Here is a 1,119,980-nt window from a genome sequence, read left to right on the forward strand (position 1 = left end):
TCGTTCCCTCGACACTCATAAGTCGAGTGGGCCCGATGGAATCCCTGCCATTGTGCTAAAAACTTGTGCTCCTGAGTTGGCTCCGGTCTTAACGCGTCTCTTTCGGCTCTCTTACTCTTCCGGCGTAGTCCCGGCTTCTTGGAAGTCAGCTTTGGTGCACCCGATCCCTAAAAAAGGCGACCGCTCAAATCCGTCCAACTATAGGCCAATAGCTATAACTTCCTCTTCTCGAAGATAATGGAATCCATCATCAACTGCCAGCTCTTACGGTACCTAGAGGATCACCAGCTGCTTAGTGACCAACAATATGGTTTCCGTAGAGGCCGCTCGGCTGGTGATCTTCTAGTTAACCTGACACATCGTTGGGCACAGGCAATCGAGATGAAGGGTGAGGCATTGGCCGTTAGTTTGGACATCGCGAAAGCGTTTGATCGCGTTTGGCATAAAGCACTTCTTTCGAAGTTACCATCCTACGGGCTTCCCGAGAGATTATGTGTTTGGGTGGGTAGCTTCCTGGCAGACAGAAGCATAAAGGTCTTAGTTGACGGTAAATGCTCTGACTCCATGCCTGTGAATGCTGGTGTTCCCCAAGGCTGTGTGCTATCACCTACGCTATTCCTCTTGCATATCAATGACATGCTGCAAACCAGCGGCATTCATTGTTATGCGGATGATAGTACGGTTGATGCTACTTACACCGGCCGCACCAATATCTCTCGGGAAAACGTCATCGAGAGCCGGAACAAACTTGTGTCTGAAATTGAGACTTCCTTGAAAGAAGTCTCTGAATGGGGTCGACTTAACTTAGTCCGATTTAACCCTACCAAGACACAGGTTTGCGCGTTTACCGCAAAAAAGTTAGAGTTTGTCGCATCACCCTTTTTTGAGAGCACTCCCCTCACTGCCACAGCCAGTATAGGAATTCTAGGCGTTGACATTTCGAGTGCAGTCCAGTTTCGCGGTCATTTAGAAGGTAAGGCCAAACTGGCCTCAAAAAAGCTGGGTGTGCTCAATAGATCGAGACAGTATTTCACTCCAGCCCACCGCCTTCAGCTCTATAAGGCGCAGGTTCGCCCACACATGGAGTACTGTTCTCATCTATGGGCAGGGGCACCTCAGTACCAGCTTCTCCCTCTGGACCGCATCCAACGACGAGCGACTCGAATTGTCAACTGCCAGCATATCTCCGATCGGCTTGACCCCTTGGCGCTGCGTAGAGATGTGGCCTCGCTCTGCATTTTCTATCGCATGTATAACGGGGAGTGCTCCGAGGAATTGTTCGGATTAATCCCTACCGCTTCTTTCCGCCATCGCCCTACGCGACAACATTTCCATCGTCATCATCTAGATGGCTGGCAGTCCTCAACTGTGCGTTTCTCCAGAAACTTCCTGCCCCGCACAGCTAAACTGTGGAATGAATTGTCGCCTGCGGTATTTCCGGACCGATACGACCTTCAAATCTTCAAGAAAAGAGCGTACACCCATCTTAAAGGCCGGCAACGCACCTCCAACACCTCTGGTGTTTCGGGTGTCCATGGGCGGCGGTGATCGCTTACCATCAGGCGACCTGTCTGCTCGTTTGCCTCCTATCCCATAAAAAAAAATCTCAGATTTGAGGCGACGGTTAAAAAGTGACACATGAGCAGTTCCAATGCACCAAATGTCACTGTTCTGGACGTAAGTGCATGCTGTTCTTATAAAAATACTAGCTTTTACCCGCGGCTTCGCCCGCGTAATAAAAGTATTCTTATTGAAACGTTTACAAAAAATAAGATTTTCATTTGGATCCGTAGGTACGAGTACTTTCAATCTCTCACTGGGAGACAAAAAGTGTCCCAGAACCTTACACTGCTTTTTGGCTGACTGTACCTTACACATATTACTATTGTTTTAAAAGAGATTCTTGCAATGATTGTAGAATTGTTACACAGCGACCACAGCATAGGTAGTAGTGTACGAATATGTATGTATTTTACCTATATAAATATTTATACTGGGCAAACTTCATACAACCCACATAGCCAGTATGTCGACGCTATGGTCGGTAGGCTAAAAAGTACTTCCTTGCATTATCGCTTACAATTTTTTCCATTTTGCTTATACTTATTGCAAACGTAAACATATGAAAGGCAAGCAAACAACGATCTTCTTACAGCACATTGAATTTAATAGTTATTACGGATGCAGGATACTCGCCGATGCCTACCAGGGACCGGCCCGCTATCCCTTATACGGGGTTTTGTATGGGTATTTCGTTAGGCTTAACTTACCCTACCCTTTTGACGCGATACCCTTTCATTTTGCTTATAAAGCCCTAACGAAAGCGCTTACCTAAAATAGCCCAATACCCTTTCAAAACCCTTATCATCGGCTCAGCCTAACGCCATAAGGGTAAGCCTTATACTGGGTTTTATTTGCTTTCCCTTATAGCATATCGTGCGAGTTTAAATCCTGTACCTCGCTCATAAAGCACACATTACTCCGAACGAAATAACATACGATCGTTACCTACGGTGGCACTGTGTGTGATATTTGCGCGTTTCTGTTTGATGGAAACGGCTGTAGATAAAATAAGGTTCAATTTTCAATACCAAATACTTATAGTTATGATAGGCTCCTTCTTTGCTCAGGTGTAACACAGGCAAACGCTGCTTTTTAGGGTTCCGTAGTCAACTGTCTGTGTGTCCGTCCGTCCGTCCGTCCGCGGATAATCTCAGTAACCGTTAGAACTAGAAAGCTGAAATTTGGTCCCAATATGTATATCAATCACGCCAACAGAGTGCAAATTTGGGTACCCCCCCCTACATGTAAAGTGGGGGCTTATAATATTTTTCATTCCAACCCCAACGTGTGATATATTGTTGGATAGGTATTTAAGAATGAATAAAGGGTTTACTAAGATTGCTTTTTGATAATATTAATATTTTCGGAAATAATCGCTCCTAAAGGAAAAAAAGTGCGTCCCCCCCCCTCTAACTTTTGAACCACAAGTTTAAAAAATATGAAAAAAAATCACAAAAATAGAACTTTGTAAAGACTTTCTAGGAAAATTGTTTTGAACTTGATAGGTTCAGTAGTTTTTGAGAAACATATGGAAAACTTCGGAACCCTACACTGAGCGTGGCCCGACACGCTCTTGGCCGGTTTTTTTATCGGACTTGTCTTGATGAGTACCCGATGTCTAGCTGATGCTGAACCCTGGCTGCACCTAGGGGAACTCGGGTTTAGTGTAATACAGGCAAACGCTGATTTCGTCATCGGACTTGTCTTGATGAGTACTCGAGTGAGCAGTACCCGAAGTCCAGCTGATGCTGAACCCTGGCTGTACCTAGGGGAACTCGGGTTTAGTGTAACACAGGCAAACGCTGGTTTCGACATCGGACTTGTCTTGATGAGTACTCGAGTGAGCAGTACCCGAAGTCCAGCTGATGCTGAACCCTGGCTGCACCTAGGGGAACTCGGGTTTAGTGTAACACAGGCAAACGCTGTTTTCGTCATCGGACTTGTCTTGATGAGTACTCGAGTGAGCAGTACCCGAAGTCCAGCTGATGCTGAACCTTGGCTGCACCTAGGGGAACTCAGGTTTAGTGAAACACAGGCAAACGCTGTTTTCGTCATCGGACTTGTCTTGATGAGTACTCGAGTGAGCAGTACCCGAAGTCCAGCTGATGCTGAACCCTGGCTGCATCTAGGGGAACTCGGGTTTAGTGTAACACAGGCAAACGCTGTTTTCGTCATTGGACTTGTCTTGATGAGTACTCGAGGGAGCAGTACCCGAAGTCCAGCTGATGCTGAACCCTGGCTGCATCTAGGGGAACTCGGGTTTAGTGTAACACAGGCAAACGCTGTTTTCGTCATCGGACTTGTCTTGATGAGTACTCGAGTGAGCAGTACCCAAAGTCCAGCTGATGCTGAACCCTGGCTGCACCTATGGGAACTCGGGTTTAGTGTAACGCAGGCAAACGCTGTTTTCGTCATCGGACTTGTCTTGATGAGTACTCGAGTGAGCAGTACCCGAAGTCCAGTTGATGCTGAACCCTGGCTGCACCTAGGGGAAATCGGGTTTAGTGTAACACAGGCAAACGCTGTTTTCGTCATCGGACTTGTCTTGATCAGTACTCGAGTGAGCAATTCCCAAAGTCCAGCTGATGCAGAACCCTGGCTGCACCTAGGGGAACTCGGGTTTAGTGTAACACAGGCAAACGCTGTTTTCGTCATCGGACTTGTCTTGATGACTACTCGAGTGAGCAATACCCAAAGTCTAGCTGATGCTGAACCCTGGCTGCACCTAGGGGAACTCGTGTTTAGTGTAACACAGGCTAACGCTGTTTTCGTCATCGGACTTGTCTTGATGAGTACTTGAGTGAGCAGTACCCGAAGTGTAGCTGATGCTGAACTCTGTTTGCACCTAGGGGAACTCGGGTTTAGTGTAACACAGGCAAACGCTGTTTTCGTCATTGGACTTGTCTTAATGAGTATTTGGGTGAGCTGTACCCGAGATAGAGCTGATGCTGAAACCTGGCTGTACCTAGGGGAACTCGGGTTTGGTGTAACATAGGAGTGCCCGAGTTCCCCTAGGAATAGCCAGGGTTCAGCATCAGCTCTACCCTGGTTACTGCTCACTCAAGTACTCATCAAAACAAGTCCGATGACGAAAACAGCGCTTGCCTATGTTACACCAAACCCGCGTTCCCCTGGGAAAAGCCAGGGTTCAGCATCAGCTACAGGGTACTCATCAAGACAAGTCCGATGACGAAAACAGCGCTTGCCTATGTTACTCCAAACCCGCGTTCCCCTAGGAATAGCCAGGGTTCAGCATCAGCTCTACCTTGATTAATGCTCACACAAGCACTCACCAAGACAAGTCCGGTGAAGAAAACAGCGCTTGCCTATGTTACTCCAAACCCGCGTTCCCCTGGGAAAAGCCAGGGTTCAGCATCAGCTCTACCATGGTTACTGCTCACTCAAGTACTCACCAAGACAAGTCCGGTGAAGAAAACAGCGCTTGCCTATGTTACTCCAAACCCGCGTTCCCCTGGGAAAAGCCAGGGTTCAGCATCAGCTCTACCTTGGTTACTGCTCACTCAAGTACTCATCAATACAAGTCCGATGAAGAAAACAGCGTTTGCCTATGTTGCACGAAACCCGAGTTCCCTTCGGAGTAGCCAGGGTTCAGCATCAGCTCTACCTTGGTTACTGCTCACACAAGTACTCATCAAGACAAGTCCGATGACGAAAACAGCGCTTGCCTATGTTACTCCAAACCCGCGTTCCCCTAGGAATAGCCAGGGTTCAGCATCAGCTCTACCTTGGTTACTGCTCACTCAAGTACTCATCAAGACAAATCCGATGACGAAAACAGCGTTTGCCTATGTTGCACGAAACCCGAGTTCCCCTAGGAATAGCCAGGGTTCAGCATCAGCTCTACCCTGGTTACTGCTCACTCAAGTACTCATCAAAACAAGTCCGATGACGAAAACAGCGCTTGCCTATGTTACACCAAACCCGCGTTCCCCTGGGAAAAGCCAGGATTCAGCATCAGCTCTACCTTGGTTACTGCTCACTCAAGTACTCATCAAGACCAGTCCGATGACGAAAACAGCGTTTGCCTATGTTGCACGAAACCCGAGTTCCCTTAGGAATAGCCAGGGTTCAGCATCAGCTCTACCTTGGTTACTGCTCACTCAAGTACTCATCAAGACAAGTTCGATGACGAAAACAGCGCTTGCCTATGTTACTCCAAACCCGCGTTCCCCTAGGAATAGCCAGGGTTCAGCATCAGCTCTACCATGGTTACTGCTCACTCAAGTACTCATCAAGACAAGTCCGGTGAAGAAAACAGCGCTTGCCTATGTTACTCCAAACCCGCGTTCCCCTGGGAAAAGCCAGGGTTCAGCATCAGCTCTACCTTGGTTACTGCTCACTCAAGTACTCATCAATACAAGTCCGATGAAGAAAACAGCGTTTGCCTATGTTGCACGAAACCCGAGTTCCCTTAGGAGTAGCCAGGGTTCAGCATCAGCTCTACCTTGGTTACTGCTCACACAAGTAATCATCAAGACAAGTCCGATGACGAAAACAGCGCTTGCCTATGTTACTCCAAACCCGCGTTCCCCTAGGAATAGCCAGGGTTCAGCATCAGCTCTACCTTGGCTACTGCTCACTCAAGTACTCATCAAAACAAGTCCGATGTCGAAAACAGCGCTTGCCTATGTTAAACCAAACCCGCGTTCCCCTGGGAAAAGCCAGGGATCAGCATCAGCTCTATCTTAGGAACTGCTCACCCAATTAACTCATCAAGGCGAGTTGGATGACGAAAACGGCTTGTTTTTATGTTGGCAATTAACGTTTTCAATGTGTAATGTTAATGGTTAATTGTATTGATTTTCGCCCAACACTGTATATTTACATGCATACATACATATTTACATAATTATATTCATACATACATACCTACATACATTCATACATACCTACATACATTCATACGTACGAACGTACATACTGATCTATGGGCGACGATGATCATTTACCATCAGGCGATCCATCACTTCCTTGTCTCCCAGTTCATTAAAAATAATTTCTAGCCGTGTTCTACTTTTATCCAACGAAAACATGTTTCGTTGCAAAATAAAAAATGGGGCGCATAGTGCGGAGTGGCAACAGCGCATTTTCCTTCCTGTTCTTACAATAGCTTAGATTCATAATCCTGTCTCTTTTACGCAAGGCTCGACTACGCTTTAACAAAAGGGAAAGCCTTATAAATAGCGCTTAAAATAAGGGTAACCCTTATTAAAGGCTTGCAAGCCGTATCGGATAGCGCTAAGCCAATGCACAGGGCTAGCTTTATTGTTTTGCTTAGTCTTTTGTAAGGGCTAGTCAAATGAATGGGCTTGCAGTTCGAAAGGGAGAGTCTCTCGATTGGGTCGTCCTTACGTTAGGGATTCCCAATGAAAGGCTTGTAGCGCGGAAGGGGTTGTCCGGTCCCTGATGCCTACTTTTTACTAATCCCTTCCCACTGAGCCACCTGCATTTTACACTGCCTAGATATCGATTGCCGACCGATTATTCCGACCCCAATCCCTATTTTTATCCCCGTCCCTATCTCTATCCTTGTCCCCGACCCCATCCCGTCCCTGTCCCCGTCCCTCCCCTATCCCTATCCCTATCCCTATCCCTATCCCTATCCCTATCCCTATCCCTATCCCCTCACCAAGTCTACCAAAACTACTTATGTAATAGGTCCAAAAATTTATAATTGCATTCCAAATGACATTCAAAATTTAGAAAATGATAATTGTTTTTATAAAGAATTGAAGAAATGGTTAATCAAAAATGCATTCTACGATGTAAAAGAATTTTGTGACATTTAAACATTTATGTAATGTATCCAATTATTATTCTAATTACTTTTAATATTGTATTATGATCTCTTAAATTCAATTCAAAAATTTAAAGTTTAATTATTATTCTAAATTTTAATATATGAACTGTAACTGTTGACGTGTAATGTATCTGTGCATTTACGAAATAAATGAATATGAATATGAATATGAATATCCCTATCCCTATCCCTATCCCTATCCCGTTCCTGTCCCTTTACCTGTCAAATTATCATGATAGGAGGTGAAGAAAAATCCTTTCTTAGTGGTCCTCTAAGGAACTTCCGTGTCAATTTGAAATCTCTTGAACCAGAAGTAAAGATAAAAACTAAACCTATACTTATGGCTATTTTGGATATTTTAACCCCATTGCACAACAACAGGGGAAAAAAATTCTTTTCCAAATCATTAAATTTTAAAATCGTTGTATTTATCGTGTTCAGCGACCCGATAAACCATAAAAACGATACCCGTATTGTGTTTTTGACTTTACCCCCTTTTCACCCCTTTAGGGGTCAAATTTTCAAAAAACCTGAAACATGTACTTAGTCATATGTCTTTAGGAATCCTCCTATGAAGTTTCGAATAAAATAGTCAAACTTATCTTGTTTCCCCATACAAACTTTGAACCCCCATTTCACCCTTTTCAGAGGAGAATTTTGAAAAATCCTTTCTTAGTGACTCCTCTACGCCATATAAGGAACCTATGTGCCAAATTTGAAATCTCTAGGACCAGCGGTTTCGGCTGTGTGTTGATATATTATGTCAGTTAGTCAGTCAGTCAGTTTCTTCTTTTATATATTTTTTGATATTTAAACCCCATTGCACTACAACAGGGGAGAAGGTATTTCACTTCCGCTTCGTTAGATTTTAAAAACGTTGTATTTATCGTGACCAGCGACCCAATAAACCGTAAAAACGATACCCATATTAGTTTTTTGACTTATTACCCCCTTTTCACCCTTTTAGGGGTTAGATTTTCAAAAAACCTGAAACACGTCTTTAGTCATATGTTTATAGGATCCCTCCTGTGAAGTTTCGAATAAAACAGTGAAACTAACATTGTTTCCCCATACAAACTTTGAACCCCCATTTGACCCCCTTAGGAAGTGAATTTTAGAAAATCCTTTCTTAGTGCTCCTCTACACTATATAAGGAACCTACGTGCCAAATTTGAAATCTCTAGGACCAGCGGTTTCGGCTGTGCGTTGATATGTCAGTCAGTCAGTCAGTCAGTCAGTCAGTCAGTCAGTCAGCTTCTTCTTTTATATATTTAGAAGATGAAAGTCACTATAACTGTGATAATTTCCGAAAATATTAATATTATCAAAAAACGATTGGATTGGAAGGTCAGTTGGCGGTCGCTTTCGTAAAACTAGTGCCCACGCCAAATCTTTGGATTAGTTGTCAAAGCGGACCCCAGACTCCCATGAGCCGTGGCAAATGCCGGGATAACGCAAGGAGGATGATGATGATGATCTTAGTAAACCCTTAGACTTATATTGACCGGGATATAGACCGTGAATACCGTGATTACCTTTTTGATTTTTGTCGAGCTCCCGATATTTCGACGCAGTTGCATGCATCATGATCACGGAAAACTGACGAAGGCGGGTGGATGTTAAAGTTGTATAGACAGCGCGCGATCTACCCTCCTTCGCGCGTAGAGATGGGTAGGGGTGAGTAAATACTGAGTATTTACCCGTAATTTACTCAAAGCACCGAGTAAATACTCGTATTTACTCATTTGGGTGAGTAGAAACTGTTACCTAAAAATAATTTAAAAAATGAGATTTAAGTACTTAGTCGTGTTTATTTTAACTGTGTGGACATGTTTAAATGAGATTTATATTATTAGAAGCTTATGGGAGTCTTAGTTTGTCGAAAAAGAGGTAATCATTGTGAGAAAAAAATAGTGATAATGTTTAGTTAGCAGTTTTGTTTTAAAAAAGCAGGTATTTACAGTAAAAGTATGAGACTTAAATAAAATTGATGTTCTAGATAACGGCATGACGTTCGGAAGTGATTGTTAATGTGGCACTTACGACCTTTTATTAAGGGTTTTCTAAAGAAAACTCAAAAATGGCTCAGCTGGTGACGTTTAAAGTACTAGTTTTGTGTTTTGTATTATCCCTTTCCGACCGGTTTGATATAATCCTGCAAATTATTTAAAAAAAATCTGGACAGAAAGTAAATTGTATTTTCGGGCTCAAACCTATACCGATCGAATCTGCAGACACTAGCAACACGTAATAATAGTAAATACCTTAGGTTGGCCGGGTCAGTCGGTCGCAAGACATGTTTGAAGATGGCGCGGTATTTTGGTGAGAGTAGTGACCCACGTAAGTTCATAATTTCGTATATTTTTGGTGACAAACCTTTTATTTAATGCATGATTTTTACTGTTAAAGAGCTAGTGGTTTTATTAATTATGAATTAAGACTAAAATTAAGTGATTTCGTGTTATTAATAAGATCGTAAAAAAGAAGTGCACGAATTTGTAGGTTCGGTCGTAGCCCGTAATCCGTTTGCCATAAATATCTGCACGTTTATGTGTATTCGGCCTTTGGGCGTAAAATGAATTTCGAACAAATAATCAAATATTTTCGCGGTTTATTACAAATTTCGGTTTGTAATTCAATATTTATATTCTATAGGGCGTCCATTAAGTGATGAACAAATCCTTGAAATTTTGTGCAATGGTGAAATATCAGATACTGAAAATTTTGACGAGGGCCTTGAAGAATCAACTTATTACCTTTTTGAATGGCGTGACAACGAAAGTTTGGAGGTTGACCAGCTGTTTTTTGAACCTTCGTCTTCAAATACTTTAACTGATTTAAAAATACACGATCTGTCAATTGTTTCTGAGACGCAATGATAATGATTTAGCTTTGGTGAATGCATGGAGGGCATACGTACAAAATTGTTTGCGACGCCATGGGCCTCCCTAGACGCAAAGTACTTATACTAGATTTCCGCTTGGAAATCTTTGCAATGCTCATTAAAGCACCAAGAAAACGGCGTAATGAATAGAGAAGCATGTTCGAATGACGTTTCACATGGTAAAACACCTGTGAGGCCCAGAAAGAGTCAGAGCTCGCCAGCCCCTTGCATCTATCATATTTGATAGTTATTAATCATTTGCCTAAATTTGACGATATGAAATCCCCCAAAACCTGCATTCCCCATTCGAATCCTGATCCAGTCGAACTAATACACGTTGCATCAACGTTGCAACAACGTGTACCTTTGCATTACACGCAAAAATAAATGCTTGAAAGATTTACATACGAAGTAAGTGATAGTTGGAATGAGATTTTTTTCGTCAATTGTTTTTTATAGTTTTTTAATCCTTGTATTATGTAAAAACGAATAATAGATGATTATAAAAAAAAGTTTTATTATCTAAAATAAGATATTTAGTCACTTTTTACGTGTCCTTCCGAATTTGCACTTTTGTGCATTTACATATAGGTCCTGAACGTCACTTTCCTGCATGCGATTTTTTTATTGATTAAAGGCAATAAAATTTTTTATATTATTTTTTACGAGTATTTGACGACCATTGAAAACTGTTCACATGCATTTTTTATGAGATTTTAGAAAATAATTTTCTCGGTCGTAAAGGGTTATATGGCCAATAATTTAACGGTTTCTGGATATTTTTCCAACAACGAATTCGAAAGTTATAAAGGTATAAACATTATTTCGGCCTTAATTATCGTTTTATTCCAAAACTGTTCATATTATTAAAAAACTTTTTTAGAAACATTCAATTAATTTTTAAAGACCTATCAGATGATGTATAACACACTGGTAATTTCTGAATTTTATTTTTGTGAAAAATAGTTACATGTATGGAGAGCACGTCTTTAAAATAAAGTTCATATAAATTTGATTACTTAACTTAGTAGCCGATAACAAAATACACCAATATTTCTAATTTGTATTTCCATTTCAGCACGCGAAATAGTTTATACCCACCAATTTGAGTAAAAACGAGTAAATACGGGTATTTTGAGTAAATACTGAGTATTTACTCGATATTTACTCTTGAGTATTTACTCACTACCCATCTCTATTCGCGCGCGTTTGCTGCGTTCACTTTCAGCGTTACCACTGGTCGCGTTCACACTCGATGGTCTGTCCAAACACACTACACTCACAGTGTCACTACGTTTGTTCAATTCTGACTTCACCGGCCAAAGAAGCCATTCAGAGAAGCCATTGAGATTCACAAATATAAAAATTTCAATCGTGAGGATGGCTTCAAACTATCTAATGTATGGAATCCAGTGATTTGTTTGTGTAAAAAACCGGTGAAGTCAGAATTGAACAAACGTAGTGACACTGTGAGTGTAGTGTGTTTGGACAGACCATCGAGTGTGAACGCGACCAGTGGTAACGCTGAAAGTGAACGCAGCCGACGCGCGCGAAGGAGGGTAGATCGCGCGCTGTCTATACAACTTTAACATCCACCCGCCTTCGTCAGTTTTCCGTGATCATGATGCATGCAACTGCGTCGAAATATCGGGAGCTCGACAAAAATCAAAAAGGTAATCACGGTCTATATCCCGGTCAATATAAGTCTAATGAAAATAACCGTGAATCATTCAAAACTCTTAGTAAACCCTTATTCATTTTTAAATACCTATCCAAAAATATATCACACGTTGGGGTTGGAATGAAAAAAAAATCAGCCCCCACTTTACATGTAGGGGGGGGGGGTACCCTAATAAAACATTTTTTTCCATTTTTTATTTTTGCACTTTGTTGACGTGATTGATATACATATTGTTACTAAATTTCAGCTTTCTAGTGCTTACGGCTACTGAGATTATCTGCGGACGGACGGACGGACGGACAGACGGACGGACGGATGGACAGACAGACATGGCGAAACTATAAGAGTTCCTAGTTGACTACGGAACCCTAAAAAACAGAAATCACTATTAAACTATTCTCTAATTTCAAGTTCCTAACTAAAATTTTCCTAATAAAAAAAAACAAATTGATCCCGCTACAAACTTTCACCCCCTTTTTCCCTCTACTAGGGGTGTAAATTTTCATAATCGATTCTTATCTCTTCGAAATTTTGTTAATGCAATCTATACAAATTTCGACTTTCTAGCTTTCGTAGTTTCGACTCAGCGGTGTTGGTTGTTGAATCAAGCAATTAGGAAACCTGAATTTATATATGTACATGTAGACTAATACTATACTTTTACTACATTCATATACCTTATTTACTACTACCATACCATGAATATGAAATTAAATAAAGAGTCCCCATATAAAATTGAAAATTATGTTATTAGCAATTTAATTCAAAACTATCAAGATTATTCGTGTCTGCGTTGAAACGCGCGTTGAGTTGCCGGTGCTCGCGTACCGAGCGCCAACGCCATCTATCGATGGCCGTTTCGTGAAATTGATGAGCGCTCTAAGGAATAAGGCGTCTTAAGGAGGGGGGGACGGGTTGAGAAAAAGGGGGAGAAAGATGGCGGCCGACCATCATAGATATTTATTCACATCTCGAGTCCTATGGCACCAATCTGTTTGTGCAAGGTGTCGTTTGAAAGCTTATTAAACCTACTTTAATTGTTTATAAATAACTATACTCATAAAAGTAACCGTTTACGAAATATTTGAAAATATGTGTTTTTTTATCGCGCATGAATTGCACAAGTACTAGAAAAAATGCGTCTTACTCAATAAACAATAACTTTACCGCAATTGATGTTATTATAAAATTTTCGCGTCTATTCATGCTCTTTCTAAAAATATAAGTTTCATTGGTATATGATAATATATAACCATGTAATTACAAATTTGGTTTAGCAGAAGTCACTCTGCCCGGTCGCAGAAATGGGCGCTGACCGTAGTAAAGTATTCGATATTTTTGAGGTCCTATTTTACGGATCCATATGCGAGAGGTATCGTTTCAAAGCTAATTAAACCTACTATATTTTTTTATAAATAACTATAATCATAAAGGTAGCTGTTTAGAAAATATTTGAAAATATGTGTTTTATAGACCATAAGTCGCACAAGTACCTACTGGTAAAAAATGCTTCTTAATCAATAAACAACAACTTTTCCGGAATTGATGTTAGTATAAGATTTACGCGGAATTTCGTGCGCTTTCGAATAACATAAGTTTTATTGGTGTATAATATTATATAACCAAGTAATTACAAATATGGTTAAGTAGGGGCCACAGCGCCCGGCCACGTATGGATGCTGACCGTCGCCAAATTTTCTATATTTTTCGGATCCTATTTCATTTTACAGGAATCTTTTGAAAGCATATTATGCGTATTATCATTAGTTCTCAATAATTTTATTTGTAACTGTAGTAGCTAACAAAATATTTGAAAATATGCATTGGAACCGATGTGAGTAAAACATGCCTCTAGCTCAATGAATTATATTTATTCCGCAATTGATATAATAACAAAATAAACGGCGAAATGTATGACCTTTTCAGTATTGCATGAACAATTAATGTTAATTTATCCATCATACTCACTGCGCACCGTCATATACATGGATGACCATTTTCGTTGCCGTTTTCATAATTTTTAAGATTGTATCTTGGTGCATGACCAATAAACAATAACTTTACCGCAAATAATGTTATGATAAGATTTACAGGACATTTCATATGCTTTCTAAAAATATAAGTTTTATTGATGTATGATATTATACAACCAAGTAATTACGAATTTAGTTTAGCAGGTGTCACTGCACCCCCGTGACGTAAATAGGTGCTAACCGTCGCCTAATTTTATGTATTTCTCAGATCCTATTTTAGCGATTAATTTGTGAGAGGTATCATTTGAAAGCATATTATGCGTACTATCGTTACTTTTTAATAATTTTAGTCGTAATTGTAGAAGTTTACAAAATATTTGACAATATGTGTATTTTTACTGTATATGAATAGCATTCGCACTGATACGAGTGAAACATGCTTCTATCTCAATAAATTATATTTTTCCGCAATTGATATAATAACGAAATGAACCGCAAAATGTATGGCCTTTACAAAAAATGAGTTTTGTTAGTTTTGCTTAAACAATTAATGTTAATTTGTCCACCATACCCACTGCGCACGGTCAATCGTCATATAAACGGATGTCCACCGCCGTTGCCTTAATTTTTTCATCATTTTACAGATTTTATTTTACTGATCAATTAAGTATATAAGTAAATTCGATACGTGATAGATTATATTTATTATGAATATACGACTAGTGAAATAAAATCTGAAAAATCATGAAAAAAGGCAACGACCGTGGACATCCATTTATATGATGGTGCGCAGTAGGTGAGCTGAACAAATTCAAATTAATAAAATTGTTTATGCAATACAAACCAAACTTATTTTTTGTGTAAGTCATACATTTTCCGTTTATTTTGTTATTATTTCAATTGCGGAAAACTATAATTTATTGAGCTAGAAGCGTGTCTTATCAATGCCAATGCTATTCATGCACAATAAAATACACATATTACTAATCAAATATTTTATAAACTTCTACAGTTTCGACTTGAAATATTAGAAATAAAGATAGTACACATAATATGCTTTCAAATGATACCTCTCACAAATGTATCAGTAAAATAGGATCTGAGTAACGTAGAAAATTTGGCGACGGTCAGTCAGCACCCAATATCGTGACAGGGCGCAGTGACCCCTACTAAACCAAATTCGTAATTACTTGGTCATATATTATCATACACCAATAAAACTTATATTTTTAGAAAGCGCGTGAAATTTCGCGTAAATTTTATAATAACATTAATTGCGGTAAAGTTATGGTTTATGAAGTTAGAAGCATTTTTTATCTGTATATGTGCAACTCGTGCTCGAAAAAAAACTCATGTTTTCAAATATTTTGTAAACAGCTACCTTTATAACTATAGTTATTCAAAAATAATTATAGTAGGTTTAATTTGCTTTCAAATGATACCTCTTACATATGGATCCGTAAAATAAGAACTTAAAAATATTGAATACTTTACTACGGTCAGCGCTCATTTTTATGCGACCGGCGGAGTGACCACTACGAAACAAAATTCGTAATTTAATGGTTATATTATCACTTACCAATAAAACTTATATTTTTAGGAAGCTCATGAATAGTCGCGTAAATTTTATAATAACATCAATTGCGGTAACGTTATTGTTTATTGACTTAGAAGCATTTTTTACTAGTACTTGTGCGATTCATGCTCGATAAAAAACACATATTTTCAAATATTATGTAAACAGCTACCTTTAATACAATAGTTATGTATAAACAATTATAGTAGGTTTAATTATCTTTCAAACGATACCTCTCACATATGGATCCGTAAAATAAGACCTCAAAAATATTGAATACTTTACTACGGTCAGCGCCCGTTTATGCGACCTGGAGGATAACCCCTGCCAAACAAAATTCTTAATTACATGGTTATATATTATCATATACCAATGAAACTTATATTTTTAGAAAGAGCATGAATAGACGCAAAAATTTTATAATAACATCAATTGCGGTAAAGTTATTGTTTATTGAGTTAGACGCATTTTTTACTAGTACTTGTGCAATTCATGCGCGATAAAAAAACACATATTTTCAAATATTTCCTAAATGGTTAATTTTATGAGCATAGTTATTTGAAAACAATTAAAATAGGTTTAATAAGCTTTCAAATGACACCTCGCACGAACAGATTGGTGCCATAGTATTCGAGATGTGAATAAATATCTATGATGGTCGGTCGCCATCGTTCCCCCCCTTTTTCTCGACCCGTCCCCCCCTCCTTAAACTAAAACAGGTCAATTCGTAATCTGGAGAGAACGAGGAACATATCCATACCTGTTTTAGGTATTTAGAAGAGATGTCGACGAAAATCGTGAAGGAGACGATGTGGCCAAATTGGCTCTAGACTACAGGAACGACAGAGAACATTTGGATAATTTTATGTTTTTATTGTTATTAGTTATTAGGTATTGTTTTAGGTTCATATACAATTTGTTAGGTTATTTTAGTGTGGTAAAGGTGTGTTAGCTTTGTATTCTGACTGTATGAAAGTCATTTGAACTGGAATGCGCTGTTTCATATGAAAATACATCAAGAAAGGAATTTTACGTGAAAGCAAAATTCGCTATTTATTTTCTACTTCCAATAATTATTCCTTCGTACCCCAAATACTTAACTGAAACAGAAATATATCAACTTCAATTCTGCGGCTCCATTTTTCCATCAAATTACCTTTAGGTGCTACCTTCACCATTCTAAAAAACTCTGTATGTTTTTATACTCTAAGTTGAGTTTTCTTTAGTAAAGAAAAGTAAATAAATCAACTTAGGAACGCTGGTGGTTACAATTTAGCAATTTACTTGTCACCATGATCTAGCCCTATTAACGCGTGGGTATAATTTATAAGCAGTAGCGGCATAGCGTGTACTCTTGATTTATTTCATGATTTATAAATGATTGTATGATTCTTAGGAAGTGACAGATATAGGACGTATAAATCAGATGCATGTGGTAGGAATGTATATATATAGTTTACGAATTACGATAGTTATTATAGTAAGTAGAAGTTATAGAATGTATAGGGTCTCATACATTCTACGATTCATACTAGTTCGTGTAGGTACAAGTTTCTAATGGGTCGGCAACGCGCATGTGACACCCCTTGAGTTGCAAGCGTCCATAGATTACGGTGACCGCTTTCCATCAGGCGGACAGTATACCTGTTTGCCACCGACGTGGTATAAAAAAAAAGTTCAGTAAGTATCAATACCTAACAGCGGAAGTACCATTGTATCAAAGGTAAGATACTCTGGAAACCTTTTATGAATCTGCGTAATTCACGAAAATTTGTAAATTTCAGTGCAGATCATGACGACACGAGTCAAAGCACGAGTCTTCGTGAATATAATAATACTCTAAATAAACATATAGGTGCCTATGTTTCGATTAATTTTAATTAAAAAATATTGTATAATAATTGTGTAATAAATGTAATTATTCTACAATGAGACGGTTAAGACTTTTGACGCGTAGAATGACCGCTTTTGATGATAATGTTGTCCACCGGATAATAATAGTATCCATCATCGACAATAGAAAGAAAATGTACAATAAAATAACATTCAAAACGATATTGTAACTCTTACAGCTCGTCACTTAAACCGTTAACAAAATATCGTTTATTTACTAGAGTATAGTAAGTAATTACATATAAAAAGTTTACAATTTACCTTCAGAGTTAAAGAAGACTAGTTAATTGTGCAGCTAAGTGCTAGGTGTTAGTAATGCCTATGTATGGTAAGTAAATGACATGAAGCCATTATTTCTATTTACATTCCTAATTGATTTGTGTCTTTATTTCATTAAGAAAATTAACTTCTTTTAGACGGTTTAAATTCTAAAACACAGTCAATGAAGACATGTTAATGATGGCAATCGAAAAGACTAGAGAACTAAGGTTTCATAGGGAAACGTGCAAACGGGCGGTGCAGATTCTGCCTAGAATCTGATAAAACGCCCCTGCATATCCTGGCAGAGTGCCCCTCTCTAATGCGTACACGTAACATGATTCTGGGCAGCTACTAAATACACCCAGAGGATGTGAGGTATCTCGATCTCAAAAAGATACTACATATCTTCGAATTTGTAGGACTTGGTCGAGAGTTGTAGTAGGTGGCGATCACAATAGATCAGAAATGGTCGCAGTGATACATAAGGCACTCTGAAGCCTCACATAGCCCCTAACCAAGAAGAAGAAGAAGAAGAAGAAGAAGAAGAAGAAGAAGAAGAAGAAGGTTTCATAGACTGGGTTTACATTAATCTATGGGGTACTAGCTTTTGCCCGCGACTTCACTCGATATAAATTCAAAAAATTGCGGAATGCTCCATACAAACTACCAACCCCTATTTTAGGGAAGTGGGAGGTTAGAAAGAGACAAAAAGTAGCCTATATCACTCTCCGTCTCTTTAACTATCTCCATTTGAAAATTCACGTCAAGTCGTCACTCCCTTTTGCCGTGAAACAAACAGATACACACAATTTCCCTTTTATAATATTAGTATGGATTCATTGAGTTTAACACTATAAGTTGCTGGACACTTTTAATGTAGCCAAAATTTTAAACCAATAATTGAGTTAGATAACAAACTGATTTGGAGTCTGCAAAGTTTCATAACTTAAAAATCGTTCATCAATGAACTTTCAGTAACGACGGAAAAAGAACTGCGAACCATTTTATGAATAAACCATAAGTGTGTCCTTAATAGAGGAGGAGGATAAGGACCCCATATTCTGTAGAAACGTACCTATAAACTATAAACCGAACTAAATATAAACCGAATAGGTAAATCTATATTTTGACAGCCGGTCTGGCTCAGTCGGTAGTGACCCTGCCTGTTGAGCCGCGGTCCTGGGTTCGAATCCCGGTAAGGGCATTTATTTGTGTGATGAGCACAGATGTTTGTTCCTGAGTCATGGACGTTTTCTATGTATATAAGTATTTGTATATTATGTTTATATTATAGTTGTCTGAATACCCACAAATACAAGCCTTCTTGAGCTTACCGTTTGGCTCAGTCAATCTGTGTAAGAATGTCCTATAATTTTATTATTATTATTTATTTACCATACATCTAAATATAAACCGAATACGAAGGTAGGTACATCTATCTATCAACCAAACTTCATGGAAATCTGACGAAAATAAATATTTAACAAAAAAGGAACCGTCCCAGTAAGTATAAATTCTGCGACTAGGTATATAGTACAGAGTCCAACACATAGCGCTTTTCTCACTAGAAAGTTAACCCTTCCATCCTTAGCACATAATGAGAAAAACCGTATATTTTTACAATTAAACACCAACACCACGACTGCTATAAATTTCATCTCACCACGACACCACGTGGTTTATCCAGTAAAATAAAAAAGGACTTTTACCTTTAGAACTAAGGTCTAGAATGACTTGGGTAGTCTAAGAGTAGTACTAGTAAATTACCTTAAATCTATCGCAGACCAATTAATAACCCTTCTGTAGACAGTAGCCCCTTAACGCGCACACTTAACGATCAATTGAATTAATTTCTTGTACATTTCATTGAATTCAATAGACTGTTCACACTATTTGATGCGAATGGGAAAGGAAAAACTGCAAATGGACAAATTTAGATAAAAATTACGCTTCGTCAGTTAGAGATGGCGGCGCAGGCCAATATTTTATGGTAATTTTGTTGACTCGCTCTTGGCTGTGATTTTAAGGCGATGTGCATACAGTTCTCTATAGGGTATGTATTTAAAGATTACAATAGTACATGATTGAATATTTTATAAGTTCATTCATTACTAAATAACATACTCGTAATAATGATGTTGCTCTTGACGACATAATTCATAATAACTATATTATGTTAAGAAAAGACAATACAAAATAGTACCTACGTTACGATAATAATAACATGCATAACGTGTCAAAACGTCCTTTTTTATGCGACTGAATGTGCACAAGTATACATAGTGTGTTGTTTGTCAGTAAATCTATGTATAACGGATTAATTTACAGGCGAAGATATCTTTTTAAAAAAAAATCACATGTATTCGTATGTTCTATGCAAATGACAGTCTTTCTCAAACAATTCTCGAGGATTTCTTGATCATATCGATTTACTTTTTAAATATTACTTTTTACAAAATGTTGAATTATCAGGTTGTAAGGTAATGTAGGTAAGGTACAGCGGGACAAATCTCGACTGGGGGGCAAATTATAACTAATCCATTTTTTCCCTTATTACACTATGATGTTGAGCTCTACATGTATCCACTGAACACGCCTACCGTATATAATCGTTGGACACTCTATTTAATAATGCAAACATTGTAAAACATGGAAAAAATGGACCAGTGACATTTGCCCCCCAGTCGAGATTTGCCCCGCTGTACCTTATACAAGAATGAATACTTTGATTTAGTATAACAGCAATATTTTAATTTTAATTCTATTTAGTCGTCCTCGGTCGAAGAGCTTTACCGCCAGCACATGTGTGAATATGTAAAATACTTCTTAAACTAGTGCACGAGTAGTAAATTGTAGCTTATCTCTAATAGAATAACAAAAGGTACCAAGTGTCTTTACAATACATAGGCGCTTAGGACTTTATTGAAATTTTGTGGTCTGTATGCGTTTCTAGCGAAGATCAGTCCAGCCCATTCAGTGGTCACTCAACAAACGTCGTTGCTTATAGTAGTTTAGATATAGCCTTGCAGGCATTGGTATAAAGAAATTACTTTGAATCGTTATAAACGGCGTGATTTGAACTTAAAGATGATTTTTGATATTTCAAATATTAGTTCCAGATAAATAATTATGGTTCGGATAGTGTCTAAAATTAAATATAATTATTATTCTATTATTGTGAAATGACATAAAGACCAATAGGTAGGCACTTAATTAACGCGCACGGTTAAATTTTTAGTTAGCTCTAGTTTAGTACCTATCTTATCTAACGTTTTAGTTTGCAGAAACGTCATCGAGTTAGGCCTGATTTAGCCGGCATGCGAACTCGCATGCGATTTTAGTTACATTGCGGGCTGTTGAGGTTACATACAATTTTGCACAGCCTCGTACCGCCCTTATTATAGAATTTGCAAATACCATAACCACTCAATTGCTCAAGATTCAAATAGCAAACATAAATTGTCGATAAGGAAAAATCTCTCGCAATTCTTGATTTAGGTCATTCAAATAAATCTGTTAACCAGCAGTTTAACAACTCTTTATCGCCTTCCCCCGCGACACCAAAATTCCGCAGACAATACATCGTTGGCAACTTAATCAATCGGTTAAAATTAACGAGCGAACAATTACTTACGAGACAATTAAGAAATTCAACAAATTACGCATCAGGTCAGCAATAAAGCAAGGAGGCACGCGGAGCATCCTCGTGTCTCGGGGGCTATGCCGGTGTGATAGCTATCTTCAATGGGAGATGTCTTAAGGAAACGTCCACTGAGTAAAGATCGGTATGCCGCCATTCGAACGCAGCGCCGTATTCGGATGTGGCGATGTGAAGGTGATATCTTTTCATCTTGTGGAGCTATTCTATTCTGCAGTTAGAACAAAGGGCAGTGAGGAGGGGTTTCTAGCTAAGTTTCGTGGTGATTTATTCAAAAAGTATTCAGAAAGTGGTGAGGGGCAGTATGGGGTTAGAACTACAGGGATTGGAATTATGAAGGTGCTTCTGCTACTCGGAAATGAGCAACATCAGGTGAAGACAGTACGTCGCCGGTGTTCCTTGTTATAATGACTGTAGTCTTGCTACATTACACGACCGACGTCATCACGTCACCAAACATGTTACAGGGTGCATAAATTGGAATAAACTTAGTGTGTTCTATAGTGCAAGGACAACACGCCACGGTGCTGGATTTCAGTATCCCACTTTCGTTATCGTACCGCAAGCGGTTGTCAACTGATGCCATCCCCAAAAAGATTGCATAAGACTGCCCCTAGTGAATAGCGCAACCCGATGCAGCCCCCATAGCGCCTTGCGCGGAAGAGGCCACCCTAGCAGCGGTGTCGAACAATCCACCCAGCGATTGTTATCTTAGGCAAGAAGGCTACACGGTCTTGAAACTTAAACCCAACGTCGCTGGCATCTTGGAACATCGCCTACTATCTCTGGTCTGCTTCAGAATACTGGCGCGGCCGAGTGATATGTCGGTGCGTCAGCGCGGGATTTAAGGGACGTGTAGGGATGCTATCGGCTGCGGACGGTATTTAGCGGGGAAGATCCGGGTTCGATTGCCGGACTTGTCTCGGTATGGGCATGGCCTTTGGAAACCTTTGGCCTGAAGCCTACAATGTAGCCCTAGTTACTTCTTCTCCATAAACCGTTACCTACTGAAAGTTTTTACCAATTCAAAAAATAATTAATTAATCTCTATATTTTGTAATTTTTGTAAGTGGCGTGCTCTCGTTTTGGAGGCCAAGATCCTCTTTAGATCACAGTACCATACTAGTTATTTTGTAAATTTCTTGGATAAGCGACATTACCTCAGCTATCTTTTATTGTGATGGTACACCATCTTTTTTGCTATGAGTCTAACCGGAACTCCAAAAAGATTACATTTAGGACCACTTGCACCACCCGGTTAACTTGAGGTTAATGGTCTTTCAACTGTCAAATTCCATATCAAATGGCGGGTTACCCTCGGGTTTACCCTCCATTTTCGGTGGTGCAAGTGACCCTTAGGTATCAAGTGAATACAACAAAACAGTGTCAAGAGTTAAGTTTCTGGTTGAAGACATCGCTTTTGATACTGTCAGGTAACTCATTTTAATACAAAGTTCGTAAATTTTGCCCTAAAATATATCAAGATACTAAATAAAAAAACAATCTGTCTAGTAGTCAGCTTTTAAGAAATCGTAAAACAGAATTGGCTTATATGTTTAACTAAACTTATTTGTACGTAACGACCCAACCGTTCATAAACATGTTATTCATGATCACAGAACCGATTTCATTAATCTAATGGCACGATATTGACATAATTTTCGTAAATAATGGCTAATTGAATGTCCATCCGAAAGGTGAAATCATTAAACAGCTATATGGAAATTACTTAAACAAACTAATATCATTAAATATAGGGTCAAAACATTCAGGCTGGTGGATTAAACTTGAGCTCAGAGACATCAGTTAATTATAAAAACATTGATTTCCTTTCAAATTACTTGATAAGAAATGTCACGTCATAACTTCCTTACAGTATTATAATCTTATTTTTTCTTTCAATAGTTCTCACATTAGCAACGCCTCCTGAGAATGGACAAGCTTAACTTGGAAATGTATTACCAGGCCTACGTCACCCGCTCCCGGTCGCGCGTTAAGTACCTATACGCCAGTAGGCCTAGCACATGATGGCCGCGGGAGTATGTCGCCGCGAGATAGACTACCCGTCCTTATGTCATTAATACAGTTAGAAGAAGACGTGTCATCTATCTCGCGGCGACATACTCCCGCGGCCATCATGTGCTAGGCCTACAGGCGTTCATTCGAATGAACAAGTGGCCGAGGGACGCCACGCGCCCGCCTGTAGAGGTATAGTCGTATGGCACGTACCTACTACTGTTCTGAGTTTTACGTAATAACTTATTAGTATTAGTTAAATAAACCGTAGGTATTTGTCATTTTACTGGCAAATGAAGGATCTGTTACGTTAGTGACTTATTAATAATCTGTGCTTTTATTTTAAACGTCAAATGATTATGATATCGGGTGTGACCTAGCCTGTAGATATCCTATCTGTATAGTCGATGATCCTAGTTCTTTTTCGTGTGGTGATATGAACTAAATATTATTTAATAAGGTATGGCGGTTTTAATAAGTACAGAACCATACTGAATGCAAACTAAGGTACAAAGTACGGAAACGTTTGTTCATCTTCGAGGAGGCTTATAGGTAATTGCTGATGGACCCTTGCAAAATAACATACTAGAAAAAGAAACAAAAAATAATATTTTAAAAACTGTATCAAACTTATGAAATAGTTTAATGATATCTTATTTAAAATTTTTGATTGAAACATCTACTTTATTCTGCATGTAGTAGAAAAAAGTCTTTTAATATAAATTTACTATGTTTTGACGTACATATCTGTAATCCTGTTAAGCATTTTTTTTATAATAAAAACCGGAAAGATATATGTTTACACAATGCTTTTACAAAAACATCATAACTGTTCTTAAACGTCATAATCCCCACTTTAAATGCATTAACTTTTAAATAAACATCGAAATCTCATTATACCCATACAATGAAGATTTTTCTTTATGTGAAACGACATTTCCACAATTGCCAAGTACTAAATATCGTTATTGATTGCTTATTTTAAAGCAATAATTTATAATTATTGTAAAATGATTCTTCAACTGCAATAATATCGATTTATTTTTATGATATTTGCTGGTGAGAATTCAATTCTGCTGCTGTCATGTTTAACACATTAAATATGTCATTAAATTTGCGAAGTAATTGCGCTTTCCGCATATTGTTATATCCTTTTGAAGAATTATGTTATTAATACCTATAATAATAGTGTTTCATTTTAAGTACCAGAAGCTCTACTATTCGTTTTTGACCTATGAATATTAGGTACGTTAGGCTTTGCCCAAACCTATCGACGCGGTATCGGCTATATTTTTACGGCGATTTTTGGTCAGCGGCTTTCGCAATTCTACGTCGATATTAGGTATGGGGAGACCCTTACTCGTCACGGATAATGTCCGTTATTTTTACTAAGTGCCAACTGTTACTGTTAATTTATTCATTTTGGTAAATAAATATTTTTACTTTTTTTTTTACTAAGTAACCGTGTAGGGCGCTGGCGCTGCTATACACTTTCTCCATACAATGAATGTCGGAGTGACATATTCTAAAAAGTGAAAATCTGTGGTAAAGGCTTTGTTCTCAACTTATGGTTATGAAGGTGTGATTTTCAATCTGGGGTAGCGTGGGTTTAATTTCTGCTATACCAACCTTAAAGTAAAATAAACGTCGTAACTTTACTATGTACTTTAGTAGTTATCATATAAAATTGATGAAGTTTGGGTGGATTTTGATAGTTTAGCGCAAATCACACTTCAGCGGTTATGACATAACTTATAAGTATTAACAAATAATTGTTTTTAAACTCGTTCAATTACCGTGACGACTTGCAAATCAGTGTTTACAACTAATCAAATTATTTTATTGAATATTTTCTGATTTGTTCTTTTTCAAGTAGGTAGTCACGCTAGTCACGCTGGCATTTCTCCGATGTATAAATCAGTGTTTCTACTAACGCTTCGTTTCGTGACAGTAATGACCCAGTGTTTCTTAACTTACAGTAATGAGCCACTTAACTTATTTAGCGATCGATGAATGAAGATAGGGTTGATGGACTCACTTTTTTAGGGTTCCGTAGTCAACTAGGAACCCTTATAGTTTCGCCATGTCTGTCTGTCCGTCCGTCCGTCCGTCCGTCCGTCCGCGGATAATCTCAGTGACCGTTAGCACTAGAAAGCTGAAATTTGGTACCAATATGTATATCCATCACGCCAACAAAGTGCAAAAATAAAAAAATGGAAAAAAATGTTTTCTTAGGGTACCCCCCCTACATGTAAAGTGGAGGCTGATATTTTTTTTCATTCCAACCCTAACGTGTGATATATTGTTGGATAGGTATTTAAAAATGAATAAGGGTTTACTAAGATCGTTTTCTGATAATATTAATATTTTCGGAAATAATCGCTCCTAAAGGAAAAAAAGTGCGCCCCCCCTACCCTCTAACTATTGAACCATATGTTTAAAAAATATGAAAAAAATCACAAAAGTAGAACTTTATAAATACTTTCTAGGAAAGTTATTTTGAACTTGATAGGTTCAGTAGTTTTTGAGAAAAATACGGAAAACTACGGAACCCTACACTGAGCGTGACCCGACACGCTCTTGGCCGGTTTTTATCTGATTAGAATTATTTTAGCAAGAAACCACAAACTCAGAACTAGTGATTCCAATACCTAGTTCATTTTCAACAGCTAGTTCATTTTCAACAGCTAGTTCATTTTCAACAGCTAGTTCATTTTCAATGGGTAGTTACTCTCATAATTTCATAGTCTTAAGTTGTTCTATATATTATGTTACTAACAAAAATGATCCAAGTTGGTCCTAAATAAATTAATATTATTATTATTATTTCCTTTATTTATTTTGCTTCTTAGGCTAAGCTTTTTATAATATGAATATAAAAGTAAAATACAAAAACACATACAAAACAATATAAAAAACATATAAACACATTATAAAAAACCTAACCTAGGGTGCCGCCAGCAGCGGGGCAGGGCCCAAGCTGCCGGTGGTTAGGGCTGCAGAGAGAGGAACCGTCGGACTATCCGCGCCGTGTCCAAGATCACCGCCTTCTGCATCTGGCCCTTGATCCAGCCACCTAGCGAGAGTCTCTTAAGATGTTGGTCGAGACTCTTCGCTATGAGACCGTTCGCTGAAACAACTATCGGAACAATGATCGTTGAATCAACATCCCACATGGCGGTTATCTCGTGAGCCAAGTCTAGGTACTTACTGGACTTGTCCTTCTCGGCTTTCACGAGATTCTCATCATGGGGGATGGTGATGTCAACGAGCACTGCCCGGCGTTGCAGTCGATCTATTATTACAATGTCAGGCTTATTGGCTACAATAGTCCTGTCAGTGATAATAGATCGATCCCAATAGAGCGTGGCACGACCATTTTCAAGAACTGGTGCAGGTAAGTACTTGTAGTACGGTACTTCGCGGTCCACAAGGCCGTATTGAAGAGCAAGTTGCTGGTGAATAATCCTGGCTACGAGATTATGTCTGTGCAAGTACTCGCCGTTAGCAAGATGAGAACAACCGGAAATGATATGCCTGAGTGACTCTCCGGGACGGCGGCATGCCCGACAAATGTCGACCGTACCGTCCTTCAGGATATATTTCCGGTAGTTGTTCGTCATCATAACTTCGTCCGCAATTGCACAGGCAAAACCCTCGGTTTCTCCGAAGAGGTCCCCGAATCGTAACCAGTTCACCGATGCGAGCAGGTCTACATCGGGTCCCGTGAGGGCCTTGTAGAACCGCCCGTGTAGCTGCTTGCTCTCCCATACCGCCTTGCGGTCCGCAGTACTTAGTACCACAGGTTTGCGCCAGTTCTCTTTCGCCAAGGAGAGCGGCGTGAGGTTTCCGTCAACTGCCACCACATCACGATGCACCCCACACTCGTTGTTAAGGAAGTAATTCCTGAGATTGTACACCTCACGGTTGTGGAGATCTTTGGCGTTTAGGAAGCCTCGACCTCCGCACTTCCGTGGGATGTACAATCTCATAACAGACGAGCGCGGGTGTAACATACGATGTGTGGTAAGCAGTGAACGGACCCTCCGATCCAGGGCGTCCAGCTCAGTCTGGGTCCACCGTAGTATGCCAAAGGAGTATGTGAGTAGAGGCATTACCCAGGCGTTAAAGGCGCGCACTTTGTTGCCTCCTGACAAAAGACTGTTAAGGACTTTTGTGAGCCGACTGAAAAAGCGCTCCTTCACCGACCGTCTAATGCCAACATCCTCAATACCCAACGACTGTGACATACCAAGGTACTTATAGGTTTCTGATTCAGAGATAGATCTGAACGACATCGTCTCAGAAAGTTGTAAATTTTCTGAATTTACAACCTCCCCCCGCTGTACATGCATAACCGCACACTTATCGACACCAAACTCCATTCTGATGGCGGTACTGAAAACTTCTGTGGTTTTCAATAGCACCATCAGGTCTTGGGTGTTCGGTGCAAATAGTTTGAGATCGTCCATGTACAGAAGGTGAGAGATGACTTCACCCTCTCTCCGAAGCCGGCAACCTAGCCCAGAATCCTTCAGCAGCGTGCTGAGGGGATTCAGAGCTAGGCAGAACCATAATGGACTCAAACTGTCACCCTGGAATATTCCTCGCTCAATCCTTATGAAGTCCTGCGGGCCAGGGGGGCCATCCCTGCCTCCTGGTTGACGAAGGACTGTGGTCCACTGCCTCATACATGCAGCCAGGAAGGATATTAAAGCTGCATCAAGTTTATACAGCTCCAATATCCTTCTCAGCCATGAATGAGGCACCGAATCATAGGCCTTCTTATAGTCAATCCAAGCGGCCGAGATGGCTCCCCTGTTCCGCCGAACTTGTTGGCAGATGGTCATGTCTATGAGGAGGAGCTCTTTAGTACCACGGGACCCAACCCTACATCCATTTTGAGCGGGAGCCAGAATGTTGTTAGCGACAATATGCGCGTTAATTTTTGCTCTCAAAATGGATGTAAGGAGCTTGTAAAGTGTAGGCAAGCACGTAATGGGTCTGTAGTTTTTTGCTTCCGTGGTACTACCGGACTTATAGAGCAGGAAAGTAACACCAGTTGTTAGGGAAGGTGGGAGAGAACCAAGATCGAGGGCTTGTTGAAATTGCGTTGCCAAACGCGAGTGCGAGCATCGAAACCATTTTAGCCAGAAGTTGTGCAATCCGTCCGGTCCAGGACTTTTCCAGTTCTGGGCCGTACGGGTAGCACAACTTACGTCGTCGGGGCTGATGGTGATAGCCCCCATAGGCTCGATGTTCTCACACCCGCGTTCGACAACGGTCATCCACTCGCCCTCCGTGTGCTCAACGGGCACCGACCAGATGCTACGCCAGAAATCAGACATGGCAGTAGCATCCGGTAGCCGCACGTCGGACACACGAGGGTCGGTTTCCTCCCACCTTCGGTATACTTTCCTTTGGTCGCTTTGAAAAAGACGATTCTGCTGGAATCGGTCCACACGCTTTCTGTAGCGGCGAATACGGCTTGCCCATGCATAGACTTTCTGCTTCAGGAAGTCGATGCGCTCTGTGACATTGGCCAAATAGTCGCGGGGCCTGATGCCCGTCCCCGCGAACGCCTGGTTCACAAAGCGCATTACTCGGGGGCGATTATTACCCCCTCTGAAGCAGATCAGCTTTGCAATGAGAGTCCTAAACGAGTTGATACGACGCTCGATCCGTACTTGCCATGCAGGGACACCTCCGGCGGTCCTAGTTGCACGGTCAGCGTCCGGAAACTTGACTCGAGCAACACGGCACGCCGCGATGGCGTTATTATTATTATTATTATAACATACACATTAAACACAAACAATCCCCCAATAATAAAATATCGCTAGAATTAGACACTTAAAGCCCCCATACCAGTTCAGCATTCTTAAAGAAAGCCGACAAAGGCGCTCATTATACAAAACCGAAAGATCAACTAAAACAAATCATTGCAGCATTATCTCCATTCACCGCATTAAAGGAATCGAAAACAATGTTCATTAAACGAATACCAAAGCGAGCCACCAATAATTGCTAGGTCCATTTAGACATAGCATAAACCTTTGAATGGGAACAATTTGTCGCTACTCCTAAAGGGGTTCTGCGGAGAAGTAGACATTTCCAAGGGCCCGCTTAGACCGTTCTGATACCTCGTTAGTTATCTTGCGTTGCTACTAAATAATTGTAGCAAAATAACTGAGACCACCACCCGAGCGAAAATGAACTTAGAATCCTATAATTCAAAATCGAAATAAGAGTACCGAATGTGATGCTTGGAGAGAGCACTGTTGAAAAGATTTCTAGCTTAGCAGTTGGAAATAGAATCGAATATGAATCGTGGGAGTCGATTTTTGATTCGAAATAAGACTCACATAAATACAAACTCAATACAAAAGTAAATACGGCTGGGAATGAAATGTAAGTTTATGAAGAAGCACCTACTGATGATATTCTGCGTGGTACGGAAGCGAGAGCAATTTAGCTGTCCGTGCACTTTATTTACTAGTGTTGAGTGATATATTTACAGATAAATGTGATGTTTGGAACAGCAATTCAGCTGTGTCGGACGATTTTCACGATCGATACACTGACAGGGCATAAGTGCAGAGAGAACTCTGGAAGAGGGAAATAAATGTTAGTAATTTAGTGGTATGTGAGTAATAGTTCACAGTGGTCTTAAAGTCATAGAGTTTAATGTCTGTGGAAGTTTTTAATTAGAGAAGCTGGTTAAACTTGCAAGATGCTTTCACCACACTAACAAATTTCGAAAAATAATACTCTATTTATTTTTCGAAAACTGTTAAGAAACTTTCATTTCTTTACTGGTTTGGGAGATATTGGCATTAGTGCTTAAAGAATAATATGCCATCTTGTAAGAGTAGTAATCATAATTTTTTTTATGTCTTCATATCAACATCCATACTAATATTATAAATGGGAGAGTGTGTGTCTGTTTGTTTGTCCGTCTTTCACGGCAAAACGTAGCGACGAATTGACGTGATTTTTTAAGTGGAGATAATTGAAGGGATGGAGAGTGACATAGGCTACTTTTTGTCTCTTTCTAACGCGAGCGAAGCCGCGGGAAAAAGCTAGTTACTAATAAAATAAAAATAAGATTATGCAATACGCATAAATGTATGTATTGAAATGATAAACAAGATTAAAATCAAACAGCCTACTTTCAATATTTACTCAAATTGATATTTTGAATAATTCGAATATCTCTATACAAATCTAGAGTGGTATCCAAACGAAAGGAATGAAGGTAACTTATACAACGCAATTTACTATGTCGCGCGCGACATATTTATCGCGCTCTATAAATAAAACATATTTGTCCCTTGATATGTTGAAACGGTAGATAAATGACGAACCCGGGCTCTTAATACTATGTCGGATTACGGACGAATTATGAGATCATGTATTTACATTAATACATATTGATGTGTGAATACTTTTGAGAAAAGTGCCCTTATAAAGTAATATACATCTGGGTTTACGAAAGCTGGGTGAGCTTGAGTATTAAGACGATACAGGAGCGAAAATGCTGAAATGGAAAGGGGGGGCTCCTTTCAATTTGGGAATTTTAGTTAAATATACTAGTGTTATTAACTAGACTTATCGAAAAAAATTGTCCATTAAGAACGACTCAGTTAAAAGATCAAGAAATCGAGGTTCCGCTCTCGATTGTTTCCTCCTTCAAAACTTAATCATTCGGAACAAAATTTGAGAATCTGAATAACAGTGAAATAGTTTGTGTTGGACCGTTTAGTTTTTTTGGCTAATTGTTACCAATCTTGAGTATCACACCTTTTTTTGCGCCATAATGAAAAAAGCCGTTTTTGGAAATTTTTCGTTGGCACTAGCGTCTTTAAAAATAAAAATATCAAAAAATTAAAACGGTCCGACACATCAAAATAATAATAATCTGTGTTGAAAAAATCATTGCTCTATCTTCAAAAACCAGGAAGGAAATAGTCATGAGCGTTTGTATGGAGAATTGACACCTCCTGTATCGTCTTAATAGGCAGTCGAGTTTTCGACACTTCTCATTACCTACTATTGGTGACTAGAATATACATATTTTCTTTAAAGTTGAATAAATAAGGCTAACTTCAGGTCTATATTTTGTAATAAATATGTACATTTATGAATACATAAATCTATGTTGACTTGAGTTTTCATCATCTTAGGGGACTAAGTTTAACATGTATCGTAATTCCAGATTAAAAGTGCACCTAACCTAACCGCTTAACGAACCTGCAAAGTGTCAACAATATTAAAAAGAAGCAACACGAGAACCGTAAGATGTACTTATTCGTACAATGTAGCAAAAAAGCCGTAATGTGTGGTCTTAAAACAATATTTACGCCCGGCGTTCTGAATTGAAAAAGCGCCACTAACAAATTGCAATTTCTACCTTACCTTGTCACACCGTATACAACTCAGGTGAGAAGAACGAGACAGAAAATAAAACATTGGTAAATCAATAGCCTGGTTTATACGTGAGATATGAATTAAATGATAAAAGATAAAGCAAAAGATCTAGTAATGGGACAGTATATCTTTTTAATTGGATGGGTTTTTGCGGGTGAGCGGTTTCTACGCGTGATGTGAGAAAAAGGCATTCCTAAATGTCTGTCGCCCATTGCAGCTCATAAATTGAATTCTAATTTATAGGAGGTAGCGGTAAAGAGGTGGTTAAGCCACTACAATTATACTTAGTATTTTTTTTATGAAATAAGCAGCAAACGAGCAGGCGAGCCGCCTGATGGGAAGCAGTCATCGCCGCACATGGGTATAAGCAACATCAGAACCACTTATGCGTTGCCGACCTTTGAGAACCGTAAATACCCTAATTATTGAAAATACACTATAGGCAACTATGGGATATGGGTTAAATTGTGGCGTAGGCGAGAGGCTGGCAACCTGTCAGTCAATGTCACAGTTTCGTTTTCTTTCAACCCCTTATTAGCCAAGAGTGGCACTGAAGCTTTAGTAGTTTCATGTGTTCTGCCTACCTCTTTATGGGATACAGGCGTGATTGTATGTATTGAAAATACAGATTGTTGACCGCAGTGAGCACACCAGCCTTTAGAGCTCCACCTAATCATCATCCAAAAATCAGAAACTGTATCGATAACTATAATACTTACTCAATCTTAGTAAGTAAGTAACAAGTACGTTAGAAATCATTAAAATGCGGCCTTCAGACATGAATAGGAATACCCGGACATACTAATTAATATTTGCGCAAATTGAAACGGAGACCTCAGCTTCCATTATTATCAATTCCATGACAGGATCATAAATGCAGGAAATCACAGTTTGGGTCGATTGTCGATAAGACTGTTGAATGAGGATTGAGTACTTCTTCGACGACCGGTCTGGCTCAGTCGGTAGTGACCCTGCCTGCTAAGCTGCGGTCCTGGGTTCGAATCCCAGTAAGGGCATTTATTTGTGTGATGAGCACAGATATTTGTTCCTGAGTCATGGATGTTTTCTATGTATATAAGTATGTATTTATCTATTTAAGTATTTATATCGTCGCTGGGCACTATAGTACAAGCTTTGCTTAGTTTGGGGCTAAGTTGATCTGTGTAAGGTGCCCCCAATATTTATTATTTTATTTTATTATTTGTACTGAAACGCTATTCGCTTTTATCACACTCCATACCTCCAAGACTGTAGTAAATTAGTACATCCGATAGGACAATGTTTCCGCTGATACAAAGCGGTGTGAAACGCCTTGCCATGATCTTACGCAGAAATTAGCCACTGCCTTCTTTGGATGCCAGAAAACTTTCCCGTCCAGAAGCAAAATGACGAATGTGTCTACGATAATCATAGACACATACCGTTTTTTTTAATCGAGTGGCAAAAAAGTCACTTAAAACGCTACAGGAGCGAAAATGCTAAAATGGAAAGGAGCCCTCCTTTCAATTTAGGAATTTTAGTGAAATAATAGTGTTATTAATTAGATTTATCGAAAAAAATTGTCCATTCAGAACAACTCAGTTGAAAGATATTGAGAAAAACTTTTTAAAATCGAGGTTCCGCTCTCGACTGTTTCCTCCTTCGCAACTTAATCAATTGTAACGAAATTTGAGAATCTGCATAACAATGAAATAATCTGTGTCGAACCGTTTAGGTTTTTTTTGGCTAATTGTCATCAATTTTGAATACCACACCTTTTTTTTGCTCCATAATCAATAAGGCCGTTTTTAGAATTTTTTGATGGGATCGTCTTTAAAAATAAGAATATAAAAAATCTAAACGGTCCGACACAGATAAAAATAATAATAATCTGGGTTGAATCATTGCTCTATCTTCAAAAACCAGGAGGAAATAATCGAGAGCGTTTGTATGGAGAATTGACCCCTCTGTATCGTCTTAAGATTGTATAGATTCACCGAAGATGGAAAAAATGGAAAGACAGTAAACACAATTTAAAAACGAAAATGAAATATTTATTTTTCAAGTAGGCATATTACAATAATGCGCATATGCACGTCCAATAAAGCTACTCCGGCTCTACACAAATGACATTTTTTAACTGTTTGTGCCACGTGCTTCAATAGCTAATTATTACATACTTTGGCTTTAGTACTTACATAATTATTGAAATCATGAATTAACTTCTGTATATTGTATACATGACACCCTATGACAGCCTATTATTAGACACATATACTTCTACGAATTAATAAAATAATATAAAAAATTGCAACTCCTTTCTCCTAGACGAATAGGTACAATATTTACTCTTTGATGCTTTAATTCACCAAAAATATGCTGATTTATTTCAAATTAAAGTTCTAAAACCTTCAACTGTGAAATATTTAAGTATGGGGTTATAACTTTTTTTAATTCTAGTTCATAAACTCAACAGGATTATACTTCTTTTTACATATTTTCCTCAAGTCATTCCAGTCCTAAAACAGTTTTTTATTTAATTCATTAAAACATCCGTAACATCATTTAGCTGTACGTTTCATACAAATTGCCCTTCCACACTTACAAATTACCCCCACAAATGGTTTTTGTGCTGACATCCGCCTGGGAGGTGCCAATTTATTCCCCTCTAATTGGCCCTATAACCGCGGGAGTTCGCGTTCGATTCCCGGCCTCGGTAATTAGGAACTAGGGGATGTGTTCGGAAATATATATTTAATACCAATGTAATTGGCAAAAGCTACTGACTGGAGCGATAGCGTAGGAGCAGACCTACCGTATCTTTTTTTCAGAGTGGTAAAATGCATTATGCATTCCCCCCAGCCTGGGAAACCATTGAGGGGGATATGTGGGACTCCCTCCTACTTACCACCGTCTCCAGGGAGAGGAGGAATACCCACTAAAACCACTCCTACGTCGCCCTTCTAGCTGTTATGTAAGATCCATGGGATGCTTACCGTACATAGGTGTAGACCGAAGGGTTTAGCTTGATTTTCTTTTTATATTTCCGGATGTACTCCTCTAAAGGTCGTAATTTCCAAACCATTCACATGAAATTTAGTGACCGGATTCTAAGATTCAATTTTTTTTAATAGCGTGTATGGCGCTTAAGCCATCGTGATTTGACGGTGATAACTTGTTTTGACGGTGATAATAACTTTTGGGACTACGTATTTTTATTTTTTACTTCTACAAGTTCCTTGTATGGAAACTGCATGCCACTGCTGCGTGCTAACACGCGTCAAAATATTATCTCATCGAAATGTGGCAAGATTGAAAAAATTGAGTTCACCTTATTGACGCATGAATTGGAATTATATTTCATATTTCCGAATACAGCTACAGACCTTGGGTTATTTATGCCCTAGGACGTAAGGGTCTAAAATTCCCTATTAAAATACAGTCATTGGTAAATAAGCAGGGTTATTATGATTATAAATTGAACGTCTCATTCGAAAATCCTATGGTCGATTGTAAAACGAGCATTTCTGGTAATAAAATCACTGGTAGCTTTTGTTCACTGCATTCGCTTCTAGAGTAAGAGCCCGGAGCTGCCAGGCCTTCCCAATTTTCTTAAGGATGAAACGAATGGGATAAAGATACGTATTCATTATAAACATTTCTGTTTCTAAGCAATATTTCTAGTTTAGAAGAAACAATATTCATGACATAGATATAATACACTTTATTTAATATCACATTACAATACAACTAGATTATTGAATATTTTTTGATTTGTTATTTTTTCAAGTAGTCACACTTTACTATATACAAACGAAACGAAAGAAAAAACGACAAGGCCCATTGGTGGCCGAGCCGAGAATCGAACCCGGGTCTTCGTGTTTTAGCAAACTGAAGACCCGGGTTTTTAATGTGTTAGAAAATACTGTTAAGAATTGATAATCATCATTTTCCTGGCCGTTCCGTTTTAAAGAACATAATATTTACATATTTAATTATTTAATTAAAAAATATTATTTTTATTTTTTCAAACAAAACTATTCACTAATGTCTTCAGTCATAATGTATCGTTGGTTTTCCTCAAAAACGCGAAACTTCACGACCAGGATTGTCATAAAACAAACCTAACCTATCTATCTACAGAAGGCCTTAATGAAAATCTTGAAAAGTTAACCGTTTCAGAATTATGAGTAATGATAATCTGGCAATCATATTAGATTATGACTTTCAATCATTATGTCAAACAAACTTAAACGTATCCGATCCATATGGGTAAATTATCTAGGCGAAATACCTTATTAGACATTTACATTATAATTAACATACATACTTAAAGTTTTATATAGAAAATTATTATCGAAGTTATATTATTAGATATTGTAAATGTTTCAGAGTCTTCAGGTCGATAAATCCTCCTAATAGACCAATAAAAATAGCTTGACCTGGACATAATTCAATAACCCGTCCTTTTTTATATTTTATCGGGTATTATTATTGAGCATCAAATAGTAATTATGTACAGAGATAAAAAAAAATACGATCGTATTCAACAGCATAATAATACATATAATCCAATCCTACTAATATTATAAATGGGAAAGTGTGTATGTCTGTTTGTTTGTCCGTCTTTCGCGACAAAACGGAGCGACGATTTGACGTAATTAATTAAGTGGAGATAGTTGAAGGGATGGAGAGTGACGTAGGCTACTTTTCGTATCTTTTTAACTCCCCACTTCCCTAAAATGAGGGGTGGAAGTTTGTATGGACTATACTGTGGGGTATTACGCAACTTTCGAATTTAACGCGAGCGAACCCGCGGGCAAAAGCTTGTAACTACATATACAGGGTGGGCCAGTGATAAATTCACTTTTGTCTCGACCTCCTTTGTCAAAATTACAAAACATTGGCATATAATAATGGTGTCATTTAAAAGAAAAAAAAGTAAATTTTTATTCAAAATGGTGTCTTACACGGGAGAACAGCGAGCGTTTTGCATTCAAGCTTTTTATGAAAACAATCGATCTTATGTGTCTGTTCGTCGGCGTTTTCGACTTGAGTTCGGATTCGGGGTGATATTGCTTGGCCTCCCAGGAGCCCTGACTTAACTCCAGCTGACTTTTTTTTATGGGGTTACTTGAAAAGTAAAGTGTACTCAAATAATCCGGCAACCACAGCAGAATTAAAGGAGAACATTCGCCAAGAAATCCAAGCAATATCTCCGCAACTTCTGACGAAAGTCTTTCAAAATTTACAAGCAAGGCTGGAAGAGTGCAAAACCGCCACGGACGACATCTTGATGATTTAATTTTAAAACGTAAAATTTATTTATTTGACATACTTTCTAAATATACTTTTTCATTTCAAAACCACAAAAAAATCCTATTATATCAATTTTCAAAAATGCATTTATCATTGGCCCACCCTGTATTTAGATGCAACTTGCTCTGAAGCTACTCATTTAGCAAATCATATCAAGCTTAGATGCCTCGATAGCAACCAGTAGCGCAAAAAATGAGCCACGAACACGCGCACTCCATAAATTGAAATCGGATATTCATAATAAATATGGAGGGTCCATACGTGTCGACATGCGATGTCGTATGCGATATCGTGAAATGTCGCCCGGTTTGTAGTAGGGGTTTATGTGCGCGCTGCTTTGAGATATGGGATGGTTTTTGTGGAGTTCCGTAGGCTAAGGATGTGAGAACCACAGATTCTACGTATGTACCATGTTTTGTTGTTTTTTTTTTATTATTATACATACATACATACATACAATCACGTTGTTTTTTCAGTGCCATTAAAATAAGGGGTTGATATTGCAGTGACAATACGCCACAATTTAACCCAAATCCCATAGGCCGTAAATTCTTAACCCGTCACTCAATATGTAATGTGTTTGCAAACAAAATGATGGAGATCTATCCATCCAAGTCGAAACAGTCAAAGTATGAAAATAGACATTTTACATGGTTATGTTTCGCAACATTCTTGATATAAGAGATTATAAAAAAATAAAAAATAAAAAAATAAATATTGGAGGACACCTTACACAGATCAACTTAGCCCCAAACTAAGCAAAGCTTGTACTATGGGTGCTAAGTGACGATATACATACTTAAATAGATAAATACATACTTATATACATAGAAAACATCCATGACTCGGGAACAAAAATCTGTGCTCATCACACAAATAAATGCCCTTACCGGGATTCGAACCCAGGACCGCGGCTCAGCAGGCAGGGTCACTACCGACAATAAATGCTCTTCAAGTGAAAAAAAAATAACAAACCTTTATAAAACAGGCAGATATTAGGAGTATGGTTCGGGTTTCGGGTGTCAATCGACCACTGTAATATTAACAATGATGCCTGGCTCTCTCATCTTCGCTGCTCTACTAAATAAATAAATAACTAATTATTTAGACAAGGATGAACAATTTATAAGGATAACAGATAGGGTTCCCTCTATTTGGCATACTTTTAATTGTCCGAAACGATTTTCGCATAACAGACTTCGCATAATCGGTTTTCGGCGAATGTTAATTTGGCAGAAAACTTATTTGTCATAATCTAAAATAATACGAATAATAATTCGTCCGAATATAAATTCGCATAATACTGTTTACGCCGATTGTTTTTATGAATAAAATTAACTCGCATAATTGTATTTGGCATATTTCTTAAAATCAGAATAACCACCTATATAAATGCTGTCAGGAGAGTCGGTTAGGTTAGGTTAGAACTGCGACCTCAACAAATACAACTTTGTGTCAAGAATATCGGTTAGGTTAGAACTGCAACATCAATATAGTAGTATTACCTATGATAAAAATTCGACATTTCGACTATACAATGTTATACACAAATAATTTATGCATAAAACCATTCGGCGAATAACATTTATTCACGAAATATATTCGGACAAATAAAAATATGCCTAGACAAATTATGCGTAGCGTAACTATACTATGCAATAATAGATTATGCGAAGGGTGAATTATGCCAATACACATTATGCCAAAAAGAATTCTTGATTGTAAAATTATGCCAAAACAAGGGGAACCTAACAGATAACATAGTGATCAAAGCAGTGTTCTTCTAACTCTTATTCTTCTCTGCTCAGTCCAGAATAAATTATTTATTTAATATTTATGTTCAACAGTTTAATATTATTGTATAGAACGCTCAGTCCGACTCGCACTTGATCCAACTTATTATGCAGTCTCAAGGTGTTTGATCAAAGTAAAGACAGCCAAGATTGTATTTATTAGGTTCGTTATACATATTATTTTTGCGTTTCACTGCTCTGTTGAGATAAAAAAGTATGATACTTTATAAGTGTTTTATGTATTTCATCCTGAGCCCAAAGAAAATTATTATAAAACCACTAAAGAAATATTTACATACATATCAAGCTCATTAGGAAAATAAATAAATAAATCTGTGTAAAAATTACAAACATTTACGGGAAAGTTTTTGGTGTCAAGTAATGTATGTCATTTTAAACTTACGGTAGGTGCATACCTCAATTCTAACGCAATTCTAAAGACTCAATTAGGTTGACACCTACTATTTACACTGGCATCAAAATTGTGTCTCAATGTGATTCTTACTTAGATACGTAAGAATCGCCCTGAATAGATATAACCTGAACTATATACAATGATAAAAAGAAAATCGTTTAAAATCTTCAATAATTACTTACGCGCTCGTTATGCAATAAATATTCGAAACGTGTCGTATGTCCATCAATAAAGCAGTATTTAAATCATTAGAATGACTTACCTGATTTATGAACCAGTTAGGAAGACCAGGACTGGTTGCTCGGCCCGTGGTTTACCGAGCTGCTGACTGTGATAAACCAAAATAGGTAGACATGAAACTCATCATGTATTTTACTTATTTGTTCTTTCCACTTAGAGTCCCCGGCCTTTCGGAGATGTATTCGGAGTTCGAAGGTGCTGCCCTCTCTCCCGTATCACGCGGGACGCACGCAGAGGCATGCACCTGTCAGGGTGAGACTTTGAGTTTTCTAGATTCCATCATCACCCAAATAGCCCTAATATTAAAAGTTCATATAGAGGGTATTATTATTGAGAGTTTGTACTATCCCACTGTTGGATGCCTTCCACTGCTAATTCCTGTTCACTTAGTGTAGGTAGTAATCAATATTTATTATAAAAAAAAATATACGAGACGTATCATAGTCTCATTTTAAAAAAGAGTGCTGAACTAAAATTGTATTTTGTATTAAATATTGACACATTGTATTCATATATTACCCGATTTCACAACACTCGTTGACATTTACTGAATATATAAAAAAAAAACCGGCCAAGTGCGAGTCGGGCTCGCGCACAAAGGGTTCCGTAGCAGCAAATATAATAAACTTATTATGTCAATTTATACACCTGCCAAAATTACAGTTAAATCAACCTATCTCAAAAACTATAAGAGATACTTTGATCAAACCAAAAATCGTTGAAAGAGTTAATTAGCATGCATCACCTCTATTTTTTTTAGAATTTTATACCCCGTAGTTATAAAAATAGAGGGGGGACATACTTTTTACGACTTTGAGAGCTGATATCTCAAAAACCGTTCACTTTAAGAAAAATGTTTTTTAGAAAACTTTATATCATTTTAAAAGACCTTTCCATTGATACCCCACACGGGTATGTACATCGAAAAAAAAATTTTCATCCCTCAGTTACATGTATGGGGGCCCCACCCCCAATTCTTTTTTTTAAAATAAATACTACTATTTAGTGTCATAATTTTGTAGCGGTTCATACAACACATATTCCCATCAAATTTCATCACTGTAGTACTTATAGTTTCCGAGTAAATCGGCTGTGACAGACGGACAGACGGACAGACGGACAGACGGACAGACGGACATGACGAAACTATAAGGGTTCCGTTTTTGCCATTTTGGCTACGGAACCCTAAAAATAGGTATTAGCCGCGTTAATCAATAAAAAACTTAAGTTGCAGCTCAAAATGAGAAATATATGAAAACACTCTAAAAATGACCCATTTTATATTTATACATTTACCTGAGTTTATTATATATTATATTGGTTTACTATAGGCAATATTTATCATGCTATAAGAATAACAGCGACTATACCATGTTCGAACATGGAGGAGCAGCTTTGCATGTAGTCAACTTTTTGCAAAGACAAATTACGCATCCTTTGACAGCAATATTAGTCTTGTCAACTACTTGGTTACAAAACAGAACTGTGGTAGATTAAATAGGCGAATAAAGGCATATTCTGATTGCATTAACAGGTTATGAAAATAGAATATCGTACTTATATAAATGACGGAAGTGGAAGAAACTGCTTCGTATGATTTTTGGGTGGGTATGTTTATAGAAAGCAAGGCAAAAAAATACAACAAATTATTTAAATTGCCAACTTATTTATAGATAAAACTGGCATTAAAATAGATTAGATTTATTTTATGATTTAACCGAGTAAGCTAAGAAGAAGAAGAAAAAATCTTCGTAGAAAACAGCAACAATAATGGTTTTCTTTGAGGAAAAAAAATCCCATTTCAAAACCGGGTAAGCCAAGAAGAAAAATTCTTCATAGAAAACTGCAAAAAATAATGGTTCTCTACTCTACTAAGAAAAAAAACCCATTTCATAACCGGGTAAGCAAAAAAGACTCTCCGGGACGGCGGCATGCCCGACAAATGTCGACCGTAGGTACCGTCCTTCAAAATATATTTCCGGTAGTTGTTCGTCAAAACCCTCGGTTTCTCCGAAGAGGTCCCCGAATCGTAACCAGTTCACCGATGCGAGCAGGTCTACATCGGATCCCGTGAGGGCCTTGTAGAACCGCCCGTGTAGCTGCTTGCTCTCCCATACCGCCTTGCGGTCCGCAGTACTTAGTACCACAGGTTTGCGCCAGTTTTCTTTCGCCAAGGAGAGCGGCGTGAGGTTTCCGTCTACTGCCACCACATCACGATGCATCCCACACTCGTTGTTAAGGAAGTAATTCCTGAGATTGTACACCTCACGGTTGACATATTATAATGTAAGTTATCGATGAACTAAATGTCGGATGGAAGTGACTAGTGTCACTTCGTTCGTGCCAGAAAAATATCTAGGTATAATAATTATATTTGTGTGTGGAGATCAAAAATGTAAATTCAAATCCCGGTCGGTGGTTCTGTTAAGAGGAAAGTAAAGCACTAGAAATAATTGCTAAACTAAGAAAACTAAAACCTGACAAAAGGTTTTATTTAAAAAGTTGAAAATATTTTAAGGCTTTTCAAGTTAATATTAGGCTTTGCACATAAACCTTATTCAGTAACAAAGCGCACTGTCCCCGTTAAGTTGCTGATTGGCTCACATTACCATTTGTCACTCGCCTCAACAATGACCAGTTAACTTAACTGGTTAACTGTTTGCACGTAAACTAAGTTTAAGGTACGGTTCTCACTAAAGAGCGAAGACATTGCAAGCTTGTGGGACAGTAATGAGTATCTTCTTAACTTCACTATTCGTTATAGCTTCTATTGCTGCCGTAGCACTTTATAGTTACCTACCTACTAAATTGTGTTATAAACTTTTCTTAATCATGTTTATACTTAGATCCTATATTGTGACGTGAAGTTTCATATGATATCCCTACCCCATTTGAAAATACAGGCGATCGTGTATTTATGTATATATGTACATACATACATACAATCACGCCTGTATCCCATAAAGGGGTAGGCAGAACACATGAAACTACTAAAGCTTCAGTGCCACTCTTGGCAAATAAGGGGTTGAAAGAAAACGAAACTGTGACATTGCAGTGACAGGTTGCCAGCCTCTCGCCTACGCCACAATTTAACCCATATCCCATAGTCGCCTTCTACGACACCCACGGGAAGAAAAGGGGTGGTGAAATTCTTAACCCGTCACCACACAGGTAATATATATGTATATATGTGTGTATGTAATATCCTAGCTTTCTAAGCGCACAAAGCGACATCTCTCTGTTGTGCGGTCGCACGGTCGTCTCGGCGGTCGGTTTTGATTCATGCCCAATTGCACACGAACACTGTGCTAATATTGTCTTTTCCATGATATTTGGGACAAAAAAATATCATGAAGCCATTAGACTAGAGGTGGAAGTATTTGGTGTGTTTAGTTTAGCGAAGTGCTACATCTAATACATAATACAGTACAATCTCGATAATCCGGCACTGTTGCTGACATGGAGGTGCCGGATTAGTAGAAAATTCGGATTACTGGAAGTTAGAGCCATTCTCCATATATTTTCATATTATGTTTTATGTATGTCGAATAAAAAAATTATGCTAAAATAATACATACATACAATCACGCCTGTATCCTATGAAGAGGTAGGCAGAGCACATGAAACTACTCAAGTTTTAGTGCCACGTTACTCTTGGCAAATAAGGGGTTGATAGAAAACGAACCTGTGACATTGCAGTGACAGGTTGCCAGCCTCTCGCCTACGCCACTATTTAACCCATATCCCACAGTCGCCTTCTATGACACCCACGGGAAGAAAGGGGGTGGTGAAATTCTTAACCCGTCAACACACGGGCAACCTAAAATAATAATTTTAAAAAACACTCGAAAATTATATGGTTCTAGCAATTTTTAATTAAAAATTAGATAATTACCTACGGCATACCTTACTACACGATCAGGATTTAATTATATAATCCTTCGCTTCGTTCGGGATTCAAATTGTTAACGCCCGAGGTGGAAATAATTTTGGTACCACGTGACACATACAATTTTTCACATCACCTAAAATTAATGTATTATTTAAACCAAAAAAATGTAGCAAAAACGAATAATAAATGTAAAATAATGTGTCCTTGAAGAGAAAAGGATCATTTTGCTCCCTCATAGGAAGGAGGAAAAGGCCTCTTTCGGAAATGGTGATGTGAAAAGTAAGTTACTTGATAATATATTATCCGAGCTCATATAACCCGGCAACCTTCAAATCAATAGTGAACAGGCATCTTCTGGGCGAGCTCACTCAATCGTAGGCCACGTCTTTGCCTTTGGCTAGTCTGTGGCCAAGAGTAAGCCCATTCATAATAAAAAAAATATATGGAAACGTTCCTCCCTAGTATAACGCTTGCAAAATGAGCTGGGTATTCCAAACTTGTTCGCCTAGTTATTTGTCCTCAAAATTAATAACCGATAAATAATGCATTCGATCGAGCACGCGCAGTCAAAGATGCGCGCGCGGTGCCTTATGTGGGTAATTGTAGGCAAATGCGGAGGTGCCGCCGGAAGGCCGTTTTTTACTGCTGACTACTCAGGACTGCCTGTCACACCGAACTGTTGTGATCTATGGACATTTTTTTATCAGTGTCAAATATCGAAAGTCAGACCAAGAGGGCGATTTTTGAATCTCGGCCATTCGATTCCGTGAAATTCATTCAATAATATCTCCACTACTAGCGATTTAAATTCTATTTACAGAATAGAAAACGAGTAGTCATTTCCACTAGTTTTAAAATTACTAGCCGTGCTTTTTCAAAAATAGCATTACGTCGTTTTCCACAGAATTTCAAACGGCGAATTCGTGCGCTCAAAATTCAAAAATCGATCTCCAACACTAGCACAATTTCAAGTGTCAACTCCCAAGTATTCAATTCTGATTCAGAAATTATGTATAAAAACATGAATAATTTGCTTTTCTTATTGTTTAATCGAGACGAAAATTTCCCACTGTAACTATCTCTAAACACAAGTTTTTGTACTTAAAAGTCCGATTAATCAGTTAAACTTAAATTGAGTAGGTCGCTAACGGCCGCTGTCGAGCTCAAAAATGGTCACACCAAACAAAACACAATGAATCTTGATAACACGATTTGCAAAGCAAAATACGTCTGTTATAATGAAATGCAGTTTTTTTGAAAAAGTTGGGAATGCATTTGGAAATTTCTGGAAAAATATACTACCTAATCGAAACTCATGGGGCATCCAAAAAGACGATCAATTACTAGGCGGGCCAGGTTTCTTTATCTATTTATTCTCTGAAGATGGTCTAACCTAATAAGTCTCTCATCTGTACGTAATTTTCTTTTTAGACACGGCCCCCTTCTTGAGACACGGTTTTCATCGATTTTGGCAAGTTTTGAGTTGAAACTCCTAAATTTGCACTACAGATAGAATTATATCGGTTCTTCAATCTTTTATCGCTATTCGTAAGAGCCATATTTTGAAAAAAAAAAAAAATAGGTAGTTGTTTTTTTATGAATCTCTTAAACATGGTCTAAAAAAACACTTTTATCGAAATTTTATTTTAGTGAAGGGTATTATTACATGCATGAAATCGACATGTTTGGATTTAATCTTGACTTCTGGGAACGCCCTTAAATAATAATAAATTGAATCATAAAACTGTAAAATCAAATTACGAATAAAATTCACATTCGGTGTGACAGCCATCCATTTTAAATTAAACTTTTGCATTTTCCGAAGTGTAAAATATTTAAAATATGTCCATCCTCGTTATTGCGTTAAATGTGCTTATTAACTTGAGTTCTATATAATTATGTGTGATGTGTTCGATTGCAAAATAGCCATTTATTTAAAAATGGCAGCCAACATCGGCCCAGGAGCTAAGATTAATTGTGATCGATTAACGATTAATTCGATAAGTAGGCATTGATTTTTATAATTGATTATTTAATAACTACCTATGTGACTCAGTCATTCGGCGCATGGGGTGTTTCATTATGTAGGCGTTTATAGACTTGTAATTTGATGAATTAATGGGAAAGATCCTTATAGATGCCAACAGGTAAATCTTTAACAACTGCCGATTTAACAAGAAAATAGGAGCAAGAAGTAAAAAGTAAACTTAATTTGTACTAAAAAAACCGGCCAAGAGCGTGTCGGGCCACGCTCAGTATAGGGTTCCGTAGTTTCCCGTATTTTTCTGAAAAACTACTGAACCTATCAAGTTCAAAATAATTTTCCTAGAAATTATTTATAAAGTTCTACTTTTGTGATTTTTTTCATATTTTTTAAACATACGGTTCAAAAGTTAGAGGGGGGGGACGCACTTTTTTTTTCTTTAGGAGCGATTATTTCCGAAAATACTAATATTATCAAAAAACGATCTTAGTAAACCCTTATTCATTTTTAAATACCTATCCAACAATATATCACACGTTGGGGTTAGAATGAAAAAAAATATCAGCCCCCACTTTACATGTAGGGGGGGTACCCTAATCAAACATTTTTTTCCATTTTTTATTTTTGCACTTTGTTGGCGTGATTGATATACATATTGGTACCAAATTTCAGCTTTCTAGTGCTTACGGTTACTGAGATTATCCGCGGACGGACGGACGGACGGACGGACAGACAGACATGGCGAAACTATAAGGGTTCCTAGTTGACTACGGAACCCTAAAAAGGCAATTAAGCTAAAGCTACTTTAAAACCTTTAGGGATCTTTACGACATACCTTTTCACTTTTTATACGTTGAAATGAAAATTATATAAAGTACTAGCTTTTGCCAATTTTGGAATGCTCCATACAAACTCCCACACCCCCATTTAGGGAAGTGGCGGGGTTAGAAAGAGACATGTCACTCTCCATCTCTTCAACTATCTCCACTGAAAAAATCACGTCAATTTGTCGCTCCGTTTTGCTGTGAAAGACGGACAAACAAACAGACACACACACTTTCCCATTTATAATATAATAAAGTAAGTATTATATTATAGTAAGTAAAGTATGGATAACAAATGTTATAAATGGGTGGAAAAATAGTTTTATTCGATTATTTGACAGCTGTCTGCCATTCTGAAAGATTTCATCAAGTTTATAGAACCAATTCGCCAATTCAAATGTATATTGATACAGAAATAATGTTTTCACAGTTGTGTTTGTGTTGTCACATGTCACAGTTTCGTTTTCTTTTAACCCCTTATTTGCCAAGAGTGGCACTGAAGCTTTAGTAGTTTCATGTGTTCTGCCTACCTCTTTATAGGATACAGGCGTGATTGTATGTATGTATAATGTTTTAAATGTCATATTGCACTGACAAGTACAAGACAGTGTAATGCACGCCAACTGAATGATATCAGCTAAGATATCATAAGAGGCCCAATTCTCAAAACTGAAAGATACAAGTTACAAGCGGAAATCTCTTTCCAACTTGTTATATTAGACATTGACTACCAGCTTGTAGCTTCGAGAAATGGGCCCCGTGCTCCACAGTGTACCAGTAAATGAAAAGTGGAAGATTCTTCTAAGAGCCCTATGTGCCTAGTGAGGGATAACAGGATCATCATCCTCATGAATCTTTCTCACTTGATGCTCTCATCGGAAGATCAGCGCTAGAAGTCACCAGAAACACGCTGAGATGAGGCCATTTCGTGGCACTTCATTCCTTTCTGTCTCGTTGTTATTATTATATATGTATTTTGTCTTGCGTGTGTTCACGAATAAATGTCTATTCTATTCTATTCTATCATCATCATCAATCGCTTATCAGTAACTAACCTCCAACTTTTCGGGGACAGCGTTGTGCCGTGGTTTCGGAGTTTGGGTGTTTCCCGTCCCAATTTAAAAGTTATTATGTGTAATAATCGTGAAAGTTTGATCTGAGGAGCTTCCAATACAAGTAAGAAAGACAAACACACAACTCATAACTCAGGTGCCCTGACATTTACCAACTTGAAAAAAACACAGGATTTCACACTACGAAACCAAGGCTTGTTACAACCAAATCACTCGAATTATCATTCGAAATTTCATCAAGCCCGTACTTAGCGTAATGAACGGCCACGCATGATGCGGCGTAAATTTCCAGAAATCGTCCGCCTTTATTATGACACTTAATTGAAATTCGGTTATCGAGATTCTTTTAAGTACTTTCGTAGAAAAGTGCGGCGCAGGGCTGCCGCTTGGGAGAAAAAGATTGAGCAGGTTATTTCAATAAAAATATACAGAAATTTGGGTACCTATACATAAATACTTATTTATGTATGTGTAAGAAGTATGATTGCTGGAAGAGTCATGTAAAATAAATAAATTAATTAAATAGCAAAAAATACGTCTACTTAAAGTTGTCCTTATACTTCACGATACAGTCTTTATCTCGACAAATTGCTCGAAAAGTTGAATAAAAAAATCCTAAGCTATTCTTGTACTGTACTTACCAGTGTAAGTACAGTACAAGAATAGCTTTTTTCAGGAAGCCTAGCCAAAGTACGTGTAACAACACCAAATGACACGAAAATATGTCTTAGATTTCTAGAAATTATGCAAAGCGGCGTGTTTTTTTTTCTAAAGATTATTCAATTTAAGTTTAATCGTACGTTTTATGCGTCTTATATTTTTGATAACGATATATTTTTTTTTAATCTACCAATTTTATAAACAAAACGGCGTCTGTCTTGATTTAAAATTATATTTTTATGGCAACCCTAACCTCTTGGTCTAAGTAATGGGTGCCAAATACCAGCTTTTAGTGGTCAGTGTAAACATGAAAATTGATTCTGAAGGAATAAGTTATGGGGCAAAGATTGTACGCTCGTAAGTTCATGGAAATGTATTACCGAGCACTTTAAACCAACGGTTAAAAAATATGGCGGGAGCAATCGGAAAGGTAAGTGCGTTTTCACATTATCCGATCCGATATCGTCTGTAGGACCGATATCCCATACATTACAGGCGCCATATTGGATTTTTTCCATAGAAATCTTTCTGACATCCGATATTGGATCGGATTATGTGAAAACGGACTTATATACCTACTATTTTAGATATCAGCTAGCTTTTAAGTTTAGTCTTAGTTTCTCATATAATTCTGTAAATATGTTCATGTAAATGAAGATTTTTACCCTACTATCTAAATAATAAAATTGAGATCGATAATGAAAGTTTGGAACAAGTGAAAGAGTTTGTGTATTTGGGAACGTTGTTTACAAGGGACGGTAAACATGGAAAAGATATTGAAAGGAGAGTGAATGCTGGGAATAGAGTGAATGGAGCACTAAACGCTTTTATGGGCAGCCAGAAAGTGTCGCAAAAAGCACGTCTGGCGGTGCATAGAGGAGTTTTGGTGCCTACACTTATGTATGGTAGTGAAAGTTGGGTGTGGGAGAAAAGACTTCAAAGTCAAGTGAATGCCGTAGAAATGAGAGCGTTAAGAAGCATGGCTGGTGTAAAGTTGAGTGATAGGATCAGAAATAGCGTGATAAGAGAGAAGTGTGGAGTGGATGTAGATGTGGTGACAAAGATTGAGATGGGTATGTTAAGGTGGTTTGGGCATGTAGAGAGGATGGATGAGAGGAGATTAACGAAGAAAGTATATGAAAAAGGAGTGGAAGGGTCAGTTGGTAGTGGAAGACCTAGGCGAACTTTTCTTGATCAAATCGGGGAAATATTGCAAAGAGGCCAGGTCAGAAGTACTCGAAACCGACGAGCGTGTATGAGAAATGTTATGAAAGTGTGTGAAGCGAAAGTGGTTTGTCAGGATCGTAGTAAATGGAAATCCGTGATCTCTGCCTACCCCTCTGGGAAACAGGCGTGATTGTATGTATGTATGTATGTATGTATCTAAATAATAGTAGTTCAGATAGGGACAGGTGTTTTATCATTTATCGCGCGACCATACTTGTCTGATAAGACTTAGACTTAAGTCCACAATGTGTTTACATAATACATATATATGTGTATTAATTTTTCAACCATTAGCCAGAATATTTTTCTTTAGAATTTCGTTATTTATAAATAGAGTAAAAAGTACTCATTTTATTTTGTAGATAAAGAGAGCAAAGTTGGAAGTTTTATTTCAGTGGATTTAAAGCTTGGAAAGGTAATGTTAACTTTTAAAGAAATGCAGAAAATTTATGAAGGGAACTACTTATTTCCTGCTTTACTTTTAAGTTATATGGAAGTATATCTAACAATAATGTACTTCGTGTGTGTAGAAACATACAGCTTACTGTGTAATATAATAATACCTAAAAAACACGTGTTGTTCTACGGTACTGCTTTGAAATGTAATTAACATGTATTTACTAGGTATACAATCAAACTTATTATAGGCACTAATTACCCTTTTATAATCTAATAAATACTTTTAAATTTTTTAAAGTTTTAATTTCCCAAGTCAAAAACTGAGCGAGTGGGAAGCTCGATAGGTAGAAACATTTACGTTGCCATGGATATCTACCCAAAATACATCAAGTTATATTTACAGTGCGCGGTCGATATAAGTTTATCGCAATTGCAGGGTAGCTAGCATGGCATTACTCAGGGTGTAATTATAAAAAACAACCGAAACTTATTAGGCAAGTGAAATCGACCGGCTTGACAGTTATTGCTGCTAATATTGATTGATTTTGTGGATGAAATATTTCAGTGTGGCAACATACATATACAGCGTCGAACCAAGAAAATCCTGCATGGCATTGGTAATTTGGTATTGTCGCAATATCATATCTAAAGTCAAATTTCTACTAAAATTATAGATTTTGTAATTAATGAGACTAAGAAAGTTAAAAAAAAAATTTGAGGGAATCGTTGCAATTTTAGCGTAGACGAAATTGCAAAGCAAAAATTTGTATAAATTTAGTAAATTGTTAATGGTAATGTATAACCAAATTCAGCGAGCCAATTTTGTTTAAAGAAACATCACCAATCACCATTGACACTGATACATAATTTTTAGAACATATTGTTCGAATGAGGCTGTAAATGGTAGCTGTACCATATTTTTACAACGACCATATAATAATATGCTTGTTAACTCAAACACATATGTTTAAAAACAAATGCCGATCAAACAAAACATAACCTCAATTTCACACCGCTAACAAATGACCGCATCGGATTCGTAATTCAAAATCGGAATTACGTAACGTTGCAGCCAGTGAGTCGATTATTCGAATCGATTATTCATTCGATATTTGTTGGCCACCGCGGTGGTCCCCGCGTGAATATGGGGAGGGCTCGATCGGTATCGATCGGTAATTTTGAGGTACGAAAATTTTCTATATTAATCGGTTATCGGTGATAGTACCGATTGGGGTACTTTGTCGGTCGCATTAGCTTCAAAGAAGGAGACTGTTTCTCTCTTTGAATTATTTTTCTGCGTATATTTCAGTTCGTTGTAAATATACAAATAGAAATAAAAATAAGTAATTTATATTTATTTATTTTTAACATAAAGACGTATTACGTGTCATCTTACCATCAGATTTCAAACTAGGCTGAACCTGTTTCTTGGACGCCTGTAAAAGATTGAGAGCTACATAATTTCAGATCAGAAGCATTTGCATTGCTAAAACTGAAGGTAAAAAAAACAATACAATTCGTTCAAAATATGGACAGCGTATTTTACCATTTCCATGTATTAGACAATAGAGCTCAGTATAACTTCAGTGCCAAAGAGCTAACATTTAAACATTTCCCTACTATTGGCCCTTATAAACTCAAGTCCCTTAATCTGAACACGCTCAACAAGCCAGCCCACATTTTAAAATAGGCTCATTTATAAAATCGCCCGCCGAGTCTCACCGAATAAAAATGATATCGATTTGCGTTATTGATACCAGATTGTATGGAGTGACCCAATATTGATGCCGGTTATGAATATAGAGCGAAAGAAAAAAGTTAACTGGACATTATTAAAAAACTTTTACATTTATTTTTATTTTAAATGTTCTTTGGGGTACCTATCCACTCCCTATCTCTAGTAGTTGTGTTGTGTGACAGAGCCAGACTGCAATTTGATTGCGAATTAACGTCAATAATTGTCACTTTGGCTAGTCCGGCTGCATAAAACAACCGCGGTCTTTATACAAAAACATCAGGTAATATGAAAACAAGTTGAATTTGCCTTCAGGTAACATTGTAACGATTGAAAAACCGAAACCTCCATTTACCGATTATACGTTAAATGCCTTAATATGGCATTTATATGTTTCACAGCTTGAAAGATATTCGATAAGATGGTAAGGTCGCATAATATCATCATTTCCACGCATGTGGCACTTAATAGTTATTGGTCGAAGTGATTGCATCTAGGAAGAGATTTAAGAGATACAAAAAAGCTTTAAGATAGTGTAAAACTGTAAAGTGCACTTGTTTATGGTTGGGTGGTCAAAAAATGCATTGATTTTATGGTTATGATCGCATTTGTAGGTCATTAGATAAGCCATGAAGAGTAAACCGTAGGACTGGCTCGTTGTAGCGAGATATATATAACTATAGTTTTAGTTACATATAGATAGATCTGATTCGGTGTGCAAATAATTTGTATAGACATTAGTTTTAGGAAAGCGACTGCCATCTGACTTATTGGTAACTTATTGGTATTAGTCCGGTTTCCTCGCTATGTTTTCCTTCACCGAAAAGCTACTGGCAAATATCAAACGACATTTTGCACATAAGTTCCTAAAAACTCATTGGTATGAGCCGGGGTTCGAACCCGTGACCTCCGGATTGAAAGTCGCACGCTCTTACCTCTAGGCCACCAGCGCTCTTTGTCAGACCTAAACCGATTGTCATAATTACCTCAAAACCGTTCGCTCATTAAAACCGATTCGAATGGCAACAATCGCTCGTGACCGCTCGCGATCGATTTCTCGCAGTCTATGAATAAATCCGCAGTTTGGCCCTCGTCCGTCATCGCCCGGCTCGATAATATCTGGGAGCGTATTTAGGAGTTCCACGTTTCGCGATTTTCTCACGACTGGTGTGGTTGAGTTTAAATTGTGTTTGATTTTGAGTCCGTGATCAAGCCCTTTTTGAACAATTCTTCTAAGATCTCACAGCGAATATAGAACCTAACTATCTGTTAGTATCAAAATTACTCCCAAATCTTTGACTCTCGCCCGTGTGGTGACGGGTTAAGAATTTCACCACCCCCTTTCTTCCCGTGGGTATCGTAGAAGGCGACTGTGGGATATGGGGTAAACTAAATTGTGGCGTAGGCGAGAGGCTGGCAACCTGTCACTGCAATGTCACAGTTTCGTTATCTTTCAAACCCTTATTTGCCAAGAGTGGCACTGTAACTTTAGCAGTTTGAGGTGCTCTGCCTACTCCTTGATGGGAAACAGGCGTGATTGTATGTATGTATGTATGTATCTTTGATCAAATACTTCGATTTGCTAAAGATCGGTATCGTACCGCAGTGAGCTCTTAAGGCTTCCGCCCACATCAACGCGACGAGAGCAGTGAGTCGAATCAAAGTAAAGTATTTTCTACAACTAGCATTACACTATAAAGATCCGAATGGTGGCCGCTATCGGATATACGTTGGGTGGACGACATTCGAAAAACAGCCGGGCACTTCTGGATGAGATTAGCCCAGGACCAGGATAAGTGGCGTACACGAAGGGAGGCCTATGCTCAGCAGTGGGCGATTAATGGCTGAAATGATGATGATGATGATAAAAATCTGACGCAACGCCATGCTCTTATAAACTGCAACGTGTTAACACGTTGCGTTGCGTCGCATTCTAATAATGTGTCGTGCCTTTGTGATGTTTATAAACATTGTTCTCGTTGTGAATTAATTTGATTCCTTAGTTAATTTAAAACCATAATAATATATGTCTTATCATACTCATCTCACCAAACACATCCTGGTGACTAGACTAGACTAGTGACTGTTAACTTCTAAAACAAAAAAATAGTGCGTGGAGTCCCTCCGCGTGGAATAAGTAAAACTTCGGACATAACCTTAAGAACATTCTGTCAAGTAACTGTCACGATTTTGCGTTTAGTTACTTCCATAATTTTACAGTTTTAAATATTTTACAGTGCTCATTGCTCAAGTTATAATAAAAACAAACATAAACTCATGAAATACGGACAACATCAAGTTTCACTTCAAAATTTGGAATATTAACATATTTTTCAAAATTCAAGTTGGCAACACTGGGCGTTAAACGTTTAACGATGTCAGTTGGAAGTGGCAATACTGAGCTATGGCAGTTGGAAGTCGCATAGAAGTTTCACTTCAAAAAAAAAAACGAAGGAATACTCGCTCATCGGTTTTGATTGTTCTTTTGATATTTGCCTTCTAAGCCAAAAACCTACAAAGTAAAATAGGTCTATAAATCGGCATGCGTGTCGACATGTGGTGCGCCCGCGCAGTCGGCCTATCAGTCTAAATCTGCCGACGCACAATGCATAATTGTACATTAATCAACCTACTCAGAGAAGAAGGATGGCTCTTATTAACTAAATTTATTCAGGAATCTGATTTAGAAGTACAAAGAGTATAAACATTGGAAAATATTTAAACTAAAGAAATGTGTAAAAAAAACTCATACTTAAGTCATATTATAAATTGCTTACAAAGGAAATAAATGAACGTGGATTTCTATAGAGCTTGACAAGTAAATTAAATATATTATCTTTAATTGGTATATTTTTAAATAAATATTTATTTCTTTCTTGTTATTATGTTATTAATCTGAAAATTGTATTGACAAATATTAGAACTCGTTTACAACAAACTAGTATATATCTATTGTAATTTATTGTAATATTTGCGTAAAGTCAAACAAGTATCTGAAACTATGTCTGTATTGCGTCTAATTCATTCGTATTTGTATGGAAATATATTTTTTGAGAGCGACGTGTCTGATTCTTCATATTTTTTGAGAGCGACGTGTCCGATTCTTCATATTTTTTTGCTATTTATTGCCATTATAGAATGTCACAAAATAAATAGGCACTTATAAAATTACACTGGAGTTGCAATCAAAAATAATTTTAATTTTTAAATTGTATAGTTATTTTATTGCGTATTTTGTCACTAATGTACGAGCCATGTTGCTTGATTTAAATAAATAAATTAAAATGAAATGAAATCTGAGTTCCATAGGTTGCGGCTTATTCTCATTAAATAATTGTTTTTACAAAAATATACATACTACTAAAAATACTTTTAGTAGCAGTAGATGGCATAAAGACCACAGATTATGTAATAGTTCCACTAAAGAATTATAGTTTTATTATGCTCGCTATGTCTTCTGTGTCATAGCTTCCTTCTTGTCATAATCTTCCTTCTTATCATAGCAAAGCAATTATCTACCACCGTATTCAATGCACCCCTCCCATCACCATCCTCCTACTTGCGTTATCCCGGCATTTGCTACTGCTCATGGGAGCCTGGGGTCCGCTGTGACAGCTAATCCCAAGATTTGGCGTAGGCAACTAGTTTTACGAAAGCGACTGCCATCTGACCTTCCAAACCAAAGGGTAGGCCTTATTGGAATTAGTCCCCGTTAGGAATACAACCCTCCTATACCCATCTAATTACTCCCCGTTACACAAATCAGTGGCTTAGCTCCATAATTCCAATGGACTTATGACGGTACCCACCACAGACTACACACACAGACACTGTATTATGAAGAATTTACATATAGTGCGTGGTCACCAAACGCATATACAATTTAATTGATAAAATACCACGTAATATTGTCTTCGGTTACCGCGATAGTTACTCATGAAATAAAATTATGGAAACAGATTAAATCGCGTATAATGAATTTACAATTCATACCGACGTTTCGAACACTTTACAGGATTCGTGGTCAACGGGTGACTGAGGAAAAATTACAATGTGCAAAAGCTACCCACATACCAGAAATATTAACGAACCATGACCACAAATAATATAGATTTTTAAGGCAGGTTCACACACTATTAATAAAGCTAGTTATACAATATTCAAAAATTTACCATTACTATGTTAAAAAATAATTAATCAATTAATCTACACAAAATTGACAAAAACAAACTGCAAATGAATGATGATGATGATGATGATGATGAATTATAAATTCATTATACGCGATTTAATCCGTTTCCATAGTTTTATTTCATGAAAATACCACGTATTGAGCAGCGCTACTGAGTAGCATCTTACAGCATTACATAATATAACAGACCTAGGTTCAACCCTAAACGTATTTTTTTTATAAATATGCCAAAATTACACGAGTGCTGGTTGTAATCATTGATACAACTGGAGCAAGCAGTTGCCCATACTAAATTTACCCATATATGCCCATAGGGTCGTTTTCGGCCCACTTCTGAAAACACGCTACTACTCATCAAAATAAGTAGTAAAAAATATGTGTTGGGCAAACAAAAATAAAACAAATCGACATGAAATAAAAGGAATATAATATCAGTAATTTAAATTATAACGGTATAAGTATAAAAACAATGTCAGAAAGGGAAAAACTGAGCACTTGCCGTATAACAGGCTGGGATTTACAGCGCTGGTTTTCAGTTTTCCCCTTTTTTAACCCCCGACGCAAAAATGACGGAGTGTTATAAGTTTGACGTGTCTGTCTGTGTGTGTGTCTGCCTGTGGCATCGTAGCTCCCGAACGGATGAATCGATTTAGATTTAGTTTTTTTTTGTTTGAAAGCTGAGTTAGTCCGGAGTGTTCTTAGCCATGCTTCATGAAAGTCGGTCCACTATGTCGCGGTCGAGGGGTTATTCAAAATTTGAATTTTGTGGTTCGGTTATCATTTGTGATGACTTTGATTTGACTGCTTCATCTAGTAGTTAAGGTAATCTGTGGTGCCCACCAATTATATCCAACAATCATACCATTAAGAAGACGTGTCGTAAACTAAGCAACAATGGTACCGCGATCAGATTTGTTTAAGGAACATAGGTTGTTTATGTCGGGATCAATCAAAAGATCAAAGGGACAATCTCGATTTGGTGGCAAGTTGACAAGGTATAGATGGTCTAGGATTGAGTGATGGAGGTAAGCCAGTTGCTAATTATCGGGGTAAAAGGATCAGATTATTTTGTTTACTTGTTGATCCTGCCACTACTTTTTCAATGTGGTGGACCAGTTTTTCTTAGGCATCAAAGTAGCATTTTTTGAAATCCAGTGTAGATAAACAAGAAGGTAGATTGATGATTGTAAATTATTATACACGTGGGCAGGTCATAATATTTGACCCTAATATTTGGCCTCAATTAAATAGACCTAGGTCTACTGAGTACTACAACAACTCATATTCCTGTTTGTATTGATAATAGCCAAAAATGGCTACTGAGCTAAGACAAAAAAGACTATTTTTAACGAAGTAGTAATTTTTAACTTAAATTAATTTATTTCATCTATGAAACTTAAAAAAAAACGAATAAAAACATTAAGTCAGGGCTTCACTCATGAAACAACATAATCGCTCCCTGAAAAACATAGTGACACTATCCAAAAAAATAGGTTTTTTAGTTAACAACGCCATCTAGGTCGCGCGTTCATAACGAACGCAATGCAAAGACACCTATAGATTTAGCTCGCTTAGAGGCGACAGGGGGCGCTAATGTCACTATGGCGAATAGTGGGGATAGACGCGTGGGGGACGGGAATAATGTCATGTTTGCATTAATGACCTGGACCCCGATCAAAATGTAGTGAGCTCTGTGACGAAAGTTGTCACTTTGTGTTTAGTGACGGTGTTCCGCGGGATTGAATGGTAAGTATGACAATTTTCTTATGGAACATTGTATCAATCCTTAAAGTGTCACTTTGAACTTGTAATAACTATTCAATATTGAGTTTAATTTTAAAGTAACAGTGTCATTTTTAAAAATGACACTAGTACTTTAGCAATTCTAAACGTTTTGAGATAAGTAAAGTGACACTTTGCACGTAATGACGGTTTGGCTTTAAACTATTAGGCTTAATGCAGGCTAAAAATAAAGTTGTACTGTACTTTTACTTAAAATGACGTTATGGTCTTAACTCTCTAAAAAGAATTTGCATGAATGAATCGTCGTTATCTGTTTAGTGTCATTTTTGCTTGTATGAATTACCATAACTACGCTTGAAAAGAAATGGAATACCGCTGTTATGAGTTTAAAGCCACTTTAACTGGTAATGGTACCTTTAATCGCGTTGACTGATTATTGTCAGATTGTCACCCTAAGTTTTATGTCATGCTTTGCGGTAATTAAAATTACAAAACAGTTAATGATTACCTTCTAGAAATATTACGTTTAATACCATTGTTCCATTTAAGTTTAGCACATAAACTTAGACAATTTTGATGAAATCCTATGAAAGACATTTTACTCTATTTTTTGTAAAATACCTATAAACAGCGCTAATAAAAATGAAAGTTATTTTTTGTATAATTATTTTTTACGAAGTACTTGCTATTTTTGTGATGTACAAAACACAATTATTAATTTAAGATACAATATAAAAAATATGATTACTAGTGGATAAATTTCTTGTGCATTAATATAACTATATCATTAGCCATAAATAAGTATATTTTGTTTGTTACAGTAAAAAATGGCTCAACGATATTCAAAGCAATCATCAGTAGTATAAACACACCAGCATCTACAGATGACCTATTTGCTACATGCACATTTCAAGCGGCCGACTAAACTTCGCATAAGTTAGGGTATACCACGTCGTCAAAAAACAATCGCACCTCGCGCAAAAATCGTTTCAAGCAATAATTTTTAAGAAAAAAAAACCGCCTTCCTTTGGGGTTCTGGTGATAAATACTTTCATATGTTGGATTATGTTATCAATTCGTCTGTATATTTTTTAATGTTTGTTATTCGATATCTCCGTCATTTCTGAACCAATTTTGAAATCTGGCTGATTCTGAAGTACTTACAGATGAGAATGATTATCAGAACGGAACTCTAACCAGGGGCGGCTCACTCTTCATCAGCAGTTCCACTGCACCAAATGTCACTGTTCTGGACGTAAGTGCATGCTGTTCTTATAAAAATACCAAAGTCAATATAAGTGTGCCGTTCAGATTTGAGGAGTTCCATTCTGACCATCATCAGGAGTTCCACTGCACCAAATGTCACTGTTCCGTACGTAAATGCATGCTGTTCCTTTAAAAACTTTTTAACAAAAAATAAAACCGCCTTCAAAAATAAGCGCGTTACAAAACACGGAGAAACTAAAAAGCCAAAAATAATAAACCTTTCAATTCAGATTTCTTATCGTATTGCAATAAGCTAAACATCCAAATTATAAACAAATCAATTATTTTTGTAGTCGGTACCAGACCTGTTCGTCGCCTTGCTATTGCCTGTTTGACCCACCCAACCATACACAGGCTGGTACCGACTCCAAAAATAATTGAATTGTTTATAATTTGGATGTTTAGCTTATTGCAATACGATAAGAAATCTGAATTGAAAGGTTTATTATTTTTGGCTTTTTAGTTTCTCCGTGTTTTGTAACGCGCTTATTTTTGAAGGCGGTTTTATTTTTTGTTAAAAAGTTTATTTATTTGTTGATTTTTAGTGGTTCCTAGTGATATTATATGTATCAGTCCGAATACATGTACAGTAGTGAAAGAATTATCCTTTAACTCCTAACCATTGAGGAGTTGACCTTCCATCATCAGCTCAGTTGATTTTTAGTGGTTCCTAGTGATATTATATGTATCAGTCCGAATACATGTACAGTAGTGAAATAATTATCCTTAAACTCCTAACCATTGAGGAGTTGACCTTCCATCATCAGCTCAGCCACATAAAATTATTACCATCAGACGTAAATACTGGTGTACCTTTGAAAAATATACTAAAAACATTACATGTGCCTATAACATTTGAAGAGTTCCCTCGATTTCTCCAGGATCCCATCATCAGACCCTGACTTGGTGCCAATGGGACCATCTCGGGGTTATACCGGTTCGATCAAAAAAAAAATTTTGAAAATCGGTCCACGATTCTCGGAGATATCGAGTAACATACATACAAAAAAATAATAAAAAAAAAAAACATTCAGTCGAATTGAGAACCTCCTCCTTTTTTGAAGTCGGTTAAAAACACAAAAATCACCATATGTATGCCTTTCAGATTTGAGGAGTTCCTTCGATTTCTCCAGGATCCCATCATCAGAACTGGGTTCTGAGAAAAATGGGGGACCAATCTGTATGCATATACTGAATGTATATGCATACAGATATCAAAAAAAAATTTTCAAAATCGGTCCAGTAACGACGGAGACATTGAGGAACAAACATTAAAAAAAAATACAGACGAATTGAAAACCCCTTCCTTTGAGATTTGGAAGGCGGTTAAAAATATCTCTAATCTTATTGACTGTAATCTATCAATATTGGTATCATTTCAAAGTACAATTAAAGCCCTTTAAGAGAAAAGGTGTACAACTTTCTTAAAAACAATAATCGACAATCTGCGGTGGTATAAAAAAAAGGGTATTGATCCGACTTTAATGGCTCTAGGTGTGCTACCCCAGACGGTTTTAAAAGGAGCTGTAAAGGATGTCATGTGGATCTTTTGCACTTCAAAGGTCACCGAGGACGATCGCCTGCAGAAAGAATAAGCCTTGAAGGCAATAGTGGTAAAACACCAGAAAAAGCAGCTCAAGTGGTGGTACTGCTTCTAAACGGACTACGGCAGTAGCAAGTTGCTGAACGCCTAAGCATAATCCGTTTCCGGGTGCGACGAGTCTTGTTGCGGTTTCTGGAGACCAGTAGCTACATCAGGAGGCCTGGATCTGGGAGAAGACGCTGCACCACCGCTAGAGACGACCGGTACATTGTATCGGCCTCTTTGCGGAACCGCTTTCTTATCGCTCCTGAGCTGCAGATACTGCTTAGAACAACTCGAAGAACTGTAGTGAGTGTCTCCATGATCAGAAGAAGATTGAGGGAGAAGAAAATGTTACACCGAAGAGCTGGCAGGGGCCACCAATTGAAGCCAGAGCCAATCCCCCAATCGAATTGCCATAAGGCAATTTTTCCAATTGCATGAGGATTAGACGTTGCAGCAATAGAGGAAAGTTGTGTTCCCCAACGAGACGAGGGGGATCATTTACACCAACTATAGACGCAAGAGGGTGTACAGGAGTCATGGAGTCTTCACCGAAGAAACAGTCAGTGACGGGAGCGGCTCTTGCATGTTCTGGGGCGGCACTTCCATCGACGACACAACAGATCTCGTCTGCGTTTCCCGCACTGGCTGTGGTCGTTTTGAGGGGTACTTAACTGCAGACACTTACATTATGGAGATCTTAGAAGAACATAATTATGGTCTCGTATGCAAAGTTTTTTGGACCTGATTTCCAATTTATGCACGTCTCCGTTGCCATACTGTCTTGATAGTGAGGGACTCCCTGCATGAGGTCAGAATGCACCGTAATGGAGTGGCCAGCAACGAGCCCCGACCTAAACCCCATCGAACATCTCTGGGATGAGTTAAAACGGCTTGTTTGGTCACTGAATCCTGCTCCAGCCACCCTCAACGAGCAGGAAGCCGCAGCGCGCAGTTATTGAGGAATGGGAAAATATTTCTCAAAAACGGATCGTAGTACTGATCAAGTCTATAACTGATCGCATGGAAGCTACACGAAGGGCCAGAGGGAGGAAACACTGGGTTTTAAGGTTAGTTTTATGTTATTGTTTTTCGATATTTGTTGATTTTATTGTGTTTGATTTTTTTTAATTTTAACCTGAATGCACGTTGGTTACGTTTTCCTGACAATATTATTTTTTTGTATAGAATGTCATGAATTTTATTAATATTAAAATAAATTTAATATTGTATTGGATGACCTGGACTCCTTTCTCAACAACTGGACGGGTGCTGCACTTAATCGGGAGGATTGGAAATCTAGGGGGGAGGCCTTTGCCAAGCAGTGGGACACTCTATAGGCTATAAAAAAAATTGTATTACTAACGCGAATGTCAAGATTGATTTTTGTTCCTAATATTTTGAGTTATATTTTATTGTTTAGAGGGTGTTTACTCTAGTTTTTAAGAGCAGTAATGCTAAACAGATACAGGTTTTGAGACCGAATGTCATTTAATTCAATAAATGTTAATTAATATATATAAAAGGTTGTTTGATTGCTAATTATTCATTGAGATAAAAGGTAAATTTTATAAAAAAAATGGCTATAGTGTCATTTTTCCACAAAGTAAAACGAAGAAATCAAATCGTCATGTGTCCTTAAACAAAAATAAATGGAAAAGTGACACTACCATTTTGTTTAAGCTTAATTATCTTAGAAACAAAATAAAAAAAATACAATTTACTATTATATCTATCAGGTTGAGTCACAAAACTAACAAGAACTGCCAAAAAAATTACAAGTTTATTGTAATAATGGCAGTTTTCGACAATTCAAAAATTTCAAAATTTTAAACCATTGTACCCAAAAAAGACGTTTTTCATTTAATGACACTATGTTTTTCAAGGAGCGAATTATTGTGTCATGATAAAAATCAAATATATAGTTTGATCTGAGTATAATTCTAAATGCATAAAAAATCAAGCACCCAATTGAAAATAACACATTCAAAACTGTTCAAAAACACTTCATTCTTCCTTTACTTCCCTAAAAGTCTCGCCGAAGCTCAATAATTAAGCTCAGGCACAAAGCTCACTTCCACAGCTTTAATAGCCCCATTAACTCTGGAAAAGGCAATTATTGCCTCAGAAACAATTAGTTGGGCTCTCGTCGGTCACACGGAGTGGACATGCGGGGAAAATACCTATAGTTTAAGGCGAAGGCGGCAAAAAGTGGAATAAATTTGTTCGGAGTGCAAAATGGGGATTTCTTACCATAGAACCTAGTGCATTCTGTGGAATGGCTATTTGTGGGGATTGTGTTTGTTTTATTAATTTTCTTTTATACTGCATTAAAGACTCACTGACCTAGCTTCTGCCGTGGGATTGAAATTTTGATTTAATTTTAAAACAACATTGATTTGATATCGACTATACTTTTACAAGCTTTATCTTCACTCTATATTTACCTTAGCCAAAATATGTGTTTACTAACATAATATGGTTGCGAGGTGGAAAAATTTCATCAGTTTATTAACAACAGTTCTTGTAGTATTGAAACGGCCAAGCCACATACCTATTATAGGTAAGGTGTAAAATTTGTAAAGGCAGAGGTTTTAAATCAGATCTAATTTTGTTTTGGAGTACGAACCTTGTCTTTGCAATTTTTTACATGAAACTGTTTTAGTGTGTCATTTCCTGCAGTAAAAATTTGTGACTATTTCTGTAACAGACAGTTACTTTGTCTGTGGTACGATATTAAGGCCTGATTTCGATGGCATTCGCATGCGATTTTAGTTACATTGCGGGCTGTTGAGGTCACATACAAGTTTGCACAGCCACCAAATACCGTAATGTAATAAAACTCATATGACAGTTCTCGTAAATCCCGTAAGTCTAAATAGGCCCTTAAGTAGGCAAGTTCAAACTCTTAACACTTCCATATTATTCTAAATCTCTGTGTGATATCCATACACTTTAAAATCGGCCTGTAATTTTTTTAGCTACTTCTGTATCTAATTGGCCACGTATTTAAAAATGTAAACAATCCGAACCTTATCTCCACAATTTACACCATTTCTCCTTAACCATAGACCGTGGAATCCTATTCAACGACCGATACCATCTCTTTCACCCCCGATATCCAACCAGATTGACATGAAAGTACCCTACCGACGGCATGCAGTAACAGACCAACATAATCCACTACCCGAGAAAAAGGATTTTAATCCTTTTACTATAGTAGTAAAGACTTATAAAAGTACTCGATAAGTTGGTTTATTGTTAAGTGATTGACACAGCGTGTTAATAGTGTTGGATTGTTCTGATCCGCATATAGGTATAATAGGACATTGCGTTACGGTTTAGTAGTTTATGGCTGAGATTTGGATCTGCTGTCTCATTTGTTTGTTTTGGGTGTGAAAGAGGCGAAATGCTTGTAGGGTTAGTAAACGGAGCAATAATTTGCTTAATATTTGTTTCTGATGAAAATATCACGGGATTCAAAGTGAATGTTTCTTGAAGCAAATTATGCAATTTGCAAATAGACGAAAAGAAAATGTAGTGAAAAAAATATTGCCAAGGTCCTTATAGACATTAATAAGTAGTCCGATGTAGGTACATCTCAGGTTATGCTTCTTAAAACAGTGAACGAAATTGTTAAACTGCGAGGAAGTTTGGATAGAATGATTTCTGACATTTAAAATAGGTACATAATAGGGATTAGTTGTCAAAGCGGACCCCAGACTCCCATGAGCCGTGGCAAATACCGGGATAACGCAAGGAGGATGATGAAGATAGGTAGATACATAATAACATTTCCTGTTTAAAAATATTATACTTTTATGTATTAGAACACTACGATACTAAATACTTACGAGTAAAAAATATCATCTATCTTGTCAGATGATTAATATAATAAAATAATATATGAAGTAGTTTTTCAACAGTTCTTTTTAACGACATCTCAAGTCATCGGCAAAAGTACAATCCAATGACATATCACAGGATATCCTCATATTTTTGAAAAAAGAACTTGATATTCAGTCGCACGCAATATACTGCAATCTTTTTTTAAATGCCGTGAAAAAGGTCACGTCTACGGTGTCCTCAAAATCGAAAGATCTCGAATCTCCAAATAAATTTCGATACGTAACGGATCGTTCCGCCATATTTTTGGTCACTCAACAAAGAAAAGCAGACCTTTTGAAAAAACAAATATATCCTTACCACTGGTCTTTAACAGGTAAGCTCTAAAGTTTTTAGTGACAAGGTTAAAATTTGAATGGTTTTTAGTTTGGTGGGTTTAAGTTTACTTGGTTATATTGTATTTTATAGGCTTTTATGCCCGTATTGAGTGCCCGATAATACTCATTGGGTGTAAGTTATTTTGTACGGGTTGAAAAAATATCATATGAATAATGCCTTTGTTTCATTAAGCTTATATGGCATGCTTGGTGATTTAAAGTATCGTGGTTTCTTTTGGTGGGCGTAGATAATTCGTTAATTGACAAGTTTTCAAAATACTTGCTTATAAATATCTGGATTATGGTTCGGATAGTTTCAACATGTGTGAAGTTTATGGTGATTCATATTACTTATTTTGAAATAAATGTCAACATGGTTCCAGACTTCACATATTTAAGAGTTTTTCAATGATTCACGGTTATTTTCATTAGACTTATATTGACCGGGATAAAAAAAGATTCACACGTTTAATTTCTTCGGTTAATTGGTATTTGTAGTTTATTGTATTTCGGGCGGTTATACCGCAAGTCGCAACTTGACGTCATGCGCCTATTTTGCGTGATGTGGTGAGGTTGGCTAGACATGCCAGCCCTATTCCTAATAGTTAGGTAAATATTAATTATGTAGAGTATAATTATGTAATGAAGAGTGAACAGGCATCTTCTGGGCGTCTTTTATTTTTTGCACTTTGTTGGCGTGATTGACATACATATTGGTACCAAATTTCAGCTTTCTAGTGCAAACGGTTACTGAGATTATTCGCGGACGGACGGACGGACGGACGGACAGACAGACATGGCGAAACTATAAGGGTTCCTAGTTGACGTTGAGTTTATTCCAACCCTAACGTGTGATATATTGTTGGATAGGTATTTAAAAATGAATAAGAGTTTGCTAAGATCGTTTTTTGATAATATTTATATTTTCGGAAATAATCGCTCATAAAGGAAAAAAAAGTGCGTCCCCCCCCCTCTAACTTTTGAACCATATGTTTAAAAAATATGAAAAAAATCACAAAAGTAGAACTTTATAAAGACTTTCTAGGAAAATTGTTTTGAACTTGATAGGTTCAGTAGTTTTTGAGAAAAATACGGAAAACTACGGAACCCTACACTGAGCGTGGCCCGACACGCTCTTGGCCGGTTTTTTTTAATACTACGTCGGTGGCAAACAAGCATACGGTCCGCCTGATGGAAAGCGGTCACCGTAACCTATGGACGCCTGCAACTCAAGGAGTGTCACATGCGCGTTGCCAACCCATTAGAAACGTGTACACTCCCTTTTGATGTGTTAAGTAGGTACACAGCAAAAATGAGTGTACAAGTTCCAAGGAGGGGAGAGAGGGTGTTTATGCAGTTTTAACATTAAAGATCTGTCGTTAAAAAAAAAATCATATTTAAATTCATTTTCGTAAGCCCGGTTTTTTTATAAATATATTGGAGTTGAATATGTATCTACCTCGTAAATTTCTCTGTAATTTTAATTTTATAGAAATATACCCCCTCAAGTTATCCTTAAAATAGATAAATAAATAAATATAAATAAGTAATATGTACACAATTGAGAAATTTCCATATACTGCTGATAAGCTCCCTTACATGTTGGCTAGATTGGGCCGATGCTGCAAAAAAATTGTAATTCCAAATAATTATTAAATGTTTAATTAAAATTAAATAACGAAACAATGACAGTACATCATTGAATTTTAAGCATAATGACCAGGGCCCGTAACTTTCATGCCGATGACATCAATTTGACGTCACGCTACATATAGGATGATTCAAATAGTTCTATTGTAATAATTAATCATTATTCATTAATCAATTTAATCGTTTACAAATGACTTCAAAAGTAAGCTATTCATACGTGGAATAATTAATACCTACCTACACGATACGTAAACCAAAAAGGAGACAATTTGTTTTGTTTTTATAATTTATTGAAATATAGTAATAAAACTATTTAATAAAACGTACGTATAAAAAATAAACAAATAATTTAATTTACTTTTCAAGTATCAAGTAGGTATTAATTATTTCACATATGAATAAATTCGTTTAGAAGTCATGATTAAAATGATTTATGAATAATGATTAAATATTAAATAAAACTTGAATCACCTATATGCAGCGTGACGTCAAATTTATGTCATCGGCATGAAAGTTACGGGCCCTGATAATGACTGTTCCTATCTGGAAAGCCACATATTGAAAAAATAATCATGATAAGTATGGTAGGTTGTCTTTCCGTGAGTGCTTATACTGCTGCTTACAGCAGACGCTACTTGTAACTAATAAGGTATTTCTAACAACCGACATTTTGAATATACCGCACGCACAACGCACCTCCAACACCTCTGGTGTTTCGGGTGTCCATGGGCGGCGGTGATCGCTTACCATCAGGCGACCTGTCTGCTCGTTTGCCTCCTATCCCATAAAAAAATAAATAATAATAATAATAATATATATGGCGTAGGGATGTGACGACCCCATCGCCCATTGGTTTTACCAGTGCAATCAGTCAACGCAGGGCAGCTTGTGGCGAGCTGTTGGGGAACAGCGACCCCACGTACCCGAGTGCTCCCGGGGAGTTCTTTACCCGTAAGGCGGGTGGGTGGGACAGGACTGTCTACCTCTGGCTTGCCTTGGCTGGCCGTCCAGAGTGGAGTCGTTAGGGCTACATGCCCCAGGGGTGGAAGTGAAAATTTGCATAAGACGCGAGTTGGTACAGTGGCTTAACAGCCACTGGGCAGAAAGCGGTGTACACCTCTCGACACCCTTGAGTTCTCACACCGGTGTTGCCCTTGAGCCATCTTGGATGTCGCTTTTTGTGGGGGCCCATCTTGTGGGGACGTGTCACCGTCTGCCGGAAATAAAATTGGATACCGTTTTATTAGGTAGGCGTCCGGTTTTTTATCCATAGCCCAGTATTTAGTCCATCACTTTCATCAAAATAGACCAGTTCATTTTAGATTCCATTAACTCTCAAATAGTCCTTACCTTACACCCTGGCGGGTGTTGCCTCTGCGTGTGTCCCATGATACGGGCAAGGGCAACATCCGCTCGATGTACCCCTTACATTTCATTAAAGTGTCGAAAGGGCCTCTACGTGTTGGCTTCGGCCCCGCGCACGCCTCCCAAAGGTCCGGAATACTTACCATTGTTCCGTGATGGGAAAGACATACAAATAATAATATATTCATCACACCCGCACTTTAAATGTGCTATTGCACGCAGGCGGAGCGTGAGTTATAGAAAAATCGTTCTCCCAAGGGAATAATGAAATTTCTTGTACCGTACTTAACTTTTTTTACATCTATTTACATATTTTTTTAACATTGCGAGTGTGATGAAACATTGTGTGTAACTCGGGGAGTATGAATATTACTAACTCGAGTCTTTAAATCGCGACGGCTTGTAATATTCAATTTCCTCCCCTTGTTGCACAATGTACTATTATGTTATTTATTTCAAATGAAGTAAAATTATGCACCCTTTAAGTGATATATGAATCTCTTTAGGAAAACTAACTCCAACTAAGACTAGACTAATTCCAATAAGGTCTAGTTTACCCTTCGGGTTGGAAGGTCAGATGGCAGTCGCTTTCGTAAGAATTAGTGCCTACGCGAAATCTTGGGATTAGTTGTCAAAGCGAACCCAAGGCTCCCATGAGCCGTGGCAAATGCCGGGATAACGCAAGGAGGATGATGATGATATGACTCTCTTTAGAAGTAAACCGCGGGTTCTAGAGTCTGGCTAATGAAAGTTGATCCCGAAAAAACGTGGTAATTTCAAAAAAATTGGAACTGGCAACACATTGATAACATGTTTTTTTTTTATTATTTCTAATTTATTTACAGCACTTACTTTACTAATTTTTATGGTGTTATTCATTATTATTTATAGATTTCGCTGTTAACTTTTACCGAAATTCGTTAAAGTGACAGTCACACTGACAGATGACAATCGATGATATGACACCCAGAGTTGCTGTTTTAAAAAATACTGGGTTCGACTTTTATTAGCCAGACTTCTAAATCTCATTATCTAACCATGGGTTGTAATCCCATGGCGCCTGCGATGAAGTAACATGCAACATTGTATGGCTGACGTTCATTTGTTTTTGTTCGGCACCATTGTCCAACGTTGAGTTATGAGTGAAAGAGAAGGAGATCGTTTCTTTAATTGGCTTTACTTTTTGTGTTTCAACAGTTAGGTATCGAATTCTTACTACTCTTTAAGAATGTGTTCCTTTTCTGGTTAGCCAATAAGCTATATTGTAAAATTCGGACCTTGCCAAAATATGGTGTCGGTAAAAAATAATTTTTGTATCTTCATTTTGCAAAACGGCATCGTGCGATGCAGTCATTTTCTAAAATCATTACCCAATGATTATTAGGCTGGGCACAAATTTATTCACCCCGTAGAGAGGATAAAGAGTCGATAATAAATGGTTGATTTGTCGATAATATTTTATGTGTTTGAGTTTGTGTGTTGTAAGTGGTATAAGTTATTAGGCGCTTTATATTTTTTTGTAATCTTTATCCATAGATTTTTTGATAAATCTTAAATAAACGTTTCGTATACTTACCTATTTAGTTTTTTTTAGTGAAATATATTCTCAAAGTGGCTTCTAAGTGCAGTAAAATTGAAAATAATCACAGTCACCATCCAAATCAGTATATAGCATATGAGTGGAATCTAAAACAGTTATATTTATGCTTATTTGCTAAACAAACATGTATTTACAGTCTTATTGAATGGTTAGAACCAACATGAATGATACGAGTAACGAGCATGGAGTAATACCAAGAAGCAAATACCTAATTTGGTTCATAATTCCACATTAATTCTCATAGAGACAAATAAACACAGAATACCATCATTATCCTTTTACTAGTGACTACCGTTTTCGATTAAGGAAATCTTTATTCGCTTACTTCGGTATCAATTATTACGAAAGGTTAAATAACATATCCCCTAGTAAGACATACACGGTTAACCGTTAGAGAAAGTTAATAAAATTATTCTTGATACAATCATAGGTTGCTTATAGATCTACTAAATAGAATCATTGACAAAAATTATACGAAGACCATGTTTGCTTTCCTGATGATAATGAGTCACTGTAGGCTACATAACAAACCCCTTTTTTTTGTCGGAGTGGGGAATGCATTACGCACCGTCCCCCCAGCCGCGGGAAGGCCTTGATGGGGGGGTGTGTGGGACTCCCTCCTTCGGCCCAACCCCTGGAATTCCAAGTGTAATAAAGTAATTGCCATCCTTAACACACCGCACGTGCCTACGCGTGAGTTTTGACAACCTTAATTTTTTTTTTTATGAATGTGCTTACCCTTGACCACAGACTAGCCAACGGCAAAGACGTGGCCTACGATGGAGTGAGCTCGCCCAGAAGATGTCTGTTTACCAATGATTTGAAGGTTGCCGGGACTGATTGGGACTAAGGGTCTAGTTTTATTGATTGTTAATACATATGACAACTGCAAAACATATGCAACTGGCAACATATGGCATACATATGGCAACTGTAAAAATCTGGAAATCGTTTGCATATATAAGTAGCCCCATCACACCTTGGCTTCGTCTTAAGTTATGTTCTAGTGTTTGGTTTAATCTATCCAAGACAAGAAAAACCGAAAAATAGAAGAATTTGACACGATTATTGGGATTTTTAGCGCCACCTGGAAAGTATTTCGATCAGCCAACCACTATGTTGACTGTCAGTTCGATTTGTTTGCGAACCTATCGACAATTTTCCCATCACTACCGAGCTCGTAAATTTCCCATCGCGCAACCGATGACAGCTGTCATTAGCGGCGGCCATTACGCCCGGATCGCGGCGAATTCACTTAACTCCTTTATAATTTTCATGCGATTCTGGAACGTGACTCCGACACCCGGGTCAGGCGCATTTTGGGGCACTGATACATCGTGATAGTAAACTATGGGTGTACGATTTTGCATTAATTTTAGATATTCAAAAACGCATTTGGGGATAGTATCTTCTTAAGATTGTATAACGTACGGACCTAAATAAAACCTACTTAATGCAAAGTAGTCCAAACTAGTAGATAAGTAATAGTAGTAATCTTAAGTCTTGTATGCTATGCACCTACTCAATGACAAACAAGATAATACAGTGCTGTATTCCTCCTCGTCTGCCAACAAACTATAGAGGTACTCTGGTTTGGCAGATTAGAAGTTATAATTTAGTTTTAAGTTTTACGAGCAAATAAACATTTATTTCAAACATTATGTCTAATAGGTTTGAATGATTCACGGTTATTTTCATTAGACTTATATTGACCGGGATATAGACAGTCAATTTTTGAAAAGGTAATCACGTCTTTATCCACAATATAAGTCTTAGGTCTGTTGTGGTTTTCCTTAGCTGGGACAGAGTCAACTTGTCTGCCACAAAACCTTAGGTCTGGCCCATTTCATTCATGTTACAAAACGCTCATCGTATTTTAAATTTGTTTGAAAATTGACAGGCATTGATATTGTTTGATTTGATTAAACTAACCTCAAGTGAACTTTTATTACAAACACTAAAATGTCATCAATGGACTTCGATTTAAAGTTCGATTTAACAATGAAATCCAATGGACTGCGACATTATGCTGAGTCGTGCCCCTTTTAATATCACTCTGTTTGCTCTATTTGCTATAAATGGTTGTATGATTTACCCAACACTAGAAACTTCTGAAATGATAAAATATGCATTTTTTATCAATTTACATCCGCCTGTATAACCCCCTCAAATTCCGAAACGAGAGTACCTAATTGAAATTAAACAGGGCCTGTACCCAGCAATATCGTAATGGGGCAATACAAAGGCATTCAATATTTCAGTTAAAATATCACGTCGTAATGATATCGCTGTCGACTTGTATCGATTCGCTGTGACGAATATCGAGTGAATCGGTTAACTCAAAAATGCATTCCACTTGGGTCCTCACTATTCAATTAATTTCCTCGAAGAGTAAATGCTCATCTCGTATAAATTTCATGGTATTAAGCAAGGATCTGAACCATGCGACCATGACAGCTAGAAAAATAATAATGTCTGAACGGTGGCCGTTCAGTATGAAGATTAAATTAAAAATTAAATAAAAAAAGGGTGAAAAAAACTAAAAGTGCGAGCTTTCAAAAAGTAATAAAATAACGAAATAAGTAGCTCTAGGAATACCTACCTTCCTTCTTACGAAATACCTACCTTCTTCTTCTTAGGAATATCTACCTACCTTCTACCTTCTTACGAAATACGTAAGATGAAAACCTAACTACGAAATTCTTGAACGTAAAAATTTTGGTACTTAAACATAAAATTACTTGAATTCTTAAACACAAGAAATATGACAAAATAAATTATTAATTATTATTCTCTTTATTGATTTCCATTATTAATTAATGGTAAAGTGTTGTCGCGTCGGGGGACCGCTCTCAATATTAGCGTAAGGGCAGACGTCGTTGACGGTTGTGTTTCCGATGCAGTCTTTAGAGTCTTATTTTAAGATTGGGTGTTGAAATTTTTGCTCAGCACTTATCTAGTTTGTTTGGTTGTAAACATATACGTTACTTGTAATTCTAATACTTCCTTTGACATTTTGGTTGTATAGTTACATTGTTCATGTTCAGGTAGTTAGTTTAATGGATGTACCTAGTGAATTTTTTGTTAAACATTTATTAAGTTAGTTTAGCTGTGTAAATATTTAGTTTTTAAGTTTCAAGTTAGACAGGCAAAGAGCGGTCCCCCGACGCGACAACACTTTACCATTAATTAATAATGGAAATCAATAAAGAGAATAATAATTAATAATTTATTTTGTCATATTTCTTGTGTTTAAGAATTCAAGTAATTTTATGTTTAAGTACCAAAATTTTTACGTTCAAGAATTTCGTAGTTAGGTTTTCATCTTACGTATTTCGTAAGAAGGTAGAAGGTAGGTAGATATTCCTAAGAAGAAGAAGGTAGGTATTTCGTAAGAAGGAAGGTAGGTATTCCTAGAGCTACTTATTTCGTTATTTTATTACTTTTTGAAAGCTCGCACTTTTAGTTTTTTTCACCCTTTTTTTATTTAATTTTTAATTTAATTCACCTTTTTTTTGTGTCGGGGGTTTTTTAAATTTATAATTTAAGGTTTTTATTTCTTTCTTTTTGTAGGGGGCTCTTTCTTTTGTCATATTTCTTGTGTTTTGGAATTCAAGTACCGAATTGTATGTTAAGTACCTACGTACCGTACCTACATTTTTTACGTTCAAGATGTTCTAGAGGTAAGTGCATGCTGTTTTTATAAAAACACTAAAGTCACTATAAGCGTGCCGTTCAGATCTGAGGAGTTCCGTTCTGACCAACATCAGGAGTTCCACTGCACCAAATGTCACTGTTCTGGACGTAAGTGCATGCTGTTCTTATAAAAATACCAAAGTCACTATAAGCGTGCCGTTCAAATTTGAGGAGTTCCGTTCTGACCATCATCAGAAGTTCCAGTGCACCAAATGTCACTGTTCTGGACGTAAGGGCATGCTGATCTTATAAAAATACCAAAGTCACTATAAGCGTGCCGTTCAGATTTGAGGAGTTCCGTTCTGACCATCATCAGCAGTTCCACTGCACCAAATGTCACTGTTCCGTAAGTAAATGCATGCCATTCCTTTAAAAACACAAAAATCACCATATGTATGCCTTTCAGATTTGAGGAGTTCTCTCGATTTCTCCAGGATCCCATCATCAGAACTGGGTTCTGAGAAAAATGGGACCAATCTGTATTCATATACTATCAAAAAAAAAATTCAAAATCGGTCCAGTAGCGACGGAGATATCGAGGAACAAACATAAAAAATAAAATACAGACGAATTGAGAACCCCTTCCTTTGAGATTTGAGGCGGCGGTTAAAAATCAGCACCGATAGCATGGTCGCGCCAGGCCATCCTTTTCGCACTTACTAATAGTACGAATATCACAGAATATAATAGTACAAATACTGAAGGCTCACTCCTTTGATGTTCATAAAATGCCGCCATTCTAAATTCTTACCTACATTAACAAACAGACCGCACGCGAGCAGCCGACATAGAATTCTATTGCGCCGCGTGAAGGTCGTCACCAGTGAACGGGCCGCGAAACTCGCGGCCGCCGCCATGTACATGTAGCGCGGCGATAGAATCGCGGAATGAGCCGCCCCTTTAGGCCTAGCACATGATTGCCGCGAGAGTATGTCGCCGCGAGATAGATGAGATGACACGTCTTTGTCGTAATTTTATTAATGACATAAGAACCGGTAGTCTATCTCGCGGTGACATACTCTCGCGGCAATCATGTGCTAACCCTGCTGGTTTTATCATTTGTCGCGCGATCAGGCTTGCCTCTGTAATCCATAATAAATAAATATTTTTTTTGTGGCGGCGACCATCTTGGACCAGCGGCCATCACCTACAGCTACATATACATACAATCACGCCTGTGTCCCATGAAGGGGTAGGCAGAGCACATGAAACTACTCAGGTTTCAGTGCCACTATTGGCAAATAAGGGGTTGAAAGAAAACGAAACTGTGACATTGCAGTGACAGGTTGCCAGCCTCTCGCCTACGCCACAATTCTGCCGTCCTATCACTAGAACCCCTCTAAGCTGCATATTACCAGTTTTCATTTGGATAAATATTCTTAAATAGGAAAGAATTCCCCATCGACTGGTCTTGGAATCATATTTTTATCATTTTTAGTTACCGAGATACAGAGTCGACATACCTCGCTAAGTGCACTATTTTATAACCCTTTTCAATAGTATAAAACCGCAAACCCACATTTGTCTTCTATAACTTATATTAAAGCGCTTAGCAGTTGTTTATCTTCATAGTTTTATCACACGATACATAACTATAACAACGTTACTTGACATAAGCTTCATAAATTCCCATTAAAGCCGTTTAATTGCGTTATTACATTTTATAACATTCACTTTTTTAAATAAAATACTACGCTTAAACACGGCTAAAGTCCTTTAACCGTGTATTTAAAGACTTTCATTGTAATTTCGGTTACAAATACATCACTAAAACCTAGTTACTGCGCTTTACGGTGAATTTATTACTAAAAAATATTCATAATGCCACACTGAAACAGGACAAACCAGCAAAGCTACGCTAAAACCCCGCTAGTTGTAAAAGTATACCTTCCAAAGTTATTGCGCCAGTCCGACAGTCGGCCGAGTGGCTCGCGCGCAGAAGGTTGTGCGAAGGCTGTAGTGACCGGTGAATGAACATTTTCTCCTTAAAATGTTAAGAAACCGAAGACCAGGTAAGTGTTGAATATCTTTTTTTTAAGGTTTTTTTCAAGCACAACTTGCGTTTTGCTAACGTATTATCACACGTTTGCCGCGACAAGTAAATACCTAACTCGTAAGTTATTCTATCAAAATATTCGATCAAGAGCCCAGTTAAAACTATTGTGTACAAATAAAGCGTAAACAAAAAAGTCAAGAAATTACATTGTACCATCCTATTGCTATGTAGGCATTGCCATAGCCACAACATACATTTTGTAAGCATTTATTTACCTTACAATGTTTTAGTACCTATGTAGGTATGGATTACTTGCGCAACATTATATTACCGTCAAGCTGATTTAATAATGCAGTCAAAAATCAAATTAATTAATTTTATTTCTTTTAGGCTTGTTACGAACTTCAGGATACAAACGATAACAGAGATCTGCGAATAAAATGAATACCGAAAAACCGACCACAAGTCATCACACCAGCAGTAAGTTTAATAAATATAGAACAGAAGGGGATTGCTCAACTCGATCTTTACCAAGGAACATTCTATCGTTGTGTATTGTTTCAAGAATTTTTGAGATTGATACCTCAGAATTCTTTGCCTAACTTAGCCACGTCGAACGTTTCTGCTTTAATTTTCAATGCTGACGAAAATACATCAATTTTAAAACTCCCTTTTACTGGTCCAAGCTAAAACCGTTGCTGACGATCATCGAATTTTGGTTTATCCTTCGTTGTAACAAAATCGAACAACGTTTACTTCTTTAATCATTCGTAAAATGCTTCTCATCTTGATATAAGGAAAGAAGGTTTTTGACTATTCCGTCGCAGACGCATTGAAACTACAAGTAATGACTCGAAAGAAGAAGAACTCTATACCTAGCATGTAAAAATTGTAAAATGACAACATATGTATCATCCAAAATGAAGCTTTATCTTGATTTATCCGCTCCAATTCATACAAACAACAGAGAAACAGACTTAAATTTAACCTAGTTAATACAATTTTAAGCAATGGTGCACCTGATTTTACCAGAAATTGTTAACAAAGATCTCTAAATTGATTCTAGTTTAAAGAAAAAAAAAAGATGTATGATATATAAGTATTCTGCTGTACCAATTCATTCAGACCCTTCAAATCCAGAAGTTTTACATACAGAAAAGGAGGACTGACCTACACATAAGTACATATAACCATTTATCGATGTAGAACCACCGTCGATATAGAGCACTACACTCGTAATATTAATATTAATAATACAACTGTCGAAAACCAAACGCACAAAAAAAGAAAAATAAATTTTAAGAAGAACGGAATCAAGCGGAAAGAGAGAAAATTATTATCTCAAACAATCCTAAATGTATTTTTAATTTTTGAAGTCTATAAAATAAATAAAGATTGCTATTTTCACTTGCTTGGCGAATAATAAATGAAATCCGTGTTTCTTTTTGTAAGAACTGCCAATGTCAACCGTTTTTAACCTTATATAACTCGGTAATAAAAACATTATTTTAATAGTATATTATAGTAATAATACGAATAACTTTGGATATCCAAGAGCGACACCTTTCGCCGTGTCGTTATAGCAAATTGATTTGTTGCAATGTTAAAAGCGAATTTTATTGTTTCATATTAATGTTATGTTAGTTTTCACTAATGTTAGAATATTATATTAAGTTTAAATATGTTAATTTGTAACATAACTTATAACGAGGTTTTTTATGCATGCAAATAAATGGTTACAATATCATACAGTTGTCTTTTATTCATTTAACAAATTGAATTGCTCTTGAAACTTAGTGCAGGTACTGCAGATAAACGGGACATTGCTAAAATGATAAACTCCTTTTAAAAAGAATGACAATGCTAAAACCTAGTAATCGTCGCTGGTTTGTCATATAGCGGGCTTTTAGATTAGGAATGCATACAAATTATTTCGATGTTAGTAGTCATTGCATAGCTTAAAAACGGTTACAGCATTTTTTTAGAGCATATACGATAGTATAAAATTGTTTAGTGTCTTTGCGGTTATTAAGCTATGTTTTTAGATTATTATGCAATGCTCAGTTACGATTACTATAAACACGTAAATTTACTTTGCCGTTATTAAGCCATGTTTTATGTATTATTCAATCCTAAAAAACGGCTAAAGTATACTTAACCGTGTTTTAACAGTAAAATCATACATATTTTAGGAATTATTTGCATAACTTAAACACAAAATGGCGAATTTCTAATAAATTAAACAATATTTAATTAAATTGATTTTAAATAATGTTAGCGTGAATTTAGTTTTAATTTAAGAATAAAAGAAATCTGGACTAAATCGACACATTTCCTAGAGATATGGGTTTTTATGTTTTTTGCCCATATCTCAAAACTATCATTTGTGGGTTAGATGGGTTTTAGTGATAGGACGGCAGAATTTAACCCACATCCCACAGTCGCCTTCTCCCACGGGAAGAAAGGCCCTCACCTACAGCTAATATAAATAAAAAACACTCGACTAATTCACCTTTTATAAACAAAAAAATAAATCAAAATCGGTAGATCCGTTCAGGAGCTACGACACGATGCGATGCCACAGACAGACACACACATACACACACACACACACACACACACACACACACACACACACACACACACACACACACACACACACACACACACACAGAGACAGATAGACACGTCAAACTTATAACACCTCATCGTTTTACGTCGAAACACAACTTTCTACGATAATTGGTCAAGTGCGAGTCGGATTTCGACTCTTCCATACAATTTAGTCATGAGCGCCTGATGGAATGTGATAGCAACGATTTCACAAACAAATAGTAGAAGTTTAGTACATTTCGTACTTTCAAGACGTTATATCTCGGAAACCATAAGAGATAGATCAAAATGGACTTCAGATTTGGGCTTTCGGTGGCACAATAGTGCCACACGAATTTTATATTTTCGTATATATAGACATTTTTTTGGACCGATTTGGATAATTTTTTTTTTCAAAAAAATCTAACCCGGGTGTAAAATCTTTATTTTTTGAGCTAGAAGGCTGAAAAAAATATTATTTAGGTGTTTTTGTAATACATTTCGGGCCGCTAAGAATCAGCCACATACCATTGTAATTTTTTTTTATTAAAAAAAAAACTAATTAAAATTTTGAATAACCTCCGACATAGTGGACCGATTACCATCAAACATGGCTAAGAACACTCCCGACTAATTCAGCTTTCAAACAAAAAAAAACTAAATCAAAATCGGTTCATCCGTTCGAGAGCTACGATGCCACAGACAGACACACACACAGACAAACAGACAGACAGACAGACAGACAGACAGACAGACAGACAGACAGACAGACAGACAGACAGACAGACAGACAAAAATAGTTTTAATGAAATTTCGCAACATGGCGCGTAGTCATTATTGGATCTGGCTGGGTTGCATCAGGCTTTACATAAGAAGTTCAAATTCAGTTTTAACACATCGTTAACTCGGCGTCAAAGTGACAACGTTTGTGTTTGACATGGCGTCGAAAAGTCAAAAAAAACGTATTTATATACACCAAGTGAAGTACTTACCTTGAGACGATGGTGGCCTTGCGGTAAGAGCGTGCGACTTTCAATCCAGAGGTCGCGGGTTCGAACCCCGGTTCGTACCAATGAGTTTTTCGGAACTTATGTGCGAAATGTCATTTGATATTTGCTAGTCGCTTTTCGGTGAAGGAAAACATCGCGAGGAAACCGGACTAATTCCAATAAGGCCTAGTTACCCTTCAGGTAGGAAGGTCAGATGGCAGTCGCTTTCGTAAAACTAGTGTCTACGCCAAATCTTGGGATTAGTTGCCACAGCGGACCCCAGGCTCCCATAGCCGCGGCAAATGCCGGGACAACGCAAGGAGGATGATGAAGTGGAGCACTTACCTTAGGTCACTTTAACAAAATCTGATGTCACAAGCATGAAGTCCCCAGTGGCACAAATCAAATCTGGCACCGCGGCCGGTCATCAAGGCACATTAAGGTTAATTCTGAGTTTGGGGCGCGAACCGATTTAAATGGATCGATGAAAGTTCCTTAGTCGATTACATCGCCGGCTCCGGGCGAATACTTTTGAGTTTCTTTTTTCAAATTTAATGGATGATAGCAAATTAATTATAATATTTTGTCTCATTAGGCTTTTAAATTGACAATCTTTTTTTTATATTTTTTTCATTAGCATTGTATTTTATTTATAGTTTGACAGCAAGAGCTTCGCATTCTAGAATTAAATACTAAATTCAAAATTTTTCCCTTCTGGCCACGTGGTCCTACCGCCTTTGTCCTACCGGTCGGAGTTCCAAAACATTTTTTCTGACTCTTAATCTCGTCCATCACGTCATCTAGTTCAAAATATGTATTTAATAACTAAATGTAATGAACATTTGAAGAGCAGATTATTTTTTAAATAAACAGCTTAAAACTAGATTTTTTGTTCAGTGTTTATAAAATTCGTTTTAATAGCAACTTATTGCTACTCCGCTAGGGAAAGAATGTATATTTCTATCTTCCAATAGAATTTAATTAGACCTAAATAGACGAAAGCAAAGACTGTAGCTAGAATTTTGCAAAAACCAATTCCACTTAGAACTACAAAACATTAAACTAAAGAATTGATTATATTTAATAACTGCAAAAAAGCAGAATGATGATTAACAGAAATCACGAAATTTCACTGTTTTATAGTAACTTTTTCGTCATCTACGTGGAACTCATCACAAACCAGATCATATTTTTAAACCCAACTCTCTCCTACAAACCACAACCCGTTACCCTTATCTCACGAGATCTAAAGCGCGCTGACCTATCGTCTACAAGAAATATCGCGCGATGAAAGATAACTCCATTCATGACGGTTTCATTCATAAAACTACAGCCGGCCTATTGAGGCACTGGTCCCACCAAAAGCTAGTAAACTATGAGATATCGGCTATAAAAACGAACAAAAGATAATCGCTCCCATGTAAATATAACCTAACCACAAAATTAAAATTTTGAAAAAACCCCCGACCGCGACCTAGGGACCAATTTTCATGAAACATGGCTAAGAACACTCCCGACTAACTCAGCTTTCAGACAAAAACAAACTAAATCTAAATCGGTTCATGCGTTCGGGAGCTACGGTGCCACAGACAGACACACACACAGACAAACAGACAGACAGACAGACAGACACACAGATAGACAGACAGACAGACAGACACGTCAAACTTATAACACTCCCGACTAACTCAGCTTTCAGACAAAAAAACTAAATCTAAATCGGTTCATCCGTTCAGGAGCTACGATGCCACAGACAGACACACACACAGACAGACAGACAAACAGACAGACAGACAGACAGACAGACAGACAGACACGTCAAACTTTTTTTTTTTTTTTTTTTATCTGTTTTTTAATTTATATGGAGCCTTGGTCCATGGGACTATGCCGGCTCCGTTAGGCCACTTCATATTGTTAACAATAACTATACAAACTCATTATAAAAAACAGGTCAAAACAAAAGTAGAAAAAAAAAAAAAAACCAACCGAATTTGTATATTTATCTATAAAAGAAACTATACACAAATTCAGCAGCCTTTGACAGGGGTTCCGCGAGAATTGATTGGAACACCCCTATGTCAGTCATCGTATATCCGTGGACCTCAAAGAGCTGAATTCTCTTCGCTCGAGTCCGGACACACTCCATGAGGAAGTGATGCACATCCTCCACAGTTCCACAAACTTCGCAGTTGGGCGAATCGATTTTCCTCATCAGATGTGCAAACTTATTTAATGGAATGTGTCCGGACCGAAGTCTGTGTGCCCGAACAATATCAAGTCGCTTCAATAAGCCAACTTCCCACCAGGGGATTCGAGGAGGCTCACACTGTATGGTTCTGTACCAGATGCCCTTCTCTTGGGACTTTACATTAAAATATTCCTTCCAGTAATCATACAGTTTTCCCCTGTAACGAGCGACCACCTCTGAGGCGTCAGGGAGAATATCAAACATAATTCCCTCAGAAGCAGCCGTCGCAGCCAAGCGGTCAGCCTCCTCGTTCCCCTTCAACCCGATGTGCGATGGGATCCATTGTATTTTCAAACATATTCGAGAATTTTGTAATATTATAATTTGTTCCAAAATTTTGTATGCTAGCGGGAGACCCTGATAGTCGCCAGAGGCACACCGAGATAAATGTTGGATGGAACTTTTGCTGTCTGTGAGGACAACTACTCTAGGATAATTTAGATTTTCGATATGTACTAAGGCTTGATAAATCGCACCAAGTTCCGCGGTCATTATAGACACTCCAGCCGAGATTTTGAATTGCATCTTTGTGGTACACAGTGGGTCGAAAATAGCGGCGCCGATTTTATCGTTGCACTTCGATGCATCGGTGAATATTCTATTATAATGAGGGAATTTTTCATTCAATTCTCGAGTCACTTCAATACAGAGAGCATTTGTAAAATATGTGCGCTTTGCATCAACAACAGATTCTAGAGTGCTGTACAACACTTCGTCTAACTTAATCTTCGACACCCAAACATCTAGTTGAAACAACGGCGGAAGAACTGACGAGTGGATACGCTCCTCAGAAATCTCCCCAATCACTTCAGCAAACAATGGCTTTTTTCTTGTCTTGGTCCAGTAACCCCGTTGACACGAGGCTCCCAGCTCTTCAATTATATCAACAGTGGCGTTGTTTGACCATGACAGTGATTTCAGGCAGAATCTATTGGCAAGGAACCATCTACGGAGATTCAACGGTACAATGCAGAGTTCACATTCCATGACGTGGATAGGTGTGGACCTAATAAAACCTCCAACTATCCTCATAGCTTGATTTTGAACCGTTTGTAGTTTATATGTGTGTTTCTTGGCGCTATTATGGAAGAGGGCACTGGCATAATCCAACCTGCTCCTAATCAAGGCGATGTACAATCTCCGCAGGTGCTTAGGGTGTACTCCCCAAGCCGCACCAGCTAAAGTTTTTAGAATACTGAGGAATCGTTGGGTTTTTTCGACTATATAATTAATGTGTTTTGCCCATAACAGGTTCCGGTCCAACCATATACCTAAATACTTAAGAGTCTTATCAAAGCATAGCTCATGACCTCGAACTGATAGACTTATTGAAAACTTTTTATCGCCTTTGCTAAAAATGCAAAGTTTTGACTTGCTAGCTGAGACTTCTAAACCTAAACTGTCCAAAACATTTAGCATTTTGTTCAAGCTGTCTTGCATCAAACAAACACCATCATTTAGATTTTTTTGTCTGACATATAGCACAAAGTCGTCTGCATATTGAGATATTGAAACGTTGACTATGTCTTTACAAATTTGATGAGTAGCAATGTTAAATAAAAGAGGTGATAGTGGATCCCCTTGTGCCAAGCCCTTGTCGGTCCACCGCACCATAGAAAGGCCGGTATCAGGGTCTTGTAAAATGAGATGTCTCTCGCTCAAAAAAGCCCATAAATATCTACAAAACTTGGCCCCGACTCTTAGACTATCTAGGATTTTGACCACTTTTGCAACCAACACATTGTTATATGCGCCTTCAATATCTAAAAAGCAAGCTATAGTGCAGATGTTTTTTGCAAATCCGACTTGTATGTAAGATACCAAACGTGCCAAACAGTCCATGCAAGATTGGCCCTTCCTAAAGCCCACGGTATTACGTGATAGAATCTGGTTTTTCTCTATAAACCATTCCAGGCGCCTCGCTAACATTGAATGAAATATCTTACACACACAAGATATGAGCGAAACAGGTCTTAGCTTTGAGATATTCTCATCATTGGTGTGACCTTGCTTGGGGATAGGTACTACTTGAATGTCTCGCCACTGGCTGGGCACCTCACCTGAGGTGAAAATTAAATTATAGATTTTTAATAAGAATAGTACGGCATTAGATGGCAAATTGTGTAACACCTCATAAGTTATTCCATCTAAACCTGGTGCAGACTTCCTATTTTTTAGGCATCTTTCTAACTCTTCCAGCGAGAATTCCCCCTCTAGATGTAGGTTCACAGAGGTAAGTGGCGGTGTCTCGGGTCGAACGAAGTCTGGCGTAAGAGAGCGCAATAGTTCGATCTTTCTCTCTTCAGGTGCAACGACTCTGGACCTATTTTGGCCTTTCATCCACTTCATACGATGCCACATGTCCGATGCGGAAGTAGTTTCGTCTATGCTTCCACAAAACTCCTGCCAACACAAAAACTTAGCGTTACGAATTAGGCGCTGGGCTTCTGCAACTTTTTTTTGCAATATAGATAGATTAGCGGGAGTCGGATTTCGTCTAAATTTAACTAATGCGAGTCGCCTTTGGGCTACAGCTAGGGATAGGGAGGGATTCCAGTAATTCTTGGGTTTGAAATTACGCGTAGGGTCAGTACATATTTTGACTATCGGAACATTAAGCGCCAACGACTTTCTGATACCAGTATCAAAAACGTCATAAATACATTGAACATCGTTTTGTGTGGAAATTGTCTCTGTAGCGAAATATTCGATTAGATACTCACGATAGCCGGGCCAATCAGCATTCTTGAAATTCAGCCTTTGTTCAAAATGTTTTTTATCTCTATAATCCAAACTACATTTCACAATGAGATGATCGCTGCCTAAATTTTCGTTCGTAACCTGCCAAGTAAAATCAACTGCAACATCAGACGAACTAAATGTGATATCGGGAGAACTTTCTTGGAGCGACCCATTTACCAATTTAACCCTTGTCGCGTTTCCATCGTTAAGAGACACAAAACCATATTCTAGTGATGAATCAAACAACTGATTTCCTCTCGAGTCACATTTGTAAGACCACTGGGTGTGATGTGCATTGAAGTCGCCTGCTATTAAACATTTTCTTGCGAAGGGTGTAAAGATAGAATCCCAGTCATGTTGAGTCGTCCGCACTGATGATGGACAGTACAAAGATACAATATAATTTAAGGTGGCACAATTGAAAATTTTAACACATACGATTTCAATATCAGGATTATTCAATTCAACCTGAAACAATTGGGCTTTAATGGAGTTATGAATAATGATCGCGACACCTCCATACGACGAGTATGATCTGTCTTTACGAAAAATAGTATACGAATTTATCTTAAGTATAGAACTACTGTCCAACCATGTTTCACTAACCAACGCGATATGAACCTTTTCTATGTTCATAAAAGCTTCAAATTCAGTAAGCTTTGGCCTTATGCTTTGCGAGTTCCATTGTATGATATTCAATGTTTTTTTAAGTTGCCTAGCCATTTACATTAGCAAAAAGTAGTTTAAAGAAATTTGCTGTCTTAAAAAACCTCTTAAATACCGTGATACATTCCTCCATTAGAATTTTGAAGATAAAGGTTAGCTTATCTGACCAGTTAACGCTAGAAAGAACAATGTTCTTAACTTCATCAATAACTCGAACAAAATCCGCTCGGCTCCGTTTGTTTTCCGTCAAGGTTCGTTCTTCGGAATCAGAGGTACTATGTTGTTCATATTCTTTCTTGTCCTTTGTCTTTGTCCTCTTTCGAGTATCTTGTTTAAAATTATTGAGATTACTGGACTCCTGGAGCTTACATTGGTTCACACCACCCTCGGATCCTTCGTTCTTTCTGGTGTTTTCGGTCGGGATTCGTTCTTCAGAAACAGGAATGCTGATGTACGCTTTACTTGGTCGTTCATATTCTTTGTCGTCCTTTGCCTGTGTTCTCTCTCGAGTAAAGTTTGAATTATTGTGGTTGCTGGACTCCTGAGGCTCGCTCACGACTCCCTCATTGTTTACTGTTGGGGAGATGACAGCGTCTCTGTAAGACTTTTTGAGACGGGCTGGTTCGGGAATGGGTAGCACTTCCTGGATCCAGGTTTCAGCGATCGGTTTCTTCTTTTTCTGTGTATAGAGCCACAATGCCCTTTTATAAATACAGTTTTCGGCAGCCATTATGCTTCGAATTTCCTTCTCTTTTAAAAAGATCGGACATGATCTGTTTAAGGCCATGTGAGTTCCTTTGCAGTTGATACACTTATATTCAGTTTTTTCGCAATTGGCGTGTTCTCCTCCACATTTCGGACAGACAATTTTGCCGGACTTACATGATTTGCTCAGATGGCCGTAGTTCCAGCATCGGGTACACTGACTAACTGGGAAATGATATGGCATCACCTTAAAACGGCAACCGTAAGCATAGATATAGGGTGGTAAGGAAGCTCCTTTGAAGCACAGACGGAGAGCTTCAGACTTGATCCACTTACCTCCGTCGTCCAGACGGTTCAGCCTATGGACTGACAAAATGTCTTGCGGACATTCAATGCATTTAAGGAATTCCTCCTCTTCGATTTCTAACTCCACGTGTTTCACAACTCCATATGAGAAGCATGCCACGTTCGACCAATAAGTACGTTTGTCCTCATTATTAAAGTCTTTCAAAGCCATAAGCTTTTCAGCCTCCTCTCTCGTATTTAGCTGAATACGTACTTTATAGGAACCCACATATTTAATCTTCATAACACCTTTAATACTATGACGTTGCAGCATTTTGGCTAGCGAAAATTGTTTCGGAAGCCCCGTTTTTGAAGCGACGAATACCTCGAACATCTGGTCAGATACCGAGTTTTCTTTGGAATCTACTATAACACTTGCCGCTACGCGGGCCTGTGCCCTCGGCTTCTTCCCGACGGTAATAAAACTAGCATCTGAAGTATAACTTTCATCACTAAGGCCGCCATCCGCCAATGAGTTTTCCAGATATCGTCGTACGTCCGACATAGTATCATCACCCGCTTGGCTTAGGTCACTTAAATCCATGAACCCAGCTCTACGATGGGATCTCGTTGACACCCATGACGGCATCTCGTTGTCCCGCTGGCCACAGTCAATGTTAATGGAATCAGGGGATTGACTCCCTTGACTTTTTTCACTCATTCGTCACGAAAATAATCAAAATTCACAATAAAAGGAAATTAAATCACAATTTGTAAATATTTTCCTCCCGTCACACTTGACAGCCGTCAGATTAGGTAACGTCAAACTTATAACACCCCTTCGTTTTTGCGTCGGGGGTTAAAAAGAGAGAGAGAGCGATTTGTAGCTAATAACTCAGCAGTTCTCAAAAAGTGAAATTTTAAGCGATGACCCCCTGTCTGTGTGTATGTCTGTCTGTCTGTCTGTCTGTCTGTCTGTTTGTCTGTCTGTCTGTCTGTGTGTGTGTGTGTTTGTGGCATCGTAGCTCTCGAACGGATGAACCGATTTTGATTTTTTTTTTTTTCTGAAAGCTGAGTTAGTCGGGAGTGTTCTTAGCCTTGTTTCATGAAAATCGGTTCACTAGGTCGCGGTCGGGGGTTTTTTCAAAATTTTAATTTTGTGGTTAGGTTATTTATTACGTATTAGAGAAATATACTATTTTACCTTTATAATGATGCCACAACCAACACATACAGTTCTCATGAAGGTATCCAAAAAAAATTAAACAAATTCAAAATCAAACACAAACACGCGGAGTTTGACAAGGCACTGCCGAATATATTTTTTCATTGACTAAGTAACGAGCGTACATTGCCATCTATACTTTTTGTAGCAAACTATGTAGTTAGGCTACGTTATTGTATCAAGAGAATAAGTAAATAATGCCGCAATATTTCGCTAGATGTCACTTTAATCAACTGTTTCTCCATCCCCTCCTTTGGATAGTAAGGTATCCGGGACTGTCTGCTGCATATTTTTTTTGGATACTATGCTATCGTGGGACTGTCAAGTGGATAAAAAATAAGGAAAAATTTAAATTAGTTTTTATTATTCCTAATGTTGTTACCAAGATTTTTTTGATGAATTTAATTTTTGTATATTCCGTCATTAAGGTTCTTTCGTACCTATATTTTCTTAATTATAACAATTATCCTGTATATATCTTACGAAAGTCGACTTATATTACTAAATGTTGGTGACAAAATAGGATCAATTACAATTTGCTGACGTGGCTATGTACAAACTTTTTGAGAAATGCGCAGCTCGGCTTAGAACTATAAATTCGCCCGTGCTATCATCGCGTCTCCTTTATTTACACGAGAGCGACTATCTTTTGTCCGTTTTTATAGCCGATTGAGCAGATAGCTCATAGCTCGCTCTTGGTGGGAGCAGTGCTTCAAGTAATACTCTGACGCTAAATACGTCGCCATCAAAACGCAACTGGCTCTGTCGCCTGGATTTTGACGTATATTATGGTTCTGGCTCTGTCGCCTGGATTTTGACGTATATTATGGTTATAATGTGACGTATATATTAAAGTTCTAATCAGGTTGAACACTGGAACTGAAGATGTGAACATTCATATTTAATTAAATTTTAAAGTAACTTACACAGTAACATGCAGAGAACTGAGTGCTAATAATTTCTTAACATGAAAATAACATTTTTATCTATTAAGAAAACATTTGTATTCTAGTAAGAAAATATTTTGTACAATTACAGGTATAAAGTGTACGTACAATTATATGATCTAGTTTTCTTTTTTAGTTGCTTAAAAACAGCGCTGTAGTAAAAAGGTCGCTGTTCTAGGTTGAACGATTATTAAATAATCAGTATATTCATGAGGTTTTCCTAATAAGACAAGTATATTTGTTTGTCGCAATCTATCACAACCGTGATAAAAAACTGACTAGCGAATACAATGTAACAGGGCGATTCAAAGATGTACTTACATCAGAACTATACATTAATGATATTATTTAACAACAGCGCTGCGCTCTAAGACTCAAATAATAAATGTAGCTCGAAAAACGGCTAAGCTAAAATGGGATTGGGCTGGCCAGACATGGCACAGGAATGACGGACGACTTGTGGGCCAAGATAACCACGGGGTGGGAGCCCCACGAGTCAAACCGGAGATCCGGCAGACCACGTCGGCGATGGCGGGATAACTTGGACTCCTTTTTGAAAGATTGGCCAGATGTTGCTCCAAACAGGGACGAGTGGAAAAAGAGGGGGATGCCTTTTCCCAGCAGTGGGACAGAATAATAAGAAAATAATAAGTAATGTCGAGCAAATTTTGGCACCAAAAAAAGGCGCGAAATTCAAATTTCCTATAGGATTTACACCTTCGCCATTTTTAAGTGTTATGGCTCGTTGATGATTCCACGAAATTTAACTTTAGAAAAAATAAAAGGCACGAGTATCTCCTCTGAAAATCTGTCCATCAAGATTTTTCAAGTTTTCGCACAGACAAATCGTCATCCGGGTTTAAACTTATGTTATATATTTTTTTGCCATAACCTCACAAAAACCCTATTAACCCATTCCGAACCGGATGATAGTAGCTTTCATTAAAATAATTATTTCAAATTCAATTAAAAACAAGACTTGTGATGGATTGAGTCGAGTTTCATATCATTACGGCTCCCGTGCTGCGCCGTTCGTGATTGATGATTGCCGAATGCTCGAATTGATAAATGATTGAAATGAAACTAATTATCATCACGTAGAGTGTTTAGATTAGAGTACTTGGTCAAGTAGTCTTCGATTCGTACAATTTGTGCATTACATACATACACACATATAATCAAGCCATAAAGGGGTAGGCAGGCCACATGAAAATACTCAAGTTTCAAGTGCCACTCTTGGCAATTAACGGGTTGAAAGAAAATCAAATTGTGCCATAGCAGTGACAGGTTGCCATATCCCACAGTCGCCTTCTACGACAGCCACGGGAAGAAACGGGGTGGAGAAACGACTCTCCTCGTGCGGTGACGGGTTAAGTGGGCCATTTTTTTTCAAAGATGTCCCGCCACTTTTTTTTTATTTGGAGAATTTTATGTGATGTCCACTCAGAATCACGAGCTCTTCCAATTCTAATAGGAGAAAAAAAATGTCTCAAGGTTGTTTCCCATTCCGTTACCGTGCTTTCATGCATTTTGTATGGCGGTAATGGAATGGAAGTTTTTAAAAATGTATGGAAATCTTGGGACTTTTTTTCTTCCATCAAAATCGAAAAACCTCGCGATTATGGGGCATTTTCTTTTCAAAGTTGTCCACCCCACTTTTTTGTAACATGGGTATTTTTTACGCGATTCATACTCAGAATTGCAAGGTCTTTCGATCCTGATAGGAGAAAAAAAATATCCCAAGAATTCCATACATTTTTTCGAAACTTCCATTCCGTTACCGCCATACAAAATGTATGAAAAAATGGTATCGGATTGGGAAAAAACCTTGGGACACTTTTTTCTCTTATTAGAATTGAAAGAGCTCGCGATTCTGAGTAGAAACCACATAAAAAAATGCAAATCCAAAAAAAAGTGGGGTGGACAACTTTGAAAAAAAATGGCCCTATGAATCGATAGTATGAATCGCGTAAAAAATACCCATGTTACGAAAAAAGTGTAAACTGTCTTTAATTTCACTTCATTGTTATTTATAAATATTTTTAGTACCTAAAAACTAACAGTAAAACATTTGATTTAAATTATGCATTCATTTATGTATTCTACTTATTCACCAGTAGCCAAGTGTGAACACGCTAGGCAATCTTTTTAATTTCTTACTTAGCATCCGAGCTACCGTCTAATCTCACGGTCAATTTGAACCTTCAACTCCGGGTTAAAATTAGTTCAGTTTATCATCTTGTCATTAAATGCAGTCTAAAAACAAAACAGATTATACAGGTAAGACACATAAAAATCGTATTTAATACCTAATCGTGTATTTTTATTATTTAAGTATATGTGACACAAATATGAAATAGTCCTATATTGCTGAAGTGCTGGGCAAAGGCTTCTCTATATTTGTCATGTATCCACATTCCACCATTCCTACCAATCAATACAGAATATGCAATAAGAAGTGGTAATGTTTTTATTTTTTTAACAAAATATTGTACTGTACTCACATACTCCTTTGGTATTTGACATAGATAATTACATAATGTACCTACAGACAGTTCGCTTGACCTTAAAGTTGTCCTGAATAATCCATTAAGAATACAATCTAAATGCATTTCATTTTGTATTCATACAGGATCCTGCATTTTAATTCAAACGTTTACTATTCTAACTTTTAGGCACTATCCTTTTGGTCGTTCTAATGGTGACATATAATTTTAAATTCTTTCTTAACTTGGGGACTTGGGTTAAGGAAAACTCGAGTCTCAGTACCCTTATAATATACGTACTTTTTCATATATAGAGCTGTATATAATATACTGAGTGAAAATACATCAGAAAATCAGGTCTTTAACATTAAGAAACTGCAAAAGTGAAGACGCAACATTGACGAACTTTTGTAAAGAGACCTTTAAAATTTTGATCCACATGAGAAATTCAAAATATTTGTTAAGAACTTCTTACTAAATTACGTCACTTATTTTTCCGGCATTTCAAGAAAAATGTGTCTTGAAACGTATGGTGCAAATTGACAATTTAAAACAAATGTTTGTCCAGGTGTTTCTTAATAGTGTATAAAAGTATCAGCTAGTTAAGAAGTGTATTAATTCATCCCGAGAGTGATGAAGTAGAGGTAAAGATGGCGTCTATAAAAATATTGTGCATAGTGTTTGTTCTGGCATTGGTTGGAGGAATACGTAAGTTGTTTTCTATCTAAAATAATAAACGACACCTGTGTGATAAAATTGGCTATCCGTTTAGTCACAGAACTCGTTTAGTTTTAGTACCTACAAATAGTACATTACGATACAAGTGCGTAAAAAAGGAAGCTAGAAACGAGTGGCGATAAATTAAAACACGACCGAAGGGAGTGTTTTAAATCGACACGAGTTACGATTACGAATTTCCTTTTCGCACGTGTATCGTACGACGTTTTTCAGTACAGATGAGCCTCCGAAGTTTCGACCTGGCATAATTATAATGAACCACTTCTCGCACTAGTGCGTAAAAAAAAATACCATCTGTACTGAAATTCGGTCGTGTTTTAATTTATCGCCACTCGTTTCGAACTTCCTTTTTTACGTACTTGTATCGTAATGTACTATTTTTTGTTAAATATTTGTATTTGTGTGTAATTAAGAAATTAAAAAGTTAATAATGTTACACTGCGTAAGTTCTGTATAAACAGAAGTTCCTTTCTATTAATTACACAAATATGTGATGATGATGATGATGGTATGATCCTGTTATCTCTCATTAGGGACATAGGGCTCTTAGACGAATATGTATACTAGGTCAATGTGCACGATGCGATTTATGTAATAATAATAATTATGTATTTTACTAATATTTAATTTAATGGAAAGCAATTGACATTTACTAAAGTTTTCATCTATCCTTAAATATTTGTCATTGGCCTTTCATAAACAGGGCTGACTATCCAAGTAAATAAATGTTAATGAAAAAAATAGACTTGGACAGTCTATATTATTATTCTGACTTTATTCAACTAGTTATTCATTTCAGGCGCAAATATTGACTCAGACGTAGCGGCAAAGAAGCTGTTAGCAAGTAAGCAAACATCTTTTACAAGTAGATTGTTATCGCAACCTTTGCAGTATCTGATTAATTTTATTTCGTTATTGTAGCTCACGAAATATTGCCGCCTTCACTTCTATTCCTGCTTCATTCACAACCGATTGGTCGCTCGCGGCTACCAACGCCAAGCCTTCCGGTACCACCAACACCACCAGTTGCTCCAAGTCTACCTGTACCACCAACGGCACCAGTGGCACCAAGTGCTCCTTTATCACCATCACCACCAGTGGCACCAAGCTTACCAGTACCTCCAACGCCGCCCCTTGCCCCAAGTTTGCCAGTACCGCCAACACCACCCGTTGCCCCAATAGCCCCAGTGCCGCCAACCCCACCGATCGCTCCCGTTCCACCAACACTACCAACTGCATCAAGTTCAGGTACACTCACCAGATTATTATAATGCCGCATGTGTATTTTCTTATTTGAATTATTAGAAATTATTTTATCAGTGATTAAGTAAGTATTTTTGACAAGCATCACAGATATATTATCTAAATACGTCTATCGCTGCAGCATTACTAAAGTGTGTATCTTTTTTTCAGCGAATCAATTGCCGCTTTCTCTTTTATACTTACTAAGTCAACCAATCAGACACCCAGATTCTCAACCAGTTAGTGCAGGAAACCAAGGAAATTCAAAACTTCCATGTAGTGATTTATATCCCTCCTCCGGATCAGCTTCAATAACTCCACCAGCATCTACACAGGAAAAGCCACACAAACCGTTATATCCCGGGCAACTTTCGTACGATGATCCTTCAAACGGTAATCGAAAAATTTTGAATATTGTACATGTCCCATTAAGACCAACAGTCCCAAGTTCTCTGCCAGTGCCTACAAGCATAAGTGGAAGTAAACCTGACAATACTCCTGTAGGCCCAGCGCCATTGCCATCTGAAGTTTCAACTACTTCAAAACAAGAAGATTTATCACCAGTTCCGAATAACCTGATAGGAGCATCGTCAATACCTGCTAAACCAGATTCATCCAACAATGATAATACCATTACATTCAATCCTAAAGACTTACCATATGAACCAGTCGGTAATATAGAAGCATCGCCAATCCCAGTGAGGCCAAATGATAAAACTACTGAACAGACTAAAAACAGTGAATCTAAGAATGCTATCAAAACAGAAGACCTGTCACCAACACCAAGTGAAACGAAAAATGAATCTCAAATACCAACTAAACCAAATGATAAAAAAGAAAATTCACCAGATAATAAAATAAATTCCACCGATTCTCAAGATAATAACAGCAACAACAAGCCTAGTCAAGAAGAAACAAACTCTGGTGTATCAGGTGAAAATATCTCGCAAAATGCAAACACTGATAACTCAGCGAAAGAAAATCCACAAAACCACAAAATCCATTTGCTGATTTAATTTTGAACGGTAAATAATGTTTAAGTATAACATTTTGTTATATACAGTTAGTTTTATTAAAAAAAGTATTACATGTAATTTGTGCAATATTTTTTTTAGGTGATTCATCGCAGCCAAAGTCAACGGATGAACAAACAGGTAGTCTATTTATTATTTGAATAGTGTTCTTTTATTTCTATTTCAATAATTTGTTGTAAGGAATTTGATAAAAAAAATACCTAGAGATTATGTCTAATGGATAATAATAAAGTTTAATTCAAAAACACAATTAAAGAGTCATTACATTAAAAACTCAGTAGAACTCATGATGGAATCCAATTATTATTAACTATTTCGTATTTCAGGTACGTCATCTAAGCCGAAATCGAAGAATGACAAAACTGAACAACCCAGCAATCCAAATGCTAACGTTATATTAAATGGTATACTTTGTCATAAATCATTACATTTAATTACATTTCAGGTACCTCGTCTAATGACGAAAAACCAAAGGAAGTCAAAGAAAATCCGATGAAAGATTTCATTCTCAATGGTAGGTTTAAAAACTTACGTAAAGTTTTAATAGTTATTTGTTATACAAGGGGGCAAAGTTATATTTTAACGCCGAGTGTGAAATTGAAAAACGAGCAAGTGAAAGGATTCTATAGTTGAACCTCGAGTGAAGCGAGTGGTTCGAGAATAGAATCCTGAACTTGCGAGTTTTTTAACACACGAGAAGTAAAATACATTTGCACCCGAGTGTAACACAAAACTTTTTTGCCCCTTCGAAATCACTATAGCGAGGAAACTACAACGCAAAAAATGCGTTTATCACTGCTTCCAGTAGTTCCACAGGTGGTAAATCATCAGTCGGAATATTTGTATATAATGTATGTAACGTAGTCATTTAATAACCGTTCTTTCTGACTAGTACTATTAATCTACTCAAAACGCGTTCAATTTCTTGATGTTCTGAAATTTATTACTAGATTCACCTACTTTTATCAATTTTAAAGCAGTTAATTTGACTTTATTCAAGGTCAAATTACTTTACCTCACTAGTGGATAAAATGCGTTTTTACCCGCTGGTATTAAAGGACAAAACACGTGTTTCCGAGCTAGTGAGGGGAAAAATGATTTAAGTTCCTTTCTTTTATTCTAGTTCAGCAGAAAAGGAGAACATTTATCATATTAAAAAAAACGGTTGACATGAATGAAGACGGAAATAAAGAAAAAGAAATTATTTCAAGTAAATTGTTTTTTTAGGTCCATCGGAGTTAAATCCAACGAATAATAATGAACAACCAACGAATCCAATGGCTAACGTCATATTAAATGGTAATGTATTTTTATTGTCATACATTATTTGCATTGACCCTGAAAACAAATTATATATTATTGTAATCGTTACATAACAGGTACTGCACCCGATGACACTGGCAACAAAAAACCCGTGGAAGTTAAAGAAAACCTGATGAAAGACGTTATTCTTAATGGTAAGTATACAAGTAAAGTACAGTTAGAAAAAAAAGTGGTTTACCACTTTTTGACCTTATGTGTTTAAAAAAATTAGATAATATCATAATAATTAAACTAGATCTAAATAACCTAACAAATTTTATATAAACCTAAAACAATAACAACTATGTAATAACAATAAAAACATAAAATTAAACGGTTCCCTGTTGTTCCCGGTGCGAAAGTGCCCATGACGCTCGCAGCATTTCCGCGTTGTATTACTATGGACAGCTATTGCACCAGGAACGACTCGGAGCGGGGTCTTTCTCCTTTTTGAAATAGAGTCGAAAAGTAGTAAACCACTTTCTTGGCTGACCGTACAGCTAAAGTTACAATTAATTTATGTAAAACCTTTGATTATTTCAATGCAAAAAAAAACATTTTTTTTTCACTGTAGCGAAATATATAAACTACTTATTGTATGGAAGAAAATTTCACATAAATAAACGATTTAATTGGAATCAAAAATTATTTGTTCATAAATTTTATCTGTATAGGTACTCCATCGGAGCCAAAACCAACGAATGAAAAGGAAAAAGATAAACAACCAACTAATCCAATGGTGAACGTCATTTTGAATGGTAATTTATAATTACATTTATGTAACTAATATTATCCTGGTAATTTTTAAATTAGAAAGACAACATTTGATAACGAATTTAATAATATTTCAGGTACTTCATCACGTGCTAAAGGTAACAATAAACCCGAGGAAACAAAAGACAACCCGATGAAAGATGTCATTCTCAATGGTAGGCAAATGAAAACCTTCTTTTACTTAACTAACATTATTCGATGGTCAGTTCAACGAAAGTAATAAAGTATTATGTACAACCCTCTGTCTTGGCTTTGCTAGCAGAGTAAAAATAAGCATAATTTATAAATTAAAAGTTTTTGCAAAGATGAAACCTAATAAATTTAAGTCAATGGGAACTAGTTGTGTTTTGTCGTTATAGGTAATCCATCGGAGTCAAAATCAAAGGATAACAATGGACAACCGACAAATCTAATGGCTAATGTTTTATTAAACGGTAAAATAATTGAAACATTACAACATAAATCCTCTTGTGTATTTTGTCGTTGAATAGAAACCGTTTCACAATGTCATCATTATGTTACAGGCACATCGTCTTCGGATAATGAAAAAGGTGACGATAACCCCAAGGAAGTAAAAGAAAACCCGATGAAAGATGTTATTCTCAATGGTAAGTTTAAATTATTACTTACTCGTACTCTATTTTAATATTCGTAGCCCATCAAAACCAGTTAGTAACATAAAACACATAATGTTATAATATATTCTACATATTTAAAAACTTGACTCCTTTTCTGGAGTTCGTTAAAATGACCATAATAACCGGATGTACTGTAACATGAGAAAACCGAAATATTTTAACAACGGTATAAAAAAAAGGTAATTTTTAGTGGCATTTAAAATAAAATTTTACAATTTTTTTCTAAAAAAATACGTTTTTGTTTCGAATCACTAGTTACTTTTTGATGTCTATCAACGAGGATAGTTAGATTATGTTCGATAACGGCATCATCGCCAACAAAACAGCATTTTGTTCTGAGACATTGTTGAAGCTGGCCATCAGGTGCATGCTCTTTGTATGGAACTGTTCTATTTATTCAAATGTATTTTGAATGTTTTGACAGACTTCAAAAAATATTGTCCAAGAGGAATATTTGTTTTATTACAAATAATAATCTGCTGATGAGGAATACGCTATTAAAATTATTCGGTTTCCTTATGTTACACCGTGTATAATGACAAAGATGAGTAAAAAAATAAGTTTAGATAAAGTAATGAAACCTAGGTTAAATTAAAAACAAGTACATTTCGTTGTTGTTGTAGATACTCCAGCTGAGGAAAAATCGACGGAAAACAAAACTGGACAACCCAGTAATCCACTGGGTAACCTTATTTTAAATGGTAATTCCTTCAAAATATATTTATGATAAATATTTTTCTGATATAATTAGAAGTAGTAACTAGAACTATTAAGAAAAATATAAAACAATTTCTTAACTTTTTTCAGGTACTTCGACCAATGGCAGTAATAACCAAAAACCTGAGGAAGCCAAAGATGGTAAGTAAAACCCAGCACGTTTTTTTTTGTGTATTTTAAGTTTTTTTTTGTATTTTCAAATTATCTGATGACCAAAATGAAAAAAATAATAAATTTAATTTTATAACTAGTATTAGCATTGATCATTATTTAATTTCAGGTTCAAAATCCAAGTCTGACAATGAAAACTGTAACGATGAAAAACCTAAAGATAATCCACTAAAAGATGACATTCTTAATGGTAAGTCTCAAAGAGAATTAAAGAAAACATTTTTTTACTAGCCTATTCTAGTGTTAGTGTCCCACTGCTGGGCAAAGGCCTCCCCTCGCTTCTTCCACTCAACCCTGTCACGTGCGTAATCCTGCCAGCGTGGATATTAGTCAAAAATATAGAAAGATGTGTAATTTTTGTTATATTTTATAAATAAGATCTAGCTTACTACTAAAGTACCTAATGTACAAACTGTCATTACATGTAACATAAAAAAGTATAAAATCCTTAGCTACAGTAAAACTATTTGTAACTTACTAATTTATTGCCAGATACTAACAAAACTCAAGAAGATCGGACAAGCTCTGGTGCCAAAGAAGAATCTAATCAACATCAGTCAGAGTCATCACTAGAAAATAGGGATGAAGCAAATTCAGCAACAAACGAAGGTTCATCACAGGAGTCAAACTCTTCAAATAAAAAAGAAAAAGTTTCTTCAGAACAGTCGAGCTCTTCAGAAGATCACGATTCTTCTCAAAAATCGGAAGACTGCTAGGCATCTAAAAGCTCTGATCTCTAACAACTTTTTTTGTTTATGAATTTGGATAGGTACAGACTAAGTAGATAATGTGTGCTGTGACCCCGGCATTTTTCCCATTTAAAGCAATAAAAATTAAATAACCTTTGCTTCTTACTTTCTATTTCGCTACCAACATTTTGTAGGTTTCTCTACCTACCTACCTAATGTACAAACTGTCATTACATGTAACACAAAAAAGTATAAGATCCTTAGCTACAGTAAAACTATTTGTAACTTACTAATTTATTGCCAGATACTAACAAAACTCAAGAAGATCGGACAAGCTCTGGTGCCAAAGAAGAATCTAATCAACATCAGTCAGAGTCATCACTAGAAAATAGGGATGAAGCAAATTCAGCATCAAACGAAGGTTCATCACAGGAGTCTTCAAATAAAAAAGAGGATGTTTCTTTAGAACAGTCAAGCTCTTCAGAAGATCACGATTCTTCTAAAAAATTAGAAGACTGTTAGACGTCTAAAAGCTCTGATCTCTAACAACTTTTTTTTTACGAATTTGGATAGGTACAGACTAAGTAGATAATGTGTGCTGTGACCCAAGCATTTTTCCCATTTAAAGCAATAAAAATTAAATAACCTTTGCTTCTTAATTTCTATTTCGCTACCAACATTTTGTAGGTTTCTCCTCTCCTCTACTGTGCTTACCCAGTTAAGTTACTCCGGTCCTTTATCCTCCTTCCTCGACTTTGTATACCTACATTACTTATTCAGTTATTTTACTTACATATAATAAAATAAATAAGTAAATTCATATTATAGGACATTCTTACAGAGGTTGACGAAGTCTGACAAAAAGTAGTGACTATTGATTAGTCATTAAATTTTCCGAGTATTCGTCAGGTCTAGCTTTTGTTAAAAACTATTGCATTATGGTGTGTTCGATGACTAACTTTTCGTGGAACAATTAGAACAACAAGCATTTACAATATTAAACTACCCCTATTAATAAATTTCAAATGTGTTGTTTCCAAGCAAAAAGTCTCACTTGACAGAAAAACTCTTTGACAGGGTATTATTGTAAATAATAGAAATATACAAGCTGTTCTTGCCCTTATGGTATGCGACAAAATGAACCCTTTGTCTATACTATAAAACAAAACAAAATATTTACACACAACGTATTTAATGCGTGATATTTACTCAGGTATATACAGGGTGTAAACCTAATACGAGGCGAACCTCTTAAACGGTGGTGAGTATAGGACGTATAAAATGTAATTAGATAACTTTTACTTAAAATTGAAATATTTTTTATCCATACAAATTAATTCGGCCCGCAACGTAATGCAAACACACTCCCGTTAAACGCTCGTTGACAGTTGTCATTGATTGTCATCGCAATCACGTTTACAGTACATTGCTGCTGAGATTTTTTTCAAAAAAGTATTATGGGGTGAAAATTAAGAGTAAATCAAAAACACCTCTTAATTAATGATAACAATATTGAATTATACACCTGGTTTCATTTATCGCCCTTATTACGTTTACGCGCTGTATAATAATAATATAGATGGTACTCAGTCTTGTGCATTTTAGCACCTAATGTTATTAAGTACACAACCTGCAAGTTTTTGGAAAGATAATGTTAGTTGTTTTCAAATCACCAAAAAGTAATCAATAATGTAATCAATATGTTACAATAACCCACACCTAATCGCGTACGTCTGTTAGCACAGTCTTACCTGGTAGCCCCTGTAGGTACGTCATGTACCGCGCCAGTGCGCAACACGTGCGCAGACGTCATGCCGCGCACGAGTTGACGTCGCCAAAGCGGGAGTTAAGGGCGGCAGTCACAAAGGACAAAACATACACGTAACCTTATTTATCTGTTTATTTTAATATTAAACAGTTTTGAATAAAAAATATTGAAATAACTACGTAAATATGACTGAACAATGATTTTACATAACAATCTATTTTAAATAAATGTTTCGTGGCTACTTCAAATAAGAAACTACGGAGAGACAAAATTAAATATTTAGTTTCGTTTAATATCATGGATTGGATCTCAAAAATACTGGTCCGTTAATACCAGAACATGTTTTAACTGATTTCAAAATTATAAAAAAAGACGGATCCCTCTTTGTTTATGAATATTTATATCGTAGTTCATAATATGCTAAAATATTAAGATAGGTACGCGTACCTAATTTAAATGCAGTTATTTATTTAGCTAATATAGTTTAATCAATAAATAAATCTTCATACTGATCGCACCTTTACAAATACCAGTGATTTATTGCTATTTTATGACACGCGTGATCAATACGAACAGTTTACCACGTACCCAGCACCCCGTTCTCCCTATAAAGTCGCACCACTTTTTGCGCATACCATTTGGTCTAAGCAATGCTCCAGCATAATCTAGTATTCCACAAGGCACCATTTTCGGTCTCACTTTATTACATTATTACAAGTAAGAAACTTGTAAGGGGATGAAAATCCGTAGAGGGGTGGGGCGTGCGCGTAGGCGAAGATAGAAACGACGTGTAGTAGTCTCAGGCGTTTATTCAGCCAACACTATGCTAAAATTGCTAAATACCTATTCTAACGAGGTTCCAAAGGCCGTACAGCGTCCTTGAGGACAACCGACGAGCGCAAAGGGGAGCGTGGTAGACGTAATCAAATGGCTTTACAAAGGTCCCAAACGGTACACTATGTGTGCGCAATTGACTCCTAGCTAATTCTCAAATAAAACGTTCAGTACATGAGGTCGTTATCCCAGGAAAAATCTTAATAGCGACAACTAACTTTGAAATGCGCCACAGCACAGCGACATCTATTGAGTTTTGTGTGTAACAGATAAGTTGATCTTAGTACTAACATTGTTGTTTGTTTTTTACATGTTTGACTACTTATTTACAATCTTTACATTTACTAGTTACTTCAGTAAAATATACAAGTTACGGGAACCGTGTCCCATGATTTAAATATTTAAACACCGAAGTTCAATATCACAATATTGATACCCGTGGCGCCATCTGTTGACGGACGGCCAAACTAACAATTTGACGAATTTTATCTAAGAGTTACGTATTGACTTGATTACTATAAAATTCTAGGCACCCGTTAACATATGTTGCACTAGGTTTTAGAATTTTAAGTCTACGGGAACACTTAAATATTTGCTAAGTTCACTCGGAAAACCAGTACCGGTGGCGCCATCTAGTAGCGGCCGGTTAAACTAAGCTTGTTTGCACTGAGTTTATACGTTTTTGGTAAATGTTCGCGTTACAGTCTCCCCCTCTGGAACTGCAGTCGACCCGGCGCAGTGACAGGAAAGTCGACGTTGAGTTGTAGTCAGTGTGGGAGCACGTCCGCGTTCATTTCCGGTTGCTGGTACAGGGGTAGTCTCTGGGTCTCCCCCTCTTCCATAAGACTGTAGGTGCGTTCCGTAGTGTTTAGCTACTGCACACTTCGGGCAACTGCTCCTAACAACGCCTGGCGTACCGCACCCATAACACGTGTAGACGGGCGGTGGCGGAGACGGCGCTGGCGCTGCTGTCGCAGTACAGGTAGTGGTTGTGGCTGGTGGCAGCACTTCAACATTCACCGCTTCTCGAGCGGTCGCTTGTAGAGGCAAAGTACGTATTGCGTCATTGGGACGTTTGAAACACGTAGCCGCTGTCAGGAACGTTTGCACGCAGGCAGAATCTCGCTCGCCGTTGCAGGAAAACGTAGTTTTCGCAAACAAACCAAACTTGGGTGGAGTTGGGGCAGGTCCGACAGCAGACGCTATGGCTCCCAGTAGCTGCTGGAATTGGCCTTCTGTCATGCTCACAGCCATGGCTTCCTCCAAAAGTACGTCACGGCACGGCCCCACGTTGGGCGCCAGATGTAAGGGGATGAAAATCCGTAGAGGGGTGGGGCGTGCGCGTAGGCGAAGACAGAAACGACGTGTAGTAGTCTCAGGCGTTTATTCAGCCAACACTATGCTAAAATTGCTAAATACCTATTCTAACGAGGTTCCAAAGGCCGTACAGCGTCCTTGAGGACAACCGACGAGCGCAAAGGGGAGCGTGGTAGACGTAATCAAATGGCTTTACAAAGGTCCCAAACGGTACACTATGTGTGCGCAATTGACTCCTAGCTAATTCTCAAATAAAACATTGTTCAGTACATGAGGTCGTTATCCCAGGAAAAATCTTAATAGCGACAACTAACTTTGAAATGCGCCACAGCACAGCGACATCTATTGAGTTTTGTGTGTAACAGATAAGTTGATCTTAGTACTAACATTGTTGTTTGTTTTTTACATGTTTGACTACTTATTTACAATCTTTACATTTACTAGTTACTTCAGTAAAATATACAAGTTACGGGAACCGTGTCCCATGATTTAAATATTTAAACACCGAAGTTCAATATCACAATATTGATACCCGTGGCGCCATCTGTTGACGGACGGCCAAACTAACAATTTGACGAATTTTATCTAAGAGTTACGTATTGACTTGATTACTATAAAATTCTAGGCACCCGTTAACATATGTTGCACTAGGTTTTAGAATTTTAAGTCTACGGGAACACTTAAATATTTGCTAAGTTCACTCGGAAAACCAGTACCGGTGGCGCCATCTAGTAGCGGCCGGTTAAACTAAGCTTGTTTGCACTGAGTTTATACGTTTTTGGTAAATGTTCGCGTTACAAATAAATAATTACAGCCTGAACTGTTTGGAGATGATACATTCAAACAAAAACCATCCTATGGTACCATACGGAACTGCTAGTCTACATATGTTTAAAAATCTAAATGAGGTGCAGATGGATTAAATCATATTACAGTTAATTTTGTCACGCAGCAGATTTTGTCAAATATGTTGTTTTTTACCTCATGTACCTAATATTACTCCACAGTCCACAATATGGTACCCGTAACTGTACAAATTTGTCTATGTGTGCCAAAATAGCTTGTCAAAATACTAATTTAATTCCAAATCATTTAGCAGCCTATCAATAAAGCCATCGATATAGATCTCATCAATCTCCCACGGGGGTCATCATCCCAATTCGGTTACAATGGGGGCATTATCGGCCTGGTTCAACAAGTGGCCTTTGGCCCTGCGGCAATTTAATATAGATCTCTTTGCTGTCACGCCAAAGAAGCGGGTGGTAGAGGATGAGGCATATTGCGAAAGAAGACTATACTAAGCTGTGTTAGTTTAAACGTCAGACAGTAAACGTCCATAAAGAATTCACATCGGTCTTTGGGAAGAGACAATTAACGACACATAAGCAAGAAAAAGACAACGTTTCACGATTAAGAAAAACCAATGTACATTCTTTATGACAGTTTACTGTACTTCTATGATATTTGACGTTGACTTAACGCTTAGACGCAGTCCCAAACCCCGGTTGCACAAATTGCACAATTATGTTTTCGGAAGGGGTATCTAGAATCTCATTTGATAGTTGCCGGTATGCCAGTCGATTTTTGGTAAAAGATAACATTGTTAGAAAACGGGTACCTAATCTATGAGTTCTCATAAAAAATGAGCAAAAAAGTTGCGGCATAAATCATAAAACGGTTTCCCTTAGACCAAAGAAACTAGTAGTGCCAGTACTTATAATAGTGATCGATATTACACTTAAATTATAGACTGATAAAGTAGCGGACTATTAGTCACACCTGATGGAAAGTAAAGACAGTCTAAGCTGGAGCTCACCGATTCAGTAATAGCCTATTCACTCTTGCTTTAAAGAGACCGTGGTCGAATTTTTCAGAGAACACCGATGGTGCGAGCGCGTAAGATTAAACGAAAGATTATTGCACTACTGCAGTCCAAATGAAGATAAATCCACAGCATAGCTCTCAAGTTTCAAAGATCCATAAGGATGCATTTTTATTTATTGTTTACAAATCGCGAACATTTACAAAGACCGATAGTTTTCTAAGTTTCTCACCTCCCTGAGTCCGTGGGAACTCCTCTTTTCCTGTTTAGGCAATATCGCTCGGGATCGAGCTATGATTGTCCGCCTGGCTGATTTATTCGCGCACCTTAAAGTTTGTCACGACGCCTGACATAAAAGGAATCGGTTATAGTCTGACTTCGACCTCCTTTGAGTGATTGAAGAAGTAAAGTTCGTAATCATCAATTTGTTTTATAACTGAAGAATTAGTATTTATTTCTCATAATGGAAGAAATAGTAGGTAATTCATTTTAAAAGCTATCTATGTTAGGAAATATATCTTACGTGATCCACATATTAAACTTTTGATTTTGTCAAGAAAAGGAAAATTAATTGATGGACGTTTTTTTACGAATAAGATATTTATTATGGAAAATATTTTCCCATGTCTGTTTGAAATGTGCTATAGGTCAACGTGATTTGGTTTAAACGTAATCAGGTTTTTTTGAGAGTTTTGAATGATTCACGGTTAATTTTATTAGACTTATATTGTCCGGGATATAGACCGTGATTACCTTTCTGATTTTTGTCAAGCTCCTGATATATTTTTTTTTTTAGTGAACGCAACCGACGCGCGCGAAGGAGGGTAGATCGCGCGCTGTCTACGCAACTTTGAGATCCATCCGCCTCCTTCAGTTTTCCGTGAAGATTATGCACGCAACTGCGTCGAAATATCGGGAGCTCGACAAAAATCAAAAAAGTAAACACGGTCTATATCCCGGTCAATATAAGTCCAATGGTAATCAGGTTTTGCAATTTTTCTCAATCTACCTTATACCAGTTAAATACTCCATTGAACATCAAAAATAAATTAAAAGAGCTTTTCATTTTATTTCAAAACTTTTAACCCACATTTTACAATAAGTCATTTAACCAAAATTGCCAAGTGTCCCATCATGTATTATTATGTCCCAGCCCATCAACAATTCCATCATCATAACACGATACAAAGTCCCATTTCGTCCAATTTTATCAATGTCCTTATCACTTCCGATTACAAAATTTTACAAAACCTATAACTGGAAACTTTTTATCTTGAAAAGGTCTTAATTGTGGTCGAATTTTGACCGCACTTTAGTCGTTTTTGGGCAGTTTTGAGTATAATGTGAACGTTAAACGTTACGAGGGGTGTTAACATTTATGACACTTAATTTGGTTGGAGCAGATCTCCGGTAGCGTCGTGATAAAGGCGAGCAACTATATGCACTTTGGGCTTTGAGCGGGCGGTGCAAGCTACAAGCGGTTGAATTTTAAAAACATTCCACCAACAGTTTAACTAAGAAGAGTACTAAAAGTAAAGATAAAAAAATCGCAACATCGAAATATCAGCCCGTTTTCTCACACATTGATTTTGAAGGAATAATACTACAATATTGCCACTTTCTCATTTGTACTATTTTAGTCAGACTGATAACAACAACAGGTTTCTGAACCGTATTAGTCTATTTAGTTCATGACGCATTGTGAATTATTTTCAAATATTAAGCATTATAATTGGCATGTTTAGCTTGTTTTAATTTTTCATGGGACTAAGTTTGTTTTTTATCATGCAGAAACGTCGTCAGAATTGAGGAAAGGCATGGATAAATTCGCACACATCCAGCAGGCCTCCGTGGCGCAGTTGGGAGCGTGGCTGGCTCCGGCAAAGCCAGAGGTCGCAGGTTCGAGTCCTGCCGTATGTGTGAATTTTTCCATCTTTCCTTTACCTTAAATATTACCTAACTTCGAAAAGAGTGATTTTTTATCAAATGCGATGTACGTCATATTCATCTTCAGACTACAACTGAATTCTACGCAACGTTTAGGATAATCCATACTAATATTATAGATGGGAAAGTGTGTGTATGTTTGTTTGTCCGTCTTTCACGGCAAAACGGAGCGACGAATTGACGTGATTTTTTAAGTGGAGATATTTGAAGGAATGGAGAGTGATATAGGATACTTTTTGTTTTTTTCTAACCCCTCCCCCCTCTCTAAAATGGGGGGGGGGTGGAAGTTTGTATGGAGCATTCCGCAATTTTCGAATTTAACGCGAACGAAGCCGCGGGCAAAAGCTAGTTGGTATATAAATGTATTATGCTACAATATGAGCTAGTTTTTAATGTTCCATATCTTTGGTTCCTATATTTGCACATTAATTTTGCAGAAACGCTCTACTGCCATAACCTGCACCACCTCACTGAAAATATAAAATTTTATGCGTTTCATCGAGACCGAAACGGCCTTTTATGTAACAGTTAGTGTTATAGCTTAATTTCAACTTAAAAGTACCCATGCTCATCTGACCCCATACTTATTTAGTATCGAGATGAATACTTATATAAAGTGGAGCAGCCCATTTTCGTGAATAAACAATGATATTATGTTTGAACCTTGCGGTATGTGATTATGTGTACTAAAATTATGTTAGTTTCTATTAAACATACAGTGGCTGAATTATATAAGAAATTGGTTTGACACCACACTTTTATAAATTAGTCACGATTATGAAAAGAATTTGAGGATTTTAATTAAAATTTACTTTGCGGAAAATGTACAAATAATATAGAAAAAAAATTGAAGAGAAGAAAAAAATTATGGTCTACTTTGAAAATATTTTTGTTTATAGGCTTAGAATCAATTTAAAAGTGGGAAATGTCTGCATTGGGTGAGACTTGAACTCACGGCCTCTGGATCGATATTCCAGCGCTCTGCCAACTGAGCCACCAAGACTTCAACCAAGCCAGCGAAATTTTCCACCACTAAGTTCAATGGGACCCGTAGCGTCATCTACTGTAAGAGTGTCAAACTTCTCAAACGGCAACCGGAGTTCCAAGTCATATTGGAAATTCGCCAGTTACGATGCGCTAACCATGCTAAATTTTACCTTCTGATTAGCAGCAACGTCTGCAATCGATGCCACTAGGCTTAGAATAAATTTAAAATGGAAAATGTCTGCCTTGGGTGAGACGACCTCTGGATCGATACTCCAGCGCTCTGCCAACTGAGCTACCAAGACTTCAACCAAGCCAGTGAAATTTTTCTCACCCAAGGCGGACATTTTCCACTTTTAAATTTATTCTAAGCCTAGTGGCACCGATTGCAGACGTTTCTGCTAATCAGAAGGTATTTTCTTTGTTTTTCTTCCAAAAAATGCGTAAATAACGTATGCGGAATGAAATCTGGACAAAATTCAATGTCTTATAAAATTAATATAACATAGTTTATTTTTGATATCTTTCGTGATTTTAATTATGTATTGAATATCGATAAATAAGAGAGTTAGTTTTCGCCAATGTGAGGCTTCTAACAGAACTTGTGATACTTTATGTCCATCGGTGTCGACAAAACCAATGTTAGCATTTTTAAAGGTCCAAATTTATCTTCCATGTGATAACTTTTTAAAGAAGCTTCGTATGCTCGACATTTTTCACATTCTTGTCCGTAGGATCATTAGTGTTCTCAAAATAATAGTTTTCTTGTCGTGAAATTCCATTTACTCGACATATTATTAGTCATTCATAAACCCAGAAATGCAAAAACAGCTGTTTTTTAAATTTTTTGACTTAACGGCGTAGCAGCATTTTCAAAGTTGTTTATTTTATTTTTGAAGACTATAGGCCTAACTTTTTTTGAATGTGTATCGATACTCATGTCTTCAAGATAATTTTTATCACTTTCGCTGCCCCATTCGAATGCTGTCTCGAGCTCTCTGTGAGATTTTGTGCCTTGGGGGGCCGACATTTCTTTTAATCAAATCTCTCCCAGAAAACTTGCCAATGCTGTAATGTTTTCTTGGACCACGCTTTGTTGCGGTAGTTTTTGTAAAGAAAAAGGACGCAAAAATATTATAAATTGACTGTTAGCTTCTAACCCTTCCTACAAAACTTTCCTCGGGCTTTGCATTCGGTCACAGAAAATTGGTATGTAGAAATTACAAACAGTTTCGCTAGGTCGTCCTTCTCGATTGACCATCATTTCGAGAAAAGGAATCCAATACTCATGAAACTTACCAGTTTAAATGACAGATATGTAAACTTTAATCTGGCATTTATACATTATTTTAGTTTATTTATTTACTTACTCTGTACGATATCAAAACTTTGTCCAGATTTCATTCCGCATACGTTAATGATGTATATTTCCTGCAGTAAAAAATGACAGTATTTTTTGTACCAGTGCCAAACACAAGCAAGCTCATAAAAATAATAAGTTTTAATTACCACCAATAAATAAAGAACTATAATGTTACCGGGATTTCACTCAAAATCATTAAATTAAAAATTCTGTTACGCATAATAATTAATCAACCGATTTCGGTAGATAAATCGGTCTGTGACCAATCGATGGACGGTGCTGTCATCTGTTGATAAAAAGTCGCAACAACCAAAGCTGCTATTATAATCGCAGGCTGAGCAAAGGCGAAGTTGCGTTGTCTAACCTATTTAGAAACACTGATTGTTTATGATATGGAAGGAAAAAATACTTCCGACAAATCCGACAAGACACTAACATCAAACAAGAGGCTTTTTGAGTATAACACGTCATTATGAGTTGGTATTTAATCAATCTGAGTCCTTTTTGGTCACCAGTTCAATCAGAGCTGCTACTAATAAATCTTCTATAGTTTCCATAAATCTCATTCTTTCACTCGTTATCATCGTCGTCTTCATAATAATATCAGCCATTTATCGCCGACTACTGAGCATAGGCCTATTTTCCAAAACGTCTGTCTCGGTCCTGGCACAGTATAATAAAGTGTACTATCGTACAGTATGGCCACTCCCGCTCCCCGCTGAAAGTGCTGCCCACCCCCTCTGGGTTACCTCACAGTTACCGCCTGTCAAAAACGTGAACAGTCGACCTGTCATATTTAGAATAGAATAGAATATAGAATAGAATATTTTTTATTTAACATCAGTTTGGACAAATATAACAAAGATAAATACAACACAATCTAGATGTTAAATTGGGAGCCCACTCAGCATATTACCACGGCATGCCATTTCACTCATACAAGCATAGTACGACTTCACCTACATGAGGAAACTGACTAGACTGTATGCTACGAACGTGCCTCTCTCATAATATATTTCATCGCCAGTGTCCGAGGTGTGGTCCTGGGCTAGTCCCATCCAGCTCATTCTCTCAATGTAGCATGCTTTGGAGGTCACATGCTCGTTACATGGCTCGCATCTCTGCTTGATAAAAGCTAGTCAAATTGTTAGGGGTCTCGGAGGTCGCAATTTTAATAGTGTCTTACAGATATTCTCTGCTCGATAAAAAGTAAAAACTGACTAGTTTTCGGACTCGACTGTGAGGGATCTCGAAACCCAGTTAATCTGGTTAGCCAAAATTCTCATTGCCGTATACAACCATAATTATACCCCGGGGTTTTACTATAAAGATACGCCCTTACGGGTAAGCATGGTAACGAGCGGATGCCAAAAACGAATCGATCGGCCTGATTGTAAAATGTTATTGTTCCAACACATTATTTTTCATGATACGCTTTCACTGTGCGTATCTTTTAGGGTTCCTTGGGAACGATTTTTAAATTTCGAACGCACGAATTCGCCGTTCGAAAGTCTGTGGAAAACGATGTTATGCTATTTCTGAAAAAGGATGGCTAGCAATTTTAAAACTAGTTGTAATGGCCACTCGTTTTCGATTCTGTTAGTAGAATTCAAATCGCTAGTAGTGTAGATATTATAGAACGAATTTCGCGAAATCGAATGGCCGAGATTCAAAAATCGGCTCCCTTGTATGAAATTTATAAGTAAGTTTTTTTTTATGGGATAGGAGGCAAACGAGCAGACAGGTCGCCTGATGGTAAGCGATCACCGCCGCCCATGGACCCCTGAAACACCAGAGGAGTTGAGTACTTTTGGAGAATGGCAACAATTTTTTTTTATATTTGAAATTTTTTATCATGTGTGCGTGTATCAAAAATAAAACAAACCTTTGCAAGTAGTATTTGAATGTACTCGTGGAAATATTCGCCATGTAAACAATTAAAAAACAAGACAATCTAGTTGAGAAATTTTGCCTGATCTACACAGAGAACCTATTATGTACAAAAATAAACTATTAAATTTTTTATTTATATAGATAATAAAAATTTGGCGTTTATTGCAATAAAAAAGACAAGATGAGCTGTAGATACAGTACGACATAAAATTTAAAAATAAATGAGACCGCCATTTTCTACAAAACCATGAAACTTTGAAGAAAAATGTTTTTAAAATGGCAAGAGTTCTATAGAAATTGTTTAGTTGCTATTTATTTTTTTGTAAAATTCCACGTTTTTCTGGACTTTGGGTAAAATAAAAGTAAGCATGTGAAACTGAAATTAAAATAAAACATTAAACATTGTCAAATTCCGTCCCACTCTTGACCAATTTTTTCACTTTCAAAATTAAAACACATAAAACATGCATGCAATGCAATGTTGTAATTGATTCTTATTGCATTTTTATGCTGAGATATCGTCCATATCGGAACGATATATTCCGATCATAAAAATCGTGTTTCATTTAATGTAAATATTATTAATGGCAGTTTAAAGGATCGTTCCTTTTAAAGTTGTGTAATTTGACTTTCAGTGTTATTCAGTAGTTTTGAAACGAACTTACTGAAAAAAGTACGAAATAGATAGACGACTTATTAATTAAAGTAAAGAAAAATAAATTAATGAAAATAAAGGAAATCTAAATAAGATATACACACATATGTTAAAGAAAAAATGACTAGCACCACCAGTGGTGAAGGCCGGATTCGTTTTTTTTTTATATATTAAAATTAATTAATTAAATATTTTTTTAATTTATTATTTTTTAGTAGTGTGACTACTTAAAAACACAAATCAAAATATTTGTTAAAAATAATTTGATTCGTTCCCATAGTTGCGTGAAAATTAAGAAAGTTAAAATATATACTACTTATAACAATTATATTGTACCTAAGCCTAATATAGTGCCAATTTTCAAAATTGCTGAGTGTTAGCAATTAAAAGCCCCAATTTTAAAGTTTTTCCTCGTTTACTTATCCGCAACTTTAAAGAACAATTCAACATGTCAGTATCAAAAATTATGTATCTCCAAAAAAACGACTTTACGTTGAAATATAAATTCAATCCAAATCATACCTAGAGATAATTTTTACGACCTAAAAGTTCGAATCCGGCTGATAGTCACAGTGAGCGATAAGCGATAACTTCGTTAATACCATAATCCAAACATCACGTAGGTAACAATAGGGATGACGACTACATTAAAAAAATGGCATTCTGTTCAGTCCGCCAGTTAGATCGTCCAAAACTACTGAATACATATTTTTTACTTTTTCTAATTAACGAAAAAATACAAAGATATAATGCATCAAAGTTCCGGAGTGGGGGCTTGTGACATCACTTCTAAGTAAATATTGTACCTAGGCGTGACGTCACGCGAAACTTTAACGCAATGTACCGTCGTCATTTTTCGTTTACGAGAAAAAAGAAAAAATACGTGTCTAAAATTCTTTGATAATGTAACTGACTGACTAATAATTCGTTTTTTTTAGTCGTCTCGCCAATTCTGATGTCAGTACATAGGTATATTACGTTCGTTACGTTTCGTTACGTTATTAGGCTTTATTACGCTCGAAGTAAGGCACTGATCCCACCACGAGCTAGTAAACTATGAGCTAGCGGCTATAAAAACGAACAGATAATCATTCCCGTGTAAATAAACGAGACACGGCGATGTTCATAGTTACTCGCCTAGCGGTGAGCTATCAATATCGCCTTGTCTCTTTTATTTGCACGGGAGTGCTTATCTTTTATTCGTTTTTATATCCAATAGCTCATAGCTTACTAGCTCGCGGTGGGACCAATGCCTAAATATGTTCGTTTCACCTTAATATTCTGTCTAAAGCCAATTTTTTTTTTAATTAAACGCTCAATTACACTCAAAGGACATCCTAAGCCCCTAACTCACCTGTTATTACAGAAAATTAGTTCTAATTCGCCTTTACTCCCGTTGCCGACATTCTGAGAAATACTTGGCCCGTTTTTACATGAGCATTCCTGTATAAAATGTGAGCGAGGTGAGAAATTGCCTTTAAACTAATGAGAGTGAGTTTTTCTCGGTAATTACACTAATGTAGCCTTAAATAGAGCTGGTGTTAGAAGTGGGGTGGCAATTGTGAAGCAATATTAAGGGGAAGTTGGCAAGGCGCATCGTTTATTGTCATTATTTGTTTGTATGAACTTCCAGCCTTGTCTAAGACTGTATCGTTAAGTATGAGGACAACTTTGAGTAGCCGTATTTATTTGCTATCATATTTTTTTCTTAAAACAAGACATAGGCTTAATAAGGCACATAATAAGGTTCACATTTTGTCCTAGAAACTCTACGTAAAGCAAGTGGTTTAGACAGTATTGACTTAATCCTCCCGAGTAACAATTACGATTCCGGACAAATGCTACTAGAAAATTCACAAAGTGCGTAAAAAACGATACGATTGCGAAAAAAAATTGTACTGTGTGAACCTCAACGACATAATTATGATCCACAAAGCAGAATATCTGGACATAGTCTAGCCATAGTTATTTTTAAGAAATAAAGTTCAGGATCTGTGTATGGCGGCCATTTAGAGAATGTGGCATGGTGCTTCCTCTAACTCCGACTTTGATGTCGAATTTAACTATCATACACTGTTTATATCGATTTGGTTTAGGCACTGTTCAAACAGCGTGAATGTCAATTAGACTTTGGCCTATGGCTAATTTTTTTATCTGTTTCTCTCATCCTGCTTGCATCAAAAATTTACGACAATCCGGAACGTTGCTCAAAATAGCGTTTTTTTTAATTATATAAATTCACCGCATTTATTCTGCAAGTACCCAATTGAAAAACCATGAAGAGGACTCTTAAAGAATATATTTTGGCAGCATATTAACCTTTGTTTGTTGAAATCGTGCAAACAGTCATTGAAATATTCTCAAATTAAGCCAGATAGGGGTTGTCCGAAATTTATTTGCTAGACCTTAATGAAAGTACCATAAAGTCTCTAAAATAAAATAAAAATTAGACTTTCTTATATCAAATAGTGCTTACCAATACCTTCAGATCATACTCTCGGAACATAATAATATAAAATTATGCACATGTCAACATTTAGACGAGGTTTGTTTTGTCCTTATACTTATCGATACAGTCCTTATGGCACGCTATGTCATATTCATATTCGCTAGAATATTAACGCCAAATTTATTGCTTTTTATAATATACTAGCTTTTACCCGCGGCTTCGCCCGCGTAATAAAAGTATTCATTAAGATTTTCATTTGGATCCGTAGGGACCGTAGGTTTCTCTGTAGGTATATTTATCTGCGATTATTTCGATTGCACATAATACTTTTGCTTGCAATGATTGTAGAAATATTACACATCGACCACAGCGTAGGTAATTCTATATACGCTGGGGAAACCTTTATAAACATCCCACATAGCCCGTATTTCGACACTATGATCGGTGGGTAAAAAGTACTTTTTTCTATTATCCCTTACAATTTTTTACATTTTGCTAATAGGTACTTATCGCAAACGTAATCTTCAAGCAAGCAAACAACGATCGTCTTAGAGCACATTGATTGTAAGAGACCGCCGACCGATTATCCGTATCCCGCTAACGATACCCATATTATCCGTATCCGTATCCGTATTCGTATCTGTATCCGTATCGCTATCGCTATCGCTATCCCTATCGCTATCCCTATCGCTATCCCTATCGCTATCCCTATCGCTTTCCCTATCGCTATCCCTATCGCTATCCCTATCCCTATCCCTATCCCTATCCCTTATCAAGATGTTTAATGATATAACACTTTAAGTTCTCGCGCTTTGTACACATATTTAAAGTCACATACAGGTCGAACGCGATTAATTAACATTATTTTTACCTTTTTTCCCAACGTTTCGGCCAGGTTGCACTGGCCGTGGTCGCGGAAGACTGACGTCCCAGCAAAATGTCACCGGAGATGTAAACAACACAAAACTACCCGATATTAATTTATATAAATGTTCGGGGTAGACAAATAAATATAATCTACCCGCTTTTAGTTAATGTTTATTTCCCACCATGTTTATTTTAAAGGTAAAAATAATGTTAATTAATCGCGTTCGACCTGTATGTGACTTTAAATATATGTTTAATGATTTCTTATCAAGTGCTAAAATATAAAGTTTCATGGTTTTATCATTTAAAATTAAGAAATCCCATACAAACTTTCAACCTCTTTTTCAACACCTTCATCCCTTTTTTTCGAAATAAAAAGTAGCCTATGTTCTGTCTCAGGGTCTAAAGATTGTCTGTTCTAAATTTCATCAAAATCGGTTGCGTGGTTTAAGCGGGAAAGCGTAACAGACAGACAGACAGACAGACAGACAGACAGACAGAGTTACTTTCGCATTTATAATATTAGTATGGAATGGATGGATAGTATGGATGGATAGTATGGATTAGTATGGATGATAATGTGCACCGGGACAATTCGGCTGGGCAACAACTTTAACTAATCGAAATATTTTCAATAGTTTTCAGTTTTAACTAGATTATAATATCATGGTCACATATGGCACACTTGTTATTTATAAAACACGACTTACGATGATACAGTACAGTGTACGTATTTTAAAATACCACTGTCACATTATGACACACGTTTTATGTGGATACATATAAAATAAAAATAAATAAAATAAATATTGGGGACACCTTAATAACATAAATGTAAAGAAGAAAATAAAAGTTTTCATAAAAAAATAAGAGAAAGATAAGTAAACGACAAGTATGTTCGTCATTACCAAACTAAAATGGAGCTGGGCGCGATATATTGCTAGGCAGAGTGATGGCAGATGGACTAAAATGTTAACAGAATGGTGACCGCTCACAGATGTAAGAAGCGCTTGGCATCCGTTAGCTCGTTGGGTGGACGACATCCGGAAAATTGCGGGTCACAACTGGATGAGACTAGCTCAGGACCGGGACAAGTGGCGTACTAGAAGAGAGGCCTATTTATGCTCAGCAGTTGGCGATAAAGGGCTGATATGATGATAATGATGATGATGTTAAATGGTCACGATCTTTCGTAGCTTTAACTTCTTGATATACATTGTCTAAGAGAGCCTTTCACTTGATCGTTATTTTTAACAACTTAAATATTTTTGAAAAGTCCTAAAGTCTTCCTCCTCACAATGACTATTGCGTGATAATTAAATATTTTATAAATCCTAAGAGCTTCCCCTTAAGAAAATGCTTAAAAACGCATAAATGTGACTAAACGCATATTGCCCATTAGAAGCCACGCCGCTAGTACTTGCGTACGTGATTCTGAGTAAATTAACGCCAGCCTCACTTGCCGCACTAAGTGATAGAGACAGAGGCCCTTAGATGTGACACAAAGTTATTAGTAGAGAGCGGATTTCAGGACGGTAGCGATTTAAATATTTATATGGATATGACTAGTGCCACTTTTTAAATACATGTCATAAGGTCTTACAATTTATTTCCTTTATTTATCTTTCCTATTAAGTTAGGCTGTTTATAATATGAATATTAAAGTAAAATACAAAAACACATACAAAACAATATAAAAAACATATAAACACATTATAAAAAACCTAACCTAGGGTGCCGCCAGCAGCGGGGCAGGGCCCAAGCTGCCGGTGGTTAGGGCTGCAGAGAGAGGAACCGTCGGACTATCCGCGCTGTGTCCAAGATCACCGCCTTCTGCATCTGGCCCTTGATCCAGCCACCTAGCGAGAGTCTCTTAAGATGTTGGTCGAGACTCTTCGCTATGAGACCGTTCGCTGAAACGACTATCGGAACAATGATCGTTGATTCAACATCCCACATGGCGGTTATCTCGTGAGCCAAGTCTAGGTACTTACCTGGACTTGTCCTTCTCGGCTTTCACGAGATTACAATTTATTATTATTACACCGAACACCGTAAACGTCGCTGAATAATTAGATTAAATTATTGTACATTACTATAAAGTGCGTAAAAGAGGAAGTTCGAAACGAGTGGCGATAAATTAAAACACGACCGAAGGGAGTGTTTTAAATCTACACGAGTTACGAATTTCCTTTTCGCACGTGCATCGTACGACGTTTTTCAGTACAGATGAGCCTCCGAAGTTTCGACCTGGCATATAATGAACCACTTCTCACACTAGTGCGTAAAAAAAATATCATCTGTAATGAAAATGTTATTTTTGCAACCAAGAAGAAGAGTCAGTGATTGTGACGTTGGCAACATACCTTGACCAAAAAACGAATGTCGATCGTTCACCACTAACAATGCGTATTAAAACCAGTTCATCGTTACAGATACTAAATTGGTATCAAATTGTAAGGATATCACAATGTGCCTAATTAAATGTGTTAAGGAGCATGACGCGGCCATTTTGACAATAAGATCTTTGTTTTTTGTCTCGCAGACCTTTCTTGAAGATGATATGTCGATCGTTAAGAGATCAATGTTTTAGGGTTCATTTAATACTCTCTTACTGTATGATGGTTTCCAAACTTGCAATATTTGATCGTTTGTTTTCATGCTTCCCTTATATCCTCTGAAATATCCAAATTTTTTACCAACCTTTTGATAATATTCCGCGACATATTATAAGATGTTAATTGTATGAGTAGGTGAACGAAAACAAAATGAAGGAACAAAATACCTACAACGCAATTTTTTGCAGTTGTTTAATTGCTTTAAGAAAAACCTATTATTATAGATAAAGAATGACACGAAACTACGGTATCGTATAAAAACGATATTTTGAAATACAAAAGAATACGAGTAAAGTTACACATGGTAAAACTACAGGGACTCATTTCTCAAAACTGAAAGTTACAAGTTACAAGCGAAAGTCTCTTTCCAACTTGTCATATTAGATATTTACTACTGCTTCTTTTTAACATAGGACAATGCGAAAGTTAGGATTCAAGAAAAAATTTAATAAAATAATTTACTCCTTTAAAGAAAATAATATAGAGGTAGATTTGAAATGAAACAGTAAGTCAAATAATTTATTATTTTGACGCACCAAAGAACCCAAATAAATCCACAGCTCTCATACCCAAGATACACATAATCTATCAATACAAATAATAGATCCATACAAAGGCTCTACACAAGGTGTGGGAACTAGAACTGTTAAACATAACGTACCTACATAGGCTGATACAATTATCCCGGTACTTGCAAACTTGTAGCACAGAGATACGGCGCACCTTAGATTTCATGAGAGATATCTTTGGAATCAAACTAAATTCTCAGCTAATTCCTCAGCTTTCAGACAAAAAAAAACTAAATCCAAATCGGTTTATCGTTCGGGAGCTACGATGCCACAGACAGACACACACAGAGACAGACAGACAAACAGACAGACAAACTAACAGACAGACAGACAGACACACACACAGACAGACACGTCAAACTTATAACACCCCGTCGTTTTTGCGTCGGGGGTTCAAAAGACCAAAGAGAAAGAAGAATCACTGTTCATGTTGCAGGTATGAAAAAAGGCCTTTTTCATAATCGTACATTTTTGACTGCGAAATGTTCTATCGACTTTTTTTTATCGATTTCGTGCTTGCCTTCATTGTACAAGTTGTTCAGTAGGAATTTTAAATAATTAGTAAATTATGGAAGGTGACTGAATTAACAAACAGTCCCTATACAAGCAACATAACATAATAGTAAAAAAAAATAACCACAAAATTAAAAAAAAACCCTCGATCGCGACATAGTGGACTGGTTTTCATGAAACATGACTAAGAACACTCCCGACTAACACAGCTTTCAAACAAAAAAAAACTAAATCGAAATCGGTTCTCATCGGATCGGTGCTCATCACACAAATAAATGCCCTTACCGGGATTCGAACCCAGGGCCGCGGTTCAGCAGGCAGGGTCACTACCGACTGAGCCAGATAGGTCGTCAAATAATCCCAAACATTACATAAATAATGTCACCTTCTTTCGAATATCAGCAATATCAATATCATGCCAGTAACTAGGCTTTTATTACTAAGCTACTCACTTTTCACGCCACCGGTAATATCGGTATTAAATAATGCACGACAATGATTCAACCTTCCAAAGTAACTTCAATCTCGACTACTAAGCCTTATGGTCTCTTTTAGCTTTATATTGAACATTTAAATGCACTTCAGGCTAATACGGAAGCGACAATATAAATGTTTTATTGTATAGCCTCATTAGTCCCAGCGTACTTTTACAAGTACATGTCAAATTCGAGCTTTGAACTCTTATAGAATCAAAATAAAGATCAAAATTCTAAATCTGGAAAATCGACCTGGGTAATACTAGGATAGAGAGATGGAAATTAAATTATTGTATTGGTATCGCAGCGTGACTGAACTTGTTAGGCGCATGCGCCTTAAGGGGACGGTCGCGTTTCAGAATACCATTATAATGAGTTTGCTGATAGATCAAGACAGGTTTATAGCCGTGTCATACAATAATGGTAAGAGGGATATAACAATTTGTAAGAACGGTATGTTTACCTAGTCTTTACGAAATGAAGAATAATTACGTAATACTTATCATCAGCAGGTATCAGAGTAATATGATGGACTGACTGTAGTTGACATACGGAAAACTGTGAAACTAGTCTGATACAATCTATACATTTTTTGGGAAGGTTAGGGTCTCGATTTTTCTGGTCAAATAAAAGATTTAAAGATCAATCGTACCAAACTATCTGACCCTTTTTAGGGTTCCGTAGTCAACTAGGAACCCTTATAGTTTCGCCATGTCTGTCTGTCCGTCCGTCCGTCCGTCCGCGGATAATCTCAGTAACCGTAAGCACTAGAAAGCTGAAATTTGGTACCAATATGTATATCAATCACGCCAACAAAGTGCAAAAATAAAAAATGGAAAAAAATATTTTATTAGGGTATTCCCTACATGTAAAGTGGGGGCTGATATTTTTTTTCATTTCAACCCCAACGTGTGATATATTGTTGGATAGGTATTTAAAAATGAATAAGGGTTTACTAAGATCGTTTTTTGATAATATTCATATTTTCGGAAATAATCGCTCCTAAAGGAAAAAAAAAGTGCGTCCCCCCTCTAACTTTTGAACCATATGTTTAAAAAATATGAAAAAAATCACAAAAGTAGTACTTTATAAAGACTTTCTAGGAAAATTATTTTGAACTTGATAGGTTCAGTAGTTTTTGAGAAAAATACGAAAAACTACGGAACCCTACACTGAGCGTGGCCCGACACGCTCTTGGCCGGTTTTTAAAACTTTCGCATTTCTTCAGTTTCATATTTCACTGCAGTGTCGTTGAACAATTGCGTCAAGCGGTGGTTCATGCGACCAAGGATGATTTATATAGAATTGAAAATCTTCATACTAAGAATCGTGCCTTAATTTTTTAGCGCCACTTATTAAATACTATCACATAACTACATTGATGATGCCTATAAATTTCTTTTTTTTAATTCAAATTTTGTATTGACGTGATATCATGATAAATAAAGAAATTTGTCATTTGTTCTTATAATAAAAATACGGAAAAAAATAAACATAAAAAGTGTAAAATGTGTAAATGTGTTGTTATTTGTGTGGCAAAATATGATTTTTGTTTGTAAGTGGCCCATACATTTCAGGGGTACACTTTTTTGTATGGGGATAATATACTTATTTGTCCTTGATGCAACCTAGGGTGAAATGAAGAGTCGAAGGGACCAAATACATTCAGCTTTTTGCCAATATAGTTCACAGAATACTTCTCCTGAAATATTTAACAGTTCTCTTTCCCCCAAGGCTTCTACCATACATTCACTCACCTTTTCCTAACCCTAAATGAGCCGCACCTTCTATGGCATAACCCAGTTCCCAAGGCCGAAAATCAGGTATTATCAAGGAATGCAATAATGACTCCCTTAATGCGCCATGCATCATCGAGCCTCGCTAATATTTCACAGGCTCGTTACGACGACCGTTATGCATTTCGTATTGCGACGATAATAAGTAAGGTGGAGATGAATCTGTTTATTTGTTGGACTCAGGTTTTAAATATAGGTAATAGGAGAGAAAAGTTTGCTGAAAAGTATAAATAACAGAAGAGGGAAAATGCTTTGGCAGGTGACATAGTGTGTTACGACACGACGAATGTATTTAAAACATGTAAAAAGGGAAAATTTAAGCAAAAAGGTAAAAGGGGAGACCTGGGGGGTTACCATGAAGTGCTAAAGCCGTTCAGTTTAGGTTGATAGAAAGGGACGAAGCTATAGCAGTTCCATAGCTCCGTCCCTCTCTCTCAACCTAAACTGAACGGCGTTAGCACTTCATGGTAGCCCCCCAGATATGCTATTTTACAAAAATAATTTAAATATTTTCTTAGTAAAGTCTTTTTTTTTTGACGACCGGATTGGCCTAGTCGGTAGTGACCCTGCCTGCTACGCCGCGGTCCCGGGTTCGAATCCCGGTAAGGGCATTTATTTGTGTGATGAGCACAGATATTTGCTCCTGTGTCATGGATGTTTTCCATGTATTTAAGTACTTGTATATTATCAAATATTATATATCGTTGTCTGAGTACCTGCAACACAAACCTTCTTGGGCTTACCGTGAGACTCAGTCAATTTGTGTAAGAATGTCCTATAATATTTATTTAGTAGTTTAGTAAGCTTTAGTAGTTTTATGTGCTCTGCCTACCCCTTTATGGGATACAGGCGTGATTGTATGTATGTATGTATTTAATATTATTGCAGCTTTACTAGATCGCATGACCGCGCCCTCTAGAAATAAACATGACAATAGACCCTATCAATTATTTACATATCAATAGCTACTGTTCTGGCGATTCACTATTCCACCATGTACTTTTTGAAGTGAAACTTCTGATGCGACATCCATGAAAAATAATACATTACGAAGTTTCACTTCTTCCGCGCGGAGGGACTCTACGCACTATTAATGTGACATTACACACAAAAGGGTCCATAAAGTATACCTTAAACTGCAATATGTTAGGTACATAAATCGTTTCCATCAAATAACCCAAATAGAATCTTGTAATATAATCTCATCAACACGAGAATGTGACAATGAGAATCTCTTATATAAAGCCATGGTTTTTTAAAGTATAACCGTACTTGAAAATTTGAATATTCAGTATGAATTTAAATAAATAAATAATTAATAAATATTGGGGACACCTTACACAGACCAACTTAGCTCTAAACTAAGCAAAGCTTTTACTATGGGCAGGGGCGGCTCACTCCGCGATTCCATCGCCGCGCTACAAGTACATGCGGGCGGCCGCGAGTTCGCGGCCTAATCAGGGCTGGCTCGCATTCACACAGAACGCACGTTCGCACTTTCTATTGTTACTATACGTCGCGAGTTTTTTTTAAGGTTCATATGCGATATCCGCGTGTGGAATGGCTAACATTGCTTAGTTAAATAAACATCATAAATAACTAGGACAATCTTACACAGATCTACGAGTACTATTGATTATGTCATTTTAGTCATTTATGCCCCACGAAAACGTTCAATAAGGCTTGTGACGTTGGAACTTAAACAAAAATATATAAATACTGTATATACCTAGAAAGTACCCAAGATTTGAATATAACATTTTCTCTGAGTATTAATTTTTTTTAGTCCATAGGCAACCCTAGCGTCCGACGCTGTGCACGTGCGGTTCGTTTCTTTGTAATCATTTAAAAAGGCGGCATTTCGTGAACATCAAAGCAGTGGGCCTTCTGTACTTGTACTATTATATATTCTGTGCTATGGGTAATAAGCGATGATATACATACTTAAATAGATAAATACATACTTACATACATAGAAAACATCCATGACTCTGGAACAAATATCTGTGCTCTACACACAAATAAATGCCCATATCGGGATTCGAACCCAGGACCGCGGCTTAGCAGGCAGGTTCACTACCGACTGAGTTAGACCAGTCGTCAAATTTAAAGATCAATTTATACTGGTTAATTGTTTTGTGAATAGACTGCGCGGGAGTTGATTTATTTATGAACGTTCGCATTCCTCGCGTGTATGGAAATCTATGGTGGGGCAGATGTTGAATTGTAAGGCTAAATTTTTCATTACAGATTAAAATATAATGAATAATTTATTGTTCGTATAAAAATTGCTAGACGATAGACCGCAGACAGGTCCAAAAAACTTTTCTCTATGTGTAAATTCATTGGTAAGGTAAGGTGCCAAAATATAGAAGATAGTCTGGGGGCAAGGCGCGATTACACCAAGTCTACCAAAAGAAAGGCGAGGGAGTTTATTTTATTAGTTAGTCATTTTCAGGCGTTTTATTTTATTTACGTTAGCGTTATTTTTACGTGGCTTTAGACCTCCCAGTAGTTTTATTTTTACAATAGCTGAGCCATTAATCTACAAAATTGTATAAGTACAAGATATGTGCATTCATCACGAATGTCCAATAGTATATACATATATACTTCTCCTGGCCGATTTTGGCTACAGCGACTGTATGCCTTGGGCTATTATTTTGATTTGCTCTCTGCTACGCCGCAGAATAACTTTGAGCCATGTAGATCACAGGAAACCTACATACCTACAAATTATTCTCATAAAACAACAAACAGTACAACGCAAGAAACATAGAACCAGTATTCCATTAAAAATATAGAAATAGAAGTACCGTATGAAGAAGCCACACGCCAGTTTGAAATATACCCTCATTGGCATGCGAGCCGAGAGTTATGCCTTTGACCCGGCGACCGTTGCACGCTCACACTGCATTTCAATACGGGCCAGCTGTTTAAAAGAATACTAGAACGTTTGTAAAAGTTAAGGAATTTGGGTAGGTACCTCTATAATTTCATTTTGATCCTGAAATTTCATAATTTCTGGGAAACCAAGTTATTTACGGAGTATAAAGAAGTGAGCCATGCGTTGGATACCTATACCTTCAACTAAATATTTATTTTATTACCATAAAAAGAGGTTTCAAAATTAAAGCGCTGGTGGCCCAACGGTAAGAGCGTGCGACTTTCAATCCGAAGTCGCGGGTTCGAATTCGAACCCCGGCGCTTACCAATGAGTTTTTCGGCGCTTATGTCCGACATGTCATTTGATATTTGCCAGTCGCTTTTCTGTGAAGAAAAACATCGTCAGGAAACAGCACTAATCCCAATAAGGCCTAGGTACCCTTCGGGTTGGAAGGCCAGATGGCAGTCGCTTTCGTAAAACTTGTGCCTACGCCAAATCATGGGATTAGTTGTCAATGCGGACCCCAGGCCCTCATGAGCCGTGGTGAACGCCGGGATAACGCAACCTAGGAGAAGGATGAAATAGGTTTCTAAATTAAAGACACTAATTACAATAACGTAAGTCAACTACCGATCGATCACGCTTATCATAAAACAGAAAAATAACGATTGACATAATTTCTTCTTGGGCAATATTGTCGATCGGCAAGCTCACCCTGAAAATCTGTCACATAATATAATTATGTTTTATGTTTACGGCTTTTGTGAAAAAGCTTGTTGACATATCACGTAAACAATTGAGATAATAACAATTAACTTTTATTTTTTAATATGTAGAGAAATTTTAAAAGGTCGCCCAAGATGACTATGCTATGGCAGATCAATAATGGTGGAAACCAGACGCGTTTTTAATGGAAATATAATATATAAACAAACTTCATAATTTCATAATCAAATGGAAAGAATGATGAACGAATATGTTACAAGCATTCTAATTTTGAAATGTGTAAATAAGTATACCCAATGAAGAAAAAAAAAATAAGATTGTTTGCTTTATAAATCGTAGTACCTAAGTATTAAATTTTGCACTGATTTGAATAAACGAATAAAACGAAGGAAGAAATGTGCTAGCTTGCTCAGCGTTCGCATTTCTTCTACTGAGCCTGACTGAAATAGCGCTAGCGTGACACGTTCATGACTTTCCGCGAAAATACGAAAGAAATCACATTTCGCACTACCCATCAAGGGAATATTTTTTTCAACCATACGGGTCTTTACTAAATTATGAACTTTATACCCGGAAGGGCACCAACAAATATTATGACACTTAAACCTTTAGATAATGAACGTTTAAACAAGTGTCATAAACTTTATTCAATATGAATTGGATCATAAAATAATATGAGCATACGTTCACGTCAATTATAATGATTGTTCAATAATTATTGCTTTATATTTTAACGATTCCTTTGTCATTAACTTTACGGTGCAGTTAAATTTTAGTGTCGCTTTTGACACCGGTTAACGATATTGTTTGTTTATGGTTGCATAAATAATATTTTGTGTAATTTGACACTAATTGTTTGTGTGAAAGGGCTTTTATCTGTCAGGTGTTTGTCCGTATTGTCTTTAATTTATTTTTGTAATGAAATCAGACATTATTCTGTAATTGAATCAGAACATAAAATAATGTATTCCCTTATCGTACATTTAAAATCTGCATGTCAGTGTTACGTACCAAGGCATATTCTGCTAAACTAAACTAGGAAAATGTATTACTTATTTCAAGATTGCCCTAAATAAAATGAAAATAATAATAGTTACATTAGTTACCTGTATTCTACAAGATATAAAAAATATAAGTGATTGTGAAAATAATGTTTTATAATTATGTCAGTGTCTCACGGAAGTTTTGTTATAAAAATCTGAAAATAATTATTAAAATTAAAAGTTATTTAAGTAGTATTTTCAGTTGAAAGATTGTTAAAATTATCTGCAAATATGTAAAAGGCCTAATAATAACGACGAGGAGCTTTACAAAAACATGGGTGCAATATTATTCGCAAGTGGCTAGGTGTATGTTCTGCGTACTCACATCACCCTCCTACCAACATACACCCCATTTACACACTGCGAAAATTCTTCTACGAGATTCATTACAATGCCGTGTTAGAATAGTCTGGTGAAATTGTATGTAACCGACAGTCAGCAATGTAACTAAAATCGCATGCGAGTTCGCGCGCACCTAAATCAGCCTTTAGATGACTATCGCCGCTCATGGCAGGTGGCACGCCTACCGCTACGCCTAATAATTTTCCTCACACGCATTCGATTCCGAATAGAATCGACTGTGCATCCGATGAATCGATTCCGCGTGACATAAATTTTATTAGCTGTGACGGGACGTGAGAATCCACGCGATAATTTAACCGCGAGTATTTGTGTTAGGTTGAGTTGCCGTTTGTGCTTATTTGAATATTTTGAAATGGCTGTGTCTCGTACCGTCTGACGTATTTATTTTGCGAAACTATTCGCCAAACTTAAAAATATGTTGTGAATAGTTATCGACTACTAACAGAATATAATAGAATATAAATATAATTTATTCAGGCAACACATCAATAGGTACAAATAACACATAGGGTTAAAGTTGCACAAAGTAAAAAGTAGTAATAACGGGTGATCACAGATCAAATGAATGTGTACTTATTTGTTCTAGAAAGGATTTCAAAAGCGGGCGATTGTTTTATGTACGAAAAATGTCAAAGCGATTACCACAGCGCAATTTTCCTTACATTCCGTTCTTCGCATGAGAATCATCGTTTCAAATAACAGTGCGCTCGTTGCCCACGCTTGTCCACATTTGTCATATGAATAACGCAATTCTAATCCGACTGTACCGATTACATTAAAGCCCAAAGCCTGACGTCTGCCGACAAATGACGGACAACCGGGTGCGTCTATCTCATGATGGATATCTGCAGATATCGATCGCTGATCTCTCTCACATGCATTAGAATATTTAATGCTTATTGTGCTTGCAAAATGTTTGCAGTTTTGCGTTTGCCATCTGTTTGAATTCATTTTCATCACATTTGCATGATGGTTTGGGAGGATATCAAATAGATTGCAGGCCCGTTTTGAGAAGAGGAACAGAGATGAAGGCTGCTTGGAAAAAAGTTGGATTGGCTTTATGCCCAAAAATGGCCGCATCCTTGATCATAAAGGAGAAAGCGTGTGATCAAACTTGAGACGTTTTAATTAGATCAGACTAGCTTGGTGCACGTATATGTATATGAAATAAAGTTTCTTGCATCCTATGATAAAAATATGGACGAACAATATTAACTAAATATACTGCCTTCTGAAACATTTTAAACAAGTAGTTATCGAATCAAAAAATCGAATTTTACTTTTCAATCTGTTTTCAACATGGAATTGATACTTTCAATGACAAAAATAGATAACATTTATTTAACTCTCTTTAGATCAATCCACACTAATATTATAAATGGGAAAGTGTGTGTGTCTGTTTGTCCGTTTTTCACTGCAAAACGGAGCGAAGAATTGACGTGATTTTTAAAGTGGAGATAGTTGAAGGACTAGAGAGTGACATAGGCTACTTTTTGTCTCTTTCTAATTCCCCACTTCCCTAAAATGAGAGGTGGAAGTTTGTAGGGAGCATTCAGCAACTTTCGAATATAACGCGAGCGGAGCCGCGGACAAAAGCTAGTAATATCTAAATCAGATAATGCTGTCTTTACATGTCTCTTTTCAAGTATCCTTTCATTTCCTACTAGGGCGTTGTAAAGTTCGTCTCTATTGAGAAACTTCTAAGCAGTTGCTTAAAATGACTAGAATGTCAATATCATACTTAGTACAGTCAACCAATTGGAACCCTAGGCCACTGTAGAACTATGTCATAGTGACGTTATAAATCAGATTGTAAGAAATCTGTTACTGCTTGTCATTTTGACATGGTTGTAGAGTGGCCTAGGGTTCCAATTGGTTGACTGTACATGCTCATACATAAATATCGCCATTAATAAACATGTTCAGAACTATCTGTAATGCCATTGCACATAACAATAAATGTTACTTTTTGTCACGCCGGTCGGTATATGGATGAAATAAAACCGCCTATACCTAATAGACCACTTTATATTGACAACGTGTCGTACATTACACTTATAGGGCTAGCGGTCAAAAACAAATATGTTCCAATCGGACATCATTAGGAACAAAACTGTATCGGCATATTGTCACGCACGGCACAATAATGGCGATACGTGATGCGCGCGCAACTAATGAGCACTGCCTATGAGAACGTTCGGATACATGTACCAACTGTATGTGTGAAAAAAAAAGAGTCATAAAGTGATGTAGGGAACAAATCAAATTATTTTATTAAATTAATTTATACACAGTAGTGTTACTACTTAAAAAAAAAATGATTTGTTCCCTACATCGATAGCTAGCTATATCGTAATCCTGCAAAAGGATTCATATAGGAGGTGCAAGCACAAATTGCTCGCCCTTAGAGTTGGTTAAAGGTGCATAGCCTTCAGAGATAAAATACACTAAAGAAATTTCGACGGGTACCTCGGCGGTCGAGGTGCTGTAGCGGTTTATCACGTCAGCCGCGTTAGCTGAAGACCCGGGTTCGTTTCGCGGCTTCGCCACCAGTGGGCTTGATCGCTTGTTCTTTAGTGTATGGTACCTATTTCAGTTAATAAGTAGCAGTAATAAATAGGCGGAGTATTCATCATCATTATGCTTAAGAACTTGGCACTGACTTGTCGGTGAAGTAATCGCCATTCCGTACTTCACTAATAACGCAATAGGTACTCTAGCCGTATATCTAGATTAATTACTTTCAGTTCTGATGAACTGTATTTGATACCGTAACTTTATGTCGAAGGTTACGATAGTGATGCTGTTATCTGCAAACCTAATGAAACAAAACATCTTCCCTACCTACTTATGTCCGAATAGATTTGCATTTAAAAAATCCCTGATTAAGTACTTTGCTGGTAGAATGACAAATCCTTAGTATTTCATTTTTGTAAGTTTCATCTGATGTCATATGTATGTATGTATTTTTTTTTATGTATTTAAATATATTGTATGTATGTATATTATTATCTGTGTGTAAGTATGTTTATTCTTTTATATATTACATATAGGTTAGCTTAATAATATTGTGCAAATAACTTAACTATTTTGTTCTTAATATAATTTAATGTTGCACCGCCTACAATTTCTCTGTTTTGCCCGAAGGTTGACTGGTAGAGAATGCCTTATAGCATTAAGTCCGCCTTGTGTACAATTGTATTTTCTTTGTGCAATAAAGATTAAATAAATAAATAAATAAATATATATCAACAGTCTCTCTAAAAGTTTCAATGGCGACAGTGGTCAACCCTGACGCACACCTTTACTTTCGCTTACATTACAACATAATGATGATCTATAATAATTAATAATTAATTAACTGTTTTGAATGATTCACGGTTATTTTCATTAGACTTATATTGACCGGGATATAGACCGTGATTACCTTTTTGATTTTCTTCTTCCTTTTTTCTTTTTGATTTTGGGGAGCTCGACAAAAATCAAAAAGGTAATCACGGTCTATATCCCGGTCAATATAAGTCTAATTAATTAACTGGATAATATACTCCGTCATACATTATCTACTTCAACTAATTACCTATTTTCTTCTGTTAAACGCTCTCTTTCCCTTTTTACACGTATCCGAACGCATAACTCCATGATTTATAACGAGACCAACTAGATCTATGGCGATTATAGCCAACTATGCGACATGATCTACCATCGGCCTGCAAGTTATTGCTGTAATTATGTCTTTTATCAAATACTAAGGAGGCCGGGTATAAAGAACGACCGATTGAGAGAAACTGGCGAAAAGACATCGAGGTAGTTTCGAATTCTTACTTGAATCTGCCAACGGTGGAAATTATTTTGAATGGTTTTCTGCTTATAGTATATTGTGCAACAAGGGAGGTAAGGGGGATTTTGTCGACGAGTGTTAATAAATCGCGACAGCCGCAGGCTGGAGAGAGGTTATAGACACGAGTTTACATAATCCTTACCTCCTGAGTTACACACAATATTTTTTATCACATTAGATAGGAAAACACAGAAAAAAAATCATAAGGCAAAACCTTTGAATTGCGGTGTTGTACTGCCCGTTGCTATGGCAACGCGATCAAGCGCAAATCGAGATGGCCGTTACAATTTCTTGCCAGATTGCAATTTACAAAATAAATGTAAAATACACTGAAATAATTGTGAAACATAAATAAAATACATTTTTCATACCGTATAATATTTTTTTATAGCTTAATAGTCAAATTTTAGTTGTGCAAAAAAAAATCCTTGGCTGAATAAAAAACATCATTTGCGTAAAAGTATTGTACGGAATGTATTAATTTTTAAAACTATCCATTACTCCCTTGGGAATAAAATAGTACATTATTATTCAGTACACGTAGACGCAATGAGACCTTTAAACAGCAAATGTGATGAAAAAATATTTCCGTGTAGGTAAGTTTTGGCGACATCGCAACTTTAATTCAAATAAATTACTCAATTAACTGGATGCTTGATGGATGAAATGAAATGAAATATTTTATTTGCACGAAATGTGGTACAATAGATTAGATGGTAGTTAACATAAATGATAATGATATCATTTTGTACCGTGTGTAAATTTTATGTTAGGAATGTCTCAATGTCTCTTCAAATCGACTGTTATTCTAGAAATAGGTGATTTATTAGTGTTAATATACCGTATCTTTCTTCTATAAGGGTATTTGGCTAGTGATAGTTGTGATAAAGTCAATTTTTATTGTCCTAAACTCGATAACAAAAGACTATGGAACCAAATTCAGCAGTTCGTACTTGCTTTCATTGCACGCCATCTACAGACCATACACAATATCCCTGGAAAGTTAATAGGTACTGAGAATACCAGCATGAAAACGAGGATGTACTGAGCACATGTATTCCATTCCAATCCCCTACATAAGCTCCTCGCACTGAATCTGCTCTTGTTCCCAGGAAATCTTTTATGACAATTTGCGCAAGGCAATCACTGTCTGACAGTTATAGTGTGACCAAATAAAATTATAATTTCCTTCTAGACCAGGAGAAGTGAATTTTTCACGAGTTCAAAACAGGATTTTTCGGATTTAGCTCTGGCCAACGGTTCCCAAGTGTCTTTGGTTCCTAAGTGTGTCCTAAGGGACTTTATTGTCGATGGCGCTTATGGCATTATGAGCGATGTTCGTGTACAATAACGACGGACGTAAGCGCCATCGACAATAAGGTCGCTTTGCCCAGATAACGTCACATACTAGTACGTATATATCTGGCTGAACCAACAGTCGTAAGAACGAGTTAAGACATGTCAAGTAATGATTTTGTATACGAGGCAAACAAGTGGTTGAATCGTAATGCATGCGATCAACCATCAACACATTCATTCTTATGGATTCAAGATAATTATGTTGCAGCTTTTTTGAAAATCACAGAGAAGAAGGCAACGGCAAGCCAGGCTAAAAGAAGAAGGGGCGAGGGAAGAATAATTCTGGCTCAGTCGGTAGTGACCCTGCCTGCTGAGCCGCGGTCCTGGATTCGAATCCCGGTAAGGGCATTTATTTGTGTGATGAGCACAGATATTTGTTCCTGAGTCATGGATGTTTTCTATGTATATAAGTATGTATTTATCTATTTAAGTATCGTCGCTTAGCACCCCATAGTACAAGCTTTGCTTAGTTTGGGGCTAAGTTGATCTGTGTAAGGTGTCCCCAATATTTATTATTTATTTATTATTAATTATTGTACTCCATTTGATGTCAAAAATCTGTCACCATCTCCCGCGCACTCCTACCGCGTTTATCGCCACTAATTGCGCGTTAAGTATAAACGGCGATTAAGCGCTAAACGGCTGGTTAACGGCTTCATCGTAAAAAAGCGGACAAGAGTGAGCCGGCGTGAAACTTAACACGACCTGCAGCTATTAAGACAATAATACTGCTCTCTATTCCTGGGGCCTTATTTGACAGGTACTTCTGGGCCATTTTTTTTTTAAAGTTGTCCACCCCACTTTTTTGTAGCATGGGTATTTTTGCGTGATTCATATTTAGAATCGTGAGGTCTTTCGATCCTGATAGGAGAAAAAAATGTCCAAGATTTCCATACATTTTTCAAACCTTCCATTCCGTTACCGCCATACAAAATGTATGAAAAAATGGTAACGGAATAGGAAAAAAACCTTGGGACACTATTTTTCTCCTATTAGGATTGAAAGAACTTCTGATTCTGAGTGAAAACCACATAAAAATTTTCAAATCAAAAAAAAGTGGGGTGAACCAACTTTACTTTGAAAAAAAAAATGGCCCTTCCGCCGCATGGTTTTGGTGATACTATCAAGAGCTCCCTATTCGGAGTTCAAGATTCGCTTTGGATCAGTTACCCAAAATGTTAGTGAAGATTTTGTCAAGTCTTGATTTGATCAACTCGAACAGCCTAAACGTATGAATTGAATACATTTAATGCAACTAAAATCAACTTTGTTTCTTTACTACTTAGCAGGGGGAAATTAGCTGAAATTACGGCATAATTAATGGAAGGTTTTCTTAAATTGAAATATGTACGTTATAGACCGAAGTTATTTTTCATCAACTCTCCCCACTCCTCCCTCCTCTGCGTCACCCCTCTACCCTCCCTTAAAGTGCCGAAAATGCGGTTTTTCTCGATTTCTGACAAAACTGTTGAAGATACAGAAAAAGCGCGTAGGAACGAAGTAATCCTTAATAAATTTACTACAAATCATTCATTAACACTTTGGTTCTAGCACTTATAGTTTACGCGTGATCCGTCACGAAAGTTGGTCCTTTGCTGCAATCTTCTTTAGTGAATGTTAAGTTTTCGCCCAAAATGCATACGAAATCGTCGAAATTTGTTTGATATAACTAAAATATTGTAACTTATGACTAAAATAAAATTAAGGGGGAAAAATCACTACCATGGGTGGAATTTCCAATATGTCTTGGAATTCCAGTATTTATTTAAGACGTAATATTTTCACGGTAGTAGTCGCTAGGAGTACCATTGATCTATATAGTGTATCTATGACTGGGGATGAGCTTTTGGTAGCTGTTGGTAGAGCCCTGGAGTATCAATCCAGCAGCCGTGAGTTCAAGTCCCACCCATGGTAGTGATTTTTCCCCCTGAAATTCATTTTCAGTTTATAATATTTTAGTAATATCAAACAGATTTCGTAAGCAATTTGGGAGAAAACTTAACATTCACTAAAGAAAATTGCAGTAAAGGACCAACTTTCGTGATGGATCACGCGAAACCTATAAGTGCTAGAACCAAAGTGTCAATAAACGATTTGTAGTAAATTTATCAAGGATTACTTTTTTCCTACACGCTTTTTCTGTATCTACAACGGTTTTGTCAGAAATCGCGAAAAACCGCATTTTCGGCTATTTAAGGGGGGGAAGAGGGGTGACGCAGAGGGGGGAGGGACGGGGAGGGTTGATGAAAAATAACTTCGGCCTGTAATGTACATATCCCAATCAAAAAAAATCTTCCATTAATTATGCCAACATTTTCATACATAACTTTCCAGAAGCAACGGACTAACTATACAGTTTATAATAGTTTGCTTTGGGTGTCACGTGACTGTGGATTATTAGTGTATCATTTTGACGAATGATTTTACTTATTCGACAAATTGCGATAATATTTGATCATCAGCGTAAAAATTAGGGTCGATCGATGTGCACGTCCGCAGGAGCTACCCGCTGCTACTCTACACAAATAACCCCTGGGTGGTGCTAAAACCTGGCAATCGTACCATCTTCTGACCTCATGGTACTAAAGCCATACGATAAATGGGCCATTTTTTTCAAAGTTGTCCACCCCACTTCTTTTGTCACATGGGTATTTTCTATTACGCGATTCATACTGAAAATCACGAGTTCTTTCGATTCTGATAGGAGAAAAAAAATGTCCCAAGACCTCCATATATTTTCCGAACCTTCCATTCCGTTACAAAATGTATGAAAAAAAAAAATCGGGACACTTTTTTTTTCTCCTATTAAGATTGATCTTTTCGCTATTCTGAGTGGAAAAAACATAAAAAATTCCAAATCCAAAAAAAAAGTGGAGGGGAGAACTTTGAAAAATAATGGTCCAAGTAAATAAATAAACACAGAACCAACACGAAACGACAGTTTTCGCGTGTCGAATTAAGCTTTTGGATAACGTGCTTGTTAATTATTGTAGATCGTTATACTTATGCGCTGGCGCATTTTTTTTCATGCGGTTAATTGTTTCATCCTCCCGTAATAATGCGCATAACGAGCATATCGCATCGGACCTACTAGATTTACATCACGGAGTAGAAAAGCAATGTTATATATTTTTTTACTTATATGTAGTCAATTTGCAGGGCTAAGATGGTAGGCTGCTATCATTTGTCACCATGTCTGTCACGTTCTAACAAGTATGTAAGTGCGAAAGTGACGCATGATATGGCAATCGACAAAAACTCGACTATTATACGGCCACTGCACTGGGTTCGAAGAGATTTTCACAGCACCGCCGGTGCAATTGTTATTTTCAAAGTCAAACTTCTATTAAAATTATGACAATTACTTAACCCTTGCGGCAGTATAATAAAGAGTACTATTGTACAGTATGGCCACTCCTGCTCCCCGCTGAAAGTGCCGCCCACACCCTCTCGGTTACCTCACAGTTACCTCCTGTCAAAAACGAGAACAGTCGACCTGTCATATTTCACTAATACAAGCATAGTACTCGTTCACCTACACGAGTTTAGACTGTGTGCTAGGAACACGCCTCTTTCATATATTTGATCGCCAGTGTCCGAGGTGTGCCCTTGCACACAGGGCTATCGAAACCTTTAATTAAAAACATTTTATTATCGCTCTTAGACTGATTGAAATCATAATAATTATTCAGAATCTCGAAAAATAGTTTTTTGACAACTGAACCCTAAAAACGCACCTAGAGGAGTGAAAATCGAAGTGTCACCAAATGCCGGCGTGATTGCCGCTCAACAAAATTGCATCTCTGAACAATTAGTTCGAACGTATTGCAATCACTCCACACTTACTATAAGAGCCCTTGCACACTGTACACATTTTGAACTGCTTTTGTTAACGATCATTTCGTTACTTGTAAATAGTGTTGGTAATGCTTTGAGCTCTTAGTAACGGATCGACAAAATATCTATGCCCATATTTTGCAAATCGTGTTAATATTCATACCATGCCAATCAAATACCAAGATCTTATCCATTAGTATTAATGGGAAAGTGTGTCTGTTTGTTTGTCCATCTTTCACCGACAAAACGGAGCGACAAATTGACATGATTTTGGATTTTCAAGTGGAGATAGTTGAAGGGATGTAGAGTGACATAGGCTACTTTTATCTCTTTCTAACCCCCCACTTCTAAATGGGGAGTAGAAGTTTGTATGGAGAATTCCGCAATTTTCTAATTTAACGCGAGCGAAGCCGCGGTCAGAAGCTAGTTCTGAATATTATCAAGAGTATGGTAGATCTGTTTTTCGTTCATAAAATTAAGACTGCAAAATAAATTAGTACGTACACCTACTCGTGATCAGTTGGGCCTGCAGTGAGCAAGCCACATTAAGAAAACAGTTTTTTCGGATTAATTTTTCAGATTTGCAACTCAACTTTCTTTTTACAAAAATGGATTTATATTTATCGTTCATATTTTGATTTAAGAATGTTTTAATGAAATAACGTTTCGTTCAGCGCATTGATTTTTTTCGTAAGATAGAATGTACGGGATTAATCATAAGGTACGGTCTCATCAATTTTAATGAGAGTCTTTATGGGGCCGTGTATAATATTAATAATAACATATTGGTTGAAACACATGTATTATAAGTTACTTTCGACTGTCGATACGTCGGATATAATGTTTGGTTAACTGCTACACTGCTAATTATGAAGGGATTTAAGTTTGATGGCCGTTTATAAATTTGTCGGTCATAATTGCGGAACAGTTATTGAATTTAATGGATATACGTTCTCAGACGGACAGACCATACGATACCTACACACATACATATGACAGACCATATAACACCTGGCGTCATAAACAAAAATCACGACTGTGGGAAACAAGAATTTGGCCTGTCCAATGGTAAGCAGTCACCGTACTTAGCCTTCGGACTAGTGAAAGTTCTAAACATTGCAGAAGGCCCAAAAAATCCGCACCAACAGGAACACTTTTTACTGTGGTTTTCTGTAAGCGGATGTATTTACATATATACGTAAGATAAAAATACCAGTGATCGACAGTTTACCAAAAGATGCAAATTTAAATCTTAAGTCATAAAAAAAATTATCGGACGTCAGTTGGAGATTTACCATGTCGAGCATAGAATTTAGTACAGAAAAGAATCATTTAAAAGATTTTTAAAGGTATTGGATTAATTTGTTACACGAGATCGGCTACGCATACAACACAACAAATATCAAAACAATTCAATGGCTTACGCATTACGCATCTGTAACAGCCTTGAATCGTGCAAGTTGTAATCTTAAGTTTTGCATATTAAAGTCCAAATTTTCGATGAACTGTTTGACAAATTATGGCTCTTTGTCATGATGATACATTGAAATATAAGTTGAAGAATGTGGTAAGCGACAAATCAAAATAATTTATTTTCAAGTCTCTCTATAAGGCAATAAACTCAATTTTGAAAACAATAAATCGCTCGCTCTCTCTTTTACTTAGGCCGATAGTCAACTATCATTTACGTTAATCGTAGAAATATGATGTGTGCCATCCTTTTTATCCAACGTGAAGAAAAAGGACGGCATGATCATATTTCTATGATAAACATATGATAGTGGACTTTCGGCCATACACGGGAGCGACTATCATTCGTTCGTTTCTATCGCTTACTCGCTTTTGGTGAGACGTGCCTGAGTTTGCCTGAGCTTCTGTATTACTTTAGTAGTGCTTTAATAGGATTATGACAGATCAATTTATTAAAAACCAGTATAGTTTTTTCCAATTCATGACAGCCGATCTCTATTCTAACTAAGGTAAAGTCTAAATTTGTTCATTCTTCCCTTTGAATGAAATATTTGTGTTTATAAGCATGTCAGAGTTTTATTTCCTGTTGATAAAGATCTAGAATACGGATTTTATTTTAGGTAATTTATTATCATTTGCCAAGGTTCTTAAAGTACTTACATAAATACTATATATTAGAGAATTTGAATGTATTAGAAATCTACCTAACTTGGATAACAAGGTAGCAAGAATAAAAACATTTTACGCAAATAGGTACACATAACAAATAGGGTTAGGCTGCATTCTCGAGATGATATTTAAAATAACGTGTAAAAATTCGTTGATATTGTTCTGCTGCTCAAAAGTGTCGAATTGAATCCTCCTGAATTATCCCCGCATTTGCCACCTCTCATGGGAGCCTGGAGTCGCGCTAGGCTTGTGTAGTACATGTACTAATAGTACAAAAGACATGATTCTTTGCACTGTACTAGACCGAACTACTCCCAGATTCTGCTCTCTAGTACATTTAGTACACTCACACACGCGCAACAGGATTGGATCGAAAGGAGCGAAGAGCCGAGAAGTGACAATGAGAGCAAAGCGATCCGTGTGATCCGACCGAGAGCGCGCGAAAACGGCCGATCTGCTCTCGGCTAGTACGAGCGAGCGTTACTGTACGCCATATGCACAATTTATCTCTCGCTCTCACGGTGTACTACTATACTAAATGTCCTAAAAGAACGAACTAGTACACTTCGGAGATCGTACTAGTTGGGAGCGATCTTTTCAGTGAACGAGCAGGCACAACTCTAGTCCGCGCTTTGACAACTTTTACGAAAGCGACTGCCATATGACCTTCCAACCCGATGGGTAACTAGGCCTTATTGGAATTAGTCCGGTTTTCTCACGATGTTTTCAGCGTATAGCGCAACAGTGTCGACATAATTATATTATATTCTGACAAAAACTGTGTCCGGATTAGACTGCTACATTATTTATAAATATAGGTAAGTATATGTATCAAAAAATATTTGTTATGACTAGGAACAAATTTCAAATTAAAATAACATACTAAAACATATTACTGATTTTACATAATTATAAATTCATTCATTTGAAATAGCTCATGTGCCTAAAAATAATACTATGAAAATTACATTTAATCACTCAATTATGGCATTTATATTATTACCAACCAAACGTAACCTTTTCTTAACAACATGAAGCCACAAAGTTTCAAAATCCCAAAAGCGGCGGGCGCGAGCACCCTCGTAAATAAGATGAACATCGGAACGGGATCAGCTCCAATAAGCCGATTTTAAAGCCTTTTTTAAGTTGGAGGCGTCTGAGACAGGGGACACAAACCGTGGTTTTTAAAAGTTTTTTTTTTCTCTTGTTTATATTATACATGATTTCCTGACTAACTTGCCAAAAACGATTACTTGTCGTCTGCCTCCAACATCGCTCTTGCTTATAAAAATTATAATAATAATAATAATAAATAAACGGGGCCACAGAGGGGGGAACCCGGCTATCCGCGTACCGTTCGAGAATGCTGCCTCTGTTTCAGGCACTCGAGCCATCCACCACCGTATCGGAGCAGCGGCTATCGGATCAGGTGCGCGTCATTCAGCGGTCAAAGCGGTTGGATGACGCCACACTTGATCGGCTCCGCCAGGAGGCTCTCGCTACTCGCGCGGACCCTGCCTCGGGGCGGGATTTGCCCGCCATGTCGCCGGACCCGGTGCCCGAACCCGACCTGGCACCGGAGGCGCCGCGGGTTGATTCCGGTAACGACGGCGGGGACTTCGCGAGTCAGAGCGAGAGTGAGCCTGCCAATGAGCAACTGAGGAGGTCTTTGGAAGAGGCGATTACGCAGTATCGCTCCACAAGCAATCCTAGGCCACGATTACCACGTCTGCCCATGAATAGACGCAATCTAGCGCTAATAGGAGCCTTAAATGCTTTACTAGATCCATATATGCGGACTAGTAAAGATCTAGATGATACACACTCGATCATGTACTGCGGGGCCATCGCGGCGTGCCGTGTTGCTCGAGTCAAGTTTCCGGACGCTGACCGTGCAACTAGGACCGCCGAAGGTGTCCCTGCATGGCAAGTACGGATCGAACGTCGTATCAACTCGTTTAGGACTCTCATTGCAAAGCTGATCTGCTTCAGAGGGGTAATAATCGCCCCCGAGTAATGCGCTTTGTGAACCAGGCGTTCGCGGGGACGGACATCAGGCCCCGCGACTATTTGGCCAATGTCACAGAGCGCATCGACTTCCTGAAGCAGAAAGTCTATGCATGGGCAAGCCGTATTCGCCGCTACAGAAAGCGTGTGGACCGATTCCAGCAGAATCGTCTTTTTCAAAGCGACCAAAGGAAAGTATACCGAAGGTGGGAGGAAACCGACCCTCGTGTGTCTGACGTGCGGCTGCCGGATGCTACTGCCATGTCTGATTTCTGGCGTAGCATCTGGTCGGTGCCCGTCGAACACACGGAGGGTGAGTGGATGACCGTTGTCGAACGCGAGTGCGAGAGCATCGAGCCTATGGGGGCTATCACCATCAGCCCCGACGACGTAAGTTGTGCTACCCGTACGGCCCAGAACTGGAAAAGTCCTGGACCGGACGGATTGCACAACTTCTGGCTAAAATGGTTTCGATGCTCGCACTCGCGTTTGGCAACGCAATTTCAACAAGCCCTCGATCTTGGTTCTCTCCCACCTTCCCTAACAACTGGTGTTACTTTCCTGCTCTATAAGTCCGGTAGTACCACGGAAGCAAAAAACTACAGACCCATCACGTGCTTGCCTACACTTTACAAGCTCCTTACATCCATTTTGAGAGCAAAAATTAACGCGCATATTGTCGCTAACAACATTCTGGCTCCCGCTCAAAATGGATGTAGGGTTGGGTCCCGTGGTACTAAAGAGCTCCTCCTCATAGACATGACCATCTGCCAACAAGTTCGGCGGAACAAGGGGGCCATTTCGGCCGCTTGGATTGACTATAAGAAGGCCTATGATTCGGTGCCTCATTCATGGCTGAGAAGGGTATTGGAGCTGTATAAACTTGATGCAGCTTTAATATCCTTCCTGGCTGCATGTATGAGGCAGTGGACCACAGTCCTTCGTCAACCAGGAGGCAGGGATGGCCCCCTGGCCTGCAGGACTTCATAAGGATTGAGCGAGGAATATTCCAGGGTGACAGTTTGAGTCCATTATGGTTCTGCCTAGCTCTGAATCCCCTCAGCACGCTGCTGAAGGATTCTGGGCTAGGTTGCCGGCTTCGGAGAGAGGGTGAAGTCATCTCTCACCTTCTGTACATGGACGATCTCAAACTATTTGCACCGAACACCCAAGACCTGATGGTGCTATTGAAAACGACAGAAGTTTTCAGTACCGCCATCAGAATGGAGTTTGGTGTCGATAAGTGTGCGGTTATGCATGTACAGCGGGGGGAGGTTGTAAATTCAGAAAATTTACAACTTTCTGAGACGATGTCGTTCAGATCTATCTCTGAATCAGAAACCTATAAGTACCTTGGTATGTCACAGTCGTTGGGTATTGAGGATGTTGGCATTAGACGGTCGGTGATGGAGCGCTTTTTCAGTCGGCTGACAAAAGTCCTTAACAGTCTTTTATCAGGAGGCAACAAAGTGCGCGCCTTTAACGCCTGGGTAATGCCTCTACTCACATACTCCTTTGGCATACTACGGTGGACCCAGACTGAGCTGGACGCCCTGGATCGGAGGGTCCGCTCACTGCTTACCACACACCGTATGTTACACCCGCGCTCGTCTGTTATGAGATTGTACATCCCACGGAAGTGCGGAGGTCGAGGCTTCCTAAACGCCAAAGATCTCCACAACCGTGAGGTGTACAATCTCAGGAATTACTTCCTTAACAACGAGTGCGGGATGCATCGTGATGTGGTGGCAGTGGACGGAAACCTCACGCCGCTCTCCTTGGCGAAAGAGAACTGGCGCAAACCTGTGGTACTAAATACTGCGGACCGCAAGGCGGTATGGGAAAGCAAGCAGCTACACGGGCGGTTCTACAAGGCCCTCACGGGACCCGATGTAGATCTGCTCGCATCGGTGAACTGGTTACGATTCGGGGACCTCTTCGGAGAAACCGAGGGTTTTACCTGTGCAATTGCGGACGAAGTTATGATGACGAACAACTACCGGAAATATATCCTGAAGGACGGTACGGTCGACATTTGTCGGGCATGCCGCCGTCCCGGAGAGTCACTCAGGCATATTATTTCCGGTTGTTCTCATCTTGCTAACGGCAGAGTACTTGCACAGACATAATCTCGTAGCCAGGATTATTCACCAGCAACTTGCTCTTCAATACGGCCTTGTGGACCGCGAAGTACCGTACTACAAGTACTTACCTGCGCCAGTTCTCGAAAATGGTCGTGCCACGCTCTATTGGGATCGATCTATTATCACTGACAGGACTATTGTAGCCAATAAGCCTGACATTGTGATAATAGATCGACTGCAACGCCGGGCAGTGCTCGTTGACATCACCATCCCCCATGATGAGAATCTCGTGAAAGCCGAGAAGGACAAGTCCAGTAAGTACCTAGACTTGGCTCACGAGATAACCGCCATGTGGGATGTTGAATCAACGATCATTGTTCCGATAGTCGTTTCAGCGAACGGTCTCATAGCGAAGAGTCTCGACCAACATCTTAAGAGACTCTCGCTAGGTGGCTGGATCAAGGGCCAGATGCAGAAGGCGGTGATCTTGGACACAGCGCGGATAGTTCGACGGTTCCTCTCTCTGCAGCCCTAACCACCGGCAGCTTGGGCCCTGCCCCGCTGCTGGCGGCACCCTAGGTTAGGTTTTTTATAATGTGTTTATATGTGTTTTATATTGTTTTGTAAGTGGTTTTGTATTTTACTTTTATATTCATATTATAAACAGCCTAGCCTAAGATTTGAAAGAAATAAAGAGAATAATAATAATAATATTCTTTATTGTGCACCATACAGAAAAAAAAAATACACAAGATGGATCACGCTTAATAACACGCTTAATTATATATATATATATATATATTAATTATAGTATATATACTATAATTTATATAATTTGTCTTACTTGTGTATTGTTGGTTGGGCGTCAAAGTGAGTGATCGATTGGAATCGCAAGGCGCAGTCAAGTCATCTAGTAAACGCACTAGATATGTATATCTCTGGAACTACAATTTGAATCAAAAGAAATATTAATTTTATTACCATTAACATTTCACGCTATCCAAAATGTGTGTTTATAATAGTACTCATATTTTCATTATAGTCCATATGGTAAAAAATAAGAAGAAACAATAGCAAAAGGTAAACCACCTTAAAAAAATGTGTTAAAAGAAGAATCTTTTGACTTGTACAAAATATTTCATTCTGACATTTTTATGAATGTAAAATTCGCAGCAGGCACTCATAAAAATAATCCAAAACCACCAACTGTTCCGAACACCTGAAGTTACACATACGGAACTCAGAACCATATTTCAGTAAGGGAAACAAGAAAAAGTTCTTACTTTATTACTGAATGAACTAATAAATTCGCTTTACCAAAGAGCGCTGCAGATAATAACCTATTTTATTTTAAAAAGCGGTTAAAAATGTACTTTCGTATCAATATCTTGCGAGAACAATTGCTTGTTTGGAGGAAAACGATTACTTTGGCAGATTTAATGTGGAGTTTATAATGATTTGAGATAATCAGACTGTTTTGTACAAATAGCTGAGTTATTACGGCACTTATTATATGAAAGCGTGAATTTTGTAGGTTAAAAGTATGAATAAACTCAAAATTACCGTTGTTTTAACGCGGACAATATATACTGAATTAGGGAACTGTGCTGCTGACATGGTATCTTGTCTTTACAATAGATATAATTATTTGATTTGAGAGACAGGCTTTGGCTGTCTCCAGACTCTCCAGTCAAACAATTCCGAGGCCGGCATTTATTTAACGAGAGGTTTGTATAATTCGGGCACAATATTAGGGCCAGAGTTGCATCAACCACATTTGACGACACATCATCGTCACGCAGCAGATGTCTATGGAACTTCCCATACAAAAAAAATAACGAACTATTTAACGGTAAAAGACGGTTTGATGCAACCGGCCCTTAGTGTACCTATATAACCTATATTATATCTAATGCGTGTTTTCCCTATGGGTGCCTGTTATCGTAAGCGGTTGTGCATTTGGCTATGTACCCAGACATATTATCTTTGATCTTCAACTTTGTAAGCTCTTCCGTAAACCATAGAGACTCACTTAGAGATAAGTTTAAGTTTAAGGACATTAATATAATGACAGTGCATTGTCAATATATTTATGAGAATATTATGTATGTACATAAAAACATTTGTAAATTTAAGAAAAACTGTGATGTACATAATATAAACACTAGAAATAAGCATAAGCTTGCAGTGCCCTTCACTCGGCTCCATAAAATTAAAAAATCATTCATGGGTAATTGTGTAAGATTTTATAACAAACTTCCTAATGCCATCACTGAACTGTCTTTTAATCGATTTAAACATTATGTAAAGCGTATACTGATCTCTAAAGCCTACTACAGCACACAAGACTACATGAATGATGAAACACCGTGGGATACAAGTATTGTTGAAAACCATTAATTATATAGCTTATTAATGATGATAATTATTGATAATTCAATGTATTTTTATACAATTTTTTTGACATTTAGAATTTATTCTAGAAGTTTTTATACTAGTATTTTTTTATACAATTTAGATTGATATCATTTTATTAAATCAATGTAGTTTTAAAACAATATTGTTTATTGCACCAATAAATTGCTCTGATATTTAGAATAAGATGAATATTGTACACTGTTGACAATTTAAAAGTGCTTATTGTAAGCCTATTTGAATAAAGAATATTTTGATTGATTGATTGATTGATTGATTGAAATTACCTGATAATCTTTAATTACACAACTGAATGCGACATCAAAATTAAAGCTTACTTTACAATTTTAATAACACTTTCGTATAAAATCAGAGCATTTTTTGCAAATTTATGGCCAATTGAGCCCAAATGTCACTTCACTCATTACTGTTTCAACCGAAGATCAATTCTGGGACATTGTACTAAGGTGTATTTTCGGTACGTGAGAGTTAAGTGAATCGCTTATAGCATCAAATATCGTCACTACTTCTGAAAAACTCGTATCTTCCTCTGTGAACGAAAAGAAAAATGTAGTAACTATGTCTGTTGTGCAATATGAGTTACTGCGTTTTAACTTTGAATAGCTGTGTGAGATACGAGGTTTTTTCAAAGGATTGTATGTGTACGATATATCGGTTTGAGGCATGTTATTTGGGTTTATTTAGTGGCCCGCGTTCGCGTGTTAATTTGTAATAATTGCACAGGCGTCTGTTACAAATCAAAGGTAAACGCGGACTTTTAAACTGTGGAGTTGCGTAGTTTTGCAAAATGGTCTTTGGTGAAAATTATTTCGTTGGCTGACATTTCGGAAACATAATTTAACGATGTAGGGAACAAATAAAATTTTATTAAATATTTTTTGATTTGTTTTTTTTATGTACTAACACTACTACATATGAATTAGATACCATACACTAAAGAAAAAGCGATCAGGCCCACTGGTTCATCGCCACCGGTGGGCTTGATTGCTTTTTCTTTAGTGTATGGTATGGTATCTATTTCAGTTTATAACATAATTTAATTGTTGTCTTTTTCATCACGGAAATTGTTCCGTTTACGGAACAACGGCGACATCTTGACAAGCTTTATTATTATTTATTCGTGTTAGGTATGTTGTTTACTACGTACCAACAATAATTAGGATTCGAAAATCAAAAATAATTCGACTAGAACACTGCAGACTGTTAGACCCTTAGTTACCAAGACCTAATAAGAGCGACATGTTCAGATTGAATTTAACATTACTGTCTTGTATTTATTTTTTTACATCCATCCTTCTTAATAACACAGTATGATTATTTCAACCCTTCAAGTGTTAATATCTAGTTTTATAAAAAAAAAATTAAGGATACATTTTGTATTAATTTTTCCGTTTGAGAGTTACGAGTACGAGTAACCACGACTTTCGATGAAACTTGAAGGTTGAGCTGTCTCAAGTTCAAACAGTACGTGCTCATCGGATAAAAAGACGTCTTTATCTTATAAGCCACTTCTCGAAATTTCCTTTAAATCTTGTCAAATAGATTACAGAACTGTTTCTGGTTAAAACATCTTTATTTAGTGCTTTATTTTGCCGGTGATAAACGGAATGTATGGCTGTATGGTGCCGTATGAAGTTTATGGAGCGCTAATTCATGCCTGGTAATTTTAACCTCTGAGGTGAGAATATATCAGGCTGGTCGTGAGAATAATGCTAAAGTCCGGTATGCATAAGACATAAAATATCAGATACCTGATTTCCCGTCTCTTTCATTCTGTATTCGACAAAAAAAGGACGAAGAATCATTTATAAAGAAACCAATGACCCCATAGTTGATATACATATCTACCGATGGAGGTTTTACATCAAATGTGTAAAAACATGTCGTTACAAACAAGCAGATGGACCGTCTGATAGTAAGTAAGCAGTTACCAATGACCATGGATGCTACTCAGTAACACACTGCTCTCTTGTTGAGCTATCTGGTAATCTTACTCATCTTGTAACACTAAAAGTAGAAAGTCAATTTTTTCTAATGTTAATCTTGGTTGTTGCCTACTTATAAAGCTCGGATTGTTCGTCATTTCAATAAATATCAAATACTAGATATGGATCGGATCTACATCAAAGTTTGGGCGTATACTAATAGCGCTATTTTTGGCGCTGGTTTACATATGCATCATCATTTAGAATAAGTCCTCATGAACTGATGATAAAATGAAATCAACCCATAGAAAATATGTCAAAATACCGAAATGCCAGCGAAATCCCAAAATGCCAAGTTTCAGAGTAAACTACCATGCAGTTTTCATAATAGAAGGTCGGCCGAATAAATTCACGTAAATTGAATATTCGAACGATATTAATTACAGAAAACCGTCGATCCGCTCAGGACCTATAGCCAATAATACAAACGTTGACCCTCCGTGACGAACTATACGCCACTGGCTCTGTCGCACCAATATGGGAGAGCAATAGAGAGCGATAGCTACGGTACGATACAGATTCGATTGTACTGTTGGCTTGAGGCCCCGGCGGACTTGATTAAATCTGGTTCAATGAAAACGCATAAATTTGCCACGGGCGGTCACCCGTCATTTTTGGCAGCCTTATTCTGCCAAAGGTCTCTAAAGTCTCAGTTTAAGGAGGATGCCTGCCAAGATGATCTAGCTCCTTTATCATCGTTCATTCACCACTGACAAATTGAGAATTGTCACGTCAGACAGACAATTCATAGTAAAATACACCCTGTTTTTATTGAATGCCGTTAACTTCAAGGGATGGTTCTTTAGATCAAATACAATTAATCTCTGTAAGAAACTAGCGTCTTAACTCTTACGGTTGTCGATTTATTAAAAAATAAAAATAATTACTGAACACGTGTTTGACAGACTTTACCTTTTCCCAGTGTTATTTGTTTTGACATTATGTGCCGTCAATCACTTGACATTAACTTGAATATTCTAAAGGGTCTCTCACACTAATTAATTCATTTATTATGTATGAAAACGATGAAAAAATTTTTTTTGCGAATTTAACTAAAAGTGATATACCTACAGGGTGGTTACTGATAACGAACCTCACGACAAGTCGAATTTAACGGAAAACAATAAAAACACGGTGTATAATTCATTGACTCGGAAATCTGTGAAAAACCGTCAGTGTCAAGTGAAATAGGTGGATGACCAAAGCTGATTCTATGGAGCTGACGGAAACCTCCATACCAATATTATAAATGGTAGTGTGTATCTGTTTATATGTCAGTCTTTCCCGGCAAAACGGAGCGTCAAATTGACAAATGACAATTCGACAATTTTTGAATTAAACGCGAACGAAGCCGCGGGCAAATGCTAGTTTATTCACAAAGTTATGGTAGAATCAAGAAAACAAGTTCACCAATTATAAATAAGTATCTGATAAATAGCACACAAATAGATTCCAAATTTGATTAACACGAGACAATATTTAATCAGGATTTGTTGTCTGACTGAAACTTCGAAATGTATGTATTGATTGATACTCACTCACTTGCACTCAATAGTTATATTTGAATGACGCAGTTTTTTCAGTGTGAGAGACGTAGTCACAGCCTACAGTTTAATGTTTGCTTCTGTTACACGCCACACTTCCTTTGAACAAGACAACATGGATACACAGCAGTCGATTGTATTGTAAGTATGTATTTGATAAAAAAACACGCAAATAGAGTCCAAATTTGATTAACACGACACAATATTTCGGGGTTTGTACTCACTCACTTGCACTCAATAGGTAGTTATATTTGAATGACGCAGTTTTTTGTTAGTCAGTGTGAGAGACGTACATCCTACAGTTTAATGTTTGCTTCTGTTACACGCCACACTTCCTTTGAACAAGACAACATGGATAAATTTCCAGAGCAGTCGATCAGAATAAGAATACTATCTCACAAACGGTAAAAAATTGGTTCAACCAATAAATACCGAGCGGGCTTCCGTGAAACAATTAGCAGTCATTATTAACGCACAATACAAAGATATCGTACGTGGTAGCACAGTAAAGATACAGTATGTAGGTAGTACAGTGCCACTAGAAAATTAACCTAACCACAAAATTAAAATTTTGAAAAACCGCCGAAATAGTCCACCGATTTTCATAAAACATGGCTAAGAACATTCTCGACTAATTCAGCTTTAAAACAAAAAAAAACTAAATCTAAATCGGTTCATCCGTTCGGGAGCTACGATGCTACAGACTGCCACACACATAGACGGACAGACAGGCACGTCAAAATTATAACACCCCGTCGTTTTTGCGTCGGAGTTGGGGGTAAAAAAGGTCAAAATAAGATGGTTTCCTAAAGTGTATAGTAGTGTGTACTTTCGGAGTGGTTAATTTTGTCTTAATTTTCGATTTTCATAGCCTGATGATTGCTGCATACCTATATGCAATAAGGTCGAGCGGGGCGATTTCGAGCCAGTATTCCAAAAACGCATAAAGTTTGCGTAACTTTTTGAGGTTTTTTTATATTCCGGCTACAAACTTTAAATTCTGGCAATGGTCTGTACAAGTTTATAATGGTTCGGCAACGAGCATGTGACACCCCTTTAGTTGCAGGCGTCCATAGGTTACGGTGGCCGCTTTCCATCAGGCGGGCTTGATTGCCACCGACGTGGTATAAAAAATGGCCCACTTATGAACAAATTATTAAAGTGTCAAGAATAAAATCTTTTTTGTTTGCTTTCGAATTCTACCACACTCCACCATGGTTGGGCTGCGTATTCTGCGAAACGTTTAAAAGTCATTATGGATGTATCGCTCTTAATAGTATGCGGTATTTATCGATATTGATTTTTTGCACGAAAAAATGTCGTTCGAAATTGAGGCTACCTGTTTTCAAAACACTGGACACTTTTATTAAATTTAAAGTAAAGTATAAATTAAAAGTTTCACAAAAAGCCCTCAGAATGATTATTGTAGGACTATTTGAATACAGTTATCGGAGCCTAGTACGAACTCATTCATAAACATATCGTTACGTCTACTTACTGCATTTCAGTTTTCGGATCTCATGAGCCTTAATTTTGTTAAGTATAAAGGAGGACCGGCAAAAATGTATGGAGGCTGGTCCAAGAACCAATGGCGACGTGACATATATCATTAGAAAGGTATTTCAATATACTACTATAGTTACTATGGGAGCTCATTTAAAATCACTGTGTGAAAAAAGTTACGGCGATATAAAAAACTTATTTCCATAGACGATTTGAAGTAATAAAAATGAATTGTTTCGTATTCCATGACATTGCAGTGCTAGTTAACGTGTTTGTGCGTAGGTCTGGGGGGTGCAGAGGGTGAGGGCCACTCTCTACCAGAATGTAGAATAAAAAAGTTATGATAGTTTATTGTTCTATTTTACACATTGTCGTCTATAATCACATCAAAAAGATTGCCTGCAGGTGCCCTGAAGGGCTGATGACGACCAAAACCTAAATACCATACTACAGATGTTATGTGTGCACAAGTGCCAACTGTGCGTCGCCATAAACAACTGCAATAATATTCACATATTTTTTCTATGGCTTCTTCTCGATCCCTGTCGACTAAAATATAACTGTAATAAGTTCTTGCTCTTACATTGCATGTCTCGACTGGATGCGTACTCTTGCGTACACCTACAGGCAATCTGCACCCCCCAGAACTACTCATAAACACGTTTTAACTAGCACTGTAACGTCATGGAATACGAAATAATTCATTTTTATTGCTTAAAATCGTCTATGAAAATAAGTTTTTTATATCGCCATAACTTTTTTCACACAGTGATTTGAAATGAGCTCCCATAGTAAATATTGTAGTATATTGAAACACCTTTCTAATGACATATGTCACGTCGCTATTGGTTCTTGGACCATTTTGTCCGGTTCTCCTTTAAAATTAAATATATTATTAATGTCCGGTTCTCCTTTAAAATTAAATATATTATTAATCCTTTAAAATTTAATATATTAAAATCAAAGGAACAGGCATTTGCCTAGCAGTAAGGTACTTTAAATAATAGCCGAGGAAAGATAGATACAGGAAAGACTCATATTAGTATACCAACACGCGACTGGTGACAAATACAAGTAATCAAAAACATGTCAAATATGAATTGTAACGACGCCCGTTTTGATGAGGGTCAGCATATTCGGTAGTATACCTAGCGAATACCTAATTCGAATTGTAATCTTCAAAAGTAGTACCTAAATTCTATTCGAAATCCAATTATCATTTCTTCATTCGTCCTGCACATACCTGTATGGTATGCAACAATATCCCACACAGCGCGAGTTATAACTCCACTAGCGCCGGAAACGGCACAATGCCGTGAAATATCGCGGCCCGGGAGATTAATCGACTCATATATTATTTAGCGTAATAATAGATTAAGAGTAAGTGGTGTAGATGGTACAACAGCACAGTATAATAAGGAGTACTATACAGCATGGCCACTCCTAGCTTCCCGCTGAAAGTGTCGCCCACACGCTCACAGTTACCGCCTGTCAAGAACGCGACCAGTCGACCTGTCATATCTCACTCATGCATGGTACGCATTCGCCTACACGAGCTTAGACTGTGTACTTAGAAACACGCTTCTTTCATATGTTTGATCCACAAATGATATTGATACTGTAACTTGCTTGAAACGAGGAAAAACAAAAATTAAGCTCTTACGGTAGAAAAAAAGAAAGACTTTTTAAAGTATATTTCAAATACTTACGATTGCGTTATTGCAGCGTCGGATAGGAGTTAAATTTCATCAAGCACTAATACACATACACACAAAATATCACAACACAATAACAAAATACATCACTGAAAATATTCGCGTACACTTTTCACAATCTTTGACAGTCAACTGAACTGACAGGTTCTTTGGTTGCTAAGGTAACTTCATTCCGAATCCAAGAGATCCAAGAGAGAGAGCTGTATGGGAACAAAATCATTATGGTTCTGAAGGATCAGAAAAATGATTCAGTTTAGTACTTACCTAAAACAAAAAATGTAGGGAACTTACTGAATGTAAATCATAGGTAAAACGATAAGATTTGGGGAGAGAAGTAGATATGGGAGGGCCGCCGGGACAGTAACCTAGGCACAATCAAAGATTATGACTGATGGCGCTACCTTAATAGTCCATTGCACATATAAAGGATAAAAATAATGTCAGTGTGCCTCCTCATTAACGCACCATATCATCGACAGTCCGCTTAACTTGTAACAGGCTTACGAAGGCCCATAAGGGTTGTCACTAGATGCAGGTACAATACTCAAAGTAGCGCTTCTCAGCTAGTAATCTTTGAGAGCTATCGTGGTCCGCGGTAAAGGACAGTAGTGCGCTTAGTGTTTAGCTACTGCACTGCCCACTTATATCACAATGCTTTAGTTATTAAATCATTGCTGGCTTGTGCTTCTTGGTAGCTTTTGTCAAGAGTAAAATTAAAATGAAAGCATTTCGGGGGATAATGTTTTGTACTGTGTGAATTTTGTACTCTGATTTTGTATTGTTTGTGTGTGTGTGTGTTTTTTAAGAATGATAATCAAAAGGTACAGATTCCATTCCTTTATGATGGAATCTTGAATATGTTTACAGAAGGTACATTAGTGTTCGGGTTAAACTAAAAGAAAAAAGAAACAAAATCGCTTTTAGCCCCGGAAAATATAGGACACTTATTGAAACAATCGACTTTTTAAAATTAAATTATCATCGATTAAACAATGGCCTAAATTGTCCAAAATACACCTTTCTCTGTCTAAGTAAAAGTCGTGTTGCGAAACGAAACAGAGGACAAAAAAAACTATTTCCACCAAGAGAAGAAAGGCAAAAATCTTGCCTAAGTACGTACTTACCTTTAAGATGTTGACGTGAATGTAAATCAACAAATTATGCAGTGCACATCAAAACCATCAGCCTTTTTACAAAAACAATAACGCAATCATAATTATTACCATTTCATTAATTTATTACGTAGCCATATCCGTTAAGAATCCAATAAATCACATTTAAGCAAACAAGCCCCAACATTAATATAAACCAAGCCAATAATTACTGGGCACTAATTAATAATCTCGGTCTACAATCAGAATCAATGTGAATGTTCTCACGTTAAATACCTAATGGTAATAATTAATCTATATTTTGACAGATCTAGTTGGGTTAAAATATGTTCTTACAATAACTGTGCAACTATTTTTTTTTTCACGAGAAACAAACTTATAGCTTGAGGGTAAGCAATCACCGCCGCTCATGGATACCCGAAACTTCAGAATGGCTGTCGATACGTTACCGGCTTTTAAAAGAAGAGCACGCACATATTTGTATTTAATAGGTTATTTCGCAGTTTTCTATGTTCATAAAAGAATTTAAATACAACATGGCTAAAGATACTATATTACATTGAAATTTTAAATGTGTAAAAAAGTACCAAACGCCTGACATTTTTTAAGAGCAAAAATGATTAACAGCTTCCACGTGCTAACAGGTTCTGCATACTACTAGGCGCTCTGGTTGAACACACAAATTACAAATCAAAATTGCCTATCAATTTTAGGCTCACTTGTACAGCCGAAAATGGACGGTTAACCCTAGGTTAACCCACCATTTTATATGGAATTTGACAGTCAACAGCTCACTAACCTTGAGTTAAGCGGATGGTGCAAGTGGCCCTTAGCTCGATAGGACTCCTGTCACAACTATGTAATACGGTTTTCGTATATTTAGGTCATTACTTTCACAAAAACTCAGCAATTTATATAATCATGAGTATTTAAACACGCTCCACTAACCTCTTTTCTATTAATTTTGGGCGTACTACATATGCAAGAAATAAATTCTTAGCTATACTCTGTCAAACAAGTCTGTCAGTAAATAAGAACAAAGAAAACTATAATTATGCATCCTTTTATTTACGGTGCTAGAGAAAAGGATATCTATAGTTTTCTTTGTTCTTATTTACTGACAGACTTGTTTGACAGAGTATAGAACTTGTAGTAGATACTTATAATGAGAAATTTTCAGATATTGATATTTTCCACTTATCATTACCACAGTTTGTTTTTGCAATAAAACGTAAAGTTAAAAATTAAAATTATGTCTTTAGTAAGTAAGGTGGATTAGGGTAATTCCGAAAGTCGTCTAATAACGAAAATTGCATAAAAATCACCATTATTTCCATCATAATTATCAGGATTCCCCTTTCGGAATTTCCAGAGCTTTTCTGTCATTCGGAATTACCCATAGATTTAGAATTATTAAACTAGATTGTTTAGTTAGGTCAAAAAGTGTGTCCACATGAGAGGTAATTGTTTGGGCTGGTGTCCCTCTCGCACTTGCTGACAATGTCAACATTATTCAGTGACGTCATCACTGTCATAAATTGGGGATACCAGTCAATTTTCAAAGTTACTACTAAATCTACTAACACCCAATTGAAAGTATTTTTTAATTATACAAATCTTTGATTTACTGCCATCAAAATAATTACATTGTAATTCATGAAATAAAACTATGGAAACGGATTAAATCGCGTATAATGAATTTAAAATACATCCCGACGTTTCGAACTCTTTACAGCGTTCGTGGTCAACGGGTGACTGAGGAAAAATTAAAATGTGCAAAAGCTACCCACTTACAAGAAATATTAACGAACCATGACCACAAATAATATAGATTTCTAAGGCAGGTTCACACACTATTAATAAAGCTAGTTATACAATATTCAAAAAATTTACCATTACTCTGTTAAAAAATAATTAACCAATTAATCTACACAAAATTGACAAAGAAACAAACTGCAAATGTCCAACACCATACAACACAAATGCCTCACAGCCTTCGTCGTGCTTGTTCCATTATCAGATGTACTACTGGATCCCAAGCCGGTGGTAAAGTAAAGCCATCCTCTCTATTAAAGTTTGGATATTATGGGTATGGTTATTATGGGTTCCGTTTCCATAGTTTTATTTCATGAGTAACTATCGCGGTAACCGAAGACAATATTATGTACATTATAATTATTTTAAATTTTTTTGAAATATATCGAAACCCTAGTTTGAATATAACATTAAAATAAAATAAGAAGTTATAAAGTCAGGTAATATACAGATAAAAATACTACTAATATGGGAACCTCATTAACACTGGCAACACGTGCGAGAGGGACACCAGCCCAAACAATGCCCTCTCATGTGGACCGTTTTCGCTAGTCTGATACGATCGACTTTCTGTTTCAGTAATAAGGTTTAATTTCGTATGGCAAAAAATGTGATTGAGCTGTCCCCTGTAAAGGTCTTTGGAATTACCCTAATTCATCTTGCTTATTTCCTAAACAATATATACTCTGTCAAACAAGTCTGTCAGTAAATAAGAACTAAGAAAACTATAGGTATCCTTTTCTCTAGCACCCTAAAGAAAAGGATGCATATTACAGTTTTCTTTGTTCTTATTTACTGACAGACTTGTTTGACAGAGTATAGTTTTCTATAATTTTATTGTAGATACTTGAGTTTTGCATGTGCTAAATTTAAATTGTTACAATGTCAACTTCTGAGCAACATAACTGTTATTATTCATTAGTGGAAACTGTGCAGCATGTGAATGTGTAATTTGATTTTACTATATCGTCACTACTTTGAAAAAATCTCGTATCTCACACTACTCCTCAAAGTTAAAACGCGGTAAGTCTATATGCATTCCATACATACTTAGTACAATTTTCTTTTCATTAACAGAAGAAGATACAAGTTTTTTTCAAAGTAGTGACGATATTATGTATTGTTTTGCCAGTTTGTTTCGCAAAGGTTTAAATAAATATCTAAATAAACTGGAAAAAATTACAATGAAATCAAAAACCACTAAGTACAACAACTCTCACTACAATTTAGTACTCAAACTATACAGATAAAATAAACCGCAATAAAACACAAACAATAGTCCACAAGGCGGATCTACTGAAATAAATCACGCATGCGTAGGTGGGCGCAACCACCAATTACCAATTAGTCTCGCCGAGAACGTTCCGAATTCAAAATTCAAATTCATTCGGACGCCGCCCGCTGCCACGGACGTGCGTCTAAAATGGTAACGTGAAATTGTGGGCGGAAATATGGTGGTTATATTTAAAACTCTTAGGGCCACTTTCACCAACGAAAATAAAGGGTTAACCCATGAACCCATGAACCTATAATTCTATGGAAATAAGAAAATATGCCTACATGCGTTGTCAAATTGTATAAAAATGACAACAATCGAAAAAAAAATACGGAGCAACTTTTCATGCGTAAATTAATACTTTATCACGTTATTATGTGTAAAATCACAATATTAATTAATGTTCATAATCGTAAACCAACAAACTGCAAAACAAAAGTGTGACCAGTATTTTTTTTTAATAGTACCTATTTGCACACGGCGCACTGAGTCATTATTATTTGTTAAAAACAAGATAATTCTAAATTTCAAGTAAAATAATTAATTTTTGATAAATTAAGTGAAGAATTGATTTTCTTTTGACCTGAATTATAATTATTTTGATTTTAAATCGTGTTTGCACATCGCAAACCGTCTGCCATTGCTGGCTTGAAAGGTCGCCACCAAGCCATAAAATAAAATTAAAAAAAAAACGTCCGCCATTGTTGGGTCACAGCCGGTCTTCAGTGAGACTCACTCTGTTCTATTACTAGTCTGTGGGTTAACCCACCGTTTTATATGGAATTTGACAGATGACAGCCCGCTAACCCTGAGTCACAGTATAATAAAGAGTACTATCGTACAGTATGGCCACTCCCGCTCCCCGCTGAAAGTGCCGCCCACCCCCTCTCGGTTACCTCACAGTTACCGCCTGTCAAAAACGCGAACAGTCGACCTGTCATATTTCACTCTTACAAGCATAGTACGCGTTCACCTACACGAGCTTAGACTGTGTGCTAAGAACGCGCCTCTTTCATATATTTGATCGCCAGTGTCCGAGGTGTGCCCGAGTTAAGTGATTGGTGCAAATGGGCCTTAACCCTTTAGGGCCACTTGCACCTACAAAAATGGAGGGTTACCCCACCATTTTACATGGAATTTGACAGATGACAGCCCGCTAACCCTGAGTTATGTGGTTGGTGCAAGTGGGCCTTATTACAATATTTTTGAAGTTCTTGTTTGACTTTCAAAGAATGCTCCTATGTCTGGGTCAAATCTTGTGAGCTAAATTATATCATCGACTTATTGAGCTGAAACTTGACATTTCTACGCTACTACGCATTTCGAACTTAAACTAACCGACAATACTATAGTATGTAAGGTGCATTAGGGTAATTCCGAAAGTCGTCTAATTTCTAAAACTCACCATTATTTCCATCATATCAAGATTCCCCTTTCGGAATTACCCGAGCATTTCTGTCATTCGGAATTACCCTAATGCACCTTACCATGTAATTCTGTTCTGATCTAAAAATTAGAAATAAAACAAAATGATTATCGAACATCATTTTTATTAAATTCATAAAATTTCCAAAATAATCTCTCGGAAATAGCATTACGTTACTTATTAAAACTATACATGATTACATTGATACTGTAAGAAATGACACATTTTAAGACCTATTATGTTTTTTTTTTTTTTTTTAACTTCTGATTAGCAGAAACGTCTACAAAAAAAAATCGTCTGTAAATCTATTATGTTTTATTTATATGTTCTTTTATTAATTTTACACTTAAAACTGAATGAGACTCGTTCCCTCTTTCATTAGGGCCACATAATGGTGTTCGTAATCAATTTCAAATATTCGCATTAAAAATAATATACCTAGTCTTAGCAAAATAATACAAAAACAAAACATATTAAGGTACAGCAGGGCAATTTCGACTGGGGGACAAATGCATCTAATTCATTTTTTCCATGTTTTACAATGTTTGTATTATTAATTAGAGTGTCCACTGGTTATAATTATATGGCACGCGTGTTACTCATACTCATACTCATAATTTATTGATAATATATAATTACAGGTCACCCTCTCTCTCTACTATACAAATAATTGTTATTACAATTGGGATTATATATAATTAATATTTCCTAGTCAGGAATTCATCGAGCATTAGAACGACTGCTCAACAAGCCAAGTTTTGAGTTTGTTTTTAAAAATTGTCATAGTAGGTGCATCTGTTATTACCGATGGTAAGTTGTTATACACAGCGGGACCCATAACGTGTATAGTTTTAGACTTTTAGCCGTCTTTGCTAAGTTACATATGGAACTTAACTTTATAGTGTAATAATGGAAAAAATGGATCAGTTACAATAGCCCCCCAGTCGGGATTTGCCCCGCTGTACCTTACATTCTTCATACTAAACATTTTATGCATTAAAATTAGGCTACTTAACAATTTAGCACCATACTAATGAGTATTCTAAATAAATTAAAAAGAACGCCTAAAATATTTAAAAACTTTTCACTATTAAATGCAAAGTAATTGTAATCTCTAATTTAGCCATTTAATTTACTAACGTATTTATTTATAAATAATATTGTCATATTCAAAATAACTCTTTATTACACCTTTATTTACAGAACTATATAAAATTTATGGAATAATTATAACTTACCAAAGACATAAATATAATTATAATTCCGTATAGACAGATAAAGTCTAAGAAAAAAAACGTATCTCAGTACCACACAGAAAATGGCCTAGATGGCATTACACCTCTGGGGTACGCTCCTAGATGGCGCAAATATTAATATTTGTCATTTTAACACATATCAAGCTAAGAATACGGGCCAAATTATCAAAACTGAGGTTCAAAAGTTTTAAGCTTGTGACAAGAGATGGCAGTATGTACTGTGATTACACATTTTATTTTGACGGTAACTCTCTATAATACTCGACCCTCTTTGTAAATTACTAAGGTATAATCGGGAGCAATCAAAATGGAATGAAAAAGGAACTTTCATACAAAGTAACCAGATCCATTGGTTAGAGGTGTATCCACGTAAAAGTAACGTGAGTCACTTCATTGAGTGTTCATTTGAACTACAGCTGCAAATGAAAGGATAAATCGGGAAAGTAACACTTATTTAGAGATAGATTGTCACTTTAACTTGCATCGTGAATAAATGGAACATGCAATAAAATCGTGACCCATGTTACTCTTGCCGCGGATTAACCCAGAGATGAATTGCTATATTTATTTTATTCGTCACGTTCCTATAACAACCAGTTTTCACCAACAAGGTTTTTGGTTAAAATAGCGCCTCGACACATTTGTCATTTGAATCGTTTTTGAATCGTCACGTTCCGTAAATTTGTCCGATTCTGCTTTCTCTCAGTGTAAATTTGTCCGTCAGCCATTCTTTATTCGTCACGATCATCGATGGTCTTTCTCAACTACGGTCAATTTCGTTGTTCATCTTTATCTTAATTCGTTTCGTTCTGTACTCGTCATAATCTTCTTTCGGCATGTTCGCTGTTAAATCTATGTTTTTCGTGTTTTTTCGTATTCTTAGGTCGGTACCAACTTAGAATATGACCAAATACGAAATGACGAAAAACGATTGAGTCGGAATAAGAAAAAGCCAACAACTCATTATGGTCAAAGACGATAATGATTGCAGACTAAGTTGACGAATGAAGAATGGCTGACGAAAGCAGAATCGGACAAATTTAGGAACGTGACGAAAAACGAACGAGTCGACCCAAGCCAAGTATACCTTTATTTTCAATGTGGCATCAATAACTAAATGATCCTTATTAAGGATATTTCTTTCAGAATTTCTGTAAGAATTTCAGATACAAAGATAGCATTGCACTTGACTTAAAGCATAATATGTAGGGACCTTTCTATCATAGAAAACCAGAATTATAATAATGTAATAACTAACGTGAGAGAAGTATTCACACATTACATTAATTAGTACCGATACATCACGATCTCATTTCTGCAGTATCTACTTTAGTATAGCCAAAATCTAACCATAAATTATTGAAAAAAACTACATACTTATAAAAAGTTACGGAGTCTTATGAGTGTAGTGTGATGTGATCGTCTATCCATACTAATATTATAAATGGGAAAGTGTGTATCTGTTTGTTTGTCCGTCTTTCACGGCAAAACGGAACGACGAATTGACGTGATTTTTTAACTGGAGATAGTTGAAGGGATGGAGAGTGACATAGGCTACTTTTTGTCTCTTTATAACCCCCCACTTCTCTAAAATGGAAGGTGGAAGTTTGTATGGAGCACTCCGCAATTTTCGAATTTAGCGCGATCGAAGCCGCGAGAAAAAGCTATTTTTTTTATTAAATCGACTGACTAGGCTTTCGAAACTGTAGGTAATCGTACCTATCTATTCATAGAACGAGCACTACTACAGTCATTTAAAATGATAATTAATGCCTGACCAGAAATATATGACTACTAGCTTTTACCCGCGGCTTCGCGCACGTTAGAAAGAGACAAAAAGTAGCCTATGTCACTCTCCGTCCCTTCAACTATCTCCACTTAAAAAATCACGACAATTCGTCGCTCCGTTTTGCCGTGAAAGACGGACAAACAAACAGACACACACACTTTCACATTTATATTATTAGTATGGATAAATTGTCAGGGGGCGCTGTTATTCTGCTATATCGAGGGTTTACTGGTGAAACCCGATTAATCGAGATAATTTGTTTAACAACATTCCACATAGTTGGAATTTCAAAAACCAGTTTGCTCAACCCAGTTGAGGTTATCAGCTCAGCTAGCGTCTTGGGAACCTTTGCACCTGGAATGACTCGTGGGGGGTTGTTTGACTGAATGATGTTGTGGATGTTTTCTGTTTTTTTTTTTGTTGTATATGGTAGTTTGCTCAACTTATCGGGTTTCACCATTAAACCCTCGATATGCGGTGACAGTTCAGTATCTATTATAGTGTGAAAATAGTTCTAATGAAATTCCGCAACATGGCGCGTAGTCATATATTTCTGGTCAGGGGGGTTACCATGACGTACTAAAGCCGAGACAGTTGAGAGAGAGGGACGGAGCTATGTAACTGCTATAGCAAGCTGTGTCGCTTTCTCTCAACCTAAACTGAACGTCTTTAGTACGTCATGGTAACCCCCCAGGCTTTAATAAATTATAAACTGAAATATACATAATTGAAAAAGCGATCAAGCCCACTGTTGGCGAAGCCGGAAATCGAACCCGGGTCTCCAGCTAACGCGGCTGACGTGATAAACCGCTACACCACCCCGACCGCCAACCCACCAGTGGGCTTGATCGCTTTTTCTTTAGTGTATGGTATCTATTTCAGTTTATAATTGATATATAGTAGTGTTACTACTTAAAAAAAAATAATAATAAAATAATTTGATTTGTTCCTTACATCGAGGCTTTAATAAGTTGTACTTATTGAAAACGCATTTAAAAATTTATTTTAAGTTATAAATAATAAATTGGCAATTGTGAAAAAGAGGTCTTGGACCATGTACTTAAAAATAGAGGGACAGTTTAAAAACGTTATCAAAATAAATTACTAAATAGGCTTACTTTTAGTAACTCTTAAAATATCTAATATCTATAGTTACAATACTTATTTAATAACAATTAATCTATTATATAGTTTTTTCAATATGTGTTTATAATTTTGTAAACTTTAAGATATGTATTAGAATTCTGAAATATATTATTGTAAAAATATATTTGTAAACTAATTTTGTGTTCCAAAAATTTTGATAATTATTTTCATCAAAGTGTCAAAATTCTAAAGTCATAAATTATAATTTAGTTTATGTGCGTATAGAAAATTCTAATCGAACTCAAAAAAACGTTTTACCTAGGTACACATACCTACATACCAGTCAAAATAAATCTTTGATACATTTTAGGACAAAACACTCTAAATTTTCTTGTCAAATAATAATATAAACATTCATATTTACATGACATTTATCTCTTTTCCTTTGTTGTAAAATATCACACACAACTTCAAAAACTTCGAAGTAGGTACTTTCCTTTAATAAATGAGGTTAAACCTTCATACACTATTAGCGGACCAACCTCTTTGCCACTCGTTGACTATGTACAAATGTAGTGCGGAAAGGTTTCCATCGTATTTTTCCGGAAACGTTCGTATTTGTCATGCTAGTTGAGTCAATGTCAGTACATCTTGTACTGAAATAGCATGAGACGTTCGTAAGTTTCCGTAACAATACGAAGGCAAATCTTTTCGCACTACATTGCTAATGATTAAAATAAGTAAACTAATTAAATCAACATTTATTCCAAGACATTATGGCACACTTAGAAGAAATGTTGACTTGGCTATCTTGTCAGTGACCTTGTATTTCACCACGGTGACATTTGTCACGCGACAGTGACTTTCAACCCCTGACTTCGGTGAAATTGTGGAATGAACTGCCCCGGTCTCTCAAACAGTCTCAGTCTGTGGCATCACTCAAGACTAATTTGAAGAAGCTTTGGCTTTCCAACCAAGCGTGATCTGGTTGTGTATTCCATCTGAACCTACTCCTATTTGAGAAGTACATATTTCTTGCGATATTCATATTTATGTATATATATATTTATATATCGTATTTTATTTGTGTATTCGTGTATGTAGTTTATTTCATAATATTATTTAGTGTTTATGTAGTTTATTTACTTGTGGACATTATTTTGGTTTATTTCTGACCTTTATTGTACTTCTGTAAGTTTGTCTATCTTGCCTACTTTAATGTTCCTCTCATCTAATCTAAGGTTAGCTGGAAGAGATCCCTTATAGGGATAAGTTCGCCTTTGTACCTCTGTTCCTGTAAACTGTATATGAATCTGTTGTACACAATAAAGTGATTACTACTACTACTACTACTTCACAGCTCAGCCTGTCCAAGAAGTAAATATTATCGCTGAGTAACATTGTTACTTACTGACCCAGAAATGGGCACCAAAATTATGAAAGTGCAATGGCACTTTGACCGTGGTGAAAACGGCTACAGGTTATTTTAGACCTTTACCAACGTATTTTAGAATATCCGATTTACATCCCTCCAATGGATGTGGGTGGTTTGACGTAATATGTGGTTAGTGTTCCTTTCCCCTTCACAAATGTGGGTCCTCGACATTCACACGTGTAGCCTGCGTTCATGAGAACCCTGAAACAAACGTCAGCGCCTTAGGAACATTGCCTAGCAAAGTTTCTTTTAGGATAAGTCCGCATAGGCAGGCGGCTTCCTAAGCGCCTAAACCCTAGCTGTTTGTACAGTAGTCTGTGTAACAGACTTGTTTGGTTACATCGATACTAAATGTCTAGCTAGGCTCCAAATGCGTAATATTATGGCCTATCGCAAAATTCTAGAACTTACCTCTGATACGCTATTTGGTATGTATGTGACTCGCCAGGCTCTAGACGCTAAGCAAGCGACCTGCCTGTTCGTACAATGCCTTAAGGGAAGATTCAACTTGTTTCAGGCGTTTGTAAAACAATTCTAAGTATTCTATATCAAATCTTACTACAAACCAAAACACCGTAATATTTTAGTTAACTCTTGGCAGAATTGTCGTGATTTTTCAAATTAAATCAAATCAATAGTTATTTGTTTTACAAGGGGGCAAAGTAGTTGTTTAACCGCACGTGCCTATATTGATACCCGAGCAAGCGAAAGGTTCCAATATTGAACCGCAAGCGTAGCGAGTGGTTCAAAAAGTGGAATCTTGAGTATTGCGAGGGTTTCAAGGCTCGAAGGTTAAACAAACTTTGCCACCGAGTGAAACCCAAAATTTTTCACCACACCAACACGAACAAAATACTGACTATAAAACATCAAACTAAATCAAATCCATCGATTTATTCAATATTTATGATCCAAAATCAACATTTATAGATAAATTCTATCAGCTAGCTTAAGGCATCAAGTTAAAATTTGTATGAAATTACGTTGCACTTTTGTGGATAAAATGCAATTTTGCTATCTGTTTTCGAATAGCAAAGTAAGCCTTTACCCGTTGGTGTGGTGAAAAAATCTTTATTGCTGTAATACTACACGTTACATTTTTAAGTAGGTAATACTAACCCTTTAAGGGCATAGCAATGACTTATAATTAATTTTGGCTACTCATAACAGCGATTTTTCATATTTTCCAATACGTTCCAATACGGAGTTGCGAGAGTAATTCGTCGACAACAGTATCACCAATTTAATGGGTGATTATAGGTACTATTGATAACTACTTGTTTTACTTTGTTAAGCGGCTGATACTTACTTAGCAGTGTCCTCTGTGACCTGTATCCGTCCCATGACACCCGTGGAGTCCATTCTTGAAGCCACATTGACGGTGTTGCCCCAAATGTCGTACTGAGGCTTCTGAGCGCCAACAACTCCGGCTATCACTGGCCCGTGGTTTAAACCTGGAAAACAATAGATAAAAATTATGTGGGCAATCAATACCCTTATGGAAAGGCCGGCAACGCACCTCCAACACCTCTGGTGTTTCGGGTGTCCATGGGCGGCGGTGATCGCTTACCATCAGGCGACCTGTCTGCTATTATCACATTAAAAAAAAAAGTATCGAAGACTAGATATGAAACACTCGGCACTATTTTTCATTTAATTGAATAATAGTGGGTACCTATAGGTTTCCATCACTTAAGTACGGTTACGAAAATGAAAATTAATAGGTACAGTCGACTACAAAGAGATGTATCCACTTTTTCACCTTACCGCCTTCACCTTAGTCTACTATACTGGGTCCTCGAAGTAGTATCCTCTCGCGATAAGTTTTGACGACCGGTTTGGCCTAGTCGGTAGTGACCCTGCCTGTTACGCCGCGGTCCCGGGTTCAAATCCCGGTAAGGGCATTTATTTGTGTGATGAGCACAGATATTTGTTCCTGAGTCATGGATGTTTTCTATGTATATAAGTATTTGTGTATTATATATATCGTTGTCTGAGTACCCATAACACAAGCCTACTTGAGCTTACCGTGGGACTCAGTCAATCTGTGTAAGAATGTCCTATAATATTTATTTTATTTTTATTTATTTATAAGTAAACTTAACAAGGTTTTGTTTCAACTCATTTCAATCGATATTAATTTTCGTTTACAAGATTCAAGCCATAATAAATCACGCAACTCTGAATTCGTGATTCCACCGCGCCGGTCAATTTTTAATAAGAAATCTTGTTTTTATACGATCTAGGTTCCAACAACTTTACAATGATTATTTGAATATGTTCCTACTAAAATTGGACTCACCTATCCTAAGTTTGAACCTCTGAAACGATTCTCGGTTAATCTGGTCCAGGATTGTCATCAGAGCAAACGCAAACTCCACTAGGATCGCCACTGTATGCTCTTCCTTTCCTTTCGCATCCTGAAAAAGGGACAAAAAGAGATTTTAGTCGTATTGTGCAGTTTTTGCTAGGCTAAAAGAATCTGCTTGCAGCTGGAATAACATACCACCACCACACTAGGGAGTAAATAAGGATTAGGCGGAAATAGCATAGCTAAAGTAATTGTTATTGCTAAAAGGGTTTGTAACTGTCATACTCAGAAAACTTGGGTAAAGTGGCTTAAAATGACAAATAGTTTTGTTTATGTAACGCCTATATTTTTATTTATTTATACGTCATTCTTATTATAGGCCCAAGCGTATAAATACTAAGATGCTTAGAAATCCTAATCTGCTAAGTTTAGATCGATTAGGGAAACTTGCACCAACGATTTGTGCAAGTTTATATGGGATTTAACATATGACAGCCCACTAACCCTGAGTTAAGTCACAGTATAATAAAGAGTACTATCGTACAGTATGGCCACTCCCGCTCCCCGCTGAAAGTCCCGCCCACCCCCTCTCGGTTACCTTACAGTTACCGCCTGTCAAAAACACGAACAGTCGACCTGTCATATTTCACTCATACAAGCATAGTATGCGTTCACCTACACGAGCTAAGACTGTGTGCTAGGATTGCGCCTCTTTCAATATATTTGATCGCCAGTGTCCGAGTAGTGGTTAAGTGTTTGGTGCTAGGCCTTAGAGATCTAGTGCAAAAAGGCTTTCCTTCATATTTTTCCGGAAATATTCATATTTGTCATGCTAGTTCAGACACTGTCAGTACGTTTTGTACTGACACTGATTGAAAGAAAACTTTTCGCACTACATTTGTAGATGTGTAATATTATAATTATGTCTTAATGGTTTTTCTTACCGTTTGATCCTCTTTTCCTGGCCTTAATCCTGAAGCAATCATGTAAGTGCTTCCAATGGTTTTGATCTTTTCTATTCCGCTGAACTTCGGCTTCAATAATAACTGTAAAAATATTAGTGAACTTCATTCAAACATAGGCCATTATAAAGTTTATAATATACTAAGTTATCAAAGTAGTATAATAGATATGGATGTTACCGTAAAAGCCCGAATTACCGAACTGGAACTAGGTTTTACCGGTTCGGAAGTTTTGGCAATGAAAAACTTGTGATAGGTTCTATGATAATGTATCTACTTATGTGGTTTTGCAAATTTCACCTTATCAAAGTCGCAGATAATCTCATTGAGTAACCGCAGGCACTCTAGCCCCTGCTTGTTGACGTCAGTCTCATCGTAGAACTCCTTGTAGTTGGGAATGGACGCAAACATGACCGCGATGCTTGAGTAGCGCTTCGTGGTAGAGGTCCTCCTGAAAATTATGAATATAAAATTAGAATGTATTAAAAGCATCTGACAGGCAATTGGTGCGCGATAAATGATAAAATCAGGCCGTTCTTCAAAAGTTCGATAGAACGGCCTCAGATGTTTTATCATTTATCGCGAGATATCACCTGCTAATTTTTTTAGAGCGTGTAGGAAAATGGTGTTGATGCGTATATAAGTAGTTGCACCTAATGTCACTACACGCAGCAAGCATGGAATTGATAAGACGCCAGCTCTCGGAAGACACTAGGGTGAGGTTAAGACATCCCTGACAGACTTTAGATTAAAGACTAGGCTTCCAGTTAACAAGCCCTTCCTTGCGGCTTGAGCCTGAAAAAACCTCTAAATCCTTCCAGAATTCGGTTTATGATGTGAACTCGTTTTGACAGTCTTGATTGTGGAGTAAAGCGACTACGAATATAGCATCAGTCCGGCTTTGGTAACGTATGGGAGCATGAAAAATCTGGGTTTCTACTAAAGTGGTAATAGGTGAAAGCTCAATATCTCACCTCCGAAGCCACAGACGTCAAGAAATGCTGCGCAACATGAGCAGGCAGAATATTCTCCAGCAGAATCTTATTGATTCCCCTCATCGTCTCCACCTCCTCCTGTTCAAACTTGAGTTTGTCCTTCCAGAGGAAGTCGGTTCTCGATGTGAACTCGATCTGGCGGTCCAGATGTGAAGGAGGGCGGCTACGAAGACTAGCACTAGGCCGGCTTTGGTTGCGTATGAGAGCATGGAAAATCTGGAAAAAGCGGTTAAGATTTGTTTAGCCATTTTTCTGATACGTATAAATGGAATTTAAACACATCCTCATTCCTATCTTCCATCGACGGAATATAACAATGACTTTATCAGACTGACTGATGACTTTATTAAGCAAATTATAGCCAAGATAAATACACCGAAAACAATTTGGTGACTGATTCAAAAATTACTTTGGTTTAGTCCCAGAATTATATCGGTTGTGAACTGGGTTTATATTTTATTAACGTATTCATCAAACTCAAGACATCAGCGGGTTGTGATGGAAGAGTTTTGAAGGCGCAAGCAACGCGATATGAGTGGTGTGTGCGCAGCACATCATCACTAACTTCAGGACAAATTCTAAACAAAGGAACACTTCCTGGGGCCAATGTTAGGGTGTTAGAAGGATTCAGATGGAGTAAAACTTACTCATCAGGCTCAGACACCAGCTGCTTGTGATAGAAGAGTTCTGAAAATACAAATAGAGCGATGTGTGCAGTTAGCACGTAGCCCATCACCACTAACTTCAGGAAGAAACCTACGCGAAGGAACACCGATATTGAGTTAGGTGTTACAGGGAGAGAGATGCACATCTGCAGTGACACTTACTCTCCTTCATCAGAGGATTGTGGTAGAACAGCCCTGAAGACGCGAACAGCACAATATACGTGGTCAGCACGCAGCACATGACGTCTAGCTTCAGGACGAAGCCTACTCGAAGGAACACCTGTATTGGGTGTTCGTGGGAGATGCAGTGACACTTACTCGTCAGGCTCAGACGTTAGCGGGTTGTTATAGAACAGCTCTGAAGATGCAAACAGCGCGATATGTGTAGTTAGTACGCAGCCCATCACCACTAACTTCAGGACGAATCCTACGCGAAGGAACACGGAGATTGAGGCCAAGGTGAGCACTGAGCTGTAGAGGTAGCTCTGGAATGAGATAGAATGTTCATCAGACTTATATGTATGGACCGGAATGTAGACCGTAATTACCTTTTTTGATTTTTGACAGTTTTCTAGAACTATCGGTTCCTATAATTCTTTTACGCCTCCAACAGATTGCGCAAACTCAATTAAACGTAAATATTTAGAATCGAAGGATTTTTTTCATACAAAATATCTCTCATTTACTCTGCCTTCATCTCATACCATTCTTATCTTCTGTTCTTAATTTCTTTTCCTGTTTCTTCCCTCAAAATGCATCCGTACCTCATAGGTACGTTTCTCATCTTATAAATTTTCGTCCTCTCTTTTTAATTCACATCGGTATAACATTTTTAACTTACCGGCGCTTCTTCCAGTTCAAAATGCCGTACTCTGTCGGCCTTCACTTCATTGGTATAGTTGGTGTCGTTCTGTAGTCTCTGCCACCTCAGTATCTCAGGCTGGTCGTCGGAGTCTGACGGCTGAAACTGTAAGCAAATAAATGACAATCAATCATTTTTTGGGAAGACCGTTATAGGTTGAATTGTGATTAGATCTGTTAATTTCTAGGCTAAAAGCTCTAAGTGTTTCTTATATGTATACTCTGTCAAACAAGTTTGTCAGTAAATAAGAACAAAAAAAACTATAGGTATCCTTTCCTCTAGTACCCTAAAGAAAAGGATGCATATAGTTTTCTTTGTTCTTATTTACTGACAGACTTGTTTGACAGAATTTAGGTACTTACTAAGTTTATGACAGCACAAGCGCCGATCAGAAAAACTGACACCAGGAACATCGTGATTCTGATGTATCTATTGTTTGTCACCACCTGAAACGTACAATAATTTTCTTTTATTTTAAAACTTACACAAAACAGCAGTGGGCAGTTTTATAGGATTGATTAGCCGGTGAAGGAGAAAGAGTAGTTCTTGAATAGTGATCTCGAACTGAAAGACCGATAAAAAAATGGTCTTCTTGAAGGTCAGAAAGTATCAATGGAAGAGAGTTGAGCATGGCTAGTTGTTGTGGAGATCCCTAGAAGATCAAGCCCAACAGTAGTATTAGGTTTATAAGGTGATGATACTGATGATAAATCACTCACCAGTAGGCCTAGCACATTTTTCTCATTTTCATTTAATTTCATGATTGCCGCGAGAGTAAGTCGCCGCGAGATAGATGACACGTCTTCTTCTAACTGTATCATGACATAAGAACGGGTAGTCTAGCTATCTCGCGGCGACATACTCTCGCGGCAATCATGTGCTAACCCTGCTGTCTCAGTTTAGTAACATAACAGTTGTCAGCATACAAATCGTCAGCAGCGGGGATGTCGGACAGCGCTCTTCTTAAAGACCAGCCGGCATATTATGCTTCCAATTTTATTATTTATCGACGTGGATAAGACATCTGTCACTCTCGCACTGACATACTTGCCAAAGCGTGACGGATTCTTTATCCGCATAGATAAGTGATAAAATTGGAAGCATGACACGCCTACAGAGACAACGTAAGTAAGAAGCTTAGCTTGCTGACATGGTCAGAGAGTTGACAGACTCAAGTGACAGGGGGCAAGATAAGATAGCGGCTCGAACCGAAAGAGAAGATAGATTGTTGAAGATAACTAGTAAAGATCCAATTGAAGAGATTTGAGAACAGCCAGTCCTAGTGGAAATCCAAACACAATGAGATTTAGCTGACATGATAGAAACGAAACACCCACCTGTCCCGGTTTAGTACAGGTGTCAGCATACAAGTCGTCAGCAGCGGGGATGTCGGACAGTGGCCGTCGCGGAAACGTGCCGTCGTGCCACGACAAATACACGAACACCATCAGCATGAAAAACGTCGGCCCGAACGATGCGTAGAGGACGATACCCCTGGAATGCACACAATTCTGTATAATATAAGTATGTATTTATCTATATAAGTATGTATATCGTCGCCTAGCACCCATAGTACAAGCTTTGCTTAGTTTGGGGCTAGGTAGATCTGTGTAAGGTGTCCCCCAATATTTATTTATTTATTTATTTAATTTTCTAGTTCACAGTTTTTTCCTGGTTTGTTTTTCAATATTTACCTACACATTAGTTACTCGTCAAAAATTTCATCTGGATTTTATATGGAGTCATTTGGAGACTCATATCCAATCAATCCAACAAACCAATATCTATTGCTTCAACCAAAAACTTCACTTTCGATACTTACAGTTCTGATCAAGATCTAGTTCAGAATATCTTTTATACACCTGTGTGCTCAAACAACATGCTTAAGAATATTTTCTTCAACACAAACTAGTGCAAATTGTAGCCGCAAGAAATTAAATAAGGCTAATTTATACACCGTGTTTTTATTTAATTAGGTCAACTTCGGCAAATAGTTAGGTACATTATAAGGAACATAATGGCATAGTTCGTTAACTTTCTTAAATTTGTATTTTTTTTATTTCTAAAAAAACCATACACCTGCGATAGATGTTAACTTCAATTGCTGTTGAGAAACGGGCTTTACAATTAACTCACACTAAGTGTCAAAACTATGACATGTCAATCGCATATCGAACACGCAAAACCCGTTTCTAAACAGCAATTGATGTAACATCTTTATTGCAGGCGTATGGGATTTTTCAGAAAAAAGTTAACTATGCTATGCTAACTACTACGCTATGCTATACTATGCTATGTTAACTATGCTATTCTGTTTCCTATAATTGACCAACTATATGCCGAAGTTAACGAAATTCAATAAAATCACGGTGCATAATTAAATATTGACAGTTTTGACATCATCAGTCATCAAATTTGACATCATTTTACATCAATCATTTTTTGATAAAGAAGGGTAACACAACAGATACAAAAATAAGGCACTGTCATCAACATCATTAAACAAACGGTTTGCAAGGCTATTATTTAAAAATATTTCCATCATCACCTCCATAATCCATCAGATATCTTAATCACTATAAATGAGGCTTCCAAACAGCTTTAAACGAAGAGTAAATAAATCGCATTAAAGCTGAGTGTTGCTGCAGTTAATTTCTGTCGCTGTTAATTTGCTGCTAATTTAGACTTACCGCCGCTCCGTGGTTTGTTCGAGCTTGTGAAAATCAACTTGAGCTATGAGAAAATTGCAAGTTTAAATTGCACTGTTTTGAAATGTATACTAGTTAGCTTGTAGATTTTGTAAGGACTGTTTAAAAATAAGGCTTTACCAATGGGGAGAACTATTGGAAGCAAATAAACACAGATAAGTACGTAGATGCACATGTATGACATGGGTGCCCTCTATTTCGCCTATCATTAATTCGCATAATTGGAATTCGCATAACAGATTTGGCATAACATAATTGTTCATAACATTGAATAAGCATAATATTAAAAATGCATAATTCTTATTTCGCATAACAATGAATCTGCATAATTGAAATTTGCATACTATTATTTCGTATAACTTTAATTATCCTAAAATGAATTGCCATACTTACTAACTGTATGGAGCAAGCGATTGGATCAATCAGGGGCTGATTTTCCAATTTCGAGCGCTCGATTTTGAGTCTTTAATTTTATACTGTCTCACTTATTAAGCATGAAAAAAATAGGGGTAATTAAGGTACAGCGGGGCAACCTCGAGTAGGGGGCAAATGTAACTGGTCAATTTCTTCCATGTTTTATAATGTTTGCATTATTAAAAAAAAACTGTTTATTTTTAAGAAACATACATGCATTTATGAACTTAACTGCTAATCTTAAATTAAAAAGATTATTTGAGTTAAGGAGTCTTTATTTTATTTATACATTACTTATTAAGTTTTTTCGTTTTTCATAAGTGTTTTTCAGAAAATAAAGTGTCTACCAGTTATGTAATAGGCGTGTTCAGTGGATACATGTAATAATGGAATAATGGAAATAGTGTAATAATGGAAAAAATGGATTAGTTACAATTGCTTTTTAGTCTATATTCTTACTAAAGAAATTGAAAATGGATAGTATTTAAATAATATTATTACATCGTTCAGATTTTCGCAGACCGCACGTGCCAATACTGATACCCGAGCAAGCGGAAGATTCCAATATTGAACCGCGAGCGTAACGAGTGGTTCAAAAAGTGGAATCTTGAGCGTTGCGAGGGTGTCAAGGCACATTAACCTTCGTACGGCACGTTAAACATTGCCACCGAGTTTGAAACACAAAATTTTTCACCACCCCAACACGAACAAAATACTGGCTGTAAAACATCAAACTAAATCAAATCCATCGATTTCATCAATATTTATGATTCAAAATCATCATTTATAGGTAAAATTCTATCAGCTAGCTTAAGACATCAAGTTAAAATTTGTATGAAATTACTTTTCACTCTTGTGGATAAAATGCAATTTTGCTATCGGTTTTCGAACAGAAAAGTAAGCCGTTACCCGTTAGTGTGATGAAAATATAATTTTCTTGTATGCCATTTAAACATTCTACGAAACAAAGTTATGCTTATTATACTTATACCAATTCATCGTTATAACAATTTACATTATGCGCATTAGCATTATACGAAATCTGTTATGCGAAATAATGATATGCGTATTAAACGTTATGCGTAATAAACGGTATACCAATTCATATTAGGAGTATTCAGTTATGCGAATTAATATAGACCCGTATGACATGTATGTTGTTAATCCTCTGAATTGTTTTGTTAGGTAAATAACAAAAAAAAAAGACAAGAGCTTGACAAATTTATTTAATGGTGTCTTAAAGACACACAAGTGATATAAACAAGCAATATGATGTTGTTATAAATAGTCAGTAATGTAACTCAAAGATGCGGTGTACGTTCCACTGTGATGACAGATCACAAAAAATATATTCTACAGAATATGCACATAAAAAACCGAGCGCATGCAAAAGGTATAACTTAGATAACAAAATTTATAATAATGTGTGTAGTAACAGGCCATCAGAAGGGCAGACTACGGATCAAGCCAATCGAATAAACTTTTGACTCAAATGAACTGAAAAGTCTGTGACTAATCAGTCAGAAAAGGACATTCAGCATCCAAAGATCTTTTAAATTCAGTGAAGCGTTAATTTCGTGGAACAAGATTCACCCCTTATCACCAACTTTTACTTTCAGACTTAAAACATTCAGCCTTTTATAATCCTTATATTTTAATAGAAACCAAAGATAATCTTTGAAGATAACACTCCTCTTAAAATGAATATGAAGAACTTGACTTTGTAACTTTACTATCAGCTCCATAAATTTTCTAATAAAATCAAAGATGGCTTCCAATTTGTTAAGATAAATCTAGAATTGGAAGTTTGAGTTGAATATACGGTGCATTGCAGCCTGGCCAAGGCAACAATCGCTATCGTTTCGACAACGAAACGCTTCGTGTCTTTATCAGTTTTATCACACTTGTATATTAGCGCAACAGTGACAGTTACGTTTCGATCGCTGCGGAGCGTAAGCGATTCTGATCTTTTCTGGGCATCCTGCAGGGCGATTATGCTTGCAATTTTATCAATTATCGACATGGATAAAGCATCCGTCACGTTCTGGCAAGTATGTCAGTGGGAGAGTAACAGGTGTCTTAAGACCGATTTGCATGCGAACTCGCATGCGATTTAAGGTACATTACGGGCTGTTGAGGTTACATACAATTGCACAGCCATCTGATACCGCAATGTAATAAAACTCGTATGCGAGTTATCGAACCGTCTAAATGAGCGCTGATCCACGTTGATAAGTGATAAAATTGGGAGCATGATAGGCCGGCTGCAGGGCTAAGATGGACGGCTCTCTATCATTTGTCACCATGTCTGTCACGTCCTAACAAGTTAGTAGGAACGTAAGCGCGAAAGTGATGCATGATATGACAATTGACAAAAACACGACCATGATACGGCCACTGCAGAACAATGAAAGTTAATTAAACCTGGCAACATAAAATTGAAGCTGCTGTAGGTAATTTATGCATATTTGCGCACACAAATTTAACCGTATATTGTGCACTGTGCACGACACATATTGAACCAACTTTAGCAATTAAAACTTAAATCGCTTTAACGCAACATTAATTTAACATACTTTAGTATTAAGACTTTAACCTTGATTTTAGCATTTAAAGAGTTGCACAAGAATTTTTAAATGGCAGTAATACGTAATACGTTATTTAACGTTTTTCCTATCCCTGTTTTGGCAGCAGTACAAGAGGTTAAGTACGTTATTGGATTTTCTTTCTGCTCAAAGATTTAGACTGCTGTGTATAGTAAAATAGTCTTATTTTTCATCAGTAATCGCTGGCCCGATATATTGTTAAATCAATCAATCAACTGGCTGGAAAACATTTTTTCTAGAAAATAATGCTACCACTCCTATCGGATCATTGCCGTCTTCGAAGTTCTGCAAATAGCAATGGTTCATCTGGTTGGCTGCGGTACCCTAACGGTGGCCTATTTTACCTACTGCCTAACCTGTGGTCCGCAGACATGAGTGTTTTATCTCCGACAATAGGTACTATTAAAATGCTAGAAATGTCTCTCACCTTGGCACTGTGAGTATTTGTATCACAGCTAACAGCAGGAACAGTAGGGCAGCGCAAGCCACGTTAAATTTGAACTGTTCGTCCGGTTGGTTCCGGTACTGCCGCTCCTGGCTGCCGCGTGTGAACCATAATGTGACCCGGTTCATGTCTTCTGATGTGTTGCTATAATGGAAAAATATTGTCATTAACTGATGGTATTATTACTCCAAATTACTCAAAAGAATCAGGCATCATACTGACCTGCAATCGCAACACGTTGTCCTTTGGGGCAACAAATTATGTTCAATCATGGCAAGGCTCTGAAAGAAAAGAAAACAATTAAATATACTCAACTCAATTTCAAAAATTTAATATTCTATTTGAAGTGTCTTGATATACTTACAGATATCCCAATGTTCTTAGCAAGAGTAGAATCGGTGATGTTGGCAAAGGTTTGTCGGCGCCCCAGCATTCGACGTACTTCGTCATTTTACTAGAAGGTCTAGATCTACTAGGAACACCAGGAATAGCTGGAAATAAACATGTAAACCAATATTAGTGAATGCACTAGAAAGTTTACAAATAAGAAAACGGGTAAGACATATAAAGAGAGTGATATTTAAAACAGTAATGCATTGACACAGTCATATCAAACGATTGGTCGTCACTGAACACCAACCTTGAAAAGGAAAAGACGCATCGTGCTTTTAAATCCAAATGAAAAAGGAATGGATAAATTCGGTCTAACCTATAAATGGTAATCTGAATATTAATAATGATAAAGAGAATTGAGTAAAAACAACAGATACAAATCAAGGGATGGAAGTGTCCCAAGACTAACATTGAGATGATGATTCCGTCGATATAGTTGTTGAAGTACTTAACATTCTAGAGAATACACATGGCGGTAGAGAGTCCAATTCAATATCGAAAGTCAGTTCTAATCCAGTGGTATTCTCTAAAGAAAAATAAAACAAAGTTACAATACATGCCAACTGTAGATTATTCATTATCAGATATATTACTACAGCTATGATTATTTTTGCTCACCATGACTCTAATGTTTACAAATCTATGGTTTTAAGGTTTATACTTTTTAAAATTATTTCCTGAAATCGCTCTATTTTGAACTAAATCACCATCTACACCATTTAACCTTATCCTGTTATTAATAATTTCGAAATAAACTAAAAATAAAATTATTTTTTTCTTTACCTGTTCCCATAATAGGACTGATTGCTCCAATGATAGACCCGCTCCGACTTTTAGGCTTAGTGCTGGCTGGTACTACTCCATTCCCTAAACCTTCTCCTGGACTCGTGGCTTGGTTTTCGAAAGCTACTGTTTTGGGTTCCACTTTCACTGATGCTCGTCTACTGAGATCTGTAATTTCAAAAGCAAAGATATTTAGTAAAAATATACCAAGTACATTGCACAGCTTGCACAGCTGCAAAAGTGCATGGCAAATTAATCAATGAATCCATAATTTTTCCATGCTATTGATGTAGGTAACTATTTAAATATGTAATTTGTCAGATATTGACATCCAAATCAAGAAATCAACTGATGTTTTCATTTGTACATATCTTGGTCGGTTAAAAGTCGTTAATTAATCGCCTTTAAAAGCTCTTCATTTTGATAACCCACTCGATAGGTTTGCAAAAAATTGTTTTCTAAAGTTTGCGCATTATGACGTAATACGTCCGCCATATTGAATTTTAAGTGACGTCACATATCCTATGTTCATTGGGGTGACGTAAGGATTCCAATGATACATCATTCATTTAAATCGGTTAAGGCATTCAGAAGTTATGGTGGAACAAATAAACTCACATACATACATACTTACAAACATGAACAATGAAAACAATACACTCTTTTTTTGGGGCAGTCGTGTAATAAAAAAATTGACAATATTCTAGCTACTAACAAAGTTGTGAGTTAAAAGAGTATGAATATCATTGACATATTAGAGATAATATTACCGCTAGGTACACCCACAGTCGTCCTCATGGTCTACGTCCTAAGCACTTTAGAAACAACATCTTCAAAACTATTTGTTGATGGCACAGGAGTGATATTGTCAAGTGGCTAGGCTGGTAAGATATTATTGTACTTTTTGCGGTCCACTGTGCCTGAATATAATAATGATATCTTACCTCCCGGTACTCCTACAGTAGTCCTCATAGACTCTGTCCTGAGAACTTTAGGGGCGACATCTTCAAAACTATTCGTCGACGGTACAGGACTGATGTTGTCACGCGGTTTCGTCGGTGAAATATCGTTGTAGATAGATGATACTATGCTAGCCTTTCGGTCAACTGTGCATACTGATAGACGACCATTTTCGGATATGCCAGATGGTTTCTGAAATAAAAATTGAAGGTATTTTAGAAGAGGTATTTATTTTAGAACTGTTATGTTATTTACTCCACAAATTTTGATTTTTAGCTTGGTCCAGGGCTTTCCACTCTTGATGACCAATGAAAAGCAACACGCTTGAAACAAACTGCATAATTGAATTGTTGTAGACTAAAGCCCACCGAACGTTGCCGCTTTTAAAATAAAGACTACTTCACGGGCGCTGTTGAACGCGATACGATGCGACGGAATGCCTTTGTTCCACGACAAACAGGCGAAAAATGTTTTGCCATACGTGTCATAATATTAACTGTATAAAAGTGATCGATCAATACAAATTTAATCAAAAATATTTTTAGGGATTTTTTTTTATTTGTGTAAAGAGAGTTCGGGGATTTAGGCGATATGATACATAAAACTAACTGTTTTATTTGGAGTTAAAATATATTTTTTAATAATCTTTGCTAGTCAGAACACAATACCGAATATGCTCTTAAACGGATCCCCACGATTTTTATTACTTACACATTATTATAATATAATACCTATATGTATAATTATAAGCCCTCACATCTGTGCATACTCTAAATAGTTTAATTAATATCCTAGAAAACATGCGCTGCTTGATTTTCATCATTATTTTCAATAAATCTAACGTAACATATATGTATTAACCGCTATCTAAATTAATTGAACAACATCGGAAAACTGTAACACATTATCAGCAATTCAATTAACAAAATGTCGCCAGCAGCGATCTCAGCGCTCGCAATAACACGAATAATAATCGCTCACAATAATAAGATTAAAAAGCTTTCCAGTGATTCTGTTATTTTATATTAACAGTATAGATATAGATAAACATTACAATAATACTCTTGCATTTATATGCAGCTAAGCACCGGTGTACTATAAGTTTTCCAGAAATTCGGTAAGAGCGAAATGTCATTTGATATTAGCCAGTCGATTTTCGGTGAAGGAACACCTTATCGAAACGGGACTAATCCCAATATGGAATATTAGTGTGCTTCTCTGGGTTAGAAGGTCAGATGACGGTCGCTTTCGTACAACTAGTGTCTAGTCTGAGATTAGTCGGCAATGCGGACCCAAGCTCTCATGACATGACCCTCATGAGTAAGTTACCTAGTATCAAAATTTAGTTATGCACGTAAAACTACTTACATAGGTTATGACTGTAATAAATCAAATTATTTTATCAAAATTATCAAATATTTTTTGATTTGTTTTTTTTTTTAATTAGTAGGACTACTATATTAAATAAATTATAAACTGAAATAGGTACCATACACTAAAGAAAAAGCGATCAAGCCCACTAGTGGCGAAGCCGGGAATCGAACCCGGGTCTCCAGCTATCGCGGCTGACGTGCTAAACCGTTACACCACCTCGACCGCCGAGGTACCCGTCGAAATTTCTCAAGTGTATGTTATCTCTGAAGGCTAGCCATCAGTGGGCTTGATCGCTTTTTGTATCTATTTCAGTTTATTACTTACATATAATATCTATTTAATCATATCCTAGCAAATCAGTGTAAACTAAACACATGTAACGATAGTGAACCTATCTAAATTCTCCGATCAAAATCACGAGCCAAACGGACTACTTCCAAATTAGAGATGGGCCGAATACGGACTTTGCCGAATACGAATATTCAGCCGAACATTTGGTTCAGCTGTTACCGAACCGATCATTCGGCCGAATATTCGGTTCGGCTATATTTTAAATCCTGGTTTAGAGTTAAAAACTTTTCAATGATTGGTAAGTAATGGGTACTAAGGCATGTTCCTATAATTTATTGCATAAGAAAAATTTGGTCTTTGTATCTTAAGTTACTTTATTTTACTTTTTTTCATAATTAATTAATTATTGTAGATACTTATATTATTTTGACGCATTTTTAACTCCCTTTGGTGGTGGCGGTCCCTTAGAATCCTAAAATAGGATGTCATTATCCGCTGAATTACGAAACAACTTACGCTATTTATTTACTTTGTTTATTCGGTAAATATTCGGCAATATAACCGAACTATTCGACCGAACACGAACATTGAAAAACTTGCTGAATATGCCGAATACTGAATATTTACTCTATTTCAAACTCTAATAAACCCTTCCAAACTAGACACAATTAAGAGGAACCACTATCAAGGCTTTGATCTCGAATTAGGACCGGCTTGTCTCAAGCAATTCTGGGACGATAAGTTGATCATCCAGTCAAAGACATATGTAACTCCGTATAGACAGCTACAGTCTAAGAAATAAAGTACACATAATAAAGAAAAACCGGTCAAGTGCGAGTTGGACTCGCCCACCGAGGGTTCCGTACAAACTTTCAAACTCCCCAGTTAAAATAATCTCATGTTTTCACATAACTCTAACGACTTGACTAGAAGACAAAAGTATAGGTACTAATGAGCATTATTGTGTATAGCGCCATCTCTCGGTGAATTCGCTAACTAATTTGCGCGACCATAGTATGTTGGTTTTTCAGGGATTATTCTTTATAATGTTAACCGATTTAAACAATTTTTACTTTATTGGAAAGAAGATGATTTACGTAACATCTCGTATTAATTTGAAGTACTATATACATCCGCAAAGGTGGGTAAATTAAAAGTAAAAATGTGAAAAGTTTATTGTGAATTAAAAAAAAAGTTTTCAAGATACAAACACGATTATATTTTTCCTGTAATATTTAGCATAAAACCAATGTTTCCTAAAATTTTCATAATTTTTCGTTGGTAAACTTCGGAGATAAGGGGGGGGGGAACGGTATTTTTTTTTACATTTTCCTTCAAAATTCTTTTTTTTTCCACAACAAAAAAATTATAAAAAATAGTTTATTTACGTTCAATTTAAGCTCTTTCTAACGATACCCCACTTGACCTAGTAACTTGAAATTTACAGTTTGCCCCCCTTTCATTTTGGCCATTTTCTACAATTAAAATTAATAAATTTAAAAAAATTATACCTTCTATTTGTAGAGGTTCACAATGTTCATAACTATTCCAAATTTCAAGTTGATAGCATTAGTAGTTCTCGAGATATTTAGGAATGTGACAGACGGACAGACAGACGGACAGAGTCGCACCATAAGGGTTCCTGTTGTACCTTTTTGGTACGGAACCCTAAAAAACGTACCTCAGGACAGGATATAGGAAAAGGTACGGAGGCCTAGATGGTGTTACACCTTTGGGGGACGCTCGGCTAGATGGCGCTAATATTAATATGTATTTGACATTTTAACACATATCAAGCTAAGAATATGGGCCAAATTGACAAAACTGAGGTTCAAAAGTTTTAAGTCTGTGTCGAGAGATGGCAGTTTATGCACTGTGATTACACATTTTACTCTGACAGTAACTCTCTATAATACTTGATCCTCTTTGATCCAGTCAACCTAGCCGAATAACAATCGTTGACGCTATAGACGCCGGTCGAAACGCAGTCTGGTTCTGTCGCACCAATAGAAGAGCGATAAAGATAGCTACGATAACGATGTTATAGTAAGCCTTTGTAAATTTGGTGACGTACCCTAGATAAGTTGATCATCCTGATACGGTGCCGTGTAAAATAAGGTTTATTGGGGCTTAGGGTTTATACTGCTGAAGAGTTTCACCGAATGACTTAGATTAGTCAAACTATGTACATACATACATACAATCACGCCTGTATACCATAAAGGGGTAGGCAGAGCACATGAACTACTCAAGTTTCAGTGCCGATTTCGGGATTCGAGCCCGCGGCTTTGCAGGCAGGGTAACTACCGACTGAGCCAGACCGGTCGTCAAAGAAAAAAAGATTCAAATCGTTGACGTTTTGAAGCAAAACATACGTGTGTCTAATTCACATATTTACATGGTGAAAGCCCGAAGCTCAGAAAACAATCCAATATTCATCTCATCAATACGACGTACAAAGTAACCACTTTACGTCCACCTACTCCAATATCCCGCGGTCGATCTCCATCTAAATCGAGCGACCGAACACTCAATACCTAGCTAACCTCACAATCCCATATGCTTCGTTAGCTTATCGTATCTCTCTTTCCCTATCGCTCTTCTTTAGTGGCGCGACAGACCAAGACTGCGTTTCGATCGCGATATAGCGTCAACTATTGCCACTTCGGCTAGGGCAAGTGGACAGGTAAACATATTCGGAGGACAATAGTGTCGGAAATTGGCAATATTCGTGACCACTGGCGGTCCTCTGGCTTCTAGTGAAATGAGGACCATTTTAAAAGAATTTTTTCCCTCACTAGCTTGGAAACACGTGTTTTAGCCTTTAATACCAGCGGGTAAAAACGCATTTTATTCACTAGTGGGTAAAGTAATTTGACCTTGAATAAAGTCAAATTAAATTCTTTAAAATTGATAAAAGTGGAACTACTGGAAGCAGTGATAAACGCATTTTTTGCGTTGTAGTTTCCTCGCTATAGTAAGGGGAAAATAAAATAACTATTCTGTTAAAAGTTTCCGGTGGAAAAGACATCATAATAATTATATATGTTAATGGTTCCTACTTAACATACATACATAAACGCCCTTATCCCCGACAGAGGTACGCAGGGCACATTAAACTGCTCAAGTCTCAGTGCCATTATTCTTAGCAGTTAAAGGGTTTAAAGATAAAGAAATCTTAATATTGCAGTGACATGTTGCTGGTCCAGAGCCTCAGTCGATTTCTACAACAATCACGATAGGAAAGGGGGGGGAGGGGTAAATTTCTAATAACCTATCGCCACACGAAACTAATTAAATATTAATTTATTATCAATATTGCAATATATACCTCTTATACCTGCGCGTATTTCATTAAGGTGTCCTTAATTAAATTTTACCTGATTAAGTGCAGTTTATAACTGTAGTACAATAAATATTACGTATTACGTTTTAATAAAGCTGCGAAACAGGCACCGTAGCCGAATGACAATTCTTCAAAATGTAGTCTGGCTCTGTCGCGCCAATACGCAAGAGCGATAGAGATAGATAGCTACGAAAGAGATATTATCGTGAGCGTTTTTGCATTCGGCTACGCACATAGGGCAGAATTGTAATAAAAGCTAACTCCATTATTAATTGGCGTAAACCATCTTCAATACTTGGTATTATTTCAAGGAGTTTACAAATACTGAAACATACAAGATTATCAAATAATCCATACTAATATTATAAATGGGAAAGTGTGTGTGTCTGTTTGTTTGTCCGGCTTCCACGGCAAAACGGAGCGACGAATAACCGTGATTTTTTAAGTGGAGATAGTTGAAGGGATGGAGAGTGACATAGGCTACTTTTTGTCTCTTTCTATCGCGAGCGAAGCCGCGGGCAAAAGCTAGTATTGTATATTTATCCATTAATGCAATTAATCCAATTGTAGACGTGTATTGTAATTCAAGGAAAAGTAATTTTATTATTTACACAAACTTTAACAATCGATTAAAAGAATAAAATAAATTACTAAAACTACTAAAATACAACCTAAATTAAACTAAATCTTAAAACTAGCAAAATGAAAAGATATAACTAAAATAAATAAAAACTATCTAAGGTCCCCCAAGTCCGTCCCCTGTGGAAGTGTGCCCATGAGGCTGGCTACATTCCCTCGCTGAATAGCAATGCCAATTCTTTGGCCAAGGAATTAGCCAGCCCTAGGGTCACCTGAGGTCTCCCGGAGTTTTTTTTTTAATACGCGGAAAAGGTTAAGGGCATCGCCGCTCCATGGCCCTAGGGTTTCCACCGCAAACGCCGCAAAGACGTGTATGATTACCGCGTTTATTCAATCTATTTATAAACTGAACGATGTCTCAAGCACGGAGGCAGCCACCGTAAATACAAATTACTTATACTCTGATGACACAGCGTTGCAGCAAAACAGTAGGTGATCCACATTTAAAATTATTGATGGTTAAACTTATTGACTGAAAATTTAAAATTTTGAAAAAACCCCCGACCACGACATAGTGGACCGATTTTCATGAAACATGGCTAAGAACACTCCCGACTAACTCAGCTTTCAGACAAAAAAAAAAAAAAAACTAAATAAAAATCGGTTCATCCGTTCGGGAACTACGATGCCACAGACAGACACACACACAGACAGACAAACAGACAGACAGACAGACAGACGGACACGTCAAACTTATAACACCCCTCCGTTTTTGCGTCGGGGGTTAAAAATGACGTAAGTCACTAAGGATGTCGCAAATCTGTCCGATCTCTGCTGATGACACAGCGTTGCAGCAAAACAGTAGGTGATCCATATTTAAAAGTATTGATGGTTAAACTTATAGACTGAAAAGAACAGGCTCAGAATAAACTTAAAAGTAGAATCTGTCTTGGGTAAGATTGACCTCACGTCCTATAGATACTCCAGCGCTCTGCCTTCTCAGGCATCAAACCTCAATCAGAGTCAGCGAAGCTTTCCACCAGTTTGCAGTCTTGGTGGCTCAGTTGTCGCTGAAGTATCGACCCAGAGACCGTGAGTTCAAGTCTCACACAAGGCAGACAGTCTCTGTTCATGTTTTTTTTATACCACGTCGGTGGCAAACAGGTATACGGCCCGCCTGGTGGAAAGCGGTCACCGTAACCTATGGACGCCTGTAACTCAAGGGGTATCACATGCGCGTTGCCGACCCATTAGAAACTTGTACACTCCTTTTTTGAAGAACCCCATACTGTACCTAGTTCATCGGGTATACATCGGCAGGGAGCTCATTTCACAGCCGGACCGTTAGTGGGGAAAATTCCTCTGAAACCGCACGGTGCGCGACCATTCATGTTGCAAGGTGTGTGGATGAGCGCCCTGTCGATGGCGAGCGGTGCGATGATGAAGTGTAGAGAAACTACTATTTTTTACTCTGAATTAAATTAAGTATCCACTGATATTGCGATGCAGCTGCGCACTTAAAGCAGGCAGGTGTGACGGAGCCTTAATACGGTTACGACGCCCGTCTTAGGCGCCGTACATAACGCCTCATTGCTTTCATCATTATCTACTTGATGGTACTGGCTTTATTTATTTATTTAAACTGTATTGCACAAATTAACAATACAAAGGACAAATGGCGGACTTAACGCCTTAAGGCATTCTCTACCAGTTAACCGGTTGGGCAAAACAGACTATAAAATCAGTATGAGATTAGACTGATTGCTTTACCATGCATAATACAAGATTTTTAATATAAAACCTATCGTGCGTGCGTGCTGAATAAATTCACTGCTACACTGGCTACCGTTTCGAGCAATTCCCGAAAAGTTTGTACATTTGGATCACGTCTCCGATTTTGATAAAAATTGGTAGGCTGATATAGTCCATGATGCTGAGCAAGATCCACTAGGTTTCCCAAAATGTCCTAGGTTGTTTGTATGAAACCTTCCTTTTTTGTTACCAGATTTCGGTAACAAAAAAGGAAAGTTTCATACAAACTTTTTATCAAAATCGGAGACGTGATCCAAATGTCAATGCATTTGATTCAGTCAATGCATTTGTGTTCTCTACGTGTATCTTTGTCAGTATGTCTGTCACTGCGAACATATTATGACATGGATAATAGAGGATAGGTAAGACATTAGACGTTCTTTTCTCTAGGCTGATTTCGTCGAACTGAGCGAGTCAAGGTCATGACGTAGTCCGTGGTAGTGCGTTGGCTTCGTATGCAGATGTTCTCAGGTTCGATCCTGACCGCGGTCTTTTTGTCTTTTTTTATATTTTAATTTTTGTGTATTTTAATTGTGTTTAGTTATTGTTTTATTTATACAAATTTAACTTAAGCCTTTTACATTGTTTGCCCCATAATCTTAGTCATGCGAATGAAATTGGGTGAATCAACTTTTCTTTGCCAGCAAAATTTCGCATACTTCGACTACATGTGGTCAGAAAATTTAATTGGAATTTAGTCTAATTAATATTTACTTATTATATTAAAGACAAATATACTAGCTACGCAATACAACATGTAATTATAGGATTTCCTATTTTATAACGTTGTTTCGAGCAGTGACCCAGTGGACAAGGCTGTCCCTCACTTTTGTATGAAAAAAGTGTCTCTTCCACTGGGTCACATATTGTTTTAATTAAAAATTAATCGTTTTTAAATTTTTCCCTAATTGGTATACGTGAAATAAGGATCTTTATTCACGATGGTAAGGTTAAAAATCACAAAAGTAGACCTAATAATAAGTAAGGGTAATTCTTGCAAAAAGCAAGAAAAAGTTGATTCACCCAATTTCGAAAAGTTGTAACAAAACAAAATATTTTTGGATTAAAAAAAATTTAATAATTCAGGAAAACATATCTGTAGCAAAAAATAAAAAAGCACTTATCAGGATTTTAACCCGGGACCTCTTGCTCCGTAGGCGGGGTCACTACCGAGAACGCTAAGAGATTGTCAAACCCATGTACCTGCGATTACTGCGCCACCTATCTTTTCTTTTGTATGTGCGCTTCTGACACTTAAAGCTTTCGCTCCTTACCTCTAATTTCCATAATGTCTAGATTTAATATTTGTCGAATTTTAAAGTTCGGATCTGGCCGCGGTTTACTTTTCGTAGGCGCCTTTGCTACAAATATGAGAAATGCCTCGAGGCTACGCTCGTAGCTTGCTCGTAGCACGTCTCTCTCTGGCAGCAAATGTTTTATGCATTGACGAGAGCGAGATGAACGAAAATGGTGAATGATAATCGTAAATGGAAAATTGTGTGTGTCTGTTTGTTTCTCCGTCTTTCACGGCAAAACGGAGCGAGGAATTGACGTGATTTTTTTAAGTGGAGATAGTTGAAGGGACGGAGAATGACACAAGATAGGCCACCCACTTCCCTAATGGGGGGTGGAAGTTGGATCATTCTGCAATTATCGAATTTAACGCGAGCAATAAAATAACTATAATGACATCGTTGAAATAGTAATGACTTCAAAATATACTCCAAATGTTTCTATGGTTTAGAGTTCAATCACACCTCGGACACTGGCGATTAAATATATGAAAGAGGCGCGTTCCTAGCACACAGTCTAAGCTCGTGTAGGTGAACGCGTACTATGCTTGTATGAGTGACATATGACAGGTCGACTGTTCGCGTTTTTGACAGACGGTAACTGTGAGGTAACCGAGAGGGGGTGGGCGGCACATTCAGCGGGGAGCAGGAGTGGCCATACTGTATAATAATACTCTTTATTATACTGTGGTTCAATGCTAATATTCTATTGTACGAATTTGTCCTTCGTAAAAAATAATTAATTTTCCCAACTGCTATCCCTATAGAATTAATTACTGCCCGTTTTTCACGTTTGTTTTTACCAGTACGGAAATTGCCTCTCAAATTACTCTTTTATTAAGCCTCATATACCCTCTGCATTATTACCAAGATTTTAAATAACGCACTGCGCTTATCTAAACAAAGGGGAGACCGGCGTAAATTGAAACAACATAATTATATCTTAAATTAACAATTGAAACAACATAATTATATCTTAAATTAATGTCGTGTCTAAATGTTATATTAAATTTCGTTGACAGATGTATTTCATATAGCAATGATATTTTACACAAAGCGATCGAATACGGCAGACATTGCCAGCTAGCCCTCTAAATGCGTCATTATCTCAAGACGATTATAAATACCTCAAAATGGACGTTCTTTCAGCTTAGATGTCCTATCCATGTTTATGTTCATTTGTCTCCCATTCTGTGTATAAGAGCCTGCCGTATCCAAACACTAAATACATTAATCTCCTTTTTGAAAGAGATGGTCTAATTCATTGGCGAGAAGCTCTTGAGAGCTTTATTGTTCATACGCATTTGGTTCTTTGGAACTTTAAAAAAATTCAGTTACTGGCAATCTATTTTACCAGCGCGCCTAAAAGGCCTACAAAAATTTGAGCTCGCTTTATCACGGGTTTTTGGAGACTAGCTTAGCTTTAACATGTTTTTTCTGCATACATGGAAACATTCTCATGGATTTTGCAGCTGTAGGAGCTTTATCAATTAGTTAATTAAAGTAGGTACCGACAATCTTTTCATCAGTATTTGGACGCTTTATGGCATAAACACAAGCATCTCTCAAACCCCAAATCTTTGAGCTCAAGCGAGCTAATATAACTCTGTCAAAGTTATAAAGTGTGCCTGTGTGGTGACGGGTTAAGAATTTCACGACCCCCTTTCTTCCCGTGGGTGTAGTAGAAGGCGACTATGGGATATGGGTTAAATTGTGGCGTAGGCGAGACGCTGGCAACCTGTCACTGCAATGTCACAGTTTCGTTTACTTTCAACCCCTTATTTGCCAAGAGTGGCACTGAAGCTTTAGTAGTTTCATGTGCTCTGCCTACCCCTTTATGGGATACAGGCGTGATTGTATGTATGTATGTATGTAGTAATAATACTTTGACAGCATCCGCCTTGACACCTTTAGGTGTCCTTAGTGTCAGGCACAACAGCTGCCGGCCTAGCCAAAATGATAATCGTTAACGCCGATGGACACGCAGTCTGGCTCTGTCGCGCCAATACGAAAGAGTGATAGATACAGCATTTGTGCATTTGGCTACGTACCCTTCAAAAGGTTACATCATAATCTTGAATTAAAAAACTGAGATTCCATTTTGAGTATTCTAAAATCTATGTGTATAAATCCAGAGACGGTAAAACATTAAGCCCTCCAGTAGAATACAATAGTAAGTACCTAAAACTCATTTAAGTTGTGAACAAATAAATCCATCTTCACAACACCCAAATTACCCAAGCAACAGAGTAGATGAACGAAATACCTCAAGCTCTACGAAATTTGATTAAAATGCACTGTTTTGTGGCTAAATAAATGATCTAGATTTGGGGTTTCTATTCTATGTCAGACTGTCTTTTGTTCATGTATTAAAGATAAATGAAGATACTTCACATACAAACAACGTGAAAGTTATTCATATATTTTCATCCTTATTCGGAGGACGTACGGTGAAAAAGTAAAAGAGATCGTTGATTTTGTTCAACGTTTTGGCTCAGTTCAGATTCAAACCTAGATGTCAATAGAAGTAACAGAATCACGAAATAAATAATAAATAAATAAATAAAATAAAATATCTTTATTTCAGACCAAAGTCTATACGAGTACATTGAGCAAAGACATTTTAAAAAAAACTTATTCTAATTAAATTAATTAATTAATAGTTAACATTTATGTACTGGAGAAAAAGCTGAGTGCCTTGGTAACAGCCACATACACACTCAGTTATATGTGTAGGTGGCCAAATATATAACGGGATAAATAAAACGGGATTGTGAAATCATAGTTGTCGTTGGCGTTAAGGCGTTAGGGATTACTAGCGTTTTTCACTTCAGATTAAATCCAATCAAATCTGGAATCTAGGGAAAACCAAGGTTCGTTGAAACACTTTCTAAACAATGGCTATTTAGCGGTATTTAAAACAGTTTTAACGCAAAGACGCATATGATAGACCAGAGGTTGCGAACGCAACGATGAGACACAGAAAACACATCGTTTATTCGTCATTTTAAACTACTCATCTCTATGCCAACTCACCTTAATCTCCCCAACTATAGGTACTTTATATAAACAGCTCTTAAGAGGATACGGTAGCGAAAATGCTAAAATGGAAAGGAGCCCCCCCTTTCAACTTGAGAATTTTAGTTAAATATACAAGTATTATTAACTAGATTAATCGAAAAAAAAAATTGCCCATTAAGAACTCAGTCAAAAGATATTCCAAAAAAATCTTTAAAATCGAGGTTCCGCTCTCGACTCTTTCCTCCTTCAAAACTTAATCAATCGGAACGAAATTTGAGAATCTGAATAACAATGAAATAATCTATGTCGGACCGTTTAGCGTTTTTGGTTAATTGTTACCAATCTTGAGTATCACACCTTTTCTTGCGCAACAATCAAAGGCAACAATGAAAAAGGCCGTTTTTGGAAATTTTTGATTGGCTCTAGAGTCTTTAAAAGGCAGAATATCAAAAAAATCAAAACGGTCCGACACAGATAAAAATAATATCAATCTGTGTTGCAAAATCATTGCTCTATCTTCAAAAACCAGGGAGGAAACAGTCGAGAGCGTTTGTATGGAAAATTGACCCCTACCGTATCGTCTTAAAAATGAAATTTTTATGCTGTCATATTTCTTGAAATACCTAACCAAAGTTTTTGAAACCGAATATTTTTGTAACAAACTTGATACAATGTTTGTAAACAACTTTAATCTTGTTGTTTTCTTTAGTATTGTTTCAAAGTAATCTTTTACCAAATCATAATGTAAACATTAGCCACGTGTATCGTATCATCATGAATTTATAATTTTCCTCATTCCTATTTTACTAATTTCTAAGACAAAACTCATTTGACCAGTTTTCAAAAAGTTGGTATAAAAATAAAGGAAAAAGTTGAATTTTTTTTTATTCCTATTTTGTTACTAAGATTTTTTTGATGAATTATGATTTTAGTACGTTTTATTTCGTCATTAAGGTTCTTTAGTATCTATATTTTCTTAATTATAACAATTATCCCGTATATATCTTACGAAAGTCGACTTATATTACTAAATGTTGGTAACAAAATAGGATCAATTAAAATTTTTGACGTGGCTATGTACAAACTTTTTGAGAACTGCTGATTTGTAGGTATCTGATTTCACTTTACTTTTATTATTTAATATAAAAATAAATTCGTAAACCTTAAACCCCCAGCTCAAGTTATACACAGTCAAGGTCTTCTTCTTTACATCCTGTTACCCTCTGCTGGGGTGTAGGGCTCGAATCATATTTCTCCATTTACTCCGGTCTTGGGCAGTTTGACACAGTCAAGGTACTTTTTCTTAATTGTAATAAGGAAAACTATAACATTAGCTGGACCTTATAGTCCGATAGCAGAAAAAACACCCCAAAACCTAATCTTTTCCATGGGAACATTGGGCACCCTTACATTTTATTTTGTTGTTATTTTTTGTTGTTATGGCGGCTATTAGTAACACTGGGTCACAGAATTAGGGACAACGTGCAGCAAATGTAGGTATGCCGAATATTTTCTTTCATCGTACTTTTCTATGTATGCAATCATAAATAGACAATTGAAAGATGTAGACTCAAAGTCAATTTTTTTCAAAATTACTTAGCAGTAAAGACGATCATATATAGAAAACTAGCTTTTACCCGCGGCTTCGACCGCGTAATAAAAGTATTCATTAAGATTTTCATTTGGATCCGTAGGGACCGTAGGTTTCTCTGTAGGTATATTTATCTGCGATTATTTCGATTGCACATAATACTTTTGCTTGCAATGATTGTAGAAATATTACACATCGACCACAGCGTAGGTAATTCTATATACGCTGGGGAAACCTTTATAAACATCCCACATAGCCCGTATTTCGACACTATGATCGGTGGGTAAAAAGTACTTTTTTCTATTATCCCTTACAATTTTTTACATTTTGCTTATACTTATCGCAAACGTAATCTTCAAGCAAGCAAACAACGATCGTCTTAGAGCACATTTATTGTAAGATACCGCCGACCGATTAGCCGTATCCCGCTAACGATACCCATATTATCCGTATCCGTATCCGTATCCGTATCGCTATCGCTATCGCTATCGCTATCCCTATCGCTATCCCTATCGCTATCCCTATCGCTTTCCTATCGCTATCCCTATCGCTATCCCTATCCCTATCCCTATCCCTTATCAAGATGTTTAATGATATAACACTTTAAGTTCTCGCGCTTTGTACACATACAGGTCGAACGCGATTAATTAACATTATTTTTACCTTTTTTCCCAACGTTTCGGCCAGGTTGCACTGGCTGTGGTCGCGGAAGACTGACGTCCCAGCAAAATGTCACCGGAGATGTAAACAACACAAAACTACCCGATATTAATTTATATAAATGTTCGGGGTAGACAAATAAATATAATCTACCCGCTTTTAGTTAATGTTTATTTCCAACCATGTTTATTTTAAAGGTAAAAATAATGTTAATTAATCGCGTTCGACCTGTATGTGACTTTAAATATATGTTTAATGATTTCTTATCAAGTGCTAAAATATAAAGTTTCATGGTTTTATCATTTAAAATTAAGAAATCCCATACAAACTTTCAACCTCTTTTTCAACCCCTTCATCCCTTTTTTTTCGAAATAAAAAGTAGCCTATGTTCTGTCTCAGGGTCTAAAGATTGTCTGTTCCAAATTTCATCAAAATCGGTTGCGTGGTTTAAGCGGGAAAGCGTAACAGACAGACAGACAGACAGACAGACAGAGTTACTTTCGCATTTATAATATTAAGTATAAAGTATGGATTACTGTCAAAGTCCTTAAAATTGCTTATCACTCAGAACCAGCTGCGAACAATGTCTGGGCTTGACGACTGTGTGGACTGGGCCCATTTTCAAAAGATATTAGCCTAATAATATTAGAATGTTGCCATGGTAACCCATATGATTTTCGACAGTTTTTGGGCTAATAATATTAGTCTAATATCCTTCGAGAAATGCGCCCCTGAATGGCTGCAATCTGGCACCCTAGCGACATCTACTGCAACTTGTTAAACGGCTACTGGAGTTCCAAGTTATATTGTAAATACTGCTTAAATAAAGTCTATGTATGACCAGCCGATGTATAGAACTAAAGTGAACTCAGAACCAGCTGCGAATAATGTCTGGGCTTGACGACTGTGTGGCCTGAATGGCTGCAATCTGGGAAAGGAAGCGGATTGTTCGGGCGGACGTAACTGCAAGGCAATTTCGCAGTACAAGGGGTGCTTTGACACGTTTAAGTGCATTAAGAATCTGTTCTATTGTGTAGGTAAATTGGATTATTGTATTGGATATTTACATACCTATGTAAAGTAAAGTAGATTTTTTAATGAGATGATATGTATACTGTACGAGTCATTTTGATCAAATTAGGCAAGTTCGTTAGTTCCGCTATGTTGGCTTTGAACTTAGTAACATAAATATTTATTAAATGTTGTATTTGTTTGATTTTGTATCTATTTTATTTTATATGTTTCGTGTCTCGTGTCTTGTTTTAAATATGCTATTTTCTTATTCTGTTTATTAATATGTGTGTTACCATAATTATAAGTGTTTTGGTTGTATTAAGTAAGCAATTGTAAGCATATTGTGAAATAAATGATATTGAAATTGAAATCGAAATTGAATCATTTTACCTACTTTGAAAATATAATCATTAATTAGGGCATTTCTCAGGAGGCGCGTTTTTACGTGTCCTGGGCAAAAAACGTCAGAACGGACTGGTCTAAAAATCTGAATTAATTCAGGCACAATCATTAGCCTCTGTTCTACTTGGTACACTATAAAATTATTTATATATTATCTGTATAATATAAGTAATAAAATATTAAACGCGAAAAATGACCTTCGGTGGGCGTGTCCCGCACCCAGAATTTGCAAAACAAAAAATCATAACTCAAGATGGAGTTGTTGATCGCAGTTGATATAGATATTCACGTATAAGGTGTTAGTTAAGCTATCATATTTTCTATATAAATATAATATGTTAGCTAAACTCATCGAGTAAAGACAAATTTACGATGTGTCCCGGGCTAGTGACTGATTTCGGTGTAATTTGTTAAACATGACAGTACTCTTACAAATTAATAGATCAGGGACGTAGTAGCACAAATATAGTTAGTTTTAGCTATGTTTTAACCATTCAGTGTAGAGGAGATGAAGTACCGTTTCATAAAGGGGACTTTTTGAAAGTTTCTCAGTCGTTCGCTGGGTTTGGTCCCATGTTTTTTAAGATTCGGTGGATAAATTTACTCCCACAGTTTAGGTCAATTTGTCGTTATGTAAGGTACTAATAAATCCTTGAAAGTATGTTATTACGTCATTATGACATCTCCTCTGTATCATGCATGCTATTGCAGTTATCTCCAAAAAAGCTATAAAATTTCATATCAGTGGAGTTGATTTCCGTGGTTTCGGTGGATTTTTTGACCACCGATATCAAAAAAAGTGACCACCGACTTCGATTGCCACGTTGTAAACTGATTAAATGTCCATTATTTTCTAATATTTCATACTTAAATAGTAGGATATACCTTGTAAAAACATAGAACTATGTTTCTAAGCAAATTAAGCCACTCTATGGGTACAAAATTCTCTACTGGATAATGACTAGCATATTACCATATTAAATTTAGTAAAATTGCGCGATTTACATGACCTGTCATCGAATTAAAATGAAACATATCAATAAATTTAATAATAAGTTACATATTAAGTTGAAATGTGGAATAATGTGTAAAAAATTGAATTCGGTGGCGCAAATTGATTACAGTGCCCATACATAATTTCGGTGATTTTAAAATGTCAGATTTCTTACAAACTATAAGGTTCTAATGGAGGCCTTCACCACCAATATTTTTTATATTTAGGCTAGATTTTAGTAAATTGACTGACATATCAATAAAGTAGTAAATAAAAATCAGCACCGAAATCAGGCACCGAACGTCATCCCTGAGAACCGCCCATTAGTACCCAATGTTTTTTCGGTAGTTAGTAACACCTAGCCGGGTCACAGAATTAGAGACAACGTGCAGTAAATGGACTCCAAATTAGTTTTTCTGCGAATATTAGGTACCATACGTAACAAAACGACCAACGCTTGTTCTGTAAGAGTTAATAAATATTTCAGCATTTCAAAATTGCTAAATTTTCAACATGGGATAAATCTTGAAAGTTGTATGGTAATTTACACATTTCATTTCATAAATTTTACAAGGTATTTATTGTAAAGCTTTCATGAAATTTCCATGAACTTCAATTTTTAAAGTTCCGTGTCTTAAAACGAAAAAAAAATGGAATCCTTACAGGATCATTTTATGCGTCTGTCTAACCGTCTGTCTGTCACATTAGTTCGGCTTCATATCATTTAATTCATTAATAAACTCAGTTGGTATAGTCTTGGTATAGCGAAAAAGCGCTGGTAGCCTAGCGGTAAGTATATACGTGCGACTTTCGTTCCGGAGGTCGCGGGTTCGAACCCCGGCTCGCACCAATGAGTTTTTCGGAATTTATTTGCGAAATGTCATTTGATATTTGCCAGTCGCTTTTCGGTGAAGGAAAACATCGTGAGGAAACCGGACTTCCAATAAGGTCTAGTTCACCCTTCGGGTTGGAAGGTCAGATGGCAGTCGCTTTCGTAAAAACTAGTGCCTACGCCAAATCTTGGGATTAGTTGTCAAAGCGGACTCCCAGGCTCCATGAGCAGTGGCTAATGCCGGGATAACGCAAGGAGGATGATGGTGGTATAGTCTTACCTTTGGGGGTATAATCAGGAAGGTCTCAACTTTATGGTCGGCAAGGTACCCTTCCCTTGAGGCACCGTCACCTGGCTCCACTTCAAACCGACCGCCCAACTGGAGCTGTGTTGCTTTCGTTATGTGGACTCGGCTGAAAAGAAAATAACCAAATTATTATTAAACACCTCCTTTTTCCCGCGGCTTAACTCGCGTCGTTAAATTCGGAAATTGGTCTAGAAAGAGATCAAGAGTAGCCTATGTCACGCTCCATCCCTTTAACTATCTCCACTTAATAAATCACGCCAATTCATCGCTCCGTTATGCCGTGAAAGACGGACAAACAGACTCACATCATTTAAATATAAAAGACACAAGTTTATCAAAGTATTCATATAAAAAAAAGGCAAAGGAAGTGTTGTTGTCTGCACTACAGGATTGATTTTGAACGGAAATGTTAGTCGGATCGGACACCTACCTAAACTATTTATTTTACGTAATAAACCTGTTATAGCTTTTAAATAGGCTTAGTTATATGAGAGCATGTCTCCGCCAACAAACTGTTTTTACAGTTTGGCGGGCACGTTGATAAATGTAGCCAGGTTATTCTTTCTGAATAAATGATTTATTTTATTTATTTATTTTTTATTTATTTACACACTTTCCCATTTGTAATATTAATAATGGGTTTGCTGTAGGGTCATACAGTTCAAGGGCGAAGTATTTGTAGTCAAAAATGCTAGAAGCTGGCAGAAGAAAATAAGAGAAGATGGAGAAAATCTCAGGCAGGTAGACCTCCGTGGTTCAGTTGGCAGAAGGGAATGAACCGGGATTTCAATGGTCGCAGGTTCAAGTTGGTCAAGACGTTAAAACTATAAACTTTTTAATTTGTCCTATCATTGAAATAATTTTTTTATTGGCAGTAAATACTGTCAGCATCCTCGTGGAAATGTAACTGGTATAAGCTTAATAAAATAACTAAAATTTATTATTATATTTACTAGTTTTTAATCAATTTAACATAATATTATTGTAGTAAATAACAATACCTGAAAAAATACAGCGTACTTTTTTTTTAAATAACAAAATATTTCAAAACTAAAGTCTCATTTCTACTGTCGCAAAACTGGATTGTTACTTAAATTAAAGAAAGTTTTCCAATATGCTCACGCGTTAATAAAGTTGTAGCCAGTAGGTACCTAACTTTGCAGCTTACTACGAGTAACATACTGCTGAAATGGATTTATCTTAACTTTATTATACATCTACTTTTCTATATCATTAATTAAGTATTAGATTTTTAGCTTAAAAAGTAAAACACGGACAAAAACATGACAAAACAGCTACTGACCTAATAAATAGTTATTTGTTATACAAGGGGGCAAAGTTGTATTTTAACACCGAGTGTGGAATTGAAAAACGAGCAAGTGAAAGGATTCTATAGTTGAACCACGAGCAAAGCGAGTGGTTCGAGAATAGAATCCTGAACTTGCGAGTTTTTTAACACACGAGAAGTAAAATACATTTGCACCCGAGTGTAACACAAAACTTTTCTCCTCACTATAGCGAGGAAAGTACAACGCAAAAAACGCGTTTATCACTGCTTCCGTAGTTCCACAGGTTAAATCATCTTCATCACTAGATTCACACACTTTTTTCATAATTTTAAAGCAGAAAATTTGACTATATTCAAGGTCAAATCACTTTATCCACTAGTGGATAAAATGCGTTTTTACCCGCTGGTATTGAAGGATAAAACACGTGTTTCCGAGCTAGTGAGGTGTCAATATTATGATTCTATTGAAAGTCTATTTGTAACTGTCTGTCTGTCTGTCTGTTATAAGTCTGTCTGTCTGTGGCATCGTAGCTTCCGAACGGATGAACCGATTTAGATTTAGTTTTTTTGTCTGAAAGCTGAGTTAGTCGGGAGTGTTCTTAGCCATGTTTCATGAAAATCGGTCTACTACTCGTATGTCGCGGTCGGGGGTTTTTTCAAAATTTTAATTTTGTGGTTAGGTTATTATTTTTATAATGGTAAAATTAATAAATTGACCCTAATTTTGTCAGAGAACAGAGAGGTTTTTACAGGAAAGCCACAAACCGTACACAAAAATAATCTCAATTCAATACCTATTGCCAAAACCACATAATAATAGGGATTGTCCCTCGCAGTTTCATTTTCCTCGGGACATCTTCATTATTTCCACAGCTACAGCCGGCCTAGCCAATGACAATCGTTGACGCTACGTGGCGAAACGCAGTCTGGCTCTCTCGCGCCATTACAGAACAACGGTATAGGTAGCTAGAGGTGAAATAAAAAACCGGCCAAGAGCGTGTCGGGCCACGCTCAGTGTAGGGTTCCGTAGTTTTCCGTATTTTTCTCAAAAACTACTGAACCTATCAAGTTCAAAATAATTTTCCTAGAAAGTCTTTATAAATTTCTACTTTTGTGATTTTTTTCATAATTATTTTTTAAACATATGGTTCAAAAGTTAGATGGGGGGGACGCACTTTTTTTTCCTTTAGGAGCGATTATTTCCGAAAATACTCATATTATCCAAAAACGATCTTAGTAAACCCTTATTCATTTTTAAATACCTATCCAACAATATATCACACATTGGGGTTGGAATGAAAAAAAATATCAGCCCCCACTTTACATGTAGGGGGGGTACCCTAGTAAAATATTTTTTCCATTTTTTATTTTTTCACTTTGTTGGCGTGATTGATATACATATTGCTACCAAATTTCAGCTTTCTAGTGGTTCACGGTTATTTTCATTAGACTTATAGTAGACTTGACCGGGATATAGACCGTGATTACCTTTTTGATTTTTGTCGAGCTCCCGATATTATATGAATCGATGTGTGAATGCGACCAGTGGTAACGCTGAAAGTGAACGCAGCCGACGCGCGCGAAGGAGGGTAGATCGCGCGCTGTCTACGCAACTTTGACATCCACCCGCCTTCTTCAGTTTTCCGTGATCATGATGCATGCAACTTCTTCGAAATATCGGGATCTCGATAAAAATCAGAAAGGTAATCCCGGTCAATATAACTCATAATGAACAACTTTTACAATGGGACCAATGCTGAAAATATTATAATACCCAGTATGGAGCAGCAATTTTTTAGAATATAGAAGTTGTTCATTATGACCTCAAAAGTCACTATGCAAAGTATGGCTAGTCCTTTTTTGTAGAGAGTAACTACAACGATACTGTCAACTTGTCATCTGTTGACAGCGCCATCTATGATTACTTTTACGGATCGCATGTTCCCAGTCGATATAGGTCATTAAGAGAGTTATGTAAGTTCCCAATACCGCCGATAGATGGCGGTATTATCAATAGTAATAACGTCATGCTAATCCCTTAAAACTGTATAACTAGAATAAGTACGTTCACTTTTAATATAGACCTGAACCAAGCAGCATCGTTTTCTCTCCGATACCTGCCCAAGACCCTCGACCCCCAGACACGTGGCAACAGATTCGCTTGCGAAGCGTAAGCGACTGTGAGTACTGTGACGTTGGCTAGGCACGAGGAAGAAAAGTTATTCTTATTAAAATCTTCGAGTCACTGAGAAAGGATCGATTCTCATCAATTTAAATTAGTAAAGAAATCATTGTCTTGGAACGATTCTCCTTTGAAAGGAGTCTTTAGATGGCGTGATTTGAAATATCAAATGTAAAAGGAGATAATTATTTTGTTCTGAAAGTAACAAAATATTATTTGAAAGAAATTAATAAATAATAAAATAAATATTGGGGGATACCTTACACAGATCAACCTAGCCCCAAACTAAGCAAAGCTTGTCTATGGGTGCTAGGCGACGATATACATAGTTATATAGATAAATACATAAAATAAATAAATATTATAGGACATGTCTTACACAGATTGACTGAGGCCCACGGTAAGCTCAAGAAGGCTTGTGTTGTGGGTACTCAGACAACGATATATATAATATGTAAATACTTATACACATAACAGAAAACATCCATGACTCAGGAACAAATATCTGTGCTCATAACACAAATATTTGCCCTTACCGGGATTCGAATCCGGGACCGCGGCTTAGCAGGCAGAGTCACTATCAACTACGCCAGACCGGTCGCCAATTGTACTTAAAGTTTCTATATGAAACATGCTAATGTAATCAATCATATTTATCTTTGTCAAAAGTTCCCTAACTTGTCATTAGAAAATGTGTGCAGAGTTAATTTAGTCATACTAATAATTCAATAGTTATTTGTTATACAAGGGGGCAAAGTTGTATTTTAACGCCGAGTGTGGAATTGAAAAACGAGCAAGTGAAAGGACTCTATAGTTGAACCACGAGCGAAGCGAGTGGTTCGAGAATAGAATCCTGAACTTGCGAGTTTTTTAACACACGAGAAGTAAAATACATTTGCACCCGAGTGTAACACAAAACTTTTTCCCTCACTGTAGCGAGGAAACTACAACGCAAAAAATGCGTTTATCACTGCTTCCAGGTCCACAGGTGGTAAATCATCTTTATTACTAGATTCACCTACTTTTATCAGTTTTAAAGCAGTTAATTTGACTTTATTCAAGGTCAAATTACTTTACCCACTAGTGGATAAAATGCGTTTTTACCCGCTGGTATTAAAGGACAAAACACGTGTTTCCGAGATAGTGAGGGGAAAATTATATTAATACGATACATTTGAATAGTACTGAAAAAGTCAACATAATTATGTCTTTTTTGACCCCCGACGCAAAAACAACGGGGTGTTATAAGTTTGACGTGTCTGTCTGTCTGTCTGTCTACCTGTTTGTCTGTCTGTCTGTGTGTGTGTCTGTCTGTGGCATCGTAGTTCCCGAACGGATGAACCGATTTAGATTTTGTTTTTTTTTCTGAAAGCTGAGTTAGTCTGGAGTATTTTTAGCCATGCATGTTTCATGAAAATCGGTCTACTATGTTGCGGTCGGGGGTTTTTCAAAATTTGAATTTTGTGGTTAGGTTATTTAAATTTTATAATCTTATATTCAACCCACTTATTCAATGGTGTACTTTGCCCAAGTGTAAAAACGATTAAGCGCTTAAAACATTTTAACAACCCATAAAAGGTACTCGCAGAAAAACCTCGAATAACAAAGCTTTTATTCATAACTGCATTTTCCATCATAAAGCGAAAAGCAAACTTTTCCGAGTGCATTACCCGTAAAAGCTTTCCTCTGAACGCGTCCAGCCGGTAAAAAACTAATTACAGGACAGCTTGTGAAAAGTGTTTCAGTTTTATGGCATACAGGGTGGTAAATTACTCACTTGCAATAGTTTACGATTACGAGGTTTTATGAAAATAGCGTGCGGCGAGGATGCCAAACAACTGAAGCTCATACAAGTATCCTGAGACGACACTGCATAGGGAGGACACAGGGTTACCCTCATCTGGCAGAATAATTTTGGTCAGAAACACACTTCGCATAACATGTCTCGCAGAAACACTTTGGTCAAATGGTCATTTTGCAGAAAACTTAGTTGGCATTATTACTACCACGCACACGACACATTTGGCAGAATGTTGTTTTATAATAATCGTATGTAAGAGCAGAATTATGACACGCTATCGAAAAGGAAATACAGCTCCAGAGGTCCCGTTAGGTACGACGACGAGCGAAGCGAGGAGGAGTGTTAGGTATCTTGCATCCTCAAAAGATCCGACTCACTATCAAAAAGCAAATCGCAACTTTTTGCCACCTAAATATTATGCACAAATATTATCTGCGAAAGTAGGTACTATTCGAATTCAAGACTATTGCTCATCAACATCATGCCAAAGTACGATTGGGTATTATAAAAATTATGCCACGTCATGCTCGCGAGCATGTGCCATATCCCGCCGTAGTCCGTTTTCACATTATCCGATCCGATATCGGATGTCGGAAGGATTTCAATAGAAAAAATCCAAGATGGCGCCTGTAATGTATGAGATATCGTGCTACATCCGATATCGGATCGGATAATGTGAAAACGCACGTACGCTCAGCTCCGAGTGACCACAGGCCTTACACTGAAGCATTTAGAATTTCAGCATATAAGCTCACCTAGCAATCCCGCCGGACTCCATATGGTTAGCGAGCGTGACGTCATCACTCCATACGTCGAACTGCCACTTGCGAAGGCCTTAGTACGCTGCATTGAACGTTGCCAGTATGTACATACTTACACCAATACACACAATCCATGCTGTAGTATATCCCTAATTAACACTTTAACAGTAATTTAACGTTACTGTCTGCAACATACTTGTGACGCACGTGTGTGAATAAAATAGCATGTAAGCAATAATTTACTATATAAGGTATGTTTAGTTTCACTTGGCTCCCTCTTCTGTATTGATTATCGACAATACAACACACATCATCTATAATGACCAGTTTTACTTAACCTCCATTCAACCCTCCAACTTCATCATATCTCATGGCGACCCTGCCAGGATATATCGTCGTACTCTAAACTCTCTAAAGCGTTTATACTATCAGCTCACCCCGCAATCCCTCCGGACTCCATATGGTTGGCGAGCGTGACGTCATCACTCCATACGTCAAACTGCCATTTGCGGAGCCCAGCACGCCGCATAGAACGTTGCCGGTGTGGATGCCAATGCGCATGTCTACATTGAAGCCGGTGGCTTCGCGGACGAATCTGCCAAAAAAAGGTATTTAAGAAGCAAGGTTACATTATTTATATTACGGGTGCAACGTCTTGGAGAGCAGTAGATAACTATTGAAAAAAAAGGTACAGTCAGCGATAAAAACTTGTGCCAAAAATGATTGTTTTGCAAAAAAACTTACTGAATCCTTACTGCAAAATCAAGAACGAAATTGGACAGAAAATTTTCTGGCATGCATCAGGGTGCCCTCAATTAACCAATTCGCCAAAGGGAAAAAATGGCGAAAAACTTACAAGCTGACTTCATACAAAAGACTGGTAAATCTGTGGGTTTCCTGTAGTCCTTCCAGTTTATTTGCAGTATGAGTTTCCATTTCCACCTTGCGTCAAATTCTGACTGAATAATGTTCAGCCATTGAAAACTTCCGTCACTTTCTTCTCCCGTGAACTTGTTGACTTTTTTTTTTTTTATGAAATAGACAGCAAACGAGCAGACGAGCCGCCTGATGGTAAGCAGTCATCGCCGCCCATGGACATAGGCAACATCATGGGAGCCACTTATGCGTTGCCGACCTTTAAAATTATTAGAAACTTGTACACTCACTTTGACTTCCTTGTCATATCGTCAAAAGAACACTAGATTTCATAACGCTTAAAAACCGAATAGGGTAAACTCGCCTCATTTGATGACACGCCTATTTCGGTAGTTTATTACAAACTTTGAAGCACTATTCCAAAAGACGATTTTTGGTTGTTTCACAGAATTAGGCATGTCACTGAATGAGGCGAGTTTACCCTAAATGGAGACACCATACCTAATAGCGTCAATCATTTGTAGGCCCATGTTGACACAGTTATAAGCGTGGTTCGGACGGGACACGGGCAGACCAGACACGCAGTAGTAACAGTCTCCCAGGATCTTAATGCGCATGCACTGGTTTTCCTGTGGACAAAGACAACATTTTGAAAATTAGAAATGTAAAAAACATAGCATGGTTCTTGTTTTGTTTGAAATTTGTAGCAAGTGTTCACTCGCGTGTATTGCATAGATATTTTGTTATGATAATTTTCATTTATTTTATTATGATGTAGCAAAAAATCAATTCATCAATTTGCTCTGTACCCGACTATTATAGCCGGCGATAGCGAACTTCTTAATATTTGCAGCCATAACCTTATCTGGGATAGAGTGAGAAGTGACATCAAAGTCAATTTAAACAGCACGTGGGTAAACGGGTCATGCTGAGACATCACAATCGCAAAAAAGATTGCAGGTGGAAAAATCAACAAATCTTATGAAGTAATTAATTAATATTCTAAAATGAGACTCCATTAACACCTTTGACCTTAAGCTGTGACAGATATATCCACCAGCAGCACCGTATTAAACAGATAGTGTACTGAAATCGTAATGCACAGCACACTAGCCAAGTAATGGAGAGCTAAAGAGGCAGTCAATTAAAACTGATGGCAGTGGCCGACTAATGGAGCTCAAAGGAAGATGAAAGGCTTTGAACGTCGTTAATAGATGAAGTGATAAAGACTGATTGAGTTATTAATGGAAATCTGTCTTTGAAAAGATTTTTGGTATTTTTAACCCCGACGCAAAAACGGCGGGATGTAATAATTTTGACGTGTCTATCTGCCTGTCTGTCTGTTTGTCTGTCTGTCTGTCTGTCTGTCTGTGTGTCTATCTGTGGCATCGTAGCTCCCGAACGGATAAACCGATTTCGATTTATTTCGTATACAGCTTGGAGTTTACTTTACAATATATACTTAATTAAGCCCCGATTTCACAAAAGACATAAGGTGTCATAAAACTATTTCAATATGGTTGTTGATAATATACTTATTGTTGATGGACTTATTATTGTTCCCCGTTTACCTAGATTTTTATACTTAGGTTTTTTTCTTTACCTTAAGCTTAAGTATATTACATAAAAAGTACATAAAAATTATCTTCTCCTCTCGCATTTTGTTTGTTACACTTATATGCATTTTAACACCTTAATTTTTACATAAACAAACCCACTAAGCTAAAATGCAGACAATGTTCCGAATACTACATACATTGCCAATTTTCCCCGTCCAAGATTGCATGTCATACAGAGCTTCCATATTTTATACCCCAGAGAAGCGAGATCTTAGAATACTGAGGGTACCCAGGTCAAAGTCCTCATGATGACGCTTATAAGAAACTCATAGATACAATGGACTATATACGTGTTTTTTTTTGTTTTCCGTTAAATTCGACACGTCGTTAGGTTCGTTATTAGGAACCACCCTGTATATCACTTTTAGTTCAATTCGCCATTTTCATAAATAATAAATGAATTAATTAGTGTGAGAGACCCTTAAGGATAATTAAATATTCAAGTTAGTGTCAAGTGATTGACGGCACATGTCAAAACAAATAACATTAGGAAGTGGAAAAGGCTGTCACACACGTGTTCAGTAATTATTTTTAATTAATAACTCAATAACCGTAAGAGTTAAGAGGCTAGTTTCTTGGAGAAATTTATTGTATTTGATCTAAAGAACCTTCCCTTAAAGTTAACGGAATTCATTAAAAACGGGGATGTAGAAGTAAAACATTCGTGTGACATTATTTTAAATATTGAAAAAAAGGTCTACTCACTTTTATTGCCGACATTTTTCTCTATTCACGGCCGCGAGCATTTAAACGTGATTAGACCAGTGTTTCACAATTTCAAATCGTGCTGTTTATTCACTGAAATACCGCAGAAGAGCAACACAAACATATAGGTACAAAGTACCCAAATCTACTCTCCAAAAAGTTCATTTTCAGTTCATTGTTAACCTATCGAAGCCCTCGTTTGTACAGCGCAATTTGCAATTGCAATGAAAATTCACTGGCTAAATAAACTAAAGGGTTAAACGTCAGTTATTTTTCGAATCACTCCAATTGATGCTTTGTTGTATGCACAATAGGGTATTAATTAAATTGAAATCCAATAAACCAATATCGTTCTTTTGTTTTCAGTGCAAAATGGCATCCGATCGTAACGTACTTTACAATGGCTCCTATATATTGGCGCGATTCAATTAAAATTAATTAGTTATACAGGGCAGTAAAAGTTGTTGTTTAGATCCTAGAAATAAAAATACTCGAAATATGAACTAGGTACGCGCGTAGTGAACCACAAAATGTCACCACGGTAATTAGGTACAGTCAAGTGCAAAAATACGTAACGATTTTATCCGCTCAAAAATATGTACCGAGACCTTATTCCGCCGACATAAAGTGCTATATGGAGAGTAAAAAGAAAAGGAGGAACATCTTAATGTATGATAATTGCACTTATAAAACTATAAATTTAATAGGTGGCGCTGCAAACTCTCCGTGAGCAAATTTCAAATCGCTGACAGTGTATCTGACTCCGTCAATAATGCCTAATTTCATGATACTGATTTGTTTGTCCTCTAGCGCTATCGGGAAGACCTGTGTGCGTAGAATGCACAAACGCTCACGATAATATAATAATTATGTTTCGTAGCTGTCTATCTCTAGCTCATAGTTTACTAGCTCGCGGTGGTACCAGTGCCTATAGGCGGAGAGCTGACCCCAAAAGCGGTTGACGATTTTAAGGACAATTAATAATGAGCTTAAATTAACAAAATATAGAAATTTCCCAATAGCAGGCCTCTCTTCCACTCTAGAGATTCTTCGATAGAGAGACGAAAAACCAAATTTTCGATTTTCGCAAAAGCTATTTGTGTCTGTCTTTTATTGTCATTATTTGATTGCCAATTGATACCATTTCTGTTGTAGCCTTTTGGCCACTGTATACACTATACATTAAAGGGTTAAACAGTGACGTTATACCACAGATTGATATAGCCTCAAAATTAACGCAAAGTATAAATAACCCTTCAATAAATGTGGGTAAATTAAACCTGCCGCTGTACGATTTATAAAAGGGGTCCATATTGCCAAATCAAGTGGAAATTGGCAATAAATAAAGTTATTTATTGGATCACATCGCTTTGGAGCGATAACGGTGATTTGTGGTCGTACTGTGGTTGAAAATACCAATAAATGATGATGGAGTATACTCGTAGTATATTTCATGTACAGGCATAGGGGAGCCTGTACATGAAACCTGTGTGGTGACGGGTTAAGAATTTCACCACCCCCTTTCTTCCCGTGGGTGTCGTAAAGGTCGGCTGTGGGATATGGGTTAAATTGTGGCATCGGCGAGAGGCTGGCAACCTGTCACTGCAATGTCCCAATTTCGTTTTCTCTCAACCCCTTATTTGCCAAGAGTGGCACTGAAACTTGAGTGATTTCATTTGCCCTGCCTACCTTTATGGGATACAATCCATAAGTACTAATATTATAAATGGGAAAGTGTGTGTGTCTGTTTGTTTGTCCGTCTTTCACGGCAAAACGGAGCGACAAATTGACGTGATTTTTTAGGTGGAGATAGTTAAAGAGTCGGAGAGTGACGTAGGCTACTTTTTGTCTCTTTCTAACCCCCCACTTCCCTAAAATGGGCGGTAGAAGTTTGTATGGAGCATTCCGCAATTTTCGAATTTATCGCGGGCAAAGCTAGTATATTATAGTATAAATTTCGTGATCCGTTATGGAACGCTCTAATACAGGTTATGCACGCTGAATTAATACAAAAAGCTATTATTGACAAATACCCTGACAAGATTATTATAGAAGATTTTGACGACCGGTCTGGCGCAGTCGGTAGTGACCCTGCTGCGCTGCGGTCCCGGGTTAGAATCCCGGTAAGGGCATTTATTTGTGTGATGAGCACAGATATTTGTTCCTGAGTCATGGATGTTTTCTATGTATATAAGTATTTATATATAATATAATTATATCGTTGTCTGAGTACCCACAATACAAGCCCTCTTGAGCTTACCATGGGTCTCAGTCAATCTGTGTAAGACATGTCCTATAATATCCTATAATAATATTTATTATCCATTGAAGCATTAACTAGTAATTTATTTAAAATGTCCTCGATCGACCGCACTATCAACGTCAACTGTGGCAGTGATGGATGGATGACCGTGGAAGAACTAAAGCGAATCACTTTTCAAAAGCTTCAGTTCATGTTTTAAAATCGTGTACCTAGTATAATATGTACATTTTCCCTATTGCTATGTTTTGTTTTTAACCCCCGACGCAAAAAAGACGGGGTGTTATAACTTTGACGTGCCTGTCTGTCTGTTTGTCTGTCTGTCTGTGTCTGTCTGTCTGTGTGTGTGTGTCTGTCTGTGGCATCGTAGCTCCCGAACGTATGAAACGATTTAGATTTTTTTTTTGTTTGAAAGCTGAGTTAATCCGGAGTGTTCTTAGCAATATTTCATGCAAATCGGTCTACTATGTCACGGTCGGGGTTTTTTTCAAAAATTTCGTTTTTAATTAATAAGTATATATAACATATTTTAAAATAATCACCAAAGTCGATAAAGTGATTATTTATGGACTTACAGCCAAGATGTGTTTGATAAATGATAAGAGAACTATGCCATTTAAAGCAATAAATTGTCCTAGCTACAAAATAAGAACAAAGTTTGTGAAAGGGAAACACTTTAAAGTTTGTCCTAGTTAAGAACAAAGTTTGTGAAAGTCACTCAATGTTTGACATTGAGTGACTTTTAAAGTCAAAACTTAGTCAATGTCGTTGCCGATACTCGTAAAGTTTTTGATTGATGGATCACACACTGAAGACACTTTGTCTGGACTCTTGTCTCCTAAAACTTTAAAACTGGAGACAGTGTGCACGTATCACAGCAAAAACTTTTGCTTAAAGCACTATCTACATTTATTGGACAGGGTTTTAGCCTTGAGTCAGCTAAATAGTCATGGTACCAATACCAAGCAATATGTTGGCAACATTAAATCAAAGACATATGTAACTCTGTCTGTATAGACAGATAAAGACTAAGAAAAAAAACCGGCCAAGAGCGTGTCGGGCCACGCTCAGTGTAGGGTTCCGTAGTTTTCCGTGTTTTTCTCAAAAACTACTGAACCTATCAAGTTCAAAACAATTTTCCTAGAAAGTATTTATAAAGTTCTACTTTTGTGATTTTTTTCATATTTTTAAACATATGGTTCAAAAGTTAGAGGGGGGGACGCACTTTTTTTTCCTTTAGGAGCGATTATTTCCGAGAATATTAATATTATCAAAAAACGATCTTAGTAAACCCTTATTCATTTTTTATTACCTATCCAACAATATATCACACGTTGGGGTTGGAAAAAAAAAATATCAGCCCCCACTTTACATGTAGGGGTGGTACCCTAATAAAACGTTTTTTTCCATTTTTTATTTTTGCACTTTGTTGGCGTGATTAATATACATATTGGTACCAAATTTCAGCTTTCTAGTGCTAACGGTTACTGAGATTATCCGCGGACGGACGGACGGACGGACGGACAGACAGACATGGCGAAACTATAAGGGTTCCTAGTTGACTACGGAACCCTAAAAACCTACCTCAAAACCATACAGAGAAAGGTACGGTGCCTTAGATGGCGATACACCTTTAAGGGACGCTCGGCTAGATGGCGCTAATATTAATATTTGACATTTTAACACATATCAAGCTATGAATATGGGCCAAATTGTCAAAACTGAGGTTCAAAAGTTTTAAGATTGTATCGAAAGATGGCAGTCTATGCACTGTGATTACACATTTTACTTTGACAGTAACTCTCTATAATACTCGATCCTCTTAGCATTAAATTAATAAGGGCCTGTTGCATCAACTACAGTTAACAGACACATCAACGTCACGCATCAGTAGCCATCTACTGACCATCATCATCATCTACTGATCATGGGACCATTCCCATGTACGATATCGTAAACGATCCGATTGCCTCGTCTGTGGTGGCGCTTTCTATGCGACCGATATATCGATACCTTTGGGTTCAATTGGCGTAAAGGACAAAATGCAGGTTTTCAGGAGAAGCAAAAAAGAACTTTTTTTTTAGAAAAATGTTTATATCTTTTTTGTTTTTTGACCTATATTTGTGACGTATATAGAAAAATATGTAGATTTTTAGTATCCTTAACCTAGTGTAGCAACCGTAGTGATAAACTAAAGGGTTTAGAAGTTAGATGGTTGTAAAGGACACGTCAAAATGCTATGGACGTCCTTTACACCCACGACTTTTTTGAACAATTAGAGTTGATAGGGTCGTAAATGACGGTCTTAGATTATTTTTATACAAATTCGGGGCGTAAATGTAACCGGAATGGTACAAATGGCAACTGTTTTTAGCTTAGTTTCCAATTGAGAAACTTGAAAAATGTATCAAAACGTAGTTAATATGGCATAGAATAGCCACATTAGTGTTACAGTGTATATTTATCTAAATATTTAGCAAAGACAAAGAATAAGACTATTTTATATCCAGTTTTGCAATAAAGAAACAACATTTGCTTAAAAACTATCTAATATTTTGGAAAGTTATTATTTTAGTACTCGCCGCTGTCTCAATAAGTTACGTATTCAGTATTTAATTCTAGCAGGGAAACGCTTTCGTAGTTTAAGTAAATATAAAAGCACTAATGGTAATCACATAAACTTTAATCAGCAACTGTGAATAGTAGACTATGTTAATACGACAGTAATTTTAAGTCTAAAGTAGAAAGAAGTTCTAAGAATAACTAAGAGTTAAGTCCTTATTAAATAAGGACTTAACTCTTAGTTATTCTTAGAACTTCTTTCTAATTATCAAAAATATGAATCAACATAGTAGGTAGTCTTGACTACAGTTTGTATACGCGTCCTAACTTGCGTTTATAAAATTTATAAACGCAAGTTAGGACGCGTATAGTAAATATAAAAGCACTAATGGTAATCACATAAACTTTAATCAGCAACTGTGAATAGTAGACTATGTTAATACGACAGTAATTTTAAGTCTAAATATAAATTTTATAAACGCAAGTTAGGACGCGTATAGTAAATATAAAAGCACTAATGGTAATCACATAAACTTTAATCAGCAACTGTGAATAGTAGACTATGTTAATACGACAGTAATTTTAAGTCTAAAGTAGAAAGAAGTTCTAAGAATAACTAAGAGTTAAGTCCTTATTTATAAACGCAAGTTAGGACGCGTATACAAACTGTAGTCAAGACTACCTACTATGTTGATTCATATTTTTGATAATTTTAAAACAGAAGATTGTTATTTAGTCTTAAACCTGTTAAATAAGAATAATCTTAATTATGAGTTCAATCCTAGAAATATTATAGTCAATGCTTTAAGTACCTGTATTTAATATTTAATTAGTATTTAATTTTATAATCGTTCATTTACTTTCCAAGCTATTCGACTGTGGAACTCTCTCCCTGTTGAGTTAAGACGTTCTCAATCTATTGCCTCGTTTAAATCAAACCTTAAAGAATACTATCTTTCCCTTCCTTAGATTTTATGAATGACACTGTTTGTTTCTCTATGAATATAAACCTTTTTATATATATACTAGCTTTTACCCGCGGCTTCGCCCGCGTAATAAAAGTATTCTTATTGAAACGTTTACAAAAAATAAGATTTTCATTTGGATCCGTAGGTTTCTTTGTAGGTACATCTGTCCGCGATTATTTCGATTAAGGTAAAGCGGGGCAATTCTCGACTGGAGGGCCATTGTAACTGATCTATTTGCTGTACGGTCCGGTTTTGGCTGACTGTATCTTACACATATTAATATTGTTTTAAAAGAAATTCTTGCAATGATTGTAGAATTGTTACACAGCGACCACAGCGTAGGTGCGAATATGTATGTATTTTACCTATATAAATATTTATACTGGGGAAACTTCATACAACCTACATAGCCAGTATCTCGACGCTATGGTCGGTAGGGTAAAAAGTACTTCCTTGCATTATCGCTTACAATTTTTTCCATTTTGCTTATACTTATTGCAAACGTAAACATATAAAAGGCAAGCAAACAACGATCTTCTTACAGCACATTGAATGTAATAGTTTACGGATGCAGGATACTCGCCGATGCCTACTTACTAATACCTTCCCACTGGGCCACCTGCATTTTACACTGCCTAAATATCGATTGCCGACCGATTATTCCGACCCCAATCCCTATTCTTATCCCCGTCCCTATCTCTATCTTTGTCCCCGTCCCCGTTCCGTCCCTGTCCCCGTCCCTCCCCTATCCCTATCCCCGTCCCCGTCCCCTATTTTTATCCCTATTTCTATCCCTATCCCGATCCCGATCCCGATCCCGATCCCGATCCCGATCCCGATCCCGATCCCGATCCCGATCCCGATCCCGATCCCTATCCCCACCCCTACCCCTACCCCTACCCCTACCCCTACCCCTACCCCTACCTCTACCCCTATCCTTATCCCAATCCCAATCCCAATCCCTATCCCTATCCCTATCCATATCCCTATCCCTATCCCTATCCCTATCCCTATCCCTATCCCTATCCCTATCCATATCCCTATCCCTATCCCTATCCCTATCCCTATCCCTATCCATATCCCTATCCCTATCCCTATCCCTATCCCTATCCCTATCCCAATCCCAATCCCTATCCCTATCCCTATCCCTATCCCTATCCCTATCCCAATCCCAATCCCAATGGAATCCCTATCCCAATCCCAATTCCAATCCCTATCCCTATCCCTATCCCTATCCCTATCCCTATCCCTATCCCTATCCCTAACCCTATCTAAAAACCGGCCAAGTGCGAGTCGGACTCGCCCACCGAGGGTTCCGTACAAACTTTCTTTCAAACTACCTAGTAAAAATAATCTCATATTTTCATATAACTCTAATGACTTGACTAGAAGACAAAAGTATAGGCACTAATGAGTATTATAGTGTATAGCGCCATCTCCCGGTCAATTTGCTAACTAATTTGCGCGACCTGGTTTTTCAGGGCTAATTCTTTATAATGTTAACCGATTTAAACAGTTTTTACTTTATTGGACAGAAGATGGTTTACGTAACATCTCGTATTAATTTGAAGTACGATATACATCCGCAAGGGTGGGTAAATTGAAAGTAAAAATCTGAAAAGTTTTTTGTGAATTAAAAAAAAAGTATTCAAAATACAAACACGATTATATTTTTCCTGTAATATATAGCATAAAACCAATGTTTACTAAAATTTTCATAATTTTTCGTTGGTAAACTTCGGAGATAAGGGGGGGAACGGTATTTTTTTTTACATTTTCCTTCAAAATTCTTTTTTTTCCACAACAAAAAAATTATAAAAAATAGCTTATTTACGTTCAATTTGAGCTCTTTCCAACGATACCCCACTTGACCTAGTAACTTGAAATTTACAGTTTGCCCCCTTTCATTTTGGCCATTTTCTACAATTAAAATTAATATATTTAAAAAAATTATACTTTCTATTTGTAGAGGTTTACAATGTTCACAACTATTCCAAATTTCAAGTTGATAGCATTAGTAGTTCTCGAGATATTTAGGAATGTGACAGACGGACAGACAGACGGACAGAGTCGCACCATAAGGGTTCCTGTTGTACCTTTTTGGTACGGAACCCTAAAAACATACATATAAGACATACCTTTGTGTCGATAGATATTTTTCAGTACAGATGGTGTTTTTTTTACGCACTAGTGCGAGAAGTGGTTCATTATATGCCAGGTCGAAACTTCGGAGGCTCATCTGTACTGAAAAACGTCGTACGATACACGTGCGAAAAGGAAATTCGTAACTCGTGTCGATTTAAAACACTCCCTTCGGTCGTGTTTTAATTTATCGCCACTCGTTTCGAACTTCCTTTTTTACGTACTTGTATCGTAATGTACTATTATTTTAAAGCACATAAAATTCGAATAAAATACACTGCTGACACGGGCCCGCTCACTGCTCAGTTCAGTCTGCGCCCAGCGCTCATAGACAGTGGACCTACGTTCGATAGTCCGGCGCACCGTGCTCTCGTAAGCGTAAGCAGCTAGATAGTTCTGAGAAGTGCTGTATAGGTACTGCGACTAAACAAATTTTGATCCTGTTGGTGGCAAACAGGCATACGGTCCGCCTGATTTTTACACATGCAATTTTATCCAAGAAATTTTACTTGAAATCTGATGAGAGTTTGAATTATTATTATATTTCGGGACCAGGGGAGGGGACCGATTTTTGAGTCTCACGCGTTCGAATTCAGAAAATTGTCACTGAAAATACTAAGCAATTCACTGTTTTCAACCGGTATTTTAGTGACAAATCCCATATGTGAGATTCAAAAACCGGCCCCCAGGATGAGGTTCTGGTTTTCATGGTGGAGTCAGGATATGGTCAACAAAACTGCTATTTTACTCATTATAACTCCACTATGTTTGGGCTTATTACATTTGGACTGATGAGCAGCGTCGATCTCGATGATGTCCAAGGTCACATGATCGAGTCAGGAAATGAATAACAGAACTGCTATTCTACTTATCGTAACTCGACCATGTTTGATCTCATTAGCCGGGCCAATAACACATGTAATTTTTTGCACACAGCTCAGCTCTTTGAAACTGTTTATTTTAAGTTACTTACAATTAGTAGGTACCATATAATAATAATATATTCTTATCTCTTGTAAACTTTACAAAAAAGTTAACACATGAAACCAAAAGAATTGTTACTAGCAATTAAATTCAAAACTATCAAGATCATTCTTGCCTGTGTGTTGCGTTACCGGTGGCTCGCGTACCGAGCGCCAACGCCATCTATCAATGGCTATTTCACGAAATTGATGAACGCTCTAAGGAATAAGGGCTCTTAGTGTAGTGGTTATGCCAGTCGACACTAGATGGCAGCATTAAAAAACACTGGGTTACACTGTATGACATTTTTTCATTTCATCATTAAGTAAATAGCATTCGTTATAAGTAAATAGTATACGTTAATTCGTCGCTCAGTTTTGCCGTGAAGGACGGACAAATAAATAGACACACACACACTTTCCCGTTTATAATATTAGTATGGATTAAAATAAACATTAAGTTAATAAAAACAAAATGCAGTATTATTGTGTGCTACTTAAAACTTTCCTTGTTAGTATAAAACCCGGAGTTCTTAAAAAAAAATAAGAAAGTAGAATCTTAGAGAAAGAAATAAGCAGGTAAATAAAATCAAATAATCCATACTGATTAAACTGGAAAGTGTGTGTGTGTCTGTTTGTTTGTCCGTCTTTCAAGAGAAGCCGCGGGCAAAAGCTAGTAGAACATAAAAGAAAAAAAGTAAATAAAAATGCAAAAAGATTGCGTGAGCCGAGATTCGAACTCACGACACTCATGGCGCAAACGGTTCCACCTAGAAGTCAAACCCGCTAGACCATTTGCACATTGTGAAAGACGGCGAATCTTCTGATTCTAATCACCAAATGCTAGTGCCGAAGTTTCGCGCGATGGATACGCGATGACCTTGAGCCATCGCCGTCGCATCGCGTCGCGTCGCCCGTCGCTCACGCAAGACAGAGCGTAAACTCATTGTTTCTGCCGGTGAGTAAGGCAGCCAGAGCTCAACGAGGGAGGACCTACGGAACTAATTAGGAGAATAGATTGTCCTTTGAGTCGTCGGCACCCAGGCCCCTTCTAAGTACCTACAGGTTTGTACAAGTTTCTAATGAGTCGGCAACGCACATGTGCCACTCCTTGAGTGGCAGGCGTCCATAGGTTACAGTGACCGCTTTCCATCAGGCAGACCGTATGCCTGTTTCCCACCTACGTGGTACAAAAAAAACTGTCGTCGAATTCACCTTAAACATTAAAAACTAAGTCAAAATCGATTGATTCGTTCGGGAGCTATGATGCCACAGACAGACATGTCAAGCGTCAAACCTTAAATTATTATAAAACACTCCGTCGTTTTTGCGTTGGTGGTTAAAAACAAGAAACTTCCTTCAAAACTATAATAAAACACAACTTTCTATGAAAATTGGTCAAGTGCGAGTCGGATTTCGACATTTCCATACAAACAGGTCATGAGCGCCTGACGAAATGTAATGGCAACGTACATTAAATTTCGTACTTAGATTTCGCGTATATTTCGGAAACGATAAGAGATAGAGCAAAATGGACTTCTGATTTTGGTTGTCGATGGCACAATTTTTTTGTTTTCGTATATATACACCTTTTTTGGACCTATGTGGGCAATATTATGGTCAGTGAAGTTCTAAACGGTCTTAAGCGCCTCTTTTTTAGTAGGAACTTAAGTCATTTTGGAAAATGATTTTTTCTTTTTAACAATTTCTATAACAAACGAAACCGAAATTAATTTCTTTATACCTGTCCAACGCGATTACAACATTTTAAGACGTTTAGTAACTACTTGCAGCGGCAGTGAGTGAAATTCGTAATCTGAGTTTTTTCTCTTAAGTCCGACTTACGCTTGACTGTAGATTTCTAATAGGTTTTCCTGTAATCTACAGGTAGAGGGCTATCCTGTGTATTTTTTTGAAAATTTTACGCTAAGTAATTTCGGAGATAAGGGGGGGGAATGGTCATTTTTTGCGTATTTTCTTAAATTACTTCTAAATTACCAAAATAAAAAAAATAAAAAAAATATACTTCAAATGCTTATAAAATGCTCTTTCATTTGATATGTAACACAATATAGTTTTAATAACTTTGATTTTTAATTTTCAATGTTACCCCCAAAAGTGGCCCCTGTGATTAAATTTCATTTAATTAAATTACATGTCCGTCTTTGGGCCACAGGTTTACATATGTGTGCCAAATTTCAAGTAAATCGGTCCAGTACTTTCGGAGAAATCGGCTGTGACAGAGGGACAGACAGACACGCGAGTGATCCTATAAGGGTTCCGTTTTTCCTCTTTGAGGTACGGAACCCTAAAAAGGCTGTGCGTTGATATGTCAGTCAGTCAGTCAGTCAGTCAGTCAGCTTTTTCTTTTATATATTTAGATTTATGTGTGTATGTTTATGTATGTTTATGGTTATACTTATTTATGTATGTCTATTTGAATGAGTGTTTTGTGTTGTTTGGTTGTATTTAAATTCTACTTCTCATATTTTTAGAGCCACCTACCATATATTCTGATTATATTAACTCCAGTACCCAAAGGTTGTCTGGAAGAGATCGCTCTTCAGCGATAAGACCGCCTGTTGTTACCTCTGTTTAATTTGTTTTGTTTCTTGTGTATTACTTGTAAACTATGTGAGGTGTGCAATAAAGAGTATTGTATTGTATTGTATTGTATTGTACCTGGGTACATATTAGCCAAGTCACCAAACGCTAACGCTCATTCGCTAGCGAAACGCACCTGTTATTGTCGCACTAAATGTTAGTATAGTCTACTGTTAAAGTTTATTGCCAGACGCCGACAAAAATGCAGTCCGGTGAATTATGCTTCCAATTTTATCACTTATCCACGTGGATAAAGTATCCGTCACGCTTTGGCAAGTATGTCAGTGTGAGAGTGACAGATGTCTTATCCACGTGGATAAGTGATAAAATTGGAAGCATGATACGCCGGCTGGTGCAATACGCAAGAGCGATAAAGATATATAGCGACGAAATAGATATTATCGTGAGCGTTTGTGCGTACCCTGATTACCATAGTGTTTTTTTTTTAATTACCTACATCTCGCCGCAGTATAATAATACTATATACGAAAGCGTTTCCCTGCTAGAATTAAAGACTGAATGCGTAACCTACTGACTATTCAGATAGCGGCGAATACTAAAAAAATAAGTTTAAATTTGTTGCCAAAGTATTAGATAGTTTTTAAGCAAATATTGTTTCTTTATTACAAAACTGGATATGAAATATTAGTCTTGTTCTTTTTTGTTGCTAAGATAGCTTAGATAAATAATACACTGCATTAGACTAATGTAGCTATTCTATGCCATATTAAGTACCTACGTTTTGATACATTTTTCCAGTTTTTAATTGTAAACTTAGCACAACATTTGTACGATTTCGGTTACAATTACGCCCCGACTTTGTATAAAAATCATCTAAGACCGTCATTTACGACCCTATCAAATCATGGGTGTAAAGGACGTTAATAGCATTTTGACCTGTCCTTTACAACCATCTATCTTCTCAATCGTTTAGTTTATCACTACGGTTGTTACACTAGGTTAAAGATACTCGTAATCTGCATATTTTTCTTATACACGTCACAAATATAGGTCAAAAAAACAAAAAAGTGGGTTTATCTTTCTCTTGGAAACCTGCATTATATGTCCTTTACGACAATTGAACCCAAAGATATCGATTACAGTTGCGGATAAAATATTTTTAGTGCTGGTCGTAAAGGACGAAGAACAAAAAAACTTGTCCTTTACGCCCAACTTTATCACACTACTATAGAAAGTGATCCTTAGAAAGTAAGGGCTTAAAGGGCAACAATATAATATATATCAAGGTGACTTACGACTATATTTTTATTTGTAGATTTCCTTTATGACACAAATAATAATTTATAATTAATGACTTGATATTTACGCCCCTTCAGAAAAGCTATTTTTGCAAGTCTATAGTAGAAAATCTTGGTCGTAAAGGCAACTTTTTAAGAGATATCGAAATTTTAACTACACAGATCGATAGCGCTTGAAATTCTGAACAAAACTGTATATATAACTATTTTCGCCAAAATGTCCTTTACGCCAATTGAACCCAGAGGTATCGATATATCTGTCCGATTGATCGAAGCAACGGATCGCACCGTTAATGTGACACTTCTTAGCTGACATAATATTTTCGTCAAAAAAGATTGCCCATGTCATATTTCCAAAGAAATTTCGCACTTTTTGCCACATATTTTAATAACAAATGCGGTGAATGTGAGCAACCCGATAAATTACTGAAATAATCAAATCCTTGCAAATCCAAGATCATTCATTATACTTGATTATACTAAGTTAGTTTAAGTTCTTCAATAGGAGCAATTTGAAAGCTTTCAACCCGTTTTCTTTCATCCACTGTTTGTTCCGTTCGTTACAATCTTAACGCTTGACTCGCCAGTTGTTTCAAGACTTTCAAGTTTGTTATTTGATATTTTATCAACTGCTTAAGACCTGAGACAGTTAAAGAATGCAGACGGTTAAGAAATAAAGCGAGATTCCGTCTCCGATAATTTTTGCATCACGTGCCTCTTAAAATGAAGTTTGAACGGTTACACACAAATACTAGTCAGCGACCATAATCGATGAACTAAATTTGTGATTATTTTATGTAACTTAATCGTAATAATACTAAAGAAGATTCTCAATACATACACAGAAATAATATTATTATACGGTTTACGAGAGCCAGACCAAGTTAATACAGCATGGAAAGAGTTTACAGTGGCAACGTGGGGGCCAAGGGGTGTCAATTTTCGGTAGTTCCGAGGCCGGTTCTTTGACAGAATGGGTTTTTTTGGATTAAGTAAGTACAGCTATAATTAGATTTTTTTTATTTATATACATTTTCATGTTTGCAAAGAGATACAATCACGACTGTATCCCATATGAACCTACTCAAGTTTCAGTGCCACTCTTGACAAATAAGGGGTTGAAAGGAAACGAAACTGTGACAGTGCAGTGACAGGTTGATAGTTGCCAGCTTCTCGCCTACGCCACAATTTAATCCATATCACACGGTCGCCTTTTACCACACCCACGGGAAGAAGGAGGGTGGTGAAATTCTTAACCCATCACCACACGGGCATAAGAGATACTGTCTGTATTATTGTGTAGTCTTTGGTCCGCCGTAATACCTATTATGTTTCGAGTCTTAGACGGGGGTTATTCAATTTGGCAGTGTTCAACGGAGCTTGGATAACAGCGTTACGTTACGGGTTTATTATACAGTGCATGGAAGGAGAAACGTAACTCAGTATTTTATTTAAAAATAACAGTAACATTTTGAATAATTTTCTTAATATAGACGGTTGTTTCAATATGATATTTACTTATATCTCTAGTCGTATGAATGTGTAATAACTGAGTCTGATATTGCTACAGCGAGGTAATTTCATTATATATATATGAAATAGCAACGGGCTTGTAAATATCAATTTAATATGAAATTCTTGTATATTTGTGGTACAAATTTAAAATATTACCTGTTAAATTAAACGTTAAAGATCTGTATACCTAGACAAACTTTTATGTACATATTTTTCAATTTCAATGGTGTTGAATGTAGATGTAGGTGTGTTCGTCGTTTTAGCGTTTCACCAAAATTAAGTTATAATTTTTTTGGCACTGCAGGGGAAGATACTGCATAAACATATTCACAGGGCTTTCAAAGTATATTGTTATAAAACTAAAATATAACAAGTTAACAAAGATTGATCATGCAAAAATATTTCAAAATGTTTTCGACACGATTGAAATTTCACTTTAAAAAACATATTCGGGCTATTCAATACCTCAATGCAATTATTTTCCAGTCAACCAATCTAGACACATTGTTGAATTATTTTCGAGTATGTTTTTGATATCTCCTAAACATTCGGAAATATCCTTCACATAATTATGTACTTACTTTAGAATAGAATATACCTTATTTAACATCAAATTCGACAAATACAAGGTAGAGGTAACATACAACACAAACTAAGTAGATGCTAAATGGGATCCCACTCAGCATGTTGCCACGGCAAGTCGAGGCGCTGATTTTCAGTGGGACCCTGACTTAATAAATTAAGCTAAGAACTAAACTAAAACTAAAACAAGTGATAGCACAAACATCAGGGAACAGTTATGACTTTACTTTCTTATGCGAGATGCAACTACAGCGTGTGTCCAAGTGTGGTCCCAGTCGAGAATGCCTTCAATAATTCAACGAAGTGTTTTGCAATAATTCAAAATAGTATATCGATTTGGTTCATCCGTTCGAAAGCTACGATGCCACAGTCAGACAGTCACGTGAAACTTAGAACACCCCGTCGTTTTTGCGTCGGGGATTAAAAATACATAATTCGAAATCTAAGCTACAGTCTTTGGCCCTTCGACAGAAAGTCGCTAGTTTGTCGGTGTTTTACAGGTTGCACTTCGGGGAGTGTGCTCAATAGCTACACGAGCTTATTCCACCGTCGCCATTCTACCATCGGACTCTTAGACGCACGGCCGGTCTCCATCCTTACTTGGTGCATATTCCACGAATCCGCACGAAGCGCTTTGCTTCTTCTTTTCTTATGCGCACTGCCAAGGAGTGGAATTCCTTGCCGGCGGCTATATTTTCGAGCTCATATAACCCGGCAACCTTCAAATCAAGACTGAACAGGCATCTTCTGGGCGAGCTCACTCCATCGTAGGCCACGTATTTGCCTTTGGCTAGTCTGTGGTCAAGAGTAAGCCCATTTATAATAATAAAAAAAAATCGTATGACATTTACAAAAACTTAGTATAATCAAAACACCGCAAAACATGTCTCAGCGTGAAATGTCGCCGTCTGCGTGAGAAATCACTTGAACGTGCTTGTTGGCGTTAGTTCTGAAACTGCTTGTTAATGTTATGGATCGCTGTGGCTTCGATCCTTTCGCTAAACTTGCAAACGGGATGTTCAGTTAGAAAAGTGTGGTTTAAGTTTGATAGTTGTTCTGACGGCTGTTAGTTCTGTTTTATAGAGTTACTTTGACAAACGAAATATTTTGAAATGTTTCACAACAATGAGACATCGAAATGACTAAATTAAGTGCCATTGACTTTCTTTCTAAGTTCTTCCTTCATTACAAATACGTACCTAAGTCAAATACCTAAGTATGAATATGACCGTTTTTTTATAAAATAACGCTACATATAATTATCACAATTTGCGCTTTATCATTCCGTTGCTTTTCATCTAACTCGCGCACACTCTGCTAACAGCCTAACAAGGAATAGCTTCATAATAATTATGCTACTAACATACATATGCCGTACAAAGGAGCCGCAGGCATTTTCTCATTATTAACACACGGCAAGGCGAATTTTAATGACGTTTCCGTGACAAACGCACTAATTACAACTATTACATATTCTCAACTCCACAGTCTGCGCTCGACACAAAAGCACATAATTTACGCCTAACGTTTATACATTCCCAATATTTAGCGTTCCCTCGACAGACGTTATTGCTATTCAATTATATTCAGGCGCTTATATTTTTTCTAGGCCACGAAATCCTAGAAGCAACTGTTTCTGTAATCACTAAAGTACATTTTCGCAAATGCTAGAAAGCGTTATAATACGACGCTCAAATACTTCGTTCGTGTTTCCCGACACATTCAAGCCTGAATCGCTTGCTTTTCAAGTGTTAAACTAACATACATTAAATTCGCGATTGAATTTCCAATTCACGTTGACTTGCGGACATTTTGAAATTCAAACTGTGAAACTACAACTATTATGCATTTTAAACTAAGGTGAAGTTGAATTGATATTCAGGAATAACATATTTAGATCGTAAGTTATGATTCATAACATGTAACTATGCTGTACAATAAATGTCAGCTATAATTTTGTGCATCTCTTTGTCTTAGTCAGTGAAGGAAGATGGGCACCACGGCCTTAGTTGTCAGAGGTGTGCTGGCCGATTCCCGAGGCTTCACTCTATTAATGAGATCGTGCGCCGAGTCTTAGTGTCGGCTAATGTGCCGTGCGTCTTGGAACCGCCAGGGTTGAGTTGCACCGATGGTAAAAGGCCTGACGGGCTGACCTTGGTCCCGTGGCGTAGGGGGCGCTGCCTTATATGGGATGCAACTTACGCTGCATCCCATTTGAGGCAGACTACAGGTTGTGCTGGCTCGGCAGCGGAGTCCGCGGCAAAGGCTAAGCACGCAAAGTACTCCGCGTTGGAATCGGCTTACGACTTTGTGCCGGTGGCGATTGAGACGGCGGGGCCTTGGGGCTCAGAGGCTCGCTCCTTTTTCAAGGAGTTAGGGCGTCGTTTGCGGGAGAGGGGCTGCAATCCTCGTTCTGGGTCGTATCTGGTCCAACAGGTCTCCATTGCCGTCCAGCGGGGTAATGCAGCGGGAGTAATGGGGACTTTTGAGCCAGGTACGATCCAGGGAGGAATATTTTAGTTTTAGTGTATGACATGATTTGTATTGACTTAATTTAATTTTACATTTTAATTGTAATTTTGTAAATATGATTGTATTGTAACCTTCGTTGTGAATAAATTAAATAAATGTATTTCATATTTTCATATGACATTTTTGGAAATGTGATTACCCCCGTGTGGTGACGGGTTAAAAATGTCACACCTTTTCCTCCTTTCCTGCAGATTTTGACTGATAGTAGATAGTAGTTTTTTTTGCCAACTTACTCACATGAGAGTGTCTCAAAAGCAAGAGTTTTCTTATCGGCGACCAAGTCACAAGTATTTCTTGTACTAACCTGAGCAATCTGGTCGAACCGCCCGAACAGTTCGTTGAGCGTCTTGACCAGATCGGACGCGCTCAGCCGCTCGCTCAGCGGCGTAAAGTTGACGATGTCCGCGTACAGGATGCTCACGTTGTTATGTCTCTGGACGTGCATCTCGTGGAAGCGGGTCTGTTTGGACGCGTCGGCGCACGCGTCCGCCATTTTGAGCATTATTGAGCGTTTCACCTGAAACAAGAGATTTATATTTTAACTAGCTTTTTCCTGCAGCTTCGCTCGCGTTAAAGAGGGACAAAAAGAAGCCTATGTCACTCTCCATCCTTCAACTATCTCTACTTAAAAAATCGCGTCAATTCGTCGCTCCGTTTTGCCGTGAAAGACGGACAAACAAACAGACGCACACTTTCCCATTTATAATATTAGTATGGATTCAGTCTTCATTTACATGAACATATTTAGGTACATAATTAATTATATAAGAAATTAAGACTAAACTTAAAAGCTAGCTAATGTCTAAAATAGGCCCTTGAGGCATTGCTCCAAGGATACTGACGACATTTCCTCGCTACATCGAAATGCTGATACGTTGTGCGAGGAAGTCGCCAGATCTTCGGTCACCAGGGTGGCTAGCCGAATGGCGCAATCGCTCACGAAACGCTCACGAAACGAAGCGCTAGTAGATATCTATCTCTATCGCGCTTGCGTATTGGCGCGACAGAGCCAGCGGCGTATCGCTTTCGTTTGGCGTCGGAGAAATGCCATTCGGCTACGGGGCCTGTTACCTCAACCAGACGCTTCGCGATTTCTGTGAAAAACTTGTTCGCGCTAGGACCCCATGGACCTAGACTTTCTACGCCAAAAGGTACAAAAAGGTATTCTTTGTATTTTTGTATTTATTATGATAGCACTTTCTGCCGCTGCGCCCGCTTTTATCTTGGTCCGTTGGAAGCGAGACGGTGCCAATGTGTCTACGTAGTACTCCCATTGACGAGTGACGACCCATCATTCTCTAATCTTTAGAAGTGAATAGTCTTGCTAAATACTATCTTGGATCGTAACGTACCTGTGCTACTAAAGCGTACTTAATGCGGCGAATTGTAGGCAACAATTAATTATGTATGCTATGATTGCTATGTAAAATAGGTAAAGAGGCATATTACATTTTTCTATTTACTTAGGTACGGTGTTCAGCCGTCACATAGAAGATTAATAATACCAGTCACATCGCCACCAAATAAATGCAGGTTCCATAAAAAAATTAAGTGCCGTAAAGCGCCAATCTGTTATGCCCATAGCGTCAAGAAAACCTTTAGGAGAAGTTCACATGATATTCTTTGTGTTATTATTTTTGGATATGGGCATTTTCAGAATTTGAGACCCCCAATTAGCGTAAGTCGTTAACAAAAATTAACTCACTGTCAGTTTTGTGACGATAATTAAGCATAAAATTACAATAAAAATACGTTCAGCGATAATCTACATTCAGAATGTGAAAAAAGTAAATTTTTAGACAGATTTGATGCTTAATTGTCGTCACAAAACTAACAACCAGTTAATTTTTGTTAACAACTTACGCTAATTGGGGAGACCCAAATCAAATTCTGAAAATGCCCATATACATGTAAATAGGTACAACAACATTCGCTAACGAGTTATCAACCCCAAATTTTAGAGATCTCTAATAAAAAATCACAAAAAACTCTAATTTAAATCCCAACTTTTAATTGGAGTTTCCCCCTCAACAGTAATGGAAAGCCACTGTCCATGTCCATCGCAATCTCATTCTAATTTATAAGACAAACTTTTTGCATTGAATACCATAATCAAATCGTTTGATCGTCTGGACTCTCAAGCTTTTTCTCGAAATGAAACCTTAATCCGCTTGGAAAGCTCAGATCGAAGATTAATCTCTTTAGACTCCGCCTTACGCCGTGGCTTGCGTGGGCGACGGTCGCGCGATGGTCGCGCGACGGCGATGCGACCAGAGATGTTAGAAAAGAGGTAGTGCAATGTATTTAAATACAAAATGCAAATACTTTGGTTTTTTACCTATTTCAAATAAAAATACAAAATAGTTTTACAAAAAGGTATTTGAAATACAAAATGCAAAATAGGTATATTCAAAATACCTTTATTCAAATAAAATACTTTTTTGACATAAGGTAAAACTTTTATTTTAAAGATGTGTTAAAAACCACTGACCACCCTGGTTTAAAACACAGAATCACCAGAGAGCCCAGAAATCTGGCTCTATAACATTAGCACGTTAAAAAGTGAAGCCAAAAATGGACTGTCTCCATGTCTTTTACCTAATATTAGAAAAATCGAATGTAATAGTTATATTGCAATATGTATGAAATATGAAAAAAAAATCCTAAAATAATAGTAATATTAATTAAGCATAATGCATTACAGCTGTACTAAATAGAAATGCCTACAGTCATTAGGTATACGAATCATAAATGGATTTTCCCTGATTTTTCGATGTCCACGGTCAGGGTGCTTAGGGATCTTGCAACAAATCGCTTACTATTTATTGAACCTTAATTATTATAGGAACCACTATGTTGATAGCACTGAAAATAAGTGTGTTTTTGTAAAACATTAAATTAAGCGCTTCCGAACGTGTTGTCCCGGTCAGTACATAACTTAGGCAGACAAAGAAAAAATGAAATACGCGCTCGGTACCATGTATCTTACGTCAAAAAGTGCCAAAAAGCATTTTGTATTTTGAAATGGTAGAATATGCAAAATACTTGTACTAAAAAGTATTTCAAATAAAATACAAAATAGTTTTCCACAAAAGTATTTAAAATACCAAATACAAAATAGGTATTTTGTATTTCCATTTGAAATGCTTTTATTTCAAATAGTTAACATCTCTGGATGCGACGCATACGAAATCAAACCTTATCGATATGGAAGTATGAGTAATTTTTAATTTCCTCGTGTAATTTTTAATTCGAAAAATTTGCATGCCAATGATTGTATTTCGCGGACATCAATCAGCGTGAGAGATAGCCCATGTCATATCGAAACAAACCAAAACCTTAGTTTGTTAAACTAAGAAATAAGATTCGTCGACCGATGTCTCCGACTAATGAGTCCGATTTGTAAAAAATATAAGTGAGGATCCAATGTAGGGAAAATTCGGCAATTGTATTCGGATTAGGAGATGTAGACAGGAATATTTTATGGTTGACTGGTAGAGAATGCCTTAAGGCATTAAGTTCGCCATTTGTACTTTATGTTGTGCAATATAGGTTAAATAAATAAATATTTTTGTCTGTCATCCGGCTGGAATACGTCAAATTTCAGGCCGCTGCGCTAAACGAAGTTACCGCTTTCCAGCTCCAGTCGAACAGTAAAGTAAGTCGTTAGATTGTGACAAATGCGTTTTAATATATTTTTTAATATGTTTCTCATTAAGATACTTTAGTCTTACATCCTCTGGCATCTCATCACATCTCATTCTCATCTCATTCTCATTACATTACGTGTTACATTAGCACAGTTATAATTGCATGCTCTTACAGTTGGATCTCCACCATTTTTTTATTAAACTTGACATGATACATCTATCTATTAGGTAAGTAATCTGTTAGCCTGGCTATAAAGTTGGGCTTTCCGTGATGAGACTTTTTCAAACTTCTGTTTGCTGTTGACAGTTTGATGTCGGCAGATAATTAAAAATAAAACTCTGGATTGTTGGCGGTTAGTTTTATCTCTTTGTTTCAACTAGGGCTTACTATGTCCATAGGATAAAAAGCAATAGTCTTGTTTTTTTGCATAGTAAATTTATCATGGGGTACAAAAAAAAGTATAGAGATCTGTATAAAAGCATTCTACTGACTTCAATATCTACAGTTTAATTTAAATTAATGAGCAATATATTTAAGCTATGAAGGTTTTGCTATAATATTATTTTAGGCGCAAATGTAAAGGAAAGGAACTGCATAGTATATAAAATAGTATAATGGGAAAGTGTGTGTGTCCATTTGTTTGTCCGACTTTCACGGCAAAACGGAGTGACGAATTGACGTGATTTAGTTGAAGGGATGGAGATTGACATAGGCTTATTTTTGTCTCTTTCTAACACGAGCGAAGCCGAGGACAAAAGAAGTAGAAATATAATTTTAGGCTATTAAAAAAATGCGATTAAGTTAGGTAGGTCATTTAATACCTAGAGTAATATGGTGACTCTTGTGACATGAATCATTAAATATGTCTAGACTAGACTTTAACATCAGTCATGTTCCTAGAAATGTTTGTAACAATTTGGCGCAAAAATCAGCTGATATATAGTTTAAAAACAATGCAAAACTGATTTGCGTGCACATGAAGATAACCTTAAGCAGACTAATTAATTAGGTACCTAAACGCGAGGCACTGACACGAAATTGGTAATTAGTTTATGAACCTTGATTTATTTTACTGAAAAATGTAATATGTAATAGAAGGAAAATCTTGTAAAAATGTCAATTAAATACACCGTGTTTTTTTTTTGTTTTTCGTTAAATTTGACACGCAGTTAGGTCAATCATCGGGAACCACCCTGGATAACGCTTCTTGTTAAATTCCAAAAAAAAAAAATATTTTTTTTTCGTTTCCTTGCATAATAAATTGATTAATTAGTGTGAGAGGACCTTAATCATAACATTAAATTAATTGTCAAGTGTTTGACGGCACACGGCGTTCAGTTTTTTTTTTTTTTTATAATTAGATAACCGTAAAAGTTAAGAGCCTAGTTTCTTAGAGAAATTGATTCTATCTGATCTAAAGAATGTTCCCTTAAAATTAACTAAATTCAATAAAAACAGGGTGTATAAGTAACTAATTGGTACTGTAGGGAAGCAATTAGTACAGGAATGAGTCCGGCGAATAATAAAGACGACCGGTCTGGCCTAGCGGGTAGTGACTAGTGACCCTGCCTAGCCGCGATCCTGGGTTCGAATCCCGGTATGGGCATTTATTATTGTGGTGAACACAGATATTTGTTCCTGAGTCATGGATGTTTTCTATGTAGGTACCTATGTAGGTTTTGTATTTAGGTAAGGTCGGCGGCTATATTTCCGAGCTCATATAACCCGGTAACCTTCAAATCAAGAGTGAACAGGCATCTTCTGAGCGACCTCACTCTGTACTGCACAATATCTGTCAAATCCACAGACCAATACAACAAGACGGCCCTTACAGGGCGACTCGCGGTCACCAAGCATACGACAAATCAGGTGTATAAAAGTTTGAACGCGTGCGACACCGATCAGTAGCGCCCAAGTATACGACCCGCTAACAGTGTTCGTGTCCGCTCGGGAAAAAATCTTAAATAATTAAATTTGGTTGCAAACAATGGTCTCTTGCAGCATAAAGTGGTGTGGCAAGTCTTCTAACACTTCCACATATAAAAAAGATGGAATAACATTCCACAGTTAAGTCAAATTAATTATTTTTTTTGAATATTGTTTATTATCCGCGGAGTTCATTTATTCTGGTCAATATGGTTGTACTGAGCGGCGCCGAGGCGCGTCCATCCCTTTTTGTCTAGTTAACAATGCGATATGCTATCCCTTTCACGTAAACGACTAGGGATGGGGCCATGTTAGTTTATGTCTGTTGCGGGAACTTCGTACTGCCGTTCGTACCATGTGCTACCATTTTATGAAATATAAAAGAAAGCAGATTTGTAATTGTGAATAATTATCTAGAATCTGTAGAGTCTGTAGTGTTATTTAGTTGATTGATTAGTTTAGAATATTTAGTTGGTAATTTAACTTAATAAACGTAAGTAAAAATGCACAGTTTAGTTATTAGTTACTAGAATGATTTTTATTGAGGTGCTATAACAATCATCATCATCATTCGCCACGGCTCATGGGAGCCTGGGGTCCGCTTTGGAAACTAATCCCAAGATTTGGCGTAGGCATTAGTTTTATGAAAGCGACTGCCATCTGACCTTCCAACCCGAAGGGTAACTAGGCCTTATTGGAATGAAGTCAACATCATAATCAGATATGAAATTTAATCTAGGGCCACGTTTCTGGTCCATCAGCAGATCAGCTCCATGATACCATAATATTGCATCGTACATGATTTACACAATTATGTGTGCGAAATTTCGGCTCAATCGGTTAAAAATATCTGCTTTAAAAGTAGCATGATTTCACTCGAATATACTAACATTGCAAGTTAAATAAAAGCTTGTAAAACGCCTAACTTGCGCATTTCTTACCATTACTTGTAGAAATAATACTTTATAACTAAAGAAATATAAATAAGTTAGAAAAACTGCTATAATATTATAATTTGTTGCAAAACAAATTCACCACAGTACTGGTACCGGTACCATTGTCTATAATAGACATGTCCCATTCCCATCCCTACGGCTAAGCGTAAAGGCGCGCTATTATTTGAAACGACCAATGGCAGCACCGTGCGCTCCCGCCTCACCCCGCAAGAATTGGTGATTTGCGTCTCGACAGGGGCGGCTCACTCCGCGATTCTATCGCCGCGCTACAAGTACATGCTAGCGGCCGCGAGTTCGCGGCCTAATGAGGGGTGGCGCGTGTTCTCACGGAACGCACGTTCGCACTTTCTATTGTTACTTTACGTCGCGAGTTTTTTTAAGGTTCATATGCGATGTCCACGTGTGAAATGCCTAATAATGCTTAGTTAAATAGACATCATGAATAAAATAGGACAATCTTACACATATCTTATTGATTAAGTCCCACGTAAATGTTCAATAAGGCTTGTGATACTGAAGGCTTAAACAAAGATATATAAATACAGATATATACCTAGAAAGTAGTCAAGACTTGAATAAACAGTATAACATTTTATCTGAAAATTAATTCGTTTTAATCCATAGGCAACCCTATCATCCGACGCTGCGCACGTGCGGCTCGTTTCTTTGTTAGAATTTTGTAGGCATTTAAAAAGGCGGCATTTCGTGAACATCAAAGCAGTGGGCCTTCTGTACTTGTACTATTATACTTGTACTATTATATATTCTGTGGTCTCGAACAATATCGCTTGCATTAGGCTTCTAGTGGGGTGTTCTGTGGTCAAATCTTATTTCTAAGAGTAATAAGAGCGTGTCAGATATTTATGCAGCCTTCATTTTGTGCAATGGTATTGTCTGTGACTGTACCGTGTACATGAGGGGGTGTGTAATGATTGGTATAACTTTTTTGGTATTTGACGACCGGTCTGGCGCAGTCGGTAGTGACCCTGCCTGCTGCGCCGCGGTCCCGGGTTCGAATCCCGGTAAGGGCATTTATTTGTGTGATGAGCACAGATATTTGTTCCTGAGTCATAGCTGTTTTCTATGTATATAAGTATTTATATATTATATATATCGTTGTCTGAGTACCCACAACACAAGACTTCTTGAGCTTACCGTGGGCCTCAGTCAATCTGTGTAAGAATGTCCTATAATATTTATTTATTTATAGTAACATACTCGTCTGTAGTCGTATGTATGCAGTACATATGTTTAAGGATCACAGTTCTAACCTAACTTAACCTACTTTTCTGGTAAATGATGGATCTAATTAATTGTACAAAAGAATGTTATTCTAAATGTGCTTTAGAAGAAATTAGTGTTATAAATTTAATCAGAAATAAGCATTATACTCAAAGTATGTTATAATAATTGTTATTCGAAAAAATGATCATTATATTGAATAAGAATTATACAATTTGTGAGTATGTATATTATTTGTTGTCATATGATTCAATAATCATATCAAATTATCGTTAATACGACTAAAATGTATACTTATCAAAAAAAGTTACATCGACCGTTACGCACTCCACATGAGGATACAGAGATGAAAGCCTTAATTCCAATGATCCTACCATAAATTAAATATAACAATATCATACCATCCCATACATTAAAATGCGACCGCCTACGAACGCGCTTACACTCCACCACACATAGATGGCGCCACAAAAAATGCCTTGTTGCCACCGATTATTTGTAGATTGGCATTAAGTGTCAATTCCGAGCCGTAAATCTATGTCAAAAGTGACACTTAACGCCATCTACAAGTATAATCGAAAGCTACAAGACCTTTTTTTTGTGGCGCCATCTATGTGTGGTGGAGTGTAAGCGCGGTCTTAGGCGGTCGCATTTTAATGTATGGGATGGTATGATCTTGTTATATTTAATTTATGATCCTACCAAGAATTTTGTTCAGCTTGGCCCGTCAAATGTCATACGTCACAAGGATGTCTACAATGTGTCACTCGCCCCACTTATGGGTCGTGACTCGTCACTTCGCCGACTAACGGTGCCGTTTTCCACTTTCAAAAATGTGACGCCTTTGTTTTGACGAGTTTTCCATGAAACTGGAACACCGAAACAAGGACGGTTTCAAGTTACGAATTATTTTGTTCCGAATTCAGAAACATTTTCAAGTGAATGTACTTTTTATATTTTTTTACTGAACTGGGAAATGTAATACTATAAAATAATATAAAGAAAAACAGTAATTTATCTTAGAGTTCATCTTTTCAATTATTTTTATTTAAACATACTTGACTTGATGACGTCAATATTGCGTCCATGTTTTTAGCGTAGTTTTTATCATTAAGCAATATAGATTTATCAGGTCATTATCTATTATTATTGCGTTGCTGACATCTTTCCAAAGTTATTTATAGATAATTAAACCGATAATATTGCAAGTGATTATAAAAATACTAAAAATAGGTAGGTATCTTGAAACTCTTGAAAGATATACCTTGAAATATTAAGAAATTTTGTTGTATTTACTAAATAGATAATTAAATATTATTTTATTTTCTGGTTTATATTTAATTCAGTATAAAATACGCATTAATTAACTTATACATATTCCCTCGATATGACTGTAAAAGTATATATATGACTGTAAAGTTCGGGATTTTTTGAACTATTCATAAAAATATAGTGATGTAATAATCAAATGACATACAAAATAATACAATAAACAGTAAAGTTCGAAATTTTTTGAACTATTCATAAAAATATAGTGATGTAATAATCAAATTACATACAAAATAATACAATAAACACTTACCTACATTAAAACTTATAAATAGAAAATTTGGCCCAGGTCTGGCCCATTGGGTAACGCAACGCAACATTTGCAGAAGGCTGGCCGCGTTGCCCTGCTGGGTAGCAATGCTGGGTGCGTAGCCGAATGGCACAAACGCTCACGAAACGCTCACAAAATGAAACGCTAGTAGATATCTATCTCTATCGCTCGTGCGTATTGGCGCGACAGAGCCCGACTAACTGGCGCGGCGTTTCGTTTTCGTTTGGCGTCGGAGAAATTCCATTCGGCTACGCACGCTGATCCGCTGAGTAAAGTATTGGCCAGCCCTCTGGCACCAGAAGAGTCTATAAGGCGCTTAGAGAGCTCCAATGATAAAACATAGGAACAATTTAGCAAATTTTATATAATGGGACAGGCAAATATATTATGCCTGCTATCTAATCGATATTTTATCAACTTCACTAGCACTAAACTTATCTAAATCTCTTGATAAAATTAGAACAATTGTTGGCCTAAATAAAACAAATCGGGCTATTAACATATCGGATAAGATAAGATAAGGTAATGTGACCGGGTTAGCATTGTTTTTCCTGTTTTGTGTCGCGATGATTGATTTTTCTGCATGCGAATTCTTAGAAGATTTTTGTTTAATTTCCTCGTTTCGTTTTGCGAAAATTGTAATCAAGAGTAGCTTGAGTAGGATATAAAAAGTTGAAATTGTATGTAATTTCCAGCTAGCTTTTAAGTTTAGTCTTAGTTTCTTATATAATTTTGTACTTAAATATGTTTATGTAAATAAAGGTTTTTGAAAGATTAAATAAATCCATATAAGGTGGATGTACCACTGCTCGACAGGTTAAGGGAAAATATTTATGTGTTTCGTGATATTACGATAATTTACCCATCTATACAAAACATATCCATCTTTTTTGGGAGATGTGACCTTTAACTTTATTAAATGCAATTAGTTTCATACAGTGATAATATAAAAAAATCTCAAAATTAAATAAAACGTAAGTCAATACGCTTGTCCGAATAACTGACAGGTGCTTTTGCTGGCAGTCCTAATAGATGACATCTAAGTATGATTCAGGAAAAACAGTAAAAAAACAAGTGTTTTGGGTTAAAATTTACTACAAAATTAAATAATTTAATAAAAAAAAAACGTATTCTGTTGATAACATTTACTTTTTACGTGTTACATTTATGTAATAAAATAGAATAAGTCGGCTCTGCATTTTGAGCAAAATAAATTATGTAATGAACTAAAATAGGGATTCCCCCAAAATAAAAATTGTATTCCACAGGTTCTGCAATACTTTGCCGGCTCCACTTCTTCGTCGTTTAAATCCACCTCTGTATCTGGAAGCATCACGAAGAACAGATCCAGGAAAATGTTTTGTGAAAAATGACATGTCAAGCACTACCCAAAGAAATTATACAGATTTCACTACATTTAACGAGAAAACATATCAATAAAACCGTAAAAGATATACAAAAAACTGTCTATGTGCATGTAATTTGTTTTTTTTCAGTAAAGTTAATGTGACTTACAGAAAAATATGCTGATAATATGAAACTGTAAACGATTCGTTTTGGCTACTTTAATCGTGATATCCTGAAAAAACGGCTCGACAAACATTGGGACTTGGAAAATAACGTAACAGTCCCAATAAATGCCAGCCGTGTCGAGTTTTAGACTTGCGACGGTTTTCAGTCCTAATAAATGACACGCTTGTTTATCACAGTAACAATGAACGAAATCGACATTTAATTACTTAAATATCTTCCCGCACATTCTAGCACCAACACAATTATAGAATATGTTCACAACTTACCGTGAAAGTATTTTAAATAAGTCAGCAAATACGAGCAAAGCTTAACCAAATCGCTAACAAAATTGAGAGATTGATTGCTCATGACAATGTCATCACATATATTATTCATTAATTGAAAAAAGTTTCTATATTTTATAATATGGCGTATGAAATGTGAAGGCTACAAACATTTCTCATCTAATAAATCTAATTGCGATGAATGTAACGGTAATCTTATCTTATTAATCGCTATTTAAACCATGGGTGACGAGTACTAGTACCGCGTCGAGCACTAGTACATCCACCTTAACTTAATAAAAAAACTCATTTAACCAATACGACTAAAGTGATCCCTACGATCACTTATATACGGACCTCCGAAAAACTATGAATACAATATTATCCATAAAAAGAGGTATTTTTAACATGAATAATTGATCAATATAAAATGTTTAATTATGAAATATACTCGTACAATCTTTATAACCTGTCACTTACATTCTGTAATGTAAAATTGAAACTGCTCTCGTCTCATTGAATAGACGGTATCAAACGACAGTTTTCACCATCATTATCTTATTTGTTTTCACAAATTGTTAATTTACTAGCTTTTGCCCGCGGCTTCGCTCGCGTTAGAAAGAGACAAAAAGTAGCCTATGTCACTCTAGCTCCATCCATTCAACTACCTCCACTTAAAAAATCACAACAATTCGTCGCTCCGTTTTGCCGTGAAGGACGGACAAACAAACAAACAGACACACACTTTCCCATTTATAATATTAGTACTCGTATTGATTTCATTATACCATAAGATGAGCTCTGCTTATTGAATAAAAGGACTTGCAAGGACAATGACCAACCTAGTCGGATAACTCGACTATTCCTTCCGACATTACAAGAACTTATTGTATATAGCTACTCTGATTACTAATTACAAATCAGTTAATATTACGATTTGTAAACTATGCTAATCGGGCGTCATAATATAAATTCAAGGTAAATTGTTGAGGAAAATAACTTCTTCTCGTAAGGTACCTATGTAAAGTAGCTATATCGTTTTCGCAAGGTATCGCCAGACGGTACTGCAAGCAGAGGGGCTGTACTACAAACTTTCAAGAAAAAGCATACACTCATCTTAAAGGCCGGACGCATCTTCAACCCTTCTGGTGTTTTGAATAACTATGGGTGGCAGTGATCGCTTACCATCAGGCGACTTATCCGCTCCTTATCACAAATAAATAAAAAAATGCCACCGGCGGAACCAACTGTAGGATGGGATATTCTTTTCCTGATTGGGTTTTTCCTTTTATACGTAAGTTTATTTTTAAGTAAGTTTTGTACAGGTTTAGTAGGTCACATACTCGTACCAACACTTAGGGTCAGTTGTACCAAACCGTCTGTCACCGTTAAAGCGTTCGTAAAATTTTATTGTATGGGAAGTTCCATAGACGTCTGCTGCGTGACGATGATGTGTTTGCACTGAGAGAAAATACAATACAACCAGTTTTCATGTTCGTTCAACAAGTTTCTTGGTTAAAATAACGCCTACGTGCTCTTTGGTTCAAACAACAAGCTACTTGTCATTTGAATCGGCAATATATTTGAATCAACAAGTCGATTTTATAAAAACAACCTGACACATATTGTTTTAAACATACGTTTGGCTGATTCAAACGGATAAACCACAACAAGTCGAACTTGTTAAATTCACAATGCAAATTTCTCTCAGTGTGTGAAATGTGGTTGATGCAACTGGCCCTTAGGGTCGGTTGTACCAAACATTCCGTTACTGAATTTATAGGAATTTCCATAGACTTCGTGACGTTGATGGTTGATGCAACTGGTTCTTATAACATCATCAACTGCCGCTTGGCTTACTTATTGTGCATTGCTATAGCACATAAAACTATTTACTTAATGCCCGTATGGAAAAGGTGACCGATAAAAAATTTCAATTTCTATGGGTGTCGTAAAAGTCGAGTGTGAGATATGTGATATGTACCTATGGCTTCAATTGTGGTACAATGGGCTAACAACCTGTCACTATAATATTACGATTTCGCTTTCCCTCAACCTCTAATTGCTAAAAGGGGCATTGAAACTCGAGCAGTTTCTTGGGCTCTACCAAATCTATTCGGGAATATAGGCATGATTTTGTGTAGTAGGTATGTAAAACATTAGGTAGGTGCCTATATTATTTAATCTATATTACTTAACTCAAGTAGGTACCTACAGTTCTGAGACAATGAAATTGTGTTCATCCACTTATCGTGTAATCTCGACTGGATAAGATTGCGCAACGAGACTGCGGAGCAAAACGGTGTGCGTCCTAGATGCATTATCTATAAGGTGGATGTACCACTGCTCGACAGGTTAAGGGAAAATATTTATGTGTTTCGTGATATTACGATAATTTACCCATCTATACAAAACATATCCATCTTTTTTGGGAGATGTGACCTTTAACTTTATTAAATGCAATTAGTTTCATACAGTGATAATATAAAAAAATCTCAAAATTAAATAAAACGTAAGTCAATACGCTTGTCCGAATAACTGACAGGTGCTTTTGCTGGCAGTCCTAATAGATGACATCTAAGTATGATTCAGGAAAAACAGTAAAAAAACAAGTGTTTTGGGTTAAAATTTACTACAAAATTAAATAATTTAATAAAAAAAAACGTATTCTGTTGATAACATTTACTTTTTACGTGTTACATTTATGTAATAAAATAGAATAAGTCGGCTCTGCATTTTGAGCAAAATAAATTATGTAATGAACTAAAATAGGGATTCCCCCAAAATAAAAATTGTATTCCACAGGTTCTGCAATACTTTGCCGGCTCCACTTCTTCGTCGTTTAAATCCACCTCTGTATCTGGAAGCATCACGAAGAACAGATCCAGGAAAATGTTTTGTGAAAAATGACATGTCAAGCACTACCCAAAGAAATTATACAGATTTCACTACATTTAACGAGAAAACATATCAATAAAACCGTAAAAGATATACAAAAAACTGTCTATGTGCATGTAATTTGTTTTTTTTCAGTAAAGTTAATGTGACTTACAGAAAAATATGCTGATAATATGAAACTGTAAACGATTCGTTTTGGCTACTTTAATCGTGATATCCTGAAAAAACGGCTCGACAAACATTGGGACTTGGAAAATAACGTAACAGTCCCAATAAATGCCAGCCGTGTCGAGTTTTAGACTTGCGACGGTTTTCAGTCCTAATAAATGACACGCTTGTTTATCACAGTAACAATGAACGAAATCGACATTTAATTACTTAAATATCTTCCCGCACATTCTAGCACCAACACAATTATAGAATATGTTCACAACTTACCGTGAAAGTATTTTAAATAAGTCAGCAAATACGAGCAAAGCTTAACCAAATCGCTAACAAAATTGAGAGATTGATTGCTCATGACAATGTCATCACATATATTATTCATTAATTGAAAAAAGTTTCTATATTTTATAATATGGCGTATGAAATGTGAAGGCTACAAACATTTCTCATCTAATAAATCTAATTGCGATGAATGTAACGGTAATCTTATCTTATTAATCGCTATTTAAACCATGGGTGACGAGTACTAGTACCGCGTCGAGCACTAGTACATCCACCTTATCGATTTATTTTGAAATTTAGATTAAATCTTATAAATGTTTCAAAGAATCTGCGGCCGGCAGCATAGATAATACATAAGTAGGAGAAAAACGGTGTTTTACAGTATCAAGAAATCAAGGTTATCTTTTTATTTTTAAAGCACAGAAAACCCCCTGTGTAACAATCCGTTGCAGTGATTTCTCTGTTTAGGAACGACTGTATCGATAATGAAATGAAGTAACATTTTCAAATTGTTTTTAACGTTTTTACTGCGGCTTTTATGTACCCATTCTCTATGTAGGTACTACTATATAGTTTACTACTATGTATTAGGTACTCAAGACGATATTTTTATTCAAAACAACCAGTACCAGTATTACGAGTGACTTTACTTATAATACAAGTGTCGCTCCACTCTATCAACTAAATACCTATACAAATATCAGTATAATCCATATTAGATTAATATACTACTTCAGTAAGTATACAATCATGATAGACAACGACCGATATTAAGATAATTATCAAAGGATCATGCACAAGAAATTATGAAAACAAGGCAAATGATTAATGACTAATCCACCATTCAATCATTCTTTACTAATCGGTTGCAACGAGGAAACCGAGCAATCAAACTTCAAAACGAGGAAAACTAGAAAAACGGTACTTCACAGTTTATAAAAGTACCTACTGATTATTTGGAATTTGCATACTTTCAGTTATTATATTTTGCATTATGCCCTTACCGGTATTCGAACACGGGACCGCGGCTAAGCAGACAGAGGGTCACTAGTGTAATACCCGGTCGTCAAAATACAATATGAACCTACTTAAATATACATACTTAAATATGAATGCACTTTATTGCAAGCGTCACTTCAGGTCATTAGGTATTTTTATTATAATGCTTGTGCTTAGTGCCTACTGCATTTGTCACAGTACTGCATTGTAATTTGTTATTTCCTTTCACTCAGATGATTAGGTATTTTATTAAAAAATCTATAATAATGCCCGTTACTTTTATTTTAACTGTTAAAAATGCTGTTTGCTTTGGTTCCATGTACGTACCTACGCCTCTCAAATGTTGGCAATCAAAACACATGGAAATGTCGCCAGTATCCTTGGTACAATGCCTCAAGGGCCTATTTTAGACATTAGCTAGCTTTTAAGTTTAGTCTTAGTTTCTTATATAATAATGTAAACACATTAATTTTATTATCATAAATATTACCAGAGATTGCTACAAATACTAATACAACTTTAAAACGTGGTAATTATTTATTTTATTCAAAATTAGTGTTAATTTTATCTAAGTAAAAACCATTAACTAATGCCCATTTAAATCCTTTGTCCATATTCCCAACTTTCGTTATTAACCGTTATTTACAAAACCCTTTCAAAATCGTAATTAAAAATAATTTGCAGGTAATTTACTTTCAAATTATGGTGATAAGGAGTTGGTTTACTTTTGGAAGTAATTTCCCGGAGTAATATTATTTTAATTACAGGTTCAAGTAACTTGATCGTTGTTATCTAAGACAATGAGTCATATTAAATAATTAATAAGAACAGATAATCATAAATATCAGAATTGTGTGAACAGATAATCATAAATATGCGAACTTGTTAAATTCACAATGCAAATTTCTCTCAGTGTACGTTTCGATGGCCACGTAGCGTCGCCAGCCACTTCGGCTACGCTGGCAGGAGTGAAAACTTGTAAATTTGAAAGTGAAAATATCTATTACCATATTATGTTTTCGTACGTTGTTTTGCATCCTTTTTAGGGCATTGGGTCGCATCACTAACGGTGGAAGCGTCATGTCAGACAACCCGGTCGCAAACTCGCGAACTGTCACAAATAACATGTGTAAATATAACTTTTACTTATGTTATTATTATTTGTATTAGTCATTCTAAACTTGTTGAGCCTTGTCTCATTGAAAAGTAATATAACTAAGGTAATAGGTAGGTACAATACATAATTACTTATTATGGAGAGAGGCCTTTTTGTCGGAATTTGATAATTGGTCGCTTTTAAAGAATTTTAATTCAAATTCGAAACACCATATGGTACGGCGGGGCAAATCTTGACTGGGAGGCAAATGTCAGTCGTCCATTTTTTCCATGTTCTATAATGTTTGCATTATTAAATAAAAAGTCCACTGGTTATATATGGTAGGCGTGTTCAGTGGATACATATAGGACTCAACATCATAGGGTAATAATGTTAAAAATAGATCAGTTACAATTCTCCCCCAGTCGAGATTTGCCCCGCTGTACCTTACACTTTTGTAAAATTCTGTAAGCAATAAGGAGCGATTTCGAAGGTACAGATTAGAGAACTCCACCAAATTCTATTTCAAATTTACGAAAATATCAAAACACTGACAGCATTCTTCCTACACCTACAAACCTACATACATTCAAATCACCTCGAATTTCAGCTTAAATCGATATAAAACTTAAAAGAAAAATATTTTTAATAACGCGGAGAAGTCAATAAATGGCATATGAATTTATCTAATCAAGTAATCATTATGACATGGCTTTAAATAATTCCAGCTAATAATACTCATAACCAATTACCTCCACGTCGAACAAAGTTTTATCATTTCTATAATTAGTAAGTAGGTATGCATTAATTAATACATTCCAAAAATAACACGATTGAAAAATATTCGCAAAACAAAGTTCGTTCAAAAACAACACACTTCAATATAACACGTTATTATCAGAACAAAAAAATTATAGAATATGTAGGTACCTATTTGTAATTAATTGTAAATTATAACCCAAAGGACCAAATATTTTTTTTTTGTTTTCTGTCTTGTCACGTTTTAGTAAAAATTGACGTAATCTGATTTTTTTTGTATTTAATACACAAAGGCCATGATTATTTTTCTATTTATTGCTTGATTCTCTATCATGGAAAAAGAGGTCCATCTTCTTTGTCAGGTATAAGTTTAAGTATGTATGTTATGAACAACGATAGGCAATTTTCTTGGAATGCCCAATATTTAGTTTGGTTTGTGTATGATAGTCGAATCATATTAAATAATAATTAATGTCAGACATGATTGAGGTTAAATGATAACGAATACTTGAAATAAGTGTATTTATAAATTCCAGATATTTCTTATTCCAAGTAAATAGGAAATAAACAATGAATACATATTACTCGGCCAAACTCGTATGTAATTCTATTATAAATAAATATAAATGAGTGTGGAATAAATGTAAACCTTGTGATGTGTATATTTTGATTTTTTTATTACAAATATTCGCTTATATTAGAAAGAACTACATTAGATTTTTTGAATTGTTCTGTAGTGATATATAATAATCAAAATGTTATTGTTATCAAGCCAATGATAAAAATAAAAATGTTTGGAATGAGTATGTAACTGTATATGAAAAAAAAATAGGTAATATAAAAGTATGTATCTACTATTTTACCAAATACCTATTAATGTTTTTTTAATAAGAAAATTAATTAAATTATTACTATTCGGCTAAATGACGAATGTTAAAAAAATCTGGCCAAGGGCGAATAGTTGCCGAATTATGGCATCTCTAATAAATATTCCACGCGACACAATTCGCTGGTAGAATTCCAAATGACTTTAAAGTTGAATCACACTAGTTAGTGTGTTATTATACGTACGTTACTAGACTTCGTTCTATTATACTTCCATTAAAATTTTTGATTAAAATTGTATTAACATAAATATATTTTAACTACATATATGTAATACCTCTGCTTAGCAGTGTAAGTATAATTAATGTAAATTTGAAACCTTCTTTACTGAGAAAAACAAATTTTATTTTACCCATTTTTTTTGTCAAAATTATAATACTCTACATACATACATAGAGTTCACCATTTTGCTAGTACATGATAAATGTAAATAAATAGGTCACGCTCACAAAATCCGCGGAATCGTATTTACTTAAATACTTTGAACTATTATAAACTTAAGTGCTAACTGATTTCATTGATCTAAAACACAATGAAAGATATCTTTTAGAGAAAATACTTTCTAAATAAGAGCAGTAATTTTTTCACTATAAAAAAATACACTGAAAACAACATATTCACCCTTTATCTACACTCATTTATTTTCAGTCTCATCAACAGGATTAACCCTACTGCGCTGCACGTCTAGAAAAAAAAACAAAAGATAAAGGGCACCCCGCCATGATTCACTCATGCGCCCGCGCACTCGCGTCTCACGCGCCGGACCGCGCGCACGTTGTGTTGTGTTGTGTTAAAAGTGACAGTTGTGTTCGTGCAGTGTGTACAGGCCTTTATTTGGAGTCGTTGATTTTTGTGCACGATGTTTCCTAGGATACAGGGGCTGGTGAGTTTTTTGTTTTGTTTTTTTATTTATTTTAGTTGTGGTGTTTTTAATTGCAGTTACTGGACGCTCAAACGCATAATTTAACTTCATCATATGCGTGTTATTTTTTAACTTGAATTACTAACTATTATTATTCAAAATATTTATATTACATTTGTATACAATGTAAAAATGAATTAACAAGTTTACTATTGTAAACTCTAGGTACATGTACTTATTTGCATGCAAATGCATTTATTTTAATCTATTGTCTAAACGTGTGATTTTCTTTATAAGAAAAATGTCCTTGAATAAACATATAACGTTTTTAATATACCTACTATTTTATGTCGTTTAATTTTCCATACTTTCCAAGATGCATGTATATTTGTATAATAAAATTAATACCACTCACTCTTCCATGAAACATTAAAGTACGGAAGGAGTAAATGAATTCTATTATAACATTTATTATTTATTACTCATAAATTACTCATTATTCATATGTATTTGATGTCCACATTTACACATAGAAGACCTTATTTAATAAGTTAACGGTACATATCTTACCTTATGTGTCTTTATGATAAGTCGAAAACAATAGATTTCAAACGAATAAAAAGTTCTTCATTAACTAATTTTGATTTAGAACAATCCATTTATTTATAAAAAATCAATCCAATTCATAGAACCTCGTATGTATTACAACCATATAATATATATACCCCATCAAAACATATTTTGGCACTTATATCCAAGGATTAAGGTATGAAACAATGTCAAAGTAACCTATTCAAATTTCACTACACAGTCACGTATGAGATAGAGATCCGTACTGCCGTCCTATCACTAGAACCCCTCTAAGCTGCATATTACCAGTTTTCATTTGGATAAATATTCTTAAATAGGAAAGAATTCCCCATCGACTGGTCTTGGAATCATATTTTTATCATTTTTAGTTACCGAGATACAGAGTCGACATACCTCGCTAAGTGCACTATTTTATAACCCTTTTCAATAGTATAAAACCGCAAACCCACATTTGTCTTCTATAACTTATATTAAAGCGCTTAGCAGTTGTTTATCTTCATAGTTTTATCACACGATACATAACTATAACAACGTTACTTGACATAAGCTTCATAAATTCCCATTAAAGCCGTTTAATTGCGTTATTACATTTTATAACATTCACTTTTTTAAATAAAATACTACGCTTAAACACGGCTAAAGTCCTTTAACCGTGTATTTAAAGACTTTCATTGTAATTTCGGTTACAAATACATCACCAAAACCTAGTTACTGCGCTTTACGGTGAATTTATTACTAAAAAATATTCATAATGCCACACTGAAACAGGACAAACCAGCAAAGCTACGCTAAAACCCCGCTAGTTGTAAAAGTATACCTTCCAAAGTTATTGCGCCAGTCCGACAGTCGGCCGAGCGGCTCGCGCGCAGAAGGTTGTGCGAAGGCTGTAGTGACCGGTGAATAAACATTTTCTCCTTAAAATGTTAAGAAACCGAAGACCAGGTAAGTGTTAAATATCTTTTTTTTAAGGTTTATTTCAAGCACTACTTGCGTTTTGCTAACGTATTATCACACGTTTGCCGCGACAAGTAAATACCTAACTCATAAGTTATTCGATCAAGAGCCCAGTTAAAACTATTGTGTACAAATAAAGCGTAAACAAAAAAGTCAAGAAATTACATTGTACCATCCTATTGCTATGTAGGCATTGCCATATCCACATACATTTTGTAAGCATTTATTTACCTTACAATGTTTTAGTACCTATGTAGGTATGGATTACTTGCGCAACATTATATTACCGTCAAGCTGATTTAATAATGCAGTCAAAAATCAAATTAATTAATGTTATTTCTTTTAGGCTTGTTACGAACTTCAGGATACAAACGATAACAGAGATCTGCGAATAAAATGAATACCGAAAAACCGACCACAAGTCATCACACCAGCAGTAAGTTTAATAAATGTAGAACAGAAGGGGATTGCTCAACTCGATCTTTACCTAGGAACATTCTATCGTTGTGTATTGTTTCAAGAATTTTTGAGATTGATACCTCAGAATTCTTTGCCTAACTTAGCCACGTCGAACGTTTCTGCTTTAATTTTCAATGCTGACGAAAATACATCAATTTTAAAACTCCCTTTTACTGGTCCAAGCTAAAACCGTTGCTGACGATCATCGAATTTGGGTTTATCCTTCGTTGTAACAAAATCGAACAACGTTTACTTCTTTAATCATTCGTAAAATGCTTCTCATCTTGATATAAGGAAAGAAGGTTTTTGACTATTCCGTCGCAGACGCATTGAAACTACAAGTGATGACTCGAAAGAAGAAGAACTCTATACCTAGCATGTAAAAATTGTAAAATGACAACATATGTATCATCCAAAATGAAGCTTTATCTTGATTTATCCGCTCCAATTCATACAAACAACAGAGAAACAGACTTAAATTTAACCTAGTTAATACAATTTTAAGCAATGATGCACCTGATTTTACCAGAAATTGTTAACAAAGATCTCTATATTGATTCTAGTTTAAAGAAAAAAAAAAAAGATGTATGATATATAAGTATTCTGCTGTACCAATTCATTCAGACCCTTCAAATCCAGAAGTTTTACATACAGAAAAGGAGGACTGACCTACACATAAGTACATATAACCATTTATCGATGTAGAACCACCGTCGATATAGAGCACTACACTCGTAATATTAATATTAATAATACAACTGTCGAAAACCAAACGCACAAAAAAAGAAAAATACATTTTAAGAAGAACGGAATCAAGCGGAAAGAGAGAAAATTATTATGTCAAACAATCCTAAATGTATTTTGAATTGCTATTTTCACTTGCTTGGCGAATAATAAATGAAATCCGTGTTTCTTTTTGTAAGAACTGCCAATGTCAACCGTTTTTAACCTTATATAACTCGGTAATAAAAACATTATTTTAATAGTGTATTATAGTAATAATACGAATAACTTTGGATATCCAAGAGCGAACCTTTCGCCGTGTCGGTATAGCAAATTGATTTGTTGCAATGTAAAAAGCGAATTTTATTGTTTCATATTAATCGTGAGGAAACCGGACTAATTCCAGTAAGGTCTAGTTTACCCTTCGGGTTGGAAGGTCAGATGGCAGTCGCTTTCGTAAAAACTAGTGCCTACGCCAAATCTTGGGATTAGTTGTCAAAGCGGACCCCAGGCTCCCACGAGCAAGTGGCAAATGCCGGGATAACGCAAGGAGGATGATGATGATGATTAATGTTATGTTAGTTTTCACTAATGTTAGAATATTATATTAAGTTTAAATATGTTAATTTGTAACATAACTTATAACGAGGTTTTTTATGCATGCAAATAAATGGTTACAATATCATACAGTTGTCTTTTATTCATTTAACAAATTGAATTGCTCTTGAAACTTAGTGCAGGTACTGCAGGTAAACGGGACATTGCTAAAATGATAAACTCCTTTTAAAAAGAATGACAATGCTAAAACCTAGTAATCGTCGCTGGTTTGTCATATAGCGGGCTTTTAGATTAGGAATGCATACAAATTATTTCGATGTTAGTAGTCATTGCATAGCTTAAAAACGGTTACAGCATTTTTTTAGAGCATATACGATAGTATAAAATTGTTTAGTGTCTTTGCGGTTATTAAGCTATGTTTTTAGATTATTATGCAATGCTCAGTTACGATTACTATAAACACGTAAATTTACTTTGCCGTTATTAAGCCATGTTTTATGTATTATTCAATCCTAAAAAACGGCTAAAGTATACTTAACCGTGTTTTAACAGTAAAATCATACATATTTTAGGAATTATTTGCATAACTTAAACACAAAATGGCGAATTTCTAATAAATTAAACAATATTTAATTAAATTGATTTTAAATAATGTTAGCGTGAATTTAGTTTTAATTTAAGAATAAAAGAAATCTGGACTAAATCGACACATTTCCTAGAGATATGGGTTTTTATGTTTTTTGCCCATATCTCAAAACTATCATTTGTGGGTTAGATGGGTTTTAGTGATAGGACGGCAGCGTACCTCCGGGAATGGTAGCCGACAATATTGGAACGAACAGTATAACTGGGTTATACGTGATTGGATCATTAGGTGTGAAGAAAGTGTAATTGTTCAGGATAATACGTGATCTACATGTTTGTGGAGCCGTATTCGAACTTTGATGTATATTAAAATATAGGATACGATAAGTCAAAAGCTAAAGGGTGAACAATTTTTTGACGCTGATATTTTGATCGATCTAAAAAGCTAGTTTTGGCGTATTTTAAATTTTAATTCAAATCAAGCAGTGAACCATGTTAAGTTGATAATGATCAACGTTAAAATTAAAGGACTGTCCAATGTCTAAGTCTTGTAATGTCTTGAGTAGATATATAGTTAGCAGCTGATAGGTTATACACGACAACGATATTTATTTAGGCAAAGTCCTTAGTACGACGTAGTAAAATAATAAGTATAATAACAATACAGAACGTATTTAAAGTCACACACAGGTCGAACGCGATTAATTAACATTATTTTTACCTTTTTCTGGCCGAAACGTTGGGAAAAAAGGTAAAAATAATGTTAATTAATCGCGTTCGACCTTGTGTGTGACTTTAAATATGTGTACAAAGCGCGAGAACTTAAAGTGTTATAATACACAACGTGACATCATAATAAATAAAAGAAAGGCGAGTAAAAATATAGTCTGACCAAAAACAGTATAGAAATTAAAAAGTGGCAGCATTGTAGTGTCAACCCTTTCAAATCAATGTGTGTGAGAAAACGGGACGACAATAGGATGTTGCCACTTTTTAATTTCTACTCTTTTTGGTAAGACTAGTTTTTCAGTAAATGATCAAAAAAACTTTTTTTTTAACTACATACATTATTCTCTAAACAAAGACCACGTGTAACAATGCTCTTTAAAAGTCTACAGAAAGCAAGTTTTATATCGAAACAGAGAGAACAATGCAGGGACTGACAGGGACTATCAGGTAAATACGTGGAGCCGGTTCTGCATCTATTGGATAACCGGTAGATTGAGTACGGATAACACGTTCGATATTTAGATTAGGTGTATAATACGACTAAATATTAGCTGTGACTTGGTACTGTTGCGTAGTAAAATAGTTGTTGATATAATATATTCCATCCGAATTTAAATACGGTATAACCTAACCACAAAATTAAAATTTTGAAAAAACCCCCGACGGCGACATAGTGGACCGATTTTCATGAAACATGGCTAAGAACACTCCCGACTAACTCAGCTTTCAAACAAAAAAAGCTAAATCGAAATCGGTTCATCCGTTCGGGAGCTACGATGCCACAGACAGACACACACACAGACAGACAAACAGACAGACAGACATACAGACAGACAGACAGACATACACACAGACAGACACGTCAAACTTATAACACCCCGTCGTTTTTGCGTCGGGGGTTAAAAATACACATGTACTCGTAAAATACTTCAAAAATCACTATACGAGTATGTATAATACAAAATAAAGCTTATACTTTTTGTTATACTTTTTGAAATCGAACACTTTATATCGGCAATTACTGTTACAAAATAATGATATCTTTCATTTAATTTCTTGTACAAAAATGCATTGTTATAAATATTATATTTAAATCATTTATTAAATAACATTTTTAACATTTACATACATACATATAACATATAATCACGCCTGTATCCCATAAAGGGGTAGGCAGAGCACATGAACTACTAAGTTTCAGTGCCACTCTTGTAACATTTAAACATTTAAATTATAATAATTATGTACCTACATTGAAAAATATTTTGTCAACCAGACTTTTGCTTAATTTTACTTTTGCAAGTTATTATAAAACATTGGTTCATATTTGCGTTATTATAGCAGGTTAGTGAATCAGTTAACAAGGGAACGGTTATAACGAACAAGAATAACATGATTCACGTTAAACCCAAGATGATGGTGACACCGTTACTGTTAACAAAGATGAGACAACAAAGAATTAAGATCATGAGTCATTCTAAACTTCCTGTCAACGGTTAATGAAACGTTGCAAATGAGTTACAGGACGATTCAAACTTACACCATCATCAGAACGATATTTGACATGAAAAGTCATTCAGTCATTGTGCGTCTCACCTCGCCAATATGTATTCCTATGAGTAAGCACGAGTGAAATACAAGATATCATAATGACTTCCATCCTTAATGATAATCTTGTAAATTTTAATAGGCCTGTTAGGTTTTGCAAGAAGGCTCATTAGATTAAACGGTTGTATTACAAAACTGCAATACGTACCTACTTATTATAATACATAGTAAGTAGTAAATGAACAAGTACAAAGTTAGAAAAAAGTACACAAAGACGATTCAGGAATGTTTCCCAACTATCCTTAAAGCAATGGAGACGCGGAAAGACTCGAGGAAGTTGCTAAAAACCAAAAGCTTAAATGAATGTAGTAAATGGGTGCATACTTGCAAAGGCGTAGTATAGCGAAACAGTTTAATTTAGAACACTAACTGGTACGGGACTGCGAACACTCTTAACCTTAACCCTTCAGAGATATTTTCTAGTTAACCTTTAAGCAACTAAGCGACGACAAGACTTTAAATAGCTGCTTAAAAACTTAACTATAAGTGTATTTAGGTAAATATTCAATTATGCCTATAAATATTATCTATAAAAGGAAAGAAAGACAAAGAAAAACATCGGTATGATTATAGGATAAACTTAATACTGACTTACGGATACATTGCGTGTTGTATTTCTTGCTGCACTGTTCTTGCCTTCATTACGTTCATAAATTATAATCATTAATGCATCAACTGGTTAATAAAGCCGGCTTCTAATCACTTGTGAATTATTTATTGGTAATCCAATGTTTTAAATTACATTTCAGATTCTTTTTGAATATTTAAATTGTAATAACTTCTAAATGTGTGTTCACTAATATTTTTTTCTGTACATGACTTAGGATCACATACGCGAAGATATCACGTGTTCGCGATCCTCAGCTATAAGGAAAAAAATCAAGAAGAAGAAAAACTTGTTAATTATTTATTCAAGTAGATAAACGTGTATATTAGTCAACATTAAAAATACAAGTAATGAATGACCTTGCTCTCAAAATTGCTAATCCTTACTAAAAGCGACATTACACCCTTAATCTTTACTATATTTACATTTATGTTTATTCCATCTAGAATGATATGAACATAATAAACAATTTAAGAACGTAAACTTATAAAAATAAGCTAAAAAATCGAAAATCCAAATTACATTAAGTCTGAGTTCAGTCAGATATTTTTGCCAAGGTAAACTACGCTGAAAATAAAATTATAACAGTATCGATTTTAAACGCAAGCATTAAGTGCAATGTTAATATTGTTAATGCACTACGCTTGCCGAGACAAACTTCAAATTATATCGTCGTATTGTCAGAATTATGTATATTACATTTATTTTTAGTTGCCATTACCCTATGTAACATAGCAGTTATTTATGTATACTCGTATATAAATGTTACATATGTAACTAGTCGACACAAACCCGATAGCGTTTCACAGCACTCTTTTATTAACATAATAGGTTTTAATATAGAAAAAAAAGAGTAAGGTAGCATTTTTATTTTTTATTGAACATGTATTTGTAATATAGTTATCAATTAGTCAATAGTCTACTATCGTAGAGTAGAGTGTAATTAACATAGTAACTAAAGCATTTTTATATTAAAGGAAAAAATGGAAAAATTTACGCTTCCCGCGGGACTTGAACCCGCATCATTTGCAATCCGTGCAAGGCTCTTAACCAATTGAGACATAATTGATTGATTGACATAAAGATTGATTGATTGTACATAAGGAAAGGCATGGAAGGATTTGCGATGTCCGGCGTGGCTTCCGGAGCTCAATTGGTTAAGAGCCTTGCACGGATTGCAAATGATGCGGGTTCAAGTCCCGCCGGAAGCGTAAATTTTTCCATTTTTTCCTTTAAAATAAAAATGTTTAGAATCGTTAGCAGACGTTTCTGCTTGTTAAAAATAAATATAGTAACTAAAGGTCCAATTACACTGGCCTCTACATAATATTTATACACTAAAATCGTGCAATGTTTTGCGAACATTAGGAAGGTTAGCAATACGTGACTGTCAACACGTCGGCAATCTCAAAACAAGGTTTCCTACATAGGTCCTGTGAATGGTGTGACGTCAGTTCGGTTTGGAAGCCACCCAATATTTATTGTTTTGTATCATTCGTTCACTCTGCTGTTTGTGTTATGTCTCTAAACATGGTCACTGAGTCATGTGATTTTAAATATTTACATTCCAAAAATCTTCTGTGTTAATTATGCATAAATATCTCTTGGATTTTCTCACTTAGAATGTGATATTATTCGAGGGTATTTTCAGGGGACGGTGGTCTAGCGGTAAGAATGTGTGACTTTGAATCCGGAGGTCGGGGGTAAAAACCCCGGATTTTATCATTCCGGAACTCGTATACAAAATGTTTTTGATATTTGACAGTCGTTTATTTTAAAGGAAAATATCACGAGGAGACGGGACAAATACCAATATAGCCTAGTTTGCTCTCTTGGTTGGAAAGTCAGACGGCAGTCGCTTTCGTAAAACTAGTAGCCTAACCCAAAATGGCATCGGTTGCCAAAATCGCGAAGCGATCCCTAAGTTCTCATGAGTTGAAACAAAATACCAGAATAACGCAAGGAAGAACTAGATTCTCAAGGGACTAAAGATTCTACAGAATGAGGCTTCTCAAGGAAAGACCTCGTTTTTACAACATATCCTTTTCAATTACATTACATGTACGGTGGAAGACTTTAAAGCCGGTTACAACACGACGGTGGGAAAAATGTGAACTATCTTGACGCTAACATTTTCATATCAGCTGAGTTATGACTGTTATGAGGGGTATATATTTACTTTTTTTATGTATTCATATACTTGTATGCAGAAAATGTTCGTTCAGCTGAAAATTTTCCTACATTAAATATGAAAAAAGCTTAATAAAGAAATCATCATATACAAGATAGTTAAAAATTATAAGCGCAGTTTAAGAGAATCTACTCGAAAGAAATATATCGAGCCTCAAGCCACTAATTATTATGGCCGAAGAACAAAGCAATATTTAATACCGCGTATATTGAACGGCTTACTCTCTGAAGAGGATTGCATGACAAAAAATATTTTTAAGAAAAAAATAAAAAAATCAATTGTTGAAAGCATATCATTAGTTATATACCTACTTCGTATGCACTCGGGGGCAGTGTTGATGGGTTACATTGTAAGGAATATTCGTGCAAGGTGACCCGTTATCATGGTGCCTGTGTATAGCAATTAAGTTAGATAAGCTAGTAATAAGTAGGTACTTACAAAATTGCAGTACTTACAAATTGTACTTACAGTTTGGCGAAGTTATTGTAAGAGTTAAGTGTTTTGTTTTTAGTTAACAATAAATTAAAAAAAAAAATCTTTATTTAACTTTGTAATCTTAATGGTCATCTTCTCATCTTTATTAAGGGTATCATAATTATTTCAACGAAAATTAGAATCATGAGCATTGATCTTGATCCGATATTCTTGATCTCTTATGCTGATTAATATTTAATCTCAATATTTATTTAACGAAACACTAGGTGTTGACTTCTTGAGTTTTCCATATTTTTCCTTATCATAGCTTGTTGCGAAATCGTGTTAATTTACATATAAAGGATGCAATATTTCTTGATAACTAGTTTTTTTCTGAAAATTGTGCTTGCCCTTGCGTTTGTTAAATGTCCTTGTCCACTAACTGTCGATTTGTTTTATTAGTTTATACTGTATTGCAGAAAAGAAATATTATAGTATAAAATTCATTTAATTTCATTTCGGAGCCTGCGTAGCCGAATGGCATTTCGGTGACGCCAAACGCCGCAGTAGTCTGGCTCTGTCGCGCCAATACGCAAGAGCGATAGAGATAGATTGCATTCCATTCGGCTACGGGGCCAGTCAACCTTCAGTCAAAGCAAAGAAACTGTAGGTTTTTTTTATGTGTGTCTGTAGGCCTAGCACGTGATTGCCGAGAGAGTATGTCGCCGCGAGATAGATCACATGTCTTCTTCTAACTGTATCAATGACATAAGGATGGATAGTCTATCTCGCGGCGACATACTCTCACGGCAATCCTGTGCTAACCCTGCTGATACTCGTGATAGTTTTAAGCGACCCACTGACATCCTATTAGTACGAATTGCCGGCCGTTGCCAACCGGCAAGCAATGACATTTGTTGCACGGAGAAAGAAAACAGAACCTCCGAAAGGTTACTAACTAGAAACAAAAATTACATCATGCATTTTCTGTGACGTACGTACCTCGACTACAAAGAGGTGTATCCATTTTTTCACCGCATTACAATGCAATAAGGTGAAAAAGTGGATACATCTCTTTGTAGTCGACTGTACCCAACGATATCGAGTAACGTAAAATCTTCTAACTCCAAAAATTCATGGTAGCTTTCATCGTCAGTGAGCAAAAAGATTAGTTACCCGATATTAAATGGTCACTAGTATTAGTCATAGGACTCATAGGTTCAGCTCATAATACAACAAGGGTTATTTCTCTAGGAAGATATAGATAAAAATAACCTCTGTTGACTTACCGAAATAAGTCCTTTTGAAAAGACGCTCTTTAATGGCCCCCCAGAGATTTGCCCCGCTGTACTTTATAGCATACTGGATTTACCCGGGTTTGAAGTTAAGCGACACATACAACGCTGTATATTGTACCTATGACTTGTTTATATAAGTAGGTACTTATAGTGCACTCGGCTACGGTATTAATGAAGGAGGAAGTGGTAGAACGCATCCGCTCATTATCGATTACTAGTAACGCGATAACGGAGGGAAAGGAAGGGAATTTAAATATAAAGGATGTGACAATTTAAACTGAATGAATTGAGTATTAGGTACTAGAAACGGGGATGAAGGTTTTGCTGAGGATTAATAACCTAACCACAAAATTAAAATTTTGAAATAACCCCCGACCGCGACATAGTAGATAGATTTTCATGTAACATGGCTAAGAACACTCCCGACTAAGTCAGATTTCAGACAAAAAAAAATCTAAATCGGTTTATCCGTTCGGGAGCTACGATGCCACAGACACACACACAGACAGATGTTTATCTGTCAGACAGATAAACAGACAGACAGACAGACGTCAAACTTATAACACCCCGTCGTTTTTGCGTCGAGGGTTAAAAAGAGTTTACTACGTTTACACTTTCTTTTTTTGGTAGAAGCGAGAGCTGCGTCATCATCATCATCCTCCTCGCGTTATCCCGGCATTAGCCGCGGCTCACGGGAGCCTGAGGTCCGCTTCGACAACTAATCCCAAGATTTGGCGTAGGCACTAGTTTTACAAAAGCGACTGCCATATGACCTTCCAACCCGAAGTGAAATATAATTTAGATTTTTCCTTATCCACATCTATACAGGAAAATGTAACTTACCACCCTGTGGCTTGCAGGTGGTCAGTGATATCCTTTATCTGATGTGAGATATCAATAACTATAAGTAAAATTGTAACAAGAATCTCTGTACAACATGTAGTCCACGATATGTATGTATAGAGACACATGTTAAATTCTTAGTAATTTTACAAGGTTGATAATTAATAGGTAGGTAATTAATTCGTTGAATTACTGTTAATTAAAGTCTACTTATTTTATAATTTAATTTAATTACTATTACGGTAATTATCAGTTATGGTTAATTGCGCCACGCATACTTCTCAAGTACCTAATAATGAATTACGGAGCATATTGGTGAAATCATATTAATTATAAAATGTAACTCTTGTCTAATCTTAAGTATTTTTTCATTTACAGCATGAACCATTGATAGGAGTAAAACCAGATAATTATTTTATTATACTTAAAAAAACCAGAGAATTATTTTATTATACTTAGAAAGTATATATTTATAGACCCACTTGATAAAGAAGCCAACTAACCACCAAAGCGCATAGTCAAGAGGTCAATCATCCTCCGTAGCGTATCGTAGCTATTTCTCTCTGTCGCGCTAGTAAAGAAGAGTGGTAGAGAGGGATATCTACATCAAAAACATCTTGGTAACAAAATAGGAATTAAAAAAAAATTAACTTCTTCCTTAATTTTTGTACAATCTTTTTTAGAACTGCTGACGATCGGCCACTTGTCTACACGGTTGCATACCCGGGAACCACCTGTCAATACTCCCACAGGATGTCAGCCTCAACAATAAAATTAACCACTCCACTGCGCTCCGCCACTTTTTCATACCGCACGCGGTTCCAGGCTCTTTTAATAATTTGTGACTTTCCGGGCCTAAAGTGTCCTATCACTTCAAATATACTTAGGTCCTTTTCAACTGAAATTATAGACGGACAAAAAAGTGTGTCATAAGAGAAATGCGTGTATTTTCAAATTTTCTATGGGACTATAAAAAAATATGCATATATTTTATCAGCAACTTTTAAAAAGCGACTGAAATTGCTTGACAATGTTTCTAACATTCCAGACATTAAACTTAATCCATTGGGCATTTTGAAGCGGGTTCGAATCCCAGTAAGAGCATTTATTTGTGTGATAAACACAGATATTTGTTCCTGAGTCATGGATGTTTTCTATGTACTATTATAGTATCGTATAGTATTTGTATATTATATATATCGTTGTCTGTGTACCTGAAACACAAGCCTTCTTGAGCTTACCGTGGGACTCAGTCAATCTGTGTAAGAATGTCCTATAATGTTTTTTTTTTTATTTATTTCAAGGGCTGTCCCGTATAAACGCATTATTATTTTGAGCGCTGCGATTTTATTTCCGCGTTTAAACCAGGCGATTATTTTTCTACATAATTTTGCACATTTCATTATATAAAGGTTCTCTTAAACCAGACAATTTGCAGACAGGTAGTGACCCTGCCTGCTAAGCCGCGGTCCTGGGTTCGAATCCCAGTAAGGGCATTTATTTGTGTGATGAGCACAGATATTTGTTCCTGAGTCATGGATGTTTTCTATGTATATAAGTATGAATTTATATATATTTAAGTATGTATATCGTCGCTTAGCACCCATAGTACAAGCTTTGCTTAGTTTGGGGCTAAGTTGATCTGTGTAAGGTGTCCCGAATATATTTTTTTTTTTATAATTCGCATTTGTAGACTTTTCATGAAATGATCCAATTTCTATTCATTTGAAACTGTCGCCAATATCGATATAAGAAACGTGTGTAATAGAACCATGCTTTTCAATACTTAACAGAATCCTGATGGTCTTTTTTGCACATTAACAAACAGGACTCTTTAGACGTGGAATGTCACATATTACAATCTCGTTATGGCGTGGACGAGATAATTAATTCACAGGTGCTCTTGTAATTATACAAAGTTTAGTCTTAATTGTCAGCCCGGGATTCTATCTTGTTTAAAAAATAGTAATGGAAGTACTAAAAAAAGCAGAAATGTAGGTATTTTAAGTATGTTAGTCTTAAGGGCTAAGTACGTTTTTGTGAACAATACAATTAGTACCTTAAAAAAAGTTACATTGTTAAACCTATTTTAGTTTGTACTTGGAATCTTGAGACCTTGTCAAGGTTGCAACAGGTAGATTTTTTTCTAGCAGTTTAAGGTGCATTGACTCTCAAGGTTGGTTACTGGTTTAAAAAAAAACTAAGGACAATGCTGAAATATATAAAAACCAATACTACAAAATTACCTAATTATTTACAATAAATGTCCATAGGCCACCGCCAATCACTTATGTTAAAAAAAATCTATTACATTTTTATTTAACACAATGGAATTTTTAAAACTCTCATTTAACCTTCTCAGTCCTGTTTACAATTTTTTTTATATATGACAAAATTTATTGAACTTTTACTTAATTTTAACTTCTGATTATATGAAACGTCTGCATAACTGGTCAATTTCGGTTGCCGTTTAAGAAGTTTAACACTCTTACGGTAGATGTCGCTACGGGTCCCATTGACCTTAGTAGTGGAAAATTTCGCTGGCTTGGTTGAAGTCTTGGTGGCTCAGTTGGCAGAGCGCTGGAGTATCGATCCAGAGGCCGTGAGTTTAAGTCTCACCCAAGGCAGATATTTTCCACTTTTAAATTTATTCTAAACTTTTACTTAGTTGTAAAAGGTTACAAATTCAAAAACAAGACAAATGCTTCTAGAACTCAGGAGGTTAAGATTTAAAAATAAACACTAACTTCTTTCAACGGTCCGTAAACCGTTACATATTTTTCAGGCAACGAGCACAAATTTCGTGAAGCGTTGACATCTAACCTCGATTTTCCTCAATATTAATAACCACATTGTTTGAATACTTACAAAGGATCCCAGATTCACATAACATCTTATTCAAGTACATGTGACATATTTGTTCAACAAGGCCACAACTGAGTTAAGCCGCACAGATATTGAATGCTAAGCGAGCTGAGATATTAATTTTGAGACAAAGAACTTAAGATTCACGAACGTATACAGAATACATAATATTCGGTGAGAACTTTGTGAAGAGGTTGAAAATTGGCGGCGTATTTCAGATGTAATTTATGAAATTAACACCAAAACTTAGTTTCTGTAGAAATTTGATGCGAATTCTCGTCGCAAAAGTGACATTACTTTTTTAACCCCCGACGCAAAAACGACGACGTGTGGGTTTAATTTATTTTAAAATGTTTTGAACCTTTATAGGGTAAATCACGTCCACGTCAGCAAATTATAATGGATCCTATTTTGTTACCAACATTTAGTAATATAACCTCCTGAGTCCCCGCGTACTTGTACAAGTACAAATTAAATTCGAGTTTTGAACTAATAAACAAATAAAAGAAAGTTCCAAATTCAAAATCGGAAAAATTGGCCCGGGACTCAGGAGGATAAGTCGACTTTCGTAAGATATACACAGGATAATTGTTATAATTAAGAAAATATAGATAAAAATCTCAATTCATCAAAAAAGTCTTGGTAACAAAAAATTAATAAAAATAAACAAATTTAACTTTTTCCTTAATTTTTGTTCAAACTTTTTGAGAACTGCTCAAATGAGAGTTTTCTATTGCTTTGGGTGCCGAAGAATTTCATCAATCATTATCGTCGATTAAAAAGATAACAAGATGAACTGAAATATAAGTCGACTTTCGTAAGATATACACAGGATAATTGTTATAATTAAGAAAATATAGATACTAGAGAACCTTAATGACGAAATAAAATAAAATGTAAAATTCTCAATTCATCAAAAAAGTCTTGGTAAAAAAAAAGCAAATTTAACTTTTTACTTAATTTTTGTACAAACTTTTTGAGATCTGCTCAAATGAGAGTTCTCTATTGCTTTAGGTGCCCAAGAGTTTCATTAATCATTATCAGAGGGCGGAAATACTCATGGCAAAAATCAAACGTCAATAGAGTTGGAACGTAAAATTTTATCGACTATCGATTAAACTGAAATTATCAGTATATATTGTTGAGTTGTTTTCGACGTAAGTAAGACGAGGATACTTCTTTATCCATTTGTTGACTGTTTTTCGTCTTGGATTAACCATTTTTTTCAAACGTGAATTAGTTGCAAAAGGATTAGTGACAGAAATGGTAATTAAATGTCATTCAATTTACTTTTAATCTAATCAAAGAGGTCAAAATCAAATGGTCGACTAGCTAATCAAAGAGGTTAATGTTAAAGTCAGAAATATAAAAGGTGACTGAATTTATCGATAGCTGAATATGTCGATAAAATTTAACATTCCAACTCTATTGACGTTTGATTTTTGCCATGAGCAATTCCGCCCTCTGATCATTATCGTCGATTAAAAAGATAACAAGATGAACTGAAATATAGTCACAAGTAATGATCCATTCATTATCTGAGTTGCAGTTGCATAGTAATTTGTTTATATTATGTTGTGTTTGTTGACAACAGACACACAGTAGTCACATTCCGAACATTCCTGTTCACGCTTGGCATAATTAATAGGTACATATTATAGGTGAAGCATTATAAAACACAGCTATGCAAACATTATAAGATTTATGTCGTTTTAACAACAATTGCAATAAAGTTACCATGTGTTGAATATAAAATACAAAATATCTATTTAATCATATGTAATAATAATTTTAAGGTAAATATCGCGAAAAAAGCCGTTGGACCCGTATTATTTTTTGCTAAATAAATAATAGAATTTGTTAATTAATTGCTTGTAATTAGATAATTAGAAGCTAATTTACCTGTAACTGATATCACTGTGCAAACAATCACTTTTATCCATATACTAATATTATAAATGGGAAAGTGTGTGTGTCTGTTTGTTTGTCCTTCTTTCACGGCAAAACGGAGCGACGAATTGGCATGATTTTTTAAGTGGAGATAGTTGAAGGGACGGAGAGTGACTTAGGTTACTTTTTGGCACGTATTTAACCGGGCGACTAAATAACCATAGAAATGGGTATCAAATATAATAGTTTGGCGACTAAAATGGGGCCTCAAATTATTTCAATATGAGGTAGCATTTTAATGTCATTACGGCTACGGTTTATTCAGATGCGAGTACCAACTATTTATTTGGCAACTGAATTATTATATTGGAAACAATTTAAGAGAGACAGTTTAATAGGAAAACGGCTATCTATTAATATAAAATATACAGTTCTTTTAAAATATTTATATAGCAAATTAACATAAAAAGTACATTTAAAATTTTTACATCGGCACTCATCACCTGAGCTGTCATTTTAATTAAAAAAAAGGATTCTTATAAAATATAATGGTCGACAAAATATTGTACTTATGGGTATGAAATTAGGTGTTTGGGAGTGCTGGCAACTTCGTCTCTATACAATGAATTTAACTTTTCATGACGTTTACTCTATCGAATCTAAGGCCGGTCTTACGTAGTCTTAACGTCACTCTGACAGATTCATTTTTTTGGCAGGAAAACCTTACTCAGAATATGCCTTGGCATAAATCGTTCCGCAGATTTTATAATATCCAATCTTATGCTGGCATAATGTTAATGAGCAAAATAATCTTCTAAATTAAGAGTACTTCCGTAGATTTTTGTTTGCATAATATTTAGGCAGTAAAAAGTTGCCCATCTTCTTCCTATTTCTGTTTTGATAGCGAGTCTTGTGTGTTGGCGATGCAAGATACCTAACACTCCTCCTCGCTTCGCTCGTCGTCGTACCTAACGGTGCCTCTGGGACTGTATTTTCCTTTTTGCTATCGTTGTTTTGTTCATACAAAGTACCTAAAAATTATGCCATAGCAAATTTGGTAGGACTTATATTCTACTAAAAAACTAACCTAACATTAACCCACTTTTCTGCTAGCAGAAAATAATTCTGCTTCTATACCTCTAATATTATACTATACGATTAACACGGTACTTTTTTTAAATGCCATGTCGGTGGTAAACAAGCATACGATCGGCCTGATGGAAAGTGGTCACCGTAACCTATGGACGCCTGCTACTCAAGGGGTATCATATGCGCGTTACCGACCCATTAGAAGCTTATACACTCCTTTTTGCTGTGTATTTATTATAAAATGATTTGGTACGAGTTCCCTTATAGAGATATTTAAATACTACTCGTGGTTTACGGGTTGCAAATATACGATGTTTGAATAGAATAAGTAGAATAGAATAGAATAAACATTTATTCGTGAACACAGGCAAGACAAAATACACATAATAACAACAAGACGGAAAGGAATGAAGTGCCACGAAATGGCCTCATCTCAGCGTGTTGCTGGTGACTTCCAGCGCTGATTTTCCGATGGGACCATCGTTTCCATAAAGAAACGATTTTATATGTTTTTTTAAAAAAACCTACTTCCCAGTAATTTTTTTAGTTGCCTCCGCAATTTAAATACTACTTTAAACGATGAGCTAAGTATAATTATTTAGGTGCTAACATCTATATGACTACAAAATATTAAAAATCTTACGCTTTACAATACTAGGTGCCAATTATTATTTTAGTCGCCAAAGTATTGTTTAATGTTCCTCGGCAATATTTTTGTCGCTTGAAATTTGCTGCCGTTTTTTCAATAATAATGATGCTTAATATTTGAGGCTCATATATTTTTTTTGGCGCCACAATATTAAAACACAGCCAAATTATATTATTGTATGCAAGACTTAACTTCCCGTTTAATATTTTAGTTGCCCGGTTAATTATATGCCTTACTTTTTGTCTCATTCTAACGTGAGCAAAGCCGCGGGCAAAAGCTAGTTTGAAATAAACAAAACTGCGTACTGCCAATACGAAATTATCATTTCAAAAAGAGATTACAGCCATTGCAATCCTTTAATTTCACCGAGTTCGTTCCAAATTCAATTTTCCAAGTGCCAAGACTGGCCAGTTTATATCAGCTGTTTGCATTTTTAATTCGAAATTGGAACTCACACTGGCAGTTGGCTAAATTAGTCGACGGTTTTGTTAGACTGTTTAACGTCGAATTTTCAAATTTAGATTGGCTCTTTGCTACATTTTATGTGGAAAGTATACAGAATAACAATATTATAGACAATATTATAAACGACATGTGTAAAATTTTCTCCTTATTTTCTCATAAAATAAACTACATAATTTGGGGCAATAAAATGTAAAAAATATACAAAATATATATATATATATATATATATATATATATATATATATATATATATATATATATATATATATATATATATATATATATATATGGCTAGTTGTAGAGACTTCGTTCTGTAATATTATTGGTTCTACTATGTCGTTTTCTATAGTGGCTGATATGACAAGTGTCACGTAGTGTTTTCCATATAAAAACCGACAAATACGTGTCAGTAATCCTTTATTTTAATGATTGATCATCAATTTGACACATTACGAAAAATAATAAAATAAATTTTCAAATCGAATTCTCAATGCAAAATATTGAGAATAACAATACATACCTACTTAGATAATTTTCATTCCTTTATGCTATATCTAAACAATGAAACCTATTACTGCGACAAGCCATGTTTAGCACAACCACTGATATGGCTAGTCCTTCGCAATATTTGCTTTACCCGAAGTCACTGCACCGCGATAACAAAAACCGCGGAAACCGAACGGCGACCGGCCTTGTCGGAGAGGTGAAGGTTTCGCCTTGAAACTGTAACCCAGAACGTGAAATGCGGAGAAAAAAGATTATTTGATTACGGGTAGATAATTACGTTTTAAAGTGGAGTTTTGTATTGTTGGTGACTTATAAATACCTATCTATTGTGATTTCTGATGGTTTTAGTATCATGAAAATACGTTGTTAGTAAAGGTACCTGTGTCCTTGGTTACTTTGGATACTTATGTATTTTTGGTATTTTTCTGATATTAGGAAAGATTCACTTTTTCGATCTTTTTTGTTCTTTTCTTAACATAGATAAGTATAAATTATGTTAGAAATAACAGTTACGCCATACAATACTAATTAATTATTTAAACAATCATATATGCCTGGAAGTATCGTATGTATACTTATGTTATATGAAAGCGTGAGAATCACGATAATTAATATATTTACGTAGAATATATATTACCGAGAATCTCAAAACCTCGTAACAGCTGTGCTATTTCTCAGGAAAAAATAAACATACATTTATGACAGTAAGACGCGCCTCTTTATTTGTACACAATAGATAATAATAAAATGCAAAAAACATTGTCATCGTAAGTTTCTTAAGTGGCCTTTGTTATATTTTTTTTCATATACTTTTTGACGTTTATTTCACTATATTTTATACTTGAACATTTTTATTTCACGTAGCAACCACATATTTTTACAAAAAAAAATCGCCTATCTTATTGGAAGGCACGTACATAATACCTACACATAAATTTTTAGATATTAAAATTAATTTTAACATCAAAATACTATGAGTGTGTATTTTGCTGGACCAACCTGGTAATAAAATAATTGCGAAAACCAAGTCATATTAATAATATAAAATAATAAATAAATAAATAAATAAATATTACAGGACATTCTTACACAGATTGATTGAGGCCCACGGTAAGCTCAAGAAGGCTTGTGTTGTGGGTACTCAGACAACGATATATATAATATTTAAATACTTATATACATAGAAAACATCCATGACTCAGGAACAAATATCATATTAATTAAACGTCTTCTTTTAATAGCTAACTAATGAAATGACTAATTATTATTCATTATAAATTATTCTATGGAAATCGTTTATAATGTAATATTTAACACCAAAATACTATGAGTTAAATTTTGCTGGACCAACCTAGTAATAAAATAATTGCAAAAACCAAGTCATATTAATTTAACCTCTTATTTTAATAGCTAATGAAATTACTAATTATTGTTCAATATAAATTATTCTATGGTTCGAAAACTATGAACATATGTGACGCACTGGCTTACCCTTATGGTGTTAATAAATAAAAAACATTACGCACTTACTTTTTAATACAGTTGTTGGTGTTGGTGGCTCAGCTGCACGTTAAAAGTGTACGTACAAACATCCGAATTTTAATCAAACATAGACAATTTTACGGTTAAACCTCATAATATTAAAGATATATTAACATTAAAATTTATTTATTTAGATATCGTTGTGACTGGGCGGACTCTCCTGCCTGTCACTGTGGTGCCAAAGAACAGAGTATACCCTGGAAGACCTGATTGAACTAAAAGACGAAGCTATAATGTGGATTAATTCTCTGGAGTTAGATTCATGAATTCTCTGTATTGTATATATATTGCCATACAATAAAATAAAATAAATAACATTAAAATAAAGATCACGTACACCAACGACTTTTTTGCTAAAGTCCTTAGACCTCTTTGCAAAAGGACATGGCCCTACTCAAGCAGAATAAATTCTACTCCTTACCACAAAGTAATAAGATGCTTATTGTATTTCAGCAATGCGGAGGATGTTGACGACCTTAATGCCATCATTCGTTGAGTCAGAGTTTCGCAACATTACTTTAAAAGGGATTTGTTTAAATAATTATAAAGATTTTAACTCATCGGGAACATGCAACGACAGACTAACAATATTACCTTAAGATACCCATAACTGTAAAATTATAGCTATCAAGTACAAATATACACAAGTCACATAATATTTTAAAATAACTGTCATGAGCAAAAAGGAGATGGTGGGATGACCTGGACGCATTCTACCCAAAATGACGGGAAAAAGCACGGATCGAATGGAAAAAGCGAAGGGAGGCCTTTGCCCTGCAGTGCATGGGACATTACAGTTGGCTAAAAAGACCTGTCATGACACTCAATTTAGATTTTACTGTACAGTAACTATGTTTATTTTAGGTGTCGGGAATTGTCAAACTTATGTACACCCAAAGCCTGTTATATTATAAAAGCAGACTGGTTTGGTTTCTATTCGACTACTACTTTAAATAAATACCTAATATTTATTCAGAGCATACCACTTAGGAATCGCTTGCTCGTGACAGGACATTCACATGCCAAACACCAACTTGTTGGGCGCGGAAAATCTTTTTAGTTGTACAAATATGAAAATATTCCAATAACATCAAAATATACATTCAAATATTGAATCTCTGCCATTAACAAACAAACATTTAGATTGTGATACTTAGCAAAAAAAAGGAAGAAATTTATGAAAAACTAATCAATGTTGATTTACGTAAGTGAAGGAAACAAAAAAGATACATGACTTCTTAATATTTTTTTATTTTTAACCCCCGACGCAAAAACGACGGGGTGTTATAGGTTTGACGTGTCTGTCTGTCTGTCTTTGTGTGTGTCTATCTGTGGCATCGTAGCTCCCGACCGGATGAACCGATTTACTTAAGGAACTGTATTAGTACAATCCCGTATCATAGTGCTATCTAAATAGCCAGAACGTAAACATATTGAGGTCCAAAACGTGCGATTGACATTTTTAGCTCGAACGAGGTAACGAGGGATGGCGACCCTTTACCTTACTACTAACTCTTAGGAAAGTAAGTTATAAATGAGTAGGTATAATTCATTTAAGTAATGCAAAGAACGAATATCCTTTTTTGACAATTGTTTATTTAAAATCATTTAGTTAAGACGCAACAGGAGGGGTCAATCCTATTTCCTCCCTGGTTTGAAGCTAGAGCAATGATTTTTTCAACACAGATTATTATTACTTTTATCTGTGTCGGACCGTTTTGATATTTTGATATTTTTATTTTTAAAAACGCTAGAGCCCATCAAAATTTTCCAAAAACAGCCTTATTGATGGCGAAAAAAAGGGGTGATATTCAAAATTTTGTAATAATTAGCCAAAAAATCCAAATTTTGTGTGTTGTAAGTGGATGGCTCCTAATTTGATTTGAACCTATTCTTTTACATTTTATTGAATTAAATCTTCCCACAATGGGGGATGTCTGAAAATTTTAAAATCGCCTGATATTTTTTCTGGTGATAGGAATAAGCATTTCTATTTACAGAAAAAAGTTACAGATTTTTTGGTAGCACCATACATTTTATAAAAATAAAAACGTGTTGCTCGACTGCGCGTACGACACACTTCGGCAGTTATGAGATTTGTCTTAGTCTTTAAAAAAATTCCATTTTGAATCTGTGCTGGCCACAGACACTGACAGTTGATTGTCAGCTTGACATTTTTCTCGGAGAATTCATAAGTTTCATAACCATATCTGGTGAACTATTTATTACTGTTTTCGACTCATTTTCTCTCCCTGGCCTCTGATTTTGCCTCCTTCTACGACTACCTTCGCTCTCGAACCCCGGACGTTGATTTTACTGGCTTAAAACGACGACCTTTGATATTAACCTCTGGACCTGATTCTGCTTGCATTAACGAAGACGTTTGCTTTTAAACACTGGACCTGATCCTGCTGAACTGTTTACGATCCGTTTTGCCTCCCTGACTTCTGATTTTGCTTGATATAAGGACGATCATCGCTTTTAAGTTCCGGACACTATTTGTTATAATGAATACAAGTACATAAACACGATATAAGGATCCCAAAACATGCTTTATACCAACTTGTTCTAAAACCAACCAGAAAAACCCAGATTTAAAATTGTTCATATTAAGAAAGGAGCTGAAGGAAAGTTGGTCTCAATAGGTTGGCAGGAACTGCCCAACCAGAGTGTGATTTTGCTGTGAAGACCACCTGAGTGTAAGATACCGTGTCTTGTTTACCAACCTTAAAATGCAGTTACACGCTGGCAATAATATCATAAAAAAGAAAGCCATAAATATCTGACACGGTGGCATTTTATAAAATGTGTATTTTGTTGGATAGACCAATAGGAAAAATATGGTAAAATACATTTTTTTTTATAATTTGCAATGTCCTATAATAAAATACAATTGATTTATTTTATTGTGTTGTTTTATTTTACTTCTGAGTTGTAGGTGTGTCATGTGTGTCGAGTTACTGTCAAGTTACTATCAAATTCAGTCGGCTATGGCTTTCCATATTCTTCTATGGCCCTCCATACTGTTAAAGCATGATTAACAGCACTATAGTAGATTGTGTTACGAGGGAGCAAAATTGCATATTTATAGCGAGGATATAAATGGAATTGTGAACAAAGTGAAGTATTCTATATGTAATTGAATACTGTGTAGTGACTGGGATTCGAAAAGAAAGGGTTATTTTCTTCCCTGCACTGCGAGGAGGGTGCAAAGAGGCACTTTTCCTCTTTGCTATTAGGGACCAAAGTGATACTTTTCCCTTCAAGGACACATTTTTTTTACATGGTTACATAACATACCATTTTTTATGTTCATATAACATATCATTATATATAAATTTCCTAAAAGTTGATGTTAATATGTGTAGCAAATTTAATTCCACCTTGTGTCTTAACACTTGAATCCCTCACTACGCTCAGGATTAAATTTAAGAATACCTTGCTACACTCAAGATATATATCTCATTTTTCTCCCTTGTTGCACAATCTACTATTGCTACCATTTGACACTTTTTTTTTCATATCATATAAGCAAAATACTAAAATATGAATCAGGTCTGTTGTAAAAATATTATGCACTTAATCGACACAATTTTTTTATACATAATATTAAAATATGTTGCAACATAAAAATGTTCTCATAGCAATATAGGTATTAAGATTTATAAGATTATAAGTATTAAGATTTTTAGTTATTAAGAACTATATTTGCAGTGCCCTTACAGGGTTCATAGCTGTGCTATACCTACTGAAATGTAACAACTTATGTACCTATGATAGCAATAAAGAATTACTGATTACTGATTATTACTTATGTGCAAACACTTTCCGTGGCGTTAATATTTTATACAGGCCAGACAAAGTTATTGAACAGAAAAGTGTCACTTAATTCCCTCCTAACAGGGCCGAAAAGTACCCTTTCTGAATGGGTGATGTGAAAAGCAGTAGGCGTCACATCGCAAACTCATTTCCTTTTTGAGCACTAACTACTTAAAGCAGACAATAAACCAACAATCTAAAGTTATTTGTTTAGGGCACAGGTCCTTCTCTAGTTCTCATCTGTAGGCAGGTGCGCTTATGAATCACTACTAGGAGTTAGCCTGTTTTCACATTACCTGATCCAATATCGGATGTCGGAAGGATTTCAATGGAAAAAATCCAAGACGACGCCTGTAATGTATGGGATATCGGTCCAACATCCGGTATTGGATCGAATAATGTGAAAACGTACTTATGGGTGCTAAAATGAGTAATAATGTTAATATAGATCAAGACAAATTTATGTTTATTACACTCTAATAACATGTAGTTGCACTTTTCAAAATTAATGGGATACACATTCTCTGTCCAAAATATCTCTGCATCTTTCATCAATTTCTTCTTCACAGGCATTGTGTTTGTCGCTGTTCCACATTTTGGCAAATTAGATGAACTAGCTCTTACAAAATCGCTAGTACCTATCCACGTTTTCCCAACTCAATGGGCTTAAAAATTGTAATCAGGTCCGGGGTTCAACGCAAAGGCCGTCGGCAGCAAGCAGGGCAAGCACACGTCTTCGTTAATGCAAGTAGAATCAGGTCCAGGGTTTAAAATCAAAGGTCGTCGTTTTAAGCCAGTAAAATCACGGTCCGGGGTTCGAGAGCGAAGGTAGTCGTAGAAGGAGGCAAAATCAGAGGCCAGGGAGAGAAAATGAGTCGAAAACAGTAATAAATAGTTCACCAGATATGGTTATGAAACTTATGAATTCTCCGAGAAAAATGTCAAGCTGACAATCAACTGTCAGTGTCTGTGGCCAGCACAGATTCAAAATGGAATTTTTTTAAAGACTAAGACAAATCTCATAACTGCCGAAGTGGGTCGTACGCGCAGTCGAGCAACACGTTTTTATTTTTATAAAATGTATGGTGCTACCAAAAAATCTGTAACTTTTTTCTGTAAATAGAAATGCTTATTCCTATCACCAGAAAAAATATCAGGCGATTTTAAAATTTTCAGACATCCCCCATTATAACAGAGTACCCCATGTTATTAGATATTTATAAAGACACTAGCTTTTGCCGCTCGCTCGCGTTAGAAAGAGACAAAAACCGGCCAAGAGCGTGTCGGGCCACGCTCAGTGTAGGGTTCCGTAGTTTTTCGTATTTTTCTCAAAAACTACTGAACCTATCAAGTTCAAAACAATTTTCCTAGAAAGTCTTTATAAAGTTCTACTTTTGTGATTTTTTTCATATTTTTAAAACATATGGTTCAAAAGTTAGAGGGGGGGGACACACTTTTTTTTCCTTCAGGAGCGATTATTTCCGAAAATATTAATATTATCAAAAAACGATCTTAGTAAACCCTTATTAATTTTTAAATACCTATCCAACAATATATCACACGTTGGGGTTGGAATGAAAAAAAATATCAGCCCCCACTTTACATGTAGGGGGGGTACCCTAACAAAACATTTTTTTCCATTTTTTATTTTTGCACTTTGTTCGCGTGATTGATATACATATTGGTACCAAATTTCAGCTTTCTAGTGCTTACGGTTACTGAGATTATCCGCGGACGGACGGACGGACGGACGGAAAAAAGTAGCCTATGTCACTTTCCATTCCCTTATCTATCTCCACTTAAGAAATCACATCAATTCGTCGCTCCGTTTTGCCGTGAAAGACGGACAAACAAACAGACACACACACTTTCCCATTTATAATATTAGTATGGATATGTAACTCCGTATAGACAGCTACAGTCTAAGAAAGAAACGTACCTCAGAACCATATAGAAAAAGGTACGGTGGCCTAGATGGCGTTACACCTTTGGGGGACGCTCGGCTAGATGGCGTTAATATTAATATGTATATGAAATTTTAAGACATATCAAGCTAAGAATATGGTCCAAATTGTCGAAATTGTTGTTAAAAGTTTTAAGCGTGTCGAGAGATGTTTATGAACTGTGATTACACATTTTACTTTGACAGTAACTCTCTATAATCTTGTTATTTTTATTAACTGGTGTAATGTTGGCGAATGGCCCTTATAATTCATATAATACTAATTTCTAGTACATTTATGTAGTATTTAATTAGTAAGACAACTTTATTTCAATTCCAATTCTGCAGCACATTTCAAACAAACAAATTAATATTGTCTTCGGTTACCGCGATAGTTACTCATGAAATAAAACTATGGAAACGGATTAAATCGCGTATAATGAATTTAAAATACATCCCGACGTTTCGAACTCTTTACAGCGTTCGTGGTCAACGGGTGACACAAATTAAATTAAAATGTAAAGTTAAATTAAATCAATACAAATCAGGTAGGTCATACTCACATACATATACATACATACATACATACATACCTACATACATACATACATACATACATACTACATACATACATTACATACATACATACATACATACATACATACATACATACATACATACATACATACATACATACATACATACATACATACACTCTATAATACTCGATCCTTTTTGATATTATTAATAACCTCACATGCTCCCCACAGACATACAATAACTTCCAGTCTGGATGACACATCCGGAATGAGTCAGTGTTCCCGAAATATCCGCCCGTCTGTCTGTATCTCCCGAACTATTTGCGGGTGCGAGGAAACGCTTACTTACGCTATTATTATACAATACGTTGCGTGATAGTTTATCTGTTGACTAATTTGTCTATTTGTACAAAATAATGTATTCTTCTTGATCAACACAGTCAATTAGGATAAATTATTTGAGTGCGAAGGCAAAACCTATTTGAAAAACTAAAGTATCTTCTTCATTTTATCTGTCATTCATTTTAAATAAATAAACTGGTGTTTTTATCTAGTCACATTACATTTACGTTAAGGCATACATTCAATAATTTAATTCTTGCCGCCGTTCAAATCGTTATACTATCACTACTCGTAGTAATAACATATCTTTCACGTAAGGTTTAATTGTTTTAGATGTTAAAAAGTAAAGAGAAATCGTGAAATGAATGAGGTCCAATGTATCCACGACTCTTCTTTCTCCGAACAGACTATCGATTGTTTGTTTGATAAACTGGTAATTTAAAACACAGTCTTTGTGGGTAATGCCGCTGTGTAGAAATCCCGTATAGAAGTATTATTATCTACTCATAATATGCGATAAATATCCTTATGGAAACTAGTCAGTCACCTATGTTTAATGGGTAAATCCAAACCTGGGTAAGTTCCCATTAATCCCATTTCAATAGTATGATACAATTAGGCCTCTTGTAGGTACTTATTAACAATAGGTAATCTGTATCAGTTAAACTAGGGTTTTGACGGTCGCACATATTACCTATAATTATGGTCAGAGTATGACACATTCATTATTTGAAATGGGAACTCAATTTTACAACGTTTTCCTGTTGTAGGGGTTTTGAGTAGTTAAGGTAAAAATCAAATCACATCTGTCGGATGCCTCCAGACAGATGGGCCAAAATAGCGACCGAATGGGCACCACAAATTACCCGAGGCCGAGGTAGGCCAAAAATGAGATGGCGGAAAGACCTGGACTCATTTTGTAGCGATTGGCGGGAGCATGTAAAGAGCCGTGACGAGTGGCGAAAAACAGGGGAGGCCTTTGCCCAGCAGTGGGAAACAATATAGGCTATTAAAAAAAAATAAAAAAAAATAGTACCTTGCGTTTTGACGCTCAGCTAAAGCTTAGGTACGTCACATCTCGGACACTGGCGATCAAATATATGAAAGAGGCGCGTTCCTAGCACACATTCTAAGCTCGTGTAGGTGAACGCGTACTATGCTTGTATGAGTGTAATATGACAGGTCGACTGTTCGCGTTTTTGACAGGCGGTAACTGTGAGGTAACCGAGAGGGGGTGGGTGGCACTTTCAGCGGGGAGCGGGAGTGGCCATACTGTACGATAGTACTCTTTATTATACTGTGGGTACGTAGTAGGGCTTGCATTCCGGAATTCCGGAATCTCGAAATTCCGGAATTTCGGACAATTTTTCCGATATTGCAGTTCCGGAATTGAAACACATAATCTCGAAAATTCCGGAATTGAAAAAAGATATATTTTTGGACGAAAACGTGTAATATCAGCCTGGTTATTTTACAAAACTACCACCGCGTCTATAAAAGATATGTAAATTCATTAAGTTAGACACTCCTCGGATTCAGGTAGTGCCTATTTTATGACCAAAGGGTTGCATCCAAGGCTAGTTAGAGCGAGATAGTGTAGTTTTAACCCGCTAATATTATACCATTGTCACTTTCTGGTTTTGCTCTCAATTGTTTTAGCTAATAAGTGAAATATATAATCATTTTAATGTAAATATTTGTTTTAGAAAGTTTGGTTTTGTGATAATTTAAAATTACTAGCCGGGAGTTGAGTGTTATGCTCGAATACTGAAGGTCAATTAAACATAAATAAATAACATTAGGTACATTAATATTATTATTTTATTGGCGTTATTTATGCTCAATTTATTAGATCGAACTTAAATTTCAGTAATAATTTAAAGTAATCAGTATTAAAGCGGCATAAACTCAAAATTTTGCTTCTTTTCTCATAGCACTGAATATTTTAGGCATAAAGTTTTAAATTCAGAAGCAAATCGTAGTATTTGGTATTACATTCATTCACAAGCATAACGTCGTAGTTACTTTATACACTTTTCACAAAGACGTGTGCATATTTTACTAAATTCTACCTAAGTCTGTTACCACACAAAACAAATCAAAAGAATGATTTATTTTTTTACAAAAAATTAAGGTGTAGGTACAAGGATCCGTCAGCCCTACAATTGACGCTTGAAAGATGGAGATCGGCCTTGGAAAAGGCAGGACTCCGGATAAATAGGCAAAAAACGGAACACATGCACTGCAACTTTTCCGGGAATAACATCCAGCACACGCTCTATGTTCAACACACTACCTTAAGAACTGTGCCTACCTTTAAGTATTTAGAAAGCGTACTGGCAAACTTCTTTTATTATTACTTTTATATTATTTCAATGCTCAATGGATAAAAAAATAACTTTAACGTTGACCACTATCAGAAAACTGGCACTAAAACCTCGTTTGTATCGTTAACTGTACTTCGAAATACCTTGCAAGGGATCATCCACATATTACGTCACACCAAATTTCAGGTTTTTGGACCCCTCCCCCCCCCTATGTCACGCTTTTTTGTATCCCTTTAACAGGGCTTGTCACATTTAGTATGACCCCCCCCTCCCCCTTACACTGTGACGTAATATATGGATGACGCCCAAGACCGATTTTGACGCAAAATGGGCTTTCCTGTAAAATTACTAAAATGAAAATTTCAGTGTTATATGCCTTTCAGGTACGGATTTATTGTCTTAAACGTCGATTTATAACAAATTTCAGTTTAAAATTGTATTATTTCCTCTAAAATCCACCAGAAAACCAAACCAAAAAAAATTGTTCAATTCCGGAACTAGTTCCGGAATTCCGGAATTGAAGTCCAATCTCGAAAACCAGTTCCGGAATTAAAAACTGTCCGATATTGCAAGCCCTAGTACGTAGCCAAATGCTTACGATAATATGTTAGAGTAATTATTTATTAATGCCTTATTTTGATTTATCTTACTGTCATTTATGATGAAAGTATTAAAGAATATCAATTGACTAATAGTAGTCACTGGGTTTCCGCCATGTTGGAATGTTATAAAAATGGCGGACAAGCAGTGACGGGGGCCAGTTCGAGTACAGACGAGTAGTAGTGAAGAAGTCTTGAATTATTTATTGTAAATTGGTTGTTAATATGTTTGTTATAAGTGAATAAAGTAAATGTGATGGTACAAGTAATAGTTTTCATCATCAACCTGGTAATATCCTCAACAGTTCAGAAGTTGGACGAAACAAAAATCGATAAGATTTTTGCCACGCCGCACAAGTGTAAGGTTTTTTTTTTTAGTCAAAATAATGTAACGGATTTATTTAACGAAACGTGCATTTAAATTGCTTTGGTAAGTGAGACATGTATTATATTTATTTCTTAAAATTAAACTTCATGTTCTGAAACTGGTTTGATAATCTACCCTCATGGCAGTATAAATTGATGAACTCTCATTATTGTTTTATTTAAAAGATGACTTACTTTTGTACCTAAAAATCTTTTTACAAAAGGTGTGTAACATTACATTGCCCATTAGTTATTGAAACACATAAATCTGATAACTATATGACTAGTATATTCTGGATACACAATAAGCGCCGTCATATGATACGTCATTCAGTTTGTGACAGTAAAATTTCATAAATTAATTGGCATAAGGAAATCGTGGAATTATGAGTAAAGTAAATTTGTATCTTATCAATAGAAATAAAGTTCTGATTAAACGACTGCTTTATTTAACGATGCCTCGAGTTGTTAAACACAAGCCATTTTATGTTGTTTCCGAAAAGTGGTGTAATTTATTCCAACGAGGCAATTGTCCTGCTGTTGTATTCTGTTATTATAATATAATTATACATATTCGAGCTTATCAAGTTATACAGATCAGATAAACAATTAAACATTCATGCTGAATGAAATACGCTGTGTAAAATATGTTCTCATAAAGTACTTCAATAATTTAATCCCTCGTGTCCGGTAACACAAGATTGGTAAAAATTATGTATACTTATGAAAAGTTGATCTCAATTCAAACTGAGAATTATAATGCAGTTCTTAATTTTGATATTTAATGCTTTAAGTACGATTTTGAACAAAAACGATTCCTGTTCATTTGCAAATACATATTTAATAGTGAATTTAACATATTATATTAACCGTTAAAATTGAAGTTGTGCAATTGTGGGTAGTTTAATTCTGTTAAGTACTGAATTTAAATAAACAACTTTGATAATAAGGTTGCCAATCCCTGGTATGAATAATGGAGAGTAAGTTGTATCTCTAATCATCTTCAGATATTTTATGATAACTCGTTATAAAAATGTTTAGCGTTTTAAAGTTTTAAAACTCAACGAATTGTAATGTGTTGTTTTTCAACGTTTTATTTCACGAATTGGACTGATTGATCTCATTTTGATTGTTGACGGTATGCTACCACATTTATGAATACTATTTTATAATGGCCAGTGATGGCAGAATTATTTAATCAAAGTAACGTATAAAACAAAATTCTTCGCATTTTACCATGGTGATCATGAGTGATAATTCGATGGGAAATCGAAAAATTACATCTATGGTGTGAATAAATATCATTAAGACATGTTTCAGACTATTAGTAAATAAAGTAATATCTGTTTGCTTCTTAAGAATAACGATTCAATCTTGATAATTATGCTTATATATTATGGTGCATGTGACATGACATGGGTGATGGTCACATGTAGTCATATGTAGAGTCATATGTAGAGTCATATGTAGAGTCATATGTAGAGTCATATGTAGAGTCATATGTAGAGTCATATGTAGAGTCATATGTAGAGTCATATGTAGAGTCATATGTAGAGTCATATGTAGTCATATGTAGAGTCATATGTAGAGTCAGTCATATGTAGAGTCAGTCATATGTAGAGTCAGTCATATGTAGAGTCAGTCATATGTAGAGTCAGTCATATGTAGAGTCAGTCATATGTAGAGTCAGTCATATGTAGAGTCAGTCATATGTAGAGTCAGTCATATGTAGAGTCAGTCATATGTAGAGTCAGTCATATGTAGAGTCAGTCATATGTAGAGTCAGTCATATGTAGAGTCAGTCATATGTAGAGTCAGTCATATGTAGGTCATAGAGTCATATGTACGCGTAAACTCGAGTATTTTGGCCCCAGTATAAAATAATGACTTGAGCCAGGGTATTGCACAATGAATCGTATCTTGTGGAATAATGGTTGACGCACGCGGATGGACGTGCGGGATTTAGAGCGCGTGGATGAACGTGCGAGATTTAAAGCGCGTGGATGAACGTGCGAGATTCAAAGCGCGTGGATATACGTGCATAACATTTAAGCACGTTGATGAACGTGAAAGACTTTCATTTCAACCTTTATAAATACATGAAACATGAATATAAAAGTACAACATAAATGACTGTGCCTTAATATCAGAATGTATATTATTTGCGACTTTTGATTGGATAAAGCAGTACAGCAATAATTACATATTTATCTTTTGGCTACGTGTAATACGTGTATCCAGTTCTTTACATGTTTTATAGTCTTAGGTGATCAAGAATAAAGTAACAAAAAAAGAGACTTTATTGATAACATATAAAACTTATTACCTAGCAGGTTTAGCTCGTAAAATATTAAAAGTGAAGTACTTAAACTTTGTATCGGTTATGAAGAGACCTATTAGATTTAAAATAAAATCGTTACTAACGACTAGTTTCCCTTTCATAGATAAAAGAAATAAATTGAAAATGTGCAATTTGAAATCTAGAGAGCAAACATTAATAATCTTTTGTCTTTAAATTCGCGATAGCTCTTCATGAAAAGAAAATATATACTTGCTTTATGTGTGAATAGATCTTTTGATAATTAAATGAATTGCTTACCACTTGCGGCTTGTAATCAGCGCGAATAAAGATACGTCGGATATCGTATTTGGTTTTTCATACGACACGGTATTTATAAAAAAAGAGATTATGTATATAATGTCTGACGGGTGTCGCTATTGTTGACCTGTAACCTAAATAGTATATGTACAAAGAGTTTTTCTATTTCGGCATACTATTGCATCAATCTTAGCTAGTACCTAAAATAATAATAATAATAACAGGATAAAAAAAATAATAATAAGGACCTACACCGTAGTCGTGTACTTGCGATTAGTCTTAAATGGTTGCGTAATATAATATGTTTACGTTACAAATGGTAAATATTAACTAGGCGCGATATTTTATTGACAGGTCATTTGAGTATTTAAAGATTCTGTAAATGTGTATGATATATACATCTGAAAAATCTTGAATATAATTACTCAGTATATATAAACAGTAGATATATTAATAGGCGATGACAATAATTTAATTAATCATAACGACTATCGATACATTATGACTTATTGAATTGATTACCGAACCATAATCGTTTTACCATAATTTCGAAGACAGTCGAAATTATGTTCCTAAAGAAAGTGTTGCAAGTTTCAGATCAAGGACCGAGGAGCGTCCAGGTGAAAGGGCCAGGGTCTGGTATTCGTTTACCACCCAGGAGTGCCCAGGTGAGAGGGTCGGGGTGTAGATTCACTTCCGACCCAGGAGTGCCCAGGTGAGAGGGTCAGGGTAAAGATACCTCTGTTTCGATCGTCCACCGTGGGTCCTCATACGCTGGCATGGTATGCGAGCTTGCGTCTGGCGGCGCAATGTCCGGCGTCCGTGATGAGCAGCATCGGCAGCACTATCCAGGCTGACAGAGCTTGGGTGGCCCATGATGCTGTTGCAGCGGACGGGTACATCATGTTGCCAAAGCCCGTGGCGGCACGGGAATTTCATTCAATCGTGTGATGAGGTGGTGATGTCATAAAACCGTGTAAATGTGTTCTTTTTGCTTGTTTCGCGAGTGAAGTGTGAAGTGAAGTGTTGCATTGTTTACTTAAATATGTTTATAACTTGTGAAATTAATTTAATTATCATAATTTAATTAGATGTAATGAATTCAATTGGATGTAATGAATTTAATTAGATGTAATTAATTTAATTGTATCGAAGTTAATGTTATTCATATATTTATTTTTCACGGGCCTATATTTCTTGATAAGATTTATGGAAATATTTAAAAATCCATTTTATAGGATATCGTAATTATGGGGTAAAGGTATCGGTATGAAGTGAAGTGATGTTTTGTGTTTCTATTGTTTAAGAATTATTTCAAATGCATATTATACTACACTTTTATAATCTTTTTCTTGTATAAACTGATATTGTCTTTCTTTTGAATTATTTCACATTAAGTTTTGGCGAAGGGTCTCGCCTCGAACAGGATGGCCGAGCTGTTAGAGTAATTATTTATTAATGCCTTATTTTGATTTATCTTACTGTCATTTATGATGAAAGTATTAAAGAATATCAATTGACTAATAGTAGTCACTGGGTTTCCGCCATGTTGGAATGTTATAAAAATGGCGGACAAGCAGTGACGGGGGCCAGTTCGAGTACAGACGAGTAGTAGTGAAGAAGTCTTGAATTATTTATTGTAAATTGGTTGTTAATATGTTTGTTATAAGTGAATAAAGTAAATGTGATGGTACAAGTAATAGTTTTCATCATCAACCTGGTAATATCCTCAACAAATAGCTATCTCTATCGCTCTTCCATATTTGTGCGACAGAGCCAGACTGCATTTCAATCGGCGTCTAGTGTCAATGATTGTTTTTCTGCTAGGCCGGCTGACCAGGCCCCGTAGCCGAATGGCATTTCTGCGAAACGAAACGCCGCAGAAATGTAGTCTGGCTCTGTCGCGCCAATACGCAAGAGCGATAGAGATATATAGCTACGAAAGATATATTATCGTGAGCGTTTCGTGAGCGTTTGTGCATTCCGCTACGCACACTAAAGTAATATATGACTACGCGCCATATTATGGAATTTCATTAGAACTATTTTCATCATACTATACTGAACTGTCACTCCATACATCAGAATAACAGCACTCTCTTTATATTAGTCATATATTTCTGTTATCAGCTTTTGTACAATACCGATGAAAATCTAGCACAAAATGCAATATTCTCAAGTCGAAAAACTCTTGACATATCACGCGATGTAACATAATCTAGACTAACTTTCCCATTTATCTGTCAGGCAAAGGAAAGCTATCACTTACCTGTCCTGATTATAGATAAAGCTCAATATTATCGATACACCGTGGGAGTTCCTATTGTTGACGTGTCAGCAATGCTCTAGTTTTTAAGTATGATTATAGTATTAAAACTGCTTTCGGAATGAGGAATCCATATACTAATATTATAAACGGGAAAGTGTGTGTGTCTGTTTGTTTGTCCGTCTTTTACGGGAAAACGGAGCGACGAATTGACGTGATTTTTTAAGTGGATATAGTTGCAGGGATGGAAAGTGACATAGGCTGCTTTTTGTCTCTTTCTAACGCGAGCGAAGCCGCGGGCAAAAGCTAGTGTTTTTAACCCCCGACGCAAAAACGGAGGGCTGTTATAAGTTTGTCGTGTCTGTCTGTCTGTCTGTCCGTCTGTCTGTCTGTCCGATTTAGATTTAGTTTTTTTTGTCTGAAAGCTGAGTTAGTCGGAAGTGTTCTTAGTCATGTTTCATGAAAATCGGTCTACTATGTCGCAGTCGGGGGCTTTTTCAAAATTTTAATTTTTATATTTCTAAATCATTGACGATTTCTTTAGAGTACATTTCTTTGACAGAATAACTTTGAAAAGAATTTAAAGGTGACAAGAGATTTGAGGTTGAATGATGACTATGTCACACATTCAGTCAAACAGGTGCATGCAGTATTAATTAATAATATGTAACTTAAAAAAAAGATGCTACTATCCCACTATTATTATGTATAACTCTTTATTTATCTTTCTTCTTAAGTGTATAACTAATTATTAGAGGCCGAGGTAGACCAAAGATGAAATGGCACAAAGACCTGGACCCATTTTGTGTCGGCTGGCGAGAGCATGCACAGAGCCCTGTTTTCCGCCACTCGTCACTGGCGGAAAACAGGGTAGGCCTTTGCCCAGCAGTGGGACACATTATAGACTATTAAAAAAAAACTAATTATTATGTAATGAATATGTATCCAATACATCAGTAGAAAACTGAGTTCTATAAGCACAATTCGGACTTAGACGCACGGCCGGTTCTTGGTAGATATTCCGCTTTGCTTCCGCACTGCCAAGGAGTGGAATTCCTTGCCGGCGGCTATATTTCCGAGCTCATATGACTCGGCAACCTTCAAATCGAGAGTGAACAGGCGTCTTCTGGGCGAGCTCACTCCATCATAGGCCACGTCTTTGCGTTTGACTATAGTCTGTGGTCAAAAGTAAGCCCATTCATAATATAAAAAAAAAAACAATTTTATGATTATGACCTTGCTCCTATTTGCACACTTACTACAGTCACTCTTTGACTAATCAAAGTAATCTAATGCAGTAATAAAAGTCTATAGATGAAATGTATCTAGTACCTAAAACAAAGAAACTATCCATCAACAAATAAAAACATTACTTCTACACACTATAATAAAGATGATTTTTCCATTATTACTTTTGGACTTAGCAATTGTTGCAGTACAGTCAACAACACAGGTGTGAAGACAGACAAACTGCCAAAAACATGTATACACACCTTAATGCACAGGCAATTAAGTTCTGTATACATACATATTTTTGACACTTTGTGTTCACAGCTGTGTTGTTGACTGTACTTTACAAGTGATGACTTAACGAATTCCTCAGACAATGTGTTTAGTAAGATGTATGTAAACATTATTTATAGTAGTGGCATTAAATAAATACGATAACAATAGGATTTGCTGTTCGAAGACATGCTGATAAGCGATAAGAAAACGCTCTATTTTTATTTTGCGACGTAGTAAAAAATAGCTAATAAATACAAAATAATAAAACAAAGTAAAATTTTGCTTTTGTTTTTTAAAAGGTACATATATAATATAGCCATATAGGCTAGGCTAGGAATGGTCGTTTTCAAACGACTGCTCCGCTGCAAGCTTCTTCTGGCAGAAGAATTCAAATAATGTTCACCATCATATATATGTAATTATATATATTAGTCTATCTTTATATAAATTTATATAAGTATTAGGTAGTATTCAACCTGAGTTTAGTAAATTTATGTTTGATGTCACGATTATATTTGTCTCTGTTAGCTATTATTTCTCCTGCGCCAACATATATGTCTCTGTTTAACCCAATGGTTGACTGGTAGAGAATGCCTTTTGGCATTAAGTCCGCCATTTGTACATGTTTCTTTAGTTGTGCAATAAAGTTTAAATAAATAAAATAAATAAATAAATGGTGGAGGAAATCGGTATAAGTACACTATTGTCGTCGGCGAAATAGTACTTTTAACACTAAGTGCGTTTTCACATTATCCGATCCGATATCGGATGTCGGAAAGACTTCAAAGGAAAACATCCATGATGGCAGCTTCAATGTACAGAATATCGGTCCTAGATCCGATATCGGACCGGATAATGTGAAAACGCACTAACGGCAGTATCACAATGGTTTCTTAGGAGAATTATATGAATTGTGTAAGGCCTAAAACGTTCTGTGACGCCTCTCAATAATGCTTGTTACCTTGAAGCTGCAACTACTCATTACATTTAAATAATTAAGGCTAAATCATAAAAAAGGGCAAATAAAAAGTTGAGAACTTTATAATCTTCCGGGGTTTATAAATATCTTTTTCTATGCCATTGAAACGTCTAGAAAAACCTCTATTTCACCGTTTTTCTTATACACGTGTAGATAAACTCAAGAAACCAAATACACAGAGATGTACTAAAACATACATAAGCCACGAATACGTTAGCAAACAATATAGTAAATGCACTTCTCATATATTAAATAAAACAAACATTTACTCATGTGTGTATAAAGAACAATAAATGTTTTGATTTGACGACCTGTCTGTTCTATGCCTACTAAGCCGATTCTCATGATAGTATCGAATCTTAGTAAAGGCATTTATTTGTGTGATGAACGCAGATAATTTGATCTTCAGTCGCGAATGTTTTCTATGTAGGTATTTATTTCTACAATATGTACGAGTGACTGGCCGAAGACCGACCCACGAGGCGTGTTGTCCATGACGGTCAATCCAAGCACGACAATGCCTGGTTCTCCTCCTTAAATGATAAACGCATGAGGCGTAACGAGCAGGTCTCTAACCCCCGCCCATCTGGGAAAGCATACACCTGCCATGTGTGCGGACGAGGGATCCTCTCTCCAATCGGACTGTACAGCCACGAACGTAAGTGTCGCAAGGATGCTGCTTGAATCATCTGTTATAAATGCAAAGGCCTGTTATTATGTACGAGTATAATATTTGTATAATATGTCTGAGTATGTACAACACAAGCTTCCTTGAGCGTCGATACTTAGTTAATCTGTGTAAGAATCTTCTTTTTTATTTATTCGTGTTGTATAACTAACCCCGAAGTCGCGAAAGAAGTTTAGGTGTCTATTAACCCCTCGTGTCCGAGTGTATTAAGAATCGTTCCAACCTCGGCTATGCCATGTAGAACAAAAAAAATCGTTCCGGAAAAAGATGACCTAAGTAATTTTACGCCGTGCCTGAGCATACGATGGGTTTAGGAATATAAAAAGATAATCCTTGGGGATCTTATAAGTAGGTACTTATCCTAATTTAGTATGTTATAACCATCTCTGCGTGCGTAGCTGAATGGCACAAACGGTCATGAAACGCTCACGAAACGAAATGCTCGTAGATATCTATCTCTATCGCTCTTGCGTATTGGCGCGACAGAGCCATACTAGCTTTCGCGGCGTTTCGTTTTCGTTTCGCGTCGTAGAAATGCCATTCGGCTACAGGAGGGCGATTTTTGAATCTCGCATACGGGATTTTGTCACTAAAATACCGGTTGAAAACGGTGACTTGCTTATTATTTTCAGTGACAATTTTCTGAATTCGAACGCGTGAGACTCCAAAACCGGCCCGCAGGGCCTGTTATTTAGTAATTCTGTAATGATTATTATGTCTTAGTTGTAATGTTTAGCCAGAAATTGTCTGAGTAAATGTTGTATTAAGTCGTTAAAAATACCTTGTGGCCCGCTTGAAGCACATTTTCTTATTCCATTTAAGGTAACGAACAAGTGAAATACTTACCTTTTTCAGTACAGATGGTGCTTTTTTCCCGCACTAGTGCGCAATGTGGTTCATTTTTTATTTGGTCGAAAGTTCAGAGCGCCATCTGTACTGAAAAACGTCGTATGATACACGTGTGAAAAGGAAATTCGTAACTCGGGTCGATTTAAAACCACTCGCTTCGCTCGTTTTTTAGTTTATCGCCACTTGTTTCGAACTTCCTTTTTACCGCACTTGTATCGTTATATACTACTATACCTCTCAACTTACTCGTGACGAAGTGGAAAGATGTTCGTAACCGTAACACATTATTTTGCTAGACTGATATAGATTCGAGTATGTCATCCGATAGTGTCACGATGTGGGTCAAAATACTCCGATAAGTGAGTACGCGATAAATACGTAATAGGGCGTGTTACTGGCTTATTGACCTTATATTCTAGTCTTAGAGTACATGCGTAGTCTAAGAGCCATCTCACACTATCCTCTCAAGCTTCGGCGTCTAGGCAACTATTTGACTGCTCGACACGTTCATGGGCATTTTCAGAATTTGGGACCGCCTAATTAGCAAAAGTTGTTAACAAAAATTACCTCGCTGTCAGTTTTGTGACGACAATTAAGCATAAAGTCTGTCTAAAAATTTCCTTTTTTTCACATTCTGAATGTAGATTTTCGCTTAAAGTTCATGTAATTAACACAAAAACATTTTTTTTATTGAAATTTCATTCTTAATTATCGTCACAAAACTGACAGTGAGTTAATTTTTGTTAATAACTGACGCTAATTGAGGGGTTCCAAATTCTGAAAATGCCCTCATATCTATCATATCTACATTTACAAATTCTGCAATAAGTAAAGTTTCTGTTTGATCCAATTGTTAACTGTTATAGAATTATTAAAGTGCAATATAAATTAAAATACTGGTAATTCCAAAATGCACTTGTAATGGCCCAATTGTTTGTTACGTGTTGAATAAAGACTGATAACGTGATAACAACATGTATGTCATTTCGGAAGGTGGTTGACCTAAGAGCTACTTTGTACCAACCAAGTATATTAAGTATAAGAACGTAAATTATTCTACGCAATAGTTTGTTTAGGTGGTGCAAATTATGTCAATAGGACGATTCATATACACAATAAACCAAATGAATTGTATTCATCGGTTAGTATAAAACTGTTGTAAATATTTATAATCGTGACTTGCTTAGGCATTAATTAGTTATTATTTACTTGAGTACTTCAACCTGGGACGCGCTTCTGGGCATGAGGAGCGCCACCGCCAGAAAGGCAATCTTCGGCTCCTCGAACACGCTTCTGTCCGCGGTCAGAGAATGGGACCCCAGCCCACTGCACGAGCGCTGGAGGGCCTACCACAGGCCTGTGAGATCAGGGTGACCCGAAACCGCGGGTCCTAGATTAATTTAGTTTTAGTTTTATTAATTGCATTTTAATTTAATTATTATGTTAATGTTAGTAATAATCTATGGAATATATTTCCGGCAATAAATCAAAAAAATAACCTAACCACAAAATTAAATTTTTTTAAAAATTCCCCGACATGATACGAGTGGACCGACCAATTCAGCTTTCTACCAATTCTGACAAAAAAAAAACTGAATCTAAATCGGTTCATCCGTTTGGGAGCTAGACAGACTCACACAGAGACAAACAGACACGTCAAATTTATAATACCCCGTCGTTTTTGCTTCTGGGGTTAAAAATATGAATGAATGAAACCTAAGTAGGCTATTCAAAGCATAAACACAGATTTCGTGTTTCCCAGTAGCCGGCAATCGTACCCAAAACAAAAGTGTCGTCCGCTCTGTTTACGCATGCGCGGAAGGTATAACACTTCATTCGTACGAGGAAGTCGCGCCGATCACGTTTCCTTTGACGTACGCACTTCCTTTTGTAACGGATCAGACTGCAGTTCGAAGACCCAGATTGCAGAGATATTGGCCGTTTCATTGATAAAACGTAAAGAAAAAAAGTGGCAATACCTCGAAAACCATGACGAATTTGCTTTACAGCTAATATCGCTGGTTAGCTTTACAACTAACCAACGATAGGACATATCCTGGTGTTAGGGATAGGGACACTCGATATATACCTCTGTTTCCAGGTTTAAACATATTATTATGATAGTGCCAAAATTTCGATGCACAGAGATCGGAAATTCTCTGAGGATGATATAGGTATATTTTTATTCTAAACATGCCAACCATAACGCGATTGTCCGTCCGTTGCATATTATTTATATTATTTTTGCAGCAATAAAACAAATGAAACATTTCTAAATATACGAATCTTAAGTCTAAAATATTCTTCTTTAATAGTACATTGTGCAACAAGGGGAGTAAGTTTAATATTACTAACGAGAGTAAGTTAAACGCAACGGCTTGCCGGAGCGATTTAAAGACTCGAGTTAGTAATATTCATACTTCCCGAGTTACACACAATGTTTTTCATCACACTTGCATTATAAAAAATATGCAAATAGGAAAAAAGAGTTCAATACAGTACTAGAAATTTCATAACTCCCTAGAGAGAACGATTTTTCTATAACTCACGCTCCGCCTGCGTGCAATAGCACAATTAGTGTGCGAGTGTGATGAAAAAAATCTTAAAAACCTTACATAATACCTACACACAATCTAAAAGTTGTCATAAGACGATCACTAGACGCGAAAGCTAGCGACTAAACTTTCGTAACACCACAAAAACTAATAATTTATTGTCAGAAATAGATAAGTTTGGTATTGGCAACGTTCAATTTTGTCACCAGAAGACAAAATAAGCAGTATCAGTAAAAACTATCCATTGTTGTTTGCACAAAGGCTTGCGTACTCATTCTGGGCTATTGTCGGTTGCGGAACTTTTTCTGATCAACCGTTACGCTCAGTATTCAGCATTCTTGGAGCCCAAACGGTCGTGATTCGAATTATTCAAAATTTGATTAAATTTGAACGTTTGACATTTTAAGGAAAATGTTTGAAAATTTTACCAGTGTTTAAAAATCAATTTTTAAATGGAATATTTCTGATAAAAATATAGTTACAACTGTAAATATACAAATTGTATAACAAACAAAACCTTCGCAAAATAAAATTCTATTCATCAGCACTGCGATTGACATGACTGACAAAAAATACAACATTTAAAAAAATATAGCCGTCAAAACACAAACCAGTGTTTTACAACGCACTACTAAAAATCGTAACGACCGAACTGTTCTAAAAACAAAAGACGTTCGTTCCACATTCGAATCAGAGAATGTGAATGTGTCTCGTGCAAAAAGTGTCTTTGTTTCGGAAATGAGACGTCGCGCGTATTATCAGGTGCCCTCGGACGAAGACGAATGTTATTGCAGCAACTATTCGTATCAGAGCGTGCGGCGGGAGAGCAAGATGGTTCTTTTTCGGAGATCCGTAAGTTCGATCAACTTAATGCAAAAGATGAAAATAGTTATTTGTTATACAAGGGGGCAAAGTTATATTTTAACGCCGAGTGTGGAATTGAAAAACGAGCAAGTGAAAGGATTCTATAGTTGAACCACGAGCGAAGCGAGTGAGTTCCCGAGAATAGAATCCTGAACTCCGTTTTCACGCGAGTTTTTTTTCTCAAACATACAATGAAATAAAAAAAAATGCTCTAAGGAAATCCAGGTCACACAAAAATTAAAAAAAGTGACATTGCACTTACTTAAAAAAGTTACTTTGCAGAGTGTAACACAAAACTTTTCCCCGAGTCACTATATAGCGAGGAAACTACAACGCAAAAAATGCGTTTATCACTGCTTCCAAGTAGTGCCACAGGTGGTAAATCATCTTTATTACTAGATTCACCTAATTTTATCAATTTTAAAGCAGTTAATTTGACTATATCGAAGATCAAATGACTTTACCCACTAGTGGATAAAATGTGTTTTTACCCGCTGGTATTAAAGGACAAAACACGTGTTTCCGAGCTAGTGAGGGGAAAATATTATTATAGAAATGCGTACAAATGGCCTATTGACTATCAATTTGCCGGACGGCAACGTCCACAATCACAAACACACACTGTATTGCACTGTAGGGTACGACTTTATTGTTATATTTTCTTCTTAGCAATAAATTCGTGTCACCTTCTTCTTTCTCCCCTTATCCCACATTATGTGGGGTCGGTACAACTCGTCTTCCTCTTCCATTCCTCTCTATCTTCCGTTATCTCAGCACTCACATCTTTTTTTCTCATATATCCTCTTTCGTGTCGTGATATAATATTTTAACTCGCCCGCTTAACAACGTGCTTAGTTTAGTTATACTAATTTCTATTATTTTTTCTTTTTTAAATTCTTCTGTCTTGTCTATTTTCACTTCACAACCTCATGTTTCTATATTTACTTATTTATCCAATTCTCATAACTATTGTAAACCATTTCGCAAATATCGGCGATCATTCTTCTACCACGCGGTAACCGCATGGCATATAAACCAGACATATCTAGTGGAAAATTATATGGAGCATGTTAAGTTTACTTATATATTGTATATGTTAACACTATATTGTGGATACATCAAACTTGATTATCGATTTGAATTATTATGTTTGATTTATATTTTATGTATGAAATTATCGGTGCAGTGGTAATTGTTCGCATCACGAAGTAAAGAGTGGAACGAAACGTTCAACTATAATTATATAGTCAAGGCAGAATAAGCTCATGAAGATCATGGTTCAGTATAATGTGAATATACATCATTATATTTAGATTGAGTATACATATTACATAATTATACCCACTACCCAATACTAGAAAAACATTTAAAAAATGATGGGCTTATAAAAGAAAATGCTAAGAGTCCGAGCAACTTGAAAAAAAAGTGAACGCTTAGGCACTAAGTTATGAGTAAGTATATAAGAGCAACTGACTACGTAGGACAAACGCTAATAAACTGTGAGAAAAAGACAAGTTTGTAGCAAACGGATGCGAAGATGACAAAAGAGAGCAAGACAGCGAAGAAAGATGTGGTGTCACATATTGAGACCGCATTAGTTGCAACGTCTGCAAGTCAGATGTCAATCGGTCTATGCTTCCTCACCATAATATCATTGGGCACAGTATGCCTAACTAATTGAATACCTAATGTTAACTAAAGGTTAAGGTTAACTGAAGAGATCAAAGGGATAAGTTCGCCTTTGTACTTCACATCTCAATGTATTTTATTTTAACATTAAAACAAATATTTATAATGAATATAATGATACTCATTAAATCCTTAAGAAAACTAGTAGATTAAATTCAAAAGTATGAAAAATACTGTTTTTATTGAGAATTAAACGTACGGCTTCAAAATTCTATCTTTGTTATTTCTTGTTAAAATAAGACTAACAATAACGCATACAGAATTACTTAAATGGTAGTCATGTCTTGAATTGCCTAGGTTGTTTTGAAATGGTTTTGGAAAATTTCCGGCAATCTTATACTTTATATATGTTTAAAGAAAAAAGTTAACACTTCATTACTATGTTAAACATTTTGTCACATGTTGGACATACTTGTAACTGCGGGAATATAATCACATATCATGGTCAGTATAAAGATTTCATATCATCTCGTTTAGTCGATAAGACCGGTCTGGCGTAGTCGGTAGCGACCCTGCCTGCTAAATCGCGGTCTGGGGTTCGAATCCCGGTAAGGGCATTTATTTGTGTGATGAACACAGATATTTGTTCCTGAGTCATGGATGTTTCTATGTATATAAGTATGTATTTATCTATATAAGTATGTATATCATCGCCTAGCACCCATAATACAAGCTTTGCTTAGTTTGGGGCTAGGTTCTTATCAGGTAAGGTGTCCCCAATATTTATTTATATTTATAAGTCATCAACAAACTTTGACTTTTTATCTTAATACCTCTACTTAGTTACACTCCAAGTTTTATTTTTAGTCGACTTTAAAAAAGGAGGGGGCTCTCAATTCGTCGGGACCTTTTTTTGTCGTAAAAGAGCTTTGAGTTTTATAGTCTATGACAGGCTTATTGCATATCATTGATCAGTTTTCTTAAATCAACACTTTATTTACTTCTCCTCAAAACCTGCTTCAAATAAACGCTATCTAACAAATAGTTTTTGTCAGTAAGTAGGTACTTGTTTTTTGTCATGAATTTATTTATGACAAAAAACTTTCCGGTTCATTCTATTTGTTCAACTTTTCTTTCTTTTTAGGGTTCCGTAGTCAACTAGGAACCCTTATAGTTTCGCCATGTCTGTCTGTCCGTCCGTCCGTCCGTCCGTCCGTCCGTCCGTCCGTCCGCGGATAATCTCAGTAACCGTTAGCACTAGAAAGCTGAAATTTGGTACCAATATGTATATCAATCACGCCAACAAAGTGCAAAAATAAAAACTGGAAAAAAATGTTTCGTTAGGGCACCCCCCCTACATGTAAAGTGGGGGCTGATATTTTTTTTCATTCCAACCCCAACGTGTGATATATCGTTGGATAGGTATTAAAAAATGAATAAGGGTTTACTAATATCGTTTTTTGATAATATTAATAGTTTCGGAAATAATCGCTCCTAAAGGAAAAAAAAGTGCGTCCCCCCCCCTCTAACTTTTGAACCATATGTTTAAAAAATATGAAAAAAATCACAAAAGTAGAACTTTATGAATACTTTCTAGGAAAATTGTTTTGAACTTGATAGGTTCAGTAGTTTTTGAGAAAAATACGGAAAACTACGGAACCCTACACTGAGCGTGGCCCGACACGCTCTTGGCCGGTTTTTTTATTTGTTTTTGTTCAGAATACTAAATATACTTTTTACCTGACTCACAAGTCAGGCTAAAATAATTCGAATACTATTTTGCGCCATAGCATAGCAAACGTCATAATTTCATCGAAGTTTGACGTATGAAACAAACATTTGGATTTTTGACCAGTGATTTTGTCAAAATCATTGCCAACTTATTTTTTTATTATCTTTAAAGACTTAACACAATGTAATTTCATTTCATATCGCAATGGTTTATTGCCCCATGGGTTACAAATATACGTTCAATCGCTCTCATTTGTTTCTTCGTTTCTAAACTGTGTATTACAATTTTATCAGCGCTGGCGCAACTATTGAGTTTCATTATTGTTATTGAGTTTTATTTAAAATCGCTTTATTGCAGGAAAAATATAGCAAAGTTTTTTTGTCTCAGTTAAGGTAATCAAGTTAGTAGGAGGTAGGGCATAGCGAATGATATTCCGCTTTGTGTGGTAGGGCACAGCACAGCGGATATCGTCTCGCTCGAATCTAGAGCAGAGCCCAACTGGGGAAGTACCTCCGCCTTACAGAAGACCGCAGCCAAATAGCACTAGACCCTACTCATAGTGTTGTGTTCCTGCCGGTGAGTAAGGCTGCCAGAGCTCAACGAGGGTGCGGTGTGCTGATGACGGGAGGACTTACGGAACTAACTCTGTTCCGTCTATTGTCCTTTGAGTCGTCGGCAACCCGAACCCTCCTTGGAACTTGTACACTCCTTTTTGCTGTGTACTTAACACAACACACATTGTACTTAACACAGCAAAAGGGAGCGTACAAGTTTCTAATGGGGTGGCAACGCGCATGTGACACTGTTTGAGTTGCAGGCGTCCATAGGTTACGGTGACCGCTTTACATCAGGCGGACCGTATACTTGTTTGCCACCGACGTTGTATAAAAAAAAAATCAAGCAATGAAAAAGAAACATATTTAACCCTTAAATGCATATAGTGCTGTATTTTTAATGCATTATGTATTTTGAGTTTGACTCTATTTACAACATGTCAAAATTAAAATTTGAACAAATCATTGTCAAGGTCATGCAATTAAGGGTTAGTAACAGCTGGTACACCTGAGTTCTCTCTAATAGGCTACTTGCCTCCTAGTCAAATCAGTCGCTAAACGATAAAACCTACATTATTTACAAATAATGCACCTACTTCGACGTACAGGCAAAATACAGATACTTGGGACCTTGGGAGTACTTAACAAATGGGACCGAGAGGGAAGACATCGAGCATAGTTCTCGGTAGAGCCTTCATAATAACCCGTGAAAATGATAGAATAATCAAAATCTAAGGCACGTCCTATCCCTCCCACATACAAAACAAAAAGTCGTACGAGCGTGATCCTGTCTGTACAACGACCTCAAATTCACTAGCATAATGATTTTAGTCCGCTTTTGTTACACCAACGTGGATTAGTCGCATAGAAAAAAAGTTTTATTAGGTAGTATGCTAGGCCTCCGTTGATAACTTGTCTTACTTGACTGCATGTAGACAATGGCTTTTATTATAGCTTGCATTGATTGTGCTAGGTCAACCGAAACAACGTATACTTATATTATGTGAATTTACCTCCTTGGAAAATCGTATAGGCATATACTTTATGGCATAGTTAATGCTAGAGGGTTACTTATTTTAATTTTTAGGATAGTACAGTTGGGCCATTTTTTCAAAGTTGTCCACCCCACTTTTTTTTAACATGGGTATTTTTTACGCGATTCATACTCAGAATCGAGAGCTCTTTCGATCCTGATGGGAGAAAAAAAATGTCCCAAAATTTCCATACATTTTTTCGAACCTTCTATTCCGTTACCGCCATACAAAATGTATGAAAAAATGGTAACGGAATGGGAAAAAACCTTGGGACACTTTTTTTCTCCTATTAGGATTGAAAGAGCTCGCCATTCTGAGTGGAAAACACATAAAAATTTCCAAATCCAAAAAAAAGTGGGGTGGACAACTTTGAAAAAAATGGCCCAGTTACCCTCATCTATATCAGAGCTGCCGTGATCCGTAAAAAAAATGCTGGCCCCGACTTCTCACGCCATGGCATGAGATGAGTGCCTTGCTTGCTTCTGTACAGTCAGGAAGGCTATTTTTATATGCTAAATAAATAACCATGATCTCATTGAAAGTGTCAAGTCTCAAAAAACATAAGAGAAAAAAAAAAATCCTTACGTCTGCTTTACTCTCCAAAAAAGTGTATACACGTAAGTAAAATACCACGTCGAAACTTTTTTCGAAACAAAAACGCCATCCTATATCACCGTGGAATATCCTTTCCCAGCGTCAACTGTAATGGAACACACTTATCGCCAGTCTAAAAAAACGACTACCTACCTGACTTACTATTTACAAAACATTTAAACAATTGCGACCAAAATCCAGTATAACCAAACCTAAGGATACGTAGAAGCTACTCATATAGAGAGGTCAGTCCATACTGGTCAATTTGTGGTAAAGTGGTAAGGGGTTTCTTAATTCTGACATCCGGGGGTAACCTGTTGCTCTGTCCAGGAATTATCATTGCTTACAGAGCGCAGGTGAATCGGCTGATACATACTAGTACTACTACTTCTTTAGCAAATTAAATGTGCGTATATAAAAGCGCAGTTGTCGTCTAGGCGATTAGAATGTCACTGGAAGATTTTTTTCCAGCAATTTTTTTAGACCTGGACCCGGTGTCTACCCAACTTGCCAACCATTCACGTATCCAATATACACTGAGAGAAAATACAACCAGTTTTCATGTTCGTTCAACAAGTTTTTTGGTTAAAATAGCGCCTACGTGCTCTTTGGTTCAAACAACAAGCTACTTGTCATTTGAATCGGCAATATATTTGAATCAACAAGTCGATTTTATAAAAACAACCTGACACATATTGTTTTAAACGTACGTTTGGATGATTTAAACGGATAAACCGCAACAAGTCGAACTTGTTAAATTCACAATGCAAATTTCTCTCAGTGTAGTCATCTTCTCTGTTTATCACTCTTCCATATTTTTGTAACAGTGACAATTGGATTTCTTCGGCTACGGAGCGTACACGATTGTTACGGTTACTTTTGGTTTTTATTTTCTGAATGCAATTAGCCATCTATATGGTATTGTTTTATACATTTAACCAATTAAAATCCTTATATTACGTACTTTTTTATTTCCTGCTCCTTTAATGAGCATATCACTGGCATTTCTATTCGGCCTTTAATTTACAATTTCCTTATTTGTGACGTTATCTGGGTAAAACTTATTGTCGATGGCGCTTACGGCGTTATGAGCGATGTTCGTGTACAAATACGACGCCGCGGGACGTAAGCGCCGTCGACAATAAGGTCCCTTTACCCAGATAACGGCACATTTTATTGACATTATGTATAATTAAAACGATATTGACGTTATACAGGATAAACTCTAAATAATGTACGTCAGTAGGTACGGTTGTAAGTACAAAAACGCCATGTCTGATGTGGCAATACAAGGAAAAACAAATTAGGTGTAATAAATGATTTATTATACTTCCATTGTAGTGCCTAGACAGCTGTTATGTCATGCAATTGTGCGATTTACAGCGATAAATTAAATTACAGAATCACTCTCATTATGTTTTTATGTCTTCTTTGTAAAAAGATAACATAATTTCTGTTTGTAGCAAAATCGTAAACCGAATTTCACCACCCCTTTGCTCTCGTGGGTATCGTGGAAGTTGACTGTGGGTTGTGGGTTCAATTGTGGTATAGGCGATTGGGTTGGAAACCGGTCACTGCAACATCACAATTTCGTTAATTTTCTATCCTTTTGACACGGGAACTTGAGCAGTTACGTTTGCTCTGCTAAGCTTTTTTGAAAATACAGGCGTCTGTTTATATATGTCGCAGTAAGATAGATAAAGCCGTTATATAGTTATAACCCTAGGAATATAATTATACGTCGTAACATAGTTAAACGAAAGCGATTAATTGCTATCTTACTAGGAATATAACTATAATACTAAACTAGTTTAGTCATATAGTTATATGACTGGATTCAGTTTAGTGAAATGATTGTAGGCAGGAGTGCAGCGGTGCGGCGGAGGTATAGTTATAACCCTAGGGATATAAGGGAGCGATTCAGAACCATCTTACTAGGAATATAATTATAATATGGTATTTAAAATTGCAAACGGGACTTAATCGCGTATTAGGTACTATGTATTAAGTCCCGTTTGCAATTTTAAATATGTGTAAAAGTCGTGAAAGTTTAAATCAGTGTTTTATAATACGTATAGCGGGACGATTTGGAATAACAACACCGTCACTGACGTTAGAACAAAGTTTATTTTGTATCGATCCGAACATAGTACACAAGGTTTGGTTACTAAACAAACGAATCCAAGCTATATTAGTTAAAACGTAACAGTTAGGGCATGCTCCCGGTATTTCCCGGTTCTTGATTTCCCGGGAAATCCCGGTAATTTAATCGCGGTAAGCAAATTTAAACCCAACATTCAAAATGACAAGGTTGTAATTAGGTACGAGTTCAATTTGTTATGACTTATGATAAACATTAAGATTAAACTGACAAACAACGTCAAACTCGTAACGGAAAAAGTATCTTCCAAGTAACCAGCCAGTATTAATACCCCTAAATACTGAAAAAGGTAAGCAACCTCTAGCAATGCGATATACACAATGTCGCATTACGAATACAATAGAATGGGCACGTAAAAAATAACTAATAATACAAATTAAACAAAAAATATTATCCCCTTCAAGATATAGATTCTTTTTCTGTATCTCTTGCTGAGGTGTGCCAATAAAGAGTATTCTATCTATCTATCTATATAGCTCAATCGATTCTACTCTCGATTCTGAACAAACTGATTTCAGGTTTTTAGTGTTAAGTGAAACACGGTGTATAACTATATTACTTAACTAGAGACGTATTATAATTATATCCCTAGACTAAGTTTAATCCAGTGATATAATTATATAACTAAACTAGTAACGTATTATAATTATATTCCTAGTAAGATGGTAAGGAATCGCTTTCGTTTAGCTATGTTACGGCATATAATTATATCCCTAGGGTTATAACTATACCTCCGCCGCACCGCCGCACTCCTGCCTACAATCATTTCACTAAACTGGATCCAGTCATATAACTATATGACTAAACTAGTTTAGTATTATAGTTACATTCCTAGTAAGATAGCAATTAATCGCTTTCGTTTAACTATGTTACGACGTATAATTATATTCCTAGGGTTATAACTATATAACGGCTTTATCTATCTTACTGCGACATATACATATGTATGTGTAGGTATGAATATTATGACAATAATTCCTAAAATCATTAGGTATAATTAAAACATATTTGGGGCATTGCTCGTTAGGTCAGACCTAAATGTGACACTCATTTCAGACCTAAATGTGACATTCATTTTTGCTTATCTATTGGCGTTGTTCGATATTAAACAGGTTCATCTATTAGAGATATTATTTTGTTTGCGTTTTATCTACGTATAAGATCAATTCACGGCAAAGACACAGTAGTACATGCAGTATTACGTCAAGTAATCGCAGTTGCAAAAGCCTAGATCTGCAGTGTGTTGCGCAAACGGCATTCATAACTGATGCAGCTGAGAGGAAAACCGTTAACATGACTATGTTGCACTTAGAATTAGGGCCAATCGTATCAACGTCACGCAGCAGAAGCCTATGGAAATTCCTATAAAAAAAATAGCGAATGCTAAATTCGGTAACGGAATGGAAATGGTCTGGTACAATCGACCCTTCATGTAATTCGATCATATCTTATTTTACATATATACATACAACCACCCCTGTATCCCATAAAGCACATGAAACTACTAATTAAAGTCTCAGTGCCACTCTTGGCAATTAAGGGGTTAAAAAAAACGAAAATTGTGACATTGCAGTGACAGGTTGCCAGCCTCTCGCCTACGCCACAATTTTACCCAAACCCCACAGTCGACTTCTACGACACCCACGGGAAGAAAGGAAGTGGTGAAATTCTTAACCCATCACCAGATCACCACACGGGCACGGGCGGGTCTTATTTTATAATATTCGAATTACATCGTATCTCTTTTGGCAAGGGAATATTTGAGAAATGCTAGTATAAAATCTTAAGTTACCTACATGTATAGTATGAATTTTCTGAGATGAACTTTTCGGTTTTGCCCTAATCTGTTAAACAAAGGCCTTTGTTTCTTTTATTCGCGGTGGTTAGCTCCCGTTTCCACAGCACGTGCTAAAGTCTCAGTGTAGTTAAAAAGCAACTATCATGATAGCAATAAGGTTCAAATTTATTAAACAGTCTGCAGTGTACAGGTAACTTTTTTTGAAGATGACAAAACGTGTTATCTCCGAAAGGGCTTTTTATGGATTTGAACCTTATTATTAACTATAATTTTTAACTACACTGAGACTATAGCACGTGCCGTTTAAACGGGAGCTAACCGCAGCGAATAATAGAAACAAAGGCCTTTTTTTAACAGATTAGGGCAAAAGCGAAAAGTGCATCTCAGAAAATTCATACTATACTTTACTCATACAGCGCGTAAACCTAATAAGGGCGATAAATGAAACCAGGCATATAATTCAATATTGTTATCATTAATTAAGAGGTGTTTTTGAGCTACTCTTAATTTTCACCCCATAATGAATTTTTGAAAAAATTCCCAGCAGCAATGTACTGTAAACGTGGTTGCGATGACAATCAATGACAACTGTCAACGAGCGTTTAACGCGAGTGTGTTTGCATTACGTTGCGGGCCGAATTAATTTGTATGGATAAAAAAAATATTTCAATTTTAAGTAAAAGTTATCTAATTCCATTTTTTATGTACGCGCGTATTAGGTTTACACCCTGTATATTATGTTTATAAACATTTTAATCTGTCATGAATAACAATAAAAGTTAGTTTTTGTAAAATCTATTTAATGTAGACAATACGTCCAAAACTGAAAACAATGCAACAATAGTATGATGTAGTTACTAAACTTTGTCAAAATAAAACATTCATATACTCGTAATATTAAACTATTTACTCGCAATTGTATTCTTAATATATTCCCTCAGTGTATATTCTCTATGAGCTAATGAGTAAATGTTTTGCATTTAATAAAAAGAATATTGAAAACAGAATATTGAATATTGAATATTCCCGTGGGTGTCGTAGAAGTGGACTGAGGGGTGTCGTAGAGTGACATGGGTTAAATTGTGGCGTAGGCGAGAGGCTGGCAACCTGTCACTGCAATGTCACAATTTCGTTTTCTTTTAACCCCTTTTTGCCAAGAGTAGCACTGGAACTTGAGTAGTTCATGTGCTCTGCCTGCCCCTTTATGGGATACAGGCGTGATTTTGTATGTATGTATGTAAAAATAATATTGCACAATATTAGACACATTAGACATAAGTAGGTAACTAGGTTCAACAAATTAATTTAAATAATTTTTAGATCAAAATATTCTTAATTGTTTTATGATGGTAGATCAACACATTCTGTTGCAGAATATACTAGAAGACAATTTAACATTTTATAAATACCCACGGAAAACAAATTCATTTGATTCGTGGGTTGACTTTAGTTACCTTAGGGTGCGTTTCAAAAATAAATTATAGATTTAGATATAATTTTTAACTTCTGATTAGCAGAAACGTCTGCAATCGATGCCACTATTAGGCTTAGAATAAATTTAAAAGTGGAAAATGTCTGCCTTGGGTGAGACTTGAACTCACGGCCTCTGGATCGATACTCCAGCGCTCTGCCAACTGAGCCACCAAGACTTCAACCAAGCCAGCGAAATTTTCCACTACTAAGGTCAATGGGACCCGTAGCGACATCTACCGTAAGAGTGTTAAACTTCTTAAACTTCTTCTTTCTTAGATATAATTATTTATATTTTATTTTTTTATTTATATTTACTTAGGTACCAACTGCGCCAACATTGTTTAAAAGTAATCTTATACGTTTTTTACGCATTATTTTTTATGAAGGATCTGTAACTTTTTACATTACTTTCCAATGTAATTTTGTTATTTACTTGTCCACAGTTCCATTCGGTGACCGAAAAGAGACAGCACAATGACTGTGGAGAAAACAGTGTGACGATAGTCACGGAGAAGAAGATGGAAGATGATTCCTCAGACTCTTCTAGTGGAGAACATGTCGAAATTGAAGGTAAAGAAAAGTCGCAAATTATATTTTTAACAGTTTATCCTTACTAATACATATTATAAATGGGAAAGTGTGTGTGTCTGTTTGTCTGTCTCTGTCAGAACTCGAACTTGCGACTTTCTGGAAGACCAGTCCAGTAGCTCTGACAAACTGGGTCACGAAGGCCTACCAGATGAGTGCGAATTATGATAAAAAGAGTATTATTGAGAAAAAATATTACAGACAGTTTTAATCTTAGCTAAAGTAAAATGTAAACCCTAAATAATAATATTGTTACCTACGAGTATAATTTATAAACAGAAAGAAAATCCATTTAGATACTCCTTAGAGACCTAATTTCCGGGCGCCTAAATATTCTCCATCGTCCATGAATACCTAAGTATTACAGTAATTTAAAACCTACCTTGTTTCTCTCACGCGAAAATATTAAACTTTGACTAAATATATTGATGAACTAATATTATAAATGGGATAGTGTGTGTGTCTGTTTGTTTGTCCGTCTTTGACGGCAAAACGGAGCGACGAATTGACGTGGTTTTTTAAGTGGAGATAGTTGAAGGGATGGAGAGTGACATAGGCTACTTTTTGTCTCTGTCTACCGCGAGCGAAGCCGCGGGAAAAAGCTAGTGATATCTTGACAAAGCCACAAATTGTCTGTGTATCGAGTCGTTCACAAAATAAACTGTTCATTTGAATACCACAGTAGGTAGTATACCTACATTACAGTAGTCATTAATTTAATTAATTACAACCGAATTTAACACCCAAATCGAGAATCGGACTTCGGTTTTAATTCGGCTTACCAAATCGAATAGAATCGGTGAAATTTAATCTATTGCGATATTATTTCCAATGCCGTGTCCAGTGGTACGTAAAAATTGAATTAGCTGCAATATAAAATTTGCAGCGAGAAGCGTTGATAAATTATTGATTTGCTATTTTCGGCGATCTCTGATATGTAATGTAATGAAATATGTAAAATAGACAAATGACATGATAGATGTATAATATACTCTTAGCAATAGATTTTTTCTCACCATTAAGTGAATGAATAAGTACTTAGACTAAACGAGAAATATTTCACGTTTTATGTGTTGTCTTATCAATTTCTGGCTTTATCATACTACATATTTGTTGCTGAATGAAGTAATGCATGTTTACCGCATACTATAGAATCAAATGCCTCTGCTGCACTATGCTCCTCGCGCTGCCGCTGCCGCGATGGTGCCCTCTCCGGCCTCACACTGCCCTACTCGTACGATAATCGCTAGAGATGCACCGAATATTCGGTTACTATTCGGTATCCGGCCTATTCGGCCCTTATTTTAATATTCGGCCGGATACCGGATAGTGACGTACTATCCGGCCGGATACCGGATGTGCTATTTTTGATTGAATGATTTTGGAGTAAACAAATTAAATGTAAAAAAAAAACAATTATGGTTATAATACTATATCCCTTTATTATTAAAAAAAAAAATATTTAAACAAAAACGGACTCCGCGCGAAGTTCACTACGAAACAAGTCAAAACCTGCCCGACGCGCCTGCTCCCTGCTTAAATTGTAGGTTTTGTAGGTAAAATTCTGCTGGCCGAATATTCGGCGGCCGGATACCGAATATCCGGCCAAACAACTATTCGTTGCATCTCTAATAATCGCACTAGGTTGTTGCCGGCCCTTTGACTCGCGCCAAAAACCCGACAAAATAGGGAGCGGTGGGCATGACGAGTAGCGCGGCCACACTATGCCTCTGCCTACTTCCCTCGCTACTTTCCACACCGCTCGTCGAGTGTGTGGCACTGGCAGCGGTAAAAGATTACCGTATACTAGAAAGAGATTTGCTTATCTTAATCCAAATTACTTGGATTCGGCACAGCATGTCTTTTTCTTACATAATATACCGGACGTTATTCTCATCAGTCACTTGCATTCGTTTCAGAGGTTTCATATGATGTCACACAATCCATCCACCTTTTCTTCGGTTTTCCTCCATCCACATTTATTCGTAACGCTTTTCTCGTAACTTGATTTTCATCCCTCCGCATCACGTTTCCCGGGACATATGACGAGATTTTCACCCCCGAAAACCCCCACATTACAAAATTCATCGAAATCGTTAGAGCTGTTTCCCAGATCCGTACATTGATATATAAAATAATTGCTCGTTTAAAGATATTAATATCTGGGCGACCGAGCTTCGCTCGGTTCTATTTTAATATATCACGTCTTTAGATAAAAAAAAACTCTTATAAATACAAAAACAAAAAAAAAGACAAAAACAAAAACTTAATTTCTGGCCGGGATTCGAAACCCTGACACCTACGATCTATCTGCGTACATTAGACCGACCTCGTACGACTGAGCTAAGCGGAATCGATACGCGCGCGGCAAAATTAACGACCATATTTTACGTTTACTAACGCGAAAGAAAAACTCATGAAAACTCGATAATTCACGTTTTCCGGGATCTAAGGCTACGCTAGATTGATTTTTCACCCCCGAAAACCCCCACATAACAAATTTCAGCGAAATCGTTAGAGCGGTTTCCGAGATCGTCGGTATATATAAATAAGAACGTCGGTATATACAAGATTTTCTCGTTTAAAAGTATAAGATATACACCGTGTTTCCGGTATCACTCAAAACCTCAGACACCCCAACTGATTTATTTTTTTAAACGTATCTACAATGTTCATTTTTTAATCTAATGATTATTATTTTTTTTAATTGAATTTTTAATATTCTGTGCAGCTCTACTCGGCTTTTAACTCTACACTCAATAAAATAATTGCTAGCTACCATCATAAACCTTCAAACTGTTTAATTGTGTATGTTACTGCAACGACATAAGGTTTACCAATAGACAGCTATGTCACTGTAAAGCACTTTAACCTGTGTCACAGTAAACTTCAAATTGGACAGGTGACGCAGTAAGCAAATTTAAACCTAACATTCAAAATAACAAGGTACGAGTTCAATTTGTTATGACTTATGATAAACTTTAAAATTAAACTGACGCACAACATCTATCTCGTAGCGGAAAAAATAATCGTCCAAGTAACCAGCCAGTATATACCCTTAAATACTGAAAAAGGTATACAACCTCTAACAATATGATATGCACAATGTTGTATTACGAATTTGTAGAATGGGCACGTAAACAATAACTAATAATACAAATTAAAACAAAAAATATTACCCCCATCAAGATATAGCTCAATCGATTCTACTCTCGATTCTGAACAAACAGTTTTCAGGTTTTTAGTGTTAAGTGAAACACGGTGTAGATAGATAGATGTCATTCATATCTGAGATTCTTCACATTTGTATACGAAATAATTCTAATTATTTAGAATCATCGCTTACGATAGCCATACAAGCAAATTTGTCAACAGTGTAACTTTTTACGCCTTGAACAATGGCTATTGTGTGAAGAATTCTCTCAGGCACGTGTGTTCCATTGTGTGCATGATAATTTGTCTTGAAATTGATAATAATGTTGCTGACAAAATTAATTTAACTTGTTTGATGAATATTGACAATTAAAAAAAAGTTTTTTCACCTCAAACAGTAAATGGCAGAAATCGAATAAAAATGTAATATTCTTATTAATTTTTTTCTATCTATTAAGTCACACCAAATGAAATGAAATGAAACGCAAATGACAGTACTGACTTCCTGACTCGGTCGTCCCATAAATACACAATCAGAAAAACACAAAGCATAATTAATCACGTTGTCCAAAAAAAAAATCAATTGCTTCAAATCATTGACATAAACCTTATCAGAGGATAATAAATTCCTCCACATTTTATCTCTTGTGCAATGTGTATACTACACTTTAGAAATGCATTAATAACTTGTGAAATTCAATGACGAATACTAGAGGTACAATGACATGCATCTTTGAGTACAGATTCTTTTGCGCATTACAGGAAAACATAGTTTATTACTAAAGTGTGTCATTGTTACAAACTATGCATGACATTGATGACTTGTCAAACTGGTAATAGGGTGTCATAGGAACTTTGTTGCTTGCATTCATGTTTTGACCATTATTGTGTGTTACCACAGAATATATAATATGTAGTACAAGTACAGAAGGCTCACTCCTTTGATGTTCACAAAACACCGCCATTAAATTCTTACCTACATTAACAAACGGACCGCACGCGTGCAGACGACATTGAATTCTATTGCGCCGCGCGAAGGTCGTCGCCAGTGAATGGGCCGCGAACTCGCGGCCGCCGGCATGTACTTGTAGCGCGGCGAAAGGATCGCGGAGTGAGCCGCCGCTGGTGTTACTTAATTTTAAGTAATTAAAAAATAAATAGGACATTCTTACACAGATTGACTGAGGCCACGGTAAGCTCAAGAAGGCTTGTGTTGTGGGTACTCAGACAACGATATATATAATATATAAATACTTATATACATAGAAAACATCCATGACTCGGGAACAAATATCTGTGCTCATCACACAAATAAATGGCGGCGTAGCAGATTAAATGATTTGCTACACAAATAAAATTGATAAAAGTAAGAAAGTATAAAAAACCAAACAACAATTTTTTTAAACATAATTATTAGGGATGTACCGACTAGTCGCCGACTAGTCGGGAAAGCCGACTATCCGGCCACATTTGTAGTCGGCGATTAGTCGGCGACTAGTCGGCAAAAAAGGCCGATTAGTCGGCACTTCATTAGTGATAGAAAAACTGAGAGCTACAGCTTAAATTTATGGTTGTATCATGTACCTATTCGTAATTCCTTTCTTTGTAAGAACAACAAATATTTGTTATCATCACAGAAATAAATTTCCTACCTAGGATTATCGATTTCATAAGCAAGATCACTACCCACTAAGCCAAGCCGGTTGTCAAAAATGGAAAATGTATATAAATATTGTCATGAACCTCTGAACTTGTAAAAAATCATGAAAAGCGCGAACGAAGGACCAAATATAACATTCAAAATGTGAATTTAGTCGACATTTATGTTTCGGCCGACTAGCCGACTAGTCGGCCGACTAATCGGCCACCCAAGCGCCGACTAGTCGGTAGTCGGCCTAGTCGGCCAAATCAATAGTCGGTACATCTCTAATAATTATTCATACACATTAGGCCTCGCACATGATCGCCGCGAGATAGACTACTCGTCCTTATGTCATTATTGCCATTAATACAGTTGTTGTTGGAAGAAGACGTATGATCTATCTCGCGGCAATCATGTGCTAGGCCTACAGGTGGAGCGGAAGTTATAAAAAAATGGTTACCCAAGGGAGTTACGATTTCAAGTACTATTAAGTATTAACTTTTTTCATCGGGGCGTCATAATATTGCAAACTCTAATCAATAAATCGCTTCAGCAAGCCATCGCGATTTAATTTACCCTCGTTTGCAATATTACACTTCCACCCCTCGTTTCACAATGTAACTATCAACATACCGGTAAACATGTAGGTATTTAATTACAATGAAACACTTATCAAAACTTTCACAAACAACACAAATCCACGAGACAAAAGTAAATAATGAGCAAATTCTGATTAGTCACATAAATTGCCTACATCTTTGCCTATCGAATCATGCTTGTGTCAACGCCTCGTCACATCACTCTCAGGAAATGCCTCATCTGATATTCTTTTATCTTTATTTACTTGTGTGACTTAATTTGGCGCCACCTAGCCAACGTCACAATCGCTTACGTGTCGTAGTTGAGCATTTCTTTTTTTTTCGCCACTTTTATGAAGATGTGATATTTAAAAAAAAAATGCTATTTCTACTCATAATTACTAGCCTTTTCAATCCTAGTAGTTAAAAAAATTGTCCCATACGATTTTTTTTTATTTTGTTACCATTTTCCGTACATTTTATATGGGGTAACAAAAGAGGAAAGTAACAAAAATGTATGGAAATTCTGGGACACTTTTTGTCTCCCAGTGAGATTGAAAGTACTCGTGATTCTAAGTACAATTGACCTAAAATTCCCTTAAACAATTTAAAAAAATATATTGGCAAAAAAATAAAGAAATGCTCAGTTAGCTCTCCCTATCGCTCTTCTATAGTGGCGCGACAGAGCTAGACTGCGTTTCGATCGCAACGTAGCATCAACGATTGACACTTCGGCTAGGCAGGTATGTATCTCTTGTAACGTCACGTGTGACGTCACTGGTGGGTGTTTCTCGAGAAATGTGACCGTTAGCAGTACTGTGAGTAAGACGTGGATTCCAATGCAATATCCTTCGTGACTCGGCTATTAATTGAGTTTTATTGAACGATATCCTTTGGAAAATAACTGTTTTAATTTATAGACCAGCACGATGCTGAATAAAATAAATAAATAAAATAAATATTGGGGACACCTTACACAGATCAACCTAGCCCCAAACTAAGCAAAGCTTGTATTATGGGTGCTAAGTGACGATATACATACTTAAATAGATAAATACATACTTATATATATAGAAAACATCCATGACTCAGGAAAAAATATCTGTGCTCATCACACAAATAAATGCCCTTACCGGGATTCGAACCCAGGACGCCAGGACCGCAGCTTAGCAGGCAGGGTCACTACCGACTGAGCCAGACCGGTCGTCAATGCGTGAATGCAGCTTGATTTATTACTATGACTAGTTTTTGCCCGCCACTTCGCCCGCGGTAATTTCGAAAATTGCGGAATGCTCCATGCAAACTTTCACCCTCCATTTTAGGGAAGTGGGGGTTAAAAAAGAGACAAAAAGTAGCCTATGTCACTCTCCATCCCTTTAACTATCTGCACTTCAAAAACCACGACAATTCGTCGCTCCGTTTTGCCGTGAAAGACGGACAAACAAACAGACTCACACACTTTCCCATTATTACATACATACATACAATCACGCCTGTATCCCATAAAGGGGTAGACAGAGCACATGAACTACTCAAGTTTCAGTGCCACTCTTGGCAAAAAGGGGTTGAAAGAAAACGAAATTGTGACATTGTAGTGACAGGTTGCCAGCCTCTCGCCTACGCCACAATTTAACCCATATCCCACAGCCGACTTCTACGACACCCAGGTAGTGAAATTCTTAACCCGTCACCACACGGGCAATCTCCCATATTAGTATGAATTTTAGTAAAAAAATAAAATTTATTAACCGCTATTACCTCTAAAAGTACATAATTTTGCTTTTACGTAGATACGGAAAATAACAACAGTATCCTGACAACTATAGATACCTGTACAAGTAATTTTATTTTCTTTTATGTTTTGCTCTAGAGTAATAAACAAGAACACCTGGCGCCGTATCCGCAAGGACTCAAGGTTATTAAATTATACGAAGCTTAATGTTGATTATAACTGTTGTCCACTCTACGACAAACAATCCGCGTGTGAACGTGTTACCACAAGGCATTTTTAGAAGCTTTTTTATTCTTTCTCCACTCACTTGGATGGGTTCCACAGATGTCATATATACCGTAGATCAAGCAAACGTATCTACTTAGCGTGTTAAATGAACTCAGTAAACTCCACTGCACTCCAATAGATGAACTTGTTTCTTCTATGTAAATCTTCAAATTCCATCATCCCAACAATTTTATTGCCCAAAATAATGTCAATTCTAGTGTCATTAGTTCATTTACATAAACATTTTACTCGAATACTGTTACTGAAACAAGATATTAAAAGTAAAATTTACTTATTTAAAGTCACATACAAGTCGAACGCGATTAATTAACATTATTTTTCCTTTTTTCCAACGTCACCGCAACGTCTTCCGCGACCACGGCCGAGACGTTGGAAAAAAGGTAAAATAATGTTAATTAATCGCGTTCGACCTGTATGTGACTTTAAATATGTGTACAATACAAAGCGCGAGAACTAAGTGTTATAATTATAAAATTTACTTTGCTTAATTGCCATCTTTCCTCTATTCATATCCCTACACTATGACAACAAATTCACCATTATTTATGAATTTGCACCGTGATATATTATATCCTATCCTAAGTTCTAAAGATTACAGATGTTTTCCATTGTAAAAGTATCTTTCATGATAATCCTACGAGTATCTATTAAAACCTATCAATACCTATACAAAGTCTCACCACATCCGCTCGTTCGCTTTCGCTTGATTGAGTAACAAACATATGTTGATTATTAGGATACCTTTAGCCGTCCATTACATTAATTCATTGCGACATCAAAGCGGCACTACCGTTTACGCCTATGCAAAGTAAATATCAAATTACTGGCTAGCCTATGTCCCAACCTGTTGCAATCTACGGACCTCGTTGTATAGATAGGTATTGTGACCTACATGTAACGTAACCACATCATGTAGTCAAAGCTTAGACGTTCAAAATGTATCTAATGCATGTTTGACAAATGGGTCTAATCTCCAATAATGGGGTAATGCATGTCTGGGGTCCTCCAGGGCATGAAGCTGAGTGGAGACCTTTTCAGTTACGCTAATATTTATGCCAGTGTTATTAGTTAAGTTTAAATTAAGCGTTCTTGAATAATGTTCTTCTATTCTATTCTTCTATAAATGCACGTAGGCCACGTCTTTGCATTTGGCTGCAGTATGTGGCCAAGAGTAAGCGCATTTATAATAACGGAAAAAATAAATATTTAATAAAAGGCCACCACCACCCAAAACACTAGTGCCACATTTTAAAATTTTAATTAAATAAATGTACGATATACGTAATTAGAGTATTGGAAGATCTATACAGATTTTTTAATATTATGTGCTCCAAAGAAAAGTTGATTATAACCATCGTTGCCTGTTACCTATTTTAAACCGAGCTTAAACATTCATAGTTTTTAGTAGACCGAGACTACTATTGAATAAAGAATCTGTAGATATTTAAAATATGTCGTAGATTTATATTTAAAATACATAAATGGCGTTCAAACAAAAGAGGAGAGACCGTGCAATGAGGGGGCACACTCAAAGGTTATGACAGATCGCGCCACCCTATTAGTCCATTGCACAGATAAAGAATTTAATACGTGAGAGCGAGAAGATGATATGTTTTTTCTCTCTCTCACATATGAATGACAGTGACGTGGCACTTGCACAGGCGCCGCCTGGCGGGATAAAATGTCAGTGTGCCTCCTCATTTAAGTGAAATCATAATAAACAGAGGGCGGAATTGCTCATGGCAAAAATCAAACGTCAATAGAGTTGGAACGTTGAATTCTATCGACTATCGATTACAAAAAAAAGATTAAAATTTACAGTATATTGTTGAGTTGTTTTCGACGTAAGTACGACAAAGATACCTTTTTATCCATTTGTTGACTCTTTTTCGTTTTGGATTAACCATTTTTTTCAAACGTGAATTAGTTTAAAAAGGACTAGTGACAGAAATGGTAATTATATGTTATGACATATAATTACCATGACATATAATTGTATGCAATGATTAATCACTTAATCATTGTTTTATGGCTATTTTAGTGATTTAATCAAAATAATAAAAAAATACAAAATTTTTAAAAAATATTAAAAATGTGATTTTTTTTTAACATTATCCTATTTTGTTCTTTCTACACAATATATATCTAAAAGCAATAAATATCAATAAAAAGCCACATTTATACAGTTTATAAAAATATATAGTTTGTTATATAAATATATTACGAAACGCGAGATAAAAAATAATGAAAATGAAAATTTTAATGTACATCTTACGTTGCATTATTCGATGAGGTGAGGTAAATGTACTACCCGCTATGCAGTGGAGTTCGTCTAGTAATACAGAAATATACTTATTCTAATAACGTTTACACATGTAGGTATATCACGACCCAGTACAGAAAATTGTAAAAGTCCTATAATATAGTTTATTTTGATTGTAAAATAAAATTGCATGTGACTTATATTGCAAAAAAAAAATGTCTTAATCACGTTCTCCTCTCCTAAAGCAGTTCTGCATTTAGTTACTTCCTTTGGGCCCCCTTAAATCGGTTTTACCCATCCATAAAAGATAAAATAAAAATCGTCATATTCTTCCTTTCAGTATCAATGATAGTTAGTTATTGCGCAATAGTGCCATAAAAAATAAACTAGATTCGTATTAGCATTAAACATTAATGATTTTTGAACTAAGACATTGCTTTTGTACAAAGGAGAACCTCAAAAAATGGTCTGACTAGACGAAAACATGTGTATCGGGGCTAGTACTCAAGGCTCTCAAAAAGTGTAGCTATTTTGAGTTATTCAAATAAAACAACATGAATAGTCTGAATTTAATTATGTATATATCACAACATCCACTGCATAAGCACATCAGCTCCGAACATTTAATTTAAAAAGTCTTTTTTTACGGTTGCACCTTACGCGGCACTGTTTTTTATTACACCTGCATCCGACAATTTCGAGGCATGTTTCTGCAGCAACAGGCAACGTTGCGGGCAAGTAGGCTCCCAAATCCCAATTGTTACAGACTTTCGTCCAGCCACAAGTAGAAAATAATAAATAAAATAAAAATAGCCTTTATTATTGAAGTTTCATTTAACTACATTTTTTTTACTCATTTACATCGGCAACTCCAACTCGTCCTTTGACGAAGGCCTCCTCCAAAGTCCTCCACTGGTTCCTGTCTCTTGCCACAGTCATCCAAGCCCTTCCACCCGTCCCTCTCAGGTCCCCGGACCATCTACATTTTTGAGGCCCGCTTTTTCTTGTGCTGTACCTAGGGCACCACTCTACAAGCTCTCGAGTCCACTTGTCTCTGCCCTCTCTCATTATGTGGCCAGCCCATCTCCATTTCTGTTGCTTAATCACTTCTGTTAGGGCCTTGGTCTTGGCTTTTGCTCTTATGGTACTTATTTTCACCCTATCTCTTAGCTTTATGTCTAAAATTGATCTTTCCATGTTGTTCTGGCAAACATTTAGTTTTTGTCCCTGTTGTTTGGTAGAAAATAATGGCAAATTTTGAATTGGGTTTAGTTGACCCCATACATGGACACCTTGATATACCTATAACCCTTACAAAAATGGTGCAAGGCAGCTTTTGTCGGTGAAATGCTTTTAATTTGGCGGTCTTTTTTGGTTAATAACTATTTTCGGCACTCGTTAACCAAAGTACAGGACGCAGATCTGGAATAATAAATATGTCAAGTAAGAATTATCCATAAATTATGCAAATCATATAGATAACTACTATTTCACAAGATGTATGTATTAGGATCAGATGTATATATCTGACCTATCATATCAATCGATCATTTCATGTAATATAAATAGTTAAATTCAGACTATATAGGAGTATGTTGTTTAATTTGAAGTACTCTAAATAACTACACTTTTTGAGAGCTTTGAGTACCTTTACCTCACCTCATCGAATCATACAAGCTGACCCGTACCGTACATTAAGATCGCCCTGCCACGTCACTTTCATTATTTTTTATCTCGCGTTTCGTAATATATTTATATAACAAACTATATATTTTTATAAACTGTATAAATGTGGCTTTTTATTGATATTTATTGCTTTTAGATATATATTGTGTAGAAAGAACAAAATAGGATAATGTTAAAAAAATTATCACATTTTTAATATTTTTTAAAATTTTTGTATTTTTTTTTATTTTAAGTACATTAATCACTAAAATAGCCATAAACTACAATGATTACGGCTTTCGTGTGTTAAAAATAGTGATTATACCTGAAATCATTGACAAAACTTATTGAAATGAGCATTCAAATCACCCTATCGGGCGATGTAAATTATTTTTTATCACTCATCCTATAATATATTTCTATAACAAATTATACATTTTCTAAAACTAGATAAATGTAGCTATTAAATAATATTTTTTATTTAGAAAAAACCATTACAGTTTTCATAAAATGTGCAATAATATGTATAAAAAAAAATCTCGTTTTCAGATTTTCCCATTTTATTTTGTATTTTTGTTCTAAAATACATTTTTTTTGTTCCAAAAATGAATTCCTCGTCCTTCATTTATCCGAAAATGATATATCGCATGCCCTATTTTGTATAGTTTTAGAGAAATATGGTTTCAAAGGAAGCGCGGTGGCGCCAGCCTTCCCCCCCTCCTCACTCCTAAATTAAGGGGGGCTCTCGATGCCTCCCGATCTTTATCTACTCAGGGCCACCCAATGAACAACTGTGCCAAGTCTCAGTGCTTAATCATAAAATGCAGGGTTCCCATACAAGACATAGCAATAGCGTCCCCAGTACTTTCATCAATTTTAAAGCAGTTAATTTGACTTTATTCAAGGTCAAATTACTTTACCCACTAGTGGATAAAATGCGTTTTTACCCGCTGGTATTAAAGGACAAAACACGTGTTTCCGAGCTAGTGAGGGGAAAATATATTTTCGTCTTGATCCAATTCGCCGTGCTCTGATTTGTAGTGTTCTATCGTATTTTATTGTATTTTGTTTGTAGCATAACATGCCCCATATAACTGACCGCACCTATTACGTTTCATCCTAATAAATCTGTAACTCAAAACCGGTTCTTTTCTAGGTCACTTTGGCTGAAACGGACAGCGACGAAAAATTATATCACGTTTTTAACACAAAATTCTATTAGATTTCTGCCACGAACATTTTGACGTTTTTAACATTTTGACTCAGTCGGCTTTTCCCGCTTTTCTATAAAATATTTGAAAGGAAATTGGCATCTTCATTGCAAAATATTGCTGACGCCTGTTATTGCAACAGTCAAGTTTGTTTACATCTACAGACAAGAAAATAAAAAAAAACGCTGGGACTTCTGGTGCGAACGCCATCTTAGCGGAATCGTGTTGTGAATAATTTCTTTTTCTTTTGCTCATTAATGTTGTTTAAAGTGTAATATTGATAGCTTATAAATAGTAAACTAATGTTCTAGTGAGAAGCTGAAGAAGAATTAATCTCGAAAAGCATATAGTCACTTTTTTGTCGTCAACGGCCGGTAGTCCACGTGCTCTTGTAAAATCTAGCTATCAATTTACAAGTGCTAATTCACCGTACACTGTCGTACTTACCATACAAAAATTATTAATAATTAGCTCATATCACCTTGACACTGGCGAAATAGTCCCAATGAACTGAAGCAATTTAATTTTAAAAACTGAACTGAACTGACTTATGAAAACAACTTTGTGTGAAGACGCTTCTACACTTATAATATTGGAGTTGTTCAATGTTCATATATGTTTTGAACGCGTGTAGATGTAAAGTAAACTGATAGTATTCTCGCTCTGCTTATTTTGTGTCTATTATGTCTTTATTATAAAAAAGAAACGAATTTATTGTGATTGTGAACGTAGAACAAGACTGCTCTTGTACAAGTCGCAAGTTAGACCCCACATGGAGTACTGCTGTCACCTTTGGGCAGGAGCACCTGGATACCAGCTTGGACCCTTTGACTCGATCCAGAGACGCGCTGTACGAATTGTCGACGATCCCAAACTCACAGGCGGTATTGAACCCTTAAGTCTAAGGAGGGACTTCGCCTCCTTATGTGTGTTCTATCGCCTGTACAATGGGTTGTGTTCTGAAGAACTGTTTGACATGATGCTAACGGCCACTTTTCATCATCGCACCGCTCGCCATCGACAGGGCGCTCATCCACACACCTTGCAACCTAAATGGTCGCGCACCGTGCGGTTTCAGAGGAATTTCCTCCCACGAACGCTCCGGCTGTGGAATGAGCTCCCTGTCGAGGTATTCCCGATGAACTACAGTATGGGGTTCTTCAAAAAAGGAGTGTACAAGTTTCTAATGGGTCGGCAACGCGCACGTGACACCCCTTGAGTTGCGGGCGTCCATAGGGAACGAAAACAAAACAGCCTTAATTTCGCGTGTTAAAACCTTGACCTTCGATTAATCTTCACACTGCATTATTTTACAACACCGTTCGCGATTCGTTACAGTTTCTACCAACATCAATTCCATTTTTAAAAGTCATATCAATTTTTACAAATTTATATTTGCATCTCTGAGGAGTCGCCACCGATGAAGTTGTAATGATAAATTTGTAGGCGGAGACTTAGTTCGTCAAGTATACCACCGGAACTTATATGTTGGTAAATGATGGCGTCAAGCAGATTGGTGCAAATAATTATGATGTAATGGACAACCTTGAGAGACACGTGGTGTAGACTAGACCTCTTTGTATTAGAAGGGAACAAAAAGAAAGTACGACGTACATAAATGGCATTTAAAATAAGATGTAACAATATTGCTTGCCGATGCTTCATAAGTAATAATAGTATGTACATAGTAAAGAGAGATCTGCCTCCCACTATAACCAGCAAGTTCAAAACTTCGCACCTACTTGGCAAGCGAAATATAAAAGTATAAATGTTTAATTTATCCTAATACTAGCGACCCGCCCCAACTTCGCACGGGTACTATACCTACATGTAAACCTTCCTCTAGAATCATTATATCTATTAAAAAAACGCATCAAAATCCGTTGCGTAGTTTTAAAGATTTAAGCATTTACATAGGGACATAGGGACAGAGAAAGCGACTTTGTTTTATACTATGTAGTGATAGTGATGTAAGTGTGTTTAGTATAATTATAAAACGTCCCAATTTGTCGGTTACCATTAAGGCGAGATTTATTGTATCTTCATATTGAATAAACTGACAAAGCGGCTTTATAGCAATCGACAAAGTGGGACGGTTTTCCGTGCACACTCACATGTGAGTAGCAGTTCTCGAAAAGTTTGTACAGAAATTAAGGAAAAAGTTAAATTTGTTTTTTTTTATTCCTTTTTTGTTACCATGATTTATTTCATGAATTGAGATTTTAGTAAGTTTTATTTGGTGATTAAGGTTCTCTAGTATCTATATTTTCTTAATTATAACAATTATCCTGTAAATATCTTACGAAAGTCGACTTATATCACTAAACGTTGGTAACAAAATAGAATCAATTAAAATCTGCTGACGTGGCTTTGTACAAACTTTTTGAGAACTGCAGTTTTTACTCCTCACTTTTAGGACTTAGCTTATAATAATATGACTGTACCACAACATTACTCGTATTTTCCAATATACAGATTTATCGTACCAGAGAACACACTATTTTAAATTACTATCAATACTGGTCAGGAACATTAATCTCATAAAAAAATACACGTGAAGAGTTGACGTAAAGTATAACTTTATGTTAATATTTTTGCACCTCATTATACTGTTAGCAAAGCAAGAAAAAAAACGAACTCACGTGCTCGATACGCATAAGATCCGGTCAAACTGGATATTCTAATGGGATTATTGGAATTATTAATCGAGTACGGTACTGACTTAGATAATGGTTCTAGTTTTGCTGTCCTACGCAGAGGTTAAGTACATGGATATTTTTATGTACCTACTAGCTTTTTCCCGCGGCATCGCCCGCGTACGTACTCGTAATCTTTTTTTCCATACAAACTTTGGACCCCATTTCACCCCCTTAGGAGGTGAATTTTGAGAAATCCTTTCTTAGTGCTCCTCTACACCTTATAACGAACCTACGTGCCAAGTTTGCGATTTCTAGGACCAGCGGTTTCGGCTGTGCGTTGATATATCAGTCAGTCAGTCAGTTTATTCTTTTATATATTTAGATTTTATGCACTGGGAACGTGCATGACAGAGTAGTGCTGATTGTCATAAATACACGCCATCTTATGGGCATCTTATGTCCATTGTCCAAGTCCAACACTAATTTCTTCACTATACAATTTAATATGAAAAAGCCGACAATAATAGGGCAGCACCAATCATGCACGTAGTGAATACTGATCTAGAAAAAAAATCTTTTAACATATGTGTGTATATCTTAGAAGGTAACACTTTTTAAAAATCCCCATGGCAGACAAACTCAGGTTCAAAAGTGTGTGGTCACTTTATTTTATAGGTACCTATGAAAAATTCCGTTCATAATTGTCCATGCAATTTTGAACCTCATAATACACACACTGTATTTGGTAAACTTTTATGAAAATATAAGGCATATTATGGGCTTTTGCTTAGCAGACGATATGTCTATGCCATATTAGATGATTGAACACGATATTTAAAATAAACAAGAAGCAAGAAACATGTTGGAGATACATATCGGATACTTATATGTAAAAGTCACGAGTAAACTCCAATATATGACACTCATACCCATGTAGCTTTATTGTACCTGTAGCTTTAAGGTATGACTAGGTATCAAAGTTGAATCAAAGTATTGAATCAAAGTTGTACCTACATTATATATATCATCGCCATGTCAATTCTACCACAGTCACTTAAAATTTTGCAACATCCAAAATACTATAATTATCATTTGCACTGCGAACAGGTTACACCAACGAAACCGTTGACTATCCCTAGCTCACACTACAGCACTAACTTCCAAAGGCCAGAGAAACAGGTTATACGACCTTATACAAAAACGGCATTAAACGTACGAAACTTCAGCAGACTTGTGACCTTCTGATTTTGGGTGGATATCTGCGAATACACCAACGCAAATGCGCTTTGATATTTTGCTGTGTTGAACCAGTTGTATGTGATCTCCGGTAGTGCGTAAGGTAATCTGATGACAGGTGTGGCTCAGTCGGTAGTGACCCTCCCTGCTAAGCCGCGGTCCTAGGTTCGAATCCCGGTAAGGGCATTTATTTGAGTGATGAGCATAGATATTTTTTCCTGAGTCATGGATGTTTTCTATGTATATATTAAGTATGTATTTATCTATTTAAGTATGTATATCGTTGTCCCCAATTTTTATTTTTATTTTTATCTAATAAGTAAAGCCCATCGTTACCTATGACTACCGTGACTGGATGTGTTGACACTGTTGACAACCTCATCTTCAAGGCGGAAATTAAAAAACTTATTTTTACTACGACGGTGTTGAGGTAAGAAAAAGCGAAAGAAGGAGTACTTCCAGTCGACCTTCATATGCAAAACACGGTTCTCTAAAATAATTCAGTTCTCTAAAACTACCTTGGAAGTTCTTGGATGGTCTAAATTCTAAAAAATGACGTCCCAATACTCTTAGCTAATCTAAAAATCTGTATTCTGAAGATTCCACTGTCCAAGATTTAAAACCACTATATTGATGATTATATGCCTATCTCTGGGTCAATAAACAAAATTGCTACTCATCGTACATAATTCGACAATAGGGCGACAATTTGTCACTGTGTTGAAACATGCCACTGATATTTTGCGTGTTCATAGGTATTTGGCGGTGATCGTTTACCATCAGCATCTGGCCCCGTAGCCGAATGGCATTTCTCCGACGCCAAACGAAAGCGATACGCCGCTGGCTCTGTCGCGCCAATACGCAAGCGCGATAGAGATAGATATCTACTAGCGCTTCGTTTCGTGAGCGTTTCGTGAGCGATTGTGCCATTCGGCTAGCCACCCTGATATTTTATCGTCTATCGCGCGACCATGTTCCCGTGCAGGACTCATTTACTAGGAGTAGTTCATAAAAAATCTACTATAATCTCACTAATACATTATTCAGGTTCATTCTAGAGGTCACTTTATTTTTTATTCCAAGAAGGGATCTCTGCAAGCAACATTAACGTCAGCCCTGAACTGCAGACCGTTAGCTTAGCCTTAAAACCTTTCTCTCAGAATTGCGTCAGGTGTTTTATAACTTATAACGATACGGTATCGTTATTAATTGTGATAGTTGCGTTAGATGACGTAATATTATGTTTGTGTATCACGTGTCTTTGCGCAAAGTAGAAAAATGACTAGTATTTAATTTTTTATTGTTCAATTTGCTCTAGTTTTGAATTAATTTTGCTTGACCTTTGGAATTATGATACGTATTCGAAAAATAGAAGTAAAATACAATACAATAGCTGTATATGCATATAACTCTTGAATTAATAGCTCTAAAAACAAGGTAATGACTAATTTATTAATAATGGTATTTCCACAGAAATAGTAGGTAGTTTATAATACATAATAGATATATATTGCATTTTATACGTATTTTTCCATCACGGAACAATGATATTCCTGACCTTTGACAGGCGTGCGCGATCACGGAACAATGATATTCTGACCTTTGAAGGCGTGCGCGAATATTTAATAATATTTAAGGGGCACTATATGTGTAATATTATCATTTTCCTACGAAAAGCTGTAGAAGTCGACTGTGGGACAGGGGTTCAATTGTGGTGTTGGTCATGGGCTCGCAACCTGTCACTGCAAATCACAATTTCGTTTCTTTCAATTCAACACTTCATTGTCAAGCTAAAAGTGGCACTGAAACTTGAGAGGTCTCATGTGCTCTGCCTATCCCGTTTGGGAACACAAACGTCTTTAAGTCTGTTACGCCACGTCGGCGCGGCGTCGACGCGGCGTCTTTTTCCATACAGTTGGCCTGACGCTCGCTCGCGAGACGCTAGATGGCTCTTTGGCCCTAAATGGGGCGACACATTCGTCAATAGAAAAAGCCATAATAAAGATAAAAAAGATTAAGTTTATGTGTGCGTGTTCATAATGCATTCTTGGTACAGTCGACTACAAAGAGATGTATCGACTTTTTTTGCACTGTAATAAAATGAAAAAATGGATACATCTCTTTGTAGTCGACTGTACAAAACACAAGTAGGTAATGTTTTCTTTATCCAACAGCTTCCGTCGACATAGGAAGGTCGTATAACCATCTTCGTATAGGCGTCGGAAATATAAAAACATTATATTACCGGAAATACCTACAAAGATTGTGCTACACAATGTAATAATCTCTACCTCCTCTATAAATAACATAATCGTACTTACTATAATTATTGAGAACTATCTTTTTCCCGTGGCTTAGCTCGCGTTAAATTCGAAAATTGCGGATTGCTCTTTAAATAAGTGGGGGTCCGAAAGAGACAAAAAGTAGCCTATGTCACTCTCCATCCCTTCATTTACCTCCACTTAAAAAATCACATCAACTCGTCGCACCGTTTTGACGTGAAAGACGGACAAACAAACAAGACACACACACTTTCCCAATTATAATATTAGTATGGATAAAAGGGCAAAAAAGTCACAACGAGTAGACTGAAGAAAGATCTCAGCAACACAATCTCTGCAGGGCAATCATGGTCGCGCGATAAACGATAAAACATCGGGCCGTCCTTATCGCACTATTTGTAAGTGCGATAGGTTCGGCCATATGTTTTATCATTTATCGCTCGACCATACTTGCCTGCCTGCCTGTTAGCGACATACACATTCTAATATTTTAGTTATTCGCCTGATGGTATATGCATATAGATGGTATGTAAATGAACGGTTATATCTCCATAGGTGCTATTATATGCATTAGAAACCCCAACACTCCGTTCACTCGTTGAGTTCTGGCGACCTTACTCCCTGGGAGAAATACAACACTACGATTAGAGTTTATTGTTTTTGGCAGCGGTTGAGGTGGAGTAGAGGCTGGTTGGCTGGAGGTAGGAAATGCTAAACAAATAAATGCTATAATATCATACTAAACATGTACCTACTATTAAATATATATATTATAACATCTTGTACTTATATCTCTTTGACGTGCCCCTAGAACAATTATGAAATCGGAATAGAAAAACGTGACATAAACTTCATATATCTCCTACGTCAGTGCACTTGTAAAAGCATTTCAAAGTACTGATAACCAACTAGATAATTATACATAACAATCTATATAGATCGCAAACATTAGATCATAGCGTACATACAACGAAAACACATTATTATGTATAATATAAATAAAAATAATAATATCAGAGTTGCTATAAAAAGAACTGATATCAGTGAGTTTCAGTCATTCGTACATCAAACGTTGAGATATGCGTGACATATTATTATTCTTATCCAAATATATCATTATTTAGATAACTTTAGTGAGTCAGTGCTAATTTATTTTCAGTTCAAAGTTAGTTTGACTCAGGACCTCAAAGGAGATACACCACTGGTCGATTTTAGTCATAGATTATTGTGTATAAATTATTAAAAATATCAAAATGAAGTGCGTTGAGTTTGACCCGGCTGATTATTTACCGGAAAACAAAGGTATGTAAATATATAGGGTTATATCGCGTTCTGAAGTAACATAATACTTGATATATGTAATTATGTATGCATAAATCATTTGATTTCCATATAAAACTAGTAATAATGTTAGTTTATTGCTAATTGAACCAAATTGACTGCATTTCTGCCTTAACGTTAAACTAGCACACACATAAGTAATTCAAATGTGATGAGTTGATGATTAAATTTAATATACTATATATGAATAAATATACATAAATAAATATAGCCCTTTAATCGCCCACTGCTGAGAATACCTTTCTTCATATAAAAAATGGAAAAAATAGGGTTTTCATAGAAAATACTCACACGGCATGTATGTTATGTACTTAATCAATTAGGTAACTATTGAATATATCACAACGTATTTAAAAATATACAAATATACATGATATTAAATAAGGTACAGCGGGTCAAATCTCGACTGGGGGTCAATTGTAACTGATCCATTTTTTCCATTATTACACTATGATGTTGAGTTTTACACGTATCCACTGAACACGCCTACCATAATATATTAACCAGCGGACACTCTATTGAATAATGCAAACATTGTAAAACATGGAAAAAATGGACCAGTTACATTTGCCCCGCTGTACCTTACTCGTATTATTTAGAACTTGTACATACCGCGCATTTAAATTAACGACACTGGCAACTTGCACATACTTGTAAATGTTTTCGATTTTAGTTTCAAAACCTTAAGACGATACAGGAGGGGTCAATTCTCCATACAAACGCTCTCGACTATTTCCTCCCTGGTTTTTGAAGATAGAGCAATGATTTTTTCAACACAGATTATTATAATTTTTATCTGTGTCGGACCGTTTTGATTTTTTTGATATTCGTATTTTTAAAGACGCTAGAGCCCATCAAAAATTTCCACATACGACTTTATTGATTATGGCGCAAAAAAAGGTGGGTATTCAAAATCGGTAACTATTAGCCAAAAAAACTAAACGGTCCGACACAGATTATTTCATTGTTATTCAGATTCTTAAATTTCGTTACGATTGATTAAGTTTTGAAGGAGGAAACAGTCGAGAGCGGAACCTCGATTTTAAAGATTTTTTTGCAATATCTGTTAACTGAGTTGTTCTGTAGGGACAATTTTTTTTCGATAAATCTAGTTAATAACACTAGTATATTTAACTAAAATTCCCAAATTGAAAGAGGGGCTCCTTTCCATTTTAGCATTTTCGCTCCTATAGCCTCTTAAGCCAAATTACATAAATTCTGAACAAAGCAAATGAAGCTAGCAATTTGTGTGGCCGGTTAAACTAAAGCGAGTCCAGGGATGAAAATTAAGTATAATTAGAGTAAATTAGGTTAATTTGCGTAATTTAGAAAATCCACAGGACACGGTGTTTTAACAAAATCAGGGAGGTTTATTCAGTACCTATTTTTAATCTCATTTTTGTAAACTTTGCGGAAATCCATGATAATCAAAACATAAAAGATTACTTTGCTAATTCGTGGATTTAACAATGTCATCTTCAAGATTGTTGTTATCATTTTTGTTAGACTGAACGAAGTTTTATGTACCGATGTTAATTGTATTTTTTAGGACAATTAGTATAGGACATTCTTACACAGATCGACTGAGTCGAACGGTAAGCTCAAGAAGGCTTGTGTTGTGGGTACTCAGACAACGATATATTTAATATACAAATACTACTTATATACATAGAAAACATCCATGACTCAGGAACAAATATCTGTGCAAATAAACTTAACCGGGATTCGAATCCGGGGCCGCCGCTTAGCAGGCAGGGTCACTACCCGTTAGGCCAGACGGTCGTCAAACGACAAAACGATATTTCATATTACTAACATCCGTGTTAAACTTGAACTTTGGTACAAATATAATTATGTTAACACTGTTATTATATACTTTATCATATACTTTATAAATACAGTCGCCATCAAACATATCGCAGCGGTAAAAGTGTTAACTGATATTTGTACTGAACTCATTCTACTATAGACTGCTATCCTTTTAGTGAAATCGTTATATGTTAATCTGTTATTTTCAGATAAGCCCCTCCCCATTGTCGAGCCGGCTGCGCTGGAGTCTTCAGAGGAGGGCCACGCGGCGCAGTGCGCATGCCCCAACTGTGACGAGGTGCTCACACGCTTCTCCGAGTGTAGCATATGCTTGGAACCGTTGCAGGTATGATAAGATCAGATAAGGTAAAAATCAGTTAACATAAACATTCAAACAGTACGAAGTCTCACTTTTACCTCGATTGGTGAATACTATTTTCTAATTTTACCAGAACCGACGATAAGGACAATGCTTTTTGTAAAAAAAAATCGTTACAATAAATTAGGAAACAATAAGAATGGAAAACTTCGCATAGGATTGAATAAGTGCCCCAGCCGTAAATATATCATTTTAATCCCTTATAACACAATCTACAAAATCATCTAAAACCACGTCAGACTGTTAAACATTAATTTTCACGCTTTCCCACAAGCAATCTTGTCGATGAATATACATTTAGATACTTGCAATAAAAAAAAGTGACAAACTTCGATGTTTTAAAATATTATTTCCAAACAACCTAACATAAAACAAAGTTCTTCCCATTTATCTTTATCTCCGATCGCTTATTAAAAATGATTTCTAGATCACCTGGAAAATTCTATTCAACGTAATTGCGATACATCCGCCAACATTTAATCTTAGTTTTTTATTTATAAATAGGTCTAAATAATAAAAACAGGTACAAAAGTTAATCATAGGGCCACGTAGGCTATCATATCAACTGTGACCCTTAGGGCCACTTGCACTAACGAAAATAGAGAGTAGATTAACCCACCATTTTATATGGAATTTGACAGATGACAGCCCGCTAACCCTGAGTTAAGTGGTTGGTGCAAGTGGGCCTTAGTAATGTAAAATCCTAGTGATTAGTTTTAACCCCCGACCACAGATTATATAATAGTACAAGTACAGAAGGCCCACTGCTTTGATGTTCACGAAATGCCGCCTTTTTAAATACCTACAAAATTCTTACAAAGAAACGAGCCGCACGTGCGCGGCGCCCGGCGATAGGGTTACCTATGATTCAAACGAATTAATACTCACATAAAATGTTATACTATTATATTCAAGTCTTGGTTACTTTATAGGTATATATACTGTATTTATATATTTTTGTTCAAGTTCCAACATCACAAGCCTCATTGAACTTTTTTGTGGGACTTAATCAGTAGTAGATCTGTGTAAGAATGTCCTATGGTATTTATTTTATTCCATATGTCCATTTAACTAAGTATTATTAGCCATTCCACACGCGGACATCGCTTAAAAAAACCTCGCGACGTAAAGTAACAATAGAAAGTGCGAACGTGCATTCCGTGAGAACGCGCGCCACCCCTGAGTAGGCCGCGAACTCGCGGCCGCCAGGATGTACTTGTAGCGCGGCGATAGAATCGCGGAGTGAGCCGCCCCTGCCCCGACGCAAAAACGACGGGGTGTTATAAGTATAACGTGTCTGTCTGTGTGCGTGTCTGTCTGTCTGTCTGTCTATTTGTCTGTCTGTCTGTGTGTGTGTCTGTCTGTGGCATCGTAGCTCCCGAACGGATGAACCGATTTCGATTTAGTTTTTTTTTGTTTGAAAGCTGAGTTAGTCGAGAGTGTTTTTAGCCATGTTTTATGAAAATCGGTCCACTATGTCGCGGTCGGGAGTTTTTTAATTTTTTTTTTTTTATTACATAGATACCTACTAAATTCTGATTCTACGAAATATAGATATAACTTTTGGCGCATTCAATGCCCACATTATCGATTGCAGTAATGCGGAAAGTCCATCACCAGACGGCGATATCGTGGTTGCGTGCAAGATATGCGTTTTTGCATTTGCTTTTAACTCGAGATTAATGAAAAACTGAATGAAAACATCATCTTTTAACATGCACTGGTTATTCACTGTTAGAAGAAAGAATATGTTTGTGTACATTAACATATTATTGTCATTTTCCGGAAAATTAAACAGCAATCAAGAATTTTCTCTTGCTACATTTAAATACATATTCTAATGATACCGTTAGTTTACTTTTAATAGTAAGTAATAAAATGGTCTCCAGTTTTTGATCACATAATAAATAACCTAATCATTAAAAAGATAAGTTTAAATCGAAATCACCCAGAAAAAATCCTTGTAAAATTAACTTATGTAACCATTGGACAGATATATCACGTTACTTCAAATAAATAGTAAACAATTTTCTACACAATAAAATGAAATAACACCTCACAATAGACGTAGAACATCTAAATTACTAGAGACATATTTCTCTTAACGACGTAGTTACGTAAAGTGGCACTTTGCGCCCGAACAGACAGCTCTTTGTGCGGTGTATCTAGGTATTATATTATTGTCACTTAAGTATCCATACACTTGAAGATAATATGTTGGATATTCTTCATAGTGTTTGGTTATTGATTATGATATGAATATTGTAATAATATTGTTGAACGATTTGGCCGGGTATTCGCTAATAATCATTATAGCCTGCCTGCTAAACCGTCGGTCCTGGGTTCGAATCCTGGTAAGCAATAATTTGTGTGATGAGCTGATGAGCACAGATATTCGTTCCTGAGTCTGATGGATGTTTTCTGAGTATTTAAGTATTCATTGGTATATTATACATCTACATATCGTTGTCTGAGTACCCACAACACAAGCCTTTGGATAACCGTGGTGTTTAGTCAATACGAGTAAAAATTAGACTAATATTAACTGGAATATAGACCGTGATTACCTTTTGTCCGTCCGTCCGTCCGTCCGTCCGTCCGCGGATAATCTCAGTAACCGTAAGCACTAGAAAGCTGAAATTTGGTACCAATATGAATATCAATCACGCCAACAAAGTGCAAAAATAAAAAATGGAAAAAAATGTTTTATTAGGGTACCCCCCCCCCCCCCCTACATGTAAAATGGGGGCTGATATTTTTTTTCATTCCAACCCCAACGTGTGATATATTGTTGGATAGGTATTTAAAAATGAAAAAGGGTTTACTAAGATCATTTTCTGATAATATTAATAGTTTCGGAAATAATCGCTTCTAAAGGAAAAAAAAGTGCGCCCCCCCCCCTCTAACTTTTGAACCCTACGTTCAAAAAATATGAAAAAAATCACAATAGTAGAACTTTATAAAAACTTTCTAGGAAAATTGTTTTGAACTTGATAGGTTCAGTAGTTTTTGAGAAAAATACGGAAAACTACGGAACCCTACACTGAGCGTGGCCCGACACGCTCTTGGCCGGTTTTGATTTTTGTCGAGCTATATCCCGGTCGAAGCGAGTCTATATCCCGGTCAATATAAGGAGTGGAATGCCCTGCCTGAGTCTGTGTTTACGCATGAATACAATCCAGGTCTCTTTAAAGCGAGAGTAAATAGGTATATCATAGGTAAGCGTGCTCCACCGTAGACCGCATCGTCACTTACCATCAGGTGTGATCGTGGTCAAACGTCTACCTATTCATACTAAAAAAAAAACCGGCCAAGAGCGTGTCGGGCCACGCTCAGTGTAGGGTTCCGTAGTTTTTCGTATCTTTCTCAAAAACTACTGAACCTATCAAGTTCAAAACAATTTTCCTAGAAAGTTTTTATAAAGTTCTACTATTGTGATTTTTTTCATATTTTTTGAACATAGGGTTCAAAAGTTAGAGGGGGGGGACGCACTTTTTTTTCCTTTAGAAGCGATTATTTCCGAAACTATTAATATTATCAAAAAACGATCTTAGTAAACCCTTCTTCATTTTTAAATACCTATTCAACAATATATCACACGTTGGGGTTGGAATGAAAAAAAATATCAGCCCCCACTTTACATGTAGGGGGGGTACCCTAATAAAACACATTTTTCCATTTTTTATTTTTGCACTTTGTTGGCGTGATTGATATACATATTGGTACCAAATTTCAGCTTTCTAGTGCTTACGGTTACTGAGATTATCCGCGGACGGACGGACGGACGGACGGACAGACAGACATGGCGAAACTATAAGGGTTCCTAGTTGACTACGGAACCCTAAAAACAAGTCTAATGAAAATAACCGTGAATCATTCAAAACTCTTATGAGTAAGAATGTCCTATAATATAGAATTTGTACCTACTTTGTAGCTTTTCTGTAGCTACAGGAAAAAATAAAACAAGATTAAAACTGTTTTATCTCTCGGGTGAAAGAGTCAAGGAAGGAATTTAATTATTTATATTTGCGTCTTTTAATTAATTGTATATATTTAAGGATATCTAAACGAAGATAACATTTCCTTCCATTTACTTTCCAAATACCTAAAAGTTATGTTAAGTATTTGAACAGTCGGTCTCTGATATATATCGGAGCGGTCCAAATGCTCACAAATATCTAAACACGCCTCTATTGTCAAGGAGATAAAGGTGAAGAGAAAAGTGTAGGGTGCATTGGGGTCATTTCGAAAGTCGTCTAATAATGAAAGTCACATAAATATATTTCCATCATACCAAGATTCCCCTTTCGAGATTACCCAACATGTCTATGATTCGAAATTACCCCAAGGCCTATTTAGATATTTTTGCACATTTCAGCTGCACAGATATATCTGATGGTGACTGTACTTGAGACGCGAATATGACAGTGAAACATTTTAGCAATGAGCGGAAAGTGCAGCTAAATTTAATATCTCCCAATAATATCCATAAATTCATAAAGTTATCAATAAATTCAAAATAAATACGAAGTAACATATATTATCATACGCGTATAGTTGTTACAAAATTGTCTATTTACTGAGCGACGACTAAAGCGGGTAATACACTAACCAATGTATAAACAAAACAATATTTTTTAAGTTTCAATACCAAAAATTACCAAAGGGAACCCTTAATTGAAATTGTTTTTAATTGAAACCATGCAAAAACACAGTAACGTTTGAACTTTACGCAAACAAATAAAATACCTCTAGGTCGCGTCTTTTCAAACATCAATCCTGTATTAATATCAATATCCTGCCCAATTTCATTAATTTAATATCAACTAGCTTTTTCCCGCGGCTTCGATCGCGTTAAATTCGAAAATCGCAGAATGTTCCATACAAACATAAACCCCCCATTTTAGGGATGTGGAGGGTTATAAAGAGACAAAAAGTAGCCTATGTGCCTGTCCATCTCTTCAACTATCTCCACTTAAAAAAAAATGACGTCAATTTGTCGCTCCGTTTTGCCGTGAAAGACAGACAAACTAAACAGACACAGACACTTTCCCATTTATAATATTAAGCACAGATGTCATTAGATATCATACAGGATGATTCATGAGTCGTGAGCAGGAGTGAACAGGGTACTGGGGAGGGTCACGCTGAGCAACTTTCATAATGGGGCAACACTGAATTGTGATTATTTTTCTTAACTATGATAAGTACTTAATTGATAGCTAATTATCAATTACGTTCCTGATGATTAACTATCAATTAAGTCATAGTTAAGAAAAAAATATCAATTAACACCCTGTATATATCATTGATCAAGCAAACGTATCTATGTACTTAGCGTGTCAAATGAACTAGTAAAATCCACTCAGCTGTCCGTCTTTAATCGCAGTTTGCAGCTTTCGGGCGTAAAATTTTGTAAGTTGAAGTCAACAAAAACATTAAAAATGCCTCGTTACGTGATATTTAATTGCAATAACACAGAAATTATGAACACTGAAGGGCCAGAGACATATTTAAAATCACAGACAAGTAACAACTTCAGTACCTACTCACGTTCTGAAAAAAAAATCGTGCGAGCGTGTCAAGATCTGACACGCTCGGCCGCCATACAAATAGATGAACTTGTTTCTTCTATCTAAATCTAATTCTGTGACAAAAAGTAGCCTACGCCACTCTCCATCCCTTCAACTATCTCCACTTAAAAAATCACGTCAATTCGTCGCTCTGTTTTGCCGTGAAAGACGGACAAACAAAAAGACGCACACACTTTCCAATTTATAATATTACTAGCGACCCGCCCCGGCTTCGCACGGGTACTATACCTACATGTAAACCTTCCTCTACAATCACTCTATCTATTTAAAAAAACCGCATCAAAATCCGTTGCGTAGTTTTAAAGATTTAAGCATACATAGGGACATAGGGACAGAGAAAGCGACTTTGTTTTATACTATGTAGTGAAGTATGGAAGTATAGATTTCGTTCTTTTGAACTTGAAAACGTACTTGTCGTACGTACGATATTCGCAAATGTATTACGCGATACCTCATAACTTGGCGCCTTGGCCCGAATTCATCTTCAAGTGTTACCCAACTGTAAATCTTGTTTATATGAATCGAGAGTCGATTTCGCAACATAACCTTCCTCTTGAACTCGCATGGACGAATATTTATGAAGCGGTTTTACTTGAAATTGATAGCCTTTGGACATTTTTGCGCACAATTTTGCGAGTTGACTATTGGCGGAATAGTAACATAATGAAATTATGAGAATTTCGATCGCAACATTCATTCATTCATTCATTCATTTATTCCTTTATAAAACATAGTTTTACATGTCAACAAAATTACATATAAATACAATTATTCTTCTTTGTTATTTTTTGTTATTAAGTGTCTACAGTCGGCACTTATAACTTACATAGTTATTGCAAACATGCTGTCGAAGATACATTTCAATTTTATAATTCAAAATGGTTGGTATAGTGAACCAGTTCAAGAGTGCACGTCGTTGAAAAATTCGTCAACAGTGTAATACGCTTCAAGCATAAGTTTATTTTTAAGTTCATTTACGAAAGATTTGTTATTACTCACATTTTTTATTTTTAGTTACTTCAAGCCAGTAGGAATTTATCAATTATTCAGCCTCTATTATTTTTTACTACAATTTAAAACGAAAACATCAACCTAGCTTTGATGCCTTAACAGTTACAAAACTAAAATAAAACGTCTTCAAGTGCCAATTCTGGGTTGATAAAGATTAGTAACATTATTTCCTCAGTGTCAATTTTTTCTTGCTGCAATCAACGGGGATGTGTCACTGGCCCCAGAAAATGTTCAGAAATTCATACTCTAGCAGAAACTCCTAATTAATCGACTACTGTAACTGCCAGTTTTTTCCGGTTTTATCCAGTTGCTTCAAGTTTAGGCACTACCTAGCACTCAATAGTATGTACCTATACCTACACGTTATCGATATTACAAAGCCTCTTGCATTTTTATTTCAACATATATGTACTAATATAAATACAAGATTGACCTTTTATGGATTCCTTGTTCAGTTTGGGTCACCCATTTGAGTATTCCCAAGATCACCAGTAGCCAATCTTGACCCGGAATGGCTACAGTGCATGCGCTCACTCAATGTAAAACAAGTTTTGTAACCAATCCATTGCTTGTTTTCCAGTGTTGCGGCCCCTGCGTGTGCCCGTGGTGCGGCGGTGTATGGTGCGCGCGGTGTTCTAGAAGAATCTCGCGCTGCGCGTGGTGCCGAGGCGCGTTGCGAGCGCCGGCGGCGCCCTGCTTGGCTCTACAGAGGCTTGTCAATGATCTCATGCTACCGTGTAGGAATTACAGGTAAATATCATTACTTTTCGGAGAAATATTTATTCATTAATACATCATAGTCATAGAATCATGAATCATCAGTATCATCACCGTCCTGGAAGGCAATTGATCAGATATGCCAGCCCGTCATACGTATCCTCTAACAAATATGACCTCAGTCCCCAGTGAGCTTCATTTTAGGCACTGTTCATTTCTATTAGGAGTGACACTCCCAGAATAGTTCATCAAAAAAAATATAATTATCATTTTCATTAGAGTAGGCGTTTTTTATAAAATTTTCCTTGTGGGTTGGTGATTTGTGGAGACAGAAATACTTACAAGTAATCCGATAAAGCATTATTACTTTCCATTATTATTGGAGACAAGATCTGTATAGTACGCGTGACTAAAAACAGTAGGTACGACTAGCTTTTTAGAAATCAATAATAGAATTTACATTTTCAATCCTAAAAGCTTTGAGAAATCAGTGCGAAAGTAATTCTACATTTCGCCCATTTTATTTAATTTTGTACCAGGTCACATCACAGTCAATCTTTGATTAGAAGTAGGAATTTTAAATCAAAGGTCTGAATAAAAAAAACTCTGATCTTTTGTGTTATTTAGCTTAGAATGATTGATGATGCATGAAATAATTCGACTTTAATGTTTATTTGAAACTAGATTTTGCCCGCGGCTTCGCTCGCGTTAGAAAGAGACAAAAAATAGCCTATGTCACTCTCCATCCCTTCAATTAAAAAATCACGTCAATTCGTCGCTCCGTTTTGCCGTGAAAGACGTACACACAAACAGACACACACACTTTCCAATTTATAATATTAGTATGGATTAAAATGCTAAACTGTTTGTAATAGCTCAATAAATAAATAATATTAAAAACGAAACTGTTGTCAAGCAACTACGATCCAATAAACTCACACATACGAAGATATACATGGGCGTAGAGAGATGGGTCAAACTTAAAATCAAACATGGGCCTACTCTTTCATAAGGACAAAGACATATACCTACATGTATAAGGCCGTTTTCACATTATCCGATCCGATATCGGGTGTCGGACCGACATCCTACACCCGATAAACGCTTCCGATAATGTCGGATGTCGGTCCGATAAAACGCATTGTTCCAAATCAATGAAGTATGATTTTGGATCAAAAAATATTTAAAAATTTTTTTATATTTAATATTATATTAAATTTTATATTATAAGCACTATATTTCAAATACTTTATTGTAAAATTAAAATAACGAGCATAAAAATACTCAAGAGTGGCAAGTAAAATAAATAATTTTACATTTAACTATATCTACTAAAAGATGAAAAAATTAGTATCCGCAATTCGGACCGATGAATTACAATCTTTTTTTTTTTCAACAGAAATTCATCATTAACAGCTGTTATTTCATTAATAGACGCCATTTTTGTCACGCACACTACTACAAACGTATACCTACATTATATACGCACACATACAAATATTATCGGCCGACAGCTGGCGGGGGTCCGGCATGCCAAAAATGTCGGAAGCGTCCTGCCGATATCGGCAGTTCGATGGTGCCTCGAACAAAAACTGTTGTAGGAAAGTGCCATCTGCATTAAATCCGCAATTTTTGCGTTTTATATCGTTTTTTAGTAATAATGATCTATCAAATACATAAATAAAGACCTGGAAGCGCATAAATCTTACATTTTACATCCTTCCTACACCCGATATCGGATCGGATAATGTGAAAACGGCCTAATTCCGTATAGACAGATAAAGTAGACAGATAAACCTACTTCGGAACCAATCAACAAATAGTTTATACCTTTGATTATTCTCAGCTAGATGGCGCTAAAATTGATATTTGACACATATCATAATCAAGTTAAGAATATGGGCTAAATTGTCAAAACTGAGGTTCAAAAATTTTAATTCTGTGTTGTGAGATGCAGTCTATGCACTGTGACTACTTATTAACCCCCCTACCAAACGATGGGGTGTTATACGTTTGACGTGTCTGTCTGTTTGTCTGTCTGACTGACTGTATGTGTCTGTCTGTGGCATCGTAGGTCCGGAACGGGTGAACTGATTTAGATTTTTTTTTTGTTTGAAAGCCGAGTTAGTCGGGAGTGTTCTTAGCCATGTTTCATGAAAATCGGTCCACTATGTCGCAGTCGAGGGTTTTTCAAAATTTTAATTTTGTGGTTATTTTAACAGTAATTATCTAATAATCGATCTTCTTGATCGAAGTGGCGTTCTAGAAGAGAGGCCTATGCTCAGCAGTGGGCGATAAAGGGCTGATATGATGATGATGATGACTCGATCCACTTTGTATGAATAAGGGCCTCATAGGAAAATTGACCTTTATTAGCTTTACATACGGGTGTGTCATACGAACATTGTTTTGAGTTTGACCCACTTAAGTTTTGAGTTTGACCCACTTAAGTTTTGAGTTTGACCCACTTAACTCAAATGCAACACTTCAACTTTTAAAACAGGATAAATAAAGATTTATCGTCCACAAGGACCCTTAATTTTGCCGCGAATCTAATAAACCTAGTCCCACTCATAAATTGGGTACTTTTAATCTGTTTTACGATTTATTTTACCTCTCCGGATCATTGCAGCGTCAAATTTGGCTTGAAAACTTTTTTTATGAGGGTACTTTAGGCAGCTGTAAAGGTTCGATCTTATTTATTCTGTTTGGGGTGTTTGATGGCGATTTTATGGATAGTTGGAAGGTTACTATTTATTGACTGGACATACTTATTTCGCGCGACATTCATTGAGCTATTCGTATATTAGGTATTTAATTAATTTACTCCTCGTATTTGGGTCATACATAAAAACCTGAATAATACAGAAAAGATCCGACCAGAGGTAGAAACTAGATAGAGTTTAAAAACTTAGCTTATAGTAACCTAACCACAAAATTAAAATTAAAAAAAAAACCCCCGACCGCGACATAGTGGATCGATTTTCATGAAACATGGCTAAGAACACTCTCGACTAACTCAGATTTAAATCGGTAATCGGAAGCTACGATGCCACAGACAGACACACACAGAGACAGAGACGAACAGACAGACAGACACGTCAAACTTATAACACCCGTCGTTTTTGCGTCGGGGGTTAAAAATTACGAACTATTATAAGCTTTATTTTGAGTCCCAATACCAGTCCCACAAAAGTCCAAACTGACTGACTGACCCACAATATCAAAACTACACCGAATGATTTGTTAACCACCATAATAGAACGCGAAGCAATCATAGTAATGCTACCATTATATCCCCATTCACATAATAACCGTTATATATGTAATAAAATTACTGTCAAATGGACAAACCCATTAAAGTGATTAAATTTTAGCTCGAATTCTCCTTCCGGTTGGATGTCTGGGGGCATAGCTAATTATGTATAGTTTTATAATATTATAGTAGACGATTAGTCTATCCATACTAATATTATAAATGGGAAAATATGTGTGTCTGTTTGTTTGTCCGTCTTTCACGGCAAAACGGAGCGACGAATTGACGTGATTTTTTAAGTCGGGATAGTTGAAGGGATGGAGAGTGACATATGCTACTTTTTGTCTCTTTCTAACCCCCCACTTCCCTAAAATGGGGGGTGGAAGTATGTATAGAGACTGCAATCTTAGAATTTAACGCGAGCGAAGCCGCGGGTAGAAGCTAGTGTAGTATATATAGCGAACATACATAAACAATTAGACTATAATTATTGACCGTTACATAGACCCGTGATTACGTTTCGTTTTCGAGCTCCCTATGTTTCGATGCAGTTACATGCATCATGCATAAATATAAGTCTTAGGAAATTAGCCGTGAATCATTCAAAACTCTTCATACACTTAGAGGATTATTTTCCAAGTTAAATTTTTAGACACAGACTGAGGATTATTAAAACTTTTAAAACCTCAGTTTAGACTACTTGACCTATATCCTTTATCTTGTTAACCAGTGTTGCCATCTAACCGAGTTAATATTGGTGGTGATGGTGAAATCTAAATGAGCATATTTTTTTCTTAAAGAGTCAGCGGTATTCCATAGTTAGTGAAATACAGAGAAAATGTGATATTTACATCTTAAGTAGATCGTTCTCAAGTCAAATGTGATTGCGGTCAGACTCAAATCACATGTATTACGTATGATAAGAAGGAGGTTGATCGCTTATTAGAATAAACATACATACATATAATCACGCCTGTATCCCATAAAGGGGTAGGCAGATCACATGAAATACTAAGTTTCAGTGCCACTCTTGGCAAAAAGGGGTTGAAAGAAATCCAAATTGTGACATTGCAGTGACAGGTGGCCAGCCTCTCGCCTACGCCACAATTTAACCCATATCCCATAGTATTAGAATATATTTTTTATAAATTTTATAACTAAAATACATACTAGTTTTGTTTTAAAGTACTTGATCCAACCTTTACTTTTAAATAACATTTGCAAAGGTTACCCACCCGAATTAGGTAAAGCTAACTGCGACTACGACTGCCCCATAATTAAATACTGGGTGGAAGTTGCCATCGGCAAGGCTAAGTAAGAGTGTGTGTGTGTGTGTGTGTAATGTGTGTGGGTTTTCTTGTGAGTGTGTATGATAATTATTATGAATCTACTAACATAGTTTGTAAGTTAAAATTGTTACTAAATATATTCTATGGATCAGTGGTCTGCAATAAATGTTTTTTTTTTTTTTTAACCCATTCCCGAGAGACATAAAATGGTGAATTTATATAAAACCCGTAAATAAACAAATACAATCTCATTTCGTGTTAATTAAATCCTGTTTACTTAACGGCTTAAATATACATTACTAATTTACTATTTGCCCGCGGCTTCGCTCGCGTTAAATTCGAAAATTGCTGAATGCTCCATACAAACTTCCACCCCCTCCACCCATTTTAGGGAAGTGGGGGGTTAGAAAGAGAAAAAAGTAGCCTATGTAACTCTCCATCCCTACAACTATCTCCATTCAAAATCACGTCCACTCGTCGCTCCGTTTTGCCGTGAAAGTCAGACAAACAAACAGATACACTTTCCCAATTATAATATTAGTTTGGATTTTGTTTCGGTAAATTGAAACCGATATTTGTTCCCTTTTATATTGACAAATAAATTGGGTACGCTTAGATACGTTCATGTTTCATATGAAAATACTGGGTCAATTAAAACCTTTTACTAATTAAATAGATATTAATTAGACGACTGGTCTGTCGTAGTCGTTAGTGACCCTGCTAATCGTGATTCTGGGTTCGCATTCCGGTGACGGAATTTATTTGTTAGGTTCATATGTGTGAAATGTCTTATAGGTATTATTATTTAATTATTTCTTTGACAAGAAGCAAAGTTGTTGTTTTTATGATAGAATCAGACCGAAAGTTAGGTACAATAAAATCTTATTTAGTAGGGACCGGTCAGCATTTCCAAGGTGCAGTGTTTACAATGCTTTAATGTAAAACTAGGTACTGTAGTAAACATTGTTAAGGCTGCTTTCAAAAAAAACGTCATAATAATGTAAAAATGATAGTTTTAGTCGGTGAAATACTACACTTTCCGTTATTCAATAGATTTGTTTAATTCAAATTTCAGTTAGAGCATCTTATTATCTTAATTTTTATAAGACTGGATTTTTGAAAACCAAGTCACTAAATTAATTATGAATTTTTCTCTAATGCACGTTTAGAAAAACTCACGTATAGAGCTGAATTAGTCGATCTTATTTGTAAAATTTGGACAATTTTGATTACTAAAACAGGTAAATTTATGATTCGTATACCCTGTACTACAAACTTCTCAGACTACATTTTTATTATAAGCTTTTAAAAAAGAGTAAACGAGGCTAAGACGAATTCAATTTTTTTCAGAAATTACCTAAAATTAAGTGACAATTTCTTTGAAAATCTACATCACATCGAAATAATTTTTGTACTTAATTAATCTGCAACGTTTACTTAAATTGCTGTTATGCCTTAGTGGTTATAAATTGCTATTATTTATTTTTGGCAATTTTTTGAAAACGAGCCTTCACCGGCACAATTATTACCACTTTTGGACATTTTCTCATATTTTGTTAGACCAAGTAGAAAAAGTCCTATAATGTGATATATATTTGTAAACTACTCGCAAAGCCCTTTAATTTGATACTACACACGGTATGATCAAGTGCTCGGTTGCGATTTCACTGTTTTTCACACGAAAGCCCTCTTAACAAAATACACCTGTTTTAATTTTACTTTGTTTACCAACTTCGCAATTAATTTTATGATTTATCGTTTTAATATTCAACTCTTTCATTAGTTTTGTTATGTACAATGACACTGCGCGGGCGGTCGTTCATTCATTACATAATGTGCGCTTAGGGGCGAAAATTTAAGGTTTACTTAATTAAAAACTATTTTAGGTTACTATTAATAATAGAGCATCTTGGTATTAATTAGAGCTCATCTAATCACAGTATATTCATTTAATAAATATGTACAACTTAGATGATAAAAGGGTTAAAGTAAAAGGTTTATCGAAATGCAAACAACTCTAAAAGTATCTAAATATGAAATATTTTTTAAACTACTTAAACAAAAAGTCAAATAAAAGCTTGTAAAAAGACCCTTACAGTGCTCATGATTGCACTTTTTTATGGTTGCATACCTCAAAATGGAATCCTTATAGGATCACGTGCGTGCGTTTGGCCGTCTTTTAATGTATTGCTTGTAGACCTATTTTGCAATCATTCCCGTTATTAATATTATACGTCAAAATTGACTCTGGATACGATGTAGATCGGATATGTCAGCGTGACAAGTGACAATTCTTCAGACAAAAACCATCTAATAATTATAGTTTCGGACTTCCGGTTGGGACGCCATCATAGCGGTTTCGTGTCGTGAATAATTTATTTTTCTTTTACTCATTAATGTTGTTTAAAGTGTAATATTGATAGCGTATTATGCAGTAAACTAATGGTGTAGTGAGAAGCTGATGAAGAATTGTTCTCGAAACGCGTTTAGCCTCTTTTTTGTCGTAAACGGCCGGTAGTCCACGTGCTCTTGTAAAATCTAGCTATCTAAGTCACCGTACAATGTCGTACTTACCGTACAAAAATTACTAATATTAGCTCATATCACCTTGACACTGGCGAAATAGTCCCAATGGACTGAAGCCATTTAATTTTAAAAACTGAACTGAATTATAGTTTCTCCCTTCGCCCATTTCTCGTATATTAATAGTCTGATAAGTGATAATATTATCATCATAATATCAATATAGCATCACTCACGTATTTAAATATAGACGAATTCATTAATTATATGTAACGAAGTTTTATCTTTTCCTATAAATAACCAACAATGTCACTCGCAAAACTTTGACACGTAACTCGCAGGTAATATAATAATATATTTTTCCCCTCACTAGCTCGGAAACACGTGTTATATCCTTTAATACTAGCGGGTAAAAACGCATTTTATCCACTAGTGGGTAAAGTAATTTGACCTTGAATAAAGTCAAATTAACTGCTTTAAAATTGATAAAAGTAGGTGAATCTAGTAATAAAGATGATTTACCACCTGTGGAACTACTGGAAGCAGTGATAAACGCATTTTCTGCGTTGTAGTTTCCTCGCTATAGTGAGGGGAAAAGTTTTGTGTTACACTCGGGTGCAAATGTATTTTACTTCTCGTATGTTAAAAAACAACTTTGCCCCCTTGTATAACAAATAACTAAACCAACTTTCAAAATTGAGCGTGCCAGCAATCTTTCTAATGACATGTTCTTGTTCTAGACTAAGTTAATTTCAAACGATGGAAAAGTTCTACCATGGGTTTTAAAATATGTTACTCGATATCGTAACCGTCTAGGAAAACAGAAATTCAACTTATTGAGAAAATTAGCAGCGCCGCGGACTACCAGAAACTAAGACATATCTAACTCCGTATAGATAGAACAGTAACTTGCACGGTCCTCTAGATGGCGCTACAACTTTAGTTGATTCTCGTCTAGATGGCGCTATTATTAATATTTGATAACATTGACTCAATAGTCAAGAATAGGGCCCAAATTGTAAAATCTGAGGTTCATGACTTTTAATCATGTGCCAAAAATGGCATTCTGTGTCTATGCACTGTGACGACATACTAAAGATATAATTTTCTAAATATGTATATACTCAATCCTCTTTGCTAGAACCTAAAATTACATATTATTATTTTTCGCTACCGTGGAACGTACCTATTTTAAAACGTCAAAATCTCATGGTAGGAGTTCTTCCATTAAATTATTAAAGTATAACGTCTTCAGAATACCCAATGACGTGCTTTTTAACTTCGATTTTATTAGCATAATTGAAAAAAATACGCGCCTTTTGCCCTGATGTATTTTTGATAAGAGGGGCCAAAAGAGCAAGGCTTGATTTGTTTTGGCGACAAAATAATTACGTAATTACGTACTTTTAAATGAAATGACGTACGTACATATTTTCTGTCACTTCACTTGACTGTTTTTAACGAAGTAAGACAAATAACAAAGTACGAGTATGTCGCTTCCATATACGTATTAACTAATCGATAATAATTTTATAAATGCTTTTATAAGTGTCTGACTATCAAAAGATAAACATAGAGGATATACATGAAATAGAAATAACATATTCAGGCACAAACCGCTGAAATAATTCACTGCTGCTGAAACTCCCGAGGATGTACATAGGATAGTTTTTATGACGAAAGTCATCCCTAACGAGGGTTAAAAGGGGGTGAAATTGAATTGCCTGTTTGTTGATGTAATCATATGATCGAAATGATTTTCATTTATTATGGTCCGTTTAGACGGTAGGTACAAGAACTCGCATACGAGTTTTATTACATTGCGGTATTTGATGGCTGTGCAAAACTGTATGTAACCTCAACAGCCCGCAATGTAACTAAAATCGCATGCGAGTTCACACGCCGCCGTCTAAATCAGGCCTTAGACTACATATCTATTCCATGCGTTATAGTTATATTCTCACTGCCGATACTAATTCCATGCAGACAAAGTGTTATAATAATTATGTAGAATAAGCAGTAAATATGATGTCCATCTATAAATAGACTTAATAACCGAGTCTTTGACACGTACATTATATTAGCATAACTAGAGCTAAGACGTAGATATAATAAGTACAGCTAGAAATGAAATAACCCGGTGTTACTCAACCTGTAAGCCTACGTGACTCTTGCCTCTATACGGCGCATAATTGATGTGGTTCTTACATTGAATGAGAATGAATCTATGTAGTGAACTTGGAAGAATTACTTTTAAGAAAATATGGATAACACGTGAAATCAATCGTGATATCAAGTCTGCGTTCTAGTGCGAATTTTTGTCTTGCCATTCCCCCTCACAAATCTCGTAGATACCATAAGTCTTTTGCTGTCCGTGCAGTGAAGCTATGGAATGAGCTGCCCGTCTCGCTTAGACAGGCACAATCGGTTGCGTCGCTCAAGGAGAGGTTAAAGAAGCTGTGGTTATCTGACTAAATTGCCTTTGTTACTTTATATGTAAATGTATTTTATGTTTCTTTCTAACAGTGTATTTTTCTCATTCCTTTATGTGTGATATAAGTTGTTTATCCTATAACTATATATAGATTTTTATCCATTGTCTTTATGGTACCTTTTTGTACAAATTGCTAGATTTCGTTACCCTCTTTAACTCTTTCCTCTCATTTACTCAAAGGTTAACTGGAAGAAATCCCTCTATGGGATAAGTTCGTTTTGTACTTCGCATCTCAATATATGATATTTTTAATGTGTTTTTGTACAATAAAGAGTTACTAATACTACTACTACTACTACTCAATTTCATATTTAGTATTCATACTATAAAACAAAACATAGTTATTACTTTCTAGCCCTATAATAAGAGGCCTTTGCATCCATCACAGATTATTCATTTTAATGTCTCTGAGTAATAAGTAGGCACGCCTATTATTTTCGTAGTCACAAGAACAAACAATTTAGTAGTGTGGTCTTACTAGTAAAATATTTTTAATTAATTCGTCATCTTAATTTTACAGAAGCAAAAGTATTCATAGCTGACTGAATTGAATATAGGTCACACTACCAAAGATCATTTTCGTGAAAATCCATCATCATCAGTCTTAGGCATCTGCAACCTATTAATTTCAATGATTTAAAACTAACCAAACATTTTCGTTGTCAACAGACGCGGCTGCACAGAGCTCCTCACAGCGGCCACGCGACCCAAGCACGAGGAAGACTGCAAGTTCGACACCATGACCTGCCCCATCACCGCCAACTGCTGCTCCATACCCTTCGAGAACTCGCCGCCCATCTCCAGGGCACCCATAACATCATCGCCGTCTACTCACAAAAAATCAAAATCCTTATAGAAAACTTCCAAACTAAGTTAAAGAAGACCGCCTGCTGCAGAACCAAATACAAAATCATTCTCCTTCACCAAAAAAGCGCTTTCATCATCAAAGTTTGTATCTACAACTACCATGTTAGAGTAGAAGTAATGAGAAGGAAACTTGGATACCTCGCGGATGCAAAATCTGAATCTAGAAAGAGCGACTACTGCGCTTTAGTCGAATTCCAATCTAAAGCGCTAAGTACAAAGTCAGCCATCCTTATCGAGAATGAGAATTATAGCAAGAAAGCCGAAATTCAGTGGAATGATGTCATAATGAAATCGGAAAACGATGAGGCGATTACGATTCATGTTAATATTGGTAAATCTGATGCTGAAAGGAAGGATTATGCAGAGTCATAATCGAAACGCTGAATAATTTTAGGCTTGTAAAAAAGTTATGAGAAGTCTTATGACTTGATTGTGATATAAGGGAAATTACTGTTCGAGCATTGGTGCTAGTGGCTGACCAATCAAAGGTCAACGTTTTCGACCAATCGGAGCGTTGTTTGATGTTCTATACTGGTGCCATCTGTCAGCTTGATGTGTGATTCCTTAAATAGACACTTTGCTCAACTATTCTCAGTGAGTGAGTCTTTATTTTAATGCTGGAACTTTTAACGAAGGTTAATCGGTTTGGCGATAATACGCGGTTAATTATTTCGGCCTTAAGAGATCTGTGAGCTTAAACTGTACCATTTCTTATTAAAAGGTTAAAGGTTTTGTAAATTCGATAAAACGAGTGACGTCTTTTAGTTATCAGTCTGGTTACGTAACAATATGAACACATGGTTTAGTTAATGTAAACTATTTGTTAATTATTTCAAGTATATAACAGTTACATTCCAAAATAAATAACAAATACATTTTAAAAGCATTTTTGGACGTCGATAACATAACTATTATTCTACTATTTATGAACAAGAAAGCCAAGTTCCGGATTTATTTTAATATAAACGACCAATTGTGACTGATCTAGTTGTTAATTTAATTGTATTGTAGGACTAAGTTTGGTATAGTAAAATTATTAATAAATATGTACTTATAATTTTTTACACATCGCATTTTTATTTTTATCTAATTAATCCCTGACTATTTGAGGTTTTCCATCCTTCCTTATGTGCAATAAGATCCAGACCATATTAGATCCTTCTAACACAGTATAATAAAGAGTATTATCGTACAGTATGACCACTTCCGCTCCCCGCTGAAAGTGTCGCCCACCCGCTCTCGGTTACCTTACAGATACCGCTTGCCAAAAACACGAACAGTCGACCTGTCATATCTCACTCATACAAGCATGGTACTGTGTGCTAGGAACGCGCCTCTTTCATATATTTGATCGCCAGTGTCCGAGGTGTGCTTCTAGCATAAAAAGCCGTGCTAAGCAATACCTACTGACTCTACTGAGGTAAGATTCAGTCGAAAACCATCAAAAAATTAAAAAATAATACAGATTTTTATAGACCACACGTACCTTTTTTATTAAAGAAAATATTTTGTCCGTGGCATTGACCAAAAAGATAATTCCACTATTAGAATTTATGAATATTTCAGAGCTTTAAGAGAACTTGAACAACTTCCCAATAATTTAATCCATGAATAATAAGTCCCAGAAAATATATCATACAACCTTTCATGTCGCCCACTCTTGGGACCCCTAATATTTTATTCAGCCTGGTACAATTTAGATAGATGCCTCTCTTAGTTGTCTTTCTATGATATATTAGGCAAACGAGCAGACGGATCACCTTTTTTTTTATATATATTTATTAATTTTGAATACTGTATTTGATGAAGCAATTGTTTTTTGTATTAGCACTTCAATATCGTTTGCATAAATTTCTGGTTGTTTAGTATTTTGTTAAGCATGAATTATATCTTGTAATTACGCATGATTAATATAAGAAAATAGTCGTACGCCAGCAGGCAAAACTGACATATTTATTTATAAGACCAAATTTTTGTACTACCTATGTTTAACGAATAAAAAATATTCTGATTCTGATTCTGATGATAATGATCATTACCCCGGACTCCGGACCATTATGGACGTCTGGGCTCGTAGATAAGAATACACTCTTTAACGCTCCATGGCACGGTGGGCTGGATGGCTCGAAAAGAGGACATTCGCACTTTTTTCATAAAATCATTTTTTTAAAAATGCTATCCGATAGAGAATTATATAAGGAACCATGTGAAATAAAGTCAGTTTTTTTTTGTATGGGACCCAAAAATAGGTATCTAAAAGGTAAAGACATAAACGAAAAAATCTAAATTGTGTGGTCTTTTCACTGGACTAAAAAAAACAGCACCTGTATAAAAAATCTGCTTATCGTTTCCTACTCTATACAAGTAGAAAAACAAAGTCTTGAAAGGTAGAAGACGGGACCTCTAATAATAGTTTCTGAGAAACAAGATACCTATTTTTGGGTTCCATACAAAAAAAAACAGACTTTATTTTTTTCTGCTGTCAATATGCCTTATTTCGAAAAAATGTATTCCACATTTATCGTTCCTTATATAATTCTCTATCGGATAGCATTTTTCAAAAAATGATTTTCTGAAAAAAGTGCGTATGCCCTCTTTTCGAGCCATACAGCCCACCGTACGTGGCGAACGATAAGCAGAAATGAAATACCTATCTACGATTACGCGACGAAGCGTAAACTATTGTACTAATGGCAACCGACCCTGCTTTTTTTTCATCAGATCTTGAAGATCATATCAGTCCGGAAACTCCCCAGGCAACAATTCATTTTATAATTAGGTTTTTCCTGAAATATTGGCTCTGCAAGTAATCTCTGCTGCGAAATTATATTAAGTTCAGTATACTAAGACGCTTCCAGCAGAAATCCTGTACAACCAATTAGGGGTAAGAAGAATTTTCTTCTTTGCCTCAATGTAAAATTATATTATTTCGAAAAGAAGCTTTTTCTTTCCCGCTAGGAGGGAGTAAAGTGGCAATTCTCGTCCCCAGTAGGAGGTATCAAAAATACACTTTTCTATTGTATTTTTTTACATTTTTTTGTCACAACGGATCATAAATGGCATAAAATTGACTTTACGGGCATGTTTTGAATGCTGAACAAAGGATTATATAATTAAAACCAGAGCGTAGCGAAGGATTCTAAAATATAAGTTAATTATATAAATACTAATTTCTATTTCTTTTAATTATAAATGGGCTTACTCTTGACCAAAGACTAGCCAAAGGCAAACACGTGGCCTATGATGGAGTGACCTCGCCCAGAAGATGCCTGTTTGCCCTTGTTCTATTCAGTAATTTGTCACATTTCTCTTTATCAGTATCGAACACCTCAATATAATTTCTTGAATTCATTCAAGCAACCTTTTTCCATAAAAATATCTTAACATAAATAAATGTCATATACAAAGAAAAAGTGACCAAAGCCTCCAGTGCTCCGAGCTGGAATCGAACCAGCGTACTCCGCTTACCGGGCGAATGCCAGAACCACTCGGCTATCGGTCCACGAAAGCAAGGGTCGAAATTTCTAAGTATATGACATTTCCGAAGGCTCGTGGCGCCCTCTGGCCATCCCTGAGGTAGAACAGTATGGTTCGACCTCCTAGCCATTTTAACTTGTTTTTTAGGGTTCCGTACCTCAAAGAGGAAAAACGGAACCCTTATAGGATCACTCGCGTGTCTGTCTGTCCCTCTGTCACAGCCAATTTCTCCGAAACTACTGGACCGATTTACTTGAAATTTGGCACACGTATGTAAACCTGTGGCCCGAAGACTGATGTGTATTATAATTAAATGAAATTAAATGAAATTTAATGATAGGGGGCACTTTTGGGGGGTAAAATTGAAAATTAAAAATCAAAGTTATTAGAACTATATTGTGTTACATATCAAATGAAAAAGCATTTTATAAGCATCTCAAATATATTTTTTTTTTGTTTTTATTTTGTTAATTTAAAAGTTATTTAAGAAAATAAGCAAAAAATTACCATTCCCCCCCCCTTATCTCCGAAACTACTTAGCGTAAAATTTTCAAAAAAATACACGAGATAGCCCTCTACCTGTAGATTACAGGAAAACCTATTAGAAATCTACAGTCAAGCGTAAGTCGGACTTAAGAGAAAAAAGCTCAAATTGAGATTATCGCTCACTGCCGCTGCAAGTACTTACTAAATGTTTTGAAATTTTGTGAGCGCCATGGACAGGTAGAAAGAAATTCGTTTCTGTTTAGAAATTGTTAAAAATTTTAATCATTTGCCAAAATGACTTAAGTTCCTACTAAAAAAGAGGCGCTTAAGACTGTTTAGAACTGCACTGACCATAATATTGCCCTAATAGGTCCAAAAAATGGTGTATATATACGAAAACAAAAAAATTGTGCCACCGACAACCAAAATCTGAAGTCTATTTGCTCTATCTCTTATAGTTTCCAAAATATACGCAAAATCTTTAAAGTACAAATCTAGTGTACGTTGCTATCACATGTCGTCAGGCGCTCCTTTTTGTATGGAAATGTCGAAATCCGACTCGCACTTTACCGATTTTCATAGAAAGTTGTGTTTTATTATAGTTTTGAAGGAGGTTTCTTGTTTTTAACCACCAACGCAAAAACGACGGAGTGTTATAATAATAATAGGTTTGACGCTTGACATGTCTGTCTGGCATCATAACTCCCAAACGAATCAATCGATGTTTAAGGTGAATTCGTCAAGATTTTTTTTTATATCACGTAGGTGGTAAACATGCATACGGTCCGCCTGATGGAAAGCGGTCACTGTTACATATGGACGCCTGCCACTCAAGGAGTGGCACATGTGCGTTGCCGACTCGACTCATTAGAAACTTGTACAAACCTGTACTTAGAAGGGGCCTGGGTGCCGACGACTCAAAGGACCGAAGGAAGGAGGAGGAAGGAAGGAAGGAGTACCGCACCCTCGTTGAGCTCTGGCTGCCTTACTCACCGGCAGGAACACAACAATGAGTAAAGTCTAGTGCTACTTGATTGCGGTCTTTTGTAAAGCGGAGGTAATTCCCCAGTTAGACTTTGCTCTACCTAAGAGTATATTCAATTTAGTATTAGAGTTATCAGTCAAGAAATTCAAATGCAGCGCCATCTATTATTAGTTTCGACAACTTTTCATGTGACTTTCCATGCCTAAAGGTTCGCACAAGTCTCAAGTCGCGTAAATTACTTAGTAAATTTTGCCGAGAGACTGCGCTAAATACAATAATACTCATTAGAGTACCTATACTTCTAGTCAAAGACATAAATAACTCCGTATAGACAGATAAAGTCTAAGAATAAAACGTACTTACCTCAGTACCAGACAGAAGAAGGGCTCAGCTAGATGGCGCTAATATTAATATTTGAAATTTTAAAACATATTAAGCTAAGAATATGGGACAAATTGTCAAAACTGAGGTTCAAAAGTCTTAAGCCTACGTCGAGAGATGGCAGTCTATGCACTGTGATTACACATTTTACTTTTAATCTAACTCTAAATATAATACTCGATCTTCTTTGCTTCTTAGCACACCTCGGACACTGGGGTTCAAATATTTGAAAGAGGCGCATTCCTAGCACACAGTCTTAGATCGTGTAGGTGAACGTACTATGCTTGTATGAGTGAAATTTAATATGACAGGTCGACTGTTCGTTTTATTGACAGGCGGTAACTGTGAGGTAACCGAGAGGGGGTTGGCGGCACTTTCAGCGGGGAGTGGGGGTGGCCAAACTGTACGATAGTACTCTTTATTATACTGTGCTTCTAGACAAGTCTTATATGAGTACCAATTGTGGTAGGGGTTAGTGAAAAAATAAGATCAGATCCCTCAGAGGCAACTAAATAATATGGGCGTAGCGCAAGAATCGTCGGTATCTAACATACATTTTTCACTTCTCCTCAACGACCTACCGGTTGCGATACAGGCTGCCAACATTTTAATGTACGCCGATGATGTTGCTGCCATAGTTACTGCACCAACGTCTGAAAGTCTTCAGCGAGCCTTGAATGAAACGACAACTCAGCTGTCTCAATGGTTCGCATGGAATGGCTTAGCTTTAAATCTCAAAAAGACTCACTTTGTGCATTTTAATCTTTCGGGCCGCATGACCACGCCGTTGATAGTTCATAATTAATGGGAAAATACTTGAACAGGCATCCACGACTACTTTCCTAGGTTTAAAAATTGATCAGGGCTTAAAATGGGACCAGCAAGTAGATAAACCGTGTGGTAGTCGGGGCAGTGCGTGCTTTGCCTTAGGTCGAGTTGCAAAGTCTGTGGCTCCAGAAGTAGCCCGGACATGCTATTTCGCCACTGTCCATTCATTAATACAGTACGGTGCGGAGCTCTGGGGACGTTGTGCTGAATGGGAGAGGGTCTTTCGCTTTCAGAAACGAGCTGTCAGGATCGTTGCTCAGGTACCTGTAGACAGTAGACACTCCAGCCAAAGAACTCTTTAAAAAATAAGAATCCTTACACTCATTACACTGCCTGCAATAGTTATCATGCAGGTAGCCATTTATGTAAGAGAGAACTTGGCAGCATACAAAACCAGGGGCGGCTCACTCCGCGATTCTATGATCTATCGCCGCGCTACAAGTACATATATGTCAGCGGCCGCGAGTTCGCGGCCCATTCATTGGCGACGACCTTCGCGCGGTGCAATAATAGTTATTTGTATAATAGTTATTTATAGAATCATGAACTTGCGAGTTATTTATAGAATCCCGAACTTGCGAATTTTTTAACACACGAGAAGTAAAATACATTTGCACCCAAGTGTAACACAAAACTTTTCCCCTCACTGTAGCGAGGAAACTACAACGCAAAAAATGCGTTTATCACTGCTTCCAGTAGTTCCACAGATAGGTAAATCATCTATATTACAGATTCACCTATTTTTATCAATTTTAAAGCAGTTAATTTGACTTTATTCAAGGTCAAATTACTTTACCCACTAGTGGATAAAATGCGTTTTTACCCGCTGGTATTAAAGGACAAAACACGTGTTTCCGGGCTAGTGAGGGGAAAATGATCTTTATTACTAAATTCACCTACTTTTATCAATTTTAAAGCACTAGTGGATAAAATGCGTTTTTACCTGCTGGTATTAAAGGACAAAACACGTGTTTCCGAGCTAGTGAGGGGAAAAATTCAATGTTGGCTGCTCGCGTGCGGTCCGTTTGTTAATGTAGGTAAGAATTTTTAATGGCCTCATTTTGTGAACATCAAAGGAGTGAGCCTTCTGTACTTGTACTATTATACATATATTCTGTGACAAAACTAACAACATGTGTTCCAAGTACAACATTCGAAATGCCGGAAAGTAAGTAGGTATCGACCGTAAATTGGCGAAATCCAATTTACGGTCAAATTTATCACACATGTGATGGACCCTGCCGTCTATAATAAATTGCCGCAATATGTGGTTGAAGCGCCTAGTGTGTCGAACTTTAAGTACCTATCGCTTAAAAAATTGGCTGGTCGAGCACCCGTTCTACACTTATGACAATTTTTTTATTACCTAATTAGAAAAATATTTTTGTGCATTTTTTATGTGAATATTGCCTAACTTTTTGTAATTTCAATCTTCTGTCCATTTATTCTGTAAGTATTATTGTTGTATTAATATTATTTTTTTAAATCAAATCTTGACGTGTAAAATGGCGTTGAATGAATAAATGAATATGAGTATGAGTAACTAGTATGATTATTTTAACCATTGAAAGTTTGTACGGAACCCTCGGTGGGCGAGTCCGACTCGCACTTGGCCGGTTTTTAAGTAGTAACACTACTATTATGTTCTAAACATTAAATATCATAAAAATATCATAATATATAAAAATATCTTATTTCTATTTTACTCCTTATTTTAGATTTTCAATGTGACTTTCCAAACGGCATTTATAATTTATTGCCACTGAATTTACGTCATTCCATCATGCATGTTATTTCATTTGGCAATATTACTCAGAATTGGGAATGTAAGCCTCAATAATCCCTACGCCACCACACAATTTCAATGGTTTCGTTTACAAATTTACATTTATTGGTGTTTCAAGTATATTAAATTTGAAGTAATATTGTATCTGTAGGCGTGATACTCTGCAGCCGGACCACCTCGCTTTATTGGGCTCAGATCACAGTGGTAGAATTTACCCCTGATGTACCTTTTGTACCTCGTCGGAAATTACATGTACCTCTGTATTTTGCCAGAAATATGTGTTTAAAAGGGCTCCAGGTGGCGTGGCGGCGGCGGGGCGCGCGCCGCGCCGCTTGGTGGCGCGCCTTACGTCCTTCCTATACAAAATGTACTGAGGAGACGCTTTTTGAATTACACTCAGGTGGCGTGGCGCGGACGCCCGTTGCGCGCCCCGAGACACGCGACGGTCTGGTGTGGCCGGTGCCTTAGACGATACGGTAGGGGTCAATTCTCCATACAAACGTTCTCGACTATTTCCTCCCTGGTTTTTGAAGATAGAGCAATGATTTTTTCAACACAGATTGTTATTATTTTTATCTGTGTCGGACCGTTTTGATTTTTTTGATATTCTGCTTTTTAAAGACTCTAGAGCCAATAAAAAAATTCCAAAAACGGCCTTTTTCACTGTGGCGCAAAAAAAGGTGTGATACACAAGATTGGTAACAATTAACCAAAAAAGCTAAACGGTCCGACATAGATTATTTCATTGTTATTCAAATTCTCAAATTTCGTTCTGATTGATTGAGTTTTGAAGGAGGAAAGAGTCAAGAGCGGAACCTCGATTTTAAAGATTTTTTTGAAATATCTTTTGACTGAGTTATTCTTAATGGACAATTTTTTTTCGATACATCTAGTTAATAACACTTGTATATTTAACTAAAATTCCCAAGTTGAAAGGGGGGCTCCTTTCCATTTTAGCATTTTCGCTACCGTGTCCTCTTAAGAATTTAAAAGTGAGCGTGACTAAGTAGATAATGCCTACTGGCATTAAGCCCGCCATTTGTGCAGTAAAGTTTAAATAAAATAAACAAATAAATTCACAACTTATATAACTATTACTTATAATATTTAGTTTTTTTATTATTTGCTATGGATAATTATGACTATTGGAGAAGGCAACTAGCATGTTTTTTTATAAAATAGTATTTATTTACCTGCATTAATAATGTAGCGTAGGTGAGAAACGCATTTCAGTAAAAGCAAAGACATATATAACTCCATTTAGACAGATAAAGTCTAAGAAAAAAACGTACCTCAGTACCTTACAGAAAAAGGTACGGTGGCCAAGATAGCGTACGCGTGGCGTACCTTTGGGGTACGCTCAGCTAGATGTCGCTAATATTAATATTTGACATTTTAAAACATATATCAAGCTAAGAATATGAGTCAAATTGTCAAATCTCAGGTTCAAAAGTTTTAAGCTTGTGTCGAGAGATGGCATTGGCAGTCTGTGCACTGTGTGATTACACATTTTACTTCGACAGTAACTCTCTATAATACTCGATCCTCTTTGGTAAAAGGTAGTAAGATTATGATCCATGACTTAAATCAGATTACATAAAATATTGGAATCAATTCTATAATTTTAATGTTTGTGAACCAATTCTCACTTAACAGCAGTTTTTTTTTTAATAAGGTACTTATTTATAATGCTATATTCATTTTTACCGTGTGACAACGGAAACCGTCAAGATTTTTTCCCCTCACTAGCTCGGAAACACGTGTTTTGTCCTTTAATACCAGCGGGTAAAAAACGCATTTTATCCACTAGTGGGTAAAGTAATTTGACCTTGAATAAAGTCAAATTAACTGCTTTAAAATTGACAAAAGTAGGTGAATTTAGTAATGAAGATGATTTACCACCTGTGGAACTACTGGAAGCAGTGATAAACGCATTTTTTGCGTTGTAGTTTCCTCGCTATAGTGAGGGGAAAAGTTTTGTGTTACACTCGGGTGCAAATGTATTTTACTTCTCGTGTGTTAAAAAACTCGCAAGTTCAGGATTCTATTCTCGAACCACTCGCTTCGCTCGTGGTTCAACTATAGAATCCTTTCACTTGCTCGTTTTTCAATTCCACACTCGGCGTTAAAATACAACTTTGCCCCCTTGTATAACAAATAACTATTGTCATTCACAAAGCAAAAAGTCGCCCATTATAATTCATTATCTCGGGGTAATGTTGTTTTGAAAACACGGGAGGTAATGCTCTTATTTTTTTCAGTCCTTTTAAATTGCTTTTGTTAGGTTTTAAACGTTCTTTTCACTTTTCATGCTGTGAAACGAACCAACATCAAAAAGTGGCTCTTTTACCATACTGTGTTGGTTTTCCTTGTCAAATCAAATTAGATTATGAAATACTGAAAAATATTAATGATGTATGATTATTTTCCTCATTAAAGAAGTTCACAAAGGCTCTGGTACACAATTAATGAATGTGTCAAGACTCTCTTTGTCTACCCTACCCTACTCGTTTACCCTACTATTAGTAAAACGTTTTTGATTATGGGACACATTTTTGATCAAACCTTCGTGCCGACTTCGTATTGGAGAGCTGCAATTATACATAAGGTACAGCGGGGCAAATCACGACTAGGGGGCAATTTTAACTAATTCATTTTTTTTCATTAAGTATTACACTATGATGTTGAGTTCTACATGTATCCACTGAACGGTACCATACATAACCGGTGGACACTCTACTTAATAATGCAAACATTGTAAAACATGGAAAAAATGGATCAGTTACATTAGCCCCCCAGTCGGGATTTGCCCCACTGTACCTTACCAACTGTGTTTATAAATTCCATAATATTCATAGATTGAACGCACCGTATTAACTACCAAAAAGCGACCAACTGCTTCTGTCTAGAAATGCTGCTCAAAGCTGGAAACAGTAGTGTTTCATAGCCCTCCTGAACGCTTGTTACTTTGCGATGTATTTGTATGTACGAGTATGACAGAGAGAAGCAGCATCTTCTGTTTCTCTCGCTCACAGTCCAGCTTGACGCGAAGTTTCAGACCACAGACGACCAGACGTCGGACCAATCACAATGGCCTTTCAAGAGTTTCAAGAAGCAAACACGGTGCGGTAGGTATTCAGTTGTCATGACGATAGTAACGCCATCGGACGTCGCTCGATAGCTCTGCAAACTGCGAGCCTTGGCATCACATCGGGATTCCAATTTCTAGAGTTTTCGTTGAGAGCCGGGAAAATTGTGAAATGAGAGTCCTGGGTACCAGCGAAGGTGTTCAATCAGTCAACACTCCTTTAACCACAGATGTAGGATGGAAGGAGACCGGACCGGATATGCCGGGCGATTTGTATTGAAGACGGCTGTCGCAATTTCTTGAACACACACACACTCGCTCCTATTTGTCTATTGCGCAATACTCGCGCATCATCTCCATGTCTATGTACATGCGAACGCCCAGCGAGACGTGTCATCACTAGAGAGCGGATTCCAAGTAGCGATTTAAATATTAATATTAATTTGGATATGACTGACATAATTTATAATTTTTTCTACACAAAACAACTATACCGGAACATAAAAATGAAACCCTTTTTGGATACTTTTGTGAATATTGGGTAAAAAATACGATGTTATCACTACATAGTATAAAACAAAGTCACTTTTTCTGTCCCTATGTCCCTATGTCCCTTTGTATGCTTAAATCTTTGAAACTACGCAACGGATTTTGATGCGGTTTTTTTTAATAGATAGAGTGATTCAAGAGGAAGGTTTATATCATCACAACATAGTATAAAACAAAGTCACTTTTTCTGTCCCTATGTCCCTATGTCCCTTTGTATGCTTAAATCTTTGAAACTACGCAACGGATTTTGATGCGGTTTTTTTTAATAGATAGAGTGATTCAAGAGGAAGGTTTATATGTATAATAACATCCATAAAATAGTGGAGAAGTACTGTTATTTTTGAGGCTTCTTATGTGATGACGTAAATAATTACATGCGGGTAGATTATATTTATTTGTCTACCCCGAACATTTATATAAATTAATATCGGGTAGTTTTGTGTTGTTTACATCTCCGGTGACATTTTGCTGGGACGTCAGTCTTCCGCGACTACGGCCAGTGCAACCTGGCCGAAACGTTGGGAAAAAAGGTAAAAATAATGTTATAACTTAGTAACTTTAATTCTAATTTTTATTAAATTAGGACACTTTGTTCGGTTGTCGTTTGTTTCCTTTCTTTTAGTGAATATTTTAAATATATGATTTTGACTCATGGAGACCATATACATCTCTAAGGAGAATTAGATTAAGTAGATATACATTTTATTTTTAGTTGTGACATTTAGAGTCATTTGCACCTCTAAAGTAATTTTAGACTTTTTTTTTTTTTTGTATTTGTACTTTTTATATTAAAATTTAGTGTAGTTCTTGGTTGTAATTCGACATTTAGAGACCTTCTACATCTCTAATTAATTGTATAGAGTTAACTTTAGTTAGAACTTAGAATTAGTATATAATAGTATCAATTGTAATTTCAACTCAATTTTAAATATTTTTTTAAATACCTATGTACATGTGACGTGTAAAAGTGCCCCTGTGGCCTATTTGCTGAATAAATTATTTTGATTTTGATTTTTTGATGTTAATTAATCGCATTCGACCTGTATGTGACTTTAAATATGTGTACAAAGCGCGAGAACTTAGTGTTATCTTGATAAGGGATAGGGATAGCGATATCACTACATAGTATAAAACAAAGTCGCTTTCTCTGTCCCTATGTCCCTTTGTATGCTTAAATCTTTGAAACTACGCAACGGATTTTGATGCGGTTTTTTTTTTTTAATAGATAGAGTGATTCAAGAGGAAGGTTTATATGTATAATAACATCCATTAAATAGTGGAGAAGTACTGTTATTTCTGAGGTTTCTAATGTGATGTCGTAAATAATTACATGCGGGTAGATTATATTTATTTGTCTACCCCGAACATTTATATAAATTAATATCGGGTAGTTTTGTGTTGTTTACATCTCCGGTGACATTTTGCTGGGACGTCAGTCTTCCGCGACCACGGCCAGTGCAACCTTGCCGAAACGTTGGGAAAAAAGGTAAAAATAATGTTAATTAATCGCTTTCGACCTGTATGTGACTTTAAATATGTGTACAAAGCGCGAGAACTTAGTGTTATCTTGATAAGGGATAGGGATAGCGATAGGGATAGCGATAGGGATAGCGATAGCCATAGCGTTAGCGATAGCGATAGGGATAGAGATAGGGATACGGATACGGATACGGAAACGGATACGGATACGGATACGGATACGGATAATATGGGTATCGTTAGAGGAATACGGATAATCGGTCGGCGGTCTCTTACAATCAAAGTGCTCTAAGACGATCGTTGTTTGCTTGCTTGAAGATTACGTTTGCGATAAGTATAAGCAAAATGTAAAAAATTGTAAGGGATAATAGAAAAAAGTACTTTTTACCCACCGATCATATAGTGTCGAAATACGGGCTATGTGGGATGTTTATAAAGGTTTCCCCAGCGTATATAGAATTACCTACGCTGTGGTCGATGTGTAATATTTCTACAATCATTGCAAGCAAAAGTATTATGTGCAATCGAAATAATCGCAGATAAATATACCAGAGAAACCTAAGGATCCAAATGAAAATCTTAATGAATACTTTTATTACGCGGGCGAAGCCGCGGGTAAAAGCTAGTTATTAAATATAAAAATGTTTGCTAATTTTTTTTAATTAGTTAATTTATTAAATATTTAAAGAAGCATCCAAAAAGGGTTTTTTTTATGTTCCGATACATTTTTTATTGTGTGTAGAAAAAATAATATATTATGTTAGTCATATCCATATTAATATTTAAATCGCTACTTGGAATCCGCTCTCTAGTCATTACGCACGCACACAACGAAAACTGAATCCTCAATGCGTTAACAACTGAGACACGTCTGACAGCGACTCGTCCACTTTCTTCTATTATATTATGCTCTGAATCTATAACCTACAGTTAGTCTTACCTCAGCCGCGATGTACGCAGGTATGACAGAGAGCAACAGCCTCTCCTGTTGCTCTCGCTCACACTCCAGCTTGACCCTTTGCTCCAGGCAAGTTCTGGTACCAGCGAATGTGTTCCGATGAGCTCTCTCGGTTAACGCTCGGTAGTATAGCCCGATGCCGCTGGCTGAGATGAGCAGGGCCAGTTCACAGCATAGCTGGGAAAAAATAAAATGAATACAGTTATTGGAACATTACAAGGGCCGGTTGCATCAAACCGCCTGTCACCGTTAAAGCGTTCGTTAAATTATATTGTATGTGAAGTTCCATAGACGTCTGCTGTGTGACGATGATGTGTCTGTCAAATGTGGTTGATGCAACTGGCCCTAAGTCAGGAAACGGGATAAAACTAAAGGAGGAGATATGGAAATCTGTCGCAGTGTTTCGTTATTATACTATTATATTATATCCCTCTCAAGAAGAACCATTGAAGCCTATCCCTTGTTCCCTTATATCTAATGATAATAACTCATAGCCAGATCATAAGATGAATAAATTAGCCAAGTACTTTGGTAGTTTTTATACGATTTACTTTGTATAAACCAATCCTTTTATTCTTGAATACGAGGGCTGCTACTTCAGTATCCAAAGTACAGATAGTTGTAAATGCTTTTATTACCTTCATATTTGTTAGACGAGACGTATGATGCACTTTTCTATACTTATTGTTGCACTTTTCATAGCACTTTTCCATTCTGATTGTTGTATACAAAACGTGCATTTTGTATCTACGCAAAAACTGGTATTTTGCGAACTTATTGTTTTACACAACTAAGGAACAAATCAAATTATTTTATTGAATATTTTTTGATTTGTTCTTTTTTCAAGTAGTCACACTACTAAATTATAAATTGAAATAGATATCATACACGAAAGAAAAATCGACAAGGCCCACTGGTGGCCGAGCCGGGAATCGAACCCGAGTCTTCAGCTTACGCGGCTAACGTCTTTACCACTAGATCACCCGCCCTGGATTGTTTTACAGTCAAATTTTCATGTAATATCTTACAAATGCACGTCAAACTGTCTCTAAGAGACTTCTCTATTATGACATTTATGACGATCTTGCATTATGAGGTCGCACACAGCATTTATACTTTGTGGGATAACAGCTGATTTTGAGCTTTTTTTTAATTGATCCGTATACTAATAATAATAGCACTAGACCCTACTCATAGTGTTGTGTTCCTGTCGTTGAGTAAGGCTGCCAGAGCTCAACGAGGGTGCGGTGTGCTGATGACGGGAGGACTTACGGAACTAACTTGTTCCGTCTATTGTCCTTTGAGTCGTCGGCAACCCGAACCCTCCTTAGAACTTGTACATTCCTTTTTGCTGTGTACTTAACACAGCAAAAGGTAGTGTACAAGTTTCTAATAGGGTGGCAACGCGCTTGTGACACTGTTTGAGTTGCAGGCGTCCATAGGTTACGGTGACCGCTTTACATCAGGCGGGCCGTATGCTTGTTTGCCACCGACGTAGTATAAAAAAAATACATACGATGACCACGTTCAAACTTATTAAACCGTCGATACATATTGATATTCGATGGGACTTCCTCCCCTAAAGTCGAAAAAATCCGATCCATGCGATATTTATGAGTAAACCCGAGGCGAAAATCGTAAAAAACATCATACGAAAAATTTCACAAGCAAATCCGTTGAAGATGAAACAAACATTTTGAAAAATGAAGCTACAATGTGAAACCGACTGATAGATATATGAAACAAACTGTATTCCACTTGCAAAGAGTTCTATTTTTTATTTTTTGTATAAACATATTCAATAAGTGGTCCATTCTGGAAACATAAGTAGCAGCCCTCGTATAAGTATCTAGGCACTCATCATCCATCTCTAGTCAAATCCTAACGAAAAATATCGAACAGGCAGATGATTTCAACTTAAACAAATTACAGGTTTGATATTAGTCTACGAAATATTTCACCAGTTATTTATAAAATAAAGTTATTTAACACTCAAACTTTTAACTAGTAACGCAATCATAGCTATTAAAATCTCGTAAAGAAATAAAATAAGTCTAGATTAATGTGCCTTATTTACAAAGAAAACTTTGTTATTTGATGTTTAATTTTCATTTATCACTGTCATAAGGTAATGGCGCCTATTAACGTGGTACTTAAGGAAGATTTCAAAAGATACCAAAAAATTAAGGGTATCAATGCTCATTAACGACCACAAATATTTTTTTATGGAAGAGTATTTATTGAACTATTAGTTTTGAAGAGTTTTAGGATCATTTTAGTTTATTATATGTCATAAAATGATTATTGAAGCCAACATACCTAAATTTTCTATTACCGTGGTAATGAACAGGCTGCAGTTCTATTAACGCGAATTGAGATTTCATTACCGAGGGTATGAATGACAGTGTTTTTCTGCCATCGGTAAATAGAAACCCATCTCAAAATTCGGAGCTTAATACCGACGGTTGAATATACAAATTATGACAAATACCTATACTATCCTCCTTTATGAATACCCACAGAAGACTCAGTTTCACCTAAGAAATCTGTACTTACGGTACACTAAATGTCATATTTTGATACAAGACTAATATGTCACTCGGTAATAGATACTTGTATAGGAGCCCATTACCGACCCAAACAAATATTGCATAGATCGGTAATAGATTCTTATATATTCTATTACCGAGGGTTATCTGATCGTACCATCGGTAATAGGCATAAATTGGAGTATTATAAAATCTAATTCCGACCCATAAAAACAAAGTCATACAGATGTATTTTCATTACAAATGAAAATAAAATATTGCAACCTTATATTAAAACCAAGTTTACATAACTGGTAAGTAAGCATCAGACTTTATGTCAATGTTTAAAAAAATTGACAAATTAACGGTTTTCATAGAAACTACGAAATCAGTCATGAAGTTTTTGCTAAAAATTAAGGTTTTGTTGAATAATTTTCATACCGCGTAAATAGTTCTTTGATAGCGTGAATAGATCAAGATTGAAACAACTGTAAGACATTATATAACTGATCACATATACTTAAAATAAAGCAAAAAGAACTAATATCACTACTTTAACTATTACTGTGGTATACCACAGTAATAGAATCTACTCACGAAATGGCGCCTATCACCGCTTTTAATTTCCACTTTAAACACATTTCCAGGCTAAACAATACGTAAAAAGTACTCAGAAGTCATGTAGAAAACTATGAACAATAATTTGAAATGCATAACTTTCACCTGTTTGCCATAATTATTACGTAAACTACTAAATGAGATTGGAGTTCACTTAGGTTTAGCGTCACACGTCAGTATGACACAACCTCTTCTCGCGGCCCCGTGGCAAAAACTGTCAAATAGCGAGCGTCTTCTTTCATTCACACTCTCTATCGCCTATATGTGCGTTAGTCAACTAAACAGGCTTCCTTTGTGTGAGTAACTTTTTTTAAGAAATTGGTCGGTTTGCCTATAAAATGCGTATTTGCAAATGCGGCGGTAATGGACGTCGATTTCGATACCCGCGTTGATAGCCGCCGTTACCTTATTTAATGACACCTTTTTCATAACAAGTCATAAAGCTGATTGAGCACACATTTTGAGTAAATATGTAGATCTTTAATGTTATTTTTTAACTTAAAATATACAGGGTGTTTCAATGAACGTAATACAAAACATGTTATTCAAACTCGTCTACCTATTGCTAAAACACTACATTAGGTTGCATGTTGTTAAACGAATTAATAATCATTGGTATCATTAAATAAATAAATAAATAAATAAATAATAAATATTATAGGACATTCTTACACAGATTGACTGAGGCCCACGGTAAGCTCAAGAAGGCTTGTGTTGTGGGTACTCAGACAACGATATATATAATATATAAATACTTATATACATAGAAAACATCCATGACTCAGGAACAAATATCTGTGTTCATCACACAAATAAATGCCCTTACCGGGATTCGAACCCGGGACCGCGGCGCAGCAGGCAGGGTCGCTACCGACTGCGCCAGACCGGTTGTCAGATCATTGTTTTTCTAAATCCTGTTATTTTGTCCACAACATGGTTACCCTACCTAGGTTGTTAAGAGAAAATAGTTCGAACCTAGTTTTGTAGTATAAACTCACCTTTTTGGTTATCTAGACTGACATTTTATGAATAAAATGCATTCTGACATGTTAAGTATATCTGTCACAATAATCAACACCTTGGTAACTGATAACATACCTACAACTGACACAGAAAGACATGCCATGACGTCACAATTAATGGGTGACCACATTTCCAGAATTGGATTTATTTATTTTGTTAGAAAATTAGCAAAATTTAATTACGTAGAATTTTAAGATCTGAATAAGTGCAATATATTCTTCATCGGTAAAACGTATTGTATTACGTTCTTTGAAACAGCCTGTATACGTAGTACATACGTCCGGTGTGTATACCTACTTATATGTATGTGATCTTCTCCATAATATTCAAAAATAAAATTATATTTTCGGGTACCTTAACTTAAGCGTTTATAATATATTTTTTTTACAAATGAAACTATTTTTGCTTATTTAACATATCTAATGCAACAAATTACTTCAATATCATTATATTGGTACACGTATAAGTACCTAAGCCATGACATTTTATTCGAACTCAATATAGGATGAGTAAAACAGGAAAATGTTAACATAAGTCAACTCTGATTCAAAGTGACGTAGACACGCAAGCAGGCACTCTTGAGTCATGGCTGGTTAATTCTAATGGACCGTCTGACTCGTTTCGTATTTTATTCCTTTACTCTCGGAAAATTTACTAGGCAGTCTATTCAAATGTGGTTCATTAGGATTATTAGAGACAATAGACAAAATGGCGCCTTCAGCAAGAACGCGTTCAACTTACGGTAGGGCCGTACCGCGCGGCTGCGTTCGTGTCTCGCAAATGGTCTCGTCGGAAGATCAGCGCTGACCTCCGGGTCTGCATTATGCTGAGACGGGACCATTTCGTGATAAACTTACCCATCCCTTGTAACATTTGTAGTTTTTAGTCATACTTTATGCATAATGTGTAGTTTTTAATTTTATTACGAATAAATATTTTGATTATGATTATGATTAGGATGTTTGTTTTTTTTGCAAACGCAACCGGAATCAATTCTTAGTCCTTACAGTTCCTTGTCTAGTTGGTCTTTTACTTATTTTTAGGTCGCTTGCTGCTCACCTACGTAAGGTTATAGATAGCATTTTTACACTGCGAAATTGGTTAAATATGACCAAATTTAGTAAACAATATTCGTGGTAGATAATAACAAAACGAGCAAAAACTTTTTCATATCTTAGAATTAGATCTACATGTATATTCTAGGAAAAAAACTATCCTTTTTTTTTTCTTGTTCTATGTTGCATTTGTAATTGTGTGTTATTGCAGCATTCAAATAAAGCTTTTATCTATCTATCTATCTATCTATCAGTTATTGACTCCCTACTTTTTTGGCTTACACGTGTTTCACGATAATTTGAGCATTTACTCATATAACCCTACTACATTATCGGTTGTTCCTGTCACTTGTCACTCACTTATAACGACCCCATAATGTTCTACTTCCCCCCACGTTCGAAGGTCACAGTGCCAAGGTTCAGCACGAGGAAACAATGATAACCTTTTTGATTTAAGCCACGCTATCTTTTCTCTTTTAATTTCTTCATTCACAGATTTTTTGGGACGTGAAAAAAGTAAAAGTAAAGTTTATTAGTAATTTACTTAAGTAATAATGATGGCTTTAAATATAAAAGGGTCATACTCGTATGTGTACAATTTCTTGGAAGATTCCGCATGTAGCGATACTTTTGTTTTATTCTAAATGAACTTTTAAGGCATATAATTTATTTCATTTTCTCGTACCTATTTTTAAGGTAATTCCACCGGGAGAGCGTGAATGGGCAGAGCGGAGAGGGAATTGAAATTTGTATAGCGAATTTTAAATTCTCGCCCAGCGCATGTTTGGTGGAAATAGTAAAGATTGCTTTAGACTTTCAGTTAGTCACTATAATTATTAACCCTAAAAAGCACTAAATTTATCAATGAAATCAATCAAATCACCTCAATAAGTTACCTACCTAACCCTCCCTTTGTTGCAACTTACAAGATTCTACATTGTCCACAACTTTAGATAACATAATTTAACCCTCGCATGCCTGCGTGGTACGTCCTGAATACTGAGTGATGAAGGTTATCAATGTAAGGAGTAGGTACGTGCCCTTTTTGATCCTCAGGTAAATTTATAATCCCGTCTTTGGACAAAAATAACCTTTTCAGTACAGATGGTCGTTTTTTTACGCACTAGTTCGAGAAGTGGTTCATTATATGCCAGGGGCCCGTTTCTCGAAAGGTACAAGCCTTGTATTACAAGTGTGTTTCCATGACAACCCATACGATTTGACAGTTCCCGCACTTGTAATACAAGGCTTGTACCTTTCGAGAAACGGGCCCCTGGTCGAAACTTCGGAGGCTCATCTGTACTGAAAAACGTCGTACAAAACACGTGCGAAAAGGATATACGCCGTCATAGCAAACATGTTTCCTTAGTAAAATCAGTAGCTACTGTTATTTTCATATTTTTGCCAAATTTCTATAGTACGTAGGTATTTAATTAGTTGGGTTAGGTAGAGTTTACTTTTCTGTCGGATCGAAATGTCAATCATTGTCGTTACTTGGCGATTGAAACGCAACTGGCCCTGGCCCCGCAGCCAAATGTCATTTCTGCGATGCGAAACGCCGCAGAAATGTAGTCTGGCTCTGTCGCGCCAATACGCTTGAGCGATAGGGATAGATAGCTACGAATGAGATATTATCGTGAGCGTTTCATGAGCGTTTGTGCACTTGGTTACGCACAGTCGTTACGCTGGTTTCGCTACGAAGCGTTTGTAACGTTGACTGTTGGATGGCAGATTGCCAGGAAAAAAATCAGACCACACAGGCTTTCAAATGCTTTTTGGAACTCGATAACTTGCTTTGACGAAGCCTGCGTTGTGGGATTTGCCTGTCGCGAGATTGTTCTTTTTTTTATAAATCTGACCCATATACTTTTCCGTAGTTGGGTAAAAAAAGCCTCACAAAACAATGCTATAATAATGTATACTACCGGTAGTTGTAACGCAAACACCTCTAAGTCTTATCACTCGTAGTTACAGCCTTTTACTATGTTGCTGCACTTAGTGAGCTCACTGTTTGCCGGATCGATGCCGCAAATATTGGCGAAGAAGTTCCTGCCACGTGCAGTGGTGCACATGTCTTAGCGTTGACATTAAGGCTGATATAGTGTAGCTTCACGCGAAGCAAGTACCATTCTAAGGCACGTGTTAGTACTACTTTAACTAAAATCAAAGAGGATCGAGTATTATAGAGAGTTACTGTCAAAGTAAAATGTGTAATCACAGTGCACAGACTGCCATCTCTCGACACAGGCTTAAAACTTTTGAACCTCAGTTTTGACAATTTGGCTCAATTATTCATAGCTTGATATGTATTAAAATGTCAAATATTAATATTAGCGCCATCTAGCCGAGCGTCCCCAAAGGTGTAGGTATATCTAGGTCACCGTACCTTTATCTGTATGGTTTTGAGGTACGTTCTTTTCTTAGACTGTATCTGTCTATACGGAGTTACGTATGTCTTTGGAATTAGTCAGCAAATTGTATTTTTTTCCACAGGAACGATTGCAACCTCTACTTTCTACAGTAGGTGCGCAGCGTGAGTAACATGGGACATATCGTCACTACTTTTAAAAAAACTTGTATCTTCGTCTGTCAATGAAAAGAAAATTGTAGTAAGTATGTATGGAATGCATATAGACTTACTGCGTTTTAACTTTGAGGAACAGCGTGAGATACGAGATTTTTTAAAGTAGTGACGATATTGCCAGGCCAATAATAGCAGGTATATGTTGAGGGATTAGTAGTACAAATTGGTAAGTATACTGGCTATACATATTTAAATAAGAACACACGATATGTTTCTAATTCTCTAGTCTCTCTAGAACACATTTACTGTTATCGATAAAACTACTACATTTTACTAGTGTACCTATTATGTAAATGAACCAGGTGCCGTAGCCGAATGGCATTTCTGCGACGCTCACGAGACGAAACGCTCGTAGATATCTATCTCTATCGCTCGTGCGTATTGGCGTGACAGAGCCAGACTACCTTTCGCGGCGTTTCCTTTTCGTTTCGCGTCGCAGAAATACCATTCGGCTACGGCACTTGGACAGTCAGGACAATAAATCAAGTTTAGAGGTAAAGTTGTAACGGCCGAAGTGAGAGCTAAATTTGTAGGACCGTATCTGGGCTTGAATACAAAGTGTAACATTTCATGCAAATTGAGGAAACTGTCGGGATTGCAGCGTAGTAAATGTCATTTATCATTTTACTAGTGTTATCCGGTTTTAGGCGCGTAGGTATAAGGTATAAAAACGACGTATATGCTTAATTAAGTATACACGTACAGTCAACCAATTGGAACCCTAGGCCACTATACCCATGTACACAGTATGATTTATAAAGTCACTATGACATAGGTTTACTTGTACCATTTTAGTGTATTTATGAATAAAGCATTTATTCATTCATTAACATAAGAAAGTAGCAAAGGTTGTGCTTTGAGAATCTTAAATACATAATACATTCTGCTTCTTGAAGGACTGAGTCACCGTAAGTCCGTTTTCACATTATCCGATCCGACATCGGATGTCGGAAGGATTTCAATGGAAAAAATTCAAGATGGCGCCTGTAATGTATGGGATATCGGTCCTACATCCGATATCGGATCGGATAATGTGAAAACGCACTAAGGGAAACACCTCAGTATGTCGCTCCACAACTTAAATTTTCCGGGCATATATATACATTATAATATATATATATATATATATATATATATATATATATATATATATATATATATATATATATATATATATATATATATATATATATATATATATATTTCATTAGGAAACCGGGAAGTAAGTAAAATGTAACTTGCAATATCTTTTTATTACAGTGTATGGAACAAGTTTTCACTTCTTTTTATTTATTTATTTATTTAATCTTTCTTGCACAATAATAAAAAGAAGTATAAATGGCGGAATTAATGCCTTAAGGCATTCTCTACCAGTCAACCATAAGGCAAAACAGAAATTCGCGAATATGGGTGCAGTAAGAAATAGTTATTTGTTATATATACAAAGGCAAAGTTGTATTTTAACACCGAGTGTGAAATTGAAAAACGAGCAAGTGAAAGGATTCTATACTTTAACCAAGAGCGAAGGGAGTGGTTCGAGAATAGAATCCTGAACTTGCGAGTTTTTTAAACACGAGAAGTATAATACATTTGCACCCGAGTGTAACACAAAACTTTTCCCCTCACTATAGCGAGGAAACTACAACGCAAAAAATGCGTTTATCACTGCTTCCCAGTAGTTCCACAGTTGGTAAATCATCTTTATTACTAGATTCACCTACTTTTATCAATTTTAAAGCAGTTAATATGACTTTATTCAAGGTCAAATTAATTTACCCACTAGTGGATAAAATGCGTTTTTACCCGCTGGTATTAAAGGACAAAACACGTGTTTCCGAGCTAGTGAGGGGAAAAATAATTCAGAGAGCATGACAACTAGGTATAGGCAGTTTACGACAATTATTAACACTATTATTTACAATCCAATCAATATAAGTAATATATATAATATAATACATAGCATATCATATCAATACATATGTACTTCTACACAAATATATAATACAAATATACATACATATAATATTTCATAGATATTATGCATATGCGCGAAGGAGACCTAATTTACTTGAAATAATGTATTTTTTTCCAAACAATAGTTACAAAATAGTCACCAGCTTGAAGCAAATAAATAAAGGTGCACTAAGCAATCTAAATCTCCTTTTCATACTACATAAGCAAACGAATACATTGTAAACACGGCACAGACATATTGTCTATAAAACTAAAGTTCCTTGCCCCTGGTAATCCCATCACGTGAATATATATAATAAAAACTATTTTCCGACTCACAAAGTTGAATAAACAAAGCTAAAATCTGCCGTAAGCCTTGAAGTTATCAAAAGAAAATATTAATTTCGGTAAGAATAAAAATATTTGATAACTTAGTTAGTTTAGTACATGTTATCGTCTAAAATTCTAAATAGTAGTATAGACAAGTAATAATGAAGTATTTTTTAGATTAGTTAAAACTAAAACCTGCAAAATTTTAAAGATTTGTGAAGATGAAGACAGCTGCTGGCAGTACTTAAGCCAGTAACAATAACGTAATATGTAGTACGTTACGATACAAGTGCGGAAAAGAATAAGTTTGAAACGAGTGGCGATATATCGAAACACGTCCAGAGGGAGTGTTTTAAATCAACACAAGTTACGAATTTCCTTTTCGCACTTACGACATTTTTCATTACTTACATTTATATGGCTGTTGAAATATCAACATCATAAGAAATGTAGTACTTTGCGAACTAGTGCGGAACTAAAGCACCAATATCTGGGCGACCGAGCCTTGTTCGGTTCTATTTTATTATATCACGTCTGATAAGAAAACTCATATTAAATACAAATAATTCTTTTTTGTTTCAGGCCGGGATTCGAAACCCTGACATGATCGTCATATAAATAAATATACAGAGTGGGGCCTGTAACAAAGGCGAAGAATTGAACTGTAGGCTATTCTCCTTATACTGATCAACATTTGTTCAGTGACTTTTAAAAATTATGAAGTCTTTTTAATTTTTCATACAAAATAAATATTAGCTTCAATGTACGCCATTATTGTTGTCATTGACGGTGTCTGTCACACTTTAGACTTAACAGAATTCGCAATACATTACCTCTTAGAAAAAACTTTCAAGGGTGATAAAAATCAAAATACAAGTTATTTTTAAAAGTCGCCGAACAAATGTTGATCAGTATAAGGAGAATAGCCTAGAGTTCAATTCTTCGCCTTTGTTACAGGCCCCACTCGTATACACATAAATAAATAAATATTCAAGAATTGCTCGTTTATTGGTATTAGATACGTATTGTTAACGCTATATCCTTACAGAATAATGAAAAACAGAAAAGTAATACAATTCTATAGTACTTATACCTACTTACGTAATTACCAGCTCCCAAAGTTTTATCTCATAATAAACTTAAATGACTTAACTTTACAAATTCTCTTATTCAGATGTTATTTGTAAGAAGAAGCCGTAAAAGTTTTAGTAGGTACTCTTAGTAACCTGAACGCGAAATTCTTAACTTTATGTCCAAGGTTTCGAACTTCAACTGAATTAGTATTTTCGTAGAGAATATTAGATGTAGAATAACTTCGAACCTCTCTGATACTATCGATTCTACTATCATTTTATAAAGACTATAAAATCAGATTTAAGCAAACATAAGAAACACTGATGCAGGTAGGTAGGTAAACATAATATTATATTTTTTGACTATACATTTATTATTTAATGCCTACTGTTGACATGTTCATTAATTTTCAATTATTTTATTTTCCACTTAATGGTTATCAATAATATGTTTATTTTCTGGCGACATTGTTTCTATGGAAAATATTTTAATAGAATTTTGTTTTGTGTCATCATCATTGTCTTGATAATGATGATGTGATGTGCATAAGTAGGTACCTATCTTTTATTACAGTGTTTTATTTTTATCAAGTAGGTAGTATAAGTCGATGTTTTAACAGTATATGTCGTGGTGATTCAATCCAGGAAATAGGAAAAAATTACGAAAGTCTGTACTGTTATTCAAAAATCTCAACTGCGCTTCATATTGATGACGTTCCATGCTTAAAGGGCTCCGGGCCCAAAGGGTATGCTTTATGCGCAACTATTGGAACTTCGGATGGAAATAATCGTATTTATCTTGACGCACAAGGAAACTTTACGCATAGAAATCCACCTTGAAGCTCTATCTTTACAATCTTTCATATTAATATTAAGCTCGTCCTTTAACCCTTAAATTGCCACTCTATGACCGCGCAGGATTTTTATAATGAAAATTGGTGTTTTGGGTTCAGTTAGGGTAGATTAAGGGGAAAATGTGTGAAAAAAAACATGAAAAAATTGGAAATGGTTTTTTTGAAGCGTCACTTATAAATGACATTGCCAACTACTGCTTAACATAAAGACGTCACTTTGGACGGACATTGCCAACTACACATACACATTGCTAACATAGAAAAATAAAACGTAAACTTAATAAGTTACACTCAACATTGTCCGAAACTACACGTGCTACCTCTTTTTGTCCGGCGCAATATCCCTAACGTATCCCTTCATGACGTAGATCATGAAAAATGCTCAAAACTATGTTGACTGTCCGGATCTGCTGTCAAGCTTGAAGTTTCCACTTCATAGTCCCCTCACGCCTTGTGTCTCGCACTAAACGAATATTCCATATCCTCGCCACTAATACTAACTTCAGAAAAAAATCCTTTATTATAAGAGCCACTAAATATTTCAATCAAATTTGATTTGATCATGACCCCATCGATCTGATCTCTGACAGTTTTACATCAGTACGCAAACTACTGACCCAAGACTTCACCCACTGTTAACTCTCAAATAACACTATAAACAAGTTACTGCTTTTTTTCTTCCTTTTATTGTTTGCTCTCAATCATTGTTTGAACTCATATATAGATGTATTGTATGTATTACATAATCTTTAAATAAATTACACAATTTTCTGTAATTTTGCACGCATGTACTTTGCCCAGTTTCTATCTGTGGAAACTTGTTATTGGCTGGTTGATTCTATGTTATAAGCCTAATAGTAACTTTATCTGTGAGTTTTCCTAATAAATAAAATAAAAATATAGTCCAGGCAAAAATAAACAGGTACCTACACTTCTAGGAGAAGAAGGTTTACTGCTGCAGTCGTCTCTAAAAAACTTTCTAGCTAAGATTCTCATTTTTTCTTCGTTGTCTGATTCTTAATCGGAGTCTTTAGAAGCTGGAGGTGGTAGAAGAGCTATTATCCTCTTTGACCTCAAACGTTGCCCAGCCATATTGTTGTAAAAATGCAACTAATGTTAACAATACACAAAAAAATATTCGTTTAGAAAAGTTGGCAATGTCCGTTACAAGTGACAAATGGAAAAAACACAATATTTAGTACTAACTGGCAGTGTCACTTTAAAGTGACATATATTATAACTTCAAAAATAATAATGAAATGTTTGTCATTTATTCACAATAATGACACTAAATAGTAACTTAATTACTATTTCAATAAAATTCAGTGAAAAATACGCACAAATTACTAAAATATTTACATAACAACGACATTTGTCACAAGCGCAAAAAGACCTCACGGTTGTAATTTTTAAACTAAGTATTTTTTTCAAATTTTGATAAGATAAAGCGATGCGAAAGTGCGTAAAAATAAAAGGGATAGACGCTAGACCGTATGGATCACGCCACCTGCGCCAGAGTGCCTAGGAATCTGAGTTAGCCTAGACTTTATAGGACGTCATTTAAAACGGACAAAAACAATTTAAGGGTAACATCCTTTTACGCTGCACATGCAAGCGCCTGCACAAAACAGATGAGCAAAGATTTCCCATTACGACACGCAGCTGTAGCTTATCACGCGCTGGCAGGCGCTTCGCAATGAACTAAAAAGAGTAAAAAGGTTCGCCTCGCACGTCTTGGTATTATACAGAGTGTAACAAAAATGGTGGTGATCCGTTTAAGGGCGTACTCAGTATCGTATTCTTATCAGTAGGCCTAGCACATGATGGCCGCGGGAGTATGTCGCCGCGAGATAGATGACACGTCTTTGTCTAATTGTATTAATGACATAAGGACAGGTAGTCTATCTCGCGGCGACATACTCCCGCGGCCATCATGTGCTAGGCCTGCAGGAAAAGGTAGAAGAAATTTTTTTTTTCGCTAAAAAAATTTTCACTTTTGTATGAGCCGGGCCGCGCGAATCGGTCGAATCTCCATACAAAGATAAAAAAAATTTTTGCAAAAAAAAATTTTTATCTTACTTTTTCCTGATGAGAATACGATACTGAATACGCCCTTAAACGGATCACCACCATTTTTGTTACACCCTGTATGAAATATGCTGGCTGGTTATGTAGTATTTATAACTAGAGTTTGACTGCTACTTAGAATAAAAGATCTTCAGAAAATATTTTAATTTGTATTTTTTAGTAGTCACAACCACCATTATTTTATACGGACAAAAATATTTACGATGTTGAGCACAAAATGAATTATGTATTTTAGCGCCCTTATTTTGTGCTTGCACTATTTTATTTTTTGTAATGCCTAGAATAGTCTACAAATCTTGATTATTTAACCTCCTGGTTATAAAATTGACTAGCTTAAAATTTTACTCCGAAAGTCAGAGTCCAAATCTCAAAATTTAATTTGTCTTGGACGGTATACAAATAGAGGTATATAGAATAAATGTACATATACTTCCATAGAAACTTCATGCAACGGTCTGCGATTAATGAAATCTAGTTAACCTATTTCCCTAAAGAGTCAAGAGAACAAAGCACAATTTAAAGGTCTTGCTTTTGACAATTTGAAGAGCTTTAAACCAGTTTCCCCAGAGATATGTATTCCCAAATGCTTTTACTCTTAACCGTCTCTGATACAACCGAGCTGCAAACCTATTGTTTTCCATGCTAGCGAACATGAGCGTTATTCTGATGGTCTACCAAGAAGAAGCGAACTGGTGAAAGAATGAAGTTTCTACTTAAGCAGGACATATCGTCAATTTTATTTCAGGCACGCAATCATATGTCGTCATCCTCCTTGCGTTATCCCGGCATTTGCCGCGGCTCATGGGAGCCTGGGGTCCGCTGTGACAACTAATCCCAAGATTTGGCGTAGGCACTAGTTTTACGAAAGCGACTGCCATCTAACCTTCCAACCCAAAGGGTAACTAGGCCTTATTGGAATAAGTCCGGTTTCCTCACGATGTTTTGCTTCACCGAAAAGCGACTGGCAGATATCAAATGACATTTCGCACATATGTTTTGAAAAACTCATTGGTACGAGCCGGGGGTTCGAACCTGCGACGTGCGGATCGTAAGTCGCACGCTCTTACCGCTAGGCCAATCAGCGCTTCTGCACGCAATCATATGTATCGGATGAAATTGATTCTACATACACCGTGTTTGTTTTGTTTTCCGTTAAATTCGGAACGTCGTTAGACTCATATTATTAAATTAATAATTAATAATTAATTATTTTTAATTTAATAATATGAGTGAAGATCGTGTTAGTTTAAATCAATATGTCGTTAGACTCACTAACGGCAACCTCTTGGTACTAACAGCAACACGCTTAACCTAACAATCGTTATACTTTATGCCTTTGTAAAAAGGATTACAACACAAGGATGTACGTACAGCTATAACAGGTTGTCGATTGTATTTAAGTATCGCTTTTTGTTCAATTATACAAAAATAGGTATTCCGTTTATTATTATTTGTTAACACAGGCAGCTTAAAGCTGATGTTACGTGCACGTCAATGTCCTGATGCACTTGTGTTTTGTCCATTCAATAAATATTTGTCGAGTATGTTTTTAAAAGAGTTCACTGATTACGGTTTCGGGCAAATGAAAATGAAAATGAAATATTTATTTTTCAAGTAGGCATATTACAATGCGCATATGAACGTCAAATAAAACTACGCCTCCTCTAAACCCTACGCCTCATCCTCGAGAAGATTTCAGTCCCCCCTCAGTTGGGAGGGGGGTATCCACTATGGGACCGGCAAGAAACATACTCTCCACACTCTCACTCACTCTCACTACGCGGTTAGATAAGAAGTGACCTCTAGGGTTGCTACTACTCTGTGTCCGTGTCAACTTCAGGGAATGTCCTCTCAATCTGTCACACACACTCCGAGTGAAAATGTCACTTAATGAAGTACATTATAATGTCCTGAGATTATTTTGTGCGTTTCTATCAAGTCGCCGCGTTGTCTTCGTTGCTCCAAGGTTGTTAGACCCAATTCTTTTAACCTGTCTTCGTAAGGTTGGTTGGGAAGAGATGGTACCAGTTTTGTTGCCCATCTTTGGATTTTTTCAATCAGGCTAATATCTTTTCGAAAATATGGATTCCAAATTTGGAACGCATACCTATTCCAGCAATGGTCTTACGTATGTCTTATAGATTGTAATAAAGAGCTTCTTGTTCTTATAGCGAAAGGCTTTTCTAATCATGAATAACATAGAGTTGGCCTTTTCGGTAAGCTGTAAAATGTGTTCTTCCCATTTTAAGTTAAGAGTACATTCCCTAAATATGGACTACCATAAGGATTTAATGAAATAAAACGCAGAACTTTGAAGTTAGACAAGCGTAATTAAAGTCAATCAGTCGAGAAACTATCTAGTGATTATATCTTATGCTAAAATTGCATCCAAAAAGCAAATCCTCTAAGAATATTTTTGTTTTTATAAAATGTGTCAAAATTGAGTGCTACAAAAGAAGAGCTTAATATGGACTACTGGGTATTTAATTCGGACTGGGGGTACAAAATATGGACCACGATACTTTTAGTGTGATATAAGCACAACTTTGCAAAAATATGTGAGGAACTTGTTAATGTAAATAGTCTTAAATGAGAAATAAATATGTTTTTTTAACCCCTCATAATATGGACCACTAGACCATATTTGAAACCTCACCACTGGTCCATAATAAGAACCAGTGGCATTTGAACGTTAAACATTTTTCAAAGATTATAGGTATGACGTGCAGTTACACATTAAATCAAGAACATTTACTAACAAATCTACGTTTCTAAAATATTGAGATTCAAGAATAAGCGACCGTAAATAAAGCAGTAATAATCTTACAAAACTCACCCAAAAATTACATCAAATGTGCTTATAATTTCAAAATGGCGATCACTGACACGAGCGGACATGTAGCTTCGCTGCAATCGACTGGCGGAGCGGGGCGACGCCAGGGCATCGAATGCTACTAACTTCACTACGATAACAGCGACATCTAGCGAATAATTGCCATAGTCCATATTATGTGACTAGTCCATATTTAGGGAATTTACTCTATTAGTTATAGTGACTACAAGATCTCGCTGAGAAGCAACTCTCTCCAAACTTTTAGAGTCAATAAGAGTTTCATACATAACTAATAATTATTAAATAACTTAAGAATTAATAACCTTAACAATACTTCAAGCGAAACCAAATGTAATTCCAAGGCCGTGTTCTATGAAAAACTGGATTCGCGTGGCCTCGCGCCACCAACATGAACAACAAATACAAGATTTGCTCTGAACTCCAGGAGATAAGAGCGAACAAGCACAATAACTTGCTTTCCCGCCCTCCATTTGTTTTCTTTCCACAGCTTCAGAGGGATAAGGAGCACACAGTTATCTTACCGATTTTTAACCGACTTAAAAAAAGGAGGAGGTTCTCAATTCGACTGAACGATTTTTTTTTGTATGTATGTTACTCGATATCTCCGACAATCGTGGACCGATTTTCAAAATTTTTTTTTTGATCGATCAGGTATAACCCCGAGATGGTCCCATTGGCACCAAGTCGGGGTCTGATGATGGGATCTTGGAGAAATCGAGGTAACTCTTCAAATGTTATAGGCACATGTAATGTTTTTAGTGTATTTTTCAAAGGTACACCAGTATTTACGCCTGATCGTAATAATTTTATGTGGCTGAGCTGATGATGGAAGGTCAACTCAACAATAATTGATTTGGCTTTTTAGTTTCTCTGTGTTGTAACACGCTTATTTTTGAAGGCGATTTTATTTTATTTTTAAAAGTTTATATTGTGGAAAAATCAGGTTAGATACCTTTCGTAAGCTTTTGTAGCTATCACTCTTCTATAGTGGTGCGACAGAGATAGACTGCGTTTCGATCGTTAAGTACTTAGCGTCAACGATTGTCAGTTCGGCTAGGCCGACTATACCTAATGTTATTTTCTTTCAGGATTGTTTTTCTTGTAAATAATGATGCGGAAAGTAGCAGTGTCTTCGTACTCTTAAAAGGTCGGCCACGTAGAATTCAGTCCATACCCGTCAGGCGAGTGTCGTCAAGTTATTTCTCATTATATAAAACCGACCAAGAGCGTCTCGGGCCACGCTCAGTGTAGGATTCCGTAGTTTCCCGTATTTTTCTCAAAAACTACTAAACCTATCAAGTTCAAAACAATTTTCCTAGAAAGTCTTTATAAAGTTCTACTTTTGTGATTTTTTCATATTTTTTAACATAATTATGGTTCAATAGTTAGAGGGGGGACACTTTTTTTCCTTTAGGAGCGATTATTTCCGAAAATATTAATATTATCAAAAAACTAATTTTTGAAACCCTATTCATTTTTAAATACCTATCTAACAATATATCACACGTTGGGGTGGGAATGAAAAACAAATCTGTCCCCACTTTACATGTAGGGGGGGGGGTTACCCTAATAAAACATTTTTTTCCATTTTTTATTTTTGCACTTTGTCGGCGTGATTGATATACATATTGGTACCAAATTTCAGCTTTCTAGTGCTAACGGTCACTGAGATTATCCGCGGACGGACGGACGGCCAGACATGGCGAAACTATAAGGGTTCCTAGATGACTACGGAACCTAAAAAGGTTGATTTCATGTGTCTACTTTTGTGTCTATACTATATTTATAGACGCATCAATAAGCATCACTAATATTGAACGAATTATCTAGGGTGCATAGGTGTATTTTCGAAAGTCGTCTAATTTCGAAAGTCACTTAAAAATCACCATTATTTCCATCGATCAATATTCCCCTCTCGAGATTACCAAAGCATTTCTGTCATTCGGAATTACGCCGTGTCTTGCGTGGGCGACGGTCGCGCGACCGTCGCCGTCGCGTCTCATACTTCCATATCGATAAGGTTTGATTTCGTATGCGTCGCATCGCCGTCGCGCGACCATCGCGCGACCGTCGCCCACGCTAGCCACGGCGTTACTCCAATGCACCTTACCTTTTTATTTTCATTTCGAAATGTACCTACACAGCTGAGTTTTGCAGAGGCTAACAAAAATGTAGTAAATGCATGAATATTCAACAGCAGTCGTTGCATGTTACAACCTCACACGCGATTAAACAATATGGTTATAGCCATAGCAGCGAGGTCGATGAATGAGCTGTGTCATAACAATGATCATTTGGATCTGCACCTAATGAAACCCGCATTAGTAAAGAACCTTTTAGTATCTAGTTTCTTTGCTCCCCCGCCAGCAACTTTTTTAATAAGTTTAATATGTATCAAACCAATACCTCATTATTTTTCCGTGGCATGTCCTGACGCTGCTATCTCATTAATCTCTGATTGTTTTGTGCTAGCCTGTAAATTACCTTCGCATCCTATCTGTGGAAACCTATAATTGACTTTTCAGATACACATTTTTGCTAACTTAGTTTTAGATATTTAAGCTGTTGGTTTTCCGAATAAAATAAAATAAATATGTGGGATATGGGTTAAATTGTGGTGTAGGCGAGAGGCTGGCAACCTGTCACTGCAATGCCACAGTTTCGTTTTCTTTTAACCTCTTATTTGCCAAGAGTGGCCCTGAAGCTTTAGTAGTTTCGTGTGCTCTGCCTACCCCTTTATGGGATACAGGCGTGATTGTATGTATGTATGTATGTAATAAAATAAAATAATAATATAACAGCAAAAATGTGTACGTACCTACCTCTCGACTACCGTTTATTTTTTAAAACTAAAAAAACACACTTTAATGGCAATCGAACTAAAAAGGCAATCGAAAAAAAGAGTAAGTAAAAAATATTTTTAGAGTATAAGGGCCACTTGCACTAACGAAAATGGAAGGTTAACCTGAGGGTTAACTCACCATTTTATATGGAATTTGACAAGCACTCTAACCCTGAGTTAAGTGGTTGGCGTAAGTGGGCCTAAAGGAGTTTGTATTACTGAAATATGAAATACAACAATCAATTATACAGGGTGGGGCCTGTAACAAAAGCGAAAAATTAAACTGTAGGCTAAACTCCTTAAATGACCAACATTTCTTCAGCGACTTTTAAAAATTATGAAGTCTTTAATTTTTAATACAAAATAAGTATTAGCTATTATTGTTGGCATTGACGTTGTCTTTTTTTATACTACGTCGATGGCAAACAAGCATACGGTCCGCCTGACGGAAAGCGGTCACCGTAACCTATGAACGCCTGCAACTCAAGGAGTGTCACATGCGCGTTGCCAACCCAACCTAAGTGTTAAGTACACAGCAAAAAAGAGTGTACAAGTTCCAAGGAGGGTTCGAGTTGCCGACGACTCAAAAACAATAAACGGAACAAATTAATTCCGTAGATCCTTCCGTCACCAGCACACCGCACCCTCGTTGAGCTCTGGCAGCCTTATTTCAATTTCAATTTCAATTTCAATGATTTATTTGCAGAAAAAGGATTACTTACTCACCGGCAGGAACACAACACTATGAGTAGGGTCTAGTGCTATTTGGCTGCGGTCTTGTAAGGCGGAGGTACTTCCCCAGTAGGGCTCTGCTCTAGATTCAAGCGAGATGATATCCGCTGTGCTGTGCCCTACCACACAAAGCGGAATATCTATATATCTATCATTCGCTATGCCCTACCTCCTACTAAACTGTCTGTCACACTTTAGACTTCACAGAATTCGCAATACCTACATTATCTCTTAGGAAAAACTTTCAAGGCTGATAAAAATCAAATTACAAGTTCTTTTTAAAAGTTGCTGAACAAATGTATAAGGAGAATAGTCTACAGTAAATTTTTTGCTTTTGTTACAGGGCCCGGTGAGTCAGGGACAGTCAAAACGACGAGGTCACTCCGAGAAGCCTGTGGAGACACCAGGAGGATCCTGCGCTTCTGGGCGGAGTTAGGCTGGCTAGACCCCTAGCTGGCAAATACAGCACGCACAATGGCCTCTATCTTTGAGGCTAAGTGCGGAAATCGGAGCCCATAACCATAACCATAACCAGGGCCCGGTGAGACATTAACATAAAGTCAAAGAAAATGAAATAGCGGCTGGTCAGTACGTACGTTATCTATTCTCGGATTAGCAAAGGAATGTTCTGGTTTTGATTATGTTCTTAAGTTAACAAACCTGCAAATGGAACTTGTTCTCCACATCATGAGGCCCAAGGCCGAGAGCCAAGCCCATGTAAGCTACCGTGAGCGCCGCAGACATAGCCAGTGCTATGGAGCGGGCTATGGGCATCATTGTGTGCACCATCTGTAACAAAATTAATATAATATTGTTAGTATTTTTAGGGTACCGTACCTCAAAAAGGAAAAACGGAACCCTTATAGGATCATTCGTCCGCTGTCACAGCCAATTTTCTCCGAAACTACTGAACCGATTAACTTGAAATTTGGCACGCATATGCAAACCTGTGACCCAAAGACGGACATGTAATTTAAATTAAGAAAATTTAATTATAGGGGCCACTTTTGGGGTGTAAAAGTGAAAATTAAAAATAAAAGTTAAATATATAAAAATAGTTTTCAATCTATAGATTACAGGAAAACCTATTACACAAACAGAGTATTTAAGCTCGTGTAGGCGAACGCGTAACATGCTTGTATGAGTGAGATAAGAAAAGTTGACTGCACGGGTATCATGGTCGCGCGATAGACGATAAAATATCAGGCCGTCCCTATCGCACTATTAGTAAGTGCGATAGGGACGGCCAGATGTTTTATCTCCAAGAAAAACTTTTCTGGAATTGGCAAATCTAATAGTTATCAATCAATGACCTTAGTCTATGAGGCCTTTGTGCAAATTTTCAGCTTTTTATGAATCAACATCTTCAGCCCGCGCATTAGGTTTGAAGTTTTGAAAATCTCATACAGACCTGAAAATTCAACTTTCTGGTAAAGAAACATTTCGGCAGTACTATATATGTTTATTATATATTATATGTTATTGATACTTACATATCATTATAAGAAAATACCAAAAATTGTGAAAGTAGCGTTAAAAATCGCCAATTTCAGTATTTTAGAGGCTATTTTGGCCAATGTACTGAAACTAGGCGAACTTAGGCGATTGTTGACGCTATTTTCGCAACTGTTTATGAGTGGTTTTCTCGTGGTTTTCCACTCTTTTTTCCTGGGGCAGCCATTTTGTTACGATTTTTGACCAGCATCGAGCGATTGTGATTGTGACGTTTGCTTTACCCTGATATCCACACTTCAGTCAGACACAAGGCTCTCAAACACATAAAGGTTAACCGTTCGTTTGTTGCAACGGGAAATAGGTTATACTAAATTCATGTTGCAAAGCCAGAGGGAGACTGGTTTTCTCTGCGAATTATCCATACTGTCGCTGTCAGATACATCTACAGACTTAAGAAAACAATAGTACATTACGAAACTAGTGCGAAAAAAAGGAAGTTTGAAACGAGTGGTGATAAATTAAAACACGACCTAAGGGAGTGTTTTAAATCGTCACGAGTTACGAATTTTCTTTTCGCACGTGTATCTTACGACGTTTTTCAGTACAGATGACCCTCCGAAGTTTCGACTTGGCATATAATGAACCACTTCTCGCACTAGTGCGTAAAATAAGGATCATCAGCACGGGAAGCATGGTCGCGCGATAGACGATAAAATAGCAGGCCGTCCCTATCGCACTATTTGTAAGTGCGATAGAGACGGCCTGATATTTTATCGTCTATCGCGCAACCATGCTTCCCGTGCTGTACTGAAAATATATTTTTTCAGTATAGATGGTGTTTTTTTTACGCACTAGTGCGAGAAGTTGTTCATTATATGCCAGGTCGAAACTTCAGAGTGCCATCTGTACTGAAAAACGTCGTACGATACACGTGCGAAAAGGAAATTCGTAACTCGTGTCGATTTAAAACACTCCCTTCGGTCGTGTTTTAATTTATCGCCACTCGTTTCGAACTTCCTTTTTTACGCACTTGTATCGTAATGTACTAATCTGTACAGTCTTCTTCTCATACTCGTAGCAGAATCGTATTTCGGAAATTTTTGTTCACATGTGTCAATACAACTGAACACTTACATTACCTACAAAGTAAGAGTATCAGGAGATCGGCTACTTTTCACAATGAAATCCTACTAATATTATAAATGGGAAAGTGTGTGTGTCTGTTTGTTTGTCCGTCTTTCACGGCAAAACGGAGCGACGAATTGACGTGATTTTTTAAGTGGATATAGTTGAAGGGATGGAAAGTGACATAGGCTACTTTTTGTCTCTTTCTAACGCGAGCGAAGCCGCGGGCAAAAGCTAGTAATTATATATTACTACTAAAATACTCCCAAATTGACCGCTTGCTCTGTACCCATTAAAGATGCGAGAAAACGTAGTTAACTAATATACTTGAAACAACATACATATGTATATTATAAGATACTAAATTACTAACTACCTTTTTCCCGCGGCTTCGTCCGCGTACTAAAATTAATCTTATTCAAACGTTGAACTTTTGGGCCCTCATTTTACCCCCTTAGGATGTGAATTTTGAAAAATCCTTTCTTAGTGCTCCTTTACACCTTATAATGAACCTACGTGCCAAATTTGGAATCTCTAGGACCAGCTGTTCCGGCTGTGCGTTTATATGTCAGTCAGTCAGTCAGTCAACAGTCAGTTCCTTCTTTTATATATTGAGATCATTCATTCATTAATCAAGTTTCAAAAGTTTTAATGTCGTCACCCTATCTTAAAGAATGAAAATCTCAAATACGTTTTACAATAATATCATTGTTCTCTCTTGAGACTTTAAAAACCTATTATCATACGCATGATAACGCGTAATTAGGCCATTAGCATACTTCTAAAGCCTCATTTGTAATCTCAACCAAAAAAATACGTGGTGTAACTCATTATTTGCTCTTTGTTTTAAAGCTAGGGATCGCAAACCGCGATGCGAGACCGTTTCTTTTATTTTTCCATTAATATTTTAGTTAGTTTCTAGAATGCTGTGTTTTAGCGTTTTTATTTTACACTTTATTAACGAACATGTTGGTGTTGAAATAGCGTTTTTTTTAACACGATCACAATACAAATAATTATTAAGTACCATCCTTCGTAATAAACATGATCGCCATAAATTTTATGAATGTTATTCATATCTTGCACAGTAGATAACAAACAGTAAATTATGTGTGTAAAGACTATCCCCCTTATTCAGAAACGTGCTCTAAAGTTTTCAAGCCGATAAAGTTCGTTTGTCCCTTTCCGACGTATCGGTGTGATAAAAACTTTTTAACAAAAAATAAAACCGCCTTCAAAAATAAGCGCGTTACAAAACACGGAGAAACTAAAAAGCCAAAAATAATAAACCTTTCAATTCAGATTTCTTATCGTATTGCAATAAGCTAAACATCCAAATTATAAAGAAATCAATTATTTTTTTGGTCGGTACCAGACCTGTTCGTCGCCTTGCTATTGCCTGTTTGCCCCACCCAACCATATACAGGCTGGTACCGACTCCAAAAATAATTGATTTGTTTATAATTTGGATGTTTAGCTTATTGCAATACGATAAGAAATCTGAATTGAAAGGTTTATTATTTTTGGCTTTTTAGTTTCTCCGTGTTTTGTAACGCGCTTATTTTTGAAGGCGGTTTTATTTTTTGTTAAAAAGTTTATTTATTTGTTGATTTTTAGTGGTTCCTAGTGATATTATATGTATCAGTCCGAATACATGTACAGTAGTGAAAGAATTATCCTTAAACTCCTAACCATTGAGGAGTTGACCTACCATCATCAGCTCAGCCACATAAAATTATTACCATCAGACGTAAATACTGGTGTACCTTTGAAAAATAGACTAAAAACATTACATGTGCCTATAACATTTGAAGAGTTCCCTCGATTTCTCCAGGATCCCATCATCAGACCCTGACTTGGTGCCAATGGGACCATCTCGGGGTTATACCGGTTCGATCAAAAAAAAAATTTTGAAAATCGGTCCACGATTCTCGGAGATATCGAATAACATACATACAAAAAAAAAATAAAAAAAAAAATAAAAAAAAAACATTCAGTCGAATTGAGAACCTCCTCCTTTTTTGAAGTCGGTTAAAAAAGGACAAACGAACTTTATCGGCTTGATAACTATAGAGCAAGTACGTTTATGAATAAGGGGGTATACATATATAATAGTAGAGAATAAACGCCAACCATTGTATTCTATTACTCTCTCTCAGCACAGACTCTACAAGATTATGCTGGAAAAAATCCCAGCCACCCACGACGCAGAAGATTGAAAATAATTACATTCTAACAACGCGGTCGAATAAAAACAGCTGAATATCCAACCTTTCGAACGTTGTTCCTACAATCGCTTACCAAATGAAGACGAAGCAAATGTTGCAACTGGCCAGTATAAGACAGCTTTGTAGTTACATACAAAATCTATAGAGTTTAAAGATAAAGTTACACTGGTTTTAGCAAATTGTCGCAAGCAAAGGGAAACATGCCAATTTGTATCCAGCCAGTGAAAATAAAAACAGTCGTTGAAAAAGAAATGCATTCCAAATTCAATTTGCAACGTTCGCTTGTGCATACGTTAGAAACGTGGCTAGCCGCAGAACTAGAATGAACCTTGTTAAAAAAACCGGCAAAGTGAGAGTTGGACTCGCCCACCGAGGATTTTTACAAACTTTATTTCGAAATAGTTAACATGCGTAGCGGGTCACAACTGGATGAGACTAGCCCAGGGGGCCGATTTTTGAGTCTCACGCGTTCGAATTCAGAAAATTGTCACTGAAAATAATAAGTAAGTCACCGTTTTCAATCGGTATTTTAGTGACAAAATCCCATAATATGCGAGATTCAAAAATCGCCCCCAGGACCGGGAAAAGTGGCGTACTAGAAGAGAGGCCAATGCTCAGCAGTGGGCGATATGATTATGATGATGATGATGCGTAGCAAATAGATAGTGTGGTAATGCAGTCAGTATTTTTGGGACTTTTGCACCGGGCACATGTCGTCTTAGGGATTAATGGAAGCGTGTAGGTATTGCTAGGATTTTGGACAAAGCTTGTTGCGGATTTTATTATGTACACTTTTGACGAAGTTTGGACGAAGTTTATTGCGGATGCTTCTTGTACCTATGCTGATGCTTTTGACGAAGCCTGCGCTGTGGATTTGGATGATGTTTTGTATGTTTTGGATATGAAATTAATGCTTATTTACATTATCTCATGTTAATCGATATCCGAATAAAACCTTTCAATGTTTTTAACAAACATAATAAGTACATATACCTATGTAGTTTGACCTTATTGCGATTTCCGTTAATCGTTAACCGTTAATTTAGTGAAACTATGGAAAAGCGTGTAAATGAGACCCATGAGTAAAAAATAGATAGCGTTTTTACCAAACATAGCTAAAACTTATTGCAATTTCTAAATTAAATTCCGAACACAAACCAATTAATAAAGAATAGCGTCGGCAAAGAAAATTGAAACAAGTATCGTTTGCGACACCACTGTCTTTAATCTAAAACAGACGTCAGTTAGTACGACGCTTGTATGGAGTTACGTTCTTTTTGTTATACGTGGAAATAAAGTGTAAAGTAGTTGTGGAAGTTGCAGTTGACAAGGAGGTTATTGTAACCGCTCGAGGAGTCAAACGTCAAACAGTAACCAATAAAATAAGAGAACTTCCATACATATATTACATTCAGTAATTGGGCGACCGAGCTTCGCTCGGTTCTATTTTATTATACTACGTCTTTAGATTAAATAAAAACTCATATAAATACAAAAAAAAAATCTGGTCTGGATTCGAAACTCTGACATGACACCTGCGATATGCCTGCGAATATCAGACCGACCGACCCTCTTACGGCGGAGCTACGCGACGCCGATGCGCGGATGACGAAATTAGCGACCATATTTTGCGTTTACTACTAAAAAGCGCATGAAAACTCGAAAATTCGTCAAAAATAAATAAATAATGACTGATTTCGAGGTCACGATATACTGGCTCTCGACAAACTCCGAAGTTTCGAGTCCTTCGTGTTGTTCTTAAAGAATAGCTACAACACAAGGACGGGAAATTATTTCAAGTATGAAATTGCTTCAAGAGGTGTGTTTGTGAAGTTACTTATGAAATGAAGTTTAAGTATTTTTTATTATTGAGTTAAGTTTTTTTTTACAAGACAAATAGTTAAACAGAATTAGAATAGTTAACAGAGTTAGTGTTACGCCGTGGCTTGCGTGGGCGACGCCGCGCGATGGTCGCGCGACGGCGATGCGACGCGTACGGAATCAAACCTTATCGATATGGAAGTATGAGACGCGACGGCGACGGTCGCGACCGTCGCCCACGCAAGACACGGCGTTAGAGTGAACAGGCATCTTCTGGGCGAGCTCTCACTCTATCGTAGGCCACGTCTTTGCCTTTGACTAGTCTGTGGCCAAGAGTAAGCCCATTTCTAATAATAAAAAAAAGTATGCAATGTCACAGTTTCGTTTTCTTTCAACCCCTTATTTGCCAAGAGTGGCACTAAAGCTTTAGTAGTTTCATGTGTTCTGCCTACCTCTTTATGGGATACAGGCGTGATTGTATGTATGTATGTAAAAAAAAGTATGCGGCAGTTTTATCAGTTTATTTGGTCTGAAGCATGAAGTAACCCGATATGGGATGGTCAGAATGAGTTGCACCATAAGGCTTGCTTTTGCACGTCATTTTTTGATACCGGAACCCTAATAATACGTCTTGTAAAATTATAAAAAATGCAAATGGATGTCACACTGTTGTGATAGATACATATATACACGTTCGAAACACCTAATTCTTGTAAAGCGTGTATACAGCTTCCTCGTAGTAACGGGCGTTCTCGATCATCGTTAAAAATTCAGCGGATTTTCCCGGCCTATCTCGTGGGGAACATCAATAATATAAGATAAGCATAATCAGTTGGGGAAATACTATCTTAGCTATCATTTTACTTATTACTTGTGGATATACACCGGAAACTTTGACTGTATCAATTTATTATTGAAACGAATCATTCGTTTCTGCGTGAATAAGGCAAATCTTCAATTAACGATTTACAAATGAACACACATGAACATGCTGGAAAGTGCACTTTCCGCTCGTACGTCGAAGGTCTAACTTTTTATATTTTGCTCTTATTTACTGCTCAATATTGTAAAATACTCATACACGTACGAATAACTTATTCACAACTTTATCGACACTTGTTGCCAATAAAATTAGCAATTTTTGCTATTTTTCGCACATGCGTAGATTTTATTAGTTAAATTTCAATTTCACCTTGTTTTTGCAAAACAATATTTAGGCATTCTTCATAGAGCCTGTTACATGAAGTTGAAAGGGGTAACAAATGGACCGCGCCGGCAAACTCAAGGGCGGAAAATTGAAAAATAAATCCCGCCAATCGTACTACACCAGCCGGCCTAGCCAAAGTGATAACTCCTCGACGCTACGTGACGTGGCGATCGAAACTCAATCTGCAGGCCTATGATGCTTGCAATTTTATCACTAATCTACGTGGATAAAGCAACCGTTACGTTTTGGAAAGTAGGTATGTCAGTGTGAGAGTGATATATGTCTTAATCCACGTTGATCAATGATAAAATTGCAAGCATGATAGCCCCGCTGGCCAAAGTATAATAAATAGTACTATCTCTCGGTTACCTCATAGTAACCGCCTGTCAAACACGCGACCAGTCGACCTGGTACGTGTTCGCATACATGAGCTTAGACTGTGTGCGTAGGAACGCGCCTCTTTCATATATTTGATCACCAGTGTCTGAGGTGTAATCTGGCTCTGTCTCGCCACCATAGAAGAGCGATAGAGAGAACTAGCTACAATACACTTACAAAGCGTATACAATTGTGATATTGGCTAGGTTCCCAGGGTTGTTAGTGAGTTATTATGGGCAACTTACTTAGATATTTTTGGGTACGAAAAGGTTTTGTTTTTTTTTTTTTTTTTTACTACAATTTGCCTAGTGCTCATTTTTCTTACGAGCCTACAATATTTTTCCGAGATACAATCCAATTTTTACTACTCTAGGAATTGAATCATGAAAATCTTTTCTGTTTCATTTCAATAATCTGTTACGAATCTAAAGGTTTATGTTGTGCATGTGTTCATTTACTATAAATTTGTATTTAAAAAATAAAAATATACAAAGTTTTAATTGTTATTTGAAATGCCATTCCATGAGAATAAACAACTCCATCATTTGAAAATTGAAACAGTTACGAAATAATGATTTTATTGAAAAATAAATTCAAATTAAAACACGATTCTACGAAAAAAGCTTTATTGCATAAATGTTTTGATGTCGTTTGGTTAATTGAAAATGCGCGGTGGATTATTTTTTATGAAATATTACCTGAATTCGGTAACCAGAATTAATAAAAAAACTTTAATAGTAGAATATTTGGTAATGAAAAGAGAAATATTGTGAAGAAAGAGATATGTATTGCGAGAGCCTTTTTTTAGGGTTCCGTAGTCAACTAGGAACCCTTATAGTTTCGTCATGTCTGTCTGTCCGTCCGTCCGTCCGTCCGCGGATAATCTCAGTAACCGTTAGCACTAGAAAGCTGAAATTTGGTACCAATATGTATATCAATCACGCCAACAAAGTGCAAAAATAAAAAATGGAAAAAAATGTTTCATTAGGGTACCCCCCCTACATGTAAAGTGGGGGCTGATATTTTTTTCATTCCAACCCCAACGTGTGATATATTGTTGGATAGGTATTTAAAAATGAATAAGGGTTTACACAGATCGTTTTTTGATAATATTAATATTTTCGGAAATAATCGCTCCTAAAGCAAAAAAAGTGCGTCCCCCCCCCCTCAAACTTTTGAACCATATGTTTAAAAAATATGAAAAAATCACATAAGTAGAACTTTATAAAGACTTTCTAGGAAAATTGTTTTGAACTTGATAAATTCAGTAGTTTTTGAGAAAAATACGGAAAACTACGGAACCCTACACTGAGCGTGACCCGACACGCTCTTGGCCGGTTTTAATTTAAACATTATATCAAAATGCATTCCATATTACTACACAGATTTCCTTCTAATCGACACTTCCTGCCTCGCACAGCTAAACTGTGGAATTATGGAATACCTCATAAAAAAATATTAAGTAGGTATTCAATATTTTAGTGCAATAAAATTAAAAAATAAACTTATCGAGTCAGCACAGCCACTCCGAGCATAGCCCTAGTTTTATTGCTTTATTTGCATTATAATTCCACATTTAGTTGAAGTTAAATTATAAACAAAAACAAATATCAACACACACAAACTTTGATGCCAAGAAAAGCAATATTAAATTAGCAGCGTTCGTGTTAATCCATTTATCCCACTTGGGACCATTCTCTGATGAAAAATAAGAATTGTTCTATCCCGCAAGGTGCGATCTCTCACTGCTAGTGTAGGTCATAGTCAAACCTGTTATTATTTTATTCATACTAATTTTCATTTGATTTCATCAAATCAGGGTTGCCGAAAGTACATCTACCGTATTGTCTAAGTGGTGTTATCCTAGCATAGTATCAACATACATTATATACCTACGTATAGGCTAGAAGCAACATAATTGGCGCCCAACGTGGATCATTACAATGAGCAGAAGATGAAAAATTATATTTTATTTTCTAAATTAATTAAATTATTCGAAGGAAATTGAGTAAAAGCAACTTATTTAGCGATTTTCGCCGCTCGCCTTCTAATACGCCTTATTTTTCTTGTTTATGTTTTCTCGAATTATATTGAATGTTTTCAATGAATAGCTAAGATTTATAAGCAATACTGCTTGAACTACCTCGAAATGTGAATATATAATTAAATTCTAGTTAGTCCTTTATTTAAGGCACCTCATTTCCTTCAAAAGGGCTCAAGCCAGTTCTGCTTGTAATTATACTCAGTACGCTTAGCGGCCGGAATATTTTAATTAAAAGGCCTATTTTCTATAGACAAACTCACTATATAGTGTAAGCATGATAGGTATTCCTTGGATCAGTGGTAGACATTCTATTGTTAGGATTCAATCTACACTGGATTTGGATTATACATTTTAGTTATAATAAGTAGTATCGACGATCAAAGTATCGTTGGGTTCATGCTGTTTAAGCCATAGAAGTAGAATGACAAAGAAGAATTATCAAAATATCAAAAGTGAGACCAAAACCAGGAGTACTAAATTCAGATTTTCAAAACAAGTTCGACAAAAAAAATCTTCGTCCATTATTATTTAACCAGTTTCACTTTTTTATTTCAATTCTAAAGTCTCGTCTTACAAATATTTTCTACTTCGTCACACAAATGAAATGTTCATATTAATAATATGTGCTGACTTAATTCCTTTTGGTGTAAGTCATACTCGTTTAGTTAAGTAATACCTATTACCGCTAAGTAAGCCACTAGGAGTAAAATGGTATTTTCATTCGCTATCTGAACTTATCTTTATGTAGGAAACGTCTTTCTGCACTTTACTTAGCTACTTACAGCTAAGTCTTTACACACACAAGCATAAGCCTTAACACACAAGCACCACAGAGCTTACAAATATACTTATAAGTTAGTTTACCGGAACGGCAGCGTAGGTCTACGTTAATGTGAATACATACGGTATTCAAGTTAATGTTTATGTTAAAATACTTACTTTATTATATTATATTATATTACGTGAGAAATACTTACTTGTTGTTTACTTCAGACTTTTACCGACATTGATTTGTATGACCACGGCGGTCGGTAAATGGTCTATCAGGCAGAAGTTGTAGAGAAGTTCTAGGAAAAACTTATACCCTAACTTGCTTAACCTAGGTTTTAAAGTAGGTACTTCGGGGTTTACAGTGACATATGTGACCAGTGGATACTCCATGTAATAATACAAACATGGGAAAATATCGATTAGTTAAATTTCCGCAAGTCGAAATTGCCCCCTTGTACCTTTGACTTTTACGTGATTTAACAACTTATATATTAGGTATATATTATAAACTGGCCAGTGATTGACCTTAGTCGCACCTGATGGAAAGTGACGACAAGGCCGAAGTTGTAGCTCACTGGTTCAATAACTTGAATACACCCAGATTGTATTCGGCCGGGAATACAGACGAGGGAATATTTTCGAGTATTTTAAGTACCGAGGCAAATCGTTCAAAAATAAATTCATGCTTATACGATTTGAATTAAGTATATCAAATTAAATACTTTTCTCAAACATGGTATGAAATATTGATGTTATGTGCCTTATAATTGGCAGCGAAGTATGACCTTGCAGGTGCGGCTAGGACGATTGATAGATAATGGAATTTCATACAAACCTTGCAGGCCAAGGCCGGCAAAGTCCTCTTTTTTAATTTCCAAACACAGATAATTGTGACATAACATCCAGGTATTTAGCCAATTAAAAAAAAACGTACCGACTGCAACTGGTACGGGCCCTAGACAATATTTGATTTTGGGTGCGTTTTCATACAAAAAAAATTTTTTCGTTTTTTTTTTAATTTTTTTTTAACTTTTTGTTTTTTTATAAGGACTGTATCGTTAATTATAGGGACACAACAAACCTCGTCTAAATGTTGACATGTGCATAATTTTGTATTATTATGGTCCGAGAGTATGATCTGAAGGTATTGGTAAGTACTATTTGATATAAGAAGGTCTGATATTTTTTTTATTTTAGGGACTTTATGGTACTTTCATTAAGGTCTAGCAAATACATTTCGGACAACCCCTAATCTGGCTTAATTTGAGAATATCTCAAAGACTTTTTGTACGATTTCGACAAACAAAGGTTAATATGCTGCCAAAATATATTTTTTAAGGGTCCTCTTCATGGTTGTTCAATTGGGTACTTGCAGAATAAATGCGGTGAATTTATATAATTAAAAAAAACGCATTTTTGAGCAACGTTCCGGTTTGCCGTAAATTTTTGATACAAGCAGGATGAGAGAAATAGATAAAAAAATTAGGCATAGGCCAATGTCTAATAGACATTCATGGTATTTGAACAGTGCCTAAACCAGATCGATATAAACAGTGTATGATAGTTAAATTCGACATCAAAGTCGGAGTTAACGTAAGCACCATGCCACATTCTCTAAATGGCCGCCATACACAGATCATGAACTTTATTTTTTTAAATAACAGTGGCTAGACTATGTCTAGATATTCTGCTTTGTGGATCATGTGTCGTTGAGGTTCGCACTGTACAATTTTTTTTCGCAATTGTGTCGTCTTGTACGCTCTTTGTGAATTTTCTAGTAGCATTTGTCCGAAATCGTAATTGGTACTCGGGAGGATTAAGTCAATGCTGTCTAAACCACATGCTTTACGTCGAGTTTCTAGGACAAAATGCGTATCTTATTATGTGCCTTATTAAAGCCCATGTCTTGTTATAAGAAAAAAATATAACAGCAAATAAATACGGCTACTCAAAGTTGTCCCCATATTTAACGATACAGTCCTTAAGCGTATACGGGGAATCAAAGGGGAACGAAAATTCGATTATTTTTGCGCTACGACGCACCGTTTAGGAGATACAGCCATCCAAAGTTACTATTTTCAGTAGACTTTATACAATACAATACAATACAAATCCACTTTATTGCACAACCTCAGAAATTTACATAGGAACACACACATTACAATAAATTTTATTACAGAGGTAAACAACAGGCGGCCTTATCGCTAAAGAGCGATCTCTTCCAGGCAAACTTTATTTATTTCATACCATGTTTGAGAAAAGCACTATACATACCTCGGCGGGAAATGGGGTTGCCCGCCTCAGACCTATCCGGCCTCGCTTCGCTCGGCCGTCTATATGTCTTCGGCCGGCAACCCCCTTTGTCCCGGCCTCTGTAGTAATGTACTATACCGTAATTACAATGAAACGAAACTCGCACGCGTGTTTTTGAACCATGCAAATGGACTGCGAAGAATTCAAACTTCAATAAAAAAAAAACAATGGGAAAACAATCGTTCATTTTCTTCTTTATTAGATACATTGGCCATCACAATGTCTGTCGGACCAGAAAACGCTCGGTTCGTGTTCAGCTATTAATGTGACAGGCTGTCAGGTAGGTAAACATTCACGCATTCTGAACAGGGTACGTAGACGAATGGCACAAATGCTCACGAAACGCTCAGGAAACGAAACGCTCGTAGATATCTATCCTATTGCGTATTGGAGCGACAGAGAGAGATTACCTTTCGCGGCGTTTCGATTTCGTTTCACGTCGCAGAAGAGCATTTCTTTTTTTTGCCACTTTTATGAAGTGTGATATTTTTGAAAAAAAAATATGCTATTTCTACTCAGAATTACTAGCCTTTTCAATCCTAGTAGTTAAAAAAATTGTCCCATACGATTTTTTTTTATTTTGTTACCGTTCTCCGTACATTTTGTATGGGGTAACAAAAGGGGAAAGTAACAAAAATGTATGGAAATTCTGGGACACTTTTTGTCTCCCAGTGAGATTGAAAGTACTCGTGATTCTGAGTACAATTGACGTAAAATTCCCTAAAACAATAAAAAAAAATTGATGGCAAAAAAAAAATGTTCAGAAATGCCATTCGGCTACAGCACTAGGAACGTGAATTTCTGTAGGCCTTGAATAAGTAACAATCCTTGACGATACGTAGCGATCGAAACGATGTCTGTCTCTGTCACGCAACAGGCCCCGTAGCCGAATGGCATTTCTGCGACGCGAAACGCCACGCCACCGAAACGCCGCAGAAATGTAGTCTGGCACTTTCGCGCCAATACGCAAAAGCGATCGGGATAGATAGCTACGAAAGAGATATTAACGCGCGCGTTTCGTGAGCGTTTGTGCATTCGGCTACGCACACAGAAAAGCTATCTACGATACACTGACGAAGCGTTGTGACGTTGGCTAGGGTACCCTGATTACTGTTTGGCATTGAATAATAAATATTATTTGAAATACATACATACATACAATCACGCCTGTGTCCCATGAAGGGGTAGACAGAGCACATGAAACTACTCAGGTTTCAGTGCCACTCTTGGCAAATAAGGGGTTGAAAGAAAACGAAACTGAAATTGCAGTGACAGGTTGCCAGCCTCTCGCCTACGCCACAATTTAACCCCTATCCCACAGTCGCCTTCTACGACACCCACGGGAAGAAAGGGGGTGGTAAAATTCTTAAACCGTCAGCACACGGGCAAATAATTGTGTGTTAATCCAAGAAATTTATTATTTATCAACACAAATAAACCTTACTTGCCTTATTAATTGTCCCAGATGTTTTTATGAGTTCATACTTTTGCTACTTACTACTCACGATTAGTGGTAAACCTATGAACTTTCAATAAACATTGATCTTTTTTTTTTAAATTATAAATCGGCTTACTCTTGGCCACGTTATGGCTTAAACAGACCAGATGTGAGGGCCAGACACACTTCTCCGTATGACACACTTGCCCGTATTGACCTTATACCTAACAATATTTTGACGACCGGTCTGGCGCAGTCGGTAGTGACCCTGCCTGCTGCGCCGCAGTCCCGGGTTCGAATCCCGGTAAGGGCATTTATTAGTGTGATGAGCACAGATGGATGTTTTCTATGTATATAAGTATTTATATATTATATATATCGTTGTCTGAGTACCCACAACACAAGCTTTCTGAGCTTACCGTGGGCCTCACTCAGTCAATCTGTGTAAGAATGTCCAATAATATTTATGTATTAAAAAAAAAAATATATATATATATATATATTTTTATTCAGCCTTCGGATGACTAGATGAGAGTTGCCAATTTTTTCCCAGCGAATCAGCATTTAGAGGGGCGATACGGCCTTCCTTAACAATCATAACCTAGTTTTCTCAAATTAGTTTACGTCAAATTTACAATTAGTCTCAATTTAGATTGGACTGGTAAAGTAACTCTTTTATAGCTGACTGTTCTTTTTCTCCACGGGCAACTAATACTCATCGAGAAAGTTCTAAAAAACCTAAACAATGTTAGTTAGCATTGTTTCATCACCCTTCTTCGCCCTCGCTGAGCATAGGCCTCTCTTCTAGTACGCCACTTGTCCCGGTCCTGAGCTAGTCTCATCCAGTTTTAACCCGCAATTTTCTGGATTTGACACATTACAGATCGGTATAATATCTCAGTTAGATCTTACTCACATCTTAGAAACATAATTCGAATACGACAGCTAATCAACCGCAACACATCCGTAAACAGTAAACCCATAACTCAGATTTCCTAATTCTTAACGCCAAACCGCACCCAATATGTTCTTATTCCAGCCTAATCCGGATAATAACCGGATGAATGTCGCCGTCGCCGAGCCGTCCGGAATTCCCGGATAACAGGCGCCAGGCTCTCAAGGGATTTGGCTCTTAAAGTTCATTTACACGGTGCGAGCGTATGCGAGTTTCATCACATTGCGGTTTGATTGGCGTGTTGAATAGGGATGACGACTACATAAAAAAATTACATTCTGTTTAGTCCGTCAGTTAGATCGTCCAATAATACTGAACACATATTTTTCGCTTTTTCTAATTAATGAAAAAATACTAAGATATAGAGCATCAAAGTTCCGGAGTGGAGGCTTGTGACGTCACTTCTAAGTAAAAATTGTACCTTAGGCGTGACGTCACGCGAAACTTTAACGCACTGTGCCGTCGTCATTTTTCGTTTACGAGAAAAAAGAAAAAATACGCGTCTAATATTCTTTGATAATCTGATTAACGGACTAATTAGTTTTTTTTAGTCGTCCCGCCTATTGTATGTAGCCTTAACGGCCCAGCCACGACATTGGTCTAAGCGCGACTCACAGTGGTGAGCGGCAGCCATACGTGCGAATGAAAAGTCCCATCGCTGAGTCTCGCTCCAATGTATGGCCGCCGCTCACCGCTATAGCGCTTAGATCAATGTCGTGGCTGAGGCGTAACAGTCCGCAATGTAACAAAAATCGGATGAGAGTTCGCGGATCATCTGCATAAATGAGCTTTAGGGCCCATAATACAAGGCGCGCAAACTCGCGTACGATTTTATAGCCGGTCAAGCAAACCTTATTTATAAAGTTCTACATTTTTTTCATAAAACATAAAAAGTTAGAGGGGGGGACGCACTTTTTTTCCTTTCGGTGTGAAATTCAAATTCTCTATGGGACGATAAACATTCGCTTCGCCCATACATTTTTCAAATTTAGCGCCTTTTTCAGTCACATTATTTTCTTAACTTTCTATAGTTACATTGTGGATAATGGCGGTGTTATTTCTAATTCATCTGGCCTATCAAATGCCTCAATGCAATAAAACTCGAATGCTAAATCCCGCACCGTGTAAACCAGCCCTTAGGCTCTTAAGGGATTCGTGAGTATTTGCGATTTATTTATTGGTTGTTTGGGTTTACCTGAAAAGTTAAGCCTTGGAGATTTACACAATTATAGTTCGCGGCTCTTGAGGTAATGGTGAAGTGGAGATGTAAAGTAGGGTTTTGATGGTAAGGAAATATAAAATATAAAGCATAAATTATACCTTTACCCTTTCCCGCTTTTGGACTTGACGTAGTTTTATTCGAATATTCCGCATAAGATCATCGTGTTCAATGCAAGGGGTTAAGGATTTCTATTGGTAAAAACTTTATTGCACAAAAGAACAACTTAATGTACAAAAGGCGAACTTAATGCCATGAGGCATTCTCTACCAGTCAACCTTTGGGCAAAGCAGAAAAGATTGTAGGCGGTGCATTAAGAGACCAATTTTGAAATATCAATCAAAACCATATAGACATATAATATATTAACGTATATAGGTACAATTACATACTATTTATATTCGTAATCATTTCATTTTGAAATACAGCTACTTAAGAAGATTGAATCAACAACCTATATTGCTAGGGTATCCCATTCTGGTGCAGCTGGCAACAACGCTAGTACTCACCATTATGAGCGCGAAGAGCGGCAATAGGCTTAAATTTAAAGCTGCCTTCGTTGAAATTCACCGTTGTGCATACAGTACTAAAAGCTTCAGGTTGGAGTGCATACAGTACTAAAAGATGTGTGCAGCTGGGGTGCATACAGTACTAAAAGATGTTATAGGTACAAATATACTGTTTTTAGTTTATTTTAGCAATTGTACAATTAGAATAATAGTTTTGAACATGATAGTATGTAGATATTCGAGAGTACTAGGATAAAATTTGTTTAGATACCATATTGTGCAACACACCTCAATGATAAATAAAAATTAAGTATTTAAGTGTACTAGGTATATGACTATGACTAACATGTGTCGAGACTGTCAAGATAGAACCATTAACCTTTTGACCGCCACGGACGGCCACGGTGGTCACCGGAAATTCTTGCCAAGGACGCCAACGATACGGACATACGGACGGATAATTTCGCTCATATATTCGCGAATTCGCAATGCAATTCTGTTGCGATTGTGCCTGGGAGACGGAATACTCCGTCATCATCTTGCGTTTAAGGGTTAAGATCGTATTCCGGATTGAAAATCGTTCTGCATTCAAGGACTCTCAGGTATGAAAAAAAAAAAAACTTACGCACGAGCGGGTTAGTGAAGAGCACCCCCAGAATTCGGGCAAACTTTGTAAATGTTCTTTAGTACAGCATTCCTCACCTATATTTCATTCAGCAGCATTCATTCCTTACCTATATTTTACCGATTACTAAACAACGAAGCCGTGAAATAACGGATGGACAAACTTTGAGACATTTATCACCGCTTAAAGTAGAGCCAAATATTATTAACATGACTGTACTGTTGGTCATTACCGAACGAAAAACGTTAGAAGACGTTAATAACAGACGTTTTAATTACCCACGTGAGTTGAATTTTCATAAAAGGTGTACCAAAATGCGAATGTTTCTATGCAACCTGCTATTGAATCAGAAGAAAAGTTAGCACCCGTATCGACGAATCTTAATTAGTAGAGAGGAACTCCGGGGTTATGCAATCTGGCCAAGTTTTTAAACAGTAAGGCATTTATTAAAAGCCTCAATAGGGATGATAGATGTATGAATGTATGCCTCAATTATCTTCGATATGCGGATAACATCGTCATCTTCAAAGAAGCACATGTTTCCCGTCAGATGCTGGAGGAACTGTATGCCGTCGGTGAGTGTTGGGTTAAAGTAGTTAAACATATATGTACAAATTGAAAGTTACGGCAAGGACAGGCTTATCCAAAGCTCCATATTTCAGCCTTTATAATAAGTAACAGAGGACAAGTTATCCGGAACAACAAATAAAGCTTGGGTTAAGGAATGCCATAAACGACTAACGGAGGTAAGTCATAATAACAAAATCATCCAATGGACCAAAGGACACAGTGGATCTCGAGATGATGATGCGGCCTACGAGCTGGCCAGGCAGCTGGGGTCGACTGCCGATTCTCCCGATGCCCTTCAGCAAGGTATGCTTAATAGGAAACTATACACAACATACTGGCAAAACCAGATCAAATGCTGCAGTCAAACAAGCCGAGCCTAGCATCAATGGAAAACTCACACAGACGCTCCTTCAACTAGGGAAAGTTATTTAACAAACATATTTTCATAACAGATGCTATGAACATTCCCCTGTGACGAGGGTGCCTCTCACCTGGTGATGGAGTGAGCAGAGTGGCTCCATACAGGAAAAAAACATCTCGGATCCCCGAGAGACCTCTCCAAAGTTCTCCTACTCAGCATTAAAGGTCTAATAGGATTTCTCGAGGAGATAAGCTGGCAGGACTAGCTAAATCCCCCACATCACGCAAAATAGGCACAAAACGTCGGGTTGTGGCGAACCATAACACAATACAGAGACTTGGGTCGGCCTCGCTGCCGGCGGAGATCACACGGAGGACTTGGATGCTTTTTGTAGGCTAAAGGACGTATTAAGGGCAAGGATACCAGTCACTGAAGATCAACATGGTTGATCAGTGTGTAACTATAGAATTGTAGGTATTCGAGAGACTAAAATGTGTAACTGGGTACTTCCCACCGTGGCATAAGCTTGCGAGACGTGGACACTAACAATGTACTAAATGAAGAGGATAAAAGTTGCATATAGAGCACAACACGTTCGGTATGTCTTTCTACGATGGAAGCGAAATGAGATGATGCTGATGCGGCGACGGGCCAGAGTTATAGAGATCGCATTGCTTCTCTAAAATGGGCTTGGGCCGGGCCAGGGCACGTAAGTCGTTATTGAAGGTGGAATATGCGTGTATTGTTTTGGAAACATCGCTCAGAAACAAGACCTGTTATAAAAGTTAGGAAAATTAGAAGAAAATTAATCTGTTACCTGTGATTGTCTTGAAGGCTTGATATTGGTGGTATTGGCTCTACAATCTACATTAGCGGTAATAAGTAATATATTTATATGCTTAAATTAAGGTTTATTCGGTAGGTACCTATATCACGTTGTTTAGTAGTCGGATACTTCATAGATATGCCTTATTAATGCATTATAGTGCATTTCTCAAGACTATTTTTCTTTTGGGGTGTGTTCTTCACCTTTTGTATGCAAGGATTATTTTAACTAAATATAAGTTTTCTCGAATACGGATCAGAGTTTCTGCATTCGAGGCTTAACTTTTAAACGCCAAATAGTGAAAAAGAATATGACGTTCCCCGGACACCAGACAGACGTGGATCGCGATTATTTGAGCAAAATTAGGCGTTAAGAAGGCCCGCACGGGTCCCCAATGTAATTGGCAAAACTGATGGCCGTGGTTGGCGTCCTTAGGAAGCATTTCCAGCGACGGCCATATCCGCCCATGGTGGTCAAAAGGTTAATGTGATGAGATAGGACCTCAACTATGTCTAGTTTATTTATTTTGTATTATCTCGGTTGGTTGGCGCTGCATCACTAAAGAAATTTTATACAAATAATCAAATATCTAAAACTGTACTTTACCTATGACATATTTTATTATATTCTTAAAGCTAATGGATTTCGGATACTATAATGTTCAGTTCTTTTCTTAATTTGTAAGTACAATTGCAGAAATATACTAAAAACAGCATATTAGTAATCTACAACTTCGACCTGAAGCTTTTAGTACTGTATGCACAACGGTGAATTTCAACGAAGACAGAATTAAAATTAAGCCTCTATGTGTTTGTGTAAATTAAGTCTGTATCTTTTATACATCAAATTAAAGGTGATTAATGGCACTATTTTTCTGCATTTAAATAATAATTAGAATATGCAAGGTATTTTGTAGAAATATGATTTTTGACAAAAAGTCTTAGAAAAAAAGATATTTTTTTTATATTTTTCGTTAATTACTAACTAATGGTTGAATTTATCGAAACAATGAATATGACAAGTATTTGAGTACACAAAAAGACCCTTCGTTTAAAAAAAACAAAAATGAAATCGGACCAATGCTTCTGGAGTTATGGTCGATTTTTTAAAACTCAATATCCGCCATCTTGGATTGGCGGCCATTTTGTTTAGCTACCATTTTGAGATGGCAATCATGGTTTTTTAACATCCTTATAAGCCTACCTAACTGCTGTAAAAAGGAAACTTAGTACCCCCAAATTATACCGACTTCTTCACTGGCCCATGGACTAAATGGCGCATGTGATGCGTGGCCATTCGCGTGCATGCATCCAGACAACCCGTCACTAGCACAGACCCGGAGAGAGCCAATGCCTTCCATTCTGCAGGGTTAGCACATGATTGCCGCGAGAGTATGTCGCCGCGAGATAGACTACCCGTCCTTATGTCATTAATACAGAAAGACGGTTGATCTATCTCGCGGCGAAATACTCTCGCGGCAATCATGAGCTAGGCCTACTGATGCAGCTGGCAACAACGCTGGTACTCACCAGTATGAGGGCGAAGAGCGGCAACGGCGCATGGTGTGTGGCCATTAACGTGCCTGCACCCAGACACGCTGTTACCAGCACAGACCCGGAGAGAGCCAGCGCCTCCCACTCTGGTGCAGCTGGCAACAACGCCATAGCCAGCACGATGGATAGCACGAAGAGGATGACGGAGAGGGTCGCCAGGGAATGAACTTGTTGAGGAAGTTCCTGGAACAAGTAGTTGTTTGTTTAATAAATATGACCTTGAAAATTAACATCCTAAGAAAGAACGCGCGCATTGATCGCACGTCTCATAGGTACCTAAATATTTACTTTAATTTTTAGGGTTCCGTAGTCAACTAGGAACCCTTATAGTTTCGCCATGTCTGTCTGTCCGTCCGTCCGTCCGTCCGTCCGTCCGTCCGTCCGTCCGTCCGTCCGTCCGCGGATAATCTCAGTAACCGTAAGCACTAGAAAGCTGAAATTTGGTACAAATATGTATATCAATCACGCCAACAAAGTGCAAAAATAAAAAATGGAAAAAAATGTTTTATTAGGGTACCCCCCTACACGTAAAGTGGGGGCTGATATTTTTTTTCATTCCAACCCCAACGTGTGATATATTGTTGGATAGGTATTTAAAAATGAACAAGGGTTTACTAAGATGGTTTTTTGATAATATTAATATTTTTGGAAATAATCGCTCCTAAAGGAAAAAAAAAGTGCGTCCCCCCCCTCTAACTTTTGAACCATATGTTTAAAAAATATGAAAAAAATCACAAAAGTAGAACTTTATAAAGACTTTCTAGGAAAATTGTTTTGAACTTGATGGGTTTAGTAGTGTTTGAGAAAAATACGAAAAACTACGGAACCCTACACTGAGCGTGGCCCGACACGCTCTTGGCCGGTTTTTTTATAATGAGGCGAATACGTAGCCTACGATGGAGCCAGCTTGCCTGAAAGGTGCCGGTTCACCTTTTATGTGACCGTTGCTTGCAGATTCGAATATTGCAATAGGATAAAGCTCGATTCCAACAATGTATAGAATTATTGCGAAAAGATTTGCCTTCATATTGTTCGGAAACGTACGAACGTGTCATGCTATTTCAGTGAGTCTCAGTACAGGATGTACAGATGTAGTGAGAAAAGGGTTTCCTTCGGAAACGTTCGTATTTGTCATGCTAGTACAGTCAATGTCAGTACATCTTGTATTGACACTGACTGAAATAGCATGACACGTTCGTACGTTTCCGTAACAATACGAAGGCAAATCTTTTGGCACTACATCTGCACTCTAAAAAATGAAGACCAACTAAGAGCAGTTTTCTCTTAGTTGACGTTAAGTTAATCACTACAATTACGATCTTATATAATTTAAATAAAGCTGATTACTAAAAACAACAAGGGAATGTATGATTGAACTAATAACTTAGGTGTTTTGTTATTCCTAACCATTGTACACCTTGAATCAATTATTAACTTGTTAGGCATGACTATGTAACATAGGTTGATTCAATCCTTAGTTGAACTTACTAAGGTAATTTAGTTAGCATAATTATTTTTCATGGAATTATTGAACAAAATCTTAATCGATTCAGTTACGTTGCAAAAGTAAGAGCAATCAAAATTACTTTATTTGATTTGTCTAAGATCTTATCAGGCTCGTATGGAATCAAGATGCTTGACTACGACTATCAAAATATTGATAGGAGCAACCAAATTTTTTTTAGAGTGTGTACTGACATTAAGGCCCACTTGCACCAACCACTTAACTCAGGGTTAGTGGGCTGTCATCTGTCAAATTCCATATAAAATGGTATTCCATATTGTCGTTGGTGCAAGTGGTCCTAACTGAACTAGCATAACAAATACGAACGTTTCCGGAAAAATACGAAAAACCCTTTTCGCACTAAATCTGTAACAATGCTTATCTTATAAGATATTACACCAGTTAGTGATATTTCTTTATTTAGAAGCGTCACTTTTGACCCAGAACACTTTCGGTCTGACATATTAGCACCATTCGAATCAGACCGAACGTTTTTTACTATAAAACCTAAGTCCAGATAAAGATGAAACATTTTAAATTAAATTTTCCATAAACTAACCTTTTAATTACACAAAAATCCTTTAAGATAACGAAAAACAAGTTTGTAAAATATTGTAGCCTGCTTTTTCCTCTCCGCAATTAATTAAATAAGCAATTAATTTTTAATCCTAGATCTAGGTTTTATTTAATCCGCACTGTTGCTATGCTCAGTCCCGAGGCAGCGCTTTAAGAAATCATTAACTAATTAATGGTTTACCTCCCTTGGGCAGAAAAATATCGTAGTTAAACTCTTTCTTTGCCAAGTTACAGCTGCAGCTCTGCGTCATAATAATCCGTGTAAACTAAGGGTAAGATTAAATGAATTGAAAATATATATTTATGTGTCCCGCCGAGATTCTTACCTGGGCACGTAGCCATATGTACAAACGCTCACGATAATATCTGTTTCGTAGCTATCTCTATCGCTTATTGCGTCATGGCGCGACAGAGTTCACCTTAGTTAAAAAGGGCGTAAGGAAAAGAGAATCTTTAAGAAGATACGATTTTCTTTTACTGAAGATGTCTCACTAAAGGTCAAAGCTTGATTGCTAACCTTTTGAAACCTTACATAATTGATAGTGATTGTGAGGAGATGAGTGTAGAAAGGTTGAGGTAACAAACACTTTTTTTTAATACTTAATTATAAAACAATTATATCATCTGATTATTGAGATTACACATTAGAACATTACGATACAATACGATTACGATGAAATAGTATATTAAAATACACGTGCGGAAAAGAGAAAGATACTTTCATGCTCTCCAGTAAGATTTCTTTTTAACCCCCGACGCAAAAACGACGGGGTGTTATAAGTTTGACGTGTCTGTCTGAGCGTGTGTCTGTCTGTCTGTCTGTCTGTCTGTCTGTCTATCTGTCTATCTGTCTATCTGTCTATCTATCTATTCGACGTGTCTGTCTGTGTGTGTGTCTGTCTGTGACATCGTGGCTCCCGAACGGATAACCCGATTTGGATTTAGTTTTTTGTCCGAATGCTGAGTACGTCGAGAGTGTTCTTAGCCATGTTTCATGAAAATGGGTCTACTATGTCGCGGTCCGTTTTTTCAAAATTTTAATTTTTTACATTTCCATTTCAGTTCTTTACATATAGTGCTCTTCGCAAATACTATTTTAATAAAATCTATTTACGATCGACCACTTCGAGGTCTTCGACAGATCCTTCTCCATCTGACTGTGTCTTAACACACCTCGGACACTGGCGATCAAATATATGAAAGAGGCGCGTTCCTAGCACACATTCTAAACTCGTGTAGGTGAACGCGTACCATGCTTGTATGAGTGAGATATGACAGGTAGACTGTTCGCGTTCTTGACAGGTGGTAACTGTGAGGTAACCGAGAGCGGTTGGGCCGAACTTTCAGTGGGGAGCAGGAGTAGCCGTACTGTACGATAGTACTCTTTATTATACTGTGGTCTTGGTCTAATGTCTTGGTATAAATTAGGAAACTTTGTCAATAACAAGAATTATATTCATAAAAGAGGCCTTTTTGCAGAAAATATGGGAAAACTTTTGCATTGAAATGTTTTAGTTGTCATAAAATCTTTCACGATTTCTAAGTCAGATATGTTTTACAAGGGGGAAAAGTTCGTTTTTAACTGCTCGTAGCGATATTGATACCCGAGTAAGCGAACAATTATTTAACCACAAGGGTTATAAGGCACACCGAAGGTTAATAGTTATTTGTTATACAAGGGGGCAAAGTTGTATTTTAACGCCGAGTGTAGAATTGAAAGACGAGCAAGTGGAAGGATTCTATAGTTGAACCACGAGCGAAGCGAGTGGTTCGAGAATAGAATCCTGAACTTGCGAGTTTTTTAATACACGAGAAGTAAAATACATTTGCACCCGAGTGTAACACAAAACTTTTCCCCTCACTATAGCGAGGAAACTACAACGCAAAAAATACGTTTATCACTGCTTTCAGTAGTTCCACAGGTGGTAAATCGTCTTAATTACTAGATTCACCCACTTTTATCAATTTTAAAGCTGTTAATTTGACTTTATTCAAGGTCAAATTACTTTACCCACTAGTGGATAAAATGCGTTTTTACCCGCTGGTATTAAAGGACAAAACACGTGTTTCCGAGCTAGTGAGGGGAAAACTAATTTTGCCCCCTAGCTTTCACCACGCCAACACGCAGAAAATACCTATTCGAAATATCAAACTAAATAATAGTACATTACGATACAAGTGCGAAAAAAGGAAGTTCGAAACGAGTGGCGATAAATTAAAACACGACCGAAGGGAGGAAGGCCATTTGTATTGAAAATCGTACGATACACGTGCGAAAAGGAAATTCGTAACTCGTGTCGATTTAAAAGACTCCCTTTGGTCGTGTTTTAATTTATCGCCACTCATTTCGTACTTCCTTTTTACGCACTTGTATCGTAATGTATTAATTCGAAAAATCAAACTAAATAAAATATTTTTTTAATACAGTCGCTCAAAAAGTGCCCGTTTTTTGTTGTATTTTACGCACTAGTGCAGTATCCGTAAGTATGCGTTCCATTTTACGACTACTTACCGAGCTGTTTTAATATTAGTATATTTTACTGAGACGGAATAAAACTATAAAAATACTATTAAGTGATTAATGTTTAAAACATTGATATTTCATATATGTAAATTTTATTTTTAGTCATACTAAACATAATTTATAATAGTACATTACGATACGAATTTCCTTTTCGCACGCGTATCGTACGACGTTTTTCAGTACAGATGAGCCTCCGGTTTCGACCTGGCATATAATGAACAACTTCTCGAACTAGTGCGTAAAAAAACGACCATCTGTACTGAAAAATTGTTTATACTTTGAAAAAGTGGCTCATAATAAGTCGTGTAAACAACGTGAAATGGAACGAAACGCGTCGTCTGTAATTTAAAGTAGTGGCGTCTTACCAATGTTACCAACTTATTGCAAGCACGTTCAAAAACCTTAATATGTTACGCGATTTGTCATAATAATTTTATGTTTTTTGCAATACTTCAAGGCATAAATGGTCGAATGAATTGAAATGTAGGTGTATATTAAACAATCGTCCCAAATCGTAAATGTTTATGTTTTTTATGGCACACAATGAAATAAATAAATTGTGTTGGATGGATAGCAAAATCGAAAATATGAACGCAAGTTTAAAAGCTTCAAAGCTTGAATTGTCAAAAAATGCGTCAATGTCACTGCGAAAATTGGGATTTCGGATTGTTTTATTTCGTTGTAGTAGTGTTTTTTCGCAACTTTATTAAAAACGTCGTTCGTCACACGTGCGAGAATGTCATTCTTCACTCGTCTCGAGTTTTGCCACTTGCGTGCCGCTCGTGGCAGAATGTCTCGGGGCTCGTGAAGTAATGACATACTTCTCGCACTTATAACGAAATGTAAATAATTATTTGAATGTCAATTTTACCAGCCAGCTTCAGACATCATGTATTTTTTTTATGAAATGATTTTGCACTCTTGTGGATGAAATACAACCACCACCACCAACAGCTGGTGTGGTAAAATAGTACATTACGATACAAGTGCGTAAAAAAGGAAGTTCGAAACGAGTGGCGATAAATTGGCGACACGAGTTACGAATTTCTTTTTCGCACGTGTATCGTACGATTTTTTCAGTACAGATGGCCCTCCGAAGTTTCAACCTGACATATAATGAACCACTTCTCGCACTAGTGCGTAAAAAAACACCATCTGCACTGAAAAATAAATTATTTATTGTAATTCCAAATACATGCAGGTACTAGCTTAGTTATCAATCATAAATTATCTATTTACAACATTTTGTTATACGCTGCAGGTGTTTCCATAGGATAAATATGTATTTAAGCAGCAACTAAACTTATCCGAGTAAATAATTGTAAAACTAATATTGGTGATAATTCAGTGAGTAGGCACAAATATTATCTGCAATATTATCATAACAATGTTGTTATAATGTGGTTCTCTTGTTAACTGTCATGCACGATACTAATGATTTACAATGATGATGATAAAAGAGATAGTGTGCATAGAAAACACTTATTTTCCCTTGTACAGAATTTCGATTACCATAGGCCACTTAAGTTATATGTATAAGTCTAGTTTTGATTAATTATTCACAAAAAAAAATCTCATGGCACTCGTTACATAAACTGTATTTACGTTGCTTGAGACCCATTATAATTATTCACTGTACTTCATATAATTTGTTATGTGCAAAAAGTCTTTACTACATACAACTACTACTACTACTTATAAATTATGTGTTTCAACATTTTGGGTCAACACAGCTGCCATAAGCTGGTAGCCTAGCGGTAAGTACGTGTGACTTTCGTTCCGGAGGTCGCGGGTTCGAACCCCGGCTCACATCAATTAGTTTTTCGGAATTTATGTGCGAAATGTCATTTGATATTTGCCAGTCGCTTTTCAGTGAAGGAAAACATCGTGAGGAAACCGAACTAATTACAATAAGGTCTAGTTGGAAAGTCAGATGGCAGTCGCTTTAGTAAAAACTAGTGCGCTCCAAATCTTGGGATTAGTTGTCAAAGCGGACCCCAGGCTCCCATGAGCCGTGGCAAATGCCGGGATAACGCAAGGAGGATGATGACAGCTGCCATAAGCTGAAAGTACTACGCGTAACGTAACTTAGGGCCACTTGCACCAACGAAAATGGAGGGTTAACCCGAAGGTTAACCCACCATTTTATAAAGAATTGGACAGATGACAGCCCACTAACCCTGAGTTAAGTGGTTGGTGCAAGTGGGCTTTAAAATATTAGCTTACTTATATATTTACATATACCAATAACCTGTAAATATATATCATTCCAATAACAAGACCAAAAGTGAACCCTTTTTTAGGGTTCCGTAGTCAACTAGGAACCCTTATAGTTTCGATCAACATTTGTTCCGTCCGTCTTTCCGCGGATAAAGTAACCGTATGAAAGCTTTAAATTTTTAATTTTTATCAATCACGCCAACAAAGTAAATATTAAAAAAAGGTTTTATTAGTACGCCATTATTGTTGTCATTGATATTTGTTTGTTCCAACCCTAACGTGTGATATATTGTTGGATAGGTATATATATAACGTTTTTTGATAATATTAATATTTTCAGAAATAATCGCTCAAAAGGAAAAAAAAAGTCAAAATACAAGTTAACTTTTGAACCATATCGTTTAACAAATGTTGAAAAAAATCACAAAAGTAGAACTATATAAAGACTTTCTAGGTTCAATTGTTTTGAACTTGATAGGTTCAGTGGTATATCATTCCAATAGCGTGACCAAACACGCTCTTGGCCTTTTTTTTCTAGGAAAATAACACAATAATGAGTGTCAAAACAGGTAAAACAGGCAGGCTAGTTATGTTTAATTATTTAGAAGCGGCAAAAGTATATTTAAGAATGTTTCTGAACCCGTCTCAGAATCAGGCCTCTCTAACAAATTATTAATATCATTATACTTGTTTTATACCTTCGTTATCTATACTAAATGCACAGCCATATTTCTAGATAGATAATCGGTCATTAGTTCTAAACACGTCACAACGGATCACAAATACTAAATATTAAATATTTCGTATGTGTTATGTTAGTTGATAGTTGCCCAATATTTAGTATCAATATTTTTCCCATCTCGGTCAAACATCCGTTTAGGGTGACCTTCTAAATAAAGTTGTATAAGGTACAGCGGGGCAAATCTCAACTGGGGGACAGTTGTAACTAATCCATTTTTCCATTATTACACTATAATGTTGAGTTCTACATGTATCCACTGAACACTCCTACCATAATATAACCGGTGGACACTATTCAATAATCCAAACATTGTAAAACATTGAAAAATGGACCCGTTACATGCCCGCTGTGCCTTAAGTTGTATAAATTGGTATGCCATGTGTTTAGCGGGAGGAATAAACAAATCTTCAGATAGAAACTAGTGTAAAACTAAATGCACATTCTTCTCGTTTAAACTTTAATTAAAACTCAATTGAACCTAGGTTAAAAGAATGTAATTGCACTGCTGCAATCTAAAGAAACATTGAGAAACGTGACTGCATCGTATTAGCTAGTAACACATTCAAGGCACGCACAGAGGATATATTATAGTGCAAAACTCTAGGGTGCCTTTTCCACCATTTGTAAAATATTTACAATCTACACGTGTTTAATATCCACTAATAACCACTAATTAACTAGTTAAACATGTTCCGCACAGTTCTTAATTATAACGGGCAAAGTTGAAGGCACGAAACCTCAGGCACCTCCCCCTACTAGACTAGATGGTGCACTGAGAGAAAAAACAACCAATTTTCATGTTCGTTCAACAAGTTTTTTGGTTAAAATAGCGCCTACGTGCTCTTTGGTTGTAAACAAGTTAGATTTTGTTAAATAAATAAATATTAAAGGACATCTTTACACGATTGACTGAGCCCCACGGTAAGCTCAAGAAGGCTTGTGCTGTGGGTACTTACTCAGACAACGATATACATAATAATTATACAAATACTTATGTATACACATAGGAAACATCCATGACTCAGGAACAAATGTCTGTGCTCATCACACAAACAAATGCCCTTACCGGGATTCGAACCCAGGACCGCGGCGTAGCAGGCAGGGTCACTACCAACTAGGCCAATCCGGTCGTCGGTTAAGTGTAACTAGTACATTCTACAAGTTTCATTTTATTTGAATCAATATTTTATTTGAATCAACAAGTCGATTTTATAAAAGCAACATGACTCATATTGTTTTAAACATATGTTTGGCTGATTCAATCAAATATCTTTTAACAAGTTTGACCTTGTTGTTCGAACAAATTCGACTTGTATCATCAACATTGTGATTTATTCCGTTTACTAAAATACTTTTGTTTCAAACGGATAAACCCGCAACAAGTCGAACTTGTTAAATTCATAATGCAAATTTCTCTCAGTGTGTGCTCAAATTACTGCACCCATGCGATTAAAACTAAACTAAAATCCATAAACCTACGGACCAAATTGACAGGCAAGTGTGAACAAATGTTGCCACAGTTTGGCCAGTGTCGTTCTTATCGATATTAAAATTATTATTACACCGTAGGTTTAAGGCGCGCCCAGACGGGACAATCAAATTGGCAATTTGAACTTTTAATCAATATACCAACTTTTTCTGTGATTTCGACAGATCAAAAGGTCTGTAGACCCCTAATTAGATATAAAATGTTAATTTCAAACCAGCAACAATGTAAATGAAATTTATATAGTTATTTTTATGATAGTTTATTGAATCTTTACAAATGAATTATTACAATTATTGTGTTTACTTTTGAATAGTCCCAACAATAAAGAACCTGAACTTGAAAAAAAAAAATTGTCAATCTTTATAAGAAAAAAAAAGCGGGTATATTGAGAAATAGTTGATCGTTGTTTACGAATTACTTTTATGTATCAAACGATATACGTTGTCATTACTGTTACGAGTTTTTATTGATATTGTTACGTGATATTATGGATTCGCAAGATTCGGGACCAAAACCATGTTCATCAAAATGTTCGCCTCCGACAAAAAGGAGAAAAAGATCTATTAGTGAAACTGAAAAAGATATGGTTCATCGAGTTTTCGTTTATGTTTATAAGGAAAACAAAGAACAAGATCAGTTTACTTCGCCTCTGAAACCCGGTCCAAAATTAACGTTCAAAGACAAGGTGGACGAATTTACTTTTGCGGCAATACGTCGAAAAGTGCATATGTTTTTTGAAAAAAATGAGGCTCCGACTGTTTCAAAGGTAAATTGTATTGCGATTTTCGATTATTTCCGTTAAGTTTGTTATACATGTAATATAAGTAGTCTGTGTAATGTTTATGAAAAAAACAATAGTTTAAAGACACTTCATGTATTATTATAAAAACAGTATTCACATTTAGTACTGACTGTGATCACAGTCAGTCGCGCTCTGTATAGATTATTTAGAAGTTCCTCAGTTCATTCCAAACATGAATAACAAAATCTGCACTCACTGTCACTGACAGTTTATTGACACTACATTAAATAGTATTGGAACATTCATAATAGCCTGTACTTGCGTTTCGTTACACGCATTTGGAAACAATCAAACACTATTACCCCCCACAGACGGGAGACAGAACTGTTTTGTCTCCGTCGCTCGGTCTATGGGCTAGTATGAAGGTGCGCACACGAGGCGACGCAACTTTTCATACAAATACGAAAGTCGCCGAGCAACTGTTGCCTCCGTGTGCGCGGAGCCTTACAGTCTGACAACCCAAGTAGTCCGACAGAAGAATATTTTTTTTAATTTATATGACTCCCGTTTTTTCGCTCTGAAATATAATTTTAAAAATATTCCACCATCAGATTGTGGTTGTTAGACTATAGCTAAATTTTTATTTTATAACATACTTACATTACATATTATCTACTTTGTCATTTTTAGGTTCTTGAGGTTGTGAACGATGATGAAGATTTACCTAATTTTCATTAAGTAATATGAGAAGAATTCTTATACATCTCAATTTTAAATATTTAAAAAAATCAAGACGGAGCATGCTGATTGATAGGGATGATATCATCGCATGGCGTCGAAAGTATTTGCAACAAATCAAAGATTTTCGACGCGGTGGTGTTCACATCTATTACCAGGACGAAACTTGGTTAAATGAGGGGCAAACACTAAGTAAGGCCTGGGTAGACCTGAATATACAAACACCTCGGCAGGCATTTTTAGAAGGCCTAACCACGGGTCTCAAAGCTCCAACTGGAAAAGGCCGCCGCTTAATCATATCTCATATGGGTAGTGACGAAGGATTTGTAAACGATGGATTGCTGATGTTTGTATCCAAGTCAGGTAAGGAAGACTATCATCAGGATATGAATGGCGATTGTTTCGAGGAATGGTTTAGAGGTATCCTGCCAAAGTTGAAACCGTCGTCCGTTATTGTTATGGATAATGCCCCTTACCACTCGAGGAAAAAAGATACATTTCCCACTATGAATTGGAATAAACAGAAAATAGTGGAATGGATGGTAAATAAAAATTTGAGCTTTCCTGCAACTGCAACTAAATTGGACATGATTACAATTGCATCACCCCTGAAAAATGAGTCAGAACAATTTGTAATCGATGAAATGGCACGTGAAAAAGGACACCGAATTTTGCGGCTACCGCCGTACCATTGCGAGCTCAACCCTATTGAGCTTATATGGGCACAGGCAAAAGGATATGTGGCTAGGAATAATAAAACGTTCAAAATGGAGGAGGTGAAAAATTTATTTATCCGGGGACTGGAAACCATTACAGCCGAAAGATGGAAAGATTGTGTAAATCACATAATAAAAACCGAGGACAAAATGTTACAACTCGACCATTTAGTGGACAATGTCTCGGATCGTTTTATTATAAATGTGACTGATGATGATGATGATGATGAAGATGACGAAATAACGGAGCCTGGGAATGAATAATATTTTATAATAAAGACTAGTTATCGTCGGACAACATATTTTTTTTACCTACTGGTTCTGATAGCTTTTTATGCTATAAAACTAGTGGGTAAAAGCATTTTATCCATCCACTACCTCGAAAACCGAACAAACCAAAATGTTTACCTTTTATTTAAAGATTAAAACTGCACGAGGCCATGCGCTTGGCGAGGAACAGACGCCTATGAAGGGATCTAGTCTTCAACAGAATGACATGATGTCACGGTCTTCAGCATTGAGGGAACGCTAAAGAAAAAGATATCTCTAACAGTCTTTAGTTGTATTACTGAAGTTAAAAGTATACAAGGTTACCGAACTGTAAAAAACAACAGTTTTAGCACGATACGATAGTACTCTTTATTATACTGTGGTTTTAGTACTTCGTGATATCCCTCAAAATCGATAAAATAAGTAATATACCTCGTTCGTTTACACTTTATACATTGAAATAGATGGCACGAGCGGGCGTGTGGTCTAGTGGTAAAGACGCCGCGTAAGCTGAATACCCGGGTTCGATTCCCGGCTCGGCCACCAGTGGGCCTTGCCGTTTTTTCTTTCGTGTATGATATCTCTTTCAATTTATAATTTTTATATAGTAGTGTGACTACTTGAAAAAAAGAACAAATATTATAAAATAATTTGATTTGTTCCCTAGTCGTTTACACTTTAATTAAATCCTAATTGAAGTTGAAAGAAAATTGCAATGTCGAGTCGAGAAAGCTACGTGGCTACGTCGACGTAGCAATAACATTCGTAGCACGCGCGTGGGATATCGTAGCAAAGCTTTAAGCCAAGTTGATTTAAAGTGAACATACATGATGAGAGAAGGCCTTTTCGGTGGTGATTTACAACATCCATCATCCTCTTTGCGCTATCCCGGCATTTGCCACGGCTCAGCCTGGGGTCCGCTTTGACAACTAAGTCCAAGATTTGGCGTACGCACAAGCTATACGAAAGCGACTGCCATGTGACCTTACAACCCGAATGTTAACTTGATCATAATCTTTTCGAAAAACGTCAAAATTACTAATGTCTAGAGTCATACCGAGTCATAAACGCTAAGCTTCGCAAGTATTTAGACAATCACGCCGGACCTAATCTTATACCTTTATATGAGCAATTCTTGTATATTTATTTATTTATTTATACATATATATCGACAATATCGGAAACGGCTCTAACGATTTTCAGGGGTGAAAAATCGATCTAGTTTAGCCTTAGAAACCGGAAAACACGAATTTTCGAGTTTTCATGCGTTTTTCTTTTGTGTTAGTAAACGCAAAATATGATCGTTAATTTCACCGTCCGCGCATCGGCTAGGCGTAGCTCAGCCGTAAGATTTCGGTCTAATGTTCGCAGGCACATCGCAGGTGTCAGGGTTTCGAATCCCGGCCAGAAATAAAGTTTTTTTTTTGTATTTTTTTTTTTATCTAAAGACGTGATATAATAAAATAAAACCGTGCTTGATATTGTTTTATAAAACGTCAAAGTTCTATTCATTAGTTTTACTTTACTCACTTTCCCATCTTATTGTACATTTCAGCAAAAATGCTTTAATTAATCCTAAAAAGAATTGTAAACCTTGTCTTAATCTCAACTATTTCGCCCACCCAAGCAAAATTAGACTAAGCATGATTTTGTACCTTTTTATCTCTAGAAAGAAAGATAAACAAAAACTAATTAAACTAACAAAATATTAATTAACGGATAACGTTAAAAGCATACCTACCTACCTACTACGAGAATATTAATAATGAATTCCTATATTTCTGACGTAAGATTGTCGTCTGCAGCTGATGGGTTCTGATTCGGATTTAATAAGGGAAATTGCAATAAATATTACCTGTAGAATTATTTCATGACGCAAAGGCAACCAAAATAAATATGGAATTATTATATAACAAATACAACAAGCACCTACTTAGGTACCTACTTTTCATATACCAGCGGTGTATATTGGGTTTTATTTGCTTTCCCTTATAGCATATCGTGCGAGTTTAAATCCTGTACCTCGCTCATAAAGCACACATTACTCCGAACGAAATAACATACGATCGTTACCTACGGTGGCACTGTGTGTGATATTTGCGCGTTTCTGTTTGATGGAAACGGCTGTAGATAAAATAAGGTTCAATTTTCAATACCAAATACTTATAGTTATGATAGGCTCCTTCTTAGCTCTGGTGTAACACAGGCAAACGCTGCTTTTTAGGGTTCCGTAGTCAACTAGGAACCCTTATAGTTTCGCCATGTCTGTCTGTCCGTCCGTCCGTCCGTCCGCGGATAATCTCAGTAACCGTTAGCACTAGAAAGCTGAAATTTGGTCCCAATATGTATATCAATCAACAGAGTGCAAAAATAAAAAATGGAAAAACAAATATTAGAGTACCCCCCCTACATGTAAAGTGGGGCTGATAATATTTTTCATTCCAACCCCAACGTGTGATATATTGTTGGATAGGTATTTAAGAATGAATAAAGGGTTTACTAAGATTGCTTTTTGATAATATTAATATTTTAATATAACGGAAATAATCGCTCCTAAAGAAAAAAAAAGTGCGTCCCCCCCCTAGAGGGGAAAGTTAGAACTTTTGAACCACAAGTTTCCTAGAAAGTCTTTACAAAGTAGAACTTTGTAAAGACTTTCTAGGAAAATTGTTTTGAACTTGATAGGTTCAGTAGTTTTTGAGAAACATATGGAAAACTTCGGAACCCTACACTGAGCGTGGCCCGACACGCTCTTGGCCGGTTTTTTTTATCGGACTTGTCTTGATGAGTACCCGAAGTCTAGCTGATGCTGAACCCTGGCTGCACCTAGGGGAACTCGGGTTTAGTGTAATACAGGCAAACGCTGATTTCGTCATCGGACTTGTCTTGATGAGTACTCGAGTGAGCAGTACCCGAAGTCCAGCTGATGCTGAACCCTGGCTGTACCTAGGGGAACTCAGGTTTAGTGTAACACAGGCAAACGCTGGTTTCGACATCGGACTTGTCTTGATGAGTACTCGAGTGAGCAGTACCCGAAGTACAGCTGATGCTGAACCCTGGCTGCACCTAGGGGAACTCGGGTTTAGTGTAACACAGGCAAACGCTGTTTTCGTCATCGGACTTGTCTTGATGAGTACTCGAGTGAGCAGTACCCGAAGTCCAGCTGATGCTGAACCCTGGCTGCATCTAGGGGAACTCGGGTTTAGTGTAACACAGGCAAACGCTGTTTTCATCATCGGACTTGTCTTGATGAGTACTCGAGTGAGCAGTACCCAAAGTCCAGCTGATGCTGAACCCTGGCTGCACCTATGGGAACTCGGGTTTAGTGTAACACAGGCAAATACTGTTTTCGTCATCGGACTTGTCTTGATGAGTACTCGAGTGAGCAGTACCCGAAGTCCAGTTGATGCTGAACCCTGACTGCACCTAGGGGAAATCGGGTTTAGTGTAACACAGGCAAACGCTGTTTTCGTCATCGGACTTGTCCTGATCAGTACTCGAGTGAGCAACACCCAAAGTCCAGCTCATGCAGAACCCTGGCTGCACCTAGGGGAACTCGGGTTTAGTGTAACACAGGCAAACGCTGTTTTCGTCATCGGACTTGTCTTGATGACTACTCGAGTGAGCAATACCCAAAGTCCAGCTGCTGCACCTAGGGGAACTCGGGTTTAGTGTAACACAGGCAAACGCTGTTTTCGTCATCGGACTTGTCTTGATGAGTACTTGAGTGAGCAGTACCCGAAGTGTAGCTGATGCTGAACTCTGTTTGCACCTAGGGGAACTCGGGTTTAGTGTAACACAGGCAAACGCTGTTTTCGTCATTGGACTTGTCTTAATGAGTATTTGGGTGAGCTGTACCCGAGATAGAGCTGATGCTGAAACCTGGCTGTACCTAGGGGAACTCGGGTTTGGTGTAACATAGGCAAACTCTGTTTGCGTCATCGGACTTGTCTTGACGAGGACTTGGGTGCGCAATAGCCAAGACAGCGTTGTAGCTGAGCCCTGGCGGTATCTAGGGCAACTCTGGTTTCGGTGCATTATAATATAGAAATATTTCATGCAATGTCAAGTTAGGCATAAAACATAATATTAACTGAACAAAAATCCTACCAGAAGTGAATATTAACATCAAGTAGTTAGAACAAATTTATTAATTTGCCATACATAAAACACTTTATTTATGTCTAAAAAAATACGTATGTATATCCATTTGAATATCAAAATTAAGTACAGTCGATTTCACTAATAGTAACACAGGGAATAAAGAGAATACTGGAGTTCCAAGCGTCCATAGACTGCGGTAACTATTTTCTGTTTCAAACGATCTTCATAGAATTCACAACAATCAACAGAAATAGTTTGACAGATTCTATGGTACTACTCAACTCAACCAAGTAGCAGTCATAAAGACGAGTCTAAGATATTTTACACGAAACATACTATGAACAGAAAACAGCGTTTATTTATATTGCACCGAACCTGAGTTCCCCTAGGTACCACCAGGTCTCAGCTACAGCACTGGCTTGGGTACTGCGCACCCAAGTCCTCATAAAGGCAGGGCCTATAACGGAAACCGGGTTTGTCTATGTTGCACCAAACCTAAGTTCCCCTAGGTACAGCCAGAGTTCAATATCAGCTTTACCAGTACTCATCAAGACAAGTCCGCTGACAAAAACAGCGTTTACCTATGTTGCACGAAACCCGAGTTCCCCTAGGAATAGACAGGGTTCAGCATCAGCTCTACCTTCGTTACTGCTCACTCAAGTACTCGTCAAGACAAATCCGATGACGAAAACAGCGTTTGCCTATGTTGCACGAAACCCGAGTTCCCCTAGGAATAGCCAGGGTTCAGCATCAGCTCTACCCTGGTTACTGCTCACTCAAGTACTCATCAAAACAAGTCCGATGACGAAAACAGCGCTTGCCTATGTTACACCAAACCCGCGTTCCCCTGGGAAAAGCCAGGGTTCAGCATCAGCTCTACCTTGGTTACTGCTCACTCAAGTACTCATCAAGATAAGTCCGATGACGAAAACAGCGTTTGCTTATGTTGCACGAAACCCGAGTTCCCTTAGGAATAGCCAGGGTTCAGCATCAGCTCTACCTTGGTTACTGCTCACTCAAGTACTCATCAAGACAAGTCCGATGACGAAAACAGCGCTTGCCTATGTTACTCCAAACCCGCGTTCCCCTAGGAATATTCAGGGTTCAGCATCAGCTCTACCTTGGTTACTGCTCACACAAGTACTCACCAAGACAAGTCCGGTGAAGAAAACAGCGCTTGCCTATGTTACTCCAAACCCGCGTTCCCCTGGGAAAAGCCAGGGTTCAGCATCAGCTCTACCTTGGTTACTGCTCACTCAAGTACTCACCAAGACAAGGCCGGTGAAGAAAACAGCGCTTGCCTATGTTACTCCAAACCCGCGTTCCCCTGGGAAAAGCCAGGGTTCAGCATCAGCTCTACCTTGGTTACTGCTCACTCAAGTACTCATCAATACAAGTCCGATGAAGAAAACAGCGTTTGCCTATGTTGCACGAAACCCGAGTTCCCTTAGGAGTAGCCAGGGTTCAGCATCAGCTCTACCTTGGTTACTGCTCACACAAGTACTCATCAAGACAAGTCCGATGACGAAAACAGCGCTTGCCTATGTTACTCCAAACCCGCGTTCCCCTAGGAATAGCCAGGGTTCAGCATCAGCTCTACCTTGGTTACTGCTCACTCAAGTACTCATCAAAACAAGTCCGATGACGAAAACAGCGCTTGCCTATGTTAAACCAAACCCGCGTTCCCCTGGGAAAAGCCAGGGTTCAGCATCAGCTCTATCTTAGGAACTGCTCACCCAATTAACTCATCAAGGCGAGTTGGATGACGAAAACGGCTTGTTTTTATGTTGGCAATTAACGTTTTCAATGTGTAATGTTAATGGTTAATTGTATTGATTTTCGGCCAACACTGTATATTTACATGCATACATACATATTTACATAATTATATTCATACATACATACCTACATACATTCATACATACCTACATACATTCATACGTACGAACGTACATACTGATCTATGGGCGACGATGATCATTTACCATCAGGCGATCCATCACTTCCTTGTCTCCCAGTTCATTAAAAATAATTTCTAGCCGTGTTCTACTTTTATCCAACGAAAACATGTTTCGTTGCAAAATTAAAAATGGGGCGCATAGTGCGGAGTGGCAACAGCGCATTTTCCTTCCTGTTCTTACAATAGCTTAGATTCATAATCCTGTCTCTTTTACGCAAGGCTCGACTACGCTTTAACAAAAGGGAAAGCCTTATAAATAGCGCTTAAAATAAGGGTAACCCTTATTAAAGGCTTGCAAGCCGTATCGGATAGCGCTAAGCCAATGCACAGGGCTAGCTTTATTGTTTTGCTTAGTTTTTTGTAAGGGCTAGTCAAATGAATGGGCTTGCAGTTCGAAAGGGAGAGTCTCTCGATTGGGTCGTCCTTACGTTAGGGATTCCCAATGAAAGGTTTGTAGCGCGGAAGGGGTTGTCCGGTCCCTGCTTGCGACAGCAATGCCGGAGCACATGCTGAGTCGGCGCATTTTCGCAATAAAATTGTGTCATGATAAAAAAAATCTAAATAGGCTACTTGACCCTTTTTTAAATTTTGTCTTATATTATTACTTACTGTCCAATTAACCGAAACAAAATTCACTATATTTTCTTATGACTTAAAAACCGCAAAAAATATTTTTAAAGAATACTTTTACGTAATCAGGCAAAAATAACATCTATCACTAAACTTCACACCAGCCATGCTTCTTAACGCTCTCGATAAAGAATAGAAAACATAGCATAAAAACGATCCAACAATTTTCAATTAGAAAGAGCAATAACATCAGATTGCGACAGCGCGATAATTAGAAACAGTGAAAACATGGACGCTAAAGGGATTCCAATATTCTGTGACCACTTTACGGGTTTGTACCTAGCCAACGTCACAATCGCTTACGCTTTGTAAGCGTTTCGTATCTGTCCTAACCGCTCTTATATAGTGGAGCGACAGAGAAAAGATTGCGTTTCATAGCGTCAACGATGGTCGTTTCAGCTACGCTGCAACAACTAGAATAAAGTCTCAGTAGGCTTTTTTAGGGTTCCGTAGTCAACTAGGAACCCTTATAGTTTCGCCATGTCTGTCTGTCCGTCCGTCCGCGGATAATCTCAGTAACCGTCAGCACTAGAAAGCTGAAATTTGGTACCAATATGTATATCATTCACGCCAACAAAGTGCAAAAATAAAAAATGGAAAAAAATGTTTTATTAGGGTACCCCCCCTACATGTAAAGTGGGGGCTGATTTTTTTTTTTCATTCCAACCCCAACGTGTGATATTTTGTTGGATAGGTATTTAAAAACGAATAAGGGTTTACTAAGATCGTTTTTTGATAATATTAATATTTTCGGAAATAATCGCTCCTAAAGGAAAAAAAAGTGCGTCCCCCCCCTCTAACTTTTGAACCATATGTTTAAAAAATTTGATAGGTTCAGTAGTTTTTGAGAAAAATACGGAAAACTACGGAACCCTACACTGAGCGTGGCCCGACACGCTCTTGGCCGGTTTTTATATAAATATGTAATAGAAAAGACTGTAAGGATTTGATAATTATCATTTCTGAAGCTACGGCCGGCGCAAATGGTTAGGAAATGATGATGATCAATTCCTAACAGTATTTTCTAACACATTGAGAATGCAAGGAAAGTCCGCGTATTAAAAAAAAACCTTATAGCACAAAAATGGCTGACGGACCGAAATAGGTAATATGCAGACATTAAACGTCGAGACGAACTCTAGATTATCCCAAAGTTTCATCCTTGAGAATCTGAGGAAGGTCTGGCGGCCCCGGGCTCTGTCCATTTTACCTTTTATGTATTTGTACAGAGATTGAAATAAACGATATTTCAATGTTTATTCACGGACTTCACAGTAGGTACCTAAATGTGAGTGTGCACGGCAAACGTCCCACTCTGTCGATTGCTATAAAGCCGCCTTGTTAGTTTATTCATATAAGGATACAAGTAAATCTCGCCATAATGCATGGTAACCGACAAAGTGGGACGTTTTACTAAACGCACTCACAAATATTCGTAGGTAACCAGGTCAACCGGAACAAATGTAACCATGGGGTATTGCTTCTATTTCTCGTAACCGATTTGTCGGAACGTCCAATGATGATACATTTTATTTCCAAGGATATTGTCACATATTGAAGGGACCTTTTTCGATTTACGATGTTCAAAAAGAACATTTTTATATTAAAGGAAAAAATGGAATCGTTAGCAGACGTTTCTGCTTAATAAAAATTAATTTAGTATGGGTTAGCACATTGTTACTGGTGAATTCTCAATATAACTTGAGACTCCAGTGCCGTTACAAGATGTAATAGTCTGTCGGTAGATGGCGCTAGACGTCACCCCAAGACGTGTGTACAAAAGGAAAGGCATGGAAAGATTTGCGAAGTCCGGCGTGGCTTCCGTAGCTCAATTGGTAAGAGCATTGCACGGATTGCAAAAATGGTGCGGGTTCAAGTCCCGCCGGAAGCGTAAATTTTTCCATTTTTTCCTTTAATATAAAAATGTTTAGAATCGTTAGCAGACGTTTCTGCTTAATAAAAATTGATCAAAAAGAACTCTAATAAAAGGGTTAAATTAAACACGCCTATCATGTCTTATCGAGGTTATATTATATTTTATACTATGTTTGAGAAAAGCACTATACATACCTGGACGGGAAATATGGGGTTGCCTGCCTCAGACCTATCAGACCTCGCTTCGCTAGTCCGTCTATATATTTTCGACCGGCAACCCCTTTCCCGGCCTCTGTAGTAATGTAACATTACACAATTCGATGTAATTTAATCATAGCTTTCAATAATAAATATATCAAGGGAGGGAAATGCGCCCCTTATAAGCTTTAATAAGAACCCCGAGAACCCTTACGTACTGTCAACAAAGGCGAATAAACGTCATTGGACTGTCCAAGTCGGATGTTATGGCCCTTTCAGACCACTCGAGCCGCACATTACCCGCATTAGGGTCAAACGCCATGTCTCCGGCAACTTTATCGGATTACTGCAGGCACCAAGCCTGCGACCAGATATATCAGACTAGTCAAATATTAGAATACTTAGATAGTTAATATTTTTCTTCTGTAATTTCCTACACCCTTAGGAATTCCAGCTGAAAAAAAGGCGTTAACTTTTAATAATCCCCTAGAAATGTAATATTCATATTTGATTTGTCATTTCACTAGTGAAAGGAAATACACCACGCCTATTTTTTTTTGTCTACTCGTTGACTTTAATCTGTCAATAGGACACCACATTTCAGTGTTAGATAGTCTTTGACACTTAGTCAACTATAATATTTCATTACAGTTCACTTTTAGTTAACTGTAATAATTTCAAAAATAGAACTTCATACAAGTTCTTTAGTAATTTGTGATACCTGGCAAATTTTTCTGCATCTGAAACACGTTTTTTTTATCTATCGCGTTATCGATCAATCAGAGACGGTTATTACAAACAATTGGTTGCCAGGTAATTAGATGTTGATACAACGGTGAACGACGCTATTAACATTAATTTTAACTTGAATGATGGTATTTTTCGTCCATAGATGATGAAGATGATGACTCATAGAAAAAGTATTGTATACAATAGTGATATAATTAAGCTTTTCACTCTCGTACCGTACTATTAGGCCACTCAGCAAGCTTCGTGGCCTAAACATGGTACTCGACTGTAAAGCTTTGCATTATATCACGATTGTATAATAGTACATTACGATACAAGTGCGTAAAAAAGGAAGTTCGAAACGAGTGGCGATAAATTAAAACACGACCGAAGGGAGTGTTTTAAATTGACACGAGTTACGAATTTCCTTTTTGCACGTGTATCGTACGACGTTTTTCAGTACAGATGAGCCTCGGAACGTTATCGTGAAAACCACGGCGAAAAACATACCCAAATACATATTTTAACATACAATCATAACACTCAAAAAAAAATACAGCTAAATATCAGTATTTTCTTTTACAATCGGCTTCCTTTTACAAACTATTTCCTCCATCAATCAGTTGCAATCTCTCATGTCTGCCATACGAGACAGTTTAATCCGATACCCTTTGCCCAGCACACATAATAGGATTAGGTCTAAGGTCACTGCAGATCGTGTTAAGTCTCCGTCCCACACAATTATGGTTTATGAGATTACTCCCGAAGTATCATGCTTTTGGCAGATAGCACAGACTAGCCAGTTGGTAGTGATACGCTCGGTTTTAGTGTCTTGTGAACTACGAATTTATCTGTTATAAAACAAATCGATGAAGAAATTATCAAAATAATATACTGAGTAGGTCTGAAGTTCCGTCGTAAACGAGACGATAAATATAAAAACCCTTAGGTAATTCAATAACACTGTTAGATTTTCAGACTTTTTCTTTGACCATAAGCTTCCTTTTACAAACTATTTCCTTCATCAATCAGTTGCAATCTCTCAATGTCTGTCCTGTCATACCAGACAGTTTAATACGATACCCTTTGCCCAGCTCATATAATAGGATTAGGTCTAAGGTCACTGCAGATCGTGTTAAGTCTCCGTCCCGCACAATTATGGTTTATGAGATTACTACCGAAGTATCATGCTTTTTGCATATATAGTACAGAATAGCCACTTAGTAATGATACGCGCGATTTGAATAGAAAATAATAGCTTTATGTATTAGACACATTCATAGTCAGTTGAATACAATCAATTGAGACCGGGTAAATTCTGTAATTGTTTTATTGATTTAGCAGCAGGGGGCCGATTTTTGAATCTCACGGCGTTCGAATTCAAAAAATTGTCACTGAAAATAGTAGGCAATTCACCGTTTTCAACCGGTATTTTAGTGACAGTGAGACTCAAAAATCGGCCCCCAGTATCAATATAATTTTATGAGTTATTTTTGTGGATTTTGATTCGTTTTTTAAACATATCTATTGAAATATTTGCACAAGTTTTTATAATCGAATGATAAAGTAAAAAATTAAATGTTCTTACTTATAAGTACCAAACAAAAAAAAAAGATAAAAATGCATACCGATTTCATTCTGTACAATTTTAATTGTTCTTATTATTTAGTTTAGCGATTGAAAACCGCTCAGTTTGACTTTCACCAAGTAGTCTGTTCTCTTTGATCCCGCTGACGGCTTAGTGGCGTTTATTTAGTTAACATGAGGCTTAGGTCCGGAAAGCTCTTGATGAAATTTAATACCTAAGCAGGCTAACCCGCTGATGCGCGTAGGAGTAGTGGGATTATAAATTCTGTATCTAATTAAAGCATCTCACAAACTGCGTGGTATCATAAATTAAATATAACAAGATCATACCATCCCATACATTAAAATGCGACCGCCTAAGACCGCGCTTACACTCCACCACACATAGATGGCGCCACAAAAAAAATGTCTTGTTGCTTTCATTTATACTTGTAGATGGCGTTAAGTGTCACTTTTGAGTCAAAAGTTTTGACATAGATTTACGGCTTGGAATTGACACAATGCCAATCTACAAATAATCGGTGGCAACAAGGTATTTTTTGTGGCGCCATCTATGTGTGGTGGAGTGTAAGCGCGTTCGTAGGCGGTCGCATTTTAATGTATGGGATGGTATGATCTTGTTATATTTAATTTATGGTGGTATTAAGTCTTAAACATGCAACGAATTAGGCTCGCGGTGAGTTGATTAAGATGTATACGTAGATATAAAAGCTAAGGCACTGGTCTTACCAAAAGCGAGTAAGCTATGAGCTATCGGCTATAGAAACGAACAAAAGATAGTCGCTCCCGTGTAAATGAAAGAGACAACGAGCGATTTATAGTTCATGCTCTGCGACGAACTATAACTCGCTCGCGCTATCATCGCGTCTCTTCGAACTAGGGCTGCAAAAAAACGGTTCTTTTTTCTGGCTTAAAAAAAACATGAAAAAAAAACCTTGAAAAAAAAACAGTTTTTTTCTGGAGTATGTTTTTTTTCTAAAGTACGAAATCTCAAAATTTGCAAAGCAGTTAATACTTTTATACGGTTTTTTAGACTTAATGTCAACTATTAAACGAATTTAATCAAATAACTTTAATTTCTGGTCTTATAAAAGTAACATTTACGAAATCTGTAGTTGGTAGTTATCACTATTTACTGTTGGCAACACCACCGCCTCTCCACGCTGCACGCAGCATCGGGGATTCCTCAATAAACGTTTGTATACTGAATGTTAATCGAATTAAAATGTATGTTTTGTTATTGAAACAAGTTACAAGTCACGAAAAACCGGTATTATCGAATTATTTGTTCATCTGAAAAAAAAAACATATTTAGAAAAAAAACCATGGTGCTCGGTTTTTTTCATGTTTTTTTTTTCATAATTCTGAAAAAAACATTTGGTTTTTTTTCTATTTGCAACCCTACTTCGAACCCCGAACCACAATTCACAATGACATTGACACTAAACTTGACACTGACAATAGGCTAGTTTCCTCTACTAGTCAAATCAGCTTCTTTTTATGAACTGTCAAAACGATTCGCTAACATGGAATTACTATGAAATACTGAGGAGTGACGTCACGGTCAATTCATTTACTTCATAATTATGTTCCTCTTTGACTTATTAAATAGAAATTATGTTTAAAAATAACTACTGTCCATATTTTTCTTGTAATTATGTGGTGCTTTATTTCGTGCACTGCATAAAATATTTTATTTTAAGTATAGGAAACTAGCCTATTCTGTGCCTATTTCTGGGTAACTATTAGTTAACATTAAATAAATGTTCACAGAAATCGCGAAGCGTCTGGTTGAGGTAACTGGTGACCGAAGAGCTGGCGACTTCCTCGCACAACGTATCAGCATTGCGATACGGCGAGGAAATGTCGCCAGTATCCTTGGTACAATGCCTCAAGGGCCTATTTTAGACATTATCTAGCTTTTAAGTTTAGTCTTAGTTTGTTATTATTATGTAAATATGTTCATGTAAATAAAGAATTTTATCAATGTAATATACCTACAAAGAAAATTACCAATGCCTCCAAGTGTTCCAAGTTGGATTCGAACCAGCGTACTCCGTTAACCGGACAGTTGTTTTTTATAACATAGTTACTCAGCGTCAATATTTCCTTCTTGAACATGAACAGGCAACGAACAACAAAGTGTCACTGTCGGGTGGCAATTGTCACTATTGTGAAGTAGGCCACAGGCTTCCATGACCAATTGCCTCCAGGGCGATACATCGTATATTATATAGATTAACGGACATGAATAGTCAACCCTCAATGAAAGTCAGCTGGCGCTTTGTTGGTGTATTAAAAAATGGCAGCCTGAAACAGGTACAAAATATTGTATATTCAGTCATCGCCTCCCGTTTCCTACTTTGTCAGGTGATAATTTAGACGCTATTATGAACAATTAATAAAAATCGTCAGCTGTCTGCATCGCGGAAGAGCAAGAGAGACTTGCGTAACTACAGTTCACTAAGTAGCGTAAGCAATTGTCTCCGGTCTCTGGTTAGATAGTTAAAAGCCATTGTTAGAAAACTCATAACATTCGAATTCAGAGAAATATGGACTAGCCAATAGGCCTAATTTCTCATCGAGATTGGTAGATCAGCCGGCGTATCATGCTTCTAATTTTATCACTTATCCACGTGGATAAGACATCTGTCACGCTTTAGCAAGTATGGCAGTGTGAGAGTGACAGATCAGACAGATGTCTTATCCACGTGGATAAGTGATAAAATTGGAAGCATGGTACGCCGGCTGATGAAAGACGCTTCTCCAAATTAGTCGTATCCGAAGCTAAGAGGATGATAACACGGAGATAAATACAAGACTTATTTACATTAATTATATTATATACCATAATACATGCATCTATATTATTCCCAGCTAATTCCAAAAGCCGCAAGCCGCCTCTAACGAATTTAATACACTAGTTTACTGTTAATAAACATCACTTAGGGGAAGTTGGTTAGAGCTTTAGTATGTGGAGTTTGGTAATTAGGTAAATTAATAAGCGTTTAACCCTTTGAACGGCACGGCTACTTTTCCCAGTGCGTTATCGTAAACCTTGGAGGAATGTCCGAAGGATGCGCGCGTGTGATGAAGACTTTGGCGGTTAAAAGATTAAATGCCTAATAAAATACGCCACATAGGTACTTAGAGGCTTACCTCTAAGTTTTGCCTTAGCAAAAGTGTATAAAATTAGATTGTTATCTTAGCTGGGGCCCATTTCTCAAAACTGAAAGTTACAAGTTACAAGTGGAAGTCTCTTTCCAACTTGTCACATTAGACATTGACAACCACTTGTAAATTGTAACTTGTAGCTTCGAGAAATGGGCCCCTGGGGCCCGTTTCTCGAAAGGTACAAGCCTTGTATTACAAGTGCGCGAACTGTCAAATCGTATGGGTTGTCATGGAAACACACTTGTAATACAAGGCTTGTACCTTTCGAGAAACGGGCCCCGGTCTTTGTCTCATAATAAAATGGAGCACACCATGCTTGGCACTAAACTTCTAGACCGAGTGAGTAATGTCGAGATCTGACGCCGCACCAAGGTGCGAGCATCATTTCCAAGCTCAAATGCAATTGAGCGGGACATGCTGCATGCACAGTGATGGCAGCTATGATACAAACAGATCAATCACACGCAGTATCTCGCAAGCTGCGACTATACAGTTACTTACATCAGCATGGAATCCTCCATGCACACAGCGCTCAGCAACATGAGCGTAAATGTGAGCGTCACACACAGCGCAGACACGAACAGCGCGTGTTTGAGCCGCATGCATAGATTTATATATTACTAGCTTTTACCCGCGGCTTCGCCCGCGTAATAAAAGTATTCATTAAGATTTTCATTTGGATCCGTAGGGACCGTAGGTTTCTCTGTAGGTATATTTATCTACGATTATTTCGATTGCACATAATACTTTTGCTTGCAATGATTGTAGAAATATTACACATCGACCACAGCGTAGGTAATTCTATATACGCTGGGGAAACCTTTATAAACATCCCACATAGCCCGTATTTCGACACTATGATCGGTGGGTAAAAAGTACTTTTTTCTATTATCCCTTACAATTTTTTACATTTTGCTTATACTTATCGCAAACGTAATCTTCAAGCAAGCAAACAACGATCGTCTTAGAGCACATTGATTGTAAGAGACCGCCGACCGATTATCCGTATCCCTCTAACGATACCCATATTATCCGTATCCGTATCCGTATCGCTATCGCTAACGCTAACGCTATCGCTATCGCTATCGCTATCGCTATCCCTATCGCTATCCCTATCGCTATCCCTATTGCTATCCCTATTGCTATCCCTATCGCTTTCCCTATCGCTATCCCTATCGCTATCCCTGTCCCTATCCCTATCCCTTATCAAGATGTTTAATGATATAACACTTTAAGTTCTCGCGCTTTGTACACATATTTAAAGTCACATACAGGTCGAACGCTATTAATTAACATTATTTTTACCTTTTTTCCCAACGTTTCGGCCAGGTTGCACTGGCCGTGGTCGCGGAAGACTGATGTCCCAGCAAAATGTCACCGGAGATGTAAACAACACAAAACTACCCGATATTAATTTATATAAATGTTCGGGGTAGACAAATAAATATAATCTACCCGCTTTTAGTTAATGTTTATTTCCCACCATGTTTATTTTAAAGGTAAAAATATAATGTTAATTAATCGCGTTCGACCTGTATGTGACTTTAAATATATGTTTAATGATTTCTTATCAAGTGCTAAAATATAAAGTTTCATGGTTTTATCATTTAAAATTAAGAAATCCCATACAAACTTTCAACCTCTTTTTCAACCCCTTCATCCCTTTTTTTCGAAATAAAAAGTAGCCTATGTTCTGTCTCAGGGTCTAAAGATTGTCTGTTCCAAATTTCATCAAAATCGGTTGCGTGGTTTAAGCGGGAAAGCGTAACAGACAGACAGACAGACAGACAGACAGAGTTACTTTCGCATTTATAATATTAGTATGGATTAAGCTAGATTGAGTTGTTAGGCCAAAAAGTGTGTCCACATGAGAGGGTAAAGTTGGGGCTGGTGTCCCTCTCGCACTTATAGCCACTGTCAAAATTATTCGAATGAAGTCATCACTGTCATTATTTGGGGATACCAGTCAATATTCAAAGTTACTACCAAATCTACTAATACCGAATTAAAGTTTTTTTTTAATTGCGCAAATTGGTTTTATGGCTTCATAATAATGACTTACCAATTCGTTACAAGGTATTTATATCCTTGCCTCGATATAATACAAAAATAATTTAAGAAGTTTATAGACTTAGTTATCATATAGGTAAAAATACTACTACTATAGTAATCTCTTTAACACTGGTCACACGTTCGAGAGGGACACCAGCCCCAACTTTGACCCTCTCATGTGGACACACTTTTACTAGTCTGATAAGAACGCCTTTCTGCGCCGGTGATAAAGTTCAATTTAGTATGGCAAAAAAAGTGTGAGCTCAGTCCCTATTGAAAGTCCATGTCGAAGTCCATACCGGCGGTAAAGCGCTTAAAGCTGTGATAATACAGTTACTTACATCAGCATGGAGGATGCACACAGCGCTCAGCAACATCAGCGTGAATGTGAGCGTCACACACAGCGCAGACACGAACAGCGCGTGTTTGAGCCGCATACAGTACCGGTGGTACAGCGCTTCAAGCTGTGATGATACAGTTACTTACATCAGCATGGAGGATGCACACAGCGCTCAGCAACATGAGCGTGAATGTGAGCGTCACACACAGCGCAGACACGAACAGCGCGTGTTTGAGCCGCACGCAGTACCGGCGGTACAGCGCTTCGAGTTCAAGTTCTGTGCCTTCCTCTTCTGTGGACAATGAAATACGTGTTAGAAAGACCCCCACGAAACAAAATGTTATTAGTAAGTAGGGCCCACTGCCCCCTCTCATTTAGCGTTTGAACGTCGACGTCTCATTAACGCCCGCTTTATTGTGACGTTGACGTTCGAAAAATGCCACCCCGTTGCGTCGGCGTTGTTAAAAAACGGCTAATTGCCTTAATTACTATCCTTGTGCGCATAAGTAAGAGATAGACCTCACTGCCCAAACCATAGTCTTATTATGACATTTATTCCAAGTGCGTAATGTTTTTATTGGACTAGTACAGCGATATTGTAAAAATGATTTGAAATAAAGTAGGATATACGAGTTGGTAGACAAAACAAATACCTATTTAAACTTTACCTAATAGACATAATTACAAATGAAAATTTAAAAGTTAAATTAAATTTATTGTCAAATTAAAGTTTTACAATTATTACAGAAAATAGGTAGGTACAAATAGATATAGCCTAAAAATAAAACTTATTGGTAATAGGTAAATTACTAATTGGTAATAAGAGCTGTGGTAATTGTGATGTGAAGTTAGAAATTACTTTTCAATCAAATTACACAACTGTTAATTATTCTGTTAGGTGTCCTATTTCAGGTTTCAAACCTACGCCCTAAGTATTCAGACACCTAGTTAATAACTATAAAGCTAGTTGTCAAAGTCAATATTCATTTGTGTCCATATTCCTACGTATCGGTCCAAGGTCAAGGGTAAAACAATTAAGTTTGAATTTGCTTGAAAGCTGTTTTATGTTTCACTATCACTATCAACCAAAGAGGATCAACTATTAAAGAGAGTTACTGTCAAAGTTAAGTATGTAATCACAGTACATAGACTGCCATCTCTCGACACAAGCTTAAAACTTTTAAACCTCAGTTTTGACAATTTGGTCCATATTCTTAAGCTTGATATGTGTTAAAATGTCAAATATTAATATAAGCGCCATCTAGCCGAGCGTCCCTCAAAGGTGTAACGCCATCTAAGCCACCGTACCTTTTTTTCTATGGCTTTGAGGTACGTTTTTAGGGTTCCGTAGTCAACTAGGAACCCTTATAGTTTCGCCATGTCTGTCTGTCCGTCCGTCCGTCCGTCCGCGGATAATCTCAGTAACCGTTGGCACTAGAAAGCTGAAATTTGGTACCAATATGTATATCAATCACGCCAACAAAGTGCAAAAATAAAAAATGGAAAAAAAAGTTTTATTAGGGTACCCCCCCTACATGTAAAGTGGGGGCTGATATTTTTTTTCCTTCCAACCCCAACGTGTGATATATTGTTGGATAGGTATTTAAAAATGAATAAGGGTTTACTAAGATCGTTTTTTGATAATATTAATATTTTCGGAAATAATCGCTCCTAAAGAAAAAAAAAGTGCGTCCCCCCTCTAACTTTTGAACCATAAGTTTAAAAAATATGAAAAAAATCACAAAAGTAGAACTTTATAAAGACTTTCTAGGAAAATTGTTTTGAACTTGATAGGTTTAGTAGTTTTTGAGAAAAATACGGAAAACTACGGAACCCTACACAGCGTGGCCCGACACGCTCTTGGCCGGTTTTTTTCTTAGACTTTATCCGTCTATACGTTGTGTTCGCGATAAACTCAAAAACTACTGAATTTTCATGCTATTTTCAGCTATGAATATAGTGATATTTGAGGTAGGGTATGTATATAATTCCCATACATCCATTCAAAATAATGTGTGTGTCTGTTTGTTTGTTTGTTTGACGAATTAGCGGGATTTTTTAAGTGGGCATAGTTGAATGAATGAAATTTAACGCGAGCGAAGCCGCGGGCAAAAGGTAGTACAATAACAATATTCAGATTTCTTTTGTAATCCGAATAAAAAATACTATCGTGTCATTTTTCCATCGTGAAAAGTTAAGATTCCAATAGAAGATTTCTGGAACTTTCTTATCCCCTGGGATGGCAAATCTGCGCGACCCTTTTAGCTCCAGAGGCCTATGCTGTAAGAATTTTGATTGAGGCGAATTATTTTCATGTAAAACAGGTATCAGCAGCGGCTGGTCCATTCAAGCCGATTCCCACCGGCTTTCTTTAAATTGATTACTAGTAAAGTACCTATTAATGTTAAGGTAAAGTTTCTTTTTGCTCAGTGTTGCCTAGCAGAAATTTTCACCAGCCGCCACTGACAGGTATATTTATGAGAATGTAGAATAGAAAATAGGCGAGTTGAAAGCGAGGCAAATTGGAGTAAAAGCTCGGCCACACATGCGCGTTTTGGGAGCGTAGGCGGAGCGTTAGCGGACCGTTATCGGAGTGTTAGCGGAGCGCAATGATAGCGGTGCGCCGGACGAACGCTGGCGTTGCGCGCAGCGGACGCCGGCGGGAACTAACGAGCACGGATTGCGAGCGGAATAAAAGAGACTAAGAGAGACATAAATAGCTATTCTACTCAGTCTTCAATCAGCACCATGTTACAGTACGATTAACATCACTTAACGATTCGGGTTTATATCTATCTTGCTCACACTTATGCGATCACGATAAGAGCCGAAGCCGAAGCCGAAGCTCACGATAGGTAAATGCCGAATCGTTAACTGATTTTAATCGCACTGTACTGCTTTTCTCTCCAGTAGGTAAAATAATGAAGGTTTGAAACCAGCTGGCTATCAGTAGGTAGTACTTATACATTGTCGTAAAAACCGGCCAAGAGCGTGTCGGGCTACGCTCAGTGTAGGGTTCCGTAGTTTTCTCAAAAACTACTGAACCTATCAAGTTCAAAATAATTTTCCTAGAAAGTCTTTATAAAGTTCTACTTTTGTGATTTTTTTCATATTTTTTAAACATATGGTTCAAAAGTTAGAGGGGGGGACCCACTTTTTTTCATTTAGGAGCGATTATTTCCGAAAATAATAATATTATCAAAAAACGATCTTAGTAAACCCTTATTCATTTTTAAATACCTATCCAACAATATATCACACGTTGGGGTTGGAATGAAAAAAAAATCAGCCCCCACTTTACATGTAGGGGGGGTACCCTAATAAAACATTTTTTTCCATTTTTTATTTTTGCACTTTGTTGGCGTGATTGATATACATATTGGTACCAAATTTCAGCTTTCTAGTGCTAACGGTTACTGAAATTATCCGCGGACGGACGGACGGACGGACGGACGGACGGACGGACGGACGGACGGACGGACGGATGGACGGATGGACGGACAGACAGACATGGCGAAACTATAAGGGTTCCTAGTTGACTACGGAACCCTAAAAAGTGGTGCCATGATGACGTCACATGCCCGTTATCTTCTACAATATTTGATTATTACGATTTGCATAAAGACTTCGAACCAATCTGTACAGGCTTGAATTACTTAATCAATTAATTTATTTAAACTTTATTGCACAATAATAAAAAACCGGCCAAGAGCGTGTCGGGCCACGCTCAGTGTAGGGTTCTGTAGTTTTTCGTATTTTTCTCAGAAACTACTGAACCTATCAAGTTCAAAATAATTTTCCTAGAAAGTCTTTACAAAGTTCTACTTTGGTGATTTTTTTCATATTTTTTAAACATATGATCAAAAGTTAGAGTTAGAGGGACGCACTTTTTTTTCCTTTAGGAGCGATTATTTCCGAATATATTAATATTATCAAAAAACAATCTTAGTAAACCCTTATTCATTTTTAAATACCTATCCAACAATATATCACACGTTGGGGTTTGAATGAAAAAAAATATCAGCTCCTACTTTACATGTAGGGGGGGTACCCTAATAAAACATTTTTTTCCATTTTTTATTTTTGCACTTTGTTGGCGTGATTGATATACATATTGGTACCAAATTTCAGCTTTCTAGTGCTCACAGTTACTAAGATTATCCGCGGACGGACGGACGGACGGACGGACGGACGGACGGACGGACGGACGGACGGACGACAGACATGGCGAAACTATAAGGGTTCCTAGTTGACTACGGAACCCTAAAAATGTACAAATGGCGGACTTAATGTCTAATATAATGGCTACCAGTCAACCATCGGGCTAAACAGAGACAAGTAAAAATGGTGCACGAATAATGAAAAATAACAAAAAATAGGATTTATCGAAAACAACTGAACTACTTTAATCTTCAGACTCATCAAAAAATACCTCGAGAGAGAAATAGGTCCTCAGCCTGTAAGTTCAAAGGCTGTAAATGAAATTACTAAACCACTTCTGATAATTGCCTAGGCCTTAACCAAACCACATCTCGGACACTGGCGATCAAATATATGAAAGAAGCGTGTTCCTACGCACACAGTCTTACGGCTCAGCCACGACATTGGTCTAAGCGCGGCAGCGGTGAGCGGCGGCCATACATTGGAGCGAGACACAGCGATGGGACTTTTCATTCGCACGTATGGCTGCCGCTCACCGCTGTCGCGCTTAGACCAATGTCGTGGCTGGGCCGTTAAACTCGTATAGGGGCATTTTTTTTAAATTGAGACCCAAAGTTAGTGATAGTTTTTAACAAAATTTTAACTCAATGTCAGTTTTGTAACGACAATTAAGCATGAAATTTCAATAAAAATATTGCGCTTGTGTTAATTACGTAAACTATAAGCAATAATCTACATTTAGAACATGAAAAAAGTTGGTTTTTAGACATATTTTATTTTTAATTGTGTTCAAAAAATGACATCGAGTTAATTTTTGTTAACAACTCACTAATTTTGGGTCCCAAATGTTCCAATTTCTGGAAATACCCATAGCCATCAGCGGGAAGCAGGGAGTGACTATACTGTACGACATTACTCATTATTATACTGTTCCCATTTAGGTCCTTAGCTTGTAGACAAAGACTAAGTGACGAAATTACTAATCCACTTCAGATAATTGCCTAGGCCTTAACCAAACTCTCATCCAAATTGAAATAATGCAAACAGATAACCGAGAGTTTGGCCAATGCTATCAAAGACAAACAGATTTCACCAGAATTTAAATTACTTTACCCCTTTAATGCATCAAGGTTGTAAGTCTACTCTTCCTTATACTATGATTGGACTTTGTCGTATTGAAAATACGACTTGTCAGTTTAATCGGTAGCCAGCTAAGCCGAAAAGTTTTTAAGCCTTTTCGCTTAAGAAATCCTTTCTATTGAAGGCGAAATTTATACAAATTGAATTTATAAAAGAAACCTTATGGAGGCAGGAGACAGGCTAATTTCAATGGTTTTCTTAAGGAATAAAATCAAGATAACAAACTACAATAAGTAATGCTGATTTTCTTAATAGTTAGTCAAAAGCCTCAATCATGAAAATATTCAGTACCGGTTATACCGGATGTATCCAGCCAGGCAAGCACGGTCGCGTGATAAATGATATAACGTCAGGTCATCCTTTTCGCACAATTTGTAAGTGTGATAGACATACTGATGCGAGAGTTTATCCAACTAGAGTGTTACGCCCGCAGTACATGATAAGTTAATTAAAACTGGCCAAAATTATTATTGGGAACATCTGTAGTTATTATATCAACTGTTGATGGAGAGCTGTTATGCAGTAACAAAAAAAAGAAGATGCAACATATAATATTAGCGTCTATAAGAATTAACTTTTCTTACAAACTTTACCTTAAGTACTTACTTTAAAGTTTATTCTGTGTTATTTTTTTAATAAAGTCTTCTAAAATATTGGTCAGTTTGTGAAGTATAAGGCAGGTACTTATAAAACAGAAGCAGCTTCTTTGGAGTAAAGTTAGGCACAATATATTGTAAACAAACGTAAACTCATTCACTTTCTAAGTTAAGTAATACGACTTTGACTTAGGCACAGGCAGCCCATGGTAACCGTACAGTTTCAGTTGATAAGCAAATTCGAACATACATTGACATAAGAATGGTATTTGATTGAAATAAACATACTTAATGCCGAATTTAAAAGATTAAAATCACGTATTACCTGTAGCAAAAGAAAAAGTAGCTAGAACTGAATAATAATAAAAAACCGGCCAAGAGCGTGTCGGGCCCCGCTCAGTGTAGGGTTCCGTAGTTTTCCGTATTTTTCTCAAAAACTACTAAACCTATCAAGTTGAAAACAATTTTCCTAGAAAGTCATTATAAAGTTCAACTTTTGTGATTTTTTTTATATTTTTTAAACATATGGTTCAAAAGTTAGAGTGGGGGGGACACTTTTTTTTCCTTTAGGAGCGATTATTTCCGAAAATATTAATATTATCACAAAACGATTTTAGTAAACCCTTAATTCATTTTTAAATACCTATCCAACAATATATCACACGTTGGGGTGGAATGAAAAAAAAATCAGTCCCCACTTTACATGTAGGGGGGGTACCCCAACAAAACATTTTTTTTTCACTTTTTGTTTTACCGCTTTGTCAGCGTGATTGATATACATATTGGTACCAAATTTCAGCTTTATAGTGCTAACGGTCACTGAGATTATCCGCGGACGGACAGACAGACATGGCGAAACTAATATATAAGGGTTCCTAGTTGACTACGGAACCCTAAAAAGGTACATGAAAGTAAATTCTATAAATATACAATTAATAGTATAAAATGAGAGGACAAAATCAGCAGATGCTTCGGCCCTCAGCGCCCACCAAGGGTCCTTCACTAAAGGACTTACACAATGCCGAGGGCCTACATTGTCTCTTGTTATAGATCCCCTGTTAGGCTCGGCTTGACCTGTCACTAATTGAGAGAATATAAACCTTGCAGAGGTCGTTGTTAGGAAGATTAAGAACATAACCTTTGTTTTTCCAAAAATCCTTTCTTATAAATCAGGATTTTGTTAGGCTCAGACTCTGATTCTAGTCTAAGCCCGCTTTTTTAAATATTCGAATAGACAAACGGTTACAGTTAATATCAAACTTTGTGTTCTATAGGTACTAAAGCTGGCTACGTACACGGTATGACTTATTTTAGTCTGGGAGCCCAAGAGAAGAGTGGATATTTGTGAGTGGATATACTCAAGATTATTATTTATTTGACCCAAAATGACAACAATATTCCACACAATCTTATTTGTTGATTCAAGGGTTAAATTTCATTACCTATTTTTAAGTACTACCTTTTAGTGCGTTTGCATATTATCCGATCCGATATCGCATGCAGGACCGATATCCCATACATGTAAGCCACCATCTTCCTAATTCCTCCCGACATCGGATCGGATAATGTGAAAACGCACTTACTTACAGTCAATGAGATTTATGAAACTTAATCGTAAACTAGAACGTTCCTTTGCTAATCCGCGAATTGATAACGTGCAAGTCAATCAGTGTTAACCTGCAAAACTTAAACTTAAACTGTTTATGAAACTTGCAAAGTTTGCTGCTTCCCTCTGTATACAGGCTGAAATCTGGGTCGTGATCCAAACCTATTGGTCCTAAGTCGGTAATTAATTGTGAGTTTACGTATAAAGTCCGTTTTTAATTAATTTCAGCTATTTATTAATTAAACAACATTTTCCATACCCCAGTTTTAAACTTAAATTGTGGTCACCTTACAATTCATAATGAAACCTCTTTAACGAACAACTGATTAGATGAAAAATAAATGTCAACCATCACTGTTATGACAAAGTCAAAACATTGAAATAAATAAAATTATTAAAAGATCAGAAATTGAGCAGTAAAAATGCCTGCGGCATATCCGTTTTCCAACATTGAGCGGTCGGACATGGTAAGGTTTTATTACCAAACAAATCGTGCGACGACTGCTCGAGATTTATTTCACCAACGCTATCCTGATTTGCCCATCCCAAGCCGGAGATTGATTTCCACAATGGTTCAAAATCTGCGGAATTATGGACAATTTACTGTGCCGAATCATGCCCAAGCAAGAGGCGGTGACAGGCCACGACAACGACGATATGCGGACAACCTTGACGAACAAATTTTAAGGTACTTCAATCAGGATCCACGAAGAAGCACTCGGCAAGCCGCTAGACGATTTAACGTAAGTCAATACTTTGTGTGGCGTCTTCTCAACGCAACCGGGTTGCACCCATTCCATTTCAAACCGGTACAGGATCTTTCACCTTTAGATTTTGGTTCAAGAATGGCCATGTGTAACTGGATTTTAGAGAACCAAGAAACTAACATTCTTTGGACCGACGAAAGCACATTTACTCGTATCGGGCTATTCAACATTCATAATGAACATTACTGGAGCGCTGAAAACCCACATTTAACTAGAAGGAATGCATACCAAGTGAGATTTAGTTTAAATGTATGGGCGGGAATTGTGAACGATGTTGTTATCGGGCCCTACTTCATAGAAGGGAGATTAAATGGTGCTAAGTACCTCGATATGTTGAGAGAAGTGGTACCTGAATTACTGGAAGAAGTGCCGGTAAATTACTTGAATAACATGTATTACCAACACGATGGTGCTCCGGCTCATTTTGAACACCGAGTACGTGATTACCTTGATGAACAGTTCCCAGGGCGCTGGATCGGCCGCGGCGGACCTGTGGCATGGCCTCCTCGCAGTCCCGACCTGACGCCCCTAGATTTTTTTCTCTGGGGTGAAATTAAAAGATTGGTCTACGAACAAGAGTCTAATACAATCGATGAACTTCGTCAGCGAATTGTTGCCGCATTTGAAAATGTGAAAATGAATCGGTTCGCTCTTGGCAGATTGAAAGATAACCTTAGGCGACGAGCAGACTTGTGCCGTCAGCAAGGCGGGTCACACTTCGAACAGCTCCTGAAGTATGTTTAGGCTACGTGTTGTAATGTTTCTGACCGGTGATTGTTTTTTATTTAAACACTTGTGTAGTGTCCCGGTGATTGTTATTATTTTAATAAATCATTTAAATGTTTTGGAACTTTTTAATTGATTTTAATACTAAACGTAAACTAAAAGATCAGTGTTTCAAAGTAAAAGATCACTTTTTATAAATCGTAGGTAATCTACCACTTCGTTCTTTCCTAGATGGTTGTCTTGTTAAGTGCGTAGGGTGACCATGATACTAAAGTAGAAAATTATGTTGTATTTTTTTTTGTACTAGCGGAAAATTTATTGATTTAGGCACTCTAATCTGCAGCGTTGCATTCCTAATTAAGTAGCAAGTCTTGTTTTAGTTTGGTGCTACACGACCCCGATGTCACCCTGTATTTCTATTCTAAGCAGCATATCTCCATCGCATTCCTAAGGTAGGTACTTATCTCATTTCTCTTCTAGATATATACCACTTAGTTTACAAAAGTCATACTCAGTATAGTTCGTGCTATCCACAAAGTCGCGCAGGTTCGTCAAATTTAAGTCTAGGCGGAAGTCTTCATGAATGACACGGGTATACAAATTCTATGGCGGTTAGAACCTTTTGGTATTGAGTGTGGGGGTGTGGGTGTCAGGTGTTCAGTTGTTTGTTCCAAACAAATGTTAGTAGCGTTGTACATTATAATTAGTCCGTGTGGTTAAGTAAGATATACGTTGCCATAAGGGTTCATACAAACTGTATGGCGGTAAAATAGGTACCTACATAAGTGTACAGTCGCCATCAGAAATATCGGAGCGGTCAAGGTGCTCACAAATATCTGAACACACTTCTATTGTCAAGGCAATAAGGGGTGTTCAGATATTTTTGCACGCCCCGGCCGCTCAGATATATCTGATGGTGACTGTACCTACTTACGCTTGTATATATTAAAATCGTGGACCGATTTTCATGAAACATGGCTAAGAACACTCCCGACTAACTCAGCTTTCAAACAAAAAAAAATCTAAATCGGTTCATCCGTTCGGGAGCTACGATGCCACAGACAGACATACACACAGACAGACAGACAGACAGACAGACAAACAGACTTATAACACTCCGTCGTTTTTGCATCGGGGGTTAAAAAGGGGTAAATAGAACTTTGAACAGCAGTGTGACATACGGACGGGATTTTTTCAAAGTACTGACGGTATGATTGAAGTAAGTAATAAATGTTTATAATATAATGTACATAACTATATCTATAAGGTACATTAGGGTAATTCCGAAAGTCGTCTCATTTCAAAGGTCGTATAAAAACCACCATTATTTCCATCATATCAAGATTGGTTTCAAAATTACCCGAGCATTTCGGTGATACGAAATTACCCTAATGAAAATAACTGAAGCTAATAAACTTGTGAATAATGAGATTAATCAGTTTAAATAAGATGTAGTCAAAACATTTTGAATTACGTCAATGAACGTTAATTTAAACTTGATATCGTATAAAATTACAATTCAACGTAAAATCTGATACAATATTGTAAATTTTGTACTGCCAAAAGTTTCATAACTTTTGTAGGTGTACGGGTGTAAGTTACAATAAGGTGTATTCGGGTAATGCCGTTAATCGGATAATTCCGACATTCAAATGATAATCACCCGTGATTCCATATAGTAATAAGGGTCCCTTTTCGGAATTTACTGACGGTTTTTAACGTTCGGAATTACCCGAGTACACCTTAGTACATTACGAGGGGCATTTTCAGAATTTGGTTCCCCCCAATTAGCATAAGCCGTTAACAAAAATTAACTCGCTGTCAGTTTTGTGACGACAATTAAGCATAAAATGTCTATAAATTTACTTTTCCACAGTTTCGTTTTCTTTTAACCCCTTATTTGCCAAGAGTGGCCCTGAAGCTTTAGTAGTTTCATGTGCTCTGCCTACCCCTTTATGGGATACAGGCGTGATTGTATGTATGTATGTATGTATGTAAATTTACTTTTTTCACATTGTGATTATTGTGAATGTAGATTATCGCTTAAAGTTTATGTAACTAACACAAAAACAATATTTTTATTGAAACTTCATGTTTAAGGCCCCATTTAGACGGTACGAGAACTCGCATACGAGTTTTATTACATTGCGGTATTTGATGGCTGTGCAAAATAAATCTAACCTCAACAGCCCGCAATGTAACTAAAATCGCATGCGAGTTCGCACGCCGTCTAAATCAGGCCTAATTATCGTCACAAAACTGACAGTGACTTAATTTTTGTTAACAACTTACGCTAATTGGAGTGTCCAAAATTTTGAAAATGCCCCGATATAAGTGCGAAAAAGAGGAAGTTCGAAACGAGAGCCGATAAATTAAAACACAACCGAAGGGAGTGCTTCAAATCGACGAGAGTTACGACTTCCTCTTTTCCGCACTCGTATCGTAAATCGTAATATACTATTTCAGTATTATTATCGTAATATACATGGTGCCTTTTTTACACACTAGTGTGGGAAATGGTTCATTTCTTGTCAGGTCGAAACTTAAAAGGGCCAACGGTACTGAAAAACGCCGTACGATACACGTGCGAAAGGGAAACTCGCTTTTTCGCACTTGTATCATAAGGTACTATTGTCTGCCAACGTCCATCATCATTCATAATTCTCTTGCCCTTATCCCAGTCACTTGGGGTCGGCGCAACATGTCTTTCTCTTCCATACATCTCTGTCACTCGTCATCTCATCATTAACTTGTTTTAGTTCCATATCATGTCTCACACAGTCCATCTCGGTTTTCCTCTCCCGTTACTTCCACCACCTTCCACATTCATTCGTAATATATTTTTCGTTACATGCCTTTCATCCCTCCGCATTACATGTCCATTACTATAAATGCCAACGTCCATTACTATAAATAACATCAATTCATCTTGCCTGATTTAATTTATCGCCCGTACACGGCTAACACACTGTATGCTTTAAGTCCGACATAAAAATATAATAAAACATTGAATAAAATCCTCAAAATCAACACAATTCAATAAAGTATATAGAAACAAAATAAACCAAACAATACCGAATCAACAAGTAACATCGTGTGTCCAACTAATAAGTTTACGAACTCGATCGAAATGAAATTTGTCGGCAGAAAATACAATAACGAAAATATATAACTCTGGGTATGTAGCCAAATGCACGAACGCTCACGATAATATCTGTTTCCTAGCTATCTATCTCTAATATCTTTATCGCTCTTGCGTATTGGGGCCATTTTTTTTTTCAAAGTTGTCCACCCCACTTTTTTTGGATTTGGAAATTTTTATGTGGTTTCCTTTCCACTCAGAATCGCAAGCTCTTTCAATCCTAATAGGAGAAAAAAGTGTCCCATGGTTTTTTTAGGTATTTAAAAATGAATAAGGGTTTACTAAGATCGTTTTTTGATAATATTAATATTTTCAATTCCGTTACCATTTTTCATACATTTTGTATGGTGGTAACGGAATGGAAGGTCTGAAAAATGGACGGTCTGAAAAATGTATGGATATCATGGGACATTTTTTTTCCTATCAGGATCGAAAGACTTCGCGATTCTGATTATGAATCGCGTAAAAAGTACCCATGCTACAAAATAACTTTGAAAAAAATGTCCCCTGGCGCGACAGAGCCAAACTGCATTTCTTCAGCGTCTGTCGTCGACGATTGCCAATGCCATTTGGCTACGCCTGCTGAACGACGAGACAACGGTCAAGGTCTAATAGGCATTATTTCGTAGCGGTTATCGCGGGTATTTGGCTTTTTGGTAACATGTACCTAACTTAGGTTTTGGACGTGAAGTTTCCTAATAAACCTAATTATGTGAATTCCGGATGGACATGGGACATATGGAATGACAGAATTACAATTAAACTCAAATCTATTATTTTGTGGTTCGACACTAACAGATATACCTACGTTGTTAATTTGGCATGTTCGTATATGACAATAAAATCAATTTCGATTTAGACAATGCCACTTTTAGATGTTCTTCCAGCTAGACAGTTTTGTCACACCTCGGACACTGGCGACCAAATATATGAATGAGGCGCGTTCCTAGCACACAGTCTAAGCTCGTGTAGGTGAACGCGTACTATGCTTGTATGAGTGAGATATGACAGGTTGACTGTTCGCGTTTTTGACAGGCGGTAACTGTGAGGTAGCCGAGAGGGGGTGGGCGGCACTTTCAGCGGGGAGCGGGAGTGGCCCTACTTTACGATAGTAGTCTTTATTATACTGTGGTTTTGTTGAAGAAAATTATCACCAAATTTCGTTTTCTCTCAATCCAATATTTTTAACAGTTGCGCAGATGCAGTCATGTGTTCTGCCTACCCCGTTTGGTAATACGGATGCGAGTGTATGTATTTATGTAGAATCTTTTAAAGAAACATTTCCAGCTCTATTGTATCCGTTGCTTGATATAGGGTTCTTAATATCAGAACAGAACAACAATGCACTCATAACTCATAATGCACACCAATCATATGCAAACAGCGTTGCACTATTACCTTCTAAACATTATGGCTTTTAATACCGAGTGGTATGGTTTCTTTTACCTGTAATTATTATTTTTATTGTGACATATATGGACGATACAATGCCCTATTCTCATCATGGGACCTCATAATTATACTGAAGAGATAAACAATCTTAGATTCGGGACGAAAATAAACTGAATAAATATGAAGAATAAAATCAAAATCAAAGTCCCTATTTAGTGTAATAAGTTCATGAGCAAATCAGTTTGTATTATAGTGAATTTGAAAAAAGATACTAACAAAGATAATGAATATACGAGTATGTTACTCATAGAGAAGGTTATGGTCAAAGTTTTTTTAAATCTTTATTTAAGAGCTTGTCACCGAAGTGAACATGTCGCTCCGTAAAAATAAACATACTATTTTATAGTCTTACAATTAACTTATTCTATTAAAAATAGCGTTACGCACAAGCTTATTACAGTTAAAATATTTAGAACATCAGTTAGACTCATATTTTTTTCTTGGCATGACTTCGAATTGTTAAAAATAAGTCATTATCTATCCGACTATCAACAGCATATTATTTATTTCTTGGTGATTCCGAGGTACCTAAGTGGTCTTATAAGATTTTATTTGTCTTGGGTAACAAGTCTATCTCTTGTGTTCATCGATTCGTTTTCGTCGTGTTCAATTCAGTTATTACTAGATGAAACAGCTAACTACAGAACCGACGAATGAATACATCTTACAATGGGCTCCAATTAACTATGTACTTAACTATGTATACAGACGTAATTAAATGTAATTGATTTAACGTACCTACTTAATTTTCTCACGATTAACGTTACTGCTAGTATGATATAGGTATATTAGGGCCACTTGCACCAACGAAAACGGAGAGTTAACCCGAGGGTTAACCCACCATTTTGTATGGAATTTGACAGATGACAGCCCACTAACCATGAGTTAAGTGGTTGGTGCAAGTGGGCCTAAGGAGTATATATTCGGAATCTTTTGAGTTTTCGTTTTGATACACGAGTGATTTCCTCACCTATATTCTTAGGGAATATATGAATAAATTTTCGCAATCGCTAGCGAATATTTCACTATCAAACACATTGTCAGGGCACTCTACATAGAAAATTCCTAGAATTATAATTATACCTACTTGAAACAAGACTAGAACACACTAACCTAACCACAAAAGTAAAATTTTCGAAAAATGGATCGATTTTCATGAAACATGGGGGCCGATTTTTTAATCTCGGCCATTCGATTTCGTGAAATTCGTTCAATAATATCTCCACTACTAGCGATTTAAATTCTACTAACAGAATCGAAAATTGAGTGGTCATTACCACTAGTTTTGAAATTACTAGCCGTCCTTTTTCATTACGTCGTTTTTCACAGACTTTCGAACGGCGAATACGTGCGAAATTCAAAAATCGATCCCATAGCTAAGAACACTCCCGACTAATTCACCTTTCAAACAAAAAAAAATCTAAATCGGTTCATCCGTTCGGGAGCTACAATGCCACAGACACGCACACAAACAGACAGACACGTCAAACGTATACTTAACACCCCGTTTTTTTGTGTCGGGTGTTAATAAAACCGCCTTCAAAAATAAGCGCGTTACAAAACACGGAGAAACTAAAAAGCCAAAAATAATAAACCTTTCAATTCAGATTTCTTATCGTATTGCAATAAGCTAAACATCCAAATTATAAACAAATCAATTATTTTTGTAGTCGGTACCAGACCTGTTCGTCGCCTTGCTATTGCCTGTTTGCCCCACCCAACCATACACAGGCTGGTACCGACTCCAAAAATAATTGATTTGTTTATAATTTGGATGTTTAGCTTATTGCAATACGATAAGAAATCTGAATTGAAAGGTTTATTATTTTTGGCTTTTTAGTTTCTCCGTGTTTTGTAACGCGCTTATTTTTGAAGGCGGTTTTATTTTTTGTTAAAAAGTTTATTTATTTGTTGATTTTTAGTGGTTCCTAGTGATATTATATGTATCAGTCCGAATACATGTACAGTAGTGAAAGAATTATCCTTTAACTCCTAACCATTGAGGAGTTGACCTTCCATCATCAGCTCAGTTGATTTTTAGTGGTTCCTAGTGATATTATATGTATCAGTCCGAATACATGTACAGTAGTGAAAGAATTATCCTTAAACTCCTAACCATTGAGGAGTTGACCTTCCATCATCAGCTCAGTTGATTTTTAGTGGTTCCTAGTGTTATTATATGTATCAGTCCGAATACATGTACAGTAGTGAAAGAATTATCCTTTAACTCCTAACCATTGAGGAGTTGACCTTCCATCATCAGCTCAGTTGATTTTTAGTGGTTCCTAGTGATATTATATGTATCAGTCCGAATACATATACAGTAGTGAAAGAATTATCCTTAAACTCCTAACCATTGAGGAGTTGACCTTCCATCATCAGCTCAGCCACATAAAATTATTACCATCAGACGTAAATACTGGTGTACCTTTGAAAAATAGACTAAAAACATTACATGTGCCTATAACATTTGAAGAGTTCCCTCGATTTCTCCAGGATTCCATCATCAGACCCTGACTTGGTGCCAATGGGACCATCTCGGGGTTATACCGGTTCGATCAAAAAAAAAATTTTGAAAATCGGTCCACGATTCTCGGAGATATCGAGTAACATACATACAAAAAAATAATAAAAAAAAAAAACATTCAGTCGAATTGAGAACCTCCTCCTTTTTTGAAGTCGGTTAAAAAGGGTTGATATTTTTATTCTTTTCCATAAAATCGTGTTTTTCATAAAAAATTGACGGGCCTTCATCAATATTGTAGGTACGTAGGTACCCTATGTCACAGAGTTTTACAACCATTGCCGTACGCTCTTATCCTATATCTTTTACAACTTTCAATTTGGCCCAAACCCCAATACTCTTAAGGACAAGTAGTAAAAATCTGAGTCTTACAAAATCTTCATTTTGTCGAACCCGGGAGCGTGTGACCTTCAAACTCTTGATTAAATCTTTTGTGTTTCATGCTTTGCAGCAGCAATTGGCAGCATTACGAGGTAACATTTATTTATCTACCCCTTAGTATAATGCTATATTATTTTAGATAAAACGGAATTGAGGTTGAGGTCAAATTAAATCAGTAACCTAGCTAAACCCAATCCTCGCTTATTAGAGAACTTTTCTTGGTCCGTAAACTAGCCATTAACAAGCGTTGTTTGACTTGTTTGAATAACATTTCTTTAGAAAATCTGTGTGTCACATGTGTATATTTGATTTAGTTAAATTAGAACCTAAACCTTAAGACGATACGGTAGGGGTCAATTCTCCATACAAACGCTCTCGACTATTTCCTCCCTGGTTTTTGAAGATAGAGCAATGATTTTTTCAACACAGATTGTTATTATTTTTATCTGTGTCGGACCGTTTTGATTTTTTTTGATATTCTGCTTTTTAAAGATTCTAGAGCAAATCAAAAATTTCTAAAAACGGCCTTTTTCACTGTGGCGCAAAAAAAGGTGTGATACTCAAAATTGGTAACAATTAACCAAAAAAGCTAAACGGTCCGGCATAGATTATTTCATTGTTATTCAGATTCTCAAATTTCGTTCCGATTGATTAAGTTTTGAAGGAGGAAAGAGTCGAGAGCGGAACCTCGATTTTAAAGATTTTTTTGAAATATCTTTTGACTGAGTTGTTCTTAATGGACAATTTTTTTTCGATAAATCTAGTTAATAACACTTGTATATTTAATTAAAATTCCTAAGAGTTTTGAATGATTCACGGTTATTTTCATTAGACTTATATTGACCGGGATATAGACCGTGATTACCTTTTTGATTTTTGTCGAGCTCCCGATATTTCGACGCAGTTGCATGCATCATGATCACGGAAAACTGACGAAGGCGGGTGGATGTTAAAGTTGTATAGACAGCGCGCGATCTACCCTCCTTCGCGCGCGTCGGCTGCGTTCACTTTCAGCGTTACCACTGGTCGCGTTCACACTCGATGGTCTGTCCAAACACACTACACTCACAGTGTCACTACGTTTGTTCAATTCTGACTTCACCGGTTTAGCTCCGGTCCGGTCTGGCTTTACCGGTTTACCGTACGTAAAGGGAGTGACAGATAAGATCTCTAAAATACTAAACAATTACTCTGTAAAAACTATCTTCACCCCACACAGGAAAATTGCACAGTTCTTGCGGTCACCTAAGGACAATTTTCCTCTGAAAAAACCTGGTGTGTACAAAGTTGAGTGCAGTTGTGGCAGTTCGTACATAGGGCAGACCAAGCGCACTATTGCCTGCAGAATTAAAGAACACATTGCTGCAGTCAAAAAGAACGATACTCGCAAGTCTGCTATTGCTCAACATCTCATTGAGTCGGGTGCAAATCATTGGATCGAGTTGCATAGTCCTAAGGTAATTTCGACGGAACGCCACTACATACCGAGATTGGTAAGAGAAGCCATTGAGATTCACAAATATAAAAATTTCAATCGTGAGGATGGCTTCAAACTATCTAATGTATGGAATCCAGTGATTTGTTTGTGTAAAAAACCGGTGAAGTCAGAATTGAACAAACGTAGTGACACTGTGAGTGTAGTGTGTTTGGACAGACCATCGAGTGTGAACGCGACCAGTGGTAACGCTGAAAGTGAACGCAGCCGACGCGCGCGAAGGAGGGTAGATCGCGCGCTGTCTATACAACTTTAACATCCACCCGCCTTCGTCAGTTTTCCGTGATCATGATGCATGCAACTGCGTCGAAATATCGGGAGCTCGACAAAAATCAAAAAGGTAATCACGGTCTATATCCCGGTCAATATAAGTCTAATAAAATTCCTAAGTTGAAAGGGGGGCTCCTTTCCATTTTAGCATTTTCGCTACCGTATCCTCTTAAGAATTGTTGCCCTCAGATGTCACCTCCTGTCCAACCTTACTTGCATAAAAAATCTAGATATTCACTTCTGAAATTCACCCGTGAGACATAAGGAACTACCAAAGAACATACTACGAAATATACTTCCAAAGACCAAAGGTAAACATTTTTTCACTCAGCGCCGGTTTTCAATTATTATTATTCAAAAGCAGTGTATGTCACTGTACATAACGAGGCATTATATAGCAGTCTTCCTAAAATACCGCAGATTATTCTACCATTTTATTTCCGAACATTGAATTTAACTTTTTGAAAAGTGAAAAACTGAAACGACTAAATATGCTCTTACAGGTTGATGTCACAACAGGTTCCATTGACCTATATGGTGAAAAAATTCATTGACAACTTGACTGTAGTTAAAATAAAATAATTATTTTATTTTTATACCATGCACGAAATAAAGCATCAGATAATTATAAGAAAAACATAGACAGAAGTTATTTTTAAATCCAATTTCTATTTAATAAGTCAGTTAGAAATATATATAAAGTAACTGAATTCAAGTCGTTCAAATTCGTTTTGACTGTTCTTAAAAAGAAGATGATTTGACTAGGAGGCAAGTAGCCTATTATATTGTAGGTTATGGTGGCTCAAATATATGTGAGGAGTGGACCCAGGCAGCAATTTTCCCCATTTAAATTTATTCTACGCCAGTAGATAAACCTTACTCATATGTCATAATACTCGTAACCCCTCCCCGTAGTTAATTGTCCGAGGAGTGGTCCGCGGGGCAAATAAACTGTCGCACGCGACGCCATCGTGATGACAAGTAATGGACACTCGTACACAAGAGAGCAATGATACAGGTTCACTTTTCACATGAGGGATTTACTTCTTACGTTTGTTTTGTTTGTGTTGTTGTTTTGTTTTGTGTGTGTTTAGTATGTGCAACTAAGCAAAGCTTGTATTGGGTGCTAGGCGAAGATATACATACCTATACTTATATGTGACGGTATCTGGGTAGAGGGATCTTATTGTCGGTGGCGCTTACGTCCCGCGGCGTCGTATCGTATTTGTATACAAACATTGTAAATATTATTAACGCCGTAAGCGTAGATAGCGTCACATATAAGTATGTATATCGTCGCCTATTACCCATAATACAAGCTTTGCATAGTTAGGCGTGGTTTGGCGCTAGGTTGATTTTTTTTATGGGATAGGAGGCAAACGAGCAGACAGGTCGCCTGATGGTGAGCGATCACTGCCACCCATGGACACCAGAAACACCAGAGGTTGATTTGTGTAAGGTGTCCCCCAATATTTATGTATTGTGTGTATTTTTTTTTTATTCTACGTCAATGGCAAACACCATAGCCTATGGCCTATGTCTATGACCATGACATAGATGAGCTCTGACAATGTTACTCACCGGCAGAAAAAAAAACCGGCAGAAAAAAAACAAGAGTAGGCTTAGCTATTCTCGCTTTAGTTTTGTATTCCACCGTTTGATTGAACAGTCACAATAATCGATCTTGGTCAGTTTTTCTTTCATGTATGTAATTTATTAGAGTTTTAATTTTGATCAGCCTTTTGTCTACGGGCCTTGACAGTGAAAAGGACGGGATCAAACACCGGATCGTACTAATGAAATTGAAATTGGTTTCTTACCAGTTGAAATTTGTAAAGAAAAACATTTATTTATTTAAACTTTATTGCACAATATAAAAAAAGTACAAATGGCGGACTTAATGCCAGATGGCATTCTCTACCAGTCAACCATGGGCTAAACCGAAAGATTAAGTAGGTGCAGGGTCCTGTATAGTTAGCGTGTAATGGAAAAGAATTTGATACAAACAATATCCATATATGCTACATTTAAATTTGATAAAAAAAAACATTGTGAGGAAAACGGACTAATCTCCAGGGGAAATCTTCAAAGCTAAGATAAGACAAATTCTTGGTATTAGCCTGTCAATGAACTTTGGTGTTTTCTTTTCTAATGAACACAAGTTAAATTATAATCTATTGAAAATATTTCAACTTGTGCTGTCTTAAAGTAGTCACACTACTATGTATATAAATTAAAACCGAAATAAATTACACATATGAAAGAAAAAGTGACCAAGTCCTCTGGTGCCTGAGGCTGGAACCGAACCAGCGTACTTTCCAATCGCGGGAAATGCCTCTTAATCCGCTCGGCCACCCAGGTCACAGCTGTCGAGGTCGAAATTATCTCTCATATGAGTAATCTATACAAGGACTCGTAGCGCCCTCTGTCCATCCCTAGGGCAGAACGGTATGGTTCTTGCCCCCCATGTAAACCAAACTCAGGTTGGTATATTTTTATAGGTATACCTCAACTAGCATTTACTGAATACTCTTATATTGGGTCAATACCCAGTACACACTACCTACATAAATATTATACTAAGTTGGATTCTGTAGGTACCTTCTAAGGTCATAAGTAGTAGATACCTATTGATTTTTCTTTTGTAGCAAAATGAGAACAAATTAACATTAACTGAAACAGATAAACCCAACAATATAAGGTACTTTTGTTGACAAGTCTCGTACGTTACAAACTAAAATCATAAACTCAAATTGAGATGCGACAACAAGAAAACTAGTGCAAATCGTCCCCAAGCGGACACGATCAAACCACAAAACATTCAGTCGTATTAAACAAATATACTCCTTAATCCTTTGTGTTGAGATCAGTTTAGGGTTTAGAATCCGCAAAAATATGTTGGGAAGATGCCAAATCTGTTCCAAGGCCAATGACCGGGCACAGTGTAAGATAAGAAACAGTGTTGCAAATGAGCAACAAGTTTGACAAGGAAGGTTAGGAATAATTGTGAGTTTACTGGTACATGGATTCATTCGAGACGTTTAGTAATGTGACAGATAGACGGACAGCAGCTATAACAAAGCCTGTGGATTTTTTTTTTAACTTAATGTAAATTATTTTCTCCAGCGACAAACCGCAGAAACGTAGCTTGGCTCTGTCACGCCAATACGCAAGAGCGATAGAGATAGATAGCTACGAAAGAGATATTACGTGAGCGTTTCGTGAGCGTTTGTGCATTCGGCTACGCATACTGAGACACCAGCTCCTTCAACGCCTAACTACCCCGATCCACCGAACTCTGCCCTTCCTTGTTTGCAGGCTTGTCAGGATGCAGACATGGCAGCTATAATGTCGTTCAAGAACAGTTCGGCTGGGGGTTTGGCTGGATTAAGGCCTCAGCACCTTAAGGATCTCATACCCAGCTTGTCAACCTCATGCTTGCCGGTAAACTTTGTGCAGAGATAGTCTCAACCCTGTACGCCTAGTCTTCACGCTCTGAGCAAAAAGGACGGCAGTACGGACGGTCAACTTTCCGGACGCTTGCTTCAAAAGTCGCTTGCAAAAGTGTCGCCAACGACCTGGAGTCCATGTTTCAGCCGACTCAATTGAGTTTCGGCTCCAAGAGTGGTTGGGAGCCGGCAGTCCATGCTTGCTGAACTTTTTAACACCATTCCGAGGACCAAGTCCTTTTAAAAGTAGACATCAGCAACGCTTTTAACTCGGTAGACAGTGATGGCGCCATGTTGACAGAGGTGCAGAGGAATATTCCGTTTGTTATCTTAAACTTGATGTAGGTATCTAATCAGAAGTACTGCAGGCAGAGGCAAGTTCCAAAAAACCGGCCAAGAGCGTGTCGGGACACGTTCAGTGTAGGGTTCCGTAGTTTCCCATATTTTTTCAAAAACTGTTCAACCTATCAAGTTAAAAATAATTTACCTAGAAATTCTTTATAAACTTCTACTTTAGTGATTTTTTTTCATATTTTTTAAACTTATGGTTCAAAAGTTAGAGGAGGGGGGACAAATTTTTTTTTACTTTTGGAGCGATTATCTTTAAAAATAATGTATTGACAATATCAAAAAAAGATTTCAGTGAACCTCTATTCATTTTTAAATACCTATCCAACAATATATCACACGTTAGGGTTAAAATAAAAAAAACACTCCCCACTTTACGGGGAGGTACCCTAACAAAGCATTTTAGGGAAACCCACCTAAAACTTTTTTTTCCGCTTTTTATTTTACCACTTTGTCAGCGTGATTGATATACATATGTATACTGGTACCAAATTTCAGCTTTCTAGTACTAATGGTCAATGAGATTATCCGCGGTTGGATGGACGGACAGATATGGCGAAACTATAAGGGTTCCTAGTTGACTACGGAACCCTAAAAAAACCGAATGATGACGAAAAATAAATACGGAAGCCAACGGTAGTTTATCACCCGTACTGTCCAGGAAGTATCCACTGCGCTGTACCGAGATCAAGTATTTTCACCTTGACTAACAATCGTTGTCACTCGCCAGTAAAAAGGCGAGACTGATTACTCGATCACTCATACCCAATCCTACAATGTCCTAATGTAACTTGACCTTAAAATACCTAATAAATACGAATAAATATAGGTCTTCTTATGATGGTTGATAGCTTGGACTCGTGAAATTCAAGATACGGGTAGGAGAAGGTCAGTTGTATTCTTATTACAGGGAACATTTTAATTAAATTTCATCAACTGATGAGCATGTGACATTGTCAGCGATATGATTGGCTGTATCAGTGATCTGCTTCAGATATCCGAGTTTCGGCAAGTTTCCAAAAATTTGTTTATTTCTAGGAAACTTTGCAAAAGGAATCGCAATGAAGATGCTGGTTCTTGATTCGAAATATATGCGAATTCCAGTAAATAGCATTTACCTAATGAACACAGTTACCACAGATATCTGTTATGACCTGAAAATTCCACGAGTCCAGAGTTCATATCATTAAGCCAATAAATAACTCCTTTATTTCTTAATACAAAATGTTTTTTGAACCCACGACACAAAAACGACGGGGTGTTATAAGTTTGACGTGTCTGTCTGTTTGTCTGTCTGTCTGTGTCTGTGGCATCGTAGCTCCCGAACGGATGAACCAATTTAGATTTCGTTTCTTTTTTGTTTGAATGCTGAATTAGAAGTGTTCTTAGTCATGTTTCATGAAAATCCACTATGTCGGGGGTTTTTAATTTTTTTTCATCACATTTGCTGTTTAAAGGTATCATTACGTCTACGTGTACTGAAGCATAATGTACTATTTTATTCCCAAGGGAATAATGGATTTAGTTTTAAAAATTAATACAATCCGTACAATACTTCAGGCAAAGGATGTTTCAATCTGCCAAGGATTTTTATTGCACAACAAAAATTTGACTATTAAGCTATAAAATATATTATACGGTATGAAAAATGCATTTTATTTATGTTTTACAATTATTTCAGTGTGTTTTGCATTTATATCGTAAAATTTAACTCTGATAAATTTACAATCTGTTATAATTTACAATCTGACAATTACTCTCTACTCGCGCTTGACCGCGGGCGTACGCGAGGCACCCACCGTTGCCTAGCAACGGAGAGTACAACATAAAAATAAGTAGAATTTTAGTTCAATTATTATGATTTATATGCTTTTTTGAACGTTGCATTTAATTTATATGCAGTATTTTCGTGTTTGTTTTCGTTCAAAAAGTGTTTGTTATCAAAAACAATGGATTCAATATGAATAATCTGATGTAGATCAAGATACACTACTGGTCGCAACGCCGCCGGTTGAAGGTTTTGCCTTATGACTGCTTCCTCTGTATTTTTCTCTCAAATGTGATGAAAAACATTGTGTGTAACTCGGGGAGTATGAATATTACTAACTCGAGTCTTTAAATCGCTCCGGCAAGCCGTCGCGATTTAACTTACTCTCGTTAGTAATATTCAACTTCCTCCCCTTGTTGCACAATGTACTATTATTTATTTTGTGGTTAGGTTTTTATGTTTATGGTGCAATTATGTGGCACAATCTATCCTTATTAATAAAGTATCAAAGAGCGACAAGTAACATGACTGTTTAGGCATTTATTTAAATTAGATTTTTAAAAATGACAAAAATATTTGCAAGTGCCAGTTTTCTAATGAAATTTACTTTTCAAGTGAAAATAGAGCCAATAAATACAACAAAAATCGATTTTTACTTAGGTACACTCATCTCTTCGGAGAGGGGAAGGAAATAACGCGAGCATTGCTCTTGACTGGAAACCGCATAATGCAAGTCGTGGCCCCGGGCGCCCTGTCCACTCATGGAAGCGGTCCGTCGAAAATGAGCTACGGGCGGCTGGGTTGAGCTGGAGCGAGGCCACGAGGGTCGCTGAAGATAGGAAGGCGTGGCGCGAACTCGTGAAGGCCCTTTGTACCTCTGGGGTGCCTTTTCCTTCCCCGTGTTACGAGTAGGTACACGTGTATTAGATAGATTTTTTTTCTACGTTCGGAACTACCCATAACACGAGTACTCTTGAGCTTGTTGTCGGGCTTAGTCGATTTGTGTACGAATGTCCTTATAATATTATGTCCTTATATACATATAAGTCCTTAGCTCATGTACCTACCCTTAGTTTCATCTTACGACATTTTGCTCAACATCTTGTATACCTTTTACGAGTGACCCAAGGAGCCGTTTTCCGATAATTTAAGCAGGGCTGTCCAATTTTATTTGACGTCAACGATTTAAGGTTTGTATTCATATTAAACATTTTTTCCATACACAGTTTATAAACATTGTCTCAAAAACTGTATGTTGTTCATTACGAAAAATTGTTTAGTAACCATATAAATAAATAAATAAATAAATATTGTAGGACATTCTTACACAGATTGACTGAGTCCCACGGTAAGCTCAAGAAGGCTTATGTTGTGGGTACTCAGACAACGATATATACAATATACAAATACTGATATACATAGAAAACTCATCACACAAATAAATGCCTTTACCGGCATTCGAACCCGGGACCGCGGCTTAGCAGGCAGGGTCACTACCCTCTAGGCCAGACCGGTCTTCATAAAAGGATTGAACCATGTTTCGAAACATAATGTTTTATAGTGAATAAGCACCTCTAGGTACAGGTTGAATGCCGGATCCCGCTAGGTGATTTTGTAGTCGCTTTCCTCTACAAACCGGAGAAACGCAGAGGTCTGCTACGAGTGTAGCGATATGAATGCATTGACAATTAATGTACGCTAGAACATCTAGCATGATTTTTAGAATACTACGTACTCTATGGCGCAAACGCCATGGGAAATGTATTTAACTTTTGGTTCTAATAAGGTAACCGACATCCGGAAAATAGCGGGTCACAACTAGGTGAGATTAGACCACAGATGTCATATATACCATAGATCAAGCAAACGTATCTACTTAGCGTGTCAAATGAACTCAGTGAAATCCACTGAGTTGTCCGTCTTTACTCGCAGCTTGCAGCTTTCGGGCGTCAATTTTTGTAAGTTGAAGTCAACCAAAACATAAAAAATAAGCACGTTACAAAACACGGAGAAACTAAAAAGCCAAAAATAATAAACCTTTCAATTCAGATTTCTTATCGTATTGAAATAAGCTAAACATCCAAATTATAAACAAATCAATTATTTTTGTAGTCGGTACCAGACCTGTTCGTCGCCTTGCTATTGCCTGTTTGCCCCACCCAACCATACACAGGCTGGTACCGACTCCAAAAATAATTGATTTGTTTATATTTGGATGTTTAGCTTATTTCAATACGATAAGAAATCTGAATTGAAAGGTTTATTATTTTTGGCTTTTTAGTTTCTCCGTGTTTTGTAACGCGCTTATTTTTGAAGGCGGTTTTATTTTTTGTTAAAAAGTTTATTTATTTGTTGATTTTTAGTGGTTCCTATTGATATTATACGTATCAGTCCGAATATATGTACAGTAGTGAAAGAATTATCCTTTAACTCCTAACCATTGAGGAGTTGACCTTCCATCATCAGCTCAGCCACATAAAATTATTACCATCAGACGTAAATACTGGTGTACCTTTGAAAAATAGACTAAAAACATTACATGTGCCTATAACATTTGAAGAGTTCCCTCGATTTCTCCAGGATCCCATCATCAGACCCTGACTTGGTGCCAATGGGACCATCTCGGGGTTATACCGGTTCGATCAAAAAAAAATTTTTGAAAATCGGTCCACGATTCTCGGAGATATCGAGTAACATACATACAAAAAAAAAAAAAAAAAAAAAAAAAAAAAAAAAAACATTCAGTCGAATTGAGAACCTCCTCCTTTTTTGAAGTCGGTTAAAAATGCCTCGTTACGTGATATTCAATTGCAACAACACAAAAATTATGAACAATCAAGAGCCTGAGACATGTTTAAAATTACAGGCAAGAATCAACTTCAGTACAAAATTTGACACGCTCGGCCCCTATACAAATATATGAATTTTTTTCTTCTGTCTAAATTAAGTTCTGTGGATTAGACCCATACCGGGAGAAGTGGCGTACTAGAAGAGAGGCCTATGGCCTATGCTCAGCAGTGGGCGATAAAGCGCTGACATGATGATGATGAACTTTTTGCCAGCGTTGTTGACTTTCTCTATACAATAAATTGAATTATCCGTGACATTTATTTTGTCGGTTAACGTATTCTAAAATGTCATAAACTCATGACTATGATCGATTACCACAAACGTATCATCTCAAATACATTACGGATGCGGTTTGGGAAAACCCTTAAGTAGGTAACTACATATAAATCTAACTAATGTCTTCTTTGTATACTAAGTATCTCTTTTTATATTATTAACTTTAGAAAAATCTTGTCTGAGTTAATAGGTTAATCCCCGTACGGTCTAAGAAAATGGTTTGGTTTTGGCACGTGTTTGTAAGAACAAAAGTTTGGCTTAATAAACCTCTAAGACGTATGATGATACTTATCACGGTCACGTCTGTTTTAATTCGCTTGTCTTTAACATAACAAGATAATTATTATAAACATGGTTCTAATATTATATTGAAATAAAAACTTGTATACTTACATTTTACGTGACAGGACTCCATAACCTAACCACAAAATTAAAATTTTGAAAAAACCCCCGACCGCGACATAGTGCACCGATTTTCATGAAACATGGCTAAGAACACTCCCGACTAACTCAGCTTTCAAACAAACAAAACTAAATCTAAATCGGTTCATCCGTTTGGGAGCTACGATGCCACAGACAGACAAGCACACAGACAGACAGACAGACAGACAGATAGACAGATAGACAGACAAACAGACAGACAGACATGTCAAACTTATAACACCCCGTCGTTTTTGCGTCGGGGGTTAAGAAAAGTCGGCGACCTAGAGATGCGGCAGATAGTGAACTTGCTGAAAACATGAAACTAATTTATAGAATTATTAAAAATGGCAAAATAATATTCAAAAAACTATCCATAAAACGGTATAACTTAAGTATGTTTGTTTGTATCATAATTATACCTCTACATATGTAATAACGACGTAACAAAACATAAACATACCTTCAACATCCTCCTCTTTATCTAAATCAGCCATTTCCATAAAAAAAATCAACAAAAACGCACAAAACTCATTATCTCAACTCACAACAAAACAAACCTAAAACTGCAACAACGCAATCACAAAACAAAAACAACGGGAATATTTCGCGACGCAACTTGCGAAGGATCGAGAGCGGCCGAGCACAACCTCCCCCGTCGACAACCAGAGCAGTACTAAAAGGAAAACATGAAAACCGTAGCCATTTTAGCGGGAAAATCTGCACTTCGTATTCCGAACGCGAGCGTTCGAATTTTCTTTTTTTATTTCTCATACATAGATGAAGGAAGTTTAACTAGCCAATTGTAATAAAAAAGTATTGGTATAAAAAGCAATAGCTGCCTAATAAAATTGCCGGCTCATTTTGGCTAGTTTACCCGACTTATTTATTGGGTCATTAAGGCAGATTGAGTTCGTTAAGCTTTTAGTGCCTAGATCACCTGTTGCGTGTTGAATTTTGCTAGGTAAAAATAGGTACCTATTTTATTTTGAGTTAGTCATCTGCAAAATGTTTTTAGAGACGGTATTAGTTAACGAAGAGCGACTTAGGGCCGGTTGCATCAAACCGCCTATCCCCGTTAAAGCATTCGTTAAATTTTATTAGTATGGGAAGTTCCGAAGACGTCTGCTGTGTGACGATGATGTGTCTGTCAAATGTGGTTGATGCAACTGGCCCTTAGGGACATTTTATTTGAAGACCGCTTTTACGCATAATTTTCCTAGAAGATTATTACTACCTACCACTACCACAGTGTCGTCCTAAAAAAATACTGTACAATACTACACACATTATTACACATTATACACATAGGCCGTTATTCCAATAACATGATCATGTCATGCACTATTTTCATCCAACAGCGTCGTATTTTGACCGGATTTTGCTGACCTTGTCAACGTCCCTCTGATCCGTGTTGACCTGTAGGTAAATTTACCCTCAAAGTCGTAGTATTCGGTCCGGTAACTTTCCACGTGTGGTAAACATTATATTCATAGGCAAATTCTTAGTTGCAATTTTTCGTTTTTACACATTTTCATAAATAAAGGGCAGAATCAAAAACGATTTAATACTGTACTGACAAAGCCCACACAAAACTGTAAACTATAATAATACGTATATAATATATAAAAAAGTAGATATAGAACAAAGAATATTAGAATAAAAAAACGTGCGATATTTTTTTTTAATTGGTACGGTAGAAGAACAGATAAATTTTTAGTCCCGAAAATATATAATGAAATAGAATGGTTAAGAGAGGGAAACAAATACATACATAGTTTAATGGAAGTAAAGAATAAATTTAAAAAAAACGCTTATAGATAACCTACCTTGATTGCAGCTACCAGGCAGTAATAGGAAGTTATTGTACCTATTGTTTGTCTCATGGGTACTTACTATAGTTATTATTTTGAAAAGCATGTTAGTCTCTTCGTGCCTTGAAACCCTCGCACAGCCCAGCCGCATATTTTACCTAACGTGTAGAGTTTGTGAAGTTCGGGGTTTGTAGAGTTAGAAGCTTGGCTCTACATGAGATCTGATATCTTTTTGTGGGGCCAGACCTGTTTGTGAGACCAAATGTTATTGGTGGGATAACTATATTACTGAGAGGACCGAAAATTCGTTGCAATATTCAAACAGAGATTGTAACCTACTAAATCTCTGTGACCTACAAAAACATATGACGCAATCAATTGTGACGTGTAATATGTAACAATATTATAAATAAATGAGTATGGGGCTGTCCATAAATTACGTCATCGATTTTTTCAGATTTTAGACCCCCCCCCCCCCCCTATAATCATCCTATCGTCATATCTTAATGACCCCCCCCCCTTCTCCCAAAATTGACGTCATTACCAGTTTGACAAAATAAAACATTGCAGATTTGAGAAAAATAGGGTATTATATGATTAAAACACTTGGTTATAGAATCATCTTTTATTATTTTTACTTTGGCAATAATCATTGATATAATATAACTACTTATAATATAATATAAATACATAGTATAAAACAAAGTCGCTTTCGCTGTCTGTCCCTATGTATGCTTAGATCTTTAAAACTACGCAACGGATTTTGATGCGGTTTTTTTAAATAGATAGACTGATTCTTAAAGAAGGTTTATATGTATAATGCATTTAAGTACCACGGGCGAAGCCGGGGCGGGCAGCTAGTATTATATGTAATATTATTGTTAGAGTATTTTATCTGTAGTTATTACTGTATTTGTGTACATCTATGTTGCATTACTTATGTATATTTATTATGAGTTATTTTAGTATTGTATGCGCCTTAGCCGCCTCTCACATTTGCAGTCTCACTTACTAGGTGTGCTGGAAGAAATTTCTTTTTAGAAATAATCTTTTTGTACGTGAAAAATATACTATAAATAAATAAATAAGAATGACGTCAATTTCGAAACACCCCCCCCCCCCCCCCATCTATCATTTACCGTCATCCGCAGACCAAACCCCCCCCCCCTAATTTAGAATGACGTAATTTATGGACGGCCCCTATGAGTATGAGTATGATGTTGGAAACGTATTAAATAAAAAGGAATAATTTCCTATAAATCCCTGTTTTCCTCTCAAATTGTTTGATCTTTCTAGCGCCCTTGGCATCTCCGTGTCTCATGTCTGTTCTTTGCGATACACGTTGCGATGTGCGAGATTTCAAAGCTTATATGAAGTACATAATATTGAGCTTTTGAACCTTGAAGCATCAAATATATCAATGTAGATGTGACATTAAAACATTTGGGTAAACACGCTTAATCCGGGACTTCAACGATAATTTCCATCACATGAAATTATGGTCAAATGATTTTCTTATTTCCTATAAAAAAAAAATTGGTGGAATTCTTTGTATGCCACGGCAATGACAAACAAGCATATGGTCCGTCTGATGGTAAACAGTTTCCGTGGTCTATGGAAGCCTGTAACGCCAGAGGTATTATGCGCGTTACGGACCCTAACACTTCGCTCCTCGTTGAGACCAGGCAGGCAAGTATGGTCGCGCGATGAATGATAAAACATCTGACCGTCCCTATCGCACTTACTAATAGTGCGATAGGGACGGCCTGATATTTTATCATTTATCGCGCGACCATACTTGCCTCACAGGCAGGCAATCATGCGATAGGGACGGCTAGCCGTTCAACCGTACTAGTATCCAGTAAAAATGACACAGCGTAATTTTTCACATGTGATTGTATTGTATCATTAGTTATGTTAGTAGGACGCTTAGAGACCTTATACACCTCTAAGATTTTTGTTTTCATTATATAGCGTAGTAATATAAAATTTATTTAAAGTATGATAGTACACTGACCCTTAGAGACCTTTACATCTCTAAGTCACGTTGAGCATGTAATTAGTTATGTATAGCTATACTAGGCATTGTTGCCCTCTTTAATGTCACCTACAAGCTTAATGTCGTGTTTCACTGTGTCGATTTTTCTTTTGTCAATTTGCTGTTAGCTTGAACATGTCATGCTCGCTTAAAAGTCTTTGCTTACGGTGGCGTGTTGATCGGGTCGCCACCTTCCCGAATGGAGGTTGAGGGAGGCGATGGCTGAGATACGCGTCATACTCGTGAACGGGTGCTGTTTGTGGAGACTGGTCTGTTCAAGCTTACCTGGGCCACATGTTTTGTTAGATTATTTAACTTTACTTTTGAGCGGATTGCGAGACACTACATTCGGTTCTTGTAAGAATTAAACTTAAGTAAGTAATGTCTTAAGGATGACACTAGAGACCATCACGTTGTCGTTTAATTTAGTTAATTTTAGCTTTTGGACACTTAGAGACTTTATACATCTCTGAGATTTTGATTATATTTTATTTTAAAATAGATTCCTTACTTTAATGACCTTGTTGTCGTTTGATTAAGTTAATGTTAGTTTTTTGGACACTTAGAGATCTTATACATCTCTGAGATTTTGATTATATTTTTAAACTTAATTTGTAACCTTGATTGGCCCTTATTTGTAAACTTGATTTGTTCTTTAATGATTGACAACTAGAGACTTGTACATCTCTTGAAATGTGTAATTTAGCTGTTCATTTTCTGTATTTTTTTTTTGTATTATTTGACAAAGGTTTTTACTTTTAAATATTTTAATTTTATAAAATTTGACTCTTGGAGACGCTATACATCTCCATGGATTATTTGATTAAGTATAATATTTTTACTTGTAATATTCAGTCTTTTACAACTATTGAAGTATTATAGATTTCTTTTATCTTTGTATCTGTTTGCACTTTCTTTATGTATTGATTATAGTTAGTAATAATATGACATTTAGAGACTTTATACATCTCTAATTCTATATCAGTGTATAGCTACTTTGCTTATGATTAATATTTTTAGTTAATATTTCTATTAATTTCATTTGTTTAACTTTAATGAATACTCTGTAATGTTGACATGTAAAAGTGCCCCCGTGGCCTATTTGCTGAATAAATGATTTTGTATTTTGTATTTTGTTAGATGTTTTATCATTTATCGCGCGACTATACTTACCTGGCTGGTTAAAGCCTCCGTCACACATAAAGCGTTTTGATAGCGTAGCGTTAGCGGAGCGCAATGATAGCGGTGCGCCGGCGGAACACTGGCGTTCCGCTCACAATCTGCGCGCATTCCGCTCGCAATCTGCGCTCGTTAGTTCCCGCCGGCGTCCGCTGGGCGCAACGCCAGCGTTCGTCCGGCGCACCGCTATCGTTGCGCTCCGCTAACGGTCCACTACCGCTCCGCCTACGCTATCAAAACGTGCATGTGTAGCCGAGCTTTAAGTGCGTTTCCACATTATCCGAGCTGATATCAGATGTCAAATCCTATATCCTATATATGAACGATTCCATCTTTAGCGTTTGCCTTTGACATGCTTCCTACATCCGACATCGGATCGGATAATGTGAAAACGTTCTAATGCTCTGCAGCCTGCTACCAAAAAGAGCCAGTAGACATGCAGTTTTCAAGGTTTCCCTACTCGCCCGTAATTTCATTAGCTTTGAACTACTAATCCCCTGTCTTTGTCTGAACCCCAAACTATCCTCATATCACATTTAATCAATATCCGTTCCGGTCAGTGGTTTTAAACTTGAATAGGTAACCGCTGTCTGTGCAGTTTCTTTCGTTTTTTATACTATGAAATATCTGGGAGACCGAATTTTGCTCTGAAAACTTATCAAACTCAAACAAGCGCGTTTTCCCAGAGATTATACTTAGTTTGAACGATTTTCGTCCCCAAAAACCGCTATGTAGCATAGTAATAGTTGGCAGAAATTACAACAACATCAAATTAGGTACGTAATTGCTCGTCTAAAAGTATAAGATTACAAGTATAAGAAGGAGAAATTTCAAATTGATGTGCCCCCAGCTATTTTATGACCCTTACCACATGAAAATAAAATATTCATCACCTTTCTTTATAAACATGGAAATACAAATTCCTTGACCGAACTAACCCTAGACAGCCGTTGTCCTTAGAGGAAGATGAGATAACCTGGACGTCGCAAAGGCCGACAACAGCAATTAAAAACAGGCTTGCAGGGGAGGTCGCCAAGAATAAAACAAAGTGGCTGCGAAGGTAATCGATAACATAAGATAAGATAATAAACTTTTTTCTGGGGACGGACATAGCAGCATCACAGACTAAGTTGCGTAAGATGTACTACATTTTTACAAGGCACTTGCCAAGAGGACAATTGTATCTATTAAGATACGAAAAACAGCAATTACAGATTGTTTTGGGAAGGAATAAAAAATAAATAAATATATAAATTCTGTATTCTGTATTCTGTATTCTGAACATGCTATGAACGGTCATATGACTATTTCCATACACAATATAAAGTTTTAATTTGCATTTTCAAACTGTCATCCTGAATATATAGGCTCACTAGCTTTTTCCCGCGGCTCCGCTCGCGTTAGAAAGAGACAAAGAGTAGCCTATGAGTATATCACTCTCCATTCCTTCAACTATCTCCACTTAAAAAATCACAATTCGTCGCTCCGTTTTGCCGTGAAAAACAGACAAACAAACAGACACACACACTTTCCCATTTATAATATTAGTATGGATATGTTTTATGGTACCTATGTATTAAGGACCCCAGCGCACTGATATTAGTCAGTGAGGTTTCATGTATTTATTGCTAAATCACTAGCGGAACAACTATTTACTGTTATATTTTGATAAACTTCTCATTCTCAACTATTCGTATCTAGTTCACACGGCATGGCTACTTTATATAAGTAAATATCTTTTAAAGTAAACAAACTTGACTAACAAACAAACTTGAACGTACATACCTTCGTTATTTTCATCCCAATTTCAGAACTGGTCAATCTCAGTCATCACAACACCTACTATTGACGATTCGGAGCAAAATATTACTTCACCTTCATCTATGAGCTCTTTGGACCACGCCACGTGTACCTTATTTTCAAATACGAGTAAGTATTTAGAGACTGATGATGGACAGTATCCTTCACAGGAAAATTGGATATAAAATAAACTAAGGTTGCATGGTAAATGGCAAAACTGTGTTGTAGATATAGGAATGACGTGGCGATTGAGGAAATGAGCGGACAATTTACCTGTGAGGTTGCTGGTTACCCGCCCCTCTAGCACAACTTGCCTTTTCACGCGCGAGTCCATACTTGAAGTCGCGCTTGATGTACTTATATGGACTCGCGCGCGACAAGGCAAGTTGTGCTAAAGGGTCAGGATGAGTTTTGCATACGTTATCACGTTACTCACTACTCTCACTAGCTATATTAGCCAGCACGGGTAGCATTGGTCGCGCGATAGACGATAAAATATCAGGCCGTCCCTATCGCACTATTGGTAAGTGCGATAGGGACGGCCAGATGTTTTATCATTTATCGCGCGACCATAATTGCCTGCCGGAACGTCACATAAAATGTATATATTGGTTCAAGTTTGTGACCGTTTGGGACGATAGTCACTTTTTCCATACAATGTCATTTTCTTTCATTTTATTTAACTTTATATAATTCAGTTGACACATTCGTGTTATACATGTAGTTCGCGTATTGACGTGGTATTTTAGTGATTAATAATATTGTATTTAGTATAAGTTACATATGAATCCACAAACCACAAAACTAACCAATAAACCACAAAACAACAGTATTCAGCATTGAAATAAGGATAGTGCGGGCAAGATTAGCATACTTTATTTGAAATAAAGTTTGAGTGGATAAAACTAGACTATTAAAGTAGTCTGGAGTTATCCGCATGGTCCTATGGGCTGGTAAATTTAATATTCTATACAGCTTTTATAATACTTTGGTGAATTAAAGTAAACTTATGTGATAAAAATCACTTTTTTTAAGGCTTTTTAAGGAAGGTTGACCGTCCCCACGCGCTGAGTACGGAAAAACCGTCTAGTGCTCGTTGACGCGTAATTTCATAAGTATCAAAATCGTGTTCATTGTTATATTCTGTAATAACAGGGAGTAATGTGATAGATATTAAAACAAATAACGTTGATATTTTCAACATATCAGCAAGACCGTCATATGTGCCGTAAATGAGGTTGATAACCTTCTTTTTTCAGGTCCAGATAAAAGCAAAGCCGAAACTTATAATTAATATTAACCTACAACACCCGTTTAAACTCGACTTATTTTCCATTAAGCCTAAAAAAGGGGGCCTTACTCTTGTATGCCGGTCTTTCCGACTAGGCACAATTTCGCATAATTCGGGACATAAAACAATAAATTGAACGCGTTTTAAGAGCATTAATTGTACTAGACAGGAAGAACGATTATTATATTAACACGTTACATACTGCTTCTATTTTATTTTAATTTTTTGCGTAACCTTGTTGAACTCGATGGTCGAGTTCGAAACACGAATCAAGTTTTTTGTTAACTAGTGTTCGTCCTAGGGATATATATTGAAGACCAATGGATTAAGGATGAAATCTGGTATACCTTCGGAGGTATAAGAAGTGATAGATATATAAGTACAAAAGTTATATTCAGTAGACGGTCTTTCTGGGTGTCTGGTCTTCACCACACTGACCTTACTATAATGATATTTATGATACATTATGTGTTCATGACGATACATTATAACGGTTTCAGGTTTAAAGTTAATGATGATAATAATGAACTTTCACATGATAGGTATATGTATGTGTAATTTTATGTCATGGTGAATAAATAGGTAGATACTTATTGGAAACTTAAGAACATGTAAGAATATACTGTTTAATATGACAGTGTCTCTCTAGTTTTATTATTAAAATTGTTTTTGAATAAATCAAATGCAATAAACGCACTGAAAGCCTACTTTCCTTTTTCCACGTACTTACGTACGTAAGGTACAATATGAATACATGAATCCCTTGATACAGGGTGTACACATTCCCGTATAAAGCGTGCTCAAAATAAGCAAAGTTCCGTTTTCAAACTCGATCTCACGGTATCGGATATTGATTAAATTTCTAACACTTCAAACTTCGATTATGCAGTAAATTAAATGACCTCAAAGTAATATTAACCTTAAAGTCCTCTACACTAGTGGTCAAGCTCAAACTCGAACATTGGTAGCTAGGGTAAAGGTGGCGATGTTGGTCTTTTCGATATTTCCAAGGATGGTTTCCCGATAAAGGAATTTGTATAATAACGCATACATACATAGCTGTATGTAAAAGGTTCTAGCATGTTTGTGGCACCTGGGGTATCTTGATCTCAACTATTCTATAAGTTTAATAATATCTCCCCTTAATAATATCTCGCCTCTTGTTATGTAGTCAGAGAGAGGACAAATACATGCAATTTAGCACTGATTGACTGTAAGGTATCTATTCGTGGATCAGCAATTCCCGTCAACTTTGTACAAAAATTAAGGGAAAAGTTAAATTTGTTTTTATTAATTCCTATTTTGTTACCAAGATTTTGTTGATTAATTGAGATTTAATAAGTTTTATTTCGTCATTAAGGTTCTCTAGTATCTATATTTTCTTAATTATAACAATTATCCTGTATATATCTTACGAAAGTCGAATTATATTACTAAATGTTGGTAACAAAATAGGATCAATTAAAATTTGCTGACGTGGCATTGTACAAAGTTGACGGGAATTGCTGGGATAAGCAAAGTAATTTTCTAGATTTTGTTTATGCAATCTGTTAGTTAAACACGCATAATGTCATAAATCATACCTACTACTTTTATTATATTAGCTTATGGTACCTAATGTACAGTGAGCTACGAAATTGCATGGAGGAATTATGAATGAATTCATTGATAAATTCGCCATGTACTTTTGCAGCTCACTGTACATATCGTCACTACTTTGAAAAAATCTCGTATCTCATGCTTCTCCTCAAAATTAAAACGCAGTAAGTCTATATGCATTCCATACATACTTACTACAATTTTATTTTCATTGACAGACGAAGATACAAGTTTTTTTAAAAGTAGTGACGATATAATGTAACAAGGTACTGCGGGGCAAATCTCGACTGGGGGGCCAATGTAACTGGTTAATTTTTTTCCATGTTTTACAATGTTTCAATTATTAAATTAAATAGTGTCCACCAGTTATGTATGGTAGGCGTGTTCAGTGGATACATGTAAACTCAACATCATAGTGTAATAATGGAAAAAATGGATCAGTTACAATGGCCCCCCAGTCGAGATTTGCCTCGCTGTACCTTATGTACCATTATTGTTAAATATTATACATAATATTGCTGTCCAAAGTGCATCATAATATCATTAGTGTTATTAATCCCAAGGAAGTGGAGATTTGCCAAAATGCATGTCATGGTAGCTATGTCACACGTACCTAACATTGTCGATGTCACGAGCTGTCAAAAAATTATGTGGTGTTAATATTAATTTAGTATTTATTTTTAGTTTAGTGACATCTTAATACCTACCGGTCTAAATAAATAGGTAAGTAGGTATTTAACACTTGCAGGTATTGAACAATATACAGTCAAGAGTAAAAATATAAATGGACAAAACTTGCTCAAAAATGTAATATGTCGACGAATTGCGAGCTATGGGACATATTTTGATAAATTTCGCAATCATCGCGAGTCTGGATCTTTCGCGCCACTACACTGTTCATTATTTGTGATGAACTGGTAGACCAATATCGTCCCACAACACAATATTGTCCCATTTGCCCCACAAACTAGCTATCTGTGGAGCCCCTTTTAAATTTCTTCGCAAACATTACTATTAAAATATAATATTTTGCACCAAACCACACAGTTTAAAATTAATCTGCACATTAAATCGTATTTATGAGTATTTTCCTAAACAGTGTTAAATATAGCTTGGTGTCTGCATCAGCCCACAGTATCCACGGATCCGCCATTAAACTTTTATGACGTCGTCAGTTTCGAGACGACCAATTATCAAGGTTTTATCGAGCGTTATAAAGTTGTAAATTTCTAATTGTTTATGAAATTAGATACAAAGTTATTAGACAAGATTATTTTTAAAGCTTATAAAACACGTTCGACTTATAAACTTCTAAAGTAATAAATAGGTTTTTAATTCTAAATAGATAGATAGGTATTTACTGTAAAATTTGTCGAGTTTTCGTGTAACTCAACGTCGAAAAAATTACGAAGCAAAGAAAAAATCTATGAAGATTATCTTTGGAAAATGGACCGAAACAATACGTAAAATGTCGAGCGTTTATTTATTATATATATATCTGCTATAAGTAACAGTAAGTACTTACATTTAAAACTTAACAATACTTACTGAGTTTATTCGACTTACATGTAAAATACAACCATTAATACTTCGTTGTTATTCAATGTTTTTTATTGTTATTTATATAATAAAAATCTCAATAAAGCGTTGTTCGTGTAATACGTCTCACTACGATGTACTGGTATACGTCGTCTAAAGCTATAATAAGGCCATGATAGCTATTATTTAACTCAATAATGCGGTAATATATCGCGGATATTTATCGCGTGATCTAGAGCCAACTAGCTCAATATTTTAAAACTATTTCGGACTTTGGATATTATTCTACTCGGTTATGGACACTCGGTTATTACCTACATGATATTTTAGAACATGAAAAATACTTACCTACTATGTCGGAACAGAAATCTTTTATTATATTTTTAACCGACTTCAAAAAAGGAGGTTCTCAATTCAATTAGTTTATAATTTGGATGTTTATATGTTTAGCTTTAATTAGGAAATCGAATCATCGTATTATTTTTTGCTTTTTAGTTTCTCCGTGTTTTCTGCCGCGCTTATTTATTGAAGGCGGTTTTATTTAAATAAAAAAGTTTTTCAGGGATTATTTCTTGGGGTTTTCTAACTAAACCATTCTCACTCGATCTTTTAAAACGATTTTTTTTCGATTATTACGTGTAGGTACATTATGTAGGTACCCTAAATGGTATAATTGAAAAATACAATGAATAAGAAATTACAATACATTAAGATTTGAATATTTGCCTATGAACATTTGGCGTAATTCCCTCGCCGCGTCTGTTTTTTTTTGTTCGAAATAAACTCAAAAACAACTGAACAGATTTTCACGCGGTTTTTACTTGTCAAGGGTTTTTGTGAATTAGTTGAACTACCCATGCAAAGCCGTGTCAAGTCGCTAGTTTATTACTAAAACGAGGAGAAATACGTCAAAAAAACATCACCGGAGCGTTTTACTGGCTCAGTGGACTGAAAAATAAACAACGTAGGCAACGGAGAGACTTGATTGACCTTTTGTGCCGTTTTCGATCAACGGGTACAGTTACTTCAAATATTGTATAAGTATGTTTGTCAGTACATTGAAAAAGCGCTGGTAGCCTAGCGGTAAGAGCGTGTGACTTTCAGTCCGGAGGTCGCGGGTTCGAACCCCGGCTCGTACCAATGAGTTTTTCGGAACTTACGAAATGTCATTTGATATTGTCCAGCCGCTTTTCGGTGAAGGAAAAATATCGTAAGGAAACTGGACTAATTCCAATAAGGCCCAGTTACCCTTTGAGTTGGAAGGTCAGATGGCAGTCGCTTTCGTAAACTAGTGCCCACGCCAAATCTTGTGATTAGTTGTGACAGCGGACCCCGGGCCCCCAAATGCCGGGGCCGCGGCAAATGCCGGGATAACGCAAGGAGGATGATAATGTTTGTCAGTACCTACATTATGGTGGGTTCCCGCACTAGTTCGCAAGTTACTGAAAAGTCAGCAACAGTGCGAAGAAGGAGGAATTCGTAGATCCTAATATACCTACCTATACTACTAGTCTATTATTGTGTGTTGTAACCATATATTACATAGGTAACGACGGTAAATTTTAAGAAAAGAAGTTTTTTATGCCTTTTTCAACTGCCTTCCAAATCTCAAAGGAAGGGGTTTTCAATTCGTCTGTATTTTTTTTTTTTTAATGTTTGTTCCTCGATATTATCTCCGTCGTTACTGGACCGATTTTGAATTTTTTTTTTTTGATTGAATGTATATGCATACAGATTGGTCCCGTTTTTCTCAGAACCCAGTTCTGATGATGGGATCCTGGAGAAATCGAGGGAACTCCTCAAATCTGAAAGGCATACATATGGTGATTTTTGTGTTTTTAAGGGAACAGCATGCATTCACGTACGGAACAGTGACTTGGTGCAGTGGAACTCCTGATGATGGTCAGAATGGAACTCCTCAAATCTGAACGGCATACTTATAGTGACTTTGGTATTTTTATAAGAACAGCATGCACTTACGTCCAGAACAGTGACATTTGGTGCAGTGGAACTGCTGATGATGGTCAGAATGGAACTCCTCAAATCTGAACGGCACACTTATAGTGACTTTGGTATTTTTATAAGAACAGCATGCACTTACGTCCAGAACAGTGACATTTGGTGCAGTGGAACTGCTGATGTAGAGTGAGCCGCCCCTGGTTAGAGTTCCGTTCTGATAATCATTCTCATCTGTAAGTACTTTTCAGAATCATCCAGATTTCAAAATTGGTTCAGAAATGACGGAGATATCGAATAACAAACATTAAAAAATATACAGACGAATTGATAACATAATCCAACATTTGAAAGTATTTATCACCAGAACCCCAAAGGAAGGCGGTTTTTTTTCTTAAAAATTATTGTAGGTACAGTCAACAACACAGCTGTGAATACAGACAAAGTGGCAAAAATATGTATATGTCGCAGGGAAATGGCCAAAACAGAGATTTGATCAAATCTCTAAGGGATTTGATCAAATTACGCAGGATGTCAAAATGGCGAATCCATTTCATCATTTCTCTAGAAAAATTCAGTCATTTGACTAAATCCCTGACTCTGTTTAGTGAGATCACAAAATCGGCCAATAGACACGCCAAGTTTTGTCATTTCACTAGATTTGTTTAGGGATTTTATAAAATACCTGAACCGCGACAGTGAGTTGACGAAACGAACTCAAAAAGTCAACTAGTTTTAACATTTCCCTAAACAAATTTAGGGAAATGATAAAGTCTCAACTGGTGATTTGATCAAATGTCTGAACTGGTTTCGTGAAATGACACAGCCACGAATCTAATATATCCAATTAGATTTATTAGACTCTTGCCTTTGTCACTTGATTTGATTGAATCCTTAACTAGATTAGTGAAATGGTAAAATTGAATCCGTTTTTAACAGTATTTGGTTTTCTATAAATAAGAAAAAAAAATAGAATAAGAGAAGAAACAAAGCTAAAAATGTTTCATTTTTAATTATTTTCATATTTATTAAAACATTTTGTCTTTTCACTGAACTTGTTTAGCGAAATGATAAAACTAGTTGACTTTATAAGCTCGTTTCATCAACTTACTGACGTGGTTCAGGGATTTTATTAAATCCCTAAACAAATCTAGTGAAATAACAAAACGTGGCGTGTCTATTGGTCGATTTTGTGATTTCACTAAACAAAGTCAGGGATTTAGTGAAATAACTGAAACTTTCTAGAGAAATGAAACAATGGATTCGCCATTTTGACATCCTGCGTGATTTGATCATATCCCTTAGTGATTTGATGAAATCTCTGTTTTGGCCATTTCCCTGCGACATATCTCTTCTCAGTCGTTCCCTCATGGCTGAGGATCGTGACCAACAGTGATTTCTCTCCACTTGACCCGGTCTAGGGCCATATGGACTGCCATCTGCATGGAACCACAAGCTTTCTTCACGGTCTCAGCCCACCTTAGCACATATACATAACTTTATTTCCTGTACATAAAGGTGAGCATACATATATTTGGCACTTTGTCTGTAGTCACAACTGTGTTGTTGACTGTACTTACAACATATTTTCCTTGTGTGTTGCTCAAATGAATGACCAAATTAGCAACAAAATTATAAACCTAAAGATGTCGCAATAAAAAATATTCCATTGTTGTCAATGTTATGAAAAATGCCTCAAAATACAATTATGAAAATGGCCATTAAATTTATTCTAAATGGCCACTCGGAGTAAATAGAGCTTTTTTGCTTTGTTCCGGTAAAAATATATTTACGGTACACCGAGTGGGGTTCTGAACAAGCTCGGTACTCGTTTAATTAATTATACAACAAATAAAAAACTGATTGAGTGCGAGTCCCCAAGTAACACACATTTGCTGTATAACAGCTGAATAAAGGCATTTTTTAACGCTTTAGGCTGTACTAAAGGTACATAAAGAGCTATGTAAAAGCTCTATAATAGCTAATACAGCTTAATACTCTTAAATGGGCACAAATTAGACAGCCTTAAGGGTACATAGTGCTTTAAAAGTGGTATAGGTATAAGGGTAAGGGTATAAGGGTGGCAAGATTTATAAGGGCTGAATATCGGCAGAATAAAAGAACACAAGTAGCCACTTACTCAGCAAAAGCGGTATAGCAGCAATGTAACAGGGGTATAAGGGTGGCATGAGTTATAAGGGCTGAATAGCGGCAGAATAAGAGAACACAAGTAGCCACTTACTCAGCTAAAGGGTCACATTATATACGTGATCTCATACATTTAGGTGAAATGCAAACAAATTTTTACTTATATTCTAGCTATTTGGTTGGAACTTTAGTGAGTGAAACCTTTATGGTGAATGGTTTATCTGTTGGTATTGGTAACTACGTTTTGTTTTGTATATCTTACGCAAATATGTTTGGGAATGAAAGTTTACTGACATTATATATACATATTTACTAACAAAATTTTAATGCGCCACGTAAATATTCAGTTTTTAATTAGTTACGATAAATAAAAAAGATCTGATGAAATATTTTTTTTGTGTTTTGGAGAGATTTATACAATACAAAGTCAGCATTAGGTATACTATAAATAAGATTTTCATTAATATTTCACCCCATGAAAGTTATATTTAAAAAGTTGAAAAAAATCTCACCCCGCCGGCGTTACGCCGCCGCCGACGATTTTTTCGAGGCGCGCCGCCGCCCGATTTTTTTCAAGCGGCGCGCATGTCTAGCACCTAGTATTTAACTGTTGGTTGGTTACTTAGTTATTTTAGTCCTCAAAGTTGTGATCATAGCTAATATAGAATATAGACATGATTGTACTGTATCATAGCGTACCTTACTCTTAGCTGCATGATAGAAATAAATACTTAAGTAAAAACCTTGTTATTTGCGACAATAAAATTATTTGCGACAATAAATAGACTTTTTCTAATTGTATTAATGACATAAGGACTAGTCTATCTCGCGGCGACATACTCCCGCGGCCATCATGTGCTAGGCCTGCAGGTGCCTTACACGCCCTTCTGTGTCAGACTGTCTGTAAAAAGTAAAAAGTGTCATTAAGCCTAGTGAACTGTAACTTTCATGTCAGATTAGTTCGGTCAGAACTTAACCGAGACCTTCGTCTATTTCGGACAGTCGCAGAAAAGCAATAAACCCATCGGCCAAATAAAAACGGGGACGCGTCAGCAAAACAGTCGGCGAAATTACTGAAACATTTTATTTTGAAATATAATAGGCTACTTGACCCTTTTTTAATGTCTATCTTATATTATTAATTACTGTTCAATTAACCGAAAAAAAAAATACTACCATATATCTTATTACGACTTGAAAACCGCAAAAAACATTTTTTAAAGTTATACTTTCACTTAATCAGGCTAAAACAACATTAGCCATGTTAATCTGTAGGTTGTCTATGCCTGACGTAAATCGAATCGAATACAACATTTTCTGATATTGAAGTATGAGGCATAAAGTTCATTATATCAGTGATTGACTCGACATGAAGTTAAGTTAGGTTCTATGACGTCACTACATGTCTGACAGCTTTTTCGGTGACCAAAGTTAAAAAAAAATATTACACGCATTTTTAATCAGAAAATACGTAGCCATCAACCACGTAGCCATTTTAATACCCAAAATCTATAAACATTGGTTTCTTATGTCAAATACTACAGGAAACAATAATTTCTTGTGCTAAATTCGATAAGAGTCTCTTAGTAGCCTATTATTTCAAAAGAAAGCGTAAATTTTGTGTAAAATAAAGCAGTCGTAATTTTGGCTTATGTTGCAGACTACACACCACATATTCAGGGCCCAAACAAACGAATAGGTATAGGACTAGCCACATGTAGACAAATATATATCTAGACTAGACTAAGTTTAGCTTAGACTTGCAACTGCGAGCTATTGAAAAAAAATATTTTTCCATTTTTTTATTTATTTCGCCTAAATCGCCGTCAGTGGCAAGGTCCCCTTTATAGGGATACTTATTCGTTGCGCATAATACTGGCCAGCCCTCTGGGGCCCATTTCTCGAAACTACAAGTTACAATTTACAAGCGGTAGTCAATGTCTAATATAACGTTGGAAAGAAACTTCCGCTTGTAATCATGTAATATTTGATCGCCAGTGTCCGAGGTGTGCCCGAAGTCTCTATTAGGTAATTCAATTACCTAGTTTCAAATAGTATCTCCACCGCTCATTACCGTACCGTTCGTCGCCGATCGCTCAGTATACAGTTTCGTTTATAATATTTTTTTTTTAATATTACGCACACCGTTGCTGACAGTACAGGAGGAATAAACATAACGCCACCTGTTGCTGAATACCGGCGCGTGTATCCGATTGCGATAAAGCTGTTAATGGTGTTATAAGAGTAATGGGCCGTGCGATAGTTGCCTCTACGCAAATTGACCAATAAACACGCAAATTGCCCAATATATGTATGATGACAACAGGATCAGTCGCGAAATGATCAATTTATTATTAAAACGCTACAGGAGCGAAAATGCTGAAATGGAAAGGATTTGGGAATTTTAGGTAAATATACTAGTGTTAATTTAATAACTAGATTAAAAAAAATGATTCATTCAGAACAACTCAGTTAAAAGATTCCGCTCTCGACTGTTTCCTCCTTCAATACTTAATCAATTGTTACGAAATTCGAGAATCCTAATAGCATATTTAATCTGTGTCGGAGCGTTTAGTTTTTTCGGCTAATTGTTACCAATTTTGAATACCATCACACCTTTTTTGCTCCATAATCAATAACATGCCGTTTTTGGATATGGGTTAAATTGTGGTGTAGGCGAGAGGCTGCATGGCAACCTGTCACTGCAATGCCACAGTTTCCTTTTCTTTTAACCCCTTATTTGCCAAGAGTGGCCCTGAAGCTTTAGTAGTTTCATGTACTCTGCCTACCCCTTTATGGGATACAGGCGTGATTGTATGTTGTTGTTGTTGTATGTTGACAATGTTGAAAAAATAATGACTATTTTCTTTTACTACAGGGAAGATGAAGACAGCTATTATTTTGAAATGAAGAAGATTAGTTAATACCTACTATTAGCAATATTTGTTTTTAATTTTTCATGATAAGTTTCGTATACAAAATTTGAAATAAAATTATTTTCTGTTTTATTTTTTGCTAAAATTATACTAAAATACAGTGGCGGTCAGCTAATTAGGGACACCGTTAATTAGTTTGTATGTATATCCAAAAGCCTGATTTCAATAACTTAACTTCGTTTCGTTAAGTGATAAATATTTATCGATAAGTCGATAAAACAGTTAGGTCAATCCCTTTGACAGTTTGATTTTTGCTATGAAGAATTCCGCTCTTTGGTGATAGAGTAAAGTTTTAGAAGTGTTAGAAAAGACAGACTATTATTGTTTTCCGCATGAAATCTCTTGACATCATAGAGGAATAAGTACCTAAGGGAAGAGTTGTAACTCCGTAGACAGTAAATGAGAGTTATTCGTATAGGTAGGCATAGTTAATCATATGGAGTTACAACTGAGCATTTCTTTTTTTTGCCAATAATTTATTTTTTTATTGTTTTAGGGAATTTTAGGTCAATTGTACTCAGAATCACGAGTACTTTCAATCTTACTGGGAGACAAAAAGTGTCCCAGAATTTCCATACATTTTTGTTACTTTCCTCTTGTGTTACCCCATACAAAATGTACGGAAAATAATAACAAAATAAGATAAAATCGTATGGGACTTTTTTTTAACTACTAGGATTGAAAAAGCTAGTAATTCTGAGTAGAAATAGCATTTTTTTTTTCAAAAATATCACACTTCATAAAAGTGGCGAAAAAAAAGAAATGCTCAACTCTTCCCTTACTTATTCCTCTATGCTTGACATGAAATTATACCACGCACCGATTGACACTCGTAGTATAACAGTCATAACGGGTACGAGTTTCCACTCCTCTGACTCCAACGACTGACGTGACGTCTTAATACTCTAAGTACAACTGGATTATGTGCAGAATGTCCACTTCGCTTCTGTCGCAAAGTGATTCAACAGATCATAGAATAACGCCGTGTCTTGCGTGGGCGACGGTCGCGCGATGGTCGCGCGATCGCGACGGCGATGCGACGCATACGAAATCAAACCTTATCGATATGGAAGTATGAGACGCGACGGCGACGGTCGCGCGACCGTCGCCCACGCAAGACACGGCGTAAGACTGAAGAAAGAAGATCTATCAAATATCAAAATTCTACAGGGTACGTCACTAAGTAACTAAATGCACTATCTCTATCGCTGTTTCTGTTGGCGCGACAGAGCCAGGCTGCGTTTGGATCAGCGTATACGTCAACGCTTGACATTTCGGCTAGGTAGGCCGGCAGGCCGTAAAATGGTACAGGAAGGCAATATAACCTACTTACTTACAATTTATAACCTTTATTCTTTTACTCAATAAGCACTTAACTACATTACACTCTTGATTTTAACTGTACTCGTGCTACCGGTATATAAACGTCTAAAGGGTAGACCATTCAATTTAATGTCATGTAATCGTATTATGCGTACAATCAACCAATTGGAACCCTAGGCCACTCTACAACCATGTAAAAATGACAAGTAGTAAGAGATTTCTTAAAATCCGATTTATAACGTCACTATGACATAGTTCTACAGTGGTTCCAATTGGTTGACTGTACGAGGTCTCACGATTGTTAGAACTGTTAGTAGGAGACTGGAAGGGTCCCATCTTGAAATGTAGGATTTTTATTATACTACGTCGGTGGCAAACAAGCATACGGTCCGCATGATGGAAAGCGGTCACCGTAACCTATGAACGCCTGCAACTCAAGGAGTACTCAAGGAGTAGTATTCGTACTTCAGAATGTACTACATGTACAAGTACCAAAGTATTTTCTATTAGCGACTCATCATCATTCCTTGCGCTATCGTTATCCCGGCATTCGCCACGGTTCAAGGGAGCATGGGATTCGCTTTGACTTTATTTATTTTCTATAGCGACTATAACCAAGAAATCGTTAAAAGATTTCATGTTGCTCAAGGCAGTTTCATTTTTCCCTAGAAATAAGCTATGAAAGAAAGCTCAGTAAGAAGTGGACTCTCTGCATGTTGATCCTGCGTGAAAGCAATTTCACAGATGCGTTCAGAAGGAAACGCAGATAACGCGACGTAGGGTTAGCATTTTGATTGCCTGCTTTGATTTTATGAGGACGAATATTGGTGGACTTATGTGTAGTTTGATAGCTGGACATGAATCACGGTGTGGGAGCACATTGGCTGTTATAAATGTTATATAACATTGTGTAACAGGGTCAGCGCGACATTACGCCATCCTTGTCACACAGTGTTAAACAATCAAGTGGGAATTTTTGGTAAGTAACCGTTTGTTTCAATACAAATGAAGAGGTAAATTGAGCCCTGCTGCTATCCGAAACATCAGAAAAAGGGTGAAATTAGTATTTTATACAATCGTGATATAATACAAAGCTTTTCAGTCGGGTACCATGTTTAGGCCACGAAGCTTTGCTGAGTGGCTAGTACGGTACGAAAGTGAAAAGATTAATTATATCACTATTGTATACAATACTTTTTCTATGTCATCATCTTCATCATCAATGGACGAACAATGTCATCATTGAAGTTAAAATTAATGTTAATAGCGTCGTTCACCGTTGTATCAACATCGAATTACCTGGCAACCAATTGTTTGTAATAACCGTCTCTGATTGGTCGATAACGCGATAGATAAAGAAACGTTTTTCAGATGCAGAAAAATTTGCCAGGTATCGCAAATTAGTAAAGAACTTGTATGAAGTTCTATTTTTTAAATTATTACAGTTAACTAAAAGTGAACTGTAATGAAATATTATAGTTGACTAAGTGTCAAAGAGTACTAACACTGAAAAGTCAGCACTTATAGTTTAGTCTGTGGTGTCCTAATTGACAGATTAAAGTCGACGAGTAGAAAAATATGTTTTGTAATGTTTTTACAATGTTTTTGTATTCGACCATTTGCAAGATAATTTAGATGCCCAAATAAGTTGTCAGTTGTTGGTAATTAACTTTTCAAATATTTCAATACAAGTAATCCGTAAAATAATTGGTGAATGCTTTTACTTTACGGAAAATACTATGAAACTGGAAGAACTTTATTACGGATATTTGTACAGTCAACAACACAGCTGTTAATACAGAAAACATACATACATACATACAATCACGCCTGTATCCGTAAAAATATAAAGCTTCAGGGCCACTCTTGGCAAATAAGGGGTTAGAAGAAAACGAAACTGTGGCATTGCAGTGAAAGGTTGCCAGCCTCTCGCCTAATGTCGCCTTCTACGACACCCACGGGAAGAAAGGTGACAAAATATGTATATACATATCTTAATGTATACATATTGTTGGCATTTTGTCTGTATTCACAGCTGCGTTGTTGACTGTACGTTTGGATATTCGATCCTCCTTCAATCGAAAACGGCAGAATGAATTTTGTTAATAACCTGAAAGCCATAATAATAGAAAGCCATAATATAACCCTATAAGGTGAGGCCATAACGGTTGAAGATACTTTGTATCTCGAATTTTAACCCCTAAGGAGAACAACGATAGTTGCATTTTACGAGGGTACGGATAGAAGCAGTAATGAATATTTGAAAAGCATAGTGTAACTGTACTCGAAGTATCAAGGTACTGAAGTATATAATGTTAGCAATGTACCTACATCAGAGCCTAGTCAAGAAAACAATGATGTCATACTAAATCCCTTATTCATAAACGATCACTAAAGTTATCAAGCCGATAAAGTACGTTTGTCCCTTTCATGCTTTTCCGACGTATTGATGTGATAGAAAAGGAAAAACAAACTTTATCGGCTCAATAACTTTAGTGAACGTTTATGAATAAGGGAGTAAATCTGTTGAAAACGAGGAGTAAATACCACTAGGTTCCAAATTTAAACCCTTTGATTTTCAAATAGTATTTCATGCAACAGGCGTTTAAAGGAGGTCAAAAAAGACGAGTGACGTGGGTAACAATTTGAGGGCGAAGCCGAAAATTGTTATTAAGACGCCACGAGTATTTTTTGGCTCAGTTAAACACCGTTGCATATAATAGTTTTTCTAAGACCATGCACTTAGTTTTTAATAGTTTTCTTGAATAACTTTCGTGAAATTCACACTGTTTCCTGTATTTTGACGCAAAGGTTTGCACTGTCAGCTCATCTGCCCAAAGCCATATCGTTATAACAATGCGTTGCCATGGTTACAGAGCCAAAAAATGCGTTTTCAGTTTTTTCGATACTACGCGTATGCGCGGAAAGCCGGCGGACACTGGCTTTGGGGAATAGACTTTTATGTAGGGTTTTAAAGATCTATGCACCACCCTGTAAATGACGACTAAGTTCGGGAGTAGAAAAAATGGCATTTCGCTGCTTTCCACAGACTTTTGAATGGTGAAATCGAGCGCTCTAATTTCAAAGATTGGTCCCTTGACACAGTGTTTAACGTTGTTTTTTGTCAAAACAATGTTTAGTTCTAAGTTTTATAAAACAATACGAATTGGTACGCTACTTTATATCAAGGATGATTAACTTATATAGGATGTACAAGAATCGTACCTCAATTTTTTGCGCCACCATATACTTATTAAATAAATACTATCGTAACTACACTGATGGTGATGATGCCAACAAATTTATTTTCTTCAAAACCTGTATTGACGTGATATCATGAAGCATAAAGCATAAAGAAGCATATATAGTCAGGTAGCGATAGCTTTTGAGGTTTCGAGAAGAAATTATTTGTATCTATATAAAAACAACGTGGTTGCCGATGTACATATGCATTTTGGGTCATTTTCATCCATGGGTTTAATGATATTTTAAAAATGTCTAATATTGGCCCTAAAACACCTAACAAAATATTAGAGTTGGTAAGTGAAGTCTTATACTATTCAGGACATTATTATATATATATTTTCTTAAAGTGTGTCACATTTTATCCATTGCTTATATATAAAAAATTTTTTTTTTAATAAAAACCCTGTCAAAGCCTGAAAAAAATTTCATGTTAATAAGTTGACGTCTATATTATTATAAAATGATATCAAGTCATCATTTTTAATTTGGGTCACTTTCATCCATGGGTTTTCAATATTTGGCAGAATAAAACGCAACGCAATAGAGTAGTATTTTAAATTTTTGCGCTGTGTGGCGCGCAACCGATAGCCAATCAGGTTGGCGCATGCCGCTGGCGCGACGCCGCGCTGTGACACGAGGCGTAGGTACCTACTTCTCGTGCGCAGTCATACATAATTTAAGATTGCCAGAGGGTCGGGCTTTGGCGGGATTCTCCCGATTTTTTTGTAAGTCTTCCCAATTAAAACTTATACATAGTAGGTAACCTTAAGAACTTTATTAAATTAGTAACGAAAACAGACCAATTATAAATGTCGAAAACACGTAAAGGTCTACTATCTAAAATAAACGAAGTAAACTAGCTAAACTATCGTAAATTTTTATTATGGTGCATTAGGGTAATTCCGAATGACAAAAATGCTCTGGTAATTCCGAAGAGGGAATCTTGATATGATGGAAATAATGGTGATTTTTATGTGACTTTCGTAATTAGACGACTTTCGGAATTACCCTAATGCACTATTATTTTACATTTCCCTACGAAATCCTCGAAACTCCAGAACCTTTTGTCCCGATATTGAAGTACCTAATTCGATCCGGCGCTCCTATTCATACACCGTGATTATATTATTGTAACTATTGATTTCAGTTTTTAGTTCCACAATACAGGGTGTAATTTTTATGACGGGAAATATTTATGGATGCAAATGGATACAAAACCCAAAAACAATAAATTGTAACTTGAATATTATTTCCTATATTTTCCTTAATTTTCATTTATAATGGACACGAAGCGCACGGCGGCATAATATATCTGTACACCTTATAAAACAAAGTCCCCCGCCGCGTGTGTCTCTGTGCGCGCGCGTGTGTGCAAACACAGGTGGTGAGACTGCGGTAGCCATTATTGTAATTATTCTCATTATATGGCATTAGTATCCTTTTTACAGATTTTCGACATTACCTCAATTGGTTTCAAATTTAACCCTACCTTAGAAAAATGGTAATCAAAATACGTATGTATTTTTTTTACTTACATTTATCTATCCATACTAATATTATAAATGCGAAAGTATGTCTGTTTGTTTCTCCGTCTTTCACGGAAAAACGGAGCGACGAATTGACGTGATTTTTTAAAGTGGAGATAGTTGAAAGGATGGAGAGTGACATAGGCTACTTTTTGTCTCTTTCTAACGCGAGCGACGCCGCGTGCAAAAGCTAGTGTAATATAAAGCTGCAACACGACTGACATTTTTCAAAAAACAGCCAGAAGGAGGTTCCGCCGGTGGCAGTGTTTGGTGTGGCCGTATAGAGGTTTGTCCTGCAACCCTGTAAAAATCCGACCGTCGGTCTACCTGTTCCAGGTAAAAAAATGTTGGACGGCCTGACCAAACGGCGGGAAATAGCCAAGGGGTGTTCGACCAAATGTCATAGAGGACCCTGGGTTGTTTTTGACGCTGCCATTTTTTTTTCAAAATGACCGTCTTTTTTAGACGATTTTTCAAGTTTGTCGTAGAGCACTCTAATTTTGGTCGTAGAATCTCCAAGCAGCCTTGATTAGAATGAAATAAAAAAAAATTGAAAAATGCGACAAATGTGAGAAAACTGGCTACTTTTGTTTTGTATGGCAACTTTTAAATCGTAAGAGATAGCCGGGGGTGCTCGACCAAATGTCATACAGATCTCGGAGTAGAAAAAAGTTGTATTAAAAAAAAATCAAAATGGCCGACTTTTTTTTAAATTTCAAAATGGTCCTAGCGCGCTGAGATTTGGCACACGAGTGGACGGCCGACGGATTAGTATTCAAAAAGAATATTATTGAAAAATTTCAAATGGCGGCCTTTGTGCGCAAATTGAAATTTGTATGGAAGATTTTTTTAATAACCATATCTCCGTAACGGTAGGAAAAAGGTCAAAAAGCTTGAACTACACAATTTCAAAATGACCGACTTTGATTTTGGGAAATTTGACTTTGTCCCCTCTCGCCGCCGTTTTTGACTTTTCCAAAAAAAAATTCTCATTCCTATTTTTGGCCCCCGTTTTTACCACGTGCCAAATTTTACCGCGCTCGGACCGAAGATAAAAAATAATAATTCAAAGTCGGCCATTTTGAAATTTTGTAAATGCCATTCGATGGACCTAAGATAACTGTACAACATTAGTTCAAGCACTTTAACCTTTTTCCTACCATAACGGAGCTATGGCGATTAAAAAAAACCTCCATACAAATTTCAATTGGCGTTCAAAGGCAGCCATTTTGAATTTTTAGAAATTTTCTTTTTGTATATTAATCTTGGGGCGGCTATCCACCCGTGTTGCGACGTACAGACTTGCAATTTTGAGTTTTAAGTATGTTATTATAGCTTACTAGACGACGAAAATTTCTGCGTTCCGGTCTTATCCAGAGGTTCTCAAATAGGGGCCTGAAAATGCGGCGAAATGGTTCCAGTAAAGGATGGTACGGCAGTGTTGGCTTCGTGCTCGACTTGGCGGGGTACTGCCGTGCCCCCAGATTAAATTATAAGATAGTTAAGTTTAATGAAAAGGTTTATCTATTTGTATTCTTTTGCAGCAGCGTCTCAGCGAATCACAATGAGTTGTCTTGCCTTCGGCCGACCAATCGTATTAGTCTCTCGTATCTAAGTAATATTTAACGAGAGCGGTGATAGGCCTGTTTAAAATTATGGATATATATTAAAATCATAGTTCAAAACGATGGTTTTTGCCATACCTTTAACAGGCTTTAACACTGGCGTGTTTATTTTTGATAGGGGATGATTTTATTATTTCATAGTATAATTCCTCAATAAGGAAATGATGTATCTATTATTTTCGAGATACCTACAGTATCAACCATTTCAAAAGCTTTAACTGTTGTTTTGTGAAAACTTTTTATATAGTACTTTGGAGACTAGTTTCGAAGTCGTGACAGTTTTCAGACGTCTGTGACTGGCATCGCCTCGGCCATTTTGTACAACCGCGTTAAGAGCAAACGTCACCCAGCGTAAAAATCAACAAAACAAATCATGCAGTGATATCATAAAGAGATACCCAAAAACGCTGGCTACGCTAACAGGACTCAGGGTTCAGCATGAGCTAAAGCTTAGGTACTACTTTCCCAAGCGCTTATCATGATGAGTCGTACCAAAACAGCGTGTCTTTATATAATCTCTATATTGTACCAAACCTGAGTTCTACTAGGTACAGCCGAGCCAGTGTCAGCTCAGTGTCAGCTCTATCTTGGATACTGCTCACCCACGAACTCACCGTGACGATTTCTTTAATTACGATGATAATTTGTTTGTTATTTTTCGAAATACATTAACTTTAATGACAATTGGCGTTCATTAATTTTTAATGGTTAATGACAATTAACCTTTTGACTGTGTAATTTTTGTTAATTACCGTTCGGCCAATACTCCTAGGCATTTCTTGCAGCCAATCAATAAATAATATCCTAAAACATCTGGACGACCGAGCTTCGCTCGGTTCTATTTTATTATATCACGTCTTTAGAAAAAAAAACTTATAAATACAAGAACAAAAAAAAAAAAAAAAAAATTTAAACTTAATTTCTGGCCGGGATTCGAAACCCTGACACCTGCAATCTGTCTGCGAACATTAGACCGACCTCGTACGACTGAGCTAAGCGCAGCCGATGTGCGCGGGGCGAAATTAACGACCATATTTAACGTTTACTAACGCGAAAGAAAAACTCATTAAAACTCCATAATTCGCCGTTTTCCGGGACCTAAGGCTACGCTAGATCGATTTTCCAACCCCGAGAACCCCTACATAACAAATTTCAGCGAAGCTAATCTTCGGGTGGCCGTCCACCCGTGTGACAAATCTCAGCGCGCTAGGACCATTTTGAAATTTTTCAAAAAAAAAAAGTCAGCCATATTGATTTTTTTAATGAAACTTTTTTCTACTTAAAACCCTGTATGACATTTGGTCGAGCAGCCCCGGCTATCTCTTACCGTTTAAAAGTTGCCATACAAAACAAAAGTGGCCAGTTTTCTCACATTTGTAGTATTTTTCAATTTCTTTTATTTCATTCCAATCAAGGCCTCTTGGAGATTCTACAACAAAAATTTGAGCACTCTACGACAAACTTGAAAAATCTTCAAAAAAAAGTCGGCCATTTTGAAAAAAAAAATGGCGGCGTCAAAAACTGCCCAGGGTCCTCTATGACATTTTGGTCGAGCACCTCCCGGCTATATCCGGAACCGGTAGACCGACGGTCGGATTTTTCCGGGGTCGCAAGATCAACCTCTATACTACCACAGCCACACCAAATACTGCCACCTGCAAAATCTCCTGGCTATTTTTGGAAAAATGTCAGTCGGGTTGCAGCTTTATATTATATAGAAAAATAGAATAGAATATAGAATTGATAAATAAATGAATATACAAGAATTGCTCATTTAAAAGTATATGATATTCTTAAAGAAAATATATAAGTTATATTTAACCAAATTAACATGCAAAGAATTAAGTTATTTTATTTCATCTTTGTTTAAACGACAGGTAGGATAGGATAAGATTGGCTTAATAGTAATTTGAGGAAAGATTTCGTTTAATTTTTATCTAAAAAACCGGCCAAGAGCGTGTCGGGCCACGCTCAGTGTAGGGTTCCGTAGTTTTTCGTATTTTTCTCAAAAACTACTGAACCTATCAAGTTCAAAACAATTTTCCTAGAAAGTCTTTATAAAAATTTTTTTTCATATTTTTTAAACATATGGTTCAAAAGTTAGAGGGGGGGGGACGCACTTTTTTTCCTTTAGGAGCGATTATTTCCGAAAATATTAATATTATCAAAAAACTATCTTAGTAAACCCTTATTCATTTTTAAATACCTATCCAACAATATATCACACGTTGGGGTTGGAATGAAAAAAAATATCAGCCCCCACTTTACATGTAGGGGGGTACCCTAATAAAACATTTTTTTCCATTTTTTATTTTTGCACTTTGTTGGCGTGATTGATATACATATTGGTACCAAATTTCAGCTTTCTAGTGCTTACGGTTACTGAGATTATCCGCGGACGGACGGACGGACGGACAGACAGACATGGCGAAACTATAAGGGTTCCTAGTTGACTACGGAACCCTAAAAACACTACGTGACGTCACGCGAGGCAAGTCCATTGGGCGTTTAGTGTTTTGTATTCGATATCAGTTATATGACTCCACCACGTTAAATATTGCCGGTTATAAAAAGTACATCCTGTATTTTGCTTTATAATCCTGTATTTTCTACATATAAATTCCTCACCATTTTACGATATAATATGATCTCGTACCAACGTCGATCCCCACATGTACTTCAAAATAAAATATGAATAATCGGCGGCGCGTGTGTTAGCTCATTGAATTATATATATTTTATGTATGTGGATTCATATTGAAAGATAAGCGCTCAGCTACCTGCATAGTGAGTGACACGCTTAAATATAAGTCTAAAGTACTTAGATGATAAATCGCATTATTTTATTTGGCAGTAGTAGTAGTAGATTCCACGATGTATACTAAATTTATTATTTATAAATTAAATTATTTACTGACGCATGTGGAAAATAGGTATATTAAGTTAAAATTGTTACTCTAGTAGTCTTATCAAATACAACCCTTTCAGGCTTAGATAATTTGTTCATGTTCCTATAAAAAATAAAAACAACAATATTTTGGGAAAATATGACTTTGGCCACTTCCAGGCTGCGAAACAGCGCCATCTAGTTTTCTACAAGATACTTTTAATAATGCTTCAATATTCATTCAAGTTTTGAATTATCATTAAATGTCTTAGACAGACAATTAAGGGTAGACGTACAAGGGTAAGATACTTACGTATAGGTATGTGTATCTTGCCCTTTAAGCCACATCTCATTGAGCCGCTATTATTAAAACCATAATATATGTAGCGTTCTATGCCTAAAGGATCCTTTCCCTATGCTTCACAATAAGGGCCGATTTATCAAAAAAAAGAACCATAAACACGCCTGTATTGCCAAACGGGGTAGGCAGAGCACATGAAACTGCTCAAGATTCAGTACTACTCTGGGCACTTGAGGATATTAAAGTAACATAAAATTTTGACATTGCAGCGTAAGGACCCTTTAGATATAGAGAGGCACATATTTAATCAAGGGTAGCCAAGGGTGCTATTTTAGGGCCGCCGTCAAAACATCTTCACACGTGTTAGTTGAAGGTAACCTTTGATGAGTATACATTATAAACTATTTTAATAATTACATCATGCGAGTAAAAGATAATTTTCACTGTAAGTATCCATTCCGATATACGATGTCGTTATACGATCGTCCGATATACGATCCGACGACGTTAATATTTAATATATTACCTACCTCCGTGTAATTAATATATCCGTATTCGGGCGCACTCACTTTATCCATAAAATAATGTTTCCATAACATCAGTTTCCATTATCAATTTATCAATTAACGTACAAGTATTCTCTTCTCTTCTCAGCACATTCGCGCCCACTGCTGAACATATACCTCTTTCATGGATTTCCATTCCGTTCTAAAATTCATTCGGTTCTGTGCCCGGTCGGCCCTGCCGTCCTTTTGATGTCGTCCGACCATCTGGCTCGTGGTTTCCCGTCACTTCGGCTTACCAGTCGAGGTCTCCATCGCAAATACTAAATAGGTGGTCCCATCTATCGTCATCTCTTTGACAGACATGGCTGTATTAACCTACACTAAGGGTAAACTCGCCTCATTCGGTGACACGCCTAATTCGGGGATACAAGCTTTGCAGCACTATTCCGAAAGACGATTTTTGGTGGTTTCACCGAATTAGGCGTGTCACCGAATGAGGCGGGTTTACCCTACCTACAGACGCATAACGCATGATGTTTAAAATCCCATTTATATCACTTCGCCTAATAAAACACGAAACTTTATCACTGTAATTAGACAGTATGGAATGACAAAACGAGTTGGCAGAGGTTGTCTTCCATGACTCATAAAACTAGCCATTATAATTATTGTGTCTAGACATGTGGTGTACCTAATTTGTATGAACCTTTGCTTTTAAGTTTGAAGATTATTATATTACTAGAAAATATAGAACTTACTAAAATTTCAAGTCATCAAACAAAATCTTGGTAACAAAATAGGATTTTTTTTTAACTTTTTCCTTAAGTTTTGTACAAACTATAAACTGTTGTTTTAGATAATTAGACGCTAGACTAAGAACTCTGTTTTATTTAATAACTTGCGACCCGCCCCGGCTTTGCACGGGTACTATACCTACATGTAAACCTTCCTCTAGAATCACTCTATCTATTTAAAAAAACCGCATCAAAATCCGTTGCGTAGTTTTAAAGATTTAAGCATACATAGGGACATAGGGACAGAGAAAGCGACTTTGTTTTATACTATGTAGTGAAGTGATGTAACTAGAGTAATACATAATCTAGATTTAAAGACCTCGCTGGTTACAATTAAAAGAAAATTGAACAAATCTGTTTCCTATCCAACGCCTTTACTGGTCGGGAGAGTTACGCCGTGGCTAGCGTGGGCGACGATCGCGCGATGGTCGCGCGACGGCGATGCGACGCATGCGAAATCAAACCTTATCGATATGGAAGTAGACGATGCGATGGCGACGGTCGCGCGACCGTCGCCCACGCAAGACACGGCGTTCACGTGTTTTGTTGGTCCAAAAAGAAAATTCTCGAATACTGGGTCGAACATAGACTAAACTAAACTATTAAGAGGGTACATTGGAATACATAGGTATGATTTTTGTATTTTATAACCCTTTGACCGTCAAGAACGCCTAAAGGCGTCGTGTGTTGTCGTGCCCACGACGCTATAGCAACGTCTAAAGTTGCTATGACGGACGCTGTAAAAGAAAAGCAATTGTCCTGCTGACAGATAAGTTTTATTTTCGTTATTTACTAGTAGAAGTATAAGTGTGTATACCACATTTTGAGGCTTTCAAAAGGTTAGTGAGGTTAAATATACACCTAATGGAAGAAATGGCGCTGCGTTATCAATTTTATCATTTGTCAATTATTTAATTTAGTCAATATAACGAATATAAAAATGGTCGTTAGCGGTACACTGACCTCAAGTAGGTAGTGTAGTACCTGATGTTGTTTACCAAATGTAAATACCTACCTAGTAAATGGACTGCTTGATAGATCCAAATGTAATTACATTAGTGCGTCAAACGTGTCACGTGCTAACAAAAAGCAACACCATTATGCTATTTACCATTACTTGGCGTAGTCATTTCCGAAGCCGTGCCTAAGAGGCCAATTCGGACATTGATAATTTGATATCAGTATGACATCTGTCAGTTATCATCATAGAACGAGCGTGAGGTACCGGCGACTACATGGCTTTATTGTACTTCTGTAAGTTTGTCTATCTTGCCTACTTTAATGTTCCTCTCATCTAATCTAAGGTTCGCTGGAAGAGATCCCTTATAGGGATAAGTTCGCCTTTGTACCTCTGTTCCTGTAAACTGTATATGAATCTGTTGTACACGATAAAGTGATTACTACTACTACTACTACTACATGGCTCATAGTTTTTTTAATATTATTAAACTAGGGTTTAACTATCCGAAAAGGATAAGTAGTCCGATACATTTTAAAAGGAACATCATGATTCCCTCAATCGCTTTAAAACTTCAGTTTTATAGGAATATTCTTTCTTTGCGGTACTATTACTTATCATATGAATACAAACGATATCAATGTTCCTTCGAATTGACTGATAAATTAAATTACCTCAGTATCGGGATAGGTTTAAAACCTACGCACATAGATGTTCGCTTTTTACATTTTGTTTTATCAATCCTATAGCGTATTTTTATTGGATATGAAGGCGTATTTGCACTGCGAATGCTAGCCTCCGGGGAATATTGTAATTGAAAACCACGCACTTTTTAGACCAGATGGAAAAATACTCAGTGTAGGCAATCTAGCTCGGTTTCGCTCTGATAGGTTTTACTCTGGGAGAATTGGACGTAGTGAAGCGAAAAGGATACATCCTGTATATAAAGTTAAAATTAATGACTACCTTTTAATAAAAAAAGTCCAAATTAAGAAAATTTTGTGAACTGAATTATTTTCCTTCATCGTAAGACGTAAGCACCGTTGCCATCAGATATATTATAATCGGAGTGGCCGGGGGTGTTCAAATCAAAATATCTGAACTGAACACGCCTTAACACCTTGACAATGAAGCTTCTAAGCACCTTGACCGCTGTGGGATTCTTCAAACGGTTACATTACTACAAAAAAATGTACATTTTCTGTGACTTATTCAAAAACCGTCCCTGTGTATCCGTGTGGTGACGGGTTAAGAATTTCACCACCCCCTTTCTTCCCGTGGGTGTCGTAGAAGGCGACTGTGGGATATGGGGTAAATTGTGGCGTAGGCGACAGGCTGGCAACCTATCACTGAAATGTCACAGTTTAGTTTTCTTTCAACCCCTTATTTGCCAAGAGTGGCACTGTAACTTTAGCAGTTTCATGTGCTCTGCCTACCCCTTTATGGGAAACGGGCGTGATTGTATGTTGTATGTATGTTATTCAAAAACGTCGAAATCTACCGAAAAACGTATTCAAAAACGTCGAAATCTTCCGGTAGGCGTCTACACGCTCAGAGCCAGATCTACAATTAAATATACTTAATTGTGTCGACATATCTCAACGTCTACTAAACTACATACAATGATTCACGTAACTCGTAGCTCCGGCAGTGAACTTGAATCAACTAGGGCCGAATAGCCTGGAAGCAGGCCAGCCGGCCTAGCCGAAACGACAATCGTTGAAGCTAGCCGCCGATCGAAAGGCAGTCTAGCTCTTTCGCGCCAATACGGAAGGACGATAGAGATAACTAGCTACGATTAAGATATTGTGGTGAGCAAGGTATTTGGCTACATAGGCTGTTCTATTTTCAACCGATGTCACCGAACCAATCGTGTTCGGGTGACATTTGGGATCTGTCGATGGTTCATTTGTTTATTTATCGGTTGCACTTTTTTTTAATTCGTGTTTTTCAAGATGAGAAAAAGTAAGTTTTAGAGCCGGACCAAAAAAAACTCTGTAATAACAGGTTATGGTCGGATTACTATAAAAGTCAAATGTATCTATCTATGAAAAGACTGGCTTCCACATTGTGTCGTGTCAACTTTTCGTTTTTTTTTCAGAATCAGCATATATTTTACAGTAATTAATGCTCAATGCGCGGCAATCAAAATGGGGAAGAATTTTGCGATTTTTGTGTCATTTTGTGTTTTAAAAAATAATCAAAAAATTCGATGATTCCAAAAATGATACAAGAAAGTTCTGTGATCCATTTTACATATATAATTATAAATCTTATTTCATAAAGTAAAAGTTACAGTACAAGTATAAATACATAGCTTGACAATAAAAAAAACAATCAGCGAATGCCGATACCGCCGCACCGTTCCAAAACAAACAAAAACAGATGAATTACTTACACGAGATACCTATTCATTAAATTTGAAAATCACAAAAGTGATTCTTGAAACGTCGCTGACAGCTGTCAACTAAAATAAAAGCGTTGACTTCTCTGTCAAATTTGACATGGTACGTATTAAATTTACACCTCAACTCAACACCGAATGTCATTCGACTCAAAGGTTATTAAATTTGCTTGCAACTTCAAACGCATAGGAAGATAGAACGTAGAACGCAACGTTTTATCTTATCTTATCTTAAATCTGCGGGGGGGCTTCCGGATACACTTCGACCCATCGGGATCTTTTGTGCAATTACCCCCTATGATCCTAAAGATCTTTCAGCTATCGCTCGACCATCTCCACGTATCGGATGATGAGGCTCATGGGTAGCTCTGAAGTCCTTTGGTACCAGGTAGCCTGCTCCAAAGTTCTTCATTCTTTGTCTGGCGAGGGCGTGACATTCACACATTAGATGTCTGACGGTCTCTTCCTCGCAACGTGTCAGAGTGGCGCTGATAGTTTTATGTTAGCGGCAGCCGTTGGAATTATATTGACTTCATAATATTGTAGGCCTAAATAGAAAAGCCCACAAAATGAGGGCAGCACCAATCGGGGTAGAATAAAAAATTAAAGGGTAACTATGTAAAATTATCTCATGTTGCTTAATTTTTGAATTCCTTACTTCAACGGTTTTAGACTATGAATGAATGGAAAAGAATACCCGCTAAGCAGTCAGAAGTAATTTTAAAACGTTGCTTTACAATCGAAATAATGTGAAATAAATTGAAGATGAAAAAGTTGAAGACTACGTGGGAAGCTACTCTTCATTACAAACCAATTAGTCGTGTAAATAAACAAATCAATGTCATTATTGAACATGAACGAAAATGTCACATTCACTTTAGCATTTGGCAAAGAAACTATATACCTACTTATATTTTTATACGAAAGGAAACTGTCAGAAATGTCAGTTGCAAGCTAATTATGGCGGAAATAGTTATTTATTTTTCCCCTCACTAGCTCGGAAACACGTGTCTTGTCCTGTAATACCAGCGGGTAAAACGCATTTTATCCACTAGTGGGTAAAGTAGTTTGATCTTGAATAAAGTCAAATTAACTGTTTTAAAATTAATAAAAGTATGTGAATCTAGTAATAAAGATGATTTACCACCTGTGGAACTACTGGAAGCAGTGATAAACGCATTTTATGTGTTGTAGTTGCCTCGCTATAGTGAGGGGAAAAGTTTTGTGTTACACTCGGGTGCAAATGTATTTTACTTCTCGTGTGTTAAAAAACTTGCAAGTTCAGGATTATATTCTCGAACCACTCGCTTCGCTCGTGGTTCAACTATAGAATCCTTTCACTTGCTCGTTTTTCAATTCCACACTCGGCGTTAAAATAACATTTCCCCTCACTTTGCCCTGTAATACCAGCGGGTAAAACGCATTTTATCCACTAGTATAACAAATAACTATTAATATACAAAACTCGACACGTGTTTCGCCTCTCTACGAGGCATCCTCAGGAGCTGATGTTGACGGTCCGAAGTCCCGCAACTGACTGATCGTCCCCAGAATGGTCGGCCATATTTATACTTTGTCCACCCCCCTACCAAGCAAGTTAGATGGAAAAATTCGTAATAACGGCGATGACGCAACATTCAACTGCTCATTAAGGATTAACCCCCTATTGTTGTACCTAATTATCTCCAACTGTTCTAGAACCCCCAAACGCAGCCCTTTCTCACATACATGTAAAACATCAAAAGAATGATTCTCTGATACAGTATGGTCACTCTCTATCAAATGCTTTGCAAAATTGGATCTCTCTGGATGGTTGTGCCTGTATGATGCCATATGCTCCTTATACCTAGTAGTGAAATTGCGGCCTGTTTGGCCCACGTACACTTTGTTACAAACATCACAGCTCAACTTATAAACCCCAGATTTTTTCCCCTTTCTCGATCCTATCTTTGCCGTTACAAAGCTTGGAGTGCAAAGTGTTATTTGTCCTAAAGGCCACAGGAATGCCGTTTGACTTCAAAATCTTATAAATGTCCTCTGACACTTTGCCAACATAAGTAATGCTCGCTTGACACCTCTTAACCGGTTCAGAAGGACGTGCCGCATACAACATATTGTTAACCATAACCATTCGCTTCTTTCTGATGATGCCATCAACGATTGATTTATCATAACCGTTCGAAACTGCCAAGTGGTAAATATTGTCCAATTCGGCTCGATAGTGTTCTTCAGAAAGAGGCACAGACAACATCCTATGCACATAACAGTGAAAAGCGGCCAACCTATGCTGCCAAGGGTGTGTAGAAGAAGCTGGTATAACTGTATCAGTATGTGTAGGCTTGCGGTAAATTTGAAATTGATGGCTATTATTAACTCTAGTAATGGTCAAATCTAGAAAATTCAATGACTTGTCTTGCTCTAGTTCCTTCTTAAACTTGATCTTTGGATGTTTACTATTAAGCTTAAGCCCAGTAACAAATTCATCCAGCAGGTCCATACTCCCCGTCCAACAAATAATCAAATCATCTACGTATCTGAAGTAATACAATATATTATCATTCCCTGCAATATGCTGGTTCTCAAAGTGGTCCATAAAGATATCCGCCATTAAAGGACTCAGTGGAGAACCCATGGCTAAACCATCACTTTGCAAATAATACTGTCCCCCGAATCTAAAATAATTATGTTTCATACATATAGCAGTTAGATCTATCAACTCATCTACCTCCCCTGGATGTAAACGTTGCTTTTCAAAAAGGTCCCTTAGAATATCCAAAGTCTCCCCATACGGCACATTCGTAAACAAACTATCTACATCCAACGAAAGCAAGACAGCATTATCTGGAATAATAATATCTTTGATCTTTTCTATTAACTGCAAACTATTCCTCAAACAAAACTTCGGCCGGAACTGAGACTTTTCTCTAATAATGTGATTCAACCTCTTAGCTAGATTATAAGTTGGTGCACCCAAATATGAGACCACTGGACGAACTGGAATGTTATCCTTATGAATCTTAGGTAGCCCATAAAGAATAGGAGCTCATGGATTCATTGGCACAACCATGCTCTTCTGATGTTCAGTTTCAAAAACAAACATAGAGTTTTTAATTGCCTGTCTCAGATCTTTCTGGAATCCTGGAGTTGGGTCTCTCTGCAAACTCGAAAAGCCATCACCTTGAATCAGATCAAGAACTTTCTGATTATAACTTCCTTTCTCCATAATAACAATGCAATTTCCTTTGTCTGCTTTCGAAACTACCAAATCATTTTCTCGCACTTTCTGTTGAATAGTTCTCAGTGCCAAACCATCAGAACTAAATCCACCACCCTGTGCCGGAACAGTACTCTTAATAACATTGGCCACCATGGTCTTGGTATCTAAATCACCACGGCCCCGCACTATCGCTACCTCTGAATCCACAGCCAAATTCTCTAACGTCCCCTGAGTTATTTTTGGCTGGAAATTATATTTCAACCCTTTTCCTAAAAGCTCTACTTCATTCTCCGAAAACTCCACATCAGTTAAATTTTTCACACGAGGATGGAAGTCATGGTGAGGTGTTGGTTCCGTTTCCTCCCCCTCAAAAACGAACTCGAACTCGACTCCGTTAACCTACGCAATTTGTCTAGCTGAGTAGTATACATCTCATGTGCAAGTTCAGAAGCAAAGTATCTCGCCTTTTGGTCTAGGATATCAAACTCGAGATTATGCAACTTAAATGAGAGTTCAGAATACAACACTTTAAGATGCAGTTTCAAATTATCTCTAACCGAAAACCAATGGCGAGATTCTTCGTTCAACCAAATTCTCTGAGCCCTACTAACAGCCAACTTAGCAGCCCTCGAATTGCTACTACAACGCAACTGGATGTAATTAGGCACAACGTTCAAACGCTTGCACTGTTGATTAAACCACACATTCTGGACAGCTGCACGATGTTGTTTGGTTAGTTTGACATAAAGTCGTGCCTGTTCGGCCACGCTAGCCGTTTTCAAATAATCGATGGAATCAGGCGTTACTTTGCGGAAATCCATGTTAATCGTAAACTAGAACTTTCCTTTGCTAATCCGCGAATAGATAACGTGCAAGTCAATCAGTGCTAACCTGTTATAATTACTTGCGTATTTTTTACATGCAATTAATTTTCCCACCCTCCCACCGCAAAAATAAAAATAAATACGCAAATAAATATAACAACCCACCACCAAATATACAAAACTCGACACGTGTTTCGCCTCTCTACGAGGCATCCTCAGGAGCTGATGTTGACGGTCCGAAGTCCCGCAACTGACTGATCGTCCCCAGAATGGTCGGCCATATTTATACTTTGTCCACCCCCCTACCAAGCAAGTTAGATGGAAAAATTCGTAATAACGGCGATGACGCAACATTCAACTGCTCATTAAGGATTAACCCCTATTGTTGTACCTAATTATCTCCAACTGTTCTAGAACCCCCAAACGCAGCCCTTTCTCACATACATGTAAAACATCAAAAGAATGATTCTCTGATACAGTATGGTCACTCTCTATCAAATGCTTTGCAAAATTGGATCTCTCTGGATGGTTGTGCCTGTATGATGCCATATGCTCCTTATACCTAGTAGTGAAATTGCGGCCCGTTTGGCCCACGTACACTTTGTTACAAACATCACAGCTCAACTTATAAACCCCAGATTTTTTCCCTTTCTCGATCCTATCTTTGCCGTTACAAAGCTTGGAGTGCAAAGTGTTATTTGTCCTAAAGGCCACAGGAATGCCGTTTGACTTCAAAATCTTATAAATGTCCTCTGACACTTTGCCAACATAAGTAATGCTCGCTTGACACCTCTTAACCGGTTCAGAAGGACGTGCCGCATACAACATATTGTTAACCATAACCATTCGCTTCTTTCTGATGATGCCATCAACGATTGATTTATCATAACCGTTCGAAACTGCCAAGTGGTAAATATTGTCCAATTCGGCTCGATAGTGTTCTTCAGAAAGAGGCACAGACAACATCCTATGCACATAACAGTGAAAAGCGGCCAACCTATGCTGCCAAGGGTGTGTAGAAGAAGCTGGTATAACTGTATCAGTATGTGTAGGCTTGCGGTAAATTTGAAATTGATGGCTATTATTAACTCTAGTAATGGTCAAATCTAGAAAATTCAATGACTTGTCTTGCTCTAGTTCCTTCTTAAACTTGATCTTTGGATGTTTACTATTAAGCCCAGTAACAAATTCATCCAGCAGGTCCATACTCCCCGTCCAACAAATAATCAAATCATCTACGTATCTGAAGTAATACAATATATTATCATTCCCTGCAATATGCTGGTTCTCAAAGTGGTCCATAAAGATATCCGCCATTAAAGGACTCAGTGGAGAACCCATGGCTAAACCATCACTTTGCAAATAATACTGTCCCCCGAATCTAAAATAATTATGTTTCATACATATAGCAGTTAGATCTATCAACTCATCTACCTCCCCTGGATGTAAACGTTGCTTTTCAAAAAGGTCCCTTAGAATATCCAAAGTCTCCCCATACGGCACATTCGTAAACAAACTATCTACATCCAACGAAAGCAAGACAGCATTATCTGGAATAATAATATCTTTGATCTTTTCTATTAACTGCAAACTATTCCTCAAACAAAACTTCGGCCGGAACTGAGACTTTTCTCTAATAATGTGATTCAACCTCTTAGCTAGATTATAAGTTGGTGCACCCAAATATGAGACCACTGGACGAACTGGAATGTTATCCTTATGAATCTTAGGTAGCCCATAAAGAATAGGAGCTCGTGGATTCATTGGCACAACCATGCTCTTCTGATGTTCAGTTTCAAAAACAAACATAGAGTTTTTAATTGCCTGTCTCAGATCTTTCTGGAATCCTGGAGTTGGGTCTCTCTGCAAACTCGAAAAGCCATCACCTTGAATCAGATCAAGAACTTTCTGATTATAACTTCCTTTCTCCATAATAACAATGCAATTTCCTTTGTCTGCTTTCGAAACTACCAAATCATTTTCTCGCACTTTCTGTTGAATAGTTCTCAGTGCCAAACCATCAGAACTCAATCCACCACCCTGTGCCGGAACAGTACTCTTAATAACATTGGCCACCATGGTCTTGGTATCTAAATCACCACGGCCCCGCACTATCGCTACCTCTGAATCCACAGCCAAATTCTCTAACGTCCCCTGAGTTATTTTTGGCTGGAAATTATATTTCAACCCTTTTCCTAAAAGCTCTACTTCATTCTCCGAAAACTCCACATCAGTTAAATTTTCCACACGAGGATGGAAGTCATGGTGAGGTGTTGGTTCCGTTTCCTCCCCCTCAAAAACGAACTCGAACTCGACTCCGTTAACCTACGCAATTTGTTTAGCTGAGTAGTATACATCTCATGTGCAAGTTCAGAAGCAAAGTATCTCGCCTTTTGGTCTAGGATATCAAACTCGAGATTATGCAACTTAAATGAGAGTTCAGAATACAACACTTTAAGATGCAGTTTCAAATTATCTCTAACCGAAAACCAATGGCGAGATTCTTCGTTCAACCAAATTCTCTGAGCCCTACTAACAGCCAACTTAGCAGCCCTCGAATTGCTACTACAACGCAACTGGATGTAATTAGGCACAACGTTCAAACGCTTGCACTGTTGATTAAACCACACATTCTGGACAGCTGCACGATGTTGTTTGGTTAGTTTGACATAAAGTCGTGCCTGTTCGGCCACGCTAGCCGTTTTCAAATAATCGATGGAATCAGGCGTTACTTTGCGGAAATCCATGTTAATCGTAAACTAGAACTTTCCTTTGCTAATCCGCGAATAGATAACGTGCAAGTCAATCAGTGCTAACCTGTTATAATTACTTGCGTATTTTTTACATGCAATTAATTTTCCCACCCTCCCACCGCAAAAATAAAAATAAATACGCAAATAAATATAACAACCCACCACCAAATATACAAAACTCGACACGTGTTTCGCCTCTCTACGAGGCATCCTCAGGAGCTGATGTTGACGGTCCGAAGTCCCGCAACTGACTGATCGTCCCCAGAATGGTCGGCCATATTTATACTTTGTCCACCCCCCTACCAAGCAAGTTAGATGGAAAAATTCGTAATAACGGCGATGACGCAACATTCAACTGCTCATTAAGGATTAACCCCTATTGTTGTACCTAATTATCTCCAACTGTTCTAGAACCCCCAAACGCAGCCCTTTCTCACATACATGTAAAACATCAAAAGAATGATTCTCTGATACAGTATGGTCACTCTCTATCAAATGCTTTGCAAAATTGGATCTCTCTGGATGGTTGTGCCTGTATGATGCCATATGCTCCTTATACCTAGTAGTGAAATTGCGGCCCGTTTGGCCCACGTACACTTTGTTACAAACATCACAGCTCAACTTATAAACCCCAGATTTTTTCCCTTTCTCGATCCTATCTTTGCCGTTACAAAGCTTGGAGTGCAAAGTGTTATTTGTCCTAAAGGCCACAGGAATGCCGTTTGACTTCAAAATCTTATAAATGTCCTCTGACACTTTGCCAACATAAGTAATGCTCGCTTGACACCTCTTAACCGGTTCAGAAGGACGTGCCGCATACAACATATTGTTAACCATAACCATTCGCTTCTTTCTGATGATGCCATCAACGATTGATTTATCATAACCGTTCGAAACTGCCAAGTGGTAAATATTGTCCAATTCGGCTCGATAGTGTTCTTCAGAAAGAGGCACAGACAACATCCTATGCACATAACAGTGAAAAGCGGCCAACCTATGCTGCCAAGGGTGTGTAGAAGAAGCTGGTATAACTGTATCAGTATGTGTAGGCTTGCGGTAAATTTGAAATTGATGGCTATTATTAACTCTAGTAATGGTCAAATCTAGAAAATTCAATGACTTGTCTTGCTCTAGTTCCTTCTTAAACTTGATCTTTGGATGTTTACTATTAAGCCCAGTAACAAATTCATCCAGCAGGTCCATACTCCCCGTCCAACAAATAATCAAATCATCTACGTATCTGAAGTAATACAATATATTATCATTCCCTGCAATATGCTGGTTCTCAAAGTGGTCCATAAAGATATCCGCCATTAAAGGACTCAGTGGAGAACCCATGGCTAAACCATCACTTTGCAAATAATACTGTCCCCCGAATCTAAAATAATTATGTTTCATACATATAGCAGTTAGATCTATCAACTCATCTACCTCCCTGGATGTAAACGTTGCTTTTCAAAAAGGTCCCTTAGAATATCCAAAGTCTCCCCATACGGCACATTCGTAAACAAACTATCTACATCCAACGAAAGCAAGACAGCATTATCTGGAATAATAATATCTTTGATCTTTTCTATTAACTGCAAACTATTCCTCAAACAAAACTTCGGCCGGAACTGAGACTTTTCTCTAATAATGTGATTCAACCTCTTAGCTAGATTATAAGTTGGTGCACCCAAATATGAGACCACTGGACGAACTGGAATGTTATCCTTATGAATCTTAGGTAGCCCATAAAGAATAGGAGCTCGTGGATTCATTGGCACAACCATGCTCTTCTGATGTTCAGTTTCAAAAACAAACATAGAGTTTTTAATTGCCTGTCTCAGATCTTTCTGGAATCCTGGAGTTGGGTCTCTCTGCAAACTCGAAAAGCCATCACCTTGAATCAGATCAAGAACTTTCTGATTATAACTTCCTTTCTCCATAATAACAATGCAATTTCCTTTGTCTGCTTTCGAAACTACCAAATCATTTTCTCGCACTTTCTGTTGAATAGTTCTCAGTGCCAAACCATCAGAACTAAATCCACCACCCTGTGCCGGAACAGTACTCTTAATAACATTGGCCACCATGGTCTTGGTATCTAAATCACCACGGCCCCGCACTATCGCTACCTCTGAATCCACAGCCAAATTCTCTAACGTCCCCTGAGTTATTTTTGGCTGGAAATTATATTTCAACCCTTTTCCTAAAAGCTCTACTTCATTCTCCGAAAACTCCACATCAGTTAAATTTTCACACGAGGATGGAAGTCATGGTGAAGTGTTGGTTCCGTTTCCCTCCCCTCAAAAACGAACTCGAACTCGACTCCGTTAACCTACGCAATTTGTTTAGCTGAGTAGTATACATCTCATGTGCAAGTTCAGAAGCAAAGTATCTCGCCTTTTGGTCTAGGATATCAAACTCGAGATTATGCAACTTAAATGAGAGTTCAGAATACAACACTTTAAGATGCAGTTTCAAATTATCTCTAACCGAAAACCAATGGCGAGATTCTTCGTTCAACCAAATTCTCTGAGCCCTACTAACAGCCAACTTAGCAGCCCTCGAATTGCTACTACAACGCAACTGGATGTAATTAGGCACAACGTTCAAACGCTTGCACTGTTGATTAAACCACACATTCTGGACAGCTGCACGATGTTGTTTGGTTAGTTTGACATAAAGTCGTGCCTGTTCGGCCACGCTAGCCGTTTTCAAATAATCGATGGAATCAGGCGTTACTTTGCGGAAATCCATGTTAATCGTAAACTAGAACTTTCCTTTGCTAATCCGCGAATAGATAACGTGCAAGTCAATCAGTGCTAACCTGTTATAATTACTTGCGTATTTTTTACATGCAATTAATTTTCCCACCCTCCCACCGCAAAAATAAAAATAAATACGCAAATAAATATAACAACCCACCACCAAATATACAAAACTCGACACGTGTTTCGCCTCTCTACGAGGCATCCTCAGGAGCTGATGTTGACGGTCCGAAGTCCCGCAACTGACTGATCGTCCCCAGAATGGTCGGCCATATTTATACTTTGTCCACCCCCTACCAAGCAAGTTAGATGGAAAAATTCGTAATAACGGCGATGACGCAACATTCAACTGCTCATTAAGGATTAACCCCCTATTGTTGTACCTAATTATCTCCAACTGTTCTAGAACCCCCAAACGCAGCCCTTTCTCACATACATGTAAAACATCAAAAGAATGATTCTCTGATACAGTATGGTCACTCTCTATCAAATGCTTTGCAAAATTGGATCTCTCTGGATGGTTGTGCCTGTATGATGCCATATGCTCCTTATACCTAGTAGTGAAATTGCGGCCCGTTTGGCCCACGTACACTTTGTTACAAACATCACAGCTCAACTTATAAACCCCAGATTTTTTCCCTTTCTCGATCCTATCTTTGCCGTTACAAAGCTTGAGTGCAAAGTGTTATTTGTCCTAAAGGCCACAGGAATGCCGTTTGACTTCAAAATCTTATAAATGTCCTCTGACACTTTGCCAACATAAGTAATGCTCGCTTGACACCTCTTAACCGGTTCAGAAGGACGTGCCGCATACAACATATTGTTAACCATAACCATTCGCTTCTTTCTGATGATGCCATCAACGATTGATTTATCATAACCGTTCGAAACTGCCAAGTGGTAAATATTGTCCAATTCGGCTCGATAGTGTTCTTCAGAATAAATCAATCGTTATGATAAATCAATCGTTGATGGCATCATCAGAAAGAAGCGAATGGTTATGGTTAACAATATGTTGTATGCGGCACGTCCTTCTGAACCGGTTAAGAGGTGTCAAGCGAGCATTACTTATGTTGGCAAAGTGTCAGAGGACATTTATAAGATTTTGAAGTCAAACGGCATTCCTGTGGCCTTTAGGACAAATAACACTTTGCACTCCAAGCTTTGTAACGGCAAAGATAGGATCGAGAAAGGGAAAAAATCTGGGGTTTATAAGTTGAGCTGTGATGTTTGTAACAAAGTGTACGTGGGCCAAACGGGCCGCAATTTCACTACTAGGTATAAGGAGCATATGGCATCATACAGGCACAACCATCCAGAGAGATCCAATTTTGCAAAGCATTTGATAGAGAGTGACCATACTGTATCAGAGAATCATTCTTTTGATGTTTTACATGTATGTGAGAAAGGGCTGCGTTTGGGGGTTCTAGAACAGTTGGAGATAATTAGGTACAACAATAGGGGGTTAATCCTTAATGAGCAGTTGAATGTTGCGTCATCGCCGTTATTACGAATTTTTCCATCTAACTTGCTTGGTAGGGGGGTGGACAAAGTATAAATATGGCCGACCATTCTGGGGACGATCAGTCAGTTGCGGGACTTCGGACCGTCAACATCAGCTCCTGAGGATGCCTCGTAGAGAGGCGAAACACGTGTCGAGTTTTGTATATTTGGTGGTGGGTTGTTATATTTATTTGCGTATTTATTTTTATTTTTGCGGTGGGAGGGTGGGAAAATTAATTGCATGTAAAAAATACGCAAGTAATTATAACAGGTTAGCACTGATTGACTTGCACGTTATCTATTCGCGGATTAGCAAAGGAAAGTTCTAGTTTACGATTAACATGGATTTCCGCAAAGTAACGCCTGATTCCATCGATTATTTGAAAACGGCTAGCGTGGCCGAACAGGCACGACTTTATGTCAAACTAACCAAACAACATCGTGCAGCTGTCCAGAATGTGTGGTTTAATCAACAGTGCAAGCGTTTGAACGTTGTGCCTAATTACATCCAGTTGCGTTGTAGTAGCAATTCGAGGGCTGCTAAGTTGGCTGTTAGTAGGGCTCAGAGAATTTGGTTGAACGAAGAATCTCGCCATTGGTTTTCGGTTAGAGATAATTTGAAACTGCATCTTAAAGTGTTGTATTCTGAACTCTCATTTAAGTTGCATAATCTCGAGTTTGATATCCTAGACCAAAAGGCGAGATACTTTGCTTCTGAACTTGCACATGAGATGTATACTACTCAGCTAAACAAATTGCGTAGGTTAACGGAGTCGAGTTCGAGTTCGTTTTTGAGGGGGAGGGAAACGGAACCAACACTTCACCATGACTTCCATCCTCGTGTGGAAAATTTAACTGATGTGGAGTTTTCGGAGAATGAAGTAGAGCTTTTAGGAAAAGGGTTGAAATATAATTTCCAGCCAAAAATAACTCAGGGGACGTTAGAGAATTTGGCTGTGGATTCAGAGGTAGCGATAGTGCGGGGCCGTGGTGATTTAGATACCAAGACCATGGTGGCCAATGTTATTAAGAGTACTGTTCCGGCACAGGGTGGTGGATTTAGTTCTGATGGTTTGGCACTGAGAACTATTCAACAGAAAGTGCGAGAAAATGATTTGGTAGTTTCGAAAGCAGACAAAGGAAATTGCATTGTTATTATGGAGAAAGGAAGTTATAATCAGAAAGTTCTTGATCTGATTCAAGGTGATGGCTTTTCGAGTTTGCAGAGAGACCCAACTCCAGGATTCCAGAAAGATCTGAGACAGGCAATTAAAAACTCTATGTTTGTTTTTGAAACTGAACATCAGAAGAGCATGGTTGTGCCAATGAATCCACGAGCTCCTATTCTTTATGGGCTACCTAAGATTCATAAGGATAACATTCCAGTTCGTCCAGTGGTCTCATATTTGGGTGCACCAACTTATAATCTAGCTAAGAGGTTGAATCACATTATTAGAGAAAAGTCTCAGTTCCGGCCGAAGTTTTGTTTGAGGAATAGTTTGCAGTTAATAGAAAAGATCAAAGATATTATTATTCCAGATAATGCTGTCTTGCTTTCGTTGGATGTAGATAGTTTGTTTACGAATGTGCCGTATGGGGAGACTTTGGATATTCTAAGGACCTTTTTGAAAAGCAACGTTTACATCCAGGGGAGGTAGATGAGTTGATAGATCTAACTGCTATATGTATGAAACATAATTATTTTAGATTCGGGGGACAGTATTATTTGCAAAGTGATGGTTTAGCCATGGGTTCTCCACTGAGTCCTTTAATGGCGGATATCTTTATGGACCACTTTGAGAACCAGCATATTGCAGGGAATGATAATATATTGTATTACTTCAGATACGTAGATGATTTGATTATTTGTTGGACGGGGAGTATGGACCTGCTGGATGAATTTGTTACTGGGCTTAATAGTAAACATCCAAAGATCAAGTTTAAGAAGGAACTAGAGCAAGACAAGTCATTGAATTTTCTAGATTTGACCATTACTAGAGTTAATAATAGCCATCAATTTCAAATTTACCGCAAGCCTACACATACTGATACAGTTATACCAGCTTCTTCTACACACCCTTGGCAGCATAGGTTGGCCGCTTTTCACTGTTATGTGCATAGGATGTTGTCTGTGCCTCTTTCTGAAGAACACTATCGAGCCGAATTGGACAATATTTACCACTTGGCAGTTTCGAACGGTTATGATAAATCAATCGTTGATGGCATCATCAGAAAGAAGCGAATGGTTATGGTTAACAATATGTTGTATGCGGCACGTCCTTCTGAACCGGTTAAGAGGTGTCAAGCGAGCATTACTTATGTTGGCAAAGTGTCAGAGGACATTTATAAGATTTTGAAGTCAAACGGCATTCCTGTGGCCTTTAGGACAAATAACACTTTGCACTCCAAGCTTTGTAACGGCAAAGATAGGATCGAGAAAGGGAAAAAATCTGGGGTTTATAAGTTGAGCTGTGATGTTTGTAACAAAGTGTACGTGGGCCAAACGGGCCGCAATTTCACTACTAGGTATAAGGAGCATATGGCATCATACAGGCACAACCATCCAGAGAGATCCAATTTTGCAAAGCATTTGATAGAGAGTGACCATACTGTATCAGAGAATCATTCTTTTGATGTTTTACATGTATGTGAGAAAGGGCTGCGTTTGGGGGTTCTAGAACAGTTGGAGATAATTAGGTACAACAATAGGGGGTTAATCCTTAATGAGCAGTTGAATGTTGCGTCATCGCCGTTATTACGAATTTTTCCATCTAACTTGCTTGGTAGGGGGGTGGACAAAGTATAAATATGGCCGACCATTCTGGGGACGATCAGTCAGTTGCGGGACTTCGGACCGTCAACATCAGCTCCTGAGGATGCCTCGTAGAGAGGCGAAACACGTGTCGAGTTTTGTATATTTGGTGGTGGGTTGTTATATTTATTTGCGTATTTATTTTTATTTTTGCGGTGGGAGGGTGGGAAAATTAATTGCATGTAAAAAATACGCAAGTAATTATAACAGGTTAGCACTGATTGACTTGCACGTTATCTATTCGCGGATTAGCAAAGGAAAGTTCTAGTTTACGATTAACATGAACGGAGTCGAGTTCGAGTTCGTTTTTGAGGGGAGGGAAACGGAACCAACACCTCACCATGACTTCCATCCTCGTGTGAAAAATTTAACTGATGTGGAGTTTTCGGAGAATGAAGTAGAGCTTTTAGGAAAAGGGTTGAAATATAATTTCCAGCCAAAAATAACTCAGGGGACGTTAGAGAATTTGGCTGTGGATTCAGAGGTAGCGATAGTGCGGGGCCGTGGTGATTTAGATACCAAGACCATGGTGGCCAATGTTATTAAGAGTACTGTTCCGGCACAGGGTGGTGGATTTAGTTCTGATGGTTTGGCACTGAGAACTATTCAACAGAAAGTGCGAGAAAATGATTTGGTAGTTTCGAAAGCAGACAAAGGAAATTGCATTGTTATTATGGAGAAAGGAAGTTATAATCAGAAAGTTCTTGATCTGATTCAAGGTGATGGCTTTTCGAGTTTGCAGAGAGACCCAACTCCAGGATTCCAGAAAGATCTGAGACAGGCAATTAAAAACTCTATGTTTGTTTTTGAAACTGAACATCAGAAGAGCATGGTTGTGCCAATGAATCCACGAGCTCCTATTCTTTATGGGCTACCTAAGATTCATAAGGATAACATTCCAGTTCGTCCAGTGGTCTCATATTTGGGTGCACCAACTTATAATCTAGCTAAGAGGTTGAATCACATTATTAGAGAAAAGTCTCAGTTCCGGCCGAAGTTTTGTTTGAGGAATAGTTTGCAGTTAATAGAAAAGATCAAAGATATTATTATTCCAGATAATGCTGTCTTGCTTTCGTTGGATGTAGATAGTTTGTTTACGAATGTGCCGTATGGGGAGACTTTGGATATTCTAAGGGACCTTTTTGAAAAGCAACGTTTACATCCAGGGGAGGTAGATGAGTTGATAGATCTAACTGCTATATGTATGAAACATAATTATTTTAGATTCGGGGGACAGTATTATTTGCAAAGTGATGGTTTAGCCATGGGTTCTCCACTGAGTCCTTTAATGGCGGATATCTTTATGGACCACTTTGAGAACCAGCATATTGCAGGGAATGATAATATATTGTATTACTTCAGATACGTAGATGATTTGATTATTTGTTGGACGGGGAGTATGGACCTGCTGGATGAATTTGTTACTGGGCTTAATAGTAAACATCCAAAGATCAAGTTTAAGAAGGAACTAGAGCAAGACAAGTCATTGAATTTTCTAGATTTGACCATTACTAGAGTTAATAATAGCCATCAATTTCAAATTTACCGCAAGCCTACACATACTGATACAGTTATACCAGCTTCTTCTACACACCCTTGGCAGCATAGGTTGGCCGCTTTTCACTGTTATGTGCATAGGATGTTGTCTGTGCCTCTTTCTGAAGAACACTATCGAGCCGAATTGGACAATATTTACCACTTGGCAGTTTCGAACGGTTATGATAAATCAATCGTTGATGGCATCATCAGAAAGAAGCGAATGGTTATGGTTAACAATATGTTGTATGCGGCACGTCCTTCTGAACCGGTTAAGAGGTGTCAAGCGAGCATTACTTATGTTGGCAAAGTGTCAGAGGACATTTATAAGATTTTGAAGTCAAACGGCATTCCTGTGGCCTTTAGGACAAATAACACTTTGCACTCCAAGCTTTGTAACGGCAAAGATAGGATCGAGAAAGGGAAAAAATCTGGGGTTTATAAGTTGAGCTGTGATGTTTGTAACAAAGTGTACGTGGGCCAAACGGGCCGCAATTTCACTACTAGGTATAAGGAGCATATGGCATCATACAGGCACAACCATCCAGAGAGATCCAATTTTGCAAAGCATTTGATAGAGAGTGACCATACTGTATCAGAGAATCATTCTTTTGATGTTTTACATGTATGTGAGAAAGGGCTGCGTTTGGGGGTTCTAGAACAGTTGGAGATAATTAGGTACAACAATAGGGGTTAATCCTTAATGAGCAGTTGAATGTTGCGTCATCGCCGTTATTACGAATTTTTCCATCTAACTTGCTTGGTAGGGGGGTGGACAAAGTATAAATATGGCCGACCATTCTGGGGACGATCAGTCAGTTGCGGGACTTCGGACCGTCAACATCAGCTCCTGAGGATGCCTCGTAGAGAGGCGAAACACGTGTCGAGTTTTGTATATTTGGTGGTGGGTTGTTATATTTATTTGCGTATTTATTTTTATTTTTGCGGTGGGAGGGTGGGAAAATTAATTGCATGTAAAAAATACGCAAGTAATTATAACAGGTTAGCACTGATTGACTTGCACGTTATCTATTCGCGGATTAGCAAAGGAAAGTTCTAGTTTACGATTAACATGGATTTCCGCAAAGTAACGCCTGATTCCATCGATTATTTGAAAACGGCTAGCGTGGCCGAACAGGCACGACTTTATGTCAAACTAACCAAACAACATCGTGCAGCTGTCCAGAATGTGTGGTTTAATCAACAGTGCAAGCGTTTGAACGTTGTGCCTAATTACATCCAGTTGCGTTGTAGTAGCAATTCGAGGGCTGCTAAGTTGGCTGTTAGTAGGGCTCAGAGAATTTGGTTGAACGAAGAATCTCGCCATTGGTTTTCGGTTAGAGATAATTTGAAACTGCATCTTAAAGTGTTGTATTCTGAACTCTCATTTAAGTTGCATAATCTCGAGTTTGATATCCTAGACCAAAAGGCGAGATACTTTGCTTCTGAACTTGCACATGAGATGTATACTACTCAGCTAAACAAATTGCGTAGGTTAACGGAGTCGAGTTCGAGTTCGTTTTTGAGGGGAGGGAAACGGAACCAACACCTCACCATGACTTCCATCCTCGTGTGAAAAATTTAACTGATGTGGAGTTTTCGGAGAATGAAGTAGAGCTTTTAGGAAAAGGGTTGAAATATAATTTCCAGCCAAAAATAACTCAGGGGACGTTAGAGAATTTGGCTGTGGATTCAGAGGTAGCGATAGTGCGGGGCCGTGGTGATTTAGATACCAAGACCATGGTGGCCAATGTTATTAAGAGTACTGTTCCGGCACAGGGTGGTGGATTTAGTTCTGATGGTTTGGCACTGAGAACTATTCAACAGAAAGTGCGAGAAAATGATTTGGTAGTTTCGAAAGCAGACAAAGGAAATTGCATTGTTATTATGGAGAAAGGAAGTTATAATCAGAAAGTTCTTGATCTGATTCAAGGTGATGGCTTTTCGAGTTTGCAGAGAGACCCAACTCCAGGATTCCAGAAAGATCTGAGACAGGCAATTAAAAACTCTATGTTTGTTTTTGAAACTGAACATCAGAAGAGCATGGTTGTGCCAATGAATCCACGAGCTCCTATTCTTTATGGGCTACCTAAGATTCATAAGGATAACATTCCAGTTCGTCCAGTGGTCTCATATTTGGGTGCACCAACTTATAATCTAGCTAAGAGGTTGAATCACATTATTAGAGAAAAGTCTCAGTTCCGGCCGAAGTTTTGTTTGAGGAATAGTTTGCAGTTAATAGAAAAGATCAAAGATATTATTATTCCAGATAATGCTGTCTTGCTTTCGTTGGATGTAGATAGTTTGTTTACGAATGTGCCGTATGGGGAGACTTTGGATATTCTAAGGGACCTTTTTGAAAAGCAACGTTTACATCCAGGGGAGGTAGATGAGTTGATAGATCTAACTGCTATATGTATGAAACATAATTATTTTAGATTCGGGGGACAGTATTATTTGCAAAGTGATGGTTTAGCCATGGGTTCTCCACTGAGTCCTTTAATGGCGGATATCTTTATGGACCACTTTGAGAACCAGCATATTGCAGGGAATGATAATATATTGTATTACTTCAGATACGTAGATGATTTGATTATTTGTTGGACGGGGAGTATGGACCTGCTGGATGAATTTGTTACTGGGCTTAATAGTAAACATCCAAAGATCAAGTTTAAGAAGGAACTAGAGCAAGACAAGTCATTGAATTTTCTAGATTTGACCATTACTAGAGTTAATAATAGCCATCAATTTCAAATTTACCGCAAGCCTACACATACTGATACAGTTATACCAGCTTCTTCTACACACCCTTGGCAGCATAGGTTGGCCGCTTTTCACTGTTATGTGCATAGGATGTTGTCTGTGCCTCTTTCTGAAGAACACTATCGAGCCGAATTGGACAATATTTACCACTTGGCAGTTTCGAACGGTTATGATAAATCAATCGTTGATGGCATCATCAGAAAGAAGCGAATGGTTATGGTTAACAATATGTTGTATGCGGCACGTCCTTCTGAACCGGTTAAGAGGTGTCAAGCGAGCATTACTTATGTTGGCAAAGTGTCAGAGGACATTTATAAGATTTTGGAGTCAAACGGCATTCCTGTGGCCTTTAGGACAAATAACACTTTGCACTCCAAGCTTTGTAACGGCAAAGATAGGATCGAGAAAGGGAAAAAATCTGGGGTTTATAAGTTGAGCTGTGATGTTTGTAACAAAGTGTACGTGGGCCAAACGGGCCGCAATTTTACACTCGGGTGCAAATGTATTTTACTTCTCGTGTGTTAAAAAACTTGCAAGTTCAGGATTATATTCTCGAACCACTCGCTTCGCTCGTGGTTCAACTATAGAATCCTTTCACTTGCTCGTTTTTCAATTCCACACTCGGCGTTAAAATACAACTTTGCCCCCTTGTATAACAAATAACTATTACTTCTCGTGTTAAAATACAACTCCACACTCGGCGTTAAAATACAACTTTGCCCCCTTGTATAACAAATAACTATTGTTTTACCAGGAGGAAAAGATGTTATTTAACCGCAAATTACCAATATTGGACTATAGGGAACTTTTGCATCGAAGCACTTACTAGAGTCAAAAATGACAAACATTTTCCGTGATGATTTTCGCTATCGAGTACTAACTTGTAAAACTTCAATTACCGAAGGATTAATAGTTAGTTAGTTACCCACTTTTATCAATTTTAAAGCAGAAAATTTGACTATATTCAGGGTATTTTATCCACTAGAGCATAAAATGCGTTTCTACGCGGATTAAAGAATAAAACACGTGTTCCCGAGCTAGTGGGGGAAAATAATATTTTACCCACTAAAATAAAATGTTACTCAAAAAAAAAAAAACAATACAATACAATGTTATCAAATCTCGACTGGGGGGCAAATGTAACTAGTCCATTTTTTCCATGTTTTACAATGTTTGCATTATTAAATAGAGTGTCCATCGGTTCTATATGGTAGGCGTGTTCAGTGGATACATGTAGATTTCAACAGCATAGTGTAATAATGGAAAAAATGGACTAGTTACAATTGCCCCCCAGTCGAGATTTGCCCCGCTGTACCTTACAGGTACCGTAGACCTAAGATATCATATCAGGCCCAGATATTTTCAAATATTTCATCCGCTTTATTAAGAGCCCAAACAAACGAATTAAAACGGATGGCAATGGCGCCAATGACAAAAATCGTGTGTGTAAGATTTCAATGCTGGCACGGTGCCCGAATGTCAGCTGTTCATACGCTTTCCTGACATTTCCTACAGGTTCCTCATATTTTTATGGATGACCTAGCGATAATAATTGTTACGCACTGGCATCTAAAGTATACTTGTAAGACCTTTAGAAAATTTTATATCAAAAATTTACTGTGTAATTAATGTACCTAATCGTTTAAACTGTAGTATAATGTGAGTAAATATTAGATCATTTTCACACACCAATCAGACGGCCTAGCACAACGGGCACTTTCGCCCGCAAGTCCATACCTACTTGAAGTCTGGCTTGATGTATGGGTTCGCGCGCGACAACGCAAGTTGTGCTAAACCGCCTGGGGCCCGTTTCTCGAAAGGTACAAGCCTTGTATTACAAGTGCGCGAACTGTCAAATCGTATGGGTTGTCATAGAAACACACTTGTAATACAAGGCTTGTACCTTTCGAGAAACGGGCCCCTGATATCAGTGTGCGTAGCCGAATGCACAAACGTTCACGAAACGCTCACGTTAATATCTCTTTCGTAGCTATCTATGCGCGACAGAGCCAGAATACAATTCGGCGGCGTTTCGATTGCGTTTCGTTTCGCAGAAATGCCATTCGGCTACTATACGGGGCCAGATGTAGGGCTCAATTCAACATTGCTGACAGTCGCTTCAGAATCATACTTAGTAAGTATGTCGTAATATCGAATCCTAAATTTGATACTGTGTGCGTGGGTCCGATATCAGTGTAATTCAGTGCCTGCTTCGAACCTTAATATACCTCAAACGTCTATCACATATCCGACTCATAATAAATGTATAATATGTATTAAGGTATCTAGAACTCGCTTCTGGCGATTAAAGTTCGTCGTTTAACATTAATTTCATTGCATTTAAAAATACGCAAATATGTACCTAATATACTCTGTACGTTTAGTACAAAATTGACCCTCAAAACGAAATTAGGTTAAAGATAGGTCGCTCAGTGACAGGTCCGCTTAGTTGGTCGAAAAATGTTGTAAATACCCGAAAATGTACATGTTTCATTATACCAAAGACATAATTATGTAACTCCGTATAGACGGATAAAGTCCAAGAAAAAAAGTACCTCAAAGCCCTAGAGAAAAAGGTACGGTGGCCTAGATGACGTTACACCTTTGGGGAACGCTCGGCTAGATGGCGCTAATATTAATATTTGACATTTTAACACATATCAAGCTAACAATATGGGCCAAATTGTCAAAACTGAGGTTCAAAAGTTTTAAGCTTGTGTCGAGAGATGGCAGTCTATGCACTGTGATTACACATTTTACTTTGACAGTAACTCTCTCTATGATACTCAATCCTCTTTGATTATACTTATAATATGCTCCCATGCTTATATAGTAAAGATCATAAGTGGATTAACGGGTTAACTCAGATCTCTCTCTCTCTCTCTCTCTTCTTCCGACCTTCGACCTTATCCTATTTTTATTTGGGGTCGGCTCTCCTAATCAATTTTCTCCAGTCATATCTGTTCATGTTTGTTATTATACGTTATCTATTCGCGACTTAGCAACATAATCTTTTTGATTTTGACTGTACAAAGTTCAGGTTCTCGCCAGCTTCGCACAAGCTTCGCAACCTTGTATATCCAAGGGGTAAGGAGCTAAGTCCAAAACTAACATTTAATTAAACTAATTCTTGTTTAAATTAAACTACAGCTAGTATTCGCAGTGCAATTCCCGAGATGTAAACCGTGAAATTGCCACTGTTATGTTTTGTATTATGACTTTTATGCTCCGTACTGTGAAATGAACGGGTAACATGTTTCTAGAAACATATATACATGTTATAAATAATATTGTGTTGTAGTACCTACCTATAGAATGTAACACATTCATATTAAACTACCTTTTGCCCGCGGCTTCGCTCGCGTTAGAAAGAGACAAAAAGTAGCCTATGTCACTGTCACTCTCCATCCCTTCAATTATCTCCACTTAAAAATTCACGCCAATTCGTCGTTTTGCGCGTTTTGCCGTGAAAGACGAACAAACAAACGGACACACACACACTCTCCCATTTATAATATTAGTATGGATTATATAGTACTAGCTTTTGTCCGCGGCTTCTCTCGCTTTAGAAAGAGACAAAAGTAGCCTATGTCACTCTTCATCCCTTCAACTATCTCCACTTAAAAAATCACGTCAATTCGTCACTCCGTTTTGCCGTGGAAAACGGACAAACAAACCGACACACACACTTTCCCATTTATAATATTAGTATGGATTATAGTATGAAAGTATTATGGATCATATTATGTTATAAGTACCTATAGAACGAAACATACATATTATATTGTTAACATTTTTAAGTAAGGTTTACATTAGCTATTAAGACGATACGGTAGGGGTCAATTCTCCATACAAACGCTCAAACTATTTCCTCCCTGGTTTTTGAAGATGAAATGATTTTTTCAACACAGATTGTTATTATATTTATCTGTGTCGGACCGTTTCGATTTTTTTGATATTCTGCTTTTTAAAGATTCTAGAGCCAATCAAAAAATTCCAAAAACGGCCTTTTTCATTGTGGCGCAAAAAAAGGTGTGATACTCAAGATTGGTAACAATGAACCAAAAAAGCTAAACCGTCCGACATAGATTATTTCATGTAAATAATAAAAGACTATTAAATATATAAATCAAAGGATTGTTATTCAGATTCTCAAATTTATTCTGATTGATTAAGTTTTGAAGGAGGAAAGAGTCGAGAGCGGAACCTCGATTTTAAAGATTTTTTGAAATATCTTTTGACTGAGTTGTTCTTAATGGACAATTTTTTTGGATAAATCTAGTTAATAACATACATTTATATTTAACTAAAATTTCCAAGTTGAAAGGGGGGCTCCTTTCCATTTTAGCATTTTCGTTACCGTATCCTCTTAACTTTCGTATGTAACCTTGGCGTACCTAACAGTGTTTTTGTTTATCATTATGACTTACCTACACCAAAGAGGATAGAATATTATAGAGAGTTACTGTCGAAGTAAAATGTGTAATCACAGTGCATAGACTGCCATCTCTTGACACAGGCTTAAAACTTTTGAACCTCAGTTTCGACAATTTGGCCCATATTCTTAGCTTGATATGTTGTCAAATGTCAAATATTAATATTAGCGCCATCTAGCTGAGCGTACCCCAAAGGTGTAATGCCATCTAGGCCAGCGTACCTTTTTCTGTATGGTACTGAGGTACGTTTTTTTCTTAGACTATCTGTCTATACGGAGTTATATATGTCTTTGCCTACACGAAGCTTTACCTAAACTGGTTAAGGGTGGTATTAGAATGTACGTATGTCCTAGACTAGAATGTTCGGCTAATTAATCAATAGTTAAATAATTGCGCAATACAAATTAGTACAGTGACATCAACATTACATCTATTATAGATGATGTATATTCCATACTTGAATTTGAGCTATTGTTTTCAACATTATGTAAGTCAGTAAAACTTTTGAAAGTTTCTTTTTTTTTTTTATGGGATAGGAGGCAAACGAGCAGACAGGTCGCCTGATGGTAAGCGATCACCGCCGCCCATGGACACCCGAAACACCAGAGGTGTTGGAGGTGCGTTGGGTGTACGCTCTTTTCTTGAAGATTTGAAGGTCGTATCGGTCCGGAAATACCGCAGGCGACAATTCATTCCATCCATTTTTATGCTTTTTTTAAGCTTGTAAGTAAGCTTATATTTCCTTTCGCCTGTCCCGTTGTTTGTAATCAATTTTAAATGGAGGGCTCAAGCGTCAGTAGAAACACTTAATAGTATAAGGACATCTGCGTTTTAGGTTTACAGCACCCACTAGTTTTGAATATTTCCAGTAGCATGTTCAGCGGGATTCACTGCATATTCCAAGCCTGTCTGTTTGGATACAGTCACTGTCAGTGTCGCGCCTTTGAAGTGCGCGATAGCCATCAAACGTTGACGTTTACGAGATCCAGTCTTGGACCGGTGAGAGTAAACAGGACACTGTGTTGAAACATTTATCAATTGGTTAATGTACCTAGCGTGAAAACACTTATTCATTGTAAATAATGTTTAATAACCAACTCACACACTGGCCTCATTGTTTACGGGGACACTATGATATGGCAGGTGGTTAAAATATTTAAAAATGTTATTAGTAGCTGCCGCCTAGCCGAAATGACAATCTTTGACGCGCTAGTCGCCGATCAAAACGCAGTCTCACGCTGCCGCGCCAATACGGAAGACCGATAGAAATAGCTACGATAAAGGTGGTTCATTCGTTTAGGGTCAGTGCGTTTTCACATTATCCAATACGATATCGGATGTAGGAAGGATTTCAAAGGAAAAAAATCAAAGGTGGCGGCGTAAATATATGGGATATCGGTCCGCCATCCGATATCGGATCGGATAATGTGAAAACGCTGCGGAAAATTTCGAGTCACTTCTAGATGAGATTAGCTCAGGAGGGTCCACGTGGCGTACTAAAGAGCAAGCTCAGCAGGGTTAGCACATGATTGCCGCGAGAGTATGTTGCCGCGCCGTCTATGTCGCGGCGACATACTCTCGCGGCTATCATGTGCTAGGCCTACAGCACTCTTAGAAGTGGGCGATAAAGGGCTAATATGGTGACGATGATGATCAGGAAGAGTTAGGTGTATAATTTGTTAAAATTTTGTATAACTCGTGTATGTAGGGCGGGTCTTGAGTACTAAATTATGTACAGTGATTAATGTGTTGGAGGTTTGGCCTTTTGTACTTGTGTTTCTTGCGCCGTTTGTACTGTATGCCTACCATCTCCAATTCTCCCTCAATTGCTCAAAGGTTAACTGGAAGAGATCCCTTAAAGGGATAAGTTCGCCTTTGTACTTATAATAAGCTCTTTTTCCTGTGTGTTGTACTATTTTCTGGTACAATAAAGTGTTTTACTACTACTACTACTAAACTTGACATTGACACAAATAAGTAGGTGAAGGTTTTACGGTCGGGTTCCTTGCGCTATAAAAGGACTAGCCTTTTCCCGCGGCTTCGCCCGCGTAGTAATCTATTTTCCCATACCAACTTTAGACCCCCATTTCACCCCCTTAAATAGGAGGTGAATTTTGAAAAATACTTTCTTAGGGCTCCTCTACACCTTTTAAGGAACTTACGTCAGTTTCTTCTTTTATATATTTAGACTACGTAAGTAGGTAAAATAATACTTCATGGTCTAAATCAATCGGAAACAAGACATGAGCTTCAAATTGTCATTTTACGCATATAGATTGAGTGAGTACGTTGCCAGTTCAGTCCACACTCGTTCTGTTTATATATCTCAGACCTGGATTTTTCTGTATTTTTAAAAATAAAACCGCCTTCAAAAATAAGCGCGTTACAAAACACGGAGAAACTAAAAAGCCAAAAATAACAAACCTTTGAATTCAGATTTCTTATCAGATTGCAATAATCTAAACATCCAAATTATAAACAAATCAATTATTTTTGAAGGCGGGGCCAGCCTGCGTATGGTTGGGAGGGGCAAACAGTTCTGGTACCGACTTCAAAAATAATTGATTTGTTTATAATTTGGATGTTTAGATTATTGCAATCTGATAAGAAATCTGAATTCAAAGGTTTGTTATTTTTGGCTTTTTAGTTTCTCCGTGTTTTGTAACGCGCTTATTTTTGAAGGCGGTTTTATTTTTTGTTATTACACGTATATTCTTAAGAGACAGAGTAAGGCCAGGAAATTGGATAACAACAACAATAAGGGACTCGTGGAACGTGGAACCATAGTGGATTTTGATACATTTCAACATTTAACTTCAAAATAACGAGAGTTCAAGAGGTTGGTGGGTATGATATTTCTTTTTAAATTTGTAAACTGAATAAAATCATTCTGCAAAACTACGCAATGCAATGCAAACAGAATCCCAGCCACAAGCACCCAGTAACAACTTCAAAATGTTATTCTACAAATTATACAATGATCACCCTCATTCCAAAAGCGAAACATTTTTTTCAATCCAAGCCAGAGACACAAGCTCGCTCAATGAATTATTAAATGGCGGGAATTGCGACCCTGCTTCTATAATTCATGCGTTTGGCCGTTTATATTCGGCCAGTGATATACTCACACCAATTCAAACGTGCACACACGTCTGAATGATACCCGAAAGATGTCATTCAGTCATCGTGCATCTCGCCCGCGCAAGTAGAGCTACAAGCAAGCACGAGCGAAATGCACGATATCCGAATGACATACTTCAGATGTCATAATACCAGAGAGTTAGGATTGCCTGACTGTGGGTGTACTGGCAACTAAAAGATGGTTATTAAAAAGTTTTAAAAATAAGAGTGATCTATGGATGACATTGATATGGAATGGGACATTGACAGTAAAAACCGGCCAAGAGCGTGTCGGGCCACGCTCAGTGTAGAATTCCGTAGTTTTCCATATTTTTCTCAAAAACTACTAAACCTATCAAGTTCAAAACAATTTTCCTAGAAAGTCTTTATAAAGTTCTACTTTTGTGATTTTTTTCATATTTTTAGGGTTCCGTAGTCAACTAGGAACCCTTATAGCTTCGCCATGTCTGTCTTGTCCGTCCGTCCGTCCGTCCGCGGATAATCTCAGTAACCGTAAGCACTAGAAAGCTGAAATGTGGTACCAATATGTATATCAATCACGCCAACAAAGTGCAAAAATAAAAAATGGAAAAAAATGTTTTATTAGGGTACCCCCCCTACATGTAAAGTGGGGGCTGATATTTTTTTTCATTCCAACCCCAACGTGTGATATATTTTTGGATAGGTATTGAAAAATGAATAAGGGTTTACTAAGATCGTTATTTTATTATATTAATATTTTCGGAAATAATCGCTCCTAAAGGAAAAAAAAGTGCGTCCCCCCCTCTAACTTTTGAACCATATGTTCAAAAAATATGAAAAAAATCACAAAAGTAGAACTTTATAAAGACTTTCTAGGAAAATTGTTTTGAACTTGATAGGTTCAGTAGTTTTTGAGAAAAATACGAAAAACTACGGAACCCTACACTGAGCGTGGCCCGACACGCTCTTGGCCGGTTTTTAAACATATGGTTCAAAAGTTAGAGGGGGGGGACGCACTTTTTTTCCTTTTTGAGCGATTATTTCCGAAAATATTAATATTGTCAAAAAACGATCTTAGCAAACCCTTATTCATTTTTAAATACCTATCCAACAATATATTACACGTTGGGGTTGGAATGAAAAAAAATATCAGCCCCCACTTTACATGTAGGGGGGGTACCCTAATAAAACATTTTTTTTCCATTTTTTATTTTTGGACTTTGTTGGCGTGATTGATATACATATTGGTACCAAATTTCAGCTTTCTAGTGCTAACGGTTACTAAGATTATCCGCGGACGGACGGACTGACGGACGGACGGACAGACAGACATGGCGAAACTATAAGGGTTCCTAGTTGACTACGGAACCCTAAAAATGGGTATCGCGTTACGGTTACTTTTAATTTTTAACTAACACGGAGCTTGTACATACATACATACATACATATAATCACGCCTGTATCCCATAAAGGGGTAGGCAGAGCACATGAACTACTAAGTTTCAGTGCCACTCTTGGCAAAAAGGGGTTGAAAGAAATCCAAATTGTGACATTGCAGTGACAGGTTGCCAGCCTCTCGCCTACGCCACAATTTAACCCATATCCCACAGTCGACTTGACGGAGCTTGTGGAATTGACTAATACGATAGGATTTTTATTTTTAGCAATATATTGTAGGAATAAAAAACAACATGCGACAGCGATATGGCAGTTCTTGCAGGGGCGTGTATGGACGAGCTACGAAATAGCCTACAGATTAAAGGCCTAAAGGCTTCTACAGATTTTACAATTTTTGCATCAAATGGCGTTCGGTTTCTATTTATAATTAATCGTTTTGTCTCCGCTGTATGTTTTGCTGAAGTGTGACAATGAAGAGTATTCTATTTTAATATGTCACCGATACTTGCAATGTAAAACTTAACTTAAATAAAGATGTATTTTAAACAATATGATTAAAACTTAGTTTTACTTCCACCACGCACGCAAGACATAAATGGTAAAACTTTCCAAAACACCAAAATTTAAACACATGTTCCACTTTTATTGAATATTTAATGAAATCCCTGAAACTTCGCCAAGCCGTGGAAAAGTTAATTTATACTAAAATCCTAAGATTCATTCAAATTATTCATTAGAGGCCTGGCGATTATTAAATTTACAAGTATAATTACTCCTTAGCCTTTCTAGGGTTTTAATTGGCGACATTTTGTAGAATTTATGAACTTATTTATATTTCTCCAAGGTTTACGGCGGGTATTTAGAGATGACTAATATATCTATTTCCGCATGACGTATTTCAGTGGTCAAATTTTCCATGGAAAAGCTTTCATGCTTGGTTAGCTGAAGCGCGAAAATTGCTGTTGTGTTGAACTTCATTAAATATTACATGAATTTAGGGAAGTTAGGATATACTTATCTTGTTGCAGAATATACCAGTCAGGTTAATCCAAATACTTACCTCACTTTACCTAATAAAAAATCATGCAGATTCACCTAAAAAGAAGCTTTATTTTTAACCGACTTCAAAAAAGGAGGAGGTTCTCAATTCGACTGAATGTTTTTTTTTTTTTTTTTTTTTTTGTATGTATGTTACTCGATATCTCCGAGAATCGTGGACCGATTTTCAAAATTTTTTTTTTGATCGAACGGGTATAACCCCGAGATGGTCCCATTGGCACCAAGTCAGGGTCTGATGATGGGATCTTGGAGAAATCGAGGGAACTCTTCAAATGTTATAGGCACATGTAATGTTTTTAGTGTATTTTTCAAAGGTACACCAGTATTTACGCCTGACGGTAGTAATTTTATGTGGCTGAGCTGATGATGGAAGGTCAACTCCTCAATGGTTAGGAGTTAAAGGATAATTCTTTCACTACTGTACATATATTCGGACTGATACATATAATATCACTAGGAACCACTAAAAATCAACAAATAAATAAACTTTTTAACAAAAAATAAAACCGCCTTCAAAAATAAGCGCGTTACAAAACACGGAGAAACTAAAAAGCAAAAAATAATAAACCTTTGAATTCAGATTTCTTATCGTATTGCAATAATCTAAACATCCAAATTATAAACAAATCAATTATTTTTGGAGTCGGTACCAGCCTGTATATGGTTGGGTGGGTCAAACAGGCAATAACAAGGCGACGAACAGGTCTGGTACCGACTACAAAAATAATTGATTTGTTTATAATTTGGATGTTTAGATTATTGCAATACGATAAGAAATCTGAATTCAAAGGTTTATTATTTTTTGCTTTTTAGTTTCTCCGTGTTTTGTAACGCGCTTATTTTTGAAGGCGGTTTTATCATACTCTTTAGAATTATGTTATTCTACTACTCGTAGAGTTGCCTGCCGCTACCTTTAATGCTTTCCTGCCCCTCTAGCACAACTTGCCTTGTCGCGCGCGAGTCCATAGTTAGAGTCGCGCTTGATGTATGGACTCGCGCGCGACAAGAATAGTTGTGCTAAAGGGCTGAACTTTTCTACTTTATATGTACAATTATAATAAAGTACGAGTATTATACCTACCACACGCTGTCCTACATATAACGACAGAGATACTTTTTTTCTGTAACCATAGACAAAACAAACGACATTCAAGAATCTGTTTTTTTTCAGCCAGCGTTATTGTCACGGAACGGTGTATCCTGCCATTCATGCCGTGTTATAAAGAACGCTGTAATCAAGAGTTATTTTTATTTAACAGCCCGCTTCCAACATAGTACTTACGAATATAATAATATGTTATCATTTCCTACGGCTTTCGTCTAAATGGCAATTTCTCGGAAAATGAAGATTTATTGGTTGGCGTACGGGCGGTATTTAGTTGTGGCTTTGCCTTGGATAAAATATCTACTAAACTAACGAGCAATTAAAAACGACCTTCGGAATATCGGTAAGTAACGTTTTTACTATAACATATTTATTCCTTTTACCTTCATTTTTCTCCACTGGATTTTCCCCATCGGCCATGATAGTAACTGAAACACTGTCATACACAAATCACTGGATTTTATTAGGTCACTCACTTAAAATTGTCGCTAAATCGACCTTGTCACGCATCTCCTTACACGAAAACACTGAATAAATATTTGAAAGTACTCATATTTTACGTTTTATTCCCGATTTAATTTACGAATTAGATATGTTCGCCAAAAAAAGAACCTTTTCGAAAAAGTTACAAGTCGTTCGCGGCAATATTTTCGCGCCAACGCGCGTTTATTTTTTAAAAGTCCGACACACACGACCCGATGCTACAGACGTTGGTCCAACACTGTTCTATTTTAGTTGATCGTACAAAATGAAAATATATTCGCACGTGCAATTAAGCGGGAATATTATTGTTTGTATACATCGCTCGCAATTGCACGGAACGAGTTTGATTTATTTTGGTTTGGTCTGGATCTCTTTTAATTGCCAAGCGAAATCGTAATTTTTGTAACAGTCGGAATGCAGCGCATTTTTCGTTATTTTTAGTTTTTCTAAAGTTAAACTTTTAATAGATTTCAAAATAATGTACCTAACGGTTGCCTTTGTAACGACGTGCAGTGGTTAACCGATCATTTGTAATTTTACCATAACCATGAATCAGAGAAATACTTCAAACAAAATGATCTTAAAAATGCTAACACGCAAAACAATGTTTATTTTGTTTGAATAATGGGCAGCGTTGGCTTTCTTTTTTGCTGAACATCTGTATGATGACTGCTGAATTATTTTTGAAGAGACATTTCATGCAGCAAATGTTTAAAATTTTTCACCACACCAACTGATAAAGGCTTTCTTTGCTATTCGAAAACAGATAGCAAAATTGCAATTTATCCACAACAGTGCAAAGTAATTTCATAAAAATTTTTACTAAACTTGATGTGTAAAGCTGGGCGTTGGAATTCACGCATAAATGATGATTTTGAATCGTAAACGTTAAATGAATTGAAGTATTTTATTTATTTTGATGTTTAACAGTTGATATTTTCATAGTGTTAGTGTGGTGAAAAATTTTGTGTTTCACTCGGTGGCAAAGTTTGTTTAACCTTCGTGCCTTGATACCCTCGCAACGCTCAAGATTCCACTTTTTGAACCACTCGCTACGCTCGCGTATTATTGGAACGTGCTGTTAAACAACAACTTTGTCCCCTTGTAAAACAAGTAACTATAGGCAAAACCAAAATCGTAGACAAAACAGTACCTACCATTGTTTACGAGGGAGATAGGCCTTATGTAGGAAGTTATAGTACTTGTGCAACTTGGGAAGTTGAATACTGCTAACGAGAGTAAGTTAAATCGCGCGGCTTGCCGGAGCGATTTCAAGACTCGAGTTTTCAATATTCTTACGCCCGTGTGTAACTCGACACAATGTTTTTCATTACACTTGCGGTATAAAAAATATTCAAAAAGAAAAAAAAAGTTAAATACGGTGCTAGAAATTTCTTAACACCATAGGAGAACGATTTTTCTATAACTCCCGCTCCGCCTGCGTACAATCAGTGCAATAGCATATTATTTAGGGTGCGAGTGTGATGAAAAATATTATGATGATGATGATATGGATAATACAATCTAAAAACAATTGTAATACGAGTGCTAGGTTAATAATAGTAAGTCGTAGTAAGTTCATATTAAAATCGTGGCGTAAAGGAAAAAAAATTAGGACACATTTTTTTTATCATCGGGATCGTATCAGCTCATGATTCTGAGAAGAATGAGCCTAACACGTCCGGATCTGGTAAAATTCGATATTCGAGATTTATTTTGAAAAACACCCAGGTACCACTGCAAATATCAAGACAAGTATAAACTATGAGTGCCTATAAGTTGTAAGCAGCAGGGTCCATCGTATTTTTTTCTTTTTCATTTTCCATGCAATTTTCTAAAAAGTATTGCGATAAAATTAACGCCCTCCATAATCCCCATAGAAAAGAAGGTTTTTATGATCCCCCGGTTGACTATAAAGAACAGGACACGTATACTCGTAAAAAAATTACTGTGGGCCGTAACGTTAAGATATAATATACAGAAATATTTGGGAAACAATGCGGTGGGCAGTGAGTAAATGAAAAATAGTACATTACGATACTAGTGCGAAAACAAGGAACGTGTCGATTTAAAACACTCCCTTCGGTCGTGTTTTAATTTATCGCCACTCGTTTCGAACTTCCTTTTCGCACGTGTATAGTACGACGTTTTTCAGTACAGATAGAGATGGGTAGGGGTGAGTAAATACTGAGTATTTACCCGTAATTTACTCAAAGCACCGAGTAAATACTCGTATTTACTCATTTGGGTGAGTAGAAACTGTTGCCTAAAAATAATTTAAAAAATGAGATTTAAGTACTTAGTCGTGTTTATTTTAACTGTGTGGACATGTTTAAATGAGATTTATATTATTAGAAGCTTATGGGAGTCTTAGTTTGTCGAAAAAGAGGTAATCATTGTGAGAAAAAAATAGTGATAATGTTTAGTTAGCAGTTTTGTTTTTAAAAAGCTGGTATTTACAGCAAAAGTATGAGACTTAAATTAAATTGATGTTCTAGATAATGGCATGACGTTCGGAAGTGATTGTTAATGTGGCACTTACGACCTTTTATTAAGGGTTTTCTAAAGAAAACTCAAAAATGGCTCAGCTGATGACGTTTAAAGTACTAGTTTTGTATTTTGTATTATATGGGCAATAATTTAATGGTTTCTGGATATTTTTCCTACAGCGAATTCGAAAGTTATAAAGGTATAAACATTATTTCGGCCTTAATTATCGTTTTATTCCAAAACTGTTCATATTATTTGAAAACTTTTTTAGAAACATTCAATTAATTTTTAAAGACCTATCAGATGATACACTAGTAATTTCTGAATTTTATTTTTGTGAAAAATAGTTACATGTATGGAGAGCACGTCTTTAAAATAAAATTCATATAAATTTCATTACTTAATTTAGTAGCCGATAACAAAATACACCAATATTTCTAATTTGTATTTCCATTTCAGCACGCTAAATAGTTTATACCCACCAATTTGAGTAAAAACGAGTAAATACGGGTATTTTGAGTAAATACTGAGTATTTACTCGATATTTAAAGTACAGATGAGCCTCCGAAGTTTCGACCTGGCATATAATGAACCATTTCTCGCACTGGTACGTAAAAAAGACACCATCTGAACTGAAAAATATATCTCCTAAGATTTTCAGTTGGTTACTTTTTACTAATTAGCCTTTATTTAACTTGCCTTGTTAGTATGTTAGTTTGGGTCAAAACGAATTTTCCTGTATGTTTTTAACCCCCAACGCAAAAACGACGGGGTGTTATAAGTTTGACGTGTCTGTCTGTCTCTTTGTCAGTGTGTGTGTCTGTTTGTGGTATCGTAGCTCCCGAACGGATGAACCAATATAGATTTTTTTCTGAAAGCTGATTTAGTCGGGAGTATTCTCAGGTATGTTTGATGGAAATCGGTCCACTATATCGGGGTTTATTTCAAAATTTAAATTTTGTGGTTAGGTTACTCGAAAACTTCTTCGAAGCTTGTACATACGTCTATAAGTCCTATACCTAAACAAGGGATTTCAATATTTTTTAATAAGGATAGTTTGTTACAGTGCCTATGTTCGAAAAGAAAAAACAAAATTCTACATCTCTCGTTTTAACGTTCGCACAGAACCATTGAGAACACACGGTCAGGTGTCTAAAATAAAACCATGTCCTTTGCAAAGGTCCACCAATACAAACTTACATCAGGATGTCCTGACTGTTCTGAAATGATACTGACAGCATTATTCCGTGATCCCAACCTATGTAACATAGATCTCCTGTTACTGTTACCCGTTTCGTAAACGAATTTGGATCTCCCACTTACCTATTATACTTATACTTCGGCTAGGCCGCAGACTATACTTAGGCACAGGGAATGATTGGATAACAAGCCAAGCTAAGACACAGGATGCTTCAAGCAATTTTGTATGCAGAACCACTTTGTCGTTTGTTAATAAATCAATTGTCTAGGTCGAGGATATAAAGAGCTTTGTTTGGAATTATTCGTAAAAATAATAGTAAACTAGTACATCTTCTATGTACAATACAATGTGTATACTAATAGGCTAATTGACCCTTTGTTAAAGTCTGTCAGGGTGGCTAGCCGAATGGCACAATCGCTCACGAAACGCTCACGAAACGAAGCGCTAGTAGATCTCTATCTCTATCGCGCTTGCGTATTGACAGAGCCAGCGGCGTATCGTTTTCGTTTGGCGTCGGAGAAATGCCATTCGGCTACGGGGCCAGGGTGGCTAGCCGAATGGCACAATCGCTCACGAAACGGTCACGAAACGAAGCGCTAGTAGATATCTATCTCTATCGCGCTTGCGTATTGGCGCGACAGAGCCAGCGGCGTATCGCTATTAAATGGCATTTCTCCGACGCCAAACGAAATAATAAAATATTACTTACCATATTTTATTATGATCTAAAATCAGACAGACTTTATAAAAAATATTTTAACAGTATTAACCGTATAATCATTTATAATTATTTGTTTTGTCAGGCTTTTTTCTGAAAAATAAAGAGTATTCAATCATCTATAAAATATTACCATATTTTATTATGATCAAAAACAGTATTTCTAAAGTATATGTAATCAGAAAACTCCTATCTGCGCATCAGGTCATTCTACTCGAAAACAACATTTTTGACTTTTTAAGTATGAAAGCATAAAGTTCAATATGTCAGTGATTGTTTTGACATGCAGTAAGGTTCGAATTATGACGTCACTGCATCGCTGACAGCGTTTTCGGTGGCCAAAGTAAATAATAATTTTTAAGAAAAAAAAACCGCCTTCCTTTGGGGTTCTGGTGATAAATACTTTCAAATGTTGGATTATGTTATCAATTCGTCTGTATATTTTTTAATGTTTGTTATTCGATATCTCCGTCTTTTCTGAACCAATTTTGAAATTTGGATGATTCTGAAGTACTTACAGATGAGAATGATTATCAGAACGGAACTCTAACCAGGGGCGGCTCACTCTTCATCAGCAGTTCCACTGCACCAAATGTCACTGTTCTGGACGTAAGTGCATGCTGTTCTTATAAAAATACCAAAGTCACTATAAGTGTGCCGTTCAGATTAGAGGAGTTCCGTTCTGACCATCATCAGCAGTTCCACTGCACCAAATGTCACTGTTCTGGACGTAAGTGCATGCTGTTCTTATAAAAATACCAAAGTCACTATAAGTGTGCCGTTCAGATTTGAGGAGTTCCATTCTGACCATCATCAGGAGTTCCACTGCACCAAATGTCACTGTTCCGTACGTAAATGCATGCTGTTCCTTTAAAAAAACAAAAATCACCATATGTATGGCTTTCAGATTTGAGGAGTTCCCTCGATTTCTCCAGGATCCCATCATCAGAACTGGGTTCTGAGAAAAATGGGACCAATGTATGCATATACATGCAAACAAAAAAAATTTCAAAATCGGTCCAGAAGAGAGAGAGATTGAGAAGATGAGATTTGGAAGGCGGTTAAAAAATACACACATTTTAAACCGAAAATACGTAGTCATCATACACTTTTAATACCCAAAATCTATAAATATTGTTTTTTTTTATGTCAAATACTACAGAATACAATAATTTATTGTGCCAAATTCGATATGAGTTTAGTAGCCTGTACATGATGTAAATCGGGTGCAGGTACTTATACCGAAAAAGAGATGGTGCGACGACTTTGGACACATTTTATCCGAATTGGCAGGAAAGTCCAAGCGACAGGGTTGAAAATGTAGACCATCAAATCTTGATAGAAAATAGCGTGATTAGATTGATTTGTTTTGTTAATTGAAAGTTTAGAACGTTTTTTGTAAAAACGCTGAAGCTGTTTTAAGCTTTATCTACCCGTGTACTACCTACCACTTTCAAATATAAGTAGGTAAATAAACTCATTCTCATTACACACTAAAAGTAATTCTAAATTCTTACTTCCTTACTAATGAAGGTCATAATCGTTTCTAATTAATTCATGCATCGCATGCGTTGAGGTAACAAAAACTGAAAAGCCTTTCTAACCTGGAACAGGTACACGACTCATGTGGCTCACTAAATAATCAGGCGAGGTGGCATTCCACCTCGCTTCATTAAGCAGTAAATCCCTTTATTCTAGCGTCGCCCGAATATTTAAGCTAGGAACATACTACGCGGACGTCCGTCGTAAATCGACCGCGACCGCGACCGATCAATTTGCACGGAACAAACATCATCCAGCGAGCCAGATTTCGATCGGACGTCCGTATTACGCTCAAGGCTTTAAATCGTCCGCGTCCGTCGACCGATAGTTTGCACGGTTATGTGTATTTCCATTGTCCAGATTCCCGTCCGCGGTCGATTTACGACGGACGTCCGCGTAGTATGTTCCTAGCTTTAATGGCTTCACGTGTTGCTGAAAATGCCCGCCTACTGTCAGACGGGCCATAGACAAATAAATAAAAAAATAAAACTGTATAATCTGGCAATCATTTTTAGTAGAAAAAGGCGCGAAATCTAATTTATACATAGTCGGTTCTTTCGCGCCTATTTTTTTTATTCGTGTTTTTATGTCCCCTTCTGCCTATGGTTGCGTTCACAGCGCCTATTCCTGAAATCTATTCGTACCTCATCATATTCCTGATGCCAGCGAGATTACTATTTGCTAGACAGATAGGTATTTATTAGGAATAATAATACTAATGAATTCTGGCTTGCCTGTGTTACGGTTAATGGGTTACCAAAAGTGAAAACCTTTTTTTTTTCAACCACTTACATAATAATTATCTACATGGCTCATTGGTGTCAGCGCTTGGCGCACTAAATAATCAGGCGAGGTGGAATGAAGCAGTAAATGCCTTCATTCTGGCAGCGCAGCGCCCGAATATTTCATGGCTTCACGTGTTGCTGAATATCCGCGTCTACTGCGCAGTCGACTGCCATAGAAACTTTAATTTAATAAATAACGTTAGATTGTTAAAAATCAAATGTGTGTACTATTCTCAATGGACTAACCCCCAAAACCTAGGAGTTAGGCACTAATCGTATAAAAAAAAAAACTTTTTTTTTTGGTTCTTACCTTTTTAGGTGTTGTTTCTCCTGTAATTATGAGATGGGCTGTAGCGCCTATAGCCTGGTTGTCCAATATTTCTGGATCCAGGTTTATAACATTGAGTAATTATTACTTCGTATAGAGGAGCTATAGCAAACAACGAACGTGTCACAGCCTGTAAGCTGAAGGCGGGGCGAGGGGGCGGGGTGTGAACCAATGGCCTGCTTCCGTAACGTCGCAAGCGCTACGATTTTACTCGGCGCTTACGACCTTTCGGTCGCGATGATGAGCCCTGCATAGAGTGCATAGATTAGAAGTCGTAGTATAGAAGTGACATGGGTTGACATGGGCATTTTTTAAATTTATGACTCTCAATTAGCGTGAGTTGTTAACAAAAAACATAAATCGCTGTTAGTTTTGTAATGATAATCAAGCTTGAAATCTGTATTTAAAACTTTTTTCACGTTCTAAATTTAGATTATAGCTTAGTATAATTCACGATGTTTTTATTGAAATTCCATGCTTAATTATCGTTGCAAAACTGACAACGATTTAACTTTTTTTTAACAACTGTGAGTCCCAATTTTTTTAAATGCCCACATTTTTTAAAGCTGCATACGGACTGAGCGTACATGTGTACACGTAGCCGCAACTGGATATTAGTTATTTATGTGACATTTGCATAATGGTAGGCATTAAAACATGAGTGTTGTTTTTGTTGTGTTAATAAGATAACATGAGTGTTTTAATGCCTAATTATGTATAGTCGCACACATAACTTTATCTACATCCATGTATGTATGGGCGCGGGTTTATCGTCCCATAGAAAATTTGAATTTTGCGCGTTTTTATACTCTCATAATTTGCTTGACCGTCTACCTACCCAAATTCATTCAGGCATGTTAGGTACTGCACTTACATTTACATACTCACATGAAATTCGACACGCGTATTGAGAATCTGTTATAGACCGACATGTCGGAAAACTGCAATTCTGACAATAATAATTAAATAACCTTTTTTGCGTCGATAAATGTATATAATTTAATGTATGATAGGAAACTTGAACTAACTTGCGATATTGTCACGTCTGCTTTTGTTGCATTTTTTACTCTTTGGTTTCAACGAAACATGGCCGCCGCAACATGGCGCTTCGGCATGAGTTTATATTGATACATTTTTTAAAAAGTAAGCGTGTTTAAACAAAAATGCAGTAAACCTACGTATGAAAAGTCACTCCTTGGCTATTGTTACATTTTCCTGAGTTTGTACAGTACCTCACTACACATGACGGCATTATTTAGACGAAATATTTTTCATTGCGATACGTCAAACTACCACAGCCGTTCGGCACAGACTAAGCGCGTTTGTGCTGATCAGCTCTAAGTGTTGTTACACAAAATCAAGTTGAGGTGCCCTCTCTAGTTAACATAATTACTCAAAGGTTTATAAACTACCAGCACTTGACCACCTTGATAACTTGATCAACAAGAATGCCACTACTAGTTTTCGCACAACACTTGAGTCGATTGCTCGTAATCGTCTGGAATAAAAAATTAAGACAATAATTGTCTTTATCAGAAGCTTTTAATGCAAGCTGTGGATAATGTTAAATTTTGAAGTATTGTCTCTTTTTTTATTTCTCACAGGAAACAATATGTTTTACATGGGCTTTATATATTTATCACAGGAAATAATAGGTATGTTTTAGGTACATGGGAATTAAGAAGTTTCAAATTTATCCCATTCGAGATCACAGACCTATCATTTCATCCTACTTCTATGTTCGAAATACATATTTTCACATATGTCACAGTTTCGTTTTCTTTCAACCCCTTATTTGCCAAGAGTGGCACTGAAACCTGAGTAGTTTCATGTGCTCTGCCTACCCCTTCATGGGACACAGGCGTGATTGTATGTATGTATACATATTTTGCAAGTTTCAGAGAGCACATCTATACGAAAAAAACCGGCCAAGTGCGAGTCGGACTCGCCCACGGAGGGTTCCGTACAAACTTTCTTTCAAACTACCTAGTAAAAATAATCTCATATTTTCATATAACTCTAATGACTTGACTAGAAGACAAAAGTATAGGCACTAATGAGTATTATAGTGTATAGCGCCATCTCCTGGTCAATTTGCGCGACCTGGTTTTTCAGGGATAATTCTTTATAATGTTAACCGATTTAAACAGTTTTTACTTTATTGGACAGAAGATGGTTTACGTAACATCTCGTATTAATTTGAAGTACGATATACATCCGCAAGGGTGGGTAAATTGAAAGTAAAAATCTGAAAAGTTTTTTGTGAATTAAAAAAAAAGTATTCAAAATACAAACACGATTATATTTTTCCTGTAATATATAGCATAAAACCAATGTTTACTAAAATTTTCATAATTTTTCGTTGGTAAACTTCGGAGATAAGGGGGGGACGGTATTTTTTTTTACATTTTCCTTCAAAATTCTTTTTTTTTCCACAACAAAAAAATTATAAAAAATAGCTTATTTACGTTCAATTTCAGCTCTTTCCAACGATACCCCACTTGATCTAGTAACTTGAAATTTACAGTTTGCCCCCCTTTCATTTTAGCCATTTTCTACAATTAAAATTAATATATTAAAAAAAATTATACTTTCTATTTGTAGAGGTTTACAATGTTCACAATTATTCCAAATTTCAAGTTGATAGCATTAGTAGCTCTCGAGATATTTAGGAATGTGACAGACGGACAGACAGACGGACAGAGTCGCACCATAAGGGTTCCTGTTGTACCTTTTTGGTACGGAACCCTAAAAATCAAGATTGGTTGAATTGTATAGACAAGTCGTTTACTCGTATTAGACCCACGCTTTCCATTTTAGTGGCATCCGTAAAACACATGCTCGCTATCTGAGCTCTTGAATAAGGCATTTAATTCCAAATTGTACTAGGTATTTATACTACGTAGTAGCACTTACCTGTAACTTTATAGCTCGTACACACTGAGCATATTCTTTAATATTATAATTAAAACGCATAATATACCTAACACTGTCTTTCATTCATCATTAGTTTTTGCTAGAAAAAAACACACTCACGAAATAATTAGCGGATTGATGGTTACCTACATTTTATCCATTTATATTGCAAATTAAGTTCTTAAGAGAATTTATCGTTAGTATTGTAATGTAACAATTTTTCATTGCTTTTAAAAAATACCTTTTAACTTTTTTTACTTGCATCGGTCACTGTCAGAATGACGTCAAATAAAAAAGCAGAATACCTAATTATATTTGTGCAAAGCAGGTTTAATTACGGCACATATTATAAGGTGCCTACGAATCAAGTAGGTACGTACGAATAACTATAATAAAATTCATGATTATAATCTTCAGGCAAATTTATGGCATTTATAAACCTAGTAAGGCATCATCCGTAGCCAAAGTGCCTGAAACGGGACGGAACAATATAGTTATTTGTTTTACAAGGGGGCAAAGTTGTTGTTTAACCGCACGGGCCAATATGTATTGATCCCGAGCAAGCGAAAGAATCCAATATTGAACCGCGAGTGTAGCGAGTGATTCAAAAATCAGACTCTTGAGCGTTGGGAGGGTATCAAGGCACGAAGGTTAAACAAACTTTGCCACCGAGTGAAACACAAAATTTTTCACCACACCAACACTATGAAAATATGAACAGTAAAACATCAAAATAAATAATAGTTATTTGTTTTACAAGGGGGCAAAGTAGTTGTTTAACCGCACGTGCCAATATTGATACCTGAGCAAGCGAAAGATTCCAATATTGAACCGCGAGCGAGCGAGTGGTTCAAAAAGTGGAATCTTGAGCGTTGCGAGGGTATCAAGGCACGAAGGTTAAACAAACTTTGTCACCGAGTGAAACACAAAATTTTTCACTGACTATAAAACATCAAAATAAATCAAATCCATCAATTTATTCAATATTAATGATTCAAAATCATCATTTATAGGTAAAATCTAGCAGCCAGATTAAGACATCGAGTTAAAATTTGTATGAAATTACTTTGCTCCCTTGTGGATAAAATGCAATTTTGCTATCTGTTTTCGAATAGCAAAGAAAGCCTTTACCAGTTGGTGTGGTGAAAAGTACTTTAATTTATTTAACATTTATGATTCAAAATCATCATTCGTGCGTAAATTCCAACACCCAGCTTTAGACATCAAGTTAAAATTTGTATGAAATTACTTTGCACTCTTGTGGATAAAATGCAATTTTGCTATCAGGTTTCGAATAGCAAAGAACGTCTTTATCAGTTGGTGTGGTGAAATAGTTATTTGTCATACAAGGGGGCAAAGTTGTATTTTAACGCCGAGTGTGGATATGAAAAACGAGCAAGTGAAAGGATTCCATAGTTGAACCACGAGCGAAGCGAGTGGTTCGAGAATAGAATCCTGAACTTGTGAGTTTTTTAACACACGAGAAGTAAAATACATTTGCACCCGAGTGTAACACAAAACATTTCCCCCCACTATAGCGAGGAAACTACAACGCAAAAAATGCGTTTAAGTATCACTGCTTCCAGTAGTTCCACAGGTCGTAAATCATCTTTATTGCTAGATTCACCTACTTTTAACAATTTTAAAGCAGTTATTTTGACTTTATTCAAGGTCAAATTACTTTACCCACTAGTGGATAAAATGCGTTTTTACCCGCTGGTAAATATTAAAGGACAAAACACGTGTTTCCGAGCTAGTGAGGGGAAAATGTATTTTTGCACAATTACTACCTACCTACCGGTACTTACTAGCTAAGTAAAGTACAAATAGCTTTGTAAGTACCTACAGATTTTAGTATTTTATGAAGCTACGGAATCAAAGAATAATTACAGTACTTTAGATTACTAAGTATAAAATAAAATAGAAGACTTTAGTCCGTTTTCACATTATCCGATCCGATATCGGATGTCGGAAGGAATTCAATAAAAAAAACCGGCCAAGAGCGTGTCGGGCCACGCTCAGTGTAGTGTTCCGTAGTTTTCCGTATTTTTCTATTATAAGGGATATTTCCAGGTTGATGATGAAAACTATTACTTGTAACACTTTTACTTTATTCGTTAATTACAAACATAATAACAACCAATTTACAATAAATATTTCAAGACTTCTTCACTGCAACTCGTCTGTACTCGAACTGGCCCCCGTCACTGCATGTCCGCCATTTTTATAACAATCCAAGATGGCGGAAACCAGTGACTAGTGACTAGATGAGTCAATTGATATTCTTTAATACTTTCATCATAAATAACAGTAAGATAAATCAAAATATAGGGCATTAATAAATAATTACTCTTACAGCTCGGCCATCCTGTTCGAGGCGAGACCCTTCGCCAAAGCTTAATGTGAAATAATTCAAAAGAAAGCCAATACCAGTTTATACAACAAAAAAAAATGTAGTATAATATGCATTTCAAATAATTCTTAAACAATAGAAATACAAAACATATAGCACTTCATACCAATACATACCTTTACCACATAATTACGATATGCTATAAGACTAATATTAGCAAAATATTATTTATTCATGGAAGAGTAATTCTCAATTTTAATAAAACTATAACTTACGTATACTAAAAATGGATTTTTAAATATTTCCATAAACCTTATCAAGTGTAAAGAAAGTGCATGAATCAGACATAGGCCTGTGAAAAATAAATATATGAATAAGATTTACTTCGATACAATTAAATTAATGAGATCCAATTAAATTCATTACATTTCAGTAAACAATGCAACACTTCACTTCACACTTCACTCGCGAAACATAAGCAAAAAGAACATATTTACACGATTTTATGATATCACCACCTCCTCACATGATTGAATGGAATTCCCGTGCCGCTACGGGCTTCGGCAACACGATGTACCCGTCCGCCGCAATAGCATCATGGGCCACCCAAGCTCTGTCAGCCTGAATAGTGCTGCCGCAGCTGCTCATCACGGACGCCGGATATTGCGCCGCCAGACGCAAGCTCACATACCATGCCAGCATTTGAGGACTCAGTCGACGATCGAAACAGAGGTATCTTTACCCTGACCCTCTCTCCTGGGCACTCCTGGGTCGGAAGTGAATCTACACCCCGACCCTCTCACCTGGGCACTCCTGGGTGGTAAATGAATACCAGACCCTGGCCCTTTCACCTGGACGCTCCTGGGTCCTTGATCTGAAACTTGTAACACTTTCTTTAGGAACATAAGACTTCGACTGTCTTCGAAATTATGGTAAAATGATTATGGTTCGGTAATCAATTCAATAAGTCATAATGTATTGATAATCGTTATGATTAATTAAATTATTGTCGTCACCTATTAATATATCGCTATACTGAGTAAAATTATATTAAAGATTTTTCAGATTTGTAGTATACACATTTACAGAATCTTACAAATGACCTGTCAATAAAATATCGTGCCTAGTTATTTATTTACCATTTGTAACGTATACATATTATATTACACAACCATTTAAGCCCAATCGCAAGTACACGACTACGGTGTACTTCTTTATTTTTTTTTTATCCTGTTATTATTCCTCTTTATTTCTTTCAAATCTTAGGCTAGGCTATTTATAATATAATATACACATAAGGCAAGTACATATTTTCTTTTCACGAAAAGCTATTGCGAATGAAAGACAATGAAGATTATTAATGCTGGCTCTCTGCATTTTAAATTGTAAATTTTCAATTTATTTCTTTTATCTATGAAAGGGGAACTTAACGTTAGTAACGATTTTATTTTAAATCTGATAGGTCTCTTCAGAACCGATAAAAAGTGTAAGTACCTACTTCAGTTTTAGTATGTACCTAATATTTTACCAACTAAACCTGCTAGGTAATAAGTTTTACATGTTAATAAAATTTATTTTAACTTCGGATCCGAACACAATAATAATAGTCTCTTTTTTGTTACTTTATTTTTGATCACCTAAGACTATAAAACATGTAAAGAACTGGATACAGGTAGCCAAAAGAGAAATATGTAATTATTGCTGTACTGCTTTATCCAATCAAAAGTCGCAAATAATATACATTCTTATAGGCACAATAATTTATATTGTACTTTTATTTTAACGTTTCATGTAAAGTCGCCGTCAATAGAATTTGTGAACAATGTAAACAAACCTTGTAGTCAAAATGTCTTTATTTTCCATTATAATTCATTAGATACTGGCTAAATCCATGTGTTATTTAATCAATTCATATCACATTATGATCCTCAACCTTTAAAATAATAAAATTGTGCTAGAATATTGATATTTTATAGAACGGTTTGTTTACATTGTTGACAATTTCTATTGACGGCGATTTTATTTATAAAGATTGAAATTAAAGTCATTCACGTTCATCAACGTGCTTAAAAGTTATGCACGTACATCCACGCGCTTTAAATCTCGCACGTCCATCCACGTGCTCTAAATCTCGCACGTCCATCCGCGTGCGTCAACCAGTTATTCCACAAGATACGATACATTGTGCCATACCCTGGCTCAATTCATTATTTTGTACGGGGGTCAAAATACCCGAGTTTACGCGTATACTGTGACTACGCATTTTGTGACTACAGCACGTGACTACATATGACTCTACATACGACTCTACACACGACTCTACACACGACTCTACACACGACTCTACACACGACTCTACACACGACTCTACACACGACTCTACACACGACTCTACACACGACTCTACACACGACTCTACACACGACTCTACACACGACTCTACACACGACTCTACACACGACTCTACACACGACTCTACACACGACTCTACACACGACTCTACACACGACTCTACACACGACTCTACACACGACTCTACACACGACTCTACACACGACTCTACACACGACTCTACACACGACTCTACACACGACTCTACACACGACTCTACACACGACTCTACACACGACTCTACACACGACTCTACACACGACTCTACACACGACTCTACACACGACTCTACACACGACTCTACACACTCTACACACGACTCTACACACGACTCTACACACGACTCTACACACGACTCTACACACGACTCTACACACGACTCTACACACGACTCTACACACGACTCTACACACGACTCTACACACGACTCTACACACGACTCTACACACGACTCTACACACGACTCTACACACGACTCTACACACGACTCTACACACGACTCTACACACGACTCTACACACGACTCTACACACGACTCTACACACGACTCTACACACGACTCTACACACGACTCTACACACGACTCTACACACGACTCTACACACGACTCTACACACGACTCTACACACGACTCTACACACGACTCTACACACGACTCTACACACGACTCTACACACGACTCTACACACGACTCTACACACGACTCTACACACGACTCTACACACGACTCTACACACGACTCTACACACGACTCTACACACGACTCTACACACGACTCTACACACGACTCTACACACGACTCTACACACGACTCTACACACGACTCTACACACGACTCTACACACGACTCTACACACGACTCTACACACGGCTCTACACACGGCTCTACATACGGCTCTACATACGGCTCTACATACGGCTCTACATACGGCTCTACATACGGCTCTACATACGGCTCTACATACGGCTCTACATACGGCTCTACATACGGCTCTACATACGGCTCTACATATGGCTCTACATATGACTCTACATATGACTCTACATAAGACTCTACATATGACTCTACATATGACTCTACATATGACTCTACATATGACTCTACATATGACTCTACATATGACTCTACATATGACTACATGTGACCGTCACCCATGTCATGTCACATGCACCATAATATATAATCATAATAATTACAATTACCGAGCGTTTAGCGATAACTAATTAGTAATGAGTTTCTACCCACTAGATTTATTTAAAATAAAATAAAAACTTTTTTGTGTAATGTGTAATTGTGTACACTGTATGCTTAATCTTAGTTTTGTGAAATGTAAATTTTTTCATGAAGTGAATTATGTAATTCTTTATGAGAAATAAAGTTCTTTAAACCTAATAATTATCAAGATTGAATCGTTATTGTTATTAAAGAAGCAAACAAATATTACTGAATAATTATTAGTCTGAAACATGTCTTCAATGATATTTATTCACACCATATATGTAATTTTTCGATTTCCCATCGAATTCTCATCCATGATCACCATGGTAACATGCGAAGCATTACATTTTATACGTTACATTGATTAAATACTTCTGCCATCACTGGCCATTATAAAATAGTATTTATATATGTTGTAGCATACCGTCAACAATCAAAATTAGATCAATCAGTCCAATTCGTGAAATAAAACGTTGGACACTACAACACAGTTCAGTTTTATGGTCATTAGTAAAAAAAACTCAAAACTTTAAAACGCTAAACATTTTTATAACGAGTTATAAAATATCCGAAGATGATTTAAGATACAACATACTCTCCATTATTCATACCAGAGGTTGGCAACCTTATTATTAAAGTTTATTTATTTAAATTCAGTACTTAACAGAATTGAACTACCCACAAATTGCACAACTTCGATTTTAACGGTTAATATAATGTTATATTCACTGTTAAATATTTATTTGCCAATAAACAGGAATCGTTTTGGTATATACTAGAATACTATGATCAAAATCATACTTAACGCATTAAATATCAAAATTAAGAACTAAGAACAAAATTATAATTCTCAGTTTAAATTGAGATCAACTTTTCATAAGTATACATAATTTTTACCAATCTTGTGTTACCGGACACGAGGAATTAAAGTATTGAAGTACTTTATGAGAACATGTTTTACACAGCGTATTTAATTCAGTATGAATTTTTAATTGTATATCTGATCTGTATAACCTTACAAGCTCGAATATGTATTATTATATTATAATAACAGAATACAACAGCAGTTTAAATCTAGACGTAAAGATTTAAACCATGACAATTGCCTCGTTGGAATAAATTACACCACTTTTCCGTAACAACATAAAATAGCTTGGCCGTGTTTAACAACTCAAGGCATCGTTAAATAAAGCAATCATTTAATCAGAAGTTTATTTCTATTGACAAAGTACAAGTTTACTCATAATTCCACGGTTTTCTTAAGCCAATTAATTTATGAAATTTTAGTGTCACAAACTGAATGCCGTATTATATCGCGGCGTTTATTATAGTTATCAGAAAAATATACTAGTCATATAGTTATCAGACTTATGTGTACCAATAACTAATGGGTAATATAATTTTACACACCTTTTGTAAAGAAATTTTTTTAGTTACAAAAGTAAATCATCTTTTAAATAAAAAAAATGAAGTTAATAAATAAGGAGAGCTCATCAATTAATACTGTCATGAGGGTAGATTATCACACCAGTTTCAGAACATGTAGTTTAATTTTAAGAAATAAATATAAATATATGTCTCACTTACCATAGCAATTTAAATGCACGTTTCGTTAAATAAATTCATTACATTAGTTTGACTTACACAAAAAAAAAACCTTACGTTTGTGCGGCGTGGCAAAAATCTTATCGATTCTTGTTCATCCCACTACTGAAACTATAAGGGATATTTCCAGGTTGATGATGAAAACTATTACTTGTAACACTTTTACTTTATTCGTTAATTACAAACATAATAACAACCAATTTACAATAAATTTTCAAGACTTCTTCACTGCAACTCGTCTGTACTCGAACTGGCCCCCGTCACTGCATGTCCGCCATTTTTATAACAATCCCAGATGGCGGAAACCAGTGACTTGTATGAGTCAATTGATATTCTTTAATACTTTCATCATAACGATACCTTTGGGTTCAATTGGCGTAAAGGACAAAATGCAGGTTTTCAGGAGAAGCAAAAAACAACTTTTTTTTTAGAAAAATGTTTATATCTTTTTTGTTTTTTGACCTATATTTGTGACGTATATAGAAAAATATGTAGATTTTTAGTATCCTTCACCTAGTGTAGCAACCGTAGTGATAAACTAAACGGTTTAGAAGTTAGATGGTTGTAAAGGACACGTCAAAATGCTATGGACGTCCTTTACACCCACGATTTTTTTGAACAATTAGAGTTGATAGGGTCGTAAATGACGGTCTTAGATGATTTTTATACAAATTCGGGGCGTAAATGTAACCGGAATGGTACAAATGGCAACTGTTTTTAGCTTAGTTTACAATTGAGAAACTTGAAAAATGTATCAAAACGTAGTTAATATGGCATAGAATAGCCACAATAGTGTTACAGTGTATATTTATCTAAATATTTAGCAGAGACAAAGAACAAGACTATTTTATATCCAGTTTTGCAATAAAGAAACAACATTTGCTTAAAAACTATCTAGTATTTTGGAAAGTTATTATTTTAGTACTCGCCGCTGTCTCAACTCTCAATAAGTTACGCATTCAGTATTTAATTCTAGCAGGGAAACGCTTTCGTAGTTTAAGTAAATATAAAAACACTAATGGTAATCACGTAAACTTTAATCAGCAACTGTGAACAGTAGACTATATTAATACGACAATAATTTTAAGTATAAAGTAGAAAGAAGTTCTAAGAATAACTAAGAGTTAAGTACCAATTTATAAACGCAAGTTAAGACGCGTATACAAACTGTGACCAACTAATAAATAATAGTAACTGTAGTCAAGACTACCTACTATGTTGATGCATATTTTTGATAATTTTAAAACAGAAGATTGTTATTTAGTCTTTAACCTGTTAAGTAAGAATAGTCTTAATTATGAGTTCAATCCTAGAAATATTATAGTCAATGCTTTAAGTACCTGTGGGTACATAGCCAAGTCACCAAACGCTAACGCTCATTCGCTAGCGAAACGCACCTGTTATTGTCGCACTAAATGTTAGTATAGTCTACTGTTAAAGTTTACTGGCGGCGTAGCTGAATGGCAATCGTCGACGCCAGACGCCGACAAAATGCAGTCTGGTGCAATACGCAAGAGCGATAAAGCTATAGCTATAGCTACGAAAAAAATATATAGCTACGAAATAGATATTATCGTGAGCGTTTGTGCATACGTTGTGGGTACGTACCCTGATTACCATAGTGTTTTTTTTAAATTACCTACATCTCGTCGCAGTATAATAATACTACGAAAGCGTTTCCCCGCTAGAATTAAAGGCTGAATGCGTAACCTACTGACTATTCAACAGCGGCGAATACTAAAAAAATAACTTTGAGCTTGTTGCCAAAGTATTAGTAGATCGTTTTTAAGCAAATATTGTTTCTTTATTACAAAACTGGATATAAAATAGTCTTGTTCTTTTTTGTTTCTAAGATAGCTTAGATAAATAATACACTACATTAAACTAATGTCTATTCTTTGCCATATTAAGTACGTTTTGACACATTTTTCCAGTTTTTAATTGTAAACTTAGCACAACATTTGTACCATTTCGGTTACATTACGCCCCGGTTTTGTATAAAAATCATCTAAGACCGTCATTTACGACCCTATCAAATCATGGGTGTAAAGGACGTTAATATCTTTTGACGTGTCCTTTACAACCATCTATCTTCTAAATCGTTTAGTTTATCACTACGGTTGTTACACTAGGTTAAAGATACTCATAATCTGCATATTTTTCTTATACACGTCACAAATATAGGCCAAAAAAACAAAAAAGTGGGTTTATCTTTCTCTTGGAAACCTGCATTATATGTCCTTTACGACAATTGAACCCAATCATATCGATTACAGTTGCGGATAAAATATTTTTAGTGCTGGTCGTAAAGGACGAAGAACAAAAAAACTTGTCCTTTACGCCCAACTTTACCACACTACTATAGAAAGTGATCCTTAAAAAGTAAGGGCTTAAAGGGCAATAATATATATCAAGGTGACTTACGACTATATTTTTATTTGTAGATTTCCTTTACGACACAAATAATAATTTATAATTAATGACTTGATATTTACGCCCCTTCAGAAAAGCTATTTTTGCAAGTCCATAGTAGAAAATCTTGGTCGTAAAGGCAACTTTTTAAGAGATATCGAAATTTTAACTACACAGATCGATAGCGCTTGAAATTCTGAACAAAACTGTATATATAACTCATTTTCGCCAAAATGTCCTTTACGCCAATTGAACCCAGAGGTATCGATAAATAACAGTAAGATAAATCAAAATATAGGGCATTAATAAATAATTACTCTTACACTATAAAACTACTTAACCTTTCTATCCTATCAAGTTCAAAACAATTTTCCTAGAAAGTCTTTATAAAGTTCTACTTTTGTGATTTTTTTCATATTTTTTGAACATATGGTTCAAAAGTTAGAGGGGGGGGGGACACACTTTTTTTTCCTTTAGGAGGGATTATTTCCGAAAATATCAATATTATCAAAAAACGATTTTAGTAAACCCTTATTCATTTTTAAATACCTATCCAACAATATATCACACGTTGGGGTTGGAATGAAAAAAAAATCAGTCCCCACTTTACATGTACGTAGGGGGCTAGGGGGTACCCTAACAAAATATTTTTGTCCACTTTTTATTTTACTACTTTGTCGGCGTGATTGATATACATATTGATACCAAATTTCAGCTTTCTAGTGCTAACGGTCACTGAGATTATCCGCGGACGGACGGACGGACGGACGGACGGACGGACGGACGGACGGACGGACGGACGGACGGACAGACAGACAGACATGGCGAAACTATAAGGGTTCCTAGTTGACTACGGAACCCTAAAAAATCAAGATGGCGCCTGTAATGTATGGGATATCGGTGCGACATCCGATCGGATAATGTGAAAACGCACTAAGACTAAGGAACCCTACAATATGCGTGTCCTGGAACGCTCTTGGTCAATACTTTTGGTGTTATAATTTAGCATTATGAAATAAAAGATGAGTACTTAAAAACTTGTTCTTAATGCAAATTATAGCCAACTACAGCCTTCCTTTTCAGGGTATTTACGGTATAAGACGTTTACAAAAGGTGCCTGTGTCTAGCTTTCATTTTTTCCAATTATTGCAAGTTATGCTGATAAAAGTGATACCTATAGAGTCTGTGCAGAAACAAAAAAGCCGTACCTACCCTAAAGGAACATTTTTTCCCACTTTACCACTTTCTTGGAGTTATTGATATAGGTACCCAAGTTCAGATTTCTAGTGATAACGGTTACTGAGATTATGCGCGGACGGACAGACATGGCGAAACTATAAGGATTCCTAGTTGACTTCGGAACCCTAAAAAGATACAACATGGCAAAAAAAAAGAATAGAAAAGAAAAAGTGGCAACACCGTAATGTCGTCCTGTTTTCTCACATTCATTAATTTGAAAGGGACCATACTACAATGTTGCCACTTTTTAATTTCTACTCTTTTCTGTCAACCTGTTTAACAATTGTACATCGCATGTTCCATGTGCAATATAATCATTTATAACTTGAATGCATTTATAATATTTTTTGATTATGGCAATTCGTAATCTAACGTCAAGTCATGTTGACAGCTGCCAATCGACTCAAACGTCAAACGTGTCAAACCAAGTTTGCGTTGCTTTCTTCCGCGCTTATTTATTTGTATTTTTATGGCGTAACCTGATAATTAAATATCAATCGAGCGATGTGACTCTCACTTGCCGAATTCTATTAAATTATTGTGTTTGATAAAAATATTTCAAGATGTCGGATAGTGACGAAAACCTCCATCGCTTAGAAGGCACGTCTGGCGATGCCGTTGGTGGCTTAATCATCAAAAAGAAAGAACAGCCAGCAGAATTTCAGTTCGCAAGACCTTCGTTGCTTGGTCTAGATAAGCTAGCAGCAGCTAAACGGAAGCAAAACCGGCTTATATCCTTCCAACAAGAAGAAAATGAAGAGGATGACAAACCTGCCACTTCTGGAGTAAAAGAACGTAAATATAGGAAGCATAATGAGGAAACTCCGACGTACACTGGTGGTATCTCGGAGGCAGCCGTTTTAAGGCAATTGGAACGGACACAAAGGTGAATAACGGTTTTCTTCATTTGTTTTGAGGTTATGTGGTTTGTTATTGTGGTGTAATTTAGCTGATTTTTACGAAATCGTCTTAGTTTTAGAGGTTAAATCCAAAACTTGTATCATCTATATGATTAAATAGCTTAGCTATGATCTCAGTATCTCTGAATTATGTTAATTAAAGGTTAGATTACAGAGTCATTTTATGATAAAACTCAAGCATTTGGGCATTCTCAAAATTTGGGACCCCCCAAAATTGTCAGGGAATAAATTTTTGTTAACAACTTTGGGGTCTAATTGGGGGGACCCAAGTTCTGAAAATGCCCATTTAACGTAACCCATGCTTGTTACAGAAAAGAAAAAGAGGCAAAAGAGAAAGGTGTCCACAACTCTACTCAAGAAGAGAAAAAGTCTCGCTCAAAAGATGAAGATGATTACTACCACCACCGCTACGATCGCCGTGACCGTGACAAAGGAGACAGGAGAGACAGAGATAGAGATAGACGGAGAGACGACAGGCGAGACAGGGATAGAGAGGATAGGAGAAGTTATGATAGAAGTGACAGGAGTGATAGAAGTGATAGGAGAGATAGAGACAGCGAAAGGAGTAATAGAGATAGCTCTAGACGGAGCTATTATGAGCCGCGGTTCAAAGATGAACCTAAGACACCAAAGTAAGTGTTAGATTTTTATAGACTGCTATTTTTTAAATAAAGAAATAGTTCATAATTGGAAAAAATGGGATACAAAAGACCATTTTCAAATGACATAATTTTAAGATTTTCATGTTTATCATCATAATTGTAAAGTTTGGCTCTGTGATCCAAATAGGATCTTAGCCTCCAAAACGAGAGCACGCTACTTATTCCGATCCTGCGCAGCATCCTGCCGATTCTAAAGTACATAAATTTGTAAAAATTAAAATTTGATTTCTCATGATTCTCCTTAATTTTGATCAATTCGTTCATTTCAGTTTGAAAGTCCTGAAACCTCCAGAGAGTACAGCCTGGGACGATGATGATGATGACAAGGCACCTCCACGGAAGTCAACATGGGACTTCCCAACTCCAAAGCCAAGAGAAATGGGTCCGAGCTCGGAGAGGTCCCAGCGGAGACCTACAAGGGATTATAAGGGGCGGCCTTATGAGAATACTCCTAGAGCAACTCCTCACAAGTAAGTGCCTTGTTTGTAGTTAACTTATGCTTTAATATCTTACTTACTTTCTTTTGGATATGGTTTCCTGTACAGAAATTAGTTTACTAATGTCAAACATTGTAACTTGACACATTAAGAAACACATTCACACATGAAGCAGTAACAAATATTGCTTACACACTTTTTACTTTATTTATTTATACCATGTAAATTACCAATTATTTGCATGTTTCTTTAATAATAGTGCTAAGTATCAAATATGTCTAAAGATTCTAGTGCTAAAAATAACTCTTTAATTTGGATCATAAATAATATAACAAGCAATGAAGTTGCTTATGTTACTGTTACGTGGAACGCCCCTAGAGTAATAAATAAATAAAAATAAATAAATATTGGGGACACCTTACACAGATTAACTTAGCCCCAAACTAAGCAAAGCTTGTACTATGGGTGCTAAGCGACGATATACATACTTAAATAGATAAATACATACTTATATCTGTGCTCATCACACAAATAAATGCCCTTACCGGGATTCGAACCCAGGACCTTTATTATTGAATAAATTACATTAGCAACAACTGACGTAGGTCTCTTCTAAAGTCTTCCATTCCTGTCTGTTTCTTGCAACACTCATCCATGTCTCTCCTCCAGTCTTTCTTAGAACTTGTGGAGTTACGCCCAAGATTTAAAGAAAAAGTGGGCCACAAAAGTGGCCACAAAGTGGTGTAATGACCCCTAGGGTAGTGGTTATGTGTATGGTGGAATGCGACACTCCACCCAAGGCGGAGACGGAATTCGTTGGTGGTTTTAGACGGTAGTCCTACACTGGTTAGTCCATCATCGCCCCTGGTCCCCCGGACCGGATGGCATGCATAAATATATATCCCCAACGTTGAAAAAAAAAGGTAGTGGTTATGTACTGACTTTGTTTTTCGTGCTTGTAGATGGGTGAGCTCTCGCCGAGGCATGGATGTGGATGACCCTGACTGGCAGGAGGCTGAGAAGAAACTCGACAGAGAGTGGTACAACATGGGTGAAGGTATGTTACATTTGTGTGTACCGTGTGTCAGAAAACCTAGAGGCACAAATCATGACTCTGCATTATCTGATTTGATAGTATGAGTACATCATCATCATCATCCTCCTTGCGCTATCCCGGCATTTGCCACGGCTCATGGGAGCCTGGGGTCCGCTTTGACAATCTTGGAACAAACTCCCAGAAGACGTGGTCTCAGCACAAAATGTGAATCAGTTTAAAAATAGACTAGACAAGCACATCACATCTACAACTCTGCTATGATTACTGTCATAATGATCACTGGATACAGGCTATATTAGTTCTTTAACTGCCTGCCTGCTTATTAAATAATAAATAAATAAATAATCCCAAGATTTGGCGTAGTGCTAGTGCAGTTTTGACGAAAGCGACTGCCATCTGACCTTCCAACCCGAAGGGTAAACTAAAGCTTATTGGAATTAGTTCCGTTTCCTCACGATGTTTTCCTTTACCGAAAAGCGACTGGTAAATATCAAATTATATTTCGCACATAAATTCCGAAAAACTCATTGGTGCGAGCCGGGGTTCGAACCGCGATCTCCGGAAAGAAAGTCGCACGTACTTACCGCTAAGCTACCAGCGCTTCCCAGTATGAGCATAGACTGACCACCATAAATTTAGGTACAATTTACCTAAATTTATAACTGTCCTATATCCATTGCATATGATTGTATATGACAAGCAAAACTGTCCTATATCCATTGCATATGATGGTATATGACAAGCCAAAAAGTTAAAATAGTATTACAGAAGGAGTCCTACTGTAGGACATGCTGTGAACATTCTTTTCACCACACCAACTGGTAATGGCTCTCTTTGCTATTCGAAAACAGATAACAAAATTTCATTTTATCCACAAGAGTGCAAAGTAATTTCATACAAATTTTAACTTGATGTCTTAAGCTGGCTGGTGGATTTTACCTATAAATGATGATTTTGAATCATACATATTGAATAAATTGATATTTTTTATTTAGTTTGATGTTTTATAGTCAGTAGGTATTTTGTTCGTGTATGTGGTGAATCATCTTAACCTTCGCGCCTTGAAACCCTCTAGCTTGGAATCTTTCATTTGACACGTGCGGTGAAACAACAACTTTGCGTTTATTAATCATCTTACAAGCATTGTACCATGGGCCATACATTAGGTATTTACGTCAAATCGTCAGATCCAAAGCTTTTCTATAATTATATTTTTCGAGTGTCATGTCAAATGTTTACGAATAAGTATCAGGTCATTTTATAATTCCAAAATTATTTTTTCTTTTAATAACTATTATGAAAGTAATTATTAAGAAAGTGTACTTAAATTATTAGTTGCAAAATGACGTGTAAATAATGTTATATTTTTATCAATAAATATACTACTACTACTACTACTACTACTATGACTATCCAAATTCTCTTTCCAGGCGAAACAGACGAATCTGACCCATTCGCCGGCACCAGCTCCGAATACATAGCCAAGAAAGAAGAACAGATTGAAAAGAGACGGAATCGCAAAGTGTCCGCCCAACGGCAGCAAAGCGACAGAGACAACGAGCTGTGGGAGCGAAACAGAATGTTAACTAGCGGAGTTGTGCATGCCGTCAACGTTAATAGCGATATGGACGAGGTATGATTACTTTTTTCATAGATAAATAGTTTAAGTGTATTGAGTTCGTGAACCAACGGAGTGGCAGCTGATCACGAGGCTTCATTACATCCTTAAACAATCAGTTGGTATGAAACTTTTCCTTTCATAGATAAATAGTTTAAGTGTATCAATACACTTACGTTGGTTGGTTAGGTTACTATGCTTTGGTAGATGTACCAACCGAGCTGCAGCTGATTTTTACGAGGCTTCATTACACCCTCAAACAATTTACACACTAACTTGGGAGTATGTCATACAAAATCTATCTCTGTTTACAGTTCGCAGCATATACGATTACCTTTCTTACTCACTTATTTTTTTCTGATTTTCGTTCAATCTTTGAACTCTCCGAATAATACTGGGAGGAGCATGCTTCTCTAAGACAGGAATGGCGTCGTACGGTTCACAAAAGTGTTGGCCTTTTTGAGACACAGCGTTTAGAAAACCTTGACGCAAAACGCCATTCCCGGAAGACCAGACCAAAGCCGTCCTACACTTACACAGATATATGTGTAAGAATGTTCTATAATATTTATTTATTTATTTAATATGCTGCGCTCCATAGCTCTCTGGCAAACCCCGAGTTTGGACTTCTCAGCTTTCGAAGTATGCACATGTCCATGAGCCTACGTTTCAGTGACCGAGGTAGGTCTCCTTTCATTAGGTGTTTCATTGACCAATAGCTCTTCCAGGCGTAACAAAAAAGGCGTATCTTGGTAACAAAAAAGGAATTAAAAAACATCTAAAAAAAAACACATATAACACAGCTGGCCAGCTATATTGTGCTCCGTGTAATCGCACGTTTAAAACCAAGTTCGGTTTTGCGAGTCATTTAAGAGCCCACCAAAACCAAAATTCAGACCACATGGACTAACAAGGAGTCGCCATAGCCGGATACGGTTTGGACGACGATGATGATAATGATAATACTGAAATCTAGTATTCATTTAACTTATTTTTTACAGGAAAGCGTGGACCGAGTCCATTTACTCGTACACAACATCGTACCGCCCTTCCTTGATGGACGGATTGTTTTCACCAAGCAGCCTGAACCTGTCATACCGGTGAGTTTTTATTTTACAAAGCTATTTTGTCTTCATTTTCATGTATCGTCCTGACAGGCAAGCACGATAAACGATAAAATTATAATTATATCATTTATCCGGCGCGACCATGCTTGCTTGCCTGATTGATCGCGCCTCAGTCATTTACCGATAAAACGCTGCTCCTCAAAGTTAAAACGCAGTAAGTCTATATGCATTCCATACATACTTACTACAATTTTCTTTTTATTGACAGACGAAGATACAAGTGTTTTTAAAAGTAGTGACGATATATTATAATTATTTTAACCGGCATCCATCACATGACTATACGTTCCGATCTGTTCCGTGGGTATGAGAAACCCAAGCGCAGAGGGGGGGGGTCTAAAATCATCCATGGGGGCCTAGGTTGCCCCCTCTGGATCCGCGCATGGAGAAACCCGATTAAAATCATTTTAAAAGGACCACAACCTATAGGCTACTTGCCTCCTAGTCAAATCAGCTTTTTTTAAGAACTGTCAAAACGAATTTCAACGTCTTATTTCAATTTCAAATTTGGAATTTAATATATTTTTACCTGAAAAATCGAATTGAGTGACGTCATCCAACTTTTTCTTGTAGTTATGCTTTATTTCGTGCATATAATTTTACCAAGTGACATATTCGAAATAGAAATTGATTTTTAAAAATAGTTACTTCTATCCATGTTTTTTTATATTTGTCTTTCGATGCTTTGAACCACTTTCACTGTGCGTAAAAAAACACCATCTGTACTGAAAAATATTTTATTTTAAATACAGTCGAGTTCCCTTTTAGGGTCTCCCCAAACATACGCGGAATCAATTTCGCCTACCAAAATCGCTCGTTAGTTTTGAACATACGTACGGGTGCGTTTAGCAACGACGTCGCGTAAGCGTCCTCATACTAACAAGTGGTTTTTGGTTGGTTAGAGCTGATTACATCGATAGGTTTGAGGAAATCCTTACAGCCCAGCCACGACATTGGTCTAAGCGCGACAGCGGTGAGCGGCGGCCATACATTGAAGCGGTGGGACTTTTCATTCGCACGTATGGCTGCCGCTCACCGCTGTCGCGCTTAGACCAATGTCGTGGCCGGGCCGTTAGGGCATCATACACAAAACACATACCCAAAATCGAAGCTAACATACTTAGCTTCATATCGTAAATTAACTCCTGTTAATCTATTTTTATAATCCGTTTTCAGGTGAAAGACCCAACCTCAGACATGGCGCTAAACGCCCGTAAAGGCTCAGCGCTCGTAAAGGCTTTCAGGCTGGAGAAGGAAAGGCGGAAGGCCCAGAAGAAGCACTGGAAACTTGAAGGAACTAAAATTGGTGAGTTCTGCTGTTTCATGTTATTCGAATGTTTTAGCAAAAACGGAGCTCATAGACAGATAAAGTCTGAGAAAAATACGTATCTATAATTAAATATGTGTACCTAGGAATGTAGTTTCGACTAGATGGCGCTACACCATTTGTTGATTCTGGGCTAGATGGCGCACTTACAGTTGACAATTTTGAACATATATAAATATTATAAGACGTTCTTACACAGATTGACCGAGTCCCATAGTAAGCTCAAGCAGAATGTGGATATAAATGAGGAGTGTCTTCAAAAGGGCTTATTTCTATAAGTCAACAGAGGTTATTTTTATCTATGTCTTCCTAGAAAAATAACCCTTGTTGACTTATAGAAATGTCCTTTTGAAAAGACACTCCTCAAATCAAGTTAAGAATATGGGCCAAATTGTCAAAACTGGTTCTAAAGTTTTAAGCCTTTGTCGAGAAATGGCGGCCTGTACACAGTAACTACACATTTTGACCGTGATTCTCTATAAATTCGATCCTCTTTTACAGGAAACATCATGGGTATCCAGAAGAAAGAAGAAGAACTGGAGGACGGACCTACGAAGGAGGCCTATAAGTATGCTGAACATGTTGATAGCGGTAAGTTATTTCATCTACATATACCATTCGAGTAATAATATACCCCTAGTACCAATAGTACCCCTTTCACCTTCAAATGAAATTCATATAATCATATAAAAATCGGTTCAAGCGCTGGTGGCCTAGCGGTAAGGGCGTGCGTCTTTCTATACGGAGGTCGCGGGTTCGAACCCCGGCTCGCACCAATGAGTTTTTCGAAACTTATGTGCGAAATGTCATTTAATATTTCCCAGCCGCTTTTCGGTGAAGGAAAACATCGTGCGGAAACCGGACTAATTCCAATAAGGCCTAGTTACCCTTTGGGTTGGAAGGTCAGATGGCAGTCGCTTTCGTTAAACTAGTGCCTACGCCAAATCTTGGGATTAGTTGTCACAGCGGTCCCCAGGCTCCCATGAACCGCGGCAAATGGCGGGATAACGCAAGGAGGATGATGATGATATAAAAATCTGTTCAATGCGTCGCTTTGACATGGCTCTTTATATTCATGGAGCCCAATCGATTTTGCTCGACTCACAAGCCCTAAAATGGCACAAGTATTACCTTTTAAGAGTTTTAAGTCTTCTAACCTCCATAGTCATATATAAGGAATGAGCTACCTTCTGAGATGTTGCCCTTGCGTTATGACATGGGGTTTTTCAAGAAGCAGGTATTTAGGTTCTCAAAGCTCGGCAACGCATAAGTGGCTCCCCTGATGTTGCTTATGTCCATGGGCGGCAATGACTGCTTCCCATCTAGCGGGACTTCTGCTCGTTTGCTTATCATAAAAAAATATACAATATCCAGGTCATTTCGGTGCAGTCTGAGAAATAAAACAAAACTTCGTGTATCTTCGTATCTACCGCGACATGCGTATTTAAGACGATACAGGAGGGGTCAGTTCTCCATACAAACGCTCTCGACTATTTCCTCCCTGGTTTTTGAAGACAGAGCAATGATTTTACTTTTTCAGAGCAGTTATTTGACACAAATTCTCAGCATATAAAAGCATATAAACATATTATAAAAAACCTAACCTAGGGTGCCGCCAGCAGCGGGGCAGGGCCCAAGCTGCCGGTGGTTAGGGCTGCAGAGAGAGGAACCGTCGGACTATACGCGCCGTGTCTAAGATCACCGCCTTCTGCATCTGGCCCTTGATCCAGCCACCTAGCGAGAGTCTCTTAAGATGTTGGTCGAGACTCTTCGCTATGAGACCGTTCGCTGAAACGACTATCGGAACAATTATCGTTAAATCAACATCCCACATGGCGGTTATCTCGTGACTCTCGTGAGCCAAGTCTAGGTACTTTCTGGACTTAACACAAATTATTATTATTTTTATCTGTGTCGGACCGTTTTGATTTTTTTGATTATTTTTATTTTTAAAGACGCTAGAGCCAATCAAAATTTTCTAAAAACGGGCTGTTCCATTATGGCGCAAAAAACGTGTGATACTCAAGATTGGTAATAATAGCCAAAAAAACTAAACGGTCCGCACACAGATTATTTCATTGTTATTCTCAAAATATCAGATTTTCAAATTTCGTTCCGATTGATTAAGTCTTGAAGGAGGAAACAGATCGAACACCTCGTATTTTAAAAATTTTTTCTCAATATCTTTTAACCAGTTGTTCTTAATGGACAATTATTTTTCGATAAATCGGTCAGTTAATAACACTAGCAATTTACCTAAAATTCCCAAAACTGAAAGGGAGGCTCCTTTCCATTTTAGCATTTTCGCTCCTGTAGCGTCTTAAAGATTTGATCTGATCTTTAAAGTATTAAAGTTCTCAATAATGTACTAAAATTATTATTTTCTGTTTTCAGAATCTAAGGATGCCAAAGAGCCCGAATCCAAATCTTCATTCGTTAGGAACAAAACCATACAAGAGCAAAGACGGTTCCTACCAGTGTTCGCTGTAAGAGAGGAGTTGATGCAAGTTATAAGGGAAAATAGCGTGGTCATCATAGTTGGTAAGATTCAATATATAATATGTAATAGGCTAGTTTCCTATACTTCAAATAAAATATTTTATGCAGTGCATGAAATAAAGCACCACATAATTAGAAGAAATATATGGACAGTAGTTATGTTCAAACATAATTTCTATTTAATAAGTCAAACAGAAAGATATAAAGTAAATGAATTGACCGTGACGTCACTCCTCAGTATTTCATAGTAATTCTATATTAGCAAATCGTTTTGACAGTTCTTAAAAAGAAGCTGATTTGACTGGTAGGAAACTAGCCTATTATTTAAGAAAGATGGACCTATGGACATAATTTATACAGGGCTTCCGAAGGCGTCTATCATTTTGTTATGATGTCAAAAGCTTGTAATTACTTATACATGTATTAATTTGGGTTTCGGGTAGAAATTGTCTTAGTATTAAAGACAACCAGATGTAAACAGTATAAGCATGAGGAACTTGTCTCATTTAATATGTAACTTCTTTTATACAAAATACGAAAATACATATAACGAACATACTTACATAATTATTGCATGTTGGTTAGTTGATCAATAGGCTACCTAGCCTCCTAGTCAAATCAGCTTCTTTTTAAGAACTGTCAAAACGAATCTGAAAGGCTTGCTAATATGGAATTTATATGAAATTGAATTGAGTGACGTCACGGTCAATTCAGTTACTTTATATTATTTCTACCTGACTTATTAAATAGAAATTGGATTTAAAAATAACTGCTGTCCAAGTTTTTCTCATAATTATCTGATGCTTTATTTCGTGCGTGGTATAAAATATTTAATTTTAACTACAGTCAAGTTCCCTATTATTATAATTAAGGAAGACTATAACTTTCATTATTTTTTTTGTCTTCGAGTATTTAGGCACCTACCTACTGTACTTAATTAATATTGTGCGTTCCACGGGAAATCGCTTTCGAGGTTTTTTTTTATTATTTAAATAGTCTCCTACAAAGTAAGTACTTGTTTAAGTTTAATGAGTATTTTTGAACTCTTCGTGACAGAAAAACCTATAATCTTAATATAACTTGCATTCAAACACAACTAGAGCTTCTTTTCCGTGGATTACTCCAATATTGCATTTATATTAAAACCTAATTTACACAAGCATGACATACGCTACATTAAATGCATCTATCTAAAATGTATACATTGTATACATATACTAGCGGTCCGCCCCGGCTGCACACGGGGCTATCATAAAAATGGTTATAGTAATTTATCCTGAAAAGATAGACATATGCTATTACGGACTTTTTTGTATGTCTATGAAAGATACACAATTTCGCCATACATTGTTTTGATATAGCTCAAATAGTACCAAAGCTAAATGAAAACAGTTCAAGATACTTGCTTTCTTGTAGAAAAGCTTTAAAATTTTCTAATCGCATTCTACGCAGAAAGCTGTTTTTGTATTTTAAAATGATTGTGCTAATCATTTTGAAAAAATAATTATAGTACACTATTAATGATATCTAGTATAATAAAGCTCGTCTGTTTTAAAGGCTATCAATTAATTAATAAGCATGTAATCAGGAAAAATAAAAAAAAAATCGTTTTTTCGCTTTACTGTAAAATTTGGCAAAACCCAGATACTTGATTTCTGCTTAGGGCAGCCGAGCTCTCGAACGGATGAACTGATTTAGATTTCGTGTTTTTTTGTTTGAAAGCTGTTTAAGTCGTTGTGTTCTTAGCCATGTTTCATGAAAATCAGTGCACTATGTCGGGGTTTTTTTTCAAAATTTAATTTATAGTTTATTAAATGTATGTATGTTTTGTCCTGCCTGCCTAATCAAGTTTATCTAAGGTCTGTTAGGTTTTCACGCCGAAAACATCACACAAACGAAAAATATTTTAGTAGTTCACGCATACCGATCGTGATAATTGTATGTGGTTTTTTAATTATAACATGCTGAATATTGCCATATATAAAGTAATATTTAATCATATTTAAATCTGTCCAGGTGAAACCGGCAGCGGCAAAACGACCCAACTAACTCAATACCTCCACGAAGAGGGGTATAGTCGCCTTGGTATGATCGGATGCACGCAGCCACGTAGAGTTGCAGCTATGTCTGTAGCTAAACGTGTTTCTGACGAAATGAACACCAAGCTGGGTAAGTTACTTGTAACACAGTACCTCCATTAAAAGAGGTATAGTTGTTTTCACTAAAGATGAACACCAAGCTAGGTACGAAGAGGGCAGTCGCCTAGGCTAAACAAGTCTCTGAAGAGTGACGCAAGTAACTTGTAACACAATACCTCCATGAAGAGGGGTATAGCCTTGGCATGATCGAGTGCACTCAACCCAGCAGAGTTGCTTAATATATGTTCGTAGCTAAACGAGCCTTTGACAAAATGAACACCAAGCTTATAGTTATACTCTGTAATACAGTACCTCCGTGAAGAGGGGTATAGTCTTTGCATTATCGGTTGGTACTGTCGCACGTTCACAGGTGACGGTAATGGCTTACCATTGGTTATATCATCTGCTCTTTTGCCTCATATACAATATTATAAGAAAAAAAAAGAATGTATCATCAAATCTATCCAGATTACTGGCTAACCATAACCTCTCTCTTTCAGGCGACGAGGTCGGCTACGCGATCCGTTTCGAAGACTGCACATCCCCAAACACAGTCATCAAATACATGACCGACGGTATATTACTCCGAGAAGGTCTACGCGAACCAGATCTTGACAACTATTGTGCCATTATTATGGACGAAGCTCACGAGAGGTCGCTGTCCACGGATATGCTCTTCGGTCTTCTCAGAGAGGTAAGTGATTAGCGCCATCTATTGGCATTAAGTGGAACTATGACTATTGACTATGTCTTCTTTTAGACTTTTTAGAGTATATATTCTATTTGAAATGTAATAAGCAGAAGGTAATCAAATATATAACCGACGGTATATTACTACGAGAAGGTCTACGCGAACCAGATTTGGATAACTACTGTGCCATTATTATGGACAAAGATCACAAGAGGTCGCTGTCTGCCGATATGCTCTTCGGTCTTCTCAGAGAGGTAAGTGTTATACAAATCCAGCATAAGATTTATTTTTCCCTTGAGCGCCATTGCGGCCCTTTCAGAATGCACTGTATTGTGACTGCAGAACCCTATTACCTCAAAAAAGCCTTCGCAAGTCACATAAAAAAGTAATCACATAAGTAAATGTATTTAGTAATGCCATCTAGTCTAAATAAGCTCAACTTTTTCCTTTTATTAAATGGAAACCCCTTTGCCTCGGCTACTCTTCTTACCTTCAACACTATTTACAACGCCATCTATTATCGTCTTGTAAGAACGCCAAGCTACTCCATAGCAGTTCGCGCTGTTGTCGTAACTCTTTCGCTGACAACTAGATGTCGCTAGCATCCTGTTGTTAAAAATAATCGTTGAAAACCGGTGTAAAACCGATTCGATAAGACTTATTAATTTCAGCATTCCTTGCCTGTGCATACAATACTAATTACTCTTTCTTGATTAATCATTTTCATACTTACTTCGTTTATATTGAATATGTAGAGCTCATGACCTTTGATTTGACCTTTACGCTTGAATAAAAGTATTCGTCGTCGTTGAGGTTAGGATATGTTAATGAAGGTGAATTTCATATTCTAGTAATTAGAGATAGGTGATATGAGTTTGTCCTGCTTCTGAGCTTAGGTTTCTTGTTAGGACAGAGAGAGAAAGGATGTTACTTATGAAGGAATTATAATTTCAACTAAGTTTTTTTATTTAATGGGTACTTGGGTTATACTCGGAATGTGTTGTAGAACCTACATACTTAAGGAAATCTTACTAATTCTACTTTGTGGTTTATACACTAACAAAACATCTTACTTACCTAGACAAAGACAAGATCCGTAAAAGGAATAAGTTTGCCTTGTAGAAATTATGTCTTTATTTGGTTTTATGTGTCTTTCTGTATAAAAATAGTACATTTGGATACAAGTGCGTGAAAGAGCAAGCGCGAAACGAGGGGCGATAAATTAAAACACGACCGAAGGGAGTGTTTTAAATCGACACGAGTTACGAATTTCCTTTTCACACGTGTATCGTATGACGTTTTTCAGTACAGATGGCCCACCGAAGTTTCGACCTGACATATAATGAACCACTTCTCGCACTAGTGCGTAAAAAAACACCATCTGTACTGAAAATATTACTATACTAACATTATGTGGTTGAATTCTTGGTAAAGGGCATTGAATATTGGTGATAGGTTTTTTTATTACAAATGATAAAAAATAGCATCTTGTACTTATTTATTTATAAAAATGCTTCATTATAAATAGGACATTTAAATTACAATACTCTTAAAAACATTAGGCCTAGTATGCAGGTATAAATAAATATAAATACTCTCATACTTCGCCAAAATACTCTCGTTACTTTACCCGACTATGAATAGAAGATATAATTATGAGTTTAACAAGTATGAACAGTCTACACAAGTCTATAAACGAATATATATGTATATTGATTAGAGATTTCAAAAAAACAGCAGTTAAATATTCAAACTTTCATAGTCGGTTTTATAATTTTCTTACAAAAAACAGAACAGTCTTTTTTCGATCAAAAATGAACGTTTACATATACTCAAGACATAAGACTAGGGTATCCTCCCAGACCAACAAGATATCTCTATAAATTATAGCCTATTACTATAGACATAATTAAACAGGTATATATAGGTTAGAAAATATGTCAACAGTTAATCACGGGTCTGTCTTAGCTCAGGAATGTCTGAAACGTTTTGACGCAAAATTACAATAAATTAAAGCTTCCAATCCTTGGAGCAATATACTGGCAGTCAAGAAAAAAACGTTAAAATTCATAAAAGGAACTGAATAGTTCCGAAGACGCGTTCCAAAAGCGTCAAGTAACCAAAACACTGGCAGTTGGTAAAAATAAACATTAAAAGCCCAAAATAGGAACTCGCTGAAGAACTTATTCCAAATTTAAACTCCACCAATGTTACCAGATACTGGCTGATAAAAAGTTTGAAATATAAACAAAGAAAATTGAGAGCTCGAAACTTTCAAACATCGTCGATGTTTTCAAATTCCAGCAGTTAAAAACCTTTTTGATAAAAAAAGGCACTGCACTAAGAGCTTGAAAACTAAAGCTGTACAATTCAAAAAAGGAACTAAACGAATCGAGAATCCTTTTGCTGCGTTCCGATTTTAAACACAGACGATGTTACCCGCCGTTGAAAACATCAAAATGAGGAACCAATCAGAGCTCCGACGCTCCGTTCCAATTTCAGACACTGTTTTAAAAACATAAAATCCGAAAACGGAACCGAATGCGTTCCAAAATTAAACATGGTCAATGTTTCTCGGCGGCCAGAAGCAGAAACAGGTGTTGCCAGCGGTGTCGCTGGCGGCCGGCACTCAGACCGACTTCGCCTTGGCCCGCGCGTTGTTTTGGCTGACGAGCATAACGCCCATGTTCATTCCGATGTTACCCCATTTGAGCGACTCGCTTATCTGAAACAAGGAAATAATCATTATAGACTTGTTTTTATTACGCTTTTGAACGTTATTACCTACTGCGCTATTTATTATTAGTGCGGCTGGCAGTCTATAATAAACTTTACGTTTTAAAATCAGAAATTGTACGGAATTATACGCAAATAATACCTGTTAACTACATTTAGGTGTACCAATTATTTTTGAACTTTTTGTTCATTAATAAAATGGCAAAGATTGATACTGAAACTGCTTTCCGATTTCGTAATAAATAAAAAATGTTACTGTCACTGAGAAAAAAGTCGGTAAACCGTAAGGTATTTATTTTATTTTTCTTTTAATTACATATTTTAATGAGTATTAAACTCGAAAGGCGATAAGAAGTAAAGGAATCTATATACCAATACTTAAACTATTACGTAATTAATAATAGTTCTAGAAGGAATATTGTGGTAGATTATCTATAGATGTACTTTAAACGCATATTCAGACTAAGTGGAACCATTAAATACCTATAACTATAATAATAAAGTTATTATGTATTTTTAAGTGACCGTATTACTTTTTTGGCAGTAAAAGTAAGTATTTTTCATGTTTTTGTTTTATTTCTTGATCAATAATCACTGGCAATATGCTGATTGTAGTAATCTACAATAATTTGTAAGTATTTTACTTGAAATTAGCGTGGTTTGTGTATGCCTACAATGTTCCGTTATTTTTGTATCTAATTTAAAGTTTACAAATAGCTTAATGGGGCAATAGAAACAAAATTCTTGGTGGCATTAGAAACAAGTTTCAATTGACCCTAGTACGTTATTTTGAGTTTAGTACGTGTTTTTTTGTTTCACCATCTACTGAGGCACCAACTAACAACACTAACCAAGTTACGTAACTCCAGATAAAACTCAGACATCTATTGAGACACCAACTAATGTGACAGACATCCAAGTTGCAGGTTTGGATACAGAGTGAACTGAAGGAGACAATACCAATGCCACTGCGTGACAATGCCTACCACACCTCCAATTCCTGTAAACCTAGCTTTTGGAACTTTTTATGATCCAAATCAGCCATCCACAAGCCGCTTAAATATTTTTACGCCCGAAGCGACCAGGCCATTCCCTGCTCCACCGAGGGTATAGCCAAAAAGGGGTAGGAAAAAATAAAGTTGACCATCTACACGGATACGCCGAAAAAAGAAGAAATCAGTAAGGAAAATAAACAGAAAAATGAACAAACGACGGTGAAAACAAATAAAAAAAATCAATAAAACAAATAAGGGCAAAGGTAAAAAAACGAATCAGACCGAAATGGCACTTTCTTCGGAGGATGAGGTGGCATTGGATAATGCTAATTTCGAAGACTGAGTTTGGGTCATACGATTCTAATGTAAAATAATTGAAAGTAAAGATTATAACCTTTGTTTCATTTGACCCAGGCATAGGGACGTTTGAAACATTTTCCGAGGTTTACTAAAAATCTTCTTACTATTTATTTGTCGCTTATGAAGCCAAATAATACATTTCGCCATATAGCTAGATAAATACTCGATTTTGTCTAGTAAACTGGTTTTGATTCTTTTATTCTTAAGACGTGCTCATTGATCTGGCTATTGTGTTAGGTTTAATGAAGAAAAATACTTGGCAATTATTATTTCGTAATATCTCTTAACCCTTTAAACCATTGTAGTCCGATATAAGGAAAAATATCGGCACTACTTTTAAAAAAACTTGTATATTCTTCTGTAAATGAAGAGAAAAATGTATTAAGTATGTATGGAATGCATATAGACTTACTACGTTTTGTCTTTGAGGAGCAGTGTGAGATACGAGATTTTTTCAAAGTAGTGACGATATATAAAGATAAGTCCGAATAAGACGTAGAATACCAGTGGTTAAAAGATAGATTACCGATTCGAATGTGATGAAAACTTTAAATTAGATTGGATCTGATTTTAAATTAAAATATGACGACGATACTTATAAAAACATACTTGAAAGTACAATTTAAACAAACTAATAAAACTATAAATGACGGTTAAAAATAGACTATCATATCTACTTATGAAACTAATATAAAGTAACTCTTCATGATAACGTTACTTACGTCAAGTACCGTTAACCAACACAGATATTATTATATTATGATCATGCAAAAACTAATACAAATAAACAAAAGTATCTAATTACGTATTATGCATCCGTGTTCGCAGTATTTTGACCGATAACTATGATAACCTTCGGTTTGTATAAATAAATAAATAAATAAATAAATATTATAGTTCTTATTGATGCCCATCCAAGAAGGCTTGTGTTATGGGTACGACAACGATATATTTTGACATCCATGACTAAACAAATATCTCTGCTCATAACAAATAAATGCCCTTCGGTTTGTATAAATAGTTGTCAAGGTTACTTCATTGGGAGCGAAGATCGAGAGCGATATTAGAAAATGAGGTTTTGACTTGTACTTTTTTACTAGAAAAATTTACAGACTTCCACAAACCTTCGATAAATCAGATTTTTTTATTCGAATTTACTTCTAAATTATATCACAACTATCAGACATTAAAAACAGCGACACCTATCAGCATTATTTATTATTATTAACTCTGTCAAAATCTTAAAACATATAAAGTCAACGTACAGATTTTGTAGATACTTTCAGCATTATAGATTTCAATATAACTGAATTGTTCATAAAGATACCTGCTCGCTTCCCATATTAAATTACCTGCCTGTATCATCCTGAAAACTACCTGAGAATCGAACCCAGAAGTTACTTTTTTTAATCAAATAATCGTGGCAAATGCCGGGATAACGCTAGGAGGTAATTATCGAATCGAATGAGATGCCTATAATAAACTGAAAAACACTCCCCTGCCACCAAACGCCACATATATCATAAATATATCACACTGTGTAAATAAAATAATAAAATCTAACTCTCAAATAAATACATACAATATATGACTAAAAACATATACCTACTCAAACCTTATTTCAAAATCGGACGCAATAACACCAAATTAAAAAAAACGCATCTTGATACACATCAATGTGCCAATTAATTGGTCAATAAAAAAAAACCCAAGGAAAAAAGGTATTATTTCCTTAACAAAACCACTCTTGGGTTTTGATGACGCAAATGCAAAGATGTTTAGTATAAGAATTACCCTTTTTATGTTTTTGTTTGTATTTTTTGTACTTGTAATTTTTAAATGTTTTAAAATTCTTCATAATTTATTTAAACATTGCTCACATTTTACTATAGTTAATTTTTGCGTGAGTCACAAAATAAATGAGAAAATATGGATATATGAATATAGTTGTAGTAAATTATATATTTACTGAAGGACAAACAAAGAATGACGTACACACAAGACACCAAGCTGATCAAATAGTGATATTGTTCATTCTAAGGCGAATATCTGGTGTTTTTATAAACCTTTTGTACATGTTTGATTGTATTTTAAATTATTAAGTTTCTGATTCATTTAATAAAAATGTACCGTTTAAATATTACTTAATTGCTTCCCTAAGATTGTATGCAAGCTGATAAAGGTGAATAATAGATTAATTGTGCGGATTGTTTTGTAATCAGTGTAATTATCAGTTAAGAAACTATGCAAAGTCCGGTTATCGTGTTTAAACACGTTTCTCTCGATACAAAGGGCACGCAACAAATATTAGTAGATACGACTAAACTAAGTTAGATAAAACACATACACATATAAGGGGCACATCCTGATTTACCAATCGGTATAAAAATAAAACCTCACCGGTGTCTTAAGGTTGCCAGCTGAGAGTCCAAAGCGCCTCAACGATTACCATCAAAAGATGATAATCATGGGTGTTTTCGACGTCGTTAAGCTGATCTGTAACAGAATGGCTACGTTGTGCGATCTCGTTTTTTTATTCAGATCCCAGTTTCCATGCCTGATGATGCCCCATGCTTTTTGTGCCCGATGATCGCCGCTCTTCCAATGATTATCCGTTTCAACATTGACGTAAACTTAAGTTTAGACAATCACAATAAGCATTGATAAGAAAAGAAAATAAAAAAGATTACATGCATACGGGCAAGGGACTGTTGAATTATCCCGTTTATGCATGCAATCACAAAATAAACTATTCTAGAACCGAAAACAAACGAACGTCGATACATAATTGCGTTTACAGTTTACATATCGGCGTAAATCGATTAAAGCACGCGAGCCGATAAAGACCGTTATATCGTTGGTTCTAGAATCTTGATCGAAATTTAAAATTTACTTTCATGCTTAGAAGTGGTGTTGGTTACCTGTCTCATGCGAGCTTCTTGAGGTGTCTCTCCGTACCGGCACCAGTGGACGAAGTGCAGAGTATTATGCCAGTTCCTCTCGAACCTGGATTTAGTAGCCATGTCCAGCTGCAATCAGGAGAAGGCTCCTTAGTAGCTCCCATCAAACTGTTCCCACGGTTTCCAAAGAGCAAAAACGCGAGGCTTTCGCAATCTGAAAAGAGAGTTTTCCAATTCTGACGTCGCACGCCTAACATCGAAAATCGTTTGAAGAAACCATTCAAGGTTTAGAAGTTTAGTTAGTTCATGCAGTAATGTATTAGAGTTTAATGTGCCGTATTGAAACAGATGTCCTATTTAAGGCGAACGAAGCATGACAATTACATCGGCTAGACGCGTCTGCAGTAATAAGGTCATTGCGTATTTGCATTTAAAACGAGGCTTCAATTGAAATGGAATCTCACGATTCGAGGCGAGTGTTTTCAAAACGAGTGCAAACCGAGGGATTGTTTGGAAAACAGAGCGCATAATTACTCTGTCGTAAATGTCAACGATTTACAGAGTTGAAAGTAGTATCGGCTGAAGGCCGTTCGGTTATTAAAATTCTATAAAATTCTCTTGAGAAACTTAAGTCGCGTGTGTGGTATGCCGTTAGATGACTAATCAAGGACGCAAGAACGATGACTCCGTTAAGCAAGAGATTATGTGAGAAGTCATAGTGAATTGGAAACTCGTCGCGACTAGTTTACCTTTGCTCGAATGTCCTTTTCGCTATTCGGCGATTCCTGTTTGTCATCCACATTGTTGATGCGGATCACTGAGTCCTTCTTCCAGAATGCACCCAGGGTTGTCTTCACGACACGTTTTCTTACACCTTTCTGTTGGACCGTGAACACCTCTATCTGTTCCGGGTTTTTTGTTTTTTCTGTAGATAAAATAAAACAGTCTTAAAACGGTTTTCTTGACCTTAAGCATACCTGTCTGACCGGCGGACAACGTTCGCCGTTCATCTGTTGATTTCGTTATGTTACGACATGATTTATTTACAATGGCGGTGCGTACGTGCTAAACTGAATCCATCAGTGCCCGCACGCGACATGAACGTTATCGTATGTCCCAATTACTATGATAAACTACTGTTTCAAGTACGTTTTTGCGAAATAGAATGTTATTGAATTACGATACGTACCTTTACCCTTCTTCCACATGGCGATGGCGTACATATGGTAGTCGGGAGAAAGACAGGAGTCTGGCGGCAGCGGGTCCTCCGCTCGGACTTCGAGGATGAATCCGGTCTCCAGAACTGCACACAAGATGTTCTGCTCCTCATGTTTGAACCACTTGGTCTCGCGGAGCTTGTGGATCGCTACCGAAGATCCGAAGCGGGGTTTCTTCGGCGCGAAGAGAGCTTGTGCCTGGCTTCCGAAACGAGACAGCAGCCCCTTCACCGTCGGCGGCGGCGCTAGGCTCTTCTCGGGCGGCTTGATCTGCTGGAAGCTCCGGCAGGTCACGAACCTCGCTTCCATTGAACCCTCTACCAAGTTCACAATTTCAATTCACACTCCCACCAACACGATTTGTTTAAAATGCCTTGGGCGCGGTACTCTCGCTGTCGAGAAATCGCGTTTTATATGCAACACTTTCACAATTTTGTTCGCGTGAGATCGCGTTTACAAGAGTTGTGGTTACGCAGCGGCGATGCGGCAAATAGACGCGGCGCGCGTGGCCGGGCCGGGTTTTATACGGCGGAGGGGGCGCCGCGCGGGAGGGAGGGGGGACCCTCCCACTGCCTGACCTCTCGAGAGATGGGAAATATATCGTGGCGTCGCTTCAATTCATTTATAATAATTTATGCATTTTATGATACCATTCGACTTTTATCTCCGATTCCGTAATTTAGGGCTGTGACATCAATTTCTGGAAGTATTTAGGTAATATATTGATTGTTTGACGAGTGTTGAATCTTTTATTTGATGTTGCTTAAGTGATGTCAAGTTACTCTGATACGGCCTCATTTTAGCGTTAATGAATTTGGTATTAACCAACATGCTCTAGTTTTCTTAATAATAGACGTTAAAAATAGAAATAATTAGTAATACTTAATCCTTTTTTAATGATTACCAAATTTAATATCTAGGTTAATTGATTTATTTTATTAGATTGAAAATGTTTCATGTTTTCACAAAATGCGCATTAAAAGACAAACCAACCTAAGTCTGCATTTTGTTGTAGATATTTAATTTTTTAAGTATGGTGCATGGTCTCAATTTACTTATCTTTCAATGTTATCAAGTCTTGCCTTGATGATTGCTATGAACCATGCCCGTGTAGGTACTAATTGTTTTTAATTAGTTGAAAATAATTTATCTGCACTCTATAACATGCTGACAGTCACCGGGTTGTCAGAATGTTATACTCTTTTCATGCATTATTGTCTAGACATCTTTCAAAAGCAAAAACAGAGACAGTCACTCATTTTATCGACAAATTATCGTCACCGTCACGTCGATAACTGTCGATACTATCGACATTCGCCTTCCCCCATCCCTTCGTTTCGTTGCACCGAGGCTGACCTCACAAACCCCCCCTCCCGCCGACTCGCCGGCGCCAGTTTTTTTTTAATTCACTATTCGTACCCAAGTGATTATGATTAATTATGTAAATAGTAAAAAAGCTGTTCCGGTGTTTGGTAATGGGCGCGAAATTGAGAGTATGTTATGTATGACAGCGTTTGTAAATAAACAGTGGATCGGAGTGTTTATAAATAAGTTAGACGGTTATGAGGACGTGTCGAGTCGCTTTCGTATTGTAGGTAATATAATAGGTGAGTGTTCAGTACGTTGATAAAAAAAAATAGCTTGAAGTACTAAAGCGGCCGTACTTTATCGATTGTTTTAGTTTAAGATAGTAATAAGTATGTATTTTGTGCTAATAAATGCTTTTTCTTTCTTTCTTATAATATACTGTGAAATATGTGTTTACTATCGCGCAATAAAGTTTAAATTAATAATTATTTTACACCAAACGAAAAGAAATTTAGTGTCTAAGAAACTGAAGTGAGAAACATTTTTTAACTAAAATAAATAGAATGGCACACAATGGATGTCTTTAAAAACAATTTAGATATATAGGTATGTTCAATTAAATAGATAGGTATATAAATAAGAAATAAATATGTTTGTGATTGCTCGAAAACGCGAGGTCCATTGACCATTTTAAACTTTTTTGCACAACATAAATGTAGGTAACATATTTTGTGCATAAATAATAAATAATGGAATAGGTATAGAGTAGTGTTTTCATGGTTAATTTATTTTTGTCATAATTTACTCTGCCTGCTTATACCGACCTAAGCCCTCAAAGCTAATATTTTTATCGTGTAGGCACTACTGAATGCGTGGGATTGATCAGGCGATCGGGAAAATTGCCTTTTATTGGGTCATCGTTCTTATAACCTTGACATCTGACTCGGGCTAGTGAAAATCTCTGCACAAATATTTGACACAATCTTATTGTATGCGATAAAAACATTTCACATCTTATGTTTAACGCCTTCGAAAAGAAGGTGACTGTACTTTCTTTTTATTTAAATTTATTTCAAAAATAGTGATACAATACAGCATGACAGTATTAAACACTAAATCACTGCAAAACGAAAAACAAGTAGGTACAAAATTTAAAAATATTATACATGATAAACAGTTGAAAGACGTACATCCATCTTCTCGCAGAACCTCAATAATTTTGCTACCATAAAATTCAGTAATAATTAATTAATTATTGTAGCCTGGAATACTTTTCCAAATAGACATCTATACAGTTCACAAAAGTATTCGGCCCGATGTAATCATTCACATTATAAATCCAAACTAATATTATAAATGGCAAAGTATGCGTGTCTGTTTGTTTGTCCATCTTTCACGGCAAAACGGAGCGACGAATTGACGTGATTTTTTAAGTGGAGATAGTTGAAGAGATGGAGAGTGACATAGGCTACTTTTTGTCTTTTTAGAACCCCCCACTTCCCTAAAGTAGGGGGTGGAAGTTTGTATGGAGCATTCCGTAATTTTCGAATTTAACGCGTGCAAAGCCGCGGGCAAAAGCTAGTAAATAAATAAATACTATAGGACAATCTTACATAGATTGACTGAGTCCCACGGTAAGCTCAAGAAGGCTTGTGTTGTGATACATACACCAAGTTATAGTTTTTTTTAGCAAATTAAAATTTTTGTTACATTGTAACTCTTCTCTAAATGCTTCTTTTGTTTTGAATACTTTGCGTCGTGATCATATTAATATGTTTTACATGTATATATACAATACCTGCTTATATTATACATGGGAAAGTGTGTGTGTCTGTTTGTTTATCCGTCTTTCACGGCATAATGGAGCGACGAATTGACATGATTTTTTAAGTGGAGATAGTTGAAGCTGTTGTAGGGCTGGAAAGTGACATAGGCTACTTTTTGTCTCTTTCTAACGCGAGCGAAGCCGCGGGCAAAAGCTAGTACAATATAAAGCATAAACTTAATCAATTTTAGTTAAGGCAACGACAATCCATCAGACGACCGAGGTCACACTTCCGATATGAACACGGACTCGGAACAAATGCACTGCAACTACATATGTATGTATGTATGATTGTATGTGATATATGCACATGTCATGATAATTGTGCTATAAGAGCATTATAAGAATGGAGAAAATCCACAGCATAATTCACTGCTAAAAAGACAACCTGAATGGGTATTCAAAACAAAATTATAATTGTAAAAATCTTTACCAGCCTTCTGGAAGGTTAGCAAAGGTTTTTTTATTAAATTATAAATGGGCTTACTCTTGTCCACAGACTAGCCAAAGGCAAAGACGTGGCCTACGATGGAGTGAGTTCGCCCAGAAGATGTTACTAGGTACTCATTCCATTGGCAGCAAATATTTTCCCTATTTTGGTCTCTCATACTTTTTTTTTATACGAATTTCTCGGTAGTAATACGTTTGAACTGATCCCTATGCCGTAGAACGTCATTCAATAAAGTTATTATTATTGGCATAATTAATCCGTACTAATATTATAAATGGGAAAGTGTGTGTGTCTGTTTGTTTCTCCGTCTTTCACGGCAAAACGGAGCGACGAATTGTCGTGTTTTTTAAGTGATAGTTGTAGGTATGGAGAGTGACATAGGCTACTTTTTGTCTCTTTCTAACACGAGCGAAGCCGCGGGCAAAAAGCTAGTTTGAAATATTTAATCTTATGTACCAAACCAAACCACACCAAACTGTCTCTGTTTTACTCAATGGTTGACTGGTAGAGAATGCTTTAAGGCGTTAAATCTGCCATTTGTACCTGCCAGTGTTTATTTGTGCAATAAAGTTTAAATAAACAAATAATCAGTCTAACTTTAAAATATTTTATTTTAACATGAACCTAAACTTTAGTTGGAAATGAAAGATATGTAAACGTTATTGAACTCTAGTAATCACTTTCCAATACTTCAAAACAATTATTAACCACTATAAGTTACTAGCTTTTGCCCGAGGCTTCGCACGCGTTAGAAAGAGAAAAAAGTAGCCTATGTCACTCTCCATCCCTTCAACTATTTCCACTTAAAAAATCAATTCGTCAATTCCGTACCGTGTGGCCGTGAATGACGGACAAACAAACAGACACACTTGCCCATTTATTAGTATGGATAAAAGACGCATCACATCCCCCTTATCGAAAATGAACGATTCTAAAGCTTCTAAGATTTACGACTTTCGCAGTTCGACGACTTGCATTGAACTTGGAACAGTGTTACTAATCCTTACAAAATTTGTATTAGATGAGTCGAACAGTGTCTGGAACCACAATGTATCTCTATGCCTTCTTCCTTAAGGAAGATATTTTTGGATTAGAAGACGCAACTTCAAAAAGTGTAGGTAGAATAGGCACGCTAGTTTAGTTAAAACCGAATATGGACTCCTCTATCGATCATGCATATTGCATATACATTCATATAGATGTAAATTTAACATTTTTGTTTTTTTGCCCTGTCATCCTAAGGACGATATTATACAGATTTTGAAAAAGAAATAACAATAGATATTATGCGCTACTAACATAATAAAATAATCCTATCTGTTTATACACGGTCTTATAAACACTTACCTAAATTTTGTCTTGTCTGACTTTACATTTTGTTTAGAATAAATGAAGAATGTTGTTGCAAAGCGTCATATTTTCACCGGAAATTTAGCATTAATGATGAGTCAAAACATTGTCACGTACACCTTGTCCTTGCAAAGGCCAGGCAGAGTTAGTTTTGTGACAATGAGAGTTAGTTTCGTGTCGAGCTTTAAAAGATCCAATAGATCCAAGTTATTGTGGCAAAGCAAAAGTAGTGAATTGTGACAAAGCAAAAGTAAAAAAATCTTAAATTTCTTGAAAAATTCATGAAACTTTCACGAAAAATAAAGGGAATTGAAATTTATGAAATGGAAAATCATACAATTGTCCATACAAAGTATGGAAAGTTTCCGAAGTTTTCCTATGTGAAAATTTCAGAATTTTGGAAACTTTCCGTCGGCACATCAGTAAGCAAAAGTAAAGTAGTACGAGTAAATTCAGTAGATTTGGCTCAGTGATTCATCTTAGACGCACATACTGGTTTATCTGAACATTTGGCTCTTCATACACGAACACACGAGGTCGTTGGGCCCGATCACCCCTAGTTTACGAAATGCGTATTTGCACAAGCTACGTCAGCATGACACATAAATCTTGTCAAATAACACTATATCTAGGTATGTATACATACTCGTACAACTAGATAGATCAATTATAATCGGGAACATTTTTGGCATTATTTTATTAGCTTCAAAGACGTATATAATTCCATACAGACAGATAGAAAAAGACGTACCTCAGAACCATCAAGAAAAATGTCGAAAATGGCGCTACGGCCTTTGGTTGTTGCTATAATATTTGACAATTTTAACATCAAGTTAGGAATTTGGACCAAATTGTCAAAACTGAGGTGGTTTATTGAAAAGTTAAATCCTGTGTTATATGGCAGTCTAATCAATTTTTCCACTGTGATGTGACTGCATATTTAGCTGCTGCTAGCTTCTAATAATCTATATTAATCAGATATTGAACTAACATCTATCCGACCCAACTGTCAACCCCACCTGCCCGCGTCAACAGTCTATCTGGATTGTTGACGGCGGCGTCCTTAAGGACGTCGCGGTGCTCCCTGCTAGACAACGGACGGGGCTCTGGCGACCGAGCAATGGCGGTATACCCATAACCCTGGCCGGGAAACCGGACAGAGGAGGTACAGTAGGCGGCCTTGGGGACCAAATATCTCCTAAAAAGCCCTACGGTGCAGAAGGAAGTGGGGCCCCACTGCATCAACCTTGCTCCTAGTAAAACCACATAATGGAACTCGATCATGCAGATAAAGAGAAGCTATGCAATCCGGATAGCACCCGGCGTTACTCGGTATCCAGGCCGAATGATGACAAATATGTAACTGGAGAAGATCATGCTATCAAACTTAAACAGAAGAAAAACGAAACTATGAAGATTGCTACATGGAATGTAAGAAGCCTGATAAGAGAAGGTAAGCTAGAAAATGCCATTAAAGAAATGAAAAGGCTCAAAGTAGATATTATGGGACTTAGTGAGATAAGATGGGTCGATAATGGAATCCATAATAGTAACGACACAACTTTATTCTATTCGGGGAAATCATCAGCTGAGAAAAATCACTATTAAGGTGTGGGTATTCTAGTCAGAAAAGAACTTGCGAAATACGTAACTAATTTCATCCCATATTCCGAAAGGTGTATGCTTCTTCAATTAAATGCTGCTCCATTTAAACTTAACTTAATACAAGTCTACGCTCCTACAGCACAAAGTAATGATAAGGAAATAGAAAAATTCTACAAAGAACTAGAAGATATCATCAGCAGTATCAACTCCCAAGAGATAACAATGGTAATAGGAGACATGAATGCTAAAATTGGCAAAGGTGCAGTCGAAAAAACAATCGGAGCCTTTGGTCTTGGCAAACGAAATGATAGAGGAGAACGTATGCTACAATTTTGTATTGAACATAACATGATAGTAACCAACACATTTTTTCAACATCCACCAAGAAGATTGTATACATGGATATCGCCACAGGACAAACCAGATAAGATAGTGAGAAATCAAATAGACTATATAATGATAAAATCCAGATACAGAAACGCTATTCTTAATGTTAAAACATATCCTGGGGCCGACATAGGATCGGATCATAACCCTCTGGTGGCGAAGTTTAAGATAAGGTTAAAGAAAATACAATTAAGTGACAAAAATAGCACTAGAATTGATATACGTAAACTGAAACAACCACACGTTAAACAGACAACAGAAAAGTTCATCAACCATCACATAAAGGAACATCTGGAATCTGCAAGCAACAATGAGCACATCGAGGAGCTATGGGATTGTATAAAAACTGTATCTATAAACGCAACGAAAGAATGTGTAGGAAGTAAAAATAAAAGTACAAACTTAGAGTGGATAACAGATGAAATATTGGTATTAATGGAAGAACGTAGGAAATTTAAAATCGTGAATAATAAAAACCAGTATAAGCAAATAAATATATTAATACGGAATAAAATCCGCAAGGAAAGAGATACATATCTACAACAAAAATGTATAGAAATAGAAAAGTTAGATAGATGTTATGACAGCTTTAACTTACACAAGAAAATTAAAGAGTTCACAAATAAGGACAGAAAGAAAATGGCTTCAAAATTAGTCGACAATAGTAATAAGCCCATTATACAAAAAGAGAAGCAATGTAAGATTTGGGCAACATATATACAAGATCTTTTCAACGATGACAGATCCCTAATGAATGAAAATACAGAAGAAATGGAAGACCTGGAAGGTCCTCCAATCTTGGTGGAAGAGGTTGAAAGAGCAATTAGATCTATGAAGAATGGAAAAGCGGTGGGCCCCGATGGAATTCATGTTGAAATACTTAAACTTTTGAATAGGGATAGCATGCGTAATTTAACTAACTTATTTAATAAAATTTATGACACCGGAAACCTACCTAAGGACTGGCTAGTATCCACCTTCCTGCCCCTGCCCAAAAAACTTAACGCCAAATCATGCGGTGAACATAGGCTGATAAGTCTAATGAGTCATGTTCTCAAGATATTTTTAAAGATAATTCATTATAGAATATACAACAAAATTGACCAGCACATCAGTGAAACACAATTTGGATTCAGAAATGGACTGGGAACCAGAGAGGCTCTACTTTCCGTTCAGGTACTGGTAACTGGTACAAAATTGTTTAGAATTTAAAAAAGACGTATTCATATGCTTCATAGACTTCGAAAAAGCATTTGATAATGTAAGACATGATAAATTAATGGAGATACTGAATAGAACTGAGATAGACAGCAAAGACCTCTATGTACTGAAAAACCTGTATTGGAAGCAAACTGCACATATAAAAGTTGGCCAATGTTGCACAGAAGAGCTCAATATACTAAAAGGAGTCAGGCAAGGATGCATTTTGTCTCCAGCTCTGTTCAATCTATACTCAGAATTCATTTTTCGAGAAGCTTTAGATAACATCAACATTGGCGTGAAATCAAATGGAACCATAATAAATAACATAAGATATGCCGACGATACAGCTATCTTGGCGGAATCAAAGGAAGACCTTGAACACATACTAAATCTCTTAAACATCAAAGTAAAAGAATACGGCTTGAAGATGAATATTTCAAAAACAAAATTTATGTTGGTTAGCAAGAAAAAGAAACAGTGTGAACCAGTCAGAATTGACGGTGAGGACATAGAAAGAGTAGAAAAATATAAATACCTAGGCTGCTGGGTTAACCAAGAATGGGACCCAAGCAAAGAAATTAAAATTAGAATAGAAATTGCCCGAAGCACATTTATGAAAATGAAGTCTTTTTTCTTAAACAAAGATATAAATTTAAAATTAAGATGGCGAATGGTTAAATGCTATGTATTGTCAGTACTTCTGTATGGATCGGAGTGTTGGACTCTGTCCAAACAAATGTTAAAAAAACTTGATGCCTTCGAAATGTGGATATATAGACGCATGCTTAAGATAACCTGGCAAGATAAAGTTACTAATCAAGAAGTACTAAAAAGAATGAAAAAGAAACAAGAATTAGTACTTACAATAATGAAAAGGAAAACAGCTTATTTTGGACATGTATATAGACATGACAAATACAAAATTGTTAAAGGCATAATAGAAGGAAAAATCGAAGGCAAAAGGGGCAGAGGAAAAAGAAAAATAACCCGGATGGATAACCTTAGGAGCTGGACGGGAATAGACGCTGCCATGCTAGGCAGAAAAACTGCAAATAGAGAGGAGTTCCGGTCTGTGGTAGCCGACATCCGAAGAGGATATGGCACCTGAAGAAGAAGAATCAGATATTAATAAATAAGCTAAAGGAATATTTTATATTACGCTGGATCAGATGTTATCTCCAACACCCGTTTAGCATGCAAAATGTAAACACACTAAGAAAGTAATTCGCCATAGACGTGGCACACACACATTGTTTAGTCTATGCTCAAAACGCGAAAATTAAAAACATGTTGATAACGTCATTTGGGTACCTCGGCAATATTTTCTTTGAAGTTGAAGTGTTGAGAAGTACCTACTTGTGTTTTTACTTTTAATAGTACATTACGATACAAGTGCGTGAAAAAGGAAGTTCGAAACGAGTGGCGCTAAATTAAAACACGACCGAAGGGAGTGTTTTAAATCGACATAAGTTACGAATTTCCTTTTCGCACGAGTATCGTACGACGTTTTTCAGTACAGATGGCCCTCCGAAGTTTCGACCTGGCATATAATGAACCACTTATTGCACTGAAATAGTACATTACGATACAAGTGCGTAAAAAAGGAAGTTCGAAACGAGTGGCGATAAATTAAAACACGACCGAAGGGAGTCTTTTCCTTTTTTTCGCACTTGTATCGTAATGTACCTTCTATTTCAGTACAGATGGTGTTTTTTTACGCACTAGTGCGAGGAGTCGTTCATTATATAGGTAAGTAGGTATGCCAGATCGAAACTTCGGAGGCTGTACTGAAAAACGTCTACGATACACGTGCGAAGAGAAGAATATTACCTGCTGCTGAAACTGCTCAACTTTCAGCAGCAGGTAGAATTGTCAAAGTAAGCGTGATAGCAATTTTTCTCTGAGAAGGTATTGTATTTAGCAGTGTCACTCAGAAAAATAAATACTATAGGAACATATGTATATCTTTTGTACCTACTAATTAATATTCATTAGTTAAGATTCCAGACATACAACGCCTCCAGCTTGAAATATTACAGCAACGAGACATAGTCAATTAGAATGTCACCGTAAAATAAATGGCGGCGTAGTGTTAATTGCACTAGACGCTTTGCAATTCCAATTATATGGAACCCATTATAGCGTATCCAATATTGTTCTAAACACCTTTACACGAAACATATTTATCCTTATTATTATTTCTATGAGGTTCAAAGTAACACACACCGTCTTTGATTTTCTCTACAGGGCGTTATATGTATAACCGGCATTAATGAAGGAGTTGATCATACAGGTATAGTTGATACAGAACTCTAAAAAGTACCTGTATACCTTAATTGTACCAAGCGTTTCTATAAATTATGGACACCAAGTGCACAGTAAAGACCTGGCTAAATTCGTTATGGATGCCGAAGAGCACAGTACAAAAAACAACGTGGCCAAGACACAAAAGTCGCCGGTACAACTCGGGCTGCCGTACTGCTCTAGTACCTATTTTTGGACAGAACGAATCCGGTAAAACATAGATAACATTTATAGAAATATTTATTCAGTAATTTCCGATAAGTTTGTACATTTGGATCACGTCTCCGATTTTGATAAAAATTGGTAGGCTGATAGAGTACGTGATGCTGAACAAGATCCACTAGGTTTCCCAAAATGTCCTATGTAGTTTGTATGAACCCTCCTCTTTTGTTACCAGATTTCTATACATTTTCGGTAAAAAAAGGAAAGTTTCATACAATCAACCTAGGACATTTTGGGAAACCTAGTGGATCTTGCTCAGCATCACGTACTCCATCAGCCTACCAATTTTTATCAAAATCGAAGACGTGATCCAAATGTACAAACTTTTCGGGAATTGCACTACTTATTATTATTTTACACATCCAGTCCATAATAATTTATCTAGAAAATATTGTCGGTTATAAAAATGACACCCCCTGTATATTGTTCCTTTGTTTTGTCACGAACTAGATCCTATTATTTGTGAAGTTTTTTCATGTGCCCGCTAATACGCCCTCACGTGCTCATTTATATACATAGTGTACTAATTTATCCTACAAACTTGGATTTACGTCATGTGTTTCATTGACTTTGACGACATTGTATTATGTAAACTTTAGGTGCAAACAAATAGAGATGAGAATATTAGAGGTGTGTATCGTCTACCGTTAAGCCAATAAAATAGAAGCTAGCAATCCTAGCCAATGCTCTTGGGTACTGATTCCAAGGTTAAGGACATAAATTACATAATATGATGTACATTATACGTGTTTTACTGACCACAAGTAAAAATGCGCTTATATTTTGTAAGCATTTCATAGAATACTTAACTTTGGCTCGTTGGGTCGACATCCGCTTGCTGGTCACAAACACAACTGGACGAGACTAGCTCAGGACCGGAAGAAGTTCTGTATTAGAAGAGTTGATATATTATGATGATGATGATGATGATGATGTTCTTAAGTACATATCAAAGAAAATATGTAACACAGGATCATCACCATTGTTCTGTATCAAGAACCCCTCCTTTATTTATTTAGACACCCCGTTTTTGCGCCGTAACTGAGTGTACATTACTTACGTAACATATGTCTACGTCTAAAGAAATCGAGATTCCCGTATTCGTCATCTTGACAGGCATGATTGAGGTTCTTCTGTGACCTATTTTTTACAAAATATACTAACCACTACTGATATTACGGGTTCATACTATCTATCTGCTGGGTCTAACTACTACCTATTATTACTATTAAATATTATCAAAACCGCTCCAATTAAAATGAAATTTGCGTCAAATATAGGAATACATGGCAGCGGTGCTCGGAAATAATTAACAAAATATATATTTTAGTGTTTTGTGCGAACTCTTAACACCAATTCCAGTGAACTTTTAGTAAATACGTGTTTTCAACAATGGAGCACGCGCGTCCTCCTGCGGAATTATCGTTAGAAGGCGGTCCGGCGAATCGTGCTGATTCATGGCGTAAATGGTTAAAACAGTTTCAAGTGTTTTTGAAGGCGTCGGGCGTGTACAAGGAATCTACGGATCTACAAGCGAGTTTATTAATAAACCTGATTGGGCCCGAGGGGTACGATGTTTTTACCACTTTGAAGTTTGACAAAAAAGAGGACCGCGATAACATAGATAAGGTGATTGAAAAGTTTGATCAGCATTTCGGCACAAAACCAAACGTTATTATGTTGCGGTTTAAGTTTTTTACACGAAGTCAGGAGGCGGGCGAAGGAATCGATGAATACGTAACCGCTTTGAAGATAATTAGTCAACAGTGCGAGTTCGATAAACTCGAAGATGGCTTGCTACGCGATCGCATCGTGTGCGGGATCAAGGATAGCGTAGTACGGGATAGACTCTTGCGCACAGACGGCTTGACATTAGAAAAAGCTATACGTATATGTCAGGCGGGTGAAATAACAAGCGAAGAGAACCGGGAGATCGAAGGCGTAAAAAAGGAGTCCGTGGACAGTTTGTCGGTAGATGTGTTGAGGAATCGCTCGGGTTACGGACGCGGGACGGCGCGCCGGGGCTGGCGCGGAGGCCGCGGCGGCGCGCGCTCGGCGGCCGGCGGCGGCGGCGCGGCGGCTGGCGGCGCGGGAGCGGCCGCGGGCGCGAGGGAGCGATTATGTGCATCTTGTGCGGAAAGTAATTGTGACGGCGGGGCTCGTTGCGCGGCTAAAAGTGTAAAGTGTTTCTTGTGCGGGCAAAGAGGTCATTTTAAAAAAGTGTGTCCCGGTCGTAAGTCAAACAAAGTGTACCAGATACAGGAGAACGATGACGAGTTATATTATATGGACACTATACAGGATATTAATCGCATCGAGGACTCTGAGTGGTATGAATCTTTTCCGTTATTTTGTTCAGGTAAACTAGTAAGACATAAATTCAAATTGGATACTGGTGCTGATTTGAATGTTATATCCAAATCTAATTTTGTAAAATTAGGTTTTAGTCTGTCAGATATACGAACCGATTGTGTAAAAGCCCAATCGTATTGTCGTAATATTATTCCCTTCATTGGTTCGTGTATCATTAAATTTATATACAAGCAGCAAGAATATATGTTGAAAATGGTCATAGTAGGTAATGACACTGATGATTATGAAAGTATACTAGGAAAATACGCTTTAAAAGAATTGGGTCTCGTAAAGCGTATTTATTCGTTAGACATTGATGATTATTCTGACTTGTTTAGTGGTTTAGGTAAACTCCCGGGTCAGTATAAGATACCTATTGAGAACGATGCTTGTCCGTGCATTTGTCCTGTGCGCCGGATACCGCTGGGTGTCAGGGATCAGCTGTTGACCGAGCTGAATCGCATGGAGAGCCTAGGTGTCATACGTAAAGTGACGCACCCCACGTCGTGGGTAAATGCCATAGTTATGGCTGCTAAAAAAGATGGGAGTTTCCGTGTGTGCCTCGATCCGCGGCCCTTGAATCGTGTAGTACGCCGTCAGCACTACCCGTTACCCACGGTAATGGAAATTGCGACAAAGTTAAAGGGGGCGTGCTACTTCAGTAAGTTGGATGCTAGGTCCGGGTTCTGGATGATCCAGCTAGACGATGACAGTGCTGATCTATGCACATTTGGTACCCCATATGGTAGGTACCAATTTTTACGTTTGCCGTATGGAATTAATTCGGCTTCTGAAGTGTTTCACAGTAAAATAAGGCAGCTGCTGGAGGACCTCGAAGGTGTAGATTCGTTTGTCGATGACGTCATCGTTTGGGGAGGCACGCAAGAGGAGCATGACAACCGATTGCGGAGTTTGCTCGAAAGAGCAAGGCAAGTAGGTATAAAGTTTAATAAAGAAAAATGTGAATTTTCTGTGAATGAGGTAACATATCTGGGTCATACTTTTAATTCTGAAGGGGTTAAAATTGACGAACACAAATTAAAAGCTATTAAAGAAATGCCCAGCCCCAGTGACAGGAAATCTTTGGAAAGGTTTCTAGGTATGATCAATTATGTTGCCAAATTCATTCCGTGTTATTCAGAACAAGTAGCTCCGCTTAGAAATCTCCTTAAAAAAGACAGCGAGTGGTGCTGGGGCGAGTGCGAGGAGAGCGTGGTGCGTGCGCTGAAGCAGGCGCTGTGTGAGGCGCCGGTGCTGGCGCTGTTCGCACCCGACCAGCCCTGCGTGCTCTCCGTGGACTCCAGCAGCCAGGCCCTGGGCGCGGTGATCCTGCAGCAGGAGCGGCCGGTGGAGTTCGCTTCTGCCACGCTCACCGACACCCAGCAGCGCTATGCGCAGATCGAGAAAGAGATGCTGGCCATTGTGTTCGCTCTCGAGAGGTTTCATCAATATGTATTTGGGAAATCGGACGTGGTAGTTGAGACCGACCACAAACCGCTGGAAGCGCTGTTTAAAAAATCACTGGACGCGGTACCGGCTCGGTTGCAGCGTATGATGTTGCGGGTTCAAAGGTATGATTTCTCTGTGGTATACAAACCAGGAAAGTACATGTTCATCGCGGATACATTGTCTCGTGCGGCCCTTCCAGACTTAATGAGCGATAAGGTATCACAAGAAGTAGACGACCAAACCTGTTTCCTGTTGCGGTTGGTGCGCATAAGTGATTGCAGGATGGATACAGTAAGACAATTCACTCGCGAAGACAAGGAATGTCAAGTTTTAATAAATTATATGAAAAATGGATGGCCTGTCTCGAAACATGAGTCTGATGAATCCGTGCGAGCGTTATGGGACGCAAGGGAATGCTTTGAATATACAGAGGGCGTGATATTCAAGAACAATCTGGTGTTTATTCCGAGCGGTCTCAGGTCAGAGATGATATCGCGTGTACACGAGGGCCACCTCGGCATAGACCGGTGCAAGCGGCGCGCCAGGGAGGTGATGTGGTGGCCGGGCATGTCGCGCGACGTGGAGCGCGCCGTGCGCCGCTGCCGCACCTGCGCGCAGCACACGCCCGCGCCGCAGCGGGAGCCGATGGTGCCGCACCTCATACCGGGTCTGCCATGGGTCAAAGTTGGTTCTGACATTTTTGAGTATAAAAGTAAAAACTACTTGCTTTTAGTGGACTACTTTTCAAACTTTGTCGAGGTATGTCCCTTACGATCAATAAATTCGACCTCTGTTATCCTTGCACTAAGGGATCAATTCGCTCGACACGGAATTCCAGTAGAACTCATCTCAGATAACGGTCCAGCATATTCGTCAAGGGAGTTCAAGAAGTTTGCTGAGGTTTGGAACTTCAGGCACTCCACGTCGTCTCCTAACTACGCTCAGTCTAACGGGCGCAGTGAACGGATGATTAGGACCGTGAAAAGCATTTTAAAAAAATCATTGGACTCAGGTGCGGATTTTTATTTAGGTTTATTGAATTTTCGGGCCACGCCGAGGGATGGAATCGCTAGTCCTGCACAGTTGTTAATGGGCAGACGATTAAATACGCGATTGCCAATTCATGAGAATAAACTAGTACCGGATAGGGACAACACTGTCGACTATGACAATATAGTTCGTAATCAGGTGCGTAGTAAACAATGGCACGACCAGCGGGCGCGAGCCTTGCCGGAGTTGCAGCCGGGCGATGACGTCATCGCTATGGACGGGAGTGGTGCCGGCGGGCGGAGGCGCGCGGCGCGTGTCGCGGGCCGGGCGCCGCAGCCAAGATCCTACTTCGTAACGGATGCCTCAGGCAAGCGTTATCGAAGAAACAGGCGGCATCTGATCAAACTAGAACCCGAGGATGCGTCTCCCACATTATCTCATGAGGTATTGGACGGTGATGATGCAGGGTGTTCTAATGACGATAGCATTTACGACGACATGGGTGAAACGCTTGACGCGGCATCCGACACCGCGGGGCGGATGCAGGACACACGTTCTCAGGCCGAGCAGTCAATTGTTCCAGGGCCTAATAATAATCAGCGCTTACCGCGAGCTGCTGCAATCGAGGCTAAGAAAAAGCTTAAACAATAATAACAAATGTTATGTATTAGGTTAAGATAAGGTTAGATATTTTTATAAGTCATGTACAGGTGTGTAAACTGAAATCACTGTTTATCAAAAACTAAAATTAGAGATAAAATAAGATGTGTACCTATCTTATTGTTATTCTAAAATGAACCTTATGTATGTAGTAGCATAAAAGAAACCTTAGAAATTTTTAAAGCAGATTAGGTACCTGCTATAATAAAAATGAGTTATTATTAATGTCGTATTAAGAGCTACCCCATAAATACTTTAAACATTACTATTATGTAAGTGGCTATTTGCTTTTATAAATACTGTATGGAAAGTTATTGTGTTCTAAATATTTTAATCTTAACACATTTTGTGTATCTATTATGTTATGTGCATCATTAAGTTTTGGTACAATACTAGTGCCAAGCAATAACTTCTTAGGATAGGAAAGATAAACATATAAAATATTGTATAGTAAATAAGTTTAGTAAATAGATGATATTCTCTACATACGGCCAATGCGTAAGATTAAATAATCTTATAGATATTGCATCTCACGAATCTGGCCAGCGAAAGTGGACTTTGAATATTAACTAATAAGAATGAAAATAAGACTAATAAGATTGAAAATCAAGTGTATTCGTGAAATGTATTAGCTATATTTGCATTGTGTAAAGGCCTTCATATTTTAATGTAGTAAGTAAGTATAAGCTCGTTAGTCAGTTAAGTTTACTACTTTCTTTCATTAAGGGGAAGATGTAGCATATTTATAAATACCTATGTGGGTAGGTTTACTTATTTAATAAATCAGTCTATATCCAGCCATCTTTGTGTTTACTTCAGTTAGTTGCTTCTTTCTGAGCATTAATCCAGCAGTGGGACACAACAGGTTCACAAATAATAGTAAATAACTAGTTATTCATAATGTATTTGAAATTGCGCCAAAATCACAGATTTGCAGCCGATTTTATAATGTTATGTTCTTTTTATGCGACAGACAAACGAACCAACGATTCTACATACGTTTTTTTACTCACAAATGTTGTAATGTTATGACATGTGTACAATTATGCCGTATCGTGTTATTTTCAAGATACACTGTTTTACGTTATTTACCTCTGTTTAGCACATTACAATATAACATGTTAATGTATTTGTCGTGAGCACGTTTCGCTAAGTGATATACTTTGCATTGCAAGTCTCGCAATGTTATTTCTCATGTTGGTATTATGAAATGGCACCGTGATTCTTCCAAGAATAAATAAATAAATAAATAAATATTATAGGACATTCTTACACAGATTGACTGAGGCCCACGGTAAGCTCAAGAAGGCTTGTGTTGTGGGTACTCAGACAACGATATATATAATATATAAATACTTATATACATAGAAAACATCCATGACTCAGGAACAATATCTGTGCTCATCACACAAATAAATGCCCTTACCGGGATTCAAACCCGGGACCGCGGCGCAGCAGGCAGGGTCACAACCGACTGTGCCAGACCGGTCGTCATCAGATTGAATTCTTACTTCGTGTAGGTGAGTTTAGCTGCTTTAGGGCTTGTTTTAACCCCCCTTATTGAGTGATGACAATGCATAAACATAGTTATTAATAGCACAACAGTGCAACAAGGGAGGTAAGGAGGATACGCAAGAGCGATAGAGATAGATAGCTAAGAAAGAGATATTATCGTGAGCGATTCGTGAGCGTTTGTGCATTCGGCTATGCACACTGGACAAGCCTCACTAATTAATGAAACGACACGAGCCAATGTTTTATTCATAAAAAGTTCACAATTAAGGTCTGGTTCTCAACCATTTCCTACCCCCAAATTTGACAAAGGCCCCTTACATCTCAAGCTTCATTAATGCATTTAAATGCAGCTTTCCATCGCGGAAGGGTCCTTTAAGGGAAGGGAGGAAATTAACGGGAGGGGTCATCTTCCGTAAATTCCTTTTCATCTAAAATTCCAATAGATTTTTATGAAAAGGTCATTATTGCATATGCAGCATCAGCACCCTTTAGGCATATAACGCCACATATGTTTAATACGGATTTATACTGCGTAATGCCGCAACTGCGTATTATGAAGGTGACTCCGATGACCTTCAGATTAGGGCCCAATTTGAATAGCGTATATTGATTTAGGTAAAAAATACTTTAATTTTAGGTTTTCTTTTAACATTTTGTGGATACAATTGTGTCGATTCCCAGCATAATGTCTCACTGTCTCACTTATCGATTGCTGTAAGGGGCCCGCATTCTAGCAAATCTGGTCGTCTTACACTTTTACTAGTTTACTAGACTTCCACAGAATGCATACCTAGTTCCCAAGGCAAATCTCTCATGTAAAATTGACAAATCGATTCGAAACTTAATTTAATTCCGTAAAAATATGAATGGCAAATAATCGATGTTTTGTTTTAGGAATTTAGAATATAAACACCTATTTCTAAGCAATTCACATATTTTTATGAGTCATAATTCACAATTTCCTGTGCATCTTCATTTTATATAGGTAAACAATTATAGCACTTACCTACTTGGAACATACTTTAAGAGGGGGTCGTACGAAATCCTCGAAAAGAGCATTCGGCGTTTAACAAATGCTGCTCACATTTCTCAATAAAATGAAATAAAATAAATGTAGTTATTATCTTAAAGAGTGTATCTACAACTTTTGACTATTCAGAATCTCTAATTATTAAGGGTATAATAAATAAACCCACGCAAAGTTGACCCAAAATGAGAAAAACGTATGTCGCCGTTTAGTAAACTTTGTTAAAAAAATTCAATACTTTAGTTATAACATTAAGTGATTCTAAAAGCCAGATAAATGGACTAGAAGTTTGAGGTTTTTTATATTTTTCCTCTCAAAGGCAACACAGAAATTTTACCTTAAATTTAAACTATCGTAAAATTTCCATACATTCGCCATTGCTGTCAGAATTCTCCTTTCGATTAGACGCCGTGAGCGGCTCATCGGAGGCAGACGTGTCGCCGGTCGCTCCGTGTTGACAATTAAATTTGACAAATATTTTGACAGAAAATAGTGTACGTACACGAAAAACCATACCAGTGTAAAACTGTGCTCAAAATAAATAGGGTAAATCAAATATGTCAGGTGGAGATCCAATCTCATTTAAAGTTTAAAGGTGCATGGCTTGTGCATAAAAAATAAATAAAAATATATCACATTATTAAAGAAAATAACGAACACAACCGAATGAGTATAAATTATTTCATTCTAGTTCGGTTAAATTGAAAAAAGTTTCATGTTTTCTTTTACTCATTGGAATACATTTTCATTACGCTGGTATTAACAGTACGTCATTTTAAAAATATATATGACAGCACCTACGTCAAATTTTGTCAACCAAACTTCACAGGTTGTATGTAAACAATTACAATTTAATTTATCCATACATATTTAGATACTTATTAATCGATTCTTACTTAGAATAGAAAAAAAGGGAATGCGAGCGGGTATAGGTATAGTGCTTCTGGTTCAAATTTAATTGTATATATAAAACAATGTCTCAATTTCATTAAAGATTTACTCTGTGCATACCGCGAACACGTAACCGTAAGTTGAAAACAATAATAATTATAAAGTACCTAAATACATCGTTGTTTAGAAAGCGCTTGTTTTGAATGGCACTTCTCCACTCAACTAGATATTCATGGAATACCAGCTGGTGACCAGCATAAAATGACTATGAACGGCCGTGCAAAAATATCTGATTTTCTATAGGGGGCCATAAGTATATGACGACATGTTCCCGGCAAAAATTGGTGATGCTCCGTGACCGTCAAAAACATCGTCTCTCTTTCTAGCGTCTCGCGAGCGTAGCGTCGGGCCAACTGTATGGAAAAAGCCGCCGCGTCAGCCCGGCTTAGTTATACAGTTGGCCCGACGCTACGATCGCAAGACGGTAGATGTGAGGGGGTCCTTATCCGGATAAATATCTGATCGGGTCGCTTAAAAATTTTTGATTTGATTCCTTATAAAAACCTAAATTACACTCTCATCCGCATAAATATCTATCCATTGTTAAAGCAAATATATATCTTACGGGCTAGAAATCATTAATATGTAATTAATTTGCAATAACAAACCCTACTTAGTTGCCTTACAGCCGTAAGTTGTATGAGGTGATTTGACAGTTCATGAAAACGGTGTAGACTTATTGTCATTGGATATGTCTGTCTCATCTGTTTTTAAATTATGACAAGTAAACTTATTAGTCATAGTTATGGAGAATTTTTGGCCAAAAGCTGCACTTTTGGATGGAAGCAAGCCGCTTTGCATGGTGATAGTAGACATCATAGTATACGATTTTTTCCGAGGATATCGAAATTTCATCCCTTAGGAAACCGAGCGTAGTGAGGTGTTTTATGAAAATAAAAAAAATTCTATCTTTTTATTGTATCGTCCGATTTTGACAAAACGTATCTCAAATGAAAGATATTGCTTTATATAATTAAAAAAAAATGAAACAAAAATTATTTTAAAAAAAGTAAGAAAAAAATTAAAAAAAGTAAATTTACGTCTCGCACTGAATAACTTCAAATAATGACAGACAAATTTTGTACAATGTCGATATATGAGTTTTTTTAAATCAAAGACAGATAAATTCATAGTTGAAAACTAAAGACCACATCGAAATCGGATTAGCATTTCTTAAGATACAAGTTGCCAAAGTTGGGAAAATTTGCTTTATATGGCCACTTTGAAATTCCTTTGCCAGAAAGTCAGAAATAATATATATTTCTTACACAGAAAAGTACATAGTGATAGTAGAACTCAAAATAATGTAAAAAATTCCGAGGATATCATAATTTCATCCCTTAGGACGACGAGCGTAGCGAGGTCTGTTACGAAAACCGAAAAAAAAAATCTAATTTTTTGTGCGTCGTCCGCTTTTGACAAAACATATTTCAGTTGAAAGGTATTGACTCATGTAACTTAAAAAAAATATTGAAAAAAATTGGGAAAAAAATGTAAAAGTTTAAAAAAAAAACTTAGATTTTCGTATCACACTGAATAACTGCAAAAAACGGTAGACACGATGTATAATATCGATATATGAATTTTTTAAATTAAAGACAAATAGATTCATGATTATAAACTAAAAACCGAATCGAAATGTCTATTACCAATGCATACTTATAACTGTAAGAAAAATATAATGTTTCTGACTTTCTAGCTAAGGAATTTATAAGCGACCATATAAAAAAACTAAGCCAACTTTGACAACTCGTATCTTAAAAACTACTGATCCGATTTCAATTCGGTTTTTAGTTTATAATCATGAATCTATTTGTCTTTAATTTAAAAAATTCATATATCGAGATTATACATCGTGTCTACCGTTTTTTGCAGTTATTCAGTGTGATACGAAAATTGAAGTTTTTTTAAAAAAAATCTTACATTTTTTTCCAATTTTTTTTTTCAATATTTTTTTTAAGTTACATAAAGCAATACCTTTCAATTGAAATATGTTTTGTCAAAATTGGACGACGTACAAAAAAACTAGATTTTTTTTTCGGTTTTCGTAACAGACCTCGCTACGCTCGTCGTCCTAAGGGATGAAATTATGATATCCTCGGAATTTTTTATTTTATTTTGAGTTCTGCTGTCACTATGTACTTTTCTGTGTAAGAAAAATATATTATTTCTGACTTTCTGGCAAAGGAATTTCAAAGTGGCCATATAAAGCAAATTTTCCCAACTTTGGCAACTTGTATCTTAAAAAATGCTAATCCGATTTCGATGCGGTTTTTAGTTTTCAACTACGAATTTATCTGTCTTTGATTTAAAAAACTCATATATCGACATTGTACATTTCGTCTGTCATTCTTTGAAGTTATTCAGTGCGAGACGTAAATTTACTTTTTTTTTTTTTTTTTACTTTTTTATAATTTTTTTTTAATTACATAAAGCTATACCTTTCATTTGAGATACGTTTTGTCAAAATCGGACGATACAATAAAAAGATAGAATTTTTTTCATTTTCATAAAACACCTCGCTACGCTCGGCTTCCTAAGGAATGAAATTTCGATATCCTCGGAAAATATCGTTTACTAAGACGTCTACTATCACCATGCAAAGCGGCTTGCTTCCATCTAAAAGTGCAGCTTTTTTTTTCATAACTAGTATGACTATATTGCAAATCTAGAATCAAGTATCAGAAGCCTTTATACAAGTTTTTATTCAACGTGCCTTGTTAGTAGGTATGTTAGTTTGAGTCAAAACGTAGAAGCTAAATTTGACCCACTTTCCGGTTTCCGATTGAGCTGAAATTTTGCACACATATGTAAATCAAGTGACAATGCAATATTATGGTATCATGGAGCTAATCTGATGTTGGAGCAGAAAGGTGATCATAGGAACTCTGTTATGAAACGTCGTATCCCCATTGAGTCAGGGTTTTTTAGACATGTCTCGGAGAGCAATAGATGATTGTTGAATGAAAGGTAAAGTCGGCGATAATAGCTTGTGCCAAAAATGAAATTTTTGCAAAAAAAACTTATTATAAATTGGGAGGTGTAATTTTTTATTATCTCTTAAATAGCATTAAGAAGAAAAACCGATCAAGAGCGTGATAGATAACGTTTTATTAGGCAGGTGATAGAAAAATGTTAAAGATAAGAAAGTATTAAATTAAAGTTAAATACGTTAAAATAACTAAAGTGAAGGTAATTAAACTAATCATTGTATTGCAACATTTCCAAGAATATTTAGGGAAATCTATTTCAGTGCTTATGCTGTTAGGTAGAAAGGTAGGTAATCGATTTGAAATAAAAAGAAAAGTAATTGAGAAAATAAAAACATTTATTCATATTTACTTACATTTATATTGTCACTTCCAAGATTATAAATCCAGAATACCACGTAGTAAATTAGGTCACTATTTTAATGTACCAAAAATCAATGTATTAATTTTATAGATAAACCAAAATTCCAAAGTAGCCAAAGTAGGACACGAAGGTGCGGAGTTTAGCCTTTAAGACTTGTATTGTCAGCTAGGGTCAGAGCAAGAATGTCCCCTCCACCGGTGGACAACCCCTTTTTATGCTAAACTCCCCACCTTCATCGAACCAACTTGATCATTACAACTTCCGGTTTTAAATATTCACTTGATTGTTACAACTTCCGGTTTTAAATATTCATGTAATTTACTTAAAACTACTTATTTTACAGTTAGAATTGCAGAAAAGTCATTTTAGATTTATCTCAATACTATTTATAACTTATTACGTCACAAAATCATATGCGAAATCCAAATAAACAGAGTATGTTTCCGGCTATCAACATTCTATTAAATTAAGTTTATGATATTTTATCTAACAAGCGCGTCAGTGTAGGGTTCCGTAGTTTCCGACATTTTACATAATGACAATTTAATAAATACCGTATTTTGGCGTGAAAAGGGTTCCGGGGGTATATAATGTTATTATATTTCTAATATATAATGTTATTATATTTCTAATGTATATAATGTTACATATTCCTTCTATTTTCCGCAATCAAAGTAGGAAAATAATATATTTACAGTTTCATGTCTGTCAAAGTTGACGTTCAAATTTATTGGATTTTTACTTATTTTAATCGTTCATTATCCTTTTGAATGTGTATACACTTCTAAAGTTTATGTATAACAGAAAATCATAAGACATATTTTCATTTTTATAATGGTTTTCACGAAGAAAGCGATGCAACTGTTTTGGGAGAATTTTTACGGGATGAATAAATATCCGCGGCCTGAGGGGTGAATGGGATCAGGAATGGGGGGAATCGGGTCGCAAAGGGGGTGAATAGGTTTACGAAGGGGGGATTAGGGTCGGATGAGGGGTGAATTGGGATGTATGGTCAATGCTTGTCACATTGTATAAAAGATATATAACTTGTTACCTAAAGTGATATTTTTATGAATGACCTCTCTGTATATGGACGCAATTTATACGTCAATGTATTGCTTCGTAGTTAGACTAAATACAAGAAATTAACACTTAGAAATATTAATCACACTTCTGTCAACCTCTACGTTTCTACTTAAGTCCGCGAAAATCACCCATGGTTGCTATAATATAAACGGATTAAGTACTTTAAAATAAAAATCATAAGTATGAAACTATACAACTAGGGAAGAAATAAAATTATTTTTAACCGACTTCAAAAAAGGAGGAGGTTCTCAATTCGACTGAATGTTTTTTTTTTTGTATGTATGTTACTCGATATCTCCGAGAATTGTGGACCGATTTTCAAAATTTTTTTTTTGATCGTACGGGTATAACCCCTAGATGGTCCCATTGGCACCAAGTCGGGGTCTGATGATGGGATCCTGGAGAAATCGAGGGAAATCTTCAAATGTTATAGGCACATGTAATGTTTTTAGTGTATTTTTCAAAGGTACACCAGTATTTACGCCCGATGGTAATAATTTTATGTGGCTGAGCTGATAATGGAAGGTCAACTCCTCAATGGTTAGGAGTTAAAGGATAATTCTTTCACTAGTGTGCATATATTCGGACTGATACATATAATATCAATAGGAACCACTAAAAATCAACAAATAAATAAACTTTTTACCAAAAAAAAATAAAATCGCCTTCAAAAATAAGCGCGTTATAAAACACGTAGAAACTAAAAAGCAAAAAATAATAAACCTTTGAATTCAGATTTCTTATCGTATTGCAATAATCTAAACATCCAAATTATAAACAAATCAATTATTTTTGGAGTCGGTACCAGCCTGTGTATGGTTGGGTGGGGCAAACAGGCAATAGCAAGGCGACGAACAGGTCTGGTACCGACTACAAAAATAATTGATTTGTTTATAATTTGGATGTTTAGATTATTGCAATACGATAAGAAATCTGAATTCAAAGGTTTATTATTTTTTGCTTTTTAGTTTCTCCGTGTTTTGTAACGCGCTTATTTTTGAAGGCGGTTTTTTTTTGTTAAAAAGTTTATTTTATTGAATAATTTTTGATTTGTTCTTTTTCAAGTTCATATAAATAATAAATTTTCAATTCGCTCAAAGGTTGGATGAGATCCCTTATAGGGATAAGATCGCCTTTGTACGTCATAACTATACTGTATTTTTATGTCCTAACTTGTCTTATGTACAATAAAGTGTCCACATACATACATACATATATTTAAATAGATATCATACACGAAAGAAAAAAACGACAAGGCCCACGGTGGCTGAGCCGGAAATCGAGCCCGGGCCTTCAGCTTACGCAGCTAACGTTATTACCACTAGGCCACCAGGCCAGGTTAAAAAAACCGGCCAAATGAGAATCTATTTTCGCACAATTGTAAAACTAAATTATTTTTACTAGTTACCTCCAAAATACCAATTAAAATTGGGCTACATAGTACATCGTTTTCTGAAGATTTTGGGTTCATGGGGTCGGAACGGGTATAAACTAACGTAATTTATTGTGAATATGGCCAAAACCGACTTTTGAACGTCGATAGCAGTTTTTTTATATGTGCCATGCTAATTTTTTACACAAAAAATCTTCCGACAGTGTGAACTTTGGTTTTTCTTTGAAAATATGACGTTTTATTTAGTAATTTTCGCTCACCCTAACGTTGGGGTGAATAGGGTCGGGAAGGGGGTGAATAGGGAAAAGTGCTAGGGTTGACTCTTTCGGATTGCGAACAAAATATGACCTGTCACGAGCATATTATATTTATTTGACCAAAAAAATAAGGATTTAATATGTTATGAGTAGTCGGTAATGAAATCTACACATATCATAACGCTTAACCAACCTCTATAGTTAGATGGTGCTCTGACGCGGTGAATAAGTAAGTATGGTCGTGGGCAGTGCGGATAACGTGTCAAAATAAAAGCATAGTTTGTTGCTATTTTTCATGTTTAAATAAACTTCTAAACTAACGAAGTGGGTATTAAAGTAAAAGGTTCACAGTGAATATTAGCTTGCCAGAAATGTGTTTATCTATACCATTGTATTGAATTTTGTATCATAAAGTCAAACTAGGTATTTACTACTAATGATTTACTCTGTGGGGTGTCTTTGATCACTTGCATGGGGTAACATTGACCATAATGACACATAGTTGATTATTGTCTGATTATGTCACGGTACTTGTTGAGTTGAGGCTGATAATTGGATCTCTTCTTATGATAAATATTGAAACAATTGCAAATAAAGTTGGTTTTTTGAAGATGGTTTTTATTCTTGATCAAAGTAACCTCAAAATAGCGTTAAAGAGTTGTAATATTTGACTCTGCGAACCATTTTTTTTATCTTTTCTTGAGATAAAATACTTTTGTAAGGAATTAAGGTAAACGTCCCAATGAATGACACTATTAGGAGGGATTTGATACATTTTCTATGAAAACTACTTATTATGTCACCCATACAGATTACTGGTGTATGCAGATTTATGAACCAATCCTTCCTTTATGTCAGTGAAATATTACATTGTATAATAGTAATAAGATTTCTTTATAATTTCAGTTTCCCTTGAGACCTGAAATTGTACCAATGGATAACACGCGAAAACTCGTATGTCCCAATATACTCGTATGACTATGGAAAAAAAAATAGGCTGTCCTAATGTATGACAGTGTGATACGGTAATTCCGTAATTATTAGCTGCTGTAGCAACAGCTATCCCTCTCGATACTTCGTCTAATGCCTTTAATACGTCATCTAAACTATATTTTTAGAGTTTGGAGGCATTTTTACTTTTATTTATCTATATCTGTAACCAGTGTATGACACTATACTTTAAACCTAATGAATGACATGTAAATACGTACCTGTCATTCACTCTATATCCATAGTAAAACAGTGTATGACACCCATGTCAGACACTACTCACGTGATAGATAGAACATTTATTTTTACAGGGTATATTATACGTATGTTATACTTCCTTAATTTATTGTCAAAATAAAAACTTGTGAAATTACATTTTGTGCCAATGAATGACGCGGGTGTCATACACTAGTAAAATCTAAAAATTTGTTCCAGTGAATGACATGTCTTTAAAATACTAAAGTAAAGAAAATAAGCTACTTTCAATTTACTAAATCAATTGTTTAATGTATCATCTAACAGTTTATAATGATGTTTTACCAGTAACTTCAAAATCCTGGTTTTTATTTCCACTTTTCAAATGCAGTTTCTTAACAGATTTAGTAAAAATTTCGACGCACAACCAGCTCTATGCACCTCCTTGCAGAAACTACCCCACAGAATAAAACATACTAAACTTATCATTCACAAATTCAGAACAAAATTCAAAGATAAAGCTGACGATCGATTAAGTCCTGTATTTTGTTTATACCGTTAACCGTTTTCTTATTTTTTTAAATAAACTGTGAAATAGTCATACATTGGGTCAGTGTCATCCATTGGGACGTTTACCTTACATTCGATTATCATTAAAAAAAAAATAGTGTATCAAAGTAACCCCAATGTCAGTTTAAGTTTGATCACATCTTTTTTTTTCTGCGTACATTATTTTATTTATTTATTTATTCTTTATTGCACATAAAACACTAAGTACAAATGGTGGACATAATGCCTTAAGGCCTTCTCTACCAGTCAACCACTGGGTTAAAAAGAAACATTTGATACGTGCAGGCATCGTGACAGAAAACAATAATCCTGATATCACTTATTTTGTTACCTTTTTATATTTTTAGCAGGAAAAGACTTAAAAAGTTGATGGTCCCATTTTTTTTTCTTTCTTAGTTACGTTACGTTGACCAATTTTGGAATTTATAGTTCTCTTACTCCTACATTTAATGGGTAAAAATACCCATTAAATGTAGAAACTAGAGAAGTTTAAATTCCCAAATCGGTCAATGTAACCCCAGTTTACGGTAGACACCGTCAACCTATTCTAATAATTATCTTTTTATTTGAAAGAAAATTCGTTACGATACTAAAATATGCAATCTAAGATAAAAGTGCTTTTCATATAGTTACAAACTTAGTTCAGATTTTTTTGTACAACTTTTAAAAATTGTTCTACATATCAAGTTCAAAATAATTTTCCTAGAAAGTCTTATTAAAATTCTGCTTTTGAGATTTTTTCATATTTGAGAAAACAGCCCTTATGGCCTGAAATACGGCATACGGCAGTGATATTGACATTGACATATGCTTTTTCGTATTTTGATGGTATTTTGACTGCACTGTATTTTTTGCCATGCTAATTTGAACCTTATCTTTGAGCGATGTTTTTTAATTTTCAGTTACATCACAGATGTTTATGACATGACATCTAGGTATTTAGCCATTTAAAAGAAACTACAAGGGGCTTTACAGACGTGGCGACTGCAACTGGTACAGGGCCTAAGCCATAATTTAAAATTATATTGTGATTTTTATATGTATTTGTGTTTTATTTAATACTAAGTATGAGTTTCAACATTTTCAACTCAAGGAACTGAAATTAAGAGAAGAGACTCGGAAATTGGGTAAGATCAAGAGTCTGATGCAGATGGCGATGGCGGTATCGGTATTGGATAAGATATGCGTCGATATTCCTTGTCTTTCTTTGTGTCTCTGACTTGACTGCTACTAGCTCTGTACTCTATTCATTAGGTTTAATTTTATACACATGCTTTATTTTTGTATTAAAATAAATGATAAAAAACCTAACGACCAAAAAGAATAAAGAAAATATCTGATAGTCTTTAATACAACCCGTATATACGTAATGCGCAGCACAGGCAGGCAATTATGGTCGCGCGATAAGTGATAAAATAGCAGGCCGTCCCTATCGCACTATTTCTAAGTGCGATAGGGACGGCCTGATATTTTATCGTCTATCGCGCGACCATGCTTCCCGTACAGACCTCTGAAGACCTGCAGGGCAATCATGGTCGCGCGATAAATGATAAAACATCGTGCCGTCCCTATCGCACTTACAAATAGTGCGATAGGGACAGCCTGATGTTTTATCATTTATCACGCGACCATAATTGTCTGCCTGGAGGTATCGGCCTTCACACGCGTCTTTGATTAATGTTTTGCAGAGATAGGCAGGCTGACGATTTTTTATCTAAATGTATAAAAGTAACGCAAAATGAAGTGCAAAGTAATTTGAAATACACCTAGGTAAACAATCAACTGAGTAAGGAACGTTATCTACATATTTAGGTAAGTAAATTAAATTCACATGAGACATGAACAGAGGAGGAAAGCTAGATTACACGGATTTTATCTCTGTCTTCTTATAAGCGAACCTTTTTACAGTTTTAATTTTTCAAAGGAGGTCAGTAGTTAACTACAAACTCAAAATAACGCCCGTAAAAAAATTAAGGGTCACTGACCTTTCACAGTAAATTGAGGTAGTGTGAGTGAAGGGTGTTTGTGTGTGTAATGGGGTAATTTGACAGATTCTGAAAATTCTCCCTGCTCTACCCCCTCTTAATATATCTACCCGTGGCGGGGCGGGTTTCCTAAAATTCTCCAATATTTGTAGAAATTCATACAAAACAGATCCCGAAAACCCCTCCGGCTTTATCAACATCCATTTCATTGAAAAGAAAATCTTTTTTTTTTCCAATAACTAGAGATTGCTATCTAAATAAAATGTATTTTTATTGCAAGGAATTCTACCTTTTCCAGTTTTCAACTAATGGCCTCTCACGTTGGAAGAGTTGAGAATTGTTATATTTTTTAAACTTTGTTCATTAATGATCTAATTCCATCTTTCCCCGTGGATACTCTGGTAAGCAAACTGTAAATATTATGTAAATTATAATTAACAACTGAAATAGATATTTCGACTTTCAGTCACTTAAATTGGCAATTTAGATTTTATGGAAACGTGACTTTTATCACGGTTTTTTGCTGTGTAAACTTTGTTTTATGCACGGGTTGCTTTCACGTGTAACGAGAAAATTAATTATCTTTATTTTAAGTGACTTGACACACATACAACCAGCTAACAGACAGACAAATGGACGAAAAACGGCGAGGCATAGCTAGAGGCTCCAAAGGTAGCGAAAACTCTTTACACATTATTAATTAGGACCCTACAAATAATAGTATACCTAAGAAAGGGAAACACCGTACTTAACAAATACAGAAAACTATTAACATTTCCTATTTGGTCGCCCTGAAAACCAGCGCCATGGCTAACTTTAGTCAGCGGCATATACTGAGTGGCAACCATTTTGGTGTACTGTAAGAGGTTTTATATACGGAATGAAACCTTTTACAGTATTTTGATGTTCGGTGACTGGCAGTTGGCAGTCCCCGATTTGAATTTAGAATAATAGATAAACGTCAAGGAGAACGAACACTTGACGGGGCATTCGGATAGAAGCAGCGATTGGGAATAGTTGTTTGTGATTTAACTCCCTTGAAATAAAAAGATATTGAGATAAAGAGTGTTTTAAATATATGGATGCCCTTCACCAATAGGCCGTCTCTCTTACAGTACCTATACAGTGTTATTAGACTAAGATGTAATAGGTTAAGTTTTAATTTTTTTATACACCAAATAAACGTTTAAAAAAACATAATCCATAATTAGCAATAAATTATTACTTTCATTGGCTCGTCTATTTTCCATAACACATACTTCTTTACAACCCTGATACTCAATACTTTAGTTACTAAGTAAAACAGTTCAGAAACTATTGAGGCTGACATACATTTTTATCTTTTCTTTCAAAACAATATACCCAATTGACGATTATGTGGATATAAATCTACATAACAATCAATTACATCTCAAGAAATCAGGGGCCGATAATCATAGGTATATCTAAACAAATGACAGACAAAACACAAACATAAGGTTCACAATTTGAAGTCTCAACCTTATACCTACCAACTTTTAGTTTAATATCCAACTCCTCTAAACATGTATGACAAGCATCATATTTCGTAGTAGGAAGGTCGTCCGGAACTATGTCTGAGGAGTCGTGGGTGCCCCAATAGCTCAAGGTGGACCAGTAGGCGCCTCTGCGTAGTCGGTTCAAGGCTTGATCCATTGAAGATAGTGCTACGAGTACTTGCCATTTAAATTATATTTTATACATAAAACCTTTAGATATAACTGTAACTTAATATGGCGTACAATAAAAGAAAGCAATATAAAAAGAAACACAAGCAGATGCATACAAGTGTGTCACTGAAAACAAACTTAAAGAAGTCCAGGACAATATTAGTTATACAGTAAATTATGTCTATAAATTGAAAGTCGACGATAATGTTCCAATTCAAATGAAAACCGTTAAAGCCAATTCAAATGAAGTATTTATTATAAAAACCAGAGAAGAGGAGCTACCAACAGCGCCAGTATCGCGTTTGAGTGGCGGCCTCAAGGAGGAAAGCGAGCCCGCCAACGCCCCGTATACACCTGGAGACGAAGCGTTGAGAACGAGCTGATGGAACATGGATTGAGCTGGAACGAGGCCAAGGCGGTGGCTCAAAATAGAAAGGCGTGGAAGGATCTTGTTAGGACATTCAACAACAACATTTAATAACAAGGAAGATGAAACTATGAACGAGACGTGGGAACCCCAATAGCTCAAGGTGAACTGGTAAGCAGTCAGTTTAAATATTACTTGTCACATAAGTAGCATATTGTATTATAACACATACGTATGATAAAAGATTTATTTACACAGGTGTTAAGCACAAATAGGCCAAAAATCTGTCACGAAAATTATCTACAATTATTAAGAATTATCTAATTAAGGTTCATCTCCCACCCAGGAATCTGATTGGTTTCAAGAAGCAAACTGGAGAAAACAAAGTGTATGAGTACTATTAAGGAAGACGAAATAGTAAAAATCTTGTAACCCCAACCGATCCCATATGAGTAGAATTGATCAAGGTAAACTAGTAGGCATATTTACGCAGACGGTTCAAGGTTTGCAGCACGTTACAGACACTGCTAATTTTATTTGTAAAGGTTCAGATAGTAATTTGACTAAGTCAGTAATACCAAGAAGGAAAGAGTACCTATACCTATGTCTTATTCATAAACAATTAAGGTCAATACGGGTAAGTGTGTCATAGGGAGAAATGTACCTATCTGGCCCACGGTGGGCTGGATGGCTCGAAAAGAGGACATTCGCACTTTTTTTTTGAAAATCATTTTTTGAAAAATACTATCCGATAGAGAACTATATAAGGAACAATAAATGTGGAATACATTTTTTCGAAATAAGGCACATTGACAGCAGAAAAAAATAAAGTCAGTTTTTTTTTGTATGGGACCCAAAAATAGGTATGTATCTTGTTTCTCAGAAACTATTAGAGGTCCCATCTTCTACCTTTCAAGACTTTGTTTTTCTACTTTTATAGAGTAGGAAACGATAAGCAGATTTTTTGTATAGGTGCTGCTTTTTTTTAGTCCAGTAAAAAGTCCACACATTTTCGATTTTTTCGTTTATGTCTTTTTTGGGCTTTTTACATTATATTTCGATAGTTAAAAGTAAAAATGATAATAGCACATAAAATATGTTACGTTTATTAAGCTGTAATTAAATCCTAAGTATATTTTTGACATTTTTCATACAATTAAAAATTAAATACTCTAATGTTTTACAATAGACACATGTCACTTAAAATAATAAACGACAAAAAGTAATATGGTTATGGTATAATAATAACGGTACGATACGTAAAACTTCTAAAAATGATTGAGTTGTAAATAAATAACTAACAACAAATTTGAACCAAAGTCAACTCTTGCCCACAAAAAAAATGACAAAAATCGTCGCATCTGTAACTTTTTATTATTATTATAGAATTAAACTATTGAAAAATATTGTGGAATCCCAAAAAATGCATAATCGAAAAAATCGAAAATGTGTGGATATTTTACTGGACTAAAAAAAAAGCAGCACCTATAAATGGCACGTATTTAACCGGGCGACTAAATAACCATAGAAATGGGTATCAAAAATAATATTTTTATATTAAGGAAAAAATGGAAAAATTTACGCTTCCGGCGGGAAAGACATGGAAAGATTTGCGAAGTCCGGCGTGGCTTCCGTAGCTCAATTGGTTAGGAGCATTGCACGGATTGCAAAAAGGATGCGGGTTCAAGTCCCGCCGGAAGCGTAAATTTTTCCATTTTTTCCTTTAATATAAAAATGTTTAGAATCGTTAGCAGACGTTTCTGCTTAATAAAAATCAAAAATAATAGTTTGGCGACTAAAATGGGGCCTCAAAATATTTCAATATGAGGTAGCATTTTAATGTCATTACGGCTACGGTTTATTCAGACGCGAGTACCAACTATTTATTTGGCAACTGAATTATTATATTCGAAACAATTTAAGAGATACAGTTTAATAGGAAAACGGCTGTCTATTAATATAAAATATTCAGTTCTTTTAAAATATTTATGTAGCATATTAACATAAAAAGTACATTTAAAATTTATACATCGGCACTCATCACCTGAGCTGTCATTTTAATAAAAAAAAGGATTCTTATAAAATATAATGGTCGACAAAATATTATACTTATGGGTAAGAAATTAGGTATTTGGGGGTGCTGGCAACTTCGTCTATACAATTAATTTAACTTTTCATGACGATTACTCTATCGAATCTAAGGCCGGCCTTACGCAGTCAGTTAACATCACTCTAAAAGATTAATTTTTTTGACAGGAAAACCTTACTCTGAATATGCTTTGGCATAAATCGTTCCGCAGATTTTATAATATCGAATCTTATGCTGGCATAATGTCAATGAGCAAAATAATCTTCTAAATTAAGAGTAGATGTTTGTTTGCATAATATTTAGGCGGTAAAAAGTTGTCCATATTCTTCCTATTTCTGTTTTGATAGCGAGTCATGTGTGTTGGGGATTCATGCTTTTGAGACTGTATTTCATTTCCTTTTTGCTATCGTTGTTTTCTTCATACAAAGTACCTAAGAATTATGCCATACTTAGGAAATTTGGTAGGATTTATATTCTTGTAATATTATACTATACGATTATCATGGCAATTTTTTTGAATACCACGTCGGTGGCAAACAAGCACACGATCGGCCTGATGGAAAGCGGTCACCGTAACCTATGGACGCCTGCAACTCAAGGGGTATCATATGCGCGTTACCGACCCATTAGAAGCTTATACACTCCTTTTTGCTGTTTACTTATTATAAAAGGTTTTGGTACACGTTCCCTCGCTTGCAACTCGCTTGAAGATAGATGTGAGATATTTAAATAATACCCGTGGTTTACGGGTCGCAAATACGATGTTTGAATAGAATACACATTTATTCGTGAACACAGGCAAGACAAAATACATATAATAACAACAAGACACAAAGGAATGAAGTGCCACGAAATGGCCTCACCTCAGCGTGTTGCTAGTGACTTCCAGCGCTGATCTTCCGATGAGACCATCGTTTCCATAAAGAAACGATTTTTAGTTTTAAAAAAACCTACTTCCCAATATTTTTTTAGTTGCCTCCGCAATTTAAATACTACTTTAAACGATGAGCTAAGTATAATTATTTAGGTGCTAACATCTATATGACTACAAATATTAAAAATCTTACACTTTACAATACTAGGTGCCAATTATTATTTTAGTCGCCAAAGTATTGTTTAATGTTCCTCGGCAATATTTTTGTCGCTTGAAATTTGCTGCCGTTTTTTCAATAATAATGATGCTTAATATTTGATGCTCATATATTTTTTTTGTCGCCACAATATTAAAACACAGCCAAATTATATTATTGTATGCCCGACATAACTTCCCGTTTAATATTTTAGTTGCCAAGTTAATTATATGCCTATAAAAATCTGCTTATCGTTTCCTACTCCATAAAAGTAGAAAAACAAAGTCTTGAAAGGTAGAAGACGGGACCTCTAATAGTTTCTGAGAAACAAGATACCTATTTTTGGGTTCCATACAAAAAAACAGACTTTTTTTTTTCTGATGTCAATATGCTTTATTTCGAAAAAATGTATTCGACATTTATTGTTCCTTATATAATTCTCTATCGGATAGCATTTAAAAAAAAATGTTTTTCTGAAAAAAGTGCGAATGTCCTCTTTTCGAGCCATCCAGCCCACCGTGCCACTCACATTTTGCCTTTTTACTCATTGTCACAGGTGGGTTTGCGAGTTCATACTTTTGCTACTTGCTACTCACGATTAGTGGTAGACGTATTGAACTCTCAATAAACACTGATCATTGTTTAAATAGGCCAAATGGGAAGGCCAGACACTCTTGCCCTTATGACACACTTACCCGTATTGACCTTAGTTGTAAGTGTTTTTATTTCAGACCTGATCTGATCCTGCATGATTACCCAACAACCAAACAATCAAATCGGTTTATTTTGTTCAGAACGCTAATTAAAAAGCAAAACCGCAACTATTAAAACTGTAATTAATGGACTCGCCGTTTCATGGAACAAGCAGGTAGTACCCAAACTTACAAGTAAATCATTATCTTTTGCATGCCATATGTTATCAGATTGACTGTAAACTAAGAGTTTTGAATGATTCACGGTTATTTTCATTAGACTTATATTGACCGGGATATAGACCGTGATTACCTTTTTGATTTTTGTCGAGCTCCCGATATTTCGACGCAGTTGCATGCATCATGATCACGGAGTTTTCCGTGATCATGATGCATGCAACTGCGTCAAAATATCGACAAAAATCAAAAAGGTAATCACGGTCTATATCCCGGTCAATATAAGTCTAATGACTGTAAACTATTGATAAAATAACTAGATTTTTCATCAAAACAAATACATTATATCTAATGCAAGGCTTAAAGGGAGCCACAACTCAGTATTCTTACTAATCCCAGTCAATCTGACATATCTAGTAATGTTAATCCTAGAGCAATGCCAATACCCCATAAGTATAGTAAAAAGATACACGTGTCAGATAACACTAAAATAAATAACACTTCTCTGTTGGCAAGGTGCGAAGTAGGCGGAACAGCTCCGAATGTCACAAACACACGCACTTCTTATGTAATATAGAAATAATGGTAGTGGCCGCCGTCGGGACTAATTTTATGCCATGAAATAAACATTGAAAATGTATAAAATTCGGGCACCAGTCCTGTACCATATATTTGTTCCTGAGTCATGGACGTTTTCTATGTATATAAGTATTTGTCTATTATATATATCGTTGTCTGAGTACCCACAATACAAGCCTTCTTGAGCTTATCGTGGGGCTCAGTCAATCTGTGTAAGAGTGTCCTATATAATACCATGCGAATATTACCATAAGAATAGAGAGGCATGAAAATATGATATATTCAATATTAATCTTCTAAATATGTACCTTGATATTTGCATTCTAGACTCTTTTTTAGGTACAGTTAAGCAATCTGGATCCTAGGCCACTGTAGAACCCTTTCGCAGTAAAAGTCAAACTGACTTCTATAGCAAATAAAGCACGGTGTCAATACGACAAGGTACTACAGTGGTTTAGAATTTAATTGGTTGACTGTACCTTTAATTTTGAAAACAAGTCTACTTAATTCCTTGTGGAAAAGGTTTGAAGGTAATCTCTACCTTTAATATTTAGTTAAGTTGTTTTTCCTACGAATTTTCGAACGCTTTTCCTTCTTGTTGAAATTACAATGGACGGAGGTACAAAAGTCTAAAGGTTCTCGCTGTCGACATCATAAGTCGTCAAACTTTTGACGCCAATATTATTTACAGGTATTTAAAATCACGCAACTTATTGCTTACATTATGCAACATACAACTTAGGTACAACTGAAAGTAGTCCAGCATTACAGTCGTTATCAGTTACATCTGCAGGCTTACAGGAGCAATACTATCTGAACACGTATGCTCATCATACATAATGTTAGAGTCGTGTTAAGTTATTTTTCCCCTCACTAGCTCGGAAACACGTGTTTTGTCCTTTAATACCAGCGGGTAAAAACGCATTTTATCCACTAGTGGGTAAACTAATTTGACCTTGAATAAAGTCAAATTAACTGCTTTAAAATTGATAAAAATAGGTGAATCTAGTAATAAAGATGATTTACCACCTGTGGAACTACTGGAAGCAGTGATAAACGCATTTTTTATGTTGTAGTTTCCTCGCTATAGTGAGGGGAAAAGTTTTGTGTTACACTCGGGTGCAATGTATTTTACTTCTCGTGTGTTAAAAAACTCGCAAGTTTAGGATTCTATTCTCGAACCACTCGCTTCCCTCGTGGTTCAACTATAGAATCCTTTCACTTGCTCGTTTTTCAATTCCACACTCGGCGTTAAAATACAACTTTGCCCCCTTGTACAACAAATAACTATTGTGTAGATGTACAGTCTGACCAAAAAGAGTAGAAATTAAAGCAACATTGTAATGTCATCCCTTTCAAATCAATGATGTGTGAGAAAACGGGACGACAATACGATGCTGTCTCTTTTTAATTTCTACTCTTTTTGGTCAGACTGTAACTGAACGCGACTATATACATAGCAAAGGGGCAATTATACACAATTTAATTGGCAAAGCGATGTTATTTCGTCATTAGTCGTCTGATCATTTCGCGCAATGATACGTCACTGCATCACTGAAATGATTTAGTGACATAACCCAAGATTAACGTGCTATTGTAAAACGTAAACAAACGTCAGACTACGTTACTGAAGACAGATTGATACCAGGGGCGGCTCACTCCGCGATCCTTTCGCCGCGCTATAAGTACATGCCGGCGGCCGCGAGTTCGCGGCCCATTCAGTGGCGACGACCTTCGCGCGGCGCAATAGAATTCAATGTCGTCTGCACGCGTGCGGTCCGTTTGTTAATGTAGGTAAAAATTTAGAATGGCGGCGTTTTGTGAACATCAAAGGAGTGAGCCTTCTGTACTTGTACTATTATATATTCTGTGTTGATACACGTAAGCAAGACAGGTCATCTTTATACATTGTGCCTTTGTAATAAAGTTCACGGCTTGCCAAATAACTTCGTCAACAAGTCAACATTGTATGATAGCTTTCTATGGGAAAATTTGAGACATACATGCGTGTTTTTCTTCCTTTTTGGCAAACTAAAACACATTTATAAATTGTTGAAATAGTGGCCGGTAAACTATAAACTCAAGAAGTTTAGACCGAAAAATTGTTAGAGCAGTAGTGGCTTAATATCATGTTAGAAGTCCGTCTACACTTATTATTCCATTTTCACCTAAGTGTTCCATTATTTTTCAAAGCGTCAGGCAAAACCTGCTGCACAGAGGGGAGAGTGGAACCATGTTTAAAAATTCCAATATTACCCATAACGCTTGAAAGTTGCAACCCACCCTACATCCTACCACATTTTTAGAGAAATACAGGAGGAATAAAACTACATTACTTACATAAGTTATTTACCGAATCAATATTTATCTATTTTTTTACAGAAGCCACATCACAATAGTTCCTAATTTTTGATCAATGTAGATCACATTTGATCAACAATTGGACAGACTAACTTGAAGATATAAAATTTTATTATGTTGAAAGACAGACATATCGACTGATCAATTGTTATTTAAAAAGAAAGGCACAGAAATTTTCAGTTTACGAGAACTAATATCAATCATATGAAATCATGCGATAAGCTATATCTTTGCTATCACTTTAATCGTGGTCCGCAAATCCTGTGTGGTCGCATTGATAACAGCTGCAGTCTGATCGGTCACATGATGGACAACAGGTACAAGAGATTAGATTTGTATTTAGGGCAAGATACGCTGAGACATGTTTTCAATGTTATCGTTTTAGAAGTGTTTTGTTTACTGTTATTGGAAGTTTTCGAAATACAGCAAAATTTTCACATGAATCTTCTCACTTTAAAGTTTCCATCTAAAATGGAAACTCGTAGCTGAATGGCATTTCTGCGACGCGAAACGAAAACGAAAGGTAGTTTGACCCTGTCGCGCCAATAAGCAAGAGCGATAGAGATAAATATCTACGAGCGTTTCGTTTCGTGAGCGTTTCGTGAGCGTTTATGCCATTCGGTTACGTACCCTGGTAGATATTCCGCGAATTCGCACGTAGCGCTTTGCCTCTTCTTTTCTTATGCGCACTGCCAAGGAGTGGAATTACTTGCCGGCGGCTATACTTCCGAGCTCATCTAACCCGGCAGCCTTCAAATTAAGGGTGAACAGACATCTTCTGGGCGAGCTCACTCCATCGTAGGCCACGTCTTTGCCTTTGACTAGTCTCTGGGTGGTGGTAAGAGTAAGCCCATTTGTGACAATTTGCTGGTTGGTAAACGAGTCCTATTGTTCGTCAACACCAGTCACCAGACCAGTCATAATTATAATATACCGGTTAAATATCGGTAGACGTGATTTTGCTTTTTCTTAACGCCGATACCCAACTGCAACTTATAAAGGAACGCCAACTTAAACCAGTAGGTACGATACAAGTGATACAACTTGTAGTTTCATACTTGCATCGTACTTTCTTACATTGATTGCTTTGAAGATAAAGGCGCGAATGTTGTCATATCTGTCCGGAAATACCGCGAGCGACAGATCATTCCACGATTCAGCCGCGAGTCTGGAAAGTTCTGGAAAAACGTACAATAAAAGACTGTATGAAGATGGAAATGACAAGAACTCTCCAACTTTTCGAAATCATACTGGTGCTAACTCGTTTTGTAAGCATGTTCAATTGTTGAAGAAATGGTATTAGCATGCATGCGATGCGTGCTGTAATTTTTCTTCACACCTGAAATTGTGTATGCAAATATGCATATTTATTATTTATTGACAAAAAATCATCATGTGGAAAATGTATTGTACATTTGATTTTACGCGGATTAGCATTCCAATTATCTATTATAATATTTCTCCTTTAATCAATAAATCATTTTGTTCCAAATACATATCCTATGTATTCAGTATTTTACTCCGAATAAACTCTTATCTTATTACAAATAATTATATACATGCTCTTGTGATTCACTTCGGTGATTCATAACCTCAACAATCAAAGTAAATAAACTATACCTGATAATTATACTAACTTGCATCGGTTGATGAATCAATTTGTATTACCTATTTTATGTGTATTTGTATGTATACAAGAAGGTAAGGGAATACCTGTCACTTGGGTTTTATTTTATGATGCTTAGGTTAAGCTGCTAGTATGACCGCATATCAACACGGCTACGTAATCTTGCAGAGTAATTATGTGTCGTCGATTAGTTATTAGTGTTATTACTCAAACAAATGAAAGTAGTCCAGTGTACATAAATAAAAGAAACATGAATGTTCATTACAGAAACCAGAAACAAAGAATAGCAAGGTCCTTCCCACCTGAAACACCAATAGAAATCCTTATAATAACCTAACCACAAAATTAAAATTTTGAAAAAACCCCCGACCGCGTCATAGTGGACCGATTTTAATGAAACATGTGTATTCAAATGGTAGTAAATATTTTAAATTTTCCTGTTTGTTGTCTCATGTAACGGGACAATTTTACGGGAAATCGTTACTACTTTGAAAAAATCTCGTATCTCACACTGCTCCTCAAAGTTAAAACACCATTCATAGCAAGAAGAACATCCCCGACTAACTCAGCAAACAAAAAAAAAACTAAATCTAAATCGGTTCATCCGTTCGAGAGCTACGATGCCACAGACAGACAGACAAACTGACAGACACGTCAAACTTAAAACACCCCGTCGTTTTTGCGTCGGGGGTTAAAAAGAGCCTTTTCATCACACCCCCACAGTATATTTATGTGCATTTGCACGCAGGCAGAGCGGGAGTTATAAAAAATCGTTCTCCCTAGCTAAGGAGTTACAGTAAGGGTACAGGAGTAATACCAGATTTAACTTTTTTTATCTTTTTACACCTGTTTCTAAAAGATTTAAAAAACATATTCAAATGGTAGTAAATATTTTAAATTTTCCTGTTTGTTGTCTCATGTAACGGGACAATTTTACGTCTATTTAAGTAGTAAGTCTCTGTGCATTCCATACATACTTACTACATTCTTTTATTCATTGACAGAAGAAGATACAAGAGTTTTTCAAAGTAGTGACGAAATACGTGAACAATGATCATAACCTCATGCCTATGTGGCGCCAATAGGTACTCAAATCATTACTATAAAGCCGTTATGCTATGCTATTACTTATAATAGGTATTTACTAATAATTATTATATAATTGATGCTGACATTACTCTTGACGCTAAAGTTTTTTTACTTTAGTACGAAGTACGATTTATAGCGGAATTAATGCCTTTTGTAGCGTACATAGTTTCTGTCTTATTATTTTCTATTACTTATGGGGCGCTGGAGCTTATGAAATTGGGTTTGTTTCACTCGCTCGACAGAATAACAGAGGTACCCATCTGGTCTGCAAAATGCTCACTTTCCTTATTTAGTAATTTTAGTAGTGTAGTCACATATATATATGTAGTATGTACCTACTTCAAAACTTCGTACAATACTCTTACTTGAAGGTTGAAGTGGATTCGCTTAATACCTACTACATACATGTATGGTTAATATATCCTATAGATATTCAGCCGCGTCTAAAGGCGCCAAACTTCTATACAACCATATCGCTCCAACAACAATAAAGACCCATTAAGCAATGTAATCAAAACTTGTTCAAATTACGAATTTTGGCGGATCGTGAGCAACTGCACGCATTTCGGTCCGTGATTTTAGTCACGTAAGCTGCCCGAACCCTAACCAAAGCGTCATTCTAAAATACACCTAAAGCTTAACAAATAAAGTTGTTTCCAATGACGTTGGCTAGTCTGTTTTTGTCCTTTAATCTTGTTAAGAAGGGGACAATTTTTCTGTTAGAAGTTAGGTGAATGATAGTCTACTAAAGTGGTTTTCTATTGTTGTGCATGTTTTGTTAAGGTTATGGACTCCCAGATTCGCACTTAGTTGGTTTGGACTGACACTAGACTGTGTTTTGTCTCAAATATCTCAAGTGGTTTGGAGTTTGGACTCCTAAATTCTTAGCATTTTGTATAAATGGTGAAGTATAGATCTACCGTATTAGGCCTATTTAAGGTTATGATTTTGTCTGACAGTGCATATAATATGTATAAATAATTGTATACATAGTTTGTACCTATAACAATTTATGACAAATGCGTTTTATATTTAGTTTTTATGGTTAACTTTTGGATAGGCTAAAAACTCAGGGTTAGGGCCCATTTAGACGGTACGAGAACTCGCATACGAGTTTTGTTACATTGCGTTATTTGATGGCTGTGCAAAATTTTATGTAACCTCAACAGCCCGCAATGTAACTAAAATCGCATGCGAGTTCGGACGCCGTCTAAATCAGGCCTTAGGGTACAAAAAAACTGTGACCTTACAGTTCAACTTTTTTTGTATTTTTTATTTTGTTACTTGGGAAATAGTATGAAAGACGTAAACATTAAAAGCAATTACCCATCGGCTACTTTTAACTACAACAATGTCGTAAACTATAATAGCCTATGATTACATAGTTATCTACAAATAGACATGTATCACATGTGGCTCATAAAGTTTTACGCCAAATATAGCTAAGCCTTGCCCCACTTACACGAATAAGTCGGACATTATAGGGCAAACGTTTCCGACTTTATGACACGGCCTTAAGTGCTATTCTAACTTCGAAGATTAAAAGTACAGGTGTGTTCACAAAATGGACGCTTCTTTGTGTATGAAAGTCTACACCCTAAGGCAAGATTCAAAAGCGTGCACAAAGATAGAACCTAACCACGAAATTAAAATTTTAATATAACTCCCGACATAGTGGACATGATATTCATGAAACATGGCTAAGAACATTCAGGAGACTAACTCAGCTTTCAAACAAAAAAAAAACTGTCTCTGGCATCGGAAAATACGATGCCACAGACAGATACACACACAGATAGACAGACAAACAGACAGACACGTCAAACTGTGACTGGCGTCTTGCAACAACATGCTGAGTCAAAGCCTTTTCCCTACTGCACACATTGCTGGACACACAAGTGTAATTTTCTGTTTTGTGTGTATATAATTTTTCTTCGAATGTTTTTGTGTATTTGTTTTTACTATCTGTTTCTTTCTTTTTTAATTTCACCATTTTGTCCTGTGTATGTGTGCTGTACTGAATAAATGTCTTTTTCTTTCTTCTTTCTTTCTTTCAAACTTATAACGCCCCGTCGTTTTTACGTCGGGGGTTAAAAATAGATAGTTAATGAAAAAATTACAATTACCAAAAAGGTTAGTGCTGCAAGTTGGTAGTAACTACCCAGTCAAATTCTACCTACAATTATTATTGAGATTTTCCAATTTCATTATAGACGAATCAATTAAATTGTTGCAACGCTTTCACAGCTGGAAGGAAGATGCTCTTAATTTTTTTTTTAATCCCGGTAAGGGCATTATTTGTGTGATGAGCACAGATATTTGTTCCTAAGTCATGGATGTTTTCTATTTGTATATTATGTATATCGTTGTCTGAGTATCTGCAACACAAGCCATCTTGAGCTTACCATGGGGCTCAGTTAATCTGTGTAAAATGTCCCATAATATTTATTTATTTAAATACCTTAACCTGTTGAATAATCTTGGACGCCATAGGTACGTCTTTTTAAGTTGTTTTAATGACAATTTTATAAATGCTAAAATAAGTCGGAATATTGAACAGAATTCCGTGCGTATCGTGTGACCTATCTTATAGTTAAATGTTTAATCACTATGGAATGAACGCTATAATTAGAGTGCTGGAACTGGGTCAATTCAGGTCAGATATTGATGGAATAAACAATTAGACAATACTGTACGTTTATTAATATTTAATGGTTATTCGTCACCTGTTCTATCTCTGTTACGATACCTTCATCTTTAAATCGCTTTCTCTCATCTTTAGAGGCGCCACCGTCTATGTAAACCGCTTTGCTTGTGGCAACTATTTTGACACTTCTTTATAAGAAAAGTAAGTGTTGGTATGATAAAAAAAACAGTTCCATTTCTACTTTTTTGCCAAGCTGTGCCTTCATGTTGAAAGCCTTCTTTGCCATCACTATCCATCCTCTTCTTTACTTTCTTTCACGTTTAGATTCTGTTTTGATTCATTAATATGTGTATCTGATGGAACAAAACGTAAATATTTATAGTAGAGTTAAGATAAAAAAATCAGAACACAAGCCCTCTAATATTTCACTTTCACTTGTGACCTCAATGTAGGTGACAATGATAACAAACGTATTTGCACACCTAAAATTGCAAACTTGTTTATTTCAAAGGGGATTATATAAAAACTGGAATGCTCCACGACTTTGTAATATAACACCTAAGTTCACGTGCCATTGGTCGTTTTTTATAGAAATATCCTAAAAAAACCGTTTTTTAAAGTCTCGTGTATCGGATTGCCGCGCCTTTTAGACCGCAGGCGTCTGCTTATAAAAAGTTGTTTTTAATGCAAATGTCACATTCATGCATAAATATTTTTTCTGTTTTTATTCTTGATATGGAATTTGTGAATGTTTTTTTTTTCTATTTTAGACAATATAGTGGTAGCGCTTTTTAACGAGAGATCGATTTTCTATCACAAACATCATATTCTACGAGTTATATGTCACGTTTTGCGAATAAGATTAATTTCATTTCAATTGATTGTTTTTTATAAGAATCTTGGAGTAAACATATAAACGTTTCTTGCTCATGTATTGGTAACATATTGGTAAGCAAATTAATATAGGTGAATACTGCTGGTAATACTCAATTTCTCGATATACCAGATCTATCAGAACAGGTACTTAACACATTATTTGCTACATATGTTTTGCGTCACAACTACTCAAACGGACACTAATCGCGAATGCCCCTCAAGTATGACGTCACGAATGACATTTCATGCTAGATGCTATTCTGTCCCTAACCTGTATCTATTTCTGTCCGACCTTCCTCAATTAGAAGTAAATGCCACCAGTGTAAGCAAATGTTGCGAGACGAGAGTTCACTGTTCGCTGTGACTTACATTCTTCCAAATGTACTATAATTTGGAAGACTTGGCAGTTTTACATATTAGATAAGACTGATTCCTTCCTCATTTGATTGACTCCTCAACATAGAGTAAAGAATCATGGTTCCAAGGAACTCTCTCTTTATCGTTTCACACCTCTCACGACACGAGGAATCGTGGACACTGTTTTATCGCCTGTATTCGTCATGTCATCAAGAACTACGCTAAGCTTTCTTTCCTCCATTCTGATCTGATGCCTGATAATTATGGTTCTGCCCATCCACTGCGATTTTGACTTATTCGTACAATCTTCCTTAGATGCGTGCTTTCCAATTGGCATTGCCATTGACTAGGAAACAAAAAAAAATAGTTTTAAACTAGACGTGCCCGCGCGGCTTCGCTCGCGCAAGTGATCGATATCCTGACACTTTCACTGTCCTTGCACCCAATGTGGAATCCCGATTAGCCTCAATTTCAATTAGGGAATGCAATCGGTAAATAGTTTGTATGAAAATAACTTGTTATTCACCGGCTTCTCGGTAATTCCCATACAATTATTTACCTGTTTACATGCCCTAATTTCGATGCCATATCACCCATAACAGTAGGGTACACTTTTCAGTTAAGAACCGTGAACGTGATTAAATATCGACTAATTATATACTTTAATTATCATTGCCTTCAGCATTCAATCCTGTCAGGGCTCAAAACTGTAATACCTTATTTGTTTAGTTATAGTTATAGGCCTATTGATTCCGCTTATGATCGAAATAATCTGTATGACCCAGACCAATAGTTGTGGAACCAGTAGGACTATGACTTAACATTTATGAATTAAGTATACAGATACAGAAATTATCATAATTGACAGTCTTAACAATTAACCATGTATAAATATTTTACTTTGGGAGTAAATATTCGTTCGATCTTTTCAATTAAAAAAATATTTGAGTACTAAATACCTCAAACACTTCTTTGGAAGTAAATTCGCTCTTTAATAAAACAATTATGTACATACTAAATATCTCAGTGTAAATCACATTTTTGGCAAACACTACTTTGGAAATAAAGTTAAAAAGTACAAAACCTTTAGCATTATCATTAAGGTCAGCCACAACTACATCCGGCTGTTGTTTCTGGTCCTCTGTAATCACAGTATCCTGCTGTTCTTTCAGATCTGCATCGACTGCATCCTGCTGTTCCTTTAGGCCCTCTGTAAATGTTCAAACATTTATTAAGAACACACACACACAACAGGGGGGCAAAAGTTTGGCAAATTTCATTGTGTTTTTAATAATTGTAGGTTAATAATTCTAAAGCTGTTAGAGGAAAAACAATAATAAATATATGTTGCAAATCCAAGGCTTTTAAATAGTTTATAGGCTTTTATATATTTTAAAACAAATGTATAACTGGGAACTATTGCTGTCTTTTTTTATAATAAATGAAGACCAAAAACTTCCTTCCTATAGTTGCTGTCTGCAGGCCATTAATTTAAACAACAGTAAAAATATTTACCACAAGTTCTATGTTGCAGAGCGAGAACTCTTCAATAAATGAGGTTTCAGATAGGAATGAACAGTCCTCTTCCTTTGGTAAACTCTGTTGCTTCCTCATAGCTAAGGCCGACAGTTGTTTCGCTTTTTCTATTTTATTTTTTCGCTTAAGCCCATTTGCTGTCTCAAGCCCGCATGTTTCACAATTCATGAAACCATCTGTAAAACAGTTTTAATATTATTTATCGCAATGAATGCCTACTAAATAAACCTAATAAGTATAAAACTAACCTACAAATGATAAGTTATTTATCTACTTACAATTCTAGGCATCGTCAAACAAAAATTGGTTCCACAGCTGACACTTGACAGTAACGACACGACAGAACAAAAAATAAGCCTACGTTTTATTTCCCGTCACTTCGAACAAAATAACACCGATAATACTACAGGTGTACCAACATAACAAACTCACAAAACATAATAAACTTTCATCAATCTTTTCGAACGTACTCGCGAAACGAAAGGCCGAGTAAGTGCCGATTGGACCCCGAACATAGCCGAAGTTTTGAAATAGTAAATTTTATGAAATTTTCGTTAGCTAATTGTAAAAAAAATACGCAGCGTAAGCGGCAGTTTTCATATACATTTTCTATTCCTATATTTAGACAATAGATTCAAATAGTTTTCTATTACGATACTTGCGTTGTATCCGAGAAACGTGGTCCAAAAGTTCTTAAAATTTGTAAGGCGCCATCTCGTTTCTTCTCTAGTTTTTTATCCCTTTCTGGTTTTTCGTTTTTATATAAGTAGATGATTTACGGCTAGTTTCATTAGACTTATACTGACCGGACAATCGTTCACCGGAAAGACCCAACTATAGTACGAATTTGATATCAACGTACTGACATTGAGGGCAAAATACTCAATTTAATTTGAGTAAACATGACCCGAGGTGATAACAGTATCATTTGAACATTTAACAGCACTTCACTTTAGATTTTTTTTTTTTTTATACTACGTCGGTGGCAAACAAGTATACGGCCCGCCTGATGTAAAGCGGTCACCGTAACCTATGGACGCCTGCAACTCAAACAGTGTCACATGCGCGTTGCCACCCCATTAGAAACTTGTACATTCCCTTTTGCTGTGTTAAGTACACAGTAAAAAGGAGTGTACAAGTTCCAAGGAGGGTTCGGGTTGCCGACGACTCAAAGGACAATAAACGGAACAAGTTAGTTCCGTAAGTCCTCCTGTCATCAGCACACCGCACCCTCGTTGAGCTCTGGCAGCCTTACTCACCGACAGGAACACAACACTATGAGTAGGGTCACTATGGGTAGGGTTTGAGATATATCGGGTCAAAGTTTGGATATACAATACAATACAAATACTCTTTATTGCACACCTCAATACACGAAACAACATAGCAAAAGATATAAAGCAAAAGTGGTATTTTCCGTCAGCCTAATTATAAATGGAAAGAACCAATAACGCAGATCAAGTTATTTCTGTAGAAATAAGATATTTTTGGTCGAATTTAGACGGAATAACACTTATGTTATGTATGAAGATCACGTAAATTTGAAGCCAATTCGATTACAATAACAGCTTATGAGTTTTGGCCTGAATTTGATGTGAATGATAGTGAAACTGAATTCTTTTAATATTTAGCGCGTACACACTCATTATCATCATATATCCACGTCTGTGTATTCAAAACGAGCGGGTAACGTAAGCAGAGCACATGAAACTGCTCAAGTTCCAGAGCCACACTTAACAATTAACGGATTGAAAGGAATCGAAAATTTGATATTGTCGTGATAGGTCTTGCTAGCCCATCTCCCATGCCCGTTAAACCCAAATCTCACAGTCGCCTTCTATTGTACTACGCCATACCCACGGGAGGAAACCATACGGTCCCCGTGTACAAACAAAAACTACTTGTAACAGTTGTAACAAACGAACTCAGACTTTTCAGTTATTTTCCGTTAAAACAATCCTGGCGCCGTAGCCGAATGGCATTTCTGCGACGCGAAACGAAAACGAAACGCCGTGAAAGTTAGTCTGTCTCTGTCGCGCCAGTACGCAAGAGCGATAGAGATAGATATCTATTTATACGAGCGTTTCTTTCGTGAGCGTTTCGTAAGCGTTTGTGCCATTCGGCTAAGCTCCCTGGTGATAAAAATATTCATTGACTCAGTCTTAGCCAATGTGTTTGATGCAGTTCGTTATTTTTGGCAAAATGCAATATTTGCGTAGACGCCAAATATTTGATCTAAACAATGATATTTATCACGAAGACTGTTATTGTTTGAGTAACATCTAATGTGCAAATATACCACTTGAATTTGTATTAGGTAAATATTGCGCTTATATGTTTACTCAGTGTTTGTCCTTTCTGGTAAAGTTGGCCTATCAATATTTGTTTATGGATTGTTCAATCAGTATTTTTTTATAAAGAATACAGCAACGCTCTAAAGATTTATGATGATGTGGAGTTGCTGAATATTTTGGTTTCTAATCCTGAATTATTTCACGCCTGTATCCCATAAAGGGGTAGGCAGAGCACATAAACTACTAAAGCTTCAGGGCCACTCTTGGCAAATAAGGGGTTAAAAGAAAACGAAACTATGGCATTGAATTGTTACACCACAATTAATTTATGTCTTTGAAATTTTAACTTTTTGTTAAAATTATGTTTTTAATGGTTTATTTTTGACGGGAAACAAATCTTTTCAAAATATCTTATTTGTCATCATAGTAGTGTCAAATATGAGTTTTGAATGAGTCATGGTTATTTTCATTAGACTTATATTGACCGGGATATAGACCGTGATTTCCTTTTTGATTTTTGTCAAAAAGGTAATCACGGTCTATATCCAATGGGTCGGTATACGGTAAATGTAAGTCTAGTGTCAAATAAGGTCAAGAAAAAATATAAAATTGGTACTGTTTATGTTTATAAACAGTTTATTCCTATCTGATACTATTTGGTATCTGATAAACGTATAATTTATTTATCATCAACCTTAGCTGCATAGGTATTGAATAATATCATTTACACAGTATTGCAGTACATACCCCCGTTTAAATATATATGCGTTTATCAACAAGGTTGTCTGGCAAATAATCCCATAAACAGTATTCAAGGTTTTCAACCATTATCGGTTTAGGTTTGAAGTATGTTAGTGATTTCCTAAACTTAGGTATACATATAGTACTTCATTCAAATTAACAACTAACTAACAAATATTTAAAGTCACATACAGGTCGAACGCGATTTATTAACATTATTTTTACCTTTTTTCCCAATGTTGGGAACGTTCGGCCGAAACGTTGGGAAAAAAGGTAAAAATAATGTTAATTAATCGCGTTCGACCTGTATGTGACTTTAAATATGTGTACAAAGCGCGAGAACTTAAAGTGTTATATCACTAACAAATGTTTTATAGCCTAGCTTATTAAGGAGTTTGTGTCAGAATAGTCGCGAAACCAACAGAGTTCATACTTATCTGTTGTTGTATCATAGTCATAGAACTGATGGAGAGACACAGTGTTTCGTTGGTATCGTAGAGATTGGCATCGTGGTTAGGCCGGCAGGCGTCCTTATAAGATTATACGTGATAAGATGGCTATAATTTAATCCCCACGTTTAAGTTTTTAAGCTACCAGTCAATAAGAAATCTTCACCTTGAGATAGTAAATCTTATCTAGATTAACGTGACCTACGTTATAACTTATAGATTTTCTTGGGATCGACGGATCGACTATCAAAATAGTTCAAGAAACCTTGTTCGATCTCCGCACCATACCACTCATTACACTGTGGACTTCTCCCAAAACAGTCACACTTTTTAAACTATCTACGATATGAAGGCAATTCCAATAACTGCAGATAATGATTTTCGGCAGTCAATGTACTTTTATAATGTACTAGTCGAAATTGCCGCGTTCTATTGGAATTATCATTTAGAACCCCTTAACCCATATTGATTATTAATAAATAAAAGGACAATGGCTAATATTAATATACATCAATTCGTGTATAAAGATTTATTTTATAGTGTTATTAATCTAGAAAAGAAAAATTGTGAGCTGAGTTTTTTGTACGAAGCAGTCGTTGCTCTTTCCATTTCGTTTTTTTTTTGTTAAAAGTTGTGTGACAATTTTAAATATAGTACAAGTTTTGTCAGAGAACAGTTTGAAGGCAATATAATATTGTTTCAACCTGGAGATTTTCGACCAACGAACCGGTCTCTCGAATATTTTACCAAAATGCCATTTTGTGACCAAACTCGGATTTCCGCCGTTCGCAACCTCCAACGCTTCCTAGGATATATTCGATTCTGCAGAATCGGATAGCCTTAAACGGAATCCATTTAATTATCATAAAGTCCGAAATGCTTTCGTTACATAAATTATGCTAAAAATAATAAATGGAATGCAACTGTTTTTAATGACAAAATTTCGTTCTACGCTTGGTAGAAATATCTAAATCCTTTCTCTCCAACCTAAAACAAATCACAGGAAATTCACTATCTTGTCAAAATAAGACGTTATTTTTTATACCCATTGCTTTTTAACTGTTTCCGTAATTCAGACGGTCCCAGTGTCACTACTACAACCGGAGTTACCGGAGTATATAACTAAATTATGACCAAAGTAAACTTTACTTCCAAACTTGCATACTTATCTTACTTAGCTGCTAAAAACATAGTCAAATGCTCTGAGCTGAGTGGTCAGCTAAAAATCTGAAATAATAGCATAATCCAAAAGGCTCAGCTGAAACACATTCAAGAAGATGATGGACAGTTGCAGTTGAAAACACTGATATTTTTGTTGATACATAGACAGGAATAAATATTGATATGATTTGCGATATGGTGCAACTTATCCAGAGTGCAATCCTGTTACCTAAGTATATGTATGTACTTACTTGTAATTTGTGTCTTTCCAGTTGTAGAATATTACGATAAGATTAATTCCTAATACTTACGTGAAAAACAACAAATCTAAAGAATGTTTATATCCCTTATCATACCTAGCTCTTGATAAAGTTTATCTGATAAGATAATACTGACACACGGCAAAAATGTACTTGGGAATTGACATGATTGCATCCGTATCCGTATCAATGGAGAGTTAATTCAATAAATATTTTGGACAGTTTCTTTAAAGAATAATTTTAAAAGTTAGAAGAAGGATAGAAAGCTAAAAATAAGGTGCGGTTAAAATTTTTGAAAACTACCATTGGGCATTTTACAAAAAAAAAAACAAAACTCACGTGAATTATGAAGGTATGGTCGAAAATTATTTTATAATACTCTATGCATCTCATCCGTTGTAGGTACCCTATCAATTTCATTTAAGCATACTCCCTAAATCTATTTACTAACATCATTAGAACAACGTTTAACGGATACCTTGAACTATTAACTACATTGACGCTTAAATAGCTTTGATTTTTTATATCCAAAACGAGACAAAAGATATTGACGTTTAAAAGCAATCTAATATGATCGTTGATCTGTACTACTCGTATAGCGCATAAATTAGGAAAGGATGATCAAATAATTAATGGAAATGACCTTGTAAATGCTTTTTGTATGCCTTTGTAAGTATCTGTCGATTTCCATAAAGTGTCTTAGCTTATTCCTTAAACTACGTTTCCTTTATAAAATCTACCAACATTTTCTGCAACATGATTCTTAAATCGTCGCCTAAAAGTCTATTCTACCATACTCACACGCCTATTTCGTGTTTCCTACAAACGTTTTATTTCCACAGAACCTGCATGATGTTGCCCTTGTGCCTACCTGGGGATTTTGTTATCCGTTAATATTTGCATTTTCCTTGAATAGAATGAGATTATGGGAAAATGTGCGAATGGCCATCGATTTGATATCATTTAGGTATTTTACCTATGTTGGTAGTAGGTATACAGGTACTGTGAGCTACATTGAGGTTTCGGAACACTTTAGAGAAGGTATCTATCTAACATATTTGTAAACAGGCGGGTTAAATATAAGCTCCAAAGTTGTGTATCTAAACTTCGTGGAATTTGAATTTGAACAGATATTTCTGAGGCATAAGACGACGAGTTAAAATTAAGACAAAACAAACTTTAAGACAATTACAAAGACAACATAATGGTATTATTGTTCTCAGAGTATCAAAATTGATCTAAATATCAGATTTTTTGTTAAAATTCATCATGTAGGTTGGCGAAACAGCAAAGTTTGTCTAAAATACTAGAATTTAACTTACCTATTGTAACTTATCAAACTCGAATTGACTCAATAGTCACCAGAGACTCAGAAATTAGTCATACCTATTTATAATTTAGCACAGGTAAACTCTGTAGCTATGCCAAGAAGTGCGCATCGAACAATACTGCTTAGACCAAAGATATGTGACGCCAGCAGTGTCCTCTTCTAGATCATAAAACTGGTTATCAGTACCTTTTATTTTGTGTACTTGACAATCTCTGCCGTCATACAGGCGGTACATCACATGCATTACCATCTGCCGTTCGAACTTCTTGACCTCGACATGTTACCAATGCACATTTTATTGGTACTTCTATCTTTATACCCGTACAGGGGTCAATCTCGACCGTCACTAACACACTCGCGTATTGTTGTGTAAGAGTTTGTTTATGTTGTCACACCCACGACTGATAAGCGTTTCCGCTCAGCGATGTGACTCTTCAATGTCGTACTGCATTTGTCCAATTGACGTACAGTACTTATTTCATCCTGTTTTCTTCACTAACAATTACTATTTTGAACTCACTACTCTTAAGTATTTTGGCTGGTACAGAAATCATTTAATAATTTTCGACCTTTTTTTATCCGACCTATGACTATTCAGCATGATGATTTTACTAGCTTTACATAATTTTGCTAATCATCCCCACTTTTTAATACATTGCAGACCAAGAATGAGCTGGTTTGTTGGGTTCTTCCCAGAACGAACGTGCAGAATCTAGGTTTCTTCTAGAAACAGTTATTTAGGGTACTCGAGTCGGCAATGCTCAAGTAGCTCCTGTTATGTTACTTATTTCCAGAGGGGCGATGACTGCTTCCCATCAAGCTGCGTGTGCGCTCTTTTGCTAACTATCACATACAAATATATATAGCCGTAAAAAAATCTGACATTTATTTCTAGAACCGTAAGAGCGTGTCAGATATTGGTATGCCTGAGTTTTAGGTTAAAAGTTCTGCCGAGTTTCTTATATCATATCAAATGAAATAAATGTCTCCATACCCCAGTGATAAGGGCCTGCCATGTCAGCAGCTTATCCGTACTTCAGATATCGGGTAAAACCAGTAGATAAATTGACGAATATTTCCCCACGCTCGTGTATTTACTATCGTCTGGTATGTAATCTATTTTATAATTGATGGTGTGCATAAGCCTGATTTATGCACTTTAATCGTGATCAATTGGTGATTAGGTAATCTTTTATCTATAGTAATCCGTAATTGGTAAACGAATACGACTATATGGTACAAAATCGTTCCAGTGTTATGTGGGGCTATATTTTAGTTATAACTTTTTACCACTGTCTTTTAATAACAGACAAAAAAATTAAATAATATAAATCTATAAAATGTTCTTGATGATGACCCGCGAAACACCATAGTCGGGGCAGGCCGGGGTGCAGGCAGACCAAAAAGGAGATGGCGGGACGACCTGGACCCATTCTACCCAAAATGGTGGGAGAATGCCGACAACAGGGTCGAGTGGAGAAAGCGAGGGGAGTCCTTTGCCCAGCAGTGGGGCACAAAAGAGGCCAAAAAAAAATGTTCTTAGCTCTTGAGTCCATAAGTATCACATTTATGAGTTCAAAACCCTTTTTAACCTTGGGTCCAATTCAAGCAGTGGCCAAATGAAATATTGTATGTACCAATGTAAATTAAATTAGGTTAGTATTTTAAAAAACCTAATATATTACCATTTTAGGGTACCCCATTAATTTTAATATGTACTTTGCATAAAACAGAACTGTTAAGTAAACACTTTACGAGTACAGTAACTCTTTAAGTTTTTTGAATTGATGTACTTGAATTTTTATCATATTTAGTTACTAAATCCAAGTGTGTAACTTATTTTAATGAACATAAACATTTTAAAAATATAAATACAAAATATATTTCGGAATTCGCTTGACAATTATTTAACGAATATCTATTCGTTATAATTCACAACATGGTCCTCCCAACCGGATCTGAAATGGATTTCCATACAATATTAAGATTCGCGGGACACGGTCACGCCTTGGCAGTTTTTACGAGCTAGAGTTGTTAGCATTACGAGTAGTTACGGTTTTCTGGAACATAGGGTGGGTGGCAAATTTGGGACAGCGCTCGTAATTTCCATAATTAGTTCAATGGGCTCGACTTGTTTGCTGAGAAAAATGAACTGCTGAAATTACATTCCCTAGTGTCAATGATGAGTCTCTTACAACAGCTGAAATACTCTTTCAGCTGTTGTAAAATCACGATTACGACAATCCTTTTGCAAGATGGTGTAAAAAAACTGTTGTGGAGAAGTTGTTCTAGGAGTTTGTTACTACTAGTCTAAGAGTTTATTCAGACGATCTATGGTGGCAAGGGAAGCTACAGATTGCTAAGGTTCTTTCCCTTTTCGGAGCAAGTACCGCGAAGCAGGCCTTGTCGATGAACTTGCGACTCTGCGACCATCTCAACGCTCCAGTTTCGGTAGTTGATGTTGAAGGCTGCCATTTCGCTCTTATCTCTTATCCATCTTAACGCAGGAGTTTTTAAAGTTTATTATTGAACCTATTGTGAATTGATTCAAACTCGATTTATATCCGTCCGAAGTAAGGACTAGAATAGAGTAATCAATCTACCGTACCATCGCTCATAATGAGGACTGTTAAGGAAGGGCACTCGTCGTTTCCGACAGTCCGACTTCTGTACTTCCTGGCAAATTTAATTTAATGGAATATGTTACCAGTTCTTACAAGACTTTATTTAACTTGTATTGCGTTTGTATAGGTCAAAATTTGCAAGTTAAAGACTCACTTCCCTGTTTACAAAGAAACTGAAGCATACATACCTTTGTAAAGTTGGGTGATAATGCAATATTACCCATCGATTTTATCGAGGTGGCCACAGAAACTGGGCTAAAAGGAAGTATAGTATGAATTTTCTGAGATGCACTTTTCGCTTTTGCCCTAATCTGTTAAACAAAGGCCTTTGTTTCTATTATTCGTCGCGTTTCCACAGCACGTGCCAAAGTCTCAGTGTAGTTAAAAAGCAACTATCATGATAGCAATAAGGTTCAAATCCATAAAAAGCCCTTTCGGAGATAACACGTTTTGTCATCTTCAAAAAAAGTTACCTGCACACTGCAAACTGTTTAATAAATTTAAACCTTATTGCTATCATGATAGTTGCTTTTTAACTACACTGAGACTTTGGCACGTGCTGTGGAAACGGGAGCTAACCGCGGCGAATAATAGAAACAAAGGCCTTTGTTTAACAGATTAGGGCAAAACCGAAAAGTTCATCTCAGAAAATTCATACTATAACCTATTTATTATAATTATAGCTTTGTTAGAATTAGTTGCCTGGTAAAAGAAAAGTACCTACAGTCGGCGTTAATACTCGTATAAAAGCAAAAAATGTTGAAGGCAAACTTTATTAGCATTAACATCGAAACACGAGATTCTGAAAACCCATTAGGAACATCACTCTTCTACAATTTTCATTACTTTAAAGTACGTAGGTACTTAGTAGGTAATGTATAATGTAAATTGTTTTCTTCATACTCTCGTCACAAACGCCCTTCATACATGCGTTATCCTCTGACGAGTGTAGTGTGACTATAATTAACACTATCTATTGCGCATTTCGCATCATTGCATTTTTGACCTTCGTTTTATCTGATAACGTGTCAGCTAACATTTGTCATTAGTGCAGTATAATATCAATTAAATAAAATCAGGGTTTCCCAGTAAGTGCATCAACCTACGGAATAGAGTTGCGCAGTTCTCGAGAACGTTTCTGTGTCCGTATGTATGTATCTGTTTGTATGTCCGGATGTTCTCCTCCACAAGTCTCAATTGTCAATCGATTAAATTTATGATTTAATATATATATATATATATATATATATATATATATATATATATATATATATATATATATATATATATCTAAGCATAATTATCGCGTAGGTTTTTAGCTCACAGAGCTACTAGTTTATTACTGGGAATATCCATGAACAAGAACCATTCGCCGAACGGATCACGTTGTCGGAAACGACACAAGTTTCATCAGAGATGATTGAATAATAGTATAATTGAATTATCGACAATTTTAATTCAGGGAACTTAGACTGATTTTCTAAGTTCTTGGTCTATACGGGCTACTGCTCAACATTCTTAAATTATAATTTTTGAATCACTTCAAGAATTTTCCAACCGTATTGACCAAACATTTGCCCAAAATGCACTGATATGCTTTGATGATATTGTTGTCCAACATCAGTCTAGGAAAGCCAATTCGGAAGCACGCTTTAACACTTAAATGATGCGTTATGATGCGCCCGTAGGTACTTTTCGCTTTTTGCGCGAGAGAGACCAATCGCTTAATGAGATCATTTTGAAGAAAAGTCTGTTTGAATTGGCCTCTGGCACAGGTGCGTTTCATATACGGAATACAGACTTCCGTGACTCATTTAGGGTTCTTAATTAAGTCTTAATATGTTATTGTCTTCCTTATTGATTGTTTTGTATACTATACGTCAGGTGTTTATGTCTATTCATGTTTGTTTATCCTTTCTAATAAAATATAGTTTTATACCTATATGTAGGTATGATATATCTGCACCCTATCAGTGGCTTGTCTGCTAAAATAGCTGCCAAAGACTTGTCATTGTCAATCATTAGGTACTTTACCTCATGTAATCGTTTACTTTGGCGCAAATGGCGCTATGCAAAATAATATTTTTTGCTTTCTTTAATTATTAATGTCTGTTACGATTCGCCCTTGGTTAATAAAACTAATACTTCATTTTTATGATAACAAAAGTTGCAAATTTAATGCTCTTATGTCAATATTTTTACTAATATAATAACTGAGACGATGATTTTTCTTCAGCTCAGTTAATATCTTTTCTTAATTTTATTTGAATTTAAAGAAAACTGTATATTTTATGATTGTAATTTTAGTAAATTATTTACGTTCTTCAATTACTTTAGGCGATATTGCGCTGTAACCTTTTTAAATGCAAATTCATTTTTATTCAAAATTTCAAATATATTCTCTTTTCTCAACACTCCATTTTACCTGCAGCTTCTGTATTATTTTAAGACGATACGATACAGGTCAATTCTCCATACAAACGCTCTCGACTATTTCCTCCCTGGTTTTTGAAGATAGAGCAATGATTTTTTCAACACGGATTATTATTATTTTTATCTGTTTCGGACCGTTTTGATTTTTTTGCTATTTTTATTTTAAAAGACGCTAGAGCCAATCAATAATTTCTAAAAACGCAAAAAAAAGGTGTGATACTCAAGATCGGTAACAATTAGCCAAAAAATTAAACGGTCCGACACAGATTATTTAATTATTATTCAGATTCTCAAATTTCGAGAAGTCGAGGAAACGGTCGAGAGCGGAACCTCGATTTTAAAGATTTTTTCGCAATATCTTTTAACTGAGTTGTTCTTGATGGACATTTTTTTTTCGATAAATCTAGTTGATAGATATATCTAGTTAATATTTAACAGAAATTCCCAAATTGAAAGGGGGACTCCTTTCCATTTTAGCATTTTCGCTCCCGTAGCGCCTTAATCTGCAAAATTTATTTAATGATGGGTCGGTCTCAAACCGCGACGTATACTATTAATTCATTTAATTTATATTACATCTTAATAAGAACAACCTCAACTACATAAATAACTAACTTTGAAAGTAAATTTTGAGAGCGTGCTATTACTACCTTTCCTGATCCTGCGCAGGTTTTTTTTTAAAGAGCGCAGGTTTTTTTTATAAAACCCTCTCTCATAGATTTAATCACTTCAAAATGATTGTGACTGAACTTATAAGCAACTAAATATAAAGTATAGGTCACAATTTAATTACGTCCGGCGGGCATTTTATTTTCATGTAGGTAAATAACTAAATGCGTATTTTTTCTAATATTGCATCAGTCTTGATATAACCTAACCACAAAATTAAAATTTTGAAAAACCCCCGACCGCGACCTAGTGGACCGATTTTCATGAAACATGGCTAAGAACACTCCCGACTAACACAGCTTTCAAATAAAAAAAACTAAATCGAAATCGGTTCATCCGTTCGGGAGCTACGATGCCACAGATAGACACACACACAGACAGACAAACAGACAGACAGACAGACAGACACGTCAAACTTATAACACCCCGTCGTTTTTGCGTCGGGGGTTAAAAAATGGAAAAATAAATACTAGTCATAGGTGTCGATAGCTTAAATCGATCGTATCGGATGATCGCAGTCTAGATCTGAATCATGTCCTGAAACATATATCCAGTCACAATGACTAACAATGACTACCTGTCGGAAACTTCTTCATTCAATTTTATTATTTAGTTTGTGCAATGTAATTCCTAGATTCTTTTTTGTTTTTGTTAAACTAATTTTATTGTTGTTAAGTGTGATTATTTGTGATATTTTATGTGTGTACCTAAATTGTATGATCCCAGTTGGTCGAAATAAAGTGATTTAATTTAATTTAATTTAATTGTGGCTTGTACTAAATCTAAAATCATCACCGACGACCGGTTTGGCCTAGTGGGTAGTGACCCTGCCTGCTAAGCCGCGGTCCCGGGTTCGAATCTCGGTAAGGGCATTTATTTGTGTGATGAACACCTATTCGAATCCAGGACCATAGAGAGAGGAGGCAAGGTTACTAATGACTAGGCCAGACCGGTCGTTTTATGTAATGATTTTTTAGATATGTAATTAATGTATAGTGAAGCCAATTAATGTCGATGTCAAAGATCGATTGCGCAACTTGCGATTGAAGGTTAGTTTATTTCTATGTCATATCAGTCGCGAAGTAATTATATAATGTAATGTTATGTCACTCTATGATGGGGTAACAATGGTAAATATAATCATTATAATTATCACTACAATTTTGTTAGATATTAAAAATATATTGTTGATATTTTTTACTATGTAAAATGTTTACACAGGTAGTCCATCAATCATCATATAAGTACAGAACATTCTACCGGTTGTAAAAATTCCACCGTGTATTTTATTCTTCATACAATTACATTTTCAAGAAATTGTGCAACCTCGATTGGAATTTGGAATATTCCTTATGAATAACTCCCAACTGCCAAGTTTAGAGTCTAGAAATTTCAGAATGACAAAGAATACACATACAGACAATATTGTGTTAAATTTTGACCATTAGTTTGGGTTGTATTAGACTGTTCCAATTACTAATAGGTAGTCTGCTCATAACAAATCTGGTAATGACAAATGATCACACGCATTAGATTTATTTACCTACCTTATTTTAGGTCAAGGGCGAGAAACATATGTCTCCAATCCATTATGCTCTGTTTATCAACGATTTAAGGTGCGCCATGCACTTCTCCGTTCTAAAAACATCTTAACTACCTATTATATCAATCTAATCTACACTTACAACCATACAAATTTACAAGTCAGTAACAGTTATATTCACAAATCATTTATTGCAACTCAAATATCGGCATTATTAATTTCGACATCATAAAATAAAGACCGAAAATGCACTCGTACACCCAATTTGATTAGTATACCCAGGTTGATTATTATATTAATATTAGAAATAACGTTTGCAAATATAGCACTAAAAGAAAAACAGGACAAACGTCAGGCACTTACTTACAGAAAGAATCGCGTTGCATCCACCTGGGTTCGTAAGTACCTAAAATCGCAGCATAGGGAGAAAAACCCTAGCAACATCAATCTGAACTACTTAGCCTGAACTAATTTGCTCCCATAGGAGCGTCAATAGGTGGTAAAATTTGGTGATCAGCTGAGTCTTTACTTTTATATCTTTTTGTATCTCTTCCTTTAAAGTATTCTTATCTAATGATGGGTTTTTACAGCTGGGTCTTTTTAGAGCTTCGAAATGGTGATCTCTGAGAATGATGACCGAAGCGCGATGTTACAGTTGGTTCATTACTTTCATTAGACGATATGTTTCAAACCATCGTGAATATATCCAGATAGCCATTTGGCACTGCCGCCTCTTGAAATATAGCAGATATTTAGGGAACAATGTTTACATTCTGTTTTAATGAGACTCCATCAAATGTCACGGGACTTGGACAATTGATGAGGAATTAAGACATATGTTGGAAGCTTTCCAAGTAGTTCAATGTGGATGAATCCATGTTCCATGGACAAATACGCTGCGTGTCATGAGGGATGAAAACGTTCTGTGAGACAATTTGGCACTTGATTATTGCTCTAGATCTAAACGCTCTAGAGTAAATAAAGATAAATAAATGTAGCTTTCAATGTTTAAAGACTGCTTCTTTGCAATAAGACTTTAAGTCAAAAATTTGAATGAAAAGGGCCTTACATCATTTAAGATATATTTGGAACATAAGGACCCTTCTGCATGGAAGACCGCAAATTGTCGTACTGTTAACGGACGTTGATCATTTTCGTTCCGGTGGTTTAGAATTTAGATTATAATACGAGTAGAGAGGTATGGTTTCGTGGTACAGGTCGATTCACGAAAGCTGGCACGAATGAAATGAACGAAACTTTGATTGTGTGAGTGACACCTGTATTGGTATACAGTCGTAACTAGGGCTTGCATTCCGGAATTCCGGAATCTCGAAATTCCGGAATTTCGGACAATTTTTCCGATATTACAGTTCCGGAATTGAAACATATAATCTCGAAAATTCCGGAATTGAAAAAAGATATATTTTTGGACGAAAACGTGTAATATCAGCCTGGTTATTTTACAAAACTACCACCGCGTCTATAAAAGATATGTAAATTTATAAGTTAGACACTGCTCGGATTCAGGTAGTGCCTATTTTATGACCAAAGGGTTGCATCCAGGGCTAGTTAGAGCGAGATAGTGTAATTTAACCCGCTAATATTATACCCTTGTCACTTTCTGGTTTTGCTCTCAATTGTTTTAGCTAATAAGTGAAATATATAATCAGTTTAAATTAAATATTTGCTGTAGAAAGTTGTGTTTTGTGATAATTTAAAATTACTAGACGGGAGTTGAGTGTTATGCTCGAATATTGAAGGACAATTAAATATAAATAAATAACATTAGGTACATTATTATTTTATTAGCGTTATTTATGCTCAATTTAATTAGATCGAACTTAAATTTCAGTAATAATCTAAATTTTACTTCTTTTCTCATAGCACTGAATATTTTAGGCATAAAGTCTGTTCAGACGCAAATCGTAGTATTTGGTATTACATTCATTCACAAGCATAACGTCGTAGTTACTTTATACACTTTTCACAAAGACGTGTCCATATTTTACTAAACTCTATCTAAGTCTATTACCCCTTACCACAAAATCAAAAGATTTGAGAAGCAAATGTATGGAAAATGATGAATATGAAAAGAATGATTTATTTTTTTACAAAAAAATAAGGTGTACATATGTATACATAGGTATACCTAGGAATAAATCATAAAATCTGTCTTTTTGGGCTAGCTTGGACATCTTTTGTCCCTACTCGAGTCTGATAAAGGTAATTCAATATTTCTTTTATTACAGTTATGTGAACAAGACGTTATGCCATTCTTGTAAATTATTACTTTTATATTATTTCGATGGTCAATGGATAAAAAAATAACTTTAACGTTGACCACTACCAGAAAACTGGCACTAAAACGTCGTTTGTATCGTTAACTGTAGTTCGAAATAACTTGCAAGACCGATTTTGACACAAAATGGGCTTTCCTGTAAAATTACTAAAATGAAAATTTCAGTGTTATATGCCTTTCAGGTGCGGAGTTATTGTCTTAAACGTCGATTAATAATAAATTTCAATTTAAAATTGTATTATTTCATCAAAAACCCACCAGAAAACCAAACAAAAAAAAATTGTTCAATTCCGGAACTAGTTCCGGAATTCCGGAATTGAAGTCCAATCTCGAAAACCAGTTCCGGAATTGAAAATCGTCCGATATTGCAAGCCCTAGTCGTAACTGTCAAGAGCCACCATTTTATTGGTTAATCTGTCACACGAATGCATATTTTCATTCAAACATTCGTTCCATTCGTGCCAGCTCTTGTGAATTGAGCTATAGAGGTTGGTAATCTTTCTTACACTCTGAACTTGAGATACGAATCTTAATTTAAGCACACAAAGTACAGGTTACTTTCCATTTCCCTTATTGTAGTACTAACATAGATAGATAAAATAATCTGGTTGGTAGAACAATGATGTTTTTTTTTTGTTTATAGATATTTCATATGACTCAATAATCCTATTTTTATTTCCAGGTAAGTTCCATTCAATAAATGCGAGCACTAGTGGAGCAGTTGCCAACATTGATGTGAGTAATACAAATTCAATCGAATTGGCCAAGTTCGCTTGGTATTCGAATCATTTCTGCGAATCGATTTCATCGAAATCCAATTTCAATCCACGTACTTTGCTATTTTTGCAATCATTTACGGTTATGGCGCTATTTATTGGGGAAACTTCTGTTTATTTATGTGGAAGATTTTGTGTGCAGCTGACTGCTGTCTTATCTTTCTGGAATTGACTTTTATTAATAAAGCAATAATTATAATTACAATGCACCATACCGGTTTAATTACTAGTTTAATAGGACATAAATATCATAAATATCAGTAAAGGAAATGATTCAAAACCTACAACAAGGAAGTAAAGAAAGGATTCTAATACAGCGATAGGGTTTTAATCTAGTTTGTGTACGGCTTAGTGCGTTTTCACATTATCCGATCCGATATCGGATGTCGGACCGATATCCCATACATTACTGGCGCCATCTTGAATTAAGTCGATGTTGTGCTAATCTTTTCATTCTCGTGGATTTTGTACTTAGGGGAATTTACGTAGTAATTTATTTGCTATAAGAGCATCTACGGTCTAGCATTGCCCAGTCAGGATGACTACGACAATGTACTGAATGTCAACTTAAGGAATTTTCCATAAACCCGAATCCATTTGGTACAGTTTAGTATCTAATTTAAAAGGTCATATTTGGATTCAAAATATTTACACCTTTTCTCATCACCGGTATTAGTTTAGTATGCAGTTGATTGTTTAAGCTTGGCTCTAAATTATTTAAAATGTAGTTTTGAGTTATAAATATCTTGTAACTTAAGCCTTTCAAGAACTACAGTTAGACCGTTGGAGCTGTTATCAGACAGTCAATAAATTCTATTTATATTGACGGGTCAAACGCTCGCGATAACATTTGACATCATAACAATTTATGAGTTTACAAGCTACAAGTATCAAGTGTTTGTAGTTCGTTTTGTTATTTTGTTTGGCACAATTTTTGTGCAGTCGCGTTCACAAACACCTTTACAAACCAACATTCCAAATATATGTATACACGACCTTATTGTCATTTATCATGACTTCTAAGATGTTTGTGAACTCGACGTACAAAAAATACAATATTTTAGATATTGCAGCTTCGTTCGTACAAAGCTATATGATTGGCAAAGTATCCTAATATAATGCTACCTGTGTATGTATCTTATGTATCCATGACAGGAACTGTATCTACTCCTCTCACGAATAAATGTTAATGACATTTCGGATTTGCATTCCTGGGGGCTGATTTTTGAATCGCGGCCATTCGATTTCGTGAAATTCTTTCAATGTCTCCACTACTAGCGATATAAATTCTATTAACAGAGTCGAAAACGAGTGCTCATTACACTAGTTTTAAAATTACTAGCCGTCCTTCTTCAAAAATAGCATTACGTTGTTTTCAACAGACTTTCGAACGGCGAATACGTTCGAAATTAAAAAATCGATCCCCAGGCCGAATGGCATTTTTGCGACGCGAAACGAAAACGAAACGCCGCAAAAAGTAGTCTGGCTCTGTCGCGCCAATACGCAAGAGCGATAGATAGCTACGAAAGAGATATTTTCGTGAGCGTTTGTGCATTCGGTTACGCACACAAGTCCATCATTGGCTTAGCAGACAGGATCTTTATCTATCTAGTATCTACTTTAGGTACTAGGCGTAGGCGGTCAAAACCTATTGACTGTTGTCCTCTCTTATCTTCAATACACATTCTCTGTAATGTCTATCTACATAGTAACACGTTTCCTGCAACAGTGTGACAATCTCAAAGTTATTGATCGTAAAATTTTCAAATTATAGTTTGAAAGACCATTTTCAACGTGACCGTTCTTGTGTTAGGACGAACGTGCGCTCAAGGTCCTAACTTCACGTGATAAGCAGATGTTAGATAAAGTTTTCTGAAGCCCATTTTCTTATTAGGTTTAGACTTGGGGTAAAATGTCTCAGATGTGTCCCTACTGTCCCTTAGTCTACTCGTTTCTCTAAAATTCTTCTTTGGTCCAAATGGAATACAGTGGGGCCTGACAGATAATTACGAGAAACGAGCGAATTATTTGGTTCGACCATTTATTTAAATAATAAGGGCCGGTTATATCAATCCATCTGTCACCGCTAAAGCGTTCGTTAAAATTTATTGTATCGGAAGTTCCATAGACGTCTGCTACGTGACGATGATGTGTCTGTCAAATGTGGTTGATGCAATTTAACTGGCCCTAAGTATGTAAAATATCCTGGCCTGTGCCAAAAGATCGGAAAACCTAAGGTGATGTTAAGTCTGGTGAGTAGCTAGTAGCTACTATAGGTGGTAGACAACAATGACTATAATTATACTATGTGTAAATTAAATACGATAAATGTAAATGTTATTAGAAAATCTTACAAAAATCTTATAGGTAACTTTACAGAACTAAATGTTTAAAAGCAATTGAATAGATGTAAATTCGCCAAAGAGTGGAATGCCCTGCCTGAGTCTGTGTTTCCGCATGAGTACAATCCAGGTATCTTTAAAGCAAGAGTAAATAGGTATCTCATAAGACAGCGTGCTACACTTTAGACCGCATCATCACGTACCATCAGGTGTGATCGTGTTCAAACGTCTACCCATTCAAACGTCTACCTATTCAAACTTGAAAAAAAAAAAGATAGCTATAAAACTTTATGAACGATATGAAATAACATTAAGATAAAACTGACTGCGTCTACGATATTGGACACTTCGACAACCTCCAATCAGCCTACTCGTGTAATACTCACTTTCTAATTTATTTATACAGCACCGGCGAGAATGCCATACCTTATCCACAAGGGTGATATTAATTACCGGTTATATGAGAGTGAGTAACATTCATCGACTTTGAACAGTCGAGACCTAATGCAAACTTAAGACTGTCAACCAAATCTTGGTACTAAAAAAAAACCATTCAGTCGAATTGAGAACCTCCTCCTTTTTTGAAGTATGTTAAAAAAGGCGGCAAATTTGAAAAATGTATGGCTATCCTCCTAATAAAACGCCGACGTTGGCGGAACTATTGACGAACCATGACACTTACAAATTGGTTGAAAATCTAAGGGGGAAGTTTTAATTCCCAAAGAAAATTTGATTCGCACAATTTTTTGTGCAAAATTTGTTTGACAGTCTATAAGTTCACCGAGAGATGTAGTTGACGAGTGTATACGGGTACTAAAACGAGTAGATACCTTTTCTGCTACAGATAAAACATAACGCGCGTACCTTCCGCGCACTGCACATGGGTCACGTTAAATAACCATGTTATATTACGCTCCTTAAAAAAAAAACACTTTCTGGTAACACACTGTTTACTTAGGTATATGCCCTTTTATTCTTAGTTTGTATCAACTAAGTAACTTTGTTTACTGCAATAAGTTATCAGCCTACCTACACTCAAAATGTTTGCCGTGATAACCTAATGGAAAATATTCCACGCTTGTTTTTCTGTGAAATTCCACTTTCTTCGCAAACATCGGAGTTGGGTTTGCTGATGTATTCAGATCGGAGGCAGGTTGAGGCAACAAACAGGACGGACCGCGTCCCACTTCTGTCTTATTAATTCAGTTATCGCTAGTGCAGTATCGGATATTGATATAGTCACTTCAATTCAATGTACATATTACTCGTACTTACTGAGAGCCAAAGTGGCTCAACTGGGTTTAAAATGTTTAGATGGTGTGGATGTTTCATAGTTCTTTTTTTTAAATGTAGGTAGGCTTTTTTAACTGATCGGCGATTGACCCTGGTCACACCTGATGGAAAGTGAAAATAAAGTCTAAGATAGAGCTCACTGGTTCAGTAATAGCCTATTCACTCTTGTTTTAAGTAAATCCTATAGAAATAGATACGCTTTTAGGACAGTGTGAACTTGGGTCACAGATTCCTGCAAAATTACAACAAAATTAATTCTCTGAATGCATTTTAACTGAAAAACGTATTCGTTGCCTATAAATATAATAATGCCTATTGCATTATAAATACTACAGTACCTATTTATATTCTGACCAACTAGCATGAAAACTTATTTGACTTCATAAAACGCGTTTATAGAAAACCTTTCTTTTATCAGTATCATTACTTACATTGCAATGAAATCTAAAAAAATCTTTAAATGAAAAGCTATGCTTTATAATTCTATGTATACATGTAAAAAATTAAAACTACTTATATTTCTGAATAATTTATATTAATCACAATTAAGCGGTGTTGTTCAATACCTAATACGTCTCATATACTAAAATCATGAAAATGTTACCTCTGTCACTTCAGTCAGGTAAGCTCCTTCGAAAAACGTATATTTTGAAGAATTCCTAGTTCTTGCCGTTCTTGTTTTACTTAAGGCTGCTTTCAAGAAAAACGTCAAAATAATGTAAAATTCATAGTTTTAGTCGGTGAAAAACGACACTTTCCGTTATCTAATAGACATATTTAATTCAAGTTTCAATTAGAGCATTTTACTGTCTTGATTTTTGTTAGACTAGATTTTTGAAAACTAACTCATTAAATTAATCCGAGTCTTTCTCCGATGCACGTTTAGGAAAACCCGCGTGTAGCGCTGAATTAGTTCTGAAACTGGTAAATTTATAAAACGTATATCCTGTACTACAATCATCTCAGACTACATTTTTATTATAAGGTTTTGAAAAAGAGTAAACGAGGCTAAGACGAATTCAATTTTTTTCAAAAAATACCTAAAATTAAGTGACAATTTCCTTGAAAATCTACATCACGTCGAAGTTATTTTCGTACTAAATGAATCTACAACGTTTACTAAAGTTGCTCTTATGCCTTAGTTATTATAAACTTCTATTATATATTTTTGGCAATTTTTTGAAAACGAGCCTTCACCGTCACAATTATTACCACTTCTGGACATTTTCTCATATTTTGTTAGACCAAGTAGAAAAAGTCCTATAATATGTTATATATTTGTAAACTACTCGCAAAACCCTTTAATTTGATACCACACTCGGTATGATTAAGCATTTGGTTGCGATTTCACTATTTTTCACATGAAAGCTCTCTTAAACTACTTATATTAGTGTTAATATTAAGACCTATAGTAGTGTTTTTGAAGTTTTACAGCCTCGAAGCATGATCAATCATGATTTTACTGGGCTTCATCTATAATAAGCTATAGAAGACTAATATAATATGTCTTCTCTAAGAAACAAGCCCATAATCAGAGCACAAACCACTCATATTCTCGACGTAATCGGTCCGTCTAACACTTAAGGATAATTCACTTAACTCCTTTTATGGCCGTCACTTGCCGTCGTGGCAGAATGCGGTCTCTGTCCTTGTTCGGTATAAATAAACTTCAGCCATTTTAGACTTAAACTTGTTGCAGTAAGGTCTCGTAATCATATAAATAAGCCACTCTGAAAATAGCTTTGAAGGGAACCTTTATTTAGCGATACAAGTGCTGTTTTATGCGTTTAAAAATAGATACTTATTACATTATATTCACAGGAGGTGGTCGAAGATAGTCGGGGAATGTAAAAGAGCTTTTGTTTATTGTTGGACATTTTTATACTTAATTTCCGATACACGTTGGGAAGATAATACAAAACTTGTTTTTTTTTTTTTTTATTTTGTCTGATGAGACACTGCCAAACTGCAGCAGTCTAGTTATTTCCTAATAAAGTCATCACCATCGTCCTTGCGTTATCCCGGCATTTGCCACGACTCATGGGAGCCTGTGGTCCGCTGTGACAACTAATACCAAGATTTGGCGAAGGCACTAGTATTACGAAAGCGACTGCCATCTGACCTTCCAACCCAAAGGGTAACTAGGCCTTATTGGAATTAGTTATTTTCTAAAGTATAGGGACATTTTTGGGAAAGACGTAAACAACATCGGCTTTCATATGTGACATAAATATAAAATTTAAATATGAGTAGGTATGTGTTATATTTAAATTATAAATTCTCTACTAAACGTTCCAATCTATAACATGGTATCTAAAGAAAATTTAGAAAAACTTTCTTTGAAAGTTAGTATAAGAATCCATGCTCGGTTCCGTATAATTTACATATTGATCAATTCATTTAGGCATCGATTATGTATACATATTGTATTAATTTGCTGAACGATACTGAAAGTCAATGAACTTTGTGAAAAGACGATCATAAGGAAGCGGTGGCGATTATCATAATTAAGTAAGTTGGTAAATAAGTCTGCAACCTATTATTCACTCGGTAATAAAGGCAACCTACCTTTCAACATTGTTGTCTATGTCTAGTACGGTACTAGACATAGACAACAAATCGTAGTACGTACAGTAACCAACATTCTTCATCTACCTACCCAAGTAGGTACCTATCCAGTGGATAGTATCCACTCAGAGTAACACCACAGATTATTAATAAGTTACTAAAGTAAGTAACATCTTGCTGAATCGGGACCATTTCGTGATTAATAAGTATGTGTAGGTACCGTCTGTAATTTTTGTTGTTCATCGTGTATCTACAGATTTCTGACCCTGTAATTTTATCTTGTTTGTTTCGTGTTATAAACAACTTTTAATCATATTTCATGTATTACCTGCATTGCGATGCCGATGTGGCGTCTCTTTGATACCTACATTAAGAATGCACTAGTTAACGTTTATCTTTGATTATTTTGTCACAAACACTTTATAATAGTTATAATACCTTATATTTAAATCAATCTCAAATCCGGCAGGTCATTTGTGTCTCATAATATCTTCGTGAAAGAAATAATTGCCGAGGACATTGTGTCTGGGGGCAATAACCTCCTATTAGGTGCGAATGATCTTTTATCAGTTACGGTGCAGGCATTTAGTTCCGTCGGCCATGAAATGCCTGCTTAATGACCACACCATTACTCGGTCAGTCGTATAAACATTAAACAAATATTTCGACGCAGTTATTTAATACGTGTTAATAAGGAAAAACGTTTTTGGTACACCAAAATGTATGCAGGATGGTCTTTTCTCTCTGCAACTGACTTATCTTATGTACTGTCAACCAATTGGAACCCTAGGCCACTCTACAATCATGTCAAAATGACAAGCAGTAAGAGATTTCTTACAATCTGATTTATATTGTCATTATGACATAGTTCTACAGTGGCCTAGGGTGCCAATTGGTTGACTGTACTTCTTTTAGTATTCCCTCTTAAAAAGGGACTTCTTCGATTGAAGATATATACTGTCCTAGGCTGAACCTTTTCTATCAATCTCGAATTGGTTATCTCTTTCCGTCCGTGTCCACTTTATCACCCTTTTTGACCCCTCACGTCGAATTTTACCTAGAAAAGTTTATAGTTTATGCTTTTGGTGACAATAAAGTCAAGATTATGTTTGAAAAATCAAAACTTTGCAGAATATGTACCTTAGTCTGGACCAATTTGAATTTAATAAGATTGTGGCACCTTACATACCTACATCGTCAAACAGACGAGCTTCTTCAAGAAAAGTGGCTTTTTCAGACGTACATTGTGTCTTGGGTGTCACACCCACGCTTTAATACCCGGATTTGCAGTGGGTAGTCTCATAAAGATGTAAATCTTAATTGCAAGTTGCAACTGCATTAAAACACAACGGAGTATACTGTTCACATTTTTTGCGACTTCGGTCACTTCGGTGCAATGACTAAGTGAAAGACGCTTGGCCCGGTACATTAATTGACCCCATTTTAATGTTTTTAACCTCTTGGCATGGAATGTAATGCTAATGTGTTTTAATTAAACATTTTTTGGGTTATAATTGTGTTACTTACTTCCAATTCGTTTGATTTCTTTCATTAATATAGCGTTTATTGTAATAAGATACATTTCTGGTTTTATTTCTAATTATGTCTTAAAATCATCAATTTGCTTATTTGTTTTTAATTACATGAAACTATTATTGTTGTTGAAGTATTTGTCGCAACTTTATTCCAAATAAACATTCTCGTGTCAAGTCAACAATCTCCACATTAGTTCCACTGCAATAAAAATATTGCGACGTGCGAATGTTCTATTTATAGTGACAATTGCATTCCCGCTAGCATTGCAGTACTACGCACATTCCATAAGCTTATTACCACAGAATCCTATCGCAGCATTATCAGCAGGTTATATAGGACTTTGTGGAACTAAGGTATAAACTTGGCAGACACCACAATCACTACGGTATCGGCTAGGCTAGACAGGCTCGTACGTATCTTGGACATCTTTATTTTTGCAGGCGAGCGCCCGGCGTTGGTGGCCTCATGCCAGGAATAAAACGTCAGAAAAATGTTGTTTTTCAAGCCTCACATGATTACGGCCTAGTTTTCTTTCAGCCAAATTTGATCTCATATGGTCATTATAGTAATTTGTATGTAACATTGGCGTACACCAAGGCTCTTTACTAGGTCTGTAGTTATTCACCCTTGTAACTTTATTCATTAAAACAGTTTTATCAGATTATCGTAACTCAGGTCAGACGGCAGACGCTTTCGCAAAACTAGTATCTACGCCAAATCTTGGGATTAGTTGTCAAAGCGGACCCCACGCTCCCATGAGCCATGCTCCCAAATGCCGGGATAACGCATGGTGGATGATGATGATCAGATTATCATGACTATATGAGATGGTTTTGATGATGATATTATTTCCCTCCGTCGTGATGCTTCATTTATCTTGTTTCATAATCTAGAACAAATTGTGGACGAATTTCGATGTGACAAAAGATGAGTGTCAGGTCAATGTCGAACCAGAATTGTTTTAGCGCTTTCGTAACTACGCTCAATTATTTTTTCTTAAATTCATTTTGTAAATAAAGTTGTGAAATGCGAGAAATAGAACAATACACTTAATGGTGTTTGTAAATGGATCATCGTTCCTTTTTATTTCCTTTTTATGTTTTAACCAGATGGGTGGTAGTTACTCCATTTGTATCTTTAATAAACCTATGGTTATGGTAAAAAGTAAAAGGCTTTTTTTTTTTCAGTTTTTAGTGTTTTCTCTTTCAAAACGAAGTTCCTTTTTAAGCAAATTTTAAACTCCTGTTCTGGAAACCCCGGATGCCTTTTAAGCCTAATCAAATTTGCAATCTACAAGTTGTTGTTTCGACTTTTTGCAAGCACCTACTTTAAGGGGCAAGGCCATTTTCGTTGACAATGGACGTAATTTGCACTTAAAAATACATTGAACCTGAAAAAATGTGCAAAAACAAGAGAATTACTTTAAAATCACGAGAGTGTATCTCCTTCCACTTACAATTAAAAGACCTTAAAGACCAACTCTTTGCTCATTGAATTCAAACCGAAATCCTGATTCTTAAGGTTACTTTTAAATTGTAATGTCTGGAGTATAGTAAAGCGTGGGCACATGGCAGATAGCCAGATAACTTCACGTACACATTTCGGAGCACGTACCGTCGACAACACAGATACTGGACATTAGTACATCTTATCACAAAGTCATTAAGGTACATATATTATCAGTTGCGTTGTAGTCGGTACCTTTAGTCACATGCTTTGGGATTAATTGTGAATTTGGTTACGTCGCGTACTTGACATCATTAGAGGCTTTACATGTGTGTTTAAGTGTGTTTTCTTTTTATTGCCACAGTCTATTGTCATATGTTCATATGGTCTCGGTATGTGCATTATCTTTTTCACAATAGAATCTTTTGTTATAACCAATTTGTATCAATATTGTGGCTCAATGGTTTTCTTGTGTAGATTGATCCAAAATGTACCTATTCGTATTTTACTCAAAATGTAATTTGACGTTAAATATTCCAGCGACGATTAAAAAGACATTACGTCTTCGAATTCCTTGTCATCATCATCATTAAGTACTTGAATGTTGACATATTGAGCAAGTCCAGTATTTGGGTTCCCTCTATGTGGCATAACTTTATTTGTCCGAAACGCTTTTGTCATAACAGATTTGGCATAATCGATTTTTGCCGAATGTTAATGTAGCATAAACATTGTTTGGTATAATTCACAATATTTCGAATATTTTTTTGTCCGAAAATATATTGGCCTACTATTATTGAGGCCGAGTGTCATTAGGAAGAAATTGGATGAGCATAAATATTTTTAGCATATTTTTCTTTAAGCAGAAATGCGCTTTTAGGGAAAAATGGTTACAATAGGTTAGAATTGCGAACTCTACAGATACTCACTGCTCCAGAAAAATGGGTTACGTTAGGTTAGAGCTGCGACTATTACAGAAAAGCACCGCGCGCTAGGGAAAAGTGAGTTAGGTTAGGTTACGAGTAGAACTGCGACCACAACAAACACGCACCGCTAGGGAAAAATGGGTTAGGTTAGAACTGCGACCTCAACAGAAAAGCACCGCTAGGGAAAAATGGGTTAGGTTAGGTTAGAACTGCGACCACAACAGAAAAGCACCACTAGGGAAAAGTGGGTTAGGTTAGGTTACAACTGCGACCACAACAAAAACGCACTGCTAGGTAAAAGTGAAACCCACCCACCAAAATAAATTCGGCAAAACATTAAATCGGAACACTAAGTTTATGCACATAAAATTTATGCGTAAAAAATTAAAATTTTGAAAAAACCCCCGACCGCGACCTAGTGGACCGATTTTCATGAAATATGGCTAAGAACACTCCCGACTAATACAGCTTTCAAATAAAAAAAACTAAATCGAAATCGGTTCATCCGTTCGGGAGCTACGATGCCACAGACAGACACACACACAGACAGACAGACAGACAGACAGACAGACAGACAGACAGACAGACAGACAGACAGACACGTCAAACTTATAACACCCCTTCGTTTTTACGTCGGGGGTTAAAAATGATTCGGAGCACCAAATGTATGTACAAAGAATATTCGGACAAATCACAATCTGCCTAAACAGATTATGCTAAACTTGATTATGCCATAGCAGTTTATGCACAAAGCCAATTATGACTAAATCGATTATGCACAATAGAATTATTCATAAAAAAATTATGCCACAACAGGGTGAACCCCAGTATTTGTATGTCTTTCCCATCACGGAATGTTGATCCGGACCTTTGGGAGGGAGCCGAAGCCAACGCGTAGAGGCCCTTTTGACACTTTAATGAAATGTAAGGGTTACACCAAGTGGATGCTGCCCTTGTCCGTGTCATGGGACGCACGCAGAAACAGCACCCGCCAGTTCCAGTTTTTATTATTGGTCGAAATTGTTGTGGTGCGACGGTGCGAGTATATAAGTAAAAAATTCCACCACTTTATCCTACCAATTGAAATAAATCTTTTATGCATTCATCTCAGGCATGCCCACGTGACATGAAAATAGCTACAAGTTGTTTGTGCGGCCTTTAGTTACAGTGAATAGCTAAATAACGGTTAACTATCGTTTTCCCTATTAAAGTGTTTGTCATATCAGACGGACTGCGCAAAGACTTCGACTATTGGCGCTATTTTTTAATTTAAACTTTCCACACAGTTCTATTAAGGACGGGATAGAATGGTTATCCTTGTTAGGACTTCAAGGCAAGGGTCATAAGTGGAGATTGTTATGCGCCGGAGCAGGTATTTTGCTAAAAGATATGAGGCAAGGTATCCAAAGGACCAACGATATGGCAAAGTATAAAGTAAGATGAAAATGTAAACAAAGCTCAGCTGGTGGGTTGTGCAATATACCTTGGGAAAGAGAGAAACGTGTGATGTAAGCTCCCATATCAAATGATCAGGTCAGCTTATATAAAAAATAGAAATGCGTGTATGTAGATTTTTTGTAAACTAAACTAAAATTAGCACCTCGTCTATACAAGGCTGACAATAAAATTTTACCAAACGGTAACGTAACGATGTGCAATCCGGTTCTGAATTTCTGTTTCAGAAGATTTTCTTTTTTTATAATTGTCGCGTACCACTCCAACAGGGCGACCGCGGGGTGAGGTGACAGCGGGGAGCAGCCATCTTCGGGATGGACTTGCTTACTAGCCACCGCGGCCATGACTCGGCTCTTTACATTTTTGTATATTTTTTTATAATTAAAATCATAGTAACAATTCTTTGGAGTTCATATTCAAGCATCCACAACCCGGATAGCCCCTCAACATTGGTCTTCGAGCCTCCAAATCAAGAATCAGCGAGTAACTACGAATTAACTGTCCAGCCAACGTGTCCGTGCATCGCCATTGTCACAGCGCAGTTAACGATTCGAAATTACAAGCTAATTACGTCGAGTTCGCCGCCAGAAACAAGATAAGTCCACTAAATACCTACTACACGAAGGGATCTACAAGCCTATATGGACGGATTTAAGGAAACGCAAGCCCAGGATTACTAGAAACCAGCTAAGTTCCCAATCCACTCCCTTTCTTACATTAGTGCCTACTTAGGTATCATACCTACTATAGAAACTAGATTACAAACTACATCTTAACTTCATAACAAACAGTGTATTCAATATAAATCCTCATAAAGCGCAGCTATAGATATCTACTTAGCCATCGTTATCTAGTGCCAGCTGCAGCTAACGGTAAAAAATCACATGTTTACGCCGTCAGTACTAGTTGCCGGCTTATCGAAATAACAAGTAAATTAAATCAAATTCAGTGCCTATTGTGATTAAAGTGCAGTTATCTCAATATTTAGTGCATAAAACAAGTACATTACGTGTTTTTTCAACAGATATACTAGTACACAAAGATATTAGGACCTAACGAGTACATAGTGCTAATTATCTTAACTAAAACTACGAATTACAAGTAAGTGTTGTTTACATTCATTTCCTGTTGGTTGTTTTGCATTGCAGTGTCGTTTTTAAACGTAAAAATGACTGAAGCCATTCTAAAAGAAAATATTAAGCGTCGTGGTACCTGTAAGGCTCAGTTGACTAACTTTAATACCTATTTGAGTGAATTACCAGAAAAATTAACTCCTCATCAAAGGTTTGAGCTCGAGCTGCGTATTTCGAGGTTGGAATTAGTGTTTAACGACTTCCATGACGTGCAATTACAGATCGAATGTGCCCATGAAGAAGCTGCCGAGCAATACTCCCAGCGGAATACTTTCGAGGCAACGTACTACAGCAGCATCGCTCGCGCCCAGCTCCTGCTGAGCGAGGCGGAGGGTCCTGCAGGCAGGAGTACTAAGTCACCACCAGCCGATATGCAGGTGACGGATATGAAGCGCACAAAGGTAAAATTGCCTGAAATCAATCTAAGTAAGTTTGATGGTACGTACAGCCAATGGTTGGAGTTTCGTGACATGTATGAATCTATGATTCATAATGATACTAGCTTATCCGATATTACGAAGTTTCATTACCTACGATCTTACTTAGAAGGCAGTGCTTTACTAGTTATTAAATCGATCGAATTTAGTGCTTCGAATTATCAAATCGCATGGGAGCTTGTGTGTGACAGGTACAATAACAAACGTTTACTCATTTCTAATCACGTTAAAGCGTTATTTAACGTATTTTCCGTACAAAAAGATACAGCCTTTCAGTTACGCAGGTTAATTGATACTTTCATAAAAAACCTAAAGTCCTTACAAATATTACAAGAACCAGTTGATAAGTGGGACACATTATTGACTTATATCGTGTGTGCCAAGCTCGACAGCCAAACATTATTTGAGTGGGAAAAATACAAATTAACGTTAGAGGGCGATTCTAACACATTTGACGACTTAGTCAAATTTGTTAGGATGCGAGCCGATTTACTAGAAACTATCGAGCAAAGAAATGTTAGACAAGAGAAGCCGCGAGCCTTGGTCACTTATGATTCGCCTACTAAGACGAATACTATTAATAAAAATACTAAATCGTGTCCCGTATGCAATTCGAGCGTTCACAATATTTATAATTGCAAAACGTTTCTAGATTTGAGTGCACAAGATAGGGAGGACAAGGCCCTAGGTTTAAAATTGTGCCTTAATTGTTTACGTCACGGGCATCCTACTAAAAACTGTCGTTTGAGCCCGTGCAGAGTTTGCAGGAAAAAACACAACACTATTTTGCATACAACTAAACCGTCTGCGAGCGATAGCAGTGTACCCAGTACGAGTACCGCGGTACCTAGCACCAGCGGCATCGCGCTGCCTGCGACGGCCGCGGCCCCTCCCCCTGCGCCCGCGCCGGCCGCGCCCGCGCCTGCTGGCCGGGCGGGCGGCGCGGCCGGCGCGTCTGCGCCGGTCGGACTTGTTTGCGCCAAGGACGAGGAGCCGGAAGGGGTATTGACGACCGCTATAGTTGACGTGCGAGCTGCAAACTCTAATATTTATCCCGTGCGTATTATGCTTGATTGTGGTAGTACTTCTAATTTTATTACTGAAAGGTTGTGCAAACAGTTGAATTTGGAAACAAAAGACGTTTTTATTTCAATTACAGGACTAAACGAACATGAATCTATTTTAAATAAAACTTGTACGGTTGACATAAAATCAAAATACAATGATTACTCCATGGAGCTAAAATGTACCGTCATACCTGTAATAACTAGGCCCTGGCCATGCGAACCTATTGATTTTGAAGCCTTCAATATACCCAAAAACATCACGCTGGCAGATCCCACTTTTTACGAAAAATCAAATATTGACATTTTACTAGGAAACAAGGTGTTTTGGGGTTTATTGGGCTCAGAACAAATCGAATTAGATAATAAAAATTTAATTTTGCATGAAACCAAACTTGGTTGGGTCCTAGGCGGTTCAGTACCAGGCATGGCGGACATATGCGGGTTTGCACACGCACAAACTATTACAAATGTACAATTACAAGATAAAAATAACATGGAAAACTGCACTATACAAAAACAATTAGCGCGCTTTTGGGAACTAGATTCTATAAAAAATGATTTTACCTCCTTGAGTGTCGAAGAAATGGAATGTGAACAAAGTTTTGTACAAAACACGACACGTTTACCTGACGGTCGATTTTTACTTACCATTCCACTCAAGGAGTCGCCTAGCCTATTAGGTGATAGCTACTGTTTAGCAAAACAAAGATTTCTTTCTTTAGAAAATAAATTACAAAGAGATCCTATTTTAAAACAATCCTACACAAAGTTTATTCATGAATATATACAATTAGGTCACATGAGTGAATCACATTACGATAGGTCGCAAATTACCTATTTTGCGCCGCATTTTGCCGTGTTGAAAAGCGACAGTATTACTAGCAAGTTAAGAGTCGTTTTTGACTGTTCAGCAAAGTCGTCATCTGGCTATTCCTTTAATGATTTGCAGAAAGTAGGCCCTACTATACAAGATGATTTGTTTTCAATTTTAATGCGTTTTAGACAACATGACGTGACCTTGACTGCAGATGTGGCAAAAATGTACCGCCAGTGCAACGTCGTTGAATCACAACGGCCTCTGCAACAAATATTGTGGAGGGACGACCCCTCCCAGCCTATAAAAACATTTCAATTAAATACCGTGACTTATGGTACATCGTCAGCGGCTTTCTTGGCCGTCCGCTGTTTGCGGCAGTTATCGATTGAATGCGATGATCCCGTTATTAAAGAAATTATAGCTAGGGACTTTTACGTCGATGACCTTATATCCGGGTGCTCCTCAACAGAGGGCGCCACTAGGATCTACACAAAACTTACAGAAACCTTGAATAGTGCTTGTTTTCCACTTCGGAAATGGAGATCAAACGACACTAGCGTGCTCCAAAATATAGCTAATGACAAGACTGATGGCGCCGAAGGAAACCTGGACCTATGTCCTGAGCATAGTTCCAAGGTTTTAGGCATTACATGGAACAGCGTATCCGATAACTTGTGCATCACAACCAATGTAGACCTTAAAGGCTCTGTCACTAAGCGAAACATTTTGTCAACTATTTCTAAAATATTTGACCCTTTGGGTCTAGTAGCACCTACTATTTTAGAAGCCAAGGTCATGATGCAGAAGTTGTGGTTGCACCAGTTGTCGTGGGACACAGCTGTCCCTGACGAGATACGAGATGTTTGGCAAGCATTTGTACTTACGTTGCACAATCTTAACGAAGTACAAGTCCCCAGACACGCTATTTGTCACGGTCCTGTCAATTTACAACTACATATTTTCGTAGATGCGTCTGAAGCAGCCTATGGCGCTTGCGCATACGTGCGCTCCGTGAACGAGAACAACGAAGTAGCTGTCAACTTGCTGTGCTCAAAGGGGAAAGTGGCCCCACTAAAACCACTAACTACCCCTCGATTGGAATTATGCGCAGCCCTACAAGGTTCTAGGTTGCTAGACAAAATTTTTAATTCCATGAGACTACAATTTGACAGCTGCTTTCTGTGGTCTGACTCAACTATAGTACTAGGTTGGTTGAGCATGCATCCAAGTAAGTTGCAAACATTTATTCGTAACAGAATTTCCGAGATACAGTCCACTTGTGCTAACCATACTTGGAGACATGTTCCAACCAACGAAAATCCCGCAGACCACATTTCACGTGGATTGACAGCCAACGAAATAGTGCACAACAAGTTATGGTGGAACGGTCCACAATTTTTATCACAGCCAGAGCACGCATGGCCTCAACTAAAATTAAAATTAAATACTAATAACTTACCAGAAGTTAAAACTCAAAACACATGCCTGGTAGTCAATTCTGGCACTGATGAGCCGTTTCCCTTCAGTAAATTCTCAGACTTGAAGCGCATGCAACGTACCTTCGCTTACATGGCGCGATTCATTCATAACGCGCGCTTTAAGTCTGATAAGAGAAGCGGCCCACTCAGCGCTGAGGAATTAGACTATGCGCTAAAAAAGTTAATACTAATATCACAAAAGGAATCGTTTCCTACAGAATATGACAAGTTAAAATCGGGAACTTCCATTAAAAAATCTACGATTTCGTCACTGAACCCGTACATAGACACAAACGACCTTGACTTAATTAGGGTAGGTGGCAGATTGTCGAATTCGGATTACGAATATGATAAGGTTCATCCGATTCTACTAAGCAAAAATCATCGTATAACTAAATTGTTATTCGAATGTCAACACAAAGCTCTCATGCACTCCGGTCCCCAGCACTTGCTTTATTCAATTAGGGAACGGTATTGGCCTATTGGGGGGCGCGGTATCGCGAGGTCGATTTCACACCAATGTGTGACTTGCCGTCGTTTTGGTGGTCGTACCGTAACTCCAATCATGGGCAACTTACCCAAACAAAGACTTCAACCGGGCTCTCCTTTTTTAGAAGTCAATGTTGACTACGCGGGGCCTGTAATGATGGCCAATCGCAGAGGGCGTGGTTGTCGTCTCATAAAGGCCTACATTTGTATCTTTGTGTGCTGCAAAACCAAGGCCATACATATCGAGCTGGTGGGCGACCTGAGCACAGCTAACTTCATTGCCGCTCTCAAGAGGTTTATTGCTCGCAGAGGGAAACCTTTAGATATTTTTTGCGACAATGGCTCAAACTTTGTAGGCGCTGCTAATGAGCTCAAATCTTTTATTGCACAAAATGCTACTCACATTTCTGACGCTATAACCTCAGAATCAATAAATTTTCATTTTTTGCCTCCACATGCGCCACACTTCGGTGGGTTACACGAAGCCGGTGTTCGCTCTATAAAACATCATTTACGCCGCGTACTAGGATCGGCTAATCTAGTTTATGAGGATTTGTATTCAACACTGACTTACATTGAGGCACTTTTAAATTCCCGACCCTTGACCCCACTTAGCTCGGACCAAAATGACTTATTGCCACTCACACCTGGCCACTTCATCATCGGGCGAAGTATGACGGCGATCCCAGAAGAAGACCTTACTTCACGCACCAGATTAGTGGACAGATACCAGAAGATTCAACAGCTTCGCCAGCACTTCTGGGCACGTTGGCAACTAGAATATATAAGTGAGCTTCAGATCCGAACTAAATGGAGGCAGTCGACGAACGGGCAACTAGAGATTGGGACCCTCGTCGTTATCAAAGATAAGCAACAACCTCCAATAAAATGGCTCCTAGGGAGAATACAACGAGTCTTCCCAGGGCGCGACGGCGTTACCAGAGTTGCAGAGATTCAAACTGCCACTGGACTGCTGCGCAGAGACTTTACCAAGATCTGCCCCTTACCCGTGGACACTACAGTTGAAGACGACACTTCAAGGTCCGCCAGCATGTCGCGTACCACTCCAACAGGGCGACCGCGGGGTGAGGTGACAGCGGGGAGCAGCCATCTTCGGGATGGACTTGCTTACTAGCCACCGCGGCCATGACTCGGCTCTTTACATTTTTGTATATTTTTTTATAATTAAAATCATAGTAACAATTCTTTGGAGTTCATATTCAAGCATCCACAACCCGGATAGCCCCTCAACAATAATAGAATTTTCTTCTAGCATTTCCATTGGAGCTTTCATCAACAAGTCCAAGACATTTTCCTTCATGGCAATTATCGTTAATGTCCCCGTAATACTAAAAGCTGGTCTAAGGACTTTAATATTTATGTGAAGGCTACCAATGTAGTCCAAGGAAAAGTGTTTTAACGTCAGCTCGGTCACGTATCAGCTAAGTAATTTAGTGGCCACCTATTTCAATGAGATAAGATTTCAAATGGCCTTGGATCTTGTCGGATAAAATAAATATACATAACTTCGATGTGGATAACTAAGTCGCTTGGGAGTTCTACACATATATCTTTAAATTTAAGTAAAGCACGCTAAGTTCTCAAAAGCACTTCATGTACCCCTTATTCACAATTTATTTAAACACAAATTATGTTTCAATAAATAAAATTTGATGTTCTGGCTCCTTCGATACTATAGATAATTCCGCCAACCTCAAAGTTTAGGAAGGCAGGCGCGCTCTATAACAACAATATATCGGCGAACATGAGAAGATGTACCATATGAGGGATGTATTCAGATGAGAGACGATGTAACCAAGACAGGGCAAAAAAACATGTACCTACTAAAATAAATAAATATATATTGGGGACACCTTACACAGATCAACTTAGCCCCAAACTAAAAAGCTTGTACTATGGGTGCTAAGCGATGATATACAATTATACATACTTAAACAGATAAATACATACTTATGTACATAGAAAACATCTATGACTCAGGAACAAATATATGTGCTCATCACACAAATAAATACCCTTACCGGGATTCGAACCCAGGACCGCCGCTTAACAGGGAAGGTCACTACCGACTGAGCCACCCGTTAAAAGCTATTAAACTAACTGTAACTACTCCAAACCTACTGGTGTTTCGGCTGTTCACGGGTGGAATCGATCGCTTACCTTTAGGCATTCTGTCTGCTCGTTTGCCTTCTATCCTGTCGTATAAAAACCGGCCAAGAGCGTGTCAGGCCACGCTCAGTGTAGGGTTCCGTAGTTTTCCGTATTTTTCTCAAAAACTACTGAACCTATCAAGTTCAAAACAATTTTCCTATGAAAGTCTTTATAAAGTTCTACTTTTGTGATTTTTTTCATATTTTTTAAACATATGGTTCAAAAGTTAGAGGGGGGGACGCACTTTTTTTTCCTTTAGGAGCGATTATTTCCGAAAATATTAATATTATCAAAAAATAATCTTAGTAAACCCTTATTCATTTTTAAATACCTATCCAACAATATATCACATGTTGGGGTTGGAATGAAAAAAATATCAGCCCCTACTTTACTTGTAGGGGTACCCTTATAAAACATTTTTTTCAGTTTTTTATTTTTGCACTTTGTTGGCGTGATTGATATACATATTGGTAACAAATTTCAGCTTCCTAGTGCTAACGGTTACTGAGATTATCCGCGGACGGACGGACGGACAGACAGACATGGCGAAACTATAAGGGTTCCTAGTTGACTACGGAACCCTAAAAAACTACAGATACAAGTTATTTTTTACCTAAAACGTATACAAAGTTTTGGATAACTATTAGTTAATTAACTTTGTGAGAAGAATTCGCCGGCTGTAAATGGTGTGATCAGTAAGAAAGTATTTCAAATTATGTTTGGCTTGATGTTTGGCCTACATAGCAAAGTCCTAGTACAAAAGCTTTTTCGCGGCAGGATGTCCGGCCTAGTTCGAACGCGGCGGAAACTGCGCGTCCTCAAACAAGAGCGGTAACCTCACGTTAGAAATGTGACCTTGATTTGACATTGTATTATTTCACAAAATGAAAGGTATTGCGAATGAATGTTGAAGTAATAAACGGGACAGGAAAACCAAAGAAAAGATGGATGGACTGTGTGCAAGATGATATGAAACGAAAGCACTTGGATGACGAGATGACGGGCGATAGAGAGGTATGGAAGAGAAGGACATGTTGCGCCGACCTTGGGGTCATAAATGCGATAAAGACAAGAGAATGATGATGATATCACAAAATAGTGCACTTTTTAACTAAGTTTGGGTTATTTCGACACCGAGTGACACGACAAAAAGAAGTGTCGCCCGTTTTTCACAGAAAACTTTGAGCGCCTGTTTCCCGACGGTTCGCAACTTCATACAAGTTGTAAGGTGCAGTGGGGCAAATCTCGACTGGGGGCCAAATGTAACTGATCCATTTTTTCCATTATTACCAACACTATGATGTTGAGTTCACTGAACACGCCTACCATAATATATAACCGGACCTGTTACATTTGCCCCCCAGTCGAGATTTGTCCCGCTGTACCTTATGGCAAAATTTCGGACTTTTATTTTCCTCCTAAATACTCGTCCTCGTAATTTCTAGTCGAAATAACATCAGTTGTTTGAATTGAGAATGCCACTCCTCTTGTTTTCCTCGACATAAAGACAATATGTCTGCTCCGTTTAGTGGCTGTTTTTCCTAATCTTAACTAAGTAACCCACTTGTTTATTTACTCTTGTCTAAATAAATCTGGTTTAACATTTACGTCGTATTACGAAACTTCTATGTCCTTATACACTTTGCTATAAGGTAGAGATTTGCTAGTTAATTTGAATATTTAGGACGATAAATTGCGTTTTAAAATGACAATTGATAATTTAATCTTTATTTATGATGCCAATGACTTCCTAAATGTCACAGTCATTGCTAAATATAAAGCATGCGAAGAAGTCTGGTACCTGGGACCTTTATAATAAAATGATGTGGCTTGCCATCAGAGAATGATTATGTATCATGTGCAATGCGGTAAGTACGTGCGACTTTCGTTCCGGAGGTCGCGGGCTCAAACCCCGGCTCGCACCAATGAGTTTTTCGGAATTTATGTGCGAAATGTCATTTGATATTTGCCAGTCGCTTTTCGGTGAAACCGGACTAATTCTAATAAGGTCTAGTTTAAGGGTTAGTTTAAAAAGGGTTAGAAGGTCAGGTGGCAGTCGCTTTTGTAAAAACTAGTGCCTACGCCAAATCTTGGGATTAGTTGTCAAAGCGGACCCCAGGCTCCCATGAGCCGTGGCAAATGCCGGGATAACGCAAGGAGGGTGATGATGATGTGCAACAGAGACCCACAGATAGCCCAGTTCGCCGGGTGCCGTGTGGTGCCGACATCGGAGAAAATAAAACCACCTCATCTCCTCCCGTGGGTGTCGTATAAGGCGACTAAGGGAACCTGGCTGGAGATATGCACATGAGTAAAGCTCTGCGATCCATACCGGGTTCCTTGTTCACGAGACCTGTGCACGCCGCCGCCACAAAAAAACAGTTCGTCGGACGATACATGTCTGTCAGTTCGTTCAGTAGTCTCCTTTGCTCGCTTTTATTATGCAAGTAATACTTACACAATAATCAAATGATTGACGTGAGTGGACTGAGGCGCAACGCGATATATCTTCCGCATGATCTTGTTACACCTACTTTTGCATTTTATCTATGTATACCATAGTCAAAATGTCAACAACTGATATTGGACACCTGTCAGACTGCATATTTTATCCTCTTAATGTCACCTCTCTTATACAACCAGTATGAGAGACTCTTATATGTATGTTAAATGATTTCATCATCATCGGATCTTCATCATTGATGTTAAAAGACTACAAGTTGGGCGACAACGTTTTTCATGGCATATGCAAATTTACTTCTTTATGTCTACATTTATATTATCCTACACATAGATATCTATAGCGTATTGTTACCTAATAAATCAATAAACCATTTAATAAATACTATCTTCTCCAGTGCAGTGCCTTAAAAACTCGTTATCATAATTATGTAAGTCTATTTATATTCTCTTATATGTGTATGTTTATAATTTGTGTGTTGGACATTAGAATAATTATATTTTTTTTATTTCGAAGCAGCTACTCTTTTTGATTATGTTTGTTATTTCCGCTACCCAAAGGTTGTCTGGTAGAGATCGCTCTTTAGCGATAAGACCGCCTGTTGTCTGCATCTATTAATAATAATAATCTATTAAAAATAATAATCTTATAATCATTTGTTTTGTCTCCACTGTATCTTTTGCTGAGGTGTGCCAATAAAGAGTATTCTATCTTCTATCTATGACATGGTATAGACGGAGAGCTGGCAGGATTTTGGAGTAGGTCCTTGAGGCAACCTGGAAAGGTGCTCAGATGCTTCTCTGATCATAGCCAACATCAGGTCTGCAAGTCTGGCAGCTGGGGAGCGGGGCTTTATCGAGCTATGATTTTTTAAAGATTTAATTTTTTGAGGCCCAAAAAAGGTGTTTGAGGCAACCTGGAATTATTAAAAAGTGAAAATAGAGTTCTTCAGAAGTCGCATAGTATTTATGCCAGATCATTTGGCCGGGTCCTTCACCGTGCCAGAACGGTACAAAGTGGTAAAAAAAAATATTCCAAAAAAGGTTCTTGAGGCAGTCTGTCATTTTTACCAGTGAAAGATGAGGGTCTAAATAGCCATGGAAAAATAATGCCATGACATGAGGTGGGGTCCGTACCCTGCCATTCGATCTTGAAAGTCATTTTTTTAGTTTTTCGTAAATAACTCGTAAACGGTGGCCCACAGCAAAAAAATATGTTAAACAGAAAATATCTACATGAAATTTCCTACAAGAAAGGTTATGTACGTTTTTTCGATAGGATCAATATATAAACGGATAATTTAGTAAGAAAGTTTTTTTTAATCGATTACATGCTCCGTTTTTCGTCAATACCTCGTAAACGGTGGCGCACAGCAAAAAATTATGTTAAACAGAAAATATCTACATAAAATTTCTTCGCTAGGAGCTAACTTTTTTCGCTAGGATCAATTTTTTTGTTGGAAAGTATTTTTAAATAGATATTTGAGCCGTTTTTTGTTAATACCTCGTAAACGGTGGCGCACAGCAAAAAATTATGTTAAACAGAAAATATCTACATAAAATTTCCTATAAGAAAGGTTATATAACTTTTTTCGCTAGGATCAATTTTTTTGTTGGAAAGTATTTTTAAATAGATATTTGAGCCGTTTTTTGTTAATAACTCAAAAACGGTGGCTCACAGTCAAAAATAATGTTAGACAGAATTAATCTACATAATAATTTCTACAAGAAAGGTTCTATAAGATTTTTCGCTAGGATCAATATTTTAGTTGGAAAGTATTTTTGAATAGATTTCATGGGCCGTTTTTTGTTAATAACTCGAAATCGGTGGCTCACAGCCAAAAATAATGTTATACAGAATTAATCTACATAATATTTCCTACAAGAAAGGTTCTATAACATTTTTCGCTAGAATCAATATTTTAGTTGGAAAGTATTTTTGAATAGATTTCTTTGTTAATAACTCGAAATCGGTGGCTCACAGCCAAAACTAATGTTTCACAGAATTAATCTTCATAACTTCATAATATTTCCTACAAGAAAGATTCTATAATATTTTTCGCTAGGATCAATATTTTAGTTGGAAAGTATTTTTCCAACTTCCCGGACCGCCGGCGAGCCGATCAGGGACGCTCCGGGCCTTAGGCCCTACGCGGAGCTCGGCCTTCGGCCTTCGCTCGGCTCCGAAGCTCCACCGTCGGGCCTTCGGCCCGCCGGTTACGCTTGTTTAAGACACTTTTGTAAGCAAATTGTATGGGAGCACTTTATGCCCGCAGTGAAATTACTTGGATTTGGCCCGGGTGGGAGCCTAAAGGTGAGCTCCGTTCCTGCGGCCCTCCGCGGGGTCGGCCTTCGGCCTCCCACCCTGAAGCTCGCCCTTCGGGCTCGCGAAAATACTTGAAAAATTTATTTTGCCATAACGGCGGCCATCTTGGATTTTCGAAAAAATTTTTTTGACATTTGTATTCTAGGGGCCCATACCTCTCCGCATGCAAAATTTCAGCGCGCTCGGACCAACTTTAAAAAAAAAAGTCGGCCATTTTGAATTTTTTTGATGCAACTTTTTTCTACTCGGGCTTCTGTATGATTCTGTATGACATATGAGCACCCCCCGGCTATCTCTTACGGTTTAAAAGTTGCCATACAAAAAAAGTGGAAAATTTTTTCACATTTGTAGCATTTTTCAAAAAATTTTTATATCATTCTAATCTAGACCCTAGAGAGATTCTATGACCAAAATTTGAGCACTCTAGGATAAACTTGAAAAATCGACAAAAAAAAAGTCGGCCATTTTGAAAAAAAAAATGGCGGCTTCAAAAACTACCCAGGGTCCTCTATGACATTTGGTCGAGCACCCCCCCCCCCCCCCCCCAATATCTCCCCCCGCTTAGCCAGGCCGTCCAACATTTTTTGACCCAAGAGTCGCAGACCAGATTCCATATTTTTCCCACACGTCTCCCCGCTCCCTCTATAGAAAGACACTTCGACCGTCGAAATCGGTTTAGCCGTTCTCCAGATATAGGGAGAGGTTAGAAATCAGTGGGGTTGCAGCTATATATAAGACCGTATGCCTGTTTGCCACCCACGGGATCAAGATTTGTTAAGTCGCAGTATACAGCATTTCTCGGAACTATCTAGCTACTTACGAAAGCAAGGAGCGCCGGACGATCGAACGCAAGTCCGTTGTCTACGAGCGCTCGGCGCAGACTGAGCGGGCCCGTATCAACAGTGTATTTTATTCGAATTTTAGGTGCTTTAAAAAAATGTCTGTCGACAGAAAGGTATGTCCTATATGTATAATTTTTTTCTTATATGTCAACAAGAAGTTCTAGTTTAGGATAATATTATTTAAGAGTTACAATAAATGCAGGAATCGCAGGAAAAATACATAATGTAAACCTCTTTTTATCGAAAAAATGAGGAAGATACGGAAGGTTATTTATCCACCATTTCAAATAAATCTTAATAGTATTTTATGCAACAGGCGTTTAAAGGAGGTCAAAAAAGACGAGTGGCGTGGGTAACAATTTGAGGCGAAACCGAAAATTGTTATTAAGACGCCACGAGTATTTTTTGACTCAGTTAAACACCGTTGCATACTAGTATTTTATGCAACAGGCGTTTAAAGGAGGTCAAAAAAGACGAGTGGCGTGGGTAACAATTTGAGGCGAAGCCCAAAATTGTTATTAAGACGCCACGAGTATTTTTTGACTCAGTTAAACACCGTTGCATACAATACTTTTTCTACGACCATGCACTTACTTTTGAATAGTTTTCTAGAATAACTTTCGTGAAATCCGCACTGCTTCCTACAAGTATTTTGACTTGTCCTCTGCAATGTTTCTGCACTCAGCCTGTCGCTCGCACTCCCCCGCGCCGCCGCCCGCCCCCGGCCGGCGCCCCGCGGCCCGCTATATCTCTTAAAGGCTACCTAACAATGCTGTAAGAGCTATATCGTATGCGTGGGTACGCGGGGCGCCGGCCGGGGGCGGGCATCTTTTATGTAGGGTTTTAACGATCTATGCACGACACGGTAAATGACGAATAACAACACGGGAGTAGAAAAAATACTTTTTCTACGACCATGCACTTACTTTTGAATAGTTTTCTAGAATAACTTTCGTGAAATTCGCACTGTTTCCTATAAGTATTTTGACTTGTCCTCTGCAATGTTTCTGCACTCACCCTGTCGTTCGCACTCCCCCGCGCCGCCGCCCGACCCCGGCCGGCGCCCCGCGGCCCGCTATATCCCTTAAAGGCTACCTCACTATGCTGTAAGAGCTATATCGTATGCGTGGGTGCGCGGGGCGCCGGCCGGGGGCGGGCATCTTTTATGTAGGGTTTTAACGATCTATGCACGACACGGTAAATGACGAATAACAACACGGGAGTAGAAAAAATGTCAAACGATGATTACCTCGTACAGCACGGGGAGCATGGTCGCGCGATAGACAATAATCGCACTATTTGTAAGTGCGATATCCGGACGGCCGCGGCCTGATATTTTTTCGTCTATCGCGCGACCATGCTTCCCGTGCTGGATATAACAAATAGGATTGTGATTTGTGATCATTTATTACCCCAAATAACATATTTAACAGCACAATCACGATTCTAAACGAGTGATCCCACTACGAAATTTGAAAACGTCTACCGAAAAAACTGATTTGTTTTAAGTATAAAAAGACATATTTTAAAATATTATATTATGATTAACTAGCTTAAGATATGTTCTTTTAGAAACATTATCAGTTTTTTAATAATCACTTAAGTATAGTTTCATTTTAGTTTTGAATGAAAAATGTTACATTTTGCAAAAAACGCTCTTCTTTAGGAATAAGGCCTCTTAACCTTGGTTGATTCCGTTTCGCGCTACTTAGATAGAGGGATGCAGGTGGACGTGCTGTACTTTGATTTCAAAAAAGCCTTTGATCGCGTAGATAACGACGCACTCTTAAGCAAATTATGCAGCATTGGTTTCTCGCCTAAACTGCTTTGCCTTTTTGCTAGTTATCTACGTGATAGACGGCAATATGTGCAGCACGGATGCTTTGTGTCGAGTGCCTACCCCACCCGTTCCGGGGTCAGTCAGGGCTCTATTCTAGGTCCTCTGCTCTTTGGTGTTATGGTCAATGATCTGGCCTTGGTGCCTAAGCATGCGCAATGCCTACTCTATGCTGACGACCTGAAACTAATTTACAGGGTCCAGGAAGATTCTGACTTACAATCTTTACAAAGTGATATTGATCGGGTTTATGAATTGAGTCTTGTAAACAAACTTCTGAAACTTCAGTTCAATGTTGACAACTGTGCGGTTATGTTTTAGATTTCCACCTTAACTTTCATGAGCACATGACAATGCTTGCTGCAGACTGTTACCGCAGGCTTGGGTTTGTTGTCCGCAACGCCAAAGAATTTGACAATCCCAGGGACATAAAGCTTCTTTATACTGCCCTGGTTTGAAGTAAGCTTGAGACAGCCTCAGCCGTTTGGAATCCCCATGAAGCGCCCTACATCCTGCTGCTCGAAAAGGTCCAAAAAACATTTTTGCGTTTCTTTTATAAAAAAAATGTACGGGTATTACCGATTCTTGTACCCAACAAAATTCCTTTTGGGGACGTTGGGTTTCTTCTCGTTAGAAGTTAGGCGTAATGTCGTGTTGATGTCTGTTGCATGTGGTATTTTGAAGGGGGAGTCAGATTGCCCGGTTTTAGTATCCCAGCTGGTCCGTCTATTTGTTCTCTCTGTGACGAAATAATTATGCTTTTCGTGAATATAGGCACCCCCTACTGGCGGTGCCGGCCGCTCGAACCGTGTTTTGCCGCAAGTAACCGCTAGTTCGTGCACTGCAAATAGTGAATGAGTTTTTAGACGTGGCACCTAATGTTGATATTCTTGCGAGCAGATGGGCGTTTATACGCGTTTATATCGCATTATACTCTAATTTGCTTCTGACATACGCATTATACAATAGTAGGGCAATTTTCACGTCACTGAATTGTGCGGCTGTTCTCATGATAAAACCTAACGTCTTGTTAGCCTTCTTGCAAATGCTTATGATGTGATCGTGCATGTTGAGCTTAGTATCCAACCCAATACCAAGATCTTGGATGGCGGAAACGTGCTCCAGCGGAACGCCAGAAAGATGGTAGCTCGCTGTGATCGGGTTTTTTGACCTAGTAAATGTGATGGCTTTAAATTTCTTAGCGTTAAGCTCCAGCTTGTTCTTAGCGCTCCACCGTGACACTGTATCCACCATCTGCTGGAGAAAGTCGCAGTCCAAGGAACTATCTATTGGCAACATTAACTTGAGATCGTCAGCAAAGAGGAGAAAATGCGCCCCAACAATACTACTGCAAAGGTCGTTTACCATAATAAGAAACTGTGTCGGACCCAAGTTGCTCCCCTGGCTAACTCCCGAACGCGTATAATATTCTCTAGACCGGAAGTTCGACATTTGCACGTATTGGCTACGATCTTTCAAGTAATTAGCAAAAAACGACAAGAGCTTTGGGGTGAAACCGAGTGCTGCAAATTTCTACAGTAGTACGTCATTGTCGACCAAGTCGAATGCCTTTTTGAAATCGAAGTATATCGCATCTACTTGGTGGTTCGAGTCCATCTTTTCCAACATGTAATCAAAAAAACAGATATGGTTCGTGGCAGTAGACCGGGCTATACGAAACCCATGTTGAGCGTCATGTTTTGATTTTGCTGTTTATTTAATATTTAATTTTGTGTTACTTGTTGTAATGTTTATTTAAAATTCACGGTGCTTTAATAGTTTTGTATACTGTCATACTGTGTAATTTTCTTTGTGTAAATAAATCTATTTAATTATTATTGATCCTAGCGAAAAAACGTACAAAACTTTTATTGTAGCAAATTTTATATTTGTTATTCCCGTTGAAGATTGATTTAGCTGTGGAGCCTGTGGACCACCGTTTTCGAGTTATTTGCAAAAAACGGCTCGTGTAATCTATTTAAAATACTGTCCTACTAAAATATTGATCCTAACGAAGAATCTTACATAACGTTTCTTGTAGCAAATATTATATAGATTATTTCTGTTTAATATTATTTCTGGTAATGGGGCACCGTTTTTGATGTTATTAACAAAAAGCGGCCCATGTAATCTATTTCAAAATACTTTCCAACTAAAATATTGATCCTAGCGAAAAAACGTATAGAACCTTTCTTATAGGAAATTTTATGTAGATTTTATTCTCGTGAACATTTTATTTAGCTGTGGGCCACCGTTTACGAGGTATTTACAAAAAACGGCCCATGAAATCTATTTAAAAATATTTTTCAACTAAAATATTGATCCTAGCGAAAAATCTTATAGAACCTTTCTTGTAGGAAATATTATGACGATTAATTCTGTATACCGTTATTTTTTGCTGTGAGCCACCGTTTTTGAGTTATCAACAAAAAGCGGCCCATTTTAAAATACTTTCCAACTAAAATATTGATTCTAGCGAAAAAACGTATACTTAGAACACAGACCAATACAACAAGACGGCCCTTACAGGGCGACTCGCGGTCACCAAGCATACGACAAATCAGGTTTATAAAAGTTTGAACGCGTGCGACACCGATCAGTAGCGCCCAAGTATACGACCCGCTAACAGTGTTCGTGTCCGCTCGGGAAAAAATCTTAAATAATCAAATTTGGTTGCAAACAATGGTCTCTTGCAGCATAAAGTGGTGTGGCAAGTCTTCTAACACTTCTACATATAAAAATGATGGAATAACATTCCACGGTTAAGTCAAATTAATTATTTTGTTGAATATTGTTTATTATCCGCGGAGTTCATTTATACTGGCCAATATGGTTGTACTGAGCGGCGCCGAGGCGCGTCCATCCCTTTTTGCCTAGTTAACAATGCGATATGCTATCCCTTTCACGTAAACGACTAGGGATGGGGCCATGTTAGTTTATATCTGTTGCGGGAACTTTTGTACTGCCGTTCGTACCATGTGCTACCATTTTATGAAATATAAAAGAAAGCAGATTTGTAATTGTGAATAATTATCTATAATCTGTAGAGTCTGTAGTGTTATTTAGTTGATTGATTAGTTTAGAATATTTAGTTGGTAATTTAACTTAGTAAACGTAAGTAAAAATGCACAGTTTAGTTATTAGTTACTAGAATGATTTTTATTGAGGTGCTATCACAATCATCATCCTCCTTGCGTTATCCCGGCATCGGCATTCGCCACGGCTCATGGGAGCCTGGGGTCCGCTTTGGAAACTAATCCCAAGATTTGGCGTAGGCACTAGTTTTATGAAAGCGACTGCCATCTGACCTTCCAACCCGAAGGGTAACTAGGCCTTATTATAATTTAATTATAATATTATAATTTGTTGCAAAACAAATTCACCACAGTACTGGTACCGGTACCATTGTTTATAATAGACATGTCCCATTCCCATCCCTACTGCTAATCGTAAAGGCGCGCCATTATTTGAAACGACCAATGGCAGCACCGTGCGCGCCCGCCTCACCCCGCAAGGATTGGTGATTTGCGTCTCGAACAATATCGCTTGCAATAGGCTTCTAGTGGGGTGTTCTGTGACTTAGAACCTTTCTTGTAGGACATCTTATGTAGATTTTTTTCTCGTGAACATTTTATTTAGCTGTAGGCCACCTTTTACGAGGTATTTACAAAAAACGGCCCATGAAATCTATTTAAAAATACTTCCCAACTAAAATATTGATCCTAGCGAAAAATATTATAGAACCTTTCTTGTAGGAAAAATTATGAAGATTAATTCTGTGTAACATTAGTTTTGGCTGTGAGCCACCGATTTCGAGTTATTAACAAAAAACGGCCCATGAAATTTATTTAAAAATAATTTCCAACTAAAATATTGATTCTAGCGAAAAATGTTATAGAACCCTTCTTGTAGGAAATATTATGTAGATTAATTTTGTGTAACATTAGTTTTGACTGTGAGCCACCGATTTCGAGTTATTAACAAAAAACGGCCCATGTAATCTATTTAAAAATACTTTCCAACTAAAATATTGATTCTAGCGAAAAATGTTATATAACCTTTCTTGTGGGAAATATTATGTAGATTAATTCCGTATAACATTATTTTTGGCTGTGAGCCACCGATTTCGAGTTATTAACAAAAAACTGCCCATGAAATGTATTTAAAAGTACTTTTCAACTAAAATATTGATTCTAGCGAAAAAACGTATAAAACCTTTCTTGTAGGAAATATTATGTAGATTAATTCTATGTAACATTATTTTTGGCTGTGAGCCACCGTTTTTGAGTTATCAACAAAAAACGGCCCAAATATCTATTTAAAAATACTTTCCAACTAAAAAAATGATACTAGCGAAAAAAGTTATATAACCTTTCTTATAGGAAATTTTATGTAGATATTTTCTGTTTAACATAATTTTTTGCTGTGGGCCACCGTTTACGAGGTATTGACGAAAAACGGAGCATGTAATCGATTAAAAAAAACTTTCTTACTAAATTATCCGTTTATATATTGATCCTATCGAAAAAACGTACATAACCTTTCTTGTAGGAAATTTTATGTAGATATTTTCTGTTTAACATATTTTTTTGCTGTGGGCCACCGTTTACGAGTTATTTACGAAAAACTAAAAAATTGACTTTCAAGATCGAATGGCAGGGTACGGACCCCACCTCATGTCATGGCATTATTTTTCCATGGCTATTTAGACCCTCATCTTTCACTGGTAAAAATGACAGACTGCCTCAAGAACCTTTTTTGGAATTTTTTTTTTTACCACTTTGTACCGTTCTGGCACGGTGAAGGACCCGGCCAAATGATCTGGCATAAATACTATGCGACTTCTGAGGAACTCTATTTTCACTTTTTAATAATTCCGGGTTGCCTCAAACACCTTTTTTGGGCCTAAAAAAATTAAATCTTTAAAAATTCATAGCTCGATAAAGCCCCGCTCCCCAGCTGCCAGACTTGCAGACCTGATGTTGGCTATGATCAGAGAAGCATCTGAACACCTTTCCAGGTTGCCTCAAGGACCTACTCCAAAATCCTGCCAGCTCTTGGACCAGTACATTAAGTTACGTCACACGTGCAATAGCTGCCTTGGAACTATTTTAGCGCACTTTTATTGTAGACATCCATCAAAACCATTCAGATTTTAATTCAGATTAATGCAATTCGCTAGCATATAAATATAGGAAAACCGCAATGCCCTTTATTGAAAACAAATAATTAAAATGCGCTTGACGCACGTACACATATATAAACAGAAGTCTATTTTTAAACCTCCGTCGCGGTCGACAGATGCATTGCTTGCATTAATAAGCGTAAAAAAACTATATATGTAATATGAACTTTGCATCATATATCGCATTTTAATGAAAGATAAATGATCCTTTTCGCTTACTTAATAAGGTAGCCTTTAAGCTACTATATTGATACTGAATTGTTTGCTAGCCGTATACATATAAGGCAGTAACGTTTAAATATCATTCACCGACACATACGTAAACTGATTGATTCGAGGGGTAACATTAATCATAGATTAGTATACTAGAAAGAATTCGATTCTAAAAGTTTTCATAACATCCATCATGTCATAAATTGATTAAGTTCGTGTTTGAAACTCATGTCCGTATTTTTCAAAATGTTTTCTCGCGAATCAAAATAACTCCAGTCTACCGGCACTACCAATGGTAGGTATTTATGTATGTACATAAATATATAAACGAGTTCTGGGTTAAAATTATTAATTTATGACTAATAAGCGCGCAGCGAGATAATTAACATTTTTTACATATTTATGAGCATTGTGCAGTCAAGACTGCGTCGCTGTTTTGATTGCATGTTCGCGGATATTTCGAAATATTCTTCGAAAATAAATGGCAAGTTCACTCTACGAAAAAAACCGCTATGAAAGTATAAATGTTTGTGTAAACAATCAGAATCACTTGTAGGTAAGTGATTGAATAAAAACTAAAAAATTTAGAAAAAACCATCATGGTAATAGACAGATTTCCTTCAAACAATGGCTAATGAAGAGTAAGAACACTCCTGACTAATGCAGCTTTCAAACAAAAAAAAAACTAAATCTAAAGTGGTCTATCCGTTCGGGAATTGTGTACGATGCCACAGACAGACATGTCAAAGTGTCAGTCACTTATAACACCCCGTCGTTTTTGCGTCGGGGGTCAAAAACTACTATAAACTTCATGAGTTATCTATCTACGTGTTTTAAATCACGATGGAATTAAAATATGGAAAAATATTTACTATATCTGTGAAATTTGTCGGCAAATGCTAGGTACTGATACTACTGATCCATTTTCTTCCATGTTTTACAATGTTTGCATTATTAATTAGAGTGTCAATTGGTTATATATGGCACGCGTGTTCAGTGGATACATGTGGAACTCAACTTAATAGTGTAATATTGGAAAAAATGGATCATTTACAATTGCATATTTTTAGTCTTAAAGGAATTTATGAAATCCCGGTTCTAACTACGAGTAGATCCACATTACATCTACGGGTTGGATCTATAGAGGGATTACCATTATCTTGCATAATTTTTTTGTCATATTTTACCTTCGCATAACAACGCTTGGCAGAATCCTCTTTTCGCAGAATGACATTTTGCATAAATTTCTTGGCATACTGTCATTTTGCAGAATTATTTAAAGCAGAGTAATACAATGGCGTAATGGTAAATAGTATAATAGTCGTATAATAGATTAATTCTTTTGTCGAAAATTGTGTCGCATTCTATTGACTTGGCATTTTGTCATTTCGCACAATTGTCTTAGGCAGAATAATAGATTGGCGTAATGTTGATGCGCAGAATGTCACTTATGTTTTATTTATTTTTTACATTAAAAAGGAGTTTCTGGTTTATTCACTGTCAACCTAACACGCTCCTCCTCGCTTCGCTCGTCGTCGCACCTAAACCGACTCTGTGACATATAATATTTCTGTGTCGTGTGAGTATTTTGTCTGGATAGCGATTCTAACCTAATCTACATTTCTGGCAACATGTCAAAATAAATAAAATTACAGTCAGCAACATGAGTAGGTATTATTTATGCGACATAAAATGCTGCAATATTAACAGTATGCTATTACTAATTCGGTGAAATGTTATAACGTTTAGGGTCTTATATGTGGAGGTAGAAAATGAAAAAGAAGATATATATTTACAAGTTTATTTGCATATGAGAAGAGAAAATAGAAATAAAAGTCAGAGGGACGTGGGAACTGAGCTGAAGGTAGGAAATTCCGTGAAACAAGGCCTTAAGGTTTCACTTCCCTGAGCAGATGTTAGTTGATAGCAGGCCGGGGACGACGCGTTGAACGTAGATTGTCCCGGGCTTGTCGTGAAGAGGAAGAATAGTTGCAGGAAGATCTTGTAGAGCAGCGTTCCGGACTCGAGCGGCGAGTAGAAGGTAAGTGCCTCGAGTCCGGAGAGGAAGGGTAGCAGCCTCGAACCCGGAGGAAGAGCCCTAAGAATATTTAGGCGTTAGGATAGTCACTATAGGTTCGTGACTACCACACCCGGTCCACCAAAGTAAGGAAGTGACCCATCAGTATCAACCACAACAAATTACAACACTTACCCGAACCGGGGAAACGTATAGCACACAAACAATATATGTAATGTAGATAAAAGAGCTTAGTGAAAAAATATAGGTAGAAATTTACATAGGAAACGTAACAGATCTGGACTCAAGGCCCACCGGCGATATTCTGTCGTTTTCCAGAATCATCTCTAGAACGAATAAAAATTTTGAATTTTGAATCGTCAAATCGGCCAGTACCAAACGCAAAATACAAAAAAGGTTGGAGTAAAAAGAAACCGTTACAATGTAATGTATACTATATACAATTCTGCTATATTAAAATCGACAATATTAGTATTCTGCTATCCAGAATTCTGCCAAATGAATGATATGCGATATGACAGTTATGGTATTTGTACAATTATGCAAAAGTATCATTCGGTTAAAAATGTTTCTGCGAAAGCTGCTATGCCAAATGTATTTCGGACAATCGATATTCTGCAAGATAAAGGGAACCCTCTATAGAGAATGAAGGGGATATAAAGGTGAACCCATGAACACCCGTTCCGTCCGTACATGGTATAATTAGAGTTTGGTCGATTACGGAACCTTAAAACGTAATAGCAATGGATTTGACGGTACATGTAAAAGCGAAACCGGTGTATCCGAAAGTGATATAAATTTCCAAGGGCTTAAACTCATCCGAGCGCAGGTGTGTATGGTAATCGGCTAATCAAATATACGACCGGCAAATACCGCATAATTTACTCAGAGATTCGTATGGGACTTTCCAGTAGTGAAGGTTCCTTGTGCTTTATGTGGAAAAAGGTCCTTTTTGTCAGGAATAATTTATCACTACTTATATGTGATACAGATTGCTTTAACGAATTCACACTAAGCTTTTGCGTCAAGCGTGAGTTAGTGTGTGTAGGTACTTATGGCATTGGCACTTGATGACTTGAAGCATTATATTATTAGGGCCCTTCTGTAATGTGAAGCCGTCATGTTGTGATATATAATAAACATTAGTCTGCAAACACGTTTTGAATAAATTTAATACAAAACGTGGAGAAAAAGTCGTGATTAAGTGTCTATAAATTTTAATCGTTATGAATCATGGGTTTGTAATAGTTAGGCTTGGGACTTTTGGATGCTCGCTATGGTTCTGGCATCCGCAGAGTCGCCATTATGTTAAAAAAAATTTTTCGAAGTCAAAGTCAAAGCCTGGAAATAAAACATGTTAGATGTCATGATCTATACATATACCTATAACAATATGCAATTAATTTTATCACAAATCTATTACACACACGTGTCGAAGTTCACAGTTGACGCGATATGCATAATATATACTATATACGTATATACTACCTACGATTTACTATGCATCCTCTTTAATACTTGTGTTTTGTTTGACAGACGACTGAAATCTATTTCAAATAAAAACACTTGAGTAATAAGTTGTCAGTTCAGATGAAATATCGTTTACGCAATTTGTAACAAAATTTTAAAATGAATAATTTTACGACTTGCGAAATTAAATCCTGGTTAGAGCCGTATCAGGAATTAAAATATGATGAAGAAAAGTCTAGTATATTTTGCTCTTAATGTGATGTTCATTTCTAAGCCGGAAAAAAAGTATTTATTGCTAACCATATTAAAAGTGTATCCCATCAAAAAAACTGTGGTGAATATAGCTTGTTGTTGGATTGGATAGAGATATTGTTGTTAGATATTTTATTTCCAGACTTTGACTTTGACTTCGAAAAAATTTTTTTAACATAATGGCGAATCTGCGGATGACAGAACCATAGCGAGCATCCAAAAGTCCCAAGCCTAGTAATAGTATTCTAATGAGTTTACACATTAAATAAATATCTTGTAGGCAATCAATTTTCTTGTATGGTAATTTATGCATATTTTGCCTCTTACTCAATAATTTTCACGGAAGAAAGAATTAAGTCTTGCCCAAGAAAAATGTAAAACTAACACATACTCGTATATCGCATATCGTATCTTCTAGTTTATGATCATCGCCATCTATGGACGATGATGATTGCAACTCAAATAACAGATATTAAGACATATTCGTCTCAAAGTTTTCTCTACTACATTTGCAGTAGCAAAAATGACAATCCGCTGTGGTATTGATGCACTGGGGCCCATTTCTCGAAAGGTAGAAGTCTTGTATTACAAGTGCGCGAACTGTCAAATCCCATGGGTTTCCATGGAAACACACTTGTAATACAAGGCTTGTACCTTTCGAGAAACGGGCCACTGGGCTCAATGAGTGATTTCAAGAGTGTTTGAGAACACAGTGCGTGGAAAGGTTATCATAAACCACAAATGTCTGTAAAGTTATAACGTTGTAAATAAAACTGCAGAGTTACCTTAGCCCCACTCTCTTTAGTCAACAGACAATAAACATCGAAAGGCAGTCGCCGGTTATTCTGAAACGTGCAGGCAACACTCTGTTGACTAAAGAGCGTGCAGCGGATCGGGGCGTGCGGCGTACATGAAAAACAATTGAAGCTCATAAAAGTGTCCGGAGTCGATGCTGCATAGGATGGACGTAATCTAGATAGATAGATTGAGAATAGGGCCTGGCCGCTGCAATTATAGGCAACATAAGTGGAGCTGGAGGGACTCTTCTCTTGCAAGTGTGGCGAACGAGAGCAAACCACTGATCACGGCGCTGCCACTGGTCCAGTCCAGCTGAGGATCTAAATGCCCTGACACCCGACGCAGTTTCCTGGGTTAATGATTTCAAAGCTGTACTCTGATTGCCTAAACATGCATACCATACGATTCAATAAAAAGGGCTGACGCACGCTCACCCGCCTCGCTGCACGCCCCGCCTCGCTGCACGCCCCGCCGAACGCTCCGCTTCGAGCGTCCACTCAGGCATTACTCCAAGAATCCCTTCAGTCTCGACTCCAGACGGCGCCACACTACGAGCCACGTGCGTGACCGGCATCCGATATCGAACACATGCGAGTATCGAATGACCGAACGATTTGTGACAGTAACTAGTAGGTTAATTCACGGTTGGGACGAATTGAATCGATTGATTGGAGTGAGTGGAAGTAGGGAGTTTGTCAATTGGCTTACATGACGTCCTTGGTCTCTAGACAAAATTTTCACGTATGTGTGTATTTTGAAAAGGCTTCATTTTATATACTTAACTTTCATAGAGAAATAAGCACTTTTGAAAAGACACCCCTTCGTACTCGTATTAAGGCGTTTTTAAAAAAAAACGAATATCGAATTGCACCAGATCAGGGGGCCGATTTTTGAATCTCGGCCATTCGATTTCGTGAAATTCGTTCAATAATATCTCCACTACTAGCGATTTGAATTCGACTAACAAAATCGAAAACGAGTGGTCATTACCACTAGTTTTAAAATGACCAGCCGTCAATTTTCAAAAATACGTCGTTTTCCACCGACTTTCGAACAGCGAAATCGTGCGTTCGGAATTCAAAAATCAATCCCCTGAACGTGTTGGTCTCATTCTTCTCAGAATCACGAGAGGATTCGATCCTGACGATAAAAAAATGTGTTCTCATTAAATTTTTCCTTTACGACACGATTTTAGTAATTATTAACATGAACTTACTACGAGCTTGACGTATTGGAAACTTGTATGAATGAATTTTGTATGGAAAATTTGGGACATATTTCTTTATCGTCGGGATCGAATCAGCTCGTGATTCTGAGAAGAATGAGCCCAAACACGTCCAGATCTGGTGAAATTTGATATTAGGAATATTTTTTGAAAAACACCCATTCATTAATAGTATATTATATAACGGTAACGTTATGAAGACTATAAAAGTTGAGTACCGCGGTTAGGTCACGAGGCTTGCCGAGTGGCCTAAGTAAGGTACGAGACTTTTATAGCCTTCATAATGTTACGATTGTATACTATACTTTTTCTACGACAGCCAAATACATACGTATTCGAGAATAATAAAATGGGTTACTTACGTACTTCATATCATGAATGGGAACATTTGTGCGGATCTTAGGTATTCTGTCCGCAATGTTGATGGCGAGAACTTGTTGCACAATTCTTCAAAATATGCCAACAACGCGGTTTCAGAGAAAGTTGAAACATTTTTTTGCAATTTCCATGTCAAAACAATCATAACATTTTTGGTGACTTTTCAGGTAACAAATTGTCAGTCACTTTGAGCGCCATAGCCTTGATTTCTTCGGAAGTACATTGTTCACCAGAATCACTCATAATCACTTAAGTTTTTGCACAATAACGTCGAATTAAAACAAACTACACAACACCGAAATATGTAGTTCAAATAGTTTCGTCAAAAGTTTACAAATGTCAAACATACCATAGACAAGAGAAATAGAAAATAAGCCGGTTTTCAATTACGAAAAATATGGTTGCGTTCAAGAATATTTAAATATCGAATGTAAAATTATTGGATAAACTTATGATTTTTACCTTTGTTTTGCAATATCTCATATTAAAAACGCATTTCAGTTTATTTTTTCATCTTGATTTAAATTATGAACCTAAATATTATATTATTTATTAAAAGTTACTTATTGCTGCAAATGAAAACATACCTGATAAATGGAAGTTGTGCTTTTAAAAAAAAAATAACAGAACTCCTATATTCATATGATTACTGCTAGCAGTCATCATATGAACCTATAGACAAATAGACTTTCTCATCGTTACTCAAATGAACTTAATTTGGATACCGCTGACAATAATCTAATTGACAGATTTAAGTGCTGGAGTAGAAAAAGAATTTAATGAAGAGACTATAGAATTACAAAAAAAAATACGTTTTTAAAGCTTTCGTTGAAATGTGGAAAGAGTATTATGAAAAGCTGACACATAAGCTCTCGAGAGGTTGCAAATGACGTTCAAAGTTGGCAAAGAAATACGGCCTTATTTGATGCGAAGTCGCGAACAATAGCCAATATTTGATATAGTCGAACATGTCCTATGTCAACTTTAAGTTACTACTTGAAGACATGAAGGTTAACGCGCCATTCTTGTGTCCTATAACTCATTTAACGCGTAGTAGCGCACGGGGCAAGGGCTGGGTAAATCAAGTGACTTCACACATGACACAGTTACGCTACCGATGACTGCCCGCGGTCTACGTTCTCAGAGTCACGTATACTGCGTATGTATGCTAATTCCATTCTGTTGATCCATTCAATTCGTTCAAACCTCAACTTTGAATAGTTTAGTGTCCTTGAGAAGTTTTACTTTAAATATTATGTGAGCTCAAAGAACATAAAACTCCGTGTAGACAGATTAAGTCTAAGAAAAAACGTATCTCGGAACCATCAAGAAAAATTGTATGCGGTCGTTTATATGACGTTATTTGTACCTTTGGTTGATTCTAGGCTAGATGATGCTAATATTAAGACACATAAGGGTCACTTGCACCACCGAAAATGGAGGGTTAATCAGAGGTTAACCCACCATTTTATATGGAATTTGACAGTTGACAGCCCACTAACATTGTGGTAAGCGGGTGGTACAAGTGGCCCTTATTCAAGTTGAGAACATGGGCCAAATTGTGAAAACTGGGGTTCAAAAGTTTTAAGCTTGTATTACATTTTGAACCATAAAAATATTATTAACTGTAAATGTATTGGGTTGGTAAGAAAGTAATGAGCGATCGATTGAATTCCACATAAAATTTTTGAGAGAGTTCTAGAATCTTCTATGGTCGAAAGTATATAAAGGGCGAGTCGCACAGTTTCTCGTCAGTCATTCACTAGCTGTCGCCGAGCTAATATAAGGAAGAAAATGGACGAATTAAAAGTGCATGTAAAGCATTGCTTACTATATGAATTTCAGTCTGGCCATTCAGCCGCCGAAGCAGTGCGTAATATATGTCAGCGTGTTGCTCCTGAAGTTGTGTCTGAGGCCACGGCGAAACGATGGTTCCAGCGGTTTCGTAGTGGCGACTTTTCATTATCAGATCAACCTAAGTCTGGTCGACCGGTGAAGATTGATGTAGCCAAATTAAAAACCTTAATTGAAGGAGATCCGAGGCTAACGAGTCGTACTCTTGCTACCGAGTTAGGCTGCTCTCATGTCACCATAGAAACACATTTACACGAGTTGGGAAAAAACTACAAATACAGTGTTTGGATACCGCACGAACTTGATAGAGATTAGGGTTTGCAATCCGGATATTCGAATATCCGAATTATTCGAATATCCGCCAATATTTTTATCCGAAAATATTCGAATAATCTAAGTGAAATTATCCGGATACACGGATAATTTCTATAAACATTATTTTTTATTTATAAGTGATATATTTAATAGATAGACGTCACTTGAACCAATTTAGATCAATTCTTAATACGGATAATGTTATTGCTAACAAGTTAACACCTATTTATCTTCAAAATCAAACTAATATTTACAAAACAAAGAAAGCATTCGTGAACAAGAAGTAAGCAGAATGTCTTACCCCACCCACTCAGTTCTTATCGAATATTCGATTAATTGGATGATTAAAAAAAAACAGAAAAACGTTCATTCTTTTTTAATATGAAAACGTTACCCCAACCTACTTTCATTACTGCTAATAGCTAACGTGAAGTTATCTGTAAAACCATACTTAATAATCCCAGATTTATACCTAGATTTCCTGGTCCCTTTTTTTGGAAATTGAAATTTAGCGCCTCATTCCGAATTTAGCTGTTATCAGTTCCATGGAAATTTAGTACTCCAGAATTCCCTCCACTTCACTAAGAAATATAAGGCATTTTCCTTTTAAGTCATTAGTTACATGCATACACAAAAATCGGTCTAATTACTACTTATACTTTGAAATCTTAGCCGATCTACTGATCAGCTTGGAAACTAAAACCCATCAAATCGCTGCTGAGCAATTTGAGGCGTTTTGGATTTGAATGTTTAAATAAGTTCGCCTCTGTACCTCCTCCTTCTTCATTCTTTTAAATTTTATGTCTGGTATATTTTATGTTGGTGGTACAATAAAGAATTTACTTACTTATTTATCACCTCTTCCCTTCCAGTGGTACTTAGGTACCAGCCACTGTGCAACTAAGGTTTAAAATGATCCACACCTGGATAGAAAGTGTCTTCGACTAATTGCTTCTCTTTTTTTGGTTATTCTGTTTTGAACGAGTACCTATATCTTTGCTCATTCCTGTTCTAAGACCCTAACCAGGACGCTTTTGTTTGGAGCCTACGAAAAGAGTTTTCAACTTTTCTGCGGTTGCCGAGCATTTGCTAGAGTCAGGACCGAACCACTGGATTGAACTGCATAATCCCAAAGTCCTTTCAACTGAACGTCTTTACTATAGCAGGAAAGTACGTGAAGCGATTGAAATCAGGAAACATCGTAATTTCAATCAAAATGAAGGGCAAGGGATTTCATCTTCGTGGAATCCAGTGATTAGCAAGTGTAAACGTGAGAAAACTTCCCGTCCCATACCATCGGATGTCGTGAGTGTTGTATGTAGGCAGAGTGGCAACCCTAACGTAAAAGTGACTGATGACAATCAAGTGCGGGTAGTTCGAAAAACTCGTACAGCTAGAAGATGTTGATACAACTCCCAGCCAGTCTACCCGTGACCACGGACGTAATGTCATGTCCGAAACGTCGGGTTAAATATAAAACGTAAGTTTTACGCGATTAAGTCCCGTTTTAATTTAATAATATGAATTATGCCACTGTCTTCCAAGCCGAGACATACCCAATAATTACCTGTGTACATAAGAATATAGTTAGACAAACCCAAGGTATGGATACCGGGGTACGAAGGCTTCATTGGCAATGAAAATGCTGATGAACTTGCCAAGGCCAGACCAGATCTGTAGACAACTTCACAGATCTGAAGGAACCATTAAAGCGGCTATGAAAGACCAAGCAAAGGCTAGTCACCAAAAAGAGTGGGATGCCCTGCTAGGTCTGTAGCATTAAAAGCTCTTTATGCGGAGGGTTGAATCTGGATGGAGCAAAACGTTAGGAAAGCTAGGCAAAAGACAACTCCAAATTATAACGGGGGTGTTCACAGGCCATTACGGGATCAAAGGAATTTTGGCCAAGATGGGACACGCTGACTACACTGATTGTCGTATGTGCGGCGAAGAGGAAGAGACCATCAGATATCTAATGTGTGAATGTCATGCCCTCGCCAGACAAAGAATGAAGAACTTTGGAGCAGGCTACCTTGTACCAAAGGACATCAGAGAGCTACCCATGAGCCTCATCATCCGATACGTGGAGATGGTTGAGAAGCTCCTGAATAGCTGAAGGATCTTAAGATCGAAGGGGGTAATTAATATCGAAGGGGGTAATTTCACAAAAGATCCCGATGGGTCGAAGTGTATCCGGAAGGGCCCCCGCAGATTTAAGATGAGTATCCGATCCGATCGAGCGGAGGACCGACTCCTATACATTCTCGAAATCATTCAAGGCGCCATTTTTGATTTTTGCCTTTGACATCCTTCCTACATCCGATATCGGATCGGATAATATGACAACGCTGTATGGCCCTCTAACCATCATTATATCCAATGATGTTGTCCCACGTTCCACTCTCAAGAAGCCATCCTCTCTACCATCCATTTCCAAGGTAAAGATGTTGTCAGAAAAACTTCTCCTTATACTTTACACTTAACTAATTACTACTACTGTCTTATATCAACAGCTCACTATCTGATTGCAAGATTCTAGTCATAGAACTAAAGATAGAGAGCTAGGTGTGTTTTAATTTTTACAGTTTGCTGATTTACGCAAAAAATAAATAAAATATGTAGGTACATTTCGCATTATGGTGCTCATCTATCTCAGCCGTTATCAATTTCACGCTTATACGCACCTAGAACATTAATTTTGTTCCGTTTAATAAATTATCCGAAATTATCCGAATTATTCGAATATTCGAATAATAAAAATTGTATTATCCGAATTATTCGAATATTAAAAACTCGTCGGATAATGCAAACTCTAATAGAGATCAACTAAACCGCCGTGCCGATATCTGCATACAACTTCTGTCTTTTCGCCGCACATTCAACTGGTTGGACCACCTTATCACTGGAAATGAAAAATGGGTCTTATATATAAATCACACACGCAAACGTTAGTGGCTAGCTCCAAACGAAAAAGGAATAGAGGCACCAAAAACAGAGCCTCACCCGAAAAAAGTTATGCTGTCCGTTTGGTGGGATATTCATGGTATTATTCACTGGGAACTCCTACCAAGTGGAATGACTGTTACCGCATCAGTATACTGTAATCAGCTTGAAAATTTAAACCAAAAAATCTGCCAGAATCGTCCACAGCATGCTAAAGTTTTTTTCTTACACGACAATGCTCGCCCACACATTGCAAAAGTGACTCGGCTAAAGCTATTGGAGCTAGGTTGGAAAGTGATACCTCATCCACCGTACTCTCCAGACTTGGCACCTACGGATTACGCATTGTTCAGATCGCTAAGCAATGCCTTGAATGAAAAAAAGTTCGATGATCAAGCCCATCTACGACAGTACATAGCTGAGTTTTTTGAATCTAAACCTAAGAACTTCTTCGCCGATGCTATTCATTCTTTACCAGAACGATGGAGACAAGTAGTAGATAACGAAGGCCGTTATATTTTTGATAAATGATTAAAATAATAAATTAAATAAAAATTACAATATTGGTTATGATTCGCTCATTACTTTCTTACCAACCCAATATATCGCTATCATTTATCGACTCAGTTCAATCGCTTGACGGAAAGCTGAGATAATGACAGTTGGCAATCAGCGACTGTCAGGAAAGTAAACGGGGGTGATGGAATGATTGCTCCGATCCAGTTCTGCAATGGCATCGTAATTGTCAAGTGATACGTTTTATGACTTCAATATTGACAGTTCTAGATTTATATAATTTTCTTAAAATAGACTCGTCGAATTGACAATTTGTTGCGTGACTACGTACCGTTAAAAGTTTTCTCTTTTTGTTTTCTTCAATGAAACTTAATAGTCCTGCAACTTGATCATTGATGATTATTAAACATGTAAAATCGGGTAACTGACGTTAAAATTGTCGAAGGTCGCTCGACATGTTTCGCTCCGTAACGAGGAGCATTTTCATTCAGCACGCGCGATGCCGATGGTATCACATGTTTAATATGTCAGTGTCTCACGATAGTTTTATTATTAAAATCATTGATGATTGTCTAAAGTCGATTTTTTCTACAGGTCTCAGCTCAGCGTACGTGTAAGTAGATCAGCGGGATCTATGATAATCGCACTTCCGCAGTTTTTCATCGTGGCCGTCACCTTAATGAATTTAAATTATGTAACCATATAAATTGCACAAAAATATTACATGGAAAGACTTGTTCCAATACCCAGTAACAAAACTGGGGTAGTAACTAGTAACAAGACGACCGTTTCAATTCTGGTTTTAAATATCGCGTATGAAATCATACACTTAGTTTAAACGATTCAACTGCAAATATAAATAGCAATGTCTGAGCTTTAATTTGTTCTTGTTTCGTGCGTCCGCACGTGACAGAAGCGCCATAATTTAATTTAGATGATTCGTGAATCTGACTCACTTGGACCAAACGGTAGCATCTCATTCATCTAGACAAGATATATACATACAATTCAGTTAGGAAACAAATGTTTAATAGTATATATGAGTGTCCCACTGATTTGCAAAGGCATCCCCTCTTTTCCAAAAATTAGTCCTATCCATTTGCACTAAAGAATCGAATATACAGAACTACTGTCAAAGTCAAATGTTTAGTCACAGTAAATAGACTGCCATCTCTTACAGGATTAAAACCATTTGAGGTTCCGTTTTGACAATGTGGCCCATATTCTTAACTTGATATGTGTTAAAATGGTCAAATATTAGTATTAGCGCCATCTAGCTGAGAATCAACTAAAAGTGTAGCACCATCTAGACGGCCATACATTTTTCTTGATGGTTCCGAGGTACGTTTTCTTCCAAGACTTTATGTCTATACGGCGCTATATATTAACCCCCTTATTCATAAACGTACTCTAAAGTTATCAAGCCGATAATGTTTGTTTGTCCCTTTCCGACGTATTGGTGTGATAGAAAAGGACAAACGAACTTTATCGGCTTGATAACTGAGTACGTTTATGAATAAGGGGGTATATCTTTATTTGCACATTGCCAGTCTTCACTAATTGTGTCAAGGTCGTTCCGCCAGCTCCGTGTTGTTTTCCTTCCGAGATGCATCCCGTGGGATTCATTCTGTGGCTAGTTTAGCCCAACATCCTTGATGCATTAGGATGACCTGTCCTATTCAGCCCTACTTGAGCTAGGCGGCAAGCAGGCAAAGAAAGCAGGCACTTTGTAATTAGACTGAAATTGTATTAATCTTAATTTAATTGCTGTTAAATAATTGATGAACATGTAATATTTATAATATTATTAAACAGCTTGCTTGGAAATTTTGATGTATCCGATAACCAACTCAATCCTGCATTCATAATCAACTATCAACATATTTAAAATATTTGAATAAAGGTTCTCAAGGTTTGCGGTTATTCATTTAGAGGGTCGACTATTAAAGGCGGACAGAATCAAAGTTATGTTAATAGTGGCTCTTTGAAATTGACTTTATGCGTCTCCTGGGCTAACCCTTTGGGTTTGGTTTTGTTTGTGTATATTCTGTTACGCTAATAGTTAAGTATTAGGGCCGGTTGCATCAAACCGTTTGTCACCGTTAAAGCGTTCGTTAAATTTTATTGTATGGGAAGTTCCATAGACGTCTGCTGCGTGACGATGATGTATCTGTCAAATGTGGTTGATGCAACTGGCCCTTAATGAGACAATATATAGGAGATAAAGGAGTGACTAACAGAAAGAAATGGGGTTTCCATGACGTCGTAATCACCTGTGAAATCTCTCACGTCAACCTTATCTCACAACTTAAACAATTAGTAGTAGTAGCTTATGAGCTACCTCAATTACTCTCGGTGTCAACGAAACTGATGTAGTGTCACGTTTTACCTACGTTAATCCTGATTCTAAACATATGACGATACAAGGATACATTCTTGTAAACACAGGTGGCGAATCCGTGGACGTATCAGTAGCATAAGTAGATGAGCCAGTATTGTACTCAACAGCTGCATCTTTTGTGGGTTGCAGAAGCAGGTTTAGTTAGGGTTCTTCAAGTTTGGCACCGAATACTTTAATCTGAATATCTGATACTATATTTATATTGAAAACAGAGATATCGATTTTTAATTCAAACTCTATTTCATCCTATTTGTTTTGATATTTGTGCAAAAAATCCATTCTATTATAAATCTGACGTGGAACAGCCATATTTTACTCGTCTTATGTTATGTAGGTCGACCGAGCCTTAGTTTAACTCTTTATTATCGCGTCTATCCTATCTAGTGTTGGTAGAATAAGCCAATCCATATTTTAGTACATCTGCTTAGACATTCGAGAAACGGGACGCGACCTTGGCTAAAAGCGAGCCGTCTCGAATATCGACACTGGACTAGTTTCGTGACTTTTTGACGACACAATTTAATATTATTGATTGGAAGATTTTCTTCAGTCTATAAAAGCTTAGAGCTTTTGCACAATACGTACGCAATTTAAGATCGGATGTTAAATATGATAAAAAAATTTAAGCCTCTTTTTGCATACTCTTCAGTCAAGATCTTGCTCCTTTGTGTCCTTCGATGTAAGGCTTCTTTTAACTGTTTTCAATTCAACGCATAAGTTTCCAATTACAGAAAATGGATGTTCCCAATTACAGAAAAAAATCAAAACGCCAATTAACACTGCCACACGCTTATATAAATATCGTCATACAAGTCAATAGTTCCTTTATCTTATCTCGATCGTCTATCAATCTACAGATTGGTGATTTGGAAAAACTACGTATCAAATTATTTCAAACGTACCTACTTTATTTAATTACTCAGATAAATAGGCATGTTTTACAGTATTACCGCCGAGAAAGATCTTGACGAATTTTCTGAGCTTGTTCAATATACTTTCTAGTTTTTACTTCCAAAACTGTTTCACCTATCAGTAATCGCTGTCCTTTGCAAATAAATTTCAATAATCGATAGCTTCCTGCTATCGATTATTGAAATTTATTTGCAAAGGATATCTGCCTTGTACTAAATAGGTAAATTAGGTAGACACGAAATTTCTAGTTGCTATACTCTAATCTATTAACCAAATGCTCCTATTTTGGCACGCGATAGGGTAATTTAATAAAACTGTTGACCCATTTCAGATGTCAATTTAATCAGCCTAATGAAGTGCTTTCAGAGGCTAATATACTATGAGTTTTCGACGTTTTAAGTATAGTATGTACAGTCAACCAATTAGAATCCTAGTCCACTCTACTAGAATCCTGTCGTATTGACACCGTTCTTTATTTTCTAATGAAGTCAGTTTGACTTTTACTGTGAAAGGGTTCTACAGTGGCCTGACGCTATCGAGTGAAACGTGAAAAACTCAAGGAGAAGGTAATTTCGTGTGGACATCGGTACAAATACTAATACACTGGACTGGCCAACAATAATGAACCACTTCTCAGGTTTGTAAACAATTATAAGCAAATTACATATAAATATACATATGTAGTTAAAAATAACTCTAATGGACTTGTTGATGAAGATTCTATACGTATATGGACCGGGATATAATAATATGTAGATCGTAATTACCTTTTTGTTTTTTCTTGGCTCCCGATATTTCGACGCAGTTGCATCACGATGAGTCACTGAAGATAGCTGGTGGAAATTTCGGGAGCTTGACAAAAAAAGACACCCCATTGATTATAAGTCTAAAGAAGATTTTGGAAATTTCCGAACAATATCAAAAGTATTCGTAAATATGAGTACGAATTGATAAATATGCCTTATTTTTGAAGATTTTGTGACATTGTTGGACAACAAGGACAATTTAAGTCGCAACAGATACCTATCTAAAGTTTTCTCAAGGCATAAGACGATAAATGAAATGAAATGAAATGAAATATTTATTTTCCAAGTAGGCATATTACAATGCGCTTATGAACGTCAAATAAAACTACGCCGGCTCTAACCCTACGCCTCAGCCTCGAGAAGATTTCAGTCCCCCCTCAGTTGGAGGAGGGTATCCACTATGGGACCGGCAAGAAACTCGGCGGGCCACTTCTTTTCAAAACATTACATCTTATAATTAACATGCATTAAAAGAAACAAGATACAATTTAATAAGCAAAAGTATTCATAAAAAAAAAATATTAACACAAGAAATTATACAAAGTACAAAGCTATTATGATTATTAATAAGAGATGTTAGAGATGTATAGAGTTTCTAAGTGTCAAAGTACATCTAAAAAAAAACCGGTCAAGTGCGAGTCGGACTCGCTCACCGAGGGTTCCGTACAAACTTTCAATAGTTGAACCATCAAAATGTTATTCATAGAACTCTACAGATTTGACTAAATCCCTCAAGACTCAATTTCCCACATAACAAGTAATATTTTAATATACAATTTTATTGTTAGACAACGTCCAAATAAAATCAAGACTATTCGACTTCAATAGTTTACGACTTACGACATGTCGCAAGGACGCTCCTGAACCGACCTCATTATATCAGGAAAAACGCCATGTAGGAAATGAGCGTTCAACGTACAGCGACATCTATCGGCAAATTGAGTAAACTAATGCGCGCGAGCTAGTATGGAAGATGCTTTTTATGGAATAATTGTTTATTGCGTGAACCGATTTTAACCATTTTTCCTCTATTTGAAAGCAGGTAATTTCATTGTTATTTTGTTAAAAAATACAGGTACAATAAACACCCGCAAGGGTGTTAAAATTGAAAATGTAAATCTGAAAGGTTTTTTATAAATAAAAAAAAAAAGTTTTCAAGATACATGTACGAGTTTATTTTTCCTGTAATGTTCATTATAATAGCCATATTTGGTGAAAATTTCATAAATTTATGTTGGTAAACTTCGGAGATAAGGGGGGGGAACGGTATTTTTTTTTACATTTTCCTTCAAAAAACATTTTTTTTCCACAACAAAAAAATTATAAAAAATAGTTTTGATATGTACAGTTTGAGCTCTTTCTAACGATACCCCACTTGACCTAGTTTCTTGAAATTTTCAGTTTGACCCCCTTTCATTTTGGCCATTTTCTATCATTTATATTAATTAATTTAAAAAAAATTCTTTCAACTTGTAGAGGTTCACAATGTTTATAACTATTCCAAATTTCATATCGGTAGCATAAGTAGTTCTCGAGATATTTAACAATGTGACAGACGGACAGACAGACGGACAGAGTCGCACCATAAGGGTTCCTGTTGTACCTTTTTTGGTACGGAACCCTAAAAATTATACATGAAGAAAAAAAACGAACAATATGTATGTTACTAACTGACTAACCTCCTTATTTATAAAAGTTCACTAAAATAAATAATCCGATAAAAATCGTTTGTTCCTTTCTAACACACGGGCATGGAAAGGGACAAACGATTTGATAACTTTAGTGAACGTTTATGAATAAGGGGGTACGTATTTTAATTATTGCTGCCCCAAAACAGTGCTTATGCAAATTAGTTTTTAAAGTTTTTCAATGATCAACTCAAGCTTGTCGCCACTTCCGCGAATTCCGCGGTATGCATGTTTGTTGGTTAGATGATTAGTCCATACTAATATTATAAATGGGAAAGTGTGTGTGTGTGTGTCTGTTTGTTTGTCCGTCTTTCACGGCAAAACGGAGCGACCAATTGACGTGATTTTTAAATTGGAGATAGTTGAAGGGATGGAGAGTGACATAGGCTACTTTTTGTCTCTTTCTAACGCGAGCGAAGCCGCGGGCAAAAGCTAGTTATGCTAGCTTATGTAAAACGATAACTTTCTCTAAAAGTGATTGGTTCCTTTATAGGAACCAGTCACTCAAACGTTTATACGTGTGAACGTTTTTAAAGGTTTCGTACATAACCATTCATTACAAAACTCATGTCATGTTTCCGGTTTACACGTGTAAGTTACAATCTGATAAACCAAATAACTACCACCTCGACGAGGGATTACCTAGGGTTGTAAATAGAAAAAAAACCAAATGTTTTTTTTTCAGAATTGTGAAAAAAAACATGAAAAAAAACCGAGCACCATGGTTTTTTTTCTAAATATGGTTTTTTTTCAGATGAACAAATAATACGACAATAACGGTTTTTCGTGAGTTGTAACGTGTTTCAATAACAATAACGTACATTTTAATTCAATTAACATTCAGTATACAAACGTTTATTGGGGAATCCCCGATGTTGCGTGTAGCGTGGAGAGGCGGTGGTGTTGCCAACAGTAAATAGTGATAACTATCAACTACAGATTTCGTAAATGTTACTTTTATAAGACCAGAAATTAACGTATTTGATTAAATTCGTTTAATAGTTAACATTAAGTCTAAAAACCCGTATAAAAGTATTAACTATTTTGCAAATTTTGAGATATCGTACTTTAGAAAAAAAACATACTCCAGAAAAAAAACTGTTTTTTTTCACGGTTTTTTTTCATGTTTTTTTTTCTAGCCAGAAAAAAAACCGTTTTTTTGCAACCCTAGGATTACCAATATTATAAACTCCCTCGTGCTTGGGGTTACATCCATGCAAAAGGCGCTTCTATTTGTGTTTTTGTTAATAAATTAACACCCTACTTAACATAGTTCTGAAACTTTATAGAACAGTATATTCAATATTCAAATAGTCCAGCAAACTGATATTTAGTCAGTGGGCTATCTATGTATTAGCTTATCTTATTCCATAAGTATTGTCTTCTGATCTAATAGCAGTACAAACATGTCTTAATCAACTGCACTTCTTACAGCACTCATTAGTCTCCTATGTATCTTTAAGAATTGTAATTCCTATTGTTCTCCAGTTATGATCGCCCACCCATTTCCGTTGACGCACAGAGTCCGTGGTATACGAATGTGACGTCACGAACCTAGTTGCCAAACCTGTGTAGAATTTCTCACATTCCATGGAGGTGATTGGTTCAGATTCCTAATGTCGTTCTTTTCGTATTTGGAACGATAAATGAAAGTTCATAAAAGATATGAAATATTAAAACTAATTACCATAAATATGGTCATTTTAGATGCTTAGCTTGAGCGAGAATCTTGTTCCAAATAGTGCGTCTCATAAATACACCTTTACCTGTGGTATTACCAAAAAATACGTTTAGCTACTTTAATCTAAAACCTATAAGGAAATGAAATTTGAAATATACGTAAAAGCGTAGCTTCCTTTGGTATAGAGGTAGAGCGGTTATAGCAAGGTTTTCTTGTGAGTCTTAGGGTCGGTTGCACCAAACCGTCTGTCACCGTCAAAGCGTTCGCTAAATTTTATTATATGAGAAGTTCCATAGACATCTGCCGCGTGAAGATGATGTGTTTGTTAACTGCCTTTGATGCAACTGGCCCTTAGTCAGACCTAGAGTTATCATCTCACAGTCGTAATCTGGACGCCTGTTATAGTTCTCTTACCATAAACCCCATTTTACTACATCCTTATTATTATACCTTGGAGTATTCTTAGAACGGGATCTTTTTTGTGATAATTCACTATCTATTAGGTATACTACTCTCTCAACACTTGAGTTTCACCTTGCGTTCAGGATGTTAGCTGTTAGAGCACTGTTTTTATCACATCCCATTTCTTATTACATTTTTTTTTTCAAAAAAAAAATTTTTTTTTTTAATACTATGGCTGTATTATCCATTCGTCATGTAACTTGTATTTAACAAGACTTAGAGTCGGTTGAACCAAACCGTCTGTCACCGTCAAAGCGTTCGCTAAATTATATTGTATGGGAAGTGCCATAAACCTCTGCCGTGTGACGTTGACGTGTTTTTAACAAACGGCACTTGAAATGAATACCTAAAGATATTACTTTATTTGACTTTGCAACTGGCTTGTGGAGCAAGCGTAATCTGAAATGAACTTTTATAATTAATAGACACAGGATTCAAAGGAAGAAACATAGTAAAAAAAAATTACGCTTGAAATAACGTGCATATTAGGGGATATAAAATCAAAGATGAAGTTGAACGAATTCTCACATTCACAGCGACCTTATCGTTAAACTTTATGATGTCTGCACAAAAGCAATCTCGCTTCCTCCACAGTTTCCGTAATGTGAAGCCAAATTCCGACATCGCACATTGTACAGTCAACAACACAGCTGTGTGTGCCAAAAATATGTAAACACCTTAACATACAGGCAATACAGTTCTGTTTACATATATTTGGCACTTTGTCCGTATTCACAGCTGTGTTGTTGGTTGTACGCTTCAACAATACCTACGAAGCGTCACGAGACGACGGCCCGAGCAATTCAGACGTCTGAATCTGTAAGGTCGATGACATACTTTAGTCCCTCTTCCGGTACTTCTGGTAATGGTGTCTAGTAAACAATCGACAAAACAAAAAAGTGAACAGACTGATTATAAAAAAGGGACGATTTTAGTACAGATCATTTGAAGGTCGAAAACAGAGTACCATTGAGAACCTCTATCCCTTAGCGTTGGTTTGATCTATATGATGACTTCAAAATGATGAATATGGTTTGTAGGGCGTTCTAATAAAATAAGCAAGTTCACACCGGAAGAATACCGAGTTAAGTCTGGTTTTCAGGGCCAGGTTTGGTCTAATTGTCTGATCACGAGTAGCCATTTAACCAACATACGATCACCATCGAAATTCCAAATGTGCCGTTTGAAAATTTACACACAGAATTATTTTTGTGTTGGATTCTTAAATTTCCGTTTCTGTAATGAAAGTTTCCTTTTCACCTGAATCAGAAATTTACAAGAACTTTTTGAAGGAGTGTACCTTGTCCTCAAGGAATTCGAGGTCCCGGGGCTACCGCGAACCACGTTCATTATTACATAAGAATTTACAATTGCAACAGAGAGGTAACACGTCGGACGTCGTTCGCGGTAGGCCCTCAGTACTCGTTGCTTGCTGAATGTTCTAAAGAGAAATCCGCTGATATATTTACTTGCGTATAATGAAGGTGATACACGAGGTGTCAGATGACTGCAGATTGGATCAGTTTACCGCTACTGTACGTGATGAGCGAAAGCGACGGCCAACTGTACGATTATAAATAAATAAATAATAAATAAATAAATAAATATTATAGGACATTCTTACACAGATTGACTGAGCTGAGGCCCACGGTAAGCTCAAGAAGGCTTGTGTTGTGGGTACTCAGACTACGATGTATATAATATATAAATACTTATATACATAGAAAACATCCATGACTCAGGAACAAATATCTGTGCTCATCACACTAATAAATGCCCTTACCGGGATTCGAACCCGGGACCGCGGCGTAGCAGGTAGGGTCACTACCAACTGCGCCAGACCGGTCGTCAAATTATATAGGTATTATTTGTGTTTGCCAGCTAAAAGTATGATGTAATTCTGGTATATTCGAACTAATGGCATTGTGATGACTGCTTCCACAAAGTAGGAGATCAACTCCAGTTTTTAAGCTCTCAAGGATATTTTTGCCATTACCAACTAAAGCAGAAAAAAAAATCCAGTGACACATTTAGTTGCATGTAATGATGGTGATACATTATCCAATGGTGTTTACAGATTAGATCACTTTATTGCTATTGCACGTGATGAGCGGAAGCGGTAAGGGAAAATTAAAAGCAGTTTATGACGAGTAACTTAAGTGGTGGGATTACTTACTCGTATGACGTTTAGTTTCTTTCTTACTATCCGTGTCCTTTTGCTCCGAGTCCTTGGTTCCAAAGTATTTTCAAGATTTAGACGATTGAAGGAAGTATACCACGGGTAGGCAGGCTGGCGTACATTGGGTTCCATGATGATTCGTCTGCTACCTGGTTCTGCTTTCCCCTATATATAATGTCGAACTGGTACTGTTGTTACTTGGGGTTCCTGGGGTAATATTTCGATATTAAATTGGGTAGAAGCCTCCGTTATCTTCAAGTGTTGTGTACTTGTGTCGAACCTTATGCTGTGACGCTACATGGCATGGTGGAAATTATGAAGTAAGGGTTACACGTGTCAGATGACGGTTACGGATTAGATCCAGAATCTGAAGCGACAGGCAGAGATAAAATGTCATACTTACCCTCCTAAAGATTAAGCAACTTTGCAAAACATTTAAGAATCGCCGTTTCAGAATGATACTGCTGTTCTGCGTATTCTCATTCTTATCTTCTTTTTGATTTCTAATAATCATCATGAATACTTTTTTCGTTACTTAAAGTTTCACTCACAGATTTCACTCCATAAAGAATATGTATTTTGTTCTTAGTCGAACTGTTGCTCGAAGTACGAAGCAGGATCGTCCTAAAAGCTTAATCAAATATAACATAAATAGCCAACAGTTAATAACTTGCAACACAACTGAGTGTAGGCAGATACTGAATAACAATCATGGGAGCCGTATGATAATCTGTTTGTCGAGTGTCGAACCAGTATTCCACCATGCCGAGTGCACAAAACTGAATTTTGTTCCCGTGGGAGTGGGGCATTGCGCAAATCCTGTGGGAAGAATATTTTGTCCTTCGTCGAGTTGGTACGAATCGAAGTGGGTCCGTCTTCGTGTGAATATTTTCGTTAAGATTTTCTATCATATGTAAACTGGAACGGTATCTGGTTCCAGCAAAACAGACAAGCCTTCTGTTCTGACATATTCTCTTATGTGTTATTTATGTTCTATTGAGAATAACCTACTTCTTCTTTATCATGCACCATTCGTCATTTCAGTCCTGGTTGTCTGGCATATGAAAGCCTGGGATTTGCTCTGCAACTACCTCCTCCTGGGATTATTTATGATACAGAAATAATTTTGAAGATTAGATAGAACTTGCAACAAAATAAATGAAGGAGCATCACTTAGTTAGCCAATTAATTACTCCCTCCCTACTGCCTTAATCTGGATTGATCAGGCTGACCTTGGACCGTCGGAAGCTTGCTAGTTCGCCATGTGATTAATGTCACAACAGACCAGTTTTATGCACCTATATCTTCCTAACTTCCTGCCTAGACATAATATAGTAAAACCTACATAGTAAATACTATCCATCCGCATGACAATGACTCATGAATAAGGTAGGCGTCAACGTAAACGTATAAATAAAGCTATGTTTACGTGCCATACGTATGTATATCCGTCTTGGCAGTTCTATTTATAACTCAACAACATAATGTACGTACTTTATGTAGCTACTTATTTATTTTTTATCTGTAGCTACTTACTGTTTTTTTTTTTTATGTGGCGAAGGAATGTGAGAACACATAATTATGTTTGTACAATGGGGCACACTGACTTATCAGTTGACATAGAGGCTTATTATTTATATTCGGCGCAGTAATTTTAACAGCGTTAAGAAGGCCTGCCAGTGATTAACACAGGCGCCTTTTATTAGGACTGCAGAAAACCGTCCGAAATGGAGAACTTTGGCGCACAAATTAACAATCTCATGTGGTCGCAACCCTCAGCCATGAGGAAACAAGGATTTTTTTTTTACTTCTAACGGATAATAAATAAGCAATATCGTCCGGCGAACTGATATTCCGACCTGTAAGCAGTCCTGTTAGTGCGTCCTGCAGTAAAGCTCAGCCGCAGGGAGCAATATGTTTATTTTTATTTTATTAGTCCGTAGTATTTTAATAATTATTTTGATTTCCAAACTCCCTCTGATTCTTTTTCTGTCCTCAATCTCATATGAATATGAATACATTGTTGAAAACCCTTCCACTTTGTCTCTTCCAATAGAGTGAACGCTGAATTCACTAACAATAATAATAAAGTGAACGCATTCAAGATCAATAAGTTACATGTCAATACATATTTACAAAAATTACAATTACATCCATCTTAGTAGCTATGGATCAATTTTATAACAATCATATACAATTATTCTTATTCAAAAATTCTTCTATTGAATAGAAAGCTTCGTTTAATAAATATTCCTTGAGATTATTGATAAAAATATTATAAGCAAGTTCAGTAGATTTAAGATTATTGGGCAAACGATTATATAGTCTCGGACCAATGTACCACACACATTGTTCGGACTTTTTAAGTCTGTGTCTGTTAGGGAGGAGATTACTTCCATTTCGGTAGTTAGGGCCACGCATTCTAAATAGATCGAGATTTTTACGAACTACTTTCATAATTTCTAATATGTATAGACTCGGAACAGTCATGATTTTTAAAGTTTGAAATAGGCTGCGGGCAGGTGTGTCCCAGGGCACCCCAGCCATAATCCTAATTACCTTTTTTTGAATCATAAACACCCGTTGTCTGTCCGCAGCTTGTCCCCACATATCAATTCCGTAGGTCACAATGGACTGAAAGTAGGCATAGTATGCAGACGCTTTTCCAGACGCTTTTTATGGTATTTCTATGATACTATCTTCACAAACATAAATATCATATTTATTATATTGCGCTGAACTGTACTGATAGCAATTCCTTTTCTTGGCATGTTCACTACCATAGAAATGTGCTATTGAATCGATAGCTTTTGAAAGTAAATTTTAGAATTCAGTCTTGACAGCAACTGAGCTTTTTCTAAGAGAACTTACAATACAATACTTCAGATATCTATCGTACTAAATGCAAAGGACATATATACAAACAATGATACAGAAATACATCGCTTCCTACACCCATCAGTCACCCATTACCTCGAGTAAATGTCAAGCCTGGCCAGTATTAACTAGAGCAGTCCGATATGTACTGAAATGGTAATTCCGTGTGCTGCAACTTATTAAAACTAGCGACGTCGCAATTGTCAGCTTTTAAAGGCTTTATTTCCGATTGTTACTGTCGCAGCATTGCTGCACGCAGTGCTGATATTCTAGGTGATACTTCTCTTTGCTTTTAACGCTTCAAGTGACGAGTTTTGATGTGGCTCCCTTGTATTGTATTCTATGAATAGGTATTATATTTCATGTACTCTGGTAATATATATTAATATATTTATTGCGTCCATGGTCTTACAAAAGTGGTTAGTGGTTACCATAGTCTTAATAAAAAGTAACTCATGGAAGATTAGGGCGTGGCATGGCAACAAACGTACGTATTACACACACGTAATCAGTCATAGTAGTGATAACGTATGGTGCAGTATAAGGTTACATTCCGATTGAAACTGCTTTTACGCAGAGCTTGTATATACTATCTTTTGTAACGTTATATTATAGGATCATCAGGAAATGGAAATAAAATAAGTGACAGCCAGAGCAAAGCGAGAAAACTGTCAGCAACGTCCATGTTGACGGCAGTTGCAATCAGAATGCAACAACACATAAACACATCCTATACAACCTAAGACAAATACGTCAAATACCAACCAACACATCCTGCTTCCTCGACAATGCATTCCACAGATAACTGGTGTTAACCAGTGCAATCCGGTATATTAACAACGGACCATCAAGTCACTGAACAACGACAGACTCTGTATCATTTCAATAAAGCTCACATACGATCAGTCACAATGGCGCACCGAAATGGTAATTATGCTAAATGCAATTTTATTGACTATACATGGGTTTTATCTCGATGTTATAAGGTTCTTATCGGTACACAGTATGTGTGTGCTCGCGTTACATGGAGCGTATACAATGTTCCATCATCGGTAATCGATCACAGGCGACCTGATTGTTGAATGCATGACATATTTGCTAGTTAATCTTTTGCATGGTATTCAGAATTACATCCATTTGAGTATGAGATCAGCGTCTGAAAGACCGAGATGCTAAGATTGCTGTTAAGAGCCATATTCGAAGCGACCTGAACTCATCTATGAATATGTTGCTTGGTCAGTAACATCACAGAAAATGTCTGTATTTTTTGCCTCTAGGGGCCGATTTTGGAGTCTCACGGCGTTCGAATTCAGAAAATTGTCACTGAAAATAATAGGCAATTCACCGTTTTCAACCGGTATTTTAGTGACAGTGAGACTCAAAAATCGGCCCCCTGGTAAGTCACTGTTGGGGGTGCTGTTCACATTCACCATACAATGAATATTATTTTACAGGACATTTACGCTTTCGAGTAACGTATTCTAATACCTCAAAAAGTCGTGGTATATTGGCTCAAGTTTACCAAGCAATTGATACGGACAATTGGGTAGGTAAAGTTTTTCGAAGATTGGCAAATAATATATTTTTCTAATAGAATACGTTATTATATAATGAACGAAAAAAACACGAATGAAAGCTAAGTAACACTGACAGTAGACATCGCTTTTTTTTCTAATTGCATACATTCAGCTCGCGTAAAGGCATATCTTCAGAAAACTTTACCTACCCAATTCTACTGCGTACCATGTGACCGCATAAGTGTTCCAGACAATTTTTTGGTTTACGAGCTACAGTAGCGGAAAATAATCTATCATATTTCGGAAACATTATTTCATTAATTTAAAAATATGTCCGAGTTATGCAGGGTAGCCTTGTGGGCCTCAAATAATAAAATAATGATGTGGTGTAATTTTCATACCAACGACTTCTGAGATTGATAAATCAATCCATCTGTATTATGGTATAGGATTATTGTTAGTAGGATTCGCCATTTTGTGTATTTATAATAAATAAAAAATCAATATTAGTAATATACACGATTGGTGTATGTAAAGTCTCTAACCCGCATCAGGATCTCGTGGCTGCCCACGGGCCACTCATAAGACTCGTAAGTATTCAATTACATATTTGTAATAATGATACAACTTGTTTACTCGACATTAAAAGTCTTTTAATTGCGATATACTCGTACTGACCCGTATGATAGATTTTTTCCGCTACTGTATGTCAAAGCATTCCATGATCCGGACAGTAACAGCTGATGTGCATCAGTGCACTGCACAGTTGCACATGTAGTTGCTATTGCCGGATACAAGGCAGGAGATGATTGAAAGTTACTTCTGTATACCTTCGAATTTGTATTCAATGCAAGTAATATTTCCCTACTGAATATTCAGCACCGTTGGTGTATTCTTAGATTATAAATTCCGTGCTTATGTCGGGAATCACAGAGTAACAGCAATAAAATTTAAAGTCGTCTGAAATACATATATCTAATATACCTATTACGTTATATCTGCATGTCAACAACCTCTTTATTATGACATGTTCCTTGCTCTGGCTTTACGAGTCTCCCGAATTGACTAGTAGGGAATGTCATTCGTTTTTATCGTTTTATGTAATGAGTAAAATATGAATTTTACCCTAAAGTATGAAATAGTTGTTTGTACCTACATTATGTAGAGGAGTTCGAGGTATCATAAGACAGAGGAGAGTTTTCAACGTCGATTTTTGGGAACTTATCAACTATTATTACTACATATTAGCAACCTCGCAACAGCTTACATTTTTTAGTTCAAGTCTTGGGATATCAAACGCGCATTGTTGCGAACTTGCTGTCAATAACTTCCCTAAAATCGACTTTGTTACATCTCGCCTCTGTCACTACTTACCCCAATCGTCCATTCAATTTGTTGTTTTTCTGTACGTTTATAATTCCCTTGTTATTGTATATAACCAAACTCTATAATGTTTCTTATCATAATTTTAGCACAACTTTTTGTCATTGCGACTCTAAGTATGGACTCGCGCGCGACAAGGCAAGTTGTGCTAGAGGGGCAGTAAAAGTACTTGTGCCGTACCACGCACTGAACGAACCAGTCTGGAAAGTTGGCTAGATATTAAATACTAGTTTAATCTCATAACGCCTACAACATCATAAACCATGTAGAATATCTTGCAAAATGTGTTTTCACCTTAAGGTTATCTGGTAGAGATCGCTCTTTAGCGATAAGATCGCCTGTTGTCTGCCTCTATTTATAATCATTTGTTTTGTCTCCACTGTATCTTTTGCTGAGGTGTGCCAATAAAGAGTATTCTATCTATCTATCTATCTATCTATCTATCTATCTATCTATCTATCTATCTATCTATCTTACTAGTAGATATACAAAGTTATTGTATCTGCACTTCAGCAACAATTAAATACCAAGTATATCCTTAACAGGAACACTAAATTAAACTTAAACTAAACTATAGGCTATAATCCTTAAACTTTTGAAAATAACTTGTATTTTGATTTTGAATTTTTTTTGAGACGCAATGTATGACGAACTTTATTATTTTTAAAGCGTAACAGAAATAGGCATCGTCAATTACAATGGTATGAAGAATTAAAATAAAAAAGAATGCTCAGCAAAAGTAACATCGTTTAAGCTACTAACATACCTTCTTAATATTTAAATCTTTAATTTGTAATATCAATATCGTGTAATATGTAATTTAAAGCCTATCAGCACGTTATTTATTTGTTAACCTGCGACCGATTGATCTCGAAGGTCCAGTCTGAAAACCAGCTCACAAAAAAAACGTTAAAAATAGAAACAAACAGCGGAATTCTTAAGTTAAAAATAAACCCTTTCCAAACAACTTATGAAATCCAGTACTTATGGCTTCTTCTCTACAGAAAAATTCTTACGTAAATTAAATGACGGGTAGATTACGGCGATGAATTTGTTTTTTAAAGTTTATTTTTATATGACTGTAAATAAGTATAATACTGTGTTTAAAACATAGCCGGGTATTATACTTATTTCAAGGAAAATATCGCTTTATACCTGATTACTCGATTTCTCTATATTGCGAGAAAAACTGTATGGGCAAAGCATCGACGCGGCGTCTTTTACCTGCACTTACGCTACGCTCGCGAGACGCTTGTCCCTAAGATCTTTGAATTCTTTTATAAAAGGGATATTATACCTACCTACTTAATCAGTTCACATACATCTTGTTATACACATGCGTTACTAATAATTCAATAATTCCTGTAGGGGCTGTAGGCATAGCTGGGCACCGTTAATCAAATAGTTAACTTCGATAATCGCTAATCCGTTACTATAAAAGTTAACTTCGTTAATCGTTAAAGCGATACATTTCAACAAATTTAACGGAAGTTAAAGTTAATCGATAATCCGTTAATCGTGATAAAAAAATATTTTTACTGTAGTGTGCGTAAGTTTATATGTTACTGTAAAAGCCCGAAGTTCGCCAAAATCTCTTAAAAGATCCCAGCTGCCAATTGGTAAAAGCGAAATGTTAATAAAATAAATGTTCTCTATGGACTTACACCGACGTTGGTTCGGTACATCCTAGGTTTTAAATTGGTGACCTGTAGATATTGGGTCATTCATGCGGTCGTAGTCATGGTGCGTAGGTTCCTCGGATTGAGACACCTCTAATCGAAGTTGTGATCCACGGTAACTTGTTAGATAGCGCGGCCCGCCGAACCCTGGCTTGATGCGTCGGTTGCGCGATTTGTGTACGCCTTGATGATTTACATTCTATTTCCCAGTTAGTGATGGGTGCAGTAGGACTAATAAACTTTAGCAGGTCTCCAACAAGTGATCCAAAAGGCACCAATTGGTCTAGACTCTGTAGACTGTGAATTTACGGGAAAATCCTAGGTTTCGCCGTACTCCGGCCTTTTACAGTAGCGGTCACAGCAAGTTTTACACGGCACGCGCGGAACTGGATTAACGATTAACGGACTCGAAAAAATTTAACGGAAGTTAACGAATCCGGTAACATTTTTTAAAGTTAACTTAAAAGTTAATCCGTTAACCAAAATGTTAACTTCGTTAATTAACGATTAACGGATTAACGAGTTAATGCCCAGCTATGGCTGTAGGTATCCCGTAAAATTATAGAAATCTGAAGTTTACGTTTTTACCAAATGTTCTTTAGACTCTTATAAAAATAAACAGGGTACTTTATTAAAATAAAATATTTTTTGGGTCTTTAGTCACTTGTTCTTGATAAAAGCAGGGTGCGATAGAGTTGAGTGGATGAAAAGAGGGGAGGCTTTGGCCAGCAGTAGGACACTAAAACACGCTGAAATAATAATTTATTTATTCCATAATTGGAAAGGATTTTACGAAAGTCCTTCCACCATATTCTAAAATGTGTTTTACTCAACCCGACTCACTCTTGACCGGTTTTTATTTATGAATGACGTTCAGTTCGAACGCTACTAAACCACACGTGACTGCACTTGACTCCTAGCTCCCACGGTCAGAGAAATTAGAGCATCAGTGTAGTTAGATGCGTCTCTTACAAAAATGTACAATATGTTTACCAGTCATCAATGTCGTCATTCACGTCCCCTTTTCCCATTATTTTTCGGCGCAATGGGTCTTCTTCTTCTTCTTCCATTCCTCTATCAGCCGTCATTTCCACACTAATACCTTTCACTCTCATATAATTCTTCACACAGAGTCCATCCATCTTTTCTTAGGCTTTCCACTACCCTTGTAAACATCCACCTTGATATTTATCACGCGTTTTGTAACATTACTTTCATCACAAATCAAACTATTTTCTCATAGAAAATATTTTTTAATTTGTATTTTTTAAGTAGTCTCACTACTATTATACTATAAACATTAAATAAATGTCATATACAAAGAAAAAATTGCCAATGCCTCCAAGTGTTCCAAGCTGGATTCGAACCAGCGCACTCCGTTAACCGGACGGATGCCTCGACCACTCGGCTATCGGTACACGAAAGCAAGCTCTTCGCTAGGAATAGCTCCAAAGTATAAACTACCTTACGTTGAAGTGAGCTAAATAAAATCCTTAAAATGTTTAAATATTTTAGTTAAAGTTTTAATAATTAATTTAAACGAAGTTAGTATATCAAGTTTCGTAATTAGTCCTACACCGCCCCGGGTAACAAAGACATCATTTACGCCCTTTAATTATGCTTACATTGTCTTTGCCGAGTTCATTGTTTCCATCTTTTGCGTACGTTTCTGTTATTAATTAACTTGGCTTATAATGTCAAATATATGAAATACTAGCATTTGCCCGCGGCTTCGCTCGCGTTAAATTCGAAAATGGAGGAATGCTTCATACAAACTTCCACCCCCCATTTTAGGGAAGTGGGGGGTTAGAAAGTGACAAAAAGTAGCCTATGTCACTCTCCATCCCTTTAACTATCTCCACTTAAAAAATCACGTCAATTCGTTGCTCCGTTTTGCCGTAAAAGACGGACAAACAAACAGACACACACACTTTCCCATTTATATAGTATGGATTTATAATATTAGTATGGATTAGTAAGTATAGCAGTCCAATTTCCAATTGCTTAATCAAGTCTAGCACTAAATAATAGTTTTAAATGATTCACGGTTAGTTTCATTAGACTTATACTCGTATTGACCGGGATATAGACTGTGATTACCTTTTTGGTTTTTATTGAGGTCCCGATATTTCGACGCAGTTGCATGTATCATGATCACGGGAAAAATGAATAAATAATACTAGACAAAAAAAGTAAAAATAATGTCAGGACTTTATTCAAAATAGTGCCAATTCCATCATAATATAGGTTCTCTTGACAAACTCGAAGATTTACAAGGAAAATACAAAAGATCTGACATGGAAATCGCTAGCTTGTGGTAGTAAAAGTACGATCAAAATGCAAAATGATTCCAAACTGGCTGGATGGCTAATTGGCTAAAAATTTATAATAAACTTAGTGACGATATTAAAACTCAGACATCACACAAACAATTTAATAACGAATTGAAGAATTTATTACTAAGTAAGTGCTACTATAAACTTAATGATTTTTTGGATGAAAAGAATGATGATTATGAATGCTATTAGTTTTAGTTCAAATTTACACACGCCAATTTAATTAATATACATAATTTTAATCTTATTTTATTTTCTTACCCTCTTAATTGAAATTTCTGTGTCATATTATCTATTTTGGTATACGTAGCAATTTCAAGTGACATTCAAAATTTTAATTCTTTTTTTGACGTACCTACCTTTATGTCCTATTTCATTATTTCCCATTATATACTTTTACATAACTACCGTGTTAAAATTCAATATTGTAATCGATTCAATACCTAGCATAATTTAGATTTAAGACTTGCTGTACCCTGTCAGGGTCCATGTGAAACCAATATAAATATGTAACACCTAGATGTAACCATGGATGCAATAAAGAAATTAAGAAACTCACAAAAAACAGTCAATTTCTTCATTAACAGCTGCGGGCCGATTTTTGAGTTTCACGCGTTCGAATTCAGAAAATTCAATCACTGAAAATAATAAGCAAGTCACCGTTTTCAACCGGTATTTTAGTGACAAAATCCCGTATGCGAGATTCAAAAATCGCCCTCCTGCATCTACTCCGTTACTAATCTAATCGTTATTAATAGTAACCAGCATATTTCTGGTTCATCGGTGTAATTTTACCCCACGATATATCAAAGTCACGGACATTGACGTCATATTTGACGTCAAATTCTTTTCAATCATGCCTGATGTAAATTTACAGCTGTTGCTATGTGCACAGTTTAGATAAAGTTCGTTAACGACAGTTGTTGTAAGAACAATGTAAACCTCTTTATTATGATTTATTGGTCACGTCACGCCCGACCCCCGAATTAAAATGTCAAACTTCTATGAACTCTTACGCTTACTATCTCTTACTATCAAAACCGTTGCCTCTACTTAACGTCAATTAACTTGTTTTTAACTACGAAAGTAGTTCAAGCTGTATTAATTGTAATTTTTTTTACAGAATAAAATTTCACTTTGTCAAAATATGCCAAAGCACACATACATAAGTAGCATGGCATTCGGCAGTTTGCCGAGCAATAATCGAATCCGTTCTAAATTTAAATGCAATGGGACGCCGGCGTTTGTTTTTCGAACGCTCATGTCACGTGTCGGGGGGCTCGTCGGGTCAGAATGTTCTTATTTTAAATTTTTTCTACTCCCGAACTGTTATTCGTCATTTACAGGGTCGTGCATAGATCTTTAAAACCCTACATAAAGGTCTAAACTCCGATATGTCCTGAAAACGCATGTTTGGCCTGTAATCATTTGACGAATTCGCGAACTTTGAGCCGAGCTGACATTATTTGTTCAAATGTGTGACATGAGATTTTCAAGAAAACTATAAAAACTAAGTCTTCGTAATGTATTCAACTGAGTTCGTGAGCCAAAAACAATCATGCCTCAAATTGTTACCCACGCCACTCGTCTTTTTTGACCTCCTTTAAACGCTTTGAATTAATTATCACTATCAACGGCATACTGACTGATAGACTGCATATTTTGTTTTTCGGAACGATGACTTATAATATATTGTCAGGTCTCAAAAAAACAATCAGTTCTTTTAATTAATCCTGCATACTGACTGCATATTTTGTTTTCGATCTTATTATTTTTATTGTCAGGTCTCAAAATAGTTCAAACATGGCTCTTTTGTTATATGTCAGCATATTTACAACGATGCCAAACAGAGCGCTACATCCCGGTGATACTCTAAAAGGGCTCAAAAACCTAAACCATGCATTTCTACGTAAGTAGTAAAATTTAAATTGCAATACAATTATTCAAACTGAGACTAACTTTTAGAATAGGTGGCATACCAGTCTGGAAATAAGAACCATTTCGTCAGAATCTATTGGAATTTCCGATAGAACCTTTTTGCACTCGAAGCGCTTTTCGAAACCTTTTTGGTTGGAAAACCACAATATGTGAAACGACAACGCGTAAGTACAACGTTGACAGCTGTATATGAATGTGTCACTTTCTATGTCACATGACGAGGAAATGTGATAGAGACGTCATGTCACACATGTTTCACTGTGTCGTAATAGGTAAATAACATAGGAGTATTGTTATCGTTGACATGGAGGTGTCATTATGCGATGACAGATTAGAAATTAGAAGAAAGTGGTGTGCTATCGACTGCTGTACAAAGTTGTTTTAGTACAGTAGGTATAATATAATGTTGTTTTTTTTCGCACTAGTTCGCAAAGTAGTACCTAATACATTTCGAGTACGGGGACCAGATGACACTTATCTTTTGGTTTTGTGCCATAGTAAAATGTTAAAATTGTAAGTAGAATAAGCACCTTTAGTGACTCAATAAAATATCTTTTTTTTTTTTCTTGACAGATTGAAACCATATGAACAAAGGACAATTAAGTTATGTACGAAACGTCGTAGGTACGATACACGCGCGAAGAGGAATTCGTAACTCGATTCAGTCGTGCGTGTCTAATTTATCGCCACTCGTTTCGAATTTTCTCTTTTCCGCACTTGTATCGTTGTTTTATTAATACGAGAGTACGAGGGTTCAAACATTTTCTGTGGTTAAAATTCCTAATTACATTTTTTGTGGGAACGCACCATGAATAATAATTTCATCCTTTGTAATTGATGTGGCTGTGGGTTTAACAGAAGTAATATTGTAACAGATTTTTTTTAATACATATTAATTTATTTTGCTAATCCCAAATCTGTACGGACGAGTTCACAAACATCTTTACAAGCCAACACACCAAAAATATATTTACACGTCTCTATGACAAATGACAATAAGGTTGTGTATACATATTTGGAAAGTTGGTTTGTAAAGGTGTTAGTGAACTCTCTGTGAATTGGCAACACTGTTAGCTGTACATTTGTAATCCTATACTCCTAGCGATGGTTATGAAAAATGATAAATATTTAAAAGTAGTATATTACCTTAATAACTATTTTGGCTCGGTGATCCAAAGTGGATCTTGGCCTCCGAAACGAGAGATCGCCATTCGCCACCTGTCCCGATCCTGCGCAGTGTTCCTTACTATACAGTATACAATTGTGTACTTGTGTAGGATGCAAGCCAGTACTGCATTAACTAGCATTTTGCAAATAAAAGTGTACCTACTTTATGTATGGTAACTCTTTGTAAACTCATACGCGTCGTATTTGTAGTCTGTGGCAAGGGTATTTAAACTATTTAACTCCGTGTCATCATCGCAAACATATGTCCCCGTTCCGCAGGCTTTTGCAACTTGCGACAATTTACTGCACATCTCTGATCAACGCGCAGTTTTATCTGTTTCGCCACTTGGGACGACTTTAGCCTTGCGAAAGTGTGGTAGAAGTAGAAACGCTTTAGAGATGAATCACTGCTGCGGGAAAAATGTAATAAGTCCTTTAGCATCATTTTCTTGCCCTGTTCCCATTATTTGGGACCGGCGCAGCAGATCTTCGTCCTCCATTCCTCTCTATTAGCCGTCATTTTCCTACTCTCACATCATTCATCACCTTTCACTCTCACATCATTGTTCACACATTCCATCCATCTTTTCTTAGGCCTTCCACTACCGTTCTCTACCTCGCCAATCTCGCCATCCACCTTCATATTTACCACTCGTTTTATAACATTGCTTTCATCCCTCCGCATTACATGCCCATGCCATGCTACTCTGCTTACTGTAACAAGTTCTTTAGCAAGGTACAGTAAGTACTAAGTAGGTATCTGAATATCGAGAGACTAAGGCTTAGTTGCATTAACCACAGTTGATGTATCTGATTTACATCACGCAGCAGTCTATGGAAATTCCCATACAAAAATCTTTGCGGAAGCTAAATTCGGTAACAGACGGTTAAGTGCAACCGATCCTAAGAGAAATAGAAATAGAAATATTTATTAAATTGAAAAAAAAAGAACACGACTGATATATTCATTAAATCGACGAATTCCTGCGTAATCAAAGATAGGTACTTATCAGCTTATCACTGTTTTATAACATTAAACGAGTGTGCCAAGCGGTAGCCGGGTGGTCGCAGGTTCAAATCCTGGCTCACTAATAAGTTTTTAGGAACATACGTAATGTCATTAAATATTTGCTAGTCGATTTTCGGTGAAGGAAAGCATCTTGAGGAACAAATCCCGATACGGGCATAATTTACCCTCTGGGTTGGAAAATCAGATAGCAGTCGCTTTCGTAAAAACTGCTCAGTAACGTATGTACTACTAGATCGCATACCTATCATTTCTATGGAATTTTCGCTAATTTTTATAACTACAGGGCTTACATGAACTCTATTAGGTAAACCTTCTAGACTGAACACAAATGTTGCGACTTAAAGTACTGAGCAGGTAACTAACAGCTCAGCGATCTCTAATTAAATCCTACCTAATACCTACGACTTGAAATCTCGCTACAAAACCGTTTAATCCCGTCTGGCGTGCCATGATAAAACGCACCCAATCATCTATTTCATTAGGCTCAAATTGCCGTGACAACCCCGCCTGAGCCCGGTGTATTGAATCAGGTGTAATCAAACGAACAAATGAAGGCTACGGTCTGCGGAATACTGATAAGCCCTACGCAGAATGTATTGGACCATCCTCGACTATATACCTTCCCCTCGGACCGCCACACGGTGTTCACGTGCCCACTACGCGTACAAGTATTTATTTCGGAAATTAATAAAATTTAATTCGTAATTAAATCAATAGTCACACTAGGAGCGCATAAATCAGTGAGTAGTCGATACGTGCGAAGAGTTTGCTACGCTCAATAGCTGCTGCCCTGGTACACTCACACACGCAAGGCAAGTAAACGACGCTGTGAAGCCGCACACATACAACAAGCCCCGCCCCGCACGTACGCTACGCACTATCCGTGCGTGCCCCGCCTACTCCATTCATAACTCGCGCGCCCGGGCGTACAGTTAGCCTCTTTTGTACTCATACATTCCTAGTACGCGCTGACGAATATGTCGGGATCGGGAAGCGATGCTTCGTACTCGGACGTAGAAAACAAGAAGACACCGCCAAACTTCGCCGAACAGCGAAGAAAGAAAAGATCAAGAGATAGTCCTGGCACGGAAATGGACCAATTTAGACAAGAAATGAGACAGATGATAACAGATCTCAAGGTATCTCAAGAAAAAGAGCTCAAAAAAATCAACCCCACCCTGCTCGATATAAAAGCTTCTAATGCAAAAATCGAAACTTCTATTAGCTTTCTGACCAAGCAAAATGAAGAGTTAAAAATGAAAATTGAGAACCTGGAGAAGGACCGGCGGGCGGACAAGGAGTATATTAACCTCCTCGAGGAGAAAATTGAAGACATGTCCCGAGAAGCCCGTAAAAAGAACCTAGAAATTAAAAATGCCCCTAAAACAGAAAAAGAAACACGAGAAGACTTGATTGGTATGGTGACTACACTTTCCCAGAATATAGGCTATACGATAGCGCCTACTGATATCGCCGACATATATAGAGTTCGAAGCCGTCAAAGTGACAAACCGAATTCGCCCATCATAGTCGAAATGGTCTCAGCCATTAAAAAAACTGACTTTTTGTCAAAGTGTAAAGACCACAACGTTTTCAATAAAACGAATAAGCTATGTGCCAAACACTTAGGCCACAGAACACTTGAAACCCCAATCTATGTGACGGAACACCTGACGGCCAAAGCAGCACGTCTTCGATTTTTGGCACGAGACTTAGCTAGATCGAAAAGCTATGAGTTCTGTTGGACAAGCATGGGCAAAGTATTTGTTCGAAAAAACAAAACTTCGCCTGTAATTCTAATTACGAACGAGCCGCAAGTACAAAGACTATTTCAAGAATCCTGACTAACTGTCAGGCTCTATATCAGTAAGTGTTACCCTGAATTGTTTCTGGCCATGTATACTAGGGTTAATTGTAAGTTTGATTCCTTGAATGATGTAAAAACATTTTCCATAAAAAATAAGCAATTTAATACACTGATTTACACTGCTATTTACAAACATATCTACATACCTATTTCAATTTTCATTCACACACACAATCACACACATTTCTCGCCTGCATCTACAACTCATACATTAGTGTATATCACACATTTACCCAGCTCTTGCTATCATTTCTACCAAAGCACGTTCACGAGTAAAGAATGTGCATACTTGCCTGCAACCTTCTCTGACTTTAATAATAAAAATAATGAATAGTAGCTTGTCCTTAATAAACCTAGTAGATCATACCTCTCCTTTTCAAAGCGCTGAGTGCCGTTCTGACGAAGTAGGCCAATACATCAATGTCCATCAATCTGATCTTACTATCATCTCACAGAATATCAGGAGTATTTATTGTAATTATGATAATTTAGTAGCAACTATTTCTCAAATTGAATTTGATATAGATATAATTATATTAAGCGAATGTAGACTGAACCCTGACAAACCCATACCAGCCTTAAATAATTACCAAACATTTTTTACAACTCAACATCTAAACCAAAACGACGGTGTTATTGCTTATGTAAATAACTCCCTCCAGGTTAAAGTTTCTGAAATATCACTCAAACACGCCTCCTGTTTAGAAATAACTATTAAAGACAGCAAAATACTTGGCATTTATCGCTCTCCGTCGAACAATAACGCCGAAAACTTTATATATTCTTTAAACTCGCACCTAGAGCGCATAAAGACATATAAAAACATTATAATTACCGGAGACATAAATATAAATCTTCTTTATAGACCTACTGAACAATTGTATGCCAGTTTAAATAGAGATAGTTACTTAAATATGCTAGCAATGCACGGTATACTGCCTGGACATACTCTACCGACAAGGGATAAATCGTGCCTTGACCATGTGATGATTAAACCTAGCTCCATAAATGCAAAAACAACCATTCTAGTCCTAGACACGACGGTTACAGACCATGCTATGACTCTACTGCATTCCAGCCACTACAAAACCAGCTCACCTACGCAGAAAACTAAAACTAGCATTAACTTTGAAAATGCAGTCAATTGTCTCATGAGGGAAAACTTAGCTGATTTATATAATGAAATACATCCAAATCGCCTAACGGACCTTATTATTGGCAAATTAAAAAACTGCCTCTTAGCCAATACAATCACCACGATGATCCCTAGAAAATGTCGAATAAAAAAGCCCTGGATTACACCTGGCATTCTACGCTGCATTAGGAATCGAAATAGACTGCAATTAAAACTTCGTAGCGACCCTGAAAATATCACCCTCAGAATTACTTACAGACGGTATAGGAATTTTTGTAATGGACTTATTAAGAAATTAAAGCGGAAATACGATAGCGATAACCTAACGAGAGCCAGCAATAATTCGAAACAACTATGGAATGAAGTAAATAAAATAACACACAGGAAACAAGCAAACAATGACAACGCAGCATTGTTGGAGAGTAATGGGAACTCCCCCATCTCGTCTGTTAATAATATCAATCATTATTTCTCGAGTGTTGGTAAATCTCTTGCTGAGATAATTTTAACGAGTAAAATCGGCTCCTGTGGTGGTCCTAGCGATGTCGGTAGCCGTCCTGTCAACTCATTTATGCTCTATGACACTAATCCAAATGAAATCTTTATTATCCTCTCTAACCTTAAATCAACTAGTGCTCCTGGCTGGGATGATGTACCTACTAAGTTCCTTAGACAAGCTAGCGCTGTCATGGTTCCCCTAATTACCAATCTTGCAAATAAATGTTTCGAGCAAGGAGTATTTCCTGATGCACTAAAACTCGCTGTTGTCACTCCTGTGTATAAGGGTGGAAACAGAGACCTTATATCAAACTATAGACCTATATCTATTTTACCCGTTTTATCCAAAATCTTAGAAAAACTTATTAATATCCGCTTAATGAATTATCTTAATAAATATAATATTCTATCATCAAATCAATTTGGCTTCAGACAAGGTATATCAACAGAAGATGCAGTCACATCTCTTTCTTCTCTAATCACACAAAAACTAGACACGAAGAAAAAATGTTTGACTGTGTTTCTCGACCTGAAAAAGCCTTTGATACGGTCTCTGTTCCTACCCTTATGAAGGCCCTTGAAAGTATTGGTATTAGAGGTATCCCGCTCTCGCTACTAAGCGATTACTTGAAAAACCGTAGACAGAGGGTTAAAGTGGGAAAGTACATGAGTGAAGAGTGTGATATCAACTATGGGGTTCCTCAAGGAAGCGTCCTGGGACCAACGCTCTTTCTTATTTATATTAACCAACTGTGCAACATGCCCATTGACAATGGCACCATTTTTGCATATGCTGACGATACAGCTGTGGTTTTCTATGGAGATAGCTGGGAGGAAGTACGTACTTTTGCTGAGAACGGCCTATCCAAAATTGCTCGTTGGTTGCAGCAGAACCTATTAACCTTAAATATGCAAAAAACCAATTACATCTGCTTCACAATGACTAACAGTACCCAACCAGATACTTCTTTCAGAATTAGAATTCACAGCTGTAACAACGAAAATCAGTCAGATTGTATCTGCCCGGTCATCAAGAAAGTTGATCATGTTAAGTATTTAGGAGTAATGATTGACCAGAGACTGACATGGCATGTGCAATCTGAACTTATGATATCGCGAATTCGGAAACTTATATGGTCATTTAAACAATTAAGACATGTTGCCACTGCGAAACTGTTAAAGCAAATCTATATTTCCCTCGGACAATCCGTTCTCTCGTACTGTATCACCGTCTGGGGTGGTGCAACAAAAACCAAATTTTTACAATTAGAAAGAGCCCAGCGAGCTTTACTGAAAGTAATGTTTTTCAAGCCCTTTACATTTCCAACCAATGACTTGTATGAGCTATGTGGCCTCTTATCAGTCCGAAAATTATACATCCTAAATATTATTATGCGCAAACACAAACTAATTTATTTTCCAGTAGAGTCGATAACAACTACAAGGCACAAAATCCATATGCAATTCCTCTTCTACCTGCGAAAACCGTGTTTGCAAAAAGGCAATACCTTATAAGATCGACGAGGGTATACAATAGTGCTAATAAATTACTAAATATTCATCCTATGTCTTACAGAGAATGTAAAAAGAAAGTACTAGACTGGATCAAAACAATGACCTACAATGAAATAGAAAACCTCTTAGTAAATTAAGTGTCAAAATATGAAAATACACACACACAGTACACACACACACACACACACACACACACACACACACACACAGTACACACACACACAGTACACACACACACACACACACACACACACACACACACACACACACACACACACACACACACACACACACACACACACACACACACACACACACACACACACACACACAAATAAACGCACGTGTACTTATTAGTGTTTAATGTGTAATAATTTACAACCTGTTTTCATGTAAAATAAATGTAATAGTTATTAGTTTTTACTTCTTGTCTTGAAATAATTAAATTTTGTCAACTACCTACACCATATTATTAACATTGTAGCTAATCTTGATGGAGGAGCGGTGTCTCTTGACACAGGTATTTTCATACTTAAAAAGAGGCACCAACCTGATTGTTGTAAACTATCTGTGCTACTGAATAAATCATTTTTATTTTTTTATTTATTTTTTTTATATACTAAAAAAACCGGCCAAGAGCGTGTCGGGCCACGCTCAGTATAGGGTTCCGTAGTTTTCCGTATTTTTCTCGAAAACTACTAAACCTATCAAGTTCAAAACAATTTTCCTAGAAAGTGTTTATAAAGTTCTACTTTTGTGATTTTTTTTCATATTTTTTAAACATATGGTTCAAAAGTTAGAGGGGGCACACTTTTTTTTCCTTCAGCAGCGATTATTTCCGAAAATATTAATATTATCAAAAAGCGATTTTAGTAAACCCTTATTCATTTTTAAATACCTATCCAACAATCACGTTGGCGATGGAATGAAAAAAAAAACAGTCCCCACTTTACATGTGGGGGGGTACCCTAACAAAGCATTTTTTCCACTTTTTATTTTACCACTTTGTCGGCGTGATTGATATACATATTGGTATCAAATTTCAGCTAACGGTCACTGAGATTATCCGCGGACGGACGGACGGACGGATAGACAGACATGGCGAAACTATAAGGGTTCCTAGTTGACTACGGAACCCCAATAGTACATTACGGTACACGTGCGACATCATCCTTCTTGCGTTATCCGCCGATTTGCCGTCCGCTTTGACATCTAATCCCAAAATTTGACATAGGTACTAGTTTTACGAAAGCGACTGCCATCTGACCTTCCAACAGTTCGAACCCAAAGGGTAACTAAATAGGCCTTATTGGAATTAGTCCGGTTTCCTCACACCTCTCACCTGGCAAATATACCCGAGGTTCGAACATGCGACCTCCGGATTGAAAGTCACACGCTCTTACCGCTGAACCACCAGCGCTTCCACGCCTATGGCACACGTGCGTTAAAAAGATAATTTGAAACGAAGGGAGTCTTAAATCGACATGAGTTGCGAATTCCTTTGCACGTGTATCGTATTTCAATACATATGACCCATTGAAGTTTCCACTTGACAAGTACAGGTAAATTCACAAGAGCTGGCACGAATGAAATGAATGAGGGAATTAAAGTAATATTGCTTCCGTGATATGCTCAGATGAGCTTGGTAAATAACTGGCAAGGATCTTCGAAGTAAGAGCACTGGTGCCGTAGTCGAATGACATTTCTGCGACACGAAACGAAAACGAAACACCGCGAAAGGTAGTCTGGCTCTGTCGCGCTAATGCGCAAGAGCGATAGAGATACATACCTACGAGCGTTTCGTTTCTCGAGCGTTTCCTGAGCGTTTGTGCTATTCGGCTACGGGGCCCGAGGTGGAAAGTAATGATAATGTATTAAATTGAAAATATCACAAAATGGTGTTCGGCTATGGTCAACCCTTTAATCGGTAACGGCAAAATACTTGCCATCACACTTAAAACAAAAACGCATCTCTACAATAAAAAATACAGTTCAAAATCGAATGAGTAAAACAAACGTCAAAATAGTTAAAGGGTTAAATTCTCGTAAGAAAATCTGCACGTAAAAAAAAAAAAATTCAGTCGCAATTTTTCGCGACAAAGGGCTCCTGATTAAAAATGCAAAAAATGTTATAAAGAAACACAAGCGTACTTTCAATGTTAATAACTTTTCACATTCTTGTGGTTTTATTACGAAACCAACGTATTCATGTAAATGAAGGTGCATTTATTGAGGCAAAGGATAAATACAAAGTACGAGTGAATGCATTTTTTTCTGGTGCTATTGACCCTGTCGTTTGAACACCGAACGTAGTTATCACTACCAACTTAAACTTTAAGCGCATCTCGATATATTTTGATAAGTTGCCACTCGTAGTAGCAACACTATTAAAATAGTAGGCCTCTGTTCATATACTGTAGTGTGTAGTCGTTCTTTTTTTATTTTCAATTAAAGGTTCTTTGAAGGAATACAAATAAAATAAAAAGTAAATTTTTGTTGCAAATACTTTTAAGGTTACAATTACTTAAATATTTATTTCTATAATGCAACTATTAACTAGGCATTTACGAGTAAGCTACGCTATGATACAGTACAATCACGTCTATATAATTCAGGATATTCCTCCAAACTCAAGAGAGAACTAAAGTCGTAAACAAAGTTATTTGCTACTTTCATCGTAAAATAATAACATTGTATTTTCTACTCGCCAGCGCTCTGTAAACTGTAGGAATATGCGGCCATATTACGCAAATAGAATGCGACCTGATGGAGCGTGAAACTGAACTTAATTGTAATTGCTATTATTAACGCCTTTTCAAGTTTCTACACTTAACGCATCTCTTCTGTATCTGAACTGTAGGCTATTCTCCTTATAATCAACATTTGTTCATCTTTTAAAAATCATGGATCTTATTCCTTATTAGCAATTGAGTTGTTGACGTTGTCTATCACACTTTATAATCAAAACGTGGGTGATGAAGATAATCGCCGAACAAATGTTGATCAGCGTTCATAAGTATGACATGAGGTTAAGATAATCGTATGTGTATGACATGTTACGTAGAGTCACGAATCTGGAGAATGTGCTTCAAAAAAGCGAAGACGATTGCCAATTAATTTGATTTGAAAGTGCCATTCTTTAACAATTCTTTTCATCATATTCATATTCATTTATTCCATTGTAAATCATGTTCATTTGTACAGTTTGGTCAAGGGTATCAATTTTTTTCACCACGTCAGGCCTGGCTATGCTTCTCTGGTTTTCTTTGAATGAGCCAGATGGGGCCGAACAAAACCTTTGGCTTTCATTACAAAGTCCCGTTGTACTTTGTAAACGTAAAATAGCAATTATTTGAAAAGCGGACATGAAAGACTCTGAAAGCGGACATGAAAGAAAACAATCTCAAACTTGAGGATGTGAAAAACCTGTTGAAAGTGGGGAATCGAAATCGAAAAGCGGACACTAGGGTAACAAAACGCTTGGATGAGGAAGAAGAATTGTAAGAATTGTAAACTGTGTTTTGCATAGTTTAGAGCTACCTCAATAAAGTAGCTCCAACTTTCTATATTTCTCACGAACTTTGACAAAAACGTCCCTGCATTTATTTACTTGAACAAAATTAAGAGTGAGTGTAAAGATCACGGGGTGTTTGCACTTTTAATGCCCAAAGTTAAACAAAGGGCCAAGTCGCAAAATGGCAAGAACACAGACAGTGACTCACAGCAAGACTGTCTGTTAATTAACTTAATACAATTACTTGTAGCAGTTGTAGCTAATGTAATACACAGTTATGTAGATATGTATAGTGTATACCTAGGTACTTGTAATTTTATAGATATTTATGGGCTCTATTCAAAAATTTCATGTTGATTGTTGAACAACGGGGTCTATCAGTTCGACGGACAATGACTGTTAGTTTAAAGTTAAAACAGACAAACCATATTTCATTACATAGTTGTCCGTGTTAAGTATGGTAGTAGGGTGAAGTTTCACATCATCATCATCATCATCCTCTGTCCCTTATGCCAGTCACTTGGGGTCAGCGGAGCATGTCTTCCTCTTCCATACATCTCTATTGACGGGTCAATCGCCATCTCAACGTGTGAAATTCCACAATAACCATAACCAATTAATGAGAAGAAGTGAGTCTAGCGAAGTGCCAAAAGACCTTTTCAAATGTGATTAAATGTCCATGAAAATACTCGTTATATATTTGTCAAAGATTTCAAAAAATTTCGTAAATTTTAAGAACATTCTTTTAATTTTCCATTTGTCCTTAGGTGGTAGCCCGCCGCAGCGACCTGAAGTTAATCGTGACCTCGGCCACCATGGACTCGTCCAAGTTCTCTGCGTTCTTCGGGAACGTGCCCACCTTCACCATCCCCGGGCGCACCTTCCCCGTCGAGACCTTCTTCGCCAAGAACGTCTGCGAGGACTACGTCGACGGCGCTGTTAAACAGGTATCACACAGATACAAGACAGATAGACAGACAGATGGATAGACGGACAGACGAACAGACAGAAAGATAGAGAGACGCACAGACGGATTGACGGACAGGTAGATTGGTAGTTTGATAGGTATAGTGGTGCTATATGCCCTTCGGGCATACAGTGTCGAGTGACAACGGCAATACGTGTTGGGATCGGGCATACAATTCCTCTCTCTGTGGCACTGTCAGCATCTTGTGCTAGAATACTCGTAACACACAGATAGAAGATAGATAGACAGACAGAGAGAGATGGACGGACGGACAGGCGGTAGGCACTTCTACTTAATACCAGCAGCGGCTGGTCCATACAAGCCGATTCCCAACAAAATTTATTACTAGTGAAGTACCTAATTCAACTTTAACAATTAACTTGCACTTTCGTCGACAAGTTATTCTGGAGAATAATGTGAATCTCTTTGTGTATCACTCTTATAATAAGGTACCTCTACCAAATGAATCCGGGGTGACACCCTGGCCAATGGAAACTTTATTACCTATATTATGTGTCGTAATGATTCTTGTAGCCTTTGTCATTTACATAACTTTTTTCTTTCATTCCGTTTGACTTCTGTCGATGTATACATATGATTAAGTAGGTCCTATTATTCCAATGTTTCATAGGTCCTATCTAGAAATCTATTATTCAAATACATTTATAATGTCCAGTTGCGCTTGCAAGTCCTAACATTTCGCTCCCACTTTTGCTCGTATAAAATTCAGCGCATTTTATAGCAGTATTTCATAGCGACCTTTAATATTTCTACATTTCCTGCAGAAACAATTCTTCCATTAAAATGAGTGGGTTTGTAGGAAAATACAATTTAACGAGGAATACGCCATTTCTTTGCTCTTTTATTTTATTACGAGCTTCCCTTGTTTGCTCATTATACTTCGTTGAAATAAAGCCAAGGATGAAATTTGCATTTTCTAATGACACTACGCTGATTGGATATGTCCAGATTTGTTTTCTTCAAAGTTATCTTGCGAAAAATTTTAATCATTTTGTGTTGGACCCAGCTTTTTGCAATTTCTCAAGCAAGCTTGGGGATCGCTTGGCAACTATACTCATAAATCTAATCCCAAATGATTGTTGTAGTCTCGTTTATACAAAATCGTCGTCATGGACATCCGATTTAAAGCTAAATCTGGGCTCTAAGAAGATTACACTTTAAGTTCTCGCGCTTTGTACACATATTTAAAGTCACACACAGGTCGAACGCGATTAAACCAGTGATTCAAATGTTCAAACCAAAAGATCTATCTTCGGACCAGTGCGCGGATGTTGTGAGTACTGTGTGTCGTGCGGTGGGAAATAAACAATAACTAAAAGCGGGTAGATTATATTTATTTGTCTACCCCGAACATTTATATAAATTAATATCGGGTAGTTTTGTGTTGTTTACATCTCCGGTGACACTTTGCTGGGACGTCATTCTACCGCGACCACGGCCAGTGCAACCTGGCCGAAACGTTGGGAAAAAAGGTAAAAATAATGTTAATTAATCGCGTTCGACCTGTGTGTGACTTTAAATATCTAAGAAGATTTTCAATTTTCATCGCAATTTTTTCTTAACCAAGTAGAAACTAGTATGGTACCAATGGTTGTTGTTAAATAAATTCGTTGAATAATTAGGCGTGTTAAATTTCACTGACGAAACTTCACGCCAAATATTATTTCATAGCGGGCATAACGAAAAATTAAATGATGTCAAATAGCTATGGAAATGCAGTGAAGTAGGTATTACATAACGCAGCGATTCAACACAGAGATTTCAAGTTTTATTTCTAATATGTATTCTGCTCGCTTCTAACTTTAATATATACTTACTTGTGACGTATATTTCCATACGATATAGATAGATCGGATATATGAAATAGTATGTTTTTATTTGAAGAAATGACACTATGATATCCGTTCCATATCCAATCGAAGTTCGAATGATGCAGTTTATTCAGTTTTCGATACAATCAACCTAGGACATTTTTGGAAACCGATTTTATCCAAATCGGAGACGTGATCCAAATGTACAAACTTAACGGGAATTGCTGATTTCGTAGATACATTACCGAAAGCCAAAAATAAAAGAAATATTAAAGAAAGCCGATATAAAACCGACTGATGAAACTGCAAGCATTATTCAAACAACATACCCTTATCATCACATGTTTGTGGTCTAAAATAATCTCTACAAAAATTTGAAAAAACCCCATCATAGTGGACCGATTTTCATGAAACATGGCTAAGAACACTCCCGACTAACTCAGCTTTCAAACAAAAAAAACTAAATCTAAATGGGTTCATCCGTTCGGGAGCTACGATGCCACAGACAGACACACACACAGACAGAAAGACAGATAAAGACAGACACGTCAAACTTATAACACACCGTCGTTTTTGCGTCGAGGTTTAAATAGTGTTTTTGTTCCATACACTTGTCGACTAGCGGCTTTGAACAAGCATTTGAAGCATTAAATCGCATGCTTTATTTTATTACAAACTAGCTTTGGCCCGCGGCTTCGCTCGCGTTAGAAAGAGATAAAAAGTAGCCTATGTCACTCTCCATCATCCCTTCAACTTCAATAAAAATTAAAATTTTGAAAAAACTATCTCCACTTAAAAAAAAAAACTAAATCTAAATGACATCAATTCGTCGCTCCGTTTTGCCGTGAAAGAAAGACGGACAAAAAAACAGACACAAACACTTTCCCATTTATAATATTAGTATGGATGTATAGTTTACTAAACGACAGTATAATAAGGAAGCGGTCACACTCCACCGGGCCTGGTAACCCGCGGTTATTATATTAACCGTCGGTTAAAATCGATGACAGTAACGTAACCCGGCTGTTATGCAAACAGAGGAAAAGAAACAAATTATACATTCATCTTAAGAGGTCGATAAAGTTTAATCTGTTTATTATGGTATTAAGCAATTATAAAAGCTTCGTTACGATTTCGATATCGTCCTCAATTCGTAGAAGTTTGATGTTCAAAGTTCAAAATAACTGCAGAAGCAGAAGCTGCAAGGCTGTCAAAATCGCTTTAGACTTAGCTTAATATGATTTTACCTACTACTTTGCTACCAAATAAACTTACTATCCGTTTAATCGTTATAAAAAAACCCGTAGATAGGTATGAGACTCCAACTTGAAGAGCCCTATTGGCAACGTGCGTAACGGGCATCTTGTGGGCATCCAACATTAATGTCAGCGGCGGCCACGGAAACTAATTTGACACCAACACCATACAATTTTATATGGAAAAGCCCACAAAATGAGGGCAGCGGCAGCACCAGTCGTGCACGTCGCGAATGAAGCATCTAGACCCTTGAGAAAACAAGTTCAGGGAGTTTATTCCGCAGTCAGAGCCTTGTCATAATCTGTTGAGGAAAGGGGTCATGCCATGCAACTCACGCATTAGTTATCAATAACATCATTATCACGCGATAGTAGAAAACTATAAATTACAACTATACTGTTTTTGTACAAGTTCGTTTAAAAACTAAGATCCTACAGTAGTTACCTACCAGCCATCAATGGCTTGATATAAAAATAAATTAATCGTAAATATTTTTACTTCATGCGGTCATATCTGACCGACATAGCTGACATTGCACTGCATTGGCACTATCATAAAGTTCGAAGGCCAATCTTCATAGTAACAGTAACTGTACAATTGAGGACCGACCGTTCTGCAGTGGTAGTAAGATTTATAATTCACTGTACTTATCGTGAGTTCTTCATTTAACCCTTATCAGGACAACGTGAAATTATCTTGTTTAAAGGCTGAAGATCATTCTCAGGTTAATTTGTTTTTGATAAGATGCTTTTAGCACGCTTTCAGCAGTCTCTGAAACTGTTTAAAAATCACGCAGTGTCTTGTACCTGTATTGGATAGCGACACCGCCAGCTTACAATTCCACGACAGGCTGGTTTATTTTGTGAGAGGTGTGCAATGCGCATTGTCAAAAGCGTGCATACTCGTGCATTTTAGTCTTGTCAAAATAGACAAACCTAAGCAAAGTTTTACATACATTTGTTAAGAAACTTTTTTCTTCATCAGCGAGTTACACAGCTACACTCTTGGGTACGCCTCGCCTCTTAAATATTTTCATCGTAAGTTGAGAGTTTGAGAAGTCTCTCAAACATGTACATATAATATTCTGTGCCACGATCATTATCGTCTGTTGCACTAATAGTTGACATAATATTTAAACTGCACGAGATCGTGATGAGCCCGTGTCCATTGTATACATAGCTGTTATCAATCAACCTCGCACGTGCAGATAATGAGCCCAATGCAGTTTTAACAATATGTACTAAGGTTTTGATGTTATTTAATACTACGTTGAAGATGAGTAAGTCTCCCAAAACAATCGACGCCGAATCGGTTCTTGTTGACCAAAAATCGCTCCTTAGTATAAATGGGCATTTTCAGAATTTGGGACACCCCAATTAGCGAAAGTTGACTCAACAAAAATTAACTCACTGTCAGTTTTGTGACGACAGTTAAGCATAAAATCTGTCTAAAAATTTACTTTTTTCACATTCTGAATGTAGATTATCGTAATATTGTCTTCGGTTACCGCGATAGTTACTCATGAAATAAAACTATGGAAACGGATTAAATCGCGTATAATGAATTTAAAATACATCCCGACGTTTCGAACTCTTTACAGCGTTCGTGGTCAACGGGTGACTGAGGAAAAATTAAAATGTGCAAAAGCTACCCACTTACAAGAAATATTAACGAACCATGACCACAAATAATATAGATTTCTAAGGCAGGTTCACACACTATTAATAAAGCCAATTATACAATATTCAAAAAATTTTACCATTACTCTGTTAAAAAAAAAGAAAAAAAAAAAAAAAAAAAAATAATAATAATTAACCAATTACCTGCCTTAGAAATCTATATTATTTGTGGTCATGGTTCGTTAATATTTCTTGTAAGTGGGTAGCTTTTGCACATTTTAATTTTTCCTCAGTCACCCGTTGACCACGAACGCTGTAAAGAGTTCGAAACGTCGGGATGTATTTTAAATTCATTATACGCGATTTAATCCGTTTCCATAGTTTTATTTCATGTGTAGATTATCGCTTAAAGTTTATGTTATTAACACAAAAACAATATTTTTATAGAAATTTCATGCTTAATTATCGTCACGAAACTGACAGTGAGTTAATTTTTGTTAACAACTTTCGCTAATTGGGGTGTCCCAAATTCTGAAAATTCTCAAACATGCGCACGACTGTGTTCAGCCTTCAGCCACGACAACGCGTAAGCATCTTTATGCAAGCGAGCGATGTTTGGTCGGCGAAAGCCGATTTCGCGTCGATTAGTTCGGGAAAACATTTAGTCCGTTTTCACATTAGCCGATCCGATATCGGATGTCGCTGAAGGATTCCAATGGAAAAAATCCAAGATGGCGCCTGTAATGTATGGGATGTTGGTTCGACATCCGATATCGGATCGGATAATGTGAAAGCGCAGTAACGCTGATAGCATGCGAAACAAGTGAAAGTTGTGCGGATTATCAAAACCAAAGTAAATGGATAAATTAGAATCGACTTTAACGTCGTGACTTTTCATTTCAGCGTAAATGGGTGGAACTGTGGATGTTGACCTTGGTGTAATTTACATAGATTTTGTTCATGGCTAGTGTGTGATCTTCTAATGTTTGAGTTTTTCTTGATAAATGAATGAATGGCATAAGTAAAGGGATAAACTTTATTCAGAACACTTAAATAATAAAATTTAACGAAAACTTGTCATAAACATTGGTTTATAGCGTCACTGAAAAAGTTTCCACTCAACTTGGCGTCAAGTTATCTTTTTGGTAGCTACCTTGCTACCTTGCCTTCTGTGGCGGCGTAGTAGGGTCTTAAGAATAATTTTGATTCGTTTGAACAAAAATAAGTTGGCATTTCATTTACTTGTCAGAAAATTTATGACCATTTAAGAGACATTGTTTTATATTATGAATGTCTACAACATTATCTATGGGATATTATATATGGGAGGCGTAGGTACTTGGGGCCGAAGCCAACACGTAGAGTCCCATTACCTACCCCTTGCCATACCGATACGGATACGGCAGACAGTCTCGTTCTCCCAAAGGCAAAAAAGTTATCATTCGAAAAATATAATTACCTTCAACTTAATCGATGTTTCAAGTTTTGCTGTTTAGTTCCATTGCATAACGTAAGATGGTATGCTTATTATTTGAAAATTCTTTCCAATCTTTCCACATTAACCTTACTTCATCACGGCACTGACTCAAGTATCTTATTCGCTCTAGTTTGTAAATCATTTGGCTACAGTATCTTAACATTTGACAAGACTTCGAAGGTCTTGCACTAATTATCAAACCTAACCCAATCATAACCGATTATGTACCCCTCTATATGTGAGTGTGCACGGTGTCGATTGCTATAAAGCAGCTTTGTCAGTTTATTCATATAAAGATACAAGTAAATCTCGCCTTAATGGTAACCGACAAAGTGGAACGTTTTACTAAACACACTCACATGTGCCTTATGCATGATGAATCTTATGACGATGAAGTTATGAACTCTAGGCATAGATTTTTCATAAATTAGGGTTAGGTACTTTGACGTCGTCCGAATAGTTCGATTACAAGTACTATGTAAAAACATGTTTTTGCTCATTCATAGCAAAAGAAACTGTAAGTACGAATAAATATTACATAAAATTTAGACAACAAGCGGTCCTCCCGTCCCGACATAGCAGATCTTCTCTTTCTTTAAGCACTTGTCCAGTTTATTTTTTCCTTCCTTGTCCCACTAACGCCATCTGTCGGTTGCACACTATTCGCCAACTGTTATATCGCTAGGCACAGATTGCACTTCAGCTATCGACGCCAGCGTACAACAGCATGGCTGGTTTCATTGTAAACTTTGGCCCGTTATCATTTTAATGTAAAATCAGGGGATCGTGAGTATCGTGACTTTCGCCGCGATAGGAAATTTAAGATACCTAATAGACTAAGAGCCCAGAACCGCCAGATCTTCCTCATTTTCAAGAGAGAAACGTTGAGATAATGTTATAGTTCGTATCGACGTTTAATGTCTAAATATAAGCTGGCTAGGAACGTCAGCCATTTTTTTGCTATAAGGTTTTTTTAAAACACAACTTTCTTTAAATTTTCAAAGCAGATTTTTATATGTATATGTGTTAGAAAAAACTGTAAAGAATTGATAATCATTATTTCCTGATCATTTCCGCCGGCCGTAGTTAAGAAATTAGATAGGGTAAGCTAGAGAGAGTTTCAAGCGTCTGGTATAAGTTACGGCATAATATAAATAAATTACCCGTGTGGTGACGGGTTAAGTGGGTGTCGTAAACTGTGGGATATGGGTTCAATTGTGGCGTAAGCTGTCTGTCACAATTTCGATTTCTTTCAACCCCTTTTTGCCAAGTGGCACTGAAACTTATAGTTCATGTGCTCTGCCTACCCCTTTATGGGATGCATTATATGTATGTATGTATAAATAAATCTAGGCATTATTATCAAATGCACTAACTCTTCTACTCTACCGCCGATGTCAACGAACCGCAAGGCCTCCGTCTTTGTTCTGCTTTAACAATATCACGTAAACATCTATTATGCAACCGTTCTATAATTTCCAACTTATTTATATTGACATTTTCATTCTCAAACCATTCATTCTCACTTAGCTGGACGTAATCGAAAACGTTCAAAAAAACATGGCTCTGATATTGTTCAAACTTGTCAGAGAAATCAGCAAATTTACTAACCTAACCACAAAATTATAATTTTGAAAATAACCCCCGATATAGTGGACCGATTTTCATGAAACATGGCTAACAACACTCCCGACTAACTCAGCTTTGAAACAAAAAAAACTAAATCAAAATCGGTTCATCCGTTCGGGTGCTACGATGCCACACACACACACACACACACACACACACACACACACACACACACACACACACACACACACACACACACACACACACACACACACACACACACACACACACACACCGAGAAGAAACGACAAGAAGCATTGGAGCGCCTGGATAAGCTGGAGGTGAACAGTGGACAGCCTGTCCAACAAGCAGCATTAGACTCGACCGCTGAAACGAAGAGGTCGCAAGCGCTGAAACACTTGGAAACGCTCATCAATGAACTTCAAGAGTTTGTCCAGCCAAAGATAAACGTACACAAGGCTATTAAGACCAAAGTGGCCAGTATTGGCAGTGTTTTCAGAAAGCTTAAGGCACTGGAAGAAGCGCGCCCTATTAATGTGGCGGTAAACGTTGTGGCAACACCCACAACAATACATAGACGAACACTCACGGAGACCACAACCACAGTGGACACTGAAATAGAAGCTGACTGTGAATCAGTAAGTGGAGATAACCGGGAAATCCGCAGAGCAAAGCGTAGACAACGAACGTCACCAGAAACAGGGACCAATGAAAAAAAGAAAATGAAGGAGACACGGCCAACTCCACCCGCTAACGAAGTAATAAAGCCCGCCGAAAATAAAGAAGCAGACTGGCAGACAATGAAATCTAAGAAAGCCAAGAAACTGCACCACAAGAAGCAACCGAGATCAGTGACTAGGCCAAATGCACTTATCGTTCGTCCAAAGGAAAAAGAAAAATACTCTGAAATACTTAGTCGAGTTAAGAAAGATGTTCCTGATGAACAAGTCCGGGCCTCAGTCGATAAAATCCGCAGGACCGCCACCGGCGACTTACTAATAATTCTTACAAAAGAAAATGCAGACAAAGGTCATAGCCTGCAAAAGACCATTAGTAGTATCCTGGGAGATGATGCGCAAGTGATTGGCAAGGGGCCGCAGGAAGATATCGAAATCCGCGACCTTGACGAGATGACGACTAAAGAGGAAATCATCGCAGCCCTGCAGAACGCATCTGAAGACGAAGGAGAAATCATGCTGACTGCCATAAAGTCACTGCGTAAAGCCTACGGTGGTACTCAGACCGCATTAGTTACATTGGCTGCACCTATTGCGGAGAAAATACTGAAAAGGCAAAGCAAAATCAGGATTGGCTGGGTTAACTGCCGGATAAGAAGACTGGAAAGATTAACGAAGTGTTTCAGGTGTTGGCACTACGGCCATCTTGCCACCAAATGCAAAAGCGAAGTGGATCGATCCAATTGCTGCATGAAGTGCGGAAAAACTGGCCACAAAGCTGTTGCCTGCAAGAATGACGCTCGATGCTCTCTCTGCGTCGAAAAAGGCGACCCAAAAAATTTGGATCACATCGCCGGAAGTAGCAGATGCCCTGTCCTAAAGGCAGCACTCCAGAAGGTAAAGAAAAAACCAGTATGAAAATATTGCAGATAAACCTCAATCACTGTGAAGCGGCACACGATTTGCTCCTTCAAACCGTGCGTGACCTAAAGCCAGATCTTGCATTGATCTCAGAGCCATATAGACACCTTGCTAGTAAACCTTGGGAAACGGACAGCACCACTAAGGCTGCCATTTGGTCATGTGGCAAGCACCCGTTCCAGGACGCTGTCAATGGTACTGAAGCTGGTTTTGTGGCTGCGAAACTGGGCGGAATAAACTTCTATAGCTGCTATGCCCCACCCAGCCTCTCACTGGACCAATTTGTGGAATTCTTAGATCGACTCACCAAAGACGCGGAACAGCACTCGCGATTGGCAATAGCAGGAGACTTCAACTCTTGGGCAACTGACTGGGGCAGTAGAGAAACGAATGCGCGAGGAATAGCGCTACTGGAAGCTATGTCAACATTGGATATGGTCTTACTGAATACGGGCGATAAACCTACATTTATTAAGGGAGAAGCCACTTCCATCGTAGATCTCACTTTTGTTAGCAGCAATCTAGTCAGAAATAGCTCATGGGAGGTAATGGTTATTTACACTGCTAGTGATCACTGTGCGATCGTATGGGAAGTATCAACTGGTGGGGGACCAAAAAAGAGCACAAAAAAAACAAATACAGTTGGATGGAAAGCGAATGCCTTTGATCGTGAGACGTTTAAGATAGCACTGGACATCAACCCTATCAGTGTTGGTAAAGCTGAAAAGAAAGCGGAAGATGTAATGAGGAAAGTCACACGAGCCTGTGATGCCTGTATGCCCCGAAAGCGTGGACTCAATCAGCTACCACCGGTTCACTGGTGGAATGACCAGATTGCTGCTCTTCGTGTAGAGTGCTTCAGCAAGAGAAGGGCATCACAGCGAGGTCGAAACAAACCAAACTCTGAGGATCTTGTGACGGAGTATAAGAATGCACGCCGAAGGCTGAACAAAGCCATTAAGGTCAGTAAGAGACAATGCTGGAGAGAACTGATCGATGAAGTAGAGGATGACCCGTGGGGCAGGCCGTACAAAGTGGTTATGACACACCTGAAAACTCAGCCAACGCCATCGCCCACGTGTCCCAAGCTCCTTGGAAAGATCGTAACAGCCTTGTTTCCTCAGCAAAGGGAACTCCAATACAAGCCAGAAGAGTGCAATATTGAAGAAATTCCACCTATCACAGGACAACATTTAATGGAAGCATGTTCCAGAATGGGAAACACAAAAGCCCCGGGACTAGATGGAATCCCAAACATTGCCTTAAAAGAAGCCATCAAATTAGACCCGTCACCATTCTTGGAGGTCTACGACGAGTGTCTCAAGGAAGGAGTTTTCCTATGAAGTGGAAACAACAGAGACTAGTGCTTTTGCCTAAGGGGAAAAAACCTCCTGACGAACCATCATCTTACCGTCCGCTTTGCATGCTTGATACCGCAGGAAAAATACTGGAACGGATTATTCACTGTAGGATTGAAAGGGTTGTCGAACCGCTGCTCTCACATAACCAATATGGCTTTCGAAAAAACCGCTCTACTTTGGATGCTATTAACTACGTCGTCAACACTGCTAAGGATGCCATTGCAGGAAGTAGATGGAAAGGAGGGACCAAGAAGTACTGCTTGGTGGCAACCCTTGATATCAAGAACGCCTTTAATTCCGCTAAATGGGATTGTATCTTGAGAGCCCTCAGCGACATGAACGTACCGAGATACCTGCTAAAAATAGTGGCAAGCTACTTCTCTGGTAGGATCCTGAAATATGACACCGAGGCCGGTCCAAAAGAGTACAGGATCACCGGAGGGGTACCTCAAGGTTCCGTTCTAGGTCCGCTACTGTGGAATGTTATGTATGACGGACTACTCAGGCTGGAAATGCCGAAGGACGTCAAGCTGGTGGCGTACGCCGACGATGTTGCCGTGGTAATCGTAGCGAAACACCTAGAAGAGATTAACTTGGCATTTGATATTACCTTCGAGAGGATCAGCCAATGGATGGACACGGTTGGCTTAAAATTAGCTGAACACAAGACTGAGGCAGTGCTCATTACTAGTAGGAAACAGTTGGAAACGATCACACTGCAAGTCGGGGCACATGAAATAACATCTAAGCCCTATATTCGCTACCTAGGTGTAATGATTGACGCTCGGCTTAGCTTCAAACAACAGGCGCAACACTTGAGCGATAAAGCGGCGATAGTCAGAACAGCCTTGGCACGGCTAATGCCCAACATAGGAGGACCAAAGCAGAAGAAGAGGAAACTACTATCATCTGTAGTGACCTCTGTACTCACCTATGGCATCCCGATATGGGCTGATGCATTAAAAACACAGGAAGCACGGAGGAAGGTGATGCCAGTATATCGATTGAGTGCCTTGAGAGTGGCATGCGCTTTCCGCACGGTGTCCCAAGACGCAGTGTGCGTTATAGCCGGTATGCTGCCTATAAGCTTACTTGCTGAAGAGAGAAAGGCCCTCTACCGGAGAAAACGTTCTACCGAATTAAGCCAAGCTGAACTCACGGATGAAGAAAGGAAAATCAGCCTACAACGATGGCAAAAAGAGTGGAATTCCTCGGAAAATGGCCGATGGACTTACCGTCTTATTCCACGAATAGACACCTGGGTGAACCGTGAGCATGGAGAAGTTAATTACTACCTGACGCAGATGATATCAGGTCATGGGTGCTTCCGGGAGTATCTGTATCGTTTTAAGCACGACACGTCTCCGGAGTGCCCATCCTGCGCCGGCGTAAACGAAGATGCGGAACATGTATTTTTTGTGTGCCCTCGTTTTGAGTCCTCCCGCAGTACTTGGGAAGATGCGTTAAATCAGAAGCTTCGTCCAGAGACCTTGGTGAGCATCATGCTGTCATCGGAGACCGCCTGGGAAGAGACAAGCTCTTTTGCGACTGAAGTCCTCAAGAAACTCCGCTGCTTAGAAAGGGATCGAGCAGCTAGTAGAACAGGCACTTAAGAATAAACTCGAAGGAAGAGTATCATTACTAGATCCTCCCCCGCGAAGTAATACCTAACGGCAGTGCCGCGGGGGAAACAGAGGCCGAAGACAGAGGAGGTTTTTTAGTCGGTATTGAACATCTGAGTCCGACATACCGGGCGCAAGCCTGATGATACGCAAATGTATTTTTCTACCTCTATAAAAAAAAAAAAAAAAAAAACACACACACACACACACACACACACACACACACACACACACACACACACACACACACACACACACACACACACACACACACACACACACACACACACAGACACAGACACAGACACAGACACAGACACAGACAGACAGACAGACAGACAGACATTTCAAACTTATAACACCACCCCGTCGTTTTGCGTCGGGGGTTAAAAAGGGAATTGCGAAGAAAGAAGCTGTTTTCAACCCAAAACCAAAATAAATTGTTTTTAACCAAGGGCATTTTTAACCCCCCAAGCAAAAACGACGGGGTGTTATAAGTGTGACGTGTCTGTTTGTATGTCTGTGTGTGTGTCTGTCTGTGGCATCGTAGCTCCCGAACGGATGAACCGATTTAGATTTAGTTTTTTTTTTTTTGTCTGAAAGCTGAGTTAGTCGGGATTGTTCTTAGCCATGTTTCATGAAAATCGGTCTACTTATGTCGCGGTCGGGGGTTTTTTCAAAATTTTAATTTCATGGTTAGGTTATTGTAACCCAAGTCTTTATAGCAAGAGAACACGTCTACTGAACTAGATAATATTTTTCATTTAATAACCAAATACTTCACAAAATTGAAGTCAAAAACGAAAATTTTAGTGTGATGTCTCTAAAACCTCAGTGGATTCAGTTAAAGAAAAATAAAGACTCAAAATCTTGACTTGCTTTTATAACCAATGAGTATTGCATGCAAATATGAATTGCAGTGCTATGAATAACATTATGCAAATCGCATATTCGCTCGATGTACTGTGAAATTAACTTCATAAAATACCTACTTTGGTGATTTTCTTTCCCTGCCATTTTTACAACAGATCCTCAGTAAAATTTTATGATAAACGGCACGACAGTTTATGATGTATAGTCGCCTGAAGATGAAAATAAACTTGTTAAATAAGTTTCAAAAGATTTTTAGAATGATAAACTTCGCGTCAGTCCACAAAACAATGGGTACACTGGTACAAGGTGCCATTAGAAAATTTGACCTCTTGACCTCGTCGATACATTTTAGTATCTGGTTACTAATTGAGTTTTCTGTGAAGCTGTTTAACCTGTCAATATCCATCAGCAGTAATGACTTGTGAAGGTAATGTCTCTGTTACACAGACTACCAAGGACAGACTCCGATGAATTATTAATTGATCCCAGAGGATGTCAACTTTTCCATCTTGACCATTAAATAGTTAGCAGTGCTTTCCTTTACATTTGTGCAAAATATTTCTGCTTCTGCCTCGCTTAACTAAACTGTTGATAAACTATCACTCCTCAGGGCTCAGTGCAGCCTTTAAACCTTAACAGAAGGATACCTTCGTCTTAATTTTTGGCTACGTCCTTGCACTCCTTTAGTTTTGCAGGTCTATGGGTGACGGTAATTTCTCATCTACCATCAGTTGATTTGATTGTACGTTGCCATCTTCGTTGTAAATGAAAACAGACACCGTTTTAGCACGGGGAGGGTGATGTCATGATTATCCTTAATGGCTTAAAACTGTTGTCTCGTTATTTATCAGCGTGTCCCTGTCAACATCACTGAAGTTCATTTAGATACCTTATAAAATTCTAATTAAATTAACTTCTTCCCGTGACTTTGTAGGCGTTGTATTAGTATTTTCATTTGACTTTCCAAAATATTTCACCCACTTCTATAAATTGGGTCAAAATTATCCCATGATCGTCTCCGGGGCTCGGCTTGAGCTACTATCTCGTTAGACCTGTCAAATTTAATTTCAATTCCTTGAAAAACTAATTAATAAAGATTTTTTTTCTGCCATAGACTCTCCAGAATCTCTTTAAAAGCCATAGACGGCAGATTCCTTATTGAAAGTCTATTGCAATTTACTTTATTATATTATATTAGGTAATAGTTGCACAAATATTTTGTGTCCTGTCCTGTCATATTGTTTGTGTTATACCAATTTTAAGCAGATGATCTGTGGTGTATGTACATTGCAGGTTTGTCAGGTCAACGCTCGACCAAGGTTCACATAGTACAAATTTAATTACTAACACAATCGATAGGATGTGTTGTGTCTACATTCCAATATATCTTGTATCTAAATAGTTGAGTGTGAAAGAGAGGAATATTTGGCGGAATCTCCAAGGATTATGTACAAAGATTTAACTAAATAACAATAAATATATATTTTAACATATTACCTACCTCTCACTCTGGAACCCTTGTCTCATGAAGGAAGATTGTAGTGATCGTTGATGTTAACCTGATGCAATAATCTGCCTCTATATTATGTTCCTCTTAATCGTGTCGCTGACGATCACAACAAAAATTTGTGGAAGATAGGGCGCTTTTCACTTTTTGGATCACTCCATCTGTTAGTCTTCATCTTGGTTTACCTTTCGTGTTTCCAATAATGATCACTTTTGAAGTTCGTCTTCCCCTCTGATTATGTAACTAATATGTACCTACTACTACTACTCGTATTTATCGCATTCCTTTTTGTATAGATTTTACGCACTCAAGTTAACTTGCGTAAGTACAACTGATAAACGGAAACTTTGTTCTGTCAGTCACCTATACTACCTAAATACTTACACACAAAATCTTTGCCGTTCTTTCTTACTTTTGAAGTTCGTCTTCCCCTCTGATTATGTAACTAATATGTACCTACCTACTTACTATTTATCGCATTCCTTTTTGTGAGATTTTACGCACTCAAGTTAACTTAGTACAACTGATAAACGGAAACTTTGTTCTGTCAGAATACTTACACACAAAATCTTTGCCGTTCTTTCTTCTACTTTTAGTTTTCTAGAACATTCCTTTAGTTTAGCTACAGACATTTTCTGCGAACACATTACTAAGTAGATTAGTTTAGTTTGCAGCAAACTTTCCTAAAACTTTGCAATCCTCTCTCGCTTCAGAACCTTTTATATTCATTGTTCCATTTTCAAACAACCAGAGTACAATAGCTACCGCTGGTAATCAGCTAATGGACACTGAAACTGACACGACTCAATAGCATCGACGAGACAAGGCGAGGCAAATTTCACACTACATTTTATTTGTTATTTACACCTATTGAAAGAAGAGTTTTAATGAAATGAAATAGAACTGTGGAAACGGATTATATCCTGTATAGAGTTTATAGAACATCTATTTCACAAACAAGAAATGAATTTTTAGAAATGGTTCTCTAGAAGAAAAGGATCAATTTCAATTTGCACGGTTATAATATGAACAAAATATTTTTATACATATTTATGTCTTCGGTTTCGTCAACAAAATTAACTAAAGGAGGTTCTGTTCAGTTAGTATTAGCCCTGACATTTTTACATTTTCATTATTCCATCATTTTCTACTTCTCAAGCAGGTCTTCTGCCTATAGTGAGCTACTTATTATTTTCAAGGTCATCCGAATTTAGTGCTATAGAATGTGCTTCATCATTATTTTACCCTCCGGTCACCCACCATTGAGCTTGGCTGTATTAAGCGTGATCAAATCATATACGTATCTACTAATAATTCTTTATTCATTATCATCGTCTTCATAGGCCCTCTCTTCATCTTAATGTACGGCACTTATCCCAGTTGCTTCTAGTAAGTGCCCTATTTATTACTTTAATATTTTACACTTTTAATCACTAATTTTATTACTTTACTGTCGCAAGAGGAACGGCAATATTTACTACTTGTTTGTAGTTCAAAAGCCATTTCTAATCAACAAATGGACAACAACTCAATAACGACTGTAAACTTGAAGGGCAATGAAATTACTTTGTTATTAGAAACACGTTATTTCCAGCTTAGTCTTCGTTGGAAATAGAATGTTTCGGACCGTCAATAATCCAAGATCATTTATTTGTAAATGTAAAAATAAATTACTGTCATTATTTCTTGTACAACAGCTTTACTTGTTCGAATGACAAATTGACAAGTTGTAAAATCCACAGTAATGTTTCCGTTGTAGCCAACAAGAAGAACAGAACTAATGCAGTTTTTCACTTAGTCGTAACGCACGCTTGCCCTCCACTAAATTTAGCCTGCAGTTTTAAAAATAGCGCTAGAGAACATAGTACACTTTTGTTATATATACCATAGATCAAGCAAATGTATCTACTTAGCGTGTCAAATGAACTCAGTGAAATCCACTGAGTGTCCGTCTTTAATCGCAGCTTGAGTTTTAGTTTTCAAATAAACATTAAAAATGCCTCGTTACGTGATATTTAATTGATACTCACTCACCTGAGACATAAAAATCACAGGCAAGTAACAACTTCAGTACAAAATCTGACACGCTCGGCCGCCATACAAATGGATGAACTTGTTTCTTCTACGTAAATCTAATTCTGTGCTTTTACTTAAGCATCTCTGGGGAGCCCTAGTGTGTCTGGGAGTTTTAGTTTTAAAAAAGGATTGTCTCTCACGAGCCTAGAAGTTCATACCCTTATTCTTGTTGTGTGAAGTTTGACCTTGAATTTCTTTATGTAAATAAATGTAACTACTTACGCTCTTTGATGAAAATAAATTGTGGGCGAAATAAAAATGATAAATGGTTGAAACAAGTAGATATTTAACATTAGAATACCTAACGAAATGCCTAGGAAGTTTATTTAAGTTTTAAATAAAGATAATTTAGGCACGAGCACTATTAGAACGACGTGAAAATCGACGAAAGAATCGGAACTGAGGAGTGTATCTTCTCTTGTGCTTATTTTTGTATGGATTTCATAGACGAATAAATCCTTTTTAAAAGACACCTCGTGGCCGGCGGTCAATACGGCTGATGATGATGACGATATACTGAAATAAAAGCAGAATCCTGCCAAACATCATGATCCTTTCCTTTCTATATTCTTACACACCTAAATCTCTGAAGATGAAGAATGTAAAACAGAACAAGTAGGTAAATTTTAAATTTATAAACGCAAATCAAACTAGAATTAACACCTTTCAAAGTTTACCTTTGACATCAAAATTAGTTTTCAAATGCATTTATAAACTGAACTCACCGCTGAGATAAATCCCAACGAACAAGTTTAATTGCAAAGCTTCAAGGAAAGTCAATAATCGTGCACTGCAGTGCAGGTCAGGGTTAGCTCAAGGGCGCGCCCGAAGGAGACTTTTATACCTGGCAAGAGACAGACATCTTAGGTCATAGACTTATTTAGGTAACCTGAGATACGTATGGGTGACGGGCAGTATTATATTTATATCATATAAATGATTATAAGTTTTTAGGTTTATTAGTTCCAGAAAGCAGTCACGATTACGTTTACATGTTTTAATGCAAAATTTGTAGTAATTGAATAATGCCACGGTGATGGCCCAATCTTTTGGGCTTAAATTATTTTTCTTTGCTTTTATAACTAAATTATTTATTTATAATATGTAGTAATTATACCTAATTAGCTAGGTATGTTGTGAATACGTTGCCGAATTATACAATTTGATACATTCGGTGAGTGACCGCAGGAGAGTTCCTGTTCCAATATTACTGAATCAGTGTTTACGTTTACGTCACTCACTGTGAATCTTCTTGTTAAAATTAGTGACGGATGTTATGCAAGAAATTCGGCTGCAGTCTTCATTTTTGAATTGTCATTATGAATAATTGCAAAAACAATTTCATTTTGCAGTCTTAACAACTTCTCCCAAAGTTTTATTACAGAACTAAGAAAGTCAGTGAACGTGAACGTTGCACTCAGGTCAGGGTTACCCCAAGGGCGCGTCCTATGGCCCGTTTTATACTTTTATACCTGTCACTTAAGCTAAGTATTGGCTAAGGGCGGTTTTTATAACGCAATATTTATTTAAAGTCACTTACAGGTCGCAATTTAATAAGATTAATTCACATGTTTCTGACGTTTGGGCCAGCGGCTTTCGACCTGTGACTTAAATATTATGTTATGTGCACGCGAGAACTTGATATGCTATATTGCAATATGGGTTGTTTTAAAATATAAATTGTTTTACATACGTCTTTTTTCCAGAGGTTACTTTTTCTATAAAAAGTAACTGTTTTTCTATAAAATGTGAAATTAATAATATATAAACAGATAAATATTATGCACATACAATATAGGTAGGTTGTTTGTGTTAGTGAACCAAAAGGCTCACCTGTATCAACGCAGTGAACTCACGTCATATATCTCCAATATCAGGCTTGGCTCCATAATCTCATAATACCTATTTGCCTCCTATGACGTCATTGCGTGCAACTGTAATCTTGTTGGAGCTGGAATTCACTTAGACAGACCAATAGAAGTTGACATTTAGAAAAACTAGATACATTACAATACAATACATTTATTGCACACCTCGCATAGTTTACAACACAGTTAGTTTAGTTTGGTTTATACATTTGGACAGGTTTTGGGATTTTGGCTCTTGATATTTTACGAGTATAAAATTTTATCCATACTTACACTTATACTGCTACGTATATCATTTGACTGACGTTTCGTAGTTGACAATACGTCCGTGGTCACAGGCAGACTGAGGAGGTGTTCTATCAATATCTATTTGCAATAATTTCTGGATATCTATCATAACTCAGGATTCATTTATTAAATTCCTCTTTGTGGCAGTGGGAGCCGATTAGCAAATATAAAATACATATTATTAGTTATTGTTTACGTGCCCATTCTACAAATTCGTAATACCACATTGTGCATATCATATTGCTAGAGGTTGTATACCTTTTTCAGTATTTAGGAGTATTAATACTGGCTGGTTACTTGGACGATTATTTTTTTCCGCTACGAGTTTGACGTTGTGCATCACTTTAATTTTAAAGTTTATCATAAGTCATAACAAATTGAACTCTTACCTAATTACAACCTTGTCATTTTGAACGTTAGGTTTAAATTTGCTTACTGCGTCACCTGTCCAATTTGAAGTTTACTGTGACACAGTTTAACGTGCTTTACAGTGACATAGCTGTCTATTGGTAAACCTTATGTCGTTGCAGTAACGTACACAATTAATCAGTTTTAAGGTTTACGATGGCAGCTAGCAATTATTTTATTGAGTGTAGAGTTAAAAGTCGAGTAGAGCTGCACAGAAAATTAAATATTCAATTTAAAAAAATAATAATCATCAAATTAAAAAATGAATATTCTACATACGTTTAAAACAATAAAAATCAGTTGGGGTGTCTGAGGTTTTTAGTGATACCGGAAACACGGTGTATAAAAGTCAAATGTACTAGTTCTAACTTCTATCAATGCAGTGGACACATGCCCTATGTACAATATCTATGGCCAATATCAGGATGTCAGGATTTGCCTCCGTAATCCGGTAATACCTATTTGCCTGCTCTGGCGTCACTGCGGTGCAACTAGGGCTTCCAATACCGGGATCCCGGTATCTCGGGATCCCGGGATCCCGCCTTTTTTTGGGCACATTTCAATACCGGTATTTAATTTAGTAATACCGGGATCCCGGTATTTTTAGAAACTAACAAATTATGCCAAATGAACGTAAATTACTCATCAAAAACGTTAAATTTCTGCATCACGATGGTCACTGCACGCGTAAATCTTGCTTCCTGCTCTCGTTTTTCGATTTGACACATTCTCTGTTTGGTGTTTTTGCAATATTTGAATGAAAATGATAGTTTTTTCGATGATTACATTGATAAAGAATTAAAGATACGTGTCAAAAGCATTCATTGAGGAGGGTCTGCCGCGAACATTTTTTGACACATTTGTTGCACTTGTTAATTCGCACGTAAGTGTGACAGAGAAGCAACACGTCAAACGTAGTTGCAACAGGCCACAGATCCTCTGTAAACAAATCGCCTTGATGCATCTATAATCTATATCATAGATATAACTTTTCAAAAAATTGGTTAATGCATACGAATACGAACTAACGTATACCGTAGTTACTCTATTTTTACTGTACAGTCAACCAATTTGAATACTAGGCCACTCTAGAACCCTGTCTCATTTACACCGTGTTCTATTTGCCATAGAAGTCACATTGACATTTGTTTTGTCTCCATCTGTATCTTTTGCTGAGGTGTGCCAATAAAGAGTATTCTATCTATTGACGTTTACTGTGCAAAGGTTTTACAGTGGCCTAGGATTCAAATTGGTTGACTGTACGTGTGCGTTAGTGTATTGAACTCTAGCTCAAAACTTTGCCGTAACATTCCCTATAGTAACGAAATTGGGAACTCACTACTCAACTATCAAAATGAAGAAAATTACTTTTCTTATCCGTAAATTAAGTGTTTCTATTCCGCGAAGTAATCTTTTTGATTTTGATTATCATTTCTGCAAAGTAATGTGTGATTCCATAGGTTATTTCTTAATGTGATTTTTAATCATCTATGTCGGACAATTTAGCTTTCTTGGCTAATTGTTCAATGATTTGGCGGATTTATTTTATTACTGCTTTAGCGCCTCTAGCGCTACGAAAAACAAAAATACCACAAAATTGTACCGTAGATATTGATTACTGTGTTTCCAAAAAAAACACCCATATTCTAATTTCAAAAGTCAATGATGAAACTATAGTGTGTGTAATCGAGAAATGTTCTTAATACTTGTTATTTAATAAAGTGATATTATAGTTAAATCTACAGTACAATTACACCATTAACACTGACTATAAAATGTAACACAGCATGAATGAGACACAGCTTCCTAGTATCACAGCCATACTAAAGAAGAGGCGACTGAGGTGGCTCGGGCATGTGTATCGAATGGAGCGGACGTTTGCCACGTTAAATCCTGCTGGGGGAGGTTGCAGATGCAAAGAGACCGGTCAGACGGCCAATGCTGCGCTTTAAAGATTGCGTGAAGCGTGACATGGACACATTTGATATTCCATGCAACCAGTGGCAACGACTAGCCGAAGACCGACCCACGTGGCGCCGTGTTGTCCATGACGGTCAATCCAAGCACGCCAATGCCTGGTTCTCCTCCTTGAATGATAAACGCATGAGGCGTCACGAGCAGGCCTCTAACCCCCGCCCATCTGGGGGAGCATACACCTGCCGTGTGTGCGGACGAGGGATCCTCTCTCGAATTGGGCTATACAGCCACGAACGTAAGTGTCGCAAGGATGCTACTTGAATCGTCTGTTATAATATAGATGCAAAGGCCTGTTATTATTAAAATGTAAAAGATTCTATTCCGCACGACCTTAAAGAGATCGATTTGGCTGATTTGGCATAAAACATGGTTTGCCGATGCCGATCTGGCGGCGATGTCTAACTTACAGAATCACCTGAGTAGAGATCTGGCGCTCTTTCCCGCTTGCTTTTATACTGCATCCTCGGTCCCACTCATAACAAAAATAAAGAGCACAGGGCGTAGCCCTTTGAACTATGTATAGGTACTTAAAAACAATAAAAGTTGAACCGACTTGGCCACATAAGTTTGCGAACCGTTTTGGGTTGAAATCGAAACTTTTGAAGTTGGAAATGTAATCGATTTGACCCATTTGTAAGTCGGATTGGCAAGATTCCGCTGTAGTATAACACGCATGAACAGTAACAAACGAAATTTCGAATAAAATTTGTTATTTTAAGCAAATTACTTGGTTCTTATATTTTCCCGATTTCAATACCGGGATCCCGGGATCCCGGTATTGAAATCGCCAATACCGGAATGAATACCGGTATTGGATAAGGTCCGGTAGTTGGAAGCCCTAGGTGCAACTGTCAAACGCAACAACATCACTTCAGTTAGACAGACCAATGTATAGTCAACCAATTTGAATCATAGGCCACTGTAGAACCTTTGCACAGTAAACGTCAATGTGACTTCTTATGGCAAATAGAACACGGTTAAAATGAGACAGGGTTCTAGAGTGGCCTAGGATTCAAATTGGTTGACTGTACCTATAACTAGATATTTGACAAACTGTGTGCGTAGATATCGTCTTTATTATGGTAAAAAACCTAAGTGCTTTTTGGATTATTCATTTTCCGTTTTTTTTTTTATACTACGTCGGTGGCAAACAAGCATACGGCCCGCCTGATGTAAAGCGGTCACCGTAACCTATGGACGCCTGCAACTCAAACAGTGTCACAAGCGCGTTGCCACCCTATTAGAAACTTGTACACTCCCTTTTGCTGTGTTAAGTACACAGCAAAAAGGAATGTACAAGTTCTAAGGAGGGTTCGGGTTGCCGACGACTCAAAGGACAATAGACGGAACAAGTTAGTTCCGTAAGTCCTCCCGTCATCAGCACACCGCACCCTCGTTGAGCTCTGGCAGCCTTACTCACCGGCAGGAACACAACACTATGAGTAGGGTCTAGTGCTATTTGGCTGCGGTCTTCTGTAAGGCGGAGGTACTACCCCAGTTGGGCTCTGCTCTAGATTCGAGCGAGACGATATCCGCTGTGCTGTGCCCTACCACACAAAGCGGAATATCATTCGCTATGCCCTACCTCCTCTCAACTCCTTTAAAAGTTACAATTGTTTGCTTAAAGTTACAATTGTTTCGAACAAAAATGGTCATAATGTTTTTATTGGATGCCCAGAATTTGAAGTTTTGCCGCCGAAATTCGTCGCGCTACATATACAATTATACAGTCTTCATAAATCTAAATATATAAAAGAAGAAACTGACTGACTAACTGACTGACATATCAACGCGCAGTCGAAACCGCTGGTCCTAGAGATTCCAAATTTGGGACGTGGTTCCTTATACGTGTAGAGGAGCACTAAGAAAGGGTTTTTCAAAATTCACATCCTAAGGGGGTGAAATGGGGGTCCAAAGTTTAACGTTTGGATAAGATTACTTTTAGTACCTACGCGGGCGAAGTTTAGTCATAAAATCAAAACGTTTATTTAAACAGGAATTTGACTTTTAACACTGATCCGAATAGGGAACTTGACTGTAGTTAAAATAAAATATTTTATACCATGCACGAAATAAAGCATCAGGTAATTATAAGAAAAACATGGACAGAAGTTATTTTTAAATCTAATTTCTATTTAATAAGTCAGGTAGATATATATAAAGTACCTAACTGAGTTGACCGTGAGTAGTCAATTCGATTTCATATAAATTCCATAGCAAATCGTTCAAATTCGTTTTGACAGTTCTTAAAAAGAAACTGATTTGACTAGGAGGCAAGTAGCCTATTGTATGTAATGTAAACGTTGAATCAGTATTCTTTGGGGACCAAATTTGAGTGGAATCGTTAATAATTCCAAGATCAAGTTACATTAGAAGCCTAACTTAACTGAAGTGTACGCTTTGTAAACAACCTGGTGTCAGGGGATTATTAGTTAAGCTAGGGAGGGTAGCTATTAGATTATGTACAAACCAAAGAGGATCGAGTATTATAGAGAATGACTGTCAAAGTAAAATGTGTAATCACAGTGCATAGACTGCCATCTCTCGACACAAGCTTAAAACTTTTGAACCTCAGTTTTTTTCTTAGACTTTATCGGTCTTTACGAAGTTATATAGGTCTTTGGTACAAACAGAGATTTTCTCATGTACGCAACACTGTGATGCTCATTACACGTAGGTAGTACTGTTATTTATTCTGTGACATTACGCACACCGAGCTCAAATAAGACTTTGTTGACATTAGTTTAATACGTTTGTACTTCCGTTAGATATATTTCGTGTTGAATGTTTATTTTCTTTGTAATCTTTATTTTTAAATAGATTTTTTAAAAGGCGCGTCGTTGTATTTGTCAAGGGTTTTAAATTTGATAATTATAAAATTACAACCATCCAACCGAGTAGACTTGGTCACTTTTTTAACCCCCGACGCAAAAACGACGGGGACGTTATAAGTTTGACGTGTCTGTCTGTCTGTGGCATCGTAGCTCCCGAACGGCTGAACCGATTTAGATTCAGTTTTTTTGTCTGAAAGCTGAGTTAGTCTGGAGTGTTCTGTTCTTAGCCATGTTTTATGAAAATCGGTCTACTATAACGTAGTCGGGGGTTTTTTCAAAATATGTATTAATTTTGTGGTTAGGTTATTTATATACCTCCGTGAAGCGATTTTTGGTGAAGATTTTTCGTCAAGCGATTTTTGGTCGGCGAAAGCCGAATTGCGCGCGGCGTCGATATGTTTGGATAGACCCTCGCTCTCGCTTCCATCGCGTCTCTTTTCTTTACACGGGAGCGACTATCTTTTGTTCGTTTCTAATATCGCTTATAGCAGTTATAGCTCATCGCTTATTCGCTTACTAGTTCTATAATGTTTGTACATTTGTTTCAGGCCTTGCAAATCCATCTTCAGCCAGACGAAGGTGACATCCTGATATTCATGCCCGGTCAAGAGGACATCGAAGTGACTTGCGAGGTGACCATTAATTATAAATCGTTTGCCAACATTACAAATAGATTGCTTTTAAAATCGATATGTTTGATGGACGCAGGTCGACTGAAAGTAATGTACTCTGCCTAGCATGAAACTTGACACTTTAAATTAGATTCTTATTCTGTGTAAGCCAAAATATTTTTAAAATAAATACATTTTGAATGTTAAAACTTCATAAATCTGTAAAATTACCTTTGAATACGTGCTAGGTTAGCCATTATAATCATGCCAAATACATTCGTATTATTAGTTGTTAATACCAAAGACCTATATAACTTCGTAAAGACCGATAAAGTCTAAGAAAAAAACGTACCCCAAAACCATACAGAAAAAGGTACGGTGAGCTAGATACACCTTTGGGGTACGCTCGGCTAGATGGCGCTAATATTAATATTTGACATTTTAAAACATATCAAGCTAAGAATATGGGCCAAATTGTCAAAACTGAGGTTCAAAAGTTTTAAGCTTGTGTCGAGAGATGGCAGTCTATGCACTGTGATTACACATTTTACTTTGACAGTCATTCTCTATAATACTCGATCCTCTTTGTTAATACTTAACCAAGTCAATCAAATACGTTCCTGGATATTGATATTTTCAGTGGATAGAAAACCAGGAACATTCCTAAATTACTATCCTTTTTTATTAAAACCGAAATAAATTACACATATGAAAGAAAAAGTGACCAAGGCCCTTCTGTGTTGAAACCAACCTGAGTTTGGTTCACATGGGGGGCAAGAACCATACCGTTCTACCCTAGGGATGGTCAGAGGGCGCTACGAGTCCTTGTATAAATTACTCATATGAGAGATAATTTCGACCTCAGCAGCTGTGACCTGGGTGGCCGAGCGGAAATAGGCATCTGCCGCGATTGCAGGGTACGCTGGTTCGATTCCAGCCTCAGGCACTGGAGGCCTTGGTCACTTTTTAGGGTTCCGTAGTCAACTAGGAACTCTTATAGTTTCGCCATGTCTGTCTGTCCGTCCGTCCGTCCGTCCGTCCGTCCGTCCGTCCGTCCGTCCGTCCGTCCGTCCGTCCGCGGATAATCTCAGTAACTGTTAGCACTAGAAAGCTGAAATTTGGTACCAATATGTATATCAATCACGCCAACAAAGTGCAAAAATAAAAAATATGTTTTATTAGGGTACCCCCCCCCCTACATTTAAAGTGGGGGCTGATATTTTTTTTCATTCCAACCTCAACGTGTGATATATTGTTGGATAGGTATTTAAAAATGAATAAGGGTTTACTAAGATCGTTTTTTGATAATATTAATATTTTCGGAAATAATCGCTCCTAAAGGAAAAAAAAAGTGCGTCCCCCCCCTCTAACTTTTGAACCATATGTTTAAAAAATATGAAAAAAATCACAAAAGTAGAACTTTATAAGGACTTTCTAGGAAAATTGTTTTTAACTTGATAGGTTCAGCAGTTTTTGAGAAAAATACGGAACCCTACACTGAGCGTGGCCCGACACGCTCTTGGCCGGTTTTTTCTTTCATATGTGTAATTTATTTCGGGTTTAATTTATATATATAGTGGTGTGACTACTTTAAGATAGCACAAGTTGAAATATTTTCAATAGAATATAATTTGACTTGTGTAATTAGAATACTATCCTTTTTTATATAAGATCCACTATAAAATTCATTCTTTTTCTCCTTATAGGTCCTGACGGAACGCTTAGCTGACTTGGACAGTGCTCCTCCTCTAACCGTTCTGCCAATCTACTCTCAACTACCAGCCGACTTGCAGGCCAAGATCTTCCAGCGCGCGCCGCAAGGGTTAAGGAAATGTATCGTCGCTACCAATATCGCCGGTAAGAACTTCTCATAATATACACCTTTTTTTTTTTTTTGATGACCCAGGGGGAATCCATTATGGATCCCACTGGCCCGGGAGAAGCCAGTGGGTATGTCCGACTCGCACGGACTAAACCCCCTGGGGCGTTCCGCCGCTCGCTGTTTGGACGGGGTTTCGGGCACTCGGTTGTAGGCCTCCGATACCCCGTCAGCGTTGCCCTTGCGGGCCCTTCTCGAAAGCTGCTTAGGCAGCTTACTGCGCTGAAGGCCCTCGGAACACGGGAGGGCCTTCCAGCTCGGAACCTCGTTGAGGCGGGTGATGGGACTCCCGATCCATCACCCGCAGGTTCCATGGGCGCCAGAAGAGTTCCGGCGCCCGGCGGTGGACATGGTCTTTGGTTCCACCGCTAACCAAGTCGGCCGCAAAGGATAGGGAGAACGGCGCACCGTAATACCGGCACTCCTCTTCCCTTGCGGCCCCACCAATGCCGCTACAGCGGAGCGGCCCCGCCAAGGTCGCAGGGGGTAGGGAGAGTGGCGCACCGCTATACCATCACGCCTCTCCCCCTGCGATCCCACCTCGGCCGCCGAGGACAGGGAGAACGGCTCACCGCAATACCGACACTCCTCTTCCTCGACGGTCCTCCGCCAATGCGTCACAAGCGGGCTTATGAAGCCCACTTGGAGCATCCTCCTCGGGCCAGCTCGCCCAGCAACAAGCCGGCCCTGGTTGCCTCTTCGCTTCACCGTGGGTGACCAAGCCACGGTTACTAAGCCCCTCCACCACGACAAGGTGAGCAACCTGCGGGGGGTCATAATATACACCTGCCAGGGTGCTGCCAAACTACTTGTAACCACTAGCAGACTTAAGAGGCCCACTATCAGTTCGCTGGCCTGTCAGCTATTCGGCGCTGTCACTATTTTACGTCTGACAGGCTTTTGCAGTAATAAACGTGTTGATTTGATTATTGATGCATCTTTGAATGACTACATACACGGTGTTTTTATTGAATTCTCAGCTCAGGTCTGGCTCAGTCGGTAGTGACCCTGCCTGCTGAGCCGCGGTCCTGGGTTCAAATCCCGGTAAGAGCATTTATTTGTGTGATGAGCACAGATAATTGTTCCTGAGTTACGGATGTTTTCTATGTATATAAGTATGTATTTATCTATTTAAGTATGTATATGGTCGCTTAGCACCCATAGTACAAGCTTTGCTTAGTTTGGGGCTAAGTTGATCTGTGTAAGGTGTCCCCAATTGTTTTTTTTTTTAATTCCGTTAACTTCGGCATCGGCATAGTTAGATCCAATATAGGAAACAGAATGGCATAGTTAGTTTTCTTAAATTTGTATTTTTTCTAAAAAAACCATACACCTGCGGTGTTAACTTCAATTGCTGTTGAGAAACGGGCTTTACAATTAACCGCACTAAGTAAGTGTCAAAACTATGACATGTCAATCGCATACCACACACAAAGCCCGTTTCTTAATAGCAATTGAACTAACATCTATCGCAGGTGTATGGAATTTTTCATAAAAAAGTTACAAATAAAAAAAACTAAGTACCTATTCTATTCTGTTTCCTACAATGGACCTAACTATACGGGGAAGTTAACGAAATCCAATAAAAATACGGTGTATAATTACAGCTGGATCAGTTTCTACTAATTGCTTACCTAAATCATTTCAGAAACCTCGCTGACGGTGGACGGAATAATGTACGTGATCGACTGCGGTTACTGCAAGCTGAAAGTGTACAACCCTAGGATCGGTATGGACGCTCTACAGGTACGGTTCATTTATAATTTCTGTAAGGAATTTAGGGCTGTCACATTCAACATCATTGCCTTTAACCTTATGACGGATTCACGTTATGGATCCCACTGGTCCGAGTGATCCAAGTGGGTATGTCCGACTTTCACGGACTAAACCCCCCTGTTCCAACGCTCGCTGTTGGGGTGAGACCTAAACCTACACCCCTGGCTTTCATCACCATAGTCGGCCACATCTTCTCAGATGATTTAAACAAGCGTCTTTCGAATCCAGGTAAGGGCATTTATTTGTGTGATGAACACAGATATTTGTTCCTGAGTCATGGATGTTTTCTATGTATATATGTATGTACTCGTATTTATCTATATAAGTAAGTATATCATCGCCTAGCACCCATAGTACAAGCTTTGCTTAGTTTGGGGCTAGGTTGGTCTGTGTAAGGTGTCCCCTAATATTTATTTATTTATCGTCTTCCATGACTGAATAACCCAATACGGGACCAGCATTTGCGACCGCATTTATGACCGCTACAAAACCGTTTCAGAAGTGTGTCCTCTCGAAGATTTTGCCTTTTTCACTAGATCTCCGAACCAGGCGTCATCGATTTATCAGTCTTCTTTTAATTATGATTTCAGATCTACCCAGTGAGTCAAGCTAACGCCCGCCAGCGCGCCGGTCGTGCCGGCCGTACGGGCCCGGCAAAGCTTACTGCCTCTATACACAGCGGCAGTACACTCATGAGTTACTTGCGTCTACAGTGCCTGAGATACAGCGAACTAACTTGGCCAATACGGTGTTACTGCTCAAGTCTTTGGGAGTTGAGGACCTACTGGCGTTCCACTTTATGGACCCGCCTCCGCAGGTCAGTAAAGGTTTTCTTAATAATCCACCCAGGGCCAACTAACATAGTCTGCCAACGCGCCGGTCGAGCCCCGGCAAAGGATACTGCTTCTACACACGACGGCAGTAGGTACACTCATGAACTTCTAGCTTCTACAGTGCCTGCGATATAGCGCACGAACTTGGCCAATATGGCTCTTTCTTAAGTCTTTATGAGTCACTCCGTCACACGTAAAACAATCATCTATAAACGTTGTCAACTTGCTAATGAAAAACCTGACTTAATGGTACAAAATTTATTAAAACTCGACGCTTAGATCGATATGAGCTTTTCATCTTGATATCCTGGAATTAAGCGTAATACCAGTGACTCGATTCCCTTTACAGTTACACATTTTGGATACAATGCCAAACTATTATTTCAATGATTCCCTCGTTGTTCTATGCACAATCCAATGACTTACAATTCCTGTTTTACTTTCAGGACACAATCCTAAACTCCATGTACCAGCTTTGGATCCTAGGCGCGTTAGACGGCACGGGCGCGCTGACGCCGCTCGGCCGTCAAATGGCCGAATTCCCTCTAGATCCGCCGCAGTGCAAGATGCTCATCGTGTCCGCTGAGATGGGGTGTAGCGCTGAGGTGCTTATAGTAGGTAAGTCAACTATACTACAGTTAGTAGATACTGACCGGTATGCCGTGCCCCCTGCATCCCACCTCCGCGCTGTTTGGGTTCAGCAACTTGCCCGACTACGCAAGGTAACAAACATCAAAAATACTTCTAAACTCATTCAGCAACAACATACTTTCCAACAAGCAACGGGACGGCTGAAGGATTAGTAGAGTAAGTGAACAGTCCTCGCGTTAGACGGCTCGGGCTCGCTAACGCCGCTCGGCCGTCAAATGGCGGAGTTTCCTCTGGACCCGCCGCAGTGTAAGATGCTCATCGTCTCTGCTGAGATGAGGTGAGTGAACGTAGTATAGTTAGTAGATACTATACTAAACTCCATGTAGCTGTGGATCTTTGTTTAGACGGCACGGGCGCGTTGACGCCGCTATAGCAGCCGCAGATAGCAGAGTTATGAGATGGGTGGCTTACTAAGGGCAATCAAACGTAGCGTATTGGTGGTTTTCACTCGATTCTCGATTGGTACTGAATGATATACCTACAGACCTTAACTACGTGTCTTAGATGCGTTAAACGGTTATCAATGTTTAACGGTCACATTTTTTGAATTTGATTTATTTTTTATATCCGACGTCAAATAAAATTGTATTACCACTTTGGCCGATAAGACCCATTTCATTTTTCATTTGGCCGGGAACAATTTCAAAACTCCCTCTTGTAAATATTTCTTGTTTAACAATGTTTGTGTTGCTTTCCTATGTATGGGGAACTTGACTGTAGTTAAAATAAAATATTTTATACCATGCGCGAAATAAAGCTTCAGATAATTATACGAAAAACATGGACAGAAGTTATTTTTAAATCCAATTTCTATTTAATAAGTCAGATAGAAATATATAAAGTAACTCAGTTGTCAGTCACTCAATTCGATTTCATATAAATTCCATATTAGCAAGTCGTTCAAATTCGTTATGACAGTTCTGAAAGAGAAGCTGATTTGACTAGGAGGCAAGTAGCCTATTGCTGTATTCTAATGAGTAATTGTATTGTATATTTGTAATGTAATTAATTTTGTTTTCCAGTGTCCATGTTATCAGTCCCGTCCGTGTTCTACCGTCCACAAGGCCGGGAGGAGGAAGCTGATGCTGTCAAAGAGAAGTTCCAAGTCCCCGAGTCCGACCATCTCACGCTACTGCATTTGTATAACCAGTGGAAATCTAACAAGTAAGCTACAAGCGCGGATCCAGTTTCGTGCCCAGGCGGGGGTCACGTGGTAAAGGCCCGGGGCCCCAGGGGGGGGGGTCACGTGGTCTATTTGTATGGCCAACTTAGGCTCCAGGGGGGGGGGGTCATGACCCCCATGCCCCCCCTGGATCCGCGCATGGTAAGCTACTCCACGCAGTACTTGTAAATAGACTGATTTGTATTCTGATTTATTATTTAACCTTTTATGGCAAGGCGCCGACTCGTGGTCATTGTGTCGGTTAATATTTAAAATTGATATAAAAGTGAAACCTCAAATACTAAAGCGACGTAGCTATTACGTCACTTAAAACCTCCCCTCTCCTTACCTCTAAGCGGTTTGCCTGCTAAGCCGCGGTCCTGGGTTCGAATCCCGGTAAGGGCATTTATCTGTGTGATGAGCACTGATATTTGTTCCTGAGTCATGGATGTTTCTATGTATGTATGTGTTAAGTATGTATTTATCTATTTAAGTATGTATATCGTCGCTTAGCACCCATAGTACAAGCTTTGCTTAGTTTGGGGCTAAGTTGATCTGTGTAAAGTGTCCGCAATATTTATTTAATTATTTAAAGAGATGAAACATAACAGCGTTAAATCAATGCTGTGTATACTTTAAAATAAATTGACGAATATGCGAGATTTGTTTCGTATTGTCATGCTTAGTGCTCTTATGTTCTAACTTTAACAACTCTTACAAATCAAAACGAAGTTCTAGTAACAGTAGTAACTCTTTAGTTGGAGTCAGGATCTGTACACATTGTAATTTGTTCTACATGAGGGCGATTTTTGAATCTCGCATACCTACGGGATTTTGTCACTAAAATACCGGTTGAAAATAGTGACTTGTTTATTATTTTCAGTGTCAATTTTCTGAATTTTTTCCACCTCCACTATTAACCTTTATTCAGTTTACTTTTTGGGTCGCGTTATTTATGATATGAATACAAAGTAAAACACAAAAACGCTTATAAAGCAATATAAAAAAAATTACATAAAAAAAAAAACCCCTAACCTAGCCGCCAGCATCATTATTAAATGTCATTATATTGAGCGTACTCGTTATTCACACAAGCGCTTTGTCACCTCCATGCTCTTTAGATCCGTTGTAAATATCTTTATCTCTCCCGTCGTTATCTCTGTTTCTATACACCGGTTTCGGACCGATGCAAAGTATGTTCGCTCTTCGCTCGCATTCACTGTAATTATTACCTACAAAAATATTAATGTATTTATACCTACCTTACACGAAAAAAATAAAATTCGTCAAATTGTTAGTTTGGCCGTAAACAGCTTAGTTTAAGTTTTAGAATAAGTGTATTTTGTAAATAAGAATATAATGTGCGCTCATCGAATATTTTTATAGTTGCATGATAAAATAGTACCAATTCTCATGTAAGTGAATATGTTCTGTATTCTTTTGAGATAAATAAAGATCTTTAAACCTAAACCTAATTCGAACGCGTGAGACTCAAAAATCGGCCCGAATATATCAATTAAATAACCGTTTTTCAGTTACTCAAGCTCCTGGTGTACAGAACACTTCGTGCACGCCAAGGCGATGCGAAAAGTGCGCGAAGTTCGACAACAGCTCAAGGACATCATGCAAGCTCAGAGGTTGCCGCTAGAGTCGTGTGGGACTGACTGGGACACTGTACGGAAATGTATCTGTTCTGGTGAGTTATTTATTATCTGTATTTGATCATGTGAAAAACTAAAGAAATAAATACGGATAAAAACAATAACATTGTATGTACATTATAATTTTTAAAAAAAACCAACTGTCTTAAAATGGAGAAAAAAAACTAAAGTTTAACAACCTTTTTACTTTGTTACTTTGCTATAATAAATAATAGGTTCACACAAATCGAGCAACGTCACTAACTAGACAATGTCCTTGCGCGGCAAACGTTCGAACGTGCTTCAAACAAGACAGGTGGCTCGGCCAAGGAAATGGTCTCTAAAGGTCTTCGGTCAGTATGTGTGACCGCCTAATGATTGGTTTTGTAAAGCGTCCTCGCCCTATTAGGTAGCTCGCCGACTATTATAAATCTTATCGCAAACATTGTGAAGTTAAGACTAACGTTTATATTACCCCACAGCGTACTTCCAACAAGCAGCCCGCCTGAAAGGCATAGGCGAGTACGTGAACAGCCGCACCGGCATGCCGTGCCACCTGCATCCCACCTCGGCTCTGTTCGGGCTCGGAGACTCGCCCGACTACGTCGTGTACCACGAACTCATGATGACCAGCAAGGTACATTTACTTACTTCTAACCACCTGTTCACACCTGGGGCAATCATGGTCGCGCGATAAATGATAAAACATCGGGCCGTCCCTATCGTACTTACAAATAGTGCGATAGGGACGGCCTGATGTTTTATCATTTATCACGCGACCATAATTGTCTGCCTGGAGGTGGAGCGTTGAGCGGTTAAAGGGTAGGCAACAACATAATTATATCCTACAAGTAACGGTGTGACTGAAAGTATCGTCGAGTATGTGAATAGTCGCACCGGCATGCCGTGCCACCTGCATCCGACCTCGGCGACCGACTACGTCGTCTACCACGAGCTCATGATGACAGTCAGCGGCTAAATGGTAGGCAACCACATACACCCAACAATATAGCAATACAATCGTATCTATTAGTGCAATCTATTGAAGAAAACTCCAGTCAATTGACTACATTTCATATTTTTGAGTACTACTTTTTATTGTTTGGTTTAAAGGACCCAATAATAAAAGATTCACGTATTTTTTTATAAAAAAAACCTGCTATTTTAATGCGAAAATCCCGTTTTATTACTACTTCGAGCAGAAAGAGCGTAAGTTACAAACGTCAAGACTCAACTTAATGACGTGACATGCGTTGTTTCATACACCTAAGAAAACGACAAAATCATTCCTAAAAAGTAAACAGTCCGAAATGGTTTTCGATTTAGGGACATTGAAAATTTTGAAACGTTGTCAATTGTAAAAAGTTTGACAAAGTTTTGTTTATGTTAAGATTGTGTACTAATATGAATTGTTTATCTACAGGAATACATGCACTGCGTGACGGCGGTGGACGGGCGCTGGCTGGCCGAGCTCGGGCCCATGTTCTTCTCCGTCAAGGAAACCGGCAAGTGAGTAACGTTCACTCTACAATTCTATATTTGAAAAATAATGTTGGTTATAATAATTAATCTGAACAGATCTTCTTCCTCCTACCCATATCCCACGTTATGTGGTGCGTTTTTCTAAACGTCCATTAGAGAAAAATTCATTTTTAATTTATGTCTTCCTCTTCCATTCTCCCCTATCTTTCGTCATCTCAACACCAAATACTATATAAACTCTAGAGTTAATACGTGCAGCTTCTGACGTTTCCCATACAATGGAGCGGCAACAATTTTACTAGCACCATCTAGCGGTACGAGTTGTTCAAAGTAGTTTGTTAGCCTTTTATTTTAGTAAATTAAAATAGAAAATGCGATTACTTGATCTACTTTAACATTTTTAGACGGAATAAAACAAAAAAATAAGAATGTGTGACTTTTTTAAATTTTATGCTGTATTGAACGGAAACTATTTTGATCAACTCATGCCGCTCTAGGGTCGCTAGTATCGCATGTTGCCAACTTTGGCACTAAGCTGCACGTATTAACTCGTAGAATTTACATAATATTTGTCAACACTCACATATTTCTTTCTCATATCTTCTTTCACACAATCCATCTGGCGTTGTTTGGGTTTACCCCTCCCTCTCCATCCATCAACATTCATCTCCAACATTCTTTTGCCTATATGACACTCATCCCTCCTCATTACATGACCATACCACGCCAACCTGCCACTCCTCATCTTTTCCGTTATAGGCGCAACTTTCAAACTTCCCCTAATATACTCATTCCTGATCCGATCCATTCTGGTCACTCCACACATCCATCTCAACATTCTCATTTCCGCTACGTGCACTCTCCTTTCATCCTCCACCTTTGTCGCCCAGCATTCAGATCCATACAACACAACAGGCCTCACAATCATCTTGTAGATTTTCCCCTTAAGTTTAAGGGGCATCTGTCGATCGCATGTTGTCAATTTAGTCTGAACAGATAAACCTTGTAAAACGTAGAGCCAGACCTTTGTAACCTAAACTTTATAGAATAGGTGGGTTCGGGATGAATTTCATTTTGAAAATGCAAAGAAGTACTGATTGTTTTTGGTGGATAAACAAAAAAGATGATGTAAAGGTTCACCTTCCGTCAGTCGTTTTCATGTCTGTTAAAAATCTATGATTGATAGAATTTTATGCGATAAATCTTTTGAGCTACACTTTTTCGTTGTTCGCCCCTTATTATATTGCATTTCATTTCAGATCAAACCGCGACAAGCGCAAAGAAGCGGCCGTGCACCTCCAACGCATGGAGGAAGAGATGAAAGCAGCCGAACTCAAGATGGCCGAAGACAGGAAACTCAAAGACCAAGACGTTCCCATCAAACAAGAAATCGCCACTCCTGGACTAAGTACACCGAGACGAACACCTGCAAGATTCGGTATCTAGATTTACAGGGAAAAGTTTTTGCTAAATATTATGTCATATAAACACAAAATATCATTGCCCACTGTACTTTACACCCACAAAGTTTTGGAGACTATAGAAAATGGCCGAAGACAGAATGATATAAGACTAGAACGTTCCCATCAAGCAAGAGATAGCGACTCCAGGATAAAGTACATCGAAGCGAACGCCGCGCCGGCAAGATTTAAGATTTATTGAGATAATAATCGGGAGCACAGAATAATAAAGAATAATATCGTACAGTATGGCCATTGGCCACTCCCGCTCCCCGCTGAAAATGCCGCCCACCCCCTCTCGGTTACCTCACAGTTTCCGCCTGTCAAAAACGCGACCAGTCGACCTGTCATATCTCACTCACACAAGCATGGTACGCGTTCACCTACACGAGCTTAGACTGTGTGCGTAGGAACGCGCCTCTTTCATATATTTGATCGCCGAGAACGAGGTGTGTCGGGAGTAAGGTAGCGTCTAGCGCTATCTAATGGTCATCTAAAAGCAAAAAACATAATTATAGTGAATTCCGAGAACGTCCATAATGATTTTAATAATGCGCCGCATGCGATAGAGTGGCGTTCCAAGCCAAGGGTTAAATCTGTCCGATTACAATCGAGGTAAAAGATTCAAACAACGAGCAGACTTCATTGTTAACACTAGTAATTAATACAGATGGTCAAACAAATCTTGGCACTAATAAACGGCGCGAAATTCAAATTTTATATGGGAATTATACCCCTACATTTTTCAAATTTGCCGCCTTTTTGAATGCTAAGATTTGGTTCACCGTCGATAGATAATTTTTCAGTACAGATGGTGTTTTTTACGCACTAGTGCGAGAAGTGATTCATTATATGCCAGGTCCAAACTTCGGAGGGCCATCTGTACTGAAAAACGTCGTACGATACACATGCGAAAAGAAATTCATAACTCGTGTCGATTTAAAACACTTCCTTCGGTCGTGTTTTAATTTATCACCACTCGTTTCGAACTTTTATTGAGTTCTATTGTATTAAGTTCCAAATAATGAACTATTTTAACTCGTGTAACAACGTTCAATCAGACTTTCGATTTTATTTATATCCAAAATAAAAATGTTAGAACTTTCCTTATGTTACATTAAGTTACAATGTATTTTACCTAATTGTTAAGTATTTAAGTGATCGAAATAAAACATGATTTTTCTGAACGAAACTATTTTTATTTTCCATCATGTTTTTAAACTTGAACATCTAGACTTATAAATATGGCTACACTACAAGATACCAAAAGTATGAGCATATTTTGTAACAATGTGTCTTTACAAAACAGATTTTTACAAGTGGTTTATGGTATAGGTTTTTTACTCATATTTTTATGGATTTACATAATTATTTACTTTACTGTGATTTTTTTCGAGTATGTAAAAAACCTTTTATTGAAATTTCATATTTCGTTTTATTTGTATTAAGAGCAAAAATTCCCCTATAATATTGAATAGCGTCCAGTTACAAAAGAATAATGTCACAAATATTTGATAAAAATAAGCCAAGTACAATCGATAAATAACATTTATTTGATTTATATTTTTTTTAATCTCAACGGCTACAACATTGACAGTCTAAAATATCTCATATTTTCGGCAGTGTTTTCTATTTAATATTTTCTAGTCTATTCAATTCTTCGTTTCCATAAAGCTCTATGCTTTATGGAAACGAAGAATTGAATAGACTAGAAACGATCATATTCATTACACCATTACAGTGAGCCCGTTTTAGATGTTAAAGTGAAGTGGTCGGGTCGACGGTGGCGCGGACGACAACAGCGGCGCAGAGGCTTTTCACCCCAAAGGGATAGCTATGTACAGCTATATATTAAATTTGACGTTATTTAACATTATCTAGAAGTTCGAATCTCACCGTTTGAATTTATGATAAGTTTTGCTCATTATCGTCATATTTTTTACGCTGTGACTGACGGATATTTTCACTTTATACTATTTATTTACAAAATGGAAGTATAAAAGTGAGATCACTGCCAATAATTTTGAATATAAATCTAATTTACTTACTTATCTCTACAGCCTCTTCACCAGTAGGTACGCCAGTGAATATTTTAGCATTTTAGGCACATGTTACTAAAGCTAACATTTATCTCACAAAAATATTTATTGTGTTTGAATTATTACTAAACACGACTACGTTCATTTGATAAAAAACACTGAATATATCACTGAAACACTGTATCTATTTGATTAATTTTATTAATGAGCCGAAAATACTTTACAGCCTAAATTTACAGTTTTAACCCTTTGGCCGTCAATGACATTAAACAGCGCGCTAAGCTAGAGCCTAATATCAACCTACATCCTGATGATGGCGTTCAAAGGGTAAACTTAACCGCTATTGACTACAAAATTAATTCTGTCACGTATAGAGGACAAGTGGTCAAAAGGGAAAGTAACCATATAAATAATGCCTGATAATATCCTGCTTGCACATGGAGCATACAGCAATCGCGTGTCAATCTTTACATTACTCCGTTTGTAACTTGAATACGGTTAACATAAGATTACTTTCCTGAAAATTTTACAGATCTCTGGTCGGAATTTACAAGCGAACGACGGTTGGCTATTGACTTGAGTCGTCGTCTTATGTCAGTGGAAATAAACTGGGATACCGATTAAGACAAACAGTAGGAAATATCCTATTTATTAATATAACTCATGTAAATCAAGGTACAGTACAATCACGTGGATAATACGACTCCATTTGACGTAAAAATTTTCCACCTTATTTCAACAAAAGTATGGTCGAATTACGTAAAATGCAGACATAGTATCCTTCGTTCATCTAATTTAATTTCAATTTAATCTCTTGAATAGAGAGTGTTTAAGACATTTCTAATATAAATTTGAACAATATTTAATGCTTTTCATTCAGAGACGGAAGCATTTTTTTACATTCAAGTCTATCAACATGAAAACTTTAAATAATAGGTTTAAGGTTAAACTTAATACATGTTAATGACATTGACTGTATTAGGAATATAATAGCTAGATGTAATTTCATTTTAATTCTCATGCGAGGCAAATGAAACTAGATATTTCAATCAAATGAAGAACACAATATAAGGATTATAAGGAACCAAAACTTAGTCCTAAATTTACATAAAATTTCTTATAAATAGCAAAAAAATATCACTATTATACAGTAGGCGATAACAGCAATGACAATCTAAAAATAATGAAATTGTAGTTGTTAAATCTAACCTTTTAACCGCGTTGAAGAAAATGGTTTAGCGCTCAATGTGGTTAAAAGGTAAAAAATTGCGTAATGGTGGCTTTCATAACAAAATTGTTACTTAATAATTTAATTTACGGATAAATCTGCCATTTTTCATTTTCTCGTATTAAACCTATGAACGCTATGCCATACTACTTGGGAATTTAAATCTTACATACATTGGTGTTTCACCCATTACGAGAATAAACGCCTAAATTATCACAATATTATAAGAACTAAGTAAAGAAAAGTTTAAATTGTGATCAGTCAACGGTTTTCCTTATTAAAAATGAGAACAAAAAATATTTGGATAAATTATGATATCAAATTGAGGGATATAGTGATTTGTTAACACTTCGTCCAGTCACGTATAAGTGACAGCGGTCAAATAATATATTGTGGTCAATTAACTTTTTCTAATACCTCTTTAGTGTCTTTTATTGATTGTTTAAAGCATTATTTTCTTGTGAGAGACGGCAAAAAGTCAATCGACCTAAGAGCATTCTACCGTATCACTTGTAAATACTATTCTGAAAATGTTGCGAAGCCGATTTTCGGTCGTACAATACGGCTATTTTTTATAAATTTTACTTTTATGTCAGATTTTGATGAATATGGTCGGTTAGGAAAGCTCCTCTTTCTGTTCAGAATAATCGGAATATGCATTAAATACACAAAAAATGTATGTAAATTCTGTCCTTTGTGTAATTCAGTGGAAGATCGGCGAATTTGAGCTTATATTGAACTCTAAACACAATACTGATGTATCAATTTTTATCAAAATCTGACAGAAATGAAATAAAAGACAATATAACAAAAACAGCCCAAGACGTAGCTTTAATAATTTACAATATCGACTTCTTAGCATTCTCAAAAGGGTTATACACTGATAGAACGTCTTAACTAAAATTATATGACAAAATATATAGAAACAAATATAATCGTTAGCCGACCATGGAGAGATTGAGGCCATGCTTCTCTATATACCTCTGGCGCGCTTCGGCGATCATCTGCGCTTTCCGCTCTTGGAAGCTGAGTTGGCGCTCCTTTGCGTTCTTTGGGAAGGGCGCCTGAAAAAGCAAGATACTTATTGTCTTTTAAAAAATCGAAATAACAGCGAAGAAAATTTGTGTCGCTTCAACCGAGTTATTATAACGGAATGGAAAATATTCGTTCGTGAGATACAAAAAATAAAATTATTCAGACAATATAGAAATAAAACGGGAATTTCAGGATATGGTCGGCGACTTCCGGCGCTGATCTTTCGTTACACTAGGAATTTGTTATTCGCCACGCAGGAGACGCCTCGCGGTTCCGCTCGGTCAGACGGTCTCTATAGACTCTCCTATTCAATTTTTCGAGATTCGTTGGCTCAGGTGACCTAAACATATAACATAGGCATCAACTAAGGTTCTAAAAATGTAATCGCTCCTCACCTGGACAGGCGGAGTCACGTATCTCGGCGCGGAGGGCCCGGCCTGCGGCGGTGCAGCGCCGGAGCCCTGCGCGGGCGCGGGCTCGGGCGTGTAGGGAGTCACCCCTTCTAGGAAGTTCGTCACTGTCACGTCCACACTGCGAGTGATGGCTGAAAATTCAATCAATGTTTCAGAATTTGTGGAAATCGGTTATAACCACCCTGACATATCGTATTATCCAGGATTCATCATAGTTACACACAATTTTAGCCTAGTATTTCAAATGTTAGAGATAGATCTACGGCCTCTACGGAGTCTAATACGGTTCGTAAAACTTGCATCATTGTAAGTCATAGGCCCATCTACCAGGAGTGGTGTGCGACCAGCGGGACAGCATCGTGCACCTGATATGAAATGCGTCGGCGACGCGTCTTGTCGTGTGCGAAAAGAAGTTAATAGATGCCGCGGTCCCGGGTTCGAATCCCGGTAAGGGCATTTATTTGTGTGATGAACACAGATATTTGTTCCCGAGTCATGGATGTTTTCTATGTATATAAGTATTTGTACTTATATAATATATCTATCGTTGTCCGAGTACAGTCAAGTGTAAAAATATGGGTGCGTACAACTTATCAAAAATATGTCCCATAGCACTTTATGTCGGCGGAATAAGGTCTCGGTACATATTTTTGAGCGGATAAAATCGATACGTATTTTTGCACTTGACTGTACCTGCAACACAAGCCTTCATGAGCTTACCGTAGGACTCAATCAATCTGTGTAAGAATGTCCTATAATACTTTTTTTTTTAAATAAATATAGCCGATACTCTCGAGCGACGCGTAGCATATGCGTGCGAGATACAAATCATATTCATGACAAATGAGCCTCACTAGTTTGAGATATACAATAATTACCAAGATCCCTCATAATATCCCTAAGTGGCACCCTCGGTAGGACTTCTTTGACTTGCTGCGCGCGCCGCAGTAGCTCTCGAGAAGGACCGGTCGCGGCGGGACTCCGCGGTGCAGCAGACCTGCACAATGCTGAGTATTCGATGTCTGTCGCTTCTATCTGTAACAAATTCAACTTGTTAAGACCCTGAATACTTACGCACTGTAATGAAATAGCGAAAAGTTATACCTAAATTAAAATTTTATTGAAATGAGACACTTGTTGCTGTGGCGTTACCGAGTAAAAACTCGAAATTTATAAGGGCGAACTCTACGTATAACTAGGAATTACTAGTCAGACCTTTTGATTGAGAACGGCACAAATACATAAAGTCAATGTATTAGTAATAGTATTGAATAAAAAAATGCAGTTGTTGCCTTTTAACTTTGAAAAATGACTAACAATCTTTCAATGTAGACATAATACGCGAATAACTCGGTGCCAGAAACGCCTAAAGAGATTTTCGTGATGACGTTTAGCTTTAGTCAGCGAATAGTTAGAGAAATGACATTATTATACATCGCAGATCAAAACCAAAAAAAGATGTAGGCGAGGCTGACTTGAACAAGATACAAAAACTTTAGATACACTATGTCTTTCCCATCACGGAACAATGGTGTTCCGGACCTTTGGGAGGCGTGCGCGGGGCCGAAGCCAACGCGTAGAGGCCCTTTCGACACTTTAATGAAATGTAAGGGGTACACCGAGCGGATGTTGCCCTTGCCCGAGATACACTATTATTATTAACAGACACGTTATTTTATCAGGTTATAAACCCAATTTCAGACACAAAGTGTGGAAATTAACTGTAAAAGTAGTGTAACTATCTGTACTGTAGCAGGGTAACGTAATTGATACTGCTTTTGTCAACCCTTCGTAAAAATTATCAAAATCAATAAGTATTAGCTTTGATATGACTATTTAAAATCCAACGTCTTACGTCCATATCAAACACAGAAAAAGGTCATCACTCACGCGCCCAAGGGCTATTTGTTACAATAGGTACTGGTATTTTCGATCAGACTATTTCGCGTCAAGCGAGCGCGGTTGCAAGCGAGACTCCTGAACTCTGAACTCTTTTTAGTGAGGGCATTTGAGGATACTGATCGCTCGGTAAAACTAGCCTACAAGATGAAAAGTACGAGCGCTGTCGATTGCTACTACACTGGACGGAGGTATCAGTCGATTTCTTCAAGTCAGTCATTGACTCTTAGGGTAATCCATTACCTAATTCAAAACCCGATGCGACGGATTTCTACTTCGTGCAATGAAGGTCGACAGCGTAGACTGAGAGGTGACGTCCGTGTCGCATCGCTGGTGGTTGCTGAACACGTCGTGGTAGCAGGTCAAGGGGTGAATTAAAACACCGCCACACATGCACGCTTTGAGAGCGTAGGCGGAGCGCAATAATGGCGGTGCACCGCACAAACGCTGGCGTTGCGCCCAGTGGGCGCTAGCGGGAACTAACGAGCGCGGATTGCGAGCGCAATGCGCGCGGGACGCGAGCGGAATGCGCGCGCATTCAGCGCGCTGATAGCGTAGCGTTAGCGAAGCGGAATGCGCTTTATGTGTGGCGGAGGATTAATACGTACCGTTGTACGGCGTAATGCAGGGCTCTCGCAGACGAAGAGGTACGATGACGGGCGAAGCAGAAGAAGGCGAGGTCACCGAAGGTCACTTGGCTCCCAGGGGGTGCATACTGACCTCATACGACAGTCTGTTGGAGTCAGCAGTTACTGTCGTAGTTACTCGTAACAGAAGAGATGTAGTCCTGCCATCGTACAGCATAACATAACATACAATCGAACTGTGCATAGCATATAGTGCTATGCAAACCTTAATCCGGCTGCATGTCACTTCAGTCGCCAGCGCCACCGCCTGTTGAAGATTATTTTCCATCGGAAGAGCTTTACTTCGTACAATGTTACGATTATTGAAGGTCTTATCGGGCTGCAGATGCAAACAAAACAGGAGCGATTGGCCTACAGCTATCGGCAGCTGTACGAGGTAATGCTGGAAACTGCAGCGGTGCAACCTTCCTCTGTAGACTACGAAAGTTGTGAAATTGATGAAATCAGGTTCTACGATCGAATCAAGCACTATTAATTCAGTATAGTCGAGCCAGATGATAACTACTGAAGTCCTCCTGAGTTCCTGGCCCCTTTCGCTTTGAGCTGGAATTTCAAGTTCACTAAGGCGAAGCGGGTTTATTTTTCCCAATTTGTTTATTAAGGGCTCGGCGAACAAGTTCATCTCTCGAATGGACAGGGGGCGCCACAAACCTCCGGGAAATCCTCGTGTACTTGGAACCCCCGCGGCCAGATTACCGATCGGTTTTGGTGTAAACAGACGCACGCTCGGGATGCAGGACGCTGGCTCGAATTCAGATCTGGACATTCTGAAAGAGATTTTTTTTTTTTTTTTTCGCAAACCTTTACGATGTCTTTGACCTACACAATGAGCGATGTACAGGAATCACAGGGTCGTCTCGCGAGGCGCCTCTCCGATTAGATAGCTCGCGAACATCGTCAGGACACCCTCGCAGCAGTGCGGCTCCTCGTCCGGTTATTGACGTCTTACCTCGTTCAACTATGGGTGGCCAAGCCACGTTAGGACGTAGCATCTTTAGAATTTATCTGTTCTCACTTCGGCGACGGTCAAAATAGAGTGTAAATACTGTCAAAGTACTTCACGGGAACTGGAAAGAGAGGAGTGGATACCATAGTGTACGGGATGTCAGCTGATAGCGGTGCCCGGCGTCACATTGGAGGGTAGTATCAGCCTGGTCAGCAACAGAGTCTGCAACGATACCGTAGCAGACGGAGCCTGGATAGTCGTGGTCGTGGCACCATTGTAGCGGAAGACAGTGTTCGCGGTGAGCGTGACATCTTAGGCGCGACGGCAGCCGCCGACGTCGGCGTGGCGGCCAGCGACACCAAGGGAGCACATCAGCAATCTTACCAGCTTGTCACTGCAGCAGATGGTGTTACGTTCGGCGGTGAGATTGAGACGGCCGTCGTCAGCTCGAAAGGCGTCTTCGATGCCCCTGTCGCGTCACGCAGTATCGTGCTCGGTGGCCCTCTCGAGGTCGCCGCCGTCAGCGCGGTAGGCACCGGCGCCAGCGTGGCAGTCAGCTACATCGGTGAACAGCATCGACAGAGACATTGCGCTCGGTGGCGCGGTGAAGGTCGCCGCGTCTGCAATCTTACCTCGTGCGATCGAGGCGACATCAAGGCGCCAGCATCAGCGTGGCGGCCGACGACACCGGTGGAAAACTTCAAGTAGCTTGCGGCGTTGTCACGGCAGACGCAGCAGAAGGATTGCGACGCCTGTGCAGCGGTTAACAGTATTACGCTCCGCATCACCACTGAGGCGCCAGCATAAGCGTGGCGGCCAGCAATACTGGTGGACAGCTTCGGCAGGGTCGCGGCGTTGTCACGGCAGATGAACGCTCTACATCACCATCGAGGCGCCAGCATAAGCGTGGCGGCTAGCGATACTGGTGGACAGCTTCAGCAGGATCGCGGCGTTGTCACGGCAGATGAGCGCGCTGCATCACCATCGAGGCGCCAGCATAAGCGTGGCGGCCAGCGATACTGGTGGCCAGCGATACTGGTGGACAGCTTCAGCAGGATCGCGGCGTTGTCACGGCAGATGAGCTCGCTGCATCACCATCGAGGCGCCAGCATAAGCGTGGCGGCCAGCGATACTGGTGGACAGCTACAGCAGGATCGCGGCGTTGTCAGGGCAGACGCACGCTCTGCATCACCATCGAGGCGCCAGCATAAGCGTGGCGGCCAGCGATACTGGTGGACAGCTTCAGCAGGCTCGCGGCGTTGTCAAGGCAGACGCACGCTCTGCATCACCATCGAGGCGCCAGCATAAGCGTGGCGGCCAGCGATACTGGTGGACAGCTTCAGCAGGATCGCGGCGTTGTCACGGCAGACGAACGCTCTGCATCACCATCGAGGCGCCAGCATAAGCGTGGCGGCCAGCGATACTGGTGGACAGCTTCAGCAGGCTCGCGGCGTTGTGGCGGGGGCAGAAGGTGGCCGCGCTGGTAGCCTGCGTATTGACGACTGATCACTAACGGCGCGGCGCTCGCGTCGGGGCAGCAGCAGACATACTTACAGCGTCGCACGCGACGCCTATGCGGCGGCCACAACGTTGTTCGGCGGCACCGCAGAGGTCGTTAACGAGGAAGCAACTTCTACGCAACTTCGGCGGCGCCGACGCGGCGGACAACACTGCCGCGGTCAGTGGCGCTATCGCAGCGCTACAGTAAGTTTCGGCGCCGACACGTGTCCGCCGTCCTCCGCACCGAATCGGAAACCGAACATGTTCTTTCTAAAATAATATGAAGCTGCTCACCCATTCGTCGGAGAAATTCAAACCTCCTTGGAGCGCGGTATTCCTTCACCGCGCCCTCCGCCGCCGCCGCCGCCGCCGCAGCCCGCAGGTCGCGCAGCCCGCGGTCGCGAAGCACGTGGTCCCCGGAGCACGTGGTCCCCGGCGGAGCAACTTACCTACGTTACCGCTTATATTCTCGCGCGAAACTTTTAATACGCGGATAACACTTCCTACTTTAGTCTCGGAAAATGAAAATGAAAATGAAAATGAAATATTTATTTTTCAAGTAGGCATATTACAATGCGCATATGAACGTCAAATAAAGCTACGCCGGCTCTAACCCTACGCCTCAGCCTCGAGAAGATTTCAGTCCCCCCTCAGTTGGGAGGGGGGTATCCACTATGGGACCGGCAAGAAACTCGGCGGGCAACTTCTTTTCAAAACATTACATCTTATAATTAACATGCATTAAATAACAACATACAATTTAACATGCAAAAGTATTCATCAAAGAATATGAACAGACTAGGTACTCTATGGAAATCAATTTCAATAAATTATATTATTGCTTAATAATACGTCGTTCTTCTTCAGAGAAAACATATCAAATTGTCATAGAAGAAAAAGATAATATGAATCTCAATATCATTAAATATGTAATTTACCTACACAACATAAAATATAAAATATTTGATGTGCTTTCTTATCTGAACTGTGTCCTCTATACATAATACAATTATTTTAATTGCTATTCGTTTTTTGTAGTTTCTGGTTCGGGCCATGCATGTTTGTCTGTCAAATAGTCCTCGACTCTGTAATAAGCCTTTAACATCAATGATTTTTTTAAGTAGTTCTTAAGAGCTGGGAGGGGTAATCTCAAAGCAGTGTCAGGTAACTTATTATAAAAATGAATGCATTGCCCAACAAATGACTTCTGTACTTTACGGACACGAAACTTCTTTATGGCAAGCTTATTTTTGTTTCTAGTGTTATAATTATGGATATCAGAATTCTTAGTGAAACAGTCTAAATTCTTAACAACATAAATTATACTATCATAAATGTATTGGGAAGCTACAGTTAAGATATTAATTTCTTTGAAGAGTTCTCTTACTGATTCACGTGTTCCTAAGTTGTAAATAGAACGAATGGCTCTCTTTTGTAATACAAAGATAGTCTGTATGTCAGCTGCTTTGCCCCAAACCAGAATACCGTATGACATTACACTGTGAAAATAACTATGATACACTAGGCGAGCTGTCTCAACATTAGTCAGTTGCCTGATTCTCCTAACGGCGTATGCGGCTGAACTTAATTTGCTTGCTAGTTTCTTTATATGAGGACTCCATTGTAGATTTTTGTCCAATGTTAAACCAAGAAACAGTGTTGTATCTACCATCTCTAAGCATTCATCATTCAAAAGTATTTTTGTATCGATTGGTTTAACATTCGGCAGAGAAAATCGAATACATTTGGTTTTCTTAGAATTAAGAAGTAAATTGTTGACAGTAAACCACTGCAGTACATCAGCTAACGTGCTATTAATTACATTGTAATCCGTAGATTTTCGGTCAACATTAAAAAGCAGTGATGTATCATCAGCAAAAAGTACTATTTCACAAAAGTTTTTCACTATACATGGCAAATCATTTATATAAACCAAAAACAGGAATGGACCTAAAATTGAGCCTTGTGGCACTCCTAATTGGACTACAGTCCCGCTAGAGCGAGTTTTGTTAACAACTACTGTTTGTGTTCTATTGCTAAGGTAAGAAGACATAAAGTTTAGGGCATTTATAGACAAACCATAGTGTTCTAATTTCAAAATGAGCGTTCCATGATCCACACAATCAAAGGCTTTTGAAAGATCACAAAATATGCCAATTGCATCACAAGAATTTTCCCAAAAATTATATATATGTTTAATGAGTACCGAAGCAGCATCGGTCGTGGAACGGCCCCTTGTGAAACCGAACTGTTTGCTTGTAAGTAATCTATGTCTGTTGAAGTGTCCCAGTAGATCATTTAACATTAGCTTCTCAAAGACTTTACTTAGTACAGGAAGTATTGATATGGGACGGACAAGAGTGACAGAGACAGCACTATTATTGTTACAACCTGCAAGTGTTCAGCGATGACTGTGGCCGCCTCGGTGACTTCGCAGGTCGGCAGGAGGGTCAATTTGTACACTGTGAAAGGGGCGAGTAGGAACAAGAGTGACAGAGACAGCACTATTATTGTTACAACCTGCAAGTGTTCAGCGATGACTGTGGCCGCCTCGGTGACTTCGCAGGTCGACAGGAGGGTCAATTTGTACACTATGACCGGGGCGAGTAGGAAAAAGAGTGACAGAGACAGCACTATTATTGTCACACACCTGCAAGTGTTCAGCGATGACTGTGGCCGCCTCAGTGACTTCTCAGGTCGGCAGTAGGGTCAGTTTGCACACTGTGAACGGGGCGAGTAGGAACAAGAGTGACAGAGACAGCACTACTATTGTTACAGACCTGCAAGTGTTCAGCGATAACTGTGGCCGCCTCGGTGACTTCGCAGGTCGGCAGGAGGGTCAGTTTGTACACCGTGACCGGGGCGAGTAGGAACCATAGCGCGTCGCGCCACGGGAACCCGTCGTGACCAGTGTGCACTGTCACTGCTGTGAATACTCTTTCAACCTCTGCAATAAAGAGATATCGTTAGTTTAATTTGCTTTTGCCTGTGTGGTGACGGGTTAAGAATTTCACCACCCCCTTTCTTCCCGTGGGTGTCGTAGAAGGCGACTGTGGGATATGGGTTAAATTGTGGCGTAGGCGAGAGGCTGGCAAACTGTCACTGCAATGTCACAGTTTCATTTTCTTTCAACCCCTTACTTGCCAAGAGTGGCCCTGAAGCTTTAGTAGTTTCATGTGCTCTGCCTACCCCTTTATGGGATACAGGCGTGATTGTATGTATGTTTGTATGTAATTTGCTTATATTTATGGCATGGCCAATAAAATTGGCCATAGAGGAATAAGTTAGGGACGAGTTGTAACTGCATACATTAGTAAATGCGGGTTATTTGTAGTGACATCTAGCGACAATCACGCGTCAAGTAGCGTAAATTATAAGTAGGTACCACTACTCGATACTAGGTATCAACAGTACAAGCAAAAGTAAGTAATATTCTGCGAAGGCGACTGGTTGTAGTCAGCAACTAAAGTGGCTGATTACATAACGATCGAGAAGTTACTACCACTCTCTAATATAGAGAAGGTATTTTTAAAAGATAGGGAAATTATTTTAGTTACGCTGTCGGTAAGGTGTAATATGCTCTCTCGCAGGTTTGCACGTTGTTCTACAGAGGTAAAAATAACTTTGTTTAAAACATACTGCCAAACTTTATACACGTGCAACCTGTGGAGTGATTACACTAAAAAAGCCTACAGTGCTCTGCGCGTCCAGTACAATAACGCCTTCAGGGGGATATTGGGCCTGCCCTGGCGCTGCAGTGCGTCAGGAATGTTCGCAGCCCGGAGGACGGACGGCTTCCACGCCGTGATGCGGAAGCGGGTGGCGTCTCTGTGCGAGCGCGTGCGAGGCAGTACCAACACTGTCCTGAAGGTGATTGCTGAGAGGGTGGACAGCCCTATCCTCACGCACTGGATGTCCTTGCATCTTCAGTCCAATTGTAGCTATACTTTCTACTAACGTATATTTAGTTTAGTTTTTAAGTTATTACTAACATAATATGGATGTATTGTTGTCCGAAATAAATGCTTTCATTTCATTTCATAACTTATTCAAGAAATCAAAATGTTACATACTTTTGGTGCGTTATTTCTTTTGCTACTTTTGATGCAATGCAATGTACAAAGTAGGGAATATCGCAACCATCGACGGCCGCCCTCTGTATAGGGTACCTCCTTGTGACAAAGATAGGTATTGGTAACGTGCGTTATGAAGTGACGTTGATTATCACAAAAATGATTCTTCCAGCGTAAACAGATTTAACAATTAAATAATTTTGCCTGTGTGGGTCAAGAATTTCACCACCCCTTTCTTCCCGTGGGTGTCGTAGAAGGCGACTATGGGATATGGGTTAAATTGTGGTGTAGGTGAGAGCCTGGCAACCTGTTACTGCAATGCCACAGTTTCGTTTTCTTTTAACCCCTTATTTGCCAAGAGTGGCCCTGAAGCTTTAGTAGTTTCATGTGCTCTGCCTACCCCTTTATGAGATACAGGCGTGATTGTATGTATGTATGTATGTATGTATAATTTTAATAGCTTACAAATTGAGTCCGCGTGACACTAAATCCTAAGCTTTGTGTGACAGTATAGACAGTTACATACCAATGGCGACTGGCTGCACGCGCTGAGCGACCGGGAAAGGCCAGTCGGCGAACCGGAGCAGCCCGCGGCCGTTCGCCGGCCCGCCCTCCGGCTGTACGAGTAGCGGCGCGCTCGTGCAGTCCCCGAAGTGTTCTCTGTAAAATAAGCATCTTCTTCAGTCGTTCCCTCAATGCTGAGGATAGTGACATCATGTCACTGTGTTGAAGACTAGGTCCCTCCATAGGCGTCTGTTCCTCGCCAAGCGCATGGCCTCGCGCAATTTTAATCGCATGGGTGCAGTAATTTGAACACACCACCTATTAGGAGGAGGTGCCTGAGGTCTTGTGCTTTCAACTTTGCCTCTCTCCAGGCTTACTGGCGGGCGACTTGAAATGTGACCGAAATAACTAGTCCTGGCATATTGTTGACAAAAATAATAATAGTCAGTTAGCAATTATTATTATAAGATAAAAGAAAAAAGGTCATTAGACTATGAGCCGTGCTTAAATTTTGTGCAAACGTTTCAAAAATGCCTTATTCTTCTTGCCTGCCTTATGCTATTTTTAATAATCTTTAACAAATAAAGAATGAATTCCTAATAGCCAATTTTCAAATGTATCATTCATTTTTTAGCTTTTGTGCAATATATAGTAGGGTGGAGCTACACTAATTAGCCGTTATCAATCAATGCCCCTTGTCCTGAAGGTGCATTACTATAGTGCGGACAGGGATTTTTAATCGCCGGTTAGTGTTTTGAAAATCATACATTTCATTTAGATTAAATTTCGTCAGTTAAAGGATACATATCATTATGAGAAACTACTTGCGCTATTGAATCGCCCTACAGCACGCCTCCCAAAAGTCCGGGACCCCATGGTCCCGAGAACTGGATAGGATAGCAATTATTATTACAAGATTAAAGAAAAAAGGTCTTTAGACTATGAGCTGCACTTAAATTTTGTGCAAACATTTCAAAAATGCCTTATTCTTCTTGCCTGCCTTATGCTATTTTTAATAATCTTTAACAAATAAAGAATGAATTCATGTGGTTGTCTTAAAATGAAATTGCCAATTTTCAAATGTATCATTCATATTTTTAGCTTTTGTGCTAAATAGGCATATATAGTAGGGTGGAGCGAAAAAACACTTTTCTGGAATTAGCAAACCTAATAGTTATCAATCAATGCCCCTTAGTCTATGAAGCCTTTGTGCAAATTTTCAGCTTTTTAAATCAACATCTTCTGCCTCCGCATTAGGGTTGAAATTTTGAAAATCTCATACAAACCTAAAAATTCAACTTTCAGATAAAAAAAAATTTCGGCAGTATTATGTTTAGTATATGTTATTGATACATATCATTATGAGAAACTACAAAAAGTTGCGAAAATATCGTCAAGAATCGCTAAAGTTTGTCTAGTTTCAGTACATTCGCCAAAATAGCCGCTAAAATACTGAAAATTGGCGATTTTTAACGCTATTTTCGCAATTTTTGGTAGTTTCTCCTGCCTGCCTAGCCTTATGCTATTTTTAAGAATCTTTCAACAAATAAAGAATGAATGAAATACTGAGGAGTGACGTCACGTCTTCAAACTGAAATTGCCAATTTTCAAATTATGTATAACATTCATATTTTTAGCTTTTTATTTCGTGCTAAAATATTTTATTTTAAGTATAGGCAACTAGCCTATTTCTAATATTCTCTGTTTGCGATATTTGCTATGTTTGCTGTCTAAGCGAAAGTTGTCAATCAGCTTTCGAATTCATGAAATCAATAGAGAAAGGCCTCAAAACTGCCGTTCCCGTAATTGTATTATGCTCTAAAAATGCAAATCGTGTTAAAACTTAAGTAAGAATTTTGTCACCAATACTGTCAGCACGAAAATGATCAAACATACCGTCACTAACACGTGACTTTTCATTCTCCTGTTTATACTACCGACTTTTTTTATTTAATTGTAGAAGTAGATAGTGGGATCCCATTGTGTTGCGGAAGATGGGGCGGCTGGCAACCTGTCACTGTAATATTTAATTATTTGATTTTTTTTCAATCCTTTAATTGCCAAGAATGGCACTGAAACTTAAGCAGTTCCATATGCTCTGCTGGACTACCATTTGAACTTTTAACCCCCGACGCAAAAACGACAGAGTGTTATAAGTTTGACGTGTCTGTCTGTCTGTGGTATTGATGTGCCGACGGATTTTCACACAGGAAAACTTCGGAAACTTTCCATTCGTTGTATGGACAATTGTATGGATGGAAACTTTCCGTTTCATAAATTTAAATTCCCTTTATTTTTCGTGAAACTTTCGTGAATTTATCACGAAATTTAAGATTTTTTTGGAAAGTTTCTTGCATATCACTAGTCTGTGGCATCGTAGCTCCCGAACAGATAAACCGATTTAGATTTAGTTTTTTTTTGTTTGAAATCCGAGTATGTTCTTACTTCTTAGCCATGTTTCATGAAAATAGGTCCACTATGTCGCGGTCGGGGGTTTTTTCAAAATTTTAATTTTGTGGTTAAGTTATTATTTATGTACCTACTTACTTTCTAACAAACTGGGCTGCGTTTCTGATGCCTAGCGTTGACGCAAAAAATGGCGGCACCTTCCACTTCCGTAGCTGCAACAATAATACTCGATGTTAATATATTTAAATACGGTTAATTTCCTTATGATATATATTAACTGTTGCAAAGACATTTATAACTCCGTATAGACAGATAAAGTCTAAGGAAAAAAGCGTGTCGGGCCACGCTCAGTGTAGGGTTCCGTAGTTTTTCTCAAAAACTACTGAACCTATCAAGTTCAAAACAATTTTCCTAGAAAGTCTTTATAAAGTTCTACTTTTGTGATTTTTTTCATATTTTTTAAACATATGGTTCAAAAGTTAGAGGGGGGGGGACGCACTTTTTTTTCCTTAAGGAGCGATTATTTCCGAAAATATTAATATTATCAAAAAACGATCTTAGTAAACCCTTATTCATTTTTAAATACCTATCCAACAATATATCACACGTTGGGGTTGGAATGAAAAAAAATATCAGCCCCCACTTTACATGTAGGGGGGGTACCCTAATAAAACATGTTTTTCCATTTTTTATTTTTGCACCTTGTTGGCGTGATTGATATACATATTGGTACCAAATTTCAGCTTTCTAGTGCTTACGGTTACTGAGATTATCCACGGACGGACGGACGGACGGACGGACGGACGGACGGACGGACGGACGGACGGACGGACGGACAGACATGGCGAAACTATAAGGGTTCCTAGTTGACTACGGAACCCTAAAAACTTACCTCAGTACCATACAGAAAAAGGTACGGTGGCCTAGATGGCATTACACGTTTGGGGTACGCTCAGCTAGATGGCGCTAATATTAATATTTGACATTTTAACACATATACAGCTAAGAATATGGACCAAATTGTCAAAACTGAGGTTCAAAAGTTTTAAGCTTGTGTCGAGAGATGGCAGTCTATGCACTGTGATTACACATTTTACTTCGACAGTAACTCTCTAAAATACTCGATCCTCTTTGACTGTTGTTAGATTAGTTAGGTTCCGTATTGCATTCATTATGACGTAAGCGATAACGCATTACAATATGTGTTACAAAACAAAGCCATACATTACAATATCAATAGTTGGACGTAACTTTAAATAAGAGAATCCTTCCTGTCTAAAAGAACCATGAGCACTTTGAAGTCTGATACATAAACGAACAGAGTCGCGGGATGAGTATTTTAAATATTATCGCCACCTTTTTTTAAGGGCACTAAGGGGAAAACCATTTGAAGAACTGCGATATTTTATCGGTATTTTTGTCTAAATCTCGTCACCCTTATCAATTAAATAATTGCAGTAGGTTAAATGTAAATAAATTGCAGGGCAGGGTAACTATTCCTGTCCGCCGGTCGAGGAAAATAGTTTCATAGATAGTAAGAATTCAGACTCAGACGGCGCATGCGATCTTAATTACATTGCAGACTATCGAGGTTACATACAATTCTAGGTTAATGAAATACTCGTAGGTATAGCAGATAACAAAGCCTAAAGCCGTCTCTCGTCGCCAGCGTACTATGGGAAAGCCACGCTCATTGTTCATATAAGTAGTTCTTTTTTCATGGTGGCAGCGTGAACATGTCTCGTGAACAAGAACTCCATAAAGGATGTTGGCGAGCCTTGCTCATGTGCATATCTACCGCCATCAGTTTTCCCCTAGAGTCTCCTCAAACATATCGACTCGGAATCGTGGTCGCTGGACACATCCGTACGCATGTTCATGCTATAACGAGCGATTTTTGGTCGGCTAATACAGCTGATTTCGCGTCGATATGTTTGCAGAGGGACTAGAGATTTGTTTCTGATAGCGACATAGTTTGGTATTACACTTTAAGTTCTTGCGCTTTGTACACATATTTAAAGTCAAATACAGGTCGAACGCGATTAATTAACATTATTTTACCATTTTTCCAAACGTTTTGACCAGGTTGCACTGGCCGTGGTCGCGGAAGACTGACGTCCCAGCAAAGTGTCACCGGAAATGTAAAAATCGCGTTCGACCTGTATGTGACTTTAAAAATATAGTTTGGTATTCATATGTGTACTCACACTGATAGTTCCTAGGGCATGTGCCGCGGCCAACGAATCCAGGCAGGACGCATAGTTGGCCACCAGCATACTGCAGCGGGCGTCACGCTGCCCTTTGACCTTCACGTACACTCCTGCAAACAACCACTTTATTTAAGCACATAGATGTCATACAAGGGGTCTTTCTGAAAATCAGTGCAGCAAAATGCCCATGTCTGATTATCAGGTCCCCAGACGGGTAGCGGCCCGTCAGCTAGACGTAAAAGTGACAGCAGGACACCACCAAATATATTACAAGCTGCTGCCATCTGGCAAACCGATAGACACTTACTTACTTACTTACTGCTTACTGCTAGCCTTTCTCCGCAGACGTTTAGTCTGGTTGCCTTTGGCATAGGCCTCTCCCATATTTCTCCATGTTTCTCTGTCTAGAGCTTGTCTTCTCCACAAGGCTCCAACTACCTTTCTGAATTCATTTTCCCATCTCATTTTTTGTCCGCCATCCTTCCTTTTGCCATCTCTTGGGTACCATGATGTTATGTCCTTAGACCATTTTTCTCTTTTATCTCGGAGCATGTGGCCAGTCCATTTCCATTTTAGTCGCTTCATTGTCTGATTTACGTCAGTTATCTTTGTTCTTTTTCTAATGGTATCCAACTTTATTCTATCTTTAAGTTTTATATGCAACATGCTTCTTTCCATGCTATTTTGGCAAACTTGGAGAGCTCGCCTTTCCTTGTCCGTTAGGGCCCAAGTTTGGCATCCATACGTGAGACAGGGAAGGATACATGTGTTAAAGACTTTGGACTAGTATTTGCTTAGTTTGTAGGTATTTGGTTGTTTTTCATGATTTCTCGTAGTGACCAATATCTTTTCCATGAGTTCCCGATTCTAGTGTCTACTTCTTGTTGCATCAAATTTTGAGGTGATATTACTTGCCCGAGATATGTGTATTGTTCTACATATTCAATGAGGTTGTTGTCTATGAGTATCTCTTCTTTTCCACTGTTCGTCATTATTTTTGTTTTTTCGGTGTTCATTGTTAATCCAACTTCTTTACTGACATCAGCTAGTTGTTGTAACATTATGTTTAGGTCTTGTGGGTTGTCGCTAAGTAGAATAATATCGTCAGCAAACCTTAGATTTGATAGCTTTGCTCCATTTATGTCGATCCCAAGGGACTCCCAGTTAAGCTTCCTAAATACATATTCTAGAACTGCGGAGAAAAGTTTCGGTGACAAAGGATCTCCCTGTTTCACTCCTTTTTTCACACTGAATACTTTGCCGTCTCTTTCTGTCCGTATTATAGCTGTGGAATTCTGGTATATTAGTTGTAATATTCTTATGTATTTTGTTTGTATGTTTTGTTCTTGCAATGCTTCCCATATGTATTTATGTTTCAAAGAGTCGAATGCTTTATTGTAGTCTATGAAAGCAAGATAAAAGATTTTATTGTACTCCATATGTTTTTCTATTATTTGTTTGATTGTATGTATATGGTCGACTGTTGAGAATCCACTTCGGAAACCCGCTTGCTCCTTAGGTTGATTTGCCTCTAGTTCTTTGCTAATCCGGTTCAGGATAACTTTGGAAAATATTTTGTACATGTTTGTTATTAAGCTGATAGGTCTGTAGTTGTTGACTAGGCTTTTATCTCCTTTTTTGTGAAGTAATATTATTGTGGAGGTTTTCCATTGTTCCGGTATGACTTCCTCTTTTAAAATGTCATTGAATAGTCCTGTTGTTGTTCCTAGTATCTCGTCTATACAGCCTTTTATTATTTCATTAGAAATTTTGTCATCCCCTGGGGCTTTCCCCGTCTTTTGTGTTAGGATTGCATGTCTTACTTCACTTTCAAGGATATTTGGGATTTCTTCATCATCTTCTTTGTATTCTAGAAGGTCATTTGTGACGTCTGTATCGTTGTATAGGTTTTGGTAAAATCCTGTTGCTGTGTCTATTATCATTGGTCGACTAAACACTTTATTTGCTGTTGTTATATCTTTTAGGTTGGGTATCCATTCAGTTTTATCTCTTAGTTCTTTCAATGCTTTCTTCGTTCCTCCTGTTTTCTCAATATGGTATTGTATTGCCTGTAGTCTGGTTCTTTCCATATGTTTTCTGATTTTGGTGTTTATCTGTTTACTTAAATCTGCTATTTTTTTCCTATTTTCACCTCTATTGGTTATGAGATTCCTTCTAATTTCCATCAGAGCCCGTGCTTCATCTCCAACCTTATCTTTATGAATTTTTGAGTTGTTGACTTTGCTAGATATGGCTTTTAATTCTCTCTCCAATGTGTCGTATTTATTCTGCACTGTATCTTCCATTTTAAATGTTTTGAGGTTGGTATGTAGAGATGTCAATAGGTTCTTCGGGAGTGGCAGGTGTATTGGTCTACTGTTTGTTGCTCTCATTATATGTTTTCTACTTGCTTTAGGTTGCTTCATATATAGCTTGCCTCTTATCATTCGGTGGTTTGTATTGAAGTTAAGTTGGTTTACTGTGTCTACATCTTTGATAAATATTGGTTTGTTAGTCAGAATATAGTCTATTTCGTTTCTTATATGGCCATTAGGTGATATCCAGGTCCATTTCCTGCTATGTTTCTTTTTAAAGAAGGTGTTCATTACTTTAAGATTGTATGTAAAGGCTAAATCTATCAAGCGTTTCCCATTGTCGTTCCTTTCTCCTGTGCTGAATTTGCCGATGACTGCATTTTCTCTGTTGGTGCTTGTTTGCGTTTTGTTGTTAATGGAAAAATAGGAATGAAAAGTAAAACATTACTTTTCATTCCTATTTTTCCATTGAAGTCTCCCATGACAATGATGTTTTCGTGAGCGGTCTCTAGTGTAGATGAAAGCTGTCTGTAGAACTCATCTTTTTTTGCTTCCGGTGCTCCTTCTGTTGGTGCATAGATTTGTATAACAGTCCACAGGTTTTTATGTCCTTGTAGGTCTATATTTAGTACAGCAATCCTTTCTGATATGCCTTTGAACTCTATGATTTGTTTCTTTAGGTGCTTTTTAGGGTTCCGTAGCCAAAATGGCAAAAACGGAACCCTTATAGTTTCGTCATGTCCGTCTGTCCGTCTGTCCGTCTGTCCGTCTGTCCGTCTGTCCGTCTGTCACAGCCGATTTACTCGGAAACTATAAGTACTACAGTGATGAAATTTGATGGGAATATGTGTTGTATGAACCGCTACAAAATTATGACACTAAATAGTAAAAAAAAGAATTGGGGGTGGGGCCCCCCATACATGTAACTGAGGGATGAAAATTTTTTTTTCGATGTACATACCCGTGTGGGGTATCAATGGAAAGGTCTTTTAAAATGATATAAAGTTTTCTAAAAAACATTTTTCTTAAAGTGAACGGTTTTTGAGATATCAGCTCTCAAAGTCGTAAAAAGTATGTCCCCCCCCCTCTATTTTTATAACTACGGGGTATAAAATTCTAAAAAAAATAGAGGTGATGCATGCTAATTAACTCTTTCAACGATTTTTGGTTTGATCAAAGTATCTCTTATAGTTTTTGAGATAGGTTGATTTAACTGTAATTTTGGCAGGTGTATAAATTGACATAATAAGTTTATTATATTTGCTGCTACGGAACCCTTTGTGCGCGAGCCCGACTCGCACTTGGCCGGTTTTTTACCATAAATCCCACTCCATGGTGCCCTTTAGTTTCGCCTATATAATAGAGGATGTAGTTCTCATGTTCTTCAATCTGATTTCCTAATCGTCTTACTTCGCTTATGCCGAGTATGTCCCATTTGATATTTGTCAACGCTGTTTCTAGTTCCAATAGTTTTTCAGAAGTTCTTAGAGACAATGTATTTAAAGTGGCTATATTGATTTTATTAGATGGGTTATTTGTTGGGAGGGTGTGGTCATCTTCCCCCACGGTGACCAACCGGGTTGGGGTGTGCTTTGTTTTTGTTATTTTATTTAAGGTTGTTTTCACGACAGTGTTAGGTGACTTTTGGATGTTTTTACTAGTTGTTCTTGTATCTGTAGTATTGGTATTAGTTTCTTTTTGTTTCCAAGTTCTTTTCCTCACTGTTTCTTTAGATAAAGTTGTCACCTGTGTTTCTTTTCCGTTCCTGGTGTGCGCATATGTTGTTATTTTGGATGAAGGTTTGAAATTTATTTTGTGTAGGTTATCGGTTAGTTTTTTGCGCTTTCTGCTGTAGAGTTAGCTCGCCCTCGTTCCAAAAATTGTAAGATGTTAGGTTTTATGATGTCTCTTGAGGGTCCTGCGGGTTTAGGTAGGTCCGTTGTAGTTATTTTCTTTTGGTTTGCTGCTTCTGGTGATCCTGACTCTTCTCTTTTCCTCTTGTCTCTTGTGTTATTGTTACTATTTGGTTTTTTCACTATCAGCTTATCATATTTTAAAAATGCCACATTTCCTTTTTTCTTCTCTTCTTCAACTTGATTTTGTAGTTGTTTTCTCTTTTCTAATAGACACTTAGTCCTTTAGCACTACTTTTATTTCTAGTCACTGGGTCCTTTAACCCTTAAATGCATAGTGATGTATATATGCATCATGCATTTTTGACTCTATTGACAGCATGCCAAAATTCGAATTTGAATAAATCTTTGTCAAGGTCATGCATTTAAGGGTTAACACAACTTTTAATATTTCTGTGTGATTTAGCTTTAGTTCTAAAATGTATCTGTGCTAAAACTTAAGGCTATTCTATCTTTAGTATCTTTCTTTCATAAACTAACTAATAGTGAGGATGGTTTCCAATCGGCGACTTCAGCTTCCGCGGCTATACTGGCGTACTCCGTCATAGCAATACCGGTCCCAATTTTTCGAGTATAGGTACAACTAACTCGTATGCAATCTTGCATACTAATTACTAATCCAACTTTACTTCTTATAGTTACTACTAGGAAGTAAAGATGAACCTAATAGCGATTTTTGTAGCGATTCGTTACTGCTACACGGCCCATCGGCAAGTGAATCTAAGTACCTATTTTTCATATTTAGTATTTCAGATCTTACTCAAATTCATGTATTCAAATGATGTCATAGATAATTATTTAAAAATATTTTTGCAGAGTGTTATGGGAATCCCCTTACGTCAAACATTTAAAAAATGACGTAAATCGCTTAAACTCATAAAAATACAGTTAGTTTTTATATATTTTTGTGTTGCTGTTCAACCACATATGAAATTATTCACTTTATGAATTGTACAAATGCACATGCCACACCTTTATTTACGTAATACCAATGTTTCAAGGCATATTTTATTACTTAACTAGCTTTTGCCCGCGGCTTCGCTCGCGTTAGAAAGAGACAAAAGGTAGCCTATGTCACTTTCCATCCCTTCAACTAACTCCGCTTAAAAAATCACGTCAATTCGTCTCTCCATTTTGCCGTGAAACAGACTCACACACTTTCCCATTTATAATATTAGTATGCATGCATTAGTAAATTAACAGACAACAGTTTTATTTAGTTATTAGTTAAAATACTGTAATGAGTCATTGTCATTACCCACCATCAGTGAAGGTGAACATCAAGTAATGCTTAATTGTCACATTCACAAAAATTATCTCAAAGTAGCGCAAAAGATGTGACAAGAAAAACAAGTTGGAAACAATGTGTTGAGCATGTACGGGGTCAATGTTTGCCGCAATTCATTCAATGCAAATTAGTTGGCTCAAATAGTCAGGAAATCTTACATCTTTTTATAAAAAGTCATAGCAGTATAGACCGCTCTGTTCACTGAATCCTATAAATTGTATTGCAAAGACCTAAGGTTCACCTATGACGTTTTTTATGTGATAGGAGCCAAACAAGCAGACAGCTTGCCTGATGGTAAGCAATCACTGCTGACCATGGACACCCGAAACACCTGAAAGGTTTGAGTTACTTCCAAATCCTACATTTTAACCCCCGACGCAAAAACGACGGGGTGTTATAAGTTTGACGTGTCTGTCTGTCTGTCTGTTTGTTTGTCTGTCTGTCTGTCTGTCTGTGTGTCTGTCTGTGGCATCGTAGCTCCCGAACGGATGAACCGATTTAGATTTAGTTTTTTTTGTCTGAAAGCTGGAGGGAGTGTTCTTAGCCATGTTTCATGAAAATCGGTCTACTATGTCGCAGTCGGGGTTTTTTCAAAATTTTAATTTTGTGGTTAGGTTATTATGTATAATGAGGTGCAGACAAATATTTGGCTACATTTGTCATGCATAAATATCAATAATTTCCTAGTACAATAGTAACAAGCAATTTGCAAAAAGGCCAGGTCAGAAGTACTCGAAACCGATGAGCGTGTATGAGAAATGTTATGAAAGTGTGTGAAGCGAAAGTGGATTGTCAGGATCGTAGTAAATGGAAATCCGTGATCTCTGCCTACCCCTCTGGGAAACAGGCGTGATTGTATGTATGTATGTAATAGTAACAAATAAACAAATTACACTGTGTATTTATTCTGATAATTATTCTATTTATAAGAACTTCACAGTTCATCTTACATAAATAAAGATAAGCTTCAGAAAGCAGGTTATATAAGTATAACTATATTTATCATGTTACAATATTGATAAAGTGTTAACACTAAAACTCAACGGAAACAAGAAGTGCTAATACAATAATATCAAGATTAAATACTTAGTCAAATCTGTTTCTTTCTCATGACTATTTATTTGGGTATGGTTTTACCAACCACAAATATTTTTTATTTTCTGAGATTATGTTTAGAGTAGTAAGAACTTTCATATTCATTACAAAATGTATTTTGCCACTACTTTGAAAAAATCTTGTATGTCACACTGCTTCTCAAAGTTAAAACGCAGTAAATCTATATGCATTGCATACATACTTATTACATTTTTCTTTTCATTGACAGAAGAAGATTTAAGTTTTTTTCAAAGTAGTGACAATTTCTTTCTTTTAGAATATGTCTAAAAGAACTTTAATAATCTAAAAGAAGTTTAATACATATAATCCCTCTTTCATACTGATATTCATATTATTAAAATGATTAATATCTAGTGATTAGATTAAAATATCAACATTGTCGAAAGCACTAGAGTAACATAAGTTCATGTTACTGAAAAAACATGATCTGAATATGTACAGGGCCATACTACCTGTTTCTTTGATGTCACTAACACTACGATATTTTAATAAACAGGAAATCCTCATTTAAACCCGAGGTGGTACGAAACCTATGCGACTCGCGAAATAGAAGACAATTTGTTGTTTACAGTAACTTGTTTGTGCAATAGCAATGTTTACTCACCGAATGTCCAACATGCGAGGGTAGAAAGCATCTGCCTGACCGTCGATTTGTTCGGCAATATTATCGAAGCCACCCATAAGATTAAAGCCAAAATTGTCCGAACCACAAACAGGCATAGTCCTAATGGCAAAAAAAGGAGAAATTGCGTAACGTTCTCCCCAGAAAACCTGAAAATAAACACTCTTATCACTCTGTTGTTTAATTGGGCACTGTAAATATAGCACGTAAGATCAATAGCCAATTTTATTGCAAACTTTCCCTCAATATCATTCATAAGTAGAACGAACGTAATGGTCAGTACCTTTCGTTGTTTCTAAGCCTCTCCGCAGTTAAAGCCATGATTTTAAAATTGAGATCATAAACTGTCGATTACTAAAGCTTACACTACTTTGTTTAATGAATGAAAGTTAATAATTTCGAATTTCTCTTCAAAAAATCGTGTACGTGATGTATTGTACAATATGGACCATTAGCTATTGATGTGTTTTCTTAAAAAAATGACATTTCTAGTGCAGAACCAAAACGAAAAATATTACCGGTTTATATGCTTACTAGCTTTTACCCGCGGCTTCGCCCGCGTAATAAAAGTATTAATTAAGATTTTCATTTGGATCCTTAGGTTTCTCTGTAGGTATATTTATCTGCGATTATTTCGATTGCACATAATACTTTTGCTTGCAATGATTGTAGAAATATTACACATCGACCACAGCGTAGGTAATTCTATATACGCTGGGGAAACCTTTATAAACATCCCACATAGCCCGTATTTCGACACTATGATCGGTGGGTAAAAAGTACTTTTTTCTATTATCCCTTACAATTTTTTACATTTTGCTTATACTTATCGCAAGCGTAATCTTCAAGCAAGCAAACAACGATCGTCTTAGAGCACATTGATTGTAAGAGACCGCCGACCGATTATCCGTATCCCTCTAACGATACCCATATTATCCGTATCCGTATCCCTATCGCTATCGCTATCGCTAACGCTATCGCTATCGCTATCGCTATCGCTATCGCTATCGCTATCGCTAACGCTATCGCTATCGCTATCCCTATCGCTATCCCTATCGCTATCCCTATCGCTATCCCTATCGCTATCCCTATCGCTATCCCTATCGCTATCCCTATCCCTAGCCCTATCCCTATCCTTATCCCTTATCAAGATGTTTAATGATATAACACTTTAAGTTCTCGCGCTTTGTACACATATTTAAAGTCACATACAGGTCGAACGCGATTAATTAACATTATTTATACCTTTTTTCCCAACGTTTCGGCCAGGTTGCACTGGCCGTGGTCGCGGAAGACTGACGTCCCAGCAAAATGTCACCGGAGATGTAAACAACACAAAACTACCCGATATTAATTTATATAAATGTTCGGGGTAGACAAATAAATATAATCTACCCGCTTTTAGTTAATGTTTATTTCCCACCATGTTTATTTTAAAGGTAAAAATAATGTTAATTAATCGCGTTCGACCTGTATGTGACTTTAAATATATGTTTAATGATTTCTTATCAAGTGCTAAAATATAAAGTTTCATGGTTTTATCATTTAAAATTAAGAAATCCCATACAAACTTTCAACCTCTTTTTCAACCCCTTCATCCCTTTTTTTCGAAATAAAAAGTAGCCTATGTTCTGTCTCAGGGTCTAAAGATTGTCTGTTCCAAATTTCATCAAAATCGGTTGCGTGGTTTAAGCGGGAAAGCGTAACAGACAGACAGACAGAGTTACTTTCGCATTTATAATATTAGTATGGATGTTGGCGAGCATGGTAATGTATAACGTTTGTGCATTGTATACGGTATTTCTCTTTGTCTATACTTTATCTGTTGAGTGGAAGTTGTGGATGATTTGGATGACAGCCTGAGTCTGTCTGTCGTCTGACAGAACGTGATTGTGATTTATTGTACTCGATTGTGCGTGATTGAACATCGCAGTGTCAAAGGAAATCAGAAAATGTAGTGATTTTGATTGAATAACAAAGGACACAAATCAATTTTATAATACTCATAATTTCTTCATTATCTTGTCAGTGAGGGCCGTATATCTATTTATGGATCGAGCTTTATGCCCAGACAAAGGCATTAAAGATTCATCTGCTATTTGTTTACTTGCATAATTATAATAGAAGTGATAGCAATGGAAGGTGTTAGCTCATCGCCAGATGAGCACACAGCTTCGGAAGGCGAAGAAGCCAGAAAAATGACCAGAGAATCACCAGGAAACCACAATAATGATCAAGGTTTTCCTCAAGCGACCTCTTCCGCGAACATTTCACAGTTAGAAGAAAAAATGCGTCGCAAGCTGCAGTTTTTCTTTATGAACCCGATAGAGAAGTGGCAAGCCAAACGGAAGTTTCCATACAAGTTCGTCGTGCAGCTCATCAAGATAGTGCTGGTGACGTTTCAACTGTGTTTGTTTGCTCACAACCGATACAATCACGTCAACTACACTGAAGATAACAGGGTGAGCTTCTCGCACTTATTCCTTCTGGGCTGGGATTCCACGCGCGAGATCAACACTTACCCGCCGGGTGCAGGCCCCCTTGCTGTCTACAAATTAGAAGAATTCTATAATACACTTGATTATGCTTATGCTGGATACTATAATCTTTCCAATGCCATAGGGCCATACTCTTACAATGATGAAAATAATATTCCACCCCCACCACAATTCTGCCAGTTCAACTACAAAAAAGGGGTAATAAATGGATTTAATGAAAGTTATGAATTTAATGCAGAAATAGTATCTTCGTGTGTTAATTTCACTCAAACAGGAGGCCTATTCAGTTCACAAAAGTTCATCAAGGAATCAAACTTAGAAGTCGATTTTGCATCTTTAGTAAGAGCTGAAATGTTGTTTTCTATTAAAACTATTAACTTCAGAGCTGCAGGCCCCATCACTCCACCAGACTGCTTCAGATTTGATGTTGCTATAGTTTTTGACAATGAAGACCATGACGGTCAAATGTCTTTGAGCTTGGAAGCCGAACCATATAAACTAACTTGTAAAGGAGACAAGGAATATGTGACGGACAACAAAATAGATCAGATATTACGAAGCATCCTCAACATTCTAGTTATTTTGATTTGCTCTATGTCACTCATGCTCTGCAGCCGAGCAATTTATCGAGCTCAACTTCTTAAAGAGCTTACTGTACAATTCTTCCGACAAGCTTATAATAAGGAACTAAGTCTGGATGGAAGACTAGAATTCCTAAATGTTTGGTACATCATGATTATTGTCAATGACATCCTCATTATCATGGGTTCAGCAATCAAGGAGCAAATAGAGCGCAACCAGTTCACCAATGATCAATGGAATGTCTGCTCATTGTTTTTAGGCACTGGAAACCTGTTGGTTTGGTTCGGAGTACTAAGATACTTAGGTTTTTTCAAGACCTACAATGTTGTCATCCTAACATTAAAGAAAGCTGCTCCTAAAATATTCAGATTCTCAATATGTGCACTCCTCCTTTATGCAGGTTTTACTTTCTGCGGCTGGTTAATACTAGGGCCGTATCACATGAAATTCCGATCACTTGCCACTACATCCGAATGTTTATTCTCTTTAATAAACGGCGACGATATGTTTGCTACCTTCTCTGTAATGTCTAAGAAATCGCATTTACTTTGGTGGTTCAGTCGCATATATCTATATTCATTCATCAGTTTGTACATATATGTTGTTCTGAGCTTGTTCATTTCTGTTATTATGGATGCCTATGACACTATTAAACAGTATTATAAAGAGGGATTCCCTAAGAGTGACTTGCACACATTCATGGGCGCTCCGCGGTGCGACGACGTGTCGTCAGGACTGTACCGTACTCAGAGCTCCAACTCCCTCAATGCTACTATGAATTCATTGTTTTGTTGTAACTTCTACAGAAGTGCATACTCTAAGATAGAAGGGGGCGGATCTAGTATGAACCTGTTCTAGATAAAATTAATTAGCATTGTTATTTACGAATGTACATAGTTACATTATCAGAGAAAAGTATTTATAAAGAGTGTCAATATAATAACAAAAAAATATATTTCGCCGCATATACATGTTCTAGATAATGTACGTGTCAATGGTTAAATTGAATGAAAAGTCTGCTATTCAGAGGCACAAATTAACGATTAAGATTGGCACTGTTTATAATTGCCTAGTCTCTGATTATCTATAAGTGTTTGTATGATATTAGATATTATCTGTATATGTCGCAATCATGTTAGGAATTAGGGCAGTTATAAGGTAGCTTCGAGGCCGAAATGTCGAAATCCCAAAGTTAAGGATAGGTTTCTAGTACAGTCAATAGCAGATTTATATAAAAGTGCTAAAAGTGGCACAGAACCCCTGTGGAGGTGCAGGTATTTTCTGCGAACTGTACTGTATTATAGTTACCAAAGGAAGATTATTTCTTGCCTACCTTAGTCACATAAAAACATCGCATAGATGAAATATATGAACGAAAATGTTGTTTATTGTAAGTACCTATGGAGTTGCAATACCTATTGGTATTATATTTTAAACGTTTTTATTGTTTTTTTTTTACATCAGATACTATATTATACCTAACAAAATTATTGTGCTTACTTTTTATTCAATAGTGCAGAGCCAGGATCATGAATGTCATGATTGGTAGAGATGGTAGAGTTGTTACATGTTTCAAATGTCCTCTGTATCTTATCATTAGTAGGTTGATACATCGAACCTATTCTACGTTTTTCACTGTGCATGTTTTAGTAATAATTGTATAAGTATTGAACTATTCTATGTTCGAGATATCGAGAATGTTTTTGCATGATTAAACACCATTTTGGGTAAACAACTAAAAATATAAGTACCTACTTGTGTATGTACCTATTTTAACTATTAGTGCAACTTTGTTAAAAGTACTTACGTTTTAATTATAGGTCATCATTTTAGTATAAATATTTGTTTTGGATAAGCAATTTTAATTTTATTTTTGTTGAAATAAAATTCAAGATAGCTTTTTTAACCTAAGATATCATCAAAAGTAACCATTTTTTATGTCGATGAAAAATAAATAACATAATAAGTTACGTATGAAATCATGTAGGTACAACTTGCTAATTCATCAAACTAGCATGAAATATCTAATCTAACAGAACAATGGGAAAGTCATAAATGTACTATTCTATACCTATCTAGAAATATACCTATTTTTGTACCTACCGATCTGTGTTTGACTCTGGTTCTGGTTACAGCCGATAATATGTCGCAAAGTTCGTCCACAAATCATTTGAATTATGTACCTTACCGCTTTCGAATACAGTTGAATTTATGTAACACGTTTGTTACAAACAATAACTCACACCGAGAACGTAATCAAAGCTGAAATGTGCTTGTACTATGTTCACATAGCTATTAAGTATCAACCCTATTAAAAAAACTCTTAAAGTGTTTGAGAAAAGGTCTAATTTGCAACATTTCTATTTAACATGATACGAGTTTTACATATCTACATTGAATGTCATACGATGCATGTAGAGTTAAACGACACATTGCAGTTGAAATTCGATCCCTTGCCCTAGATATAACCTGGGTGAGTAGGTATCCTTAATATGATATGATGGCGAAACAGACAGTCACTGCTGTAAGGTAATATATTATAGCCACATAGGTACCCGGGTGCTGAATTTGTTGACTTTATCAACATTTTCGTACATTACCTCAGTACGGTTGGATGGAATAACACCCACACCAAGGGGGTTGTAACATGTCAGAAACTTGCTTCCATGTTTCATCATATGCAAGCATAATAATTATATTTTTTGTTTAGTTGATTAAATTCCTGTTTCGGTCTCACGATAATTAAAATTTTGTTTGTCTCAAGTAGATCATATTTTAGAAATACGAGATGGAGAGCTTGGAGATTTATAGTGAACCAAAATATTTAGATGATTATTTGTAGCCCAATTTGAACCTTGTTTCAAAGTCATAAAGGTTTTTGCAGTAAGGGTTTTAAGAAATGTCGACTGGTCAAATTCAAATCTACAAGAAGTTGTGTCAAATTTCAAACTGTACAAATAAATGTTACTAGCCAATAAAAACAAATTTAAGCCATATTGAACCATATTACAAAGAGCGTTGATTGAGACAATTTTTAAAGCATGTGCAAATGGAAAAAAGTCTAGTGAGCCAATCCTGTGTCCAAACATGTGGAAAAAAACTTAGTTCGGCCACGCCCTATGAGTAGATCAAATTGGACCTTATTCTGATCAGGAAATAAAACATGTTTTATTTAAATATTGTATGAAATTATGAATTTCAGCGTTGGTTAAGAAATACCAATCAGGAGTGAGGAAGTGAGAGCTAGTGGGGATTTCAGAGTCTTGGAAGGGATGTTTGAAATGGGATGCAAGGCATTGCATGGGATTCATTCATTGGGATTCGGGGATTAGAGAGCCTTCCGCTCGACCGTCAGACTGGTTCTATTTAGGTTTATTTGGGTAAATCTAGATTACCTATATTATGCCCTAGCCTAGATTTTGCTAGTATTTCATGATACTGGTATAGTTTGGGTTGGAGGATAATATAGAGTGTTTTGTTAATCAGCGTATATTTCAGTGTTTTAATTGGTGTAAATTTAAATGTCTTAATTGTTATTGTTTTGGAGCTCGATCACTGCTAGTATTATAAAGTGTACTAGTAGAGTTTAGAGTTGTAGAACAATAGTGTTGCTAAAGTTTAAAGTTTTGTTAGATTTGTGAGTGTTTCTTATTAGTTAAAGAGTTAATTGTGTTTTAATGTGTGAAATGTTTTAGCTTGGATTGCTTTAGTGGTATTTTACGCTAGAATAATCTTTGTTGAAGGATTTCATATATTACTTAGATTTGTTAGTTAATTAATAACTTTTGTAAATAATAATTGGGGTAGATTATTTTAGTAGGATGAACTGGTCTGATATTTTGCAGTTCTTTGGAGGGATAGGGCGGGTAACCTAACGGTGTTCAACTATAGCCCTAGTCAACCAAGGGACATTTCTTGGGTTATTTTAGTAGAGTCCAAGTGAGCTCTTGGCAGTTTCCTGCGTTTATTAAGACAGGATTTTGCTCCTGGAATCTGGACGATTTGAGTTGTTATCTAAACTTCTTAAATTTGCCAGGTTCTTGTCCAACTTTCCTATTTTACTTTACCCGTCTGGCTGACTTCTTGCTGTCCCAATCCCTAGTGTGAGAACCAGCCCACGTGAAGAAATAGGGTGTCAGGTCAAAGGGTTATTCTTCGCCCGTCTTAGTTAGCTTTAGCTAGAGATTTTCCATTGCACTTTCGGAAAATCACGCGAGTAAATTAAATGTGCGATCCGGATCGCTAGTTTGCTAATATGTCGGTAGAGTAGATGGTTAGTTTAGCTGTTAGGGCTAGGATTTTGTTTAGTATAGGAAATATTAGAATTAAACTTGTTTTCTCCTTTTCAAGTCTTTATTCATTTTCTAAAAAGTAAGTAAGTAAGTAAGATCAAAAGTTAAACTATATATTTTTAACACGGGATTTGGTTACTTAATATGTTAGACTTTAACTGTGTGAGTGAATTTATAAATAAATAAATAAATGAATGTTGTACATTTGTACATAGATTGAGTGAATCCCATGGTAGGTTCAGGAAGGCTTACATTTAATAATGTTCAATTATTGATTTGGGATTAGTTGGGCTTATAGGAATTTATATTAACTATGTTTATTTATGACAAATGACAAACTCGACATATACATTTATGACTTTATATATATTTTTGATCCCTTGTATACCTACTGGTAGTAAATAAATTTATTGTGAGAAAATTAAAATAAATAACTCACAATATAATGTAAGATTGTAAATTCATTTTGTTTTAAAATAAAAATGATTATTTTTAATTAGCTTGTCCCTCAGCAGTTTGTCTGTCTATTCTGTTATCTATGAACCTGTGATTTTTACATAATGGCTTTCAAATATAAAGTCATATTATTCCAAATACCTATCATAAATGATTTGTCTAGACTGGATCGAGGCAGAAAGTTGCAAGATCGTGGTTTATTTTGGTCCGAAAGGTGATACAAAATGACTACATTAACAGTTTGGATAATATTATTTTGATAAATACCTACAAAAAACAATGATGTACAAAATTACAGAATTCTGGAGAATTAGAGTGGTCAGATACACTGCTCTACTACCAGTATTTGATATTTAAATTGTCCCTTTGAAAATCCTCTCTATGGTGATGAAAGTGTCACAACATAATGGCTCGGGCAAATGAAAGTAGTCCTGTCATTATGAAAAGATGTCCCTTCAGGACCACAAAATAGTTCCTTCAGAACTGGGGCAGGGGTCTGACCCGTAACTGGATGATGGCCATGGACTGTCGCGGAGGCGGAGCGACATCTATAACCCCAAAAATAAAATATTTTAAATTGTATTAAATTTACTATTGACTTTCTATATAATAATATGGTGACATTTTAGATTATTTACTGACAAACATTAGTTATTTTAATTTTGACATATTTATGCTCATTTGTTTTATTTAACTAAATCAATCTAATTATACTTGAATAAACCCCATCTTTGAATTATAACTTATTATTCACTCTGAATTTTGTTGTGGACTTAATCCATTTATTTTGGTTATTGACATTTTAGGGTTATTAGGGCGTAATAGGACATTACTGTTTCATAATATGCAAAAAGGACTGGTTACTATTTGCGGCTACAACAATGGGTTCTACATAGACACTAAACGATCACTAGGTCAAAATACTGATCCAATTTAAGATATTAACTTAATTGATTGATTTCGTTTCATGGTAATTAATTTTATTTAATACAATTTAGAGTTTTAATTTTTGTATGGTTATATAGGTTAGCTAAATAGGTAATTGATGTTAGTTAGGTATTGATAGGGTAGGAATATTACAATTGGTGTGCGTAACCAGGATGTATATATATATATTTTATTTACTGTCGTGACTCGGGATGTACATAATAGTGCAATTGGGGCTAGCGTTACCACGATGTACATATAGTATATTTGACGCCAGCGTAACTAGGATAAATATATTTTGATTAAAGTGGTTAGTCTTTTATAAATCTTAGAGTTCATTTACATTGTTATTCATTATTTTTAATTTCTTATTTTGGTTTTTATAGTATTGAGTTACATATCTTATATTGGATCAAAGCTGTTGTTATAGTTGATTCGTGTAGTCGATTGATTATAGCAACACAATTGTTGTTGTGAAGACGGATAGCATATTATGAAATAGGTACTTTTTTATTATTTTAAATTTTATTCATACGTCTATTTAGTAGGTATACCGTCAATTGTAATTCATTCATACTCATATTGTAATTTGTATCAGATACTGTTCAAGTTTAAGTAAAGTTTCCTACATGGGGAGGCGTACATAGAAGTGTTTTAAATAGTTTATTACGTTACGTTCATACATAGAAGTGTTTTAATAGTTTATTACATTTCGTTCGTACATAAAAGTGTTTTAAATAGTTTATTACGTTATGGACGTAGTTACATAGAAACGGTTTAAATAGGATACTACACGACGTACATTTTAGTATATTTGCGTGTGAAATTATAATTTTGAAGTAGCCTAAAATGAAAGTTACCATTCTGAATTGTTATTTATGGCATCTTTGTTGGCGTCACTTAAATTCTTGAGAACACTTATAGTTCGACTAGACGTGTTACAATCTTAAGTCCCTTTGTTTTTGTAATTTAACAAAAAGTTGTCGCGCCAACCACTTGACCATTTGTCGACGATAGAACAAGTGTTATAAATGGTTTTTGCATAAAAACGTAAGCGTTTGTTAGTTAGCTTGATTATTTTCGAGTAGGGAATATTATTTTTTATGTTTTATAGTTGTTCTTACATGTTTAAATTTCGTTATACCTATTGATTACTTTGTAGATACTCAATATATAACTAAAGTCAGTATGTTATTTTGGACAGCGGGATACCAATTTTTAATATAGTATTTTTTAGGGTTCCGTAGCCAACTGGGAGCCCTTATAGTTTCGCCATGTCTGTCTGTCCGTCTGTCTGTCTGTCTGTCTGTCTGTCTGTCTGTCTGTCTGTCTGTCTGTCTGTCTGTCTGTCTGTCTGTCTGTCTGTCCGTCCGTCCGTCCGTCCGTCCGTCCGTCCGTCCGTCCGTCCGTCCGTCCGTCCGTCCGTCCGTCCGTCCGTCCGTCCGTCCGTCCGTCCGTCCGTCCGTCCGTCCGTCCGTCCGTCCGTCCGTCCGTCCGTCCGTCCGTCCGTCCGCGGATGATCTCGGTGACCGTGGGCACTGGAGGGCTGAAGTTTGGTGCCAATATGTATATCAATCACGCCGACAAGGTGGCCGGTTTTTTTTTATATACTACGTCTGTGGCAAGCAAGCATACGGTCCGTCTGTTTTATGTTGAAATCAGAAAAAAATTGTAATAATAGTTGCAGTTATAGTAATAATAGTAGTTGCGTTTAGTTTAAACGAATGTTTTATTTCAGTTTCTGAAGTAAAGATAAAGGGAAGGTTATATTTAGTTGATTAGTAACACTTTGTGTTTCATGTAATGAAGTAAAATATGCTCGGGCCTCGGATACATAATTTACAGTACCTAAAGTTATAAAACATTTGAGAGCATTTTTAGGCTTGTGTAACTTTTATCGACGGTTTATACCTAATTATAGTAAATATATACAACCCTTATGCGAATTATTAAAGAAAAAAAAGTTTCATGGAATTGGGGTCGCATTCAACAGCAGGCATTTAATGAAATAAAAGCTGAATTTATTAAAGTAATACAATTACATCACCCTGATTTATGTAAAGAATTTTATTTGCCAACTGACAGTTCTGCTATAGGGTTAGCTAGGGTTTTATACCAATTAGACGACCAAGGGGAAATTAAAATATTAGGTTTTCATAGCTAAGCATTGAGTGACTCAAGTGTAGTTTTGATAATTATATATTATATTTTTCAGAAGTCATCTATTTTTCAGAAGTTTTAGGAATAGATTTATTGAGCAGATACATAAAGTAATGAGTCACCAAGGCATGTACAAAGTTATTAAGTATATTAGAGATCGGTTCTATTAGAAAAGCAAAACACCATTTTAGTAAAACGAGTTATCCTTGCGTGTCATGACTGTCAGTTAGTTAAAAGCGACGTCGTTTAAAAAAAAAAAGAGTAGGATCTTGCCAATCTATAGTTAGGTACTCAAAATATTGAAAATATGGTAATATATATGGTGGTAGATTTTTGCTTACTGGTTAATTTGGTATTAGAGGTACAGGATGGATTCGTTTAGTAAATTCGTTAAATTTTATAAATTAAGGAAAGCTACTGTTTCGGGTTAGAGGTTCATAATTGTGACCATAAAACATATACGTTTTATGTAAATAGATTCTGTTTCTTTAAATCATATATAATTTTGTAAACGTCCTTTGCTATTTGAGGTAGTTAAAATGCTATTGTTTTGTGTAAGGTCCTTTGCTTATGTGGGTTATACATAATATATTAACGTTTATTTTTATTTGAGAAAGTTATTCAAGAACTCTATATTCATTAGTGTGTATTAACCGTTTTTGGAGGGGTTGTGAGGCGGCTTCATTCTATCTTTAAATTCAATTATATTTTAAGTTATTAAGATATAATATATCAAAAATAAATACACATATTCATAACTGACTTTTAATGCTAATACATAATTAGTAATGAAGCGTTATTGTGTAGATTATATAGCAGCACATTATTTCTTCAAGACGTAGATTTTTAAAATTTCTATTTTATTTAAAAAACAGTATGTTAAAAATAATAATATTCAAATTAGACAAAACACATTCCTAATTTGAAAAAAAAAACTGTTTTACTATTTTAAAAATAATTTAAACGAAAAAATATATTTCTCTGAATTTTTAAATTATATTTAGTTTTATTTTACAAAGGTTTATTGCTATTGAACTGGGCTCTCCATATTTCTTTTTTTTCTTCCTTCTTCTTCTTGATTTTAAATAGATCATTTTGGGGAACATTTTCCATTAGATATGAAAAAAAATAATAGTTTTTTTTAGTATATCTCTATTATAAATATATTAGGTATATGTTTGCTAATGGTAGATTTTCTTAAAAATGAAATAATAGTAATTTTTACTTTAGTTTCAATTCTTTAAAAGGGAAAAGTTTTGGTACATTTTCGGGGATGTGTGAAAATGAGAATGAAGATGAATAAATATGATGGTTGTCAGAAAACAAGTTAAATTAAAAAAAAAAATGTTTTTATTTATGCAGGGCCCTGAAAAAATAACAAAACTAAACAACGATATTTCTTTTGATATTCTGACCGGAACACTCACACACATATACAAAAGAGGTAATACGGTAGTTTGGAGTTAGGTTAGGCTCGCTAAAAAAAAAAAGAGCATATTTGCAGGTTTAAGCTGCCGCCGTGTTATCTCTATACTACACACAACATCAGAACAGGAAACACTACACACCCATCAGTAACGAGATGTTTAGTACTCTCTCATATGGAAAAGCATAATCATGAAGTGAGCTTAGTATTTTCTTATAATATTCAGTAATTTAGCTCGTTTCGAAAGATTCGATTTGCAATCTAGTTGTGCTTTTTTATTGGTTAGTACTATTTGTTTAGTGATTGTATAACAAACAGTTTATTTATCAGTTTATTTGTCATTTCATTTGGAAATCAAGAGTTTAAGCATAGCATAGCTTAAACTTTTATAATTGACATCCCGTTATTGATGAACATGCTCCAGACTAGGAAAGGCTTTTTGGGGAAATAAGTCATCAGATACGGTGTTGGAATTAAATCTTTTAAAGATAGTAACCCCTCGAGTGGCATAGAATGCTCCTTGGTAAAAGGTTCAATTTTGTCTTAAAAAGAGATACCGTTTGATTCCTTTCTTGGTCGCTAAAATATAGACTCAAGTCGGAAACTCTCGTATGTATCAGTCGGATCGGTAGAAGGGTAGGCCATTGGCATACACAGCACAACTTCTATTCTTTTGTTGAGGCAAAATTAACTGGCTGCATTTTTAATTGTTTATTTCTAACATGAATGGCCCTGTAAACTTATTCCTTCAGAAATGTTCATTCTTCAGTTTGGTATAAACACACACTACACACACACAGCCGCAACAAAAAAAAAAGGCTTACACGAAGGGAAGAATGTTAAAAGAGATTTTTATTAATAGTTTTACTTGCAGTAATTTATCATTTTTGTTCAGAATTTTGTATACTTTTGTTCGAAAATTTACTTCTGCAAATATATATCCTTAATATATTTAAGCTACAGTAAATTTTGGGAGGCGATTGTAACATGTCAGAAACTTGCTTCCATGTTTCATCATATGCAAGCATAATAATTATATTTTTTGTTTAGTTGATTAAATTCCTGTTTCGGTCTCACGATAATTAAAATTTTGTTTGTCTCAAGTAGATCATATTTTAGAAATACGAGATGGAGAGCTTGGAGATTTATAGTGAACCAAAATATTTAGATGATTATTTGTAGCCCAATTTGAACCTTGTTTCAAAGTCATAAAGGTTTTTGCAGTAAGGGTTTTAAGAAATGTCGACTGGTCAAATTCAAATCTACAAGAAGTTGTGTCAAATTTCAAACTGTACAAATAAATGTTACTAGCCAATAAAAACAAATTTAAGCCATATTGAACCATATTACAAAGAGCGTTGATTGAGACAATTTTTAAAGCATGTGCAAATGGAAAAAAGTCTAGTGAGCCAATCCTGTGTCCAAACATGTGGAAAAAAACTTAGTTCGGCCACGCCCTATGAGTAGATCAAATTGGACCTTATTCTGATCAGGAAATAAAACATGTTTTATTTAAATATTGTATGAAATTATGAATTTCAGCGTTGGTTAAGAAATACCAATCAGGAGTGAGGAAGTGAGAGCTAGTGGGGATTTCAGAGTCTTGGAAGGGATGTTTGAAATGGGATGCAAGGCATTGCATGGGATTCATTCATTGGGATTCGGGGATTAGAGAGCCTTCCGCTCGACCGTCAGACTGGTTCTATTTAGGTTTATTTGGGTAAATCTAGATTACCTATATTATGCCCTAGCCTAGATTTTGCTAGTATTTCATGATACTGGTATAGTTTGGGTTGGAGGATAATATAGAGTGTTTTGTTAATCAGCGTATATTTCAGTGTTTTAATTGGTGTAAATTTAAGTGTCTTAATTGTTATTGTTTTGGAGCTCGATCACTGCTAGTATTATAAAGTGTACTAGTAGAGTTTAGAGTTGTAGAACAATAGTGTTGCTAAAGTTTAAAGTTTTGTTAGATTTGTGAGTGTTTCTTATTAGTTAAAGAGTTAATTGTGTTTTAATGTGTGAAATGTTTTAGCTTGGATTGCTTTAGTGGTATTTTACGCTAGAATAATCTTTGTTGAAGGATTTCATATATTACTTAGATTTGTTAGTTAATTAATAACTTTTGTAAATAATAATTGGGGTAGATTATTTTAGTAGGATGAACTGGTCTGATATTTTGCAGTTCTTTGGAGGGATAGGGCGGGTAACCTAACGGTGTTCAACTATAGCCCTAGTCAACCAAGGGACATTTCTTGGGTTATTTTAGTAGAGTCCAAGTGAGCTCTTGGCAGTTTCCTGCGTTTATTAAGACAGGATTTTGCTCCTGGAATCTGGACGATTTGAGTTGTTATCTAAACTTCTTAAATTTGCCAGGTTCTTGTCCAACTTTCCTATTTTACTTTACCCGTCTGGCTGACTTCTTGCTGTCCCAATCCCTAGTGTGAGAACCAGCCCACGTGAAGAAATAGGGTGTCAGGTCAAAGGGTTATTCTTCGCCCGTCTTAGTTAGCTTTAGCTAGAGATTTTCCATTGCACTTTCGGAAAATCACGCGAGTAAATTAAATGTGCGATCCGGATCGCTAGTTTGCTAATATGTCGGTAGAGTAGATGGTTAGTTTAGCTGTTAGGGCTAGGATTTTGTTTAGTATAGGAAATATTAGAATTAAACTTGTTTTCTCCTTTTCAAGTCTTTATTCATTTTCTAAAAAGTAAGTAAGTAAGTAAGATCAAAAGTTAAACTATATATTTTTAACACGGGATTTGGTTACTTAATATGTTAGACTTTAACTGTGTGAGTGAATTTATAAATAAATAAATAAATGAATGTTGTACATTTGTACATAGATTGAGTGAATCCCATGGTAGGTTCAGGAAGGCTTACATTTAATAATGTTCAATTATTGATTTGGGATTAGTTGGGCTTATAGGAATTTATATTAACTATGTTTATTTATGACAAATGACAAACTCGACATATACATTTATGACTTTATATATATTTTTGATCCCTTGTATACCTACTGGTAGTAAATAAATTTATTGTGAGAAAATTAAAATAAATAACTCACAATATAATGTAAGATTGTAAATTCATTTTGTTTTAAAATAAAAATGATTATTTTTAATTAGCTTGTCCCTCAGCAGTTTGTCTGTCTATTCTGTTATCTATGAACCTGTGATTTTTACATAATGGCTTTCAAATATAAAGTCATATTATTCCAAATACCTATCATAAATGATTTGTCTAGACTGGATCGAGGCAGAAAGTTGCAAGATCGTGGTTTATTTTGGTCCGAAAGGTGATACAAAATGACTACATTAACAGTTTGGATAATATTATTTTGATAAATACCTACAAAAAACAATGATGTACAAAATTACAGAATTCTGGAGAATTAGAGTGGTCAGATACACTGCTCTACTACCAGTATTTGATATTTAAATTGTCCCTTTGAAAATCCTCTCTATGGTGATGAAAGTGTCACAACATAATGGCTCGGGCAAATGAAAGTAGTCCTGTCATTATGAAAAGATGTCCCTTCAGGACCACAAAATAGTTCCTTCAGAACTGGGGCAGGGGTCTGACCCGTAACTGGATGATGGCCATGGACTGTCGCGGAGGCGGAGCGACATCTATAACCCCAAAAATAAAATATTTTAAATTGTATTAAATTTACTATTGACTTTCTATATAATAATATGGTGACATTTTAGATTATTTACTGACAAACATTAGTTATTTTAATTTTGACATATTTATGCTCATTTGTTTTATTTAACTAAATCAATCTAATTATACTTGAATAAACCCCATCTTTGAATTATAACTTATTATTCACTCTGAATTTTGTTGTGGACTTAATCCATTTATTTTGGTTATTGACATTTTAGGGTTATTAGGGCGTAATAGGACATTACTGTTTCATAATATGCAAAAAGGACTGGTTACTATTTGCGGCTACAACAATGGGTTCTACATAGACACTAAACGATCACTAGGTCAAAATACTGATCCAATTTAAGATATTAACTTAATTGATTGATTTCGTTTCATGGTAATTAATTTTATTTAATACAATTTAGAGTTTTAATTTTTGTATGGTTATATAGGTTAGCTAAATAGGTAATTGATGTTAGTTAGGTATTGATAGGGTAGGAATATTACAGGGTGCCCCCAATATGCAATCAAATACTATGTAAACTCTACGAGTTAATACGTGCAGCTTAGTGCCAAAGTTGGCAACATGCGATACTAGCGGCATGAGTTGATCGAAATAGTTTCCGTTCATACAGTATAAAATTTAAAAGTCACACATTCTTATTTTTTTGTTTTATTCCGTCTAAAAATGTTAAAGTAGATCAAGTAATCTCATTTTCTATTTTAATTTACTAAAATAAAAGGCTGACAAACTACTTTGAACAACTCGTACCGCTAGATGGCGCTAGTAAAATTGTTGCCGCTCCATTGTATGGGAAACGTCAGAAGCTGCACGTATTAACTCTAGAGTTTATATAGTATTTGATGCAATTAATACTTCAGATGATAAAACAATTTAGCAAGCACTTGTTCTCCTTTAAAGAATTGATTTACTGTTAGTGGACTACTTTTTTAATTTTCACAAAGCCACTAATTTAATCGATATCAGCGTGTCAGCTTGGGTTCCGTAAGATAAAATATTGGAGTGGTATCCATGTGGTATCAAGACACTTTATTTTAATGAGTAAGCTGTTTTATTGTAGGATAAACCTTGAATAAGTCTACTCTAGTGTAATATAATGAGTCACTCATCTTCAAGTACTTTAATGATGAGTCGCCGCAACTTATTATTATTTAGGTAGATACTTGTGTCCCCAATGCCCATCACTGAACAACGGTGTTCGGAACCTTTGCATGGCGTGCGCATAGCTGAAGCCAACACGTAGAGCCACTTTTGACACTAATGAAATTTAATTGGTTGCCTTTGCTCGTGTCAGTATCTTTTTATTATGTTTTTCCATCAATCTGTCTAACTTTGAAGGAAATATATAAGTAGGTATTACTTAAAATTTGAATAATACAGCAGAATAATTTCATATTCAACATTTTAATTGTGTAAATAAATCGTAGTTAACTTACATCTAATTAAATTAACTCACAGCATGCGGCTACTAACGCAGGTATAGTCAAATTAACGCAAATAAATCTCAATTAAGGCAAATAACAAAACTGTGGTATGAGATTATGAAATCGTTGTCATAACTTTAAAAATATTATACATACATATTGAAATTGCAAGTACTTGTTGCTATGGCAAATTGTCTTGGCAATTCTATAACTAAAATCAACATACATATAAGTAGACATTTTTAAATAGTATAAATCGAATGTTTTCAAATTTTAGGCCACTGAGTCAAGGTAAAAAATTCGTAAGACATAAAAAAAAACACAGATTAATAAACATGTCGATTTAAAACTTGACTGATTTGAGATATAAATTCATAGACAATAAAAATTATGTGAAACACAGCAAACTACACAAACACTAAAGGCATTCCGTCTAGTCTTTAAAAAACCGGAACAGTTGAAACTAGTGTTAGCAGATTGTTTTGGATACTCGACTCGGTTTTTCAAACTCTTATAATAGAAGAAACTTGAGATATTTTCAACTTAGAGATCAATCTTTTTAAAAGACTCCAGTCTGAAATAATTCTCGTGTTTATCTATAAATAAGTATTGTCTTTGATCAATTGTAACATTCATGGATCAGGTAGGTATACCCATTAACGTTCATTTCCTTTACTGAATTAGTATCTATAAAAAAAAACAAAAGGTCTTGGAATTATTGTAGCACAGTCTCCAAAGTCCCTACCAACACTAGCTTTATATGGACTAAAATTGGCTGTGGGCCCATAGCGCCATCTACGTGATTTTAATTACTTTTTCCTCACTTTAGAGTGGCACACATTTTACATAGACACTCACAAAATTTTAATTATACTTAATTTATTTAACTATAATATCATTCATTTCTAACGTCATCATCAATAGATACTGTACATTACCCTATTAGGTTTATATATTTTCCTATTAGTATGATTGAAATATAATTGTATCTCAAAATATATTATTATAACATTTTCCTTTATACATATTTATATAAAATCTACAAAGAACATTTCATATTTTTTAGGGTTTCATAATTTGCACGACATTTTTACAATTTACAACAATCTAGTGAGTCTATCTAAATTATGTTTGTGTATTGATATTTGATGATATGGATGTACAGTACAATATCGCCTTGATGTAGCAAGGTGATTGCCTGCCGTTGGTCTTTTAAAGCTTAGCTAAACGCAAAAACTATTACTAATTCCATTCAGTACCTACATTTGTGTTCATAATAAAAAAGAAAGTAAAAGTAAAGAAAATAAAATTTCTCTTATATGTGTCCTCTCTGTCAATGTTTAAAGACATTTTCGTCTTCTTGGCTTATTTAGAAATGACTAACCCCAAAGTGGACTTGCTTAATATTTGCCTTAACCAGCTATTTTCTTATGTTACGCACAAATATTTAATTATAATAAAATATTGCTTTGAGGCTAGCAAGAACCAAATAAGACAAGAGAATAAAACTTACAATGAATTTTATGTTACATTACACACCACACAACTGACACAACCGGCAAGCTGCCAAACATTCAAACAACATACAATAGATATTTTAATAATAAATACATTAAAACTAAATAAATTCAACATCGGACTTAACTAAGCGGCCGCGGCGCGGGGCCCGGGACAAGTCTTTGGTACTCGCACGCAATAAATAAACGTCACTCAAAGCATTCTTGGCCAACGAAGCTACGATCCACCCCAGTCTAAAATCATAACCTCACAATGCATTCTCTTAGATTACACATAAGATTTAATATTAATATAATACGGTCACCTGGGATTGTTTTAAGTAAGAATATTTAAAAAGCATTTCGAGGGTAGAAATTGACTCAAACTAAGGGTGGTCTAACGGCAAAACGCCTCAAGTCAGTACAAAATGGTAAAGTCAGTCTATTTATTTCTTCTCCTCGACGCGCTGCCGGGGCTCCGCGCCGAGCAGCACCTGGACCTCGTCCTCGCTGCGGCCCTTGGTCTCCGGCACCAGGAAGAAGATGAACACGAACCCGAGCAGCATGATGCCCGCGAACAGCCAGAACACCTGCCCGCGCCCGATCGACGCGTTCAGCGAGTTGAACGTGCTGGTCACAGTGAACGCTAGCAGCCAGTTCAGGGTACCCGCCGTCGAGCCGACAAAAGCCTTGATATCGATCGTGCACAACTCGCCCGCCATCATCCAGGGAATAGGCCCGAATCCGAGCGAGAACGCTATGATGAACAGGGACAACGCCAGAAGAGGCAGCCACGAGATCTGCTGCACGATCGGCGCGTCCGCCCCGTGCACCGTTTGCAAGAAGAAGAACACGCCCAGCGCCGTCGAGCACACGCACATCACTAACGCGGAAAGCAGGAGAAGGATCCGCCTGCCGAGCTTGTCGACCACGAGGCTGGACGTGAGCGTGGCGACCACCTGGATGACGCCGATGATGATGGTGGCGATGGCCGCCGGGATGGCCGCGCCGGCCGCCGCGAAGATGTCCGACGTGTTGAAGATCACGGCGTTAATTCCGGACAGCTGCTGGAGCAACATGAGCGAGTAGCAGATCAGTAGAGCCTTCAACGCGGTCTTCTTTGTAATGGCGCTGCTAAAAGACACCGGGTTGTTCCTCGACTCCTCGGCCTTCGCTCGCAAGTTGTTCAGCTCGGTGTCGACGTCATAGTTCCTGCCGCGGAGACGGATGAGGGCATCGCGCGCCTCGTCGGGCCGATTCTTCACAACTAAAAAGTTGGGGCTCTCCGGCATGAAGAAAAAGACGACGCCGAAGATGATCGGGATTATGGCGCAGAGAACGTTAAACACTAAGACCGAGACGTAGCTTCCCACGGCGTAGGCGAACAGAATACCGACAGTGATCATCAGTTGGAAGAAGCTTCCGAGTGTTCCTCTGATGGAATCTTGTGCGATTTCGCTGGTGTACGCCGGTGCGGTTACACAGAAGGCTCCTCCGGCGATGCCGGTGACGAATCTTCCAGCCATTAGCATACCAATGTTTGAAGCGAAGATGATGAGCAGCCAGCCGATGGTAAAGGGTAATACTAGGCACAGCATAGTTTTCTTGCGACCTATAGCGTCCATGATGAGGCCTATGGGGAAGCAGACAGCGGCGGCGCCGAGGTTGACCATGGAGGAGACCCAGTCGCCCTGCGACTCGGAGACCGGGAAGTCGTAGTCGGTGCTGTTGGCCTGCTTGATCTTGAAGATGACTGGCGACGACCAGCCGAGCATGGTACCGGCCGCGAGCGCGCCCAGCGTCGCTGGAAATAACAAGTGTTATGTTAATAATGTTACCTACTTTCCCCCTTATTCATAAACGTACTCTAAAGTTATCAAGCCGATAAAGTTCGTTTGTCCCTTTCCGACGTATTGGTGTGATAGAAAAGGACAAACGATTTTCACTGACGTATTGGTGTAATAGAAAAGGACAAACGACAATCTACTACTGCGAGAAGTGGTTCATTATATGCCAGGTTGAAACTTCGGAGGGCCATCTGTACTGAAAAACGTCGTACGAACGTACGATACACGTGCGAAAAAGGAAAATCGCAACTCGTGTCCCCCTCGTCTCCCTTGACCGTGTCGTGACTCCCTTCGGTTTTAATTTATCGCCACTCGTTTCGAACTTCCTTTTTTACGCACTTGTATCGTAATATACTATTATGTTTGTAATGTAAATAATGGTATTATAAAAATACAATTTGAAATGACAGTGATTATTATCATTATTGCTGACATCTGTTTCACATGTCTACCTAGATTGCATATATCAGAACACAGCTTGTAATTTAAGATCTTATGTTACCAGATGTGTGAATAAACAATTTCACTCAGACACGAGTACCTACACACTGTTTTTATTGAATTCCGTTAACTTTAAGGGAAGATTATTTAGTTCAAATACAATCAATTTCTCTAAGAAACTAGCCTCTTAACTCTTACGGTTATCGAATTATTAAAAAAATAAAAATTAATTACTGAACACGTGTGAGGCATCCCTTACCGCTTCCTAATGTTATTTGTTTTGACATGTGCCGTCAAACACTTGACAATGACTTTAATATTATGAATAAGGTTCTCTCACACTAATTAATCCATTTATTATGCACTAGCGACCCGCCCCGGCTTCGCACGGGTACTATACCTACTTGTAAACCTTCCTCTAGAATCACTCTATCTATTAAAAAAAACCGCATCAAAATCCATTGGGTAGTTTTAAAGATTTATGCATACATAGGGACATAGGGACAGAGAAAGCGACTTTGTTTTATACTATGTAGTGATGGAAACGAAATTAACGAATTTAACAAAAAGCGATATACAGGGTGGTTGGTTCCTGATGATGAACCTAACTGCGTGTCGAATTTAACGGAAAACAAAAAAAACGGTGTATATATAATCAGTAAATCAGTACAAATGCTCGTTATAGCTCCTTAAAGGTAGATGAAAATAAGAACCATTTATAAAGTGAAAAGTACTACATTATTATGCATATTACCCACATTAACATGTGTTTAAACAGTCAATGACAAAAGATGGCTATTCAAGTTCTATTTATGCTCATGGACAATGGACAGAATGGTTTTATATTAGTCACCATCATCATAAGAGCAGTTCGCGAATACTTTGTACCATAGCCACGTCAGCAAATTTTAATTGATCCTATTTTGTTACCAACATTTAGTGATATAAGTCGACTTTCGTAAGATATATACAGGATAATTGTTATAATTAAGGAAATATAGATACTAGAGAACCTTAATGACCAAATAAAACTTACTAAAATCTCAATTCATGAAATAAATCTTGGTAACAAACAAATTTAACTTTTTCCTTAATTTTTGTACAAACTTTTCGAGAACTGCTGATAATCATCATTTCAGGCCGTGTATCTTTTCGCCAGACTAATTGTTTTGTAAAAAAGAACACTGTTAATTAATTAATCCAAATATTACATATCACCATGTAGAAAATGGTAGGTTATTAAATGCTTAATCTACTGAAAGTTCTTGAAAATTTCATGAGTTTCACAAGAAATATAGGAAATTGAAATTTATGAAATGGAAAGTTTCAATCTCCATACAAAAATCAGGAATGTTTCAGAATTCTTGAAAATTTCCCAATGTTGGAAAGTTTCCATCGGCACATCAGTAACTTTATCCAATGTGAAAATCCTAAAATATATGAACTGTGGCCCGTTTCTCGAAAGGTACAAGCCTTGTATTACAAGTGTGTTTCCATGACAACCCATACGATTTGACAGTTCGCGCACTTGTAATACAAGGCTTGTACCTTTCGAGAAACGGGCCCCGGATCTTTCATAGGCATAAAAGAAGGTTTCTGATTCATTGCAATCTTTATTCTGTTGGTATGAATATATGGCAGCTAGGGAATATTGCTGTTTTATTGAGTATGGATAATTACCTGCTAGTGCAGCGATGTACTGAGGCAGCTTGCGACCGGTGTCCCGAGACTCCACCAGCACATCGTGGGACACCCCAATGTTTGCCATCCCGTCACGCTAGAAACAAATAAAAATTCAAATTTATAACATGAAACTCATGAAAGTACGTGCGACTTTCGTTCCCGAGGTCGCGGGTTCGAACCCAGCTCGCACCAATGAGTTTTTCGGAATTTATGTGCGAAATGTCATTTGATATTTGCCAGTCGCTTTTCGGTGAAGGAAAACATCGTGAGGAAACTGGACTAATTCCAATAAGGTCTAGTTTACCCTTTGGGTTGGAAGGTCAGATGGCAGTCGCTTTCGTAAAAAACTAGTGCCTACGCCAAATCTTGGAATTAATTGTCAAAGCGGACCCCAGGCTCCCATGAGCCGTGGCAAATGCTGGGATAACGCAAGGAGGATGAACATGATTCTGGATCCTGTAGTAAACTTTGGATGTAGAGAAAACATATTTTGTGTAATTTAGTACCTTTGTCTAGTTTGAATTTGGGATGCATTTGTAATCTGGGGCACATAGTATAGTTTCAGACTTTGACGACCGGTCTGGCTCAGTCGGTAGTGAGCCTGCCTGCTGAGCCACGGTCCTGAGTTTGAATCCCGGTAAGGGCATTTATTTGTGTGATGAGCACAGATATTTGTTCTGACCTGTCCTGAGTCATGGATGTTTTCTATGTATATTAAGTATTTATTTATCTATTTAAGTATGTATATCATCGCTTAGCACCCATAGTACAAGCTTTGCTTAGTTTGGGGCTAAGTTGATCTGTGTAAGGTATCCCCAATATTTATTTATTATTTTTGTAAGGTGAATTATATAGTGGTTCGCGGTGAGACTGAGAAGACGCCTTTCTTCCTCTTTAATAAAGCAGGCACTTAGTAATATGACATAGAAAATGAAAGCAACCGAGTAATGGGTAACCTCAGTCAGGTGTGTTACATTAGCAAGGTCAGCGGTTAATGCATGTTTTTATCATCTTAGAGTAGCTAAACTGGAAATATAACAGGATTTTACAAATTTTGCTAGTCCTATAATATAATTTCCAGCTAGTCATTGACCATCATTAGACAATCTATTCGGTTTGTGGTACTTGTTCATGAAAAACCAATAAAACACTCCATTATTTGCTAAACAATGGTATTGGATTGACCTAGAAAAATTATTTGTGATAATGAATTCACAAAAACCCGTGGCATTGGTAGATAAAAAAAAGGTTACAAGTTATGGAATGTTCCACGGTCCAGTGGCACAAATACCTCATTTTGGGAGATGCTGGGTCCAGGCACTGCCGGAATTGCAGCCAGAAGTGGTTGCGTCTCAGAATCAACAACATGATTACGACGAAATAGAGACGACCTCATTTTAAACGGATAATTGTATTATCACTGTGAAACAAACGTCCATAACGCGTATTTGCTGCAAGCAAACTGTTTTGCATTTACAAGGAAATAAAATTCACAATAACAAAGCTGTGTTTGTGTTGATTACAAGAACACAGATGACTTCAAAACTTTCAATTTTCCATTATCTGATAATGTTTTGTTGATTTGAACAACCAATAATAAGCTGTCAAAGTGACCTTGCCAATGACGTTGAGTTTGGTGATTGCCTGTAATCATGAAACGTCAAACAGGACAGCACATTAGAAGCAGAAAAACGCCTCTCGAGTGACAGACCCACTAGGGATTGACTAGCAAGAAAACCGGTAATTTATTATCCTTATGTTGGCAGTGAAAATACGTTTAACTTGTTTTCTAAAACTTGAAAATAGGGATATATACTCGTATTACTTCCCACACGTTGGATTGTCTGTGGCATTATATCTGTACAATGTTTGAACGTGATATTAGATTCAATTTTTCTATATAAAAATGCATGTTTCGTTTATATAGACCGTCAACCAAATCTTGTCACTAGAAAAATGCGCTAGTTTTGAAAATCGGTGGAAGTTCGCGTGACATTTGTATCTGATCTGTGGAAATCTCCGTCCTACCAAAAAGAGAAATAACTAGCACATATCCGTCCCTTTTTAATACATTATCTAATTCGTAAGGAAGGAGCGAGCCCCTTGAAAAAAAATATCTGTGGCTGTTCGACGTACATTGCTGGTTTTTGTACATTTCACAGGGATACCATACTTTAGTTTGATGTACATTGCTACTGCCAAAATTTGGTTGACAGGCTATATTAATGTTTGTGACGATAAAAACACTCCCGACTAGTTCAGCTTTCAAACAAAGAAAAACTAAATCTAAATTGGTTCATAGGTTCGGGAGCTACGATGCCACAGACAGACACACACACAAACAGACAGACAGACACGTCAAACTTATATCACCCCGTCGTTTTTGCGTAGGGGGTTAAAAACTAAAACTAGGAACATCATAATAGGTACGCCTACCATATTGTAATAGCAATGAACAGTTGAAGAAAACGTTTGTAGAGACGGGTGTTTTGGGCGCTCATGCATTCTCAATAATTAATGATTTCCATTTCCTAAGTAGTATTCCTAACCTACCTCATGCATAAAATACCGTTACCGATATAAGCAGAATGGCTAGCGATTTTTACTATTTTACAACAAAATATTAGGTACTAATCTAACGAGTTTAATACTCATGGTCATAAAATTCGTTGAGACCATGTTGAGACATAAAACATAATACCTACTTGCTTAGTCTATAATATCAAAACCGTTGGGTTTACTATTATTGATGTTTTCAGTGATCTGACTTTAGTACCTAAAGAATTAGCATCAGGGTAGATCTAGGCTGTATAACTAACGATGTCTGAACAGGTTGAACCCAAGTTAGGCAACTATATACCCAACAAGTTTACATAATATCTGACTGTCCAGGCAATCTGCTGGGTGGTCGCGCGCACTTGACATTGGCATTGCCACTGCCGCTCCGCCCTTGACTCGGCCATTAAAGCTAGTTCACTTTTTAAAGTAACAATAATTTAACTACGTTTCTAAATAATTATACTTATAAACTTATTTTTCATCACACTCGCACACTAAATGTGCTATAGCACGCAGGCGGAGCGTGAGTTATAGAAAAATCGTTTTCCCTAAGGAGTTAAGAAATTTCTAGTACTGTATTGAACTCTTTTTTACCTTTTTGAATATTTTTTATAATGCAAGTGAATTGAAAAACATTGTGTGTAACTCGGGGAGTATGAATATTACTAACTCGAGTCTTTAAATCGCTCCGGCAAGCCGTCGCGATTTAACTTACTCTCGTTAGTCATATTCAACTTCCTCCCCTTGTTGCACAATTCCTAGGTAGGCTAAATCCTAAAACCTGGCACTGCTTATTTTATATAGGTGAAGTTCTACTGAGTATTATTAAACCTTTTTTCACCAATGATAACTTCTTTAAATAGCGCGGATACTGGCCACTAGGAAACTAAATAAGAAAAAAAATAAGCAGATAATTTTATTGTCAGTTCTCTCGAAGATAAAATATTGACAGGACAGGACAGGAGGATAAAATAAGACATTAAATCCGATAAATTAGAAGCGAAAAACACCAAAATGGTAAGTCAAAATATATGTAAATTAGTTAAATTTAGGTTAAATAAATTCCAATCTAGGTTTTGCGTCAGAAAATGTTATTTTTCATCACGTTTCATATAAAATGTTTTAACATCTCACGGATTCGCTATGCAGTATACGGTTTAATCATAATGGCAGGTCATTGCACAATCTAAACTATTTATCGTTTATGCAAGTATTAAGTTATTTTAATATATTCCATTTTTATTGAAAGAATATGGATACAATGTAATTTAGCGTATGATATTGCGTTCAATTTCCATAAAATTACAATTAACGCGGGTAGTTGAGCAACGGGCACGCTTCATGACTCGTGACTTCATTGATGCACTCAATTGAATACCAATCGAAGTATTATTTTTATAGACAAGAATAGAGCACAAAAATTTGATATTATATAGGTAAAGCACATCATGCAATTGTCAATTATTATTAGTAGCTACATGTTGTGTAGGTAAGGTAATTAAATAGGTACAAGTTGCAAAGAAGTTAGCAAAATTCTAGGATTTTTTATAGGAATTTGAGGTTTCCGTTCTGATTTTATACATTACTTATGGTCAAATTTTATATAGGTAAGTATTAGTTTTCAAATAGAACCCACATTCTATTAGGGTTGATGGTAATAACAATTGACAACGATCTGGAGACACGATTTCCTATGTTTTTTGTATAAAAAATTACTAGCATCAGAATTTATGATATAGATTTAAATCTTCCACGATTAAATTTTACTGATATCTGGGCGACCGAGCTTCGCTCGGTTCTATTTTATTATAATATATCACGTCTTTAGATAAAAAAAAAACTGTTATAAATACAAAAACAAAAAACAAAAACTTAATTTCTGGCCGGGATTCACCTGCGATCTATCTGCGAACATTAGACCGACCTCGTATGACTGAGCTAAGCGGAGTCGAAACGCGCGCGGCGAAATTAACGACCATATTTTTTATATGTACTAACGCGAAAGAAAAACCCATGAAAACTCGAATATTCGCGTTTTCCGGGATCTAAGGCTACGCTAGATCGATTTTTCACCCCCGAAAACCCCCACATAACAAATTTCAGCGAAATCGTTAGAGCGGTTTCCGAGATCGTCGGTATACTTATATAAATAAATAAATAAATATACAAGAATTGCTCGTTTAAAAGTATAAGATATGAGCAGGTACACAAAGTGAACCACATACAAGAGTAGGTATACTCTGTCAAACAAGTTTGTCAGTAAATAAGAACAAAGAAAACTATAGGTACCCTAAAGAAAAGGATGCATATAGTTTTCTTTGTTCTTATTTACTGACAGAGTATAGGTACGCAATATATGACGTGACATGGTTAGCAGTGGCATTATGAACTGTTAAAGCCAGACTCCCAAATTGGTCACTTCCTTTCGACGCACATCAAATTGTCTTGTGTCAAATTGTGATACTTAATGATGGTTTCGCGGCTAGTAGACATATTTTATTTGTAACTAGGTTAAATATTCTTTATTTGTTTTAATAATACAGGGAATCAGACGAAATGTATGTAGAACAGTATCTACCATGATGTCGTACCTACTAAAGTGACTATCATGGTTATTGATAAGTATTTGTGCATTGGTGGGATATAATTTTTATCTAAAACTTAATCGGAACCATTTATACACAAAACAACTTCAATTTAACTTTGTGTGCACTGTATAAACCACCTTCAAAAAGCAAACACTTATTCCTAACACAAGATTTAGCATGTATACTTAAACGATATCATTCTCAACCAAATTTCATGCTTATGGGCGACCTGAATATAAATATAAAAACGGACTCCAGCATAAAGGACGTGTACCTAAGCATGTTATCGGAGAGAGGCCTTCTATGTGCTATTTCAGATTTCACAAGGATAGAAGAATATAACGGTAAAATTACTCAATCTTGTATTGACCACGCATTCGTAAAAAATCACAGAGAGGACCTTTACTCCGGGGCGCTCGGCACTGTTCTGGCGGATCATCGAATGATTTGTGTAACGTTCGCAGGCTTGACGCGACTACAGGATGATTCAAAAATAATATCAAAAATAAACACAAAACTTGTTTTAGATGAAATTAAGCACGTGCCTTGGCATCGAACTAATGAAATGAACTGTCCTTTACAAATATATAATTTTATAAAAAGTAACCTATTAACAATATATGACAAATGCACCGAAAAGATTAAAATAACAACTAAATCAAAACGAAACAAAGAAAAATGGGTAACAAAAAAAATTAGAGACAAATGTATTGATGTAGAAAGGCTGTATGAAGAATGTAAAAAAGATCCCACTAATAGAATTTTACGATCAGTGTATAATAAAGAAAGAAATAAAATACATAAAAAGATTAACTATTCAAAAAACAAATCTATAAACGACAAAATTAACGAATGTAGAAGTAATCCTAGAAATTTATGGCTAATACTAAATGAGCTTACGGGTAGAAATAAAAATACAATTGAAAATATAATAGATAAAGCATTTGGTTCTAACCATTTATCTCAAAAAAACATTGCCGACAACTTTGCAACATCCTTCCATAATTCAATTTGTACCACAGTACCACAGTGTAACAAAACAATTTTAGATAAGGTCAGCTTTACACGACTCTCTGATAAGTCAATATATTATAAAAAATGTACTAATCTTGATATTAAAAAAATAATAAGGCATATAGATCCGCATAAAGGCCCCGGCTGTGATTCCATACGCCCTTTAGACATAAAACTGGCTAGTGAGGACATTTCTAATGCAATAGCAAACTTAATCAATAGTAGCATAAGCACTGGAATTTATCCAAAAGAATTAAAAACGGGTATCGTTAGACCAATCTATAAAAAAGGTAAAACTGATATTTATGAAAACTATAGGCCTATAACAATACTACCAATAATAGACAAAATCTTTGAAAAATACATATCTAAATTAATATTAAAATTCTATGACACGCACAACATACTCACGGATAGACAATTCGGATTCAGGCCCAAAAAAAGTACGACTATGCTCTTATCAGAATTTACAGAAGAAATAAATAACCACTTAAACAATAAACAACATGTGCTCCTAGTTTTGATAGATTATAGTAAGGCATTCGATACCTTAAAACACGACTTATTAATCGAAAAATTAGGCAACACTGGCATAAGAGGTCCTTTACTAAATTGGTGTAAAAGTTATCTCAACGACAGAAGTTACAAAGTCAAAATAGGTAACTCTCTGAGCGAAGACGTGGATGTGACTATCGGCACAGCTCAGGGATCAGTACTCGGTCCGTTACATTATCTGTCGTACGTGAATGATGCTGGTAATGTAATCAAATACTGCTCCATCTACCAATATGCAGATGACACTTGCCTGGTCATATCAGACAAAAATGTAAATGTAGCTCTTAAGAAACTACAAGCTGACTTTACCGCTATAAGCAAATGGTCACATGATGCAGGACTAGTACTGAATGCACAAAAAACCCAGTTAATACACATATGTTCACGCCGTAGATTAGAACCAACCAATATTAAGCTTATAGCTCACAATCATAACTGTCTTCATGTAACAACCGACAACAACTTGTCTAGATGCTCATGTCCAACAATACAACAGACTAATCAAGCCGCATACCTCGGGATCATCATAGACGAACGCTTTAATTGGGGTCCACACATTGATGTTGTGTGCGATAAACTGCGAGCAATACTTTCAAAGTTCTCGATTATCAGATATAAAATACCTTACAAAATATTAATCAACATGTACAATTCACTAGCTGAATCAATCATAACATATGGGCTTACAAGCTATGGTAGAACGTTTAAAAGTTACTTAGACAAAATATACAACCTGCAACTTAGACTACTAAAGCTTATAGTTCCCAAAAACATAAAAAAACAATTTAGAGACGACTATAGCAAACTGTTCAAATTCTGTAAGGTGATGCCCATTCATTCTAAATTACAATACCTAATTTTATTGGAAAACATTCATAACAAAGAAATCATGAAACCTCTCGAACTAAAAATAAACCTAAGAAAGATTTCTCAAAAGAAAGTAAGAATTATTAACAGTATCAACAAATATGGCGAAAGAACAATAGCGTATATTGCACCAAGACTATTTAACGAGATACCCTTAAACCTAAAAGAAACTATAAACGAGAAAAATAAAAAAAACCTACTTAAAAAATACTTTTTTGATTGCATCTCAACATAATTTCTAACATAATATGTTAAAATTATTAATTATATATAATATATACACATTTACAAAGATATTAAATAAGAAATAATTAAACACCTACAACTAATTAAGCTTAATAGCTAATGCATATATATTAACTAATTGTTCTTGGATCAATTATTGGCTGGTAGCTAAGAAAATCATCCTGTATCCGCCACTCGCCCCACTCAGTGCCTACGCAAACTCGTCCGATCTATTCTAATTAACGTCTACTTAACTAACGCGATACGCTTACGGAAAACCTTAGCCGCTTAAGTCCTTCTGGACGCGCACGATGCAGTGAGATAAGGAATGCAATGCACGGTCGGTTGTGTATCTACTTGAGTGGGTGCTATTTCATTTTTACCCGCTAATTTTGTAGTGTAAGTTATTGCTTTGTAATTTTAATTTATCCTATGTATCACAATAAATTAAATGTAAAATGTATCCACGAATCGAGTGTCAACACAAACCTGATAGGGTTTTATGGCACTCTGGTGTATGAACAAATGTAAGATTTTTAATATAGAATAAATAAATAAAAAAATAAAAATTACACTAAGTGTCTAAATTACACCAAATCACATAAACATTTCTTTCTTTATTTGTTGCTATCGATTTTTTATTAATACGTTGTATTATATATGTAGGTACCTACTTTATATGTAGATGCCATACCTACCTATCTTTACCTACGGATAATAAAATCATTACGTGAACAGCATTAAGTTTATGGTTTCATAGGTACACCACGTATATATTTTTGACATGCTGATAAGTGCAATCTTTTATTAAGAAGACAGCCTAGTACAGCCTACCTATTGTACATTTCTACCTATAGATTTCTACCCATTGTAAATTTGCTCCAGCAAGGTTTTGGCTTTTCTTCTAAAAACTAAAATTACAGTAGGTAATTAGCTTCAAGTAGAAACTCGAGGGTTGCGGCCTCGGTGATAACGAGAGCATTTTGCAATAATTCACTCTTCTACGACTTGAAACATAACTGTTCAAAACAACATACAGAAATCAATAGTCGTATTTATAACATATCCTTGAACGCGTAATGAACTAAGTATTATATAATGAATGATACTTTTGTTGTGGTAAATTTCTGTTTTTTCCACAGAAGTGAAAAGATAGCGAAAGTTTGAAGAAGTTTACAAAACGTGACTTATTCTCAAAAGAGAGTCTTTGTATGTGCACACGTGTAGACCTATTGTGCACACTTAGCTAACAATTACACGGATAATAATTTTGCAAATAGCTGTTTGGGGTTTGCTCTTGTCATTTTTTGACAGCTCAAGAAGCCATATAGTCTGATTTTATTATCAATATTAAATTCATGGTCTGAAAGTTTTTATTTAACGCCTTTTTCTAGAAACAGAGTATTTTTCGTAGATTATTCTAATCTTAAGATGCCTCTTACATAACACAAACATGCACACACATAGTCGTAAAGTTTTAATAGTTATTTGTTATACAAGGGGGCAAAGTTGTATTTTAACGCCGAGTGTGGAATTGAAAAACGAGCAAGTGAAAGGATTCTATAGTTGAACCACGAGCGAAGCGAGTGGTTCGAGAATAGAATCCTGAACTTGCGAGTTTTTTAACACACGAGAAGTAAAATACATTTGCACCCGAGTGTAACACAAAACTTTTCCCCTCATTATAGCGAGGAAACTACAACGCAAAAATGCGTTTATCACTGCTTCCAGTAGTTCCACAGGTGGTAAATCATCTTTATTACTAGATTCACCTACTTTTATCAATTTTAAAGCAGTTAATTTGACTTTATTCAAGGTCAAATTACTTTACCCACTAGTGGATAAAATGCGTTTTTACCCGCTGGTATTGAAGGACAAAACACGTGTTTCCGAGCTAGTGAGGGGAAAAATATATTTTTGGGCGTAATATTTTATTATTTTGGTATGAAATCTACGATTTTCAATACAATAACGGGAGTAACAAGATACAAGAAAGTATATTTACCGATAAACTGGACCCAGCACACATGCCCCCCATAGTTCCGCTAAAAACCCCCACAGTCCCCCTAACCACTATCGCCCCGGCCAAAGCGGGGGCCCCAAAGACAGCCGCTGTCCCCAAAATCCCCACATCAGAACCGAATTGACCGAACATTGTAAACACTTCAAAAACCTACTTTTCCGAATAGGAGTTAACAAATGAGTTTATTAATTAAATATGTATTTTTCTTTTCCCTTTCGTTATTTCGTTAGTGTATGATATCTTTTTTCAAATGTATAAAACTACTTTAGAGTATTGTTATTGCTCAAGCACTCTTTGACACTATTTTTGAGATGATATCGGTTTCAGACGCGATTAGGTACTTACAGTAGAAATGTAAAAGTTTTGACATCGCGATATGATATGGATTGCATTGTTATGATAGGAGTAGATACGGTGTTTTGTGAAACTTTTAGAGATCGTCAGGGCTGTATTTAATTATTTATTTCATCCCAAAACCTTGGACAAGACTATTTTGTACCTTTGAAAAAAAAAAAATAGGTTTAATAAGTCTTATGTCTCGATTTGATTATTTGATATTTTATTTCGCTATTTAGAAAATGAAGCTGTTAGACATTTTCATCACTAAAATATACCTACTTAGTCCTATCATTGTCCTTTACAAATAGAATTATTTTATTTATTAAGTACTATATTTTACAGTTACATATTGTAAATGTATTAGCATTTAAGATATTTGACCCATTATTTTTTTGTGCGGAATGTGCAGATGACATTTTTAAATTCCTAAATATTAATTCAAGATATAAAATTAATATGAATCCAAATGTCAGTCGTGATAAAAACCACTCTACGTTATCACCAAGTTAGATGAAGTCTATCTTTACTCAGTAGAGATTACATGCGTTTGAGATCTGTCTATATGTTGTGTGAAGCATTATCAGTTGATCTGCAGTGAGATAAACTTTACTGTAGGTAGTACTTATAGAATTAGAGTAAGGTCAAAATAGCATTCTGAAAATGCCGTTTATCTAATATTTTATCGGTTGCTTACATTACACGTGTCATTTAGAAATGCAGAGCAAATTCCTGTTTCGCAATAAGTAAATGTCGATTAATCTCAACTAAAAAAAAATCTTTCATAGTTGAGATTTTTTTATACCTAAATACCTATCTATATTATAGTATTAATAACAAATAAATCTCATCCAAATAGTAACGCAAACCCCTGCCCTGTATTCGGAAAGTATTACCTATGTACTATATTTATTAAAATTTCTACCCTATTTAACTTTAGTCAGAAATGTCAGAATATATATTATTCACCCTACCCCTGGTTCCTACGCAAAGAATGCTGTCAGCCATCAAGTAGGATCTGTTTACCTAGGTTAGATTAGAACAGGGGCCTATTTCCCGAAGCGAAGCTACAAGTTACAATTTAAATACAAGCGGTTGTCAATGTCTAATATGACAAGTTGTAAAGAGACTTCCGCTTGTAACTTTCAGTTTTGAGCAATGGGCCCCACGGGCCCGTTTCTCAAAAGGTACAAGCCTTCTATTACAAGTGTGTTTCCATGACAACCCATACGATTTGACAGTTCGCGCACTTGTAATACAAGACTTGTACCTTTCGAGAAACGGGCCCCAGATATATAATTGAATAAACATAGGCCAACTCAGCCCTACTTATTGCGACACCCATGCACTAGTAACAACATTAAGGGCGGGTTGCACCAAACCGTCTGTCTCCGTTAAAGCGTTCGTTAAATTTTATTGTATGGGAAGTTCCATAGACGTTTGCTACGTGACGATGATGTGTCTGTCAAATGTGGTTGATGCAACTGGCCCTAAGTATGTTAATTTAACTAATTGTCACATAACTCGCTTGCATTTGCCACGTGACATGTATCATGTATGTTACACGTACTATATGTATATGACATATCGAGTAAGGACGGCCTCAGCTGCATCCGCGTCCGCCTTGCACTTTTATCCTGTTTTTATAATTGGGCTTCCGCTGTTTCTATTAAAACGAGTTTGGCAAAAACGTCGGAACGGATAATACAACAGAAGATACGGAAAAATTACGGATACTTATTAAATTTTCTTGATGGTGATTGGTGACAGGCAAAGGCAAAATTAGTTTATAATGTGGATTTATAGACTCCAACAAACATGCATATCGTCACTATTTTTAAAAATTCTCGTACCTCACACTGCTACTCAAAGTTGAATACAGTAAGTTAAGGAGTTCCTTTATGCACCCCCCTAGTTACTACATTTATCATTTCAGTGACAGAAGATATGAGTTTTTCAAAGTAGTGACATACTCAAGCCGCTTTCCCGGAGCGGTAGTCAGATACCACTGAATCAATGCCTCAAACAAATGGTCCAAGAGCTGGCAGGATTTTGGAGTAGGTCCTTGAGGCAACCTGGAAAGGTGTTCAGATGCTTCTCTGATCATAGCCAACATCAGGTCTGCAAGTCTGGCAGCTGGGGAGCGGGGCTTTATCGAGCTATGAATTTTTAAAGATTTAATTTTTTGAGGCCCAAAAAAGGTGTTTGAGGCAACCCGGAATTATTAAAAAGTGAAAATAGAGTTCCTCAGAAGTCGCATAGTATTTATGCCAGATCATTTGGCCGGGTCCTTCACCGTGCCAGAACGGTACAAAGTGGTAAAAAAAAAAATTCCAAAAAAGGTTCTTGAGGCAGTCTGTCATTTTTACCAGTGAAAGATGAGGGTCTAAATAGCCATGGAAAAATAATGCCATGACATGAGGTGGGGTCCGTACCCTGCCATTCGATCTTGAAAGTCAATTTTTTCGTTTTTCGTAAATAACTCGTAAACGGTGGCCCACAGCAAAAAAATATGTTAAACAGAAAATATCTACATAAAATTTCCTACAAGAAAGGTTATGTACGTTTTTTCGATAGGATCAATATATAAACGGATAATTTAGTAAGAAAGTTTTTTTTAATCGATTACATGCTCCGTTTTTCGTCAATACCTCGTAAACGGTGGCCCACAGCAAAAAATTATGTTAAACAGAAAATATCTACATAAAATTTCCTATAAGAAAGGTTATATAACTTTTTTCGCTAGGATCAATTTTTTAGTTGGAAAGTATTTTTAAATAGATATTTGGGCCGTTTTTTGTTGATAACTCAAAAACGGTGGCTCACAGCCAAAAATAATGTTAGACAGAATTAATCTACATAATATTTCCTACAAGAAAGGTTCTATACGTTTTTTCGCTAGAATCAATATTTTAGTTGAAAAGTACTTTTAAATACATTTCATGGGCAGTTTTTTGTTAATAACTCGAAATCGGTGGCTCACAGCCAAAAATAATGTTATACAGAATTAATCTACATAATATTTCCCACAAGAAAGGTTCTATAACATTTTTCGCTAGAATCAATATTTTAGTTGGAAAGTATTTTTAAATAGATTACATGGGCCGTTTTTTGTTAATAACTCGAAATCGGTGGCTCACAGTCAAAACTAATGTTACACAAAATTAATCTACATAATATTTCCTACAAGAAGGGTTCTATAACATTTTTCGCTAGAATCAATATTTTAGTTGGAAATTATTTTTAAATAAATTTCATGGGCCGTTTTTTGTTAATAACTCGAAATCGGTGGCTCACAGCCAAAACTAATGTTACACAGAATTAATCTTCATAATATTTCCTACAAGAAAGGTTCTATAATATTTTTCGCTAGGATCAATATTTTAGTTGGGAAGTATTTTTAAATAGATTTCATGGGCCGTTTTTTGTAAATACCTCGTAAAAGGTGGCCTACAGCTAAATAAAATGTTCACGAGAAAAAATCTACATAAGATGTCCTACAAGAAAGGTTCTAAGTATACGTTTTTTCGCTAGAATCAATATTTTAGTTGGAAAGTATTTTAAAATGGGCCGCTTTTTGTTGATAACTCAAAAACGGTGGCTCACAGCAAAAAATAACGGTATACAGAATTAATCGTCATAATATTTCCTACAAGAAAGGTTCTATAAGATTTTTCGCTAGGATCAATATTTTAGTTGAAAAATTTTTTTAAATAGATTTCATGGGCCGTTTTTTGTAAATACCTCGTAAACGGTGGCCCACAGCTAAATAAAATGTTCACGAGAATAAAATCTACATAAAATTTCCTATAAGAAAGGTTCTATACGTTTTTTCGCTAGGATCAATATTTTAGTTGGAAAGTATTTTGAAATAGATTACATGGGCCGCTTTTTGTTAATAACATCAAAAACGGTGCCCCATTACCAGAAATAATATTAAACAGAAATAATCTATATAATATTTGCTACAAGAAACGTTATGTAAGATTTTTCGTTAGGATCAATATTTTAGTAGGACAGTATTTTAAATAGATTACACGAGCCGTTTTTTGCAAATAACTCGAAAACGGTGGTCCACAGCTAAATCAATCTTCAACGGGAATAACAAATATAAAATTTGCTACAATAAAAGTTTTGTACGTTTTTTCGCTAGGATCAATAATAATTAAATAGATTTATTTACACAAAGAAAATTACACAGTATGACAGTATACAAAACTAAAGCACCGTGAATTTTAAATAAACATTACAACAAGTAACACAAAATTAAATATTAAATAAACAGCAAAATCAAAACATGACGCTCAACATGGGTTTCGTATAGCCCGGTCTACTGCCACGAACCATATCTGTTTTTTTGATTACATGTTGGAAAAGATGGACTCGCACCACCAAGTAGATGCGATATACTTCGATTTCAAAAAGGCATTCGACTTGGTCGACAATGACGTACTACTGTAGAAATTTGCAGCACTCGGTTTCACCCCAAAGCTCTTGTCGTTTTTTGCTAATTACTTGAAAGATCGTAGCCAATACGTGCAAATGTCGAACTTCCGGTCTAGAGAATATTATACGCGTTCGGGAGTTAGCCAGGGGAGCAACTTGGGTCCGACACAGTTTCTTATTATGGTAAACGACCTTTGCAGTAGTATTGTTGGGGCGCATTTTCTCCTCTTTGCTGACGATCTCAAGTTAATGTTGCCAATAGATAGTTCCTTGGACTGCGACTTTCTCCAGCAGATGGTGGATACAGTGTCACGGTGGAGCGCTAAGAACAAGCTGGAGCTTAACGCTAAGAAATGTAAAGCCATCACATTTACTAGGTCAAAAAACCCGATCACAGCGAGCTACCATCTTTCTGGCGTTCCGCTGGAGCACGTTTCCGCCATCCAAGATCTTGGTATTGGGTTGGATACTAAGCTCAACATGCACGATCACATCATAAGCATTTGCAAGAAGGCTAACAAGACGTTAGGTTTTATCATGAGAACAGCCGCACAATTCAGTGACGTGAAAATTGCCCTACTATTGTATAATGCGTATGTCAGAAGCAAATTAGAGTATAATGCGATATAAACGCGTATAAACGCCCATCTGCTCGCAAGAATATCAACATTAGGTGCCACGTCTAAAAACTCATTCACTATTTGCAGTGCACGAACAAGCGGTTACTTGCGGCAAAACACGGTTCGAGCGGCCGGCACCGCCAGTAGGGGGTGCCTATATTCACGAAAAGCATAATTATTTCGTCACAGAGAGAACAAATAGACGGACCAGCTGGGATACTAAAACCGGGCAATCTGACTCCCCCTTCAAAATACCACATGCAACAGACATCAACACGACATTACGCCTAACTTCTAACGAGAAGAAACCCAACGTCCCCAAAAGGAATTTTGTTGGGTACAAGAATCGGTAATACCCGTACATTTTTTTTATAAAAGAAACGCAAAAATGTTTTTTGGACCTTTTCGAGCAGCAGGATGTAGGGCGCTTCATGGGAATTCCAAACGGCTGAGGCTGTCTCAAGCTTACTTCTCACCAGGGCAGTATAAAGAAGCTTTATGTCCCTGGGATTGTCAAATTCTTTGGCGTTGCGGACAACAAACCCAAGCCTGCGGTAACAGTCTGCAGCAAGCATTGTCATGTGCTCATGAAAGTTAAGGTGGAAATCTAAAACATAACCGCACAGTTGTCAACATTGAACTGAAGTTTCAGAAGTTTGTTTACAAGACTCAATTCATAAACCCGATCAATATCACTTTGTAAAGATTGTAAGTCAGAATCTTCCTGGACCCTGTAAATTAGTTTCAGGTCGTCAGCATAGAGTAGGCATTGCGCATGCTTAGGCACCAAGGCCAGATCATTGACCATAACACCAAAGAGCAGAGGACCCAGAATAGAGCCCTGACTGACCCCGGAACGGGTGGGGTAGGCACTCGACACAAAGCATCCGTGCTGCACATATTGCCGTCTATCACGTAGATAACTAGCAAAAAGGCAAAGCAGTTTAGGCGAGAAACCAATGCTGCATAATTTGCTTAAGAGTACGTCGTTATCTACGCGATCAAAGGCTTTTTTGAAATCAAAGTACAGCACGTCCACCTGCATCCCTCTATCTAAGTAGCGCGAAACGGAATCAACCAAGGTTAAGAGGCCTTATTCCTAAAGAAGAGCGTTTTTTGCAAAATATAACATTTTTCATTCAAAACTAAAATGAAACTATACTTAAGTGATTATTAAAAAACTGATAATGTTTCTAAAAGAACATATCTTAAGCTAGTTAATCATAATATAATATTTTAAAATATGTCTTTTTATACTTAAAACAAATCAGTTTTTTCGGTAGACGTTTTCAAATTTCGTAGTGGGATCACTCGTTTAGAATCGTGATTGTGCTGTTAAATATGTTATTTGGGGTAATAAATGATCACAAATCACAATCCTATTTGTTATATCCAGCACGGGAAGCATGGTCGCGCGATAGACGAAAAAATATCAGGCCGCGGCCGTCCGGATATCGCACTTACAAATAGTGCGATTATCGTCTATCGCGCGACCATGCTCCCCGTGCTGTACGAGGTAATCATCGTTTGACATTTTAAGATTTATTTGAAATGGTGGATAAATAACCTTCCGTATCTTCCTCATTTTTTCGATAAAAAGAGGTTTACATTATGTATTTTTCCTGCGATTCCTGCATTTATTGTAACTCTTAAATAATATTATCCTAAACTAGAACTTCTTGTTGACATATAAGAAAAAAATTATACATATAGGACATACCTTTCTGTCGACAGACATTTTTTTAAAGCACCTAAAATTCGAATAAAATACACTGTTGATACGGGCCCGCTCAGTCTGCGCCGAGCGCTCGTAGACAACGGACTTGCGTTCGATCGTCCGGCGCTCCTTGCTTTCGTAAGTAGCTAGATAGTTCCGAGAAATGCTGTATACTGCGACTTAACAAATCTTGATCCCGTGGGTGGCAAACAGGCATACGGTCTTATATATAGCTGCAACCCCACTGATTTCTAACCTCTCCCTATATCTGGAGAACGGCTAAACCGATTTCGACGGTCGAAGTGTCTTTCTATAGAGGGAGCGAGGAGACGTGTGGGAAAAATATGTAATCTGGTCTGCGACTCTTGGGTCAAAAAATGTTGGACGGCCTGGCTAAACGGGGGGAGATATTGGGGGGGTGCTCGACCAAATGTCATAGAGGACCCTGGGTAGTTTTTGAAGCCGCCATTTTTTTTTTCAAAATGGCCGACTTTTTTTTTTGTCGATTTTTCAAGTTTATCCTAGAGAGCTCAAATTTTGGTCATAGAATCTCTCTAGGGTCTAGATTAGAATGATATAAAAATTTTTTGAAAAATGTTACAAATGTGAAAAAAAATTCCACTTTTTTTGTATGGCAACTTTTAAACCGTAAGAGATAGCCGGGGGGTGCTCGATCAAATGTCATACAGAAGCCCGAGTAGAAAAAAGTTGCATCAAAAAAATTCAAAATGGCCGACTTTTTTTTTTTCAAGTTGGTCCGAGCGCGCTGAAATTTTGCATGCGGAGAGGTATGGGCCCCTAGAATACAAATGTCAAAAAATTTTTTTCGAAAATCCAAGATGGCCGCCGTTATGGCAAAATAAATTTTTCAAGTATTTTCGCGAGCCCGAAGGGCGAGCTTCAGGGTGGGAGGCCGAAGGCCGACCCCGCGGAGGGCCGCAGGAACGGAGCTCACCTTTAGGCTCCCACCCGGGCCAAATCCAAGTAATTTCACTGCGGGCATAAAGTGCTCCCATACAATTTGCTTACAAAAGTGTCTTAAACAAGCGTAACCGGCGGGCCGAAGGCCCGACGGTGGAGCTTCGGAGCCGAGCGAAGGCCGAAGGCCGAGCTCCGCGTAGGGCCTAAGGCCCGGAGCGTTCCTGATCGACTCGCCGGCGGTCCGGGAAGTTGGAAAAATACTTTCCAACTAAAATATTGATCCTAGCGAAAAATATTATAGAATCTTTATTGTAGGAAATATTATGAAGATTAATTCTGTGAAACATTAGTTTTGGCTGTGAGCCACCGATTTCGAGTTATTAACAAATAAATCTATTCAAAAATACTTTCCAACTAAAATATTGATTCTAGCAAAAAATGTTATAGAACCTTTCTTGTAGGAAATATTATGTAGATTAATTCTGTATAACATTATTTTTGGCTGTGAGCCACCGATTTCGAGTTATTAACAAAAAACGGCCCATGAAATCTATTCAAAAATACTTTCCAACTAAAATATTGATCCTAGCGAAAAATCTTATAGAACCTTTCTTGTAGAAATTATTATGTAGATTAATTCTGTCTAACATTATTTTTGACTGTGAGCCACCGTTTTTGAGTTATTAACAAAAAACGGCTCAAATATCTATTTAAAAATACTTTCCAACTAAAAAAATTGATCCTAGCGAAAAAAGTTATATAACCTTTCTTATAGGAAATTTTATGTAGATATTTTCTGTTTAACATAATTTTTTGCTGTGGGCCACCGTTTACGAGGTATTGACGAAAAACGGAGCATGTAATCGATTAAAAAAAACTTTCTTACTAAATTATCCGTTTATATATTGATCCTATCGAAAAAACGTACATAACCTTTCTTGTAGGAAATTTTATGTAGATATTTTCTGTTTAACATATTTTTTTGCTGTGGGCCACCGTTTACGAGTTATTTACGAAAAACTAAAAAAATGACTTTCAAGATCGAATGGCAGGGTACGGACCCCACCTCATGTCATGGCATTATTTTTCCATGGCTATTTAGACCCTCATCTTTCACTGGTAAAAATGACAGACTGCCTCAAGAACCTTTTTTGGAATATTTTTTTTTACCACTTTGTACCGTTCTGGCACGGTGAAGGACCCGGCCAAATGATCTGGCATAAATACTATGCGACTTCTGAAGAACTCTATTTTCACTTTTTAATAATTCCAGGTTGCCTCAAACACCTTTTTTGGGCCTCAAAAAATTAAATCTTTAAAAAATCATAGCTCGATAAAGCCCCGCTCCCCAGCTGCCAGACTTGCAGACCTGATGTTGGCTATGATCAGAGAAGCATCTGAGCACCTTTCCAGGTTGCCTCAAGGACCTACTCCAAAATCCTGCCAGCTCTCCGTCTAAAATATGATTTCTTCAAGCGGACATAGCAACAAGCTCTTTGTAATATCACTTGTGTGTGTCGTCCAGTTGTTTTATCTATCGTTTAAAAAGTAATTGATGGCATGGCAGATAGGTATTTAACGAAGTGGTATTTAATTTATCGCTATGGGCTTTGTCAACATTTACTTGAGCTCGATAGGTGACTAAAAGTCGATAACGCTCAAGGGAGGGATTTGATCAACAGCTTGAGACTATAGGTTTACTTGAAAAGTCCGACTCTAGGAAATAGGGCTTTACTTTAGATTATTTATTTTATTTATCAGGAAAACTTACAGTTATAATTAGGTTGCATTACATGCAGTGCTCTAATACTTCATGTGCACACAGAACCTTTTTTTAACAACATTTATGCTGTTCTAGATTAGATAGAATTCATAGAATGCAATACTGTGATGGAAAGGAAAACCATAGGTCGAGGGTGTACTGGTGAAAACCGATAAATCGACATAATTTGTCCTTGAAATAAAAACATGGTTTACACATAGTTCGAATTTCAACCAACCAGTTTGCTCAACTTATCGGGTTTCACCAGTAAACCCTCGAGGTATTTATGGTATTATAAGAGTATAATAAAATTATATTGATTATATGAAAGATGAGAGATTTCAAACACAAGGTGTGTAAACGAAATAATTATTATTATTTTTTTTTTTTTTAATAGCCTATATTGTTTCCCACTGCTGGGCAAAGGCCTCCCCTGTTTTCCGCCACTCGTCACGGTTCTTTGCATGCTCCCGCCAATCGCCACAAAATGAGTCCAGGTCTTTCCGCCATCTCATTTTTGGCCTACCTCGGCCTCTGGTAAATTGTGGGTAAATAATTATAATTATACAAAACTAGGTAAATATTTCAATTACATATATAAAAGTTTTGATTTATCGTTACCTATATGCTTAAAATGTTATGTCTCTTTAGTGCGTTTTCACATTATCCGATCCGATATCGGATGTCGGACCGACATCCGATACATTACAGGCGCCATCTCGGATTTTTTCCATTGAAATCCTTCCGACATCCGATATCGGATCGGATAATGTGAAAACGGCCTTAGTCTCATCTCATTATGACAAACAACAGTTCTATCTAAATAAGAACCCATTATGTGTGATGAACTTCAGTATCTTTAAAATACCTACTGATTAAAGAACAGGCCTCAGTAAGCATAATAATAATAGCCCTGCCGTTACAGAAAATTGCTCTTCCTCTGCATTTTCCCACAAATTACAATACATAACTACCCATTTTGTGTGATACTATACAGCACGACCACGGATGATTTTATTAATTCTGATGCGGTACAAATTCACGAAAAAAAATGTACTTTTTTGTACTGACGTTTAAAAAAATGTACCCTTATGATTTTGGAGTTTCGACATAGGGCCCGGGGTCGTGCTAGGTAGGTACTCCCTGGCACGACCACACTATATTTAATGAGATTTTAAATTTCTGTTGCAGTACAAATTCACGAAAAAAAAATGTACTTTTTTGTACTTACCTTTTAAAAAAAAATACCCTCATGGTTTCGGAGTTTTGACATGGGGTGTGGTCGTGCTAGATACTTAGATAGGTGGTACTTCCTGGCACGACCACACTATATTTATGTTTAATTTGATGGTTAAATGAATACTAAACAAGTGTTTTGAAATTGTACTATGTAAATTACTTCAAAAACTTAGTGCGGTCGTGCCAGGGAGTACCTATCGAGCACGACCACAACCCATGTCGAAACTCCGAAACCATGAGGGTACTTTTTATAAAAAGGTAAGTACAGAAAAGTACATTTTTTTTCGTGAATTTGTACTGCAACAGAAATTTAAAATTTCATTAAATATAGTGTGGTCGTGCCAGGGAGTACCTACCTAGCACGACCACGGGCCCTATGTCGAAACTCCAAAATCATAAGGGTACATTTTTTTTAAACGTCAGTACAAAAAAGTACATTTTTTTTCGTGAATTTGTACCGCATCAGAATTAATAAAATCATCCGTGGTCGTGCTGTATAGTATCACACCCCATTTTACTTAACCCATGTCATAAGAGCCGGTTTAGACTGGGTTTCGTTTCGGCCATACCGATGTTCCAATTTACATATTTTTGTAAATTTTATGGCCCGATTGGGTTTTTCAACCTAATTTAGGGTTGAGGAAAGTCAAAAGACTTTGTATAATGTTCTTATTTTTTCAGATTTCGTATTTTATGTTAATATCGACTATTTTGCCTAAAGTTCGATGTTTAAAATGTACAAGTAATTAAAATTATTGTAGAAATAACCTCAATAAAGAATTCAATGATAATTTCTTATTATCAGAGAAAATTCATGCAATTTTTCCTCGTATTTTTATCGCTTTGGCAATTTATTGTTCTTATACGATGTATTGCACGTAAACTAGGTGTTTATTTCTTACGTAGGTATAGTAGATATTTCAGTCATACATATTTAAAGGCGAGGCATCACAAAAGCTGGTATCGACAATGCAACAATAAGACTATAACAACGGCCCTTATTCACTTCCGATGTTTAAAACCAATTCTAAAGCATAAAGACCAAAGTACGTGCTTATTTTTCCAGTATGCATCAACAATGAGTACTATAGTTTAAGGTCCGACCGAGAACGATATTTTTGTCTCGGCCGAGAACGAGACCGAGACCGAGATTCAATTTGATTCTCGGCCGAGACCGAGACCGAGACCGAGAATTTGTAAAACAGTAAAAAATATGCCATTTTTCCAAAAAAATGTTTTCATAATCGAAATTCGCCTATTAACCAGGAAACCAAGAGTATGTTGGGTCCTGCTTAGTGTTTGGTTCCGTAACTACCCAAACCTACCCGCACTCCTTACCTATCTACCGTAGCAAAATAGACTACGTCAGTGACAATACAATACAATACAATACTTTATTTATAACATCGAGTTACAGGTCAAAACAACTATACGGCTCGCCCGGTGGTAAGCAGTCGCCATAGCCTATAGAGGCATGCAATTTCAGAGGTTTTACACGCGCGTTTAATACCCTGATTTTTTGTGACTTTTTGCAAGATATCATAAAACAGGTTGTCGAATCGTATTTTCTACGGGTAGTTTTCCAGGTTTTCCTTGAAAGTCTTTACTAAGCTTTACTTTGATTTTGACGTATTTTTAGGCACATGATTCAAAGTTAAGGAACACGAACAATTTTTTTGGATAGCGATTATTTCCAAAATTGTATGTATGTATATATCAAAAACATGACTATGGAAAAACCATACTTACTAAAAAAACTCAAAACAGCATCCACAAAGCTCAAAATTTCGTCCGATATTCCGTAATTCGCCATTTCTAACATGTAAGGTAGATATTAATTATTCTAACCTGCTGCCTTGATTTTTCGCGTCGTCGTTGTCTTCCACACACATCAAATTGTCGTAAATATTTTACACTCTTTTATGAATTATACCTAGGTATTTGTTTGTTTTTGGCTTAAAATAACGATAAAGACCCTACCAAAATCACTAAAATTGGGATACCAAACGGGCGATGTAACAAACTGAAAGCTAAAAACCGCAGTCTCGGTTTTGCCGAGAATCTCGGCCCATTTTGGCCGAGAACCGAGACCGAGATCTCGGCCCGATTTTCGGCCGAGAATGCCGAGACCGAGACCGAGACCGAGATCTCGGTCGGACCTTACTATAGTTCCCTATTTTTCACACGTATTCTGTAATAAATTTGATATCCGGATTGATAAAATTTTTAGGTAAATACTTAAAAGTAACCTCAAAAGGTCTATGACCCGGGGAACCAGAAGGTTCTGAACAGTAATCGACTTTATACCAACTCAGCAGGAGTTAAAATCGAGAAGGCATTATTATCTTATTCAAATCAAACTTATAGAGTTTACTGTTTACTTTCCTTAAAGGAGCGACTTCCTAGTCAAGGATGCAGGGATGTCACAAGCTCCCTAAAAATAATTAAAAAAAAAATACTTAAATAAAAATATACTTTAGCGATGTTTAAAAGATATTTATTGGTAAGTTACCTACTAACAGTTATTTACACTAATATTTTAATTCAGATTAGGTACAGTCGACCAAAAATGTGGTTTACCACCCTACGGGTGAGGTTCGTTTAAACGTCATGAGACAACAAGGTCGATTTCCGCTTGCAATACTATTATGTCAGTGACAATATGCCATGTGTCAAGTCAACCTTAGCGATCGTTAGAGCTCACAGAAACTTTTGTAAAAACTGGTAGACCACTTTCTTGGCCGACTGTACATCGTTATTACCGATAACAGGCGATAATCATAGGGTAATAAAATAATTGCATATCATTCACATATTATTATCATTAAAATTATCCCCTTCGAGTAATTCAAAGACAACACAAACTTGGCAAAACACCGATAATGGTTTATCGGGAAATCATAAACACTTTACGACTAAAAATGTAGGTATACCTACTATTTAACACACAAACTGAAATAGTCAGCTTGTGTGTTAAGAAGTAGGATCATAAATTTCAATTTAATTTTACTAAATGCTTCTTGTAGGCCGGTTTTATGAGGAACACGGTTTAATGCAAAATCATGAAATTGCATAAGTATATCGGTTGCATTTCGTAGGTAGATTTATACAGAAACTTGTTAGATAACAATGTCTAACATATAAATATTTATTTTTATTATTAAGAGGTGTTTCATATTTTTCTAATGTTTACAACAAAAACTTTTTGCGCTAAGCTAAAAAAAATTTTATAATTTTAAAGGTTTGCGACAGCCCTAACATGCAAGGTTCGGAATCTTCACTTGTTACTCATACTCATGTCCGCCGCCGAAATTCCTGCAGCCGAGCCGGTAGTTTAATGCCGCATGCAGTTTTTCCGATCGTCATACATAATTATTTATGTATGTATACGTGTGCGGTAGCAATGAACAGTACAATGACACCGCCGAACGTTTATGCTGGGTGCATATAGATACAATATCTGGGCGACCGAGCTTCGCTCGGTTCTATTTTAATATATCACGTCTTTAGATAAAAAAAACTCTTATAAATACAAAAACAAAAAAAAAGACAAAAAACAAAAACTTAAGTTCTGGCCGGGATTCGAAACCCTGACACCTACGATCTATCTGCGTACATTAGACCGACCTCGTACGACTGAGCTAAGCGGAATCGATGCGCGCGCGGCGAAATTAAGGACCATATTCTACGTTTACAAACGCGAAAGAAAAACTCATGAAAACTCGAAAATTCGCGTTTTCCGGGATCTAAGGCTACGCTAGATCGATTTTTCACCCCCGAAAACCCCCACATAAGAAATTTCAGCGAAATCGTTAGAGCGGTTTCCGAGATCGTCGGTATATATAAATAAATAAATAAATAAATAAATAAATAAATAAATAAATATACAAGAATTGCTCGTTTAATAGTATAAGATATAAGCATTCTATTACTTTTAATATTTTAATTAAAGACATTAGACTCCGCTGTGACTGCAGTGCAAAATCTATCATAAGTTTTTTCTAGTCGAAATGAATCCAACGAACTTTTGTAAGAAATCGCTACGGGAATTCATATCTAAAACTAGATCATATGCTATGCATATTGTTGAATTTAACATGAAAAGATGTACCTACAACCTACTTTATATTAATTTCAGATATGATATGATTCACATGACGTCCTTACGAGGTTTAAGATCAATAAAAACATCATTCAAAGTATCACAGGACAGGACCAATGTTACGACTTTGCTTGTCTATTCTAAAACTTAAATAAATATCACATAATTAATATAACAAACGAATACAAACAAAATCGTTAATATGATAAACTTATTTGTTTTACCCATAATGCCCACTTTGTTTTTTTTATTTATTTTTGCACGAGTGTGGAGCCATCCTTATTTATAATTTCTTGTTGTGCACGTGAAATCAAAACAGTCACTTGTTTATGACAGGCATCCATAATTTATATCGTACTACATACATATATTAGATTAGATTGTTTCATATTGATTAGTTCATTAAGAAATAAGAATACATTTTTTTAATATAAATGACTTCTGATTTTTTTGTTTACGCTCATTAAGCGCCTACCACACCGTCATACTCATTACCTATTGCTTATTGTAAATCCTGCAAGCCGTAAATTTATGGCCCTTTATTTATATTGAACGTAGTTACTTTAATCCTTTACTCCTTAGTAACAAATACCAAGTATTTCTTATAAAAAAAAATTATTTTTCCTCACTTGACCTTGCTTTACTTTTTAATAAAACTGCAAGTTTGTTGTTACTTTGCACGCGACATGCAGTGTCACTGAGAGACCAATATGTATGACTTGTATGAGTTCCCGATCGATTTACCAAGGTGGTACCTACTGCCTACTGCTAAACTTATGTATAGGTAGAACGTAACCTAAGATGCATTTTTTTAATTTTTTTTGGGTTGTTGAACTTTGTCGCTTTGACTAATCGGTAGTTATGCTTGAAATGTACCTAGTTTTCTACGTTTTTTCATAATTGACTTATTAATCCAGAAAAGATTGAAATACGTTATCTAAACCGTTACAGAATGTAATCGGTCCGCTGTTTAAAGAATTATCAAAGATTATATTAGAATTAAGATTAACAAACTTAGGTATTAAATGGATTATGTTCTTAATCTTTCTTTTCCCCCACAAATATACTGAGTAGGTAAATAAACATAAAATGATTTAAACATTATCTCATTCCCTCGTCCCGGCTGTAGTTAGGTAGGTAATAGGTATGTAAGAATTAATTTTTGAATGTATTTAAATTTCAAATAAATCTACCTCAATAATTAACGGCCATCGTGTCATGGCGTCATAATATCAATATCTGGCAACAATTTCTGATTCGTTTAAATTTTCTATGAAAAAGTTACCAGCACGGGAAGCATGGTCGCGCGAAAGACGATAAAATAGCAGGCCGTCCCTATCGCACTATTTGTAAGTGCGATAGGGACGGCCTGATATTTTATCGTCTATCGCGCGATCATGCTTCCCGTGCAGACCCTAAAATGTAGGTAGGTAATATGGAAAAAATCTAAATTAAATAAATACCCTAAATAATAGGTAATAAATAAAAAGTACCTAATATTTTTCTGAAAGTATGCATATGTAAACTTACTCACCAATTAAATAATCACAGTTGAAAAACGCTGGCACAAAATAAAAAAAAATCTGGCGAAATACAAAACCGCAGTGTACAATTAAAACAAAAACGAATATCGAACTATTTAAAAAGTAAACTTTCGGTTTTTTTTCTCAGGCAAAGGCTGCCAGTCAGCGGCCTATTTTCCTGAAGATCGCGACAGTACTGACCGCTTGCGGGGCACACCACTATTGAGGCGATAGAGTAAGTACATGTCACACATGGAATATTTATCTCATGATATATCGTGAGGTTTGTTTTATATGAGGGCCTACCTTACTGAGGGGTGTTTTAGTACTGGTTGATTAAATTAATTGCCCTCTTATAAATGACTTCCTAGACTTAGAATGCTTTCCTGATTTGTAAATAATGTAGATATTATGTAGACATTACACAAATAGAAATATAATTTTTCTAAGTATGTATTGAAACAGAGGAAGCATTTTTTTTATATACACATATTGTCATAATGTGAAATCAAATATAGCTTTCAATTAGAAAAATATTTTCAGACACGATGTTATACTTGAATGCACATACGTATACGTACAACTGACGTCAAAGTAATGTTTACATTTTTGGACTTTATTCCATTGAAATAGGGGGAATATTGATTACATATTTTTTGGAATCAACCGAAGAAGAATGCATGTTCATTGTTACCAGTTCTTAGCTCACGAGGAGCAGATGAGTATATATTGATAAACAATGTCGCAATTATCGCGAAATAACATCGAAACGAAACATGCGTATTCAAATTTCGAACGATAGACAGGCAGAAACTGTTGAAGATTTCGTTTCTTTGTTGCAGCACGGGAAGCATGGTCGCGCGATAGACGATAAAATATCAGGCCGTCCCTGTCGCACTTACAAATAGTGCGATAGGGACGGCCTGCTATTTTATCGTCTATCGCGCGACCATGCTTCCCGTGCTGGGCATCAATTTTATCGTTATAATAACGTTATCTTATCTTAGTGGTATTTTTTTATGATATATGGAAACGATCGCGATAAACTAAGTAATAATTTTAAAATATGTTAAGAATTTATTCCGTAGCAGTGTATAGCAGTAGCACTAGTTCAAAGTCAAGGACGATATGTGGAATGCTAATAATGCTATGCAAAATCGATGTTGTGGGTCGCGGGCATATAAAAATATCTACGAAATGATAAATATTTTATAGAATCGAAGTAAAAGTCATCGAAATGAAACATAAATCCATTAACTTGGCTAACCCAGTTACCCACTATACCAACTTGATCCAAGATTGAAAAACATTAAGTTTTTAACTATAAAACTCCCGTGAGACTCATACATATTTAAAAATATTTTAAGCGGGTTACTCACGTATTCACGCGTAACATGTCGAACACTATATCGACTTAATACGTGAGTAACCCGCTTAAAACATTAAGTTTTTGTTAAGTGCCTACCAGTTTTTGGGCGATAAATCTCAATTTAATTCCGGGTAACTGAAAATACTTCACTGTACTTGTATCTGTGTACGTATCAATGTTTTGTAAATAGTCCTTGATATTTTAAGGTTCGGTCTCTTTAGTAGGTACTTGATATCCGCCCTATTGTTCATGGACACAAATAAGCAAATAGCGCTTAAACACATAAGGGTGGGCCACGGGTGCACGTACTGCAAGGTGTTTACCGTTTACAGTGTTACTGGCATCAGCATATAACACAGTAGCTCACTGTAGGTATGTACTTGTGAATACCATCATCAGAAACTAGGGACTTGCAATAGACTGATAACGAGACGATAACGATGATGACGAGTAAGGGTCTCCCCAATCCTATCGACACGGAATCAACTTTCGCCGACCAAAAATCGCTGGCATGCGTTCAGCGAAGACGACGACGCGTCTTCTTATAAAATATATATATATATATATATTAATATTATTATTATTAATTATTTTATGTATCAAGACTTGCACCTAATATTTATGTAATTTACTATTTATATATTGCTATTTGAACCTTACAACTATCAGGATACAGTTGCTTCTTGTTGTCTTAGCGCGTGCAAATACAGAAGCTCTCGCTCAACACATAAATACTGGTGTACCTTTGAAAAATAGACTAAAAACATTACATGTGCCTATAACATTTGAAGAGTTCCCTCGATTTCTCCAGGATCCCATCATCAGACCCTGACTTGGTGCCAATGGGACCATCTCGGGGTTATACCGGTTCGATCAAAAAAAAAATTTTGAAAATCGGTCCACGATTCTCGGAGATATCGAATAACATACATACAAAAAAAAAAAAAACATTCAGTCGAATTGAGAACCTCCTCCTTTTTTGAAGTCGGTTAAAAAGGAACAATACCTTTGTTTAGAAACGTTCGTTTCAAAAGATTCATACTATACTAACGAATGATTCTGGTAGAGCCAATTCCGCGTCGATAAGTTTGGGAAAACCTTAGTATCCAGGATGTATATTATAGACCAAGTTTAAAGAGTTACTCTTAATAATTCTAACCGCTAGACCATAGCAAAGACATATGTAACTCCGTATGTAAACATAATGTAACATATGTAAGACAGATAAAGTCTAAGAACAAAACGTACTTCAGAACCATACAGAAAAAGGTACGGTGCCGGTGGCCTAGATGGCATTACACCTTTGGGGGACGCTCGGCTAGATGGCGCTAATATTAATACAGTCTATGCACTGTGATTACACATTTTACTTTGACAGTAACTCTCTATAATACTCGATCCTCTTTGACTAAGATAGTAATTAAGGTTTCTTCAAGAAATGTCAGTCAGTCAGTCAACTTTCACATCGTCATATTTTTAAATATTGGTGTTTTTATTACATGTACATAACATAACTCGTTTTCAAATTGTATCACAATAGCCATCTGTCACATGCGGAGAGTCAATTGTGAGAATTTGACAGAAATGGAGAACTGTGTCTAATGCGGAGAAAATGAAAGACTGACAACTATACCTACTAAAGTGCAAAAAAAGATTCTGAAAACTGTCATCATAATCAGGCAGAACATTTTATCCTGGTGTCCCTAATCCATACTAATATTATAAATGGTCCATACTAATATTATAAATGGGAAAGTGTGTGTGTCTGTTTGTTTGTCCGTCTTTCACGGCAAAACGGAGCGACGAATTGACGTGATTTTTTAAGTGGAGATAGTTGAAGGGATGGAGAGTGACATAGGCTACTTTTTGTCTCTTTCTAACCCCCCACTTCCCTAAAATGTGGGGGGTGGGGGTGTATTGAGCATACAGCAATTTTTGAATTTAACGCCAGCGAAGCCGCGCGCAAAAGAATACATGTGACTTATGTTGCTCCCAAACTGGCTGTTATACATAGGTATACCTGTCGCAGTAAGATAGATAAAGCCGTTATATAGTTATAACCCTAGGGATATAATTATATGTCGTAACATAGTTAAACGAAAGCGATTAATTGCTATCTTACTAGGAATATAACTATAATACGTTACTAGTTTAGTGATATAATTATATGACTGGATTCAGTTTAGTGAAATGATTGTAGGCAGGAGTGCGGCCGTGCGGCGGAGGTATAGTTATAACCCTAGGGATATAATTATATGCCGTAACATAACGATATCACAGAAAAACTGGCGAAAATTCAATAAATAATTAATTATGCACGAAAACTCAACCGTGACGTGAACGACAACTGAATCAGTTATGCCGAACGACTGCCTTGTGGTAGCGGGTAAGCTCCCGCCCCCGTCTCCACTGCACCCCCGCACTACACTGCTACAATTATACTACTGAACTTAATCCAGTAATATAACTATATTACTTAACTAGAGACGTATTATAATTATATCCCTAGACTAAGTTTAATCCAGTGATATAATTATATAACTAGGGTTATAACTATACCTCCGCCGCACCGCCGTAATCCTGGCTACAATAATTTCACTAAACTGAATCCAGTCGCAGTCATATAATTATATCACTAAACTAGTAACGTATTATAGTTATATTCCTAGTAAGATAGCAATTAATCGCTTTCGTTTAACTATGTTACGACATATAATTATATCCCTAGGGTTATAACTATATAACGGCTTTATCTATCTTACTGCGACATACCTAACATTTATAACAGCCCAGTGTGGGAGCAACATTAAGCGCGTGTCGAAGAGTCTGCGTGTGCGCCACTGCCCGCCACGCACGTCTCGAGAATTACCGAAAACGCGCTTTATCGATCTATGCGAAGATAAAGTTATGATACTAGACATCCTGTGTCGGTTTTTTCCTAAAACATTCTGATATTACCTATTTCTTAATTTATATAACAACATCTGTGGTAGTAAAAATAATAAAATTTTATTGAGGCCTTAATATAAATATTGCAAACTACAATCTAAATTTAAAAATAGACTACTTATAAGTACCTAAAGAATATGTCCCGAATCGCCATCCCTTGGCAACGTGCCATGATGATGATCCGCTGTGCTAGATATGACCCGACCCGCTGATCATGTGTCAATATTATTTATTTCACAAGAAGAGAAGTCACATTATTATAGTTTTTCTACTCCCGTGTTGTTATTCCTCATTTACAGTGTTGTGCATAGATCGTTAAAACCCTACATTAAAGATGCCCGGCGCCCCGCGCACGCACGCATACGATATAGCTCTTAAAGCATTGTTAGGAAGCCTTTAAGGGATATAGCGTGGGTGCGCGGGGCGCCGGGGGCTGGCGGCGGCGGCGACGCGGGGGAGTGCGAGCGAAAGGGTGAGTGCAGGAACAGAGGAGAGGCCGACGCGTCAAAATACAGGAAATAGTGCGAATTTCACGAAAGTTATTCTAGAAAACTATTAAAAAGTAAGTGCATGCTTTCGGCTTCGCCTCAAATTGTTATTAAGACGCCACGAGTATTTTTTGACTCAGTTAAACACCGTTGCATACAATACTTTTTCTACGAGCATGCACTTACTTTTTAATAGTTTTCTAGAATAACTTTCGTGAAATTCGCACTGTTCCCTGTATTTTGACTTGTCCTCTGTAATGATCCTGCACTCACCCTGTCGCTCGCATTCCCCCGCGCCGCCGCCGCCGCCAGCCCCCGGCGCCTCGCGCACCCACGCTATATCCCTTAAAGGCTGCCTAACAATACTTTAAGAGCTATATCGTATGCGTGGGTGCGCGGGACGCCGGGCGGGGGCGGGCATCTTTTATGTAGGGTTTCAAAGATCTATGCACGACCCTGTAAATGACGAATAACAGTTCGGGAGTAGAAAAAATACTATTTCCAATGAGTTTTAATTTTTTTTTTCTCTTTATTTAATAGTGCAATGGTGTCGCTTAAGACGCTACGGGAGCGAAAATGCTAAATTGGAAAGAGTCCCCCTTTCAATTTGGGAATTTCAGTTAAATAATACCTACTAGAGTGTTATTAACTAGATTTATCGAAAAAAAAATGTCCATTAAGAACAACTCAGTTAAAAGATATTGCGAAAAAATGTTTTTCTACTCCCGTACTGTTATTCGTGAGTTACAAGGTCGTGCATAGAACTTTAAAACCCTACATAAAAGATGTCAGGACAAGTCTATCTAGTCTATACCCTGAAAACATTTAGTAGCAGTCGCACGATATAGCTGTTTTACAGTTCAGTAAATACATTGCTACCAACTTAACAAACCAATTCGCAGAGTCGAGACTCCTTCGTTTTCTGCTGCGTTCATTGGCGACGCGTCGAATCGCATTCAAATGTATAGAACTCGATTCAACTCGGCTCGATTCGTCTTAGTGGCCAGGCTTCAAAGAACCATACCATAGACAGTTTTATTTTCATGTTTGCACTCAAACTGCATATTCAAAATGGTAGGCGGTCCACCTAGATAACTAAGATGACTGAAAGTAGGTATTTGTTGAATTTATAATTTTCTTTCAAAATAAGTGCTTGGTCGTAGAAAAAGTATTGTATGCAACGGTGTTTAACTGAGTCAAAAAATGCTCGTGGCGTCTTTATTAACAATTTTCGGCTTCGCCTCAAATTGTTACCCACGCCACTCACCTTTTTTGACCTCTTTTAACCACCAGTTGCATAAAATACTATTAAAATCGAGGTTCCACTCTCGACTGTTTCCTCCTTCAAAACTTATTTAAACGGAACGAAATTTGAGAATCTGAATAACAATGAAATAATCTGTGTCGGACCGTTTAGATTTTTTGGCTAATTGTTACCGATCTTGAGTATCACACCTTTTTTTGAGCCATATTGAAAAAGGCCGTTTTTAGAAATTTTTGATTGGCTCTAGCGTCTTTTAAAATAAAAACAGCAAAAAAATCAAAACGGTCCGACACAGATAAAAATAATAATAATCTGTGTTGACAAAATCATTGCTCTATCTTCAAAAAACCAGGGAGGAAATAGTCGAGAACGTTTGTATGGAGTATTGACCTGTATCGTATCGTCTCAAGTGTCTCAACTTCAAACTTGGGTATCCATTCTGCTATAAGATTGATTATCTTTTAGATCATACTACATTTTTATATTCAACCTTAAATCAGAATGGATTTACCCAAGTTTGAAGTTAAGTGACACAATTAGCGTTTTTTATGGTGCATATCACAATTATATATTCCTATAAACTCGCTAGGTATGTACCTAACTACATTCTCAAGCCGTCACGCCATCACATCGCCATAAAACATTTTATAGCAATAAAAACGCCATTCGTTTAATTAAATTATTGAAAAATCCAACACAAGCACACACATTTTGAAATTTTATATACTTAGTCTTAAAAACAAACAATCTAATGTAACTCTAAGTATGAAACTTTTAAGTAATAACCAACAAAATTAAAATTTTGAAAAACCCCTGTCAAAATGAACCGATTTTCATCAAACAAGAACACACCTGACTACCTAATTCAGATTTCAAACAAAAAAAAGAAATCTATCTAATATATCGGTGCATCCGTTCGAAGCTACGAGACAGACATAACAAACTTATAACACCCCGTCGTTTTTTTGCGTCGGGGGTTGAAAAGTACTGTTACGTCTGTTTAATTGCAATGACTGGTTATCAGTGATCGCCACTGACGGTGCCGGACCGGGCCAATAAATACCTATCAAAAAATGTTTCAACTGAGTTGTTTTAGAAAATAATAGGTATATTTAGAGTTTTTGAATAAGTTTTTCAGTACAGGTGGTGTTTTTTTACGCACTAGTGCGAGAAGTGGTTCATCATAAACTGGTCGAAACTTCGGAGAGCCATCTGTACTGAAAAACGTCGTACGATACACGTGCGAAAAGGAAATTCGTAACTCGTGTCGATTTAAAACACTCCCTTCGGTCGTGTTTTAATTTATCACCACTCGTTTCGGACTTCCTTTTTTTCGCACTTGTATCGTAATGTACTAATTCCTCTTAAACATTCCCCGGTGCGTGCCGATCTCTGCTGATCAATGTAAATCAATTAATCTAAATATATAATGAGAACTTATTATTGAAAATAAGTACGTATTTATACTCTTATTTACTCCACTGATTGTAGATAACAGGAAAATTATTAAAGCTCACAGGAAAACGGTTGAAGTCAATGACTAATGAATAATAAATAATAAAAGGGCATACATAACCACAAAAACAACTAAGATCAAGATTTGAAGAACAAACTTAAACGGTAAACAAAATTTCCTTGTCCACATTTTGGAAAAATACGAACAAAACAAAGTCTACTTGTTATTTTCCGTCATCATTTTACCTCACTTTTGCCAAAGGAGGGTTTTTATCGTGTTGTTACACTTGTTACTGCCCTAATGGGGTCGCACTAACCAAGGTGGCTAGGCAACATGCCCATCATGAAAAAGAATATTGATGATTTGGAAACTGACATATAACATTAAATACTTATACCAATGGCGATTTTTTACAAGACCAAAAAAATGGGAATAAAATCAAATATTATAACATCAACTATAAATAAAATAACCACAAAATTAAAATTTTGAAAAAACCCCCGACCGCGACATAGTGGACCGATTTTCATGAAACATGGCTAAGAACACTCCCGATTAACTCAGCTTTCAAACAAAAAAAAAACTAAATGGAAATCTTCGGGAGTCACGATGCCATAGACACACACAGACAGACAGACACGTCAAACTTAAAACACCCCGTCGTTTTTGCGTCGGGGATTTATTACATCAAATCATGAGAGCATAGAATCTACTGTACTTACATCAAATCGCGCGATAGACGATAAAATAGCCCTATCGCACTATTTGTAAGTGCGATAGGGACGGCCTGATATTTTATCGTCTATCGCGCGACCATGCTTCCCGTGCTGTACGCGAAGTAGGTAATTTTATGTGTCTGTTACTGTAAAAGCCGCGCGCATTGATTTGTAATGCAATGTGATTAAAGGTTAGATTTGTCAATACTATAGTATTAGTAATTTAGTATAAGTATACTAATAATGTGCAGTTTAGTATTCCCCAGGCGTGTCGAAGTAATCTTTATTACTCCGCTTATTTGTTGAACTACGCCATCATTTTACAAGCTAAATACAGATAACTGTTATCTTAATATTTTACTAATCTTGTAAATATGAAGAACATGGGGTTTTCGCCCTTATTTATAAGTCTCTAAGACGTCTGTCTTGAACTGAATCTGGCTTATTTTCATATTAAATAAATACCCTGCCTAAATAAATGCCTGTGTGGTGACGGGTTAAGGAATTTCACCAGATTGACTTTCCCACGTGGGGCTCGTAGAAGGCGACTATGGGATATGGGTACTCAAATTATAATATATAGGCGAGAGGCATGGCAACCTGTCCATGACTGCAATGTCAAAGTTTCTGTTTCTTCAACAAATAAATGCCAACCGGGATTCGAGTGGCACTGAAGCTTTAGTGGCGTAGCAGGCAGTGTTCTGCCTACCCCTTTATGGGATACAGGCGTGATTGTATGTATGTTGTATGTATGTAAGGAAGGGGAATAACTTTTGACAGCAATAATGGGAAGAAAGGGCAAAGAAGTTATTGTACGTAGATAAATAAGCGGTTTAGGAGACACATTAGAATTTTAGGAATATGATCTGGATTTGATATTGATATACATTTGGTATAGTGTTACTGATTCAGTGCTTGTAATTGTAAGTCGTACTGAATCCTATCAATGTTCTATAATAAGTATATATACAAATAATAATGAGCAACATATTTCATTAATTTGTGAGGTTGGTATCTGATCCGGCTTAAGATCGTTAGGGCCCATTTAGACGGTACGAGAACTCGCATAATACGAGCTTTATTACATTGCGGTATTTGATGGCTGTGCAAAATTGTATGTACCTACCTCAACAGCCCGCAATGTAACTAAAATCGCATGCGAGTTCGCACGCCGTCTAAATCTAAATCAGGTCTTAGGATGTAGTTTGCTATTTTTGTAGTATTGGGTTAGAAGATCAGATCTAAAACTCTTTCATAAAACTATGTAGTGGGCACGCAATATGTTCTTTCCAAAAATTGACAAGTAGGTACCTACGTATATTCAATATTATGTAAACATTGTTTTTTACTCCATGATTAAATAAAGGAGTTTTATAAGTACACTTAAGTATTAAATTTAGTTATTTTCCTTAAATTCATATTATTTTAGGGCTCCAGTACCTTACATGGTATGTAAATGTATATATATAATATATACATGCTATATTATGTCATAAGAGTACGCAAATGTAACATTTCCGCGGTTGATTTTCCTCTAATAAAAACCGGTATAATATGGTCTAAGACTATGTCGGCCACAATATTTTACCTACCGATATTCCCATTGTTTATCCTTATTGTTCACAAGACAATTGTATATCTACGTACCCATGAAATACCCATCCAGCTAATGTCATATGAATAATTTAAAACACAACACTTCAATTTTTAGCCAAAAAAAAATAAGTACCTATCAATGTTTAAGAATAAAGTAAATAAACCTTAAACCTTTTTTAGCTGCAAAAAGACGAGTTTATGCATTCCGTGACTTGTGGACAAAAAATATAGGAGACACAAAAAATATACATACAATGTGAAATAAATATATTGGATTTGGATATCCGGTTAAAGACATATATATTCATTCAGCATCGAGTTCTAATAGGACGCAGAGATTTTTTTCGCGAAAACAAACAAAATTGGATTCAAATTTCGTATTTCTACCTTTTCCTATACAGAGTGGGGCCTGTAACAAAGGCGAAGAATTGAACTCTAGGCTATTCTCCTTATACTGATCAACATTGTATATTATTCACAATAAACAAGATAAAAATATGGACTAAACGGTCCAGGAGAATATTTACATACTCTGTATACCTATGTTATTAGATGTCCTCTTCTTATACGAGTATGTATGTAGAATAAAAGACGTGGGAAAGTACATTCTTTTAAAAGAAAATACACTGTTAACAAAAATTAAAACCGCCTTCAAAAATAAGCGCGTTACAAAACACGGAGAAACTAAAAAGCAAAAAATAATAAACCTTTGAATTCAGATTTCTTATCGGATTGCAATAATCTAAACATCCAAATTATAAACAAATCAATTATTTTTGTAGTCGGTACCAGACCTGTTCGTCGCCTTGCTATTTCCTGTTTGCTCCACCCAACCATACGCAACTCCAGACCCCTACTTGGTGCCAATGGGACCATCTCGGGGTTATACCTGATCGATTGAAAAAAAAATTTTGAAAATCGGTCCATGATTCTCGGAGATATCGAGTAACATACATACAAAAAAAAAACAAAAAAAAAAAAACATTCAGTCGAATTGAGAACCTCCTCCTTTTTTTGAAGTCGGTTAAAAATGAAGATTAAGACTCAATAAAAAATTGTTACGCTTTTGACTTCATCGTGATATGACCTTGAATATAGCACACTTTAATTGTGCAGCCATAATGAATTAAAATCGTGCGTAAGATGCACGCCAATTATACGATATTTACGGTAATATATCAAAACAATAACACATTTTTAAATACAAATCGACCTTCGAAATGTGAAAAAGTAAATCTAAATACAAATGCACCCATGACTCAGGAATACAGCCTTTAACGAGATTGGAACCCAGGACCATAGGCTTCACTAGGCAGGGTCACTATTCGTTCCTTGTTTACTGACCCTGACTTTGCCACAGTCAGTGGCTAGTGGACACGTGGCCACGTGCTCGGTAATGATCCTTATGCACAATGAGTGATGAGGTCATTACATTGTGTACCGGCCTAATGTAGGTGCAGGTATACACATAGTAGCTAACTAGCCATAGGGCGAGGTGTGAAACACGTCAAACAAATGATGCTATGATGGAAAGCATGACTAAAGACGATTTGAGTTTAGAGCACAGCTCACTAAGCACCTAAACAGATAGCCATGTGTATCCGAGATCACAAGTAATATTGATAATTTACATAAAAATGCGCAGTTTTATTGTAAAAAGATGGAAAACTCGTATTTTTAGGTGCATTTTTTAAATTACTAATTTTAGCTGTAACCGGACAAACAAAGCCCCGCCGTCTTAATTTAAGATATTACCTAAAATAGTAGGTAACAAAATTGAATAACGCAAAACGCAACATATTCACGTTTAGATTCGCCTACGGAACGGCGTTTCCGGCTGTTTAACATATCTACTTACCCACAATTTTGCTGCGCTCTTTGCATTAGATTTTGCTAGATATTTTGAGCCAAGGGATTCCCAGAGAGTAGATTACAGTGTATGTAGGTATTTGGTCAATAAATTGCAAAATAGTTTATACGAATCCGTTTACTATTCCAAAAGGAACCGATTTCAAATCTCTAATTTCTTTATAAGTAGAACAAATCACTTAGGTAAACCGCTAGATCGCTAACCAATAAGTGCTCTTCCTTTCGATGCCACTTGTCTTAACCTAACACAAACCCTAGTGACTTTTTTGAATCTTATTTCTAGGATAACTATGCATCTTAGGAATTGTGTTTTAATTAGAAAGACTTACAAAAACATATTATAATCCATACTAGTATTATAAATGGGAAAGTGTGTGTGTGTGTTTGCTTGTTTGTCCGTCTTTCACGGCAAAACGGAGCGACGAATTGACGTGATTTTTAAGTGGAGATAGTTGAAGCGATGGAGAGTGACAAAGGCTACTTTTTGTCTCTTTCTAACCCCCCATTTCCCTAAAATGGGGGTTGGAAGTTTGTATGGAGCATTCCGCAATTTTAGAATTTAACGCGAGCGAAGCCGCGGGCAGAAGCTAGTAGGTATTTAATAAAATAATTTGATTTGTTTCCCTACTTGTGTAGAAATACTTATTCAATAGGTAAATATGAACTATGGATAAATAGGTACATAAGTAATTTATCAGCTGACTTCGTTTTCTCGGTATTAACATGCCATCGAAGTTTGGAAGCTTCGATTTCGTGCAATTGTTTGATTGGCACATGACCATTAGAATTAATTGGCCAATTGAATAGTGACCAGCGTGCGTGGCACGTGTTTCGGTGATGATCCTATAATTATCTTTTTTCAGTACGATCTGGCCCCGTAGCCGAATGGCATTTCTCCGACGCCAAACGAAAGCGATACGCCGCTGGCTTTGTCGCGCCAATACGCAAGCGCGATAGAGATAGATATCTACTAGCGCTTCGTTTCGTGAGCGTTTCGTGAGCGATTGTGCCATTCGGCTAGCCACCCTGATGAGATGAGAGCATCGGGACATTTTAATTAAGTACTAGGAAATTTATCACACACGATAATTTAGACTATTTAGAGGATAAACTCGGTGGGGTGAGTAGGTACGTTACGTTCGTTACTTATATCAGGTGCTTAATCTTTGATGTATGAAGAAAGAGACCTTTTTCCTGCAACTGTGCCCGGAACTACATCGCTTTCTGTTAAATTCGATAAGATTTTTTTTCTTAATTATTAGATAACCGTAAGAGTTAAGAGGCTAGTTCTTAAAGAAATTGATTGTACATATTTGAACTAGAGAATCTTCCCTTAAAGTTAACGGAATTCAATAAAAACAGGGTGTATACAGTACTCTCGTTTGCGATATAGGTTTATTACTTTCGTTGCACCAACTTACCTTGCACCATGTATTATCGTTTCTTTTTTACGAATATTACATTGCTTGAGGATGAAATATATAATGAGCTATGACCTACATGAAAGCGATAGCTATACGAGTATCTTGTTTTTTGCTTCATTGTAAATTGCATAGATATCAGAAATATGTAGTTTTGTATAAGGATATGATTTTTCTATTATTTTATATAGGTCTCATTCTTACAACGAATATTCATAATATACACTTAGATGAATTCCTTGAAATAACTTCAGTAAGGTTGTCCGCACTAAAGAGATTTTTTCTGAAAATTTAGTTTCCTTTTTATCATTAATCAGGAAAATTAACACAGAAAAAATATTAGGAAACACACGAAATAAAATGCTCCTGTATATGGACACTGTGGAGTGCTCCTAACACCTACCTCCTTTTCAGGATCTTCATAAATCTTATAAGTCTTCAAATTCATCCCGTAGTTGTCGAATTCCAAGAATTCCATCATTCACAAGCCTTTTATTTTTTAAACTATTTTGTATTCACAGATCACTGACACTAGAATAGGGATCAGAACGAAATGGGTGCGAGCGGGCCAAGCATAAGCTTATATGTCCTTCGTTTTCCTTGTAAACACGTTATAGATATTGTATGTAGTATTCGAAAATCCCCCTGAGTCGCTGGCAATCGCGAGCGCGCGCGAAGGAATACAGTCACCGGTTGTGGCTTGGTTGTGATCACTTTACCTGTGTAAATATTTACGAATTCCTTTAACTGTTCGACAAGTTGTTATTAAGGATGCCCGCTGACGAGTATTTGAGGCGAAAATAGAATTGGAAAAATTAAATTCTTGAATAACTTTCAGTCCAGTTATGTTTTTTTGCTGTGTGCGTTTGAATTAATTTGTCTCTTTTCGGCTAAAGATAGAAATGCTAAAGGGACAGGTATTATTTTAAGAAAGTGACGGAAAAGCTTGTCTTTAACCCATATTGCCTAATGCTAACCGAAATAGACAATTTCAAGTATTACCTGGGCCATTTTTTTCAAAGTTGTCCACCCCACTTTTTTGTAACATGGGTATTTTTTACGCGATTAATACTCAGAATCGCGAGCTCTTTCGATCGTGATAGGAGAAAAAAAATGTCCCAAGATTTCCATACATTTTTTCGAACCTTCCATTCCGTTACCGCCATACAAAATGTATGGAAAAATGGTAACGGAATGGGAAAAAAACCTTGAGACACTTTTTTTCTCCCATTAGAATTGAAAGAGCTCGCGATTCATGAGTGGAAACCACATAAAATTTTCCAAATCCAAAAAAAAAAGAGGGGTGGACAACTTTGAAAAAAAATGGCCCACCTAAGTCTTCTGTAAACAGTCTATGCTTATGTTAGTGATAGACTGATGATATCTTCTTTTGTTTACCTGCTAGTGAGCAGGTCGGCATGTCCAATTTACTTTTCATACTTGTATATTTATATTCGCTAATGATCCGGTATAACCCGACTATTTTCCTCAAGAATTCGCGATTTGCACAATCTCATATGATAACCTATAGATATAATTAACTTAAGTAAAACATATAAGTCAACGTGTCTATATTCAAAATTTACAATGTTTTCGTAACTTTTTTTAAAGTACACATCTATGTAATACTTAATTTGGCTGTCGAAATACAAAAAAATTATAAAATACTGAAAAATAAATTCTTATACATAAACATTTGCCTTTCACATACTAACACACCAGAAAATGAAAACTGGTTTGGTGTTAAATTTAGACATTTTATCTCAGTAGGTAACATTAATAATAAAATCCGCCCAAGCGCGGATCCAGCTTCGTGCCCAGGGGTAAAGGCCCAGCCCCCCCCGTCACGTGGTCTATTTGTATGGCCAGCCTAGGCTCCAGGGGGAGGGGGGGGCTCATGACACTCATGACCCCCATGACCACCCCCCTGGATCCGCGCATGAATCCGCCTATTAACATTCCAAATAAGTAGGTACCTACTGGGTGAAAAATGCGCTTTGAACTGGAAATTATACTAAAAATAAGTGAAATCCAGTTTAAAATTGTATCCAGCTGATGAAAAGTGTAGCATGTCTAGCCTTAGGGCCCATTTAGACGGTACGAGAACTTGCATACGAGTTTTATTACATTGCGGTATTTGATGGCTGTGCAAAATTGTATGTACCCTCAGCAGCCCGCAATGTAACAAAAATCGCACGCGAGTTCGCACACCGTCTAAATCAGGCCTTAGTCATAACACTAAGGCTACATGACCTACGGCCCGTGTCGATCCTGACTTCCTTTACCTACTCTTACACCGCGGAACAACCGCGTCGAGCCTCCAGACGTCATACAAACCGCAGACTGGGATTGTAATATGACTGGATCTCAGTCACGTACACACCCTCAGTGTTGACTATACGAAGTGTCAGGCCTGAGTGCAAGCTCATATTATATTATAATTAGGACATAAAATGAAAAAATAAAATGACATTTATGCCGGTGACTGTAAGCAAATACGTATCTATTGGAAAAAAAAAACAGGACATTCTTAGACAGGTTGACTGAGGCCCACGGTAAGGTCAAGAAGGCTTGTGTTGTGTACTCAGACAACGATATATATACATAGAAAACATCCATGACTCAGGAACAAATATCTGTGCTCATCACACAAATAAATGCCCTTACCGGGATTCGAACCCGGTACCGCGGCGTAGCAGGCAGGGTCACTACCGACTGCGCCAGACCAGTCGTCAAATTTTCAATATTGGGCGTGCGGCGCAGCGTGCATGTCAAATAATAGGGATGACGACTACATAAAAAATGGCATTCTGTTTAGTCCGTCAGCTAGATCGTCCAAAAATACTGAACACATATTTTTCGCTTTTTCTAATTAATGAAAAAATACAAAGATATAGAGCATCAAAAGCTAAGCTTCTAAGTAAAAAAATATTGTACCTAGGCGTGACATCACGCGAAACTTCAACGCACTGTACCGTCGTCATTTTTGTTTACGACAAAAAAAGAAAAAATACGTGTCTAAAATTCTTTGATAATCTAACTGACGGCCTAATTAGTTTTTTTAGTCGTCTCGCCTATGAAGCCTAATACAAGTGTCCTGAGTCTACTTATGCTGCGACCAGGCAGGCAATTATGGTCGCGCGATAAATGATAAAACATCTCGCCGTCCCTATCGCACTTACTAATAGTGCGATAGGGACGGCCTGATATTTTATCGTCTGTCGCGCGACCATGCTAGCCGTGCTGGGCGCACACTCGCCCGCCCCGAGTGAAGGAGCTCACCAATGGAAAAGGCTAGATTAAAACATCTCTAAATATTTCAGATTACCGTTAGAGTCTTAGGCACGCCACAGACAGTCTGAAAAATTCATAATCTTAAAAAATATTTGTATGCAATCTGTCAGTTCAATCTGAAAATTCTGTCAGTTTGAACTGACATGTTGCATACAAATCTTTTTTAAGATTATGAATTTTTTCTACTCGTCGACTTTAATCTGTGAATTAGGACACCACAGACTAAACTATAAGTGCTGACTTTTCAGTGTTAGATAGTCTTTGACACTTAGTCAACTATAATATTTCATTACAGCAGGGGCGGCTCACTCCGCGATTCTATCGCCGCGCTACAAGTACATCCTGGCGGCCGCGAGTTCGCGGCCTACTCAGGGGTGGCGCGCGTTCTCACGGAATGCACGTTCGCACTTTCTACTGTTACTTTACGTCGCGAGGTTTTTTTAAGCGATGTCCGCGTGTGGAATAGCTAATAATACTTAGTTAAATAGACATATTGAATAAAATAAATGCCATAAGACATTCTTACACAGATCTACTATCGATTAAGTCCCACGGAAAAGTTCAATAAGGCTTGTGATGTTGGAACTTGAACAAAAATATATAACTACAGCATATATACCTAGAAAGTACCTAAGACTTGAATATAATAGTATAACATCGTTAATTCGCTTCTACTCATTTCCTCAAAGGTTGACTGGAAGAGATCCCATTAAGGGATAAGTCCGCCTACATTGTATATTACTGACTCTGTAACTGTGTCTCTTTTGTTTCCTTTATGTACAATAAAGCTTATACATACATACATACATTTTATGTGAGTATTAATTCGTTTGGATCCATTGGTAACCCTATCACCGGACGCCGCGCACGTGCAGCTCGTTTCTTTGTAAGAATTTTATAGGTATTTAAAAAGGCGGCATTTCGGGAACATCAAAGCAGTGGGCCTTCTGTACTTGTACTATTATATATTCTGTGATTACAGTTCACTTTTAGTTAACTGTAATAATTTCAAAATTAGAACTTCATACAAGTTCTTTACTAATTTGCGATGCCTGGCAAATTTTTCTGCATCTGAAACATGATTTTTTTTATCTATCGCGTTATCGACCAATCAGAGACGGTTATTACAAACAATTGGTTGCCAGGTAATTCGATGTTGATACAACGGTGAACGACGCTATTACATTAATTTTAACTTGAATGATGATATTTTTCGTCCATTGGTACTCGACTGAAAAGCTTGGTATTATATCACGATTGTATAAAATACTATTTCACACTGTCTGTGGCGTGCCTTAATAGTATTTTATACAATCGTGATATAATACAAAGCTTTTCAGTCGAGTACCATGTTTAGGCCACGAAGCTTGCTGAGTGGCCTAATAGTACGATACGAGAGTGAAAAGCTTAATTATATCACTATTGTATACAATACTTTTTCTATGAGTCATCATTTTCATCATCAATGAAGTTCTATTTTTGAAATTATTACAGTTAACTAAAAGTGAACTGTAATGAAATATTATAGTTGACTAAGTGTATTTGTATTTGTATTTTGTATTTGTTTATTTGCTAATACACACAGATTACAATACAGGTCATGTTGGTGCGGTACAAATTCATGAGTGCATATTACGCCACAAGGCATGCAAAATATTAATCCTATACTAAAGCTAGTCTTAGCCTAAAGAGCCTAATTAAGCTTCCTAAAGGGAATACATATGTTTAAACTTATTATATTACAAGCCACACATAGTTATTATATTATCAATCAACACATAGTGCAATATATATAAATAGTAAACCATGTCAAAATTACATTAAAATATTCAGAAAATAAAATAATCATGAATTAAACAAAATAGTACTAATAATATTCCAAAATAGTTTACATGATTAAAACATTCAATCGTATATTTTTTCAAAAAATTCCTTTAAGGAATAGAAAGGTCTACTAATTAAAAACGATTTTAAATTATTTTTAAATTCATCTATATTACAGCAATGTTTAATGTCGTTATTTAAAGTGTTGTATATTTTTATTCCGTTATATTCAGGACTCCTCTTAAAGTCATGTCAAAGACTATCTAACACTGAAAAGTAAGCACTTATAGTTTAGTCTGTGGTATCCTAATTGACAGATTGAAGTCGACGAGTAGAAAAAACCCTTTAATGTAGTTTGCCATTTTTTTCCTAATAAGCAAAAAACTTTTCTGTGTGAAACTGACGATAGTCAAGCGATTTTACAATAGTATCATTATTTACCAACTAGACAAAGAGCCTCTGAAACACCTACATCCTGTTATTACGTACATATTTAACTTCAAATGTGTCAGTTCAAGCAAAAGGTGTCCATCTTTTATTGCTAGCCATAACGACGCGTTGACAAGTTATTGCATGTAAATACAAGCAAATCTTGTATTTAAGCGTCAAAGAAGGACCTTTATAAACTTTGAAACAATTAGTATGTAAATTAGAGCCAGTTTAGGTATTAAACAACATTATACTAGTCACTCATTTTAAACCATGGGAAGCGTGGAAAAATACAGTGCAGATTAAACGAAGACCGATTATAGAAAAGAGGATCTGACCTTTGTTTTGTTACAGCATATTTGACTTATACAAAATGGGGAATACTTCCCGTTTCGCCGGATTCCTGTTTTGCCGGATTCTTGTTTTGTCGGATTCTTATTTCGCCACGTTTTTTTGATTAAGAAATACTATAGAAATATCGCGGCTTTACCTATCTATTAAATAAAATGCAGACACTTCGTTACATTAATAAAAAATATCTTTGCGACCGAGCTTCGCTCGGTTCTATTTTATTATATCATGTCTTTAGATAAAAAAAAAACCGGCCAAGAGCGTGTCGGGCCACGCTCAGTGTAGGTTTCCTTTACCTAGGTGATTTTATTGTATATTAATATTTCAGACGAAACAAGAATCTGACTAAACAAGAATCCGACGAAACAAGAATCCGGCAAAACAGGAATCCGGCGAATCGGGAAGTATTCAAAATGGGTGTACCTACATATTTTTGAGATACAGACACTCATTTAGTCGTTAGTCAGACTGCGTTTCGATCGGAGTCTGGCGTCAACGATTGTCATTTTGGCTAGGTTGGCCGAGAATTTTCGGCCGGTTTCACGGCGGCCGGATGGTCTAGTGGTTAAGACGATACGGTAGGGGTCAATTCTCCATACAAACGCTCTCGACTATTTCCTCCCTGGTTTTTGAAGATAGAGCAATGATTTTTCAACACAGCTTGTTATTATTTTTATCTGTGTCGGACCGTTTTGATTTTTTTGATATTTTGCTTTTTAAAGACTCTAGAGCCAATCAAAAATTTCCAAAAACGGCCTTTTTCATTGTGACGCAAAAAAAGGTGTGATACTTAAGATTGGTAACAATTAACCAAAAAAGCTAAACGGTCCGACATAGATTATTTCATTGTTATTCAGATTCTCAAATTTCGTTCCGATTGATTAAGTTTTGAAGGAGGAAAGAGTCGAGATGATCGGAACCTCGATTTTAAAGATTTTTTTAAATATCTTTTGACTGAGTTGTTCTTAATGGACATTTTTTTTTTCGATAAATCTAGTTAATAACACTTGTATATTTAACTAAAATTCCCAAGTTGAAAGGGGGGCTCCTTTCCATTTTATCATTTTCGCTACCGAATCCTCTTAAGACGTTAGCCGCGTATTAAGACCTGCCCCTCTAGCACAACAGAACTTGCCTTGTCGCGCGCGAGTCCGTACTTGAAGTCGCACTTGATGTATGGACTCGCGCGCGACAAGGCAAGTTGTGCTAAAGCGTCTGGGTTCGATTTCCTGCTTGGCCAACGGTGAGATTGACTGCTTTTTCTTTCGTGTATGATATTTATTGAGACAATCCAGTTACTTAATGACAAATTTAAGTAAAAAAAGTGGAACAAACGCAATTTTAAACTGACTCAATGGATTCGTCATCGTAGGAAAAGTCGCTTAGCTAATATTGCTTGACCCTGTAGCAATATTGCTGCTAAGTCATAACTGCATTGACCTGAGTCCCACGGTAAGCAATATTGCTGATATATATAATATATAAATACTTATATACATAGAAAACATCCATGACTCAACTAAGCATGGACTCTTCAGTTTTCATCACACTTGCTCAGTAAAAGTGTGTAATTACATGTGCAATTTCAGTGCAGATGTAGCTAGAGTAGAGTTATAGAAAAAGCTTTTTCCTAAGGAGTTATGAAATTTCTAGTACCTACAATAGAAAACTATTACACTTTTTTTTTAATTGTTGTGATGAAAAACCGGAGTAACTCAAGGCGAAAGCCGTCACAATTTAACTAAGTATTCTCTAGTTTCCAGGTCGCGGGTTCGAAGGTTCGAACCCGGCTCGTACATATCAATGAGTTTTACTGAACTTATGTGCGAAATGTCATTTGATATTTGCCAGTCGCTTTTCGGTGAAGGACAAACATCGTGAGGAAACCGGATTCATTCCAATAAGGCCTAGTTGCCCTTCGGGTAGGAAAGTCAGATGGCAGTCGCTTTCGTAAAACTAGTGCCTACGCCAAATCTTGGGATTAGTTGTCAATGTGGACCCCAGGCTCCCATGAGCCGTGACAGATGCCGGGATAACGCAATGTAAAATTGATGTCGATGAAATGCTCTTTTCGTAATGATTGGAAATTAAAATTCCTAATAAAAAAAATGTAATAGAATAGAAAAGTTCATGTTTTTAGGGAGTCTAGTAAAGACATTTTTGCACTAGAAACTTTATAGCGTGCGTCTGTCCGTTCCGCCGGTGGCCGCGAACCAGTGGCAGTGTCAATGTCGAGGCCAGCCATAATGACGTGATGACATACAGTAGGCAGGCTGTGACGTCACACCACAGTAGATCGACTTATGCAAAAACATGTTATGAATAGGTACAATATTCAAATTAATGCAATATAGAACAACAATTATAGAAAAAGGTAGGTAATGAAAGTTGCACTCTACCTACATTATAAATTACTTGTAAATATAACATATATAAATCATAAACAAAAATGAACGTCATACTTCATCAAGATAAAAAATTTTAACTATAAAACTCCCCTGAGACTCATACATATTTAAAAATATTTTAAGCGGGTTACTCACGTATTAAGTCGATATAGCGTTCGACATGTTTCGGTTCAATTTCGAGAACCTTTCTCAAGAGTAGCGACACCCCGCCTTTACATGTCGAGAGCGCGACGCATACTGCGGGCGCTTGCTGCTTTTGACAAAAGTAACATAGTGGGTAGCTCCGATCTCGCCACGGTGACGTCGCCCGCGCCGCCGACCCCCCCTGCGCCTGTCCTCAGCAGCCGCGCGCACCGAGCAAGCGCCCGCAGTATGCGTCGCGCTCTCGACATGTAAAGGCGGGGTGTCGCTACTCTTGAGAAAGGTTCTCGAAATTGAACCGAAACATGTCGAACGCTATATCGACTTAATACGTGAGTAACCCGCTTAAAATATAAGATAAAAAATGCATAAGGTACGTGAACCTCATCAGTCATCGCCTACAATCATCATCCTCCTTGCGTTATCCCGGCATTTGTCGCGGCTCATGGGAGCCTGGAGTCCGCTGTGACAACTCATCCCTAGATTTGGCGTAGGCACTAGTTTTACGAAAGCGACTGCCATCTGACCTTCCAACCCAAAGGGTAACTAGGCCTCATTGGAATTAGTTCGGTTTTCTCACGATGTTTTCCTTCACCGAAAAGCGACTGGAAAATATCAAATGATATCTCGCACATAAGTTCCGAAAAACTCATTGGTACGAGCCGGGGTTCGAACCCGCGACCTCCGGATTGAAAGTCGCACGCTCTTACCACTAGGCCACCAGCGATATTAATCGCCTACAATGTTGTTGTAAGTAAAAATTCTACAGAAGAAAAAAAACTTAAAAATATGATAATATTGATAATCTTTGACATATTAAAGTGTAAGTGCGATATAAAATGGAATGAACAATTAACTTGGCATAAAATATTTATAAGAAATGTCATCGTACTCTTCAAACATAAAAATATCAGTCTGCTAAAAGACGCGAACCAAATAACATATTGTTTTCTGCTCGTCGGCTTTAATCTGTCAATTAGGACACCACAGACTAAACTATACGTGCTGACTTTTCAGTGTTGGATAGTCTTTGACACTTAGTCAACTATAATATTTCATTATTCATTACACTTCACTTTAGTTAACTGAAAAAGGATCAAAAATAGAACTTCATACAAGTTCTATACTAATTTGCGATACCTGGCAATTTTTTCTGCATCTGAAACACATTTTTTTTAATCTATCGCGTTATCGACCAATCAGAGACGGTTATTATAAACAATTGGTTGCTAGGTAATTCGATGTTGATACAACGGTGAACGACGCTATCTAACATTAATTTTACCTTTTAGGAGACATCTGTAGGTAGGTACAGTGTAGTCCCCCTAGGTTAAGTTAGGTTTAGTTTAGTTTTAATTTGTTTCTATTATCTTGATATTTAATGTTTTAAAAATAATAAATCTATTAATAAATAATTTTACCTTGAATGATGATATTTTTCGTCCATTGATGATGAAAATGATGACTCATAGAAAAAGTATTGTATACAATAGTGATATAATTAAGCTTTTCACTGTCGTACTAAACATGGTACTCGACTGAAAAGCTTTGTATTATATCACGATTGTATAAAATACTATTTTAGGATAACTACTTCTAATAATACCTACTTACGACTAAACTTTGACATGCGTCTATCGGACTGTCCATTCCGCAGGTTGCCTGAACCAGTTGCAATGCCAATGTCAAGGTTGACGCATAATCACTCTAATGACACTTAACAAGCTGTGACGTCAACTACGTAAATTATAGCAAATCGTTCTATGAATAGGATATAATATTGAGATTAGGATGTTACGTGATGACATTTGACAATATGAGGAAGCTTTTATTTCTCATAATAAATTTGGATTAAAGGATGACAAGATTGATGAACTTAATGATTCATTGTTGTAACCATATAAGTTATCATGATATTTTTGGTGAATTTTGAATATTTTAACTATGTATTTGACTATTTGCAATAGAACTTACATCCAACATCATTGTTATGTGGCAAATTTCGAGTATGTTGAAATCACCCCTCTACTGGATAATGACTAGCATATTACCATGTTAAATTTAGTAAAATTGCGCGATTATGAGCCTTTTTACATGACATAGTTCTACAGTGGCCTAGGGTTCCAATTGGATGACTGTACGTTAAACTGGGTACATTCCGAAAATCATTTAAGGAAATTTTAGTTTGGGTTTTGAGTGTTTGGTTGAACCTAAGTACCTACTTTTAGCCGATCTGCCATAGGAATATGTTTAGCATCAAATAATGATATCCTAACCAACATCAATTATTGAAACATTCGATAAACTACAGGTCAAGGGAATTCACGATCTAGTTTTCTCTTACAATTGGGACACCTCGAATCGTCCTTGGATAAGGCAAGCGAAATACAACAATTACGAGTATGATGAAAATATTCACGAGATATTTACAACACGGACGAAAAGTGTGAAGTCTGGGTACCTACTGAAACTGTTAACAAATAAAAATTATTGATGATTTTGCATACGTATTGTATCTGGATCATCTTCTTGTATTCTGATTTATTTCTGTCAAAATTTCAGAATTTCGAAATAGAATGAGACCTCAAATGTCCCATGTCCATCATATGTCCATAAGTAGCTCTCTACCAGATTCAACAAGTTTACAAATGGACACATAGGTATTAGCATGTGCTAATGAAATTAACACCGTGACACATAACAAGGATCTTGTTAGACACACTCCGACTAATATGAAGAGCAAACTTTAAGTGGAAAATATCAATTGGTACCAAATCGTCTGAGACACGTGCCTACACCAAGCTAGTAATGATTGCCGACTATAGAAGTCTCCAATATAATTGACGTGTTATGGAAATCAAAATTCAAGTAATATTTGGCGAATGTAAATGACAGTTAAGGTAACTAAAATCTAGTTCTGCTGTATTTTTATTATATTATCAAACCTATTTCAAATAGGTACCATGTGTCAGCAAAAAAATCACTGATTCTGATTTCGACGCGATGTTACAAACGTGATGCTCATACATTTATATCGGATGTTCATTTAAAGTTGTCGAACTTTATAGGTGTTCAATTAACAATTGCAACATTTGTTTCATCCATACTAATATTATAAATGGGAAGTGTGTGTGTCTGTTTGTTTGTCCGTCTTTCACGGCAAAACGGAGCGACGAATTGACGTGATTTTTTAAGTGGAAATAGTTGAAGGGATGGAGAGTACATAGGCTATTTTTGGTCTCTTTCTAACGCGTGCGAAGCCGCGGGCAAAAGCTAGTACTATATAACTTCCTTTACTTTACTTTTTATAAATTGTCTCAGAATATCGCAGAAATGTTGAACTGATTATACCGCGTAGTCCGCGTAAATTCATTCTTTCGTCATTGTAAACGCTTGCTAATTACATCGCACGTCATCGAATCCGGTGTGAAAACGTGGAAACACTGCTTTGTAAGAAAGAATTGTAAGCCTCTGGTACTTAATTACTTAGTGTGTCGGTGAATAGAGATCCTGCACCTGGTGTACATTTTCTTTTCCATTTTATACAGACTCGAGACTTGCGTTGCTCCATTCAAGAATGAATCGATCCCACGTTACAACGAATTCGGATTTCTTTGTACGACATCCCCGTTAATAAGAATCAGTCAGATAACATAAAAGTATAGGTAAAATAAAAAAGTAGATGTTTTAACTTTAGGTCTTGCTGGATTTAGTTCAAATAATTTCCATACATATTGTGCTTTTACAATGTCCAAATAGCATTTCAATGCTAATCTCTTTTGCGATAAGTAATAAACCGTTTAATATATTCAAATGCTAATCGATATCAAATGAGATCAATGAGAAGAATAAGAAATTTATGAAGCTACTGAGTAATAAGCAAATAAGGCTATATCAATCTAAACTTCAATTATTTTTATCTAATTTTAACTTGTACCTACCATAAAACCGGTAACTGGTGAGGACAAACAAATCAATGAATACAATTAATTTATAGGTGTTTTCTGCCGTGAAGTGGTCTGAAGTACAAACAGCTTCAAACAGGTATTACTTAGTGTTAAAGTCTTAGATACACTAAGTTGCAGGTTAGAAATTAAATTAATTAGGTAAAAAATAGTACTGTTAAATACAATATAGTTTGTACACGACTGTACTTCCATACCTCATGTTACGCACATTCAATTTGAACGTCAGTAGCCATTAGGGGGATAACAATATAAAAATAAAGGAAACAGACCAAGAGTTTTTACATTGTCCTTTTAGTCCATTTAGGAGGTATATTTTTATTTCTCCACGCAATACTCAGCCAACGAAATCTACTAGAGTTTCAGGTTTTCATCGTGCTAAGTTTAAAAGCTAACTGGATGGATACAAATCTAGATCTAACATATTCCCCATTTAACCGTAAACCTACTTATTACATATCGGGATGTGTATAATGGTGAACGACTCATTAAGTCAGGTAATTAATCATGGACTGCCATTCAGCGCAAATTATTTGAACTTTGGCGGTTCCATTTGCTTAGGTCAATGACTTGTGGGTCAATCAGCTGTCAAATACTTGTTGAAGCAGCTACGAGGCGCATTTCTGGCTGTTCAGTACAGGGTCTAGTTAAGATAAAGATCGATAAGCACGGGTAAAAAATGCATTTTCAGTATGGCACATCTTCTGGTTTTAGTACCAATAACATAGGTAGTATTTTAACTTGAAATAAATTGGCATGGGCTTAAATATGTACCTAATTCTATTTGGCAATCGTTATACTGTCATTATATTTAGAATACAAGTGTAAAAAAATACTCATCATCCTTCATCGTCGTTTTTTTTTACCAGGTGCAGACCAAAATGCATAATCGGTGCCTACTTAAATAAATATGTACGCAAATAATCATTTGACGTTTTGCAATTTTTTGTCTTATTGAATGACTTCATAAAAAAACTTTAATGATGCCATTAATCTCAAGTCAAGTTTGTGCAAAAAATAAACGATGGTTAGTTTCCATTTTTGGACTGTCAGCAGTTTTTATTCCTAGACGATTGTCATAATAGTCTGACAAACTTTATCTAGTTCGTCCTTCTCCAGATTTCTAACTGGGTCTGAATCCCGTCAAACTATTTGACGTCTACCTACCTAATTTGAGTTGAGGATGACGGTACGGATTTCAGTTGATATTTTGACCATTTAGGTTTAATGTACGTTACGTTACGTCAGTACAGTCAGCCAAAAAAGTGGTTTACCACTTTTCAATCTTATGTGTTTAAAAATAGTCAAAAGTGGTAAACCACTTTCTTGTCTTGGCTGACTGTACATAGTAGGAAGTGGAAAGGAAGAAATACCAGAAGTAGAGCATACCTTTCCACTTGAATTAAACTATACCATAAGACAAGTACTTGTCTTCGTCTACATAATCCAACCTACTAAAACTTAAGCCGTCAAGTAAACTAGATGACCTAATTGTAACGAATTAATTTTATACATTCCAAGGTTACTTCACGCTCTGAAGTGTCTAAACAATTAGAACCGAAACTGATACAAAATAAATTGCAAAATAATCGGATGGTCAAAAGTGGGTAATCGCTGTTGACATAATAGCTCGTTTGTGCATTACCTACGACCATTAGCAGTAGGCCTACGTCAGGTGTTACGGAAACTTTCCGGTCTTCTAGAAGCAACTCTTATTCAACTGGTAAACTGTATTTTAAGAACTTATATGTATAGCTTTTTCACTTAAAAAAAAAACCATATATTTTTTGTCAAACGCCAGTCAAACACGTTTGTAGAAAAGGCTCGAAATTCAAATGTCCATGGGACGAAAAACTTTGAACCTACATTTTTATGGCATCGCGCTCCTGGCGCATTCAGCCAGCCAAGTAAAGCAGGGAAACGGAATTAAAGGTTTCAAGAAAAGTTATTTAGTATGAAATAATAAAATACTGAAATGAATAAAATTACTATTCGATGGTCTAAATCTGACAATCAAAGTTATTTAATATTGCGTGCCTAGTAAAATTTTGTAAAAAAAAACAATCTGATGTTAATTCGCTCAGTCTTATTGTTTACTTCTGAAGAAACCTAAAATAAACCTATTTAAATTTATCGGGTTATATGCCAAGATCCTCCATAGTCATTAGTTTGTAATTATAATGAGATAATGATTTTGACCAAATCGAAAACATAAACACAAAACAGAGTAATTAGCACTGCGGCGCATTTTTGCACGAACGTGTTGCTTCATTTGATTCATTTCACATGGCTATTAAGTACATTACAGGAATTACAGAACGATTCCGCAAACTGCGGATTCGCGGTCTACTTATTTAAAAAAAAACAATGTTTTTTATTGCTGTAAAAGACTCCTACAGACTTTGCAACAAATGGCTTAATAGATAATGGTTGAATAGAAGCATCGAGTAATGATTGATTATTTAAACATTGAAAAATTGCCTATTTTATTGCCTATTAACAGTTGACGCGAATTGTCAACTGTGCCAGCATATCTGTGATCGGCTTGACTCCTTAGCGCTGCGTAGAGATGTGGCCTCGCTCTGCATTTTTTATCGCATGTATAACGGGGAGTGCTCCGAGGAATTGTTCGGATTAATCCCTGCCGCTTATTTCCGCCATCGCCCTACGCGACATTTCCATCTCCATCATTTAGATGGCTGGCAGTCCTCAACTGTGCGTTTCTCCAGAATTTCCTGCCCCGCACAGCTAAACTGTGGAATGAATTGTCGCCTGCGGTATTTCCGGACCGATACCTTCAAACCTTCAAGAAAAGAGCGTACACCCATCTTAAACGCCGGCAACGCACCTACAACACTTCTGGTGTTTCGGGTGTCCATGGGCGGCAGTGATCGCTTACCGTCAGGCAACCTGTCTGTTCGTTTGCCCCCTATACCATAAAAAAGTTAGAAAGTAAAGAAAACTCAAATGTTTATAATGTTTGACATGTTTTGTGTTTGTTTTTGCCATTTTAGATATTTTTATTAATTATAATATTTTTTTGCAAGATTACTGGATAGCTTATTTTAATGGGACCGTTTGACATTAGTATATCGTGTTTACTAGTAGTAGGTATTTAATTATCATTGTGTTATTGTTATGCTAAAGTCGATTACACGCTTTCTTCTCTTGCTTTATTTGCGAAGTAAGAACCTCTTTTCAAGGTAGAAATGTAGAAATATACCTAAGTAGCTGAGGTAAATAGATCAATGCATGGTAACAGATTTTATTTTAAATTCAGTTTTGTTTCTTTAATATATTTTTTAATTTACTAAATAGGTAAGTGATCTTATTAAGCCGTCATGCACCAGAGGGCGCGGTAAAAGGCGAGGTCAACACTAATTTAGCATTTACGATCCTTGCGTCAATTATTGAAGAAATACTCGCTACCCGTACTCCTAAATACAGTGCGAAGTACATACATTATCAAAGTACATAACTCACCTTATTCGGAACTTTTTCCTGTTCAGTATAAATGAACCCCGCATTGTCATAGCCGCACTTTTCTATCTCCTTCCTCTCAACAATAAATCCAATCTTATCACTGATCATGTTTAAAAATATCACCGAACGTTTAAAAAAAATAACAAGCGTTTTTACACTTCTACCCGTTTTCACCGGAAGTTAAAACTAAATTTCACTGGGCGCCGTGTTGTCTATGGTTGTTTTCCCGCCAAACGAAGTGTCAAAGTCAAGAGCGGGAAACCCGTTCGCCGTGTAGCCCGCGCGTAGACTGGCGCTCGGTCTTAGACTTAGAAAAGGTTAACCCAAATAAACATTAAAACTTCCATTAACGCGGAGAGATTGGTTTATCGCGCTCAATGCATTTAATCATTGGTTTTCTCACAGCTGGCTGCGGCTCACTGACCGGCTGGGTGTAGTGGACGGTGTAGTGACTTCGTTAATTGTGCAATTGTTTACACTGCTACGGTCACGCATGTTCGATTCCCATGTGGCAATTCATTGCGAGTACATTTTGCAGTTATTTCAGTATGTTGGGTTTTTGTCTGAAATATTGAAAAACGTATAGGCATTGCCTTATGTTTTGCTGATAAACTTATAAAGAAAGTTTTATAATTTTCCCAGAACATACTGTAGGTACTAGGTACCTGAAACATGGAACTACCTAAGTAACTTTTAAAGTATTTTTTTTAGTACTTTCTTTTTAAACTAGTTAATAATTAACTGCTTGTACCTCGTTAACTATTCGACATTATTACTACACAATAGGTATTATGGAAGCAAAAGTTCAAAGACAAGATTTATCTGTCTATTAAAATAATCGTTTCCAGCTATTTAACCTTCAAAACTGAACCTATCTAATTACTACGATTAACTGGAAAACAAGTATAATGCATATAATAAATTATTTATTATAAGTAAAAGACTAGAGGGAAGTAATTCATTAGCCCACGACGCAAAAGATAAACCCGCGATAAGACCGCCTGTTGTCTGCCTATATTTATAATCATTTGTTTTGTCTCCACTGTATCTTTTGCTGAGGTGTGCCAATAAAGAGTATTCTATCTATCTATCTATAAAGCAGATCTTCTGGGCAAACTCTTTGCGTCCAACTCTACTTTAGACGACGCAGATACCGGTCATACCGTAGAGCGAGATCTGTATGCCGGCTGTCCTAATCCGGCTCAACCAAAGCTCAGTGCGTAAAGCGGTTCGTTCTCTACCCATACCCATAAGTCGCCGGGGTCAGATGGAATCCCTGCGATTGTGCTGAAGATGTGCGCTTATCGGTGCTGTTACACTGCCAATACAAGTCCAGCAATCTACATAACTATTACCATTGCCGCGTTTGTTCAATAATCAATTAATCACCAACTAATTATGGAGCAAGCGCGGCAATGGAATGTAAATTGCTTGGAATTGTGTTGCCCGTGTAAGAGATTCTTTCACCTCTTTTATTTTTCTGACGTAGTTCCGGCTTCTTGAAAGTCAGCACCCGATCCTTAAAAAGGCGACCGCTCAAATCCATCCAGCTACACGCCAATAGCTTTTACCTAGTTTTTTTTTAAAGATAATGGAGTCAATTAGGTATCAACTGCCAGCTCCTTTGGCACAACAAGATTTGCACCTGCAGCTTTCAACCTGATAAGAACTTGAAAATATTAATAAATTAGGTTTCGTTAGACAAAAATGATAATTTTAACACTGGCTCCATAACGTATTTGGATCTAATGTTTGACGAATATTAACGTTCGAATCAGACCGTTATAAACCGAAGTCATAGATCACGATCACCCCAGCGTTATAAATCGTCTCAAATACTAAATCGTTACGTTTTAAATAATTAATCAAAATGTCTGAACTAGAACGCAAACTTACCACGACCTAGCTCTGAACCAGTGACCCCATAATGTCCGGAACCACCGTGCCAATAGGCCAACTTATAATATTATCAAAAATCGATTAATGAAAAAGGTATAAGTGACATTCTTAAGTAAACGGTACAGTCAACCAGTTTTAATCGTAGACTACTGTGGAACTTTTTCACAGTAAGTAAACGTCAAAGTGATATTTTATATCAGCAAATAAAGCAAGGCGTCAATAAGACAGGGTCCTATTAGATCAGCCTAGGATTCAAATTGGTTGGATGTTCCTTAATGTCGCTTACCATAAAGACGAAGTTTTCTCACATATTTGTATGTATGAATTAGCTGGTAAAACGTCTTTACAATTGCTTAGCTTAACCCTTAAATGCATAGTGATGTATCATTCATTATTGACTCTAATGACAGCATGGCAAAATTCAATTTGAATAAATCTTTGTCACGGTCATGCATTTAAGGGTTAGGTGATAACATGGTACAGTCATGTTCATAAATATATCCTGTCGTGTAAGCTGCATTGCTGAGTGGAGACCATTTCGGCCTCTCATTTCTACTTCTACTGTTTTGTTTTAAGTCTTTGTATTTCTCGTTTCTGATGTTTGTAGTGATGTATTGGCTGAATAAATGAATTCTATTCTATTCTATTCTATTATATTCTATTCTATAAATATATGTACATTTCGTCACCTTAACTCGTAATATATAAGGTGAATAAATGCACATTTTATGCTCGACTGTTATTTTAGCCTCGGAACGGCACATATCAATATGGATTAAGTGTTAATAGGTTTTAAGATACGGCCGAAGACAGCTCGGAGAGGATATGGAAATCTATTACTCACACTGTGGAAAAGGCAGCCACTTCTGTACTAGGCAAAACGAAAAGAGCACCCAGGAAAAACTGGATAACACAGGAAATTCTGGATTTAATAATACTTAGAAATAAGTACAGGGACAGTAAGTCTGCGGAAGGTCAAAAACTGTATAAAGTCTATAAAAACAGAATTCAAACACTATGTATCCATCATAAAGAGAACTGGTTAGACGCTCAGTGCTCCAAGATAGACTTCTGTATGAAGAGAGGGTTATTGGAAAAGGGTTATAATTTAGTCAAATCACTACAAGAAAATAAAAGAACAAACAGCAAGATTATAAGAAACAGAGATGGCAAACTATTGTATGATAGCATGGATATAGTCGATAGATGGGTCGAATACATAGAAGAACTATTCAAAGGAGCTGATCTCTCTGACGATATACTGGAGGAAGAATCTGACGTTTCAGAAGACTTCAAAGGCCCAGAAATACTTTGGGGAGAATTTGAGAACGCACTGGAGACATTAACAGAGAAGAAAGCACCAGGCAAAGACAACATAACAGCAGAACTACTCAAATGCTGCGGTCCTAAAACAAAGCATAAGCTTTTCAATTTAATAACACACATATACAACAAAGGGCAAGTACCAGAGGAATTTTACACGAGTAAAACTATTACTATTCCTAAGAAAGGCAACGCAGTAGAGTGTGGCAACTACCGAACTATAAGTCTGCTGTCACATGCTTCCAAGATTCTTCTAAAAATCGTGCAGAGTAGGCTATCCACTAAAGTCGAAGAAAACCTTAGCGACGACCAATTTGGGTTCAGACGGAATAAAGGTACGAGAGAGGCCATTTTGGCGATACGTAACATTATCGAAAGAGGCCTTGAAGTTAACAAAACTACATATATCAGCTTTGTAGATTTAGAAAAGGCGTTCGACAATGTCGAATGGAATCAACTCCTTGATCTACTGAAACGCAAAAATGTGGATTGGAGAGACAGAAGATTAATCTTGTCAATGTATAGGAACCAGCAGACGGAAGTGACAGTGGGTGACATTACAAAGACCGCCAAAATAAAAAGGGAGTAAGACAAGGGTGCAGCCTATCGCCACTGCTATTTAACTTGTATATAGAAGAGGCTATGGAAGAAATTAAACAACACACCACGGGGATACGATTCAACGGAAAGAACATAACACTGGATCAGATTTGCCGACGACATTGCCCTAGTTGCGGAAACTGAAAATGCGCTTCAGTCAAATATACAAAAGATGGATGAAATATTCCGAAAATACAACCTCAAAGTAAACATCAAGAAGACCAAAGTCATGGTAACGAGCAAAAAGCAGTCTCCTAAAGTAAATATTACGCTCAATTCTGAGAAGCTGGAACAAGTCAAGTCATTCACCTACCTAGGAAGTATTGTCGAAGAGAAAGGGAGAAGCGAGAAGGAGATAAGAACAAGAATAGCAATAACAAAATATGAGTAAACTGCAAAAGTAATAAAACGTCATCATCTTATCCCTGTTGGTAGTCAGTTTTCTTAAGCCGATTTTCCACTGGCCGACATAAAAGGTTATAGAAATATTATATTCATGACTAAGGCCTGAATTAGACGGCGTGCGAACTCGCATGCGATTTTAGTTACATTGCGGGCTGTTGAGGTTAGATTAATTTTGCGCAGCCATCAAATACAGCAATGTAATAAAACTCGTATGCGAGTTCTCGTACCGTCTAAATGGGGCCTTAAGGGAAAATTTTCATATAATATCATATTAATTTCAATATTTATTATTCATGTCAAGAAAACTGGGGATGAGGGCATATTTTGGTCAAAAGTATTATGATTAAGACGATGCGATACAGGTCAATTCTCCATACAAACGCTCTGGACTATTTCCTCCCTGGTTTTTGAAGATAGATCAATGATTTTTTCAACACAGATTATTATTATTTTTATCTGTGTCGGACCGTTTTGATTTTTTTGCTATTTTTATTTTAAAAGACGCTAGAGCCAAAAAACGGCCTTTTTCAATATGGCTCAAAAAAAAGTGTGATACTCAAGATCGGTAACAATTAGCCAAAAAATCGAAACGGTCCGACACAGATTCAGATCCGTTTAAATAAGTTTTGAAGGAGAAAACAGTCGAGAGCGGAATCTCGATTTAAAAAATTTTTTCACAATATCTTAACTGAGTTGTTCTTAATGGACATTTTTTTATATAAATCTAATTAATAACACTAGTATATACAACTGAAATTCCCAAATTGAAAGGGGGACTCCTTTCCATTTTAGCATTTTCGCTCCCGTAGCGTCTTAAGAATATTCTGAGTAGTTCTCGAGATATTTAGTAATGTGACAGACGGACAGAGCGGCAGGGTTCTTTTGTACCTTTTTGGCACGTTTTTTATTATATTGAAAAGTAGTGTGATACATAAATGTTAATAATTCCTGTTACAGAAGTGCCACTAGAAGCATTTTTTACTGATAGGTACCTCTTAAATATATCTCGCTGACATGTTCATGATTATTGTAGGTAATTACTAATTAGAGAACTCCTGCATCCGATTAACTAGAATCAATATTGCGAAATTATACTTCCTCCTCATTCTCAGAATTGTAACTGCAATTTCAATATACTTAATAGCTGCTAATGAGCTAGGGTCGTTGTCGCGTGTTGCAAAACCAATGGTAATTGATTACGCCTGCACGATATCAGTATTATGCTATACTTGCGTAGTCTTACGTTCATTTCCGTATTGTTGACAAGTACCTACATTTTTCCATAACATTGTTGGCAATCGTAATTAGCATCTAATAGATATGTGGCAATTTGTGTTTAATTGACATGGTGTATTAAACTAAAAAAAACAACCACTTCAACCAATCACTTCGATATCACAATTCCGATTTCGTGCAACCCGTTAAAAATAGACCGGGGGGTCTATTTTTAACGGGTTGCAAGAAATCGGAATTGTGATATCGAAGTGGCACTAGAATTTGGGCAGTTTCATGTGCTCTACCTACCCCTTTTGGGAATACAGGCGTTAATTTATGTAGGTATATAATATATATACGTGTGTGTGTGTGTGTAGATGTTTATTAAAAACAAAAGCGATACCCCCCAGTGGTGTTATCTACCGGACCTGCGAATAGCTATCGTGACTAACGACATAATGAACACAAATCAGAATATTAAAATTGATTGATTTTTCTCAGAAATGTTTCGAGTCTTTAATCTCGGTACCCAAGTGCAGGGCCGTAGCTATCGTCTGTATCGTTAGGCATTTAAAAAAGTGTAAACAAAATCTACCAGGCACTTTATGATACACAGTATGATAAAACATTACACGACCGAATAAGAAAGTTAAAAACAGGTTTCTCAGTGATAAATCCGCTGGTGTTTTGGATTTGGTTGGTTAATCGACCAATGTTGTAACTACCCGAAAATTTACAAATTCTTTGTTTACATACTTTTAAATAGGCTAAAAGTACAGACAGAGTAATGGGGCATTGTAGCGCAATGCACACTTGCACAGTGCCTTACTACTGCTGATGGCCTACCTTAAATTGAATACTGGCTACGTTCCTGGCGCAGTAAAATAATTATTAATTACTTTTACGTAGAAGGTTGAATCGTCTCGATACCGCAGTGGAGGTGGATATTGATTTTATGGGATTGGTTTTTCTATTAACCAATTGTAACCTACGTTTGTTTAAGGAACGTGATTGAGGTTGACATAGGTTTTCATGTTGTACCATTTCCACCGTTGGGCGCCGGAACATTCTGGCGCCCATGGCCTCTTTGTGGCGGACTCGAGGGGGTCCGTCACTGTACCTATAAGCGGCCGAGGAGGAAGGTGCGCCCTGTCATCCGGCGCACTCACTGTGGAGGGCCTTTGGGCATCCGCGGAGAAGCTGCACGTGGGCGGCTGCCGCCGGCGGGGTCGCCGTTGTGAGCGCAAGTGTTCCGGTAACCCCGCCAACAAAGCGGCGAGGTGGCATGTGGGGGGGTTTTTAGTGGGTATACCGTGGCCTCATTAGCCAATACGGGAATCCCACATAACCACTAGGGTCCCCCCTCGCACCCTAGTGGTATGCGGAACGCATTTTCCCCCCCTAAACAAAAAAAAAGGTTTTCATGTTGTAAAAGTTCTAAGGATTCATTAAATTATCTTTTGCCAAAAGATAACAATATTAGAGAGCGGACTCGCTGCTGAAGGACATGTCGCAGATATTAGCTCATGGAGCATACAGTTTCCGTTGTGTGCGTGCGTGATGACACGATTCGATGGTCGTTCGCAAGTATACAAGCATGGAAATATTGCGCGTGTGTTTCGTAATTTTAGCTAATAGCCCAATAAGAGCGTCTACAAGCGTGTGTCGGTGGGGTATGTGGGTTCAAGAACTATCCACAGGCGCATTAAATACAAATCATTCGTCAAATCCGATCTCCTTCCTTCCTATATCTGTGGTGTTTACCGATAAATCACATCTCCTAAGAAAGAGATTGCCGAGTTCAGAGCCTTGTTAAAGGCTTGGCAAGTTGCGCTCCGATTCGCACGGGAAAGCTTTTATGACGTCAGGACATGTTGCAGCTTTTAAGATTTTATTGTTAAGGGTACATTTTGACGTTTTCATTTAGAAATTTGTGTTGCTATACCTCGAGTAAACGTCGAGAATTTTAAGGTACTAGTTGCGAAAGATTTTGACCGCCCGTGGCACATTAGTTATCTTAAATATATACGATACAAGTATGGAAAAGTATATTTGTCAAAGCGGATCCCGCGGGCTCCCATGAGCCGTGGCAAATGCCGTAATAACGCTAGGAGGACAAATCGGAAAAATAGGGATAAATTAAATCACGATCGAGTGTTTCAAATCGTGTGTATCGTCCAAAATTTTCAGTATGTAGCTTATACTTCTAACATGCCCATGCCCTTTAAAGGTTCGTTATAGCAAAGAGGATCGAGTATTATAGAGAGTTACTGTCGAAGTAAAATGTGTAATCACAGTGCATAGACTGCCATCTCTTGACACAGGCTTAAAACTTTTGAACCTCAGTTTTGGCAATTTGGCCCATATTCTTAGCTTGATATGTTTTAAAATGTCAAATATTAATATTAGCGCCATCTAGCTAAGCGTACCCCAAAGGTGTAATGCCATCTAGGCCACCGTACCTTTTTCTGTATGGTACTGAGGTACGTTTTTCCTAAACTTTATCTGTCTATACGGAGTTATGTCTTTGGTTATAGGCAAATAAAGTACCTACCCGCTAGCCCGCTACTTTGCGATAGTGCGATAAATTAAAAATATCATGTGGGAAAAAAACTTCTTATAATATAATTTCATGTTTATCATCATATTTTGTCTAGCTGTATTAGGTACTTTATATTATCAAATGACTAAACTATTCATATTGTGTCACCGGTCACACCCATAAGACTCCGCACCGGATGTCTCTCATCCCGCCAGTTACAGCATCCATTATGTACTTTACTAAATATAGATAAGACAGGGATCGATCGTCTTATAATGTCCTTTATATTCTGGGAGGTCGTTTTTGTCTTTATCCTATTGTTTTCTAGTATCTGTTGATACAGTTAGCTGCAATATTTAGCTATAGAAAAATACATTAAAATGTTCTGCTGGGCGCATGTTTACCCAAAAGCCTATACACCTTTGCCACCGTTACCGTTTGAAATTAATTGTCAGTATGACATGGTCCGGGAAACTGGTAATATGTAAGCTCCTTAAGGCCCGGCCATATCAATGCAATATTAATCTATGTTCGTAGACATACGCCTACGCCGTAGCCCGTAGCGTTTTTGGGGCAACACAAAATATAGTTTGTTAATTATTTTCTTTTTTTATGAATTTATAACGGACCGATTTTTCCGGCTTCTTGTAAAAAAAGTAATTTATGTGTCCATACTAATGTTAGGTCGACATTCGTATCGGTAAAGCGGCGACCATTTTCGGGAAGCTTAGTTAGTACAAGAGTATGGCAAAACAAGCACCTTATACATCAAAGACCAAGATGTTGGTCTTTCAGGCTTCTATATGAACCATACTCTTGTACAGAGCTGAAACCTGGACGACGTATGCAAAAGTAGAACGTCGATTAAACTCCTTTTACATGCGGTGCCTTAGTAAGATCTTGGGAATATCATGGCAAGACCGGGTGACAAACAATAGGGTTCTAGAAATTGCACAGCTGCCTAGCCCGCGTTTCTTAAACAGAGACGACTGCGTTGGTTAGGGCATGTGCACAGGATGGAACCCTCTCGACTACCTCGTCGTGTTCTTCTTGGTGTTCTTGCGAATGCAAAGCGTAGCGTTGGAAGGCCGTTGCTTCGTTTTAAAGACTGCGCAAAGAGGGACAAGATTGCCTTTCATATTGACTACCGACTCTGGGAGAAGGTTGCAGAACAACGAACGGAGTGGTGCAAATGCATTGTGGAGGGTCGCAAAATTTGCGATATGACTCAAAGTTTGCTGCACTCGCTGATAAGAGACAGAAGCGACGCCAAGGTGTTTCAGCGCCGATTTCCGCAAACTTCTCTTGTCAGTCCTGCGGTAGACTATGTCGGTCTCGCTTCGGTCTAATAAGTCATCAGAAAAGGTGCTCCTCGAATATTACACCATAAATCCTCTGCAATAGACGTTAAGGGCAATGATGATGATGATGACTAATATTATAAATAGGAAAGTGTGTGTGTCTGTTTGCTTGTCCGTCTTTCACGGCAAAACGGAGCGACGAATTGCGGACATGTTTTTTTAAATGGAGATAGTTGAAGAGATGGAGAGTGGCAAAGGCTGCTTTTTGTCTTTCTAACAAATATAAGTAAAAGAGTTCTACGACCCGATCGAACATTAATATAGGTACCTATTTAAGTCATATAAGTAGATAGAGTTGAATTGAATTGAATTGAAGAAAGAGGTATATGTAGAAATAGGTACCTAATATGGTATGGATGACCGGTTTTGCTAATGTAGCTTCACTTTTGACTCTATATATCTCAGTGACATCTGAGAATCATTGTTCGAATATGACACTTAATATACTGTCAAAACTTGTTCGTGCCGCAAATTGATACAAATCTAATGTTTACGTAACTTATTAGCCCTATCAATGTAACAAATAGTTTACAGCTAACCGCATGTAAACAATTCCAATTATAAGCCGTTAATGAGACTAATATAGGTTTCAGATGCAATTAGTGCGGCCTTGGTAATGTAGGTCTGTGTTTGAAACGCCGAAACATTCCGTCCAGCCGTCCACCCGCAGTATGTTCGTCAGTAGAGTCTGTTCGAAAAGAGAGAAATTGTGGAATGTATCAGGCCCTATACACTGGGCCATTTTTTTCAAAGTTGTCCACCCCACTTTTTTTTGGATTTGGAAATTTTTATGTGTTTTCCACTCAGAATCGCGAGCTCTTTTAATCCTAATAGGAGAAAAAAATTGTCCCAAGGTTTTTTCCCATTCGGTTACCATTTTTTCATACATTTTGTATGGCGATAACGGAATGGAAGGTTCGAAAAAATGTATGGAAATCTTGGGACATTTTTTTCTCCTATCAGGATCGAAAGAGCTCTCGATTCTGAGTATGAATCGCCTAAAAAATACCCATGTTACAAAAAAAGCGGGGTGGATAACTTTGAAAAAAATGGCCCACATTCAGTGACCCTTATCTCTCCGCGTAGACTCCAGCAACAGATGAAACTGTTTTACTCGAAAAGTCTCAAAAACTAACAAACATAACAAAGTAGTTTCTTAAATAGAGATGAACCTCTACAGTTCTCGTGTAAAGAGTATTTCACTAAGCCTACTTGTTCAATAATTAGAGACATATCTCTACAAGGCCCGATTCGAATGAATATATGCCAAAAATTAACACTAGATACGATATTATATACTTCCATCTAGAGTAAATTTTTGACGTATGATAAAGATAAATACGGAACCTTAATAAAAAATGTTGTGATCGCGGTCTCTTCGTAAAGTTTTGATGCGTACTGTACAAGTATTAAAGTGTAAGGATGGTAGAATATAGAAGATTTCTGATCTTCAATAACAAACGAAGAATTGATACAAAGTTAACGAGCATATCTTAAAGCTAAATGAGTTGAAAACATAGCCTTTTTTAGGCGTTTATTCATAACTGTTTGTTTTCATACCGGAGGCCGATTCTACTAATATACATTTGATAATGTACTTAATGTCGCTCATCGCTTGCTACTGGTTAGGACACGACCTGTTTTTACTCTGTATAATTGATTATAAATGTACATAGATTGATTGATCATTTAATTATAAATGTACATACATATATTTACCACAAATTCGTTAGATATTATATTACCTATAGGTACCAATACTACACTGCATTTTCATTATTTTATTATCAGTAGGACCAATTTCAGCTCTTTCTGGATGGGCTTGGGCGGCGTCTGCGGTGGAGTTTTCTGCGGTGATTTCCCGCATGTCTCGTGGTGACGTTTCAGCATTATTTTTAATTTGAAAGTCTTTCCGCATTTATCGCAACCAATTTTTTCAATTTCATATCGCATGATTTGGTTATACGGGTCTCAAATGTCAAATACCCGTAGCTAAGTACTTAAATATTTACAGGTGGCCAGGAGGGTGACGCCTAAGAAGCAAAGGGGGTAAGAGGGGCAATGTTGCAGAAACAATCAGCTGTTGGATCCCAATAAGTAGTAAATAAACACAGGCATAATATGATTCATATTTTACTTAGTAACAATAATTTGATAAAAAAAAATAAGTGACCTGCAACCGTACAATGCTTACTCAAAAAAATAAATACATAACGAGCAAACACCACCCTTACTCCCTTCGCATAAGGATCACCAAGTCAAATGACCTTTCCATGACATTACATCACTTAACCAAAAACTTACCTTTTTGTCCAATAGCTCTATGGTCTCGCCCGGCTCCGCAGGTCCATTAGCTTTCCCCGGCATTTTGCACTCGAAACTTTTTAAGAATAAACAGATTTTAATTTATGGTTAGTTAAAAATCGCTCGCAGGACTATTTCCGACAGCCGGCGCGCCGAGTTCGGGTCGGTATATATTCGCGTTGTGGTCACAGTACGCATGCGCGCGTCCCGGACCCCTAGTTGGAACAGTAATGGCGGACCACTTGCGTCTTATTGTCAATCGCACCTCGATAACCTTTGCACTAGTGTCGGTACAACTTTGATTTGATAAGTACAATATGTTTATGTTAAAGTTTAGATGTTATCAGTGAGTGGGTGTTGCGCAACGTGGCTAATATTGTTGCTCGAGAGTAGGTTTTCGTTACACAGGGTTGCACCAGAGGGGATGAAATAGAGGGTGAAATTGGTGAAATAATTGAGTCACTCGTGTTTTCGGGGGGATGTGAAGTTGCACCATTGACGCACTGAGTTTAATTTAATTATCGTGACATCTACGTGGCGCTAATCTAACTTAATGTCCCGTAACCGTAGTTGCTAAGTTACGCTAATGAAAACATGAAACTAATGCAAAACTTCAATTTGATAATATTATGAAAGGTATGACGTAATTTTACTTGACGTAACCTTCTTTAAGTAAGTGACTACTTCTTATCCTACACTCCTGAAGGCGTAGACAGGTCACAGTGACTGATAATAGCATTTTTTATGATAGATCTTTTATTAGGTACCAAATATCAATATACACCCCACCAACCTTAAATTAAAAACAATTAATTAACACTAATCCCATTTGAAAAGTCATCCGCAACGCAGGCTTCGACAGGTGGCCACAAATGCAAATCAGCACCATCATCAGCATAGCATTTATGATTAAGTACAACATATAAATCAAAATGTTCGAGAAATGTCTACAGTGTTGGTAAATTGACCATTCTGTTAACTTTTCTGTGGGTGCCTTTCTTGTGTGGTTATAGATACATATCTTATTATACATTGGTAGGTACCTAATCTCTAATCGATATTAATATCGTTTAGTTTTAATTCATATTTGACCCGGACACACCCCATAGAAGTGTCAATTAACATTGATAACAAGTTAAGAACCTCGCTGATAAGCGGCGCTCAAAGATCTCTCTGTACTCTGTAGGCCTGGCATAGGATTGACGCACCAGTAGGTACCTACTTCGTCCGTCAGATAGATCCGTCCCTCTTTAATTCATACAGTTAGCAAAAGACGGTTTATCTCGTTATGAAGTAAGTCTTCCTCCAGTGATAGCCCAGCTGGTTTCCCTCTGGTTTGCACGACGTCATCGCTTTACGCCATCCACTTTATGACGTCATCGTCACTCCAATGCCTCAATTCGAGAACGTTACAGGCCGAATTTTAGAATTTTCATGTATTTTTGATTTATTTTCCTCGCATACCTATTTAAGTTTTATCTAGTCGAAGAAAATGTAGGTACCTACCTAAATATTTTTCTTGCTCTCGTCATATCTTCCTAAGTATCCAAGTACAGATTTTTGACATTTTTCTAAATCTATTTAAAACTTATGTTAATTAATGGAGTTTCAAAATACAAATCAAATGGGTTCAGGTGAGTATTACGCGATTTAGGCGACTCGTGCGTAAGGAGTGGGAAGGTTGCAGGTCGGGCTGACGTCACAACAAACGATCCCCCTAGATGTTGCGTCATCAATGTGACATTGTAATAGATTCTTTCGAAATTATACGTACAAGTAGGTAGGTAGGTACAACTTAAGTATAATGGACAAATGTATTAAGTACGCATAAGGAGTGTACAAGTTTCTAATGGGTCGGCAACGCACATGTGACACCCCTTGAGTTGCAGGCGTCCATAGGTTACGGTGACCGCTTTCCATCAGGCGGACCGTATGTCTGTTTGCCACCGACGTGGTATTAAAAAAAGGCCTTTTATACGATTATGTATGGCTAAATGAACGCGATCTACTCCAAAGTTTCAAACAAGTGTCCTGAGTCGACGTCGACGCTGCATATTAATTCGTTTTCACATTATCCGATCCGATATCGGACGTCGGAAGGATTTCAATATAAAAATCCAAGATGGCGCCTGTAATGTATGGGATATCGGTCCTACATCCGATATCGGATCGGATAATGTGAAATGCATTTAGGGCGCACGGTGCACGCGCGCTGGCCCGCCCCGCCGAACGCTCCGCCGCGAGCGTTTACGCAGGCCTTACACTAATTGCCTGGTTGCTAGCGTTTTAGCGTCGAACTAGTAATCCGTGGATTCATTTATAAACTACAATAATCGAGTAATCAATAAATGACTTAACCCTTAAAATCTCGAGGGTCTAACCCGCCTAACCAAAACGCATCCCATATCTTTAAATACTGGTATAATTCTGTGGGCCTAGTGAAAAAGGGTATAACTCAAATTGACTCGGTGAAAAAGGGCACAAGTCCCACCTCGGACTTGTGACCTTTTTCACCGAGTCAATTCGATCCCTCGATATATAGATCCCGCCTTTATATTAAGTAGTGCAAATAAGCCCCCAGTGTAAATTTCTTGGGAAAATGTTATTGTAGTGCATACGTTTACCTATATAGATATACGTTTACCTACGCTGTGTTTCAAAAAGTTCAAAACACTGGGTACCTACTTAGATATTTTAGTTTCTTTTTTTACACAGATTGACTGAGTTTGACCGAGAAAAGGCTTATGTTGCGGGTACTCAGACAACGATGTACATGTACGAGTATACATATATGTATATAGTCTCAAGAATACGTATCTTTGCTCATCTTAAAAATAAATGCCCTTACCGGGATTCGAACCCAGGACCTCGGCTTAGCAGGGTACGGCTTAGGGCATGGGACAGATCGTTTGCAAATAATCGCTTACCTTGAATACCTTAGCTATACCCCGTGAGGGCCGCCGTGAGTTTGAGATGGGGTCAAAGTACTAAAAAGAGACTTTGGTGACCCCAGCAACAATTAACAAAAAATATTGTTTTAAACTTTGGACCCATCAAATGTTACATAATTGATTTAACACTGTCCGAACACTCACGGAAGATTTAAGAGAGAGAAATTCATATCTTTCTTAAATTAAACAATTAATTAACTTTAGGTCAATTAAGTACAGGTTACCACAGATAACCCGCGATTTTGCTTGGAATCTTTACGATCTGTTGCTATGGTTGTTGAGAAATGACCTCAATTACTAAGGCAGATAAGACCATAAAACAGTACGATTATTAAACATTTTACAGCCTAGCAAAAGAGAGTAAAAATAATAGGGGCCCCACCGTCTATGTAAACCGTTTGCTGCACGTGGCAACTATTTTGACAACTTTTTTATACATTTTTAAGTGTGCACATCTCAGACACTGGCGATCAAATATATGAAAAAGGCGCGTTCCTAGCACACATTCTAAGCTCGTGTAGGTGAATGCGTACCATGCTTGGCGTGATACTCTGCAGCCGGACCACCTCGCTTTATTGTGCTCCGATCACAATGGTAGAATGTACCTCTGATGTACCTTTTGTACCTCGTCTGAAATTACATGTACCTCTGTTGTTTGCCAGAAATATGTGTTTAAAAGGGGTCCGGCTGTGGAGTACCTAGTACTTCCCAGCCGGACCACGTCTGTACCCGCTGATATCACTAACTTCAAGATATAATTTAACTATCACATGACTGTACCTCTTATGTACCTTCGAATAAGTTATTTATTTCTAAAAGAGGTCTTATAAATTATTTTTCACAGATTTCGATTTTAGGTTATTGCCGTTAGTACGCGTTTTCGTAAGCGCCTGAAATATGTCAATAGCAATTATTTTGGTGTTGCGTGTATGGGGGCGCCCGAACTCCATTCAGTGACAAATTTTTGACATGGACATTCTTAGGGATTAATCCGTCTTTGGAGTTAGATCTGCGCTACCAATAATTATAGGAACGTCGTTGACGTTAAAATTGTTACAACTAAAGCCGGCGGCCGCGGGCGTAGCACACTAGTTGGATAAACTTTATCGCATCGGCGCGTCCCTATCGCACTTACCTTTATAGTGCGAAAAGGACGACCTGACCTTATATCGTTTATCACGCGACCGTGCTTGCCTGCCAGGAATATATATTATGTACGTATATGAGCATTGTCAATAGGGCACTGATAATCTCATGTAGGTACTTGGTCTCAGGTAGGTTCAATATCATATTTCTTGTCAGGTTTTATGTACCTATACACCTATACCATGGTGTCTTTACCTACACACTTACTTGTTATTAGAAAATAATAAAAACACACATTCATTCGCATATAATTTATTTTACAATAAAAATTCACGCATTAACAACCGCACTTACTTGGGGCCAAATCTATTTTGTTTAAAATATATTTACAATGAAGTAAAACTAACTAAAGTTACTTGAGATGGCGTTCAGTATACAATACATTACATACAATATAATATCAGTCCACATCACAAGTGTATACATATCCAAGAACTAAAAGTCGATCGACTAATGCTTTGAATTAGAGTTGACAATAGACATGTCAATAAAATATGCATATTTCATATAATAGCTGTACTAACTTACCTTTGAGAGTTACTATAAACATTCTTAGCCATTTTGTTGGACTTCATAGGTTTTTCAGTATTTTAAAATATATTAATGAGCATGAAATTACTACTAGCATTTCAAATAAATATAGATTGCCTTTACAAACTGCTATATCAAATTATTTAAAAAAAAAGTAAGTAGATCAATTATTTTACTTTCAAGCTGAATTTTTTAATGATTTAAAAGTATGATTTTTTAAGATTTACAAATTCAAATAGGCATCTATACAATGTTACAGTGGTGGCAAGAATTTACACTAGAAACGAATTAAAGCTGAACTTAGACTACATATACATAATCATAAAAAATACATATATACATAACACAAAAACAACCACGACTGCCATTTATGTCTATAAAAAGACAAATAAAACTTACAGAATAATAAAAGCGACGAGCCATCGAAGGTAGAAACGAACAACATATAGTCGCTCCCGTGTAAATAAAAGAGAGAGCGAGAGATTTATAAGTTCATCGCTCGGCGACGAACTATAACTCGCTCGCGCTATCATCGCGTCTCTTTTATTTGGGCCATTTTTTTTTCAAAGTTACCCACCCCACTTTTTTTGTAACATGGGTATTTTTTACGCGATTAATACTCAGAATCGCGAGCTCTTTCGATCCTGACAGAAGAAAAAAAATGTCCCAAGATTTCCGTACATTTTTTCAAACCTTCCATTCCGTTACCGCCATACAAAATGTATGAAAAATGGTAACGGAATGGGAAAAAACCTTGGGACCCTTTTTTTCTCATGTTATAACCTCCTAAGGCCCAAGGCGAAATTCGGCTACTAGTCATTGCGAACCACGGTCCTACCAGTAGTACTATTGTTTTATACTCGTTCAGGCCCAAACATTAGGAATACATTTTTTAAATGTTATTGTACTTGTATGCCACCAACAGCTTTGGGGCATATTTATTATCAGTTTACGATGCCTTTTAGGATAATTTGATTTTAATTAAAAAAAGTCCTACAGGAAGGTCCATGGGCTTATAAAGAAACGTTATTTATATTACGAAATGAAAAAACTCACTTAAGATTTGTTTATTTTTTAGTTTTATAGAAAGAATGAGATAAAATAATAGTCTTATTAAAATAATACAATGCACCAATCACTTTTAAATCACTTAAAAATTAAGATTTTACGCTCTTCTTCGACGAATGTTATTCCACTGCGAGCGTGAGATCATCCTCTTGTAGGCGCTCCACGACGTCCTTCTGCAGAAGCTGCAAGGTGAAATATCGGGTCCTGCCGTGGATAGGCTTTGGAATTAGTTCTGACAGAGAAATATCGACATAGGAACTAGAGGAAGCATACCGGGATCTGGTTTGAACAAAATTTGTTTCTATAAGTTTTATGTGGCAAAAGTCTGTTTTTTCATCTTCAGTTTCTGATTCCCTAAGAGCGAATTATGTTTCTTTGTCATTTAATCCTACAACAATAAAAGCAATATGTGTCAGTTTTTGCAACCACCACAAACATTATTATTACATTATGTAGTTGTATAAAACCGAGGTACTACTCATAGGACTTAATATTTTTCATCCCGTATTTCGTAAAATATAAGCAAAATCAATGAAATTATTACTTAACTTCGTAAAATAACTAATAAAAAAGAAGATTATTTACAAATTAGTAAGAAAGTACTCAAAATTACATGAATAAAATTGGATTTACTAACCTCTCCTTCACGGAATACCCATGTCGCCGTCTGTAACCTGTCAGTTTGACACTTTGTTTTTATTTTTCAAGCTTATGAGTGTGTTCACATTCAACCTGAAACACCCCTCTAGAAAATCGGATACGTCAGTTTAGATTGGCGCAAAATTTGAAATCAAAATGTCGGCTTTTATAATATAGTCAGGGACCAAACGACCTCTTTTACAAAAAGTCGTCGACATCTCCTCTAAATACCTAAAACAGGTATGGATGTGTTCCTCGTTATCTTCAGATTACGAATTGACCTGTTTTAGTTTAAGGAGGGGGGGACGGGTTGAGAAAAAGGGGGGAGAAAGATGGCGGCCGACCATCATAGATATTTATTCACATCTCGAGTCCTATGGCACCAATCTGTTCGTGCAAGGTGTCGTTTGAAAGCTTATTAAACCTACTTTAATTGTTTATAAATAACTATACTCATAAAAGTAACCGTTTACGAAATATTTGAAAATATGTGTTTTTTTATCGCGCATGAATTGCACAAGTACTAGAAAAAATGCGTCTAACTCAATAAACAATAACTTTACCGCAATTGATGTTATTATAAAATTATTGCGTCTATTCATGCTCTTTCTAAAAATATAAGTTTCATTGGTATATGATAATATATAACCATGTAATTACGAATTTGGTTTAGCAGAAGTCACTCTGCCCGGCCGCAGAAATGGGCGCTGACCGTAGTAAAGTATTCAATATTTTTGAGGTCCTATTTTACGGATCCATATGCGAGAGGTATCGTTTCAAAGCTAATTAAACCTACTATATTTTTTTATAAATAACTATAATCATAAAGGTAGCTGTTTAGAAAATATTTGAAAATATGTGTTTTATAGACCATGAGTCGCATAAGTACCTACTGGTAAAAAATGCTTCTTAATCAATAAACAACAACTTTTCCGGAATTGATGTTAGTATAAAATTTACGCGGAATTTCGTGCGCTTTCTAATAACATAAGTTTTATTGGTGTATAATATTATATAACCAAGTAATTACAAATATGGTTAAGTAGGGGCCACAGCGCCCGGCCACGTATGGATGCTGACCGTCGCCAAATTTTCTATATTTTTCAGATCCTATTTTATTTTACAGGAATCTTTTGAAAGCATATTATGCGTACTATCATTAGTTCTCAATAATTTTAGTTGTAACTGTAGTAGCTAACAAAATATTTGAAAATATGCATTGGAACCGATGTGAGTAAAACATGCTTCTAGCTCAATGAATTTTATTATATTTTTTCCGCAATTGATATAATAACAAAATAAACGGCGAAATGTATGACCTTTTCAAATAATAAGTTTTGTCAGTATTGCATGAACAATTAATGTTAATTTATCCATCATACTCACTGCGCACCGTCATATATACATGGATGACCATTTTCGTTGCCGTTTTCATAATTTTTAAGATTGTATCTTGGTGCATGACCAATAAACAATAACTTTACCGCAAATAATGTTAAGATAAGATTTACAGGACATTTCATATGCTTTCTAAAAATATAAGTTTTATTGATGTATTATATTATACAACCAAGTAATTACGAATTTGGTTTAGCAGGTGTCACTGCACCCCCGTGACGTAAATAGGTGCTAACCGTCGCCTAATTTTATGTATTTCTCAGATCCTATTTTAGCGATCAATTTGTGAGAGGTATCATTTGAAAGCATATTATGCGTACTATCGTTACTTTTTAATAATTTTAGTCGTAATTGTAGAAGTTTACAAAATATTTGACAATATGTGTATTTTTACTGTATATGAATAGCATTCGCACTGATACGAGTGAAACATGCTTCTATCTCAATAAATTATATTTTTCCGCAATTGATATAATAACGAAATGAACCGCAAAATGTATGGCCTTTACAAAAAATGAGTTTTGTTAGTTTTGCTTAAACAATTAATGTTAATTTGTCCACCATACCCACTGCGCACGGTCAATCGTCATATAAACGGATGTCCACCGCCGTTTTTACAGATTTTATTTTACTGATCAATTAAGTATATAAGTAAATTCGATACGTGATAGATTATATTTATTATGAATATACGATTAGTGAAATAAAATCTGAAAAATCATGAAAAAAGGCGACGACGGTGGACATCCATTTATATGATGGTGCGCAGTAGGTGAGCTGAACAAATTCAAATTAATTGTTTATGCAATACAAACCAAACTTATTTTTTGTGTAAGTCATACATTTTCCGTTTATTTTGTTATTATTTCAATTGCGGAAAACTATAATTTATTGAGCTAGAAGTGTGTCTTATCAATGCCAATGCTATTCATGCACAGTAAAATACACATATTACTAATCAAATATTTTGTAAACTTCTACAGTTTCGACTTGAACTATTAGAAATAAAGATAGTACGCATAATATGCTTTCAAATGATACCTCTCACAAATTTATCAGTAAAATAGGATCTGAGTAACGTAGAAAATTTGGCGACGGTCAGTCAGCACCCAATATCGTGACAGGGCGCAGTGACCCCTGCTAAACCAACTTCGTAATTACTTGGTCATATATTATCATAAACCAATAAAACTTATATTTTTAGAAAGCGCGTGAAATTTCGCGTAAATTTTATAATAACATTAATTGCGGTAAAGTTATGGTTTATTAAGTTAGAAGCATTTTTTATCTGTATATGTGCAACTCGTGCTCGAAAAAAAACTCATGTTTTCAAATATTTTGTAAACAGCTACCTTTATAACTATAGTTATTCAAAAATAATTATAGTAGGTTTAATTTGCTTTCAAATGATACCTCTTACATATGGATCCGTAAAATAAGAACTTAAAAATATTGAATACTTTACTACGGTCAGCGCTCATTTTTATGCGACCGGCGGAGTGACCACTACGAAACAAAATTCGTAATTTAATGGTTATATTATCACTTACCAATAAAACTTATATTTTTAGAAAGCTCATGAATAGTCGCGTAAATTTTATAATAACATCAATTGCGGTAACGTTATTGTTTATTGACTTAGAAGCATTTTTTACCAGTACTTGTGCAATTCATGCTCGATAAAAAACACATATTTTCAAATATTGTGTAAACAGCTACCTTTAATACTATAGTTATGTATAAAAAATTATAGTAGGTTTAATTATCTTTCAAACGATACCTCTCACATATGGATCCGTAAAATAAGACCTCAAAAATATTGAATACTTTACTACGGTCAGCGCCCGTTTATGCGACCTGGAGGATAACCCCTGCCAAACAAAATTCTTAATTACATGGTTATTTATTATCATATACCAATGAAACTTATATTTTTAGAAAGAGCATGAATAGACGCAAAAATTTTATAATAACATCAATTGCGGTAAAGTTATTGTTTATTGAGTTAGACGCATTTTTTACTGGTACTTGTGCAATTCATGCGCGATAAAAAAACACATATTTTCAAATATTTCCTAAACGGTTACTTTTATGAGCATAGTTATTTATAAACAATTAAAGTAGGTTTAATAAGCTTTCAAATGACACCTCGCAAGAACAGATTGGTGCCATAGGACTCGAGATGTAAATAAATATCTATGATGGTCGGTCGCCATCTTTCCCCCCCTTTTTCTCGACCCGTCCCCCCCTCCTTAAACTAAAACAGGTCAATTCGTAATCTGGAGAGAACGAGGAACATATCCATACCTGTTTTAGGTATTTAGAAGAGATGTCGACGAAAATCGTGAAGGAGACGACTTGTGGCCAAATTGGCTCTAGACTAATAAGTCCTACTGGTAGGACCGTGGTACGCTATGACTATATAGTCGTTGAAGAAGCTGGGCCTGAATGACCAACTTAATTATTACTATAGGAAGGACCTTGGGCCTTAGGAGGATAATTGAAAGAGCTCGCGAATCTGAGTGAAAACCACATCTGTTGTTCTTTACCTTTTTGTCGCCGATAGCTCATCGCTTACTTGGTTTTGGTGAGACCAGTGCCATATGAAGGTCATGAAGTCGCTTGACTTTCACCTAGAACTTACAGTTTAAATAAACGTCATAACAGATACATATCGTCACTACTTTTAACACTTTCGCTACCAAGAACCCGACTGTCGGGCACACCGCTCGTAGAAGCGTAGCCGATTACATGGGGAAACCCGTATGTAGCGAAAATGTCGTAGCGCCGCGTAGAGCCCGGTTTCGAAAGTGTTAAAAAAACTTGTATCTTCGTCTGTCAATCAAAAGAAAATTGTAGTAAATATGTATGGAATGCATATAGACTTACTGCGTTTTAACTTTGAGAAGCAGTGTGAGATACGAGATTTTTTAACACGCTTTTATTAGGTCGTCGTGTATGTAACTATGTATGTAATGGAATCTAAGGAAGCTAATTTAACCATCTTCCAGGAGTCGTAGCGTAATGAAAATTGGCAGCTATATGTAGTTCCGATGACAATACAATAATATGGTACTGTTGAGCTGATCTGATGATGGAGTCGGAAGATATGAACTGGAACTACATGATGGAACATCGTATCATAGCCGTTTTTGGGTTTCTTAGAAAAGTCTTGTAATGAACTTTGACCACAATTAGGTTTCAAGGTCTGATGATGAAGCCGAAAGATATGAACTGGAACTACATGATGGAACATCGTATCATAGCTGTTTTTGGGTTTCTTAGAAAAGTCTTGTAATGAACTTTGACTACGATTAGGTTTCAAAGGTCTGATGATGGAGCCGGAAGATATGAACTGGAACTACATGATGGAACATCGTATCATAGCTGTTTTTGGGCTTCTTAGGAAAGTCTTACAATGAACTTTGACTACAATTAGGTTTCAAGGTCTGATGATGGAGCCGGAAGATATGAGCTGGAACTACATGATGGAACATCGTATCATAGCTATTTTTGGGGTTCTTAGAAAAGTCTTGTAATGAACTATGACTACGATTAGGTTTCAAGGCCTGATGATGGTGCCGGAAGATAAGAACAGAAAAAAGGGGGGGGGGGGGCTCGAGGGGGTAAGCATGAAAGAAAGATCAACGTAGTATTTAAAATAAGTTGGGTTAGCGTTTTCTTGTGACCTTTCAGAGCAAACAAAGGGGGGTTCGGGGGGCCAAGCCCCCCGCATAAAAGAAAGATCAACGTTGTATTTAAAATAAGTTGGGTTAAGGTTTTCTTGTGATCCTTAAGAGTAAAGAAAAGGGGGCTCGGGGGCGAAGCCCCCGCATGAAAGAAAGATCAACGTAGTATTTAGAATGAGTTGGGTTAGCGTTTTCTTGTGACCTTTAAGAGCAAACAAAGGGGGGTTCGGGGGGCGAAGCCCCCCGCATAAAAGAAAGATAAACGTTGTATTTAAAATAAGTTGGGTTAAGGTTTTCTTGTGATCCTTAAGATTAAAGAAAAGGGGGGCTCGGGGGGCGAAGCCCCCGCATGAAAGAAAGATCAACGTAGTATTTAGAATAAGTTGGGTTAGCGTTTTCTTGTGACATTTAAGAGCAAACAAAGGGGGGCTCGGGGGGCGAAGCCCCCCGCATAAAAGAAAGATCAACATAGTATTTAAGATAAGTTGGGATAGCGTTTTCTTGTGACCTTTAAGAGCAAACAAAGGGGGGCTCGGGGGGCTAAGCCCCCCGCATAAAAGAAAGATCAACGTAGTATTTAAGATAAGTTGGGTTAGCGTTTTCTTGTGACCTTTCAGAGCAAACAAAGGGGGCTCGGGGGCGAAGCCCCCGCATAAAAGAAAGATCAACGTTGTATTTAAAATAAGTTGGGTTAAGTTTTTCTTGTGATCCTAAAGAGTAAAGAAAAGGGGGGCTCGGGGGGCGAAGCCCCCCGCATGAATGAAAGATCAACGTAGTATTTAGAATAAGTTAGGTTAGCGTTTTCTTGTGACATTTAAGAGCAAACAAAGGGGGGCTCGGGGGGCGAAGCCCCCCGCATAAAAGAAAGATCAACGTAGTATTTAAGATAAGTTGGAATAGCGTTTTCTTGTGACCTTTAAGAGCAAACAAAGGGGGCTCGGGGGGCGAAGCTCCCCGCATGAAAGAAAGATCAACGTAGTATTTAGAATAAGTTGGGTTAGCGTTTTCTTGTGACCTTTAAGAGCAAACAAAGGGGGGCTCGGGGGGCGAAGCCCCCGCATAGAAAGAAAGATCAACTTTGTATTTAAGATAAGTTGGGTTAGCGTTTTCTTGTGACCTTTAAGAGCAAACAAAGGGGGGCTCGGGGGGCGAAGCCCCCCGCATAAAAGAAAGATAAACGTTGTATTTAAAATAAGTTGGGTTAAGGTTTTCTTGTGATCCTTAAGAGTAAAGAAAAGGGGGCTCGGGGGGCGAAGCCCCCGCATAAATGAAAGATCAACGTAGTATTTAGAATAAGTTGGGTTAGCGTTTTCTTGTGACCTTTAAGAGCAAACAAAGGGGGGCTCGGGGGGCGAAGCCCCCCGCATGAAAGAAAGATGAAAGATCAACGTAGTATTTAAGATAAGTTGGGTTAGCGTTTTCTTGTGACCTTTAAGAGCAAACAAAGGGGGCTCGGGGGCGAAGCCCCCGCATAAAAGAAAGGTAAACGTTGTATTTAAAATAAGTTGGGTTAAGGTTTTTTTTGTGATCCTTAAGAGTAAAGAAAAGGGGGCTCGGGGGCGAAGCCCCCCGCATGAAAGAAAGATCAACGTAGTATGTAGAATAAGTTGGGTTAGCGTTTTCTTGTGACCTTTAAGAGTAAACAAAGGGGGGCTCGGGGGGCGAAGCCCCCCGCAAAAAAGAAAGATCAACGTAGTATTTAAGATAAGTTGGGATAGCGTTTTCTTGTGACCTTTAAGAGCAAACAAAGGGGGCTCGGGGGCGAAGCCCCCGCATGAAAGAAAGATCAACGTAGTATTTAGACTAAGTTGGGTTAGCGTTTTCTTGTGACCTTTAAGAGCAAACAAAGGGGGGCTCGGGGGGCGAAGCACCCCGCATGAAAGAAAGATGAAAGATCAACGTAGTATTTAAGATAAGTTGGGTTAGCGTTTTCTTGTGACCTTTAAGAGCAAACAAAGGGGGGCTCGGGGGGCGAAGCCCCCGCATAAAAGAAAGGTAAACGTTGTATTTAAAATAAGTTGGGTTAAGGTTTGTTTTGTGATCCTTAAGAGTAAAGAAAAGGGGGCTCGGGGGCGAAGCCCCCGCATGAAAGAAAGATCAACGTAGTATGTAGAATAAGTTGGGTTAGCGTTTTCTTGTGACCTTTAAGAGCAAACAAAGGGGGCTCGGGGGCGAAGCCCCCGCATAAAAGAAAGATCAACGTAGTATTTAAGATAAGTTGGGATAGCGTTTTCTTGTGACCTTTAAGAGCAAACAAAGGGGGCTCGGGGGCGAAGCCCCCGCATGAAAGAAAGATCAACGTAGTATTTAGACTAAGTTGGGTTAGCGTTTTCTTGTGACCTTTAAGAGCAAACAAAGGGGGCTCGGGGGCGAAGTTCCCCGCATGAAAGAAAGATGAAAGATCAACGTAGTATTTAAGATAAGCGTTTTCTTGTGACCTTTAAGAGCAAACAAAGGGGGCTCGGGGGGCGAAGCCCCCCGCATGAAAGAAAGATCAACGTAGTATTTAAGATAAGTTGGGTTAGCGTTTTCTTGTGACCTTTCAGAGCAAACAAAGGGGGGCTCGGGGGGCGAAGCCCCCCGCATGAAAGAAAGATCAACGTAGTATTTAGACTAAGTTGGGTTAGCGTTTTCTTGTGACCTTTAAGAGCAAACAAAGGGGGGCTCGGGGGGCGAAGCCCCCGCATGAAAGAAAGATGAAAGATCAACGTAGTATTTAAGATAAGTTGGGACAGCGTTTTCTTGTGACCTTTAAGAGCAAACAAAGGGGGGCTCGGGGGGCGAAGCCCCCCGCATAAAAGAAAGATCAACGTAGTATTTAAGATAAGTTGGAATAGCGTTTTCTTGTGACCTTTAAGAGCAAACAAAGGGAGCTCGGGGGGCGAAGCTCCCCGCATGAAAGAAAGATCAACGTAGTATTTAGAATAAGTTGGGTTAGCGTTTTCTTGTGACCTTTAAGAGCAAACAAAGGGGGGCTCGGGGGGCGAAGCCCCCGCATAGAAAGAAAGATCAACTTTGTATTTAAGATAAGTTGGGTTAGCGTTTTCTTGTGACCTTTAAGAGCAAACAAAGGGGGGCTCGGGGGGCGAAGCCCCCCGCATAAAAGAAAGATAAACGTTGTATTTAAAATAAGTTGGGTTAAGGTTTTCTTGTGATCCTTAAGAGTAAAGAAAAGGGGGGCTCGGGGGGCGAAGCCCCCCGCATAAATGAAAGATCAACGTAGTATTTAGAATAAGTTGGGTTAGCGTTTTCTTGTGACCTTTAAGAGCAAACAAAGGGGGGCTCGGGGGGGGAAGCCCCCGCATGAAAGAAAGATGAAAGATCAACGTAGTATTTAAGATAAGTTGGGTTAGCGTTTTCTTGTGACCTTTAAGAGCAAACAAAGGGGGGCTCGGGGGGCGAAGCCCCCCGCATAAAAGAAAGGTAAACGTTGTATTTAAAATAAGTTGGGTTAAGGTTTTTTTTGTGATCCTTAAGAGTAAAGAAAAGGGGGCTCGGGGGCGAAGCCCCCGCATGAAAGAAAGATCAACGTAGTATGTAGAATAAGTTGGGTTAGCGTTTTCTTGTGACCTTTAAGAGTAAACAAAGGGGGGCTCGGGGGGCGAAGCCCCCCGCAAAAAAGAAAGATCAACGTAGTATTTAAGATAAGTTGGGATAGCGTTTTCTTGTGACCTTTAAGAGCAAACAAAGGGGGGCTCGGGGGGCGAAGCCCCCCGCATGAAAGAAAGATCAACGTAGTATTTAGACTAAGTTGGGTTAGCGTTTTCTTGTGACCTTTAAGAGCAAACAAAGGGGGGCTCGGGGGCGAAGCCCCCGCATGAAAGAAAGATGAAAGATCAACGTAGTATTTAAGATAAGTTGGGTTAGCGTTTTCTTGTGACCTTTAAGAGCAAACAAAGGGGGGGCTCGGGGGCGAAGCCCCCCGCATAAAAGAAAGGTAAACGTTGTATTTAAAATAAGTTGGGTTAAGGTTTGTTTTGTGATCCTTAAGAGTAAAGAAAAGGGGGGCTCGGGGGGCGAAGCCCCCCGCATGAAAGAAAGATCAACGTAGTATGTAGAATAAGTTGGGTTAGCGTTTTCTTGTGACCTTTAAGAGCAAACAAAGGGGGGCTCGGGGGGCGAAGCCCCCCGCATAAAATAAAGATCAACGTAGTATTTAAGATAAGTTGGGATAGCGTTTTCTTGTGACCTTTAAGAGCAAACAAAGGGGGGCTCGGGGGGCGAAGCCCCCGCATGAAAGAAAGATCAACGTAGTATTTAGACTAAGTTGGGTTAGCGTTTTCTTGTGACCTTTAAGAGCAAACAAAGGGGGGCTCGGGGGGCGAAGTTCCCCGCATGAAAGAAAGATGAAAGATCAACGTAGTATTTAAGATAAGCGTTTTCTTGTGACCTTTAAGAGCAAACAAAGGGGGGCTCGGGGGCGAAGCCCCCGCATGAAAGAAAGATCAACGTAGTATTTAAGATAAGTTGGGTTAGCGTTTTCTTGTGACCTTTCAGAGCAAACAAAGGGGGCTCGGGGGCGAAGCCCCCGCATGAAAGAAAGATCAACGTAGTATTTAGACTAAGTTGGGTTAGCGTTTTCTTGTGACCTTTAAGAGCAAACAAAGGGGGGCTCGGGGGGCGAAGCCCCCCGCATGAAAGAAAGATGAAAGATCAACGTAGTATTTAAGATAAGTTGGGACAGCGTTTTCTTGTGACCTTTAAGAGCAAACAAAGGGGGCTCGGGGGCGAAGCCCCCGCATAAAAGAAAGATCAACGTAGTATTTAAGATAAGTTGGGATAGCGTTTTCTTGTGACATTTAAGAGCAAACAAAGGGGGGCTCGGGGGGCGAAGCCCCCCGCATGAAAGAAAGATCAACGTAGTATTTAGACTAAATTGGGTTAGCGTTTTCTTGTGACCTTTAAGAGCAAACAAAGGGGGGCTCGGGGGGCGAAGCCCCCCGCATGAAAGAAAGATCAACGTAGTATTTAGACTAAGTTGGGTTAGCGTTTTCTTGTGACCTTTAAGAGCAAACAAAGGGGGGCTCGGGGGGCGAAGCCCCCCGCATGAAAGAAAGATCAACGTAGTATGTAGAATAAGTTGGGTTAGGGTTTTCTTGTGACCTTTAAGAGCAAACAAAGGGGGTTGGGGGGGCGAAGCCCCCCGCATAAAAGAAAGATCAACGTAGTATTTAAGATAAGTTGGGCTAGCGTTTTCTTGTGACCTTTAAGAGCAAACAAAGGGGGGCTCGGGGGGCGAAGCCCCCGCATAAAAGAAAGATCAACGTAGTATTTAAGATAAGTTGGGATAGCGTTTTCTTGTGACCTTTAAGAGCAAACAAAGGGGGGTTCGGGGGGCGAAGCCCCCCGCATGAAAGAAAGATCAACGTAGTATTTAAGATAAGTTGGGTTAGCGTTTTCTTGTGACATTTAAGAGCAAACAAAGGGGGGCTCGGGGGGCGAAGCCCCCCGCATAAAAGAAAGATCAACGTAGTATTTAAGATAAGTTGGGACAGCGTTTTCTTGTGACCTTTAAGAGCAAACAAAGGGGGGCTCGGGGGGCGAAGCCCCCGCATAAAAGAAAGATCAACGTTGTATTTAAAATAAGTTGGGTTAAGGTGTTCTTGTGATCCTAAAGAGTAAAGAAAAGGGGGGCTCGAGGGGCGAAGCCCCCCGCATGAAAGAAAGATCAACGTAGTATTTAGAATAAGTTGGGTTAGCGTTTTCTTGTGACATTTAAGAGCAAACAAAGGGGGGCTCGGGGGGCGAAGCCCCCGCATAAAAGAAAGATCAACGTAGTATTTAAGATAAGTTGGGATAGCGTTTTCTTGTGACCTTTAAGAGCAAACAAAGGGGGCTCGGGGGGCGAAGCCCCCCGCATGAAAGAAAGATCAACGTAGTATTTAGACTAAGTTGGGTTAGCGTTTTCTTGTGATCCTTAATAGTAAAGAAAAGGGGGGCTTGGGGGGCGAAGCCCCCCGCATGAAAGAAAGATCAACGTAGTATTTAGAATAAGTTGGGTTAGAGCCCCCCGCATAAAAGAAAGATCAACGTTGTATTTAAAATAAGTTGTGTAATGGTTTTCCTGTGACCCTTAAGAGCAAATAAAGGGGGGCTCGGGAAAAAAAAATACTTAAATTTTGTTTGAATTAGTTGAAATGTGACAATATTTTCTAATCGAGTCAAACAAAATCCCACTAGCTGAGAGCTTCAAAACAATGTATGGCGAAAGTATGTCTCTCTAAATGTCTTCAAAAAGTCCGCGATGGCACATGTCTATATTGTCTATCTTTTACGGATAACTTACTAAGTAAGTATAAACATTTGATAATACCGTAATAAGAAGGTAGCCGCTAGTTATTATTAAGTAGCAATTAGCAATAAGTACACGTTAAGCCACAAATGGCATGTAAAATCCGCCTACTTGAAATAAATTTCTGTATAAATGTTAAAAGTATTTCATTATTAATGACTAAAAAGTATAAAATAAATTAATAGTTTAAAAAACACTATAAAACACGCTTTTATAAATGCACGTAAAAGCCAAAAATAAATTATGGATCGTTCAAGTTGTCTCTATTTGTGAGCTGAAGTTTAAAAACTATGTGCTTTTAATTATAATATTTGATTGTAAAAGCGTGGGGCGCTGGAGCAGGAAAGACTTTCTTGTAAACAAATACTATATAATCCGAACTTCCTGGCGAATGAAGTTGCATAAGAACATAACGTTTACATATGCCGCCTAAGGGTTACCAAAGATATCTCGTCCACGAACAAGAATTCTGCATCCTGTCACTGTAGACACTTTCCCCTTTTGTACTTTGATTACCGGAAAAAAGCGGCGTTCTAAGTGTCGGTGACTGTCGACTCTCCTCGCTACTAGCGCATATTTTGTCTGAATTCGACAAACTGGTACCTACTTTGAACACTGACTTTTAATTGATTTGACTATTTAATGTAGAACCTACTAGTCATGCTGCAATTCCAGTTAGCGCGTCAATCTGTGTAACCTCCTTCCCGTAACATAGCATAATTTGATTTATCAGCAAGTTATATTACAAAAAGTCTTTCCTGTTCCAGCGCCCCACGCTTTTACAATCAAATATTATAATTAAAAGCACATAGTTTTTAAACTTCAGCTCACAAATAGAGACAACTTGAACGATCCATAATTTATTTTTGGCTTTTACGTGCATTTATAAAAGCGTGTTTTATAGTGTTTTTTAAACTATTAATTTATTTTTCAAAGTAGTGACGATATACATACCTTCATCGATGACTAAGAACTACGATATACAATAATTATATACATAATAAATAATAATGTAGCTTCAAAAGCATTTCTAAAGATTCGAAGTTCTACTCATCATTAGGCCGGTCCGACTACTCGATGTCCGTTTAATAATAGTTATTATAGTTAATACAATAATTGACGTACCGCATATATTTACAGGAATAATTACTAGCTTTCATTTTATACAAGTTTAAGAGAGAGTCATACAATAGCTGTAATTTATGTTTTAATTTTGGGTTAAATTGTGGCGTAGGCGAGAGGCTGGCAACCTGTCACTGCAATGTCACAGTTTCGTTTTCTTTCAACCCCTTATTTGCCAAGAGTGGCACTGAAGCTTTAGTAGTTTCATGTGTTCTGCCTACCCCTTTATGGGATACAGGCGTGATTGTATGTATGTATATGTATGTATGTATGTTTTAATGAGCCAATCACATTGGATTCAGCGCATGAAAAACAGTGACAGATATAGTGCGAAACGGGTATCCTTCGTATTTTTCCGGTAACGTTCGTATTTGTCATGCTAGTTCAGTCAATGTCAGTACATCTTGTACTTTTTGAGCTGACTTTATCATTACAATATGTGAGATTTTAAAAGAAATTGCGATTATACACTTACTGGTTAAGGCGTTTGTAGAGACATGTAAATAATACGTTACGATACAAGTGCGGAAAAGAGGAAATTAGAAACAAGCTGCGATAAATTCGATCGTGTTTTAAGTCAACACGAGTTTCTTATTCTCTATTCGCACGTGTGTCGTACGACGTTTTATGGCCCTTCTAAGTTTTGACATGACAAGTAATGTATAACTATGCGAATTATTGCGGAAAAAACGTACCATATGGACTATAAAATGTATATTTATTTAACGCTTTTAATTTCTTTTTATTCAGGAAGTAATTTTAAAGGACATTGGGAATAAGTTGCTTAACGCTTGCAAAAGATCTACATGTATGAAATATGTTACAGATTCAGTGTTAAGAACTAAGTATTATAAATAATCTTATTTTCTATACATATACTTATCGGCAGGTACATGAATGATTATCGTTCTCGTATTTTGTAGAGAATATGATATGTTTCATATGTTTATATTTATCATATTAAGGCTTAACGTGTAAACAGTACTAAAGTAACAAGTGATTTATTTACAAAATATTTACATTGCAACGGCGGCAGAAACAATATAGTTTTTCTTTATAAACCTTTTAACAAAAAATATAAAAATGATTCAGTAATCGAACTCGAAAGTATGCGTTCTACGCAATCATAATAATCCTTAGTGACAATTTCTAACGGAAGGTTTTCGTCACATTGAAACTTAATTTCTATACCGTAGAAACATATAGAAAAACAGTTTATAATGCATGAGTTGGCCGTCAAAAAATAAGTGACGCTTATGAATAATACAGAATTATTATAATACATCTATTTACAAAATTTAAACAAAATATAAGAAAACAATTTTAGCACATCTTCGATGAGCATATAAGTTCTTTCTATTTTGTAATAATGGGAATAATTTCATAGTAAATTCTGAGATTCGAAGTACATATTATTAGATTATTACCCTTTAGAGTATCATAGTTATGAATATTTACAATATTTTCACAAGTTTAGAGAAATAACAAAGTTCATATACTTACGTTATTCGTTGCAACCTTTGGTTCAACAAATGTTAATGAATAATTGGTTTATAATTACCATGAGGCGACAGAAATCTATTTAATATTGGAAAAATAATCGAAATTTAAGAGACTTTACTTTTGATACATGTTTAGCTTTAAATTTTACTTGACAGCAACAGTTCAGTTTGGCATTCCAGAAAATTATACGTATTTGTGACAACTAGTGCCACTCTTACGCAGCTAAAATGTCACATATATCCAGCACGGGAATCATGGTCGCGCAATAGACGATAAAATAGCAGGCCGTCCCTATCGCACTATTTGTAAGTGCGATAGGGACCAGGTCTTCACGACCATGCTTCCCGTGGAGAGAATGAATGTTGGACATTTCATACATGTATTTGTGACCAGTGTCGCTTCTTTAGGCTGCTGAAACGTCACTATAACCCGACTTTGGATATAAACATATCAAAAAACTCAACCAGCCGTCATCATAACCTGACATCTTCATCTTCACACTGCTCGCTGAGTACTAACTCTTCAAACGTCATACCGTCTAGCGTCATATTGATGGCGCTGATGCTGCGGAATAACGCTTCGGAGTCGAGGTCGTCGGGGAGCTTGGTGAGGAACTGCGCGGCGGAGATGAAGTCCATGTCCAGGAGCGAGTCTTGGTATAGGTGGAGGATGCCTGGAAACAAATAATAACAGTTATTACCTATAGAACAATTCATAAGGTAACCATTTATTAATTTTTGCGGTATCGTAAAAGAGGAAAAATATTTCAAAGAAATTAGACAATTGAGATAATTCAAGTTCATATTTATAAGCAATATGCTCGCGGGCCGGGGTTGGAGACGCCTGGCCTAATACTTAACTAGACAGGATAAGTTGTGATCGGTACCCAGAGCTGTGCCTTCCATCCATCTAGCCATCTCGGTGGAATACATCCAACGGCACAGTGTACAGACATCCCAGCAGGTACAGCTTCGGCACTAGCGTGTCTGCTATCTACCGCCACTCCTGACAGCAAACACTAACATGTTCAGATCTGCTGGCAGCATGTCACCTAGAGAGAGAGGTTGTGCTGTGTAGCCTAGTATATACAGTACCTAGTCCAGCGCTGATCAAGGTGCCGCCGAGAGCGACGACAGGCGGCGTCGAGCATGGCCTTGCACAGACATTCTAGCAGATACAGCTTTTGACTCCAGTAAGTGTTAGGGAGGTAGGTTGTGCCGTGTGGAGGATTGTATATACAGTACCTCTCTTCTTTTTTAGTCGTTCCCTCAATTCTGAGGATCGTGACGTCATGTCATTCTGTTGAAGACTAGGTCCCTCCATAGGTGTCTGTTCCTCGCCAAGCGCATGGCCTCGTGCAGTTTTAATCGCATACAGTACCTAGCGCCGTGTTAAACAGGAAGGTGCCGCCGTCACGGTGGAAGACGTCCCACACGCGACAGGCGGCGTCGAGCGGCATGGCCTTGGCGAAGGCGGTGTACAGCCACTCCAGCAGGTACAGCTCCGGCGCCAGCATGTCCGCCAGGGAGGGCAGGTTGTGCTTGAGCAGACGGGTGTACGCTCGCCAGAAGCGCTGGAAAGACAAGTTGATAAGGATCAGTTATTGCTACGAAATACATAAGATCTGCTGTGAAAACCGGCAAGTTATGTTGGTAACCAACTTCTGACTATGCCGTTTCTGAGTCAAAAACAGAACAAAGTGCATAAGATTCTGTCTGGACATATCTCGGGTAGAGAAGAAAAAGCAATAAATCGGACCTCACGAGGAAATAGCGGAGAACGAAATCAGCATAAACGCTAAGGCCGTTTTCACATTATCCGATCCGATATCGGATGTCGGACCGATAAAATGCATTGTTCCAAATCAATGAAGTATGATTTTGTGTCAAAAAATATTTAAAAAATGTTTTATATTTAATAATTACAAGCACTATATCCTTAATATTATATTGTAAAATTAAAATAACGAGCATAAAAAATACTCAGGGTGTCAGGCAAAATAACTAATTTTACATTCAACTATATCTACAAAAAGTTGAAAAAACTAGTATCCGCAATTCGGACCGATGCATTACAACCTTTTTTTTAATGGAAATTGTCAACTAATTTGAATTTCGATCATTAGCAGCTATTTAATAGACGCCATTTTTGTCACGCACACTACTACAAACGTATCACATAGGGGTATTTCACTAAAAAAGCTGGCCATTATTCGATATAAATAAGTAAAAATAAAAATAAATTAAAATAGCATATTTGGATTCACACAATAGAACCACTAATAGAAATGTATATAAATAATTTTGGCCAGCTTTTTTATTGAAATACCCCTATGTGCGTATACATGCATTATATGCGCACACAAACAAATATTATCGGCCGACAACTGAAGGGGGGTCCGGCATGCCAAAAAATGTCGGAAGCGTCCTGCCGATATCGGCAGTTCCATGGTGCCTCGGACAAAAACTGTTGTAGGAGAGTGCCATCGGCATTAAATCCGCAATTTTTGCGTTTTATATCGTTTTTTAGTAATAATTATCTATTAAATACATAAATGAAGACTTGGAAGCGCATAAATCTTACATTTTACATCCTTCCTACATCCGATATCGGATCGGATAATGTGAAAACGGCCTAAGACGTGTGAGCGAGAGAAATTTAGAAGCTCTTAAATTTAAATAAATAAACAGAATTATCGGAAACAAAATATAATTCTCACCTGCATAGTGTTGCCGTCGCGGGTAAAAGCTGCCTTGAGTACGGGTTGCTCCAATAGGTTAGCGAAGCAAACGAAGGCACACGGCGCCTCCATGTTTAAGATCAGCACAGCCGCAATGAATGACATACCCTGTAAATGAATTCGGTTATACTTGAGATAATTCTAAGTAAATAATTTAAATATAAGACAAACAACGATCGACGGTCGATTATTGAATTGTGTGTATTTTTGACACTTTTGATCCTCTATGAAATCTAGGATATCAAATAAACAATCTGTCACCGTACTGAAATAAAATCTTCATCGTTCGTAGAGCCAAATTAAGTAGTTAATTATATTTTGGATGTCATGTTGAGAAAAATTACAGCCTAGTGTTTGAGTACCTCTATAATAGGAACAGAGACAAAGACCACGGACGAATGTTAAAGAAATGTTACACTAACCTGTACATAACCAACATCGGGCCGGTAACACACATAAGCCGCCAGCAGCTCATGCAGCACCGTGAAATAGGGCCCGCCCGGTTGAAATATACACAACTGAGGAAACGTCCGCGCGATGTCGAGCTCTATCAGCTCCATCGAACACTCATCACTTCTCTCTATCAGGTTTGGATTCGATTTCGAACAGCACTTGGGGGTGGTATCACTGTGGCATTTTAAGTTCTGCTCGCTAAAGTTTCTGGGTAAGCCTAAGCGGTTATCTTCAGTCTTTTCCTCTGATTCTCTGTGGATCTTCAACCTTTTTCTTCTGAGTTGTGCTTCGTGTAGCCTCTGCTTGGCTTTGGCGACGAACTCGCGGTAGTGGTGGTGGGTGATCTGGAGCTTGTTTTCGATGGCGAGCTGCCAGACCTTGCCGCGGATGGAGGGGGGCAGGCCGCTCCACCATAGCTCTTGGGTGCGCTTTGCGTTTTTCCTGGAATCCAAAAGAGATATTGAGTGTTGTGATTTCATACCGTATTTTAAAACAGGGAATTACTGTACACGTGGAAATGTTTTAAACTCTCGTTACATTACATTAAAATTAGTAAATTTGTATTTGTAATTAGAATTACTGTTGGGGCTTAGTCAGTCAGTGTGCACATTTTAATAGGAAAGTTATATTATTTTTTCTTTGAAAGATTTAAAGATTTTAAATTGCCATAGGATGTACAGTCAACCAACTGGAACCCTAGGCCACTCTACAACCATGTCAAAAAGACAAGCAGTAAGAGATTTCTTACAATCTGATTTATAACGTCACTATGACATAGTTTTACAGTGGCCTACGGTTCCAATTGGTTGACTGCACGGGATTTCTATTCTTTAAATATTTTTTCAAGCCATGTAATAATTTCTAGAACTTAATGTTGCCGGAAACGAGTGTGATGCCTATATTAATTTACCCGTAGGTTTATTATTTGATGTCACATGTAATAACATCCGGCTATATTTACTCTCATGATAGCAAACTACTACGTAAATAGCTTACGCTAACAAATGACAGCATAAATAAGGACAAAAACATCAACAGGTAAACCTCAATTCGATGCTCATTTTAGATACACTTTTCCCGTGTCAAAACAGGGCAAACAACAATGATAACTACATGGAAAAGAGAGAGTGTATTCTTATTGTGTCTCGCGGACAAAGAATTATGACAGCGATTAGTTTTGCTTCTTGACAAGAGATCATAACTAATTTGTTTAGTCAATGGTAGCGTAAGTCTATAGAGATGAGATAAAGATAATTTTGATTAAATGGTCCGCATTCATATTCCATCCATAAATAATTGTTAGAAAGTGAAAGGTTTAATATTGTGGCGATTATCGCGCCCCAAATTGGACCTCTCGATCACAACAATAACACCAATGTATTGTATTGTGATATGTACTTATATGGATGACTATTGTGCCTGAAAGCTTCTTTTGAGGAAAGGTTCGTACTTATACAATGTTATTCCCTCTAGTCTTACCGCGTAGTTTTACCAGTTGAACCACTGGGAATTTTCTTCCCAATACACTTACTGATAGTAAGGGCTAGACAATATGTAGGTTAGGTTCGTTAGGTACCTATAGATGCCCGAAGGAATCTAGAAATAGGAGCCCCGCGCGGGGCTCCGTCGAAACAGGTGTCACGTCTGGTTTCGTACAAAAAAGCAAAGTCTTACAATCGGTAAGTCTATTGGGAAGAAAATTCCCAATGGTTCAACTGGTAAAACTACACGGTAAGACAACAGGGTTTGTTCTAGGTTCGTCGTATTCCTTTTTCGTCGTATTCCAGTTTCGTCGGATTCCTGATTCGTCGTATTGGTGTTTCGTCGGAATAATCTATTAATATATAAGTAAATTATATAGGTATATACTTAGAAACGGGGTTTTAACCATGTATAAAGTGTAATTATAGTAATTATATTTATAATTCCGACGAAACAGTAATACGACGAATCAGGAATCCGACGAAACTGGAATACGACGAAAAAGGAATACGACGAACCTGGAACAAACCGACAACAGGGAATAGGTCATACTACAGTAGAGTGTACTCGTAGTTAGGTACTTACTGTGCGGGCCAGTCTGGCAGGATGGCCTGCCACTCGCGCGCATGCCGCGCCAGCCGCTCCTCCTGCCGCAGCGATTCTTGCAGGCGCGCGAGTCTCGCTGCCGATTCTCGCTCGACGCGCCGCCGCGCCGCTTCCAGTATCCGAGCGTGCTCCTGTTTGTGCCTGAGGGCTTCTTCTGTAGTTTTCGCGGGGAGGTTTGATGGTCTGAAAGAGAAAAAAAAACTTATGAATACCGTAAACTAACGAAAATATTAATGTAGTGAGTAGGTCGCCTCTATTGGCCGGATTGTTACTCATGCGTAGTTGCTAAGAAACGTGTTCATCAGGATTGAGTTTCAAAGACAGAAAATAGACTTCACTGGGAGTCCTATTATAAGCTTGAATATTCAAGAGTAATGGGACGCAGATTGAACTTTCAGATGTTTGTTCAGATTGACTATAACATCTATAACATGACGTGACTGACGGGTTGTACAACAGTTTCTGTTTTCTCAGTAAACAATAGAACACACGGACGAAATATCCAGAAAAAATCAAACTGAATTGAATGAAACAATGCGTACGCAATGAAAGCCGAGCCGCGGCCGGAATAATTTCAATTTCCAGCCACTGTGTCCGATTTCACAAATCATTGTTATTGTTAGGGTCGTTGACTTTCCAGTCATAACAAAAATAGTAAACAAACATAGTAAAAACAAAACTTTTCTATTTACGAGGTTAGTAATAATTAAAAAGCACTTTGGCGATTAGTTTACGGTGAGCAAAACTCCAAATTACGGTGGATAATGTAATCGTTAACGAGTTGGAGCGTCACGACACGGCAGCCATTGCCTCACTATGCCAGAATCAGGACTGGTGCACGATGCAATGTAAAGTGCACTGACACATTGATGAAACCCTAGTACAATATATGAGCAAAATTCCCCAGTAGGAGCACAAGCCCCAAGGCGTTTTAGTATTAAACTTTTAAAACGCACAAAGTCATTCAGCTTGCGATGATAAATGAAATGACGAAAAGAACAGATGGCTGACTTATGTCATGAAACTCATGAAATAGGTATCATATCATCCTGAAGATTTCAAACTGTCTTAATACAAAACTACTGTTTTTTATACGTTAGCTAAATACGGCTGATCGACTGAGGAAGGTAATACCTAAGATAATAATTTCTAGTCGTTAAAATACGATAATATATACTATTGTAAGTTTTGTAACAATACTCGTACTATTACATCTTACCGATACACTGGCAACAAAATTTCAATCAAACATCAATATTATTTTTTATCGATTCACAATACAAAACAACCATTAAATTCTATAGTTTCACATACACACGCAATTACAACCAGTTATTACTATTACACGTATGACCTTTAATTTAGATTTGCGTGTCGAACGAGTTATTAACATACAGCCCTGTTCGATACTTGGTCGATTACGCAATCAGCACACGATCCTCAGGTTTACGGAGAAACAATCAACGTTGATAGATAACAATCTGCAAGCCAATATTGTTCTGAAAGACGATGTTATGCTCTATGATTGAGAACAATGAAAACGGATAGAGACGGATATGTACGTGTACATGAAATAATTTGCTCGTGAAAAAGGTCGCCCCTTCATTTCGTATCCTTTCACAAAGATGATTTGTCAACTCTACAATATACCAATGCACGTGTCTTCGTGACTGGCAGAGTTTACATATATGTAATTGTAGTAAATTTTTAGTCGAACTTCGAATCTTTAATCGGTCTTTGATTTTATAGTTTGATTTTTAACCGACTTCAAAAAAGGAGGAGGTTCTCAATTCGACTGAATGTTTTTTTTTGTATGTATGTTATTCGATATCTCCGAGAATCATGGACCGATTTTCAAAAAAATTTTTTTTAATCTATCAGGTATAACCCCGAGATGGTCCCATTGGCACCAAGTCGGGGTCTGATGATGGGATCTTGGAGAAATCGAGGGAACTCTTCAAATGTTATAGGCACATGTAATGTTTTTAGTGTATTTTTCAAAGGTACACCAGTATTTACGCCTGATGGTGATAACTTTATGTGGCTGAGCTGATGATGGAAGGTCAACTCCTCAATGGTTAGGAGTTAAAGGATAATTCTTTCACTACTGTACATATATTCAGACTGATACATGATATACCGACTACAAAAATAATTGATTTGTTTATAATTTGGATGTTTAGATTATTGCAATCCGATAAGAAATCTGAATTCAAAGGTTTATTATTTTTTGCTTTTAGAAACTAAAAGCCGTGTTTTGTAACGCGCTTATTATTGAAGGCGGTTTTATTTTTTGTTAAAAAGTTTATTTTAATATCAGTGTACCTAGCCAACGTAACAATCATTTACGTTTTGCATGCGTTTCGTAGCTAGCTCTCCCTATCGCTCTTCTGTAGTGGCGAGACAGAGACAGATTGCGTTTCGATCGCAACGTAGCGTTAACGATTAGGTATCATTGCGGCCGGCCGGCTGGTAAGATACCTACTTATATTGTACGAAAAGACAAAACTTGCCAAGTCCACCAGTGAAATTTCATAACGACAATTTCCAATTATAGCGACCAAAGTCTGCTTTTAAATCGTTTTATCGAAGTCACGTTTACTTATTATAAAGCCGCAACTTAGTTAAGACTTAATTTAGAAAGCAGGTTTTGCTATCAGGGTTCATTGACATTTAAACCTATTGCAAAGTTAGTGCCCTTAGACGCTGAATTACTTGCTCAGTGCCGTACCTTAGGTACTTTGTAGCTCGATATACGAGTAATATCAACCTGATCAGAACGACATTAAGATGGAAAAGTTCAAGTTCATGATAAAAAATATCTACTGCAACTTACATGTCTGCGTTTTTTGTAATAGAAATGCGATTATTTTTCCGTAACTGAGTGAATTTTAAAGAAAATGTATTTGTAAAAATATTTGTATTCTTACAGAAGCCCCCTAGCCCCCTCTACAATCACCCCTAACATGCGGAGCACCATGTTTGCCCATTCCCATTACAAATGTTTACCTTCACAGAATCATGTTTCAGAGTAATCACAGTGCAGATGAAGTATGCGGGCGCATAGGATGCGACATGCGACACTCGACACCGCGCATCCTGCATGCCACTTTAGATGACATGTTAAATATTCGAGCGTCCATTTAGACTACAGTTTCAAGCGAATGAAATTTACACTTCACACGAGATACTTTCTAGATGTATGTTCTCAGACAATTTTAGGGTTTCCGACAAATCTGTCCGCGGAGCTCTTTCTGAAATCAGTTCGGTCTTGCAATTCGGTCAAATGCATGCCAATGTTTTATTCTTGACTAGCTTTTGCCCGCGGCTTCGCTCGCGTTAAAAATAGACAAAAAGTAGCCTATGCCACTATCCATCCCTTCAACTATCTCCACCTAAAAAAATCACGTCGATTCGTAGCTCCGTTTTGTCGTGAAAGACGGACAAACAAACAGACACACACACATTCCATCCCATTTATAATATTAGTATGGAGTATGGATATAAAATTAATCTTTACAAGACAGGTAAGTACCTGGTACTTACATGTAGAGAGAGAGAGATATACTAAGAACAATGTCCTAAGACATACAGTTAAGAAGCTTAGTTAGTTTTTCCATCAATTATTATAGCGGCGAAGAACGGATGTCGTGGGTTTGGCAAAAAGTCGCTGACTGCAGTTAGATATTACAACATCCGTGTACAGTCAACATTAAAAGTAGCGGATCAAATACCGCTCCAGAAGTAACTACCTACCATTCTGTATCCGCTAAACAAAGAGATGTGTGACTAGACTATACATCGAAAAAATAATTAAACTTAGACATTTCTGACCGCGAACTGCACAAATTTATCTAAAATTAGAAAAGTTATTTTGGATGTCCGATAATTATGGTGCGTTATTTCATCCGCTATTGTTGCCGCTCTGACTGCACATGAGAAGATCGAGGAGCATTTCTAGTTTCCTAAAAATAATATACCTAACCTAACTTACCTAATTCCTAAAATTTTGCCACTTCCCAAAAATAGGATTCACGACTCCAACAAATCAGGAGACGTTCTGTTTAAGTTTGAGGAAAGTAGGCAGCAATTTGAATTCGACTTGCAAGTCTTAGTTAACACCACTATTTACTTTTTCCGTGTGTACCGTAGTATTTCAATTATCTTCTTGCCTTACTTGGTTGTTGCGGCGTGGTTTACTCGCTTCATTGGCTGCTCGGACCGTTCGGTGTACTCGGTGCGTTTGCACGGGTTGCAGATGACGCGATGTGCCTTTACCATGATTACCAAACTGATTAAACACTGTATTTTATTATTTACTACAGTAACCAGTATTGGACGAGCGTGGGGACTATAGCCGAAGTCCTCTCGAGTTGAGAGGAGGTCTGTGATCATAGGTGGGATGTACATAAGCTGAATTATTATTTTGATTTATAATGGTATGTATCTACCAGTCTATCTTTCGACCCAAGGACTTCTGGAGGCTGAGAGGGAACTCGCTCTGGAACTCCGGATCGGAAAAATACAGAAACAATCAAAATAGGACGCTACTGTAGCCTAATGGCTATAAAATACTTACAAGTAAATAAATTTAGAGTAAGGATGCCCTCACAAAAAAGTCTACGTTGGCTTATTGCGGTTCCGTGTCGAAATGAGTATACCTACCAACTGTTTCAATCTGATTTCTAAATTGACTGGGTTGGTCTTTTCCGTTTACAGCAACCGGGCTATTGCATTGTGAAATGTTTGCACATATAATTTGCATGAGTGGACAATGCCGTGCCATGTCTACATGTACTTAATACATATATTATACCATATATGTACATACAGTAATTGAAATGAACAAGCGCGCAGTACAATCTCACAGATCTAGTAAAACAGAACAGTTCAGTCGCAATCATATATCGTCACTACTTTTAAAAAAACTTGTATCTTCGTCTGTCAATGAAAAGAAAATTGTAGTAAGTATGTATGGAATGCATATAGACTTACTGCGTTTTAACTTTGAGAAGCAGCGTGAGATACGAGATATTTTCAAAGTAGTGACGATATATCGGTGCGACAAAAGTGCTCACAATATTAGTTGTGCAACACGGGGCGTATAAGTTAAATATTGTAAATGAGGGTATATGAAGGCCGAAGCGATTTAAAAACTCGAGTTTGCGATATTCTTACGCTCCGATTTACACACAATGTTTTCATCAAACTTGAAACACTTGACACAATGTTTTCATTAAACTTTTTTTGCTCGTGCAATTGTGAATTACTAAGCAAGTATGATGATCATATCTTAGCACGCCTTTATAGTGTGGGCGTTTAGATATTTATGAGCAATTCGGGCGTTCCGATATATCTGATAGCGACTACAAAATCAACTTTCATTATTATTCAAAAGCCCGACCCGCATTTATCCGACACGCCTATTCCCAACAGTGCCAGAGTGCCACATTCCTATTGGACATTAGTAAATTTTGCTATTTCGGTCGGAATTCGGCTAAAAATACCGATTTCCGTGCATTGTTTAGACAGTACACTGCAGGCCGTTAGCAAACGGTCATTTTGATTCTATTTTTAACACGAATTGTTAAAAGACCCAGTAAGAGAACCCCATAATACGATTCTTCTCAACAAAGTTTTCGCGTAATAATCTGGACTTTCAAATAAAATTATGTGCATTGTGATGCCAATCAGATATTCCTTTACCGCTGAAAACGATTCTGTTTATGTTGGTAATATATCTTCTCAACCTTTAATAAAACTGCCATTGTCCATTGAAATAAACGTAATACTGAATAAACTTAAAAAAAAAATCCTACACAATGATTACACTTCGATATTTTGAGAGGTCATTGTGTCTCTTAGAAACCAACAAATGGTCAAATAAATAAATGTGGGCATCGAATTGAATACCCAATACACCCATCATTCACGCTCAATATAGCAATCAACATACATTTCCCCTTAAAAAGGTGCTTCGTGTATTGTGTGTGAGGTATGTGGGCTTCGATGAGATGACTGATGGCTCCGAATAAAGCTCATCAAGGGCTTCGTCTGCCCTTCAGCGTGGAGAAAGTGGGTTGATTAGGCTATTCATAAATGTGAGTGTAGGCATGATAAATATAATTATCGCTTGTAATTTGTTATCGGTACATTTACTTACGGTGTGCAGTTTAAAACTTAAAAATATTAACGAACTCTCTGTAGGTTTGGAGGCGTCTAGTTTATTTTTGATTTAATCTAAATTAAAAATTAGCTAATTATTTTTATTATAATATTAGTAACGACCGGCGTGGCGTGATATAATTCCTGTGTCTAATAATCTGTCGCTGATTAGTATAAATAGCAGGTACACAAATAGCTAAAATCCCACACCCAATGAATTATTTCATACTATACGTAACGTGAAAATGTTTTCAACGAGTAAGGACTACGGTGCAATGAAAGCAATTTTAAAGTCTATTCTGCCACTCCCATTTCATGGCCTCCAGTGTACACTGTACAAATTACATCACCCGTAGGAGAAGACAAATAACTCAACTCCATGTGAACTATGGTTATAGAACAAGGTATAAATGTCCCATGGAGGTTGACATTGCGTGCCACTGTTGCAACACAACACAACGGATTACCAAAACGTATTGTTCGCGAAGGACGTTCTATTCTCATCTTGATTCGTTTGTGAGTCGCTAATTTCAATGCCAACAGCGTGTTCAGAAAGCTCAGGGAATGAGCATTTGGCACAAACTGCATAAACATTGGAGGTACATAATTATCATAAACATATGTACTTATAGTTCGTCAGCAGCCACGTCTACCCTTTACAAACTACTGAAGTGTTTAGAATAGTTTAGATGGCTGTATCGTATCGGACGTAACGCGTCCACTGATATTACCATACACCAACGCACTTGTGTTACTTTCTATCGAAAATCCTTTTCTCCTTATGCGATGCGTATGTAAATCCTTTTAATGCGGCTTAGTGGCCGCTCCCTGTATTCCTGCTGTAGGCAGTCATCAATACATCGACATCATTAAATTTGCTCTTCGCTAATCTTTCTATTTCGTCTTCGTTTAGCGCGCGTAGATGGACTGCTATCGATATAATATACAGGTTAAATCTTCCGTCTTTTTCTATCGAGTGACCTAAAGTGAGGTCTATAATCGAGTTATCGCATTGATAAGCAGATCCCACAGCAGACGTTCACCATGCAGGTGGGCCACCTACGCTTTGTCGTGCGCGAACTCAATCTAAAACTTAGCTAATGGTCAATGAACTTTGCTTGACCAACCGTTCAGTATGAAACGGCAGGCCTAAACATTTATACAAGCGTATCAGGAATGTAATCCAGCTGACGTTGTTAAACAAATGGCTAAACCAATCGACCGAACGGAATTGAATTAATTTCTAATATTGAAGTTAGAAAGGAACACGCACTACCCTGATTATCTTCGTCTATCCCATGTAACCCATGTTACTTATTACTACCCATGTTAATTATTTCGTAAACCTTATTGTAAGGGAATAGGCGACGTATTTAAAAGTTGAATTGTTTATTCCTTGCAATATAGCCGCCTTAATGGCTAGTGTGTGTGGCGGGCAATAAGCAACGTCTCGTACCAACCACTTTAACCAGTGTTAGGCTGCGCAGTATTTCCAACAAAAATGTCTGATGCTACTTAGAGGTGTGTGTTTAGAAGAACCAAAAAAAGGACAGTTATTTTCCGTGCTAACTTGCTAAGCTCAACTCTTAGTGTGCAATCCATACTAATATTATAAATGCAAAGTGTGTGGTCTGTTTGTTTGTCCGTCTTTCACGGCAAAACGGAGCGATGAATTGACGTGATTTTTTAAGTGGAGATACTTGAAAGGACGGAGAGTGACATAGGCTACTTTTTGTCTCTTTCTAACGCGAGCGAAGCCGCGGGCAAAAGCTAGTATTCTATAAATTCTATTCTATCCCATCGCACAAACAGGCATCCTCGCACATCTTTGGTAATTTCTTCTGAGAAACCAATTTCTATTAGTTGAGTTAGTAATCTGAATACAGCTATGAGAATAGATAGCTGGAAGGCCTGGAAGCCAAACAAGTTAGGCTCTAGGCCACATTAATTTAAGTCGTGACTGGTTTGCACGTGATAAGAACAACTCTACGTCTTAAATTGTATTTAATATTACTTATACTAAAATAATCTTGTATCACCTTTGCTTATAAATAATGTTTCGTGCAGACACCCCATAAGAACCATCAAGTTATATCTGTTATATGCTTCTTAGAAAGTGATGAATTTATACAACGTCGCGTCGTTGCATATATGGCTTTAATACTACCTAAAATTTTAACCACCAAGAGGGCACCTTATACTAGTCCAGAAAATCGACTTTAAGGTTTAGTAAAAGTCGCCTGGTTTTCGAGATTTTCACACTTTTCAAAATTTTAATACTACCTAAAATTTGGTGCTCTCTTGGTGGTTAAAAGGTTGTCCATTAATTACCGGGCACCCGGTATACTCCATATCAGCAGCGGCTGGTCCATACAAGCCGATTCCTACCTTCCTACCGGCTTGCCTAAAATATATTACTAGTAAAGTACCTAATGTTAAAGGTAGGTTTATTTTTGCTCAGTGTTGCCTAACAGAAGTTTTCACCAGCCGCCTCTGCTCCATATATTATACCTATATAAGCTCTTATTCGTATCTCGCTCTCTTTAGAACAGGATAAGTGTAGATCTCCACGATGCGATTAGGCACGTTTCTCAGAAGGCTCAGACAGGAAAGTCGTTAGAGTCAAATGTATAATCATGTTTTGATTGGAATACAAATCCTAAGTTAGAAGTGAATGAATGCCCTTTCGTGAAACCTGTATTGAGCGCGATGCTTGAATGCAATTTACGAGTATTAGTACAGTTACCGTGTCCTAAATATAGCGGAAAGTCTTACAATATTTACTGTGGTATTTTATGCTATGTAGAAAAGGGCTAGCGCACGACTAGGAACGATTTTGCTTGTCGTACTCTGCATTTGGTACACTCGTTCTCGTCTAGATCCCTATACGTTTACCCTATTTTAACCCTAGTTTTACCTATTGAAGTTTTTCCCAACTTCTGAGCATGAGAATCGTAACTCATATTCGAATACGACAATCTTTACTTAATATGGTAACATGCCCTATTCGATTTTAGCAATGGCATGTGAAATACTTTGGTCAGCAAAACCAATAATAATTTTAAAGCTTTATTAAAATTTTTTACTGTGCTAGTATTGGATTACATTAGTGAAAATAGTTATTAGAATCAGTCTTTAAATAACTTATAATTATTTATCACGTTGTTGTACTTGCCTTAAGGACAGGTGTTTAATCATTTGAGTTTCAAAGTTCAACCAAGGGCAAGGGTAAATCATTCCCTGGCCCCATTTCTCGTGCAGTTTTCCTATCATTCACTATTACAGTTTTCCAGGTGCACAGGTCCGAGTGCGGTCCGAACTCCGAGTTAACACATGTTAGCTATAATTACATAACTACACGGTGCGGGTAATTGCAGCAGGAAACGAGATAATAGTGCCGCTTCGTGACCACCGCAGATGCCTTCTGGACTCTTATTATCGGAGTTTACCACTTCGACGCAACTTTGTCAAAGGGCCTAACACACAGGGCCTACTGCGAATATCGATAATCAACATTTCGTTCCATTAGTCTGCATAGCATTTGAAGTTCGCGGTATAAGGCTCTTAGTATAAACATTAAATAAAATAAGCGCCATCTCCCTTCGCTAGCTCGTAATCACATGTGTTGATTCAGTTAGGAGGTCGAACTAGTTTTGGTTCTACCTCAGAGATGGCGGGGGGGCGCCAAGCCTTCGTCATATACTTGGAAATTTCGACCCTTGCTTTCGTGATCCGATGGCCGAGTGGTTTTACAGGCATCCGTTCGGTTAACGGAGTACGCTGGTTCGATTCCAGCTCGGAACACTTGGAGGCCTTGGTCACTTTTTCTTTGTATATGACATTTATTTAATGTTTATAGTATAATAGTAGTGTTACTACTTAAAAATACAAATTAAAATATTTTCAAATGAGAATAATTTAATTTGTTCTAGGAAGGCTCTTAGTGTTGGTATTTGTGATTCTGTATGTGGATGCATAGTTACTTAAAGGCGTGCAGTTCCCATTACAAGTTTTTTTTTTTGCAATTTAGTTGCATTACTTGCAGTTGCAGTCGACCTGCATCGGTTCTAAGTTGTCCCGACACAATCGACGACACAGCAAGTGATCACCCCGATTATCAAGTTTAATTGAAGGTAATTGACAGAAATTTTGACTGACGCTGATCAATGATAATGACCGCTGTAATTAACAATACATACATACATACATACATATAATCACGCCAGTATCCCATAAAGGGGTAGGCAGAGCACATGAATTACTAAGTTTCAGTGCCACTAACAATTCAGTTTCAGTGTAATTAACAATCCCTTCTCAATTTCAAAGTGAGAGAAGTATTAATTTATCGCTACAGACAAAATTCTAACTCACAGCATTTCCCTGAAGAAGTTTGATTAAAATTTAATTTGAACATTTTTAATATCGCTGACAGAAGTCGCTGCTTAGTACAAGATACTCTTTGTTTCATTTTACATTTTCCTGGACGGTTCCTGAAGGACCCAAAATATGTAATTACTGATGGATTATAGGGACTAACTTTCGTTGGGCAAAACGAAATTATATATCGATTTACTTTGATGATGATGATACATCATTATATGAATATAATGATGAAGTTATTATAAAGCTGTGGCACGAGGCGCACCGAATAGGGATGCAATGATACCGGTTTGATAGCTAAGGCATGATTCGCAGTTTATCTCTAACCAATAATTGATCTCCGGTTATCTTGCAGACCATGGATTCATCTATGAGATTCATTATTGGTTTGGAGATAAAATCTACAGAATAAGATAATAGATAAAACTTTTGTCAAGTGTAAGCGAGCTGGTTTTAATTTGTGGTGTCGAATATATTTATACAATCCTGTTAATGCCAAAGATATTGTAAGAGGCGTTTTAAATAAAATAAAATATACCCTTCAATGATGCACGATGGCTAATTGTTAACTACGGCAATAATATTGTACAAAAAAACCGGCCAAGAGCGTGTCGGGCCACGCTCAGTGTAGGGTTCCGTAGTTTTCCGTATTTTTCTCAAAAACTACTGAACCTATCAAGTTCAAAACAATTTTCCTAGAAAGTTTTTATAAAGTTCTACTATTGTGATTTTTTTCATATTTTTTGAACATAGGGTTCAAAAGTTAGAGGGGGGGACGCACTTTTTTTTCCTTTAGAAGCGATTATTTCCGAAACTATTAATATTATCAAAAAACGATCTTAGTAAACCCTTCTTCATTTTTAAATACCTATCCAACAATATATCACACGTTGGGGTTAGAATGAAAAAAAATATCAGCCCCCACTTTACATGTAGGGGGGGTACCCTAATAAAACATTTTTTTTCCATTTTTTATTTTTGCACTTTGTTGGCGTGATTGAGATACATATCAGTACCAAATTTCAGCTTTCTAGTGCTTACGGTTACTGAGATTATCCGCGGACGGACGGACGGACAGACAGACATGGCGAAACTATAAGGGTTCCTAGTTGACTACGGAACCCTAAAAAAGGCTGCATAAATAACTAATATGCTTTAAGACTCAGATATTTTTAATAGATTGTGTCAAATATTTTTGCTTTTTGTGCGATGTTTTTGCCGGAGACTGTATCTTTACGAACATATTGCTGACACAATCGATTGATAAAATATTGTCACAGCAATATCTAATATGCCAAAGTGCTACAAAATTCAATCAACTTAAGAGTATGGGTGCCTCCGTCGCTTGTAAGTATCAATGTCGTCAATAATTGCATACCTTGACATTGACACGGATATTTTACGCTGGATCTTATACTACTATGTATCTGTTACTTTAAAAGCCAGAAGTATGGTAAATCCAAGGACTTACCGGTAAAGCTAGGTTATACGAACCCACGAGCCAATTCTCTAAACCCAAACATTCACCGGTGACTTTGGTAAAACCTAGGATACACCGCTTATACCGGCCGTTATTCAATATTTCGGATCCGTCGGTTTCTGGTAAATCCTATGTTACCATTTACCGTAATTCGGGCTTTTACAGTAAATGAAATGAAATGAAATGTTTATTGTCAGACTGTGACTGTAAAATATCCAACAAATACCTTGTACATTATCTACACGATAAAGACTTACGCTTAAATCTCTCACGTCCAAAATCCGGCATATATTATAAAGCCCAACAAATACCTTGTACATTAATGACGATCTATCACGTGCAGAATATTTGTAAGACTTTACGCTTAAATCTCTCACATCACGTGCAAGACTATTAGGCCAGTCTCGTGTCGCTACATGCGTTGGGCCGAGTTAAACTAGTCTTGTTAAATAATAAGTATACAAGTGGAAATATGTGGACACACATATTAAGGATCGAAATATAGTTCTAAATACATATTTTTAACCCCCGACGCAAAAACGACGGGGTGTTATACGTTTGACGTGTCTGTCTGTGGCATCGCAGCTCCCGAACGGATGAACCGATTTAGATTTAGTTTTTTTTTGTTTGAAAGCTGAGTTAGTCGGCGGGAGTGTTCTTAGCCATGTTTCATGAAAAACGGTCCACTATGTCGCGGTCGGGGGTTTTTTCAAAATTTTAATGTTGTGGTTAGGTTATTATAGCTGGCCGTACACAAAAAGCATTAATAGTATTTACTGATCCCACGCAGTACATTATGTAATAGTTTATAAACATAGTTAATCTACTGTAATGAATAATTAAAACAACAATTTACCCAACGATGTTTATTACACATCAAGCAAGATCTCACGACCACTAACCACAGCCACAAAAAAAAAACGAATCCTCAACACGAAACGATTTAAAATTCTATTACAGCAATTTTCAAAGGCAGCATGCTACGTCGGGGGACAGAAGCGGAAATGCCGGTATAATTTGAGGCAGCCCTACAATTTGCCGGTCGTGTTGGCTCGAGGCGCAGAGCCACTTCATACTGCTGCTTTTGCCTCGTTTTGCTGGGATTGCGGTACTATTTTCTGTAGGGTTGTCAATGATGGTTTTCTTTTACTCATGAACAAAAACATTAGACATTGTCAAATGTTTCATTATAAAGTTAGATAGTATTTGTATTATGGAAATAATGAACTATTTTGGCTCAGTGATCTAAAGTGAATATTGGCTTCGGAAATGAAAGCAAGCCACCTGTCCCGATCTTGCGCAGTCTCATGCCAGTCACTGACTTGAAATACCAAACATTTTTGAATTTGTTGGGCGAATATTTATAAACTGAGGCGATGATGAAGGAAGTGCGAGGGGAATGTGCAAGCTTTCAAATAAATCAACAAACTACAGGGTGGGCCAATGATAAATGCATTTTTGAAAATTGAAATAAATGGATTTTTTTGTGGTTTTGAAATAAAAAGTATATTTAGAAAGTATGTCAAATAAATAAATTTTAAGTTTTAAAAATTAAATCATCAAGATGTCGTCCGTGGCGGTTGCGGCACTCTTCCAGCCTTGCTTGTAAATTTTGAAAGACTTTTGTCAGAAGTTGCGGAGATATTGCTTGGATTTCTTGGCGAATGTTCTCCTTTAATTCTGCTGTGGTTGCCGGATTATTTGAGTACACTTTACTTTTCAAGTAACCCCATAAAAAAAAGTCAGCTGGAGTTAAGAGGGCATTCAACGAAAACGTCGTAATAATGTAAAATTGATAGTTTTAGTCGGCAAAATGCTACACTTTCCGTCATCTAAAATACTTATTAAGTTCAGGATTCGATTAGGACATCTTCTTAACTTACATGTTGTGAGACTGGATTTTTAAAAACTAACTCACTTAATTAATTATGATTTTTTTTCTGGTGCATGTTTAGGAAAACCCGCGAAAAGTGCTGACTTAGTCCGTCTAATTTGTAAAATTTGGATAGTTTTGAATGCTTCAAGTGGTAAATTTGTATTATGTATATCCTGTACTACAATCTTCTGAGACTACTTCTTTGTTATAAGGCTTTAGAATAGAGTAAATGAGGATATGATGAATCCAATTTGTTTCAGAAATCACCTCAGAATAAGTGTCAATTTCTTCGAAAACTTACGTGTTTTTGAAGTAGTTTTAATATAAAAATAATCTGCAACGCTTACTCAAACAGATTTTATGCAAAAGTTTTCTATTAATTGCAATTTAATATTTTTGACGATTTTTTAAAAATGCCTCCTTATTACCGGTTACGCGCGCTTGCGATATCAGTACCGCGGCAGAGCTTGTAGAGGCAGGACGTATGTTAGTCCGCTCCGCACGCGGCTCGACGATCGCGAAGTTATTTTGTCATTGTGTGCGGCACCCGCCGTGTCCAAAACCGCACTTGTGTGCGTGTTTGGCTGTACTGTTGCATGTATACTGCGACCGAAAACTTTGATCCTTGGGTTGACGACTTTGGTAACTAACTAATTAACTTGACTAATATTTTTAGTAAGTATTATTTATTATTGAATATCATTTTAGGTTACTGACTCGTCTCAACAAAATCTTTGACAATAGATGGTACTCAGGATCTGATGATGAAGTCAGATGGTAGTCATGAGTTCTCATCAACCAGGTCTTGAAACCATTTCGTGTTTGGGCTCGTTTGATTCGCCTCAACAAGATCTTTGACAAGAGGTGATGGTACCCAGGATCTGATGATGAAGCCGGAAGGTAGTCATGAGTTCTTATCAACCAGGTCTTGAAACCATTTCGTGTTTGGGCTCGTTTGATTTGCCTCAACAAGATCTTTGACAAGAGGTGATGGTACTCAGGATCTGATGATGAAGCCGGAAGGTAGTCATGAGTTCTCATCAACCAGGTCTTGAAACCATTTCGTGTTTGGGCTCGTTTGGTTCGTCTCAACAAGATCTTTGACAAGAGATGGTACCCAGGATCTGATGATGAAGCTGGAAGGTAGTCAAGAGTATTCCACGACCAGGTCTTGAAACCACTTCGTGTTTGGGTTCGTTTGATTCGTCTCAACAAGATCTTTGACAAGAGATGGTAATCACTCTTTTATACTCTGGCGCATCCACTGTCTCAGTGTGTCAACAGTCAACTAAAGCAGGTAGGCGTAGCGTAGAGTTGTATTTCCTTACAAAAAAGTAATACATAGATGTGGACCTTCCTGTGCTCCATGCAATTCAAGCAACATAATATTTAAAAACCGGCCGAGAGCGTGTCGGGTCACGCTCAGTGCCTACACTGAGCGTGGCCCGACACGCTCTCGGCCGGTTTTTAAAACCGCGTTGGTAAATAGCCGCTCGGCTCTTCCGTAGTTTTCCATATTTTTCAAAAACTACAGAACCTATCAAGTTCAAAACAATTTTCCTAGAAAGTTTATAAAGTTCTACTTTTGTGATTTTTAAAATATTTTAAATATATGGTTAAAAAGTTAGAGGGGGGGGGACACACTTTTTTTTCCTTTAGGAGCGATTATTCCCGAAAATATTAATATATTTTTTTTTTAATACTACGTCGGTGGCAAACAAGCATACGGCCCGCCTGATGTAAAGCGGTCACCGTAACCTATGGACGCCTGCAACTCAAACAGTGTCACATGCGCGTTGCCACCCCATTAGAAACTTGTACATTCCCTTTTGCTGTGTTAAGTACACAGCAAAAAGGAGTGTACAAGTTCTAAGGAGGGTTCGGGTTGCCGACGACTCAAAGGACAATAGACGGAACAAGTTAGTTCCGTAAGTCCTCCCGTCATCAGCACACCGCACCCTCGTTGAGCTCTGGCAGCCTTACTCACCGGCAGGAACACAACACTATTATCAAAAAACGATTTCAGTAATTCATTTTTAAATACCTATCCAACAATAAATCATACGTTAGGGTTGAAATGAAAAAAAAAAATCACTCCCTACTTTACGTGTAGGGGGGGTACCCTAATAAAACATTTTTTCCACTTTTTATTTTTGCACTTTGTCGGCGTGACTGATATACATATTGGTACCAAATTTCAGCTCTCTAGTTCTAACGGTCACTGAGATTATCCGCGGACGGACGGACGGACGGAGGGACAGACAGACAGACATGGCGAAACTATAAGGGTTCCTAGTTGACTACGAAACCCTAAAAACACATTTTAAATATTAAAAAAAACTACTTAAAATTAAGACGCTACGATACCCCTCATTTCTCCATACAAACGCTCTCACCTGTTTCCTCTCTGGTTTTTGAAGCTAGATCAATGGTTTTTTCAACACAGACTTTTATTATCAATATCTGTGTCGGACCGTTTTGCTTTTTTTGATATTTTTGTTTTAAAAGGAATTAGAGCCTCTCAAAGTTGGCCAAAACGGCTTAATCGAATTTGCCAGAAAGAAAGGCGTGGTATTCACAACTGAGATCAATTATCAAAAAAAACGAAACGGTCCGACACAGATAATTTCCTTGTCATTCTGATTTCCAAATTTCGTAACGATTGGTTAAGTTTTGGAGGAGGAAACAGTCGAGAGCGGAACCTCGATTTTTGCAGTTTTTACGCGGGATTTCGCGCCTGAGCTGCAGTTGTCCCTATCGCACCAAATTTAGGGGCGGGGCTAAGTTTTTATATACGTACACTGAAATAAAGTAATGGGAAATACTCGACATCTAATGTCAATAATCTAGTGATGTGAAAAGTTATCGATATACTACGTCGAAATATCGACATACCGTGTTTGACGAACTTTTTAGTTAGAAATACGTACTATTATATGTTCATATTTAAAATTGGTGGTCCAAAAAAGACCAGTCTGCTCCGAGACCACGGGGACAATGCCGTCCTTGAAACGTCGGAGGTTAGTGTTTAAAACATAGTAAATACGCGATTAAGTCCCGTTTGCAATTTTAAATATGTGTAAAAATCGTGAAAGTTTGAATCTGTATTATATATTCTGTGGAAATACTAAGTCCATATTTTTATAAGTATAGGTACGTAACAATTGCATACAGGTATAGGTTTATTTTATACATGCATAACTTTTCTCGTCATTGGTTTACTAGTAACAATTATAAAGTTATGCTGTATTTTACGATAGATTCCACGAATATTAGGCAACTATTTGGTATTCGGTCTTTTCACCCATTTTGCCGAAAATTTGGTATTCGGTCATCATTGTTTATTTATTACTATTCTGCCGAACACCAATTAGGTAAGTAGTTATATTAGTCATATTATATGTACTTATTTACACACAATAAAAACAGACATAATATTAATAATTTAAGTCATGTTTTAAAATATTTAAAAAAACGATGGGTCTTATTTAGTAATACATAGTTTGTTCAGGTTGGTACCAGTACCTGCCCTTAATAAGGCCCAGTGCTTATATTTCTTCTAAGTTTTATCAATCATGCCGTTTTGTATATTTTCTTCGCAGACATAGAATCACAAAATGCCCTAAATAGTTACTTCTCTTAATAAGGCCCATCGCTCGCTTCTTAAGTTTTATAACTTTGTGTAAACATTGTGTTCATGAATTCAATCATCAATTTTTGTGATAAGTATTTATACTACGGTCTGTCGTCTAAAACACATTTATTCAGGACTATGCATTTAGGATATGGTACTCTAAATTAGAGGGGTTCAAGTCTTAACAAGCAGTGCGTCAAGGTCAATGTGGTCAAGATATGCAGACTTTATTTCATATTAAGTTTAAAGGGACAAAATTAGGTACTTAATTAAAGTAGTGTGGGGTAGCCTGCTGTCCTACGGGGCAATATATATTATAATGTATTGTGTTTATGTGTCTTGTGTATCATAAGTACTGGGCGTTTGCGGGGTCGCCTTCCACTCTGAGGCCACCACTCAAATACTGGCACTGATGATAGCTCATCTTTGAAGATTATATCCGATCCATCTCTATTTCCGCAACGCTACTTCTTGGGTATCGAAGGTTGTGAACATGTGGACACATGGGCGGCATGGGCCTTATTTCATACCTGCATCAAATAAGACCCATAGTTTTTCTGTTTAATAATACTTATTTTTTACTTTTTTACTTACTGCACGAAATTTTTGAACCATTTACACTTATCAAGTTATAAAATGTACATAACATTTCGAAACTTAATAGCCGGGCCTTGTTTACACAAGCAACATTACATATGCCCTTAGTAGGTAAATGTATTACCAACGTTTTAATTCTGCGGTAACAAAAATGCTTTGCCGAAAAGTATAAATAAGATCTAAATAATAAAAGTATATAAAGTATCTATACGTTTAAATAGCCTAGGTTTAAATTTAGCTGGCAAATTAGTTAAGCATTTTTATGGTTGGTATGCATGTTGGTAACCACGAAAAAATGCACATTTTATGACATTATGATTATGGTAAGTAATTAAATAAATATTGGGGACACCTTACACAGATCAACTTAGCCCCAAACTAAGCAAAGCTTGTACTATGGGTGCTAGGCGACGATATAGCGCAGGACACCATCGCGAGCGCAGACTAAAACAGCGGCGCAGAAAGGTGCGGTTTTTCGGCGATTCCGGGGCAACTTGCCGAATCCTACACCGGGGCAAACGACGCAACGGAGCCACGCTGTTACGTCATCGTCATCGCCCAAATAAATTGTTTAGTTTTAAACTTTATTGTTTTTTTTTTTCATGTTCTTACTTACTGTTTTTTTTTTCTTTTTTGTTATCTAAGTTTCGTGACGCATTGGTTTTACTGTAATGTCATGTAAACATGTATATAATACATACTTAAATAGATAACATACATACATACAATCACGCCTGTATTCCATAAAGGGGTAGGTAGAACACATGAAACTACTAAAGCTTCAGTGCCACTCTTGGCAAATAAGGGGTTGAAAGAAAACGAAACTGTGACATTGCAGTGACAGGTTGCCAGCCTCTCGCCTACGCCACAATTTAACCCATATCCCATAGATAAATACAAAACCATACTTAAATAGATAAATACATACTCAGGAACAAATATCTGTGCTCATCACACAAATAAATACCCTTACCGGGATTCGACGAACGACGAACGACGACGGGAACCGAAGACAACATTAAAATTAGGTAGTTAATTAAAGTACTTTGAAGTAACCTGCTGTCCTACGGGATTAATATTATAATATATATAGGTATCCGTATATTTTTATTCTTTTCCTTCCGGCGACCGTCCTTTGTCACCCATGTTTCACAACTAAAGAGTAAGACGAAATTGACGAGTGAAGATGCTCTGACTGAAACAATTACTTTTCATATTATTAATGTTTACCATTACACACAGAGCACAATCTCATCGGTAAATATTGTAAATTTTACTTTATTTCGACGTGCGTTTATCATAGCGCTCTTGAATAATACGATTTTGTAAAGAAAATATCTCCTAGATACATACTATCAATTGTGTCGCTTAGTTTCAAACTTGGGTACTTAAATCCATTCTGCTTTAAGATTGAATATATAAAAAATATATATTAACCTTGTAGCAGAATGGATTTATCCAGGTTTGAAGTTAAGCGACACAATTACGCTTAATTCGGTACGTAAATACCTTATTTTTTGTTAAGTTACTGATGGGCCTTATTTCATAATTTAGCATTTTGGTTATATAATGAAACGTTTTTATTTTATGCTTGTTTGAGAGATCATATCAATTCAATTATGCGACAGAGTATGTTAAACGGGTATAATATGCAGCCTTTTGTCCAAAATAATAATCAACGTTTTTACTTCAAGAGAGGTAACTAACTTCCAAGGAACAAATTAGCTTTACTCAAATGTCATATGACCTATAGTGACTACTAATATGACGAAATAACTAACTTCCAAAGAACAAATTAGCTTTACCCAAATGTCATATGACCTGAAGTGACTAATATGATAAAATAATTGTAAACATTTATTTGTATTACAATTCGGGCAATTCTCCATTTAAGCGATCCTAATTAAATTTGTTTTTGGGATAAATTTAAATATGTAATTCAATTGGCAAATATGGGACATAATAAAACTGCGTTGGTTATAAATCAATGACACCAATTATATATTTACTCGTTAGAGACACATCAAAATATACTCAACAAGGGAGTAAAATCATAAACATGGTTACTATTAAGTTACGTATAATGAAATAGTAAAATATGCTTATTTTTAATTACAATTTCATTAGTCAGTTTCATCAATTTATTCAGGTAGTTTTCATTAATTAATTTTCATAGTTAAATACGGGTAATTATTATTAAATAATCAGACATAAACAGCGTTGTAGAGTTGTTTATAACGAAACACTAAAACATTAACTTTTTAATTACATCTTCATTAACCCATTTCATAAATTAATTCAGACAATTTTCATTGAATAAATTCAGGTATTTATTAAATAATGAGATTAAGGTACTTCAAATAATTTCATAAATTAATTCAGACAATTATTATTATTATTATGATATAATCAGATAAAGGTACTTATCTCTGTTCGTGGCGCTGGTAGAACTAAAAGTGACTGCTCGCCGACGAGCAGTCCCTTTTATAACCAGTCCAGGTAAACTTGCCAGACCGACCCGGTTTCTTTGTCTACCGACATTATTGCCATAAATTTAAATGTTTGAGAGAAACGTACCTTAAAATGTTACAATTATTAAACATTATAATGGCAAATCCAACACGGCCATACTGACAAGTACTTCGATCTCGAAGTACAAAAGTATTTACATAGTTATACATCTTAATCTTACTCTTATACTAAGTAGCCACAAGCCTTGTCATGTAAGCCCCATCACCTGCTGCCCGTGAAGCCAGGCAAACATCAGACTTGTGACCGACCAGCATTTTTTGTAGCTGTGGGCCCTGGCATGAAAGCTCCGTCACCTGTTGCGACATGACGTCGAGCAATCATCAGACACACAACCGACCAACAGTATTTTTGTAGCTATGGGCCCTGGCATGAAAGCTCCGTCACCTGTTGCGACATGACGTCGAGCAATCATCAGACACACAACCGACCAACAGTATTTTTGTAGCTGTGGGCCCTGGCATGAAAGCTCCGTCACCTGTTGCGACATGACGTCGAGCAATCATCAGACACACAACCGACCAACAGTATTTTTGTAGCTATGTGCCCTGGCATGAAAGCTCCGTCACCTGCTGCACCATGACGTCAAGCAATCATCAGACACATAACCGACCAGCAGTATATATACAATTGACAACATTTCATATTTTTGAGTACTACTTTTTATTGTTTGGTTTGAAAGAACTCAATACTAAAAGATACGTATTTTTTTATTTTTCCAAAAACTGCTATTTTAATGAGAAAGTCCCTTATTACTACTTCGAGTAGAAAGAGCTTAAGAAGACACAGCTTTATGACTTCACATGTGTTGATTCATATACTTAAGAAAACGACAAAATAATTTCCAAAAAAAAAGTTTTAACATTCAGCTTAAACAGTCCGGTATGTCTGACTGAAGTCAAGTGTCACTGTCAAACTCAAGTGACTTCCTAACTGGAAGTTTCTTTTGTTACAGTGACAGCTCTAAATCAGCTATTGAGGTCACATCCCCATTAAACTATTTTTTAAGATTTTTTTGTTATCATAAAAATACGGGAAAAAAAATTATATTAATATTATATCTCGAAATGGTTTTCGACTTAGGGACACTGAAAATTTTGAAACGTTGTCAATTATACATAGTATATAATATATATTACACATTTTATTACATATGTATATATCCAACACGGCTAATCCGGACTTAAAGCAATCGGCAAAAAAGCTACCTTTTTTTTTCAGTTATTTATTGTAACCTTAAATTAATGTAACAGTATAGCAAGTACACAATAAATATAGCCAGTTTTTTTTTGCGGAATGCTTTAAGATAATCAGCACTTAATATGGCCATTTACCATTTTGTATACTATTTTACATTTTCTTTACAGATATAGCATCATCGATAGGTATATCTTTCATAAAGTTTTATCACAAAATGTTTTTATCTTTGTACTGTACTGTAAAAAGATACAATATCCTAGGACTTCAATTAATCGAGCTATATATTTATTTCTGATTACTTCACGATCAATCAACAAGTGTGAATATTATTATATCTTCCAAACAGCTCGGCCAGTCTGACCTAACGACATAATATTTTATGAAGGGCATGTCATGTAAGATGCAAATGCCGTACAAACTGAAAACTCATCTTCCCTTATTCGTAGCTTATTACATGGTAAATAACGCTTTATCAGCAATAGTTTTCAGTAAATAGTATACCTAATATATTTATTAAACATTACAGTATCACATATTAACTATGTAATGAGCTATCTTGAGAAGTAAAGCATAAACGTGACGAATAATCAGGAAAAGAAGCATATAGAATCGCCCACTTATTTATACAGTTATATTTTGAAAATGGTCCCTTTTCCCAAAGAATCTTATTTATTTGAATCTATTCACACTATTTTCCGTAGGTACTCTACTCAGCATGAAAGATGAATAAGTACCTACCTAGTGACCCTTTTTTTTTGCAGAATCTTGTTCTGTGAGATTTGTATTATTGTTCATAATTTAATTTATTAATCTTATTTTTTTTGCTTTCCTTTTTTTAATAATGACTTTCTTGTTGGGAGACCAAATTAATAATTGGTTCGTATAAACGAACCCGCTGATATGAAAACACTTTTTTTTTTTGTTAAATTTGACAGTCGCCAGGATCCCTATCAGGAACCACTCGGCAAATCACTTATTAAATTAGAAAAAAGGTTTTTTTTAACCGTTTTCATACATTATAAATTTGTCAATCATGTGAGAGACCCGTAGAAACAATAAAGTCAGTCTCAAGTAAATGACGACACATGTAACAATAAATAATGATAAGGAATTACAAAGGCAGCCTTTATTACTACGCTTACTGAGCCACTAAATTCATTCCCTGAATAACTCGATAACAGTAAGAGAAAAAACAATATTTTCTTACAGAAATTAATTGTAATTTACCTAAAGAACCGTCCCCTAATATTAACGGAAATCAATAAAAATTCTTTGTAGATAATAATCTACCCAAACTCGAAAACCAGGCAAGCACAGAGTAAACTCTCTTTATAAAGCAAGTTGCGTAAGCCTTTATTTGCACTAGGTCCATTTATTTATCTACGTATATATTAATATGTATGTAAGTTCATTTATTGTATCTATATATGTTTATTTTATAATAGAATCAACTTGTATTTAATCATTAAAATCTCATACTGGCTTTTTTAATGGCGCCCACCAGACTATCTCTGTTTTGCCCAATGGTTGACTGATAGAAAATGACTTAAGGCGTTAAGTTCGCCATTTGTACTTGTTATTGTTAATTTGTGCAATAAAGTTCAAACAAATAAATAAAACTTTATTCGTTTTTGAGCCTAAGATATGCGATAACAGACACACAAACGTGAAAGTAGAATTAAAATCTCAGACACTTTCTTAATCGTTACTTCTCAACGAAAAGAGAAGACAAAATTGTAAACATACTCGCAATGATGATAAATAGATTTATCATTTATCAGATCAGTAGTTTGTCCGAAGTAACAGCTACTTGGAAAAAGTTTTAATGTTAATTGAATTCAAACCAATAGGGATGTGTGTGTAACATTACTGTTGGGTACTAAAAGTAAATTTTATTGGTCCGCAATTGGTGAAATAATTTTGAAATACGTTAGTGCGGGATACAAACGTTTAAGCGTTTCTTAAAATAAGCACAGCATTTATAGTAGCAAGTTTTGAATCTATTTTTTTTTATTAATTAGGTAGGTAAAGAAAGTCTACCATATTTATTAAATAATTTGGTTTAAATTTAAATACCTCAAACTGTACCTACATGGTGGGCAGGAACAGGTTAAAATAAGCACAGCATTTTTAGCAGCAAGTTTTGTGTCTATTTTTTTTATGATGTACAACGTAAGTATGTAACTAAACTACTGTATTTAAATAAACCAATAACTTTCACTTTGAAGCCATGCCACTATCTGAAGAAAACACTAATATACTACTTTTAAATTTGACATTTTTGTAGGTAGGCAGGTTTAATTACTTACTAATTTGTTTGTTTTTGGTATAGTATAGTGAAATAAACAACGAAACCACCTAAAGTAAATCACATATCGATTGCCAAATTTTTAGTATCTCATTACAATGGCAAAATCATTATAAAATGTAAGCGAAAACAAATATTGGACAATTGAAAAGCGAGTATTAAAAAAAAAAAAAAAAACGATTTTTGAAACGTACATATTTGCTTGAAAACATCGATCTTGAGTCAATTATTAGTATCAAATTTTTATTTATTAAGTGAAAACTGCCACTTTGCTAAATACATAAACAAAAAAAATATATTAGTGTTTTTAAAATTAGTGTTTCTCAAGAGAAATAGCTAAAAATATTTTTTGGAAAATAAAATAAACGTTGGTCAATAGAGAGATTTAGACCCTATATCCATACGAAAATCGAAATATTGTTTTGCAGTTATAGGATCACTCCGGATCAGTAGTGTCGTAATACAATCTTTACAACAAGAACTTGTTTACCGAATTATGTCATTAACAAAATATAATCTATTCCCAAAGGAAGAAACTAAACCAGTATTGTTCTAAACCTGTATTGTTCAGTTCTGACTTTTATACCCTTTCTTCAGGATTTAACTGTTTTTCTTTTAAACAACATGATCTAATAAGAGGTAATTTATTTATTCAAGATGTCATAATCATAACACTAGCTCTTTCAATAACTAGCTCGATTAACTGCAGTTCCGTAATAAGTAAACAAAATCAGTTTAAAACACAGTGGGTACAACAATATTTCTTCAAAGCAAGATTTTTTACATGATAATGCAGAGCCCTCAGGGCCTTACCGACTTTAATGATCATAACAACGCCAGTCCATTCAGGTTTTCAGAAGGTCCCGAAATCGGTGCACCATGCGTCGGCCGTGCAGCCCCATCATCGCTGTTAGTAGGACCAAATGTAGGAAGCACAATGTTGTGGTATCGGCAGCCCGAAGAAACTTCACTCCGAATGGTGGTATGAAAGTTGGTCAGCAGATTTCAATCCGTTATCTCTGAAATAATTCACAGTGTTAAAAGATGGCTAGGAAAACGTATCCCACTTCTGAATTTAGCATTTTGGTTATATAATGAAACGTTTTTATTTTATGCTTGTTTGAGAGATCATATCAATTCAATTATGCGACAGAGTATGTTAAACGGGTATAATATGCAGCCTTTTGTCCAAAATAATAATCAACGTTTTTACTTCAAGAGAGGTAACTAACTTCCAAGGAACAAATTAGCTTTACTCAAATGTCATATGACCTATAGTGACTACTAATATGACGAAATAACTAACTTCCAAAGAACAAATTAGCTTTACCCAAATGTCATATGACCTGAAGTGACTAATATGATAAAATAATTGTAAACATTTATTTGTATTACAATTCGGGCAATTCTCCATTTAAGCGATCCTAATTAAATTTGTTTTTGGGATAAATTTAAATATGTAATTCAATTGGCAAATATGGGACATAATAAAACTGCGTTGGTTATAAATCAATGACACCAATTATATATTTACTCGTTAGAGACACATCAAAATATACTCAACAAGGGAGTAAAATCATAAACATGGTTACTATTAAGTTACGTATAATGAAATAGTAAAATATGCTTATTTTTAATTACAATTTCATTAGTCAGTTTCATCAATTTATTCAGGTAGTTTTCATTAATTAATTTTCATAGTTAAATACGGGTAATTATTATTAAATAATCAGACATAAACAGCGTTGTAGAGTTGTTTATAACGAAACACTAAAACATTAACTTTTTAATTACATCTTCATTAACCCATTTCATAAATTAATTCAGACAATTTTCATTGAATAAATTCAGGTATTTATTAAATAATCAGATAAGGTACTTCAAATAATTTCATAAATTAATTCAGACAATTATTATTATTATTATGATATAATCAGATAAAGGTACTTATCTCTGTTCGTGGCGCTGGTAGAACTAAAAGTGACTGCTCGCCGACGAGCAGTCCCTTTTATAACCAGTCCAGGTAAACTTGCCAGACCGACCCGGTTTCTTTGTCTACTGACATTATTGCCATAAATTTAAATGTTTGAGAGAAACGTACCTTAAAATGTTACAATTATTAAACATTATAATGGCAAATCCAACACATACATGCAGCAATTTGGGAAAAGTGCACCTACTTAATGCACAATTGCACATGGACCCAATTTTTTGACCCATTTACACTTATCTAATTATAAAATGTACATAACATTTCGAGACTTTTAACCGGGCCTTATTTGTATGTAGATTACAGATGCCCTTAGTTGGTAGATGAAATGAGTGTTATATACGTTTTAATTCTATGGTAACAGAAATGCTGATATGTAAGTATAAATAAGTTTTAAATAATAAAAATATCAATTAATACGTTTAAGTACCGATACCTAGGTTAAAATTTAGCTGGCAAATTTTTATGGTTGGTCTTGTTCTGTGCTAAGCCTTGTATTTCTAATGCTAGGTAGGTAATATGTATACACAACCCTAGAAAATTAGAAATATAAGATGCATATGTAGCTTTCCATCTGAAAAAGGTCCTTATGCTTTGGCAGATTTTTTGTTAGAATTCTGCTAAAAAGTTCTAATTACCTTGGAACATAATCCGGTATCTGGTAAGTATAATAGGTATAGGGCTGCCATCCGTCCGGGTTTCCCCGGATTTGTCCTAGTTTGGAGGCCGTCCGGGGGCCGTCCGGGCGGGGAGTCAAAAAGTGTCCGGGGAAAACCCGGACACTTTTCACGTAACCACGTAACTAACTAATGAGCATTATTGTGTATAATATTATAGTGCCATCTCTCGGTGAATTCTCTAATTTACGCGACCTGTATTATACGATGGTTTTTCAGGGATAATTCTTTATAATGTTAACCGATTTCGACAATTTTTACTTTATTTGAAAGATAATGTTTTAGGTAAAATCTCGTATAATTTTGAAATATGATATGGAAGTATAACATGTATATGCAAGGGTGGTAAAATTAAAAGTTGAAATTGAAAAGTTTTTTGTCAATTAAAAAACAGTTTCTAAGATACACACTCAATTTATTTTTTCCTGTAATTTTTAGGATAAAGCCAATGTTTCGTAAAATTTTCACAATTTTTCGTTGAGAGCGGTATTTTTTAACATTTTCCTTCAAAATTCTTTTTTTTTCTGTAAAAAAAATTATAAGAAATAGTTTTGATAATTATGTGCAATTTGAGCTCTTTCTAACGATACCCCCATTTAACCTAGTAACTTAGTAAAAAAAGTCAAATTTAACCTAAAAAAAGACAAATTTAATTTTTTTGTAAGAAAAATTGTTTTGTTTTTGTTATTGTTTATTGCAATTGGGCATTTTCGCGAAAAAAGATTCAAAAACTTTTTTTGTAAAAGAGGTAAATTTAATGTTTTTCCTACTCAGAATCACGAGCCCTTTCGATCCTACGAGTAAAAAAAAGCGTCCCAAATTTAATTTTTCCACTCCTTTACCATTTTTCAAACACTTTTTACAGCGGTTACAAAGTAGAAAGTACGCAAAATAATAGACAATTTTGTGACCACTTTTTTGTCTCCGGTTTTTTTCCTAGATCGAAAGGCCTCGTGATTTTGAGTAGGAAAAACAGTGTTTCTTCTCGCGAAAATGCCCGTGTTTGCATAGAAAATCGGCCCTTTCGCCAAATGTTCACTATAATTTTTTTTAAAGAGCTCTCGTGACAAATATTATTTACTGTAAGTTTGAGGTTTCTATCTTTTTTATTTTCTGAGATATGATTTTTTTATTAATTTACATAATATCCATTTTTTTCAACATTGGCTAATGCGATTTACTTGAACTTTTGGGACAATAATATACATGTAATGACTCACATGTTCTAGCAATAATATTTAATAGTGCCGAAAAAAATCTTGGCTTAAAGTAGGAAACAAATCTTCAGTATTTTTTTTCTCGCTTTTTAGAAAAGCGACACCTATAGTTCTTTGTCAAGTAATTGCTTATATAAAGGCCCGCAATATATATTTTTTTCAAAATAATCCAGGAGGTACTTCATACTAGAAAATGGAATAAAAAAGGATACTACCCATACCGCAAACGAGCTACACAGTAAATAGGTGAATTTTAGTCGCAAACCTCTTTATTATTAACAATATTGGTACTGGAAGATTGCATTCATAAAGGTATTACGACTAAAATTCACCTATTTACTGTGTAGCTCGTTTGCGGTATGGGTAATATCCTTTTTTATTCCATTTTCTAGTATGAAGTACCTCCTGGATTATTTTGAAAAAAATATATATTGCGGGCCTTTATATAAGCAATTACTTGACAAAGAACTATAGGTGTCGCTTTTCTAAAAAGCGAGAAAAAAATACTGAAGATTTGTTTCCTACTTTAAGCCAAGATTTTTTCGGCACTATTAAATATTATTGCTAGAACATGTGAGTCATTACATGTATATTATTGTCCCAAAAGTTCAAGTGAATCGCATTAGCCAATGTTGAAAAAAATGGATATTATGTAAATTAATAAAAAAATCATATCTCAGAAAATAAAAAAGATAGAAACCTCAAACTTACAGTAAATAATATTTGTCATGAGAGCTCTTTAAAAAAAAATTACAGTGAACATTTGGCGAAAGGGCCGATTTTCTATGCAAACACGGCTACGCTCTTACACATGGTGTGAAATGAAAAAGTAAATAAATATAAATTCTGACTCGTCCGGGGAAAAAATGCGATTTACGCCAAATGTCCGGGTTTTTTTGTATCTTTGTCCGGGTTTGGCAAAATTCGAGATGGCAGCCCTAAATAGGTACCAAATTGTTATCTAGTTAAATTTTCCTACGCTGTCACTTCACTTCTGTCAAACATGTGCAAAAAAAAAGAATAAGATTCACATACATTTTTGGCAGGTAGATACTGTCAACCAATTATGTAGAATCCTAGGCCACTCTAGAACACCCTGTCGTATTGACACCGTCCTTTGTTTTCTACAGAAGTCAGTTTTACTTTTACTGTGAAAGGGTCTAGATTGGCCTATGACTTAGGATTCAGATTAATTGGTTGATTGTACGTACTTACTCCTATAATATGGCTTCTCTTTGAAATCGAAAAGGTTTTAGCTTTTTACATACCGAATAACTTTATTTCGCTAACAATGTGACTATCTTAAAAGAAATCATCTTTTAAGATAATCACATTATGTATAAGATAAGGAATTGTTTCTACCATTCCTTAAAACATTACAAATTTGCATTTTAGTCAAATCAGTACACTTAATATCTTCACGGAGTCCAAAACATTATGCAAGAAGTCCGAAACTAGACAAATATAGAGAGCGCTTGAGCGCGAGTAAGTACTTGCGCCGGCCGCGGACGCGGGTGTGTGCGTGCGCTGTGGGTTCCGCCCCCGTCAGCGCGACGGCGATAAAGACCTAAAAATCTCAAATTTTAATTCGTGCTTCGGTATCGTATCCTCTTAAAGAAAACCGATCTTAGTTCCATTATATATATGTACCTAGAAAACATCATCATCTTCCTTGCGTTATCCCGGCATTTGCCACGGCTCATGGGAGCCTGCGGTCCACTTTGACAACTAATCCCAAGATTTGGCGTAGGCACTAGTTTTTACGAAAGCGACTGCCATCTGACCTTTCAACCCAAAGGGTAAACTAGACCTTATTGGAATAAGTCCGGTTTCCTCACGATGTTTTCCTTCACCGCAAAGAACCTAGAAAACATATCATATACAAAATGAAATAAAACTAAGAAAACGGATTATATTCATTATACGCGATATAATCTGATTCCATAAATTTATTTCATGAGTAACTATCGCGGTGACAGAAGACAATATTATATGTATACACAATTTATTATATTATAAAAGTTTTTTAATTTATTTCTTCCAAGGCTACACACGTTTTAATAAAAAAAACTGTGATAAGTTTAATAATTAAACTAAAAGGTCAAGTATTTATGCACGAAATCATGTATGCAAATATGTAATATATATGGTGGTGTTTTTACGCAAGTATCAATAATGGTTAGTCCGCAACGCTACTGATGGCGTGGCGGTACCGACCATGAATGCTATCCCTTTCGCTCTAGCCGCACGTAAGGTTGGTTCGAAGAGGATCGCACGCTATGTCTGTACCGCAGACTACAATCGTTAACGTTATGCTTCTGGTTATAGTGTGCGTCTGCACACAGGCGCACGCCAGCGCCGCCGGCGTCGAAATGCGAGCAAGCAGATTTTTTGAAAGCGCTCTTAAGTCAGGGCTCCGGGGAGGCCAAGCAATATCACCCCGAATCCGAACTCAAGTCGAAAACGCCGACGAACAGACACATAAGATCGATTGTTTAATGCAAAACGCTCGCTGTTCTCCCGTGTAAGACACCATTTTGAATAAAAATTTACTTTTTTTTCTTTTAAATGACACCATTATTATATGCCAATGTTTTGTAATTTTGACAAAGGAGGTCGAGACAAAAGTGAATTTATCACTGGCCCACCCTGTACTTTAATGAAGCTAATACAGCTAACAGAGCGGAACCGAAACGAAGCTTATAAGGTCGTGGCGAGAGGTCACGATTACACACCTGTCACACGCCCACACATATTCATGCATTGAAACTATTGAAAGAAACTTGTTCCTCATACATAAGGCCAAGTGTCTGACCTATATGATGAACTAGGAAAAGAAAGACGCTTAATATAGACAGATAGACACGGTTTCTTTTTGGAAAATGGTAGATTATATTTATTTGTCTACCCCGAACATTTATATAAATTAATATCGGGTAGTTTTGTGTTGTTTACATCTCCTGTGACATTTTGCTGGGACAGTCTTCCGCGACCACGGCCAGTGCAACCTGGCCGAAACGTTGGGAAAAAAGGTAAACATAATGTTAATTAATCGCGTTCGACCTGTATGTGACTTTAAATACTTATGTGTACAAAGCGCGAGAACTTAAAGTGTTATATCATTAGACATCTTGATAAGGGATAGGGATAGGGATAGGGATAGCGATAGGGATAGCGATAGCGATAGGGATAGCGATAGCGATAGCGATACGGATAATATGGGTATCGTTAGAGGGATACGGATAATCGGTCGGCGGTCTCTTACAATCAATGTGCTCTAAGACGATCGTTGTTTGCTTGCTTGAAGATTACGTTTGCGATAAGTATACCTAAGCAAAATGTAAAAAATTGTAAGGGATAGTAGAAAAAAGTACTTTTTACCCACCTTTATACTTATAAATGTTATAATAAAAATTAATTATAACGCGATAATGCGTTTTCATATTATCCGATGCGATATCGGATGTCGGAAGGATTTCAGTAGAAAAAATCCAAGATGGCGCTTGTAATGTAAGGGATATCGGTTGGGATTGTAATGTTCGTACATTCCACGACTCTTCTCTATCTCTCATCCATTCGAGTAAGGAGCCATAAAAACATTCTGAGCCTCTAGCAAAAATGTAAGTAGAAAAATAGGAAGTTAATTAACTTTATGGGCTTTCAATCTGTATTATGTGTCCTTTTGACTTCTACGACAGTACCTATTAAAGAGTTAAAACCCAGCCTCAAACTAATATTAGATAACAGAAGAGAATCAAGAAAAGGAAAACAAAAAATCGGTTTCATTCCATTAGACATGGGCCGACATTCGCGTCACATCGCGTTGTCTGGCCCCGACTACCGTCGCACGCATCAATTATGTCTGACGTAAACGGTATCATGTCACGTCAATGAGGAAATAATACAATGGGCGCTCATTTTTCAGCTTATAAGGAAATTATGCTATTGTGGGATTGTCAAGCTATTCTTTTCTTTGTGATTTACACGCTTTTAAAATTAGATCCCATTTTAATTATGACACTATTTCATTCAACTGACTGGCCAGATCTAGAGTTCAGTATGAACTTCAGAATCTTTCAGGTTCGTAAGAATTTAATGAAATATTTCACAAATTTTGATAGTCAACACTTCGAAACAAAATAACAAAATTTACTATTTATATCACTTAAGGTATATGTCAAATTCTGACCCAATGAAATATATTTCAGGTTATTAAGGAAAATTGCTCCCCTGGCCTGCTAGTCTAGTTTCCAAAACTATACTGAATTACTGATAGCCTGTTTAGGCTTGACTATGTATGAGTGGTAGGTACCACTTTGATAACCTGATTCCCTTAAAACTAGTTGTCATGTTGTTTGTCATGACCTGACCCCATGAACCGTCAAAGACGTCATTTAATGGATTATGTACGAAGAGAGCACGCAAACAGACACTATAAATAGGTCAGACAGGCGACAAAATTTACTTAATATAAATGAAGAAGAGATTAGGACACTATTCAACGAAAACCTGAATAAGTTCAAGAACACAAATCCTACACATAGGCCGCATATTCCAAAATTAAAAGTATCTCGCAAGCTTACGTCGACAGTTAAGTATCTAGACAATGCTATTATACCGCAGCATATTTCCCACGATTCCGATTTTAGTTTTGTACAGAATGTCATCTACACGGCAGCATATACTGCAGCTACATATATAGGAGTAAAACTTGACAGGCCACCTGGTACCAGTTATACTAGAAAGACTAAAAAACCTAGCTGGCAGTTAAGACTAGAATCTAGGATAAGTAAGTACAGAGCTGACATAGGTCGATTGACGCAATATATCAGAGGTAACAGGAGTAGGAGGATAGTTTTAGCAGTAGAGACAATTAGACAAACTTTTCACACACACGCTACATTTGAAAATCCCAACACTGAACCTGAACACTTTTTGGACACGCTCAAACAAAAATTAAATACAGCGGCTAGCAGACTAAAGAGGTACGTATCTTGCACGGAGAGGAAAAGGCAAAATGCGTTGTTTGAGACCAACGAGAGCAATTTCTACAGAAAAATTTCATCTAACGATTCTACCCACAATCTTCAACAGAGACAGATACACACGCAGACAGACACGCCACCTATAGAGACAATACGACAATATTGGGCAAATATATGGGAGAGACCGATCCTGCACAACGAGAATGCGACGTGGATTAACGATGACAGTACTACGGAGAATACAGCTGCTATATCGAACATGGAGTTTGACCACATACCCATCGAGACATTTATAAAGGTAGTTAAGAGAACACATAACTGGAAATCGCCTGGTACTGATAATATACATAACTTCTGGTACAAAAAACTCACCCATACACACCCGTTTATTCATAAATTTTTAAACCAATTCATCCAATCTCCTCAAACAATGCCTGCATTTGTAACACAGGGCCGAACCTACTTGCTACCCAAAGATAATGATACTTCAAACCCTGCCAAATACCGTCCAATCACCTGCTTACAGACCATTTACAAAATACTAACAGCATGCATCAGTGAAATTATTTATACCCACCTATCCCAAAATAGTATACTCAAAGAGCAGCAAAAAGGCTGTAGGAAATACAGCCAGGGCTGTAAAGAACAGTTGATCATAGATGCAATAGCCACAAAACACGCTTTGAAACGCAAACAAAACTTTCATGCTATGTATATAGATTATCGAAAAGCATTCGACTCAGTACCCCATAGCTGGCTCATATACATATTAGAACGCTACAAAATTCACCCTTCTCTAATTCAATTCTTACAAACCGCTATGCAAAATTGGCAGACTACCCTAACTTTAAAGCAACAGTGTCAATCAACTATTGAACCGATCCGTATTCGCAGAGGCATCTTCCAAGGAGACGCCTTGAGCCCACTGTGGTTCTGTATGGCCTTAAACCCACTCTCTGAACTCCTGGATCAGGCGAAGGTAGGTTTCCGACTTAAATACGATAACTCCTACCACACATTATCTCATCTCATGTATGTGGATGAAAAACTCTATGCTGACAATATTACAGAATTGTTCCAACTGGCTGACATCACACAAGAATTTTCTAGGGATATAGGCATGCAATTCGGTGTAGACAAGTGCAAAGTGTATTCAATACATAGAGGACAGATACAGAGTAACCCATATACCTTAGACACAGGTGACCAAATAGACCCCATGACCGAACAAGATTTATATAAATACTTAGGATTCCATCAAGCCGGCCAGATTCATCAAAAACAGACAAAACAGGATCTCATTCAGAAATTTAAACACAGACTCTCTCGTATCCTAAAATCTCACCTTAATTCAAGAAACACTATAAAAGCCATAAACACGTTCGTCATTCCAGTTCTCACATATTCATTTGGCATAATAAGTTGGGCACAATCGAATCTTAAAAACCTGCAACGCATCATCAATACAAACCTTACAAAGCATAGAAAGCATCATCCAAAATCTTGTACCCAAAGACTAACTTTGCCACGGCAAGTAGGAGGAAGAGGCTTAATAGACATAAAGAACCTGCATAATAAGCAAATGACGACGCTCCGGCGCTACTTCCATTCAAAAGCCGAACAATCAGAGTTGCACACATACACAGTCGAAATAGACAACCGATATACACCCCTTAACTTACAAGACAGAACCATGCAAAGCAACGAACAAATAGTCAGTCAACAACAGAAGACAACAGATTGGTCACAAAAAGCGCTTCACGGTAGACATCTGGCCGATATCAGCCAAGAATTTGTCGACAAAGAACTGTCAAACACTTGGCTGAAGCGAGGCGAACTCTTCCCAGAGACAGAAGCCTTTATGTTAGCCATTCAAGACCAAGTCATTGCCACCCGAAATTATAGGAAACACATAACCAAAGAATTAGCCCAACAAACTGATACATGTAGACATTGCAATAGTGCCCCCGAAACGATTCAACATATAACAGGTGCATGCAAATCTATTGTACAGACAGATTATAAACATCGCCATGATCAAGTTGCATCCATAATTCACCAGTACCTAGCTCATAAATACAAATTTGTAGAAAAACAGTCACCATATTATAAGTATAAACCATCCGTAATTCATGAAAATAGACAACACAAGCTATACTGGGACCGTACAATTATTACCGACCGAACAGTTCACTTCAATAGACCAGACATCACCTTTTTTGATAAGACCACTAAAACCATATTCATAATTGATATAGCTATACCGAACACACATAACATCCAATCCACGATCAACGAAAAATTAGCAAAATACAGAGATTTAGCAATAGAACTCAGACGCCAGTGGCGAGCCAGCACCGTACATATAGTCCCCATAGTAATGTCCACCACGGGAGTTGTTCCTAAAACATTAAGCAACAGCCTAGAGACTCTACGCATTCCAACCCAAGTCATATACACTCTTCAAAAAGCCACAATACTCAACACATGCCGAATAACAAGGAAATTTATGACTTCGTCTATGATCACAGAAAATACCACTCAGTAACTATTTATTATGCTTGGCTATGGCCCGCATAATAAAATAAAACCCTTTAAAAAAGGAGAAAACGAAAGAAAATCATATTAAATTTGTCAGTTCATTTCCTTATACTTTTATTACGAAACGAAAAGCAATGTACCCATGTATGTAACCTCAACACAGGAAAATTGGAATGGATTGATTTTTCCTTTGGCCTATTTCACAACAGTGACAACCTGTCGCTTCGACAGTGGCACTTCGCTGTTCATTGCCTGTTCAACAGAAAATATTGACACTGAGTAACAATGTTACTTATCAACCCAGAAATAGGCACAGACTTGTTAGTGTCAAATGTATCAATGTCAGTGTGGTGAAATGGCTCACTGGTTATTCCAATTTTTGACCACTATACATTTCCATAACACAAATGTTAGTTTCTAAAACACTTTACAATCCCTATAGAACGTACCACTTGAAACTCCTACCGATATGTGATATATGACTGTGTAATGTGTATGTTTCGTATAAGAAGATTCGAGAGCTCACTGCCAGTAGCACAAACACAAACACTTGGGCCAATTAAATTACAAGTGGATTAACCTTAAGATAAGAGCAAACAAGATAGGGCACTGTTCTGTTGTTTATTCAAATAAACACTTCAAACAATCTTCTTTTAGTCCTATCAGCAGTAGCTCAGTACGGTTGGCTGGCACGGTATTGGTAATATCTAGTTTTTTGGATAAGGGTCCATCAATTAAGTGCCTCATAACTGTAATTTTAGCTCTTCTCTGAACAACGCCTTCTTCCCCGTATAACACTACAGAATAGGACTGACCAGTCATGTTGTATACGCATATCCAGTAGCGCCCAAGTATACGACCCGCTAACAGTGTTCGTGTCCGCTCGGGAAAAAATCTTAAATAATCAAATTTGGTTGCAAACAATGGTCTCTTGCAGCATAAAGTGGTGTGGCAAGTCTTCTAAACACTTCTACATATAAAAAAGATGGAATAACATTCCACAGTTAACTCAAATTAATTATTTTGTTGAATATTGTTTATTATCCGCGGAGTTCATTTATACTGGTCAATATGGTTGTACTGAGCGGCGCCGAGGCGCGTCCATCCCTTTTTGCCTAGTTAACAATGCGATATGCTATCCCTTTCACGTAAACGACTAGGGATGGGGCCATGTTAGTTTATGTCTGTTGCGGGAACTTCGTACTACCGTTCGTACCATGTGCTACCATTTTATGAAATATAAAAGAAAGCAGATTTGTAATTGTGAATAATTATCTAGAATCTGTAGAGTCTGTAGTGTTATTTAGTTGATTGATTAGTTTAGAATATTTAGTTGGTAATTTAACTTAGTAAACGTAAGTAAAAATGCACAGTTTAGTTATTAGTTACTAGAATGATTTTTATTGAGGGGCTATCACAATCATCATCCTCCTTGCGTTATCCCGGCATCGGCATTCGCCACGGCTCATGGGAGCCTAGGGTCCGCTTTAGAAACTAATTCCAAGATTTGGCGTAGGCACTAGTTTTATGAAAGCGACTGCCATCTGACCTTCCAGCCCGAAGGGTAACTAGGCCTTATTTTAATTTAATTTTAATATTATAATTTGTTGCAAAACAAATTCACCACAGTACTGGTACCGGTACCATTGTCTATAATAGACATGTCCCATTCCCATCCCTACTGCTAATCGTAAAGGCGCGCCATTATTTGAAACGACCAATGGCAGCACCGTGCGCGCCCGCCTCACCCCGCAAGGATTGGTGATTTGCGTCTCGAACAATATCGCTTGCATTAGGCTTCTAGTGGGGTGTTCTGTGACGCATATCGAAATAATAGGTATTTAAATTGCTTATCACCATCACCAGTGACCAGCCAAACACCCCGCTGCCTCTTCGTCTCTTATACAGATACAATTCCAATAACTCTATAGTCATGCCAACTGACCTGTCATGCTGTATGAGCGCAATAGAGCTAGCCACCAGGTCCTCAAACTGCTTGTCACTAGCCGAGCTCCCCTGCCTCCGATGATGATGTGGCGTCGCCGGCGCGGGCGGCGCAGGGGCTGGCTCTCGAGGCAGGTTACCGCTGGACCGACTGCCGAAGAGACGCCAGCTCGGTGTTGATGTGGGGGAGGTACTGGTTTTGGAAGATGAGCTGCTCTTCCACGGAAATACGCCTCTGTAACAATAGAGATGGATTGAAGATTAGTAATAGTCATAAGTAAAGGACGAGTTGAATCTGGAACAACGTGTCTACCTAATGTCAAGTAATGTGGCAGAAAAAGGATATTCGTCTCCAGGACATTTGGAACTTATATTTGGAGCCGAAGCCAACACAGGAATATATTGTATTTTCTGATCGTTGAGCTACTGACATTTTTAAATAAAATGCAGATTCAATTAAGATTACCCAATTTAAAGGTCTAATCGTAAAAAGGTTGATCAATTTAGCTAGCGCAGACAAAATGGTAAGGTTAATAAAAGGTCAAGAAACAAAGTGTTTACAACATCATACAGTATCTTCTTATATTAATAGTTTATTGTGCATTTACCCGTATTTAAATAGGTTAGCTCGGTCATGGTTCTGATTGGTGCACCGTATTGTTTTGCTTAAGAGTTTACTTGCTGATAAAGAGCTGTTGATCGTGATCAACATTAACTGTCGGTCAGTCTAGCCACTTATTATGATATCCTACAATACTTAATGTAGGAAATAGTAGGTGTCAGTAGTTAGTTGGAGGTTGGAGCAACTGTTTGTCATTTGTCCAACGTATGAAATTGGTTTTACATCCCAGTTGCATCAATTGTAAATTTGTGGCGCGGCGTGAACTTTTTCGAATTAAGATTTGAAAGGTAGGTTATATTCTAGGATTTTACATACTACTAACATGGGAAATGGGGAATAAGCAGATATTTCCTCAGTTTGTCAGTAAATTCGGGATAACGATAAAATTTTATACCATGGTCCAAGTAGCTCATGACGCTTGAGTAATTTTGATTGTTTGGTACGAAAACAGTGACCTCCTAGACCCTATTGCAAAATCTGCGAGTTTCCTAGAAAGTTTAACAACAGAAGTATAAAATTTGCGAAGGTAATTGACCGTAGCGCTCTCACAGAGCGACACAGCGCTAATAATGGGCTAATAGCGCTCGCACGGATATCGGGGCTGAAGGAGTTACGAACGATAGAGAACATGCTTCCCAGTGTTTCAAAGGAAAGTTTTTAGAATGTATGTCTTTATTGTACCAAACACAAATATAACACAAGAGTGAATTTATAGTTTAATAATGGAGTCATGAATGTTCTCCAATTTTAGGCTAACATTTTGTCAGACAAGAATATAATATGGACTCACTATGAAGGCGTATGGGTAGTGCGTTACTAAAGAGCAGCGGGAGTAAAACCGAGGAGGGTATTTTTCCAAAAAATATTCAGATAGGGAGGAATGGATGGTACATTTAATATTTTTACAAAGATTTTATCTGCGTTATCTCTGTAACAGCCGCAAACCTGCTATTTATATATATATGCCAATCAAATACTTAGCAAACATTTGCACCAAGTAAGACACAAGTGGTGTTTCCAAACAAATATTTATATGATTACTCTACAAGTCTACATGGTAATTTCTTTCCGGTTTTAGTTTTATCTGTCAAGAAGGTATATTCAACAGGTAATGTGGACCAAATAGCTTAAGCTAATGAACCAATACCGATGAAACCTATTGACACACAAACAGACGTAACTAAAACATTAATCACACGGAAGTGGCACGCCGATGTTTTCTTTTGTGAGCGTCAGAATGGCGGGTGTACATCAAGCAATCCTGGTGTGGTATACGCCAGGAGTTAGTGCTAGCAATGTGCAAAATGTGCGCCAAAATTCGAGCAATGTGCTCTTTGAACTCCAGAGATATTTAAGAAATAAATGACACCCGCCATTCTGACGTCAGGTTGGCGGGTGTACTTCCAGTTCCAGCTAATGGCTGCTCACTCGAGGGTGAAAGTACTGCCTAAGGTTAGTGCTCGCAATGTATGAAACACACACTAATTCGAGAGCCGTTGAAGAGTAATATGGGATTGAATAAATATATCTAACAGTTTTTTTTCTGGAGTATGTTTTTTTTCTAAAGTACGAAATCTCAAAATTTGCAAAGTAGTTAATACTTTTATACGGTTTTTTAGACTTAATGTTAACTATTAAACGAATTTAATCAAATAACTTTAATTTCTGGTCTTATAAAAGAAACATTTACGAAATCTGTAGTTTGTAGTTATCACTATTTACTGTTGGCAACACCACCGCCTCTCCACGCTACACGCCGCATCGGGGATTCCCCAATAAACGTTTGTATACTGAATTAAAATGTACGTTATTGTTATTGAAACACGTTACAACTCACGATACGTGCGTCATTCACAATTATATAATAACGCATTTCAATAACAAACAAAACAAGGCTGCGTAAACAAGAATGGCACAAAAATCTATGAATGGAAACGTGACAATTTTATCAGCCAATTACTTAATACGAGTGTCATTAGCTAATAAATACAGATAATTGCAATCAGGTTATTTTATCATTATCATATTATCATTATTATCAACCACTTCCAGGTGAACAAGTACATTACTGTTTGTATAATTTGTAACTAAAGAGCCTCGACCGTTCTAGAATATGCTTCTCGCGCACAACTCAAATTGAGATTCAATTTGGGACTATTGAACTGTAAATTTAATGTTTGATATAAAACATTAGTTGTTATACTTGTTATCGGTTTTGAGGCCAAGTTTATAATAGGAAGCTCACAATCCAGATAAGTAGGTGCAATGTTTAATAAATGAATAGGACTTTACTCTCTTGACTATCACTCATATTGCTCATGACCGATAATATTGGACAAACACGCATTTGTGCCAAGTTCGCACAAAGTGTTTCCTTTATTCAAAATAATAAAACTGTACATACAGAAGATCCACTGTGGCCATGTTATCTTCACTTCCTTTAACATGTACTTAGACTTCCCACAATGTCACGCTTTTAACGACTAACAACCAACTCTTTTCACATATGACTTCAGAGTCTACTGCGGAAATCAAAATTTCGATCTGATTTACATATCCGAGCAATAGAAAGGCTGACATAGTAATTAAATCTCGAGACTCTCGAGTTTTACGGGACGCCCTCAGACGACAGTAGACATTTCAACAATTCTCAATACTAGGTCTTCCACTTGTTTACGTTTTTATTGCAACTGGAACGCTGACACAACTACAGTAATTGGTTTTCTGTGTAATCGGTGTCGCACTCTCAAAGGGAGTGCCGGAATCAGCGGACATCAGACTGTGTGGGAGTACGCATGATAATTTAGTACTGTACTGTACTTAAATTCGTATTATAGCTGTAGTGTAATAACAGTTCTGCGAAATAAGGGAACATGAAGTTGGAAAACGATTATGATGACGAAACATGTTTCTGGCAGGTGGAAAAGTAACGTTGCAAATAACATGTATTTTTTAAGAATTCATAATTGACCACAATCAAGACAATACGCTGTAAATGAAAAATTTGGTAGTACCTAGACTTTACCTACACGTCTTATTACGAAAGGTTTCTCCAAAAGGACAGCACCGTTCCCAAAAGGTCGGAGGTTAATGGTTAATATAAGCGATGAAGTCTCTCGTTACAAGTTATAATGTGTAAAAATCCTGAAACTCCAAAAACAAAAGCATCTCAAACGTCTATGAGATCTTAATTAGAACTTGTCTCCGTCTACATTTAACACCTCGTATTTTCGCTTTAAATACAGCCTTTCAGCCGTCGTCTATACTTAACTGAGTTAACTGTGTCAGAAAGGTCAAGAGCCCGACCTTACGCTGCGTCATCATTCATCAATCAACTTGTTAACCGTGTTTCCGAGGTTCCTAGCTGCTAAGTAAAGGACTACCTACACAGTTCATTTATCATTCGTAAACCTTAGGTCAGCGAGTATTTAAAAAAATGTCAATGTAAGAGCGCTTTCACACTGTCCTATCTGTTATCGGATGTGCGATGGGATTCCAAGAACCCTAAATTCAGGCCGAAGAGATTTAACTACATAGTCAAAGATTATCTCTTCGGCGAAGACAGGATAATTATGATCGAACTTCACTTCAGGTAAGTTCGTTTGATCATGTAAGAAGTAGAACCTTTGTTGTTTGACCGGTTTACGGTTGCTGAAAATACATATGCTTTACGTTACATTTTACTTCTATCCGGCACCGGACCGGATCGAGCAATGTGAAAACGCTCTTACACGTCATTAGTGTCAAAAAGCTGGAGCTCATTACCTGCGGCAGGAACTCGACCCCTATTTGCCACCACACTTGTATTCAATAGCGCTCCCTCAACAAGTAAAACCTTTGTTTGGTTGACCTATGAACTTTACGGTCGCTGAAAACTGTAGTTCGGTTTTCAGGGTTTATACTCTCGGGGATAAGTGTATTATGAAACGATCGATTTTATGACTATCCTATAAAAGCGCTGGGATAAACTGGCCAAATCGAATTTAAAAGTTACTGCGGACTAATATTGACTATTGTCCCGGATCTGTAAGTTCACATTTTTGACAAATTTGTTTTGAAGTATGTTGCGATGTGGCTAAGACCTATCGTTTGCCAAATCTAACGATTGATTTCGAATTAGTATAATCGACGAGGCCCTATGTACATGGAGGCGCTTAAACAAATATACGATTTCTATCAACTTACTGAAATGTCATTTGAATCGAAATGACGGATTCTGCCACAGCACTGGTTTAAAAATAAAAATGAATGATAAATGACATAATAAGTAAATCCTGCGTGATAAAATAATATCGTAAAATACTCACTAACGAAGATCCGCAAAAATATAACATGTGTTAGATTATGTTTAAAGTAAGCGAAATATTGTTTTCAAGTACATACTTGATTTTTTAAAATATTATTACAGGATTTTATTTAAAATTTCATTAGGTTGCGCGAGTTTACGTTTTGTGGACGCTGTCATGTGTCAAAAAGAGGTTCTTACAGCTCTGGGACAATAGACTAACAAAGTGGCAACATACATAAGCCTATTTTGTGACAGGTATCTTACTTAATTATGAATTATTGTTCATTGAACAAAATGCCTATCAAGGGCAGCCCTGAGCTTCACTTTACAGAGACCACTTTGGCGTCATCCATATATTACGTCACAGTGTAAGGGGGGGGGGGTCATACTAAATGTGACAATCCATGTTAAAGGGATACAAAAAAGCGTGCAATAGGGGGGGGAGGGGTCCAAAAACTTGAAATTTGGTGTGACGTAATATGTGGATGATCCCTTTGCAGAGATACTTTTGAGTTGTCTTTTTCATACCTACTTCAATACTTTCATCAGTTACGATCGTGATTCCTCTTCAGTTTATCAAATGCGTGTTTCCATCAGCAAATTTAATTTTGAATTGATCCGCTCTGAGATCTATCTGATGAGACCAGTTTTGATCATCGGAAATTATTCGTTTGATAGATATCGTGCCACAATACAATCAATAACGTATGTGTATCAGTAATCAATATTTAATATGCAGAACACTTGATGGACCATAAAAAATTGTTCGAGCGATTAGCTCCACGCATCTATTACAGTCAAATAACATATGACCTTCGCGTATTTGCGCACTAAACGAGCACAGGAAACCAGTCTTTACTTTATCATCTGTTTGGGATACATGATTTGAAATTAGTATGCAAGTTGTACGAATAAATATACTTGGGACACGCACATAACATAAATTGCTTGAGATGAGACTGCAGAACTTAATTGAGAACTTGTTGTAGAGTAAGATCGAGATAAAACTTGAGACGTTTGATATGATTTTTACAAGCTTAGAATAGAAGAATAACTAACTCTAATTTCAAATGGCCGTGTTATGACTTTCATTTTTTTTTTGAAACGGATAAACAATTACTAAAGTTCTTAATAAGGTTGAACAGTGTAGTATAGTATACATAATGTGTACCGTAGACAAGACAATACAAATTCATTAAATTAATCAGACGTCGCCTCTAAGATTACCTAACCACTTAATTACTTTCATTGCTGATGCTGAGGCGACAAACAACTAACTGCTTCAACCGTTCCTCTCTCAAGTTTTGTCAATGACATTCTTTGTTTTATCAATACCTACCTAAAGCCGGCTTCAGATGGTTACACTTTCAAAATAATCTAAGTCTCTAATCAGTGTGACGAATTATAAATAGTACAAAAAGAAGAAAAAAAGCTGCAGTACGTGAGTACAAAACATTGCATAACGTAGCCGCGTTTCATTCAATGGCGAGTGTGAAAAGCTGGTGGGGAGCCGTGCCGGGCCGTGCTAGGTACGCTGTGCGCCCGCGCAGAATGCAGTGTTTACTCGTAACCCTATTGCTCGAGAACTGCACGCGGCATGTTAGGTTAGGTTTTAGTATTATGTACTTCGACTGACACTTGGAGAGACTTTACACCTCAAAATCTTATTAGTTTTAGTATTATGACTTAGGGGAGCCTATATCGATATTTCTTTCGTCGTTTGTTTTAACATTGTTTGCTCAAAAACTGTTTGGTTTAGACTCTAGATTTTGTTTATTTTAATATTCTTCAAGACGCGGATCCTTAATATGATTTTTTCCACTGCCAGGCCCCTTGTATTGTTCTAGGGCTGGTACCTGGTACAGGCGGCCACAGTGTGAAAAACACTGGTCTACAGGTTACTCTTTATATAGTACGAGACAAGAAACAATTTATCTCATAACGCTTGATCTTGCTTCGTTCGTATAAATTAATCTCAGCGGGTCCTGGTACCGACTGGCACGGCACGAAATGTACAGGCTCTTATTGGTACAGCAAATACATGCACATCTATAAGTACTAACACAGCTAGCCAATGATGTATCCTTTACCTTCAATATGATAAACAATGGTTGTAGCTCTAACGAATATAAAGGCAGAGTATATGGCACATCATCATCCTCCTTGCGTTCTCCCGGCATTTGCCACGGCTCATGGGAGCCTGGGGTCCGCTTTGACAACTAATATGCAGAGTACGAGTATATGGCACGTGTATTATTAATTAATGAAATCGCTTCTGCTACTTTAAATTATGTATTAGAACAGGTTTAAAACATGGTAGTTGTTTTACTATGTGTTAAATACGATTGATTGGAAAAAATACAAACACAAATGTTAAAGCTACTATAAAAAGATTAGGAATGCAAACATCGAAATGCACGCATTCATGAGCATTAAATATCGGCTAGTCATCAGCTTGTCTAATTCGATATCGCATTTGTACCTAGCCTGGCGCACCTGCAGCAACAATAAGTCCAGTCATTTTTGTGTTCCAAACACAACAACGACCATCATTCATGATGGTCAATACTAAGAAACACGTGCCACACACACAAAGGCAAAATAAATCACAACACAACATAATTACCAAGTAATGTAGTCGTTCTGACCGATGCACGCATTAGGACAGGTTTGCGTTACGTAGCTAAGTGACGTAAACTTGGTTAAACTTAGTTATCAGTAGCGCAAACAGTCAAGAACAGCTGTTTGAAAACGACTCATTGTTCTATTCTACCGGCTGAACTCCAAAACTGCCTAAAGATTTAAAAGTTTCACGATTTTCGCACTTTAGAGGAACTAGATCTCGTTTAGAGAAAAGTAAACCTAGACTAAGTATTAATATTTTTTTAATTAATCGTTATCAATGCAATTGTGAATAACATATAATATTTTGAATTACTTGAGTCTTACTCATTGAAAACATGTTATTTTTTACGAGTTTAACGCGATTCGATTGTGAAAAGAAACGCCGATTGTATTAATGAAACTGCATTCTTTCATTCGAATCGAATCTGTTGTATATAATCTATATTTTTGTATCAAGATTCGAAACACATCGAGTGAAGCACATACATAAGTATGTGCTTCTGCATATATGTGTTTCAATTAAGATTTCCCATTTATGTTTATTCAACATTTGTAGACTGTGAGTCCCTCAACTCAGTCAAAATGATAACCATATTTTAATCTATAGGTACTATGTCATCAATTCATCAGAAACGTTACAAAATCAATATGAAATACAAGCTCCACCTCTCTATACAAGGGAAACACGTGGAATAGATAAAGATACCCATCGACTATGGCATGCAGTTGATGTACACCTACGCAAGGTCAGAGTTCGCGGTGTGTCACACCCACATTCTTGATTAATGCTATAATAGATTGGCTTGACAATGGACCCCAGGGGCAATTATTTGTGTAAAGATTGAATTGCATGTTGTTTATGTTTTCTTTAGAAGATAAGCAACACATTGTTGTTCTAAAGCTTCATTTTACGTGGCACGTAGGCATGACGAACTTACAAGAGGTCGTAGGTCAGGTCAGAAATGTGGAATCTTGTGTCGAAATTCTTGGAGATATTCTTTACCAACGGTTAGCAAGTAAAATAGCAACGAAGTCAACATAATGATACCCCTTTTCAAACACCAATGGTTATTTCAGTCGTCAGGTATATTTTTATCTATTCAGAGAGTATAGGTACTCTTAGGAACTCACACACGAGCTAGTAGGTCAGTGTCATGCCAGGTGATCTTGGTATAGAAAAATAACTTTCCCCTTTCAACGTCACCTTCAAACAAATTCAGCCTGCGCTGCGTCCCGTAGCTTGGCTACAAATCAACAATATCTTTGCAGCCCTCATAAAAAAAATAGCTGGTGTAATAGTAATCCAGTATTTAACTGTTTCACTGATCGACAAAAGACCAGTTATCTACAGGCCGCATTCAATACTGTTTTATATCCGCATATTTTGGCATATTTTGTAAGGAACGTACCGGGCTTACCAAACCTTTTGCATATTAATCTCGAATCTCGATCGACGGCCGACGCGTATCGACAATGTATTCGAATCGCTATTGTCGACTGTACCTACATTCCATTGTGTACGCGACCTTCTGTGCATTCGCTGTGGTCCGTGTGGGTGCTATAATAACTCTTGATTATTTTTAGACCATATTTCTATGTACTAAAGCTTATAATAGGACAGTTATTTGATAAGGAAGACACACTGTACCTGTTGCTTCGTTTTGAATTAGAATCGTGACCTGTCTCATAAATTGCATATTTATAAGTCTGTATGGCAATCATAAGTTGCACTACATGTACCTAACAATAACATTGTTTGTGACAATCAAATTAGTGGTGATACATGCAATAATATTATCTGGTATATTCTAAGGTATTCATTCGTTCTGTGGGTAAGGTAAAACTAAACTGGTAAAAGTAGGTACAAATTAGTAAACTGTTTCATCACTTTAAGTCTAAATTGTTTGTAAACTTAAGCGTTGGTGTCTTTTCTTTTGCCTATTTAGAGGTGCACTTTAGCAAATATCTAATTTATCTTGAAGCCGATTAGTGCCATTCACTTTGCCTAATTTGGGAATGTCATTTAGTGAGCGACATTGATACGAATGTTATTAGAATCATGTTGTTTTTAAAACATGCTTGATTTGGTAAAGCATTAGGCATTCAACAAGTAGAGTCCGCAAAAAGTTCTATTTCAAACAGAAATAACAATAAAACGATCCCTAGTGTATAAATAAGTGGAATCTTAAAAGTTTCGAAAACAGTGTTTATCAATAGCTGTGTAAAGATTTATCGACTTTTGAATTCTACTTTTCAAGATTCATTCTGAATTCGCAGTATAGGTACTCCGAAGATTAGATTTAACGGCACTAGTAAAATCTAAGCTATTTTTTACAGTCGAGATTGTTTACATCACTTAAGCGATCATAAATATCTAAACACGTTTTTATTTAGATTCAGATTTTTTTTCACGTAACTGTGTATAGATGTTATGAGATTGTTTACATCACTTAAGCGATCATAAATATCTAAACACGTTTTTATTTAGATTCAGATTTTTTTTCACGTAACTGTGTATAGATGTTATTGACTCGACTGAAATACGTCTCAGTCTGCTAAAAACAATTCCCACGCAAAGCGGATTCTTGGCAAGGTCTTTCAACTTCCCCCATTCTGTGGCGTCAAAACGTATTTACAACTTAACTTTTTTGCCGACCAACAAAAAGTTAATGACTGTTTTAGCTTGGCTGTAAAAACAACAAATATTCTACACGTTTCAACAGTTTTACCCATCGACATACTGACCAATGTCACCGTCAAATGCTGCTATTAATGTCATTATATTCATAATGATCATACGTGGACGGAAATACTTCAATTCGGAGGGGTACATTAGCTCTATGACCGCTTTTACGGAAAAGCGGTGTCGCGCCATATTATCTCGCTTACAATTATAAAAATACCCTTCAAACTAGTTCTTAAAAATACTCAAACTGTCCAAAATACCTACGTCTTAAGACATAAAACATAAACCAGTCACACGAAATAAACGAAAATTTCACCTTTGCCAATTGAACAACTGAAAGCAGAACTGCAAATGAAAAGAGAGATCACACATTCGATTGCGCGGAGTGCCAAATGCATTCAAATTTATGGCATAGCATTTAAAATTTAACCTGTGCCTGTGTGCATACAAGGTATGTTGAATAATCCATTTGAGAAACTGTAATAAAACTTTACCCACTTGCAATAAGGTTGAGTACTACAATTTAAAATAAAAAGAGGTCTTCGTTTCAATACATGGTATACAGTTGAATGATTAGAAACAAATGTAATTGGTACGATTCGAATCTTCTTGTCAAGTTAATGAAATCGATATTGCGGATTATAATTTATTTTTAGCTATGAATAGGAAAGAAGTTCAACAGACAGGTTTGCAAGCAAGCCTATAAAAAAAGTACAAAAACAAGTGAATCATTATGCTGTCTGGCTCCGCTTTCGTGTTTCGTTTGACAATGTTGTTATTCGGCCGAATGCAAATGAGCTACGAAAACAATGTCTATGTTTCAAACAATCGAACGATAGACATTGTACGTACTAGTACTAGCTGAGTTTTTTATGTTGGAATGCAGACCGAGCCAGTTGATATTGAGGGTGTCTACTCTACGAGTAAAACCCTCGGTACATATTCTCGTACGTGCTGCTTCAAAATTTATTTTGAACTCTTATTAAGAGTTCGAAATTCAAAAACAAAACATGAGTCTCAGAAAGCCTATGAGTGTTCGATTTCGATCTCCGCGGGTTTCGGCATAAAAACCATGTTTCAAACAGAGCTCAGAGGTCCGGTTTCGTTTCGGTCTAAAAAGTGCCGCTGCTTTGACCGCATCGAAACTTTATTTTCAGCAGAATCCGATAACATCTGCAGGATTCGACATTAAAATGCGTTTTTTTCTTTGGAATAAGTACATCCAATGTACACTTCTGATATTGAAAAGTCATCTTTTACACAGTTGTTTTGTGGTTATACTTTAGAAGCGCAGCAATAAACTCTTCGCTTGGTTGTCGGGCTGGCAACGCGACATAAATAATACATTTTCTCGTTTGCGATTCCATTCGGCAATAAATAATGACAAACGTTCGTATTGTACTGTTTTATTCAGCTCCGTGGAAAAACAACATTATTTTATATACGGTGATGGAAAATACTAGTTTAGCTTTAGGAAACAATCAAGTTTTTATCGCAACATAGAGACGCAAGGAGAGAGAGGGTTATAAATAAGTAGTGTAATTAAATACGTTTCATGTATCTATTACATAGTCAAATAAATAAAAAATCGTTGCAACATACTGCTTATTTTGAAATTTTAATGTAAAAAGATATCATTATTATCGTATTAACTAAACTAAATGACATGTATAAAAATGAAACGCGATATGAATGCGGTTTCGAATAACTGTCACATCAATAGGCCTACGATTGTTTAATTCTAAGAAGATCGTAATACAAAAGAACAAGTGATATCTAAGACCAAATCGTGCATTGAATTATTATTAATATCTGACTTTATACCCATACAAAGGTAGTCGGTAAAAGCATATGCAAGTTAATTCTAGTTCAAAAGATTAAAACTTTTACAATTTATGATTCTTTGTTTAATTAATAAAACTTATATTATTTGCTAAATGATTCGAATAGTAAATCCAGCCAGTAACTCAGTGTACAGACAGTCGCACAGATTGACATTGACTGACACATTTACAACCGGTCTGTACAACCTTAGGGCGCATTTAGATGATGTGCCAACCTTTGTGAAGGATTTATGTGGTTGACCGAGGATCTACCATGTAGAGGCAGCCTTATAGACTGATTCAAAAAATAATACATGCCCATTTTAAATACATTAATTATACCTACAGGAGTAATGATGACATTGATGACAAAAGCATGCACAACACATGAAAATAAGATCTAAAATAAAAACATTAGAGTTTTACCAAAATGAAGCGTAGCAGAAGCAGAGCAACTGTCCAAGAACATAACTTTTCTCATCAAGCAAATTGCTGGTTTAACTACCAAAAATAAAACTAACGACTGCATTTATGAATTTAATTAGATCCAATAATGAAGCTAGTTTTTCCATATGGTGTATAGTTTATGCGTTTGGAAAAGTTTCGAAACTGGTGTCAACATAGTTTGGCAAGAATTCGCAACCTCCGGTCCCGCAGGCGTGCCGATGCCGTGAGAAGCGGGTGACGCAAGGAAACGTGATCATCGTTTGATCATCACCAGCTTTACCAACATACTAGTGACAACTTAATACACTTAAAGTAGAATATGGCATATAAACTTCGCTTGCTTCTTCAGTTTTCTGTATAAGTACTTGGATTTATAGACGTAGGCAAAGTTGTTAGAGGGCTTTCAAGAAATCAAAATTGATCTAGAAATTTTTGAATATATTGCGAATAGCCGAATAGGCATAGGCGGTCGATGTCCCGCCTCATGTTACCGGCCAAGTTTATATTTTTTATCGTTTCTTGCTTTATAATTTTTCTAATACGCTATTATGATAAGTAAACTCCATAAATAAATTTGCTAATTTTGTGCAACGCATCCCTTGCACAAAATTAGCAGCAACACTATACTGTGGCAGCAATCTCTCTCTCTCTCTCTCTCTCTCTCTCTCTCTCTCTCTTTCTCTCTTGCTGGTTAGACTTATTCTCATCATCAAGTGCATGGGGTCGGCTTTCCTAATACTTCTTCGTCAAGACGCTTTGTCCCGAGTTGTCTCAGATGTGTTCATGTCCTTGTTTATCCACTTATAGTCAAAAACAATTATGAGAAACAAGCCTACGATTAAATGTCTAGGAACAACTGAAATTTAATGATACTAATGATGCAGATAGCGTTGCTAATTGTAAGATTCAATGTTTGAGGCGCTCATGTTTTTATCAATTGGATCCGGTTACTGAGAAAAAAATCTGATGCGATCATAAAAAACGAATTAAAATGTCAAGATTGAATCTGAGATGCAGCGTCATTAGAGATCATGATTGCAGATGACTATCATGTTAATCATTAAAGTTGTTAAACGAATAAACCTTTATAGTTATAATTGTAGTAATGAACGGTCAGTCAGTTGGCATGATAATTAAAGAATTCAGTTACAGAGGATCATTTTTTATATTTTAATATCATCTTTGATTACACGGACTGAAATACAAGTGCTGTTTTTGCAAAGCTTGTAAAATATTCAGTGTATGTGTTTGTTTAAGAATACGCAATTTTTTTAATATGATTTAATAAGAATAAGAACCACTTCTGGATGTATTGGACAGGGATTTCGGTGCATTTGAATATAGGTAATATTATTTGAATATATAACTCGTAGGTTAAACTCGCCTCATTCGATTCGATACAAGCTTTGAAGCACTATTCCGAAAGACGATTTTTAGTTTGTTTCACCGAATTAGTCGTGTCACCGAATATTGACTGACTGCTTATTTTATTTTCTTTTTATTTTCTTTATTTGGGAAACAAACAGCATATAATAATACAAAAAGTTAAACATAGTCAATAAATCATGAGCCAAAACAGTTTCCACTTATAAGCTAACACACAATTCCTTTGCTCTGAAAAACTATACCTATTTAGAAAGTTGTACATCAGTAGTGCACTGTACTTATATATTACAATCTAGCAGGACAAACAGGTGGTGTCTTATAGTGTTATTGACTGACTGCTTCACCATATGCTTGATAATATATACCTACAATCGGAAGACAACTAATAGCCATAGCAACGATACCTTCGTTCGATTCATCAACATACTGATATCATAATATCAGTATGTTCCTGGAATGCACGTACATATTACATTTCTGATCTCGATCTGTATTAGTATTACTCATACTCGATTTGAGAGCTAATATAAGTGTATATATTGAACGATTGCCAAATTACATACATTTCCAAGAAGGACTGACCGTTTTATAGCTATAATATTTTGCCAGCTGTTCCATCAAATAAATAGCCTAGTGACGTCACATTATTAAACGTATTGTCAAGGCTGCGAGACATTTATACGGTATGGCTATTTCTAGTTCTACCTGATCGAGAAAGCCAAGGTGAGGTTAGTAGTTAGCATAATACTTAATAATTAGGGAGAATTGGTATTACATTCAGGTAATTTTATTATCGTCGGAAAATACAATTTGATTAACATATTTTTTACAATATTATGGCGATTGGTGAAAACAAACGCAAATGAACGCAATTACTAAATATTAAATTCGTTCTGGTACAATTTCAACAGTCAAGGTTCTTAAAACATAATATATAATACAATAGCTGTGGATATAGGTATTTCGCGCGACTTACTTGCTTTCGAGTTTCCATATAAGCAGTAGTGTTCTTTCTCGACTTAAAAAGAACATCAACTGGCGACCAATAAGATTCTACTTAGCGCGCAATTCAGCTATACAGGGCAATTCAAACGTGCACAATTATATCAGAACGAAAACCAAAAGATGTCATCGTGCGTCTCGCCCGCGCAAAACAGCTACAAAACACACGATATCCGAATGACATACTTCAAATGTGATGCTGATGTCGAAGTGTCCTTAATTTAGAAATGGCCGGATAGTCCTCACAACCAACAAATTGGCATATTCATGCCCGATAATATCGCGATTATTAAGGAAATCCATGTTTTCGTTAAAGGAAATTGGCTATACATCATCAGCGTAACCTTGTATCCGGGACGAGGCTGAGACCTATTTTCGCGGCCCCCGCAGTGAATAACAAAACGTAAATATCTGCACGATATTCCGGATACTGTAAGAATAACTTCTACTTACAAAGTATCCACAAAGAAGTGATGAACTGGCTAAAGTTGATTTAAGTATTGTCTGACCGCAACTTCTTAGTGTAAAACCGGACCTTTGATTTCAATTTCGTAAACAAAAGAGTACATTACTGCGCGGGAAAGAAGAAATTCGAAAATTTCGAAACAAACACGACAAACGTAAAAAAATTACGTCGAAATATACGAAATAAGCTAAGAGGAAGCTACCTACTAAACTCTTGAAGTAACCGGCCCTGAGACTAACCCCTGTTTGGAAAGATCTCGTTTATAATTATAGACCCAGAAATTGTAAGAACGAGCATACAAATTGAGCGTGAATATACTGAATATATCAGAAAAAGGCAGGTGGAAGTTATGTTGCTTTACAATAGAACACGGCCAAAAATAAAAGAGTATCTTCCGTCGCTACGCTACGATAATTTTGTTTAGAAGTTTTATGAGCAATGGAACAATGGAGCACTAATATGACGAAACGTCCATAGTATTTATTATTTACTTACTCGGTTTTCGAGCACATTCCACACAATCTACACGCGTTGTAAAATGAAAAACACAAATAAAGTATGGATACGCGAACGTATCGAAACACCTTGGGACAACACTACGTTGTAACTGAAAACAGATGTTGATACGACGATATTTAAATAGGTTAATATTATTGCTTTTTACGTATGTATTTTGTTCATATTCTGTTGTTCTGCCTGTACAGCGAGCATCAGGCTACGCGTGGAAAGTATTTATATGCCATTCTCTGGTAGCTTAACAAAAAGGTATAAGTCCTTATAAATGTCCCCAATCCGCATATATAGAACAATTAAAGACTATGACAGATACATAAGTATTATAAGACTTCTTGAATCGTTGCAAAACGCACATATCCAATATTGACATCATCACATGATTTTCACGAGATGTGTGGCAAGACATAGCCATTTCGCGTCACATGTTCACGGCAAATTAACCGTAGAGACAATTATATTAATAAAAAACTTTTAATCATCATACTGTTGCACGTTCTGCACGCGTGGATTAAACTAATTTTGCGGCGCAACTTTTATAAATTTTATTACAGATTCTATAATCGAATCACTCTGTTACTTCGCGTTTATTAAATATTAAAGAGAAAGCAAGTTACTTCCAATTACTCCAGCAGTAACTCATAACAACTTATACTTTCTACGTAGTACGAAGATAATTCAACTCGATCGTGAGATTTATATATTATCTTTCTTGATGACTTCCTCCGGCCGTTTGAGGCTCTCGGAGCAATTAATCTAACATCAAAGCTTTGACATGCAATATCTGAGCTGCATCTCGGCCATCTTTAATGAAAAACGTTGGTGAACAAATGAATTATGATAATGAACGTCTTCGTTCTGCTATGTAAAAATTGTCTTCTATAACTGAGCGAATTTTCGCAGAATCCATATATAAGAAAAGATTTTGAAAATGTAAAGGAGGAGCGTTGATGGAAACAACTTGTTGGTTGAATGTATGATATATTACTGAAATATGAACCTTAAGCTACGGAATATATAGAGAGATTACGTGAAGGTGTGTGTAACGTACAGTGCACACTACACCTCCCCTCTTTAAAAAAGAAAAAAAATAGTTTACATGTTTTTTTTTTACTGTAATACATTTTTTTGAAAACATATTTGATTTTTTTTACATTAAATTTTCCATTTTATATTTTTCATTTCTAAACAACAACATTTATCAAAATAGTAAGCCGGAATAAGGTACACCATTTTTTTTTTAAATATTAATTCAGTATTGTTACATGTAAAACTTGACATAGAAAGGTATAGCCAATAGTCATAATAATATCTGTGTACCTATAAGTAAAGTTTACATACTATTGAATATTATTTTTATATAGGCATATTTCTTAGTGAATAACATAGTTATGCACACATTGATGCTATAAAATTAAGACAAAATATAACTCTACATAAAAAGTACAAGCATTTTTTTTTAGTACACAAAAAGTAAGCATTGAAAATTGGACTACAAATATAACATTAAAACTACACAAGATGCATTGAATTAAATTTAAAAAGACAAGAATAAGTATTACATTTTCTTATATTCGTAGTGTATTCGTCAATACACTACGTACCAAAGTATATTTGGCATTTTAGGTGTCATAGTATAATTGTCAATAGTCATTATTATCGGTTTTCATCATGTCATTATCATTAGGTACCAGTCATTTATCATTTGGATTATACGTTATTAGATACACTTGCAAGCTTTTTCAATTATTTAAGTACATACATAGTACATTTATTTCATTATGACGTCATTCCTTATTATTTATTTATTTATATCTTTCACAAACATCAAGACTCAATATTTATATAAGATCAAGGTAAGACCAAGGGTACGCAACGCTTTTACACACGTGGTCGGCCGACCTTACAATATTTTTTTTTTTATTTGCTCAGGGTACAAGGATTTTTTTTTAAGCGCGCACACATACTATATATTTCTCATACAGGCAGTTCTTTTAACACTTCCTTACATAATAACCTTCCATGTGTCCAAGGAGTCTTCACGATTGGTACTCGACCGAATCATGATCAGATCTCCAAGGATTCCCTACCTGTCTTGTACCCTGGCGTACCCTTGCTAATCGCTGCCTCTTGGGCCAACGATTTGCGATAGTCACATAATTATATTTGTTATCAATTAATTACTTTCACTCATCTTTCACAAAATAAAACAACACTCAAAAATGCAATCACTAATCTCACACTCCATGAAAACTTTAACATGTAGGAAATCCGGCAACCCTCAGTTGATCAGGCCAAGAGTCCTTCGAAAAACTTACGTGTTTAAATTTTCCCATAAATAAATTCTGTCTACAATCATTTCACTTCTTTCACATTCATTGCCTCACTGAACTTTTCCACAAGCATTCGATGACCAATCATTTTACGAAACCTACATTCCTTTAAATCAAACTATAAAACTTTACAAAAACAAACCTTACCTTCAAAACTATTATCATTTACAATAAGTACCATTATTTATTTAAAAAGTCATATCCGTTATTACAATACTTCGTCATTCCTTTGTTTATTAAATAAGTCAGATCCATGAATTAATTAGAAAGTCTCGTCCGATACAATTTTACTTCGTCATCATTAAAAATAAAACATAATATCTAATAAAAAGTAACGTTACAAATCTAGAAATCTAATTAAGTTACATTAAACACACATATATGGCTAAAATTCGGTAATTTTTCATGTAATTTTAATGTTTTAAAGTAAAAATCATAATAAGTATTTAAAGTGTTAACAGTTATTGAAATTTAATTTCATCATTATAATATTCAAGTGATCTAAATGAGTGCACGAACTGTGAAATTGGAGATGAAATAACAGACGACACATGCCAATCCCTATAAGGAGTACACGCGCCGTCGTCATATGCCATATTTGCTAGGTATAAAAGTATGCTGAGTAACTATTATATGAAATGTAGTACTTAATATGAAATTATCAAATGTATGTTAGAAAACAATAAGAAATGAATAAAAGGAATCCGCGTTTTTATGCAATAAAATTAACAGGTGTAGTCAATAATATTTCTTTTTCTCGTAACAGATTAAAGATCAACTTTTTAACCATATAAGTTTTTTTTTCATGCAGCGGCAGTTATAACATTGTAGAAGTAAAATAACTTTAATACTAAACTTTATAAACTAAAAGAAAAATAAAGGAAACTGCTTCACTAAGAATGAGAAAAAAAAGTTTGTACCTACAGTAATTCGTGTACACTTTTGCAAACCTCACATTTCACTTTTGTTTTATCACAACCACAACCTTCACTTTCTTCTGCTGCTGTCCTTGGACCTCCAGACGCCATGCTCGACCAAGGACACCAACAACTCCCTGCTGCTCCATATTCTTAAAAACTTTGCTCTCGGCAGTTGGTATTTAAATTTTAATTCAAGATGAAAATGATGAAATTTAGTCCATTTTAAAATCACTTTTTATATACGTTTCGAGTGTCCGCTGTTGTAAAATTTATGACCTTCACTGTTATTTCACTTTCCAAGTCCTGACAAAACTGTTCATTTGTTATTTTTTTTGGCTCCACACAGTGTCACTTACGCGCAAATTTATTAATGTCCGAAATGTTTTATTTAATTTTACTTATATTTATTTCACTTCACAACCTTGACTGGCAAGCGCAGCGCGCTGCCAGTGCAGCACAAGGCCGCACTGGCAGGATCGCCATGTAAAGGAGGAGCGTTGATGGAAACAACTTGTTGGTTGAATGTATGATATATTACTGAAATATGAACCTTAAGCTACGGAATATATAGAGAGATTACGTGAAGGTGTGTGTAACGTACAGTGCACACTACACAATCTGCTTTCATCGAGTGGCCTAACTGAGAAAGATTACATGTAGGTACAATGTACATACATGTACTCATGCCTGCAGAGGGATGTAGAGCGTATGAAACTACTCAAGCTTCAGTGCCACTCTTATAGCCAGCTTTAAAGAAAATGGAATTGTGATTGTAAACGAGCAGACGAGCCGCCTGATGGGGAAGCAGTCATCGCCAATTCGCCACCCGTGTACATATTAGCAACATCAGGGAAGTGACTAGTTCATGCGTTGCCGACCTTTGACACCCACATCCCACAGTCGATTCTTCAACGATGTGAGGAAAGGAGATGATGAGGAAGGGTAAGCTAGCTTATAGGCCTTGTGCTAGTTCGGCCCATCGGCCAATTTTTTGCTATCAAGTGATGAAGGTGAAAAAAAAAGTGCTTACTTTCCTTAAATTCTCAAGGCTGATTTTTATATATGTGTTAGAGCACGTTGTTAGAAATTGGTTACCATCAATGCCAGACCGTTTCCGCCGGCCATAACTTTTACCAGACGCGACAAAGTTGGCAAAAAACGACTCTAACTTACCTCATTTTCTCAAGCCTGATTTTGATATATGATACGCAGGGACCTATAACTAGACCGTTTGTAAGCAGCCAGACCAATCGGATGGACCCAACCATCCGCCAGACCGACTTAAAAGTTTCGATATGAGCATTAGTAGAATTGAAATATTCCGGGTCTATAAAAGCTAAAAACTTGAATTTTCTACATTAAGGTACGTGTATATTGTATACTTGACGTAATAAGCGACTTTCAAAAATTTTACTTCTAAGGAAATAAAAAAATTAAAGTTTATATGTGGTGCAAGATTAATTTTAAGCTATGAATTTTATTTACACTGCGTAAGTACATGTGTATTTTATTATAAATATAACTTTTACCAGACGCGACAAAGTTGGCAAAAAACGACTCTAACTTACCTCATTTTCTCAAGCCTGATTTTGATATATGATACGCAGGGACCTGTAACTAGACCGTTTGTAAGCAGCCAGACCAATCGGATGGACCCAACCATCCGCCAGACCGACTTAAAGTTTCGATATGAGCATTAGTAGAATTGAAATATTCCGGGTCTATAAAAGCTAAAAACTTGAATTTTCTACATTAAGCTACGTGTATATTGTATACTTGACGTAATAAGCGACTTTCAAAAATTTTACTTCTAAGAAAATAAAAAAATGAAAGTTTATATGTGGTGCAAGATTAATTTTAAGCTATGAATTTTATTGACACTGCGTAAGTACATGTGTATTTTATTATAAATATAACTTTTACCAGACGAGACAAAGTTGGCAAAAAGGATCGATCTTAAAACTAATTTTAAACCACCTTGTTCGACCGAAAAAAAGTTTAATTTACTTTTCTTCTTTAAATTTATAATAAAATACACATGTACTTACGCAGTGTAAATAAAATTCATAGCTTAAAATTAATCTTGCACCACATATAAACTTTCATTTTTTTATTTTCTTAGAAGTAAAATTTTTGAAAGTCGCTTATTACGTCAAGTATACAATATACACGTAGCTTAATGTAGAAAATTCAAGTTTTTAGCTTTTATAGACCCGGAATATTTCAATTCTACTAATGCTCATATCGAAACTTTAAGTCGGTCTGGCGGATGGTTGGGTCCATCCGATTGGTCTGGCTGCTTACAAACGGTCTAGTTACAGGTCCTGCGTATCATATATCAAAATCAGGCTTGAGAAAATGAGGTAGGTAAGTTAGAGTCGTTTTTTGCCAACTTTGTCGCGTCTGGTAAAAGTTATATTTATAATAAAATACACATGTACTTACGCAGTGTAAATAAAATTCATAGTTTAAAATTAATCTTGCACCACATATAAACTTTCATTTTTTTATTTTCTTAGAAGTAAAATTTTTGAAAGTCGCTTATTACGTCAAGTATACAATATACACGTAGCTTAATGTAGAAAATTCAAGTTTTTAGCTTTTATAGACCCGGAATATTTCAATTTTACTAATGCTTATATCGAAACTTTAAGTCGGTCTGGCGGATGGTTGGGTCCATCCAATTGGTCTGGCTGCTTACAAACGGTCTAGTTATAGGTCCCTGCGTATCATATATCAAAATCAGGCTTGAGAAAATGAGGTAAGTTAGAGTCGTTTTTTGCCAACTTTGTCGCGTCTGGTAAAAGTTATGGCCGGCGGAAACGGTCTGGCATTGATGATAACCAATTTCTAACAACGTGCTCTAACACATATATAAAAATCATCCTTGAGAATTTAAGGAAAGTAAGCACTCTTTTTTTTCACCTTCATCACTTGATAGCAAAAAATTGGCCGATGGGCCGAACTAGAAAATATGCACACATTAACCGCCGATATGAACTCTACATTGTCCCAAAGTTTCATCCTTGAGAATTTGAGGAAGGTCTGGCGGGCCTGGGCTCTTGATCTATTAGAAACAAATTGCGAACAAATTGTTGGTACCTCCTAAGTCCTAACTTTTAGTTATATTAATTAAAAGTTTGAACGTACACACGGGCGCAAAATTACCTTGTCAATTTGTCACCCAATCTCGATAAAGGTTTCATATTCATAGCTTTCACGTAGGTGTAATTACATTTATTTTTGGTATTGATTTCGTATGTACCCAGTGTGTGAAATATTGAAACGAAACGGCATCGGCATTGAGCACGGTATCAAGTCTGAATAAGTTACTTATATATAAGTATTTTAAACGCCGTAAACGGTCTATTTCCGTAATTATAATTTAATAGCCCGTTCTCACCGTCCGCCAGAAACCAATGACGTGTATATATACGTGTATATATCATTAACTTTCCTGTGACAATTTTCTTATGGACGTGACGTGATGTGACGTCAATGGCCGCTAAATAATTCAACGTCGGATATTACAGGTCACCCTGCTAACCCAGATCGAAACGTTTTTATGAATATTCAAGTATTATGATATGATATCTACGGCTTTATACAAATGAGCTAATGATAAAAATTGGTAGTTTTACATAATGTGCAGTTGAGTAATTACGAGTATGCCAAATGGCGACCACGACCTAACGACTCGTGACCGATGAAGATTCGAGTAATTAAGCCAAAGAATTTTATAACTATAATCGGCAGGAGGAGGAAACGCTTTGATAACTTAACCACAAAATTAAAATTTTGAAAAACCCCCGACCGCGACATAGTGGACCGATTTTCATGAAACATGTCTAAGAACACTCCCGACTAATTCAGTTTTCAAACAAAAAAATTAAATCTTAATCGGTTCATCCGTTCGGGATCTACGATGCAACAGACAGACACACACACACACACACACACAAACAGACAGACTGATAGACAGACCGACAGACACGTCAAACTTATAACACCCCGTCGTTTTTGGGCGACGGGGGTTAACCATACTAATATTATAAATGGGAAACACACTTTCCCATTCCTTGTCTGCTTGTTTATCCGTCTTTCACGGCAAAACGGAGCGATTAATTGTCGTGATTTTTTAAGTGGAGATAGTTGAAGGGATGGAGAGTGACATAGGCTAATATTTTTTGTCTCTTTCTAACGCGAGCGAAGCCGCGGGCAAAAGCTAGTATTTAATAAATAATTATACTTTAAAAAATATTTATACTAAATAAAATAACCAAATTATTGGACATTATTTATTGCAGAAATATCTAAGACCTATGATGAGTAGGTATAGGTTTTTAACTGCAACACTCTGGAGTCTGGATTAGCAGCAGTATGTAAAGGAAAAATATGAACCTATTAAAAAATCTCACTATAGATAATGTAATGAACTAGGCTAAGCCAAATGGGAGACAACTTGGCAATAAAAAATATCAAGCAATCTGTTGCAGGTGACATGCTGCCATGCTCTCATTCTTTGTTATGATTTTATAGTAGCACGGACAGTGTACATTTCATGACAATGTTTGTAAATTAAAGCATGTTAGTGCAACTGTATCTCGTGTCTTTGATTTTTTAGAAGTTCTACTTCCTAAAGTAGTAAAACTTTTGGTATTCCGTGATAAAATATACCGAATAACTTCCATCTGGCTTTAAAAATAAACGTTACCAAATTTAGCCTTGTACTTTGATGTAGTCTGCCATTTGTGGTCAAGCACCTCGAACTTCATTAATTGAAATTCGTAAAGGAATTATCTAAGGCAGTAAGTTATAACAGGTTACCGTCTGGTTACCGTCTGAACATCTGATGTTCGAATTCACTATAGAGACACCCTGGTAGTTGGTACTAAAGTCTTCAGAGTTTTTGACAACACTTAACAAACGTGAAATTGCTATTCAAAAAGTACCACAATACTCCTCATTAACCTTTAAAGATGAAAGGTTCCCAAACTGTCACGGACGTCATAGTATAAAAACATAACACCATCCAGCCTCGCGCCGCTGCCTTGTGTAAAGAGTTTTTACCCTGATTAAATTCCGAAGAGTTTTAGACTTTTTTTCTATTATTTATTTTTGAGCTTTCTGTCCCACTACTGGGCAACGGCCTCCCTCTCTTTCTTCCACGCGTCTCGGTCTCGTATTTACTTTTTATCCTGATTAAATCGTATAATGCGTATCAGGATCCGGAGCACGTTCGGATTAAAATTAACCCGCATATTAAGAGTAATGCGGATGATGCCTTTGTGTTGAGCGGGTCAACACACTACTCGTTTACATTCCAATCTGTATTCGTGAGCATTGCGCGAGGTAGACGCTATGCGGAGTTGTTTCATTCTTGTGAGTGCATTGTAGTTCACATTACTTGAGTTGACTGAAACATCGTGGCAAAATTGTGTCGAAATCTGATGGAAATTGGAAACTAAGGCTGGCACTGCAAAGCGAATGTTCGAATGTTATTTCCATCAGCATCAGCATTTGCTTGTATTCACGACGCTGAATGCCAGAATTTATTCTTGCCCCACCTTGGAGACGGCTTTCTCCACTATCAAAGTCTATGAACTTATCGTGTATCGGAAACTACGAATTTGAACCACAGTCTACCCATCAAATTTGAGTTTTATATTTGCTGAGAAAAATGGAATCGAAACTCCTGCCGCCAAAATTTCCAATACGTGGTCTTCGAGCATTCTGTCATCCATTTATTGTGGTCTTACACTCAATTGTGATTCATGTAGTGTATAGAAGTATTGTATCTCCATTACGTTCTTTCAGTCAAAGGCAATGCCATTTATTCTTGCACTCATTGTTTTGTCCGTCCGCGTGTCCACTTGGCTGTAACCGCAATCGTCTAAATTGCCTCCATTTGATTATAAATAGACGATCCGTTCATTCATTCAACATTCGAACGACCTTAACAATTGAGTCCGTAATGGGACACGAAACTCTTTGGAACTGTTACAGTATTGTATTGACCTTTTTTCTTGGCATTCTAAATAAACAAACATTATGAAATAATCATAAAGATTGGCTAAGCTACTTGGAGTAGCCACGTCTATTTTACCACCATGTGACTAATAGTCACCTGACGTGTGATGTGGAGCTCTGGACAGACATAAGTTAATCTTCATATTTCTGAAAGAATAAAAAACTTTGCAGGAATTATAACAGTAGTAAATGTGTTTAGTAACTTGTATATATCGATTGTCAGGTAACTAAATATGTATTATGAATTCAGCGAAACGTATTAGGCGTTTGTTAATTTGTCATTACTCACATGGTAAGGTAGACAATATTTTGAAAGTGTGAAGATGCAAATATTAGAGCACCAACACGTAACGTACGGTTCTATGGAATCAAGAATGTTTAATGTGCACTACACAAAAGTTAGACGCAGGCGTCGCAGCACTAATTTGTTTACATAAGCAAGAAAGCATTCCACATTCCACTAAAATGCACATAATAGCCATTTGTGCAGGGCCATTAAACGCTTGACAGCGATTTTAATTCCGGAGAGTAAGCTTAAGCACTTACATTACGTTCCATAACAAGTAAAAAGTTATGAATGACTTTCGTAACTTCCGTATGGCGAATTATTTAACAAGAGATTGGTCATTTATTATCGAGATGGTGAGTAATAAAAGACAGAATAACTAGCATAAGCGTTGCTTCAAGTTGTGGAATAACAGCTCAATAAGAAAGCGCTTTTATACTGGTTGAAAGAATTTTGACGCGTATGTGTGAGATAAGCGATTGTAACAATACCCCTGAGAGTTATACTGGTATTACAAAGGCCTGTTTTATACGCGGAAGTCTCTGTAGAAAGAGAATTCCGCATGTGCTGTAGTTTACATACGATTATAAAATGCTTCACTGGTTGGGTTCTCCAAAATCCCAAAGTAAAGAAACATCTCATACAATACATATAATAGATCAACGACCAGAAGCCTTGTTCGCGTAACATTTGACCCTGCTTCTATGACCATAAGTATTAAGTACTATACGAGAACAAAAAACCGCCTAAAGCTGAACTAGATCGGCTGTGGCATTATGGTCGTCTTTTGTCATGGTATCAATTTTTATTTAAATTATTAATGGGTTTACTCTTGACCACAGACTAGCCAAAGGCCTGGCCTACGATGGAGTGAGCTCGCCCAGAAGATGCCTGTTAACCCTTGATTTGAAGTCTTCGTCACTTTTTCTTTTGGTGAAAAATTACTAAGACAGACAACCGTCTATCAGTTCCATGGGTGAGCAAGTGTCAGAATATTATGAGGTACATCTCCGTTCTCCAGTTTCCTAAACAAACACGGTGTAACAACACTCAAGTCTTTTTACTTTCACTATGCAATTCTTTAATTTTATCCGAGTCATTATTGTGCTGATGAATACATTTCTATTTTGTCACGCGACTTGTCCATTTCGTAATCAACTAATCGCTATCATGCAATAAGAGATAAGACATTGCCTATAGATACTAGTGGAATGTTTCCAAAATATTATCAGTTTACGCTTTGTAATCTGGCCCATTGACGAACATCCGTTTTACCATTCATATCAAGATAGAAATATTTACATAGATCATTTGATTGTGTTGTACCTGTTTTGTTATTGAACATTTAATCGGATATACGATCATTCTACTCCTATAGCCATAATATCTTACAGTGAGTGCAATTAAAAAGATTTGTTTTCAAGCATATATTAAATGGGTATTCAATAGTACAATAAGTTTTAGGTAAGATCATTTGCTTCCCAACCCCAACTAAAATCAAGTCAAACGAGGGCAGTATCTAATTTTGTTTTACGATAAAAAGCGGGGTTTATTTTACGACCCAGAGCAGTGGTACTTATTACTTTTATTTCAAAATCAAGATAAGAAGTAAATTCTTAAGTTTGATTTATTTAACAACCTTAATCTTGAACATTTTATGACTAGAAAAAGAAAATAGATACTTTTACTGATTATTTTTAAAAAGCCATTTTTACATGCAAGAAGAAATAATTAATACCTTCGCTTAACAGAAGAACAAGATCTGATAACTCCTAGCCGTGTGATAAGTATCTCAGAAGTGGGATCAAGCAAAACTTTATTGAAATAATTATGTATTTTTTTGCAGCAACATTATTTGCAGTAGGTGTTTCTGTACTTGTCCCAGCCCCAGCTGAACTGAGATCTTAGCAGTGCAAGTTCATCATGCGTCATCCTAGAAATTATGCGAGACTCCACAGCACGAACATAATATCTTTTAAATAATCATGTCATGTTTAGTAAAAGTATGACGGTATTAAATCTCGGCCACACATGCGCGTTTTGATAGCGTAGGCGGAGCGGTAGCGGAGCGTCAGCGGAGCGCAACGATAGCGGTGCGCCGGACGAACGCTGGCGTTGCGCCCAGCGGACGCCGGCGGGAACTAACGAGCGCGGATTGCGAGCGGAATGCGCGCGGATTGCGAGCGGAACGCCAGCGTTCCGCCGGTGCACCGCTATCGTTGCGCTACGCTATCAGAACGCTTTATGTGTGGCGGAGGCTTTAAATATGACTCCAAGATTAAATAACCTCTAAGTAGTCTAGATTACCTTTGGAAGGAGTAACCAGGACACAGTAGGTCATTTTTATTGTTTTGCCAACATTCATGAGTCACAGCTCAAGAATTGGCCAAGTACTTTAATCATAAGTTATCACGCATTGTCCATACAATTGTAAAACATAAATACGATTACTGCTGAAGAACTGGGGTAAGCAGTATGTCACATTGTTTCAGTGAGTCAGTGTATGCAAAATGTGACCAAATGTTTTGCTGGCACTAGATTATGAGTGTTGGGTTAGTCATCAGTTCCTTGGTGAGTAATTAGCATTATCAAGACATAATGGGTTCGTCTAATTAGCTTATTGTGCGTAGACTGCTTAGTAAAACCTTAGAAAAAAATGTTGAGAACTTTGGAGTTACCGGCCATTTATCATTAGATTCATTAGGTAACGGGAACGGGTTATGGTAATCGTGTAGGTAAAACAATGTATGTATGTTGGTAAGCGACTAAAACTTCAAAACGTTTAGTAGTCACACAAATATACATCTTGCGCTCATGCTTTTACGTTTTTATGTTAGAACGGTATATTGCCTTAATAATACAGGACACTCCTATCAAGATGTTTTTGACTGTATTGCTCCTCTTAAGTTGACAACAATCAGTTCCAGAAGCAATTACCGTACCTTCTATAACATTTCAAAGACGAGGTCAAAGATTCAGTTCAATTTCTTGGACCTAATATGTGAACTGTATGTTATTAATTTTAAGTCAATTTTCATTCAATCACTGCAGCAGGCGTAACTCAATGACTTATTAATGAATTCTATGCTTATCGATATCGACAAATCCCAAAAAAATCCGCATTGTTCACGAAAACAATAGCCTGCAGCATTTCAGCGTAACTCGAGTACAATACCATTCTAGTGACGTAACTCGTAGTTCGGACTGCCGGCCGGCAGCTGCAAAACACATATATGGCAGAATTCCGATAACAGCAACATAACTGACCATCGGTCGATATTCTATCTCGGTAACAGGAACTACAAACTATCAATAAATAGTGTTGATGGTGGTACAAATGGAGTCCAAGTCATAGAATTCTTATTAGTCATATGCAACATGATTAGTTATAGGAACATTAGCAACAGAGGTAATTTTAGATGAATGAACTCAAGTAGGTGAGTCATTCTCAGATCTGTGGATGGCTAATCGTGTCTGAAATTGAGGCCTGGAATGAAAAGGATTGTTCAGATTCAAAATGGATTTCGTTCCGAATCACGCATTCTTAATGCTGCTCCTCAATAGTAAAGTTGCAACTTTGTTCTTAAAAGAAATTTAATCTCTTTAACCACAGATCAAATAATACTAGTACAGATACCTAATCCCATACTAAAAATGGGCGCCGTCCTAAGTATTCTAGACCTGTAGGCTAAATTTAATCCACACTCAAAGAGCTAGATGGCGCCAGTAGCCACGCGTGGCCAACAAAACTCTTATCAGTATCCTACGTCGAAATAGTCATCAAACTGCAACATCTTGCGACATCTGTTTTAGCTTTCACGCACTAAACCTATAACGTCACATGGACGTTTAAAGTCGAACATTACTAGATGGCGTTGCCGTGCGGCTTGTATGTGTGCTCGCCGCGTACGTATAATATACTCGCTCTGTCCGCAACACATGTAAGCGGAATTGAATGAACGAGATCCGCGGCGCCCCACCCCGCGCCCCACGCCCCGCGCCCCGCGACCACGGCGCCGGCGACCTTGAGTTGAGAGGCCCCAGCCCCCGACCAAAGGATGCATTGATTTGTTAAAATTTAAAGCACTCTAAAGCAGGCGCGTAGTTAATTAGAAATATGGAAATGAATATTATTATGTAAGAAATACATAAGTATAATAGCTAAGAATGTACATGTAGTAAACATAATGAACAAAATGTAAAGTACGTATTTGATAAAACATTTTCGAGAGTAATATTTTTATTCATAAAATTGTGCAAACACTGCAAACTTAATTTAAACTCCGAAACTATTTATTTTCTGAAACATGGTATGAAATGTTGTCATTACGTCCTTTTAAGTTAAAATATGCTTCCCGGTACCACAACATAGTGTAATTTAAAAATACAGATATAAAATTAATACTTCGCAAATAAATTACGACTATAAACACATAAAATTATTAAAACACCAAGACCAGACAATTTAAGCCTGGCGTCCACTAGGCGCGCCGATCGAGCCTTGGTAACCTTTGTTGAAAAATTTAGGTTTTTAGAAAAAAAAACGTTTAAACTCTTTTTAAGTGCCAGTCTGAAAAAATATATTCAAAAATATAAAATACATAGTTATTTGTTATACAAGAGTGCAAAGTTGTATTTTAACGGCGAGTGTGGAATTGAAAAACGAGCAAGCGAAAGTATTCTATAGTTGAACCACGATACACAACAACATTTTCCCTCACTATAGCGAGGAAAGTACAACGCAAAAAACGCGTTTATCACTGCTTCCAGGAGTTCCACAGGTGGTAAAACATATCGTCATCACTAGATTCACTATATGACTATATTCAAGGTCAAATTACTTTATCCACTAGTGGGTTTTTACCTGCTGGTATTGAAGGACAAAACGCGTGTTTCCGACCTAGCGAGGGGAAAAATGCAAAAATGTAGTGTGTTTTGGTTTGGTTTGGTCGGGGGGGGGCTGATGTGGTTAATAAATAATTATATTTGTACAATAATAATGTTTTAAAATGCTGTTGCGCTTCGCGCGACGCAAGTGCGGCGTCGCGTCGAGATCTAGGCCCACTCCGCCGCAAATCGGCGACCGAGCGCGCATTCGTGTGCGTTCGGAAATCCTAGCCAGTCGGCAATCGTCGCGTCTCATACTTCCATATCGATAAGGTTTGATTTCGCATGCATCGCATCGGTCGTGCATGTAGCAAATGTCGGAAGGATTTCAAAGGCAAAAATCAAAGATGGCGGCTTCAATGTATGGGATATCGGTCCTACATCCGATATCGGATCGGATAATGTGAAAACGCACTAACGGTTAATGCTTAGGCCGTTTTCACATTATCCGATCCGATATCGGGTGTCAGATCGACATCCTACATCCGATAAACGCTTCCGATAGTGTCGGATGTACAGTCAACCAATTGGAACCCTAGGCCACTCTACAACCATGTCAAAATGACAAGCAGTAAGAGGTTTCTTACAATCTGATTTATAACGTTACTATGACATAGTTCTACAGTGGCCTAGGGTTCCAATTGGTTGACTGTAGGTCCGATAAAAAGCATTGTTCCAAATCAATGAAGTATGATTTTGTATCAAAAAGTATTTAAAAAATGTTTTATATTTAATAATTATAAGCACCATATTCCAAATATTATATTGTAAAATTAAAATAACGGCATAAAAAATACTCAAGAGTGTCAGGCAAAATAAATAATTTTACATTCAATTGTATCTACTAAAAGATGATAAAACTAGTATCCACAATTCGGACCGATGCATTTTTTTTTTCAATGGAAATTGTTCAACTAATTTGAATTTCGATCATTGGCAGCTGTTTAATGGCCCCTGTACACACATGGCCAACGGTTCCACCAGCCCTTTGTGAAACCCCTTGGCCAAGATAAGAGCCGCTGTTTACACATTGGCGAACCAATCACTTGGCATTGGCTCTTCATGAAAGATGGACGTGGAATGAAAAAATCTAGGAAATTCTTGGTCATAGACGTTGTCAGAAAAAAAATATTAAAAAATAATAACCCCGTAGTAAAATTAAATTATTTGCAATATTAACAATTTTTTGAATATTCTGATAAGAACATTTATCTTTTTTAGGAAATACATTAAACATTTGCAAGGTTATTTTATTTCCTAAAATCTACACTATTATTGGCATAGATAAACTTATTATTTTCGTAAATATATCACTACTGTCCTCTCTGACGGCTGACGACCAACTGAATGAAGCGCCAACGTGTAAACGCAGTTGGCCATTGGCGCCAAGATCCTTTGATGTGTGGACAAAAAACCGACACGAATCGGTTGGCCGGCAAGCGCAAGCGCCAACTGCCAACTTACGGCCAAGTAGCCCTCTACACACATGGCCAAGGGGGTTGGTGGAACTGTTGGCCATGTGTGTACAGCGGCCATAATAGAAATAGACATTTTTGTCACGCACACTACTACAAACGTATACCTACATTATTAACGTACACAAACAAATATTATCGGCTGACAGCTGAATATTCTACGAACACGCGAGCGGGAGCGAGGCTGCGCGATTTTGGTGACGCAATCATAGACTAAAAAGTTAACCGCGCAGATGTGCCATTTTCATTGTTCCTACTAATGTGTTTCACCTCTAATAGATTTGCGAAATATATTTATTTCAATTTGGAAAATTATTAGGTAACTACTTACTACTTTATGAATTATGTTACTATAATATAAAAAAAAAAGTTAATTTGTTTATTGATTGGTAACAGTTATTGAGTAAAATTGTATTTTTAGCACGCTCACTTTTTGCTGTTTTCTTTGGCCTGGTCATGAAAAAAGAGAACAATGGATACCTACGCTTTGTCCAAAAAAACTGACCGCACTATATATATATTATTATATATAAGTATATATTTGTATTTTAAAAAAAGAAGATAAATCTTCAAGAAAAGAGCGTACATCCATCTTAAAGGCCGGCAACGCACCTCCAACACCCCTGGTGTTTCGGGTGTCCATGGGCGGCAGTGATCGCTTACTTTGTATTTTTTAAGTTGTAAATAAATAAATAAATAATTTTGACAGGCGGAATATAATAATGTGTCACATCTGATGGTGGACTTACTACTCTACGCGTAAATTACCGCTTCGCGCACTCCGCGCATTTGTCAGCTTGTGCAGAGTTTTCGTCTGGCAACGTCGCCTATAGTACGTAGTACATATATCTCAATGAACGGAACGCACACAATCGCACCGTTTCGTTGGCAGTATACTGTAGATAGTGACAGCTCCATCTAGTGACAGTATGCAATAAAATTTAGGTAGCTCGATACTGTCGCGCGCAGGTTGTTCACGTTGTTGCGTCATAGTCAGTAGCAATATATTACGTGATATTATTTCTTTGAAAATTTCTAAAATAATGCATTAAATTTGTGTTGTCATCGATGTTTGTATTTAATTTATAATGTACTTAATTTATGACGCTTCAAATACCTTTAAATCTATTTGATAAAAAAATAATAATCGTCAATCGTGACACTTAGCGCCATCTATGAGATCTATTTGGAAATAATTTTGCACTGTTCCGGATGAGACCCCATGCTTTAACTAAATACCTCAACTCTGTCCATTTTTCTTTCATTTATGTTTAGACTCTCAAAACTAGACTTTGGAGATGGCATTTTATTACAACAGTTATTATTTTATTACTAGTCTGTGGCCAAGAGTAAGCCCATTTATAATAATAAAAAAAAAACACTTTAATTTCGCGTACAGCGCATATACTCGTACTCGTACAACACAAAAATATTTTTTTAACTGCTTAGCAACCGCAGTATTCATAAGGCACTATGATGATGTAGGTTAAAGGGTTATAGCACTTATAATATCAAATGTGGTTACGCAATCGTTGCATAAAGGCGTGAATGGATGAACCGCAAGCCGCTAATGCATATTTTATGAACGCCGCATATGCGACATTGCCGTGGCTCAGACGAGAGCGAGACGCGGAAATAGTTTGATTCTTGGACAGTTAAATCATCCGGATCATCCTACTTGTCATGTTCATGTTTCTTGTATGTACAGTCAACCAATTACAATCCTAGGCCATTCTAGAATCCTGTCGTCTTGACACCGTGCTTTATTTGCTATAGAAGTCAGTTTGACTTTTACTGTGAAAGGGTTCTACACTGGCTAGGATTCAGATTGGTTGACTGCACTTAACATTTTAAAGACTGTTATTATACGTATAGGTACTGTCATTGAGAGAAGTTCTGCTCAGCAACTCGTCCCAAATTCGGGCAGGTTCCTTAAAACTCCTACAAGTCGATGAGAGTAATTTAGACGTTGTGCAATATTATGGATTTTGCGGAAAAAATGAAGCAGATGCTTTAGACATCAGGTGGCTTAGTAAGATCGTACGACGTGAGCGATAAGTACACAAAGACATCAGGTGTTTTATCGACACCTGCTTCCATATAAGAATGTACATTATTTAAACGTCGAAGAACAATGTTAAAGAACATGCCTTTGTTTGATAAAATGCTTTAACGCGTGGCATTGTACAGGTAAATATTATATATTTTTAAATTTCACTCTGCACGCTGAATTCATCGTCAAGCCACAAGAACCCATCGCCGAAAAGCAGTTATAATACAATTAAAATTACATGAAGCTTGGCAAGAACTGGCAATTATACGAGAACGATGTTCTTGACACTTGACAAGGCGAAGTGGAGAAGGTTAAGCAGGAAAGCATCATCATGTGAACTTGGAAGAGAGAGAGAGAAACGTTTTAAAAAATGAGAGCGTAACTTAGATTTCATGAGTTTCATGATGACCATGTTTAAACTGACTCCTGCCCTCAGACTGCCCGGGAATATCTTAGACAAACGACGCACGCGGTCTACGCAGCTAACGCAGCGCATTCCAAGTATTCCAAACCAACCCGCTTCCTGAGACTTCGTGCGTGAACTTTAATAGTAAACTGTAATAATTGTTTAAAAAAAACGTTGGTAAAACATTGGTTCTAATCTAATGTCATAGTTCTTGTAAATACCTATGTAGCGATGCTCAACTTTTCGAACTTAGCCCGACAAACTGCCGTAAGTCTAGGTAATATGCAGCAGTATGGAGGTATTGGAGGTTCACGGTACAAGGTCAGGGTTGGTGAAAGGGACCGGCCGAAACAGGTTCCCCGGTCAAGCGGCGGGATAGGCCGTTGTACTGTAAACTAACGTGGAAACATGTTGGACGCACGACTATTTTGTTTATCGTAAGATTTTGTACAAACACAACCTGCAAAGCATTTCAATTACCAAGCTGCCAATAATTTGATTGTCATGGAGATCATGGAATTTATCAAAGCACTTTTTAAATATGAACATCTTCTTGTCAGTCGTCGAAAAATATTTATTTACAATTTACAATTGATCAGTCATTTTAGTACACACTGGATACAAAGCTAACAAGGCTTTTATATAAAAAGCTTTTATAAAATTGTACAGTCCCAAATTGTTAGATTTTTGTTACATTTAGCATTTCACTTTTTAATGTATGTCAATAGCGGATTCATTTTTGTTAAACTGTCTTAAGTAACCGGACTTCCGCGATACAGGCTTTGCCTAGTGTGGAAGTCATTGTACATGATAAAATTGTAGCTATTCCTTTTCTTGGTAAATAAATTATTCTATTCTTATTGAGTAGTAAATTTTCCGATAAGAAACGAATGAGATATAAATATAACAATAACAAAACAACGATGGTAACTTATTGTCGGCGACATTGGATTGTGGTTTATGTAAAAGCCGCAAATGTTTTGGGGTTTCTCTTTGTGTGATACCACAGAATATATAATAGTACAAGTACAGAAGGCCCACTGCTTTGATGTTTCCGAAATGCCGCCTTTTTAAATACCTACAACATTCTTACAAAGGTAGATGACTTCCAAACAAATTAATACTCACATTAAATGTTATACTATTATATTCAAGTCTTGAGTACTTTCTAGGTATATACGCTATATTTATATATTTTTGTTCAAGGTTCCAACATCACAAGCCTTATTGAACTTTTCCGTGGGACTTAATCAGTAGTAGATCTGTATAAGAATGTCTTTTGGTATTTATTTTATTCAATATGTCTATTTAACTAAGTATTATTAGCCATTCCACCCGCGGACATCGCTTAAAAAACCTCGCGACATAAAGTAACAACAGAAAACGCGAACGTGCATTCCGTGAGAATGTGCGCCACCCTTGAGTAGGCCGCGAACTCGCGGCCGCCAGGATATACTTGTAGCGCGGCGATAGGATCGCGGAGTGAGCCACCCCTGGTGATACAGGTAGATGATTGCTTTTATTTCAAGTCATTAGGGTACACTGAATCGTTATGATAAACTCGTCTGCCCAATTATATTTTTAAATTTTGAGCAGGTGGGTCACTGCGCCCATCTCGTCCATCTGTCATGTGTCGTGTCTGCCATGTTGTCTTCATTCTACTGTGATGTTAGTTGGGGATCAATTTATTAAAAAAGTAGGTATCTGTCTAGACTCCAAGGCTATATTTAGCATTGATAGCTTAAGTCTTTGAACTTCTTTGAGCCGCCAAGCCGCCATAAAAAAACTGTCTACACTTTTTACCAGGTTTTTATCTTCACGAATAATTGTCATGGCAATTATCGCTATTTAAATGAGTTGAATGACGTCTTATCAAGTTATCAGTATCAACAGAAAATCCATTAAGCTCTTAGAATAATCAGATTAAATAATACGTGTATCAAAGCATATATTATAAATAATGGACAGGCATATCATCCTGTTTTTGATTACTTTTTACGTTATTTTGCCCTTTATTTATCAAATCATCATTGAATACTTAGTTATTAGGGTGTGCAAACCGGTTAACCGGTTAACCGAAAAACCGGTTAACCGAGACTTTTTGGCCTCTGTTAAAAACCGGTTTTTATAGTCTCTAACCGGTTAATAACCGAAACTGTATTTATTTCTCAAAATTTGGAAAATTAAGCATAAAAAGGTTCCAAAATACGTAATTATTTAATTTTTTGTAATAATAAAGATTTATTGATTACTTTTCATTGACAAAATTATTATCTGTAATGATTTTATTTTAAAAATTAGTCCCGAGTATACATTTTATACAATACAGTAGAGTCCGGTTAGTATATAGATATATATATATATATATATATATATATATATATATATATATACTCCGCATAGACCTAACGTCCAACCTCTTACAACACAGGTATTTAACACAGCAACGTAAGCACAGGTATTTATTTGGTTTTCGTATGTGATCCTAGTATGAAAGTACATCCGTTTATTACGACTCCGATTTTAACGACACATTTTACACAGAATCCGTCCGTCAAGTCCGGTTGCAACGACCAGCGACAACGTTTTTAGTTTTACTAGTAAAATGAGGAAACAAAGCTACTTCCACCCGAGCACGGCCCCCTGTCTTGCCTACAACAAGTAGCAAGATGACATTGTGGCCATGTAACTTTTTGGAGTACTTTTAAAATTTTAACAATTTGTTCACCTCGGGTCTAATCTTATAAGCTAAATAGAACACAATTTGTATGTTTCGCTTGCGTATAAACTAGCTTTACTTACAAATGATGAGCAAGCACGCATACTAAAAATGACTTTTTCACAATAAAATAAGGTATTAATACTATGATAATAATACCCTGTGAATAAACCTATTGATTGAAATGTTTTAGTAATAGAGATGTAGATATTACTTTTAATTAAAAGAAATGAAATTCGTTTTGTACGACATCCGGTTAGTACGACGTAATATCAGCGGTCCCTTGAGCGTCGTTGTAACCGGAGTCTACCGTATATTTCAAACTATATTTTTTCTATTGTTTCTGTTAACATGTTTCATGTGCTGTTGGTTTTCCAATAAATAAATAAAAGAAAGGTAAAATGGAGATCTTGGTTTTCTTACATCAATTGCTTGTATTACTAGGGGCTCTGGGAGCTGTAGATCTTCGCGACATGCCTAGAAAACGCAAAACTGACGAATCACAGTCAAACCACACAAGCCTTATTTAGCAATTTCCGCATTTTACAAAATTTCCAAAAACTGGATAAAAATGATCTTCATCGTGCAAGTAATACAGGTATTACTAGGGTAATACAGGTATAGCAGGCAATGATATCATAAACATCAGAATTTTTAAAGGTGATGGTAATTATTGCGTAGTACGGCCATTTACTAAAAATCCTCAAAACCGGTTAATAACCGGTTAACCGGTTTTGAAGGAAAAGTCTCGGTTAATAACCGGTTTTTTAAGTTAACCGGTTTTTGCATACCCTATTAGTTATAGGTATTTCCTCTACAGATCGCAATTCTCAGGCGATTTTGTGAAATTTTGTAACCAGGTTCTGTTTGTTTTGTGTTGGAAACTGTTTTTTTTTTTAATCTTAACCTTGAATTTCACCAATAAATTCAGTTTCTACGTGTTCCTTCCTTCCTTTCATTGTTTTTCGAGTTAGATATCTTAATTCCTAGCTCGTAAAAATGAATCTTATGGATTGTTGTATTGTATCATGTTAATGTGTTAGCAAAATATCTTTATTCCAAATGAGGTTTATACTTTAATGATGCCATTTCGGTGTGACCGTTCAGAGATTGCAACGACGTGACGTCACAAAGTGCAACCAGGCAGTGCAGTGCGTCACGCTCAATTGCATTTCCGTTTTATAGCTGTTCTAAGAAATATAAAACCGAGATTTTTACATTAGTTTTTATTTTTAAAGCGGAATATCTGTGTTCCTTTATTTATTAATCTCCTGTTCACTTTATGTTCTTTTATAAGCTACGCTATTTTATGTCACCAATGTCACCATCAAATATATCGGATATGCTCAAAAATATCGAACACCCACGTGACACGATGCTTCAGACTAAGAAGTCTAAGCACTATCTCTTAGTAATCATTGGCCAGTTGGCACAAACATTAATAATTGCAATACCTATTCGATGTCTTACAATGAAATGGTAGAGGGAATTGATTTCAGTTTGACTAATTCGCTTGAATTTTTGAAAACCTGCTTCTCATATAAATTCAACTATAAGGACTTGTTATAATATAATATGCTAGTTTTGGAAAGGGCATCGACTTGTAGCCAGGTATAACCGTTATCCCTAAACTAGAAACCGCAATAAACCATAGCAATCCGGTTTGACCCATGATTGAACTTCTTCATAAGGCAGCGTTCTCACTTAAGCGTCGCGTGTCTCGGGGCGCGCAACGGACGTCCGCGCCACGCCGCCTGAATGTAATTCAAAAACCGTCTCCTCAGTACATCTAAATATATAAAAGAAGAAGCTGACTGACTGACTGACTGACTGACATATCAACGCACAGCCGAAACCGCTGGTCCTAGAGATTTCAAATTTGGCACGTAGGTTCCTTATGTAGTGTAGAGGAGCACTAAGAAAGGATTTTCCAAAATTCACCTCCTAAGGGGGTCAAATGGGGGTTCAAAGTTTGTATGGGAAAACAAGATTAGTTTGACTATTTTATTCGAAACTTCACAGGAAGATTCCTTAAGACATATGACTGAATACGTGTTTCAGGTTTTTTGAAAATTTAACCCCTAAAAGGGTGAAAAGGGGGTGATAAAGTCAAAAAATCAATATGGGTATCGTTTTTATGGTTTATCGGGTCGCTGATCACGATAAATACAACGTTTTTAAAATCTAACGAGGCGGAAGTGAAATACCTTCTCCCCTGTTGTGGTGCAATGGGGTTTAAATATCAAAAATATATATAAAAGAAGATATTGACTGACTGACTGACATATCAACGCACAGCCGAAACCGCTGGTTCTAGAGATGTCAAATTTGGCACGTAGGTTCCTTATATAGTGTAAAGGAGCACTAAGAAAGGATTTTTTAAATTCGCCTCCTAAGGGGCTCAAATGGGGGTTCAAAGTTTGTATGGGGAAACAAGATTAGTTTGACTATTTTATACGAAACTTCACAGGAGGATTCCTAAAGACATATGACTAAATACATGTTTCAGGTTTTTTGAAAATTTGACCCCTAAAGGGGTGCAAAGGGGGTAAAGCCAAAAACACAATATGGGTATCGTTTTTATGGTTTATCGGGTCGCTGAGCACGATAAATACAACGATTTTTAAATCTAATGAGGTGGAAAAGAAATTTTACCCCCTGTTGTAGTGCAATAGGGTTAAAATATCCAACATAGCCATAAGAGGAGCACTAAGAAAGGATTTTTCAAAGTTCACCTCCTAGCATGATAATTTGACAGGGACAGGGACAGGGACAGGGACAGGGACAGGGACGGGGACAGGGACAGGGACAGGGACAGGGACAGGGACAGGGACAGGGACAGGGACAGGGACAGGGACAGGGACAACTTCACAGGAGGATTCCTAAAGACATATGACTAAATACATGTTTCAGGTTTTTTGAAAATTTGACCCCTAAAGGAGGTAAAGTCAAAAACACAATATGGGTGTCGTTTTTATGGTTTATCGGGTCGCTGATCACGATAAATACAACGATTTTAAAATCTAATGAGGTGGAAAAGATATTTTCTCCCTGTTGTTGTGCAATGGGGTTAAAATATCCAAAATAGCCATAAGTGTAGGTTTAGTTTTTATCTATACTTCTGGTTCAAGATTTCAAATTGACACGGAAGTTCCTTATAGGAAGGATTTTTCAAAGTTCACCTCCTAGCATGATAATTTGACAGGGGCAAGGACAGGGACAGGGACAGGGACGGGGACGGGGACGGGGACGGGGACGGGGACGGGAACGGGAACGGGATAGGGTTAGGGATAGGGATAGGGTTAGGGATAGGGATAGGGATAGGGATAGGGATAGGGATAGGGATAGGGATAGGGATAGGGATAGGGATAGGGATAGGAATAGGGATAAAAATAGGGGACGGGGACGGGGATAGGGATAGGGGAGGGACGGGGACAGGGACGGGACGGGGATGGGGACGGGGACAAGGATAGAGATAGGGACGGGGATAAGAATAGGGATTGGGGTCGGAAATTATTCCGGTCGGCAATCGCTATCTAGGCAGTGTAAAATGCAGGTGGCTCAGCGGGAAGGGATTAGTAAGTAGGCATCGGCGAGTATCCTGCATCCGTGATAACTATTATATTCAATGTGCTGTAAGAAGATCGTTGTTTGCTTGCCTTTTATATGTTTACATTTGCAATAAGCATAAGCAAAATGGAAAAAATTGTAAGCGATAATGCAAGGAAGTACTTTTAACCCTACCGACCATAGCTACTGGGGACGCTATTGCTATGTCTTGTATGGGAACCCTGCATTTTGTGATTAAGCACTGAGACTTGGCACAGTTGTTCATTGGGTAGCCCTGAGTAGATAAAGATCGGGAGGCATCGAGAGCCCCCCTTAATTTAGGAGGGAGGAGGGGGGGAAGGCTGGCGCCTCCGCACTTCCTTTGAAACCATATTTCTCTAAAACTATACAAAATAGGGCATGCGATATATCATTTTCGGATAAATGAAGGACGAGGAATTCATTTTTGGAACAAAAAAATGTATTTTAGAACAAAAATACAAAATAAAATGGGAAAATCTAAAAACAAGATTTTTTTTTATACATATTATTGCACATTTTATGAAAACTGTAATGGTTTTTTTTAAATAAAAAATATTATTTAATAGCTACATTTATCTAGTTTTAGAAAATGTATAATTTGTTATAGAAATATATTATAGGACGAGTGATAAAAATAATTTACATCACCCGATAGGGTGATTTGAATGCTCATTTCAATAAGTTTTGTCAATGATTTCAGGTATAATCACTATTTTTAACACACGAAAGCCGTAATCATTGTAGTTTAGGGCTATTTTAGTGATAAATGTACTTAAAATAAAAAAAATACAAAAATTAAAAAAAAATTAAAATGTGATAACTTTTTTATAACATTATCCTATTTTGTTCTTTATATACAATATATATCTAAAAGCAATAAATATTTATAAAAAGCCACATTTATGTAGTTTATAAAAATATATAGTTTGTTATTTAAATATATTACGAAACGCGAGATAAAAAATAATGAAAGTGACGTGGCAGGGCGATCTTGATGTACGGTACGGGTCAGCTTGTATGATTCGATGAGGTGAGGTAAAGGTACTCAAAGCCCTCAAAAAGTGCAGTTATTTAGAGTACTTCAAATTAAACAACATACTCCTATATAGTCTGAATTTAACTATTATATCACATATAATTATCGATTGATATGATAGGTCAGATATATACATTTGATCCTAATACATCTTGTGAAATAGTAGTTATCTATATGATTTGCATAATTTATGGATAATTCTTACTTGACATATTTATTATTCCAGATCTGCGTCCTGTACTTTGGTTAACGAATGCCGAAAATAGTTATTAACCAAAAAAGACCGCCAAATTAACAGCATTTCACCGACAAAAGCTGCCATACACCATTTTTGTAAGGGTTATAGGTATATCAAGGTGTCCATGTATGGGGTCAACTAAACCCAATTCAAAATTTGCCATTATTTGCTACTTGTGGCTGGACGAAAGTCTGTAACAATTGGGATTTGGGAGCCTACTTGCCCGCAACGTTGCCTGTTGCTGCAGAAACATGCCTCGAAATTGTCGGATGCAGGTGTAAAAAAAACAGTGCCGCGTAAGCTGCAACCGTAAAAAAAGACTTTTTAAATTAAATGTTCGGAGCTGGCCCCGTAGCCGAATGGCATTTCTCCGACGCCAAACGAAAGCGATACGCCGCTGGCTCTGTCGCGCCAATACGCAAGCGCGATAGAGATAGATATCTACTAGCGCTTCGTTTCGTGAGCGTTTCGTGAGCGATTGTGCCATTCGGCTAGCCACCCTGATGTGCTTATGCAGTGGATGTTGTGATATAAACATAATTAAATTCAGACTATTCATGTTGTTTTATTTGAATAACTCAAAATAGCTACACTTTTTGAGAGCCTTGAGTACTAGCCCGTGACTAGCCCCGATACACATGTTTTCGTCTAGTCAGACCATTTTTTGAGGTTCTCCTTTGTACAAAAGCAATGTCTTAGTTCAAAAATCATTAATGTTTAATGCTAATACGTTTTTTATTTTATCTTTTATGGATGGGTAAAACCGATTTAAGGGGCCCAAAGGAAGTAACTAAGTTCTGCTAGTAAACTAAAAATCTTCAAGCCTATGCATGCAGAACTGCTTTAGGAGAGGAGAACGTGATTAAGACATTTTTTTTACAATATAAGTCACATGCAATTTTATTTTACAATTAAAATAAACTATATTATAGGACTTTTACAATTTTCTGTACTGGGTCGTGATATACCTACATGTGTAAACGTTATTAGAACAAGTATATTTCTGTATTACTAGACGAACTCCACTGCATAGCGGGTAGTACCTTTACCTCACCTCATCGAATAATGCAAGCTGACCCGAAATTTTCATTTTCATTATTTTTTATCTCGCGTTTCGTAATATATTTATATAACAAACTGTATATTTTTATAAACTGCATAAATGTGGCTTTTTTTATTGGATATTTATTGCTTTTAGATATATATTGTGTAGAAAGAACAAAATAGGATAATGTTAAAGAAAATTATCACATTTTTAATATTTTTTTAAATGTTTGTATTTTTTTTTATTTTAAGTACATTAATCACTAAAATAACCATAAACTACAATGATTACAGCTTTCGTGTGTTAAAAATAGTGATTATACCTGAAATCATTGACAAAACTTATTGAAATGAGCATTCAAATCACCCTATCGGGCGATGTAAATCATTTTTATCACTCGTCCTATAATATATTTCTATAACAAATTATACATTTTCTAAAACTAGATAAATGTAGCTATTAAATAATATTTTTTATTTTAAAACAACTATTACGGTTTTTATAAAAAGTGCAATAATATGTATAAAAAAAATCTCGTTTTAAGATTTTCCCATTTTTTTTTTTGTATTTTTGTTCTAAAGTACATTTTTTTTGTTCCAAAAATGAATTCCTCGTCCTTCATTTATCCGAAAATGATATATCGCATGCCCTATTTTGTATAGTTTTAGAGAAATATGGTTTCAAAGGAAGCGCGGCGGCGCCAGCCTTCCCCCCCTCTTCCCTCCTAAATTAAGGGGGGCTCTCGATGCCTCCCGATCTTTATCTACTCAGGGCCACCCAAGGAACAACCTGTGCTAAGTCTCAGTGCTTAATCATAAAATGCAGGGTGTTGTGCAATAGCGTCCCAGCTAAGCGTCGAGATACTGGCTATGTGGGTTGTATGAAGTTTCCCCAGTATAAATATTTATATAGGTAAAATACATACATATTCGTACCTACTACCTACGCTGTGGTCGCTGTGTAACAATTCTACAATCATTGCAAGAATTTCTTTTAAAACAATAGTAATATGTGTAAGGTACAGTCAGCCAAAAAGCAGTGTAAGGTTCTTGGCTGACCGTACAGCAAATAGATCAGTTACAATGGCCCCCCCATGGTCGAGAATTGCCCCGCTTTACCTTAATCGAAATAATCGCGGACAGATGTACCTACAAAGAAACCTACGGATCCAAATAAAAATCTTATTTTTTTTAAACGTTTCAATAAGAATACTTTTATTACGCGGGCGAAGCCGCGGGTAAAAGCTAGTTTTGTATAGGAAGGACGTAAGACGCGCGCCCAGGCGGCGCGGCGCGCGCCACGCCGCCGCCACGCTGCCGCCACGCCGCCTGGGGCGCGTCTTACGTCCTTCCTATACAAAATGTACTGAGGAGACGTTTTTTGAATTACATTCAGGCGGCGGCGTGGTGCGGACGTCCGTTCTGCACCTCAGGACATGCGTCTCTTAGATGTGGCCGGTCACTTAGAATACTAAACTATGAATTAGTGACGTGGGGGAAATTTCCCGGAAATATTCTCGATAATCGCGAAGTTTACTATTCCCCAATCCCCAAGTCATAAAGGTGAACTGACTTCATAATCTTCATATTGGCTATCGTAATCATCGACTAAGATATGTGTAGTCGACTAGTATAGTTACGAGTTAGTTAGTAGTTAGGCTGGACGAAACCTGATAATTATTTAGTCATAATAAATATACTTAGGATAAGCCCTAGATAGGTTTTCAAGTCCATATTTTTTGTAATCTTCAACAGGTAGAATTTCTTAAATAAAATATAAACATGATCATCGGCATAAAGGGTATTTGAAATTCATTTGAAAATTTAATTGCCGGGAAATTACCCATGGATCGAAAATTACCGGTAACGGTGCATCTGCATCATTATAAAATATCCAATCAATTAAGCAATTAGACAAACGCACTTACAAATGAATCCTACGAATTTTCAATTCCTGGAACCATAAACAGACAAAGTGCAAACACTTTAGGGTAAATAATGAGTTTCGACGGTACATAGTAGTACAACATACTCCGTTGCGTAACGTAGAGTATTCGTTTGGCGGTCAGTTAGTGCGCGCGTAAAACGCGTGTCGCGAGTATTTAAACTTTATAAATGTAGTGTTTCGTTAGGTAATAGTTATTTGTTATACAAGGGGGCAAAGTTGTATTTTAACGCCGAGTGTGGAATTGAAAAACGAGCAAATGAAAGGATTCTATAGTTGAACCACGAGCGAAGCGAGTGGTTCGAGAATAGAATCCTGAACTTGCGAGTTTTTTAACACACGAGAAGTAAAATACATTTGCACCCGAGTGTAACACAAAACTTTTCCCCTCACTATAGCGAGGAAACTACAACGCAAAAAATGCGTTTATCAGTGGTTCCAGTAGTTCCACACGTGGTAAATCATTTGTATTACTAGATTCACATACTTTTATCAGTTTTAAAGCAATTAATTTGACTTTATTCAAGGTCAAATTACTTTACCCACTAGTGGATAAAATGCGTTTTTGCCCACTGGTATTAAAGGACAAAACACGTGTTTCCGAGCTAGTGAGGGGAAAAGTTATTTTTATGTGGAATAGGTATTCCTTGTAATAATACTTTCGTATAAAATTAATTTAACCTTGACCCTATGATCTTTTTGGAATGGATGCAGACAGGTTTATTGTTATGCGATATTTTATGCAGATTGTAAATGTCGATATTAAAAATTTATAAACGTAAATTATTTTCTGCATCACTCATTACGTCAGTGTCAGTTGAGTCTCGCTAGTAGAGCGATAAGCACAGCTCTATCGAACCTTGCGAATAAATACTAAATAGCAAGGAAAATCTAACTCGAACCGTGTAACGGTACAATAAGAACACAAACACGGCAGGGAGAAAGCGTCGGTCGGTGAAAGCAACGCCAGTGTGAACCCCGCGTCGCGCCGAACGGACGAAATAACCTCAAAATGTCCCTCGCGATAATATCCGCGGTCGTCGTAACAAGTGCCTGCGTTTATTGGTACATGAACCGGCACAAACCGATAAAACACATCTTATGGGAGCTCCGCTACAATTTGGACATGCAGGGCGCGGGCGTCGGCGGCCTTATCGACGACTGGGTGAATATGACAAGGAACAAGATAGTGTTGCCAGACGCGAACAAGAGAATCGCCGTAATAACAGGAGGAGCCCGCGGTATAGGCACTGAAGTTGTTCGCGGATTATTGAAAGCGAACATGATCGTCATTATGGGAATTAGAAAACCCGAATTAGCGAAAAAACTGGCGGAACAATTCGAAAATGGAGAAAATTTGCATGCATTCCAATTGGATTTACTATCTCTAAAATCAGTGAAAGATTTTGCTGATGCTGTTTTGAAGAAGTTTCCTGAGATCCATGTATTGGTGAATAATGCTGGGATTATGTTTGGGGATTATAAATTGACTGAAGACGGCTTGGAGAGCCAGTTAGCTGTAAATCATCTGGGACATTTTTATTTGACACATCTATTGTTGCCAGCCCTGAAAAAGGGTGGGAATGCTGGGGAATGTTCAAGAGTAGTAAATGTGTCATCCTGCGCTCATTATCCAGGAAAGATATACTTTGAAGACATAAATTCGGAACAGTATTATGACACATCAGCTGCCTACTCACAGTCCAAACTGGCACAGGTAATTTGCATATCTTATTGGCCTTATTGCATATAAATATAAGCAGGTTTGTTAGAGTTTTGTTTTAATAATGTGTTTTATTCTTGTTGCAGTTGATGTCAGCAAGGTATATTAACAAGATTTTAGAAGAAAATGGCGATAGAGTAAGATGTTACTCAGTACACCCGGGGATAGTGGACACAGATTTGTTCAACGGCACCTTGTTTAGGACAGCATTTCCATGGGTGATGAAGTTATTCTTCAAAAGCCCGGAAAAAGGAGCGGTACCTATTCTCCATGCATGTTTCAACAAAGATTTGGAGAAGAAAGGAGGTTTATACATTAGCAATTGTATTGAAGGCATTAGTAACAAGTTCTCTAAAAATGTAGAACATCAGAAAAAACTGTTTGAAATGTCTTGTGACCTAGTCAAAATAGATAAAGAATGTTTTGGTGTTGTATAACAAGTCATCAAGTTATCATAACATTGGAAGACTGGTATTCTTGTATAAGGGGTTTTTGTATAAAAATTATACAGTCCATTTTGCAACTGTTGTATTTTACAATGTGTATTTAATTATTAAGTATTTTATAAATTAAATAAAGTTTATTTATTAAACAATGTTGGTTTCACTTATCACAAATTGTTTATAGTTCATTATCAATAAAGAAAAGACTTGTCAACAATAGTTTAATACATTTTACAAATGGAATAATATTCAAATTTATGTATTTGCATGAATATGGTAATCATAATTATCTTGAACAATCAATAAGTAGCAAGTCTTACATTTTATCACTCAGATAACACTATCTCTTGGAAATCTCCTTCAATCAGAAGAGATTTATGTACATTGTTACTGTAAGACTGCATAATACTAGTATTATAACATTAAATTATAATATTTAGATCTGTCAGACTGCAAACATTGAAAAATATAGCATGTTTATTATGCTGAATTTTAATGTAATTTCAATCTCACACTCAGCAAACTTAGGAATTACCTACATAACAAAGACAGAGGAATAAACAAAACACTTAAATTACTACTCACCGGCTAAAAAATCCAGACAATCCTTTCTTCTTTAGCTTAGCCTGGTCCTGGTCCGACGACACTTCACCAATATCCTCCTTAGAGGCACTAGATCCCAACGAACACTCAGAAAGACTCGACACTGTGCTCGAAAACGAACCACCATCTTTGCCTCTCTGATGGCCACTCACACTACCTCCCCAGTTCAATGTACTTTTTGGGGAATCACTTGTGTCACTTTTCTCACATGTTGATATCGAAAAGTTCCCTTCATCACTGAAACTGCTCTTCTTAGACAACTTATCGAGGTCGTCTGAAGTGTCTTCCGAGGGCTTTTCCACTTTAGGGCTCACGAAATGCAGCTGCTTCGTGATGGGGTTGTAAGCGAGCTGCATGTTGTCGAGGGCTTCGCTCAGCCGCATCCCGCCCTTCTGGCACGGCGAAGCCATCGCGAATGTTTGGATCTCGACCGCGCTCACACACTCTGGCCATGTTTACGCGCTATGGGGTTTCCCAGAATAGCCATTGTTGATATTTTCGTCAGACGTTCAGAGATTTTATGTCTTCATTACTCTAGTGGATCACTTAATAGAACATAGCACTTGATTTTGTATGATAATTAGTCTTGCATAAATATACATAACAACCTTCGTTTACGGAAACAATTTTTTGTAAAAATATTTATAGTTTGTTAAATATTTTACTAGTGCCTACGCCAAATCTTGGGATTAGTTGTCAAAGCGGACCCCAGGCTCCCATGAGCCGTGGCAAAAGCCGGGATAACGCAAGGAGGATGATGATTTATAGTTTGTTAAATACTATTTTTACACCTTAGTTAATGTTCCATAATAGCTATGGATATTATGTACACTACGTAGTCATTTTATTTTGTCTTAACTAAAAACATACTAAACACAAAGCACACACCCATCGCCTTTTACTTTCTACTGTAAAGTAAATAAATTGACATGACATTTGCTCGCTTCGCCTTGGCAAGTAAGCTCGGTCCACAGTCCGTGTTGAACCAATACCAAAACAATATGCTCCATTTCGTTCTTCTTACGGTCAACGAAACTTAGTGTAAGCGAGATAACATGTTGTCAGAGTTTCAACCCACAAATTGGCAAATTTCAAATGTCAGTATTACCTGAAGTTAGATGGTTAAGGCTATGCTACTAAATTCTGAAGTACCATTTTCATTTTCTTAAGAGTTCATAAATAGTGCTTATTCGATTTGTTAGCGTATAATGAAAATGACAACTCGTAACTATCTTCATTCACCTGGTTGCGTTTCGTTTCTGCAACAAACAACACATGCTCACGGTCCTAATGTCACATCACTTGCCACATTAAAAAAAAACAAACGTCATCAATGTCACCATTGTTCGCTTAGCCATGACTGAAAGATGTCAAACGAAGTTTACGGAAAAATTTGAAAATCAAAATTATGTTATTTATGTGGGAATCCTTGTTGCTTCACTATCCGTGTTATATATTTACAGGTACATAATTATAAATAATAACGGGTGAGTACTATGACTGCTTCGGAAATTGTTAACGGCGTTGCAAAATTTGCAGATTTCACTTCGCGACGATAGCAGTGAGCTATGTGTTGGGATGTATGGCTTGTTATTACGGGCTGAATTCCAACGTTCTGGACAGTTTAGTGAATAAAATAAAGTGCCATTCAGCGGTGAGCAATGTCGTGGACGAGGCCGAGAAAAGCGGCGAAACAGTGAGTTACACTGATAGCATTTATTTTGTTTACCCTTGTTTATAAGGTCGTTTGCGTCGACACCTCTTTATTACGAACTCATTATCCTTCACAAGCGTGTAGGATTGAGTAAAGAATCGTGATTTGTTACGTATGAAATTGTTTACACTCCTACTTGTTGATTTCTAAGTCTACACTTGTAGATTTATTGGTGTAAGTTGCATACAAACTTACAAACTGGACTTGTTATGAAAGTAGTTAATTTGCAAACAGACACACACACACACACATTAAAACAGTAGAAGTTACATTTAAACTTTACTGTAATGCAGCAATTAATTAGTTATGAAAATACATGTGTTAATTATTTGACAAAAATTGTTTGTTTGTTATGAATTTGACAAAATTGAAACTGAGTGTATATTCCTATTTTACATTATACCTTACAGTATCTTTTAATGATATTACAACTTTATTTATAATCACTAATAATGATGATGAAAATCAACCATTCAAGTCCCGCTATGTCCCTGGGGAGCCAACTTGACAATTTAAATAATATGTTCATTGATCATGTGATAATTTAAAATTGTGTGATGATTTTAAAGGGTCTCTAAAGATTTATCCTGTTATCCCTCACCTAGGTCTCTTTGAAGAATTTTCTATTTTTCATGCTTCTTTGTTTGTAATGATATCAGTTACTACTTTTATCACTAGTTAAATAATATTTCAGCAAAGCTGTGCAACATGTGGCTCCAACAGCTGTCCGCGACATGACTCCGCTGCATCTACTGAGCCCTGGGTGGGGCTCCAAATACACAAGCAGTTGGACGAAGCTATTGAGCAGGTGAGCCAATTTATTGTTTCTTTACTGGACACATTATACTTGAAATGTATGGAAATAATCTAAATTAAAACATGAATAAAACTAGAGATTCCAAGACAGGACAAAATAATATATTTTCTATCAGAAAGACATTGACAACATCCACTCACAACCATAAACAATCAGATAGAGGATACATATCAATACTACTTATTATTTTTTGAAGTCAATGTTTTTGCTATATTTGTATTAAATATGTGTAACTAGGTACTGTCTTATAAGCATGAGAAATCAAGTTTACAAATATTCCTATCATCTTGGTAGACAATTATCATTAAGATAAAGGTGTAAAACTGTAAATTGTCATTTGCTGTAGATAGAAGATAACAGATAGCAATCAAACCTTATGTCTGTAGCCAAAAAATTGGCGAAACCTCTGGGAAAAGAAATTGTATTAGCTTTTTAACACTCATTTAAACCTTAAAATAAAATAATAAACAGTAGATACAAGTGATACAACATACAGTTGTAACACTATCATTGAAAAGCCGTAAAAAAATATATTAATATGTTGAAATTATTCTTAATTTTTAGTTATAGATGGCCAGTTACTGGCAATTTACCCTAGTTGTTTTGATACCTACAGTTGTCACTTCAACTTAGTGGATATACTTAGATTACTTAGGAAGACAATGAGCCCAAGTGACCTTTGAACCGGTGTTAACGTCATTAGTTATTACTTGCGATCGATTATTGTCAAGGGCAACTTTATAATTTATTTAATTCTTGAAATAACAATATATTAGATCTTAAACAAAGGATACTATAGACTAGACAGCCAAATAATAATACCACTACCGAACGAGATGGTCACATACAAATTATAATAAGAGTGACAGAGAGCAAAATGTTATTTTTTGTCTTTGTCATAGTTTCACTTTTCCGCCGCTGCCACAAACGAGTTTGTGGCAAACAATAAGGACGTGACTTGTCAAGCATATTAACCGCCCAAATTACGTAGGTTGTTTATGGTAAACTGTCAGCCATTTTTAAAGTGATTCTTAAATTCGCTCCATTATTCTATATCTGTCCCTTACGGGTGTACGCTTGTGTCAAGTCTATAGTATCCTTCGTCTGAGATTAGATGCATATGTCATCAAATGTAATTGTGGAAAGTATTTGATATGGTCACAGTATAACACATGTAATAGGTAAATTTGTTAGAAGAGTTACTACTGGTCTTATAATTTTTTATTTTTTTATTTTTTTTTTTTTATTTTTTTTTTTTTTTTTTTTTTTTTTTTTTTTTTTTTTTTTTTTCTGTTCTGTAAATGTAAATGTAGTCTTATTATGTGTACAATATTCTTAGTTGTGGCAAATATATTTTATTTATTTATTTATTTATAATGTGGTATAAACCGTAAATAAAACCGTTAAAAATCAAATACCATTCATCAGTTAGCAACTGGATACTAAAGGTCTGTTGCACCAAACTGTCTGTCACTGTTAAAGTGTTCGTAAAATTGTTGATGCAAGTGGCCCTAAGTGCGTTTTCAGTTTTCACATTATCCAATCCGATATTGGATGCAGGACCATATACATATTAAAGCCGCCATCTTTGATTTTTGCCTTTGAAATCCTTACTACCATACACAAGATGGGTAGACGACATCATCAAAATTGCAAGCCCTTCGTGGATACAAGTGGCCCAAGATAGAGAGAGATGGAACCGTTTGGAGGAGGCCTATACCCAAACTGGGGTTCTTGCAGGAGAACCGAATCGTTAAAGAAAAGTAACTGTAACACTAGATTGTATTTATTTTTTGCAAGAAATAAAAGGCTTTTTTATTTTATTTTTATTAATGTGAAAACATATTTGGACGTTCAAATAATTTAATATTTACCTTAACGAAACGCAGAAGATTTATATATTTTTTTAATTCTTTCCAGTTTTACAACGCAATACTTGAACAGTTTATCGGCGTATGGTACAAGAAGTTGTCTGAGAGATGGCTCTTTACCGACGAGTTGAGGTTGCAACTGAGACGAGCCTCGGCTAGACTGCTTCGGAGAGCGCTCAAGGTAAATAAGTCCCATTTTGAAAACATCCAAACTGACAGAGTCGCACCATATTTACCTTTTTTTGACGGAGTGGGAATGCAGTTTCGCACGATGTGTGGGACTCGCCGTTTCTTTCCCCTCCCCGTAGCGAGAGGGGGGAAACTTGCCCCATACCCACTAAACCCACTCCGGCGTTTCATCCTCTTTGCCGTTCGTGCATGAGGGCGCGCTGTGATCGATGTATGTCATCATGTCGATTCAGTACGGCGTCCTCCGGCACCATATGTACCTACCTTTTTGGTACGGTACCAGGGGCGCCGCACTCCGCGATTCTTTCGCCGAGCTAAAAGTACATAAGCGGCCCATTCAGTGGTTGACGTTCGCGCGGCGCAATGAAACTCGATGTCGGCTGCTCGTGTGCTGTCCGTTTGTGAATGTTGCGGCATTTTGTAATCATCAAAACAGTGAGCCTTCTGTGCTTGTACTATTATATATTCTGTGACGGTACCCTAATTATGACGTCGTCTAGGCTAGCATTTGGCTCTTAAAGTGGACCTTATTTGGTACATTATCATGTAATTTAAACTAAACTTGTAATTAAAATATTTTTCATTCGACCTTTTGAAGAGGAAACAGGCACTTAACGAGAATTAGTCCAAAATAATATATATTTAAAGAGGTAAAACAGATATAAAATACATCAAATAGGTATAACAAAAAATATTTTTTTTAGTTTCAAAACATTTTTCCACATATGCTTATTTATTACAGGTTAACTACTCCCGCTTCCTAACGGAGCGTCTAATCCCATGCGCGCTCCGCCACTACACGCTATACGCTGAAGCGGGAGCGGAGACGGACGCGGGCGCGGGGCGGGTAGCGATTCATTCCGCCGCTAGCAATCGTGCTGCTGAGCTGAAGTATTTGAGAAGCGTCACGGACGCTATTATGCCATATTTGCTTAATGATGACGAGTTACATAGTGCGTAAGTATTTTTGACATTTCTTTTATGGATTTGAATTTTAAAAAAAGTTATAAAAAATCAATAAAAATATACTCAGAGGCCGTCACAGTTTCTAAAAGTTCAAATACGAAGATCGAACACAGAATAAAACGTTGTCTTAATTACTTTATTTGATACACCCATTGCGTAGTAGCGTAAGCGACAATTTTTCGACAAGGCGGTAGCGGAAACTGAAGCGGGAGTGAAAACAACAATTTTTTTAAGCATTTGTCAAGCAGGGGCCAAGAACTCTTTCTAAGTCATGTTCTCCTTTCTATATATCCAAGAGAAGCGCAGGATTCTTTGCTTTGCTCTTTTCAACACTAAGCGATATATCTACTGTTAAGTATTTTGCTTACACGATAGAACACCGAAAAACTGAATATAAAAATGTTTGTTTCAGTGTATTCCACGTGTTGGTCCGTGAAATATTCGCCGGCTGGGTGTTATTGTCCCTAACGGACCTCCTGGCGGACCCTTACATTATAAACGCGCTCATAATACTGGCCACGGGGGATGAAACTATGGCGCAGTTGAAAACTACTCCTGATTATAGGGTGAGTGAGGCGATAAATAAATTTAAAAAATGCAGCAGTATTTAGTAGACAGATCCCTAAATCGAAAATTGTTTTATAATAACCCGGTCCACACAGAGCGATGCACGTCACGGGGCTCGCGCAGAAAACGTCAAATTTAGACGTGCCAAGGCAGGTTGCTCGGCCAAACAAAACACGCGCACTGCCTCGGCCGAGGCACGTCTTCATTGCACGTTTGTTCTGGGAAGAAATTGCCTCGCGATGTGCCTCGCTCTGTGTGGACTGGGCTATTAAGGCACTGGTCCCACCGCGAGCTAGTAAGCTATGAGCTATCGGCTATAAAAACGAACAAAAGATAGTCGCTCCCGTGTAAATAAAAGAGACACGGCGATGTTTATAGTTACTCGCCCAGCGGTGAGCTATTAAAATCGCCGTGTCTCTTTTATTTGCACGGGACTGCTTATCTTTTGCTCGTTTTTATAGCCGATAGCTCATAGCTTAATAGCTCGCGGTGGGACCAGTTCCTAAATGGCTAATCAAACTTCACGTCATCACAGCATACAAATTATCCTTACATAAGTCCAAACAAGTCAAATAAACCTACCAAGGATATACCTTCATTACATGAAAACTAGAGATGATGCATATTTTATATCAATCTTTCTCAGGTGGAGTTCCTCTCAACACTAGCTCGTCAATCCGGTCCCACGCACGAAGAGCGAGCGAGACTTCTCCACGTAGACCTGGAACTGTTGGTCGGAGAACCACGCCATCTATACGCTTTCATCTATCTACGCTTTCATGCAACATCTTATCACAAATATATAGTCAAGTCTTCACCTGGAACTGCTGGTCAACTATACGCAGCAACACGTGCTACAAGCCAACTTTTATTTTAAGGACATAGTGAGTTGACATTTAATCACAAAGATATAGAGCCCTTTATATAAGTAGAACTTCAAGTAGACCTAGAACTGCTGGTCGGAGAACCACGCCATCTATACGCACGTCAAGTAGAACTTGAGTTGACAAGATAGACCTGGAACTTCAAGTAGACCTGGAACTGCTGGTTGGAGAACCGCGCCATCTATACGTTTTCATGCAACAAGTCATGTCTACCAGCCAGCTGCAGTTGTTACAGTTTTATAAGGATATTAGTGAGTTGACACCTTATCTTATATTATAACAAATATATAGGGCCCTTTACATGAGCAGAACTTCAAGTAGACCTGGAACTGCTGGTCGGCGAACCGCGACATCTATATTATGCTACGTCGGGTCTACCAGCCGGCCGCAGTTGTTACAGTTTTTTAAGGACATAAGTGAGTTCTGACATGTTAAACCTTATATCCAGTGATCGGAACTATGGGAGCAAAACTTTAACAAAAACCTTAGAGCTGACATAAATTTAAAATAAAACCAAGATTATTATTTTCAGATCTTGTTAAATAGGCTACTTGCCTCCTAGTCAAATCAGCTTGTTTTTAATAACTTACTAATATGGAATTTATATGAAATCGAATTGAGTGACGTCACGGTCAACTCAGTTACTTTATATATTTCTACCTGACTTATTAAATAGAAATTGTATTTAAAAGTAACTTCTGTCCGTGTTTTTCTTATAAATTATGTAATGCTTTATTTCGTGCAAGCTATAAAATATTTTATTTTAACTACAGTCAAGTTCCCTATTTGATTATATACCTGAATCCATGATTTCTAATACATTACTACAAGGATATTAATATTTTCATGGCTGTAAGTACTCTAAAATGTCCACTTAGCAAGTTTTGTTAAAGTTTTGCTCCCATAGTTCCGATCACTGCTTATACCAAAGGTATATACGATACGCTTACGCATGCGCTGAGGGCCTTAGTCGGCGAGATTTTTATTTTTGAGAGACTCGCCACTTCAATAGAAGAAGGGGAGAGAGAGCTTAGCACGGCAGTGGTCAGGGGGACACGATAGATAGATAGATAGATATACGTTTATTTGTTTGTCACAATACACACAGAATACACAAAAGAAATAAGTTACAAAAAAGAATTAGAATACATAATAAGCAAATTGGAAAACAGGAAATAACACAGATTTTTACCATAGCGTACTATGATACTGTGCGCGTCGCAACAAGACAAAAGGGTTACGGCTCAGTATTACGCTACGCCCTGAGGCAGCAGCACTGATATTCTGCCGGAACCGGATCAGATCACGATAACACATAATTGATTGAATAAGAAATATTGTAAAGAGATGAAATTATATACCTAAAATATCTAAAAATAATAGCCTATGAAACGAGTGAGATGAATGCTATGATGAAAAGAAATGTGTGTTTGATCTGTTAGATCGATAGATAGTAAAATAATTGCTACAGCTAGAGCTAAAGCTGAAGCTAAATCCGGTAATCTGCAACCAGGTAGCCATAAGGGATACCCAAACTTTGTTTTTCTAAAAGATATTTTTTAAAATGACGTTTAAAAGTAAATTTAGTTCGATAGCTTCGAAATTATCGTAATTTCTGTTACATAAATTCTGTCATTTATTTTGTAACTGGATTCGTATAAATTCGTGTCAATTAAGGCTATGATTAGATGTCCTTGAACACCAACAATGCATTTCTCACGCCTCCGATCGATATGATGGGGCCATAGCTCGCTATTTATGATATTGATGTGCCAATAAGGTCTCTACAATATTGTATTATGTTACCACAATAGTTATTCATGAAAACAAAAATGTATACCTTAAAGTCGCCGTCAATAGAACTTGTGAACAATGTAAACAAACCATTCTATAAAATATCAATATTCTAGCACAAGTTTATTGCTTTAAAGGTTGAGGAACATAATGTGATATGAATTGATTAAATAACACATGGATTTAGCCAGTATCTGATGAGTTAGAATGAAAATTAAAGACATTTTGACTACAAGGTTTGTTTACATTGTTCACAAGTTCTATTGACGGCGACTTTACATCGGCGTTCTTGGTCAACGGGTGACAGGTACTTTCTGTGCAAATTCAGCAATTTGATTTATCTTGCTAACTGTAAGATATAATTACACAGACCAACCCCTATAGACATCTATTACAAGACGACTCGCGGTGGCCAGCCTTCCTAGTATTTGCACTGATATAAGCGCGGGCGCTCGCCGTGCCCGATCAGTATCGACCAAGTAACAGACCCGAAAGCAGCGCGTGTTTTTCGCACAAAAAAATTGGAAAAGGGTATTTTGATGCCTTAAAGATGTCCACCTGTAGTGTGAAATGGTGTGGAAAGGTAACAAGAAGCTCAAATTTAAAAACAGACGGCATTACATTCCACAAATAAGTCATATTTATAATTTATTCAGAGCCGGCATAGGTCAACTTACATTGGCCACTTACGCGTCAGTAGAGGGACAGTCATACTTCTGTCCCTTTTCATCTGGCGCGACTGCCCGCCGTCCTTGAAACGGCCAATCACAGCGCGCTTAACACATTCCCCGCCCGCTCCTCGCACCCCAAACACTGGTGACTCGTATCGCGAACCAAATATACAAGACTGCCACTCTATAGGAGGTTCTCTGTGTATAATTATAACAATATTAATATGAAAAAAGTATTCGTTTTTAGGGTTCCGTAGTCAACTAGGAACCCTTGCCATGTCTGTCTGTCCGTCCGTCCGTCCGCGGATAATCTCAGTAACCGTTAGCACTAGAAAGCTGAAATTTGGTCCCAATATGTATATCAATCACGCCAACAAAGTGCAAATAAAAATGGAAAAAAATGTTTTATTAGGGTACCTCCCCTACATGTAAAGTGGGGGCTGATTTTTTTTTTCATTTCAACCCCAAAGTGTGATATATTGTTGGATAGGTATTTAAAAATGAATAAGGGGTTTACTAAGATCGTTTTTTGATAATATTGATATTTTCGGAAATAATCGCTTCTAAAGGAAAAAAAAGTGCGTCCCCCCCCTCTAACTTTTGAACCATATGTTTAAAAAATATGAAAAAAATCACAAAAGTAGAACTTTATAAAGACTTTCTAGGAAAATTGTTTTGAACTTGATAGGTTCAGTATTTTTTGAGAAAAATACGAAAAACTACGGAACCCTACACTGACCGTGGCCCGACACGCTCTTGGCCGGTTTTTATATAATAAAATTATTGGTTTGTCACCAGAACTGTTTCAAACAAAGCTGCTAGATCCAAACCTAAAGCCGAGCGAAGAGGAACAAGCAACGTTATTCCGTGAAGCGACACAACTACTCGCCCGTCGTGGTAATACCGGCTTTTCACCTAACGGGGACCTGAAGAGGTACCGTATTATATTATATCAACTTTTTGAAACACTCTTTCTCTAGCGTCGGTGTCTGATCAAGAAAAGTAGAACGTCACAACTGTCGAGTTGACTAGACATCGACTCTCGTAACATTTGTAGGGTGACCCTTAGTCCGTTTTCACATCATCCTATGCGATATCGGATGTAGGACCGTTTTCCATACATTTAAGCCGCCATCTTTGATTTTTGCTATTGAAATCCATCCGACATCCGATTTCTGCTCGGATATTGTGAATACGCACTTATTCTAAGAACCTGTTGGTTTTGAACGGCGTTGCAAAACCTTATATTTTAAATAGGTAAAGAAATTTGACCTTCCTATTCTCTATTCAATAATGCAACCTCCAGTTCCGATTTCAATACTATCGGGAAAATCGAAGCACATAAAATATAATGAATCTCTATACGGCAACTTTCTTTCATAATTTATTAAGATATCGGGCTCTAGTATATTACCTACATACCTATTCATAAACGTTCACTAAAGTTATGAAACCGATAAAGTTCTCGTTTGTCCCTTTCCGACGTATTGGTGTGGTGAAAGGGACAAACGAACTTTATCGGCTTGACAACTTTAGTGAACGTTTATGAAGGGGGTTAGTATTTAAAATGTACTAGAAAGTTACACGTTAATGCAGGAACCATTATTTTATGCAGATTACAAACGTGCCCCGAAATATTTACGGCGGCGAACGAGGTGCAAGCGGTGCTGGAAAATGTGTTGCTGCCCCGTTTCTTACACAGTGAAGAGGTGAGACAAAACAACAGTACTTATCGTTCTAGATAGCTAATAACATCATTGCAACGATTTCGAGGACATCGACGAACAAACTGTTATGCTTATAAATCGTAAAAAGACCGAATAATAAAGCCTTTAAAAATCTCTGGGAGTATCAAATCTGACTGTGCACTCTTGCGATACTCGGTCGATTTTGTTTCTTGAGGTTTAGAAATAGAAAGGCAAAAATATCGAAATATTTACTTAAATATCATAGAGCTTATTTACTGATTAATCAACTTATTGAAATATATATTTTTAAATTAAAGGAAAATGGAAAAATTCACACCTCCGTCAGGACTCGAACCTGCGACCTCTGGCCATGCCGGGGCCATCCCGCTTCCAACTGCACCACGATTGAAATATATTTTTTTGTTACAGTATTACAAAATATTGATCGGATCCAGAATACCCACAGGCTATCAGAAGCAAAACAAAAAGTGAGTAAAACATAAGTAATAGGGTAAAAAAATAATTACGCATGTTTCTTAAAGTGAAAATTATAACTTCTTTGATATTAAATAGTCCTATATTTTTGGTATTTCCATACATATAAGACCAATCATTGTTACTATATCTAGGGCACCGCCAGTACGCGCTAAAGGTCCACCGCGCGCTCCCAACTCCGGCCTAGTGTTAGAACACTGTTCTAACGAAGACGGCGACGACGGGGCCCTGCTGGCTTGCTTGGAACATCTCGCTGACGAGTTGGATGATGACCTTGTCACGTACAAAGTTGTGTTAACCAGGGTCGATATCAGAATGGTAAGTTTTCATTGACACAGAACACTATATTACGAACGTACGCCACGAGTGTAGGTGATGCGTGACGTTTCGTAGGCAACACATGTAAGCGGATGAGAAAGATTCATCTTCGTTCATTCTCATCCGCTTACATGTGTTGCATGCGAACACGGTGCGTACACTAGGGTGGAGCGAAAAAACACTTTTCTGGAATTAGCAAACCTAATAGTTATAAATCAATGCCCCTTAGTCTATGAAGCCTTTGTGCAAATTTTCAGCTTTTTAAATCAACATCTTCTGCCTCCGCATTAGGGTTGAAATTTTGAAAATCTCATACAAACCTAAAAATTCAACTTTCAGATAAAAAAAAATTACGACAGTATTATGTTTGTATACATATGTTATTGATACATATATAATTATGAGAAACTACAAAAAGTTGCGAAAATAGCGTCAAGAATCGCCAAAGTTTGCCTAGTTTCAGTACATTCGCCAAAATAGCCGCTAAAATACTGAAAATTGGCGATTTTTAACGCAATTTTCGCAATTTTTGATAGTTTCTTGTAATAATATGTATCAATAATGTATACTGAACATAATACTGCCGAAAAACATTTTTTATCTAAAAGTTGAATTTTCAGGTTTGTATGAGATTTTCAAAATTTCAAACCTAATGCGGAGGCAGAAGATGTTGATTTAAAAAGCTGAAAATTTGCACAAAGGCTTCATAGGCATTGATTGATAACTATTAGGTTTGCTAATTCCAGAAAAGTGTTTTTTCACTCCACCCTAGCGTACACATACATATCGCGAAACGTACCTACGTTTGCTAGAAGTGTTACCACTGGTCTTATACTGTGACTACACAGGAGTATTAGAACACCGTTCTTACGATGATGGCGACGTCGGGGCCCTGCTGGCTTGCTTGGAACATCTCGCTGACGAGTTGGATGATGACCTTGTCACGTACAAAGTTGTGTTAACCAGCGTCGACATTAGAATGGTGAGTGTTCAGTCAAATCAAATAACACACGGTATTATTAAAACTAGTAATGACACTACTAAAAGACGTACACCGTGCGGCATGTATGTATGCGTGTCGTGTTCGTAGGCAACACATGTTGTCACACTAGACAGTTATCTATCTTGTAACTAAATGTTAATTAATAGCCGGGTCCACACAGCGAGGCATGTCGCGAATGTTCTCACGCGGAAAACGTTAATTGTGGACGTGCCTCGGCCGAGGCAGGTTGCTTCCCCGAGCATAAAGCAAGCAATTGAGCAATTCTGCTTTATTCCATTAGTGGAAACTGTTTTGGCTCATATGTTAGTCATGTAACCTATATTATGTAAAATTGTAAGCTGTTTGTTTCCCAATAAAGATAAAATAAAAAAATAAAATAAAGCGCGCACTGCCTCGGCCAAGACTCATCTACATAGCACGTTTGCCGCGCGAGGAAATTGCCTCGCTCTGTGTGGACCCGGCTATACATTAAAACTTTTTTATAGGAATGATTTTGTCGTTTTCTTAGGTGTATGAAACAACACACGTGACGTCATTAAGTTGAGTCTTTACGTTTGTAACTTACGCTCTTTCTGCTCGAAGTAGTAATAAAAAGGGATTTTCGCATTAAAATAGCAGTTTTTTGAAAAAAAAAAAAATACGTCTCCCTTTTATTATTGAGTTCCTTCAAACCAAACAATAAAGAGTAGTACTCAAAAATATGAAATGTTGTCAATTGGGTAGGTAAAGTTTATCAAGTGACCTAAATGACGTTTGTGAAAATGAATGGCAGATGAGGTGAAAAAAGCGATGTTAACTGTCAGTGTCACTTAGGTGTCATTGATGTTTTTTTTTCTAATTTAATTTTCATCAATTTGCCTATTTTGCAGCAAGCGCCTCCCCGCACCGGCACCGTCCGCGTGTTCACCCTGTGCGTGTACTGCGTAGAACGAGGAGCCGAGCCCCGCGCCTGGACCGTGGACAGGAGCGAACACGATTTCCACCTTCTCCGGAGTAAACTCCTGGAGTTCCATGGGGAGCGTCTATTACAAGACTTGCCGCTGCCGTCTAGAAGGTAATTTTGTAAATAGGCTACTTGACCCTTTTTAGGGTTCCGTAGTCAACTAGGAACCCTTATAGTTTCGCCATGTCTGTCTGTCCGTCCGTCCGTCCGTCCGTCCGTCCGTCCGCGGATAATCTCAGTAACCGTTAGCACTAGAAAGCTGAAATTTGGTACCTATATGTATATCAATCACGCCAACAAAGTGCAAAAATAAAAAATGGAAAAAAATGTTTTATTAGGGTACCCCCCCTACATGTAAAGTGGGGGCTGATATTTTTTTTGATTCCAACCCCAACATGTGATATATTGTTGGATAGGTATTTAAAAATGAATAAGGGTTTACTAAGATCGTTTTTTGATAATATTAATATTTTCGGAAATAATCACTCCTAAAGGAAAAAAAAGTGCGTCCCCCCACCTCTAACTTTTGAACCATATGTTTAAAAAATATGAAAATATCACAAAAGTAGAACTTTATAAAGACTTTATAGGAAAATTGTTTTGAACTTGATAGGTTCAGTAGTTTTTGAGAAAAATACGGTAAACTACGGAACCCTACACTGGGCGTGGCCCGACACGCTCTTGGCCGGTTTTTAAAGTCTGTCTGATATGATTAAGCACTGTCCAATGAACCGAAATGAAATATTACCATATTTTATTATGACCTAAAAACAGCAAACAATATTTTTGAAATGTACTTTACGTAATCAGGCGAAAACAACACAATAATGTTAATCTATAGATTATCTTATATATTATTCGAAAACAACATTTTCTGACTTTTTAAGTATGAAGGCATAAAGTTCAATATGTCAGTGATTGTTTTGACATGTAGTAAGGTTCGAATTTGACGACGTCGCTACATCGCTGACAGCGTTTCCGGTGGCCAAAATAAATAAAAAAATTACACATTTTTAATCGAAAATAAGTAGTCATACACTTTTAATACCCAAAATCTATAAATATTGTTTTTTTATGTCAAATACTACAGAAGACAGTCATTTATTGTGCCAAATTCGATATGAGTCTAGTAGCCTATTTGTACGAAGGGTCAAAATAAAAAAATACCCTGCAGCAGGGAAACCCACGACAAATTGGTCCCACGATCTCAACTAGATCGCAGGGAGCCGATAGGTAAGAATAGCGCAACACCGACCGTTCTGTAGATCCCCGGGGAGTCCTAGTCCTGCCTCAAGCTAGGAACATACTACGCGGACGTCCGTCGTAAATCGACCGCGACCGCGACCGATCAGTGTGCACGGAACAAAACATCCAGATTTCGATCGGACGTCCATGCGCTCAAGGCCACGTCCACTTCCGTCGACCGATAGTTTGCACGGTTATGTGTAATTTCATTGTCCAGATTCCCGTCCGCGGTCGATTTACGACGGACGTCCGCGTAGTATGTTCCTAGCTTTATACGTCTTTCGGGTTTTGGGATGACGATGATGAATTAAAATTCACTTATAGTTGGTATGGTTTTTTTTGGCGTGTCGTAAAAGTTGTGAAATCAATCGCTCTAATGATTCGAATTATCTGATTCAGGCCTTTAATAATCTACTTTCCTTTTAGTCAAATTAGCTTCTTTTTAAAATTTGTCAAAATTAATTGAACGATATACTAATATAGATAAATAGCTTTTGCCCGCGTCTTCGCTCGCGTTAAATTATAAAATTGCGGAATGCTCCATACAAACGTCCACCCCCCATTTTAGGGAAGTTGGAGGGATAGAAGGAGACAAAAAGTAGCCTATGTCACTCTCCATCCCTTCAACTATCTCCACTTAAAAAATCACTTCAATTCGTCGCTCCGTTTTGTCGTGAAAGATGGACAATAGTTTTTGTTATACAAGGGGGCAAAGTTGTATTTTAACGCCGAGTGTGGAATTGAAAAACGAGCAAGTGAAAGGATTCTATAGTTGAACCACGAGCGAAGCGAGTGGTTCGAGAATAGAATCCTGAACTTGCGAGTGTTTTAACACACGAGAAGTAAAATACATTTGCACCCGAGTGTAACACAAAACTTTTCCCCTCACTATAGCGAGGAAACTACAACGCAAAAAATGCGTTTATCACTGCTTCCAGTAGTTCCACGGGTGGTAAATCATCTTTATTACTAGATTCACCTACTTTTATCAATTTTAAAGCAGTTAATTTGACTTTATTCAACACAACACGTGTTAACAAAACACGTGTTTCCGAGCTAGTGAGGGGAAAACAAACAAACACACACACTGTCTCATTTATAATATTAGTATGGATATGAACCCGTATCGAGTGACGTCACGGTAACTTATTTAGTTTATGTATTTCTATCCGACTTATTAAATATAAATTGTGTTTAAAAATAACGACTACATGTGTTTTTCTTACAATTATCTGATGCTTTATTTAGTGCATGGTATACAATATTTTGTTTTAAGTACACGCAATTTCCCTATTTTGACCAACCTTCTAATTATCATCTCACATTTCCAGAGACAACAGCCCATTGGAAACCCTCCGCTACAAGTACGAAGATTTCCTCCAGCGCGCCCTAGAAGCGCCCCTGCTCCAAAGCTCCGCACTACTCAGGCTGTTCCTCTCTGGCACCGACTTCGCACTCGCGGCTGCCGCCGCTGCACTAAACGGGCCGGATATTGGGAATATGGTTACCGCGGTTACTCATAGGCTGAGAAAAGAAAAAGGACAACATTTGGAGTCGTTTTTGAGAAACTATTTGCTGTCGGCAGATTTGGAGCGATATCAAGCGCTGTAAGTACACTTATAAAGTAATTTAACATATCACATTATTAAGACCAAATATAGGAAATATGGTAGAGACACACTCATTTTATTTTAAAATACAATATTTATAGTAAAATTAAACTTTTCATCTCCTTTTTTGTACCAATTATTCCCAACTTCAGAATAATAACAACACGTCATCGAACCTTTTGGGATCGCACCAAAGCTTAGAGATCAGACCAAGCACATTTTTCAGCGGTTTTGTTAATATTTTGTTATGGCAGACTTCGTCTCATTTTTTTTATACCGCGTCGGTGGCAAACAGGAATACGGTCCGTCTGATGGAAAGCAGTCACCGTAACCTATGGACGCCTGCAACTCGAGGGGTGTCACATGCGCGTTGTTGTTGTTGTTGAATGTCCTATGGCACCCCATAGGTGCATAGGGCCTCCACAAGATCCTTCCACGCCTTTCTATCTTGAGCCTACCCATTAAAAACTTGTACACTCCTTTTTTGAAGGATCCCATACTGTAGTTCATTGTTCCTCGGGAGGAAGCTAATTCTACAACCGGAGCGTCTCGGCCTGGCTATTGGGTTATAGTGTGGCTAAAGTTTGTTTTATTCAGTCAGAATTATAAATCTAATTTTTACGTCTAATCTTTTTTTTAGAAAGCAAGGCGCAGGTGTGGAAGAGGCTCAAGAAGTGAGCGAAGACGTGAATAAACGTCCGCGTAGGCGGGACATCAGGGAATCAGTATTCGGGAACAATTTCGATGTAGAACCCAGTAGGGAGATAATTGATGGCAGCTACCAGGATAAAGTGAAAGGGTTCACGCAGTGTCTTATGTATTTATGTGAGTATATTTTATCTTCATTTGCGTAGATTAAGTATGTTAAATTTGAGTTGTCGCGACAATTATTTGGCAAAAACTTCGGTGTCGAACTCAGTGGAAAAATGGGTTAATGCAGTTTCTTGTGTATTTTTATGAGTAAAATCGTAGAGCAATATCGTGGAAAGCGAAATATTTGAAGGGTTTATAGTATTGATCAAAATAATTTTCTTTGAGCAAGTTTGTGATTAACATTTGAAAATGTTATGTATTGACGTTTACAGTGGAATTTACCGCAAAGTTTATACAAAATAAAGGGGCATTTCATCTAGTTCTAAAATTCCGAGCCTGAAACTTCCTTAGATTTTTCACATCCTTTTTAGGGTTCCGTACCAAAAAGGTACAAAAATAAACCCTTATGGTACACCTCGGACACTGGCGATTAAATATACCTCTATGAAAGAGGCGCGTTCCTAGCACACAGTCTCAGCTCGTGTAGGTGAACGCGTACCATGCTTGTATGAGTGAAATATGACAGGTCGACTGTTCGCGTTTTTGACAGGCGGTAACTGTGAGGTAACCGAGAGGGGGTGGGTGACACTTTCAACGGGGAGCGGGAGTGGCCATACTGTACGATAGTACTCTTTATTATACTGTGCTTATGGTGCGACTCTGTCCTTCTGTCTGTCTGTCACAATCACATTACTAAATATCTCGATTTTCAATAGCCTAAATTGTGTCCCACTGCTGGCCAAAGGCCTCCCCTTCCTTTCTACACTCCCCACGGTTTGATACCCGCTCTTACCAGTCGCTGTAAAATACGTCGAGGTCGTCCCACCATCTCTTCCTGGGTCGTCCTCTGTCCCGGCTAATTCACACCCTTTTTTGTTTCAGTAATAAAAGTCCTCCACGCACGAAGCTGGCTGGTCCACGTGTTTGGCGGAGTGATCGGTTCCGTGCGTCGAACCGTAGATGACGCTTTAGAGCGCTGGCTCAATAAGACGCTCGCGACCAGTCTGTGCGAACGGCGGCTGGCGCATCTTATTAAATTAGGACATGGTTAGTAAGATATCTTAGTACTAATTCTTGTTTTTTTTTTTTCACTCTTACTGTGACGGTGTACGTAGTGACGTCATCGAATTCGAACCTTACTGCATGTCAAAACAATCACTGACATATTGAACTTTATGCCTTCATACTTAAAAAGTCAGAAAATGTTGTTTTCGAATAGAATGACCTGATGCATAGATAGTCTATAGATTAACATGATTGTGTTGTTTTCGCCTGATTACGTAAAAGTATACTTTAAAAATATTTTTTGCTGTTTTTAAGTCATAATAAAATATGGTAATATTTTATTTCGGTTGATTGGACAGTATTTAATCATATAAGACAGACTTTAAAAAAAGGTCTAGTAGCCTTTTCAATTCTTATAGTCAATATTTTTCCACAGACATATTATTCGGCAAGAAATCCATCCCACCCCGTCTACCAGCAACCAAGCAACGTCAAATAGCGCGCACACAACTACGGCGGGCCGTTCCACCCGCTGCCATCGCGGTATTAGGCACCGGCGCTGTTCAAGCGGTAGATAAAGCCTTTGAGTTGCTACAGAAGCCACAGTTTAACAAACAGGTAGGTTCTACTATCCCGACAGCTACTAAAATCTAAGTTTTTGTAATATTTCGTCAGCTAAGAGACAGTCAAACAGATAGTGTTAAAATTCAATACCACTACGTCTATCAGCCACCAAACAACGTCAAATAGCGCGCACACAACTACGTCGGGCCATTCCGCCCGTTGCCGTATTAGGTACTGGTGCTGTTCAAGCGGTAGATAAAGCCTTCGAGCTGCTGCAGAGGCCACAGCTTAACAAACAGGTAGGTTCTACTATCCCCGCAGCTAAAAACAAAGTGTTTAAAGTACATAGACGACAAACAACTTCAAGTAGCACATTCATAACTACGTCGGGCCGTTCCGCCTGCCACTATCGCGGTATTAGGCACCGCTGTTCAAGCGGTAAATAAAGCCTTCGAGTTACTGCAGAGGCCATAGTTTAACAAACAGGTAGGTGCTACTATCCCCACAGCTTCTAAAATCTAAGTTGCTAATTTATGTCGTCAGCTAAGAGACAGTCAAACAGATAGTGTTAAAAGTCAATACCACAGCGTCTACCATCAACCAAGCAACGGCAAATAGCGCGCACAACTACAGCGGGCCGTTCCACCCGCTACTATCGCGGTATTAGGCACCGGCGCTGACGGCGAGACGACTAAAAAAAACTAATTAGTCCGTTAATTACATTATCGAAGAATATTAGACACGTATTTTTTCTTTTTTCTCGTAAACTAAAAATGACGACGGTACAGTGCGTTGAATTTTCGCGTGACGTCACGCCTAGGTACTATTTTTACTTGGAAGTGACGTCACAAGCCCCCACTCCGGAACTTTGATACTCTATATCTTTGTATTTTTTCATTAATTAGAAAAAGCGAAAAATATGTGTTCAGTATTTTTGGACGATCTAACTGACGGACTGAACAGAATGCCATTATTTTATGTAGTCGTCATCCCTATTCTGATAAAATAGTCCCTATTTTCTATTGCATATGAAGCAGAAGAATCCTTCTCTGACAGAAACCACACCTGCTTTTTTGTTGCAGTTGGTGTACAATCTCCTCGATCTATGTATAATGGAGCTGTTCCCGGAATTAAGTGCCACAGACAACAAATCACCGAACGAACCAAAGAGTTGAGGCAGTGCTTAAATTCTAAATTGTATATTTATAAGAAACATCGTACACACTTTTATATGGGCCAATTTATTTGATGTTGCACACGACCCTCTTTAATTTGGTAAGTTTTCTATTATTTTTTTGTTTTCTTATATTTTTTTATTATCAGAGCGTACACCCACCTTAAATGCCGGCATCGCACCTCCAACACTTCTGGTGTTTCGTTTGTCTATGAGCGGCAATAATCGCTTACCATTAGAAATCGTAAAAGATGCTAACAGAATAGCATTACTTATTGAAATTGATTGATGGTAACATATGGAATTGAATTGAATAATTTATTTTGGAACCCTTTCTGAGCATGAAGAAAGTTCAAGGTAGGAAATTCTTAGTGTACAACTTTGAATAAATCGGCAAAACATACAATTCATGGATCTTACTTGCTAAAAAAATGTGGTTTTCCATCAAACAAATGTAATAAGAACCATTTGTCTGAAATCCACCAGAAATTGCATACACAAGAAGAGAAAAGGGCACTTTTCTGATCGAAAACTACAAATAAGATCCACCGATATTAAAATAAGTGTTGTTATTAGTATTATTGATAACGTCCTATGCATTTTTTGTAAATTGCAACGTACTAGTGATAATGATTTTATTATATTTAGCCGTTTCACTGCTGAAACCAGTTAAGCAGTTCTAAAACTAGCCGGCCTAGCTAAGTGACAATCGGTGACGCTACATGGCGATAGAAACGAAGTCTGGCTCTGTCGCGTCACTACAGAAGAGCGATAGGGAAAGCTAGCTACTCGCGTAGAACGGCCCGGCCCCGACATTGGTCTAAGCGCGACAGCGGTGAGCGGCAGCCATACGTGCGAATGGAAAGTCCCAGCGCTGTGTCTCACTCCAATGTATGGCCGCCGCTCACCGTTGTCGCGCTTAGACCAATGTCGTGGCTGAGCCGTAATGATGACGTTGGCTACAACCGTATTTCGTACATCATATTTCTTATTTTAAATATATATACAAAAAATAGATTTAATACAATGAGGAGGCACACTGACATTTTATCGCGCCAGGCGGCGCTTGTGCAAGTGCCTAGGCATGTCACTATCATTCATATGTGTGAGAGAGAAAAAACATATCATCTTCTCACTCTCGCTTATGAAATTCTTAATCTGTGCAATGGGTGGCGCCATCTGTCATATCCTTTGAGTGTGCCTCCTCATACATGACATGAGCATTTTCAGAATTTGGGACACCCCAATTAGCGTAAGTTGTCAACAAAAATTAACTCACTGTCAGTTGTGTGACGACAATTAAGTATAAAATCTGTCTAAAAATTTACTTTTTTCATATTTTGAATGTAGATTATCACAAAAACAATATTTTTATAGAAATTTCATACTTAATTATCGTCACAAAACTGACTGTGAGTTAATTTCTGTTAATTTCTGTTACGATTTACTAAGCTAATCTTAAAACTAGGAGCGTTGTTGGGAGTGATTATTCGGATGGAAGAGGACATAGTTTGACCAGGGGCCTTTTAACTAGGTTATCCTTCGCGGTTTTAACGGTAGCCACCCGAACTACTCCGTCAGGTCCGTTATGGAGAGACACAACTCGTCCCAACGGCCAATGAAGAGGAGGTCGGTTGTCGTCTTTAATAAGTACGAGTGAGTTTACGGTTAACGGTGTCGAGTCTTTGGTCCATTTTGCCCGCTGAGTTAAAGCATGTAGGTACTCATTATTCCATCGTTTCCAGAACTGCTGTTGGAAAGCTTGGATGAGTTGCCAACGGTCTAGGCGATTTAATTTGACGTCTGTGTAATCAGAGTCAGGGACAGCAGTCAGAGGCTCTAATGTCAGAAAGTGACCGGGTGTGAGAACGTCAAGGTCGTTAGGGTCAGAGCTTAATGGGCACAAAGGCCTAGAGTTTAGGATGGATTCCACTTGGGTGAAAATGGTCGATAATTCCTCGAACGTTAGAGTCTGGTCGCCAATAATGCGATACAAATGGGTTTTCGCGGCCTTAATTTGAATCTCCCATATGCCCCCGAAGTGTGGCGCGGATGGGGGTTGCGTTTGAAAGCAATACGCTCTGCATCTGAAGCTTGTTCGATACAAGCCGCTAATTGCGAGCTCGCGCCGACAAAGTTCGTACCGCAATCAGAATGAATTACGTTACAGCGCCCACGACGGGAAACGAAACGACGTAGGGCTGCGATGAACCCATCGGTTGAAAGCGTTGACACTACCTCCAAGTGCACGGCCTTTGTGCTAAGGCAGACAAACAGGCATAGATAAGCCTTGTCGATTTTCGCACCGCGGTGAGTTCCGAGTTTGATACGGAACGGACCACCGAAATCAACGCCGACTACAGAAAACGGTTTAGCCTGGTTGACTCGGAAGGCAGGAAGGTCGCTCATAAACGGTTGCAGAGGCTGTGGATGTAGCCGATAACATCGGATACATTTCGACAGCTGATGTCGTATAGCTCGCCTTGCAGCGAGTATCCAGAATTGCTGCAGGACCAAGTAGTGAGTCGTATTTAAACCCGGATGGAAGCATTTCCGATGCACCGATTCGATTACGCGTGTCGTAAGTACACATTTTCTAGGCAATAGAGCGGGATGCTTGTGCTCAAATTCTAATCCGGAGCGCGCAAGTCGTCCGCCCACCCTGAGTATACCTTGGTCGTCGAGAAACGGATTCAGTTTGCGAAGACTACGAGGTAACTGTTTCCGCAATTTAAGTTTCGATATCTCATCGGAAAAATGACGATTTTGGAAATGCTTAACGATTTCGAGTAGCGCCCGATGGCGCTCGGTGTCTGTTATGAACAGGCTTTCAGATCGAGAAGCGTTGCCACGCGCGTTGGTGCAAAACCTACGAACGTAAGCCAGAATGCGACAGACTTTGTCCAAGGACGAGTACCTCTCTAACAGCTGATCGATGATTGACGGTTGCTTGATAGGTTCGGTTTGGCTTGTTACCAGAGTTACCCGACGCTGCTCGGAAAGTACAACGTTGTCGTTGTTACGATCCTTCGATAGATCTGTTGGCCATTCAGACGGTGGTTGGGAAAGCCACTCTGGACCCGCCCACCATAGCGGATTGGTCAAAAGTTCATGTGGCAGCTGCCCACGTGAACAGATATCTGCGGGATTCGTTCCAGAGGGAACGTGTCTCCAGCAGGCGGTAGGAACGATGTCCTGCACGTGGCTAACACGATTGGCGACGAATGTCACCCAACGCGAGGACGGAGCACGCAACCAAGCCAAGGTAACGGTTGAATCACACCAAAGGTAAGTTTCGTCGATAGGAAGCCGTAGGGTGTCCTTGACGAACTTGATGAGGTCAGCAAGCAGCACTGCTGCGCACAGTTCTAACCGAGGCAAAGATTGTTTACGGAGTGGACAAATCTTCGCCTTTGCGCACACAAGATAGACGTGAACGGAACCGTCCGAATCGGTGACACGGAGATATATGACGGCGCCATACGCTACCTCCGAACTGTCGCAAAACCCGTGCAGCTGATACGTTTGAGCACCTTTTATGGTGAGCTTGCGAGGAATTTTCAGGTCCCTAATTTGAGGGAGCTGCTGGGAGAAGTTGTTCCACTGGGAGACAATTTCCGGAGGTGGAGTTTCATCCCATGATGTGCCAAGAATCCAAAGTTTTTGGATTAAGGCTTTGGCTTGGATTGTCAGAGGAGACAAGAAACCCAAAGGGTCAAAGATTCTGGCGACCTCGCTTAGAATCGTTCGTTTGGTACACGGTTGATTGGAAGGTTGAACGTTAAAAACGAACGAATCTGAAGCGGGTTCCCACTTAAGGCCAAGAACCTTAACGGTAGTGTCTTCGGCTTCGGTAAATGCGATGGCTTCCGAAAGACACATTTCTGAGGGCAAGTCCCTTAGAAGTTCGGGTTGGTTGCTTACCCATTTTCGAAGCTCAAAACAGCCGAGCTTGAAAAGGTCGATAACTTGTGACTTGATGTCACGAGCATCATCCAGCGAAGAACTTCCGGTAACAACGTCGTCGACATAAATATCGGAAGCTAGAACGGTTTTGGCCTTTGGGTACTTGTGCCCTTCATCGTTGGCCAATTGCTGGATCGTTCGGCAAGCAAGAAACGGAGCCGAGGAGACCCCGTACGTTACGGTGTTTAAAATATATTCCTGAAGAGGCTCATCTGGGTGAGCTCGCCAGAGAATACGCTGGTAATCCCGGTGTTGCGGAGCAACGTTAATTTGACGGTACATTTGGCGCACGTCAGCCATAAAGACCACTTCGTGCTCCCGGTAATGAAGAAGAATCTCCGCAATGTTGGATTGTAACTTTGGACCTGTTAATTGCGTGTCGTTCAGGGATTTGGAATGCGCATCTTTAGCTGACGCGTCAAAAACGACGCGCAGCTTCGTTGTGGCGCTCTCAGGGCGCAAAATGCAATGATGCGGCACGTAATACTTCCCTTGACCCATGTGCTTAGCAGGCACCAAAGTCATGTGACCACTTTCGATGTAGTCGGTCATGAAATCAACATATTGTTGTTTCAAGTCTGGATCACGAGACAGGCGCTTTTCGATAGCATGGAAGCGTCGTAACGCTATCTCCCGAGAGCCTTCAAACAAAGGCTCAGCGTTATCTTTGAAAGGGAGAGAGACGACGTACCTACCAGTCTCGTCACGGTAATGCTCATTTGTGAAGCTGTCTTCACAGAGCCGTTCATCTGGGGTTAATCGGGAAGAATGTGGAACGGTATCGATTTCCCAGAAGCGTTGAACGATATTGTTCAGGTTTTCATCCATATTGGGTGGTGGCACACTCAATAAGGATGACGAAGCTAGTCGGGTTCTTCCGACAATCAGCCATCCGAAGACTGAGTTGAGAGCACGCGGTTTATTGACGCAGCGTTTCACACGTTGGTCGAGAAGTGCCTCAGCAAAGACGTCGGCAGCGAACAAGACATCAATTGGACCAGGAATGTCAAAACCAGGATCTGCTAACGGTAATGTTTTGACGTTGCCCAATCCACTCGTATTGAGTCTTCCGATTGGCTGATCTGCACAAATGTGCGGTGCGACAAACATATCCAGACGGAAATGTACGGTGTCCTTGGAGCCTATATCACAGGTGACCTGGCCAGTCACCGATGCGGGTGCTCCACCAAGGACGCTTGGCCCCTCACTAGTCGCAGTAGGCTTCAGTTGTAGCCGTTGAGCTGCGTGAGTAGTAAGGAAATTGTTTTGACTTCCGGTATCGAATAACGCCCGGAAGGTATGAAACTTGCCCGAAGCATCACGAATTTGGACAAGCGCGGTTGCCAGTAGCACGGTCGTGTTTAAAAGTGAGTTCGACGAAGTCCGCGGTTCCTTAGCCAGTAACACGACTGGGCTAGGTTTTCCACCCGAAGGTTCAAGATGGCTGGCAACTTCCTCTCGGTGTAACAGAGTGTGGTGCTTCCGCTTGCATTTCTGACAAGAGAAAATCGATGTGCACTGTCTGACTGAATGAGATGCGTTAAGACAGTTGTAGCACCACTTTCTCTCTGTAGTGACAGCCATGCGTTCATCTACCGATTTAGCTAAAAAAGCCTTACAGGCTGATATGTGATGATCCTCATCACAGAAGGAACATTTTCGGACAACTTTCGGAGTTCCCGAAACTTTCGGTTTCACCTCTTGTTTCTCACCCTTCGCATGGGGGTTGCATTAACGGTAGGTGAGAGCAGGGTATGCGTGACGTTATGTCGCTTCGGTTTCTGAACGGTTCCCGTTGCCTCTTTAGAAGAACTCGCGGTTTTAGAAGTAACGGCGGTAAAATGCGTATCGCGCAACATAGCTTCGCATTTCGAGTGTAAAAATGCCCTTATTTGTTTATATTGAGGCATTTCCACGTCGGCGTGTTTTTCCTCAAACTCGCGTCGCAACTTAGTATCTAACTTCGCAAGAATGTTATAACATAGGACAAAGTCCCAATGTTCCGTCGGTAATTTCAACTGTTTTAAAATAGTTAGATTTTCATCGATAGTATCTAGCGCGTGTCGAAAATCTTGAGCGTTACCTATTTTAAAACTGACATCTAAAATGTCCCGCCAACACGTAAAAGCTAAGTCGCGTTTATCCTCATAACGAGCTTTAAGCGCATTGTATGCACTCAAATAATGTTCATTTGAAACCGGAAACGTCTTAATTAACGATAAAGCGTCACCGCGTAAAACGGACACTAAATAATGAAATTTCTCAATTTCACTCAAAAGAGTAGATTCATGAATAAGCGCATTATAAGTGGCGATAAACTCGGGCCACTCCTTAATAGTACCCGAAAAGGTCGGTAGCGAAATCTTTGGTAGTCGCATGTTACTACTATGCGAACCCGTTGTTGTGTCCTGCCTCGAAATATCCGGTTGTTGAGACGAGCACGGTAAAAATTTACGCTGCATGGCAACCACCTTAAAGTACGCTTCATCAAAACGTTCTTGAATCTCATTCTCACCTTCGTCGGCATCATCCCCCAATAGATCCGAAATGATAAGGTGAGATTCTTGAAAACTGTCAGAAATATTTTTTATTTCCTGACAATACGAAAGAAATAACTCGACTTGTGAATCGTCGGTATTGGCTAAAATACCTATCTCTAAAGCCTTCGCTATACGATTATACGCCATAGTTCGTTTACGCCGCAAACTTGGTAAGTTTTTAACAGTGTAAGTCTCATCAGTACATTTTTTACCTACGTTCGATTTTGATTTACGCCTTGTTAGGTAAGACATTGTTAAAGTTATAAAACAATGTTTACTAATACGTAAGTAATGCCTACTTGAACAACAAGCTTGTATTTAAAAACACTATACGTTAAAAGTGATAGCACAAATAAAACCAACTTCGATGTTTTTATAACGCGGCAACTATTAAAATGGGCACCCCAAGTTCGCGGAATTAATGTGGTGAAATATATCAACTTAGTCAATTTATACAAAATAGAACTCAAGTAGCACTCGATACGGTCAGGGATATTCGGAATAGTCAATAGAAAATAAAATGACGGAAGGTTCAGTATAAAATTTAACTTTAATACCACGGTAATTAATTCGAACGATTTGAATTTTCTAAAATTAAAGAATTGAAAGGTTCTATTTATTCCGATTCGAAATAGGTATACGATGGCGTAAGGTTTGCAAATTATAAAATAATGACAATTTTTTAATACGATAAGTCGAGCGGTCAAAATAAATGAACGAGTTACAAATGTTATGCCTACGTGAACACCTGCGTATAGGAAAACGCGAATATGACCCGTGCCGCCGTACACTATTCAGCGGGCGAGGGATCAGCTTACGTGGTTACCTCGAACAGCTGTGCGAAGTACCCGTTGCAACTTGTAGGTTTTTAAGAAATATGGTTCGATTTCTTAGAAATTCAGTTATTTATAATAAAAACGGTAACTAATTTTGTCAAATGGATTGAAACGAATAGGTATTATTTCGGTAAAGTTTGAATGAATGAATTTGCGAATATAATATTATCTATCGGTACGGTATGCGGTAGGTCGAGACAAAGATGGCACAAAGACTCTGATTTTAACTTCGTAATTACGCGATAAATTGACGTTGCAATTCGTTTACACGGTAGAAAAGGATATTAAACGAGGATTAACGACAATGGAAGAAATATTACGAAGTAAAATTGGTAGTTGGTTGGACGATTGTGAATGAGGATCAAAGGGAGTTCCCTGGTTGTTTCGGCACCAAAAAGATGTTACAAATTGACGCGGTTTTCGAAAATATGATGCAATGCCAATTCGTAACTGTCTGGATCGAGCATAAATATGTATACTCGCCGGTAACAAACGATACTAATTGAGAAACCTGGCCAACAAGGATATCATGCACTGGACTAACCTTCAGCTGCAATATGGCTCCTCAGCGTGGCTGGTTCTTTCACGTTCACCCCTTCTCCTTCACACACCGGCCGGTGGTACGATAAACAGTCTCAGGCCTTGTCACGCACAATAATCACGATATAAACACACAAATTTGGAGATTGAACGATTAAAACATAATATTTCGATTTTATTCAATGGCGGTCGATGTGATCGCTCGCGGCGTCGCGGTGTTCTCCCAGTCGCCGACAGAGGCGCTGCAGACGGTATCCACGCGCATGCGCCTAAGTACAGTTTAGGCGATCCTCATTGGCTAGCATTTCAAAATTCGCATCCCTGCGAAGTACGGTTTGGCAGTGCATCGATAAATGGTTGGAAGCGCGCGGAATATGAATTATTATTGTAAAACTAAACGTTAAGAACGGAACAACTTACGCTAATTGGGGTGTACCAAATTCTGAAAATCCCAACATACGAAACCTAGCCAAGTTGACAAAAGTTTAATAAAAATAAAGCTAGTCGAATCATAGCCAATGTGTTTTTGTGTAGCGGTGAAAAGGTTAAAACTTTGCAAACTTAATTGTGTGATTTATTGTGTTAAATAGTACATTACATCAGAGGCCGGGAAAATGAGGATTTCCGGCCAAGTGGCTATATACGGCGAGCGAGCGTGCGAGCGAGGCCGGATAGGGATACGAGGCCGGGAATCCGTTTTCACGCCGAGGCATGTATAGTGCTTTTCTCAAACATACAATGAAATAAAAAAAAAATGCTCTAAAGGACAATATTTTATAAAAAAAAGTTACTTTGCAGGCCTAGGCCTGAAAAATAATATGAAATCCCTTTACAGTCCTCTCGAGTTGTTGCGCCCAAAAAGCGATACTTCCCAGCCCATTTTAAGGAACGTAAAGACAATATTTCATTGCATGTTTGAGAAAAGACAATATTTCATTGCATGTTTGAGAAAAGATATTTTACAATCGCCAGACACATTTCAATAAAAGAAGCAATAAAAATTACCGTTCTTATTTCAAATGTACAAATTAGAGAAAGACGGATAGCTTTCCTGTATTTTTTGTTACACATACATTTATTTGCCTGGGGATTGTAAATAATTCGTAATTTGTAAATAATTATAATGTATTATATTAGATTATTATATTTTTGTAACAATGGATTCTTATATTTATTCTTGAGTGAGGTTGTAAACAGACCAGAATTATCGATTAATGAAAAATAAAATTGTGGATATGGAAATGGCGAATTAAAAATATTTTCATATAATTTTGGATTTTTAATACAATTCCATCCAACCATGTCTATGGATTGTTCTATGGATGTTCATCGAAGACAGTCAACTCACCTACAACACGTCTGGTCTTTTGGGATGTCCATGGGCGGCGGCGACCGTTTACCAACAGGCAATCTCATAAAGGTTCAGGTTGCCTCCTATCTCATAAATGTTTTTTAACACTAACTTTCCTTAAATTTTCAAGGAAAATTAAATTAAGTCTTATTGAAAATTCCTCATTTACAAGGTTTAAATGGAGTGGAATAGATCTAGGCGAATAAAGTCAAGCTCATAAGCAACAGCTAACATGTTAGGAATGCATAATTCTGAGTGTGTTTAGAAAAACGTCCCACTTTGTCGCTTACCGTAAAGATGAGATTTGCTTGTATCCTTATATGAACAAATTGACAAAGCGGCTTATAAAGCAATCGACAAAGTGGGACGTTATCCCGTGCACACTCACAAATCATCATCATCATCAAGAAGACAAAGTGGGACGTTTTACTAAACACACTCACAATTGTTCAACGATCCTTTACACTACACCTACACCCCTGTCTCTCTATCTCTCTCTCTACGCCGTGATGAATATTTTATCAGTGACAGAAAACCTTCACTTACAAGATCCTAACTAGTTGAAAACTACACCTTATAGCGACCCAGAACACCCCTCTAATACTATAAATACCTCTACATCTACATTTTCCCTTTTTTGCGCGCGCAATCAGCCCTTTACTCGATAGGCGGTGCCAGTCACGGGGCAAGCCTCTCGCGGCGTCGACGTCAAAACATGCGCGACAAAAGTTAATTTAAAACTTTATCATGTGGACAGACGTTAGTAGTCGCGAGCGACATAAGTATCTCACGCAAACGAATGGATCTTTTATACCGGGGTAAGTTTTGTTCATTCATTGGGTATTTTTTAGTTGAACCTACTCGATTGTGACGCGTAGCGTAAGGTAAACAAAAACATTGTTTTGATACTAGATTGTACATTTTAAGATGCTGTATATGAATGGTAGGTGTTCATTTGCGTGATTTTGTTCATTAGTAGGTATGCAAAGATTGCATGATAAATTATCTGTCTTATGTTAGTCAAAGAAAGTATGTTGTCAATATACTATTCATGCGTGTATCTCTTTGTTTTGTTTACGTCGTTAAACATTGTGTGCAGATTTGTTTACGTGATTGAAGATTTTGATGTTTATTTGTTTAATGAGAACATTCATTTACAACTTACAAGACGTTAAGGTATCTGAAATGTGAACCTGGTACTTTACCTTTGTATTAGATAAATACATAATTAGTTTGGCCCAAAGAGTACAGTCACCAAGCTGTGAATACAGACAAAGTGCTAAAACGATGTATACACATCTTAATGTACAGGCAATAAAGCACAGTCTACATATATTTGGCACTTTGGACGTATTCATAACATTGGGGGCCTATTCGACTTGTCAGCATGACAATGTGAGTAAATTTTCAACAAATGTTTGGGAAGGCGAAAATATTAGTTTAGGTCTAACACTTTCGCCTTCCTAAACATTTCGGTACGTAGACTTTATGTCTGCAATATGGAATACAATTTATAGTTATGTGGAAGACTGCATAAATAATGCAGGTAGGTCAGCGCTAATGACCTGAAATGAAACTTTCGTCTAATAAGTTGCGACAATTTTGAAATCGGGAAAATCTACGTGTAGTCGTTGTCACATAATAGAGGTATAAGTATCTGACAGGCTAAGGTGTCCAAAAAATATCTAGATGTTCGCTTTGACATCATAAGGTATAAGGTTACGGTGACCGCTTTCGATTAGGCGGACAGTATGCCTTTTTGCCACCGACATGGTATAAAAATGCTAATAATGATGTTCGAATATTTCTGAAAACTATGGTCACCTTGACCCATACCGACTTAACATCAATCTAGAAAGGTAATAAGTGTAACAAACACTATTTAAGATACAAACACTTCATAAATACTAACAGAAACGAAGTTAACGACTGCGTCAATCGCAACCGACCTCCAGTTTTCGTGCCCTAGTTAACCATAAACATTTTAATACATTAGCGTGCTTTCAAATGGCATAAAAGCTTTCAAATAACTTTAACAAAAGTCCTTTCCATCTTAGCTATCAGGAAATGCATCGCCTCACGCGATCCAGTATAAATTGACCCGAGATTTTACTCAGTTGTTATAACTCTGAAGGTCAAGTTATGTTAGTTAAGTTATTGGATAATAGTTAATTACTTTATGTTATTAATTACGAATCAGGATTTTCAATCTCGGTCATTTGATTTCGTGAAATTCGTTCAATAATATCTCCACTACTAGCGATTTAGAATTTAAACTAACAGAATCGAAAACGACTGATCATTACCCGTAGTTTTAAAATTACTAGCCGCTAGCCGTCTTTTTTTCAAAAATAGCATTAAATACGTCGTTTTCCACAGACTTTCGAACGGCGCCGCTTTCTAAATGCCCAATCAAGGGTTAGCAAGTTAACGCCTATTACGTTTGATTCCAATGACAATTTAGAGGAATATGAGGTTTACGTTGTATGAAGAAGCAACGAAACGGTCGTAACCTCTTTTTCTCTCAATCTCTGACCAACGTTAAACTTTAGTCTACCTCAATACAAATTGTCATTACCATTATTATGGCAGTTCTACCTGCCTCACACACCTCTAGGTGTGTAGGTAGGTACTTATACCGGAACTGCTTTGGTTATGGGCGCCCTTGACATGGTACATAAATAAAAAAGAGCTCGTGTCAAGGGCATGGGATTGGTTCCACAGATAATGTAAAAAAATGTTAGAATGAGTTAGAATCTGATTAGATTGGTTAGCAGTGCATTAACTTTGATTTGATTCCGTGACTATGAATTGGAAAGACATGGCAACATGCTAGTTTTCTACTAGTCAAATCAGCTACTTTTTAAGAACTGTCAAAACAATTTGCTAATATGGAATTACTATAAAATACTGAGGAGTGACCCGTCACGGTCAATTCATTTACTTTACATCTTTATCTTCGACTTATTAAATAGAAATTATGTTTAAACATAACTACTTACTGTCCATATATATATATACTCTGTCAACCAAATCTGTCAGTAAATAAGAACAAAGAAAACTATATGCATCCTTTTCTTTAGGGTGCTAGAGAAAAGGATACTTATAGTTTTCTTAGTTCTTATTTACTGACACACTTGTTTGACATATATCTTCTAATTATGTGGTGCTTTATTTCGTGCACTGCATAAAATATTTTATTTTAAGTAATTATAGGAATCTAGCCTATTTGTACCTTTTAACTTGACCAAGTGCAAGCTAGCAGGATAACACAGCGATTTTAATAGTATCGTTTAAACGTCACAATTTCGTAGAATAAAATAACAATTGCACTGACAGATCTAACTCTATTTCTGTCTTATGTTTTATCTTTAATTTATTAATGGTTATTACTTAATATTTCCAGTTATTCTTGAAATGAATGGGCTGAGCAAGAAAAGGTTGAATCTGGATCACCTAGATCAGACCTTTCTAATTACTTAACTACTTACAAAATTCAAATCACGACTAAATTTCTAATCAAAGTAATAGTTTCATTCCGAACCACGGTTGCCGCCGTCGCGCTCAATTTCTCCCGCGCGAGATGATTGCGCGATCCTGAGTCAAGATCTTAGGTGACCAGTGTAACATGACATTATTTAACTAACTAATGTGGCTCTGGGATCCAAAGAGGATCTTGGCCTCCAAAACGAGAGCATGCCACTTATCCCGATATTGCTCAGCTTCCTGCATATTATCGGCTTGTAGCTGACGCAGATCCCTCACCACACTGACTCCCCAGCGGTACCTAGGCCGACTCACCGGGCGGCCAGTTCGTCATTCCAGAAATACCAATCAATCAATCAATATCATTTATTTCAAACCATGGTATTACATTAAAGATGTTACAATACGAAGGAGGTCGCATGGCACCACGGTAGGGTTTATTTACTAAACTACGTTCTCTTAGCAGCCCGATCCTCTCCCATTCTTAGTAGGTGGCCGAACCAGCAAAGTCTGTGGGATTTAGTTACGCCGATGATATTCGCTTCGCCCACCAACTCATCTATTTCGGCATTCTTATCCTCAACGTGCCGCGTGCATCATTTACTTTGCGTTAAGTACTTACTTACTGCTTTGGCGTGAAATTCGCGCCTTTTTAATGCCAAGATTTGCTTGCTTAAGGCACTGGTCCCACCGCGAGCTAGTAAACTATGAGCTATTGGCTATAAAACGAACAAAAGATAAGCACCCCCGTACAAATAAAAGAGACACGGCGATTTTGATAGCTCAGCGCTGGGCGAGTAACTATCTAACTATAAACATCGCCGTGTCTCTTTTATTTACATGGGAGTAATTATCTTTTGTTCGTTTTTATAGCCGATAGCTCATAGCTTACTAGCTTGCGGTGGGACCAGTGCCTGACCGTCCATAGGTAGTAGGTAGATGATAGACACATTATCTGAACCGTGTCTATTACTTTACGAATAATGTTCATCATGATTAGAGGCGAAGAGTTGCTTAGTCTTGGACTCGTTCATGTAAGCAAAGCTTTTGGAATTACACTGACACCGCGTTTGATGAATAATGCAGTGAATTTGATAAAGAAAACTGCGTTATATCGAATGATGGACATGAATGTAAATTTTTACTGTCACGAAACGCTATCGTTTATGTAATTGTAGTAATGGTGTAATATAATACGTATACAGGGGTGATCTTGTAAGTACTAGCCAAACTTTGCATAGTGACTTTAATTGAGGTCATAATACTCATAATGAACAACTTCTATTATGGAATCAATGCTGTACTACTTAATCGCAAAAAAAAAATTGGTTGTTTTTTTTAAATTTTGTTTGGCTGACGTGATGCCGCGCTCGTCTATAATTAAGTAAGTATATGGAACAGCCAAATTTTCATTTCGCGATTTCAGCATTTGTTCCCTAGTTGTATAGATGGCAGCACCATCTTTCTACCTATACCGCAGTCCTGTAAAGGATTCGTATAGGAGGTGCAAGCACACATTGCTGGCCCTTAGATTTGGTCAAAGGCGCCTAGCCTTATGAGAGATAACATACACTAGAGAAATTTCGTCGGGTACCACGGCGCGGCGGGCGGGTGGTCTAGTGGTAAGGACGTTAGCCGCGTAAGCTGTGAAGACCCGGGTTCAATTCCTAGCTCAGCCTTGTCGTTTTTTCTTTCGTGTATGATATCTATTTCAATTTATGATTTCAGCATTGGTCCTATATAATAAAAGTTGCTTATTATGACCTCAAAAGAATGAATGCAAAGGCTGGCAGAATTTTGTGCTTTTAGGGTGATTTTGTAGGTACAAAATCACCCTAAAAGCACAAAGCAGCATTTGTAGTTAATATTAATGCTGTTTCTATCTATACCTACGCCTTTAGATGTTTATGGTATGGCCAAGGAGAAGGTGCTGCCATCTATTCGACTAGGGATCAAATCAAACAACTTTTTTAAATAATGTTTATTAGGCCTCTTTCACAAGTATGTACCTGGGTAAATAAATATTAAAGTTAACGATTTGTTACTTTAATCGATTTTGTATTCACCAGAGCATGGTATTGGTATTACACAATTTTCCCGATAACTCAATATCTTCGAGATATCTTCAGCGTCGCTTGATTCCGATTGGATGGTTCCTTCTTAGAAAGCAAAGAAAATATTTTTTCGCAAGTTGCATATAATTTTAATATGTATTAATAATTGGGGAAGATAAATATTTATCGGCTTAATAGGTAAGGTGCATTAGGGTAATTCCGAAAGTCGTCTAATTACGAAAGTCACATAAAAATCACCATTATTTCCATCATATCAAGATTCCTTTCGGAATTATCCGAGCATTTTCTGTCATTCGGAATTACCCTAATGCACCATAATTATGTTTTCCCATCACTAGCTCGGAAACACGTGTTTTGTCCTTTAATACCAGCGGGTAAAAACGCATTTTATCCACTAGTGGATAAAGTAATTTGACCTTGAATATAGTCATTTTTTGGCTTTAAAATTGATAAAAGTGAGTGAATCTAGTGATGACAATGATCTTTACCACCTGTGGAACTACTGAAGCAGTGATAAACGCGCCTTTTGCGTTTTACTTTCCTCGCTATAGTGAGGGGAAAAAAATTGTGTTACACTCTGGTGCAAATGTATTTTACTTCTCGTGTGTTAAAAAACTCGCAAGTTCAGGATTCTATTCTCGAACCACTCGCTTCGCTCGTGGTTCAACTATCGAATCCTTTCGCTTGCTCGTTTTTCAATAACACACTCGGCGTTAAAATACAACTTTGCATCCTTTTATAACAAATAACCATTACTTATTTCATAAAATGTGTAATTTTGCAGCAATAAACATCCCACTATATCGCTTGCCGTAAGAAAGTTGTGTCCGGTTACTCTACTACGGTATAATTTGTATTTGCCATATTTGCTTGTATCTTCTTACTACGGTATAAGATACAAGCAAATAAATATAATATATTAAACTTAGAAAGGGCCCAGCGAGCGGTGCTAAAAGTAGCTACTTCCCGACCTTTTTTATACCCTACAGATCTTCTTTATCAATCATGTCAAGTACTAACTGTTCGTCAATTGTTTATTTTAAGCGCAACATTAAAGCAGCATGGCCGAATATCCTTCAACACAGATTATAATAACAAAAGGCGGAAAGATATCGTTTGTATTCAAACCGTACATAGAAAACACGTTTTCTCATCTAGATTTTTTGTCTTTCTGGGGCCATTTCTATACAACGGGTTAAATGCAAAATTAGACTTATATCCACTTAGCTATGTTTGTTGTAAAAGTGCTCTACGACGAGGCCTGCAAAATATGACGTACGATGATACAGAAATAGTTATTTGTTATACAAGGGGGCAAAGTTGTATTTTAATGCCGAGTGTGGAATTGAAAAACGAGCAAGTAAAAGGATTCTATAGTTGAACCACGAGCGAAGCGAGTGGTTCGAGAATAGAATCCTGAACTTGCGAGTTTTTTAACACACGAGAAGTAAAATACATTTGCACCCGAGTGTGACACAAAACTTTTCCCCTCACTACAGCGAGGAAACTACAACGCAAAAAATACGTTTATCACTGTTTCCAGTAGTTTCACAGGTGGTAAATCATCTTTATTACTAGATTCACCTACTTTTATCGATTTTAAAGCAGTTAATTTGACGTTATTCAAGGTCAAATTACTTTACCCACTAGTGGATAAAATGCGTTTTTACCCGCTGGTATTAAAGGACAAAACACGTGTTTCCGAGCTAGTGAGGGGAAAAGTTACTTATGGTCGTAAAATAATTACCTATTGAATATACAATGAATATATATGTAATGTAATAGTTCGGAACCTACGAAAATAAGTCTTGTGTTTATTTTCTTATAAGTTTTATTTTAGTGAATAATTAAAAATAAATCATTAATTTAGTCCTTCTTCTGCCTGAAACACAGGAACTATCCTAGCTCAGGCATTTGTATTAAACATCTCTTATATGTATAACAATTCTTAGCCTTTAAGAACAATCACTGTACAATTATGTTTTTATTAATAAATTATTTGTATTTGTATGGTAACCCACACTACCCACAGAATGCGTCGTTTCACTAAACTTCTACCAAATACTTATGTTTACTCAATTTAACTCAATGGATCAAATGTTTTATCACATGCTTGATAATTTTGTGTCTCGATTAGCCTTCATACCAGTGTAAAAATAACCGTAGAGTTTTAACGAAACCAAATACAACCTTCAAACAGAAAGAAATACCCGAGCACACATAATAAAACTAGCCAGTCGCTCGCGGATGATGCCTAATGGCATCATCCATCGACCTCTAGACTCGGGTATACAACGTCGGCTCCGAGTATATAGGCTGGCACTGGCTGTGTACGGGCTGTACGGGCTTCAGTTCCTATAGAGTACTACCATACCAGAAACTTTAAATGTGATGCTATTATTAGAGTATTTCTTGTTCGAAGTATATTATATGACCATAATAGTCTTATTACATCATAGTATCAGACAATTTTATGGGCAATCTTCAAGCGAGAAACAATACCCCGACGTCAAATGTAGAACGAAGGGGAAATCGCAGTCGCACCGCGGTCCGCGACCTGTCGTAAATGATGCTTCGGGCTCATCGCTTGTTGGTTATGAGTATGTGGCCTTTACATGTTCCTAGGGTACTGTTAGAAACAAAATGTGATGCTTATTAGAGTCGTTCTTGCTCCAAGCGTATTATGCTGCCATGAAAGTTAGACAATTTTATGGACAATCTTCAAGTGAAAAACAATACCCCGACATCAAATGTAGAACGAAGGGGAAGTCACAGTCGCACCGCGACCAGTCGCAGATGATGCCTAAAGGCATTGACCTGGGCTCGTCGCATGTTGGCTGTGAGTATGTGGGCTGGCACCGGCTATGGACGGGGTACATGTGCTCTGGGCAGCGCTCTACGCCTGAAAAAAAATGATCATTGATCAAGTACAAATAGTAGAGTGGCAGTTTAGAAAATGTTATGTTTTTGAAATAGGGAACAAATCATTTATTTTTTGTAACAATTGGAACACTGAGTACTTAAGTCTGCAATAGTCTCAAAAATGTGAGTCGACATTGTTAACTTGATTGATCTTAACAACGGGAAATAGCTTAATTTTGTAACGTAAGGGTCGATGTTTAACCACTCGTGCTAATATTGTTTCCTGAGAAAATTCAATCGTTTAATAGTGAAATTTTGGGCACCCGATCGAAAAATAAAAACTACTTACCAAATACCTAGTATGAATATTTTGAGGATTTTTTTTCACTAGAAAAATGCTTACTGAAATCGCACATCACAATAAAAGGTCATAGATCACAACTGAAATAGTACATTACAGGTCGAAACTGCGGAGGGCCAGATGTACTAAAAAAACGTCGTACGATACACGTGCGAAAAGGGAATTCGTAACTCTTGTCGATTTAAAACACGACCGTTTCGAGCTTCCTCTTTTCCGCACTTGTATCGTAATGTACTATTCTTTACTTACATGTGCCGTTGTACATTAAACATTCTACTTTTTTCTGCACAAGTTCGAAGTACATATTCGGTGCACAGTTTACAAAGTTAAATATTAAAACGGGTAATAAAATTGTGGTCTGCATTTTTCACCCACTCCGCTTTAGAGTTTGATCCCTTCTGTGGTTGTACTGGTTGTTAATAAGAACAAATGAATAAGAAGTTGAATGATTGAATGAACTTCCTTCTTTTGTTCACTACATTATGTTTGTTTGTTTTGCTTATTGGAGTTCGAAGAAAAGTCATAAGGAGTGCATTTCCATCGACATATTTAATTTGTTCCTGTTTCGAATTCTAGTATAAACCAGCTTTTTTACTACCTTTCATTAAATTAAGCTCAGTTATTTTAATGTGAAAATAATGACAATATATGTAATATAATGAATAAATATTTATTTCACGTTAAAAATACACATTAAACTAACAAAAAAATATAATTACATGAGTTTAACTGATACTTCAGTCTGCAAACTTAAATTGCCTCCATAAATAGTGTTATAATCTTCAAAAAAATATATATCTGATGTAACCTATTGGCATCATGTAATAAAAAAAAACATCATGCTGTTTTTTAAGTTTGGAAAATGTAGGTATCTAAGACGTTACTATTAAGTAGTTATAATTTACATTTTTAGAATTATATTTTTTTAAAGTTTAATATAAGTACTAGCTTTGGTACTAGTTAATAACCTAACCACAAAATTAAAACTGAAAAACAATAGTGGACCGATTTTCATGAAACATGGCTAAGAACACTCCCGACTAATTTGGCTTTCAAATAAAAAAAACGAAATCTGAATCGGTTCATCGGTTCGGGAGCTACGATGCCACAGACAGACACACACAGACAGACAGACAGGCACGTCAAACTTATAACACCTCGTCGTTTTTGGTTGGGGGTTAAATAAAAGTGCTTTCTCAAGAAAGGTAACTACATAACTGCAACACAAACACATGTAAAATGTATTAGCAGTAAACTAAAGCGGCCCAGTTTCCGTCTGTTTGCTGGCAGGACGCCAAATCATTATCTTAACTATTTACCAACCTGCCCCACTTATCATGCACCCGGCCATATTGAATTATTTACGAAACTTCTGTTTAATTTCAAAATCCACGGCTATTCTGCGAAATAACTGACATTTGCCGGAATGCCTTTGATGTAAGTGTTTTGGTATTGCTTTAAATAAATATTGGGGGACACCTTACACAGATCAACTTAGCCCCCTACTAAGCAAAGCTTGTACTATGGGTGCTAAGCGACGATATACATACATAAATAGATAAATACATACTTATATACATAGAAAACATCCATGACTCAGAAACAAATATCTGTGCTCATCACACAAATAAATGCCCTTAATCATAATCATAATCATAATCATAATATTTATTTCTAAGAATATGGTAGGTACAATTGAGATGTTAACAGGTTGAATTGTAAGGTTCAGCATATTCTGCCAACACTGGCGTAGAAATATATAAAATAGCATTCAAGTTTAAAACTAAAATTTAAATACAGTCGTACATATTATAAAATTACAACACGTACAAATAAAATCATATCAAATATCATACAGTATTAAGTCAACATTAAATAACTCGCAATTAAAGAATAATAATTATAATAATATACAGAATACCGGGATTCGAACCTCGAACCGCGGCTCAGCAGGCAGGGTCACTACCGACTGAGCCAGACCGGTCGTCTTTGTGTATCTATTACATATTTTAGTGTCTGAACTGAAGCAGTGGGAATGTAACAAAATGAAGACCGTCGATGTACAGAAGTCTGTCTAGACACTCTAGACTCTAGTCTATATGTGTCTTTATGCATCTGAATCAAAGTATACCTACAATACCTACATGAAACAGTGTACAACTGTACATATTGAAACTAACACTAAGCATAGAACTTGATAGGTTTTCATATCCAAAATGGTTCGCCTTTTGAGGCATGAAATAAGAATCTATGTTAATGTACTTTATTTAAAGAAAAAAAAAATCCAGAGTTTTTTTGCTACAGCTCGATTATAGATTAAGAGGATACGGTAACGAAAATGCTAACTACGCCCCAAGCCGCGTCAATACGCAAGAGCGATAGGGATAGATAGCTACGAAAGAGACATTATCGTGAGCGTTTGTGACTTTGTGCATTCGGCTACGCACACCAAGTGCTACAAGTGCTACGTCGTAGCCCGTAGCATTGGTATTCAGTTGTGTAGCAAAACAAACTCGGTTTATTCAATAATAGATAATCTCGGCATCTCATTAACTGGCTAATTTAACCAGTTGGCTGCCATATTAGACATGTCGCTGGACTATCATGAAAGGGTATAAGGTCAATAGGGATAATTATTGCACCTGGTGTAATTATCTCGGTTGCAGACCGTAGTATTAGTTATTAAATAAAGGAATAAAACATTTTTTTATCAAACTTTATTAACAAAATAATCTACTATATTATATTCTAAGGTATTATCGTCAAAATAAAAAAAAATCAGGAAATAATAGGCACAGTCACCGTTAATAACATCGCAAAAAAAGAAGGGCGCAAAAATACCTGACACAGTCCTATTTCTATAGTCATAAGAGCGAGTCGCATATTTATGCAGCCTTCTTTTTGTACGATTTTATTGCCGGTGACTGTACTATAAAGTTTTAAAGTTAATGATCATTGTTACCCCACTTACCTACCCTACGAATCAAATGAATCCAGTAACCTCAGTTGAAATTGAAATATAGTAGACATTTCATCACCCGAAGCTAAACTGGCCCCGTAGCCGAATGGCATTTCTCCGACGCGAAACGAAAACGAAACGCCGCGAAATTAGTCTTCGTGAGCGTTTGTGCATTCGGCTACGCACGCTGCTTGCACGCAGCGCATCAGCTGTTCATTTAGGAGGAGATCAGCGCTGCACGAGATTCAATGTACGCTATGTTGCCATTTTAGGCTGCTTCACTGATGTTTGTGACACAATCTGATGATGCTATAACAAGGCAACATGTTATAACAAGTTAAAATACCATAAACATTCACGTTTTCATTGAGACTTAAAACAATTCATGTATTAGGACAGTAACATTTTGAAAAAGATTCCTTTCACTCTCTTAAAATACTATACCTACTTACAATTTCTTTTAACTCTTTACTACCATACAAAATCACATTTTTTCCATGAACTCTTAAATAACATATAAAGACAGCATCATTATCTTCATCCGAAGCTGAACTGCTCATCGCTGTCCGTTCCAGTCCGTTCCATCTGGCAAGTGCAGCCGCCGCCGGGACTTGCGGCGCCGGAGACCCGGCTCCGGACACTCCTCTTCCTTGACGCAACGCATCATCTCCTCGTCTAGGAGATCCGCGTTGCAGGAGACTAAATTTAATGTACGCTATATTGCCTTTAGGCTGCTTCATTGATATTTGTGACTAATGACACAAATATCTGATGATGCCTATTGGCATCGTGTTATGAAAACACGTTAAAATACCACAAAAAATAAGTTTTCATTGAAAGTTGAAACTCAACAATACATGTATTAAGACAGTAAAAATTCAAAAATAATCCTCTTACTGTTTTAACATTCAATACAAATTTTATTTTACCGAAGAGAATACTAAATTCTGTTTTCTTTAACTCTAAAACCGTATACTTATAACACAGTAAAATGTCCATCATCTTCATCCGAAGCTGAACTGCTCATCGCTGTCCGTTCCATCTGGCAAGTGCAGCCGCCGCCGGGACTTGCGGCGCCGGAGCCCCGGCTCCGGACACTCCTCTTCCTTAACGCAGCGCATCATCTCTTCATCGAGGATGAGATCAGCGTTGCAATCGCAGCGGGACCAGCCGCATGTGAACCCTGGGACACGGAGTAAAGAAATAAATAAATATTATAGGACATTCTTACACAAATTGACTGAGTCCCACGGTAAGCTCAACAAGGCTTGTGTTATGGGTACTCAAACAACGATATACATCCATACTAATATTATAAATGGGAATGTGTATGTCTGTTTGTCCGTCTTTCACGGCAAAACAGAGCGACGAATTGACGTGATTTTTTAAGTGGAGATAGTTAAAGGGATAGAGAGTGTCATAGGCTACTTTTTGTCTCTTTCTAACCCCCCACTTCCCTAAAATGGGGGGGTGGACGTTTGTATGGAGCATTCCACAATTCTCGAATTTAACGCGAGTGAAGCTGCGGGCAAAAGCTAGTAATATATAAATATAGACTCTGGAACAAGTATGTGCCCATCATCCACACAAAAAATGCCCTTACCAGGATTCGAACCCAGGACCGCGACTTTTCTTTCATTCACGATATTTACTTTGTCAAAAAAAAATTATAAAAGAAGGTACCTATATATAAACCTAGTAAAATAAATGCAATTTAACCCGTAGGTATTTTGAGGACTTAAATTGTATAGGTAATTTTTGGTAATGTTGCCTATTGGCATCAGAACTCTCAGTCGCATGGAAATATTTTTCGCATAGGTATAAACCTGAGTTACCTATTGGATAAGTAAGTCTGGAAGAGCAAGTCCTCTGTGACATCGAGTCTTGATCACAGCGCGTGTGGTATGGATGCATGTTTCGAGGACAGTGGTTTACACCTGTAAAATTTACATAATTTAATTAAGTATGGGGTGGTTAGAGTAGTGCTACCCCGTCTATTTCACGCAAAATAGGCACAATGGATGTCGACTTGCGGAAAATGCCCAATAAAACTAACTAACTAACTAAGTATGTTGTAATTATTAACTTATTTCCATTCCACTATACATACTTAAATAAATAAATAAATAAAATAAAAATATTTTTATTGCCATAACTACCAACACAAATACATGAGAACAAAATTAGAAACAAAATGGATAAAATCACTACTAATCAATACTAATTAATTAATCACTTTCTCGTAAACAAGAGACCTATCGATTACCCTCCATCGTAGTTTCTCTCTATTACTCAATCATCTCCCGAATTTTCTATTATTCAGTACCCAAAGGTTGTCTGGAAGAAATCGCTCTTAAACGATAAGACCGCCTGTTGTTACCTTTGTTTTGTTTCTTGTGTATTACTTGTAAACTATGTGAGGTGTGCAATAAAGAGTATTGTATTGTATTGTATTACTCTTCCGTAATAGGGATCATTAAACCAGAGATAAATGTGTCAAGTTTGCGAGTTCCGATATTTTTGAGCACTTCGACCGGTCCGATATATCTGACGGCGACTGTACCTTGATTAGATTAGCTAGCGGGAAAAGAGTCAAAAGTAGATGTAAAATTGTATACTCTGTAAAATATAAAGGGTGAAAGGCTGGAGCCTAAGTTGGCCATATAAATAGACCACGTGACTCCCCCTGGGGCCCCGGGCCTTTACCACGTGACCCCCCCCCCCCCCTGGGCACGAAGCTGGATCCGCGCTTGGTGAAATACTTTGCATACCTTCCACCAATGCTGAAATCGCGAAAAAAATTGACTTTCATATTTGAGCGGCATCGTGTCAGTTGGAATGTATGGAACAACCAATTCGCGATTTCTGCATTGGTCTCGTAATAACAGTTGTTCATTATGACCTCAAATATGGCTGGCTGGGTCTTTTCAGTTCACCCAGTATTACAGCGTAGGTAGTTATCATCATCATCAGCCCGCTGCAGTCCACTGCTGGACATAGGCCTCCCCCAAGGTACGCCACAGAGCCCGGTCTGCTGCTTTATGCATCCAGTTTCCGCCGGCCCCCCTATGGAAATCATCCCGCCATCTAGCCAGAGGGCGTCCCACACTACGTTTACCAAGACGCGGTCTCCACTCCAGAACACGCTTGCTCCAGCGGTTATCGGTTCTGCGACACATGTGGCCAGCCCATTGCCACTTCATACCTATAGCTGTAGGTAAGTAAACTATTGTAACATAATCTAAACGCGCCTGATCAGTGTGTGTGTGGATTGAGTGAGCACCTTCCGAAAATGAAAAAAAATATGCTGATCATTTAGTAAAAGTTCTAAAACAATTGTAAAACGAATCTCTGAATTTGTAAAAAGATAAATCAAAAGATACAGCCATTAACATGTGCTCACTCAGTTCTCACAAACTACCAACGAAAACAGTGAATATATTCATTTAACATATAATATTTATATACTAACATTTAGTAAAAAATAGGCCAACCTACCTCTATAAATATTAGATCACCTAGTGACGTATTAAATTTTTTACAAATAGTTTCTTATGCTCACTCAATCCACACACTTTTGAAAAGCCGAATTTTGATGAAAAACATAAGATTTAGACCGCTATTATATGTGTATAGTTTAGTAAAAGTGAAATGGGAATTTGTAAAATACAAAACGAACCACTAACGTGTCAGGTTTTTTTATAATAAATTTTTGTAAGTGCTCACTCAGTCCACACGTTTTGAGAAAGTTAAAAATGTAAATATCTTACGATTTGTAGCACCTAAGACACTCGAAAGTACTTCAACATTTAGTAAAAAATTTTACTAAATATCCACCATCTAATATTTTATATTCGTTGTCTGGTTTTAACTAGATATTCAGACATAACTTTTCTCATACAAATGTATCAAGTAGGGTGACCACACTATGTCGGCTCCTGATTTTCCCCACCTTTCCATTGTCATATTGAGATTGGGGAGTATCGTTCGTTCAATTTTGATAATATTAAACTAATATCATATTAATTATCCATCTGCAAACTGTTTTTAGGTTATGTTCTTGGCCTAGTGATGATGTGTATTGTGTAATTTTTATCGACGTCAGGATAATAACCATATCGACATGCATGCATTAAAAAGGACATGAATGATAATTGGTAAGAAACAAAGAATATAATACTTCACTAGTAAGAAACCAGAACCTGGTAATCTAATCGCGCTAACAGATGAGCGTACCGGATTTGTAAGTGGGAGCGAGAAATAGTTATTCTTTTCTCGCTCCCACTTACAAATCCGGTAAACTATTATCAAAATTGAACGAAACTCCCCAATCTCAATATGACAATGGGAAGGTGGGGAAAATCAGGAGCCGACATAGTGTGGTCACCCTACTTGATACATTTGTATGAGAAAAGTTATGTCTGAATATCTTTAAAACCAGACAACGAATATAAAATATTAGATGGTGGATATTTAGTAAAAATTTTTACATAATGTTGAAGTACTTTCGAGTGTCTTAGGTGCTACAAATCGTAAGATATTTACATTTTTAACTTTCTCAAAACGTGTGGACTGAGTGAGCACTTACAAAAATTTATTTTAAAAAAACCTGACACGTTAGTGGTTCGTTTTGTATTTTACAAATTCCCATTTCACTTTTACTAAACTATACACATATAATAGCGGTCTAAATCTTATGTTTTTCATCAAAATTCGGCTTTTCAAAAGTGTGTGGATTGAGTGAGCATAAGAAACTATTTGTAAAAAATTTAATACGTCACTAGGTGATCTAATATTTATAGAGGTAGGTTGGCCTATTTTTTACTAAATGTTAGTATATAAATATTATATGTTAAATGAATATATTCACTGTTTTCGTTGGTAGTTTGTGAGAACTGAGTGAGCACATGTTAATGGCTGTATCTTTTGATTTATCTTTTTACAAATTCAGAGATTCGTTTTACAATTGTTTTAGAACTTTTACTAAATGATCAGCATATTTTTTTTCATTTTCGGAAGGTGCTCACTCAATCCACACACACACGCCTGATCAATATCAGCAAGATCAATTTCAGTTTACCTCAATTACAACTACTCGATAAGAAGATCACTCACATTCCCCTTTATAATAAAGACATCGGAAATTCTGCTTCGGAAGAGCGGCGCACAATAGGAGCAAAGAAAGCAACACAAGAACCGCCATTGTCTCGAATCTGTACTAGACTGAGTGCGAAAGTGTTCCCACGGTTACCTTTAACAGTTTTAACACGTTGACAAGTCGCCAATTGCTCACGCTCCACAAATACGCAAATTTCAGTCGATAGGTGCATGATTGGTGCTGATCTCATTTTCTGCTTTTCTGTTTTTAACCCCCAACGCAAAAACGACGGGGTGTTATAAGTTTGACGTGTCTGTCAGTTTGTTGTGTGTCTGTCTGTGGCATCGTAGCTCCCGAACGGATGAACCGATTTAGATTTAGTTTTTTTTTTGTTTGAAAGCTGAATTAGTCAAGAGTGTTGAAGCGGAACTGACTTATTCCGTCTATTGTCCTTTGAGTCGTCGGCAACCCTAACCCTCCTAGGAACTTGTACACTCCTTTTTACTGTGTATTTAACACAGCAAAAGGGAATGTACAAGTTTCTAATGGGGTGGCAACGCGCATGTGACACTCTTTGAGTTGCAAGCGTCCATAGGTTCCATGGCTAGGCCATCAGGCGGGCCGTACGCCTGTTTGCCACCGACGTAGTATAAAAAAGCCATGTTTCATGAAAATCGGTCCACTATGTCGCGGTCCGGGGTTATGGAGTCAAACTAGATCCAACGAATACGAGATTTTCTGGCAATACCACAGAATACATATAATATATTAGTACTAGCAGTACGCCATGTGAACAATTGCCATACAAATTTCACTGCACCTTTCGATAAAATACCGTACATTCAAGACAATTACTACTGTAGGTACTGTAGGTATTTAGTCCGTTTTCACATTATCCGATCCGATATCGGATGTCGCAAGGATTTCAATGGGATATCAGTTCGACATCCGATATCGGATCGGATAATGTGACTTAGTGAGACACATTATTCGATCGTTGCATAAGTGCGTTTTCACATTATCCGATCCGATATGAATATAGGACCTTTATATATTAAAGGCGCCATGTTTGACATCCTTCCTAATCCGATATCGGATCGGGTAATATTAAAACGCACCTAGTTCGCCACGAAGCGTTAACATTGACAACTTGTCTACGGGCCCCGTTCTGTTTGTGTTTTCACACGCTCAGTTCAATTGCGTAAAACGGTTTGTTTACGACTTTTATGAGGATTGTTTCCATTTAGAACTGACCGCATAAGTTTATTGCGGACAATGAGAGCTAAAGTTTACAAAAAAAACCGGCCAAGAGCGTGTCGGGCCACGCTCAGTGTAGGGTTCCGTAGTTTTCCGTATTTTTCTCGAAAACTACTGAACCTATCAAGCTCAAAACAATTTTCCTAGAAAGTGTTTATAAAGTTCTACTTTTGTGATTTTTTTCATATTTTTTAAACATATGGTTCAAAAGTTAGAGGGGGAGGGACACACTTTTTTCCTTTAGGAGCGATTATTTCCTAAAATATTAATATTACCAAAAAACTATTTTAGTAAACCCTTATTCATTTTTAAATACCTATCCAACAATATATCACACGTTGGATTTGGAATGAAAAAAAAATCAGTCCCCATTTTACATGTAGGGGGAGTACCCTAACAAAACATTTTTTTTCACTTTTTATTTTACCACTTTGTCGGCGTGTATACATATTGGTACCAAATTTCAGCTTTCTAGTGCTAACGGTCACTGAGATTATCCGCGGACGGACGGACAGACAGACAGACATGGCGAAACTATAAGGGTTCCTACTAGTTGACTACGGAACCCTAAAAAAGTATAATTCGCAAAACAGTATCACCATTTTTTTAATGGTACTTACACTACTTACAGACATACACCGCCCCGTAGCCAAATAGCATTTCTACGACGCGAAACGAAAAGCCGCGAACGGTAGTCTGGCTCTGTCGCGCCAATATATAGGTACCTACGCAAGAGCGATAGAGATAGATATCTACGAGCGTTTCGTTTCGTGAGCGTTTCGAGAGCGTTTGTGCATTCGTCTTCTTTTTGTATTGTTATGTTAAGATCGCAAGTTGTATCGGATGTCGGAAGGATTGCAATAGAAAAAATCCAAGATGGCGCCTGTAATGTATGGGATATCGGTCCGACATCCGATATCGGATCGGATAATGTGAAAACGCACTTACCCGTTACGTGAAGCACTCGTCGGCTCCTTCACAATCCACAAAACATTGCTAGATGTTGTTTTTGTTTATTTAGGTAACAAAATCACGAATTCTTACGTAGGTAGATATCCTTATTTTTGGTAGCACTTTGTACAGCCAAAGTTTTTCTAGATTAAGTTTTTTCTGGTTGATGAAGCCGCTTGAACTCTCACAACTAAACAAAATCACTTACCTAACAACAATTTCTTTATAAAACGGGCCCTTGTTTCGCAAATTAACAACAATCAATAATGCTAAACTTTACCCTTTCATAACGTAAACAATAACAAACTAAACAACAAACTTTGTCAGTCTTCGCTATAACCCTCAAAGTTTCTTTCGTGCGAATTGAAGGAGCTATTATTATCAAGATCGAAGTACTGAGAAACGATGCTTTACCACGAAACTCGTTAGCCGATAAAATATAGGTGAAGGGATAGGCTTCAGTAATTACCTACTTGTTACCTATACCTGCAAGAGACCAGTAAAAATGGAGACTTACCTCTTTTCGGTGCAACATTCTCAAATGGATTCACTAAATCTGTACACTTCTAACGCCGTGTCTTGCGTGGGCGACGGTCACGCGACCGTCGCCGTCGCGTCTCATCGCATCGTCTACTTCCATATCGATAAGGTTTGATTTCGTATGCGTCGCATCGCCGTCGCGCGGCCATCGCGCGACCGTCGCCCACGCAAGCCACGGCGTAATGCTTGACATACACCATTGGCAATGATGGTGCAATACAGAATGGGTGACTAAGATTCCATCGCGTGGGCACGGACACAAGTATGAATGCCACTACTTGTGATGGCAACTATGCTCCAGCATCATCGACCACTGACCATAGGCATTTAAGTTAAGCTCTCTCGTAGCCCTTTTCGCCTCGATCGGGATCATCTGCAATATTTCCCAACCATTTGTAAGTGCATGGGTACAGGGCACTAAACCAAATGCAAAAACGCTGACGATAACATAGAGATAGCTATTAATCTCTATCGCACTTCCGTATTGGCGTGATAGACCAGCGTGCATAGCCGAATGCATCACAAACGCTCACGAAACGAAACACTCGTTCTATCTATCTCTATCGCTCTTAGCGTATTCGCGCCACAGAGCCAGACTACATTTCGCGGCGTTTCGTTTTCGTTTCGCGTCGTAAAAATGCCATTCGGCTACGGGGCCAGACTGCATTTCGGCGTTTAACGTCAACGATTGTCATTTCGACGAGGTCGGCAGCAGTTATAACCTGACGAAGTTGTCCTGGACCCATAAGCAGCGGCAATATCACGAAAACAACCATGGGTTATGTTCTTAAGCGCAAATTGAGAGCATGGAAGACGTGGAACATGAGAGGTCTTTGAAATTTACACGTCGCTGGTATTTACTAAGTACCTATACCTATAGCTAGTAACTGCATGCGTCGGTTATACCTAAGTTAGATAGAGAAATGTGCCTGGCACGGGTCTCGCGGCCTGCCTCGATTACAGCGAAGTGCAGTGATAAGAATTCTAACGATTACATAAACGTAACCTCTAGGCATTGCCTTTACAAACCTCGATAGCCTCATCGTACTGATTCAGTTTACTCGAATCATCATAGCCTTTCTTCGCAAGTTTTCACGTGGTTTTTACAAAAAATTAATAAGGTCCTTATTACTGAGTAACTTTTTAACACCCGACGCAAAATTACGGGGTGTACGTCTGATTTAGATTTTACTTTTTTGTTTACTTACTATTAAAAATTTTTTTTGTTTGAAAGCTAAATACGACTAAATTATTATTAGTCATGTTTGATGGATATCGGTCCACTAGATCGGGGTTTTTTTCAAAATTTAAGTTATTATTATTGTGGTTAGGTTATATTAAGACACTCCTTCGGAGATAGGTCCCTTGGTTTGGTCACCAATCTCGTACTAACTTGCAAAAATCGTGTTTCCTTCCTTGCGTGCTTGAAACCATAGCAGGTCCTTTCACGAGGTTACCCTTTGACTTGGTATTGACGTCGTCCTTTCCTTCAAGGTTATCTGAAACAGTTTAACCTTTCATGTCTAATTTGTGATTTTTTCTTGACTGTTTTGTATAAATCTGGGCAGTTAGTCCAAAATTATCTTTTAGAAAGACTTCATAACGATTTTTTTTTTCAACAAGAAGAAGCCTAATCTTCTACCTATTGGTATAAAAACCACAGGCGGTGTTGACGGTATGAAAATTATGAAATTAACGACGAAGCCCCTTAGTGCGTTTTCAGTGTTTTCACATTATCCGATCCGATATCGGATGTCGGACCGATATCCCATACATTGCAGGCGCCATCTTGGATTTTTTCTATTGAAATCCTTCCGACATCCGATATCGGATCGGATAATGTGAAAACGGACTTAGACATAGACACCAAAATAGCCACCTTTAAGTATTATACGAACGGATACGAGATATAAACGTGAGCGTTGAGGTGAAACAAAATAATAGGTTAATTATTGTAATAAATTAGGTAGGTACCTATAATCTATTTTGGCATCCCTTGGCTCGTTGGGTGGACGACATCTGGAAAGTTGAGGGTCACAAAGTGTCTCAGCTGTATGAGATTGGCTCAGACCGGACCGGGGCAAGTGGCGTACCAGAAGAGAGGCCTTAGTGCGTTTTCACATTATCCGATCCGATATCGGATGTCGGACCGATATCCCATACATTACAGGCGCTATCTTGGATTTTTTCCATTGAAAATTGAAATCCTTCCGACATCCGATATCGGATCGGATAATGTGAAAACGGCCTTATGCTCAGCAGTGAACGATAAAGGGTGATGATGATGATGATTTTTTTGTTGTTGCAGATACACCGGACACTGTCCTATGCTGAAGTTTCGCTACGGCAAATGCTACGGAGACAACACACGGCAGATACTCAGAGAGATCAAATCGAATGGCCTGTTCAAGTGAGTACCATTAGTTATTTGTTATACAAGGGGGCAAAGTTGTATTTTAACGCCGAGTGTGGAATTGAAAAACGAGCAAGTGAAAGGATTCTATAGTTGAACCACGAGCGAAGCGAGTGGTTCGAGAATAGAATCCTGAACTTGCGAGTTTTTTAACACACGAGAAGTAAAATACATTTGCACCCGAGTGTAACACAAAACTTTTTCCCTCACTATAGCGAGGAAACTACAACGCAAAAAATGCGTTTATCACTGCTTCCAGTAGTTCGCACAGGTGGTAAATCATCTTTATTACTAGATTCACCTACTTTTAGCAATTTTAAAGCAGTTAATTTGACTTTATTCAAGGTTAAATTACTTTACCCACTAGTGGATAAAATGCGTTTTTACCCGCTGGTATTAAAGGACAAAACATGTGTTTCCGAGCTAGTGAGGGGAAAAATATATTATGACATTGAACAGTATACATATTGCTTACGAGATGATATGGCTAAAAAGCTGTGTCAAATGATCACACTGGTGATAATTGCTTTAGAACGTTTTTTCTTTGCGCGATCCGGTATCGAATGACGAATGACATAAGGAGAAAAAACCCTATGGGATAAATACCTAAGTAATTAACGAATGAATACAAAGTCGCATTTTTTTAGTCACACTTTACGTACTTCGTTGAGGACATAGGTATCTGGGATTGGACAATTTTTAACGTTCTTATAAATTAACCTCTGCCATCAAGCGTTACTTTCCTAATGATTAGGTAGGCAAGATTTAAGATTAAGTAAAAAATTACTTAAATATATGAAATCAGATAAAAATTACGTCTATTTACAGCAAACCACTAGAATACCGCCGCGGTGACAACTACGAGCTAGACCGCATGCCGCGCGTTGACGCGCCGCAACGCGACGCGTACGACGGCATCGGACGAACACCTGCCTATATGACTGGCTACACCGGCTACGTTCCCGGGATGAACTTCAGGTAGTAACATCAAACAACTAGGTAGTACAAACACAACTTAGGACAAGACCGCGGGTCGCGCGTCGTCGCGCAGCGCCGGATACGACGTAATCGGACGAACTCCTGCCTACACCGACTACGTTCCTGGGATGAACTTCAGGTAGTTCAGACAAACAGAAGTACAAGCTTGGAGTACGACGGACTGTGGCTGTTGCATGAAGTAACTTCATGTACCTAGTACCTACCTCACAACAGTCACAACTAACTATGATTACAAGCGAGCTAGTCCTGATGCCGCTATGTAAGAGTTCAAATAAAACTGGCAGGCTGTTTGAAAACTCTCAGGGCATTCTGCACCGATAGCATGGTAGCGCGATAAACGATAAAACGTCAGGCCGTCCTTTTCGCACTGTCTGTAAGTGCGCAGTTCCCATACAAATCGCAGTTGGGTTGCATTCAGTTTGTAACGGCCCTTTGGTTAACCAACCCCAACAATTAATTTGGTGAAGGCTTTATTACCGTCCCGAACATGACAGCTCTTTTCAACTGTTGATAATCACTTATATCTATGATCTGATTTCTAAAACATGAAATACCATTTCCAGATACGGCAAATCCTACGGACGAGCAGCGGACGACTGCATAGCAGATTTCGAAGAGAACCAGCGCGTGCTCCGACGGCGAGCCGATCTGAACCGAACGCACGCGCGATCACGAAGCGCGCCGAAGATGGAGACTGTCCATTCGAGAGACGAGATCCGGAGGGATTTGAACCGATTTAGAGAGATTAATAAGTACAAAGGTAATAATAGGTATCTGCCCAGTTTACGATGCTGAACAAGGTTCGCACAAGATGGCACCCTGCATTATAGGGACGTCACCCGCAGTAACATTCGTAGAAATAGAAGGCTGCATATATATCTGACGTTGACACGCTCCTATGGCACTAAAAATAAGATTGTGTCAGATATTTTTGCGGCTTTCTTTTTGAGCGATTTTACTGCCGGTGTGAGTTGACGAGATTAAGGTCACTAAGGAAACGTCAAGAGGTTTGAAGCAGTGGTTTCCAATGTTGACCGGGCTCCAAGTCCAACCACTAAACAAACGTTACTAAATTCGCTACTTCTTGACAGTCTTAATTTAGATATTCATAAACACTGCTCGACAATATAAAACGTCAGATAATTTAGTGACACAACACAAACGCTTAGTTCTTGAACATTTTTAACGTTTTCTTCTAGCAATCTGTATAATTGTATTACCTACTGCATTCCTCATTTTCGTTTCAGAAAACACGATATCCCCCGAATTCCCCCCAATCGCGGGCTACACCGGCCACATACCCCGCATCAAAGGCTCCGAGGCATCTCTCAGCCAGCGCTACCACTGCGCCGCGAAGCGAGGCCTAGAACTCATCCGCCTCGAACGAGACAAGAGGAAGGAGCTTCATAATGCGGACAGCAATATCAAAGCAATCTTGAAAGACAAGGATAAGAAGCACTCGTACTGGAACTGGGGATAGCATACGGGGAGGAAGATGTTCTTTGGCAAGTGCCGGTAGACATTCTTCCTAATGTTGATTTTTGAAATTTTTAGAGATCGTTTGACAAATTGAACTTTAATGCGAGATATGTTAACTATGGAAATAGACGGAAACAGCATGAACACAATAACTAGGTAGTTAAAACAATGCTACTCAATCCAATAAATAAATATGAATATGAATCCAGAAATTATGTTTTTTGACAAATATTTTACTGGATACCGACAAAATGATTTCAAAACTCTTATGTTATTTAAACACATGTAAGTGAAATCGATGGGAAAAGGAAAACATAACAATGTAGTACATACGACACGTGAGTCAATGACATAGAAATAACTTATACCAAAATTATCTGTCATTTTCGTTGCAAAATATTAAGATATCGCTATTAGAGCGCGTCTAGCCAATATTGGAGAAGACCTTTAAAAAATCTAGAAAATACATACCTACCTAATCTAATGAAATAGTTGAGACAAAAATACTGATGCGAAATTAATATATATACGAAACTAACTTGCTACATACATACCTAATGTCACAGAAAATCAACTCGGAGTAGACAACAAAAATCACAAAAATTAAAATTTTGAAAAAACCCCCGACCGCGACATAGTGGACCGATTTTCATGAAACATGGCTAAGACCACTCCCAACTAACTCAGCTTTCAGACAAAAAAAAACTAAATCTAAATCGGTTCATCCGTTCGGGAGCTACGTTGACAGACAGACACACACACACACAGACAGACAGACACGTCAAACTTATAACACCCCTTCGTTATTGCGTCGGGGGTTTAAAATATCAGACTAGACAACAAAAAGATCAAACTTTTAATGACAGGAATCTTTATCTCGTGAAATACAAAACTATAGGCGGAAAAACAATACCACTCAATCTAATACTGCTAACGACACAGACCGATCTTTCAACTCTTAAATTAGAATCCGTTTTTAGGGTTCCGTAGTCAACTCATGTCTCTCTGTCCGTCCGTCCGCGGATAACCTCAGTGACCGTTAGCACTAGAAAGCTGAAATTTGGTACCAATATGTATATCAATTACGCCGACAAAGTGGTAAAATAAAAAGAGGAAAAAAATGTTTTGTTAGGGTACCTACTCCCCCCTACATGTAAAGTGTGGACTGTTTTTTTTTTCAGCCCAATCCCAACGTGCGATACATTGTTGCATAGGTATTTAAAAATGAATAGGGGTTTACTAAAATCGTTTTTTGATAATATTGATATTTTCGGAAATAATCGCTCCTAAAGGAAAAAAGTGTGTGTGTGTGTCCCTCTAACTTTTGAACCATGTGTTTAAAAAATATGAAAAAATCACAAAAGTAGAACTTTATAAAGACTTTCTTGGAAAATTGTTTTGAACTTGATAGGTTCAGTAGTTTTTGAAAAAAATACGGAAAACTACAGAACCCTACACTGAGCGTGGCCCGACACGCTCTTGGCCGGTTTTTTTAAAGTATCTTAAGACATCGTTTTCGAACAACGTAAGATTCCGTTGATCGATTGGTGTGTTAACATCATAATATGGTTATTAGGTATGTCAATATAATCGACTCATTCAGAACTTTATTATTAAACTCTGACTTGACGACATTTATTATTCGGATCATATTATATTTATATAAGTTTTTTTAATTTTTTGGTGCATTTTGCAACTTGGTCATTATAGCTCAAACATACAGCACAAGACACAATAATTTACATCATATATTATATTATTGGTACATACTTAGATACCCACTACACGAATTATGACCAATCCGTCCAGTATTCATTGTAATATAATCGTATCAGAAAAACAACTACCCATCAGGTAACTAGCCAACGTCACCATCGCTTACGATAAAACCGTTATCGTGGCGAGCAATTTCTATCGCTCTTTCCCTTTTGCCACGACAGAGTGAGCTAGTTACGATAACTTTAATGGTCTTAGGGCCAGTTGCATCAACCACATTTGACAGACACATCATCGTCACGCAGCAGACGTCTATGGAACTTGCCATAGAATAAAATTAAACGAACGCTATAACAGAGACAGACGGTTTGGTGCAACCGGCCCTTAGTCGATTACACTCATCAGTAGGTATTCAGATGTTACGTACAGTTCAGCGAAAAAAAAAAAAAAGAACGGACGTTTTGCACGCAAGGCACTGTCTCGCGAGGCATGCGGCCAGTGTGGACTCGGCTATTGTGAATGGTTTTATAATTTAATATTTTAACCGGATACGATAAGATAAGCAATCCACAGGATGCAAAATACAAATGCAATAGACATCTTCATAATGTAACATTATGACGAGTTGTACCTATTACAGTATTATTAGAATAAATTCAGCATTCAAAGAGTATTTACACAGATACTTCGAATTTGTTAATGCATTTTTATATTCATAAGTTGTAAAAAGTAGTTTTTAAGTCTAAATGTTTTGAAATGTTGAAAATAAAATGAATTAGATATTTGAGTATTGTTGTTTTATTTTGATACCTTATTGGTTATTTTTAACAATTACATACAAAAATATATTATTAAATTCTATTAATCGTATCAATATGCATATGTATTGCTTTTAGGTATATTAATACAATTGTCATGTTTAGACAATTAGTAATTTTAATCTCCTTAATATTAAGCTTAAAATTATCACTTAAAGTGAATATTTTAGTGTACACTGACCAATTCGTTTTTTAACTATATTAAGGCACCACATTGAGTACTGCTTAAATTTAAATGCAATAAATACTTGTACCTATAAAATAAAATAAAACTATCTCTTATGCTGCTAAAGGCGACCACATAAATGTGAACTTAAGTTTGAAAATTCGTTGTCTCAAAGTTCTACCATCTTGCCAGTTTTCTCACACACACCATCCACTATGATCGCACTGTCATCGTCTTCCGGAGTCTGTGAGAGGTTCAGGTCACTTACAGACTCTTTCCGGTCAATCAAGGACCCTTTCCGGTCACTGGCAAGCTCTAGCATCAAAGTCTCAAGTTTCTGTGCTTTTCTGGTTTCGTTGTGGGTGATGAGTGCACAGAGGTGTTCTGTCAGTAATTCCTTCTTCTCTTTTTCTTTTTGTAGGTTGATTTTCGCTTGGAGGAACTCCTTTTCTATTTTTAGGTAGTGTTTTCTGAAAGGTAAACAAATAATGAGTTTTGTTAAATCGAAAGAACAGGTTAATGAATGGAGGGAATGGGTTGAAGTTAAAATAAAGCAAATGTCAACAAACATTCGAATGTGAAAAAAAATTATGAATTTCAGTAACATTCATTATTCAGCACTTGAAAACAGGCAGGACTACCAAATGTTGTAACAAATGAACCTTGTCTACATATTACTATGGTTCACTATTACTTAAAATTAGTACCTGATTAGTGTAGTTTGGTTTTGACCTAAAATTATATTATAAAAATCCAAATGGAAATAGATGGAATTGTGCTCTCCACATAGATCTATATCATACGTAAATTTTTAAGGCAGAGCATTTGTAGAGTGATTAATTTTTCCAGTGATAAGCAAAAATAGTTAACAGGTAACACTTACTCTGCCTCTGCATAACTCAAACACGCCTGGTCAATCTTCTTCCTCAACACAGACACATCCTGTGAAAACTGTCCGTCTAGCACTTGAAGTTCTTTCTTTATCTTTTCCAGTCTTACTACTTCTTCTGCCGTTTGTTTGGTCCTGAAATTTATAATAACATTATTTGATTTTAGTAATCATTTATATAAAATTGTTGCACATTTTACAGATAACAGTACAAGTCACAAGAAATGAGAGTAGAACAATAGGTGGCCTTATCACTAAAGAATACTCTCTTCCAGAAATCCTTAAGATAGCACTATTTAGTATATATTTAAAACTAGCTTTTGCCCGGGGCTTCGCTCGCGTTAGAAAGAGATAAAGAGTAGCCTATGTCACTCTCCATCCCTTCAACTATCTCCACCTAAATAATCACGTCAATTCGTCGCTCCGTTTTGACGTGAAGGACGGACAATCAAACACACACACTTTCCCATTTATAATATTATAGTATGGATAGCAAATAGGACTTAATCGCAAATAACTGTGAAAATTTCGTTAAATTTTTTTTAATTGATGGAAGATAAAACTAGCATACCATATTGGTTTTGTAATGAGATTGAAAAATTTGTTATTAAACATAGTTTAATCCTGCTTTTCAACATGCTTCACACAGATTTCAAAATACAATAAAAACTATTGCAATGTGACAAAGTGATAACTAATCAAGTACTTGAATGTGATAACATCGTGAATCATGTCAAGATTAAATTTGAAACTCCCACTCACACTGTCCGTTTTGGCTTGCTGTTAAAATGTAAAAAACGTTCAGTCACATTTTCATATGATATTTTAATTGTCTTGTAATAATATATGCTAAAGTTGCAAAGGAATGCTTAACAAACAGATTTTTTAAACTGCTAAGCACACAAAAACCCTTGTTTTTATAGTCTGCATAGTCAAGAATTTAAAGAAATAAGCACAGAAAAAATCATTGTATTTATAGTCTAGAATCTAGATACTCAAATCACTATTTAACTTAGCAACACATGGAAGTTAACTTCCAATTTAAAAGAAAGTAAAAAGACATCTTGATATTAATACTATAACTTACATGGAAATTTTGGTTGAATTTACTGTTTTACTTATTACAAACTTTTATTTTAATTAGTAGAAGAGTAGTCTAAGATATATAGTACAGTCAGCTGCAGAGAAAAGTATACCCCCTTGCATACACATTTTTATGCAAGGGAGTCTCTGACTGTACTACCTAAAATCAAAGTAATCTCACCTGTCGGCCAAAGCTTTAGCCAGCATTTCCTTCCGCTTCTTATTCTGCTCCTCCATAATCTTCTGCTTCAGTTGCAATTCCTCCAACTTGGCACCGTGCGACGCCAACTCATCCTCCGTGTAGTTATCCACACTCCGCACCAGATCCGGTGTAACACCCGTACTGCTTTTCCTACTATCTATATGATTTTCCATTACAGTTTCAGAATCTTTTTCATTGTCATTAGCTTCTCCACCAGATGCATCATCTTCATTGTTCAAATCAATGGTACTTGTGCTAATATTGTCTAAATCGCTTGAGTCATTGTTGTTGTACTCTGTGATTGGTTTGTTTTTTATACTCAGCCGGCATTTATCAAACATAACATCTATTGCTTCATCGGAACTTTGTTTTTGTAAAGGCAATTTGTATTGATTATTCGTTCTTTTGTGCTTTGCACCTATTTGGGCCTTTTTGATGTTGGTTGTGACTTTTGATTCTGTTAAAAAAAAAGTTTAGATAACAAAATTTCATGAACTTGTATATCTAGGCAGTAAAATGTGTAATGCTAGTGTAAAGTACTTTCACTTCATACTGCAGAGCAACATAGTTATAGATTACATACATATGGATTATGTGAATAATCACAAAAAACATGAGAATGCTAATGTTGCAGCTGCAACAAAAACTCACAAATTATCTCATCTTCCTTGATGATGACGTAATTATGCCTACTAGGTATGCTAATATTTTTATGCATTTAATTAAAGAAGGCAACTAACATTAAGATAATATCAGGAGCATGAATTAAGAATAAACTTATCCATGCATGACAAATTACTGCACAACTGTACATTCGTACGGGAAAGGGCTTAAAAGTATCGTATTAGTACTTAGCGGTACCGCTATTTTCCTAGAAGAACAGTACAACAAATTAACTGTTTTATATGGCGCTGAACGAGGTCAACCTATTTTTCTGTTGACTTTGGCTATTTTCATAACTTATAAAGATGTAGTACGAACTACCGGGTTCATTTAAATTAAGTTTATCCATTACTTACCGATGTTTGACTCCGTGTCCACGGATTTGATCCTCTTCAAATCTTCTTCACTGAATCCAGTAAATGTAGACGACATTGTACTGTGACGATCGTCTACTCGAATATTTAAATTCTGTCTTACTTTGAGCTAGTGATATTAGTTATTAAATAAAGTTCATTGTTAGTTTTAAATACGAAAATTAATTTTAAGCTATACGACATGAACCAACGATGTTTTGCTGGCAAAAAGATGACGTGCCGTGAGAACGCACAGATAAAACAAAGTATTAAAAGCAATGTCAAAGATGTGTCAAAATTAATAGTAGATTCAGCGTTTTACGACTTATCTGGAATAGCTTGAGCTTGAGATAAAAAAAGTAAAGCATAACCATAAACAATTCTTTAAAAAAAACTTACTGGCGGCATCATCTATACTCCACAGCGGTTTTAGGTTATTCGGTGAATAACTGAATTTCTGTTTATTTTAATTGTTAATAGAAAAAGGTACTCTCATGATATACACTAAAGCTATCAATTCCTCACTTTTCGTACAAAACTTATCAGTGATTTGTGTATTTTCCAGACAAATAACCAAAAATGGCAGCGGCTATGCCCATCAATCCCAAGCCTTTCCTCAACAGTTTGACAGGGAAATCCGTGCTTGTGAGGCTAAAATGGGGCCATGAATACAAAGGACTCTTGGTGTCTGCCGATGGTTACATGAATCTGCAGTTAGCTAACACAGAAGAAATTGTTGATGGCAAATGCACAGGTTAGTTTGGATCAAACAAAAGATCACCATGTTCTCCTGTTTTGTTATTTTTTCCCATTACTGTTTTAAGTATCTACTGGTATAGTGTGTTACTTGTTTCGGAATACATTTCTGTAGCAACATAGAATTCTAATATAAAAAGTATGGAAAAGATGAATAATGTAACAACAAATCTCTTACCATGTACTCATTAATTTTTAGGCAATCTTGGAGAAGTTCTAATCAGATGTAACAACGTCCTGTACGTACGAGGGGCAGAAGAAGAAGACGAAGAGGGAGAAATGAAAGAATAGCTTTTAGTGTATATTTTGTAAGTTACAATAAGTGTACTAGGGTATTGGGTTTATCAAGCTCATATGAAACTGGTAAAAGAATCTATAATTTTATACTGAGAGACCAATCTTTGTTTACGTAACCAGACACTTGATACATATATATTTGACATACACATTCCAGAAGTTTGTCTCATAATCACTTTTGTAACTTAGGCGGGCCATAGAGTAGCAGTTATTTGGCACTGCTTTTCTGTGACAGGTCAATATTGTCTGGTGGTATAATTACTGAAACTAATGATTCTGTTAGTCAATTTCATGAACTTTGAAACTGAAAGTGTTTGTGTATTGCACCAACTGTTAAATTGAATTATTCAATTTGTGATTTTCTTAATTAATAAGAATGTATTCCAACTTATATTGTTTTTATTCAGAAAATATTCTTAGGACTACCCTATAATGTACCTGTACAAGTGTTCCATTAATTTTGTGTTGAGCAACTAGATACCAATGCTTAGGAGACAAAAAGATTGAATGGCCCTTAGGCCATATTATATCATCTGTGGCCATTGTATGGCTAATTGCTAAGAACTGATGCTGTTTACTGACTGATGGAAATGGACACACCCAGCACTTGTGGCAAATGTCTTATTCTATTTAATGGCAAAAAGCACTTGAGTAGAACAGGAAATTCACTGGTCAGATTACTGGCATGAACCAGACATATGTATAATACAAATGATGAATCAAATTATAGTGTCACATAGAAATTTACTTGCAGCACTGACTGGTTTTCCATTATTGTATGAATATTGCGTGAAATAGGAAAAACAATTACAACTCAATTTTTGAATAATGATTATATTTCGCTTAACAGTTATTTACACAGGCAATAAATCACACAAATTCTTATATTCCAGTCATTCGTAGTTTGGAATCTACTGACTTAGAAATACGCATATAATTGTGCTAAATATTAAATTTTTTATCACAAAAGTGAATCCCATATTCCATATATTTTGTGCTAGTTTATTGCTATATATACCCTCAAAATTGTGGCAGTACATTAAAAGTTATATATGAGTATAGTCTGACCAAAAATGTAGAAATTAAAGGGGCAACATTGTAGTGTCATTCTTTTCAAATTATGTGAGAGAAAACGGGACGACCACACTGCCACTTTTTAATTTTTACTCTTTGGTCAGACTGTAAGAACATTGAAAATTGCCAGGATAAAAAACCGACTTGATATATTTTATTACACTCATTTAACAGAATTTGAAAAAAAAAATGTAGCACAAGACGAATTCCACAATGATGCTATTAAATTTAATTCCCATACGAGAAATTGACATAAGTACTTTATTGTACGTTTAACTATAAATGCCAGACACCATACATATGGTCTAAATGCAGAGACCTACTTTTCTAATGAGTATATTGAATACAATATTTTTATCAAATATTACTGCAATATGGTTTCATGTACGCATAATTTAATTTGAAGAAAATAGAAATGCATAAAGAATAGACTTGATACCTCAGAGGTATTTTGGGAATGAAAAATTTCGTGGGAGATCTATGCTCAGTAGCTTTCATATTTGTGTGGATAAGGAGTATTATTGATTGCCAGAGTGCAACAGTGACTCAGTACCTGTCAGTTAAATCTTTTTATTATGCCATTGATACCAAAGAGCATTGAATCACTACGTTTTAAGAGTCGGCACTCTCGAACAGACTCATGCAAGCGTTTTTTCGACGGTCGTGACGTCATGTCACTGCTACCGTGCTACCAACACAAATAAATCGCTAGGGCTCGACCAACCCAGTCCGTAATATTTATCGATATCGATAAATGTGCGATATGTGAATAAGGTGAAATCTTTTCACTATCCCATTGATACTTCAATGCGGTTTGTTACAGAAACGAATTATGTTTTCTGCCTTTTTGCTTGAGCAACAGAGGCGGATACGGATCTTTTTTTCGCGAAGGCCCTCAATTTGTGCCAGTGGCGCTCTCTACACAGAATGATATAATACGGGACTGACAAAGCCCATACAAAAAAGCGTACCTTTAAAATGTATGGGTTTTTAGGCTTAAAACTAGATGGTGCTGTTTCGCAGCCTGGAAGTGGCCAAAATCATATTTTCCCCAAATATTTTTGCGTGTTTTTATTTTTTATAAGAACAAATGACATATTTCATATTTCTTTATTTTAATATCCATGATATCACGTCAATACAGATTTTGAAAAAAAAAATTCGGTTGCATCATCAGTGTAGTTATGATAGTATTTAATAGGTAGCGCTAAAAAATGGAGGTACGGTTCTTAGTATGAAGATTGTAAATCCTATATAAATAATCCTTGGTAATACTCCCTTATCGTATAAAAAAAACAAAAAATATTTAGTGTAGAAAAATGTGCTTGTTTGTTAGTTAGTAGTTAGGTACTATTTTTTGCCCTTTTATTGCAGGTTCCATTGCTTTAATAGTAGACACATTCACAGACAGGATTATCTCCAGCCTTTATGTTTTATAGATCAGTAGAAGTAGGCTGTGATGGCGACAAACCGTCGATCCAAGTAGCTCTGTTCTACTTCCACGGAACCACCAACCTCCTTAGCAAGAGACAGGATCTGCAAAAAACAAGCATTTTTTACATATTTCACATAAGGTCAATAGGCTTGTGTAGGACATGTACTAATAGTACAAAAGACACGATTCCCTGCACTGTACTAGACCGAACTACTCCCAAATGAAATTCTGCTCTCTAGTACATTTAGTCCACTCGCACACGCGCAATAGAAAGGAGCGAAGAGCAGTAGTGACAATGACAGCAAAGCGATCCGTGTGATTCGACCGCAACCGAACTAAACCGATAGACTCGGACAGAGAGCGCGCGAAAACGGCCGATAGCTCTCGGCTAGTACGAGCGAGCGTTACTGTACGCCATATGCACAATTTGTCTCTCGCTCTCTCGGTGTACTACTGTCCTAAATGTCCTAAAAGAACGAACTAGTACACTTTGGAGATCGTACTAGTTGGGAGCGATCTTTTCAGTGAACGAGCAGGCACAACTCTAAAGGTCAATATGGGTAAGTGTGTCATACCCATATTGACCTGTGCCTGGCCGGTGTGTCTGGCCTTCACATTTGGACTGTTTAAACCAAAGATCAGTTTATTGAGAGTTCATACGTTTAAGTGCGTTTTCACATTATCTGATCCGAAATTGGATGTCGGACCGATATCCCATACATTACAGGCGCCATCTTGGATTTTTCCTATTGAAATCCTTCCGATATCGGGTCGGATAATGTGAAAACGGACTAACACTAATCGTGAGTAGCAAGTAGCAATAAGTATGAATTCTCAAAAACACCTGGGACTATCAAATGAACTCAGTATAAAATCCACTGACTTGTCCGTCGTTATTCGCACTTTCGCAGCTTGCGGCGTCAATTTTTGTAAGTTGACGTCAACAAAAACATAAAAAAGGGCGTCAATTTTTGTAAGTTGAAGTCAAGAAAAACATAAAAAATGCCTCGTTACGTGATATTTAATTACAACACAAAAATGATGCACGCTCAAGGGACTGAGGACATTTAAAATCACAGGCAAGTAACAACTTCAGTACAAAATCTGACACGCTCGGCCCTTATACAAATATGTTTCTTCTATGTAAACCTAGTCCTTTGGTTCTAGAGGCAACGACGTTAGTCACGACACGTAAGCTGAAGGCCAGGGTTCGATTCCCAATTCGGCCACTAGTGGACTATTGGTCGCTACTATTCAAATTCAATAAAATTCGTTTCCAGTAGAGTTTCGGTAGAGTGGCCGTAAGTACAAGTACCTGATCAGTGCGAGTGTTGCGAGGTAGGTAGAGCGCGACATTGCTGCTGACGGTACGCGCTGCGGACAGTAGAGCGGACGCAGGTTTCGGCTCCAGCATCGTCTCTATATCGTATTCGTTACTCTGAAACCAACAAATAATTTGAGATAAGCGGGCAAATCCCGACTGGGGCCAATGAGGCACACTCAAGGTTATGACAGATGGCGCCACCCTATTAGTCCATTGCTCTTTCATACGTGAGAGCGAGATGATGTGTTTTTTCTCTCTGACACATATGAATGACAGTGACATGCCTAGGCGCCGCCTGGCGGGATAAAATGTCAGTGTGCCTCCTCATTGTAATTAAGTTGAGTTCCACGTGTACCCACTGAACACGGTGCCATATATGTAGAGGGCGGAATTAATGGCAAAATCAAACGTCAATAGAGTTGAACGTAAAATTTTATCGATTCGATTAAACTGGTTATTATCATATATATTGTTGAGTTGTTTTCGACGTAAGTAAGACGAGGATACTTCTTTATCCATTTGTTGACTGTTTTTCGTCTTGGATTAACCATTTTTCAAACGAATTAGTTGCAAAAGGACTAGTGATAAATGGTAAAAAAATTCAATTTACTTTTTTTAATCTAATCAAAGAGGTCAAAATCAAATTTCGAAGCTAATCAAAGAGCTTAATGTTAAAGTCAGAAATATAAAAGGTGACTGAATTTATCGATAGCTGAATATGTCGATAAAATTTAACATTCCAACTCTATTGACGTTTGATTTTTGCCATGAGCAATTCCGCCCTCTGCATATATGTATAACAAATGGACAATCAATTTAATAACGACAATAATTGTAAAATTTATGTAATACTTATGTATGTATCTTGCCTGTGTGATGACGGGTTAAGAATTTCACCACCCCCTTTCTTCCCGTGGGTGTCGTAGAAGGCGACTGTGGGATATGGGTTAAATTGTGGCGTAGGCGAGAGGCTGGCAACCTGTCACTGCAATGTCACAGTTTCGTTTTCTTTCAACCCCTTATTTGCCAAAAGTGGCACTGAAGCTTTAGTAGTTTCATGTGTTCTGCCTACCCCTTTATGGGATACAGGCGTGATTGTATGTATGTATGTACTTATGTAGATAATTATGTGTTTACCATGAATAAACTATTGAATCTTGAATCTAATAATGCAAACATTATAAAACATGGAAAAAATGGATCAGTTGCATTTGCCCGCAGTCAAAATCAACACAACAAGCCGAGGGTTCCGCGGGAGCATCACAGAAAATTTTAAATTTTTTGAGAACACAGTTGTTTAGTGTCTAGACTATTTTATGTTTCAGAAGGTCGCAGGTTCAAGTGGCAAAGTGTGCCAAGTGCCAATAAGCATTTTTGTGTAAGTATAGTCCTAAATTACCTCTGAATAAGACGGCCCGCCCCACGGCGGTGACAAGAACACAGCGTCTGCCTTAAGAGTCGGCGCCAGTTTGAAGAAGTCGCCAACTATGAACTCTATGCGGTCTGCCACCCCGTATACTTCCGCGTTGTGTTGTGCTAGGGCGATCTTCGCTGGGTCGATGTCCACTGCTATCACTGTATACGAACAAATAATTATAAATTATAATTCAACTTCAATGGGCTACTTTCCTACTAGTCAAATCAGCTTCTTTTTAAGAACTGTCAAAACGAATTTGAACGACTTAGGTACTAATATGGAATTTATATGAAATTGAATTGACTGAAGTCACGGTCAACTCATGTACTTTATAAATTTCTACCTGACTTATTAAATAGAAATTGGATTTAAAGATAACTTTTGTTCATGTTTTTCTTATAATTATCTGATGCTTTATTTCGTGCGTGGTATAAAATATTTTATGTTAACTACAGTCAAGTTCCCTATACATCTCACTGCTGCGCACTGGCCTCCTCTCATACGAGAAAGCACTTGGGCTCAAAGACTTTACAGGGGACAGCGCAATCACAATTTTGCACCCTTTGTTGCTTTCTTAGAGTGCTGAAATAGGATGTCATTATCCGATGAATTACGAAAAAACTTACGCTATTTATTTACTTTGTTTATTCGGTAAATATTCGGCAATATAACCGAACTATGCGGCCGAATACGAACATTGAAAAACTTGCCGAATATGCCGAATATATTCGGCCCATCTCTACTGTGTGCTAGGAATGCGCCTCTTTCAATATATTTGATCGCCAGTGTCCGAGGTGTGCTAGAACACAAAGGTCCAAGGAGAGCTAAATCCACTAACCTTTCTTACAAGTATGCGCGAACTGTATAGTATTCCCGCCGGCTCCACAGAAGGCGTCTAGCAACACGTCGTAGCGACATTTGTCGGCGATGTGCCACGCCACGTTCTCTGGAGTCACGCTGAACCAGCTCTCGTAGTCTAGCTTTATGCCCTCGTCGAATCTGGTGGTATCAATATAATATATATGAACATAACTGTGATCAGTACAACAGCACGAATTCAAAACGAATATCAAGAAGAATTCGCCACCAAACTGGTTACTACGGTACTTTAATCATAAGTATTATGTAATAAAAAAAAACTTTGTACGTACAATCTTTTATCTAAGTAATAACTAACAGAACCATTAGTCAAAACTTCATCAAATTCGGAGTAGCAGTTTTAGTTTTGTACAAATAAATGTTTACTGCAGAGCCCCCTGGCTATCTAAAGCTATGATGAACCTAAAATTGTCACTGAAAAATGCGTCAAAATCGGTCTAACGCTTCTGTAAATATAATATGTCGCTTATCTTCAAACTTGGGTAAATCCATTCTGCTATAAGGTTGATTATCTTTCAGATCAATATTACATTTTATATTTTACAAAGCGACACAAATGAAAACATGTTTACACAAATATATCATTATCTATCATTTCAAACGCATTATACGCACTGTCTCCGCACCGAAGCACAAGAGTTTACACGACGTAACACAGATTTTTCGGAAATTACCGTTAATTATGAAAACGGTTCGGTAATTTGATAAAAAAACTTAACATGTTTTGGTCACGAACTTACGAACATGGCCAATATGGGATGGATAAAAAATCAGTATTTACCTGTGAAAGAGGGAATGTCGTTTCTTCCAATATTTGAGCATTTTGGGGTTTCCTTGCAACTCTATAGGCATGTCCGTGACGTCATCGGCTTTCGTGTGTCGCTTCTGACGGCGCCTGCGTTTCGTTGACTCGGAGTTGGCCACTGGAAAAAAAATAATAAAAATATGAATACACTAACTAAACTATAGACGCCAACTAGTAATATAGTAGAGTTACTGCTTAAAAAAAAACAAATCAAAAAATATTTAATAAAATAATTTAATTTGTTCCCTACATCGTTAAACTATAGACGTCAACCGCATCATCACTTACCATCAGATCCTGTCACTCTAAAAACTAAAAAGTTTCGTAATCCCATAAAAAATTTGGAATTTTGCGCCTTTTTTAATAACAATATTAGATTAAAGTCGTCTATGTTGATGGCCAAAATACACTAAGGTCGGCAGGATTCTAACCAGCTACCTTCTAGAACACCGGTTCAATCGCTCTGACCAATTGAATCACGGAGGCCTACCATCATAAGGGTCTCATATCGACGCGGTATTTGCCTCGTGGGCTACCAAAATTCGGGTATATACTAACGAGAAATTTTTGGTCGGCTAGAGAGCCGAATCTGCGTCCATAGGTTTGGGGAAACCCTTAGTGTTCCTTTTGAACCTTTTTGGTACAAATTCTTAAAAATAGTTTTAAAGTTATTCACTGATCTAACTCACCTGCTGTATCCGGGACCGCTTCTTCCTCAGCCTTCACTTGTTCTGAATCATCAGGGTCTTCCGGCAACGCTATCGAGGCAGCGGTGGCTAGTACATCCTCCATTGATCTTGGTGTGGTGGCTAGGACATCCTCCGCTGATCTTGGTGTGTCTCCATCTTTTTGTGTCCGATTTCACGGCACACTCTTCGTCTGATTGCATTTCTCTTTCGTCGTGGGATTCTTGACCCTGTTTAAGACAAAATTTATCAGAGGAATTAAAAATATAATTTAAGCATGGAAAAAGGAACAACTATAAGTATACAGTAGTTATAGTGACATCTAGCGACAATCACACGTCAATTCACGCTATTTGACGCGTGATTGACGTGTGATTGTCTCTAGATGTCACTATAACTATGCCTATACAAATAACTCGCATTTACTGATGTATGAAGTTAAAACTCTTCCCTCACTTATTCCTTTATGCTTTAGAAAAAAAAGTACAGGTCGACAAAATGAAGTACACAAAACCTTCAAAAGTTGACTAACCTGATCCATCTCACAAGGGTTCCCATCATCATCGAAATACGTCTTCCTCGGCGCTCCGTAGCGCCGGCTGCGCGGCGGCCGGAGCCGCGCCACTCTCTTCTTGTACACCAGCTGCCCGCGCGGCATACCGCCCGCCTTCAGGCAGAAACCCATCGCTTCAAACGTATCTTTTATTATCTCTGAACTGTCCTCTGTATCCTCATCTAGTTCGTGGCTGGAAATAAAGAGAAATATTACAATATTTATAGTTGGAAATTGCTAAGGAGGCGGAGATGCTTACCTTCTCTTTAAAGACACCGGTCTTTCCTCTGGAGGCTCATCACCGCCGTCCCTTTCGACCGACCGGTTGTTAATATCATTTTGAGGTGTTGTAGTAACTCCGTCAACTGTGTCTGCCTCTTTGACATCATTTGGACTTAGATTTGTATCATTCTGACTCTGATCTCCGGTACCATCTGTCGGTTCTTGAGCTTTCTTTTGCTCTTCTTTAAGCAAATTCTGTAGTAACACCCCGACTGACCCGAGATATCTAGAACTTGATTTCTTATTCCTCTTCCTCGGTTTACTAACTTTATCGTCTAACTTAATTTTATCAACTTGAGCCTGTACTTCTATAACTGTTGGCATCTCTTGAGAATTCCCTTCGCTGTTCTCACATTCGACATCGAGAAGTTTCTCTTCATTTTTCTTCTCAGGCAGTTTGTCTATAGTGATTTCAGGCATAGTTTCCTGTGAATGACTTTCAAGATAATTCGCGTAATGCAATGCGTATTGATCTCCGAAATGTTTCTTCCATAAGAACTGCCAATATTGCTCAGTGTCTAACTCTTCTGATAATGGTTGATCTTGATTTTCATCAATGTTAGCTATTCTTGTTTGATCGTTTTGATCATCAGATGTTGATGATGATACACTGTAGTCATCAGATGCAGTAGATTCTGAAGTAACATGGCTCGAAGTTACGTCGTAACTTGAGAGAGTGATCTTAGTCACATTTGTCATGGAGTCAGTCCCAGCCATAGTTCTAGGACTAAGCATTCTGTCGTTTTCTGAACATGACCGTCTCCTCCCTATAGGCAACCAAATATCATCTTTCTGCCCATCCACATTCTTATCACTTTTTTCTACAGGCTGATTAGATTTCTTCTTCTTATACGGATTAACTTTAGAGTCATACGAGAATTTTCTGTCTCTCATACTTTCCTCTTCATTTTTCTTAAATCTGTCTGTTTCTTTTTCAAATATAGCATCAGCTGAATGCTGTTTCGGTATGCTCTGGTCGTCCAGAGCGAGTTCATTGTTTTCATCTAAATAATTTGGGTTTATGTAATCACTGTACTTTTTGATCCAGGATGCCCAAATGAGTCTTTCTCCGTTGACTGCCCAGAATTTATCCCAAGTGTTTTCAGACATATAGTTCTCATTTGTTTCTGTTAGGGGGTAGTCTTGGTCCATCTTCTCGAGTTTGTAGTTGTCAGAGAGGCAGTCAGGGTAGGTGAGGTCTGCTCCGCTGTCGCTGGGCTGCAGCGCGTGGGATAGATGGAGTTGGGCTGGGTCATGCTCGTCCGTGGAACAGTAGTTGTCTGTGTGAGACGCGCTGCAGTAACAACTGGCGCCTTCATCTTTCTGTAACAGTATATGGGTATCAGCAAATATGAAATAGGATTAAAGAGATATGCTCCCTGTTTGCCAAAAAGAGTTTGTAAAGAATAAAACCAGCAAGAACTTTGTACATAAAAATAATATTGTAATTAGTTATTAGCAGGGCCCGTAACTTTCATGCCGATGCACGATGACATCAATTTGACGTCACTCTGCATATAGGATGATTCAAATAATTTTATTGTAATAATTAATCATTATTCATCAATCAATTTAATCATGTACAAATTACTTCAAAAGTGAGCTACTCATATGTGAAATAATTAATACCTACTTGATACGTGAAACGAAAAGGAAACAATTTTGTTTTGTTTTTATAATTTATTGAAATATGGTAACAAAACTATTTAATAAAAGGTATGTATAAAAATAAACAAATAATTTAATTTACTATTCACGTATCAAGTAGGTATTAATTATTTTACATATGAATAGATTAGTATTGAAGTCATGATTAAAATGATTGATGAATGATGATTAATTATTAAATAAAACTCTTGAATCATCCTATATGCCGCGTGACGTCAATTTTATGTCATCGGCATGAAAGTCTGGTTATTAGTGTTCTCATGATTTTATGATCATGATGTTAATAGATTGAATTTTGATGGAAATCTTACCTCGCACTTCACTTTATAGGAAGTATCGACGGAGAAGTGCACATGGGATTCGTCCTCCCACTCATGGAATTGCGAGTCCTGGAGAACTTCCACGTCACTCTCGCTGCCTTCTTCTTTTTCAGCATGTCTCCTTACGCCATCCCTAAAATGGTTTCATGAGACAATGGTGTGTAATTTGTTCAGCCAAGATAACAATTTGCTGTCATTGCAGGATGTATGGATGGTGGTCCTTAAATGTAAAAGTTTTTTTTTTTCAGAATTAAAAAATACATTTAATACATTTAATGGAGACCGAAGAGCTGGCAGCTTCCTCGCTCAGCGCATTAGCTTGACAATCCAGCGAGGAAATGCTGCCAGCGTCTTCGGTACCATGCCACAGGGGCCGTTTTTAGATTTATTTTAGTTTAATTTTAGATTTATTTAGTTTAATTTTTATTTTAAGTTTAATTTTAGTATAACTTTAGATTTATTTAATAAATGTGTGCATTTGTATTAGTTATATTATAGATAAATGATATGTGTTAATACATTTTGGAGCAAGTACAGCGAGTTCAAAATTACAAAGTGTAAGTGAAGAGAACCCATAAAACATATTTCAAATTAAAAACATAACTTTCGGAAAATAAGGACTACCTGAACACCCCACTGTGTAGCACTCTGGGCATTATAATTACAAAATCCATTTCCTTATGTTTATCTCCCTGTATTGCTGTCTATACATAAATAAATTTTAGTTTCAGTAAAGTCCTCTTCAATAAAATAACCTATGAATTATTCCCAAACCCTTAAGAGAACAAATTTTTTTCAACAGAATATTTCTGTTTCTGTTTAAATATATTTACACCATCTATTCTCATAACATAATATGAGAACTTAGAGTTACAAAGATCTATACCCAAATATTAGAATACCAATGGAGGCAAAGGAGTAGGATAGTTTTAATATTAGTTTAAAGTTCTATAGGAAAACTGGTTGCTTGTGACATACCTGATACAAACTCTGCTGCATAAGCAGTAGACATAGTTATTTTCATCAAACAGCTCGTCTTCATCACTGTCAATGTTAAAATGGAATTCTGCAAGTGGCTCCCAGCGATGGTGCTGGTCATAATACCCGGACATCATTACTGAAACTGTAAAGTAAAAGATTTATTTACACCACCAAGACTTGCATAATGTCACTATCTACAGAAGGATTAATTAATAATGCACGATACCAGCACGAAAAGATGAAAATTCACGAAATAACCCACTAATATAGATTCCGCCTTCAATCCATGAGTGGAAATTACGTTTCGTTTTAGTATTAGCAAAATAATGTAGACGTCAAAAAATCGATATAAATATGGCTTCGGGAAAGGTAAAGAATTAGCGTAGAACGGAGTGTAAACCATAAGCAAAAAGAGTTTATAAATAAACTTTTTGTGTTTAGTAGGGTACTTTTTTTAAATTATAACCACTATAACCAGGAATTTCATAAAATCTGTTTTATTTCGAGAAGTATTTAATAACGAGAATCCGGATTTTCACTTCCCCTGATAAACGAGCTTTCAATCAAAATCTGTTTTATTTCTACTGAACATATTGAATTTTAGTTTATAAAAAATAAGTATTTCAATTGGCTCTAAACCTTTTTAGGTCGGTGTCAACCGGCGGTGGGATCCTCATTATTTTCAGAGATTATTCTAAGCAAAACTTTGGAATCTGGGTGTATCGGGGGGAGGGTAATTATATCTTCCAATGAAGCGAGTCATATAATATCGATCGAACTTCGCTTGCGAAGCTCGTTTGATCATATATTATATTTCCTCGCTTCATTGTTCGATATACAGAAATTTTCATGATAATTTCAATCAAAATCTGTTTTATTTCGAGAAGTGTCTAGTGTTTTTAAAATATTTCGAGAATCCGGACTTGATCCGGACTTCCCCTCCTCTATTATTTTATGGTCATATGAAATTGCACTACTGTCACGATGATTGCATCCAGGGAGACTAGAGATAAGGAGGAAAGTTTGTCGAAGTAGAACAGTCGCAAAAATGACCGGCTGAGGCCTTGTAATTGCAGTTACAAATCTCTCCGGAGCATATGTCTCGCTCAATGATCAGCGATGTGACATGACATTCTTTTCTCTAGGCTGATTTCGTCAAACTGAGCAAGTCAAGACGTAGTCCCGTCAGTCCCGTGGTAGTGCGCTGGCTTCGTACGCAGATGTTCTCGGGTTTGATTCTGACAACCATCTTTTTGCTTTTTGTTTTTTTTTTATACATTAATTTTCTTTTTGTGGTATTTTATTTGTGTTTATTTATTGTTTTATCCATACAAATGTTAACTTAAGCCCTTTTACATTGTTTGCCCCATCTTAGGATTCTTAGGTGATGTTGTAAGTCTTGCGAATGAAATTTCGAAAAGTTGTAACAAAACAAAATATTTTTGGACAAGAAAAAAATAAAATAATTCAAGAAAAATATTAGTAAAAAAAAATTAAAAAGGTCTCATCAGGATTTGAACCCTGGGACCTCTTGCTCCGTAGGCGGGGTCACTAGTGTCACTACCGAGAAGGCTAAGAGATTGTCAAACCCTTATGCAGCAGCGATTGCAACGCCACCTATCTATGATTTTATATGTGCACATCTGATACTTAAAGCTTTCGCTCCTTATATTTCTAATCTCCATAATTGCATCATCACAGTTGTTTTCTTGACCACTTGCTTTGGCATTAGTCACATATTCCTGCAAGTGCAAACTGCGTTTATCTTGAAAACGCAAGATGCCCAAGCAAAGACCCAACCCTTCACTGGAAGTAAATAAGAAAAAGTTAGGCCGCCAGCGTCAGCGCCAACCAAAAAAGAAAAGAATTGCAGCAATGCGAAATACAGTCAAATTGTATGAACCGGTTCAGGTAAGAATCCACTATTTATCTAATAATCCAATGCTACGATACGAAACACAAAAGTCTGAATAGGTATATCATGGTCTGCAAGATCAAAAATATTGCTAAATTCGAATGCCCAAAGTATACAGGATGAAATGTCTAAAAGAGTCAATAATTGTTATTACCATATATTACTCTGAAACACGAAGAATGTTGTACCTAAGTATCTACCTTAGTTGTACCAAAGACCATATGTAACTCCGTATAGACTGATAGTCTACGAAAAAAACGTACCTCAAAGCTCTAGAGAAAAAGGTATGGTGGCCTAGATGGCGTTACACTTTTGGGAACGCTCGGCTAGATGGCGCTAATATTCATATTTGACATTTTGACACATAACAAGCTAACAATATGGGCTAAATTTTCAAAACAGGTTCAAAAGTTTTAAGCTTGTGTCGAGAGATGGCAGTGTATGCACTGTGATTAACATTTTACTTTGACAGTAACTCGCTCTATGAATTTTCTGAGATCAACGTTATACAAAGGCCTTTGTTTCTATTATTCACGGCGGCTAGCTCCCAAAACGTGTTATCTCCGAAAGGGCTTTTTATGGATTTGAACCTTATTACTAGGCTTGGGACTTTTGGATGCTCGCTATGGTTCTGGCATCCGCAGAATCGCCATTATGTAAAAATTTTTTTTCGAAGTCAAAGTCAAAGCCTGGAAATAAAACATGTTAGATGTCATGATCTACACGTATACCTATAACAATATGCAATTAATTTTATCACAACGCTATTACACACACGTGTCGAAGTTCACAGTTGACGCGATATGCATAATATATACTATACAGAGTGGGACCTGTAACAAAGGCGAAGAATTGAACTGTAGTGTAGGCTATTCTCCTTATACTGATCAACATTTGTTCAGTGACTTAAAAATTATGAAGTCTTTAAATTTTTAATTTTTCATACAAAATAAATATTAGCTTCAATGTACGCCATTATTGTTGTCATTGACGTTGTCTGTCACACTTTAGACTTAACAGAATTCGCAATACATTACCTCTTAGAAAAAACTTTCAAGGGTGATAAAAATCAAAATACAAGTTATTTTTAAAAGTCGCCGAACAAATGTTAATCAGATAAGGAGAATAGCCTAGAGTTAAATTCTTCGCCTTTGTTACAGCTAGGCCCCACTCTGTATACGTACCTACAATTTACTTTACTATGCTTCCTCTTTGATACTTGTGTTTTGTTTGACAGACTATTGACATCTATTTCAAATAAAAATAAAAACACTTGAGTTATAAGTTGTCTGTTCAGATGAAATATCGTTTACGCAATTTGTAACAAAATTTTAAAATGAATAATTTTACGACTTGCGAAATTAAATCCTGGTTAGAGCCGTATCAGGAATTAAAATATGATGAAGAAAAGTCTAGTATATTTTGCTCTTTATGTGATGTTCATTTCAAAGCCGGAAAAAAAGTATTTATTGCTAACCATATTAAAAGTGTATCCCATCAAAAAAACTGTGGTGAATATAGCTTGTTGTTAGATTGGATAGAGAATTTTATTTCCAGGCTTTGACTTTGACTTCGAAAATTTTTTTTAACATAATGGCGACTGTGCGGATGCCAGAACCATAGCGAGCATCCAAAAGTCCCAAGCCTACTTATTACTATCATGATAGTTTCTTTTTAACTACACTAAGACTATAGCACGTGCCGTTTAAACGGGAGCTAGCCGCCGTGAATAATAGACACAAAGGCCTTTGTTTAACAGATTACGGCTAAAGCGAAAAGTTCATCTCAGAAAATTCATAATATACTCGATCCTCTTTGGTTGTACCTATTTTTGAAAATACTTTGGATAGGTAAAGTATTATTTTGAGTACAAATGCCTACTTAGGGTACTATGAAGCATAGCATATGGTATTGTTTACGTCCATTGGCGACGATGACCGCTTCTCAGGCGGCTCGATTGCATAAAATAATATAAAAAGCACGGTATTGGAATAATCATGGAAGTTTTATGGTAGGTATGTTGTGAAAGTTTTATAAACAGGAAAACTCAATGGAACCAAGAATTCTACATAGGTAGCATTTATTAAAGGGCTTCTAAACTGGTGGCAACTATTCATATCATTTCGTCAAAACCTGTCAATTATTTGATCGGTCCTTTGCTCTTCGTATTTTATTTGTGTGCGTAAAAGCAAGTAGGTACTTAGACTTACCATTAACTATTTGTTTAAAAAATTACAGGTTCCGCCCGAGTGCGCTTGGCGAATGGCACTGGTTCAGATATCAGGTGCAACAATGCAACCGAAAAAGTCGAGACGACGTCGTAAATATCTGAACACCAAGAATCAGGTAAGTAAAACTTCTTTTTTAATTCTAGCAGTGAGATTGTATATAGGAGGAGATACAAAGTTTGGCTTTTATTTGCGCAGGTGCAGTTAGTAGATCAATCAGCTGTTGAGGATACACTAGCAGATTTCGAAGACTGGCCAACCGATGACTTGGGTGTATGCCAACAACCTGCATCTTTGGAAACGGTTGAGCAAAAAATTACAGGTTGGCTGTATAGTTCAATAGTTCTTTATTTGCATACCATATAAATTGTACAATACATATATGGACCCTGAAAAGTGTATAGCAAAAAATGGTACTTTACAATATCTTATACCACAAGTACTTAGCTTATACTTATAATTTATTTATCACTAAGGATCTAAATACAGTATACTGCTATGATGCAAGTAAATTACAAAAATTGGTAAGTTAACATACTAATTACAAGTCATAAGGATCATCCTCCATAAATTGAGCTATTGTGTAAAAACATTTATCTATTAGCAGTTTTTAGGTTATTTAGGAATTTTGAGTCCGACTGTTCTGTTTTTAAAAAGGTGGGTAGTTTATTATAAAATTTACTCGTTGATTTAAATCTAAATACAGATGAAGTAATATTACTTATCGACACATATATATGTGTCGATATCTCCTTGGCTGGCTTACCTTTGCCCTCCTTCAAACGTAGGCTCGTTAAAGACTCATAAGTAAGATTGTATCGTTCACGAAGACACACAATTTTGTCAAATTTAACCTTTAACTACATGACATGATAATAGGAATTAAAAGGAGCACGCGTTGTGAATGACATGATCTGTACAAATAGTTATCGAGCTTTATTTGCAGAACTCCAACTAAATAACCCGAAAGCCAGCCAATTGAAGGGTGTAAACACGAAGAAGGCGAATAAACAGCGTCAAAAGCAGCGGAAAAATAACAGAACCAATAAAGCAATTCAGCAAGCTCAGCTACAGGTACTAGTATAATCACGATTCAGCATTTAATCGCATATGACTTACGTTTATACATTTTGTATTTGGCCTGATGATTTTGTATTTGGTTCGGATGTGACATTACGCCTGGGGTTACGAGAAGACTAGCGGGGAATTGTATCAACATCTAGCTGTACAAGTTTTTCGAATTACCCGCAGTTGATCATCATTATTATTATTTATTCATGATCACAACATTGTCTTATTTAATCAATGGATTCAATATTTTATTATAATGATTTTACTGTCACTTAATACATTTAAATAATTTTATTTTATATGTATACAGATCCTTCTGGAACATGAATTGCTCGGACAAACTTCTACTTATGGTGCTCTGGGTGGGTTAAGCTTCTCTCAATAAATTAAATTTGATCAATAAATGGGTTAAATGATTATTTCGCTTACCATAGTTGGTGATTTTACTTACAAGAATCCTTTTAATGTTCTTATTTGTTGCTCTCTACAGTGAATAATTCAAACACATCACAAACATCCAACATATCAAGACCAAAAGACTTTGCATTAATGCCGCCTGAATTGCAAGAAGACCCAAATATGTGGAAATATTGGAAAAAACGGCTGTACCTTTTCTCCAGGTTCGGATTGTACCAGCGTCTCCTATCCAGTTCAAATACTTTCAATAAAGTGCAAAGTTCATAATGTAACTTTAGACAATCTTCAAGTTGTATTGTCTGATTTATTGTCAGGTATCCTGAGGGAATCAAACTGGACAAAGAGAGCTGGTACAGCGTAACGCCGGAACCTATTGCAAGGATGATTGCTGAACGGCGCCATTACGATTGCATTATGGACGCATTTTGTGGCGCTGGCGGAAACACTATACAATTCGCAAAAACGTGTGGACAAAAAGGTAAATTAATTTTACCCGTACATGATTATAATAAAAGCATTTTTTCCTGTGCGATAGTCATACGTAATTTTGCCATAGTTACATTATTTCGGGTTTGCCCTTTTCACTGAGTACCGTTCCATTACGTTGGTTGTAGATAAGAAGCTTCGATTTTAAAACTTTCCAACAGTTTTAACTCTATAGTTGACCAGCCTCCGAGCCTCCGACTGTATTGCCTCATTATATCCTAGATTTATGTCTAATTTTTATGACTACATTTTTTATTAAAATTCATTCTTAGTTCTAGCCATTGACATAGACCCGAACAAGATAGAATTGGCTCGCCACAATTCCAGGGTATATGGCGTGGAGGACCGAATTCAGTTCTTCGTGGGAGATTTTTTTGAATTGGCAAAAATGGCGCCTCATTTCCTGAAAGCCAACATGATCTTTTTAAGCCCACCGTGGGGTGGTCCCAACTATGTGAAGGTTATTATACTTATATACGATTACATACGATAAAAGTTTTTGAGAGTCTTTTTAGAGCAGGATCTTAACATCTACATAAAGCTCAACACATAATAAATTTTAATTTATGATTATTAAAATCTCGAATAGAAGTATCATTTTTATCCTTATCATGCCTCTAGCATTGTGGCATGTGTTGTTAAACTATGTAAACATCTTTTTCAGGATGGACTCTTTGACATAGAGACGCTAGAACCACGTCCTGCATCGGAGCTGGTGAGAGAAGCTCGAAAAATCAGCTCTTCGGTCACTTTGTACCTGCCCCGAAATTCTAACAGAGACCAGGTTTGTTAGCATACGTATTTTCAGCAATTCTAGTTTATAGAACTATGTTGCGGTATTTTGTCCGTAAAAATCATGCAAACACTCTTATGTAAATAGTAGAAGATAGATGACAATATTGTTCCTTTGTTAGATTAATTAAGTAATTTAACTTTTGTTTCAGATCCAATCGCTTGCGGATGAAAACGATATTGTGGAAATAAAGGAAATGATGGGTGGATCTAAAGGACAGGGAAAAAGTTTCCAGGCTTTAGTCGTGTATTACACGTTTTGTGATTATTCAATACCTACTCCTGCAGATGGCAGTTTAGTTTTTGTGACAAATCCATGCCAAAGCAAAATCTCCTCTTCAAAATTAGGAGATTAAGATTATATCCATAATATATCACTAAATTATCTCTTAACACAAGAGTAATAACTTCTACTCGTAGTTCAGCAGGGCCGGCCGTATTATATAGGTAACAGCTTGTTATTATCATTAATTATTATTGTATAAGAAAAAAAACGGGATAATGTTAGAAGTAGGGAACAAATCATTTTATTTTTATTGAATATTTTTGATTTGTTCTTTTTCCAAGTAGTCACACTACTATATATAAATTACTTAATATAAATTGAAATAGATATCATAGACGAAAGTGGGCCTTGCCGTTTTTTCTTTCGTGTATGATATCTATTTCAATTTGGGATAATGTTAGGTTAAGGACTAGCTCATTCATCTTAAGTATAATTAGTAGGTAATGAGTATAAATATAATGAAACAATTTGTAATTAATAATGAATAATATATACAACACATTCTATTTTATTTTTATATTTTTGTAATATTTGCACATTTATAAACGACATTAAAGACTATTTATGTATAAAGTGTACCTATTATTTCGATTTTCTTGAGCCCATTTACACAGTGTGAGAACTCTCATACGAGTTTCAATACATTGCTGTATTTTATTGGTACGTTTAAATTATGATAAATCTAAACTCAACATTCCGCAATGTAACATAATAGAATCGCTTGCAAGTTCGCACACTGTGTTAACGGGTTCTAAATTTATGAAATGGCAATGGATAAGAGTTTTGAATGATTCACGGTTATTTTCATTAGACTTATATTGACCGGGATATAGACCGTGATTACCTTTTTGATTTTTGTCGAGCTCCCGGTATCCCGGTCAATATAAGTCTAATGGCAATGGATAAGTAATAATGTTATAAGAAACGGCTTAAAAAAAATCACATATATTACTTTAAGCAAAGTAATATATGTGGCTTTACGTTACCTTTTTAAAATAGATCTCACGTGTGGCTTGTTCACCCTGTATATTGCAATTGCAATATTTTCAATGCAATGGAGCAGAGGCACGTTCAGAATGTATTTTGACCGTTTATATTATTCTTTCAATCCCATGCAAAATATAATACTTACTAGGAGATCCCATATCTAGAATTGGAAATTGAAATAGGACAATAGCATATAATATTACTAAAAGGTAAAATTTGTTTCTTTTTAAACACAAATGGCGATAATTTTATATTGCGTATCATACAGTATCATATTAACAGAATCGATTTTATGTCATATTTGTTAGTTTTCGAACGCGACCCAACGAGAACGAAGTGTCAAAACAAAACATGTGTTTCTTTGACAGTTTGAGTGAGATTGTATTGCGTTTACTTCGTTACAGGATTTCAATATAAAATAGTAATTTAACTGAAAACTAGTTTCAACACATGTGAAAAATGGGGAAGAAAAATAAGGACTCGTTAGGTCGCGCCCTCATCAAAGACAGATTTTCTAAGAATCGACACAAGAAACATGTTGAAGACACAATGGTAATTTGTTTACAGTTTACTTATTTCGGCAACTACTCGTTTAATATTTCAATTTATTACATCTGTGTACTAACCACTTACATACAGAATAACTGTTTAAGTTTTAGTTAAGAGGTAGGTAAAATATCAGCGCGAAATGTTAATTGTTTTTGTGTGGGATAACCTACCTTCAATCTTTAATAGGCTAGTTTCCTACTAGTCAAATCAGCTTCTCTTTAAGAACTGTCAAAACGATTTGCTAGTATGGAATTACTATGAAATACTGAGGAGTGACGTCACGGTCAATTCACTTACATTATATATTTCTCTTGGACTTCTTAAGTAGAAATTATGTTTAAACATAACTACTGTCCATATTTTTCTTCTAATTATGTGGTGCTTTATTTCGTGCACTGCATAAAATATTTTATTTTAAGTATAGGAAACTAGCCTATTTACTAAATTCAACATGGTAGTTAACGTTGTGCAATATGTGCAACTTTTACTTTGAAATAATTTATTAATATTGTTAGAAATCAAGTTTAAAAATTGTATCCTCTTGCCGCCTAATGTACATTCAGATGTACATTGGGTTTCAATGCAATTTTAACTTTCATGTTAACTAATAAAGTAGCATTTCCATTGTTTCTAAAATTTTTCGAACAAATGAAACTCAAATCAATTCCAAGTACCAAAATACCCTAGCTGTAATCAAAATTCCCTAGCAAAAATGTTATATATGTGTATTAATTATTATCCTCAAAACCAAGCTAAAGTCAAGTAAACTTATGAAAAAATATTTATTATACCTTGTTAATAGTAAATTTTGGATGAACTTAGCTGGTTTGAGAAAATAATGCTGCTGCAAATGTAAATGTTCTTATTAGATTGAAATGGGAGTATACCTTCTTATGAGATGTTCTATAAGGATCTGTGGCCTTTATTACTGACAATAGGATGAAAAAAAAGAATTGACCACTTGACATTCATTTATTTATCCCTTGATTCCAGCTCCACACGACAGAGATCAACGATGGCTACGACTGGGGTCGGCTGAACCTGCAGTCCGTAACAGCAGAGTCCTCCTTGCAAGAGTTCTTGTCTACTGCAGAGCTTGCTCAGAGAGAGTTCACGGCAGAAAAAATGAACTTGAGATATGTGAAATCGGTGCCGAGTGAAGTGGAGGCGGCTACGTCACAGCCCAACTTTGATGAGCCGCTCACAGTGCCTAGAAGGTGAGGATTGGTTTATTTGAACATTATTATTTTATCTGTTATCCTAGCCTGTATCACTAATATCACTATATAAAACTATGGCTGTGGACATCCACAAGCCATAGTCAGAAATGAAACTTGGAACTATCACAAATATACACTGAGCTATTTTTTCCACGATCTATCAGAAATCCTCACAAAATAAATAAATATCGTCAAGACGACCATTGAAGTCGCGGTAAAAACTCGAACCAGTATAATACGACTATGTACAGTTGTCAAAGATGGAGACCGAGTGTGAAATTACAAACGTATATTTAATTTTGCCGTATAATCTCACATGAGTGTGAATCCCTCAATTTTATAGAGGGATAAATATGGGAAGAATAGTACATTACGATACAAGTGCGAAAAAAAGGAAGTTCGAAACGAGTGGTGATAATCGACACAACTTATGAATTTCCATTTTGCACGAGTATTGTACGACGTTTTTCAGTACAGGTGGCCCTCCGAAGTTTCGACCTGACAAGAAATGAACCACTTCCCGCACTAGTGCGTAAAAAAAAACCGGCCAAGTGCGAGTCGGACTCGCGCACCGAGGGTTCCGTACAAACGTATGAATTTCAACTTGATAGCTCTACGCGTTCATGAGGAAAAAAGTAATAAGTTTATATTTATTAAAAACCCTAAAAATATATATTTTGTAATGTAACTAAAAATTTAAGGTTTTCGGAATTTTTCCTTTATGTGTGCTATAAAACGTTGCTTCATGCCAAATTTCAAGATTCTAGGTCGACTGGAAGTACCCTTTAGGTTTTGATTCCCTTGCGAGTACTTGCGAGTTTCAAAATATGCAGCTTAAATTGCTGTTTCTTTTGATTGCGTTGACATAGAAGTTTGATTTTGTTACAGCTTAAAGGTATTATAGACCTGAGTATTTGGTATGAATTTCAATTTAATACCTCAACGCGTTTATGAGGAAATGGGTAGTAAGGTTAAAATTATTAAAAAAAAATATATTATGTGATGTAACTAAAAATTTATGGTTTTCGTAATTTTTCTTTTATCTATGCTATAAGACATTGCTTCGTACCAAATTTCAAGATTCTGAGTTCACGGGAAGCACCCTGTAGGTTTTGATTCCCTTGCAAGTGTCGAAAATTTGCGGCATAAACGGCTGTATCTTTTGATTGCGTTGGCTTAGAAGTTTGATTTTTTCACAGCTTCAAGGGACAGTAGACCTGAGTAATTGATATAAATTTCAGCTTCATACCTCCACGCGTTCCTGAGAAAAAGGGTCTTGACAGACGGACGGACGGACAGACGGACAACAAAGTGATCCTATAAGGGTTCCGTTTTTTCCTTTTGAGGTACGGAACCCTAAAAAGCACCATCTGTACTGAAAACTATATTTTCAGCAACTTATCTCCACCCGTGTGGTGACGGGTTAAGAATTTCACCACCCCCTTTCTTCCCATGGGTATCGTAGAAGGCGACTGTAGGATATGGGGTAAATTGTGGCGTAGGCGAGAGTCTGGCAACCTGTCACTGCAATGTCACAGTTTCGTTTTCTTTCAACCCCTTATTTGCCAAGAGTGGCACTGTAACTTTAGCAGTTTCATGTGCTCCGCCTACCCCTGGTTACCTATCAAAAAGTCGAAAATTGTAATGTCGAATATTAGTAGCCCGAAAACGCTTCCCTTTTTATTAATTGGCCTAAGTTTTGTTTGCCCGAAAGTACTTTTCCCCTATTATTATTTTCCCCATTTTTATTTCGCTGTAATTTTGTTTCGCTTATGATTCGAATCAACACTTATTAAAATTCCTAAGAATCATTTGACAACTACTTTTTATCGCGTAAAGTTTTTATTCCGAAATATTATTTAGCCGCTATATCAAAAGTTCGAAATTCGAATTAACACTTATTAAAATTCCTAAGTATCATTTGACAGCTATGTTGCATGGCGTAATATAGTTTTATAATTCGAAATATTAATAAGCCGCTATATCAAAAGTTCAATAAATCCTTAATTTTTTAACAAAAGTTTGTTCCCGACCTTCGCTGTCGCAGTTCTTACTTGACCTAAGAGTCCTTGCCATAAGAGTTTATGGCAAAGTTTTATTTCTGTATGGTCGCAGTTCTAACCTAACCTAACCCACTTTACTTGCAAATGTTTGTTTCGGTGAGGATCACAGTTCTAACCTAACCCACTTTTCTAGCAAATGTTTGCTTCTGTATGGTCGCAGTTCTAACCTAACCTAACCCACTGTTCTAGCAAATGTTTGTTTCTGTAGGGTCGCAGTTCTATCCTAACCTAACCCACTTTTCTAGCACAATTTTGGTTCTGTATGGTCGCAGTTCTAACCTAACCTAACCCATTTTTATAGCAAATGTATGTTTCTGTGAGGGTCGCCGTTCTAAACTAACCTAACCCACTTCTCTAGCACAAGTTTTTTTTCTGTATGGTCGCAGTTCTAACCTAATCTAACCCATTTTTATTTTTTTTGTAAAATGATATTTGGTAAAATTACATTTCGATGTCGCGTATAGCATCGGATTTATGAAAAGGTGGTTAAAGAAACGGTTGTCACATCTACCCCTATATGGGAAACAGGCGTGATTGTATGTATGTATGTATGTATGTATCTCCACTCGTTTCGAACTTCCTTTCCTCACTAGTATTGTAATGTACTATTTTACAAACTTTACATTCAATATTAATTCTTTTTACAAGTGTATTTGAGAGATTTTTTTATATTACATGCATTATGTATAAATTTTTATCATTTAAATTTACAGACCAGCTTGGAGTCCAGGCATCACTGCAGAGGAGCAAATCAATCGTGAAAGGGAATCTTTCCTGGATTGGCGTCGGCACCTCAATGACTTACAAGTATACAATACAATACTCTTTATTGCACACCTCACATAGTTTACAAGTAATACACAAGAAACAAAACAAATTAAACAGAGGTAACAACAGGCGGTCTTATCGCTTAAGAGCGATCTCTTCCAGACATTATCCAGGTATATTGTCTTCCAGGTATATTGTTTAATACTACATAAATTTTGGAAAAACCCCCGTCCGCGACATAGTGGACCGATTTTCATGAAACATGGCTAAGAACACTCCCGACTAACTCAGTTTTCAAACAAAAAAAACCAAATCGAAATCGGTTCATCCGTTCGGGAGCTACGATGCCACAGACTGACACACACACAGACAGACAGACAGACACGTCAAACTTATAACACCCCGTCGTTTTTGCGTCGGGGGTTAAAAAAAGCAAAAGAAAGGAAAAAATGGAAAACTATAGAGGAGGCCTATGTCAAAGGATATGTTGAAGATAAGGGGAAATTATTAAAAAAAACTTTTTAATTCAATGATAAACACTATTTACATTACATTTATAAATAAATAAATAAATATTGGGGGACAGATCAACTTAGCCCCAAACTAAGCAAAGCTTGTACTATGGGTGCTAAGCGACGATATACATATTTAAATAGATAAATACATACTTATACATAGAAAACATCCATGACTCAGGAACAAATATCTTCGCTCACCACACAAATAAATGCCCTTACCGGGATTCGAACCTGGGACCGCGGCTTAGCAGGCAGGGTCACTACCGACTGACCAGACCGGTCGTCGAACCATTAACACTACTTGCAATTTTGTCCATATAGAATGCTTTAAGTTGCTTTTTCTCAGCTCGCCTTCACCTTCCCTTCATGGCTTTTAGGAAATTAATTTTGTTGTAAATCCAACCAAATGTTTTTTCCTCTCACTAGCTCGGAAACACGTGTTTTGTCCTTTAATACCAGCGGGTAAAAACGCATTTTATCCACTAGTGGGTAAAGTAATTTGACCTTGAATAACTTCAAATTAACTGCTTTAAAATTTATTAAAGTAGGTGAATCTAGACGCATTTTTTGCGTTGTAGTTTCCTCGCTATAGTGAGGGGAAAAGTTTTGTGTTACACTCGGGTGCAATAGGAGGCCGGGAAAATGCAAATGTATTTTACTTCTCGTGTCTAAAGTTAAAAAAAAGTTACTCGCCTGAAAAATAATATGTGCAGGATTCTATTTTCGAAACGTAAAGACACTCGCTTCGCTCGTGGTTCAACTATAGAATCCTTTCACTTGCTCGTTTTTCAATTCCACACTCGGCGTTAAAATACAACTTTGCCCCCTTGATATAACAAATAACTATTTCCATACTGTAATCACCCTTCAGAGGGCAACTACTGCAATCACCCGTCACCTGCCGGCGTAGCCGAATGGCAATCGTCGACGCGAGACGCCGACAGAAATGCAGTCCAAGAGCGATAAAGATAGATAGCTACGAAACAGATATTATCGTGAGCGTTTGTGCATTTGGCTACGCACCCTGGGCGGTTACTAACTACGTGAACGTAATAAGCTACGTATTTGGAGTTTTGGAGTGACGATGCTCGTAATTTCCGAACTTTGGTTTTCAGTACCTATTCTCTAACTCCCTTATTCATAAAAAAATTACCGAACTGATTAGTTAAAAAAGTGTTTTGTCCCTTTCTAATACATACATAACAGAATGGGCCAAACATTTTAGCTAGTCACTCTAATCAGTTCAGTAAGTTTTTTATGAATAAGGGGTAAGCCTGTAACTAGAGATGGGCCGAATATGGACTTTGCCGAATACGGATATTCGGCCGAACATTCGGTTCAGCTCTTACCGAACCGAACATTCGGCCGAATATTCGGTTACGCCATATTTAGAAAGCGGATGTTAAGATTAAAATTAATAGTTTCATGATTGATAATGGTTACATATGTTACTAGAACTACATAATTATGTTCTTACGATTTAGTGGATTTAATTAAAACTTAGTTAAAACAACTCTGAAATCTTCTCAACTCTTAAACTACGGTTTTTTCAACTTTGTATTTATATTTTGACGCATAGGCAATTTCAATTATCTCTTTTTAGTAGTTCCCTAGAAAGCTACTAAAATAGGAGCTTATTATCCAATAGTTATTTACTTTGTTTATTCGGTAAATATTCGGCAATGCAACCGAATTATTCGGCCGAATACGAACATTGAAAAACTTGCCGAAAACCGAATATTTACCGAATTTTCGGCCCATCTCTACCTGTAACTATACTCACTGTTGTAATTTTCCTAAGGCAAAACTTGGAGCCGCTCTAACGCCTTACGAACGTAACTTGGAGCTATGGAAGCAACTCTGGAGAACCCTGGAAAAAGCAGATGTTGTGCTCATACTACTGGATGCCAGGAACCCTCTGCTCTTCAGGTTTGCTACTTTAGTTTAAACATAGACTTGGTAAACGTTGACATCTAATGTTTACAAGTGAAGGACAAACCTCCCCACAAAAAACTGGACCGATTTTCATGAAGCATGGCTGAAAACACTCCCGACTAACTCAGCTTTCAAACAAAAAAAAACTAAATCTAAATCGGTTGATCCGTTCGGGAGCTACGATACCACAGACAGACACACACACAAACAGACAGACACGTCAAACTGATAACACCCCGTCATTATTGCGTCGGGGCATAGATTAAATATAAGATCATACCATCCCATACATTAAAATGCTACAGCCTAAGAACGCGTGTACACTACACCACACATAGATGGCGTCACAAAAAATGTCTTGTAGCTTTCGATTATACTTGTAGATGGCGTTAAGTGTCACTTTTGACATAGATCTATGGCTCGAAAGTGACACTTAACGCCAATCTACAAATAATCGATGGCATTTTTTGTGGCGCCATCTATGTGTGGTGTAGTGTATGTGCGTTCTTACGCGGTCGCATTTTAATGTATGGGATGGTATGATCTTCTTATATTTGATCTATGGTTGGGGGTTAAAAAATAGTCCTGACAACATACCAAAACCATGTCAGGTATTAACCAGCCCTTTAGCACATCTTGCCTTGTCGCGCGCGAGTCCATACTTGAAGTCACGCTTGATGTAAAGAAAGTTGTACTAAGGGCGCTGGGGTGGGAATGTTTTCTGAGGAACAAAACGTTCTTAAGAGGATACGGTAGCGAAAATGCTAAAATGGAAAGGAGCCCCCCTTTACCTTGGGAATTTTAGTTAAATATACAAGTGTTATTAACTAGATTTATCGAAAAAATTGTCCATTAAGAACAACTCAGTCAAAAGATATTTCAAAAAAATCTTTAAAATCGAGGTTCCGCTCTCGACTCATTCCTCATTCAAAACTTAATTAATCAGAACGAAATTTGAGAATCTGAATAACAATGAAATAATCTATGTCGGACCGTTTAGCTTTTTTGGTTAATTGTTACCAATCTTGAGTATCACACCTTTTTTTGCGCCACAATGAAAAAGGCCGTGGAGTCTTTAAAAAGCAGAATATCAAAAAAATCAAAACGGTCCGACACAGATAAAAATAATAACAATCTGTGTTGAAAAAATCATTGCTCTATCTTCAAAAACCAGGGAGGAAATAGTCGAGAGCGTTTGTATGGAGAATTGACCCCTACCGTATCGTCTTAAATAACTACAACTTTTAATATTTTTCACGTTATTTTATTATTTAAACTTACAGGTGTGCCGACCTGGAGAAATATGCAAAAGAACAGAAATGCAAATGTATCTTGCTCCTCAACAAGGCTGATTTGACCACAGAGTACGAAAGGAAAGCGTGGGCAGAGTACTTCGCTAAAGAGGTAAATTTGCATTAAAAATACTTTGATACATCTAGAGCAGAGCCCAACTGGGGAAGTACCCATAGCTGGGCACCGTTAATCAAATAGTTAACTTCGTTAATCGCTAATCCGTTACTAAAAAAGTTAACTTCGTTAATCGTTAAAGCGATACATTTCGACAAATTTAACGTAAGTTAAAGTTAATCGTTAATCCGTTAACACGTGAAAAAAAATGAACTTTTCTTTAAATATTTAGTTGAATCAGTATCCACTATAACGTATTATATTTCTGTAAAAGGCCGAAGTAAAGCTAGCCTATTGAACTCTAGGCTGCACGTGGAAGGCAGTGATCGCCTGAGCTGCTGCCAAGAGCTGTGTCAGGAGAGATGCTGGCGATGACGGGACTGTTGTGGCACTTTGGGCGGTAGAGGCTAGGGAAGCGAATGTCGTCGTAAATAGGGCTCGAATTTGCTGCCCTATCCCTATCACTACAACAGTCGCCATGGTAAAGCTTAGGATTCACCGAATCAAAGTTAGTAAAAGCAAATCCACGTGAAGAATACTTTTTTAGGTATTATTTCGGACTTTTAGCAATCGACATCGGTAAAACCTAGGATTTGCCGTACTTCGTAGTAGCGTTCAGAACGTGTTTTTCGCAGCGCACATGGCGCCTGAGCCCAACTAGATTAACGATTAACGGACTCGGAGAAATTTAACGGAAGTTATATGGAACTAATTTGTTCCGTCTATTGTCCTTTGAGTCGTCGGCAACCCGAGCCCTGCTTGGAATTTGTACCCTCCTTTTTGCTGTGTACTTAACACAGCAAAAGGGAGTGTACAAGTTTCTAATGGGTTGGCAACGCGCATGTGACACTCCTTGTGTTGCAGGCGTCCATAGGTCACGGTGATCGCTTTCCATCAGGCGGACCGTGTGCTTGTTTGCTACCGACGTAGTATATAAAAAAATACAATTTTAAGCCTATTGTATTGTCTTTGAAACTGCTAGAAAGTAATTTAATTTGAGTGTAGGCAATATTTTTATAACAAAGCACAATAAAATAAAAACCGGCCAAGAGCGTGTCGGGCCACGCTCAGTGTAGGATTCCGTAGTTTTCCGTATTTTTCTCAAAAACTACTGAACCTATCAATTGTTCAAAACAATTTTCCTAGAAAGTCTTTATAAAGTTCTACTTTTGTGATTTTTTTCATATTTTTTTAAACATATGGTTCAAAAGTTAGAGGGGGGGGGACGCACTTTTTTTTCCTTTAGGAGCGATTATTTCTGAAAATATTAATATTATCAAAAAACGATCTTAGTAAACCCTTATTCATTTTTAAATACCTATTTAACAATATATCACACGTTGGGGTTGAAATGAAAAAAAAATCAGCCCCCACTTTACATGTAGGGGGGGGGGTACCCTAATAAAACATTTTTTCCATTTTTTATTTTTGCACTTTGTTCCGTCCGATTACTTGTGGTTGCATGCATTGATCGCTGCATATATGGCATAAAATAACCGCGCTTTTAGAGGCGATTAGATGAGCTTATGCCGAAGATTTTGGTTTGGTTTATGAAAAATATGTCACATAACTTTAATTAACGTTTCTTTATATTTTGTTCGTGTAGAAATTGGGTGAATCATATCACACATGCTGATACACTGTAACGCCACGTCGCCACTTGCGTGGGCGACGGTCGCGCGATGGTCGCGCGACGGCGATGCGACGCATACGAAATCAAACCTTATCGATATGGAAGTATGAGACGCGACGGCGACGGTCGCCCACGCAAGACACGGCGTAATGTGTAATCCCACATGCATTTTGTAATAAAATGTGAACTTTATTCGTAAAATTTTTGAGTTGACATCTTATTGCAAAATGCATGTGGGATGACACATTTAATTATTGCGTTTACCTATGTATTGTTAATTGTTGTTGTTGTTGTGGTCCTAAGGCACCCCAGAGGTGCAAAGGGCCTTCACAAGCTCGCGCCACGCCTTCCTATCTTCAGCGACCCTCGTGGCCTCGCTCCAGCTCAAACCAGCCGCTCGTAGGTCATTTTCGACGGACCGCTTCCATGAGTGAACCGGGCGCCCGGAGCCACGGCTTGCATTTTGCGGTTTCCAGCCAAAAGCAATGCTTGCGATATTTCTTTGCATGTTATATTCTATGTATGTGTTTTCCTATGTATTGCTACTTCTTAAATTCTTTTCCTATTACAGAATGTTCCTATAATATTTTTCTCCGCCGCAAAAGAAACAAATAAAGAGCGAAAAATCTCCGAAGAGAGCGAATCAGAGAACCCCCCTACAGACTCAGACACAGAAACCGCCGATTCAGAAGACGAAAAAGAAGCCTTAAAATCTACGGAGGAAGATATAGAATTGTTCAAAAAGCAGATTATAGATCTCGATACTGCTGTGTCAAGTACCGCCGATAGACTGAGCAAGATTCAAGACAATTTAGACATGGTTCTAGAGAATTTGAGGTTAGGGAAGCCGATAGAACCTTTGCAAAGCGAAGAAACTACAGAGAAGGGAGTGGAGAATTCGTATGAAGTTTTTGATAGAGATAGATTAGTGGAGGTATTGAAGAAGCAAGAATTGGGGCATTTGAAGAACCCGCCTAGGATCACAGTTGGCATGATTGGGTATCCCAACGTGGGGAAATCTAGTACAGTCAATGTGCTGATGCAGACTAAGAAGGTAAGATTTTTGTTGTAGTTTTATTTGAATAAGCTTATCTTTTGAACTATTTTGGTTAAATGAAATAAATAAAAAATAATCTAAAAGTGAAAAATGTTTGCCTTGAGTGTGATTTGAACTCACGGCTTACTCCAGCGCTCTGCCAACTGAGCCACCAAGACATCAACCAAGGCAGCGAAATTTTCCACCACTTAGGTCAATGGGACCCGTAGCGACATCTACCGTAAGAGTATCAAACTTCTTAAACAGCAATCGGAGTCCCAAGTCATATTGAAAATTCACGTTACGATGCGCTAACCATTCTAAATTTTAACTTCTGATTAGCATAAACGTCTGCAAACGATGCCATGCTTAGAATAAATTTAAAAACATCGATTTCAGACGTTTCTCGAAGTTAAAATTTATTAAAAATATTTAAAATGATTCCCAAAACTACTTCAAAAAAATTAAATTAAGTGATGGAATAGACTGTCAGTTGTCTCAGAAACTGCATTTTTTTTTATTTAGGTACTTGTTTGAAACTGGGCTTAATACTAATCCTGGGTCTAATACTGGGCGTAATTTTCTTCTAGGTGAGCGTAAGCTCAATGCCCGGCCATACGCGACACATCCAGAGCTTGGTGCTGGACGCAAACCTGCAACTGCTGGACTGTCCCGGTCTGGTGCTTCCTGCGTACGCCGTCGCTCCAGACTTGTTGCTGACTGCTGTCTTACCCATAGACCAGGTAATATAATGTCATATATACTTTTCTCGATTTCGCCTAGTTTTAGAGTTATTACCAATTGAAAAAAAAATCTTATTGTTACTCAGTACAAAAGGCTTTTTTGACAGCGTTGATGCCATAATGAAGAATAGTCTCACTATACAACTAGGGAACAAATCAACTTATTTTATTGTTTTTTTTTTTAATTTGTTCTTTTTTCAAGTAGTCACACTACTATACAAATATCTAAAAAAAAAGTAAGATGACGTCAAAAAGTAAGAAGCAAAACCTTTCAAAAATGAGGTTTTAAGAAAATTAACCTTAAAACTCATTTTAAGTGTCAATTTAATGAATAACATTTATTTTTTATGTGAACATCATACATTCAAATATAGTAAAAAAAATACATTTTTTTTTTAATTTTCTTCATTTGTATTAAAAAAATATACTTATATATTTCTTTTGGCGTCGTAAATGCGTTGTTAAAGTCTCTCGCAATGCTCACGAGCACCGTGTATATGAAATTCAGATGGTTTGCGATTAGTTGAAAAATCGGAAAAATTTTAGGCTTAGTGAAATTAGTCCACATGACGCGAACAGCTAATCGTGTGCGTGCATTTAATTCGATAATTACTGGTAATACTTGTTAACCTATATCTTCTGATTATGTATGCACTAGCTTTTACCCGCGGCTTCGCCCGCGTAATAAAAGTATTCATTAAGATTTTCATTTGGATCCGTAGGGACCGTAGGTTTCTCTGTAGGTATATTTATCTGCGATTATTTCGATTGCACATAATACTTTTGCTTGCAATGATTGTAGAAATATTACACATCGACCACAGCGTAGGTAATTCTATATACGCTGGGGAAACCTTTATAAACATCCCAACATAGCCCGTATTTCGACACTATGATCGGTGGGTAAAAAGTACTTTTTTCTATTATCCCTTACAATTTTTTACATTTTGCTTATACTTATCGCAAACGTAATCTTCAAGCAAGCAAACAACGATCGTCTTAGAGCACATTGATTGTAAGAGACCGCCGACCGATTATCCGTATCCCTCTAACGATACCCATATTATCCGTATCCGTATCGCTAACGCTATCGCTATCGCTATCGCTATCGCTATCGCTATCGCTATCGCTATCGCTATCGCTATCGCTATCCCTATGGCTATCCCTATCGCTTTCCCTATCGCTATCCCTATCGCTATCCCCCTATCCCTATCCCTTATCAAGATGTTTAATGATATAACACTTTAAGTTCTCGCGCTTTGTACACATATTTAAAGTCACATACAGGTCGAACGCGATTAATTAACATTATTTTTACCTTTTTTCCCAACGTTTCGGCCAGGTTGCACTGGCCGTGGTCGCGGAAGACTGACGTCCCAGCAAAATGTCACCGGAGATGTAAACAACACAAAACTACCCGATATTAATTTATATAAATGTTCGGGGTAGACAAATAAATATAATCTACCCGCTTTTAGTTAATGTTTATTTCCCACCATGTTTATTTTAAAGGTAAAAATAATGTTAATTAATCGCGTTCGACCTGTATGTGACTTTAAATATATGTTTAATGATTTCTTATCAAGTGCTAAAATATAAAGTTTCATGGTTTTATCATTTAAAATTAAAAATTACAAACTTTCAACCTCTTTTTCAACCCCTTCATCCCTTTTTTTTCGAAATAAAAAAAATTTCATCAAAATCGAGATAACAGACAGACAGACAGACAGACAGACAGACAGACAGACAGACAGACAGACAGACAGACAGACAGACAGAGTATTTCGAATTAAAAAATTAAATTAAAAAAAAATTATTAACCAAGAGAATTTGTTTAAAATACAGTATGCAATTAATCGACGACCCCCAAGCCTGTGTCGTGGAAGTCAGCTACATGCGTGATTTGACCAGATAACAGCGGCTTAAAAAAAAAAAATACTAAGTGCATGCAAACTTACAAATATAAGTACCTATTACAATTAATATAAAATATAACGTTAAGCTAAGAATGAAAAGATCAAATGAAAACAAGAGAGTTCCGTAACTAGTGATTTAGGTAGTGTGAGAGAGTGTGTGAGAATATGTATGGTGTGTGTGTGGGTGTGTGTGTGTTGACGTCCATTAAAATTGGAATTGTTCACAGATCTTGTAGTGAAAAAAATCAGTCTTGAGTCTGACTTGAACCCACAACCGCTGGATCGTTAGCCCAGTGCCCTACTATTTAAGATACCAAGACCTTACCTAATAAACTTACTACATTTTGTTCAGATGCGGTCTCACGACGCAGCAATGGCGCGACTCTGCCAACTTGTTGGCAAACATGTGTTCGAACAGAAATATGGACTTTTACTGCCACAAGACGACGGCGAGTTTAACTACAAACAGATACTTACCGCGCACGCCTGTGAGTATACCATGTACTAGAGATGCACCGAATATTCGGTTACTATTCGGTATCCGGCCTATTCGGCCCTTATTTTAATATTCGGCCGGATACCGGATAGTGACGTACTATCCGGCCGGACACCGGATGTGCTATTTTTGATTGAATGATTTTGGAGTAAACAAATTAAATGTAAAAAAAAACAGTTACGGTTATAATACTTATAATCATAGCCCTTAATTATAAAAAAAAAAAACATTTATACAAAAACGGACTCTGCGCGAAGTTCACTACGAAACAAGTCAAAACCTGCACGACGCGTGCAAATTGTAGGTATTGTAGGTAAAATTCTGCTGTCCGAATATTCGGCGGCCGGATACCGAATATTCGGACGATGGTTAGGCCGAATATTCGGTATCCGGTATCCGGCCAAACAACTATTCGTTGCATCTCTACCATGTACAGTCGAGTTCATAAATATGTGTACATTTCTTTACCGTAAGTCGTTGCAACAAGGTGACATATATTTATGAACTTGACTGTACTAACTATAATAGCCTCGTGAAGCCTTGTCACGTCATCTTTTTAGACAAATTTCAACTTTAGCACTGTGGGCGTAGACTCTAAACGCTATGTATTAGTATATTTATGACACGACTCCCCAGAGGATAGACAATAGTAAATATCGCAGCTATTTACCGAGCCTAGGGTCTTCCTGAATTATAAACTGAAATAGATACCATACACTAAAGAAAAAGCGATCAAGCCCACTGTTGGCGAAGCTGGGAATCGAACCCGGGTCTCCAGCTAACGCGGCTGACGTGCTAAACCGTTACACCACCTCGACCGCCGAGGTACCCGTCGAAATTTCTCTAGTGTATGTTATCTCTGAAGGCTAGGCGCCTTTGACCAACTCTAAGGGCGAGCAATTTGTGCTTGCACCTCCTATATGAATCCTTTTGCAGGATTACGATATAGCGAGAGAGATGGTGCTGCCATCAATAAGAATATTTAATAAAATAATTTGATTTGTTCCCTACGTCTTCCTGAATGTTTGAATTTGAAACTATTAGTAAATCGGAAAATAGGATTTGGTGTTGCAAACAGTATTACCAGAAAAAGAAATATACATGACAGCTTTAAAATGTTGGCAGTATTGCAAGACATAATTAAAAAAAAAAACTTATGTAATTGTCTAATTAAAGACATTGGATTCATATTTACCCTGTAGCTTGATTTGATTCTATGAATATATATATATATATATATATATATATATAGATAATAAATTCATAGGATAACTTTGTATTTTTATTGGTCTTTCTTTTCACATTGAAAAAACCTAATAGTCGAGTTCTTAACGGCTAATAAGTATGAGAAATGTACAGTCCCTGCTGGCAGAAAGCATGAAACTTGTCATGTATATAGATAGGTTTATAAGAAAATATCATGCCGAGGTGTCAATGTTTCCCCTCTTTCCCCCACTTTTGTATCCCTGATTTCAGTTTTTTAATATGTCCATGAAAACCGTGAAAGCTACCATCACGATGTCTAGGAGAAATATGTTCTTCATAAAATTCTCCACAATATTGTCTTTGGAAGTATAAAGCTATTGCTTCACAAAATTGTTCCTTGGGTCAAACTGATCCGATTTTGCTCAATAGTCATGAAATCGCACGTCACTACCCCCCACAAAAACAAGGGGAAAGGGCCGATATCCTCGGTGAAAACTATGCATTACATCTTTTTGCTCTTAGTGACTAGGGCAAATCGTATATCATTTTCGTGTAATATAAGGACAAGTTAATCATTTCTGAAAAAATCGTTGCACCTTATCATACAAAAAAAAACGATTTGTCACTGTTCTCAACGTAAATGCATGCTGTTCTTATAGAAACACAAAAATCACTATATCTTATGCCTTTAATATTTGAGGAGTTCCCTCGACCTCTCCACGATTCCATCATCAGAACTGGGTTATTGGCTAATCTGTCCTATGTTTTATTTGTTGATAATTACCGCATTGTAACTGTAAATGCCATAACTTCCATACTTAATGAAATACATCGAAATTTATTATTTTGCTATAAAATCGTTATTTTTGTATGAAAAGGTGCAACGATTTTTTCAGAAATGATTAACTCGTCCCTATATTACACGAAAATGATATACGATTTGCCCTAGTCGCTAAGAGCAAAAAGATGTAATGCATAGTTTTCACCGAGGAAATCGGCCCTTTCCCCTTGTCTTTGTGGGGGGAAGTGACGTGCGATTTCTTAACTATTGAGCAAAACCGGATCAGTTTGACCCAAGGAACAATTTTGTGAAGCAACATCGCCACAGGTAAAAGAGCAAAGTCGCTAGTCTTACTTATCGTTCAGGTCACCAAAGAGAAATATCGTTAGGGGAAAATGAGCATAGTTTGAAAATTATAAGTTCTAGCTTTATACTTCCATAGACAATATTGTAGAGAATTTTATGAAGAATATACTTCTCCTAGACATCGTGATGATAGCTTTCACGGTTTTCATGGAAATATTAAAAAACTGAAATCAGGGATACAAAAGTTGGGGGAAAGAGGGGAAACATTGACACCTCGGCGTGTTTCTACTTCAATCTAACCTATATTCCACGCACAGTCGACTTCCATGAAATCCACGGGTGGTCAAATTCTTAACCATTCACCACACGTTCATAATTCTTCTTTTATGTACAGTCAACCGCGGCTTCATGACGGCCGCGGGTCAGCCCGACCAGTCCCGCTCCGCTCGCCTCCTGCTCAAGGACGCCGCCGCCGGCCGCCTGCGCTGGGCCTCCCTCCCACCAGGCGCCGCGCCCGCGCCCGTGGAAGAGCTGCTGAAGGACTCCAAGAGGAAACCCACGCCCAGGGAAACCAGGGCTGTTGAGGTTAGTCACACCACACCAAACACACTTATCTACTCCTCCAAATTCATATAGGATCTGGTAAAAAACAACTTTTAGTGGACTTCTTCTCGAGAGTCATAGACGTGACCAAAAATATAAAACAAAATGTAAGTTACACTTTTTATTGACCGTGATTACCTTTTCGATTTTTGTCGCGCTCCCGATATTTCAACACAGTTACATGTATCATGATATTCATGATTACAGAAAACCGAAGATGGCGAGTGGATGTTAAAGTTACCTTCGTTCGCGAATTGCGCGATCTAACCGTGAATCATTTAAAATTCTTATTGTACAAGTACGTTGCAGAATTAACTGATCCGCCCTTCACGGAAATTAATTTGCAATCATGCCATGGGTGTCACTTAACTCTACAGTATACAAGCAAGATTATCCGTAAATTAACTGAGAATAAAACGTATTACCCACGTTATTAAATGGTTTATTTTCTCTTCAGGGTTGGGTAAGCAAATCCGCTGAAATGGACAAGGCGTTTTTCGCGACGAACAAAACTTCGGCGCATGTCAAAGGAAAACCTATTATGGGGTAAGAATTACAACATTATGTATTTTCAGAGCATTTTCTTAATATTCAATAAAATAAATCGAGAACTAATAGGAACTCGTTCAAGTAATCACATTTTTTTTTCGCCATACGTGCAAAAAATACTGCAAGCAGGGTTAATAGTTATTTGTTATACAGGGGGGCAAAGTTGTATTTTAACGCCGAGTGTGGAATTGAAAAACAGAATGAAAGGATTCAAAAAGTTGAACCACGAGCGAGAGCATTGTTTTGGCTGTTCTCGCATTTACTGACAATGTCAACTTATTCAGTGACGTCATCACTGTCAGTACACAGAAAAAGTTAAATTTGTTTTTATTATTCCTATTTTGTTACCAGCACTCAAAAAATGCGTTTATCACTGATAGTTCCACAGGTGGTAAATCATCTTTATTACTAGATTCACCTGCTTTTTTCAATTTTAAAGCAGTTAGTTTGACTTTATTCTTAAGGTCAAATTATCCTTATACCCACTAGTGGATAAAATGCGTTTTTACCCGCTGGTATTAAAGGACAAAACACGTGTTTCCGAGCTAGTGAGGGGAAAAATCCTTTCTTATTTTTTATCTTAAAATTACGAACTCTTTGTTCTCGTAAAAACGATTGTTGTCATCTAATTTTTCATTTTTGAAGTTAAACATTTATTAGAAAAGACAGGAACATTTATTTCTGACAACACAAAGAATTAAACACAGAAATGGTGACAGGTAGCTCCAAATGTCACAAAATACACAGTCACAAATCTATTCTCCACCGGTGATCTTCAATCTTTTGTAATCCATACTAATATTATAAATGGGAAAGTGTGTGTGTCTGTTTGTTTGTCCGTCTTTCACGGCAAAACGGAGCGACGAATTGACGTGATTTTTTAAGTGGAGATAGTTAAAGGGATGGAGAGTGACATAGGCTACTTTTTTTCTTGATAGGTTCAGTAGTTTTTGAGAAAAATACGGAAAACTACGGAACCCTACACTGAGTGTGGCCTGACACGCTCTTGGCCGGTTTTTTGTCTCTTTCTAACCTCCTCTTCCCTAAAATGGGAGGGTGGAAGTTTGTAAGGAAAATTCCGCAATTTTCGAATTTAACGTGAGCGAACCCGCGGTCTAAAGCTAGTATGTAGTATTTACATTTGAAAAACCATTTTTTTATTCATGACATAAGAGATAAATGACCAGACTAATCGCTAAATTAAGCAATTACCATCGTCCATAAGGGTTCATTTATTTGGAAACATCAAAAAAAAAAAGTATGATTTATTTAGAGACTTGTCAAAACTACAGCCTTTTCTAATAATATAACAAAGACGAGATTAGTTAAACCTAGGCTAGGTCTAGTCTATGGTATTTTTTTTTCTAATACCTTTAAACGAACAACTCTTGTATATTTATTTATTTATATATACCGGCGATCTCGGAAACAGCTCAAGCGATTTCGCAGAAATTTGTTATGTGGGGGTTTTCGGGGGTGAATAACCTAACCACAAAATTAAATTCAAAGATTTTCAGTCGAGTACCATGTTTAGGCCACGAAGCTTGCTGAGTGGCCTAATAGTACGGTACGAGAGTGAAAAGTTTAATTATATCACTATTGTATACAATACTTTTTCTACGAGTCATCTTCATAATCAATGGACGAAGATTATCATCATTCAAGTTAAAATTAATGTTAATAGCGTCGTTCACCGTCGTATCAACATCGAATTACCTGGCAACCACTCGGGTGCAAATGTATTTTACTTCTCGTGTGTTAAAAAACTCGCAAGTTCAGGATTCTATTCTCGAACCACTCGCTTCGCTCGTGGTTCAACTATAGAATCCTTTCACTTGCTCGTTTTTCAATTCCACACTCGGCGTTAAAATACAACTTTGCCCCCTTGTATAACAAATAATTATAAAAAAAAATTAGTACCTTCTAGGAGGTGTCAATATTTGTAGTCCAATTCGAGATAGAGTACACTGTTCATAAACCCTCAATTCTTACCAGTTTTTTAAATTATTTTTCCTGTAAATAAACCTATGGGACGTATATAAATAGGAAATCGTTTTTGTTACAATTATAGGGTGAATAAAAATCCTTGTTATTCCAAAAAAAAATCTACTTTTCTTGTATTTATTATTAATTTATTAGGTAAAAAGGAAATGCCGTCAACTAGGGCAAATAAATAATTTTTCCCCTCACTAGCTCGGAAACACGTGTTTTGTCCTTTAATACCAGCGGGTAAAAACGCATTTTATCCACTAGTGGGTAAAGTAATTTGACCTTGAATAAAGTCAAAATAACTGATTTAAAATTGATAAAAGTAGGTTAATCTAGTAATAAAGATGATTTACCACCTGTGGAACTACTGGAAGCAGTGATAAACGCATTTTTTGCGTTGTAGTTTCCTCGCTATAGTGAGGGGAAAAGTTTTGTGTTACACTCGGGTGCAAATGTATTTTACTTCTCGTGTGTTAAAAAACTCGCAAGTTCAGGATTCTATTCTGGAACCACTCGCTTCGCTCGTGGTTCAACTATAGAATCCTTTCACTTGCTCGTTTTTCAAATTCCACACTCGGCGTTAAAATACAACTTTGCCCCCTTGTATAACAAATAACTATTCTCACTGTCGTGAATATGGTACTACGAATAACCAATTACGAATATTACGATATTTAATATATTATAGAGTAACAATTACTAACAAATAACAAATACGTATTTTTCTATTAAACATCATTAGTTTCCACAGTTATAGTATTACAAAAAAGTCAATTTTTCAGCATTGTCGGAGCGCAGTCAGCGGAGCAAATGATGAGCAAACCCTGGAAGTTCGAGAAAAAGCACGCCAATAAGAACAAGAGGGAGAAACTTAGACGTGTTTATGCGCATCTTGACGAACATTAGAGGGAGAAGGCATTAGTCGTAACGTATCGATGTTTATCATTTATTTAGTTAGTTTATAACTAATACTTAGTCAATTTTTTGTTGCATTAACAATTGTCAGCAATAATGAAACTTATTGTTAATACACTATGATTGTAATTTCCAAAACCAATTATCAGGCGTATGATGGTCGGAGTTATCCTCGTGATAAAGCAACCATCACTATTTAACACTACACTATTGAAAGAGACAAACTGTCTCTATCAAGCTGTCACGTAGATAACTGTGACTATCATTCTGGTATGTTTAGTGATGTGCAAGTTGCGGAAACTTTCAAAAAAATCTTAAATTTCTTGAAAAATTCACGAAACTTTCACGAAAAAGGGAATTTAAATTTATGAAATGGAAAGTTTCCATCCATACAATTGTTCATACAAAGTATGGAAAGTTTCCGAAGTTTTCCTATGTGAAAATTTCAGAATTTTGGAAACTTTCCGTCGGCACATCAATAGGTATGTTGTAGGATTTGAACTATAATTTAAGTTAGTTCAGTGGTATACTATATTCATTTCTGACTATGCAACTATTTTTGTTAACTACGACTAGGAATAAGAAGTGGTATTTCGTTTACTTAGACTTAATTGACATAGTCATGAAGCTCTATATTTATAACATACAGCCACATCATTTCTGTGGTCATGAAAGCTTTTAAAAAATAAATGTTGTAAACATTATTTTGTGTATCTTTTCTCCAATTGTGTCCCACACTATTAATATAGTATTCTACTGCCGCTCTAGCGGAAGTTGAGTAATATTACAACAACAAAGATATTTGAACATTTTATAGATATAGTAGATTCCATACCATGTTAGCTGACCTCGGCTTCGCCTCGGCCGCTAATTACACATGATCTGAGACATTTTTTACTTTACTGGCATAGGTGTGTAATCTACTATTTCCTGAGGAGTTATGAAATTTCTGCATATTTGAGTATAATTAAGCTCCGCAAGCCATCGCGTGTGAACGATACTCTCGTATGCAATGTTTAACTTACGCCCCATGTTGCATAATGTACTATTATTGACTCGCGCTGACAGACTTCAATATCATACAACTTTTCACACAGCAACAAAAAACAAGGTTATTGCCGGTCATCACTAATTTCGTACCTAAGATAATAGACCTACCGAACCACGTCAGACTTGTTCCTTCTCTATCGCACTTATATTAACGTACATAAGTGTGACAGGGAGGTGAAACGTCGAACGTGATTCGCGATAGACCCTTGGACCACTTTTACCACCCACGATTACCATCTTTGCAGCACGTGTAAACAAAAATAGACGTCATAATAATATACTATAGAATATGTGCCAAAAACCGGCCTACGTGAAGAAAGTGTTAGAACCATGGACTTTCAATAGGGACTGAGCTCACACTTTTTTGCCATACTAAATTGAACCTTATCACCAGGGCAGAAAGGCGTTCTTGTCAGACTAGCAAAAGTGTGTCCATGTACCAGAGAACCTCCCCGCCACCCGATTGGCGTGAGTTTGGGTTCTTTGGACAAAAGGGCGCTGGTTCTGTCCGGAAATCGGCACCTTAGGAAGATTTTCACCGTTTCGGGGTGCAAACAAAAATGGGAAGAACTTAAAAGAAAAATATATATAATAAGCCCTACACTCACCCGCGCTTCGTGTTGTAGGTCGCCGCGTAATATGTTACGGCTTTTCCGCTCGCCGTATATTAAACACAAATTTTCTTTAATTTTATCCGCAGTCCACCACCGCCGTGGACGTCAATTTTCTTTCTTCCACTGACATTATTTCTTTCTCTTGTCATAAAATTTTTAAACTTAGTTCCAAATATAAGTAGCGTCTTTTGCGCATGCCCCATTCCCCATACGAAATAAATATATATGATAAAATGATGTGCGAGTGAGACATGACATGTAAACAATTTAGAAACGTTCCGAAACTGGTATTAAAACTAAACATTCCCCCGCCCGAGAAAGGCTAAAGCCTTTATCAACAACAAACAAATAAAACACTAAATTAAAACAATTTGGTAACGCTAACTCCGCTTAGTCGTCCAAAGGAAGCCTACAAATTTTAACAACAGGCCGCGTGAGGCTACCTGTAGAAGTTTTAAGACGTACTACCCTAACAACACCGTCTTTGCCGCGTAGCAGATCTTCTATCCTACCTAACTTCCATTTTAGAGGAGGTAAATTCTCCTCCTTTATCAGGACAAGATCACCCAGCTGAGGCGGATCAGTTGGAGATGTCCATTTTCTACGCATTTGAAGAGAATGGAGGTATTGTTCACTCCATTTTCTCCACAACCGTTGAGACATAGCTTGTATTAAGTTAAACCGATTCAACCGTGAGTTCGGAATGTCTTCGAAATTGTACTCCGGAACCGAAAGCAAAGGTCTTCCAATAAGTAGATGAGCAGGCGTCAAAACCTCCAATTCATTAGGATCTTGGGTCAATGGGCATAGAGGACGACAATTAAGGACTGCCTCCACCCTGGTAAATACCGTTACCAATTCGTCAAACGTTAAAACCTGTTCACCTATGACGCGCCGCAATAGTGTCTTAGCCGACTTTACGGTCGCCTCAAAAAGACCACCGAAATGTGGCGCCGCTGGCGAATTAAACCGCCACGTTATAGACTGTTTGGCCGCGCCGTCGCTAAGCCCTTGTTGTGCTTCCTCAGAAGCCAAATATTTCCGCACATCATCCAAGTATCTGTTGGCACCTGTATAATTGGTTCCGCAATCTGAACGTATCACACTCGGCATTCCGCGTCGAGATGTGAACCGTGTCAAAGCCGCAAGAAACCCTTCTGTCGAAAGGTCAGTGACACACTCCAAATGAACCCCTTTGGATGCAGAGCAGATAAATACGCAAAGATACGCCTTCAGAATTTTTGCGTTCCGCAAACGAGACTGCTTAATGCTGAATGGACCAGCAAAATCAGTTTGCACTGTGTGAAACACACCAGTCGCATTAACTCGATCCCATGGCAGCGCTGACATAATCGGCGCTGTTGGTCTGGCTTTGGTTTTAAAACATTTCATACACTTGAAAATTCGTGTACGAATCACTTGTCCCGCAGAAAGAATCCAAAATTGCCGCTGTAATACCGACATCAAAACTGTTGCCCCCGCGTGGCAATAGGTCACATGAAAATGATCCACGATCAAAACCGTTAGAGCATGTGATTTTGGTAAAATCACCGGATGCTTTCGTGGAAAAGACAAACTTGAATGCTCCAAACGACCTCCAACGCGCAATAAACCGTCATCCGCAATAAACGGCAAAAGCCGACGTAGCCGCTTGGAACATTGTTTATTCTGGTCTAAGCAGTGGATATCATCCGCAAACTCCTCCTGCTGAACCAATTTGATTAACCGCTGCAAAGCGAACCGTCGCTCTGGGACTGATAATATCCCCCTAAGTTTCTCGGACAAAGGCCTGGCATTGTTGACAAACCGGAAACAATATGCTACGACCGTCAATAGCATATTTAAACAACTAAACCGCGTAAAAATATTATCTTTGTCAACAATCCCGACCAGGGCCTGAACATTTACCTTCACTTTCCGCAATCCAGGTAATGGATCTTCCGCTTTGTCCATTATATTCCTGGGCCAGGTCTCCGCATCACCTGATAACCAAGGAGGTCCCCACCATAAAGGATGCTCCAATAGTACTGACGCGCGACAACCGCGACTCGCGACATCAGCAGGGTTCATTTCTGAAGGTAAGTGTCTCCAGGCTATGTTTAAACTGCAATTTAGAATCTGAGAAACTCGATTTCCCTCAAAAGTCTGCAACAAATGTGGCGATGTCTTCAACCACGAGAGAACGATAGTGCTGTCACACCATCCGAAGATTCCGTCTATCGTCAGGTCATCACTGATTGCAGCAACAACGTATTTCAAAAGTCTGACTAGCAACGCCGCACCGCTTAATTCAAGTTTCGGTATAGTTAGTTTCGATTTAACCGGCGAGACTCGCGATTTTGCCATCATCAAACTAACCTTGACCCTTCCGTCATGTCCCACAGTCCTCAGATAAACCGCTGCACCATACCCAAGTTCTGATGCATCTGAGAAACCATGCAGAGAACACGATTTGACGTCTAATAAGACAAAGCGTTCCAACCGCAGATTTGAAATGAGAGGCATATCCTTTAAAATGCCTTGCCATTCCGCAACTACGTCATCAGGAGTGTTTGCATCCCATGACAAATTTTTCAGCCAGAGTTGCTGCATGAGGACCTTACCCTGAAAGATTACTGGGCAGATCCACCCCAAAGGATCAAATGCTCTAGCTAAAGTGGACAATATTGACCGCTTAGTACATCCACTAGTGTCATCCAGCTTAGTACGATATGAGAAACAGTCACTGCTAGAATCCCACTGAACGCCTAGGATTTTATAGAAACTAGGCCCATCCGCATTGTCAAATATCTTTCGAGGTTTTTCTAAATGCTCCTCTTCTATGTCCTTTAAGACTTCTTTACTGCTTGACGTCCATTTACTAAGCTCAAAACCGCCAGAGCGTAGTAAATCCGTCAGTTCCTGCTTCAACTTGCTTGCGTCTTCTATGGAATCGGCTCCGCCTAAAATGTCATCCATATACACCGAAGACCGCAGAAGTTGTGCCGCCGCAGGAAACCGCATCTCTTCGTCATCTGCCAACTGCCTTAGCGTCCGAATCGCAAGGTATGGGCTTGACTTCATTCCGTAGGTTACGGTATTTAGCCGATAAACACGCAGAGGTAAGTCTGGGGACTCGCGCCAGAAAATGAGCTGGAACCGCCGATGCTCCTCATCAATCAAAATCTGTCTGAACATCATCCTGATGTTCGTTGTAAAAACGTAACGATGTAGCCTAAACCTACATATGATTTCCGCGATATCTCGCTGTAGTTTTGGACCCGCATGCAAACAATCATTTAGCGCGACTCCATTAGTTGACGCGCAACTAGCGTCAAAAACCACACGAATTTTATCAGAATCCGCTTTAAAAATTCCATGATGAGGAATAATGTAGCTACCACTGGCGTAGTCGTTTGGTTCCCCTTCACACAGTGACATGTGTCCTGTTTCGGCGTACTCCCGCATAAACTCCGTGTATTTCTCCCTGAAGACCTCGTTGCCTTTTGCAAGGAGCCGCCTCTCCATGGCTAAAAACCGCTTCATAGCTATGGGTACAGTGTTACCGAGTTCAGGGGCGTCCGATATAAAAGGCAACCGTGCTGAGTATCTACCCTCTTCAGTCCGTGAATGGGTATCTCTAAAAATGGTCTCGCATTCAAGATCTTTAGGGTTTTCCGCCTTAAACGGGATGTCTTCAACCTCCCAGAACCGTTCTAAGATCCGATCTGTGCTTGTGCTACAGAAAAAGGCCTGAGACGCACAAGGAACTCGAAGGGAAACTCCAATATTAACAGGACCTGACAAAACGTGTCCGAACACCGTTTTTGTCACCCGTGGAATGTGATCATGGATTTTGATGCGTCCGCTGAGTACAATGTCACAAAGTAAATCCTCACCTAATAAAATATCAATCTCTCGACTCACAAAGAACTGTTCATCCGCAAGATCCAGTCCCCGATAATTATCCGCCAACTGAGCCGGCAACGAATATCCAGGCAGGTTATAACTGATTTTATTTAAGACATTAGCCGTGGTCACCAGCACTGGCTGATCCGTCAGCCTAGGTGTCATGGTCAGATTAACTGCTCCCCTACAACCGGTTATAGGAGTACAGCCCAGTCCTGTGATTGGGTCATCAGGCTTAAACCGCTCTAAGCCTAACCTCTGCACACAAGACTCCGATATGAATGTGCTCTCGCTCCCTCCGTCCAGTAAGGCCCGCGCCTCCTGGTAGCGTCCACTGCTATCCAGAACTCTTATTATTGCCGTCGCAAGTAACACCTTTGGTTTCTTTGCCTGTGATGCCATCAATCCAGAGACTCCAGGAACCGCACCTTCTGGATTGCCGCTGGTTAAGGGCGCACTGACAACAGGAACACTTGAAGAGGACGAGGCAGCATTGTGAGACTTCCCATTTGTAGCCACGTTTGACATCAAACGTTGTTCACGATCTGAACCAGTTGCCGGAAGATCAAAGTGTAATAAATAATGGTGTTTAGCCGAATTACACTTGTAACAGTTCTTGTTATAAGTGCACTTATCAATGTTATGACCGTTCAAACACTTGAAGCACAATCTAAGTGAAACGACCTGACGCTTCCTAGCTGCAGGCTTCATCTCCAAGAATTTCTCACACTTCGCAATAAAGTGTCCGCTTTTTCCGCATAATCGACACGACGACGCCGACGCCGAACCCGCACCTTGAAATGCCGCATGAGCCTTTACCGCCTGGCTCTGTCCACCACCAATACGCCTTCCCGCCGACGTACTGGCCTGTGGTTCCGCACTGGATTCCAAAATCCGTATTTCAGTTTCCAAAAACTTAATAAGGTCCGCAAATGTAGGTAATTCTTTATCGGCGTGCTTGTCTTCAAAGTGTTTCTTCAAGTTACCATCTAACTTTTGGAAGTTGATGTAGAAGAGCAAATAACACCACGAATCCACCGGAAATTCCATCTTTTCCAACGCTTTTGTGTTTTCAATTAATGTGTTCAAAAACATTTTTAAACCAGTTACCCCCTTAGAGGTTACATGAGGTGCACTCAATAAGTTGTGCAACAAACGATCCGCTAACAACCTTTTGTTGTTATACCGCGCATTCAATAAATCAATCGCGACCGAAAAATTATCCCCTGTGACTGATAGATGCTGAGTCAAAGTCTTTGGTTCGCCTAAAAGCGACCCCGCTAAATAATACATCTTCTCAGTATCCGATAAGGTGGCATCATTGCCCACCAACGACTGGAATAATTCCATAAAAGGAACAAACTCTTCCACCTGTCCCGCAAAGGTAGGAAGTTTCACTTTAGGGAGAGATGCCCTATTCCGCGCGCTCTTAGGATTGTCATTATTGTTACCGCTGCTACAGCTATTATCCGCATTAGCTGAAGCGTTTAAATTTGTCAACCCTAAATGCCGTTGTTTAATAAAATAGTATTTTTTGTTATACGCGTCATACTCCTGAAGATGACTTTCCAAATCAAAGCTCTCTATATCCGCAGCAGAGAGCTGAAGTTCATAAAACATTTCCGTAAATGTCTCATAAACCTTTTCTAAGTCTTGAAACCGCACTATGAAATCACTTTCTTGTTCTGGAGACAATTCAGGATTCCGAGCCAACGCATCCAATACGTCAATACTACGACACGCTGTATGATGTTTTATTTGCAACAACTGTATCCGCCTAGCTGCCGCCATCTTTCCGTTGGTAGTATTTGAATACGTAACCCAAATCAATATAATCAATAGAATCCCAAACCCTAACACAAACCACAACATGAAAACTACACGTAACAATTACACATTATTTTTAATTAAAAGTTCCGCACTAGTAAATCACCGCAATAAATCTTGAAATTTTAAGTTAAATATAACCCGCAAGCCGCAAATAATACATTAAGATTTTACCGCTAACCTTAATATATTATATTATAAAATGTTTATTTTTGTAAACTTTGAAGAAAATGTTTAAGACCCCTGAAATTTTATTTTGTACCGAAATAGCATCAAATACCGATAAATAATGCTCTATACCACTTTTGTAAGAAATATAAATGTTTAGAAAAACACAAAAAGCCACACCTGAGCTGAGGTTCGAACCCCCAACCTTCAGCTTCTAAAACCACTCTTAGAACCGCAAGGCTAATCAAGCACTAGGTTACCTAGCCGAAATAGTCCTATAGTTTCCTATATGGAGTATATGGTAACCTAGCAACCAAACTGTTTTAATTTGAAATGTCAACGATAAAATAAATTTAAGAAATTGAATTTCTAATGAATTTATGTAATAAATTTCAATGTTCAAATGTTAGTGTTCTAAAAAATACCCTAGTAGGTAGCCGCAAATGTAAATCCAAAAGACGAAATTGTAAATGTGAGATATGAACGAAGATGTAATAAATAAAATCCCCAGTCAAAACATAAAATATATTAAAAAATGAGAACTCAAAAATAAATGTCCCCCCAATTGTATGAAATGAGTATTATATTTCGACCGCTCGAAATATAATTATGATGAAATGAAACGGGTGAAAATATTCCAAGGCGCCGAAAGAATCGAGCTCGAATTTCCGCAAATCCGGCTCGAAGACCAAATGTACCAGAGAACCTCCCCGCCACCCGATTGGCGTGAGTTTGGGTTCTTTGGACAAAAGGGCGCTGGTTCTGTCCGGAAATCGGCACCTTAGGAAGATTTTCACCGTTTCGGGGTGCAAACAAAAATGGGAAGAACTTAAAAGAAAAATATATATAATAAGCCCTACACTCACCCGCGCTTCGTGTTGTAGGTCGCCGCGTAATATGTTACGGCTTTTCCGCTCGCCGTATATTAAACACAAATTTTCTTTAATTTTATCCGCAGTCCACCACCGCCGTGGACGTCAATTTTCTTTCTTCCACTGACATTATTTCTTTCTCTTGTCATAAAATTTTTAAACTTAGTTCCAAATATAAGTAGCGTCTTTTGCGCATGCCCCATTCCCCATACGAAATAAATATATATGATAAAATGATGTGCGAGTGAGACATGACATGTAAACAATTTAGAAACGTTCCGAAACTGGTATTAAAACTAAACATTCCACATGAGAGGGTCAAAGTTGGGGCTGGTGTCCCTCTCGCACGTGTGACCAGTGTTAAACGATTACTTTAGTAGTAGTATTTTTACCTGTATGATAACTAAGTTTATAAACTTCTTAAATTATTTTTGTATTATATCGAGGTAAGGGTATTAATACCTTGTAACTAATTGGTAAGTCATTATTATGAAGCCATAAAACCAAAGATTTGCATAATTAAAAAAAACCTTTAATTGGGTATTAGTAGATTTGGTAGTAACTTTGAATATTGACTGGTATCCCCAAATTATGACATTGATGACGTCATTCAAATGATTTTGATAGTGGCAATAAGTGCGAGAGGGACACCAGCCCCAACTTTACCCTCTCATGTGGACACACTTTTTGGCCTAACAACTCAATCTAGCTTAATATCTGTAAATCTATGGTTAGAACACACATTGTGAAGGGTTGCTTACCTCCAGACGTAAAAACATCCTAAAATAAATATTATACATAGGACCTTCTTACGCAGATTGACTGAGCCCCACCATAAGCTCAATATTTAAGGTGTTGTGGGTACTCAGATAACGACACACTAACGACATATACAATAGACAATAACCTAACCACAAAATCAAAATTTAAAAAAAAGACCCGACATAGTGCACCGATTTTCATGACACATGGCTAAGAACACTCCCGACTAACTCAGCTTTCAAGCAAAAAAACTAAATTTAAATCGGTTCATCCGTTCGGGAGCTACGATGCCACAGACAGAGACATACGAGAGATATATTATTAATTCTTATATAATAACATAAAAATGAATAAAGCAATGTAATTTTATGAAATAAATATAATAAATATCAATATCGACACACACACAGACAGACAGACACGTCAAACACCCCGTCGTTTTTGCGTCGGGGGTTAAATAGGTACTTAGAAAACATGCTTCAGAAACAAATATATGTGCTTATCACGCAATATCGCCGATTGCCATACTGAGATTCGAACCCGGGACCGCGGCTTAGCAAGCAGTCAGTAGCCCGCTAGGCTGGTCGTCGAGCGATATGTTTGGATTTTGAAGCAGTGTTCAGTCAATGACCTGTGTGACCTTGAAGTGACTGTGAGTGGCATCCCATCGCACAGGATAGGGGCGAATGACTTCATGTGAAATATAGCCGTTTATATGAAAACCTTGCCCTGTCAATCCCTAGAATTCTGTAGATCAGGATGTTTTCAGATTATGATTTTTTCCGATTATGATCGCTTTTCTAAGCAAATTGATCAGCGATACGACGTTGAGTAATACGATTTGACTTAACTATTTGAGCTTGAGTCTTGAGTCACGCAACCCTCGATATCATCGTACACAAGTTCCGAAAAACTCATTGGTACGGGGGTTTGAACCACCAACCTCGGTAATGAAAGTCGCACGTTCTTATTACCGCTAGGCCACCAGCGCTCCATGAAGCAACACGTTGATCGTAAATCACGAATGATAGGCTAATTGGACAGACCAGTGAAAATGGGTAAACTGCCAAATAAAACACAAATATTATTACGAAAACTGAGTGATACTTTGACATTGTAGGTATTTATAAAAGCGTATTTTGAATAAATGATGTGGCAATGTTTAGTTATAAAATCAAAAAAATACAACAGTACAAAAGCGCTGGCTGGACGTCGTGACAGCGGACATGCAAAAGAAGAATCTCACACCTCCGTATGTCGAAGACCGGGCAAAGTGGAGAAGACTGAGCAGGAAAGGGGACTCTTGCGCTAGGCCGGGAAAACGCTAGGTTGAAAAGAAGCAGACAATGGTAGGTACAATAGAAGTTGACTGCAAGTTGCAGCTTCTATTAAAATGTCAAACAGAAGTTAAAGTAAGAACCAAGAGCAGCTGGCGTAGCCGAAGTGACAATCGATCACGCTCAGTGGTGTATCTTAACTAGATAATAATTTATTTGTTTGCCACAATACACGCAAAAATTACACAATTAAAACAAAAATAAACAATAAAGTAATAACACTGCTGTGTGCGTTGTAGCAAAACAAAAGGGTCCTGGCTCAGTAATATGCTCCACGCTTTCGGGCGAAGCAACTGATAATTCTGCTAGAAGCCGGGTCACTAACATACCATGTACAAAAAATAAAATATAAAAAATTAATTAACTATTTTATTTTATCCGAATAAAATAAAATTGTTAATTAGTCTTTTTATATATGTATCACAAAAGCAGACAGAACCAGTCACGTTTCGTTCGCCATAGAGCCTAAATGACTATCCATTCAGGCCGCCTATGCAGACGATTTTTTTCTGGTGGAAATCTTAAAATAAAAATAATTAAACACCAGAATCTTCGTTGGTATTTTTAAGGTTCCGTACCAAAAAGGTACAAAAGGAACCCTTATGATGGGACCCTCTGTTCTCCTGTCTGTTTGTTTAAGTTTAAAGCTCTAAGAAAAAAACAAACTATTGACTGATAAAATCGGTTTGCCAAACTATATATCCCGGTTGTTACGATCAGAGTGGTCCAAGCGCTCCAGATACATGATTTACAGCGTTACAGGCGCTAATTTAAGACAAGAGCGGTTTATGAACTGACTGATTGATGGAGACAAATCACAGAAATTATTTGTCAGGTAGAAATATATAAAGTAACTGATTAACCGTGACGTCACTCAATTCAATTTCATGTTTTTAAGAACTGTCAAAACGAATTTGAACGACTTGTTAATATGGAATTTACATAAAATCGAATTGAGTGACGTCATGGTCAACTCAGTTACTTAATATATTTTTACCTGACTTATTAAATAGAAATTGGATTTAAAAATAACTTCTATCCATGTTTTTTTCATATTTATCTGATGCTTTATTTCGGGCATGATGGTATAAAATATTTTATTTTAAGTACAGTCAAGTTCCCTATTCATTACGATCCTCTTTATTTTATGATACATTATTGATGTTAGTCCATCAACTTCGTCGGCGAGAGCAAAAGGCTGCTCGTCTACGTTGGTTCGGTCATGTGGAGAGACTTGGAGACGTTCTGGCGGCCAAAATAGCTTACCTGTGGCGATCTAATGAGAAACGGCCGGTTCGGAGGCCCAGGTAGCAGGTACCGATGGATTGATGAGGTCCGGAAAGACTTGTGTGACCTTGAAGTGACTGACGAGTGGCATCACATCGCACAGGATAGGGGCGAATGACTTCATGTGAAATATGGACGTTTATATGAAAATTACTGCACACGAAACCTTTCTAAATTATAAATGGGCTTACTCTTGGCCACAGACTAGCCAAAGGCAAAGACGTGGCCTATGATGGAGTGAGCTCGCCCAGAAGATGCCTGTTCATCCTTGATTTGAATGTTTCCGGATTATATAGCCGCCGGCAAGGAGTTCCACTTTCCACTCCTTGATAGCAATAAGCATAAGCATAATATAGAATCTTGTGGACCTTTTTGTGAGAGGAAGCCACATATTTCTGTTTATTATGACTGCTTACTCTTCCTTGAGCTCCAAATACATGACTTACGGCGTTATTGGCGCTAATTTAAGACGAGAGCGGTTTACGGCCGGCGCGCAAAAACTGAATTTATTGCATCGTAAAGCGGACAGCTATGCTGGCTACAGATGTAAGTAGGCAAATGTTGCCAGTGAGATATGATGAAGTTGGAGGGTTGAATGGAGGTTAAGTAAAACTGGTCATTATAGATGATGTGTGTTGTATTGTCAATAATCAATACAGAAGAGAGAGACAAGTAAAACTAAACATACTTTATATAATAAATTATTGCTTACATGCTATTTTATTCACATACGTGTGTCACATGTATGTTGCAGACAGTAACGTTAAGTTACTGTTAAAGTGTTAATTAGGGATATACTACATCTCCCCGTAAAGTTACTCTTCACCCCCACAAAGGAAGAAAAAAAAAATGTGACATACGTGTATGAATTTACATTTTTTTTACTTACTTATTTTAAAATAACATAAACTTATTTTTATTTCAAATACATCTTAGTGTTATTCTTATGAGTTATATATATCTGATCATTTTTTGAAATCTTAACATTAGGTGACATATCTTCTATAACCTCATAAGGTCCATTATAAATAGAATCTAATTTATTGCCTACTTGATTTTTCAAAAGTACTAAGTCTCCTGGTTTATGGTTTATATTGAACAGAATTCATTTTCTTATCATACATTAATTTTCTACTAAATTTACTAGACATTAAATTATTTCTAGCTTCTGATTGAGCTCTTTGTAACCTATACTTAAATTCTTTAGGATAACTATCATAATTATAGAGTGGGTCGACAGAAGAAATTAAATTATTGGGCAAACGGCAGTGTTTGCCGAAAACTAATTCGAATGGCGTATATTGTGTCTCGGTATGCACGGTGGTGTTATATGAGAAACACCAATAACTTAACCAAGTGCTCCAATCGGTGCGGTTGTTACTACATTGAATCTAAGATACGCACCTAGATTTTTGTGTGTGTTTTCAAGCGCTCCTATGGTTTCGTGGTGATAAGCAGTCGAGTGTAGCTTATTAACACCTAATAATTTACAAATATCGCTAAATACACTAGACATAAATTCGGTACCTTGATCCGTTATAATGTCGCTTGGAATGCCATATCTTAAAACGAAATTATTTACAAAAGCTTTACTTACAGATTCAGTGTCTTTTCTTTCTAACGGGTATGCTTCTACGAACTTAGTCAGTTCACACTGAATTGTTAATACGTACTTATAGTTATAATTATCTATTTCTAAAGGTCCAAGTATATCTAAAGAAATTCTTTCAAAAGATGAGCTTGGTGTCGAAGTGATCACCATTGGTTCCTTAATGTACTTATTAGTGTGCTTGTTGTATTGACAATGTGCACATTTCTTAACGTACTCGTATACATCGTGGCTCATTCTTGGCCAGAAGTAGTGTTGCTTTATATTATTAAGCATTCTATTAACCCCCGCGTGTCCACTGGTGGGTAATAGATGGAAATCGTTTAAAATAACTCGTATTTCATCTTTATCGTATACTTTTGTAACACCTCTTGTTACTAAGATCCTAGGAATATCACATTTATAGCTAGCTAAAAATTCATTTACTTTATGTGCATTTCGATAATTCTTTATAATTATAACTTCACTTATGTTTTGCTCCTTGCAAAATTGTTCTAATTCCCTCGCTAACACGCCTACGGTAGATAACGATCGGGATGTTAGATACATGCACGATTTGCTTGGTACGTACCAAAAATTTCCTTTACTACTCATTATTCCATTTCGACATGTCTTATAGTTAGAGTTTAGTATTAATTCAATATAATTTTTTGGTGCTTTGATGATTTCCACCACTCTAGGTTGATCAAGCCTATCGTGTGCGGGATCATCTGTCACTAAGCTACCTTGATCACACGTTTGTTGTTGTTCTTGCTGCGCGCGTAACTTCCGTGATTGAGCTCTCGTTATGACTGATACAACGTTTGACCTAATATTTTTTAAATCATCACTATTCATCGGTAAACGACTCAATGCGTCTGCAGCTGCATTGTTTCGTCCCGGAATGTATTCAATGTCAAAATTAAATTCCTCCAAATATAATCTATATTTGGTTAATCTGCTCGAAGGATCAGTCATTCCGAAAAGATAAATTAAAGGTTTATGGTCTGTGACAATTTTAAACTTTTTCCCATAGAGATATGGTCTAAAATGTCTTGTCGCCCAAACTATAGCTAGCAATTCCAAATCTATTATTGGGTATCGCGTTTCAGCTGGCTTAAGGTTTCGACTTGCATACGCGACTACTTTGCCATTGGAATTAGACAAAACTGCTCCTAAGCCTATCTTTGAAGCATCTGTATGTAAGGTAAACACATTCTTTTCAGAAAAATCAGGGTAATCTAGAACTTGTGGACCTGTAAGTATTTCTTTCAATTTTATAAAGGCTGTTTCACACTCTGGGGTCCAGTTGAAAACTGCATTTTTCTTAGAAAGTTGATTTAATGGATAAGCGATGTTCGCGAAATTTTGAATAAACCGTCTGTAATAATTGGCAAATGCTACGAATCTTTTTACCTCATCTGTATTCGTTGGTCTTGGATATTTATTTAATGCTTCTACTTTTGCTGGATCGGGTTCTACTCCATTTGAAGTAATTTTATGGCCTAAATACATTATTTCTTTTCGCAAAAATTCACACTTTAATGGATTTAGCTTAAGATTTGTACTTCTCAATCGTTCTAACACTCGAATAAGGTTATGGTTGTGTGACGTCATGGAGTTTCCTATGACAATGCAATCGTCTAAATATATGAAACATTGTTTGTAATTTAATCCGGACATGGCTATAGTCATAAGTCTAGAGAAAACACTAGGGCTTGTTCGCAGTCCCATGGGACATCGCTTCATTTGATACATCTTATCGGTCGTGAACGCTGTATACTTTCTAGATTCTTTGTCTAAAGCTAGTTGGTAATAACCTTGAGAAAGATCAAGTTTTGAAAAATATATACTACCTGCAAGGGAATCTAAAATTTCTGTTATATTGGGTAGTGGGAACTTATCATCCTGTATCTTATTGTTAAGCTGCCTATAATCGACAACTAACCTCCACTTCTTTTCTCCTAACTTATCACATTTTTTGGGAACTAGCAAAACTGGGCTGGACCACTCTGAAGTGGTCTCCTCTATTATATCGTTATCTAACATATTTTTAATCTGAGTTTGAAGTTCATTACGTAAAGCATGTGGTATTCTGTATGGCTTTACGTATACCGGACTTGCATTATCTTTTAACTTAATTTTGTGCTGTAGCAAGTTAGTTGTAGTTAGCTTGTCGCCGGGCAGATGAAAAACATCTGCGTATTTTGCGCAAATTTGTTCTATGCTTAATTGTTCCTCTTTATTTAAATAAGTCTCTAAATTTAAAAGATCTAATAATGTTTTTACTCTATCAACACTAATTTTCCTTGAATCAAAATTGCAAATATCAAAATGACATAATCTGTGTACATTCAAACTTGATAAATCTAAACTGACTGGCTTATCTGTCGTATTTAATATTCGTACTGGTATTTTACCTTTCTCTGGTCTTGAAATGACACCTGCTACAAAAACGCCTTCTTGCATTTCTTCCGATAGTACTACACAATCATCGGTCAGCTGTGACGCGATGTGAGTCATAATTTCGCAGCGAGGTGGTATGTTTTGAATAAAACTACTTTTAGAATACACGTTCATAGGTATTGAGATAGTTTGACCTTTGTCCTCTAAAAATAATGCATTATGTTTATAACTTATGTCTGCATTGTAGCGTAAGAAAAATTTTTCACCTAAAATAGCTTCAGCTGAGCATTGCAAATTCTTAAAAACATGAAACTTTCCATTGCAAATGAAACCGTTAAAGTCTAATTCTAAATAAATGTATCCATCTGAAATTAAATCTCCACAAACTCCAGTAATAGTAATGCTATCTCCTTGTAATCGTTTAAGGAGATCGGGTTTGTCTTGCAAATATTCATACCTAATAGCACATAGGCCTGCTCCACTGTCGGCCAAAAGTTTTAATTTATGTCCTTTACCTACAATACAATTTACCGTACTATAATTATTTTTGTTATAGTTAAATATCGCACTATTCATGTTAGTCACGAAAAAACTGCTTATTTGGCTTTACGTTTTCATTTGCCGATCGTATGTGTTGTGCACGTGAATGCGCGGGCGCGGGCCGCGGCGGGGTCGCGCGCGCAGGTCGGCGAACGCTGGATGCGCGGTCAGCAAAAGGCTGTGGCCGCGTAGCTCTATTTGTCGAGAAGTGTTGCGAAATACTTGCATTACGGCTATTATTAGAATAATACCGTGTTCTAAATGTATTTCTGTCTGTATTATAACTTTTACTCCTATCGTAACGATTATAATAATTATTCCGGTTCTCGTTGTTATGATAATTATTACGAGAACGTCCGCGTCCGTAATGTAGGATCCGATCGTCGCGTGGTGACGAGCTATACTCATCAATGGCTGTCCTAATAGCTTCAGGCAAAGATGTAAATTGCCTAGAGGATATTATTGTGCTTAATTTTGGGTCTGAAAGACCATCTGCAAAGCGCTTAATAGCTGACTTTTCGTTCAGTGGCCGCAGTACGTCGTACCTACTGTCGTTACTGTCGGCCTGAGAAATAGTCAAATTGACAAAAAGATCCTCAATTTCAGCTCCGAAAGCTTCTATTGTTCTCCTACCTTGTCTAGCTCTGTACAGCTGAGCCTGAATCGATTCGGACGATTTTTTAGGAAGCAAAAATGTACGCATATCCGAAACGAGAGATTCTACGCTAACGTATGACGTCTTTAACCTGAGCTTAGCGCTAGACGAAAGTCTTGTTTTTAAAACAAATTCTATCAATGTCCGCTGAGATTCGGTATTAATAATCGTACTGTACATAAGAATACCATCTATTAACTGTTTAGTTGCATCCTCTTGCCCTGTCATGACGGGCAACAAGGCGATGGCCGTTTTAACATCAAAACTAGGTTTAGCCATTTTTTCGTCTGTTTGGGAATCTGTATCAAAGAATAGTAACGATAACTTAATCCTCTCGTAAGTGTCTTTGACTTCGCCTATAAGTCTATTACCTAATTCTATTTCTGAAGAACTAAATTCATCCTGCTTTTTCTTTAACTGAGACACAATATCCGCAAAATGGTTATATAATTCATTTGATTCCTCTAATTTCCTTCTACCTATTTCTTTCCGTCGCCTCTCTGGACCTAACTTAAAAATATCTTCTTTTAACTTATTTAGTTTATCGCGTAAAGACTGTAATTCTAATAACATAATAAATTTGTCACCTCAATTAATCAATATACAAAAAAAATGCTGCAAAAAGGATCCCTATAAATTGCTAAATAACATGACAAAATAATATAACTAACTTACATAGATAGCGGCAATGTACTTCGCTTAGTAGGTCATGTTGAATTGTTGACGCTGCATTCCGCGCTGGCACGGGCGGGCGGTCGGGCTGTCGCGTGACGCTGGTTGGCAACGTGAGTCTTCCATGTGCACGTGACCGATGCTCTGCTACCGACGATGATGCGGGCCGGGATAACCCTGGACTCCCTCGAGCTGGGCCGGGATAACCCTGGACACCTCTTGATGATGGGCCGGGATAACCCTGGACACCTCTTGATTCGCGAGCCGGGAAACCCTGGACAACGCTCTTCTTTCTTCGTAGACTTATATATAGGACATAATTATTTTCTTTCTTCTTTTCTTCTTTAGTTTGCTGAAAGGCTTCTTTCTTCTTAAAAATGGTTTCTTCAATGCTGATTTTCATAAAAGTAATCTTGTATCTTCAGTGCCGATCTTCATAATGGTGATATCTTCGTTAGGGTAATCTTGAATCTTCAATCTTGAATTGGTTTTCTGTCTTCATTATTGCGCTCCGTTGTGAAATCCGTTTCCTTGGTTCTACTGGTATGGGTCGCCATGAGATATGATGAAGTTGGAGGGTTGAATGGAGGTTAAGTAAAACTGGTCATTATAGATGATGTGTGTTGTATTGTCAATAATCAATACAGAAGAGAGAGACAAGTAAAACTAAACATACTTTATATAATAAATTATTGCTTACATGCTATTTTATTCACATACGTGTGTCACATGTATGTTGCAGACAGTAACGTTAAGTTACTGTTAAAGTGTTAATTAGGGATATACTACACCAGACTATACTTTGATAGTCTATGTTAAATGTTGCAATATGCTGGCGGAAATGATAAATGTTATCAATTCTTAACAGTATTCTTTAACACATACTTATATACGGTGCTCGTGAGCATTGCGAGAGATTTTAACCACGCATTTCTGAGGTCAAAAGAAAGATTTTTTTAAATTACAGATAAGGAAATTTTTGCAAAAAAAAACTACATGGCTCTGGGCTCTCACTCTATCAGCACGGGAAGCATGGTCGCGCAAAGACGATAAAATATCAGGCCGTCCCTATCGCACTTACAAATAGTGCGATAGGGACGGCCTGCTATTTTATCGTCTATCGCGCGACCATGCTTCCCGTGCTGGAGTTTATAACCTATACCAAAACATTTTTTTTTTTCAAAAACGTATTATCGTCTTTAGGTAATTTTTACAAAGTCACTTCCAAATTCAAATTGCAGTGGCTAATATGGGTAGCGTGGTCGCAACGCAAACATCTGCAAGTCGATAAAAACACAATCGCGAACTTCGCATGAAACCCCATTTACAGGCCACGGCATTATAGTCTGAAAAAAAAAACCAATTACGAACACAAAAGTACATAAGGTACAGCGGAGCAAATCTCGACTGGAGGGCAATTGTAAATTGTAACTAGTCCATTTTTTAGGGTTCCGTATTCTATTATTACACTATAATGTTGAGTTCTACATGTATCCACTGAACACGCCTACCATAATATATATAACCGGTGGACACGCTATTTAATAATGCAAACATTGTAAAACATGGAAAAAATGGACCAGTTACATTTGCCCCCCAGTCGAGATTTGCTCCGCTGTACCTTAGGTAAAAAAGCATAAATTGCATTGGACGTAAACATGATAGTCATGACAGTATTGTAAATTGTAATTTTGACAATGTAATTTACAACGACATGCGTTTGGACATAATGAAATACGGTTATTATGACTACGTGTTACGTGTGTGATCTTAAAGTGGTTTTAAATGAACAACTGCATATTTGTACACAAAACAATGTTATGTCCAAAATATTACCTATATGTATCTGAGTACATGTTTAACATATCTCCAGATTGCACTTAAGCTAAGGAGGCGCGGCGTAAGGCCGTTTTCACATTATCCGACCCGATGGATGTCGGAAGGATTTCAATGGAAAAAATCCAAGATGGCGCCTGTAATGTATGGATATCGGTCCTACATCCGATATCGGATCGGATAATGTGAAAACGTACTAATACGTTATAAAATCAGAAGTTATAGTTATAGAGAGCCAATTAAAGATCGAGGCCTAGTATTGGGATACTCAAATCTTAGTCTAAATTAAACAGAAGGGTAAGAATATAAAAGATAAGGTACAGGTAATAAAGGTAGGTAAGGTAAGGTCTTTATGAAGCCCATCTCAGCTGAGAGCGAGGCACGGAGCCAGTTCTCATAAAGGCGACCTTTTCACTTTGCTGTTGACACTGGGGACAATCAGCAGCAAAGCGGAAAAAGACAATTTTATGCAGAACTTCTATCTTCTCTCTTATCGAACTTCTATCTTCTAGGTAAACGCAATAACTCATTTTAGAACTTCATTCTTCTAGTAGGTATAGCGATCGATTCATCCATCCGTGTAGTGACGTCCCTTTTTGCTAGTGTTCGTTGGCTGGTTGTAATTCTTTCACGGGTCAAAAATGATGTCCTTCCTGTAACGTGTAGCAAAGTCTCACATCCTTAACTCAAAACATTTAGACTTATGCACTGCTGTGTGACAATGAATGGCTAGGGTAGATATTATATATTTACACCTCACAGAATATCAAAAATAATAGGTACCTAAACCTAAATTAGAGGCTAATATTTAACTGCGAAATTAAATCTCGTAGCGCCACACCGTAGCTTGTAGCAAGGACAAATGGCCTTGAAGCAAAATTAATAAGAATTCTTCATATTATACTTATAGATGCTTTCCTGAGAGCATCATACCCCCCAAGTACCCCTTAAGTGTACCCCGCTTTACAGCCTAATAAAAAAAAACTGATTTCAGAAGCCCAATTCAGATTTAAGAAAGTATCTATGATGGTTTTGATAATACTAATACTTGCATGACGTCATACGACTTCAAAGTTGAGACGTCTTTGCCTTTGGCTAGTCTGTGGCCAAGAGTAAGCCCATTTATAAAAAAAAAATGATCAGTGCACGCGGGAGGAAATGAAAGTCATGCTGAGCACCAAGAATGTCGTCAAAATAGGCGCATCAAAACCAACTCAACTACGTATAAGAATTTGTTGAAGTCGAATCGACCGTCGGCTTTCTGACCTTTTGATACCGCTAACTGGTTCGTAATAATCTGAAAAGAAAAAAACAATTATCCAATTATTTAAGAAACAAATAGATTTTTTTTTATCATGCAGAAACGTCTGCGACAACAAATAGATATTTACATTAAGGTACAGAGGGGCAAACCTCGACTGGAAGGCAATTGTAACTGATCCGTTTTTCCATTATTACACTATGATGTTGGGTTCTACATATATCCACTGAACACGCCTACCATATATAACCGGTGGACACTCTATTTAATAATGCAAACACTGTAAAACATGGAAGAAATGGACTAGTTACATTTGCCCCGCTGTACCTTACACAAAACTGTGCCTACTAGCAACCTTCGCATTCTCACAGTTCACCACACCGCCCATTAACAAGCTGTTTACAACAGAGTTTAAATAGACCCGCCTCACTGCCAAAACACATTTCTAGGCAATTTAGCAAAGCATTAAGCATGCGAGAACATTTCATTTGAGCTTTTGTTTCTAGTTTAATTAGTTAGATCATTATTAATTTAACTATTCTGACGAATGGGGTGATGCTGCCTGAAGGTACAGTCAACCAATTGGAACCCTAAGCCACTCTATAACCATGTCAAAATGACAAGCAGTAAGAAATTTCTTACAATCTGATTTATAACGTCACTATGACATAGTTCTACAGTGGCCTAGGGTTCTAATACTTCCAATGGGTTGTGTACCTGAAGTCACATTTGAGAGCTTGATAGACTAAGAATGAAACACGCGCGGTCAGTGACCTTACCTAAATCAAAGACATATGTAACTCCGTATAGACGGATAGTCTAAGAAAAAGAGGGGGGACTAAATATTCTCACACTTCCTTGTCTATATATATATTTTTTTTAAATTTATTTCTAATAACACTATAAAGATGCTTACTGCTACAATTTCGCCAAACCAAAGTTTAACGGCGAGGTTATGCACTCTTATATTAAGTACTTATAACTATTCATTAACATAATATATATATATATATATATTCATATATATATGAAGTTGCATTGTATGTAAAGTATAACCCTGACCAATTGTTATCGCCAACAATATAAATTAAAATCTAGACCATGTAATACAGCATTATTTGCAAAAAGCTTTTTTGGTATGGCGCCAAAAATTTATAATAACTTACCTAAAGAGATTTTACAGATTAATAATGTAAATAAATTTAAAAATATACTGTACAAATTCTTAGTAACTAGAGCATTCTATTCTGTGCAAGAGTTTCTCTCAGATTCGGGAAATTTTATTACTTTTTAACTTGCCATACATAATTTTTTACTAGGTATATAATTTTAGACTAATTGTTAAGACTTTATAGTTTTTAAAGCTACATGTTCTCTGTAACCATATAGTATTTGTATGCCATGTGGCGAAGCGTAGTGATACTTTTCTACACATTGAAGACCTACTGTTGTAAGTACCTATGTTTGACAAATAAATGATTTGGAATTTGGAATGTACACACTTATGCGGATAGAAATGGTAAATGTTCGGTATGTGGGGAATATTTCCTTATGAACAGAACAACACTACCATACGCAAGTAAGGTTCGGTAGCCTACAAAATGATTTTCCCCTCACTAGCTCGGAAACACGTGTTTTGTCCTTTAATACCAGCGGGTAAAAACGCATTTTATCCACTAAAGTCAAAGTATCCTAAATAAAGTCAAATTAACTGCTTTAAAATTGATAAAAGTAGGTGAATCTAGTAATAAAGATGATTTACCACCTGTGGAACTACTGGAAGCAGTGATAAACGCATTTTTTGCGTTGTAGTTTCCTCGCTATAGTGAGGGGAAAAGTTTTGTGTTACACTCGGGTGCAAATGTATTTTACTTCTCGTGTGTTAAAAAACTCGCAAGTTCAGGATTCTATTCTCGAACCACTCGCTTCGCTCGTGGTTCAACTATAGAATCCTTTTACTTGCTCGTTTTTCAATTCCATTCCTTGTATAACAAATAACTATTCCCTGGAAAATCAGCGCTGACATCACAAAATGGTCGTTATCGTTATGCTTCAAGTGCTGTAAGGACTTTTCATCTGAATTCTACCAGATATACTGACTAAAGGTACATGAAGCATAAGGAATTAAGGACGGAGTGATGGAAATATGCTGCGAAAACGAATGAAGTTTAAAACTGTAATAAATTATCCATGTTCAGGATTAAACAGAAAGACAGGTTTAGTGCGGCGTCAGACTTCCCTGGACGCTTGTCGACGGAAATCCAGAGACATTATTAAAGAATAACGGCGACTTTCATGACCTATTAATGTAGTTAAAAATGTCGGGAAGATGGAGTTGACTCATTCACTGCGGTTTTTTATTGAGGAATATGGGTTCAATTTTGACAGTTTGGCAACATTCCTGAAAGGTTTAAAGGTCTCTTTCCTGTGATGATCTGCGAGCTTTTGTACCTATAACCAGCACTATAGTAAATTTAATTTTCCCTCACTAGCTCGGAAACACGTGTTTTGTCCTTTAATACCAGCGGGTAAAAACGCATTTTATCCACTAGTGGGTAAAGTAATTTGACCTTGAATAAAGTCAAATTAACTGCTGTAAAATTTATAAAAGTAGGTGAATCTAGAAATAAAGATGATTCACCACCTGTGGAACTACTGGAAGCAGTGATAAACGCATTTTTTGCGTTGTAGTTTCCTCGCTATTATGAGGGGAAAAGTTTTGTGTTACACTCGGGTGCAAATGTATTTTACTTCTCGTGTGTTAAAAAACTCGCAAGTTCAGGATTATATTCTCGAACCACTCGCTTCGCTCGTGGTTCGACTATAAAATCCTTTCACTTGCTCGTTTTTCAATTCCACACTCAGGCGTTAAAATACAACTTTGCCCCCTTGTATAACAAATAACTAATGCCGGTCATTTTCAAAAATATGTCTGTGGTCTAATTGCCGTAACCCGTATACAATATACCTACAGCTGACCTACAGGCTGTCCCTAAACAACGAGACATGAAGAAAAAATACTGAGAAAACAATATGGATATTTTACTGAAATGCCCTGTATCTATATCTAACTTGTTCCGTCTATTGTCCTTTGAGTCGTCGGCAACCCGAACCCTCCTTAGAACTTGTACACTCCTTTTTGCTGTGTACTTAACACAGCAAAAGGGAATGTACAAGTTTCTAATGGGGTGGCAACGCGCATGTGACACTGTTTGAGTTGCAGGCGTCCATAGGTTACGGTGACCGCTTTACATCAGGCGGGCCGTATGCTTGTTTGCCACCGACGTAGTATTTAAAAAAAAAAAGAGTCGTGGCAATTAGACGCGATTGCAAACATATTGATTCGTTAGAATGACATAATTCAGTGAAAAATTAAAATTTTGAAAAAACCCCCGACTGTGACATAGTAGACCGATTTTCATGAAACATGGCTAAGAACACTCCCAACTAACTCAGCTTTCAGACAAAAAAAAACTAAATCTAAATCGGTTCATCCGTTCGGGAGCTACGATGCCACAGACAGACACACACACAGACAGACAAACAGACAGACAGACACGTCAAACTTATAACACCCCGTCGTTTTTGCGTCGGGGGTTAAAAAATATTCCGTTTATTATTTTCTTTCTTGGCAATGTTTGTTAATTTAATACTCAGTTTTTAGTGCGGCGGACTAGTAATGTCTGCTAACCCAGAGTTGCAAATTAAATTCTAGCTCGCTCTATTTTTTTAACCCCCATTGACGCAAAAAGGCGACGGGGATATGGGTTAAATTTGACGTGTCGTCTGTCTGTCAACCTGTCTGTCTGTTTGTCTGTCTGTGTCGTGTCTTCTGTGGCATCGTTATATGCCAACGGATGAACCTGAAGCTTTGATTTAGTTTCATGTGTCTGAAAGCTTTAGTGGGATACAGGCGTGATCGTATGTATGTATGTTGTATTTATGTATGTATGTACTAAATCACGTTGTTTTAAACATATGTTTTTTAACCGCACTGCTGTTCAGGCTAGTCAAACATGCATTCTAAATACTGGGTAATAGAAACACTTCATAAAATGTGAAATACTTTAAATACTTTTATAGTTATTATACTTTTAAACGAGCAATTCTTGTATATTTATTTATTTATTTATTTATATATATATTTATTTACACTGACGATCTCGGAAACCGCTCTAACGATTTCGCAGAAATTTGTTATGTGGGGGTTTTTGGGGGAGAAAAATCGGTCTAACTTATCCTTAGGTCCCGGAAAACGCGAATTTTCGAGTTTTCATGCGTTTTTCTTCGCGCGCCATCTCGTGTGCAGTAGTTGTACTGTTAAGACAGAATTCTTTCGGTCGATGTAAGTACTATTTATTGCAAACACTAGATGGCGACACAGGTCAAGGCTAAAACGAATAGAAAATACACTAAACATTAAATAAATGTCATATACAAAGAAAAAGTGACCAAAGCCTCCAGTGCTCCGAGCTGGAGCTTCCAGCTCCAGCTCGGAGCACTGGAGGCTTTGGTCACTTTTTCTTTGTATATGACATTTATTTAATGTTTAGAACATAATAGTAGTGTTACTACTTAAAAATAACAAGTTAAAATATTTTCTATGAAAGTAATTTAATTTGTTCTTAGAGAAAATACACTATTTGAGTTTTTGTGGCGAAAAGCGCGCCATCTCGTGTGGAGTAGTTGTGTTGTTAAGGCTGAGAATTCTTTCGCTCGATGTAGGTACTATTCATTTTTGAACTAGATGGCGACACATGTCAAGGATACAAAACAGAACCGAGCGAAGCTCGGTTGCCCAGATATTACTTTTATAGTTATTTGTTATACAAGGGGGCAAAGTTGTATTTTAACGCCGAGTGTGTAATTGAAAAACGAGCAAGTGAAAGGATTCTATAGTTGAACCACGAGCTAAGCGAGTGGTTCGAGAATAGAATCCTGAACTTGCGAGTTTTTTAACACACGAGAAGTAAAATACATTTTCTCAAACATGCAATGAAATATTGTCTTTACGTTCCTTAAAATGGACTGGGAAGTATCGCTTTTTGGGCGCAACAACTCGAGAGGACTGTAAAGGGATTTCATATTATTTTTTAGGCCTAGGCCTGCAAAGTAACTTTTTTTTATAAAATATTGTCCTTTAGCACATTTTTTTTTTATTTCATTGTATGTTTGAGAAAAGCACTATACATGCCTCGGCGTGAAAACGGATTCCCGGCCTCGTATCCCTATCCGGCCTCGCTCGCACGCTCGCTCGGCCGTATATACCCACTTGGCCGGAAATCCTCATTTTCCCGGCCTCTGATGTAATGTACTATTGCACCCGTGTGTAACACAAAACTTTTCCCCTCACTATAGCGAGGAAACTACAACGCAAAAAATGCGTTTATCACTGCTTCCAGTAGTTCCACAGGTGGAAAATCATCTTTATTGCTAGATTCACCTACTTTTATCAATTTTAAAGCAGTTAATTTGACTTTATTCAAGGTCAAATTACTTTACCCACTAGTGGATAAAATGCGTTTTTACCCGCTGGTATTAAAGGACAAAACACGTGTTTCCGAGCTAGTGAGGGGAAAAAATAATTCCTAATTACCAACATTGAGTTGTTTAATGGGCTCGCCTTGGCGTACTCTCAAGCGGCTGACATCAGCGGGACTATGACGTTCGTGAATATGATTTATCCGACGCAATCGTGTTCAGGAAGTGAGGTTCAATCACTTTTTATTAGGGTTCCGTACCAAAAAGGTACAAAAGGAACCCTTATGGTGCGACCCTGTCCGTCTATCTGTCTGTCACAGTGGTCACATTAGTAAAAATATCTCGAGAACTACTTATCCTATCGCTTTGAAATTTGGAATACTTGAACATCAACACTTTTTTTTTAAATATTAAGTAAAAGAGGATTAATATGTAGGTACACTTTATCAACACCCAGAGCCACCGAGACTGCAACCACGCTAGCGAAATTTTCCACCATTTATAGGTCAATGGGACCTGTAGCGACATCTACCGGAAGATATTCATCATTATACCACAGAATACATAATAGTACAAGTACAGAAGGCCCACTGCTTTGATGTTCACGAAATGCCGCCTTTTTAAATGCCTACAAAAAAATGATTACAAAGAAACGAGCCACACGTGCGCAGCGTCGGACGATAGGGTTGACTATGGATTTAAAAAAAATAATACCTACTCAATTATATTCAAGTCTTAGGTCCTTTCTAGGTATTTATACAGTATTTATATTATTTTTGTTTAAGTCCCAACGTCACAAGCCTTACTGAACGTTTCCGCGGGACATAAATGACATAATCGATAGTAGAGAGTGTAAGATTGTCCTATTTTATTCATGATGTTTATTTAACTAAGCATTATTAGCCATTCCACCCGTGGATATCGCATACATAAAAAAATTCGCGACGTATAGTAACAATAGAAAGTGCGAACGTGCGTTCCGTGGGAATGCGAGCCACCCCTGATTAGGCCGCGAACTCGCGGCCGCCCGCATGTACTTGTAGCGCGGCGATGGATTCGCGGAGTGAGCCGCCCCTGATTGTACTTAAATGGCAACCGGAGTTCCAAATCATATTCGAAATACTTAGGTCATTAAACCCTCAATTTTATTTTCATCTTTAAAGTCAATAGACGCCCAAATGCTACTGCGATCTGCTTATTATAAAGTTGGCTCAACTAATTTAACAAAAATATTATTTTAGTACTAATTTAAAAAATCAAGCCCAACTGAGAATCTCGAATTCAGACGAAAAGCTTTTTACATGTATCATCGGATTATAAATGTTTATTTTAGTGCTTTGATGTCGTTTTTTCGGTTTGCCCAAAGCGGCACATTTCGGTGTTGCCACTGCCACGTTATAAATTACCTTACGACATAAATTAGTCTTGTTGCTACCTAATTTACAGAGAAAGTTTTCCGGGGCGTAAATATAGAAGGTTAATAAATAGCTTCCTTTACGGGTCAATTCTTGCAACTAAAACAAAGATAGACAGAGTTCAATTAGTTCCATACAGCGCTGAGTACAATCTACACATATTAGGTAGGTACTTCTTATTTTTTCGAAACTTTGTCAACTCCTCTTACACACATTGCTAGTTGTAAATGTAGTAGTAGTAGTAGTAACTCTTTATTGTACAAAAACACATTAAAAAATAGCATACATTGAGATGCGAAGTACAAAGGCGAACTTATCCCTTTGAGAGACCTCTTCCAGTTAACCTTTGAGTAAATGAGAGAAAAAACTTGAAGAGGGTAACAAAGTCCGCAATTTGTACAACAAGGTACCATAAAGACAATGGGTAAATAATAATTATATAAATAATTAATAAATAAATAAATACACATATAGTTAAGTATAGGATACTCGTAAACCTAACTATATCACACAAAAAGGAATGTGAAAGATACACTAAAGAGTTGACAAGGAACACAAAATATATACAAAGCAACAAGGCAAATTAGTCAGTCAGATAACCATAGCTTCTTTAACCTCTCCTTGAGCCAAGCGACCGATTGTGCCTGTCAAAGCGAGACGGGCAGTTCATTCCATAGCTTCACTGCACGGACAGCAAAAGACTTACGGTATCCACGAGATTTGTGAGGGGGAATGGCAAGAGATAAATTCGCGCTAGAGCGCAGACGGTGGTCTCTGCCATCAGCCAGAAATGTAAATTTTTCAGAGAGGTAAAGGAGAAGAAGGTGTAAAAAGAGCATGAAATGTAATATTTGAAAGTTTTTAAGCTGGACAGATGTATTAATTTTGTGAATTTGGGTAACAAAGTTTTACTAAAAAAGTAGGTACCGGTGCTACAGAAGACTACATTTAGGGGTAAGTATTCCTATTGAAAACGGACTAAGCGAAAGAAGGAACCGAGCGATGATCGAGTGAGTGAATAGTGGACGGCATGTAGTAAAATGTATTAGCTTTTTACCTACCTAATATTTAGGTACCTAAATAGTAGACGAATTTCAAATAGATCTACTTAGTGTGTGTAGTACGCATTGTTGAAACAGAATGTATGATGCATTTTCGTTCTTTGTTTCCCGAGAGATCTCCCAAGAAAGTCTACACAGTGCGTCACCCATTGAGTCCAAAGTCTACACAATCGCCGACGACATTAGGTCGACAGAGTGCATATAAATCAGGGATATCTGCTATATTAGTGGAATCCTCATAGAATCGTCTCGGCTTTTACCATTATCAGCTGGCAGGGAGCCAGTATAGTGCTGCAGGTGGGTCTGGCCGCTCGTAATACAGATTTTAATAACATTCATAAGAACTGTTATGCACACGTGGTCCTCTCGAAATATGTACTCGTATGATTCGTCGAATTAAGGAATATCTTCTCTTGACTTGCTTGCCACATTTCTATTAAGATTTGTTTTATACTGTTGCTCTAACTGAACAGAGTCCCAATTTTTAAATCTATAAGAAAATGTGTTACTGTTTAGTAAAACGTCCCACTTTGTCGCTTACCATAGAGACGAGATTTGGTTGTACGTATCTTTATATGAATAAACTGACAAAGCGGCTTTATAGTAATCGACAAAAATGGAACGTTTTACTAATTACTCACAAATATGTTGCAAATATAATCCTGCAGGGTTAGCACATGATTGCCGCGAGAGTATGTCGCCGCGAGATAGACTACCCGTCCTTATGTCATTGACACAGTTAGAAGAAGACATGTCATCTATCTCGCGGCGACATACTCTCTCGGCAATCATGCAGAAAATTAGTGTTTTAGTTGTTGGCCAGTACCTACCTACCAATAAATTTCACAATTTTATTTCTCCACTTGTCATAATATCAACCATGTTCTTATTGCAAGTAGGTAGGTACATATAAAAAAATGTTTTTTGCAAAAAATATTTACACGTGTAGATTGGAATCAAAACGTGTATTTTAGCGCACGATGGGCCGAAATAGCACAAGGCCGAACTCTAAATAATCAACATTCGCAAGGAAGGCGTAGGATTAACTTTACAGATGGAAAAATATATGTGCTTACAAACCCATGTGTAAACATAAATTAGGGTAACTGCTCCATTGATCTAAACAAACTACTTAATGTTAGGATGTTGGAAATTTATTTGATCCATCCGCATGCACTGTGCGATTTATTTGTTATTTAAAACTACTGAATTTTTATCACACTTCGAAGTATGTACATATTGAAAATCATTTGTATATTTTTCCCCGTTTCGTACCTATGTAACGTAATGTTATAACTATCAATATATCAATATTGCCACTTTCACAGTCATCATCATCATTGGCTGACCGTATATACCTACCTATTGCAGACAATTTATGGTGTAACATTCAAGAAGCTATCTTAACAGTCAAGAAATGCTATTTAACTATAAATAATGGCTTCCCTTTCGCATGCTTCTATTATCTTTAAGCAGAAGCGCAATTTGGGGAATAAAATATGTTTTTATTTATATCCACATTTCTGTGTTAATATTTTTGTTTCATTAGTTTTATGTTGTTCAACAAGTAAGTGGTCCGATATAAGGGCGCAAAATTTATGACACTTTCATGTCCAAAGGCGTCGAAAATAAAAATTAAGATAAAGACAAGATGATATTCGTATTAATTTTAGCTATTTAAAATGTCATCATTAATTCTGGAATTTTACTCACGGAAAATGTGCAAAATTACAATAAAAAATAGTGGGTTTACAGCACACTTTATAATGCACACGCGACGCTTCTAAACAAATATGCAAACTTTATTGCAGGCTAATAGTTAGAGTGTGGCTAATGCAAGTTGATCCCAGTATTTTTTTAAACTGCAATTCTGGATGTTATTTATCGATTGCCATCTGTCAGTGTGACCAAAGAATATAATACTTACAGTGTGACTGTCACTTTAACGAATTTCGGCAAAAGTTAACAGCGTAATCTATAAATAATAATGAATAAAACCATAAAAAGCAGTAAAATAAGTGCTGAAAATAAATTAGAAATAATAAAAAAATAAATCCCTGTAATCAATGTGTTGCCAGCTCTAATTTTTTTTAAATTGTCACGTTTTTGCGGTGTCAACTTTCATTAGCCAGACTACAGTGACAAAAGGTAGACTTAATTTTAGACGGCGTTTTCTATTAGCCAACCTGACCCATTAAAAAATATTAGCAGCAGCATCAAATACTACCCGAAAAATACTATTTTAATGTTTTTTTATCGGTATCAAATTAGATAACATTAATAAAAATATCTGGGCAACCGAGCTTCGCTCGGTTCTGTTTCGTATCCTTGACATGTTTCGCCATCTAGTTCAAATATGAATAGTACCTACATCGAGCGAAAGAATTCTCAGCCTTAACAACACAACACACGAGATGGCGCGCATTTCGCCACAAAAACTCAAATAGTGTATTTTTCTATCGTTTTAGCCTTGACCTGTGTCGCCATCTAGTGTTTGCAATAAATAGTACTTACATCGACCGAAAGAATTCTGTCTTAACAGTACAACTACTGCTCACGAGATGGCGCGCGAAGAAAAACGCATGAAAACTCGAAAATTCGCGTTTTCCGGGACTTAAGGATAAGTTAGACCGATTTTTCACCCCCAAAAACCCCCACATAACAAATTTCTGCGAAATCGTTAGAGCGGTTTCCGAGATCGTCAGTGTAAATAAATATATAAATAAATAAATAAATAAATATACAAGAATTGCTCGTTTAAAAGTATAAGATTATGGCACTGGCAACCGTACTGTCCTAGAGATCTCACGGTTCGAATCTTACTGTGTTCACCTATACTAATTTAAGTTGTGATTTGCATGTAAGATTGTAAACTTGCCATACGATAAATAAATAAATAAATAAAATTATGATATTTATTGCACTATATTTTAAAAACATCTAGACCAATTCATTTGACAACTACACGGCTGTTCGCCTTGCGTCATTGTAGGCGTCATAACTTTTTTATAACTAGATTTTTAGGTTAACAGACATTATCTAGACTCGTGGGTGGGTAACTTTCAGAAATAGATAATATTTTAGGATTATTTAAGATTACTTTCAATTTCACTGGTTTCATTCCACGATTATCAATCATTATTATTTTGCAGCTAACTAAGCTAACTTTCGATTGATTTTACATATACACCGCTCTTGCTGATAAATTTTACAAATAGTTTCCATAGATTATTTTTCATAGATTGATTTAAGATTCTTTAACCACAAATATGACAGCGGTCTAATTGCCACGACCTGCAATTTTTTTTTAATGTCTGAGAAGGGTTATTTAATCTTTATTCCTTAATATTAACGTAAGAATTAAGTCATAAGTCGTGGTGATTAAAAGAATGTGTTATTATATTAAGCGCCTTATTTGCAGGTTGCTAATGGCTATATCCAATTTTATCCATATAATGCAAACTCCACTCCAATATTCTCTAAAACATTTTACGTTTTAAAGTTTCTTTTATTATAACTAGTTACTTTTAATATTAGCAATGGGTCTATCTATAAGTACGATCCCAATTACAAAATATTTTTTAGTTCACGTACCTATATTTAAATTTAAAACAAAAATAAACATTAAACAAAGGTTAAAGACAGATTTATAGCGGCACGTGAAAGAACGCGGCGCGTGTAACACCGTGATCAATTAAAATAGACTTTATTAATAAAAGTTATGGTTGAGAGTCGATATTCTTTGTTGGAGGCCGGCTTATATTTTTATAGAAAACACAATAGTTTTTTACGAGTCTGCCGAATATTAACATGTGTCTGTCAATGCGGCTATTACCCACTTCCGAGGCGCGTAAAATGGTAGACATGTTTCATTTTATAACCACAAGACTAGTTAACGCTAGGAATGTCCTGGTAATCTAATAACCTACCACAAAATTAAAATTAAAAAAAAAAAAAAAAAAACCGCGACCACGACATAGTAGACCGCTTTTCATGAAACATGGCTAACCACACTCCCGACAACTCAGCTTTCAGACAAAACAAACTAAATCTAAATCGGTTCATCCGTTCGGGAGTTACGTTGTCACAGACAGACAGACAGACATGTCAAACTTATAACACCCCGTCGTTTTTGCATCGGGGGTTAAAAATCTGTAGCTACAGAACAGAAAAGGATCTTCCGGTTATGGTAACCTCAGGTACCTAACATGCAATAAGGTATCTTCATATTGATACCCACCACTCCATAACTTGACACTAAATACAAGTGTGTTTTCTTGTTCCTTAAAATATAAATACATACCTACTAGTCTAGACAAATTATGTCTTATTGTAAAGATAAAGATAAAGATTATTTATTTGCAAAATGTAGTGATTTACATAGTTGGACAGTAATATTAAGTGCTTAAATTTTACTTAAAGAAGCATGCAAATTTTTCTTATTAGCTAGGGATACTTAACTAAGTGTGTACATGTAAATGTTATGTACTAATACCTAATACTAGTATGAGGCTATGAGCTAACTTTGCATCACAACAAAGATTTTTATTAATATTAATTCCTATAATTTACAAGACACATTATTACATTCATATAATTTATTATTATTAATTAATTTATAAGTCATAGGAAATATTCGTTAATTTTATAAAAACACTTATCTAAACAATATTGAGCTAATTTATATTTAAATTCAGGCATGTCAGAGTTCCTTATTTCTACTGGCAATTTATTAAATATTTTTATAGACATACACAAAACATTATTTGAAAAGAATGCTGTCTTCGAGTGGTAAGGATAGCATAAGTCTGAGCCGTTTCGAGACTGATATATTGTAGTGGATGCCTTATTTCTAAATAAACTTATATTATATTTAACAAATAAACTTATCTCATAAATGTATAGTGAGGGCAGTGTCATCACTTTTAACTTATGGAAAAGAGGTCTGCAGGGTTCTGTTTGATGCACACCACATATAGCCCGTATACATTTTTTTTGTAGTAGAAATACTTTTTTCATATTACTACAATTGCCCCAAAGTATTAACCCGTAACGTAAATTGGACATTACATGCCCATTAAATGCTAAGAGTGCAGACTTTTGTGAAGAAAGCTGTGAGATCCTCCGCAGGGCAAATATAAACCTGTTCAGTTTATCAATTAGCATTTCCGTGTGGTCTTTCCAGTTAGTATGGCAATCTAAAATAATACCTAGGAAGCGAATTGACGACACACATTCAATCGAAACACCATTAAAGTTTATTTTTACGTTCGTTGGTTTCCCTTGTGGTGCATAAAATTCCATGAATTTAGTTTTAAGGAGATTAACTTTCAATTTATTATTAACTAACCACATATTTACCTTTTTAAAGACTTGGTTGATTTCCGATTCATAATTTTGGGTATCTTTCTTTTGTACTACTATGGAACAGTCGTCAGCAAAAAGCGTCATCTTGTGTTTGGTAATAGAGGGCAAGTCGTTGATATACACGAGAAAAAGCAATGGTCCAAGGACGCTGCCCTGTGGAACGCCAGTCGTAGCATTAACGCAATCGGATCGATACTTTATTAACGTTTTTGTGGTATCGTCATATTTCTGTATCTCCGTACATTGTACACGTTGGTTTAGATAAGTTCGTATCCAATCGTGGCAGTTCCCTCTAATACCATAGTGGTATAGTTTCGTTAATAGTATGCTATGATTTACTCTGTGCTTTGATATAACTATGTGCTTGTGTACTAACATAACTAGACATAAGATTAACTTGCAATACCCTATCAGGGTACCATGTGTTACCACAGAATATATAATAGTACAAGTACAGAAGGCTCACTCCTTTGATGTTCACAAAACGCCGCCATTCTAAATTCTTACCTACATTAACAAACGGACCGCATGCGTACAGACGACATTGAATTCTATTGCGCCGCGCGAAGGTCGTCGCCACTGAATGGGCCGCGAACTCGCGGCCGCCGGCATGTACTTGTAGCGCGGCGAAAGAATCGCGGAGTGAGCCGCCCCTGGTGTTACATAAACTGTTTACCATGGTTCGCAAATTTCGAAATAAAGTATTCTATTCTATTCTCGAAAAAAACGTACCTCAGAACCATCAACAGAAATGTACGGTTGTAGATCTAGATGGCGCTACACATTTAGTTGACTCTCGGCTAGATCAGCTAGATAGCACATTTAGCGCATGTACTTAAGTATACTCTGTCAAACAAGTCAGTAAATAAGAACAAAGAAAACTATATGCATCCTTTTCTTTAGGGTGCTAGAGAAAAGGATACTTATAGTTTTCTTGGTCCTTATTTACTGACAGACTTGTTTGACAGATTATATTTGTCAATTTTAATATATCAAGCTAAGAATATGGGTCTAATTGACAAAACCGTGGTTCAAAAGGTTAAATAAAGATGGCAGTCTCACTGTGACTACACATTAATAGTTATTTGTTATACAAGGGGGCAAAGTTGTATTTTAACGCCGAGTGTGGAATTGAAAAACGAGCAAGTGAAAGGATTCTATAGTTGAACCACGAGCGAAGCGAGTGGTTCGAGAATAGAATCCTGAACTTGCGAGTTTTTTAATTCCACACTCGGCACTGTCAGTAAATAAGAACCAAGAAGTTAAATACCGAGTGTAACACAAAACTTTTCCCCTCACTATAGCCAGGAAACTACAAAGCAAAAAATGCGTTTATCACTGCTACCAGTAGTTCCACAGGTGGTAAATCATCTTTATTACTAGATTCACTTACTTTTAGCAATTTTAAAGCAGTTAATTTGACTTTATTCAAGGTCAAATTACTTTACCCACTAGTGGATAAAATACGTTTTTACCCGCTGGTATTAAAGGACAAAACACGTGTTTCAGAGCTAGTGAGGGGAAAATACTTTTACAGTAACTCTCTATATACTCGATCCACTTTGTGGTAGTGAAACTGGCGCCAATATTAGACGGGGGTCACTAAAGTCCAAAACACTCGACATTTTGCACGTGTGTTGCTCAAATAGGAATCTATTTATAAGCTGCATGGGCCCAAGTTTGCGTCAGCGTCACTACATCCGTTGCAATGTTGCCAACATAGCTGGGGCCTTGTTTAACTCACGTTGACTGTCAAAGTCGCGTCATTTTAAAATCAAGGAGGTTCCACCAAGCCTTGATTCGATCGACTGTAGGTACAGTCAGTATCAAAAGTAGCTGATCAGAAGGAACTACCATTCTGAATAGAATAGGTGCTTTTTTTTTAAATGAACAACAATTATCAAGTGAAACCGCTAAACTTTTTTTAAATGAGACGTGTGTCCAAAGATAGAAAGAATAATTAAACTTTGACAATGTTGACCGCGAACTGCACATATTTATTATTTAGAATTTAGTTATTCAGGCAGGATGTCAGTTCCTTCGCTGCGTTGTTTTTTTTTTAATTAAAAAAAAGTTTGGTGGTCACACTCGTCACATAATTTTGACTGCTCCGATTCGGTAACTTGCGATTATCCGCATTCTTCTGAACGGGAGAATCAACACGAAACGTCAGTTTCGGCATGTCGAATGGATCGCCAGGAAGCTCGGGTAATTAGGTGATTCGTTTCAAATAATTAATAACACGTCATATGTCATTTTAATTGTCGAGCATCTTTGGGGATTGGTGAGTAATGGGAGCCCCGGTGTGGAGCGTGTAAAGGTGTAGCGATATTTTACAGTCTTATTATATCTCTTGCTCAACTAGGCGGTTAGCGCGATGTGACGGAAATGTGATCGTTCGTTCGTTCGATCGAGCGTTCACGCATTAGGCATTGATTTTGTTTTAATTACCTACTTATTTCCTTCCTTAGTTGATTTGGGGAGAGATTTAGGGCCAGTTACAGACAGACGCAGCAGACGTCAATGGAACTTCCCATACAATAAAATTTAACTAACGCTTTAACTATGACATGACAGATGCTTTGATCCAACCGGCCCTTACATCGATTTAACGAAGGAAGATGGTACAGTGAGCTTTAAAATAGCATGGAGAACTTATGAATCAATTCATTGATAAATTCGCCATGCAATTTTGTAGCTGATAATACAACTATACATTGCACGTGGTCATGCTTTTCTGCTCAGACTTTACGTTTTCTCGAACTTCCATGAATCTTGAATGAATAGATTTTTGAATGAACATACATACAATCACGCCTGTATCCCATAAAGGGGTAGGCAGAACACATGAAACTACTAAAGCTTCAGTGCCACTCTTGACAAATAAGGGGTTGAAAGGAAACGAAACTGTGACATTGCAGTGACAGGTTGCCAGCCTCTCGCCTACGCCACAATTAACCCATATCCCATAGCCGCTCTCTACGACACCCGCGGGAAGAAAGGGGGTGGTGAAATTCTTAACCCGTCACCACACAGGCAATATATACAGGCAATATATTTTTGAATGAAAATAGGCATAAATACCTATTAAGGTAACTAAGAGCTTAGGATGAATTTAAAAACAAATCTTTAGAAAAAAAATACTCAACGGAAACTTTTGGCAATATTTCCAATTCCTTACACCCCAATTAGTGAACGAACTAGATACTGTCCTGGCATTATGAATGAACGCGAGTGCAATCTAGAAATACACTAATGAGTTGAGCGAGTGCGAATCGCGACATTATAGTGGGCGCTAATTCAGTTCCATTGACATTCAGGTGAATGAAGCGGAAGCTTTCGGTGACATTTTTAGAATAGGGTACTTGACTGTAGTTAAAATAAAATATTTCATACCATACACGAAATAAAGAATCAGACAATTATAAGAAAAACATGGACAGAAGTCACAGAAGTTATTTTTAAATCTAATTTCTATTTTATAAGTCAGGTAGAAATGTACAGAGTGGGGCCTGTAACAAAGGCGAAGAATTGAACTGTAGGCTATTCTCCTTATACTAATCAACATTTGTTCAGTGACTTTTAAAAATTATGAACTTTAAATTTTTAATTTTTCATACAAAATAAATATTAGCTTCAATGTACGCTATTATTGTTGTCATTGACGTTGTCTGTCACACTTTAGACTTAACAGAATTAGCAATACATTACCTCTTAGAAAAAACTTTCAAGGGTGATAAAAATCAAAATACAAGTTATTTTTAAAAGTCGCCGAACAAATGTTGATCAGTATAAGGAGAATAGCCTAGAGTTAAATTCTTCGCCTTTGTTACAGGCCCCACTCTGTATATAAAGTAACTGAGTTGACCGTGACGTCACTAAATTCGATTTCATATAAATTCCATATTAGCAAGTCGTTCAAATTCGTTTTGACAGTTCTTAAAAAGGAGCTGATTTGACTAGGAGGCAAGTAGCCTGTGGGATACGTTATGGAATTAATATTGAAATCGTGTTGAGTGTCAGTCAACTCAGTTACTTTATATATTTTCTATCTGAACCTGACTTATTAAATAGAAATTGGATTTAAAAATAACTTCTGTCCATGTTTTCCTTATAATTATATGATGCTTTCTTTGTGCATATTTAACATAAAATATTTTATTTTAAGTAGGTAGTCAAGTTCCCTATTGTGATCATAATCATGATCATCATTTCAGCCCTTTATCGTCCATGCTGAGCATAGGCCACTCTTCCAGTACGCCACTTGTCCCGGTCCTGAGTTAGTCTCATTCAGTTGGGATCCGCAATTTTCGGATGTCATCCACCCAACAGCCAACGGATGCCAAGCGCTTCTTACATCCGTAAGCGGCCACCATTCCGTTAACACTTTACACCACCTGCCATCACTTTGCCTCGCAACATGTCCCGCCCAACTCCATTTTAGTTTGGTAATGACCAAACGCACGTCTTGCAATTGTGATATTTTCCATAAAGAGCTAGTAACTTAAATGTGCAGGGCTTAGCTAATAAGAGAGAGAAAAGGGATGAAGACACGTACATAGAAGAGCTTAGGTAAGTTTTGGGTTTAAAAGATGGGCAACCAAGAAACTGGGAACGTTGAAAGTTGGAAGATCTGTATCCGATCCCACTTAATAAATAAATACTTATGAATTTGAAGAAACTAACCGGGACAGATTACGGAAACAGCAGAAATTAAGACCAAATATTCAAAACTATTTACGATTGACCTGGGGCAGCTAACATAAACAAATACGAACGGATACGCAATGCAAATACCTGATATCATCACCTCGTATTAAACAACGGAAGAGGAAGCCATACCGATATAAAATATAAACTTTGGTTTATTTCGGAAGATCCCCTCCAAATTCTTTCTCGGAACGTATCGGATGGCATGTATTTCACTTGTGTCAACAGATGGAGTGCATGTACGGATTTAGAAGATGGTGAGAGAGGTGTGAGACCCGATTTTATTTCAATCTAGCTTTCACCCTAGTCAAATTCGAAAATGGCGGAATTCTCCATACAAACTCCCCCATTTTAGGGATGTGGAGGGTTTAAAAAGAGACAAAAAGTAGCCTATGTTACTCTCCACTCTCCACCCCTTAAACTATCTCCATTCAAAAAATCACAACAACTCGTCGCTCCGTTTTGCTGGAAGAAAGACAAATAAACAGACACACACACTTTCCGAATTATAAAATTAAGTATGGATAGGTACTTACTTTATGTATATTGGCTTCATGATTTTCTTGGGAGGACGAAAGTGGGCATTCTAATTTGAGAGACGTTGGTGGAGTGATAATTTGTCTGGGGATTAACTTCCATCAGCGCGTTTAAAGGGACATATGATAATTCTAGTACTTTGGGCATTTAATCTACTTTCATTTCTAATTTTAGTACCAGTATTTACTGTTGTAGTGACTGTTGTCAAAACGGACCCCAGGATACGTAGCAGCCGAATGGCACAAAGCGCGACAGAGCGAGACTACCTTTCGCGGCGTTTCGTTTTCGTTTCGCATCGCAGAAATGCCATTCGGCTACGGCACCAGGCTCCCATGAGCCGTGAGTGTGTATTAATTGAAGAACGAGGAGAATGAATTACTTACTCATAATGATGATTTGTAATTTTAGTACCAATTGCTGAAAGCAAATACTGCATTGAAGCTGTCAATTAGGGTGACTGTTATATTGTTATGGTTGTTCCAATAGCTGATAATTCTTGCCGTATCAAAACCAAACTATGAAGTTCAGATTCCCTAATACTTATTAACATCATCATCACCAACATCTTGCATTCAAGATTTAAGAGGCGTCTGAGAAGAGATTATAGTGAATGATTAATCTAAGTACCTACCAAATTTATAATTTTAGAAGATTTTCCAGCTGAAAGTTTTCCGTCGAGACTTTGTGTTTCGTAAAAAATAATAACTTTGTTGATTTCATTCTTGTATTGACATTAATGGACTATAACGGGTTGATAACGGGAACATTAGTTTTCTTCAAGACACAGAGATTAAAAAAACGAAACCTTTATTTCGATAAAAATTAGAACATTCTGTTTATATGTCATTTGCGGCCTGGAGAAATATGGGGACATTAAAACACTATGAGACAGACGGCTGAGACCGTGCAACAATAACGTGTTAATGTCATATTTTAAAATTTTACGATGACTGACTGTTGTTACACTTTTATCGTCATCATTCGTGCCATGTGGTACTCTCACCACCACCCACGCCTTTAAGTTTACGTACTGAACTACTGACTACTGACGTCCTCTTGGACAGGGAATACTTGAAGACTCAAGATACCAGTTTTTCTCTCGGTGGCAAAAGGTCAATATTGGAATCTTTCGCCTGCTCAGGTATCAATATTGGCACGTGCGTTTAAGCAACTTTGCCCACGTCACATGGCACATGTGGTAAAATCCATACTATACTTTTTAATGTTATAAATGGAAAAGTGTGTGTCTGTTTGTTTGTCCATCTTTCGCGGCAACACGAAGCGTCGATAGTTGAAGGGATGGCGAGTGACATAGGCCACTTTTTGTATCTTTCTAACCCCCACTTCTCTCAAATGGGGGGGCGGGCGAAGCCGCGGGCAAAATCTAGTATCCTAAAAGTGACACGGAGAGGACTACATCAATCAGAATTATGAAGACTCAGTGTCTGAGTAGGCATTTAACCCACATATTAATGAGATTTAACGCCATAAAACAAAAACTAGAAGCCGGTTACGCTTTGAAGTGGTTCCATGAAGTCAGCGCTGAGGGTAATCATTCGGCTAATTTTAAATCGAAACTCGCATCACTTTCGGTATTGTGTTTACGGATTTATGAAACACCAATGTATAATCTTATTGAGCGTAGCGTACCTATTCGCTATGTGCACGACGGTACTGCACTTTTTTGAAGGCTTTTTCATATAAAATTGTATGGTGTCAAATTAGTTCCAACGGCCGCCGCTAGCACTAATGTTGGACATGCCCATAAGCTTTCGTCTATTTATGGCAATCAGCACCACTCTTGTCACGTTGCCATACTGGCAACTATGTAGATCTCATAACTACCAATAGAAAGAGGATCAGGTGGTTATCCCTCCCCAGGATTCGACCGATCAAACTCTACGCAAAGCTAACAGAAAACCACCCATATCAATTCTTCGTTTAAACCTAAATCTTGTGAAAATTGTATTATTACTGTGGCAAAATGTTCGCGCCTACGCTCATGTTTTCATTTTGATTTTATATCATACCTACTACCCATCTCCCTGAAGCTCGGGTCTCCTAGGATAGCGCTGCCGTCAATGCCGTCATATAGCAGCCGTTTCGATACTACTACTATAACGAATACAAGTCACGCACTGGTGCGAAGTATTGTACCTATGTATGGAGTCGGCCGCTATTATAGGCACTGTGCTTGACAGAGTGGCGCCGTTTGTAACAAATACACGTCATCAGACATGTCCAACATTAATTCTTGCGGCGGCCGTTGGAACCAATTTGACACTATAAAATATAACTTGAAAAAAAATGCCCATAAAATGCTCGACTGTCGTGCACGTAGCGAATATGAAAGCCAAGGTTTAGACTTGCTATATCCACGTACTTCATGGTGTTAAAGGAAGAAGCAATGGCCTAAGGTCCATTAAAGTATTTTAAATTAATAAAAAACCATAAGTACGTGTGAGACGAATGATGTATTGTCCAAGAAGAAGTATTACATATGTAACCATGGAAACCATGAATAAATTAATGTTGCTAGTCTCTTACATAGGTATACAAACTACATTCTGCAACACGGGTGCCTAGTCAAGCCGTCATTAAAACATGTTGAAAATTAGAGGATACGCTGCGCTGCAGCTCTGCAGTCACTTGCAAGCTGTAGGTCCTATTTTTCTCGCTGAATATTAGGTAAATTATGGAAATAACAAGTTTGAATGAGTCTGTATCTCGTATGCTCGCGTTAAATATTCGTTGTATACCGTATCACACCCCCGTATGTTTATGAGCGCCGCCCCACTTTACCGAAATACATTGTGAAACTGAAAAAATTGGCTGCTGAAACACACTCCGCATCCATCGGATGTTGAAAAATGTAACGGTTATCTTATTACGGAATCTTTCTTATACACAGACATATGCTTAGGTAGACCACGATGAGATTAACCTCATGGATAGAGTACTTAATAAGATTAATGGGTTAGTAAGGTGCATTAAAGACTGTATCGTTAAGTATGAGGACAACTTTGAGTAGCCGTATTTATTTGCTATTATATTTTTTTCTTAAAACAAGACATAGGCTTAATAAGGCACATAATAAGGTTCACATTTTGTCCTAGAAACTCGACGTAAAGCAAGTGGTTTAGACAGTATTGACTTAATCCTCCCGAGTAACAATTACGATTCCGGACAAATGCTACTAGAAAATTCACAAAGTGCGTAAAAAACGATACGATTGCGAAAAAAAATTGTACTGTGTGAACCTCAACGACATATGATCCACAAAGCAGGAATATCTGGACATAGTCTAGCCATAGTTATTTTTAAGAAATAAAGTTCAGGATCTGTGTATATTAGACTTTGGCCTATGGCTAATTTTTTTATCTGTTTCTCTCATCCTGCTTGCATCAAAAATTTACGACAATCCGGAACGTTGCTCAAAATAGCGTTTTTTTTAATTATATAAATTCACCGCATTTATTCTGCAAGTACCCAATTGAAAAACGATGAAGAGGACTCTTAAAGAATATATTTTGGCAGCATATTAACCTTTGTTTGTTGAAATCGTGCAAACAGTCATTGAAATATTCTCAAATTAAGCCAGATAGGGGTTGTCCGAAATTTATTTGCTAGACCCTAATGAAAGTACCATAAAGTCTCTAAAATAAAATAAAAATTAGACTTTCTTATATCAAATAGTGCTTACCAATACCTTCAGATCATACTCTCGGAACATAATAATATAAAATTATGCACATGTCAACATTTAGACGAGGTTTGTTTTGTCCTTATACTTATCGATACAGTCCTTAGGGTAATTCCGAAAGTCGCATAAAAATATCCATAATTTCCATCATATTAAGATTCCCCTTTCGAAATTACCCGAGCATTTCTGTCATTCGGAATTACCCTAATGGACCTTACCTACTTGTAGTCATCACTCATCATGCTTCGATGCAGGCGTTACTGCTGAACGAACAACCTTTTTACAAGCTTTTATTCAACTTGCCTTATTATTATAGTAAGTATGTTAGTGTGCGTCAAAACGTAGAAGCTAAATTTGACCTACTACTTCCCGGTTTCCGATTGAGCTGAAATTGTGCACACCTGTAAATCTCGTGACAATATCTCGTTATGGTATCATGGAGCTGATCTGATGATGGAGCAAAAAGGTGGTCATAGGAACTCTCATATGAAACGTCGTCATCGAGTAAGGGGTTTTTAGAAACGCCTCGGAGAGGAGTAGATGATGATGAAAGAATGGTACAGTCGGCAATAAAAGCTTGTGCCAAAAACACGTAGTGTCGTAACATCGAATATCAATATTGAACATTACGACCTATCATGAACACGTAATATTTCCCATACAGCTCACAGTATATAGCTACTTATAGGTTATGACATAACCTATTAGATAAATGAGTAAAGCCTGGGTACCTACAACGTAATTTTAGATACAATTTAAATATCATTCCGAAGAGCAGCCAACCTGTGTTTTCATACAAATTGTGATACTCGCGAAGTCTATCAACATGTCTGTGGCATATGTCCTAGATTTGAAACCCGTCTATTTCAGGCCGCGACGGTTTTTCTGTTTGTTTGGTCTGGTCTGGAACTCTGGGATGTATCTCGAGGGTTTGTATTAGACGAATTAACCTACATTGAAATTGCAAAAAACTTTCGGCAATGTAAACTATTGGGAGTGTGCAAACAAAATTGTGTTATATAGTTTAAAGTATTTTTGTAAGTTAATATTTTTTCCCCTCACTAGCTCGGAAACACGTGTTTTGTCCTTTAATACCAGCGGGTAAAAACGCATTTTATCCACTAGTGGGTAAAGTAATTTGACCTTGAATAAAGTCAAATTAACTGCTTTAAAATTGATAAAAGTAGGTGAATCTAGTAATAAAGATGATTTGCCACCTGTGGAACTACTGGAAGCAGTGATAAACGCATTTTTTGCGTTGTAGTTTCCTCGCTATAGTAAGGCGAAAAGTTTTGTGTTACACTCGGGTGCAAATGTATTTTACTTCTCGTGTGTTAAAAAACTCGCAAGTTCAGGATTCTATTCTCGAACCACTCGCTTAGCTCGTGGTTCAACTATAGAATCCTTTCACTTGCTCGTTTTTCAATTCCACACTCGGCGTTAAAATACAACTTTGCCCCCTTGTATAACAAATAACTATTGTTACACTGATACGTGTTGCTACCTGGGCGTTTCCATGTCGAAATATTTGGTATCTTCCAGTGTAGCCAACTTGATAGAACGATGGGCTGGAGGCTAGTGATCCAGAGTCGCATGCCCGGGACGGTGAATTAAAAGAAATTAGTTACTATTTTCAAAGTCAATGCCACTTTGCCTTATTATAGGATCTTTTGCAGATATCTCCATATCCATACAATATCGACAGAGGGGTCATTATGATCACAGTATAATAAAGAGTACTATCGTACAGTATGGCCACTCCCGCTCCCCGCTGAAAGTATCGCCCACCCTCTCTCAGTTACCTCACAGTTACTGCCTGTCAAAAACGTGAACAGTCGACCTGTCATATTTCACTCATACAAGCATAGTATACGCGTTCACCTACACGAGCTTAGACTGTGTGCTAGGAACGCACCTCTTCCATATCTTTGATCGCCATGTGTCCGAGGTGTGTTATTAACGATGATTTTCCAGTTCGTTCACTTACATGGTTTTTTCCACCTTTGTACATAGAACATGAACGCACGCCCATATCTCCAAAAGGGGCAGAACACATGAGTCTGCTCTGTCTGCGTAGCCGAATATCAATGCACAAACGCTCACGATAATATCTCTTTCGTAGCTATCTATCTCTATCGCTCTTGCGTATTGGCGCGACAGAGCTAGACTACATTTCTGGCGCCGGTGTTTATGGATATTAGCAATTATGGAATTGAAAGAAAACGAAAATGTCATAGGCTGCTAGCCCATCGCCCACGCCACATTTCATTTCAACCTATATCCCTCAGTCGATTTTTACCGTCTCAACAGAGGCTTAAACCTTTTGAACCTCAGTTTTGACAATTTGGCCCATATTGTTAGTTTGATATGTGTCAAATATTAATATTAGCGCCATCTAGCCGAGCGTTCCCCAAAGGTGTAACGCCATCTAGGCCACCGTACCTCTTTCTCTATGGCTTTGAGGTACGTTTTTTTCTTAGACTTTATCTGTATATACGGAGTTACATATGTCTTTGATTCTTACGACACCCACGGGAAGAAAAGGGGTGGCGAAATTTTTAACCCGTCGCCACAACGTTTGATCCCTCAACAAACTATAACCAAAGGGCTATAAAGTAACAAATGGGTTAACACCACACTAACTCAAATAACCAAGTACTAAACAATCCAGGAACAACTTCAAAGACCTGAACTAATAAGAGAGTTATGTTATCGTTAAACAAAACGGGTTAATTGTTATGCATCTTCATAAGGAAGTGTGAAAATGTAAACACAAACCATTGTGTATTTTGTGAATGTTTGACCTTATTTAAAATCGCGTACCTACCTACCTTTTCAACATCAAAAGGTTTATGGTTTTTCTCATTAACAGTTGAAGCAACGATAGCAGCTATTTATCTCATTCGGTGGTAAATCTACAATCTATTCTGGTACCTACGACCTACCTAACCCTAAAATAAGAGGTGTCAGACTAGGACTTAGGATTTATTCGTGCATTACGTAGGTAGGTAAAGCGTCCTCCTCGCTCGCGCGCGTATCGCGGCGCGATGCCGCGAACGCGAGTGTGGATCCGTTCTGCGTATCGATGACGCCTAGATTAGTCAAATTTCACCTTTGACAGCATGGCAATGCGAACCAAAACACCCGTCTGCATGAATGAAACGATCGAGTTCTCCAATGTTACGTTGTTAAGGCGGCATGCACTCAACAAAGAAATATTGCAACGTTGAGGATCACAGGTACTCAAAAACTTATCGAAAAATGGATTTTGAAAACAGAGTGACTGTGCAACTAGAACCTAATTCTCAAATACATAACATGGTCACTGGCAATAACAACATAACAACGCACAAAGAGAAGGCTGCCTTATATAAATACTAGCTCTTGTCCGCGGCTTCGCTCACGTTAGAAAGAAGACAAAAAGTAGCCTATGTCACTCTCCATCTCTTCAACTATCTCCACCTGAAAAATCATATCAATTCGTCGCTCCGTTTTGCCGTCAAAGACGGACAAACAAACAGACACACACACTTTCCCATTTATAATATTAGTATGGATCTGACACGCAGAAATAAGACTGCGTCAGATTGTTATTGCCGGTGACTGTAGTACTTATACTTTATGAAGTTGGGAAAAACTTCATGTAAAACATAACAGGATAACTGATCGTAGCAATACTCATGAATCTGATCAAGATTCACAAGACGAGATTTACATTCAGAATTCTTGTACCCGTTTCTGCATTACAAATCGATCGAGCCAGACAGAGTGCAGTGTGACTGCGCTGCGTATCAATGGAACGAATAAGTATTTTCATTCATTGTTTTTTGCTCTTCGACATTCATTCACTGTTTTATTGTTTTTGTCAATATTTGAGCGCCGCAAGGACGAATTTCATGGTTGTAGATTGTAGAACAGCCTCGTAAGTCCCACCCAGCTTAGATACTTGTACCAGTACAAAATTATCGCGTTTTGAACTCCTATAGAAATGAAAAGGTTTTAAATTCAAAATCGGAAAAAAATCCTGGGTCTTAGTGCGTTTGCACATTATCCGATCTGATATCGGATGTCGAAAGGATTTAAAAGGCAAAAATCAGAGACGGCGGCTTAAATGTATGGGATATCGGTCCTACATCCGATATCGGATCGGATAATGTGACAACGCTCTTACTAGGATAGAGGTATCTACTCGATGCAGTGATCTTTGCTGCCAGGGAGGTGAAAATGCACCCGTGAATTTTGTTATAATACATTCGACGCGAGTAGTATGAATATTATGAATCGAATTAATAAATAAATAAATATTAAATATTATAAGACATTCTCACAGATTGACTGAGCCCCACGGTAAGCTCAAGAAGGCTTGTGTTGTGGGTACTCAGACAACGATATATTTAATATATTAATACTTAAATAATACTTATATATATAGAAAACATCCATGACTCAGGAACAAATATCTGTGCTCATCACACAAATAAATGCCCTTACCGGGATTCGAACCCGGGACCGCGGCGCAGCAGGCAGGGTCACTGCCGACTGCGCTAGACCGGTCGTCAATTATAAGTCTGAATACCTACTACCTAATTAAGTTAAAGCTGAGTGATGGAATTAGTAATATAGGTATGGGACAATATTGCTATGCAGCTCACAACTGCCTAGGGATTGCCGTAGAAGTTGGGTTCTAAACCGCGATGGTGGCCTAGCTTTGAGTCACGAAGGCATTAAATACGTTATCAGACACGTTACATTGTCACGATCGTTTAACGTCTGGTCGTTAACACAAACTAACCTTCATCAAATATAATAATAACATAATGTATATAACTTAATAATAGTCTTTCAAAATAATGTAAAAACCGTGGAGTCACGGGACAGGCTCTGCCTAGTGTGATCCACTAAATGTGTGACTAACAAAGTGACTTATTTTGGAAATAAATTTTACTTTACTTTACTTTATCAAATGATCTAAACGAGACTATTGAATATCAGTCTGCCGGCCGGCAACAGCTTGTCAGTTCTTCGGCGCTGTCAACTGTTACTTATTGTAACTGACAGGCCTTTGCCGTCCGAGGACTGATTGTCATGGGTTCCTTTAGGATTAGAAGTGGGACGAGGATTTTATTTTTGTTTTTGTCTTTTCCACGATATTATTTTTACAATATGTACCTACAGTACTGGACAAAATTCTTCATACACCGACATAAAAAAATAAACTTTCTATCATAATTTCTCTAGCCTTAAACTTAACATCACAGTTGTGTTGAAAACTTTTGGCTAATTTCATGGCGTACAACATACAGACAACAATATATCAATGATTGTACAATTATTGTTTTACATGGGTATAAATATAAATATTAGTACTTTTGGCTCTGGACAAATTTGATCATACAGTAATTAAAATACGAATGAAATGCAATGTATTAGTGTGTATGGCTTTCATCTGCTTTAGATATGGCTGCTTGTCTCGGAGGAACATTTTCAGGTACAAACTGAAGGTATTTATCTAACCCAAGCTTTTTCCTGTGTGCCTACTAAAGTAGGCAAAGTGGGTATAATTCAGAATAACATTTGATATTTTCTTTGTTTTTTCCAAAAACTTCCTTAAATTTTGGCTAGGATTGATAACATGAGACTATGTCAGCCATTGAAGCTACTTAATCCTATGAATCACAACGAACGCATGAAATAGACATACTAGTATTTTCTTTCAGTCATCTTTTCATATATATTCAGACGGGCGATGGCTGAAAGATAATACCGGTATGTATATCTCATGCGTTTGTTATGATTAATAGGAATGAATAGCTTGAATGGCTAACATAGTCTCATGTAATCAATCCAAGCCAAAATTTAAGGAAGTTTTTGGAAAAATAAAGAAAATATCAAATGTCATTCTGAATTATACCCACTTTGCCTACTTCAGTAGACACACAGGAAAAAGCTTGGGTTAGATAAATACTTTCAGTTTCTAACATAAAATTTTCCTCCGAGACAATCAGCGATATCTAAAGCAGATGACAGCCATACACACTACTACATTGCATTTCATTCGTATTTTAATTACTGTATGATCAAATTCGTCCAGAGCCAAACGTACTGATATTTATATTTATACTCATGTAAAAAAATAATTGTACGATCATTGATATGTTATTGTCTGTATGTTGTACGCCATGAAATTAGTTAAAAGTTTTCCAATACAACTGTGATGTTAAGTTTAAGGGTAAAGAAATTATGATAGAAAGTTTATTTTATATGTCGGTGTATGAAGAATTTTGTCCAGTACTGTAAGTAATTGGTAAAATAATTTCATAATCCCCACATAAAGACAGGCAATATTATGATATATTATAGTGTATGACATCCGAAAAATTGCGGGTTCACAACTGGATGGACTAGCTCTCAGGACCGGGACAATTGGTGTACTAGAAGATATGCTCAGCAGTGGGCGATATAAGGCTCATATGATTGAAACCTTACACAGATCAACCTAGCTCCAAACTAAGCAAAGCTTGTACTGTGGGTGCTAGGCGACGATATACACACTTATATAGATAAATACATACTCATATACATAGAAAACATCCATGACAGGAACAAATATCTGTGCTCATCGCACAAATAAATGCCCTTACCCGGATTCAAACCCGGGACCGCGGCTTAGCAAGCTGGGTCACTACCAACTACGCCAGACCGGTCGTCAATGATAGTGTATTTATTAAACAACAAAAGTTATAAAGTGTAATTCATTAATCATTAAATTTAAAGTCAAGAAAGAACATCTAAAATTGTGACTCACCTACCGGAAATTGGATAGACCATGCAGCATTAAAACCTAAACGTCTGCATAATCTCGTCTATTCTAAAACCGCGATATTTTAGTTCACACTCTATGAATGCATTTAAGATCTAAGAAATATGCTTTAATGTAACACTTAGTTGCTAACCACTTCACATCAGTTTATTCATATGAGAGCTAAATTTATGTTTTGTACCAACATACTATATTTAAAGATCATATATCGTTCCTCATAAAAGTTTATGGCTTGGCATACCACGTTTTGATCCTTATATTTTAAAAATAACGTTGGGGTTTGAAGACTTTGAAGCAGTTCGTATCTTCTACAGATTTAGCTTAATCACCTTTGTGTTATCTTTTGGTCAAATTATTGTAGATTTTTTTATCAGATTTGGCAACGTTAGCAATATTAAAAAATCTTGATTTTTCTGACAATAAAAACAACGTAAATCTAATTAGATTAGAATTAATGAATAACTTTGACGAGCATTTACTGAAAACTGAAACTGTTTTTAAATAAAATAAATAACTGGTGGGTGGGTAGTTATTTATATTTATTTATTTAAAGGCACTGAAGCTTTAGTAGTTTCATGTGTTCTACCTACCCCTTTATGGGATACAGGCGTGATTGTATGTATGTATGTATGTATGTATGTATTTATTTAAACTAATTTTAAAAAAGTACAAACAGCGGACTTAATGCTTTAATGCATTCTCATAGGGCAAACCAGACTTTTTAGGGTTCCGTAGTTAACTAGGAACCCTTATAGTTTCGCCATGTCTGTCTGTCCGTCCGTCCGTCCGTCCGTCCGTCCGTCCGTCCGTCCGTCCGTCCGTCCGTCCGCGGATAATCTCAGTAACCGTTAACACTAGAAAGCTGAAATTTGGTACCAATATGTATATCAGTCACGCCAACAAAGTGCAAAAATAAAAAATGGAAAAAAATGTTTTATTAGGGTACCCCCCCTACATGTAAAGTGGGGGCTGATATTTTTTTTCATTCCAACCCCAACGTGTGATATATTGTTGGATAGGTATTTAAAAATGAATAAGGGTTTACTAAGATCGTTTTTTGATAATACTAATATTTTCGGAAATAATCGCTCCTAAAGAAAAAAAAGTGTGTCCCCCCCCCCCCTCTAACTTTTGAACCATATGTTTAAAAAATATGAAAAAAATCATAAAAGTAGAACTTTATAAAGACTTTCTAGGAAAATTGTTTTGAACTTGATAGGTTTAGTAGTTTTTGAGAAAAATACGGAAAACTACGGAACCCTACACTGAGCGTGGCCCGACACGCTTTTTTTTTTAGATAGGGGAACTTTCTGCGCAATAAGATATTATTACGAACGCAACTATTAGAAAATTTGAAACCACGGGAGTTCAGTATTTTGAAGCTAAGTACACTAAACTTCAACAAGAATCACATCACATGCAGGATAAGCCAACCTACTAAAAAAAACTTACAAAAATTCCTTCTCAAAAATCCTTCACGCACGTCACTCGACATATTTAATATAAAAATACCGCGTCGAATCGTAAAAATCGCTATCGATAATTCGGGATACGAACGCGCGCGCGCGCCGCGCGGCAACCATTGACGCATTCAGACTAAATCGGTGCAACACTATTCCGCGATTCTGTAAACACCAAGACTCTCCAACCAGCGTAGAACCCTCGCCCAAAGCGCGTCCCTACGGTTATCGTCTCCCATATCACTGAATGTGGGAGGTGTGATGGCTCAAGTATCGCTAGCCGCCGCTCCCGCCCTAACCAGAAAGCTCTCCCACTGTAACGCGTTCTTATAAAGTTCGGAATCCGCTAGCCATGTTTTGTTTGGAATCGGTACGCCATAATCCGTTTTGGGAGCACCGTGAGTCAGAGTTGAGGAAATGCGTGCAAGGTATAATTTCGGAGCCGCTTGAATAGTTTTGTAAATCTGGCAAAAATGTTTATGGACGCGAGGAATTTCTTGCCGCGATAAATTTATACAGCAGTTTATCATTCCATCAATTTCGGCGTTAATCTTCGAGAAGTCAAAAGTAGTTTGAAGACTGCGTAAACTACTTTTCAACGAGTTCGCTGATCTACTTTTAAGAATTTTCATCAATTTCAGCATGCTGTCAGTTTCAGAGATTTTTTTTCGTATTTACGGTAGACGTCCAAAAACTTACTCGTTGCTAGTGTTGCTACTGCCCCACTAGGTACTCCTTTAATCTATTGAACCCTTCAGGCATTAGAGTGTTTACCCCATTCGTATTTTATGATAAATGAGACATACGGGCGTGCGAATCGCCTGCGTCCGTTTTCACATTATCCGATCCGATATCAGATGTCGGAAGGATTTCAATGGGAAAAATCCAGATGGCGCCTGTATGGGATATCGGTCCTACATCTGATATCGAATTGGATAATGTGAAAACGCACTAACGGTGAGGGATGGTCACCTGCAATACAAGACCTAAGGGGTAGAGATGTTGTGCGTTGTCGGCTTCTTTTGAAATGGAAAATCATTATTATCTACTTAACAAGTTAATAGAAAAATTTAATTCAAAATTCATTCAAAAATTTATTGCTTAAATAACTAATCACATTTAGATAATTTTGTCACTTGCCGTTGTCTCGATACATTCCAAGCTCATCTTTATACCTCTGATACAGTCAGTCAGCAACAAAGATATGGATACCTACAGCCAAAATGCAAAATATATACACGACCCTTATATACAGGCAATAAAATTCTGTATTTTGGCACTTTAAACATATCGTCACTACTTTAAAAAAAACTTGTATCTTCGTTTGTCAATGAAAAGAAAATTGTAGTAAGTATGTATGGAATGCATATAGACTTACTGCGTTTTAACTTTGAGGAGCAGCGTGAGATACGAGATTTTTTAAAAGTACTAACGATATATTTTTATTGCTGGCTGTAGCTACTGATACAAACTGTATTATAAATACAAACGTACTCTCTCGTCCTTAATAACAGCATGCCTGTTACTTCTAAGCCAACGATACAGGCTTGACAAAAAATGAAAACTTGTCATTTACACAAGTATTTTACAAAATCTCTTAGGTACAACTAAGTACAATCTACAATAATAATAATAAAATTATCACGCACGAATTAGACTATCACGGGAACGACATAGATGAAGCGATTTTGCAAAGCCCGTGCGTGCTAGTCTGATTTTAAACTTTCATGAAATGAGTCTGGCCCCGTAGCCAAATGGCATTTCTGCGATACGAAACGCCGCAGAAATGCAATCTATCTCTATCGCTCTTGCGTATTGGCGCGACAGAGCCAGACCACTGTGGCGTTTTGCGTCGCAGAAATGCCATTCGGCTACGGGAACTGTTCGGAAAGAGAAGCGTCACAAATTGTATAGAGCCCCATACAACTCTTCTCTTTCTGAATAAACTATGGCGCTTGCACAATAACACTTGCCAAATAGGTTTGACAAGCTACGAACAAATTATGGGTCGCGTCCGTAGACGCGCGTCTACTGCCGCGATCTAGGCAATGCAAATACACTGAACTGTGTAAACTACCGGACGTAGGTTGTGGACTTGAGCGCACGACGTCCCGGCGTCATCTGACGAGCTGGATGTTTAATGACTGTGCACACTTATCACGTGGACGCGTCCACCTAGTGTGTTCCTAGCTTTAGCCTACTTATCCTTGGCTGTCTCGCTCTCAGAAACACAGACTCGTTTTGACGGACTGGCGCGCGCATCACACTCACCCCCAGTTCTCTTTTCAGTTCGTTGCCGGCTCCCTGACAACATTGATAACATAAAGTCTGGTGGCATATCCTGCAACGGCTGCGCCCAACCCAAGGAACTTTTCCCAATATAAAACCGGATGTAACTGACATGCTCTTTATACAAGACCTTGCGCTCTTTTTCCATGACTGTCGGAATATCATCGTATGGGATACCAATATTTAAAACGGTACCGGTTTGGGTGCTTTGAACTTTATTAAGACACCACTTCTTGATATTGTACCACTCGTTCTGCGTAATCAGGGTTTTGTGTATCGTTGCGGTGTCGTCCCGGCAAGGTAGTGAGACTGCGCAGTTCAGTCTCCTCGGGATGTCTCTTTGGCGTTTCAGTACAAGTCTGGTGCAGGGGATCGGTGAGGGTATAGCGGCTACAGTTTTCTGTAGCCACTCCACGTCTTTCGCTCCCTGGCAGCGTATTTTAAGGACACCTTCGCTGTGCCCTGGTTGTCCGGGGAATGTAGGCCAGAACGTGTCTTCGGTCCGAGGTCGATCAGCGAGCTTCATAACGCAGCTGTCGATATCGGACTTAATGCGTTCCGCTTGTTCTACTGTTAGTTGAGTGAAAGGGTTTGTCATTACGGCGAACAGAGTGGCGGCACGCCCGATTCTGCGTACTTGGCGTCTCGTTAATTTAGGCCCGGTTGCATTCTGGCTGTCGCCAGGATCGTCTATATTTGATTTAGTCACATCAGTGTTTTGGGATCTTTTTTCGTCCATAGTTTTTTGATTTGATAATTCACCTCCCGAGCTTCCCACCCTCCACGGAGCCCGCACCTTTGGGGATGTCGCTGACACCAGGACTACCCGAGAGGTATAGAAGTGTCGAGTTGGGTCTCCTGCGCGACATCGGGAGCTGCAGACGCGTGACTGGGTGAAACGATCCGGTTTTCCCCAGGGGTTCCACGCGCCCTTGCCCCGTCAGCATGGCTGAGACCCAGTGTTACATACACCCTCTCCACATCTCGCCAGCGGACCGTACCCCCTCGTCCATACGGGACGCGCGTCCATTTCCCTGCAGTGGCTAGCTGCAGGGCGACCGTTTCGCCTGAAATCCAGACCAAAGGGGCATATTGCCTAGGGAGGTAACTGACCCGACCCCCGGTCGACTCGGCCCCCAGGACTCCTTCATCCCGGCTGACGGCGCTCCACTGCGCAGGACACACGCAGGTAGGTGGAACTAGTCTACTGAAGTCACCTACACCTTCAGCAGAACCGAAAGACCAAGGTCTTCATAACTAGATTCATACTAAGCTAAGTTGACAATTATTTTGAGAGCCCCGCTTGTGCAAGAATGAAGTAAACGTCGTAATTTAATTTTACGTTTAAAATAACACTTGCACCGGCGGGACCGTCAGAATTGCTGTCAACTCAGCTTAATATAATGACATTAATGACACTATAAAAAAAATACATTTTTAGGTTTCTGCATATTAAGAAAAAAAGAACGACTTTGTTTTCCGTACAGCTGTTTCTGACCAGACTATTTCTGTCGCAGAAAACGTTTTCTGGAAACTACTTACAGTACAAACTTACATCTAAAATACACTACAATAATCAAAACAATCTTCCTTCACTACAAAGAAAAATTAACCAACCACTTAGGGAGCGTTCAAGTATTACGTAACGCAATTTTTGAAGACCCCCCCTCCCCTCCTTGTAACGCACCGTAACGTTTTACTGTACCCCCCCTCTAAACGTTACGTAACATTCTAGTGACCATTTTTACCCTAAAGTCGCAAAAAGTTATATTATTGTTTTTATCCTTTAATTGCATTTGCAGTAATAATACTGAAACGAAAAGGTTTTCCAACTTGCGAGAACAAATTAAAAATGACGACCAGACTAATACAATCGAGGGATTCCTCGTAAAACGTAAATGGAAGGGAATTTGGGAATTTTAATTTCATAATTAAAAAAAACAATGTTACGTAACGTGTTGTAAGAAAGACCCCCTCCCGCCCCTGTAACGCATCGTAACGTTTTACGAGACCCCCTCTCCCCCCCAAATTGCGTTACGTAATACTTGAACGCTCCCTTATATCTGAGTTTCTTCCAGTAAAAGAAGTAGTTATAAAACAAAAGCTAAATCTTTTCATTGCAGAAAAAAAAATCGATTATTAAAACTCCTTACAAAAGTTTATTACAATTTTTACTCAATCACTTATCACTTAGCGTTCTTAAGAGCTTCACACGCTTCTACCATCCCCAGCCCCTCCATGATATAAAGTAAGTTTTCCACCGAAGCATCCTCATCGTCATCACACCACAGTTGAAGCATGTTCTTCGCTCTGAGTAAGTCCGTAGCGTTTTCAGACTCGAAAAACTGTATTTCGTCGGGCTTGTACCCTAGTTTGGCGGCGAGTTTCTTCCAGTCACCGAGCGCGGGGCAGAGCGCGTCCATTTGTGCCGGTGTTAGCATAGTGACGCGGGAGCGGGCGGCTTTGTCGTCGTATTCGTCGTTTGTTGAGTCGGGGACCTAGGGGAAGCATAATTTTATCAATAGCAACTTCGTTAATGTCAATGAAAAAGGAAAAAGTTTAAAGTAATAAATAAATATGTGAAATCGTCACTACTTTGAAAAAATCTCGTATCTCACGCTGCTCCTCAAAGTTAAAACGCAGTAAGTCTATATGCATTCCATACATACTTACTACAATTTTCTTTTCATTGACAGACAAGATGGCCGAACATTCGGTTCAGCTCTTACCGAACCGAACATTCGGCCGAATATTCGGTTACGCCATATTTTTAAAGCGAATGTTATGATTAAAACTATGAAATGATTGATAATTGTTATACATACTACAACTATGTTCTTAATGATTTAGTGGATAACTAAAGCTTAGTTAAAACAACTCTGAACTCTTCTCAACTCTTAAACGACGGTTTTTTTTAACTTTTTTACAAAACAATTGTTTATATTTTGACGCATTTTTAGTAGTTTCTTTGAAAGCTACAAAAATAGGAGCTTATTATGCAATGGAATACGTAAGATCTTCATTAGTTATTTACTTTGTTTATTCGGTAAATATTCGGCAACGTAACCGAACTATTCGGCCGAATACGAACATTGAAAATCTTGCCGAATATGCCGAATACCGGATATTTACCGAATATTCGGCCCATCTCTAGATTGTATTAATTAGTCGTATTTATACGATAAAGATAAACTTCCTAGTACTGGTTGGAGGGGGTTATGGTGGGGTTAGGGGGTAAAATGTATTTATTTCATATTTCATGGAAACTATCATTAATATCGAAAAGTAATGTATGTACGAACTAAAGTAGACACAATTTCCTACAAAAAAGTTTATATGCATTTTTATCATAAAACATACTATGTATGAGTTATGAGCTTGAAAAAGATTTTTTTTTTAAATATTTTTATTCACATATTTTTATTTACAGTTTTAATTTATCAAACTTATAATTTATACTAAAAGCATTTGAAATTATTTCCGTATGTCAGAGAATGATATTACACGATTTTTATAGTTGGAGTGATACACTAAAATCACATTTTATCTCATAGCAACCTATTCGTTCCCAATTTGAATAAACATTATGTGTACAATTACAAAGACTGACTTAAATTAATCTATTTTAGCCCAAACACCATTTAAAAACGTCAAATTTGGAAGAAAAATGAAAATACCCGCGTATTTACCCGCGGGTAGGTAATTGACAGACAAAGATACAACTTTTTTTTAAAGTAGTGACGAAATGTTTCCTTTCGTTGAAATGTTGTGGAACACTGGTATTATAGTAACTTCGACGACCGGTCTGGCTCAGTCGGTAATGACCCTGCCTGCTAAGCCGCGGTCCTGGGTTTGAATCCCGGTAAGGACATTTATTTTTGTGATGAGCACAGATATTTGAGGAGTGTCTTTTCAAAAGGACTTATTTGATTTGACAGAGGTTATTTTTATCTATATATTCCTAGAGAAATAACCCTTGTTGACTTATAGAAATAAGTCCTTTTGAAAAGACACTCCTCATTTGTTCCCGAGTCATGGATGTTTTCTATGTGTATAAGTATGTATTTATCTATTAAAGTATGTATATCGTCGCTTAGCACCCATAGTACAAGCTTTGCTTACTTTGGGGCTAGGTTGATCTGTGTAAGGTGTCCCCAATATTTATTTATTTTATTTACAAATATTAAAAAACATGAACACATTCATAATGTTACTCTATTTTTCAGTCGAAAAATAATTCCACGAATATAAAATTAATTATTCCGTTTATAAATCATACCCCTTGGATTGGTAGACCGTCAGCGCCTGACCGAACGCAACGCGAACAGATACGGAATACAAACAAAGTATGTTAAAAAATCACATAACGTCAATAACTTACGTTTAAAAATGAAATAAGGTCCAATTGATTCAAAGTCGAATTTCCACACATTCAAAGGATATGTGGGCTAAACATCGCGACACGAAGTACTATCATATTATCAATTTATCACAGGTAACTCGTACCACATTTTGCTTTTTTTTTAAACTGAATCGACAAAAAATATTTAACCATTGAATCTGGTCATAAAATATCACGAGATGCAGCTGCATATTGCGTAATGCGTCTTCTAAAGAAAAACATTCGGACATATACTTTCGGACTTATTCCAACGCTAACTCTTAAGTAAATAATAACCTAATCACAAAATTAAAATGTTCAAAAAATCCCTGACATAGTGGACCGATTTTCATGAAACATGGCTAAGAACACTCCCGACTAACTCAGCTTTCAAACAAAAAAAAACTAAATTTAAATCGGTTCATCCGTTCGGGAGCTACGACGCCACAGACAGACACACACACAGACAGACACGTCAAACTTATAACACCCCGTCGTTTTTGCGTCGGGGGTTAAAAAAAGCGATCTTGTAAAAGTTACAGGTATATTTTGTTCGGCGGCCAAGTTAAAATGGGACTGGGCTGGTCACGTCTGCCGAATGCCTAATGAGTTGTGGGCCAAACTCACTACAGTGTGGGAGCCCGAAAACTCTGATCGGGGATCCGGCAGACCCCGCCGGCGATGGAGGGATGAACTGGACTCCTTCTTGGAGGAATGGTCAGACCACAGAGAACCTCCTATAGAGTGGCAGTCTTGTATATTTGGTTCGCGATACGAGTCACCAGTGTTTGGGGTGCGAGGAGCGGGCGGGGAATGTGTTAAGCGCGCTGTGATTGGCCGTTTCAAGGACGGCGGGCAGTCGCGCCAGATGAAAAGGGACAGAAGTATGACTGTCCCTCTACTGACGCGTAAGTGGCCAATGTAAGTTGACCTATGCCGGCTCTGAATAAATTATAAATATGACTTATTTGTGGAATGTAATGCCGTCTGTTTTTAAATTTGAGCTTCTTGTTACCTTTCCACACCATTTCACACTACAGGTGGACATCTTTAAGGCATCAAAATACCCTTTTCCAATTTTTTTGTGCGAAAAACACGCGCTGCTTTCGGGTCTGTTACTTGGTCGATACTGATCGGGCACGGCGAGCGCCCGCGCTTATATCAGTGCAAATACTAGGAAGGCTGGCAACCGCGAGTCGTCTTGTAATAGATGTCTATAGGGGTTGGTCTGTGGGTCAGACATAGCACTGGATAGAGATCAGTGGAAAAATTGGGGGAGGCCTTTGCCCAGCATTGGGACACGACGGGCTCCAAATAATAATATTTTGTTCAGTAGCTAACCTAACCCAAGCCAAAAGTGAAACATGCGCTCACCTGCTCCATATCATTGTTGTCCTCCTCCTTTATCATCACCTCCTCCATCTGTTCTTCATTCACCTCCTCCTCGGTGGGCTCCTGGGGAAACATTTGGATGAATCAACTTTTTCTTGACTGTTATTGCCATGGTTACGGTCTCCTGAGTCACGCTGGTTTTATGCAAAATTAATGTAAATTTGTAAATATAATTGTCACCCACGGGTGAAAACTAGCAATTTATAAATATTTATTTGATGCATGTATCTTATTAAGTGGAATGTAAATTTCTTTTGAGATTAATAATATTCTTTATCCACAAACATGCATTTTTCTGGTGCACCTACAAACATCATAAACATGGACTACATGCATGCTTGCATAATTTCAGGTTGCACTAGAGATAGAATTATACGACAAACGGCGAAGGATTCTTCAATCTTTTACCTCTATTCGTAAGAACCATTTTAAGAAAAAAATAAATGCTTATTTTTTTATGGATTTTTTCAACATGGACCAAAAACAACACTTTTTTCTAAATTTGATTTTAGTGAAGGGTTTTACACACATGAAATTGACATGTATGGATTTACCTTTCACTTTTATAAAAATTCAAGACAGTTTTTTGGCCAAAATTGGTCAACTTTGAGGCCAAATATCACAGAAACAATGAGCTGTGAAGTAGGTGATTATGAGACACTATTTTGTTTAAAGACGATGCTGTTCATATGATAGGCTTTAGAAACTACCATAATATCATTGCGTTAAAATCGAAGGTCATTGGCGCAGGCACGCCCCTTAATAACTACGCAATAAGAGTGAAAAAGTCATCACTTCAATTACTTTTTTTCCATCGTACTGAAATTTGCGAGTCCTTAGTCCTATATCTTATGCTTCTCAAGGACCATTGAATCTGAAATTCTAACAGAAATTGTGATATCAAAAATCTACTACCAAATCTGATACCAAAGCGTAATGATCAGGGCCCGTAACTTTCATGCCGATGACATCAGTTTGACGCCACGCTGCATATAGGACGATTCAAATAGTTTTATGGTAATAATTAATCATTATTCATTAATCAATTACATCATGTACAAATTACTACAAAAGTAAGCTACTCATACGTGGAATAATTAATACCTACTTGAGACGTGAAACGAAAAGGAAACAATTTGTTTTGTTTTTATAATTTATTGAAATATGGTAACAAAACTATTTAATTAAATGTATATTATAAAAAATAAACAAATAATTTAATTTACTTTTCACGTATCAAGTAGTTATTAATTATTTCACGTATGAATAGATTAGTTTTGAAGTCATGATTAAAATGATTGATGAATAATGATTAATTATTAAATAAAACTCTTGAATCATCCTATAAGCAGCGTGACGTCAAATTTATGTCATCGGCATGAAAGTTACGGGCCCTGGTAATGATGAAGAGATGGTATACCTGTTTGAGCTCTTGCTTGATGGTGACGCCAGCATCGCCGTTACTACTCGACTCCGCCAACGTAGCATCGCGGGTTACGCGTTTCACCTGTAAAATTAATACAGTTTATTATAAATTAAAGTTTATACTAAACTAAATATTTTACTGATTTGAAGAAGGAGAAACATATGTAAAACATCATCAAATTACTTTAAGAGCTTCTTGAACCCGAAACTAAAACAGGTGAATGAAGAAATTCTAGGTTCGAAACCCAATTCCTCCCTCGAATCTACTCACACCAAATTACGATATATACATTTATTTATTAAGGCCCTCCATCCCCAAGCAGCGTCGGCTGTTCATCTAGCACCGACGCAAATACTTACAGCACTATGTACTTTGTGGTATATAATCACCATGTCTTACCATGTCAGCCAAGTAGTCGGGTAACCGGCCTATAGGCGTATTAGTGTGTATGAAGAAGTGTGGTGACCGTCTCGCTAGTAGCCGTAGAGCGCGCCAGCCCCAAGCACCGTCAGCTGTTCTCCGCGCACCGACGCCTGGTTCCAAAGCTGTTGCCATGTAGCTCTCTGCAAAATGGATAAAAAAATGATGTTATTATTTCACTAAATACATTCAATGTTTGTTCGTTAACCTACTCACAACCGTAGCACATCTCGGACACTGGCGATCAAATATATGATGGAGGCGCGTTCGTAGCAACATTCTAAGCTCATGAAGGTGAACACGTATCATACTTGTATGAGTGATATTTATGACAGATCGACTGTTCGCGTTTTTGACATGCGGTAACTGTGAGGTAACCGAGCGGGGGTGGGCGGCAATTTCAGCGGGAAGCGGGAATGGCCATACTGTACGATAGTACTCTTTATTATACTGTGACTGTGACCGTAGTGTGCAAAAAAAAATCAGAATAGGATGGGTCCACTCAGAGCCAATGTGGTCGCACGGCAATTGTTCAACTTCTGCATTAGCCGTTTGCCTTGACAGCACATTGTTTCTGTGAGGACCTTCGCAACCAAGAACTCGCCTGGTGCGGGTTCTCGCCGTATGTACAAGCGGGCGGTTATGTTATGAATTACGACCGGTTTCTGACGTAATGCGCCATTTTTTGTCTGGTAGGGAATGTGTTAACAAAATCAAAGAGGGCAATGTGATTAATTGTTTTTTTAAATTATTTTTTTTATACTTGTATCACTTTTTGTCACAGGACTACATTTAGAACAAACAAGTTCATATATTTGTATGGCGGCCGAGCGTGTCAGATTTTGCACTGAAGTTGTTACTTGCCCGTGATTTAAAATATGTCTCAGGCCCTTGAGTGTTCATAATTTTTGTGTTGTTGCAATTAAATATCATATAATGTTTTTGTTTACTTCAACTTACAAAAATTGGCGCCCGAAAACTGCCAGCTGCGATTAAAGACAAACAACTCAGTGGATTTTACTGAGTTCATTTGACATGCTAAGTAGATATGTTTGCTTGATCTATGTTATATATGACATTTGTGGTTTTTGTCATCTCATAATAAATGTATTTTGAAATAGCTAAAAAGAAAATACTTACGTAGTGAAGGCATGAAGTCCCGTTCTTTAGTGCGACAGGCGGAAAGATTGTCTGGACACAGGTTCCACAGCTTGGTCAGATCATTGCTGCCAACAAAACAAAATTATTATTGCAGAGCCAGTGAGAATGAGCTTCACCTTAGGCTGAGCCTTTCCATCAAACCTATTTTTAATGACTAGTAAGATAAGGATAACCAAAGGCTTGCCAGCCTTGGTTTGACGAGCCTAGAGCAAAGGAGACAGCATGGTGACCTCATCGAAACATTCAAGATCATACATGACCATTATGACTTACCTGAACTTAAGGACCTGTTTGTTATGAGTAAGAATCATCGTCTTAGAGGCCACAGCTTGAAAATTACTCGCGTTCCCAGCACAAGCAATCCCAGGAAGCTTCCTATCAAACCGTGTCGTACGCGAGTGGAATAAATACCAGAAACAGTGATAAGTGCTCCTTTAGTGAACAGTTTCAAAAACAGACTTGATAAGCATTTAAAACTAAAATATAAACAGTAACTAAAAAACAAGTGCAGTGATATACACGCATCAGGTGCTAGTGTATCAAATAATATAAATACATAAATAAATAATCTTAATACCTTACATTCGCCTTACAGGGTTTATAGATGAACAGATAGCCTTATTATGTATAGAGTCAGATGGTTACATTTTTAGAAAAAGTTATAGCATTCCAATATTTTCTATGGTTTGCCAGAATGAGTAATTTCTATCAGACTTTTTTCGATCATAAATATCTACATTTACTTTTATTCAGCCATTTAAAAATCAGTCTTTATTGGTTGATTATTGTTACAAGGCACTGCAAAAGGATCTAAAAGTAAACTTATACAAGATAAACTTACTTTCCCAAATAGCATTTCTGTTGACCCTCATATTCCTTGATGATGTCTCCGACGGGGCGTCTACGGACTTTGCTCTTGCGAATCTCATCGTCACCTGATGCTGGAGGTTTTGGCTTCTGGAACTCTACAGAAAGAACATAAAGTTAAGATTAGAGATAAGATAATAATAAAGGTTCCAAACGGAAAAAGGTTTGTATCAGAGACAGTTTTAGAATTGTCATTTGTTATATTGCTAGCTTTGGTGATAAAAGAATTCAGATAAACCTTATCTGCATTTTACAAATAGAATTGTGTTTGATTACAAAAATATAGCACTGACAATAAAAGCTTTAATTGGAGCCCTAAATGAAGTTATTTACTAACCATAGACAACATCGGTTTATCAATTATTTCTATCATTCAACTTGATATTTTACTTACCAGGGCACCCATCATTCTTCCAAGCATTCCAATGCTCCTCTCTCTTGAGTATGTGCTGTACACACTCCGCAAACCGCTGCCCGTCAGGCGGAGTCTCTCCTAGCAACTTGTATATCAAGGTTGTAGTCTCTTTTACCCAGTCTGTCTGATCTTTTTTTAGCTCTTGAGTTTCCCTGCGAATATGAATATATTAAATGCCAAAACATATCTAAATATATAAATGAAGAAACTGACTGACTGACATATCAACACACAGCCGAAACCGCTGGTCCTAAAGATTCCAAATTTGGCACATAGGTTCCTTATAAGGTGTAGAGGAGCACTAAGAAAGGGTTTTTCAAAATTCACCTCCTAAGGGGGTGAAAAGGGGGTGCAAAGTTTGCATTATTTTAGTGCGCTGGTGAAGCCGCAAGAAGAAGCTATTCATAAGTATAAGAAACATTAAAAAAAATTAAGTTATTGAATTTTGAAACAGAAATGAAACTGAATGAAATGAATATTAATGTGACCATAATTATTTTACAATTGATAATTCAATTAATCAATCAATCAACCAATTTGTATGAAAAGTTCAGTTTCTGTGATCTGGCCATAATATCTGAGAGTGTGATAAGTTTTGCTTGTATCTCTATATGAATAAACTGACAAAGGGGGCTTTATATCAATCGACAAAAAGGGATTTTTTTAAACACACTCACATATTTAGAAGTTAGAACATCATCCTGTTATCCCTCATCAAGGAATTCAGGAACATGTGTCTCTCATACTACATAGTCTATATACTCATAAAAGTAATGAAAATGGTGTTTTTGCAGTAATGTTTTGATTTCATTATGTCTATCTATACTTACATCTTAAACTTAACACTTGACGACAAATACTGGAACAGTATCAAAAACTGTATGAGCACACATCTCCTAAAATTCGAGTCCGACAATTGAAGTTCCAGCAGTTTCTGATTAGTCAGGAACTTGGCGAAGTAGTGCTGTTCCTTCGTGCCTTGCATTTCATCATCGGTGACGGGTTTTAGACGGTTCATCTTGGACTTCTGGAGCTCTATCGCTTCTAGCTTGTAGGAGGAGAAGGCGGATAGGACACTGCCGGAATGCTGGAAATAAGATAACATTTATAAAAAAACTTACGCAAGACAGTCAAGACTTGCAAGGAAACCTAACATCTTGTTATAAAGTTGAGACATCTGCTGTAATGAATTAAGCAGTGTCACTTTTTTGGACAATTTGACTCACTTCTGGTTCTAGTGGTGAAATAAAATATTCCCAAAAGGGGTAGGCAGTTTCAGTGCCACACTTAGCAATTAAGGAGCTGACAATAAACAAAATTGTGACAGAATGCTCGCACACCACAATTGAACCCTACTAATGCCAAAGACATTATGTAACTCCGTAAAGACAGATAAGTCTTAGAAAAAAACGTTCCTCAGAACCATACAGAAAAAGGTATGGTGGCCTAGATGGTGTTACACTTTTGGGGGACACTCGGCTAGATGGCGCTAATATTAATATTTGGCATTCTAATACATATCAAGCTAAGAATATGGGTCAAATTGTCAAAAGTGAGATTCAAAAGTTTTAAGCCTGTGACAAGAGATGGCAGTCTATGCACTGTGATTACATATTTTACTTTGACAGTAACTCTGTCTATATTACTCAATTGCTACTGCTAACTATAAAAATATTGTATAGAATATTATAGTAATTACTTACAGCAACAAAAGTTTTCCACTGTATCTTGTTATAACAAGTATTTGGATTCCTGAAAAAGTCCTGCAGGCTCCAAAACCTACAATACAAGTTGTAGTCTATGTTCAGCTTAGTTTTCTCTTCCACCATCATTTCTTCGTCCAAAGAGTCCTTTAGGGTGCTTGTATTGTCACCGCCAAATTCCGTCACATTCTCCAGATTAAATTCTGACACTATGTTCAAACCGGAACGCTCAGAAAATGGGAAGAATTTAGCCAAAAACAAAAGAATCCTTCCGCAAAACACAGTGTTCTGCGACCGAGATAATCGCCGTAGCAAATCGTTGCACATTCTTAGTAAATTATTCTTGCAAGCAACAAAGAATAGCTCTTCCTTCCAAATGTTTACGCCATTTTCAACATAGGTAAACATTTTTTCACACTTATTTAAGGTTAGAGCGTCGAATATGTCACCCAGAAGTACGACGGGCATCGTTGGGGTCACCATGTGCCGTCTGCAGGATTCTATACAGAAGCTTACATAGCTCTCAAGTGTTTCCGCGTCTTCAGTTAGGAGCTCGAGAAGTTTGTCACGAAATGCTTGGTCCATAGCGGCTTTTCTATCCGACTCGTTAATGTTCTTAGAGAACGAGTCAAGCAAGTCAATGTTATTGGTGCTGAAAGCTTTTGAGAGCACATCCTGTAAGAGTAATACAGTTTTACAAAAAAATGCAACGTTTTATATGAAAGCACTATGCAGGTTACAAATTATAAAGTCATACTTACTTTGTACTTTGCTCGTAACGTCTCGAATCCCATCTTCTCCGACATTTTGAAGATGACAGATTTTCTTTTAGAAAAACCGTTTACCTTCTCAATACACTTTTTCGTCTAAATTCAAGCAAAAACAACACAACACACCATCACCACCATATCACCACCGCCGTCCGCCGGTGTCAATCAAGTGTCAACTTCAATTCAACAGAAGAAAAAAAACAGTATCCATAGATAAAGAAATTGATTCAAATTCCGTCCGGAACGGCACAGCCTATCCGACGCGACGTCATATTAAGCTAGGAACACACTACGCGGACGTCCGTCGTGAATCGACCGCGGACGGGAATCTGGACAATGACATTACACATAACCGTGCAAACTATCGGTCGACGGACGCGGACGAGGCCTTGAGCGCACGGACGTCCGATCGAAATCTGGCTCTCTGGATGTTTTGTTCCGTGCACACTGATAGGTCGCGGTCGCGGTCGTTTTACGACGGACGTCCGCGTAGTATGTTCCTAGGTTTATTCTACGGTTGCGAGAAAAATTTTCATTCACTATAATGGCGTCTTATGACCAGATTTCGATCGGACGTCCATGCGCTCAAGGCCACGTCCACGACCGTCGACCGATAGTTTGCACGGTTGTGTATATTCATTGTCCAGATCCGCGTCCGCGGTCGCGCGACAACGGACGTCCGCGTAGTAGGTATGTGTAAAAAATACGAGTATATGAGAAATCAATACATTCTTCTCTTCTCTTTACGCAAAGACCTAAGTAAAATACTTTTATTTAGCATCTATCTCATGTGAAGTCCACCACTCAGAATCTACTTACCTCAATAATATCTTCTCTACCAAATGGAAAATAAAACAAACGGCAGTGTAGGTGACATAATTTATTATTTCAATAGTTTCAAGTATTTTTAGTTTCTTTTAATCATCTATGAGAATATCTGGAAAAACTAAAAAATATTAATGGTTGAGTTCGCTAGACCTGTTACATTACGAGTACCAGGTCCATGATGCCTACCAATAAACATTCATGTCCTTTTTATTGAATGAATGTCGATAGGGTTATTATCCCTGACGTCGATAAAAATTACACAATTTACACATCACTATGATATAAACATAACCTAAAAATAGTTTGAAGAAATATCGAAAAAGCCTTAGGCTCCCCACAGACAGTCTTAAAAATTCATAATCTTAAAAAAAACTTGTATGCAATCTGACAGTTCAAACTGACACTGACAAGACACTGACAGATCTGAACTGTCAGATTGCATACAAGTTTTTTTTAAGATTATGAATTTTTAAGACTGTCTGTGGGGAGCCTAAAACTATGCAGAATTTAATACGGCATTAGTTATATATAAACTATCAATATCGTCTTTTATGTTTCGTTCAGATCCTACAAATAATATTATCAAT

General features: G+C 37.1%; 22 protein-coding genes across 36 annotated transcripts; 14 read left to right on the plus strand and 8 right to left on the minus strand.

Moving 5' to 3' along the window:
• The first annotated feature begins 90,147 nt into the window (after positions 1–90,147).
• On the plus strand, positions 90,148–93,002 carry LOC125232034 (vegetative cell wall protein gp1-like). The gene is made up of 6 exons (XM_048137645.1): positions 90,148–90,205; positions 91,035–91,079; positions 91,157–91,483; positions 91,649–92,502; positions 92,593–92,631; positions 92,957–93,002. The coding sequence occupies exons 1-4, from the start codon at positions 90,148–90,150 to the stop codon at positions 92,491–92,493; spliced, it is 1,275 nt and encodes a 424-aa protein (XP_047993602.1). The 3' UTR covers positions 92,494–92,502; positions 92,593–92,631; positions 92,957–93,002.
• A 1,618-nt stretch (positions 93,003–94,620) lies between these two features.
• Positions 94,621–97,453, plus strand: LOC125232094 (SWR1-complex protein 4-like). Of its 3 annotated transcripts, none has more exons than XR_007177704.1 (8): positions 94,621–94,742; positions 94,947–95,021; positions 95,112–95,195; positions 95,849–95,926; positions 96,033–96,083; positions 96,223–96,303; positions 96,606–96,882; positions 97,107–97,239. XR_007177704.1 is itself a non-coding variant. In XM_048137708.1 (8 exons), exons 1-8 carry the CDS (start codon positions 94,721–94,723, stop codon positions 97,322–97,324), a joined length of 615 nt encoding a protein of 204 aa, XP_047993665.1. In that variant the 5' UTR covers positions 94,621–94,720; the 3' UTR covers positions 97,325–97,453. The 3 variants fall into 3 exon arrangements, 2 of the variants coding, with proteins under 2 accessions (XP_047993665.1, XP_047993666.1); XM_048137708.1 differs by lacking the exon at positions 97,107–97,239 and adding an exon at positions 97,245–97,453 and having other exon boundaries at positions 96,606–96,749; XM_048137709.1 differs by lacking the exons at positions 94,947–95,021; positions 97,107–97,239 and having other exon boundaries at positions 94,658–94,742; positions 96,606–96,960.
• A 60,751-nt stretch (positions 97,454–158,204) lies between these two features.
• On the minus strand, positions 158,205–506,347 carry LOC125232035 (adenylate cyclase type 2). Its single transcript, XM_048137646.1, is given in 29 exon segments — positions 158,205–158,764; positions 159,253–159,538; positions 160,647–160,791; positions 161,640–161,757; positions 162,593–162,694; positions 162,911–163,042; positions 163,044–163,061; positions 163,585–163,754; positions 163,757–163,821; positions 164,589–164,755; positions 165,112–165,237; positions 165,495–165,578; positions 166,470–166,626; positions 171,288–171,449; positions 171,528–171,586; positions 171,670–171,716; positions 171,719–171,796; positions 172,482–172,649; positions 173,426–173,633; positions 190,930–191,062; positions 196,983–197,061; positions 197,504–197,583; positions 198,366–198,493; positions 217,879–218,091; positions 345,030–345,224; positions 366,242–366,370; positions 386,956–387,162; positions 415,296–415,441; positions 506,035–506,347. Coding segments are annotated over 28 exon segments (3,468 nt in total). The 5' UTR covers positions 506,072–506,347; the 3' UTR covers positions 158,205–158,764; positions 159,253–159,423.
• Positions 236,566–332,094, plus strand: LOC125231604 (E3 ubiquitin-protein ligase SIAH2-like). 4 transcript variants are annotated; one of them, XM_048137064.1, is made up of 5 exons: positions 279,358–279,486; positions 290,917–291,043; positions 313,110–313,246; positions 320,465–320,634; positions 330,833–331,169. In XM_048137064.1, the coding sequence occupies exons 1-5, from the start codon at positions 279,373–279,375 to the stop codon at positions 331,017–331,019; spliced, it is 735 nt and encodes a 244-aa protein (XP_047993021.1). In that variant the 5' UTR covers positions 279,358–279,372; the 3' UTR covers positions 331,020–331,169. The 4 variants fall into 4 exon arrangements, with proteins under 4 accessions (XP_047993019.1, XP_047993018.1, XP_047993021.1 ...); XM_048137062.1 differs by lacking the exons at positions 279,358–279,486; positions 320,465–320,634 and adding an exon at positions 236,566–236,712 and having other exon boundaries at positions 330,833–332,094; XM_048137061.1 differs by lacking the exon at positions 320,465–320,634 and having other exon boundaries at positions 279,356–279,486; positions 330,833–332,094.
• Positions 506,348–519,064: 12,717 nt separating the features above from the next.
• Positions 519,065–523,817, plus strand: LOC125232037 (clumping factor A-like). Its single transcript, XM_048137649.1, has 3 exons — positions 519,065–519,199; positions 520,744–521,872; positions 523,813–523,817. Exons 1-3 carry the CDS (start codon positions 519,065–519,067, stop codon positions 523,815–523,817), a joined length of 1,269 nt encoding a protein of 422 aa, XP_047993606.1.
• Positions 523,818–527,760: 3,943 nt separating this feature from the next.
• Positions 527,761–725,410, plus strand: LOC125231724 (pre-mRNA-splicing factor ATP-dependent RNA helicase PRP16). The gene is given in 23 exon segments (XM_048137273.1): positions 527,761–528,219; positions 528,565–528,885; positions 529,185–529,385; positions 530,315–530,409; positions 531,840–532,042; positions 533,029–533,127; positions 534,331–534,460; positions 534,983–535,072; positions 536,876–537,022; positions 538,997–539,149; positions 539,619–539,812; positions 688,344–688,523; positions 713,279–713,362; positions 715,048–715,198; positions 716,869–716,966; positions 717,587–717,638; positions 717,641–717,813; positions 718,276–718,447; positions 719,503–719,644; positions 721,178–721,338; positions 721,765–721,919; positions 722,706–722,791; positions 724,024–725,410. Coding segments are annotated over 23 exon segments (3,597 nt in total). The 5' UTR covers positions 527,761–527,896; the 3' UTR covers positions 724,211–725,410.
• Positions 541,295–548,524, minus strand: LOC125231726. Of its 4 annotated transcripts, XM_048137276.1 has the most exons (5): positions 547,990–548,523; positions 547,550–547,725; positions 546,822–546,929; positions 546,301–546,396; positions 541,295–542,534 (listed from the first exon to the last, which is right to left on the minus strand). In XM_048137276.1, the coding sequence occupies exons 1-4, from the start codon at positions 548,324–548,326 to the stop codon at positions 546,352–546,354; spliced, it is 666 nt and encodes a 221-aa protein (XP_047993233.1). In that variant the 5' UTR covers positions 548,327–548,523; the 3' UTR covers positions 541,295–542,534; positions 546,301–546,351. The 4 variants fall into 4 exon arrangements, with proteins under 4 accessions (XP_047993233.1, XP_047993232.1, XP_047993234.1 ...); XM_048137275.1 differs by lacking the exon at positions 546,301–546,396 and having other exon boundaries at positions 547,990–548,524; XM_048137277.1 differs by lacking the exon at positions 546,301–546,396 and having other exon boundaries at positions 542,475–542,534; positions 546,822–547,014; positions 547,990–548,524.
• LOC125231727 lies at positions 623,364–629,371 on the plus strand. 2 transcript variants are annotated; one of them, XR_007177663.1, is made up of 3 exons: positions 623,364–623,847; positions 624,101–624,280; positions 628,783–629,371. XR_007177663.1 is itself a non-coding variant. In XM_048137279.1 (2 exons), exons 1-2 carry the CDS (start codon positions 624,350–624,352, stop codon positions 629,300–629,302), a joined length of 678 nt encoding a protein of 225 aa, XP_047993236.1. In that variant the 5' UTR covers positions 624,300–624,349; the 3' UTR covers positions 629,303–629,371. The 2 variants fall into 2 exon arrangements, 1 of the variants encoding a protein (XP_047993236.1); XM_048137279.1 differs by lacking the exons at positions 623,364–623,847; positions 624,101–624,280 and adding an exon at positions 624,300–624,507.
• Positions 725,411–726,137: 727 nt separating the features above from the next.
• Positions 726,138–750,837, minus strand: LOC125231725 (lipid droplet-regulating VLDL assembly factor AUP1-like). Its single transcript, XM_048137274.1, has 9 exons — positions 750,665–750,837; positions 750,364–750,530; positions 743,125–743,237; positions 741,056–741,129; positions 738,531–738,664; positions 736,712–736,878; positions 729,818–729,974; positions 728,922–729,070; positions 726,138–728,555 (listed from the first exon to the last, which is right to left on the minus strand). Exons 1-9 carry the CDS (start codon positions 750,700–750,702, stop codon positions 728,430–728,432), a joined length of 1,125 nt encoding a protein of 374 aa, XP_047993231.1. The 5' UTR covers positions 750,703–750,837; the 3' UTR covers positions 726,138–728,429.
• A 1,441-nt stretch (positions 750,838–752,278) lies between these two features.
• Positions 752,279–755,564, plus strand: LOC125231907 (mucolipin-3-like). Its single transcript, XM_048137506.1, has one exon. It carries the CDS (start codon positions 752,517–752,519, stop codon positions 754,317–754,319), a length of 1,803 nt encoding a protein of 600 aa, XP_047993463.1. The 5' UTR covers positions 752,279–752,516; the 3' UTR covers positions 754,320–755,564.
• Positions 755,565–768,552: 12,988 nt separating this feature from the next.
• Positions 768,553–840,679, minus strand: LOC125231908 (facilitated trehalose transporter Tret1). Of its 6 annotated transcripts, none has more exons than XM_048137511.1 (3): positions 840,466–840,679; positions 773,294–773,390; positions 768,553–771,129 (listed from the first exon to the last, which is right to left on the minus strand). In XM_048137511.1, exons 1-3 carry the CDS (start codon positions 840,526–840,528, stop codon positions 769,772–769,774), a joined length of 1,518 nt encoding a protein of 505 aa, XP_047993468.1. In that variant the 5' UTR covers positions 840,529–840,679; the 3' UTR covers positions 768,553–769,771. The 6 variants fall into 6 exon arrangements, with proteins under 6 accessions (XP_047993468.1, XP_047993465.1, XP_047993467.1 ...); XM_048137508.1 differs by lacking the exon at positions 840,466–840,679 and adding an exon at positions 828,817–828,939; XM_048137510.1 differs by lacking the exon at positions 840,466–840,679 and adding an exon at positions 813,325–813,475.
• A 20,479-nt stretch (positions 840,680–861,158) lies between these two features.
• Positions 861,159–951,851, minus strand: LOC125231905 (TBC1 domain family member 12-like). Its single transcript, XM_048137504.1, has 7 exons — positions 951,181–951,851; positions 903,610–903,843; positions 866,065–866,268; positions 863,967–864,438; positions 863,524–863,652; positions 862,185–862,377; positions 861,159–861,477 (listed from the first exon to the last, which is right to left on the minus strand). The coding sequence occupies exons 1-7, from the start codon at positions 951,606–951,608 to the stop codon at positions 861,278–861,280; spliced, it is 1,860 nt and encodes a 619-aa protein (XP_047993461.1). The 5' UTR covers positions 951,609–951,851; the 3' UTR covers positions 861,159–861,277.
• Positions 949,066–950,741, plus strand: LOC125231912 (retinol dehydrogenase 11-like). Its single transcript, XM_048137515.1, has 2 exons — positions 949,066–950,146; positions 950,239–950,741. Exons 1-2 carry the CDS (start codon positions 949,442–949,444, stop codon positions 950,587–950,589), a joined length of 1,056 nt encoding a protein of 351 aa, XP_047993472.1. The 5' UTR covers positions 949,066–949,441; the 3' UTR covers positions 950,590–950,741.
• Positions 951,852–952,553: 702 nt separating the features above from the next.
• On the plus strand, positions 952,554–958,199 carry LOC125232038 (sorting nexin-14-like). Its single transcript, XM_048137650.1, has 7 exons — positions 952,554–952,661; positions 952,738–952,894; positions 953,607–953,720; positions 955,650–955,781; positions 956,532–956,746; positions 957,168–957,321; positions 957,969–958,199. The coding sequence occupies exons 1-7, from the start codon at positions 952,555–952,557 to the stop codon at positions 958,197–958,199; spliced, it is 1,110 nt and encodes a 369-aa protein (XP_047993607.1). The 5' UTR covers position 952,554.
• Positions 958,200–958,507: 308 nt separating this feature from the next.
• Positions 958,508–971,657, plus strand: LOC125232039 (sorting nexin-14-like). Its single transcript, XM_048137651.1, has 11 exons — positions 958,508–958,622; positions 961,470–961,605; positions 962,287–962,380; positions 962,789–962,847; positions 962,989–963,172; positions 965,045–965,229; positions 967,695–967,970; positions 968,614–968,798; positions 969,669–969,833; positions 970,228–970,409; positions 971,438–971,657. Exons 1-11 carry the CDS (start codon positions 958,508–958,510, stop codon positions 971,528–971,530), a joined length of 1,674 nt encoding a protein of 557 aa, XP_047993608.1. The 3' UTR covers positions 971,531–971,657.
• Positions 971,658–981,462: 9,805 nt separating this feature from the next.
• On the plus strand, positions 981,463–1,005,901 carry LOC125231914 (protein FAM166B-like). Its single transcript, XM_048137517.1, has 5 exons — positions 981,463–981,580; positions 1,002,660–1,002,761; positions 1,003,593–1,003,742; positions 1,004,327–1,004,523; positions 1,005,011–1,005,901. Exons 1-5 carry the CDS (start codon positions 981,510–981,512, stop codon positions 1,005,241–1,005,243), a joined length of 753 nt encoding a protein of 250 aa, XP_047993474.1. The 5' UTR covers positions 981,463–981,509; the 3' UTR covers positions 1,005,244–1,005,901.
• A 1,839-nt stretch (positions 1,005,902–1,007,740) lies between these two features.
• LOC125231913 (RAB6-interacting golgin) lies at positions 1,007,741–1,011,369 on the minus strand. The gene is made up of 4 exons (XM_048137516.1): positions 1,011,136–1,011,369; positions 1,010,096–1,010,573; positions 1,008,826–1,008,966; positions 1,007,741–1,008,412 (listed from the first exon to the last, which is right to left on the minus strand). Exons 1-4 carry the CDS (start codon positions 1,011,209–1,011,211, stop codon positions 1,008,112–1,008,114), a joined length of 996 nt encoding a protein of 331 aa, XP_047993473.1. The 5' UTR covers positions 1,011,212–1,011,369; the 3' UTR covers positions 1,007,741–1,008,111.
• A 134-nt stretch (positions 1,011,370–1,011,503) lies between these two features.
• On the plus strand, positions 1,011,504–1,012,572 carry LOC125231915 (small nuclear ribonucleoprotein F). Its single transcript, XM_048137518.1, has 3 exons — positions 1,011,504–1,011,618; positions 1,011,698–1,011,886; positions 1,012,088–1,012,572. Exons 2-3 carry the CDS (start codon positions 1,011,712–1,011,714, stop codon positions 1,012,177–1,012,179), a joined length of 267 nt encoding a protein of 88 aa, XP_047993475.1. The 5' UTR covers positions 1,011,504–1,011,618; positions 1,011,698–1,011,711; the 3' UTR covers positions 1,012,180–1,012,572.
• Positions 1,012,573–1,014,497: 1,925 nt separating this feature from the next.
• LOC125232046 (trimethylguanosine synthase-like) lies at positions 1,014,498–1,023,942 on the minus strand. The gene is made up of 11 exons (XM_048137660.1): positions 1,023,836–1,023,942; positions 1,023,607–1,023,751; positions 1,022,620–1,022,761; positions 1,020,618–1,021,963; positions 1,020,338–1,020,551; positions 1,019,867–1,020,035; positions 1,019,096–1,019,237; positions 1,018,274–1,018,434; positions 1,017,418–1,017,593; positions 1,016,010–1,016,132; positions 1,014,498–1,014,795 (listed from the first exon to the last, which is right to left on the minus strand). The coding sequence occupies exons 2-11, from the start codon at positions 1,023,741–1,023,743 to the stop codon at positions 1,014,700–1,014,702; spliced, it is 2,706 nt and encodes a 901-aa protein (XP_047993617.1). The 5' UTR covers positions 1,023,744–1,023,751; positions 1,023,836–1,023,942; the 3' UTR covers positions 1,014,498–1,014,699.
• A 1,379-nt stretch (positions 1,023,943–1,025,321) lies between these two features.
• LOC125231911 (trimethylguanosine synthase-like) lies at positions 1,025,322–1,031,878 on the plus strand. The gene is made up of 10 exons (XM_048137514.1): positions 1,025,322–1,025,520; positions 1,027,763–1,027,870; positions 1,027,951–1,028,074; positions 1,028,699–1,028,826; positions 1,029,134–1,029,185; positions 1,029,314–1,029,443; positions 1,029,555–1,029,718; positions 1,029,999–1,030,186; positions 1,030,391–1,030,510; positions 1,030,671–1,031,878. Exons 1-10 carry the CDS (start codon positions 1,025,389–1,025,391, stop codon positions 1,030,872–1,030,874), a joined length of 1,350 nt encoding a protein of 449 aa, XP_047993471.1. The 5' UTR covers positions 1,025,322–1,025,388; the 3' UTR covers positions 1,030,875–1,031,878.
• Positions 1,031,879–1,032,149: 271 nt separating this feature from the next.
• LOC125231906 (large subunit GTPase 1 homolog) lies at positions 1,032,150–1,053,128 on the plus strand. Its single transcript, XM_048137505.1, has 11 exons — positions 1,032,150–1,032,343; positions 1,033,334–1,033,557; positions 1,036,337–1,036,430; positions 1,038,711–1,038,838; positions 1,040,128–1,040,248; positions 1,042,456–1,042,938; positions 1,043,511–1,043,663; positions 1,045,932–1,046,067; positions 1,048,763–1,048,953; positions 1,049,429–1,049,517; positions 1,052,292–1,053,128. The coding sequence occupies exons 1-11, from the start codon at positions 1,032,251–1,032,253 to the stop codon at positions 1,052,413–1,052,415; spliced, it is 1,836 nt and encodes a 611-aa protein (XP_047993462.1). The 5' UTR covers positions 1,032,150–1,032,250; the 3' UTR covers positions 1,052,416–1,053,128.
• Positions 1,053,129–1,108,175: 55,047 nt separating this feature from the next.
• Positions 1,108,176–1,118,713, minus strand: LOC125231904 (THO complex subunit 1). Its single transcript, XM_048137503.1, has 10 exons — positions 1,118,557–1,118,713; positions 1,117,796–1,118,470; positions 1,116,923–1,117,179; positions 1,116,072–1,116,244; positions 1,115,652–1,115,775; positions 1,114,790–1,114,875; positions 1,113,629–1,113,792; positions 1,113,224–1,113,310; positions 1,111,786–1,111,866; positions 1,108,176–1,108,528 (listed from the first exon to the last, which is right to left on the minus strand). Exons 1-10 carry the CDS (start codon positions 1,118,599–1,118,601, stop codon positions 1,108,217–1,108,219), a joined length of 2,004 nt encoding a protein of 667 aa, XP_047993460.1. The 5' UTR covers positions 1,118,602–1,118,713; the 3' UTR covers positions 1,108,176–1,108,216.
• Between the last annotated feature and the right edge of the window lie 1,267 nt (positions 1,118,714–1,119,980).

Source organism: Leguminivora glycinivorella, chromosome 12 (genome assembly GCF_023078275.1).
Source record: "Leguminivora glycinivorella isolate SPB_JAAS2020 chromosome 12, LegGlyc_1.1, whole genome shotgun sequence".
NCBI lineage: Eukaryota > Metazoa > Arthropoda > Insecta > Lepidoptera > Tortricidae > Leguminivora > Leguminivora glycinivorella.

Excerpts from the sequence above, each read along its gene's own strand:
- LOC125232039 (XM_048137651.1), top strand. The coding sequence starts at position 958,508 with ATGAGCAGAACTTCAAGTAGACCTGGAACTGCTGGTCGGCGAACCGCG. Across the intron at positions 962,848-962,988 it reads TATCAGAAGCAAAACAAAAA|GGCACCGCCAGTACGCGCTA; the intron begins GTGAGTAAAACA and ends TACTATATCTAG. Across the intron at positions 965,230-967,694 it reads TTGCCGCTGCCGTCTAGAAG|AGACAACAGCCCATTGGAAA; the intron begins GTAATTTTGTAA and ends TCACATTTCCAG.
- LOC125231907 (XM_048137506.1), top strand. The coding sequence starts at position 752,517 with ATGGAAGGTGTTAGCTCATCGCCAGATGAGCACACAGCTTCGGAAGGC.
- LOC125231725 (XM_048137274.1), bottom strand. The coding sequence starts at position 750,702 with ATGGCTTTAACTGCGGAGAGGCTTAGAAACAACGAAAG. Across the intron at positions 741,130-743,124 it reads ATGCCCTAGGAACTATCAGT|CTACGGAAGTGGAAGGTGCC; the intron begins GTGAGTACACAT and ends TTATTGTTGCAG. Across the intron at positions 729,071-729,817 it reads GGATATTATGAGGGATCTTG|CCATCACTCGCAGTGTGGAC; the intron begins GTAATTATTGTA and ends TTGAATTTTCAG.
- LOC125231911 (XM_048137514.1), top strand. The coding sequence starts at position 1,025,389 with ATGCCCAAGCAAAGACCCAACCCTTCACTGGAAGTAAATAAGAAAAAG. Across the intron at positions 1,029,186-1,029,313 it reads TTCTACTTATGGTGCTCTGG|TGAATAATTCAAACACATCA; the intron begins GTGGGTTAAGCT and ends TGCTCTCTACAG. Across the intron at positions 1,029,719-1,029,998 it reads AAAAACGTGTGGACAAAAAG|TTCTAGCCATTGACATAGAC; the intron begins GTAAATTAATTT and ends ATTCATTCTTAG.
- LOC125232034 (XM_048137645.1), top strand. The coding sequence starts at position 90,148 with ATGGCGTCTATAAAAATATTGTGCATAGTGTTTGTTCTGGCATTGGTT. Across the intron at positions 91,080-91,156 it reads GGCAAAGAAGCTGTTAGCAA|CTCACGAAATATTGCCGCCT; the intron begins GTAAGCAAACAT and ends TCGTTATTGTAG. Across the intron at positions 91,484-91,648 it reads ACCAACTGCATCAAGTTCAG|CGAATCAATTGCCGCTTTCT; the intron begins GTACACTCACCA and ends TCTTTTTTTCAG.
- LOC125231604 (XM_048137061.1), top strand. The coding sequence starts at position 279,373 with ATGAGACGTCGCGCGTATTATCAGGTGCCCTCGGACGAAGACGAATGT. Across the intron at positions 279,487-290,916 it reads TGGTTCTTTTTCGGAGATCC|TTCCATTCGGTGACCGAAAA; the intron begins GTAAGTTCGATC and ends ACTTGTCCACAG. Across the intron at positions 313,247-330,832 it reads TATGCTTGGAACCGTTGCAG|ACGCGGCTGCACAGAGCTCC; the intron begins GTATGATAAGAT and ends CGTTGTCAACAG.
- LOC125231915 (XM_048137518.1), top strand. The coding sequence starts at position 1,011,712 with ATGGCAGCGGCTATGCCCATCAATCCCAAGCCTTTCCTCAACAGTTTG. Across the intron at positions 1,011,887-1,012,087 it reads TGTTGATGGCAAATGCACAG|GCAATCTTGGAGAAGTTCTA; the intron begins GTTAGTTTGGAT and ends ATTAATTTTTAG.
- LOC125231906 (XM_048137505.1), top strand. The coding sequence starts at position 1,032,251 with ATGGGGAAGAAAAATAAGGACTCGTTAGGTCGCGCCCTCATCAAAGAC. Across the intron at positions 1,038,839-1,040,127 it reads AGGAACCCTCTGCTCTTCAG|GTGTGCCGACCTGGAGAAAT; the intron begins GTTTGCTACTTT and ends TTAAACTTACAG. Across the intron at positions 1,040,249-1,042,455 it reads CAGAGTACTTCGCTAAAGAG|AATGTTCCTATAATATTTTT; the intron begins GTAAATTTGCAT and ends TTCCTATTACAG.
- LOC125231905 (XM_048137504.1), bottom strand. The coding sequence starts at position 951,608 with ATGGCTTCGCCGTGCCAGAAGGGCGGGATGCGGCTGAGCGAAGCCCTC. Across the intron at positions 863,653-863,966 it reads CCGATGTTGGTTATGTACAG|GGTATGTCATTCATTGCGGC; the intron begins GTTAGTGTAACA and ends ATTCATTTACAG. Across the intron at positions 862,378-863,523 it reads GCGACGGCAACACTATGCAG|CGCTTCTGGCGAGCGTACAC; the intron begins GTGAGAATTATA and ends TTGTCTTTCCAG.
- LOC125232038 (XM_048137650.1), top strand. The coding sequence starts at position 952,555 with ATGACTGAAAGATGTCAAACGAAGTTTACGGAAAAATTTGAAAATCAA. Across the intron at positions 953,721-955,649 it reads TGGACGAAGCTATTGAGCAG|TTTTACAACGCAATACTTGA; the intron begins GTGAGCCAATTT and ends AATTCTTTCCAG. Across the intron at positions 955,782-956,531 it reads TGCTTCGGAGAGCGCTCAAG|GTTAACTACTCCCGCTTCCT; the intron begins GTAAATAAGTCC and ends TATTTATTACAG.
- LOC125231913 (XM_048137516.1), bottom strand. The coding sequence starts at position 1,011,211 with ATGTCGTCTACATTTACTGGATTCAGTGAAGAAGATTTGAAGAGGATC. Across the intron at positions 1,010,574-1,011,135 it reads GGACACGGAGTCAAACATCG|AATCAAAAGTCACAACCAAC; the intron begins GTAAGTAATGGA and ends TTTTTTTAACAG. Across the intron at positions 1,008,413-1,008,825 it reads TTGAGTTATGCAGAGGCAGA|AAAACACTACCTAAAAATAG; the intron begins GTAAGTGTTACC and ends TTTACCTTTCAG.
- LOC125232046 (XM_048137660.1), bottom strand. The coding sequence starts at position 1,023,743 with ATGATGTCCGGGTATTATGACCAGCACCATCGCTGGGAGCCACTTGCA. Across the intron at positions 1,020,552-1,020,617 it reads CCGGTGTCTTTAAAGAGAAG|CCACGAACTAGATGAGGATA; the intron begins GTAAGCATCTCC and ends CTTTATTTCCAG. Across the intron at positions 1,018,435-1,019,095 it reads CGACATTCCCTCTTTCACAG|ATTCGACGAGGGCATAAAGC; the intron begins GTAAATACTGAT and ends TGATACCACCAG.
- LOC125231904 (XM_048137503.1), bottom strand. The coding sequence starts at position 1,118,601 with ATGTCGGAGAAGATGGGATTCGAGACGTTACGAGCAAAGTACAAA. Across the intron at positions 1,116,245-1,116,922 it reads TCAAGTGTTAAGTTTAAGAT|GGAAACTCAAGAGCTAAAAA; the intron begins GTAAGTATAGAT and ends TCATATTCGCAG. Across the intron at positions 1,113,311-1,113,628 it reads CCGACTACTTGGCTGACATG|GTGAAACGCGTAACCCGCGA; the intron begins GTAAGACATGGT and ends TTAATTTTACAG.
- LOC125231912 (XM_048137515.1), top strand. The coding sequence starts at position 949,442 with ATGTCCCTCGCGATAATATCCGCGGTCGTCGTAACAAGTGCCTGCGTT. Across the intron at positions 950,147-950,238 it reads CACAGTCCAAACTGGCACAG|TTGATGTCAGCAAGGTATAT; the intron begins GTAATTTGCATA and ends TTCTTGTTGCAG.
- LOC125231908 (XM_048137508.1), bottom strand. The coding sequence starts at position 828,924 with ATGATCAGTGATAAGATTGGATTTATTGTTGAGAGGAAGGAGATAGAA. Across the intron at positions 773,391-828,816 it reads AGGAAAAAGTTCCGAATAAG|CGTGACGGGATGGCAAACAT; the intron begins GTGAGTTATGTA and ends ATTTGTTTCTAG. Across the intron at positions 771,130-773,293 it reads GTACATCGCTGCACTAGCAG|CGACGCTGGGCGCGCTCGCG; the intron begins GTAATTATCCAT and ends TGTTATTTCCAG.
- LOC125231914 (XM_048137517.1), top strand. The coding sequence starts at position 981,510 with ATGTGGACAGACGTTAGTAGTCGCGAGCGACATAAGTATCTCACGCAA. Across the intron at positions 981,581-1,002,659 it reads AATGGATCTTTTATACCGGG|ATACACCGGACACTGTCCTA; the intron begins GTAAGTTTTGTT and ends TTGTTGTTGCAG. Across the intron at positions 1,003,743-1,004,326 it reads GTTCCCGGGATGAACTTCAG|ATACGGCAAATCCTACGGAC; the intron begins GTAGTAACATCA and ends TACCATTTCCAG.
- LOC125232094 (XM_048137708.1), top strand. The coding sequence starts at position 94,721 with ATGAAAGATGTCATTCTCAATG. Across the intron at positions 96,304-96,605 it reads AAAAGATGACATTCTTAATG|ATACTAACAAAACTCAAGAA; the intron begins GTAAGTCTCAAA and ends ATTTATTGCCAG. Across the intron at positions 96,750-97,244 it reads ACAGGAGTCAAACTCTTCAA|ATAAAAAAGAGGATGTTTCT; the intron begins ATAAAAAAGAAA and ends AGGAGTCTTCAA.
- LOC125232037 (XM_048137649.1), top strand. The coding sequence starts at position 519,065 with ATGGGCCACCCAAGCTCTGTCAGCCTGAATAGTGCTGCCGCAGCTGCT. Across the intron at positions 519,200-520,743 it reads AGTCGACGATCGAAACAGAG|CACGTGACTACATATGACTC; the intron begins GTATCTTTACCC and ends TTGTGACTACAG.
- LOC125231727 (XM_048137279.1), top strand. The coding sequence starts at position 624,350 with ATGTATGAATCTATGATTCATAATGATACTAGCTTATCCGATATTACG. Across the intron at positions 624,508-628,782 it reads TGGGAGCTTGTGTGTGACAG|CTCGGACCAAAATGACTTAT; the intron begins GTACAATAACAA and ends GACCCCACTTAG.
- LOC125231726 (XM_048137275.1), bottom strand. The coding sequence starts at position 548,326 with ATGGAAGCGAGGTTCGTGACCTGCCGGAGCTTCCAGCAGATCAAGCCG. Across the intron at positions 547,726-547,989 it reads CATGTGGAAGAAGGGTAAAG|AAAAAACAAAAAACCCGGAA; the intron begins GTACGTATCGTA and ends TTTTATCTACAG. Across the intron at positions 542,535-546,821 it reads AAGAAGCTCGCATGAGACAG|ATAAGCGAGTCGCTCAAATG; the intron begins GTAACCAACACC and ends TCCTTGTTTCAG.